Source organism: Stegostoma tigrinum, chromosome 9 (assembly GCF_030684315.1).
Source record: "Stegostoma tigrinum isolate sSteTig4 chromosome 9, sSteTig4.hap1, whole genome shotgun sequence".
In the NCBI taxonomy this organism is placed as follows: Eukaryota; Metazoa; Chordata; class Chondrichthyes; order Orectolobiformes; family Stegostomatidae; genus Stegostoma; species Stegostoma tigrinum.
Window position 1 is genome coordinate 44,707,756 of NC_081362.1, and position 1,153,433 is coordinate 45,861,188.

General features: G+C 41.7%; 1 protein-coding gene and 1 pseudogene across 1 annotated transcript; both read right to left on the reverse strand.

Moving 5' to 3' along the window:
- Nucleotides 1-195,842: 195,842 nt before the first annotated feature.
- On the reverse strand, nucleotides 195,843-824,875 carry LOC125454556 (coiled-coil domain-containing protein 85A-like). The gene is made up of 4 exons (XM_048535430.2): nucleotides 823,607-824,875; nucleotides 415,126-415,202; nucleotides 202,455-202,574; nucleotides 195,843-198,037 (listed from the first exon to the last, which is right to left on the reverse strand). Exons 1-4 carry the CDS (start codon nucleotides 824,559-824,561, stop codon nucleotides 197,876-197,878), a joined length of 1,314 nt encoding a protein of 437 aa, XP_048391387.1. The 5' UTR covers nucleotides 824,562-824,875; the 3' UTR covers nucleotides 195,843-197,875.
- Nucleotides 824,876-1,113,706: 288,831 nt separating this feature from the next.
- On the reverse strand, nucleotides 1,113,707-1,115,849 carry LOC125454858 (ferritin heavy chain B-like; annotated as a pseudogene).
- Nucleotides 1,115,850-1,153,433: the final 37,584 nt, after the last annotated feature.

Consider the following 1,153,433-nt stretch of genomic DNA (forward strand, 5'->3'; position numbering starts at 1 on the left):
AGGGCCCAACGCCGAATCCTGCCGGAAGCTACGGGCAGGATCTTCTCTTCCTTCAGTCGCTCTAGCAGGGGTTTATGCTTGGTTACTATGATGAATTCCTGTCTGTAAAGGTACTGGTGGAACCTCCTCACACAAAAATGACCACCAAACCTTCCTTCACTACCTGGGCATATATGCTTTCAGCACCAGCTAAAGTCAGAGAAGCAGAGAAGCAAATTTTCCTCTCTATTGGGCCACCAGCGAGCCAAGACTACTGCCATACCATTTGGGGTAGGCATCGCATGTCAGCTCTAACTCTCGCTTTGGATCGCAGTGGGCCAACACATTAGATACCGATAGCTGCTTTTTCACTTCCCTACAGGCTACTTCTTGGCTACATAATTATTTTCAAGAGAGACCCTTGTTCAATAGCAGGTGTAAGGGTGCCTAGGCAGAGGCCAGGTTGCCTATAACTTTTCCATAATAACCCAAAGAAAGCCCTAAGCCCTGGTATAGACGTGAGAACTGGGGTTCCGTTGATTGCCCTCACTTTGTCTTCCAATGTGTGTGACCCAGTTATGCTCACTGTAACACAAGTAGGTTACCTGGGGTGCTTGCAACAGATATTTTTCCCTTGTAAGGTGTACGCCCGCCTGGGAGAAATGTTTAAGCACCATGTCCAAGTTCTTCAAGTGCTCTATATTGGTCTTGCCTGTTATTAGTACTTCATTCAGATAAATGGCAACCTGGGGTAGACCTTGTGAAATGTTCACTGTGGTCCACTGGAAAAAAAGGCATAAGCTGATGGTAGCCTAAATAGCAATCTTGTATATCGATACAAATCCTTACGAGTATTAAATGAAGCATACTTCTGAGACTCCTCATCCAGTTCTATTGCAGGTAGGTATGGCTCACGTCCAGCTTTGTAAAAGATAGCATCCCTACCTACTTTACACACAAGTCCTCTATACAAGGGATTAGGTATTTATCCAGCTGTGTGAAACAGTTTACCGTTTGCTTAAAATCCCCACAAAGGTGAACTGAGCTGTCAAGCTTCAAAATCAGTACGATTGGTGCTGCCCATTCTGCAAACTGCACTAGTTTGATGATTCCTTTCCTCTCCAGCTTCCTGATTTCTGCCTCTACTGTTGCCCACAAGGCAAATGGCACTGGGCAGGCCTTGCAGAATCTTGGAATTTCTTCGTGGTAACCATGTAGAGTGGCTTTGACCCCTTCAATAGTCCCAAGCCATTCGTGAAATACCCCTGAGTATTTCACCAGGACTTCACTGAGGCAGCCATTTTCAAATTGAAAACTGTTCAGCCAATCCAGGTGATAGGCTTGTGTCCAACCCTTTCACTACTATCAGTGGTAACTCCACCAATTGCTTTTCATAGGACAGCAGAACAGAAGTCTTACCTTTAATCTGCAAAAGGACCCCAGTGCATGTTCTCAGTCTGGCTGAGACCTTGCACAAACATAAGGCCTGGTGTCCCAAGGGGATCTTGTTAAAGACAGATTCTGCAATCACAGCTACAACTGCTCCGGTATCGACCTCCATGGGATAGCGGGTGGAGGGGGATGGGGGGGCTGACCATTTAACCAAGCACTAATTTTAATCATTTCCAATTTGGATGTTGCTAAACATTTTCATTATTCTAACCCACATGTAGTCGATGTTCCAGGATGTGTCCTCTCCTGGATACTGGCCTATGGGTTTTCTTACACAAGCCTGGCCTTTTGGGACACCTTTGCAGTCTCCAGTCCGCAAACCAGCAGCAATCACAATAGGTTGCCAGCTCAGATCCTGTAGAGCATTTTAGCCACTTGGCCAAGGCTCATCTTTGTTGTGAGGTTCTGTTGTGGGCTTGCCTGTGGTCCCTCTGCTCAGGATATGCCCTGTGTGAGGCTCTGTGCTTGCCTTCATTCAAGTAGTTTTCTCCAAACTCAGTCAGGTAGATGAGCAAGTCTACTTCCACTGGGTTGCCCTGTAACTCCCATAATCCACTTGCCACATTTTCTAATGACAGAGCCAGTTCTAATGCCTGTCTAAAGTCCAGTTCTGCATGGTTACATCATTAATCCCACATACCAAACAGTCTCTCAGCATCTTATTCAGTGTTAACCCAAAAACATGTGCCTCTACCAGTTGTCTCAGCCTCATCCAAAATCCCAATACAGATTGTCTCTGGTTCTCTAACAGCCGAATAAAACCAATAATGTCTCAAAAATTAGAGGGAGTTTGGGATTGTAATATTCATTCACAACCTCCATTAACACTTGGAAGATTTTAGTGTCTCGTGCCTCTAGGAAAGTTAAGCCCCTAATAACTGAAAATGCTGCAGGTCCACAAGCAGTCAGAGGACTAACTGTATTGCTAAAACCTATCCATGTGAAAATATTCAAAATGCATAAATGCATCCTATTTCTGATTTGTGTACAAATACATATACGTGCAAAAATGAATACAAGCTTAAAGAGTATTAGATGTCGAGATTTGCTAAATAAGATGCAGATAAAAAAAATTAAGTCAATGAAGTTCACCCTTTGTGTCCAGGCACTGATTCTTCATTGAAGCAGTTTTTTTTTCGGTCATGGAGAGTAGATTTTCTTCTCTCCAGGAATGACTGCTGTAGAAAATCTTTTGGCTGTTTTCTCCTGTTTGCTGCAGGGATATAGACTTGAATTTCTTAGCAAAACAGCATGCAGACTTAAATGAAATGTTGCGAAGAGCGGTGGAATGGGAGACTTGGTTGTGGATTGGTGATAGCAAAAAGCCACTGTGCAGCCTGTGGCATCAACTTCGGGTAAAAGGTCAAAAGCAGCACTCACGTACACAAAGAGCTGGATCACATGACGGCTCTCTGGTTTGTTCAACAGCAGTTTGAAGAAGTCAGGTGTGAATTCTAAATGAAAGCTGGTTTGTCCATGTCAAGGGTTTTAAGCATCTTCTTTTTTCAGCCAAGGTGATTAATTTCTAATATGACAGCCATTAAATTCCGAATGTTCCATCCTCTACCTTGAGAAGATAGAAAGGAGTGCCTCTGTCTCCGTTCGAGTCTCCATAGATTTTTTGTCTTCTTGGCTTATGTACTTAAGCCACATAAGTAATGTGGCTTATTTTTGGCCATCTTATATTGCAGCCAGCATTCTTTGTTTCATTTAAAAACTGCCATTTAATAAGGACTAACATCTTAATAATTGATAGATCTCATGTTGTAACACCATACAAATCAATTAATATGGAAACACATTAAAGCCATTCAATTTCATTTCTAACATGTTTGTGATAACCATATTCAGTGTTAAACAATGAATATATAAATTATTTATTACGGTTGATAACTTTGACCGAAACTGCAATATATTCAGTTACCTTGTTTTTAAAAATTGGGCATGGTTCATAAAATGCAAGATTTAGGATTTTTCTTGGACTTGCTGATTTCTTGCACTGCAACAGTAGTGCTCCAATAGGGAATTACACCCTTCTAATTGCCCTTTCTCTCACAGCATTGATTTGTTTGAATTGACCAGTTTAGATTAACCATCATAGTGTTACATTGGCTGATAGTTTATTATTAAAAGAACACAATACACCAGCACAAGTCATTATTCACTCATACTGGCAAGCAAAGCAAAATGCGAAATAGCAGCTGCTATCAGTGACTGACTCAAATGTTAAGACGAATGGCATCTGGTATGGCACATTTAAGTTTGGCTGCTTTTGAGTTGTTGCTGACATATGTAAATATTTTCTCACAAAGGTGTATATTTATATCTAAGGGATGCCCTTGTAAGGTAGTCACCCAATGCTAGTATTCAGATGGGAATATTTAATAAATTGACAATCCTGTATTTCTGTGGCAGCTTTGCATCAAATTGTTTTTCCCTTTCAAGAGCTGATAGCATAACATTTGAATTTAAGAATTTACATCTGCCTTGAATATCACATTTCAACTATATATGTATCGTAAACACAGTTTTGTCTATCTGTCAAAATAAGGGTTTAATCCTTTCCAGTCCCTCTGCAAGATAGAAACCTTACAAAATCAAGTGATCTGAATATCTGAAAAATGAAGACAACATTTTGAGGAGTCAAATATAAATACACTAAATGTGGAATTTTCACTGTAACAATCCTAACAAAACCTGCAGAAGTGTTTGTAGAAATAAAAGATTCAATTTTTCATTTCTGATCAGGAAACTGGCTTGCTTGAGTAGTTTCTGGGGTCCAGCACTACTCTGCATTTGACTCACTTATCCAATGCTATCGTTCTTCAATTGTAAAAGCCCACGTTGGAATTGGGTGCTTGACACCCTATTATTGACACTGAGCTTTTCTGGAAGGTGCTACTCACAGTGCAACATTGTCAAAGTCAGACATAACCATGAAGGATCCTGCTGCTATCTCGCAGGACATCAGAAGGTGAGCATCCTAACTAAGAGAACCACCAGAAGGCCAACAAAAGCTATTGCATCTGATCTCACACAAAACTTTTGAATGGTTAAAACTTTCCACCATCAAAAGAATTGCCTGACTATTCCTTTCATTGAACCCAAACATTGTGCATTAAAACACAGCTAACTATTTGCCTTTGACAATTTGCAATTTTAAAATTTCTTCCTGACTTCCTGGGCTGATTAATAAGCTTCACCATGAACTCAAGAGAGAACCTAAAATGGCTGGCTGACTGCCTGCTGTTGAATCTTTAATCAGTCATACATCCCTGCAGTCTACAAATTGCAGAAGCAGAATATGGAGAACTCTGTCAGAAAGGATTCAACGGGAAGCAGTCAGTCAGCCATTTTGGGTTTGTTCACTCCACTCATACCAGTTGTCTGATTCTTTGATCTCTCTGCCTACAAACTCTGCTTGCTCTCCTCTCACTGCACCTGACCAAGGGGCTGTGCTCTGAAAGCTTGTGATTTCAAATAAACCTGTTGGACTCTAACTTGACGTCTTGTGATTTTTGACTTTGTCCACCTCTGTCCAACACCAGCACCTCAACATCAAGGCTTGCGGATTATAAAATAAGTATCAGGGAATTCTTTCATTTAACCACTCCTTCATATCAGATTGGTGGCGGGAGTGGGTGAAGCTGAGAAGCAGGTTATGCCTCTTTTCATCTTCCTTTAACAGAATACGAGGCATGTTATCAGGAGTGGGGGTCAACCTTTGCTTTGTAACAGATTAGGGGCTCAAGTCTAGAATCTGGCCAGTTCATATATAGGAACTGAATGGATTTGGGCAGCTTTAAACAGACTTCGGTTTTAGTGCTCTAGACCTTTAAATAAAGCATAGATAAGAAATAGAAAATCTGTTTAATTTCAGTTACTTGTCGTTGGTTAAATCAAAAGTGAAGGAAATGGCTCTTAACATTGCTAAAGAGGTTCTGGGTTTGAAGATGCTTCCCAAATTTGCAAAGAAAGTTTAGAAAGACAGAGGAAGGATATAATTTCAAAGTTAGCAAATAGGCTAGAATTGAATTTAACTGGGGATAAGAGGAAAGTTGAAATTGTAATATATATCAGAGAAACAGGTAAGTGTGGTGGACTTAGAAAACATTAAATTGAAAATTAGACAGTTGGGCTTAGAAAGGGAAAAAGAGACAGAAGAAAGGCAACTGAAACAGTTTGAGTTATGGTTACAAGCAGAGGAAAGTCAAAAAGGAAAGAAAGGGAAAAAGAGAGATAAGAAAGGAAGATAGAGAGTTTGAAATTCGGAAGTCACAAGTTCAACAGGGAAATCAATTTAAAAGGATGGAAATGGGGGTAGAATGTAGGCTTAGTGAGGAGGGCAATGATGATGAGCAAACCCATCGTAGCCAGGTACTTGGTAGGACTACATACAAAAAAAAAGTCAAAACATGACCAAAATTTGATGAAAAATATATAGAAGCCTTTTTCATTTCATTTGAGAAATTGGTTAAACAGATGAACTAGCCAGAGACTGTGTGGGTAAATGTTAATTAAGACCAAGTTGGTAGGGAGGGCGAGTGAAGTGCTTACGGTGCTGCTAGAGGAAGTTTCAATAGAAAATGAAGTAGTAAAACAGGATATTTTGAGTGCCTACAAGTTGGTACCGGAAGCATATAGACAACGGTTCAGAAACATAAGAAAGGAACCAGTTCAGACTTATGTCGAGTTTGAAAGAATTAAACAGAGCAACTTCGATAGATGAATGACAGCATTAAAGATAGAAAAATACTTTTGGGGATCTTAGTGAGGTTATTCTGCTGGAGGAGTTCAAAAACTCACTTCCAGAAAAGATAAGATCTGATGTGGGGGTGCAGAAAGTTCAAATGGTGAGAAGGGCTGCAGAGATGGTGAATGAATACGCTTTAGTGTACAAAATGGGAGATCTTGCAATCAAAAACAAAAAGTCAGTCATACGAGGTGCGGTTTACCACATGTGAAGAAAGAAACCCAAGTCAGTAACAAAGAGGTGAAAAGCCTGAGGTGTTTCCATTGTAATAAAGTGAGACATACAAAGTCACAGTGCTGGTGGATTAAGGGAGGCACTGGGAAAATAATGTGGTAAAAGAGGCTAAACCAATGGCATTAGTTAAGATCTTTAGGGAAATGCCAAGAGAAGTCGAGGAGCTGCAGGAGAGTGCACAGCCCATTCATGGCTAGGAAGTAAAATAGGGCTCAATCTATTCAAAGACTTCCCCGGCACGAGTAAGGTTTACTCAGGTAGAAGAGGGGGCGAAGGGCGAGTAAAAATATTGAGAGATAAAGGAGCTCATTAGTCTCTAATAGTAAGCGATGTAAGTATTTGCACTCCTTCTGAAATATTACCCAAGGGAGTGACAATTTGTGGAATAGATGGAGATTTACCATTCCCCTGTGTAAGATAAGGCTGGAAAGTCCATTCTAGGCTGAGGAAGTGACAGTGGGAGTGATTGTAAGAGTCTTTACTCCAGGATTACATTTTGTTCCTGAAAATGACCTGGCCAGATCAATGGTGGGAGTGATGTCCATTGTAGTGGAGAAGCCAAAAGAAAACCAGAGAACTGAAGATTTAAAAAAAGCCCTGGACTTTTTCTAGACTATGTGGCAACAAGATCCCACAGTCATATTATAGCAAGAAGGGAAAACCAAGGAGAAAGTCAAAGGATTTGAGATCCAGTTAGCTGATACCCTGTTTAATGAAATCGTCAAGGAAAACCTTAGCAGGGAGAGAATTGGGCAGATGTGCTTAGTTCTGAAAGACTAATGGAGTTACAACTAAAAGCTGAGGCAATAAAAGATTGATACCATAAAGCCTACTCAGAAAAGGAATCAGAATGTACTCCAGAATGTTATTAGATTAAACATAAAATCTTAGTGTAGATGAGAAATGGGCATATGTTCACCAAATTGTGTTGCTGGTAGAATACAGGCAGGAAATATTGTGGGCAGTGCACAAATTACCTGTAGGAAGTCATCTAGGAGTGAGGAAGACTCAGATTAAGATCCAGAAGCATTTCTATTGGCCTGGATTACATAAAGATGAGGTTGAATTTTGCCATGCCCGTCATACATGAGATGGTAGGAAGGCCAAAGGCAGTAATAAAACCAGCAATTCCCACATTTGAAGAAACTTTGACACAGGTTAAGATTGATTGCATCAGTCCCCTCCCGAAAACCAAAAATGGGAAACCAGCATTTGCTGACCATAATGGATGTGTCCACCAGACTTCCAGAAGCAATTCCGTTATGGAATATCATGGCAAAAAATGTTGTGGAGGAGTTGCTTGTTTTCTCTACCCATTACAATTTACCCAGGGAGATTCAGTCAGACCAAGGGTCCCATTTTATTGCCAAAATATTTAAGGAGGTCATGGATAGTTTCGGCATCCAACACTTTACATCATGTCATACCATCCTGAACACCACTGAGCTTTGGAAAGGTAGCATCAGACCTTAAAGACATTGCTGAGGGCTTATTGCTAGGAATACTCAAATGTTTAGGACAAAGATATCATATTTATTTTATTTGCTATTAGACATGTTCCAAATGAATCAACTCAGTTTACTCCATTTGAATCGATATTGACATGAAGTAAGAGAGCCTTTAAAATTAATTAGGGAAAAGTTGGTAAGTCCAAAGTCAGAGATTTCATGGCTGGATTTCATGGCTGTATCTAAGGTGCGACAAAAGATTGAACAGAGTAGGTGAATTAGTTGCACAACCTTTAGAGGTGGCACTGCATCTAATGAAGCAAGAATTAGATAAGAAATCTAAAATTTGGATTTGCCAGTGTTTGCCAGTGGGGATAAAGTATTGGTGCTGTACTAGTGGTAGGATACCATTTTAAAGCAAAGCTTAGAGGTCCCTATCAGATTTAGAAGAAGCTAATTCAGGTGAATAATCGAACATGCTGAAACCTTACTAGAACAAGGAAAGGGAACAGGAGAGGCAAGTATTAGTTGCTGCCACTCACATTGAGGGAACAAATGCAGATGATTTGGATTTTGATATGCTTCAGCATAAATTGAATAATGAGTAAGTCCTTAAAGGTTGGTGTAGAGCAGTGAGCTATCTGTCCCAGGAACAGAGATCTGAATTGAAAGGCTTGTTGCAGTACTCAGAGGACATCTGTATAAATAGAATGAGGTGGACTAATACCATAGTACATGAGATGAAGTAAGGAATGCTGTTCCAATAAAACAACACAAGCTTAATCCTCCCAAAGCAGCACAGGTACAGAAGAAAGAGGAAGCGATGCTCCAAGAAGGCATCAACAAGCCAAGTCAAAGTGAATGGAGCGTGCCGATTGTGTTGGTTCACAAAGCTGATGGTACTCAACAATTCTGTGTGATTATCAGAAGGCCAATGTTATGACTTAATCAGACTCATACCCAATTCCAAGGCTAGAGGGCTTGTGGAAAAAGTAATACATGTCATTTACACCACAAAGTTGGACTTAATTCACAGTTACTGGCAAGTACCTTTGTTGGAGAGAACAAAAAAAGTTTCTGCGCTTGTAACCCTAAATGGGCTATGTCAATTTATAATAATGTCCTTTGGAATGAAGAATACACTAGCCACATTTCGACGACTTGTGAACAGATTTGTGGCAGGATTGACTAATTGTGTCTATGTAAATGAATTAGTGATCTTTAGCCATTCATGGAAAGACCACATTGTACATTTAGCAGAGATTTTGACAGACTACAGAAGGCAAAGTTGGTCATAAGTTTGACAAAAACAGTATTTGCGAGGGCAGAAGTGATGTTCTTAGGAGGCAACATCAGACATGGACAGATGACTCTAAGGATCATGAAGACAAAGCCCAATGAGGAATTTCCAAGACCATCTCGACAAAGGAAGTGCCACAATTTTTGGGACAGTGCGCATTCTGCAGGAAATTTGTACCAAAATTTAGTAGCATGGTGGCACTGCTGACAGATTTGTTGATGAAAAACATGAAATTTAAGTGGACAGAACATTGCCAGGAGGCAATGTTTATGTTGCAAACAACCTATCAGAGATGGCTGTGAGCAGTGATTACAACACATAAACATTTTTGGAAAGATTTAAAGACTATAATACCAGACTATTTAATTGGAGTCTTATGTTACAAGTATTTAATTTACTGATTGTACATGTTGCGGGCCGTGAAAATGTTATTGCTGATGTGCTATTATGGGGTTAAAAGAAAAATGTGCATATAAGATAGAAATGGTAATATTCAATGTTTTATATATATGTATGTATGTATAACTAGAATGAAATGTGTAATTCTAGATTAGTGACCAATGGATCTAGCAATAATGGTGTTCAGAATTTTTTAAGAAAGCCACCTTTTCATCATGATGGGATTTTTTGCATAAGGGGGGAGGCATTGTGAAGTTGGGTAAAGTATTTGTGAATTGGAAGGCAGGATGTTAGAATGATAGAGCGAAAGAGTGCATGGCCTCTTTAAAAGATGATATGGTTTTTCTAGGCTTGGAGATTTAAAAATAAAGTCTGCAGGTTGCAGCAGATGCACAGAGATTTCTTGAAATTGAAACATTATATCAAAAGGCTATATTGTAGTTGGCAAAGCAGAATTTTTACAAAACAACAGGTTTTTGAATTTAGCCAATTAATTTAATCTAGGCCCTGGATACCAAATCTCAACTAAATTTAAATCTGATTGTTTTGACAACCTAGAATCAATCCAATTGTAAGCAATTGTTAAGCCATCAAGAGTATAAAAGAAGAGGACATTCAGCAATGAGTGTGAAGCCGAACTGCCATCTGAAAAGAAACTCACTGGCTTGCACAGAAATCTCTAAGCTCTCAGAGTAAGAACCATCGAAATACAGGTAGTATAGCACTCTTAGCTAATATTCCTGACGGAGGAATTCAACAGAGAAATGTGTTCCTGACTGAAGAGCAATGAAGAAGGCAAAGAACATTCTGGAAGACTTATCCTGGCTGTAATTTCAAGAGACTAATTTTTAAGTTTTTTCTTATTAATTTGGTTTCTATAAGTGGGATTTACATTTACTAGGACAGCATTACATTAGAATTTTGTTTTATTCAGGAATAGTTAGTAGTTAAGTGGTAATGGTTTGGTTTGTTAGTAGTTCTGTTAATTTGTTTACTGTTCGAGTTAGATGAATAAATTGTTAGTTGTTGATTATAATATGAGTATCAGATATTTCTTTCACTGAACCACTCCTTTATAACAGACAGAGGTGGGGTATGAGAGGCAGGTTATACCACTTTTCACATTTCCTTTAACAGATTTTGAGGCAAGGCGAGCTCCTCTAGGTGTTTCGGTTTCAGGGGTGGGGGCCATGGGTTGACCCCGCTTTGTAACATTCGTTTTGATCTGCCCATCAAGGCGGTGTACACTAGATACTGGGTATCAATCCAGCATGGAAATTTACATGAAATATTGCTCAATTTGTAGTTGGGAGACTTTGGCAGCATCTTGTTAGTGTAAAATCCCACTCTGGTTATCTCTGCATAGTTGTACTATGAACCAATTAGCTTCGTTGGTTGCTCAATATTTGAGGTATTTCGTCTTTCTAGGATAACGTAAAATAGAGCATGGACTCTGCTACTTGACTGCTTTCTTTCTGTCTAGGGTTCAGAGATGCCTTTGTTTGCTGACGCATGCGAAATATGAAGGTGCTATTTAATAACTGAGTGAGTTCAAATTTTTCACAGGATGTTAAAACAGTAAGAATGAAAGTTCAAAGTGAACTTTCTTCACAATTCTAATATTCCTGTCAACTTATCTACCAAACTTTGCCATTCACTTTCTCTGCTGCACATCAGGAATGATTACCAAGCCAAAGAGCAGAATATCTATAACTAAAGAGAATGTGCACAACTATCATGGAATTGACATGGTTGAGCAATATTCCAAACTTTCTCAACAGATTAGTTGCCCCTTATAGCATAATCTTTGACAGACAGTGAATTGTTCTCATTGATGTGTGACTGTATTTTCATGCATATTTATCTTTTATCTGTAACCTCGAGAATCAAATTTTCAGTGCCTTTGGTTTTATCATTTATTGATACATTAATTCAATTATAAGTAAAGCATTCATAATCCAAATAACAAATAATAGAACATTGCATGTTGTAAAATTGAGCAGTCACTTAATTAAAATTAGCTTTAAAAGTATTTGTCCATAAAATGTTACTGCCAAACATGCATATATAATTTTACGGTGAAAGTTATTGTGTGTTAATCAATATTGTACATAGTTTTCTGAAAATTAGTCATATAAATGTCAAGGCTGTTTCATACAATAACCTCAAAATCCTATAAAATTTTATTGCTTTTTATTGCCATATAAAAAATGTATTGAAGAAAGCACTGTAGAAAATTAAGAGTACTGCCACATCTAGCAAACTAAATGAAGAACATCAATACATTTCAAAATTTATGTTTAATGTGTAAGCTCTGAGCATGAAAAAGCAGTTTGTTAAACCTTAAATAATTCCAAACGATTCATTTCACGATGAAGATAAAATTTGTATGCACAACAATGTGATGATTATTTTGTCCACATTTTGGAAAGCAGAGTGACACAAATAGGTATTAATAGTGTTTTAATTGATGTTGTAGTATTTATTTCATAAAACACTCGTGTCAAATTGCGCAGTGAGAAAAAATATGCACAGTTGCTTCAAATGTGTACGGATATTGCAGGACCATGTGCATGTATGTACTACAGCAAACCTATAGTACAGATTCTTACTGAAACATCTACCTTTGTGCTGCTAATTATATCTGCTTTGAGTATTAAATATTAATGCTCTTTTTGTTATTTTTATCAAACTGATTTCTGTCCTGTTTTGTCAATTCAATGAGCATACACGTATTGCAGGATCATTATTAGTTTATACCCTTTCCACAGAGTAGGGGAAATCAGGTCATTCTCTGACGGAGAGTCGGGGGTAAAGTTTCCCCAATTTTTATACTACGATAAAAGCCATTCAATTGAATGTCAGTCAGACCAATAAAAATGAGCAGATTCCCAGGTTAAATAAATTGGCATGGCAAATTTTTCTCAGTTTACCCATTACAACCATTTGAAGAATATCTTCAAATTAAGTTTGATTTCTCAGGAGTAATTAAAACCACAGAGAGGGAGCTCTCAAAAGCATATAGTTATTAAATCTGTTTAATTTACCAAAAAAAACTAACTACCATACACCAATGAAGCTATTGAATAATTTTGTATAGTTTTTAAAGTCATTTTCAATTCCTTAATGTCAGGTTACTCAATTTTGGTGGATAGGACAATCTTATTAAAAGTGCCCTTTTGTGATAAAGACATCCTCAGCTGCATTTATAAAATTGCACTCTCAAATACACCATAATTAGTACAACTAAAAAAAATCTTCAACTCCCTGACAATTTGGAATTGTGGAAGATTTTATGCCTGCAATTGTGCAGTAATCTGAACCATAATTTCACTTCGGAAAGCCAATGTAATTTCTAGGACAATTTATGCCATGATTGTTATTTGCATGCAAAGCAGAAACTCCGCCATCCATGTTGCTAAAACACATTGTCATATCTTATTTCATTCTCCATCATGTTTTCATGCCATTCACACATTGCAAAGAATACCAGCTAACTTAATCTCCTCAACTGTCTATTGAGATGCTCAGGGTAAGTACTTCTCTGATTCTTCATTGGTTTTTATGGTCTTCTATTGTCCCTCTTAATGCCATGGTTAAAATAATGAACTCAAGTTGTAAGGAGGGATCCATTCAATTGAGGACTAACATATTTGCCAATACATAAAACATGTACTCAGAGAAGGACGTGGGGGTCATGAGTGATAACTTATCCACTGTTTACAAGCTGAACGGGAAGATCATTTAGAAAGCTATATTTTAAGTTTTATTGCCAGGACAGTACAATACAAAGTGAAGCATATATCACAGGGCCTTTTCATAGGCCACACCTAGATTATTGTGCCCAGTTTTAATCCTGCCAGAAGGGTTACCATGGCTGGTAAAATACACAATACCAGACAAAAATGAATGGTATGGGAGAACTTTGTTGTTCAATTTATGCATGCAGTCGCTACTATTGGGTAATTTGCACTGCAGAAGTACTAAGAATAAAAGTAGCCCAGGACCTAAAGGTATTACAAACAGAGACCACCACGTTACCATGGCACTTCTTAATGTGATCTACTACTAGGTGGGAAAACATATTGTAGTATTATTGTTTGGCCAGTTTCAGGCAATACTGAAGTCTTGCCATGGGATTAATTACGTAGCTAGAGCAACGTTTTCTAGAGAGGCTGCGGGCTCTTTGTTTTCAGAGTCATTGGGCTGAATCTTCCCACTTGAGTTGCAGGCTGACAATAGACTGATTTCAGATTCACAAACCCATGAGAGGTGAATTGTGAAGTGGCCCAGACAGCACCATTCAATTAGGGTGGCAGACAGGTGAGGATGCAAAAGGGTCTTTCGAGGCTTCTGAGATGAATGATAGCCGAGAGACCTGATGTGAATGCTGTGTGCTGCTGAGGTGAATGTAGAAAGGGGGGTTGTGTTATTGCTTTAAGTGTTGTGTTGCTTGAAGAACTGGATGTGCTAATGAGCCAAGGATGAGGATGGAACTACATGATCAATCCCACGTGCAGTCCAGCAGAAGCAAACTGTTTGCATTCAGAACCATCTAAGCAGTTAAATGAACCTGTATGAGATTTTCAACTGAATAGAATCCATGGTTCTTAACCTATAGCTGAAAACAGCACAGCGCAGAATCTTAAAAGAACACAAAAGAAACACATTCTGAATCTCTGGAGAGTAACGACAGCAAAACCATTATAAATCCCTTTGGCAGTTAGAACACTTGAAAAAAAAAGGGACCATTGGAAAGATAGCAACTAACTTCCTTAGTATGAATTGGAAAGCCACAAATGTCCTATCTAAACTTAGACACTTTAAAGAAAAGGAGATGTGCTTTTTAGATTGAACATTGCAGAACCTGATAAACAAATCATTAAAATAAAGATAGCCACGGGAAATGAGAAGTTGCATGGAGTCCTATCTCAGGCCTGTCTCAAGACAACCAGAGATCCTGTTAAGTTATACATGAAATGCTATAAAATAAACCAGCTTCATACAAAGTAAAGTTTGGGATTTACCATCTAGAACTGATGCCTTACAAACAACAGCCATAAAAATCAATTGATCAGTTTGTCAGTGAATGCTATGAAAATAGTGAGGACTGAGATTTTCAGAGGTTGAGTTGTCTGAACAGATAATGTTGTTATTTACAGACATTAATGCATATCACAGCTTTCCAAAATGACCTCTTGGAGAAATAAAAATGACACAACACTGAAACATGAATTGATACTGGAAGAAAATGTAAAGACATTGTAGCCAGATAAAAACACCTGCAAGCTTGAGTAGTGGTTACCAATATTGTCACAGAGATTCTGATGCAGAAAACAAGCAAGTCATGTAGAAGGTGTCTGTTCACCCACCTCAAAGCTGCTCTGCATTCCAAGGTCTCTGCAATGCATTCAGTCCACCATGCAAGAAATCTGATTCCAAAGATGCAGTTAAAAATACAATAGGATGCAACCAAATAAATAGCAAAGACCGCCTCAGAGACCCGCATAAACACAAGCACACACATGAGGTGAGCAGTAAGACAGATCAAAATCAAGATTTGGAGTGAACGTACTCATATTTGCAGTCTTATTATATTTAATTTTATCTTGTCAAATTGGGAGAATGTTATATTATTGGTGTAAGAGCTACATTGCTTTAAAAATTGAATGTGAAAATGAGCCATGGACCAAGATGAAACCAATGACCAACTGCTGAGGACAATCCAGCAGAAACACACCAAACTCTAAGTGTGTCTGGAGTTTTCTGTTTGAGATTTTCAACTACTTCAGTCGCACTTAACAACAACACAAGAAAAATGAGAGAGTTGACACAAAATGGAGGAGCCACCTAGTCTGCTATCCATGAGCTATCTGCTCATGGGACCAAAAGCCAGTTCACCATAGCCCATATTGTCTGGTAGTTACATCTGCAGGGTATAAGTAAGTAATTATTTTGCAAATGCCCTGACAATTGCCAATTTTATCCTTTAAACTGTATCACATAGCACTCTGGCCTCCCAGTTTTCTCTTGCTTCTCATGAGTATTTGAGCTGGAAACACATAGAGTGTTGCATGCATACTGGAATTAATGGACTGTATGACTGGCAAACAAAGTTAATTGCTTCCAAAATTACTTTAATTGGCTGATCCCTGCCGCCACCACTTCCACACTACAAAGCATGGACTTCCAACTCTGCATTAAGCCCAAGCTCTTTGACTGGGGCGGCAGACTTGTCAGGAGACAAGTAACAGGCTTTTTGCTGTTAACTTTTTTCTGCAGGCTGCCCCATCAAGCTCCTCATCTGAGCTGAGTCTTCTGCTGCAGACTTCATGTTCAATGTTGTCCATTGACGAACCCTGCAGGTGCTCTATTCTTGTTCCCAGTGGTTTTATGTCACTTATGACCAGCACTTAGACACGTGCAAATCATGCCCCGTGTTACCCTTTAAAGAGCACACAGTGCCAGCATCTGAATGGACGGCTCTGAGTGTGAGATCAAGTGGTGATGTTTCATTAACATGAGCCTCTTCTTCACTTCATGCTCCTGAACCAATGCCTTACTGGATGGCAGTCTTAGTGCAACTGAAAGGAGACATGGAAAAGGCTAACGTTATGGTGTGGGAAACAGAAGAAAGCAAGGGACACATTCTTAAACTATTTGTAACATGTAAAGCACAAGACATTGTGGACTTGAGGGGTCAAAGAGTATCAGGAGAAGAACTAGATAAGAACACGGCAACATCACACTGAATCCATCACTGGTAAAAGTTGGAGGAATCAGAATCATATTGAGATAAAGTTATTTGCAATAACTCCACTCTTAGTCCAAGGAGCTGCAAAAATACCCCAATGCCTTTCACTACTTGTATAGGGTTTTCTACCTGCAACACATGATTGCTGATGTAAGTGGTGGCTACCTGATCTTCATTGCAGAGCTACATTGCTTTAAGAATTGGATGTGAAAATGAGCCATGGACCAAGATGAAACCAATGACCAACTGCTGCAGACAATCCAGCAGAAACACACCAAACTCTAAATGTGTCTGGAGTTTTCTGTTTGAGATTTTCAACTACTTCAGTTGCACTTACCAGAGGGACTTTTGATTGTGCTATTGAGCCATATAGATTGAACAGGAGGTATTTATAGGTCTCAGGAGCCATGAGCTCATGTTGCAGCTGTACAAAACTCTGGTATGGCCGCACTTGGAATATTGCGTACAGTTCTGGTCGCTGCATTACAAGAAGGATGTAGAAGCATTGGAAAAGGTGCAGAGGAGATTTACCAGGATGTTGCCTGGTATGGAGGGATGGTCTTATGAGGAAAGGCTGAGGGACTTGAGGCAGTTTTCACTAGAGATAAGAAGGTTAAGAGGTGACTTAATAGAGACGTACAAGATGATCAGAGGATTAGATAGGGTGGACAGTGAGAGCCTTTTTCCTCAGATGGTGATGGCTAGCTTGAGGGGACATAGCTTTAAATTGAGGGGTGATAGATATAGGACAGATGTCAGAGGTAGATTCTTTACTCAGAAAGTAGTAAGGGCGTGGAATGTCCTGCATACAACAGTAGTAGACTCGCCAACTTTAAGGGCACTTAAATGGTCATTGGATAAACATATGGATGATAATGGAATAGTGTAAATTTGATGGGCTTCAGATTGGTTTCACAGATCGGCGCAACATCGAGCGCTGAAGGGCCTGTACTGCGCTGTAATTTTCTATGTTCTATGTTCCCCTAGCCACTGATATCTTTCTTCAAATGAATTGAAACAAATTGTGACTACTTCTTGCAGTTTGGATCCTTTGTAGCAATGATAATGTTTCTGAGATTTTTTGTGCTTCTTATGATTAGCTAAGCAGAATTACTATGACACCATTGCTGATGCTCCTGACGATGGGACATCAAACTTTAGTACTCTGCTCATGCGGCATAATTGTTCTCCCTTCACTGTTACATGGGCAGGAGGTGAGCGCCACTTTAACTTAAACTGCATGTTCAAAATGTCCTCAACTGAGATACTTTTTGAAGTCAAAGTTAGAAATATGGATGCACAGCACAAACTGAAAAGATCATTTTTTTCTAAAAATGGACAGTTTATGAACATACGTATTTATCACTACTGCATTAAGGTAACATGAGCACTTGGTGCCTAAACAAAAGCAGAAACTGCTGTAAGTATTTTGCTGTAATGCAACAAATCATGCATTATTTGAGTGATTCCATTATTTAAAGCATTGATCACTTGACACTGGATTTTAACTCTTGATAGGAATTTGCAGGTGTCAGTTTCAGACCTACCTGGTGATGTTAACTGTTGGACTTATTGCAATGAGGCAGGTGCACCACTTGCCTGCCAACTGTACAAAGATTTGCTGGGATAAAAGCAGTTGTCCGAAAGTAGCTGTGGAGCTAGGGACATACCAAACTTTCCCTCGGAGCTTAAGTAAGTATTTCTGTTTCCCCTTCCTTCACAAAAATAACTAAAACTTTTCATTCAGGTTCTCATCATGTTCTGCACCTCTTCTTACAGGCTGATAGCTAATGGAAAACCATAAGTCCTTCTCTGTTCAGATCTTACTTGCAAAAGCCAAAATTGAGTTGAGCCCTTGCTGGAAGTTTTCAAATCATTACATCCAGTGCATAACAATAAAACTGCAGTGTGCAGCAGTATTAATGTCACTTGCTATGTCTATTAATTTATTTTTAAGACTGTAAAGGAACAGTTTGCGACTACTTATCATCTGAGAACACATTTTTAGGGAGCACCTGTAATGTTGACAGCAGAAGGAGCTTTAAGGCTCAGCAGTTAACATTCCTTACCAAGGTGTCTTGGTTTTCTGGCTGTCTGACTGGTGTGAATCCAAATTAACATTCAAAAGACTGTGTTACCAAGGCACTGCATATTGAACAGGAAAAATCTGCCAATCCAAATAGAAAATAAATGTATGGTAATTCATTGTCCCGCCCCAGCATTGTTAATATAACTACAAAATCCAGGATTCCCATAATCCACAAACTTCATATTTTATGCACGCACAAAAAGTATATATATAATTTGTTCAATTTTATATCATTATGATTTATAGAAACTCTTTAAAAAGCATATGTTAACATTCAGCTACTTGATGTGATAGACATGGATACAATTTTTGAATTATCATTCTCCATTTAACGGTTTATTTTGGGGAAATTGCTAAATCTGGTGATGTGCCACAATAATGATACAGGTAGTGCTGCAATTATTTGCACTTCTAAAAAAATTAGTTAGGGAGAATACAGATAAAACAACTGTGCACTGGAAATAGAGCTACAGTGTTTTATAATACCCCAATTGTGCAACTCACTTCAAAAGCAACTCCATAGGGAGAGTATAAATCAGTGATTAGTTTATAATCTGGTTTATAAAAATGAAAGGAATAGTTCTCTGGATAAATAATTTCCACAAATGGTCCAAAAAGTTAGATATATCAAGCAGGACAATTTCTGTTTGCAAGTTACGTGCCAGAAAATAAATCAGTTTTAAGAAATATTTTCAATTCTATGTATGTAGTTATTTCTAACTGCTGTACCAAGTCAATACGTAAAAACAATTAATAGAATACTTACACTAATACAAATATTTTAGTTGTCAAATCATGACATTTCGGGTCTCTAGAGTCAACATTATTTGTTTTATAGTCACTGGTATTATGAGGCTTCAGGAGTATACTGTCGTTATGTTAATGGTTTTCTGCCAACCATAGTAATCTTCAGAAACTAAGATTTAGTGTTGCTTTGAACTCTGAATCACTTTGTGCAGTCTATGACTAGATAGATGATTACCACTTATTTCTAATCATTTCAATATAAAATCTACTTTCAAAGCATCTGATGACTAGAATAATACGTGTGGTATTAGTGACTTAGTATGTTCTATGAAGAATCTTTGATAGTGTGTCAGAGGAAATTAGCTCCTCAGTGTTGCCAATTTGGCAGACAAAGCTGATTATTCTCTGAAATCACACTGCATATGTGCACAGGATTATAATTAATAACCATAGATGTCAATCATGGTTTAATAATAATAATTTAGTATTTAGAGGCCAAAGTGGGTATTGGCATCTGTGCCATCAGATGTAAAATATAGGGCAATTAATAACGATGAATTCATCTTCAGTTCAGAGCTACAACAATTCACGCATTGTAATTTCAAAAGTCAACTTTAGCAGCTGGACATATGACCCACAATGCAATTGAGTGTGGGATTGGCTACTGAAAAGCACCTGCAGTAAATATATGCAAAATGTACTCGGCTCTTTTTCCCTTTCAGGCAAATGAGAAAAGCAATCAGCCTGACATTCATCTGACATGGGTTAAGGTACTGAATTCATAAGTTATTTCTCTTTTGCATTTTGCTCTCTGTGGAGAATAGGAAAATGATGTTATTTTCAGTAATGCAAGCACAGATGGGAATAGTGTAGAACAAGTGCTGAAAATGAAGAGCCTGATGGATGGCTTCCAGTGGCAGGGTCCAGCTATGAAATCATGAAATAAACCTGAAATACACAGTTTGAATGCAAGGCTGCTGAAATGGAGCATATCGTAGGCTTATGAATCAGCCTTTGTCTTCTGTTGGAGTATGCTGATAAGGAATATTAAGAACCTGGTTCCTGACACTTGCAGATTTGCTTTATACAGTAAATTTCGTTGCTTTGAGATTTCAGTCAAACATATAGACTGTCAAATGGTCTCTTTTCTCATTAGCTAAGGAATGTCATTTTCACAAAAGATTCTACAAACCGAGATGAGTTGTGGTGACATACAAAGGACAGGGAATAATTTATTCTTTCAAATAGATTGTTCTCAACAATAGAAGGGAACCTTTTGACCATGTACGAGTATGTAAAAACATTGGTATTAAAATACTACATTTGCACAAAATCATTTAAAGCTTTGAAAGCTGAAGTCACCCTTTATGAATCAGTCGTGTAATTGGTTGCTGCTTCACAAAGCAAATGCTAATTCTGAAAGGAGCAAGCTGGCGTGTCTCTCCTCTGCATACCATCAAGCTACTTCTTTTCAACACCTGCAGTCGACAAAATCAGTAGCTGTGGGAAAGATGGCATCAAGTAAATGGGACATGAGACCAGGCCTCTGACATGATCACCAGAGATATTAAACAAACCATGTTCAAATATTAGGTAAAATTGCTGTTCTACGTGAAAAATAGTTTTAATTGCAATTAAAATGGCAAACAACATATGTTGGTTCCCTGGAGATTTACTTTGCTGTAACATGCAATCATTCAAATTAAAGGTGATATTTGACAAATTAGAACTTGATTGTTTCCATGAATCACTTGCTGGTAATACAAGAAGAATATTACAACAGTACTGAGTGTTATTGAACAGAGATTGTGAGGAAGTAAGCTTATAAATGGGCTAATAACAAAGAATAGTGTTTAGCAGCCAGTTGCTGGGTCTGCCATTTTGAGATCTCTCAATGGAAAGTCCAAATTAAATTATTGAATGAACTCATAGATTATTATGTGTTTTTAAAAAAATGAACCTCATAGGTAATTTTCCCATTGGTTGAGTTGCAGGCATTATTTAAAACAAAGGAGAGTTAACAGTCTGTTCGGCTGATTGAAAGTTAGGAAGGTTATTTTGCATCATCGTGGGACACAAGGGAGCAATCAGCTTGAGTAAACAAGCGTGCAGCACTAATTATCAGTACTCTGGGCTCAGAAAGGAGTCCTAATGAAGAGAAGACTTCAATCTGCCCAGTATGATGAATGTCCTGGTCCCTATTGGCAGACTAAGAGAAGAGCACTTGTCTCAACTGATCTTCCCAGATGCAATTACTGCAATGAAAATGACTGCTGACCCACAGTAAATGATAGGGAGGTTATGCACGCTGAGTGCCATGAGTGCAATGGGCAACTTGTACGACAGCCAATTACTTTGCACTGAGTCACATGATTGACAAATGCAGCCGAAATAGATTAGACGAGAGTGATCTACACTAAACAGCAAGTGAAATTATTTTGAATTATGACAATACTCTTGACAACAATAGCTTCTTCCATTCCATGGCATACGCCTTAATGATAATTGCTGTAACTTCACCTTACAGTTAGCTGCAGGGGTGCTAGCAGTCTTATTGCATGATATTCCAGCCTCATCTATTTAGGGTTTGTGCAAACAATTTAAACACTAAAATATACTGCCTTCAAAAAAGTAATTTGCTTCTTCCTGTCTATGTAAATTTATCATTGCGCACTTATGTTTATCATGAAGTTTTTCCCAATATCCCTTAGCAGATTACAGTTCTTTAATTCTTATTCGTTCCTGGTAGTAGCCACTTACAGCTTTTTTTTAATGGTTGGTGTACGGCATTGCATTAGTTTCCTAGTTTATCATGCAATAAATAGATCTCTGCGGACATGCTGCTTACAGAACTGTTCAGAATTCTGCTCTTCAAGCACATATTGACTCTCCCTGTCTGATATCTATTCCATTATTAATAGTATATTTATAGATATTTCAAAAGCTTGTGTATAGTGTCAGCAATATTATCACCTTGTGTATTATATTTACTAGTGAACCACATTGACAGAAAGAGTAAATGTGGACAGTAGTTGAGAAATGACAATAAAAACTGAGTTATTTACTATTTACACATAAAAAAAGAATCTACCGACTCAGTACCTGCATTTCCTCACAGTGATGCAGAGATTTAGCTCAGATAAATAGATCTGATTTTGTGCAGTGCTGCAAGCCAAAGGATGGCATGGTGATTCAGTGGTTAGCACTGCTGCTTTACAGCACTAGGGACCAGGGTTCAATTCCAGCCTCAGGTGACTGTCTGTGTGGAGTCTGCCCATTGTCTCCATTGGTTTCTGCAGTGTCCAGGGATGTGCAAGCTAGGTGGATTTGACATGGGAAATGGAGGGATAGGGTAGCACTGGGGTCTGGGTGGAATGTCCTTCAGAGGGTTGGTGTGGCATCAATGGCTCAAATGGGTGACTTCCACACTCTAGCGATTGTATGATTCTAGGTGGTAGAGAGTCGATAAGCCTTTGTTTTATATATCTCTGGAGATTTTCATTTCTATTGAGGAGAGTCAAGCTCTGTGCAAAGTTTGGAACCGGTCTGCATCTTGTCCAAACCGATCTTGGGGCCATGAATATAGTTGAATCTGGTAATGTGAATAATAGTGTAATGCATCAGGATATGAAGGAAAGCATTGACCTGGATTCTGCAGTCGCTATCAAACAAACAACATTCCACTTACAACTGTCCACATCCCTTCTATTAGAAGAGAGCCAAACAGCCTGGTGTCCATACAGGGATAGGCTGAGGTTTGGGGGAGGAAAGGTAGTATTGAGAATCTAGGTCTTGTGGAAACAGAGTATTGAACTGTGTATTTCCTAAACCAGTAAGACTGAAGACTTCTGATACAGGCATGCAAAGTCTGAACCTTGAAGCTTGAGAATGTTGAATTTAGTACAAAAGTATCAATATAAAGAAACAATGAGAGAGGAGGAGAGAGATGGCATTAAGGAAAAGAGGTATGTGACAGAAAGAAACAGCACAACAGCACCAACAGGTCCAAACTGACCCTCAGAGCATCCCAACCAGACTCAACCCCTAGTCTACACCTCCCTGAACATTATGGGCAATTTAGAATGGCCAATCCACCTAGCCTGTACATCTTTGGACTGTGGGAGGAAACCCACACAGGCATGAGGAGAATGTGCAAATTCCACACAGACCGTCACCCAAAGGTGGAATTGAACCCGGGTCCCTGATGCTGTGAGGCAGCAGTGCTAACCACTGAGCCACTGTGCCACCCCTAACATACTTTGTTAAAGTTTCTTTCAAGTCTCCCTCCTCTTTCATCCCACAATCCATTGAGGACTGCTTCAATGCAGCTTTGTGCAATCACTTTAAACTGGAAAAAGTCATAAACTTTACTTTTAATTTCCACTGTTCCCTTTCCCAGGCAAGATCCATCTCCAACACTTCCTTCATCTTCATTTCCTAGACTTCAGTTCTCACCCTTTACTCCTCTTCCCAGAACCAGAGTCTGTTTGTCTTGTTCCTGCTTCCTTTTATTTTGCACCATTTTTGTCATTTAATCTCCCCCATTTTCTACCTGATTATGTCCTTCCTTTACTGCTCTTTCCTAACTTTTCCATTTTCCTACTTCTGTACTTGCTTAAATAATCATATTTATAACATCTTCTAGATCAAATAAAGAAATCATTGACCTGAAGCAGTGGAACTTTGCAATAAGGCCACACACCATGGTGGCAAAATTAGAAGCAGGTAATGTTTCCATTCCCAGGGGCCCCAAATCCACCTCAGCTGGCTCAGGAACCGATTCCATGCTGTTGTCATCACTCTCAACTCTTTACACTAGCCATACAGTCAAGGATCTCATGGCACTTTTTCACAGACAGCAAACTGGCTGAACTCACTGATGTCACCTGATGCAGCTTAGAATGCGTGCTGGCATAGAAATTATGAGCCACTGTTAGCTCCACAGTAGTAGGCAGTGCTGCATTTTCTAGTGTTTGCATCCAATTTCTGCTGCAATACCAATATGCTGTCAGGCTTTGTTTGTCCTCCTCTTTGACTCTCTCTTGCCATTCTTGATGCTGCTTTTCATCAGAAGAAATTCCAGCAACATTTCCCTCTTTCCCAGTCGCCTCAAGCTTGTGAAGTGACAGTGCAAAGCTGTAGCTTAAATAACTCTAATTAGGCATTAATTATTCTGCAAAGTTGGGCAAAACGGCAAGTAAAAATATTTTGAAAATTATCATGAATGAGAGATGACACTTAATAAAGGTGCAGGTATCAATGCTTCTATGGTATCATGTTTTTTCAGGTCAGCTCAGACTGGAATAAAAACTGTGCATGACAATTTCTGATAGAAATATAGAACCACCCTTTTGATATATCAATGAGATAGCAGGACTCATAGGTCTTTTGAAAACCATCAAAACTTGGGATGGGCTGAATGGCTTCATTTTGTGTCATAACCAATCTGTGATTCTATGAAAATTTGGAAATAATGGTGGTGGTCTGAACTGGAATTGTTTTTTTATATATACTAGATGGGTTTGGGCCAGCCCAATCATTTACATGTTTAACTGTTATCTTTTCTTTCTGATTACATGCTCTTGCAACATGGGTCAGCCCACCATGAAATTAATAGTTAAAACACTTATTTCATTATTAAAACATTGGCAAAGTATAAACCAAATTCTTCCCCAGTGTTAGCCAACAGCCACAACAAAATGCCTGACTCAAACACAACAGAGGACCATTGAGGTTAGTCAAGGTCTCAGACTCTGTCTCCAAACCCCAGAATGCACTGCCTCATGGGCTTATTAGAGAGGATCTGCATAATATTCAATCAGGGGGAAGTGATCCTGGCAGTCCTCAACATTGACTTGAGTCGTTTCTTCTGGTGAAATGGGGGCTCAGAAACTTCCAGCTGATGCCTCAGTATTTCTCCACATTGATCATCACGAGGAAGAAACGCTGAGGGGAGCAAGTATACAAAAAGTAACCTGGGCAGGACTTCAATATCGACATGAAGGGCTCAGTCATACTAATATTGAATGCTCTGCCAGAAGAAGTACTTACATATGCTTTTAAAGTCAAGGCATAGAAGGCTACAGGCCAAATGCTGGAAAATTGAATTAAAATAGTTGGGTGCTTGCTTTTGACCAGTGGAGACTAAATGGATTGGAGATGCATTTTCTGTGCTGCAGACCTCTATAATCCAATGACGAGGTCTTCCAGCTGTTGGCAAGAGATCAAACAGGACAGAAAACTTTATAAATGCACAATGAGGGCTGAGAGTTCTGTCATCCATGATTCTATGCAAACAGCTATGGTCAAATGATAACATAACTTAATTGACAAGACTTCACCTTAAATCTATTTAATCAGTTTCACAATGTTTATTTACACATGTTTCTGCCAATGATACTTTACTGGCCCGGGTAATTGGCAATTTTACAGAACTATACTGAAGTCAGCATTACTTTTAGAAAGTTTTTCCATATACCTTTGCTATTATGGGTTTAATTGGTGCTATAAAGCTATTCGTTCTAATGGGGTGGAGTCGGGGGGGGGAATGGGGTAGGTGCATGGTAGAAGCCGAGGACATGAAAATCCATTGGTGTACATGGAAGGTTATAGGTAGGCATGGATGGGGCATGGCTGTACACATCGAATGTGAGAAAAGGATGAAGGGTATGAAGATTGAGGGCTAGACAGCCTACAACTAAACAATTAAACAAACAACTGGGATGAAGTCCCAAAGAACTTAGGCAGGCCTTTTAACAAGGCTGCCTTGGCAATTAATAGCCGTTGCTGTTGTCTCCACACTGTTTCAGGACAGTGAGACTGACTCCAGCTAGCAGGAAATGGCAAAGGAGTTGGTGAAATACTGCCACATCTGTTCCAGTTTTGATCATAAGACTATAAGATATAGAAGCAGAATGAGGCCATTTGTTCCATTAAGTCTGACACCATTCGATCATGGCTAACATGTTTCTAAAATCCATACTCATACCTTCTCCCCATAATCATTGATCCTTTTAGTAATCAACAGCCCAAGAATTTCTATCTTAAATACACTCAATGATTTCACCTCCACAGCCTTCTGGGGCAAATAAGTTCCACAGATTCACCACCCTCTGTCTGAAAGTATTCCTTCATTTATCATTTTTAAAGGGTCATCCTTTTATTCTGAGGCTGTGCCCTCAGGTCCTTGTCGCTCCTACTAGTGGAAACATCTTCTCCATGTCCACTCTATCCACGCCTCTCAGTATTTTGTAAGTTTTAGTCAGACAATCCCTCATCCTTCATATATGGACAATGATGGGATAGTGTAGGGCGATGGGCTTATATTAGTTCACAGGTCGGCGCAACATCGAGGGCCAAAGGGGCTGTTCTGCACAGTATTGTTCTATGTTCTACAGTTATAGGCATTTTAAAAATATGATGTAATCAAAGGGTTAACGGAATGGGACATGGAAATAAATACCGTAACTATCACTAGAAGAAATGAACTGGGGTAACTAATGGATCTAAAGGCTAATATATCCACTGGATTTGATGGGTTGAATCTAAAGATTTTAAAGGAAGGAGCTGTGGAGTTAATAGATGCATTGGTTGTAATCTTCCAAAACTTCTTAGCTTCTGCATAGGTCTCAGAGGTTTGGAAAAATTGCCAATATAACCTTTATTCAAATAGGGAGAGAGACAGAAAAGGTAACTGTAGGCCAGTTAGCTTAAAATCTGTAATTGGAAACATGTTAAAATCTATAGTAAAGGACTTAATAATAGAACTTTTAGAATCACATAATATAATAAATTAGAGTCAATATAGCTTCATAAAGAGGAATCATATCTGAAAAGTTTATTAAAATGCTTTGTGAAGATAACAACCAGCATAGATAAAGAGGGATGCATGTAATGTATTTGGTTTTCCAAAATGTGTTTGATAAGCTATCTCTTATAATGCTACTTAGTAAGATGGGGCAATGATGTGAGGGGTAGAATATGAGAATGGACAAAGGATTGACTAACTGTTAGGAGGCAAAGAGTTGCACTAAAAGGGACATTTTCAAGATAGCAACCTGTATCTAGTGGAGTGCCATAAGGATTAGTTCTGGGTCACAATTATTTACAACATACACTTGTGATTTCTGTGGAATTATTTACAAAGAGGGCTGTAAAGTATGAGATAGACAAATTTTTAATTATTAAGGAAATCAAGGGTTACAGGCACAAAGCAGGTAAGTGGAGCTGAGGGTTACCAAATGGCTACTATCTCAATGAATGTCAGAGCAGATGCAATGTGCTAAATGGGCTACGTCTGGTCCTGCATTTATAGCGTTATGTTCTTATTAAATTGCGTGCTGCAGTCTCACTCTCACCTAATTCCCACGTGCGTCACTCTGTCCATCCACTCCCTTTTTGTTATCTAAGTGCCTGAGGCTTGCAATCCTGATCCTACCCTCAGTAATGAGTTATCTGCCTCTGGGCTTTGACTGGTGACTATAGTCGGCTTGGACTATAATAATGAGGCCAGTAAGCTGATACACTGTGGCTCTGTCCCCAAACTCATTAGGCACCTCTCTGTCAACACAATCCAATCTCCTAGCCGGATATGTAAAATCTGTCATCCTACAAATAATGCGCTTCCCCATTGACATTTTAGAAGTCGTACTTTGTTATAGATACAAAGGAATCTTTAAAATGAAAACTAAAGAGGTCAAATGAATGCAACTGTAACATGCTGCAACCTACAAGAAAACAATCCCCGTTATTCATCTTAGGCTTTTAATTCCTTATTGATTAAAAGACAGGATAACTAAGTGTTTATATACAATCAGTTACACACATCTACTCTCTTAGCAGCAGAATAGTAAACAGACAGCACATTACACAATTCAACCAGGTCAGTGCCGCAGATAATCCAATGGTTAAAATTGTATCAATCAGTATTAATTTTTTTATTGCTGTAGAATCCCCACAGTGTGGAAGCAGGCCATCCAGCCCATACTGACCCTCCAGAGAGCATCCCACCCAACCCCTCCATTTCCCATGGCTGACACCCTTAGTCGGGAAGCCCTGGACACCCTAGGCAATTTAATATGGCCAATCCAGTTAGCCCACCCATCATTGGACTGTGGGAGGAAACCCACACAGACAGGGGGTGAATGTGCAAACTCCACACAATCACCTGGGAGTGAAATCAAACCCAGATCCCTGGCGCTGTGAGGCAATAGTGCTAACCACTGAGCAACTGTGCCACCCAGACATGCATGACGGCCTTTACTAGGATTATTTCAGAACTAAGACTGCACGTGAATAATTTATTCATGTACGGCTGTTCAGATTTATAATACTACTTAAGAAATGGTTCTTGTGGCTGAGAAGTATTCTTCAATTAAACATTATTCTGCTGTATTAATGGCAACATTTAATAAGGTTTGAGGATCTCATTTAACAGTAACAACTGCTTTTCTCCCTCAAAAATAATTTATAGGAATGTATCATTAGCTATATGTCTTAATTTCAAAATTATGCTTGTCATTTCAATATAACATAGAAAAATTGTACAGTTCCAATAGAACTGACTTACCCAATGGAATTTTATGCCCTCCCTTTTGGGCAATAGTAGTAGGAGGGAGCTGCACTACCTTCATAGCAATTAAGTGTGGACAGGCTTATTGCATCTGGCTGCGAATTTAACACCCTGAAGTGAGCAATTAATATGCACTTAATGATCTCATTTCAGCACCCAGCAGTGAGTGGGAGATTTGCCGTGCTGTACATTAATGTTTTGAGGGGGTCTGCTGTGGTCCCTGGTTCAAAGGCAGTAAGCACGTTATTAGAAAACTTGGCATTGGAAGGCATGATAAGTAAGAGCTATCCACAGCCTTTGTTGCCAGTCTGTCTCACCTGCAATTCACCCACCTCTGGGCTGAGACCCAGCAACAAAGCTCATTCTCAGAGATGATGGGAACTGCAGATGCTGGAGAATCCGAGATAACAAAGTGTGGAGCTGAATGAACACAGCAGGCCAAGCAGCATCTCAGGAGAACAAAAGCTGACGTTTCGGGCCTAGACCCTTCATCAGAAAAGGTGGATTGGGAGAGGGTTCTGAACTAAACAGGGAGAGAGGGGGAAGCGGATCAGAGATGGATAGAGGAGAAGATAGGTGGAGAGGAGACAGATATGTTAAAGGGGCAAGGATGGAGGATTTCCAATCTTCAAAACCTCCGCTCCCCCCACTGCATCCCAAAACTAGCCCAGCTCATCCCCGCCTCCCTAACCTGTTCTTCCTCTCAACCATCCCCTCCTCCCACCTCAAGCCACACCTCCATTTCCTACCTACTAACCTCATCCCGCCCCTTTGACCTGTCCATCCTCCCCAAACTGACCTAACCCTCCCCCACCTCCCCACCTTTACTCACCTCTACAGGCTCCATCCCTGCCCCTTTAACTTGTCTGTCTCTTCTCCACCTATCTTCTCCTATATCCATCTTTAATCCACCTCCCCCTCTCTCCCTATTTATTTCAGAACCCTCTCCCCATCCCCCTTTTCTGATGAAGGATCTAGGCCCAGAACGTCAACTTTTATGCTCCAAAGATGTTACTTCGCTTGCTGTGTTCATCCAGCTCCACACTTTGTTATCTCTAAAGCTCATTCTCATGTGGGTGCAGTACCAGTAGCAGCCACCACATCCCAGTGGCACTATTGTCCAAGAAAGTTGCTGGCTTCTGGTTGGCCAACAGAGAGTGCAAGCTGTTTTTCTGGGGCCCTCGAACATAAAGTCCTGCTGATGACCAGGACAATGGCTGAAAGGTACTTACTCTGATAGCCTTCCATGAAAAATGAGATACATGACTCTCACCAATGGTGACACTCTTGTCATGTACATAAATCCAGCCAACCATTTGTACAATGGTCTGTGCTCTAATTTGTGCTAACAAATTAATATTTATACAGTGTTATCATTCAACATTTAAGGATCATCATATTAACATGGAAGGTTGCTTCAATTGCTTTAGTGAATTGCAAGTCTTTTATTAAATATAAAGATATTCCTAGAACATAGAATTGTACAGCATAGGAATGGGCATTTGGACCCACAATATTTTCTTTGGGAGACATTTATTCTATGCAAATATCTTAGCATTCTGACAGGAACAGCTTGTGGCATAAATCCTCTCCAAATGAGCATCCAGGAATCTTGGCCAGGAGAAAATATTCTGGAAGACTTGGAAAGGGCATGGTCACAACGAGTCTGAATGCTAGAACATAGAACATAGAACATTACAGCACAGTACAGGCCCTTCGGCCCTCGATGTTGTGCCGACCTGTCATACTGATCTCAAGCCCATCTAACCTACACTATTCCATGTACGTCCATATGCTTATCCAATGACGACTTAAATGTACTTAAAGTTGCCGAATCTACTACCGTTGCAGGCAAAGCGTTCCATTCCCTTACTACTCTCTGAATAAAGAAACTACCTCTGACATCTGTCCTATATCTATCACTCCTCAATTTAAAGCTATGCCCCCTCGTGCTTGCCGTCACCATCCTAGGAAAAAGGCTCTCCTTATCCACCCTATCTAACCCTCTGATTATTTTATATGTTTCAATTAAGTCTCAACCTTCTTCTCTCTGATGAAAACAGCCTCAAGTCCCTCAGCCTTTCCTTGTAAGACCTTCCCTCCATACCAGGCAACATCCTAGTAAATCTCCTCTGCACCCTTTCCAAAGCTTCCACATCCTTCTTATAATGCGGTGACCAGAACTGTACACAATACTCCAAGTGCGGCCACACCAGAGTTTTGTACAGCTTCACCATAACCTCTTGGTTCCGGAACTCGATCCCTCTATTAATAAAAGCTAAAACACTGTGTGCCTTCTTAACAGCCCTGTCAATATTGTATTAAACATGGCACCAAATTAAACTAATCCCTTCTGCCTGCCCTTGGTCCATATCCTTCCATTCCTTGCATATTCATTGCTTTTCTAAAAGTCCCTTAAATGCCTTTATTGTAGCTGTCTCCTCCACCACCCCTGACAGAGCATTCCAGACTCCTACTACTCTGTGTGAAACACTAGCCCCTCACATTTCCTTTGAACTTTCCCCTTCTAACCTTAAATGCATGCCCCCCCTTTATTAGACATTTCAACTCTGGAAAAAAGATTCTGACCATCAATCCTATCAATGCATCTCATAATTTTATAGATTTCTATCAGGTCTCCCCTGAGCCACTCAAGAGGAAACAACCTGAGTTTCCTAGCCTCCCCTATAGCACATACCCTCTAATCCAGGCAGCATCCTGGTAAAACTCTTCTGCACCCTGTCCAAAGCCTTCACACCTTCCTGTAATGTAGTGACCAGAATTGAACACAATACTCTAAATGTGGCCTACTCAAAGTGTTATAAAGCTGCAAAATGACATCCTGACTCTTTTACTCAAATCCCTGACCAATAAAGGCAAGCATGCCAGACGCCTTCTTTACCACCCTACCTATTTACGTGGCCACTTTCAAGGAGTTATGGACTTGAGTCCAAAGATAATTCTATAAATAAATGTTGTTGAGATTCTTTCCATTAATTGTACGCGTTGCCTTAACATTACAACTCCCGAAGTTCAGCACCTCATACTTGACCGGACTAAACTCCACCTGCCCGTATCTGCAACTGATTTATAACCTACCGTATTCTTTGACAAGCTTCGACACTAGCCACAACTCCACTGATCTTCATACCATCTGCAAACTTACTAACCCACCCATCTACATTTTCATTCAAGTCATTTATATGGATCACAAACAGCAGAGGTTCCAGTACGGATCACTGCGGAACACCACTAGTCACGGAACTCCAGTCAGAAAAAAACGCTTCCACCACAAGCTTCCGTCTTCTATAGACAAGCCAACTGTAACTCCACACGGCCAAGTCACCATGGATCCCATGCATCTTAATCTTTCAGATGAGCCCACCATGAGGGACCTTTTTGAAAACCTTTCTAAAATCCATGTAAACAACATCTGCTGCTCTACCCTCGTCAATCATCTTCATCACCTTCTCAAAAAAGTTAGAAGTTAGTAAGATGTGACCTGCACAAAACCATGCTGACTGTCCCTAATTAGGCCATACTTTTTCAAATATGCAAAAATCCTACCTCTAAGAATCTCTCCAATAGTTCCCAAACACCGATATGAGACTCACCTGTCTGTAGTTTCCTGGATTATCCCTATTTCCTTTCTTGAACAGAGGAACATTAGCTACTCGTCAGTCCTCCATGGCCTCTTCAGTGGATAATGAGGACATAAATATCTTGGACAAGGCCTAAGCAAATTTCTGTCTTGCCTCTCTCATAAACCTGGGGCAGATACCATCAGGCCCTGGGGACTTATCCACATTAATGTGTTTCAAGAGATCTAATACCACTTCTTTCTTGATCTGAAAATGCCCTAGCATATTAGCGTACTGCACATACATCTCACAATGTGCCATGTTCTTTTCCTGGGCGAATATCTTTGCAAAATACTCATTTAGGATTTCATCCACATTCCCTGCCTCCTAGCATAAGTTCCCTCCTTTTATCCTTGAGTGGTCCTCCCTATGCCGAGTTATCCTCTTGTTTTTAATGTATCAATAAAATGTCTTCGGATTCTCTTTAACCCTGCTTGCCAACATCATTTCATGGCCCCTTTTTCCTCTCCTAATTCCCTGCTTGAGTACTTCCCTGCTTTCCATGAATTCCTCGCAGGGCCTTTCTGATTTCAGCTTCCTAAACCTTACATATGCTTCTATTTCCCTTTTGACTAAATTCACAACATCCCTTATTATCCAAGATTCCCTCAACTTGCCATCCTTGTCTTTCTTCCTCACTAGAACATACCAATCTTGAACTGCCATCAACAGGGCTTTAAACAATTCCCACATAACAAGGTTTTCAGGAAGGAACTGAAGAAGGGACTTAGGAGAGCTAGAAGGGGTTATGAGAAAACTTTGGTGGGTAGGATTAAGAAAACCCCAAGGCGTATTATGCTTATGTGAGGAACAAGAGGATGGCCAGAGTGAGGGTAGGGCTGATCAGGCGTAGTGGCGGGAACTTGTGCACGGAGTCGGAGGTTGTAGGGGAGGTTCTTTTCTTCAGTATTCACCAGTGAGAGGGACTTTGACATTTGTGAGGGTAGCATGAAACAGGCAGATATGCTTGAATAGGTTGATGTTAGGAAGGAGGATGTGCTAGAGATTTTGAAAAACATGAGAATAGATAAGTCTCCTGGGCCAGATGGGATACACCCAAGGTTGCTATGGGACGTGAGGAAAGAGATTGTTGCCCCTTTGGCAATGATCTTTGTGCCTTCACTGTCCACTGGAATAGTACCAGAAGATTGGAGGGTGGCAAATGTGATTCACTTGTTCAAGAAAGGGTTAATCCTTAAGGGTAAATTGTAGACTGGTCAGTCTGAATTCTGTGGTGGACAATTGATTGGAGAGGATTCTGAAAGATAGTATTTATGATTATTTGGAAAAGCACAGTTTGACTATAAATAGTCAGCATGGTTTTGTGAGGGGCTGGTCATGCCTCACAAGCCTGACTGAATTCTTTGAGGATGTGACAAAACACATCAATGAAGTCAGAGCAGTGGATGTGGTGTATATGGATTTTAACTAGGCATTTTAGAAACTGCCCCATGGTAGCCTCATTAAGAAAGTAAGGAGGCATAGGACTGAGAGACATTTGGCTGTCTGGATGCAAAACTGGCTGTCTAATAGAAGACAGAGGGTGGTAGTGGATGGAATGTTTTCAGCCTGGAGCTCAGTAACTAGCGGTGTTCTGCAGGGATCAGTTCTGAGGCCCTTGCTCTTTGTGATCTTTATAAATAGCTTGGATGAGAAAGTGGAAGGGTGGATTAGTAAGCTTGCTGATGGCATGAAGATTAGTGGAGTTGTAGACAGTGTGGAGGGCTGTTGTAGGCTGCAACGGGACATTGACAGGATGCAGAGCTAGGCAAAGGAGTGGCAGACGGAATTCAACCCAGAGAAGTGTGAAGTGACTCATTTTGGAAGGTCGAATTTGAATGCAGAATACAGGGTCAATGGCAGGATTCTTGGCAGTGTGGAGGAACAGAGGGATCTTAGGGTCAACACCCATAGATCCCTTAAAGTTGCGGACCCAAGTTGATGGGGTTCTAAAGAAGGCGTATGGTGTATTGGCTTTCATTGGCAGGGAATTAAGTTTAAGAGCCGCAAGGTTATCCTGCAGCTCTATAAAACTCTGGTTAGACCACACTTGGAACTGTGTTCAATTCTGGTTGCCTCATTATAGGAAGGATATGGAAGCTTTAGAAAGAATTCAGAGGAGATTTACCAGGAAGCTGCCTGAGCTGGAAGGCAGGTCTTCTGAGGACAGGTTGAGGGAGGTAAGGCTTTTCTCTTTGGAGTAAAGAGAGAAGAAAGGTGACTTGATAGAGGTTTACAAAATGATGAGAGGCATAGATAGAGTGGATAGTCAAAGATTTGTCCCCAGGGCGGAAATGATTATTACAAGGGGGCATAATTTTAAGGTGATCGGAGGAAGGTATAGCGGAGATGTTCAGAGGTAAGTTTTTTACACAGAGAGAGGTGGGCACGTGGAATGCACTGCCAGCAGTGGTAGTGGTGTCAGATACTTTAGAGACTTTTAAGATTCTCTTGGAGAGGCACATGGATACTAGTATAATATAGGGTATGCATGGTAGATTGATCTTATATAGGTCAGCACACGATCGTGGGCCAAAGGGCCTGTACTGTTCCATGTTCAATGTTCTATAACAAATGTGGACTTGCCTGATAATAGCTTCTCTCAATTAACACATCCTTGCTCCTGCCTAATATTGATGTTATTTGCCCTCCTCCAATAAAATATCTTCCCGCAAGGTCCTGACTTATCCTTGTTCATAAATATTTTAAAACTTAAGATGTTTTGATCACTGTTTCAGAAATACTCTCCAGCTAACAGATCAGTCACTTGGCCAGGCTCATTAGCCATTACAAGGTCCAGTATGGCCCCTCCTCTAGTTGGATTATCCGCATACTGTTTCAAGAAACCCTCTTGGATGCACTTTACAAATTCTACCCTGTCTAAGCCTCTTTTTCTAAGGAATTCCTAGTTGTTGGGGAAGTTAAAGTCCCCCAGTATGGCGACTCTGTTTTTATTGCACCTTTCCTTAATCTGCCTGCATATTTGGGGCTGTTGAGGGGCCTATAGTATAATCCTATCACAGTGATTGCATCCATCTTATTTTTGAGCTCTACCTATATTGCATCAGTGAATTATCTCTCTAGCATGTCCTCTCTGAGTTCAGATATGAGATGCTCCCTGATTAGTAAAGCAACTCCTCCACCTCTTTTACCTTCCTTTCTGCCTTGTCTAAAACAAAGAAACCCTAGAACATTGAGCAGCCAGCCCTACCCCTCTCTCAACCTCTTCTCTGCAATAGCCATGACATTACAGTCCTGTGTACTGATCCAGGCTCTAGGCTCATCTGCCTTACCTACAATATTCTTGCATTGAAATAAACACACGTCAGCCCTTTAGTGCCATTGCATTCAATAACCTGTCTCTGTCTGTCTTTTCTTTCTGATTTACTGGTCTTAACATCTACCTTCCTCTCAAACCATCCACTTACTGATCTGCTTCTCTGGTTCCCAGCCCCCTGCCACTCTAGTTTAAACCCTCCCGAATAGCACTAGTAAACCTCCCTGCAACGAAATTCGTTCCCATCCAGTTTAGGTGCAACATATCTCTCTTGTACAGGTCACCTCTGCCCAGAATGATCAAAGATCCTGAAACCCTGCCCTGAAACCTATTTAACAGTAAATTCCAAAACAAGTTCTGTAAATAAGAAACAAAAAAGGAATAGCCTGGATTTTCCATTGGTCAAATAATTGTTTCTTCAGCCTCAATAGCATTTATAAGTTGGAATGCGATGGAATTCCTAATGCAGTAGACTTCCAAGGAATTGAGTGGGAAGTTGAAGATTCAGATAACCAATTCGCCTGCACTGGGAGCCCTTAAAAGTATCTACTCAAGTTGGAGAAATCAGATGATTCTGCAAAGAAAGTTAGGCAATTATAAATCTAGTCTCACTCCTGGATAAGTAATTCATTGACTCTCAACTTACCACACATGCCCCCCAACCACACCTCCCCCTGAACACTTCTATCCCCTGGACTCTGATCTGACACATTCCCAAGCCTCCAGGATGTGACACAACCCCTCTTCCAGGACTCCAACATCTCTCACACTCTTTCTTTTCAGGGCTCAACGAAACTGCTCCCCTCATGAACCCCAAAATGCCCCTGTGATCTGAAACACCCTCCTTCAACACCCATCACCCACTCAGTCTGTCCCAATAACCCTGACCCATTCTGAGGTACTCAAAAAGTTCCTTCACCATGTGGTAACACTTCTCATCTTGGGCCCTGGCAGCTGACCCAGCTAACCAGAAAGATTGATCTCTGACTTTGCATAAAAAAAGAAGAGTGGCAAACTGTATTTCCACTCCTCCCAAAATCAAACCCATAGTTTAAAATTTAATAATTTAAAACTGAAGCTAGGTATAATGTTATTAAATAATTGTTCGAATGTAATTTATTTTCTGAAAAAGGTCCAAGAACATCTCCCTTATAATTTTTTCATTTTTTTCAGCCATAAATGGTTTATTTGTGCCATGTAGGGAAAAACTATTTTTTTTTCTCTTTCTTCCTTCTCTCTGTGGTATATCCTTCCATGTACCATTCAATGTCACATGACTGAGCATGTAAACATGAAATCTGTGCTCAGGTGTCTGCAAATGCTGGTCTCGAATGAGCAACTAAACAAGGACCATCTGTTAGGTACTTCCTCAAGATCAATCCAGACAAGCCACAGGGGCATTGAAAAGCTGAGCTCTGTCATCATACAAGATATATATAGCTCCATGGTCATTCCATTTGTGCTGTACATTTTCAGTGCATTAACCATGTCAACAGCTCAAACATGTAGCTGTTCTTGAATAAATTACACCCAGAATAGTTTGTATCACTTATTTTTCCCCTCTTCAACTTTTCCAGAATTGCAAACAAGTCATGAAATTGTGTATAACTGATGAGATCTGGTTTCATTTATCAAGGTGAGTAATTGGTGACTACTCATTTCTGAGTCAAAAATGATTGTTAGTTAGAAAACTAACTAAAAGTTGGTTCTAATTAGAAGTCCTTTGTATGGTGTAACTGCCATTGAAAAACGTAATTTAGGAGAGGTCAATCACTATTACAGAGTTACTGATTTGAATTCCAGCTTTGATGGTCAGTCTGTCCAGGTTGCCCTGAAGATCTGTATATGCACAGAAATACGAAAGCAAGCTGATCCATCCTAGCAAGAGAAAGAAACTTGCATTGCCCATATTGGTCTACCAAATTGTTTCAGAGATAGTAGGAACTGCAGATGCTGGAGAATCTGAGATAACAAGGTGTAGAGCTGGGTGAACACAGCAGGCCAAGCAGCATCAGAGGAGCGGGAAAGCTGACGTTTCTAGACCCTTCTTCAGAAAATCCTTCTTCTGAAGAATAAGGGTCTAGGCCCGAAATGTCAGCTTTACTGCTCCTATGATGCTGCTTGTCCTGCTGTGTTCAACCAGCTCTACACTTTATAATCTTTTGGTCTACCAAATTGTGCTTTCTGCCTGTCAATAGCCAAATAACATCATCCAACAGTCTATAGCCAAGATAGTCTCAGCTTCTTTCAGGTCAATTTATAAAAAGAAACTTCCAAAACAAAAGGAAGGTTTGATTTTTTTTTAATAAATTAAAACTTGAAATTGAAAATTACTTCAAGTAATTTTTATATTGTTGTTTACATTTGGTCAGAAGTATTTTCATTTTTATGTGCAGCAAATGATTTTATTCAATGAGACAAGGAGTTGCTCGAAATATTACATGTAAAAGAAGTGCTGCAAAAGATATGCTCACGTTTCAACAGACACAAAAGCTCACAGATTCTTTTGTTTAGATCTGATATTTCCACTGTTCTAATGAGCAATAGATTTTGAAAATTTTGCTGGGAAGGGTCTATGGAACTTGAGGAAAATTGTGCTGATATTGAGCCAGACTTTTTATTTATGCTGTGGTAGGGTGTTAGTAGTTTTCAAAGAAGATTATGCGTAAAAAAAGCCATTCTTTATTGGGACAACAAAGTGCAGAGCTGGATGAACACAGCAGGCCAAGCAGCATCTTAGGAACAGAAAAGCTGATGTTTCGGGCCTAGACCCTTCATCAGTCTAGGCCCAAAATGTCAGCTTTTGTGCTCCTAAGATGCTGCTTGGCCTGCTGTGTTCATCCACCTCTGCACTTTGTTGTCTTGGATTCTCCAGCATCCGCAGTTTCTATTATCTCTCCCATTCTTTATTGAAGCTTGCATCAACTGAGGTCTAAAAATATTGAGAATATAAAGTACAAAATGAGATGAAAAGTAATTACTCGATTGCCTGAGCAATCACTGTAGCCGCTCAGTCAGGCCCTCAGTCAATATGCACTCACCTAGTAATGTGCAGTGAATGCTTCATAGATTCTAAAAATTGGCTTAGGAACTTTAAATATTAATTTTATCTATAAATATAGTAATATCAAAGACAAATCACCTTGAACAGAACATGTAATTGATGCGGTTTCTTTCTAAACAAATTTTAATGATGGTTTTGAAAGACCCAATGGTAATTTGATATATATATTTTTGATAAGTATATTTATAATCATTCAACTTGCAGATTTGTCAGACTTCTTGCTCATTTTATAGTTTTGTTGGACTTTCTTATCCATGTTCTATTACTTGACAAGCGACTATGCAAACAACTCCTTTGGAAACCATTTTTCTACCATCCTCTGGACTCTACCATCTGAAGGAGTGTAATGTTAACTATGAACTTATTTCTTTGATTTTCTGCTTAATCTATGAAAGTAATGCCTAACTTTTTTTAACTTTGCTTCTTTTACAACTTTGTACCTAAGTTTCTTTTGTACCTAGGTACCTTTGTACCTAAAATGGCGCTGCGTGTGGCAACATTATGCACTTTACAATGCACTCCTGCACTTGAATACACATGACAATAAAATCTAAAATTGAAAAAAAAATCATTAGGATGTGTGTGATTTTGCTTTTTTTTTGCTGGGAAGCATTGAAATAAGGAGTTGAATCAAGTTCTCTTGGAGAGAAGATCTATTATTAACTTCCAGCATAGCCTTTCAACTTAAAATGTCAATGTACCAAAGAAAAAGAGAAAACGCTGTCTGCCTTTTCCTAATGTGTAACAATACTCAACATCGGGATAGTGCAACTTATCGGGGCATCCTAATGACAAACTGTGGATTCAGAAACTGAAAGAGGATCTGGTAATGTTTAAATATGGAAAAGAATTGCAAGTACAGTACCCAGGAGAGATCATGAAGGACCTCAATGGGATTCAAGCTGAAGAGGGAATTAAAGATTCCACTGATGATATCCACCAAGTTTGAAGCATTCAACAGCCAAACAGAAAAGACAAACAATGACAGTACATGGCATTCTCACTCCAAGTGGTGAATTTGAAATTTTGTTGATCCCCTGAGCTTTTCACATCTTCTCTTTGATGAATCCCAGAGGCAGAGTCTAGTGGGTGTTTAGGACAGAAATTTTCTAAGTTCCCAGGTCACTTCAGTCACTATCAATTGCAATAAACAGATGGGAGACAAATGACGAGTGACAGATTCTGTAGGTGTGGAAGGAAGAAAGGTCTTATCAAGGCAGTGAGATAATGGTAGGAACATGATTTGACGAAAGTAAGCTCTCTCCCGTAGTGATCAGAACAATGTCAGCAAGGTGGATCTCATTGGATATGAGTTCCCTGATTGGGGCTGTTAACCCTGGCTGACAGATATAAACAGGAGTGTCAGGGGTTTTGCTCTCTCTAAGAATCAGCTCTGAGCCAGCAAGGTCAGTGTCATGTACTATGTATGTGTCAATAAAGGCTAACTTGTTGATGAAATACTGGCCTTCATGGTTGTATTTCAGTGGTGATGAGAGAAAAACACGCCCCTAGAGAGATTTGCTCGCAACTGTCATTTTTGAGTTGGGGCAATTCGGGCAGCATACTGCTGGTTGGGGAATTTGACTTGTTTGACCTTCCATCAAAGACCAATTCCAGTTTGTGAAAAAAAACGTTTTTACTTTCAGCCAAATGACACTGGGACAGATGAAAAGAAATAAGTGATTGCCATGATAGCCCACGGACTCATAGCTTTGTCAGCTATTGGGAGCCTAACTTTCCCGGAAGCACCAGATGTTAAAGCCTTTCAACAGTTAACGGATTTCATTAAGAAATACTACAACCCCAAGCCTCATCTAATTCTGAGACACTGTCAGTTTTACTCAACAGTTCAAGAACCGGGGAATCCCTGGGATTTTTGATAGGTTAAGAGGACTGGCAGAGACATGTGACTTTGATTTAATCCTTAATGTGATGCCAAGAGACTATTTGGCATATGGGATTAACGATTTAACCTTGCAAAAGTGCCTAATAGCTGAAGCCCAACTGGGCTTTAAACAGATATCACAGCTGGCTTTGTCATTAGAAAATGTGGCAGGTGGAGCTTATGAATTGCAGGGTTTCCTGAAGGAAGTCAACACCCTCGCCAGGCTGTCTGAGCTTGGGAGACACCACTTGAGTGATGTCAATTGCATAGCCTAACTCTGGACATATCCTGAACATAGGAACCCCAGGACAGACCATAGCAAAACTCCACAACCAAGTCAAGCCTCATCCAAATGGTTAAAATCTTCTCAAAGATCTGGGCTGGTAGGCCATTGTAGTTGCTGCTGGTATGCTTACTTGAGAAAGCAAAAGAGTCCTACTCAGAGACAGCAAGAACAGCCGATGCTGAAGTCAGTGATAACATAGTATGGAGCTGAAGCAACACAGCAGGCTTGGGCCTAATCTTGGTGAAGCGAGATTGACTTAGAAAGATTCAACTTGACTGGCTCAACATTTTTCAATTATAAAGTGGCTGCCTGAGCAAAGTGCTAATTAAATACCCAGAAGGCTTTCACGTAAGCTGAGGAACTATCACAGGAGTCAAGACCACCTTACATGTTGACCAGGATGCAATTCACAATTCTGCAAGGACCACCAAGTGCCATTTGCCTTATGGGAAAAAGTAAAGGCAGAAATCAGAAGTCTGGAAAACAAAGGAATCATCAAACCAGAGATAATGGGAACTGCAGATGCTGGAGATTCCAAGATAATAAAATGTGAGGCTGGATGAACACAGCAGGCCAAGCAGCATCTCAGGAGCACAAAAGCTGACGTTTCGGGCCTAGACCCTTCATCAGAGAGGGGGATGGGGGGAGGGAACTGGAATAAATAGGGAGAGAGGGGGAGGCGGACCGAAGATGGAGAGCAAAGAAGATAGGTGGAGAGGGTGTAGGTGGGGAGGTAGGGAGGGGATAGGTCAGTCCAGGGAAGACGGACAGGTCAAGGAGGTGGGATGAGGTTAGTAGGTAGCTGGGGGTGCGGCTGGGGGTGGGAGGAAGGGATGGGTGAGAGGAAGAACCGGTTAGGGAGGCAGAGACAGGTTGGACTGGTTTTGGGATGCAGTGGGTGGGGGGGAAGAGCTGGGCTGGTTGTGTGGTGCAGTGGGGGGAGGGGATGAACTGGGCTGGTTTAGGGATGCAGTGGGGGAAGGGGAGATTTTGAAACTGGTGAAGTCCACATTGATACCATATGGCTGCAGGGTTCCCAGGCGGAATATGAGTTGCTGTTCCTGCAACCTTCGGGTGGCATCATTGTGGCAGTGCAGGAGGCCCATGATGGACATGTCATCAAGAGAATGGGAGGGGGAGTGGAAATGGTTTGCGACTGGGAGGTGCAGTTGTTTGTTGCGAACTGAGCGGAGGTGTTCTGCAAAGCGGTCCCCAAGCCTCCGCTTGGTTTCCCCAATGTAGAGAAAGCCGCACCGGGTACAGTGGATGCAGTATACCACATTGGCAGATGTGCAGGTGAACCTCTGCTTAATGTGGAATGTCATCTTGGGGTACAGTGGATGCAGTATACCACATTGGCAGATGTGCAGGTGAACCTCTGCTTAATGTGGAATGTCATCTTGGGGTACAGTGGATGCAGTATACCATCAAACCAGTCTGCTTTGCAGAATGGGCAGCATCGATTGTACCAATTATGAAGCCCAATATATCGGTTCAACTTTTTATGGATTTCAAATAAATGGTGAGCCACTTTTCACAGCTGGATAATGTGCAATCCCTCATATAGATGACTTATAAACAAAGCTGGCAAGGGGACTGTCCTTCGTGAAGCTGGACATGAGCTACGCATACCTGCAATTGCAGTTAGATGAGGATTACCAAAGGTATGCAACAATTAATGCCCATAAAGGCTTGTGCCAATACACATGACTGCCATTTGAAGTATCATCAGCCTGTGACATTTTCCAGTGGACCATGGAGAGCATGGATCTGCATAGAGTTCATTAGTCAAACACAGTAACTATCATTGAAAAGCTACAGCATCTTTTGCAGTACATGGGCTCCCGGAGGTGTAGAGCACAGACAATGGACCATCATCTATCGGCAGGGAATTCGAGTGTTTCTTAAAGTTGAATGGCATTTGGCATGTAAGGACAGCTCCATACTATCCATCGTCCAATGGTCTGGAGGAAAAAGCAGTCCAAACTTTGAAGGCAGGCTTAAAAAAGCAGCCCACAGCTTCACTCAATATCAAACTGTCTGGGTTCCTCTGATTATAGGATCACCCCTCAAACAAATACAGGGGCAGCTCCAGCAGAGTTACTAATGGAGAGAAGGCTCTGCACCAGGTTAAATCTGATCTTCCTGGATTTGTGTGGGGGGTGGAGGGGAGAGCAGAAGTAGTGGCAGAATGAAACAGCATCAGGAACGCCAATGCTGGACACAGGACTCCTCTAAGTGAGAGAGGTGGTTCACTTCAGGAGACAAAGTGGGAGTTGGAACCATGACCTTGCATGGGCAAAAGGAATGGTCGACACAAAGTCATGAGATACAAAGTTTAGGTAGGAGAGGCAGCCCTGAAAAAACATGAGGGCCATGTGAAATCTGTAACCTCACAAATGGGGCAAGAATAAAACATGCCTGGCCCTTCAGAACGTCCAGTAAGGCTATCAAAACCAATGGAGTCTCCCCTTCTGCCTAGCATCAAAAAACCTCTGAGGACACGATGGATACAGCAGATTCAAAGTGAAAACACCCCAAGAGAAGCTATAGGAAAAAGAACAGACCTATGTCCAAGGGCTCAGAGGGGAAGGGATGTAATGATGGGAAAGATATCATCCTGGTGGATCTCATTAAAGTAAGTTCCCTGTTTGGGGCTGTTAACCTGATCCAATCACGGAGTCTTGGCTGAAAGATATAAATGGAGGGTCAGGGGTTCTGCTACTTGAGGAGCTGGCTGTGTCCTAACTGAGAAGTGTCATAGAATGTGCATGTGTAAATAAAGGGTGCCTTGGTAACAGGATACCCAGCCGCTGTGGAGTTATTTCATCTCCTAACCCATGCTCATCCAAATTAGTATTGGATTATGTTAAGTTGTAAGTGCTGAATCCAGTTGATTTGGGCGAGGGTTAATAAAATCTTTCAGGCCAAACTAAAGCTGGAATGTCAAATCTTGTGAAAGGAGCTGAAGTTAAGTAAAAGCTTATAATCAACATGACTGATGTAGAAAGAAAAAACATCTAATACTTTTCTGCATCACAGTTCAAAACCAAATGAGTGACTGCCATTTTTAGCTGGGAGTGCCACACATCAAACTTTGAACCAGGTGGTCGGCTTTTTGAATAGGATGCCTGGAAATTTGCTGGAATTGAACCAGAGATTACATCCCCGCTTTTAACATAGCTATCTTTGTCTTGTTTAGCTTTTAAAAAGGAACACCAACTTTATTTTCCTGTTTTCTACATTAGAAATGCCATCAACCAACAAGAACAAAATTGAGGTCTGGGCTCAGACACATTGGAATCACATTTCAGGAAGTTGTCAATAAGTAACTGAGCTTTGTACAGAAATTTGTGAGTGCATTCAGTTACTATGCTCTATCTTCCCTAAGTCTGGAGAAATGTAAACAAGAGAAATCCTTAGTTCACTTCCCTGGACTCACGCTGTATGGGACCAACAATGTCATTTTTATGTACTTTTGGCACATTTGTTAGAGTTTTGATTATCAACTTTTATATTTCTTGCTGATTTTCTCTCATATTCTAATTTCTTATTAGTTTTTTAAAATAATTCTTTTACTGGTTTTCTAAAATACTGTATTCCCAACTTTCTGGTCTACCATTAATCTTTACAGTATTGGATGTTTGTTTCAGTTTCATACCATTCTTAACTTTTGTCTGGAATGGACATAAATTCAGCAGGGAGATGTGTCAAACTATACCCTGAGGGAGAGGGTCATGGGGAGAGGAGCCAGTGACAGACCCTGAATTACTGGCAGTTCCTGAATTTCATTCTGTTGCTCAAAACTAAGATGGCTAAAAAAAAGTTAGACTGACGACACAGGAAATATATCATTGTTCCTTACCAGACAATCTTCAGAGAATAAACCTAAATAGCAATAATTTAGAAAATCAAATTATTAGTCATGTAATGACTGATAAGCTCCATGGTTAAGTAAAAGTAAAGAAAAAGTGAAGGAGATTAAAGTTTAAGGGGAGGAAATGGTTTCTTGTGCTAAGTTACTAACATCATGTAAAAATACATGAGGCCTATAACTCAGAAATGTAAGGTAGAAGCACACCAGAACTAATATTATTTCAGTTGAAAGGCAATCCAAGAATTGAGCATGATGAAAGCAGAGTTTGAGACTGAGCTTTGTTCTCCTGCCCCATGTGGGAAGTTAGGCAGTGGTCCTGCTTCTGGATCAGCACACAATTGGGAAGCGGGCCCAGCTGCAGTTCCTGATAACCCAGGGTTCTGGAGGTGGGGCACAAGCTGTGGACATTGAGGAGCATTTATGAAGCTGAGAGAATTGTAGACAGTATGTTCAAACTGTGTCTCCCCAAGCAGAAAGGGAATGAATAGCCATTGGATAGAGAAAGATGGCAAGACAGGCAGTGCAGGAATCTCCTGTGGCCATTCCCCTGAGAAATAGATATACCGCTTGGGATATTGTTGAGGAGAATAATCTGTCAGAGAAAACTAGAATCATTGTAGAATGATGGAATCCCTACAAGTCCACACCGATCTTCTGAAGAACATCCCTCCTATACCCATCCCCTATGCTATCTCCGTAACCCTGCATTTCCCATGGCTGATCCACCTAGTTGGATTGTGGGAGGAACTAGACACAGGGAGAATGTGCAATCCCCACACAGACAGTTGTCTGAGGATAGAATCAAACCTGGGCCTCTGGCACTGTGAGGCAGCAGTGCTAACCACTGGTTTAATTCTTTCTCTCTGTAGAGTCCTTCCTTCTCAAAGGAAGACATTTTTATTGAGAATTATGAAATATTTCCTCAAATTCTGCCAAGGCTTATCTTCCATATTATCGCTAACTTATTTTCCAAGCCTACATTAAACAACTCTGTCTTCATCTCCTTATCACTGCCTTTATTTAAGTTCAAGACATCACGGTGAATTTTCTAATACTTAAACTGAGATTGAAATTTATCATTTGATATTAATGATTCTGTCATTGATTAATTCATTAATTAATTTGGTGATCAGCAGCAATGAAATAAATGACTAGACAATATGTTTAATGTGCTGATTGAGTATTGACCAAGGCACAAAGTGAACTCTCCTGCTTTTTAAAGTAATATGTGCTGAAAGATTCACAATTGAACATGTGGGTAGTGGGTTATGTTATGTTGCTATCTGATCACATGGAACTGGAACTGGTTCTGTATTGTTGTTTTGTCCACAAATCATAGACATTACTGGTTAGAATAGCATTTACTGTCCATCACTAATTGTCCTGAAGATGATATTGAACTGCCTTCTTGAACTGCTGCAGTCTCTATGGTGTAGATACATCCATTGCCCAAGAGTATAGTGGAAGCATATTGAGTGACTCATGATAGAATTGATATTGTCTGAATAGGAAAGAGGTGCGACGAGAAGGCAGAAAAGTGACACTAGATGCATTGTTGAGTGCCAGCGGAGACAGGATGAGCTTTCTGTAGTATAACAAATCTGTGGTTCTTGAAGTTACAAATTTTCTGTCTCAATGATCAAAGGTTACCAGTGGACTATGCTGACACCTTACATATGTCTAGAAATTTATTGTGGGAGTGAGCTTCTTTAATATATGTTCCAAATATTGCATTAGCATGTTTTCAGCACACTGTCAATAATTAAGAAACTAAATGTTTAGAGGTAGAATGTTGTGTTTGCATCTCAACATATTTCCATTAACACTATGATGTGGCTTGAGTACCAGTTGACATTGGAGTTCCTGTGATAAAATTCCCCAAGTATGTTGGACGGTGGTGCTATTAAGGCACTCATGACACCAGCTATTGGAAGCTGTCAAAGAAAGTATGCAGTATATATTTGTTTTATGGAACTCTGGCCAGTGAAAGCATATGTTAAACTGCTTCAAAGTTCCATACTTTATTGCAGAATTCCAGGGGGCTTGATCATAAATTGTACTTTTCATTTGTTAATGAACATTACTTGCAATTGCAGGTTTTCATTTCACATATTTAACAGTTCGATTGCCTTTAATAGTCTTTTTGCATCAATAGCATTCTCACTTAGATGGAAATATTCTGAATAATTATCCCTAATGGTTGTAATAGTCCCTTTGTTAAACAACAATATCTAGGCTATTTAAAAATTGATATTGCAATATTTTTAAATCATTTCTTATTCCTACAATGCTCAGAATATAAATTTTTGATGGATGGCTTTAATCCTGCAGAATTAAAATTCAGAACTTCAAGAATTGATGCAGAGATGTCCATAATATCGTATGAAATTCTTTCTGAATTCTAGATCTATATTACTTTGCAAAGGTTCCTTAGCAAGCAAAGATTCCATTGATAGCTGAATGCTGCATTCTGTGGTGTTATACTGAGCTCAAATCTAATTTTGAAACCTGGATTGTGCTGTGCTAGATAATCACAACTGGGGAAATAAGATTGAAAAGGGTACCATCTTTTCTGAAGGATAGCAATATTGTGCAGTAGTGACTAAATCCTCATTGTCCTCTTTACTGTCATCTCCTTCTTGTGTACCAGACCTTCAGGTGCATGAAGTTAGTAGAATCTAAAAATAGTTAAGTATTAGCTTTTGGAATTAAGGAAACTGAGAGATAGCCATGAGAACTATTTCATGAGGTGTTAGGGGATGGTGTGGGTTCTCAGTATATAACCTGCCCACCAGTAATATTCAGCACTACAGCAGCTCCTGTGAGCACTGAACACCTCACCATGGCCTGGTCTTCAAAAGTGGTCAGATGTTTCAAAGTGGAACTATCTGCTTTGTCAGCCCGCTTTGGGCTGGCAGGGCGTGCCATTTATTCTCGCAAAGAGACATTAAAATAAAGGTAAGACTAGCAATTGTGACAAGTGGCATGAGAGATGTGAAGTGAAACATGTCGAACTATGTTGTCTTGGGAAATGTGGAAGTTATATGAGAGGAGTTGTGTAGCCATAAAGCAAGTTAGAAGTTGGAGGCTTCCTTAACCTGAGAGCATTGCAAAGTATTACCATGGAAGTCAGTTTTAAAAGATGAATGTATTGATGTCCAGTATGAGTAAGTAAGAGATGAAGCATCATGCTGCTGCATAAGATAAAGGTACAGGGCATTATGGGTGATGCACTGGCATGGATAGGAGGTTGATTAACAGAAAACAAAGATTGGGGATAAATGGGCGATTTGTCTTGTTGGTGATCAATGGCTAGTGGTCTTCCTCAGGGATCAGTATTGGGACCACAATTGTTTACAATTTACACAGATAATTAACAATTAGGGACCAAGTGTAGTGTGTCAAAGTTTGCAGATGACACTAAGATGTGTAAGATAACAAAGTGTGGAGCTGGATGAACACAGCAGGCCAAGCAGCATCTCAGGAGCACAAAAGCTGATGTTTCGGGCCTAGACCCTTCATCAGAGAGGGGGATGGGGAGAGGGAACTGGAATAAATAGGGAGAGAGGGGGAGGCGGACTGAAGATGGAGAGAAAAGAAGATAGGTAGAGAGGAGAGTATAGGTGGGGAGGTAGGGAGGGGATAGGCCAGTCCAGGGAAGATGGACAGGTCAAGGAGGCGGAATGAGGTGGTAGGTAGGAAATGGAGGTGCGACTGAGCCTGAGATCCCGAGCCTGTCCCTGCCCCTCCCCCACCATGCACCCGCCACCATTGATCATGAGGACACGGCCAGTGACCTCACCGATGACGTCACATCCGCCACTGCCGGGCACACCACTTCCGGGACCGCGTACGCGACCACTGCTGCAGTCACCGCCTCCACTTCCAGAACCAACACCACACAAATGACCCTCACCGCTGCTGCTGCTGCCCACTCCGCTCCGCCCAAAGCCGACGCCGACGGAACCCCGCCCACAGCCGACGGAACCCGGCCCACAGCTGACGCCGATGGAACCCCGCCCACAGCCAACGCTGACATAACCCCACCCACAACCTCCAAAGCCAGCAACCCCAGAGAAGACAGCCACACTGAGCCCTGCCGCATCTTCACCATCCCCGCAGCCCTCCCACTGACTGAGGATGAACTGTCAGTCCTAAGCAAGGGGCTCACCTTTGTCCCCCTCCACCCACACATCAATGAATACCAGTCACATTTGGACATCGAGCAGTTTTTCCGCCACCTTCGCCTCCACGCTTACTTCTTTAACCGGGAGCCCAACCCTCCCTCCACTGACCCCTTCACCTGCCTCCCACACAAGTCCTCTTCCTGGACACCACCCCCAGGCCTCCTACCCTCCCTTGACCTCTTCATCTCCAACTGCCGTCGAGACATCAACCGCCTCAACCTCTAGACCCCTCTCACCCACTCCAACCTCTCCCCCGCAGAACGGGCAGCCCTCCGCTCCAATCCCAACCTCACCATCAAACCCGCAGACAAGGGTGGCGCAGTGGTAGTATGGCGCACCGACTTCTACATCACCAAGGCCAAATGCCAACTCTCCGACACCTCCTCCTACCGCCCCCTTGAACATGACCCCACCCCCGAGCACCAAACCATCATCTCCAACACTATCCATGACCTCATCACCTCAGGGGACCTCCCACCCACAGCCTCCAACCTCATTGTTCCCCAACCCCGCACGGCCTGTTTCTATCTCCTTCCCAAAATCCACAAACCTGCCTGCCCTGGTCGACCCATTGTCTCAGCCTGTTCCTGCCCCACCGAACTCGTCTCCACCTACCTGGACTCCATTTTCTCCCCTTTGGTCCAGGAACTCCCCACCTACATCTGTGACACCACCCACGCCCTCCACCTGCTCCAGGATTTACAATTCCCTGGCCCCCAAAACCTCATTTTCACCATGGACATCCAGTCTCCATACACCTGCATTCCTCATGCAGATGGCCTCAAGGCCCTCCGCTTCTTCCTGTCCCGCAGGCCCGACCAATCCCCCTCCACTGAAACCCTCATCCGCCTAGCCGAACTCGTCCTCACCCTCAACAACTTCTCTTTCGATTCCTCCCACTTCCTACAGACAAAGGGGGTGGCCATGGGTACCCGCATGGGCCCAAGCTATGCCTGCCTCTTTGTAGGTTACATGGAACAGTTCCTCTTCGGCTCCTACACAGGCCCCAAACACTACCTCTTCCTCCGTTACATTGACCTCTCATTCTCCATCTCAGGTAAACAGCTAGAAACTGATGTCCATTTCAAGCCCACCAACTCCCACAGCTACCTAGAATACACCTCCTCCCACCCACCCTCCTGCAAAATTTCCATCCCCTGTTCCCTCCACCTCCGCTGCATCTGGTCCCAGGATGAGGCATTCCACTCCTGCACACCCCAGATGTCCACGTTCTTCAAGGACCTCAACTTTCCCCCCGCAGTAGTAGAGAACGCCCTTGACCACGTCTCCCGCATTTCCTGCAACACATCCCTCACACCCCGCCCCCGCCACAGCTGCCCCCAGAGGATCCCCCTTGTTCTTACATACCACCCCACCAACCTCTGGATACAACGCATCATCCTCCGACACTTCCGCCATCTACAATCCGACCCCACCACCCAAGCTATTTTTTCACACCCCCGCTTGTCTGCCTTCCGGAGAGACCACTCTCTCCACGGCTCCCTTGTCCGCTCCACACTCCCTCCAACCCCACCACACCCGGCACCTCCCCTGCAACCGTAGGAAGTGCTACACTTGCCCCCACACCTCCTCCCTCACCCCTATCCCAGGCCCCAAGATGACCTTCCATATCAAGCAGATGTTCACCTGCACATCTGCCAATGTGGTATATTGTATCCATTGTACCCGGTGTGGCTTCCTATACATTGGGGAAACCAAGCGGAGGCTTGGGGACCGCTTTGCAGAACACCTCCGCTCAGTTCGCAACAAACAACTGCACCTCCCAGTCGCGAACCATTTCAACTCCCCCCTCCCATTCCTCAGACGACATGTCCATCATGGGCCTCCTGCAGTGCCACAATGATGCCACCCGAAGGTTGCAGGAACAGCAACTCATATTCCGCTTGGGAATCCTGCAGCCCAATGGTATCAATGTGGACTTCACCACCTTCAAAATCTCCCCTTCCCCCACTGCATCCCAAAACCAGCCCAATTCTTCCCCCCCGTCCACTGCATCCCAAAACCAGCCCAGCCTGTCTCTGCTTCCCTAACCTGTTCTTCCTCTCACCCATCCCTTCCTCCCACCTCAAGCCACACCTCCATTTCCTACCTACCACCTCAACCCGCCTCCTTGACCTGTCCATCTTCCCTGGACTGACCTATCCCCTCCCTACCTCCTCACCTATACTCTCCTCTCTACCTATCTTCTTTTCTCTCCATCTTCGGTCCGCCTCCCCCTCTCTCCCTATTTATTCCAGTTCCCTCTCCCCATCCCCCTCTCTGATGAAGGGTCTATGCCCGAAACATCAGCTTTTGTGCTCCTGAGATGCTGCTTGGCCTGCTGTGTTCATCCAGCTCCACACTTTGTTATCTTGGATTCTCCAGCATCTGCAGTTCCCATTATCACTGAGATGTGCAGTAGAGCAAACTGTGCAAAGGACACTGAAGGATATAGACAGATTAAGTGAGTAGGTAAAGGTCTGGCAGATGGAGTACAATGTTGGTAAATATGAAGTAATACAGTTTGGTAGGAATAACAGCGAAATGGATTATAATTTAAATGGTGAAAAATTGCTGCACACATCTGTGTAGAGGGTCCTGGGTGTCCTTGTGCAAGAATCACAAAAAGTTAGTTTGCAGGTGCAGCAGGTAATTAAGAAGGTGAATGGCATATTGTCCTTCATTGCTGGAGGGATGGAGTTTAAAAACAATGAGGTTATGCTGCAGCTGTACAGAATGCTGGTGAGGCTACACCTGAAGTACTGAGTACAGTTTTTGGTCTCTTGACTTGACAAAGTATGCACTGGCACTGGAGGGAGTGCAGAGGTGGTTCACTCATTGATTCTGGAGTAGAAAGTGTTGGCTAATGAGAAGAGATTGAGTAGACTGGCACTATGCTCATTGGAATTTAGAAGATTGAGGAGGTCTCTCACAGAAACATATAAAATTATGAAGCAAGTAGATAAGGAATAAGCAAGGAGGTTGTTTCCACTGGTGGGTAAAACTAGAACTAGGGGAGATAGCCTCAAAATAAGGCGAAGCAGGTTAATCACTGAGTTGAGGAGGAATACTTTTTTCCAAAGGGTTACTAATCTATGGAATTCCCTGAAGCAGTTACAGCTACCTCATTTTATGTTTTTAAGGAAAAGATAGATTTTTGAACAATAAAGGAATTACGGATTATAGTGGGCAGGCATATAAGTGGAGCTGAGTCCTTGAAAGATCAGCCATGACCTTATTGAATGGCAGAGCAGGCTCACATGGCCAGATAGCCTATTCTGACTCCTTTTTCTTATTTTATTATGTTGCCTTGTTTGTTTTGCTGGGCATGTTGAAATTGCTGTACTGTTTTGTAGCTCTATGAATGAGGGATTTGGCACTCCATGTCTACATCAACTCGCTCCAGCTGGGACAAGTGATAATTCTGGGAGTTTTTTGACATGAGTCTTTGTTCCTGCTCTATTGCTCTCTGGGAGGACGTCAACTTTTGAAGTGAAATTGTACATTCTCTCATAATACAACAGACTGAATACACTGACTATTTAACAGGGAAAAAAAAAACACCAGAAGAACTGTTAAAGTGTCTCAGGCTGCATCTGTAGAGAAAGAAACAGAGCGAAGGAGCTGGGTGTTCTAAAAAAGTGACAGGCCCAATGAGGAATCCATAGTGATACCACAATCCATTGGACAATGGTGGCTCACCCCTCGCAATATGGCTTACTCAGAAATGCCATCCATGGAGTTGGCCACTTCTGAGACTGCAGGAAAAAGGAGAGGGTGCCTCAGTTCCAAAGTGTTCATAAATATAAGGTGAAATTGTTTAACTTTGGAGCTGGAACTTCGTAGCCAGATTCCAAAGACTGGGGAAGGGGAGCATCATCCAGTGATGGTGCCAAAGACTGGGAGCAGTGTTTGCCATCAGACAGCCCTTCAATGCCAATCAAGAAGGCCCACCCCCCTCTTTAAACCTGCTAATGCTTATCAATGCCATTTTACCAAATCTTGTCACCACAGGGTTGGTGAAAAACATAGACATGTACTTTAAGTAGCAGCTGTGAAGTGCTAGATTGTACAAAGACAAGAATTAGAGAATCTCATAAGAAAGAAGAATGGTTTTAATAGGTGATTTTAACTTGCTTTCCAATTGAGGAAGTAAATTAGCTGTGACAGAAAGGTGGTGAATTTTGTCAATGAGTTTGGAGTCATTTTCGGCAATAACGTGACAATAATCAACAAGAATGAATACCTCGTGAGATTACTAATAGCCCACACTTGGTTAACCACCTGAAGCTATGTTAATACTTTTCTAATTGTTGGTCAGAAAAATAATGGAAATCTTACTAAAAGAGAGAATGGAATAACACCTAGAAATGCAAGAAGTAATAATCAGTAGTGAATATTGGTTTTAAAACACAAAACTATGTTTGATTAGTGTTAGCAGACATGTTGAGACAGTAACAGAAGGAGTAGACAATGGTATGCAATAGATGTACTTTATCTGGATTATCAGAAAGTCTTTGATGAGTTGACTCATAACAAACTAATGAATAAAGTGACAGACTGGATTGGTAGCTGGCAGCATGACAGAAAGCAGTGCATGAGAGTAAAGGATAGTGTTGAAAGTCTAAAAGATGGTTTTCCACATGGATCAGGATTCACTGTGGTTCATAATTTATGTTATCAATTTAGACTTTGAAATCCAAAATATAATTTCATTATGTGTTGTTGACACCAATTGGTGGGATTGGGGGTGGTAGAGTATAGTCAATGCAGGATGACTGAAACAAATTACAGAAGGACATTAATACACTTGCAGAATGAATAAATAATTGGTAAATTGTATTTAACACAAATGATGTGAAGTAGCATATTTTGTAGGAAGAATAGGAAGATCACTTACTAGCTCGAAAATACAAGCCTAGGTGAGGTTCAAGTGTAAACATTATGATCATAGAATTTGTGTTACAAGTTGAGAAAACTGCTAAAAAAAAATAACAACCAGGGTTTACTGACAAGAGATATAATTGAAAAGAACAATGAATAGTATAGCACAGGGAACAGGCCCTTCAACACACCAAGCCTGCGCCAACATATGCTGCCTTTCTAAACTAAAAACCTATCACCGATACACTGTGGATATCCTGCTATTCTCTGCCAATCCATATGATTAATTATCTCACTTTTATGTGACCCAATGGCCTGGATCTGGCTTTACCGTGTATCAATTTCTGTTTTCTGTCCTAGTAATCTACCTGTTAAATGTAAGTACAGTTTCTGAAGTTGGAGAGGACATCACTGTGGCAGCTGATCTAGAAATGTCTAACAGCATAGGCACCAACTCAGGGGCTTTGCCTGTGCATTTTAAAACCAACCTGTTTTGTGGTTCCAGGGTGGTTCTCAGACAAACATGGCGGGGTGCATTTCCAGCCACTTTCGACCTGTTCCTTACTTCATACACTAAGCATATAATATCTATGAATTGTCTGGGGCATCTTTGATCTAGCTCCAATCATTTCTCTGGACTAATGGCCAAACATCCCAATTCAATACATCCATTAGTGGATAATCCCCACCACTCATACATGGGTTTGACATTTATATAACAATGTCCATACATGATGGTGTGATCCAGATAGACCCAGAGAAAACTATCATCTCTCTTGGCCACTGTGGCAAAAGAGAGCAACATGTAGCAAGGATAGTTAACTCTGGTTCAATTGATTGATTGATTTAATGTCATGTGTACTGAAATACAGTGAAAAGTTTTGTTTACGAGCAGTGCAGGCAGATCACAGCAAGTAAAGGATGTGCAGATCAAAAAGACTTAGGAGCATACAGGTTACATTGTTGATTACGTTATTTGAGGCTGAAGTCCATTCAACAGTCTAATAATGGCCAGGAAGAAGCTGTTCCTGTACCTGTTTTTTGTATGTGTTTAGGCTTCCGTATCTTCTGCCTGAAGGAAGAGGTTGTAGGAGATCATGACCAGGGTGCGATGGGTCTTTGATAATGTTGGCCGCCTTTCCGCAGCAGCAAGCCCTGTAAATAGAGCCCATGGATGGAAGATAATAAAATGTGAGGCTGGATGAACACAGCAGGCCAAGCAGCATCTCAGGCGCACAAAAGCTGACGTTTCGGGCCTAGACCCTTCATCAGAGGCCCGAAATGTCAGCTTTTGTGCTCCTGAGATGCTGCTTGGCCTGCTGTGTTCATCCAGCCTCACATTTTATTATCTTGGAATTCTCCAGCATCTGCAGTTCCCATTATCTCCCATGGATGGAAGACTGGTTTCTGTGATGGTCTGGGCTGTGCACACCACCTTCTGTAGTTTCTTACGGTCCTGGGCAGAGCAGCTGCCGTACCAGGTCGTTATGAACCCAGGCAGTATGCTTCCTGTGGTGCATCTGTAGAAGTTGATGAGAGTCCTTATGGACATGGCAAATTTCCTGAGCCGCCTGAGGAAGAAGAGGCATATTTGTGCCTTCTTGACTGTTGCATTTACATGGGAAATCTCGGGCAAGTTGTCAGTTATTGTCTCTCTGAGGAACTTAACGGTCTTCACTCTCTCAATCTCAGTTCCATTGATGTAGATGGGGGCACATTCTCCTCCTTTTTTCCTGAAGTCAATAAGCAGTCTCTACTTTTGCTGATGTTGAGAGACAGAATGTTTTAATTGCACCTCATCACCAAGCCCTCTGTCTTCCTTCTGTATTTTGACTTGTCATTGTTAGATATCTGTCCCACTACGGTGGTGCCAACGGCAAACTTGTAGACAGCATTCATTCAGACTTTGGCAACACAATTGTAGATGTATGGGGCGTACAGTAGGTGGCTGAGTACGGGGTGCGGGTCTCCAGTGTTGGGTGTGGAGGAGGTGCAGTTACCCATCCTCAGTGATTGCGGCCTATGGGTCAGAAAGCTGAGGATCCAGTTGCAGAGGGCAGAGCTGAGACCAAGGTCACAGTTTTGAGAGCAGTCTGGAGGGGATAATGGTGTTGAAGGTGGAGCAGTAGTCGACGAGCCAGAGCCTGACATAGGTGTCTTTGTTGTCCACATGTTCCACGGATGAGTGTAGGGCTAGGGATATGGCATCCTCTGTGGGTCTGTTACGTCTGCAGGCAAATTGTAGGAGAAGGATGGAGGTTGGGAGCCTGGATTTAATGTGGGCTATGACCAGCCTCTTGAAGCACTTCATGATTATTGAAGTCACAGCTTTTGGGTGGTAGTCATTTAAGGCACATTGCATGTGTGTTCTTGGGTACGGGGATGATGGTGGTGTTCTCAAAATGGGGACTTTGGCTTGTGGGAGAGAGAGGTTAAAGATGTCAGTGAATACCTTCACCAGTTGGTCCACACAGGATCTGAGTGCTCAGCTGGGGACAGCATCCGGGCCTGTTGCTTTCCTTGGGTTAATTCCCAGGAAGACTGAACTGATGTCTGAAGTGGTGACAGAGGGAACAGGTATATCTGAGGTGGTCGGGTCAGGTGTTGCCATGCCGGTGGTATTCTGCTCAAATTGAACATGGAAAGCATTGAGCATGTCAGGGAGGGATGTGTCAGTGTCTGCTGTCTTACACTTTCATTTCAACTGGTTTAACCATAGACAAAGTAGATGATAACAAAGTAGACAGGTGTGATGCTAGATTCCTGACAGATGCCAAGGTAGCATCTGAAACTGTCTTATATAATACTTTATATATGGATTACCAGCTACACAGTAGTCCCACCTATGGAGATACATCGACGTAGAGTTGACCCGTGTTCCTTGATCAAATGTTTTCATCACTGTTTGGATTTTGTTCTTTAAGAATTGGCTCCTGCGAATTCCCCCCTTTATTCTAAAATTGCCAATTTTGTTCAGTTGCCAATTTCTCTGAACCATTATTTCAGGGATTTCACCCAGTTTGCTTTTGGAATGGATAGATGCATGGATACTTATGAGACAAGTTCAATGAGAGAGAAGGAATTTTAAGTCTGCGTGCGCCAGAGCAGTGCCATGGGAATGACAATGAAAACAATGAAAACAATGAAAAAAGGCTGAACTTTAAAAACTTGACAAGTCCCACAGACAGAGAGACCATAGTATGGAGTTATAAATATGAAAATTGTTGGCAGAAGTTTGCAGACTTTGGAAAATTATAAGCTAATGACTGTTGCCAATCATCCTGTGTCCTGATGTGGCTTGCTGAGAATCAACATCAATTATTCTTGGGTGGTATGATGGTGGGCTGTGACACAGGGTGTCCATACTCTTGTGTAACCAAGGTGAATACTTGTCTAGGGGTCGTTGATTCCAATGACCAGATAAAAGATTAACAGGGACCGCAGGCTTGGGCTCATTTGAAAGAAAATGAACATGAAGTGAAAGGTAGTTATGGGTGCAAAGGTGGGGTCAGTGTCTTAATTGGGCTCACTGAGGGTGGGGAGGGAGTCTCCTTGACTAAGTGGGAGGGCTTTGACTACCGGGGATTTATTTCTCCATGATATCTCAGCTGGAGTTCCCTGCAAAGGGACCATCCCTTTCATGGCCTCAAGGCTAGAGCACCAAACTGGATCCTGCCTCAAGGGGACTACTTTTATTCACCTCTTTTGCTTGAGGGCTGTTGCACACAGAGGCCTTACTCTCCCAGCGAGGTTGGGCAGGATCAAATCTGGGTCGGATTCTGAGGTTGACATTTCAAAAGGGACAGTGCTGCAGATTGGCCTGGATCAGTGACTGGGACTAGCCTGGGATAAGGATTGGGAATGGTAACTGGATCTTGATTGGGTTCAAGATTGGGAAAAGTGACTAGGATTTGCCCAGGATCATGATTGGGAACAGTGACATGGGCTTTACTGCATTTAGGATTGGGAACAGTGAGTGAGATTTGCCCAGGATCAGAATCAGGAACAGTGACTGGGGCTTGCCTGGGATCAGCATACAATTAGGATCAGGACATACTTCTTCCAATCCCTTGAAAAACTGGTTGAACTAGTGTTAAGGAGTTCTTCTTCGTATTGGTGATTTGTGACCAGTGGGGTTCCACAGGGATCTCTGCAACTGTTTATAATATAAATTAATGACTTAGAGGAATGAAATGAATGTACTGTAGCCAAATTTGCAAAAATAGGTGGAAAGGCAGGCTGTGAGAGGGGTACAGTTTACAGAGAGATCTTGATCAATAAGTAAGTGGGCAAAAAATTGGCAAATGGCAGTAGTGTGAGAAAATGCAAAGTTGTTCATTTGGGAGAGAGAACAAAAGAACAGAATGTTATCTGAATGGAGAAAAATTAGAGAAAGTTGCACCACAGAAGGACTAGGAGGTGGTTGTGTGTGAAGCAGAAAGCCAGCTCACAGGTACAGGATGTATTCTGAAAGGCTAATGGAATGTTTGTCCTTATTTCAAAGGGGTTAGTGTAAAAGAGGAAGGAAAGTCTTACTGTAATTGTGCAGGGTTCTGGTGAGACCACGTCTAGGTACTGTGAGCATTTCTTTCCCCTTATTTGAGAAAAGATGTAATTTAATTGGAGACAATTCAGGGAAGGTTCACTTGGATGATCCTTGGTATGGAGAGATTGTCTTATGAACAAAAGCTAAACAGGTTGGCACTGTACTCACTGACGGTTAAAAGAATGAAAGGCAATCTTCTTGAAAAATACAGAACTCTAAAGAGACTTGACAGGGGAAATGCTAAGAGGATGTTTTCCCTCATGGGAGAGTCTAAGATCGTAGGACATAGTCCCAGAAAGAAGGAATTTCTTCTGCTAGATGGTTGTGAGTCTTTGGACCTCTTTGCCACACTCAGCTGTTGGCAAAGAGTATTTGTGTATACTTAAGGTGGCGATAGACTCATGATGAAAGTTTATGGGAAAAGGATGGGAAAGTGGATGTGAGGAATGGTGACTCAGTCATGATCCTTTTGAATGGAGAACCTGTCTTGAGGGACTGAATAGCCTACACCCGTTCCTATTTCTGATGATCTTATTGTCTTATCTATAAACTCATGGCCTAGCAAATCCCCATTCTACCATTAAAATCTAACCAAAGGACCAACGCTGGTTCAATGAAGAATGCAGGTGAGAATACCATGCACAGCATGGGATACATCTAAAAGTGATGTGTCAGTCTGATAAAATTGCCACATGCTTTATTTGCATAACCAACAGATCAGATCTAAACTTTACAGCCCTGCAACATTCAGCAATGAAGGGTGGTGGACAATAAACAACTAACAGGAGATGAAGGTTCTTCTAAAATCCCCAATCTCAATTATGATGGAGCTCAGAACATTGTTTAACCTGAAAGAAGGGGACAGGGGGTGGTGGTGGATGGTTGCTTTTCAGGCTGGAGGTCTGTGACTAGCAGTATGCTGCAAGGATCAGTGCTGGGTCCACTGCTTTTTGTCATTTATATAAATGATTTGGATATGTATATAGGATGTATGTTAGTAAGTTTGCAGATGACACCAAAATTGGAGGTGTGGTGGACAGCGAAGAAGGTTATCTCAGAGTACAATGGGACCTTGATCAGATAGACAGATGGGCCAAGGAGTAGCAGATGGATTTTAATTTAGATAAACGTGGGGTGCTTCATTTTGGAAGGGCAAATCAGGGTAGGACTTACGTACTTAACAGTAAGGTCCTGAGGAGTGTTGCTGAACATAGAGGCCTTGGGGTGCAGATTTACTCCTTGAAAGTGGAGTCACAAGTAGAAAGGGAGGTGAAGAAGGTGTTTGATACACTTTCCTTTATTGGTCAGGACACTGGGTACAGGAGTTGGGATGTCATATTGAGACTGCACAGGACATTGGTTCAGCCACTTTTGGAATACTGAGTTCAATTCTGATCACCCTACCAAAGGGAAGATGTTGTGAAACTGGAAAGGGTTCAGAAAAGATTTACAAGGATGTTGCGAGGGTTGTAGTGTTTGATCTACAGGGAGAGGCTGAATAGGCTGGGGCTTTATTCCCTGGAACATTGGAGGCTGAGGCGTAACCTTATAAAGGTTTTTATAGTCATGAGGGACATGGATAGGGTGAATGGCCAAGATGTTTTCACCAGGGTAGGGAAATCGAGAACTAGAGGCCATAGGTTTGAGGTAAGAGAGGAAAGATTTTAAAGAGACCTAAGGGCAACATTTTTTATGCAGACAGACGTGTGCATACGGAATAAATTGTTATGGGAGATGTTGGAGACTGGTACAATTACAACTTTTAAAAGTCATTAGATGATTATATGAACAGGAAGGATTTAGAGGGATATGGGCCAAATGCTGGCAAATGGGGCTAGATTCATTTAGAATATTTGGTTGGGATGGATGTGTTGGGCTAAAGAGTCTGTTTCAGTGCTGTATAACTCTATGGCTCTATGAGGGTATCATTACAAAAGTCAAGGCTGAATCCAGGAATATCAAGTGGATGCTCCATTTTGGCCTTCTCACAAAGTCCACCGCATCAGAGATACTAGTTTTCAAACAATTGAATTCATTTTACATGATGTCAAGAAATGGTTGGCGGCAATGCTCAATCTGCAAGCATAATTCCAATATTCTGGTCATTTGCCATACATTCACCATTTTGCTGTCATAGTGTAATTCCTTTCCTGGGTCTGCTCTGGTTTTCCAATGAAGTCTGAAGGAAGGTGAAGGACCTGCGACTCATTTTCTACTTAGGAAGTTTGCAGCCTACTGAACATTTTCAAACCATGAACTCAGACCTCCATTTTGATATTTCATTCCAAACCCTTCTGTCTTTAAGAGATAATAGAAACTGCAGATGCTGGAGAATCAAAGATAATAAAATGTGAGGCTGGATGAACACAGCAGGCCAAGCAGCATCTCAGGAGCACAAAAGCTTACGTTTCGGGCCTAGACCCTTCATCCTTCTGTCTTTAAGTTGTTTAAATGATTTTGCTTTCAGTCACAGCTGCCTTTTATTCTGCTGTCAGCACCTACTTTGGGCTTATGGTTTGTTACTTGTCCCCAGCTATGAGTACTCACATTGCAGTTGATCTGGGAGGCCTATGACCGCTGTTACCTAAAATCATCTGTCTACAATTGTCGCAATTTTCTGGTAGCTTATTGAATTTGTTAAGGAGCAGAGAGACAATACATTAACTAGGTTGGTTAACTGTCAGAACATTATGTAACAATTAGGGATGGATTGCTGATATTAGAGGACAAGAAGGCTTTTGTTGCAGAATGTGTTGATCTCGTTAAAAGGCAACATCCTGCTGTTTAGCTGAGATGTTACAGAACTCTTGTCTGTTTCTTCCTTCTTTTCTTCTAGGTCTATCATCCACAGGGAGAAAACAATTTTCTGAGAATGATAAGGACTGCCACCAGCAAGCTCTGCTCAATGAGAATTGCTCAATGAAGGTCGCTTAATGAAGTCTCTCCTGCCGCTGGGCACTTATTGCAGGGGCTGTGTCAATCAATTTTCTGAGCCCTTTTAGCCAATGGCTGTGAAAGATACTCATGACTTTGAAAGATTGTTGTCCCCTTGCATGACATCATCTCAGGGTTAGTTTCTAAGAATAAATGCTTCTTATTTTTGAGCAATGGAACAATTGTGGGGTGGGGGTGTTGTGAGGGCCATTGAAGATCAAAGGAGTTTTAAAGCTTCAATTTAGTAACTTATTACTACTCAAGCAGCAGAGGTCGCTTCATGTATGAATAGGAGGAAAAGCAACAAGCAATTGTTACTGAATGGTAGGCGTATGAGTGCCAGAGAAAATGTTGGACTAAATGTTCTTTCTTTATTTTAATAGAATCTGGCAAAATCTTATAATACTTTGCACCTTTTGCCTGTGTTTTGATTGCTGGGTGACAATTGTTCAGTTCTTGTTGATGAAAGTAAGTTTACAAACTAATGGATCAATGAATATGCAATGCATGGCTGGTTATTTGTGGTGCATATTTGTACCAGTCGGGTTATGCCGGAGGTGGCGGTTACAGGTAGTTACAGGGTGGTTATGGTATAGTGAAATACGTACAAATTGTGATGTTGTAACTGATCACCTGGCTCTCACATCAGTAAGAGAAGAATTATTAATCTACAATAAGCCTGTGTACAGGGATGTTCAAACATGACACGTGAGACACATATTTGTTACCCTGCAATGTAAATAGGGTGCCATAATGCAGAAGTAGTTGAAGAACTTTATTCAAAGACAAGGAGCAAGAAACTACAGGGATAGCCATGGCCCAGAAACACTCCAGGCCAGTATTTCAATTTCTAGGTAGCAACATTAGTTTAAAGTATGAGAAAAAGCAGCGGTAATTAATTAGACCTCTTATCTCAAAACTCTTCTCAAAACTCGCTAAGACCTCTTATCTATAAGGGAATTTCTGGTATCCAAGTAGCAACATGAGTGGCTGGTGCTGTATTGACGTTATCGTCATCATCCTCCTCCTCTTCTACATTGACGCTTGATTCTCCTGTAGTTTCAATCCCTGAAGTTGTTTGGAGTGCAGCACAGCATTATCATTCCAGACACCCTGGTTATTACTGAAGGAGTCTCCAAGTGATCAATGCAGCTATAGAGCACCTTGTGCATGATGACCACTTTTGTAATTACATTACTAGTTAGCTTAGGCACTTCACTGTACTCCTTGATCTTGAACATCACTGGTTTAGATTTTTACAGGTAGAGTATACTTTCCATCTTTTCACAGCTACCCTTATTTGCAAATCCAAATGGCCTTCATTGGTCAGTACATTGAGTATATGAGTTGGGAGGTCATACTGCAGCTGTGCAGGACATTGGTTAGGCCACTTGTGGAATACTTCATTCAATTCTAGACTCCCTGCTATAGGAATGATATTAAACTTGAAAGGGTGCACAAGAAATTTACAAGGATGTTGCTGCAGTTGGAGGGTTTGAGCTATAGGAAGAGGCTGAATAGGCTGGGTCCATTTTCCGCAGACCATCGGAGGCTGAGGGGTGACCTTACTGGGGTTTATAAAATCATAAGGGGCATAGATAGGGTGAATAGTTTAGGTCTTTTCCCAGGATAGGGGAGTCCAAAGCTAGAGGGCATAGGTTTAAGGTGAGAAGGGAAAACTTTAAATGCGATTTGAGGGGCAAGTTTTTCCTCAAGAGGGTAGTATGGAATGAGCTAAAAGAGGAGATCGTGGAGGATGATACAACTACAACATTTAAAAGGCATCTGGATGGGTGCATGAATAGGAAAGGTTTAGAGGGATATGGGCTAAATGCTGGGAAATGCTCAATTTAGGATATCTGGCCAACATGGAAATGTTGGACCAAACTATCTGTTTCAACGCCATACAACACTATTACTCAATGACTCAATGTCAGGAGTCAGGGAAAGCTCTAGTATAGAAGCATCAGAGCTGCTTCCTGAGAATCTGCTGCCTAGTCATGGTTCGCGAATACTTCTGCATAAACTGGGTGCAAATCATAGAATCATAGAATCCTTACAGTATTCATGATATACAAGAATGGCCAAAAGTGTACAACTAATGACACCAGTCAACTGTAGAAAGTCAGCCAAAGATATAAACTTGAGGAATGTTCATTATTACAGGTGCCATTTCAGAAATTGCCAGCACTTGAGACAATCCATTCTTGATCTACCTTAGCCATTTCTATGCAGCTGCATAGGAGATCTTGGATAGATTACCTGCAACACACTGGAAAAATCTGGAGGCAAAATAATTTCTAAGGGCAGTGGTGACTTTGACAGCCACTGGCAGCTATCAAGTCAGGGGGAAGCAGGTCTTCTTGTAGAAGGCTCCAGATGTATGTCACCACATGTGCCAATCTGGGTTTCCAGAAACATGGCTCTTCTGGGAGACTAGGGAAGCTAGTTCACTGGCAATACATCCTGTTACACAGATCTTGCCTCCAGCAACCTCAACACCCTTGTGAATTCCAAATTTGCTCACCACTGCAGATCTCTTCACAGCAGTCTATAGTAGTAGCTGCTAATTACAAGTCCTGACTGAATAACCGTGAACTGCATAAACCACTTCACTAGTCCTCACAATGTTCCCTCTTCCTAAGCAGCAACTGAGCACCAAGTGTTTGTTGGTTTACTTGTGTGACTTAAATAATAAACTTTATGAATTGCTATTGTACTTCCACCATTGTTTGATTGGTGAGTTTTGGGGAGTTTTGAAGATCCCATGAATGTGCAGTTAATTTGGACATAGATTAAAATAACTGAAGAATTGAGAATTAAGCCTTCAGCATATTTAACACCCTTTTTCAAAGGGATCAAACTCAGGTGCCAGCTTCCACATGTGAAAACATTTTTCACCTCTTTAACCACCTGCGCAGAAATGTTGTTGATCTTCCAGTGCAATTAGATGACCCTGACTGAATGCTGCAAACTGGAACATTCCAAAGTGCAGGACTGTGTTTTGAGAGGTGCATTAAAGCTTGGTAAAGCTGCCACCATGGTACAGTGGGGAAAGACCACCACTTGAGGCCTTTCTGCCAAAGTTAAATTGGGGGCCTGTTCAGTTATTGGACCCTCCCAATCTCACAATTATATGTAAATATAATCTTGCACAAGTAAGTGATGCCTTTGATTTATTTGTTGGATAAAGACAAAAGTCAATGTTTGTTTGTTTCCTTAATATGCTACTGTAGAGAACCAAACTGCATTTGCAACTATGAATATATATAAAGATATTTTGGGTTAGTAAATTTGCAGACGACACTAAGGTCGGTGGAGTTGTGGATAGTGACAAAGGATGTTGTAGGTTACGGAGAGATATAGATAAGCTGCAGAGTTGAGCTGAGAGGTGGCAAATGGAGTTTGATGCGGACAAGTGTGAGGCGATGCATTTTGGTAGGAGTAACCGGAAGGCAAAGTATTGGGCTAATGGTAAGATTCTTGGTAGTGTAGATGAGCAGAGAGCTCTCAGTGTCCATGTACACAGATCCTTGAAAGTTGCCACCCAGATTGACAGGGTTGTTAAGAAAGCATACAGTGTTTTAGCTTTTATTAATAGAGGGATCGAGTTCCGGAACCATGAGGTTATGCTGCAGCTGTACAAAACTCTGGTGCAGCCGCACTTGGAGTATTGCTTACAGTTCTGGTCACAGCATTATAAGAAGGATGTGGAAGCTTTGGAAAGGGTGCGGAGGAGATTTACTAGGATGTTGCCTGGTATGGAGGGAAGGTCTTACGAGGAAAGGCTGAGGGACTTGAGGCTGTTTTCATTAGAGAGAAGAAGGTTGAGAGGTGACTTAATTGAGACATGTAAGATAATCAGAGGGTTAGATAGGGTGGATAGGGAAAGCCTTTTTCCTAGGATGGTGACAGCGAGCACAAGGGGGCATAGCTTTAAATTGAGGGGTGAAAGATATAGGACAGATGTCAGAGGTAGTTTCTTTACTCAGAGAGTAGGAAGGGAATGGAATGCTTTGCCTGCAACAGTAGTAGATTCGCCAACTTTAGGTACATTTAAGTCGTCATTGGACAAGCATATGGATGTACATGGAATAGTGTAGGTTAGATGGGCTTCAGATTGGTATGGCAGGTCGGCACAACATCGAGGGCCGAAGGGCCTGTACTGTATTATAATGTTCTATGTTCTATATCTTTTATGAATAAAGTGTATTTTTGAAACAAAATAAATAACTCCATGCACTATTTCACAAAAAAAATTCCAAGGTTTCTGATGTGAGCCCATTATCAAAGTGTAGTCCTGGTGAAGAATCTTTTAACATTGTGTTTTCTTTAAGGATTCTGCTGGTGCCAATGTTTTCTCTTTCTCAAACTATTTTCTATGCTTTAGAGCTGGTAATTAAGACACTAAGGTGCCTGAGATGTGCCCAAATGGGATTTCGAGCTGCAGCACCCAGTTCGTCCACCTTTAGCAATGGATGCAACTGGTCTACAAAGTAGTTAAACTTTTTGCCTTAAGGCTCATTTTGAATTAACATAGTCGCCATTTTGTTTTGGTTCTGATAAGGACAGGCTGACAAAGTACCTTTTGCGCAGAAACCATGAGTGAAACATTTTGAAATGTTGCTTCTCAATTAGGAACATTGTGGACTGCTTTGAACCAGCATTCAGCACAGTGTTTGCCCATTCACACATCAAACAATCTTTATTTTTTCTGCTGGCAGGAAGACAATGTCAACCCACGAGACATCTTCAACAATACGTACATACTATTCTGTTGGCTGCTATGACAGGGCTGATATCATTAACAAAGGGTAATTTAGAATATTACAACATTGACAAAGGATGAGCACCATCGGGTAATTGAACCAAAAAATGAAAGAAGTCACAATCAATAGTCCCAGACAACATCCATTCACCCCTGTCACAGAAGGAGCTAAAGCCCTTTACATCGGAGAACCTACAGCCAGGGATACTTCGCTTTGATGAAATGTGCTGTTTCATTAATGAATGCTTGTCCAGAGTAAAGTAAGTGCAAAGCACCCATCCTTCAACAGGATGTCCTGCGGAGCGGTGTTAGTGATATCACTTACTGAAAGCAACTACATTCCTGCAAAGTGACTGCGTTGTTTGCACTGTCTGGGGATCAGTTTAAATCCTGTAATTCTTTTATGGTTTGAAAATCAACTTCAGGGAGATGGAGGAAAGTATCAGGATGGCAATACTGAACTAGGCCACAGGGCCCGCAGCCTGCAATGCTGTGAAAACAAAGCAAAGGAGCTGTCACTCACTCCCGGGTCCTGTTCTGCTCATGTGGGAGTGAACCCAAGCTATCACATTTTTCAGTATTTTAAGAAAATTGAAACAGTTGAAAGTTACTAGAGGTTTCCAAGTAAGTTTTGGCAAAAATCTATGTTCATGGGCCAATCTGAGCACATGCCCACTATGTGTTTGCCATTAATGTCTTTGCATTTGGAGTAAGCTTTAATGGTAGCAGGCAAGAATTCCACAAGGATTGTTAATTCAAAAAGTTCAATCAATTAATGGGAGCGCCCATTATTTCACTCAAACTTTGATGAAGCCTGATAGACTGTGTTGTAGTTGTAAATGTCACCTGACCACTTTGTCAGTCATATTTGCAAGATATCAATTTCCATTTAAAAAGTTGTTTTAAATTTTCATGCGTATAATGTTTTAATACACCCCCATCGAAAGGGAGAGAAGAAATTCAATTTCGTTTCTTCCATGGTTACCTGGTTGAACAAAAGAAAAATGTACACACTTGCTATACAGAGGCAGTTAGGCTCTCTTACATTGTGATTTAACACTGTGACAGCTTCCCTGTCAGATTCCCTTTTCTTACAAACTCCAGTTAGGTTTAATCTGGATGCTAATAGTTTCAGTACACAAGATTTTTGGAATGGTATTTTAAATAGGCATATGATTCCCAAGACCTTTAGCACTTGAAAAAGAATCAGAACTAAAGTTATGATCAGAGATAATGGGAACTGCAGATGCTGGAGAATCCAAGATAGCAAAGTGTGGGGCTGGATGAAAACAGCAGGCCAAGCAGCATCTTAGGAGCACAAAACCTGATGTTTCAGGCCGAGACCCTTCATCAGAAAAGGGGAATTGGGAGAAGATTCTGAAATAAATAGGGAAAGGAGGGAGGGGGACCGAAGATGGATGGAGGACAAGATAGGTGGAGAGGAGAGTATGGGTGGGGAGGTGGGGAGGTGGGGAGGGGATAGGTCAGTCCAGGGAGGACAGACAGGTCAAGGCGGCAGGATGAGGTAGGTATGTAGGAAATGGAGGTGTGGCTTGAGGTGGCAGGAGGGGATAGGTGAGAGGAAGAACAGGATAGGCAGGCGGGTATGAGCTGGGTTGGTTTTGGGGTGCAGTGGGGGAGGGGAGATTTTGAAGCTTGTGAAGTCCACTTTGATACCATTGGGCTGCAGGGTTCCCAAGTGGAATATGAGTTGCTGTTCCTGCAACCTACGGGTGGCATCATTACGGCACTGCAGGAGGCCTAAGATGGACATGTCGTCTAAGGAATGGGAGGGGGAGTTGAACTGGTTCGCAACTGGGAGGTGCAGTTGTTTATTGTGAACCGAGCGTAGGTGTTCTGCAAAGCGGTCCCAAGCCTCCGCTTGGTTTCCCCAATGTAGAGGAAGCCACTCCGGGTACAGCAGATGCAGTATACTACATTGGTGGATGTGCAGGTAAACGTCTGCTTGATGTGGAACGTCAGCTTGGGGCCTGGGATGGAGGTGAGGGAGGAGGTGTGGTGTCAGGTGTAGCACTTGCTGCGGTTGCAGGGGAAAGTGCCAGGTGTTGTGGGGTTGGAGGGGAGTGTGGAGCGGACAAGGGAGTCGCAGAGACCGTGGTCGCTCCAGAAGGCAGACAAGGGTGGGGTTGGAAAAATGTCTTTTGTGGTGGGGTTGGATTGCAGATGGCGGAAGTGTCGGACAGGTTACCTATTAGGAGAAGCTAAGCCTCACAAGGCTAAACTATGTTTGGAAGCTTGCGATAGGTAAACCATCTACAAAGTCCTTAACACTTTCATGACTGTTTTAACAAGCCACTTGTCTGTGAATTTAGATCTGTAGATTTTTATTTCAACTTTCCAACATCCACTGAGTTTACTTCGGATATCAATAACTCAAGGCCATTCTAACACTTGAATGTACCCAATTTTCTTTATTCAAACAAAGTATACTTCGATGAATACTGCAAAAATCTTACCCATGCAATGCTGACAATTACAAGTGAACTGTTTTACATGGGCGAGCAAATATGGAATCTGTACTGAAAACAAGTACTGGAGATCACAGCTTTGATGAAGAGTCATCCAGACACAAAACATTAGCATGCACTGCTGTTTGACCCATTGTGATCCCCAACATTTGTTGTTTTCTTTTACATGGACTTGTCTGAAGATAGACTAGAACAAGTGTCTCAACTCCTAGTCATTAATCAATCAACCGCCTCAATCCCGGGAGGCAGGTTTGTCTAAACTCATTCAATATAAAGAGCTATGCATTTACACTCTTGGCACCATCCAGTCTCCAGCAGATGATCAGCTTGATAAATTCTAAATGCCAGAACTGTATCATGCTTTCCATGTTGGTTTGATCAATTGACTCATTAAGACTTAACTATCTCTTACTTTTAATGAACTTTGACATTAAACTTAGCTTGCTTTCACTGTTTACCAATTAATTCTCATCTAATTGACTGGATAATGTTTACACGGCACAATTCTACAACAATCACAAGTTAAGTTAATAAGTAGTTTCAGTGATAGTAGGAACTGCAGATGCTGGAGAATCTAAAATAACAAGGTGTAGAACTGGATGAACACAGCAGGCCAAGCAGCATCAGAGGAGGAGGAAAGCTGACGTTTCGGGGCTATTTCATTTCTGAAGAAGGGTCTAGGCCTGAAACGCCAGCTTTCCTGCTCCTCTGATGCTGCTTGGCCTGCTGTGTTGATCCAGCTCTACACCTTGTTATCTTAGCTAATAAGTAGTCCACATTATCGCATCTGATTCACTGAGTCTGTTTTAAACAAAACTTCAGCTTTGCCGGAGTCACAGTGACGTTTCAGTCAATTACTGCTGAGTGACAAGGCTTCAATCTAAACACACAGATTCCTTCAACCTAACTCAGAAGCACTTTAAAAACCAATGCCCTCTTCCTAATCATTAGTTCATCACCAGGTTTCATATGTTTTTTCCATTTCATTGCATTCCACGTAAGTTCATCATGGCTAACCAGAAAATGTTAGGCTAATATCTACAGGTCCTGAACTTTTGATGATTTGAATTTCTTGGGTAGAGGTGTGGAGTGAATTGTTCTTAGATCACAATGAGGAATTGCCCACTCCCTCTCCCTACCACTCACCTTCCTCCACCATCTGATCATCAATTTCCTCAGAGTTGAATTTCTGTGTACAGGTGGATTTAAGTTTTGAAGGTGATCCCTCCATGCTTCTGTGTTAGCTGCATTTGAAACTTCATTGTAGCTTTCACAAAAGCAATATTTCAGAAGTAGAGGCTTCTCTATTTCTGTTACTTTGGGGATGGATTACTCTTTATTCTGTCTCACATTCTTTCGGATACATTTGCTAGAGAGAGCTACTGTTAAATCTTTTGAACTCCAGGAAAATCTGTGTGGGTTTTGTCTGGGAATTCTGGGATTCATACCATAGACATCTGACATGAGGTCATAAATATTTAGATTAGCAGTTTTCCTTTTAACATAATTGGCAAAAATATCTGTAGGTAGCTTAGAAGAAGGCTTGTGGTGTTTTCCAATTAGCTGTCCCTGTATTGTGAGGATCCAGAAACCTAGTGGCCTCTGTAACTGAGCTGTCAGTTTCTTGAAGGCTATAAAGAAAGTTTCCACATTCTCCTCTGCAAATCAGTAGTACTTGAATACGAGTAATTATGATGTGCCCCTGGACTAGGTGAATGTAGTTAAACTCAGAATTTCTCTGCCTACCTCAAGCTATGTCAAGTCTCTATCTTTCTGTGCTTCGAGTTCCATCTCCAATTTCTGCAGCTCTCTCTCCCTCTGTCCCTAACAGTAGTCTTTGCTCTTCAGTGTGAATTTTGTCTTGGGTGACCTCATTTGTTTCAGGTTCTGTTTATTTCTACTGTTCTGACTCTGAATCGAAGCTGAAATGCTCAGCCAGCAATTTTCGACACATGTTGGCCTCTCTGTTTCATGCTGTATGACAAATTCTACCAACTTAATGATGGTCGTTATCTCATCTATCTGTTGTGATACTAAGTTTTAGAAAGTTACGTCCTTATATCTCACAAGTACATTTTGCATTAAAACCAGTCATGTCTCTTTCTCATGTTTTAGAGAAACAATTTCAGTTGTTGAACTAGTCTACATTGGCTTCCAAATTATTATTTTAATGTCAGATTTGTCTTGTTTGCATTCAATTGGTCCAAATCCTGGATTCAATACCAGGATTTCTGTTTTAGACAGGAGGAGAAATGCAAGAGTTTTTTTTTCCTTCTGCCTGTAATCAGTGAAATTTTGTTTTCAACAAGTAAAGCCATTATACACTCGTTGCTTGGAGAGAGAGAGAGAGAGAGAGAGAGAGAGAGATATGACTGATGGTGGTGGTTTAACCACAGTGGAGAAGTGGAGTAGGGGAGTTGTTCATGGTAACCATAGCCAATGAGAGTAGTGAGTCCACACTGGTAGCTTCACTATACATTGCAAACCAGCTGTCCAACCAATTGAGCCAGTCACCCCCTTGAGTAAGTAGATGTGTGTTTATCCAAACACTTGTCAGTCTATGGTCAATTTATAAGATGCCAGCAGCAGACTTTCATCAGTTTAAACAAAGAAGGCTTCTTATTAATACATCCTGAAAGATCAAAGTGCTAAGTCAGGAAGATTCGGGAACAATACAATTAAATATGGCAGTCTATACAACAAAGTTTAAATTAAAAGAATGTTTTGACTTCTCACATGTCTAGTAAAGAAGAAATGTTTTGACTTGTATTTCAAATAAACCAAAATTCTATTCATTGGCTCCATCTACACTTCTTGATGCCACAGAAAGGCAGCCAACATCATCAAAGACCCCTCCCACCCCAGTGATAATCTCTCCCAACCCCTTCCACCAGGAACATAGAACATAGAACAATACAGCGCAGAACGGGCCCTTTGGCCCTCGATGTTGGCCCTCGATGTTGTGCCAACCTATGAACTAATCTAAGCCCCTCCCCCTACACTATCCTACCAACATCCACATGCTTATCCAAGGACTGTTTAAATGCCCCTAATGTGGCTGAGTTAACTACATTGGCAGGCAGGGTGATCCACGCCCTTACCACCAGGAAGAAGGTACAAAAGAGTGAACACACATACCAACAGGTTCAAGAACAGCTTCTTCCCTGCTGTTATTAGACTTCTGAATGGACCTCTCAACTTTAAAATCTAATGTTAGTCTTGCTTTTTGTTCACCTTCTTTGCAGCTGTGACTTTGCATTCTTCATTAAGTCTAGCTATGATTTTTGTATGTTATAATCTGCCTGTGCTGCACTCAGAACAAAAATTTTCACTGTACTTAGGTACATGTGATAATAATAAATCAAATCAAATCAGATAAGTTCAGGTATTTGGAGTCAGAAATCAAAAGTCACTGCTGAGCTCCTTCCAAGTGAAGGTTGTTTCGGTCATGTAAGCATGTGTTTGTGGCTTTGCATCAGGAAGACCTGTTTTCGTACAGATAAACTCAGAGCTTTGGAATCAGACTGTAAAACATTTTAAAATACTTTAGGCCTTTTGGTTTTTGAAAGACAAAAGATGACACAGCCCTTCTGTGCAGCTGTCAATAATATTATCCTGCAAACTGCCCTGATATCTTTTCTGTGGTTTGGTATAGAGTAGGTTCCAATATCAGATAACCAGTTTCAATGAAAGGTTTGCTAGTCACTGCCATACAATATAAATTTGATGTTAATCTTTCAGTATCACCGAAATAGTTTCAGTCACAATGTCAATGGCCATTGATTATCAATAGAAAATAGACCATTATCTTTCACATTTACATTGTGTATAACTCGTCTTATCAGCTTTCCTTTGTTATTTTGCAACCTGGAAACACAGAACTTAAGCATCAATTGTGTCTGTGCTTTGGAATAAACTTGAACTATTGCCAGAGATCAGACAGATCAAGAAGGAGCATTAACAGATTCCGGGAGTGAGTGACAGGCATGGGTGTGAACCTAAGGTCTCATGTAGATGACCTGGCATTGGTCTGCCTACAGGACCAAGGCCTGGAGATCAGAATCTCAAAGGAGGGGCATGAAAAGAGTTTTGAGAAGGGCATTGCAGGACTTTTGGAGTCACAAGCAGCAGCAGCAAGTTTGGTGCTTAGTGGGGAAGGCAAATACTGGTTTAGTGGGGAATCTTCAGAGTTGGTTTCCCTGAGTGCAGGCAACACAACTGTGGACTGCTTGGAACAAACCAACCTTGCAGTGGGACGCATGGCAGATGTTAGACTGTTGTTTACAAACATTAAGTAGCTAACACATTAAGAAGCACATTCAAGAGTATTGTTCACCCAATATGGTGTTCTGGATTTCTGGTTATGTGTAATCTTCTTGATTCTATAACTGTGCGCCTTGCAGCACCCAGTTTCTAGGGCAAGATATTTTAATGTAACTTAGAGTATTATGCTATGTATGTATACAAATGTAAGTATACCAAAGTCTTCTTTCGTGAAGACAATGATTTATTTTTGGGAGATTATTTGGATGTTAATGTATTTAGCATTAGATTTCTCTCCTTATCTTACCTTAGAATTTATTTCTAAATAAGAAGCTGCCACTGGCTATTCATAAGCTCCATTATATTGGAGTTACCATGACAACCTAACATTCTGGCCTCTGGTATATCAATACATGTTATTCCGATACGATAGTTATTCTGTAACTAAAGCACAAACAAAATATATTCCATAATTCTGCACTTGAAACTGATAAAGCTTTTAATAGACTGTCAAGTGATACCAGATCTATGGGATGCTGCTGGAGGACGATGGTGTACATTAAACATTGCTTTCTCTGGAAGCTGAGGTTCAGTGATATAACTGTATTTTAATAATTAGCGACTAGTCATGGGGTGGAGAGAAAAAAATAGACATGGCTTCTTGTGCTTACATTTAGCTTGAAATTTCCGTAGTGAATCAATCTGTTTCTACTGGACAAGGTTTAATTTGTCCAAGCTTTTTGAGGGGCTATAGCTGTGTTTTGTTCTAAACAGACAAATATTTCTCATAAGATTCTGCAATTACTATTTTCATTAAGGACAAGGAGGAATACATTTTGACTGCAAATAATAGAAAAGATAAATGCTGTAAATCTGAAAAAAAGAACATTTTGACCATTCAACATGAAAATGAAATCGAGATCAAGAGTACGGGTTGGATTCTGAACCTTCTTCTTTTCATTGAAGGTGAAATGTAAAGTGTGCATTTTTGGAAATTTCCATATATACTTGAGCGGTATACAGGGCTAAAGTGAACAGAAAACAAGAGATACAAAGTGCAATTACACAGTGTTCAATATAAAATACCAGTGACATTCAGTAACCACACATAGTAAGGAAGGCAAATGACTATTGATTCACAAGATCCTGCAGGGGGATGAAGAATTATGTTGTTACACTCGGGGAGAAATGGCTTCCTACAGAGCAAAACAGAGTTTAATAAGCAATTTCCTTGTATCTCATTCTCTCTATTGACCTCAACCCACTCATTGCAACATCCAAAATTGCAAGTCTCGCATGATCGTTTTCAGGATCCATAAAATAAAACAAAATAAAATGTACTTAATTATTCAAAGTGAAACTGTTACTTGACAAGATTTCTCTTTTTCCAAATTTGCTTTGAAGCAAAACAGAATCAATGTAAATCAAGTGTAAATTAACAGCAAAGTCATAGTCTGGCGCAAACAATAAATTTGACATGCAGAAGCAGATGCAATAGAAACTATCTCACTGAGTTTCTCAGCAGTTCATTCCATCAATGTGGTCAACGGATTCAGCCATAATGCCCTTTGAAGTTTGAGTCTTCTTAGCATTCCAGTTTCTTTCTTTCAAAAAATTTGTTTTCTCTCCACAAGTAGCAGCACCTGCCAAAGTAAGGTTCCACCCAATTGTTTTTTCAGAAACTTCTGAACTTGGGTGACGAACTGTCCTGGATTTTCTATGGCTCTCCAATAATTTTGGCTTTTCATCCTGTGACCCTAATAAGGCCTTTGTGTTCCACATTCAGGAGATGTTGTTTCTGTGTTTGTGTCAGTCACAGAACATTCTTTTTTTGTTTCTGTGCAAGTGTCAGGCCTGAAAATTCAGTGTTTGAGGTATCCTGCGAGTAAGTGTATGGGCTGCCAGTGAGTGGACAATATCAGATCTGGCATGGGCTGCTCAACTGCCATCCCCTTTATATCCCAGCCCTCCCCCTTACTGTAGTAGGCTTTACAGCACAGCAACACTCCTCCACCAGCATTCAATAGACTCCACTTTCTTATTCATCATTCCAAGTAACCATAATGACATTCCAGTCATTTCATTCCCACAGTATATCAGGTTGCAGATCCTCACCCACTTTAAAAAATGTATTCGTTGACTTGTCATACATGTATTCATAGAATTCTTACAGTGTGGAAGCAGGCCATTTGGCCCATTGGGTCCACACTAACCACCAGAAACCACCTCACCCAGACCCCCTCTCTACCCTATCCCTGAAACCCCACATGTCCCATGGCTAATCCATCTACCTGCACATTTCTGGACAGTATGGGCAGTTTAGCATGGTCAATCCACTTAACCTGCACATCTTTGACCTGCGTGAGGAAGCCGGAGCAAATCACACAGACACAGGGAGAATGTGCAAATTCCACACAGACAGCCATCAGAGGGTAGAATCAAAACTGGGTCCCTGGCGCTGTGAAACAGCAGGGCTAACCACTTAGCCATAGTGCTACCCTTATAGAATTCCCACAGTGTTGAAAAGGGCCATTCAGCCCACTAAGTCTGCAGGGACCCCCGACCGGAAGATCATCCTACCCAAATCGAGTCCCTTCAACATATCCACGCAGTCTCCAGCTCTCAAAGATTTCATTCATATTTTCACTGGAGTAGACTAGCTCACTTGTAAAGACTCAGAAAAGCGCACAACTGTGTACTAAACATTCCTGGGCACAATGAGTTCAGAAAAGATAGAGAAGGAAAGTAAGCAGCATTTATTAAGGAGAATATTAAAGACAAGTCTGATGTGTGTTATAGCTCTCTGCATGTTCACCCACGAAACATATGTAGGTGGCAGTGGTTCGGATAGATAAAGGTCACTTGCATAATTAGTATTCTTTAAAGTGAGTAACAAAAGAACCTAATAAAAAGGGAAGTACCGGCAGCAGAGCTCATGCCCATGATATGCTTCTCCTGCACTATATGGACATCATAGGCATTTTTGGTGTCCCCAGTCACCCCACATGTATAGGAAGTATGTCCCGCTGCAGGAGTGCAGTGGGTGGATTCACAATGGAGCATCTGCATTGGTGAGGTTGGAGATGGCAAGAACTGCCCAATGCTAGAGTCAGGGGCAACACAACATGGAGCTGGAAGGACACAGACAAACCCGAAATGTTGACTCTCCTACTCCTCTGATGCCGCCTGAGCTGCTGTGTTCCCCCAGCTGCACATTGTGTTGTGTTTGCATTGGTGAGCTTGTCATAGACAGAACATTTAGTGAGATGGTCACACCACAGCTAAAGCCTGAACAGGCAGAAGGGGGATGGTGACCATTATGCAGAATCAAGGAAGGAAGGTAGTGCAGGAGACCCCAATGGCTGGCTCCCCTCTAACAGATATATCATTTTGGAAACTGCTGGGGGGTAGACACAGGTGCATGTTGCACAAAAGGGTAGGAAGAGTGATGGGGAGCAGACAGGTATTTACTGGGCATCCTGCACACATGCCCACTTGTCAGTCTTCAGCATATCATAGAACCCCTCCAGTGAAAAAACATGCCCTTTGGCCCAACAAGTCCACACTGACCCTCAGAGCATCCCACCCAGACCCATCCCCCCATAACCCACCTAATCTACACATCCCTCAGCATTACAGGCAATTTAGCATGGCCAATCCACCTAACCTGCACATCTTTGGACTGTGAGAGGAAACTGGACCACCCAGAGGAAACACACATAGACATGAGCAGAATATGCAAACTCCACACAGACAGTTGCCCGAGGGTAGAATCAAACCCAGGTCCCTGGCGCTGTGAGGCTGCAGTGCTAACCACTGAGCCACCGTGCCACCCATTTTTAAAGATAATCGCACATGCACATTCAAGTCCCTGTGTCCTTCTGTAAATGTTGGTTTATCTAATTGTATTCATGGAATTATTTTCATAAATCCCGAAAGTGTGGAGGGTGCAAAGTTCCAGTGAATTTCAGCACTACCTGGAGGAACTACATCTCATCTTCAGTCTAGGCATTTTACAACTTACTGGGCTTAATATTGAGTTCAACACCTTCAAATTGTGCACCATCTCCCACTCCTTTCCTTTCGTTTAGCTTTACCTGTTACATTCTATGTCACTATGACCTCTCACCCCTCCACCCTCCCCAGTGGGATTGTCTGTAAGTCTGGTAGTTAGACACACCATTATCCTGCCATTTTCACATTTCCAATCACTTAATCTAAACTATCAACACCCTTTCTGCCCAAACACTGCACCAATCCCATCCCCAACTATTGCATAAATGCCACCCACTTCACTCTTCACATCTGCTCTGATGAACGGCAGCACGGTGGCTCAATGGTTAGCACTGCTGCCTCACAGTCCAGGGTTCAATTTACACATTTTCCCCTTGTATATGTGGATTTCCTCCGGGTGCTCTGGTTTCCTCACACTGTCTAAAGATGTGCATACTGGGTGGATTGGCCATGCTAAATTGCCCACATTGTTCAGGGTGTGAAGATTAGGTGGGTTTGGGGAATATCCCTCGGTGGGTTATCCTGAGGGTCAGTGTAGACTTGTTGGCTCAAAGGGCCTGTTTCCACACTGCAGGGATTCTAACAAAAAATTAGTCATTTAGACTCAAGACAGTAGCTTGCTTTCTCTCCATGGACGCTGCCTGACCTGTTGAGATTGCCAGCATTTTTTGTTTTCGGAACAGATGGCATTTCTGCAGCCACAAAAGCAAGTACAGTATGATATGTTGCTTCCCTTGTGTTAGGATCAAAGATGTCTTGGAGATACTGCAAGGCATTCTGAAGGGGTACAGTGAACAGCCTGTGATCATGGCACATATCACTAAATAAGCAGAAAATGAGACAAGCTCTTATAAGCTGAGTATAGGAAGTTAGAACATAAGTTTAAAATAGAACTTCAAAGGTAGTAATCACAGGATTACTGCCACAGTGATGTGCAATCAAATGTAGAAATCACAGGATGTATCAGATGAATATGTGGCTGGAGAAATGGTGCATAGGGGAGGGATTCAGATTCAGAACTGGCTCTGGAGAAGATAGGATAACTGACATCTTTCCAGAACGAGGACTAATGTCCATGGGAGCTGTTTGTTTGTGGTGTCAGGGAACTTTTAAACTAGAATGGAATAGGGATGGGAATCTGAGCAGGGAGGCAGAGGAGGGAGAAACAAGAACAGAAACAAAGGGCAGAAAAGTAAGAAACCACAATGGAATGTAGAAGAATCAAGGATGAAAAACAAATTGGGCATAAGTGCAAAATAAAGTAAAGATGACTCAAAAGATTAAAAGGCATGTCTAGAGCCATTGTGTCTTAATGTGTGGAACATTCGCAATAAGGTAAATGTATTAATGGCAGACATAGATAAACATAGCTACGATGTGATTGCAATAGTGGTGGCTGCAGGGTGACCCAGGATGGAAACTGATTATCCGGAGTATTCAATATTTAGGAAGGACAGAAAGTAGAGAAATAAGTCAGTGTAACTTTGTTTGTAAATAATAGGATTTATAAATAGTGCAGAAGGGTATTAGCTTAGAAAATAACAATGTGAAATCTGTGGATGGGGACAAGAAATATGAATGGGACATCAGTGGGGTTATCTGTAGGCTCCAATCAGGAGCAGAGATCAAAGGCAAGCCACTAAATAGGAGATTAGGGATGCCTGCAAAAAGGATGCAACTATAATCGTGGATGACATTAATTTACATATAGATTAGACAAACCAAACTAGTGAAAATACAGTGGAGGACAATTCCTGGAGTATATATAGGGTGGTTTTGTGGACCAAAGCATTTGAAACCAACAAGATAGTACGATATAACAAGGTGTAGAACTGGATGAACACAGCAGGCCAAGTAGCATCAGAGGAGCAGGAAAGCTGGCGTTTCAGGCCTGGATTTCTGAAGAAGGGCCCAGACTCGAAATGTCAGCTTTCCTGCTCCTCTGATGTTGCTCGGATCACTGTGTTCATCCAACTCTACACCTTGTTATCTCAGATTCTCCAGAATTGGCAGTTCCTACCATCTCTGAAGAGATAGTATGATATCCTAGATTGGGTATTGTATAATAAGACAGGATTAATGTACAATCTTTCTGTACTCATTTCACTGAGGAATGAACAATCAAATAAATTGACTTGTTCATTAAGAAGGAAAGTGAATAAGTTGACTCTGAACCTAAATAAAGGTGAACTACAAGGGTATGAGTCACAAGTTGCCATTGATAGATTGGGGAGCTTTACTGATAAAAGGGTTGGTAGCAAATATTTAAAGACCGTATATATGAATTGCTACAATTATACAATCCTGCCCGACACAAAATAAAACGGAACAGGTGACTCAACCATGGCTTACACCATAAATTAGGGTTAGTATTAGATCTAAAGAGAAGGCATACAATTTCGCCAGCAAGCCCAAGGATGTTTCAAATTCAACAAAAGAGGACAAAAAGATTGATCGAAGGGAAGAAATAGAATATGCGAGTGGACTTGCAAGTAACATGTATACTGACTGCAAAAGCTTCTGTGATTATAAGAGAAAAAAGTAATTGAAGACAAATTCATGCCCCTCACATTCAGAAGAAGGGAAATTATAGCAGGGAACAAAGAAACAGTGTTGCACATAGATTTTGTGTTCGTAGAAGAGGGCACAAATAATTGCCCAGAAATGTTAGGAAACCAAAAGTCTAACGAGGCAGAGGAATTGAAGAAAAACGGTATTAGTGAACAAAAACTGCTAGAGAAATTAATGGGGTTAAAGGCTGACAAATCTGAAGGGCCTGAAGATCTACAACCGAGAATACCAAAAGAATTGGTGCTGAAAATATTGCATATATTCATAATGATCTTTCAAAATTCTATAGACTCTGAAACAGTTTTCACAAATTGGATTGTAGCAAATTTATCCTCACTATTCAAAAATAAAGGAGGGAAAGAAAAACAGCGAATTACAGATCAGTAAGCCTAACATCTGTCATAGGGAGATGCTTGGGTCTGTTACAAAAGCTGTCCTAAAAGAACATTTCCAAAGAAAGCATTCACAGGATTAGACAATGTCAACATTGGTTTATGAAACAAAAATTATGCTTAACTCATCATCTGGAGTTTTTGTTTGAGAACGTAACTCATAGAACAGATAAAGGAGAATCAGTGGATGTGGTATATTTGGATTTCAAGAACACTTACGATAAAATCTCACCTAAGTGGCTAGTGGGCAAAATTAAAACACATGGGTTGGTTGTAACATACTGGTATAGATTGGTTGATAACCTGGAAACAGAAATAATGTGACTTTTTCCATATGTCAGGTAATGAATAGTGGTGTACCACAAGGATCAGTACTTCATCCCCAGCTATTCACAATATATCTATAAATGACTTCGATGAGGAAACCAAGTGCAAAATTTCCAAGTTTGCTGATGACACACAACTAGGCTGAATTGTGATTTGTGTGGAGGATACTAGGAGTCTTCAAGGTAATCTTCATACGTTGATTGTGTGGTCAAACACACAACGGTTACAATATAATGTGGATTATTGTAAAGTTATCCACTTTGGGTATAAGAAACAAAAAGGCAGAGTGTTATTTAAATTGGACAAATTGGGGAATATACTGGGTGCCCTTGTATACCAGCCAAGAAAACAAAAAGGGATAGTGGAAGCAAGTAGTCAGAAAGACAAGTGATATGCTGCCCTTTGTTTCCAAAGGTTTTGAATTTAGAAGTCAGATTATCTTATTGCAATCATGCAGTGTTTTGGTGAGACTGCAGCTGGAGCATTGTGTACAATTTTGGCCTCCGAACCTAAGAATGGAAACACTTGTCAGATGTATTACAGCAAAAGATCACTCACTGGAATGGCAGATCTGTTGTATGAAGAGAGATTAGTTTGACTGTGCCTATATTCACCAGTGTTGAGAAGAATGAGGAGAGATCTGATGAATTCTGACACAGCTGGACAGACTAGGTGAAGGGAGCATGTTTCCCCTATTTGGGGATGCCAGAACCAAAGGTCACAGGCACAGGATATTTAGGCCTGAGGTGAATAAACATTTCTTCACTGAGAGAGTGGTCAACCTATCGTATTCACTCCGAGAGAAGGCTGTGGAGGCCAGGGCACTGAGTATAGGCAAGAAAGAGATTGATAAGATTTTAGATAGTAAAGGCAGCAAGTGGTATGGAGAGAGTGTTGGGACAGAGGATCAACTGTGAACAAATTGAACTTTGGGACAGTCTCAAAGTGCAGAATGGCCTACTCCTGCTCCTAAATTCTATATTTTTATATGCTACAATGAGTATAGCGTTTGCTGAGACAGATGTCTTGAAGTTTATAAACAATATTAATTATTTACAAAATAAAAATGCAAATAACTGTGAATATTGTAAATCAGAAACAAGGACAGAAATTGCTGGAAAATCTCAGCAGGCCTGGCAGCAACTATGGAGAGAAATCAGAGTTAACATTTTGAGTCAAGTGACCCTTCCTCAGAACTAATTATTTACATGTCTGTAGTATCACAGACATATACACTTAGCCACTATTCTGTGCTCCCAAACCTAACACACCCATAGCGGACCGACTGAATACACTAAATCTATTCTATTAGACACAAAGCGAGTGATTGAAACAAAGGTGTGTATCTTTTTACTAATATTACATGTCATGATATCTTGTAAGCATCTTAAAGGAACAGATCTGTCTGGTCTGGAGCCTATGCCACGACACATCAGGATTGAGGACAGAATCTACTTGGTTAGATCTAAGAAACAATTGAGGTTTCAACAAACTATTTTGTGAATTCTATAGATTATAACTAATGGAAAAAGTATAGAAGAACAAATCTGCAAGGAAATTACAGTGAGGTGCAAAAACCATATAGCACTTATAGTAGGGATCTTCAGTTATGTGAATTTGGACTTTAACAATAAATGTGCAAAGGACAAAGAGGGGCAAGAGTATCTGAAGTGTATTGTTAAAAGGTCTATGTAAGTAACTTTCTGCCCCAAAGAGAGATGAGTCATTGCTAGAGCTTATCCCAGGGAATGATGTAGGCCAAGTGAATCAAGTCAAAAGTGGAATATTTGGAGAAAATATTGATTTTGGTATGAAAAATAAGTTTAGGCTAGCTATGCTGGACCAAAAGTTCTTGATTTGAAGGGAACCAATTTCAGTGCTTTGAGAACAGATCTGATGCAGATCTAAGAATGTCAAAAATTAGCAGTCACAAACAATGAAGCAACACAGGCCTGATTTTAAAAAGGAGACGATTTCAGTGCAAACAAGATATGTTAATGCAAGGGGGAAAATAGATCAAACAAAAACAGAACTTCTAATTATTTTTCATGGAATGTGGGTGTCACAGGCAAGACCAGAATTTGTTGTCCATCCCCAGCTACCTTTGAACTGAGTTCCTTACTAAGACTATTTCAGAGGGTAGTTAAGAGCCAACACATTGCTGTGGTTCTGGAGTCACATGTGGGCAAACCAGATAGGGATGGCAGATTTCCTTCTCTAAAGGACAGTCGTAAGTTAGGTGGGTTTCTACAATATCAATGATAGTGTTATGGTCACCATTACAAATTGGTGTAGTGGTAATCTCAGTAGATAAAAAATCCTGAACAGCAAGCTAACTTTCTGGGGAAATGTGTTTGAATGCCCTCATAGTAGATAGTAATATCTGAATTCAGTAAAAATTTAGAATTAAATGATAATCTAACAATATAACGATATCAATAGTTGTAAAACAAAAATTCTGTTTCTCTCTCCACAACTGGTGCCAGACCGCTTTAGTTTCACCAACACTCTCTATTTTCACTAATATGCTAATTAATATCCTAGCTTCAACCATCTTCAGTTTCTTAAGCAACGGCCTTCCCTCCATCATAATGTCAAAAGTGGGGATGTTCATAAATGATTGCACAATGTTCAGCACCGTTCACAATTCTTGAGCTACTGAAGCTGTTCAGGACCATATGGAAAACATTAAAAGTTGGGCTGACAAGTTATAAGTAACACTAGTGCCAGGCAATGACCATTTCTAATAATAGAAATTCTAAAGTCATCCTCCCCTTGGCATTCAATGGCATTACCATCTCTGAATCTGCCACTACCAACATTCTAAAGGTTGCCAGTGACCTGAAATAAACTGGTCCAATTATATAAATATTCCAACTTCTAAATTGTACACACCACCAATCTACCATAGTAACTGTAATCAAAGACAAGGAAACATAATGTATTTATTGGTTTGTGGTTGAATCTGGATAAGAAAGCACCGATCCATTGTACACAAATATTATACTGCCCATTGGGGTATGAAATTAAGCCTTGCTATTCCCAGAATCATCACAAAATGTATAAGTTTAAAAACAATGCAGGACTCACCAGTTTGCATATCTTTCAGAGCCAGGTTGACAGAAAGCACAGGCCAAATTTCCGTATTTAGCAAGAATTACTAGTTGTTACAAATAATAGAGTCTAGTAACAGATAGACAATTTTGACACCGCAACATAGAATTTTTCCAGTTAAAACGAACCTGCTTATAAAACTTTACTTTTAATTGCACACACAGGAAGATACTAAATACGTGGATGTTATGGGCAGAAGTGAAGACTCATCAGTGGCCCCTATTCACAAGGTTTGTTGAGGCGATCCTTTTGCTAATAAGAATGCTGTTTCTTAATCTTTCTTCTCCAAGTACTTTCACTTATTTGATGGAGGCACGGGAAGGCTGATTCTTATTTATAAAGGCCTTTGACATGTTAATTAAAATTCACAGCATACTGTAACAGATGAGGGGAAGTAAATGGAAACAAATAGAAGTGGGCTGGTATCATACTGGGTACACACTGGTCCATATGTGTTTTTCAATCTGGATGGTCAAGCAGTCTATACCTGAGCCAAGTGATTTGGAAGATCTGGTCCAGAAGGCAGCATTGGAATACCAATATTAAGAACTGCCAATTTTATGCAAGTAAAGCCTTAGGCCTTGAGTAATCATACTCAGTCATATATTTTTATTGTGCTACTAATTTTACATTGTTCCCCAGCAAATCACAGTATTTCCAATCTGCTTTTGAGTTGGCAATTCTGCCTGAAATGTAAAGTAATGGCCATTAGGTGGCAGTGCAGGACCTCTTATAGGTAAACATCTTAAAAGTTACATTGTTATCCCAAGAACATTGAAATATATGTCTAAAACATTTAAGAAAACATCATCATATGTTTGATTCCTCTTGGCATTGTAGAAATGAAGCGCTCTGGCCCATCAGCAATTCTGGAATTGCCCCAATCCACCAATACCATCAAGCCAGGAGATCAACCGTGGTTCAATGAGGTGTGTAGGAGGGCATGCCAGGAGCAGATCCAGATAAACCTTAAAATATGGAGGTCAATCTGACGAAGTTATAAGACTTGTCATTGTCAGCAAACAATTGCTGATGAATATGATTATCCACCTCAGAAATTCTGTGTCATTGGTCGTGAGTTCTTTGGCATGACTGATGAGCTGTTCCTGTGGCCATGTCGCTGACTACACTTTTGGTAGGAGTTTTAGGAGGGGAAATTAGGCTTTGGCCTTGAGATCATTGGCGTTCCTTAATTCGGTTCCTTTTCAGTGCTTCCTCTTGCCGAGGTGTGTTTTCAAAGAATTCTGCCCCGTCACGCAGGAGTTTCTTCTACATCGGTTTCCTCTGAATGAGGCTCTTCCAGACGTTGACATCTGTGTTGCATTTCTTGAGAGAAAACTTTGAATTGCTTCCATTGTTTTCTCCTGATTTGGGCAAAAGTGATTTGGCATTAATGGCAGATATGGCAGTCAGAGAACTCAGACAGCCTAAGTACATGGCCAGCCCGGCAGTGTCAGTTTTGAACGATTATGGTCTCAATGCAGCTTTACCATACCAATTCACGAGTAGTGGTGTTAAGTTAGTGAACTAACTGGAGGAGGAGTGTCCAAAAAGATACCTACCACCACGGTGGAGTCCAGCACAGCAACGCACAACATAAGGCTGAAGTGGCCATTAGTGCCAAGTGGAAGTTCCACCTCTGCCTCCTTCAGAGGTTCATAGCATCACAAATGCCAGGTTTTAGCCAATTTGGTTCACTCCACATGTTATCAAGAAATGGTTGAAGGCACTAGATACTGCAAAGGCTGTGGGCCTGACAACATTCCAGCAATAGTACTGAAGACTTGTGCTTCAGAACTGCTACTCCCTTAGCCAAGCTGTTCCAGCACAGTTACAACACTGGTATCTATCCGACAATGTGGAAAATTGCCTAGGTATGCCCTGTACATAAAAAGCAGGACAAATCCAACCCAGCCAACAACAGTTCAATCGGTTTGTTCCCAATCATAAGATGGAAGTAATCAAATGATAGATGTAAAGCGATAGAAGGGGTTGCTGAAAGTCAAATGGTTCATACTCAGCAATAACCTGCTCAGTTTGGGTTCCACCAGGGCCACTCAGATCCAACCTCATTGCTTTAAACAAGGGCAAAAAAGCTAAATTTAGAGGAGAGATGGGAATGATTGCCTTTGATATCATTTGACTGAATATGGCACCAAGGAGCCCTGGCAAAACTGGAGTCAATGGGAAGCAGGCAGAAATCTCTCCACTGGTTGGACTCATACCAAGGGAGATGGGTGTTTTTGCTGGAGGTCAATCATCTCAGCCTCAGGACATCTCTGCAGGAGTTCCTCAGGGTAGCATCCCAGGTTCAACCATCTTTAGCCATCTTCCACCATCACAAGATCAGAAATGGGCATATTCACGGATGACTGCACAACTTTCAGCAACTCTTCAATTACTGAAGCAATCCATGTCCAATTGCAGAAAGATGAGGACAGTATCAAGGCTTGGGTTGGCAAGTGGCAAGTAACATTCATGCCACACAAGTGCCAGTCAATGACCATCTTAACAAGCAGTAAACATCACCCCCCGATGTTCAATTGCATTACTATCACTGAATGTCACAGTTAACATCCTGGGGTTACCATTGACCAGAAACTGACCTGGACCATACCTATAAATACAGTGGCTATGAGAGCAGGTCAAAGATTAGGAGTCCTGCAGTGAGTTACTCACCTCGTGACTCTCCAAAACCTGTCCACTATCCACAGGACACAAGTCAGGAGTATGACAGACTCCATTTGTCTGGATGGGTCAACTCCACCCACTCTCAAGATGCTCAATATTATTTAGGGTAATCTGTTTGACTGGCACTCCATTACCGCCTTCAATATTTACTCATTTCACCACCGATGCATAGCGGCGATGAATACCATCTACAAAATGCACTACAATAATACACCAAAGCTCCATTGACAGAACCTTCCCAAATCCATTACATACACTGCCTAGAAGGATAAGAGCGGTAGATGCTTTTAACAAATCAACAGCAGGCTCCCCTCCAAATACTCAGCATCCTAACATGGAACTATGATTGGTTTCTTTTGTAGATGAACAGGTGGTGAATGAGCTTCATGGTATTTTGTTCAGCATGTCCCAGGGTGAATTTTCTTATGCAATCTTCTGCTTTACACCCGACGAAGTATGCAGTTGAGCTGTTGAGTGCAAATCACAGGGAATCACACACTCAGGAAGGTTGAGACTTTCCAACTTACAGGCCTCTGGTTCCATAGTTAAGGCCCAACTCCACACTGCATCAGAGAAGGCAGGTCAGAAACTGTCACACAGGGAAGGAAGGCTCATTCCCCATTTCTAGGAAATCTGATCTGCTGTATGGAGAGAAACTGACTGAGAGGAGGTGAATCCTTTTCTTGCAGCTGAATGCCTCAGGAAGTCATACCAACTGACACTGCTAGCTTGGAGCCAAATCACAAGTGGGGTCATTGCCGTGTCCTGGCTTAAAAGGAACACTCACCAGTGCAGAAAGAAGGTCTTCTATACTCAGTGCCGATGAAGTGAAAATGGAAACCAAATGGGTAGCATTGTCTTATTGGTGGAGTTATGATTATTAAATTACCCCAAGAACAGCCTCAAAATCCGACATCCGATAATTTCACTATCAAGTAAAAGACTGATAACTAACTTCACTCACTTAGCGTGCAGCGGTTCCCGTTTTGTGAAGTTACTACATGGTTAACACTCGAAATAACGAGGCTTTAACTTCATGTTAGCGTGAGTGACTTCCAGGCTCTGCCTATGATGCATGGGCTCCTTTCATCCTCCATGTTCCCTTTTCTGTTGCTGTTCCTGTGATCCTGATAACTTCCTAACCTTCCCGTTTCTGTTGAGCTCCTTTACTAAACTATTATTGACCCCACTTTGCTCCCAGAGCCTATGATTTGGATCTTACAATCCCCTTATAGGCCTACACACTCCCCATTGTGGAGGCCAGAGATGCAATGACCTGTTTGAAGCCCTGGTTCCAGAGCACTCAGACAATGAGGTCCCATCTTATTATTTGTGACTGTCTCCAAGGAATCTGGAGACTCAAGTGGGACCAAGTGCCTGACTACCCAGCGTCAACTCCCTGGGCTGGATTTAGACAAGCTTCTTGAATGACTATGGCTACACTTTTGACTGACTTTACCTTCCTAAGCACCATTGACTTTCACACATTATCATTCACCTGAATCGCATGCAGCGTGTTTGCTACATAAGCTGCTGGTACATGTGATGCTGAATGAGAATGGTGCCACACAGCAACATGTCCATCCCCCATCTCTGAATGATAGGTTGACTGTTCAGTGCTTCTCATCATTCAAGCTGTCTGCCTCTCCCTCTGCACTTAGAGAGCAATGCAAGCCACACAGGGGCTGGCAGCTTATAGCTGAACAATAAAGACTTTGGGTGCTAATCAGGAAACGTAAGTGAGCAGAGGCTGTCATCCTCCATGTAAGCACAAAATTCAGCGAGTGCTATCACTGATCTATAACATGCATATGTCCATGTCAGCACGAAAGCATCCAGTGTAGAAGTGTGCCTAGTCCTACATGCAGAGCGACATGACAGAAATATGCAAGTTACAGGAGTCCCTGAGCTTCAAAGTAAAATATTGAAGGACTAGGGTGGTCTCTGAGTTGGTTGGATAGCAGGGGCGATGATGCGGTGGCGAGATTGGTGGTTTTCCCGATGCGGACTTCCATGCATGTTTGAGGGGGCTGATGGCTATGGAGCACATAGGGGTGTTGTTTTGTAGAATCAGTTGGCAGATGATCAGGTCAGGTGTTCAACAAGCTGAAGCTGCCAGGTACTCACCGATCAATCTGTTGGGAATTTGTACTGTCTAATTTCTCAGTGGTAGAGGAGAATTGAAAATGATAGGAAAATAGGACAAGATGGACTCTTAATAAGGTGCCAAATGCTTAGAAATAGCACACTGAGTTGTGACTTGAGGATCAGTTTCTGAAGTCAATATTTAAGGCATGAGGGCAAAAATCAGAAAGTCTTCTTCTACACCAAGTACATAATTTTTCATTGTCACCATTTGGAGAGTAATAATCTTCCCTATTTTGCCAATCCTTTGTTGTCTTTTGGTCAAATTCCTAGAATACCCTTCCTAACAGCACTGTGCATATCCTTCTATCCCAAGGATTGGAATGTTACATACAAACAGCCCACCATCACCTTCTCCAGGGCAACTGGGAATTGGCAATAAAAGCTGGCCTAGCCAGGCCCACATCCCAGGGAGAAAAAAGGTCAAGGATTTTTTTTTTAGTTTGGCAGTGAGGGTTTATGACTAGTTGTTGACTGTAGAATCAATGAAGAATTCTGATTGGAGTTGGTAGCAAGCTTTTCCCTCAGGTCCTACTGATGGATATTTTTAAATCAATCTGGTCCGACCTGTTATGACACACCTCTAGAGCAGGTGGGACTTGAACCCACATCTCCTGGCTCAGAGATAGGACACTGCCATTGTGCCTTAAGAGCCCTTTGATAAGCTTCTTGGTTATTGCCCACCCACCCCCCTTAAAATTGTATCTTCCTAGCATTCCATTTCCAGCATTAGACCACATTTAACTGCAATGTTACTGTAATAACTAGCCTTCTACAAATGTGAACAAAAGATCTATTGGGTGCCGCACTACCTTCCATATATGCGTACTGGTTTGAAAAACAAGAAGTTTCATTCTTGGAAGGAATGAAAACTAACCTTCAACTGAAGGTGGCAAGGGGGCAATGAATACCTGACATCATGAGCCATGGTCATTAGCCAAAATGATTCGGACAATTCATTGACACAGCAGAAGCGACTTGCTCCTAGAAATAGAGTATATCTACAAGTGCTCAGAGCCAGTGAGCTGTCCATGTAAGGCACTTCTCGTCCTCACCATGAGTTACCTTCTTGAGACAGAAGGTAGACCAGAAGAGCAGAAGAAAGAGCTAATTAAGAATTCCATAACAGCATGAGTAGAGAGCAGGATACTGCTTTCACAACTTTAATGAGACTGACACATTCCGCACCTCTGATATTGGCAGTAGAATCACCAGCAGTTGCAGTTGTTTACTGTTTGTGTCTAATTAACTGACATATCATATCGAAATTGTTGCTGTTAATGAACTCAATAGACTCTGAAAATTACTCACAAATGGTCAACTGCCAAAGTTCAGTAACTGTGCTTACCAACACCCTAGGCATGTACACATACCCCCAACCTCCAACCAAACAAAAATCAGCAGAAGCACCATTAACTAACATATTGAAAAGAGCTAATGCCACAGAAATACAGACATTATGAAGATGGACTCAACGAATTTAGCACCAGGACCAACGTCTAGATTAATTGGTTGCAGGCCATTGCACTGTTCAGTTGATATGTATGGAGCCAATTTTTAGGTGCAAAATGTATCAACTTTGAGCAGAATTCTATTCTTAAAAGACAATCAAATTCAATGCATGTGCTAATGCACTCAGTTACATACTTCAATAAATCTGCTATCTGAGTGGTAGGCATTTGAAGACATAGTGCTGATGGAAATGTTGGAGTTAACTAGACAAAAAACAACTACATCTCTGTTTTGAAGACATCAATGCTGTTTATTGTAGGTTTCTCCCAGAAGGATTTTTACTTACTAACTTTACATCTTGCACAGGCTGTTCTCCTTAAACCACATTTAAATAGTTACATTAACCAAAAGATTCATATATTCTATAATGACACAGTATTATTTGTGACTTGATTTATTCTATGAACCTCAATTATGAACATTATGCAAATTGTTTTGAAGCATTAACCAACAGAATATTAACAATACTTGCTTGCAGTGTACTCCACACATTTTGTGCCTCTTTGGATGAATAAATCATCCCAAAACCAGCCCAGTTCGTCCCCTCCCCCCACTGCACCACACAACCAGCCCAGCTCTTCCCCTCCACCCACTGCATCCCATAACCAGTCCAACCTGTCTCTGCCTCCCTAACCTGTTCTTCCTCTCACCCATCCCTTCCTCCCACCCCAAGCCGGACCTCCATCTCCTACCTACCAACCTCATCCCACCTCCTTGACCTGTCCGTCTTCCCTGGACTGACCTATCCCCTCCCTACCTCCCCACCTATACTCTCCTCTCCACCTATCTTCTTTTCTCTCCATCTTTGGTCCACCTCCCCATCTCTCCCTATTTATTCCAGAACCCTCACCCCATCCCCCTCTCTGATGAAGGGTCTAGGCCCGAAACATCAGCTTTTGTGCTCCTGAGATGCTGCTGGGTCTGCTGTGTTCATCCAGCCTCACATTTCATTATCTTGGATTCTCCAGCATCTGCAGTTCCCATTATCACCCACTCAAATCATTTCATTACTAGGCTTTTCCCCAGGCTTGTTGTGTAGTTCTAAAATTTTTTCAGGCCTTTGCTGATGAGAACTGTAATGGGAGCGTGATTTATCAATTCTGGATTTATCCTTAGCTTTTGTGTGAATGGATTAGGTAAGAGAGCCAATAGAGTTATTGGTTCACCTGCTATGTGATGCTTAGCTTTAAAAAATACATTAAATAAACTATTAGCCTTACGTCAATAATTATTAAAACAATGGAATGGGCCAGCAGGGAAAGAAAAACCAAAAGGGTACATAGAAGAAAAAAAATCCCCCATATCACAGCAATTAATAATTACCAGTACTAAGAGTTCTTGCCAACCAAACGCTTTCGGTGCAAATTCCATTTACACTGATTTTTTTGGGACGGAGCCATAACTCATGATGCGCTTAAATCTATTCAGATTTAAGTGACTATCCTTTATTCCTTCACAACAACCTTTCCCTCCTGAGTTCCTGCCTCACAAACCAAAAGTACTGCCTGTTCTGAATTTGCAGCCTCTAGTTGGAAGAGCACAGCACTAATAAAGTAACCCCAGCTCCTGCTTGAGAAAGTCAATCCTGTCTTGTGTGTTAGCACAGCACACATGCCATTGAGGCTATCACACATGTGGGATGAATAGAATCATAGTATCCCTATGATATGGAAGCAGGCCATTCAGCCCACTGAGTCCACACTGACCCTTGAAGATCATTTCACTAGACTCAGCCCCCTACCCTAGCCTGTGCATCTCTGGACACTATGGGCAATTTACATCACCAGTCCACCTAAACTGCACATCTTTGGAGGGTGGGAGGAAACTGGAGCACCCGAAGGAAATGCGTGCAGAAGTAGGTAGAATGCGCAAACTCTTTGGTGCTGTGAGGCAGCAGCGCTAACCACTGAGCCACCGTGCTGATCTGACAAGTCCACAGGAACCCGGTAGGCCAGATGAAAAGGATGGGTGGCTCACCAGAGAGCAAGAGAGCTCACAGATTCTGTTGCTGAGGATTCAGGTGAAGTTCTCACTAATGCAACACAGGACAGCACTGGCAGAAGTTCACTATTGTGATTCTGGGTGCATTGGCTGCCATAGCAGAGAGCATCCTGTCACCATCAATTAATATGGATGTCCATGGCTCCAAGTAGGAGTATGATATTGTGCAGAGCTTGCTCTCTCCACCATCAGCACCATCTTTCTGTCACACTGCAGACCCAAAGACCCTGGCACTGCAATATGTGGTGAAGCCTTCATCTGGGCATGTTATCTGTTCCATTATCATCTGTATGAGGATGTAACATCATTCCTTGGAAAATATAAGATCTCATTAAAATGCCTTGAGGAACAGTCTGGAGTACATCCAGATACTTTGTAATAGATAAAGGGTGGAATTTTCCCAGCCCCTGAAAAATGTGGAGCAGTGAGAAAGGCAGGAATCTTTTATGAGATGGCTGGGAAGGAGCTTCTTGTTGTTGAGCAAGAAGTCTCATTTTCCAACTAGGTGTTGGATTGCGAGATGCTGTTCTCATCTGTGTGTAGTGAGAGGGAATGTAGCCTGTATTAACATTCTCATTATTATGTAGTCTCAACTTATTTAAATGCAGGTCCTCATTCTCATACCTGCTAGATAGAAACTAAACAGTGACAATTCTTGACCCAAATATCAGGGCAGGTACCTAGCACCTGCAGTTCATTGCTTGCTCCTTCAGTCCTCCATCTTGGACACCGGTCTCCATCATCTCAAGGTACTCTCAATGGACAAAGGCGACATGCATCACCTATCCACAGACATTGGCACCTGACATGTGCCAGTCTCACAACAGCCTCATTAAACATTTCCTATCCACTTTCAATACAGCTGTGCCCTTCAGTGCTACATTATGGCAATTTTAATTGCAGGACACTTTGCGAGTATGGACAGGAACCCAACTCGTGGATTTGACAAAGGTTCACAAGGACAGGAATCCAACTCATGATTTGACCAGTGTGCACCTCAGGACTACTCGCTTGGTGTCTAAGCACTTGCTCACCCTAGCGCCTACTTCTGTTTTTCACAGCATTCTGCTTTGCCTTGTCTTTTTGCACTTTGCCTCTTCTGCCACTGCTTAACTTCATCTCTGTCTTGCCTTGTTGATTGGCGAAGCTCTAAAACCAGAAGGCTTGTGATTGGCTGTCAGCAGTCATCCATCCAGGAGGTGGATATGTTGCTGAACAACACTGTTCTATATTGCTCGCACATCTACACCAAAACAAGACAATTTGCCAAAGACACTGTGTTTGCGTCAATCAAATGGACAGCTTTCAAAGTCTAAATGGAGCCACCTTTAGTCAAGTAAATGGAAGCAGTCTTCAGTCAAACAGTCCTGAAGCAGTAAGTCAAGGCAAACATCTGATATTAGTCCAAGGGCTTGGACATGGTTAGTCAGCTATATGTGGTGGGTCATGGTCAGAGAGTGCATATCACCTGCAGATCAGGGAGTGAGCCACAGTCTGCCCTGAAGGTCCTGTGCAAATGGCCAAGGAATTTGCAGTAATTCATTTGGGGATCTACACATAGGTAAGTCAGGAGTCCGCTCAAACACCAGTCAAAGTAACGAAATTTGGAACATAGCTTTCGAAAGGGAGTTGAGAAGTCAATAGTAGACACCATGATGTGCTGCAGAGGGGACAATAGTCGTGAATGGGAGTAATGTAACATGCAAGGGCATTAGAGGACATAGATGACTATGACAGGGGGCATATTATGACCAACTATGACCACTGTGGCCTTGGCAAGGGCACAGCACAATGGTGGGCATGAACAAACTGTAAGGCCAGTGTTCAAGAGGTAACGTAGAGAGCTACAGATGTAATTCCATTTAGGGGGTGTGTGGGAACCTCTGGCTGATGAGCTGGCCTGGAAGTGCCAGCAAGCAAGGAACATGGAGCTTTATGGAAGTCCCCTTTACTACCAAGCTGAATCTATGGCTCACCAAGCTGAGAATGACCTGCATTGCCTGTCATTTTCAAGCAACTCATAAATGAAAAATGCCAGTGACTTGTCCCTGAGAGGAGTCTTACTGTCTGAGCATGTGGATCTGGTTGACATTATGGGGCCCTCCAGGGGCCAAATTACATTAATCGGGCACTTTCACAATATGTGGATCAGTATTCATATCATCAAACAGTGAAACACATGTAGTGTCCAACTGTGAGGGCTATAATTACTGGCCACAAGCAAGTGTCATTGGTAAGATGTTGTTGTGGGAGGGCAAGGTCTCAGTACTCATACACTCTACAATGTCCTGCGGTTCTCTTTGCGGAAATGGAGCTGCATTCATTAGTTGAATGTCTCTTTGATTTGTGCTAAACCTTTGTGCGATTGAAGAAGTCACTGTAGACCTGTGTGGGATCTCTCAACCCACACGTGTTAAGGTTGTTACAGATACAATTTATGCCAGATCACACTGCTTTGCGTTGTTTGCCTGAGACCAGGTCAGTTCTGTAGCCAGGTGCTAGGTGCTGCCAGTATAGGTGGCCCCTTCCAGGGGGTGTTATATATGTCGTGTTGAGAGCCGCCTATCGTAACGTGGTTAACTCCATCAACAGAAAAGGCTTCCATTCCATTGCTGCACAAGAGATCTGTGGTGATAACCAAAGTTCCCACTGCCAACGTCACTTCTGCCAACGCCAAAACCGATGTCGCCCCAACCGACCGCCAAAATCGCTGACGCTGATGATGTCACTAACTCCGCCTCCACACCCAGCTCCACCCCACAACAACCAGCTCTACACCCAGTCCCAGCCCCAAACCCTGCCAGGTATTCACCATTCCCCCTAGACCTCTCCCTCACTGAGGATAAAGTGCCAGTCCTTAGTAAAGGACTCACCTTCATTCCCCTCTGCCCACACATCAATGAATGCTGCTTGGATGTCGAACAGTTTTTCCGCTGCCTCTGCGCCTATTTCTTTGACAGCGAGTCTAACCCACCCTCTACAGACCCCTTCTCCTGCCTCCAACACAGCCCCTCCTCCTGGACACCACCTCAAGGCCTCCTACCCTCCTTCAACCTCTTCATCTCTAACTGCCGTGGCGGTATTGATTGCCTCAACGTCTCCACCCCTCTGACCCACTCCAACCTCTCCCCCACGGAATGCGCAGCCCTCCATTCCCTCTGCTCCAACCCTAACCTTACCAACAAACCAGGGGATAAGGGAGGCACAGTTGTGGTACGGCGCACTGACCTCTATATTACCAAGGCCAGGTGCCAACCCTCTGACACCTTCTCCTACCACCCCATCGATCATGACCCCATCCCTGATCACCAAACCATCATCTCTCAAACCATTCATAACCTTATCATCTCAGGTGACAACCCACCCACAGCCTCCAACCCCATACGGCCCGTTTCTATCTCCTTCCCAAAATCCACAAACCCAACTGCCCTGGTTGATCCATTGTCTATGTCTGCTCCTGCCCCACCGAAGTCATCTCCACTTAACTTGACTCCATTTTCTCCCCCCAGTCCAGGAACTCCCTATCTACGCCTGGGACACCACCCATGCCCTCCAATTACTCCAAGATTTCCAATTCTCTGGCCCCCAACACCTCATCTACTCTATGGACGTCCAATCCCTATACACTTGCATCCCCCATGCAGATGGCCTAAAGGTCCCCACTTCCTCCTGTCCCGCAGGCCCGACCAGTCCCCCTCCACTGACGCCCTCACCTGCTTAGCTGAACTCGTCCTCACCCTTAACAATTTCTCCTTCAACTCCTCCGACTTCCTACAGACAAATGGGGTGGCCATCGGTACCCGCATGGGCCCGAGCTATGCCTGCCTCTTTGTAGGATACGTGGAACAGTCCCTCTTCTGCTGCTACCCTGGCACTAACCCTCACTTCTTCCTTGTTACATTGATGACTGTATCGGCGCTGCCTCAAGCTACCACGAGAAGCTTGAACAGTTCATCAACTTTACTAACACCTTGCACCCAACCTCAAATTCACCCCAACACCCACTCCTCAAATTCACCTGGACCATGTCCGATACCTCTCTCTCTCCTTCCTGGACATTTCTGTTTCCATCTCTGATGACAGCCTTGTAACCAACAGTTATTTCAAACCCGCCGACTCCCACAGCTACCGAGGCAACACCTCCTCTCACCTACCCTCCCTCAAGAATGCGATCCTCTACTCCCATTCCTCTGCCTCCATCACGTCTGGTCCCAACATGGGGCATTCCACGCCCGCACAGCCCACATGTCCTCATTTTTCAAGGACTGCAATTTCCCCCTTCCGGTGATTGAAAATGCCCCCAAACATATCTCTTGCATATTCCATACCTTACCTCCCCCCAACAAAAACAAAAATAAAGCCAGAATTCTCCTTGTCTTCACATATCACCCCACCAACATCTGCATCCAACGTATCAGTATCCACCACTTCTGCCACTTACAATCCAACCCCACAACCATAGAGATATTCTCCTCCCCACCCCTATCTGCCTTTCATAGGGGCCGCTCTCTCTGTGACTCCCTCGTCCACTCCACACTCCCCACTAATCCCATCTTTCCCTGCAACCGCAGGAAGTGCTACACCTATCCCTACACCTCCCCCCTCACTTCCATTCAAGGTCCAAAACAAACCTTTGACATCAGCCAGGGGTTCACCTGCACATCCGTCAACTTGGTCTAATGTATCCACTGCTCTCGGTGTGGCCTCCTCTACATTGGTGAGACTATGTATCAACTTGGGGACTGTTTTGTAGAGCATCTGTGTTCTGTAAACGACATACAACACCTTCCAGTCTCAAAACATTTCACTCCCCCTCCCACTCCCTGGGTGACATGTTCATCCTGGGCCTGCCCAGTGTCACAATGACCCACAAACTGGAGGAGCAGCACCTCATATTCTGTCTCAGGAGCCTACAGCCCAATGGCCAAGACATGGATTTTGCCAGTTTCAAAATCTCCCCACTTCAGGCCTCATCCTATGACCAACCCTCCCTCTCATACCTGCCTTATTGACCTGACACAACCTGTCCAACTTTTCTCCCACCTGTGCTCTCCTTCCTTCTCAGTGACTAATACCAACCACTGCCTACATGCACTCACCTATCAGCATCCCATCTACCTTCCTCAGCCCTTCCCCCCCCTCTATGTTTTTCTGAGCTCCCCTGCCCCACCCCATTTCTGAAGAAGGGTCACGACCTGAAGTGTCAATTTTCCTACTCCTCTGATGCTACCTGGCCTGGTGTGCCCCTCCAGCTCCACACTGTGTTATCTCTCATTCCAGCTTCGGCAGTTCTTGCTATCTCATTGCTATACTATAAAAAGAGAGAGATAACAGGAACTGCAGATGCTGGAGAATCCAAGATAACAAAGTGTGAAATTGGATGAACACAGCAGGGTAAGCAGCATCTCAGGAGCACAAAAGCTGATGCTTTGGGCCTAGACCATTCATCAGAGACCTCTCTGATGAAGGGTCCAGGCCCAAGACATCAGCCTTTGTGCTCCTGAAATGCTGCTTGGCCTGCTGTGTTCATCCAGCTTCAAACCTTGTTATCTTAGCTATACTATAAAGCCTACTCTCACCTCCATAGTTATGAATGAAAAGCTGGTGCAAAAACTGAAGGCAACAGGTCTTGCTTTAATCTAGACCAGACAATGTCACAATGTCACAAAAGAAACTTCCTCTACATATGTTCTATATATTCAGGTTGCTTTGATGCCTTAAAATGATTTTGAACCAGAATGAACTGAATTAGCAATTCCATCAAAATATCAATGTTAGTGTAGACAAACAGTAATATTATTCCGTACCCTCCGTTGAAGTGAAGTATCTATCAAACTGACGGACATTAATGCATACAAGATCACCTAGACATGAATTATAGCTTGAAAATGGGCAAAGAGATGGATGGAGTCAGTCTAGCAAACCTAAGCTTCCTGGAGCTATGAAAGGCAGACAGGACTTTAAGCAGTGTGTATTCATGGCAAAACTTTAATGATGATGAATAAATTGGCTTCAAAAGAATGAGTAACAGATGCTAGTTAAGGATGACTCCCTGACTCTAAGTGTTGGGAACAATAGCCTGTGTGATGTACTTCAGGAATTATTGTGTGAACCCAAGAACTATAATATGATTCAGAATCAAAACAAATGCTGGTCCGATTCATATGTGATAACGTTGATGAGTGGGTGGCTAGAGAGACTTGCAAGACAGCCAAGGTAATGAAGGAAGACTTTCAAAGTAGAAAAAAATGCCAGACGAGACTTGGTATGGAAAATGCAAGATATTACGTGGTGAAGGAATAAATTTCAGCAAAGCAATCAGTATATTGACATTAGCTTGTTCCCTCTTTGGAGAGAAAGTATAGGTTGGCTGGACCTAAGTAAAGGGACATCAATATATTTCCTAAAGTTGATCTGTCACTTGGCTTCTGGTGATTGTAATTCGTAACAGGCTTCCTTGTAATTGATTGCTGTTTGAATTGTGAAACTAATTTACACTATTTGCATAACAAGGTACTAAATTTGTCTGAGAATTCATTGCCTTCTCTCTCTTGAAAGGAAGAACATTAGCTAGCTGAAGACTGCATTCTAATTTCTATAATTTAGTAGAACCATGCCCCCATGTTGTGAGCATGGTTGGAAACTGCAGCAGGAAAAGGCACGGTGGCTTAGTAGTTAGCACTGCTGCTTCACTGTGTCAAGGACTCAGACTCAGTTCCAGCTTCAAGTGACTGTGTGGAGTTTGCATGTTCTCCGTGTCTGCGTGAATTTCGTCTGGGTGCTCTGGTTTCCTCCCACAATCCAAAGATGTTTGTTGGATTGGTTGTGCTAAATTACCCAGAGTGTCTAGGGTGGGAAATGCAGGGATAGGGTAGTGGGTGAGTCTGGGTGGGATGGTCTTCAGAGGGTCAGTATGGACGTGTTAGGCTGAATGGCCTGCTTCCACACTGTAGGGATTCTATGAACAGTAGCCAGTCATGGACTTCATAGCAACTTGATTTCTAACGTCTACTTTATCTTGCTGCTGTTATTCAGCACAATGCTGAATTTAAAGTACCTCTGAAGGGCAGCTTTGAATAGAAGTGCTCGATAGAGTGAACCCGGCTCTGTTAATATGTTCAAAATAATTCAGTTGTCTTTGGGACTCTGTCTTCAGAATGTACTTGGGATTCTGACTTTGGGTGCCATGGGACTGTGAAAAGAATGTCATTGGCTTGCAGCAGATTCACCTTTCAACAATGATGGTTAGTAAATCTTCCATAAAACCGATAGATTAAGATTGTTAAATTCTTTCCTCAAGTAAGTGGAATTATGCATATTTAGAGTCATAGAGTTTTTAACATAATATAAAGTGACCCTTTGGCCCATTGTGTCTGTGCTGTACAGAAAATATTCATCTATTTTCATCCCATTTTCTAACTCTTGGCTTGGCCCATAGCCTTGCCTGCTATGATGTTTCAAGTGCTTGTCTGAATAGTTCTTAAATGTCTCAAGGGTTCTTACCCCTACCAAGTGAATTCCATATACCCACAAATCTCTGAGTGAAAACATGGTTTCAAGTCTCCTTTAAACTTCTTGCTCCTTCCCTTAAAATTGTTCATCCTGGTTATTCACCTGCCTTCGAAGGGGAAAGATACCATACCATCTACCCTGTCTATGCCCTTCAGAACTTTGTACACCTCAGTCAGATATGTGCTTGCAATGCTGAGGCATACAAAGCTGTGGGCTAAGAGCTGGAACATGGGATTAGAATAGATATGTGGTTGTTTTCACCAGTGCAGATGCGATGGGCTAAAGGGCCATTTTCTATGCTGTAAATTTCAGTGTATCTATGACTTTAAGGTGTCCCAATAGGACAGCCTCACTGCCAGATTGGGAAATTGGTCATAATACTCCAATTTCTTTGATATCTGCTTCTAATTCATGATCAGCAGCCCTGGCAAGTGCACTGGGATTATGTGATGTTATGTAATTAACAGGAAGGTACCTATTTATTGTTGGTCAGATGGGTGCATTTGTGCCATCAGCTGATTGCTGCTGTTACATGCCTACGATGATGTGGAGACTTCTCAGTCCTGCTGTTTCCAGTCAGACCATCCCACACATGTCTCCTAAAACAAGGAATTCAGGCTGTTGCAACGACCCTTCAGCAGGGAATTTAAGGATTGAGCCCGTGCAGATGAGCACACCTCAACTTTGACTCCATCCCTGGCCATTACAATAGGGAAAGTCCTCATCATCTTACAAAAAAAAGAGAAAATGCTGGGGCTCCATTGTGATATGGTATTGATTATCCTCTGGTGGTTTCCAATGGCATACTCCTGAGGTTATTGCAGGATGTGAGGGGAATTTTAGAGGAAATCTAGAGTTTAAATTTTGACTACTTTAATCAATTATTAACTGATGTCAAATCAAATCAGATGCTGGAGAGTGAAAGTAAGTTAATGCTTCAGATTGAAGATAATTACTGCTATCAATCCAGTTTGTAAATCTTCTTTGGTACAGCATGCATATCTTGTTTCCAAAATGACATCAATTCAAGGTGGGTAAGGGGCTCAGCTTTGTCCCCCTACAACCACACATCAACGAATACCAGTCACGGTTGGACATAGAGCAGTTTTTCCGCCGTCTTCACCTCCATGCCTACTTCTTCAACCGGGAACCTAACCCTCCCTCCACTGACCCCTTCACCCGCTTCCAACACAGGTCCTCCTCCTGGACACCACCCCCAGGCCTCCTACCCTCCCTCGACCTCTTCATCTCCAACTGCCATTGAGACAATAACCGCCTCAACCTCTCTACCCCTCTCACCCACTCCAACCTCTCCCCCGCAGAACGGGCAGCCCTCCACTCCCTCCGCTCCAACCCCAACCTCACCATCAAACCCGCAGACAAGGGTGGCGCAGGGGTAGTATGGCGCACTGACCTCTACATCGCCGAGGCCAGACGCCAACTCTCCGACACCGCCTCCTACCGCCCCCTCGATCATTACCCCACACCCGAGAACCAAACCATCATCTCCAACACCATTCATGACTTCATCACCTCAGGGGACCTCCCACCCACAGCCTCCAACCTCATTGTTCCCCAACCCCGCACGGCCCATTTCTATCTCCTTCCCAAAATCCACAAACCTGCCTGCCCTGGTCGACCCACCGTCTCAGCCTGCTCCTGCCCCACCGAACTCATCTCCACCTATCTGGACTCCGTTTTCTCCCCTTTGGTCCAGGAACTCCCCACCTACGTCTGTGACACCACCCATGCCCTCCACCTCCTCCAGGACTTCCAATTCCCTGGCCCCCAACACCTCATCTTCACCATGGACGTCCAGTCCCTATACACCTGCATTCCGCATGCAGATGGCCTCAAGGCCCTCTGCTTCTTCCTGTCCCGCAGGCCCGACCAGTCCCCCTCCACCGACACTCTCATCCGCCTAGCTGAACTCGTCCTCACCCTCAACAACTTCTCTTTTGACTCCTCCCACTTCCTACAGACTAAGGGGGTGGCCATGAGCACCCGCATGGGCCCCAGCTATGCCTGCCTCTTTGTAGGTTACGTGGAACAGTCCCTCGTCCGCACCTACACAGGCCCCAAACCCCACCTCTTCCTCCGGTACATTGATGATTGTATCGGCGCCGCCTCTTGCTCCCCAGAGGAGCTCGAACAGTTCATCCACTTCACCAACACCTTCCACCCCAACCTTCAGTTCACCTGGGCCATCTCCAGCACATCCCTCACCTTCCTGGACCTCTCAGTCTCCATCTCAGGCAACCAACTTGTAACTGATGTCCATTTCAAGCCCACCGACTCTCACAGCTACCTAGAATACACCTCCTCCCACCCACCCTCCTGCAAAATTTCCATCCCCTGTTCCCAATTCCCCCGCCTCCGCCGCATCTGCTCCCAGGATAAGGCATTCCACTCCCGCACATCCCAGATGTCCAAGTTCTTCAAGGACCGCAACTTTCCCCCCACAGTGATCGAGAACGCCCTTGACCGCGTCTCCCGTATTTCCCGCAACACATCCCTCACACCCCGCCCCCGCCACAACCGCCCCAAGAGGATCCCCCTCGTTCTCACACACCACCCTACCAACCTCCGGATGCAACGCATCATCCTCCGACACTTCTGCCATTTACAATACGCCCCCACCACCCAAGACATTTTTCCATCCCCACCCCTGTCTGCTTTCCGGAGAGACCACTCTCTCCGTGACTCCCTTGTTCGCTCCACACTGCCCTCCAACCCCACCACACCAGGCACCTTCCCCTGCAACCGCAGGAAATGCTACACTTGCCCCCACACCTCCTCCCTCACCCCTATCCCAGGCCCCAAGATGACATTCCACATTTAGCAGAGGTTCACCTGCACATCTGCCAATGTGGTATACTGCATCCACTGTACCCGGTGTGGCTTCCTCTACATTGGGGAAACCAAGCAGAGGCTTGGAGACCGCTTTGCAGAACACCTCCGCTCAGTTCGCAACAAACAACTGCACCTCCCAGTCGCATACCACTTCCACTCCCCCTCCCATTCTCTAGATGACATGTCCATCATGGGCCTCCTGCACTGCCACAATGATGCCACCCGAAGGTTGCAGGAACAGCAACTCATATTCCGCCTGGGCACCCTGCAGCCTAATGGTATGAATGTGGACTTCACCAGTTTCAAAATCTCCCCTTCCCCTACTGCATCCCTAAACCAGCCCAGTTCGTCCCCTCCCCCCACTGCACCACACAACCAGCCCAGCTCTTCCCCTCCAACCACTGCATCCCAAAACCAGTCCAACCTGTCTCTGCCTCGCTAACCGGTTCTTCCTCTCACCCATCCCTTCCTCCCACCCCAAGCCGCACCCCCATCTACCTACTAACCTCATCCCACCTCCTTGACCTGTCCGTCTTCCCTGGACTGACCTATCCCCTCCCTACCTCCCCACCTATACTCTCTCCACCTATCTTCTTTTCTCTCCATCTCCGGTCCACCTCCCCCTCTCTCCCTATTTATTCCAGTTCCCTCTCCCCATCCCCCTCTCTGATGAAGGGTCTAGGCCCGAAACGTCAGCTTTTGTGCTCCTGAGATGCTGCTTGGCCTGCTGTGTTCATCCAGCCTCACATTTTATTATCTTCCACTGCTAGTTGTGATGGATGTTATTCTGGTAAAAACATCAGTATAATACTGATTTGATGAAAGTTGTAGTTCAAAAATGCCAACAAATATCAGATGCATAACTGAACATGCATGCAACAGTAGTAAAAAAATTCCCAGATCCTTCAGCATTTTGGTATTGACTGTTTGATTTCTACTGGTCGTTCCTCTGATGATATAAAAGTATGGTGGTTGCAGAGTTGTGTAAAAGTGCTGAAGTGTAAGGCAGTACTGTGCAGCTGTCAAGGGACTTTATCCTGACTTCACGAATTCTGTTCACCTACTTGTTCCTACATACAGCTACAATAGCTCCTGAAATAACTCCACAGAGGCTGGTATCCCATCACCAAGTCACCCTTTATTTACACATGGAGGGTCCTCAACACTGACACAGCTCTCTGAGAGCCAGCTGTCAGAGTGAACCAGAACTTCTGTCACTCCTGTGTATAACTGTCATTCAGGTCTTCCTGATTGGCCCAGATGAACAGCCCCAATCAAGGGACTCATACTCAATGAGGTCTGCCAGGCAGACGTCATTACCTCACTGCAGCTGCCACTTGCCATACCCTGCAAAATGGATGAGCAAACACGAGACAGAGGAGGGTAAACTATTGGAAGAGGGAACAGGAGGGGTCTGAGAGTCTGGGCCGAGGCCGAGTGTTCGGATCCGGGTTGAGGCCGGGTGGTCATGTCCGGGCGTAGGCCGGGTGTTTGGGTCCAGGCTGAGGCCGGGTGTTTGGGTCAGGGCTGAGACCGGGTGTTCAGGTCGGGGTTGAGGCCGGGTGTTCAGATCTGAGCTGAGGCCGGGTGTTCGGGTCCGGGTTGAGGCTGGGTTTTCAGATCCGGGTCGAGGCCGGGTGTTCGTGTCCGGGTTGAGGCCAAGTATTCGGGTCCGGTTGAGGCCGGGTGTTCAAGACCGTTCTGAGGCCGGGTGTTCAGGTCTGGGTGGAGGCCGGGTGTTCGGGTCTGCGTTGAAGCTGGGTGTTCGTGTCCGAGCTGAGGCTGGGTTTTCGGGTCCGGGTTGAGGCCGGGTGTTCGGTCCGGGTTAGGCCAAGTATTCGGGTCCTGACGGAGGCTGGATGTTCGGGTCTGGGCTGAGGCCGGGTGTTTCGGGTCCGGGCGGAGGCCGCGTGTTCGGTCCGGGTTAGGCCAAGTATTCGGGTCCTGACGGAGGCTGGATGTTCGGGTCTGGGCTGAGGCCGGGTGTTTCGGGTCCGGGCGGAGGCTGGGTGTTCGGGTCCGGTCTGAGGCTGGGTGTTCGGGTCCGGGTTGAGGCCGGGTGTTCAAGACTGTTCTGAAGCCAGGTGTTCAGGTCCGGGCCGATGCCGGGTGTTCGGGTCCGGGCTGAGGCTGGGTGTTCGGGTCCGCGCCGATGCCGGGTGTTCGGGTCCGGGCTGAGGCTGGGTGTTCAGGTCCGGGCTGAGGCTGGGTGTTCAGGCCTAGGCTGAGGCCAGGAGTGCATGCTTGTTTTCACATTGGGTGCCACCTGAAGACGGGAGTTGAAAAGAAAAAGAAAATGTGACACGTAAAGATAAAGAACAAAAGAAGAGAAATGGACAGAACAGATCAGCTCCAGAAACCTACTCCGTCTCTCTGTTGGAGGCTGCATAAGTACGCATTAACATGTTCTTCATAACATCATCTCACTTCATTGATACGCAGCTTCCCATTCTTCAACTTGCTGAATATAAATTAGATAGTGATCTTTCCCGACAGGAAAAACAGAGCAATAAGCTGGCAGCTCCAGCTCACTGTATGCTCTTCTGGAGCTCTATCAGTCACTGGCATCTCAGGGAATGCACCGTGGGAACAACCACACATATTTCCCATCCAAAAGGACTTCCAGTTCCATGGACAAAGTGTACTGTAATTTCCCCATGTCCAGCATGACCAGGGCAAATGAAATAAACAGTGCAGGGGAGCTGTGGGCTGCCAGCAACTGAGTGAGTGCATGGGTGGAATATGAAGATGGCACCTTTACCAGGAGACCCAGGAGAATCTGAAAATAGTCAATGCTTCCTCCTGTAGCAAGTGGGAGAATATAATAAATGGGCACCAGAGGGGATGGTCACACAGTTAGTGAAGAGAGTGTGGGAAGTTATCACAAAAAAAGCTTATCAGGATTCAAGACAAAGAAGCCCTCCAAGAAACTCGTAGTCAATACTGGGTAAGACTCAGTCCTAACTATGTATAACATGGTAATAAAGGATTCAACGGATATTTATTCTTGCTCCTTAATATGCACAAACATTACATTTACGTTTAAGTCTCCATGCTCACAATAAGCTTTTCAGTTACAAAGAGCAACAAGCTTCCATTAGTGTCTCATGCTTCAAGTGATCTGCATTGCAATGGAGTCCAAGACATTTTTACTGTTAGGTGACATAGTGACCATGAGATACAGCACAACAAGTGGTGGCAGTCATTCTGCCATAGTCTGCCTCATCATCTGCGATTCAGCCACTGTGGTCAGTCAGAGAGTGACTGCTGGGTCCCATGCCATCACAGATGAAGAGTGCTCAAACAAAATCGACTCTGCTAAGACAGTTCTGGAGGAGTCATGTATCATTTCATGGAGTAAGTGTCAAGATTTGCATATTTTGCTGAGGGAGGAGAGGAAGGGATGAGGTGACCTATACAGAGGTTTTCTCTTTGGGCCACAATTCCAAATCCCTTTTCACTAGCAATCCCTTATCTTTTACCTGTTGCAGACTCACACGGAATTTACATGTTCACAATGCAAAAAATCAAAGTCACAAGGCCATCACAAAACAAACATTCAAAACAAACGCCAACAAATCGTGCTGTTGCAATTCTTTAGCACTTGCCACCTATGTCCAAGTGTGCCAATGCAGTGTTAGCAAGGCTCCAAGATGGCTGCTAATGGTTTTGCAGGAGGACCTTGAGCAGATTTGGGCAAGAGAATGCCCACTTTTGGATTGCACCATCCCAGCATTGACGCCAGCAGTTTGGATCATTTGCTGAAGGGCAACAACAAGGGTAGTGGCAGAATCATCTGCTCCCAAGAGGAGCTCGAACGGTTCATCTGCTCCCAAGAGAAGCTTGAACAGTTCATCTACTTCACCAACACCTTCCACCCCAACCTCAAGTTCACCTGGGCCATCTCCAACACATCCTTCACCTTCCTGGACCTCTCAGTCTCCATCTCAGGCAACCAGCTTGTAACTGATGTCCATTTCAAGCCCACTGACTCCCACAGCTACCTAGAATACACTTCCTCCCACCCACCCTCCTGCAAAAATTCCATCCCCTGTTCCCAATTCCTTCACCTCCGCCGCATCTGCTCCCAGGATAAGGCATTCCACTCCCGCACATCCCAGATGACTGCATTCTTCAAGGACCGCAACAACCCCCCCCCAATAAACCAAAAGTTTATAGAAGTGTTTTTGTGTATTGTGAGATCCCTCCTTTATATTAGCTACATTCTAACTTGTGGTTATCCACACACCACAGAGGTCGAAAACGCCCTCAACAGTGTCTCCCGTATTTCCCGCAACACATCCCTCACATCCTGCCCCCGCAATAACCACCCAAACAGGATCCCCCTCGTCTTCACATACAACCCCACCAACTTTCGGATACAACGCATCATCCTCCGACACTTCCGCCATCTACAGTCCGACCCTACCACCTAAGACAGTTTTCCATCCCAACCCATGTCTGCCTTCAGCAGAGACCACTCTCTCCAGGACTCCCTTGTCTGTTCCACACTCCCCTCCAACCCCACAACACCTGGAACCTTCCCCTGCAACCGCAGGAAGTGCTACACTTGCCCCCACACCTCCTCACTCACCCCCATCCCAGGCCCCAAGATGACTTTCCATATCAAACAGATGTTCACATCTGCCAATGTGGTATACTGCATCCACTGTACCCATTGTGGCTTCCTCTACATTGAGGAAACTAAGCATAGGCTTGGGGAATGCTTTGCAGAACACCTCCGCTCGGTTTGCAATAAACAACCGCACCTCCCAGTCGCGAACCATTTTAACTCCCCCTCCCATTCCTTAGACGACATGTCCATCCTGGGCCTCCTGCAGTGCCATAATGATGCCACCCGTAGGTTGCAGGAACAGCAACTCATATTCCGCTTGGGAACCCTGCAGCCCAATGGTATCAATGTGGAATTCACAAGCTTCAAAATCTCCCCTTCCCCCACTGCATCCCAAAACCAGCCCAGCTCATCCCCGCCTCCCTAACCTGTTCTTCCTCTCACCTATCCCTTCCTCCCACCTCAAGCCGCACCTCCATTTCCTACCTACTAACCTCATCCCGCTCCCTTGACCTGTCCGTCCTCCCCGGACTGATCTATCCCCTCCCCACCTATACTGTCCTCTCCACCTATCTTCTCCTCTATCTATCTTCGGTCTGCTTCCCCCTGTCTCCCTATTTATTTCAGAACCCTCTCCCCATGCCCCTCTCTGATGAAGGGCCTAGGCCGGAAACATCAGCTTTTGTGCTCCTGAGATGCTGCTTAGCCCGCTGTGTTCATCCAGCTTCACACTTTGTTATCTCGGATTCTCCAGCATCTACAGTTCCCATTATCTCTAGTGGCAGAATGATACTGCTGGAGTACAGATGCTCTTATTCCAGAAAGGATAACAGCTTCAAATTATGGAGAGCCACTGCCAAGCCCCGGAACAATCCCAGAAATATGTTAGAGGAGAGACATTTAAACTGTTGTGAGACTTGGAGCTGTGAAAACTTTACCATAGCCACATTAGCAAAAATCTGAACTTATGTTGCAGCACACTGAAGCTGCACAACTTCAGTCTGAGCAGCTACTGAAGCAACCAGATGTTGAGTGTTTTCTGATGGTACTGCAATAAAAGTTGACACATTGGCCACAAGATATTGCAACATGTTTAGGTTATGTTCAGGCATGTGATAATGGAAGTGGCTACCAGTTCCACACTGGTTAAAAGAAAGGGTTCAAAGCTCTGCTCCAATTTGGTGCAAGTTTCCATCATGCTGCTTGATACTGAGTGCAGGCTTGGCAACAGGTTGACCCAATGCATTAAAGACATTGTACATTGCTATGTAGGCAATCCCATCAAAGTAATTGAATTCTTGACAATAGAACCTATATGCAAATCTTGTCTTTCCGTGGGGCCGGTACCGATGCTACCCTAGGATGCTTATTGTCTCACTATGTGCAAATCTCACCTTAATCTACATCCCAAAGCTGAGCTGGAGGCTATGAGTACAGAATGAGTGACATTCTTTGTTAAGCAGCTCTTACTGTTCCACTGCTGCCAGCTCGGCTCTTGGATATCTGAAGGGAGAAAGGGGCAAGGATAGGGCTGTGGTGAGTGAGTTGGATGTGTATGCTTTCAATGTATAAGCCTGAAGAAATTATACAATGACAGGGAAGTGGAATGTGAGAATTTGGATTAAGTACAAGGATTCTGTAATTTTCAGTAGTCTTTGCTCCGCTTAGACTACAGCCTCAGTTGTGGCTACTCCAACAATGGCAAACAGCATCCCCTCCATGTGGACACAGAGATATCATCATTCTTGTCCTATGAGTCAGGAGTTACTGCCCTCCATTGCATGTCATCTTGTTCTGCCAAATAGAGGGAAGCATATGATTCAACAAGGGCGGCACGGTGGTTCAGTGGTTAGCACTGCAGCCTCACAGCGCCAGGGACCCGGGTTCGATTCCAGCCTCAGGTAACTGTCTGTGCGGAGTTTGCACATTCTCCCCGTATCTGTGTGGGTTTCCTCCAGGTTCTCCGGTTTCCTCCCACAGTCCAAAGATGCACAGGCTAGGTGGCTTGGCCATGCTAAATTGCCCGTAGTGTTCAGGGGTGTATGGTTATAGGGGGATGGGTCTGGGTGGGATGTTCCAAGGGGCAGTGTGGGCTTGTTGGGCCAAAGGGCCTGTTTCCCCACACTGTGGGGAATCTATTCAAATATGAATGTTCGAATCGCTGGCAATGTGTACAAGCAGTCGGATGCGGGGATATGAGGATTGAAGCAATTCTAACTATGTGAAGGTGAGGCATAGCTATATATGTGAGATATGAGGTATTATAATAGGAAGTTGTTAATAGCCAATGATGGAGGCTAATGGTGCATACCTCAGCGTGGAGGTTAATGGTACAATGCTGGGATAGGGCATTGACTGAGCGTGACAGTCACTCATATTGTCCACTTGAATGAGGTGAAGGATTTTTTTTGTGGCATTGATTTCAAGTCCCTGGCTATCTTCCTGACATAGATCTCCAAACATAGCTGGCTCCAAAGGCTTCACAAATTTTACCTGAAAGCTCTCCTACCTTCTGTGAATAAATGACAATTTTTCTTCTCTCCTGCACTGTCTCTAATGCAGCCTCTAATGCATTCATGGATAATTATATTTTAATAACAAAAAGTGTGAATCAATAACGTACATTCCACAAATATAGAATTAAGCAAAAATAGAATTAAGATTACCACAAAAGGAATCCCGGCAATAATGAGGAACATAGAGTTTTGGAAGAAAAGTTAAATCAACCTTGGTTAAAGGAAGATAGATTCACAGAGAAAGGGGGAAATGAGGATGAATATAAATTATGGCTGTTTTTCCCTTCTTAATTTCTCAAAAGTGATGCATTGTTTGACCTACTCTCTTTTAATTCCAATCACTGGCATAGGTTGAAGGGTTTCCCCCAAACCCTGATTCTTGGATTCTAATTTTGAAATAAACCCACATCAAAAACATTTAGATTAAATTAAAGGTAAGATTTACAAACAAAATATTCAGAATGCAAGGGGATTGCTTTACTACATTACGCATACAACAAGCATTTAGGAACTTGAGGGGCAAGAGATAATATAGGTTATAAATGATAGGTTTTGATAATTCCAGAAGTATTAACGTTCAGTTACAGTGATTTACAACTTGCTAGAGGCCAATGTCCCGTAATAGTTTCTGCTGTGAACTGGGACAAGTGTTTTTGTCCTTCTCCTCGGTAAAGTATAGGTTTCTTTTCAGCCAAAAGCTTGACAACAGTGTAGACAATCCAGACAGGCTGCTAACTCATCCTGCAGACCTGTAGTCTCTCTGGAGGCCAAACAGCAATTGACATAGAATTTCAGAATTTAAGGCATCAAGGTCAGATTTCTGTCATTTGACAAAGCCAGGCTGACATTTCAGGTGTTGATGGCCCATCTCCATGGGTTAATTGGAAGACTGTTCAGCTAATAGTTGAGCTTTATCTGTCTCATTATAATTTCCATTACATGTAACTGTAAAAGCATTAGTATTCCTTTTAAAACAATACGTTTTGATGGTTTCCATTGCTGGGAGCAGAAAATTAATCTCCAAGTCCTTTGTGTCAGCTTTAGCTAGAAATCTGGGTTCAGAATTTCTGGAAATATAATCATACAATCAACCTTGGCCATTTTATGACTTCAGCAAAGAACAGAAGGTAAACATGAAAATATAGAAGAGAAAACTGCTTTATTTTGGAATTTCTCCAGGAAGGGATTGTCAAGACGGCCAGGGATTGGGCCTGAGATTGATCTGACTGAGGTATTTTTGTGAATGTCTAATATAAGTATGGGGTCAGTTGAATAATTACTCAGGAGTTAGGCAATGTATTTAATAATATATCGTCTTTTGATGAACTATTTGCTTAATGTCATTGAAACACTCCGAAGTCACCGATAAAAGTGGATACTTTCTGAGATTTTGAGGCAGACAGAAATTGCCCAGCAAAATCTTCAATTTCCCAGGCAATTCCTTTGGAATCTGCTTTGATGGGGATTTTGCAGGGTTGCCATGTGCAACTGCTATATATAACAACTGTCTGACCATCAAGAAATATGGCCCCATACAAACTTTAATACCTCTTTGTTCATGCTTATGTTAAGCACACCATCGGGGTGGCACGGTGGCTCAGCGGTTAGCACAGTTACCTCATAGTGCCAGGGACTCAGGTTCAATTCCAATCTCGGGTGACTGTCCATGTGGAGTTTACACATTTCCTTTGGGTGCTCTGGTTTCCTTCCACAGTCCAAAGATGTGCAGGTTAGGTGGATTGGCCATGCTAAATTGCCTGTAATGTTGAGGGATGTGTAGATTAGGTGTGTTATAGGGGGATGGGTCTGGGTGGGATGCTGCGAGGGTCGGTGTGGACTTGTTGGGCCAAAGGGCCTGTTTCCACACTGTAGGGATTCTATGAAATATAGCTACCTAATATAGTGTCTAAGATCTCTCTGTTCACATGCTCATTCAAGACAGGTCTCTTACTTCTGACAGATGTCTGGGTCATGTGATCAATCACGTCATTGTTATTTACACAAATCTCATTCTAACATAAGAATTTTTCTGGTCTGTAATTCACTAATCCTGCAGGACAGGAACGAAAATTAGAAGAACATTTGAAGGTTAGAAAGAAAGGCAAGAGAGAAGGAAGCGTAGCATTTTTGATTAAGGAAAATATTACTACTGTAATTAGAGAAGATAATTCTGAGGGATCATTTAGTGAAAATATATAGGTTGAAATTAGAAATAAGGAAGCAGTGAACACCTTAATGGGATTGTACAATAGACCATTCCAATAGCCAGGGGGAAATTGAGAAGCGTAGAGAGATCGCAAATATCTGTAAGAGTATTAAGATTGCAATAGTAGATTTTAATTTTCCAAATATGGACTGGGACTGCAATAGTGTTAAAGGCTTGGATGGTGAAGAATTTATTAAATATGTTCCAGAAAATTTTCTTTATCAATATGTAAATGTTCCTACTAGAGAATGAGCAAAATTTAACCTCCGCTTGGGAAATATGGCAGGGCAAGCAACTGAAGTATTAGTAGGGGAATACTTTGGGGCTAGAGATTATAATACTTTTAGTTTTTAAATTTTTATGGGAAAGGATAAGTCATAAAACTTTAAGCTCTTAATTGGAGTAAAGCAAATTTTAAGGGTATGAAACAAAAGCTTTCAAACATTGATCGGAATAGACTGTTCACAGGTAACGGGAGGACTGACAAGTGGGAAGCCTTCAGAAGTGTGATAACTAAAGTTCACTGGCATTACCTTCCTTTTAGAGTGAAAGGCAAGGCTGGAAAGATTAAGAAACACTAAATGAATAAAGATATTGAGGTTCTAGTCAAGAACACAAGAAGTCATAGATAAAGACAACTGAAATCAACTAAATCGCTTGAATATTATGAAGAGTGTAGGGACATTCTTAAGAAAGAAATCAGGACGGCAAAGAGGGGATATGAGATAGCCTTGGCAGATAAGATTAGGGATCATCCAAAATGATTCTAAAAATACATTAAGAGCAAGAGATTCACTCGAGAGAGAACAGGACCCCTGAAAGATCAATGATGTTGTCTGTGTGTTGAACCTCAGAAGATATGAAAGATATTAAATGAATATTTTGTATCAGTTTTTACTGTTGAGAAAGAAATGGAGGCTAGAAAACTCAGGGAAATAAATATTGATGATTTTAAAACAGTTCACACTACAGAAGAGGAAGTGCTGCAGTCACAGAAAACATAAAGATAGGACCTGATCAAATGCATCCCAAGATATTGTGAGAAGTTAGGGAGAAAATTGCAGGGCCCCTAGGAGAAATATTTGTATGATATATAAACATAGGTGAAGTATCAGAGGACTGGAGAGTGGCTAATATTGTGCCATTGTTTAAGAAAGACTGTAAGAAGAAGTCTGGAAACTATAGAGCTGTGAGTGTCGCATTGGTGGTAGATAAGTTGTTCGAGGTGATTCTGAAAGATAGGATTTACATGCATTTGGAAAGGCAAGCATTGATTAGGGGATAACTTTAGTAAAGCTTTTGACAATGTTTCGCATGGTAGACTAATAAGTAATGTTAGATCACATGAGATTCAGGATGACCTTGCCAATTGGATACAAAATTGGCTATATGATAGCAGACAGAGGGTGATGGTGGAGGATTGTTTTTCAGACTGGAGGTCTGTAACCAGCAGTTTTCAACAGGGATCAGAACTGGGTTCACTTTTGTTTGTCATTTATATAAATGATTTGGATGAGAATATAGGAGGCATGGTTCATAAGTTTGCAAGTGACACTAAAATTGGGGGTACAGTGCACTGTGAAGAAGGTTATCTAAGATTACAAAGAGATCTTAATCAGTTGGGTCAATGGCTTGAGAAGTGGCAGATGGAGTTCAATCTGGATAAATGTGAGCTATTGTATTTTGGTAAAACAAACACAGTCAGGATTTATCAAATTAATAGTAGGCCCCTGGGTAGTTTTCTTTTATTCATTAATGGGTTAACAGCGTCACTGGCTAGGCAGCATTTATTGCCCGTTCCTAATTGCCCAGAGGGCAGCTCAGAGTCAACCTCATTGCTGTGGTTCTGGGGTCACATGCCAGACCAAGTAAGGATAGCAGTTTCCTTCCCCAAAGGACATTAGTGAACCAAATGGGTTTTTTCCAACAATTGGCAATAGGTTCCCGGTCATCATTAGATTCTTAATTCTAGATATTTTATTGAATTCAAATTCCACCAATTGCCATAGCGGGATTCAAACCTAGGTCCCCAGAACATTGTCTGGGTCTCTAGGTTAAAAGTCCAGCGATTATACCACTAGGTCATCGACTCCCCCAGTGATGTAGAACAGAGAGACCCAGGGGTTCAGGTACATAATTCTTTGAAATTTACATCACAGTTAGGCAGGGTGGTTAACAAGGCCTCAGCATGCTTGGATTCATTGCTAAAACTTTTGAATGTAGGTGTTGGAACATCATATTGAGGTTTTACAGGACATTGGTGAGGCCTTTTCTGGAATACTGTGTGCTGGTCCGGTCACCCAGTTATAGGAAGGATATTGTTAAACTGGAGAGGGTTCAGAAGAGATTTACCAGGATTTGCCAGGAATGGAGGGTTTGAGATGCAAAATTGACTGGAAAGGCTGTGATTTTTTTCACTGGAGCACGGGAGGTGGAGGGCCGACGTTATTGAAGTTCATAAAACCATGAGGGCCATAGATAAGGTGAATGACAAAGGTTTTTTTTTGCCCTAGGGTGGGGGAGTTCAAAACTATGGGGCATATCAGGATGTGAGTTTGCTCGCTGAGCTGGAAGGTTAGTTTTCAGACGTTTCGTCACCATTCTAGGTAACATCATCAGTGAGCCTTCAGAATTGTGACGAAACGTCTGAAAACTAACCTTCCAGCTCAGCGAGCAAACTCAAATCCAGAAACCTAACCTGAGCTACAAATCTTCTCAAAACTTGCTATGGAGCATATTTTTAAGGTGAGAAGAGAAAGATTTTTAAAGGACATGAGGGGCAACATTTTTAGGAGGAGAGTACTTCAAGTGTGGAATGAACTGCCAGAAAAAGAGATGGATGCAGGTGCAATTACAACATTTACAATACATTTGGATAAGTTCATGAATAGGAAAGGTTTAGAGAGATGTTGGCCAAGTGCAGAGAGGTGGGACTAGTTTAGTTTAGGAATATGGTTAGCATTGACTGGTTGGACCGAAGGGCCTGTTTCCATGCTGTATGATTCTATGACTGTATTTCAGCATTACAGCTTTAGGATTAAGATATAAGTTGTGTAAGGTTGTAATGACTGTATGGACCTTTTTTGGGTTCAGTGGGTTTGCAGGGAAACGGTGTTAATGCCCAGTTATTATCCTGGGGTCGGCTGGATGTCCATCTTTGGCAGGCTTGTGTGATCATTTGTTTGGCAACAAGTCACAGTGAATGAGGGTAAGACTAAGATTTGAAAGGTTTGTGACAAGAGGGCAATTGAATGATACAATATGTGGATGTGAAGCTGTTAAAGTGAAGGAAGATGTTTTTGGGTTGTAGAAGTGGGATGTTTGTAAGCACTTTGCTGAAGAAGAGTTAAGCGCCATCCTCCAAAGAGCACGGTGTGTCAGGCTCATTGTGATAGAGAAGGCCGAAAAATGGACTCATGTCCAGGATGGGAAAAGAAATAAATGAGTGGCTACTGTGTTACCAGCTTTGGTGAGTTTGTTGACATTTTTGCAGCACTGTTCTGTAAGTCTTTAGAATGGGTGAGTTAGCTTTTAATGTCAATACTACCTCCCCTGAGCAAAAAGACTTACATTCTGGATTGCTTGAAGTGCTTGTTATCATGCTTTAACGTTCTTGAGGAGATTCACTATCTTGATGCCTTGACCTGCTATGGGTCCAGAGAGTCAGAATTCAAGTAGTCAGACACTGTTTCTTTATTACCTTATCCTCAGCTGAAAATTGCAAATAACTGAAGGAGACTGTATAACTCCATCTCAAGGTCATTATTACAGACATAATTCTTCTTTTAAAAAAAGTCTGTAAGAGTCACATAAGGTATTTCCAGGAAGTTTTCAAACTCAAACATTTCAACTTCATGACTCATCTCAGGGAGCTGGCCTTGCACTCCATCTTTAGCAAGTCAGGTTTCTTTTCTGGCTTGTGATTTCTGAAGTTTTACCCAAAGAAAGTCTGTTAAACTTGCATTTTCTTATTATAATAGCTCTTTTGTATGCAAAACATTTTAGATGTGTGAAACATATTCTTCAAATGAAGTATAATGCAAACATTTTGCTCAATTTGTAAATAAAAAGTGTTAAGAATAGCGTAAACAATTTCTCAATATTTTCCCTTCTCACTGACTTGCAAATCCATTTTAACTAAACTCACATTTATTTAGGATCAGAAACTGCTGAATAAGGATAATGTATGTCTGTACGCATACACATATGTCTATACAAACAATTTTGCTTTGTATATACACCATTGTGTCTGGCATTTCAGATGCTCAGCATTTGGTGATCTGCTCTACATCTTGTCTTTAAAGTATCCTCTGATATAGTGTACACAAGGAGATATAATTTCTGTTACAAATGTGGTTGCTACATTCATAGTTACTTTGCATAGCACAAAACTCAGGATAGGGAGAATGGGGGTGGGATGGAGGAATTCAACTTCGACAGAAGAATGGATAATTAATTGTGGATAAGCTCCTGATCAGATAGCCCAATTTAAAATAACTGCTTCCTTTATCCTTTCAGCCTGATTAATCAGTGTAATTTTAAACATTGCATAAGTGATAATGGAACTGAGCTAGTAACCCAATGACCCAGACTAATGCTTGGGGTGTGCAAGTTCAAATTTTACCATGGCACCTGCTGTAATTTAGATATAATTATGAAATGAATCTGGAATTAAATGCTATCTGCAGGGTCGTTTCCATTCCTCATGGGATTTAATCCATTGGAAATTTGTTTTAGATTATATTAGATTCACTACAGTGTGGAAACAGGCCCTTCGGCCCAACAAGTCCACAGCGCCCCTTGAAGCATCCCACCCAGACCCATCCCCCTATAACTCACACACCCCTGAGCACTACAGGCAATTTAGCATGGCCGATCCACCTAGCCTGCACATTTTTGGTCTAAAGCAAATAAATAAAGCAAATTTTTAACTGCAACAAAAATGAAAGTTGAACAGAAATAACAGTTCGAGTTATTTGAAACCAACCAGAAGTTACAGCAGAAGGTTTATGCAAAAGTACTATAAAAATCTTAGCATGGTGAAGTGTAATGCACAAGAGTTTCTGGATCAGGAGGGTTTTAATTGGCAAAAGTTGGCATCCCTTGATAACCAACAATTAAAAGTCACTGGCGTGCAGGTTAGGATCAAAAAGAATTGCTTTGTTCAATGTGATAGAGGAAAACCAATTAGTGGTCTAACAATATGAGACTTTTGTTTTAATACATAGCTTATTGCATGGTAGTAACTAGGAACAAGAATTATTGGTATGTTAGACAGTGTTACAGAGACTGTAAGGAAAGCCTTTTGGTCTTACCCCTGTGAGATCCTGGACCCAAAGTCTGCATGTCATTATCACAGTGAGTGCTGCTTAAGACACACTTCAGCAGTAATCCTCCAGATCCTTACACCTTTATATCGCAGGCATAAGCTCTTTTCTCAGTTTGAAAAAGAGAAAGGAATTCTTGAGAATGCCAGCTGAGCATGGTGAATTGGATCCAGGAAAGTTATGAGAAGTTGAATTGGAGCTAAGCTAGATTGCCTTAGCCCACACGGAGCTGAGAAAGTGGAAACTGAGCTGGAGTTTAAGGCTGAAAGAGAATGAGAAGACACACAAGCCCACAAGGAGCTCAAGCTTAAGGAATGGAGCTAGAGTTTGGGAGGAACGAGAGGAAAAAGAGAAACCAACTCATTTCCAAATACAGGAGCTGGAATTGGAGCTGCAAGCACAAAGAGATAGAAATCAAACATGGCATAAAGCTGCTCAGTGAACATCTCACCAAGTTGAATAACAGCTCAAATCCCCATAACCCCTAAACCAGGACTTGAAGCCTGAATATTGTCCAAATGCTTTTCTCAAATTTCCTAAACTCTCCACTGCATTCAGAGAAATAGCAGATCAGCTACACTTATCTCACGAGCTGTGAGCACTAGTGTTCAATAAACCAGAAAAGCCCATGATATCCGTTGCCCCACCATAATATGACGTTGCTGTTGACTACAAACAGACTAAGTGTGCTATCTTTAGCGCCAGTGGATTCAAACCAGAAGTCTATTATTAGCAATTCAATAATTCACAAAAATTTGTGGAAATTCGAGTAATTGGATTGTGTTTGAACAATGAGCACAATCTGCAAAAATAGAATATACGTATGAAAGGAAAAGAGAATGGTGTGGTTACAGAAGTTCAAAAATTGTCTCCGTTACAATATTAACAAGCAATTTGAGGAATAAAAGACTACCTTAGCAAGGGCAGATTTCATGAATTAATTCACAGTCCTCTGGATCACAATAGGTCAAGTAGACTTTCTGAGCTGAGAAACGACAATGAGAGATGGAGGAAAATGGAATGGATCCTAAGGGAAAAGTGAAAATGAAAGCCAGGAAAGCAGATTCCTAGGTACTAGAAAGAAAAATGTAGAAAACAATCATTTTCTTAAACAGTAGAGAATCTAACCATCTTCTGTTTGTATTCAGTGGTATCCCCAATCAACAACACTCCAGGGATAGAGAGGGCACGGTTGTCGTTGACCAGAAACAGAACTGGACTAAACATTTCAATATTATGGCTGCAAGAGCAGGTCAGTGGCTGAAAATGCAATAGTAAGTAACTCATCTCCTAACTAAGGTTTTGGGGTAGATCTGTAGCTCGGGTTATGGGGTTCAGGTTGGTTGGCTCACTGAGCTGATTTGTTGTTTCACAGACATTTCGTTACCATGCTTGGTAACATCCTCACTGCAGCTTCCGATGAAGGATCAGAGTGTTTTCCCACTTGGTTTTAAAAGTATGGTGTCCGTTGCAATGGATTGCCTCACTACCGGGATAACACAAAGACCCTGGGACAGGCTAGGCAGAGACAAGCACAAGAATTCCTGGAAGCATGGCATTCCATGGAGCATGCTATTAATAAACACATTGAACTCGACCCCATATACATACCAATTTGGAGGAAACTCGGAAGTGAGGCAATCCGTCGCAACAGACCCCAGAGATTAAAAACCAGGTGGGAAAACACACCGACGCTTCATCAGAGGCTGCACTGAGGATGTTACCAAGCATGGTAACGAAACGTCCGCGGAACAACCAACCAGGTCAGAGAGCCAACCGACCTCATCATCTCCTAACTTCCCAAAAGCTGTCCACCTGAAAGCACAAGTCATCTAAATTGTTAAATCTGTTTATGGCTTTCCCAGATCTATTTTTCACAGTCACATTGTAATGCCATAAAAGCAACAGAGACATCAAACATAGAAGCACTTCACTGAACTGATGAAATCCAACTCCAATACAAGGGTAGTTTTGTAAGAACTTCATAAAAGGTTCTGTGACAAGAAAAAAGACCTTGAGTTTGCAATGGCTGCATTCACTGTGTAGACTGTCATGCAAAGAAATCAACAAAGCAAGTGGCCTGAAAAGATTTCCTGTTTATTTTCAAAAATATAATTCTAACATCATAATTTTAATCCATCTGAGAATTGAATTTGTAGATAAAATATTTAAATGCAAATAGCAGAACTAGGGATGACAATAATCCCTTGTTAATGACTATTTGTGGTAGACAGAAAAAAAAAGCGCAGTTTTCAGCAGAAACAAATGTACTTGAGGTAGCTACTTCACTCTAATCACACGTAGCATGAGTAGGTGAAGAATATGTCAGTAAAAGCAGTAGATTGCCATTTTTCACAGTGGGAGCCTGTTAGCAGCAAGAAGCAGGTATCTGCATCATGTGTGTGATCAAACTGGAGAGAAGCAGATGGAGGTAGACATATGAATTTGCCCAACAGCAGGTAAGTGCAGTGCTCCTGAATAAGCTACAATGACTCTCATAAAAGGTGAGATCCCTCCTCTCAATCCTCAAACCGTGACATAAATTTAACATGTTGGCAGAGTTTGCATTGCAATTCTCAATGGGAGCTAGCAGTATTTTACTTTCCTTCAAGCTCCATTCTCCTTGACTTGTTTCTCAAAGAGCATTTGCAAATTCTCAGTAGCCGTTAACAAAATATGAACAAACTCTATTGCTTCTAATTTTCTCGCCGTCTTTGCATCCATTTTCAGGTCTGAACATTGTGAACGAAACCAAAAATGGAATGCAAAAATTGATTTTCCTCACCAATTAGTCACATTTACACATTAGCAACAGAGTAAAATATAAGGGGAAGATGCTGTTAGATTGGTCAGAAATTAAATCTTACACGGCATGGACATGGAGCAGAAACGTTAGCCCTTTAATTTCAGTTCATCAATTAGACTTAGACCAAGCAGGCAGACTCACATTGGTCGGGGTGTTGCCATGAGGAATCCAGCTGAAATTGCAGTCTCCATCGACATTTCCTCATTGGACAAGATGCAATATATGGACATCTGTGTGTGAATAAATGTAGCTTCCATCATGCACAAATGAAGTGCATTACAAGTCTGACTGATAAATTGGATTCTGGCATAATTCTTAGCACAGTTGGGATTATTTAGGAAATTCTGTCCAATGACAGAATCACATCTAATATTGAGTATTGTGTCCAAACATTTAAAACCATGAATGGGTTGGCCATGGTTGGCACACTGTGGCCAAGTAAAGGGACAAGATGTTTTACATAGCTTTTTGGGACATATAAGCCTAAATACCTAGCATCACAACAGCACTGAAACTCATACATTAGTGATTTATCTGATATGAAAATTGCCTTTTTGTTTTATGACAGCATCCTCTAATAAAAATACGACTTGAGTGCTTACTGCAAGACAGTAGCGTGAGATGACTATCTTTATCTGTTACTCAAATGGTTGAAGCATATTCCCTTTCACGGTAATCTGGAGTAGATTTAAAACTGTCTAGGATCCAAAGTGGTAGCCACAGGTCCTCTCATGTCTTTATGCAATACACAGTAAGTGAGGTTTGATCAGTGAAGCCAATATCATGGAGGAGAGTTTTGATGCGTCCTCAACATCAAACTTACACGTGATGCAATGTCTGGGGCCTCATTCATGAAGTTGCCAATAAATTGGGTCAGGTGGTGCATGGAAATTTGGGCATGTGCACCTAAACATTAACCAGTAACAATTGGCTTGTGGTCAATAGTAGCAGAGAACCCCATTGTCAGATTTATTAACAAATACATTGAAGAAAGTGAGCTCATTTGATTGGTCCATTTCAGTGATAAATTTGAGTTCAGCCTGGACTTCTTAAGATGCAAAAACAATTATTTAATACAGTTGAGAATTCAGTTGTTCAAATGAACATTCAAACTGAGGTTGCAGACTTGCTCACTGAGCCAGTGCATTTGATTGCAGACATTTTGTCACCCTGCTAGGTAACATCATCAGTGCGCCTCTGTTAAAGTGTTGGTGTTCTGTGCCACTTGTTGTTTATATGCCTCAGTTTTCGGGGGTGGTTGGCAATATTTCCAGTTTTGTTCTTCAGTGGTTTGTATATTGGGTCCAGTTCAATGTGTTTGTTGACTACTTAGACCCCTAGGTATCAGAGTTGGCCACAAACCTACAATCACTCTGAGACAGCTATTGGCAAATGTAAAGAACCCCATACCCACAACCAATAAAACTAATGTAATTAGTGAGAAACATCACATAGGCCAAACTGGAAGTAAAGTGGCAATAAGGATACACGAACACACACGGACAGAGAAGGACACAAATTCGACTGGGACAACATATCTGTAATAGCACAAGCCTAACACATACATGCCAGGGAATTTCTGGAGGCCTGGCATTCCAACCAGAATTCCACCAACAACCTGTGTTTCTCAAAAAATGACATTCAAACAGCTTATGTTCTGTACTATCAAGAATTCAGAATAATATAGGTTATTAGTAAACAGCATTCCTCATGTAACCAATCCGATGCTAATTTTCTAATGCATAGAGTATTTCAAAAGTAGCCTACATGTGAACAAACCACAAATCAAATCTGGCATATCTTGTTTCAAAAGCATAAATTGCTGGAGAAGCAGGTCTGGCAGCATCTGCGGAGAGAAGGCAGAATTAACGTTTTGGCTCCTGAAGTCTGTGTTGGGACAACAAATACTACAGTATATAACTTGTATTAAACATAGATGCTAATTAAAAGTTTAATTGAAATAAAAGCAAAATATTATACAATTCAAGAAATGATTCAAAAAAGGACCAATATATAAGAATATTCATACTTAGAACATAATCAACATTTGACTTTGAAGTTTTCTTTTACATGTATATTTGCTACTGACCTCTAGGGGGAGATACATCAAAAGGTTTTGGGAATACATAGTTCATATGCACTGCTGCAAGCAATGATATAAAACCTGTGTAACACAAGCAGCTAAACCTACAGAAGATTTCCAGAGGGTCCTTAAAAGTGCTGTTCAGCATTCCTGTGAGAAAGCAAGAAGAAATTCATATTTTTTGCACTGTAGTTGAGAAATTCCATTTTTATATTTTTCCAAAAACATGTTTATTTTAGCAGCCTGTGTGTGGGATGCACAATTAGTACTTTTTTCTTAACTAACACCAGGGGTCACTGTGAGATCTGTTAAGCAGAATGTTTCTCCTTTGAGAATCGTGAAGAATTTACAGGTTTTTTTAAATATATCAGACTAGGATAAATAACATATTATTTCATGATATAGCCTACCTACATTCTTTGTTTCTCTATTTAGTCCATTTGTACCAAATTTGCAGGCATTAACTTGGCACATGTCAACCTTGATTATGTGAACCAAATAATTTAGAATGCTGGAGTCACCAGAACTTGAACATGGATACCTTGTTAACCATAGTTGAAATCTATTTGAGTTTGAAGTAACTTTGGTCATTCTTGCCCTGTGTTTCCGACTTTTGGAAAATAATTTTAGAATTAGAGATGTAACTCTGAAGGTAGCTTAGTTTTCAGAATTCCATTTGGCTAGAGATTTGAGATTATTATCAGGTAGTTTTATGGGTGTTTGAATTCATGTTGTTGTAGCATAATTGCAACATTTTAAAAATGTCATGGAGTCCTGTGGAAGCAAGCTCTGCTTTTCAATTTTTCTAATATTAAGGACTAGGCTGTTGAAGGCTGTAGATTGTGCACAGACCTGATTAAAATAAGATGCCCAGAGGGATTGAGTTCAAGAGCCGTGAAGTTATGCATCAGCGATACAAAAGCCTGGGTCGGCCACATCTGGAGTATTATGTCCAGTTCTGGTCACCTCATTACAGGAAAAATATGGAAGTGTTAGAAAAGGTGCAGAGGAGATTTACCAGGATGTTACCTGGAGTGGAGGGAAGGTCTTATGAGGAAAGGATGAGAGAGATAGGGCTTTTTTCTTTAGAACGATGAAGGATGAGAAGTGACTTGATACAGGTGTACAAAACACCCTTTTTCCTAGGCTGGAGGTAGTTTTTACGAGGGGACATGGTTTTAAAGTGAGTGGAGGTAGATATAGGAGAAATGTCAGAGGTAGGTTCTTTACTCAGAGGGTGGTAGGGGATTGGAATGCATTGCCAGAGAGGGTAGTGGAGTCGGCCTCATTAGGGGCATTTAAGCGGCTTTTAGATAAGCATGTGGATGGTAGTGTAAGGTAGCTGTAGAGATTAGATATACTTTAGGATTAGCGTAAAAGTTCGGCACAACATTGTGGGCTGAAGGGCCTGTACTGTGCTGTACTGTTCTATGTTCTATGTTCTAACCCCTACTCGTTGTAATTTACAACAGCATTGCACCTTCATTTTTTTTAACAAAGGTGTATCTGGCATTGGCTGCTATAGGGATACATCAAAATTTTCTGGGTAAATGCATTTGCATATTTGCTGGTGTCAGCTATGGTCTAAGGCCCATGTGACTCAAATTGCTAAGCTTCCAAAACTTTTCCAGGCATCCCTTTGAAAGCACTCTGCAGCACTCCAGAGAACAAGCAGCCCTGGCCGTGTCATTTTTTTTGTCATCCTGAGTTTGCCTCTGCACACCTCATAAAAATATTTTGGTTACAAAAACAGAATTTGCTGGTAAAGCTCAACAGTTCTGGCAGCATCTGTGAAGGAAAAAAATCAGAGTTAACGTTTCAGGTCTGGTGACCCTTTCTCAGAACGGAACACCTTGGTTACATTTGGGCGGTGTTATGTCTAATCAAATGTTGCCCGTAGGAGAAAGACACAGAACATTTTAAATAAAGATTACAAAAAGAACTGTCTGCTGAAGATCTAAACCAAAAACTGAAAATGCTGGAGAAAGTATTACTGATGATCAACGTGAAGAGAAGGAGAAATGTTGAACGGGGTTCAATGAGGAGTGTGAATGGTTGAAAATGGGCTGGCTGTACTAGAAACAGCCCTTACAGAACAGGATGGAGCAAGGTGTTCATACTCTGAAGTTAGTTTCCGGTGGTTCCCTTCTTCCATATTTGTTACCCACCTCCACACTGCCATGTCCTGTTCCCAGCACAGAGAGGCCATTTTGAGCTTCAACACTTCCCGATAGTACCCATTCACCATTTATTTCTCTCCTAGTTTATCATCAGCAATCCCTTTGTCAACTTCACCTTTCTCTCCCTCTGGGCACTATCTCCATCTATTAAAGTTAGTCCTCACCACACCGCCTCACCCCAACCTCATCTCCTCCATCCATCAGCATAAATACTACCATTTCCTAGACCTTTCAGCTCTGATGAAGGGTCAGTGGACTCAAAATGTTAACTCTGCTTTTCTCTGCACAAATGCTGATGGACCTTACACAGTCATTGAGTCATAGAGTTGTACAACAAGGAAACAGATCTTTCAGTCTAACGTATCCATGCTGCAAACCACAGAGCTAACTTCTCTTTCTTAGCCATTTCCTATTGAGTCGTGGTCGAGTTCCTGGCTTGCAGTATGGGAGTTGGTGCACAGTTGGGGTTCCAATATTGTGCCTGAAACAGATGAAGGCCCCAGTAGCAGTGAGCTGCTCTGTCATTACAACTGTATCATTCAATAAGGAGGGGGCCCTTGGAGTCCAGACATTTATTTAATGAGGTAAACAGTGGAAGATTCCATGAGAAATATCACCATGGCCAAAAAGAGAGAAACCTTCATCTTAAAATGCATAAAGGTGGATAAATCCCCAGATCAGGTGTACTCTAGAACTTTGTGGGAAGCTAGGCCCTTTCCTAGAATATTTGTATCATGGATAGCCACAGGTGAGGTGCCAGAAGTTTGGAGGTTGGCTAATATAGAGTCGCTCTTTAAGAAAGATGGTAAGGAAAAGTCTGGGAACTATAGCCTGTGAGCCTGACATCAGTGGTGGGCAAGTTGTTGAAGGGAATCCTGAGGGATAGAATTTACTTGTATTTGGAAAGCCAAAGACTGATTAGGGGTGATAAAAATGACTTTGTGCATGGGAAATTGTTCTCACTAACTTAGTTGAGTGTTTTGAAGAAGGAACAAAGAGGGTCAATGAAGGCGGAGCAGTGGGTGTGATCTATATGAACTTCAGCAAGGCATTCAACAAGGTTCCTCATTATGGACTGGTTAGCAGGATCAGATCACAGTATACAGGAAGAACTAGCCACGTGGATACAGAACTGGCTTGAAGGTAGAAAGTGGTGTTGGAGGGTTCCTTTTCAGGCTAGAGGCCTGAGACCAGTGGTGTGCCACAAGGATCGGTGCTGGGTCCACTGCTTTTTGTCATTTATATAAATGACTTGGATGCTAACATAGGAGGTTGATTAGCAAGTTTGCAGATGACACCAAAATTGGTGGTAAAGTGGACAGCAAAGAAAGTTACCTCCGGGTACAGCAGCACCTTGTTCAGAGGGGCCGATGGGCTGAGGAGTGGCAGATGGAGTTTAGTTTAGATCAATGTGAGGTGCTGCATTTTGGAAAGGCAAATCAGGGCAGGACTTAAGCACTTAATGGTAGGGTCCTGGGGAGTGTTGCTGAACAAAGACCTTGGAGTGCGGGTTCATGGTTCCTTGAAAGTGGAGTCACAAGTAAACAGGATAGTGCAGAAGGCATTTGGTATGCTTGCTTTTATTGGTCAGTGCATTGACTATTGGAGTTGGGACATCATGTTGCAGCTGTACAGGACACTTCTTAGGCCACTTTTGGAATACTGCATGCAGTTCTGGTCACCCTGCTAAAGGAAGGATGTTGTGAAAAGATTAACAAGGAGGTTGCCAGGGTTGAAGGGTTTGAGCTTGATGGAGATGTTGAATAGGCTGGATATATTATCCCTAGAGTGTCAGAGGCTGAAGGGTGACCTTATAGAAGTTTATAAAATCATGAGGGACATAAATTGGGTGAATAGCCAAGGTCTTTTACCCTGGGTAGCAGAATCCAAAACTGGAGGGCATAGGTTGAAGATGAGAGAGGAAATATTTAAAAGGGACCTAAGGGTCAATTTTTACATGAAGAAGGTGGTACATGTGTGGAACAAGCTGCCAGGGGCAGTGTTGGTAACTGATACAATTACAACATTTAAAACACATTAAGATGGGTATATGAATAGAGAGGGTTTAGAGGGCTATGGGCCAAATGCTAGCAAATGGGACTAGATTTATTTAGGATACCTGGTTGGCATTAGCAAGTTGGACCAAAGGGTTTGTTTCCATGCTGTTCAGCTCTATGAGTCTAAACTCCCAAAAACAATTCAAGTCAAAAATGGGACATTTTAACCCATTCTCCAGAGAATCACCGCTTACTGTTTTACTTATTGTTTTCCATTCTAAATACTTACGGAAAACCAGCTGTATGTTTTAATATCTCTCGCTAGCACTTTCTTGTTCTTTAATAATTTATTCCTTTATTTTAGTCATTCTTTGCAAACTAAACTGCATGATTACATTACAACAGGACCTGTAGTTTAAAAATACTTCCTTGGCTGTAAGTCACTTTCAGATATCTTGAGTTCATGAAGGGCAATAGAAATAGAAAAGTATTTCTCTTACCTAGTATCCGGATGCTATCATTGATCACATTTTCCAACCTGTGGTTGGTCAAAGACCAACCCTATTTCTGACGCAAGGACAGTGGACCAGCCCCAAACTGGTGGCAGTGTCCCCAACACCCAACCAAATCACAGCCTGGAACCTTCAACCCCACTGCCTCCTCCCCCCAGCCCCGCCTTTAACCTTCAAACCTTCCAGCTTATGAGGGCAAAGGGAATGGACCAAGCCCCCAACTCACTGAGAGAGTTAAGGATTATATTAATAGATTTGGATGAAGAAGGATAGGAAGAAGCTCAAGTAGAGATAAGCATTGGGACAGGCTGATTGAATTGGATGTCCTACTTCTGTGTCATATAAATTGTGTAATGATATGTAGCTGCCTGTTAATGAACATAGTAATAGGCCTGTATCCCACTGTGTGATTTCAACAGTCCTTGTAATCTCAAAAATTGCCTAATGGTCTCAGAGTGAATAGAAGTAAATTCACAACAGATAAAGGCCCATTTATTTCTGGTTTTTACTTCTACAAAACAAAATGCATCAGTACGACAGAATTAAGTTATCAATGGCACCTAAGATATATTTTTCAGAGCTAAAGAGTCTTCAACTAGTATTGTTTTCAGGAAGATGGGAATCCTGGGAGAGTAGTTCTCAGTTCTAGCAAACTGTATCATTTTACTTTCATTATGACTTTTCAAACAGCTGGGTAAGTTAATATGCTGGTAACTCCCTGTTGGACACTTCATCAATAGTCTCCTTTGCTTGGGGGTTAAAAGAGGCGCCTTCTCTAATCTCTTTCTCAGCATGGTTAATTGTGAATAATCACAGCATATTCTTTGTGAACGGTTCCCTGTTCAGTCTATATCACGCACTATTCATTGCCTTCTCAATCAGCCCAATAACTCCTGGGAAGAGATAAACTTCACCTTTAAGCCTCCAGCTCTTTACTGAGTAATTTTCTTCAGGTCATGTCAGGCATACAACTGGAACATTAAACTGTCTTCTTCAGTTTCTAGAAGAAGACCATAAGAAAGAACAAGAGGAGTGGGCTGTTAGATGCACGCTGAATCATTTTTTCCCGGTTGACTTCATTGTCCCTCTTTTCAAATTATGGCCCTTGTCTCCTCAGCATAGTTTCTAAAAAGTAAAAAAGAAAATATTTTCAAGAAGAAATATATTCTTAGATTATTCGCCCTTGTCACAGAATTTAAACATAAAAGATAACTTTTCTGTAAAAAGATTTCTTAATTTATTTTGATGCTGGGCATTCCCCTTATTGCCATAACAAAACTGAACTGTCAATAGTCATGAATATATAGCTTTCCCTGGGACGAAATAAGTGCATGAAAATTATGCTCACAAGAGGAATTAAGATAAAATAATAAAATGTGCCTCTCATGTAGAGGCCATATGACATTATTTACCACAACGCTATTCCACATCATTTCACTCTGATCAGTTAATTCGGTTCTATGTAGTGCTGTCATGTTTTTGTTATGCAAGCTGGAACACACAGAGGAGCGTCTCCCAATAGTACCACTGTTTTCTGTTTCAGTTGAAAATTCATGTCTGAAAATTATTTTCGCACTTGATTGTGATCACGACCCTGCATTATTCCACTCTTGCATTTGATATTTGTGATTTACAATTGTCATTGAAACTCAGAATTTGATCATTCGTGAAAGCAGGAATGAATCCCAGTCCTCTTAAAAAAAACTTGCATTTGATATGCAGTTGTTGCCCAAAGATATCGAATTAGGTTTATTGTCACATGAGTACAGTGAAAAGATTACAAGTTGCTACTTACAACGCCATCCTAGATTCAAAGGTACTGAATGTTAGCTACAAAGCTGGAAAAATAAGGAAAACAAAGATAGAAAGTTAAACATGATAGTCCTTCTTACTTAAAAAGTAGAAAAACAAAGAAACACAATTAACAATTAAACACCACAGTCCATAATCACCTAGCCATGCTGAACTCACACTCCTCACAAGGGCTCAACCTCTCTCGCTCAGGGCTTGATCCCACTGACACCAAAGACCCAGGCTTTCTGCCCTCACTGCCTATCGCCTTGTGCTGCCTACTCCCGCTCTAAGCCATGTGAGATATCTTTTGTCAACGTTTGTGATATAAATTTTTCTATTAAAATTCCATCAATGAGCATTTAAATAAAAATGTTGTAACAGGAAGATCATTTGTGAATACTTTCCTGACATGATTTGCTGCTGAACCAATCAAAACAATTAAATACTTGTAGAAAAAATAATTAAGGGATCTTGTGAAACAGTAGTAGTGTTCCCACTTATGAGTCAGTAAACCGAAGTTCAAGTCCCACCTGCTGTAGTGGTTTGTAATAAAATCTCTTGAACAGGTTGATTAAGAAAACGTAATTAAAAGGATTTGTTTTGAAATGGGATAAGGTGCAACAACACGATTTAATGCATGGCATATTATATTAATATATTTTAATAACTTCATTAAATTTTGCTTTTGAAGACATCTATCCTAGTCTGATCTTCGGTCTCATTTTCACTTCTTAGGGCACGTTGTCAGTAGTAGGTGCATAATGGCAGATCCATAACTAGACAAGAATCATTAGTGAATTCCCAACATGTATGTTGGTCCAAGAATTTTTTGCAATGGTTAATAGCTGACAAAATTTCACCCTAACTTGGTGTTAAGTCATAGAATGTTTTAAAGTAACTCTTAAACAAAGCTGGAGCGCAGAGTTGGATTTCAAAATGCCTGGAACAGGCATTTCAAAGGATTAAAAAAATGCTGATTTCATACCGTAATCACCCTTATTGACCATGTTTGCAGCAAAGGGAATGGAGTTCAGCACAGGACCAGGTTCCCTGACTCACTGAGAGAGCTAAGGATTATTTTAATAGATTTAGATGAAGAAGGATAGGAAGAAGCTCAAGTAGAGATAAGCATTGGGACAGGATGATTGAATTGGATGCTCTACTTCTGTGTCATATAAATTGTGTAATAATATGTAGCTGCCTGTTAATGAACATAGCAATAGGCCTGTATCCCACTGTGTAATTTCAACAGTCCATGTAATCTCAACAATTGCCAAATGGCCTCAGAGTGAATGGAAGTAAACTCACAACAGATAAAGGCTTATTTATTTCTACAACTTTAGGAGCAGTCTTTTTGCAACAACAGCCAGATGAATTTTGACGACTGATTTACCACGCATCTCTAACACCGTCGGATACTGAGGAGAGGGACCAAATAGTTGATAAAGACCTCTTTTAGTCACATGGTATTACAAAATGTTCTCAGGTTATATCAGTGATCTGAAAGTGGTGACAAAGACAAAGACAAACACGGAATTTCTTTACTTACTGGAAAGGAACCTGCACGAATGCCTCCAAAAATACAACTCCAGTTGAAATTGATGAAAGCCACTCATGAAACAATACATGCGCAGGGCAAACTGCAAACAACTTAAGCACTCTCTACAGCAATTGCTGATCATCCTACACAACAAGGGATTTAATTTCACAGAAGACTCATACTCAACCGACTGCAACACAACAGCTAGTTAAATCCAGACAAACTCAAATAAATGTGGAGATGCAAGATGAAGAATGTATCTGAATTTGTGACATTGCATCCAAGCTTGGCTAGAACAACATGATATGGCTTTGAAAATATTCTTCAAACACAGAAGGAACTTTTTGATGATTATATAAGCCCAATTATTCTGACAGCCAGAGAGTAATTAGAACAGCATAGACTGGAATTGAAAGTCAGCTCCCCACAGAAACCCCAGTACTGATGACACCACAGAAATAGCCCAGGGAATTAAATGGTCTGATGTGCACATTCCCTCTTTCTGGAACCGTCCACGGAGAAAGCACTAATTGATGATGATTAACAATCAACAGCAAGGGCTTTGTTTAAAGTTTAAACCAGACAGGTTGAGACTATTTGGCAACTATTCCCCAACCCAGGACATTTCACCCCCTATTTCCCCACATGCACCAATGTTAGTGCATTCAATCACTCTATTTCTCTCATTATGGGAAAAGACATCAAACAATAGGCTAGAAAGGGACTAGATAAATGGAAGACTGCCCTACATTAGATTCCTTTGCCCCTATGAGGAGAGGAGCCTGGTCCTTACAGGACAAGACCAGAATTGTTTCATGTCCTACCAACCGAGCAAATCCAACTCTTCAGCCCATAGCAACTCTTCCAGTCGCCTTGCTATCAGGTTCATTGAATGCACATCACTTCTAACCAGTATTTCCTTTAAGCCCATATATAGCAGTGACTTTGGAAATGAGGTGTCCATATGTGATCGGTGTAATGATGCGTGGATTCTCAGATTGGTTGTGCTCACATGCTACGGCACAGTTTGAAGTGAACGCACTCCGAACCACTGGGCTTGATGCCTTCTCTCACTTTTGTCTTGCAGGTTTTAGCGGGATGTCCACCAGCTTCAATGTTTTGTTCCACCAGAAATCACCTCCTCAATCTCTGAGGATGAGAGAACCTTAGCCTCGGAGAATGTATCAGCAAGGCTGCAGGTTCCTTTTCATTAAGTAAAGAAATTACATTTGTTTCTGTCACCACTTCCAGATCACTGATATAACCTGAGAACATTTTGCAGACCATGTGACTAAAACAGGTCTTTATCAATGATCAGAAACTGAACTGTCAAGTTGAGCGTTAGCCTTGGAAAGTGTGCGAGCACATGTTGGTGAGCACTTTACAGATCCACAGGAGGCTGAGGGAGAGATGCCCCAGATCGCTGGCACACGGAGGGCTGCCTACCAGGCACTTGCTCAGCCTGTGGCAGGAGCAAATTGGCAATTGGAGACTGCTGGAGGGCATACAGAACTCCAGAGTCCCAGCTCTGGTCCTCAAGACCAAAGCCAAGTGACAAGGGAATGGGTACCCTGGCACACTCATTAGATGCCCCAGGGGATAGGGAGGTTCTAGAAGGCAGCCATTCAGAGAAGGAACCACATGGAGGCCCCTCAGATGTCTCTGAGGACACTCTAGAGGCATCTGAGCTCTCCACCTTCCCCTTATCCCTTTGAATGTTCCAGCCAATGAAGGTCCATTTGCCTCTGGCAAGAGGACCCTTGACATGCCTGGGACACATAGACTCAAAACACCCCCAGATCCCCAATAGGAATCTTATTGTAATTGTCATGAAGATGTGCTATATTATATAATAAATTGTAATTTCATCAGCTCTATTACTTTGCAGCTGGAAAGATGGGAGATGCATAGCCTATAGCCTACAGTCCAAGATAAATAATTGAGACAACAAAGTGTGAAGCTGGATGAACACAGCAGGCCAAGCAGCATCTTAGGAGCACAAAAGCTGACGTTTTGGGCCTAGGCCCTTTATCAGAAAAGGGGGAGGGGGAGAGGGTTCTGAAATAAATAGGGAGACAGGGGAGGTGGATCGAAGATGGATAGAGGAGAATGTAGGTGGAGAGGAGACAGACAAGTTAACGAGGCGGGGATGGAGTCAGTAAAGATGAGTGTACGTGGGGAGGTAGGGAGGGGATAAGTCAGTCCGGAGAGGACGGACAGGTCAAGGGGGCGGGATGAGGTTAGTAGGTGGGAAATAGGGGTGGGGCTTCAGGTGCGAGGAGGGGATAGATGAAAGGAAGAACAGGGTAGGGAGTCGGGGATGAGCTGGGCTGGTTTTGGGATGCAGCAGCGGGAGGAGAGATTTTGAAGCTTGTGAAATCCACTTTGATACCATTAGGCTACAGGGTTCTCAAGCGGTTGCTGTTCCTGCAACCTTTGGGTGGCATCGTTGTGGCACTGCAGGAGGCCAAGGATGGACATGTTGTCTAAGGAATGGGAGGGAGGAGTTAAAATGGCTCGTGACTGGGAGGTGTAGTTGTTTATTGCGAACTGAGCGTTGGTGTTCTGCAAAATGGTCCCCAAGCCTCTGCTTGGTTTCCCCAATGTAGAGGAAGCCACTCTGGGTACACCGGATGCAGTGTACCACATTGGCAGATGTGCAGGTGAACATCTGCTTGATGTGGAAAGTCATCTTGGGGCCTGGGATGGGGGTGAGGGGGGAGGTATGGGGGCTGGCGTAGCACCAGCTCCAGACTTTGTTATCTCAGATTCTCTAGCATCTGCAGTTCCTATTATCCAAGACAAATAATGCCAGCCTTGGAAGCATGAACAGCTTTTTCCTACCTCATCATAATCCAGGGTAAATTGTACAGGGAAAACTCTCCACTAGTTGGCATCATACCTAGCACGTGTTAAGATGGTTGTGATTGGTGGAGGTCAATCGTCTCAGCTCCAGGATATCTCTGCAAGAGTTCCTAAGCATTGTGTCCTAGGCCCAACCATCTTCAGCTACTTCGCCAGGTTCCTTCCCTCTACCATAAAGTGAGAAGTGGGGATGTTTGCTGATGTTGCACAACATTCATCACCATTTATGACTCCTCAGATACTGAATCAGTTCTTGTTCAAATGTAGTAGGGTCTGAACAATATCCAGGCTCGGGCTGACAATTGACAAGAAATATTTGCACCACGCACATGCCAGGCAATGCACATATCCAATAAGAGATAATCTAAAACATCACCCCTTGACGTTCACTGGTATTACCACCATGGAATTCCACACTATCAACATTCTTGGGGTTACCAATGACCAGAAGTTTAACTAGACATGCCACTTTAACACAGCAGCTACAAGGATAGGCCAGAGGCTAGGAATAGCATGGGAAGTAACTCACTCCTAACTCCCAAAGCCTGTCCACCATCTTCGGCACAAGTCAGGAGTGTGATAAATACACATGGATAGGTACTACATCAACAACACTCAAGAAGCCTGACACCATCCAGGACAAATTCACCAAAACTCTGAGACAGCACATTCCAAAACCATGACCACTTCCAGTTGGAAGGATAAGAGCAGCAAATACTTGGGAACACCAGCACCTGCAGGCTCTCCTCAAAGTCACTCATTACCCTGACTTGGAGATATATCGCTGTTCACTCAGTATCGCTGGGTCAAAATCCTGGAAGTTCCTCCCTAACGGGATTGTGGGTCAACCTACAACATCTACATTGCAAGAGTTCAAGAAAGCAGCTCACCACCACCTTCTTTAAGGGCAACTGGGGACGGACAATAAATGCTGGCCGGCCATGTTCTATAAGTAAACAAAATAAAATCACTCAGTGGGATATTAAAAGTTAATCATCTTGGTTAAAAAGAATAATGGCTAAGCGTACATTCGATGACATGGGTTGGTAAACTGACTTTTAGAGTATACAGCTAATAATGAGAGAGGTCATGTTGTACAACCTTTATTGTGAATGTTGAATATAAATTTGGAAAGAGCACACCCAAATGGCAGAGTGAGATTTTCTCTCCATCTCTTTGTAACATTTTATTGAAGCCTATGTCACTTTTGTTTTCCTAGTGCTGAGGAGATCACATTGTGAGATTGGATTGAGTGAAGTTCACGTAAAGTGCTGCTTCACCTGGCAGGTGTGTTTTCGGGCTTTGCGTACAAAAAGGGAGGAAGTAAACAGGCAGGGGAAGGTGCCATGGGGTTGTGGGGATGTGTTAGGAGTGAAGTAACAGTGGGCTCGGGCGTCCCGGAAGGAACAGTCCCCGTGGAAGGCTGAAAGGGGAGGGAAGGGGAGTAAGTGTCTGATAGTGGTATCCCGTTGGAGGTGGTGGAAATGATGGCTAATTTTCCTCTGGATGTGGATGCTGGTGGGAAGGTAGGTGAGGACAAAGTGAAGCCTATCACTGTAGTGGGCAGGAAGAGAGGGCTGAAGTGTGGGAGATGGGTCAGACCTGACTGAGGGCCCTGTCTTTTTTTCTGTTCTTCTCTCTCTTCTTGCTCAACCTCCACCTATTGTTTATTTCCCAGCCCTCCCCTTACCCTAGCTTCTGCATGAAAATCAACCTTTTCCCAGCTACCATCAGTTCCTAAGAGGGGTCACTGGACCTGAAATGTTAACTCTGATTTCTCTTCACAAATGCTGTTGGACCTTGCTGAGATTTTTGTACAATTTCTCATTTTGAACAGAAAACAACTGCCAGAGGGAGAACCAAGACAATTGAATGCAATCAGTGAAGATTATTGACTTTGCCCTTTTAGCTGCACCTTACTTGGCAAAGTTTAACGTTCAGTACTGTGTTAAGTTAGATTGCTTCTTTCTATGGTGAGCAACATTTTTCTTTGGGGTGTTAGTGGATTGTCTCTGGACATTTTAGACCGTTCTCCAGTTACTTTTACCTAATTGGGATTTGGCCATAAAGCTAACTTTTATTGTGTTTAACTTAAGTATACCTGCCTGTAGTAATTATTACAAATTGCGCACAGCCATGTACATACTGAAGTGGCAATTCACCAACCTATTTTTAAATTCAAGAAAGATTTATGATCAGACGTGGAATGAGAAAAGAGAAAGGTAAGTTATCTCTTCTCATGTGGTCGTAACAGGATGGCAGATATTCAACAACAGGTTACGTATTTTGTATGTTCCCAATATTTTCATATCAATTTGAACCTGTTCCTATCAAGAGTGTTGCAAACCTCAAATGTATTCACTTACCAAATTACATTGCATGAACACCATACCTTTCTTTGTGACAGTGACACATTAAGTCTGACAAATTTTATTTACGATCTAACATGAGTCCCTGATTTTGTGTACACAGTGCATTCAGATAGATTTTTCTCTTAATCTCTCAGCAACATTATAAGAGATTCGTCTGAATGTAAAGTAAGTTGCGTTTGAAAAAAATGTGTTTCTTGAAGCTGGATAATTAAATCACATACAGAAGAACCAGTTGACTTTTTGTTATGAACTAGTAATAAACTATCTCCATTTTGTGAATGTAAACCACAGTGTCTGCAAATTGTGGAGATACATATGAGATAATGTTAAAAACAAATTATTTAAAAATGCAATGTGAATGATGATAGATATAGGAAATGTCAGACCAGCAGCGAGATATATGAAGCACTCTGATGCATGAGTTTGGCCATAATTCAAACATTCAAGATTTTGGTGTTCATAGTTTGACTCAGTTAAGGAGATATATATATCACATTTCACTTCTGTCCCTGACTTACACTAAATGTTCCATAGTCGTACCATTAGCTATATGACAGCACAAATAATTCTTTTCAAAACCTAGGTTTTCAGACTGATTAGTAAATCGAAGGCTCAGGTGGGGTGAAGATATGCAGTAGCAGAGACATTAGCACTGGCTTTAACCAAGACCACCCCTGTGCATACAGGCTGGCCAGAAGATTATAAATCACATCCAAGTACATTTCTGTCAGCAGAGCTGCCTTGCCTCAACTCACCAGTTTATGGCTGAATGTCAGATCTTAATGCAAAGGCCTAATTCAAACTCAGATGAAATTATATTCATGCCTGTTGCATTTTGATACAACATCATGGTGGACCCATCAGTTTCAGACCAAATAGAAAATTGTAATGCAATTGTTATCTTAGAAACTCTAAATAAGAATCCAAGCATAACCTCAATTGCAACCCAGTGCCTCACAGAACTCTTCACTGAATGGATAGCCAGGAGTGTTTCCACTTCTACTCTTCTGCACATTTGCTTTGAGTGTTGCAAATCATCTGGGAATGACCTGGAGTCATCAGGAATTGGAGATCAGTTATCTGAGCACTATGCGTGATCCTGGAGAGAAATTGTTTGGATATTAAAAAATATTCCACATATTTTAGTCATTTTATGTGAAGGTTTCTCTTTATGAGATGTAAAATTATCAAAAATGGAATAAAAGACTGTTCAGCTGACAGCCAAGCATCATCCAACCAGATAATAGGCTTTTTTGATTTCTAGTTGAAATAGGAAGACAGCATGTCACACACATGCATGTGTTGCTCAAGTAATTGTATGGGCATGTCATAAAAGTCTCCAGAAATTCATTTAATCCCAGTTCTCAAACCTACAGACTACACAAATACCCTGCAAGCAAAGTTGATAACTTTGCTGCCTTACAATCTTTATACAGGTTTCACGATTTCTGATGGGTGTCAGTTTGGCTTCATTCTCCTGGTTGAAGCAAGACTTTGAGCAGGAGCAACAGTAGCATGTCCAACTGCACCCAAAACTCTCAGAATAAAATAGGTGAGGCATGCTGTGCACAGGTGGTCACATTTCGTGCACAGGATCAGAAGCTTAGTACCTCTGAAATTTTTTGGCTTGTGGGATCAAAACAGCCCAGGGCTCCAATGGGCAATACTGTCTCAGTCATACACCAGGTCTCCAAATAAATAGATTCCTTCGCATTCACCAACTAATTCAGGTCAGCAAATCAGCTCCTAATTGCAGGGCTTGAGGCTGCAGATTGCGGAGAGGTGGGCACTCTTGATATATTTAGACGCTGGAATGGCACCTCAAGATGGAGATACCAATAAAAATTCTGTAATTTAAAATCTGAAGTACAGCTACAGCTAATATGGCCATATTGTGAAGGAGTTGGCAGGATGTGTCCATGTGCTGACAATGATGCTAGATACCCCAGTGCCCAGCTTGATCCACTTTCTGACATTGGACTTGGTCTTATTCCACAAAAAGAAAAAGTGAAAGTTAAGTGAATGCATATCCTGGTCAAACAACATCTTGCTTTCAAAATTTTCACCCATTTTCAAAATGCCCCGGAGCCTAATCTCTCCATAACTTTGAAATTTCCTCCAGCTCCAGAACCTTTTGAGGGATCTGAGCTCATCAAAATCTCAGCTCTTATGCATCCTCAATTTTAATCCTAGGTCCCAAGGTCTGAGATTCCTTCCCTAAACCTCTTGCCATAACAATGGATTATAAACTCAGATTATTCACAAATGTATTAAACTGCTGATTACAACGTGTGCTGTTGAAATTTGGCACAGAGCCGAAAGATGGCTGCGTAGTTGCATTTAGCAACTGCCTATGGTAGTCCTGTGTGAATCCATGAAATGTTGCATTTTCAAAGAAGGGAGACTTAAAAGGAAGTGGGGTTAATGCCCTGTCGGCATAAAGCTATCTGTGGATTATAACCCTAACTGTAAACATCTTTGTGTTTTAAGCTTCTACGAATTTACAAAAAAGTTAAAACAAAATGACTGCAATTGCTGGTCTTTGATTATTAGTGATCTGATATGCCAGTGTGGACTAATAAGACCATAAGACAAAAGACATAGGAGTGGAAGTAAGGCCATTCAGCCCATCAAGTCCACCCTGCCATTTAAATCATGGCTGATGGGCATTTCAACTCCACTTCCCCACACTCTCCCCGTAGCCCTTAATTCCTTCTAAGATCAAGAATTTGTCGATCTCTGCCTTGAAGGCATCTAACATCCCGGCCTCCACTGCACTCCGTGGCAATGAATTCCACAAGCCCACCACTCTCTGGCTAAAGAAATGTCATCTCATTTCCGTTTTAAATTTACCCCCTCTAATTTTAAGGCTGTGCCCACAGGTCCTAGTCTCCTCACCTAACGGAAACAACTTCCCAGCATCCACCCCTTCTAAGCCATACATTATCTTGTAAGTTTCTATTAGATCTCCCCTCAACCTTTTAAACTCTAATGAGTACAATCCCAGGATCCTAAGCCATTCATCATATGTTAAACCTACCATTCCAGGGATCATCCGTGTGAATCTCCGCTGGACACACTCCAGGGCTGGTATGTGCTTCCGGAGGTGTGGGGCCCAAAATTGGACACAGTATTCTAAATGGAGCCTAACTAGAGCTTTATAAAGCCTCAGAAGCACATCACTGCTTTTATATTCCAACCCTCTTGAGATAAACAACAATATTACATTCGCTTTCTTAATCATGAACTCTATCTGCAAGTTAACTTTTAGAGAATCCTGGATCAACACTCCCAGATCCTTTCGTACTTCTGCTTTACAAATTTTCTCACCATTTAGAAAACAGTCCATGCCTGTATTCTTTTTTCCTAAGTGCAAAACCTCACATTTGCTCACGTTGAATTTCATCGGCCATTTCCCGGACCACTCTCCAAAATTGTCTAAATCTTTCTGCAGCTTCCGCACCTCCTCAGTACTACCTGCCTGTCCACCTAGCTTCGTATCATCGGCAAACTTCACCAGAATGCCCCCAGTCCCTTCATCCAGATCATTAATGTATAAGGTGAACAGCTACGGCCCCAACACTGAACCCTGCGGGACACCACTTGTCACCGAGTGATGGGCCATGATGTTCAGCCAGAGAGTGGTGGGCCTGTGGAATTCATTGCCACGGAGCGCAGTGGAGGCCGGGACGTTAAATGACTTCAAGACAGAGATTGATAAATTCTTGATCTTGCAGTCGATGGGCCAAATGGCCTTACTTCCACTCCTATGTCTTATGGTCTTATGTTCACAGCCTGACAATAGCCAATAGACACCGCTGCACTGCAGGTGAAATATGGTTTCTATCTCAGTCTGATGCCAGGAAAACCAGTGGAGTCAATATTGAGAGGGAAAGAGGACAAAAGCCTGTCAGCTAACTGTGGTCAAGTATCTTTAAATTGACTGCTTTACTGCCTATGTCAGCTTTACCGCTATCGTCCAAATTAATGACCATAATGTTCCACTATCTGCTCTTTATAGAAACCAAGGACTTATTCTTGTGCCTTTTAAATTGTTACCTTATTACTCAATTCATGTTGCTAATCTGCTTTGTACATCTGTAACATTGTGTTTTATTGTCGTTTCACACATTTTGTAGCTAATAAATTCATCCTTCTCTTAGCTGAAGAATGTCAGGTTAATTTTAGCTCCTTTTAAAGCATTCAAACAATTAGATTGGGAAATGGTATCCATGAGATCGGAATTTGTTAAAAAAAATGAACCTATTGCGCTGTAACGTTCTATGCTCTATATTTTATATTGTAACTAACTGAGAGAGGGGTTCAATTAAGAATAGGAATTAGTTCATTGAACCTCAGTCATAAGTACAATCATTCAGGATAACCTGTCCAGATCATAACAAACTGGAGACACTCAATTGTGTCCTAACTTTACTGTCACAATTTCCACATCAGGAATCTCCTTTCTTCCATTTGGCCACGCCTTGAAGCCTACCTTTTGGAGCATGTTTAATAAATGCATACAATCCATTTTAAATAAAGTTGGAAAACACATTCAAAATTACCGTGACCACATGAGTGGATTGCCAGACTCTGCAGACAATCAGGAGCAAAGCCCACCTCCAAATATTCATGAAACCCTGGAATAAAAACAGGTTCATTTTGTGTTATGTCTCACAGCTAAATACCTTCGTGGGGATGTCATGGAGCAGGGATTTCTCTGCCTGCTCCAGCCATTACCCTTTTCTTGCCATAAATCAAAATAAGATGAGATTAGATGAGGGGACAGTGACAGGCCTTGATATCAAGGCTGCATTCGACTGAGTGTGGCACAGTAAGGCGCCCTAGCCAAACTAGAATCAATGGGTGTCAGGGGGAAAACTCTCCGCTGGTTGGAGTCTTACCTGGCACATAGGAAGATGGTGATGGTTGTTGGAGGGCAGTCATCTCAGCTCAAAGACATCTCTGCATGAGTTCCTCATGTAGTATTCTCGACCCAACCATATTCAGCTGCTTCATTAATGACCTTCCCTCAATCATAAGGTCAGAAGTGGGGATATTCACTGATGATTGTGCGATGTTCAGGACCATTCACAACTTCTCAGATACTGAAGCAGTCCATGTACAAATGCAGCAAGATCTGGAGAATGTCCAGGCTTGGGCTGACAATATGCTACACAAATGCCAGACTATGACCATTGCCAAAAAGAGACAATCTAACTACTGTCCCTTGACATTCAATAATGTTACCATCATTGAATTCCCCACTATCAACATCCTCAGGGCTATGATTAACCAGAAAGTCTACTGGACTCACCACATAAACACAGTGGCTACAAGAGCACATCAGGGGCTTTGAATACTGCAGCGAGCAACTCACCTCCTAACTTCCTATAGCCTGTCCACCATCTACAAGGCACAAGTCAGGAGTGTGATGGAATACTCCCCACTTGACTGGATGAGTGCAGCTCCAACAACACTTAAGAAGCTTTGACACCATCCAGAACAAAGCAGCCCACTTGATTGGCAGTGCATCCACAAGCATCTATTCCCTCCAATACTGACGCTCAGTAGCAGCAATGCGATCATTAATTCTGCAAGATGCATTGCTGAAATTCACCAAAGATCCTCAGATAGCACCTTCCAAACCCATGACTACTTCCATCCAGAAGGATAAAGGCAGCAGATACATGCGAACACCACTACCTTCAAGTTCTCCTGAAGTCACACATCATCCTGACTTGAAAATATATTACGGTTCCTTCACGGCAACTGGGTCAAAATCCTGGAATTCTCTCCAAATGGCATTGTGAGTCACCCCACAGCAGGGGGTCTGCAGTTGTTCAAGAGAGCAGCTCACCACCACCTTCTCAAGGGCAACCAGGGACAGGCAAAAAAAAACGCTGGCCAGCCAGCGATGCCACAAAAATGAATAAAATAAACAAAATAAATTCGCTGTGACTCTGTTTGTGTCTACCTTCTATCAATTCTTCGGTAGAACTGAGTTAGACAAGGTCTATGTTACAAGAGGTTTTGAATATAGGTGCAATGCTGTCATGGTACAATTATATAGAATCATGTTAAGACCGTATGTGGAGTAGTGTGTACAGTTTTCATGCTCTTACCTATAAAGAAAAGTATGCATGCCATAGAAAGAGTGTAAGAAAGATTTGCCAAATTTATTCCTGGAATGGATGGCTGTCTCGTGAGGAACAGTTAAATAAAAGTGGGTCTACATTCTCTGCAGTTTAGAAGAATGAGTGGCGATTCCATACAATATTCTTACATGGACTGCAAGGGTAGATGCAGGAAGGTTATTTCCCTTGGGGTTTGGGGAGGAGTTCTTGAGCCACGATACATAGTCTCGGTATTAAGGGCTGGCCTGTCTGGACTCAGATGAGGAAGAATTTCTTCACTCTGAAGTTGATAAATTGTTGAAACTCTCTACTCCAGAATGTTATGAAGGTTCCATTGTTGAGCATGTTCAAGAGTGAAGACATTAGATTTTTTACTTATTAAAACTATCAAAAGATGTGGGGTTAGTGAAAGAAAATTGCATTAACGTAGAAGACAACCCAGCTATCACTGAATAGGGGAGTAGAGTTGAAGGGCTGAGTGGCCTACTCCTGATTCTAGGAAGTGGTCAGGGAATGTGTGGAGCAGGAATTTTGCAGCCCTTGGTTTTATTGTTATAGACTGGTGTTATGGACTCTGTGTATTAGGTTCACCTGTGCAGGTAGATTTCACCTCTGTTCGTTTGTTACATTATCATTCATTCTTCGCTAGATTTGTTCACAGACATTTTGTTCTGTCCAGAGAAGAGGCACTGAATAGATTAAATATTTGGTTTCCCCCATGCCTGAGCAAGTTTATCTGATGAGTTTCTCCTGAGTTAGCCTTGATTGTTATTCAGTGGGGCCTGTGATGGAAGCGTACAAGTGCAGATGTTGGATGAGGGCAGTATTCACCTTCATGCTTGAAGAACCCAGTAACACCTTACTATCAGGGCCAATGTGTGAATATCAGCCACTTAAGGCTAGGAACAGAGGCAACTGACACTTTATTGAGCTGTGAGAAATTAATACCTTCAGGAAAGCAGACTAGATTAAGATTGTTGAGGGGAACAATATAAAGAAAAAATAATGCTGGTGTGACTATGCCAAACTGATGTGACTCAGCCAAGTTAAACTGTTTGTTTTATTTCTTTTCTGAAGAATTTAATGTCAATGTGGCAGCCTTTGCGTCTCCTGCCCCTTGTCTATTGTTCAGTGGACTGAAGGATGCAGTAAATTAAAACCATGATTCAACAAAAACATTTGAATCCAGATATACCAGGGTAACATTCAACAACTCCTTCTAAATTCACAACCACTACCATCTAGATCAATAAGGGTAGCAGATGCATGTGATCCCCACCACCTCAAAATTTCCCTCAAAACCACATCTAGACTTGAAACTCTATCACTATTTCTTCACAGTTATCAAAATCTGGTCTATCAAAATCCTGGAATTTGCTTGCTACAGCACAAAGGATGTACCTAGACTACATGGACTGCAACAGTTCAAGAAGGCAGTTCACTCTCACCTTCTCAAGTTTAATGGGGAGTGCATAATAAATGTTGGCCCAACCAGTGACTCTTATATACTGTAAGCAAAAACAAATTAAAAATGCACATTTTGTGCTACACTTCAATTTAGATGATGATATTCAACAACTTTTAATATTTGTCTATTTCCATATCTCACTGCAGGTGACACACAACAGTTTTTTTTTATTTTCCCACATTTAAGGACATGAAACTTAAGTGGCCACTTGTTACAAGACTGGCTTTGAACTAATCAGGTCCTTTCATCTTTTTTATAAACTGAGCCCCTGAAGAAAAAAAATCAGCAGTTTTTTTTTCTCAAATTCTCAAAGCTAATTGAGAAAAACTTACAACTTCCAAATGTGTGCCTTCATCATGGAAATCTGGTTTGGACTTTGTATGGAGGACATTTCTACAGAAGCCACGCCATGCTTATCATATTTTTTTCATCAGTGTCCGTTCTTACTTTTAAAACTTTTATAACCTGTATTCTGAATTAATATCTACCTAGCCCTCCTAAGAAGGAGCAAATGCAACAACCAGCTTGAATCTTGATGCAGACGACAGAGGATTCTTCCAGACTAATGAACACATACTGAAAGGAAACACCGGTTTAAATGTATATTATATTAATTTATTATATTGAAGTTTTATAATGAAATAATTTATGACCTGTGTGAGGCATCAAGAAAATGTGGCGCATCAGGTTAATGTAAATATCAATGGAAGTGACTGCAGATGTCTCAGCACTCTTGATATTCATTTGCAAGGTGGCTTTTCATTGCTTTGTTCAATAGAAAATACCAGTACCTCATTTTACAAACTTATTCCATTAGAACCAAGAATACATGGACCTTCTGCATCATTGTATTATTCCCTAATGCACTGGCTATAATATGTATTCTCAAAAGCATTCTCTGTCAAGAATATGCACATCTATTTTAAAAGAGAAAGGTTCCAATCTAAAAATCTGGAGGTGGAACATAACATTATGAATGTTACTATTAATGTAGACACTAATTAATTGACAACATCTCAAATTTTATATCATCAGTCATTGTACATTGGTTAGGTGTCAGATATGGGTTTCATTTCTATTTGACACAATATATTATCTGGGATTTTTCATGCAACACCACGAATCTATGGAAATCATAAATGCCCTGGATACTATTGCACAGACTCAACCTACTATTATCATTCCAATACTGCACACGCCAATACTGAAATTGCCTTACTGTGAAAGTTCCAAGCAGTGACAGGAATCATTGGTCAAGGATTGGAGAGCCGTCATCTGTCACGGTTACAGAAGTTTAACAGGATCACAAATATTTGGTATTTAAGAGATTTGATTTGGAAGCATGGTATTAAGCTGCTTTGAGATCAGTGCAGCAATTTTCGGTAGCTCTTGAGTGTAGCTGTGAACCACCACGGTCGTGGAAAATGGCCCTGGATGTTTGCAGAAGGAGGGGAAGGCTGTCTTGGAGGTTGTCAACACTCCTGTGAGGCTACTGAGTTTAGCTAAAATGGAAAGAATGATTGTTTAATTTGACACATAAATAATCGTGGGTATGTCAGTCAATGAGTTATGACACAGATATATTGCTGTTGTCTGTCAGCAGAAGGAAAGGGCATGGGCCTGAGAGTACTGAGCTGATGTCAAGCTTCCAAAGGGCACTTTAGAAACTAATTTCCACGAGCTTGTTTCAACTGAAAAACAGAGGACCTCAGGTCAAAGGAGACCAACCCACTCTTGTGCTCCCCAAAGGAACAAGCTAGTCTCGTGAGCAAAGATTTAAAAGTTTTAACATTTTACCTTGCTGAGCCTCTTCTGGTACTAACTCAACCCCTCCTGCAATCTTCAACTAGCAGTGAACTTATTTTCCCCATTAATCTGGTGATTGAAATAGTGGTGTGTTGCATGTTGCATTCTGGATCCATGGATAATGATGATGATTTCAACTTGCTTTCAGCCAGAGAGCTGACCAGGAATCTTTCCGACTTGCTGCATGCCAACGGCATGGATTAGAAGGGCTACAAATGGACATATGAATTTAGGTACACAAATAGGCCCATTCACTGTTTAAGGCTATTTTTCAATTCAGTAAGAAAATGGTTAATATTTTTGTGTTGTGAATTCCACATTGCTAATCTGAAAAAAAATTCCATTTGCGTACTGCTGTCGATTTTCTGCTGGCTAGCCCAGTCAGTCTGCTTCTCCCAAAACCGTGAGTTCCTACTTTACACAACAAATATTTATGTGGAACCTTTTCTAAAACTTGTGAAAATCCAAGTACAGCACATAAATGGACTGTCCTTTATCCACAATGCCACTTACTCCTTCAAAACATTTCAATGAATTGGTTAAACATGATTTTCCTTTCACAGACTGACTCTTTCCCATTACCTTGAGGTTTTGCATGTGCCCAGTCATCACTTCACTAACATTTTGCCCAAGACAGTCACCAATAGTTTCCTGTTTCCTGCCTCCATTCTTCCCTTCTTGAATAGAGGGACTATATTAACTATTGACAGCTTTGAGGAAACTTCTCAGAATCAAACAAATTTTAGAAAATTAACACCAATGAACCTACTACCTCATTAGTCATTTTTTAAGGTCCTAGAGCGAAGTACCTGTGACAGAAATCATCATACATTTAATGAAAGTCTTTTAGAGTTAGCACTTCATGAGCTGTTAGACATGGATCAGTTATTGTTATTCTCTTCCCACTGGACTCTCTATGTTAGTATGCCAACTTCAAGTGCACAAAATGCACAGAGCCATTTTCAATGCACCACACTTTCCTCCTTTTTAATAAATTGGTGAAATAGCATGTTTCTATGGTTCATTTCCAAAGCGTGAATAATAAATTTGAATAGATCTCAAAAGCACAACTTTCTTCCAATTCTAACCTGGCAATATTATTTTAACCATGCGTTCCAGCATTTACAATGAGAGGAACATATTATTTAAACCTAAAAATCATTCATTTTGCAACATAATCACTTTTGTGTTATGAATGTTATAAATAGGAAGCCATCTAAAACCAGGTGTGGTCTCATTTAACCCACACTCTTCAACTGAGATATTGATGTTGGACTTAGATTCACTGCTTATGCACGGCATTTTCTGTGCTTTGAAGAATGACCCCATTTTGTGTGATGATTTGTAAACCACACTTGAGTGATCATTGATCTTTGCGTGTCAGTCACAAGAAATGACTACATGTCATTGAGATTTTTTACTTTCCAATATGACCATTACATTTCACAAGCACTTCATCACCTAGTGATTGATCACTTGATATTTTCTCTTATTTGATCCTTCTATTTTAAAATCATAGAATCCCTACAGTGTGGAGCCAGGCCATTCTGCTCATTGAATCCACACGAACCCTCCAAACAGCCTCTCACCCAGACCCATTCCCCTACTCCAAAGAATACTGATGAGCTAAAGGCTGTTTTGAAAATTCAATAGGCATTCTTTTCTAGACCAGTGACTAAAGGTAAGGCCCACATTGAGGCATCATTTCACATTTGCCAACTTCTGGCAAAGAACAAGAAATCATTCACAGATAGTGAAATACTTAAAGAAGCATTGATTGTGATTGCTGACTCTTTATTAAAATACTTTAAAAACAAAGAAGAAATAATAAAAGTAACCCAGAGAATTTCACGTGCTGCCTGCACAGTAGAAAGGGGAGAGGAAATTTTGTTAGATATCACCTTTCAGCAACTATTGTAGAACTTCAGGACTATGAATGTAATTTGCAGTTTGAATCCATTGGCATGACCAACACAGCCCAGATGATTGTTTTGAGTGCATGTGTTTTTTTAAAGCTTTTCTTGTAGGAGTTAGAACTTAAAAACAAGTAAGTCTTGTTGCAACTGTGCAAGGCATTAGTGAGGCTGAGGCCACAGCGCTGTAAGAAGTTTTGGTTCCTGGATTTAAAAACAAGAATTTTGTGGAATTAGAGGCTGTTCAAAAGAGATTCACGTGGGAAGAAGATGCTGTCATTTCAACAACTGCTGACCAGGTTAGGCTTTTATGTAGTGGTCACCGGACCCGAAATGTTAACTCTGTTTTTCTCTTCACAGATGCTGCCAGGCCTGCTGAGTTTTTCCAGCAACTTTGTTTTTGTTCATGTTTTGTGTATTAGATTTGAGAAGTATGGAGGATGATCTTATTGAAACACACAAGATTCTGAGGGGACTTAACCCAGGCTGCAAGGTACTGGCAACTAATGTTACAAGTGTCATACTGAGACTTGATGAGTAGGAGACTAAATTAATAATAATATATGCTTGGTTTGAAACTTACATAGCTCTGAAAATATTTCATCTCATCTGTCTCAGGTAACCAGCTAATAACTGATGTCCATTTCAAGCCCACTGACACCCACAGCTACCTAGAATACACCTCCTCCCACCCACCCTCCTGCAAAAATTCCATCCCCTATTCCCAATTCCTCCGCCTCCGCTGCATCTGCTCCCAGGATGAGGCATTCCACTCCCGCACATCCCAGATGTCCACGTTCTTCCAGGACTGCATCTTTCCCCCCGCAGTGGTCGAGAACGCCCTTGACCGCGTCTCCCGCATTTCCCGCAACACATCCCTCACACCCCGACCCGCCACAACTGCCCCCAGAGGATGCCCCTCGTTCTCACATACCACCCCACCAACCTCCGGATACAACGCATCATTCTCCGACACTTCGGCCATCTACAATCCGACCCCACCACCCAAGCCATTTTTGCACCCCACCCTTGTCTGCCTTCCGGAGAGACCACTCTCTCCACGACTCCCTGTCCGCTCCACAGTCCCCTCCAACCCCACCACACCCGGCACCTTCCCCTGCAACCGCAGGAAGTGCTACACTTGCCCCCACCCACCTCCCTCACCCCTATCCCAGGCCCCAAGATGAGCTTCCACATCTAGCAGATGTTCACCTGCACATCTGCCAATGTGGTATACTGCATCCACTGTACCCGGTGTGGCTTCCTCTACATTGGGGAAACCAAGCGGAGGCTTGGGGACCGCTTTGCAGAACACCTCCGCTCGGTTCGCAATAAACAACTGCACCTCCCAGTCGCAAACCATTTTAACTCCCCCTCCCATTCTTCGGACGACATGTCCATCATGGGCCTCCTGCAGTGCCACAAGGATGCCACCCGAAGGTTGCAGGAACAGCAACTCATATTCAGCTTGGGAACCCTGCAGCCCAATGGTGTCAATGTGGACTTCACAAGCTTCAAAATTTCCCCTTCCCCCACTGCATCCCAAAATCAGCCCAGTTCTTCCCCTCCCCCCACTGCATCACAAAACCAGCCCAGCTCGACCCCTCCCCCCACTGCATCCCAAAACCAGGCCAGCCTGTCTCCGCTTCCCTAACCTGTTCTTCCTGTCACCCATCCCTTCCTCCCACCCCAAGCCGCACCTCCATCTCCTACCTACTAACCTCATCCTGCCTCCTTGACCTGTCCGTCTTCCCTGAACTGACCTATCCCCTCCCTACCTCCTCACCTATACTCTCCTCTCTACCTATCTTCTTTTCTCTCCATCTTCAGTCCACATCCCCCTCTCTCCCTATTTATTCCAGTTCCCTCTCCCCATCCCCCTCTCTGATGAAAGATCTAGGCCCGAAACGTCAGCTTTTGTGCTCCTGAGATGCTGCTTGGCCTGCTGTGTTCATCCAGCTCCACACTTTGTTATCATAGCTCTAAAAATATACTGTTTATTCTATAATTTTGTCAGGGCAGATCCTGGGTTGCACTTCAGGGCAAAAAGTGATCTTGTGCTTAAAAGATCTGAGGGCACCACAAAGACAGATGGTTTGCTGGGCGGATTTTTGATCGAACCTACTACTGGTCCATGACCAGTCATAACTTCAAGCTTGCTTCCATAGCGCTAGAGATAAAGAGTGAGATACCCCAAGGGATTGAGGGAACCTCTCTCATTATTTGCTAATAACATTTCTGCAGAAACACGAGCAATCTTCGTGCCATTGCAGCAATTGATGGGTTCCTTGCCTTGTCTTTTTGCGCAAAAACTGCACCTAAGCCAACCAGACTTGCAACAATGACTGGCTGGGTGGTGTTACAGAGTCTCAATAGGCATTTGTACAACTTGCTTACAACAGATTTACAGCTTGTTTGTTTGGTATAATCCATTCCACCTGATGGTCTCTTTCTTTGGATTCCATGACCTTCTCCACAGTAAATACAGATATAAAAAATTCATATAGTATCTCAACCATCTCCCATGGTTCCACACATTGATGGCTATGTTGATCTTTAAGGGGCCCTGTTCTCTCTCTAGTTACTCTATTGCACTGAATGTACTTATAGCATATCTTTGGATCTTCCTTGGCTATATTTGCCAAAGCTATCTCATGTTCCCTTTTTGCCTTCCTGATTTGCATTTTAAGTATACTCCTCCTGTCCTTATGCTCCTCTAGGGATTCATTCAATCCCAGTTGTCTATACCTAACACATACTTCCTTTTTTCTGACTAGAGCCTCAATTTCTCTTGTCATCCAGCATACAATTACCAGCCTTGCCCTTCTCATTAATAGGAACATACTGACTCTGAGTTCTCATATTTTCATTTTTAGAGCTAGGGAACTTGGGGAAATAAACAACAATACCTTGAAAAGAGTTCATATTACAGAAAAGGAAGTGCTGGAGGTCTTAAAATACATAAAGATAGATAACTCCCCAGGACCTGATCAGGTGTTTCCCACACTTTTGTGGGAAGCTAGGGACGGGATTGCTGGGCCCCTTGTTGAGATATTTGCATCATCAACCACCATGGTTGAGGTATGGAAGATGGGAAGTTAGCTAATGCTGTGCCATTATTGCAGAAGCGCTGTAAGGAAAACCCAAGGAACTACATACCGGTCAACCTTACACTAGTGATGTGTAAGTTATTGGAGGGGATTCAGAGGGACAGGGTTTATATGCATTTGGAATGGCAAGGACTGATTAGGGATAATCAACATAGCTTTATGTATGGGAAATAATATATCACTAATTTGAATGAGGTTTTGAAGAGATGACAAAGAAGATTGATGAAGGCAGAACAGTAGATGTTATTTATATGAACTTCAGCAAAGTGTTTGACAAGGTTCCGCATGGTAGACTCATTCATAAGGTTAGATTACATGGGATCTGGGGGGTACCTAGCCAACTAGATACATGATTGTATTGAACGTAAGTAGTAGACAGAGGGTGGTGTTGGAGATTTGCTTTTCAGGCTGAAGGCCTGTGACTAGTGGTGTGCCACAAGGATCTGTGCAGAGTCCACTACATTTTGTCATTTATATAAGTTATTTGAATATGAAAGATCTGATTAGTAAACTTGCAGATGACACCAAAATAGGACAGTGAAAAAGATTATCTCAGAGTACAACGAAACCTTGAACAGATGGGCCAATAAGCCAAGAAGTGGCAGATGGAGTTTAATTTAGATAAATGTGAGGTGTTGCATTTTGGAAAGGCAAATCAGAGTAGAACCTATTCACTTAATGGTAAAGCCCTGGGGAGTGTTGCTGAACAAAGAGATCTAGGAGTGCAAGTTCACAGTTCCTTGAAAATTAAGTTGCAGATAGACAGGCTGGGGAAGAAGGCATTTGGTGCACTTGCCTTCATTAGTCAGTGCATTGAGCATATGAGTTGGGAGGTCATGTTGCAGTTGTACAGGATATTGGTGAGGCCACTTTTAGCATACTGCACACAATTCTGTCACCTTTCTATAGGAAGGATGTTATTAAACTTGAGAGGGTACAGAAAAAAATTTACAAGGATGTTGCCAGGACTGGATGGCTTGAGCTGTATGGAGAAACTGAAGAGACCGAAGGTTTTTTTTCCCTGGAATGTCAGAGAATGAGAAGTAACCTTATAGAGGTTTATAAATTCATGAGGGGCATGAATAGGGTGAATAGCCAATGTCTTTTTCCCAGGTTGGGGGAGTCCAAAACTAAAGGGCATAGGTTTAAAGTGAGAGGGACAAAGATGAATATAGGACCTGAGAAATAACTTTTTCATGCAGAGGGTGGTGCATGTATGGAATGAGCTGCCAGAGGAAGTGGTGGAGGCTGGTACAATTTCAACATTTAAAAGGCATCTGAATAGGTACATGAATAGGAAGGATTTCGAGGGATGTGGGCCAAATGCTGGCAAATGGGACTAGGTCAGATTGGGACGTCTGGTCAGCGTGGACGAGTTGGACTGAAGATTCTGCTTCTGCGCATACAACTCAATGACTTTATTGCATCAGGAGTCAGATAATGTAAGGAGGACAGGAATGAAGCTATTATTGTATGTCATGAGTCTTCTCAGATGCCAGTCTTCCGACATCTTTGTTAGCTCAGCAATGTTTGTAGTAACTTCAGTTTTCTGCGATTCACTGTTAAAAATGTTACTGAAGAATTTGATTATGATGTTTCTGGCAGAAGCACTTGGCTTTTTTCAAGCTGAGGTTACATTCCTGAAGATGCATTGAGGCACATCTCAAGTTCAGCATGACCAAAGCTGAGAACATCATCACTGATGTTTAGCTCGCTTCCAAGTTCTGGAAGTGCAAAATGAATCATGTGTTGAACATCCTCTGTTACTGAATAGATTCCACAGTTGTTCCTCTTGAATTGAAATAGTCTATCATAGGCAAAGAATATTGTTTGTTCCTTGAATTTTTCTGCAAGATCAATTTGATAATAGATTACACCGAGGTCAAGTTTAGCATCATGATATGTCTAGCATCATGCATTTTCTCCCTGATGTCATTAATTATTGATATCACATGCCTTTCTTGTTGTGTGGCTTGGTATTGTCACTGCATATCGACACAGGTTCCGTTCTGGTTCCCACTCTTGGGTTTCTTGACACGTCTATGGATGAAACCCAAGGGGGAGGCTCATCCTCAACTGTCTTTGCAGATGCTAAACGTCCTCCTCTGTCTGCTTCCTGACATCAAATAATATTAACTACTAATATGCGCTGTGTGTCGGGAGCATTTTGGGCTCTATACACAGCTTGCTTTCCATTTTGTGTGTGTATGTGGTATGTGTGTACTATGAAAACATTTCTGCTGCTAAATTTCAAAGTCTAAAAATCTCATATCTGAAAGCAACATTTCTTATCTTACTCTATCTTGCCATCATTGTGGAGCTCTTGCGTCATTAACACCTATGTATTCAGCCAACGACATTTAGGATTAGAACTGCATGAGCTGCTAAACATGGATCTTTTTTAGGATTCTTCTCTTTCAATGCATACTCTCTCGTAGTACAAGCGTGTATGATAGTGTTAAATGGGCAAAATGCACAATGCAATTTTCAATATAATTACAGATAAGGACATTATCAATACTCATGAATCTAGTATGAATGAATACTAGAATTCTTCACGGCTGGGCTAACTAATTACTTGATGCCTTATCACTTGTCTCCTAGCAAATGTCTGCAACACTTTTATGGAGGTCTTTTGGCATAGTGAACAGTCTCACTGCCTCTGAAACAGGCTCCCTGGATTCATGATGCTGCCAAACAGACTATTAGCCTGCAAACCTTTTACAATACGTGGTAATGCCAGGTGGTAAAAATGGGAGAGATCGAAAGAAAGTAAGAACCTCTGTCACCGCTATCTGGAGTTTCATGCCACAGCATGTGTGTAAATGGCACACATTGCCAACAGCAGCTGAAATTTTCTGAGTGATCTGTAACACATCACTACCATGCTGTAAGAGCAGACATTGGTATGTCTTCTGGAAGTATGCTAATGGTACCATCTCAGGAATTAAAAAGAAATTTCACAATGCATAATCCGATGGTGTTTCAGTTTAATGCCTTATCCAGATGTTGGCATCCACAACAATATATTGCTCACTTGGGTAATGCACTGAAATAACAGTTTAAGTTATATCCACAAATGATAAAATGACTCTTGAATCTACTGTTTTCTAACACAGAAGTGAAACTGCTGCTGAACCAAGGCTAATCCATGCAAATTGTTTGAATGCTTTCTGTATTAGCACTGTATCAGTGCATTATAACATTTTCCTGTCACATTTGACTCCAATTAAACATGAGGATGATATTGAGCTCTTCCCAGGCAACAAGCCATTGCTCCATTATGTTGGAAGATTATGGAGTTCATTGCAACAGAAGAAATGCATGCTTACTTTTCAGATAAGATTATTTTCACAAGCTGCAATGTGAGTTCTGGTATAATTGCATTCTAAACATGCAGTAAGTAGCTTTGGCTCCAGGGAACCTCAATACACTATGCGTCCCATAACGATCTACTAATATCCATCACCTGACTCATTCCCTTTTAAAACCTTCTTTTCACTCCTTTTATTGTGGCACTGATCAAATGTTTCACTAAAATCTTTTGACCTTACAATTATATTTCCTTTTCATTCTTTTACTGCCATTCTTATCACCCTTATGGCTCAACATTTTTTAAAATTTCATACCATTAAGCAACCATCTCATTCTATCTTGCAAGATTTGTAAAGACTATATTTAGTCTTTATACCACTCTTAAATCCTTTATTAATCTATTTAGGATCAAGCTTGTTCAATTAATTTTGCTAATCTTGAATATCACCCATGCTGTATATAATGGGTACATTCATATTAACATGATTTGCCCTCAATGGGTGTTACCTATGTCAGAAACCCTGCTACAAAACGAAAATGGCTATTGAGTGTTTTTTATACTCTAATTACTATTAATATCAATGGTCATGCAGTCCCTATCTTTGAATAAAAGTCAGCACAAAAAAATCTACCCTAACACACCTATAATCCAATTGGCATTAACTTTAAGCCATATCCTGAGGTGCACTTTTTAACATTGAGTGTGTAAAATTTATTGACATTTGTGCCAGTAGTCTCGTACCACTTTGTTGTGTTGTAAGGCATCTTGAGATTCTTTCTGCATGGCCAGACAGTCAGATGAGAAGATGTGTGAGTCATGAAGGAACATAAAGCAGGAATGTTTTCTCAGTGATGCTGGATGGCATAGGCCTGGTCACTAACGGGTCCATGATATTGAAAGACTTGCTGTTTGTCAGAATCAGGGCATGCAGGCATCTTGTCCTCTGCTGGCTCTGCTTTCTTTTCTTCTCATTGTGTACTTCCCAGTGCCGAGAGAGAGACGCAAGAAAGCTGTGATTGTGTACCAGTGGGATGTGGGAATGGTGTCTGACATAGCTGAATAGCTGAAAGCACATGGAGATAGAGAGGAATGGGTGTAGGACTGAGAGCAATAGTAAGTGGGTAAGGGTGATGTGGAGACCTAGGATGATGAGACTTGACTATGAGATAGTGATGATGGGTGAGCAATGGGAATATGGTGCACTGAGCAGCATGACTGGCTGGTGTTATGGCGGGCAAGAGAAGTCATGTGAAAATTCACCATGCGCATGAGATCATTAAACTCTGCAGAGCTTTGCTGTCAGGGCCTTGGATACTGAGACCAGGGATTTACATCTTTATCTACCTGCTCTTCCACTCTTATGTGGTTGAGTGGGCCACAAAATTTCTATCTCTGAATCAGAAGCTCTGGTTTTGAGTCCTACTCCATGGCTCGATAGAAGTTGAAGGTGTGTACATAATGTGGCTAAACGGGATGACACTCAAACTGTAATCCTTCCAACATAGCTGTGGCAGGTGGGAAGAGATGAAGCATCTCCTGAGCAGTCATGTTTGATGTTGAATGGCATCCATCTAGCTATAGCCTGTGCCTTCAGGCTAGAGTCCTGTTCCAAGAATAAAGCAAGCTATAGAGACAGGTGTAAGCATGTGTTTTGTATGTCTCATGTATTTCTTGACATGGAAGTCTAAATGTCAAGTCTAAATATCAAATTATTCATGCAGCTTTTGTTTCAGAGGGACCACTGGCTTTCAGGAAGAACAGGTTGATTAATGTACATCATATGGATACAATGTTGTTTGCCCCCCAGCAGTACCCAGACTCAGCATTAGAAGGGAGCAGTGTGAGAACTCCTCAGCCACAGAACCCACCTCAATCTCAAATCTGAAAAGGCAGGCTGCAGGGAAAATCTCAAACCCAAAGTCATGGGACCTAACTTCTAGCCCTGGTCATGTTACACTTACAGAGGACATGCCTTTTGATCATCAAGTTATCAGGCTGGAATGATTCAAACACAAACTGCTCAAGTTACAAAAAGTCAAAGGCATTTTTAATTTAAAGCCAATCACAGGATCACATAATGTTGACCAATTGTGGTTATGAGAAAATTGTTTCTTCATGAAAATGAAATTCTTTTTGGTATTGACAAACGAACTCTAAATAATCTAGACCCATACCAAATTCTGTTCAATGTGCTCATTTATGACATGTAACTGTCTGGTCCCTCTGCATTATATCATATTTTATATAAGCAGAAACAAATGATTAACTGTGTTTAACAAACCACTGCCCAAAGTTGCTTGAAGGTTCTTTTAGAGGTTCACATTGTTAAAATTTATTGCAGGAACTGGAAGATGGACACTTTGGACAGCTTCAGTCAGTTTGTATTGTGTCATTAACAACTGATAAAGGGGATGGGAGAACAGGAGTTTCAATGGAGGAGATATGTACCAAATGGATTCCTTCTGGTTTGTTGTAGTGTCCCTGAAGTGGGCAGGCACTCAGCTCCTCAGATGAATGGTTTATAGCATTAAATTGTACATTAACAAGATACTAAAAGCTTGTTGAATTATTTGAAATAGCAAGTGTACTTAATGTGCCCTATTGAATTTAATGGAACTGCAAAGTCAAAGTTCCTATTACCTCATAAAAGGATGTCTGAGAAATGTGTGGAGAATCTAAGCAGAGAATCATGGTCCAGTTTGCCTTCCTTCAAATACAGAGAAGCTAATTCCTTAATTTTTTTATATGCTTTATCAGATAATCTCTGTTTTTAACTCATTGAGCACAACTCAATAGGAGCCAGTAATTTAAGACATGCTATCTAATGTCTTCGTGGTGTTGAAATGTGTGACTAGGAAAAGACATTCAAGAAAAGTGTACAATTGATGTTAAAATGGGCTCGAACCTCATGGTTTATACAAAGAAGTCAATGCTCTATTGTACTGTTGATGTTTGAGGTGAATTTTGTTAGGACAATACAAACCAGTGGATGGGACATTCTGCTCATTGTGGAAGAGAAGCATGAAATAATTGTAAAGAATGATTGGATGCTGCAGTCAGGCAACTTGGTTTGTTGTTGAAGAGTGCATGTTAGAATCTGGCATGTCCATAGATATTCACCCACTACAGACTGTAGAGAAGCATTGAACTCTGTAGTGTATTTATTGAAACGTTCATTGGAGAGTCAATCATTGATTAATTCCCACTTTCTTTGACAAAATCTTCTTTAACTAGAAGCCAACAAAAATATCAATCATATGGACACTTTAAAAATCAGTCGCAGAACTGCAAGCATTTGAAACCTCTTTATCATATGTAAATAAATATTGCATCATTGAAAGAAGCGATCAGAAAGCCAGAGTTGACAATCAAGCAATATTTTCCTTGAGGCTCAGTTGTTTCAATACACTAATGGCTGTCTGGAATCATGGTTAAGCCTTTGTAACACATTCTTGGTTCATTCTGCTTCACTCAAATGTTGTTCCTTCAGCAATGATTCCCTTATTTGTCTAATATTATGCCAGTTCTATTAGCTTTAGTGTTCACTTTTAAATTTTGCTGACAATTTGAAATTATATTTGATGTTTGCTTCATTCAAAATCTTTTTAAAACATTTATACACGTTTTGTTGGAGGAAATCGCACAAATTGAATCTTCAATATGTGGAGATCCCAACATGGTGGACTTTATTCAAGCTTGTACTAATGCAGCATGGGAGAATATTCAGGATCAAGCTCCAAGACATTCTGCTTGTTACAGCTCAAAGTAACATATTTATACATTTTGGTGCCACAATGCTTGTATACAACACTGGTACAAAATAAGCCACATGCTCATCCTTTACTGCAAAAACAAGATGCAGCTTACTTTCATGTGAATTGTGAAGTCCTCTAATTCCAACATTACTTCCACGTCTGTGTTATCTTCAGGGCTAATGGGAACTGCAGATGCTGGAGAATTCCAAGATAATAAAATGTGAGGCTGGATGAACACAGCAGGCCAAGCAGCATCTCAGGAGCACAAAAGGTGACGTTTCAGGCCTAGACCCTTCATCAGAGAGGGAGATGGGTTGAGGGCTCTGGAATAAATAGGGAGAGAGGGGGAGGCGGACCGAAGATGGAGAGTAAAGAAGATAGGTGGAGAGAGTATAGGTGGGGAGGTAGGGAGGGGATAGGTCAGTCCAGGGAAGACGGACAGGTCAAGGAGGTGGGATGAGCTTAGTAGGTAGATGGGGGTGCGGCTTGGGGCGGGAGGAAGGGATGGGTGAGAGGAAGAACCGGTTAGGGAGGCAGAGACAGGTTGGACTGGTTTTGGGATGCAGTGGTTGGGGGGGAAGAGCTGGGCTGGTTGTGTGGTGCAGTGGGGGGAGGGGACGAACTGGGCTGGTTTAGGGATGCAGTTGGGGAAGGGGACATTTTGAAACTGGTGAAGTCCACATTGATACCATATGGCTGCAGGGTTCCCAGGCGGAATATGAGTTGCTGTTCCTGCAACCTTCGGGTGGCATCATTGTGGCACTGCAGGAGGCCCATGATGGACATGTCATCTAAAGAATGGGAGGGGGAGTGGAAATGGTTTGCGACTGGGAGGTGCAGATTTTTGTTGCGAACTGAGCGGAGGTGTTCTGCAAAGTGGTCTCCAAGCCTCCGCTTGGTTTCCCCAATGTAGAGGAAGCCACACCGGGTACAGTGGATGCAGTATACCACATTGACAGATGTGCAGGTGAACCTCTGCTTAATGTGGAATGTCATCTTGGGGCCTGGGATAGGGGTGAGGGAGGAGGTGTGGGGGCAATGTAGCATTTCCTGCGGTTGCAGGGGAAGGTGCCTGGTGTGGTGGGGTTGGAGGGCAGTGTGGAGCGAACAAGGGAGTCACGGAGAGAGTGGTCTCTCCGGAAAGCAGACAGGGGTGGGGATGGAAAAATGTGGGGGTGGGGTCGGATTGTAAATGGCGCAAGTGTCGGAGGATGATGCGTTGTATCCGGAGGTTGATAGGGTGGTGTGTGAGAACAAGGGGGATCCTCTTTTGGGTGGTTGTGGCAGGGGCGGGATGTGAGGGATGTGTTGCGGGAAATATGGGAGACGTGGTCAAGGGCGTTCTCGATCACTGTGGGGGGAAAGTTGCGGGTCCTTGAAGAACTTGGACATCTGGGATGTGCGGGAGTGGAATGTCTTATCCTGGGAGCAGATGCGGCGGAGGCGGAGGAATTGGGAATAGGGGATGGAATTTTTGCAGGAGGGTGGGTGGGAGGAGGTGTATTCTAGGTAGCTGTGGGAGTCGGTGGGCTTGAAATGGACATCAGTTACAAGCTGGTTGCCTGAGATGGAGACTGAGAGGTCCAGGAAGGTGAGGGATGTGCTGGAGATGGCCCAGGTGAACTGAAGGTTGGGGTGGAAGGTGTTGGTGAAGGGGATGAACTGTTCGAGCTCCTCTGGGGAGCAAGAGGCGGCGCCGATACAGTCATCAATGTACCGGAGGAAGAGGTGGAGTTTGGGGCCTCTGTAGCTGCGGAAGAGGGACTGTTCCATGTAACCTACAAAGAGGCAGGCATAGCTGGGGCCCATGCGGGTGCCCATCCCTTGTTCGCTCCACGCTGCCCTCCAACCCCACCACACCCGGCACCTTCCCCTGCAACCGCAGGAAATGCTACACTTGCCCCCACACCTCCTCCCTCACCCCTATCCCAGGCCCCAAGATGACATTCCACATTAAGCAGAGGTTCACCTGCACATCTGCCAATGTGGTATACTGCATCCACTGTACCCGGTGTGGCTTCCTCTACATTGGGGAAACCAAGCAGAGGCTTGGAGACCACTTTGCAGAACACCTCCGCTCAGTTCGCAACAAACAACTGCACCTCCCAGTCGCAAACCATTTCCACTCCCCCTCCCATTCTTTAGATGACATGTCCATCATGGGCCTCCTGCAGTGCCACAATGACGCCACCCGAAGGTTGCAGGAACAGCAACTCATATTCCGCCTGGGAACCCTGCAGCCTAATGGTGTCAATGTGGACTTCACCAGTTTCAAAATCTCCCCTTCCCCCACCACATCCCTAAACCAGCCCAGTTCGTCCCCTCTCCCCACTGCACCACACAACCAGTCCAGCTCTCCCCCCCCCACCCACTGCATCCCAAAACCAGTCCAACCTGTCTCTGCTTCCCTAACCTGTTCTTCCTCTCACCCATCCCTTCCTCCCACCCCAAGCCGCACCCCCATCTACCTACTAAGCTCATCCCACCTCCTTGACCTGTCCGTCTTCCCTGGACTGACCTATCCCCTCCCTACCTCCCCACCTATACTCTCTCCACCTATCTTCTTTACTCTCCATCATTCGGTCCGCCTCCCCCTCTCTCCCTATTTATTCCAGAGCCCTCGCCCCATCCCCCTCTCTGATGAAGGGTCTAGGCCCGAAACGTCAGCTTTTGTGCTCCTGAGATGCTGCTTGGCCTGCTGTGTTCATCCAGCCTCACATTTTATTATCTTCAGGGCTTCTTTGTTCTCAGCATCTACCCTTTACACCTAAGCTTTTCCTTATGATTAATTCTTTGGTGATTGTCTTAAGCTATACAATGGCCTCTAGACCCTAAATAGCGTCTGAATGCATTGTGTGATGCTAATGACCTTTGACCCAGGGGTACTGTATAAACTGACGTTTTTGCCCAATACACTGCTGCTCAAGTAACAGCTGCTCCTTCTGTTAATTGCTAGTTTTTGTCTTTCTTTCTTTGGTTAAACTACCTCAGCTACACTAACTGTTTCGTTGTATGGATGTACTTCATTCTTAGCCGTGTTCTGTACTGCTTGTCTGAGCTTATTTTCTAATGCTGTCAACGTTTTATTGTATTTTGCACATGTTCTTGTCATTTCTCCCCTTTTACATTCTCCTATCCCTCGTACCTTTCTTTACTTTTAATTGTTACATGCATATATGCTCATTTATAGTTAGCCCTTCCAATAATAGCATTTGTGGGATGTTATCCTTTTTGAGTACATTGTTACCCATGCTGCTCTTTTCGTTTGAGAGGCAATGATTAGTTTATTTACCTTTATATTGCATCAAAATATGACAGAATGGTGTTCCTTCATTGCACTGGTCACAACTCACCCAGGTCTGAATTCTCACCAAGACAGACAGTTATTGATGAGCTTCTGCTTTTACTGATCTTGATGCAGACATCTGAAAGGAGTTAGGTTCTGATGGAGAATCCATACAACCCAATCCAACATCAGTGTTTGATGTGTTAAGCACTTGGATGTATCACACATAAGAACTGGATTGAAGACATGTGTGATAGATAGATATGGCAAATCTGAAAAGACATGAGGCATGTTGGAGATAACAAGGCGCAGAGCTAGATGAACACAGCAGGCCAAGCAGCATCCAGGGAGCAGGAAGGCTGACATTTTGGGTCTGCACCCTTCTTCAGAAATGAAGTACGGGAAGGGGACTTTAAAATAAATAGAAAGGGGGGAGGCAATGATGGAAGGTGGATAGAGGAGCAGATGTGTGGAGAGAAGATGGGTATGCCAAGGATGCAGGTTTGGAGCCAGTAAAGGTGAGTGTAGGTTGGGAATTGGGATGGGTGTTGGTCAGTCAGGGAGGGGTGAGTAGGTGGGAGGGAAGACGGACAGGTCAAGGAGGTGGGGATGAGGCTAGTAGGTTGGATGCGGGGGGTAGGGGTTGGTCGGTGAGGCGGGAGGAGTGGATAGGTGGGAGAAAAGTTAAACTGGTCAAGGAGACAGGGACGAAATGGGCTGGTTTTGGGATAATGTCAGGGGTAGAGAGATTTTGTATCTTGTGAAGTCCACATTGAGGCCATTGGGCTGTAGAGTTGCCAGGCGGAATATGAGATGCCATTCCTTCAGCCTTTGGGAGGCATCGTTGGGGCACTGGAGGAGGCCCAGGATGGACATGTCATCCAAGGAGTGGGAGGGGGAGTTGAAGTGGCTTGCGACTGGGACGTATAGTCATTTGTCATGAACTGAGCATAGGTGTACCACAAAGCAGTCTCCAAGCCTCCCTCACACCCCCTCCCTACAACAAAACCAGACAGAATTCCCCTCATCCTCCCGTATCACCCCAACAATCACCGCATTCAACGCATCATCCTCTGCCACTTACACCTACGCAATCTGACCCCACCACCAAGACCAATTTTCCCTCTTCACCCTTATCTGCCTTCTGGAGGGACCACTCACTATGTGACTCCCTCATCGGCTCCACACTCTCCTCCCAGGTCCCAAGAAAATCTTCTACGCTAAACAGATTTAAACAAATCTGTTAAACAAACCTGCATATCTGCTAATGTGGTATATCATATCCACTGTTCCTGATGTGGCCTCCTCTACATCGGGGATAACAAGCAAAGACTTGGAGACCACTTCGTGGAACAATTACACTCAGTTTGTGACAAACGACAACACATCCCAGTCGCGAACCACTTCAATTCCCCCTCCCATTCTTTGGACGATGTGTCCATTCTGGGCCTCCTGCAGTGCCACAACAACGCCAGTCGAAGGTTGCAGGAACAGCAACTCATATTCCGCCTGGGAACCCTGCAGCCCAATGGCCTCAATGTGGGCTTCACAAGCTTCAAAATCTCCCCATCCATGACATCATCCCAAAACCAGCCCAGCTTGTCCCCGCCTCCTTGGCTTGTCTGTCTTTTCTCTCACCTATCCTCCCCTTCCACCTCACTGACCAACCTTCACTCCCACTTCCGGCCTACTAGCCACATCCCAGCCTCCTTGACCTGTCCATTTTCCCTCCCACCGACCCGCCCCCTCCCTCACCGACCAACCCTCATCCCAACTCCTGACTTACACTCACCTTTACTCGCTCCATCCCCGCATCCTTGACCTGTCTGTCTTCTCTCCAATTATCTGCTCCTCTATCCACCTTCCATCATCGCCTCCCCATCTCTCTATTTATTTCAGAGTCCTCTTACCCTCCCCCATTTCTTAAGAAAGGTCCAGACCTGAAACGTCAGCTTTCCCGTGCCCCTGACGCTGCTTGGCCTGCTGTGTTCATCTGGCTCTATACCTTGTTATCTTAGATTCTCCAGCATTGGAAGTTCCTACGATCTCTGAGTAAGGCATGTTGGATTCACTCAGCTGGGACCATAAAGGCGTCAATGAAATCCAATTACTCTGGACTGATTAAAGTAACTTATAATTAGCACTCCCAGTAGGGCTGCAGGAAGTTCTGCCATGAGTGTTACCTTGAAAGTTTTAACTGTGTTTAGTCATCCTGCAGTTAATAAACAGTGGGTACCCCACAACAGAGCTTTCAGAATCAAAGAACTGCTCGGAGTAAAGTTTACAGGTGACCAGGTGAAATTGTGAGACTAGCAAAGAGGAAAAAGGAAGCATACATAAGATGTAGGTGACTGAAAACCGACAAAGCTTTGGAAGAATATCGGGAAAGTAGGATCAATCTGAAATGAAGATTTAAGAGGCCTAAAAGGGGTCATGAAATATCTTTAGCAATCAGAGTTAAGTAAAATCCCAAAGCCTTTTATTCGTACATAAGGAGCAAGAGAGTAACTAGAGAAAGGATTGGCCCACTCAAGGACAAGGGAGGGAAGTTATGTGAGGAGTCAGAGAAAATGAGTGAGATTCTTAATGAGTACTTTGCGTCAGTATTCACTGAGGAGAAGGACATGACAAATGTTGAGGTTAGGGATAGATGCTTGATTACTCTAGGTCAAGTCAGCATAAGGAGGGGGGAAGTGTTGGGTATTCTAAAAGGCATTAGGATGGATCAGTCCCCAGGTCCGGATGGGATCTATCCCAGGTTTCTGAGGGAAGCAAGAGAGGAAATAGCTGGAGCCTTAACAGATATCTTTGCAGCATCCTTGAGCATGGGTGAGGTACCAGAGGACTGGAGGATTGCTAATGTTGTCCCCTTGTTTAAGAAGGGAATTATAGACCGGTGAGCCTGACATCAGTGGTGGGGAAGCTGCTGGAGAAGATACTGAGGGATAGGATCTATTTACACTTGGAAGTTAGTGATAAGCAGTATGGTTTTGTGCAGGGAAGGTCATGTCTTACCAACTTGATAGAATTCTTTGAGGAAGTGACAAAGTTGATAGATGAGGGAAGGGCTGTAGATGTCATCTACATGGACTTCAGTAAGGCATTTGATAAGGTTCCCCATGGTCAGTTGATGGAGAAAGTAAAGCTGCATGGGGTCCCCGGTATATTAGCTAGATAGATAGAGAACTGGGTGGGCAACAGGGGACAGAGTTGTAGTGGAAGGCAGTTTCTCAAAATGGAGAATTGTGACCAGTGGTGTTCCACAGGGATCCGTGTTGGGACCACCGTTGTTTATGATATACATAAATAATCTGGAGGAAGGTATAGATGGTTTGATCAGCAAGTTTACAGATGATACTAAGATCGATAGAGTAGCAGATAGTGAAGTGGAATATCTGAGAATGCAGAATATAGATAGATTGGAGAGTTGGACAGAGAAGTGGCAGATGGAGTTCAATCCAGGCAAATGCAAGGTGATGCATTTTGGAAGATCCAATTCAAGAGTGTGTGTTAAATGAAAAAGCCCTGGGGACAATTGATGCACAGAGTGATCTGGATGTTCAGGTCCATTGTACCCTGAAGGTTGCTGAGCCGGTGGATAGAGTGGCCAAGAAGGCATACAGCATGATTTCATTCGTCGGATGGACGATTGAGTGCAAGAGTTGGCAGGTCATGTTGCAGTTTTATATGACTTTGGGTTGGACCACCTTTGGAATATTGCGTACAGTTCTGGTCGCCACATTACCAAAAGGATGTGGATGCTTTGGAGACAGTGCAGAGGAGGTTGACCAGGATGTTGCCTGGTATGGAGGGTGCTAGCTATGAAGAGAGATTGAGTAGATTAGGATTATTTACATTAGAAAGACAGGGGTTGAGGGGGTCTGATTGAGGTCTACAAAATCATGAGAGGTATAGACAGAGTGGATAGCAAAAAGCTTTTGCCCAGAGTGGGGGATTCAAGTACTAGGGGTCATGACTTCAAGGTGAGAGGGGAGAAGTTTAAGGGAGATATGTGTGGAAAGCTCTTTACACAGAGGGTGGTGTGTGCCTGGAATGCATTGCCAGCAGAGGTGGTAGAGGTGGGCACAATAGCACCATTTAAGATGTATCTAGACAGATACATAAATGGGCAGGGAGCAGAGGGATACAGATCCTTGGAAAGTAGACTACAGGTTTAGACAGAAGATCTGGATCAGCACAGGCTTGGAGGGCTTGTGCTGTAATTTTCTTTGTTCTTTGTACCGTCAGTTTCTCAATCGACAAGAGCAATTCACTTGTAAGAAAATACAGAAAAAATGAAGTGTGTAGAGCATTTTCAGGGGTTCTCTCTTTCTCTTTTGCCTCAATAATTTCCTAAAATATAAATCACTCAATTCCCCATAAGTCACTTCTGCTTGGTATAGCTGCAAGCAATGTTTCTTACTGTAGAATGGAATAGAATAGAAGGCAAGGTTTGTTTTTCTATAAATCATAACATTTCATGACAATAATTGATTTTTATTTGTTTGTGACCTGTAAATAATAACATTGGATTGCTGTAATCTCATTTATTTGTCTAAACATTTTATTTTAATTTTAATCACTTTTATTTAGTCACTCTCCAGTCTTGCTGTATCAGCCTCAGGATCAAAGCGCAGACAGACAACGTTTCCCAGTGCTCTTTTTCGGATCGGTATCAAGTGATGTGAGCCACATTGTGGGAAGCAGCTGCTGTCTTCCTGTGAATTCCCCTGAAACACAGTCTAAGTCATAAAATTGTAAGAAGGGATAGCACAATAACTCAACACAGAGGCTGGTATTTCATCACCAAGTCACCCTTTACTCACACGAGGCAAGTCCTTGACACAGATCCAGCTCCCTCACAGGCTGCTCTCAGAGTGAGCAGTATCTCTGACACTCCTGTTCTTATCTATCAGCCAGGGCTACCTGATTGGACCAGATTAACAGCCTCAATCAGGGAATTTATATTCTGTGAGATCCACCTTGCTGACCTCATGACTATCACCTCAATAAAATATATCTTGTAATAGCTAAACCATCCTCTGTAATACGAACCTTTGCCTTCCAAAGCATTTTCAGAGGGCAGGTGTCCCCTCAGTGAGGACGTCATAAATTGTTTTGTTAATAATTCATGAACAGCAGCAGGGATGAGAGAGTATTGAAGGCAAAACCTGGGCTAACGAATATTTTTCACCATTAAAGACAATAATTTTTTAAGAGTGTTAGAAGTGAATTAATTTTAGTTTTTCTTTTCATAAGCAAATTTTATTTTCCAATAAAACACAATGAACAGTAAGGTAGGGAACTGGGAACAAGCTAGCACATTGGCCTTTCACAGCTAGGTTTAAATTCAGTCAGACCACTAGAAAGAAAGTCTCCTCTAAATTTTCTCTGATCCTATGTGAAACAATCAGGTTGGGAAGCCTAAATCTAATGCCTTTCAAATTCACATCTACAACAAAGTGTATTTTAATTCAGTATCAAAATGTTCATTCTTACTCAAGGAAAGCTTACTGCCTGGCATAGCATGCAAGAATTGAAACTTCTCTCTGGCTTCAGTGGTGTAAATTTAATCTTTGTGTTGGCATATTTTGTGCTTTCGCACATTTTGTTCTTCACCAGATGTATATTGCTACATCTCATTTAATCTTGCGAGACCATTCCCAACTGTATTTGCCTACTGTGGGAAGCCCAGTCTTTGAGCTGTAATATAAATTGGATACTTTTACACTGTTCTTGAATTGTGTTTTTGTTCATCAGCAGTGTGCTGAGAGAAGCATTTAGTGTTTCCTTTGACTGCGGGGATGGAGGGCTGCTCCCTTTTCTTAAAGACTCCTACTGACGGAGGTGTTACTGGGAATGTACTCTGATTTTGCTGATGGAGGTGTTACTAGGAATGTACTCTGTCTATGACTGTGTGGAAGCTGCATTAGGATTTCTGCAACAAAACTTAAAACGTAGGCCAATGCAGGGTCTGCTGGAAAGAGATTATCCTTCCAGTTCAGAAAGAAATTCAACAGTGTGATGTTTACCCAGATTAGTGAGTCATGTATCTCTTAAGTGTCTTCTGCAAGCTTTCATGAAAGTGAATTCTGTACATTATTGCTGGAAGTCAACTTTGTAGGCACTTCTAGTGACTGTGCCCTTGCACGTGCCTGCTTAATTATCTTGAGCTTTTGATGACAGGAACATTAGAAGCAGTGTAGGCCACTTGGCTGATTGAGCCTTTCAGAACACGATTGATCTGATTGTGACCTTAATTCCATGTTCCTACCAGCACCTTTCCCTGTGTAAACCAGCTGTGAATATATTCAATGACTCAGCCTGTCAATGTACTCTACACCAGAAAACCAAGGGCAAAAGGAAATGGAAAATATTCCTGAAAACCTCAATTCAATCTTACGATGAGGTCTGCATGAAAACCTGGCACTAGTGCAAGGCTGCACAAAATAAGAGGCAGGCCTCTGTATCTGCAGTGTTGGTTTTGCTACTTTAAGCTGTTGGACATCACATTATGCCCAGTTCGGGTCAGATTGAAACTTGTATTTAAAACCATGATTTGCTGGACTTTGTACAAACCGGGGGAAGCTAGTGGAGTGAGACTTTCCCCTGCTGAGGGATTCTGCAAAATCTCCGCCACAGTTTTTCTGGGATTTAGCATTGCATTGGTAGCCTAGTTTGGACACTTCTGTTGTGTATGGATCAAGATACCACACACTGTCATGACTTTAGACATATGCAGTCAGTCTGTGGAGGTATGGCATGCAGCATTGACGGAATTACCCATGTAACATGTACGTATGTGCAGCAATAAATGTCTTTTTGTTTACTTTACCCAACTGTCAAGATTTCTGCTACTTAGACCAGAGTCAGATTGCCTACATTGACAACAAACCATTAAATCCTGTAGCAGCTTTGGCCGCAATGGCCCTTCAACTAAACTCAACATACTGAAAACAAGATGAACTTCCAACTTAAGGAGAAAAAGGGTCACAACAAAATGAAAAGAAAAGAGGGTTTGACCTAAACAGAGGTACAGAAGAAGGAGCCTGAGGGGCTCCAAGACAGAGATATAGACTTGCATTACCTCAGACAAACTTCTGTTTTTTTGCAACCCAGTTTTGAGATTGTGAACTGAACAGCAATTGAGGATTGTGTGGGAAAAAATTGTAACTACAGTGAAAAATCAAATTATGGCACAATCTGAGAAATGCTATAATTTCAAAATTTTGTAGCTCTGACCAATTGATCGCCATTATTTGTGGCAAACGTGAGCACAGACAAACTAAAAAGGGCCATGAAAACTGGATGCTTCAGCAACATGAGATACAGAGAAAAAGATCTGAAGAAAAATTGCGGAAGCCAATTTAAGCTGCTTTTCAGTATCAAAAATGAAATTCCGAGTGGTTTTCTTGAAAGGATAAAAGACTGCAGCGGGAGCAATAGAGAGACTTCGAAGCAATAGAAAACTTCATTATCATGAAAAAAGATTTGGGCAATCTCCGTTACTGAAAAATAAGTTAAAAATAATGAATAGGAATACCTCGAAAGTATACAAACATATTGCATTGAATTCTCATTGCTGAGGAAGATTTAACCACAGAAATGGACCAAATTAGACACAAATTGGAAATGTTACAGGACAAAAATTTTAAGACAGAGAATTAGTTCAAAATTAGACTGCAAGACTGAAATTGAGTACATGTCCATATATATTTTGAAGCATAATATAATTGTTCAACAAGGAGTTAATGGAAATATTAGAAAAATTTGACAAAGTCTTGGCAGTTTTTGATAATAATGTCAATTTCAGAACTAATACAATTCTGCAAAGAGCAAGATTCACTCAAACAGTCCAGAACCCTGGTGAATCAGCAGATGATTTTATTAATGACCTCTTTCATGGCAGGCATAAATATAGAGACTTGAAGGCAGAATTGATTATAGATTGCATATTTGTGGGTTTTGCAGATGATTCTTTGACAAATTTATTACAGTCAAAGGATGTCCACAGACTGTAGAAAGCCATTCAGCCAGTTAAGTAAGCAGAGGTCCAGAAGCAGAACAGGCCATTCCTCAGGGGAGATGAAAAACTTTAGCACAGAGATCTGTAGAATCTATTTTTCTCTTCAAGACAAGACAAGAAACACAAGAAAAGAATCCACAGCTAGGAGGACTAGCACACGATGTCAGAAGTCCCTGCCAATACTATGGGATCAGGAAACTTCACAGGTAAAACAGTTTTCAGTCATTAAAACTGAGTAGCTTTACTACAAGCGTCATAAAGTTATAGAGATGTAAGCACGGAAACAGACCCTACAGTACAACTCGTCCATGTCAACCAATATCCTAAATTAATCTAATCCCATTTGCCAGCATTTGGCCTAAATCCCTCTAACGCCTTCCTATTCATATACCCATCCAGATGCCCTTTAAATATGTAATTGTACTCATCTCAACTACTTCCTCTGGCAGCATCATTATTGTAATAGGCATACATGCACCACTGTCTGCATGGAAAAGTTGCCCCTTAGGTCTCTTTTAAAATCTTTCCCCTGTCATCTTAAACCTGTGCCTCTAGTTTTGGACTCCCCTACCCTAGGGAAAAAGACTTTGGCAATTCACCCTATCTTTGCCTCTCAGGATGTTATAAGGTTCTATAAAGTCACCCCTCAGCCTCCAATGGTCCAGGGAAAATACCCCCAGCCTATTCAGCCTCTCCCTAGCAAAACACATGTAATTTTCAGTATTGGACTAAAAGTATAACATCAACATTGAGAAAACATAGAAGTAAAGTCTTCATACGTAATCAACAAAATCAAACAATCTTATCTGAAGATTAACTAAAGGTCTTCCATGGCGACATCAACAATACCAATCAGATATTTTACCACCCAGACATATACCTCAGAGAACACTTTATGAATTTCAAGTGAATACTGAGCAAGTGCAATAATCTTGTAGGACAAGAAGCCTTAATTAGCAAAACACTGCTTGTAAACAATAAAAATGCAGTTACAAAGTCCAGGAGGAATTCAATTAAAAGTCAAAGATATGCTACTAGCAACCAACTATTAAAAAAAGTTATATATGTGTACATATACACAGTCATGTATTTTCACTATTTGGTGGACCAGCCTGGATTGATCTGAGTCTTACCCAGAAGATCAAAGAAGTTAACCAACAAAAGGTCAAGTTAATCGGGAGACCCAGATAAAATTCTGGGGACCCAGGTTCGAATCTTGCCAATGGCAGATGGTGGAGTTTGAATTCAATAAAAATCTGGAATTAATAGTCCAATGATGACTGTGAATCTATTGTCAATTGTTGGGAAAAACCCATCTGGTTCTCTACTGTCCTTTAGGGAAGGAAATTTCCATCCTTACCTGGTCCGGCCTACATGTGAATCCAGAGCCACAGCAATGTGTTTGACTCTGAACTTCCTTCTGGGAAATTAGGGATGGGCACTAAATGCTGCTTGGTCAGCGACACCGTCATCCCATGAATGAATAAAGAAAAAAAACAAAAGACTATGCTAAGTTTTTAAAGGTCCAGGAATTTTGAAGACTGTATTCTTCTAGTTTAAAAAAATGAGAAAAGATATTAAAGTTATAGTCTCTTTTTTCCTAAAATTCACCGCGCCCATTAATGATGTCAGTTGAGAGTTAAGGGATGACGAGACCAAAAGTCATTTCTTCAATCACGAAACTAACTGAATGGCGGTCTGGTATGTTTCACTTCCCATACCTGATAATACCAGTGTATTTAGATTCAACACAAATAAAAAAAAGGTGGTAGCAAGAGAAATCTATCCAATATTCATAGTTTGATGAAAGAATATTGAAAAAAAAATGTGCAACACACTGACCAAATAACCATTAATACTGATGAAATTTCCAAGCAGGCCATGGGAATGGGTGAGAATGGATCTATTTGTTTTCAAAGAGTCAGGTTTGATGGTTATTGACTACTTTTTGGGATGGATTGAAATTTGAAAGTTATATACTATGACAACAGAAATAGTAATTGAAGCATTGGAAGACATTTTTGCAATTTATAAAATTCCAGATTAAGTATTTTTTGAAAATGAACCGCAGTTTGCAAATGAATATTTCAAGTGCTTTGCAGAAAATAGTGGAACTGAATATAATACCAATTCCTCAAGATATAGTCCAAAGGCAATGTTGAACAAGAAGTCAGAATTATCGAGTTAGTTTTTAAAAAGGATGAAAATTTTCACCAGCGGTATCGAATCAGAGATCCATTCCATTACCAGATGGACTAGCACTTCCTAAGTTATCAATGAAAGAAAACTCAAAGCCCAAGTTCTTATTCTCTCTGAGAAATTACTGTTGATGTTGCAACCAAGGATTATCACATTTTGAGACAAAGAGAAATTTTACAGAATTAAGCCAAGAATTCTAATAAAATATCTGGTACTAAGAATTTACCAAAAGTTGCAGGTAAAAAGATATGGATATGTGATTAAAATGGGGAAGGTTTGATCATTTAAAACAATGAAAATAAGAAAGATCTTACTTGATACTTACAGTAGAAGGTATCTATAAGACAAAATTGAAGGGATCTTATTCTATTCCATCAGGTTCATTCACCAGCTGCATATTGAGATGAACTGGATTTGAACTGTAATCTGGGAGAAACAGGAAACCACACAACTTCAAGAAGATCTTCCAAGTAAAGAATCAGCTGCAACAAGAGAAAGGACCATTCTTCAAAGTCAAACTGAAACACAAATCAGGGAGAATAGGCAAACCTCCAAATGGATTAAATCTATAAAACTAGAGATTTGGGGGACTGGATAGTATATGGATGTAAAAAGACAATACACCTACTGAGAACATAAAAATATAAGAAATAAGAGCTGGAAAAGGCCAACTGGCCATTTGAGTCTGGTCCACCATTCAATAAGATCATGACTGACTTTTTCATGGACTTAGCTCCACTTACCTGCCTGCTCACCATAATCCTTAATTCCTTTATTGTTCAAAAATCTATCTGCCCTTGCCTCAAAAACATTCTGTGAGGTAGCCTCAATAATAATAATATCGCAATTGGGACAAAAATTGATCGGGCAGGAGGGGTAGATGTTGTATATGGGTCTGATTGAGCTATTATCTAAAAGAGTGTAATTAGCACCACTCATAGAGATGTCATGCAATTACACAGACAAAGCTACACAATCACAAACACAGAGAATGATTCACACTTCTAGCAGCATCTGTAAAGACAGAAACCGAGTTAATGTTTTGAAACCGGTATGACTCATCTTCAGAACTCTCCTTGTTGCTCCTGATACACGGCAGTTTGAAATTAAACATCTGTGTGGCAAAGGATAATTTACACTATCAGAAATAATAGCTCATTCCATAAAACATTACTTAAAATAAATTTATTATAAAAAATTATTCTTTGAATTACATCTCCAAGCCCAATGGAAACACTCACTCAGTGAGGTCCCAGTGTTGTACAAGGTGTGGCAGCTCAGTGGCTCAGTGGTTAGCACTGTTGCCTCACTGTGTCAGTGACTTGGGTTCAATTCCACCCACGCGTGACTGTCTGTGTGGCGTTTGCACATTCTCCCTGTGTCTGCATGGGTTTCCTCTGGGTTTCCTCCCACAATCCAAAGATGCGCAGGCTAAGTGGATTGGCCATGCTAAATTGCCCATAATGTTCAGGGAGGTGTAGATTAGGGGGATGGGTCTGGGTGGGATGTTCTGAGAGTCGGTGTGGACTCATTGGGCCAAAGGGCCTGTTTCTACACTGATCTATGATCTATGATCAATGCATATTGTCTGATTTTAGAAAGCTTTCAAACTCAAGAAAGATGACTCCTTAAGAGATAACAAGGTGTAGAGCTGGATGAGCACAGCAGCCAGACAGCATCAGAGGAGCAGGAAGGCTGATGTTTTGGGCCTAGACCCTTTTTCAGAAATGGGGTGCAAGCATTTTGCCTAGAAAGGTCTAGGCCCAAAACGTCAGCCTTCCTGCTCCTCTGATGCTGCTTGGCCTCCTGTGTTCATCCAGCTCTACACCTTGTTATCTCAGATTCTCCAGCATCTGCAGTTCCTACTATCTCTGAATCCTTAAGAGGTTGGCTGAAACACTGCCAATAAGTTCTCGATAAAGCAATTTATGAACTGTTGACATAGTTATCTGTACCAGGCTTCATATCAACAGCAGACATTTACACATCTAGTTCAATAAAAGCTGAAGAACATGAGAATGAAGATAATAGCCTTCTGTTAAACTATCTGTTAAACCACATGATTTGTTATCTGTTAACAATATATAGCCAATACTTATGAAGCACACAACTGTCTGAAATAAGCCACAGCATGGGTAAATATTTCATACAATTATGACAGAAATGTGTTTTTAATTGTGTGGAAGCACAAAACAAAAGAACCATGGAATGATCACAACACAAAGTGAGGCCACTTAGTTTAGTGCATCCATGAGGGTGGCTGCAAGAGTAGAATAGCGTGCTATTCCTGTAGGCCTACAAGCATTTTCCCCTCAGATAATTTTCCAATTTCCTTTGAAAGCCACGTTCAAATATGCTTTTACTGCACTCTAAGGTCGAAAATTACAGATTCTAATCATCCACTGCATGAGAAATATTTTCCTCATGGCACTAATTCTTCTTCTGTTTACCATCTTAGATCTGTACATTCTACTTTGTGATCCTTCTGTCAATTGAACCAATTTCTCCTTACCTACTCTCTCCAGGCACTTCATGAAATCTCTTAACACTCTCTTCTCCAAGAATAGCACTTCAAGTTTATCTACTTCAACTTTGTAACTGGAGTTCTTCATCTGTGGAACTATTCTCACAAATAGTTTCTTCATCCTCTCTAATGTCTTCATTTCCTTTTAATATACACAATACTCTAACTGAGGGTGAACCAGTATGTCATACTGCATGTTATTTTAACTTTTTCTCAGTCTGCCCTGTTACCTTCAAAATTTGTGCATTTATAACCCCAGGACCCTGATCTCCTGCACCCCATTTTGAATGTTACCTATTATTCATATTGTCTCGCTTCATTCTTCTACTAGATAAACCTTCACATCACCACCCAAGGATATTCCCAAGCATTTTGCAACCAATGAATTATTTTTGATTTGTTACCATCATTGACTTTGAGATAACCCCACAGAGGTCAATATCCCACCACCGAGTTATGCTTTATTTACATGTAGAGCGTCTTTGACAATGCTGCAGCTCCCTCAGAGCCAACTCTCAGGGTCAACAGGATGTGTGATGCTCTTGTTCTTCCCTGTTAGCCAGGGCTCCCTGACAGGACCAAATTTACAGCCCTAATTGGGAAACTCATATTCTATGAGGTCCACCTGGCTGACCTCATTACAATCATGACAGTCTCGTCACACTAATAGTAGTTCCCTAATGCTACTCCAGATTATAGAATTTCAGGCTTGTAGAGAGGGACGTAAAGCAACAATCTTCTGATTCATAAATAACAGCAACACAAGACTGAAAAATTCCCAAAGAAAAATTAAGACAGAGTATGATAAGTATCGATTTACACTAATCGTGAAAGTGATATGTCAGATCTATGATGGCTCTTCCACTATCCTGTTGGAAATTAGATGAGATAGCAGTAAAGACGGAGAGAAATTGATCAGAATATCATTCTCACCAACGAACCTCTTTCTTCCTGTATGTGAGTAGGGAAGCGCTGGATGGAGGCAAGGTTGTAGCTTCACCCTCATTTCCCTCCTGCCAGATCAAGTGTCAGTCATTCAGTGGCTGACTTAGCAAAAATCTTCAATGTTTTCCTGCTATGAAGACCAATATACCATTTGCCAAGTTCACCACTTGCTGCATTTGCATGCTTACTCCCACTGACTGATGTACAAACACACCCAGGTCTCATTCAGAGATAGTAAGAATTGCAGATGCTGCAGTCAGAAATCTGAAGAAGGATCCTTACTGGAAACACCAACTTTCCTGTTCCTCTGATGCTGTCTGATCTGCTGTGTTCCTCCAGCTCCACACTTTGTTATCTCTACACCCAGGTCTCATTGCCCCTTCTCTGTTTCCCAATCTGTCTAATCATAGAGTCATTGAGCCATACAACAGTCCAACCAGTCCATGCCGAACATAACCCTAAACTGAACTAGTCCTACCTGAGTGCTCCTGGTCCATATCTCCCCAAATCTTTCCTATTCATCTACTTACTAAGTGTCTTTTGAACTTTGTAACTGTGCTCACATCCATCATTTCCTCAGAAAGTTCATTCCACTGGTGAGCCACCTGTGGAAAAAAAATTGTCCCTCGTCAGTTAATAATCTGCTGTCTTGCTTTTGCTACAAAATTGGATAATGTCACATTTATCCACATTTTTACTTCATCTGCCGTGCATTCACCCACTCTCTCAGCTTGTTCTATAACTCAGCAGAGCTATCTTTGACCTACGTTCAAACTCCTCTCCATACGAGCATATGAAATAAACACTCATTACCTGTTTTCTTAAGTCCTCTTATGAAGCTGTCGAGATGGCCCTCCCATAACAGTTGCACATACAGGGTTTCAACATCAACTGCAACACTGCATCTAGCCATACATAAATAGGAAAGATAGGAATGAAATAAATTAAATATTCATACCACCATTGCTTTACAAATGCTTCAAAGAATTATCTTTTATTTATCGTGCCATAGGCTCTTCTATTATACAAGCAAAGAGTTGGTGCTCAAAAGTAAAGGGAACATATGCAGTATGTTTAGTTTTACCAATGTGTTAAAAGAAAGTCCAGGGCTATTTCAAGACTTGAGTAAATTATCCAGGTGAATACTTCAGTACTGAACTAATATTATTGGTGATGACTTATTTCAGATCATGCATTAAACAGAAAACCATCTTCAGCTGCATGTAATAAAAACCTATGATATATTTGAGTTAAACAAGAAGGTATTAAAGTATTCTGGCCCATATTACCTTTCCAACAAAAGTCAATAAGTTAGCCCTTTTACTGCCTAGGGAACGGTGATGTGCACAAATTAAATTGTACAGAGATTAGTCTTCAGATCAGAGAAGTGAACAAGCCACAGTTTCCAAAGAAATTCCTAAAAAGTTTCATATTCTCAAAGATATTGATGGTGAAGAAAAGAAGCTTCAAAGGCTGCAATTATTATTACTAGGGTACCAAAGGCTAGGAGGGGATTTATGGAAGATTTTGTTTTAAATTATGAAGGAATTTGATAGAGTGAGGAGAGAAAGACTGCTATTTTTGGTAAGTTTGGAACGTAGAAACTTTCAAATGAAATCTGTCTTGAAGAGACTGATGGAGTTTAGGAAATAGTTTTTTTGTATGGGTTATTTGGGTATACAGCACTTAGACACACAAAGCGGTTGAGGCAGAGACCATGCCATCTTTACAATGAAAATAATTATTTTAAGCAAATAAGATTTAGTGCTATTGGGAGAAGAAGGCAGAGTGATGGAATTGGATAACTTTAACGCGCACACACACACATATACACACACACACACACACACACACACACACACACACACACACACACACACACACACACACACAACTCACCATGATGTAGGGAAGCTACTGGAGAAGATACTGAGGGATAGGATCTATTCCCATTTGGAAGAAAATGGATTTATCAGTGATAGGCAACATGGTTTTGTACAGGGAAGGTCATGTCTTACCAACTTAATAGAATTCTTTGAGGACGTGATAAAGTTGATTGATGAGGGAAAGGCTGTAGATGTCATATACATGGACTTCAGTAAGGCGTTTGATAAGGTTCCCCATGGCAGGCTGATGGAGAAAGTGAAGTCACATGAGGTCCAGGGTGTGCTAGCTAGATGGATACAAAAACTGGCTGGGCAACAGGAGACAGAGGGTAGTAGTAGAAGGGAGTTTCTCAAATTGGAGACCTGTAACCAGTGGTGTTCCGCAGGGATCTGTGCTGGGACCACTGCTTTTTGTGATATATGTAAATGATCTGGAGGAAGGTGTAGGTGGTCTGATCAACAAGTTTGCTGATGACACTAAGATTGGTGGAGTAGCTGATAGTGAAGAGGACTGTCAGAAATTACAGCAGAATATAGATAGACTGGAGAGTTGTGCAGATAAATGGCAGATGGAGTTCAATCCGGGCAAATGCGAGGTGATGCATTTTGGAAGATCAAATTCAAAGACGAACTATACAGTAAATGGAAAAATCCTAGGGAAAATTGATGAACAGAGAGATCTGGGTGCTCAGGTCCATTGTTCCTTGAAGGTAACAACGCAGGTCAATAGGGTGGTCAAGAAGGCATATGGCATGCTTTCCTTCATTGGGCGGGGTATTGAGTACAAGAGTTGGTAGGTCATGTTGCAGTTGTATAAGACTTTGGTTCGGCCACATTTGGAGTACTGTGTACAGTTCTGGTCGCCACATTACCAACAGGATGTGGATGCTTTGGAGACTGTGCAGAGGAGGTTCACCAGGATGTTGCTTGGTATGGAGGGTGCTAGCTATGAAGAGAGGTTGAGTAAATTAGGATTATTTTCATTAGAAAGACGGAGATTGAGGGGGGACCTTAATTGAGGTCTACAAAATCATGAGGGGTATAGACAGGGTGGATAGCAAGAAGCTTTTTCCCAGAGTGGGGGACTCAATTACTAGGGGTCATGAGTTCAAAGTGAGAGGAGGAAAGTTTAAGGGAGATATGCATGGAAAGTTCTTTACACAGAGGGTGGTGGGTGCCTGGAACGCATTGCCAGCGGAGGTGGTAGACGCAGACACGTTAGCATCTTTTAAGATATATTTGGACAGGTACATGGATGGGCAGGGAGCAAATGGACACAGACCGTTAGAAAATAGATGACAGGTTAGACAGAGGATCTTGATCGGCGCAGGCTTGGAGGGCCGAAGGGCCTGTTCCTGTGCTGTAGGTTTCTTTGTTTCTTTGTTTCTTTGACATCCCAGCTCACCGTGACATAAACATTGGATGCAGAACTGTCCTTTACTGCCACAAGTTATAAAATGGAGACAGCCTAATATCAATATAGGTCTTGTTCATCTTCTAGACACATATTACATTCAGAGTTAATTAGCCTGTTTCCTCATAAATTATAGCTTCATTACCAGCCTTGAACTTAAATGTCATAGAATTATGAAATGGTTAGAGCAAAATAGGCTAATCGACCAAAAGCGCTATTCCTCTGTTTGTGTGCAATTTTCTTCCTTGTCAGATAAATAACTAATTCTCCATTGAACGCCTCAGACAATTGCCTTCACCACCGTTTCAAGCAGTGCATTTCAGATTCTAAGCACTCACTGTGTGGAAATATTTTCTTCATGTCACCATTGCTTCTCTTGCCAATAATTTATAATTTCTACTCTCTGGTTCATGTTTCTTTCATAAATGGGAGTAGTTTCTCTCCTATTCATACTGCACCCTCACGATTTGGATTATTTTATTATAAATCCCTTCTGATCTTTGCTTTCTCCGAGAACAGTCCTACCTTCTTCAAATAAAATAAAGTGTGGAGACTGGATATCTGACATGAAAAGAAATTGCTGGCAAATCTCAGCAGTTGACCACATCTGCGGAAAGAAAACAAAATTAATGTTTCAAGAGGACACAGGTTTAGTGTGAGAGGGAAAGAATTTAAAAGGGATCTAAGAGGCAACTTTTTCACACAGAGGGTGGTGAGTGTATGGAGTGAGTTGCCACGGAAAGTGGTGGAGGCTGGTATAATTACAAAATTTAAAAGGCATCTGAATGGGAAGATGAGTAGAAAGGATTGAGAGGGATATGGGTCAAATGCTGGCAATGGGACTAGATCTTTTTAGGATATCTGGTTGGCATGGATGAGTTAACTGAAGTGTCTGTTTCCATGTTGTACATCTCTATGACTCATGTCTCTTGAGACTTTATTTTATATTGTCTCTCTACCTTCCTGCTACCAAAGTGAATTGGTTCATGTATCTGCAGCTTGTTTGCACATTCCACCAATCTGTGCCCTTTTGAAGTTCTATACTATCTTCTTCATGGTCCACAATACTTCCAAAATTTGTGTCATCTTCAAATTTTGAAACTTTGTCCTGTGAACCAAGTTCTAGATCATTGTACTAACGAGTGATTCCATATAATAAAAAAAAGTCACTTTTCAATTTCCTGTGAGCATTTCTTGAAACATGGACATGCAATCCAACATTGAGAATTTGTCTAAAGTAAAAACAGAAATTGTTAGAGAAACTCAGCAGGTTTGGCATCATCTGTGGAGAGAAGGCAGTGTCCAGTGATCCTTCTGCAGAACTGACTCCAAATGCATGTTAATAAAAGGACTCCAACATAGAAAGTGCACTTCATGATTTCAGGCCAATCTAAAATGCTTCACAAGTACAAAGTGCTTCTGAAATATTGATATAACATAGGAACTGTGATAGGCAATTTAAACAGAGCAAGCTCCCACTAGTTGCAATTTGGTAATGAGCAGCTTATTTCCGTTTGTGATTTTGATTAAGGGACAAAGACTGAGGGGGGAAAAAGAAAGTACAGAAAAAAGACCCCTGCTCTTCTTTAACAGAGTGTCACAAAGCCCTTTACATTCTACTGAAAAGCAAATGCAACATTTCATCTGAAAGACTGTGCCTCTGACAGTACACCACTTTCTCAACACTATGCTGAGTGTCAGCTAGATTATATCTCCACTGTGGGACTTGAAAGTACAACTTGAGTGTGTACTGATAATATACTGAAATAGTGACTTCACTGGAGAATGACCTTAAAAATTGGATCATGATAGTCAAGGTAGAAATGGAGAAAATAATTGTCAAGCTAGAAAAAAAAATCTAAAATAAGGTAAGGCCATAAGTCCAGATGGGATGAATTCATGCATTTTTGTGAAAACGGGGTTTGGCTTATCAGGTATGTATCTAATGTATAGACATTCTATTGAAGACAAGATAACGACAACAGACTGATGGACAGCTAATGAAATTCTGGTAAACAAAAACAGATATAAGGCCAACCTGTTAACTGTAGGCCTGTCAGCTTTATGTCAGTGATTGAAAAGCATGTGGAGTTTACAAGGCAAGAAGTAATCAAATAATAGCTAGGAATAAAACTTACAAAGAGATGTGCTCATGGGATGGATTTTACAAGCATACATCTGGTGGGTCATATCCTCCATGCATAGATACAATATGGTTCAGAATTAGTCATTGGTTGGGTTGGTAACACGTCATCAAACCAGCCTCAGATATTACAAAATCAGAGTTTTTCAAAAAAACAATAACTTGAAATTCTTGTTTGCTCACTACATTTCTGGAAAAGGTTTGGAATTTTTTGCGCAATTGCAGAAGTGACATGTAGGTGGAAGAAAAGGCACGTAACTGAGTTTAGCTAAGGTAAAAGTGCTTAAAGACTTTCATTTTTAAGAACATCCAAAACTAGTAGGCAATAAATACATTATAGCTTTTAGTAAAGGATGCGGAACAATCTACTCGGGGAAACGGGTGAGGTAAATGGCTTAGATGCTTTCAGTAGGAATCCAGACAGATCTATGAGAATAGGGGGCATAGAAAATGTTTGAAAGGCTAAGATGAGGCTGATTGGATAGGAAAGAGAATAGTGTACCATCTAATCTAATTGTGTTGAATGAACTGTTTCTACGCTGCATTTTCAAAGTGATAAAAAGCTTCTGATTCAAAGCCATCTGTAAGACCACAAAGTTCTAGCTGTTACGTAATAGTTAAGTGTGTCAACTTCTTTCCCAGCAATATTGAAAGTGTTTTATAATTGGAAAATACTTTTAGCCCATCTAAACTTCCAGAAAATCCATAAGACGTGACTTTCAGGGTAATCTTAAAAATTAAAGAAAGAAATAATTCCTATTTGCTATCTTCTGTCACTTTCTGTGCACTGGGAGACATGTTTCACTTTCAATTAAAATTCCTCAAGGTACACTCTAATACATGTAATTGGAAAAGCAGAGAAATGAGATCAATGTCAGTAGTGGTTTTAAGTCGAGATCTAATATTAAATTCCAACAAAGTGCATCATTATAAAGTAGCAGCATACATCCTGTTCTAATGGACTTTGGCAGTCACCCAGGCAGAAGCTGCAGATCAACAGAAACCAAAGGGAACAGTGCCAACTCATTTTAATTCAATTCTCCATCAGAGTAACCATAAGACTGTCAGCTGATTTTCAACAGGTAGTTAAACAATCATATTCTCACAATCTTATTGATCAAGGCTTTGCAGTTGGAATGGTAAATGAGATTTCCTAACCTCATTCGAAGAATTTTTTTCACAGTGGAAATAAGTGAAGATAGTGGATAAAAGTTGGTTAATGCCATTGAAAGATGACATTTTTAGACATTAATCTGTAATGTCAAATAATTCCCATTTGTTCACTTCTGAATCATTTTTATTATTTGTCTGTAACCCATTAATAGAACACACAGATTTAAAGAACAGTGTTTAACTTAAAGACATAGAATTTTAATTGGCACAAATAGAAGTTATCATGGAAAACAAAATCGACAACAAGCTCTGGCAAACAGAGATGAGTAATCAATAGTGAAAACCCCAAAGTTGTTGTAGGAGGTATGCTGCTGTTCCATGTGGTGAACTGTAACTAGCCTCACCTATATTGGATCGAAATCAGTTGAATTTATTGTACTTACCCATTAGTTCTCTACTAAAAATATGGAAGCAAGTTAAAATTTGTGCATTCAAGGATATGAATTTTTAAATGCACTGGACTTTCTACTAAAAAATACCTTTGAAAGTGTCATTTTACAAGTGTGGAGTTGCATTTCTTTCAAAATTAATTGTAGTTGGAAATCGAAATAAAGATATTTAAAACGTTTTCCTCTGTCTGTCTTTACAGATCTCTTCTGCCTTTCCCAATTATTATTCTACTTTCTGCCAATTATTTAAATTTAGTTTATACTTTTTGCTTTATATTTCTTGATTTAGAAGGCACTGCTTTGATTTTAGGTCAGTGGTAGGATCTCCAGTACGCGTGGGAAAACAGGAAGCAATTATCCAGCAATTCATATTTACGTGTGGTTTCCAAATTCAGTCACCTTATTAGAATTTTACTTCTGGGTTACCTACCCCTGCAATCTCAATTTCAGTATTCAAAGATGGAGCTAATATCCAAGTTGAAGGGATTTGGATTTGGAAAGAAAGGAGAAACAAACCTGAGAATAGAGATAAGGTATGTTAAGGTTTTGCTGCTCTTCAGAGGCTCTTCTCTGAAAGGGCTGTTGGCGGTTATGAAGAATAGGAGAGAGGTAGCCTTTCCTATCGATGATAGGTGGTAGCTTGTTCCAAATAAAGAAGGCGTGGCTAGAATTTGTTGAGGAGCTCAGTGTCAGATGAGTGGTGCCGTGCTTCTGGGTAGAACACCCAATGACCTAAGGAAAATTGAGTATAATGGCACAAATGCATCAATATTGTTGTATGCATCACACTGCTTTGTCAAACCTGTTCCAACATATAACTTGTCACAACTTATCCCTGAACTCCTCTTAGCTTGAGGGTAACCTCAGGTCTCTCTTCTGATGCAGTCCCATAAATACCCAGCTATACCATCCACCATTGACACTAAGCCTTATTTTTATGCAGTGTCATCCCTCTCCTCACAGTTGCCATCACGAAATGCATTCCATCCATCAGATGAATAAATGTCATTACACTATTGAGGAGGTGAGGTTCTTCCAGCTATTGGTGACACAATTAAATAAAAACCACAATATTCAGCATGACTTATAGTCATTGAAATATTATTTATCTATATAGTGATAACTTGCAATGTGCAAAATTTTTACCTTGGCGGGACAAATTCTTGGGTTTCATCTCCCATAGTGTCTTATGAATACATCAGGTGTCAGAGATTGGGAGACAACAGTCTAGTGGTATAATTACTGGACTACTAATGCAGAAAGTCAGGTAATGTTCTGGGGAACTGAGTTCAAATCCCACCCTGGCAGATTCTGGAATTTGAATTTTTTAAAAAATCTGGAATTAAGACCATGTCCTTTGTCAGGAAAAACCCACCTGGTTCACTAATGTCCTTTAAGGAAGGAGACTGTCATCCTTACCTGGTATGGATTACATGTGACTCTAGACTCACAGTAGTGCGATCAACTCTTAACTGCCCTCTGGGCAATTAAGGGTGGGCAATAAATGCTGGTGATGCCCTCATCCCATGAATGAATTTTAAAAAAAGTTAATTCATGAGCCCTCATGGAAGTTGAGTCCTTTTCAGTACTGAAATAGACCCAAATCAACAGAGATACATACAATTGGTGAGAACAGTAAATGTTGGGTTTTCACTTGATGGCTCACACTTTAAAAGTGAGCAAGAACAATTGGTGGACAAGAGAAAGCCATACAGAATCTATGTTCAGGGGTCTGCTCAGCTGGCTAGAGATGCTGTATCCTGGGGCTGAACAGTAATATCATTGAGCAGCAACAGAAAATGTGTGATGCACTGTCCTGCCTTTCTAAGTACACTAACTATGATCGCAGTGATATTGGAGGAGTTCAATTCAAACATGACTGATGTGCTAGTGCAGAGCATTGCAACAGTGTCTCCTTCATTTACAGAGTGGCTATTGCATGCCTAATCAAATGGATTCATGGATGCCTTCAACACCGTGATAAAAACTTTAGACATGTCTGCCACCTTGGATAGGCTGATGGATACCTTAGCATTAGCCTTACAATGCCTCGATTTTTTAATCTAAACTAGAGTCCTCTCCACCAGAATGCTACCAGTGAACTGTAGCTGAATCAAAAGAAAGATGATGGCCATAGAAACGGGAACACCTCTCAATGCTCAATCACTTCTAGCCCACAGCCTATTCCTAAGTCAGTAGAATCCTTGCTGCCTCACCTCCCAATGTCCTAGTCTAACCTTGTAATGAAGGCAAGTAGACCAGCTTTTGGTGGAGACCTCACACGTTCCAAAACCCAAAGGATGTCAACCAAGAGTACCTCATTAGACAGACATAGAGCAAATGATTGGAGCAAACTGCCTTTGTCTATGCTGAAGCCTCAGAGATGGTGCCATGAATGACCATTAACAGAGAAATGAAATAGGTTTTGTAATTCCCTAAGCATATTGACATAAATGGGTTTATTTAGCTCTCTTAGATGTTATTTTCTTCACCACTCCCTTGACTTGAACATTCTTGGGTAAGTGTGCTGTGATATCCAAACATGTTTATTGTTGAATGTGAAAACCAATGGAAGAATGCTGCAGGAGTGTTTGACTGGTTGTAAGGCTGCTTTGTGGAAGTGCCTTTGTTGAGGATGGGACATAACAGTTGTATTTTATGGCTCCCATTGGTCTACCTAAATGAACGGAACCAAGCATTAATAAAGGCTTCCCTGACATCTAAATATGTAATGCCTTTATGATACAGCTCCTCTTATTCTTCCTCGTCCCTGGTCTTTGGATGAAAGGAAGATCTGAAATGCCTCTAGGCCTTAATGTTTGTCAGTGCATCCTCAGTGGGGACTCTCCTTGCTGGAACCCTCTCCATTGCTCCACTCATTGTCAGGCAGCCAGAGATCTGTGACAATCCGGCAGCAGTTACTGCTACCTATCATCAAGGTTCTCATCTGAGCTTCAATCTCAGGCACGATATGTGGCAGCCACCCAGACTAATAAGTAAAGGGAGTAATGTTTCAGCAAGAATACCATGACCAAATCCCTTCTCATTTAAAGTTAAGAAAGGTGTGATTTATTAAATATTACCAGGCCTCTCAATTGCCATCGGGCACTCGCCTCCATTTCAGGAAGCCCAGCAATCTGTGGGCCTGACTTTAAAGTCAAAAGAATTGAGTGACTAACAAGATCATTGTCTAATCACCAGTCAAAGAGTCAGGTGGAACCAGTTTCCAAGTGTTCTGTCCAATCTGTTGGTTTGGATCGCAGCCTCCATCCTAACTCATGTGCTCCGGGAGATTAACATTTTGCCTAGACCACTTTGGGGTGGGTTCAATCTCACTAGCTGAAGAGTTTTACCTTTTTTTTTCTTCTGCCCAGAGACGTCACAAAGCACTCGTAGAAGCCAACTCACAGGCTCTTCTCTCCCCCTACCCGGTCCTCCCACCTCACTGACCAATCCTCACCACTGCCTACCTGCACTCACCTATCACCATCCCACCTACCTTCCCCAGCCCCACCCCTCCTCTAAAAAAAATGAAAGAACTGCGGATGCTGTAAATCAGGAACAAAACAAAGTTGCTGAAAAAGCTCAGCAGGTCTGGCAGCATCTGTGAAGTTGAAAGCAGAGTTAGCATTTTGGGTCAGAGTCTAACGTTTCTGAAGACAGGCCACCAGACCGGAAACGTCAACTCTGTTTTTTTCCTTTATAGGTGCTGCCAGGCCTGCTGAGCTTTTCCAGTGACTTTGTTTTTGTCCCACCCCTCCTCTCTCTATTTCTGAGTTCGCTTCCCGCTCCCCCATTTCTGAAGAAGAGTCCCGACCTGAAACATCAACTTTCCTGCTCCTTTGGTGCTGCCTGGCCTGCTGTGTTGCTCCAGCTCCACACTGTTTTATCTCTGACTCCAGCACCTGAAGTTCTTGCTATCTCACAGGATCAACGCTACATTTGAGCAAATTTGTGCTGGAATCCATGTGTGTAAGCATTGTCAGCAGTTGTCAGTGAACCGAAAATGTGCTGTTCCTTTGCAGCTAACTGTAAAATCCAACCAAGTTAAAACAAAATTTCTTTTTACAGTTATTGGATGTATACTTCATGCCAGTTGATAACTTAAGGACATGCTTCAAATTTTTCAGAAAGTGCCACTCAGCTAGAAAATATGCAAACTGAAATTGGGCTCATGTGTCCATTTTCCTTTATGGTTTCTAGTAGTTTAGTGACAATGAGGCATGAGGAAAATAATAGTCTCAAACTGATATCTTACTAATCCATGATACAGCTCGTTGGTGACCTGAAATGCTGTGGAATGTGGAAACTTTATTGTATTCAACCAATACATCACTAACGTTTATTGCAGTTCCACCATCAATTCTATATTTATATTAGTAAAGTTATTATACAAATAAGAGTCTAAGATATTCTCTCAAATTATACGCTTAATTCTTGAAGACTATCTGCAGCAACATTTTATCTTAAAAAAATTGACAATTTCTGCCCTTCACGCTCAGTAGTGGAAATCAGAGAATAAATCATATTGATACTATTTTTAAATCTTTTGTCTTTTTTTCCAGAACAGTAACAGGATTGACAAACTGCAGCACATGAGCATACTATTCAAATAAAAGCAACCACTTTCAATTTAGTTCAGCAAATGCTCTGCTGCAACAGTTATAAACAGTAAATGGGTTTAAATCAAAACATTTTCAGAAGCTGTTTATTTTGATAATCTGCACAACCATAATTATGAGATTAATACATTTTCAAATAAAATGTGCCTGTCTAAATTTTCATTGCAACTCACTGGTTGAGGCTTTTAATGCAGCTTCTGATAGTGATAATTAATGAAAGTAAGGGGAATTTTATCTCATTACAAATGTGAATCATGAGATTCTTTAATTAGAATTCTGCCAAAAAGAAAGGTTAGCTGCTTGTGTTCTAATCTTGAAGGTCAATGAACTCCCAGCTTCCGTTCTTTCGAGCTTGAAAAGGAAATAGTTCTGTCCAGGGGAAAGTTGAACCAAATCAATATCTTGTGATTTCTTTTTCCATTGGGCTCTTTATTAGGACACATACAATACAGTTTAGCATTTAACAAAATACGTTGGAACGACATTAGCCCTGTTGTAACCAGGATTATTCCTAATTTGAAAACTATTTATTTTAACAGCTTATAAATATCAGGAATCTGTTGGTTTTGTAAAAGTCAAGGCAGAATTGACACTGATGATCCCATAACAGAAAATAATAGACATTTGTTTATTTAGTTACAGGCTTCCTACAAAATCACAAATCATAAATTTAACATATCAGAGGCATGGAACATCAAAGTTTTAGGTCAGTGTTGGTAATTGTATTATATACATAACATAAAAATGTCTCATTACTCATTGTATCAACTATTTAATCCCTATCTAGTTAACAAATCAAAATTTTGCTTTTTTTTCTAGATAAAGAAACAGCATGAAGGTGTGAGGACATCTATAAATGCAAATATAATAATTTATTATAATCCATTATGGCTTAGTAAAATTCTGGTTTTTTTGAATATTTTGGACAAAATATGGAAATACCAGGAGTGTTGTTCATTTACTGCCCATACTAATTTCAAATAATTCTAAGCCAGGTATAGAATTAGACTGTTCGGCCTTTACAATCCAACTAAAAGAATTAAATTCCTACTACAACCAAGTCAATGTTCACTTACGACCTGGCTGACTAATTATATACTAGTTGGCCTCAAATTGAAGGCAATTTTATGCCTTCAGGGAACAAAATGCACAGAATGGATTGTTTGTGAATTCATGTGATGATGTGCCCAAGGCTGTTTTGCTAATATATCATATGCCGGTTTTCAGGTTTATGCACTGAAGCACTTTATTACCAACATTAAAGAAAATAAGGCACTAAAGGGCTGAGAATTAAACAGAAATTTTAAAAGCACTAACTGAAGTACACAAATGCAAGTTTAGATATAAGGAATGTAATTGGTACATAAATGACATGAATAATTTGATTTATCCTTAGAATTTATTGTAAATACAAACAATTTTGTTGCTAAGCCACAATCCATACTCTGCATAGAACATGACATAACACCAACTAAATATCATTCCCATTTGCTAGTCCTTAGAATGGACTGCCTTCAACAACATTTTGGAATTCTGTTGCATCATTATTACCAAAATAAGGATTTCCCAAATTCCATTCTTTTCTCTTTATCCTAAGCAATTCAAACTAAAATGTTTTTGCAATGTATGATTTGCTTTAAAACAATAAGATTTGAACTGCACAACTTTACACCAAGCAAGAGGGTTTTGGAATTTGGGTTGTGCGATTAGTTTTGGGTGTCATATTTGTGACACATTTGATTTTCCAGCCATTGGAGGACAATTTCACATTTAAATGATTTGTTGAATTTGTCCTGGTAGCTGATTCCACAGCACTCATCACCTGCAGACATTTGCCTATTTGGTTTACAAGCCTAAGCAATGAGGCATCACAGCCAAGAACAATCCTGGCATCTACAAATGCACATTTCCAGTTGGAATCACTTACTAACAGTTAGGAGTACGACTCCAGGCTTATTTTTCTCTCTCTGAGCGAGATGGGCAACATGTAGCTTTACCACTCCTAACTCCACGCGGCTTCAAGTAAAAGTTGTGAGCTTTCTGGACTGCATGACTCAGTTGCACTACTCAGGCCATGTCGTTGCAACATTCCAATGTGGGTTCAACATTAGGTTGACAATACAATATGGTATCACACTACTCATCAACCACTGTGCAAATATAACAAAAGGAACTCACAATTAGTCATCAATTGCTGTGAAATAATATAGATTTCTGCACCAAAAAAATGGAACACACATACTCAAGACTGCACATACTACATCTCTTATTGTATTGTGTACAAAAAGGACAGAATGAAGACAATAAGTGGTCCATGTTTTATTAATGCTACATTTATGGATACATACTTGACTGTATCATGGGTGTAAAAAAATAACACAATATCAAAAATTTCCACAAAATTTACATAGAATGTTATTTCCCAAAAGTGTTTCAAATTTGAACTGCAGCTAATCACTGCAGGCACAACAACTTGGATACGTGTTACAATTTCAGAATTAATAGGTGTGCAAAGACAATTAAATTCTTAAGGCCTTTACAATGGAGTAAAACGAGGCAAGAAAGAAGTTGTCAGAAATGTATTTACATTTGCATGGTCTTTGTACATTGTGTTCATAGCTAGCATTAGAACAATACCTCAGACAGAAAGGGACTCCATGTAGCATTTGAAGCTATTCTGTTAGTTACATGTTTAGATGGCCTGATTGCAAAACTGTCAAAAAATTTTATGAGGAAACCATTTCCCCTCAATACCATTCAATCATTGTAAATTATCCCAGATATTTGTCTCAGAAGAAGAATCCATTATAATTCATTTTTTCATGGGTCCATTCACAATATGAGGCCTTTTAAATCACACAGGGAGCTCTGTTTGCCTACTTTTACACTTACTGGTAATACTCCTATGGATGTGCTAGGTACAGACAAGATGTTGGCAAATTGAGTTAAATCAAGCCAACAACAACTTTATTACTTTAACAACCTTCCTGGCAACTAGTGACAGACCTAATTAAGTTGAAGCTCTAGCTATTGACTGCCCAGGACATAAGGTGATTAACTTCTGGTCTGGAGTAATACCAATATATCTATTGAATCTCATTGTGAAAAAGAAGGTTATTTTGTTTGGTAAACACTATTGCTCTCATTGAGTGAACAGCTGTGCATTTCTCTCTGCAAAATACTAATTCTTTGTCCAAATTAACCAAATTTCCTATAGCTTTCCAAACAAGGCAGTACAATGGCTTAATGGTTAGTACCATTGCCTCACAGCACCAGGGACCTGGGCTCAATTCTACCTTAAGATGACCATGTAGAGTTTGAACATTTCCACCTATATCTGAGCAGGTGCCCTCTGGGTACTCCAGTTTCTTCCCACAATCCAAAGTTGTGCAGGTTGGGTGGATTGGCCATTGGAAATGCAAAGTTACAAGTTGGGGGTGGTAGGTCTGGTGTGGGATGCTCTTTAGCAAGTCAGTGTGAAATGGATGGGTCAAATAGACTACTTCCAGAGTGTGGGATTTTAAGAACAGGGGCTTCTTTGCACTTTTGTTAATTAGGCATTTGTAATACACCTTTCACTATACCCTCTATGAGTGAGATTGCTAAACTTTGCAAGTAAAAAGCAGAATGACAGACAGGTTCTTGTTGTGTTACTCATTCATTATAAACTGAACCGATGTATATTTCACAATATTGGAACCCAAGAATGTATGACATTTTATTTCAAAATTCTGCGTTGGCTTTAAATCTTTAAGCTGGAGTTAAAAGTTGATCACCATTTCCCCTACATTCTAGTGGCAGCTATATTTCAAAAGTGCTTCATCTGCTGTAAATCATTTGGGCCGGCCAATGACTTTTAAGGTCATGAAATGAAAGCAAGTCTTTCCTTCTTTTGTTTCATCAAGGACAGTGTGGTTTCAGTTCATTCCAGATGGATGAGGTAAAAATAGTAAGAGTCTCCCATGAAATGTGTTAAACCAGCTTTTCCCAGTCCTTTACTGAGCGCTAAAACGAGACAACAGTCTGATTTAATAGTAATTAGTAGAAATGCTGTAATAATCACGCACAAGTGTTGGTTGGATTAAAATGTGTTGTTGTGACAGAATAAAGGGAGTATTACTCTGCATTTAGCCTAAATGTTTTTGATGCTGATACTGGGTGACATAAATAGAAATTGATTTGATAGATTTGGTAGCATTAATTTTCCTTAATTTTATAAGTTAAAGCCTTCACAAAAGTAAATCACGAGGAACAAAAGAATAGAGAATCTATTCCGGCTTCTAAAAGCTTCATTTCGCTCTATGAATGAGTGCCTTCCCAACTCATGCATAGAGATGGGCTTGTAGCTGGAGGTTTGGGAAAAAAGTTAGCTGAGGAATATATCAGAAGTTAAAAAAAGGTCAAGAATGATACTATACCAAATTTCATAAGATTAATGACAAACTTAGGTCGCAATGTTACATTTCAGCTGGTAAAGACTATAGGAGCAATGTTTCCTTGAAACTGTGTAGGTGTATGGCCACACAGCAACTAGGTATTTGTTGTACAGGGAACAAACAGGCTACGCGCAATCAACATTCCCTTAAGGTGTGCACAAGTGGGTCCCACAAAGCTTAAAGGGGACTTGTCTAACAACAAACTGACTAAGCACAGCAACAAGACGTTTGAGGGAACACTGCTTCGGACCGTTTCATTTTTGAAAGTTTTGCAACAGTTCACAACAGTCTATATAATTTGCATTTTCATTTAATAATAATTTGACCTCAAGTTTCTTAATTCTATTGCACCCTACTATTACTGATACACAGAGTAAATTCATTTTTTTCCAAAAATCACATGTAAAAACACAAGCACCACCATAGTCTGTTACATTCAGCCATCTTGTACAGCAATTTTAAATATGCTTAACATATTCACTACTTGAAGTGAGCACCATTTTTTTTGAGAAAAATGACTCAAATGTCACCACTTTTTTCTGTCAGAAGAGACTAACATTATCAAATCCTTTCATAGATAACACAGTGTGGAGTTGGATGAACACAGCCGTCCAGGCAGCATCAGAGGAGCAGGAAAGCTGATGTTTTGGGTCAGGACCTTTCTTCAGAAATATCTCTGACTCCAGCATCGGCAGTTCTTACTATCTCCAAATCCTTTCAGAAGTATTTTTCAGAAAACAACTGGCTGGATTTCACCCCCATAAGCAAGTTAGCTATAAGAGAGTTTTACTTGTCTAGATAACTCCACCATCTTCCCACTGATTTTTCTGCAGATTTGCATAGAAGCAGTGCTCCTTTATCATTGAAAGGAGGGACAGAGAAACACATTGTTGCTGCTGCATTTGAAATGCTGAATCTAATTAAAATGGAGAGCTGCCCACATGTTTGGAAATTAATAGAGACAATTATTTAGTCTCAAGATATAGGGCAGTTGGCAATAGGACGGAAGTTGCATATTTGTAATTATTCCTTGAATATTTTCCTGGTTGAAATAATGTTTTGAGGGACAGACTATTAGTGTGATGCAGGAGGCCTCACAATAGGATATTTAGATGCCTTAGAGATCCCAAGAACAGCCATGCAGTTCAACAAAGAGTCAGTGATCTTCCGAGAGAGACCAAGTAAGTCAACGGATTATTCCTCAGATACATCCTTGATGAGTGGTTGGGACTTCTCTCGCTCTCTTATCTGCTCATTTTGTGCAACCTGTTGGGAGTAGGGAAACTGTCTCACACTAAGAATCTCTGAAACACTGAAGCACTTGCTTAACAAGAGGCTTTGACCATTTTAAAGGGTAGTTGATTTAAAAGAACAATTCATTTACATGTCCTATCACTGTGGCTTGCATATGTTCATATTGGTGTAAAGAAATGACTATGCCATCCATATTCATTTAACATCAGTTCTCTCCTCATAGAGAAATTCGGCTAATGCTGCGCTTGTAGAACCTTTGACCGTCCGGCTGAACACAACACTTTAGTAGGGCTTACAAAACCCAATTCAGACTATTTGATCTGTAATCATTAAGTAACACAAAGCCCTGAATTAATGAGCAAAAAGGAATAGTTGCAGGTGCCATGGTCCCTCCAGAGAATGGAAATACGTTCGTTTTTATAATCTGGTAATGGGCTGTTTAATCAAACAGAAAATGGGCCAATATACCAGAATTAATATCTCGATAGTTAAAAGATTATTATGCAGTGTTGTTTTGATGCTTATGAAGTTTTCAAGCCAACCTTTATAACCGTAATCTAATGAATTAAAAAATAGGAATTCACAAGATTTTCGTGTAGTAATTTGGAAAGTCAGGATAACACATCAGTTTGATAGTGAATATGTTAAGTCACATTATTACTTAAAATAATATATAAAGGCATAAACACTCGGATTGGGTCGTTTTGAAATGTTAATACATTCAAACATTCTGCATGACTAAAACAACAGGTTACAAACGCTTCCAGGGTTTGAACCGTATATTTATACCAATCTTGTCAAAGTGCACAGAAGATGAACACATTTGATTAATACTGACAGATAAATATGAAGGCATTCCATCATAAATAATCAGCTAAAATTAAAGTAGTCTTAAAATATTTCAAGATTGTACAGCTGGGAACATACTGTACAACAATCTGTGTGTTTATTTCACACTAGTATGTCAGGGATGCATTTCAACATGCATTCAGAAGGCAACATAGAATTTCATGTTGTACGATTCCTTTTCATTGGCAAAACTAATAAAAATCAATTCACCACAATGTCTTTTTTAATATACTTCATTCTTAAATTATACAAAACAACTATACAACATCCATAATAAAGGGGAGCCCCGGATGAGATACTGCATTTCCAAAAAAATGTAATTGTTCTAATACTGGAATATTTAAAACCAGCTGGGAGAAAACTAGAAATGGATAATATGTATTTGAAAATCTACTTTGGAATCAACTGTTATTTAAAGAAATTTGTTCTGTTTGACAACATATACAAACATATAAGTTAAAATATTAAGGATAAAATAAGTTAAAAAAATGGAATCGTGGAAGTCATGCATGTCCTGATTTTCAAGTAACTTAACAGTTTGTAGTTTATGAGATGTCTGTTTATATGCTTCAATTATTTCAACTCGGGAGCCGATGTGAATATTTTTCCAAGCTTCCATGTATGTACTTTTTATAGATTTGAATTGCCATTAAAACAATCTGGAGCTGACTAGATTTTGCCTTTCTGTGTGATTTTTCAAAGCAATCAATCAAATACTGGTTAAATTATGTTCAAAGTATCCCAGGTCAAGAAGAACAAGTTTAAATGAAGCTCAATACTCCTTCATTCTTGTCTTGACAAATTCTCAGCATGTCAAATCCACTGTGTCTCATTTATTGTGTCATCCTTCACAGTAAAGATCCTTAAGAAGCAACTGGCAATTTTTAACAAATTCTTTATTGTTCTTCATTTGCTCATACCCTCAAGGGTCTGTTGAGATACAAGTACACTGGTCAATCTCTGGGCCATATTTTCCAATTCAGTTAGATCATGGTAACTTTTAAGAGTGTTCCTTATGGATTTCATCATTAGAAAACAATAAATTGTTCATATCCACCCTATCATATTCATTCCATTGCATAGCTTTCTAAATCAAGAGTCAAAATTCTGCAAGCTCTGAGGATGTAATGGCTCTTTGAGCTTAACAACTCTGCAAGTGAGAGAGTGAAATACAACCCCGGTTCCACCCTCCTCATACTCTCACATGTTTCACATTGCCCAGCCTGTCTCTGCTCTCAAACATCTACCATCTACCTCAAACGCTGACATAGCACACTCCAAATGGCTGACACAGGTCTCTCATAAAGTCACATCTCCTTCTCCAAATGGCCTCACAGATCTCTCACTCCCATGATGATACCTTCCAATCACTTCCCTCCAGACAACATTAACCTGACAGAAATAACAAGGTGTTGAGTTGGATGAATACAACCTGACAGGTGTTGTAGTTATCATCTTGCTCCTTCTCACCCACCCTTTTTTCTTAAAGTAGTTGACTGACTTTTCCAACCTTCAAAATCAAAGATAAATTTCCCAAATAAGGATGGAAAAAAATGAGCATGGAAGCTGCAATTTCCTCATCTGTGTCTTTCATTATTGCCCTGGAGTAAAATAAATTGTGTCCTTGAGTTCTAGCTTTCTGAGCAGAACCAGAAAATTACCTGGAGTAATTATTTGCTGTTCCTCACCCTCTTGCCTCTGATATTTCCCAGGTAACTATTTATCATCTAGATACTATTTCTTAGTGATGCAACCCAAAATCTTAACATCAGGTTTCACATGTTTACTGACAATATTCAATTCTATCTCACCACTACATCTCTCAACTCCCCCACTGTCCATTGTGACACATATTTTATTGAGTTCCCAACTTAGATCAACAACAACTTTCTGGAACTGAATATTAGGAGGACTAAAGCCATTGATTCCTGCACAAACTCAACTTTGTGGGAATTATTTCCATCCCTCGTTACTGTATTAAGTCTAGCAAGATGTTCATGACTCAGTGTTCTGCTTGATCCAAACATAAGTTTCCATCCATACAACTGCATCATCACAAAGCGTGCCACCTTTCCTCTCTATTATATTGCTCAACTCCATGTCTGCCTCATCTCTCTGCAGCTGATATCCTCATTTGTGTCTTTGTTACTTTAAGGCTTGACGATGTAAGTGTTCTCCTATGATTCAAAGCAAAGTAGGTAATTTTGGCAGGGGATATAGCCTCCTAGTAAAAGGCACACCAATGTAATCTACTTTACATGGTGACAGAAGTTCAAATAGAAAATGTTTCACAGTATGATGCAAGTTATAAGATCTGGACCAAGGAGGAAACTGCTGGCTTTGTTACTTACAGACTCACAGACTCTCAGAGACAGAGTGAGGAAGATTTGGGGGAGAAGACCCACAATAGCTATCAACATGCCAACCAAAAGTAAAGATAACATGGTGTGAAGCTGGATGAACACATCAGGCCAAGCAGCATCAGAGGAGCAGGAAAGTTTGACGTTTCGGGTCGAGACCCTTCTTCAGATTACCGAAACGTCAAGCTTTCCTGCTCCTCTGATGCTGCTTGACCTGCTGTGTTCATCCGGCCTCACACCATGTTATCTCAGATTCCCCAGCATCGGCAGTTCCTACTATTTCTGTAACAAGAAGTAAAGGTCTGCTTTTGGTTTAAACATCAAGCAGTGTGCAGGCATGGACAAACTCTCAGTTAAGGCAGTAAGGAGTATGAGAGCTAAACACCCAAGGAATTCTCAGAGGGTTGTTCGCTAGTTGATATTCATTCTATCATGGCCAGACAATTGACCAAATTGTCTAAAAGGACACTGGAAGATTCATTACAGTGAGTCAGAGAGATGAGACCAAACCAGGATGAGCTTCAGCATTGTAAACACAGAATTACATTTTTGCTGTGTGCACATAATGTAGGGTATGTTGGGAGTTAATAAGGAATATCTCTTCTGTAGCTTAGTATTTTAGTTGCCTTCAGGTCTCTTTTGGTCTCGGTTGATTTTAGCCTGTCTGTTATAGTGAAAGTCTTCAAGTATAAAGTCTCATTGAGCAATCCTTTCAAGTGGCTACTCTGAAGTTCACACCTTTTAAAAATTAGCAGTGTTGACAGAAATTTTAATACTATATATGATGTTTCCCAGGTAACTATTTCTCATCTAGATACTATTTCTGGATAATGTTTTGGAGCCAGAACCATAAATGAAAAGGAATGCTGGCAAGACTGAACATGGTCCTCCCACCAGCTAACTCTGCATAGATGGATGAATGACTCAGCAATCACACTGGATAAAGTGGTATATATATTAACGAATGAAGATTGATCAGCACAATCTTGCTAATTTGACAAAGGGATCTAGTAATAAGTTATATCCTGAAGTCTGTTAAGATCCAATCAGTTTGGAAAAATGCGCTGATTTGGAAAACTATCTGAAGTTATGAATTAGATGAACAGCAATTGATGGAAGTAAGCAGACTAACCATGCAGCATCAGGCTCCTATGCAGAAATGTTATACCTACCTTGCAGAAATCATGCAACAGCTATAAAATTGACAACCTAACTTTTCTGCAGCAGACCAAACTGTCTGTAACAGTGTATCTTTTGGGGATTACAATTCATCTCAGGCAAATTGATCACTGCTTCCAAACATTTCGCAAAAATAGAAACAGTGATATTAATGATATGCTACCATTTTGAGGTGTGTGTGTGAAGGTATTGTGTAAATCTGATTTTTAATAAGCTTTTCCAGACAAAATTTGATTGAATTTTAGTGATAGAGCTCTGTTTAAGAACCACAAAATTGTCATTTGATGGAATTTTGTTGTGCATAATTACATTTCTCAAGCAAATTGAATTGTTTGGGAGAATCAGGAAACCATTTTTGATGTTTGCAGGCAGCATAACACTAAGGAATGCATCAGGTTGATTATTTTATGAACTTCATCACTTGATGAATAAGCCAGCAAAGCTTTAGTTTGCAGATAACACGGTGTGAAGCTGGATGAACACAGCAGGCCAAGCAGCATCAGAGGAGCAGGAAAGCTTGATGTTTCGGATCAGGACCCTCCTTCAGAAATGGGGGAGGGGAAGGGGATTCTGAAATAAATAGGGAGACGGGGGAGGCGGATAGAGGATGGATAAGGGAGAAGATAGGGTGAGAGGAGACAGACAGGTCAAAGAGGCGGAGTTAGAGCCAGTGAGGGTGAATGTAGGCGGGGAGTTTGGGAGGGATAGGTCAGTCCAGGGAGGATGGGGTCAGGTCAGGGGTGCGGGATGAGGTTAGTGATTAGGGGATGGGGGTGGGACTTGAGGTGGGAGGAATGGTTAGGGAGGCGGGGACTAGCTGGGCTGGTTTTGGCATGTGGTCGGGGGAGGGGAGATTTTGAAGCTTGTGAAATCTACATTGATACCCTTGGGCTGCAGAGTTCCCAAGCAAAATATGAGATGCTGTTCCTGCATCTTTCGGGTGGCATCATCGTGGCAATGCAGGAGGCCCAGGATGGACATGTCGTCCGAGGAGTGGGGGGAGGAATTGAAATGTTTCGCGAATGGGAGGTGTAGCTGTTTGTTGCAAACAGATTAATTTTGCAGTAGGTTTTGTAGTTTCATCTTGCCCACAACAGAAAGACGTTTTTTTGAGAAAGGGGCATTACCTGAAAGGGGCATTACCTGAAAACTGACGACTATGTAAGAGGATATAGCAGATGCTACCTAAAAATAATTCTTCTGGAATTACAATTCCTTCAGATAATTCCCAAATGTTTAAGGTACTGCACAGGAGCTATATCATTATGGCCAATCACCAGGGAGATGAAATTTTACTCATCTGAGGCTCAGGATTGTGGATGGCCCAGCACGGGTGAGTGCTACCAGGACAGATCCTGTGCTATGGCGGAACTCGTAAAGGAAGAGAGGGGTTGGAGGAATGGGTAGATAGGTGGCTCTCAGTGTCCACCACCTTTTATCAATCCTGGATCTCTCAACAAAACGCTGAGTATCTTTCAGCAATGGGTTTTAGCAATTAATTTACAACTCATGTTTGCAGCATTGTGAAAAAACTAAAATCTATTCTCGAATGCACTGCTGTCGTGTAAGTCGCACTTAAAATGCAAGCAGTGATATTAATAGCAGGGCAACGTTTTGAGGTCTATGTGTGAAAATATTGTGTTAAAAGGGTCCCGAGGGACAATGTTTTCAGACAGATGGTGGTTCTTACATAGAATAAACTGCCAGAGGAACTGGTAGATGCAAGTACAGCCACAACATTTAAAAGATATTCAGACAGGTACATGAATAGGAAAGATTTAGAGGGATATGGATCAAATGCATGCAAATGGACAACTTTGTTTAGGGATACCTGGTCAGCACAGATGGGTTGGATTGAAGGGTTTGTTTCCATACTGTATGACTCTGTGTCTCTAAAACTCTATGATTCTAATATTTGGCTCAAAAGACCTGGACTTTTCATCTATTCTATGTTTGTTTTAGAATGGGTCTGATAGAAGCAGTATAGTAAGTCTCTCTTACAATTACTCATTTCTGCTTTAAACTCAGAAATGCCAGCAGATAGCTTGGGACAGCTATTCACTGTTAAATTCAGAACCATGGCCAGCAAGCAGTGTTAATGTCATAATCCTCTTCATTGCATTACTCATGGAAAAGTCCATCCTTTGCCTTTTGCCTAAAAATTTACATTTTCAAATTTCCATGAGTCTGTTTGGTATTCTACAGACTGAAAATCTCGCCTGCTTAATCATAACAACACTCTTCATTCATTTCATGAAAACACTCCCTTGAAAATAAGTTGCTTACAGGTTTGTGTAGGTAGTTCACTAGATATCAGTACAACACCTGACAGATTTTGCAAAATAGTGATGATGCATTGTCTTGAGTCATTGATTACGCATCGCCACTTTGGATGCAGATCTAATTAAACTATCTAAAAATGTCATTATCCATTCACATACTGGTCAATTTCGTAAAAACATTGAAGCAATTTCATTTTCACTAACATTGCCTTTGTGGGTAAATATTTGAGGCACCTAAAGTTTACACAAGACTTAGGAATCACTAGGCTATAAAAAACATTTGATTAGATTCCTGTGTTAAAGGAGTTGAGCTCCACTCCCCTCAGGACAAACATCTCTCGTATGGATTTTAAATCCACGTGAAAGGTTCATAATCTAAGCTTTCCCACAACCAGTTTCTAAAAACTAGAAACTAGTTATACCTATTACAATGGTAACGTGAAATTAAGATGTGTATATGAAGTTAGCATTAGGTTCATACTTTTGGATTAGTATGGAGAATATTATGAGCAACACCCTAAGTGTGTTAACGTGTCTGCTTATGCCTGCAATGAAACAAGAAAAACTAATTTTTTAACTGGACTTTTTCTCCTTTACAAAAAGCTGTCTAATAAAAGTATAACAAGTGTTTTGTTAAATTCTTATCCTTACTGGCTGTGCTCATTTTCAAGGACTAAGGATCCACTAAATGAGAGTTAGGTGGCAGACACAGCAACAGCTGAATGCTGCGGCACAATTTACCCACATTACACATTTCTCTGACTATTGCTTTCTCTGTTTCACTCAGGTCATTCTCGTAGTCTTCTTCTTTGTCTTTTTCATGAACTTCCACGACCTAAGATAAAAAATACGCAAATGTAGATATTACAGGCAGCAGCATGAAGCAAAACAGTTAGAGCACAGCTGTCATCACATGACAAGAATTTACATATGTTTGTGTATGTCAGTATTTAAAAGATGGCATTAGGCATGTTTGGAAACAGAATTCACAATTGTAGAGACAAGCAAATGACAGTATATCTGAGTTTTGAAATTGATTAATGGAATGTCAAGATGAAAATTTGACTCAAATGTTATTTTAAATTACACACTCCTTTTTGCAAGAATGAATGTGATGCAGTAAAAGTACATTGGCTACTGAATCATTGCAGAGTTCATCTATGTGATTTCATTATTGCAACAACAGACTAATATGACTACGTGACATTCTTCATTCTGAATCACTGCATGAAAACAACACTCTAAAAGATTAAAGTGATTTGAAAGGAGACTGGAGATTGAATTTTCAAACTAGAAGTCACTAGGCAGTGGGAAACGTGACACATATTATGATTTGTATATTAGCGGAGATTAGCACTGTTAACAATCACCTGATATTTCATTTGTTCTAGAAACCCAAGTAAAAGTGGTGAGATTGAGATAAACAGCAAATGTGAACCCACTATTTTACGTAGTCTGAAATCACACCACACTGGGTTATAGTTGAACAGGCTCATTTGAAAACACAAGCTTTTGGAACTTCACTCCTTCTTTTGGTGTTAGTGAAACAGGTAGTATCACACACAGAATTTATATGTAAAAAATCACAGGATCACACCACTGATGAGGATGTATTAAACAAACCTAAGATGCTGTTAAATCTTTAATCAGTTAGAAGGTTTTAATTGATCAATTAATCAATCATCAGTGGTGTAACCCTTTGATCTTTTACTTATAAATTCGGTGTTTGATACGACCTCTCTCACTAACACCTGAAGGAGTGAAGCTCAGAAAGCTTGTGTTTTCAGATGAACCTGTTGAACTATAACCTGTTACTGTGTGATTTCTGACCTTGTCCAGCCCAGTCCAACACCAGCACCTCCACGTTATTTATTTTACATAGATATTGCCTTCAGCTAAACTGATTCTGTGCTCATCAAAGTGCTGTTCTGACTGTTCATATGACGGAGACGATAAGGAATTGGTAAAAGAACTTGATAAAGGTAGTGGGAGGAAGGATTACTGTAAACAGCAGAATACATTCATTTGCTCTGAGAAAGTAATCATTTGGTTGGTGAACTATTCTTCCAGTTTTCAACCTATATAGGGTGAAATGTTCTTTAGGCCAAGATACTTCTCTTCCTATATGTAAAAAAAAATTGTGATGTAATGTATGTTTAGAACAGGTAATATAAGATACTTAACATAGACAAAAGTTCAGAAGGGCAACCTTAATATTTAAATATTTCTTTCACAGTTATCATTAGCCGAATGTTGCTCTGATATACTATACCGACATGGTGTACATCTTTCTGAAAATTGACCTGGACTGACTCAGGAAAAGCCTGCAAAATTTGTCAAATATAACAGCTGAAAGCAAAGACTTGAATTGATAGGCCAACTAAGTATCTATCTCATAAACATCATGGCATGCTTTACATAAAATGATTTACTCTGTGTAGTTTGAGTACAATAGATACACATACCAACAATTTTACTCACAACAGAACTTGTCATCAGAGATGAATGACTAAATAATCTCCATATATCAGTGGTGTTTGCAGATGGAGGAATCTTGAGTGTGATTTCCCTACTGCACAGTCGGTCACAATGCCATATATTTGCTACCTAGCTGGCAAGTGAGGAGGTTCAACAATGAGTGTTCTTAATATAGGAGCCTAATCTTGATCTTCACTGAAACCCATATAATTGCACTTCCATCAAGAGTCATTTGGTAGTGGTCAGTGGCCTGCAGTTATTTAACCTCTCCCTTTCTGAGTGAATTACATTGATTCCCTTGTAACCTGTCTGGATGTGGAGTTGTTCTCCGTCCTGCTCGGGCTGCTGTAGCTGGGGAGGTGTCGCTGCTTGGGTGTCTGGAACCATGAAGTCTGAAAGAGGGTTGTTTGGCTTGGGGAAGAGGGGTGAGTTAGAAGGCCAGAGGGTCATGTCACACCATCAGTATTTCACCCATCATTCCTACAGCATATGATGCCTGCTAGAAATTGAGAAGCAGAGTAAAAGATAGGGCCATAACAACATCATCATTGTACTCAGCGATGCCATTTGTGCTCTGTTGCAGCTAGCCTCATTTTGCTGAGAACCAGTTTTTACCATGGGGCTGAGGATTTACAAATCGTAGAGTCACAGAGACATACGACATGGAAATAGCCTTTGGTCCAACCAGTCCATGCTGACTATATTCCCAAACTAAACTATTCCCATCTGCCTGTGCTTGGACTATACCCCTCCAAACATTTCTTATGCATGTATTTATCCAAATGTCTTTTAAATGTTGTAACTGTACCCGCATTCATCACTTCTTCTGGAAGTTAATTCCACATACAAACCACTCACTGTGTAAAAAAGTTGCCTCTCATACCCTTCTTAAATCTTTCTACTCTCACTGTAAAATATGGCCCCTAGTCATAAAATCCCCCATTCGAGGGAAAAGACATCTGCCATTCACCTTGGCTATGCCCCTCATGATTTAAAAAATTTCTATAAGGTCAGGCCTCAACAGCCTCAGCTCCAGTGAAAAACATCCCAGCTTATCTCGCGAAAGCAAAGTGTGGAGCTGGATGAACACAGCAGGCCAAGCAGCATCTTAGAAGCAAAAAAGCTGACGCTTTGGGCCTTAGGAGCATTTCTGCTCCTAAGTTGCTGCCTGGCCCGCTGTGTTCATCCAGCTCTACACTTTGTTATCTCGGATTCTTCAGCATCTGCAGATCCTATTATCTCTGATACAATTACCCGAGCCTATCTAGCATCTCTTTATAACTCAAACCCTCCATTCCTAGCAAGATCCTATTGTGTGTCATTGCGTCCTGTAAGAGAGAGAACTGAATGCTGTTAATTCTGTTGCACTGTGCTTGGGTGGTGTGCCTTCCACAGCAGAATAGCTGCAGACAGATGAAAGTAATGGGAGTGAAATATGAGGCTGGAAGGTGCGTGAGGGTGATGCGCATTATATGGATATTAGGCACGATTCCCAAGTGCAGAGACAACTAACAGAGGTGCATTAAATTTAACAATACAAGACGTCAATGATGCAGCACAAAATGTCTTGCAATGATGACCCTGACCACTTCATGCTCCTTAAATTAATATTGCCAAGTTTTTGAGGCCAGATTCTGGAATTGACCTCACTTTCCCATTATTACCCTTGTCCAGAGCCACCTGGTCTCTGCGGAAACATGTGTCTCAACTTTGTACCTCCGTGAACAATGCCTCAATGAATACCACAGGTTCCTCTCTCTGCCCTCACAAGCTCCACTTGTGTAGCTGCTACATTCTGGCATGGTCATTCCAAGTAACCAAGGTTATTTTTAAGATAACGAAGTGCAGAGCTGGATGAACACAGCAGGTCAAGCAGCATCAGAGGAGCAGGAAAGCCAACGCCTCGGGCCTAGACCCTTCCTGCTTCTCTGATGCTGCTTGACCTGCTGTGTTCATCCAGCTATACACCTTGTTATATCAGATTCTCCAGCATTGGCATTTCTTACTACCTCTGCGGTTATTTTTAAAATGGGCAGACTGCCTTTAAGTGGATCAGGCTGGTTGCACTGTGTAACAGAATGAATGCTGCTCGCAGTCCTGCTGAGGCAACCCCCAGCACAGAATAACATAAATCAGGAGGCTGCGACAAATTTGAGTGCTCACTATTTCCACGGCACCAGAGACAGACCGATTTCAAGTCGTGATCCTCTGCACCCAAAAGTGGTGCAGATTAATTTTCATCCCCAAATGTTTAATGTTATTAACTTTTTAAAACAGTGAATGGTAAGAGCTCATTGAAACCGCTCTTTCTCAGCAAGGTGTTTTGGGAGCAAAATGTAACTCTTGACTTAGTTTGAATTTCTTGTTGTAACAAGGACCTGCTAACACCCAATTAGTGAAAAGGTGGAGGGTAAGCCTTCCCTCACTCCAGTGAGTTGACCTGCAAGGATCTAGTAGCTTTCAGGGCATTAATTAGCTCAGCACAGCATCCTACCTTTGAGAGTTGCAACTCAATCAAATGGTTTGAAGCTCTCTGATCCCTGGTGGGAGCAGTGTACATTGGCAAGGTCAGTACCAGCCCTGTTGAAGGATCCAGAGGGAAACAGAATTGGAGCCTGCATGGGATGGGTTGCCCATATAGCAATGTCCCTGCTCACTTCCCTATCTGTAGTTTGAATGATAACACAACTTATGTCATTTTTAATCTGGGTGAGTACATTCATGATAGGAATCCATACTCTACAATGCTTTAACTGTTTGAGAGAGACTCGTACCTTGATAGCGTGAACTACAGCTTCAGGTTTCTGTGGCGATGAATTATATCCACATTTTACACCTTGATGACTTGGAGATGACAATGTCCCATCAACTCCTGACATCCGCCTATACGGAGCCTGTAAAGAACAGTTTATGCATTGTGAATTTTAGTCCAATTCCTTTCTATTAAGTCATTTCAGATGGTGTATACAGAATAAATAATGAGAGACATCCAGTCCCTTCCATCACCCCTAGATATATGTATAGATTGGACTCCTGTTACTGATCAGCCTCTATGGTTTGTAATTTTACTTCTGAAAGGGAGAAGCAACCTTTGTGATGTTTTATTTGTCGAGCATCTAGGCTCAAAACGTCAGCTTTCCTGCTCCTCTGATGCTGCTTGGCCTGCTGTGTTCATCCAGTTCTACGCCTTCTTATCTCAGATTCTCCAGCATCCGCCGTTCCTACTATCTCTGAAACAAGCTTCATTCACTGTCTGCTCTGCTTGTGGAGGTCAGTCCCTACAGATATCAAAACAGAGACTGGCACCTTTTGAATAGAAGTTTAAAATGATTCATCACTTAATGAGGCATGGACTATGCCCATAATGATGGTCTAACTAATGGTACTCCAGTAAACATTTCCTGAGCGGCTCTTTCTCTGTCCTCTCTCACCACCTGGAACAAATTTATGAGACATTTATCCTCACACAATTACCTTGAGCAGTATTCTGTTGCCACCTAATATACCATAAAAAGAGGAAAATAGCAATTTACCTTTACAGCACTGTTCTTCCACAGATGAAAGAATGCAGAATTTCACACAATGGAAAATATTTACTGCAGTGTGCGATTTCGGCTGAGCATTTTTCTAGACATCTTTTATGGTGTCAGAGGTGGGAAGTGGCCGTTAAATAGGCACCTCATGAGCTAATTGGCACCAGACATTCAAATGCCTGCCCCACCACAGGTTAAATTGTGGCAAGGGCAGGAATGTGCAAGTAGAGATTGGAAAAGTTCAATCTGTCAGACAGTCTCGCCTAAAACCTACTCAACAGGGGAGTGAGAATTGTGTACACAACTTCAACTCCTATCATGATAGCCAGCGGGATTAAAATCCAATTAGTTAGTAACTCTGGAATCAAATGCTAGCCTCATGAATAATCATTATGGAACAACACGATCATTATAAAATCCCAAGAGCTTCATTAATGCCCTTCAGGGAACAATATTTTCCATCCTTATGTGAATTGGCCTACATGGCAGAGAGTTAAATAAGAATAAAACCGTGTAAGCTATCTAGCACCAAGTTAGGCTCCAGAAATGACAAAGGCACAGCCTGCCTGGTCATCCTCCTCACTAACATCTGAAGATCTGTGCCAAAATTAGGACAGCTGTCCTATTGCCTCGCTCAGAGCATTAAACTGTTCGGCCAGGCAGTATCATGGGACAAGGTGAAACACTGGTGAGGGAAACAGCCTGCTGTCTACCACCTACTGCTCTCCCTCAGCTTGTTGAATCGGCCCTCCCTTATACCGGGCACCACATGGAAGTGCATGCAGGTTAGGGTAAGGGGCCTCAATGTTCAGCACCAAAATTGGCGCGCTGGCACGGCTGCTGACAAAGTTGACCCAATTCTGAAGGACATCCTTTTCAGTTTTTATCTCTGACAGAAAGAAGCCACCTATCCTTGACATTTGTGGTCATAGATTCATGTCCATGACACGTAGAGTGACCACATTCTTTGTGGCACCAAATTCCATCCTCAAACTGAGGAACTCTCCATCATGTTATCAATGGCAGTATTAATGTGTATAAGTTTACTTCCTGTGCAAGGTCATGTCCTGGTTGAATGTAGAACGAAGGCCCTTCAAAGGAAATTTCAGGAAGCTTATAACCTTAGCTTTACTCCCCATCCCATATGCTTGACTTTTCAGGGAGAGACAAATCTGGCACATTAATGGGTGACTTACACAGCCCCTACTTTAACCTGCAGGAGGATTTGGGTGGATAAAGACTGAAGCTGGTGCCAAGGTCTTCTGATCTTCACAGCACTTAGTTTGGCCAATGTTAGACACAGACTTTAGTGATAAGTCACCCAGACGATGTTAGCTTGCAGCCTGCTGGTTCTCTTGCTGGGTGCATTAGGTTAAAATCACCCTGATTGTTTAGGGGGAAGATGTTTCTCGCCTCATTGGAGCAACTGGAGAAAAGGAAGGTTTTACAATTGGAATTGCCTTCTCTTAAACTAAGGAAGTTCATTTATGTCAGCAACTGGATAACTAAAATGAATGGGAGACCTTCAAACCAGGGGAGTGACACAAATGCCTAGGTGATGGTTTTCACAGCAAATAGAGTTGGTGGCCAACAAGAAGTAACTGAAACCTAACTCAAGAAAGGGAATGATTTGCAGGTCAAAGTGCATCTCAAAAAGTACAGTTTATCAATCAGATTATTGTACTGCTGAAAGGAAGAGACTGGAAATTGGCAGTCTCTAGTGATGATTTGATAGTATAAAAAGAGGAATGTTTGTCAAGAATATGTGATAGGTCATTAGAATATAAAGCAAAAATCAATCACTCTGGAGGTCATTTAGAAGGCATTAGTTCTCATCACACAATTCTAATCTCACTAATTGACAATGAACCTGACAAGGGGACAATCTGTTTGCATGACGGAGTTTGTGGAAGTACTTCAAAAGCTTTTCTTAAACAACACGTCAAGAAGACTGTTGACTGAATGAGTAGTAATGGATCAGTCATGAATTAATGAGGAGAAATTAATAAGTCAAACTGAAATAAGCTTACAATTATGGGACATTAATTACAATATTTTTATATTTAAGTTTTAAACAAGGAAAGAACAGATGATAAAAATGACAGAACATTGGTTCAATGGATTGATGTGATACGTGAAAGGACAAAAATGGGAAAAAATGCTCAAAGATAAATTCTAGATGACGAATGAGACTGCTTTAAGGATAACAAAGTGTGAAGCTGGATGACACAGCAGGCCAAACAGCATCTCAGGAGCACACTTTGTTATCTTGGATTCTCCAGCATCTGCAGTCCCTATTATCTCTGCTTTAAGGATTATTGGTTTCCACTACAGATGTCAGACCTACCTGGAGGAAAGCAGCAGCAGGAAGAAAGAAAGGAGTTATGGATCTCAGAGTCCACCAGGAAGAAACAGGATTGGAAAAAATATAAAATCAAGTTGCGGAAAACAAGAAATTGACAAGAAAAGAAGAGGGGGATATTTGAATGAGTGGTCATCAGGCAGAGATTACTCATACATCACATTCAGAAACAGGGGCAAAGTTGACCACTTTTTCTAGGTTACGGCTTAATAAGGACTTCCCAAAGAATGGAAGGCGGTCTAAAGCCGAGCAGAAATAGGAAAAGTGTTCCAGAGGAACATGGCGAGTGGAAGCAAGGTTGTAGACGGAGATGAATGTCTGTGGAATTGTGAGAAATATGGAGCTAGAAACTCATAGGAGATGCAGGAACCTAACAGCAGGATGAATTCTGGCTCATGATCCCTTGCCTGAAATGTATCACCCTCATGACGGTATGTGGAAATGTAAATGGACAGACAAGTTTGGCAGCCAATTAAAGGTATGGTGTTCCTCCAGGAAGTGGCAAAGGCGGGCAGCACCTTTGTTGGGGGTGGCCAAATGCATTGTGAGCAGAGCAAGCACCTCATGAAATAACCGGAAGGACAAAGTTGGTGCAAAATGGGCACCAGGTTGAGCTAACAGTGCTTGACGCAGCACTAGGTGACCCCTCAAATCTCCCAAGAAGACACAATTGAAATGAATTTTCTTCTGACAACAACGCTGTTGCCCGGGTTGGAGGGAAAGGCTCAATAGACTGCGGTTATTTCCTCCGGAGTGCCAGAGGTTGAGGGGGTGACCTTACACAGGTTTATAAAATCATGAGAATTGAATTGAGAGAATGAGAATAGCCAAGGTCTTTTCCCCAAGGTAGGACAGTCCAGAACTAGAGGGTATAGGTTTCAGGTGAGAGAGAAAAGATTTAAAAGGGACCTAATGGACATTTTCACACAGAATGTGGTGCATGTATTGAATGGGCTGCCAAAGGAAGTGGTAGAAACTAGTACAATTACAACATTTGAATGGCATTTGGAGAGTATGTGAATACAAAGGGTTTAGAGGGATATGGGCCAGATGCTGGCAGATGGATCTAGATTTATTTAGGATATCCGGTCTGTAGGATTGAGCAAAATTCCCCACCATCTGAAATACTAGACCAAAGTCCCAGACTTCTCATAACTTTTAAAATAAAGGAGACAGCTGAGCTGAGCTCTGGGAGAAATGCACAAACTCAGAGATGGCTGCCTGGAACCATTGTTCAGCCTTGCATTCTAATTTACAACTTTACTCAAAAAGAACAATCAACCAAATCCAACTTTCTAGATTGAAACTAACTTTACACCTCAGGGTATGTAGCACAGACAGTATGGAGCCTATACAGAAATCAAGCATTCAAATTCAATTAAAATTCATTTACACATACCCTTTACTATTGGGAAGCCAAGTGACTTCAAAGAGTGTACCAGTAACACCAGTAAATGCAGATTTGGCACTAAGATAAAAGGCCCACCGTCAGTATAACTGCAGGCCCAACCTCACCTAATAGTGTGATTCCCACAGCTAACTCCGGAAGAAAGATCCCAAGCAGCTATCTCCTCAAGAACTATTCCCTGGTAGCTATTCCCCAGGAAGCGTCTTGAACAACGATCATCAGAAGAAGAATTCCAACAGCTAATTCCAGCAGCTACTGCCAAGAGCTACCTCTGGTGGGGGATGCTGACGGTGATTTCAAAAATTATCCACACAAGCCTGATCTGCACCAGGGAACCAACGGCAACTGACCACACCCAGCAGACTTAAGAACCAACAAGCCCCGAAAACCACCGACCTTATTGATAGGCCTCAGATATGTGCTGAGGTGAAAACTGGGCTGCAAAACTAACAGAAAGTAAGGAAAACTAAGTACTCCACTACTCATCCTACCATAACAGCAGACTCAAACTAGGCTGTAGGTCTAAACAGACTGAACGCTTCATTGAGGTAGCGGGTACAGCAAGCGCAAACACCCAGCAATACTTCAAAATCGTGTTTTCCCCAGTGGTGGGCTTAAACTCCTGAGACTCTAAAGTATCCAACCTAGCTAGCAGGGAAGGGAAGGTGGGTGGTTACACTGTAGGAGCCTCAAGGGTAGGAAGCCTGATTAAAGTTTCTGTGATTGAAACTACTATTTAGGTTTGAATAATGTAGAATTTAATTCATCTTAAATTAACAGTGTATTTAATTCCCATCCTCTATATAATTGATAGTGTGAATTTCACTGTTTGTTGTATTTACCCATATCTTCTTGTATTAAACTTATCTTTATTTAATATTTAAACAAGCACAGAGATTCTTTTCTCTCTGAAACACCTGTCTACTGCTTTCTTCATTTCACATTCCTAAATAAGTCCAGTGTCCAGGGCCAGGGCTGTGGGGTAATTCAAACCACATATAATCAGCAAGCCAGAATCCTACAGGTCGGCATGGATGAGTTGGACTGAAGGGTCTGTTTCCATACTGTACATCTCTATGATTCTATGACCCCAACATGTGTGCAGTAACTTGCACCAGATTGTTCAATTTCATCCCTAAAAATGATTGAAAATCCCATTTTGAACTGGGCCAGCTTTTTGCCTGTTTAAGGAGTTTAATTGCTGGTGAATGGGTTCCCCCTTCCGCCCCTACCTCAGTAGTGCCTGGGTTGCAGCTGTGTTCCATGACTGGTTCACGAATTCCTTTCTGTACGAGAACAGGGTTTATTTGAGGGAAGACCGCGGTTGGGCTTCAGGGTCCTATTATCCTTGAAAATATACATGGACTTCCATGCTCTCTCGCAGGCAGTCACTCAGCTTTTGATGTATGACTACACATCTCCAGCCAATATACCGGGGCGCCATCCTTTCATTGATATGAATAATTAAGAACTCATGAGATGAGGTTGAGAACCAACTGTCAATGCTTGCTTTAATATAAAAGGCTTGGCCTGAGGCTGTGGAAGATTTCGCAAGTTTCCCCAGTGTGGATGCTGAATGAATCAAGATTACTGAGCTGTATGGAGAGTAAGTGGCAGTGGAGGAATTTGATAACATGGCCACAAATGAATAGAAGTATTGCCTCAGTCTCAGTGAATCAATGAAACTAATGTAATCACATAATTGTAAGGAAGAGGAGGCTCAATTTATACTTGAGTTGATAGCAGACCTCACTAAATCAGGTGAAGGATTGAAAAAAAGTACAACAAACCATGATACAAGTATGGAGAAAGGCATTGTCTTTCTGAGAGTGATTGATTCTGCTGTTAGATTCCATTGGGACCTTGACGTGATCCAAAAATTAAAGGCAAAGTAGTCGAAAAAGACTATTTTTCTATTCTGCCACATTAAGATCACCATCCACCTCACCCATTTCCTTCACCTCCATTTTCAAGTATAACTCCATCAAATTCATCTTCAAACCCATGACCTTCTGCCGAGAGCCTTATTGCAATATTTATTTGTTGGCTTCTAGTACCATTTCTACAATAGAAATTTTTTATTTAATGAATTTTATGGATTTTCATCTTGGACTCTGTACTGTAGATATCAAGGTTTTGGATGGTTGGAGCCCATCCAGTTGACTCCCATTTTAAGAACCTGTTCACCATTTACAATTTCACTGTTTGTGAAGTTTTCCAAGACTGCATTCAGTGTGAATAGTAGGACTTTACTCTATTAACTTGCAAATGGCGATTGACACAGGATTTCAAAATGGAATTGCTAACAGCATTGCAACAAATGGAATTAACAAGGAAGCAACAGTGTTGTCCCCATGTTCTTAAGGACAGAAAACTGGCAGGGAATCATGCAGTAGCATTTCTCAGGGTTAAATACTAGGACCACTAATACTTCCTCTAAGCTGCCTGTAACTGAAGACACAAGAGCTAATGGAAATGTATTCTGCATTGTAATAAAAAGACCAGTCACAACAGAAAGCTCAGGCGAGAGGTCGGGCTGAGATTTAAGTCTCAATGCCAAAAGCTTAAGTGAGAGAATGTAAATAGTAACCCTTAATTTCCTGGGTCAGCTGAATTGAGAAAAAAAACCATAGAAAATATATGTCAATCAGCTGAATGGTGACTTTAACGTTTTCTGTGTTCTCTGAAGGAGCCTGTACTAAGGATTGTAATTCAGCATTTGCAGTGAACTGGTGACCCAGTTATTTTGTTAAAACCAGACACATCACACCAGATGCGTCAATCAACCATTTATCTGAAAAATAAAGTGCGGTTGACCAAAGAACTGCATTGTGTAAATATCATATGATTGATTGGACAACACCACACCTGCAAGGAAATAGTTTTTGTGAGTAACCCGATCCCTTGACTGAATTGTATCATTCACCTGAGTAGCCTTCAGCAGGCTGGCCTGTGGTCAGCCTCCTTCCAAAGAAAACAAGCAGATATCCTAATGAATGGGAGATCAAGTGAAAGTAACAGGCGTCATACATTTGTCATGCTTGCCTGTGGTCAAACGCTGATGTCTTGACAAGGATTGATCACACAGACTGTTTGCATGACAAGAAATATAACAGCATGTGCTTCAGAGTGATAACTAGCTCAGGAACAGGAGTCATCTGATCAATGAATGGAGGTTGAGGCAGAGCAGGCTGATCACCTGGTTCAGTCTGATCCTCAGACAAGTCCACCTGAGATTGTAAGCACTTTCCAGGTAGACTTATGATGCACGACTATGATTGCAGCATTTTGTAGTAAGCTTGCTTCAACAAAGAACAATTGTGTCTGCCCCATTGTTGGGACTACCTTGGGCTACTGATATCAAAGGTAAATCTGATGGACTGGGGCCCATAAGAATAAAAGCCTGGGGATTTAAGGCTCAATATCAAAAGCTGGAGTAAGAAAAGTATAACTCACTCAGAGATAGTAAGAACTGTCGATGCTGGAGTCAGAGATAACACAGTGCGGGGCTGAAGGAACATAGCAGGCCAGGCAGCATCAGAGGAGCACGGAAGTTGAATTTTCAAGTTGAGACCCTTCTTCAGAAAATGATGGACCAGGGCCAGCGTCCACACTGTTTTATCAAAGAAAAGTATAACTGAGATTGGCAGAGTAGGAAACACAGGAGGTAGGGAGTCTGAGTGGAGGAGAAGTGAGTGGATCTATGATTAAACAAATTGTGAGCTCCTATATGGGCTGGAGAATGGAGACAGATATTTTCGAATACAGCAGCAGACAGATACAGCAGAAAGAAGTAAAAAACTGGAGATCTGCGAGAGACTGAACAGCAGCTAATTGGAAAGCTCTACCAAAGACCTGCAAAAGGATGATGGACTATATGGCCTCAATCTGTACTGTATACTCCTGTGAGTTTATGGTAAATGTAGGGAACAACTAACACAGATGAACAGCAGTGCAGCTTAGCCAGGAGTGAAATGATATGAAGCAATGTGTGGCATTGAAGGGAAATGGGTTACACGATTCTGGCTCTATATCGTTTTCAAGTAAATGAGCATGAGAGATGATGTAAACACTCATTTGGGTCTCACCAGCAGTCAAGAAAAGGAACGGCTGGAAGTAGGCAATGTTCTGAGTTATGAAAACATGGCTTTCATAAATGGATGAAGTATGGAAATAGAAACTGAGCTCAGAGATGAGAAGAAATTTAAGGCTAAGCAGCTGATGTACTTCAGACTAAAAGAACAGAATTATGGTAGCAATACAGATTGAATCTGAACCTAAATATAAACGTGTCCTGGGCTAGAATTTCACCATTGCCTGATCCCAGTCAGGAATATGGTGATGCAATAGCAACAATGCAAGGTTGGTGAGGAAATGAGTGGCAAATCTTTGCCTTCTTGGTACATGAAAACATTTAATGTTGAGTTGTTCTCACCACAAACTGAAAATGAGCATCTGCAAAATGTTGCCATTTCATCCTTTCTAACATCAGTTCTGAGTCATGTGTTTCACCTTCCACAGGTTCATCAAGCAAGACATGGAAGGTTGAAGAGGTCAATGAGTGCTACAGGAAGATTGTGCCTTTTGAGGAGGCCACTGTCAAGGATTATCAAATTGAAGTGTTTTTTTTCTCTCCGTGGATGCTACATGAGTTGCTTGAGTTTTTCCAACATGTTCTATTTTTACTCTTCAACCAACACCACTAAAACAGTTGGGCTAATATTTTGCCACAGTTTGTACCACCATCATGTGCCCAAATATGCTGCCATGTTTTCATATTATTACATATCCACAAGACAACTTAACTGGCTACAATAAACTTTGTGATACCGTAAGGTTCTGAAAGACACATCAGCAGTTAATGATATTTTTGAATATTCTTTTACTCAGTTTTCTCATTAGTTGCTCAGTTACGGGCTGGGTGAAATTTTCACCACTTCATTCTCCCTTCTGATATGTTTAACTTTTCTGCTGCAATTGTGCTTCCGTAGGGTGCTACACATTTCTTTCTCATTCAGACAATTTCTCATTCCAGTTGAGAGAACCGACAAGGAAGGATCCTGACTTCAGGACGCTGAAGAAATCTAGAGATGCAGCAGAGAAATTTGCAACAGCAGCAAAATTCAGATCAGGTTCCTCATAAAGACGATATGTGGGTTATAAAGAATGGAACTTTCTCCTTGGGAGATCATACCAAGAAAAGCAGGGCCATGATTTAATTGTTAAACAACTCAATAAAGAGGCATGAGCTTGACAGACAGTAGTCCTTCCACCGGTTTCACTGTTGCATATTATACTTGACCTCCTTGACCTCATCTCGTTTTTTGACAATCCTTTTCATTCTGTTTGAAATGTTATTTCCAACACATTCAATCTTAACGACCAAGTATCTTGAAGTATTTCCAATATCACCACTTGAAACAAAGACTATCAGCAACCCACATTCTTCACATGATCTCTTTAGCAATAAGACTACTTTAGTTATGATACTATTCATTGGAGACAATGCCTTCTGTGTTCTCTATAACCTCTCCAATGGCTTTGCTTGGTTTTTGATTGGAATTTTGCTGTTCTTGCAAATCTCTCTACTTAATCTCCAAATCTATCCTTTTTATTTTGTTTTGTTTGCAGCCTTTTCAACAAAGTTGTCAGAAATAACTCCTCCATTATCACTGACTGAAATGTATTTTCTCAGGAGGCGGCAGTAAAATCCTGCATCCTCTAATGAATTGAGGAATCAAAATATTTTATTCTCTGGTCTCACTGTCAACATTTTGTAACACTTTTTCTCCAAGGCTGCAAATAATTGTGACAGCTCCTTTACTCTCAGTTTATTGCTTTTTTGTGTAACACAACTTCAATTGCATTAAAAATGTATTATTTCATTGCCTAAAGACAGCATTGTTGCTAATTTATGAATTATGTAACTGACAAGATAGGAAGATGAATTGTAATCATGAAACTATTTGCAATGCGAATTGAATGACGCTTGAATTATCTATGAACTTCTAAATTTTGTTAAATTTATTGATTCAAAATAGAGATATGCTTCTTATGAAGGTGGAGAAGTGCAATGCTTGTAAGTTCTGCTTTCATAGTTTCTTAGTTTCCGATCATTATGCTGTATAAAAGCTCATTGATGATTGAATTTAGGTAATTTCAAATCTACATCACACTTAATCAGTTAATTCTGCTCAAGAAGCTCATTTTCTGGTAGTCCACAGACAAAAGAAAATCTAATGAATTGGAGTTTTGGCTGAATAAATAGGGATTCATGCAATTCCTTGCAACTTAGTGCAGAAAAATATTCTTACCCTCTGGTTGACAGCAGGTTTTTGTCACTTTATTATGTCATGATTTTTGATTAAATTCTCTCCTTGACGGCCTTTATTAACCAAGGTGGTTCATCCTTCTCAGAGCTTTGTTTAATGAGAAATAATAAAAGCAATAATTTTTGCTGCATGTTATGAAATACCTGAAACACCTGGGGTGGCATGGTGGCTCAGCGGTTAGCACTGCTGCCTCACAGTGCTAGGGGCCCGGTTTCGATTCCAGCCTCAGGTAACTGCCCTTGTCTGCATGGCTTTCTGCTGGGTGCCCTGGTTTCCAGCTACAGCCCAAGTATGTGCAGGTTAGGTGGATTGGCTATGCTAAATTGTCCATAGTGCTCAGGAATGTTTGGGTTTGGTGCATTTTCTATGGGAAATACAGGATTGGGGGATGGGTCTGCGTGGGATGGTCTTCAGAAGGTCAGTGCAGACTTGTTGGGCCAAATGGCCTGTTTCCACACTGTGGGGATTCTATGACTCCTTTAAAAAATTACTTCCACTGCTCAGCTGCTGACCTTCCCCTAAGTCTATTTTCCCAACGCGGCTTTAGACAATATTTCTTCATTCCTTTGTAATTTTCCTTATTGAGGGACATTGATTTGAGATGCAGTTGCTACCCACCAATCTGAATTTGAAATTCTAGCATGATAACAAGGTGGAGAGCTGGATGAACACAGCAGGCCAAGCAGCATCAGAGGAGCAGGAAAGCTGGTGTTTTGGGCCGAGACCCTTCTTCAGAAATTTTCTGAAATTCTGGCTTATTTCCCATTTTAAGTCATAGAATAGAATCCCTCCAGTATGGGAGCTGGCCATTCAGCCCAACAAGTCTAGACTAACCCTCCAAACACCATCCCACCCAGTCTCACCCCCTCCCCTTTCATCCTGCATTTTCCATAGTTAATTTACCTAGCCTGCACATTCCTGGACACTGTGGGCAACTTAGCATGGCCAATCCACCTAACCTGTACATCTTTGGACTATGGGTGGAAACCTATGCAGACACAGGGAGAACGTGCAAACTCCATTCAGACAGTCCCACAATGCAGGAATTGAAGCTAGGTCCCTGGCACCGTGAGGCAGCATTGTTAACCATAAGACCATAAGACCATAACCACAGAGCCACCATGCTGCCTCTTCTAGCCAAGGTGATTACACAGGATGATGCACTGAAATGAGATCATCTGTGTCAACTACTCACTGGCACACTAATCCTGTCCTTTATTAACAATGATGCCCCACCTCCTTTCTAGTTTTGCTTATCTTTCTAGAACATCAAATACCTATGAATTTGAGTTCCAGAACCTGACCACCTTGCAAATACATCTTTGTATAGCTATTAAGTCATATTCATTTATTTCTTTGCGCCATCAGCACATCTATCTTTTAACAAATTCACATAAAGAGCTTTGACTTAAGCCATTATTATTTATTCTGGTCCTAATTTCTTTGTCCTCCCCTGCTTATATTTTCTGCCTTTTTCACGTTTTGATTATCTTTTGCCGATTCACTACCCTGCACGTCATTTCTTTTTGATTTGCCTATCTTGGTGATTGGTGGTTGGTGGATTTGTCAAGTGGTTGTCTGGGTTTCGGGTTCTTTAGGGAATGGGAGCAGGGCTGGGGTTGCTGAGGAAACTGAGGTTTCTGGGGGTACTGATAATGTTGGGGATACAGGAGGTCGGGGGGTCCTCATCCCTCATGGTTCTCAGTGCAGCAACATGGTTCCTCCTCTATATTCCCCCAGTCGACCTCATTGCTGTTCTCCTCGTCAGCCCCAGCGGCCCTAAGGCACACATTGGGACTTAAATCTGTCGAAGCTGGGACTTCAATTTATCACTCTCTCACTGGCACTTCAAGTGATCTGCAGTGTGGGCTTTACTCTCTTGTTTTGCTTGGCATAGAGCCATGACTGCTGCCTGTAAATGACTACGCTTCTCAGTGAGCTCAGTCACAGCTTTTCGGTCTGCGTCACAATTGTGGATCACACACTATTGCCCATGGCAGGCCTTCTCTCCCTGGGCCTGAAACTGCCCCATCTGCAGCAAATTCACCTGGTTCCTCTGTTCCTGTTCTTGAACACTGACTTTTCTATAACCTTTACATTTTCATCTTCTCGCCCTTTCACTTGCACCATCTATCACTAAAGTGTGATTTAATTTGGGGGTGCGCTTACCTAACTCTTTGTGCCTCCACCCACTGAATAATTTTGCCCTTCAGATTCCAGACCCGATACTCACAGGATTCTATCCACTTGCACCACTTCCTATTGAGATGTTTCCTTAGGGTTTGCTTCTATCCTAGGCAGTCTGCCATTGTTCTGCTCTCCTGTTCCTCTAGGATTTGTCTAAGCAGCAGGGAAGCGAATGGGGTAAGGGGTCCAGCTGATGCTAAATTCCCAGCCAGCCTCTGAGTCAAATGTACAAGTGGTAAGTGACTCACTCACAATACACTCCCAGGCTGACTTGCAATATTTAGACTTCCTCCTTGACTAGCCTAGCTTCAAAATGTGACAGTTTTATTTGACTCATTTCATAGGCCTGGTATATAATCTAATTACTGGTCAGCTGCCTCTCCCGATCCACCCTTTTGAATCCTGGTCATCACAAGGGGCAGCTGTCCTCTTAACAGGGTCAGGCTGGACGTTCAGGAATAAAAAGCTGGTGGGGTTCAATGCCAGAGTAACCATTAGCCACTTCTTGTCCAAGACCACCCAGGGATGCCAATGTTTGTCCTTGTTTTGGACACTTTGACCATAAGGGGCAGTCAGTTATTGGACAATAGAAATGATTCTTATGTTAAGTAACATTTGACTAAATTTAATAGAATTACTGTTATGGAGGACTTTCCTATCAGGGGCATAGACAGGACGTTCTGCGACAGTGAGCGTAAATGTAGTATAGTTTATTGCTTTCCTGGTGTTAGGATTAAGGGTGTCTCTAAATATTTCAAACATGTTGTTAAAAGTGAGATTGAGAACCCAGGAATTATTGTACACGTTGGTAGGAATGACGCTTTTAGGGAAAAGATTAAAGTGGCACAGAGCGAATTTAAGAGGTTAGGCTGAAGATTTAAAAATAGAACCTTAAATGTAGTAATTTCTGGTTTACTCCCACTGCCAAACTCAAATGAGGGAAGGAATCAAAGGATAAAGGACATAAAACAATGGCTGATGATGGTGTAATGTTCTGGGATACAGGTTTTTGGTCAATTGGAACATTTTGTGAGATAGAAAAGACCTGTTTAAAGAGGATGGGTTTAACCTAAATTGGAAAGGTATTGATATCTTAGAAAGGAGATTTGCTTATTTCATTAAGAGAGATATTATATTGTTAGAGGGGAGAGTGGAGTAATTCCAAGTAGCAGTGTAAATGGAAGAATTGATGGGGATGTTCTAATTTGAGAACAGCACATTAATTAGAAAAGGAAGATAAGAGAGAGGCAGAGTATGTAGTAACTCTGAAGAACTAAATTGCATTTATTGCAATGAAAGGTACCTTACAGGTGAGGCTGATGAACTCAGGGCATGTTTAAAAAATGGGATTGGGATGTCATAGCTATTACAGAAATTTGGCTGAGAGATGGAGAAGGCTGGCAGCTCAATGTTCCAGGTTTTAGATGCTACAAGAAGGATAAAAAAGGAGGCAAGAAAGGAGGGGAGGGTGGCGATTTTGATTAAGGAATACATTACTGCTGTAACTAGGGAAGATATTTCTGAAAAACCATACAGTGAAAATATATGGTTAGAAATTACAAATAAGGAAGGAAAGATCACTTTGATGGAATTGTACTATATGCCCCCCAACAGTAAGAGGGAAATTGAGGAAAAAAAATGTCAGGGGATCTCAGATATATGTAAGCATAATAAGGCTGTAGTAATGGGGGATTTTAATTTCCCAAACACTGACTGGAACTACCACAGCGTTAAAGGTTTGCTGGTGAAGTATTTATCAAATGTGTTCAAGAAAATTTTCTTTGTCAATATGTGGATGCTCCTACAAGAGAAGGGGCAAAACCAGACTTTCTTTTGGGCAATAAGGCAGGGCAGGTGACTGAAGTAAAAGTGGGGGAACACTTTGGGTCTACCAATCATAATTCTATTAGTTTGAAAATAGTTACGGAAAAGGATAAGCCTTCCATAAAAGATAAAGTTGTTAATTTTAACGGTATGAAACAAGAACTTTGACAAGTTGACTGGAATAGACTGTTGCCAGGTAAAGTGATATCTGACAAGAGGGGCGCTTTCAAAAGTGTGATGGCAAGAGTTCAGAGGCATTATGTTCCTATTAGAGTGAAGGCTTATGAGATTAACCAATGGATGAATAAAGATATTGAGGTTCTAGTCAAAAATAAAAGACAATCTTACTTTAGATATAGACAACTTGGTTCAATTCATTCTCATAATCAAGATAAAGAGTGTAGGGGTATTCTTAAGAAATCAGGAAGGCAAAGAGGGTATATGAGATAGCATTGGCAGATGGGGTTGAAGATTACTCAGACATTCTATAAATACATGAAGAGCAAGAAGGTAACTAGAGACAGGGTGGTGCTCTGTTAAAGATCAAGAGGTTGTCTTTATGTTGAACCCCAGGAGATGGGAGAGATACTAAATAAATATTTTGTGTCAGTTTTTACTGTGGAGAAAGAAATTGAGTCTAGAGGATGCAGAGAAATAAACTTTGGTGTTTTATAGTTCACATTTTAGAAGAGGAAGTTCAGCAGGTCTTAGAGAATATAAAGGCGGATACATCTCCAGGACCTCTGGGATCTAATATATCCCAAAAATGGAAAGTAAAAGAGGAAATTACAAGACGCCTTGCAGAAATATTTGCATCATCTATAACTACGGGTGAGGTGCCCGATGACTGGATGGTGTTAATGTTGTACCTTTGTTTAAGAAAGGTTGTAAGGAGAAGCCGGGGAACTATAGGCCTGTGAGTCCGACATCAGTTGTGGGTACATTGTTGGAGGTAATTATAAAAGATAGCATTTATGGACTTTTAGAGAGGCAAAAATTGATTAGAGATAGTCATGGTTTGGTGTGAGGAAAATCATGTCTCACAAACTTGACTGAGTTTTTTAAGGAAGTAAACTCCACACAGACAGTCGCCTGAGGGTGGGATTGAACCTGGGTGTATGGCTCTATAGGGCAGCAGTGTTAACCACTGAGCCACCATGCTGCCCTAGTTTGTTTCCTTTTGCTCAACAACTGATGGATTTCCCTCTACTGACAGCCTGTGTATCTTAACTCCATAAATAAAGGTGCAGCCAACCAGGAATGAAATCAACAGCTGCAATAAATCCAGGACAATGCACTTTTAACAATCACACACTCAAGTGGGAGATATTGGGCTTATTCCAGGGGGACTCGATAACAACAGCTCACACTAAATCAAAGGCGAGGCATAATACCACAAATAAAATAGACATAAATCAATATATTCCATACTACCATAGTGTAGTGTGGTCCAGTAGTACTTGCAAAGGGCAGACCTTACATAGCACCAGCTTGATTCCTGGAATGGCAGAACTGATTTACAAATGGAGACTGAATTGGTTGGAATGATATTCCTTGAAAATGAGGAGGATGAATCTCACAGAAACCCACACAATTCCAATGGAATATAATGTGGCAAAATGAGAGGTCATGCAGTTTGGTTGGAAGAGGAGGTGAACATTATTTATCTGGATAAACACTGCTGAAAGCTACAGAACACAGGGATTTGGGATAATCACAAAGGCTAGCATCCAAGGTTAGTGAGTAACACAGAAGACAAATGAAATGTTGGCCTGTATATCAAAAGGAAAGTATAAAAATTAGGAGGATTTACTAAAGCTATACAAGGCAGGTGTGAGATTACACCTGGAATATTGTGAAAAGTTTTGGGCCCTTACTGAAGGAAAGACATACTCTAATTGGAAGGTATCAAGAGAAAGCTCATTAAGCTTACATCAAATATGGAGGGACACGCTTATGAGGAGAGGTTAGGTAGACTGGGGCCTGTTCTCGTTGGAATATAGAAGAACTAGAGATTTCTTGAAAAATTCATGAATCATACAGGACTTGACAGGGTAGATGCAGAAAGGTTGTTTGCCCCTGTTAGAGATTCTAAGACCAGAGGCATAATTTCAGAAAAAGGGTTTGTACATTTAAGACAGATTTGAGGATAAATTTCTTCTCTCAGAGGGGAGTGAATCTGTGAAATTCTTTACCACAGACAGGTGTTAAAATTTGGTTCTTTAAGTGTCTCCAAAGAGATAGCATGTGGACTGTTCACGGCACTGGTTGATAAAGGGATAGAGATTTGGAGGAACATGAAAAGGTGTATTTATGACAGATTTCAGGTGGACTCGATGTCTGAGAGCCAGGCTGAATGTAAAAGGTTCAAAGGGGTCTTAAATGAAACCAATAAGAGGGCAGAACACAAAAAAGACTGGCAGCTAATATAAATGTGAAAGTGAAAGTCTTAAATGAGAAAACAAAGAGTGAAAAGGTGGTAGAAAGAGGAATGGGGCCAATTAGAGAACAAAGGGGATTTACACATGGAAGGGGTGAGGCATGACTGAGGTATTGAATACTTTCTATGTGTCTGTCAGCAAGGATCATGTTTTGTCATTCCCACTATTGCCTACAACATCTTCCCTCACTCACTCTCACCTCACCCAATATAAACTTCCACACCACTAACCCTGGATGGTCTCCACAGTGTCTATTAACTCTCTGAGAATAGCTCATCACCTTTCAACCATCTTCACCAGGACTAATAGCCCTGTTACCTGTAGTGATTCCAAAGATGTCAGTAGCTGGACCTCATAGGATATGGGTTCCCTGACTGGGAACTGGTGATTAATCTGGTCCAATCAGGGAGCCCTGGCTGACACATAAGAACAGGCATGTCAGAAGTTCTGTTCACTCTGAGAGCTGGTTCTGAGGGAGCTGGATCAGGGTCAAGGACTCTCCACATGTAAATAAAGGGTGACTCGGTGATGGGATTCCAGCATCTGTGGAGTTATTTCACCAGCCCGGTTTCATCTGACACGTGACAGGACAGGTTAGGACAGCTGTTAAAGTACAATCCTGTGTTTATCAATAGGGACATACAGTTTGAAAGTAAGAAAGTCATGAATAAAGCATTGATTTGACCTGAACTAGAGAATAATTATTTTGGAAGGATGCAAAGTCCTCAGAGAGGGTGCAGAAAAGTTTCACTAGAATGATTACAGGGATGTAGATCTTCAGTTCTGGAGGTACATTGAAGAAATTGGAACTGTTCTTCTTGTAAAAGAGGAAGGTGAGAGGGGATTTTAATTAGTTTTAATAAAGCATTTGTGGACAGTATCTGTTGCATTAATTTGTCTTAAATTCATCCAGAGTTTAATGACAATGCCCCTGTTGTAACACTGAAATAAATCTGAGATAAATAAACTAGTTTAGTTTGTCTCAGTTTCACTTCCTGCATTCTACCTATTAGTAAAAGGTAGTGAAATAATCAATGGCATTTCGCAGAACTTCTTCATGCTATTTCCTGTTAGGTCCAATTAAGCTCTTGTTGGCTGCCTGCCAGGAGAGACTAAAGCTGTTTCCAACAGTTGGTATGCGTATGGCCAGTTGAATTGTGCTTACCCGCTGTGCTGATCTGATTTTACTGATGATCAAATACTGAAATAGCATCAACATAACAAATACACAGCGTGAAGGTACATGTAGGCAGATTAGCTTTGGACAATACGTGAATAAAAACACATCCAATTCAGATATTTATTTACCTACATTTAACTAAATGTCTTTGATTAAGCAGAATGATTTCTACAAGAAAATGTCTTCAATATTTGTTCTTCTAGAATAATTTAATTGCTAAAACGTGGCTTCAATGCAACAAGTGCATTTTTATTTCTATTTCACCCCCCAAACTGGTGATTTAATGAAAGCAATAATATTGCCTTAAAAACTGATTTTCGCAAAGTTGACTAGTGATATTCTATCTCCATATATTTCCTGTTCTGTTACCCAGCATGCAAGAGAAAACAAAACAAAATATTCAAAATCCCAATGCTGTTTAATCAGAAGCCCTTGGACTCCAACAGTCTGTGCACAATGAAGCAGCAGTGAGAGCTGAACATAGTGAGTATTACAAGCTTGAGTATGAGGTTCAACATTTCAAATTAATAAATTAAAACCCTGTCTACTCTCCCATGTGGATGTACAAGATCTCATTTCTTCAAAGAATAGCAGAATAGGTGCTCCCAAGTACCTTGCTCAATATAGATCTCTCAACCAAAATCACTAAGCCTGATTATTTCTGTCATTGCTATTTGTGAAGAGAGCCACAAAAGAAAACCGGGTCAGAGATAATGGGAACTGCAGATGCTGGAGATTCCAAGATAATAAAATGTGAGGCTGGATGAACACAGCAGGCCAAGCAGCATCTCAGGAGCACAAAAGCTGACGTTTCGGGCCTAGACCCTTCATCAGAGAGGGGGATGTGGGGAGGGAACTGGAATAAATAGGGAGAGAGGGGGAGGCGGACCGAAGATGGAGAGTAAAGAAGATAGGTGGAGAGGGTGGAGGTGGGGAGGTAGGGAGGGGATAGGTCAGTCCAGGGAAGACGGACAGGTCAAGGAGGTGGGATGAGGTTAGTAGGTAGCTGGGGGTGCGGCTTGGGGTGGGAGGAAGGGATGGGTGAGAGGAAGAACCGGTTAGGGAGGCAGAGACAGGTTGGACTGGTTTTGGGATGCAGTGGGTGGGGGGGAAAAGCTGGGCTGGTTGTGTGGTGCAGTGGGGGGAGGGGATGCACTGGGCTGGTTTAGGGATGCAGTAGGGGAAGGGGAGATTTTGAAACTGGTGAAGAAAACCGGGTGTTCTGTTTCCCTAAATTAGCGCAGACACTTTACTGTGACCATACTTTGTCAGCTGTTACTTCTTGGACATCCAGAAGTCATAAGGGTCCATAAAGAGGCAAGGAGTTTCAATGCATACCTTCATTAGGTTAATCCCAGTTTACATTTTAGTCTATACAGGGTTTTGAACATTATGAAGAATGTCAACTCTGGTGAAATTTACTCCTGAATTACAAGGACGAATCTGTCAACTTTAACTCAATGGTAGAATTAGCTTTTCTGAAAGGGAAAGCTGTGATTTGAGCTGAATTCCCAACATTCAGCACATAATATAGGCCACATTATCGTGTCATAGTGAGGAAGTGCTATACTGTTGGAGAAAGTCTTTTAGGTGACCAGATTCAAGGTCCAGCCAGCCTTCTCAGGTGGGCGTATAAAATTCATTGTGCATCTCAAAAAAGAAGTGGGGAGTTCTCCTGCTGTTCTCGAAGTGCACACACCTCATCACTAACAGCAAGTAATTCATCTCAATGTTCTTTTTAGGATCTTTCTGCGCATACATTGATTGCTGATACTTTACAGCCTATTTCTTTCCCTATCTGCCCCTGGAAAATTCCTCCCTGAGATCACTTAGAACTGCATGTTCTAAGAAGTGCAGTGAACTTTATTGCTAAAGTTCTGGCATTCGACTCTTCATTTACCATGCCATCTCTTCAGCTGCCTATCTGCTTAATCATACCTTTATTGCCTTTATTTCATTTATTGCCTTTGTGCTTAGTTAAAGCTTTCTGTATCACACTCTGCATATTCTGACTAATATAACCTGCTTTTCCACTCACTTAAGCTGAAGGCACACATGCATGAATGTTTATGGTAGGCAACAGTTTTTGACATTTATTGCCAGATCTGGCTAAATCAAAACAACAGTGGACATTACTGGCCTCAGTCAAAACTGCACACTATTCCTGTATCATTCAGGACTTACAAAGATAATCCCAGGTTCCCTTCTTCATAACAACTAACTTCCTATCTCCTCCACCTTTGTCTTCAATGCCAAGAATATAAAGCTCAAGGACAAAGATTAACATCAGTTGCTTCTGCCACTTCCCTCTTATACCCTCGTATACTCAGGACTATCAAGTCAAATTTCCCCTAGTGTTCTTGCTTGTTCAAGACATAAACTTACATCTTTCTCCAGCTTGTCTGCAATTTCTCTCTCTTGAAGTTCAGCCTGTCCATGAAACATATTTTCCCCTCCCTCAATCCTCTTCCTACTGGATTGACAGTCTTTTATTTTAATATTATAATATATTGTGTGATCATTCTCATTAACATAAAGAAAATTAGTTCTGATCCTCAACGGGAATGCAATGAATATTAGAAACAGAGCTAAGTTTGAATGCATGAAGGTGGTAGAACTAAGGAACATCTAAGATAGAACTTCTTACTGGTAAACAAGGCTATACATGAAAATGTAAAGACAAGCTCACTATTATATGGCCCATGGTTATTCCGGGGAATCGAGAAATTAGAATACTGCAAAAGAACATAGTGCCAAAATCATACTATAGGTATGCCTTTTGCAAAAAGTGTCATAAATATTTAACAAAAATGCAAATTGCTTCAACATTAGGAGTTTCAATATCACAGTGCAGTTGGAAATTATCTGTTTCAAGTATTCTTACATCAATTATGCAAGTGTTCTGACCCAACGTAAATTCAATGTTACTAAAATTACAGCAACTTAGAAAAGAAAACACAACTTAAAGCATTTCTCTCTTTGAAAATGTACAGATTTACATGATTTATGCAAATTGTAAGATGTATACCACCTGAATGGCATTTGCCCTACCCTGTGGAATTTTCCAGATTCAAAGTGAATGTTTTATTTTCTGTTCAGTCATTTGCAAATTAAATGGAATTTATAGATTTAAGGTGTGATATCAAGTGCTGAAATCAATTTTGTAAGAAAATGTGGAATTTAGATTGAGTTACTTGTTGCAATCCATAGATTTAAAACAGTGCACCAGCAAGATAGTGTTTGATTGCAACCGATAATGCTCAACCGATCTTGCAGGTTGACCACAGAAGATTGCAAGATCGATAATCTGGCTCCACTCTGACCTGGAGCTTGTGGGGAAATGCTCTCAGCATTTAGACGGTGATACTGGAGGCAAGGGGTTTGGCGAAATGATAGATACTATCGGCTCACTTTTGATTTCCCAGAGATGTTCCCTTTCATATAGTATGTCAGACAATCAGCCCTCACTTTGGGACATTTGAAAGAAATTATCATCATTACATTCGAAACTAATTAGCCTGAGTTCCTACAGTTTCTGAAGTTTTCTGAAGAAGGGTCCAGACCCGAAATGTCAGCTTTCCTGCTCCTCGAATGCCGCTTGGCCTGCTGTGTTGATACAGCTCTACCTTGTTAGCTCCTACAGTTTATAGTTTTATGCATTTTATGAAGTCTATGTGAAATTTGTCATCGAGATTAAGACATGGACAGAGGGACTTAAATTTCACCTGACCTTTGCCCACTTTTCACACGGGAGGAATTTTCCAGCTCTTCAAGATCCCTCAAGGAAAGTTAACAACAGGTTCTAAAAATAACCTCCTAGGCCTCCTCTGGCCCGAACTACTCTTCCCAATGGCTTAATGAAGAAGTCATGCTTCACAGCTCAGGTCAGCAATTAAAACAGCAGTGTGGACTTTTTGATAACATCGAAATTTGATCTCCATATGTAATGAAGGGCTCCAATGACTTCAACTGAATACCCTTACCGCCTGCTGGGAAGTGCTGGTTTCAGCAGAGATGTTTGCATGAAGGGAATGAGATATATGAATGGAAGAAGGAGAAACATAGTGGGACTCTAAACCATACCTTGCAGCAGTAGTCACAGCTGAACAATGGAAGTTTAACGTATTGCTGCCATTCAAGATGATAAAGCATCCAAACTCTTGCCACCTCTTCAACCAAGGCCGGCGCCCACATAAGAAATGTAGACTGCAATATCAACATTGAGGGGTTTCTTTTTCTCAACTGGGTGTTGCAATATGCTGCCTTACACTTTTATGAAAGCCATCTTTAAACAACTGTTAATCATTACACCCTTCATCAAGCTATGATGTATTGTTCCCATGACTTGTTGGGCGATCTCAACCAGCAATGATATAGGTCAGATGTGCTGTATTTAGCTGTCTCATAATGATAGTTTAATTTTCACGAAACAACCCATATTGTTGCTTCATCAATCCTTTACAGTGATTGGAATGTTTACATCTGAAGAGAAAAATGCAACATGACAGCAGCATGCTTTCGAAAACATGACTCTGAAATAAACAAGCTTCGACTACTTTGAGTCTAGCTGCAGAAAAGAATTAGGGTGAAAGAGAAACAACAGTCAAAAAACATCATGGTTATTTAAATGGTTCTGCATCTCTGTCGGAATTGAATACGTACCCCAGATTTGCTCTGGAATCAAACCTTGCTTCAGCCTATAGCTCATCCCGGTGAGATTGTTCAAATTTGGGACATCTTAAATAGTGAAGGCTAATTATAGCAAAGTTGAAGCAGAGATTCAGGACAGAGATTTACGAGAGGCAAAAGCTGAGTGATATTATTGCTGGATTGTTAGTCCAGAAACCCAGACAATGTTCTGTGGACCTGAGTTTGGATCCCACCACAGAAGGTAGTGAAATTTGACTTCAATAATTTGGGCGGCACGGTGGCTCAGTGGTGAGCACTGCTGCCTCCCAGCACCAAGGACCCAAGGAACAATCCCACCCTTGGGGGACTATCTGTGTGGAGTTTGCATGTTCTCCCCGTGTCTGTGTTGGTTTCTTATGGGTGCTCTGGTTTCCTCCCACAGTCCAAATATGTGCAGGTTAGGTGGACTGGCCATGCTTCATTGTCCATAGTGTTCAGGGATGTGTAGATTAGGTGGGTTATAGCGGGGTGGGTCTGGGTGGGATGCTTTGTGGTTCGGTGTGGACTTGTTGGGCCAAAGGGCCTGTTTCCACACTGTAGGGATTCTATGATTCTATGAACCTGAATGCCAGAATCTCAAGTGATATCTCATTTTAAGCAGACAGGGAGAATTACTGCTGAAGCTGAAAACTGAGGTGGCAAAAAGCATCCATCTCATAACAGGTCCCAGCAGCTATAATAAAATGAAAACAAAATCTTTTACTAGAACTGGAAGAAATGCAAATAGCTGTCAGAAACTTTCAAAAAGCAATAAAAATAATGAAAAAGCTGCAAAATGATAGTAACAGTTCCAACATTCAATTGCATATCACAAAACTCCAACCTGTATGTATTTTGTTTTACAACATGATGCAGTGTTTTCTCATCCTCTATGTTTCTGAATCAGAAAAACAGACGATCAAAACTAAATTTGCTCTTGGCAATGAGGCCCACATAGACTGAACACTGTCAGGTACATCTAATGGCTATCCAAGCAAAAAGACAGGAACAAAACATGGTTACGACTCAAAGACGCATGAATCACTCAGCTTCAGAATACACAACCTGGAACTCGTTCATCAGGCAACTATCATGAGAACATTAGTCAATTCATAGAGAGATACAGAGACAAGGAGCATGATTATAAATTCATAAATGCAGTGCTAGCAAACAGAATTACAGAGCTCATGATAGCATGTACCCCGATGTCAAAAATAACATCTTAGATCACCTCAAATGTTACACATTGGAAACACAACTACAAAGTGAGCACAAGTATAAAGCCATATTCTAGGGTGCACAGTATTAATGTGTAATTTGTGCACCATCGACACAGTAGCCAATGAAGCAAACTAAGTAATCAATGAAAGAGATTCGGCCTCGTATATATACCCAGAAACTACCCAGTTTTCACTGTCGTATGCAAGGCATGTGGAACATAAGAAATTAGAATGTTAGAAATTGACATTAGTAACCAAAAGTCACACAGGTAATGTATTTTAAACAACCAACTACCATGCAAAACAACACCAAAGGCAGACCTATGAAGTATCTCAGAGATACACCACATAGACACATGACAAGGGTAACCAGAGAAACTGTAAACACAGTGAATAGTAAAGAATGCACTGACACAATGATAATAACAGAAGTCTTTGCCATAATTCAGATTATGTGTCCACAGATGAAGGGTGGAGATAATTCCTACACAAATCTGGATATTGGTGCAGGGAGCAAATATCCTTCACCTTGCACATTGCGTATAGATCTCTTGATATGTTTTACTAATGCACTTTAGTTCTATCATTGCTAGTGCACCTATGTCTACCAGGTAAAATATTTTTGATTTCCACACTGAACAGTGATGCATTCTTAATGTGCCATTGCAAAAGGTGGGTGATCCATTGTATGCAATTAATTTGGCTGTTGTCAGTTGTACTGTTGGGTTCAATCCATATATCGGTCCAAAAGTAGGATATTTGAAATAGCTCCCATGCCAATGTTGATTTTGAGTTTGGGTTTGCCACATCTTCTTTGGGAAATGACAATGACTGAGGCAAGAACTTGTACATGCTTGACTTCGTCTACATAATACATTACTTCACAATTTAAAGAGCCTATTTGTCCTATGGTTACAAAGTGTTCTATCCTCTGCTGTTGCTTTTAACTTCCACTTATTATATTTGATCAAGATCCAACTTATACATATCCTTTTTTAGTTGAGCACATGGCTGACTCCTGGTTACCCCTTCAAATTTGAAATAGCAGATATCTCAGTTTGGATTCAGCTGGCCGCCTATATGGATGCGGCCTTGACTTGGGTCAGTCTTGCTATGGACATTGTGTATTGGCTAATCTTTGATGCACTCCTTGCTGCTGTGACCACACTGCTGCATCTGTCTTCTGTTTTGTTGTGCCTTGTGTAGCCTTCAGCCACATCTTTGGAGACAGATTTCCTACACAGAAAATCAGTGTCCTTTTTACTGCACATTTTGTATCGATCTAGGAATGCAGGGCACCTTTGTGGTGAGTGCGATAGATTATGCTTAGGACACAGTTTCTTGCTTTTTGTGTTCTGGTTACAGTGTCTATACTATTGGTTATACTTAATGCTTGCAGGTGCTGTTGGCCAGCTAAGTTACTTTCATATTTTCGGCCAATGACTAGTAATGGATCAATGCTGTTAATTTGTTTTTATACCAGGTGGCCTTTTTTGGAATGATCTGATATGTGTTGAGACAATCACAAACTCCACTATTTGTTCCAACAGTTCTTTCTCTGAGAAATCTCATCTGCGGCCCTTGTTAAAGCATCTGCTGACAAACCGGTCTACTGATTCCTATGGCTATTGTTGGTAGGACATCAATTCTAAGCAATGAATTCTAACATGGACTCTTCCAAGAAGCTGATCTTTTCGTACTCTGCTTATTTTTGCAGGACATATATGATGTTCTTCAGATAAGCCCAACGTACTGACTGTGCAATCCCTCACCTGCGAATATTATTTTGACAGTTTATTTAACCAGTTATTCAGCTGCTTGCTTTATGAAGCGAAGCTGCATTATCTTCACTTATTTTTAAATTTGAGCTCATTGGAGATCCATGATATTCTAGTTAATGCTGGAGGATTTAGTGTCCATCCTTTTGCTGATCTTCTGCCTTTTTCAAACACCAAGGATCTGCAGGATATCTTTCACTAATCCTACTACAATTGGATCACAGAATATGCCTTTCCTTTCTATTTTCATTTTTAATATTTGATCATGTTTGAGTTTAAACCTGCTCTTAGTTCAGTACTGTGCTGATTCCAAGTGGAGCTTCAAATTTGGAATAGCCTTTAACAGGCTTCTGATTCAGCTGGGTTCCCATATGGAAATGACCAGCTCGAAGTTATTCTCAGTGTGTAAAGGAACATAATTTTCTCCTGTTTTCTGGACTGCACGAGCTTAAGAATTGCTGTTGTATCTTGTTTGTTGCTTCTCCCTTTGTTCTTCTAACTTGTATAGCTGCTTTATTTGCTCTGCTCTTTCTCTTCAAAGAGAAAGCTCACTGATGTATACCATGTAGTAATGTCCTTGTCCAATCTAAATGCCACACATATGAGGTACATGGATTCTACTTACTTGAACATCTCTGGGTTTACATACAGTTAAACAACATTTTACAGTATAGAGTAATGTTTAGACATGGTCTTTGTCTGGGGTGCGACAGTGCATGGTGACTGTACACTCTGGCTATGTGATGACATCCGGGTACCTTTGTCTGTCTATTAAGCTCCTCAAAGGGACAAAACTCTTAAAGTAACGAGACAACAGTCACCATTCATGGTATTAACAAGATAGTGTTGTGGTTCATGAGCAGCATCATCCCGAGTTACATGCTTACGCTGGGAGAAGATCACTTTATTCTGCCAGGCAGATCATCAGCCAAAAGATTACCTGACAAATATGTATCTCTAATCCAAATGTGCTCACATCATTGTACCAAAGAATTAATAAGGAATCGTTATTTAGACAAGTGTTTAGGCTTTTATTTCCCTGCTCTCTCAGGCTTGGTCTGGGTATCAATAACCCAAGACAATTCTAACAATGGAATACATCCAATGTTGTTTGCTAAAAAAAAGTACACAAAAGGAAAACTGCAGTAGGCTGACTGATATAGTGCACACAAACTCTTTAATGAAATCTTTAACATGGGCTTGTCCAAAGAAAAGGCCAGAAAAGGTGATAAGTCCATTCCCACTCTCTCAACATCTAGTTGTTGGTCGTTATACCATTCCCTGAGCTAACCTAATTTTTACTGTTAGGAAAGCAGCTTTTATACTGTTTTAATACGAAGGAACTATGCATTCAAAGTCTTTGACGTGATCCAGTCTCCAGAAAATGATCAGTTTGACCTCTGGCAAATATCACAAATTTGTCATGTTTTCCATGTCAGTTTGATCAATTAACTCATTAAGACTTGCTTATGTTTCCTAGAAAATATGTTTATCTCTTGCCTTAAACTTTGACATAAAAATTTTAGCTTGTGGTGGCTGGTCATCACTTTTTTGGTCATCCAATCAACTGTATGCTATTTACACAGCACAATTCTATGACAATCACAAATCCAGCTGATAAATATTCTCATTACCGCATCTGATTCACTATGTTTTAAAACAAAACTTCAGTTCTTCCAGAGTTACAGAAACAGTTTAGCTCATTACTGCTGAGTTACAGATTTGATGTAAACAAACACGCACATCCCTTCAGAACAGCATAAACACCTTAAAAACCCATCACCTCTTCCTAATCATTAGGTCATCACCAAGTTTCATATGTTTTTTCCCTCTCATTTCATTCTAATTTAATTTTAATTTGGCTATACCAGCAAATGTTAGGTTAATATCTACAGCATGGATAAGCCTCCAAAATTGTTATTCATTAATACTTCCAGAGGTACATGATGCATGACATGGTAAAAAGGGATGGCAAAAATACCTACAAGAAGCATATGGATAAAAAAAATTACCCAGGTTGAACAGTATACAGAAAGATCACGTAGAACATCCAACTGATGGCTCATAGAGATCAGCAGAAATTGTCAAATCGGCCCAGAACTAAGATAGTATCAAGTATGTACATAAACAGCATGTCAGTGTGATGAAATGGATATAAAATTGCAGTAATACCACAAACTGAAATACCAGATAATCCTATAGGGATTAGAACAAGATCTACAACACAGCACAAACAAAATACTTCTAGCCAGCATTCTGAAACTACAACAGCCTCCAGCAGAAATCACCATAGCTGAAGCTGGATGGAAAAGTAAACTGCTAACATATTTCAGAGACTTGTCAGTTTATTTCTTTCTGTTAAAGCACATTCAGATACAGTGTTATTGTTTTGGTGTCACTGACTCTTCAGGAGTAAATATGCCATCACAAAACATGAGGGATGTTGAAATATGATGATATATACCTTTGGGCAGCCATACCTTAAACTGCTGTCAATCATTATTCAACAAGGTATGATATATTAGTACCAGGTCTGTTTCGGCAGTCTGAAGCAGCAATGATATCATTCAGATGTAGATGTAGACACTCAGTAAATCTGTCAGTAGCTTTAGCTTCAAATGAAAAACTCATGTCATTGTTTCACCATTCTGTGGTGTATATATATTTGAAAAGAATATTATTTGGTCCAAGCTAGAGGCGGCAAACGTGAGAATCTTGAGTCTTCATTGGAAGCAGCCTTCCACCTTATGATGAAGCACTTGGGGAGTGTTATCCACATCTATATCCATAGATCCATACAATATGGAAACAGGCCCTTCAGTCCACACTAACTCTCAGAGCATCCCACCCAGACCCATCCCCCTATAAACCACTTAAACTACACATCCCCGAACACTATGGGCAATTTAGCATCGCCAATCCACCTACCCTGCACGTCTTTGGACTATGGAAGGAAACCAGTGCCCCCAGAGGAAATCCACGCAGAATGTGCAAGCTCCATACAGACAGTTGCCTGAGGGCGGAATCGAACCCGTGTTCCTGGTGCTGTGAGGCAGCAGTGCTAACCACTGAGCCCTCAAGTTGAGTCAATGCAAACTCTATGGGCTCTTGCTTTGGTGAAATTGGCTTGTAGGGAGTTAGTATAAACCAAACTAGTATGAATTCACTTTGAAATCATTTGCAGAGTGCAGCAAATGGCCACTGTGCGATATCAGGTAACTTTTTATCAAATTTGGTCTTTGGGCGGAAGTAACTTATTGAAGGACCAATGAAATGGAACACATGTTGAAGAGGATAGATCCTGAGATGGTAGGTTGAAAATTTCTCAAAAATTTGCTTCTGATGATCAGCAGATTATGGTTAGTGCTCTCATGAGAAATCTGGTCCACTCAAAACCTGTAAAGAATGATAACTTGGATAGACCTACAGCCTGAAGAGCATTAAGGTAAATGTAAGGTAAGGTAAAAGGGCCATCTAGTGAACCTTTGTGCAACTGTTGCTAATAATGTTGCACTTATTAATAAACAGCAAGGAAATATTTGGACCTGGCATACTCAGAGGAATAAGGCCATATGATGTAAGAGCAGAGGTAAGCCATTCAGCCCATCAATATTTCACATCGTTCAACAAAATCAGAACTGATCTGAAAATTCTTGACTTTGCTTTCCTGGCTTTTCCCCATGACGTTATTTTCCTTTACCGATTAAAATCTGTCTGTCTTAGCCTCAATAGCCTCAATGGGAATTAATTCCACAGTTTCACTGCCATCTGAGAGAAGAAATTCCTTCTCATCTCTGTCTAAAATATGCAACCCCTTTGTTCTCACATTATGCCCTTTTGTATTAGACTCCCTCACAAAGGGAAACAACCTTTCCACATCTACACTGTAAAGTCTTCTATGAATCGTACATGTTTCAATAAAATTGCTTTTCATTCCTCTATAATCTAATAAGTCCAGGCCCAATCTACTCAGCCTCTCTTCATATGACAGTCCGTCCATACCTAGTGAGTTTTAATTGGATTGTCTCCAATGCCAGGAAATCTATTCTCAGATAGGGCTGAAAACTGTTCACAGCATTCCATTCCAGCAACCGTACAGGTGCCTTGTATGGTTTTAGTAAAAGCTCCCTACTTTTAGATACCACCCCTTTTGAAATAAATGCCAACATTTAATGTGCCTTCCCTACTACCTGCTGAATGGCAGTTGTTTATGATTTATGGATGAGGATTCCCAAATCCCTCTGTTCCATAGCTTTCTGCAGCCTTTCACAATTCATATAATATTCACCTCCTCTATTCTTCTTCCTACCAAAGGACATATCTTCACATTATGATTTGATTCGATTCCCTACAGTGTGGAAACAGGCCCTTCGGCCCAGCAAGTCCACACAGCCCCTTGAAGCATCCCATCCAAATCCCTCCCCCTATAACCTACACACCCCCGAACACTACGGGCAATTTAGCATGGCCAATCCACCTAGCCTGCACGTCTTTGGACCATGGGAGCAAACCGGAGCACCCAGAGGAAACCCACGCAGACACAGGGAGAATATGCAAACTCTACACAGACAGCTACCCGAGGCTGGAATCGAACCTGGGTCCCTGGTGCTGTGAGGCTGCAGTGCTAACCAGTGAGCCACCGTGCCGCCCCAAATTATATTTCATTACTTTACATTACATTGACATGCAACACCCACAACCATTTTCTTTATGCTAGGTATATTTGCGACACAACAGCAAGTTTTCCCCCGGATTTCCAATAACTCCAAGTTCACTTGTGTTCCTTGATGCCATACCCAGATGAATGCTGTCTTGAAGTCAAGGGCTGTCACTCTGATCTCACCTCTGGAGTTCAGCTTTTGTCAACGTTTAGACGAAAGCTATAATGTGATCAAGAGCTGAGAGGCCCTGGCAGAAGCCAAACTGAGTATTACTTTGAAAGGTCCACTTGACAACATTTCCTGGGCTTTTGAATTAGACATTTTTTTTACATTGTCCAGTAGATGTCAGTGTTGTAGTTACACTTGAACAGCTTGGGTCTGGATAAGTCTTGTTCTGGAATACAAGCCTTCAGTATTGTTACTGAAGTTTTGTCAGGATCCATAGTCTTTGCATTATCCAGTGCTTCAGCTGTTTGTTGGTATTATGTAGAGTGAATTAACATGCTGGAGACAGGTATCTTGATGCTACAAATCTCAGGAAGAGGCTAACATGGATCATAAACTCAACAGTAAAGATGGTAAAGATGGAAGTAAATGCTTCAGCCTTGTCTTTAGGACTGATGTCTGTGTTACCTCATCATTCAGTATGGGAATATTTATGGGCACTCCTCATCAAAAGAGTTGTTTGATGGTCCACCACCACTTATGACTGGATTTGGCGTGAGGGTAGAGCTTAGTTCTGATTTCATGATTATGGGATTGCTTACCCCAGCTATTGCATGCTCCTTCTGATGTTTGGCACGCAAGTAGACCTGTTTTATACCTTCATCAGGTTGGCATCTCATTTTTTTAGAGTGCCTAGTGTTGCTCCTGGCATGCCCACCTGCATTCTTCACTGAAGCAGAGTCTATCATCTGGCTTGATGGTAATTTTAGAGTGTGGAATATGACAGACCATGAGTTTACAGACTGTGGTTGAACATAATTTTGCTGTGGCTAATGATCCAGAGCACCTTATGGATGCCCAGTTGCGCATTGCTAGATGTGCTCTAAGCCAATTCCATTTAGTGGTATCTCAAAACATGATGGTCAGTATTCTCAGTATGAGATCACAACTTCACCACTGCAAGGGCTATCTGGCTGTCACTCCCAACGATAGTGTCATGGCTACAGGAGGATGAGATTTCTCCCTTTAGTTGGTTTGTCACCACCTACTGCTGTTTCAGAGATAATGGGAACTGCGGATGCTGCAGAATCCGAGATAACAAAGTGTGGAGCTGGATGAACACAGCAGGTGTCAGCTTTTGTGGTCCTAAGATGCTGCTTGGCCTGCTGTGCTCATCCAGCTCCACACTTTGTTATCTCAGTCAGTAATGGAGCCTGGTGGGCATTGGCACCCCACCCAGAGTACTGTGTACTTGATGCCCCCAGTGTTCTCTGCATGGGGTGTTCAACATGAAACAACTGATTCATGGCTGGTAATCAGTAAGAGATGGTGCCATGAGATTTCATGGGGCCTTGAGTTAATTTGCAGTCTCACCAACTGAGTATCATTGCCATCACCTCTGGTGGGTCTGTCTTGTCCCATTGTTTATGACAGATCACAGGAATAATCCAGGGAATTACGGGCTCGTGAGTCTCACATCACTAATAGGGAAATTATTGGAAAAGATTCTCAGGGATAAGATCTATACATTTTCAGAAACAAACGGGCTTATTAGTGATAGCATGGTTTTGTGCAAGGGAGGTCATGCCTTCCTAACTTGATTGAGTTTTTTGAGGAGGTTATGAAGACGATTGATGAGGGAAAAGTGGTTGATGTCGTTGACATGGGCTTCAGTAAAGCCTTTGACAAGGTCCGTCATGGCAGACTGGTACAAAGGTGAAGTCACATGGTATCGGGGAGTGAACTGGCAAGATGGTTACAGAATTGGTTTAATCAAATAATTGCATACATATTTCCAAAGTCATTTTCAGTTAAGTAAAATTATGCACTCACAGATGGTAGAATTTGGTACTGTAATTAAAAATGTTTATTGTTTTGTGAGGAATCTATTTTCAGATACATCATTCAAACTGCACCAAGTTACCACTCTTAAATTGATTGCAAAATGTTTATGGAAGCAATTTTTAAAAATAATTAACTCTCTTCTCTATGGCCTGATTGTACAGACAGATGATGTGTATGGTGTCATGGGAACCAGTTTAAACAGAAGCTCCATGAAAAAAGACAATTCTCAAAACTGATGAGATTTTCTTACAGAATGTGTGTCTGGTTTACTGAGCACTGGTGGAGACTCTCCTCCAAAATGCATGTTTTCACAAGGTACAAGGGGCACCTAAAATCAAACACACGTCTGAAAATGGGATTTCATCAAGTTTGTACCAATGTGTGAGAATGGTAAGCTTGAGGAACAACATCTCATTTCTCGATCAGGAAATTTACAGCTTTCCGGACTCAACACTACGTTAAACAATTTCAGCCTGTAAACTCTGAACTCCCTGCCCGCTCACCTCCACATTCACTTTGTGTATCACAGCACATATACAATATACCCTTATGCGACATGCTCATGATTGCCATCACTGTATCGTGGCATATGACCTGATGGTACAAAGGTCTCACACTCTGTCTTACTGGGGTCATTTGCAACATGGCATGTAGAGGAAAACATGCTCTAAATTGCTCAATCCTAGCCCAGACAAACAGTCCCTGAGAGCGTAATATATATGCAGACACAAGAAGTTGTAATAAATATCAATTGAATCTTTTTGCTGTATGTAACTCATACTTCGTTCTAGTGTTATATGGGCTAACATAAATATTGCTTGATGAGGTACCAATACCATGATGAAGGTCAAAGCCTATCATTGCACACCATGAAGACAGAACTAATCAGGTTTAATTGCGGCATCAGATTATAAAGGATCAATTCTGAGATTATGGGCTCAGGTCATCCACCCACACTCCTTCACCTCACTGATTTCTCTTTTGTTCAAGATTCAGGTTTTTCCTCCTATTTTTGCTGTTAGACAGCAAACCATTTGCCTACTTTTTGTTTCTTTGTTTCTTTTTTACCCTAGCAACATTTCTTTTGGGTCTGGAAGGTGAACACTTCCGGCGCTCAAACTCCTGGTTTTCCCCTTCTCACAGATCTTCTTGTCCTTGAGGTACCAAATCCTTGTTCAAATTCCCACAAAACTCTAAGTTTTCCAGTTCTGCTTGAAATATTAACTCTGTTTCTCTCTTCACAGATGCTGCCTGACCTGCTGAATATTTTCAGCATTTTCAACTTTTGTTACGATAATTGAGTATCTGATTTTGCTTCTTCCTTTAATCTTAATCTAAGTAAAATGAAGAAAATGACTGTAGTACCAGGCTTTCCTGTCAACAATTTCTCACTGCTGTCACGTCCTATCACCCTGTGGCTCATGATTCAAAATATGAGTATAAACTAACTGGTTCCTCAGATGCCTTTTAATGCCTGTACCTGCAATGTGGTAGGTAAGCAGCAATTTGCAGGTTAAAATTAATTGCTTCCTATGTGATTAACCACTAGATCCATTCAGAATATTGCCACTCTCATGGTTTGAATGCCTTCCTGGTATTGTGCAAAAAGAAATTTCAGAGCAGTTATGAACCTGTACAGTAACCTCCCATCATTAACCACAGGTTTGAAGTGAAACATAAGCCCAATTACTACATTGTGCCCTGACTCAACAACACATAACACAATTTAAAAGCAACAACGTCTGTATTCTTCTTACTGCACAATTAATTTTGTAGCCGTGGCCAACATTATAACATCCAAATTTCCCAAGGGTTTGAGCTTCTCTCTCTATTTTTTTCTTTGATAAATCACAAATAAACCAATAGCTTATAACCAGTCATCTCATTTAGGTTGTTTTATACAGAACGATTTACTTCTATTTTTGTTTCTTTCAATGACAATAAAAAGTGAAGAATGGATAAGATAGGTGAAAGAAATTTTCCTCTAACTTGTACTTCTCAGGCTCTTTCTCGGAAGTGACATAATTGAAGTGTAATGCAAGCTAAATATCACGACAAGCTACAGCATATCTGAGAACAAGTCGCAAATGCTCTGAGGCTACTGAAGCTGCCATAAAGATATGCTTTGCTTCTCCTGGAAATGACTGAGAAAGCGTGCTTAATTTAGGCTGCCATCCGTACTTATGGTAGATTTACTTAGGAAAATATAACTCTTTTACAAGACTACACATTACACCATAGCCTTTGTAGAAAATACTGGAGGATACCATGTAGATATTTTTCATGTCTGGCCACACTGGAAAGGTGCACAGTCACATCTATTACAGAAAAATCCCAGTGTTAAAAATTGTAGACATGGGCAATTACACTTCCCTCACGAGTCCTAGTTCAGAATAAGACACCAGATAAATGTTACGCAAACACTTCATTTGCATGATGGCGAGTGCAATCTAAATGGCTGACTGGTTGGATATCTAAGAGCATATACCTCCAGCTCTTAAAGGCAATCTATCCTTCTTAAAGGGAAACTACACTGGAGAAGTAAAGGCTCAAAATAAAATGCAAGATTGAAGATTGAAGAGGAAATATAATAGGAAACCAAACCAAGGAAAGGGCTCCAACATTCATTGATGCCACAATGGAGGGAGCTGTCTCCTGTATTCAAGGAGCAAGGCAGTGTTAGCACTGAGGGAGTGGGAACAGATTGAAAGCAAGATCAGTGCTCAGGAACTGACCCTGAGGGTTTTGAAGCACTGCCAAAAGATCTTGCCATGTGGTCAAGGTCAATTAAGTATTTTCACATTGCCGCTCATTCCCACTACATACCCAGGTTATCATGCAGCTTAATAACTCACCAATCAATCACTCGTAGCAGTCCTAGCCCTCAAGGCATGTGTGTAATTTTTGTGATTGGGCATCTCAGATGGATATAGCAATGAGCATTAATATGTCCATCTTGGGGTGGTGAAGTTGTTTCACTGAAATTGGAGCCTAATAATCCTACTCTATCATAGCCCATCCAGTTAAACAGGGTTCAGAATGCTTCCTCTTGATTCACTTATTTCTCATCTTCCCCTTCCTTCTTCTGTTCTTCAGTTGGCTTCTACAGCCTTGGAGTAATGGATGCATCTTCAAAATGGATCATAGAGAGCACCAAACTCCATTATCTAGCAACAGATTCAACTCTTTTCCCTTGCAACAGTCTAAAATGAAGCCAATCTTGCAAAGTTGGTGTTAAAATTGTTCCCACTGTAGAGTTTCCAACCAGATAAACATGGCATCTCCAAGATTACCACTTCTACCTCCATAACACCTCTCCACTTTACGCTTGTCTCAGCTCAACTAGTGAAGCCCTCTTTTGTGCCTTTGAGGCATGTAGGCTTGACCATCCAACATAGCTCTGCCTGGACTCTCACATTCTACCCTCCATAAACTTTAGGTCATCCATAACTTTATTATCCATGCCTTAACTTGCAATAAAACCTATTCTCCCATGTCTGCCTGCTTGCTGACCAACACTGGCTCTTGGTCAAACAATATCTTGACTTTAAAATTCTCAACCTTATTTTCCAATACCTCTAGGGCTTTGCCCCTCTCTAACTCTGTAATATCTTCCAATCTCACAAAACTATCCAAGGTATTTGTGAGTCTGTAATTCTGGTTCTTTATGCATTCCTAATTCTACATAGCCCACCATTGCGGATTGTGCCTTCCGTTGCCTCGGTGCCAAGCTCTGGGATTCTTTCCCTCCAACTCTCTGTTCTCTACCTTGCTTTTCTCTTTTAAGATATTTCTTTAAATCTATCCCTTTGACTAAGCTTCACTCATCTGATCTAATATTCATGTGTGATTCAATGCCATACTTTGTTTTTTAATGAAGCATCTTGGGGTGTTTCATAATGCAAAAGGGTGCAGTATCAATATATATTGTTATTAATAATATTTTTAAACCTCAACAACATCTCTGGCAAGATATGCATGCTTTTCCCCACAACCAAGAAGTTAAAACATTGGAATTGTTGTTTAAGGAACTCGATTACCTGCTTGATGCCGTTCACGGAGGCTCTGTGGTTCTCAGCACAAGTGATACAGCAGTGGAGAGGTATGTGCCACCCATGTACAATAAGGGTACGCGTTATTCCTAAGCATCAGCCTCTGATCCCACCACAATTGGATAGGATTGATTGAAAAAGGATGAATGCGTCTTGGCTGCACTCACCAAAACGGCGGTCCCAGCAGGGTCACAAACCAACCGTGCAGTTACAGAATGGAACTTGCATTTGGGCGATAAAGTCAGCAATGCAATCTTATGAAAGAAGAAATTCTCCCAGCCAGAGTAGGAAAGAACCACACCAGAAAACAGTCACCAGTATCTAGAAGAATGAAAGAGAGGGAGAGAGCAGACACCGGGTAAAATAAAGTGAGAAGAGAAAATGTCTCCAAGTAACTGAGTGAAAAATTTAGAGTTGGTTTGTTTATAATAGCTACTGTTTTGCACTGTTTCAACTCCAGTAATTTTGAAAACAATAAATTTCTAAATTAGCTTTGGGAAAGAGAAAACCTCTAGGCATAGGAGAGTGAGCTGATTTGTGAGTAAAGTTGAAGGATTTCTACTTTGTCCTAATCTCCAGTTTTAGTCAACAGTAAAAGAGAAAGATCAAAGCTAAGTTAAAGTACAGGACAAAAGGAAGCATGGACCAATGGGTCTGTCACCATGACTCTAAATTACAAAGAAATGTGAATAGAATAGTTACAATGGGAGACTTTAATTATTCATAAAGAGACCAGGAAAGTAGTAGTGTAAGGGAGAGCAAGAAATAAGCATTCCGAGACTGTGTTCAGGCTAATTTCCCACAGACATATACATCCAGTCCAACAAAAATGGAGGCAGTTCTTGATCTGGTTTCTGGGAATGCGGTGAGTCTTGCAATCAAGTGTCAGTGAGAGAAGATTTGTAGGACATTGATGATTGTATAGTCAGGTTTTGGGTGATGGCACAAAGTGGTACTGGTCAGTTCAGATATGAGTAATTAATTGGCAAACAGTGGATTTCAAGTGGGTAAGAATGGATCTAGATCAGATAGACTGGAATCAAAAGTTAGCAGGAAAAAGAATAGTTGAACAATGGGTGACCTTTGAAGAGATGGTTTGTGTAAAGTCAAGGTATGGTCCCACAAAAGAGAAAATTGGTATCAAGTAGCAAATATGGTTGAGGACCACACTGAATACAGAAGGTTCAGAAATGAGGCAAAAAGCAAATAGAAGAAGCAAAGAGGGATTATGAGAAAAGGCTAACAGCTAACATGAAAGAAATCCCAAAAGTCTTTTCTAAGCACATTATTAATAAACGAATGGGCAAAAGAGGAATAGGGCCTATTAAGGACCAAAAAGGGGATTTGCACAATGAGCCAAGAATCCTAGCTGTGGTGTTAAATGGACACTTTGCATCTGTCTTTGTGTAGGAAGTAGATGCTGCCTGGAAATCACAATAAAAGAGGAAAATCAGGCACCAGAGAATGTAAAATTGATAACTTTATTAAGTTGTCAGTACTTAATGATGATAGAGCATCAAGATCAGTTAAAGATAATGACAGAAGTGGGCATGAAATTTGCAGAGACACTGGCAATTGTCTTAGAATCTTGTCTGGACTTGGGTGAAAGGAGAATTGCAAAAAATATACCCTTCTTCTAAAAAGATTGTAAAGATTGGTTCAGTAGTTACAGACTCCTGTCAGTTTAAGTTTAACTTCAGTGGTGGTGAAACCTCTAGAAACGATTATTGGGGTAGAATTAATAGTCCCATAGAAAAACATGGATTGATTCAGAGGAATCAACATGGATTTGTTCAGGGAAAATTATGTCTAGCTAACTTGCAGGAGATTTTTGTTCAGGAGGTAACAGGGAGGGACGTTGAAAGAAAAGCTTTGATGGACTTCCAAAAGGCTACACACAACAGACTTGTGAGAAACATTAGAGCTACTGGAATAAAAAAGACAGCAGTAAAACGTATGTAAAAATAGCAGAGGAAACAGACTCTGATGGTTAATGGTATTTTGGCCAGAAGGAAAGTTTACAATGGAGATCGCAAGTGGTCAGCATTGAGACCCTTGCTTTCTTTACATGTACGAATGAAAATAATTTAGATCTTATACAGCACAGGATGATTTCAATGTTTGCAGAGGACACAAAACTTTGGAGAATTGTAAATTGTGAGCAGCAGGATATTGACATGTTGGTGAAGTGAGTTAACAGGTGGCAGATGCAATTCAATGTGGAAAAGTGTGACATGATGTGTTTTGGTGCAAAGATATAGAGAATTAGTATAAAGGGCACCATTCTAAACGGTGTGTGGGAGCAGAGACACCTGGGCATACACGTACATCAGTCATTAAAGAAAGGAAGGCAGGTAGAGAGAGTTGTTAGTAAAGCATATAATCTTCATAAATAGAAGCATAGTGTACTGGTTGGGCAACAGTTGGAGTACTGATTAGATTACCTACAGTGTGGAAACAGGCCCTTCGGCCCAGCAAGTCCACACAGCCCCTTGGAGCATCCCACCCAGACCCATCCCCCTGTAACCCCCACACCCCTGAACACTACAGGCAATTTAGCATGGCCAACCCACCTAGCCTGCACATCTTTGGACTGTGGGAGGAAACCGGAGCACCTGGAGGAAACCCACGCAGACACTGGAAGAATGTGCAAACTCCACACAGACAGTTTCCCGAGGCTGGAATTGAACCCAGGTCCCTGGCGCTGTGAAGCTGCAGTGCTAACCACTGAGCCACTGTGCTGTCCCTATCCAGATCTGGGCGCCTGATTATAAGCTGCATGCAAATGCATTGGAGAGAATATAGGAGAGGTTTATGGTAATGCTTCTAAGAATGCAACACTTCAGTTATGAGGAAAGGTTGGAGAAGTTGGGTCTCTTTTCATTGGAGAAGAGAAGGTTTAGCATAGACTTACAAGAAGTTTGCAAAATCATGAGGAGCCTGGATGCAGGGGACTAAGAGGAACAGTTCCCACTAGTAAATGGATAAAGAACTAGAGGGCACAGTTTTAAGATATTTTGCAAAATAAAATGTATGGTGAGAATAAAAGAGTTTCAAACAATGAGTAGTTATGTTATAGTATATATAGTCTGGATATGTGTTGGGGACAAGTTCAACTGAGGCACTCGAGAGGGCACTGGATGGCTGGCTGCCTCTTTATAAATAATGTGTAATGGTATGGGAAAAGGCAGAAGACTGACACCTAGTTTAAAAAGAATCTCAGATTCAATGCAAGGATGATGGGCTGAATGGCCTCCCTCACTATAAGCATTTTGTGATTCTGAGCATGAGGATCTCACAAAGCCACACACTTGCACCAGTATCTTGCTGTCATGGAGAGGCCATGTGAGATTTTATTCTGCTTACCCTTCTCAGCAACAAGACAATGATTTCCAAGATGCTGCACTGGGCAACATACTGGGAAGTAATGACAGTGGACCCCCACACACATCTAGAAAGAGCTAGAGGCATAAAAGTTGAGGATGACAGTGCCTCTGAGTCTACTGAGAGGACTGTCTACTCCATGCTTTGAGATTCAAGCTCTGGTTTGAGTCAAAGGAGGATATTTGGTCCATGACTACATCCGTGTTGGATCCCATCTTACACAGGAACAGAGCCTGAGGTGACTCAAGGTGGGAGAAGTCTTCTGAAAAGGCATTTCTGTGGACAGCCCTTATCTCCAGCTCTCCTTACAGAGCTTCCAGTTACTGCATATTGAGCTCCACTTTCTTGTCAGGTTGCAGATCAAGAGATGTGGAAGAAATTAACTTGTTGTAGAAGGTTCGAGAAAAGTCAGTATTGAAAAGGCAAAAAGACAATGTGACAGAACATTAAAAGGAAGTGTCAACTCAAAGTGTTCAAACCCCCCTAGTTCTTACTAACTGCTATCTTAGTAAAACCTAATCACATCTTTGCCCAGGTCAGTGAAATAAGTGACTGTTAGCTAAACATTAACAGAAGAATAAAGCCTGCAGCTCAGGAAAATGAGGAGATTTCTGCAGAACATTATGCTTTAGGCCATGAGATCATTGTTTTCTGTTGTGTTTTCTTGTTTGTCCCTCTCTATCCTGTAACTCTGCATTGCTGCAGTGCCTTTGGTATCTAACCTTTGTTAGCGTTGACTCTCAGAAATATCACGAATAAAAAATTCCCTTTACCTCGAAGTCTGAAAGCTGCAGTCTGGTTTCTCGTGTATTAGAAGAAATTCTCTAACAACAGAACATGACATACCTGGCCCCCACCAATGTATTTCTTTAACCTCCATGAATGTAATGAATAGCTTTGAATAAATGAAGACAAACAACAGCAGATTGCTTGGAGTGAAAAGGTATATTTTACCTGACTGGCCCTTTAAAAAACACTGAGGCAGGGCCCATCCTCATACTTTATCTTTGATGAGTGATGTTTATGTTTGTTTAATGAACTGCCCAATTCAAAATTTAGAAGATGAATATCATGTCAACTGAACTGACTCTGTGACATCAAAATTTTGCCAGTTCCATTTCTTCCATTTGTTTTAGAGATGGTCCATACAAATAGTCTTCTCAAGTGGCATGAATGTTTTGAATTTCACGCCCAGATTCTTTTCGTCTTTTGTGTTATTTGTTCTCATATTGTCAATGTTTATTTTCTAATGCCATTGTCATAATTTCTTTGATTCAGCAAACTGTATCAGTAAATGATACAGGAACGATTGTCCATCCTCCCCTTTGTCAAAGGATACAGAAAAGCTTTGCTATAACTGGTGTGAGTTTGCACCCAGCAGGCTGATTTACCTGACGCAGCAATTGTTATGTTATCTCCCTTAACACTGGGCACTGGGTATGAATATTGTCGCATTGAAAAATCCAACAGACAATTATTATGACAAACTATTGAGTACAAGCATTATATTCCTCAAGCACAAAATGTCTGGGCTAATGTTAAGCTATTAGGTTGCAATGGAGGAGCGTGTATCCAGCAGTGTCATGTTTCAAGTAAGCTGATGTAAGAAGTCTGAGATCTTTGCACCCTCAGGTCATATTCTGTGATACAGTGATGGTATCATGAATATGTCTCTTAAATACATACTTACATACTCACTGTGAGGCACAACAAGCCCACTACATATTCCTCCTCTGCCATTAGCAGGAACCAGTTATAAAAACTGTGTATTTCTGCTTCCACTATATAATCACTCAGCTGCATTTATTTCTTATATTACTTCAACATTGTCATGGCTGCTAAAATCTTCCAAGATAAAGATTTCACAGCGTAGTGCAGAAATAGTGTACATTCTTTCTATTTATTATTAAAAGCGTGAATTTGGTGTACAGTTCCTCTTGTATATTTCTAGAATACAGAAGTTGTAAGTTAGTATGTCACAATGTGATGATCTAAGCAGTTCAATATTTAATAATGCAAAATCTCACCTAAACATGACCGAATTGCGCCATCAGGACTTTTAATGAATTGACTCAATTACTGAAAATGAGCTGTGGGAAAAGAAAATTTGTCCAGCACTTCATTGTAGTTGCATTAAATCTATACGCAATAGCTTTTATTTAAAGAAAGCTTCATACTCAACTTGATTAAGCATACTGAGTGAATTGATTATTAATAATTATACATTAATAACAGCATAAAAGGTTTCTTTTGAAGACATCAACATCTCCCAAAAGTCTAGATTGTGACTTGATACTGAAATTTTATTATATTCATTTCAATGAAACAAAAAATAAGGTGAGTTCTGGAAGCACGGTGGCTCAGTGAATAGCACTGCTGCCTCACAGCACCAGGGACCCAGGTTTGATTCCATACTCAGCAGACTGTCTGTGTGGAGTTTGCACATTCTACCCGTGACTGCATGGGTTTCCTCTGGTTTCCTCCTACAGTCCAAAGATGTGCAGGTTAGGTGGACTGGCCATGGGAAATGCAGGGTTACAAGGATAGGGTCTTAGAAATGAGTCTGGGGGAGCCAAATGGTCTGCTTCCACAGTGTAGGAATTCTATGATTCTCTAGGAGGGATGTGAGATCATCATCAGCAGATTATCTCACTGCAAGTGAAGATAATAATCTATCCTGCTCTTTCTTTCAGTAATGTCTGAACAGAGGTCAGAAAGTTCACGGAACACTTGAAGATGTGTTTCGGATGGGACCCAGACCAAAATGAGGAAATCATGTGCTGGGGGAGCTCCTGGATACATTCCCGTTTCCAAGCAAACTTGCTGGAGATGGAGGCAATCTGACACCAGTTACTGTGCCAGGTAGCTTATTATTATCTATTACAGACCCATTTGGGGTCCTCTGGCTGAGGTTAAAGGTCAGCACGTGCCTGGATGGCAAGCTGGAGACTTAATTTTCTTTTTAAAAAGCATTTTAATAATTCCTGATATCCGAGGAACACAAAATGGAACAAAAGTGAAGAAACACTGAGCTGTAGAATGGGAAAACCAGAAATGGAAAAGGAAAAGAATCAAACATACACATTTCTAAAAGTTGATACTTTGTCTGACTCATTGTGAAAAATGCCACAGCAGATATGACAAAAGGTCATTGACCAAAAATATGGGATTGGTTTGGAGTCAAACCACCAATAGATCTGAAGGTGGAAGAATATACAAAATCCACTGTGTGTCCTTCTTAATGCCTACCCACCAACCTTGATCTGTCTGTAATATTATAGGAAATACGAGTGGCATTAGTTAAGTAGACTGACTTCCTTCAGTCTACTGAGGGCCTTAAGTACCCAATTAATGATCACTTAAGTGTCCCATCCTGCTACCACCAGTATTTTACCTGCAGTAAATGAGGAGGAGGCCTACATCATACCCAGTCCCTTTAGCTGCATGAGCGGATGTCTGACGAATGAGGAGCTTCCTTTTGGGGAGGCTTTTAGGGTCAGAGGCACTCTCCCCACCTGATTTTTTCGTTATTGTTTCAGGGGAACTGGGCAACACTGGCATCACTGACATTTATTGCCGATCCTTCATTATGGTTGAACTGATTGGTTCTTTGAGCCATTTCAGAGGGTAGTCATCCATGTTTCTAAGGGATGGGAATCATATGAAGGCCAGGCAAGGTAAGGACAGTAGATTTCCTTTCCTAAAGGACAGTAGTGAACAAGCTGGGTTTTCACAGCAATTGACAATGGTTAAATGGTCATCACTAAACAAGCCTTTTTTTTCCAGTTCTAGATTTCCATTGAAGTAAAATGTTACAATCTTCCCTAGTAAGATCTGAATCCAGAACACTGACCTGATGCTTTTGACGACTCTTCAATTGACAATTTCCACTTTGGCACCATCTCTCATCTTAAACATAGTTCCTCTACTATCCTTGTCCTTCGTGGTATTTATGTTACAGTATTGTATTGACTTGTACTTTTATTGACTAGGTCGCTGATGGCAGAACCAAATTTTTAGAAGCAACCATCTTTAAATCACAATGATCCAATGGGCAGAGGTCTGTAGTCCCATATGGGCAGGTTTGTATGTTGGTTGAGGTGGAACTGAAGTACACTTACCTGACATCTGGCTGCTACCTCAGCCCTGCCACAATTTTATGAAAGGTGAGGGAAGCATCAGGTGTCCTGCCAACCTTTGTGCCACTGAGGCCAGCAATGACCAGTTTAAGAGTGACCCATCAATATTTTATGGACACTGGGCTGAGGTCAATGACAGGGAGGAAGCCAAGCAGCATGTGAGGTGATGGATTGCTTCCATTACAAGCTTTCTGTTACCAGAGACCTTCCAATCTGACACCAACCATCCCTTCCAATGTCTTGACATCCTACTCACCCAGGCCTCTCTTGCCTGTCCCTCCCCAGAGCTTCCAGCCTGACTCTAGTAATAATCTCCCTTCCTCACATCAGCAATGCCCGTTGATTGGAACGAAATGCTGTGCCAGCAGTAACCCACTTCTAGCAGAGGTTTTGGATGAAGGAGCTATTAGCCATCTAATTAGGAGTGCAAATTAAACCTCATGGTTATTAATATCCCAATGATACCAGGAAACTACGGAGTAGCAGATGAAATGCCAGCTTCTGCAGCTCCTCAAAGCTCCCACTCGTGGGCATAAAATCCAGCCTTATGTGTTTCTTATGCACTGTCTTTAGTAGCAAAATACAAGTTTAAGTCAGGGTCATTGGTAATTGACCAAAGGATGAGCCAGCAGTGAACAGTTCACATGTTTAGTTCAAATGGAAAGAAGTTCCAACTTTTTAAAAATTTCCCTGCTTTACGTTTAAACTGAACTAGATTGCAGATACCATCAGGGAATGCTAGCACAGTGGAGATGTTACTAAACCAGTAATCCAGAAATCAGGACAAATGCTTCAAAGACATGAGTTCGAATCACAACTGAAAATACGGGAGCTTAAATTCAACTAATGGAAGGAGAAAAAACAACTTAAAAATGTTAGTTGCAGCAACAATAACTGGGAAACTACCATTTTGTTATATAAACAACTGAGCAAACTAAGCATAGGTCTAGCATGCATATTTTTGTGCATCAAGGCTATTACAGAAAGGTTACATAAAAATGAAAAATAGCCAGACACATGGCAAAGAACGAGGCAGGTTAACTAATAAATGACACTTCCTAGTCTACCATGAAAAGTCCTCCTCACTAAAATTTGGGAAATTGGGAGAGCCATCAAGCAACCACCTGAGATAGCTATACTCACTGAATCATATTTCACACCTAATGTCCCATTCTCCTCCGCCATCACCTCCACTAACACAGCAGACCCATTAGAGGTGGAAGCACATTGGAAGACAGTCACAAGTGACTGGCCCTGGGAGTCCTTAATTTCCATAGTCTACAAAGTCATTGCTTCAAGATAACCTCCGGCTGTTCACCATATACTGCCTGTCCTCAGTAGATCAATCAGAGCTCCTCTGTGTTGAAAAACAGTGTCTCAAATGGGAAACTTCAGTGATCATCATCAATAGTACGGCTATAGTGACTTTACTTCTACTCATAAAGTCAGCTGAATCTTAAGGAATATTTTTGTTAGACTTGGTCTGTGGCAGGAGGAGAGAGAGTAAACTTGACCTTGATCTTCCTACTGCAGATGCATCTGTTAATGAACAGTCAGTGAGGAGTGATCTCATAATGTCTCATCTTCATGTGGGATAAGGGGAACCCACTATTATGCTGTGTGGTGTGATCAACATGCTCAATAAGATAGAAATCATTAAATATACTGTGCTCCAGAATTAGTAGCTCAAAATAGGGCATTTGTAATAACTGTGTATCATCCACAGCAGCAGAGTTGCATTCAATCACAAACTGTAAGCTTATGCCTCTGCAAATCCCTTGCTTCCCAATATATTTATTAAACCAGGATATCTTGTGACTCAGTAGATAATGCACCCATCTTTAAACCAGAAATTCTGGGTCTAAGTCCCAACTAGAGAGTTCAGTGGCTACAGAAGAAGCAGACATGACCTGATCAACAGGCTAAAAACCAGCCGGCTTCTCCTTCCAGTACTTTGCCATTAATCGCTCAAGGAACCAAGGAGTTTGAAAATATGCTACAAAACAATCATCAAACCAAGGGTTCAATCCTGATTTAATGAGTAGTTAAGGATAGCAGTTAGGTGCTGAATCAGATAAATCTAAAAATTAAATGCCAGCCTGGTGAAGACAGCATACATGTGTTACACCCAGTAAAAGTTTGGTATCCCTTTAAACATGAATTACATTCAGTACAGAATTTTTTGCAACTGCCATATCTTCTACAAATGAATTTTGAATACCTGTTCAGATTGTTGGGTAGCTTCAAAATTGCTGAATATATTCTATAATAATGAATATTTCAATTCTGTGGAAAGTTCCTAATTGACTTATCATGCTCTCCTTGAATGAACATTACCAAGCTGAAGCCCATTTGTGGAACTTACATATTTTATTGTTTGTAGACTTATCCAAAACTCCAAATCAATGGGCTACCAGACTTAAAGTCTCCAGGCTTGATATTAATAAGACCCACAGAAACCAATTAACAATAAATAGCTTGTGCGAACAACCGATCAATTTCACTGTTATGCGGTAGTGGCTTTGGACTTGCAAATCATTCTGGTTGAACAATATAAATGTTAATCATGTGATCAGAACGGACTACCAACAACAAGCCTTATTATCTGTGGATCAAAAGAACGAGGAGGACAATTCTTCTGGCAAAGAGAAAACTCTGTCTAACAAACGATCAACAATACAGTATAAAGGGGATTAGTTTATTTTCACTTGAACAAAAATTTCCTCCCCTGAGATTCACTCATATTCTCACCCAGGGATGTAGAGATTTCCAACTCCCATTCTTCTCCAAAGCATCAATAAACAGAAGTAATCCATATTGGCTGTAACGCTGGATAGAACAAAAACCATGGGCCCTGGCAACACTCTGGCTGTAACACTTAAGACCTTTGCTGCAGAAATAGCCTTGTTGTGAGTGGAGATGATTCAGAATAGCTACAAAACAAATACTTGCCAACAATGTAGAAACCTGTTTAGTTGTATGTTGTCCACAAAACACAAGAATGCTCCCATCTGCTCCATCAGTCTATTAATAATTACAACAAAGTAATGGAAATGTCATCAATACTGCTAGTAAGTGGTGTTCAGAAAGAATCTACACACCAATAGTCCATTTGGGTTCAACCAGGGCTACTTGCTCTCATCCCAGCCTTGGTACAAACATGTATGAGAGAGTTAACTCCTAGAGTTTCAGTGGGAGTACCGAATATTGACATCAAAACAAAATTTGACTGGGTGTGACACCAAGGAAGCTTCCTGGTAAAACTGAAGTCAATGGTAATCAAAAAGAAAATTCTTCACTAGTTGAATTCATGCCCAGCGCAAAGCAAGATGAGGTCATTGTGGGCGACCAATCATCTCAGTTCCAGGACGTCAGTTCCTTAGCGTAAAGATCTAGGCCCAGCATCATCAACAGTTTCACTAATGGCCTTACTACAAGTAAAATTGCAGAAATGGCTGTTAGTTCCACAGTGCTCTGTAGTATTCCCCAGATATTGAAGCAGTCTGCATCTATCCACAACCTGGATAACATTTGGGTAAATGCAAAACACTGCAGATGCTGGAAATACAACATTTAAATTAGCAAGTTCTGGAAATGCTCAACGGGTCTGGCAGCATTTGTGGAGAGAGAAGCAGTGATAATGAACGGTTCTTGTCTTCCTGGAGCTGGCTAGCTTTGAACTGGGAAGGGTTGTCAACTATGTGGGGTGGTGTTGTACCCAAACATATCAGGCCTCCACTGGAATTAAGTTACTGGTGAAAAGCCCAGGGTTGACTTTTCTGCCATGCTATCAGCAGAATCCCTGAAGTGGCCAAGTGAGGGTCAGATAAGGGCTTCAGCATGACGCCACTGGAAACACCCCAGAAGGTAGGCCAGTCTGTCACCATGCAGTGCGTCCACTAGGACAACTGGTCAGGTTGCTGTAACTTTGTGATAGAATGGTGGGAATGGTGAATAGTTCCGTGGGAGCCAAAGCGAGTGCAAGCCGAGTCCCAGAAGCGAATCAGGGTTGGAGTGGGAGCCAGACCGAGTGTGAGTCAAGTCTCGGAAGTGAATCACGGCTGGCGTGGGAGCAGAATGAGTGTGAATTGAGTCCTGGAAGTGAATCATGGCCAGAGCAGGAGCCAGAGTGAGTGTGAGCTAAGTCCTGGAAGTGAATCACAGCCAGAATGGGAGCAGAGTGAGTGCAAGCTGAGTCCCGGAAGTGAATCACGGCCAGAGTGGGAGCAGAGTGAGTGCGAGTTGAGTCCCGGAAGTGAATCACGGCCAAAGCAGGAGCAGAGTGAACGCGAGCCGAGACCTGGAATTAAGTCGTGGCTGGAGTGGAAGCCAGAACAGAGTGAGCCCAGGCTAGATGGGGGGTTCAGTCTGGGGCAGAGGCCAGTGCATGGACACAGTGAGGTCTCATGTTCTGAAGCCCAGCAGGCTTAACACTCAAGGTACCAAGTACCTAAGATGGTGCTGAGAGGTGACATTACAAACTTTTCATTGCACTCATTCATGTTCACATGATTGCAAAGGCTATTCTTTGTTGGCTATCCCTAATGAGTCCTTGCCTTTTCAAATACATGTAAATCCTGTCCCTCAGGTCTCCATTAAACAATTTGCCCACCACCGATGTTTCTACAAAGAATAAGTCAGGAGTGTGATGGAATTCACTCCGCCCATCTGGATCACTGCTGCACCCCAGCTAAACCAAGATGCAAATTGGTCCAATACATTAGCTGAGATTTAGATGTGGCCAGTAGAGGCTTGGTTTGGGAAAACTGGTCACAAGTGGAAGGTACTGCACAGTAGCAACTCTTCATGAACCCACAAATATATTATTTTTGTTGCGTTTTAGGGCCAGATGCATTTGGCATTATACAATTTGGGTAACTGCCTTGAAATTGAATAAGGCTTCTATATACATCGTAGGAAGTTAAAATTTTCTTCAGTGATAAGGGTCCATCTCATTTACGTTGTGAGAATAGGCCAGTACATTCAATCAAGCTATTTTAATTCTGCTATGAATCCCATTTTCATTGGAGAAATCAAATATCATTAACATATAGAAGCAATGTCATAAAGGCATTTCAAGCAGGAGAAGTTGTAACAGTAACTTTGAGCTTGAATATTCCTGCAATCCTTCCACTAATATTTTTATTTCCTTCATTTAACGTTCCAATACTTTATCTCAGAAGTGTCCAAAATCAGTTGGTGTCTGAATGACCCTGGTCAGACCCATTCTTCACCAGGGAAAATGGTGTAACCCAAAATGACATTAACCATTTCTCATGCTGAATGGCTGATATTTCAGGCAAAGGAGATGAAGTAGATACATGTCCAGAACTGAATGAGTTAAACTTCCATAATTTTATTTATCATGCACAAGGCATCCAATTACTCCTACCACAAAAGTTAAAAGTGCAAAATCAGGCCTGAAATTGGCACCAACGAAGATTTGGATTCTCCCAGGCCCGTCAGATTGAGTCAAGTTCACACAAAATCAATTCCATGCTCATTCCAGACTTAATAGAACCTGTTTGGACATGATGATTGGTCTCAATTTTTTTACAGCTGAAGTGTGGTAGATTATGATAACTATGGAACCTCCTGAGGGCACAGCGTGTTAAGAAAAATAATGTAATATTCTCAGCTTGGCTTCTGGACATTAGTTAGTGATTCTAACTATAATGACAAATGTCCTTTCTCTGTCTCTCTACAGTTAGAATTCCAATGGCTATCAGTTTTAAAGAAAGTTTGCGATGGGGAAACATAAAGAGGTGTGCAGAAAGGAGACAAAATATTTGACTTCTATTAAGGATTTCAGTATTACCCAGGAGAAAAGCACTAGGTCATTTGTTAACTGCAGAGACAAATGAAGGTAAATGTTTAATGCCATGTCCGAAAGAGGAAAGTGCGTCCAAATTCTGACTGTCCACTGTACAGCTTTTGGGCAGAATTTTCCAGACTCCATGGAGATGAGGTTGGGTTTAGAAGAGTTCTGGAAAAGTATAAGGGAGTCATTTCAGCAAATTTCCAGGAACGGGCTGGGAATATGATCAATTGCCCCTTTCACAGAAGTTGGCAATGGATATGGGGGAATAAAACGCCACACCTAGGGGCCACTTAATGATGGTAGTTTTTTTTCTGCATTTGGAGCAAATGTCTCAATATGTGGCTGCATCTCCGCTCAGCGGAGTCAGCCTCAGGACAGCAGAATGGGTACCCATTGTAGCAATATTCCCCTGATAGTTGCAATGCAAACTCACTCTGATACCTACATCCCAGAGTCAAAATACTGGGTCTCTGTGGTTCCAAAAATGAATAATATTTAGAGGGTAAATTAGAAATTACATAAAAAGTTTAGTAACTTTTCAACTTGTCTTGGTGTAACTACAATGATGTTGGTTTTCAAATGAAGCTACTTAATTCTGTTTCTATTAGTAGTCTTACAAAGCAAATATTTTCCTTGCCACAAGAAGATAGATAATATTGCTGTAATCTCAACCAACAAAGATATGCAGTGTACACTTTGGTCTACTCAATGCAAACAGACAATATGTTATTTGTTCCACAACTGCCATTACAGGTAAAACATTCAACTGTCCGTTAGGAACAGAGGTATGATTGAACAAGGAATTTTTGAAATATAAGATGAAAATTGAAAAGCAATCCTTCAAACTCAGTGAATGCCCATTCCAACATTAGAGTCTAATGAATCTCCAGCTTTCCTCTCATCATCTCAACTGATAAAGTAAGCTATCCAATCTGTAAAAAGCTAGTTAAGCTGAATGAGCGAAAGATGCAAAGAATTCTACAGGCAAGCTTGTGACAAAAGCAGCAACATATCCCTCATATCTGAAAAAAAGATGTGCTTTAATTTAAATTTCTTTGTAATCCAAAGTGCTTCAAGATCCCAAATCATAACACAGGCTTCTTTTAAATGTAAAAAACACATAAGGCCAATTTGCTTGTCCCAATTCAGACGGGCTACAACACATGATACGTAAGTAGCAGGATTAGCATACATTGCCTGGATGGATTTGCCGATCCATGATGAGAAAGCCAACACATTGGCAAGATAGTCAACAGTTCGATGAGGTAAGAAATCAATCCACTTTGTTCCAAGTGCAGAGTGGAACATGAAAGATAGAAAGGTTGAACAGAAGGGTGCAGATTCTAAAATATGCATCTTTATACGGGCCACCAATATTTTTGTAAAGGTATCATTCCAGGCATCCCTCACATCACCAGCAACAAATTTTAGCTATGCCCTGGGAGAAAGGGTGCAAATGGTGTCAGTCACCAGGATTTCATGTCTCTGGGGGTGAACAAGCCATTGGTCGATTAGCCTGTCAAGCTACATTGCTTCAGTCACCGACCATCCTGGTTGACAGTGGACTTGGCCAATGAAATAAAACAAAAACTATGGATGCTACAGATCTGAAACAAACACAAAACAGAGATTACCAGAGAAACTTAACAGGTCTGGCAGCACCTATGGAGAACTAGTTCTGAAGAAAACTCACTGGACTCAAAGCGTGAACTTGGTTTTCCTCTCTCACCTTCACCCTAGGAAATCTTCACTCTTCCTGGGCATGTGACCCTGCATACTGGGTCATTTCAAATCAATGTCCTGAACTCTTTCCTCCTTCACTCTCAGTAACTCATGGCGGTCAATGCTAGCACCACCTCCTGTTACTCCCTGGTGTTTGCCATACTGATTTCCTCCTGGTCTCATTCTCAATGGTGTCTCATGGCTGATGGGTCCTTCCCCCACCCTGAGTCCCCATACAACATCTTACCTCCCTCCCTCACCACTTTTCTCATTGGTACCAAGAGCAGATGACTGATGGTGAAGGTGGGACTATGGCTCAGTGGTTAGCACTGCTGTCTCCCAGCACCAGGGATTCAGCTTTCATTCTAACCTTGGGTGACTTACTGTGTGGTGTCTGCATGTTCTTCCCATGTATGTGTCGGTTTCCTTTGGGTGCTCTGGTTTCCTCCCGCAGTCCTAAGGTGTAAGGCTAGGTGGATTGGCCATGATAAATTATCCACATTGTCCAAGTGATGTATAGGCTAGGGGGATTAACCATGGGAAATGCAGGGTTACAGGGATGCGGTGGGTCTAGGTGGGATGTCTTCAGAGGATTGGTATGGACTCAATGGGCCAAATGACCTGCTTCCACACTGTAGGAGTTCCAAGATTCTCTCTTAGACCACATTTACCAAACCGAGCTGTTCTTTCTTTGATGAGTTTGTGTGTGAGAGAGAGCATGTGCGTGAAAGAAAGAGTGAGAGAGACCAAGAGTTTGTGAGTATGTGACAGTATGTTTGAGTGTAAACGATAGAGAACTATGACACTGGAAATGAGCTGCTCACAACCACCGATTCAGAGACAGAGCACACACACACACACACACACACACACACACACACACACACACACGCACACACACACACACACACACACACACATACACACACACACACACACACACACACACACACACTTCTTCCTCCTTGTAACTACCAACATACTGGCAGAAAACCCAGACTGAAACGAACCTAATTGTAACCTCCATTTTTATACGGTCAGCTTGGAGAATATACCTCTAGAGGTGAAAAAAAGTTGAACATGTCTGCTTCACTGGGTGACCTTCACCTTCCTTGGGTGACTAGGATTTAGGGCTTGGTCTGTTTCCATAGCTCTGTTTTTTACGCAAAAAGCTAAAAATGTTTTGTCATTTAGGTCTGCTCTTTTTAATGGTCCTTTTCACACATCTCTATTCCCAGCTCCATTTCTTTCCAACAGCACTGTTTCATGTTCCTGACCACCATGCTGCTTTCCTGACTTCTCGTGATTCATGCCAACATCAATATTTCTGGGCAGGAGATACAGGGGCACATGGAAGAGTGAATGACAGAGGATAAACATGGTCGGTTCAAAATGGTGGAAGCAGACATTGGTGGGAAGACATGGAGCTGAATTTCCACCTTAGACAGGCATTAGCACTGTTTCTGGATCCAAAGTCCATCCCCAAAAGTGTGGCAAGCAGTTGCAGATCTGGAATTTTGATTTGTATGCGCCTTTACCTGACATGGTGATGAATTATTTCTCCTGTTAAAGTCAGTGGTCAGGCTGTTGAAATCAGAGGGCCAATTATAGGCCTTCCAGCTTCAGAGAAACACACAGGTGATGGCACAAGACAGGTAACTGGAAGTGGCACAGCAGCAAGAAAGTACCCTCTTTACAAATGTCTGCCCAAAAATATAGAAAGCAAGCAGACCACCTTCAGATGTGTGGGCAGTAGGTTGGGATGAGGAACCAGCTACAGGGTAGAGTTTTGAATGCACCCGCATACCAGTTGGTAGGTAGGGAGGAGCACCCCATCTTGAGTGCTGGCACCCTCATCTGTCAATAGATGCTGCCTCCACACAACTAGTCTGCCCCCACTGCCTCCTCCCCAATTATGTCAGGAAATTGGAAGCCAACTGGAAAATCAGGGTGGACAGTGTTTCCTGGTGTTGAATATGTCAATCTTGTCAGGCACAGAGTTGTGAAGCCAGGAGGACAGTTAGACCTTTTAAGTTTTTGGACCCTGTCTATCTCCAGTCCCAATATTAGGGGAGCCAGAAGAATTAGTCTGGGGGTGCTGGAATGAGATGAGAAACACACAAGGCGAGCAGCTGATGTGGTACAGAGAGACTGAAAAATATGACACATGTAGTTTACAAAGTAAACAATAAAATGTGAGAAAGTGTTTCTCACATTTCTGCACTTTTGCTGTGATTGGAAGAAGTTTGAAATGAGCTCAAAAACTCAAGGAAGTTCTTCATTCTAAGGGCAGTTTATTAATGTTTTTCCTTTCTTGTCAATTTTGGTGTTGCTCTGAATCATTGACTCGTGTCTTCATCTGATTTTCTCCATAATTAATTTTCAGTCGAAAAAGAACTAATGGGAAATCTTTCTTCAGCCTGAAACATTTTGTGGCCAATTATTTCAATTTCAAAATTTAATTTACACTTATTCTTGCTATGAGCAGAAGTCATACAAAAACAAGATATACAAATCATTTTAATGTGGAAGTAAATAGAAGATGTACAATAAATGATGCATATGCATCAAAAGATCAAGGAAACCTTTCAGCAAGTCACAAGATTTAAAGTAGAAGGAAAGATCACGAAACATTAACTCTGTTTTTAACTTCACAGATGCTGCCAAAGTCAAATATTTTTTACCAATGTGTTCATCTGCCTCAAAACAACAGGTAATATCCACTCCCAAATGTCAATTCACACAGGCAGAAACACCAAACGATAGGAATGAGATTTGATTCAAGCAGAAAGAAAAGCAATCCAATGAAATGTGTCCATTGTTTAAATCCACAGGCTTTCATCAAATGCATCGGTGTGGTGTATATGCTTGCAAGCTCACAATTCTGCTTGGGTGAATTCTTTTGAACGAACTCAAGCAGACTCACTTAAAGTGTCCTCAATCAATGTTTGTTCATTTTTCCTACAGACGTAGTTGAACTTAAATCTATTTACATACAAAAGGGCTACCACCAGTTTATGTAGTTCACTGAAAAAATATTCTCTGATGCCACAAAATCTTCCAAAAGGGTAATGGAATGGATATTGAGTTACAAGGACTTTTTAAGGAAGTCGTTTACACCTTAAAGATTTTTGCATGCCAAATTTTGGTCAACTGCAGTTAATTCAAATAGGGAGTAACTGTTGAAGTGAACTAACCCAGTTTATCGTATCTATATCTTAGTCAGGGAGACACTTCTCACACTTTTAAATATCCCCTAACTATCTCCAGGTGCATAGAAGCTGGGAATAAAAATGCCCATCTGAAGGTTACAGATATGAGCAATCCTTTTGTGGCACGTTATCGTCTCTGTTAGGACGGTTATAGATGTCTGAGGCAAAAACTTGCAAAAGTCATGTGCACTTGATAGGACTGCATATTCATACTGCTCATATCTTACCAAATTATCTCCTTTTTGCATTTTAGGTCTTTCCTTATCACATTCATACAAATGTCAACAAATTCTTGTTTTTTTTGGAAATCTACCAGTATCCTCCATTAGATAACTCTCCTGATTTTTTAATAGAAACTTTACTTTCCTTTCCCTATAGTGTGGCAGTAGGCCATTCAGCCAGTTGAGTCCACTCTGACCTTCCAAAGAACATCCCATCCAGACCTATCCTCTATTCTATAATCCCACATTTACCACGAACAATCCACCTAACCTGCACATCTTGGGATTGTGGAAGGAAACCAGAGGAGCTTGATGAAGAGATAACACAGCATGGAGCTGGAGGAACACAGCAGACCAGGTAGCATCAAGAATAGGAAAGTTGACATTTCTGGTCGGAACCCTGTTTTTTCTGAAGAAGGATCCCGGCCCGAAATGTCAACTTTCCTGCTTTTGATGCTACCTGGCCTGCTGCGTTCCTCCAGCTCCATGCTGTGTTATCGCTGACTTCGGCATCTGCAGTTCTTACTATCTCACCTGAAGGAAACCCACATAAACACAGAGAGAATGGATAAATTCCACCGGAATCAAAGTGAGGTCCCTGGCGCTATGAGGCAGTAGTGCTAACCACTGAGCCACCGTGCTGCTGTTGGTTGAGCTGTTAGTTCTGAACAACCTTTTGTACGTTCAATCCAAATGCTAATTCTACACTGGTCTGCTCCCTGTGTAAACAATGGAATTCTGAACTTTGTTCATTCATATAACATTTCTTGCCACAAATGGTAACTTTGGGTTGAATGTAAAATATCAAGATCTGGATTTTATGGTCAATGGAAAAGGAAGGTAATTTGCCCTCAACCTCAAAGAACATTGCCTACAAATATCTAGTCATGTTTGAGGCAGGAATTTGAGCAAAGGGCGGGACTGAATGAGTTGGAAGCGGGTACAATACTTCATTTTTGGTGGAAGCAGGGAAAAGGAGGTGACACATTGAAATGAAGTGAGGAGCCAGCGCATGAGTCACATTGGGTTAGTGGTGTGGGTTGTTTGAGTGGAGGCATGAGTGGGTGAGGGAAGTTGTTGCAGATAAAAGTGAGAGTGGCACAACATGAGCCTTTGTGGCAGTAGCAAAGACAGAGTGAGTTTGAGGTAGCAGAGAGGAGAATGTGGCACTTCTCACGATGCAACAGAATAGGTTATTAATGTTCTTTCTAAATTGCTGGCTGTTCCTCCAGACTGTTGAGGCTGCACTAATTTAGTTACTGACCTTGGACCAGGCTGCCAATGCCTAATGGCATGGCCTCCTCTGCCACTCCTCTGGGTAGAGGACGTTTCCTCCTTTGCAACATCCCATCCACCAGTACCTCCAGGCTCCTGTCAGAGAATCGCAGCTTTATCTTCCCCTCTTTCGACATATTCAGTATGATGATACAATGGCTTTCAGAGGTGTATTTTGTCGTTATTTTTTGAAGAGCATTTTTAAGATAGAGGTAATGAGGAATCTATTGAATCCAACAAAGTAAACAGCTTATGAGGTCTCAGGGTTTTCTTCCAAGATTGGAACAATAGAAGCAGCCTAAATGGGTGCAGTTCAGCTCCTACAGAGCCAGGACTTTAGGTTTTTGCTTTTCAGTAGTAATTTTTGGTGCAGTCTTGAAGCTGGGTTTGGAAGCTGCAATACAACTCTCACTGCTACTGTCTCTCTCCGAGTTTTCTCTCAATGTTTTTTATCCAGGACTGGAGAATTGCCTGTCAGACCATCTATTTCACTGCATATGCCTTTGCCAAGGTTGTGTATATGGGATGTTACTACATTGGAACAGTTTATTCGTAGTAGTTTATATATCTATTATTTTGGCAGGCATTTCGATACAGTTCCAGTTAAGCCAATTCTGTTCTTTTATTTTGTAAGTATTGTAAGTGTAGTGTAAAAATAAAGTGTGCTTTGTTCAACGCTGAGTAGTTTGACCAATCAAATGTGACCAATCAGGAACACAACACGTTACACTTACCTTTAAAACAAGGAAAAGTTAGGGTCTAGACAATCTTTTGAATATATTTGAGGGGGTTTGGTCTGGTCCATAACATAAGAAACTGTCGATGCTCAGGCAGGTTCAGAATGCCAATGCACGTGGGCATACAGCAGCCTTTTGAAGATTGCTCAGGTGCCAGGGACACTGATATATTGATGAATATCTAACAAATGGTGAGTTGTTCCAGAAAGATTGACGATATAGTCCAGTGGGGATTGGATATGTGTAATGCTAGAAGAGTCTGGTGTCTGGTTAAAGAGGTGTGCTTCATAAGACATGGCGATGGCCTAGCGGTATTATCGCTTGACTATGTTCTGGGGATCCTGGTACAAATCCCACCATGGCAGATGGTGGAATTGGAATTCAACAAAAAGTCTGAAATTAAGAATCAACTGAAAAGCCCATCAGGTTCACTAATCCCCTTCTATGGGAGGAATTTTGCCACCATCACCTGGTCTGGCATACGTGGGACACCAGACCCACAGCAATATAGTGGACTCTGAAATGGCCTAGCAAGCCACTCAGATGTATCAATCGCTACAAAGTCTCAAAAAAAATCGAACTCAGCACCGGAAAAGACAACGGCAGAAACAGCCCTGTTGACCCCGCAAAGCCCACCTCATTAACATCTGGGGGTTAATGCCACAATTGGGAGAGCTGTCTCACAGACTGGGTAAGCAACAGCCTCACACATTCCTACTCACAGAATCATACCTTCCAGACAATGTCCCAAACACTACCATCACCATCCGTGGATATTTCCTGTCCCACCAGCAGAGGGGGTGGCACAGTGACATACAGTCGGGAGGGTGTTGCTCTGAGAGTCCTCATCATTGACTCCGGCCCCCATGAAGTGTCATGGCTTCAGGTTAAACATGAGCAAGGAAACCTCCTGCTGATTACCACATACCGCCCTCCCTCAGCTGATGAATCAGTACTCCTCAATGTTCAGCAACACTTAGAGGAAGCACTGAGGATGGCAAGGGTACAAAATGTACTCTGGGTGGGGGATTTCAAAGTCCACCACCAAGAGTGGTTGGGTAGCAGTATGACTGATCGAGCTGGTTGGGATCTAAAGGACATAACTGCTAGACTGAGTCTGCGGCAGTTGGTGAGGGAAACAAGAGGGAAAAACACACTTGACCTCGTCCTTACTGATCTGCCAGCTGCAGGTGCATCTGTCCATGAGAGTTTCGGTAAGAGTGACCATCGCATAGTCCTTGTGGAGATGAAGTCCCGCCTTCACATTGATGACAGCCTGCATCGTGTTGTGTGGCACAATCACCGTGTTAAATGGGACACAGACTTTGCACAGATCTAGCAAATCAAGACTGGGCATCCATGAGACGCTGTGGGCCATCAACAGCAGCACAATTGTACTCCAGCACAATCTGTAACCTCATGGCCTGACATATCCCCTACTCAACGATCGCCATCAAGCCAGGGGATCAACCCTGGTTCAATGAAAAGTGTAGGAGGGCGTGCCAGGAGCAGCACCAGGCATACCTGAAGATGAGGTATCAACCTGGTGAAGCCATAAAACAGGACTGCCTGCACACCACACCACAAAAGCAGCAAGCAATAGACAGAGCTAAGCGATCCCACAACCAGTGGATCAGATCTAAGCTCTGTAGTCCTGCCACATCCAGTCATGAATGATGACGGACAATTAGATAACTCACTGAAGGAGGAGGCTCCAGAAATATCCCCATGCTCAGTGATGGAAGAGCCCAGCATATCAGTGCAAAAGATAAGGCTGAAGCATTCGCAGCAACCTTCAGCCAGAAGTGCTGAGTGGATCATCCATCTTGGCCTCCTCCAGTGGTCCCCAACATTACAGATACCAGTCTTCAACCTATTCGATTCATTCCATGTGATATCAAGAAACCGTTGGAGACACTGGATACTATGGAATATGCAAATATGCAAAGGCTACCAGCCCTGACAACATTCTGGCCATAGTACTGAAGACTTGTGCTCCAGAACTTACCGCTCCCCTGGCCAAGCTGTTCCAGTACAGTTACAACACTGGTACCTACCCAACAATGTAGAAAATTGCCCAAATATGCCCTGTACACAAAAAATAGGACAAATCCATCCCAGCCGATTACTGTCCCATCAGTCTACTTTCGATCATCAGTGAAGTGATGGAAGGAGTCATCGACAGTGCAATCAAGCAGCATCTGCTCAGAAATAACTTGCTCAGTGACGCCCAGTTTGGGTTCCGCCACGGCCAGTCAGCTCCTGATCTCATTACAGCCTTGGTTCAAACAGGGTCAATAGAGCTGAATTCCAGAGGTGAGGTGAGAGTGACAGACCTTGATATCAAGGCTGCATTCGACCGAGTGTGACATCAAGGAATCCGCACAAAACTGGAATCAATGGGCATCGGGGGAAAACTCTCTCATACATAGGAAGATGGTCGTGGTTGTGGGACGTCAATCATCTCAGGTCCAGGACATCTCTGCAGGTGTTCCTCAAGGTAGTGTCCTCGGCCCAACCACCTTCAGCTGCTTCATCAATGACCTTCCCTCCATCATAAGTTCAGAAGTGGGGATGTTCGCTGATGATTGCACAATGTTCAGCACCATACCTGACTCCTCTGATACTGAAGCAGTCCATGTTCACATGTAACAAGATCTGGATGATATCCAGGCTTGGGCTGACAAGTGGCAAGTGACATTCGTGCCACACAAATGCCAGGCTATGACCATCACCAAGAAGAGACGATCTAACCACCGTCCCTTGACATTCAACTGTGTTACCATCACTGAACCCCCCACTATCAACATCCTGGGGGTTACCATTGACCAGAAACTGATCACCACATTAACACAGTGGCTACAAGAGCAGGCCAGAAGCTAGGAATACTGCACCGAGTAACTCACCTCCTGACTCCTCAAAGCCTTGACCACCATCTACAAGGCACAAATCAGGAGTGTGATGGAATACTCCCCACTCGCCTGGATGAGTGCAGCTCCAACAACAGTCAAGAAGCTTGACACCATTCAGGACATAGCAGCCCACTTGATTAGCACTACATCCATAATCATCCACTCCCTCCACCACCGATGCTCAGTAGTAGCAGTATGTATTATCTACAAGATTCACTGCAGAAATTCACCAAAGATCCTCAGACAACACCTTCCAAACCCACAGCCACTTCCATCCAGAAGGTCAAGAGCATCAGACATATGGGAACACCAACACCTTCAAGTTCCCCTCCAAGTCACTCACCATCCTGACTTGGAAAATATCACTGTTCCTTCACTGTCACTGGGTCATAATCCTGGAATTCCCTCCCTAATAGCATAGTGGGTCAACTCTCAGCAGAAGGACTGCAGTTATTCAAACAGGCAACTCACCACCAACTTCTCAAGGGCAACTAGGGATGAGCAAGAAATGCTGACCAGCAGCGATGCCCATATCCCACAAATGAATTGAAAAATAAAATCATACTAGATCTGGAAGTTAGAAATCCTCCAAAAAACTCACTGCAACTCACACTTTGCCTAGAAAATATAAGGTTTAGTCCATAGCATCTTGATGACTCTTGATTACAATCAATAAAATATCTGCATTTACAATTTGTATAACTCCAGGAAAAGGTGGATTAACCTTTAGAATAAAAAAAATCAAGAAGTGGCAGAATGGTACCCACCAACACCACCAGTGCCTCCCACACACCCTCATTATCAACTAATTCAGCCTCTGCTGTGAGGTATAAATATTCTTTCTGTCTCTATTTTTGGAATTATAATGAACTTGACTTAAAGAAGCAGTTGGAGATCTGTATAATTTTTATTGGGAAATGGTTAATAGGAGCAAAATGGCACATAGTGTGAAACCGGCAACTGAAATATAAGTAATTTCATGCCTGCAGGTTTTAATTTTCATCATTTCCTTTCACATACTTGTGGATTGCTAACTAACTTAGTTTGTGCAAAGTTAACAAATTAAAATTGTCAGTCGTTCTTTGTGTTTGTGGGAGAATCTACACAAATCTGTTTCCAAACTCATCGACACAAACAGTGGGTCTGCAACCAGCTGTAGAACTATTGCTATTCTCAATGTAGGACAATTTCAGGATCACATTTGCACACCAATGGTATGTAGAAATTTCACCCAAAATCTCATTTAGAACTGTAGAAATATTCGGTGTTTAATTTGTTTTAAGTTGCAGAAACACCTGGGGAATCGTCTAGAACTGTTACTTCACTTCAACGTTTCTGGAGAAACTCGTTGCTGCCAGAGATAGCTGCATTAGTAAACTTGCCCTGGAAGCATGGCTAGTAGAATGAGAAAAGCACAATCAGATCAAGGACAGGTTCGTAAAACAGGGCAAAGGAAGAGGAGGAGGTCATGGGGCAAGAAGCAAGAAGACATCAAAGAGGAAAGGAGATGAAAACTTTTTTGCTTGGTTGTCTGAAAAACTCATCTAATCGCAAACTCAGTTCCCCAGTCTCAAGCAATCTTACATTTGCTCTGTCTCTCTAAAATGTCATATGGGTGTGCTTCCCCATTTTCTATCTGTAGTCTCAACTAATTACAAGTATAACAGCATTACAAGAATCCAATTTAACAATGCACAAAAAGGAAATCATCAAATCAAATAAACTTCATTGTCTACCTTCTGAATCACAGAACTGAAGCTTGTTCTGCTTTATTAAGCTTTCAGTCTGTTCCATCATTACTATATTATAATCATTAAACTTTTCACTTGCAGCTTGGTTCAAACTAAATGTTAGTAGCACTCAATCATGCTCTTTTTTGCATTCAACATGGAAAGTAATGCCTTGGCAAGTAGGCGGTAAGCTGCTTAATTCACTGTGGTTAATGTCAAGAGTGCTGCAGTCACCACATAAGTCAACAGATTGAGGCTATGAAGGGAGCAGTTAAGTCAGAAATGTGAAATAGTAGCTTTGAGTATATACCCATCAGCATTCTAGTGCTGATTTCAGTGTCTGCCATCTAGAAAAACCTTGCAAATTTATTTGTGTCCCTGTGTGCCATTCCATTACTGACGGAAAGGATTGATCATCAAAAGTCTTAAAACCTCTTGTGCTGGTCTGCACATACAAAACATGCTTTCCTTCCACAGTACCATTGTCTGGAGGCCAGGTACTTTATCAGGAAAATGGAAGAATCAGAACAGACTAGATGTTGGATTCAAGATGCCAGTTTTTCAGGCATTAACATGAACTGGAGTCTTTAATACAGTAGAGAGAAAGCATGAGCTGGAAGTGAGCTGCTTATCATATCATGGTCTAGTTAAGTTTCTGATGCTAAGCAGCCAGGGTGATGATGGCAGTAATGTTGTTGCATATCAAGGACAGTTGATTAGATTCCCTTCTTTTGGATCATCGACTGTCATAAATGTGTTATTAAAGTTCCCTCTCACTTACTGTCCCAAGCCTCAATGTTGTCAGGCAATGCTTCACATGAATGCAGACTATTTCAATATCGGGTAGTGTCAGTTGTACTGAACATTGTGCAATCAACAGTGACATCTAATCTTATGCTGGAGGAAAGATCATTGATATGTCGTTGAAGATTGGTGGGCTTAGGTCACCATCCTGCGGGATTCCTGCAGCGAAGGACTGGGGTTGAAAGCCATTCCATTCCAATAACCAAAACCATCTTGCTTTGTTCTAAGTCGGACTCTAACCAGCAAAGAGTTTCACGGATTCATACTGACTTCACTTTTGTTGCTGATATCACATTCAGTTAAATGCTACCTTGATGTGAAAGATCAGCAGCTAGACTCATTCCGGAATGTAGCTCCTTTACCTTGACGGATCAGGGCTATAATTAGGTCTGCAGCTGAGTGGCCATGGTGAGATGCAAACTGAACATCAGTAAGTGCAAAAAAGTGCCATCTGATTGCACTGTCAATAACCCCTTCCACCATTTTGCCTATATCAAGATCATAGATCAAGACCAATGGGGAAGTAGTTGGTGGGGCTGGACTTGTCTAGTGTTTTGTGAAGATGACATAGCTGAACAATTTGGCACATTGATGCCAGTGGTGTAGCTGCACAGGAACAATTTGGCTGGGGAACTTGTCCAACGTTCCTCACTAAACCAAGGTCAATAACTACCATTAACCCTGTCTGTGCCCCTCATGAGCTGGAAACAGGTATTACAGGGGATGAAATTGGGTGGCACGGCTATTGCTGTTTGTGCCGATGTGGAGGTGCTTTGAGTTAGTGAGTTGGCAGTATGGAGTGCATGTGTGGTTAACGGTGTCAAGGATTAGGCTGAGTGAGAGTGAAACACGAAGATGTTGCCAGCAATAATGAGAGTGATAAAGCATGAGTCTTGGTGGAAACTGGGTACAGTAGTTGAGAGAGTGAATGTGAGAAATGATGGTAACATTTCCACTGGGGAATGGAGAACATCATCGATATGCTTCCGACTTTGTGTGCATTCCTCCAGACGACCTTGGACCAGACTGGCATGATCTGAAATTGTGGCCTCCACTTCTGGTCCTGGAGGAAGAGGAAGTCCCATTCTGCACCACCGTCCAGTGGGAAACTCCTGGACCCTGCCAGCAAAATGGGGCACTGATCCCCAAGTCTTGGGCAAATGTCAAGAATTACCAACAGTGCTTGTCACAATACACCATGGACTTTTAAAAATGGCATGGGCACAAAGTGTGCAGATCCTTTACCAAATGCTTGCTCTGGTTTCCTTGTCAAGTTTTCCCAATGTCCAGCTCATTTGGCAGGTTTGATAAGATGGGAGGCTACACATTACAAAGGCTTTTTGGGCTCACATTTAACAAGCAACAGTACCATCATTTGGTGACTCACTACGGGCTAACAAGAATCTCACCATGCTGCTTGTGAAAAGCAATAAAGATGGAGTGAGGAGCTCCTGAAGTCAAGATGGGTCTTGCCAAACTTGTCAGCCAATTCTGCCACACATCTCGCCATAGCATTCAGATCTCTACAACGTTCTGCCCTTTGTTCCTCAAAGATTAAAGGCAGCATGCCTGGATTTTATTCTCTGCGCTTGTCCTCACTAAAAGGACGCTCCAAGCGCTTGAGAATTCATTTGTCTCTCTGTGGATTTTGAAAGTCAAGGGCCAATATTGGGTGGTGGGAGCAGACTGGTTGTGAACTTCTGTCTTCCAGCTATTTAGCCTGAGGCCAATGCTTTCATGTGCCTCTGTTAATGCGGTCACAGAGGTTAGGAGCTAGACTTGTGAATGCATGCAGGCATAAGTTTAATGATAGAGGTTGGAGTCATCTTATTCATGAACTGGAGACCACACAGGTTGAATAGTTTCTCACTTATTCTGGCCACAACATCCATGCAAATGTGTATGCTGCCACAGTAAAGTGGGGTGTTGCTTGGTCTGGTTGCCCAAACAGCCATTATGGATCAGATTGATGTCCATGCCACAAGGTTTGATTCCCCTTCCAGCTGGGCTGGATTCGAGACCAGCTCCCATTCTCTATCAATGGGGAGGGTCTTGGCATTTTGGGTTGGATCTGCCTTTGAGTAGAGCACTGACAAAGACATTGATTGTTATCTCAGTAAAATGAAGTAGCAACATTTGACTCTAAGCCACTTAAAGATTTTATACTGATACTGCATGGTATTTTTACAGAATATCCAAATTGTCAATCGTGCAGATCCCTGTTTTTGTATCATTAAATCAGCCTGAACATGACCTGCTGCTTGCTGGTTTAGTTTAACAGCCACACTGCTATGTGTACAATATTAAGGAGTGACAACAAGGTACAGAAGCAATGTGGATGGAACAGTGTGGAGTAGGGAGTTGATGTCAGAGAGTTGTGGTTCAACAGCAGGAAGCTGATGAATCAGGTATAAACAATAAAGAAAAATGTGGGCAAAGGAATATTTTTTGACAGTTATTTGAATACTAATTAAACTGGAGAACTCAGCTCAACAGGTGGTAGAAAGTGGCAGACTGATAACAGGAAAACACTCTTTGCTGCATGACTCATAATCACAGTCTTGGTCACTGTTATGCAAGTGTTTAAACAAAAATACACATTTCTACTTTAGAACATGTCAATTCTCCAGCTGGAGTGGAGAAGAGTGTGCAAAATCTTCCTGCATGCTGGGAATTGGTGACATGACTTATGGCGAACATCCAGGAAATTACTGTTGTAAACATGAGGGAGCAAAGCATTAAATAAGCCTTAGGCCCAGCAATCCCAAGGAAGCTGTATTACCAACTAAGATCTTTAAAACTTGGTTATCTTGCCAGAAGGTGATCAATTGCTGATGTGCTCTACTTGTAACATTTATGTGGCACTTCTGAACACTTGGACACAATAGCTATGAGGTTGACGCCAACAGCTCTTTGCCAGACATCATTTCTTTGTCTGGCTCTACGGGCTTTGAAAAATTGATTCCAACTACTTTACGTTGTCCTTTTCCAGCAACCCAATTTCAAGGATGAAAAGCCCAAGGTTCCTCATAACTCAACTGTCTGATGTCAGGGATGGGCTTTGCAGCTCCCCTCTATTCTCTCTCTGTACCTTTCCAGGTTTAATTGAAGCTTATTTATTAATGAAGGCTTACTGAATAACCAACAATAAACACAAACTAATCCAGGTTCTTGGTGCAGGGGGAGAAAGTGAGAATAATGGCTGCTGTGAGGGGAGTGGAAGGAAAGATATGACTTGTAGAATGTCTGCTGAACCCAACAGTACACGGAACACATCATGCTTTACATTGTATCTTTTTATAACAAATCATTTATCTTACTCCAAAATGTAATTCTGCCTCTTACAATTACAGCTGACTGGATGCTGGGCAACATTTCATTTCAGTAGAAATATCAGCAATGTATAACTAATTCATAGGCACACGAATGGGGCACAATTCGTATTGGCTAGACAACTATAGTTCATTTGACAATTAAATCTCAATTCTCAAAGGGCAGAAATAAAGTAATTGCTTTTCGCAATCCAGTAGGGCTCCTATTTTTAAGAGAGTTTGTTGCAAATGTCTAAACAAGCAATTTCACTTTGCTTTGGCTATTGTTTTGATTCTACAGTTTCAGAAATTGAAAACCTACGGCCTTGATAGTAACCTGCAAATGACAGCCCCCATCGGAACTCCAAGCTTTGCTGACTGTTGGCTATTGATTTCCTGAAAAATAAACTTCAGTTTGCTGATATGAATTTTAATGTCAGTAGAGGCTAAATGATCACATCTATTCTTTTGGTACACATGAATGATTAATTAAATATTTAATCACAGCATTCAAACATAAGCATCACCAACCCACTGTGTTAGCCTTGAATTTGCTCCTTCTATCTATGGTCTGAATTATTGTTACACATCCATGAAAAGAGAAAATTGACTGCATGCAAAAGTTGGGCCTCTTCTGGGAGCCTTACTCTGATGCTTATTATAAACTTGCAGCAAATTCAGATAAATGTACTAATGGCTATTCATTAAGGTCACCTACACAGTGAATTCTTAATGACTACCTTTTTCCTTCTATGTAACACAATCTAGTTACAGAAATTACATATTTCTAAAAGATGTTTGTCAATAAAAATCCTCCGACCAAAGCATTAGCCTCAAGTCTATATTCACTTAACACCTAGCAACGTGAGAGGATGTAATTGTGTCAGTGAATAAGACAAACTAGCAGAGGGGGCAGAGACTCCCAAGCAGCTAATTGGTTCTCAGGGGAGAATTCATCAAAACAATGGGAAGACAGTTATTCTCATTTCCAGATGTGGAGAATGGGGGTTTATTCACCAACATCTCCTTAAAACACTGTTAGTGGCCCGGTAAGGAGAACACACAGAATTTTAGCTTAAACATAGTTGTTCAGGGTTCATTGCAATTGATTCACTGAACACAAAATAATTTTCCCTGCCTAGAGCAGATATTTTTATGCAAAGCAGGAGATATAATTTTACAAGGCAGGTTGTTCAAATACTTACTCATTTGCCCTCTGACAATGGTTGCCTCCTCTTCCCTCTCCTGTAGAGGGTGTCTAATGCTTTTCAGTTCAATGATCAGTGGTAGTTCTCTGAGATAATGGGAACTGCAGATGCTGGAGAATCCAAGATAACAAAGTGTGAAGCTGGATGAACACAGCAGGCCAAGCAGCATCTTAGGATAACTTTTGTGCTCCTGAGATGCTGCTTGGCCTGCTGTGTTCATCCAGCTACACACTTTGTTATAGTGGTAGTTCTCTATTAGTTTATGCAAGTTACTATTTGTGATACATTTAAGCTTTATTCCGCCATCACCTTATATATAAACATAGCAAAGATATATTGAGGAAGTGAATCATTGTTTGAGGTTGCAGGCTTGCTTGCCAAACCTGTGTGTTTGTGTGCAGATATTTCTTCACCCTGCTAGGTAACATCATCAGTGCGCTTCTGGTGAAATGCTAGTGTTCTGTCCCGCTTGTTATTTATGTGCCTTGGTTTTCTGGGGTGGTTGGGATTACTTCTGGTTTTGTTTTTCAGTGGTTTGTATGTCAGGTCCAGTTCAGTGTGTTTATTGACGGAGTTCCAGCTGGAATGCCAGGCCCCCAGGGATTCCCTGGTATGTCTCTGTTTGGTTCGTGCAATTATGGATGTATTGTCCCAGTTGAATATGAGTCCTTCTTTGTCAGTGTGTGTTGAGACCAGTGAGAATTGATTGTGTCCCTTAGTGGCTAATTAGTGTTCATGTACTCTTATTGACAGTTTTCTTCCAGTTTGGCCTATGTAATGCTTCTCACAGTGTTTGTATAGTATTTTGTATATTACATCAATTTTATTGGTTGTGGGTATGGGATCCTTTACATTCGTCAGTAGCTGTCATAGGGTGGTGTCGGTTTGTGGGCTGCCCTGATCCCTAGGGGTCTGAGTAGTGTTGTGGTCATCTCTGATCTGTCTCTGGCATACGGCAGGGTGACTAGTGTGTCTGCCCATGTTGTGGCTTCTTGCTGTGGTCTGTTGCGGAGGTAATGGTGGATTGTGCTTTTTGGGTATCCATTCCTTTTAAAAACTCTGTATAAGTGCTCCTGTTCTGCTTTGCGTAAGTCTGTGTTGCTGCAGTGTTTTGTGACCCGTTTGAATGATGTCCTGATGCAGCTCCGTTTATGGGTGTTGGCATGGTTGCTGGTGTAATTAACTATCTGGTCTGTATGTGTGGTCTTTCTGTGTACGCTAGTCTGGAGTTCCCCATTGGTCTTACATTTCACCATTATGTCCATGAATGGTAGTCAGTTATTGTTTGCTTCTTCTTTTGTGAATTTTATTCCGGTAAGGGTGTGGTTTGTGTGTCAGTGGGTTTCTTCTAGTCTTGTGCGTTTGATAGCCATGAAAAAGTGTCATCTACATAGCAAAACCAGAGTTTGGGTTGTATAGTGGGGAATGCTGTTTGTTCTAACCTGTGCATTACTGCTTCTGCAACAAATCTTATCAAAAACTGAGTCATTGGTTTTCATTAGTTGTTGAACACAGCTGGAGTACCCTTCACTTAACGTTGGCCGGGATCAACTAATCTCAATTCAGGTAGTTAATACAATATACAGTAACAAATAAAGACTAAAAATGCAGAGCAGGTCAAGCAGCACCCATAGTGAGAGAAATACAGTGTTCATGGTTCAGCTTGATAACCTTTCATCATAATTCAAATAGTGTCCTATTTTGCACTGTTCCGTTATCCTAAAGTTTCAATCGATGAGTCATTAAGAGAATCCAATGTACTCAAACCATGAAGACAGATAGTGATTTAAAGATCATTGCAACTCAATATTTTCCAAGATGACATCCCAATTTTCATCGGATGAAATTTAGAATAGATGCATGCTTTTAGACTTCTGCCTAACAAGGTCTGCTCTGTTGCTCATAGCTCTCTTCTCTGAATCCTAATAATAAAATTCTCTATGCTCCATTACACATAACTGCCACCCAAACTTCTGCATGTAGCACTCACATTTTACGCCAACTCTTATTCACTTCTGATTAACATCCCATGGCACGAGAACTTCTGTATTCAAAGTTCATGGCTTTCATTCTCACATCACCTAATATCAATGCACCTCTAAGTTTCAAGTGGAGGCTATGTAAATAGAAGCTTCTCATTAAGATTTGGCATCGGGTCAAGACTTGGCATTCCTGGATCTTTGTCAAAACTCCAGTTGTTCTGCTTACTTCTGCTGATGTTTCAACAGAGGCATGCCAGAAAGTCTGTTAGAATATCCTAAATATATTCATATAATTCTTAAATCTTCCATACCTGCAGGTGAGAGTTCAGAGATATCAGCCTCTGTCAATTAAATGTGATAATATCTATTCAAACATGACAGAAAGAGCCATTGTATGAAATAAATGAATTGCATAAGGGCAGGTAAGAGTGGAATGAGAAAAGGACCACACCGAGGTGATGAATATTAGAGTAAAGTAAAAATGATCTGCTCAGTAAATTGCTGCAAGGGAGATTACACAGCAAACTACATTCATAGTTACAAATGCCTCATTTATAGGAGTTATAGAATCAAGCAGCAGGAAACAGACCTTTCGGTCCAACTCGTCCATGTCGACCAGATATCCTAAATTAATTAGCCCTATTTGCCAGCATTTGACCCTATCCCTCTAAGTTTTTCCTATTCATCTACCCATCCAGATGCCTTTTAATTGTACCAGCCTCCAAAATTCCCTCTGGTAGCTTGTTCCATACATGTACTACTGTCTGCATGAAAATGTTGCCACTTCAGTCCCTTTTATATCTTTCCCATTTTACCTTAAACCTATGCCCTCTGGTTTTGGACTCCCCTCCTGCTCTGGGGAAAAGGCCTTTGCTGTTCACTCTACCCTTGCCCCTCATGATTTTATAAACCTCTGTAAGATCACCCCTTAGCCTCTGATACTCCAGGGAAAATAGCCCCAGCCTGTTCAGCCTCTCCTAATAGTTCAAACCCTCCAACCCTGGCAACATCCTTGTAAATCTTTTCTGAACCTATTCAAGTTTCACAACATCTTTCCCACAGCTGGGAGACCAGAATTGCATGCATATTCCAAAGGCGACCGAGGCAATGCCCTGTATAACTGAAACATGACCTCCCAATTCCCATACTCAACGCACAAACCAATAAAGGCAAGCATACCAAATGCCCTCTTCACTAGCCTGTCTACCTGCAACTCCACTTTCAAGGAACCATGAACCTGCATCTCAGGTCTCTTTGTTCAGCAACACTCCCCGGGACCTTACCATTAAGTGTCTATGTCACGCCCTGAGATTCTTATATTAAGTGGTTGGAAATAGCATTCTTAGAAATTTGCAATTTGCACCTGAAATAGTGGTGTAAATATGCTGGGAACTCAAATGGAAACCACTTTGTGTCTAACCAATTGAGACTCCATTAGTGAAGATGATCTCTGAATGTCAAAATGCTTTTCTTAAGTAACCTCTTTGTTGAGGTTAACCAAACATTGTTTTGGAGGATATTGGACTTAAGCAACAGATGCCAGATTGTCAGAGTCTCTTACAAAGATGACCAAATCAAATCCATCCCTACTGACATGGACAGTTGCCAATTGACCTCAAATGAAGGGACCTGTCCTTAAAAATACAAACATTGGCAAGGTACAGGCAGAGATCTAGGGTGGAGTTTATCACATCACTCAAACAGAACATTCCAGATGTTTGACACTACAGAGCTTATTTTTATCATCTAATCTAAATTATTGAAGACTTTCTTATTACCTTCCCTAATACTTAGGTTTTCTTAACATCACAGTCCACTGCCACTAGGCTTGCAATGTTTTTGTTTTGGAATTTTCAGAAACAAAATGCTACCTCCAAAACATTGGTGTTCCTCCAATGCTGGCCCCTCAATCAACTCCGATTTTAATTCCTCCTTCACTGATACGTGTCATCAGCTGCCAATTAGCCTAAAGCTCTGAAGTTCATCCAAACACAACCCGTCTCTCTTTCCTCATTTAGTAAATTCCTAAAAGCCTTTCTGTTCGGCCAAGTGCTTTAACATCTCTGTATGTAGCTCAATGTCATTTCTTTCTTGAACATGCTCCATTGGAATGTTTTACAATGTTAACAGTGCTACATACATACATGTTTGTTATTATTAACATTCTGAAAGAAACTGAAATCAAATGTAACAGGTAGATTGAGCTCTATATTTTTATAGGTGACATTATCATCAGACAACTTCCTAATAGCACTATCTGACTTAATGAGATGATCCTTGTCATTTAAAGACAGTCTACCAATGAGCCCCAGGTACTGAGATGATGGGAGTGTCACAGCAGGACAGGGGCATTTTCTGAATGAGTGGAAGAATGTTATGATACAAGACCTGAGAGACCATGGTAAGTAGAGTCTGATATTCTTACATGATAGGAATGTAGTAATTTGGATGCATTTGTATTGATTGTCTCTGATTAATAACTATTGAATAGGATCCAAACTAAACAGTACTTTCCCTATAGTGAGTTTCTGAAATTTTAATATTGTTGAGAGAATAATGTGCGAAATTTGTTCCATGTTGTGGTGAAATCCATTTCATTTACTGCCACTATCTTTTCTGAAGACTCTTTATGTGTACTCCTATCAGTTTACCAATCTACATCTAATGATTTATTGTTATGTGCCCTCTCCAACAGCTGTGAAAACATCCTGACTCCATGATATCACCTTTACTCTGCACTCAAACATTTCTGTTTTCTTTAAATCGATATATTTTTAGCTTTTCTTTATCCAGTTCATGCTTTCTGATTTATTTCTCTCTTTGAAGTTTTTGTATTTCTTTCCTCCATTGCCAAGTTCAAACATTAGCCTGGTTCGTTCAAGTTTGACGTTTCAAGGTCTACTTTGGTTGAATTTGCTTCTAGAGGTCGATCATTTAGATATTCAAATCCTCATTCAAGTGTTTTACTTCATGATCATACCTTGTGTATAAAATTTCATTCGTTGCACTAATACACTTTAATTCATCTGAGTTCCTAATGCCGCCTTTTAAATTCTTACATTTCTGATAATACCTTTTCTTCATCCAGGGCCAGCCATTTTTCCACTTTATTCTATCTTACCTTCCGATCTTGGGTTGTAAGCAAGCAGGGAATAGTTCAGGATGATCTTCCTGCAAAATTTCCATTGCACTCAACTCAACTGATTCTCTTAAAATCTTCTCAGGAATGCCAAAAGTCTCACACCCGCCAAATCATTATCCAATATAAAACACACACCTTCAAAAGATGCATGAAGAACAATTCCCACAGCAGCAATTCCATCTACGGAGTCATTTTGTACAAGGTAACAGTAGAGGCCTCCTAGTATTACTCTCTCTCTCTCAACAAACCACTTGAAGCACAAATTGTCTCATCAGCTAGCATCAATGACTGGTCCACTCCATTAACTCTCAAAATATTTATCTGTTTACTTAGGTTGTTGGAGGAGTAAGGGAACACTTTTCTTTTAGAGTTAAAACCTGTAGATCTCTAGTAACTTAAATCATCGCAGCAGTATTAAAGGAAGAATTCCCTTAGATATCCTGAGTCATATTTTACATTCTAATAGGAATGAAGGAAACCCATTTTACATACACCATTGACACCTAGTTATGGGAGATCATATCGTATTATGCTTCACCAAAGGATCATATAATTCTACACTTCTGCCAATACAGCCTTGAAACACCTTCTCAAAAATTGCTCCAAAATGACAGCTCTTGTTCTGGTCAATCAACCACCTTTCCCATGTCTAAGCTCCCTTGGCCTCTGAAAATACATTGAATTACACATTCACAAGAATTTGTCCTACTCTGCATTGACAGACAGCTTCACCAAGCTAAAACCAAGCTTCTTCTTCTCTTGAGCTCTAATATTGATGAGTTGCATCCAGCAAATACTAATCAGAGACAGCAAGAACTGCAGATGCTGGAGTCAGAGACAACACAGTGTGGAGCTGAAGGAACACAGCAGGCCAGGCAGCATCAGCGGAGTAGGAAAGTTGACATGTGGGTTAGTAACTGATTGAGAGGCAGAAGGTAGAACGTAAGAATAAAGGAAACATATTTCAAATGGCAGAAAATGATCTGTGTCATCAGGGATCTGCACTGAGGCCTTAGCTATTCTCCAAACACACCACGTTTAGGATGGAAGGTTGGCAACTTCTTTGTCTGTTATGATCCTTTTCAGGGAACTGTAATCCAAAATAACTAAATTTGCCAAACAACTCCCAAATGAAGAAAGTAAATTTAGAAATAACATCTGTATCTTTTACTTTAACACAATTCAGGGCAACATAAAAATAAATTAAAAGACAACTGACACTTTATAAGAAACGCTACGTTCCTCTAAATAGTTGAGAGAACAGATATGTCTTACACACTTGTAGCCACTGGCATCAATTGCCACAGATAGGTAGAATGATGTAACTACACAGACATGCTGTTCTTTGTTCATACAGGACAGGTCAGGAGTCCTACCCAACAACAGGTTTCATCTTTGAGTTTCAGACTTTATGATAATTATAAGCAAAACTCACTTCTAGAAACCTTCCCTCCTTTGGGTCTCAACAACCCTGATTATGTAATATTCTAGCAAATCAAACAATAACACCCCTATTCATGGTTTGTTGATTTCTAGTTTAAAAAAAGCAGAGCTCTGCAGCATCACTGACTCTTTGCACAGCTGTGCTGGTTTTAGACCCTTTTTTAAAGTGAGTTCACAAAGTATCTCTTAGAACTCCTTTGTCTTCTACTGTCAAGCAGAATAATTAAACCCCTCCTATTTTCTTTGCAGAAGTAATTTATTTGCCTATCTTCACCTGTATCTAGCCATATCCCTCACGCATCTTAACTTCCTTATTGTTGGTGCAGCTTCTATGTCAAAGGTCACCATGTCACTTGGGCATGTATTACTTGTGATCCAAATAAATGACAATGGATCCCTTTACAATCGATGTAACTCTTATAGTTTATTTCAAACTTAATGTATTACATTACAGATACAGTGGAGATATTGGCCTGTATTTTTCACTGGGCATACAGTTGTTATTCCAGTGTAGACTGGAGCTGCACATGGGAACCCTGTAGCATCCTTGTCATAGCACACACTAAAGGAATTGCCTGAGAAAATGATGATTCTGCTGGGAAATTCCTTTCCTCTAGGATCCCTTAGAAATTCTCCATTTAAATCCTTTATTCAATAGGGGCCTACCAATCATCAACATCATCCTCCCGGCCCCATGTCAGGTTGGATAATACAGGAGCCAAGATGCAAAGTGTTAAAGGAGTCAAGATGAAAAGGGTTAAGTGCTGTAAAAGCACTTTTCAAATAAAGTGTGCCTGGATGAAACCATCACAGGCTTCTATGGTAGCTAGTGTGTGACTACGAACACCAACAGTATATCAGTCTCCTTCTCCTCTGAGGATGTCAGGAGCTCTTCAACTTCCTCTCTGCATCAGCATCTTGTTGTGAAGGCCACTGCAGACAACTGTTACACAGGCACATGCTGAGGGACACTGAATGGCAACTTTGCCCCTACCATGTCACCAAAACTGATGTTGACATTCCAGCTGCGTACCTCTCCCATGTCTCTGTGATAAAATTCCACATTGCAGTCAACAGCCAGGCCTTGACTGCATATCTATTTTCTCCCAGGTCAATCACCAAGGTGACTCGACGGAATATCTAAGATACTTGCGAGTGCTGAAGGATGCTGTGACTGATCAATTAATTCAAATTTTCAGCACTGAGATTAATATAGAACATAGAACATTACAGCACAGTACAGGCCCTTCGGCCCTCGATGTTGTGCCGACCTGTCATACCGATCTCAAGTCCATCTAACCTACACTATTCCATGTACGTCCATATGCTTATCCAATGATGCCTTAAATGTACCTAAAGTTGGCGAATCTACTACCGTTGCAGGCAAAGCGTTCCATTCCCTTACTACTCTCTGAGTAAAGAAACTACCTCTGACATCTGTCCTATACATTTCACCCCTCAATTTAAAGCTATGCCTCCTCGTGCTCACCGTCACCATCCTAGGAAAAAGGCTCTCCCTATCCACCCTATCTAACCCTCTGATTATTTTATATGTTTCAATTAAGTCACCTCTCAACCTTCTTCTCTCTAATGAAAACAGCCTCAAGTCCCTCAGCCTTTCCTTGTAAGACCTTCCCTCCATACCAGGCAACATCCTAGTAAATCTCCTCTGCACCCTTTCCAAAGCTTCCACATGCTTCTTATAATGCGGTGACCAGAACTGTACACAATACTCCAAGTGCGGCCGCACCAGAGTTTAGTACAGCTTCACCATAACCTCTTGATTCCGGAACTCGATCCCTTTATTAATAAAAGCTAAAACATTGTATGCCTTCTTAACAGCCCTGTCAACCTAGATGAGAGTATGAAAGGAAACAAGAATAAAAAGGCTTGATACAGATCTGACATGGCCTAATAGAATCATGGAGCAGGCTGAAGAGGTTGGATGGCCTGTTCATACATTGCTGTGATAAGAACAGTATTCAATCTCAATAATGGAGCATTTGATGTTCTGTTAGGTCTATCAGACAGTTTTGTTCACGCTGGAGTTAGTTTGATCACAATTTAAATCATTTTCTTCATTCTAATATCAACTTTGGTTAAATCATTAAAACCAGGCCTATCACAAGATCCATACAGAAACATCCATTACACTGCAAGAATAGGAAAACCATCTCTTTTGCACAGATTATTAGCTTTTCAAATTATCAGAGTTACTATTATATTTCAGGAGCATTTCAACAAATAAAACTTTCTAAATGTTTTTAAAATTGTATTCTGTAGCTTCTTGTATTCATACAAAGTTATAAATGTGTATCTTAAATATGTTTTGATATGTTAGTAAACTCATTTGCCCCAAAGACTGCAAACAATACGCAATTCAATTAGCTTGTTCCGGCAATCAATAAACATTTCACAATTATTGTATTGGAAAGTCTTTGATTCCCTTGTGGTTGTGAAAAAGGAATGATAAAATTCACGGACATCCAAAGGGGAGCTTGTAAGGTTTTGAAAGAGGAAACTATGAAGTATTTTGTTGCATCTGAGTGGTGAAATGCTGGATGTTTGTTAAAACTTACCTTTTTTCAATTAAATTAGATGACTCAATGATATGAGGAAGCAAACATGTTCTTTGTTAAATATAGCTATGTGAAGATAAATCATTCTAATTGAAATGTGATTCTAATTATAACTGGCATACAAGCTTATCTTTTTTTATTTTTCTTCTGTTACCAGGTATTTTCTTGTAAGGAACATATATTGTATTCATGCCACAAGGTAATAGAAGTATTAAACGTTCATCTATGATTTGATTTGATTCGATTTATTATTGCCACATGTACCAAGTGACAGTGAAAAGTATTGTTTTGTGCGCTAACCGGACAAATCCTAGCTTACATGAGTACATCAGAGTGATAGAACAGCTACAGAGAAGATGCAGAGAAAGGTCAATTCTAATATATGAGAGGTCCGTTCATAGGTCTGATAACAACAGGGAAGAAACTGTTCTTAAATCTGTTGGTATGTGTCTTCAAATTTTTGTATCTTCTGCCCATTCGAAGAGAGTGGAATAGGTATAGCCAGGGTGGGAGGGGGCTTTGGTTATGTTGGCTGCTTTCCCAAGGCAGTGGGAACTGTAGACGGAGTCAATGGAAGGAAGGATGGTTTTCGTGATGGACTTGGCCGCATTCATAACTGTCTGTAATCTCTTAGAATCTTGGAGAGAGCAGTTGCTATGCCAAACTGTGCTGCAGGATGCTTTCTATGGTGCACTGATAAAAATTGGTGAGAGTAGCAGCAACCATTACCACACAACTCAGCGAATAAGCAATAAAGTTTTGTTTCCATCAATTAATCTGTTGTTTGCTTCTATTTACTTATTCATGGTCTCATTAATATTGATAGCAAGAGGATGATTGAGAATATGCCAGTAAAGAATTTCTGTACAAGAAGGTTAAAAGTCAAAACAATCTTATGCCTTTCCCAAGATTACATAGATTGATGATTCAATTTCGAGCAACATAATTTTTTTTGTTTCGAATTTTTTTTGAATTTTGAAATGTCCTCAAAAAATAAATGACTTAGACTTTGCTAACAGCTGCTAATGTTTTATTAAGTATCAAAATGCTTTACAGAAAAAAGTTGTAAAATGTATTAATTCAGAACAAATTTTTTTCTTAATACATTACCATTTTGATTTACCTACAGCTGAAATACATATTGTATTAGAGGAGTAATTAATGCAAAGATTCATAGGAATTACTAATGAAAGTTAGCTGACTGTCTTAATGTGGCTTTAATGTTCAAACTCGGATATTAAATATTGATTAATATCATATTCTGAGTTTAAAAGTGAGAGTATATTGAGGGACATTAAGAATAAACAATAAAATTAAATTTGTGTTGGTTGAAAGGTGATTAATTCATAAATATCTAAATTTTAATTGGTTTGGTCTTGCTTGCCATTTGAGATACACTGCAGTTGGCAAACATCAATAGAGGAAGTTAGCAATTTAAATTGCTTCAGACAGGAAATATTAAAATGTGAGCAAACTTTTTAAGATAATCAGAGAATGTTGGGAAGACAATACCAGAGGGTTAAAAGGAAAACTGGATGAGTGGACGGGTAGAACAACCTTTAAACAATACAACAGAAAGACGGGTTAGGCAAATTATATTTGATAAACAAAGTATGCACGAGAATCCAAACAATGAGAGGCGCCCCCATGTAACAGGCAAGTTCGATGTGAGATGTTAAAATCTGTAAAAAGTTTTGAATTAAAATAGGGAATGCTAATAACACACAGTGAGACATGAAAAGAGAGAGATAAAATGTATTGGACAACATCAAGAGACGAAGATCTCCCACTGCAGCCATATAGTTCCCTTCAAGTCTCAAACTTTCCTCTCCTCCCTGGGAGGCTACTGATGAAGCTAAAGTGATGGGATATATGTATGTAGGGCAAGAAATCTCCGCTGTCATGTGCCATAGATTTGCTTCCATCGTGATTGATAAATGACTCCAATAAAAGGATGGAAATGAAAACTGACCCTTTGCTTATAATCAATTGTTTATTTTAATTTCTGATCCACAGTGGTGTTTTTACTGAATATCTTGCCAATTTTAGGCAGAGCCGCAGATCCTTCAAATTGTCTTTTCTGTGTAAAATGGCCTCATTCATCAGAGAACGCCGTTGTTATTCAAGGGTAGATGGCCTGGCCACTTCTTCACCAATATTCCAATTTCAGATCCTCATATTCCATGTTCAAGAAATTTGCATCAAATTATATTCATGCCTGTTTAAAACCAATACTAACAGGAGAATTGTCAGCTAAATCTGTAAGAGCATTTTGGCCTTTTACTCTTTATCTTTAAGGTAAGGTTTACCCTCTTCAATTAGAGAAAGTTAAATATTTAATGAATCAAGGTAATTTGAAGCATTTCTGACACCAACACCCTATATTTTCATTACACCACGCGAATGCAGTGTCATTAATCAAAAGAATGTAAATTTCTGCACTTGTTCTCTCCAGTCTGCAATGGGCTATGCTTCTCATTAGCTGCATTGCACAGATTTAAACACTAACACGGTCACCAGACAGAAACCAGGGGCAAAGTCCTTTCAGGTATTAAGCCAAAAATCAAGATGAATCTAGAGGTAGAGATAGCAGGAACTGCAGATGCTGGAGAATCTGAGATAACAAGGTGTAGAGCTGGGTGAACACAGAAAGCCAAGCAGCATCAGAGGGGCAGGAAGGCTGACATTTCGGGCCTAGATCCTTCTCCGAGCCCCTTCATTTCTGAAGAAGGGTCCAAGCCTGAAACGTCAGCCTTCCTGCTCTTCTGATGTTCCTTGGCTTGCTCTGTTCATCCAGCTCTACACCTTGTTATCTCTGAAACTAGCAGTAGATCTTCTTGAATTATAATAATCAAAGAGATTTAAATGAATTTTAAATTCAAAGTAAACAAACAGAAGTCACTTCATGTGGTATACTGCATCTGCTGTACCAGTTGTGGCCTCCTCTACATCAGGGAAACCAAGCGAAGGCTTGGGGACTGCTTTGCAGAACACCTACGCTCGGTTTGCACTAAACAACCGCACCTCCCAGTTGTGAACCATTACAACTCTCCCTCCCATTCTGCAGATGACATGTCCATCCTGGGCCTCCTGCAGTGCAACAACAATGCTACCTGAAGATTGCAGGGACAGCAACTCATGTTTCGCTTGGGAACCCTGCAGCCCAATGGTATCAATGTGGACTTCATAAGCTTCAATATCACCCCTCCCCCTACTGCATCCCAAAACCAGCCCAGCTCATCCCCGCCTCCCTAACCTGTTCTTTCTCCCACCTATCCCCTCCTCCCACCTCAAGCCCCATCCCCAGCTCCTACCTACTAACCTCATACTGCTCCTTTGACCTATCCGTCCTCCCTGGACTGACCTATTTCCTCCCTACCTCCCCAGCTACACTCACCTTTACTGGCTCCATCCCCGCCTCTTTGACTGGTCTGTCTCCTCTCCACCTATCTTCTCCTCTATCCATCTTCTATCTGCATCCCACCTCTCTCCCTATTTATTTCAGATCCCCCTTCCCTTCCTCCATTTCTGAAGGAGGGTTTAGGCCTGAAACGTCTGCCTTCCTACTCCTCTGATGCTGCTTAGCCTGTAGTGTTCATCCAGCTCTACATCTTGTTATCTCAGAAGTAACTTATGTTGTTCAAAGGCTGTCAAATGTTAACAGTGGATATCCTGTATGACTAGACTAGATTTGAGCTCTCCCTGAATCCAGTCAAGTGTTCAGTTTGACCTTCATTCCAGACATGGGATTGCCTTTCCATTTTGACGTCTGCTCTTCCTTGTTAGCTTTTTTACTCCATTTCTTCCTGGATCCTCTCTTCTATCGTCATCCCTCCTTTCACATCTCCCATCTCAGATACTCTGCTCTTGCAATTCCCTCCCCCAAGCCCTCATTTGATGTTCCTGTTTTTTCTGCGCTCTCCAAGACATGACTCCCTCTAAAATAAGCAATATGTTTACTCTGTGCCTTTCTTGTCTTCCTGTAATAGTCATCAAAGCACTCAGCATTGAATCATCATGAATGGGAACTCCAGCTGCTGCATCCCAGTCTATCATCAAACCATACCGGTCTCCTTCCTGTCCAACTCACTTGTCCCACTGCTCACCCTGTGAAATCTGTCAGTGCGTCAGCTCTCACCACCTCTCTATCAATCTCCCTCCAGAATGTCTATTCACGTACAATCAGGACGCTGGCCATCCATGAATTTATTGTGGATGATTGCATCAACATCCTGGGTTAAATAGCTGTCTTTCCATGATCCTACCTCCATCTTGGCAGTGTCTGTATTTTCATCCCAAGGAATTGGACACAATCATGAGATTGACATAACCTCCAGCAGCAAGCCTGAGGTGGTAATGGAGGTGAGTGAATGTTTGGGCCGGCAGCTAAGTGAGCTCATCTCTGTCCACTAGGATATCAGCCAATGTCTCAAAATGTTTCTAAAACTCCTTTTTCATACGCCTTACCCCAACCCATCACCAACACCTCATAGCTCCTCCATACCACCTGTGTTCCTTTCATAAGCCCCATCCCCTTATGTACCACCCATGTTCCCTCATATATTCAACTCTACCTCAATACCACAAATGCCTCTTCATATTCCTTATTTTCCCTTTATACCATCCGTGTCACCTCCATACTTCCCAATCAGCCTTCATAGCCACTCTTCCACTGTTCACCAGGCACTAAAGCCTTTATACATTCATGGAATGAGGGAATTGCTGGCCAGGCAGCATTTATTGCCCATCCCTAATTGCTCAGAGGGCAGTTAAGAGTCAACCACATCACTGTAGGTCTGGAGTCACATATGGGCCAGACCAGGTAAGGTTGGCAGTTTCCTTCCCTAAAGGATATTAATGAATCAGATGGGTTTTTCCTGTCAATTGACAATGTTTTTTTGGTTATCATCAGATTCTTAATCCCAGATATTTATTGAATTCAAATTCCACTATCTGCCATGACAGGATTCAAACCCAGGTCCCCAGAACATTAGAGATAATGGGAACTGCAGATGCTGGAGATTCCAAGATAATAAAATGTGAGGCTGGATGAACACAGCAGGCCAAGCAGCATCTCAGGAGCACAAAAGCTGACGTTTCGGGCCTAGACCCTTCATCAGATGAAGGGTCTAGGCCCGAAACGTCAGCTTTTGTGCTCCTGAGATGCTGCTTGGCCTGCTGTGTTCATCCAGCCTCACATTTTATTATCCCCAAAACATTATCCGGGTCTCTGGATTAACAGTCCAGTGATAATACCACTAGGTCATCGCCTCCCTATATACTATAACCAGAAATATATATTATAATATCAACTATAATATCACCAGAAAATTTTTTGAAATGCTTGAAAACTACCAGATTAAATAAACATTCATTCAGAAATCACTTCCATGAGCTGCTGTGATTATTGCATTTCTTTGAAGTGGATTTTGAAAGGACGTTTGTTTATTTCTGTAGTTTTACAAGCATTTCAAAAAGCTCCCAGTGTTTTTCTATGGCTGATGTGTTATGCCCATAGTGGGTGATGGAAGAGTACTTCAAAGGCTCAACAGATACCTGTGTCTGTTTCCAAATGGCACACTAAAGCCAGTTTCTAATAATTGTGAATGGAGGAGCCATTCATCCACTGGATAAAGGAATCTAATGTATGTGGATAAACACATAATTCTGGTAAATTGTCCTTTACTGACAGAATCTTATGATCAAACACTACATTAAAATATATTTACACTTCATACAGTATCTATAACAAACGAAATTGACTATCACTTTCTTGCTCCAAAAGATGATTTCCCCGATGTTCACGTTTCTGAGGTACTGTTAAGTACTTCTCTTATTAACATGGACCCAATTCCATATAAGTTGTAAGGGAAGGGATTGAAAACATTCACCTCTGCAATGGAATAGGGTGGGCTTGTTGAGCGTGGATTCACTGCCTGCAACTTTATCAAAGGGCAATAAAAAATCTCACACAGTGGGAATGGGGCAGGAATTGCATAAGGGAGATCCTACTCAGCATTTTAAAATCTCCCTTTTGCTATTCTAACACATTTAGGGGCATGAGACTGTAAGGCCATGGTCTTAGTGCGGTGAATGCACCTTTTCCCTTCATGAAGCCTTCCTATTAGCCACATCTTCAACCACTCATCCCTTAGAATAGCAGTTTGGCAGTTATCATCAGATTAAACTTTCACCTGATCCCTACTCCTCTGTAATTTTCTTTATTCATGAACATCCATAGATCAGACCAAATTCCCTCAAAATATATTCAAAAGATAGCTTAGACCCGAAGATGTTGCGTGAAGTGTTGCGTTCAAGGTGCATTTTGCTTGGTCAAACAACTTGACATTAAGCAAAACACACTTTATTTTTATAGTTTATTGCAGTTAAAATACAGACAAAATAAAAGAAAAGAGCAGGGTTAACTCCATCAAAATGCTTATCAAAATACTAGATATATTAACTAACACTAATTAACTGTTCCAATGTAGTAACATCCCATAAACATACCCTTGGCAAAGCAAATTCAGGAAAACGGATTGTCTCACATGCAAGTCTAGCAGCGGCAGGAGAAGCCCCAGCTTTTAGCTGTAACAGACATAGGGAAAAACAGCTTCTACATCTGGCTTCAAGAACCCAACGGCTGCTACTGAAAAAACTAAAACTAAAACTAAAAATCATGGTTCTGTGGGAGCTCGACCCCACCCATTCAGGCTGCTTCTGTTACTTCAACTTAAAAAAATTCAAGGCCTCACAAGGCCTAACTTTATTGGATTAAAATAGATAGCATGGTACCACTGTCTTAAAACCTCTATTCAAAAACAGAACAAGGCAAAATATACCTCTTCGAGCCAAAATATTGTCCCAATCTTACTTTCTTCTAGCTCTCTCATCTTTCCTTCAAAATCATCATTGTCTACTACCTTCACAAGTATTATAAGTATTTTCTCACCGAGATGCCTTCACTATTCCTCATTAGCATTTACACTGAATGACTTTTACCTTAACTCATTAACTTTCTCTTTCCTCTGAGTTTACTGTGCCTTTTCCTCCCTAAATCCCTCCCTTGGGTAACCATATTCACAGCCACTCTATTGACCTTGTCATTCTATATGGCCTTAATCATCCTATCATATCAAATATAGGTAAGGCCAACACCGATCACTTCTTTGTATCACTCTCTGCCAACACCTACTATGTCCTTACCTTCCTCTGTGTCCATCCCATCCAGCGTTTAGTTATAATAGCAATTTTAAAATTACAGATAGTTAACTTTTGGTTTTCTATTTGCCACATCACTTCTGCAGCTGCTGATTTACTCATACACCCTCCTACTTTTATGTCCTACTTCCCAATAATATTATTACTTTCTCTCACCCTAACCATTCCCCACAACACCCTAAAAACAATGGGATGCAGGCTGATCAGAAATAGCAGTGTGGGTAGAGTTAGGGCACTCAAGACTTGCTTTTGTTACTTTTAGACCCCTCTATTCCAAAACATTCCTGAATGATTCTTCCAGATTTTACCTTCTGTAACCCTGAAGTGATCCAAAAAAATTGCTGTCCATGATTTTACAAACACCAGAACGGATTCAACTATCACCCATGTTCACCCAGTCAACTACATCAGATTCCATCAAGCAACATTTTGATTTTAACACTCTTATCTCCCTTGTTTTCAAACCATCCATAGCCTCACCCCAAATCTCTGCAATCTTCTGTGCCTTACACCTACCAAGATATCTTAAATTTTTTAACCCTGGATGACTGAATATTCCCAATTTCAATTATTCCAGCACTGACAGCTGTACCTTCAGTTCCTTAAACCCTGAGCTTAGGGATAACCTTCCCAAGTCTCTCTGCCGCCATACCTCCTGAATATCTCTTCGACCAATTTTTCTGTATCCTGATTTAATCACTCTTAATGCCACTCAATGGCTTGTTTTATTCTATATTACTCCTGTGAATCATACTGGGATGTTTATTACATTAAAGGTAGTACCTCACCATAAGTTACAGTTGTTTTTGAAGGCAAGGCTGAATAAAGCTGTCATGTTATTGCAATAATTTTCTCTTAAAAAGAGCATCGTAAAAATTTATTGATGTCAATAAATTTCCAGTCAGTTCCTGTGTGATGCAATAACCTTTGTGTGCGATACACTAGAAACTCAAACTTAATGGGAAATGTGTACTATCTACATATGAACAAACTCACTTTAAAATCTAGCCAGCTATTAAATTATAATGTTTATTGCACGGGAAAGCAATTTCCTTCTAAGATGAAGATTCCATTTAACTTTAAACATTATCTGTTTAAAGAATCATCTACTGCTTTGATTTATGTTATTGCAAGCAAGAACTATTTCTTAAGGAGGCACTGGCAATACACATCCTATTCAAACATTTGTACCTTGTGAAACATCATTCCTGGATATGTGGCCCAAACACTTGTTTTGTAAAAATTTCTGCACCTTGTCAAGGTTCTCAAGATTCTCACATGAAACTATAAACATCAATTTGATGAGAATTCAGACTCATTCCTAAAAGAAATTACTGTTGTAAACACAGTGATTCAATCGACTCAATTTTCAGAGTTTATTTATGCAAATTAACATGTTGTCAATTTTATGCTTGCTACAGAAACCACTGTCACTGTCCTATCAAAACACATACCATTACTGAAGAAATTGAGGTTAACAGTCTACAAAGTTTAAGCTACATCCCCAGGTGAAACATTCCCCATATGAACATGGGGCAGCACAGTGGCTCAGGGATTAGCACAGTTGCCTCACAGCACCATGGACCCGAGTTTGAATCTTGGGCATCTGTCGGTGTGAGATTGCACATTCTCCCCGTGGGTTTCCTCCAGATGCTCCAGTTTCCTCTCAGATTCCACAGATGTGCAGGTTAGGTGGATTAGCCCCGGGAAATTTCAGGTTTTTAGGATAAGGTAAGGAGGTGCGTCTGCGTGGGATGCTCTTTGGGATGGATCAAATGGCCTGCTTCCTCACTGTAGGGATTCTATGATTCCATGAAAGGTCTGCTACAAGTAACACTGCAACACAAAGAGTGTGCAGAATTGAAAATGTACTTGTGGTCCACAAACAACATTCCTCACCTTTGAAGCTTGTCTTGACCTCCATAGCAGAAGGAGTTCAGCTGGAGTCAATGAAACAATTGGTTCGGAATCAAATTGTAGTTAACAAAATTTTCCATTCCCCATTCATCACTATGCTTGCTGTTTTATTTTGGCTCCTGGTCAAGTAATGCCTTGGTTTAAAAACTCTTTCAAAAAACAGAAGTTGCTGGAAAAGCTTAGCAGGTCTGGCAGATTCTATGGAGAGAAATCAGACTAAATGGTTCGGGTCTAGTTGTCAGGTCTGAGGAACGGTCACTGGACCCGAAATGTTAACTCTGATTTCTCTTTACAGATGCCACCAGACCTGCTGAGACTTTTCCAGCAATTTTTGTTTTTATTTCTGATTTCCAGCATCTGCAATTATACAGTCAAAGAGATGTACAGCACAGAAATACACCTTTCAATCCAACTCATCCACACTGACCAAATATCCTCAATAAATCTAGTCCCATTTGCCAGCATTTGGCCCACATCCTTTTAAACCCTTCCTATTCATTTATCCTCCCAGATGCCAAATGAAAGTTGTAAATGCACCAGCCTCCACTACTTCTTCTGGCAGCAAAAAACATTCACTCACCACCCTCTGTGCCCCTAAGGACGCTTTTAAATATTTCTCCTTTCACCTTAAACCTATGTCCTCTAATTTTGGCAACATCCTTGTAAATCTTTTCTGAATCCTTTCTAGTTTCATAACATTCTTCCTAAAACAGGGAGACCAGAATTAAACACAGTATTCCAAAAGTGACCTAACCAACATCCTGTACAGTCAGAACATCACCTCCCAACATTGCACTGACCAATAAAGGCAAGCATACCAAACACCTTCTTCACTATCTTGTCTACCTGTGACTCCACTTTCAAGGAGCTATGAACCTGCACTCCAAGGTCTCATTGTTCAGCAACCATTAAGTGAGTACGTCCTACTCTGTAAATGTTCTTTTGATTTAAAAAAAATCTTACACTTGTTTTAAATCCCTCCATGCCTTTGCTCTTCTATGTTTCTGGAATCTTCTGCAACAGTTGCAACTATTCAAGAGATCTGCATTCCTCTAAATTCAAATGCCTTTTACATTTCCAATCACTATTACTTCACTATTGATATTCGTGCCTTCAGCTATCCAAGTCGCAAACTCTGAAAGTCCATCTTTTCATTCCTTTGTCACTCGACCTCACTTTCCTCCTTTAGGATATTTCTTAAAACTTACTTTTCAAAACAAATTTTTGGTTATCTGACATAATAATTCCTTTCTGGAAAGACAGCGTATTTTGTTTGATACTGCTCCAATGAAGTGCCTTGGAACATTTGTGTATTTGGTCAAACATGCTACACAAATAAACATTTTTGTTGTTGCTGGTGGTGCTCAATCAGGCTGACCCTGTTTACGGTAAATATCATTCAGGTCTATGACAAGTCAGTGAATTAAAAAATTAAGGCACTCGAGATAATAATTTTGAGCTTCATTATATCAAATGAAATTTTGCCAGCTATCTCATAGCAGAATAAAGGAAAATTCCACGACTCGTGGATCACATCTTATTCAGTTGAAAGCCTGGACTTCTTGAGTTTGTCAATTTCTTATAAAGTATTCTTGAGTATTCAGCACTATTGCAAAAAGAGGCTTGCGTATCAACCTCATTAACATAATTAGATATTCATGAATTCAAAGGTTTCTTAGCTGCTGGCTTGCTGAAATATTCCCAGAGGATTTGCAGCATAATTAAATCTGTGGCGATAAAAGAACATGTGCACTCAACATACTCATGAAGTCTTTGTATTGAAAAATGGAAGTTCAGAAGTACTCAATAATGTTGGAGGTCTGTAATTAGACAAATGTAATCAAAGACTACAAACAGAGGCGCACTGTGCAATATATTCTTCATATTACTTTATATGTAATGTGACTTCTGGCAAATGTATTAGCAATGAGTTTAGGTGAGGCAGTAGCCTAAGACCTCTTCCTGAAGAACATACTGGAACATTCAGCTGAAGTTATGAGTTTGACGATATCCAGCAGAAAGTGTAGGTGACTGATGGAAATAATACAAATGAAAACTTACCACAAGTGTATAACTTATTGGAAGAGTTAGTTTTATCTCTGTTGGAACAGGAGATGGATTATTATCCTCCAAAGATGTCAGGCATTTGTTACTAACACCAATAGTTGCATTTTCTAATCTCCGTTTCTTTTCTGTATGTAAGTGCACGAAAGGAAATTATTTCTAAACTTTTGTCTGAATTATGTTCAACGCCTTTTCTTCTTCAGAGACGAAAACTGATCTACTTTCCAAATTATGCCTACTAAATTGTTAGAATGTCCTCTTGTGGGGCTGGATTTCAATTTGGAGTTGTGTTAAGTTGTAGATGACAATGTCTGATTGGCTGTTGGGTAGCCGAGCAGCTTGTGGATATTAACAATACTTGCAGGAGCCTTCAAGGAGCTGCAACTGCAGATAGTATCTCTTCCTCCCGAGCAAAAGGCCTAAAGCCTAAAAAGAGAATTATTTACTTTCACTGTATGCTGTAGCTTTCAGCTAGCAACTAAGAGATTTTGCAGTTAATTTACCAATTTTCCGTGTTTCTTATGAAGAAGAGGACAAGGCTTGGAGAACAGAGATTGAAAAACAGCAAGTCCTAGCAAGTAAGAGGATCATTTCACCAGTGGACAGGGGATTGAACTGTTTATCGGTCTGTATCACTGCACTCATTATACTGTTGTATTTTTCTCTGCGGTCTGATTTTACATGTGTGTAGAGGAGTTTTAGAATGGTTGGTTCAAAATGTCAGTCAGTTCAGCTGCAAAGTGCAAAATGTTGGCTTGGGAGGTTGGCTTGTCTTTACTATCTGGCTGCTATTTTATTGAAGAGGATTGTCAGAACCCACCTTACTTTCATCCCATTGATTCAGCTCTGGTTCTGCCAAATGGTGTGTAAAGAAGAAAGCAAAGACAGGAAGGCTTCTGAAACTGAATCAAGTTTTAAGTGAATTACTGGTTCAAAGCCAACCCATGAGTTACATGACAAAGGTGTTGGTTACATTATGTTTCATGTCAAACATCATCTTAACTTTTCAGATGCTCATGGACTCGCATTATAAGTCAATTTCACTTGAATTTGTGCAGAAGATACATTCAATCATTGTCTTAGCTTTTGTTGCCACTTTCCTCTACTGGCTGCTGAGATGTTCTTTACCCCTAGTGATGTACTGTACCTCCCACCCTCGGCAAGTTCAGCACAGGAGGAAATTACCAGAGCAGCCAAGAAAACACGAGTTTATTACACTGTGCAAGAATGGATTAAATGAAACATGTTTGCCACATTCAATACCCTTCCTATCAGGCAGTTTCAAAGTACCTGAGTAGCTTATTGCAATACACAAGATGGGCTAATAATTGTGACAGGTCTCTCACGAGTACCACTGCACATTTTATGCCACAAAAAACCTTTGTCATGACCCTGGATTTGAACTTTGAACTCGCTATGAACACATAGAGCATTAATTACAACATATATTAAGAAGGACACACAGCAAAACTTTGGCTGAAGATGTCAATTCAGTGGCTGCTTGGAGAAAAAAAACTCTAGAATGTCACAAAATTGATGAGAAGTCAAAGAAGTTTCAAAGGGGAGAAAATGTGCTACAAACAAAACTTGTAATCACTTGGAAGAAACTCAGACTACGAACATGTTGGTGAAAAAAGACAGCAGTCTGGGTGAGAGACATACTATGTTTTCCACCTCTAAAAAATTATACAGGGGCAAGGGTTAAAAAGTGAGCTTGAGCTCTTATTTATGTGTGTTAGTGGCACGATACCCAAATGGATTGATCAGTTTGAGGATGACATGGTGGTTCAGTGGTTAGCGCTACTGCCTCATAGCAGCAGGGACCTGGGTTTGATTTCAGCCTCAGGGTGACTGTCTGTGTGGAGTTTATGCATTTTCCCCATGTCTGTGTGGGTTTCCTCAAATTTCTCTGGTTTCCTCCCACGGTCCAAAGATGTGCAGGGTAGGTAGACTGGCCATGGGAAATTGCCTGTAGTGTTCAGGGATGTGTAACTTAGGTGGGTTATAAGGGAATGGGTCTGGGTGGGATGCTCCGTGGGTCGGTGTGGACTTGTTACGCCAAAGGGCCCATTTCCACACTGTAGGGGTTCAATGGTTCTATGTTCTGTGAAGGTCACAGCTTTGGGAACAGCAACATAAGCACTCCTGCACCGTTGAAAAAGGAAAAGGAAAACTTTTTAAAAGTTGTTCGTCAACCACCGCTGATATGAGTCAGAATGAAAGAAAATTCAATCAACTTTCAAAGTCAAAATTGACTGTTCAAATTCCACCATCAGCACTACCGATCAGATCTGCTGCAGCTGCCACAACTTCTAATAATTTACCTGTTCACAAACAAGACAGAGACTGGCCTCATTTTATAAACTTTTATCAACTCGCCTCTTATTTCTAATCCATATACACGTGTGTTGTATTGCTATTCTTATGAAGAGGCATAGTTTTAAAGTGAGTGGAGGTAGATATAGGGGAGACGTCAGAGGTAGGTTCTTTACTCAGAGAGTGGTAGGGGCGTGGAATGCATTGGCGGAGAGGGTAGTGGGGTTGGCCTCATTAGAACATTTAAGTGGCTATGAGATAGGAATGGGGATGATAATATACGGTAGGTGTGGAGGTTAGGTAGACCTTAGGATTAGGGTAAAAGTTTGGCACAACATTGTGGGCCGAAGGGCCTGTACTATGCTATACTGTTCTATATTCTATTCTTTCTTGTGTTTAGTAATTAATAAAAACATCAATTTAAGAAAGCCTAGTTAAAATGTCTCCTTTAGAAACATAAATTCATTTGTGTCTGGGAGAAAGGAGAGAGCCAGCAAGGCTTGGTGGTAGCCCATCCAGCTGAGGCATTTCCAGATGGTTTGTTTCAATGGCATTCAGCGTGAATCCACATTGTCAACCATGGGCTGTGTGTAAAGTGGAGACCTTAGAAATTCAACACCATAGGTACTATCCAAACTAAGAACTCCAAAACATCTGCCAGACCACTTCTGGTATGGATTTTATTATGTTCCATGAATGTAAGGGCACTGAGGTGAATGTGCTGTGCACACACCAGAGTTTATAGATTAATCATGATATCAAACAGAATTGATTGCTGATTTGAAACATCACCTGGTATTTTGAACCTTGCAAGTCCTGTTAATATTACTGTTCTCAATCACTGCCAATTGAACGTGTGTTCAGCAGCACTACGGAAATCCCTACTTCCCAATTAACATAATTGGGACGGTTCACCATGCAACTACCAAATGAAATATTTTTGACTTGCTGTTTCCATGAGTTAATGAAAGTAGAGTGGTGAATATTATTGAAGGTTTCCGGAAAGGATTTTCAATTCACAAATGTGCAGTGCTATATTTGATAAGATCCAAAATGTTGGCAGACATGTCAAGAGAGAGTGATAATGGGAACTGCAGATGCTGGAGAATCCAAGATAATCAAATGTGAGGCTGGATGAACACAGCAGGCCCAGCAGCATCTCAGGAGCACAAAAGCTGATGTTTCGGGCCTAGACCCTTCTTCAGAGAGGGGGATGGGGTGAGGGTTCTGGAATAAATAGGGAGAGAGGGGGAGGCGGACGAAGATTTCAAGAGAGAGCCTGCCTTCAGTGTTATCCATCCACCATCCAAACATATGCAGTGAACCTGCAATAAGATTTATGCTGCCACCAAGAATTTCATAGAACTGACTATTTGTACCATCACAATCATTCCGCTGCCTGGACTTACTGTGGTGGGGTGTTGAGACAGTCTCCAGGGTCATGGTAATTGCTGCAACATTTGCAATTTCACTCTCTTGACAGCTCAACCTTTGCTTCTATACCTTTTGAGACTCTAGTTCCCCTTAATACCATAATGATCATCGCTCCTCAATATCCTGCCATTCATTTCTGTTGCTCTGATTCTGAGCTGGCGCCTGTGATTGTTAGATAAGGTGATGGTGCTCCTTAATCACAGGTCTATGTCTCACAGCCTGGAGGGTGAGGCTGTACTGGTGGTAAATTGTGGATATTTGAATTTTTTTAAAAATGTAGATTATGAGGGTTAGAGGCAACAGAGTTAGAAACAAGATGTCTACAATCTCAACAATTGCAGTTTTCACTGGGACCAAGCAGCAGGTTAAGAGTAAAGGAGGATTTGTACAAGTGAATAAGGCAGGGATGTGTCCTCATGGATGGTTAACAATTACCCTTTTACACTTCCTCATTATTCCCCCAAAGAAAAAAGCATAAAGATACAAAATAAGCAAACAAATTTTCACCCTTTACGTGCACAATTTTGGAAGTGTTGGAAAAGCAATAAGAGTCCTTTGATATAAAACCATTGCAATTTAAAATGCTTGGTAAATGTATCACTTTTCAATTATCTTCCAGATGTCTTCCATTGCATGAAAATACTGCAAGTTTTTAAATGCCCACCCCCAGCTTTACTCATTTATTTCCAACCATCACCATTGACTTGACCCCGTATGTTTCAACAGGGTCAACAGCAGTCTTGCCCGTGGTTGGAAGGTGTGCCATACCAGTGTTATTGCAGCATCTATGGTTCCCACTGAATTCTGGCCTCAGTAAATATAGTTTGATTCAAGAAACTTAACGTTTAAGCGTATGACTTGCATTTGAATTTGTTGACGTCTAATTGTGATGCTGTTTTGTTGCTTCAAGCTATCTGTACATCAGCATTTTCTGTATACACTGAGAAAGGTTCACAGCTGTTATTGAGGATTCCTGAGAATTCAGTTGTCCAGAATTGGGGAGCCAAAAAAAAAATAAAATTAATTCCCTTGATGCCACCTTCATATAGTCTGACATGACTTTATAGATAGATAGCTAATTATAATAAAATGAAGACTATAAATAATTGTTTTGACAGATTCATAATGAAGATATTCATCTGACAGATAATTTATGTAGTCAGCATGATCTGAGAATATAATTATATTTTCTTACTACTACTTGCCAATGAATGTGTGATTCGCTTGAATCACAGTCTGAAAGAAATCATAGCTCAAAAAAATTAGTGACCGATGTTCTGCACAAAAAGAGGCCAAATGGAAGTAAGTTCAGTAATAATGCTCCAATAATGCTCTGTCACACTCTGTACCAGAGTAAGTGTTGATCCACAAGCTGATTGGTGACTACACAAAGGTTACGCCAACAGGATCAATTGTATTTTCTTGTTTTCTTTGTATCTTTGTTTTGGCCAACTTAACATCTGAGGAACTTTTCAACAGCAGCTGATTTTCCCAGAGGACGGACAGCACTGGGGTGTGTAAGTTACTCGAATGGGGCCATTTTCTTCGGAAGGAACACGGTGTGAGCACTTTGGTGATAGAGATCACAATTCTGTTACGTTTACTTTAGTGATGGAAAGGGATAGGTGTACACCACTGGGCAAGAGTTATAGCTGGGGGAAAGGCAAAAACGATGAGATCAGGCAAGATTTAGGGAGCATAGGATGGGGAAGGAAACTGCAGGGGATGGGCACATTAGAAATGTGGAGCTTATTCAAGGAAAAGCTCCTGTGTTTCCTAGATAAGTATGTACCTGTCAGGCAGGGAGGAAGCTGTAGAGCGCCAGAACCGTGGTTTACAAAGGAAGTGGAATTTCTGGTCAAGAGGAAGAAAAAGGTTTATGTTAGGATGAGATGTGAAGGCTCAGTTAGGGCACTTGAGGGTTACAAGGTAGCCAGGAAAAACCTAAAGAGAGAGCTCAGAAGAGCCAGGAGGAGACATGAGAAGTTGTTGGCGGATAGGATCAGGATAAACCCTAAGGCTTTCTATAGGTATTTAAGGAATAAAAGGATGATGAGAGTAAGATTAGGGCCAATCAAGGATAGTAGTGGGAAGTTGTGTGTGGAGTCAGAGGAAGCACTAAATGAATATTTTTCGACAGGATTCACTTTCGAAAATGACAATGTTGTCGAGGAGAATACTGAGATACAGGCTACTAGACTAGGTGGGATTGAGGTTCACAAGGAAGAGGTATTAGAAATACTACAGAGTGTGAAAATAGATAAGTCCCTGGGCCAGATGGGATTTATCCTAGGATCCTCTGGGAAGCCAGGGAGGAGATTGCCGAGCCTTTGGCATTGATCTTTAACTCGTCATTGTCTACAGGAATAGTGCCAGAAGACTGGAGGATAGCAAATGTGGTTCTTCTGTTCAAGAAGGGGAATAGGGATAACCCTGGTAATTATAGACCAGTGAGCCTTACTTCAGTTGTTGGTAAAGTGTTGGAAAAATGTTATAAAAGATAGGATTTATAATCATCTTGAAAAGAATAATTTGATTAGAGATAGTCAGCACGGTTTTGTGAAGGGTAGGTCGTGCCTCACAAACCTTGTTGAGTTCTTTGAGAAGGTGACCAAACAGGTAGATGAGAGTAAACCAGTTGATGTGGTGTATATGGATTTCAGCGAGGCGTTCGATAAGGTTCCCCACAGTAGGCTATTGTACAAAATGCGGAGGAATGGGATTGTGGGAGATATAGCAGTTTGGACCAGAAATTGGCTTGCTGAAAGAAGACAGAGGGTGGTGGTTGATGGGAAATGGTCATCCTGGAGTCCAGTTACTAGAGGTGTACCGCAAGGGTCGGTGTTGGGTCCACTGCTGTTTGTCATTTTTATAAATGACCTGGATGAGGGCGTAGATGGATGGGTTAGTAAATTTGCAGACGACACTAAGGTCGGTGGAGTTGTGGATAGTGACGAAGGATGCTGTACGTTGCAGCGAGACATAGATAAGCTGCAGAGCTGGGCTGAGAGGTGGCAAATGGAGTTTAATGCGGACAAGTGTGAGGTGATGCACTTTGGTAGGAGTAACCGGAATGCAAAGTACTGGGCGAATGGTAAGATTCTTGGTAGTGTAGATGGGCAGAGAGGTCTCGGTGTCCATGTACACAAATCCTTGAAAGTTGCCACCCAGGTTGACACGGTTGTTAAGAAGGCATACAGTGTTTTAGCTTTTATTAATAGAGGGATCGAGTTCCAGAACCAAGAGGTTATGCTGCAGCTGTACAAAACTCCGGTGCGGCCGCACTTGGAGTATTGCGTACTGTTCTGGTCACCGCATTATGAGAAGGATGTGGAAACTTTGGAATGCGTGCAGAGGAGATTTACTAGAATGTTGCCTGGTATGGAAGGAAAGTCTTACGAGGAAAGGCTGAGGGACTTGAAGCTGTTTTCATTAGAGAGAAGAAGGTTGAGAGGTGACTTAATTGAGACGTATAAAATAATCAGAGGGTTAGATAGGGTGGATAGGGAGAGCCATTTTCCTAGGATGGTGATGGCGAGCACGAGGGGGCATAGCTGTAAATTGAGGGGTGAAAGATATAGGACAGATGTCAGAGGTAGTTTCTTTACTCAGAGTAGTAAAGGAATGGAACGCTTTGCCTGCAACGGTAGTGGGTTCGCCAACTTTAAGTATATTTAAGACGTCATTGGACAAGCATATGGACACTCATGGAATAATGTAGGTTAGATGGGCTTCAGATTGGTATGGCAGGTCGGCACAACATCGACAGCCGAAGGGCCTGTACTGTGCTGAAATGTTCTATGTTCTTGTAATACGAAGAAATAGGCTGTCAGTGAGAAAACTTCCCAGTTAATGGATACCATTCAGAACTCACAAAAGTACTGATCTCCTCTTAACTATCAAAGACAATATTTTGAGTTGTTTTAAATACACTTTGAAAATTAAAAATAATAAATACACATACTTCTTTCTTCACACACCATTCTTAGTCTTGGAACATCACTTCAACATTAAAGGTGGTCTTAAGTGCATATACAGCCTAATCTTCTTCAGTTCTCTGTAAATGCAGTGATTATTTACCCAGAATGGCTAAGTGCTCTGTTTTGATTACTATGGGTAGGGAATGGAGGCATCTCCTGAGTTTACCTCGAGTGGAACATAGATGGAGCCCAATGCTGTTGGGATTAATTTGATCCACACATTAGCTGTCTAACCAACCACGCCAAGCCGCAACAATGCCATTCTCTGAATCTGATAAGGACAGCTGATTTGAAATTTTCAAATGTCAGGTGTACCAACAATTCTCAAATGTTATTTATTTTATTAGCACCATTTACTTCAAGCAGAAGTGAAGAATTAAATAAATGAATTGTTCTGGGGAGTGTAAAAGTGCACCAAAGAAGAAAACATCTCAAGCAGAGAAGCAAATAAAGCAAGAAGAACTGGCCTGAGATCGTTTAAAGATAGCTCCTTCTCAAGGACGGAAAGCATACGTATGAGGTTGTTCAGTATAGCAAGAGATGTGCCTTTCTTCACCCTTGGACAGTGCACACCAATTTAATAATTCAACAGTAAGTTTTGATAAGGTCAAAAATGAAGGTTATTTATTCCCATGCATGTTAAGTTTTGTAAAGAGTTTGCAGCAAGTTGCGAGACTTCTTTCATTAAATATTTAGCAGATCGATTTTCAAGTGAACTTTGAAACTGAAACAGGTTAAGTACTTTGACTGTGCAATAACTCACAGTCAGTTTCAGAGTCCAGTTCTCAGACTGACCAATGACTGATGGTTCTGGTGGATTTCTTGAGGGTAGTAAGTGTATATCCCAGGAAAATGTTTGATTACATGACCAATGGGCTGACGTTTCTGAGGCTCACTGTGTCTAGTTTGGATAGGGAAGACCATCGTGATATAATAGGATGTAGTGAAGGTCTAGAATTGGTACAGTAGACTTTGATCTTCCCTTTTGTCCAATATGAGATGTGAAGACAAAGACCCCGCAGCCTTCATTGGCTCAATATAATGAGATAAGTGAATTTCACAGGTGGCTGTGAAGTTTCCCCTCTCCTCCATCCATCTTTAATTAAGCATCCAGCAGAAACTTGATGCCAACTGTGGCTAAAATGTCAAAAAAGTCTTATAATTTGTAGAATCTTTTAACAGTTTGTTTGCCACCATTTTATTTAAAGCATTGACAGAAAATCCATACTATGATGTACTTGTGTGTGGCATAAGCCTTATAGATGTAGGAGTCTGAAGATGGTTTAACTTTACAAAAATAAAGTTTTTCAATACATAAAAGATATTTTTATTTTATTTATTTATCGGCATTTACATTTCTAATTGTACGTTGCTTTAGACCTTACATAAAAATCTAAGAATTCTGCAAGAATGGGCAATCCAATCACATGGCCTACTTTGAGAACACATTTTTAATTTCATTAAAAGTGACTACCTCAGTACCTCAATCAAAGAAACTCCACTAATGGTGTATTATATTAAGACTATTTTAAAGACAAGTATTCAAAGCAGTTGTTTCAAATAAATTGGAATGAAGCTTTTAGAAGCTACAAAAATGATTGAGTTACTTTTGTCTCACCCTCACCAAGATAAATTATTAAGGGGCAAAATAACAACAGGAAAAATACCAGAGAAGCAATCGTAGTCATGACATCGGGATTATGCTGCATATGTTTATGTTGTGGACACTTCAGTTCTGGAGAAGCTTTCTGCAAACTGCCCATGACCTATTCTTCCACAAGGGATGCATTGTTTTATTCATTTTAGCTCTGAGATAAAAATCAAAACTTACACCGCTGGAGAAAGCAAAGTTCCCAGCACTCTTACTATTCTGCCTTCTATTGAAATGCCAACGGAGAAACTATAAAGAAATGCTGGCAAGGGAATTAGACAGCAAGGTTGAAAGTGTAAGCATTGACAGGAAATATGTGTATAGTGTCTTCAAATATTTTCTTTTCATCTCAAGTATTATATTTCAACCTCCGAGTTATATGCATTTAAACAATTCTGTTCAGATGTCTTACCAGGCTTCTCAGATAGTTTGATATCACAGTAAAAATGTCTACAGTTTAGCGATGTTATTGACAAAGGTTACTGGAATGTCTCCTGCAGAAAATGGACTTTGTCTTCACAGTGGTACAACAATGGAACATATGAGAGTGAGGCAGGATCTGTAAGGTATTTGTTGCAGTCATTTTCAAGAAAATGCTGTTCCTGAACTGTCTTGTTCTACTGGCGCTGGATGCAAAATTGAAGGGACAATAATTGTTCATTGCCTCATAGGATATCTATATTTGGATGCACAAAAACATCATACCCCACCAAATAATACTTCAGCAGTGCTAAATCTAATCAACTAGGACCTCACTTCCACCTTCAAAGACCTTTTCCTCATTTAAAACTTTCTTCACTCACACCAATATTGATCCCCCCTCTATAGCTCATATTCGTGCTCTAAAAAATTTAAGAAATACAGACTTTAGACTAGTGAACCCAATACAGTGTTTGTTTAGTTGGACTATATCAATTACTCATCATGTTTTGTCCTCCTCTGCCAGGCCACTCAAAGCTCTGTGATCATTCTTGGAAGTAAAAAAATTCTTGGAAGCACTTTTTTACAACTACCAGGACTATCTCACCTCCTCCCCCATCGACCCCACTTCAAATGAAAACGTGTACAGCCTACAGTATTCTTTGTTAGTCAAATTGAGAAATTTGTTTGGCATTTCCTATTGAATTCTTCTGTGACCTTTGCCCAAAGATTCCCTCTGCTGTAATCCTGAATTAATAACCTCTCCCGGGTTTCACTCTTCTGACCTCCTTCAATAAAACGTCCAGGAAACTTGCATCCTGCTGACGTTACTCCATTCATCACTAACTGGTTGTCGATGCAAATTCCATTCCTGCCTCTTGTGTCAGTTAATATATAACTTTCCATAAGTAGTGCCTTGGTCACTTTCAAAACCACTTGCATCAACTGCTAACTCGTGAAACTCAGCTCAACCCCGTTGTTCTTGCAAACAATAACAATGCTAATCTTCCTTTTATCACCAGTAGTTTGGAATACATTGTTAGTATTTACATTTCTCCTCAATTTTCCTGTAACTCCATGTCCGAACTTTGCCAATCAGATTTCCATCCTTACCTTGGTGCTGAAATACCTCTGTGACTATGACTGTGGTATATGCCCATCCTCATGTTTAAATCCGACCATGGTCTTCTTCCTCCACATTCTGGATGAGTTCCTCCAACCCTATTATTCATGTGATTGCTCTGCAAACCTCCAAACCTAGCCCCTTGTCCCACCACCTGCAACTGTGCCTTCCGCCAAACAGATTCCATTTTCTTGCTATTCACTTCTTAAAACTTTGTCTCCTCGCTTTGCTCTTAAAGACTCTCCTTATTCCAACCAAGCTTTTAGTGAAACTGACAACTATTTGTGGCTTGATATATCTTCGTTTTAGGGTCCCTACAGTGTGGAAAAATGCCCTTCGGCCCAACAAGTCCACACTGACCTTTACAGCATCCCACGCAGACCCATCCCCCTATAATCCACCTAATCTATACATCTCTGAACACTGTGGGCAATTTAGCATGGCCAGTCCACCTAGCATACAGATCTTTCAACTGTGGGAGGAAACCGGAGCACCCGGAGGAAACCCAGGCAGATACGGGGAGAATGTGCAAACTCCACACAGACAGTTGCCTAAGGTTGGAATCGAACCTGGGTCCCTGGCACTGTGAGGCAGCACAGCTAACCACTGAGCCACTGTGCCAACCTACATTTCTGTAATGTGCCCCAGGATGTGTTTCTGTGTTCAAGGTCTGATATAAACACAAATGCCACCAAAGACACAAAGGAAGATTATCTACATTAATGTTCCAGTAAGTAAGAGATAATATAAAATTCAGACAGCCAACTATGGCGGTGTTGTTATTTAATTTATAATTGCACATTTTTATCAATTATGATACTGCACAGAGGCTCGACAATAATTCAAACAGTTAAGCATGCAAAATGGAGATTTTGCTCAAAGAATACTACATCGCCAAAAAGACATGCTACAGCGTGACAGAAAGTAGAAGTTTGAATTTAATCAGTTGGTCGATACATCACAGGTCTGCATTTGAGACCCAGGTCACATTTGGCAATGTGTAAACTGAACAGAAGTACCAAGACAAATTCAATTTACAATATGGCATTTAAATGCTCAACATTAGTCTCTGGACATGCAAGAGAAGATCCCGAACATTTATGTCTTTGCGTGTCAGTTCCTGGCAGTGCACAGTGGCATATGCAATATATGGAAATAGGTTGCATTAAAATACTATATTAGAATTGAAGTCTCACTGCAGTTCTCCAAATGCTGAGACATTTTTTTCAGCGCTCATTTGAGGGAAAAATCATATTCACTTAATGCTTGCATGCACCCAGTGAGAATTTGTCACTATTCTCTATGCTTTAATACAGAGTTCCATTTGCAGATCATGTTCTTTAAGATCATAATTACAAAATTCAGCTTCCAGGGCTGAATTTTCCCATTTTATGGCAAAGTGCTTTACTGAGTGAGATTCACGATAGCTGGACATGTAAAGTGCAGATACTTGAAAATGGAATCAGCTGAAGATAGTATATGTACAATCATATGGGTAAGGAAATACTTATTCAGCAACAGCAAAGTCCAAGGAGTGAGGAAATGACCAAGCCTTGTATACTTTGGACCAACATAGCACTGATTATCATATAAGCGACAGACCGCTCCAGGATGAAATGAAATCCAAACATAAGTCACTCAGTCTAGTCTGCTTGCAATGGTAGCCATCTTGCACTTGACTTGCATGACTGAATTTGGCCTAGCTCTCAGACTGCAAGGGCATGAATCCCCTTTCAACCCTGGGATGTAATCTGACAAGCCCCTTGATTGAATGTGGCAATAGCCTGTCTGACAGTAGTTTCCCTTGATCCCACTATGGGCTGGTCCCATTTGACTTTCAGGCACAGTCATTTGCTTGAAACACATACACCATGTTTGCCATGTATGCTACTGGTACATTCTGTAGAAGTGATATTGATGACACCAAGTGCCATTCACCATCTTGACTACCCCTTTCACTACTCAGTACTTCAAACTGCGGTAAGTTACCTGTCTCTCCTTCTGCAGAGACTAGGAAACTCCAAGTAGGTGCAATGTAAGTGAGCTACAAGAAAATAAACTAAGAAGCACAAGATGCATCTATGCAAAGCAAGCTGGCAGAAGCATGTATGCCATGGGCACCCCTGAGCTCTGAAGTGAAGTCCTGAAGGGTCAATGTGGTGTGAGAGTTGGTCTGAAATCAGCCATGTTAATGGGGCGTTGTTTGCTGCTGCCCACTGGCGTGGACGAATAGTGGAAGATATACAGAATGAAAAGGGCATTGTTGTGAAGATGAGTTGCCTGTACATTCAGAAAAACAAGTGGCCAGCTGTTGCCATTGGGCAACCACTGCTTTTCATTTCAGGCAATAGTATCATCTGTATCTTTGCCAAGGAGGAGAGAGTTGAGAGCTTCATAGAATTGAGGTGGGATTAGCGAGTAAATAGATGCTAATTCATGGAAATAAGGAAGTTATAACTCATTAGCAAGATTCAGAACTCACTATTTAAACCTTAAGGGGGAAATCGGACATGTTTTCTCATATTGGGAATCCGATTTTTCCATGTTTGTTGTACATTCCCAAAATTCTCACCATTGTCAAAGTCAGTCAATGCAGTGAAACATTCTGTCCAATGCAACTACTGCAAAGTCCTTTTTCCATCATTATGTAAAATTTATTATATTTTTCCTTGGAAATTAAATTAATGAAACTGGAAGGTGCTTGACAGTCCTTAAACAGTCATAAGTGACTACCTGGATCAATTGTAATTGTGGCATACTTCCCACATACTTTTCTAATTCCGTTGACAAGTTAATTCAAATATTAAAGAGAAGGAGCAGGCTTCACAATAAGTAAAAACTAATTTATTTAAAGTTCTTTGACGTTCAATTGTCCTCTATCAATCACTTGCAGGGTCAATGCAACATGTATCAGGTTGATCTGTAAAGTGCATCTCTCCTTCCTCATGCAACATCTGAGTAAATTGTTTTTAGTTTCACTTTTAAAGTAATAAGGCAAACACTACTTACAAATCTTGACAGATATTTTGTCTTGTCGCTAGTTGTGCAGCAATGGAAGCCCTAAAAGGTAAGTATTACTTTGCATCTTAAATGATAATTTAAAAATATGATTGCTAACAGCAGAATAAATCAATGAGTTCGATTCAAGCGCAAAGTTGTTGGCTTCTCTATCATTTGTATTGCAAAGATTAAGACATTATGATTGGATATCAGCGTTCTCCACCTCATGTAGAAAACATCATTCCTCAACCTCAAAACTAACTATCATGACTGAATTCTGCCAGAATATTTGTAAAATCCACAACAGATTTCCCCACACAAACAAAAGTTTAGAACAATTTATAGTGGGGTTGGTGGTGGGGAGAAGAGGGGGAGGAGTATATTTATGCTTCTGATCTGTCCCTGTCCTACATGAGTAAACGGGAAATTGAATTGCACAAATTGAAAGACTTAAAAGGCCATTTTTCCTGTACTGAATCATGCTTTTTCAACTAAAACACCAATTTATGCCCATTCCAAATGGATAAAAGAATGAAATATGGTTCAAGTCCTGTCTTGCACAAATTCTTTCCAACAACATGTTTGGTGTACTTCTCTGCAGGCTATAAGATAGTACAGTCCTTTAAACCAGGCAATAAGAAACATTTTTAGCTGTTGCTCCTGATTGCAATAGAAATTTAACCAGAAAGCTGAAAAGGAATTCATGAAATAAATGTGATTTTATTTTATAGAAAATTAAATGCTGCCATTATACCGCAATGCATTCATTGATGAAATGTAAATGATCTAACAGCTTTTATAAATAATTCCTATTAACAGCAATCTGTCTTTACATATTCTACCGGGCTAGTTTATATAGTGTACAGTCTGGAGGCACTGAAATGTTGACATATGCAAAAAAACGCACCTTCATATCACATTCCAAAACTCTTGACAAATTTTCAAAATATAAGAGTTTCCCTGGTCCTGGCTAAGGACGAGAATCTGTCATAATAATAGCATTGAATACCTCAAGTCTGGTGTGAAACTCTGGCCTCCACAAGGGTACGTGTAACAGCCCTATGGGCTGTCAAGTGAAATATAATTCTACTAGGCAATTCTCCCTGTTTTGGACAACTGTCAAGTACAGCTTCTTTACTCGAGGACCTGGCAGAGCAGGAACAGGGCAAAGGCATCACCAGATGCCTTCATTTTTGGCCAGTCTGGAAACCAGGTGCCAACACATGCCATAAATCTTGGCAGGAGTCAGTGCTGGGTGGCACCAGTGGGCACAATGCCAGAATGACTGTTGTAGAATTCTAGGGCCATAATAGATAATGTGGACACTAGAGACAACTGTAGTGTTTGTAACAAAGTCATCAAGGTGGGCTTCATAGAATGTTGGTGCCCTGTTTAGAGCTGTAATCTGGTCCAATCAGGGAGCCCTGGCTGACAGATAAGAATAGGAGTGTCAGAGGTTCTGTTTACTCTGAGAGCTGGTTCTTACAGAGCTGGATCAGTGTCAGGGACTCTCCACATGTAAATAAAAGGTGACTCGGAGATGGGATACCAGCCTCTGTGGAGTTATTTCAACAACCTTCTGGCCACATAATTATAAAAGACTATGTCACATGTTTAGTTTTAACTCAAAGACTGTACTTTGAACAGATGTTGGACTTCTTAAAAAAAAGACTTTAACAAAGACAAGGATTCTCACTGACATTAAAACTGGCTACAACAATTTGCATTACTTAGTCCATATTCCAGTACACAGGGATTGAGACACGGGGTCTTTGAAGACCTCAGCACTGGCAATAAATGCCTGAGAAAGTGTAAATAGCCTTTGTCATGCCTTATCAAAATGGAGATATTCACAGTATTCAACCACAAAACACACTTAACCATTTGAAAGCTACTTACTTGGACAAAAAACATCATTTTCTTAAAAATGTAAAATGTAAGCTATCCAGAGCTACTTTATGGACTATGAAATAGATATTCTAAACTTCTAGCAGCAGATAGAGAGTCATGATGTAAGCAAATCAACCTTTGTGTTTACCAGGGATTTCTCTTGGCATTATAGCACCAGCTACTGAGAGAGGAAATTGCTGCTATCTCTCTTTTTCTCTCTCAGTGTCTCTGTCACCATCAACAATTATATTCTGTTTGCTTAATTTCACTATTTCTCCTCTCCTGCAAGTAGAAAGCTTTTAAAGGATGAGCTAAACTTCCAAACCAGTATTTGAAGAAGTAGATACGAACTACAACTTGAACCACCAGCTGAGGGCCAAGTCTCCAAATAGCTGCAGCAAATTCAGACAGTCAGTGAACTGTTCTTTACATTTTACTTTCCTTATTGAGCTGTAAATGGGCCACCGATGTTCTACTCTTTTCTTTATGCTTTTGCATCCTTGGTTCAATTTTCTGTGGTTCAAGTTTGGACATACTTTTATGTTTTTATTACTTTTACCCAGATGGGTTTTAACATAATATAATTAACCCCTTATTTGGTAAATCCAAGACTAACTGCTCTGTATCATTCACAGGTAAACAGATAAGTATACATTAAATGAGCAAATGCGTTCTTCTTCAGTTTAAAAATAACTTCCTCACCTGTCTGCACAAAAATATGATCTAATCTTTTATTTGTCACAAGAAAAGGGCTTTCTCTGCTGCTGTTTCTTCCTTCTGCTCCACAAAATTCATAGCCAGCTAAAACTGGTTGAATTTGTTGCCTGTAAATAATTACATTTCACAGATTCTCACTTGAAATAAATTAAATTTCCAAGCAGCAACACACACAAAATCCAAGTACAAGGAGGAGAAGGAAATAAAAAGCTTCCAGAAATTATGTGGCGTCAAGACCACAAGTGTTTTTGAATATCAATCCTCTTTTTTCGGATCTTGTAGATAGTATGGAGCTCAATATTCATGAGTCAGTGTAACATATCTGTCTTCTGCTCCCTTCTCCGTTAGCCTTCAGGACCTCAGAATATTAATTAATAGAAAAGAGGAGATTTTTAATACACTTATCTGAGAATCAGGGGTAGGTGACCTTTGATTCAATCCCTAGTCACTGAACACCTACTAATAATAACATAATAATGTATGTGAAATGTCAAAAAGAAGTTGGTAATTCAATGGCAAAATGTATGCTATTATAATGCACGATTATCATGTTTCATTAGTGCATACATACTACAGCAAGAGATGTGTCTGCAGTTTGCTGTCTGAGAGATGTGCAACAAACAACAAAACTATATGACTAAATAAAGATAACTATCAGTTGTGCACGTTTTTCTCATGTCCTGGTCTTGTGATGTGCATTGCAGATGACACCTTATAGGTCCAGATCAATTTATCGATAATAACCACAAAATGAAGATAAATTATTGCGGAGAAGCACAACGAATCTCTGCCAGAAATCAATCACGTTTACATCACAAGTCATTAATCAAACACTGTGTCTCCTGTCGCCCACTTTCCCAGATGCATTTATTAACTTTTCATCATACTATTCACAGGCCCCCGGCTGGCTACATGGGGGCGGATATAGAATGGTACATCGACGCCTGAAATGTGTAACTTACAAAGCCCCGTAGCTCAGCCCCTTGCCCCATCTGAAAAGATTTGACAAGGAGATGCCAGTGTTGGACTGGGGTGGACAATGTCAAAAATCACACAACATCAGGTTATAATCCAATAGGTTTATTCGGAGCATGTGTGCTCTCCTCTCACTGCACCTGACAAAAGGGGCTACACTCTGAAAGCTTGTGTTTTCAAATAAACCTGTTGGACTATAACTTGGCATCTTGTGATTTTCAACTTTGGAAAAATTTGAGTTTCACTTCTCAGTTGTCAAGCTTTATCCCAAAAGAACAGCAAAAGTGCATCACTTAATTTGTCTGCAAGGCTACTTAATACAACAGGGCTCTCTCCTGTCAATAACAATCACTACCCACTGTGTAATGGCTTAGCACAGCACTGGGTGGAATGTTAATGGAAATATCTCATACAGACTATGCAAATATACTTGCACCACAGGATTAGGTACTGTAGAAATATGCCACCACTATTTTGTAAAACTACAATTAATCTTACTTTGTGAATGTTTGTTCACTCAATGCAATATCTCTGAAGAGACAAAGCAGCTAACTTAATGACTTCTGTAAATGAGATTGGACATTATCAGATTTATCAAAAAAGACCATAAGACATAGGAGTGGAAGTAAGGCCATTCGGCCCGTCAGGTCCACTCCGCCATTTAAATCATGGCTGATGGGCATTTCAACTCCACTTCCCCACACTCTCCCCGTAGCCCTTGATTCCTTCTGAGATCAAGAATGTGCCGATCTCTGCCTTGAAGCCATCTAACATCCTGGCCTCCATTGCACTCCGTGGTAATGAAAACCACAAGCTCACCACTCTCTGGCTAAAGAAATGTCGTCTCATTTCAGTTTTAAATTTACCCCCTCTAATTTTAAGGCTGTGCCCATGGGTCCTAGTCTCCCCGCCTGACGGAAACAACTTCCTAGCATTCACCACTTCTAAACCATACATTATCTTGTAAGTTTCTATTAGATCTCCCTCAACCTTCTGAACTCTAATGAGTACAATCCCAGGATAGTTAGCCGTTCATCATATGTTAAACCTACCATTCCAGGGATCATCCGTGTGAATCTCCGCTGGGCATGCTCCAGGGCTAGTATGTCCTTCCTGAGTTGTGGGGCCCAAAATTGGTCACAGTATTCTACATGGGGCCTAACTAGAGCTTTATAAAGCCTCAGAAGCACATTGCTGCTTTTATATTCCAAACCTCTTGAGGTAAACGACAACATTACATTCGCTTTCTTAATTACGGACTCTACCTGCAAGTTAACCTTTAGAGAATCCTGGGCCAATACTCCCAGATCACTTTGTACTTCTGCTTTGTGAATTTTCTCACCATTTAGAAAATAGTCCATGCCTGTATTCTTTTTTCCAAAGTGCAAAACCCCACATTTACTCACATTGAATTTCATCAGCCATTTCCTGGACCACTCTCCTAAACTGTCTAAATCTTTCTGCAGCCTCCCCACCTCCTCAGTACGACCTGCCTGTCCACCTATCTTTGTATCATCGGCAAACTTCACCAGAATGCCCCCAGTCCCTTCATCCAAGTCAATAATGTATAAGGTGAACAGCTGTGGCCCCAACACTGAACCCTGCGGGACACCACTCGTCACCAGTTGCCATTCCGAAAAAGAGCCTTTTATCCCAACTCTCTGCCTTCTGTCAGACAGCCAATCCTCAATCCAGGCCAGTAGCTCACCTCAAATACCATGGGCCCTCACCTTGCTCAGCAACCTCCCGTGAGGCACCGTATCAAAGGTCTAACAATCTTGTTACCACTTCAAAGAATTCTAATAGGTTTGTCAAGCACGACCTCCCCTTATTAAATCCATGCTGACTTGTTCTAATCTGACCCTGCACTTCCAGGAATTTAGAAATCTCATCCTTGATAATGGATTCTAGAATTTTACCAACTACCGAGGTTAGGCTAATCGGCCTATAATTTTCCATCTTTTGCCTTGATCCTTTCATAAACTGGGGGGTTACAACAGCAATTTTCCAATCATCTGGGACTTTCCCTGACTCCAGTGACTTTTGAAAGATCATGACCAAAGCCTCCGCTATTTCCTCAGCCACCTCCCTCAGAACTCCAGGACGTAGCCCATCGAGGCCAGGAGAATTATCAATTTTTAGACCTTTTAGCTTTTCTAGCACTTTCTCTTTTGTCATGCCTACCATACTCAACTCTGCCCCCTGGTTCTCCCTAATTGTTGGCATACTACTCATGTCTTCCACTGTGAAGACTGACGCAAAGTACTTATTAAGTTCTTCAGCTATTTTCTTATCTCCCATCACTAGCCTTCCAGCATCAATTTGGAGCGGCCCAATATCTACTTTTGCCTCTTGTTTGTTTCTTATGTATTGAAAGAAACTTTTACTATCATTTCTAATATTACTAGCTAGCCTACCTTCATACTTGATCCTCTCCTTCCTTATTGCTCTCTTTGTTATCCTCTGTTTGTTTTTGTAGCCTTCCCAATCTTCTGATTTCCCAGTGCTCTTGGCCACTTTATAGACTGTCTCTTTTTTTTGATATATTTCCTGACTTTCTTTGTCAGCCATGGCTGTCTAATCCCACCCCGGATAATCTTTCTTTTCTTTGGGATGAACCTCTGTACTGTGTCCTCAATTACACCCAGAAAGTCCTGCCATGGTTGGTTTACTGTCTTCCCCGCTAGGATCTGCTTCCAGTCGATTTTCGTCAATTCCTCTCTCATGCCCCTGTAATTACCTTTATTTAACTGTAACACCATTACATCCGATTTTTGCCTTCTTTCTTTCAAACTGCAGACTGAACTCTACCATATTACGATCGCTGCCCCCTAAGTGTTCCCTTACTTTAAAGTCTTTTATAAATTCTGGCTCATTACATAACACTAAGTCCAGAATAGCCTGCTGCCTTGTGGGTTCCATCACCAGCTGTTCCAAAAAGACAACTTATGTGGCCTGACATACAGAATGGACCAGACTGATACATCCCTATACTTTGTAATACTTTATCACTCAAATTGACACATTCCCTGAGGTAGAAAAATGCCAAGAAAGCCGCATTTATTCCAGTCTTCCCTCCAATTTGCAATGCTTGAATCTAGTTTTGCTCTTTCTTTATCAGTTTCACCAGCCCCAACCAGATTTAAGAGATACTGGCCACTAAACCTCAAAATAAAACAAGGATGTTTTGAAAATACAGAACACCACAGTCGACACATGATAGAGAGTTATACATTATCGTTTTTCAAAAACTCTTGATGAAATGTCACCTCTGAAAGTATCGCAGTGTTCTTTTCTTCCAGTTGTGATTTGACCTGATGTAATTTCGCAGCATTTTCTATTTAGATTACAGACTACCAACATTTCCAGTATTTCTTGTACTTCTGCAGTGAAGACCTGTTTTTCAAAACATTCTAATTTCAGTTTGTACATTTAGAACTTTACGAGTTGGTTAAACATCAATAGACAAGAAGCCATCACAAATAAGCAATAACAACAGTTTCAGACTGGTGTCTGTCACTTTATTTTCTGAACCCACTGACAGCTCAGAATCTGAGTATCCTGTTGATCACACAGCTACTATAAATGCAATGGTTCTGACTGAGGAATTGACTGCCAAGTGACAAGCGTAGACAATGTTATTAACAACATTCACAGAATTTCAACTCGATTACTTTAGGCATTAAGAAGCTATTGGCTTGAGGGCAAGTACTTATTCTCCCCTGAATTTAATGCTTCCTGAATATATTTTTTAAAAATTCTTTTGTGGGATATGGGCAATTTGTGAGATAAGTCCAGCATTTACTGCTCGTCCCCAATTGTCTTCTTGAAAAGCTGCAATGTATATGGTGACGGAAAATCACTCTGCTATAACCACAATAAGGTTGTGGTGAAATCACTGGGCTAGTGACCCAAAACCCTAGGGTAATGCTCTGACATTTAAATTAAATGAAAAGCTGGCTTAATGGTGACCATTGACAATTGCCATAAAACTTCCACAGTGCTGCTACACCTGTTGTGGTAGTGACCTCACCTCTAGACCAGGAAACTCAGGGTGAAGGTCCACCTGCTCCTGAGGTGTATAATAGGATCTTTGAGCAGGTTGACTAGAAAAAAATAAACCCACCATGCTGCTGGGGAAGGAGATTTCACAAGATTCCACCCATCAACTCCACTCTATCCTCAGTCAAATGGAAAGATTGAGATGACAGTGAAAATTGCTAAAGGGATCCTGAAAAATGAAACAAGCCGATCAATCCAAAATGTATACAAGGCAATATCAGAGTGGAGCCATTGCCTCTTTTGTGGTTATGTCTGTGCTCCCTGGAGAGGGGGCACATGGTGCTCACTGGCAAGGTAGAGGTCTTTAGAAACCAGTAGGCACTGCTGGGGCTGGGAGCATCATCAAGAAGGTCCAGGACAGGGACAGCATAGGGGTAAATAAACAATAAAGCTCCCTCTACTCTTTTAAAGTAAAACATGCTCTGTATTGCCCTCACCAAACACACTTAGAGCATGGATTTAATTTATTAAGTTTTTGTTTCATTCTGTAAGTTTCTGTTTAACTGCCAATTTGCGTTTGATTTCAATACAGTGGTCCAGCAAGCTTTGTTTCAAATGTTATTATTTTCAACATTCTGTTTTAGTAAAAGACTGAAGGAAACTTTACTTTCAGTTTACTTTTTGTTCAAACAGTGGACAGAGTTTTACTCTATATTTAACACTAGTTGTCTATTCCCTGGGAGTGTTTGATGAGGACAATGCACAGCATGCTCTAAGTTCAAGTTAGAAGTGTACAGTGACCTTTACCTTATATTTTACCCAATGCTGTCTCCATTCCGGAACTTTTTGATGAGGATGGTGTTGAGGAAACTTTATTTTTCATTTTCATTTCAGTTTAAAAGAGTAGTGTGGAGACACACACTTTGAAGGCAAGCAAGCAGACGTCTGCAACTAACATCACACTGTACCCGTGCTACTCTTCCAGTAGCTAATAAAACAAGGGAAGTCAGGATGAGTAACAGGAGGGACCAGCAAAATCAAAGCGAAGAGACAAAAGAGCCACTTTCACTTTGCTCAAACTGTCAGATTATTCTCATTGCTAATCCATGGACAACTAGTCAGAATGCAAACATTCTCACAAAAGCTCACTTTGCAATGGGCACTGTCTGTTGAGAAGTTGCTACCTTGATCGTATACAGTTAACATAAATGACTAGCTATATTCTTGCAACTGCAGGCATTCACATCCAGCTGGAAAAGCTGTTCTTTCACTGTAGGCAGTTTAGGAGGAATATTTGATGTCACTTACTGCCTAGAATACAGACCAACCATCAATCTCAGTAATGCATCAATCCCCAGAAGGGATAATGGATGAGCGACATCAGTTATCACAGCAGCAACATCAGTTATCAAAGGATTCACATTACTCAGAAAATGAACACCACCCCAACAATGAACAGACACCCAACAAGCAGCCAAATACAACTTGGACGCATACAATTAGCAATTTGAATGCTTTAAAGATTATTTATGCAATGTGTGTGCAGAGACCAATGACAGTGGGATCGACTAGGAGGAACAAACACTTTTGTCCCAGGAAAGATTTTTTTTTATATACAGACCTTATACATCCACATGCAAATACTCGTGCATACATTTTTCTTCATGGAACCGGGGATGTTTAGAGAAATATGTTTGTACACTCTATGTTGTGACTTGCCATAGTTATGTGACCTTAGATGTAGTGGTTTTTGGTTTTTATCGGAAGCATTAAAGTCTGCAAGAGAAAGGGTAGTCAGGTTGAGCCAGAGGAATTTCAGGGACAGCCCAACACCAATGGGCAAGTTCTAAAGCAGGCTAGTTAGCAGGCTCGTTGCTTTAAAGGTTGCTGAGGGTGAAGTGGAACTTTGCAGCTTAGAAGATCATGAAGAATGATGACACAGCCTTGCTTGACTTTGGTCCAAGCATCATCATCATAGAATCCTTACAGTGTGGAAACAGGACCTTCAGGCCAACAAGTCCACACCAACCCTCAGAGCAGCCACCCAAACCTATCTCCCTATAACCCACCTAACCTATACATCCGCAAACATTATGGGCAATTTAGCATGGCCAATCCACCTATGCTGCACATCTTTGGACTGTGGGAGGAAACCGGAGAACACAGAGGATACCCACGCAGACACGGGGAGAATGTGCAAACTGAACACAGATAATCACCCGAGGGTGGAATTGAACCTGGTTCCCTGGAGCTATGAGGCAGCAGTGCTAACCACTGACCCACTGTGGGAGGTGGGGGGGAGACTGTGTACTAGACTCCATCCCACATTGCGCTACCTGCCACCATCTCATCATAAATTGGGTCTGTGGGGGAATCCATTGCTTAGGATCACATCCTGCACGTCAAAGGATAGTGAAAAATTTTTAGGGACAGACAAAATAGAGGAGGTCTTTTTATAAAGCCTTGCGGTTGTGAGTGCAGAAGGACTTTGCCATGTGCAAGGGTAGATGCTGTTTCCTGAATTCCTCATGTAGTTGCAGTTGTGAAGGTCGTGCCTGTGTACCTGTTAGCCAGTAAATCTGCCTTGCAGCTATGGGGGGCCTCTTCAACCATAGAACGAAGACAGCTGAGGAGGATTCTCATAATAACCTTCTCTGTGCTCATCAGCAGAGAAATTCCTTTGTAGCTACTGCAGTTGGACCTGCTATCTTTCATGAACCCAAAATAACAACCCAAATTGAGAACTAGGAATCAGCTCCTCAAACAGTCAAAGGCTGAGGTCCAGTAAAAAAAAACGATGACCTAAAGTACGGATGGTAGGCGCGAAACTCAATAATCACAATGTGGTTACTTTAGTGCAGTCAAGACTGCTTACAGTCCCTGCACCAAAGGCCCAATGCTGGCCAAGAACAGAAAGGTGTTTCTAAAGTACAGGGAGGTAATCAAATCCCACAGGAAAGAGCACTTCTTCAAAGAGGTGCCATCTTCAATGCAAGTGTACTCCACTCCATCCCACAGTGTGCTACCTGCTGCCATCTCATCATAAGCCCAACATTGTGTGAGGTAGAGAAGGCCATTAGACAGCTACAGAACAAAGAAACAGATGAAATCCCTACTGAAGCACAAAAGCACAATTAGCATGGTTATATGACCTCATTTCCTATATCTGGAAGGAAGACAGCATGTCAGGAGATCCCAGAGATGTCATAATCTGGCCTACTCTGTCTATTGCACGCTGCTTCTGCTGTCGGTTTGAAAGCAGTCGTGTGTTATGTTTTCACCAGGGGACACCTAATTTTTAAATATTTCCTGTGCTTCCAATGGCATGCCCTTCTTAGTCTTCAATGAATCACATGATCCTCCAGATATGATGTGGAGGATATTCTGAGCCATAGGGTTATAGACTGGTGTTGAATACTTCCTGCCGCTGATGATGACCCACTATAAGTATCTTGTAGATGAACAGTTTTGAGTTGCTAAATTTGTTCTGAATCTATCCCACATAACATATAATTGTACTTCACAACATGATGGACGGTAGCCTCAAAAAGAAGGTGGGACTTTGTCTATAAAGTACTGTATATTGGTCAGTCCTACCAATAATATTATGGACAGATGCATTTGTGTAGGGTAAATTAGTGAGGACAAGGTGTACAGTGATGCCTGTTGTTGGCTTCTTCAACATTTGTCAAAGGCCCACACTGACAGATATTTCCTTCAGATGCTCCTAAACCATCACGGTGTTGCACATTTGAGTTTCCTTTCCAAGTTATTTTAACTTTGTTACCTTCAGTGCTTCTTCCAAGTTTATAAAAGTGTTTTTGTGTATTGTGAGATCCCTCCTTTATATTAGCTACATTCTAACTTGTGGTTATCCACACATGGTTGATTGATGGATAGACAGTCAGACTGAGAGCTGGATGAATGTTTCACAGTTAAACATGCAGTATAATTTTAAGAGGCATGCATGCCATATCACTATATTACAGCATGTGACCCAAGTATATAAAAGTCTCAGCCTCCACTTGAAGCAAGACATGTTTGTTACAGTGTGCTGTTCTTTATAACAGAATAGTTTAATATTAGTCCTGACGCTGAAGTGCCTGTAACTATAATTCTGTATATGTCAGGAGCTACACTAAGTATCTGCTTAATCTTTCAGCATCATGTTAACCACAGCTAGTTCTTATGTTACAGAAGCTAACACAAGAATTGGTGCATTAGGTACAAATACACCACAGGAGACAAAGCTACATCATGGTGGCAGTTTAGATACATACGTAATTGGCAATATTTAGGATTCATCATTTTGGCAAATGATAATACACATAAAATAAGTATTCATTATTTATGACATGGTTAGAATACCATTGAAATAAAAAAAGTAATGTGCAAAATAATGGTTATACAATTGTGATCATTGCATCATATAAATGATTATAACATCTTGCAAAATGCAAGTGTTCTAAATTTACAGAATACAATGGAAGGTCTATAAATGTAAAATTGCATGAGTGTATCAATGTCTTGGTGACTTATTTAACATTGCTCGGTAAAGGAATAGTATTGAGGAAGGAAGACCAAGTGAAATGTATAAAAATTGCTAACAAAAGCAATTTTAGAATGTCAACATATTTCATGTAGCCACAATTTTCATCTGTATATCGGTGTCCTAAAACGGCATTGTATTAGTTTTGATTGTCAGCTGGAAATGCTTTTACATATAGGGTTCAGAAATAGTCAAGCATTCCTTATTCACCAAAATCACATCTGTAGGACAATAGGTCTTTGACTGATTTGTCTTAGTGAAATGGATAATGTTCTGCCTGTGTACCAGGAGGACATGACTGCATTTCAAATGGAAAGGTTAATTACAGTTGAACACAGCAAAAATCTGAACTATTCACTAACGGCTATACCAAATATTATCATACTGATGTGCAGTATTTGTTTGGAATACATTTTTTCAAGACAAAGAACAGATTTTATCCCTGTGCAATTTTATTGAAAAATTGCCAAAGGTTTTCCTAGATAATAAAATGTGAGGCTGGATGAACACAGCAGGCCAAGCAGCATCTCAGGAGCACAAAAGCTGACGTTTCGGGCCTAGACCCTTCATCAGAGAGCAGCTGACGTTTCGGGCCTAGACCCTTCAAGGTTTTCCTACTTGGGTAATGTCATATTTGTACTTAGCAAATGACAAACCAAATGCTTCTGCTTTCAAATCTTTTTAAGTGACAGGATGATGGAAGGACACCATTTCACTCCAAATTGAATTCATTTTCTGGCAGTTGTTTGATGGCCCCAGTCAGAAATGTAAAAGCAGGAACAACCTGCATTTTATAGCGCCCTTCATAACCTCAGAATGTCCTCCCAAAGCCTTTTTCCGGTCAGTAATGCACCTTTGTTGCTGTAATTTAGGAAACATGGATCCTAATTTGCAGACAGTCATGTCCCACAAGCAGCAATGTCACAGTGCCAGGTACTTTGTTATTTTGATGTTGATTGGTGCCAGGATATCATGAACTCTGCTATTTCAAAATGGTGTGATGGGGTTCTTCAGGTTTACCTTAGAGGGCAGACTGGAAGGTAACTTAACTTGCATTCAGAAGATCATACCTCTGACGCTGCAGCATTCCCTCAGTACAGCAATGGAGCATCAGCTAAGGTTTTTTGTGTTCAAGTTGATCTTGCAACCTTCTATCTATTAAACTATAGCAGGCATTTTAGTGGCAGGAAAGTTCATTCAAATCTCTTCCATTTATGTTTAAAGCAACAGCATATGATTGTGTATAAATGCCCAATTTTCCCTACCTGCAGAGCACTTAGTAAGGAAAGAAGATCAAAAGAAGAATTACAGCAAATCTCATCCCTCCCAGCTCTGTTCACAGACATGAAAGATACGGCTGCAATTTGGGAATTGCACTGGCTTTTAAGAATGATGGAAAATGGGATGTGCAAACAGAGTTCTGTCTCAAAGGTGAGCTCCTATCTTAGTCACACTATTGTGGGAAGGTATCAGCGAGCCCCTTTCCACATAGAATGGAATAATGTTCTTTTCAAACTACCTTCAGTAACAGTTTTCAGAAGTCATTGGAGAATTGTAGGATTTGCTCAGGTTGTTGACTTGCTCGCCGCACTGGCTTGTTTTCGTTCAGATGCTTCGTCACCATGCTTGGTAACATCATCAGTGGAGCCTCTGATGATGCAATATCATTGTACTCCGCTTGGAATTTATACTGTCTGGTCTGTTATGGTGAGTACGTCATTTCTGATTTTGATCTGTATGGGTTTGTATATGAGGTCCAATTCTATATGTTTGTTGATTGCATTATGGGTGATGAACCATGCCTCTTGGAATTCCCGTGCGCGTCTGTCTTTGGCTTGGGCTACTATGGTTTCTTTGTCTTAGTTAAACTAATGGCCTGCATTGTCTGAGTATACTGATATTAAGGAGAGTTTGTCATGCCATTTTGCTACTGGCTGATATTCGTGTATTCTGACGGCTAGTCTCCTTCCTGTCTGTCCGATGTAATGTTTGTGACAGTTTGTGGTATTTTGTCAACCACATTGGTTCTGCTTGTTGTGGGAATGGGGTCTTTAATCCACGTAAGTGTTTGTTGTAGAGTGGCTGGGGCTTGTGGGCCACCATGATTCTTAGTGGTCTTGGGAGTCTTGTTGTTCAGTTCCGATATGTTCCTGATGTGTGGCAGTGTGGTCAGTGTGTTAAGGCGTACTGTGTGCTCCTGTTGTTGTCTGTTTTGTAGGCAGCTGCGGATGAAGTCGCAGGGATATTGGTTTAAAGTGAGGATCTTGTAGAAGTGTTGTTCCTCTTCCCGGCACAGTTCTGGAGTGTTGCAGTGTGTCCTGGCCCATTTAAATAGTGTCCTAATGCAACTTTGTTTGTGGACATTGGCATGGTTGCTGTGGAAGTTGAGGATTTGATCTGTATGGGTTGTTTTTCTGTATACAAGTCAACAACCTCATCCACAACCCGAGCTACAGATCTTTGCCAAAACTATTAAGATTTTCTCAGCTCTGTTTGGCACCAAGAAACCAAAACAAATTGGGAGCAGATGAAATACCTACCAAAAATACAATTATTTTTGCAAGTGACAGCTTCACTTTAAAGATAACAAAATTTTCTACAGGGAAATGCAATAGTGTACTCCATTTTATTGTATAGAGATAACAAAGTGTGGAGCTGGATGAACACAGCAGGCCAAGCAGCATCTGAGGAGCTGACGTTTTGGGCCTAGACCCTTCATCTCCATTTTATTGTACTCCTGCTTTCCTATTACTCATCCTGTAGGCTGCCCTTTCTTGTAACCTGTAATTAAAATCTAAGAACCAGATATCCAGGAAAGGTCATCTGACAGCTAGATGAACAGAAACAGAAAACCCAGGCCTCATTATGAATGCTTGGTTGAGTTCTAAGACTCACTAACAGATCTGTTCAGCAGAGACTTGCAAACACAGATTACCGGGGCACAGTAGTTTTGATTGACGAACATCTTTATGAGAGTAAAATAAAGCTCTTTTTTTTTAAAAATTCACATTTTTGTTTGAACAAGGTTAAAAGGTGTAGAGTGAAGTAAACCACATGTCATTCAAACAATGAATAGGAGTGCTTGATCCACCCTTTTACAATGTTTGCTGAGAAGCAATTTCTTTTGAAAAATAGACTTTTGAATGGATGTTGTTCTTACTATATGCCTGCAGCACACATGCTCATAGTGTCTGAATGAAAGCAGGAGCCCTTCTGATAAGGGGAGAGTCTTATCAAAGACTAGCCAGTCTTTGACTTGTTATGGTGAATCTAGAGGTACTGATTCAGACACTGCAAAGAGTAAGGGGACATTAAGGCAGGATAACAGGTATTTCGCGCTCTGATCAGCAATGCAGGGAGGGGATGAGAATCACTTTCAGCTCATCAAAATGTGTGAGACACATGCGGTCATTCACATCCTGAAGGATGGGGAAGCATGCAATCCAGGGAACTCCCTCAAGCTTCCTCTACCTGTTTGTCCCTAACCAGAGGGAGGGAGATGACGCTGGATCTCTGTGTAAAGAGAGGCTGAGTGACCTCCTGCATGCAGCAGGGCACAGGAAACTGTTGTTTGTCGCAACTAATTCCATCCGGAGCCTAGAAAGAGCAAAATACACGCAAGTTGAAAGCCCTACTCAAACACACAGCTACTAACTGTAGTGTCCTCAGCCTACTGTAAGGGTCAAGTTATGACTAGAACAGTTCCCTGAAGAACATGCCTATCTCCGCTACTAAAGCTAAACCATTGCTGTTCATGCCATTGCCAGTGCTTATTATCTTTCCACAGGTCTACTCAATAACACAATCCATACTAGGAAGAAAGAAGATCAATATTTATTTACTCATTTTTACTATGTGTTCTCATGTTTACAAGGGTATTTCCCTGGAGACACCCTGGACTGAATTTAGTTATTTTTGGTTGTGAGCTGTGTCACCTTTTGTAGAGGGCTTTTCACCACAAGCTCTAGTAAGGTTTCTCCCTATATCTTACCAAACCAACTTAATTAATGAACAATGCTGTCACTATAGTGTCCGTCATGTATAATCACAACCCCGTTTTACCATAAAGCATCTTAAAACACTCATCATGCAGCAGGTGCCTACCAAATAACTGGCATCCGTTGTACCGTTGACAACTTTGAATTTTGATAACTTTGAACTTTACATACAAAAAGCTGCCAGGATTCTCAGAGAGAAACCTTACACGACAACTGTGAGTATTGAAACTAAGCCAAATTTTGGAAAGATTCAGCCCTTTGTCCCTGTGATCTAGCTTCCTTACTTATGGAAAAATCTGCTCACTGTCCAACCTGTCGATCCCCTTCAGAATGGAGCATCTCATCTATGAAGAAAGGCTGGATAAGTTTGCATTGTTCGCTTTGGAGTAGAAAAGGTTGAGGGATAGCCTGAAAGAGGTGCATAAGATGATGAAGGGCAAGGACAGTGTGAAAACAGTTGTTCACCTTAGTCAAAGGGTCAAAAAGAGGGCTACAGATTCACAACCTTTTGGGTAAAGATGTTCCTTCTCAACTCAGTCCTAAATCTGCTCCCCCTTATTTTGTGGCAATGTCCCCTAGTTCTAATTTCACTAACCAGTGGAAACAATCATCCTGCTTGTATGTTCTCTACTCCCTTCACAATTTTATATGTTTCCATAATACGCCGCCCCCCTCATTCTTCTAAATTCCAAAGAGTGCAGTCCCAGTCTACTTGATCTCTTTTCATTAGTCAATCCTTTCAACTCTGGAATCCACCTACTGAACCTCCACTGCACTCCCTCCAGTGCCAGTACATCATTTCTCTCAAGTAAGGGGACCAAAACTGTACATGGTACTCTCAGTGTGGCCTCACCAGAACCCAATACAGCTACAGCATAACCTCCTTGTTTTTACACCCCATCCCTCTAGCAATGAAGGACAATATTCTATTTACCTTCTTAATTACCTGCTGCACCTGCAAACCAACAGTTTGTGATCCATGCACAAGGACACCCAGGTCCCTCTGCACAGCAACATGCTGCAATATTCGCCATTTAAATAACAGTCGATGTTGCTATTATTCCTATTGAAATCGATAAGCTTACATTTACCAACATTGTACTCCATCTTCCAGGCCCTTGCCCACATCCTTGACCTATCTATATTCCTCTGCGGACTTTCAGTGTCCTCTGCACACTTTGATCTACCATACATTTTAGTGTCATCATGCGAACTCTAACACACTATCTTGGTCCCCAACTCTAGATCATCTAATTTTAAACAAGTGAAGTCCCTACACTGATCCCTGAGGCGCACCACTTGCCACTGATCACCAACCAAAAAAACCCATTTCTCCCTACTATTTGCTTTCCATTAGTTTACCAATCTTCTACCCATGCTAATACATTGCCCATAACACTCTGTGTCTTTATCTTATGCAGCAGCTTTTGTGTGGCAGCTCGTGGAATGCCTTCTGGAAAATCAGACACATCACACTCACTGGTTCCCTGCTGTCCACACGCTTGTAATATTGTCAAAGAATTCCAGAAAAATAGTTAAACATGACCTGTCTTTCATGGCCCCATGCTGTATCTGAGCGATGGGCCAATTTCCATCCAGATGTCTTGTATTTCTTCCTTGTTTATAAATTCAAGCATTTTCCCCACTACAGAAGTTAAGCTAATGTGCCTATAGTTACCCACTTCTTGTCTGCTTCCTTTTTTGTTCAACTCACATGATAAATGCACATCTTGAATGATAAAAGGTTGCTTATAACTATCCAGCTGAACAAAGGCAAAAAGAAAGCAACATGGACTGATAACAATAAGGGTACTGGAAGTTCTAACCCTCCTCTTTCTCTCAATGCTTCTCTTAATCTGACAAAATTACACTGGTGAAAAAAGCATCTTGCAAAAAGCACTAAATAAAACAAGTACTTTAGCTGCAGGAGATCTGAAATTTAAAAAAAAATAGGAAGTGCTAGAGGAACACAGCAGCTCTGGTCACATCAGGGGAGAAAGATGAAGAGTTCAAGGTTCCGAAGGAGAGTTATATTGGGCTGGAAACATTATCAGTTTCTCTCTCCAGAGATGCTGCCAATCCTGTTACACTTCTCAAGCCCTTTCTATGTTCATTGGGAGAACCACCACTAATCAAGAAATCAAGTTTATGTTAAAGCTTTGCTACTCCTAGGCAAACAAGACAACAGCCAAACTGTTGACAATCAGGTTTCACTCTCACAACTCAAAGACTCTAAAAAATCAAACTGCAACGGCCTGTATTTTCTGCCTGAACCCTCCTCCCTTCTTCCTTCAAAGCTTATTTCCTGTACTGTGTCTGTATGTTTGATGTTGTATTTTCTTATTTTTCCTCAATTAATAGAACTCCACTCTCCTTCACTCAATAAACTCTTAGAATTGAGTTACCCTTATTTTGATCGCATTAATACTGAAGTGTGACAATAATGCACTTAAAAATAATAAAATGCTTGTTGTGACTGGCTAAGAGCATTTAAAAAATAAAGGAACTAATCACCCCGCTTCACCCACTTTGAATAATATGTAAGAACTCCAAGATTTTTTTATTCTAATTAATTTGTTTAAATGTGTTATGTCACACCTCTGGAGAAGGTGGGGCTTGAATCCAGGCCTTCAGGTTCAGAGGTAGGGACATTATCACGGCACCACAAGGACCCCATATGGGAGGCCAAATGAATGCCCAGTTAATATTCATCAATTAAACACTCAATTAGGATACAGTTAGCGCTCTGTGCCCTTCAGTTGAGTCGTTCATTTTGCTTTAGAGTCATAGAATCACAGAATCCCTGCAGCGTGGAAACTGGCCCTTTGGCCCAACCAGTCCAAACCAAACCACAAAGCATCCCACCCAGACCCACCTCACTATAACCCACCTAATTTACACATCCCTGAACACTACGGGTAATTTAGCATGGCCAATCCACCTAGCCTGCACATCTTTGGACTGTGGGAGGAAATCGGAGCACCCGGAGGAAACCCACGCAGACATGGGGAGAATGTGCAAACTCCACATAGTTGCCCGAGGGTGACTTTATGCCGCAGCCATCGAGAGTGCCCTCTCAGTCCTTCACGCAGAACCATACAAGGTGAGCCCACCACTGTATCATCACACAGCCACATTTATCAGATTCCATTGCTTTGCTTTTACTGAAATTAACATAGACTGTTTCTCTGTCATTTATGCTTATAGGAAGATGGAGAAGAAGCTGGAACTGCAGTAGGTGAGAGTTAGTGACTGGAAACCCAAAGATATCAAAGGGTCTGGGTCAACCAATTATCTCTTTAATTACACAAGGTATTATTAAAGATTTGTTCATCAACATTAAAGAAATAAGTAAAAGTTTAAATCTAGCTCCTTGAACTGAGTTTAATACCTATCCTTAAGCAAGAATCATTTACTCTGAAAATGTTTTAGGGTTCAAACTAATTTGGTCAATTAACTGTATCTGCAGAACAAAATCCCTATTTTTAATAAAGGATATCTTGATATTCCATAAGACCAGAAGAAATATGAATAAGCATATTCTATTCAGCCCCTCAACCCTGCTCTTCCATTTAAGAGGATCATGACTAATCTGACATTTGTCACGTCTGCTTTTCTGCGTTTTCCCCTTAATCCATAATTCTCTTACTGTTCAAGAAGCTACCTTTCTAAGCATTAAATATATACAAAGACTCTGCCCCACAGCTGTTCATGGCAAGGAATTCCAAATACTCACAATCCTCTGAATGAAGAAATTTCTCTTTATCTCAATCTTAAATCAGTACCCTTTTATTTTGAGACTATGTCCTTTGATGCTAAACTCTCCTGTGAGGGGAAACATCCTCTCAGTATTTATCCTATTGTGCCCCTTAACAATCTAATATGTTTCAATAAGATGACCTCTTGTTCCTCTGAAATCCAATGGGCAAAATCCTAATCTGTTTAGCCTTTGTGTTATTATAAGCCCGTCCCTCCATGCCAAAGGTCATTGTAGTGAACCTTCTCTGAACAACTCCACTTAAATAACTAATTCCTTTAGTTAATAAGACCAAAACTGCTGACAGTACTCCAGATGTGGTCTCACCAGCAGCTTGTGCAGTAAGACTTTCCTGCTCTTATATTCCAATCAACTTGAAATAAGGGCCAATATTCCATAAACATCGACCTAGCCAAAGAGACAATTGCCACACTACTGGATGAATCAGGAAGGCAGGCACCACACGACACCGACAGTACCAACAAGGACAGCACCCTGAAAATGCTGGATCTGTGCCTCACAACCCACTTTACCTTCAATGACCGTATATTCAACGGAGAACCAATGGGATCCCCAAGATCAGGACTGATAGCAGAAGCAGTCATGCAAAGATTAGAACGGACAGCACTCCCCACTGTACAACCCAAACTCCGGGTCCGCGATGCAGTTGACACCTTCATAATTATCAAACGCACAAGACTAAAAGAAACCCATAAACAACATCCTCACTGGAATAATATTCACAAAGAAGAAGAGAACAATAACAGATCACCCTTCCTAGACATAAGGGTAGAACATAAGAACAATGGCAAACTCCAAACTAGTGTACACAGAAAGACACCAGATTCAGAGCAGATTACACCAGCAACCACCCCAACACCCATAAACAGAGCTGCATCAGGACATTATTGAATGGGTCACAACACACTGCAGTAACCTGGAATTGCACAAAGCAGAATAGGAGCTCTTATGTGGAGTTGTCAAAAGGAATGGATATCCAAAAAGTATAATCTGCTGTTAACTCCGCAACAGACTACAAAAGAAAGATGCAACATGGCTGGACACACTAGTCACCCTACCGTATATCAGAGACATATCAGAGATGACCACAAGACTACTCAGACCCCTAGGTATCGGGCAGCCCACAAACCAACAACCAGCCTGTGACAGCTACCGACGAATGTAAAGGATCCCATACCCACAACCAATAAACCTATAATGTAATATACAAACTACCATGAAAGCCTGTGAGAAACAATGCATAGGCCTAACAGGAAGAAAACTCGACAATAAGGATACATGAACACCAACTAGCCACTGAGAGACACAACCAATTCTCACTGGTCTCTGTACACACGGACAAAGAAGGACATGAATTCAACTGGGACAGCACAAGCCAGAGAGAGATATGCCAGAGAATTCCTGAAGGCCTGGAATTCCAACTGGAACTCCATCAACAAACACATTAAGCTGGGCCTGAAATATAAACCACTGAAAGACAGAACCAGAAGTGATGCCAATCACCCCAGCAAACCGAGGCATATAAATAACAAGTGGGGCAGAACACCAATGCTTTATCAGAGCTGCACTGACGATGTTACCTAGCAGGGTGACGAAACATCTGCAATGAAACATACCAGTTTGGCGAGCATGTCTACAACTTTAGTTGGTATTATTGACAAGAGGAGGTAACATTGTCTATCCAATTTTTCTGGACCTAAAAGGAGATGTTATTTATTCACACAATGAAATGTTAGTCTCTAAGACCTAGGGAGAAGAGATAGGCTTTTTTTTCATGACATGATTCAATTTACAGAGGTGGGACAAAACATATTGACCTTCAATTAAAAACAACAGAAGAAATTGATTGAAAACACTTCTAAGAAGGAACAGGCAGATATTGGAATCTTCTATGGTATTGTTTCACAATGGCTTTTCTGGTCTAATTTTCCTGAGATACTGTCTAATTGAAGAACAGGAAAGGGAAGGCACTATCTGTGCTGGTAATATTCAAGAATTCTGGTCCTTGGCGGATCCATGCTATCTTCACAGATCATTGAATAAACATTATAAAATCTTGCTTCAGGAATTATACTCAATTCATAAATACTGGTTATTGCTGAAAGAAAGACACATGTTGTCAAAAGTTTTTTTTTGCCTTGCACTCATCAGGACAATTTTCAAGAAATACTTATATTTGTGCTGCATGAGAGCAAAGTGATGGTCCTAGTAAGCATCCATTAATGAGCACATTCTTCATGGCAATGCTTCTACCAATCAGAGTGTACTTGCCAAGTACTGTCATCTCATGAGTATAAATGTTAGTTTTTCTTTTTGAATCAGTATTCTGGTGTATTGTTCTGATGCAAGATGACAAGCTTCAACAAAAGCATTCTTTTCCAGCAATACTCAAGTTCTGAACTACCAAATAGCTATTTAAATATTGGTTATTTGTACTTTGATTGGTTAAGAGCAACATTTCTATAAATTAAGAGTTCAGAGACTTACTCAAATTAAGTTCAAAGTATTTTAAATAAAAGGGTATTTAACAACAAAATCTCAAAAAATTTACACTTGCTTCGAAAAATGGTGGCAGAAGGTCATAGCAGAGGAGTCTTATAAGTTCATAAGGGATAGAAGCAGAACCATTCAGCCCATTCAGCCTGCTCCACCATTCAATAAGATCAAGGCTGATGGTCTCAGCTCCTCCCACCTGTACTATCCCTACAATCCTTAATCGGACTACCATGCAAAAATCTATCCAACTGTGTCTTAAATATATTTAATGTTGCTGTCTCTACTGCTTCCTTGGTACACCACTCTCTGGGAAAAGCAGTTCCGCCTCATCTCTGTCCTAAATCTACTGCACCTAATCTTGAGGCTATGTCCCCTAGTCTCTCCCACCAGTGGAAACAGTTTGCCTGCCTCCATCTTATCTACCCCTTTCATAATTCTACATGTTTCTACAAGATCTCCTCTCATTCATCTAAATTCTACCAAGTACAGTCCTAGGCAGCAGGCAGCTCAACCTCTCATCATAGGGTAGACCTCTCATCTCTGGAATCAGCCTGGTGAAGCTTCTCTGCATCACCTCCAAAGCCGGTATATCCTTCCTCGAGTATGGAGACGAGAACTGTGCACAATATTCCAGGCGCGGCTTCACCAGCACCTTGTACAATTGCAGCAGGACCTCCTTCTCTTAAATTCAATCCCTTTAGCAATGAAAGCCAACATTTCATCTGCCTCCCTGATTACCTGTTGCATCTGTAAGCCAAATTTTAGCGATTCATGTACAAGCACTGTTAAGTCTCTGCGCAACAGCATGCTGTAGTCTTTCACCATTTAAATGATAATCTGATCGAACAGTTTTACTTCCAAAGTGGATGACCTTACATTTGCCAACATAGTATTCCATCTGCCTGACCCGTGTCCTTGACCTATCTAAATCTCTCTGCAGACTCTCCACATCCTCTTCATCGTTTGCCTTTCCACTCAATTTAGTGTCATCTAAGCAAACTTAGATATGTTACACTCGGTCACCTCTTCCAAATCATCTTCAGGACGTTCACTGGCAAATGGGACAGCAACAGGCTGCTGCTTGGGGGCTCTTTGTGGGGAATTGTTCAGTTACACTTGGAAGGCTAAATACCTCACTAAAGCTGGGGGGGGGGGGTGGAGTAAAGGGGACTACTGTCCATCTCCATGACTATAAGCAATGCTATCAAGGCACTTAATGTCTAAGCAAAAGCTCCCACTTGTTTCAATTCAAGCTTTTCCACATCCTTGGAAACTCACACAGCAGAAGTTGGTTTAAATCTGATTCCCAATTATATGAGGGGAACTTGATTTAAATAGTCTAATGTAATGTGCCACAGTGGCTCAGTGGTTAGCACTGCTGCCTCAGAGCCAAAGACCCAGGCTCAATTCCACCCTCAGGCAACTGTCTGTGTGGAGTTTGAACATTCTGTCAATGTCTGTGTGGGTTTACTCCCACAGTCTAAAGATGTGCAGGTTAGGTGGATTGGCCATGGGAAATTACCCCCAGTGTTTATGGATGTGTAGATTAGTTGGGTTATAGAGGGATAGATCTAATTGGGATGCTCTGAGGGTCAGTGTCGACTTGTTGGGCTGAAGGGCCTGTTTCCACACTGTAGGGATTCTATGCTGATCTCCAAAGTGGACCTTCATTATCTACCATAGGAAAAATGGAAGCAGGAATATATCTGGCAGTTGTTTCATATTTGGTTTGGTTGAACCCCTGATTTCTTCCGACCCACTATTAAGTGGGGCTGATGGAAGGCAGAGAATGAATTTAATTTTGAGACCTTCATATGTCATATTCCTGAAAGGTTTCTGTATTAATTGTGTGAAACTACAGACCAATCAGAAAATTCTCAAAACATTCAACTGACTTCCATTGATTGCAATGGTGTTTTGTTGTCCTCACAAGCCTATAATCTGGGCATTTTACCCAATCCGTCTAAACTTCCCTCCATCTTGGAGTCACTCAAAAAGTTCTGCTTCACCTCCTTCCAGTTCTATTCTGAATGCTCCAATATCACCCCTGCTTCCTTCCTTCTACAATTCTCATCTGATTTCCTCTGTTCCACTTAGCATTGTTGTTGATAAAGTATCAATAGCAGCCAATTTCTATCTGGTATTCCACATTGTGAATATCCGTGACCAGTTTCATTCTACCACATTTGGAATTCAGGACCATTAGGGTGCATTAAACTCCGGATGACAAGTCATGCTTGCCTCTGAGGTGTCAAAAAACAAAGAACCTAATTATTCCTAGATTAATTGCTGTAAATAGATCTTCAGGCAATAACATAGTAGCTATTCATCACCTTTTGACAGCTTTGTATTATTCATCTTTCTTCAACTTTAATGCTAAGCATTTCAATATTCCATGAAACTCTTACTCCATCCATCAAACATATGTTTGGCATGTCAAACATACATCTGCAATATACAGAAAAATATTGACATACTTCCCAAAATTACAGCTGCTAAAATGAGTTATATAATCATTTAGACAACAGTATAAGATATGCCTGGGGCTCAACGATTGAAATGACAGTAATTACTACAACTTGTTCTCATTAGGAAGCAAATTCATTGTGACAATATGTTATATCTGTGCTTACCACTGACAAATACCTTTTTGTGAATAGTATGGGTCAGGGCTTATTACCAGCGCTGTGATCAATGTCTGACAAAGTGACTGAAGAACCAAAACTAGACTTGACATGTATGAATATAAATGATCAAAGTCTTTGTTTACTTCCTTTTAGCAATTAATCAGTACAGAATGACATTTGAAAAAAAATAAAATGAACAACAATCTTGGCAAACAATGATGTGGAATGCAATGGGAAGCATTCAAAATAGTGTTCTAGATTGTAGAGGAATATATTTCTCTCAAAACAGGAATAAATAAACAACAACGGGATGTAGTGAATGAATAAAAACATTGGGACAAAATGCAGAAAAAACAAAGATAAACAACGAGTACATGAATACCAGGGACAGCACTAAAACAAATTAGAAGAAGGGTTTTTAAAAAACACACAATTATAATGAATAAGCAAAAATTCAGAAGTAAATTATCGGTGATCAGACATTAAAGAGTGAAATATTCTATGTAAATTAAATCAAAGTAAGGATGGCTAAGTGGTAAAGATCCTAAATAGCACTAGCAAAATGGCAGAAATATGAAGCAATAATTTTAATTCAGTAATTACCAGGAAGTATAATTAAGTGGACATGCCATCAGAAGATTAGATTAGAAATTATATAGTCACAATTAAGATACCTTCTTTATAGTTTTCTAATTCATTTCGGGCATTTGGGCTTTGTCAGCTGGGCCAGCATTTATTGGTCAACACTAATTGAGCTTGAGAAGGTGGTGGTCAGCTGCCTTTTTGAAGCAGTGCAGACCAGTTGAGGCGAGGTGATGGCCTACTGGCATTATCTCTGAACTGTTAATCCAATAGATCCAGTTAATGTTCTGGGGACCTGGTTCAAATCCCATTATGGCAGATGGTGGAATTTGAGTTCAATCCTTTAAAAGATGGAAATTAGCATCTAATGATAACCACAAATCCATTGTCGATTGGCAGGGAAAGTCCATCTGGTTCACTTGAATATCCTTGAAGGGAGGAAACTGTCATCCTTACCTAGTCCGGCCTACATGTGACTCCAGACCCACAGCAATGTGTTTGATGCTTAATGCCCTCTGGGCAATTAGGGATGGGTATTAAATGCTGGCCTAGCCAGCAATGTCTTCATCCTGTGAATAAATAATTTTTTTTAAAAATTACCGTAGATAGACTCATAATGCTGCTAGAGAGCGTGTTCCACGATTATGACCCAGTGATAGTAAAAGAATGGCAATATATTACCAAGTCAAGATGCTGTTTGGTTCGGGGGTACTTGCAATTGGAAAGAACTTGCAATTCTGGAGCACAGGTCTTTAGCAATGATGCTAGAATGTTGAGTGAGCGTTCAGCTTTTGTGGCATCTAGTGTCTTCAGTCCTTTAAAGTTTTCAAGATTTGTAGTTCAGGTTGTGGATGAGGTTGTCGAATTAAGGTTGCAGACCAAACGCATACTCGGTGTCTAATTTGCAGAGCATCCTCACCCTGTACTCTATAATCAACAACACCTTCTGGTCACTAACCATTTTAACCCCATCACCCACTCCCTGGGTGACGTGTCCATTCTGGGCATCCTCGAGTGCCTCAATGACACCACACGCAAACTGGAGGAACAACACATCATATTCCAGCTCAGGAGCGTACAGCCTGATGGCCTAAACATGGGCTTCACCCCCAGCCTCATCCCACGTCCAACCCTCCCTCTCATTCCCATTTCCATGGCCTGACACAACCTGTCCATCTTCTTTCCCATCTGTTTGCCCAAACCTTCCTACTGACCAATTCCTACCACTCCCTACCTATGACCATCCCTCCTACCTTCCCCAGCCCCACGCCTCCTCTCACTATTTATATCCCAGCTCCCTCCCCTCTCCCTAGTCCTGATGAAGTGTCCCAACCCAAAACATGGACTCTCCTGCTCCTCTGATACTGCCTGGCTTGCACTGTTCCTCCAGCACATCCACCTCTCTGGTCACAAAACATGCAAAAGGGTTGCCAGGAATCCTAGTTGCATATTGAATGAGGTGAAGAGTGAAAGACTGTATGGGAAATGTTGCTGCAATCCACGGAGGTTTGGGTGCTGTGAATCTCACTCAACAAACCATGTTAATTGAAAATGGGACAATTTAGTTACTGTTTCTTCCATCATGAATAAAATGTCCTTAAATTCCCTGTTTATTTCAATGTGTGCCAACCAGGAGGCATGCCAGCACATATAGCTCTCTGACTAAGCTAGTCTCAACAAATAATTAATCTAATGAAACCAATCTAATGTGACATATTTACAAAAGAAAATAAAATTTGGAAAACAAATGCTATTTGTACTCTTAAGTCTTCTGTTCTTGGTCATGTAGATTGGCAGGGAACTTATGGCTGTGATGTAGAGCCTACTGTCTGACCAGGGCACTAGTTGGTAGCCCGTCTTTAGCTGCAATATTATCAAGTGACAGCAGGTTTCTCAAATGAAAAGTTTCTCCCAGCTCTAAACCGCATGTCATTTGCAAGCACATCGTCCAGCATTTCGAACTGTGGTTGTAATCTCGTGGGCAACGAGGCAACGGAATGTAAGTTGCAGGCTTTTCAATTGCAACATCAGGAATGGCGTGCTGTTGACAAAATTCCAGGCAACATTTCCAATTTCCAACCATTTCTCCCTTCTCAAAGTTTGCTCCTAACTCTTTCTTTCCCTTCCTTCAAACCCTGTATCGATTTCAGGGGACAGGCTCACATTCATTGCAAGCCAACAGATACCTGACTGCATTTTCTCACACACTGTTTCTTATTTTATTTTGTTTCTATTAGACAGAAACTCAGAATCATGCTCTGGGGACACAGGTTCAAATGCTACCAAGGCAAATGATGGAATTTGAATTCCATGAAATCTAGAACTAAAGGCAACCTGATGGTGACTGTCAACCATTGTTAATGTGCATCTGGTTTACTAATGCCCTTTAGGGAAAGAAATCTGTCACGCTTTTCTGGCTTTCCCTACATGTGACTGAAATGTAGATGATTCTTAACTACCCTCTGAAATGGCCTTCCAAGCCAGTTAGATGCCTCAAGCAACAAGAAATCTAAAGGAAGCATGAGCTATCTGGCATCGACCCACATCCCAGAATGACACAGTAAACACAGCCCTCTTACCCCTTCTTTCCAATTTCTGGGGGCTTGTGCCCAAATTGGGAGAAATGTATGATAGACTAGTCAAGACCTACTGTAGCCATACTCACAGAACCACACCTTATACACAGTGGTCCAGATACTGCTGTCATCAACTCTGGGTACGTCCTGTCCCACTGGCAATGACAGATCCAATGAAGATGGCAGCACAGTGGTAAACAGTCAGGAGGGAGTTGCCTTGTAATTAAGAGCAAAGAGACAAGTAAGCACTCTCCACTGTTAATTCAATTGTGGCTGATCTCATCTTCATCTCAACTCCACTTTAAAGCCTGCTCCCTCTAATCCTTTCATCCATTACTCAGTAAAAGTCTATCGCCCCTTTCAATTTATTCATTGTCCCAGCATCCTCTTCTCTCCGGAGTAGTGAATTCCACAGATTCACAAACCTTTGAAAGAAGTAACTCCTCCTCATCTGCTTAGCCTAGTTTCGATTGGCCCACAAGGAGAATTATCTACTCCACATCTACTTTCGTAGTCCCTTTAGTATCTGATTTACCTCAATTATGTCTCCCCTCACCCTTCTAAACTCTAGCAAGTACAGGCCTAAACTGCTCAATATCTCCTCATTAGATAAGCTCTTCCACTCTGGAGTTAGTCTTCACCTAAAATCCTCAACATTGAATCCGGACTCGATGGAATCTGATGGCATCAGGCCAAACATGGACAAGGAAACCTTGTGTTGATTATCAGCCACTGGCTATCACACTGCACTTTACTGGTAAATCAACACTCCTCCATGTTCACCATCACTTAAAGGAGTAACATCACTTAAATGGATATTAACAAGGTGCTTGTGCAGTCAAAATCATGTCTCCATCATGATGTGCGACACTCTCAATATCCTAAATTGATTTTCAACAGAGTTAGCAACTCAAAACTGAGCATCCATGGACTGCCTACAGCCAACAGCAGGAATGGGCTTGAATTCAACCAAAGTCTGTTACCTTAATACCCAGGCATTTCCCCACACTACCATCAGCATCAAGCCAAGGGATCAACCCTGGTTCAACAAAGAGTGCAAGAGGCAACAGAGTGACAAGAAATGAAATGGCAATGCGTGAAGCTAGAAAACAGGATCACTTGTAGGTCAAACAGTGGAATCAACATGTAACAGATGTGACAAAGTAAGTACACAACTACTGGATCAGAATGAAACTCTGCAGTCTTACCCAACCAGTCGTGAATGGTAGAGGATGATAAAATAACTAACCAAAGAGGAGGCTGCACTAATATCCCTATCCTCAATGATGGGGAGGACCTTACACATCAGTGCAAATGATAAGACTGAAACTTTTGCATCCATCTTTATCAAAATGTCAAGTGAATGATCTATCTGAGCCTCATCCTGAGGTTTCCAGCATCACAGATGACAGTTTTCAACCAATTTTATTCACTCATGTGATATCAAGAAATGACCAAAAGCACTCACTGGATACTGCAAAGGTTGTGGACCATGACAGTGTTCTAACAATAGTAATGAAGCCTACAGGGCTGGCTGTGCCCTTCAGAAAGCTACTCCAGTGCAGCTACAATACCAGCAGGTAAATGAGGATGTAGAAAATTACCCAGATATGTCCTGGGCACAAATAGCAGGACTAATCCAAACCAGCCAACTACCACCTAGTGGTCTATTTCTAAGTAATAGAAAGTGTTAACCACAATGATATCGAGCTATGTTTGCGCAGGGACAACATACTTACCAAGACTCTGTTTCAGTTCCAGCAGGGGCACTCAGTTCCTGATCTCATTACAGTCTTGGTCTAAACATGGGCAAAAGAATTAAAATCTACAGGGCAAGCGAGAGTGACTGCCCTTAACCTGAAGGCTGCATTTGACTGAGGTTTGCATACAGGACCCCAAGCAAAACTGGAGTCAGTGGGAGTTCAGGGAAAACTTTCCACTGCGGGGATTGATACCTGACAGATAGGAAGATCTTTCTGACTGTTGGAGCTCAGTTATGTCAGGCCTAAGACATCACAGCAGGACTTTCTCAGGGTACTATTCTACTGTTTCATCGAGTCATACCGCATGGAAACAGACTCTTTGGTTCAACTCATCCACACTGACCAGACATCCCAATCCGACCTAATCCCATTTGCCAGCATTTGGCCTACATCCCTCTAAATACTTCCTGTGGGGCAGCACAGTGGCTCAGTGGTTAGCACTGCAGCCTCACAGTGCCAGGGACCCAGGTTCGATTCCAGCCTCGGGCAACTGTGTGTGTGGAGTTTGCACATTCTCCCCGTGTCTGTGTGGGTCTCCTCTGGGTGCTCTGGTTTCCTCCCACAGTCCAAAGATGTGCAGGCTAGGTGGATCGGCCATGCTAAATTGCCTGTAGTGTTCAGGGGTGTGTGGGTTATAGGGGGATGGGTCTAGGTCTGGGTGGGATGTTTTAAGGGGTGGTGTGGACTTGTTGGGCCGAAGGCCCTGTTTCCACACTGTAGGGAATCTAATCTAATCTAATCATATACTATTCCACATGCCTTTTAAATGTTGTAATTGTACCCGCCTCCATCACTACCTCTGGCATCTCACTTCATAAATGCATCACCCTCTGCTTGAAAAAGTTACTCCTCAGGCCATTTTAAAATCTTCCCCTGTTCACCCTAAAACCATGCTCTCTAGTTCTGACTCCTCAACCCTGGGACAAAGACCTCGGCTATTCCTTCTAACTACGGCTCTCGTGATTTTATAAACGTCTATAAAATTATCCCTCTGACACTCCAGGGGGAGAAAAAGGTTGGGCAGTGTAACGTTTACTGATGATTGCATAACGTTTCATTATCTCGAGGGCAAAAGACAATTAGGGGTAGGCAATTGGGCAGCACGGTGGCTCAGTGGTTAGCACTGCTGCCTCACAGCACCAGGGACCCAGGTTCAATTCCACCCTCAGGCAACTGTCTGTGTGGAGTTTGCACATTCTCCCTGTGTCTGTGTGGGTTTCCTCTGGTTTCCTTCCACAGTGTAAAGATGTGCATGCTAGGAGGATTGGTCATACTAAATTGCCCACAATGTTCAGGGATGTGTGGCTTAGGAGCGTTATAGCAGGGTGGGTCTGGGTAGGAAGCTTTGAGATTTGGTGTGGATTTGTTTGACTGAAGGGCCTGTTTCCACACTGCAGGGATTCTACAAATAATGCTAGCCTAGAAAACACCTACAACCCATGAGCAAATCTTTAAAAATTCCATTCTCAAGGTTTCTCCATCTGTATTGCATCAATTGATATAATACAATGACCATCTCTAATAAGAGGCAAACTAATCACTATTCCTTGACAATCAATGGTGTCAACACCGAATACCCTACTATCAACATTCTTGGGGTTACCATTGATCAGAAACTCAGCTGGGCTCTCCATATAAACACAGTGTCTACAGAAGCTAGGAATACTGTATTAAGTTACTCACCTCCTGACTTTTGGATTTAGGTCATTACCTCTGCTCCCCATCTGCTTGATTAGATTTCTCTTCTTTCTTAATCCTGTTACTTTACATTCAGATAGCTGCTAAAATGTCATTCATATTTCATCTCAACTCAGCTTTTACTTATTGACTTAACCCATTACTATTCTTTTGGTTGTTGCGTCATGAAACTCTTTGCCATTTAATCAGTTATGTACTTCACAGTGTTGTAAACCTTCCATTTCGTTTCTCGCCTTCCCTACTTTCCACAAAATTGATTACATTTCAAGCTGTCCTGACTTCTGGTGAAAGGTAACAGGCCTGAAAATTTAACTCAATTTTTCTCCACAAATGCTGCCAGACTGGCTGAGTTTTTCCAGCAATTTTGGTGCTTGTTTCAGTCCTGTTCATATGTGCCTTCAAATAGAGATGAATTTATTCGTTTTACTTACCATTCTGGTAAAAGCCATAGAGTCATTGTTGTATAGCACTGAAACAGACCCTTCAGTCCAACCAGTCCATGCTGACCATAATCCCAAATTGAACTGGCCCAACCTGCCAGCACTTGGTTCATGCCCCTCCAAACATTTATTATTCATGCGCTTATCAAAATGTCGTTCAAATTTGTTAATGTACTCACATCCAGCACTTCCACTGGTAGTTCATTTCATACACGAACCACTCTCTGTGCAAAAAAAATTGCTTCTCATGCCTTTTCTAAATCTTTCTCCTCTCACCTTAAACCATATGCCCCTTAGACTTGAAATCTCCCACCCAAGGGAAAAGACACCTGCCATTCACCTTATCTATACCCCTCACAATTTTATAAACCTCTGTAAGGTCACCTCTCAGTCTCCTACGTTCCAGTGAAAAAATCCCAGTCTATCCAGCCTCTCTTCACAACTCAAACTCTCCATTCCCGGCAACACCCTGGTAAATCTCTGAACCCTCTCCAGCTTAATAATATCCTTCCTATAACAGGGCGACCAGAACTGCACACAGTACTCTACAAGAAGCCTCACCAACATCCTGTACAACCTCAACATTTCCCGGCTCCTACACTCAGAGGTCTGAGCAATGAAAGCAAGCGTGCTAAATGCCTTTTCAACCACTTTATCAATATGTGATGCAAACTTCAAAGAATTATGTATCCTAAGACCCTAGGTCCCTCTGTGCTACAATACTTCTTTTAATCGTTTAAGTTTTCTCTTTGTTTGTCTTACCAAACTGTAATATCCAGTTTAAACTTGGTGTGCAACTCTTCAGCTGACTGACCCAAGTGATCAAGATCGCCTTGTAATTTTAGATAACCTTCACTGTCCACTAAAGCACCAATCTTGGTGCCATCTGCAAACTTACTAACCATGCCCTCTATATTCTCATCTAAATCATTGATATAAATGACAAACGAAAGTGGATCCAACGCTGATCCCAGTGGATCATCGGTGGTCACTGTTTCTCCAGTCCAAGAAACAATCCTCCACCATCACTCTCTGCCTCCTGACGTTAAGCTAATTTTCTACCAAATTGCAAGCTCACCCTGAATCCCACGTGATCTAACTTTACTAGTTAGCCTCCAGAAGATTTTATAAGGGCTGTTGATTGGGTCACATTTTATTCTAAAATTTGCATAAGATAGACCCTGCGCCTCCCGTTGTTAGATACAGTGTGCAATTATAATATTTCCTTTTGCAGATATTTTAATCAACCTGTCCCGACATGCTATGAAACACTTCTGGAGCAGATGAAACTTGACCCAGGCCTCCAAGCCCAGAAATCAGGACATTATCACTGCACCACAACAGCCATATTTCCTGATACATGTTTGTCTGTCGAGGCACTATTTAAATGTGGAACATTGTGTCTGAAAGTCCTTTTGCTCCTGTTTTCAATTTGGCTAAGGGTTTAGCAAGTAGCAATTTCCATTCCCGCAGCATTATTTAAGAAAATTGAGAGAGAACCAAAGAAATATAAACTGAGAGGGAAATATGGATGGTTAGCTTCATGACTGTTGTCAAGAAATTGGTAAGGCCTATAATCTTAGAAATGTTACAGTACAGAAGGAGACCATTTGGCCCATGTCTGTACTGGCCCCCTGAGCATTTTCAATTAGCACCAATCTGTCTTTTCTTATAACCATTGATATTGTAGAAAGGGTAAGAAATGAGCAGCTAGTTAAACACCTTGAAAATTTTTACATGGTAGATAAACAGAAGCTAGTAATGGATTGCACAAGTCTCAGGAATTCTGTTGAATTTTTTGAAGAATTAAGTAATATATTGAACAAAAGGCTGTCTATAGTTGTTATTTACATAAACCTAAAGAAGGCAATTGATAAAGTTCCATAAATGAAGCTGTTAGTTCAAGGTGAATCTCATATTACTGACCTGGCTAAGATATGGTCATGGAAGAGCAAAACAATAGGGTTAATTGGAGGAACTCTCTGTTGTTAATTCATTCACTGAATGAGAGTTAGCTAGCTAGCAAGGCTAACATTTATTGTCCATCCCTCATTACCCAGATGAGCAGTTCATCAACTACATTGCTGTGGGTCTGGAGTCACATGTATAGACTCCCCAGAATCCCTACAGTGTGGAAGCATGCCACTTTGCCCAACGAGTCCAGACCAGGTAAGGATGGCAGTTTCCTTCTCTAGAGGAGACCAGTCAACCAGATGGGTTTTTCCAATAATTAACAATGGATTTATGGTCATCATTTAAATTCCTAATTCAAGATTTTTACGGATATTGAGGTTGGCCATCTGCCATGGTGGGATTCGAACCCCAGGACATGGCCTGGATCTCTGGATTAACAGTCCAGTGATAATACAACAAGGCTGTTGTCTTCCCCTTCCGCAACAGTTTGTGAGAATATGACCAGTGATGTCCCACAAAGATTTGGATTGGGGTCCCTGCTATTTGCTTGGGAGAGGCAGAGGGGGTGGAATGAAGGGAATCCAGCACCTCATGAAATTCAACCCATTAACTTATTTAAAACAAAGCTCATTATGGATTGTCATGTTAACATCTTAGAATGCAATTTCAATGCCTTAGTGCTTTGCAAAGAATCCCAATACTCCAAAACACTCTTTTTGCTGCGGTGTTTAATATTTTTCACATTCAAATCAACTCCCACCAGTTATTTTAAATATTGTATTAAAATAAGGAGCTTGAAAAGTAAAATAAACATACATTTTCCATAAGTTGCTTTGGTCCCATATGATTTATATTGTTGCCAGGTATAGATCCAAGAAAGTCCAAGTAATGTAAATAAAAGTGATAGCACAGTTTCATCTGTGTCAACATCACTTTCCTGTTCTCACTTTGACGACTAATAGTAAAACGATAACTGAGATAATTTTAGAAAACACTTCGTACATGACCTAATTAGAAATGTACAATTTAGTTTTGGAAAGAGATGATTTTCTTTAACATTTGCACTGGAACCTGTCTGATGTTGTGATGTTCAAAGGGCCTGATTTTAACAAAGTTGGGAAAACTCTATGGGTATTTCCAAATGGTGGATGTGATTTGTAGGATTGAGCAAAAATCCCCAATATCTAAAATACTGGACAAAGCCCCGGACTTTTTTCAGTATCAAAAATACTGGACAAAACCCAGGACTTTTCAAAACTCTTAAAATGTAAATGAAAGCTAGAATGAGTTTGCCTGGGAATGGAGATTGCTGTCTGGGAATACTGTTCAGCCTGGAATCCCAATTTACACCTCCTCTCTAAAAGGACAATCAACTAAAACCAACAGACTCTAGCCCGACAGAGGTTTTACATCTTCGGCTACTAGTTGCAGACAGTATGGGGCCTACAGAGATGCCGGGCTTTCAAACCCAATCAAAACCCACCTGAACATACTCTAGCCATCAGAAAGCCAATCAACTTCACAAGAGAACATCAAGAGCTTAAAGAAAGCTACGGATTTGAATGGAGGTAACAGGGTACACAGTCAGTATAACTGCCAGCCCCGAACCCACCTGACAGATGTAGCTTTTTTCAACAAGCTTCTGTACAAACAGCTTCCCCACAGACTTCCACCCCTAACCATGAACCAAGAACTACAGAAGCTGAGCAGGGAAGCTGAACCAGGAAGGCAAACCAAGAACATCATCGAAACACAAGGATATCTGACAGGGGGATGCCAAACAAGTGCTATCTGAACAAGTGCTTCCAGGGACAGGGCTGTGCCGAACCAAGAGAATGGATGGTGAGAACCTCAGCTACCGGGCACACTTCAAAACCACACTTTCAGTGGCGAGCATAAACTCCCAAGAACCTCAAGTTCTGGCCTCGAGGGGAATGCAGGTGGTGACAGTGTACTGGGACCCCAAGGGTAGGAATCTGATTAAAGAGTCTGAAATTAAAAACTGTTATTTCCTGTGTGTCAGTAGGACAGTATTCTTATAATGGTGATCCAGTTACCCATGTATTTAAAGTATTATTATTCTCCTGTGTATTGATTGTGTCAATGGAGGATTTACTGCATTACTTATTTTGTTATATTAAAGTTACTTTTTGCATTTTAAATAAATGCAGAGATTATTTTACCCTGAAAACTGTTTACTGCCTCTTCATTTCACATTCCTTAAATAAGTCCAGTGTCCAGAACCAGGGATCTGGCAGTGATTCAAATGACTTAAAAATCAGAAAATAACTGATTGTAAACCAGAAGGCTACACATCTAGGTTCTACTCCAAGCTTTAACAGATCAAATTTAGTCAGAAGAGAGAAGGAGTCAGGGCGTGATACGTGTAGGCAGGAAAATAAAACTCAGCAGGGACATGTAAAATTAGCGCTGGTTCAAACACACCCAATTTAGACTGTCACAAGGACCTGAAGTCACAAAATGGGCATCATAATTTGATGAAATATCTCCAAATGTTCTTGAAATGTTCTATTAATGCAGTTAAAATAGGAGACTGTGTTGTCTCATTCCCCAAAGCTAATATTATGTCATTATGAATGTTTGCCCCAGTTTCCAAAACCATAATTAGCTCAGCGCAGTGTTCTACACTCACAGCTTAACTAATTTATGAATTATACAATACAACACAACACAGCACAAGAATTGACCCTTCAATCCACCAAGCCTGCACCGATTCCTTGTCCTTATTTATACCCATTACTTATTGTCCATGTGTGATTTCTATCTCTAAATTCAACCCCCATTCATTTGTCTATCAAGATGCGCCTTAAACATTCCACCACCTCCCCTGGCACTGTGTTCCAGGTACCCACCACCCTCTGTGTGAAAGATTTTGCCTGCACTTCTCTCTGAAACTTTCCATCTCTCACCTTGAACCTGTGCCCTCTTGTAGTTGACTTTCCACCCTGGGAAAAATCCTCTGGCTATCCAACCTATTCATGCCTCTCATAATTTTGTCAACCTTTGTCAGGTCACCATTTAGCCTCTGTTTTCCTAGAGAAAACAATCTGAGTTTAGTTAGCTTTGAATTGTTGCTAAAGAAAGGTTTGCTTTTTATGGGATTGAATTGTTGTGAAGAAGTAAACAATTTGAAGGGGTTCGTAAATGGAACTATTTTTCACAATCAGGCTATGCATGAGTGAAAGCTATAATGGACGGTTAGACATCTTTTCTCATCTCCATATTGATGCAAAGGTCTTCCATTGTGGATACTGGCTGAATGCTGCATAGCCATCATGGGAATTGGAGAGGGGAAATCTTGGGGGTGTGGGTGATGTGATTAAGAGCCAAAGCTTGGCATAGAGTGATATTGGGTGTATGTATGGACATGAGTAATAAACTGGATATGCAATATGGCAGGGAAGAGCTATAGCTGATACAAGGATACAAGGAAGTAGGCAGACATGAGTTTGTACGGTGGAACCATGGGGGTATGAGGGCATATGGGGATCACTGAGGGTATGATCTGCATGGAGGGCCATGGAGGAATACAAGAGGCTTCTGGGAGTTGAAGGTATTTGGAGGGAGGAAGTAATGGAGGTACGGTGACCAGGTTTCAGTGGTGAGGGTGAAAATGGTTAACAGTTCTAACAAAAATGGGACAAAATTCCAGAAAACTGTTGCTGTTCTTACCAGAGATAGTAGGAACTGCAGATGCTGGAGAATCTGAGATAACAAGGTCTAGAGCTGGATGAACACAGCAGGCCAAGCAGCATCAGAAGAGCTGACGTTTCGGATTGAGACCTTTCTTCAGAAATGGGGGAGGGGAAGGGGGTTCTGAAATAAATAGGGAGAGAGGGGGAGGCAGATAGAAGATGGATAGGGGAGAAGATAGGTGGACAGGAGACAGACCAGTCAAAGAGGCAGGGATTTGCTTCCCTCCTCTGTGGTCATGTAATGATTTGCTTCCAGGGCCAGTGTGCCCAAATGAATCTCATCTCCCTTTCTTAGAATTAAAATTGGGCCATGAGGCAGATCTGCCAATTTGGGGAATCACCCGGTGAAAACCTGCTTTGCATCAAGTTGATAGAGTGTTTTTGAATACGGATCCAGTTAAATCTCCCTTACTGAGCTTAATTTTAACCTAGATCAGAACTGGAGACATGAAAAAAGTAGGAGTGGAGAGTGGAAGCTGCATTAGCTAAACAATAATTCACATGTATTTTAACTGACTGATACTACTTATTTGCCGCAAGGCCCCTTAACCATGCTCAAATTAACAGTAATAATATTGAAATTCAACAAAAAGAGAGTGTAGAAAACAAAGCAGCTCATTTTAACTTCCTGCCCATCGCACTCCCATGTCACAAGGGAATTTAAATTGCCCCATTATTTCGACACCTTCGTGCGGCAGGTCATCTGTTTTGAAAAATATCACAGGCTTTTTTTTTGTTCAATTATTTATGACATCAAGTAGAATTTGGAGGGTGCATTGTCAAAGCACACGTTAATTACAAAAGCCTTTTCAGTCTGAGGCACTGATCTGACTGTTGCAAATACTAACAGTATGTTACAAATACAAGAATAACTAATTGCTTAGCTTGTAAAACAATGTGCTCTTCTGGGAATTTATGTCGAAGCTGTTATTAACTGTTTCAGAATGACAATTTTTTTCCCAAAGATCTTTTCAAAACCAATAAGAACCATTATTATTAACAGCATTGAAATGAGTGTGTCATTTTCATCCAATCATGTCAACATAACACTGGTGCGCGCCCTGCCCAATGGGAATGGAACTAAGGTTACTGTGCACAAAGCCAAAAATAGCATCGGATTTTGTCTCAAGTCATTTCTGACTTGTGTTAAAACAATAATCAAATTACATTGTTTTTACACAGCTAGCTTTTGTTATTGTCAAGATAACAATGAAGGTTAACCAATATATCACCTGAAAAAAGAGTGAAGCTCTGAAAGCTTGTGTTTTCAAATAAACGTGTTGGACTATAACCTGATGTCATGTGATTTCTGACCCTAGTCCAACACCGGCACCTCCACATCATGGCAACCAATATATCAGGCAGTCAATGAAGGTGAAGAAGCATTGAAGGCAGTAGCTTAGAAGAGATTGTGGTTGTGGAAGACGAGAGGACATATGGCGAGAAGTGTGATTAAAGTAGAGCTGGCAAGATGAGGTTAAGAGGAAGGTCATAGACTAGATGAAAGAATGTAGTAGTGAGAGGTGTTAATTGCAGCAGTATTGAAAGATGAATGGGTGACTGATGGGAGGAGATATGGGAAGGTGATCACTATTTTTGTGGTGACAGCAAGGAAAGTAAGTGAAGCTGAAGGAATAACAATAATGACGATTTGGTTGTGCAAGTCTGAAAGAACATCACCAACAGGGGAAGGCAAAGCAAATGCATTATCATCATTCTGCACCTACCCATCAATACCATTAAGGTTGCACCTACAGAGCTGCACAGACCTTAACAAGTCCATCGAACATTTAATATATCCTGTAAAGAGTCTGTGCTGGCAGGCCTAATGAAAGGAATGAGATATCTGAGTCCTTGACTAATTTTAATACTTAAGAATTCTTCAGAAGCATGATAATGGCAGCACTCCATGCTTTAAATGACATAGTATAAAAATGGGCAGGGTAGACTAATAGATAGCATAAAGAATCTGATTAGTCCTAATCAAAATGCTTGTGTTGATCTCATCCACAGTTTCAGGCATACCTTCTTGGTAATAACTACAGGGAATTAATTGTATGGTTTTTGGATAAACAAAGCTATCTAAGAACATTTACAATTATCGCTGGGCTGTCACCACCACCACCAATAGGAATTACATTCTGAAGTTTAATCACTCTTAAGACCATAAGGCTACAAAACAGAGGAGGCCTTTCGAGTGTGCTACAACATTCAATGAGACCATGGCTAATCTGATACTTCTCAACTCCACTTTCCTGCCTTTTCTCCAGAACCTTATGTCAGCCTTGAATATACTTAATGAGCCAGCTTCCACAGCCTTCTGCACTAAAGAATTCCACAGATTCTCAACGGTCTGGAAGAAGAAATTCCTCTTCATATCTGTCTTACAAGTGCAGCTCCTTAATTGAGACTATGGCCTCTGTTCTGAGACTCTCCCACAAAGGGAAACAACCTTTCTGAGCCTATTTAGTGATGTTCTCTAAGAATCTTGTATGTTTCAATAAGGTTGTTTCTCATACTTCTATGTTCTAACGAGTCAGGTCTATCCTACTCAGCCTCTCCTCATTAGACATCGCCTACCCTCAGTGGCGGCCTAGTAGTATTATCACTAGACTATTAATCCTTAAACCCAGGTAATGTTCTGGGGAGAGATAGTAGGAACTGCAGATGCTGGAGAATCTGAGATAACAAGGTATAGAGCCGGATGAGCACAGCAGGCCAAGCAGCATCAGAGGAGCAGGAAGGCTGACATTTTGGGCCTAGGCCCTTCTTCAGAAATGGGTAGGCATCCTTAGAAGAGACATCACAGTGGGGTTAAAATTGTTTCAGAGATAGTAGGAACTGCAGATGCTGGAGAATCTGACATATCAAGGTGTAGGGCTGGATGAACACAGCAGGTCAAGCAGCATCAGAGGAGCAGGAAGGCTGACGTTTCAGGCCTAGGCCTTTCTTCAGAAATCTGAAGAAGGGCCTAGGCCCGAAACATCAGCGTTCCTGCTCCTCTGATGCTGCTTGGCCTGCTGTGTTCATCCAGCTCTACACCTTGTTATCTCTAATGTTCTGGGGACTTGGGTTTGAATCTCACTAATGGCAGATGGTAATTTGAATTCAACAATTATTTAGAATTAAGAGTCTAATGGTGACCATGAAACCATTGTTGATTGTCAGGAAATACCCATCTGTTTCACTGATGTCCTTTAGGGAAGGAAATCTGCTATCCTTACCTGGTCTGGCTTACATGTGACTCCAGACACACAATGTGGTTGCCCTCTGGACAATTCCAGGGGTAGCCTGACTAGTATGAGCTCTTCCTAAGCATTTTATCATTTTTATGTTGGGATTACGTTTTAATATGGAGCAGGTTTGGGCACATGAAGGAAGTAGGAGTGGAAAGTGCATTCCCTGCCTTAATTGCCCTCCCAAAATGCATTTCCTAACAGCTTTTCAACTGAATTCCATTTGCCTCTTCTCTGTACACGTGACCATTCCATTGATATCTTCCTGCAATCTATTGCCTTCTACCTTATCATCAACTACACGCCTAATAATCATATTATTTGCAAATAACTTTAATAATGCTGCCTACATTTAACTTTAAATTGTTGATCTATTCTAGGAGAAACAAGGGCTCCAGTACTGAGCTCTGTAGAATTCCAATGGAAATAACTTTCCAATTATAAAAACACCTTTTGACCGTAATCCTTTACTTCCTGCCACAAAGTCAATTTCTGGATCCTACTTGCTACAGTTTCATGGATCAATGGGCTTTTAAACTTCTAGCCAGTCCAATTTAATTCCAATTATGAAAGCTGTGAAGATACTGTGCGTGTTTCCACAGCAGTCCTCCTTCTCATTGTTTACAGCTGTGAGATCATGTACCATGGAGAGTTTTCTGACCATAAAATGTAGAGCTCTGCTGCGCCTTCTAGCCAGTTCACACTAATGTTTTGTTCTAAAATAGCAGCATTGTCATGAATGTTCTAGATGTAGAGCAATTAATTACTTGTTAGAGGTCTGTGGCAAGGCCTACGTGTCATAACGGGCTACAAAATGAAGTGCTTGATGTGATGTGCTTAATGTTTCTTATGCTCCCTTCGAGCAGGTCAATGATATGGTGTCACCTGCCTCAACAAACGTGGATACACCTGTTATCTCAGTCACTGCTGTAAATGTCAGATCAGCCTTCTTCAGGCTGAATCCACAGAAAGCAGCTGGTCCAGACAGAGACCCCGGCTGTGGTCTCAGATCCTGTGTGAACCAGCTACCGGGAGTATTTGTTAACATCTTTAGCCTCTCCTTGCTACAACCTGAAGTCCCCACCTGCTTTGAGAAGATCACCATTATCTCAGTACTGAAGAAAACACATCCAATGTGCCACAATGAATACCGCCCAGGGCTCTGACCTACATAATTATGAAGTGCCTCAAGAAGTTATCCATAGCTCACATCAACTCTAGCCTCCCAGCCTGCCTTCATCCCTTACAATCTGCCTACCAGCGTTACAGGTCCATGGTAGAAGCCATCTCCCTAGGCGTACATGGATCCCTGGAACATCTGGACAATAAGGATACCTACACCAGGCTTCTACTTATTGACCACAGCTCCTCCTTCAACATTATAACTCAATCAAACTAATCTCCAAACTTCCAGATCTAGGCCTCTGCTCCGCCCTCTGCAACTGGATCCTCGACTTCCTGACTCATAGGCTGCAATCAGTGAGAATAGGCAACAGCACCTCCTCCCTGATAATCTCAACACCAACCCCCTGCAAGGCTGCATACTCAGCCCCTATACTCCATATATGCTCATGACTGTGGGGCCAAATTTTGTCCAAACTCCACATACACTATTATTGTAGGCCATATGTGAAACAATGACCAGACAGAACACAGGAAGAAGACAGAATGCTTGATGATGTGGTGTAAACATACCAATCCATCCCCCAATGCCAGTAAGACTGAAGAGCTGATTATTGAATTTAACAAGCAAGCAGGAGGACACATCCTGATCTACATCAACGGAGCTGAGGTGGAGATTGTCGAGAGCGTCAAGTTCCTAGGAGTGACGATCACCAACGATCTGTCTTGGATTATCCATGTTGATGAGACAGTCAAGGCAGCACAAGAACACCTCTTCTTCCTCAACAGACTAAGGAAAGTCTGCATGTCCAAAGGACACTCACCAACTTTTACAGATGCACCACAGAAAGCATTCTATCTGGATACATTACAGCTTCATACAGCAACTGCTCTGCCTAGGACCACAAGAAACCGTGGAAAGTTGTGAACACAGCCCCAGTCCATCATGCAAGGCAACCTACCATCCATTGATTCCATATATGCTTCCTGTTGCCGTAGAAAGGTAGCCAACATCAGCAAAGGCCCCTCCCAAGCCAGTCATAATCTTTTCCAACCTCTTCTGTCAGACAGAAGATACAGAAGTTTAAACATGCATACCAACAGCAATTTCTTCCCCGCTGTTATTAGACTTCTGAATGGATCTCCCAAATTTCAAATCGAATGTTGGCCTTGTTTTTTTTGCACCTCCTTTGCACCTATAACCTTGCATTCCATGCTCTGTTCAATCACTATTTGATCTTTATGTCTTTATATGTTATGAAATGCTGTACTGCATGCAAAACAAAACTTTTCACTGTACCTTGGTACAAGTGACAATAATAAATCAAATCAAATCAAATCATGATGGAAGCTGGGACAGAGCTGGAACAATCAGGCACCCAAATTTTACCGATCTATCCCATTTCCTATTAATTAGCACAAAATAAGAAAAAGGCTCAGGGCATTTGTGCTGCAGTGGCAGTGACCTCACCTCAAAACCACTAGGCCCCAGTTTACTCCTACCTGCTCCAGACGTGTGTAATAGCCTTGAACTGATTAATTAGAAAACATTTCTTTAAACGTTATTTTCGGAGAAAGGCCTGGACAAATTATGGGTTCTGCCTCTCCCTTTTTTTTGCTGATACTTTTACTTACATTATGTTTGCTCCACAATTACAGGTAGTTTTTGTATAATGCAATAATTGTGTTCTTCTGTGACCTCATGCTGGAGAAAGCCACCCTAGAAAATTGCATTACAGGGAAATTGCTATAGAAAATCACCATACCTGTGCAGCAGAAAGTTTGCATTATCCAAACAGTGTCCACTATTCATCAATTGCGTTACAGCCAATTCACGTTAACAAAACACACATAGTAGCAGAACTACCTGTACCCTTAAGTATATTCTTGAAAGTTAACAGATTTTATTGGCTTTAATATTGTAGGCTGTATCAATATAACCTGCCACAAAATCAACTTCATAAAATGGCTCCTTTTCTTCAATTACCATATCATCATATCTTATCTCAGATAAACACTGCCACACTGGATGTTCAAGTCTCTCCCTCCGTCTCTTTCACTCTGTTATGGACCAAACCAAACCCTTTCAAAATATTTTAGGAAGGTAGCCTAGACCCTAACTATTTCTTATTGTGAAAGCAAGCACCAGGTATTGCAATTCAGATGCAATTCAACAAGTCAAACTACTGGATTTGAAGTAAAACACACTTTATTCATACACTATAGTTAAAATACAACAAAAGAAAGAAGACATTTGAATAATTTAATTGCATTGGAAAATTTAACAGAATAATAGATTTCTTTACTACTAAACAGAAACTGTTCCAATGTAATAACATGCCACAAACACACTGTTGGCAAAAGGCAAATTCAGTAAAACAGATTGTCTCGCATGCAATTCTAGCAACAGTAGGTTAAATGTCAAGAGAAAACTCAGAAAGAGAGTAGTATGGAGAGATGTACTGCAACTTCTAAATCCAGCTACAAGACCCAGCAACCACTGCTGAAAGCTAAAAACTAACAATCCCGATTCTGTGGGAACTTGCCCCACTCATTTAGGCTGCTTCTACTGTTCCTAATTTTTTTTAAAAAACTCATAAACTGTTTAAATTAATAGCTTCAAGTAGACTGTCCATCACCTCTTTCCCAACGTTTCTTCTAAAAAAAAGACAAAATACACATCATAAAGCCATCACGTTGATTTGTCCAATTCTAAATGTTTTCACATGCACACTTATGTGACTGGGACTGTATATCAGGATGCAGAAACAGCTCCATGTGACCAAAAGAACAGTCTTCAACCAAACAGATGCAGAAGATTAAGTTCATAATCATGGCAGGTACTTCAGTTACAATTACCATCATTTCACACACACACACACACACACACACACACAAACACACACAGAATTGCGCCTTTAATTGGACTGTCCTAAAATGTTGTTAATTTTTGTTTTCCTTATTCCTAATGGATTACTATCACCCAACATTAAATCATATTTTTCCAAGGCTTAGCGGAAATGTGTTTCCTTGGAGCTTACTTGCAAGCCAATAAATTCCAAGATTGGACTGTACTCCAAGTTTAGTAAATGCTATAATTGTGCAGGCAGGAGGTTAATTATCACTGTTACGTTTTATTTCATGTGATGACATTTCTACCATTAAAAAAATGTTTAGTAGTTTTTCAACCCACTGCCACAAACATTTGCATCAGATTGGGAATTAATCAGATAGTTTTAATAATTTTTTTTGTCAAATGCTTTGGTCAATATTACCACTGAGACCGAGTTCATCAAATAATTCATTAAAATGGAGCTGTCAGGGGAACTCCAGCTCCATTAGTCTGTCCATGAAGAAGAAAAAAATTGAACTGCACTAAATCATATCGTTTTACACGATGGTCACAAATGAAAGGCCCACTTAAACACTAAAATGTACTATAAATCTTCTAAACACTGTAGCTAGTTAGTATGTAAACAATCATCTCATCTCATCAACAACAGCATCACAATAATTGTAAAGTACTTGAATATACTACAAACTGCAATATTTCTTGGCTGCAATGATGTTGTAATGCTGGACACATTGTAAACATACAGTAGCTCCAGTTTTTGGCTGTCTTGTAATCTGTACTTTCTTTTTCTGGAAAAATGCAATTATTTTTACTGGTTATCTATTAATCTATTACTTTGGCTTTTAATTATCCAAAAAGGGGAAAAAAAGACATGCTGCAACAACTGCAGGCTTTATCTCTGCTTTGCAGAAATATCTTTGCATCTTTGCCTTCAAAATCTCTCAACAAAAATACAAATATCTCCCACTACGTCCTCTTTTGCATGCTGCCCCGTGGCGGTGTCACTCACAGACACAGTGCCAAATCTTGTTATCACACAGCAAAAAAGTCTTGCATCGGATGGAGGAATAAAAAGGCAGGCATGACCCAATTTAAGAACTCCACCCCAATCCTGTTATGTGATATTTCTGATAGCAAGGGAATGGGTGTAGGGTGCAAGCAGTGCACGTTGCAATCCCAACGTGGATGCTTCATTGCTCAGTCAGTGATTTCAGGACCACTGCTATTTTCTTCGAATCACTAGGAGACGTGGTTTATACCAGCTCAGAACTGGGGGTGAAGCCCATTCTAGAGTTGTGGCAAGGAAATGTAAAATGTGTTGCTTAATTCATGTTATAATAGTTATGTGTCAAAAATATGCCTTTAGTGCAGTGATTGATGATAAAGACTTATTTAGAAAAGGTGATTCATAAACTGATCAAAATTGTGAAAGTGAAAAGGTCTTCAAAACAAAATTAATTTATCCAATGGATAAAGGACAAATCATACTGAATGGCATTGGGTTTCTGATGTCATTTGCATCTTAGATTTTCATCTTTTCATTGGTTGACAGGACTGGCAGTTTTCAGGTTTATGAAGCAGTGGGACAGATTACAATTACTGTACAATTACTTCAAGGCCTCTATGCATTCAACTCTAGAAGTTTTGTGAACCCATCTGTGCAAACAAATCTCATTGTAGCTGCTTGGCTGTGGTTCAAAAACCCAACAGTGGATTCAACTTGCAGACGTTTACTGAGATTGCTGTCAAGGGGTGAGAGCTGCTTTGCATTCATGAGAGAACTGGGCCAATATTCCGGCGAGACAGAGGTGGGCTCACCTCTATTCCTGCCTCAGGCCTTCTTCAGGACAATATACCCTAAACTCCAGTTCAACACTGCAGCCTCACCAAGAAGACAGTGTGGGGTGGGCAGTGATGGGCAGGATTCAGGGTTGCATTGCAAAGAAATTTCCCGATTCATGAGCTGCATCTCAAAAAGAAAATCACTTCACGTCTACACTGACACAACCCAGGTTTATGTTTCCTTCAAAATTCTTGAACCTGCCATTATCCTTCAGATGCTAGCAGAACCACTGCCGTCACCTCTGACCCAAGATTGAATTTCCACACCTTGATACTAATTCCGTCCACCCTCCTCAGCTACTGGCCCAGGTTAAAGCTGACTGTTCAAATCTATATTCTGGTTGATTGTGCCCTTCTGCAGGATCTTCTCTCAGGTAAAGTAGATATCTTTTTCATTGTTGATAAATTATTTAATTCTAAGGGTCAGAAAATGAAAGCTACAGTGGCTACAATATTGACAATGACTAAAGAACTGCAATGATTTGTTTTTTACTGCTGGGCACTGACAATTTTAGTGAAGAGCAGCAGGGAAACTATGAAGCTATTAACTCAGTGAGCATCAATGATAGGTCAAAGATAATAAGTAGTAATGCTATTCAACTGAAACATTGGCTTGCCATTGCATTTGATCGCTTCCAAATAAGCAGAGGGTATTTGTTAATACAGCACTGTCAACAATGATGTGGTGGCTTACCTAATGTCCTATGAGATGAGGAGTTGGAAGGGTGCTTCAGAAGGGCTTAGTTGTTCAACATATGAATAGAAGATGAAGCTAAACTGAATGGTTTATGATTCATTCCCAAGTAACCAACTATAGAAATCTAATGGTAGCCCTTTTCTGGGCAATGGAGATTCCGATACTCCTCCAACTCAATGCAAATAAAGAATGAAAGATAATAAAATATTATCTGTGCATTGATATTGGGAAGTTATGTTAATTGTGAACATTAAAAAAGATGCTTTATTTCTTATTAAACTCATGTACATAATGTAAGCTAAATAATTTAACACTATAAACATGTGCAAAACATTTGGTTCAATATCAGTAAGATCATTATGTCCAATTCTGTGAACCACAATTGAGAAGACGATGGGAACATCAGAGAGGATGCAGAAAAGACTCACAAAAATGAACCCATAGATAAGGAACTTCAGTTTGTGAACACAGTAGTGAATGTGGAGCTGTTCTCCTGTGACGAGAGATTAAGAGGAGGTTAGATTGAAGGCTTCAAAATTGCCGTGCCTCAGAACAGCGTAGTTAGGGAGGAACTGTTTCTATTTGCTGAAGTTGTGAGAACCAGAGAACACTGATTTGAAGTAACTGGCCTTAAGTTTCTTAAAGTTTGCCCAGAAAAAAGATACATTAGTCCAACTGATTTTGAACCATGTTTTGTATGGGGTTTAATGTAACCTCCTTGATTTTGTTTTCTATATCCCTAATGAAAGAGTCTGGGATGCTATATGCTTTATTAGCCTGTCTGTCAACACATCCCACCACCTTCATTGATTTACGTACATATACACACTGGTTTCTTGTTCCTGTCCCCTTTTTTTGTATTTTCCCTTCATTTTAGTTTTGCTTCTCTGTGTTCTTCTTCCCAAAATTAATACTTTCTTCCTTCTCTGAATTGAATATCCCTTGCTACTTGTCTTTGCATTTTAACAAATTCTTCTTGAGATTCTACTTTATCCTCCTCATTGTTTATGATACTTCCAAGTTTTGTGTCAATTGTAATCTGTGAAATGATTCCCTGAAAATCAAGGGCTCCATCATCAATGTACATCAGGAGGAGCAGGGGCCTAAACACAAATCCCGGGGGACTCCGTCATAAAATGGAATCATGCTCTTTGAGGTATTTAAAAAATAAGGACCAACTGAATTGAGAGAGATTCATTTGCATGTTTTATTTGTCATTGATAGATCCTGTATGACGTTATTCAGCAGTTTTTTAAATTATTCCTGCGCTATTAATATCTTCATGACTTAAAATATACATCAGTAAAGTTAGTTTGAGAATTTTATAATCTTGTACCTTTACCATTATTTTTCAAATTTTCAGAATTACTCAAATTTTAACATTTGCAGCATTTCAGGTGTTGCAGACCACATCTTGTTGCACAATGAAAGAGTGCTGATATCTGGACTGAAGTCCTAGCTGCTCCAGAGGTGTGCTGTAGTATGTCTGTACAGGTCGAGTAAAAATACTTCTACATAATCATGACCCTCATTATATTCTCTGTTACCTCACCTAAGAACACAAGCAAGCTAGTTAAACACATTTGACCGATAACAAATACATTCTAGTTTTCCATAAAAAACACACAGTTGCTCAAGTGATGATTAATTTTGTCCTGAATTATTCACCTGAATTTTCCCAGGCCCAAATACAGCATGGACAATGGAAACCATTGGAAAAAATACAGTGGGAATGCAGAAATTTGATTCTTGACATCAAGAACTGAATGTCTGATTTTGCTCAGAATATTTCAATCGCTAATTGAGAGTCTTGAAAGTGAATGCAAGGGGCCTATTTGCATGCACTAGCATTTTGTTATTACAAATATTGCCTTGTTTATGTTTTATTATTTTCCCAAGCAGGCTGAGCAATTTGTCAGTGACAATTCCCAATATGAAAGTCAAAGTTGGTACCAGGCAGCTGTCCCTCACCAACATGCTTTTTGGGCCTTGTTCTTGGCCTGTTTCATGTGGTACACTCTATGGGTAGTGATCACTGGCATCTTCCAACCAGAGGGATTGACATTGACCAAGTACCAGCGTCACCACATCATCTCAGTATATCTACGACTCATTTATAACTCAGCTCCCAAACTGTATTTTGGGGCCGTAACTCAGCTCCCAAACTGTATTTTGGGGCTCACTATGACCTCTCACTGCATACTGCCAGAGTGCTTTGCACTCAGAAACAGGGCTAACCTCATGCATCAGAACAGGGTGGATCTCAGACTCTTAGCTTGCTTAATAACACTTGCTTTCAAATAATCATAGCATCCCAAGAGTGCAGAAAGGGGCCATTCAGTCCACTAAGTCCACATCGACCCTCCGAACAGCAGCCCATCCAGACCTATAATCCCACAAAGAGCATTTTTTCAACTATGGCTAACTTGCCTGACCTGCATATCTATGGATTATGAAAGGAAACTGAGCATCCGGTGAAAACCTCGCAGGTATGGGAGAACGTTCAAACTCCACACAGACAGTCACCAAAGACTGCAATTGAACCTGGGTCCCTGGCGCTGAGAGGCAGAACAGTGTCGCTGTGCAGCCAACTTAAAGATTCTGGCAGCTTCTATGTCTAGCCTTGCCTTTTTGCACATTGCTGTCTTACTCTGAACTTAAAGGGTCACAGTACTTTGTCTTGCCTTTTAGCACACACACCAAGCCGGGCAGCCTGTCATGTTTGGCTGAAATGATCATATTGCTGTACAGGACCATACTACATCAATAACATGCCTACAGAATATGCCAGCAGCTAATGTACCAAACATACTGAAATGCTTCAACCAAAAGGTCATGTTTCAGAGTCTAAGGTGACTTAGCCAAGTCAAGGACATCTATTTCAAAGAAAACTCATTGGATTCAAAATGTTAACTGTTTGTCTCTCCACAGATGCTGCCAAACCTGCTAACTTTCACCAACCTTCTGTTTTTATTTCAAGAGATGCTGTTGATAGTCAAAGGGTCCTACAGAAAGGAGTCATTGAAGGCCACACAGGTCACCAGCACCGCGTGGCTTCAGTTGGGGCACAGTGCCTGACATTGTTTATCATCTCTAAACTGCAAATCTCAGGCTCAAAGGATGAAAGATACCGAGTTAAGTAAAGGAGCTGAGTGGAAACATGGGGCACCTCAAACTTGATGGGGTTGACAAGACGGTCAAGGAAGAAAGGAACATGAAGGTGTGGGGGTGGGAGGGGTCACAATAGATTAATAGTGTTAGCCTCAATGCACTCTGTGAAGCATTGTGTTGCCTTCCATCTGCATCCAAATCGCAAATATGCAACGGCAATGAAAAATGGCTGCTGCCACACCCAGAGTGAGCGGAGGAAGTGATTTTGACATAACAAGGTGTCGAGCTGGATGAATACAGCAGGGCAAGCAGCATCAGCGGAGCAGGAAGACTGGCGTTTAGGGCCTAGATAGAAGGATCTAGGCCCGAAACGTCAGCCTTCCTGCTCCTCTAATGCTGCTTGGCCTGCTGCGTTCATCCAGCTCTACACCTTGTTATCTCAGATTCTCCAGCATCGGCCGTTCCTGCTATCTCTGGAGGAAGTGATTTTTGTCTTGTTTGAGGATGTCAGCTCCTCATGCAGTGACCAACAATGTCAAGTTAAAATCATTGGCAGCCAGCAATCCTGACCATTTCACTGGTCATGACAAATTAATCACAGCAATCTCCATGAAGCAGAAGAAATCACAGGCATCCTTAGAGCCTGTCAGCCACATTTCACAAAAACAAAGCGAGATCCCAAAGGCTGTACAAGGACATGCAGCTGATTTCCTCTGACCTTCAACTGCAAGTATTTCACAACATTATCTTATTCGCAATGCTGCCTTTCTTGGAATGACAGGTGGGTTGAGGGTAGGAGGGGTTAATGTTTCAGTAATCCTGCCTCTATTTTATATGCGTGAGGTGGTTTGTGTTTTAGACAACATATTAAGGTTTTCTATGTCAAAGGTACATGTACATGTACATGCATTGTATGGCCTTACACTTGTAGTGCTCCGCGTCCCACTGTATTGAGGACTATATTAATCCTGTCAATCCTGGGGTCAATACCTGGGTTAGAGGGACCCTGCCCTGTAGTGGAGACTACTGGACTTGGAATTTCAGGCAGGTGACCCTGGGATACATATTGGCAGTTCTTATTCAGCTGCAGGTTCACCATACTTGACTTGAGTTTGCACAATGAGCACAGATGTGGACTGTCTGGAAACCTATGCAGTGTGCATTGAATAGATTTCTGGGAATGTTCTCTCGCTGGGCACCACTGGCACTATCCTGTCTCCTTATGATGAAGCTCCAACAGGAATGATGGCAAGGTCCCGTGTTATCTTTCTGCTTTGTAACTGGTGCTGCAATGGAGTGCAGATCAGTATGCAAGTCTGGCAGGCTGTGGGTGAGCTCCACGGTTCACAACAGCAAATATCACCCTCTCCGTGGAGAGAGCTAGTCACATGCATAGTGGCCAGCACAGTGTGGGTAGCAATGAAGGATCCCTCTCGGTATGCTCCATTTTAAACAGATGGTTGTGTTTTTATTTGGGAAGAAAACTGAGATGTGAGAAAAACCCCAAGTCATTTATGAAATAACCTGAAAAAAAATCTAAGATAAATAGCAAACAAACAAAACGTATTATTGCCTGGAATCATACACAATGTTTGATTTCTGTTTTATAGATATTCTGGGACTATTTCATTGGACAGTAAAAGTTTCTCTGCAGCTCATGAATGAGACAGAATAGTAACTAGTGAGATACGAACGACTTGTTTTGTGAGGAAAGATTGTGTAATTTAGGCCTACGTTCATTAGCAGAATGAAAGGAGATCTAATTGAAATAAAGAAGATGCTTAAGGGGATTAACAAATTAGATATAGAGAGGATGTTTCCTCTTGTGGAGCAATCTAGAATGAAAGATCATAGTTTTAGGCTAAGGAGTAAACAGAGATGAAGACAAATTATTTCTCTCAAAAGGTCATGAATCTGTGGAATTCACTTATCCAGAGTGCTATGGATGCCAGGGCACTAAATAAATTGAAGAAGGAGATAGGCAGGTTTTTAATTTAGGGTTTGTGGGGAATCAACAGAAAATTGGGCTTGAGGTTGAGATTTGAACAGCCACGATTGCATTAAACAGTGGAGCAAGCTCGAGGGGGTGAACTGCTGTTATTGATTCTATTTCTTATGCTCTTACACAGAAACTTAAATGAGAAGAATTAATTGAGGCTACAAGACAGAGACAGAAAATAAACCAGCAAATAAAGGAGATTGGAACAATGTCAATTCAATACTAAGATGCATTTTAGTGGAAACCTTAAATTAGCGCAATAAGTTGATGGTTTTCTCTTGGTAATGTTTGTGTTCTTGTCTTCTTTTTAAAAGAACTGATTTTGACAGTCAAGCCAGCACCTGAGGCATAGCGTACAGAGAGAGTAAGGACTTTGCAGGTGGTATGGTAGTTTAGTGGTTAGCACTGCTGCCTCACACCGCAAAGGACACAGGTTTGATTCCTCAGACAACTGTCTGTGTGGAGTTTGCGCATTCTCCCCGTGTTTGCGTGGGCGTCCTCCGGGTGCTCTGGCTTCCTCCCTCAGTCCAAAGGTGTGCAGGCTAGGTGGATTGGCCATGCTAAATTGCACGTAGTGTCCAGGGATATTTAGGTTAGGTGGCCTGGACATGGGGAAACACACGGGTAGGGGAATGAGTCAGGGTGGGATGTTCTTCGGAGGGGTGGTGTGGGCTTGTTGGGCCGAATGGCCTGTTTCCACACTGTAGGGATTCTATGATCTATGACTTCCTCTCCAGATCTTTTGATAAGATCACAAGAGTCAAAAATGCATGACATACAGAATCATATCCTAGTGTTATGCAGTACAGAAACAGATCATTCGGCCCAACTCATTCGCACCAACCAGTCATCCTCAACTGATCTAGTTCCATTTGCCAGCATTTGGACCATATACCTCTGAAATCTTCCAATACATGTACCCATCCAGATGCCTTTTAAATACTGTAACTGTACCAGCCTCCAACAACTCATCTGGCAGCTTGTTCCACACATGTACCACTCTCTACAGGAAAAAGTTGTCCCTCAGATCCTCTTTAGACCTCTCACCATACTGGGAGCTTAAAACAATTTGGATTGAGTGAAACACATTGATGCCTGCTAACATGAACAAAATTAAAGAAAGAAGGCAGGAATTTGCTTTGAATAACAGTAGGCTTAGCGCAAGAATGCGAGCAAGAGGTGTCTTCAAGATGGATACAGATCTGGACGATTTAAAGTTAATTTGTGATGTTGTTTATTTGTTACACAGTAAATGGCCCTGCTGGTGAAATCTTGAGAATGACAAACTGAGATACAAAGCATAAATCTCAGTCAATTTTGTTCAGATATTACTGCAAATAGAATATGGTGAGCTTTAATATAGGTGTGAAGAATCTAAAATCTAAAAGTTAGCATTTTGAACAGATCACCTTACTCAGAGCTGAAACCTATGACAAGAGTAGGCCATTCAGACCCTCAATCATCTTCCACCCTTCATTGAGATCATGGCTGATCTACGGCCGAACTATTTATAGCTCCCTTTGGCTCATTCGGAGATAGCAAGAACTGCAGGTGCTGGAGTCAGAGATAACAGTGTGGAGGTGGAGAAACACAGCAGGCCAGGCAGCATCAGAGGAGCAGAAAAATTGCTATTTCAGGTCGGGACCCTTCTCCCGACCCGAAACATCAACTTTCCAGCTCCTCTGATGCTACCTGGCCTGTGTGTTCCTCCAGCTCCACACAGTGTCATCCTTTGGCTCATGTTTCTTTATACCTTTGCTTAACAAAAGTGATCTCTCTTAGATTTAAAATTAAGCATGCACTGCCATTTGTGGAAAACAGTTCCCAACATCGACTGTCCTTTGAGTGCTAAAGTGCTTCCTAAAATCTCTCCTGAACGGTCTGGCCCCAATTCTCAGACTATGTCCCCTAGCTCTAGAGACCCCAACCAGTTGAAATACTATACCTATATCAATCCTGCCTTTTCCTGTTAATATCTTGAAGACTTCAAACAGATCACCATTACCCTTCTAAATTCTAGAGAAAACAGGCCTAATTTGTATAATCTCTCCTCAAAACCTAACCCCTGAAGTGCAAGTATCATTCTCGTAAATCCACATTGAACCAGCAAGTTTCCTTTAGCTTCAGACAGACACTGATTGTGTGACAAGTCACAACAAATCATTTAAGCACACTAAGGACAGAAAATGCTTGAGGGAACCCAGCTTCCATTTGAAACTAACTTGAAGAGAACAAAATGTTTGAATTTATATTTGTAACCACAACTGCAAAATAGATAAGAAAATTATTTTGTGAGGCATCAAAAGCCAGGCATTTTCAGCCTCAGAGGGGAATCGTAGGGTTGGTAATGAAGCTAAAATTTCATGATTAACTCAGTTTAGCGAAGATTATATAATTAAGATACATTCATTGATTAACCGGATGTTATATTTTCCTGCTTAAGTGTAGCTATGCAGCTGTTGCCACTTAAACATCATGTACCTGTGTTTAGCTTTACTTGACAAAGAAATACACTATGAGACTGCAAACAGAGTGTCAAATATTGTAGAGTTAGAGCTACAAGAATGAGGTGCCTCTGTTTTGCTTACGTGTCCAATCTTTCAAGCTTGAATAAGACAGAAGTGGTAGACCTCTGAGTTAAAGAGTTAATTAGCCCTTAACGGCCATGTCCTTGTAAGTCATGTGTTTTAATTTGTTGATCCCAACATTACCTTTGTATTAGAGTTAACTCTATAATGTTGTATTTAAGTTCGTAATTATATAGCATACCCTGTTCAACAATTTGTTGAGATTAGTAAACTTTCGGACTGAGTAAGATAAACTAAGTCCAAGCATTCAAATGCAGCTAAGTCAAAATTATTTAAATAACGGCTGACATTAGGAGAAGAGAAAATGGTCAGCCATAATAACAAAGTGTGAAGCTGGATGAACTCAGCAGGCCAAGCAGCATCTCAGGAGCACAAAAGCTGACGTTTTGGGCCTAGACCCTTCATCAGAGAGGTCTAGGACCGAAACGTCAGCTTTTGTGCTCCTGAGATGCTGCTTGGCCTGCTGTGTTCACCCAGCTTCACACTTTGTTATCTTGGATTCTCCAGCATCTGCAGTTCCCATTATCTGTAGTCAGCCATAAGTCTGATTTAATGGGGACTTTGCTGAATTTAGTGAGGATTGGTACATAAGCTCAAAGATGTCAATCATTGGGTCTTGACCGCAAATGCCTCTCTTTTTCTTGAGCAAAGAGGTAAAGAACAGTTCAAATTGTACGATTATCTTAATAAAGTAACAAAAGTAAAAGTTGACAGAATGCATGGACCCACGGCTAATTAACAACTTCAGGAACCAAACTTGAGATAGTAGGAGGCGATGTCAATCAATATCCATCAATTCAAAGAGCCAATTAGAGATTAATCATGTATCCCTTAAACCAATTAGCAATGTCCCTTGCTTGGCCTAAGCCAATCAGAATGTTGTGATGTAATTGGTCATGCTGGTGGTCGTGGCCTGGAAAGAGTTAATAAGGAGCAGTTTTCAGTGACTAATGTGCGTAAGAAGTTTGGAGTTATCCTGCTTACAAGTGAAAGTGGAAGGCCCTTCAGGCATTGGCAAAAGACTGACACATTGGATGCCAATTTGTGTCCTGGGCTGAACTTGAAAACAGAGGTTGTGCTATTCCCCATAAGTTGCTGACCTGCTTTAATGGGTGTTACATAAAACCTATAAATATTGTAGTGCTGTAATAGGCATTATTTATAAGCAAAGTAAAATTTCCTGGGTTACTGGCTATTGGGATTTGAGTTTAAATTATGTAAGACCTAAAGCTTAACAGCTCCAAAGCAAATGTCTAAACTGTTAACTCCTCTCTCAAATACTGTGTTTCAAGCATGTTCCGTTTTTATACTTAGTCATTTGATTTTGATTTTTGTTTTATTGTACCAAAATACTGTGAAAAGCTTTATGAGTGGTACAGGCGGATCACAGCAAGCAAAGGGTTTACAGATCAAAAAGACTTCGAGACATACAGGTTACATTTCAGGTTACTTTATTTGAGGTTACAGCCCATTCAGCAGTCTGATAACAGCCAGAAAGAAGCTTTTCCTGAACCTGTTTCTGTGTGTGTTCAGGTTTCTGTATCTCCTGCCTGATGGAGGAGGTTGTGGGACATCATTGCTGGGCTATGATGGATCAATGATGATGTTGGCTGCCTTTCCACGGCAGTGAGCCATGTAAATGGCTTCTATGCATGTAACATTGGCTTCTGTGATGGCCTGAGCTGTGCACACCACCTTCTGTAGTTTCTTACAGTCCTGGGCAGAGCAGTTGCCATACCAGGCCATTATGCACCCTGACAGTATGCTTTTGATGGTGCATCTGTAGAAGTTGGTGAGGGGCCTCATGGACATAGCAAATTTCCTGAGCTGCCTGAAGAAGAGGCATCGTTGTGCTTTCATGACTGTATTTACAGAGATAATGGGAACTGCAGATGCTGGAGAATCCAAGATAATAAAATGTGAGGCTGGATGAACACAGCAGGCCAAGCAGCATCTCAGGAGCACAAAAGCTGACGTTACTCTCTGGTGAAGGGTCTAGGCCCGAAATGTCAGCTTTTGTGCTCCTGAGATGCTGCTTGGCCTGCTGTGTTCATCCAGCCTCACATTTTATTATCTTGTCACATTTACATGTTGCATTGCTGTTACCAGAAATTTGCTGAGCAAGATTTATCATTATTGCTGATGCTATATTTCAAAAATCATTGGTTGTGAATTGTTTTGATACAACTACAGGTTGTCAGTAAAATACTTTCCAAAATATGTTTTTCCATATCATTTCTTTCCTCTCATTTATCAATGAAAGGCAATCAACACAAATATCTGGAGGAAACTATATAGAACAGAGTGGTCCATGCTTTGGACACTTTGACCAGTTTAATGTATTAAGAATACTTTACCAAGCACTCTTGTTAGTAAGGCAGACAAAGAGACCTAGAATTCAGTTTGTAATTCCAATCAATTTTATTAACAAAATATTTCTTATTAAAAACACCATGTGAGCACTTCCCAAATTCGCTCAATATTTACTCTTTATCAAGCTCAATCCAACTAAGAAAGGATATTACCTGCAGATTTGAGCTGGGCCATTGGAATCTCCCTCCTTTCTGACATAGGCCTGGCTTTCTCCAATGGAGGGTGTTCTCTCAGGTCAGGGTGGATCTTCTCTCTTTCTCCTCTCTCTCCCGATGGCTCTAGGTTTTTTTTTAATTCATTCAGAGGATGTGGACATCGTTGGCTAGGCCAGCATTTATTGCTCAATTCTAATGGCCCAGGGAGCACTTCAGAGTCAACCATATTGCTGTGGGTCTGGACTCACATGTAGGCCAGACCAGGTATGGATTGCAGTTTCCTTCCCTAAAGGACAGTAGTGAACTAGATGGGCCTTTCCTGACAATAAACAATGGCTTCATGGTCATCATTAGATTCTAGATTCCAGATTTTTATCGAATTCAGATTCCACCATCTGCCATTACCTGGGTCTCTGGATTAATAGTCCAGTGATAACATCACCGTGCCATTTTTCATCCTTGTTTTCAAATCTCTCCATGGCCCTTCCATTCCCTAATTCTGTAATCTTCTCCAATTTCATAACCCTCCATGTTATGAACACTTATTCTGGTTCCTTGTGCATCCTCAATTTTAATTGTTCCAACATTGCTACCTGTGCTTACAGTTGTCCAGGCACCATGTCCTAGAGTTGAGACAAGGCTTGATACAAATTGTTGCTTTAGCTCACATGAAGGTAAACATAAAGTGAAACAGTTATAGTCAGGCTCTCTATCAATGTAGCAATATAGCAACGATATGAAAATAATGATATATAAAATCACTTTGCTGGCTCAAGGTAATGCCTACTTTAATTCTCCTATATTCCATCCATTTCACAGGCTTCGGATTTTGCAGTCCACAAGGTGTCTGTTATTAGTCAAATTGACCAAACAACTCACCAACCTCAAGTGTCCAACGCTGGTGTTTTGTGTGCTAGAGAAAGCAAACATCGTTTGAAGATCAGCAACTCCTTGCAGGGAGAACAGGAAAGTGCATTCTGTGAAGGAATAGTGAAAAACTAAGAATCAAGCGTTTTTATCTCTTTGGCAGTGAATTGTGAGGTCATATACCTGAAACAATCAATAGATAACCACAAAAAAGTATCTGAACTCGAGGGATGTTTTAAGCCAAGCAATCCAGACATCTATTGCCAAGTAAAGGCTCTAAATACATAAAAACCTATAAATGTGAATTAAGTTACAGTATCGCCTAGATTTGTTACAACCGCACTAATACAGCTTGCCAAATGAAACCATCAACTGCTGTAAAAGCACAAAAGGGAGCACTAAAAGCTGTGGAGAAGTAAACGAGCCGCAATAACAACTTGCATTTCTATTGTAATTTTCACACACAGGATGATGCCTCAAATCACTTTACGTTAAAGAGGACAAGTCAGTAGACCAATGCTGAAAAGTAACTTATGAATGTGTACTTGGGAGTTATGTCATTACTTTTACCAGCACGGCAGGATCATAAGAACCAATATTTCACGGAGAATAACAGAATTATTATAGCACTAAAGAAGGCCATTCAGCCTATTCCATCTGCATCAGCTCTTCAAATCACTGTTTCATTAGTCCTATGTTCCAGATTCCTCCCTGTAATCCTACACACCGTTCCTTTTCCAATAACAGGCAAACTCCCTTTCAATGCTCAAATGAACCTGCCTCAACTGACCACACCTCAGACAGCGCATTCAAGATCAGACCCTCACTACTTGCTACATGAGAAAATCCTTTTTTATAATTGTTTTTGCTGTTATTGCAAACTACTTTCAAACTGTAACCTCCATAATCTTGATCCTTTAATTCACAGGTATGTTGGATGTATCTGAGTGATGTGAACTATTGACAAGTTATTAGATCACAAGGGTGGAGAGGCCCATCTCGATGTTGGGAACAACTTGTGCTATCTTCTATGCTTTTCGCAAACGACATGATCAGATTCTCTCTAGACAGTGGTCAGTTTTCAAATGACAGTGATTCTGCTTGCTAAACACTTTGTTAACAGCCCAACTCACGTCATCGATATTCAGACTCCTACCAGACTCACTAAACAAGCTCAACACTGGGAGAACAGAGAAAGGAGATTGAGCTTTTGGCTGATTCCATATGCTTTGAACAAACCACATGTTGGAAACCAGGCACTAACTGTTCAGGGCACTGGCTACACACAGCCCACATCCACAGACAGTACCATCTGACATGCCAGTCTCTAAGAACCATCACAACACATCTCTGACCCACTTACATGATGTTCTGTACTGTGGCTGGTGAATTCTGGGACATCTGCTGTTCTCAGTACAGCGTGTGGTAAGAAAGGACGATGTTCAGATGCGAGAGATGCCATGGGAAAACAATTGTTTATTAATGAGGCAAGTTTGGTAAGATATGATAAGAAAACTCACCAGGCTAGGTGGTGATAACCCCTCCCCAATACTTGACCCCACTTGGACCCAAAAAACAAAGTAAGGAATTAGCCTAAGATTCCAACCGGGAAGAGAAGTAAAACAAACTTCTAAGACTTGAACTATCCATCCATTTCACAGTCTCTTACCACTGCTCTCAAATTGTGCTGCTGGAATTCCATGCTCTTTATTTCCCCATGACAGACTTCTGATATTACAGCAGGTCCTTTTACAGTAGCTGTGCACTCGCTTCTATTAAATGGCATTGTTCTCTGAAGGGACATAAGCTTTCCATGCCTACTGCAACTAGCACCAAGGACTAAGTGTGGCATCAAGAAGCCCTACCAAAATTGAAGTCAGTGTATGTCATGGGGAAAACTTTCTATTGGTTGGAGTCACACATAGCTCAAGGGAATTTGGTTGTAGTTGTTACAATTCAGTTATTTTGAGCTCCAGGGCATCTCCTCTAGCGTCCTAGCCCCAACCATCTTAGCTGTTTCATCAATGACCTTTCCTCCATCCTAAGGTCAGAGATGAGAATGTTTGCTGATGAGTGTTCAATGTTCAACAGCATTTACTACTCTTCAGATATAGATGTAGTTCCTGTCCCTTTGGAGGAAGACCTTGACAACATCCCGGCTTGGGCTGACAAGTGACAGGTAAAATTCCACAACGGCTATTTCAAATAAAACAGTATCCAACAAACGGGGAATCTAAAATCTTCCTTTGATATTCAATGGCATTACCATCACTGAAGCTCCCACAAACAACGTCCTGAGGGTTACTATTAACCAGAAACTTAACTGGATAATTCATTTAAATATTGAGGTTACAACAGCATGTCAGAGGCCAGGAATTTTGTGGTGAATAACTTCCCTTCTAATTCCCCAAAGCCTGCCCACCATTTACAAGGCACAAGTCAGGCATATGATGGAAGCTCCCCTACTTGCCTGGATGGGTGCAGCTCTAACAACACTTAGGAAGCTTGATACATCCAGACCAAAGCTGATTGCTTGACTAGCACAACATCCAAATACTCACTCTCCGTCACTAACACTCAGGAGCAGTAGTAGATACCATCTATTACATGCAACATCTACAATAAGATGGGAGGAGACATAATTGATGCCAGTTGTTGTTCAACTATCAGAAACATCTGGACCTATGACCTAATGATAGGGAAAGATTATCGATGAAGCAGCTGGCATTATTATTTCAGAATGCCCCCACTATCAACATCTTTGGGCAGCACGGTGGCTCAGTGGTTAGCACTGCAGCCTCACAGCGCCAGGGACCCGGGTTCGATTCCAGCCTCGGGTAAATGCCTGTGTGGAGTTTGCACATTCTCCCCGTGTCTGTGTGGGTTTCCTCCGGGTGCTCCGGCTTCCTCCCACAGTCCATAGATGTGCAGGCTAGGTGGGTTGGCCATGCTAAATTGCCCATAGTGTTCAGGGGTGTGTGTGGGTTAAAGGGGATTGAGTCTGGGTGGGATGCTGCAAGGGGCAGTGTGGACTTGTTGGGCCAAAGGGTATGCTTCCACACTGTAGGGAATCTAATCTAATCTTGGGGGTTAACTTTCACCAGAAACTGTACTGGTATATAAACTGTATATAAACAGTGGTTACCAAAGCAGGTCAAAGGCTAGGATTCCCGCACCATGTAATTCTTCTCCTGATTCCCCAAAGCCTGTTCATCATCAACAAGGCACAAGCCAGGAATGTGATGGATGGGTGCAGTTCCAACAACACTCAAAAAACTCAACATAGGCCAGACCACAGCAGGCTGCTTGACTGGCCCCCCCAGCTCCCACTGTCAACATTCATTCCCTTCACCAGTCCTACTCAATGGTAACAGTGTGTACCATCTTCAGGTATCGTGGTGACTCGCCAAGGCTCTTCCAACAGCACCTTCCAAACCTGCAATCTCTGCATCCTAGAAGGACATGGACAATATATTGCATGGGGAAACCACCACCTGAAAACTCCTCTCCAAACCACATAGCATCCTAACTTGAACTATGTTGTGGTTCCTTTACTATTACAGGATCAAAGCCATGAAGCTTCCTTCCTAACAGCACTGTAGTTTTACCTACCCTTATGACTGCAGCAATTCAAGAAGGCAGTTTACCAACAAGCGCTCCAGGGCAATTAAGAATATGTAACAAATGTTATCCTAGCCGATGTTGCTCACAGCCTTGGAGAATGGCTGCAGTGCATTCTGTTGATGGTCTTCTCTGCTCCCACAGTACAGGGAGTGAACATGAAAGGTGATGGATGAACCGCTCTGTCCTGGATGGTGATGAGCTTCCCAAATATTGTTGGAACCACAATCATCTGGACAGCTGCAATATTCCATCTCACTTCTGGTTTGTGATTGTACATGCTGCTTTAGGGTATCAGGAAGTATTACTTGCCTCAGAAATTCCAATCTTTGACCTGCTTTTATAGCCATAGTATTAATATTGTGAGTCCAGTTTACCTTCGGGTCAATGCTAAACCCCAGGATGTTGAGAAGAATGAAAACAGAATCAGGCTATCAGCTTGATATCAATGGTGGGCAATTGTTAGAATATGTCATTAGGGATGCGCTGGACAAGTATTGTAATGATGAAGAAATAAATAGGATCATGCACCACGGTAAGTAAAGTCGTGACTGAATTCTTGGTACTGATTATATATTGATGAATGAAGATGGTACAGTTGATACTGCATGCTTATACTTCTAAAAAAATCTTTTGGCAATAATGGTAGTAATACCATTGAATATCTGGAGGTAGATGGTTAGATTTTTTTTTGTTGGAGATGGTCAATGGCGCTTCCATGAAGGAATTATTACTTGCTACTTATCGCCTTGGACCTGAATGTTGTCCAAGTACTGCTTCATAACGACGTGGATTGCTTCAGTATCTAAGGTGCTATGAATGGTGCTGAATATTGATTGCACAATGAAAATCCATCCTTTGAACTTTATACAGGTCATTGATGAAGATGGGTCTGGGACAATATTCTGCAACAAAGACCTGGGAATGAGATGATTGACCTACAACCACCACAAGGATTTTCCTTTGTACCAGTTATAAACCCAACAATGGTGAGTTTATCCCCTGATTTCCACTAACTACATTGTTGCTCGGGCTCCTTGTTGCAATGCTCAGTCAAATTCTACCTTGACATCTAGGGAAGTTGCTCCCACCTCACCTCTGAAGTTCAGCTCTTTTATTCACATTTGAACTAATGCCAGGGGCTGAGGGTCCCTGGCAGAACCCAAGCTGGGCCTCCATGAGTAGATTATTGCTGAGCAAGTGGCACTGATAGCCCCGTCAATGCCCCCGGCATCATTTTCCTGATAATCGGGAGGGGAGATTTGACTGGATGTGTCCTGTTTTTCTTTTTGGGACAGGACATATCGAAGCTATTTTCCACTTTGCTGAGTTGTAGTTGTATTGGAACAGCTTGGCTACAGGTGCATCTAGTTCGGGAACACAAGTCCTCCATTCCACTTCTGAAATATTGTTAGGGCACAAAGACTTTGCAGTATAGTTTCTTCAAAAGCTCCTTAACATCGTGTGGAATGAATCAATTTGGTTTAAAACTTGCGTCTGTGATGCTGGGGTCCTTGGGGCACCAAGATGGATTATCCACTTGGTACTTCTGGCAACAAAAAGCTGCGTAGGCCTCAGCCTTGCCTTTCACACTGATGTGCTGCTCCCCCATCATGGTGCAGTGGGAGGATTCTCCTCACCCTGTTAATTGTTCTGCATCACCACTGGATGTGAGGCAACTGCAAGGCTTGGATCTGATGCACTAGATGTAGGATTGCTGAGCCACCTCAGTCAATGCTGCTTATGCTGCTCGGCATGCAAATAACCCTTCCAGGTATCTCCTTCAGTTTAATTTGGCATGTCTGGTGCTCCTTCTGGCATGCCCTCCTGCAGTCTTCATTGCACCAGGATTGATCTTCTGGCTTGGTGGGAATGGTACTGTGGTAGTTGTCCTATGAAGTTACGGACTGAGGTTGAAGATAAGTCTGCTGCTGCTGATGGCCCACAAAATCTGGATCCCAGAATTGCCAGAACTGTTCATAGTCTGTCCCATTTAGTTCAGTGATACTGCCACACACATAATGGAATGTGTTTCCAATGTGAAAATGGGCATTTGCCTCCACAGTCACTATGTCATGGTCACTGTAACCGATACTGTCATGGACAGTGGTGTCTGCAGCCAGTAGGTTTGGTGAGGATGAGCTCAAGTAGATTGTTTTCTCTCTTCCTGGTTCCTTAATTGCCTGTTGCAGACTTAATCTAGCATTTTTGCACTCTGGAACTCAGCCATCTTGGTTGGTGCTAGGACTACAGAGTCATACTTGGTGATGGACGTTAAAGTCCCCACCCAGAGCACATTCTATGACCTTGCTGACCTCAGCATTTTCTCCAAACGTTGTTCAACATGGAGGATGGTGGTCCGCAGCGGTAATCGGCAAGATTTTCCTTCGATTCTTGACTTGATGGTGCCTGGAGTCAATGTTAAGGACTCCCAGATCTTGATTCTGCTGCCACCTAGGGTGATACAGAACGTGTGCAGGGTGTATGAGGGTAGCGCCTGAAACATTGTCTGTAAAGTATGGTGAGTGTGACAATGGTGACTCATATTGTACAGTTCTCCCAATTTTGGCACAAGGTCCCACTTGTTACTGACAAGGAGCCTGCAGGTTCTGTTTTCTCTCCTTCTCTCAGACTATTACCATGCCCAACATCCAGTCAACAGAGCAAAATTTTAAACAAGTCTAGGCCCTCCAACTTTGTCACTGATGTAACTGCAAAATGCTGCTGAATGGAATCTCCTTTCAGAAACGTGAAACTCTCTCCTTTCAGGAAAAAAAGAAGTCCCCTCAGTTCAACTCAAATGGAACTTATCTCTTAGTCCATGACGCATTTGATACTGTGCTGTGGGCACTTGGTTGCCAGTAATCATCGTTAGTTTTTGGACTGCACATCATCACAGACTTGAACCAACTGCTGAACTACTGCCAAAATATGACACTGGTAATGGTGTCAGTACATTTAATTAATCAGTACATTAATCTTAAGGCTGCCACAGGAATTGTGTTACCATGGCTTTTATTTATTGCATTTCATTCTATTTCCTTAGCAGCTACATCTCTCAGATTACAGATGATAGGAAAGCAGCTCTAAATGCAGCATATCTCCTTGCAAAATGTATAAATGAGACACTGCGCTGTAGATTTAGATAATACATGACTTTCTGCTTTAACACACCACTTCAATTCTTGGTTTGTGGAATTACTTCATTAAATCCTAATGTGGATTAAATTTAATGACAGAATTCTTTCAAAACCGGACTCTTTACTAATATTTCAAGAGTCGATTTCAACAAAATGGATTGTAATGTGCATTTTTTTTTCCTGGATCTTTAATTACTTATGTTGGAATCTATATAAATTTTAGCTTGACTTGTTTTCAATTATTTTCCTCAACAATATTAAAAGTATAACAATGTTTTTATTAAAAGGGATTCATACTTCAATCATATTAAAGCCCTGGAACCTAACCAGGATCTTGCCAGAAGTGCATAAAGTTAAACTATTTAGTTTTAGTAAGTAAATGACACAGAATATGAACTGACAGCACACACATTCATTTGTAAAGTGTATCATCAAGCTTCCATTTTAGCTGACTTTACACTCTCATGAATGACAACGAGAAAGAAAAATAAAGGATAATACTTAATGAAAATGAGATTCTATTACAGAACAGTAAGTCTCTCGTCTAGTCTGCAAGGTGTTAGAAAGGATTCCGAGGGATAGGATTTATGACCATCTGGAGGAGCATGGCTTGATCAAATACAGTCAACACGGCTTTGTGAGGGGTAGGTCATGCCTCACAAACCTTATTGAGTTTTTTGAGGATGTGACTAGAAAAGTTGATGAAGGTCGAGCTGTGGATGTGGTGTATATGGACTTCAGTAAGGCATTTGATAAGGTTCCCCATGGTAGGCTCATTCAGAAGGTCAGGAGGAATGGGATACAGGGGAACTTAGCTGCTTGGATACAGAATTGGCTGGCCAACAGAAGACAGCGAGTGGTAGTAGAAGGAAAATATTCTGCCTGGAAGTCAGTGGTGAGTGGGGTTCCACAGGGCTCTGTCCTTGGGCCTCTACTGTTTGTAATTTTTATTAATGACTTGGATGAGGGGATTGAAGGATGGGTCAGCAAGTTTGCAGACGACACAAAGGTCGGAGTTGTCGTTGACAGTATAGAGGGCTGTTGTAGGCTGCAGCGGGACATTGACAGGATGCAGAGATGGGCTGAGAGGTGGCAGATGGAGTTCAACCTGAATAAATGCGAGGTGATGCATTTTGGAAGGTCGAATTTGAAAGCTGAGTACAGGATTAAGGATAGGATTCTGGGCAGTGTGGAGGAACAGAGGGATCTTGGTGTGCAGATACATAGATCCCTTAAAATGGCCACCCAAGTGGACAGGGTTGTTAAGAAAGCATATGGTGTTTTGGCTTTCATTAACAGGGGGATTGAGTTTAAGATTCGTGAGATCTTGTTGCAGCTCTATAAAGCTTTGGTTAGACCGCACTTGGAATACTGCGTCCAGTTCTGGTCGCCGTATTATAGGAAAGATGTGGATGCTTTGGAGAGGGTTCAGAGGAGGTTTACCAGGATGCTGCCTGGACTGGAGGGCTTATCTTATGAAGAGAGGTTGACTGAGCTTGGTCTCTTTTCATTGGAGAAAAGGAGGAGAGGGGACCTAATTGAGGTATACAAGATAATGAGAGGCATAGATAGAGTTGATAGCCAGAGACTATTTCCCAGGGCAGAAATGGCTAGCACGAGGGGTCATAGTTTTAAGCTGGTTGGTGGAAAGTATAGAGGGGATGTCAGAGGCGGGTTCTTTACACAGAGAGTTGTGAAAGCATGGAATGCGTTGCCAGCAGCAGTTGTGGAAGCAAGGTCATCGGGGTCATTTAAGAGACATGCATATGGTCACAGAAATTTGAGGGTGCATACATGAGGATCAATGGTCGGCACAACATTGTGGGCTGAAGGGCCTGTTCTGTGCTGTACTGTTCTATGTTCTATTGCACTCTTATAGAAGGTCCTCACGTGCCTGAGAGTCAGATTGCATATATTGCAAACAGATAGAAATGAAAAACAAGATAATAAAGTGTGGAGCTGGATAAACACAGCAGGCCAAGCAGCATCTCAGGAGCACAAAAGCTGACGTTTCAGGCCTAGACCCTTCATCAGAGAGGGGGATGGGGAGAGGGAACTGGAATAAATAGGGAGAGAGGGGGAAGCGGACCGAAGATGGAGAGAAAACAAGATAGGTAGAGAGGAGAGTATAGGTGAGGAGGTAGGGAGGGGATAGGTCAGTCCAGGGAAGACGGACAGGTCAAGGAGGCGGGATGAGGTGGTAGGTAGGAAATGGAGGTGCGGCTTGAGGTGGGAGGAGGGGATAGGTGAGAGGAAGAACAGGTTAGGGAGGCGGGGACGAGCTGGGCTGGTTTTGGGATGTAGTGGGGGGAGGGGTCAAGCTGGGCTGGTTTTGGGATGCAGTGGGGGAAGGGGAGGTTTTGAAGCTTGTGAAGTCCACATTGATACCATTGGGCAATGATACCTTTGTCCTACACCTGTTTTTTCATCGAAATTAATGTGAAGAGAAAACACAGTCACAGTTGTTTGGTATTCTTAAGTACTGATGGGGGAAATTAGTTGTTCTTTACAAGTAATCTATCTGGCCAAATCATTTTGTGTTACAGTCACCGTAACACATATTTTTCAGTGTCAACTGATTCAGTAAAGAGGTCATATTTCCAATTATCTGAAAGCAGCAACAATTTCAGATATCCAATAAATTGTAATGATAGCAGAAAATATACAAAAAAATTACATTAACCAGCAACAGTTGGTTTAAAAAAGTTGTTGGATATTAAAAACATAAATCTGTAAGGCTGGAAATTGTGAGGTAAAACATATGATAAAAGTCAAAGATCTCCGCTGCCAGAGAAACTGTATAAAATGAGTTGGGAGGTTGTAGAATTCACTTTCAGGGTGACGGTTAAGGCAGAAACAATTTTAAACTACCTGAATGATTGGATGGGTGGATAAAGGAAATCTTGACAACAGGAAATGGGAATTGTGTTATGATTATTTGTTCAAATGGAAGGTGAAGGATAGACCTAATAAGACCATTTTCCCATTTCCGTATTGGAAATAGAGGTCATATCATATCTTGTCAGCTTAAAATAATGGACTGGGCAGAAGACACAACAAAATTGTATAAACTAGATACTAAATATAAGGACAAAAGTAACTACACTTTATTGGAATCAATGTAATCTAAACCTTGATAATGAATGTTCTAATTGACTGAATATAATTTATTTGCTTGCCTTAAAAATGAGGCCATACATTCAAAACTGATTCATGGGTATTTCTGTTCATGAACTTTTTCACAAGGGTATATAGTTAACTGTTAAGCCAAGTGATTAACTGAAGACAGTCAGGTCTCATTGCAAATATATCAACACGCCCATCAATAGCTCAGTTCAGAATGTCAGCACTCGTACAGAGTTGTGCATGATTGAAAGCAAGCAGCGATTCTTCCAAGTTCCTGAGCGCTAGAAAACCACGGTAATACTTGAAATACTAGCAGACCTTGTGATCAAGGTAATAATAATGGGGTCTGCTTGTACTACAACAAAAATCGAGGTCAATCGAAGCACTGAAGCAGAGATTAATCCATCTACACTTCATTCCGTAATTTCCTGCTAGAGTACAGCAGTTTAAAATTATGATTTAAAGGAGAAAGAAATCCCTAAAGTGCAATTTTTGTTTAAAGTTCTATATTTCTCATTTTTTATGGAAGAAAATAAACGAATCATAAATTGCTAAAGCTTTTTTTTTAAAAAAACTATCTTCTTGACAACATGACAACTCAGGAGTGAGCTGCCCCTCATTCCTCTGCTACTTCTTGATGATAAATGTCTGAAGTATGCCAGACAGAAATATCAAACCTGTCAGACGGCTGCTCTGGAGCTGCCATTCCACAGAGATCATGCTATAAAGTACGAGTGCAGATTTCACAACCAATTTAAAAGGTTACCTGGTAGTCTGCGATTGATCGCTAGATTGCTGAATGCCAGCCTTGACTGAAACGTCAGCTTTTGTGCTCCTGAGACGCTGCTTGGCCTGCTGTGTTCATCCAGCTTCACACTTTATTATCTTTGACTCTCATTGAAACTTGGCTATGTTCATTGTATTAGTTTGTCAGTTTGCGGTAGGGTATATTGATGGGGAATCTCAAAGGGCAATCTGTATATAATAGCGTAGTGCATGCAGTTTGTCGGCACAATGCTGTAATAGTTATTGTAATCTAATTTTCACTTAACTCCATGGATATAGCTGATCCACAGATGCAGATGACTGAAGAGTTGTTGCCCACTCTTAACCAGATTAAGATGTCATTCTCAATTTCTTTAACACTTTGTAGGGGAAAAAATACACTATTTTTGACTGGTGTCAAGACAAAACTCAGTTATCAACATACATCTGATCATTCAAATATTCCGCCTCCCACATATGTTGAAAGCAAGACTCTGGAACATATTGAATAGATCCCATACCTTGGCATCTCTCTCTCTCTCAAAAGGCCACCACTAATGAAGAGATGCAACATCAGACCAGCTGCTTCAGCTCAGTCTTCTACAGGCTACAGCAGCAAGGTGTCTGACAAACAAAAAAGCCTTTGTCAAATAGTCATACAATGCAGAACAGGCCCTTCAGCCCATTGGATCTGCGCCAACCTAACTAAACTAATCTCACTTCTCAACACTTGGGGTCTAAAGCCTTGGATAATATGACATTTCAAATGCTCATCCACAGTTTTTATCGGTAGTCAGGTTTTTCACCTCTACTATCCTCCTAAGTAGCACCTTTCAGATTCCCACCACCCTCTGGGTCAAAAGTGTTTCCTCAAAACTCCGAACCTCCGGACCTTCACCTTAAAATTATCAGCCTTCTGCTCCGACCCTTAAACTAAGGAAAACAGCTGCTTCCTATTCAATCTATGAGCACGGATCTCAGCCTGAACATAGACAATAGACAATAGGTGCTGGAGTAGGCCATTTGGCCCTTCAATCCAGCACCACCATTCATTATGATCATGGCTGATCATCCACAATCAGTATTCTGTTCCTGCCTTATCCCCATAACCTTTGATTCCACTATCTTTAAGAGATCTATCCATCTCTATCTTGAAAGTATCCAGAGAGTTGTCCTCCACTGCCTTCTGGGGCACAGCATTCCATATATCCACCATTCTCTGGGTGAAGAAGTTTTTCCTCAACTCTGTTCTAAATGGCCTACCCCTTATTTTTAAACTGTATCCTCTGGTTCTGGACTCACCCATCAGCAGAAACATGCTTCCTGCCTCCAGAGTGTCCAATCCTTTAATAATCTTATACGCCTCAATCAGATCCCCTCTCATCCTTCTCAACTCAAGTGTATACAAGCCCAGTCGCTCCAATCTTTCAATATCCACAAGATGGAAGTCCTCCACCAACTGGGCCTGAAATGTGCAGTGAAGCCCTGATCATCTTTTCCCCAGGATTGACTGCCACGAGGGGTCATAGTTTTAAGGTGTTAGCAGGAAGGTATAGAGGAGACGTCAGAGGGAGGTTCTTCACCCAGAGAGTTGTGAGCACATGGAATAGTTTACCAGTGGCAGTCGTGGAAGCGGAGTCATTAGTGACATTTAAGCGACTGCTGGACATGCACACGGACAGCAGTGACATGAAGGGAATGCAGGTTAGGTTATTTTATTTTTGGATTAGGATTATTCCATAGCAAAACATCGTGGGCCGAAGGGCCTGTACTGTGCTGTACTTTTCTATGTTCTATGTTCATCAAGGATTCCAAAGAGGCCTTAAAGAACATTAACTACTTCCAATACCTCAGGGCTGTCCTGTTGGCCAAAGAGATCCAGCACCATCTCCAGTATGATAGCGTAGTGTTTCGTCGCCTGAGGAAAAGGGCGTTCAAGGACAACAACAGCACATCCGACACCAGGATCATGGTTTACAGAGCTATGGCGGTTTCCACATACCCGTGCAGCTCTGAGATGTGGACTGTTTACAGCAAACATTTCAAGGTGCTGGAGCAGTACCACCTTTGCTGCCTGCGCAAGATCCTGCAAATTCACTGGGAAGAAAAACGTATCAATACCAGCGTCTTCGACCAGGACAACATTCCCAGCTTTGAGGCATTGACCACCCTTGATCAGCTACAATGGGCTGGTCTCCCTATGACTGACATGAGACTCCCCAAGCAGGCTCTCCACTCCCAGCTTTGAAATGGCAGGACAGCTCTAGGTGGTCAGAGAAAGCACTTCAGTGATATCCTTGAGGCCTCACTGGCAAAGTGCAACATTCCCACATACACCCAGGAATCAGTGTCCCAAGACAGTGGAGGAGGAGCATCCAGGAAGGCATCAAGCACCTTGAGACTCTCCATCAGGAAATATCAGAAACCAGTCAAAAACAGTGAAAGGAGCCAGGCCAACATCCCACCCACTCCTTCCTGTGACCAACCAAGTGTAACAGAGCCTGCGGTAACCACATTGCTCTGTACAGCCACCTGTGGACTCACCCTGAGAGTGTAAGAGTCTGTGAGGACCCACCAATGATTTGATCTGTCAATGTCCCTCAATCTTATATACCTCAACCATGATCCCATCAACCTTCCCTGCTCTCTCTCTCTCTCACACACACACACACACACACACTTGTATTTGCAGATAGTATCTGCAAATATTTGAAAAGTACACAATGTATTGACATCAATATGGTGTTTTATAAATAACAAAGTGTGAAGCTGGATGAACACAGCAGGCCAAGCAGCATCTCAGGAGCACAAAAGCTGACGTTTCAGACCTAGACCCTTCATCAGAGCATCTTCCCATTATCACTGGTGTTTTATAAATCCCCACTTTAGAAATAAAATTGTCTGACTCCAAACAAAAACACAAACAGATTCTAAACAAAGCCTCGCACTGAACATGCATTGTCTGACCTAAGATGTCACCTCTTCTTTACACTGATCAAACCTTCAGCTCTCTCAAGGCAGTGACTTGAAAGAAATTCAGGGATTTACATATCCATATTAATCAATTAAAACATTCCAACTGATTAAAGATTCAACAGCAACTTAGGTTTGTTTAATACATCATCATCAGTGGTGTGGCCCTTTGATCTTTTACTTATTAATTCTGTGTTGTGTGTGATTCTTCCTCACTTCACCTGATGAAGGGGCTACACTCCAAAAGCTTATGTTTTCAAATAAACCTACTGGACTATAACCTGGTGTTGTGTGATTTCTGACCTTGTCCACCTCAGTCCAAGACTGGCACCTTCGCATTGTCAAAAGATCACGCCACAGATCTTAAACGACAGTTTGAGTTTTGATTCTTGAATGGTATCTACTGCATAAAGAACTCCAATGCTCCTGATTATTTGTGTAATGCTCTAATAGTCACTTACTTTCAAAGAACAAAGCCTTATTGCCAATCACTGAATTAAAAGAAAACTTCAATTATCATAAAACATCACATTATAAGATCGGAACTTGTTAGCAACTTTTAAACTTACTTGACAAAAGGTTCGTAACAGGTTTCCATCATGGTAAATGACCATTCCGATCTGCAAACCAAGATACATTCAGAAACCCTTCAAAACTGGCCCAACTACACGAAAAGTTTGACAATCTGAAATTACCACCCTATATGTGACCATCAATGAGACTGCTCCATGTTGGATTACAACCTCTATTTTTTTTTTCTCAATTCCCGTGAAAACTGCAGAAGATGGGAATGAGATCAGGAACTCACTTCCATGCCCGATGTAGATTTTCCCTGTGTTGGAACTGGAAAATACTGCCCAAAGTAGCTTAGCTCAGATGTCAACTAGCTTAGATGGATTAGAAATCTACTGGTTTATCTGGGCACAATGTGTCATTTTCAAAGTATGATGTACATGTTAATTGTGCTGTGTTTAGCACTGCTGCCTTGGTACTAATGCAAGTCTTATAACTGTGCATTGATTATAAAATATTTCGCAAGGTGAACTGGTGAATAGCTGAGGTGTTTCACAAAGAAATAAACATTCAAACCTGCTCTCTGTGGAAAGGGTTACCTCTCTTCCCCAACTTGAACACTCAAGGGACCACAAAAAAGGTCCAAAACATTGCTGTTATGCTCAAACAATTGTCAAACTGGGGAAGCTCACATGGCAGATCACACCATGTGCTTGGGCTATTCTGAGCCTTTTCCAGGTACGTTGTATTGCAAGCATTTTTAATGTGAAACATTTGAACATGTAAGTGTGCAAGTAGTGACAGTTTTCAGCTGCAGACTGTAACTGTGCCATACAATGGCAAGCAATTAAAGAGCAGCAAGATTATTTGTTGGGCTGTAATAGAACAACAAAAAATGTGGAATTGGCTATCATGTATTATGTTTTGTGATATTGAGAACTGTTCTATTTTTGTGGCAATCGGTTCTAGCCACCTCTTCATGCTGCTGGGGTCGATGCCCGAGAATGCCAGTAAGGATGGGGGAGGGGGATGTTGTTGCTTTTAACTCCCACCTCAGCCTTGGAACAAATTCAGCTCAGAGGCAGGAACATGATAGGAGATTGGCAAACTGGTCAGCGTTGGAAGATTACTGGCCTGACCACCTTCAATCTCACCACAGCATCCATTTAAAAATGTGGCACAGCATATGCCCATATGGTACACACAGACAAAATGAAATTATTGCTTGGCGTAAGCAATTTTCAACAGCACATTCAAAGCCAAGCAAGTTCTACAGCTTGGGTAACTGGAGTGTCTTCTTTCTACAAAATGGCCAAAAGGGATCAATGAAGGTAACAAAGTGTGAAGCTGGACGAACACAGCAGGCCAAGCAGCATCTCAGGGATCAATGAAGGCACAGCCAAGCTCTGTCCCTTGACATTCAATGGTATTACCATCACTGAGTCACCCATGATCAACATCCTTGAGGTTACCACTGACCCGAAACTCAATCAGACTCGTCACATAAACACAATGGTGCAGAGGCTAGAATAGTGCAGGAGCGAGCAACTCATCTCTTAATTCCTTAATGACTGCCCAGCACCTGCAAGGCACAAGTCAGACATGTGATGGAAATGGAATAATCCATGCTTGCCCAGCTCCAACAGCACTCAAAAATGATATCATCCAGAACACAGCAGCCTGCTTGACTGGAACTACATGCACAAGCATCCAACCCTTCCACCAACATCGCTCTGTAGCAGCAGTGTGTACCAGCTACAAGGTGCACCACGGAATTTCAAAGGTCCTAGACAGCACCTTCCACAACCACAACCACTTCCACCTAGAAAGAGATGTGCTGCAGGTACATTAAAATTAGATTTTATTGGAATGACTTCATTTGATGAAGGAGTAGTGTTTTGAAAGCCTGTGATTTCAAATATAACCTGGTGTCGTGTGGCTTCTGATTTAGATATTATTGTCATGCGTACCCAAGTATCGGAATACATGCAGGCAGTGGAAGATGTACAGAATCGCTACCTTGGTTACAAAACCTGAATTTAAACATTTTTAAAACGAGCGAAATGGTCAGAAAACGTTCACATTTTGAAGTCTAAAGATTTATTTCCACAAAGCTGTTTGGACACTCAGTCACCAATGCAGGCAAATGGGCCTAGACACGCCAGAGAGTCTCCGCGAGCCAGCGACTCTCGGCATCGTTCGGCCGGGAGAGGCGGCTGCTGATATCGTCGTCATCGACGACCGTCACCACCCCCCCCCCCCCCCCCCCCCACCACCGTCCCCAACGCTGTGAGGCGCTGTTTCGTTGCTGCTGCTACTGTCGCATCCAATCACCCGGAATGCTGGGAGATTGTCTCCACTCCGAACACGGCTTGCTTTCGCTGTGGTGCTAGCACTGCCATATCACCACAAAAGGCTTCAATGACAAGAAAAGAAAGAGGAAAGTGAAAGAAAACAGAAAGACTAGAGGTGAAAACAGAAGAGAAAGAAAGCAGACAGGGTGGAAGAGCCCCAGGGTCTGCCCTGCTATTCCACTGCCAACCGCTATCATTATTCGGAAAAATAGGAACACACCGCCTGCATGATCCCCTCCAAGCCACTCACCGTCCTGACTTGGAAATATATCGCCGTTCCTTCACTGTCGTTGGATCCAAATCCTGGAATTCCCTCCCTAATAGGACTGCAGAGGTTCAAGAAGACAGTTCACCACCACCTTCTCAAGGGCAACTCGGGACAGGCATTAAATGCTGGTCAGCCAGGGATAACCACATGCCACAAGTGAATAAAAGAAAAACTGCAAATTCACCTGGACATCTAACACATCTTGGCTTGACAAATTCAGACTGATTTTCTCAAGACTGATATGCATGACGGATCAATAATTATCCTAATTAAAATCTCAAGAAGGATAATAAAATACAAGTGTAATGTGCAGTTTATGATAAATATATACAAATTCATAACTGGTTAAAGGGAATATTTTCCTTGATGCACTTCCCATGGCATTTACAGCACAGGGTACAAAGTAACCAACAATAATCCAGACATTCCACTCCTGCACATCCCAGATGTCCAAGTTCTTTAAGGACCGCAACTTCCCCCCCACAGTGATTGAGAACGCCCTTGACCGCGTCTCCCGCATTTCCCGCGACACATCCCTCACACCCCGCCCCCGCCACAACCGCCCCAAGAGGATCCCCCTCGTTCTCACACACCACCCTACCAACCTCCGGATACAACGCATTATCCTCCGACACTTCCGCCATTTACAATCCGACCCCACCACCCAAGACATTTTTCCATCCCCACCCCTGTCTGCTTTCCGGAGAGACCACTCTCTCCGTGACTCCCTTGTTCGCTCCACACTGCCCTCCAACCCCACCACACCCGGCACCTTCCCCTGCAACCGCAGGAAATGCTACACTTGTCCCCACACCTCCTCCCTCACCCCCATCCCAGGCCCCAAGATGACATTCCACATTAAGCAGAGGTTCACCTGCACATCTGCCAATGTGGTATACTGCATCCACTGTACCCGGTGCGGCTTTCTCTACATTGGGGAAACCAAGCGGAGGCTTGGGGACCGCTTTGCAGAACACCTCCGCTCAGTTCGCAACAAACAACTGCACCTCCCAGTCGCAAACCATTTCCACTCCCCCTCCCATTCTCTTGATGACATGTCCATCATGGGCCTCCTGCACTGCCACAATGATGCCACCCGAAGGTTGCAGGAACAGCAACTCATATTCCGCCTGGGAACCCTGCAGCCATATGGTATCAATGTGGACTTCACCAGTTTCAAAATCTCCCCTTCCCCCACTGCATCCCTAAACCAGCCCAGTTCATCCCCTCCCCCCACTGCACCACACAACCAGCCCAGCTCTTCCCCCCCACCCACTGCATCCCAAAACCAGTCCAACCTGTCTCTGCCTCCCTAACCGGTTCTTCCTCTCACCCATCCCTTCCTCCCACCCCAAGCCGCACCCCCAGCTACCTACTAACCTCATCCCACCTCCTTGACCTGTCCGTCTTCCCTGGACTGACCTATCCCCTCCCTACCTCCCCACCTACACCCTCTCCACCTATCTTCTTTGCTCTCCATCTTCGGTCCGCCTCCCCCTCTCTCCCTATTTATTCCAGTTCCCTCCCCCCATCCCCCTCTCTGATGAAGGGTCTAGGCCCGAAACGTCAGCTTTTGTGCTCCTGAGATGCTGCTTGGCCTGCTGTGTTCATCCAGCCTCACATTTTATTATCTTGGAATCTCCAGCATCTGCAGTTCCCATTATCTCTAATAATCCAGCTGGTTTGGTCACCATGACCAAGCTAACAAAATAACTGCAGAAAATGTGCAGCTGAAAAGAATGATTTTGAGAATGCAGCAGACTGCCATGAACCTATGACTTAACTGTCAATCTCTGACGACTGCAGTGGATATCAGAGAGTGGAAACAGAACGATAGTGTTGCTGAAGACTGTGCCCCATGGTAGAAGATGCTTGGTAAAAATCTACTATCCCATAAATCTTTCAATGACTTGTTGTGGAAAAATTGTATCTATGCACTATGAATCTGAATTGAAATGTAAACTAAACTAAAATAATTTGCTAATAGAAATATGTAGGATGCAAATAAATGTAATGTAATATGGTAACATTATCTTAAAAAGTTTATCCAGCTAAATAAGGATACTTCAAAAATTAAAACTTTCTTACAGCAATAATGGAAATTAAATTTGTTCTAAAGAGTTTTAGCAAGAAAACGTTTAAATAAAAGTTTGATCTCTCTACCTTCCTCCATCATGGTCCCATTTCTACACATCCCCTTAGAAAGCTGGCTTCTTCATTTATGTTTGCAAAGCCATGATCTTAGCTCCTCCTGTTCCATGTTGGCTCCCTGTCCCTGAAAATATTGGATGAATTTCCATACATACATCAACAATGCCTAACTTCAATCCATGACAACTGCCACATGCTATTTGATCAACTGTAAAATAAACGAGTTTTCAGTAATAACAATTGGAACCTGTTCAATTGCTGCTAAAAACTTTGAGGCAAAAACCATCAATTCTCTTTCAGTCCCTGCCTAACTCCGCCTGCTGATGTACACCTTTGTCCTGATCAACACTGACACTTAAATTTCAAGTGCTATCATAAGTCCCACAGCCTAACTGTTTACTTACCAACTAAAGTGAGTTGACCCACACTCATACCTTACTCAGTCCATGTCCTCCACACCTTAATGCTTACTTTTATTCTTGCCATTTACACTGATCTTCCAGTTGTAGACTACACAAATTGCAGCTCAGGCAGAAGCTCACAATTTGCAGCGCACACCAATCACATCTGCCCTCACCTTCTACCGCTGCTCCTAACATTTTGACTTCAATAGCCTTATCTTCATATCAATCCCCAATTTCACCTCACTGCACTGCTGAAATCTGAAATGATGCTTTGCATCAAGTTGCGATCCTAATTCAGATTATATCTGATCTTCAGGGTAATGGGAAGTAATGATAAACTTGGACATTCAGTGCAAACACTGGCCTCGGGGATCACTCTGTTAATTAATGATGTATCAACAAAACAGAGAGGGATGGCATAATTTCAAAAGAGGGCGTACATGTAGTTTTGGTAGAGATGGTAAATTACAAAGGCAGGAAATAATTTGTGGGAGTGGCGTACAAGTCTCATGGCTACATAATAAGATTGAGAAAACAGAAAGAAATACAGTAGTTGGAGCCTGTCAGAAATGTACAGAGAAATTTGTATGTGATTTTAAATCTACATATAGACTGGAAGAGTCGGATAGGCAAATGAGGTCAAGAAGAATAGTTCATAAACTGGTCACAAATGAATTTTTCAGATAGCACATTCCGGAGCCAACCAGAGAACAAGTTACATTGGGCCTGATATTAATCAATGACATAAGATTAATTAATAACCTCATAATGAAGGTGCCCCTATGTAGCAACAATTGTCATGTTGAATTTTATATTTAGTTAATGGTAGACAAGGGTGGATCTAATACTAGCATTTGAAGCTTAAATAAGAACAGTTACGATGTAAGAGAGCAAAGGAAAGTGACTTGGCAACTACAAATTAAGAATTAGAATGAGACGTCACCAAATAATATAGAGTCACTCATTAAAAACAGAGACCAGGAAAAATGTTGTCTTGCAGAGGGTCATGAGTTTCTGAAACATACTTCTTCAAAAGACACTGGAAGAAGAATCATTAGATTTCTTTATTGACAAACACCTCAGCAGAAATAGCCCCATCACATTTCTGCCCTCGGAAGTCAGGGGTTGGATCAAGTCAAACGCTAACCTTTGATGCAGAACAGAGATGACCAGGGAACAAGCAAGTGACAAAGCAGGACAGTTAGAAGACTTATCTTGGTTCTCTGGGACATCGGGCAACCTGTTTTAAAAGTCATTTGGCCGTCTAACCTTTACCTTTCTATCCAGACGCTATTCCCTCCACCATTTCACCTCTCTGGTCATTCTAGACATCAGGAGACATATGAAATTTTAAAGACATTCTAACAATCTAATATCATTTTAACTCATTTACATTTTACAGGAAGAAAATGTCTCAGTCATAAAACATATTCGAGAATTTTAAATCCCCTCAAGTGGTCAATTAGAACAAACAACCTTTATTTCATTCACATACCAAAGGCAGATAATCCCTTATTAGATACATAAAAATGTCAGTGCAAATGTAAACTCAATCATCCTGCTGGGAAAAGTGGTCTTGAAGCTTTTGAAAGAAAGCACGTGTGACTGATCATTTATTGGGAAATACAAAGACAGCAAATCATTTAACAACTTTTTTTAAAAAATTGTTAATCAAAACATGAACTCTGATTATCTTCTGGGATAAATCATTTTAGATTCTTTGTAAACTCAGCCAGTCACTTACTAAACTACAAGATTGGCATTTATTTAGTAAATACCAGCAACTAAACCTGTCAAAACTGCAGGATCAGATGATAATGCATTTTTCTCAGCTGCACAGACGGCCTCCCAATCAGAGAAATCCAGCAGCCGATGCTTATTTGATCTCTGGCCAAGAGATGCCAGTTTTTTTTTAATATTTGAGAGTTGGGGATTCAAATAAGATCATGTCTTGGTGTCCAACTTATCTATGCTTCAAGAATATTTAGCTTTTTGGCTGAGATTTTGTCATGTGTACTCGAGTACAGGAGTACAGTGACGAGTGTACAAAGTCGCCATTCGCCAGCGCCATCGTAGTGTACAAAGAAAAGGATTAAAAACAGCAGCAGAAATGAAAGAAACAGCCAAAAGAAAAGATGTCTAGATCACTCCCCCGCCTGTGCCATGAATCCTCGCCACCAGAAAATCAAAGTCACAAATTCCAGCCCTTAGTCTGCAAACACTCAGGTGGCCTGAAAACAGCCAGAATGTGCCCACCTGCACTGTCAGTTACCCGGGACCCAGCCACGGCCTGAAGCTACACTAACATTGCTGGAACCATGTCACTATTCTCCAGCGCCATCTTGCCTCCATCAACATCATCACCGACGTAAGTCCGCAGAAGCCGAAGGTCCGATCTGGCCTCAAACTCGATGCTGGGCCCACCCACGCCGAAGCTGCCGGTGCCTCTTTCTGCCTTACATTGCTGCCGCCTCCTGGGACCACCACTTCAGCAAAGGAACCCGCTGATGACCACACTCCAGCACGGGGACTGACACCGTCGAAATAGGGGAAGATAAAGAGAGAGAAAACAGCAATAGCAAAAGAAAGGCAGACGAGCCCCAGGCTCAGGACTGAGACGTGAAAGCTACTACTCCACTGCTGCCAACTTGAAGGAGGTCCACCACATAAATCTGTGGTCCCCACATTGTGGGTTAAAGTCTTCAGGAATTCAAAAAGTGGTGTTGGTTTGAATTCAGTCCAAATTCCAAATAGCCCTGCTGAGTTTAGTTTTCTGACCTGAATGGTTCACACACACTCCCCTTCCCTGAAGGCAAGAAGGCATTCTGTTGGAAATGGTGCCAGGACATCTAGTCCTAAAAGCCATTTTTAAATATTTCTTGAGTCAGCGCCGCTCAGGCAAAATACCGTCCAATGAGTTTTGCTACAAAGGGGGATGCCCTCTTCAGGTAGAGGTAGTGGCGCACGTCATTATGACAATTATAAACTATTCTAACCTGCTTCTCAATCCTGCTTCCATGTGAATGACATTAAATGAACTGCTAAAAGTTGATATGGGGGAATAATTTTAAATATTGCTTTGGTGTAGTCAAAGCTAAAACTTTCTTAAAAGACACAAACTGCCCTGATTTGTTTTTAATTATTTGTTTATGGTTTCCAGTGTGAAGATTAAAACAAGTGGTTACATTAGAACATCGAACATACAACATAGAACAATACAGCACAGTACAGGCCCCTTGGCCCACGATGATGTGTCGAACTTTTATGCTAATCCTCAGGTCTATCTAAGCTCCACCCCTACCTTATACTATCATCCAAATGCCTGTCTAATAGCTGCTTAAATGTTCTAATGAGGCCAACTGCACTACCCTCTCTGGCAATGCATTCCACACCCCTACCACTCTCTGAGTAAAAAACCTACCTCTGACATCTCCCCTATATCTGCCTCCACTCATTTTAAAATTTTGCCTCCTCATAATAGCTACCTCCACCCTAGGAAAAAGTCTCTGGCTGTCTACTCTATCTATACCTCTGATCATTTTGTACGCCTCTATCAAATCATCTCTCATCCTTCGTCATTCTAAAGAGAAAAGCACTAGCTCTCTCAATCTTTCCTCGTAAGACCGTCCCTCCATTCAATGCAACATTCTGGTAAGTCTCCTCCGCACTTTTTCCAATGCTTCCACATCTTTTCTGTAATGAGGTAACCAGAACGGGAAACAAGACTCCAGATGTGGCCAAACTAGGCTTTCCCACAGTTGCAGCTTAACTTCACAGCTCTTGAACTCAATCCCCCTATTAATGAAAGCTAACATACCAAACGCCTTCTAAACAACTCTATCCACCTGGGTGGCAGCTTTCAGGGAACTGTGAACATGAAACCCAAGATCCCTCTGCTCCTCCTCACTGCCAAGAATCTTTTCGTTAACGCTGTATTCTGCTTTCAAGTTTGTCCTTCCAAAATGAATCACCTCACACTTTTCAGGGTTAAACTCCATCTGCCACTTCTCAGCCCAGCTTTGCATCCTATCAATGTCCCTTTGTAACTAGAACAGCCCTCTGCACTGTCCACAACGTGACCCACCCTGCAACCGCAGGAAGTGCTACACTTGCCCCCACACCTCCTCCCTCACCCCCATCCCAGGCCCCAAGATGACTTTCCATATTAAGCAGAGGTTCACCTGCACATCCGCCAATGTGGTATACTGTATCCATTGTACTCGGTGTTGCTTCCTCTACATTGGGGAAACCAAGCGGAGGCTTGTGGACCGCTTTGCAGAACACCTCCGCTCGGTTCGCAATAAACAACTGCACCTCCCAGTCGCAAACCATTTTAACTCCCCCTCCCATTCTTCAGACGACATGTCCATCATGGGCCTCCTGCACTGCCACAAGGATGCCACCCGAAGGTTGCAGGAACAGCAACTCATATTCCGCTTGGGAACCCTGCAGCCCAATGGTATCAATGTGGACTTCATCAGCTTCAAAATCTCCCCTTCCCCCACCGCATCCCAAAACCAGCCCAGTTCATCCCCTCCCCCCACTGCAACCCAAACCAGCCCAGCCTGTCTCTGCCTCCCTAACCTGTTCTTCCTCTCACCTATCCCTTCCTCCCACCTCAAGCCGCACCTCCATTTCCTACCTACTAACCTCATCCCACCTCCTTGACCTGTCCGTCTTCCCTGGACTGACCTATCCCCTCCCTACCTCCCCACCTATACTCTCCCCTCCACCTATCTTCTTTTCTCTCCATCTTCAGTCCGCCTTCCCCTCTCTCCCTATTTATTTCAGAACCCTCTCCCCATCCCCCTCTCTGATGAAGGGTCTAGGCCCGAAACGTCAGCTTTTGTGCTCCTGAGATGCTGCTTGGCCTGCTGTGTTCATCCAGCTCCACACTTTATCATCTTTTATAACTGGGCCTTTTCATTTCAAAGCCAGTATTGTTGAAAACAACAGCTCAATTTAGGCTGTGATAAGAATCACAGAATTTGAACTTCGGGGTTTTCTTTATTTGTAAAGATAAAGTGCAGGCTGTAACTTATACAGTTCAATCAGTGGAAACAGTAATATTAGACTGCAGGTCAGGCATTTAAAACCATAACATTGAGGCTGCTAATTGCACAGATCCAAAATATTCCTTCCACCAAGATTAGTACATACCTATAGACTTATGTGTTAGAGGTACAATGCAGTAAAATGTGTCATATTATTTGTGCAAGAATAATAATCTGCTCCAAATTGAAAGAAATTGTGATGTGTCCAAAGGCATGAAATTAGTCGAGGCCTAACATTAAAAAAGGTATACAATAATTTTAACATTTCTGAAGTATATAAGTTCGAGGAAACTGCATCCCAGATGACATCAACTTCTACTGGATTTTGTTGCCATTTACACCATATTCAGACTTAACACAAAATATCTGCTGCATGAACAGCTTCAGAACAAACTCATCAGGCCAGAAAATTGCTTTGAAAGCAAGAAGGACCACGGAAGAGCTGTAGGGTCACTTATCAGAATGGTCAGTATCTATTTTGGTCCAACTAAATAATGCTGTTGAAGACAGAATTATCACCAGGACTTGTTAAGACTATGGAGCATCTCGATCTTCCCCCTGAATTTAGTGTCTGGACAATTACTTGGATGTCACAGGTTTTATTAATGGTGCTTAGCTCAGCAAACCAGCTTGTCTCAGAAGCTGTTCATTGCCTTTGGTCTTCTTGTATAAAGAAGTGACCTTTGCTTTCAATTTCAAACCTGAAGCTTCTATACAATCTCTCTTTCCACTTGAGGGGGAAGCAATTATAAGGGCTTTTAAAAGTGATGCAAGTTCCTGTTTAAATTAAGCAGACTTTTACTTTATACAGAAAAGAAATGATACAGCAGGTAAGTTCTCAAAACGTTATGTTGATAAGTCAGGCAGATCAGGAGATCCTAAGTCATTACTTAGACAGCAGTTGCCTAGAGTGAGCCAGATAAAGAATGAGGAGTTAAACTTGAGAATGTCTGTCCACCACATAGTCACAGGCCTGACTGTCATCTACTCCCCCGGACTACAGAGGCACTGATCCCCTGAATAAGAATATCCCAAATGGATGCCTAACCATAACCAATCCCCTGCATTGGTATTGCAGACTGCCACTGATGTACTTTGCCAGAATCCCATGACTTACTGAGCTAGGGCTCCATGATTGGTGGGTGCCTCCATGAACTTCAATGAAAACTTCCCTAAGATTTTAAGACTCGGCTACCTTCTTACTGCACGTGCACTGTCTTTGCTGTGTCGGCTGCTGGCACGATATTCTAGTGTGACATTAACATGGCACACTGCTACAATATGTACACCCCCTGACTGAGTACAGCTGAGCAATAAGCCAAGCTGACTGTTTCTGTGACTGCACAAGTAAGCAGGAAGAGACATGGCAGGGATGTTATGAACATCCAGATAGATGCTAAGTGATTGAGTGAGTGAGTGCTAAGACGGCAAATGAGATGAAGTGTGGTCCAATCCATGAGCTTGTCTCTGTGCAGAATGTTCTTGCAGAAGCATTTCAATGCTAGTGTGCCCTGCAATAAGGTCTGTACTCCCTAAGTCTCTTGTACTGGATTTAGAGGGGCCATGAGCAACCTGCAGGCTGCGCAATAATTAGATGCCAATGTTTGTGAATGAAGGTTACATGTGGCTTGTGCTGGTGCCTATGGGTTATGTCTTCAGATGTTGTTGGCTAATATGGAGACTCTTTGCAGCGAGCAGTGAACTGAACCCACCAGCCGCCCACACCGCCTTCCAAATTGAGAATTTTCAGCGATAGTAGGAACTGCCGATGCTGGAGAATCTGAGATAACGCGGTGTGAAGCTGGATGAACACAGCAGGCCAAGCAGCATCAGAGGAGCAGGAAAGCTTGATGTTTCGGTTTGAGACCCTTCTTCAGAAATGGGGGAGGAGAAGGGGATTCTGAAATAAATAGAGAAATGGGGGAGGTGGATAGAAGATGGATAAAGGAGAAGATAGGGTGAGAGGAGACAGACAGGTCAAAGAGGTGGGGTTACAGCCAGTGAAGGTGAATGTAGGTGGGGAGTTAAGGAGAGGATAGGTCAGTCCAGGGAGGACGGACAGGTCTGGCGGCAGGGATTGGGAGGAGATGGGGGTGGGGTTTGATATCTTGAAGCTTGTGCAGCCCAATGGTATCAATGTGGACTTCAAAAGCTTCAAAATCTCCAGTCCCCCGACCACATCCGGAGGACGGACAGGTCTGGCGGCAGGGGTTGGGAGGAGATGGGGGTGGGGCTTGATATTTTGAAGCTTGTGCAGCCCAATGGTATCAATGTGGACTTCAAAAGCTTCAAAATCTCCAGTCCCCCGACCACATCCTGAAACCAGCCCAGCTAATTCCCGCCTCCCTATTCCTCCCACCTCAAGCCTTACCCCCATTTCCTACCCACTAACCTCATCCCGCCTCCTTAACTCCCCACCTACATTCACCTTCACTGGCTCTAACTCCGCCTCTTTGACCTGTCTGTCTCCTCTCCACCTATCTTCTCCTTTATCCATCTTCTATCCGCCTCCCCCTGTCTCCCTATTTATTTCAGAATCCTCTTCCCCTCCCCCATTTCTGAAGAAGGATCTCGACCCGACATGTCAAACTTTCCTGCTCCTCTGATGCTGCTTGGCCTCCTGTGTTCATCCAGCTTCACACAGTGTTATCTGAGACTTCTCAGCATCTGGTTTACTTGGGTGATGAGTGGTAGGATAGGATACTGCAATTTAATGAGGGGAGATGTGCGCTTAGCAAGATCCTTAACAAGCAATAATCCCTATAGCAGGCAATTCACTGCTGCCCAGTTAGACTCTCTCCTTGACACCTGGAGTTTTGTTAAAAGATGCAGCAAATTGTGGCACGGTGGCTCAGTGGTTAGCACTGCTGCCTCACAGCACCAGGGAGCTGGGTTTGATTCCACCCTCAGGCAACTGTCTGTGTGGAGTTTGCACATTTCCTCTCCATGTCTGTGTGGGTTTCCTCCCATAGTCCAAAGATGTACAGGGTAGGTGGATTATCCATGCTAAATTGCCCATAGTGTTCACGGATGTGTAGATTAGGTGGGTTACAGGGGGATGGGTCTGGGTGGGATGCTCTGAGAGTCGCTGTGGACTTGTTGGACCGAAGGGCCTGTTTCCACACTGTAGGGGATCTATGATTTGATAAATTGTTTCAGACGTTGAGATAAGTCTTGCTGAAATTCTCACCTGATTCCTCCAGCTTTCTCACCATAGCTCAGACCCCTATTAGATTCCACACATCACACTGGCAGAAACCTACGAGCTTTGATTTGCTCAGGTGGCTGAAATAAAGTCGGCACAGCAGACTAACGTGGAAATGAAGTATCACGATTGGCCATGATACTGTTCTTTGATCTGCATGTTATGCCATTGGTTGAAATCTCTTCTGCATCTGACACGGATTGGGGTTGACGTATGGCATTCATAAAACAGTGTGAATCTCAATGACGTTCTGGAACCTGACAGATCCTACAAACCTTGCAAACCCTTCTGCTTAATCCAACTGTTAGTATTTGCAAAGGAGACTGAACTGGTTTTACCTGTGATTGAGTGACCATCCCACATTAACAGCAAGCACCCAAAGATGACATGTAGACACAGCCAGAAGAAATCTGCCAGCAACTACCCAGCAGATGGTTGATGAAGCCTTTAAATGGTATTGATTTTGGCCTCCTTCCTGTTGTTTAAAGTGTATTTTGCTGTGCTGACAGGTGCCATGGAAGCAAATCAGCTTTGCACATGGATGGATGGGGTGATCTATCCATTGTACATATTTTCCCGGGACATTAACAGAAAATGTGCTGCAATACCTTTACCACATTAACATCCAGCGTGTTTCCTGCCGCAGATATATGTGCATGCTTCCGTTGATCATTTTCTAACCCCAAAAGACACTCTGAGCATCCAAAATATGGGCCCTCCAAAGTCAATTTCTCACCTGATATATATATAAACTCTCAAAAGTTTTAACAAGGTTATAGTTGGAGGCCTGTAAAGTTAATTATAAAGTATTGGGGAGGAGTTATGTCACTGTTGGAATACACTTGGTAGCATTGCTGGGTTACATTACATAAATGATTTGAATTTAGATAGTTAATATAAACTCATTGATTAAACTGCTAAAGTACTCAACTGCACAGCTACCTATTTCTTCCATCGAATGCCGTGAGAGAGAAATTGTACCATGTGGATGTGCAAATATAAAGACAATAGTAAAAGTCTATGGTGAGGCCAAAATCTAGCTAAAATAAGAGGGACCACCTCAGGTGGAGGGTGAGGCACTATACTTATGCAACACCTTTAACAGAATAAAATGATTCAAGGTTCTTTGTAAATGCAAACGGTTGTTTTATGGCAGGGAGAAGGATTCAGTCTGTATTGAGTGGGGGTTGTGAGAGGGAACAATGGCAATGGAGTAAATGTTGTGTGGCCAATATGGAGGAAGATGGCATCTATTTATGGACCTCAACACCTTCCTGCTTCCACCCAATGATGTTCAGGGCAGGGAGGCCAATTACCAGCCTTCCCACCAAGGTGATAACTGGAACCCTCAAGTCGGCAATTAATTTCCACTAACAGCATCGTCCTCTTGCCACTCATTGAATACAAGCAGCAGATTAAGAATTCCACAGAGGAAGCAAACCCTTACCACGTTTAATTGTGAGCTGCCAGCAGAATCCATTGTTTCAAGGTACTCAGTACACATAGTACTCTGGAGCATCAAGTTATCTCCCTGCCTCTGATCAGGTGAGATGTAGGTGGGGTTTTTTCCAATGGCCTGGGGTGACAGGAAAGCAGGAGACAACCCGATCATTGCTTCCTGTGAAGGTTGAAGAGGTGGACTGCTGGGAGATCTGGCAGTCAAGACAGTGAACACACTGGCTGTTAAGAGCAAGACGCAAGAGGGAGAGATGCATTCTGGACAGTGATTAGAATTGTAATACAGCGAATCAGTTGTGATAGTATGGATATTTATCAGCTAAGTTTTTGATTGTCATGGAATTGTCTTAGAGTTGTTAGAATTCTCTTGGGTTATCAAAAGCCCAAGTAAAACTGACAGACGAGGAAAAGTGAGAATAAAATCCTACAACATGAGCATTATATTTATAACGTTGTGATCATAGTGACAGTGGACTATCACTGTAACCTCCATAATGAGGGAGCTGCAGTGCAATGGAGAGTAGTATTTCATTTGGTTGACAGAACACAGATGTCTCAGAATCCTCATAGGAGCGTTCCTGTGAAGGTCAGGATACTTTCCTCTTAGAGGGTTAGCAATCTAATGTGAGGCACCCATTCAGGCTCTCATTGCCCTGCTACAAGTTACCTTCTCCTATAAGAAGAGAATGGGAGGGATTGAACATAGTGAAAGCGGGCAGCCCAGAGGTTAGTGCTCGTGTAGCTGGGGGTAAGGTAGTGACGTTTTCCCAGGGAGTGACAAAGCAGCATGCAGGCCATGTCGGGCTAGGGGGATTAGTGGTGGAGGAATTGGGAGGGATAGGGAATGGGCGAGGTATGTGTGAGTGAGGGAAGATGTTGAAAGCAACAGTGAGAGAGACAGAGCATCAGTTTTGATGCAAGTTGGGTTGTGGTAGAAATAGAATGAGCATGAGGAGGAAGAGAGAAGGTGTGGTACTTACTCTAGTGCAGCAGAGAAGGTCATCGACTTCCTTGCATTATTGCTGGCCTACCTCTGGATCATGGAGAGGTCCTAACCCTTTTACAGGTGACCTTGGACCAGGCTGCCAGGGTCTGGTGGCATGGTCTACTGAGCTGGTCCTCCCAGAAGGGGACAGACCACCCCCACACATCAACCCTTAACCAGCGCCTCCAGGTACCTCTCAGAAATCATGGTGCCACCTTCACTTTCACTAAAATGTTCAGGTTTTATTCTTGACTAAGTAGGGTAGCTTCAGAATTCCAGTGCTCATCCAGATGCACAATAGCCTTTCAAAAGTGGCACGAGTGCAAGGGATGCTCGTCCATGGCAGATATTTGCTCAGTGGCAAGTTGTTGTGGCAAACTGGGGCTAGAATTGAACATTTTAGGATGTCACAGAGAAGGATGGGTAGTTAATGGGGCAAGTTCAATAAGATACAGTGAGAAACCATGCTAAGTCTTGTGGCTGAAATCCCTTCAAATAACTTGATCGGAAATTGGACTCAGCCAAAAATTTAAGATTTAGCTCATGTCTCTTTTTCCAGCATTACTTTACGCTGTATCTGACCAAATTAGTTCTGAGTCTGACACTAACAACCTGATTACAAACTCACAGTATGCATGCATTGCTATATTATATTTCTCACTTGCTTATTTGCCCTAATTTCCTCTATATGTCTGTAGTTCTTATGGAAACTCATCCCTCACATTGTTCAGCTGCTGAGTCGCCACATTACACTCAAAATTCTTTCAGCATGTCTTTTTATCCACTAACTTTATTCTCAGCAACTGAATATTTTATTGGTCAAAATAAGGAAGCAAACAATTTTTTGTTTTAAAATGGTATGCTTTTCACAGTTTGTCTTTTAATGCTTTAATTAGAAAGATTCTGTTTCAAAAGCTTTAGGATTTTGCTTTATTTTATTGGCCAAAGCAGTAATGAAGTAAGCCTTGATCAGGTGGGCCAATGGCTGAGGAGTGGAAGAGGATGCTTAATTTAGATGTTTTTTTCCCCTCTTTATTAATTCACAGGATGAGGGTTTGTTGGACAGGCAGTGTTTACTCCCAGAGGCCAGTTAAGAGTCAACCATATTGCTGTGGGTCTGGAGTCATACATAGACCAGACTATGTAAGGATAACAGCTTCGTTCTCTGAAGGACAGTAGTGAACCCAATGGGTTTCTCCTGACAATTGATTCATGGTCCAGACATTTAACAGATTGAAATTCCACTATCTGCTGTGGCAGGATTTGAACCCAGGTCCCCAGAACATCATCTGTGTCTCTAGATTAACAGTCCAGGGATAATACCACTGGGCCATCACCTCCCCTACATAAATGTGAGGTGTTACATTTTGGTAAGGCAAACCAGGGCAGGACTTACACAGTGAATGGTGGGGCCCTGTGGAGTGTTGACAGAGACCTAGGGGTGCAAGTGCATACCTCCTTGAAAGTGGAATCTCAGATACACAAAGTGGTGAAGAAAACATTTGGTGTGCTTACCTTCAGTAGTCAGAACATTGAATATAGGATTTTGGATGTCATGTTGTAACTGTACAGGTCATTGGTAAGGCCACTTTCAGAATACTGCGTAGAATTTTGTTCGCCTTTCTCTAGAAAGGGTGTTGTTGAACTTGATAGAGTGCAGAAAAAGCTTAGGAGGATGCTTTCGGCACTGCAGGATTTGAGCTATCAGGAGAGGCTATTTTCCCTGGAACATTGGAGGCTAAAGAGTGACCTTATGGAGGTTTATAAAATCATGAGGGTCTATGACTGGGTGAAGAGCAAAGATCTTTTATCCTCAGATGGGGGAGTCCAAACCTAGAGGACATAGGTTTATGGTGAGAAGGGAAAGGTGTAAAAAGGACCTGAGGGGTAACTTTTTTCATGCAGAGTGTGGTGCATGTCTGGGACAAGCTTCCAGAGGAAGTGGAAGAGTCTGGTACAATTACAACAATTAAAAGGAATCTTGAAGGGTATATGAATAGGAAGGGTTCGAGGGATATGGGCCAAATGCTGGCCAATGTGACTATGTCAGATTGAGTTGTCTGGTTAGTGTGGGCGAGTTGGACCGAAGGGCTATGCAGTATGACTCTATAACTAAGTAAGTCGACTGTGAACAGTGTGGTCTGTGCAATTGTGGCAGAACTGATTTCCTAGGAAGCATCATTCCATTTGATTAGCTTCATCAGGGAATACTTGTCTTTACACTTGAGCAGCGCCGATTGCAAAGTTTTTCAAAATTATTTGAAGCAAATTTAAATGCAAATTTCAAAAGCTTATATTTTCGATTATGTCTCATTGTAAAATTACCATGATCTGTTTTTGTTATCCAAGATCTCTCTGTTAAAGTATGAACGAGAGAGAGAAATGGATGGTCAGAAAGTAAAAGACTTGAAAGGCAGAAAGAATAGAAGCGACTTTAAAAGCTCCACACAGAAGAAATAGGCAATAATAGCGTTGAAATCAAGCAGCCCGTTTTCGATCCGTCACCATTAACATCTAGACCTTTTACTATATGATCCAGACACCCAGTTCTGAATTAAATGGATCCATAACTCATTTCCATGATTTGATCTTTTAACATATCTCGCACCATGATGAATGTTGTGACACCTACTGCAAATGTGCAGCACAGTAGGTGCCCTATTGACTAAAATCTACTAATCTAATGAAAGGTAAGTATAAGTTTATTTTTGTAAGGTCAGTAGGATCAGAAGAACTCATCCAAGTTCCATAAAATAAAACTGTGGATATTACGCCCTGCCCTTTCCTATCACCTCTTTCCCAAATAAACATATTGCCAGCTTAACTGGCCTCAGATTCCAAGCTGCAGCAGGACACCATTTTGGGGAATGCAGTTCCCCAGTGGTGTGATGATAAGGTCCAGCCCTCATAATCCACCAGGATTCAGCAGGAAAAAGGTCAATTCCAGGTAATTGTCCCGAATACATGTTTCTTCAAGCAAGCTTACTTCTGCCCAAAGAAAGCAAGTTGCAATATTAATTAATTGATAAAGGACCAGTTTTAAGCTACCCCTAACAATCAGTACACTGAAGGGAACATATCGAACACAATATTTATTATTCATATTTACTAATCACTAAAGTCAAAGCACAGTAATATCAGATGAGGCTCAAATTGAATTCAGTCTCATCCACTTTTTGACATCTGGTGGTAGCACAGAATCTACTGGAGGGGTCTCACAGTGCAGTGGTAGTGTCCCTGTTGCTCAGCCAGGAGGTGTGGGTTCTGTATCACCTGCTCCAGAGGTGTGGAATGATTTCTACAAACAAGCTGATTGTAAAATGTCTAAAATTTGCTGGAGAGAAAATTCTGTAACAAATCACTAATTACTTTCTTTATTGACATTCCACCCAATCCTGTGTGTTTCTCACCTGGTGAATTGGAGTGAAATTTCCCTCAAAGATTCGAAATATCATCAACTATAAAGATGGAATATAGGAAGATAGAAGTATGTAAACTAAGGCAACAGCAAAAAAGTAGTTTCATCTTCTAATGGAATCAATTTAAAAGGTGTTCTGTTCTACATGGTAGCAAAAGGAATTTTACTTGTTTGACTAAGGGTAGGTGTCTAATTCATAAATTTTAAAATGGCAAGTTCTGTGTTCAACCATAAAGTTGCCAGTGCATTGTAGATATTAGTTTAAAGTTTGCTGGGTTTGTTCAAATGAAGCATAGAATCCCTACAGTGTGGAAGCAGGCCATTCGGCCTATCGAGTCCAGACTGAACCTCTGAAAAGCATCCCACCTAGACCCATTTCCTTTCCGGTCCCTGTGACCTCGTGTTCCTCATGGCTAATTCACCAAGCCTGCACATCCCTGGGCACTGTGGGCAATTTAGCATGGCCAATCCACCTAGCCTGCACATCTATAGACTGCAGGAGGAAACCAGAGCACCCGGAGGAAACCCGCGCAGACACAGGGAGAATGTGCAAACTTTACACAGATAGTCACCTGAGGCTAGTAATAAAGCCGGATGCCTGGTGCTGTGAGGCAGCAGAGCGACCCACTGAACCATCGTGCCACCCTAAGTTAAACGCAATTAAATTAGAATGAAATGAGAAAGAGAAAACATATGACACTTATTAGAAAAGTGACTAGCTTTATAAAGCATTTGGGTTAGGCTGAAAGAAGGTGTGTGTTTGTATGCACCAAAACTACAACTCAGCAGTAATGAGCTGAACTGTCGCAGTAACTCTGGAAAAGCAGAACTTTTGTTTAAAACGTACACAGCGAATCAGTTGTGATAGTATGGATATTTATCAGCTGAGTTTTTGATTGTCATGGAATTGTCTTTGAGTTGTTAGAACTCTCTTAGATTATCAAAAGCCAGAGTAAAACTGACAGACGAGGAAAAGTGAGAATAAAATCCTACAACATGAGCATTATATTTATAACGTTGTGATCATAGTGACGGTGGACTATCACTATAACCTCCATGATCTGACTTTAGTACTTGAAACCTTCATTGATTGTGAATTGCTTTAAAAAGACTACTATTGACCCAATATGATCACCGTGACTATCAGACAGGCCTAGACAACCCACATAGAATCTAAATAAATGATTTATTGTCATATGTATTTTACAGCAATAAAAACAGTAAAATACAGTGACAAGCTTTTCTACTGTTGCCACGATACAGCACAATTTTGAATGGTTTAAGAATAAGAAATAAAAAATAGAAAAATATAGGTTATAACTCCATTAGTCCTGAGCCATCGCATCATCAACAACACCTACACTACCAACTCTCACCGCTGTCTACACTGACCCAACCAAATGTTGAGTCACCATTCTTAAGGCACAATCTTTCACCACAGGGCTGGCCTTCCTCCGCCACTGCCCTGTCGTTACCTGTGCCAGACCCACTAACATCAAAGTCCCGTCTCTCGCTGCTGGGCCCACCTCCTCGATGTCATCATGATACCCTTCCGCCACTGCCAGTCCCAGACCCAACCAATGGCAAAGTTGCCCATTTTCAGGTGCCATCTTTCGCGACTGGGCCTACCTTGGCGACATCACCTCCACTGATGCGGCAGCAGCAGATTCGATATCAGCTCCCACTGCTCAAACTGGAAAGGTAAGGAAGGGCTCACTCGACTCAGCTCTGGGCTGACTCACTGTCTCCATGAGGTCTGCACTTGATCCCACGCTGCTGCCAGTGCCATCCAATCTCAGGACAAGAGGTGAGTAAAGGAAAAGAGAAGAAAAAAAAACCAACAGATAATAAAAGAAAAGAAAATCAGTTGGAACAGACGAGCCCCAGCTCAGGACCCCTATTCTGCCACCATCTTGATGATATCATGATCGAAATGTTTGTTGTAGGCTGAAAGAATGTTCCTGTTTATTAAAATCAAAACTTGTAACTCAGCCGTAATGGACGGGACTATCACAGTAACTCTGGAAAAGCTGAAGTTTTGTTTAAAACAGATTAAAATTCATCACAATGACAAATATATGAAACTGGCTGCATTGGAATTATGATTTTTCTCAAGAGCCATTGGAAGTCAATGATATGTCAACTAACTTACTACTCTTATTGTACAAGTGTTAGGAAAACTATTTCACACATTGGGAGGAGAGGTTACCTGTGGATTGTTTGATTTTAAAAGTAAAATCCTGAATGACTTGGAAGCCAGACTGTACAAAACCAATCTGAAATTTTAGCTAACCTTGAAAGAGGCAAACTAAGTAAAGTTTAGCCATAATAAAATGGAAGAACTAAAGTTGCCTCTATCTATTTGATACTTACCATCAGCACAAGAGGTCAGAGTGCTATACTGAAACAAATCAAATTGGATAATTGAACAATCTCTATTTAATGCCTGTTTAACACAAGCCTCATAATTTGTTAAACAATATTTCCTCATTCTGCAAAATGCAGGCTTCAAGCAATTAGCACCAAATGGAATGCATTTTTATTCTATTTTTTGCTGTCACATTTTATGCTACTAAAGCTCTGTTGCTTTATTTAAATTTAAGTGGCACTGTACATGTTAAAGAATACTAATAGAGAAAACCAGCAAAACCTGTACTATGAGCTGAATGCAATGCTATTTAATAGCTGTTGCGTGACACTAAGGGTTAAAATATGCATCACTGTTCTAACCCACCACTCACAACTCTAATAGGACAGTGAACCTGGACATGAATTATACAGATTGTCAATGTCAGGCTCCAGACAAAGGACATCACACAAAAATATTCTTTTTGGTAAAAGCAAGACCAGACAGCAATTATTTAGTCTGAGGGTTCAGGGTTACTCAGTGAAAAATATTCCAACCTTCCTGGCAGATATCGGTGGTTTTTGTACATGTATTCTCAACAGACTTTATACTTTAGACTTGATATTATGTCAGGAAGAATAGAAAGAATTAATTTACATTTATAAAATTTGATATCACAACCCAAAATTGCAAAATCTAAAATATCAAATTAGTTATTTTTGATGTGCAGTCACTATCATTACAAAGGCAAGTGTAATATCTAAACACTCATTAAGTAACTGTTCATATTAAACTGAATTTGAGTTTTTGATTTATTTAAATGTGGTTGAGATCCCTCCTTTCCTCCCTCTTCAGTGCTACACATTAAACTAGAATTCATTTCAGACCTGTAACCAGGCCACTGGAAGTGCAGTATTGTTCTTTTTCATGATCACAGGACAAATCCTGTACATCTCCACAGACTTTGAAAGGTACTGCTTTAAAAATATATACAATCGTGGCAAATTAAAGTACACAAGCCTCCACCTTCCGTTGACATTGTTCCCAACTGCAATGACATATTAAAGAGTTGCAAATGATACAGTGGAAAACCCAACTTACAATCATCACCACCGGCTTTCCTTCCATTTCATGAAGATGAAAATTTATCCCAAGTTACTGATACTTCATCAGTCCCATTACTACTTTAACTGGCAGTTTTGAGTCACAGATTCTCACTCAATGAACACAGATTGCAAAACCTTATTTCCTTTAAAGCTGGAAAAAAAGCAGCATCATCAAGCTACACTCAAATATTTTTGCTCTGTAATGCAACAGCGTGCACCTAAAACATAGCAACCGAAGGATAGCTGCAATAAAATAAACCAGCTCGGGTAAGTGGATCAATTGTCAAGTTTGTTGGTGTTGCTCGAGTGGAATGGCAAACTGAGAGCATTGAATTGAGGAAAATATTGCTCTTAAGGTCTCCGATTATAATTCGTTAGAGCAGCTTTCCCTTGGCATGAAGTGCATTTTTATAGAAGATGCTGGAGCTTCAGTTTAATACCGATAACGATGTTTATGAGGCGGAAATCAGAACTGGCCTGATCTAGAATGACAGAAAGTTGATGTATCTAATAAAGCCAGAAAACATTGAGTATATACGATCCTGAGCAACTCGGGGTTTTTTTCCCTCAGAGATAACACAGTGTGGAGCTGGAGGAACACAGCAGGCCAGGCAGCACCACAGAAGCAGGAAAGTTGATGTTTCAGGTCGGGACCTTTTGTCAGAAAGCGTACCAAATGGTAGCTTAAGGATCACGGGGTGTAGTAGACAGGTGTAAGCTTCCATTTGGTTTATAAAGGGCTGTTTATAAGGAATGTGGGTGGGAGACCATAAATGGGTATGGAGGATATGAAGGATCATGGGTGGTGGGTGGCAGCGCATATGTTGGCATGAAGTAAAAGGGATCATGGGAATCATAAAATCCCTATACTTTAGAAGCAGGCCATTTGACCCATCAAGCCCACAACAACCCTCCGGAAAAATCATCCCAACCAGACCTACCCCATCCCTGTAACCCTATAATTCCCATGGCCAATCCACTTAACCTGCACATCCCTGGACACTACTGGACAATTTCCCTTGGCCAATCCATCTAACCTATGCATCTCGAGATGCGGGAGGAACCCAGAGCAGCCAGAGGAAACCCATGCAGACAAGGCGAGAATGTGTAAAACTCCACACAGACAGTTGCCCAAGGCTACAATCAAACTGGGAGTCCCTGGTACTGTGAGGCAGCAGTGCTAATCACTGAGCCACTATACCACCCAAAAAGTACTGACTTCTTCCAAACAGCAACATATCTCTCCCACAGGTCTCTGGGGCCATCTCAAAAGACCTTACTTCTTCAAAAAGTATACTATATGCCTCCAAAGAATGCTGTGAGCTTTAGAACTTCTAATACTAGGTGAAAAATGTAAAGTTATGCTTTTGATATGCCACTAGTGAAAATCTGATCAGCCTGAAGTAGCCACACATCATCATTGCCTCTGTGAGCCATTAATATGAAAATTAGAACCAACTTCCTTCCTTCCCTGCTGTGAAAATAGATCTTATTCAAGAAGGAGGCTTTCAGAATCAGGCCTCTGCTATTATTTTAATAATGACACTGATCCCTGGAATGGTAGGTTTAACATATGATGAACGGCTAAGGATCCTGGGATTGTACTCATTAGAGTTTAGAAGGTTGAGGGGAGATCTAATAGAAACTTACAACATAATGTATGGCTTAGAAGGGGTGGACGCTAGGAAGTTGTTTCCATTAGGCGGGGAGACTAGCACCCGTGGGCACAGCCTTAAAATTAGAGGGGGTAAATTTAAAACTGAAATGAGATGACATTTCTTCAGCCAGAGAGTGGTGGGCTTGTGGGATTCATTGCCACGGAGTGCAGTGGAGGCCAGGATGTTAGATGCCTTCAAGGCAGAGATTGACAAATTCTTGATCTCAGAAGGAATCAAGGGCTACGCAGAGAGTGCAGGGAAGTGGAGTTGAAATGCCCATCAGCCATGATTTAAATGGAGGAGTGGACTTGATGGGCCGAACGGCCTTACTTCCACTCATGTCTTATGGTCTTATGGTCTTATCCCTCGACTGGAGAAACTGGGCCTCAGTGTTTGATTTTATCTGTCAGTTTGTATAATTTTGAATTCCTTTTCCACATTATTAGCAACTAGATCTGAAATCAACATAATCACAATTTTAAATGTGGACTTTTCATTATTCTTGTACATTCTATCCAGCCTATGAGTTGCTTCTATTTAAATTAATATGCATATTCAAGGTGGTTGTGTTGTACAATTGGTTCATGAGGTTAGTTAAGTTAGGGGACAAGAGTGAATTGTTTCCCCTTTAACCTCCTCAGTTTGTTGCAATAAATGCTTACAGTCTGTGTAGCATAAGGCAGTGCCACGCTCTGATGAAAATGTAGTTGCCCTTTGTCTTCTGCATCAGTATGGAGCTAATTACAAGGTTTGCTTGAGTGAAAGAGCCTTTTCATTATCTATTAACCCCAAGAAAAATAAGGAAGTCTCTATATGAAGCTGACACAGAGGTACAAAGTTAAAAAGGGATAGAATCCAGTAAACAAAAAGGAAGATGGAAGAAATATGCACTTTAAAGTCGATAGAAAACTGGAGGTGGAAGATTTTAACCTGACACCATGTATCAGCAGTATTGAATGTTTAGTTGTCCTTTGAGGTCCTGGTATCTGATATTTCTCTTGATCTATTCCTTCTTGGGAGGCTGAGAGAGAGGCAATTTATCTTCTTGAGAGACTAAGTGAAAAAGTTTTGTCAAATCCTGCAGTCACAAATCAATCTCCACTGCTAAAAGTTTTCCTGAAAAACAAGCTGGTTTGTGTATTTCAATATTTTAGTTCATTGTTTTCTAAGTTTAAGAACTTTAGAGAAATTTTTTTATCACCTTCAATATGCGAACCTTATCATAAATGTGTAAATCAAAATAAGAGTCAAAAACCTTTTCATGCCTGACTTTGATACCTTTGATAAAACCAATTGTAAGACTTAAATATTAAAATAACAGAGTGATATTCAAAAATCAACAGGCCATTTTATCACAATTGTGACAATTTTTTGTAATGTTTAAAATGACACTTCCAGTTGGAAGTGGCAGCAATCAAGTTTGTTACTTCAGTGTAGACCCATGAATAAAACTTGAAGAACTTGGCATGAGGATGTTGAAAAGAAAACTGAAGTCATCTTTTCAACAAAATAAAAAGAATCTTTTTGTGGCATGAATAACTTCCCATGTTCTGGGTGGTACGGTGGTATAGCAGTTAGTACTGCTACCTCACAGCTGCAGGGGCATGGGTTCAAATCCAGCCTTGGGCAACCATCTATGTGGAGTCTGCACATTCTTCCAATCTCTGTGTTGGTCTCCTCTGGGTGCATCAGTTTCCTTTAACAGTCCAACGATGGACAGGTTAGGTGGATTGGCCATTCTTAAAACCTGTCCTGTAGTGCCAGGGGTGGGGGGGGTTGTGTGAATTAGCCACATTAAAAACACCATGCAAGGTTACAGGGATGGGGTGGGATACACAGAGAGTTGGTGCAGGCTCAATGAGCCAAATGGCTTCTTTCTGCACAGTAGCGATCCTTCTCCACTTCATAAAGTACCTTGACAAATTTCTTCAATGTAGCAATTTTTGCTTATCTGTTGTTCTGTCTTTGAGCTATTGGTACATTTCCTGTGTCTACAACTTGTTGTGATACAGAGCGATAATCTTCAAAGGAGCAGGTAGAGAAACAGAAAGTCACTCTGCAGCACACAGGAAGTACCTGAATATCAACTCAATTCATCCACCAATACCTCAGTCATAGCTTTGAAACAGTGTTAAGGAAATTAAGGAAACCAGGTGAGCAGTAGAGAGTGCAACCCTGCTACAAAATGTGAAACCTCAAATGAAAATGTAGCAATCTGAAAACAGGGTAGCCAATTTACTTAACACGACCTTCTGTGGTTTAAGCACCATTGGAATTGAGAAAAAAAATGCACTTAAATTTACATGGGCCCCATGGTGTGCAAGAATGGTATTCATTTTTCATCATTGCAACAAAATTCCCAGCAACACTGAAGCAGTGACATTCTTAACAGCTTTCCAGACCTTGGACACACAACCAGAAACTTGTATACAAATTGGTGGCAACATAATTAATCCTAAATGATTTTCAGAACATTCCCTGAATTGTGTCTGCCACTGCATTCAGAAGGAGATCAATATGACAGGACTTATTCGTTGTTAAGTCAGCCTGGTGCCAATCACTAACACTGAACCTTAAAATAACACAATCATTTAACAATATATAATTTTCAATTCAGAAGGTGATTTCTTTTGGTTTTAGATGCATGATATTGATCTGCTGCTGATTCTGCTTATTGTTGCAACTGTTGAGTAAGATGGAGCTCCTGGAGTGACTCAGTAGTTCTATTCACTGTGAGGAGGACAAATTCTTCATTAAGTAAGCATCAATGACGTTGATGTACTCTGGGAGAAGTCAGTCTGCACGTCCCATGGTTTTTGAACAACGAGGGTGTTGTAAAGTTAGTGTTTTTATACAATAGTTGAATGCTGTCAAAGGTATTCACTTGCAGTCATACAGTCACACAGAAACAGATCCTTCATAGAACATAGGACAATGTAGGCCCTTCGGCTCCAATGTTGTGCCGACCTATTATCCGACTAAGATCAAACTACCCTGCATACCCGACATTTTACTATCCTCCATGTGCCTATCCGAGAGTTGCTTAAAAGTCTCTAAAGTATCTGAATCCACTACCACTGAGAGCAGCGCATTCCACATGCTCACCACTCTCTGTGTGAAGAACCTACCTCTGATGTCACCCCCATACTTTTCTCCAATCACCTTAAACTTGTGCCCCATCATAATCGTCTTTTCCGCCCTGGGAAAAAGTCTCTGGCTATTCACTCGATCCATGCCTTTCATCATCTTGTATGCTTCTCATCCTTCTTCACTCCAATGAAAAAAGCCTTAGCTCCCTCAACCATTTCTCAAAGACGTGCCCTCCAGTCCAGGCAGCATCCTGGTAAATCTACTCTGCACCCTCTCTAAAGCTTCCACATCTCTTCTATAGTGAGGAAACCAGAACTGAACACAATATTCCAACACAATATTTCTTCGGTCCAACTCATCCCAGCTAACCAGACATCCCAATCTGATCTCGTCCCATCTGCTAACATTTGGTTCATATCCCTCTAAGCCCTTCCCATTCACATACCCATCCAGTATGGCCTTGCGATCAGGAAAATCATGTCACACTAACTTGAGTTGAGTTTTTTGAAGAGGTGACAGAGAAGATTGACAAAGGCAGAGCAGTGTACGATGTCCATATGGAATTTAGCAAAGCATTTGACAAGGTTTTGCATGGTGGACTGGTTAGCAATATTAGACAGCATGGGATCCAGCCAACTGGATCCAAACCAGGCGTGAAGATAGGAGACAGCAAGTGGTGGTGGACGACTGTTTTTTAGACCAAAGGCCTGTGACCAGTGGTGTGCCAAAAGGATCAGTACTGGGTACACTGCTTTTTGTAATTTATGTAATAGATTTGGATGTGAATGTAGGAGGACTGGGTAGTAAGTTTGCAGATTTTCTTTTCCTCTATTCATTTGTGGGATGTGGGCGTCACTGCCTGGCCAGCATTTCTTGCCCATCCCTAGTTGCCCTTGAGAAGCTGGTGATGAACTGTCTTCTTGAACCGCTGCAGTCCACATGATGTAGATTGACCCACAATGCGATTAAGAAGGGAATCCCAGGATTATGACCCAGTGACAGTGAAGGAAAGGCGATATATTTCCAAGTCAGGATGGTGAGTGACTTCGAGGTGGTGGTGTTTCCATTTGTCTGATGACCTTGTCCTTCTGGATGGATGTGTTTGCGGGTTTGGAAGGTGCTGCCTGAGGATCTTTGGTGAATTTCTGCAGTGCATCTTGTAGACTGTTCACACTGCTGCAATAAAGTGTTAGTAGTGGAGGGAGTGAATGCTTGTGGATGTGGTACCAATTAAGTGGGCTGCTTTGTCCTGGATGCTGTCATGCTTCTTGAATGTTGTTGGAGCTGCACTCATTCAGGCAAATGGGGAATATTCCATCATGCTACTGACTTGTGCCTTGTAGATGGCAATCAGGCTTTGGGGAGTCAGGAGGTGAGTTGCTTGCTGCAACATTCCTAGCTTTTGGCCTGCTCTTATAACGACTGTGTTAATATGGTGAGTCCAGTTGAGTTTCTGGTTAATGATAACTCCACAGGATATTGATAGTGGGGGATTCTGTGATGGCAACACCTTTGAATGTCAAGAGTTTTTGGTTACATTGTTTCTTATTGGTGATGGTCATAGCCTGGCATTTGTGTGGCACAAATGTTACTTGCCATTTGCCAGCCCAAGCCTGAATATTGTCCAGATCCTGTTGCATTTGAACACAGACTGCTTCCTGATTTACAGCATCTGCAGTTCATTCGTTTTTTATACCCACTGATTCCAGTTTTTCTGGAGTTCCTTGATGCCACACTCGGTCGAATGCAGCCTTGATATCAAGGGCTGTCACTCTCACCTCACCTCTGGAATTCAGCTCTTTTGTCCATGTTTGAACCAAGGCTGTAATGAGATCAGGGACTGAGTGGCCCTGGTGGAACCCAAACTGAGCAACACTGAGCAGGTTATTGCTGAGTAGATACTGCTTGGTAGCACTGTTGATGACACTTTCCATCACTTGACTGATGATCGAGAGTAGACTGATGGGGTGGTAATAGGCTGGGATGAATTTGTCCTGCTTTTTGTGTACAGGGCATACCTGGGCAATTTTCCACATTGTCGGTTAGGTACCAGTGTTGTAACTGTACTGGATCAGCTTGGCCACAGGAGTGGCAAGTTCTGGAGCACAAGTCTTCAGTACTATGGCCAGAATGTTGTCAGGGCCGGTAGCCTTTGCAGTATCCGGTGTCTCCAACCATTTCTTGATATCACATGGAATGAATCGAATTGTCTGAAGACTGGTATCTGTAATGTTGGGGACCACTGGAGGAGACTGAGATGGATGATCCACTCAGCACTTCTGGCTGAAGGCTGCTGCGAATGCTTCAGCCTTATCTTTTGCACTGATGTGCTGGGGTCTTCCATCATTGAGCATGGGGATATTTCTGGATCCTCCTCCTTCAGTGAGTTATCTAATTGTCCATCATCATTCATGACTGGATGTGGCAGGACTACAGATCTTAGATCTGATCCGTTAGTTGTGGGATTGCTTAGCTCTGTCTATTGCTTGCTGCTTTCGCTGTTTGGCGTGCAAGTAGTCCTGGCTTGATGGCAAACGTTCAGTAGGGGATATGTCAGGCCATGAGTTACAGATTGTGCTGGAGTACAATTGTGCTGCTGTTGATGGCTCACAGCGTCTCATGGATGCCCAGTCTTGAGTTGCAAGATCTATGCAAAGTCTGTGTTCCATTTAGCATGGTATCATGCCACACAACACGGTGGAGGTTGTTCTCACTGTGAAGGCGGGACTTCATCTCCACAAGGACTGTGTGATGGTCATTCTTACCGAAACTCTCATGAATAGACGCAACTGCAGCTGACAGATCAGTAAGGACGAGGTCAAGCGTGTTTTTCCCTCTTGTTTCCCTCACCAACTGCCGCAGACCCAGTCTAGCAGTTATGTCCTTTAGAACCCGACCAGCTCGATCAGTCATACTGCTACCCAACCACTCTTGGTGGTGGACATTGAAATCCCCCACCCAGAGTACATTTTGTACCCTTGCCATCCTCAGTGCTTCCTCTAAGTGTTGCTGAACATTGAGGAGTACTGATTCATCAGCTGAGGGAGGGCGGTATGTGGTAATCAGCAAGCGGTTTCCTTGCTCATGTTTAACCTGAAGCCATGACACTTCATGGGGGCCGGAGTCAATGATGAGGACTCCCAGAGCAACACCCTCCCGACTGTATGTCACTGTGCCGCCCCCTCTGCTGGTGGGACGGGAAATATCCACGGATGGTGATGGTAGTGTTTGGGACATTGTCTGGAAGGTATGATTCTGTGAGTAGGAATGTGTGAGGCTGTTGCTTACCCAGTCTGTGAGACAGCTCTCCCAATTGTGGCATTAACCCCCAGATGTTAATGAGGAGAACTTTGCAGGGTCAACAGGTCTGTTTCTGCTGTTGTCTTGTCCAGTGCCTAGACTGATGCCAGGTGATCCGTCCGGTTTCATTTCTTTGAGGTTTTGTAGCAAATGGTACAATTGAGTGATTTGCGAGGACATCTCAGAGGCCAACTGAGAGTCAACCACATTGCTGTGGGTCTGGAGTCACATATGGGCCAGACCAGGTGACAGTGGCATATTTCCTTCCCTGAAGGACATCTGTAACCCGGATGGGCTTTTCTGACAATCGGCAATGATTTCACGGCGATCAGTAGATTCTTAATGCCAGGCTTTTTTTTCCTGATTATTGAATTCAAATTCCACCATCTGCCATGATGGGATGCAAACTCAGGTCCTCAGAACATTAGCTGGGATTCTGGATTAATAGTCAAGTAGGCCTACAGCCTGACACCAAAACACTTGGCGTAGCGGACAGTGAAGAAGATTATCACAAAGTACGAGAGGACATTGATCATATGGGTCAATGGGCCAAGGGGTGGCAGATGGAGTTTAATTTAGATAAATGTGAGGTGTCGTGTTTAATTAAGGCAAACCAGGGCAAGATTTACATAGCAAATGATAGGGTCCTGGAGAGTGTTGCAGAACAAAGAGACCTAGAATACAAGGCGATTGCCAACTGCACATGCACAGAACCAAGCGAGTTTTAAAAATTAAGATAGAAGTTCTGCATTGTTTTGCAGTATATTTCTGTTATCTGATGTATTGTTACATTAAAATTATGTAATTAATTGGTCATTTTACTATTTGTTACTATATTTATAAGTGACATCACTGCTAGTATGGATGCTCCTTGGTGTCAGCAAGCACCGGCTTTAAGAAAAAATAGAGTTCATCATCTTTAACAAAATCTGTGTTGTATGATCCTTTATGTAAATGCATAAAGCCTGCATCATAAACGAGTGAGAATCAACAGGGAAAGATGGGAATAGAATTGCTGATCAGGACATTATTGTTTATAGATAGTTGTTCTTTTCTAAATGCAAATAGTTTGGGGATGGAGCATGTTTTGTCAGGTGTGTCCAGAAAGGATTTCTGACTCAATACATAGATCGGCCGACTAGAGGGGAGGCCATATTGGACTTGGTGTTTGGCAATGAACCAGGCCAGGTGTCAGATCTCTCCATAGGAGAGCATTTCGGTGATAGTGATCATACCTCCCTGATCCTTACTGCAGTCATGGAGAGAGGTAGGAGTTGACAGTATGAGAAACTATTTAATTGGGGGAGGGGGAATTACAATACTATTACACGTGAACTATGGAGCACCAACTGGGATCAGATGTTCTCAGGGAAATGCTTGACAGAAACGTGGAGGTTGTTTAGGGAGCAGTTGCCACAGGTACTGGATAGGTTTGTCCCACTGAGGCAAGGTAAGGTTGGTAAGGCGAAGGAGCCTTGGATGACAAGACATGTGGAATACCTAGTCAAGAGGAAGGCAACTGAAGAATGGACTTAGGAGAGCTAGAAGGGGGTATGAGAAAACCTCAGTGGGTAGGATCAAGGAAAACCCCAAGGCATTCTATGCTTATGTGAGGAACAAGATGATGGCCAGACTGAGGGTAGGGCCAATCAGGGATAGTGAAGGGAACTTGTGCACAGAGTTGTAGGAGGTAGGGGATGTCCTTAATGAATACTTTGCTTCACTATTCACCAGCGAGAGGGACCTTGACGTTTGTGAGGACATCATGAAACAGGCAGATATGCTCAACAGGTTGATGTTAGTAAGGTGCATGTGCTAGTAATTTTGAAAAACATGAGGACAGATAAGTCCCCGGGCCAGAACGGGATATACCCCAAGGTTTTTATGCGAAGCTAGGTAAGAGTTTGCTGCCCCTTTGGCAATGATCCACTGGAATAGTACCAGAAGATTGGACGGTGTCAAATGTCATTCCGTTGTTCAAGAAAGGGAACAGGGATAATCCTGGAAATTATAGACCAGTCAGTCTTACTACTGTGGTGGGCAAATTACTGGAGGGGAATCTGAAAGATAGTATTTATGATTATTTGGAAAAGCACAGTTTGATTAGAAATAGTCAGCATGGCTTTGAGAGAGGCAGGTCATGCCTCACAATCCTTACTGAATTCTTTGAGTATGTGACAAAACACATCAATAAGGTAGAGCAGTGGATGTGGTACATATGGATTTTAGCAAGGCATTCGATAAGGTTTCATATCTAGGCCCATTCAGAAAGTAAGGAGGCATGGGATTCAGGGAAATTTCACAGTCTGGATAAAAAAAACTGGCTGTCCAATAAAAGACAGAGTGTGGTGGTAGATGGAAAGTATTCAGCCTGGAGCTCAGTGACCAGTGGTGTTCCGCAGAGATCTATTCTGGGACATTTGCTCTTTGTCATCTTTATAAATTACTTGGATGAGAAAGTAGAAAGGTGGTTAGTAAGTTTGCCGATGACACAAAGGTTGGTGGAGTTGTGGGCAGCGTGGAGGGCTGTTGTAGGTTGCAACAGGACATTGACAGGATGAAGAACTGGGCAAAGGAGTGGCAGATGGGATTCAACCCAGAAAAGTGTGAAGTGATTCATTTTGGAAGGCTGAATTTGAATGCAGAATACAGGGTTAATGGCAGGATTATCGGCAGTGTGGAAGAACAGAGGGAGCTTGGGGTTCATGTCCATAGACCCCTCAAACGTTGCCACCTAAGTCGATAGGGTTGTAAAGAAGGCATATGGTGTGTTGGCTTTCATTGGCAGGGGAATTGCATTTAAGAGCCGCGAGGTTATGCTACAGCTCTAAAAAGCTCTGGTTAGACCACACTTGGAATAATGTGTTCAGTTCTGGTCGCCTCCTTATAGAAAGGATGTGAAAGCTTTAGGCAGGGTGCAGAGGAGATTTACCAGGATGTTGCCTGGACAGGAGGACAGGTCTTATGAGGAAAGGTTGAGGGAGCTAGGACTTTTTTCACTGGAGTGAAGGAGGATGAAAGATGACTTGAGAGGTGTAGCAAGATGATGAGAGGCATAGATCGAGTGGATCGCACAGAGACATTTTCCCAGGGCAGAAACGTCTATTACGAGGGGCACAATTTTAAGGTGACTGGAGGAAGGTATGGGGAAGAATTTAGAGACTTTTAAGCTACTCTTGGATGGGCATATGGAGGGTAGTATAATGTAGGGTATGCTGGGTAGTTGGATCTGGGTAGGATAATAGGTCTGCACAACATCATGGGCTGAAGGGCCTATACTGTTCAATGTTAGTAGATTCACAGAATCCCTACAGTATAGAGACAGGCCCTTTGGCCCAACAAGTCCACACTGACCCTCAGAACATCCACCCAGACCCGTCCCTCTATATCCCACCTAATCTCTCCATCCCTGAACACTATGGGCAATTTAGCATGACCAATCCACCTAGCCTGCACATCTTTCGACTGTGCGGGGAGAACTGAGAATCCAGAGGAAACCCACATGGACACAAGGAGAATGTGCAAACTCCACACAGTCGCCTGCGGCTAGAACTAAACCTGGGTCCCTGCTGCTGTGAGGCTGCAGTGCTAACCATTGAGCCACCGTGCTGCCCATGTTCTATTTTCTATTTTGCAAACTTCTCTAATGCATTCAGAATATTCATTCTCATCAATGAAAAAACAAAGACAGAATTTTATACACTCATCTAAGGTTATATATCTGCTGCATTTAACGTCCTCCAATCAAGACATTAAAGAATGCTACATCCACTGTTAAGTAATCAAACTGTGTTAATTTAATCTCTATTTTTCAAAAAATGAATTACCAAATTTGAAAAGCAGAGTTAAAAAGCCACTTCATATTCCTTATGCAAATACATTGGAATATGGAGTGTAAACTAAGGTTTAAAAACTCAATGATATGCTTCTTATTAACTGAGGAATCGAAAACTTAAAGCACAAAACTATTTGGTCATTAGCTTGGTCTTCTGCTTTTCACATGCGTAATTTACTTTGGGCTAAACATTAGATTTGTGGTTATTTTCTGATGTGTATAAGATGCCAGAAAGTACAGGGAATATTAATAAACATCAGAAAGATCAAGACAAACGGCTGAAATGAGCATATGCCTGCTAGACCAAATTCAATGCAGGGAAGCATGAAATTACTCATTATGGTTAGAAGATGAGAGAAAGCAATCTTAAGTAAATGGTGTAATTTAGAAGATGTAAAGGAACAGAGATATCTGGAAGTATATGCATAATATTCTCAGCAGATGACAAGATAAGTTGAAGAGGCTATTAAAGCTCTATAAGTGAAGTTGAGTTTATGAATAAAAGGATGGAGTATAAAAGTAAGGAGGCAATTATAAATGTCCATAAATTACTTGTTAGATCCAAGCCAGACAATTTGTTGTTTAGTGGACAGCAAGAATGGATGACTAATGCACCATCATCTGACTTAGACTATTCCCTTTAAAATCCCAATTACAAACATATTCATTCACAGATAAAACAGACAAAAACAGATGGTTTCACACGAATATTATAGGTGGAAAAATACAGAAAGGGAAAACAAATTCTGCAAAACAAGGTGTTGATCACAGTTTGGTTCTCCACTCTTTGGCTCTAGCTCTTATATTAGAATTCCATTTTCAGAGAATCTTAAGTATTTCTTCCCTTTGTCTTTTTCACTCACAGAGGAGGAGGTATGCTTCTCGTTGTAGGCTCCTGATGTCGCTTGATGAACTGCCCTAGAGAACTGTGAAATGTAATGAAAAAGGCAAATCCAAAGGCTGTTGCTCAGCAGCTTTTCCTTAGTCTCCTAGTGCCAGTCTGTACTGTAAAGTATCCACTCCACTGCTCTGAAAAGTAACATAACCTGGTAGCTAACGTGTGCATCATACAAGTCCACTTGACCTTCAAGTTGTAAATAAAAACTTCTGATCTTTTAGCTACACTGCAATGAGCAGTGAGTAAGTCAGACTCATTGCACATCTGTTTTCAACAGATCGCCAAACAAAATGAGAAAGCATTCCAATTACTGGACCAGCTTTCCAGTCTTGGAGAAGAGGAAAATTGTCAAGAATGAAGCAACTATTTTCAAAACAATAGATGATTACATACAGTTACCCTGCGCTCATGTCTCAGACTAAATATTCTATTGCTTATATTTCGATTACGGGCAGTTTTACAAATAAAAACAGGCTTTAGAATTCTGGGATTCTCATTTCTGTTCATCTTTTGAAATTGCTAATCATGGTGTGCACAAGAACACGACGTCACAACCCTTTATCATGCTATGCATAATACATACTAATTCATATTGAATATATACATTACATACCACAAGGACCACCATCAGCTTATATTGATAATGTCAACAATCTGTTATAGAGATATACAGTCAGTCAAAGAGATCTACAGAACAGAAAAAGGCTCTTCGGGGCATCATGTCCACTCTTGACAAACACAACATACCTATGATAATCCCAATTTCCTGCATTTGGCCCATCTGCCACCTTTACTTGGTCTGACCTGCATGTAACTCCAGCCTCACAGCTGACTCTTCATTGCCCTCTGGATAATAAATGGTAGTTCAACCAGTGATGCCCACATTCCATGATAACTTCTTTTGCACTTGGTATAAACTGAACCAGAGTTATCCCACTGATTCTACTGAGACCAGTTTTTCTACAGCTCCTTCATGCCAAACTTGGCCAAATGCTACTTTGACACAATTAACAAAGTTTACATGGGCTCAGAGGTTTCAACAGAAATGTGTAATACTGTATATAGATGAATATTCTTTGCCTTTCCATTTCATTTTCTATTTTCAAGATCTGAATTATGCAGAGGTGGGAGTCCACAGGTGGTCTCCAGATTGTAGTTTGCCTGTTTACTTTCTTTCCAATAGTGTGTCAACAATCTATTACCTACATAAATATGTCAGTGTTGTTTCTGGTACTTCTTCCAAAGTGACTCAATTCTGTATTAAAAACTAATCATTGTAGCTATCTTATAATCAATAGTGAAATTATCATGAAGCAGATTCCTGAAGTAACACTGTCAACTTACAAACATTCCCTGAGATGACCTGAAGCAATAAATTTGTTCCAAACCTCTGGCCTCTGATAGCTTTGAAAAATGTCCCTAAATGGGACAGTGGTTGAAGAATACCATCATTTTTATTTATTATCACCAGGCTTAAGAAGTGCTAAAAGCATATCACTTCACATTGGGAACACACAGCATGGGTTCATGAAGGGTAGGTCATGTTTAACTAATTTGGTGGAATTCTTTGAGGACATTACTTGCAAGGTGGAAAATGGGGAACCTGTGGATGTGGTGTATCTGGATTTCCAGAAGGCATTTGACAAGGCGCCACACCAAAGGCTGCTTCATACGGTAAAGTTGCACAGTATTACAGGTAATGTATTGGCAATGGACAGAGGATTGGTTGACTAGTAGGAAGCAAAGAGTATGGGTAAATGGGTGTTTTTCTGGTTGGCGGTCTGTGGCTAGTGGTGTGCCTCAGGGATCAGTGTCGGGACCACGATTGTTTACAATTTATATAGATGATTTGGAGTTGGGGAAGAACTGTGGTGTGTCAAAATTTGCAAATGACACTAAGATGAGTGGTTGAGCAAAGTGTGCGGAAGATACTGAAAGTCTGCAGAGGGATATAGATAGTTTAATTGAGTGGGCAAAGGTCTGGCAGATGGAGTACAATGTCGATAAGCGTGAGGCCATCCATTTTGGTGGGAATAACAGCAAAATGGACTAAGTTTTAAATTGTAAAAAATATCCTTGTGCATAAATTGCTAAAGGTAGGAATGCAGGTGCAGCAGGTAACTAAAAAGGCAAATGGAATTTTGTCTGTCATTGCCAGAAGGATGGAGTTTAAAAACAGGGAGACTATGCTACAGCTGTATAGGGTCCTGGCGAGACCACACCTGGAGGACTGTGTGCAGTTTTGGTCTCCTTACTTGAGAGGTAATATACTAGCACTGGACGGGGTGCAGAGGAGATTCACTCGGTTGATTCCAGAGTTGAGAGGGTTGGATTATGAGGAGAGACTGAGTAGGCTGGGAATTCAGAAAAATGAGGGAAGATCTTATAGAAACATATAAGATTATGAAAGAAATAGATAAGGAAATAGATAAGGCGGAGGCAGGGAGGTTGTTTCCACTAGCAGGTGAAACTAGGATTAGGAGGCATAGCCTCAAATAAAGGGAAGCAGATGTAGGACTGAGTTCAGGAAAAACTTCTTCACCCAAAAGGTTGTGAATCTGTGGAATTCCCTGCCCAGTGAAGCGGTTGAAGCTACCTCGCTGAATGTGTTTAAGGCAAGGCTAGGTAAGTTTCTGAGCAGTAAAGGAATTAAGGGTTATGGTGCGTGGACGGGTAAGTGGAGCTGACGCTCAAAAAGGTCAGCCATGATCTTATTAAATGGTGGGACAGGCTTGAGGGGCCCGATGGCCTCCTCCTGCTCCTATTTCTTATGATCGCAGTTAGATAGGACAAAGACATTAACCCACCTGGGGTAACATTCGGTTTTCTTCCTCTAGTTGCTTCACTCTGGTCTCCAGCTGTTTGACGTAAGTAACTGCTGGCTCTGAAACAAAGAGTAAATGGTCACATTTCATTAACTCAACAGAGCATTTTGATGACAACCACCCTCCTCTCAGCATCGTTGAAAACAAATTAAAATTCAATGATCACGCAACATTAATAAGGACCTGATTGTGATCAAGACAGCTGCTGTCACTGGAGTTTACATCAAATTTCAAATTCCTCTAAAATCAATAGAACTAATGACTGTGTTTAATTTTGCAATTATTGCAAAGTTCAGCTACAGCACGAATCTTTAGATTCATGTTTTAACCCTGGCAACCGAAAGGAAGTGTACTGAAAAAGGCTAAAATTCTTAATAAAACTAAAAATTTCATTTATGAACGTGACTAAATAACAACTGTGCTGCATCCTTCTGCAATGACTGAATGAGATTATATGTCTGGCAAAAATGTTTGGTCTTTACAGTTAGTTTTAAAACAAACGTTCTCGAAGAATTACAATAAGTTACTTTTTCATAGCAGTAAGACAGTCTATATGGAGGGTCAGTAATTCACAACCACATACCACATCAAACAAATTTTGCTGGATTAATTACTGGAATTCCTTCTTTATTTTGGGATTTGAAAATAAATTGTTTATTTCAAATAGTGGCCTATAATAAGAATACTTCATAACTGTAAGCAAATTAGAAAGCTACAATCTAAAAAGTGGTTTAAGGAAATGCTGCAAACTGACATGAAGGATTTCATATATCCCTGACTTTATTGCATCATTTCTGTTCCTTTCTGTTTCTATTCTATGTATAAATATTCTTCGGAGAAATGTGTGGAATTTGCATATGAAGCAATGAAAAGGAAAATGACACCAACCAGCCTTTGCCTTCATTTCATTGCATTTATGAGTTATTCAAATATATTTAATAACTGCTACAAAACAGATAATAAACATGCATGTTGGTAGTGTCGTCACGAGGCTGGAGTATAGAGAAAGAATAATTGACAGGCCTCTGGGCAATTAATTATCGACAACAGATGCTGGTCTAGCCAGTAACATGCTCATCTTTGAATGAATATATAAAAAAACTGGTGTATTCTCTCTGTGGAAATGTTCATAGACGTGACCATTAACAGGGAAAGCAGCTGAAGTGAGCCAGATGCTGGAGGTTTGAACATAATAGGTGCGTAATTTGTTATAGTTAACATGGAAGATAAAATCAAGCGTTAATTTTAAAAGGGTGAGCCCAGGCAATTACACCAAGAGGTTGCATCTGTGGGCACTAATATGCTTCATATTGGCTTCTGCCTGGACACACAGTTGATTTTACTGGATTTTAACAAATCATGAGAGCCGTCATTAGTTATTAAACACTTAATTCATTCGTACAATAATCGTATAACAATCCTGCATTGTAATCTTTATGTTTTTAATGAGATTCAATAAACATGATTTTAAAAATTGGTTTTCTTTGGCTGCAGCTTGACTTCAGCTTTGTGGCAAAATGCTTACATCGAATAGATGGAACACTTTCTTTCAGTTGAAAATTAGGTCAGATGTTAAAAGCAATTCTTGTGAGCTAATCAATTTAAATATTGTTAAAAGCAGGAATAGGTGCTCAAATAAAAACCAAAAGAACTGCGGATGCTGTAAACCAGTAACAACAACAAAGTTGCTGGAAAAGCTCAGCAGGTCTGGTAGCATCTGCAAAGGAAAAATAAGGGGTTAACATTACAGCTGTGGTGCCAGACCTGCTGAGCTTTTCCAGCAACTTTACAGATACTCAAAGCCTGGAGGAAACTGAATCATTTGCTGATCGCCTGCTCTGAGGATGTTAGCATCACAACTGTTCCCACGGAGTCAGCTGAAACCACTGAATGTGAGCCTCGACTTTGAGTTATGACCTCGTTCCCAGTAATAAAAATGCTGATCGTTTTGAGACTAAACAGTGGATGCTATACCTTTGATCTTGGTTGACAGATAGCTCTTAATTCCGAAGTCTGCAAAGTGGCATAAATATTGCAGGATTTTCTCAATATTTGTTATAGCAGTTTGTTCATAAAGTTGAATTCTACGAGGCTGACCCAGCAATCTTATCACCCAAATAAAGCATTGAATCCATGAAATATTTTTATCCGTAAATCTTGTAGATTATTGCAGTACAGTCCAAGGAAATTCAACCTCAGCCATGGTATGCTTTAATGAAAGAATGAGTTATACTGATATCTTGATCAATTAGGTCACTGGGTTGAGGAGTAGCAGATGGATCTTTGTTTGGATAAATATGAGGTATTGCATTTCAGTAATACAAACAACAACAACAGGACTTACACAATTAATGATGATAGTACCCTCAGTAATTTTGTAGAAGAGAGAGACCTAGGGGTTCAGGGACATAATTCTTTGAAATCTGCATCACAGGTAGACAGGTCCATTAAGAAGGCATTTAGCATGCTTGCCTTCATTGCTCAGACCACAACTTCTAGGAGTTGGGATCTCATGTTGATGTTGTACAGGATATTGGTGAGGCCTCTTCTGGGGTACTGTGTGCAGTTCAGTCATTCTGTTATAGTAAGGAAATTACTAAACTGGAGGGGGTTCAAAGAAGATTTACCAGGACATTGCCAGGAACAGAGGGTTTGACATATAAAAATCGACTGGAAAGGCTGGAACTTTTCTCACTGGACCGTAGGAGACTGAGAGGTCACCTTACTGAAGTTTATAAAATCATGAAGAGCATAGATAAGGTGAGTGACAGGCCCTTTTCCCTAGGGAGGGACAGTTCTAAACTAGGGGGAATATTTTTAAGGGAAAAGGAGAAAAATTTAAAAAGGACATTGGGGCAATTTTTTGTTTTACAGAGAATGGTTCGTGTGTGGAACGTATTGCCAGAGAAAGAGGTGGATGAAGATGCAGTTACAACATTTAAAAGATATTTGGATAACTTCATGAAGAAGAAAGGTGTGAAAGGATGTGGGCCCAGTGCAGGCAGGTGGGACTAATTTAGTTCAGGAATATGGTCAACATGACCTGGTTGGGCCGAAGGGCCTGTTTCTGTGCTGTATGGCTCTGTATTTCTGGGATATAGGGCTTCTGGCATCCTCCAACTTTCCCCAAAGTGCGTTACAGCATTGCGCAACATAATCCTTACGATTGAGATTATCTCATGACTTCAAATTCAAAGCCAACAATAAATTTAACAAACAGGTGTTAAATTAATTCTGCTGCTTCATTTTTCCAATGGCAGCATTAATCCCTATGAAGTTGGAACTCACTTTCAACCATCCAGGGATCAGCTACAGCCAGCCTTGAAAACATTTTCTTTCCTTATAGACATTCCATATCCATGACTTGCTGCTAATCTGCACTGACGTCTGTTCTCTGGCCAAATACACTCTACCTATGTGGATCCTGGCAGTGCACACACACAGACCATCCAAAGAAACAAAGAATGCACAAGCGCACACTGAGACTGACCCTAGGCCTGACTATCAGTTGTACAACAAAACTCTTCAACTCACAAAGCACACACCTCTGCAACCAAGAAGAAATAATATTTGGACTAAAGTCTGAAAATCCCTGAGGCAATCTGCCCCACTTCTGATCCAGCTGTACCCATCGTGCAACAAACAGGTTACGGGGATGGGGTGGGGGTCTGGGTCTGGGTGGAACCTCTTTGGAAAGTCAGTGTTGACTTGACGAACCAAATGGCCTCTTCATGCACTGTAGGAATTCCATAATCAGAGAAGTGTGATTAAATTCAACTTCATCAGATGCAGGTATTGACATAGGCTTAATCTTTACATGGCTCGGAGCTCAATAAAGTATTTAAATTTTCAAATAAATGTGTGTATATACTCAGTGCCTATAATATGTGAGAAGTGTATTAGTGTGTAATTTTAGTATAATTTCAAATCAACATTACCCTTCTGTTACTTTTTCACTCACCACATCTGCTGAATTTGTCTGTCAATTTTTGGTACTACAAGATTGCTACATTTTTACATGCTTTTTCAAATCCTGATTATTTAGTCTGTACATATTTTTCAATAAAAGTCATACTGCAAACTACCCTTGGGTTTATGATCATATTTCCTGAACGAATTACCACTATTAGGATAGTATATCATGTTGATACATGCATTAATAGAGTAGAACAAGACAGAATATCCTTTACTGTCACACATAACTCCATTGTCAGAGTACAGTGAAAAGCCTTCACAAAGTCTGCTTTTTATGGTGACATCTTAGATACAAGTACCCAGGTACAAGTCTTGGATGTAACAGCAAAAGAAATGTAGTTGCATTGTTTGACAGAGTTTAAAAATAAGTTAAAATTATGACTTCATTAAAGGTTGACAATACAGTAAGGTTAGAAACTTTAAATAAACATGAAATGGTGCAGCTCATTGTAAGACTTCCGCACTCAGTCCAACTGGCCGCTCCAGACCCCAGTCCAACAGCTGTCCCCCGTTCTACTCCAGGCTTCTAGTCTGCTCTGTACCGGCACTCAGTTGCTCCAAGGCAAGTTCCAAGTCTGCTCCTCCACACCAATCACTGCCAGGGCTGCTTCCATATGCTGCTCCATGGGTCATTGCTTGTGCTGCTCCAGGACTCATAGCCCACATGCTGCACCAGGGCTCACTGCTCATGCTTCTCTGGGGATCCCAGCCTACGCGCTGCACCAGGACTCACTGCTTGCACTGTTCCAGGACTAGTAGTTCATGTGCTGCGTCATGCCTCACTATTCATGCTGTTCTGGGACTCCCAGCTCACATGCTGCACCAGGGTTTGCTGCTCGCACTATTCTAGGGCTCACAGCCCACACGCTGTTCCAGGACGTGCAGCCCACACGTTGCACGGGGGCTCACTGCTCACGCACTGCACTGAGGTTCACAACCCCACAACCCCAGGGCTCACAGCTCCGGGACTTGCTGCCCACTTTTGCCAATGCGCCAGGAGTTGCCTCTGGGGCTAAGGCAATAGAAGAAAAAGAGAGCCAATAAAAAAAAGGAAAACAAAACAAAAAGAACAGATAGAACAGAGGTGCGTCCTACTCTGCCGTCATCTTGCCAAAAAGAAAAAGTGTTTTCTGTTTCAAAGCAACCCTGCCAAATGTATTTTAAATATCATTTCTTTCATAAATTGCAGACAGTACCTTCTAACAACAAGAAATTAGGACTTTTCAAGGCCCCTGTCAGAGCAAGTCCTGATGAAGGGTTTCGGCCCGAAATGTTGACTGACCTGCTCCTCAGATGCTGTCTGACCGTCCGTGCATTTCCAGCCCCACACCTATTGATTGTAGCTTCCAGCATTTGCAGTCCTTATTGTCTCCAAAGCAAGTAGAGACTTTGTGACATTCAACAAACAATTGCTTCTTGATAGTAGCAGCATTATAATGTGAATGTTTATTTTATTCGAGATCGGTTAGTTGATTGATAGCAGGACATATCTGCTCTCTTGGCAGCGATTTTCTTGCTTCCTTTCCACCTGATTTTGAAGGACAATTTAGTCAGATCTCAGATGCAAATGTCATCTCATCTGTAATGGTGGTTGATCTTTGACACAGTGAGATTTCAACTCAGCTCTTGCTTGCACTCTGACACCAGCTATTTATTTGACAGGTAAAAAACGTGAAAATTCTCTTGATATCAAGCTATTTTTCCCTCTAATAATATGCTTTTTCACATATTTGTGTGGATGCACAATCAAGCTGGTATCATTTCTGGTACTAAATCTCAAGGAAGTGGAAGAACAGCTTCTTACTGTGTTTCCCCTTGCCCTGAGCAGTCCCATATTTCATCATTTTACCAATGAAAGCCTGAGAGAATCCAAGTAGCCAGCTTTCATTAAATATGGCATTTTCGAAGATACATACAGCAAATGGGGCCAACAACAACTGAACACGTGATGGAGGCAAGTTCAATTGAGGCACTCAAGAGGGAACTCAGTGAAAATCTGGATTGAAATGTTGTACAGGGATATGGGGGAAAGGCACGAGTTTGGCATTAGGGATTAGAATTAGTGCAGGCTCAATGGGCTGAATGACCTCCTGCACTGAAACAAGGCTTTGGTCAAACCAGTCCACGGTGAACATAATTCCAACCTAAACTCGTCCCACCTGCCTGCACCTGTACTTATTTACGGACTTATCCAAACGTCTTTTAAATGTTGTAATTGTACCCACATCCACCATTTCTACAGGGAATTCATTCTACAAGTGAACCACCCACTGTGTGAAAACATTTGCCCCTCAATCCTCCCATCCTAGGGACAAGACAACCATCATTAACTCTATCTACACCTCTCATCATTGTAAAAGCTTTCTCTCCAGTGAAGGAAATCCCAGCCTTTCTTTATAACGCAAATCCCCTATACATGGCAACATCTTAATAAATCTCTTCTGAATCCTCCCCTGCTTAATAATATCCTTCCTGTAACTGAGTGACCAGAACTGCACACAGTATTCCAGAAGAGGCCTCACCAATGTCCTGTACAGCCTCAACATGACTTCCCAACTCCTGTACTCAAAGGACTGAGCAATGAAGGTAAGCATGCTAAACACCTTTTTAACCATCCTGTCTGTATGTGACACAAACTTCAAAGATTTGTCCCCTGTACTCCTAAGTCCTGCATTCTGCAAAACTACCCCATGCCCAACTATTAATGGTATCCTTCTTTGATCTGAGAAAACCTTCTTCACTGTCTATTACACCACCAATTTTGGTGTCATCAGCAAACTAACTAACCTTCTCCTCTGTATTCTCATCCAAATCATTTATATAACAGACAAATGAAAGAGGACCCAGAATCGATCCCTGTGGAAGACTGCTGGTCACAGGCCTCTGAAAAGCTACCCTCTACCATTATAACAAAGTGTGAGGCTGGCTGAACACAGCAGGCCAAGCAGCATCTCAGGAGCACAAAAGCTGACATTTCGGGTCTAGACCCTTCATCAGAGAGTAACGTCAGCTTTTGTGCTCCTGAGATGCTGCTTGGCCTGCAGTGTTCAGCCAGCCTCACACTTTGTTATCATGGATTCTTCAGCATCTGCAGTTCCCATTATCTCTGATACAATTTTAACCTCTACCATAACTGTCTGTCTCCTGCCTGTAAGCCAATTATGTATCTAATTGCCAAGTTCACCCTGAATCCCATGTGAACTAGCTTACTGTGATAATGGGAACTGCAGATGCTGGAGAATCCAAGATAATAAAACGTGAGGCTGGATGAACACAGCAGGCCCAGCAGCATCTCAGGAGCACATAAGCTGACTTTTCGGGCCTAGACCCTTCATCAGAGAGAGGGATGGGGTGAGGGTTCTGGAATAAATAGGGAGAGAGGGGGAGGCAGACCGAAGATGGAGAGAAAAGAAGATAGGTGGAGAGGAGAGTATAGGTGGGGAGGTAGGGAGGGGATAGGCCAGTCCAGGGAAGACAGACAGGTCAAGGAGGTGGGATGAGGTTGGTAGGAGATGGAGGTGCGGCTTGGGGTGGGAGGAAGGGATGAGTGAGAGGAAGAACAGGTTAGGGAGTGGTATGTGGCTTCCTCTACATTGGGGAAACCAAGCGGAGGCTTGGGGGCCACTTTGCAGAACACCTCCACTCGGTTCGCAATAAACAACTGCACCTCCCAGTCGCAAACCATTTCCACTCCCCCTCCCATTCTTTAGCTGACATGTCCATCATGGGCCTCCTGCAGTGCCACAATGAAGCCACCCGAAGGTTGCAGGAACAGCAACTCATATTCCGCTTGGGAACCCTGCAGCCCAATGGTATCAATGTGGACTTCACCAGCTTCAAAATCTCCCCTTCTCCCACTGCATCCCAAAACCAGCCCAGCTCGTCCCCTCCCCCCACTGCACCACACAACCAGCCCAGCTCTTCCCCTCCACCCACTGCATCCCAAAACCAGTCCAACCTGTCTCTGCCTCCCTAACCTGTTCTTCCTCTCACCCATCCCTTCCTCCCACCCCAAGCCGCACCTCCATCTCCTACCTACTAACCTCATCCCACCTCCTTGACCTGTCCGTCTTCCCTGGACTGACCTATCCCCTCCCTACCTCCCCACCTATACTCTCCTCTCGACCTATCTTGTTTTCTCTCCATCTTCGGTCCACCTCCCCCTCTCTCCCTATTTATTCCAGAACCCTCACCCCATCCCCCTCTCTGATGAAGGGTCTAAGACCGAAACGTCAGCTTTTGTGCTCCTGGGATGCTGCTTGGCCTGCTGTGTTCATCCAGCCTCACATTTTATTATCTTGAACTAGTTTACTAATTAGTCTACCATGCGGAACCTTGTTGATGACTTGACCAAAGTCTAAACAAACAATATCAGGTGCCCTGCCCCCATCAATCGTTTTGGTAAATTCCTCGAAAAAAATCAATCAAGTTTGTGAGACACGATTTTCCTTGCACAAGATCATACTGACTGTCTCTAATCAATTTTTGCCTCTCTAAATGTCCATAAATCTTATCTTTTATAATCACCTCCAACAATGTACCCACAACCAATGTCGGACTCACAGGTGGAAAGTTTCCTGGTCTCTCCTTACAACCTTTCTTAAATAAAGGTACAACATTAGCCACCCTCCAGTCATTAGGCACCTTACCCATAGTTACCAATGATGCAAATATTTCTGCAAGGAGTCTCGCACTTCCCTCCCCCACTTCCCACTACTTTCTGGGATACTTTGGATCAGATCACGGAGATTTATTCACCTTGTATTCTCAAAGACCTCCCGAACCTTCTCTTCTGTAAAGTCAACTGTTTCTAAAACATCAAAGTTTATTTCTCTGCATCCTTTGGACTCCTTTTCTTTCTCCACAGTAAAAACTGACACAAAATATTCATTTAGTATCTCTCCCATCTCCTGGGGTTCAACACAAAGACGACCTCTTGATCTTTAAGGTAGCACTATCCTCTCTCTAGTTACCTTCTTGCTCTTCATGTATGTGCAGAATGACTGAGTAATCGTTAATCCCATCTGCCAATGCTATCTCATATCCCCTCTTTGCCTTCCTGATTTCTTTGTTAAGAATGCCCTTACACTGTTTATATTGATTAAGAGATTCAATTGAACCAAGTTGTCTATATCTAAAATAAGATTCTCTTCTATTCTTGATGAGAACCTCAATATTTGTAGCTATCAATTGTTCCTTAATCTTATCAGCCTTTAACAGGAACATAACGCCTCTGAACTCTGGTCATCACACACTTGAAAGCTTCCCTCTTGTCAGTTGTCCTTTTACGTGCGAACTCTCTACTCCAGTCAATTTGTGAAAGTTCTTGACACATACCATTAAAATTTGCCTTACTCCAATTGAAGACTTTAACTTTTGTGGAAGCCTTATCCTTTTCCATAACCATTTTGAAACTAATAGAATTATGATCACTAGACCCAAAGTGTTCTCCTACTTTTACTTCAGTTACCTGTTCTGCTCTACTGCCCACTGTGGGCATTCAGTCCCTAAGCACTTGTATCCCTCACGCAGATGGCCTAAAAGCCTTCTGCTTCTTCCTCTCCTGCAGGCCAACCAGTCTCCTCAACTGACACCCTAATCCATCAAATGGAACTTGGCCCGAACATCAACAACTTTCCTTTAACTCCTCCCACTGCCTACAAACTAAAGGCAATGCCATGGGCACTCATAAGGGTCCGGGCTATGTCTGCTTCTTCATAGGATATGTAGAACAGATCCTCGTCCTCCATTACATCAATGACTGTATGGTGCTGTCTCATGCTCCCATGAGGAGATTAAAGAGTTCATCAACTTTACTAACATCTTTCACCCCAACCTCAAGTTCACCTGGACCATCTCTGATACTTTTCTTTTCTTCCTGGACCTCTCTATCTCCATCTCTGGTAACTGCCTCGAAACTGACATCTATTTCAAGCCCACCAACCCCCAAGCTACCTGGACCACACCTCCCCTCACCTACTCCTGCAAGAATGCAATCCCCTACTTCCAATTCCTCTGCCTCCGCCACATCTGCTCCCAAGATGGGGCGTTCCACTCGTGGACACCCCAGATGTCCTCTTATTTCAAGGGCAGCAACATCTCCCTCTGGTGATCAAAATGTCCACAACTCCGTCTCTGTTATTTCCCGCACTTCTGCCCTCACACAGCCTCTGCCAAACACAAGTAAAAACGGGATTCCCCTTGTCGTCAAATATCACCACAACAACCTGCGCATCCATCATATCATTCTCTGCCACTTCAGCCACCTACAATCCAATTCCACAGCCACACCCCTATCTGCCTTTTACAGGGACCGCTCTCTTTCCCACTCCCTCACCGGCTCCACCCTCCCCACTAACCCCACCACACCTGGCGCCTTTCCCTGCAACCGCAGAAAGTGCTACACCTGCCCCTACACCACACTCCTCACCTCCAGCCGAGGTCCCAGATAAATTGTCTGTATCAGACAGGTTCACCTGCACGTCCTCCAACCTGGTCTACTGTATCCACTGCTCCCAATGAGGCCTCCTCTACATCAGTGAGACCAAGCGTAGACTCAGTGACCAATCACGGACTATCTGTGCTCGTTACGCTATAGCCAACAACATCTTCCAGTTACCAACCATTTTAACAACCCCCACACCAACTCCTTGGGTGACATGTTCATCCTGGGCCTCCTCTAATGTCACAACGATGCCACATGCAGAATGGAGAACAACACCTCATGTTCCACCTCAGATGCCAACAGTCCAAAGGCAAGAACATAGAATTCCCCAGTTTCAAAATCTCCCCACTCCTGGCCTCATCTGATGTCCAACCTTCCCTCTTATCCCTGCTTCTTCAATGTGACACTACTTGTCCATCTTCTTTCCCACCCATCCGCCCACCCTTCCCAGTAACCATTTCCCACCGCCCCATCTGAATCTACCTACCACCAGTCCACCTCCCTTCTCCCAACTCCACCCCTCCTCCTTCTATTTATTTCTAAGCTCTCTTCCCCTTTCCTAGTCCTGATGAAGGGTTCTATCCTGAAATATCACCTTTCCTGTTTCTCTGATGCTGCCTGACCTGCAGTGTTCCTCCAGCTTCACATATTATTGCCCATAACGTTTTGCTCCTTCTCGAGTTGGAGCATCCCCATATTAAGACAGAAAATGTTCTTGAACACATTTAACAAATTCTTCACCATTCAAACCTTTAACACTATGGTGGGCCCAGTCAATGTTTGGAAAGTTAAAATCCCTCACTACTATAGCCTTACTATGCTTAAAATATGCCTGAGATCTCCCTACATATTTGTTTCTCAATTTCCTTCTTACTGTTGAGGGGCCGATAGTACAATTCCTTCAAGATGATCTCTCCTTTCTTCTTTCTAATTTCTACTCATATTTTCACTGGGCTAATTGACGTGCTCTCTTCACTTTCAGAACTTACCCTATCAATTTTTTTATTTGCACTGCTACTTAGAATTCCTCCACTCCCTTTCTCTATCTCTATAAAGTCTCTCTTAACAGAGTGAGCAGACATCCCTGCTGAGATACTGGTCCCTTTCCATCTTCCCATCCTTTTTGAACAGGTCTTTCCTATCCCAAAAGGCATTCTGATTATCCAAAAGCCTGAATCCTTGGACGGTACATCATCGCTTCAGCCATTGATTCATCTCTTTTATCCTTTTGTTCCTTCTCTCATTTGGGTTTGGCCATATGAATAAACCAGAGATTACCACTTTTAAGGTTCTGCTTTTTAATCTTCTACCAAACCTCTTAAACTCTCTCTCTGCTCCTTTAATCTTTTCCCAAAAATGTCACTCCTACCAACATGTACAATAATTTTCAGCTTCACAATCTCACCTTTAACAATATGCTTCAGACATTTAAAGACATCCTTTAAAGCACCAGGAAAGCAGCTAACCATCCTAAAATTACACTCAGAGCCATAGAATATCCTGTCTATCCCCCACACTGAACAGTCCCCTATAACAATAAGTCTTTTAAAGTTTGTCAAACGTTGCCTAACATAAGAACCATTCCATGTGTCCAAAAAGTGACTGCTCCTTCCATTTTCCTCAGAGAGATTATCCCCTTCAACATTTCCAGAAACTGAATATCTATTTGGTAGAGGAATAGCCACTGGAGACTTTTGAACTACCTTTTCACCTTTACAGACAGCTCTGTATAAAAACTTCTTAAAATCTCCCAGCTATTTCACTCTGTACCTTTTGTATGACTTGAATAACATTAAACCGAAAACAAGGAACTGTCAATAACACCTGATACATCAAATAAACTAACTTTCATTACCTACAGTAAATAATGTCAAATGGAAAAAAAGTTAAAACTATAATATACATAAAGCTTAAATAAAAACAGTTAATTAGTTGATTAACTCAATAAAAAAAATGCTGAAGAAGGGTCTCGACCCAAAACGTCAGCCTTCCTGCTTCTCTGATGCTGTTTGGCCTGCTGTGTTCATCCAGCTCTACACCTTGTTATCTCTCTGCCTTTCAAGAAATTCCTTGAAGAGAAAAAAGACTTCTCCAGAGCCAAACACGTACTGGACTCCCCAAAATGAAAACGCCACTCCTTATTTTGAAAAGGACTGTTCTGCTTTGGCCATAGGTGATACCTTCATTTTGTAATCTGGGCCTCTATTTTATAAAGTGAACAATTCTTTAAAGCATAACAAAGTGTGGAGCTGGATGAACACAGCAGGCCAAGCAGCATCTTAGGAGCACAAAAGCTGACATTTCAGGCCTAGAGCCTTCATCAGAAAAGAGGGATGGGGAGAGAGTTCTGAAATAAATAGGGAGAGAGGGGGAGGTGGATTGAAAATGGATAGAGGAGAAGATAGGTGGAGAGGAGACAGACAAGTTAAAGGGGCAGGGATGGAGCCTGTAGAGGTGAGTGTAGGTGGGGAGGAAGGGAGGGGATAGGTCAGTCCGGGGAGGACAGACAGGTCAGGGGAGAGGGACGAGGTTAGGAGGTAGGGAATGGAGGTGTGGCTTGAGGTGGTAGGAGGGGATAGGTGAGACGAAGAACAGGTTAAGGAGGCAGTCTTCTCAACTCCACCAGCTACTTTCAAAAACTTGAGCACCGAAAGCAATATGTTTCCTACTTCCTGCCACCCACTGCAATTGCAACATTTCGTTTGCATTGGACCTCTTCATTCTTTTCACCAAAATCCATCACTCCACATTTTTGTTAAATTTGATCCATCATGTGACTGTCTATTCCACCAATCTATGCTGTCCTGAAGTCTGTTGTTATTCTTCTTGAGATTTTGTACATTTTTGAATTTTGTATCAGCATAATCTCTATAATTACATCCCAAACGACCAAAATTAGCACACTAAAACACCAAAAAGAACAGTGGACCCAAAACTGACCCCCCCGAAACATTACTGAGCATCCTGCATTTGGCTGAAAAACAACAATTGAGACTATTCTCTGCTTTCTGTCCCTTAGGTAATTTTGTATTCATGCACTGACAATGTCCCTTCGATCCTACAAGCTTCAAATCCATCAAGTATGGCATGTTTTATACAATGGCTTCTTAAAGTCCATACACAAAACATTGACTACATTACCATCCACATTATTTCATCAAAGAACTTAACAAAATTAGTCAAATCTGGCCTGCTTTCAGAAATCTGTGTTGACTTTCATTCATTAAACCCAGTTTTTTCAAATGCCTATGAATTTGGTCTTTAAAATCTTCTGCAGCATTGGCATTAGTCGGACTGATCTGTCGTTGCTGGAGCGTGAACAGGACTGTAACAGTTACAATTCTCACACGTCACTCCCAGAGTTTTCTAATCAGAATTATTAGATGCCTCTGAAGCAAGGGGGGGGGATTAAACCTGGGTCTCCAGGATGAAAGACAAGGACACTACCACTGCATCACACAAATTCTTCACTCCCTGCACTATTAGAGAAAAATCGGAGGGTTTTGAACAAAGCCACGTAATTTCTGGAACAAAAACAGTGTTGCTGGAAAAGCTCAGCAGGTCTGCCAGCATCTGTGAAGAAGAAAACAGAGTTAACGTGTCAGGTCCGGTGACCCTTCCTCAGAACTTACACAATTTCTGACCTTATTTTCTCAATAAGCTAAAATGGCTTCTATCTGGGCTGGATGACTTTTCAAATGTAAATACTGCTAAACATTTAAATCTCCTTGTTATCTGTTTTTATTGTGTTCAATTTCTCTGTCTCCTTCAAATAGGAAATGTGTCAAGCCTGACTATTGTGACAAATACAATCCAGATTTAATTTGTGCAATGTTTAAAAATCTCAGGAAGGTTTAAATTAGATAGGCAATGAAAAATAATTAGAAACAGCAGTTGTAACTAAAACATATAAATAATTGAGGGATTAAATCAGGGAGAACAAGTTATTTCAGCATCCTCCCTATTATAATTAATGCCTTTGAGTTAAAACTACATATCAAGATCTTTATATAGCAATAATTGCAGTAGAATTTTTTTGTCTTGATTTAAAATGCTTATTGCATATATGACTATTTGGAAAATGACATACAATAGGCCATCTAATCTCCAAGAAGACAAAGGGCCAGAGGGATTTGACAGAGTGGTCAAATGTAGAATTGCATCTGAAATTTATTTCAATAAAATCATCTCAAACCCAATTTTTCTGTCATATACACAACTCTTCTATTGTCTTTTTACGGACCTTTTTAATTACTATAGTTGTCTTTTTTGTTTCTACTAAGGCCAGGATGTTACCTTGCCTTATAATGCTCATAACTGCACACACAGTGGTCGATCATTAAACATAAAACATAACAGAGTCAAGGCTGAGAGTTAGTAATTAAGTTCAACGAGACGCATCCTTCCAAAACCGAGCATTATTGTTACAGCATTAAGCACCTGCAACATTAATGTGTTTGCTATCTGTGACAATGTAATGATCTTTAGAAGTGTAATTTGTCCTGTTTGTATTTGAACAGAGGTTTAAGGCAAAGATGTCAATCTGGCTACAGAAAATCCATAAAATAAACATTTTGTGAGGCCTTTTTTTAAAATAAGAGATTGGAATAATAAATGCAACCTGAATGGATGTGATCAAGCTCCCACCGAATCAGGATTTTTAGTTTTAGCTTTCAGTATTTGTGCTGGGGTCTTACAGAAGTGGAAGCTATTTCATCCCTCTGTTGGTCACAGCTAAAAGCTGGGCGTTTCTTCCTGCTGCTAGAGTTGCATATGGTACAACCTGTTTTCTGAATTTTCCTTTTGCTAAGAGTGTGCTTATGGAAAGTTGCTATACTGGAACAGTTAATTAGTATGTTGTTAAACATTTCAATAGAGTTACAGCTAAGTCAATTCTTTTGCAGTATTTTAACTATACTGTATGAATAAAGTGTGTTTTGCTTCAAACCTACTAGTTTGATCAGTCAAAATTCCATCCGGAATGGAATGCCTTATAGTTATGTATAAAATAAGAAAAAGTCAGGTTCCAGACTCACTCTGAGTAAGAAACACTTTGTTTTCTCTCCACATTCAATATATATGGAAATAAACACTCTCAAACAACATATTTAATACCTCAGCTGTACATTATGATCTGATCAGTGGCTGTTAATATTTAGAAAGAAATATGAGACCATTGTTTTAACCAATACATCTACAATACGAGGTTTCAAGTTTTCAAAACAACTTAAATAAGAACTATTAATAAATGTAGTTTATAACCATTCACATTATGATGTCAGTTTTACTTCTTACTTAATACAAGCAATTTTCTTATACTTGGTGTCTTAAAGTTATTCAGTTCTGTTGGGACCACCTAAATGTATGCCATAATCCTCTGGAGCTTCACCTTAATTCTTCTCATTGATCCACCTATTCTCAGCGAATCAATCCTCACTTATTACATCTTGAATTTGGTGCCTCAGAATCTCACTTTGGTCATTTTCTCAACACTTCCCACATAAGTCATACTGACTGCTGCAAGGCTTTCTGTGGATCACAATAGATATTTCCATAGTTCTCCACGAGGCAAACTGTCAAGTATCCATGTTATGAAATAACAAGGTGTAGAGCTGGATGAACACAACAGGCCAAGCAGCATCAGAGGAGCAGGAAGGATGGCATTTTACGCCTAGACCCTTCTCCAGAAAATTTCAGAAGGGTCTAGGCCCGAAATGTCAGCCTTCCTGCTTCTATGATGCTGCTTGGCCTGCTGTGTTCATCCAGCTCTACACCTTATTATCTCAGATTCTCCAGCATCTGCAGTTCTTACTATCTCTGAAACAACCTCCATGTTCTGTTTCCTTACTAAATTCAAATTGACATCAAATTCTCCTCATATTCCACGTGGTGAATGAAAAAGTTAGCTTTTTCTAGGTTTACAGTGCAGGCCTGACAACTGCCATTCACTTTTCTGAAGAAGGGTTCAGACCTGAAACATCAGCTTTCCCGCTCCTCTGATGCTGCCTGGCCTGCTGTGTTCCTCCAGCTCCACACTTTGTATCTCAAACTCCAGCATCAGCAGTTCCTACTATCTCTGCCAATTACTTTAGCTACCTTCTCTCTGCGAGCTGCAAGCTGTACACGTCAGGTCCAGGTTATGTCTAACTGTCTCAGCAAACGCCAATGTAAATTGAACCAAGACATAGATTTTACTACTCTTCTGGATTTATTGAATGTTTTAAAATAATTTAGCTGTTATTCCCAAACAAAAAACAACTGCATCCATTTGCACCAAAAGCCACCCTCTTAAGTCATACATTGTTAAAGCAGTTGCATCTGTTTTTATGTTTTTATCTTTCTGGCTGTTAACCTTTGAAGTCAATGTGATCCCAGCCTCCTAAGTGTCACAATATCCAAGCTTATTTGAATTGCATTTAGTGCATTACCTACATTAAAAACTTGAAATCCAAAAGCAAACAGGGTGATGAATCACACAGAGCTCTAGTGTTCCTTGCAGCCTCATGGCAAAGAGAAGACAGCACTGTCTGTGGCCCGGGTCAAGGTCACTGTGACTCTAACATTGAGCAAAGCTGAAGCTTCTAAGCTTGAATAGGTGATAGTTTGAACATATTCATCCATTGCTGTATTGGGAATGAGGGAACAGATCCCTGTGGGTGAGGAAAAGTGGGTTCCTGGTTATCTTTAATAGAACAGGCATGTGGCTTTGCCTGAACAGAGGAATTTTCAATGATGGAGGGAGCCATGGACAACATCCTTGTGGCTCAGCACTTTTAACAGGCAGAGGCTGAGAAATTTCGTCACCATTCCATCACTGCAGTAGGTGTGTGACATGCTATCATGCCTGTGAACACTCACTATGGTTCCACCAGCCATGATGCCCTCATCCTGAGGCTCTCTACTTTGCTGTTGTTTTTGAAACACCATGTTGAAGAAGGGGATGGCAACTCAGAGTCAAGGGATGGCCCCGACCACATGAATGCTAACTCCCTCACCACCACTTGACCTACAAGGTCAAAGGTTGGCATATAGCAAAAGCCAGACAACCACTAGATCATCATGAAGCAGACTGACAGTGTGTTTAAGCAATGGTTTCATTGCCTACACTGATGGGGAAACCTTCAACACTCACTGCAGCATTTCTACAGGGTCATGATGGTCTGCTGTTTCCTCCACTACATTGTGATTAGGAGAACACTAAACCCTCCATCAGGCCTCCAGTGGCCAAATTAATGAGAGGAGAAGGTCAAGCCAGGGAAGATGCATCTAGGACCTTTTCATGCCCTATGGGCTGTCCCTAGAAACATGCTCAGACTCAGGTTCCTTTAGGAGGTCGCCCTTACACCACCATACCTTACTGTTACCTGACTTACCAACGAGCTGCAGTATCTCAACGTGGCATGCTTGAACCCCAAATCCTGCAATAAAAGCCACCAAAAAAAATTAACCAAAATATTATATCCAATTATCTCTGTACTCTGCGGAATTTAATGGCAGTTCAGGAATTAAACAGACCCCACGCATCTCTCAGGTCTCGGGAAAGCTATTGGCTAAACCTTGAGGTGAAAAAATTTTTGTTTACAGTTACGCAGCACAAGGACAAAGGCGCTACTGAAACCCAATCTCTTGTGCTTACATCCACCACTTCCACATGGCCCCTCACTTGGCCCACATTCCACCCCTTAACATTCTTCAGGGAGCCAGTGTCAATCCCTGAACATATTACCAGCAGCAGCCACATCTCCTGGGGGTGTTGCAGGATACTGCCTGAGTTATTGGCCTCTGATTGAACAGTAGCTCTCAGAAATTCGATTTCAGTCCCTCTGGTTGTGGAGAGGGTATGGGAAGAGCATTAATCTGACTGAGGCCTATTGCAATTGACAGATATTGTATTATGGTCCTCTTTTACTAACTCACTCCCAAGCATTCTATGCTTATTATACTGCGTTTCCATTCATTCATTCTTAACTCATTACTAACTCACTCACAAGTGCACTATGTTTACTCTACCACATTTCCACTTATTCATAAAAATGCATTTTTGTAATACATTTTATCCTTACAAGATAAACTAAATTAAACACCCTTCCAACCCATGATAACAAAGTGTGGAGCTGGATGAACACAGCAGGTCCAGCAGCATCTTAGGAGCACCAAAGCTGACGTGTCAGGCCTAGACCCTTGGCCTGAAACATCAGCTTTTGTGCCCCTAAGATGCTGCTTGGCCTGCTGTGTTCATCCAGCTCCACACTTTGTTATCTCAGATTCTCCAGCATCTGCAGTTCCCATTATCTCTGACACCCTTCCAACCCATTACTGCTTCTTTACACGTTTCAATTCTTATCAGGCCCATGTTGCAAGCAGTGTTTACACCAGTTTCTGTATCAAAGGCTGCCCCTGAATAAGTGTTAACACTGCAACCTATTCAGAACAATGCCATCCCCACCATTGTGTCTCCATAACTCACTCAAAACTATGGAAAGATTATAAGATTAAATTAGCCCTTAATAACCATCTCTCAGGACCTGAATAGGCTGCAGGACATTCAGCAGTTTCCCCCAATAGCATGTACTTTTTAAGACTAGATATTAAATCAGGTCAATAGCCCCTTTGAGAAACTTTCCATTAAAACAGTGCTTCTGTGAAACTACATGGATGAACGTGTAAGAACCAGCAAAACCAGCAATAGTAAAAAAAACTCACAGCTGAGCTGCAGGAGATCAATTTAACATCCTCCATACTTTAATTTAATACAGGTATAATTTATCACTTACTTAGATTATATAGGTCTAGTATTTTTACTAACATTATTAGCTTTAAAGACAAAAGGACTAACACGTCTTAATTATACAAGATTAGACTGGGCAGGCATTCTCATCACATCAGGAGTAACAGCCAGCAGTTAGCAAGTGTTTAAACGATCTCCTGCTTCCCCAGGACAGCTCTCACACAAACCTGTGTACGGTAGGTAGAACTAACTGACACCATAGTGTTAAAATTTTAATGTATGCAAAAACTGTGTACAAAAGAGGTTATTGCAAAACTGTATTTTGGATTCCATTGAACTGTGCCATTGTGGGCGCTCTATAAAGAGCCTATTTTCACCACTCACCAATCTCGGTCGTTATTGAACATGTTCCCACAACTAGGCCGTAGTCGGTAGGATCACCAAGTACACCATCAAAACTGACCGGTCACTGACGCTATTCCAAAGGCAAGAAACACCCTTCTTAAAGTCATGACCTAATCCCTGAATGCAATTCTGAACCTCCAGTGAGTTGGCCATTTTTCCAATCCCCTCACACCCAGACCTCGACTGCTCCAAATCGGCTGAAATTGCCTCTGGCAAGAAACTGCCTATGACGCGAATACTTGGGTGACTATGAGCAACCCCAGTAAGCTGCCTACAACCTCTAAAAGGTGGGCTGACCCCTCCTGACATAACCGAGGAAGAAATGCTGCAGCAGTTACAAAACTACATTGAAGTACAGTTCTCCTTCGGGAAAACCCTAACCAAAATCGAGCAGAAGTACGATATTCCCAAAGGACCACTGACCCTCGATGACATGAAATGGGTTTGGGGAGAAACAAACTTAGAAATCAGGAGCTTGAGAAAGAAAACAAGAAACTGAAAGACAAGTTAACAGCCCTGTCAGTTTCTTCCCCAGTTCTTATGCCCATAAACATTATGTATCCAACTACCAGTGACATCCAAAAAGTGGTTCAGCAAAACCAAGCTATCGCTCTCAGGGAACAGAGGGACAAGAGTGATGGGTCCTCTACCGGTGAAACCGATGAGGGCTGTATATCCCTAGCACCATTGTTGTTGACCCTTAAAAGTAAGAAGGTTAAAAATAGAGAAGGTGGTAAGGCAACAGGTTAGAAGGTGGCTCTGAGGTGGACAGTCCATTTTACTGAAACAAAAAACACACTGTGCATGGGCCTGTGACCTCTGGGAACACAGACAGGTGGTTTAAAGAAATGCCTCACCCTAAAAAGGGGCCAATGAAAACGCAGGAAGGCCGAGACTGGTTAAGGGGAATTTATACGCTCCATCCCTGGGATGGGGTACAGATTCTCAATGCCATTGTCACTGAAAGAGAAAGACGCCTTCTCCATGAGACAGTGAAATGTGCCCTTGGAGAGTACGAGCAGGAGCTATAAGCTGGGCTAGACAGCAATAAAACATTGGTTACAGTCTTCCTCAGACTGATTGGACAAAAGTCACAGCTTCCTGCCAAAAAGCTACAGTGGAAGTCCCAGAATACAAGGAAAAGTTCAGGACAACCTGGAAAGAGCACGCAGGAATCCCAAATGTGCAAGACGACAGGGATTTTGAAAGTTATGATTATGGCCTGCTGAAGTCAGCTTTTGTGGCTGGGCTTAAACCTGAGCTCACTAAGATGTTAAAGTTCACCAAACCAGACTGGGACCACACTGGGACTAATTATTATGAAGAGGTGAACCGAGCCCACCAGTTCGACTAAGATATGGGCACCTAATTGCGAGCCTTACAGACAGAGCAAATGGTACAGACCCCCAGCAACCTTGGAAAGAGCCAAAACAAATGCCCAGAGAAGTGTCATATGCATAGGAAGGAAGGCCAGGGAGTGCTGGCAAAGGGGAAAAGTGTAGCCCAGAGAATGAGACCAAACCCGCACTAGTCAGGATAGTGAGAACAGATTACAGAACAAGAGCTGATAAGGTCGAAATTAAATGACTAAACGCATGAACATTGCATTCGGCCCACATGAAATAGTCATTTTTGTATGGGTAGGATCTGTACCTCAGCTGCTCCTCAGAACGACTATTCTCATCCATTTAAATTTGTCTGACATTTCGATGATGGACAGGTAACATGGTCCATCAGAACCCTAAAAAAGAATTAAAGGGTTAAAAGAAAAATGGGTTAAAGACAAGAATGGCTGTGGGGTTACCCGCGACTTTTACATGGACACCCCCACATTGCACTAAACAGCACCCCATCAGCCTGATGCCTATTGCAGGAATCTGTTCAATAATTCAGAGGTTAGAGGAGAAGGGGGCCTTGGTAAAACCCCACAGCATCTCTAACAGCTGTTACGACACACCACACCATCATAGCCTGTGCGAAAGGCAAGTAGGGAATATTGATTAACTATACATTACAGGAAAGCAAACCAATGCATGGATCAAAAGGTCCCACTAGTAGCCAACCCCTCTACTATATTCTGTGCCTTAACACCAGACCACAAGTGATTCTCAGTCACAGATATGGCTAATGGCTTTTGGTCAGTATTCCTAGCACCTGAAGTACAAGTTACGGTCTGCCTTTACTACACAGCAACCACAGTACACATGGACCTGACTCCCACAGGGATTTCACAACATCCCCACCATGTGGCATCACAAAACCACTTCCACAAAATGCTGCCAATTGAGTCAGTACATGGATGATATACTGATAGTCTCAGAAAGGGAAAAGCAACATGAGGTAGACCTTAAGACCCTCCTAATCAACCCAAAATGAAAAGATCATAAGGCCAGTCTTGAAAAGGCTCAGATCACCAATGGAAAGCTTAAAATATTAATTAGCCCTTAGTAGCCGTCTCTCAGGCTGCAGAATATCAAAGAATTTCCCCCACTAGTATATACCTTTTAAGAATACATATTAAATAGGGCTACTATTTCCTCTGAGACATCCTAATCCCATCGAGGGAAGAGCCAGCATTCAGCGAGTACTCAAATGATCTCCTGCTTCCCCAGGACATATGTCATGCAAACTTGCGTACAATAGGTACAAATATGTGACAACACAGTGCTAACATTTTCATTTATGTTAAAAAAAAGCATGTAAACAGGCTACTGTAAAAATGTTCTTTGGATTCCATCACTGCCACAAACTGTGCTATTAAGGATGCTGAATAAACAGGCTATCTTTGCCACTCAACAATTTTGGTGGTTATTGAATGAGAACCCACATTGTTCAGATAAGTGACTGAAACAAACACAGCAAGTGCTGGAGAAGCTCAGCAGGTCTGGCAGCAACTGTGGGGAGAAAAATAGAGTTAATGTTTCAAGCTTGACAAGACATGTTCAGGACTGAAAAGTGCGGGAAATTGGTGGTTTTTATGCTGTTGACAAAGGGGGGAAAGCAGAAAGGGGTACAGATGGTGCGGAGGTCCAGTGCAAAAGACAATGGGATCACTAACTGGAGTGAAAATGAAATAGAAATGTAAATTAAGGTGTAATAGGGAGCCAGCATGTCCTTTTGGCTAAGAGCGAAGTGAACAAGACACATAAAAACAAGTCCATGGAGCAGTTGGGTAGACAAACATGAAAATGGAGAACAGGACGTCACGTGTTCAGGCTCTGAAGTTGTGGAATTCAATATTGAGTCCTAAAAGCTGTAAAGAGCCAAAGTAGAAAATGAGGCATTGTTCCTAAAATTAACACTGCATTAGGCCCAGGGTAGAAGTAGTAGCTTGAGCACCTGGTAACCTATTATGGAATGAGGTGCTTCGCAAAGTGGTCGTAGCAATGTAAAGAAGGTCACATTGTGAACGGTGACCTAGATTTTGGAAACACAATTAACTCGCTGCTTCACCTGGTTGGCGCTTTAGAAGAGAGGAGGGAGGAGGTGCATTGTCATGCTTCTGTATTTGCACGGGAAGGTGCAATGGAGGAATGGGGAAGTGATGGAGGGTGGGTCAGAGAAGGGAACAGTACCTGCAGAAAGCGGACAGTGAGGGGAGGAGAAGGTGTGTTTGAATGGTGGTATCCTGCTACAGATGGTGGAAATAATGGTGGACGATCCTCTCAATCTGGAAACTAGTGGGGTGCAAAGTGCAAAGGAAACCCGATGATTCTCCTGGAAAGGAGGGGAATGGGAGAGGACAGACGTGCAGGCTGGCTGAGGGGTCCTGCCAACTGAATTATCAATTGGATAAACAGGAAACCATGTCAGAGACAATCTGGTCAAAGGTGGCATCATCGGAGCAGATGTGAAGGCAACACAGAACTGGGAGAATGTAATGGAAGCCTTGAGGAGGTAGGGTGCGAGGCAGTGTAGTTCATGTAACTATAGGAGTCAGTGGGCTTGTAGCGATTTTTAGTGGACAGCCAATCCCCAGAGATTAAAAGAGAAAGAGATGGAGAGAAGAGAGTCAGAAGTGAGAGTTAATTAACTCAGTTGGCTGGATGGTTGGTGCGTGATGCCAACAGTATGAGTTCAATTCCTCCAATGGCTGAGGTTACAAGGAAGGATTTTCCTTCTCCACTTGCCTGAGGTGTGCTGACTCTCACATTAAACCACAACCAGTTACTTCTCTGTAATGAGAAAGCAGCCCTATGGTCTGGTAGAACTACAGCAATATTTTTTATTCACACGTGGGCATCACTGGCTGGCAGTATTTACTGCCCATCCCTAGTTGGCCTTGGGGAGGTGATGGGGAGCTGTCTTCTTGAAGCTTTATCTTGATGAAGCTGAGAGAAGGATGGAAATTGGAAGCAAAATCAAAGAATTTTTCCAATTGCGCGCAAGAATAGGAAGGAGCCGCTGATTATATCATCTATGTTATGGACAAACAGCTACAGGTGAGACTCCGAGCAGGACTGGAACAAGGAATATGACACATTGCACACAAAGAGATAGGCACAGCAGGTACGCATAGCTGCACACCTGACTCGGAGACAGTTTGATGAGTTAGAGGAGCAGTTCTTCAAATTGACAGCAACCTCAGCCAGGAGAAGGTGGGTGGTGGATGGAGACTGTTGAGTTGTCTTTTCAAGAAAGAAGCAGAGAGAGTCTTCAGACCAACATGATGGGGAATGGATGTGTAGGGGAACTGCACACACACGGGTGATGAAGTGGCAGCTTGGACCAGAAAACTGGAAATTGTGGAACCAGCTTAAAGTATCAGAAGAATATATTAGACTTAAAGCATTAACTCTGTTTCTGTCTTGATAGATGCTACCAGTCCTGCTGAGTTTCTCCAACCCTTTTCTCTGAATTGTTGTGAGAATACACATGATCGGCACCCTGATAAGGTCTCAGACAGAGAGTAGCATAGTTCCCAGCATAGTTGCAAAAGAAGAAGCAAGACACTGTTTGCTTGCTGCCTGTCTCAGTGGGACCAGATCATGTGTCTCCACGCCTCTGCCTAAAAAGCAAAGCAATCTCACAATAGTTAGTACAATCAAACATCATGTCAATAAATCTTGTGCAAAATATTATGGAATTATATCCACAAACATATTAAATACTAAGTCATCAAAATTAATTCTCCTACGTTTGTAAATTCAAACTCATAATCATAAACAGTGAATGTGATGGCAGGCTCTACTGTACAGAGGCACAACTGTTATCTGTTTAATATACCTATTCCAAAGGATTTCAATGGAAGATAAATATGGAAATTGACTTAAAAGAGTTAAGAGACTCCAAAAGATTGTCTAGGCCAATTCATCCATTTGTGACTACTTAGGGAGAACAAAACCCAAGCTCATTAAAATGAGAATCCTAATGGCAGGCTGTAACTGAAATTTTAAATGATACATATAATCATTGAATTACATCATAATCCCGTGTTGTAAAAAGCTATTTTAAATTAACAATGCAGAAGAAAACAATACCAACATCTCAACAACATTTGCTATTAAGTCAGCACAATTTGAGATCAGGATGGATTTCAGCACATCAGCTCTCTTGGAGACATGCTTGAGTGTAGTGAGAACAGATCAATGCTGTTTTTTACTCATGTGTGTTAAAAATCTTAAATAAAATAATAGGTTCAGCAATTTATTTTACAAATTTCAAAACATTTACATTGGAAACGGAAATGATAAACAAATGTATTTTCTTTCAAATGTGAGGTGATAGTACAGGAGTCTGGACATATTCAACATCAACTGGAAGAATTTGTTACAACTCTGCTGTATCCCAGTAAAACAGCTGAGAAAGATTGCATAAATTAACATAACTAAACTATGGAGATAATTTCCCTTTCCTGTGCTTCCTAGCAACTGTTCAAAAATATTTAGGTTTTACCACAGCCAATCATGACTGATCTTTAATTCCTCTAACTCCTAACTATTAAGCAAGGTCAGTCCACACCCTCCTACATCTCTGACTCAAACTCAGAATGGGAACTTTTTTGGAGTTTTCCAAATACCAGGTAATTGCCCACCAAAGTTTCAACATTCTGGGAAATCCTCCCATGGTCAGTTGGATTGGTATTTCTTCATGTTTCTGATACACAACTCCAGTCTATGCTAGCTCAGTGTAGAGCTGGAGGAACACAGCCGGCCAGGGGACATCAGAGGAGCAGGAAGGCTGATGTTTCGGTTCGGGACCCTTCTTCAGAAATGGGGGAGGGGAAGGGGGCTCTGAAATAAATGAGAGGGGGGGCGGTGATAGCAGGTAGACAGTGGATCCGCTCCACTATCCACCCTACCTGCCTGTTATCTCAGAATCGTGCCAGTGCTGGAAGTAATTCAAGATTCATGCACTTAATTTCAGTGGGATGCTTTAGCTGTATAGATTATTACAGCAAATGAAGTTTGTTAGCAACAAGGCAAATTCATAGAATCCCTACAGTGAGGAAACAGGCCCTTTGGCCTAACAAGTCCAAACTGAACCTCAGAGGGTCCCACACCGATCCATCCCTCTGTAATCCACTAAAATCAACACATCCCTGAACACTACAGGCAATTTAGCATGGCCGATCCACCTAGCCTGCTCATCTTTGGACTGTGGGAGGAAACCAGAGCACCCAGAGGAAACCCACGCTGACACGTGGAGAATATACAAACTCCACACAGACAGTTGCCCGAGGGTAGAATTAAACCTGGGTCCCTGGAGCTGTGAAGCAGCAGTGCTAACCACTAAACCACCATGTCACTCCTGATTGATGGAGGGTCCACTGAGGAGACGGATGCAACAGTGGCTGCATTGCCATTTGGTGGGGTGAGGGTGCGCTGGGTATGGATAATCCTTCTATCATGGATGGCAGATGTCAGATTTTTCAGAAGGGATTGTACCTGAAGAGGAGTTTGTGCCATTTGGAGGTGTTGGAGGATTGGGCAAAAATCCCCATCAATTTAAATACAGGCCAAGACCGCGAACTTTTCAAACATAGTTAAAAATAAAGGGGACAGCCAGGCTGAACTTTAGAGAAAATATACAAACACAGAGATCGCTGTCTGGAACCATTGTTTAGCCTGAAATCCCCATTTACACTTCCTCTCTAAAAGAATAAATCAACCAAACCTAACAGACTCTAGCCCAAGATAACAAAGTGTGGAGCTGGTTGAACACAGCAGGCCAAGCAGCATCTCAGGAGCACAAAAGCTGACGTTTCAGGCCTAGACCCTTCATCAGATGGGTCTAGGCCCAAAACATCAGCTTTTGTGCTCCTGAGATGCTGCTTGCCCTGCTGTGTTCATCCAGCTCCACGCTTTGTTATCTTAGATTCTCCAGCATCTGCAGTTCCCATTATCACAGACTCTAGCCCAAGACAGTTATTAACACCTCAGTACAGCCAGCACAGTCAGTGAGGGGCCTACAGAGATACTGGGCACTTAACTTCAATCCAAGTCCATTCACAGGTACTCCAGCCATCAGAAAGCCAATTAACTTCAGAAGAGAACATCAAGAGCATGAAGAAAACTACAGTTTTAGGTGAGAATAGGGCACAGTCAGTATAAGTGTTAGCCCTGATCTCACTGGGAGGGAGAGCCTTTTTCAACAGGAAGCTTCTGTACCAATAGCTTTCCCAAAGCCTTTCAGTCCCAACAAGCAGCTTCTGAACCAAGAACCACATAGGCCAAACCGACATCCAAAATAAAGGAAAACTCAAACCAAGGGCCTCAGCGGAACAAAACACATCCAAGAGAGGGAAGCCAATCAGACCTTCCCGAACAAGACCTACCAGACACAGGCCTGTTGCTAGCCAAGAGAACTGACAGCAAGAACCTCAGTTTTAAAACCACATTTTCCTCAGTGGTGAGCTGAATCTCCTGAGACCCCAAAGTCGCCAACAGGGAGGGAAAGGTGGGTGATAACAGTCCATGGGCAGCTCAATGGTGGGAAGCCTGATTAAAGGTTGTCTCATTAAAACTGTTGTTTTTAAGTCCTAAATGGGTATAATCTAGATAATAATGTATTTAATAGTATTCTTGTTCTCTGTATAGTTGATTGTGTCAATTGTCCTGTTTCTTGCCTTTACCTATATTTCTTGTATTATACTTACTTTTCAGTATTTAATTAAATGCAGATGTTCTTTTGCCCTGAAACACCTGTCTACTGTCTTATTCATTTGACATTCCCTAAATACATCCTGTGTCTAGAACCAGGGAAATCTGGGGGTGATTCGAACCACTTAAAAATCAGAAAAGAACTGATTGCAAACCAGAACCTTTCAGTGTCCTTTCAATTACTCTGCAAACTCTTCAGAGGCACCATTGTAGGACAATACTGGGCATTAACACTGGGATGGTAGTACAAGAATGTCAGGATTACTATTGTCATTGATATATATACCACTTTCAAACAAATCTACTTTACAGATGAAAGCAGCAACTATATCACCAACTTCAAAAAGATCAAAGCAACAGAAATGAATGGTTCCTGCACATCCTCCCTTTCCAGTCATAAAGACAGAGACAAAATATAATGGACAGTTAAGCAGGACATGATTTTCGTGAAGTGACAAATGAAAATAGAGACAGACTCAGATATCAACTCAGCTGTTCTTACTAACAGTCCTAATAAAATGTACACGACAGCCAAAACTGGATGCATCAAAACGCTGCCCCCCAAAACGAGCACTGTAATATTTTCTAATTAGTTGCTGTCACATTGAACCTCTTAACTGAAAATAAAATGATTCATCCAAATAAAAAATTATTTATGTGCCTTGGAGATTAGATGAAGAAATGTGATTAATTGCCAAAGTCGTAACATAAATTGGAGTCTGTCACATTTACAGCATGACAATTATCTTACAATACTCTCAACTACAGTTTAATGATTGTAATTTTCCTGCTCAAGTTAGCAGTGGTGTTATGATGAAATTTGTGAGGTAAAAAAGTGAATAAATACAAACAATTTATTCACTTTTTTACCTCACAAATTTTTGACTTCACATCCTTTTCCGTTTTTGGCTACATACATTCAATTAATCATGCAAATCATCCTGTGTGGGTAATGTTAGCACTCACTGACTACAAATTGCACTGGGCCACACCAGCAGTAATTATCATTTTGCTACAGGTCCTATTAAAGCCAGCTGTAAATGAATATCACACTTCAGCAAAAACATTAATTAAAGCAACTCTTCGGGTGGGTTTTGTTTCAATAAGTAAAACTGGAATGACCATCACATTTTTTCCCCCCAGGTAATACAGAGCCAATTTTTTTAAAAAAACACTTGACTGATTTATGGTGTTTTGAACTGAACCTGTGTATAAATATCATTTTTGATCAAATAAAAATCTGTCGCGTGTCATCTCTCCAATATCTCTTACTTTGATGTAATACCTCATAGATCAAGAATTAATTAATAAATATTCCTATAAAAATACAAATTTTATTATTTATTTCAGTTAAAAAAGCAAGAATTTTAAGCAATCAATGCTAGACAACTCCTTACAAGGCAGAACTTCTCAATTAATTTTAAAACTTAAATTTTAAATATAAAGTAAGATGAATATGCCTATGAATACGTTCTGTTAAGTGTTGATGGCCTCCTAGTTACAAGTTTGAGATCATCACTCCTGATTGTTGTTGGTAAAGAATGAAAAGAAAGGGACATAAGAATGAAAAATCCATGCACCACAATTCAAACAGTTATGTTAGCACTTCTTCATATGTTGGAGAATGTCCAGATCTGATTCGTAAGTTATCAAAAACTGACACAAATATGATAGGCATTTTGATCACACTGCAGTAAATTCAGGCACATCACTGGTCTGCCAAAATACTATGTCTAAACTACCTTGAAAAGGAAGCAATCCTTTTCAAAAGTCTCTTTTCTGTTACGGGAGCTCTATCGAACAGAAGCACTATTGGGATGTTCCTTTACTCACTGACAGGCTCTCCCTTGTCAGCAGAAATTCACTTGGCAGCTGATAGTTGCTGTCATTTATGATGCACAAACAGAAAAATGTCAGAAACAGATGGGTACAGCAGGGTGGCAGGAAAACCATCCACTGGTAATGACCTGGAAAAGGCAAAGCCAGTTCTGTCTCCCGACAAAGTGAATTTAAACATCAAGTCACATTCACTTATCTTCTGAGGGCTCACTGATTTACATTGGCTCCTCTTCTGGCAAGCCTCAACTTTAAAATATTCAGCCTTGTTTTGATCTGCACGATCTTGTCTCGTCTTGTCATTTCTGCAACATCCTTCAGGCCTACAAACCTTTTAGTTTTCTTTTTGTTCATTTATTAGATGTGGGCTTTGTTGAATAAGCTGATGTGCATTGCCATTCCCTAATTGCACTTTTATGTTCTTACAATTCTTGTCTCTCATACCTATCCTACTCGCACACATTATCATTAGCAGCTACTCATTTTAGTGCCTAGGCCCTGGGATGTTGTCCCTAAATCTCCCTGCTTCTCTACCTCTCTTCTTTCTATGAAGACCCACTTAAAATGCTCTTTCGTCCCTCCTGCTATCTCCTCATGTGACTTCAAGCCAAATTTTGTTTGCTAACAGTCTTGAGATGTTTTCCTATATGATTGGTGCTTCATAAAATAAGGTTTGCACTGTTGTTATAGAACCCTGGATCCTTTGTATATCTCTCCCTGTATCAGCAAACTTCAGGAAACCTTTTCTGGTCCAGCCCTCATTCACCTTTTCCAACGTTCCGCTTCATTTACAACCTAGTCTTTCTAATGTTCTCTAAGACATGCAGGTTTTTTTTAAATATTAAAGTTTTTGTAGTAATCCAGGGTATGTAATGATTTACGGATGTGAATCAACAAAGTGAAAGCTTGTCAGAGTCACTGCAGGGCAATGGCAACACTGCCACTGGCTGAACACTTGTTCTTGGATCGGTGAGCTCTGCTGACAACTGTGATTGTTAATTGACAGCTATATTATGGCAAAGTTGCAGGTCTAACAGATGGTACGTAATAGTAGCACAGCATATCAGACAAAAGATGCTGCTTGATGTCGGCATGGGAATCCAAATCTTTTTCTGTGTAACTACCAGTACATCTGTGCTTAAACAATTCGAAGCTGCTCCTCTTCTGCCTGTGCATCAAGATCGTTTTCTTTCATGTGTACAAATTCACTCTCTATTCGCCATTTATCAACTGAAACAGTCATACTGAATGCCGTGCACCAGGAGGTTAAATGTATACTGCAACAAAAATTGCTGGAAAAGCTTGGCACTGAACCCAAAATGTTGACTCTGATTTCTCTCCACAGGTGCTGCCAGACCTGCTGAGATGTTCCAGCAATTTCTGCTTTTTCTGATTTCCAGCATCTGCAGTTTTTTCAGTTTTTGTTAAATATATACTGTACTTTCTGCCTAATAATTGTATTTTTGTGAACAGAAAAGAGGACGTTTTTACAGAAATTAAATGCTCCCAAACTGAGGAGGCTGATTCTTAATATTCTATCTTCTGAGAAGACAGCTTCTGCTGAGGTGGTAACTTCTGTGTCGAATATTACTTAGTGGGGCAGAGCTTCACTCTGCAAGGCTCAGTTCCAGGTACATTTGCTCTGAATGAATACTGTCATGAAGGGGATGTAGGATTCCATTCTCTGTATCATAGTTGAACTTTATGTTTTTAGAACTACAATTAGAATCAGATTTATTGTTACAGGGGCTCAAGAGTTCCTGGAAAAGTTTACAAGTCGTCACTAATAGTGCCATCTTAGGTACCCAGGTACCCTGGATACAGATTCTTAAGTACAAATTCTGGCAGAGAAAAATTGGAAAAATACAAGAAATACAATGTCCAACAATAAATTAGAAAAACAGAGAACTAAAGAGTTCACAATAACCATACGTCCAACTCTGGCCATGGGGTTTCACCTTGAGGATGGGAGTTTGAGTCCATGCTGAGGCCAGGAGTTTAACTCTTCCATCAGTCAGCTTCCAAAGATCATGCCAGCTGTGACTCAGCAGGTTGTCCATGTCAACATCTATCATGTTGCTTGCATTTTTTTGCAGTGGGGACACAGATGCCCAGCAGATCTAACTCAATAGCCAATTGACCATACTGAGGTCTTTTGGTGACGAACTTGCCTGAGCCAGCACATATATAGGTGACTTAATTTTATATCCATAAATATGCTGATGGAATTAATATTTTTTCAAGACCTTTGCAATGATGACCTTGTTCTACTAAGAGATGCTGGGTGTACATCTGAGGCAGTGAAGATGGAAACTGTTCATTCTTTTCTCCTGCAACCTGTACAATTTGTGTTGATTTCACATTGTGTAACAGATTGCTGGTTATTGTGCAGCCAAGCTATGTGAAGTTTCAGCATTGCACTGCCATACTGCTGTCAATCAGGATTGACAATGTCATGAATCATGATCTTTGGCTTCCTGAGGTTGATGATTAAACTAAACATTTAACAAATATGGGGCAGTCTGTTTACTTGCAGCTGTAGGGTTATAGGGAATCGAATTCCAGAGTGGAATCAATCACATTCTCCGATGACGAACAGAAACAGAAATTGCCTGAGAAACTCAGCAGGTCTGGTAGTATACGTGAAGAGAAAAAAGTTAACATTTCAAGTCCAGTGATCCTTCTTCAGTATGGGCTCTACTTGATCAGCTGAGTTTCTGAAGAAATTTTGGCTTTGTTTATTTCAGATCTCCAGCACCTGCAGTTTTTTTTTTAACTCTCTCGTAGTAAAACTTCTGACTTGATTTCCAGATGGACAAAGGCAAGGCAGCATTATATCAATTCTGTTTTGTACTAGATACTTGCAGTTGAAGTGAAGGTTTGGACAGTAGCAAGAAAATTAAGTGTGACAAATTTAGCAACTTTATCTTCCTGAAGAGCTAAACCCTAACAGTAGTCATAATTTAGTAATCACCAACTCTTAAAACAGAAATTCCCTGACTGCTGCGTCTTCGTCTTCTCCTGTAGATTAAATTTCTAGGCAGAAGAAACAAACAAAATTGTTTCGAGATCAGAGACTGAACGTTTGGTATGGATTCTGCTGTTCTGATACTCCGTGTGAACATCCTCCGCCAGCATGCTTGTATTTGAATTGGCTGGTTTGGCTACTTCTCCAGGATAAAAAAAAAGTTTCAAATTTGTCAGGCATCTCCTTATTGAGGAACAGGAGCAACAGTAAATTTTCACCAACTGATGACAGTGATATTTCCCTTTGCATTCCAGCCTGCAACACAAGTCCCTGCAACCTGGGGAAGAAGCTGTCACTACCACCGCCAAGTGACAAGTAAAAATATAACAAAATGTATAAACTTTCTTGTTAAAATTGTGACTGAATTGTACCTCATTGTGGAATAAATATAATCTGTACTTAGCGATGAAGCCAGATTAAAAGCAATCATGTTACATTAACGTGGACAGACATAATACATGGTGCTAATTCTTTTGGCGAAGCTGTAAGATCCAAAGGTGAGTGATTTGCAATGCTAATATACATTGACTACATATTTCTCTTGTGACATATTACAATAATGGAAGTAATTAAAACATTCACTAACATAACATCAATGTGTTCACTGGCATAGCTCTGGCCAGCATAGAAAACAAAAGTGACAATTTGGAATTAATTAGAATTATATGTTTGTATGACGAAGCAACAATTTTTATTCATGATGAATTGTTCATGTAAATAAAATCCAATGAGTTGCACAAGGGTGGAAACAGAGCGGAAGTGTGAGACAATATGAAAGAGTTGGAAACAATTGCGAAATTGGTATAAGTTGTGTACTGAGCATGGAATTCCAAGCTTAAGGATCATAATAAGGAAGTTTCAGACACAGTGAAAGGCTTTGCTATTGATTTGGAGCAGAGAGAGGGCATATAGTAAGGGCAAAAGAGCATGGGAGAGGATTCAGAATTGAAAGAGCTAAGCTGAGGGAAATACAGTAGTGGACTTCAGGATAGGAGATGGATTTCAAATTTAATTCTGTTCCGGAGGCTGTCCATCTTTTGCCTTCGGTCAACCATGCATTTATATGTGGAAAAGAAGTGTGCCAGTTTATGAACTAACATGCTTACAACACTTATCATTCGGTATGATAGTTTCTTAAGCATTGAAAACCTAACTAGACGCAGAAACAATTTGCAAAATAAGATAAATTGTGTAAATAAGCAAAGAAATGCAAGTAAAATAAATCCTCCAAAAGGTGTCTACTGAAGAAAATAAGTCATTCCATCAAATGGCACAAAAGAACTTCAGGATTGTGACTGACACTGCAACAGAAACTAGTATTGGGAGATTTTGTGAAATGTAGATATACCAGCTATGACAAAAACAAAGAAAATCTGGAATAAAAACAGACGTTGCTGGAAAAGCTCAGCATGTCTGGCAGCATCTGTGAAGAAAATAAAATCACAATTAACGTTTTAGTTCTCGTGACCTTTCCTCAGAACTGATGGTAGCTAGGAAAATATTGATTTATATGCAGAAGATAGGAGGGGGATTGGGGTAGGGAGTAGACAATAGGATAAAGGATAGAGCCCAAAGACAGAGAAGAGCAGTTGGACAGGCAAGCAGTTGATAATGTTCAGGCTGGGAGGGTGAACAGTTGTTAATGGAAACTGTTAGTAACTAACAATAGGTAGTGTGCAATGGTAGGCCATGTGATAACAAGTTTGGTGCGTGGGATAGGAGATTAGGATATGGGAGAATTAGGCCCTAAAATTGTTGAACTCAGTATTGAGTCCAGAGGGCTGTAGGGTCCCCAAGTGGAAAATGAGGTGTTGATCTTCCAGCTTGAGCTGAATTTCACTGGAACACTGTAGCAAGCCTGAGACAGATGTTGACAGAGAGCAGGGTGGTGTGTTAAAGTGGCAGGCAACTGGAAGTTTGGGGTCTTTTCTGCGAACAGAACATAGACGTTCTCCGAAGTGGTCACCCAATTTATGCTTCATTTCCCCAGTGTAGAGGGGGCCACACTGTGAGCAGTAAATGCAGTAGACTAGATTCTGGGAAGTGCAAGTGATGTGTTTGAGGGTGCAGGAAATGTGACCAGGGTAAGTCAAAGTAAAAGGAAAATTTGCAGCATTTTTATGATAAAATATCCCCAGAACAAAGTAACTAATGAAAACTAATTGTGGAAAGACTGCAAACAAAACTCAATTGAAAAAAGTGACAACTATAAAGAAATTAGCAAAATTAATACAATTAGAAAACTATTATGTAGATTAACAATTGAACCTATCAATTAAAGAACCCTGTGATTTGAAATTAAACATTGATGTAGACATATACTACACTTAACAAACTAATCACATTCTCAGAATTAAAGTCAAATTAGTCAAATATAATTCAATAGTTCCTCTCTTATCAACTTCAAATAGGAATCCTGGCAGAAGACAAAAATGCATGATCCATTTTTTAAATAAAATTCAGTGAAAATTCATCATAGGTCAGCTTCTTTTAAATTAAAGATAGTTCTCAATCAAGTGAGAAGTGTTCAACCATGATCTAAATCAGTCAGCAAAATGATCACAATTTCCTGTTGTAATATTCCCATTGCATTCTTACACTCTCTCTTTGTATACAGTTTTGAGAAGAACCTTAAGCAGTCACACATTGAAGATACTTCACAAGTGAGAGGACTAAACAATTTGTGAACAAAGTAGGCAAGAATAGCAGGCAACAAGAATGTCTTAGTGCTTTGCAACCTCAGGATCAAAATCTGATTCAATACAATATGTGCTCAGTATCTGACCATTCTCTTCAATACAGTTTATCAATGCATGCATACAATATTTGGTTGAAATTGTAATTTGTATTTAAATGCCATAGGGAATGATGATGAACATTACATTTGTAGGTCAATGTTGAAGTTAAAAACATGAAAATGGACATTATATTTTCAGATTTATTTACAATAATGGGTGGCACCAAGGAATCCTCCTCCAATAAAGATACGGAAGACAGGAAAACTGCTGCTTTTATGTGTTTTTTATACCAAACACGCTAAAGTCTCCTGAGAAATTGATAACACACTGTCTAACAGAATGGAACAAGTATACAATGTAATTCTCAATCCAATATTCTGTGGCTGTTCAACCTAGCTTGTTTATTTGGCTCTGCAGGTTTAATATCTGCTTGGTACATCTTGAAGTCAAATAGAAGTGAATAATTGATTCTCTTGGTCTAAGCATGTATTAATTTTCTTCTAAGTTCTGAGGAAGGGTCATCGGACCCAAAACGTTAACTCTGATTTTGTCTTAACAGATGCTGCCAGACCTGCTGAGCTTTTCCAGCAACTTCTGTTCTTGTTTCTGATTTACAGCATCCACAGTTCTTTCGGTTTTTATTATTTATCTTTATTCTTTCATGTGATGTAGGTGCGGCTGGCAAAGTTAACATTCCTAATTGTCCTTGAACTGAGCAGTTTCCTGGGTCATTTACGTGACAACTGCATTGTTGTGGATCTATCTGGGATTACACTTTGGCCAGCAAGTTCAGAATGGCAGATTTCCTTCCTTTATGACATTCATGAACCAGATGAGATTTGGAATAAGTAATGAAGTGTTTCTTGGTTACTATTACTGAGACTAGCTTTCAATTCCCAATCTTATTCATTGAATTTAAATTCCACCACCTGGTATCATGAGATTTGAAGCCAGGTTTTCAGAGCATTAACCTGGGCCTCAGGATTATTGGTTCAGCGATAACTCCGATGCACTATGGTACATGTATTTATGTCTTCCCTTTAAGGATGTTTACATTGCATTTGTTTGCTTAGTAAAAATTTTGAAGAATGCATCTCAAAATCATCATATTCCTGTACTGACATGCCAATAAATCAGTGGGCACAGCAACAGATGTTCAGCCTGGTTGATCCCATTGTCCCAGATGGAGATCCATTTATACAAGAATGTTGCAATGGAAAGAAAATTGAAGAATAAAGATTAGCAACAAAACATAAGCTTATTGTTGCTGAGTGCAGATCAATTAGATTTAACAGGTTTTTAAGACTGTGAAAATTTGGAAATATCACCCATTCCTGAGTTGCCATCAGATTGTGCAGTATCTTTCAGTCTGACTTAGTAAAAAGCTATTTTTTTTAAATTTTGTGTTTTCAAAAGAAACTGTGTGCTGAAATTAGAATTTGTTTCAAAACACAGTTTAAAAGGGCAGCTTTAAAAAGCTAGTGAGTCGACACCCATGCCAAGCATCACATAAAAAGCTCTGAACAAGAAGGAACTGAAGTTTGAGATGTAGGTTATTTGGAACAACAAACTGATTTTTAGCACCAAGAAGTTGATTGGCATTGGACGAGTGGCCAGTTATCAATGACAGATCTTTTTGCCTGGCAACAACTGTGTGATTGGTCCTCAGATAAGTGAACAGCTTGCAACTGAAGGGTCTAGGCCTGAGACGTCAGCTTTCCTGCTCCTCTGATGCTGCTTGACCTGCTGTGTTCATCCAGCTCTACACCTTGTTACATCTCAGCTTGCAACTGGGAACAAGTTGCAGTGACAGAAATGATCTGTTCTTCCTTTTCCCTGCTCAGGAGCAGTCTCTCTATTCTCTGCACTCAAAACTCACTGTAAGCCTGAACAAAACCATTCATCTTTCCTGAAGTAGTTGTACGCTGTGATTTTAACTGATAAATCAGACCTTTTACATGTGAATCAGCCACTTAATCAAGGAAATCTCCCAACAAAAGACATAGGAACACACCATTCACTCCCTTGAGCCTGCTACACCATTCAAGAAGTCATTCTTCAATTCCATTAATTTGCTCATTATTGATAATTTACTTTAGCTCATTTTTATTTGATTCTGTCCCTGATCATCGGTTGATTTCTTTGGGACTTCTGGCAAGCTATCCTTTACTGCTGTAATACTGGAACAATGTAATTATTCAGCAATATCTACAATTTCCCCATGGTCATTGTCAATATCCACACTCTCAGTCTTCTGTGGACCAACAGTACTCTTACTCAGCCACTGTCCTGTTATAGAATGATAAAATGTCCTCTCACTGTATTTTATATCCATTGCAAGTTTCCTTTCATAATCCTTTTCAGCCTGTTATGGGTCACTTTTTGGCCCTTTGAAGGTCTTTGTAATTGTCCCATTCTGTGGGATCTGTACTGTTCTTTGCATTTTTAGAAGCCCTTTCTTTTAGTTTTACATGGTCCCTTACCTCCTTAGATGTCCTTGGCTGTTTTATTTTGTGTGAGGTTGAGTCTTTCCTGCTTATGGACACAAACTGCTTCTGAATAGCATCAAATGTTCCTTTGACCACCCTTCATTGTTCCTCAGCTTTTTAACTGAGCTTCAGTTTACTCTCAGTTTACTTTGCACAATCTCTGCCTTATCCTATTTTAGTCTGCCTACCTTAAATTGAAAATGCTAGAATCTAAACTTTGCTTGTGTCTTACAAATGCTGCATGAAACTCAAATCATGTTATGATCACTATTTGACAAATGCTGACAAACAATTAAGTCACCAATTAAATCTGGTACATTGCTCATGACTAGATCCACAATTGCTTGTCCACTTGTCACATCCAATACGTATTGCCATAGGAAACAATCCCAGACATACTCCAGAAATTTGCAACCTTTCTGGCAGGTTTGGGCTTAAAAAATATCTTCAAACCAGACCATTAAGGGTTAATTAGAGAGGGGGGTGGGGGCTATGTGTGTGTCATGTAGGTTAAGCTATAAGCTAATAAATTACCTTCATATTAAACTGCGCTTGACTTCTTGTAATCATTTTGATCAAACCTTAAAGTACCCATAGGTACTTTCAGCTTAACACCACACATGATGCTGTGAGCAGGGTCTGAGCAAAATGTTTGAGAATTAGGATAACACGGCTGGGAAATGCTACATGTCCTTTAAAGATGGATTTGGCATGTTAGTGAACCAATTAGATGAGTTAGGATCCCCGAACGTTTTTGGGAGAGGGATTTGGAGCTGAGTCCCAGGAGTTACACTGTGAAATAAAAAGCTTTCTCTGGAGAAAGTAGTTTCCCCACAGCAAAGTTCCAAGCGTGCCACCCCAATGGGGTGGATTCCGCTGAGTAGCTCCCAAGTGTTACCTCAGGAGGTACAAGAATTAAAGGAGGCGAATGGCTAATTGACTGCTGCATTGGTCACAGCAGAAGGTCACGCTGGCAGGTTAAGTTGGCCACCCTGCAGCATAACAAGTGGGCGAAACTTGGAAGGTGAATCTAATAAAAGTGTAGATAACAAGGTGTGAAGCTAGATAAACACAGGAGGCCAAGCAGCATCAGATGAGCAGGAAAGTTTGACATTTTGGGTTGAGACGATGATTTCTGAAAAAGGGTCTCGACCCGAAATGACAAACTTTCCTGATCCTCTGATGCTGCTTGGCCTGCTGTGTTTATCCAGCTTCAAACCGTGTTATCTCAGATTCTCCAGCGTCGGCGTTTCCTACTATCTCTGTAATAAAAGTGCATCCTTTTTTATCTTCAGCTGATTGAGAAGAGATAGATACCTATAATGATATTGCAAGTGGACTCTGGATGTTGAATGAATAAATTTAGTCATTCCACTGATCCACGCTAAAACTATCTACATTATGTAATTTGAGATAACAGAATCACTCGTTAGCTTTCATATGTCTTCAATATGTATTAAGTGGACTTAGCTAATAAATTAGCTTCATATTAAAGTGCACCTGTCTTCTTATATTAATTTTGATCAGACTTTAAAAGAACCCGTTAACTGCCTTCAGCCTAACATTACACTGATAATTGTCTTTCCCAGTCTACGTCAAGATTAAAATCCCCCATTAATATTGTTTGGCCCAGCTACATAGATGCCAAATTTCAGCACTTATACAATCTAGCATTTCTGAGCCAATACCAGGTGGTCTATATATGGCAGTTATTATGCATTTAGTTCCTTTACGTTTCCTCTTTCCACTCATAAGGTCTCTGCAAAGGTATTGCAAAGCAACTTGCTGACCAGTAGAATAGTCATTAGGATCATCTCAACAAGGTGGGAACAAATAATTCTGCACTGTCTTTCTAGATTTTCCCCTCTGCCCAATAGCCTATTTTGTGTGTGTGTGTGTGTGTGTGTGTGTGTGTGTGTGTGTGTGTGTGTGTGTGTGTGTGTGTGTGAAAGGAGTTTATGTAGAGATTAGAGTTTTAATTAACAGTATTATATGCCAGCAGTTTATGACTGTTAACCTGTAGCTAGAGTAAAACAGCTTTATTTAACTGTAATAGTTAGCACTGCTGCCTCACAATGCCAAGGACCCAGGTTCGATTCCAGCCTCGGGCAACCGTCTGTGTGGAGTTTGCATTTTCTCCTCATGTCTGTGTGTGTTTCCTCCAGGTGCTCCGGTTTGCTCCCACAGTCCAAAGATGTGCAGGTTAGGTGGATTGGCCACGCTAAATTGCCTGTAGTGTTCAGAGAGGTGTAGATTAGGTGGGTTATAGGGGGATGGGTCTGAGGTTCGGTGTGGACTTGTTGGGTCGAAGGGCCTGTCTCCACACTGTAGGGATTCTATTATTCTTGTTCAGTATGTAAACCTAGTCTGTACTTTCTACTAAATGCACCTGAAAAATCAGGTAATTTGGGAAACTTTGCCCATTTTATTAAATAGTTAGCTTTTGTGATGACTACAGGAATAACAGGGTTCAGTTTCCAGTGTGCTATCCCTGTGTGGCATAACAATTTACTTTTATGATATAATTTCAGAGCAAGATTTGACTGATTTTCCCAAATATTTCCTCATTTTCTTCACATACATAAACATAACCATCAGTCTGATATGTAACATGATAAAAAAAATTAGTGATCAGGCTATCAATCTCATCTCTACAAGTACCTTACAATAAAATAAAATGCAAAAAAGACCATTCAATAATGGAAGACACAAACATTTTCACTCCATTTTCTGGTCAAATTCTTACCCAGTTGTGATGAGGCTAGACATCAGGTTGTTTTTCCCTCTATAAACCAAGAATAGTCTGTATACGTTGACCTCCTGGATGCCTCTTATCACATAATGTGATTAAATGTTCACTGAAAATTTGCTTCTTCTCTCTTGCAATCTAATTGTAAATTTCAGCCATTGTTTGGGAAAGTTTCTTGAAAGACAATTCAAGCAGATATCTATAATGGGTCATGTATGCAAGCCAGGTTAAATATCAGTCATCTACCCAATACTAGCATAGTGGTCTCAAGACCTGACAATTTTCTTCAAAGCTACAATACATTGATCTGCACCACTAATAGAATTCTAAATCATTGATGAACAGATGTGAAGGATTCTTTTTTCAAAGAATTATAGCTAAAACGCAATAGAAATTAATATTTATCTTGAATTTACTCATAAGATTCACTATGTTATAGGTAACCCAAAGCATGCATCAACGTTCTGCAATTTTTATATTTTATTCAGTGAAATATTGTGTTATATTTGAGGGAAAGATACATGTTGTACCATTTGCTCAGACTGGGTGTGGAAGTGTAAATAAGCTCCCAGTTTTCAAAATCCCTTTTGCAGCAAAGATTTTATTTATTATTCCATACTAGCAATATCATACTTTAATAAAACAGTTTGCTGGTTTAAACTCAAGGAGCCAAATACAAGGTTCTCCAGAGTGAAATAGAGAAAAAATTATTGCTTAACAGCACCAAAAAGAACAACAAAATGTATCATAAAATACATGCAGAAAGGCAGGTATAAAGTTTAAAAAGGGGAATGAACATTACACAAAAAAGGGAAAAGTTTCAAATTCCTTTGAGTCTTTGAGGCTATGCTTGTTTAATTGATGCATTTTACCCTTTTCCTATGGAGATATCTTTGAGTTCTTAGTGAATAGATGTCTCTCTAATTTATTTTGTCACTATTTTTACCTTTCCAGAGGGTGACAGTCAACATAGAGACATGGAGACATAGAGAGAGAGAGAGACAGAGAGAAAAAAAAGAGAGAGAGGCAGTCTTTCAGTTCTGCTGTTACAAATCTCTTTTTCTCTCTCAGACACAGAAACGACTGCAGATTTTGTAGTCAAAGACAATACAGTGTGGAGTTGGAGGAACACAGCAGGCCAGGCAGCATTGGGGAGCAGGAAAGTTGATGTTTTGAGTCGGAACCCTTCTTTAGAAAATGAAGAAGGGTCCCAGCCTGAAACATCAACTTTCCTGCTCCTCTGATACTGCCTGGCCTGCAGTGTTCTTCCAGATCCACACTGTATTGTCAATTTTTCCCTCTCTACTGCTCTGTCAAAAAGCTGATTGAAACAATGTTTATTTGTGTACTCCCACATCTGGTTTCATTGCTTTTTCAAACTGGATAATTTGTAAGTCAATCATATCAGCCATTTTGGGAACATATCCATGAAATTGTAAACTGAACTGGAAATACAAATTTAAATTTTGAGACCATTTGACAACAGTGTTAGTTACTTTTGACTGAAACTGGTTGGTCGTTCTCAATACTTTCATGAACTGGTTCAACCTATAGTCAAGTGAAGTCTTTTGAAGTGTGTGTTTCTTTAAAACATTTTTTCAGCACTATTTTAATCCAAGAAAATCCTAGGTATTGGAATAAGATAAAGGAAGACACAAGATATGGATTACCACTTTATCACCATCATAACACAGCAATTTCAAGAGCATTTCAAGGGTGGCAGCACCAGCTCAAGCTGATTCAGGTATTTTATGGATGGAACTGAAGGAGGGCAGGAATCTTGCTATACCTTCACAGATGAACTTGCCAAGATTCTCCATGATGGTTCTTTCCAACGTATATTAGCCAAACATTTTTTTGCTTTACGGCAGCTTGCCCCACTTTCTTAAACACAGTTCCTTTATCTCTGAACTACATCAGATGTCTCAGTGCAGCATTGTAGGATTTAACTCATCAGCATGAGAATACTCCTGTGTAGCAGAAATTGGGAGTTTACCTTCCCATTTTAATGACCTCAACCAGCATTAGAATCGTGACTAGAGATACTAGGAACTGCTGATGCTGGCGAATCTGAGATAACAAGGTGTAGACCTGGATGAATGCAGCAGGGAAAGCAGCATCAGAGGAGCAGGAAGGCTGACATTTCAGGCCTAGGCCCTTCTTCAGAAATGGGGAGCCATTTCTAGGCCTGAAACGTCAGCTTTCCTGCTCCTCTGGTGCTGCTTGACCTGCTGCATTCATTCAGCTCTACACCTTGTTATGTTAGAATCGCAACTAGATTGGGGTCAAATGCAGATATGCAGCTGTAATCGCTTACTACAGTGAAACAAGCCTGGAGGGAAGATAACAAAGTGTGAAGCTAGATGAACACAGCAGGCCAAGCAGCATCTCAGGAGCACAAAAGCTGACGTTTCGGGCCTAGACCCTTCATCAGGTCTTCGTCAGCTTTTGTGCTCCTGAGATGCTGCTTGGCCTGCTGTGTTCATCCAGCTTCACACTTCATAATCTTGGATTCTCCAGATCTGCAGTTCCCATTTTCCCTGGAGGGAAGTTTAGTTTTACTATATGGAGCATGGTTTTTCCAAGGCTCTGTACATTTGCTGAAACACTTCTCCTTGTCACTCAGGCAGCCTACATCATCATGTTAACAGTCCCTGCACACTGCCCCTGTCCCACTATCCAATTCCCACCAGTCTCAGCCAAGTATTGCCCTTTCTGCTGTGATATTCCTTCCTACCACAATTATTAGTTCAACTGAAGCTCCTATCAAATTGCAAGGGTGATATTTCTGCATTCTTGGAAAGTTCCTGAAACAGTAAAAAACATCAAAAGATAGACGAGGACCAGCTATTGCACGCAGCAGATACACGTTCTATGTCTTTTACTATGAGACATGCTTTCAAATTTATTACAAAGCTGGTCAATACTTATACAAACACACATATGTATTAACACAGCAAGAGATGGAGCTCAGAAAGGAATCTGTAAATTTTTAACTGTAATGATATATTGACTGGCTTTTAAAAACATCTACATTCAAATGCAAGAATTTCAGAAGATCAAAAGAGCTTTTATCACGAAGCCTAGCATGGGATTTGTTAGATGGAATGATATGCTAATGGCAAAACTGAAAGACTCACCCCTACGGCCTGACAATAGCAAGCATCAGCATTGAAGGCTTCATTCTCAGCGTGATCAAGTAGTTCAGAAATCCAAAATTTTTTCATACCCTTCAGTAAGTACTGAGCAGCACTATTAACCTGAAGCTCTTTATGTTGAAAGGATTCTTAGGAAAATTTCTACTCTCTGGACCTGGTATTATTCATGACACCCATAATGTTCAAGGTCTTCTTGTCATTCATATTCATCAATATTACAAAATCCCAAACGCAACAGCACAGGAAAGGGGAATCAGCATATGAAGTCTATGTGATATAAAAGAGGATGAGAGACAATTTCTGTACATTGTAACTTACAATGGTAACTGGGCTATTGTTAGATGCTGGGCAGTCTTATTTATAGCCCTTTCCACCTAAAGAAATACAGTCCTTTCTCCAGTAACTCATCAATTTGGCTATCACCTTGAGCTCAATCACAAATGAATCTGGTCGATGTGACACAATCAAGTTTAAAACAATTCTCTTCTCATTCAATGGAAAGTCAACAAGACTGGCTGCAGGATGGATCTTTTCTCTGCCTGATCCAGGAATTCTGAGATTATATGATCCCTACCAACATCCTGGCTGGAATGAGGAAACTCAGCAGAGATATCAAAACTGGGGTCTGGGTACGTACGATTCAACCATTCATTCAATAAAGCAGTTGAACTGTCAGGGAACCACAGTTATACCATACAAAATGGATATGTGTAATGTTGCTAGCTTTCTTAAAACAATGGCACAAAGACAAGCTAGGAAACTACAGGCCAGTGACCCTGACAACAGTGGTAGGCAAGTTATTGGAGAGGATACTGAGGGACAAGAACAACCAAGATTTGGATAGTCAAGGACTGATTAGGGATAGTCAGCTTGGATTTGTGAGCAGGAAGTCAGGTCTGACAAATCTTTTAGAGTTTTTCGAAGCAGTAACCAAGAGGATAGATGAGGGTAGAGCAGGGCAATGGATATTGTCCATGGTCTTTAGTAAGGCCTTTGACAAGGTCCCACACGGCAGGCACTCATGAAAGTTAGGTCACGTGGGATCCATGAGAGGTAGCTAATTGGATTCAAAATTGGTTTGATGGTCGGAAGCAGAGGGCGATGGTAGAAGGTTGTTTCTCAGACTGGAGGCCTGTGACTTATGGTGTGACACAGGGGTCAGTGCTGGGACCACTGTTAATTGCTATTTGCATAAATGATCTGGATGTGAATGTACAGGGCATGACTAGTAAGTTTGCAGATGACACAAAATTAGGAGGCATAATTGATAGCGAAGGAGGTCGTCAAAAATTACAGCCTCAACTAGCCACAAAATGACATGACTCACTATCACTCGTATCCTTACATACAGATGAGGAAGGACAAAACTTTGATTGGGACAACACATCCATCCTAGGACAAGCCAAACAGAGACACGCACGAGAAATCCTAGAAGCATGGCATTCCAACCGGAACTCTATCAACAAACACATTGATTTGGAGCCCATCTACCATCCTCTGAGAAAAAGAACAGGAAATGACATCACCAACCCAAGGAACCCTAAACAGATAAATAGAAAGCGGGACATAACACCAGCGCTTCACTGGAGGCTCACTGATGATATTACCTAGAATGGTGACAAAACATCTGAAAACTAACCTTCCAGCTCAGTGAACCAGCTTACATCCGGATCAAAATAAAGATCCACTCTTTTGTGGACCGAGAAGAGGAGAGCGCGACTGTGTTGGAGGTGAAAGGAAGACGTCGGGTTGGCTGTGCACCTTTGCAACCGGTGGACCTTAATGCTGGCTTCGGCCTAATGCTGGTTCAGGGGTGCAGCCAACCTGCAACAATGGCTGCGGCGAGTGCTCGTGCCCCGGGTCAGGGGGTCTGGAACACCATCCGTGTTTCCGTGAAGAAGGTGGATGAAGGTGCAACTGTGGACCGCACCTTCTTCGTAAAGAGGGTCCTGTTGCACTGATGTGGGTTCGCTGCTGCGGACATTTACTGCCTGCAGGATTTCCCTGGAGGAGGTTTCTACGATGTAACCTTCAGAAGCTTTGCAAGCGCTTCCTGGACGTTTTCAAGGAGAAAGGAGGTGAGGGCCCCCTCTCTGTATTGACCGCTGTCCCACTGTTTGTGATGCCGGTGCAGAGGAGCCATATGGTGACTGTACACATGTACAACCCGCATGTGCCAGCAGTTGATGTCCTGACCTTCCTCGGAAGGTACGTGAATGTGGAAGGGGACCTAACCAACATAATGGACTCCTTCGGGACCTGGGCCAGTAAGAGGCAGGTCAGGGTGATGCTGAGGACGGGCGCAGACGGGAACATCGTACACCCACCATCCAGCTTCGCGATCGGTAGGAGCAAAGGCTACCTGACCTACGCAGGGCAACCCAAAGTCTGCCATGCCTGTGGTAGGTCAGGTCACGTGGCAGCCGACTGCAAAGCCACCATCTACAGGAACTGCAGGGAGGAGGGACACCTTGCAAAGGATTTCCCAAAAGCAAAAAGCTGCAACCTTTGCGGGGAAGCGGGCCACCTCTATAGGGCATGCCCGCAGCGGGGGACCACCTACGGCCAGGTCGCCGGCAAGACCAATGCGGGGCAAGCCCCCCTCCCGGAGGAGAGGAAGGCACCAGGCCCCTGCAAGGATCCTACTAATGTGCAGGAGGTCCAGGTTGTGCAGGAGGGCCCAGCCCCGCAGGACGGACCCGAGGCCAGCAAAGTGCCCCTGCAGACTCCACTCCCCCCCGACAACCCGGAGCCGATGGAGGAGGCGACAGGTGACCCAGGGGAGAGGACGACTGTCCAGAAAGTGAAGAGGAAAGCGCACCGGCACCGCAACCATCAGGCGGGAAGAGGAAGCTACAGGGGGGCTATAAGAGCTCCTCTGACGAGGGGGATTCGGGGGAGGCCCGCCCAAAGCAGAAGTTAAAGATCTCAAGGGAGAAGGAAAGCAGCACCCTGATTCCAGGTGACGGGAGGTGTCCTGAGGCTCCCTCCGACACCCAGCCATGCGCCGCTGGGGCCCTGGAGGAATCCCCGGAACCTTCAGGCGGGAAGGAGGAAACAGCGTGTCCCCAGCCTGACCCAGAGCTGGACTCTCCTGCCTCCGTACCCCCGACGGGGGGATGCCACCCGGAAGGCAGCACAGACGGTTTCCTGAGCTCGGACAGCATCCAGCAGTTCGCCCGGGCAATGAGCATGAAGGGACAGATGGAGGGGCTGGACCTTGGACTCAGGGAGAGTACTGTGATCACTGCCCACAATGGGGGTACAAGTTGCGAGCATTAATGTGCACAGCTTCAAGTCCACTGCAAGATGTGTGTCCACGTTGGCCTACCTGACCACCGTCAAGGCAGACCTCCTGTTTCTGCAGGAGTGCGGGATACCGCACCTCAGCAGGTACGGGAAATGGTCCGGCACCTGGAACTGTGGGCCTTCGATCTGGTCCGGGGGTAACGGCTGTCGCTCCTCGGGCCTGGCTATTCTGCTGCAGGGGCGCAACTTCACCATCTCTCAAGTTCAGGAGGTGGTGGGGGGGGTGCCTCCTAGTGACTGATGTCGCCTACAGGACCGCTCCCCTGAGGCTCATCAACGTGTACGCCCCAGCGGTACGGAGTGAGCGGTTGGCCGTCCTGCAGCAGCTTCCACCCCTACTGGCTATGTCCAGGCCGGTCATCCTAGGCGGAGACTTCAACTGCATCATCGATGCAGATGGAAGATCCAGCGTGGGGACAGCGGGTGGGGGGAGTCAATTGTACGTCACGTCCAGATTCCTGATGGGCACGGTGAAGGACACCAAGCTGCTCGACGTCTTCAGCACCCCTGCAGAGGGAGCGCAGCGGAGATACACCTGGTTGCGGCCAGACGGGTCTATCTGCTCAAGGATAGACTTCCTATTTGTTTCGCGGACGTTCTCGGTCAGGCATCGAGCCGGTGTTCTTCTCTGACCACTGCCTCCTGCTGGCTGACTGTCACTTACAGGACAACAAGCAGGCCGGCAAGGGGATGTGGAAGCTCAACACGACTCTGTTGACCCCAGAGAACGTCGAGGAGCTTAAGAGGGAGTACGCCGGTTGGAGAACCATGAAACCCCTCTTTGAGTCTCCGGACGACTGGTGGGAGACAGTGAAGGAGAACATGAAGAGGTTCTCTGTCCTCAAGGGTGTTCGGAAGGCGAGAGAGAGGTGGGGAAAGCTGTTGCAACTCGAGAAAAAGATGCAGAACCTGCTCCTTCTTGCAGTCGATGGGGGTCGATGTCACGGAGGACCTCCGCGAGGTGAGGGGCCAGCAAGACTCGTTGTTCACCGCGGATGCCTCCAGGATAACCTTCCGGTCCAGGGTCCACTCCGTGGAGCAGGACAAGATGTGCTCGCGTTTCTTCTTTCAGAAGATGCACAAAGAGAGCTCTGTGCTTAGCTGGCTGAAGGAGGACGACGGCTCGGTGACGTCGTCTCGGCCCGACATTTTGAGGATCAGCAGATCCTTCTATGACGGACTTTACGACGCAAAGTCCACGGACATTACGGCCTCCAAGTCGTTCCTGTCGTCTATCACGGAGGTCTTAGATGACGGCACAAGGGAGTGGCTGGACCGGCCGATATCCCTGGACGAGCTGACCAGAGCCCTCAAGTCCTTTGAGTGGAATAAGACTCCCGGGAGCGACGGCTTACCGGTCGAGCTGTATTCCGCTCTATGGGACCTGGTCGGCCAGGACCTGCTGGAGGTGTACGATAGTGCGCTTCGGGCAGGGGAAATGTGCAAGTCCATGAGGAAGGGCATCATCACCCTCATTTACAAGAGGAAGGGGGAGAGGGAAGAAATTAAGAATTGGCATCCCATTTCACTATTGAACGTGGACTACAAAATCCTGGCCAAGGTCATGGCCAACTGGGTCAGGTCTGTCCTGGAGTCGGTGATTCACCCTGACCAAACCTGTGCTGTGCCGGGCAGGAAGATCGCTGATAGCCTCGCGCTCATCCGGGATACGATCGCCTACGTGCAGGACAGGCGGGTGGACACCTGCTCGTCAGCCTGGACCAGGAGAAGGCCTTCGACAGGGTCTCTCATGCTTACATGAGGGACGTCCTCTCCAAATTGGGGTTCAGTGGGGGGGCATCCGCAATTGGATCCGGCTGCTCTACACCAACATCGTTAGCGCAGTCTCAATCAACGGGTGGGAATCGGACAGTTTTCCCGTCAGATCTGGAGTCAGGCAGGGCTGCCCGCTCTCTCCTGCCTTGTTTGTATGCTGAGTGGAGACCTTCCCACATCAATCAGGAAGGACATGAGGCTGAAGGGCGTGACTATCCCAGGCAGCGGAGGCCTTCAGGTCAAGACCTCCCTCTACATGGACAACGTCGCCGTCTTCTGCACCGATCGTCGGTCGGTGAGTTGGCTGTTGGACATCTGCGGCCAGTTTGAACTGGCCTCGGGTGCCAACGTCAATAGGGGTAAGAGCGAGGTCATGTTCTTTGGGAACTGGGACGACCGCTCCTTCATCCCCTTCACCGTCACGACAGACTACCTGAAGGTGCTGGGTGTTTGGTTCGGTGGAGCGGGGGCGTGCACTAAGACTTGGGAGGAGCGTATCACCAAACTGAAGCAGAAGCTGGGCAGGTGGACGCTCCGGTCCCTCTCCATCGCGGGTAAGAACCTGGTTGTCAGGTGCGAGGGGCTTTCGGTACTGTTGTATGTGGCGCAGGCCTGGCCTATTCTCTGGACCTGCGCCGCTGTGGTCACCTGGGCCATCTTCCACTTCATTTGCAGGGTTCAAGGGTGGATCAGGTCCGCAGGGACACCATGTACAAAGACCTGGAAAATGGGGGAAAGGATGTACCGAATACCACCCTTGGCCTGACGGCTACCTATGTGTGTGGCTGCATCAAGCTGTGCATAGATCCTCAGTATGCAAACACCAAGTGTCACTACTTACTGAGGATCTACCTGTCCCCGGTTTTGCCAAGGATGGGCCTGGCCTCGTTGCCGCGGAACGCTCCGAGTAGTTGGGCCATCCCGTACCACCTGTCCTTCATGGAGAAATTTTTGAAAGGAAACACCTTTGACCACAAGGCCGTCAGGCAGTGGTCAGCATGTAGTACCCTCGAGACCCTTTGGGAAAAGGAGAAGGTGGATCCCGTCGTGTGGTTCCCCATACAGACTGCCAAAGTCGTTTGGCAGAATGCCTCATCGCCAGAACTTTCAAACAAGCACAAGGACATTGCTTGGCTGGCGGTGAGAGGGGCTCTGCCAGTGAGATCCATTATGCACGCCCTGAATCTCTGCGCCACCGCATGCTGCCCTTGAGGCGGCTGCGGGGGGGACGAGACTGTCGATCCTTCTGGAGTGTGCCTATGCGCAGGAGGTCTGGAGGGGGATGCAGTGGTATTTGTCGAGGTTCGTCCCAAGCAGCTCCGTGACACGGGACTTCATGCTCTACGCGCTGTTTCCTGGGACGCACACCGAAACCAACATCAACTGCGCCTGGAAGACCATCAATGCGGTGAAAGACGCTCTTTGGTCTGCCCGCAACTTGCTGGTCTGCCAGCTGAAAGAACTGACCCCGACCGAGTGTTGCAGACTGGCGCACCCCAAGGTCCAGGACTATGTGCTGAGGGATGCACCAAAGCTTGGGGCAGCTGCCGCCAAGGTGCGGTGGGGAAAGACCACCGTATGAAACCCCTCATCCAGAATAGAAAAAAGGGCCCTATCTGGTAACTGGGCCCAGCTGGCGCCTTCCCCAACTGGTCAGGGGGCCAACGGGGACTGTGCGGGGAGACGACTGCCGGGGTATTTTCTTTGCTTTGTTTTTTTTTCTTCTTTGTTGTTGTTTTTTCCTTTAGTTGGTGTACGTACCCCCTGGGTAACCTGGAGCGGCTTGCATGACTAGGTAGGTGTATAAATGTTTTATTTTTTGTACATTCTATGAATAAATTGTATTTTTTCAAACAAAAAAAAGTGATGAAACGTCTGAAAATGAACCTTCCAGCTCAGCGAGCATCCTCACATCCAGAACCTCAACCTGAGCTACAAATCTTCTCAAAACTCGCTATCCTAGTAAATCTATTTTGCACCTAGTTTAATAATATCCTTCTTATAATATAAGAACTGCATGCAGTGCTCCAAATATGGCCCTTACTATCATCTTGTGCAGCTGCAATAAGATGCCCCAACTGCTATTCTCAATGCTCTGATGAAAGCAAGCATGCCGAAAGCATTTCTCACCATCCTGTCGACATGCGATTCTACATTTAAAGCAGCAATGACCCTTAAATCTCGTTATTCTATAACACTCCCAGGTCTCTGCCATGAACTGTGGAAGTCCGGCCCTGGCTTGCCCTAACGAAATGCAACACCTCAAGTTCATCCGAATGCAACTCCAAGTGCAGTTCCTCAGCCCACTGACCCAGTTGCTCAAGATCTCACTGTGTTGCCAGATAACCTCCTTCACTGTTCACTGAACCACCAATCTTGGTGTCATCCACAAACTTACTAACCGTACCTCCTAAATTCACATCCAAATTATTTATATAAGTGACAAATAACAATGAACCCAGCACTGATCCCTGTGTTACAGGCCTCCAGTTTGAAAAACAACCCTCTACCATCACTCTCTTCTCCCTTCATATTAATTTTGTACCAATTGGCCAGCACTCCCTAAATCCCATGAAATTTAACCTTAGTCAACAACCCAATTGCAGTACCTTGTCAAAGGCCTAGCTAAGGTTCATTTGGACAACTTCTACTGCACTGCCCTCATCTACTTTCTTGGTCACCCCTTCAAAAATTCAACTGTATTTCTGAGACACAATTTCCCATGCATAAAGCCATGCTGGCTAACCCAAATGAGTCTTGGCCTCTCCAAACGCCTGTAGACACTGTCTCTCAAAATCCCCTCTAACAACTTACCCACCACAGATGTTAGGCTCACCGGTCTGTAGTTCCCAGGCAGCCTTCCTTATAATAATGGCACAGCAACAGCTGCCTTCCAGTCATCGGGCACTTCTCCTGTGGCTGTTGACGAAAGAAATACCTCAACTAGGAGCCCTGCAACTTCCTCCCTAGCTTCCCACAAAGTGCTGGGATACACTTAGAGCCATAGAAATATACCGTATAGAAACAGTCCGTTCAGTCCAACCCATCCGTACCAACCAGATATCCTCGATAAATCCCATTTTCCATTATTTGGCCCATAGCCCCATAAACCTTTCCTACTCATATACCTATCCAGATGTCTTTAATTGTTGTAACCGTACCAGCCTTCACCACTTCCTCTGGCAGCTCATTCCGTACATGCACCACCCTCTGAGCGAAAAAGTTTCCCCTAAGGTCCGTCAAAAATCTTTCCCCTTTCATCGTAAACCTATGCCCTCTAAGTTTGGACTGCCCCACCCCAGGGAAAAAACCTTGTCTGTTCACCCTACCCATGCCCCTCATGATTTCATAAACCTCCACAAGGTGCCCCCCTGCGTCCGACACTCCAGGCTAAATTACCTCAGTCTATTCAGCATCTCCCTATAACTCACACCCTCTAACCCTGGCAACATCCTTGTTGACAGAAGTTGCTGGAAAAGCTCAGCAGGTCTGGCACCATCTGTGAAGAAAAGGTCAGAGCTAATGTTACAGGTCTAACCTTCTGTAAAAGAGTCACAGGACCTGAAATGTTAACTCTGATTTTTTCTTCGCAGATGCTGCCAGACCTGCTGAGCTTTTCCAGCAACTTCTGTTTTTGTTCCTGAATAACAGTATCCACAGTTATTTGATTTTTATTTATCATCCTTGTAAATCTTTTCTGAACTCTTTCAAGTTTCACAACATCCTTGCTATAGCAGGGAGACCAGAATTGGACGCAGTATTCCAGTAGTTAGCCTAACTAATGTCCTATGCAGCTTCAACGTGACTCCCAATTCCTATACTCAATGCACTGACCAATAGGACAAACGCCTTTTTCACTATCCTATCTACCTGTGATTCCACTTTCAAGGAACTGTGAACCTATACTCCAAGGTCTCTTTGTTCAGCAACACTCTCCACAACCCTATCATGAAGTGTATAAGTCCTGCACTGATTTGCTTTTCCAAAATGCATCACCTCACATTTAGCTAAATAAATCTTCATCTGTCACTCCTCGGAACATTGACCTATCTGATCAAGATTCTGTTGTACTCTGCTGTAACCTTCTTTGCTGCCCACCACCTCACCAATTTTGGTGTTATCTGCAAACGTACCAACCATACATCCTACGTTCACATCTAAATCATTTACTACAAATGACAAAAAGTAGTAGACCCAGCACTGATTCTTGTGGTACACAGCCGGTCAGAGACCTCCAGTCTGAAAAGCAACCTGCCACCACCACCCTCTGTCTTCTAACTTCAAGCCAGTTCAGAATCCAAATGGCTAGTTCTCCCTGTATTCCATGTGATCTAACCTTGCTAACCACTCTACCATGAGGGGCCTTGTCAAACGCCTTACTGATCACCAGATCCCAGGGATTTATCTACTTTAATGTGTTTTAAGGTTTCCAGTACCTCCTCTTCAGTAATCTCTCTTCAGAACTTCATGATTTATTACCCCCAAGATTTTCATTTTTGTTTTCATTTTTCCTGGATTTACTTTATTATTCAGGTGCCTTTGATGCAACTGTGGATGGTGATTTTTCTGCCCTAACTGTGTTATTATTACCACAATGTGTTCCATACTAGGCTTCTATTGCACTTGTGCTCTTTGGAGGATAACACTGAGGACCAACAAAATGAGGCAGATCAAGATAGATCAAAGTATGTTACACATTTTATTGGAACAATTATACTTGATAGGCTGTTCTGGATATTCACTGTAATGTAAGTGACACAAAAATATCCAGAACAAATTCAGGTAAATTACATGAGAATACGATAGTGTCATCCAGCTTTGGCACTATACCAGATTCAGTGTGAACACAATTAATCAGAGCAAGAGTAGGTTATTGACCTCTTTTGCCTGCTCTGCCTTTAAATGAGTTCATAACTGATCTGATTGTAGCTTTAGCTCCTTTTTTTCTGGTTGCCATCACCACCCCGACAGCCCATAGCTCCTGGCACCCATGTAAATCAATAACAAAACAAAGTTGCTGGAAAGGCTTAGCAGGTCTGGCAGCATCTGTGAAGGAAAAAAAAGCGGAGTTAATGTTTTGGGTCACAATACAGTCTCCTCCAAAATGGGGAAATGAAGCGTAGACTTGGCGACCGCTTCACAGAACATTTACGTTCTGCTCACAAGAAAAGACCCCGAATTTCCTGTTGCCTGCCACTTCAATGCACCACTCTGCTCCCTGGCCAGCATCTCTGTCTCTGGCTTGCTACAGTGTTCTCACAAAACCCAACATAAGCTGGAGGAACAACACCTCAATTTCCACTTGGGGACCCTACAGCCCTCCAGACTCAATATTGAGTTCAATAATTTTAGGGCCTAAATTCTCCATGTCCCAGCCCCCACCCCACACACATCAGGCCTTGTTACCACAGAGCCTGCCACTACACACCCCCTGTTGTTAGTCACTAACAGTCCCCATTAACAACTATTCACCCTCCCAGCCTGATCGTTAGCAACTCCTTTGTCTGTCCAACTTTGTCTTTCTCTCTCTTTGGGCTCTATCCTATCGTTTACTCCCTACACCACCCACCTCCTATTTTCTGCATATAAACTGACATTTTCCCAGCCACCGTCAGTTCTGAGGAAGGGTCGCTAGATGCGAAACGTTAACTCTGTTTTTTCCTTCACAGATGCTGCCAGACCTGCTGAGCTTTTCCAGCAACTTTGTTTTTGTTCCTGATTTACAGCATCCACAGTTCTTTCAGTTTTTACTTGTAAATCAATTGTCTGTCTAACTCTGTTCTGAATATAATTAGCCTAGCTTACGCTGCTGTCTAGGATAGATCATTCAAAAGATTAACTATTCTTTGAGAGGCATTCTCCATCATCATCTCCATGTTAAACAGGAGATCCTTCATCTTGAACCTGTATCTCCTAATTATATGATCCACCATGAGGAAAAAACATTCCCTTTGCATCCATCCTGTCCTGTGTCCTTTCAGAATCTGACAATGTTTCAATCAAATAACTCCCATTCTTCTTAACCCCAGGAGCAACCCAGTGAGTAAAGGTAAAAGGCGAAGTCACCCATGGTCCTTATTAGAGGGAGGTGGCCAGTAGCGTTTTAACCTGAAGGTCACCACACCGCGATAGAGGAAAGGCTGAGGGGGAGACTTTTTTTCATGGAAATCTCAGCCACTGTGGGAATTGAAAGATGTCACTCTGCATTACAAAGCCACCCGGGTTGATAGTGCCGTTAAGTAGGCATACGGTGTGTTAGGTTTTATTGGTAGAGGGATTGAGTTCCGGAGCCGTGATGTCATGCTGCAACTGTACAAAACACTAGTGCGGCCTCACTTGGAATATTGTGTACAGTTCTGGTCGCCCCATTACAGGAAGGATGTGGAAGCATTGGAAAAGGTACAGAGGAGATTTACCAGGATGTTGCCTGATCTGGAGCAAAGGCCTTATGAGGAAAGGCTGAGGGACTTGGGTCTGTTCTCATTGGAGAGAAGAAAGCTAAGAGGGGATTTATTGGAGACATACAAGATGAGATTTAAGACAGATGTCAAAGGCAGGTTCTTTACTCAAAGGGTGGTAAGGGCGTGGAATGCCCTGCCTGCCAATGTAGTTAACTCAGCCACATTCGGGGCATTTAAACAGTCCTTGGATAAGCATATGGATGATGATGGGATAGTGTAGGGGGATGGGCTTAGATTAGTTCACAGGTCGGCGCAACATCGAGGGCCAAAGGGCCTGTTCTGCGCTGTATTGTTCTATATTCTATGTTCTATGACTACAATTAAGACAAAGTCAAGTTTGAATATCTACAAGAAAAGGAGTCTAAATGATTTTTTGCAAAATTTTGAATTCATGTCCCTTCCCCCTTGTTAACAGTAACATTCAACTGGTATTATAGTTGCCATAAGCTGCATGGGTGGGGGCAGACACAGCAATGCAATTTCCATTTGTTTATCTCACATTCATCTAAACAGGTTTCAGTCTCATATCGAGAAACAGGGTTGAACCCCAACTTTAGAGGATGATCTCAAGCACAATTTTTTTTTCAAATTAGCTACTTAAACTGAGCTTAACATTGCTTCATTAGATGTCAGTGTTTTTTATTTATAAAGATTAAAGGTAGATACTTTCTACAGTACTAATTTATGGCTAGTCGCAATTAGTGTTTATTACACAAAATAATTATTTAATTGCTGCAGCACAGATGGTCATGGCAGAAACATAAGCCTTTCATTTGTTCTGATTTCTTTGTTGAAGATATAATTCCACAGTTATAATTAGCTTCATCATCTCAATGCCACTTTGAGATTGAACATTCTGGAGCTAACAAATGCATTCATTCCCCTTTGGAAAATAAAACTGCTTCACAATCAATAGAAAATTTCAAATACTCTTCACGGCTCAACAGGAATGGTGAATGAGTTCCTTGAGAGGGATTGTTAGTCTGAGCCAATCAGGGAGCCCTAACTGACAGACAGAAACAAAAGTGTCAGGTGTTCTGTTCAGTCTCAGAGCTGTCTCTAAAGAAGCAGGGCCAGTGTCAAGTGCTATGCATGTGTGGATTAAGGGTGACTTGGTGAGAGCCTACTGGCCTCTGTGGGGTTCTTTTACCAACCAACATATGTGGCTTTTCTCAGCGAGACGAAAACCATTGATTTTCTCTATTGCTGCCCCCTGCATCCACTGCCTGCTTCACAGTGAGACACAGGTTGTGATTCTCACTAATGGAATCAGCATAATGCTGACCTGAATGAGTATCGGACTCAAACAATGCTGTGTCACTGCATCAACTTTAGTCTACTTTCCTCTCTGTAACAGCGTCGCTTGCTCTAGGAAATTATACAGAGATGTGGAGGTAACCTACAGAACAGACAAAATACTGCTCTAACATAACAAGGTGTAGAACTGGATGAACACAGCAGGCCAAGCAGCATCAGGGGAGTGGGAAAGCTGAGGTTTCGGGCCTAGACCCTTCTTCAGAAATGGGGGAGGGGAAGGGGGTTCTGAAATAAATAGGGGGAGAGGGGGAGGTGAATAGAAGATGGATAAAGGAGAAGATAGGTGGACAGGAGACAGACAGGTCAAAGAGGTGGGGATGGAGCCAGTAAAAGTGAGTGTAGGTGGGGAGGTAGGGAGGGGATAGGTCAGTCCGGGAAGGATGTACAGGTCAAGGGGGCGGGATGAGGCTAGTAGGTAGGAAATGGGGGTGGGGCTTGAGGTGGGAGGAGGGGATAGGTGGGAGGACAGGTTAAGGAGGCAGGGACAAGCTGGGCTAGTTTTGGGATGCGGTGGGGGAAGGGGAGATTTTGAAGCTTGTGAATTCCACATTGATGCCATTGGGCTGCAGGGTTCCCAAGTGGAATATGAGTTGCTGTACCTGCAACCTACGGGTGGCATCATTGTGGCACTGCAAGAGGCCCAGGATGGACATGTCATTTGAGGAATGGGAGGGGGAGTTGAAATGGTTCGCAACTGGGAAGTGCAGTTGTTTAGTGTGAACCGAGTGTCTGTGTTCTGCAAAGCGGTCCCTAGGCCTCCGCTTGGTTTCCCCAATGTAGAGGCAGCCTCAACAGGGACAGCGGATGCAGTATATCACACTAGCAATTGTGCAGGTGAAAACCTGCTTGATGTGGAAAGTGATCTTGGGGCCTGGGATGAGGGTGAGGGAGGAGGTGATTGGGGCAGGTGTAGCACTTCCTGCGGTTGCAGGGAAAAGTGCCAGGTGTGGTGGGGCTGGAGGGTAGTGTGGAGCAAACAAGGGAATCATGGAGAGAGTGGTCCCTCCGGAAAGCAGACAAGTTGCCTTAAATCCGAAGCAAAAACTGTTCTAACATCAGTCATTGAGCATCAGGATGCGGATAACACATGTGTGCATGCTCACTCAGAAACTGAGTTCCAGGTGACTACTGACTCTTTTTTCAAAGTAGGTGGGAAAATAATCTTTCAGTACACCCTTCGGAAATCAAACCAGCTCCCAAATCACAATACATTCTTCCTTTTGATTAACATCAATGGGAATATCTCAGAAAATCTGGACCGCTTTCTGTATCTTGGGAGCTTCCTGTTGACAAATGCAGACATAAAATGAAGAAATTCATTATTCATTATGTAGCCTTTTAGCTGACTGTTTTTGCAAGATCCTCGAAATCCAGCGACAAGAAAAGTGGTTCAACAGCAGCAGCATCTCCCATGCCAACTTCCCCGTTACTGACACAGAGGGTCAGCACGGAAGTATGAATTAAAAAAGTACAACAAGTGAGACATTAGTTTCAAATACTTTCGTCAATGTAAGATTTTAGTGTGTGGACAGCAGTGGAAAGAATTTCAAGCAGTTACAAAAATTCAGGTCTGATCTTTGGCTGGCTGGAACCTTGGATGAACACTTCATTCACTGAACTTGTTATAAAGCAATAGCAAAGATAAAGAAATATGTTATATCAACTATGTTAGCTAAAAGTCTCTACTGCTTAAGAAGCACAATACAGGTAATATTGGACAATGCTGAAATAATGGTAAAACAATCAGATCAATAACTAAATAATAGTAAACTATTGCTAGTTTAGGTTTCACCATTCTGGAGGGTATTCTACAGCAGAAGGCTGGATTCAAAAGGGATATAATATTACATGTTTTGTGACTCTCAGAACACAACCAAGAGAAGAGGAGATAGGTTATGAGCAACAAGGATGCAGCAACAAGAATAATGGAGACAAAACATCAATCACATGGAATGTCCATTGCTGGTGATCAGAAGAACACAGCATCCCTGACAAGGTTAAAGCCCCTGCTGATTCACAACAATCCCTGATCTGTGAATAACCTAAATCGCTCTTTGAGAAAAGCACCAAACGCATTGAGAGACTTTGTCAAGAACATGGCGAGGTAAAGTTGAAGCACCTGTGAGAGTGAACAAACCTCCAAATAACTCACCTACCAGACCCTTCATTTACTGCGTGATCCCCATATGACAAAATATGCACAAAGTGCAATGGACTTAGGGCCACAGAACAGTGTGGCAGCAAGACAGCATTGATATTGACAAACTGTTTAAGATAAAGAAACAAAGGCAAAATTCACCATCAAAAACGGTCTCACCTTTCACAAAATACAACAGACACCCATCCTAACTCAAACCATGAATGATGAAAGTATGCATTCTGAAGAAGAGAGTGACGCTGGACTCAAAATTTAATATTGTTTCATTCTCCACAGATGCTGCGAGACCTAATGAGTTTATCCAGCATTCTCTGCATTTGTTTCAGATTTCAGTATCCGCAGCAATTAGCTTTTATTCAAACTGATCAGTTTTCTGCCTTCCCAAAATCAATTACAAGCAATCTTCACCATTCAAACTATAAATCTTATGAATTGTGCTGTAAATATTTACGCTTTTAGATAGCACTCCATCTGGCAGACAGAAGCACAGCAGCAATTTGACAATTATAGCCTGAGGTTTTCGGTCACATGTCATGCTTCACAATAACTACCAGAGGCCTACAGATGAACAGATATAAGAGCTTCCAGGTCATTCACAAGGTATGCCCCTCAGACTTACAGGATGATCAGTCGCTAACATTGTTGTGAAAACATGTGAAATAACAAACCATCTAACTGTGAGTGACTTGAGGGCAATCTGAGTAACACAGGCGTCAGTACGAGCTTGCACTTGTGAGATTGACCACAATAAATATCATGGCTCTGCTCAAAGACAGATCATCAAGCATCACAATTAGTGACTGATCAATGCAGGGAATTAAGGCTCATTGGGATTATTTGCAGAAATGGATTACTTCCAGAGGAAATGTGCCAAGATGTGAAATGTGACAAATAGAGCTTTATGAATGTAGTGAAGAGAGGGAGAATGACCATGTAAGTAATGACTTTATGGAGCTTTTAAAGGAATATTGGTACCTGTTCATTATCTTGGGTCATTTGTAAGGGCAGGGTTCTACTCCTCAAAATGCAAATCATTTTCCATTAGCATTTTAAAAATCACAAATTCATATCTACTGCTTAGCAACTTTGGAAGTTTCATTCGAATTCAGGCAAAATATCATCAATAACTGTTTGAAAAACAAAGATGGGATGGAGGGATCCTGGAAAATTGATAGAATACAGTCAATTATTGATGCTTATCATTTTGTTTATTCTCCATTTTGTTTTCTGATCATGTACTGAAAAAAATGTTTTTTTTAAGAATGAGGACTCTCACCCAATAGAGATAGCTCAATTTGGACTCAATTTACTTTCCAATAAAACAATGAGATAGAAGGGGAGTTACCATGAAGTGAACCACAGTGAAAAATAGCTTCCTTTCACTACTGCAGTGAGGCATACAGCAATGAGTGGCCTGCACGTTGACTGTCACCAGTTAAGAAATAATGAAGTTGTATGCACAACAAACCCATGTGAATTCTCTTTTCAAAAGCTAATGACAATGTTCTGACCAGAGCATAAGCTTCTGTCTTTTCTCCCTCCTCTCTGTCATTTGCAATTGCTATTTTTAATTCTACTCTAGTACATAGCTGGTATATTTCCAAGGAAATTTAATCAATTTGACGAAAACAAAGGAGTCACGGTTTTCTTGAGTGAAAGAAAGTATTTTTTTAAAACTGAAGACATGGTCCCAATAGTCCTCCCAGATCATAGGGTTGCTCTCTCATTAGGTAGCCATGATGTGAAGGTGCCAATGTCGGATTGGGGTGGATAAGGTCAGAAAGCATGTGACACCAGGTTACAGTCCAACCAGTTTATTTGAAAACACAAGCTTTCTCAGCCTCACCCCTTCTTCACGCATTCTCTAATGGCTTGAACATGAGGACCATTGCCTGGGGCTTGATAGCTATGTTCAAGTCATCGCAGAATGCGTGAAGGCTTGATTTTTTATAAACTGCATTGTCTGACCTAAAATGTCACCTCTTCTTGGCATTGATAGAACCTTTAGTTCTCTCAGGACAATGGCTTGAAAGGAATTCAGGGAATTACATATACATATTAATCAATTGAAACCTCCAATGTGATTAAAGATTTAACAGGTGTGTTTAATACATCTTCATCAGCGGTGTGACCCTTTAATCTTTTATTTTTAAATTCTGTACCTCTCTCACTAATACTGAAGAAGCAGTGAGGCTCCGAAAGCTTGTGTTTTCAAATAAACCTGTTGGACTATAACCTGCTGTAGTGTGATTTATGACCTCATTAGATAGAGATGATTGGTGGTGGTTTAATCTGAGGGTCATTGTGCCTCTAGTGAGGGGAGAGGCTGAGAAGGAGAATCCTTTTTGGTGACTACAGCCAGTGCAGGAAGTGAACGTATATTGTTGATGTTACTTTTTATTACAGGCCAGCCACCCAACCAGCAGAGCCAACTGACCCTCACTTGATCATCTACCACCACAAAAAAGTAATAATATGTAGCAACAAAAACACACAAAACATAGAACATAGAACATTACAGCACAGTACAGGCCCTTTGGCCCTCGATGTTGTGCCGACCTGCCATACCAATCTGAAGCCCATCTAACCTACACTATTCCATGTATGTCCATATGCTTATCCAATGACGACTTAAATGTACCTAACGTTGGCGAATCTACTACTGTTGCAGGCAAAGCGTTCCATTCCCTTACTACTCTCTGAGTAAAGAACGTAGCTCTGACATCTGTCCTATATCTTTCACCCCTCAATTTAAAGCTATGCCCTCTCGTGCTCGCCGTCACCATCCTAGGAAAATGGCTCTCCCTATCCAACCCTCCAATTATTTTATATGTCTCAATTAAGTCACCTCTCAACCTTCTTCTCTCTAACGAAAACAGCCTCAAGTCCCTCAGCCTTTCCTCGTAAGACCTTCCCTCCATACCAGGCAACATCCTGGTAAATCTCCTCTGCATCCTTTCCAAAGCTTCCACATCCTTCTTATAATGCGGTGACCAGAACTGTACATGATACTCCAAGTGCGGCCGCACCCAGAGTTTTGTACAGCTTCACCATAACCTTTGGTTCCGGAACTTGATCCCTCTATTAATAAAAGCTAAAACACTGTATGCCCTCTTAACAGCCCTGTCAACCTGGGTGGCAACTTTCAAGGATACAGTAACAAGCTTAGAAAAAGAAAGATGTAGGTATGGTGTCTGCACAGAGGACAAACACAATGGGAGATTAAATTTCTGAGAGTCCCCAAGGTGATAGATTTTAGATTCATGTCCCAACTATTTCACCGCAGTGAACCAAGTGTGGAGTGGCAGGGTGCTCGGTGTGGAGTGGCACCGGTGAGAACTCTGGCTCTGTATTTGGAGTTTAGCAAGGTGAGGAGTGATTTCATTGAAGCTAACAAAATACTGAGAGGTCTGGATGTGGAACAGATGTTTGCACTGGTAGGAGAGATGACAATCCAAAGACACAGCCTCAGGGTGAAGGGATGACCCCTTGGAACTGAGGTGAGGAGAAATATCTTAGGCCAGAGAATGGTGAATTGTGAAATAAATTGCTACAGAGGGCTTTGGAGGCCAAGTGGCTGAGTGTGCTTAAGACAGATATAGATAGTTCTTCTATTGGTAAAGGCATCAGGGCTCTAGGGCAGAATGCAGTACAATGAGGCTGAGAAACATACTAACCATGATCAAATGGTAGAGCTGCCTTGATGGGCCAAACAGGTCTGGTTCTGCTCCAAGATCTTACGGCCTTGTGTAGCAGTGAACTGAGTTCTAGGGTGGAGCATCTGCTCCTTTGACCACTGACGCTCAGTAGCAGCAGTGTAAACCATCTGAAGGATACACTGCAGAAGTTCTGCAAGGCTCCACAGGCAGAACCTTTCAAGTCCACAATGACTGCATCTCGGAGGACAACAGCAATAGATGCATGGGAACATCACCATCTACAATTCCCCTGCAAGCTCCTCCCCCTATACCAACAGCACTGAGTATATACCTACACCAAGTGGCCTGCAGTTCACCAACCCACAACTACAGGTGACCAAATAATGTTGGCTCAGCCTGCAATGCCCACATCCTGCGAATGAATTTAAAAATCATTACCGTAAATTGTGAGTGATGCCTGGACTGATGTTGAGCACGATTTCCTATCTAGGAAGGAGCAAATTACTACAAATGCTGGAATCTGTACTGAAAACAACAAATGTTGGACATCACAGTGGGTCAGGCAGCATCCAGGGAGGGAAAGCAAGTTAACGTTTCAAGTCTAGATGATCCTTCATCTAGATGCTGCCTGGCCCACTGTGATCTCCAGCATTTTTGTTTTCAGTACTATTTCCTACTTCTTCCATTCTGAATAACCACCTTTTCTCCATCTCACAGCTGTTTTTGTCTTGAAGGCATCTAGCAATCTATCTTCCATTTGTCCTCAGACTCTACATTCTCTGCCCTCATTCATTAGTCTTTGTGGGAAATCTCAAAAGGCTTTGAAAATCCAAATAAATTTCAACTACTTTGGAACATCTACTCTCTCTGTTATCTCCTCAAAACAATCAAGAATGCTGGACAAGTACGCTTTTACCTTGTGAAATCCTTTCCAGCTTTTTTTTTTGCTTCTAGTGTTTGTCTCATTGCCTTTAGTAAAGATTTTGTTGTTTCTGATTGCTCCCATGACTGGCCTCCTTAAATATAGGAATTACATTCAGCATTCACCAGTCCTCCTTTTCTAAAAAAAGTTATTAAAATCTTGCAGATGCCTTTGCTATCTTTTCTTCAGATTCTTTTCAAATATGTGGATGTGAATCACCTAGATGAGGGCTTATATCCTCTCAAAGTTGATTTTTTTCTTCAATACATCATCTTTTTTATTTTAATGGCACTAATCTCATTGCTCATCTTGTCAGTCAGTGTCATTGCTATTTGTTCCATCTCTTTGGTAAAAACGGAAGAAAAATAATTATTTAATATCTCTGTCATCCATCAATACCCCAGTATTACCCTGTCTATCCTTTAATGGACCTATTCCCATCAAGCTGCCTTTTTTTATTGATGTGCCTGTAAATATTTCACTGTTTCATTTTACATTCGTTGACAGTTCAATTTCCTTCTTTTCCGCCTTCCTCTGTTGTCAATAAACTTAATACATGAAGATCTCCTAAGCTTCAATTGTTCACTTATATATTAATTTATCCAGAGTCACAGTCACAGTTAGCTTGTTCTTTCCTTTCGGCACAATCGATTTTCCCTGCATCCTGCTGAACATTGCTCCATATGTTTCCCATTGCTCTAAAATCATTGTTTGTCAATATTAAGCTCAATATTTTTAAGGTACATTGCATCTACAGGACATGGTGGGACTCATGCAGAAAGTGAACACGAACCTGGGATGCAATGAACCATGGGAAACAGTGGGCTCCATGGTTACTAACATGGTGGAAAACAGCTTTGGCCTCGGTGAAGAATATCCAAAGTAGCAGAAATATTCTGGTTCTGAAGGGGATCTTTCAGGCACACAGTCAAAGGCACGGGATGCAAATAGCCACGTAGGTCATTCCCAGAAATCACATCCCGAATCAGTGCTACAAGAGCTTCAGTGACCTTCCACGAGTGTAAGAGAGATAATGGGAACTGCAGATGCTGGGGAATCTGAGACAACAAAGTGTGGAGCTGGATGAACACAGCAGGCCAGGCAGCATCTCAGGAGCACAAAAGCTGACGTTTCGGGCCCAGGCCCTTCATCAGAAAATCTAGGCTCGAAACGTCGGCTTTTGTGCTCCTAAGACACTGCTTGGCCTGCTGTGTTCATCCAACTCCACACTTTGTATCTCTTTCCACAAGTGTAAAGCATCTTCAAACCAATATCTTAGCAAGTGTACCCCTGTCCTCATACAATGTTCAACTTATCATCCCCATTACTCACCTACCAGTAATTGATGTCAAGAGGCATACCTAACTTTTTTTCAAAATGATTCACATACTAAGACCTGCTGAAATTGCAACTTGCATATACATCTAGCTATTCAACCAGGATAGCCAGGTCACCAAAACAGATTAAACAACAGTAACTGACATACTTCCCTCTTGACTGTAATAGGCACACAACTAGAGTTCACATGAGATAACAGGAGGGAGACAGGCCTGATTACACATCTAAACCTCTTTGCTGGAGACAGTGCTCACCTTAGTTAGAACGGCCATTGTTGAGGCCATGAGCAGGGATGAAGTCATTGAAGATTAGTGGTATCTTCTTATTCAACCTTCTATCTGACATTCCACTTTCCCCTCGTGGACATTCTCTGCAGATTTACAAGGCACAGATGATGTAATCATGGACATTTTATTTTCCCATCACCTCCTCACCTCCCAATTGTGCCTTTTTTGCCCTCCATTTAGGCACTAAAAAAATGCAAGTATTGTCACTTGACTTTAAATTTGCAGCTCCCAGATCATACTGACACTGCATGGATCTTTCAAAAAAGAACAGATCTCAGATAACTCACATGGAGACACAGGACTCAAGGAGACTTCAGCCAGGGGAAGAGATAACGAAAGTGCTGGCATCAGCTTGCTGGAGGGTTAGATCACACAGGGATCCCACAAGGACTAAAAGGTGACTGTGCGGATAAAGCAGCCTTCAGGAGAATGCTGATTGTTATGGACAAAATACTTTGTTCATTGGAAAAGCCGCCAAAATACCTTGTCTCACTGAACATAGAAGAGTCCAGCATTAATACAGACTAGGGCTTTGCAAAGGGAGTGGAGCTTATCCTCTCCAGGATGGAAGTGTTAAGTCACTCACAAACAATGTAACCATAAGGCAGCATCTGATGGTCGCTATCACAAACACAGCCATAAGCAGCAGGCAGCTGTTGTATAAGACAGTTAGTGCCTGAAAGGGTTAACTGGCATTCGAAAAATAGCTCCACCCACCACGAAATAAATGACTGCTCCTGGGTGGAGCTACCCAACAATGTATTCTGTGTCTTAACTGTTTCTGCTTCTGCACTGTTGTTGTTTTTTCCAAAACTGTGTGATACGGTTTTCGCTGATATAACTTCTACTTATGATGTGGAGGTGCCAATGTTGGACTGGAATAGACAAGTCAGAAGTCAGACAACACCAGGTTATAGTCCAATGGGCTTATTTGAAATCACAGCTTTCAGAGTGTGGCCCCTTCATCTGGTGAAGTCATAGGGAAGCACACATGCACAGAATTTATAGGCAGAGAGATCAGTTGGTGGAGATAAAAAGATCAAACAAAGTAGAGTGTTGACGGGCTGAATTATAAGTCTCTGCGCTCTGTATCCGTCTGACACTCTTGATCACTTACAGGGAGTGGTGGGTATCAGTAAGGGTATATTTAATGACGTTTAGATATTGCACACATTATTCCTCACTGACATTCAGGAAGGTGCATGTGGTTTCCTCCTTCCCTCACCCCCCTTTCAACAGCTTGTTCTGTTCAATGTGTCCTCTGCCATTTTCCCAGTCATGCTGTATTTCACATTGAATGTTTATTACTGTGCCAATACTAGGGAGAAACTGGTTTGTGTAGAGCCTTGAAGTCAGCAAAATGTTTTTCAGCAATCTCCACACCACTCTGTCTAGAATGTTCTACTTGAATGAATTATGGAAAGCACTGAACTATTGAAAAGAATGCAATAAACCTAAACAAAAATCAAATCAGCAACTAGCCTGTACGCAGTTGATGATTCCTTTAGAGCTTGTGGCATTGGCAAGAATCCTTCCTGCCACTGAACGTATGTTTAGTTTTGTGAGGTTAAGCAAATGCTCATCTGAAGCACCAAGCACTCAAAATGGCAACTCAAGACATTGTCATGACACTGATTGCCATCTCATGACTTGTGATCATATAGCTTGGTTACCAGAGGAGAAATGTTCCGATACTGCAAAGGCAGACTTTTTTGTGGTTTGTGGTGAAGGACAAACCACAAAAAGATGAGACATTTGTCCTTGATAATAAGATTATTGTAATACAATAACTATGTACAGGTACACTAACACTAGGGCAAATTAACCGTTAATATCCAACTGCTGTCTGCCTGAACAGCCTGATGCTGCACCAGATGACCATGTCAAGTTTCAGAGTGGGCAAGGCTTCAGTTTAACCCAGATAAACCCTTTCATATCTATTACCTGGCACAACAGCCTGCAATCCTCCAGCAAAATGTGCCTGTATCCACTAACATTATGAACAACATGGCAATTAGTATGATTCATAACAGAGAGATGACCATCGACATCAAATGCTGTTTTGCTCTCCAAATGGCCCCTGAACCACCCAAACAATGGTCCAATTTTATTTCAGAGAACTTTCATTTTGGCCAATTAAGCATGTGGGAAACTTCAATTATTTCTGTTACTCTTTCATCAGACTCTTCTTGCACTGCTGGATTTTTACTTAATTAGAGGATAGACACGTTCACTGAGGATGGGTGACAGGATCTTAATCTTTATAAACAGTTTCAAGTCATTGTTGACAATTACACTTTATCCACTATTGTTAAAACGAATAGCCCATGAACTGTATTTGAAATGAAAATAACATTTGTCCAACAATTATTTTTTCCATCTGTCATAAGATTGCCTCTGTTTCTGTTTCAAGAAATGATTTTCCCCAAGAATGTGAAGCACAAACTTACTGAATTAGCATGCAACTCTCTACCAAAAAAAAGTTGCTCATCTTCTCTTGCCATTTAATTCCAAGATAAGTACCAAGTAATATGTGACCTTCATAAATTGCAGTCTTATTAGTTGCTTCTAAAAATGTCAGTTCAAGAATGTCACAATGATCCAACAGTTTTTTAATTTAAAATAAACTAGCTTAATTTGAATTATCTTAGTGATATAAGATTGCAGCGTAGGATTACAAAACAATTTGTGTGCAAATAGAAGATGTTCGTTGTATATTAATTTTTATCTTTGAAGCTAACGTGTTGCTGGAATTTACAAAAATTTTTAAAAATCCCGTTTGGGAAACTTGAAATATGACAGTTAAGATACAGGGAATTTGCCTTTGAAATATCTTGGAACTATCCATTCTTGCAATCCTGCAGCATTATTGCTACAAGAGATGTCAATACTCTTGGTTAAAGTGCGTCTTAAACGCTCATGGATTAAAGGAGCAAGAAACGCAATACCACTCCTAAAATGTGAATGTGATTGATTACCTTGGTATGTTATGTTGCTATTTATTTTGTAAACATTGAAGATTTCTTGTCAGAAATTCTACTTCTTCAATGAACTCAGCACATTAATGTGCAAGATAACAAAGTGTAGAGCTGGATGAACACAGCAAGCCAAGCAGCATCTTAAGAGCACAAAAGGTGATGTTTCGGCTTGGCCTGTTATGTTCATCCAGCTCTACACTTTGTTATCTCAGATTCTCCAGCATCTGCGGTTCCCATTATCTCTGATACATTAACGTGCAATTTGCATTATAGTATTTATCTCACAAATCAATGATGGACACATTTACGAATGACTTATCTCATTCAGTCACAAATCCTGAATTTGTCTGTACTCCAATGCTGAGCTCAGGATATGACATGCTATATGAAAAATAAATCCACAGAGAGTGGTTTGTGTGTGGAATGAGCTTCCAGAGGACGTGGTGGATGTGGGTACATACGACATTTGGATAAGTGCGTAAATGGGAAAGGTTTGGAGGAATATGAGCCAAGCACATGTTGTTAGGACAAGTTTGGGATTATAGTTGGCATGGATTGATTGGTCTGAGGGATCTGCTTCCATGATGTATGATGCTATGATCTAGGATCCAGGCTAACCCTGATCACAGATCATTTGTATTTAACGTGCCATTTAGAGAGACTAAATAATAATTTTATTCAATAAACAGTTTTACAAAAATTTTAGTACAGAGTATTTTTTTAATTAACTAATGACCATGGAATGCAGGAAGCTTTGGTTCAGGAATGTTAACAGTTCAGTCCAGAATGTCACCCCAATGTTACCCTCTCTTAAACCATGCAATGTTTTCATTTCTAGTTATTAAATAACAGAATTGGAAGTTGATCTTAGCCTCATATCCAAGGTCCCAACTTCTAAAAGTGAAACTTATCACCACTTCTTTAAAGTCGATTACATAATGGGAATGTACAAGTGAGTTTTTGACCAGAGACATGGTCAGCCCTACTCAAACTGTAGCATTTCATTTGTTTTTAAAAAATCACAGCTTTTCAAGAAGAAAATTTGCATCTTTAAGCTTTTAGTAAACCTGAAAAAGGAATTTTAAACAGTGCACAGTTAGTAATTTGACAGGGAAGCAAGAGCTGGGAATATCCTTCGAGCAACTATCCTGCTGCAACATCAAAGCAAACTAGAAACATTTCAAAGATGTTTTCAAAAACAAGATTACGGTCAAACTAATGCAACTGTTACCACCACTGAGACAAAACAGTTCCTTGCAGCAGGGCCCAGCAACAGACAGTAGACAAAACAAATTGGAAAGTCAAACCTACAACAATATGTTTTCTTGGTGTGATAAACTGTTGTTTAAAAAATTGGGAGATTATTGATGCAATGTGTTGCGTATTTAAGTTATTGCTCATTTTTCCATTATAACATTTTAAATTTATGTTCTACTAATTTCTGTTTCACTCTGATTAGTAATAATTTAAATGGAAGTATATAAAATTCCAAATCTAACATAGGCATGATTTAAAGGACCATTATTTAATTCTACAAGTAATGTCTATTTCTTCACAAGCATTTTTCATATTTACTGTAGTTAAAAATGTAAACATAATTTAAAAGAACTACTGTTTCCTTTTACAGATTATATCTATTTCTTCACAAACCACAATTTAGGACCCAGAACTGCTGGATCAACACTTCACACTTAGTCTTGCAAACTGATTAAATAGCATTCACTTCTTTTCAAACTGATGGACAGCTGGAGTGTCAAACCCGTCCCAACTAGCTTTTTGCAAATATGCATTGCGCTGTCTGCAATCACAAAGACTCTTTATTGAAGAAGGGCCCAGACCCGAAACGTCAGCCCCACATAATAAACGTTTGTCTACAATGCCATCATTCTTCAGCAAGAACACAAACAATTTCCCTTTGAGCACTTACTGCAAATCTGGATTCACTGTATATACCAACTTGTTCTAAAAGATCAAAGAACTTCTGTCAACAGAATAACCTCCTACCATTTAGTTCTCTGCTAACGTAATGCCAGGCACTCTCTTAACTTTCAGATTCAACCACTTTATCATTAAAGATAAAAACCAAAAGGACGCTGTAAATCAGGAACAAAAACAAAGTTGCTGGCAAAGCTCAGCAGGTCTGGCAACATCTGTCAAGGAGAAAACAGAGTTAACGTTTCGGGTCCAGTGACCCTTCATAGATGCTGCCAGACCTGCTGAGCTTTTCCAGCAACTTTGTTTTTTGTATCATTAAAGATGCAGTCTAATCCAAGTCACTCAAATGAGTCTGCAAGTCCATGCTTTTCTGAAGCGAGACAACTCAGCTCTCTAACCTAGGAGAGAAACTTTCAAGCCATTCTTCTAAACTTGAGTGAATACACAACCCAGGTACCCAATCCACCAATTCTTTCTTGTCCACTCTTAGCTCTCCTAATTTCCTTTTCCTTCCTGCACATTCTATACTCCTTTGGGGACTCAGCCATATTAAGCTCTCAATATCTGCTACAAGCTTTTCTTAGACCTAAACTTTATACCCTTTTGACATCCAGGGCTCTCTGGTCTTGATCCTACCCTTTAGTCTTTATGGGAACTATTTAACCTGTGCACCCATTCTTTTCTCCTTTAAATGGTACAGGCAATAAGATGGGGTGGAGGTTAGATGGATCTTAGGATTAGGGTAAAAGTTCGGCACAACGTTGTGGGCCAAAGGGCCTGTACTGTTCTATGTTCTAAATTCTACCCCCCCTCCCATTTTAATACAGCTTTAACTGCAAGGGATACACACCCTTAGAAAATAGATGACAGCTTTAGACAGAGGATCTCAATCGGTGCAGGCTTGGTGGGCCGAAGGGCCTGTTCCTGTGCTGTAATTTTCTTTGTTCTAACTGCTCCCAGTCCAGTTTGGCCAAATCGTACCTTAGTAAAATTAGCCTTTCCCTAGTTTAGAACTTTTATTCGTAGCTTCTTGTGATCCTTTTCTACGACTATCCTGAATCTAACTGAGTTATGGACACTATCTCCAAAATACTCTACTGATGCACCTTCCACCTGCCAAGGCTTGTTTGGAATTTCAGGTCCAGAATTCCCTGTATGTTGTTGGGCTTTCTGCATATTAGCTAAAAATACTCTCCTGCGTGCAGTTTTGGAAGTTTGTTTCAACCCTACCTTGCATACTAAAACTATCACAGTTAATGCTAAACAAAAAAAACAAATAATTGTGGATGTGGGAAATCAGAAACAAAAAGAGAAATTGCAGGGAAATCTCAGCAGGTCTGGTAGCATCTGTGGAGAGAAAAGAATATTTCAAGACCAGAACTGATTATAGCTAGGCAAACGTTAGTATACATGCTGAAGATGGGTTGGGGTAGAGAAGGAAGAAGAAAATGATGGGTGGAGGTAAAGCTTTGAGAGAGAGAAAATATTTGGACAGATGAAGGAATGAGTAAGGAACAGCCTGGAGGAATCAATATCTGCTAATTGGAACCATTGGTAGCTGACAATGGGATGGTCGTGTTGCAACCATGTGATGGTATGGTCTGGTGTGTGAGCGCTATAATTTGTCTGTTACCCCCGACCCCCCCGCCCCGGCTCCTCCATTACCCTTTCAAACCGATCTCCCTCCAAACTAACAGCACTCTATGCTCCCAGATCTAATGTTGACTTTATAATCAAGCCTGCCAACCGGAGTGATGCTGGTGTACTGACATCTACATTGCAGAGGCGAGTGCCAGCACCACCTCCTATCTTCACATCATTGAACACCAGGCTATTGTCTGTAATGCAGGAGGGCTTCCTGACACAGTATGTAGATAGGCCAACAAGGGGCGAAGCCACATTAGATTTGGTAATGGGTAATGAGCCCGGCCAGGTGTTAGATTTGGAAGTAGGTGAGCACTTTGGTGATAGCAATCACAATTTTGTTATGTTTACTTCAGTGATGGAAAGGGACAGGTGTATACAACTGGGCAAGAGTTATAGCTGGGGGAAAGGCAATTATGATGAGATTAGGCAAGATTTAGGGAGCATAGGATGGGGAAGGAAACTGCAGGGGATGGGCACATTAGAAATGTGGAGCTTATTCAAGGAAAAGCTCCTGTGTGTCCTAGATAAGTATGTACCTGTCCGGCAGGGAGGAAGCTGTAGAGTGCAGGAGCCGTGGTTTACAAAGGAAGTGGAATCTCTGGTCAAGAGGAAGAAGAAGGCTTATGTTAGGATGAGATGTGAAGGTTCAATTAGGGTGCTTGAGGGTTACAAGGTACTCTGGAAAGACCTAAAGAGAGAGCTCAGAATAGCCAGGAAGAGACATAAGAAGTTGTTGGCGGATAGGATCAGGGTAAACCCTAAGGCTTTCTATAAGTATATAAGGAATAAAAGAATGACGAGAGTGAGATTAGGGCCAATCAAGGACAGTAGTGGGAAGTTGTGTGTGGAGTCACAGGAGACAGGGGAAGTGCTAAATGAATATTTTTCAACAATATTCACTCCAGAAAACAACAATGTTGTCGAGGAGAATACTGAGATACAGGCTACTAGACTAGGTGGGATTGAGGCTCACAAGGAAGAGGTATTAGAAATCCTACAGAGTGTGAAAATAGATAAGTCCCCTGGGCCGGATGGGATTTATCCTAGGATCCTCTGGGAAGCTAGGGAGGAGATTGCCGAGCCTTTGGCATTGATCTTTAACTCGTCATTGTCTACAGGAATAGTGCCAGAAGACTGGAGGATATCAAATGTGGCTCCCCTGTTCAAGAAGGGGAGTAGAGACAACCCTGGTAATTATAGATCAGTGAGCCTTACTTCAGTTGTTGGTAAAGTGTCAGATAAGGTTATAAGAGTTAGGATTTATAATCATCTAGAAAAGAATAATTTGATTAGGGATAGTCAGCACGGTTTTGTGAAGGGAAGGTTGTGCCTCACAAACCTTATTGAGTTCCTTGAGAAGGTGACCAAACAGGTAGATGAGAGTAAACCGGTTGATGTGGTGTATATGGATTTCAGCAAGGCTTTCGATAAGGTTCCCCACAGTACGCTATTGTACAAAATGCAGAGGAATGGGATTGTGGGAGATATAGCAGTTTGGATCAGAAATTGGCTTGCTGAAAGAAGACAGATGGGAAATGTTCATCCTGGAGTCCAGTTACTAGTGGTGTACCGCAAGGGTTGGTGTTGCGTCCACTGCTGTTTGTCATTTTTATAAATGACCTGGATGAGGGTGTAGAAGGATGGGCTAGTAAATTTGCAGACGGCGCTAAGTTTGGTGGAATTGTGGATAGTGACGAAGGATGTTGTAGGTTACAGAGAGACATAGATAAGCTGCAGAGCTGGGCTGAGAGGTGGCAAATGGAGTTTATTGCAGACAAGTGTGGAGATTGGAGAGGTGCTAAATGAATATTTCTCATCTGTTTTCACTGAGGGACAGGAGAATATTGTAGAGGAGGTGAATGAGTTACGGGCTTCTAGAATTGAAAGGGTTCAGGTCAGTAAGGAGGAAGTGTTATCAATTTGACAATGTGTGAAGGTAGATAAAACCCCTGGGCCCGATGGGATTTTTCCGAGGATTGTCTGGTAAGCTAGGGAGGTGGTGGTGGAGCCTTTGGCCTTGATCTTTGAGTCCTCATTGCCTACAGGTTTAGTACATAGATAAGCTGCAGAGCTGGGCTGAGAGGTGGCAAATGGAGTTTAATGCAGACAAGTGTGAGGTGATGCACTTTGGTAGGAGTAACCAGAAGGCAAAGTACAGGGCTAATGGTAAGATTCTTAGCAGTATAGATGAGCAGAGAGATCTCGGTGTCCATGTACACTGATCCTTGAAAGTTGCCACCCAGGTTGACAGGGCTGTTAAGAAGGCATACAGTGTTTTAGCTTTTATTAATAGAGGGATCAAGTTCCAGAACCAAGAGGTTATGCTGCAGCTGTACAAAACTCTGGTGCGGCTGCACTTGGAGTATTGCGTACAGTTCTGGTCACCGCATTATAAGAAGGATGTGGAAGCTCTGGAAAGGGTGATTTACTAGGATGTTGCCTGGTATGGAGGGAAGGTCTTACGAGGAAAGGCTGAGGGACTTGAGGCTGTTTTCGTTAGAAAGAAGAAAGTTGAGAGCTGACTTAATTGAGACATATAAGATAATCAGAGGGTTAGATAGGGTGGATAGGGAGAGCCTTTTTCCTAGGATGGTGACGGCAAGCACGAGGGGGTATAGCTTTAAATTGAGGGGTGAAAGATATAGGACAGATGTCAGAGGTAGTTTCTTTACTCAGAGAGTAGTAAGGGTATGGAACGCTTTGCCTGCAACAGTAGTAGATTCGCCAACTTTAAGTACATTTAAGTCGTCATTGGACAAGCATATGGACGTACATGGAATAGTGTAGGTTAGATGGGCTTCAGATTGGTATGGCAGGTCGGCACAACATCGAAGGCCGAAGGGCCTGTACTGTGCTGTAATGTTCTATGTTCTATGTTCTATGTTCTAAGCCAACAGTCTGTTTATGTTGGTGCTTCCTCTGGAAATAGGAATTATAAGGGAGAAGAATGGTAAAACTGAACAGGAACATTTTATTAATAACACTCACATGACCACAGCCAGTTCTAGACTAAACTCAAGCTATGCGCCTGCAGGTCACCTGACCAGCTCTCTTAAAGGGGCATTGCCCCCAGCTGCAGATATAAACCTGCTCCAAACTCTAGTTATGACCTCCACATGTATCCTATTGGCTTGGAAATCCAAGAACAAAATTTCATCCACTGTTTCCTGGCGCATAACAAAATTCTGCAGCAGACAGGCAGTTAGCGGCTTGATTTAATGGACAGTATCTTACTGTGGAACTGTCAGCCAATGAGCTCAGCAGGAGGACGAGGCATAAAGACCAGTTTGAGGACTGCACCTGACCCAAAGTTCTTGAAAGGGAAAAATGACAGTAAAACTTGGATATGACGCACAGTGGTCTGACTCAACTTGTATTCCTGAAAACAGATTAGAAGCAGCATGGAGGCCACCAGGATATCAAAGAAATGTGTTTCGAATTGCCAGCACAAATCAGACGAATGCTGGAGATGTATGTGGTTGTTGGTGACAGCATGAGACTTGGTTCTGCAGGAGTAATTTTTTGACATCAGAGTGGATTTCCATGGGCACCATCATGCCCAGAGGTGTCCTTATATGCCAGCCTGCACTTAGGCTACCAACCTTCACTGCTTTGGTGGAGAGATTGCTCAGTGCATACAACACACCAACCAAGACAGTAAGAGACCCCCAGATGTCTTTAGGTGCCCACTTAAAATCTTCAAGTGGCCTTGGAGTGGGAAGGCCAACTTCGGCTTTTCCTGCCAGTGACAAAGTTTCACTGCACTGGACAATTCCAAGTGAGGCATCAAGGTCTTGTAGAGGGCATGATAGGATTTTTTTATTCTATACTGAGTTATCCTAGAAATGCAAACTAAAACACCATTTATTTAGCAGTAATCTTGCAGCAGTGATCCTGTTCTGTAAAATCTAAGTTATTTTCCTGCTCAATAGGCTTTAGTTAGGAAGTCTATATAACACAGATGTGTTTGGGACTAACCCTATCCTTGTCATCACACTATATTAATCCATACTGAATATCATCTACCAGGGAGAGGCCCGTTCCCCTGTTAGATCTAACTGCAGTGTTGGTTTCTTCATCCAAGTTCAATTGTAAATCTTTGTGTCAGCCACAAGTATTTCCAAATCCTCATACTTTTTAACATAATCCAACACAAGGGTGTCATTTTAAAAGCCTGACATAAGAACATTACTTATGAATGGCTATTTTATTTGTCCTGCATTGTCTTCTGGGCATGCGTACAAACCAATTTGTAAGCCAACGCAAGAACAGAGCCCATGCTCACAACTCGGATCTGCCTATGATGTTCAACTGGTTAATTAAGATTAAAATGTGAGAAGCAATATAGACATTGAAGACCTAATGGACTTAAACAACTTTTTGATGTAAATTCCAAATTCAACTCAAATAAATCATATGAATCATATGACCAGCCTCACAAGTTCATTCATGAATGTCCTAATTGACTTTATCTTCACTGAAGTGTAACGTTAGTTAAGTAAATAAATGTAAGAGACCCCGGTGGATAGTATCATGTTGTTAGTACAGTTAGTTAAGATTTACAGCTTGACTGTGACCCAGCCACCTTGTAAAAACCTGGCAGGTAGTTTAAGTTGCCATTGCAGACTGTAACAGTTAATTCCAATGCTTTCCCATAAATTGCAACATTGCACTGTCCATACCCTTGCATCAACAGATGTGAGATCAAATCCTAGCTATTCCAGAAGTAAACTATGACACATCTCAACAGGTTGATTAAAATATCTGCAGTATTAACCCATTCTTTATAACCGGTGTAATCACCAGAAGAAGCTGTGTGCCCACCTTATGTACACAGATTAGGCTGTCTTGGTATCAAGTACATGCACTTAGATTGGATAAATACAAACGAAAGGGATAAATCAGCTTACCGTTTTTATTATTTTGCACTGAAATCATGTACCAATTCTTATAAATGTACAATTGGAATATCCACCAGTGTGTGAACAACTGACCTGACCAGGTATTCTGTCAGCACAAAATACCAAAGAATTAGGGAAAGCCACACTTCAGGTGGACAATGCCAAGTAACCTGTTCTAAATGGACAATATTGCGGTACTCTGCTCACATCTGACGTTGATGCACAGGCACTTGAGCATCTGCGACCAGGTAAAGCCATTGGAAGCAGGAGCCAGACTGTGTTGTTAGGACACTGCGCTGCTTGATCCTTTATCCCCTTCATTGTCAGGTCACATTAATTGAAGATAATGTGCATATGGTTCAGAGGTGCCAGAACATGGATTAAAAACTGGGACAAGCCTATTGCTACGGTAAGGCAGAAACTGGACAGGGCAGAGCACACAACTCCCTCTAAAAAGCTGATTATCAGATGTAAGATTCTCTCAGTGTTGCTTTACATGATACATGCCTGTCCCATTCACTGAGCCAGTACCACATTGTTCACCTAGATAATCTACTTCATCCGGAGATCAATAATAGATTATGTCTACAGGGACACCATGTATCAATATCTAGATGGAGTTGGGGCAGCGGAAGGGGAGGAGAATGAGTGTAGGACATACCCAACATCTCCTTCATCCTGATGGCCACATTTGTGTTTAGCTGCATCAGGCTGTATATAGATCCCTGGTACACGAAAACCAAGTGAAACAATGTGCTGAGGTTCTACCTGTCCCTGATGTTTTCCATCAGACAGTGGTCGGCACAAAGCTTCCAGGAGACCATAAGTGGAAAGGACAAGTTTGATCCTGTTGGATAGTTCCCTGAGCAGAATGTTAAAGTCATTTGGCAGAGCGCCTCATCATTAGAACTTCCTAGCTAACATCAAGTTGTAGCTAAGCCGTTTGTGAGAGCCCATCAGATCTTTCAGCATGCCCAGAGTTAGCGTACCACTACACACTGCCCTTGAGATGGCTGTGATGATGAAGAGACTGTCCCAAGTCTCCTTCTGGAAAGTGCCTTTGCAAAGAAGGTGAGAGTCCTGGCTTTTGTTGAGATTTGTTCCATGCAAATCCACAATGCAGGACTCCATGCTCTACGGGCTGTTCCCTATGACACACATTGAGATAAACATCAAATGTGCATTGAAAGACCAACATTTTGGTGAATGACACTCTTTAATTTGCCCCAAACCAGTGCAAAGAGTTGTCCTCAACCGAGTGTTGTAGACTGGCACAATCCAAGGTCCAGGATCACATGATGAGGTACACATTAAAACTTGGGATAGCCATTACTGTAGTGCAGCGGGGAAAGGCTGCTATCCGAGCTTTTCCCATTATGATAGACAATGGGCTAACAGATACTAACTTATCCTAACATCCCTTGCCTTGTATTGAGATTTGAATAGTTGCTTGATGTATTCAGTAATCGTTCTAATTTTGCATTTGGTTTGAGACACCTAAGAATGCAAATGCTCAAATAAGAAATGAGATTTCGTTGTACTTTATGTACATCTGATTTGAGTTGATTTGTATTGATATATATTTTATGAATAAAGCATAATTTACAAATCTATTTTGAAATTATTGTTACATGTGGGTGAATTTTCTATGTTATGAGCAATCAGTAACCATGGTGAAATTGTACTTGTTTGGAACAATTCACTGTCTAATTTTAGTTATTTTGTCAAACAAAATCTCTGGCATGAACAAATGTAACTGGACAGTGTTTTAAAAACACTTTTAAAGCTTCTGAAAATGGGGTTATTACTGAAAAAAACAATGTTGTCACAATGTCAATTAATTGTCTGTAAGAAACCCAATTTTGAATGACCGAACATTCCTTCTTAAAATAATAGATGCATGTTCTAATCACATGATGGGATCGTAATTACTTTTTAAAAGCCTTAAACAGTGCTCATTAATGTCGTTTCACGGAAAAGAACCTCCTTCAGACAAGTAATTAGTGTGGTGAATAGAAATCTGCAATGCTGATTAATTTGAAGTGGGATTGTGCTCAGCTCTGTGGACAATGTCAGCTTCTGAAGCAATGTTTGCAAACCAGCCACAAAAAAGGTTGCAGAAACTGGATTTGAACTGAACTTAGTTTGCACTCAAAATTCAAGGCATTTTGAGCTGGATGGATTGTCCTGAAAAAAACCAGTGCACTTGCAATGGAAACCGTCTCATGATATTTATGTGTGTATTGCTGCTCTTGATGCTGATGTCACACCACCACATTTTGTTTTCATATCGTTGGATTGACAGGAACTTCAGGTAGTTTCCAACATTAACCTTTTCAAAACCATTACTTTATACAACAAAGTGGGCAGTTGTGTGGGGGGTAAAAGTAAAAAGAAATGGAAAAAGTATAACCAGGGAATTAATAAGAAAAAAAGTAAAAAGAAAATATGACCAGATGATTAGAATCGCCTCAGTTGAGGACTGTCTCGAAGCTGCTGGCTACAGCCAGTGTACTGTGCACCAGTAAATAAAGGAGGACTTGGTGATGGGACCCAACCTCTGTGCAATTATTTCTTGGGGCGATCTAGAAGAAAAATACAACAAAGAGGTGAGTCGGGGTCATGGTGAGCCATGTGATGTGAGTAAGTCAGGAGGGGTTTAGAGAGGGACTGACCAACATCGGGAGTGTGAAGGGAGATGATGAACAGTGGCAAGCATTGGGCAGTGAAGGGAATAAGATTATTGTTTTCAGAAGTTGAGGGAGTTTGGGGAACTGTGTGAGCCTCGAGTATAATCAGGAAATGAGAGGAGAGACTGATCATTGCCATAAGTGAGTGCATGTATTGTAAAGCATAAGGGAAGTAGGTGAGTACTTCAGAGGATGAGGAAGGGGGTGCATATTGTCAGAGGATGAGCATTTTCAGGGGTGGGGTAGGGAGGTGAACTTGGCTGCTGAGGGTGACAAATCTATTTTAAAAAACAGCACAAGTCAATTAACTGAACAGACAGCAATGTAAAAGAGGTACTTGACTCAAATTATAGTTGCCACTTGACCTCCTGATCCTACTCATTGTCACATTCCTTCTTGTTCCAAAACCAAAAAGTGCAGAAGCACCAGGTATGTGGGTAGTTTACATCACAGACAGCAGCAATGTGTACCACTGCTCCACCACTGACCAGACCAAAACCTTCATAAACTTACTCAAATCTGAAGACATTCCCTTTGGACCAGTGGTGGTAGCATCCTGCCACCCATTATCCCCCACTCCCATCAAACAGCCAGGCAGCATCTCCTACTGAGTTACAGCTTTGACAGGGCCTGGTTAGCAGAGGATTTGAACTTCCTCCTGGAACACATCTACCTGGTTTCACCCAAGATCTCAACAGCTCTCGTCCAGTACCCAGAACATGCACTGCCTCCGCCCCCTAGAACCTAAAATTCCCCTCCCCAGGACCTGACACTTCATTATCATTCCCCCCAGAGACCCACAAATACCTCCCCAATACCCACAGAACCAAATAACAACCCCTCCTGCACTGTCAACACACCATAGAGCCTTCTTCCACTGCACAAACCTGGCACAACTCTTCGCCTCCCCTGTCGATCACTGGCACCTGACAACCACTCCCTCTGCCCCATGAGCTTGACATCCGCCATTCTTTCCCATATCCAGACCCACTCTCTGCCACAGAACAGACCCCTCACACGCTCTAACATACCCGAAAGATTCAGTCACCTACCTGGTGCGATTCTCACCTTGTGCCCTCACACCCCACCTGACACACTGGTACCCTGACACTCTAACCACATAGCGCACTACCACCCTGCTTACCTTGTACCCTGGCAGCCCACTCACATGCCAGCTCACGTTTTCTGCTGGTCACCCTATCCACTTGGTAACCCAGCACTCTACCAACCTGGCATTTTGTACCCTTCCCACCTGGCACCAGCATTCCTCCTAAGCTAAGCAACTGAGTGCACTTGCATCCGCTGTGATGTTCTCCATATGGCCATTGGCTTCTGCACACTGATCGTGAAATTGACTTCCGGTTCAGGAAATGAGCAGCCAATAGGAAAATCAGAAAGGACACTGCATACTACCCTAACCGCTGCACTTAACTTCTATTGCCAAGTTCCATAGGACCATTGGGCAGGTCTGTCAGAAGAAAGAGCGGGCAAGAGAGAGGGAGAGAGAGACAAATGGTGTGCTTTCCCTTTCCCAGAAGCTGCCAAAGTGACTGCCTGTGATGATGTACATTAAGTTGCAGAAAAAGGCAACTACTGCCATGGTAAAGGAGCTGTAGTTTGCCTTGCCCTGACTACCCTGCACTATGATGACACAGTTAGATTGAAGATATGTGCTTCATTTCTGCAGGATTCGTGATTGGAAGCTCCCAGCAGAACTTTGCTGCTCCTGCTTATTGTACAAAAAAGTAGGAGCAGAGTGGCAAACTGACTATGACTGAATCTCAACTGTTTGAGATTAACGCAATAGGTAAAGTGTTCATGAATGCTTCAATCTGACAGTTTAAAAAGAATAGAAAATCTGGTACAGATAGTAACTCAGCTCGCTTGCAATAATTGTTGCTTTCTGGTCACATATCTGTCATTAGCTACGAGATTATTCCTTGATTGTTTCATCATTTGAGATGGATGTAAAATGCAAACAGAAACATTATTGTAATATGCAGCAAAACGATATCATAAATGGTAACAGTGCTACAACTGAAGGCTTTAGTATTTTGATTCATCCTGCTTCAAAGGACGACAACTTACACAATTTTTGAAAATATAGTTGATGAGCTGTAATCACAATTGCCTATCCAAAAGGTGAAAGGACATAACTGAAGTATTTCTGATATTGGCATGAATCACATATGAAAATGTCATTGTCTGGAATAGCAGCAGTATTCTGAGAGTATTGCCACAATTCCTCTCCAAGATTTAATGCTAATTAGTGATTGTCATTTTCTCACACACTGTTGGATTTACTAAAAAAAAGACTGAGATCAAAATGAACAGATATAAAATCATAACAGGCATTAAAGGCTGAAAGCTTCCTTTCTTTCAGTCTGAATTTGATTCAAGCGCAGATGTGAGAATTCAAAGAGCAATGTGCTAACCCAAGTGTGACTAAAAGTGGGACTTTAAAAATGATTGCTTTTTAATTCATTCTTGGAACCTGGGCGACACAGGTTGGTACAGTATTTATTGTCTGTCCCTAATTGCCCTTAAGAAGGTGATAGTGAGCTGCCTTCTTGAACTGCAGTAGTCCATGTGCAGTAGGTAGGTTTACAATGCCATGAGGGAAAGAATTCCAGGATTCTGATTCAGTGACATTGAAGGAATGGTGATATATTTTCAAGTCAATCTGGTGCATGGCTTGGAGGAGAACTTGTGGGTGATGGTCTTCTCCTTCAGCTGGAAATATTTATGGATTGGGAAGGTGCTGGACAAGGATCCTTGGAGAAGTTCTGCAGTGCATCTTCCAGGTGATACACACTGCTGCTACTGAGCACCAATGGCGGAAAAAGTATCCGTAACAATGAGACATTTACAATCTTGTAAAGAAACAACACCACATTTCACATGGAGCCTCCAACAGCAGATGGTGATCTTAAGGGACAGCACTGAGCAGGGCAGCTAAAGCACTTGTGTCAGGGCCCTCAGCAGCAGGTTCCGCTGAGCTAGTCAGCTCCCAATCTCATTACAACCTTGGTTCAAAAATAGACAAAGGAGCAAAGCTCCAGAGGTGAGCTAAGTGTGACTGCACTTGACATCAAGGCAGCATTCGACTAAGTATGGCATCAAGGAACCCTAGCAAAACTGCAGTTAATGGGAATCCTGGGGAATAATGAAGTGGTACCGAGCACAAAGAAAGATGGATGTGAGTGTTGACGCTCAATAGACTTAACTTCATAATTCACGGCATGCAGGATAATGTCCCAGATCCAAACATCTTCAACTACTTCACCAATGACATTTCTTTCATCATAAGTTCAGAAGTGGGATTTTTACCGATGTTTGCACAATGTTCAGAATCATTTGCAATTCCTTTGATACTGAAGCAGACCGTGTCCATATGCAGTGTCCTTTCCTAGTAGCCCTTCTCATTACCCCATAGACTTTGCAGCACCCCAGTCCCCACACAACTCATCCATTTAAACCTGCCCCTGTCCACTTAACCCACCCAAACCCTGGCATATGAGGTGACCGTTTACTATGTGGTCGTTCACTGCTTTCTCCTTGAAGCCAGGGTACGCTTGACAATGGATGAACCACCTTCCTTATGTGCATTCAATTTTCTACACAGCCACTGCAACCTGACCCTGGTCTCTCTTTTCACCCTTGTGACACTCGCTAAAAAGGAGTCCATGTTGGGTTCTGCTGGTTAAGTTCCTTCATGGCTTAAGGAACTGTTCCTTTGCACACCTGCCAGTGGTGTAATTTCTGAGTGTTTTGTTACTTCCCTACCCCTGTGAGTACTTCTGTTTCTGTGTTACCATAAGTCCATAACTAATAAGAACAGGAGTAGGCCATTTAGCTGCTCAAACTTGCTATGTTGTTCAGCAGGATCATGGTTGACCTGACACTCCTCACATCTACTTTTTTTACCTTTCCCGTAACCCTTGATTTCCCTACCACTCAAAAATCTGTCTTTGCCTTAAATATATACAAGCAGTCTATCCCACGGCTCTCTGTATCAAAGAGCTCCCAAGACTCACAACTCTCTGAGAAATGAAATTCCTCCTCATCTGACTCATAAATTTACATCTTTTTATTCTCACACTATTCCCTCTGGTCCTAGGTTCTCCCATGAGAGAAAACATCCTCTCAGCATTTAACCTGCCAAGTGCATTAAGCATCCTAATGTTTCAGTAAGATAATCTCTCATTCTTCTAACCACCAGTGAGCACAGTCACAACCTGTTTAGCCTTTGCTCATAATACGAGATACCTCCAAACCGAGGATCATCCTCCTGAAACTTCTGTGATCTGTCTCCTATGGAAAAGTATCTTTCTTTAAATAAGGGAACATTAATGCTCACAGTACTCCAGATGTGGTCTCATCAGCATGTTGTACAGTTCTAGTAAGACTTCTCTACTCTTATAGTTTAACCCCCATGAAATAAGGATCAACATTCCTTCAGCCTTCCTGGTTGCATATAACACCTAGGTGCTACCTTTCTGTGTTTCATGAACAAGTGTGTAGCAGCTTTCTACAGTTTTTTGTCATTGGTGAAGTAGTTGAAGATGTTTGAACCTAGGACACTATGCTGCATGCTATGAATTATGAAGTTAAGCCTACTGAGCTTCAACATTCACATCCATCTTCCATTTAAATAATATTGTGTTATTTTTTCCTCCCTTCCAAATGAGTAACTTCACAATTTCTCACTTTCTCACTCGTTAGCCTTGTCAACATTTTTTGCCCACTAACTTAACCTTTCAATGTCTCTCTGTAAACTGTATCCCTCTCACAACCTGCCTTTCCATCTATTATTGGGTTGTCTGCAAATTTGGCTACTTTCACTTCCTTCCTCCAAATCATTAATATATATTGTAAACAGTTGTGGTCCCAGCACTAATCCCTGTGGAATCTCACTAGTCACGGGTTACCAACTCAAAAAACAACATCTTATTCCTACTTGCTGTTCCTTGCCCATTAGCTAATTTTCTATCCATGCCAATATATTACCTGCAACACCATGGGCTCTTATCCTATGACTTAACCTTTTGTGAGGTACCTTGTTGAATATTTCTAGAAGCCTAAATGCAACACATCTACTGGTTCCCCTCTATCCACTCTGGTTGACACTTCTTTTAAAAAGACCTTATACATTAGACAGACACAACTTCCCCTTCATGAAGCCTGCTGACTTTGCTTGATTAGATTTTGACTATTTATTGATTTGGCCCAAATGCTAACTGTGTACTCTCCCTTCGGCCTTCTCCCACGCTTTTTTCAGCTGCTGCAAGTAGGAACTTTCAATCAATGCACCGAAAGCACCAATGGCAAAAGAATTACTTCGACTGAACTTGAACATAGAAAACAGCGTGAAGATACTTCCTGCACTCTTGTACTGAAGCAATGTCAAAACATCCAACTCCGGTGGAATCCACTCAAACAACAGTTTGCTGCTTTGATGAAAACACTGCTATTATGTTCTGCTAAGAAGAAACTTGGCAGACAGCCAACTAAATACTGGTACAGGATAACAATAGCATTATTGCTTCCCTTATCGGGCTATCAGTCATTAAAACATAATGATTATTTCATGGAAATAGCTTGACTAATACAATGCAATGAACAATTTGCTTCATTGCTACAATTATAAAAGGACTGAATACATTTAAATAGCATTACAAACGTGCGTGAAAGATCATAGGCTGGGTATGCTGGAAGTAGTGGAAGTTTGTGGACACATCCATACAAATATTGAACAAAGTGTAATGCAAGCAGGGAGTTAATAATGCCAAAATGAACAGAGTTTACAAAATCAACATGTGATAAGACTGTTAATGCATGCTTGTTGATTCTCAACACGAATGAGAGGGAGGGAAGTAGAGACTTGCAACATTTGATTATTGTGCGTCATCAGTTCTTGGATATGAGCGTTACTAGCAGTTACTTTCCACCTCTAGTTACCCAGAGAAAGCAGGTGACCTTCTTGAAATGTTGTATGACTTTATTACTCATGGCACTTTTTTAAATGTGCAGCTAAGAATCAAGTACATTGGTGTGTGGTGTTGGCAAGGCTAACTAACACCTTCTCTAAAGGAAATTAACAGATCAGTTCAGTTCTTGGGACAGTCAGACAGCTCACTTTTATTGATACCAACATTCATTTCTAGATTTTAACATTGAATTCAAATTCTCAAACTACCCCCACATTATTTCTTTTTAGTAGTATGACTGTTGTACCACTACAACCTGGGTTTTGAATAAAGGATAGCATGTCATTTTGGTCAGCAGGAGCATAAACAGAAAATGTCTGAAGTGTGAGTGTGTGTCAGTGCAAAGGTGCCCAGTTTATGATTTAATTTGATTTGATTTATTATTGTCACGTGTAGCGAGGTACAGTGAAAAGTGAAGTCTCACATGTTTTACAGGCAGGTTGTACTATACAGGTGCATCAAAGTGATAGAACAGGAAACAATGTTACAGCTGCATAGAAGGTGCAGAGAGGTCAATATTAGCATTTAAAAGGGCCATTCAGAAGTAAAAGCGGGAAGAACGCTAAAACTAATAAATGCAATCTCATACAGGGAAAAATTTTAATGATCTGACACACAGACATTTCTTGTATTTACAAACGTCGTTTACATTGTCCTGCATTGTGTTCTGACTTGGCATACAAATTGATTTGCAAACTGTCTCTGAAACAGACCTGTTTGCATCCCAAGGACTGCCTGTAGTAAGAAAGGGTCCCAGATTCTCAGCTGTCTCCTTGGATGTATTACTTGCTGAAGTGATGGCTCAAAGCAAAAGATCACTGGGGATTGATGATAAAGTCTATGCGATTGGATCATTCAATACCCTCTGGAGTGTGTTTGCTGAATCGGTTTTGTAAACTTCACCAGCTCAGCAATTCCCACAAAATTCCTGCAGAAGTTCATTGCCCAGACAAGGCTGGCAAAAATAAATCAAGAAAGGCACCATTTACAAAGCAGCTCCTATATGGCCCGAGAGGTTTCACATTGTCTTTTACTGATCAACGTTTTTATGTGCCATCTGCTGGACATCAGCCAATCTTTTTGATTGCAAAAAGAGAAACCTCTGGAGATGAACACAGCAGGCCAAGCAGCATCTCAGGAGCACAAAAGCTGACGTTTCGGGCCTAGGCCCGAAACGTCAGCTTTTGTGCTCCTGAGATGCTGCTTGGCCTGCTGTGTTCATCCAGCCTCACATTTTATTATCTTGGAATCTCCAGCATCTGCAGTTCCCATTATCTCTATCCCCAACCTCTGGAGATATTGACACTCGTGTTGCAAACTTAATGCTTTCCACAGACATATTTCATAATCTTGAAGAAATTTATTGAGGGAATATGGAATGCCTGCTCTCATAAAAGGGAAAACAGCATGCATTCACCTCCTTTCAAAATTTTAATATATTTTCTCTCTCCCTGCAAAGTACAAAGTAGCACACAACAATGATGGACAACCATAATGTGGGAGAATTCCAAGACAAAACTATTGCATCTGTATTAAAAGAAATAATTTCAGAAATTAAGCAGAAGAAAAAGAAGTTGGTAAATTTGGAGATGACTAGTGAAAGTTGGTAAAGTTTACACATCATGCTCAAAGACAGTGCTCTTTGAAAAGTTTATTTCTTCAAGATCAAATGGATTTGAAAATAACATCTGTTTTGACATCAGAGGAAAACAGAAAATAACTGGATAACCCAATGACCATCTGCCATTGGAAACTTTGCAACATCTACAAACTCCTTATAAATTTCATTACATCAACCTACATGGTCAAGTCCAGCCAAGATATTTTGACACCATCAAATCCAGAATAGTGAATAAATTCCTATTTTCATTCCTGATGTTTATGTAAACAGTCTGAATGCTTTGAGAGAAATAATGGGAACTGCAGATGCTGGAGAATCCAAGATAATAAAATGTGAGGCTGGATGAACACAGCAGGCCAAGCAGCATCTCAGGAGCACAAAAGCTGACGTTTCGGGCCTAGACCCTTCATCAGAGAGAGGGATGGGGAGAGGGTTCGGGAATAAATAGGGAAAGAGGGGGAGGCGGACTGAAGATGGGGAGAAAAGAAGATAGGTGGAGGGGAGAGTATAGGTGGGGAGATAGGGAGAGGATAGGTCAGACCAGGGAAGACGGACAGGTCAAGGAGGTGGGATGAGATTAGTAGGTAGGAGATGGAGGTGCGGCTTGACGTGGGAGGAAGGGATGGGTGAGAGGAAGAACAGGTTGGGGAGGCAGAGACAGGCTGGGCTGGTTTTGGGATGCAATGGGGGGATGGGATGAACTGGGCTGGTGGTTGGGTTTTAATCAACTTGATATTTATTTGGCCGTGTGTAAATCTGTGAAAAAATAACTTATTGTAATCAGACTGAGTGAGAAGTATTACATTAGTATTTTAAAAATCCTATCCAGTGTGCCATGACAAACCCAAACACTAGCATGCAACCAAATATAGTAAGTTACAGGTATGGGGAGGTTGGGATAGGTGTTGTTGATATGTAGAATTTGAAGGTTAAAGTCAATTAGGGAAAACAAAAAATACATTCAGTTCTAACTCCTCTGCAAAGAACATTCAGTTCTTCGAGAGACAGCCGCTTTTTATATTGTACTCCTTTTTGGGATAAGGAATGTTGGCAATGTCACAAGTATTTTTAGTTTCTCTATCTCTGTGATGTACTCCAACTTTTGACATAGATAGGGCCTGAACTTTTGAGAACTGTTGAGGGAAATATGGTGTTATTCTATTCTGTGATAATGGGAACTGCAGATGCTGGAGAATCCAAGATAACAAAGTGTGGAGCTGGATGAACACAGCAGGCCAAGCAGCATCTCAGGAGCACAAAAGCTGACGTTTCGGGCCTAGACCCTTCATCAGAGAGGGGGATGGGGTGAGGGTTCTGGAATAAATAGGGAGAGAGGGGGAGGCGGACCGAAGATGGAGAGAAAACAAGATAGGTCGAGAGGAGAGTATAGGTGGGGAGGTAGGGAGGGGATAGGTCAGTCCAGTCCAGGTCAAGGAGGTGGGATGAGGTTAGTAGGTAGGAAATGGAGGTGCGGCTTGAGGTGGGAGGAAGGGATGGGTGAGAGGAAGAACAGGTTAGGGAGGCAGAGACAGTCTGGGCTGGTTTTGGGATGCAGTGGGGGGAGGGGAAGAGCTGGGCTGGTTGTGTGGTGCAGTGGGGGGAGGGGACGAACTGGTCTGGTTTTGGGATGCAGTGGGGGAAGGGGACATTTTGAAGCTGGTGAAGTCCACATTGATACCATTGGGTTGCAGGGTTCCCAAGCGGAATATGAGTTGCTGTTCCTGCAGGACCACAGAAAGTGCTACACTTGCCCCCACACCTCCTCCCTCACCTCCATCCCAGGCCCCAAGATGACTTTCCATATTAAGCAGAGGTTCACCTGCACATCTGCCAATGTGGTATACTGTATCCATTGTACCCGGTGTGGCTACCTCTACATTGGGGAAACCAAGCGGAGGCTTGGCGACCGCTTTGCAGAACACTCCGCTCGGTTCGCAATAAACAACTGCACCTCCCAGTCGCGAGCCATGTCAACTCCCCCTCCCACTCTTTACATGACATGTCCATCATGGGCCTCCTGCAGTGCCACAATGATGCCACCCGAAGGTTGCAGGGACAGCAACTAATATTCCACTTGGGAACCCTCAGCCCAATGGTATCAATGTGGACTTCACCAGCTTCAAAATCTCCCCTTCCCCCACCGCATCCCAAAACCAGCCCAGTTCGTCCCCTCCCCCCATTGCATCACACAACCAGCCCAGCTCTTCCCCTCCCCCCACTGCATCCCAAAACCAGCCCAGACTGTCTCTGCCTCCCTAACCTGTTCTTCCTCTCACCCATCCCTTCCTCCCACCTCAAGCCGCACCTCCATTTCCTACCTACTAACCTCATCCCACCTCCTTGACCTGGACTGGACTGACCTATCCCCTCCCTACCTCCCCACCTATACTCTCCTCTCCACCTATCTTCTTTTCTCTCCATCTTCGGTCCGCCTCCCCCTCTCTCCCTATTTATTCCAGAACCCTCACCCCATCCCCCTCTCTGGAGAAGGGTCTAGGCCCGAAACGTCAGCTTTTGTGCTCCTGAGATGCTGTTTGGCCTGCTGTGTTCATTCAGCTCCACACTTTATTATCTTATTCTATTCTGCACCCTTTATTGATGGTATCACTTTCCATAACCAAAAGGCAAGCTGATAGTCATGGTTTTTCACAAGGCGTGAGCACAAGGTGTGTTAGCTGACCATTAGCACATACAATGGAGCGCCCGTTGTCATACTTTCAAGGTGCCATCAAACGGATGGAGAGTTTTCAGCACCTTTTTTGCACATTGGTTTTGCCTTTGCAGATACAATGGTTGATGCTTATCATCTTTCGGCATTTTACAGAAAATTCAAACAATGGAAAGTGTGAAATTCTGCGGGGAAGTGACTCAACATTTCTACTGTTAAGCTATGTCAGAGGTTTTCATAAATTTGCTTCCTCTAATAGGTTAGGTGACCTCTGCAGCCTTTTAAAAACACAGTGTGATAGTTTATTTAAAGTTATCTTTCCAACAAAAGTCCCAAGTCAATGACTAGTCAAATTAGTCAATGGATTGAAATAGTATTATCAGTATATTATAACGTTGTACTTCTCAGAAGGTATAATTAGTGACTCAGAAAGGTTGGCACTGGGTAAGCATCATTCAGTATGAAGATGTGGGAATAGAAAAGTGAGAAAGTGCAATTGTATAAGAGTTGGCAAAATACCTGCTCCAAGCCGAGAAGTCCAAACCTTTTATCTCAGCGATCAAGGATCAGAGTTTCACAGAGTTCGGAAGACTTTGTGGATGATTAAAAATGGTGGTGTGCACCTGGACACCACAAATCCCACCCCAGTCTGGCAAATCTCATTTTTGCCAATAGAGGAAAGAACTGTGGTATGATTCATACAAAGTGAAACATGAACTCAAGAGAGCCATGTGACCTCAGTATTTTTCACTATTGCAGATTCTTAACTGGCTTTTGTGGGAGTTATGAATTCATGGAATAATTATAAACATTCTTAAAAAAACAGATAAAGGTTTTATAAATGTCATGAACACTTAAAAAATACAAAATCCTTTGAATGTGAAAATATGCTGCAGGCGTCAGTGTTTGCGAACACAAATGCTCTACTGGATTGATATAATTGACAGGCCAGCTGGTGTAGCATTGGTTCGAGTTTTACTTACTGAATCTTTCCTAATACTAATACTGTTGCATTATGCAAGCTTGGCTGAGTCTCAAAGGCTACAATTATCTCAACATGGAGTTCTGTGTACACATTTTGATTGACAGTTTAAAGAATTTATCAAAGATTTAACCATTATTGATTTAAGACCATAAGACATTGGCACCATGGTATGATCTTTTCAGGCATCTTTATGATGCACATTGACTTTTTTTTGTGAGGTGGTCAGGGGAAATTTAAAATCATTGTCATGAAGCAGACTTCAAAATGGTAGCGAGGCTTCAGGAGCTTTTAATTTTATAGGGTTAGACTTTAGACTGACCAAATTTGGAGCAACTCTAAATGAGTAACTTTAACTACAGAATGGTAATAGAATCCCATTAAATTGGACGATATCCTCATGAAAGGAAGATGGCACACTAAAGAAGCAGACTAGTTGAGAAGTTTAGCCGGACAATTAAACTAGTTCCTAAGGGTTTGGAGTAGATCTATAGCTCTGTGGGTGTTGTGGTTGGTTGGCTCACCGAGCTGGTTTGTTGTTCTGTAGACGTTTGGCTACCATGCTTAGTAACATCCTCAGTGCAGCTTCTGATGAAGCGTTGGTGTGTTTTCCTGCCTGGTTTTTAAACTCTGGAGCCTGTTGAGATGGATTGCCTCACTCCTGGGTTTCCTCCGTAGTGGAATGAATATGGGGTCGAGTTCTATGTGTTCTTCATGGAGTGCCAGGCTTCTACGAATTCCCATGCATATCTCTGCTTAGCTTTCCCAGGATTTTGGTGGTGTACCAGTCGAATTGGTGGTTCTCCTTGTCAATGTGGATTGAGGTGCGTGAGTATTGGTCGTGTCTTTTTATGGCCAGTTGGTGTCCATGTACTCTTGTTGTTGGTTTCCTTCCTGTTTGTCCGATGTATTGTTTCTCTCAGTCCCTGCAGAGTATCTTATGGATTACACTGGCCCTGTCCATGGCAGGCAGTGGGTGTTAGTTCGGGTGAGCAGTTGTCATAGGGTTAATATGGGCTTGTGTGTCACTCTGATGCCCAGCGGTTATAGGAAGATACTACACACCCTGACACACTCATCACACTACCCTACATCAGGAACACATCAGAGCTAACCACTAGACTCCTATGACCAGCAGTTTCTATCCAGCAAATGGGGGCGGGGGGGTGGAATGGGAGGGATGAATGTCGATTAACTTAGGTAATAATGAAGATTATTAGAGTACAGTAACGTGGACATGAGGAATGTTGGATCAACCATGAACCTACTGATGGCAGGCAAGGCTCAAGGGGCTGAACGGCCTACTCCTTTTTCTATTTCTAATGGTCTTAACTTACATGAAACTCATCCTGTTTCATTGATATGACAGCCTTCATTTTTAATGCTGTGAGACTACTTTTCTACTCACTGCTAGCCAACGTCAGCTTACTCAGGGATCATTTCATGAAGTGTTGTTTAGAATCTAAAAGAAATAAACATGTGATGAATATATCGTCTGTAAAGGGTTGGAAAGGATTCAAAGCAACTTTCGAAAGAGAACTGAATATATACTTGAAAAGTAAGAACCTATGGGATTATGCGGAACATATAGAGGAGGAAAACTAATTATATGGCTCTTTCCAATATATCCTGCTAGGTTAGCTGCTACTCATTCATACCAAATTACCTGAGTGCAGTGGTGGAGGGCTGAAAAATAGGCAGGGTGCCCTTTATAAGTGATCAGCTCTAACTCAAGAATATCACTTGCAGACCTAGGTTCCCTGTCTTTAGTTATATGAAAGACAGCAGTGCAGGTGGGTAATAGAGATCTTGATAGGAACTCAGCAACAGCCTCACCAGTTAATTTTCTATCATCCATAATGCTTGAGATACATTGACCGTTCCAGTTGAATTTTCAGAGCAGATGCTGCTCGATCTTTCCATAGATTAAACATATTTGGGGACTGTAGCAAGGCAGCCAGGACTATTTGAGGTATACCCGTTAAAAAAAAGTGTCAAGTTATTGACAATAAAATCCTGGTCAAGTGTAACGTACAGGCAAGGCATGACAGATAGATGCAACACATTAAAACAGAAGGTCTTGGATTTTTTTTTCTATGTCAAGCAACACTACAGTTATTTGACAAAGTTATCTATTATTTTAAAATCAACAAAGATGGGATTTTTTGTCTTAAAATATGCAATGGCTTTTCATTATGAATAGCTACCATAGTTCCTTCATTATATCTTAAATTGCATAAACTCTGTCTGCTATGGATAATTTAGAATTTCTTCTTTTATTCTCGTACAGCACATTACATCCTTTGCAGGTTTTCAGTGTTGGAATCTCAGTCATTAGGAAAGGAACCTATTATAGCTTAAATAAGGTCATATTCCATTGATTTAAAAGGCAAAAAAATTATTAAAAATTAGCTTGAAAACCATACATGGCATAAAATTGGCTTGAAACACACGTCAAGCTGAGATAAAGATTCATGATTAGCAAACCTTCAGAAAAAAGCTGCACTTGGTGCTATTGTAACGCCAATAATATTTCACCAAGCTGTGAAGAAATGTTTACATGCTATTTTTGCTTCCCACTTTGTCCCTTAGAGGGAAATGATGTCTTAGTAGCATATTGAGTTAGCACACTGACCTTTCGCCTTTGGGATATGAGACTGCATCAAGCTCAAGCAACGTTCTGCCAGCTGTCTCACTTTTAGCAGTTTTAAATTAATTCCTGGTGTTGACTGATCCACAGCACAAAGCTAGCTATAGCTGCAAAATGTGGGAGCTGTTCCATTGTTATTACTCACTTTAATGAGTATAACGCTTCACGTCATATTTCCAAATTCTTATCCTCTCTGGTACCCGCTGCCAATTGAATGGAGGTCTCGGGATCCTGAAATTATCAATAATGCCACAATGATGTCATTATATTACATTTTTGAGCAAAACGTTGTCACTTCATTTTGTTTTCAGTTTATTCTGTCTTCTTACCATCCCTAAAGCAAAATGAACTCACCAGTGAGTTTACTAATAGTTTTCTTTCTGCTGACTCTGAATATCATGAGTTCAAGCAAAATGCTACCTCTTAAACAAGTAGGTTTACATACAATGCAGCCTGTTATGGTGGGGTATATGGTGGCTGAATCGACTTATTTGCAAGAGAGGCCACACATCATTCCCCTGGTGGTGGGAAAACTTTCCATGATTAAGTTGGAGGTGGAAAAAGGGAGAACTCTCTCATTCACACCAGTTTGTCAATCCAAGGCTGAGGTAGACAGATTCTTAGTCAATTAGGGAATCAAGTCAAGGGTTATGGGGAAAAGGCAGGAAAGCAGAGCTGAAGATTATCAGATTAACATCATTTAGAACACTGTGTCCAATTTTGGGCCCCACACCTCAGGAAGGACATGCTAGCCCTGGAGCGTGTCCAGCGGAGATTCACACTGATGATCCCTGGAATGGTAGGCTTAACGTATGATGAACGGCTAAGGATCCTGGGATTGTACTCATTAGAGTTTAGAAGGTTGAAGGGAGATCTAATAGAAACTTACAAGATAATGTATGGCTTAGAAGGGGTAGACGCTGGGAAGTTGTTTCTGTTAGGCTTGGAGAATAGAACCTGTGGGCACAGCCTTAAAATTAGAGGGGGTAAATTTAAAACTGAAATGAGATGACATTTCTTCAGCCAGAGAGTGGTGGGCTTGTGGAATTCGTTGCCACAGAGTGCAGTTGAGGCCGGAACGTTGGATGCCTTCAAGGCAGAGATCGACAGATTCTTGATCTCACAAGGAATCAAGGGCTACGGGGAGAGTGCAGGGAAGTGGAGTTGAAATGCCCATCAGGCATGATTTAAATGGCAGAGTGGACTTGATGGGCCGAATGGCCTTACTTCCACTCCTATGTCTTATGGTCTTATGGTCTTAACAATTTATCAGTAGAAGTAGGCTGAATGGCCTATTTCTACTCAGTTTATTGTCTTATGATCGTATTATTGAGTCAATTACCACAATTAATGCCTGAGCTCACTGATATTTTGTGGTGGCCACAGGATTATTCGCCATTTGAATAAAAGCAAAGTACTGTAGACATTGAAAATCTTAAACATAAATAGGGAATGCTGGAGAAACTCAGCACGTCTAGCAGCATCTGTGGAGAGAGAAACAAAGTTAACATTTCATGTCAGATATGATTCTTCTTCAGAACTGAACTGAAGAATCATACCGAACTTGAGACATTATTTCTCTCTGCACAGATGCCGCCAGAACTGCTGAGTTTCTCCAGCATTTCCTGCGATTTATATGCCAGTTGTAAAACTTCCCTCTGCCTTCAGGAATATCCTGCTGGATTTGAGTTCATGAGCAGAATTTAATGCAAGTGACATAATTTTAGCACATTGTAAGGAGAACCAAAGATGTACCAATGTTGCTTCTGAGGAGGTTGGGATCGGGCCAGAATATGTGCCTGTCAATCACTCAACTAACCAGAATTATAGAATCCTTACTGTGCATAAAGAGGCCCTTCAGCCCATCATGTCTGCACCAACCCTCTAAACTGCATTCCACCAAGACTAGCTTCCCCCATCCTATCCCTGTAACCCCACATTTACCATGGGTAATCTACCTAGCCTGCACACTACAGGGCTATTTTTAGCATGGCCAGTCTACCTGACCTGCATGTCATTGGACTGTGGGAGGAAACGGGACCATCCAGCAGAAACTCACACAGAGAATGTGCAAACTTCACACAGGCAGTCGCCCAAGGCTGGAATCAAACCCAGGTCCCTGGCGCTGCTAGGCAGCAATGCTATCACTGAACCACAGTGCCGCCTTCCTGGGATTGAGGACCCCAGGACTGGATATCTTCCCTATGAAGAATCCGTGACCATTCAAGCCTGTAACTGTCCATTTCAGGTTGAGCACTGGCTGCACTCAGTGAGCACCCAGGGAGAAGCCTAGCATCACCAAGGGACCCAGACCTTAGGTAAGTGAGTGCAGGATAGGGATTGTAGCAAGGGATCCATGAAATTGGGGTCATGGTTGGAAACCAAGACAAGCCAGATGGTTTCCAGCAGCAACTCAGCTGTTCAATGCCACATTCCTCAATTAGGCCTGGTTGTGAGAACATTCCAATTTGCCAATGCATGGCACATCAGAGCACTGCAAGGCTGAGGCCATGCTGGTATACACCAAGTAGATACATGCTGTGAGAGCAACTGACCAGCCCTGGTTGGCAGCCTGGTCCACACCATGTAATGGGTTCTCTTTCCCTACATGGTACTTGTAACAGGTGCTGTACTGTGGTCACTGGCGTGCCCTACAAGACCAGTCTGCCCTGCAGGGTGCATTGCCAGTACATTGGAGGATGCCATGATGGTGCTGATGATGTTTCCCTGAACGTGGAGTGCCAACATCTGTTGTGGAGGGGTAGGTGCAGCTTGTGTGGGTGGATCATGCCCTGCTCTGCAGTTTGTCCCTGGACAGGATGGAGGTCTTTTGGAGCAAACAGCAAGTTGATCTTACCAAGAATGTGCTCTGGTTTCAGAGTAGATTTTGGTAAAATCACAACCATTGGCAAGCTGTTTTCTAACAATATATGTAACAAGCAAAGATGAGCATCAATTGGAAGTTCACTGCTGCCCAGCAGAAATCTTGCCATGGCACTTGAGAAAAGCAGATAAGATCCAGTGAGATGATTTCAAATTCATGATGGGACTCACTGAACATCTTACCTTGTTCTACCAGTCATGTCATCATCCCACAATAATAAGCTTATGATGCCTAGCATAGTTCTGTCCTCAGTGTTTCTCTTCTGACCCAGTTCTTCGAATTGGAGAGTTAGACTACTGACCCTCCAAAGTCCATCAGAATATTTCAGGTGACTTGTATTCTTCATCCGATATTGTGAGAAAGCCTGAAGATTGATTTAAAATCTCCCCACTGTTAGTGTGGTTATGACAAGGGACTTGACAGAGCATGAGATTTAAATAGGTACCCAGACAGCAATCCCGCAAAATGGCATAACCTATTTTTGTTGATGCCAGCTGTCCCACGATGAGAGGATGACATCTGTCAGGGTTGCAATTTTCTGCCACAGCGAACAGGGAGTCTCATAGAGTCAGTGAACCCTCAGCCCAGCCCAGAGTCCTTGCACAGTCACAGGTTCTGGGCACGAATCAAGACAGTAACACATGTAATTTAAGTTTAGATGTTTGTTTTGTGTATTCATTGGTGGCATCTTTGTGTTTTTGGTTCTTGTCTCGTAAATAACATCATAATGACTTAGTGAGTTGCATTGGAACTGGACTTTTCTGTTTTCTGTCTCTTTCTAGCTCTCTCTGAACTGCTCTTCATTTTTTCGTCAGCAGCACAAATTCGATTTAACAGGAATGGGCAGTTCAGAGAGAGTATAGCAGTCCTTTGGGTTCTGAAAATGGTAAGAAGCAACATTCTATGAGGATGTGCCCCAGTGGGATAATCGTTTGCCTTACAGCCTTCGGAGTTATTTTGCCACTTTTGCCCTGGTGTGAATCACGTTGTATCAGTGCAACCTAGCTGTACAAATGTAATCAATGTGTGGCCAATCCTCCTTATATTCCAATCAATTTTAAAAAATGGAATGGAAAACCTCAGTCAGATAAATTTACACAGATATATTTGTAAATAGCGCATTTTTCTGCACATAATTTGCAGCTTGAAAGATGTTCAATTTTCCAGTCAGAAGCACTTGTACTGTTTATTGTGGAAGTATTTTACCCTCCGTATGTTGAGCATTTTCAAACTCGAGAACCTAAAAACAAAATACAAATATCTGACCCTAAGTCACTTTTTAACATCCTTGATGGCTGATATTAGCAGACGTTGTAGAGGTCTCCCTGGTTATCTGCCTGTGCTCTCAAGCAGAGTTCAAAGTGTAAGAAGCAGAAAATATCCAAACATAAAGCAATTAAATAAAAAGAGGTGGTTGGTTCTGTGCTGATGCACATCAAGCAACAGCAGTTTGAAATCGATCAATGTGCTCATAACTCAGGGTTCATGAAAGTTATTGAAATCTCTGCTGAGGATTCAAAAGGCTGAGCTCACTCTTATTGCAGTGATTTGATCTGAACTGCACCTTGCCTCTCCATCATTCTGAGTGTGGAATTACTGCAGGTGTTTCAAAAACATATAACTACAACAAACAAAATTTTAAAAGCTGATTTGATATATATTTAACAGGATAAAAGACTTGCATTTCTGTAGTTACTTGCCTGATCACTGGATATCCCAAAGTGCTTTACAGTAAATTTAGTACTATTAAAGTCATTGTTGTAATATTTATTTACAGGGATACTTGATTCATGAGTACTATTACCAAACAGAGTTATGGGTTACTTAAAACTGTGAAACTTTGAAGTGATCATTTATAATTAGTGCCTGCATATGCTGCAGTTCATGAAAACATCTCACAAGATAAAAGTATTAATCTCTTACATGAGTGTGACATAATTAAAACATACCAGATTTAATTTCATTATTGCTTAATTGAAAAACAAATGACCACTAATTTCTTAAGGATGTTAATTCATTTCAGTTCAGTATAATCACAGTCACAACATGCAAGGGAACATATCCACAGGAGAACAAGAACTGTTTTGTTTCTGAATCACTGCTGTTCTGAAATCCTCCTTCCTTTTAAATACAGACAAAAACATCACAATGTTGTGCATTAATGATCAAACCAGCTGCAGTTGTAATACTGGAATTAAAGATTCCACTGATATTTCCTAGAGATAGTAAGAACTGCCGATGCTGGAGTCAGAGATAACACAATATGGAGCTGGAGGATCACAACAGGCCAGGCAGCATCAGAGGAGCAAAAAAATTAATGTTTCAGTTCAGGATGCTTCTTCAGAAAATGAAGAAGGATCCTAGCCCGAAACATCAGCTTTCCTGCTCCTCTGATGCTGCTTGGCCTGCTGTCTTCCTTCAGCTCCACACTGATATTTCCTAGTAGTGTAGATATTTGGTGAAAATTCCATCGTGAGAAATTATTCCAACAGACTCAGATTTATTGAACCATTAGAAGAATCAACTGATTGTTCATTATGTTGTAACGAGTTCATGAAAAATGTACATCAGTTAAATAATTGGACCTGAAGATATTTTTCACTCAGAATATGCACTTGTAAATTCAAGTAGCAAATTGCATCACAGGTATTTTTGCCATGTACAGTACTTAAAATCTGACTTATGTTCCTCTAACCATACCTCCACAGATTGCCCTGTCGACAGTGGAAGGGATCATTGATTTTGGATGATCAAGTGGTCATCACTTTGAGCTTAAAATTCACTTCTTTAGCTTCATTTGGGGAAATTAATTTCAAGGAATATGCTCTCATGCCCGAGCATTGGGCAAATGTTGTCCTAACTAAAGCACCTTCAGGTATAATAATTCTTCAAGAATCATCTGAGCCTGGAAAGAATCTACAGTCCAATTATCTGTTATTGCTAAGTGCAATGGAGATGGAAATTATGAGATTTTCAATATATAGTACAATATATATGAGAGACAGAGGATCTGGAAAATGTATATCAGCAAAGAGGAAATTTGCATATCACAGCCATAAATAGTGTAAATCTGTTCTATAAAATTCTGCGGTGTAAAAAAGAAAGTGTATGGTCCTGTTTTTTACACCATAGTTACAAAAAACATTTTCTAGAGAATTCCCATCCTGGGGTTTTTCTTCAATCACAAACTCTGCTTGTGCATCCCCACAGCCTCACAACCTCTGGGCAAATAGGCTGAGCGACGTTACCATTTAAACAGAGAGGGAAAGAATGATAGCCTGTTTATAATTAATATTGCACAGATATTATGCTACTGAATGCAACATTGTGAGGAAAGAACTTAAGTGCCTGTACGAATTGAAACTGGAAATTTGAAGGATTTTCCCACTTCGAGCAATGGCTTGAGTCGAGAAATTGAGGCTCATCCATTTTGTGGTGGGGATGTTGGCATCGGGACGCATTTTCCTGCAGCTGAATAGTAAGGACAGAGGCTCTCCAGGTACTGACCCACAAGGTTCGTTTTAATGGAGACAGTTGCTATCAGAGACTGCTGGCAAAGATGAGCGCAACACAAGGGTAAGTGAGTCCGAGTTGCAAATCACATAGCCAAGAATCACAATGGGGAAGCGATCAAAAGGTGGGGATGACAATCCTGAACGGACCCCAGTTTAAAAAAAAGCACAGTAATACTTAGATAATAAAATGTGAGGCTGGATGAACACAGCAGGCCAAGCAGCATCTCAGGAGCACAAAAGCTGACGTTTCGGGCCTAGACCCTTCATCAGAGAGGGGGATGGGGGGAGGGAACTGGAATAAATAGGGAGAGAGGGGGAGGCGGACCGAAGATGGAGAGCAAAGAAGATAGGTGGAGAGGGTGTAGGTGGGGAGGTAGGGAGGGGATAGGTCAGTCCAGGGAAGACGGACAGGTCAAGGAGGTGGGATGAGGTTAGTAGGTAGCTGGGGGTGCGGCTGGGGGTGGGAGGAAGGGATGGGTGAGAGGAAGAACCGGTTAGGGAGGCAGAGACAGGTTGGACTGGTTTTGGGATGCAGTGGGTGGGGGGGAAGAGCTGGGCTGGTTGTGTGGTGCAGTGGGGGGAGGGGATGAACTGGGCTGGTTTAGGGATGCAGTGGGGGAAGGGGAGATTTTGAAACTGGTGAAGTCCACATTGATACCATATGGCTGCAGGGTTCCCAGGCGGAATATGAGTTGCTGTTCCTGCAACCTTCGGGTGGCATCATTGTGGCAGTGCAGGAGGCCCATGATGGACATGTCATCAAGAGAATGGGAGGGGGAGTGGAAATGGTTTGCGACTGGGAGGTGCAGTTGTTTGTTGCGAACTGAGCGGAGGTGTTCTGCAAAGCGGTCCCCAAGCCTCCGCTTGGTTTCCCCAATGTAGAGAAAGCCGCACCGGGTACAGTGGATGCGGTATACCACATTGGCAGATGTGCAGGTGAACCTCTGCTTAATGTGGAATGTCATCTTGGGGCCTGGGATGGGGGTGAGGGAGGAGGTGTGGGGACAAGTGTAGCATTTCCTGCGGTTGCAGGGGAAGGTGCCGGGTGTGGTGGGGTTGGAGGGCAGTGTGGAGCGAACAAGGGAGTCACGGAGAGAGTGGTCTCTCCGGAAAGCAGACAGGGGTGGGGATGGAAAAATGTCTTGGGTGGTGGGGTCGGATTGTAAATGGCGGAAGTGTCGGAGGATAATGCGTTGTATCCGGAGGTTATAGTAATACTTAGTAATACTTAGAACTGAATGTACTGGAGCACTGTTGTGAGGTACACCAAACAAGTCTGACCAGGTTGCGCGATTCACAAGTTTTACTGGTTTATACTTCTGAAATCCAATCAGTCCCTTTTGTTTGGATTTGAGAGGAGCACTCATGTTCCAATGGGCTTTACAATCTCGTGCGAGGTATTCAGCTGCTTGGTAGACCCAGCAGAAAACCGTTAGGCCTGCATTCCTTCATTGGAACCAGCATTGGTGTTCTTCCCGTTCCATTCCAAATGGAGAAGTGTGTCTTGGCATTACAGTTAGGTACTCACTGATGACTCTGGTGTCAGCATTGTTCTGCTGGTAAAACTAAAGCACAAGGTGTCATTGGTGAATAGAGTTGATTGAACTCCAAGGTTAAACTGACACAGCCACCTTTTGTTCAAACAAGTCATTGGCTTAACATTAAGCCCAAACAATGCAGTACAGACAAACTGGATATTGAATTGGGTGGAATTTGTTCCTATTGTAGAACTGGATGAAATTGAAGATGGCATATATGGTCACGGTTGAAATTCATGACTCTTTGTACTTTGGGAACCATTTGGTGTTATAACGAGAAAAATGACAGCTCCACGGAATTAATTAATAAACTACAGATTGCAGCATGGATCAAAACAGGCATGGATCAAATATAAACACCTTAAGAGTTTCCATAAGCACTACTTTCAGCCTTTTAAACACATATCCATATCTAGGCAACTTCAGCATTCAATGCTGCACCACAAATGCAAAGCCATTCAAGATGATCTTCACTGATCCTCTATCTCAATGGCACATTCTGGCTTTCTCCCTGCATTCCTTAATGCTTTCAAATTTTTAAAAAATTATCAATCTCTTTCTTGAATATGCTCAGTGACCCAGCATCCACAGCGTTCTATAAAAGCGAATTCCACAGGGTGAAGACATGTCTCCTCGTCTCAACCCTAAATGACCTGAGATTATGTCTCCTTCTTCCTCTATCAGGAAAATGACCTTCTTACATCTTGTTTGTCCAGCCCTGTTTAGGATTTTATATGTTCCAATCAGATCCTCTCACATCCTTCTAAATTTGAGCGAATTCAGACCGAATCAAACTAATCTCTCCTCACAAGATAGTCTGCCAAATGTTGGAAGGGCTGGTGTCTGCGCTTGTACAGTTGGCAGGAGTAAAAGACTGGCAGGTACTGATAATACAGACACACCGGAAGTTGCCCTGGTCAATACTGTTTTTAGTTGAAATCAGTGGGAAGGAAATATGATATGATAACAAGTAAGCCACCATTGCCAACAGTTGTCCACAGTGGCCGATATTGGGAATTAACCCTTAGGCTGCTGACACCACATCACTAAGGGCATATACTTCCTGGGCCCTGAATGACCTGGGCCATGGTGAGACATTTGGGTAAATTGTGTGACATGTCCAGTGAGGCTGTTCTTGACATCAAGATTGAAACGTCACATTTTCCAAATTAGTCCTCGACACAAACAAGTTTCTTGCTCAAGAGTGGCAACAGGCCAATAAACGGGGATTATCGTCCATTAACATCCTGATTATTACTTAATCGTAGCTCATTGAAATGCACTTTCCCACTATCCCAAACACCAGATAGGAACAGGATGCTGAGAATTTCCAACATGAATGACGCAGCAAATAGCTGGTGACTCCAGCTTACTGCTTAATTCTATTCATTCATGGGATGTGGGCGTCACTGACTGAGCCAGCATTTATTGCCCATCCTTAGTTACTTTTGAGAAGGTAGTGGTAGCAGTGAGCTTCGTTCTTGAACAGCTGCAGTCCATGTGCTATAGGTAGACCCACAATGCCCTTAGGGAGGGAATTTCAGGATTCTGACCAAGCGTCACTGATGGCAATGTATTTCCAAGTCAGGATGGTGAGTGGCTTGGAGGGGAACTTGCAGGTGATGGTGATGCCATGTATCTACTGCCTTTGTCCTTCCAGACTGTAGCAGTCACATGCTTTGGAAGGTGCTGTCCACAGATGCTTGTTAAATTTTTGAAATACATCTTGCAGGTTGTACACACTGGTGCTACTGAGCATCGGTGATAGAGGGAGCATATGTTTTCAATGCAGTGCCTATCAGTAGGCTGCTTTGTCCTGAATGGTTGTCAAGTTTCTTAAGTGTTGTTGAAGCTGCATTCATCTAGGCAGGTGGGGAGTATTCCATCACACTCCTGATTTACCCTGGCAGTGAGTTACTCACTGAAAGACTTGCAGCCTGTTACCTCCTTTTATAGCCATTGTATTTATCTGGTGAATCCAGTTCATTTTCTGATCAATGGTAACATCCAGAATATTGATAGTGGGGAGTTCAGTGATAGTGACACCATTAAATGTCAAGAGGCGATGATTAGATTCTCTTTTGGAGAGATGGTTATTGCCTGGCATTTGTGTGGCATGAATGTCACTTGCCACTTATCAGCCCAAGCCTGTATATTGTCCAGCTCTTGATACATTTGAGCATGGAGGGCTTCGCTATCTGAAGAGCCACAATTGGTGTTAAACATCGTACAATCATTAGTGAACATCCCCAATGCTGACATTATGATAGAGGAAGATCATTGATAAAACAGCTGAAGATGGTTGGGCCTAGGGCACTCTCCTAAGGAACTCTTGCAGAGATGACCTAGAGCAGAGATGGCTGACCTCAAACTGACACACCATCTTCCCTTTGTGCTGGGTACGACTGTAGAGAAGAGCTTTACCCCAGATTCCTTCCTACTCCAGCTTTGCTGGGGCTCTTTGAGGCAATAATCAATCAAATGCAGCATTGCTGTCAAAGGTCTCACTTTCACCTCACCTCTGGAATTCAGCTCTTTTGTCCATGTTTGAACCAAGGCTGTAATGAGGTCAGGAGCTGAGTGGCCCTGGTGGAACCCAAACTGGGCATCACTGAGCAGGTTATTGCTGAGTAGATGTTGCTTGACAGAACTATTGATGACAACTTCCATCGTTTTACTGATGATCAAGAATAGGCTGATGGAGTGGTCATTGGCCGGATTTGAAATAACGTGCTTTTTATGGATGGGATATACCTGTACAATTTTCCACATTGTCCAGTAGATACCCATGTTGTAACTGTACTGGAACAGCTTGGCTAGGGGAGCAGCAAGTTCTGGAGCACAAGTCTTCAGTACTAATGCTGGAATGTTGTTTGAACCCATAACCTTTGCATGATCCAGTGTCTCCTACCATTTCTTGAAATCGTGTGAAGTGAATTGAATTGTCTGAAAACTGGCATCTTTGATTCTGAGGATTTCTGAAGGAGCCTGAGATGGGTTTTCCACTTGAGACTTCTGTTTGGCAATTGTTGTGAATGCTTCGGCCTTATCTTTTGCGCTGCTGAGCTGGGCTCCACCATAAATGACATTTATGGAACCTTCCTTTTTTCCTGTGAGTTGTTTCATTGTCCGCCACCATTCATAACTAGTTATGGAGGGATAGGTCTGATCATTTAGCTATGAAATGCTTAGCTTTGACTGTCAGTTGCTGTACATGCTGTTTGGCACACAAGTAGTCCTATTTGTAGTTTCACAAGTTTGAACTTCACTTTGAGGTATCCCTGGTGCTGTTCCTGGCATGCCCTCCTGCACTCACCACTGACCTTTCTGAATTTGCAGCTTGGATACCCAGCACCAGCATCTCTGGGCACACTCCATGGCCAGTGACCATCTCATACTCTCTTCCACTCTCTTCCGTCGACAGAAGATATAACAGTTTGTGCACACATTCGGATAGATTTAAGAACAGCTTCTTTCCCACTGTTATCAGACTTTGGACACATGCCAACCCCATGACATCCTGATGACACGTCTCTGGCCCACTTACAGTATACTTCCACATGTAAATGCTACTGTTTGGAGTATACCACCACCCATCATCACAATGCTACTGCAAGAACACTTTTGTGTTTAAACAGGCTCTCAGCTCACATACTAACCAGGCTGCCTCCCAGGGCTGCTCTCTTGCTCTTTTAGCCCTCAAAAAGTTTGAGCCTATTTCAATCCTCATCTATGAGGGATCATCAATGATTGCCACAGCTACCAGGCTCACAGTACTTCTTTCCTGCCTTGTCGTTTAGTCTAGACACGAAGGCAGGCAGTTTGTCATTAGTTAAGGAACGCAGAAGTGTTATTGAGTCACAGAATAACACAGCGTGGACACAGGCCCTTTGGCTCAAACAGGCCTATGCTGACCATGGTTCCCGCTCATCTAGTTCCAATTGCCTGCATTTGGCCCAAATCCCTCTAACGCCTTCCCATCCATGTGCCTATCCAAATGTTTTTTTTTAAAATGTTGCTATTGTACCTTCCTCAACCACTTTCTCTGGCACCCCATTCCATGAACACACCACTCTCTGCATGAAGAAGTTGCCCCTCAGGTCCCTCGTAAGTCATTTTCCTCTCACTTAAACCAATGCCTTCTTGTTTTCATCTCTCCATTCTAGGGGAAAAAAAAAGACTATATGCATTCATCCTATCTATGGCCCTCATGATTTTATACACCTCAATAAGGGCACCTCTCATTCTCGCAACTTTTCAATCAACATCTCCATGTTTGACAAATGAACTCTATGCATGTCTAACCACTTGGAATGGGCATGCACAAGGATTAAAAGCATATAGCCGTGAAAGGACTGGCATAGTTGGCTATAACTGAGTGCAAGGTTTACACGGCCATTCCAACATATATGGGCAAGCTGCTGGTATTTTTTACTTTTGTTGGCACTCTGGCACAGACTTAGCTATACAGCTATGTCAGCTCTAATCCTGGCCACCAGACATAAGTTCTCACCAATATCTTCATTGTCGAAAGCCCTGAACAACCCTGGGGTAGTTCAGTTAATATATGGGGGCAATCTTTGCTCAGGACAATCATTCTTGCTCTCCATAATAATATGTCATCCTTTATGGTGATCTGGTCTTGCCAGGCCCGGAAAGATTTCAATTCCATTTGCAATGTCCCTTTTGCTTCCCCCATCACCACCAGCTGTTAATTTTGCCAGGATGGGATCTTTTTATGTCCTTAGTCTGATATTATCCACAGTGACCCCAGTCGCAAGGATGGTCAGGGTAAGGATCTCCTGCTCAAATAGGATAAAGAGCTTAATGTCAGGCATTCCACCATCGACCTTGGCACTTTCTGCCCTAATGTGCGTTTAAGACGATCGATGAAAGTGTGCAGAACAAATGGGGAAATGGTGGTGAAGTGACCTGAGTGAGTTAGTAGGCAGTGCAGAGAGCCTGCAGGCTTAATGGTGTGAGGGTGTTGGGGACATGGGGGGAACTGGGAGCAAGTCAGAGGAGATGCCACATGAAATAGTGTGAGTGGTAGAGCACATGTCTCCATAGGACCTAGGTGCAGTGTCAGAGACAGAGTGAGTGTGATGTGCAGACAGGAGACATTTAGCCTAGCAGAACAAAGAACATCATTGATCATGTTCCCGCACTGCTGGGTGTCCACCCTGATGGTTGACAGCACATTGACTGGTGGCAACCCCAGACTAGGCTGGAAGGATTTGGTGTCATGGCTTCCTACGCTGGTTTTATTCCTGCTCTGAACCAGCTCCATTTACTAGGACCTCCGGGTCCCTCTCTTCAACACACAGTGCCAAATTCCCCTTATCCGCCATGCCTGGGCAAATGTTATGAACGGCGTGAGGCAGGCTGGACCAACAATGCTTGAACAGATGCCAACCACTCTTGTAAAGATAGTGCCCAGTGATCCTGGGTTATCCTGGCAGTAGTGAGTACTTCTTGCTACAGCGAGTGGGAGAACCAGTCTAGCACTGGATAAGATGGCTGTCACAAGGGCATGGTACATCCTTCATGAGGTGAGTTTGGGACTTTAACATGAGAAACCTTGCAGGCCTACATGGAGAGAAGCCCTCCATGAAACACAACAAAAACAACATTTACCTGATTTCTGGTAAGGTTCAGCCCTCCGTATCCTAGATCTGGGCGGCACGGCGGCTCAGTGGTTAGCACTGCTGCCTCACAGCACCAGGGACCTGGTTTCAATTCCACCCTCAGGTGACTGTCTGTCTGGAGTTTGTACATTCTCCCTGTGTCTGTGCAGGTTTCCTCCTGGTGCTCCAGTTTCCTCTCACAGCCCAAAGATGTGCAGGGTAGGTGGATTGGCCATGCTAAATTGGCCATCATGCCCAGGGATGTTTAGGTTAGGTATGGAAATGGATCTTCGGACTGGCAGTGAGGACTTGTTGGGCTGAATGGCCTGTTTCCACACTGTAGGGATTCTATGAAATCTTCATTTGTTTGGCTTTAGCCAGTAATTTTATGTCAACCCGTTCACTCTTGACAGAAATTCTGACAAACCAATTTTTAGTTTGTAGAGATAACATATTACATTCTGAAATCAAAAATTGGGTGAGAACAAGATGGAAAACCTAAGCCTTTACGTCTGGCCTCACAAATGCCCACTTAGGCAAGATACAAAAAGCCCCCCATAGCCACAGGAACAATTACCTCAGCAATAATATTTTCTTCAGTCGAAGGAGTGGTAAAAAAATGATAAACCTTTCATCTGACTACTGTTGTGCTACAGTAGACTAGGAACATTCCATTTCCTATCATTTTCAAACCATTCTAAACTTTAACACCAGTCAAATGGAATTAAAATCAATATAAATGTGCAGTTTCTCTCATATGTGCATGTATATAAATGTAAAAGCAGAAAATATTAAAAATTGCAAGACTTATCTCAAATTTCCCTTGAATTTATTCATGAAGCATTATATTAAACTTTAATTTAAAAGATCTCAGCTATTTCAGAATAATCAGATTCAGGGGATGTAAATCATTACAACTTCTGCTTGAAACATTTTTTTTGTCATCTATAACCCAAAGCATCAATGTATTTATATTTTCTTCTTTATGGACTATAAGATCGTGATTTAATGATGTACAATTTCATACATCAGCTCACATCAGCGCCTTCTGAGAGGAAATTCATACCTTAAATACTGGAAAATGTGTACTAACTCTGACATATCAAATGATTGAATTGAATTGATCTTGCCTGCTGGTTAAAACAAGTGTGCAGAACAAAAGATGTACAAGAAATTCCTTCTGGCAGGGAGTTGCAAACACTTTGAAATGATGTGGAGTATTTTCAATGAGCAAGGAGTAATTGTGAGCCCTTAGGTTTCCATATTTACACATATAGTAGATCACATCTCTAATTTCAGTATTAGTTACATGACAGTTGATGTTCACTTTGCTGATCTCCAGCTCTCAGGTAGATTTGTAACTCTTGTATCTTAGTGCAGCTGAGACCCAACAGAAAGCTGATGTCACCTGAAACCAAGGTGTCAGTGTCATTGCAAGGGCCTTCATTCCCCCTGGTAACGTTACAGAAAGTACAAAGTCCAGCACATGACATGATCATTTAAGATGTATAAAATTAGTATGCAATGGCACATGTTTCTCGAGTATTAGATCGACTCTGTGTCTTCAGAATGTGTCCTTGAAAAAGGAGCACACTGAGAAACAGGACTGAGAGTAAATTAGGAACAACCTAGAAAGCTGAAGGTGCTGGGAGCCGGAGGGCCCCAATTTTTGGAATTTGCTGCTGCACTGTGTCCATATGAGATATGCAGCACTTAAAATTTGTGTGCCCACCTCAGTGCCTGCATTGGTCATAACCCTGAGCTAATCCCACATTGTAATGTCTCCCCTAGTTTCTCTGACAGTTTCTGTGCTCTGCATAGGTTTATCCCCCTTTCATATGAAATGGTGTGATGAGGTTGTTTCTTTATAAACGGAAACAGCAATTAATCCTGATCTATTCTGTCACAGACGAGGTGATGGGCTCTTTACCTTCAGCTAAGTACTTTTTTTTCTGATGCGGTGAGACTTTCGTTAGCTCCGACATACATTGATATAGCTCCTGGTATTTACATATATATTTTGACATCATCAATATTGCTGTGACTGGGCTAGTACTAAGCAGTTTGGTTGCAAACTATAGTATGCTTTGCACAGTGTGTCATGTTACAAGTCTCTCCAGTAAGGTGGTGACATGCCATGACACAGTAATAACAACATTAGCATATCTCTTAAAGGTATATTGTGTGCCAGCTGTAAGACAGAACAAAACAAAATTGTGCTTCAGCAAGCCATTGCTTTATAAAGACATATACATTTCTGGTATTTAGTTATACATATATACTTATATTACAATCACAAACACTGTTGTGCCTACAAAAAGGAAGTTGCACTATTGGATTGAAGGATCACTCGGGATCAAGAAAGAGCAGCCAGGGAAGGAGCTCCCTTCTTCATTGATATCTGCTAAGAGGCAATGGCCAGACAATTGGAGATCAACAGCAGATTCATAATTCACTGGATTTCCCTAACCCTATAGGGACAGAATGGGAGATGGCAGGGCCCATGAAATGGCAAGGGAAGGTGGGCCAAAAGTTAGCATGCCCATCATCTTCTGTGCTGCCATGTCATCTTGCCAGTCATGGGAAAGATGGTAGATGGCATATCCACCCAGAATTCGGTCAAACCACCTCAAGTTCCCCTACAAGTCACTCACGGTATTGACTTGGAAATATCTTGCCACTCCTTCACTGTTACTGGGTACGAGCCCTGGACCATTCCCCAACAGCATTATGTACACACCTACATCAAATGGACTGTAATGGCCTAAGACAGCATACAATCACCACCTTCTCAAGTGCAACTAGCAACGGGCAATAAATGTCAATCAGTAAGGTTCACATTGCATGAATGAACAGAAGAAAAACTGCCAACTCCAGTGGGCCTCCAATGCATAGGGAGATTCAGCTGAATGCTACCGGCCTCCTGAAGGAACTTGGAAGGACACCAAGGTGGCACTCACCAACACCATGGCAAAGTTGCTGCCTGAACATCCTATTTCAAGGGCCTGCCTGACCTCTGGTTTGTAGAAGACAGACATCCGTTGACTTATACTGTTACCCCAGGTGCAATCCCAGCAGTGATCACCACTGCCTGGGAGAAGACAGCCAATTTTAATGGGACACCAGTCAGGAATAGGGACCCTCTGACAATTTGTGGCCCAGGTCCTGCTGACCGCTAAAGCAAGTTGTTGGCTAAGGAGATGCTGGAATGCCTGAGATGCTGCTTGGCCTGCTGTGTTCATCCAGCTTCACACTTGGTTATGTTGGCTAAGGAGGCTTTGTGAACGGACATTAAAACAGTGGTAACAGTTGGGTTTGGTGAATCCACATGGGGGTGGTGGTGTGATAGTCCCTTTCTTGGTCCTTTCATCATGTTCAGTTGCAACTGGTGAATGTGATGTACTTCAAATCATCCCCCTCTCTCACAAACCTTACCATTCCCTTACAAGGTGATCTGCAGATCTCAAGAGGTAGTGAAATACACAGAACACGTGCTGTCAGGAATCAACGAGGCAAAGCAAAACTATTGTTTGTGGTGTGACATTATAAACTTAAGATCTTTAATAGTTGTTCACAGACTGAAAGAATCAACAAAGGCAAATTTTTATACATAAAGAGATCAGCAATATCAGCTGCCTCGAATAAACTATTAAGAGACAAGCTTAATGTTTTACTGGAACTGGAAGCAATTAGCCATGTCTTGGAGAGGAAAGAGTCAAAGCTACATGAACAAAATTGTTTCAACACTGGCTTCATAACTGAAAACCTCATCCTACAAGGATAAATTTAAGGAGTTATCTGTAGGAAAGCTGTGTCTTCAAACAGACAACACCAAATGTAACAAGGAATAGCAGAGTTGCTTCTCATAAGGAAGGAAGCTGCAGACCCAAGGAATTCAAAAGAATAATCAATATTTTGGAATAAAAAGAATCTAAAGAATCATTAATAATATCACATCAATGCCTAAGGGACAGAAAGCTGTGTAAGAAATTAACTCAAATTCTCTGGAACTTTGAAGAACGACACTACACAAGAATTGAACCCTGGACACTCCAGAAACACACTCAGAGATAGTAGGAACTACTGATGCTGGAGTCAGACTTAGCACAGTGTGGAGCTGGAGGAACACAGCAGGCAGCATAAGAGGAGCAGGAAAGCTTCAGGTCAGGATCCTTCTTCAGAAAAGAAGAAGGGTCCTGACCCAAAATGTCAGCTTTCCTGCTCCTCTGATGCTGCCTGGCCTGCTGTGTTCCTCCAGCTCCACACCCAGTTATCCAGAGACACACTGTTGGTTAGAATCGTAGCTAAATTCCACCATTCATCAGGTAATAGCTAAGTTGAGTTTTGAGGGGTCTTACCCTGGTTGCTACATGCAATGAGGTTTAAATCATTGTTTCAGTACTTCATTGTTGGTGAAGTGTCTAAATAAGTTGCCATATTAAAGGTAACCTGTGATTTATGCAATAACAATGGTTTTTACAGAGGGGTCTTTGATTTCTCTTGGTAGGAAACGGGAAGGAGTTCATCAGAAACATATGAGATGTACTATGATCTTCGCTGATGCTCTTACTGGACAATTCAGATCCCAGACTGGAATCTGGCATGATAAGTCATATTTCATTTTGTTCTTTTTAACTTAATGAGGTGGTATATCTCTGAAACACAGCACAGAATGCTGCAGATTTGGCTTTACTGATAAAACAGAAATTATTATGTATATAAAGGCTAAGTTAGAATAAAGCAAGCTATTGACATATAACACAATTTGAAAGACTTTGAAACACACAGTAGAAATACAATTCCATCTGTAACAACACTATCACACTACAATCCTTGGAGAGTGTTTGCCTCTCCATCACACAAGTTTGACTTAACTATTTCTTTCAATTCCGGTATGAAGAGTTTAGTAACTTTTTCCTTGATTAGTCACACAACTGAGTGTAAGCTTTCTCAGTTTTGAATGACTTCTTCTGGATTCTAACCAAACATGTCTTGTCTAGAACTTACACACGAAAGCCTTTAGGTTTATAACATTAATGGGGATAGAGTTAATGATAGTTGTCTTTTTCCTAGGATGGAGAATTTCAAAACTAGGGGACACATTTTTAAGGTGAGAAGAGAGAGATTTTAAAAAAGACATGGGGCAAATATTTTACATTGAAGATGTTTTGCAAGTGGAATGAACTTTCTGAGGAAATGGTGGATGCGGGCAAAGTTAAATTGATTACATGAATAGGAAAGGTTTGAAGGGATATGGGCAAGTGGGACTAGTTTAGTTTGAGATTATATTTAGTATGGACTACTTGGATAGAAGGGTCTGTTTCTGTCCTGTGTGACTCTATGACTCTAGGTCTACATGATCTCCTTTCTACATGAGAAATTGTTTCATAAACGTAACTTCTACCAGGACCTCCGCAAACTGAAAACTAAAGCCTTCCTAGCTAGGTTTTCTTCCTTTCAGCAAAAAGATGAACACAATCACTAATCTTGCTAACCTGAAAGCAGGAGAATTCTCCTCAATGTTTACTTTGTCCATGCATGGAAGTCTCACAATGCAAACAAATTCCTATTACTCCCTGGGCTTAGAAACCTGGAGATGGGATGGTAGCCTATTGCAGAGCAACAGTATGACAGGTACTGCCACATCAGATGAATTTCTTGTTGTGGTCACACATTAACTGTGATGTCAGTGAGTGGTAAACCTTGTGGTTGTGACATAGCTCACCATTGATGTTTGGATCCCGCAGAGCCTGTTGGTGCAAATGATGGTGCCCTGCATCATTGAAATCCAACTGTGCCAGCAAACACTTGTGCACAGTGATCCAGCTGTTCCTTTCTCCCAGACATGAGGATGATGTTCCTCTGTGACTTTCCTGATGATTCCATGAGTGGAAAATTACTCCAACCTAGAAGGACCTACATGTTAGTGGAAGGGCGAATGTCATGACCACTAGGAAGGTCATCTTCATCCCACATTGACGTTCCAGGTCCTTGCACAGTGGATGAAAAACCTCCAAGTCTATCTCCTTGTGCCCTTCTCAAGCACTGCTCCTCTTCATAGTTACATAGGAGTGGTGCTCTCACAGCACAGAATATCCTTTGAGGATAGGGCCTTTTATGGAGAGAACTCATTCTCCTCCTGTCTCATGGAGCTCCGCTCCTTTTCTGCCTCTTCCTCTCCACATCGCAGCCATGTTGTAGACCGAGTACTAGAACAACTGCTGCTCCTAAGCTGTGTAAGGTACTAGTCTGTCTTCCCTTCCAGTGTACTGCAATGACCTTCAAACTGCTCCAACTGCTCAACACTTTGCTGCTGCAAACATTGCCTTTCGAAAAAAAATCAACTTGTTGGGTGGCTCTCCAAATAGCTCCACACGGGAAGACCTTGTTTCAGAAGGCTTCTTGCTTGAGGTCTGATAAACCAAAATGTTGCCTGCACATGCACTGCTCTGCTGAGTCTCTTCAGCTCTACTTGTTTCTGTTTCATAAATTGACCACGTTTGGTATCCTGGCAATAATTCTGTTGGCTGAGTGATGCCATGATGGGGTCTATTCATAGCCTTGGGGTGCACACAAGAAATCCACCTGCATGTGGCAGTCTAAGGCAGCTGTGCCATGAGAGTTGCACAGGCAGCACTCAACAATGTACCACGCAGGCAGAAAGCGAAAGTCAATCTTCATAACATTACTATTTGTAGCACGGCACCACTCAAGTATAAAACACCAGGGGCAGAACGTCATTCTAAAGATATTTTTAAATCAACCTGCACAGATTTGGAAAGGCATAGCTATGGACCAGGTGGGTCTTGAACCCAAGCCTCAAGGCTCAGCAATAGGGACACTGTCACTGCACCACAACAGCTCTTGTAACCTTATTATATTTCACACTCAACTATTCTAAATATTAGCTAATAGCTAACAAAAGCCATAGTTTTTTTAATTCAAAGCATAAAATCTCAGCCAAAATTATTTTGCAAACATACGGCTTTTCATGCTTCCAATGATAAGAGATGTGTTCTTATACTAAAATTTAGTTAGAAAGTTTAAATGTTTAATATATTCAGCAATTAACTATTTAACTGTAACATGAGTGTACAATGCTACCCAAACCTATAAATGAGGTTCTTGATCTGATAATGTACACTTAAAATGTAATTTGCATACAAATTGTAATCCTCACACACAATCTTTAACATTTCCAGGATAAAATGCAGCATGCTGACCATGAGAGAAAGAGACAGATTTCGTATGACGAGCCAAAAGTACAATTGAGGTGAAGAAAGCCCAATGAGACACAACAAAATACACAGTGTTACATAGTGTGTAATTTTTCATGAATACTTTCGGTGCTAATGAGTATCCTGCACCAAAATGGGATCTTAAATGGAAAAAGCAGTCTTGACCACATTTAGTGTAGCATGGCACTGTGATAAAAGAGTTCATGCTTGCTGTGGGTGTGTATGATGGATGTTAGATTCATAATACAAGTGAGAAACAGGCTAAACTGTGTAAACTTTAGAGGTGAAATGAAAAAGGGTGTAAGAGGCAAAGAGAACATGAGAAGATACTGGCAGCTAACAATAAAGGAATCCGAAAGTCTTCTACATGTATTTAAATAATAAAAGAAAATGTGATGTCAAATGGGGGATAAAATGAAGTCCATTGACAGAAGCAGAGGGCACAGATGTAGTGAGTAAGTGAATATTTTGCACTTATTTTTATTAAAAAAAGGTGCTGATGGAAGGATAGTGAATAACAAGGTAGTTAAGATACTGGATGAACTAGAAACTGATAAACAGGTGGTATTAGAAAAGCTGGCAGTATTTAAAATTGATAAGTCACCAGGACCAGATGGGGTTCACCTGAAGATATGAAAGAGTTAAGGGGGTAACTTCTGTTGAGACTGGTCAGACTCTTTCACTTATCACTAGAAATGGTGGAGTCAGAAAATGGTGAATTGTAAATGGTACACCCTTATTCAAACATCCATGACAAAGATAAACCCAGCAATTACCCCTGGTGGTTTGAAAGTTTTGAGAAACAGTAATCTGGATTAAAATTGATAAGTCACTTCGTCAAGTTTAGATTAATTCACAAAGCAACCAAGGATTTGTTAAGAGAGATAGTAGGAACTGCTGATGCTGGAGAATATGAGGTAATAAGGTGTGGAGCTGGATGAGCACAGCAGGCCAGGCAGCATCAGAGGAGCAGGAAAGCTGACATTCTGGGTCTGAACCCCTTTTCAGAAAATGAAGAAGGGTCCAGACCCGAAACGTCAGCTTTCCTGCTCCTCTGATGCTGCCTGGCCTGCTGTGTTCCTCCAGCTCCACGCCTTGTTGTCATGGATTTGTTAAGTTTTGACTAACTTGGATCAGATTTTAACGAGGTAGCAGAGAGGAAAGTTTTTTTTTCAATTCATGTGTGGTACATGGGCGTCACTGGCTGGGCCAGCATTTCTTGCCCATCCTAGTTGCCCTTGAGAAGGTGGGGGTAAGCTGCCTTTTTGAACCGCTGCAGTCCTCCTGCTGTGGGTTGGCCCACAATGCTATTAGGGAGGGAATTTTAGGGTTTTGATCAAGCGACAGTCAAGAATGGCGATACATTTCCAAGTCAGGATGGTGAGTTACTTGGAGGGGAACTTGGTGCTGGTGGTGTTCACATATGTCCGATGCCCTTGTCCTTCTGGAAAGAAGTAGTCATGGGTTTGGAAGGTTTGAAGGGATCTTTGGTGAATTTCTGCAATGCATCTTGTAGGTAGTACACACTGTGCTACTGTGTTGAGGATAATGTGTTTGATATGGTGTACAGGATCTTCCAAATGGAATCCGAAGAAGTACCACAACATATATTGTTTGCTAGCAAAGTAGAAAGCCATGGAATAAAAGAGTCAGTGGCAGTATGGATGCAAAATTGGTTGAGTTACAAGAAATGGATTGTTGTGGCAAATCAGAGATAGTAACAACTGTCAATGCTGGAGTCAGAGATAACACAGTATGGAGCTGGAGGAAAACAGCAGGCCAGGCAGCATCAGAGGAGCAGGAAAGCTGACATTTTGGGTGGGGACCCTTCTTCAGGAATCAGTTTTTTTCAGCCTGGAGGAAGTTGTAAAGTGTGGTTAGCCAGAAGTCAGCAGTAGCACTGTTGCCTCAACATGTGGAACTATTGTGAACAGTATAGAAAATAACAAAAAATTTCAAAAAGATGCTGATCTCCATGCTGCATGGGCAGACATTCTGTGGATGAAGCTGTGAATTGATATATTTGGTAAGAAGAATGAGGAAATAGAAGTAAACTAAAGAGTATAATTCTAAAGCAGGAACAGAGACATCTGGGATTGTATGTGTAAAAGTTGCTGAAGATTATAGGGCAGGTTGAAAAAGTTGTTAAACAGTCATGCGGACTCCTTAGCTTTGTAAATCGATGTATCAAGTATGTAGACAAGGATGTTTCAAAGAAGCTTTTTAAAACAGTAGTTCAGCATCAACTGGGATTTTGTGTTCAATTCTAGGCACCACACATTAGAAAGGTCGTGAAGGCTTTTGAGCGGGAGCAAACAAGATTTGCAAGAATGGTCCCAGGGATGAGAAACTTCAGTTGTGTAGATAGGCTGGCAAAGCTAGGAATGTTTTCCTTAAGGAACAGAAAGTGGAAGGATATTTGACTGAAGTGTTCAAAATTCAGAGGGATCTTGACATAGGAGATAGAGAGAAATTGTTCTCATTGCCAAAAGGGTCAAGAACCAGAGAATACAGATTTAAGATGATTGCCAAAAGAAACAAAGGATTTTTTTTATATGTAGACAGTAGTTAAGATTGGAATGAGGAGTTAAAGACTTAGACGAGTTAAATTGCCCTTTTAAGACACCTAGACCAAGACTTCCTCTGTTATGTCTGAGAATGTGTGTACTATCTCAATTCCATTGTCACATGGAAATTTGCCATTGTTTATCTGTTGATCCACTTTGAATTTTCTTTCGCAGTGGGTGAATGGAACCCACATCTAACGCTCCAAGGAAATCGTATCCAAACAGCAATTAAGTGCTACACCTGCAGATGTCCCTGTTTTAACATTGCCAAACAAGTTTAAATTCTGCTATAGTAGGCAGGACCAAAATTGCATGCTTAAACCCAACTTCCAAACAAATATGTCTTTCTTGCACTGCATTCATTTACAATCTGTTTTCACCTTCTCGCCAAGATAACATTTTAATTCTTTTCAGTGGTTTTTCCATCAGGGATTAGCAACCCAGTCTCATAAAAATTTAAACAGTATTTAAAAATAGGCAGGAGTCACCTCTCATTGTGTGGATTAAAAATGAATTGTTTTAGTGACAATATTCGACAGTAATTATTAATATTCTGTTGTACAGACATTGTGTATTGCGTTCTGATCTCCTACCCCTTCCAACCTACTGTTTCAATTGTGCAAAACCAAAGTGTGCTCCTGATCAAGCTGCATCTTAAGTGCTTTAATATCAAATGGCTGTCCTTTAACCACGCACACTGACTGACATTCAGAATTCTCCATAATTGATGCAGTCTTTGTTATTAGCATGAACACTATTTTCAATCATTGTATTTACACTGCCCATAAGAAGTAAATTTGCATTTGCTGGTTTCATCATCAATAAATCAAGAGTGACAAAGATGCCAGATGCAAATCTGTCTGAGAAATGTTTCAAGAACAGTGAAGAAGCTACAAGCTGAACATTTACGTTAATGCATCAGTTTACTGCCACTTGATACAACATGGACCAATGCACAAATTGCAAATGCATATTTAATACAGTTTCTAAATAATGTCAAGCTGAATGAATGTTTTTCAACTAGTAAGCTGAAGCAGCAGAGATTTCAGGTTATTACTGATGCTTCAGAGAGTCTACCATGTATGTTCTTTACTTAATATTTCCAATCAACTTTTTTTTCTTTATTACATTGCTCAGCCAAAAACAAGGCACACTACCATCAGTGGTATCAGATATGTCCTTGTCAGTGGTTACTCGGTTTGGCAAAAGATGCAGAAAATGGCAAGAGTCAAGAATGAGGAATATAGGAGATTTTGCATATTTCTGTAGAAACTGCAGGATGATGTGTAGCAAACAGCAGAAAATTCTGCAAAATTAAGATCGATCAATATTTAAAAAAGAAAAGTAGTTTCATGTTTTAGATTCGATCTTTCATTTCCTAAAGCATTAATTCATGTTTTACTTGTTGACAAAACTGTTATCCAGAACGTTCTGTTATTTCAGATTTCTGAAATGATAAATATCTTTTAATTTGCTAATCTTGCTTTATTCCGAATGTCTGCACTGTGTTTGGGAAATCAATGTCACAGTAATAATCATTTCGTTGTCCCGCAGACGTTTCATTACCGTGCTGGTAACATCCTCAGTGCAGCCTCTGATGAAGCGTTGGTGTGTTTTCCCACCTGGTTTTTAAACTCTGGGGTCCGCTGCGATGGATTGCCTCACTTCTGGTTTTTCTTCATAGTGGAATGTACGTGGGGTCGAGTTCAATGTGTTTATTAATAGCATGCTTTGTGGAGTGCCATGCTTCCAGGAATTCTCGTACTGGTCCCTGCCTAGCCTATCCCAGGATCTTGGTGTTGTCCCAGTCGAAGCGGTGGCTCTCCTTGTCCATGTGGATTGGGATGAGTGAGTATTGGTCGTGTCTTACCCTGTGTCCATAATTGCCCCTTGTGCGGCTTGCCGTGACCATGTCAGAGCAGTTAACAGTCAACCACATTGCTGCAGGGCTGGTGTCACACATAGGCTAGACCAGGTAAGGATGGCAGGTTTCCTTCCTAAATGACATTAACGAACTGGATGGGTTTTTACAACAATTGACAGTGGTTGCATCATTGCCGTTTGGCTAGCTTTCAATTCCAGATTTTGATTAAATGCAAATTTCATCATCAGTTATGGTGAGAATCAAACCCATGCCCCCCGAACATTAACTGGGGCCTAGTAATACCAGTTGAAGGCAAACATTCTCATTCCGCAGAGTGGACAAGATAAATCTAAAAATATCAATTTGTTCAATAGTAGTAATTACATCGGTAGGTTATTGATCTCACACCTACATCCAGGCCTGTCCTGGTAGAAACGGGAGAAATTCACATCAGGGAGGAGCAGTATTGTTGATCCCCCTTCTTTATTACAGCACTTGCTGTGTCTTTTGCTGGTGAAGAGTTAAAGGTCCCAAAGTAACATTGAAGTGACTCGAGAAAGATAAATGTATAAGGTCACCCATCAACCTTCAACATTCCAGGGAAATTATCCCAAACCTACACGATAACTCAAACCCTCGAACTGCAAATCCTTGTATATCTTCTCAACCCTTTCAAGTTTCACAACATCGTTCCTATAGCAGGGAGACTGGAATTGCATGCAGTATTCCAGTAGTTGATTTAACAAATGTCCTATATGGCCACAACATGACCTCCCAACTCCTATAATCAGTGCACTGACCAATAAAGGCAAGCATACCAAACACCTTCTTCACTATCCTGTCCACCTGCGACTCCACTTTCACGGAACTGTGAACCTGCACTCCAAGGTTTCTTTGTTCAGCAACACTCCCAGGACCTTACCATTAGGTGTGTAAGTCCTGCCCTGATTTGCCCTTCCAAAATGTAGCACCTCACATTTACCTAAATTAAACTCCATCTGCCACTCTTCGGCCCATTGGCCCATCTGATCAAGTTCCCATTGTAACTTTCTTCACAGTCCATTCCTCTCTCCTGTTGGATTTACAATCTGTCCACTTCCATTGCCACCTTCCGCCTGACTCAATTCCAAATGTGCCTTCCGAGAATGGAAATATGTTGGATGGGACCCTTTTTAAAGGAAGTAGGAGTATTGAGTTAGAGAAGTTTCCCCATGTGGTTTTCCAGGCTCCTCCATGGAAATCCAGTCCCTTTTAGGTTTTAATCCCTGTTATGATGCCACACCATCTGACATAGTAGGTTTCCCACCATTTACCCCTACTGCACCATCTGCCACTAACCATTTTTTGCTGCTGTTTTCCCACTTGACTACTTCATTCTCAATATGTACCATATTCTTGTGAAAACACTCTTCTGAAAAACCTGTACTTTCTGAAAAACCGAACTTGCCCATTTAACCCATCGCTGCTTGAGATTGGTGCCTACTTTTAATTAATTAATCGGGGATTCTGCAAAAACCCCCAGAAATATTTTGGCTGTTTCAAACTTCAAAGGAGTACTGGACGAGCAAGTGAAATAAACTCAGATGCAACGTTGGTGATATTTTTGGTCACGTTTGGACTTGTGGTTACAACATTTAAAAATTAAAATCCGACTTGCCATACAGCTTGATGCTTTTGACACAAGGAATCACCAAGATTCAAAATGACAGCAATGGCCTTATATAACATCACACTGAGTGCAATATCTTAAGTGAATTAGAATCCTTCAAGTTCTCCACATTTAAGGTTCTTTTTAGAAGAGCAGAATCGTCCATCAGAATCTTGAATTTCCCAAGCCATTTCCACAGAGTTAGCTGCATCCGTGTGGTCCCAACACGCAACTCCAGCCTAGGCTGATCCAATGACTGTCGAGCCATCAAGATATCTGGCCTTTGTAGTGTCGGATAGTTGGCGAAAGCCCATTTTGTTTACACCATTAAATGCTGTACGCTGGTATGTTAATTCATTCTTTAATACACTGAGCAGCTGTAAATGAATGCTATTCAGGTAAGTGGGTAAGGGTGGTGTGGGCTGGTAAGCTGAGGGAGGTTCATGGCAAGGTATATGGTGCCAAAGTGGGTAGGGTGGGGGGAGATTGTGAGTAGGTCAAAGGGTAGCTGATTGGCATATGTTACTAGATAGGTAAGGTGGCTAGTGTGGAAATAGGAAGGTTGAGGTTCAGTCAGATCAGATGGAAGGTTGTGTCATGTGGTCAGGGAAGGATAAGATCAAGAAGTGGAGCTGGTGGGGAATCGAGCCACACCAGAGTGGCAAGGGCATGATTAGGGTCAGGCTTGGAGAGGACGGAGATTTGGGTCAGGTACCGGTTGGGATCAGAGCAGGAGGGAAAGATGGAAAATAAGGTCTAGACTTTGTTGGTGAGGTCGGAGTTGGTTCCAGTGCAGACTGAGAAGGTCTGGTCCAGGACTGGCTGGGTATAGGTAATGAGACAGGATTTGGGGACGTCAGGTCAGTTCCAGGGAAGAGTCGGAGGTCAGTCGGGTATTCAAGGATGTGGTCTGCTAATGGTGGTAGTGGAAAATGTGAGGTACTGGGGCATAGTGTTAGGGAGGGGAAGTTCAATATTATCCAAGAGCTAGAAGAAGTTTTAATCTTTCTAATTTCTAAATTATTCTGGCTAACTTTTTAGGTAAGTGAATCAGAACTGGCTTATGTCTTTGCCGCTGACACAGAGTTGGGGACTTTCATTGGAGCCTTTTCTTTTGCAGCTGGCAACAGGAGAGTGCAACAATCTATAGTGTGAAAAGAAAACAAAGTCCCACATAATTGAAATTTTGGCTTTAACAGAGCAATGCTATTCTATGTAACAACTTGAAAAGAAAATGTGATGTATGTAAACCGAGAGAGAATGCAATTGTATTTTAACAAATTAGGGTTCCGACAACTTAGAGTTTAAAAAGATGTCAGTCATTTCATAGTATTTCCTCCATTTATTGTTCATAAACAAGTCATTGAAGAGAATTTTTTTTTATGTTTACTTATGTTCAACTATTTTGCTGAGGCGTAGAATCCTCATTTATTTCTATTCCATGATAACCTTCGACCACCAAATCTTAAATTCCATTATGTCATACATGAAAATGTAAACGCATGGGTTCAAAAATGTATACAAAGCATGGACCTGGCTGATTTTAAAGCTGACCCATGCAATTTGAAGGCCAAGCAGCATCAGAGGAGCAGGAAAGCTGACATTTTGGGCCTCGACCCTTCTTCAGAAATGGGGGAGTGGAAGGGGGATCTGAAATAGATAGGGAGACAGCAGGAGGCTGATAGAAGATGGATAGAGGAGAAGATAGGTGGAGAGGAGACAGGCAGGTCAAAGAGGTGGGGATGGAACCATTAAAGGTGAGTGTAGGAGGGGAGATATGGAGGAGATAGATCAGTGTTTTACCTGAAACTGACTACCCTGGTCGACCCATTGTTCCTGCCTGCTCCTGCCCCACCGAACTTATCTCCACCTATCTCGATTCCATTTTCTCCTCCTTGGTCCAGGAACTCCCTACCTTCATCTGTGACACCACCCATGCCCTCCACCACCTCCAGAACTTTATATTCCCCCGTCCCCAAAACCTCATCTTTACCGTGGACGTCCAGTCCTTATACACCTGCATTCCCCATGCGGATGGCTCAAAGGCCCTCCACTTCTTCCTATCTTGCAGGCCTGACCAGTCCCCCTCCAGTGACACCCTCAACTGTCTAGCCGAACTCGTCGTCACCCTCAACAACTTCTCTTTCGATTCCTCCCACTTCCTACAGACAAAAGGGGTGGCCATGGGTACCTGCATGGGCCCAAGCTATGCCTGCCTCTTTGTAGGTTATGTGGAACAATTCCTCTTCCATACCTACACCGGCCCTAAACCCACCTCTTCCTCCATTACATTGATGACTGTATCGACGCTGCTTCGTGCTCCCACGAGGAGCTTGAACAGTTCATCCACTTCATCAACACTTCCACCCCAATCTTAAGTTCACCTGGACTATCTCCAATATCTCTCGCTCCTTCCTGATCTTCTCTGTCTTCATTTCTGGCAACCACCTAGAAACTGTTATCCATTTCAAGCCCAACGACTCCCACAGCTACCTAGAATACACCTCTCCCACCCACCTTCCTGCAAAAATGCCATCCGCTATTCCCAATTCCTTCGCCTCTGCTGCATCTGCTCCCAGGATGACGCATTCCACTCCTGTACATCTCAGATGTCCTCATTTTTCAAGGACTGCAACTTGCCCCCCCCTCAGTGGTCAAGAATGGCCTCAACTGTGTCTCCTGCGTTTCCCGCAACTCATCCCTCACACCCCGTCCATGCAGTAACAACCAAAATAGAATCCCTCTCATTCTCACGTACCACCCCATCAACCTTCGGATCCAATGCATCATCCTCAGACACTTCCACCATCTGCAATCTGAGCCCACCACCCAAGAGAGTTTTCCTTCCCCATCCTTATTTGCTTTCCAGAGAGACCACTCTCTCTGGGACTCCCTTGTCCACTCCACACTCCCCTCCAGCCCCACCACACCTGGCACTTTTCCCTGCAACCGCAGGAAGTGCTACACCTGCCCCTACACCTCCCCCCTCACCCCCATCCCAGGTCCCAAGAAGACTTCCCACATCAAGCACATGTTCACCTGCACATCTGCTAATGTGATATACTGCATCTGCTGTTCCCGTTGTGGCCTCCTCTACATCGGGGAAACCAAGCGGAAGCCTGGGGACTGCTTCGCAGAACATCTACCCTCTGTTCGCACTAAACAACTGTACCTCCCAGTAGCGACCATTTCAACTCCCCCTCCCATTCCTCAGATGACATGTCCATCCTGGGCCTCCTGCAGTGCCACAATGATGCTACCCAAAGGTTACAGGAACAGCAACTCATATTTTGCTTGGGAACCCTGCAGCCCAATGGTATCAATGTGGATTTCCCCAGCTTCAAAATCTCCCCTCCCCCTACCGCATCCTAAAACTAGCCCAGCTCATCCCTAGATAATAAAATGTGAGGCTGGATGAACACAGCAGGCCAAGCAGCATCTCAGGAGCACAGTGTGCTCCTGAGATGCTGCTTGGCCTGCTGTGTTCATCCAGCCTCACATTTTATTATCTTGGAATCTCCAGCATCTGCAGTTCCCATTATCTCTGACCCCAGCTCATCCCTGCCTCCTTAACCTGTCCTTCCTCCCAACTATCCCCTCCTCCCACCTCAAACCCCACCTCCATTTCCAACCTATTAACCTCATCCCGCCCCCTTGACCTGTCCATCCTCCCTGGACTGACCTGTCTCCTCCCTACCTCCCACCTACATTCACCTCTACTGGCTCCATCCCCACCTCTTTGACGTGTCTGTCTCCTCTCCACCTATCTTCTCCTCTATCCATCTTCTGTCCACCTCCCCCTCTCTCCCTATATATTTCAGAACCCCCTTCCCCTCCCCCATTTCTGACGAAGAGTCTAGGCCAGAAACATCAGCCTTCCTGTTTCTCTGATGCTGCTTGGCCTGCTGTGTTCATCCAGCTCTATACCTTGTTATCTCAGATTCTGCAGCATCTGCAGTTCCTGCTATCCCACCCAATTTGAATCCAGGATTATATTGGTAGCATGTTATGGGAAGCAAGGTCGTAAGTAATCTGTTTACCAAATTAGTTAAGTCTGGTATATTATGCTAAATTGTTGTTCTAAAGTGGTACAAAGCTTTGGCAGCATGAGCATAATCCTTCCGTGAGTCTCTAATAGAAAGTAGAAATTTGATTTGGAGCGTTGTGCAAAACAGACAATATTGGACCATCCAATGGGTAAATGCAGTGCCCATTATTTAGTTCCCATTTACTGCAACAACCTTTTCTGTGTTATTGAGATCCCAGGGCTGTCTCTTGGGTTGGCGTCTTCCCAAAGCCTGAATGTGATAGGACATGGAAATGCAGCATGATAATCCTCTACTGAAAAGCATGGAACCAGATTGTATCAGGACCTTTCCTCTCTGCAATCCCTCACTGAGATGATGGTTTATGATTTTGCCACTTGGCTGTTGTTATTTACTGCTTTCTATAAATCTCTGCAGATGCATGTGAAGTTTTGAGAAATTATCCTGAAGCCAAACAAATTCCTCCCATTTTTAATATCGGACAAAAAAACACAGGGCTCTGATGGTTGCAGTTAGGCATTTACACAAGGCAATTTGGTAAATCTGTCCAAAACTATCAGCAAACTAAAGTGACATCAATATTGAGGTTCAATGAAAGGTGGTTGTTGATAAAATTGCTGATGGATTTGTAGTATCACTCTTCCCCATGTAGTTTTTGCAGCTTTTTTATTTTATATCACAACTAATGCTCAAACAGCAAACACTGGGCAATACAGAATGTCAGCACATCTATACTTCAAGATAAAACAGAGTTACATACCTATTCTGAGGTAGAAAAGTAACAATAATATTCGCTTTCGTGAAAGGAGGCAAGCGTAAACAGTCAAGCTACTGAGCTCGTCAATTTTTCATTCAAGACTTATGACACAAGTGGTCTATTTGAATTGAAACACAAAGACTTTCCAGACCATAAAATACAGCCTGCAAAGTCACAGATGCATCAAACATGACCTTGATTTCCCAATATTGTGCATGTGTTTCACCAACTAGATTTTCTTCATGTCTCCTTTCATGATTGTTTTCTTTCTGAATTATTTGACTTGGATTTCATTTCATTGCAGTGATCTTATAGCACACTAGCTGCCCTCTGAAGCAATTATTTATTTACAAAAGCCTAATGCTCAAACATAAAAATAGTGCTGGTAACATCACATGCACGTTCGCAGTAGTATTCATCATTAGCAGATGTCCCAGAATCATTAATTCACACACTGCATATGAATCAAAAGGCTGAGAAACCAACTCAGATCTGTGCCTGTTTGTATCTGTGGTGAATTATTTTCAAAAGATAGCTTTTCTCCTCACAGTTGGAGCACAATATGCTACAGGAAAAGCCTTTAGAATAGTAAGTTGCTGCAGGTGGGGTAGCAAATCTCTTAACTCCTCTGAGTTCATCTGGAAATAGCAAACATGAAGTCTCCCAAACCGCAATCTCCCCCTTCACATTGAAACATCCCACCTCACCCTCTTACACCTACCAGTGCTGCGAGCCTCAGACCTACCATGTGCTGTCTTTGCATACTAACTAGCTATTCAGCTATGGTAAGCATATCTTCCAAACACTGTGTAACATAGACGTGCAAAAGTCATTCTGTCTCAAGTACGAATGAGGTGGAGTACAATGGAAACAGTAAAGTCAGTGGAGAACAAACAGATTGGCAGATTTTGAGTCCAATGGTGGAGATAACGCTCTAGACATTAGGCTGGCTGTGGCATCTAGTTTTGCTGTTAATAATGGTGTGGTACTGTCAGTGTGAAAAATGCATGAACTTTTATTGGTAAATAGAACAATTCCAGAACTGTGTGAAAGGCAGCATGGTGGCTCAGTACTTAGCACTGCTGCCTCACAGCTCATGGGACCCTGGTTCAATTCCACCCCTAGGTGACTGTCAGTGTTGAGTTTACACATTCTCCCTGCGTCTATGTGGGTTTTCCACAGTCAAAAGATGGCCATGCCATATTGCCCCATAATATGTGGGCTAGGTGTGATAACTATGGTTAAAAATATGGGGAAAGGGTGGGATGCTCTTTAGATAGTTGGTGCGAACTCGATGGGCTAAATGGCCTCTATCTGCAATGTTGGGATTCTACGAGAACAGGTGATGCTGCTTGGACTTCATGTTTTGGAGCTGTGTAACAGTGTCTCTGAATGATTAAAAAAAAAAGCTGAGTTCTCAGCTGGATGATTTGGTGGTGGGTTAATAAGTAAAAGAGCTGAGTTTTGACCTGCTCCTTATCCTGAATAAAATGCCCAAGAATGGGTTGTAAAGCCCCCACTGCCTGCCTCTCCCCCATGGCTATATTCATGAGCGGATGTTATTGCAGAAAGAGCATGCGGCACCCACCATCAGTCTCGGAGCTTCTCACCGGAGTTTGGCACCATCGCGCCTCGGTCCGTTACTTCTTTGATTCTCTCCATTTTGAGTCCTTTTCCAAAATTACAATTTGACTGAGCCCCCGTCCTTGTTTTCCCTTTTGTGTTTTGATTTTTGTCTGGTGAGCAATGTTTTTAATTCGTAAACAAATGCCAGCTGAGTTCTTTATTTTAAAAAAGGCTGATTTATTTTACAAATAAAACGCTGTGTGCAGTAATTGTAAAGAGGTTTAGCCAGTTGGGGGTTGTAGAATCTGGTCCATTCAGGGAGCCCTGGCTGACAGAAGTCAGACATGCTGTTCACTCTGAGGGCTGGCTCTGAGGGAGCTGGATCAGTGTCAAGAACACTCTTTGTGTAAATAAAGGGTGACTTAGTGACAGGATACCGGCCTCTATGGAATTATTTCACTGTGTGCTTTTCCACACCACAAAGAAAGGTTTGCTACACAGGCTGTTGTTACTCACCCTCTACTTCATCACTTTCATCCACTGCCCAGGTACATCCTGGCACAGAACTGCTGAGCAGTAAAAGAGGGCCCAGTGGAGTTCTGCTTTCCACTGGGTACCTGGGGTAGAGGGTATGGTATGCAGCAATCCCATGCAATTACAGATTGAGGTGCTTTGGTGGGCTCCTAACCAGGTGTCTATTCTGTGGAGCTATGGCAATCTGTGAACCGTGTATGTGTGCATTCTGAGAGGTTGCATCCCTTTTTAATTTTAGAAATGAGATCTTTTGGTCGCCCCATGCTCCTGATCTTTGAACACCATGTGCAAAAAGAGTGGGCAGGTCAGAGGACCTGCCCCTGGGTTTGGGTTACATTAGCCATTATTCAGTCCACAGAGAGGACTGCGGAAAGGGCATAATTTTCAAATATTGCCTTCCATGGTTACATCTGCACCTGGGTGTGCTTGAAGATGGAGCACATGGTGTTGACCAGCTCCCATGAAGCTCTCTGAGCCACTGTGGGGCTGAGCTACATTTTATCTCCTCTCATGATATTTTGATTTAGCTCCCTTATATTTTCCTTTGTTTATTGGGAGGGTTAATATTATAATGCCTCTAGCATTTCTTTTCTCAGTGAAGATTATAACCACTCACACCTTAATATTTTGCCTTTGTTACAAGTTCCAATAATTTATTGTGAAATGTTCCATTCAATAGTTTCACTGTTAGGAATTTAATTTTTAAAAAAAAAATAATGTTTTCTGACCCTTGCTGTTTCTAATCTCCATCCATACTTCCTAATCTTCGAAGCCAAAGTTCTTTCTTACTAACATCCTTACGTCATCCTTTAAAATCAGGATTACCCCACCTCCATTTCCATATTGCCTGACGTTCCAAAAAGACAATTCAAATATATCAACTCCATTCGGTTCATCTGGATCCATGATTCTGTAAAAGGTGACTATTGGTGACAGGATCAAAGCATCCAGAATCAAGCGTTTACATAAAGGATGGATAATATCCAGTCTGAAATGCTGCAAGTGTGATAGGATGGAAGATCAAAGATATTCACCCCTACTCCTGATATCAATGATATATTTTCTTCATTGCAACTGAATGGGGAATGTCCTGGAATCATTAGAATCTACAGCAGATCCCCACCTAAGGCCAGATGATAGATGATCCCTCCACCTTCACAGAATCACACAGCCTCACTGTGTGTAGCTGCCAGGCTCTGATGGGTAGGATACATGCATCTATCTCTTTGGCCTTTCCAGATCTGATGGCTGTCATTGGACTGAATGCCAGGCTGATCAGCAGGAACATTGATCCAGGCACTGTTAAAAGAGGATGACTGATGTCAGTCAGCAACTGTTTGTGATCTGTTAGAACAGCAGCGAAAAAAAAATCACTTCTCTTTAGATCAGCTATGTGCAGGACACTTACGGGCAAGACCAATCCCCAGGTGAGAATTTCTCATTTCTTATGGTTCCAAAAGGGATACCTCAAATTGTTAAGCTCTCAGGTGAGGAGGATTGAACTAGCTTCCTTTGATTGTTCAACCAACCCCAATGTCAGTCCCAAACTTTGTGGATACCATTCTCCCAGACCCAAATGAAAATGTCTCAAAAGGAACTAATCTAAATCGGCTTTATTGATCTAGTTTAGTTTATTAATTACTAAACACATGAAGAAATTATAACACAACACACATAGACACCAATAACAGGTAAGTCCAAAAATGTCAGTTAAAAATAAATCAACTATCAGTCTGTGGATTGATCATGAAGAGTAGGCAGTCAAACATTGTAGTAGATATTAACAGCATCATAGATGTTGGTATTTGAACAATTGGCTTCAAGCTTTGTAGGTTAATTGAAGTTTCTTTGTCCCTTTGATTTGACCTTTTTTTTATTCCCTTTGGCAATGCCCGAATGGCAGTATTCAAAGTGAGAGAGTCTCATTCCTTATGATATTTGGTTGCTGACTAGCTGGCTTCTAACATGGAGTGAGAGAATTTATTTTCCCTTATTTTTATAAATGCAGTGCAGGGGTGTTAAACTGGCTCTTCTCAGAACCACAATCCTCATGAGCACACTAGACCACAGAATAGGATTTCAGGCCTCTAATACACACAGGCCTCACTTTAACACTTTCTGTCTCTCGCTGGAAGAGAAAAACACAAACATGCTTGCATGAAGAGGTTGGCCAGTCAATTTCTCTTTTTTTTTCCTTTTTAGGCTTTCCATTTGATGTTTTCCAGACCTGAGGGTATGACATTCCTGAATCTCTCTCCAGGTGGCCACTGAATTTACATCCACAGCTGTATCAGTCCTCTTTTTTTAAAAAATCACAACTCGGACCTGAAGTTTGACCAATAATCCAGGGCTATGATATAGGTTATAACCATAATGGTCATGAATACTGCAGGTGAAAGTCCATTACGTATTGGGCTCTGTGAAAGGAATCATCTGATGTAGGATAAAACTTTAGTTGGGCAATCACTGTCTTGCATGGTAACTGTACTTGCGTGGAACGGGCACTTCACTTAATTAATTCACTCCAAATCAGTTGATGGTATAGGCCCTTTCAAAAATTCAAAATAGCTTTCTGTGCCAAAGGGTTTTCCTCTTGCTCTACAACATGCTACAATTTGCTTTTTTTTTGTATTTGAGTGCTTTATATGCAGTAAAATGGGCTTTCAGCAAAGCTGAGGTATCAAAAAAAAATCCGACAGCACTGAGACATTGTACAAGACCACCTGAAATATTCAATTTTAGAGATGTGCTGTTTTATAAAAGACAGTATCACAAAGGACAGAAATGCCCATAAAAGGTTATTACCTTAAAACAGTAGAGCACTCCTTCTCAAACATTGCAATCCGTCAGGTTATACCCCACATTAAACTGGAATTAATTACAAAAGCTCATACATTGAACAGCTCATTACAAACATCTTGCATCCCAAATAGTCATGTGTTTCATGATTAAAGTCTGAAGGAGTAGAAAACAGTAGTTTGAAATTGGCAGAGTGTCAAAGTGAGTGATCTCAACACACAGGACAGAGCTACTAAGAAGTGGATACTTGGGTAACATATGTTCCAGAGGGAGTACTGCATAAAGGAATGGGAAAACAATGGGACGAACAGCTATGGCAAAGTTTAACTATTGTTAAATGTTCAGGATTGTGACCAAGAAGGCAGCACCATTGACTGCCAGCATGTTGTGATAAAGTGGAGAAAGCAGCATAATACACATACTGATAGATACCCAGAATGCAACAGAAGTGATCGTGCACTGGAGAAAGAACAAGCATTTACACAAAAACGCAACCTCTAAGTCGAAGTCCTGTCAGATGTGAAAATAAGAGGCCAAGTTGAATAGAATACACCATATGATAGATGTCGTAGAACAATCTTAGAACGAGAAGAAGTTGTCATGACTGTGAATTTTGAGAGTTGCCAATACATTTGAGGATAAATGAAAAGGAGAGGCAAAACAGAAGAAAAATCCATAGTTAGAATGAGTTTGGAGTTTAGTTTAAAACCAAGGGGTCTGTTTTAATGCTGTATGACTCTATAACTGATAAAAACCAACCAGCTTTACCACACAATTGCAAGCATACTGAAAACATTCTTGCAGGTGGGATTTATAAGGCTAAAGCAAGGCTAATAGCTGGGCCTTTTCAGGAGTGAATGGTTGTTGCCAATGTCAGAGCCAACTCTCCCACAACTGGTTAAATAATCTTAAAAATCTTTGGCTCATTTATTTACATATCCATGGGAATGCAGTTTAATCAACATAAATAGTTGCACTGCTGCAGGATAATACTATTCAGAGAGAAGTGTTTGTGAAACCACCCAAAGAAACAGCAGATGCAGAGAGAAAACTAAACAAAAATGTCTGCCTCGAATGATGCGTCTAAAGTCTAATATTTTCCAGTAGATCTGTTTTGCTAAAAATAGATATTGTTCAAGTAAAAGTTGACCTTGTGATCTTTTGTACATTTCATAAAGGAAATCATTCAAGCATTCATTTTCTTAATGCATGTTGATGATTTCTGTTTAGACATTACTGTAGAATTTGATGTAAATGTAACATCATTAAGATTAGGAGATAACTTAAAATTGAGCATTAGACTTGTAGGGGTTTTAAATACGTTGGTTGAGGTAGCAAGCAGATTAGACCTGGAAAAACATTAAATCGACCATTCTTTTTAGAAAGTTCCATTTCTATCTTGGTTAATTGTGCTAAGTCATCACAGAAATGTGATGTTATAGCTACAACCAAGGCAGAGTAATAGTGAAATTATTACTATTTCACTCATTGGGCACTCAGGCCAGACCAAATTTTAATTTTGATTGGCGAAATTAAGTTCTCCAATAATACATGGTAAGGATTATTTTAAGGGTAAACAGAACTTTTTTTTTAATCTGGAGGGATGCATAATTTAGTTGCCATTCATAAGTGATGTAAAGAATACAAAGATAGTGATGTTTAATGATTCTGTAAATCCTAATCTTCTAAATATGTATTTAATCCAGTTAGTTTCCTATGGCAACTTTTATTTCAGGTAATCTAATTAAAGACCAACTGCTTTTCTGCACTCAGTAGTACCACTGTTGCGGTAACGGCCTATTCAATGTTACATTAAACAAGATGTTGATGTTTGGGTAATGTAGCAAATCAATGGATAAAGTCAAGGCAGGAGAAGAAGATACTAATGTAGAAATTGAAGTCAGAAGTCTCATGACACCAGGTTATAGTCCAAAGGTTTTATTTGAAATCATAGCCTTTGGGAGTGCAGCTCACTCATCAGGTGCAGAGCAAGAGAAGGGCACACAGACACAGAGTTTATAGGCAGAGAGACCAAGAAATCTTACAACTGGTGTGATTGAAATGTTGGATAATAAATCTCTGCAGGTGACCAAGAATGTTAGATGGTGAGGAAATTGTCAACAGTTGAATAACCAACGAAAGGACAAACGGTAATCCGATTACGAGGCAGAGAAATAATTACAAGAAATTAAAATAAGGTGGTGCTGGAGACAAACTAAATGACTGGAATAACATGATAGGTGTAAGAGTCACATGCTGAGAGTGTAATCAAATAAGTAATTCAAAACTGTACAAAGTAATTATAGTAGAGAGATCAAAACAATTTATCAAGGTGATGGTGTCAAAGCAGGACTGTAAGGAAGATTTTACAGATATAGAACAGTGTGGTGGGGTCACATGTAGTGGGACATGAACTCAAGATCACAGTTGAGGCTGAATGCGCTTGGCTGCTTAAGTGTTCCCTTTCTGGGAGGGAACATTCCCGTCTGGCAATTGTTGTGCTATGTCTACATAGTATCACAAATATACCATGTCTTTGCAGCATCCTTGCCTGCAGCATATGAAGTAGACAACATTGGCCAAATCACATGAGTATCTGCTGTGTACATGGTGGGCGGTGTTCCCACTTGTGATGGTAGTGCCCATGCCAATAATCTGACATGTCTTACAGAGGTTGCCATGGCAGCGTTGTGTGGTGTTGCGGTTGATATTGTCTTGAAGGCAGGGTAGTTTGCTGCAAACAATGGTCTTTTTCAGGCTTGGCAGTTGTTTGAAGACAAGAAGAGGAGGTGTAGGGAAGATCACAGCAAGATGTTCATTGTCATCAATGACATGTTGAAGGCTGCGGAGAACATGGCGCAGTTTCTCCACTGCAGGGAAGTACTGGATGATGAAGGGTAATCTATTGGTCATGTTCTGTGCCTGTCTTCTGAGGAGGTTGTTGCGATTTTTCACTGTGGCGCATTGAAATGGCGATCAATGAGTTGAGCATTATATCCTGTACTTATGAGGGCATCCTTCAAAACATTCACAGGTCCATAACACTCCTCTTAATCTGACTAGATCCTGTGTATGCACAGGGCTTGTTCGAGGGGATGGCTTCTTTAATATATTTCGGATGAGAGTTAGAGAAGTGCTGCACCGTGAGGTTATCCGTGGGCTTGTGGTAGAGTGAGGTACTGAGGTGTCCATCCTTGATGGAGATGCATGTGTCCAAAAATGAGACGGATTCTGCAGAGTAGCCCATGGTAAGTCTGATGGTGGGATGAAGCCTATTGATATCACTACATAGTGTTTCAGTGATTCCTTACCATGAGTCCAAAGGAAGAAGATGTCATCAGTGAATCTGGTGTAGAGTGTTGGTTGGAGGTCCTGCACAGCAAAGAAGCCGTGCCAAATTTGTGTGTGAAACTGTTGGCATATTGGGGTGCACATTTGGTCCCAATGGCTGTTCCGTATGTCTAGATGAAGAACTGGTTGTCAAAGGCGAAGATGTTGCGGTTGAAGATGTAGTGGACGAGTTTAGGATGACATCTGGAAATTAGCAGTTGTCGGTATTGAGTACTGAGGTTGTTTCAATGCCGCTGTCATCATGGGAGATGCTGGGGTAGAGTGCCGAAATGTCTATTGTGATGACGATTGTTCCTGGTTCGACTGGTCAGTGGGCGCTGAGTTTCTGAAGGAACTCTGTAGTGTCATGACAGAAGCTGGGGGTTCCTTGTACAATGGGTTTCAAGACGCCCTCAACGTAACCAGTGAGGTTCTCACGCAGGGTCTCATTGCATTGATATGATGGAAAGCCCAGATGTGTATACTTTGTGTATCTTTGGACCATAGTAGAAGTCTCCTATATGAGCAGTACGCAGGATGAGAGTGCATAGGATACTCTGAAGGTCTGGATAAAAAGTCTTAACCAGTCTGATGAGTTGATGGGTGTGTTCTTTTGTCAATCAGCAGGGAGCTGTTTGCAGTGTTCCTGGTTATTCGGTTCTCAGTACACTTCAGTCAGTTCTGATATAATACATGTTTCTTCAACACGAATTGGCTGGAACATAATTGAAGAATAAGGGAATACTATCTGTGAAATGTGAACTGTCCCTACCTGTTTCAGCTGTAATGCAATTCCGTCCCCATCACTTTAATGCAGTCATTGCGTGATTTTCTATAGTGCAAAGTCGCGCGAGAATGCAGCTATCATATTATATCAGGGCCGACTGTAGTCCATTCTATTCTGTATGACAATGGCTCCAACTCTGTCTGCTGACTTGATGATGATGTTGTGGTTGCTCTTGAGAGCATGGATGGCGTTGCGTTGTGCTTGGGTGACGTCCTGTGCTATCTTCTGACCACGGCTGATGAATTCTGACGGCATTAATGCATCTCCTGACATGCTTCAGCATACGTATCAAGTCTAGGGCAGTGGCCTTCCGGATGGGTCCAGTTAGACTCCATCTTCTTTGGTCATTGCACAATGGAGCTCTCTGTCAACTGTTCCGGTTCATTGGTTGAATCATTGGGCTCACTGTTGGCATCTTGGGGCTTGTGGAAGAATTCCCTGAGCCTCATTTACCTGATGAATTCATCTGTGTCTTCCACGAGACTAATAGGATCCATTTTGGTGGTGGGGCAGAAATTGCACCCTGTCATGACAACTTTGGCAAGACATGTCAGATTATCAGCATGGACACTACCATCACACATGGGAACACCACCCACCATGTACAGGGCAAATGCACATGTGACTCAGGCCTGAGGCATGGTAGATTGGTGAGACCATGCAGTTACTACGGCAACAGATGAATGGGCACCACACAGCAATCACCAGGTGGGAATGGGTCAAGCACAATCAGCTTCTGATCTTCAGGTAATGTCCTCCAAGGCCAACTTTGAGATACACAACAACGGAGAGTCGCCAAGCAGAGGCTGATAACCAAGTTCTGTACCCATGAGGACAGCTTCAACCATGACCTTGGCTCATGTCCATTACACGTGAACCCACCACACTTTCGTATCTGCAAAATCTTCCTTACTGTCCTGTTTTGACCCCATCACCTTGATAAATTATTTGATCTCTCCACTACAATTAATTTGTACAGTTTTGAATTGCTTGTTACTTTGGTTAGACCCTCAGCATGTGACTCTTACATCTATCACATTATTCAGGCCTTTTGGTTTGTCTCCAGCACCACCATATTTTTAATTTTTTTTGTAATTATATCTCTGCCTCATGTAATCAGACAATCGATCATCCCTTATAATAGTGTGAAGCTGGATGAACACAGCAGGCCAAGCAGCATCTCAGGAGCACAAAAGCTGACGTTTCGGGCCTAGACTCTTCATCAGAGAGGGGGATGGGGTGAGGGTTCTGGAATAAATAGGGAGAGAGGGGGAGGCGGACCGAAGATGGAGAGAAAAGAAGATAGGTGGAGAGGAGAGTATAAGTGGGGAGGTAGGGAGGGGATATGTCAGTCCAGGGAAGACGGACAGGTCAAGGAGGTGGGATGAGGTTAGTAGGTAGGAAATGGAGGTGCAGCTTGGGGTGAGAGGAAGAACAGGTTAGGGAGGCAGAGACAGGCTGGGCTGGTTTTGGGATGCAGTGGGTGGAGGGGAAGAGCTGGGCTGGTTGTGCACTGCACCACACAACCAGCCCAGCTCTTCCCCTCCCCCCACTGCATCCCAAAACCAGTCCAGCCTGTCTCTGCCTCCCTAACCTGTTCTTCCTCTCACCCATCCCTTCCTCCCACACCAAGCCGCACCTCCATTTCCTACCTACTAACCTCATCCCACCTCCTTGACCTGTCTGTCTTCCTGGACTGACCTATCCCCTCCCTACCTCCCCACCTATACTCTCCTCTCCACCTATTTTCTTTTCTCTCCATCTTCAGTCCACCTCCCCCTCTCTCCCTATTTATTCCAGAACCCTCACCCCATCCCCCTCTCTGATGAAGGGTCTAGGCTCGAAACGTCAGCTTTTGTGCTCCTGAGATGCTGCTTGGCCTGCGGTGTTCATCCAGCTTCACACTTTATTATCTTGGATTCTCCAGCCTCTGCAGTTTCCATTATCACTTGTCGATCATCCGTTCTCTGGTTATGCAGCTGTTGACATTTTACTCACCATCTAACACTCTTTTACACCTGAAGAGTCTTATAATCTGACACTCCCCTCACTCCAGTTGTATGACATTTTGATCTCTCTGCCTATAAACTCTGTGTCAGCGTGCTCAGCTCTCACACTGCACCTGATGAAGGGGCTGCACTCCGAAAGCTTGTGATTTCAAATAAACCAGTTGGACTATAACCTGGTGTCCTGTGACTTCTGACTTTGTCCACCCCAGTCCAACATTGCCATCTCCGTATTTTGGAAAATGAAGGTAAAAAGATGGAAGGAAGAGAAAAAAAAATCTACAGCTATATCAGCAGTCAGGACTAAATGTTACAAAGAGAACAAAAAACCAAAGCCTTTGTATTTGAATGGCATTAACATGCATAACAAAGTAAATGAAATGATAGCATGCATTCAAGTGAATACAGATAATCTGATTCCCACTACAAAGGCTTTGCTGAAGGATAACAGGAATCAGGTCCTGAATATTAAGGAGTATATGACATTTAAGAAGAATAGAAAACTAAGAAACACTGGTTTTTGTGGGGACAGTAGATATGTGACTTTATCTGTCAGGTATTTTGTGAATTCCTGTGAAACAGTTGTATTGAGAATTTTATATCAATTGAATGATATGTCGATAATCATGTGTTTTAGGATAGTATGCAGTCTACCAAAAGTGTGCATGCGAGAAGTTTATGGATGTAACTTGACGAATTGAAACAAATGCTGGAGAGAAAGGACACCTCTAAAATGAAACAAATGATGCAAATCATCCTCTGTCTAATAATTTTATGAAATTAAAATCATGTAAGACAATTTGGTGAGGGGACCTGGAGGTCCTCAAAATGTAATGTTTTGTACAGAATTTTGGGTACGTTGATTAAATGGCTTTGAAATTTTCATTGCATATATAAACTCCATTGTTTAACTTACAGACAGTGAAAGAAATCTACGAATGATATGCAAGTGCTGTTCATCCTTTTCAACTCCCTACAAATAAAGCTTTCTTCATGCTCCTTGTGGCACAATGGTACTCTCCCTGTTTCTGGACTAGGAGACCTGGATTCAAGTCCCACCTGCACCAGATAACAGGTTGATTAAAAAAAATAAAACTTTTTGGGAGATGTAATCTTGTAATGTAAATAAATATCACAGTGTATAAAGATTGTTCACAAATTAGCTTTCTGGAGTATAGCATAGGAAGTGTGTGTAAGATTATTAATGTATTAGAAGTTGATTCTGTACTTTAATATTCTTCTCAGAACTATCTTTTATTTACTTTTCTAGAGAAGATTAGGATTTAATTCCACATAATTGGTTGCCTCGTATCAGCCTTTGATGGAACTCCAATGTACATTTTATTGAGGTTACAGTATCACTGTTCAAGCTGTAAAGTTTATAATTTTAACAACAAGCATCACCTAAGCAGATGAACTGCAAAACCTATTTCATTTTCTTTCCATCACTCGGTTCTTTTCTTCACATGTTCAGGCAGTAATAGTTTTTTTGTAGTTGTTATTTAACTCAAATCTTTTTTGCAAATCATTGAACTTCATTAGCACTTGTAGATCAGTATCTTTGATAATATTGTCTGCAAGAAGCAATCCCAGCCCATTTCAGTAATTGCCAATATTGGCCACAAATTGGGAAAAGAATAATTGGTCCCAAAAACAATCTTCTAAAATTAATTCCTAAAATAATACAAGCACCAACAAATTATTGCTTTACCCTTCTGATGATTACCCTTAGAGTGATTTTTTTTGTCCTACAAGGCCTATATTTATACATTTTAGTGTGAAATATTGAGAAGAATGATATGGAGCCAATGGGGATCTTGGCTATTGCTTGGAGAGCTGCAAGTTTCCATGCCAGGCCAGGCAGCATCAGAGGAACAGGAAAGTTGGTGTTTCAGGTCAGGACCCTTCTTCAGAAATGGCTCCTCCAGCTCCACACTTACCTATGACTCCAGCATTTGCAGTTCTTACTATCTCGAAGTTGTCATGCCAACTCTTTTTCAGGAAAGGTCATTGGATCATTTGTGCCACTCAAGCACTTAACATTTGGGATCTTGTAGGGGGGAGGGGATTAGAATATTATTTAAATGGGAAAAGACTGCAGAAAGCTGCAGCAAAGAGACATTTGTGGGTCGTTGTGCAAAAATCACTAAAAGCTAACATGAAAGTTCAGCAGGTAATTGAGAGGGTCAGTGGAATGTTGGTTTCTATTTAGGCTTGGGCTGACAAGTGGCGAGTGACATTCGTGCCACACAAATGCTAGGCTATGACTATCACCAATAAGACGCAATCTAACCACTGTCCCTTGGTATTCATAGATAACAAGGTGAAGAGCTGGATGAACACAGCAGGCCAAGCAGCATAAGAGCAGGAAGGCTGACGTTTTGGGCCTAGGCCCTTCTTCGGAAATGGGGAGCCATTTCTGAAGAAGGGTCTAGGCCCGACACGTCACCCTTCCTGCTCCTCTGATGCTGCTTGGCTTGCTATGTTCATCCAGCTCTCCACCTTGTTATCTCAGATTCTCCAGCATCTGCAATTCCTACTATCTCTAAAACAATTTTAACCCCTTAATATTCAACCGTGTTACTGTCACTGAATCAACCACTGTCAACATCCTGAGGTTATCATTGACCAGAAACTCAACTGGACTTAGCACATTAACACAATGGCTACAAGAGCAGGCCAGAAGCTAGGAATACCGCGTCGAGTAACTTATCACCTGACTCCCCAAAGCCTGTCCACCATCTACAAGGCACAAGTCAGGAGTGTGATGGAATACTCCCCACTTACCTGGATGAGTGCAGCCCCAAAAACACTCAAGAAGCTTGACACTATCCAGGGCAAAGCAGCCTGCTTAATTGGCACTACATCCACAGGCACCTACTCTCTCCACACTGACGCTCAGTAGCAGCGGTGTGTACTGTCCACAAGATGCACTGCAGAAATTCACCAAAGATTCTCAGACAGCACCTTCCAAACACACAACCACTTCTTTCTTGAAGGACAAGGGCAGCAGATACATGGGAACATCACCACCTCCAAGTCCCCCTCCAAGCCACTCACCACCCTTACTTGGAAATATATTGCTGTTCCTTCACTGTCACTGGGTCAAAATTCTGGAATTCCCTCCCTAATAGCATTGTGGGTCAATCCACAGCAGTAGTTAAAGAGGGCAACTCACCACTAACTTCTCAAGGGCAACTACGGATGGGCAAGAAATAGTGGCCCAGCCAGCAGCGCCCACATCCCACAAATGAATAGAAAGAAAAAATTTCAATAAGAAATGAAGCTTATTGTGTGCTATTCTGGTCCAATTAAGTCACATATGAATATTTAAGTTAAAATGTAAAATTCTGCAGTATATCAGTATGACTCAAATTTATTGGAAGCTTGTTCTGAATTTCAGACCTATTGTAGCGCTTGTGCCAAGCTTGTAAAGAAAGACAAAAAAATGAATGCACTATTTAAAAGCAGTACTACATGCTGCCATTTAATGTAGTTGCCTTTCTTGTTGGATTCTCTATGGATTCTCTATGATGTCTCCTCTCAAGCTACCACAATATCAACATGGGGACAACCTTCTGTATTGCTAACTATGCACAAGCCAATCTCCCTGCAACCTGTGCAGACCTGATTGCATCTGCATACCACTAAGTGTCCTTCTTAGCCATGTCTCATTTGTGGGAATATCTGATGTCAATGTTGTGCAAATCATGCATTACTAGCAAAATCCTAAACTGGTCGTCAACAAGATCTGAATGAGATCACTAATGACTTTAATTGGTCACCTTCCCAAATTGTTTCCTGCGCATGCCTCCCCCACTCCTGATGAAGTGTGGCAGGATCAGGAATGGTGAGTTCTTATCCCTGCACGGTGAAACAATCCTGCCTGCATAACAAGTTATTCTGAAAGATGACTAAACATTTGGGCAAAGCGATATGTTTACAGAATACATCAAAAGGATGTAGTAAGTCGAGAGATGATGACATTTAGCGAGGTAAATCCTTAGGGTATAGGCAAGAAAACGCACGGCTGACAGTGGTAAATAGTTAAGATTGAGGTTGCATGAGAAAGCAGAAGGGCTGCAGAGATTCAAAGGCTGAAGGCCAATCATCACAGTCCCAGGATTATCACTGCAGGAATTGATCAGGGTAGTGTCCTAAGCCCAACCATCTTCGTCTGTATCAGCAATGACACGTCCCACCTCATAAGATCATAGGTTAAGTAATTGGACAAAAACTTGGCAGATGGAATATAATGGGCGAAATGTGACGTTATGCATTTTGGCAGGACAAATAGAGCTTTAAATGGAGATTTAAATGGAGAAACACTACAGACACCTACAGAATGGGGGAGTTGAGAGTCCTCCATGAATCACAAAAAGTTAGCATCCAAGTTCAGCTATTAATAGGGAAGGCAAGTGGAATGGTGAGCCAGAATTTTTTTTTCTTATTATTTTATTTTTGCTTTTGTTCAGGAGAAATACCCATTCCTTGAAAAGATAGCATTCTACTTTAAGTTTCGCAGCTTTGCAAAAGGTCTGGGTGAAGCTGAATATATAAAGCAGTTGCTCCGAATGAAAAGAGGATTGACAAAACGTTAGGATACAAGTTATGTCTGTGTGAACAATTCAGTTTGTAAGTTCCACAACAGAAATATTTGGTTAAAATGCTGAAGAGTTCTTTCAAGCTGAGAAAATCTACTCTTGGTTGTAGGAAGACTCAAGGAAGAGTTTATCAGATTGTGAAAATGGGGAATTGAAATTATGCCCTATGGATGTGGTAGAAAAGAAAATATGAACACTGTAAAGAAATGCTTTTGGGAATAATGAGATTATATTCAACCAGATGTTTTTACATCTTTAATTTTAGGTTATATGTACTTTGGTTTGTTCAATTTTATCTTCATTTCTTTTGCACAATAAACGTTTGTTTCATTGTTAAGGCCACTCCTGTCACATTGTGTGTTTGTGTTTTGGTGAAAGACCACCTAATTAAAACATCAAAGCCAAATATGATCTATCAGGCCAGATTTCAGGCTGTGATCCAACATGTTGAGGAATAACATTAGCTGGGATCACAACATTGTACCCTCCCATGCAGTCTACAGCTACAGACTGCTGACCAAAACTGCCGACAAAATTGCAAAAGGATGGTCAGCTTGTCACGAGTTATGTTGCTGAGACCCAAGGACAAATTCCGGTCATTGTGCTGTATGGGCTGCTCACGTTGTGTTCTGTCAACGCTAGATGAAAGTATAGCCCCAGGACTTTGAAAAGAATAATCATATCAGAGCAATCTGAAGAATACAGACAACAGATTCTATTTGAAGTATCTGGAGCAGAGTGAATGATTTCATGATAGAGTACTGTTGTGGTTTTATTTCAATCTTATCACATTCCATCTCTTTCTCACAGTAAATCGTATTTCCTATTCATATCGTGTATGGACAGCTGTAATGAGTATTAATATTACCTCATTTGAAATATAACTGCTGAGTTGCCCTTTGAAAAGCCATATCATTATTTGAATGTAGCTCCTTTGCTAGTGTCTACTCTTCTACATTTTCAAATATTCCAGGTATACAAGTATGACTTTTTTTTTACATTGTACAGTTGATTAATCTTCTATTTCAAAGTACTTAACAGTGCTTAACATGCCATGAAATCAATTGTTTCACATCCTCTTAAATGACTTCAGAGTTTTCAGCCTCATACCAATTACTTCAAGTCCACAGTAATTTTTTAGTGACAGGGACCATTACAGCAGGACAGAGTGCTTCACTCTATGGTTAGCACACAGTCATTCTTGCCTGAAATGAAGCCTGTTGAATGAACCTGAATACTTGAATATATTAACAAAAAGATAATAAAGTGAAATCAGGCCTCTCTACTATATCTCTACAGGCATTCAATAAAGTTAGTAAGCCGCATGGATTTACCTTATTCTGTTAGGTTAGAAACCAATGCAAACATTCACATTTGCTTATTTGGCAACATTTGCCCGACAATTACTATCTTAGGCTAAAACATAGGGTTATCTATTCTCTTCAGAATTTTAAAGAGTATATTTAAAAAGTCATGGAGCCATAGAGATGTACAGCACAGAAACAGACCCTTTAGTCCAACTCATCCATACTGACCACATGTGCTAAATCAATCTAGTCCCATTTGTCAGCATTTGACCCACATCCCTACAAACCTTTTTTTATTCATATGCCCATCCATTTGCCTTTTAAATGCTGTAATTGTAACAATCTCTGGCAGCTCATTCCATACGCTCACCACCTTTTGCGTGAACAAATTGCCGCTTAGGTCCCTTTTATGTCATGTTCCCCTTTATATGTTGCCCCCTCACATTAAAATTATACCCTCTGGTGTTAGACTCCCCCACCCTGGGGAAAATAAAACCTTGGCTATTCACCCTGTCTATGCCCCTCATGATTTTATAAACCTCTATAAGGTCAACGCCGAGCCTCCAATGTTCCAGGGACAATAGCCCCAATTATTCAGCATCTCCCTTTAGTCCTGTAACCCTGGCAATATCCTTGTAAATGTTTTCAAGTTAAATAATATCTTTGCTATAGCAAGGAGATCAGAACTGAACACAGTATTCCAAAAGTGGCCTAACCAATGCCCTGTACAGCCACAACATTACATCCCAACTCCTATACTCAATGCACTGACTAATAAAGACCAGTGTACCAAACAGCTTCACCACCCTGTCTATCTGTGACTCACCTTCAAGGAACAATGTACCTGCGCCTCATGGTCTCTTTCTTCGGCAACACTCCCCAGGACCCTACCATTAAGTGTATAAGTCTTGCCCTGATTTGCCTTACCAAAATGCAACACCTTACATTTATCCAAACTAAATTCGATCTGCCACTCCTTGGCCCATAGGACCATCTGATCAAGATCCTGTTGTACTCTGAGATAACCTTTTTCTCTGGCTACTGTACCACCAATTTTGGCTTCATCTGCAAACTTACTAACCATTCCTGTTGTAATCACATCCAAGCCATTTATATATACGATGAAAAGCAGTGGACCCAGCACCGAACCTCGTGGCACACCGGTGGACACGGGCCTCCAGTCCGAAAAAGAACCCTCCATCACCACCCTCTGTCTCATACCTTCAAGCCAATTTTGTATCCAATTGGCTAACTCTCCCTGGGTTCCATTGTGACCGAATCTTGCTAACTAGTCTGCCATGCAGAACCTTGTTGAACGTCTTGCTGAAGTCCATATAGACAATGTCCACCGTTCTGCCTTCATCAATTTTCTTTGTCACTTCAAAAAGCTCAATCAAGTAATCGAGACACGATTCTGCATGATATTCCTAATCAGTCCTTACCTTTCCAAATACATTCTGTCCCTCAGAAACCCCTCCAACACTTACAAACCACTGATGTCAGGTTCACCAGTCTATAGTTTCCTCGTTTTTTCCTTACCACTTTTCTTAAGTAACGACACCATCTTAGCCACTATCTAATCTCCCAGCACCTCACCCGTAGCTATCAATGACATAAATATCTCAGCAAGGGTCCCAGCAATCACTTCCATAGGTTCCCATAAAGTTCTGGATACACATGATCAGGCCCCAGGGATTTATCCTTTTATGTGTTTTAAGATGTCCAACACTTCACCCTCTGTAATATGGACACTTTTTAAGATGTCAACTCTTTATTTCTCCAAATTCTCTAGCTTCCATATCCTTCTCCACAACAAACTTGAACAGACTGAAAGATAAAATAATTACAAATTCTTACAATGTCAGTTCCTTGTCTGCCAAATGACTACTACTTTTACATTGAAAAACGTGAAACAGACTGAATGAAATAAAATTCATATCAAAAATGATCTGCAATGTCAACTGAACCAGAAGGTAAAGCCACAGCCTCAAACATAAGAACTTATATTCAGGGTTGGGGAGTCTAACACTAGAGGGTATAAGTTTAATGTGAGGGGGCAATTCAGTTGATAACAAATTATCAATTTTTGTTGATAATTCTACACAATTAATTTGAATTGATCTGACAGGAATACAAATGTGATATTCACAAATCTGGAAAGTGCTCCATCATTAATGCTGATTTCCTTGTACGTCATGTTTGTTGACAAACTCCTTTGATATCCTTGGATCTTCTCAACTAAACTTACTGAGGTGATGCCTTCAGCCAAGGGGCATGTCACAGGGAGTTGACATTAAAATATCCCCATTGGAGGGAATCCTGCATTGCTTCCTATATTGTGTCCCTGACAATACTGCATTTCAAGCAACCTAAACCATACATTCTAGTAAAGATGACATATTTACATTATAAATCACATATGTATTTGCATTCCATTTTCTCCTCATTTTGTTTATTTCACGAAAGATATAATCGGAGACACGATCTATTACTGCTTAATAAAGGAACATGTCATACAAAGCCATGGAAGATTTAAAGAAAGAAAGGTGAAAAGTTGACAGAAATCAATAGTTAAGAGATGAGAGAAAGGGAAGATGAAGGGATGAGAGCTCAAATGTAAGAGGTTGGCAGACAGCATCAGAAAGCAAAAAGAACCAGTACCACAAGTAAATTGCAGAAGTTAACTGCCATCTATGATCCCCGTGATAATCTGAGTCAGAACCAGATAGATTAGAGAGATGTGAACATTGTGCGCAAAGAGCTGAAAAAAAAAGCCATCTTCAATATGTTACAGAAATGGTAAAGCACAGTCATCACCTTTAAGTGAACCATCTGAAGGAAAGGGCCATAAAATTGAAACAGTTGTGTAGGATCATGAAAATATCTTTTCATTTCAGCTCAAAATATATAACATCTAAGAAATATTCAAAGGCTTCGATCCCCCCAAAGTAGCAACCATTGTCAAGTTGTTACTTTGCACCTACTTTTCTCCTCTCCAATGTTTCTCTACATTTCTTGTTGTGTCTTCTGAGCTCAGCTTCTTCAGAACTATAGGGTACAGTATCTATCTAATTACTCTTGTGGATGATAGAATCCCAGAATCATAGAATCCCTGCAGCACAAACAGAGGCTACTTGGCCCATCAAGTCTGCATTGACCCTCCAAAGAACATCCCACCATCCCACTGTATCCCCTCACCCAGTATTTAACGTGGCTGATCCATCACTGTAGTGTCGGGAAGTCAAGCCCCACATCCAATTAATGACACTAGTTATGGTAAGGTAAGTTTCAATATCCAGTCTGAATGCTACAGAATGGGTGAATGTTAGTGAATAGGTGAGATGATGAATGAGTGAGTGACTAACTGGGTGAAGTCAATGTGTAAGTGGGTAGTGTTTGAATTGTGAGGAGTATCTGGTCATGAGGGCTAGTCAGGTCAGGTCAAGGAGTAGTCAAGGCCTGGAGTTTGGGCAGGTCATGTCAGGGTCAGAAGGGCAGGTGGGAATCGTCATTGTGGTGATCAGCAGAGATCCAACATGCTCCTTGGGTCATACATTTGGTGCCCAATGATCTGGAGACCAAGAAGATCAAGGCTAATATTTCATGTACAGTGTGATATTAACTATGTTGTCATTGACAATGATAATGAAACACTGAGAGTATTAACAAACATTGATGAAATAAATACAGATGTAAATTTCGATGCTGAGGATTTTCTGAGGGTGTAGAGACTGATTAATGGAATCTTACATTAAAAATTGTAAATTAATTGAGTGCAACCAAGGAAACTAGATGTAAGTATATTCATGGCAAAAAAGATATTTTTTGTCAAATATCAGTAATAGTTTTGAGCATAATGCTTTTGTGTGAATTCAGGTATTTCATATATATATATCAGATTAAAATTGTTAATTTATATTATTGGGTGAAAATAGGTAAGCATGTGAATTGTTGAATAAAATCTTATGTATGCAAGAAATGGACATGGGCTGAATGGCCTGTTTCTGCTTTGTAGGGTCCTACTTATAGCTTTAATACCAATCTTATTGACTCCACATTCCTGAAGGGTGAATATCTTAACTGGTACTTCATAAAAACCGTTTATAGATCTAACATTTCATAAATCATTTTTAACTTACAATGCTATATGCCATAGACATAAGACATCATCAGTTTTCAGTAATAATTTGAGTTTAATTCCAATGAATCTTCAGTTTAAATCTGTATACAATAGTATTGATAACAAGGAGTGAGTTACTTGAGAGACATTCATAACACATCAATCTCTTAAATTCCTAAGCATTTCAATGCAGCAGTGCATATGTCCAGCTAATAAATCTTCTAGTAATACCCAGTGGAAATATATCAAAAGACAGTTAACCCTTTTATATAACAAGGTGTAGAGCTGGATGAACACAGCAGGCCAAGCAGCATCAGAGGAGCAGGAAAGCTGACATTTGGGCCTAGGCCCTTCTTCAATCTAGGCTTGAAACGTCAGCCTTCCTGCTCCTCTGATGCTGCTTGGCCTGCTGCATTCATCCAGCTCTACACCTTGTTATCTCAGATTCTCCAGCATCTGCAGATCCTACTATCTCTGAAACAGTTAACCCTTTCTCCGTTTGTACATTCACAGGACAGTATTGTTTTACTGTGAGTTTTCTAACAGATTGAATACGTTGCGAGTGACATAGAATTGAGCAACCATTCAGAATCAACCTGCTATAATACTGTTGAACTAGTTGTTAGGCTGGGAATCATGAGCTGTAATCTAAAATATTAGTTAATTTATCAATCTTACTTCAAATGTTGACTTAGCAAGAAGGACACACAATAGTTCATGGAAATAAGGACAACCATTCTGCTTTGTGTATGTATCTAAAAAAAAGCCATGGGAATGTTCCTTCTTGTCCATTTTATGATGCTGATTACCAGCATAGACTCATTGAATGAGACATGGCTTTCTCAAATTCTGAGGAGGAAATCACAAAACAGCCCCAACATCAAAGATGTGACAGCAATTTGAAATTTTAAAGCATTGTATGCAGGTGATGCAAGTCAGCTGTACAACGTGTTACGACTTCAGAACCATAATGGTGATGTCATGAAACGTTATTTTGCATGCTAAGTAATGAGAAGTAGGAAAGGACACAAACATTTTTCAGCTTCAGGTGGCTCTTGAGTTCACCAAGTTATTTTGATTCTTCAGGTTTCAAGATCAAGTATAATCCATGTGTTTAATATCAAAGTTATACTTAAATATATCAGCTTTGATTCTGCAGTATCAACAATTGTGATTTGCCACTATTGCAGGTCAGAGAGGTCCAGTAGTGCTTCATTTAGAAGCTGCAGTGCACAATCAGGTATTCCCAAGGCCTAACAACTTTGACTGCTAGCCTGCAGGTTTAAACTGTAAATATTGTACAAGGCAGAATTTGGGCTCATAACCACTAAAAGGAAAATTTCCACATATTTCCAGGATATAAAGGGCTTCCTTTCAATTTATGATTATTTGATGAGGAAGCTAACCCCACAAACATTTTTTCGTCTCTTAAATGGGTCTGTTTAAATTAATTTTTAAGAACATTAACGTGACTGTTCAAACCTGACTTATCAGACCTTTCATTGTTTTAATATAAATGGATTTTTAAACAAATCATGTGATTATTGTTAAAACAGCAACACAACAGCTTCTAAAATATCTTGATAAATTTTGTTAAAATGTCAAATTAATTTGACAGCATAATTTCTCAGGCTGGTTAGATGTTTATTCTATATCACCTTTGAAACTGCTTTATATAATTTCCTCAAAATACATTTTGTTACAGTCTCAGCAAAACAAATAAGTGTACATAAAGATTTGAACGCCAGGGCGTTACTTGAAAGAAGGACACATCAAGGTCATAGAATCATACAGTGTGGAAACAAGCCATTTGACCCAACAAGTCCACACTGCCTATCTGAAGAGCATCCCACCCAGATTCATTCCCCTACCCCTGTATTTCCCATGTCTAACCCACCTAACCTAAACATCCCTGGGCATTGCGGGCAATTTAGCATGGCCAATCCACCCAACCTGGATGTCTTTGGACTGTAAGAGGAATCCGGAGCACCCAAAGGAAACCGACACACAGGGAGAATGTGCAAACTCCACACAGGCAGTCGTCCGAGTCTGAAATTGAACCAAGGTCACTGGCACTGTGAGGCAGCACTGCTAACCACTGAGCCACAAAGATATCACATTTTAAGTCTCTATTGCTTTTACGAAAACATGCAACACTGATTGGTTGTACCTCTTGCCCATTACTGCTCAGTCAGCTACCAAGACAAAAGTACAGCCTGCTCTGTCTGTAACATTTAGGTAGGGATGGAGGTTAGACAAACCTAAGGTTTAGGGTAAAAGTTTAACACAACATCGTGGGCCAAAGAGCCTGTACTGTTCTATGTTCTATTCCGATTTTATAGAAAAGCCTGGAACCTGATCTTAAAATGATTTCCCTTATCCTCTTTCCAAAGAACATGGAAACACATTACTTTGTATTTAGGTAGAAATACTAATCAATTCTCTTTGCAAACTGCCTTTAATCTTAGAAGAAATAGTTTATACCATAACTGTTTAAGATCTGATGCACAATAACTCAAGGACTTTGGTTAACTTGGGTCAATTCATCATAGATTTATAAACTATTACTTTCGTCTGCAAGCATACTTTGCACCTACCCTCTCAATAAAATAATTTGTCCCTTTGATCTCTAACAACTAAACCACTCAGATAATTAAAAGTAAAATAGCATGAATGCTGGAAATCTGAAATGAAAACAAAAAGTTAAGAGAAACTCAGCAGGTCTGGCAGCATCTGTGGAAAAGGAGCAGATTTAGTGTTTCAACTCAAAATATTAACTTTTTGTCTCACTCAGATCTATTTTTAGGCAGACTCTAGCAGAGATCACACAATCTGCTTCATTAGCTCTACATTTAAAGCTATAATCCCAAACTATTCTCAGCTAATAAACCAAAAGAAATAGTCAAAAATACTTCAATAATTTTATGGACCCCACGATTCTAACTGTATAAAATTAATAACTATGATCAAAATCATCATAACTTTATTTTTAATTTTGTAAAATAACTCATATCAAATATGTCTGATTGAATACGTTTCTTCTGAAAATCTTTTAACTGCAGCAGCCTAGTCTATATAGATTTTGCTGTTTAGTGACGAGCATCCACCATCCAACAAGTTGTCATTTTCACCCACTTTACACTGCTCCAGTGAGACAGATTGTGGTAAAGAATCCCCCCCACTCATTCAAACACACTTTCTTGCCACATGCTTCAAAGTGATGCAGATGATGTACATATGAAACAACAGCTGTTGGTGAAAAAAACAATCTTAATCCTTTGCAACTGCCATGGAACATATTATTATTCTGAATTTTAGCTGCAAACATTTCAAATTCTGCAATCTGTGAATTTGACGGATATTTATGAGCAAGAAATGTTTGGAGACAGACTGCTGTGTGAACAGTCATGGATGGCTGTAAAATGACATGGAATGAGACATTTCCAGTGGGGATCCAAAGGGACTTCCTTGCACATCCTTCGGGATTATCTAGCTTCCTGTGAGCATATTTCATTCTGTCAGTATACCACTGAGTCTGTGTGTCACAGGCTCACAGCCACTGCCATTGTTAATAGATGTAGTCAACTCCTGGAGTGACTGTTGAATGTATAGCATTGTAGCTCACAGGCATGACTGCTACCTGCTGAGCCACGCTGTAACAAAGGATGACTTCTGGGGAGTAGCATCTGAATGTGATGAAGTCGGAAACAAAAGAGAAGGAAAAACATTCATATAGCATCTTATACAACCTCAGGCTTCCAATAGTGTTTTACAAGCAGCTAAGTGCAGTTAACATGCAGCTCCTGTTGTAACAGAGGAAGACAGATAGATAGTTGGACCTTGATATAGTGGGAGTTACATTTATCTGAACTTTAAACAAAACAAAAATGGACAAGTGATTAAACAGTTTAGTGCTTATTGTAGGAGTGAAAAGCAAGACATCTTGTGTAATTGTGCAGCTGAACTGTGACTCGATCATATCTGGAGAAAATTACAGGGGACGAGTGCAATAAGACCTTTTAGTGGGTACAGTGAAAATGGCATGTGTCCATGGCCCTGCGCCCATTGGGCATACTGCCAGCAGCACACAAATATTGTGATTGTGTTGCGTAGCCCTATCCCTACAGTATGGTCCTGCACACCTTGTGATCCACACTCCCTCGGTTATGACCCCATCAGATTACCCCACCTCCCACAGCATCACATATCCCCCATGCACTATCTTTGTCCCTTCAGCATCGCAGTTGGCTGACCCCAATCTACCAAACTGAGCCTTGCCTGTCTCTCTCCCACACTGGTGTTCCCTGATAATTCTTCTACTCCTGACATTCATTCCGCTGACTCCCAGGACTGACAGTGGCCCATGGCCTTAACTGACTTGGACAGACAGTTCCAATTAATAAATGCTTTTTAATTTATTCGTTTTGTGCGATGTGGGCATCGTTGGATGTCCAGCATTTATTGCCCATCCCTGGTTGCCCTTGAGAAGGTGGTGGTGAGCTGCCTTCTTGAACTGCTGCAGTCCACCTACTCTGGGTTGACCCACAATGCCATTAGGGATCGAATTCCAGGATTTTGACCCAGTGACAGTGAAGGAACGGTGATATATTTCCAGGTAAGGGTGGTGAGTGGCTCGGGAGGAAACACGGAAGTGGTGGTGTTCCTATATGTCTAATGCCCTTGTTCTTCTAGATGGAAGTGGTCATGGGCTTGGGAGGTGCAGTCTGAGGATCTTTGGTGAAATTTTGCAGTGTATCTTGTAGATGGTACACTCTGCTGCCGCTGAGCGTCGGTGGTGGAGAGAGTGAATGCTTGTGGATGCAGTCCCAATCAAGTGTACCGCTTTATCCTTGATGGTGTCAAGCTACTTGAGAGTTGTCAGGGTTGTACTCATCCAGGCAAGTGGGGAATATTCCATCACACTCCTGACTTGTGCCTTGTCGACAGTGGGCAGGCTTTGAGGAGTCAGGAGGTGAGTTACTTGCTGCAGTATTCCTAGCTTCCGACCTGTATCGTCTGACTGCTTGCACTGGCCCTGTCAAACAGATTGTGGCCCAAACCCCTATGAGCAAACAGGACCCTGGACTAACTAAATCGGGAGTCCTGACTGATGGCAGCCCACCTGTGCACCAACATGCTCACCTCTCTTGACTGATGAGTGCTGAGAAGCATTAAAATCTGCCTAATTTTGTGTCTGCTGAAAGGCAGGTGGAGTAGAAGTACCATGTGCTTTTAATATTTAGCGGAGAGGCAAAACACAAAAAGGTAAGGTAAGGCATGAATGCTGTGAGTGTCCACATGGCATAAAGCACATGTACTAAGAGCAATAGCCAGCACTCCTCAGGTGCAAACGAGTCTAATCCATGAGTTGGGGTTCTGTCCCTGTATCCTTCCAGCAATATTCCAATGAGAGTTGCCTCAATATCGTGCAGCATTAAAGTGCAGAAGTGTAGATAGGAATGTACCAGGATGATGCAGTGAGACTGGTACATGCTGAATACCAATGTCCATTGATTTCAGGTGCATGCTGCTTCTGCCCTGAGCATCCCTTCAAATTTTGGCTTAGCTTGTTCAAGAGGACCAGGCAGAGAGCTGCAGTCAAAAGCAGCAGTTGCTGGAAAAACTCAGCAGGTCTGGCAGCATCTGGGAAAGAAAGCTCAGGGTTAGCATTTCGGGTCAGAGGACCCTTCCTCAGTTTTGAGCAAGGGTCACTGGATCTGAAATGTCAACTCTGATTTTCTCTTCATAGATGCTGCCAGACCTGCTGAGCTTTTCCCGCAACTTTGGCTTTTGGCTTTTGGGATTTACAGTATCTGTAGTTCTTTCGGGGTTTTTTTAAGTCAGCTGGAGTTGCTAGGTACCACTCAGAGTTTGACGTCGGGAATTTGTGGTGTCTAGTTTCCACCCAGCAGCTGAGAGAATGACAACCTGCATGTTAATGAAGTGAAACTGGGTAGTAATTAAGATGACAAAGAGCAATAATCTCTGTTAATAGACTTCTCACACACACCAGCAAGAATCCCATTTTGACCTCCGTGACACAGTTAGAAATGCAAATTGTCAACCTTAATGTTGAGAAAGACCTCACGCAATTATCCAAGTTTTTGCACCTTAGTTTATGTCGTGCACGGCCTGGATAGGTTCTGTCTGACAGAGTGAGTGCTGGTTTGCTTACTGCATACAAAATCCCAACCAGTCTTGACAAAGTGGATCTGGAAAGGATGTTTCATCTTACGGGATCGTCCAGAGCTAGGGGCACTGTTTAAAAGTTAAGGTTGCTTTTATAGGATAGGAATGAAACATGTTTCTCTTAGAAGGTTGTGTGATCTTGAAACTCTTTACCTCAGAAGCTGGTGGAGGTGGAGATCACTGAACATGTTTACAGTGGTGTTAAATAGATTCTTGATTGAATCAAGGGTTCTCAGGGGTAGACAGAAATGTGGAATTCAAAACACAAGCAAATCATAAATGGCAGATCTTGCTAAAGGGGCAAAATGATTTACTTCTGCTTCAAAATCATATGTTTGTAGAGAAGGAGGTGAAAGCCTGATAATATTATCAATACCGCTAGACTATTAGTTCACCTGCGCATCCGCCAATGTGGTACACTGCATCCAACTTACCCAGTGTCGCTTCCTCTACATTGGGGAAACCAAGCAGAGGCTTGGGGACTACTTTGCAGAACACCTACACTCGGTCCGCAGTCCCAGTCGCGAACCATTTCAACTCCCCCTCCCATTCCTTACACAACATGTCCATCCTGGGTCTCCTGCAGTGCCATAATGATGCCACATGTAGGTTGCAGGAACAGCAACACATTTTCCGCTTGGGAACCCTGCAGCCTAATGGTATCAACGTGGATTTCACCAGCTTCAAAATCTCCCCTCCCCCCACTGCATCCCAAAACCAGCCCAGCTCGTCCCCACCTGCCTAACTTGTTCCTCCTCTCACTATTCCCTCCTCCCACCTCAAGCCACACCTCCATTTCCTACCTACTACCCTCATCCCGCCCCCTTGACCTGTCCCCGGACTGACCTATTCCCTCCCCACCTCCCCACCTATACTCTCCTCTCCACCTATCTTCTCCTCTATCCACCTTCGGTCCGCCTCCCCCTCTCTCCCTATTTATTTCAGAATCCTCTCCCCATCTCCCTTTTCTGATGAAGGGTCTAGGCCCAAAACGTCAGCTTTTGTGCTCCTAAGATGCTGCTTGGCCTGCTGTGTTCATCCAGCCCCACACTTTGTTATCTTGGATTCTCCAGCATCTGCAGTTCCCATTATCTCTATTAATCCAGAGATCCTGGCAACGTTCTGGGGAACTGGGTTTGAATCCCACCATGGCATATGGTAGAATTGGAATTTAATATGAAAAATAGTTTGAATTAAGAGCCTAATGATGACCACAAAAGCATTTTTGATTGTTGGAAAAACCCATCTGGCTCACTAATGTACTGCAAGGAAAGAAACTGCATCCTTATCTGGTCTTACCTACATGTGACTCCAGACCCACCGCATTGTGGTTGACTCATAACAATTGGGGACGGGTAACAAATGCTGCACAGCATCCCGTGATCTTTAGTGTGCAAGGTCTCCTGCTGGGGGGCTTCCTCCTTCCTCTGAGAAAGCTCTAAACCTTGTCGTCTCAGACTCCAGCATCGGCAGTTCCTACTATCTCCAGTTAATCTTGAATTATGCTTTCTCAGTGGCCACACTCAGTGGTATAGGGCCAGGTTGGTTGCAGAAAATCAGCAGCAGAGTGATTCAGTGCATTACTAAAGAATGTCAATGGATGGATTGACTGAGGATTAGGATTATAAATGGAAATGTATAAAGTAGTATATTGGAGAATATAAAACAAGGCAATTTTTCCTTCAAGCCTGGCCCTTTCATATAAATGCCTATGACAACAAATTTTCCAAATATAGTTATTGTCTCGCATGAATATAACATTTTATAATCTTTCTACATTTCAAAGGCAATCACCACTGCCTTCGGGACATTAGACAAACATTAAGATGCTAAAATTCACCATCATCAGCAGTTTCATTTGTCAGCTAACTTTGTTGCAAATATTTAGCTTATGATTCATGTGTTCCTGTATATAATCTTTAGTTTAGGAAGTAAAGTTTAAGTGTAAAATGTAGGACAAACACAATTAAAGCAAGCTTGGAGCCTATGACACATTGGATTTAGGAACCATGTAGCCTGAAGAGGTAAACGGCAAGAAAGATCAAATTTTTAAACAAAGGGTAGTCTGACTCAGCTAAGGAGTAGGGAACATGATGCCCAGCAGATATTTTCTCATAAAACTGCTCAGAAACATTATTACATACTCCTGGAGCAGGTGGGTCTTGAACCCAGGACTCCCATGATGTCAGGCTTGCTGACAAAGGACAGTGGCAGCCCAGAGACATGTTTTTGCTTTGGCCACTAGAACTAAATTGGTTCAAAATGCATTCAGTAAGGACTGAAACACATTTACTTCATCATACTATGAAGTAAATTGTCAAAATAGGGATGACAAAACTAACTGTTTGTTTGAGGACATCCTATTGCAGGACACATGGTCATGGAGATGGATAGAGTTTAGGAAAGCTCACCTACTGAAATTTAACTAGGTGCTTGTTAGGAGAATAAGTTCCAGTTTGCACCTAACATGGTTTGCAAATCATGGAAAATAAAACAGAAGTTAATAATAGTTCAATTTTCCAATATTGTTAGTAGTGTGAAGCATTATCATTATTTACCAAGCGAAATGTAGGGAAGGCATATCCTTAGTCTCAGTTTTGCGAAGAAACAGAAACTAGAAGAACCTACAGTTTGACTCCAGTGGAAGCATTACATTATTCCTCCATGGAGACTTGTGATAAAGATAGCAGATTAGCTTGCAAGTATCGTGAAGTAACGAGGACCATGGGCTGACAAGTGCACAGTCACAGGCAAATTAAAGCTTTACCTCTGAACCTAGTTGGATTCAAGCAGAATTTTTCCAGAGTACTGTGGCATACTTATGGGTGGTCCTAGCAATAACTTCAGGATTGGTGTGTCTTTTTAAAAACATTCTTGGGGAAAGCAAGTAATAAAAATGCATGCATAACATACATAGTTATGAACCGTGCTATTAAGCGCGCGCACACACAAAAACACACCACACACACACACGTTTTTAAATCTTGCAATGTGGTTCCATTCCTTAAAGGGTTTTTTTTAAAAGGACTGTTAATAATACCTAACAATTTATACGTTCTAGCAACAGAGCAGGAGATATCACAATAGAAATTATTATCAGCAAAATTATAATCCCAATATATTCATATTGAATTCCACTAAAATAATAGAGGTGTTCTAGTAATGTGGTAAGTATGTCTATGATTGACTTTACCCGCAAAAATTTATACCCTAAATTGTTCTCGAGATCTTGTGAAGAGGAAATATCTTTACGTAGAACCAGAGCACAGTTGATTATGGTACCCTGTGTCAAAGCAACGTACATAGATTTCCTGACAAAACTAATCTACAGAAAAGCCTGCTTTTAATCAGTATAGCAATCACAAGTTTGTCAGCTCTGAGTTTACAAAAATGAAAACAAAGCAGGTTTGAACAATCACTAATTACAAAGCCTCCAAACTCACTTGTCTGATTTAAAATTTATGAATTTCTGCTTATGATATTGTACAGAAATTGGGCAGTGGAAATTCAAAAACAAAACAGGCCAGTGAAATTAAAGGTGATAACATAATGGGAAGATTAAAGAAATAAGCATCTTGTCGTCATTGTTCTCTGCACTTCGATTAAGTTGCTCCTCAGACTCTGATGGTCCAGGGAAAATAGCCCCAGCCTAGTTAGCCTCTTTCTATAGCTCAAACCCTCAAACTCCAGCAACATCTTTGTAAATCTTTCCTGCACCCTTTCAAATTTAGCAACATCTTTCCTATAGCAGGGAGACCAGGACTGAACGCAGTATTCGCAGAAGAGAAAGACACCGAGATCCAACTGGAAACAGGTGACAGAGCCGCATGTTTACAAGCAGAGGATCAGCTCTCTTGAAATATCACAGGAGACTGAGGCCTTCATGGTAAGTCATTGCTGATATCTGCAACCTCTTGGAACAAGATTTCCACTGGGAAGGAGTAAATGGGATTGCATTGTCAGTTGCTGATGAATCGTACCCTTGAGTGGGGCACGAAAAGATCTGTGTAAAAGAAACTGGACAAAAATGAAGCTTTATAAGGATGAAACTGTTATTTTCCAAAGAATAGGACCTTTGGAGAATCTCATTGTTTCTCAGTTCCTCTATGGTGTCTCTCCAGGTAGCTTTATCAATCCAGAAGGTCAATCCTTGGGGAGAGTAACTCATAGCATTTGCGGATGGCCTGAAGAAGAATCTGTAAGCACTTAGATGGTCACTCTCTGCCTAAGCTCAGACTTACATGGAGTAGGTAGGCCTGAGGTTTGATAGGGACATTGGGGAAGGGCAGGACACCAAAGATAAAATAAGGGCAGTGTAGTGTTGAGAGGGGGTGATGAGGGGGATAAAGGCTAGTAGGAAGAAATTGAACAGAGTATTAATAGAATGGAAATGCACAGAAATGTTATTGCCTTGATGCAGAGCCTCTTCTGTGTATCAAGGGATCCTTTGATAGTCTGCTCATATCTGCTTCATTGTTACCTGTTGGCATGATTCACTAATGAATACCACCTTCCCCAACACCCACTATAAGTGCACATCTCCCATGACCGCCAATGGATCTTTAACTTTTAATCTGAATTACATGTAAACTGGCTCCTGGCACAACTCCAGTATGGGTACTCACATTCCTCTTATTAAATTTTCTCCCATAAATCCTATTTCTCTGTTGTTGGATACAGTCTGACACACTGAGCCTGACTCACATTTTTTTATTACTTACTGAATTCACTGCATTTCTGTAAGCTGATGACGCAAAGTGGAAGTGGTTGAGTAAATGGGTAAATCGTCATGTTTTGTTTCCCAAACGAACCTGTAACATTGACAAAGAATTGTGGATACCCCAGAAAAGGGGCAGCATAATTTTATACTAATGAGTTCCAGTGAGAGATAGACACGAGGTTGAATCTGCCAAGAAAACTTAGAAACAAAAACATTTTTTTTTAAATGAGGCTTTTTCGACTGGGAGTTTTAGGATTGTGCAAAGAAAAACCTCATTGAATTTGTGGGCTTTGCTTCTGCTTTGTTTATGCTCTTTGTATACTAAATAGTCAACAAAATTAGGACAAACACAGAAACAACTGATTTCTAAGTACAGTGTTGATTTCAGGTCAGGACTTTTCCGAAAGGTCAACTTTCGTGCTCCTCTGATGCTGCCTGGCCTACTGTATTCCTCCAGCTCCTCAATGTGCCATCTCTGTCTCCAGCATCTGCAGTACTTACTATCTCTGATTTCTAAGTACCTAGTCCCAATACATCAACTCAAAGCATAGCACGGTTGATTTGAATGCTCTTGGATAATAATGTTATAAAACACATTAGTTTGGAAGAGTAGGCTTCCGAGTAAAATGATCAGTGCTAAGATCACTGCTGAAAATATGAAGCTCTGAACTCTGCCTCAAAAACATAGTAGGCAATAGGTATGAAAAGGTATTAATGATTGTGAAGCACTTATTACAGGTTTGAAATAATCAAGGCAGTGAAAGGAGAAGAGGTTTTGGATGTGAAAGTGTTTTGTTTCTATGTTTGAAACGGTGTCTGTATTAAGGGTAGAATAGCTCTGTAATGTTTTCATTCTGAGTTTATCTGAAAAGCCATTAATCTACTAAGTAGTCAGTGGATCAAATTCCACTGCTGCATAATGACACTGTGATCTGATCTTCTTCACATGTTGGGTTCATGAAAAGGACACTTGCTCATGGTTGTTGGTTCTGATCATGATATCGAAATAATCCATACACAACCAAGCCATTCAGTTCCTTCTAATTAGATTATTTATCCAAAATTCTCAAACCTCAAGTAAGATATTAAAATGTTTCTGCATTGACACTTATGACACCTTAAAAGGTTTTAGTAGAATCGTTTTTAAGCATATTTTCACATATATTAAGCAGAAGAGATGATGGTAAGATTCCCAGGCTGATTATCAGCACGTTAATGTCTGTCATGAATGTTCCTTCTGGGGTTAACAAATCCTGGCTTGGGACTTGACCCTAAATCTTCTGCTAGGGAGTTGGACGAGGTGGTTCTACTGCACCACAAGACTAAGAAATAAAGGCAACATATTGACTGCGGATTTTCTTTTTACAATTGATCACCTAGTTTTCAAATAGCTGCTTGGAAAAATAGCGAATTAATAAGCAAAAATAATTATCAAGAAAACTTCTATTAAAATAAATTGTGTGGATTGTTAGAGGGGAAGAGTTGGGGAGAGGTGTATTTTAAGATACAGTGCATTTTGACACAGTTCTTGTTAGTTTCCCACCTGCCTGCAGTAGGATGACATCAGAATAATTTTGAATCCTGGGCCTCAATCTTCAGATTATTGGCATTTAGCCAAAGCTAAAGTTGTTGTCAAAACCCTTATGATGATCATCTAACTCCTGTTTACATCTGTGAAACTGGACTCTACCAGTACCTTAGGCTCCAGGTGCACAGCAACACCAACGTTTTCTTAGCTATTTTTTGAAGCAGGTATATTGTAAGAAACAATATCTGCACTCACTTAATGTCAAACCTCAAATCTACAAGTACTAGCAAGAAAATCTTGCGTTTAAATCTGACTTTTACCCTGTTTGTGCAATTAACACTGAAATATTTGCTTAGTTTGTTTTGGCAGTGCCAAATAGAGACTAGTAATGACAAAAGTCATGATTCATGATAGCATTGACCTAATGATGCTTAAGTGTGATAAAACAAACACCGTGGATTTAGAAAATCAATAAATCTATAGATTCATACATTTTCGAGACATGAATCTTTCTCACTCAGTACTGGGAAAGAAGTTTCTTTCTAATTTTAAAATTCACTGATGGCATTTGGTCAAATCCCTCAACTCTGCCCAAATGTACTTTAACTCTAACCTCATACGAGCATATTCTAATAGGTGCAGAAAATGGCGAACATTTCTCAATTTCATTAGAATATCCACAGTCAGGAGGAGCTGGATAAGAACGAATCCAACTTCATTGAGCTCCCCCTCCATCCCTAGCCCCAGATGATGCTGCGTGCATTCAGTCAGAAATGGAATTTCAGGTCATTGTTAACTCCCTCTTCAAAGCATATAAAAAGATGACCTTTTCAGTAAACACCCAAAAAAATTAAAGTGGTCTTATAATTTGCTGATTCAACTAAGAACAATGACAAGATCTTGGGAAATGGGGACCAGCTTCCAATAATTAGAAGTATCCTCAAGCTGAACACATACAGATATAAAAATGTTCTTATTGTATCCAATGTGTTAAATCAATATTCAGTCAACAGATGTGACGATAACAGTTCAGTCACAAAATGGCTATGGACATTGTTAATTTTTAACTCCAAGATCCCCAACCTGAGCACTGGGAGATACATGGAGAAAAGAGTATGTGAAGACCAGCATCTCAGATTTATGACTAAGGTCATGATTTATCAAGCAACAGTAATTCTCACTGCTGAATGAGGATTAACATTCTATTTCTTTCTATTCATTCATGCGATGTGGCTATCGCTAGTTGGGCCAGCATTTATTGCCCATCATTATTTGCCCTTGAGAACTTGGTAGACCCGAAAGACCTCCTGCAGAAATGTCTAGAGCTGAGTTGACTGACCTCTTACAACCACAGTCATCTTCCTTTGCACCAGGTATGACTCCACCAGCAGAGAGTTCTCCCCTTCCCATTTCCATTGACTCCAATTTTGCTGGGACTCCTGATGCCACATTTGGTCAAATGTAGCCTTGACGTCAAGACCTGTCAACTCTGGGATTCATTTCGCCATATTTAAACCACGGCTACAGTGAGACGAGGAGCTGTGCAGCCCTCGTGGAACCCAAACTGAATGTTTGTGAACAGGTTATTCATAATAGAGTGCTGTTTGATAGTACTGTTAAAAACATCTTCCATCAATTAAATGGTCATCAAGAGTAGACTGATGGGGTGTTAATTTGCTGCCACGGATTTGTCCTGCTTTTTGTGTACAGGGCTTAACTTGGTAATTTGTCACACTGTCTGGCAGACATCGGTGTTGTAACTGGCTGGAACAGCTCGGCTAGCAGAGCTACAAGTTCTGGAACATGTGCTTTCAATACTATTTCTGAATTGTCATCAGAGCCCATAGCCTTTGCAGTATCCAATGCCTCAAAGTCATGAAGTGAACTAAACTGGCTGAAGACTAAAACAAAGGCAGAGAGTACCAGGAAAAAAAAAACTAGAGGTCTGGCAGCATCAATGGAGAGAAAGTGGAGTTAAAATCACTGGTCACTGGACTCAAAACATTATCTCTGTTTTCTCCTCACATATGCTGCCAGACCTGCTGAGTTTCCACAGCAATTCCTCTTTTTGTTTGTGTCAGCTCTCCAGCACCTGCAATTCTTTGTTTTGTGCTAGCAGCTGAAGACTTGTCTCTGCAATGCTGGGGACATTTGAAGGATGCCAAGATATGATCTACTCAGCACTTCAGGCTGAAAATTGTTGTGAATGCTTCAAGCTTGTATTGTGCAATGATGTGCTTGGCTTACCCATCATTGGGGATGGAGATATTTGTGAAGCCTCCTTCTCCAGAGAGTTGTCTAACTGTTCACCTTCATTCATGACTGGATGCGGCAGGACTGCAGAGCTGAGATCTAATCCATATCACTTTGTTCTATCAAATGCTTGCTGCTTCGGCTGTTTGATGCGCAGTTAGTCTTGTGTTGTATCTTCACCTAGTTGAAACTTAGTTTTAGGCATCCCTAGTGCTGTTCCTGGCATGACCTCTTGCGCTGTCCATTGAGCCAGGGTTGATCCCCTCATTAGATAGTAATGGTAGGGTGGGTGATATGCCGGACCATGAGTTTGCGGATTGTGTGGAAGAACAATTCTGCTGCTGTTGAGTGCTCACAGTATCTCATAGATGTTGCGTCTTCACCTGTTAGATTTGTTTGAAGAGTATCCCATGAGCATGGCGAGAGCACCACCACAATTTAAGACATTATCAATGTGTAGGTAGTACTTGATGTCTGCAAGGAATCTGTAATGGTCACTTTTATGTATACCATCACGGATAGGTAAGTCCGTGATAGATTAGTGAGGATGAGGTCAAGTATGTTTTTCCCTCTTGTTTGTTCCCTCACCACCTGCCGCGGTCCCATTTTAGCAGATATGCCCTTTAGGACTCCATCAAACCCATCAGTAGTGGTGTGCTGAGGCATGTTTTTGTGGTGAACATTGAAGTCCCCCACCCAGAGGACACTCTGCATCCTTAACATCATCGGTGCTTCCTCCAAGTGGTGTTTAATATTGGAGGGGTGCTGATGCATTAGTTGAGGGAACATGTTACATGCTAATCAGCAGGAGGCTTCCTTGCCCAAGTGTAATTGATACTGTAAAATCTCATGGTATCTCATGTTGAGGAAGCCTAGGGCAACACTTTCCAACTGTATTCCACTGAACCGCCATCTCTCCTAAGTCTGTCCTGCAAATGAAACGAGTTATATCCAGCACTGGTGATGCTGGTGTCTAGGAATCTGTCTGTCTACTATGATTCCATGATGATGACTATGTCAGACTGTTGCTTAACGAGTCTGTGAGACCCTAACCTATCACAGCTCTCCCAAGTTTGACTCTAGCCCTCAGATCTTAATAAGGAGGTTCAAGGGACTGCATTTGCTGTTGTTCCGAAAGGTTTACGCTGAGGAGTGCTTTAGGTATTGCCCAATATGATTACATCATTTGGACCCAGGCAGGGAGAACATCTTTGGACCCCAAAGAGTAAAACTTAACTTCAAGGTCTCCCTCATAGTCTTTGTCAATGTCAATCATGTATTTAGAGCTTATTAATCAGTAAACTAATTATTGTTTGAGACGAGTCTTTTCTCATTGCACTACTAGGTGGTTTTCCTCTACTGTAACAAAACAACCAGGATCTAGTTGATCCTTGTCAGGATTGAAGGATTTTATTTCTTTATTCATTCACAGGATGAGGGCATTGCTGGCTAAGCAGCATTTATTGCCTATCCCTAATTGCCCAGAGGGCAGTTAAGAGTTAACAAAATTATTTAGGGTCTGGAGTCACATGTAGGCCAGATCAGGTAGGGATGGCAGTTTCCTTTCCTAAAGGACATTAGAGAAATTTATACCCTATTGAACTGAAGGGGAAAAATGATATTCTTGATCTTTAAGGGTTGCCTAAGAAGATGAAGAAGAGAATAGGGATGGGCTGAATAGGTCCCAATATATTTTATAGGCACTCTTTAGAATGAGTGGAGGAAGGAGAATCTCACTCATAAATTCTGACTAGGTTCATAGCTTAGCTCCAGCTGTGAAAATGATTGAACATCATTCAACTGCCACAAAACGTCTTAAACCAGCATCTAAACATCCTGACAAATACTCTTCAATTCAAAACTGAAGAGGCAACATGTAGTCTTGACTCATTCAAATGATCTGTGCATTCACGCAACATGCATTTACATTTATACTGTTGACACAGCTCAAAGGGAACTGAGTGCCATGGAAATCTGGTATTCATGCAGATAAAGTTATTACAGAAGTTTCAATTTCACTCGTCCACATGTAAGAAAATTTTCTAAGCTTTGCTTTTCTCTTGGAAGATAACTACATGTAAAACAAAGCACGAGGATTGAGTGCTTCTGGATTTGCAAACTATATAATTGCCCAAGAAGAAGTGTAAAGGTTGTGACGCTGTAAATAGATAATATTCTTGATGCATGACAGACTTGTCAGCAATTATAAAGGGAAAGGACAATTTAACTTTTCATACACACATCCAAAATATTAATCTGTCTGATTTATTAGCCCTCATGGATGTGATGGTATATTTCTGGCATTTTCAGTTGGTAATACCTACTGGATTGTATGGGCAAGAGTGGTGCTTCATGCAAACTTATAGGTGCTTCTAATTTCACTTAGCCGTACAGTAATTGACTTGTATAAAATGTGCCTTTCATTGTGAACTATTTTGCAACATTCTCAGTGGCCAATGTGAGACCAAACCCATTTCTGTTGTAATTGAGAATCGTTTTAAAATCACACCAATACTCTGTGACTGAGAGTATTTGTCATGTATAAGCCAGGCCACCAATAAATTGAGTTTTTTTTCACAAATCCAGGAAGAAAAATCTTTGAACAAATGCTCCTGCTGTTGCTCACGGCTGAGGGTTTCCTGATTGAAAATCTTCCCTGCAGTTGAATACTAACATTTCAGCTCGTTATACTAATAGGGCTTGGATACCTGAGGTACTGGTGAGACAATAAGTTTCTAAAGCGAAAATAAAGAACAGAATGTTTTGATCTACAAAAGGCAATTCTTGCAGTGAACTGAAGCAACATTTAGCACAGATACTTTATGGCATTAACACCTCCCCCCAGGCTTAAACTAACAGCTTTCATTTCCTTTGCTTTTCAGGTTTGCACCAATAATAAATTCTGCGTGCGTAGAAACTTGCACAAATTCTTGATTTCAACAAAAGTATTCAGTGAATGCTATGAAGAGAGGAGTATGCCACCACAATTTTGTTTTCAACTTTTATTAATAAGATGGACATATGCATAAGCTTTTTTTGGAATTGTGAGCAGAGGAATCACTGTTGCGATGTCATAAAACTTCTAAATGTTTGCTGAGGGAGATGTCGCCTGGACGGTGATTGACGCAGTGGCTTTGATTCTGGCAATTCACCCCTAATGTCAGTAACAACACAACTCAGATGAATCCTCTGACAACTGTATGATGAATTGGGCACTTTGTGAAATGGAAAATATCATATTAGTTCAATTAGAATCATAGGATCCCTACATTCAGGCCATTCAGCCCATCGAGTCCACAACTGACCCTCTAATGTGCATCCTATCTAGGCTCATCCCCTATCCTATCCCTGTAACCCTGCATTTCCTGTGGCCAAAACACCTAACCTGCACATCCTTGGACTGTGGGACGAAACTGGAGCACTTGGAGAAAACCTATGCAGACACGGGGAGAACGTGCAAACTCCACGCAGACAGTTACCTGTGGCTGGAATTGATCCCAGGTCCCTGGCACTGTGAGGTAACAGTGCTAACCACTGAGCAACCGTGCCACTCCAAGATGCAGGTAAGTGAAACGTTTAGAGAATATGTTGTTGGTAGAATAAAATGAACTTCACTCAAAACCTGTTCATACTACTGAGGGCTGCTAATGCTGATTTGCAGTGGGAGGCAAAATCCATTTCTCGCCCAGTCCAACCATTATAAAACTGGGGCATTGATGGATGGGCCAGTCTTCAGCCAAGATCCAAGTGTGATGGCTTGTTATGGTGATGCCTTTCTTAGGAGGCTTCTTCTGGCATTGTTCAAGTGAGAGCCTCTATTCACCAAAAAACAAAAACATTAACACAGGGCCAAGGGAACATGGATGTGCTTCCTTGGAATGGCATTCCATAAGTATGTAACAAAGGTATGTTTCTATAAGCAATAGAAAAAAAATCATTGTCATCAGAACTACGACATGTCCATTGAAGTATATGAAACCAGCATAATTTACAGAAAGGCTTTCTGTTCGTTATCCAAAGCGACCATAAATTTATTGTAATATCAAAGCCAGTGCAAATATTCTCAAGAAGGGCAACGAGTACGCCCTTTCTTTTCAAACTGTTTGCAGTAAAGAATAAGAGGGCAATTTACCAGACTTGATGCTAAAGCATCCTCCTGTGTGCCATGTCAGCATAGGAAGATTCCAAAGGTCTGTCTCATTAAAACGATAGTAGAGAGCCCTCATGTTGGATTGGACCTGCTTGTGGGAGATCATTGTCAACAGTGGCAGGAAATAGCACACCGCTGCAGACCTTATTTAACAAAAGGACTGATTCATTATTGCTTGCATAAACTTAAGAGAAATGGTACAGCATGCCTCCATTTTACAAACCAGACTATGGGTACTTTGACTCAAGCAAAGGAAGGTTGCTCTCTCTAAGATTCTCCTGCAATTTACTTTATCCAAGGATGAGAAACACAATCCAGGCCGTGACAAGCAATGTGGGTGGATGTGAAGGCTGTGGGTGCAATTCAATGGGACATGCACCGTTTTTGGAGAAGCAATCAGTATGTCACCAAAATCAGTGGGCAAGTAATGCATTCAAAAGAAAAGCTCCCCTCAAACAATTAACTCATAACTTAGGCCAAATGCAAAAGAGAAAAGCCCTTCTGAAAAATGTTGTGTCGTATGACAAGTAAAATTGACTATTCCTGACATGTTATGACTGATGGAGTGAGCTTAAAAAAAAACAAAGTTAAAGCATAACCTGAATATTCAAATATTTTACAAAAGGTGATCATGTCGTTACTCAATGTGCTCCTCAACATTGCCAAGTTTCAGTGTAACTTAGGAACATGGGAGCTTGAACATTCTCCACCATTACTTTTGATTTTGGCTGACCTGTATCTTGTTTATGTTAAATATATTCACTTGTCAAACTTTGATGTCATTTGCAATGTTACAGAAGGCTATCTTCGTCATGGAAATTTCAATTCTCTCAGCTTTCTCTCTGCTTAAGGGACTGAGGAGGAGGAAGAGGAGACGCCTATTTACCCCTCAAGCCCACGAATATTAGCTCGCTGTCCTGATTTAATATGCCTGGGTCAATGTTCTGGGTCCTGAAAGTATGAGAGAAATGGTCCAGCGTACAATTTAAAGTTCCTTAATAACAGGAAAACTGTAACCTCATCACTCCACTCACTTAATTACACACATTCTATCACATCCTGCCGTATTATTAGCTGTGTAACTGTTTGAAGGGGGGTTCTGCTGCAAACATTAATTTATTTTCTGGTAATAAGTCATACAGGTTGTTATCAAACATTGACTTTGGTACATGCGCCTTGCTGAATATGGACCATCACTTTGAAGGGGATGCAGCAATTGAGAAACTAAGCACAAATGAATCTTTAATTGCTACACTGAAGGCCTTGGGCCTTAGTTCACAAACTCTTGTCATATGCTTTTCATAGCCTGAACAGAAGGAGGGCATGGTCACTTTCAAATGAACACTGTGATATCAGCTGCAAGAAAATCTTTCGAGCCAGAATAAAAATACATGGGGCCTTTCCAATGTTAACATTGACACAGACAACCATTTCAGAATACTTTACTCTTTGAGGAAATCTTACGCTGTTTTGCTTCAGTGTCCACTGGTCTCTAATACTCAATTTGCCCTCCAAATTTAGTATGCGTGCAAAGTGGGTTTCATGTAATGTAGGCACTAAACATTCACATATACCAAGCCTCTTCAGATTCTGCTTGCTTTACAGCACTTATCTCACATTAATGTTGCATGTTCCTTCTTTTGTTGTCAGCTTCAATTTTCATATTGCTGCTTAGCCTAACCTGCAGCAACTGCAATGGGCAGACTTCTGCAAAATGTCACACTTTCCATAATAATTGATATTTCGAGGAAAGGATAATGGTACATGTTCTCAGCATTTACTTCTTCACTGCATAGACCTTCCAACATTGATTCAGTCACAGCTAGAGTATTGAGTGCAGTTCTGGAATTCACATTACAGGAGAGATGTGATTGCACTGGAGAGGGTGCAGAGGAGATTTACCAGGATATTGCCTGGGCTGGAGAGTTTTAGTTATGAAGATTGTAAAAGCCAGGGCTGTTTTCCTTACATCAGAGGAGACTGAGGGGGGACATGGTTGAGATGTATAAAATTATGAGGGGCACAGATAGAGTAGACAGGTAGGAACCTTTCCATTAGGTGGGTGGTTTAACGACCAGGGGGCATAGATGTGAGGTAAGAGGCAGAAGGTTTAAACTGATTATGAGGAAACATTCTTTTCACCAAAAAAGGATGTTGGGAATCTGCAACTCACAGCCTGTATGAGTGGTAAAGGCAGAAACCCTCATGACATTTGAAACTGAATTGAAACATTTGAATTGAATGATTTATTGCCACATATATTCAATATAAAACAGAGTGAAAAGTTTATACCATTGCTATGCATTGGTGCCATTAACTTAAAATAAAAAAAAGAAAGTTGACTGAAAGAGGATCCAATTCTTCCTTCTCCGCCACTACAATCCCGCTCTGGGCTTCACCAGCCCATGCTCCACTGAAGCAAGAGTGCCACTCCAGGCTCCACATGCCAGCTGACTCCGTAACCACACTGCCACAGAAGGCGCAGTCGCTCAAGTTCCTATTGAAACCACCTTCCTACCAAAAGAGGTCGCTATGTATGTAACTTGTAACTGATGTCCATTTCAAGCCCACCGACTCCCACAGCTACCGAGAATACACCTCCTCCCACCCACCCTCCTGCAAAAATTCCATCCCCTATTCCCAATTCCTCCGCCTCCGCCGCATCTGCTCCCACGATAAGACATTCCACTCCCGCACATCCCAGATGTCCAAGTTCTTTAAGGACCGCAACTTTCCCCCCACGGTAATCGAGAACGCCCTTGACCGCGTCTCCCGCATTTCCCGCGACACATCCCTCACACCCCGCCCCCGCCACAACCACCCCAAGAGGATCCCCTCGTTCTCACACACCACCCTACCAACCTCCGGATACAACGCATTATCCTCTGACACTTCCGCCATTTACAATCCGACCCCACCACCCAAGACATTTTTCCATCCCCTCCCCTGTCTGCTTTCCGGAGAGACCACTCTCTCCGTGACTCCCTTGTTCGCTCCACACTGCCCTCCAACCCCACCACACCCGGCACCTTCCCCTGCAACCGCAGGAAATGCTACACTTGTCCCCACACCTCCTCCCTCACCCCCATCCCAGGCCCCAAGATGACATTCCACATTAAGCAGAGGTTCACCTGCACATCTGCCAATGTGGTATACTGCATCCACTGTACCCGGTGCGGCTTCCTCTACATTGGGGAAACCAAGCGGAGGCTTGGGGACCGCTTTGCAGAACACCTCCGCTCAGTTCGCAACAAACAACTGCACCTCCCAGTCGCAAACCATTTCCACTCCCCCTCCCATTCTCTTGATGACATGTCCATCATGGGCCTCCTGCACTGCCACAATGATGCCACCCGAAGGTTGCAGGAACAGCAACTCATATTCCGCCTGGGAACCCTGCAGCCATATGGTATCAATGTGGACTTCACCAGTTTCAAAATCTCCCCTTCCCCTACTGCATCCCAAAACCAGCCCAGTTCATCCCCTCCCCCCACTGCACCACACAACCAGCCCAGCTCTTCCCCCCCACCCACTGCATCCCAAAACCAGTCCAACCTGTCTCTGCCTCCCTAACCGGTTCTTCCTCTCACCCATCCCTTCCTCCCACCCCAAGCCACACCCCCAGCTACCTACTAACCTCATCCCACCTCCTTGACCTGTCCGTCTTCCCTGGACTGACCTATCCCCTCCCTACCTCCCCACCTACACTCTCTCCACCTATCTTCTTTACTCTCCATCTTCGGTCCGCCTCCCCCTCTCTCCCTATTTATTCCAGTTCCCTCCCCCCATCCCCCTCTCTGATGAAGGGTCTAGGCCCGAAACGTCAGCTTTTGTGCTCCTGAGATGCTGCTTGGCCTGCTGTGTTCATCCAGCCTCACATTTTATTAGCTATGTATGTGAAAATGTTTTTAAGAAACTGAGAAAAGAAGAAGGGGCAAAAAGGAAAAGAAGAAATGGATCAAGGGATCAAGTCATAGGAGCCCAGACGCGGTCTTCTCCATCACTGCCATCTTGAAAAAGCCTTTGGATGTTCTCTTGTAATACATAGAAGGCATACAAGGGCTGTGGGCAAAGTGCTGCAAAATGGTATTTGAATAGTTACTGTGATAATGGGAACTGCAGATGCTGGAGAATCCAAGATAATGAAATGTGAGGCTGGATGAACACAGCAGGCCCAGCAACATCTCAGGAGCACAAAAGCTGATGTTTAGGGCCTAGACCCTTCATCAGAGAGGGGGATGGGGTGAGGGTTCTGGAATAAATAGGGAGAGAGGGAGAGGCAAACATATCCGCTCGGTTCGCAATAAACAACTGCACCTCCCAGTCGCAAACCTTTTCCACTCCCCCTCCCATTCTTTAGATGACATGTCCATCATGGGCCTCCTGATGTGCCACAATGATGCCACCCGAAGGTTGCAGGAACAGCAACTCATATTCCGCTTGGGAACCCTGCAGCCCAATGGTATCAATGTGGACTTCACCAGCTTCAAAATCTCCCCTCCCCCCACTGCACCACACAACCAGCCCAGCTCTTCCCCTCCACCCATTGCATCCCAAAACCAGTCCAACCTGTCTCTGCCTCCCTAACCTGTTCTTCCTCTCACCCATCCCTTCCTCCCACCCCAAGCCGCACCTCCATCTCCTACCTACTAACCTGATCCCACCTCCTTGACCTGTCCGTCTTCCCTGGACTGACCTATCCCCTCCCTACCTCCCCACCTATACTCTCCTCTCGACCTATCTTGTTTTCTCTCCATCTTCGGTCCGCTTCCCCCTCTCTCCCTATTTATTCCAGAACCCTCACCCCATCCCCCTCTCTGATGAAGGGTCTAGGCCCGAAACGTCAGCTTTTGTGCTCCTGAGATGCTGCTGGGCCTGCTGTGTTCATCCAGCCTCACATTTGAATAGTTACTGGCTTGTTTTATACTTGATCAGCTTAAGATCTTTTTCTGTGCTGTAGACCCCTATGATTACAGCACACTGATTGCTGCAGATCTATTTGCACTTTGACGAAAGATAGCATCCTATAAGTATGTTTAAAGTCATTGCAATTAAACATTGTAGTAAAAAGATGCCCATACAAGCTTCCTACCCATAAAGAACGTAATCCCAAGTTTTCAGGCATGAAACTTTTTTTTTCAAGCTTGATGTAACAAGCAATATTTGTGGACATTTGATAATTTTTAGAAGATCTTTTGGGAGTTAATGTTTTCTCACATTACCGTTTGGACTAGCCAGGATATATTGCAGTAGTTTATGGATCATATCAAACAGAATGTACCAAGGTACCTCCACATTGTATGACATGGCAGTTCTCAAGAAAACTGAACATGAGTATGGCACAAATCTTCTACAGAATCGGTGTTCAACAGCAAAAAGTGTCAAATCACCACGATCTGAGACAAACCAAGTTCTTTAAATCAACATGTTCTTCAAACTATATCAGACCAGATCCTGATATGGTAAAAGATGTACAAAAGATGCCAACAACACATGTCAAAGATGAGTTGCAAAGATGCCTCAGTTTCTTCAATTTCTTATGCTTACATTGTGAATTCTGTAAGACAAGTATCTCTCTCCTTTTAGAGATTTATTCCGCAAAGATACACTCTACATGTGGCTGGAAAATCAATAGTGTATTTTTCAATCTCTTTAAATGGTTTATCTTCCACAAAAACAGTTTTCCAATATTATGATCACTCCACACTTGCCACGTTGTACATAGATGAATCCCAAAAAGGTATGGACGTTACGTCTATCGTAGGATGTTAAACTTATTGGATTTGGTTTCAAAGTCCCTATGACAGTTTAGGGAACCTAATCCAACAATGAAAACAAAATATTCACTCCAATTTTTAGAATACCAAGATTCTATATAAAAACCAATTTGATAAGTATTCTTGTCAACAACACGCCATTGCAAATTATGTGTTGAAAACTTCCTTGCTGTGCACCTTCTCAGCCACAGCAATTACACGTCCTAAGGTATGATTTTGAAGGACAATATAAACCAGGCTCACATTTCTGATGCTCTTAGCAGACCTCCAAATACAGATAAGAACACAAATAATCCCTGAGGTTTACAAGTGGATATTATTGCATCCAGGTTTGCAGGTGGTCTTACATCAATCTCATTTTTCTGGTCATAGCTGAGTAGATTTAGCAAGCTACATCTGAAGATATCCAGCTCTGACAGCTTAAGAAGATCATCCTCAGTGGCTATTTCGACCATATTCGATAGGTCCCTGAGCAAGCACATTTGTTCTGGTCATGCTAAGACTATTTAGGACTGTCTTGGAATGTAATCTTCAAAGGCAAAGAAGGTATTCCAAGAGCTGTATGTCACAATATGCTTGATCATATACACATAAATCACTTGGGAACAGAAGATTTTATCTATTGGCTCAGCACCAATAAGGACATTGCTGAACTGGACACATTATGAGAAAACGTGGCAATTCATTAACATCAACACTCATGGGAATTTCCCATTCTACATAAAATTCCTTCTATGTTGTAGTGCAAAATTGCAACTAATGTTTTCCATAACCCCGGATACAACTTGCCTTAGTGACTGACTAGTTTACCAAATTCCTTTTAGTGGGACAAATAAAAAAAGAGTGCAACAGATGTTGATGCATTAACTGCCATTTTAAGGATGTTTGATGTTCTGTCAACAATCCCATGGTACACTAACACTCCGGTCCAAGACATGTAGGTAATGATGAAGTCCACGATCATTAAATGTAATGCTACTGGACAAGATTTCTGGATAGCCATGTTAAATCTGTGTGCTGCTCCTCAAGGCAATGTTTTACCCTCACTAACAGTTCTCATATTTGAATGACAGATCTAATTCATCTGTTAATCACACACTCTTCCTACCCATTCACATGTACGTGAAGTGGTGTAAGAAAGAAATAAGAAAATAGTACACTATCAGGATCAATGAGCATACTAACAGCTATTCAAACTTGAACCAAGACAAAGCACCAAAATTTGTATGAATAAATTTGCCTGTGGAAGGATACTATGACATTGTGCACAGCCAGGGTCAAATGATTTTGTAACAAATAATAGTCAAATGTGTGGTTTGCTGGCTCCCCGTGCTGGTTCGTTAGTTCACAGACATTTCAGTATCCCGCTGGGTAACATCATCAGTGCAGCCTTTGATGTAGCGCTGACGTATTTTCCCGCCTGGCATTTAAACTATTGGACTGCGTTACCTCATTTCCGGTTTTTCTTTGCAGTCATGTATACACATGAGTCTAATTCTATGTGTTTATTAATGGCCTTCTTGGTGGAGAACGAAGACTCTAGAAATTCCCATGCTTGTCTCTGTTTGGCCTCTCCTTGGATCCTGATGTTGTCCCAACCAAACTGGCAGTTCTCCCTATCCATATGAATGGAGACGAGTGAGTATTGGTCATGTCTTTTTGTTGCTAGATGGTGTTCATGTATTCTTGTGGCCAGTTTCCTTCCTGTCTGTCCAATGTAATGTTTGTTGCAGTCTTTGCGTGGAATCTTGTATATCACACTAGTTCTGTCCATCGTGGGTAAGGGGTCTGTGGCTAGAGTTTGCAGTTGGCAATAGGGTTGATGTAGGCTTGTGTGCCACTCGGATGCCCAATGGTCGTAGATGTCTTGTGGTCAGTTCAGATGTGTCCTTGATGTATGGTAATGTGATGTGTGTGTCAGGGCGTACTGCAGCTTCCTGTTGTTAGTGTGATAGGCATCGTTGGACCCAACTGTTCGGGTATCGGTTGTCCTTAAATACTTGGTGGAGGTATTAATCTTCGTTTTGGCATAGTTCTGGTTGCTGCAGTGTGTTGTTGCTTGTTTCAATAATGTTTTTACGCAACTCCATTTGTGGGTGTTGGGGTGGTTACTGTCGAAATTCAGGACTTGATCCGTGTGTGTGACCTTTCTACGTACCTTCATCAGGAATTCCCCGTTGGCCCTGCATTCGACCATAACATCCAGGAGTGGGAGCTGTTCGTTCCATTCCTCTTCCCTGGTGAATTTGATGCCGGTGAGAGTGATGTTTATAAGTTGGTGTGTCTCCTCTAGGTTAGTCCATTTGATGATGACAAAAGTGTGGTCCACGTATCAGATCCATAGTTACGGTTGGATCTGCGGAAGGGCCATGCTTTCAAGTGTCTGCATCACCGCTTCTGCTATTAGTCCAGACATAGGTGACCCCATGGGTATCCCATTGATTTGTTCACAGATCTTGCCATTAAAGGTAAAGTGGGTCATGAGGCATAGGTCCAGTAACTTCAGCGTATTGTCTGTGGAGATGGTGTCACTCGGGTCTTGTTCTTTTTGGAGTGTTCCTAGAGTTTCTCTTGTCTGTGGTATGTCTATCGACTTGAGTAGGACGGTAACATCAAAGGACACCATGACTGCATCCTCGTCTGTTCTTATGTCAAATCAAATTCACCAGGGAAGAAGAAAGGAACGAACAGCTCCCATTCCTGGACATTATGGTAGAATGCAGGGCCAATGGGTAATTTCTGACAAAGGTATCCAGAAAATTCACACACACGGATCAAGTCCTGAATTTCAGCAGTAACCACCCCAACATCTGACAAACGGAGGTGCGTAAAAACACTATTTAAATGAGCGACAACACACTGCAGTAACCCAGAACTACACCAAAACAAAGAAGAATACCTCACCAAGTACTTAAGGACAACGGATACCCAAACAGCTGAGTCTGATGATGCCTAACACACAAACAACAGGAAGATACAGTATGCCCTGAAACACTCATCACACTACCATACATCAAGAACATATCTGAACTGACCACAAGACTCCGACAGCCATTGGCATCAGAGTGTCACACAAACCTATGTCAACCCCGCGCTAACTGCTAACTTGAGCCAAAGATCCCTTACCCACTATGGATAGTGATATACAGGATCCCATGCAAAGACTGCAACAAACATTACATTGGACGGACAGGAAGGAAACTGGCCACAAGAATACATGAACACCAACTAGCAACAAAAAGACATGACCATCGTCGCCACTCACATGGATAAGGTTTGATTGGGACAACATCAGGATTCTAGGACAGGCCAAACAGAGACAAACTTGAGAAGTTCTAGTGGCTTCGTTCTCCACCAAGAAGGCCATCAACAAACAGGTAGAATTGGACCCTATATATACACCGCTGCGAAGGAAAACCAGAAATGAAGTAATCAATTCCAAAGGACACCGGAGTTTGAATAACAAGCAGGAAAACAGAATAATGCTTCATTGGAGGCTGCACTGATGATGTTACGCAGCAGGGTAATGAAATGCCTGTTAACTCATGAACCAGCTTGGTGAGCCAACCAACCACAGCATCCACAACCTGAGCTACAAATCTACTCAAGAAACTTAAATGCTCAAATCCTCCAATAGAACAGATGACACATCTGAATTGTACATGACTAACCCTCCTTCACTGAAAATAATGACTCTGCTATTAAAAGTATCACAGCAGACAGTAACCAGTCATCCATTCACAATGACAAATGGTTCACTACAGTTTGAAGTTACATCGCCAAGTCATGATATTCTATAAAGACCAGATCCAGTCTTTTTGGATGTCTAATAAAGCATTATCTTAATGTGCAAACATAACATATTGCTATATATCTTTGTACAATTGTTATCTGAATAGGTTTCCTACTTTTCAATGGGCTAGTAGGATATAAATTATTGCACAGTTCTCAGAAAGACACAATGTCTTTAAGGTAGCTAGATGATATCGCAATTTGGTGACACTTTAGTCACTCTATATATTTAACTGGCAGTCAAGTGTGTGCTCATTCATTAGGCAGTCAGTAAGCCAAATAGATAATGTAACAGTAAGCTAAGTAAAAATAGCACCCAGACTGAACATGTGTGTCTGAGACGTTATGATATAATATGTATTTGGTTGTTAATAAATTTCCAGATATTTGACTAATATGAACTTGACTCTGTTGTCTACTTTACATAGACTAATCTATAGAAAACCATGAAGCACATCAGGAAACATAACATCTCCCCTCTTGTTTACATGCTCTAAGGTCACCTGTGCCAAATTTTTGAAATATGGAGCTCTTTCTCTTTCTTTGACACACCATTTGTGCAGTGCCCATATTTAGTGTCAGTACAAGCAGTCAGCAGTAGTTATGTCTTGCCAAGTGTGGCTCCTGTTTGGCAGTGCCGAGTGCTATCAGTGCAAGCTGAGTATTCCAGCAAGCAGCAGTATAGGCCCCACTTGTGTTGTACGGTGCCTTTCTCAACTGAATGGATATTGGCACACCGCAAATATCAGTTCTCAAATACAGTCCTTACTACAGTTTTAATTCTGCGTATAACAGCAAAATCATACTCAAGCGACGGACATTTTTTCCTAGGATTTGATTTCCAAATTATAACAAAATTCACTTAAATATACTCTCACAGGCACTTAACAAATCATAGATTCATAGAATCCCTACAATGTGGAAACAGGTCCTTTAGCCCAACAAGTCCACACTGACCCTGACAACATCTCCCACAGACCGTACCACTATGACCCGCCGAATCTACACATCCCTGAACACTATGGTCAATTTTTCATGGCCAATCCACCTAGCCTGCATATCTTTGGATAGTGGGAGTAAACCGTAGCACCCAGAGGAAACCCACGCTGACACAGGGAGAATGCGCAAACTCCATCTGTTCACCCCAGGGTGGGATCGAACTCGGGTCCCCGGCGCTGTCAGGTGGCCGTGCTGTTCAAGAGGCTTAAACAGACAATATTTATGAGTTTCTAGTCTAAAAAAATGATAATTCTCTTTGTTTTATGAACAGGCTTTCACTGTAAATAGCTACTGCTCTTGATAAATTGTGTATGCCATGATATAAAAACTATTCTAATAAAGTTATGGCATACAATTAATCAAGACATGCTCAAATAAATTATAAATCTTATTTAATTATGCTGCTCTCATGCTTTTGAGCCATCAAGGCTATAATGTTCAAGAACTGACATCTTTTCCATCTTTGTCCTGTAGTTAAATCTGTCATCCCAATATTCCAGAAAATTATCAATTAAAAGTGGTTCTTTATTGTAGTTACAGAACAAAGTCTAAGTGGGCGTGTAGAGAATTGCTTAGAATAGCATTCTTTGTCATACAGGAATATAATATTAGAATTGCAGGCACTGAATTGAGATTCCATCAATACGATTAAGGTCATTCACATGATTTCAAAACGGATCCTGTACTCTCTCCAAAAGTGTGCAAATATTAGTTTGCTCTGAAGAACTTACATTTAAAGAGCATTGTTCACATGCCAAGGACGCTGCAAAACATTTCACAACAAACAAATTACTTTTGAAGTGTAGGTGCTATTGCCATGTAAAAGACACAACAGGCCATTTACAAACTGCAAATGAAATCAATGACTAGTTAATCTATTCTGGTCATGTCTGGGGTGGGGAGGTGTGGGTCTTAAAGCACAGTGGTGGTGTCTCTACCTCTGAACTAGGAGGTCCGAATTCAAGTCCAAACTCTGTTGAGGTCGATTAGAAAATACCTCTGCTGTTGTTGGGCAAGGAATAAATATTAGGCAGGGAATTGAGAAATTTACAACTTTTCTTCAAGCAAGTTTAATATCTGATCTGAAAGACAGCAACGATGCATTCCTGAATGCATCATGAAGCATATCTAAATTGTGATGAAAGTTCATGACACATTCTTACTACTAGTTGAAACTTGAACTCTAAATATGAAGAACTTTGCAAAGCATCAAGTTTGATTCATATTTCGATATTGTATAATGTTAAGAAACATCATTTAGTTTTATTTTTGAGATCTTGCGTTATGCAGGGTTATCCGGAGGTTTGTTTATATGTATTTCAATGAGCTTTCAGAAGCCTAGAGTTGAATAGATCAGTGTTGTAGTAACAAAGGTAGAAGGGAGAATAACAAAATGCCATTGCCTAGATTCCAGTATCACAGAAAGACACAATCATCCAGAAGGTCAGGTAACATGCAGGTCCGGTCAAAGTGATTAGTCGCTGCAATTTTAGCAATCCCTAAACAGATACAGCTGAGAATCAAACTCTGAGTAACTTAGATTCCCTACAGTGTGGAAACAGGCCCTTCGGCCCAACAAGTCCACACTGCCCTTTGGAGGATCCCACTCAAACCTATCTCCCTATAACCCACACACCCCTGAACACGACGGGCAATTTAGCATGGCCAATCCACCTAGCCTGCACATCTTTGGACTGTGGGAGGAATCTGGAGCACCCAGAGAAAACCCACGCAGACACGGGGAGAATGTGCAAAGTCCGCCCAGACAGTTGCCCGAGGCTGGAATCGAACCTAGGTCCCTGGTGCTATGAGGCTGCAGTGCTAACCACTGAGACACCGTGCCACCCCAAAAAGCATCCTGAAAATTAATGACTTTATGTACATGAATACTGGGCAAAGGAAAATAAAGTGCTAGGACAGTAAGAAGACTTGCCAGGCAACTTCTGGAAGCTGATAGTTTGGAAATCCATGGTTTGAAGTTGAATGTCTGGTATCTGCAGAGGCCCCATTCTGTCTAGGGGTTGGGTGGGGTTTACGCTTGGTTGATTATTCTTTCAGAGTGGATGTCTGAATTGGGTTTACAGGCTGAATGCTAACTCTGTGCCTGTGTAATTTTCCTAGAGCAAAGCCTAATTGCCTTTCTTTTTTAAACTTTTTAGAAGCTCGTTGAGAAGTCCAGGGTTTAGGTCCAGTATTTTAAATTATAGGGATGTTTGCTCAATCCTTCAGATGCAGGCTTCCCTGACAGTAATTGCTTATCCTTAATTGGCTTTTAGAACATGTCATGAGCTACCTTCTTGAACTGCTGCAGTCCATTTGATGCAGATAATATCCATGGTGCTGTCAAGGATGGAATTCCAAAATTTTGTCCTAGAAGCTGTAAAGGAATGGCAATACATTTCCAAGTCAGAACAGTGAGTGGCATGGTGTGGAACTTTCAAGTGGTGGTATCTCCTTGCTTGCTCTGAAAGTGCTCAGAAGTCAGTGAGAAGATAACTCATACAGCTGTTCCAACTGAACAATGAACTTAAAAGAGGCAGCTAGGAAAACCATCATGGAGGCTTGGCTATCTGTAGGGTTGTTATAGAACCATAGAATTTTTCTGTACAGAAGGGGGCCATTTGACCCATCAAGTCTATTAGGACTCCCAGAAGCGCTACTGAGGTAGTTCCATTCTCCAGCTCTATCTTCATAGCTCTCCACATTCATTACTTTCACTTGTTGAAGGTAAAAGGGTTCAATCTTTATTTCTGATATTTGTAATAAGCAGTTTCAAATACTCCTCGCTTGTGTAATATTGTTCATTTATTGATGCTTTCACGAAATAAACTCTCAAATACCTCTTGTCAAAAGTTCATTGACAGTGTCCTGTGCACATGTTCAGTGACTGACCAAATAGGTGAAAAAAAACTGCAAAAATAAAACTTACGGCTTATCAAGTCAGGTTTTATTCTGAAATTAGCTTGTATTACCATCAGCTGAGATCATAACAAAACGTACTTAGGTTGTGGTGAGATTTCTATCCACAGCCAAATGACAAAAGTAGTCGCTTGATTGTCATAGTTAACACAATGCAAATTTTGTTTTCACTTTTTCAATGAACTTTTGAAAACTGGACAGTATTTACCAAGAGACAACAAGATATAGAGCTGAATGAGCACAGCAGGCCAAGCAGCATCAGAGGAGCAGGAAGGCTGACTTTTCGGGTCTAGATCCTTCTTCAGGAAGCATTGGCAGTTCCTACTGTCTCTGCAAGTATTTCCCAAGCATTGGTATCACAATCTAGAATTTTTATTTACTTTTCTGTCGGCTTCATGGAAGCAATTTAGGAATATATTTAAATATTGCGATGCTATGTGCACAAGTTAAAATTTATTCCAGTCAATGTTGCTAGATCTGAAATTCGTCTTTTTTTGTTAAGCAAATTATGGTTCCTTGTTTAAGTTTTGAAATGGTCACTTGTTGGATTTAAAATGGCCACTACTGATCAGTGAATGGGCCAACTGGCTTCTTCTAGAAGCTTCCAGCAACTAGCATGACAAAAGCTATCTCATCCCTTTCGAATTGTACACTTCCCTTTTGTATGGATATGGCAGTAAGGCCTATATAAAAAAGCAATAGTAACTGCACCTACTCTAGTCAGTTCCGAACAACTATTATGGCTGAAGTAATCTCCTTCAACACACAATGACTTTGACAAAAGATGTTGAAACAATTTTGTTTGGGTGGCCTGCCCAACCTTGCAACTCTGCCCTTTGAGTGAAGCTTCTATTTTTCTAACAGCTTTAAGTATGCAGTTTGGAATTCTTTTATTGAGGTGGCATTTTACTATCGGAAGAGATGACAAGCAGATCGGGCTCAGTTCAAGCCAATTTGACTTATCTTCAGAATTTTCTGAAGATCAGTTATGTTGGATTTGAAACATCAACTCATTCTTTCTCAACCAATTCTGCTAGACCTGCTGTGTTTTTCAATCATTTTCTCTTTTTATTTCATATTATTACATTATTTCATATTCATACTGGTAGCTGCAGTGTTTTTGCTTTATCAGTTGGCTTTAAAATAACTTCCACAAAGAATCCTGTATTTGACCTGAAAAGTGAACTAATTTCCATCTTCAAAGATCACGTTGTTTTTGCCTTCAACTGCATCCACCTGCCTCTGAACTCTTACACAAATATATTCTTCCAGGTTAGCCAATAGCAAGAACATTGACTTAAATGGACTCTGGCTCACATAGAAACATAGAAAATAGGAGCAGGAGGAGGCCATTCGGCCCTTCAGGCCTGATGGACCATCCTTCACTATCATGGCTGATCCTCCAACTCATTAGCCTAGTCCTGCTTTCTCCCCATAACCTTTGATCCGATTCAGCCCAAGTGTTAAACCTAATCACCTCTGGAATACATTCAACGTTTTGGAATCAACTGCTTCCTGTGGTAATGAATTCCACAGGCTCACCGCTCTTTGGATGAAGAAATGTCTCCTCATCTCCGTCCCTACTCCGAATCCTCATACTGTGACCCATGGTTCTGTACACACCCACCATCGGGAACATCCTCCCTGCATCTACCCTGTCCAGTCCTGTTACAATTTTCAAAGTCTCTATGAGGTCCCTCCTCATTTGTCCGAAGTCCAGCAAAAACAATCCCAACCTCGACAATCTCTCCTCATACATCAGTCCCATCATTCCCCGGAATCAGGCTGATAAACGTTCTTTATTACCATATCAGGTTTTAAAGAATCATTTACTCCTTTACTCTTTCTTCCTTGTATGTTTCGTACTTGTGTGTACAGATTGCAAAAATATGTCCCTCAGGATTGAATACTTGAATAGACGCCATTATTTATTTTAACACTAAAGAGAGTGTATTCAAGTCATGTGGTAATTGGGCTTCATACAATTCAACGCTCTGTTTTTGATTTTTGTTTGGCTCAGTCTGAGTTTGAGCTGAGGTTTTTGCAGGGTTTGGCGCCAGAAAACTAAGCAAGTTCTCTCACCATATCGTTACCAAATTCAGATAATTAATTATCACCATAAATCTACAGTATCTCTCTTGTCCAATTTCTACCCCATCCTATGATGCGCTATTCACTGAACAACTCTCCGTGCTGCAGATATCACGGAGTTCACCATCATTCGTTGAATCTTTGAAAGTCTGTTGTGAACCTGGACAATTGCTTTCAATCTGGAATTACATTTCACAATTCCTGATGTTTGCCCTGGGCATGAACGAAGAGGAGAATCAGTGCTCTGCTTTGTGGGCAGTATGCTGGAGGGCCTGTGATAATGGGAACTGCAGATGCTGGAGAATCCAAGATAATAAAGTGTGGAGCTGGGTGAACACAGCAGGCCAAGCAGAATCTCAGGAGCACAAAAGCAGACATTTCGGGCCTAGACCCTTCATCAGAGAGGGGGATGGGGTGAGGGTTTTGGAATAAATAGGGAGAGAGGAGGAGGCAGACCGAAGATGGAGAGAAAAGAAGATAGGTGGAGAGGAGAGTATAGGTGGGGAGGTAGGGAGGGGTTAGGTCAGTCCAGGGAAGATGGACAGGTCAAGGATGTGGGATGAGGTTAGTAGGTAGGAGATGGAGGTGCGACTTGGGGTGGGAGGAAGGGATGGGTGAGAGGAAGAACAGGTTAGGGAGGCAGAGACAGGCTGGGCTGGTTTTGGGATGCAGTGGGGGAAGGGGAGACTTTGAAGCTGGTGAAGTCCACATTGATACCATTGGGCTGCAGGGTTCCCATGCGGAATATGAGTTGCTGTTCCTGCAACCTTCGGGTGGCATCCTTGTGGCACTGCAGGAGGCCCATGACGGACATGTCATCTAAAGAATGGGAGGGGGAGTTGAAATGGTTCACGACTGGGAGTTGCAGTTGTTTATTGCGAACTGAGCGGAGGTGTTCTGCAAAGCGGTCCGCAAGCCTCCGCTTAGTTTCCCCAATGTAGAGGAAGACACACCGGGTACAATGGATACAGTATACCACATTGGCAGAAATGCAGGTGAACCTCTGCTTAATATGGAAAGTCATCTTGGGGCCTGGGATAGGGGTGAGGGAGGAGGTGTGGGGGCAAGTGTAGCATTTCCTGCGGTTGCAGGGAAAGGTGCCAGGTGTGGTGGGGTTCGAGGGCAGTGTGGAGCATTACATTGATGACTGTATTGGCGCCACCTCTTGCTCCCCAGAGGAGCTCGAACAGTTCATCCACTTCACCAACACCTTCCACCCCAACCTTCAGTTCACCTGGGCCATCTCCAGCACATCCCTCACCTACTTGGACCTCTCAGTCTCCATCTCAGGCAACCAGCTTGTAACTGATGTCCATTTCAAGCCCACCGACTCCCACAGCGACCTAGGATACACCTCCTCCCACCCACCCTCCTGCAAAAATTCCATCCCCTATTCCCAATTCCTTCACCTCTGCCGCATCTGCTCCCACGAAGAGACATTCCACTCCCGCACATCCAAGATGTCCAAGTTCTTCAAGGACCGCAACTTTCCCCCCACAGTAGTCGAGGACGCCCTTGACCGCGTCTCCCGCATTTCCCGCAACACATCCCTCACACCCCGCCCCCGCCACAACCGCCCAAAGAGGATCCCCCTTGTTCTCACACACCACCCCACCAACTTCCGGATACAACGCATCATCCTCCGACACTTCTGCCACCTACAATCCGACCCCACCACCCAAGACATTTTTTCATCCCCAACCTTGTCTGCTTTCCGGAGAGACCACTCTCTCCGTGACTCCCTTGTTCGCTCCACACTGCCCTCCAACCCCACCACACCCGGCACCTTCCCCTGCAACCGCAGGAAATGCTACACTTGTCCCCACACCTCCTCCCTCACCCCCATCCCAGGCCCCAAGATGACATTCCACATTAAGCAGAGGTTCACCTGCACATCTGCCAATGTGGTATACTGCATCCACTGTACCCGGTGCGGCTTCCTCTACATTGGGGAAACCTAGCGGAGGCTTGGGGACCGCTTTGCAGAACACCTCCGCTCAGTTCGCAACAAACAACTGCACCTCCCAGTCGCAAACCATTTCCACTCCCCCTCCCATTCTCTTGATGACATGTCCATCATGGGCCTCCTGCACTGCCACAATGATGCCACCCGAAGGTTGCAGGAACAGCAACTCATATTCCGCCTGGGAACCCTGCAGCCATATGGTATCAATGTGGACTTCACCAGTTTCAAAATCTCCCCTTCTCCCAATGCATCCCAAAACCAGCCCAGTTCGTCCCCTTGCCCCACTGCACCACACAAGCAGCCCAGCTCTTCCCCTCCACCCACTGCATCCCAAAACCAGCCCAGCCTGTCTCTGCCTCCCCAACCTGTTCTTCCTCTCACCCATCCCTTCCTCCCACCCCAAGCCGCACCTACGTTTCCTACCTACTAACCTCATCCGACCTCCTTGACCTGTCCGTCTTCCCTGGACTGACCTATCCCCTCCCTACCTCCCCACCTATACTCTCCTCTCTACCTATCTTCTTTTCTCTCCACCTTCAGTCCGCCTCCCCCTCTCTCCCTATTTATTCCAGAACTCTCTCCCCATCCCCCTCTCTGATGAAGGGTCTAGGCCCGAAACGTCAGCTTTTGTGCTCCTGAGATGCTGCTTGGCCTGCTGTGTTCATCCAGCTTCACACTTTATTCTGCTGGAGGGCCTGCTTAATGGGTGTGACTTCCTCCTACGTAAGGGCCTGTGATGGAGGCTACAATACCAAGCCATGGAGTTTGAGCCAAATGGAGAAAACTCAGAACCATTAAAATAGGTCAGTGTCCTTCTCCATACTGTCAGGCTAAGTGCCATCATCTTCTCTCTGATACCTTGTACTCACTCTATCCCTGCCACTGTACAACTCTCACTATTGCCTGCAACATCTTCCCCCACTCACTCTCAGCTACCCCAGTCCCCTTCACCAACTCCTCGTGCTCCCTGTACTGCAGTCACTCGGTCCCCACTAACACCAACAATAATAGCGGTTTTACCAACTTTAATCTCAACCAATACCTGTTTCTCTCATTCCAGGAGAAAAACAGCCCACAACAGGCCAGAAAGAGTTAAGATGAGTTGCGGGCTGCCCATAGTTCCGCTTATGCGGAGGGATTTCTGACTCTGACCAGCTTGACCCGGACTCGTATTGGAGGCTGCCATTAAATTACTATGCCGGGAAGGCTGGAGCTAAGGCTATCCCCCTTATTTGACTGATGACAGCAGAAATGTGGGTCCAGTATCACTGGCTTAGGGGAAGCGGTGTGGTAGGGATGCTGTGAGCATCCAGGTAAACCCCTCAGGGCAAGAGAATGCCATGATATCAAGCATGGAGCCTAGGGTTGCAGCCTGGCACAGTCTACAGGCTGGGCAGATGTGCCTGAATGCACAGTGTCCTTGCTGAACCATTACAACGGAAGTTGCTGAGGTGCAGCATTAAAGCACAGAAGCATCTTATGAATGGAACATTGAGGGCTTTTAAAGGCTGGCACATATCAGATGCTAATATCTGTGGACATGGGATGTATTCGGGTCCATGAAGTGTGGCCTGAGATGTTGATGCCTGGTGTATAACACGGAGATCATTTGGAACAGATGGAGAACTGAGTTCACCAGGCACTCTCTCTCTGGTTTCCAATGCAGGGTTTTCCATTCATTGAACTTGTTTGGTGAGTTTAGTTAGATGGGAGGCTAAATATTAATGATGTGAGTTATGATGAAAACAAAACATTAAACAAGCAATAATACTGTCATTTGATCTTTACTTTACAAATGTTTTCTTTTCTAAATTTAGCTTGTTAGACAAATAGAGCTTACTTCAGTTAGTAGTGGCTTTGTGCTGTGGACAGCAGAAATTGTTTAAGAAGTGTAGCTCAGGGAGGAGGTAGAACTAGAGAAGAGAAAGAATTATATGGCTTATGACCTGAAGTTGGATATTGCTTTGTGATGTCACCCTAGAACAGTCAGATTTAAGAAAGATGGTGCCCGAATGAGCTATGAGTGAATTTACATCTGGAAGAAGCCAGGCCACACTGGCAACGTAAATAATACAACAATAAACTATTATTATAACTGGTTCATTCTATAAGGCTACATTGGGACAAGAAGGAAGGAATGCTCACCAATAACTAACACAATTGTTCTTCAAATTTCTCTCATAAAGTAATATATTAAGGCAGCAGCGTAACCCACACATACTGATTCAAAACAAAACACATTGGGCCAATGAACTATGCAACACTGTTTTAGATTACCAACAAGACCAAATTGCAATTAAAATGAAAAACAAACTGTATTTGATTATGTAGTGTCAGGAGTATTTAAATATGCGTCAACATGTCTATATTCATCTGTCTCAGGATCAAAAATTGCATGTCAGTTTATTCTATTCAAGTTAAGATTCAGACTGCAACACCAGAAACACAACAATTACGGTAGTACAGATCAATTCTCTCAGTTGTGAAACTGGTCTCTGTGTGAGGATCAATAATTTATACCTCAGATAATACAGCATAATAAGAGGTAATTATCTTCTAGGATCTGTTGCAGATTCGTCTGTGCATTTCTATCTGTCTTATAATAATCTCTTTCTGATAAAATATCTGGAGATAGGAATAAGACTGTTCATCATACAAGGAGGGCAATCATGACTAACAATTCTGCCAAAACATAGCCCACTGGAACTCCAGTGCTCCATCACTAACCAAGTTGAGCAAATTGCTAACATCATCAGTCTGAATAGATGTTGTTGATTTGCAACATGTGATAGAGAAGCTATTTTAAACAAGGGCAAAACATATCATCCTCTTACTGTAACTGTGGACGTTCACTTATGTCCACAATCCTTCTCAATGACAGGATGAGGTTATTTTATTCAGTGCTGCAGGGCACCAATCAATGTCACCAAATTAAACATTGGAGAATTGTGAACAAATTTACACCTTTACTGTGCAATCAGAAACTGTAGCACGGTACTGATGATGACTTGTAAGACACACGGTTCTATAACAGTTAAAGGTGCTTATTTCAGGTTGGAGGTAATCTGCTGATTTGCTGAATAAATCAGAATCCAATTTTATTAAATGGTATTGCTGAGAGTTTTACTGGTGGATTAAGGATTGAATTCCACAACTGCACCAAAAGTTTACAAACACAACAAATGAATGGCCTTGTTGTGATCATAATAATCACAATAATTAATTTTAATACTGCCACTTCTAAAGATGAAAATCCAGATAAAAAGGGTATAGATGACTGGAGTTCAGTTACACAGGATAAGACTGTTTTTTAGTTCCAGAGGATAATCCTTGGCTTTGGCAGAACTTCATGTTTCGTGAGATTCCTGCAATATAGACTACATGAAGGTTATACAACAGGGTCCCTATATTCCAATAGGCATCAAAACTTTATAAATATTAATGGCAGAGCTTAACTCAGCGGAACAAACTATTGACAATGGACCTTCATGGCTGACGTCCCAAATCTAGAAAGCGGCTTCACTACGACTGCTGGGCATCCAACTGGCACACAGGCCCATGGCAACCCTATGACAACTGCTCACGCAAACTAAAGACCCACTCCCCGCCATGGACAGGGCCAATGTCGTCTATTTGATCCCCTGCAGAGACTGTGAGAAACACTACATCGGACAAACAGGAAGGAAACTAACAACAAGAATACATGAACACCAACTGGCTACAAAAAGACACGACCAATACTCACTCATCTCAGTCCACATGGATAAGCAGAACCATCATGTCGACTGGGACAACACCAAATCCTGGGACAAGCTAAGTAGTACCAGGCACAAGAATTCCGAGAAGCCTGGCATTCCATGAAGCATGCTATTAATACACATATTGAACTCGACCCCATATACATTCCACTATAAAGGAAAACCGGAAGTGAAGCAATCCCATCTCAATGGATCACAGAGTTTAAAAACCAGACGAGAAAACACACCGACGCTTCATCAGAGGCTGCACTGAGCATGTTACCCAACATGGTAACAAAACGTCTGCAAAACAAGAAACCAGTTCGGTGAGCCAACCAACCTCAAAAAGGCTCCATTCCTTGTCTTTAATCAGATGTTGAACAGAGTTCAGTAAATAGCAAGTTCCACAGCCAATTTCCCATGGCCGCGTGAATCATATTGTGTACACTATGCCAAAATGAAAGGGAGCGTCTCTCGTCGTAGCCTCTTGAACTCAGGAGTGCTGTCCAGGCAGTTGGCACCAGTCTTCAGCAGTTGTATTTCCACTCCAATTCTAGTTCTCTGTTCTCTAGCAATCGGAAGAAGCTTCTGTTTGCCCTATTCATGGTTTTCTCTACTCAAAGCTGTGGGTCACCAGCCCTGCACTTCTAATCCTACTCCTACTCCTATTCCTGCTCCTGCTCTTCATTTCCAAACTGAACTTCTCCTCCTTTTTCTCCCAGGCTCCAAGCTCCATCCCTTCTTCAGCCTGCACTCAAGTTACAAGCTCTGCCTGCAGCCTGCCAACAACTTGATCTCAATACCACAAGGGGCCCAAGAGCCCAACCAATTTTCCTGCCTGATATCCTCCTGGGACAATGGCCTCTGTTGGTGGCATCCCAGTGCTTGACAGTGATTGGGTCCCAGCATCTGGTCCATTCCAATATCAGACCCTGGGATATGAAGTGGTGATTACCTCTCCTGTCGTTGGGCCATCCTGAAATTTAGCAGCACTGCGGTGGATTGTTGGGATTTTGCGGCGTTAGGGAAGATTCTGTCTGACATCACTGGGAGAACTGTTAGAACTGTGAACGGAGGAAAATTGAAGTTTGACAGAACTTCAGATGCGTGGAGATTCTTGCAGGTATAATCTCACCATGCTGGAAATCTGGATGAAAAATAGGAGCAAAGCCACGAATTTTGGAAGCAAACTGCCCAGCCAAATGTTAATGGAAATACATCAAACAGTATCTTGGTGTGACCTTGGAAACTTAAAAGGCTTCAATATATACCAGGTAACTGTTCTCGTACATTATCCAGATCCTCTCACTGAAATAGGACAGAAATTTAATGGTATAATCAACAGCTAGAGTCCTCCCAAGGGACATAATCAATTCCTAAACCTAAGGAATAAGATCAATGTAATTCTTTACAAAATGAGAAAGTACAATAAAAAATGATTGAGGGAAACTCAGAGTAATGTTACATAATCTTGGAAACCCAACTTGAGTGTGTCCTGCATAATTTCCTTTGGTTTGAAATAGTCAGCCAGCTGCAAAATAAAGCTTTACTTTTAGGAATGGGAAACCACACTAACTTGTGAGGAACAAGGAGACTAGGAGTAGTGTCTGAGCATTACAAATTCGTAACTGTAACATCAAATAAGATGGAACAAGACTGTAATCTTGCAAAACCACAAAGTGTATTGAAATTCTGAACATTGCTTAATCGAAATGATATAGAAGCTGGACCACTGCCTCACTGACAGTATACAGTCATTCATTCCCATTACAACATCTCAAAAAACCTTGTCGATATATGAGCTGGCTCAAAGCAAATGCTGCACTTCTTGCTTCTGAGAAACCAGAAAGAGATTTGTTTTATTTACTTCTGTCAACATTTTCTTCAATGTAAAGCAGTAAGTGAATGAATATGTTGAAAGAGTTAATTATATTCATCTGTTTGTGGCCAGAAAATCCAATCTTAAATGGCACTGCAAAATAAAAATATTACTGAAGTAATCTAGTTGTAGATGGAGCAAAGGACTATGTTATGGTGTACAAATCCTGGGTCATATTCAGGACACATAATTGCAACTGATTGCTTCAACATTTCAAATGTGTTAACAAAGAAAATCCCAACCAAACAGGTACAGAAAGCGCCGATCAGCAAATTGCAACAGAAATAAAAATTAATCATAAACAATAATTGCAAATGAAAACCAACAGCTAACAATGGCTGCCAAAATCAAACTGCTCAAAGACAATTTTGAAACAGCTTTCTGATTGTCATCTTGAACAATACACTACCTATTAAAAATAAACGTGTTCTTTTAAAAAAGACAGAAAGACTTAATAATCAATACTGCCTGTTCTTGGGCAACGGAATCACAATTTATGAGCTGCCCGTGTGCATTGCTGTTGAGGCACCCAACCTGCAAACTTGATGCAACTTCCTCATTTATTTGATTGTAATCTTAGTCCAGACAGGATCCACGGTGCTGGCTCCCTGACTCCTGGCAGGAGGGTCACGCAACATGTAGTGATAACCAATGCAGCTGGTCTCTTAAAGGGAACATCACCCTCTACTTTAAAGTTTTGCTGTGATTACAATGAGGTCAGCTAAGTGGACCTCATAGAAAATGAGTACATATGGAGAGAATATATAAAATATGGACTGTTTATCTGATCCATTCAGGCAGCCCTGGTTGACAGATATAAATAGGTGTGTCAGACATCCTGTTCACTCCGAGAGCTGGATCTGTTGGAGCTGGATCAGTGTCAAGGACACTCTACGTGTAAATAAAGGGTGACTTGGTGATGGGATACTGGCCCCTGGGAAGTTATTTCAGTGCCAATGAGAGAAAAGTATACACCTGAAGAAATTCACTTGCAACATTCATCTTTGAGAGGGAGGAAGCATTTCGGCACAATGCAGTATTTGGGAAGCTTGGCTCATTTGATCCTGCTGTCAAAGACTGGGCCCAGTATGTGGAAATAATGCATTAATTTTTTCCTAGCAAATGATATTGGGGCAGATGAAAAATAACAAGTAAGTCTCCTGACAGCCTGTGGATGTGTAGTTTTTTTTTCGGTTATAATGAACCTAACCTTCCCTGAGATACCAGATACTAAAACCCTTCAAGAGCTGACAGATTTAGTGAAGGAATATTATGACTCGAGCCTCCACTAATCTGGAGATGCTATTGGTTACACTCAGCAATTCGAGATCCAGTGGAATCTGTCGCAGGATTTTTGACAAGGTTAAGATGACTTGCACAGACGTATAACATTGGTTTAACCCTTAATGAGATGCTGACAGACCGCTTGGCATGCGAGTTTAATGATGTAACCCCGCAAAAGTGCCTACTAGCTGAAGCCCAACTGAACTTTGAACAGGCACTACAACTGGCTTTATCGTTGGAAAATGCAGCAAGTGGAGCGTATGAGTTGCAGGGTATTCTGATAGAAGTGGACAGCCCAGCTAATCCAACTGCACTTAGGGGACACCACTTGAGTGAAGGCAATTGCACAGTCTCACTCAGGACATACCCTGAACAGACGGACCCTAGGACAGCTCACAGCAAAACCCCAAAACAAAGCCAAGTCTTAGCCAAACAATTACCATTTTCTTCAGGATCCTGGCTGGCAAGTGATGATGGTTGCTGCCAGTATATGGACTCAAGACAGTAAAAGCATCCCACTTAGACCAAAACTAAGTTAGAGAACTCATAGGCTTCCAACTATTCCAGAATGTGTGGGTTCTCTCTCTCTGTCAAGCATTGAAGATACCTCGGAACGTAGATGGACACAGCAGATGTCACCGTCTTGATGCTTTTACTGCCTGAAGAGAACAGATTTCTTCAGACATGTTCCAGGCACAGGAATCAAGCCTGTATCAGAGGCAGAGTTTGAGCAACCTTGAGCCAGTGTTAAAACAGCTCAGGGGGAGCAAAAAAAAACCGGCCTATGTCCTCGGACTCAGAGAGGGAGGAATGTAGTGAATGTAACGAGGTCAGCCAGCTGGACTACACAGAACATGAGTTTTCATTCTGGGTTTGTTAATCCAGTCCAATCAGGGAGCCCTGGCTGACAAATATAAACATGGGCATCAGACATCCTATTCACGCTGAGAGCTGGCTCTGACAGAGCCGGATCAATGTCAAGGACTCTCCACATGTAAATAAAGGATGACTTGGTGATGGGATTCTTTCAGAGTTGTAATAAATGGAAGGAAATGCTGCTGGCTGCTGTGCTGGTGGTATGTTGGAGCTCCTCAAATGCAAATTTGTCCTTAAAATGCCACGCTGCCTTAATTCACCCTAAATTGCCCCAGTGTCTTTTAATTTTTGTCCTATATTATCATTTCTAATAGCTTTCCCACCACCAAGACTAACTGACTGCTCTATAGTTATTGGATTTATTCTTTATTTCCTTTCCTGAATTAGGCTGTAACATTCATAATTCTTTAGTTGTCTGGTAAAACCCCTGAATCTAAAGAAGATAGAAAAATGATGGCCGGTCTTTCCACAATTTCTACCCTCGCTTCCATTAATGGCCTTGAGTACATCTCATCTGGTTTTGCTGCCTTATTGAATTTAAGTTCAGACAGTGAATTCAATACCATCTCCTTATCAACTAAAACACTTCAAGTGGCTCTATTGCCTTCTCTTTCACCATAACCTAATATGCATATTCTTCTGTAGTAAAGATAGATGCAAAATGTCACTTTAAAACATCAGCTTTATACCTGCCTCCATTGTCCCTAATTTCCTGTAACCATATTAATGTTTATAAGCTTACAAAGGACTTTCAGCTTTCGTTTTGTTAGCTGCTCGTCTCTGCTCATACGCCCACTTTATTTCTGTCACTTATTTTTAAAATTCCCTTCTGAACCTTCTTCATTTAACCCATTTTTCAACTAACTTTAGTCAGAAGCACAAATTTTCATCCTTATCACTATCTCCTTGATCAAACAGGGAGCAGTGAATTTGTTTCTCCTCTCTTTCGTTTTCATGGGAATATACCTCAACTGCACTTGGATGATCACTTCTTTAAAAGCAGCCCATCGTTTGGTTACAATTTTGCCTGCTAAGTTTTGAATCTACTTTCTCAATTCATTCCTACTGAAGTTGACTTTTCCCTCAATTAACTATTCTTACTCTGGAATACATGCTGTCCTTTTGCATATCCAATCTAAAACCTCATGATACAATGACCACTGCCCCAAAACATTTCCCTCTCCTAACATTTCATCCAGCTGGTGCACCTCATTTCCAAGAACCACCTCTTTTATCATTGGGTTGCAAATGCACCGCTGTAGAAAATTCACGTGAATACACGTGAATGACCAAGAATCTGTCCCAATCTTACAGTGTGCTTCTGGAAGTGTTGGAAGAATTTACTGATTGATACTCAATCTTTTTAGCCACATTGTGAACACACCTTACCTCCCTTCCCCTTACACCACGATTATCCAAGATATATTTCAATATTTAAAATTCCCCATTATAACTGTTCTATAACATTTGCACTTATTTATAGTTTCCTTACAAATTTGTTCTCGTACCTCTTTCAAATTAGTTGGCACCCTGACTGCAATAAGCAATATATTTGCACTGCAGAGGGTTCTGCTATAACACATATTCTGGCAACACGAGTTGGCTATAACACGATTGACAAATACGGGAACGCTGTTGCTAAAATGTGAATTTGTGCCAGCTATAAGGCAATTCCAATGAGTAGGCATCTTGCTGTCAAATGTCCTTTGCTAAATGCTACCTACAGTGTACTTGTACAATGTTGTGATTCTGACAGTCCCAGAGAAATTCTCCCTGTCAGCCTTCATTAAAACTGACAGGTAAGAAGCCAGCGGGTCTGTTATCAGGAAAAGTAGGGGGGGGGGGGGGGGGTGAAAAACAACATATCTAACCTAACTAGAAAGGAAACTCTGGGAAGCACAGGGCCTGAGTACAACAAGAAGCTCTAGCAGCCTGTTTAAGTAATTAGTCAGATCATGGTTGAATTGTTTCAACTTGATTTTCCCACCGTTGCTCCATATCCCTCAACACCCTTGTGGTGAGGTGATAAGATTGTTGAAGGAGCCTGAGTTGCTATAGCCACGTACACATATGTACCTGCTGCAGCCTAGAACTATGGATAGTGCTGGTGCAGTCTCCAATGTTCTTTTAGTTACATGGCTGACCAGGAATCTGTCGCAATCTTACAGTGTGCTACTGGAAGTGTTGGAAGAATTTACTGATTGCTACTCAATCTTTTTAGCCACATTGTGAACACACCTTACCTTCCCTAACCATTGAGTTCTGAGGCAGGACTTAAACCTAGATCTTCTAGCTTACTAAGGCTTACACCTTTCACAGCCTCAGGATGTTACAAAGAGTTTGACAGCCACTGAGGTATTTTTGAAATGCATTGTAGAAAGTACAGCAGCTAATTTTCACACAACACTCTCCCACAAGCAACAGTGTGATAATGACCAGACAATCTGTCATTGCGTTGCTGACTGAGGGATATGTATTGACTGGGACACCTGGGTAATTGTCCTGCACTTTTTGGAAATAGTGAGGACAGTTGTGTCAATCTGAGAAGGAGCTGTTAAGCTGCTGTCACAGTCGGACCAACCTGTCTGAACAGCTGCTGACAGTAATGCTATCCTTTGTGTTACACTTTTTTGGTGATCTGCCCCAACCCTGCTTTTCCCATAACCCCAGTTATTTATATCGCACAATTTTCTATAACACAATGTTGTGCTGGAACACAACTAACACACAGGGGTGGCACGGTGGCTCAGTGGTTAGCACTGCAGCCTCACAGCACCAGGGACCCTGGTTCGATTCCTGCCTCAGGTGACTGTATGTGTGGAGTTTGCACATTCTCCCTGTGCCTGTGCGGGTTTCCTCCGGGAGCTGTGGCTTCCTCCTACAGTCCAAAGATGTCCAGGTTAGGTTAGGACCATCCTAAATTGCCTGTAGTGTTTGAAGTTGTGTGGGTTATAGGGGGATGGGTCTGGGTGGGATGCTCGAAGGGTTGGTATGGACTTGTTGGGCCAAAGGGCCTGCTTCCACACTGTAGGGATTCTAGGAAACTAACATGTTATAGCAGATTACCCTGCGTTTTTGTTCTTAGCTCTGGCAAAATTGATTCTGTTCTTGACCGTTCTGGGACTTCCCCTCTCTCTCCAGCATCTTAATCAATACTCACCTCTCCTCCTTTCCTTGCTTTATTCTCTCCTGCACACCATGGCCCAGATCTTCCAACTAACAGTAATTGAATCAAAAAAATGCCTACTTTTCATGCTTTTCAAGGCCAGGCTCAATCTTGTCATCATCTCAGTCTGCTGTTTAGACCTTGAAACAGTCCAAGGGAGGTGAAGCCAAATACCCTCATGACACCAGAAGACTTGGGAGTGTCTTTTAAGAGCAACAGCGAACAATAGAGAGATTAACACAGAAAAAGTGAATGTAGTGAAACGTCTGTAGGTATTGTACAACTTTTTAAAATGATTATTTCCTCTGTATTTCTTTAACATTTAATGCTATTTTTATTGACTAATTGAGGTTGTTCAGGTTGGTTGGCTCACCGAGCTGGTTTACTGTTTTGCATTTCGTTACTGTGCTTGGTAACATCCTCAGTGCAGCCTCCAATCAAACATCGGTGTGTTTTCCCACCTGGTTTTTAAACTCTGGGATCTGTTGAGATGGATTGCTTCATTTCTGATTTTCCTTCATAGTGGAATGCATATGGGGTTGAGATCTATATGTTTATTAATAGCATGCTTTGTGGAGTGCCATGCTTCTAGGAATTCTCGCGCCTGCCTAGCCTGTCCCAGTTGAAGTTGTGGCTGTCCTTATCCATGTGGATTGGGATGAGTGAGTATTGGTCGTATCTTTTTGTAGCCAGTTGATGTTCGTTATCTTGATGTTCATGTACTCCTGTTGTTAGTTTCCTTCCTGTTTGTCCAATGTAGTCTGCAGAGGATCTTGTAGAAGACATTGGTCCTGTCCATGGCGCAGAGTGGGTCTTTAGTCCGGGTGAGCAGTTGTAATATGGTTGAAGTGGGCTTGTGTGCCACTCTGGTGCCCAGCGGTCATAGGAGTCTTGTGGTGAGTCCTGAATGTGTTCCTGATGTAGGGTAGTGTGATGAGTGTGTATGTAGTCTGTTTCTGATGCTATTCATGTAGGCAGCTTCTGACCCAATTCTTTGGAAATCCATTATCCTTGAAAACCTGGAAGTGGTATTCCTCCTCTTGTTGGCATAGCTCCGTGTTGCTGCAGTGTGCTGTTGCCCTTTTAAATAGAGTTTGCATGCAGCTTTGTTTGTGTGTGCTGAGATGGTTACTGTTGATGTTCAGTACCTGGTCTGTGTCTGTGGCTTTTCTGTGTACTTTTGTTTGCAGTTCCCATTTGTCTTGCGCTCTACCATGACGTTCAGGAATGGGAGCTGTTTGTGCTTCTCCTCCTCCTCCACTAGCCAAAGAACTACAAAGAAAACTGAAGCACCTCGTCAACAAGTCACCTCCCTCTATCCACTCAGCCCAAGAATTCCTCAACTCCATCAAAGACGTAAAGATAGAGGATGGAGAGACCATGATATTGTTTGATGTCACTGCCCGATTCATGTCAATAGACATACCACTAGCAAGAAAAACAATGACCACACTACTGCAATAAAAACAAAACCCCAATAAAACCATCTCCAAGAACAACATGCTCAAACTATTGGACCTAAGTCTGACCACCCACTTCACTTTCAACGGCCAAACATACGAGCAAATCAATGGGACACCCATGGGATCGCCTATCTCCGGACTCATAGCAGAAGCAGTGATGCAAAGGCTAGAAAGGACTGCCCTTCTGCAAATCCAACCAAAACTGTGGATATGTTACATAGACAACACCTTTGTCAAAACTAAATGGACCAAATTAGAAGAGACACACAAACTTATAAACAGCAACCTCACTGGAATAAAATTCACCAGAGAGGAGGAGAAGAACAAACAACTCCCATTCCTGGACGTCATAGTAGAGTGCAAGACAAATGGGAACTGCAAACGAAAGTACACCGAAAAGCCACACACAGACCAGGTACTGAACATCAACAGTAACCATCCCAACACGCACAAACGAAGCTGCGTGTGAACACCATTTAAAAAGGCAACAACACACTGCAGCAACATGGAGCTATGTTAAGAGGAGGAAGAATACCTCTTCCAGGTTTTCAAGGATAATGGATTTCCAAAGAATTGGGTCAAAAGATGCCTACATGAACAGCATCAAAAAGAGACCACATGCCCTGACACACTCATCACACTACCCTACATCAGAAACACATCGGAACTCGGCACAAGACTCCTACGACCACTGGGCATCAGAGTGGCACACAAGCCCACGTCAACCCTGCAACAACTGCTCACCCAAACTAATGACAGGACCAATGTCATCTACAAGATCCCCTGCAGAGACTGCGAGAAACACTACAACAGACAGGAAGGAAACTAACAACAAGACTACATGAACACCAACCGGCTACAAAAAGACATGACCAATACTCACTCATCTCAATCCACATGGATAAGGAGAACCATGATTTCGACTGGGACAACACCAAGATCGTGAAACAGGCTAGGCAGAGACAAGCATGAGAATGACTAGAAGCCTGGCATTCTACCAAGCATGATATTAATAAACATATTGGACACAACCCCATATACATTCCACTATGAAGGAAAACCAGAAATGAGGCAATCTCATCTCAATGGACCCCAGAGTTTAAAAACCGAGCAGGAGAACACATCGACGCTTCATCCGAGGCTGCACTGAGGATGTTACTCAACAAGGTAATGAGCCGTCTGTGAAACAATAAACCAGCTCGGTGAGCCAACCAAACTCAACACCCACAACCCGAGCCACAGATCTACTCCAAAACCTCATTGACTATTTGTAGGATTTAATTTTTAATTTAAATATTTAAAGAATTGTTATTGAATAATAATTTCAAAGTGCAATTAGTTTCACTGATATACATTAATATTCAATGTTATTTCATGATTTCCAGTGATTGTCTGTGAGCAAATGATATGAGTGGCTAAGAGGGCAGAATTGCAGGCTGGTACTGTGGGAGTGGGTGCAATGCAGGTGAGTAGGGTGACAGGAGATGGATGGAAACTATTCAAAGTCTTTCAGGACTGGGGGGATTTTTCAGAAGATTCCAAATGCTGAGTAATTGCCCATCAGCATTTCAACATCCTGCACCAGGATTTCCATATGGTACTGGCATACATCTCAATCTGGACCTTCAAGCCAGGAATATTTTATACTCTTTCTTTACGCAAGGTCTCTGATATTATCACAGAATCATATATCAATGTGGCTATCTGTTTCATAACACAATAACAAATGTTCACCTTGTGATATTACAAACTCTAGAACTTTAATAACTGTTCATGGATTGAGAGAATCAACAAAGATAAACTGCTTACACAAGGAAAGAAGCAGCAATAACTCTGTTATGGAATAAACTATTAAGGGTCAAGGATAAATGTATATAGGAATTGAAAGCAATTAGCCATTCCTAGGAAAAGAGGAGGAACAATATTATTAAGTAGAGAGGGTTCAGAAAAGATTTACCAGGATGTTGCCAGGTACGGAAGGTGTGAGTTATAGAGAAAGGTTGGATAGGCTGGGATCTTTCTCACTGGAGTGTCAGAGGTTAACAGGCATTATAACATAATGAGAGATAGAGACAGAATTAATGGGAGTTGTCTTTTACCTAGGATGGGGGATTTTAAGACTCGGGGATATATTTTTAAGGAGAGAGATTTAAAAAAGACATGAGAGGCAATTTTTTTACACAGAGGGTGGTTCACATGTGGAATGAACTTCCTGAGGAAGTGGTGGTAGTGGGTTCAATTGTAATATGTAAAAGACATTTGGATGGATAGGTGAATGGGAAAGGCTTGGAGGGATACAGGCCGGGAGCAGGCAGGTGTGACTAGTTTAGTTTGGGATTATATTCAGCATGGACTGGTTGGACTGAAAGGTCTGTTTCCGTGCTGTATGACTCAATGACTCTATAACAATATTGTTTTGATATCTGCTTGATAACTGGCTGCTTTTTTGCTACAAGGATGAATGCAGAAGAATTTAGGAGTTAACTGCCAAAAGTGACGTTTTCAAACAGAGAGTTGAGGCCAAATGTAACAAGGAACAAAGAAGCTACATCTAATAAGAAGGCAAGCTGCAGACTTGCAATATTGTGGATGAAAGAATCTAAAGAATCATCAATAATATCAAATCACAGACCTGAAGAACGAAAAGCTGTGTAAGAATCCAACACCAGAACAATTCAGCAACAGGGCTTCAAAGAAAACGCTGCACATGGATCAAATCCTGGACATTTCCAGAGACAACAAAGTGTGGAGCTGGATGAACACTGCAAGCCAAGCAGCATCTTAGCAGCACAAAAGCTGACGTTTTGGGCCTAGACCCTTCTTCAGAAAAGGGGGATGGGGAGAGGATTCTGAAATAAATAGGGAGAGAGGGGGACGTGGATCGAAGATGGATAGAGGAAAAGATAGGTGGAGAGGAGACGGAGGGGAGATTTTGAAGCTTGTGAAATCCACATTGATACCATTAGGCTCATCCTGTTGGTTGCAACTGTAGGTAAATTTCACAATTAATCAGGTCATGGCCAATTTGTGAAACTTAACTTTCTTAGGGTCTTATTTTTGTTGCTTCATGCAATGAAGTTTAAATCATTGTTTCAGTAATTGATAGTCTGTGAGATTTTTCAATAAATAGCAGATTTAAAGGTAACTTGTGGTTATTTACCCACAAAAGCATCCAGTACTGTAACCCTAATTTAGACTTTATTACTTTCCCACTTATGCTGAATCCACCAAATAAATATTTCCTATTTTAGAGCTATACTACAACATTCTTCGTACCTTGCTATTCTTCTCCAGGGTGATCTCCTGGTTTTCATTTCACTGCCAAGTTAGTTTGAACTCTTCTTAGCAACTTGTCCCTCAAGAGAATTGTTCCCAGCTCTGTTTAACTGCAACCTGTCCAACCTAAAGAGGATCCAACTCCCCAAGAACTGATGGCAAATTTCCAAGGCACAAAGCTCTCTCTCCTGCACAATCTCTCCAGTCATACGATCATCTCCTTTAAACTCCTATTTTTTTTACTCAGTTGTACATAATACTGTGCCTGTTCCAGAGATTGTTACTTTTGAGGTTCTGCTCATTAACTTCTATCTATCTCCCTAAATATTAATTGCTACACTAAATTTCTCCATTTTTATTGATGGTATGAATACAGATCATGAATCCTGGCTGTTCATTCTCGTCCCTTGGGGTGCTGTTTGGTGATGTCTTTAACCCTGGCACCATGCTGGAGTCATGTACAGCCCTGGACCTGACTGATTATACTCTCCAGATGAGCTTTCATCTATATTCAGAACTAAACTCTGGTGGGAGATCAGGGACTCCTCACTACCTACAGTTTCTTCTTGACTGCTTGGACACACATGGTGGACAGACAACTCTGCATTTATGGGACAGTCTTGGTTTCTCATGAAATGTCTTGGTGCCCTGACAACTTTCTTAAAATAACTCCACATACACACCTAAATAAATAGGGAAAATAGATGAGTAGCAAAGGTAGAGAAACTGGAAAGTTAGTTCAGTGGTATTTGCTTTTTGATTCTGATGTTGAAATAATCTCACTCCATTTAGCCAGGCCCTTGTTGCTCAGTTTTCACTGTTTGGAGGCTTCCACTGGTTTGTAAGAAATACAGAGTGACTGATTCAATTGAAAAATATCTATGTTTTATATCTTTTGTCCTAATCAGAAAAAAAATGGAGGTTAGATAGATCTTCGGTTTAGGTTACAAGTTCATCACAACATCATCGTGACCTGAAGGGCCTGTACTGTGCTGTACAGTTCTATGTTCTATATTCTAATTCAAAATTCAGTTTACAACAACTGCTGCAGGAAAGCTAACTAGTTTTCTTTAGGTTTAAATTGAGTTTTTACTGCAGAGAACAGACAGCTTCTACTGGGGAGAACAACACTCCGTCCATTCTCTTTGAACCTATGTCTCTGTAACTTGTTTCCCGTTCTAACCTAGTATCAGAGATAATGGGAACTGCAGATGCTGGAGATTCCAAGATAATAAAATGTGAGGCTGGACGAACACAGCAGGCCAAGCAGCATCTCAGGAGCACAAAAGCTGACGTTTCGGGCCTAGACCCTTCATCAGAGAGGGGGATGGGGGGAGGGAACTGGAATAAATAGGGAGAGAGGGGGAGGCGGACCGAAGATGGAGAGTAAAGAAGATAGGTGGAGAGAGTGTAGGTGGGGAGGTAGGGAGGGGATAGGTCAGTCCAGGGAAGACGGACAGCTCAAGGAGGTGGGATGAGGTTAGTAGGTAGCGGGGGGTGCGGCTTGGGGTGGGAGGAAGGGATGGGTGAGAGGAAGAACCGGTTAGGGAGGCAGAGACAACTCCTGTCTCTGCCTCCCTAACCGGTTCTTCCTCTCACCCATCCCTTCCTCCCACCCCAAGCCGCACCCCCCGCTACCTACTAACCTCATCCCACCTCCTTGAGCTGTCCGTCTTCCCTGGACTGACCTATCCCCTCCCTACCTTCCCACCTACACTCTCTCCACCTATCTTCTTTACTCTCCATCTTCGGTCCGCCTCCCCCTCTCTCCCTATTTATTCCAGTTCCCTCCCCCCATCCCCCTCTCTGATGAAGGGTCTAGGCCCGAAACGTCAGCTTTTGTGCTCCTGAGATGCTGCTTGGCCTGCTGTGTTCGTCCAGCCTCACATTTTATTATCCCGTTCTAACCTGTTCAGTTAGCTTATCAACAACTTCTCAGCTCCTAAGGATCTGCACATTACAGGAACTCATCGACACAAAAAACAGAATTCAAAGTAAGTATCAAATTCCTAGTTATGGAATTATGCAAACATCCTGATAAATCTTTGTTTTTAAAAACAGTTCTTTCTCCTTGCAGTCCCCAATTTTTCAAGACACAAGACATGGTTCTTACAACTGGTAGAAAAGTGATTATGTTACTTAGTTTTCAGTCACTAAATTGATGTTCCACATGCCATGTAGCAAGTATGCAAGAAATGTCATTGCTGCTATATAATTAAAATGATTCTTATGTCTCCATAACAACTGCCTGATATGATTGACAAGTCTTTTTCTTAAATGTGTAAATTTTAATGTTAGTGATCTGGTACTGCAGAGTTATGCAGTGAGTAAAGCAAATTAGGAGTTATATGTCTTAGCTTTTGCTATAGTGGTCAGGCAAGACATTATAGCCCATACCAATGGGGTGAAGTTTGTTTCCTGACCCATTCTGCCAGTCATACTCACTGCTGCTGAACAAATTGTCTGGTTAATTTCATACCCGTTGGTGGGATGAACTTCTTGCTTCTTTTATTGATCTCCTTACGAAGACCTCCAAACATTGGAAGGGAAGGCTGGTACCTGGGGAGTGACCATCCCTGATAATTCTCCCTGGGAAGCTCTGCTGAGTAGACGCCCGCAGGCATAGCTGGCTTTAAATTGAAGTCAAAATTGTGATATTTATGCTCTAGGTGAGACAATACTGTCAATGTTCGACATGGGAGGCTTATTTATTCATCTTAATGAGAGCCTGGAGCAGGCATATTGATTGAGCCAGTTGATTAAGTCTGTGCTACTGTGCAATACCAGCTCTGGGACCAAAAACAAACCAGTCCAGAGAGATTTCTACTCCACATAACTGCAGGACTTCACATAAAAAATGGCATTTATAGAATATGATTATTTCAGAAATATGTCACGATATTCACACATAAACCTACAATAGCAATGGTTTGATTTTATACAAAACCCAAGGAACTACATGCAAGAAAATATTCCAATATGTTTTGATACATTACCTACACATTCAACACAAGGTCAGTCCCCATGTGCAAATGTTAGGCCTGCTTCTAATGTGTGATGTTTCGCTGATAAACAAGCTCTTTCCTCTTCCTCTTTATTTCATAAATATCGTGCAATGCAGCAAGAAACTTTGATTCTGAGTCCAGCTCAGGGATGATGAGGATCCAACAGATGCTAGAGAGATTTCTTAATCATTCTGATTTAGTGTTAGACATTTCCTCGGCATGTCCAAGAAATAAATGCGTCCTGTTCCTGTAATTTATAAACCAAACTAGCTCTGATATCTCTCACAGTTTTTGAAGTCCAGCTGGAAACTGAGTTTCTGAACTATGAACACTGAACTATATCAGTGAAGGAAATGATTCTCCATTATGTAGACAAATTTACTTCGGGTATGAGAGAGGGAAATGCTGTGTTCATGTGTGATAAGGGGTGATGATTTACAATCAGCACTGAAGGAACTGCAATTCCCTTATGTGGCTAGCTCTGAAGATTAATGAAATTTAAATCCTGCAAACTGACTATACATAAGGATTTTGTTCACAAATGTAGCACTAATAATATTAACTGGATTGCAGTTAACAGACCCACAGTGGAACATTCAAAACATGACCGTAAGAACCATCAGAATTCCATGCGTGGAATTTACTCAGCTGCTAAATGACAATGGGCTGTGGTGAGAAAGTCGGAAAAACCACATGAGATGGCCAGTAAGAAACATTTCGCCGTCATGAGCAAAATGGTCCACTTTCCAACTAAATGTTGAACATCAAGACAAGATTTTCATCAATGAGCAACAGGAGATCTACTTTCATCACAATCCAAGCTTGCTCCACTACTGTACATTTTCCCATTATCCCAGCCACAGAACTGAAACTAGGTGATGACAACTCCCAGTGTGGAAGTCAAAGTTGTTCTTGGCGAATTGAACTCACCACCTGCTCCTCCGGATCCCAATCCCACTGGTGGCTGTGACGCAGCAGTAATATATTGCATCTTGGAAAGGTTCACCCTTGTTGCCTAAGTTGCAAGCTTCTGTGAAATTCCCATAACCTGGTCGTGGTGCAGGAGCTGATCTGAAACTATTGGGCCTGGACCTGCAAGGCAGCCACCAAGCTGCCCAGACAGGTCACCAAACAACTCTGTGCCAGAGGCAGAACAGTCTAAATGGTGCGGTATAGTTCTACAACTTTTTGCGTCAGTTTGCCCAGGGCCTGGAACATAGCTGCCTGTAGCTCCTGCATCTGCTTGTGCATTTAAATGAAGTTGTTTAATTGCTGCTACCAGGTGCCTGGTCTCAAGCAGTACTCTGAGTGCCAATGACCTGAGGCATTTCTTCCACTGCCTGCTGTGAAGACATGGCAAAGAACTTCCCATGAACAGGTGCTCTGCTATGAATCCAGATAAAATACCCACTGAGGTATCAGTGTTTTGGCAGAGGGGATTGAAGATGACAGCCTTGCTGGTGCATCTGCCTTATGCAGATGTGAGGGGAGGGGAGGCATGTCTTGTGAGACCGGCCTCCTTTGTCACTAAGTCTGAACTGATGCCACTGGTAACAGCAGGAGAAAGGAGAGGGAATGTGTTGCAAGCAAGATGTAGAAAGTTGGATATATTAGGAATATAGCCAAAGTGGTAGTAATGGGAGAGCAGCGCGGTAATGGGCAATGCTTCTCACTCAGTATCACCACAAGAATGGTCCCAGTCTTTGCGTGGGAGATCAAATATATTTAATGAAATCAGCTTTGGGATTTTAAAACACCGTAACTATATTGGCTTATAGTCTGCATCCTCGAATGGCCAAGAGTAATCTGCTCCAAAATGCTGCTATTGACTGTGGTGCTATCGAAAAGGAAGGCAAAATCTCTGCAGTTTATTTGTTAAAGCTGTAACAAAATTAAATATAGTGCCCATGTGGCAGGTATTACAACAGTGTAATTTCATGTGGCTTTTCAAGTTCTTCTGTCAACAAGCCTGAGTCTCCATTTTGTACAGCGGCAGATGGGGACTGGTCTGATGGGTGGCTTTCACATCATGAAGCATCTTAGTCAAGTGGCTACAGAGATCCTGTTCCATCTTATGAAAAACAGCATAATTGAAAATCAACAAAAAGTCCAATAGGAAATTCAAATTCAGAAGAAACTTCTTTATTCTGTTACAATTAAGTGACGACTCCAAATGCTGCCTGATAACAGACCTCAATTAGTCAGGGGAACTGCTGAGCAAAGTGCAAAGTTCTCACATTGAGAAACAAAGGCAACCATAGCTGCACTTATAGTGAAGACTTGCTGGCTTCAAACCATTGACCAGGAGGAAGAGAGACGAAAAGAAAACAGCTGGTGTGGTCAGCAGAGAGAGAAGAAACTGCAGGTTATTTGTGAGCTATTAAACTGGAGAAGATGCAGTTTCTAATCAACATTTCCCAAGTCCTGGATAACCACACAAGAAGGAAGAAATGTCAATTACCACAATTTGAGCTTCTAGTATTGGCACTTGAACAGCATCACTGCAGCATATCCACATGGTCAAGAAATTCTGAGGCAGAGTTTTATGGATATTGCCATTGCACAGTTTAAGAGATGGTGGGGGTGGGGGGTGATGGGTGACCACCTTTGGGGGATTGGAATGGGAGTGTGTGGAGTTAGGGTTGGGGATAACTATATTTTCAAATACCAGAACTGGGACAGTTGAAGAATCTTGGAAGTCAGGCCTCCATGATGATACGCTGTGGGGCAATCACCAGGGCTCTGGAAGATGGACAGTTTATGGTGGTAGGTCATGTGATGGCATCTCACAGAATAGGTCCAACTGTTGGGAAGTTGGGTAGAGTACTTGCGTTAGAATTGAGTTAGAATTTGGTGTCTGTAAAATGCTCAGGAGGGAAGCATTGTGTGCTCCCTTTCAAAGATGATACATTTTTCCTACCCTTACAGACGTAAAATGGATGCCTGTGAGCAGCAGCTTGAATGTTTGCAAGCACACAGACAGCACCCGAATTGAAACATTTGTGCTGAAACTCTGTAGGTCACACAGCAGTTTTTACCAGACTTTTGAGTTGCCAATAAATTTGAACCAGGCACTTAGATCCCAAAAACCAATTAAATTTAAATCTAACAGTCTTGGCAATGAGTTTTGAGAAGATTTGTAGCTCAGGTTGAGGTTCTGGATGTGAGTTTGCTCGCTGAGCTGGAAGGTTAGTTTTCAGACGTTTCGTCACCATTCTAGGTATCATCATCAGTGAGCCTCCGATGAAGCGCTGGTGTTATGTACCACTTTCTATTTATCTGTTTTGGTTTCCTTGGGTTGATGATGTCATTTCCTGCATTGGTGATGTAATTTCCTGTTCTTTTTCTCAGAGGATGGTAGATTGGCTCCAAATCAATGTGTTTGTTGATGGAGTTCCGGTTGGAATGCCATGCTTCTAGGAATTCTCGTGCGTGTCTCTGTTTGGCTTGTCCTAGGATGGATGTGTTGTCCCAATCAAAGTGGTGTCCTTCCTCATCATGTAAGGATACTAGTGATAGTGGGTCATGTCATTTAGTGGCTAGTTGATGTTCATGTATCCTGGTGGCTAGCTTTCTGCCTGTTTGTCCAATGTAGTCTACAAAATACCTTGCAAGAACTGTGACAAACACTACATTGGACAAACAGGCAGAAAGCTAGCCACCAGGATACATGAACATCAACTAGCCACTAAATGACATGACCCACTATCACTAGTATCCTTACATACAGATGAAGAAGGACACCACTTTGATTGGGACAACACATCCTAGGACAAGCCAAACAGAGACACGCACAAGAATTCCTAGAGGCATGGCATTCCAACCGGAACTCCATCAACAAACACATTGATTTGGAGCCCATCTACCATTCTCTGAGAAAAAGAACAGGAAATGACATCACCAACCCAAGGAAACCTAAACAGATAAATAGAAAGCAGGACATAACACCAGCGCTTCATCGGAGGCTCACTGATGATGTTACCTAGAATGGTGACGAAACATCTGAAAACTAACCTTCCAGCTCAGCGAGCAAACTCACATCCAGAGTTTTGGCAACATAGGACCAATCCTATTGTAAGAAATACTGATATGTTATCAAGGGCATAAATGAAGGGAGCAGTTGGACAGACATAGAGTTAACTGTTATCTGCCAGAGCTAACAGCCCTCAGCATGTGAGAATTGCTGGCTCATATAGCTTCCTATTTGTCTAAGAGAAAGCACCATCTAAGTATTAATGCTACCACTGGCACCACGTGTTAATATTCCTGATCGAAGAATCAATGGAGAAGGCACAGAACATTCAGAAGACAAGTAACATGGCTGTCGTTTCGACAGACTAGTATATAAAAATGGAATTAAGTAGGACTTTTATTTACTCGAACAGCATGTCATTAGACTCTTGCTGTATTCAATAATAGTTAGTAGTTAGAAGGGATTTACTCTGTATGTTAATAGTTTAGTTAATTTGTTCACTGTTACAGTTGGATAAATAAATTGTTACATGTTGACTGTGAAGTGAGTGTTCGGGATTTATTTTATGCAAATACTAGAAGTTACTGCAAAGCAGGTTACACCACTTTTCACACTTTTCCGTTCACAGATTGAGGCTCCTCTCTGAGTGTTTCGGTTTTAGTTCGGCGGTGGAGGGTGAGGGGGGGAGCATGTCAACTTCCGCTCTATAACAGATTGTGGGCTTGTCATATGGGATTTGGACAGATTTGAACAGATTTAGGGTAAGGAAGGTCCCAGCAGATTTAAACAGACTTGGGGACTAGTGTCCAAGATCTTGAAATAAAACTTTAGTGAGAAGTGCAAAATCTGTTTAATTTCAATTGCTTGTTGTCACTTACATCAAAAGTGAAAAAATGGCTCTCAACATTGCTAAATGGGTTCTGGGGATCGATGATGCTTTCCAAATTTGCCCAGAAAGTTTCGAAAAACAGAAAAAGGTTATACTTTTAGAATTAGCAGACAGTCTAAAATTGGGTTTAACCAGGGATAATAAGAAAGCTGACACTGTAACAGAGTTAGCCAAGCATTAGGTATTTCAGAGAAACAGTCAAGTGCAGTGGAGTTAAAAAAAATTAAATTGCAAATGATACAAATGGAGTTATAAGGTAAGGAAAGGGAAAGAAAATTCCAAGCTGAAGATAAAGAAAGGGAGCTGAATCAGTATGCATTATAGTTAAAAGCACAGGAAAGAGAAAAAGGAAAGAATCACCCTGGCAGAACGAAAAGAAAAAGAACTGCTCTAGCTGAAGAAAAAGAAAGGGAAAGAAGAGCCCAAACAGAACAGAGAGAAAAAGAAAGAGAATAAAGGGAGAAAGACAGAGAGTGTGAACTTTAGAAGTTGGCAATTTAACAGAAAAGTTGGCGTAGCAGGTTGGAGGTGAAGGCAGAACATATGCTCAGTGAGGAGGATAGTGATGATGAGAACCTCCATAAAGCCATTGGTTGAGCATGCTCCTTGATTCTTGGCCCTTACCTCTGTCAATCGCTCTTGCATTTCCCCAGATCCTCAGAGAGACAATGTCACATATACTAATTAGAGCACCGAACAAGACAGATCCATCATTATTGGCCATTGAATCGGATGGGGATGCAAACAGTAGCAGAGCTTGAATTACCCAGAGGCCAAACTTGACCACCTTTGATTAACAAGCGCCTTTACTTCTATAAGTAGTTCATGTTCCTGATCCGCCCTACAATTGTTCTTGAACTTTAGGATTTCACAAAAAACAAAATCACAACATATTGTATTTGGCTCACCTATGAACTTGTTTATTAAAATAAACCTCCTAATGGCCTGATTTAAAAACTTCTTAAACTAATGAAGAAGGGTCTAGACCCGAAACATCAACTTTCTGCTCCTCTGATGCTGCTTGGCCTGCTGTGTCCATCCAGCTCTTCACCTTGTTATCTCTCAACTACATAACACCTTGATCGGTGTGTCCAGTTTAAAACTCTCCACAAATTAAGCTTTGCTCCTACCTAAAACACATAAAATGACAATGATATATTAGGAGAAAAACCTTTCCTCCAAAACTTAGTATTTCTGCAAACCTAATGAACTCCAGTCCCAAAACACTTGGATTTGGTAATTACTCTTAGGTTATCTTAACCTTTCAGCTCTAATACCCCCCCCAGAGTTAGCTGATAACTTACAATACATCATGCAATTGATCATTCTGGTGCAAACTGTAGGTCTACAAGCCATGTTGACCATTTCTGATAACAAAGTGTGGAGCTGGATGAACACAGCAGGCCAAGCAGCACCTCAGGAGCACAAAAGCTGACACTTCGGGCCTAGACCCTTCATCAGAGAGGGGGATGGGGAGAGGGAATGGAATAAATAGGGAGAGAGGGGGAGGCGGACCGAAGATGGAGAGAAAAGAAGATAGGTAGAGAGGAGAGTATAGGTGAGGAGGTAGGGAGGGGATAGGTCAGTCCAGGGAAGATGGGCAGGTCAAGGAGGCGGGATGAGGTGGTAGGTAGGAAATGGAGGTGCGGCTTGAGGTGGGAGGAAGGGATGGGTGAGAGGAAGAACAGGTTAGGGAAGCAGAGACAGGCTGGACAGAAAGTGCTACACTTGCCATCACACCTCCTCCCTCACCCCTATCCTAGGCCCCAAGATGACCTTCCATATCAAACAGATGTTCACCTGCACATCTGCCAATGTGGTATATTGTATTCATTGCACCCGGTGTGGCTTCTTCTACATTGGGGAAACCAAGTGGCGGCTTGGGGACCGCTTTGCAGAACACCTCCGCTTGGTTCGCAACAAACAACGGCACCTCCCAGCCGCGCACCATTTCAACTCCCTCTCTCATTCCTCAGATGACATGTCCATCATGGGCCTCCTGCAGTGCCACAATGATGCCACCCGAAGGTTGCAGGAACAGCAACTCATAGTCCGCTTGGGAACCCTGCAGCCCAATGGTATCAATGTGGGCTTTACAAGCTTCCAAATCTCCCCTTCCCCCATTGCATCCCAAAACCAGCCCAGTTCGTCCCCTCCCCCCACTGCATCACAAAACCAGCCCAGCCTGTCTCTGCTTCCCTAACCTGTTCTTCCTCTCACCCATCCCTTCCTCCCACCTCAAGCCGCACCTCCATTTCTTACCTACCACCTCATCACACCTCCCTGACCTGTCCATCTTCCCTGGACTGACCTATCCCCTCCCTACCTCCTCACCTATACTCTCCTCTCTACCTATCTTGTTTTCTCTCCATCTTTGGTCCGCCTCCCCCTCTCTCCCTATTTATTCCAGTTCCCTCTCCCCATCTCCCTCTCTGATGAAGGGCCTAGGCCCGAAACGTCAGCTTTTGTGCTCCTGAGATGCTGCTTGGCCTGCTGTGTTCATCCAGCTCCACACTTTGTTATCTTGGATTCTCCAGCATCTGCAGTTCCCATTGTCACTTGACCATTTCTGACCTTTGCTCATGGCTACAGACCCCTGCAGACAAGATCACTATGATTTGGCTGGAACATTTACTATCTCCAACATGGCCGGTCAATCCAACATTGAATATAGATTGATCTATAAGCAGACTGATGGATCCTGATCCTTCTTCCAAACTACAGTCATAGTCATAGTCATTGAGCCATACAGCACAGAAACATCATTCTTTGGTCCAACTCATTCATGTTGGCCAAATTTCCCAAACTAAACTGGTGCATCTCATTTACCTGCATTTAACCCGTATCCATCTAAACCTTTCCTATTCATGTACCTGTCCAAACATCTTTTAAAAGTTGTACCAGTACCTCCATCTACCACTTCCTCTGGTAGTTCATTCCATTTGTGAACCACCCTCTGTGTAAAGAAGTTGTCCCACAGACCCCTTTTAAATCTTTCTCCTTTCACCTTAAATCTAGGTACTTCAATTTCACCTCTTTTTATAAAAAAATTACAAAGCACATCATAAAACATTGAGCATTTTACTCTCGATCACTGTGTCTGAGAACTAATCTTCCTTGATGTATTTCACCCAGTTTAGCCGGTCATGGTCAGTTAAACATGAATAAAAGGTGTACTGGAAATCCACAATATTTCTCCTACAGTTTGGAAATGACACAGCAACGGCACATAAAATAAGAGCCCGTTGATTGATAAAGGTTTGAATTCTCCACTTCCCACCTCAATGGAAAATCATTGCAGAAACAGTGACCAAATTCCAATGCAACTGCATCAGGCAAAGGCAGGAAATGGCATTTTTCTGCACCATTGGGCCATGAGAACAGTCAGATAAGGTTGAATAGCTCATGCAAAAACCACTGCCTGTATTTCACATTTGTGTCAAAAGTTGCTGTCATTTGCAACACCTTACCCATGAGTTTTGTTATTCCTTTCTTTCACATTGCACAGTTCATTTGGAGAGAATTCTGATTCTACAGTTCCAACGAGGAACCAAATTGGATGATGGCCATCAGGCATAATTCTGGGGGTGAACAGAAATAATTTGGTAACATGTTTTATTGTGGGTGAGGATGTAAAACTAGAGATGGGGTGGAAATAAACTTAATGCAGGTGAAGATGTAAGTGCTAGAAAACAGACAGAAGAATGCAGATGTTTCACAAGTAGAGCTGTTCCATTGAGGACCATTTTGTGAAAAGTATTCTTCCCATTCTGGATGCTGATGAGAAGGATTTCTGTGAATCCAGGAGTGTACAGTCAGGCTCCTTAACTGTTGTCAAATGAATAGTTTTTTGATTCATCGGCTGAAGTGCATCAGGATGGTTTTTCGGGGAGGTTTATGTAAATGGAGTGCAAGTAAAGGCTAGGTTATGGAATGAGAGAGAAAAGACATTGATGCTATGTGAAAAGGTGAAGTGTTGACAGAAATCTCTGATATGGTTCATGTATAGAGGGGAGTGTGTGTGTGTGTGTGTGTGTGGCCAATGGTTTAAATCAGTTTACTTATTGCAACAGACTAATTACTTGTAATATATAATAATTTTTATGCAAAACATGTTTTCTGTCAACCTTGGTCTGAAAGACAAGTACATTGATGTACTGGAACAGCAAAATAAACGCTAAAGTGCATACGTTAAAAAAGCATTAAAATTTAACATCGTTCCGGGAACACTACGCATTGTCCCAGTGGGAAATCCCACTCCATCAATAAGATTCTAATTTCATAGAAAACATAGAATTATTAAAATAATGCTGATGGTTTTATACCTGGTATTTCTCAAATTAGATCTGCTTCAGAAACTATTTGATCACTTCCCCTTAGCTTCAAGGAAAATCTCAACTTCATTGCACATTGCAATATTTGCTGGATTGTATTATATTTGTTTTAATGGTAGTTGATTTCTTCATATGCATTCAATGTTATTATAGGTTTAGCCCAAATCACAGTGCATTATGACTGTATGACTCTTCCTTGTTTTGTACATCTAAGGCACATGCAATTGGTGACTTGAAACTATATCATCATTCCAGTCACTGAGCCTAAATCCTGGAATTCCTTCTTGAACTGCATTCTGCATACATCAAACAGACTGCAGTGCCTTAAGAAAATGATGCACCACCTTCACAAGTACAGAAGACATGCAATAAGTACTTGCCTAGCCAGCTGTTTTATAAGGTAATGATACTGAAAGGTTTTATGTTAAAGAATGCAGAAAGCTCCACCCAATCTGATGATGGCATATGCATTTGAGGAGATAAAGGCTGACCAGCCTAAGATCTTGTGGACTGAAGACCTTCGGTTTCATCACGATTACTGAAGCTATATCTGTCTTATTAGTGTAACTGGTACATGATTGCTATCAAGCAATAAAACAAATCTTGTTAAAGAACACTTCAAATTCATGCTGCAAAACTGGCTGAGAAGGCTAGAAGTTAAAACAGAAACCTAAGGTCACAACAAGTGTTGCTGCCATGGTACACAGATATGATGAGGCATGGATTGCAGTAGTGGAATCCATGGCTATCCAAATTCTCTAAACCAAGGTCACAGAGCTTGTAACATTCTGAAGCCAGAAATTCAAGGAATGAGGAAAGAATTTAAAAGTCTAAACAGATGCAGTGTAACAGAGCAAAGATAAAAATAAGATTTTTGAGTCCACGATAAGAGACAGAGATCCACAATTTCAGCTACTCAGGAAGTATTTACCAATACTGCAAGCAATGAACTTTATCTGGAACACTCATTAAAAAAAACTTGCAATATTAGACTGTGAAAAGTCCAAAATTGTCAATATTACCTGTGCAAAAGATCCATTTCACTTGTGGAAGGTAAGAAACCTCCATCTCAACTGCAAAAGTGCAGGAAAATTCCCAGTAAGCAATGATTTATGATAATTATGACAGCTGTATCAAAGAGCTGAAGAGGAAGGAAAACCAAACAAAATTGATTTTCTGAAAGAATCAGAATCTACTTTGGACCATGAATAAAAGTAGCATTGACGTATCACAGAATTAAAATAAACATTTAAAGTAAAATGAATAAATAATAACATTAGGAAGAAATGGCAGGAGAAGTAAAATTGCCTGTGTAAAGGCCATATCATTGTATTTTTCTTTATTTATGACTGTGGACTGATATCGGAAAAGGACAGTTTCAAAAACTAAAGATTGCTATTTAAATCACGGTTCATTTATCCAGCTGGAAAGTTTAGTTGCAGATGAACTGGCACCAGGGAATGTGTACAAAATGAGACTTAGCTGGCAAGAAGTATCTGATGATACTTGTGGTGTGATGACTGGTTGTGAATGAAAAGACCTTTGCTGACAACTATGTGATTGGCTCCTACGAAGAGTAACAATTCGTGTGTGTGAACAAGATAGCCAGAAGCCTTCAAACGTCTGAAAGGAGAGGTGGTGTAAGCTGTTATAAGCTGTTACTTTTAACCAATATGTCAGAGACTTTTTTTTTGTGAACCAGTTGACTTTTGCCTCCTGAAAGCCAGTAAAAGTACCTGGAGAAGAAACATTAAGGAGCAGCAAAATTCTGACAAGCCAAAAGGATCACATCAGTGAACCCTGTGCACAGGATCAGTGAATTGTCCTTGCAGTTTTTCCTACCCACAATACCATGCTTTAATAAATCTTTAACTTTTGTAATGACTCTGGAAATAACAGGGCTTAATATTGAATGCGCTACCTCAAAAAAGCGTGACAATGGATAGATATTATTTATATCATTGATGGGCCAAATAGAACACTGGATTGAACATCTAGGGGAAAACCATTCTTAAGATACATAACTGCTTTCATATTACACAATATATCAAAAACTAAACAAATATACGACCTTCTTCAATAGAATCATCATCCAATAGCATTATAGCTCAAAAAAATTCAAAGGAGGCATAGATACTTTCGACTACAAGCTTTTAATAATTACTTTAAACTGATTTTTATAAAAAGAATGAAACATCAAGATTTTACAGAATACTTCAGAATCCAAGTGAATTTACCTCTAAGTTAATGAATGATTACAACAGGTTAGTAGAAATCTGTGACCAAGAAACTTTTGAATCAGAATTTATAAGACAGAATTGTTTTTGGAATTACTGATGGACCATTGTTCAATTTAGTACAGTGCAAAGCAGATTTGATATTGGAGAAAGTTGTTCATGTTGTGCTGAAAGCAGGAACCAGTAAGATTCACAGAGATAACATGAAAAGAGAAGGACAACCTTATCATAAGAGAGCAATAGAATAAGGTATAACAGTATACATTAAGAATCCAGTGTCAATGCTATGGAAGGAGGAAATATCACGGGCATCAGCAAAGTGCCTAGATGTTTAAAAAGGCTTACAATTCTGACAATGGACAGTGAACATGTCAAGAGAGACCAATCTATGCAGCCTCAACCAAAATTAAAACCAGACTGAAAACTATTGATCCAGGAATAAATAGTTGTTGAACAACCAGTAAGGAAGTAATTGGCAGAAGATTTCATTGAGCTTCATAAATGAAGAATTCAAAAAGAAGAAAAAATCAACTGTTATGAGTTATGGTGGCCTGACAAAATTGTCTCATATTGTCAACGGAATGAAAATCAATGATTAAACAAGGTAGCAAAAATACATTCCACTCCTATCATTACTAAAAAAAATTCATGTGACAGTAAGCAGTAAAATTTGAGAGTAGATGTAAATTGGGATAAAAGATAACCCACTTGAGCTCATGGATGAATACTTAACAGAAATAATTCAGGCACCAACATGGCGTGATGAGGAAATTGTAATAGCAGATTCAAATTTGATGTTGGTTGTTGAAAGTTTAAAACAAGTTTAAAAGGAAGATTTCAATTGTTTTTCTGTCAAGGAAGAAATATTGGCAACCATGACAGAAGTTAGCTGCAATCCCTAAGTAGCACGATTGTGATTGTGAGAATGTAAGCTCACTGGATTCACCAGTCAGACAACCAGAAAGGGTGAATTAAGACATTCACCCGAATCTATGAGTTTCAGTAAAGAGTTTACATACTTCAACAAAGATGTAGCAGCAGAATAAAAGCTTGCGTTCACAACTTGAAGATCAGCTGCTTGCAGGTCCAGGGGAGCCCGTGCCGAGGAATGAGGATAAAATTCCACAGATTAAGGGCACAGTCAATGCCTGATCCAAAAATCAATGATACTGAACCAGCATCTATTTACCGAGAAGAGAATTCATGGGATTAAAGGTCACCAGATAATGTTACAGGTCATCTATTTGACTCAATAGACAACAGTTCCTCTGAAATTCAGGAGATAAGGGTGTTCCAGCTCAAATAATGAACAAGTTAGTTGGTTTAATGGGAACAAAGTCTTCAGTGATGGATATCCAAGAGAAAAAAAAAATGCTTCAGTGTAGAGAGGTTTTATAGACAATGCAGTGTTAAGGACAGAATCAAGATCAACAGTCGTCAGCCAAAGACCTACCATTCTTCCAAGCCCAAAGAGAATGCATTCTGGAAGAACAGTGAAAATTCCCTGAAGAAGGGTCCAGGCCCAAAACGTCAGCTTTCCTGCTCCTCTGATGCTGCTTGGCCTGCTGTGTTCATCCAGCTCTACACCTTGTTATCTAAAATTCTAGACCACCTGAATTCATGAAATCAGGGACTTTTGGGGGTAGAGAATTGGGATAATTGTACATGTAGCCATATACAACTGTTATCTATGGGAAAATAGCTTGAGAGAAGGTGTTGCAAAAGATAATCATTATAAAAGGGTTAATACTGGAGACCGCATTAAAATCCACCCAATCTGATGAGGTTGCATAGACTTGATGGGAAAGGCAGAACATCTTTGGATCTTGTTAAGGGAGCAACTACTTCCTAGGTATCCTCACGATCTTAGTAAAAATATTTAACTTATTAATGTGACTTGCAATTGATTGTTGTTATGCAGTAATGTGCTTCCTGTTTAATAAAAGAATCTCTTCTCAATGGTTTTCCACAACTGTTGTAAGCTAGGTCAGCTCTTAGACCCAGTCAAAGAAAAAGGGCAGTAGCAGAAACTATCCCAATCATGTTTTGGTAGTAGTTGGCATCACAATATATACAACGCCAGCAATACCGACACCCTATCAACAAATTCTACGAAAGGTGAGGTAAGATACTTAGCACCTAGAGCAGACCTAAATGCAGAAAAGATATTCTGGTTGTCAGAATTGCACTGTACCAATCTAGGAATTGGATGATTAATTTTTCCCTGCATTATCAGGAATATTAATTCGGATGGCAACATGGCTCAATGGCGGGCACTGCTGCCTCACAGCGCCAGGGACCTGGGTTTGATTCCACCCTCGGGCAACTGTCCATGTGGAGTTTGCACGTTCTCCCTGTGTCTGTGTGGGTTTCCTCCAGGTGCTCTGGTTTCCTCACAAAGTCCAAAGATGTACAGGCTAGGTGGTTTGGCCGTGCTAAATTGCCCATAGTGTTCACGGATGTGTAGATTAGGTGGGTTTTTGGAGGGGGGTTCATCTGGGGGGGGGGGGGGGGGGGATACTCTGATAGTCAGTGCGGACTTGTTGGGCCGAAGGGCCTGTTTCCACACTGTAGGGATTCTATGGATAAATCAGGATCCCATGATTTCTTAAATGTGTATAGCCACAGGAAGTAGTTTGAAATTTAATAACTGCTAAAAATAAACATGTAGCTGATGCTCCCCATAGTCCTGGTATGTAATTATTTTCAAATTCAGAACTTAAGAGACGGAAAGTTGAAAGCTGTACTCCTTTTCTACAAACTTCAATCAATCTCCGTGTTTATATATTTCACCTACATAGGCTCACGTTCTGTAAGTACCTACATAGAGCTATATTGAGTGCAGATGGAAAAAACAGTAAGAAAAACTTGCCAATTGCATAAATTTCCACTAACAGAATGCCATTTTACTTCCATCTTCTGTTCTTATTTAGCCAACTAACTGTGACAGTACATTTAGCTGAATTGCAGCTCTGAAATAGGCAGCACACTTCGACTAAAAATGGAGCTGAGATCTCATCAGTATTTCGCTGGCAAGCCCACAGGCAACTTGGAAAAACTGCAATGCCTATGTCTTAATTTATTTAAATAATCTACAATAAATTTGCACTATTTTCTGATTTTGCTCTTTTTGTATTGAATTCAGATCCAACAGGGATGTTTTTCATTTGCAGTTTGAAGAGAGAGGTGGATATTTTTATTTTAGTAGTCATCAAAGTTCATTATTGTTTTTCCAGGTTTCTGAGTTTGCTATTATTAATGAACTTCCAGGTAAGGATCGCATGTACGATTGGTGTCTCATGTGTTGATATAAAAGCCACCAATATAGGTGTGTTGATATAAAACAGACATTTTACTGAACACAAATACCTTGAGCAGTACTCTGTCACACAGTTTTGCACAGCTATTAAAAAAGTTCCTATTTCCACAATTAGATAGCCGTGAAGGCTGGTTCTTACTCGCTGTTCCCCAGGAAAGCTTTCAATCTGTACAAGTGTTTAATATTTAATCCCCAATCCGGTGCAATATAGTCAAAACGTGACTTTGCAGATAACTGTAGACATTCCAATTCAGCTATTCAACCACTTCACTTCTTCAGGGGAATAATGAATACAACAGGGGCAACTCATATAAGGAATCCAGTCAACAGTCCCTTCACCTGCTTATACTATTAGCTTATATATAATCTTTGGCCCTACTAGACCACAGATCTTAAGTACAGTGAGAAGTTGCATTTATAAAGTGTTTTTAATGTCCCAAAGGATATAGTGGGTCATAGTCAGACAAAAGAATTAGTACTAAGTCAAAGACAGTTTTATTAGGACAGGTAAAAGCCTGATAAATGATGTCATTTTAACATTTTAAGGAGGAGGGAGTTCCAGGACAGAAAGCTTTAAATAGCCAATTCCAGATTTTAGGCACAGACAGCATGGGCATTTGTGCAAAGTGAGTGGGGAACTATCTAGAGACTAGAGTTAAAGGGAGAGATAGAATATAGAACAGTACAGCACAGTACAGGCCCTTCGGCCCACAATGTTGTGCTGTGGGATAATCCTAATCCAAAATTAAAATAACCTAACCTACATTCCCCTCAATTCACTGCTGTCCATGTGCATGTCCAGCAGTCACTTAAATGTCACTAATGACTCCGTTTCCACGACTACCACTGGTAAACTATTCCATGCGCACACAACTCTCTGGGTGAAGAACCTCCCTCTGACATCTCCTCTATACCTTCCTCCTAACACCTTAAAACTATGACCCCTCATGGCAGTCAATCCTCCGCTGGGGAAAAGTCTCTGGCTATCGACTCTATCCATGCCTCTCATTACCTTCTACACCTCGATCAGGTCACCTCTCTTCCTCCTTCTCTCCAGAGAGAAAAGTCTGAGCCCAGTCAACCTCTCCTCGTAAGACAAGCCCTCCAGTCCGGGCAGCATCCTCATAAACCTCCTTTGCACCCTCTCCAAAGCCTCCACATCTTTCCTATAATAGGGCGACCAGAACTGGACACAATATTCCAAGTGTAGCCTCACCAGGGTTTTGTAGAGCTGCAGCATAACTTTGCGGCTCTTAAACTCGATCCCTGTTAATGAAAGCCAAAACACCATATGCTTTCTTAACAACCTTATCCACCTGGGTGGCACCCTTGAGGGAGCTATGCACTTGAACACCAAGATCCCGCTGTTCCTCCACACTGCCGAGAATCCTGCCTTTAATTCTATATTCAGCATTTAAATTCAACCTTCCAAAATGCATCACCTCGTATTTATTCAGGTTGAACACCATCTGCCATTTCTCAGCCCAGCTCTGCATTCTGTCAATGTCTCGCTGAAGCCTGCAATAGCCCTCGATACTATCAACGGCACCTCCAACCTTTGTGTCATCAGCAAACATACAAACCCACCCCTCAACCTCTTCATCCAAGTCATTTATAAAAACTACAAAGAGCAGAGGCCCAAGAACAGAGCCCTGCGGGACACTACTCAGCACTGACCTCCAGGCAGAATACTTACCATCTACAGGCACTCTCTGCCTCCTGTCAGCCAACCAATTCTGTATCCAGATAGCCAAATCACCCTGTATCCCATACCTCCTGACTTTATGAAATTAGAGACATAGTTGGACACAGTGAAGAGTGAGGCAATGGACAGATTGAGGCGTTGCTGGATGAGGAGCCAACATAGGCCAATGAGCAGAAAGACAAATGATGCAATAGGTTTTCTGCTGTTCAGCATATAGACAATAGAGACTTGGATGAACTGAAAGTTAAGAGGGTGGAAGTTGGGTGCAAAGTATTGGAATTGTCAAATCTGGAGGTGGAACAGCTGGATGAGTGTTTCTGAGCTAAGAGGTAAGCTGAAGCAGCAATAAAGAGATGTTACTGTGGTGGAAACTAATGATCTTTGGGATTGAGAAGATCTGATAACTCAGCTCAAAATCAACCAACAAGCTACTGTTGCAAATAGTCTAATTCAGTCTGAGATGGTCGCCAAGATGCAGAATGGAATTAGTGAATAAGTATCAGAGGTTGTGATGAAAACTGAAGAAAATGGCTTTGATTTTCTGATGATGAATTTGAGAAAATTGAAACTTATCCTGCACTCGATGTCAGATGAGCAGCCTGACATCAGAGAGACAGCAGCGGGATCGGAAAAGTGGTGGTGAGGCAAAGCTGGTTGGCAGGCAGAATCACATCTTGCTGAGTGCCAACTTGTCGGTGAGGAACAGGTAGGCCGCCCTTGTACAGAGGTACAAAGGACGGCTGTAACCAAGTTTTTACAGAGTTAGTCTCTGTAGCTTGACAGCCTGGTTAAACATAGCTGGTGAAAAGGCTCATTCTGCATGCACATATGTAGGAATGAAATTATAGCCTGAGGGAACCATAAACTAGATTGGCAATGCAATTTTCACATAATACAACATTATTATTTGTCAGCAGTTACAGAAATAAATCTCCATGTGCTCTGGAAATAAATTTTTGTGAAGTATGTTTATATTGTTGCACTTCAGAACATTCAATACTTGATTTGTGACATTTTAATAAGACGATAATTATCCAATCATTACATATTTTCCAAGTAAACTGCATGTGTAAATCGCAATATTAATCAATAAATGTCTACTCTCTGTTTGGTCTTTCAACATTATCTGATTTTTGCTTTATCCTCCCTAACCTTACCTGACTTGTTCCATGTCTCAAACCATCTGTTGCTGAAACCCTCTTCCAAGCTCCCGCCAGACCGATCTATTTCAACAGCTGGCCTCTCACCTTTCAACCTCATAAACCTGAACTCATCCAAAACTCTGTCATTCTTATTTTAAACCACACCAAATTCCAATCACACTGCTGATCTAAACTGATGCCTGGTCTACCATCACCTCAATTTTACAATTCTTATCTTTTTGTCAAAATGCCAACATTTATCTGTCCTGTCTGTTTATGTAACCTCATTCGGCTCCATAACCATTGATAGAATTCTCTTATTTTTCTTCTTTGGACTCTTGCATACCCTCCCTTCCTTCATCCTGCCATGTTAGCCATACCTTCAGCCATTTTAACCCTGAGATCTGGATCTTCCAGTCTCAGACGGAACCATGCAATTCATTATTTTTATGTAAAACTAAGTGATGCTATTGCAAAAAGCAGTATCAAAACCAGATTAGAATTCATTATCTTACTACACATTTCCAAATAAATCAAGAAACTGAAAGATCTTCAAATAACCAAAGAGTAATTACTAACCATATTTGAAAGGTTTTATGAATTTACATTAATTGCAAGGCAACTTGATTTCTATTTTGCCACATTATAAAATTGGTATGTGTGAGACATTCAGCGATCTGAAAGAAGAAAATAATACAAGCTAAACTCTGATCCACAACAGGCGAATTTCAATCAAATTATATCCCTTTTCAAAATCTGGACAACAAAACTTAAGTGGTGAAAAGCATAAGCAATTTATCCATCTTTTCCCAATCTAATGCATTTTTTAAAGAATAATCAGTATAATTCACTAATCCCTATAATACAAAACATAATCTGATGGGTTCAGTAATTTTTCATGCACCCAGGACTTCGAGTATTCATTTTTTTAACCTGAATTATTGCTTTCGTGCTCTAAATCAGTGCTCTTCCATGTCCTTTCATTGATATTTTTGTAGCAGCACAATGTTTTGCTTATCTGAGAGTTAAGCATCAAAATAAAATCATTTAATAGCATTCAAGAAAATTAGAAATAATCTGTTTGGTTAATATGCATATTATGCTGAAATGGATATTGAATCTATTCAACGAAGTGCTGAACATTGCTGTTCACAAACTTCATTTGCTTTACACGAGAAATTATTGATAATGTTCAGCATCACATTTGTCAGAGCTTGTCACACAGCACAAGGTTCAAGCATCCTTTCATTCATTGTTTAAAAATCTGATGTCCCATATATTAATTTTGTATTATGTCCATGTCTTATTAAGATTGGATTGTTAGCTGTCACTGTGCTTGCATTAACAAAGATTTATTATTAATTATAACTTATTATTGTTAGCACCTTTTTCGACATTTCCTTTCGCAGCAGTTTCTAAAGTTACACATTTTCCCGCCTTTATAAGCTGGAGACTCATGATCAGTTGAAACTGGGACAAGCTCCTAAGTGGATGTGTTTTAAAACCTATTCTTTTTCAGTCTGGTAAGAGAAAAGCTTGTATTTCTTCATTGTTCATTATTATTGGATTGTATAAGTCAAATCGAAGTTGCACTGCACAGTGTGATGATGCCACACAGTCTTTGGGTAGAGAGGTGGGTAGACTAGTATGAGGTCTTGATGGACATAGACATGTCATCTCGGGCCCCTGATAGTTATCATTATGCATAACTGGTTAGCATTTATTGTGCCAATTGCTATCTTGAAACGCTACCTTGTCACGTAAGGCAGATGCATTTACTTGTTAAGACTCTCCAGTTTTATTGCCTACCCATTGCTAATTAGATAGTTCCTACGACTCATCAAAAAAAGGAGGATTTGGCCTCTATTTCTGTAGTGAATTGTTTATTGCATTCACTGAGCATGCGAAAGGACCCCTGTTCAAAGCCAGTTGCAAACATTTATGAGTTGTTGGTTTCAGGGTATAGGCCTTATTTAATGCAGTGTTTTTGTAGTGTAGCAGTTATCACATTTGCCTAACACAGGAAGATTTGCAGTTTGAAACCAGACAGGAAAATCTGCACATTCTTGTGGCGGGGTGGGGTGGGTGGGGCAGGCCGGGCAGGGTGCAAGTGTATTCTTCCTGCCCATGCACCCCAGCACATTTTATTGTGATTTAATAAGTTTTTGGTAATCTATTATGAGTTTCTATTGACCATTAGTTGGCAGTTTGTTGCAGTGCCCTATCAGGTACTGAGTAATCTGATTTTAGTTTTTTTTTAATGGAAAGGTGGTTGGTTAGCAGTTAAAACAGCCAACCACAAGTCATTCTGGTCGATACCCAAATCCCATTTCAACAAATACTTTCAGGATCAGAATAAATGTTGATAGAACAAAGAACAACACCACACAGGATCAGGCCCTTCAGCCCTCCAAACCTGTTCCGACACATTTTGCCCTACCACATTAAACAGTCTTCACTTACAGGATCCGTATCCCTTTATTCCCTTCCATCTTCTGTGTGAAAAACTTGTCCATCACATCTCTTTTCAACATTACCCCCTTGCACCTTGAATCAGTGTCCCCCAGTAATTCCACCCTGGGAAAAAGCCTCAAAATTTCCACTCTATCCATGCCATTCACAATCTTATAAACTTCTCTCAGGTTGCCCCTCAACTTCCTGTGTTCCAGTGCAAACAAACCCAGTCGATCCAACCTTCATAGCTAAATTCCCCCATCCCAGGCAATATCCTGGTAAACATTTTCTGTATACTCTCCAAAGGATCCTCATCTTTTCAGAACTGTATACAATATTCCAAGTGTGGCCTAATTAAAATTCTCTAAAGCTGCAGCATAACTTGTCTATCCTTATACTCAATGTTCTTTCCAATGAAAGCAAACATGCCATAGGCCTTTTTATTTAATTACTTTATCTACCTGGGCTGCTACCTTCAGTGATCTGTGGACCTGCACACCCAGATTCCTCTACACATCAATATTCCTAAGGATTCTGCTATTTACTGTATAATTTTTCCCTGTACTCGACCTTCCAAAATGCATCACCTCGCATTTGTCCAGATTAAACTCTATCTGCCATTTTTCTGCCCATGCCTCCAACTGATCTATAATGTTTCCTTTGACAATTGTCCTCACTATCTGTAACTCCACCAATCTTTGTATCATCTGCAAACCTTCTGATTAGACCAGCTATGTTTTCCTCCAAATCATTTACGTAGATCATGAACAACAGAGGTCTCAGCACTGATCCCAATGAAATACCACTAGTCACAAATCTCCATTCTGAAAAAGCTTCCTTCCACAGCTACCCCCTATCTCCTATAACTAATGTGAGAGAATTAAAGAAATGAGTCATATAACAGAATCAGCCTTGTTTTCTGGCGAAGGAGGAAATTTAATAGAGGTCTTCTTATCCCATCAAGTCATTTAAAGTTGTAATTAGAAGGTTAAGTCAATATATGCTTTCTGTCTATCACAATTTTCTTGTATTGTGACCAATTCTAAGGCAATCAGGCAGGATTGTGAATAAATTGCTCTAAACTGGATTTACGCTGGCCACTCTCACCAGGAACAATCTCTGCAGCTAAAAATCTAAAAACGCCAAGAATCATATTTGAAGTTTTACCTTGTTTTAACCACCGCATTAGCTACATTCATGTCAACTGCCTCAGGTCATGTCTAAGTCAGGTGAGGTCCCAGCTATTTAGACTGCCACACCAGTGCAGTGAGAGGAAATCTCCATCAGCAAAGTTGCCATTCATTAAAGAACAGGTGGCTCACTAGTTAGCACTGCTGCCTCACAGCACCATGGACCAGGGTTTGATGGGTGACTGTCTGCGCGGAGTTTGTATATTTTCCTTGCGTCTGTGTGTGTTTCCTCTGGGTGCTCCAGTTTCTTCCCACAGCCCAAAGACGTGCAGGTTAGGTGGAGTGGACATGTTTGTTCAGGGATGTGTAAATTAGGTGGATTAGCCATGCGAAATACAGGGTTAGAGAGGGTGACGTATGGTTTAGACGTTTTGGGCCATACAACCTGTTTCCACAGTGTCGGGATTCTATGGATGTAGACTGATGGATTCCTATTGATCAGGACACTGGGGATGCCTCCCATGCTGATCTTCAAAGCAGTGCCATGATAACCATTCTTCTAAAAAAGCCAGACAGAGCCTTAGTTTAATATCTCATCAGAAAGACGGCATTTCCAGCAATATGTCATCCACAATCTTCTGAAGAGGCCAATATATCACCAACTGAGCCAAGACTGATGTATTATAGTCCATGTAATTTTTTTGTCTCCTTGAGATGGTTCATAGGTTAAGATAGAACAATAACTGACATTGGCCTTTTTTCATATTACTCAGCATTTTGAACTTTAGTTTCATAATTCTGTGTATTTATAAATTATTAATATTCATTAAAATTAACCGGATAATTTAATTCTACCTTTATCATGTCCAATTCTTTGATCTTTACCTAAGGATAAAATGTTGTCATCCATTTATTTTCCCATGTTAACCACAAATCAGTAACCTGAGAAATTTTCAATACTGTCTTCTCAGCAGGTACATTTTTCATAAAAAAACCCTCTCTGCACAGATTTGAATGGTAATTGCAAGGCAGCGTGAGATTATCTGTAGCCCATATGGACAGAACTTAATGTCAAAAATGACTAAATAAGTTACAACAGTTGTTATAGAGAGCTATTAATGTAAACATAACTTATAGCAGGGACACAACATTTACTTTTCTACATTCCTGATAACTTTTGTTCCGTTTGCTTAAATGTGGCTTATTACGTTACAACTGGTCTGACAAAAAATTCTCTTGTTATTAAAATAGTCTTCTGCAAAAAAAATTAATGGAAAGTGGACCAACATTAAAGGGTCATATGGCTTTATTGAAATGGCAACTGGCAAAGTGATAATCATCAGAAATAGAGATAATGGGAACTGCAGATGCTGGAGAATCCAAGATAATAAAATGTGAGGCTGGATGAACACAGCAGGCCAAGCAGCATCTCAGGAGCACAAAAGCTGACGTTTCGGGCCTAGACCCTTCATCAGAGAGGGGGATGGGGTGAGGGTTCTGGAATAAATAGGGAGAGAGGGGGAGGTAGACCGAAGATGGAGAGAAAAGAAGATAGGTGGAGAGGAGAGGATAGGTGGGGAGGTAGGGAGGGGATAGGTCAGTCCAGGGAAGACGGACAGGTCAAGGAGGTGGGACAAGGTTAGTAGGTAGGAGATGGAGGTACGGCTTGGGGTGGGAGGAAGGGATGGGTGAGAGGAAGAACAGGTTAGGGAAGCAGAGACAGGTTGGACTGGTTTTGGGATGCAGTGGGTGGAGGGGAAGAGCTGGGCTGGTTGTGTGGTGCAGTGGGGGGAGGGGACGAACTGGGCTGGTTTTGGGATGCGGTGGGGGAAGGGGAGATTTTGAAGCTGGTGAAGTCCACATTGATACCATTGGGCTGCAGGGTTCCCAAGCGGAATATGAGTTGCTGTTCCTGCAACCTTCGGGTGGCATCATTGTGGCATTGCAGGAGGCCCATGATGGACATGTCAGCTAAAGAATGGGAGGGGGAGTGGAAATGGTTTGCGACTGGGAGGTGCAGTTGTTTATTGCGAAACAAGCGGAGGTGTTCTGCAAAGCGGTCCCCAAGCCTCCGCTTGGTTTCCCCAATGTAGAGGTAGCCACACCGGGTACAGTGGATACAGTATACCACAATGGCAGATGTGCAGGTGAACCTCTGCTTAATATGGAAAGTCACCTCCGCTCTGTTTGCAATAAACAACTGCACCTCCCAGTCGCAAACCATTTCCACTCCCTGTTTTTTTGCTTTGTGACTACAGCCATTTGAGAGGGATTATAAATAAGCTGAAGAGTGAAATTTAGAGAATTTAAATTTTAAAGATGGGTGAGGCAATGAAATCAAAGTTATCCTTTCTATAAATAGTTACAGTTCTCTGCAATCTCGTGCCACATGGATTACCAGCACTATTATATGCTATCACTCCTCTGTGGTTGAAACTGGAAGCCAAGAAGGGAATGAAGTAAACTGAAAGCAGGGACAGAGATGTATTGTATGGCGACAGATTAAGTAAACTACAGAGTCTCCATTAAAGATAATGAGAATTAGTACAGCAGAGAAAGCCAGAGATTGTAAATTTAAGAGTATGTGAGCAAATAGGGCCAGAGTTTTCAAATACAATTTTAACAGGAACAGTCTCTGTTTTTAAAAAAAGACCAAATTAAGGGCTCCCTTCCTGAATGCCCACTGTAAAGACCATTTATTTATTGTTTTCTTTATTTTCAATTGTGGACTGAAGTAGGAAAAAGAACTGTTTTAAAATCAAAGACTGTGGAAGGAATTGGAGCACTTTGTGAACAAGTGACAGGAATTTATTCTGAATTGTGTTTTCACTGTTGCTATACAAACAGTGGAGGAAGAGAGGTAAGACATCATGGCATAGGGGTGGCAGGTGGTGTGGTGTGAGAATCGGCTGGTAGCAGGTAGCTGATTGGTCTGTTCAATTGAGGCCAGTTCTGGACGTCAAAAGTCATCAAAATTATGAAATGATGACAACTCTAATTGATTCTTGGGCAGCTGAACAGCTTGTGGATGTAAACAATACAGGGGCAGAAGTTTTCCAGACTGTTGGAAAAACAGGTTCAGTTTCTCTATTACTCTGCAGCAGAAGCCTGAAGAAAATTGGTTACTTTCTCCCATTAGTTGCTATGAATTGTTGCCTTTAATCAGTAGCTGTGAGACTTTATAATCAGTGTATTGACTGCCCTGTGCTATCTTCAAATGAAAGAAAGAAACCACTGCAGCAGACTCCATCTATACTTTCCGCTGCCTCGGGAAAGCAACCAACATAATCAAACACCTCTCCCACCCCAGTTATACTCTCTTCTACCCTCTCCCATCAGGCAGAAAATATAAAAGTTTGAATTCATGTACAAATAGATTCAAGAACAGCTTCTTCCCTGCTGTATCAGACTTTTGAATGGACCTCTCAAATGTTATTGTTGATCTCTCAGCACCTTCTCTGTGGCTCTAACACTGTGTTCTACAGTCTGTTCTGCTATCCTGATACACTTTGCACAGTACGATCAGCCTGTATAGCATGAAGACCAACAATTTTCACTATATCTTGTTACATGTGACAACAATAAATCAATCAATAAAGAATAGAAGGTGTTAGGAAGGAGCACCATGTTAAACTGTGTGGTCTGACATTATTGAACAGTGTTTCCCCATTTTGTTCTTCCATCTATAACAGCGATGTGTTTTTGTTTATCTGTGTCTGCCTGCATATCTGTGTCAAAGTTTAAAAGGGGATGAAAGTTTCAAACAATATAGTTAAACGTAATTGTTGTTGACCTATAATCAGAATATATTTATTGGACATAAATAGTAGTTCTTGTTAATTAAAGACACCGAGGTCAACACTTTCTGTTAAATTGAAACAAGTAAATTGGGAATTTTACACACTTTGATGAAATCATTAACTTTTGTGGTGATGCCAGGAGTACAGGGGCTTAAATCAGCTCAATTTCCCAAGCGTGTCATAATAATGTTGTGTTCACAACAATTACAGAGGAACTGTCTCTTCAAATAGAAATTGATAGGTATGACCTGGCAGTCAAGACAGAGAGTTGTGGCTCAAAGAAACCAAAGCCTGGTCCTGATATTCAAGTGTAGCTGACATTCAAGAAATACAGGAAGCTGGGAAGAGAAGGTAGGGCAGCTGTCTTCATAAAAAGGGCACGAGAACTGTTGTCCCAAAGGACCTTAGTTCTAAAGTTTACACTGCAATCAGTTTCAGAAGAAATAGGAAGCAGGAAGGGGTAGGAAATAATAGCAGGACTGCTCATAAGCCACCAGAGAGCAGTAGTTATATACGTAAAACATAAAGATGCGTCAAGGAAATTTGAGGAGGCTAAGTGAGTGGATAAAAACTTAGCAGATGGAATACGATTTGTAAAAAATGACAGTGTGTTCACTTTGGAAGGAAAACAAGGAAGAAGTACTGAGTTTTTCTTCAATGTTTAGAGACTGGGAAATGTTGAATAGCATACGGATCTGAGTGTCCTTGATCATGTGGAATTGAAAGTTAACAAATTCCCACTGAGAATACAAATGATATGTTGGCCTTTATTAAAAGGGCAAATGAGTACAAGAGTAAAGATGTCTTGCTGCGATTATACAGAACCTTGGTAAGACCTCAGGTGGAATATTATGTGTTGTTTTGGTCTTTCTTTTTAAGCCATACAGGGAGTGTAATGGAATTTCACTAAAATAATCCCTAGGATGAAGGGTCTGTCTAATGAGGAAAGGTTACATAACTTGGGCCGATATTCTGTAAAGTTTAGAGGAATGAGAGGTGATCTCAGTCTAACATATAAAATTCTTACAATGACTGACGGCTATGCCGAAACTGTTTATCCTGTCTTTTTTTGAAGAGAAGTTTTTGGATAGAGGTGTTGAACTATCTATTTAATTTCAATAAAGTAAACAGCTTATGAGGCCTTGAGACTTTTTTTTAAGTTTGGAAGTTAAGTAGTCTATTATTTTGTTAAAATTTTCCGGTAGAGTTAAGTTATTCCAATCCCTTCTTTGTTTTGTTGTTATTTTTAACTACAGTGTATGAATAAATGTTTTGCTTCAGGACTGGTAGTTTGGATAACTGAATTGCATCTGAAATGCAATGCCTGGGACTTACATTTAAAAGAAGAAAAACTTAGGGTCTAGGCTATCTTCTGAATATATTTTGGGGGCTTTGGCTGGTCCATGACACAGGGTAGATGTGAGAGGCCAGCAGAGGGCAATGATGATGCTGATTGGCGGTTGGGGAGAAGGTTTGCATCAGTGCAGTCACCACCATCAGAAGGAGGACCTCCGCAAGGCACCCTCCAGGTTCAAGTGAGGACAAGTATTCAACAGAAGAAATAAATGCAGTGAGAAAGGATATTAGCTCTGACAACATAGGGTTTGTATTAGTAAAATTGTGAAATACTGAACTGGCAAAAGCATTAGTCACTGTCATTTGTAGGCCCCCAAACTGCAGTGGTGATGTTGAGAATGGCATTAAACAAGAAATTAGAGATGTATGTGATCAGGGTATACTGGTGATCAGGGGTGATTTTGATCTGTGCATACATTGTAGCTAATTTGATTTGCCTAATGCTATACAGGAGGAATTCCTGGAGTGTATACGGGATGGTTTTCTTGATCAATATGTGGAAGAATCAACTCGAGAGCAGGCTATCTTAGACTGGATGCTGTGTAATGAGAAAGGAATCACTGTCAATCTTGTGTGCAAGACCCCTTGGGGAAGAGCGATCATAACATGTTAAAAAAATTCTCTAAAGATGGAGAATGAGATTGTTGATTCGGAGACTAGGGTGTTGAACCTTTATAAAAGGATATGAGGTGTGAGTTGGCCTTGATAGACTGGAGACAGTTACTTAAAAGGGATGACAGTGGATAAGTAATGGCAAACATTCAAGAAATGCATGGGGGAACTGCAATAATTGTTCATTCCTGTGTGTTTGTCACAAAAGCAAAATGGGTAAGAGGGCCAATCCATGGCTTACAGAGGAAAGAAGATATAATATCCAATCCAAGGAAGAAGCATACAGATTGGCCAAGAAAAATAAACCTAAGGATTACGAGCAATTTTAGAATTCAGCAACGAAGGACCAAGGGATTAAGAAGTGGAAAATAAGGTATGAGTGTAAGCATGTAGGGAACAAAAAGACTGACGTTAAGAGATTGTATAGGTACATGAAGAGAAAGAGATTAGTAAAAACAAATGTAAGTCCCCTACAGTAAGAAATGGTAGAATGTACAATAGGGGACAAAGAAATGGCTGAGGAACTATATACATACTTTGAGTTCTGTCTTCACAAAAGAGGACACAAATCAGATACCAGAATTGTTGGAGGATGCAAGATTTAGTAAAAGGGAAGAACTGAGGGAGATCAATATTAGTAGAGAAATGGTGCAGGGAAAATTCTTGGGATTGAAGGCTGATAAATCCCCAGGGCCTGATGATCTATATCCCAAAGTACTTAAGGAGGTAGCTCTAAAAATAGTGGTTGCTTTGCTTGTCATATTCCAGGATTCTATAGACTCTGGAACAGTCTCTGCAGATTGGAGGGCAGCTAGTGTCACTCCAATATTCAAAAAGGGAGGCAGAGCAACAGGGAATTATAGGTGAGCCCAACATTGGTAGCAGGGAAATTCCCGAATCAATTGCCAAAGATTTTACTGCAGAGCATTTAGGAAGCAGTGGCAGGATCAGGCAGAGTCAGCACGGATTTATGAAGCGGAAAGCATGCTTGACATATCTGTTGGAATTCTACGAAGATGTAACTTGTAGAATTAACAAGGTGAAGCCAGTCAATGTTGTTTATTTGGACTTTCTGAAAGCGTTTGACAAAGTCCCACATAAGAGATTAATGTGCAACTTTAAAGCACTTGGGATTGGGGAAAGTGTATTGAGATGGAAAAGAAAACAAACACAGGAATTAATCGGTCCTTTTCAAATTGGCAGGCAGTAACTAATGGGGTGCCATAGGGATCAGTGCTGGGACCCCAGCTTTTCACAACGTATACTAATGATTTGGATGAGGGAACAAAATGTAACATCTCCAAGTTTGTAGATGATACCAAGTTGGGTGGGAGGGTAAACTATAACGAGAATGCAGAGATCCTTCAGCATGATCTGGGCAGGTTGGGTGACTGAGCAAATCAATGGCAGAAACAGTATAATTTGGATAAATGTGAGGTTATTCACTTTGGAAGCAAAAAGAAGAAAGCAGATTACTTGAATGGTTGTAAATTGGGAGAGGGGAGTGTGCAGTGGGACTTAGATATCCTTGTGCACCAGTCACTGAAGGTAAACATGCAGGTGCAGCAGGCAGTAAAGAAGGCTAATAGTATGTTGGCCTTCATTGGGAGAGGTTTCGAGTACAGAAGCAGGGGTGTGTTGTTGCAATTACACAGGGCCTTGCTGAGACCACAGCTAGAATATTGCATGCAGTTTTGGTCTCCTTTTCTGAGGAAGGATGCTCTTGCTCTTGAGGGAGTGCAGCAAAGGTTTACCAGGCTGATTCCGGGGAATGACAGGGCTGATGTATGAGAAGAGATTGACTGGGTTGGGATTGTTTTCGCTAGAGTTGAGACGAATGAGGGGAGATAGACTTTTGAGTTTGACAATAAGCCATGATTGTGAAGAATGGCAGAACAGGCTGAGAGGGCCAAATGACCTCCTCCTGCTCCTGTCTTCTATGTTTCTATGTAGTAGGACATTTCCTCCTGTTTGGGAAGATCTGGAACCGAGAGACATTGACTGAGAATAAGGGCTGACCATTTACGATTGATTACTCACTCAGAGGAGAATGAACTTTTGGAATTCTCTACCCACAGGGTTGTGCAGGCTCAGTCATTGAATATGTTCAAACCTTACATCAATACACTCGCACACATTAAAAAAATCACAGAGTGGAACTTGTCCCTGCAAACTACTGATTCAGACGCAAGACTGTTACCAGCTCAACAACAGCTGACACATTGGCAATTGTAGACACAGATAATTTTTCTTCTTTTGCATTGAATATTGAGTATTTCATGATCAGAAGAAAACACCTCTGAGCAACAATTTCCATGACCCTATATAACAATTCTACTTCACATTTTTCTTCAAAGAGAAGACCTCCTGTGCTTTTACAATTCTCCCTTTCCATTTCTTTTTGGCAACACCTTCTCTAAAGGGGTTCCAATTTATCATCTGTGTGTGGGCATTTTGTTCTGTAACCCACAAAAATTGGGAACTGCGTTAAGAATTTGAAATTATTACAGGCAGGAAACCTATGTCCATCAGAAAGAGAAAATGAACTCAATTTCCTTCCATGTAAAGAAAATGGTCGCAAACTTTCTTCGATTTGCTCTTACAGCAGAAACCTACTTTGCAAGCAAAAACAAGATTTTTCACAGCATTTCCAGTGGCAGAACAGAACCAGCCCAAACAAAAGTTAGGGACAGGGTGCCAAATCAATGTGCAATTCATTTTACTTAAAAATGCTCAGAATATGTTAACAATACGGTTAATATTTCATGTTGCTCCTTGTTAGTTTATTTTCACTGGAATATAGTATGTTTATACAATGAATGTTAAAATAAAACCCATTTGTTTCACAAACGTAACTTCAACCTGCTTAGTAAAATCTATTTAAAGATTAATTTCCATTTCTTACAAGGCAGCCCAGATTTGCAGCAGATTGTTCTACTGAATTACCTTCTGGTTTTGAAGACGATGGGATTACTAATGTGCAGAAAAGCTGAATGGTTTCAAGAAAGAATTGTTGTTTCTCTGTGAGCCAAGAGGAGAATATAACTGCTGGCAATTAATTTTAGCCTAATGTAGGACCTGAGCAATTACTTACTAATTAAAATTACTGTGCTGAAAAGGATTACCTACATTACTTAATGTGCTTTTGGATTAAAATAGTTTTGATGTACCATTTTTAGAAGGGCATCCATGAAGTTTTTCATCATATTAGAAACGGATACACAACAGCCAATATTTTGCTTAACTTATAATGGAGGTGATAAAGATCAGAATGGTTTACCTTTTTTTCCCAGTGTTGTTATTATTTTACAATATTCCTTTCACTTCAATACACTTTATCGTGGTTTATAAAATCATGAGAGGCTTTGTTAGGGTAAATAGGCAAGTTCTTTTCCTCGGGGTTGGGGAAGTCCAAAACTGGAGGGCATAGGATGAAAGTGAGAGTGCAAAGATTTAGGAGGCTTAAGGGGCAACTTTTTCACACAAAGGGTGGTACATGTATGAAATGAGCTGCCAGAAGAAGTGGCAGATGCTGATACAATTACAGCTTTCATTTGGCATCTGGATGTCTGTGTGAATAGGAACTGCTTAGAGGGAAATGGGCCAAATGCTGGAAAATGGGATTAGGCTTATTTAGGATATCAAGTTGGCATGGATGATTTGAACTAAAAGGTCTGTTTGTGCGCTGTATATCTCTATGACTCACTGGATGTCCCAGTGGTGTTCCATTTACCTTTTATAATGGACTTCACAGCTCCAGAGGCAACAGAATAATAACTTGATATATGCAAGAATAGTTACTTTTGTTTTCCAGTCATGGAACTTTCCTAATGGCTTGATTGCACCATTTAGGCAACCTAATCAATAAGTTAAGGGCAAGAGCAATGTGCAGGTTGTCTCCTGATCACTTCTAGTATTTTTTTGATTTCAAGGGTAGTGCAAATGTTAAATTACTGTCAGTACTAGTGCTGATTTATTAAAAGAAAGATAAAGTTGCAATAGTCCCAGAATACCGCTGCTCTCTAGAAAGTGATGAGGTCGTGAGTTTAACCCAAGAGACACCATATCTCAAGCAAAGGGCAATGTTGAGAAAGGAGTTGAATCCACACACCCACAAACATTACTTTACATTGCAAAACAGCCATTCAGCCAAATGAGCAATGGGATGTTGCAATCCACTGCAATTCATAATGCAGATGCAAAGTAAAGACATTTATAATGCAGCAAACATGCCTGCCAATGAAACATCTTGATTATCATCAGCATTACAAATCATGAAAACTGTTAAAGGATTTGCTGCTAATGTGAATCCAAAAACAGTCTTTGTGAAATCCCGACTCTCACCACACAGCATACAGCCAAAAGTAACTGAAGAAGATATGAAGTAAAAAAGCAGGGAATGCAGTTTTTACATGTATGGAATATTTGTAAATGTCTCTCCTTTAACAATTATCCTGACATTTCCTCATCCTAAATGCTGCTGTTGAAGAGAATTCAATCCTGAAAAGAACTGAAATTGTGATTATTTAAGTTGGCGTGAATTTCTCTCCGTTTATATGCATTTGGAGGAGATCTGGTTTCACTGAAAACACATCCAATTGATAAATAATTTTACTAGTTATTAGCAACTAGCACCATACTGAGTAAATGAAGGCAAGGTGATGTGATATCAAGGTCAGTGATGATTTCTTTGAAGAGACAAAGGACTCACACTTTTTACCTAATCCAGACTTAGTTATTGATAAGACTGGAAGACATACAAACTGAAGCAGGCCATTCAGCCCATCAAGTCTGCTCCACCATTCAATGAGATCAGGGTTGATCTGATAATTCTTGAACCTCAACTTTCCTGATTTTTCCGCAGAATGTTTGGTTCTTTTGTTGATTAATTAACTGTACATCTCACACTTGAATACAATTAATGACCCAGGGTAAACAACTCTCTGTGGTGAAGAATTCCACATGCTCACTACTTTCCGAGAGAAGAGATTCCTCGTCATCTCTGTCTTCAAGTGCAACCCCTGATTCTGAGATTATGCCCACAAGGGGAAATAACCTTCTACATCAAAGAGTCTCCTACATGGAGAAACCTTTCTACATCAAAATTTAAGACATACACATTGCTTTACATCTCAATGCTGTTGCAATATATTCACTGCTTCAGTATTGAAGCTGTGCATAATATAGTGGCAGACCATAGAAAATAATGGCAAGCTATGCATAAATAAAAATATAACAATAAAAATTTGCACTTACATACTACATTAATATAAAAAGTAAACATAAACATATGGATGATAATGGAATAGTGTCGGTTAAATGGACCTCAGATTGGTTTCACAGATTGGCACTACATCGAGGGCCGAAGGGCCCGTACTGTGCTGTAATGTTCTATGTTCTATATTAGATTGGAGGGTTTGAGGCACTGAAGGTTAGAAAAGATGAGTGAGCGATGTTAGGTGTGGGATAGGGTACAGGCAGCAATAAGATTTGGAAGAGTTTATTTTTACAGCAGGCAGAGGATGGGAAAACCAAGAAAGGGAACTTGGAACAGGTGACAAAGGTATGAACAGGTTTCAGCAGCAAATGCATTCTGATAAAACCAAATGCAGGTGATGCTACTGAATTGACAGAAACATTTTGGAATTTAGTTTTGAGTTGATTAGGATACCATGATTAGAAATAGCATCACTCAGTCCTCTTCAGTCAAAGTGCCTTGAAGTCAATAAACATGCAGGCCATAAATTTCATTAAAAAGTATGTGTTTTGGCAGCGTAGTAGTGTCCCTGTCTCTGAAACAGGAGGTCTGGGTTCAAGCCCCATGTCAGGATCTGATGGCCAAGGAGGGTTCACTCATATGGTTAATCCTTCCAGCAACAGGCCAAAGGCTGTTAATAACTACAGGAGAGCTTCCTAGTCACTTATGACATGGAAAGAATTTGAAGTCTCTACCATCACTGTGTAGAGACTAGGCTAAAATATGCATGTAAAGGTGCATGTTGACACAGCAACTCAGACGTTTTGGAAGGCTGGATGGCTCAGTTGGTTAGACAGCTAGTGTGGATCAGATTGGTACCAACAGCATGGGATTTGATTGTTGCCTTAGCTTTGGTGAATTTGCTACTTGTACTTTTTGCCCTGCCTATCGTCGATACCACGCTAAGGCAGATCTGCCTTTGTGCAGGGTACTCAAGAAGAAATTTTTACAGTCATAGTCAGACAGTCTTACAGCACAGAGGCAGACCCTCAGTCCAACTAGTCCATGCCAAAATAATCCCAAATTAAACCGGTTGCACCTACCTGCTCCTGGCCCATATCCCACCAAACCACTCCAATTCATGTACTTATCCAAATGTCTTTTAAATGTTGCAAATGCACCCACATCCACCAGTTTTTCAGGATGCAAACCACCCTCTGTGTAAAAAAAAATCGGGGCTCATGTCATTTTTACATGTCTGTCCTCAAACCTTAGAAGTGGGCCGTCTACTCCTGAAATCCCATGTCTAAGGAAAAGAAAACTACCATTAGCTCTATATATACCCCTCATGATTTTATAAACCTTTAGAAGGTCACCTCTCAACCCCTACACTCCAGTGAATAACGTCTCAGTCTTTCTTTATAACTCAAACACTTCCATACCCAGCAACACCTTGGTAAATCTCCTCTGAACCCTCTCCAGCTTAATAATATCCTTCATATAGCTGGGTGACCAGAACTGGACACAGCATTACAGAAGAGGCCTCACCAACACCCAACCTCAACATGACTTCCGACCTCCTATACTCCAAGGACTGAGCAATGATGGAAAATGTGCCAAACGCCTTTTGAACCACCCTGTGTACATCTGACACAAACATGTAAGAATTATGTATCCGAACCCCTAGGTCCCTCTGTTCGACAATACTCCCCAAGGCCCTACTATTCATTGTACAAGCCCTTCCTTGTTTGTTGTGACAAATTACAATACCTCACATTTAGCCAGATTGAACTCCATTTGCCATTTCTAAGTCCATTGACCCATTTGATCAAGATCCCTTTGTTATCTTAGAAATGTCGACAATGCCACCAATTTTGGTGCCGTCTGTATGTACAGGTTGTCTGTTACCGACTGTTATAAAGATCAGGAACAAAATTTCCTCCAAGACACATTGACTAATTTCTGGTATTAAAGCTGTTCAAATTCTAAATCAAGGATTAAGTCAGCAAGGGTTTGGGGGTAAAAAGGCCAGAACTGTCATTAAAATAGCAACACCACAAAGCTCTAGCATCAGCAGCAAAACTTCAAACAAGAACTTGTAAATGAAACAATTGAGACTTTCCCTTCTCAGGGACGCATGTCTGACAGCTGAAGGAAAGAGGAAATATTTTAGCTGCTAAAAATCAGAAAGCCTCATCCCACATGAGTGACTGACCACAAAGTTGCATTTTAAGGACAAGTTCAATCATGACAGAATGTAAAGCAAATACTGGAAATGAGATAAGCAGGTAATACTCAACACAATTTGTTCTTAACAGATCAGAAATAACAGATTTCCAGAGTTAAAGGAGATGCTTGTGTTATGTGTTTCGGATCCCAGAGGTATGCTGTGGCTGTGTCCAGCTGCGCCCTCTGGTGGAGTTGAAAGAGTCAATCTCGTTTGCTTTGGTGAAGTGGGTGCAAGCATCAGTTTGGGCCATCACTGGGCCATGTCTACCCAGCCAGAAATTTCAGGCATATCTGTCCCACCATACCCAGCCTCAGAAACAAAACGCTAATTTGGCTAAATCATTTTTTTGAGGTCAGATTCTTTGGGCTGTAAACTGCTATTCTAGCCTGCACTCACCAACATGTCTGACTTATGCCCTAAGGCAGGTTGATGTGCCCAATTTATTCAGCGTCTTGGCTGCCACTCAACCCGCAAATCCTGAAGTCAGCTTCAAAAGTGGGTTAGATTGCAGTTTAAGAGGCTCCAAGCCCAGCTCAATCCTCTGTTCGTCATTTACCCTTCAAGACAGTGAGAAAGTTCACACATTACCCAGAGCTGGGCCTCCCTAATTTTCTGACACACAGCCTAGTCTTGCTTTGTGCCTCAGATGGCCTCAGGTAGACATACAGCATCGGTGCTCATGAGGTCAGAAGCAGTGTGTGTTATTGGTCAATGCAAATAAATAATGCATGTATATAAATAAAGGTCATTGAGGAAGACATACTGCAGGCATCTTGGAAACATCTCCAAGATCCAGGTTTCAGTGAATGATGCATATTATGACTTTCCTTCTCTCCCTTCAGAAAAACAAGACATATAACATTATCAAAGTGTATAAAACCAGAGCTGGGAGCCCAAGACTGAAAGAAATCAAATCTGTGGAAGAGACAGTGGCAGCATTCCCCAACCACACACCTCCCCCCGCCCGCCCCCACCTCTCCTAGGTGAATCTCGCTATAACATTGATGGAGCTGTGCTAATGATTGGATGAAGGGGGTGAGGGGGACAGGGTGGAGGTGATAGACTTTGGGGTAGAATCGTGGTGATGGCTGATTTCAAACTATGAAGATGTTTAGCCTGGGAAGCATCAACTGGCCAGACATAGACCCAGTTCAGGGATGGCTTTGGAAGTAGGTGAGTGGAAGGGCTGTGCATGACTTCATCTCATGACCATCTTGTACCTCTGACAGATCCTGAATCCAGAATGTTGTCTGACCACAGAAATGAGAAGGAGGGGAAGGAGACACACTATTCGGAGGGTATGCCATCACCTCTTTCTAAGGCAGTACCCCTACTAGCCAATGTAAAACTGCACTGAGTATTAATTGTTCATCCCTTTTTGCAATGCTTGTGTTAAAATCTCTCACAACTGAACTCATATTTAAAATGCAGCTTTGTGGTCAGTCACTCATGCGGGATGAGCTCATGCACCAGTCACTTTAAGAGTGGAAATAAAATGGGGAGCACCGGGAGAACAGCACAGAATCAGTATGCATGAGGAGTGTCAATGGCAGAAGTGGGGTGTGCACCGTTCAACTTGTGAGTCTTGCTTTGGGACTGAGTGTATCAGAGCTGCAGCAATAGCTAGATGGCTGTCTAGCTGATTCCCCAGTGCACTGTGAATAGAGGAGTCTGTCCTGGTTCTGACCTTGTCGGGGTGTATTATAGTCAACAGTGAAGAGAGAATGCTGTCCTCAGGATGAACCTCATGAGGCAGAACGCAGTGCCTGGAAGAGGTTTACAGCACTGTAGTGCTGGTTATGGGAGAAGATCAACGATGCTCAACAGGACTGGTTGTGGGAGAAGGTCAACGACGACTGAACGGGGCTTGCCCAAACCCACAGATGGCAGGTTGGTGTCTACACTGGATGGCAGATGTGCCCCTGTACCACAAGTTGTACCATTATCTGGACAGCACATCAAAGGTTTTGAAGCCAGAAATGAATGTTGGGGGAACCACGTATTTTGGGCAATCTCATGTTTTTCTGAATCCTCAACCTGAAATACCAGCTTCTGCAGAGTTTTTTTGTTTAATAAATGCCAGCATTTATCGCCTCTTCCAAATTGCAGATATGGAGACATAGGAAAGGTCTGACCTGGTGAGGTAGTCTATCAGGATCCTCACAGCCACATGGACATGGGAAGTGAGAACCCTGCCTCATCCTCCCATGAGGCAGTGAGTGGAGTACTATGTACCTCCAATGGCCTCGGTCCTTTCACAGGCTCTCCCCTTACTCTCAACCCCATCCTCAGGCAGATACACCATCTCTCACTGTCCCACTGCCCCTCGAGTTGCCTGCTCTTTCTATTCCATTTTTTGCCTCTGATTGGAGCCCATCTCAAGGACAGAAACAGTTTGCATTTGGAAAAGCACCTCCTCAAGTGATTCTGTCACTTTCATGTCCAGGAGTGACATTTCTCTCCTTGGCTGCCCCCAAGATCAGGTCTTTTTAGACTTTGACAGTCTGAGGGTGAACTGACCTACAGGTCCCCATATATACTAAATACTTGTTCGCTCATACAGCACTCCAGCAACCCACCGTCCAGTATATTACTAGGATTTGTGAGATGCCATCTTATTGGAATGGCAGTCAATCCTCTCTCAAAGAGGAAGCCAATGTTCACATTCCTACCAATGCCACTATGCCAACACTCCTGCTGTTGCCACACAGGCTGCCAGCATTAGCTTATACCAAGGCGGTATAATCAGAACCTGGGCCCTTGAGGCCCAAAATTGCTCAGGGAATCCTGTAAGGCCATCTTCCCCTTGAAAGTCAGCAGCCTTCCATCAGTCATGCTACAATCATTGGGAACCACACCATGGTGACAATAGGCAAAGGGAGCTGTGGGTAAGCACAAAGGAAACTCGCAAGGCTAAATAGTTCCATTTATTTTTATAATATTGGAAGTTTTACGGAAAATTTTGATGGAAATGTTTTGGTTGTTGGCTTTCTTTTACAAATATTTGAGCAGGAGCTTGGTGTGAGGGGACATTGCAGAGGGAAGGTGAGAAACTGCGGAATAATGTAATGATGTCCTAAGGGGAGCAGAGGCCCAGGAAATACTCACAGGGAGCCCAGAAGGAGTGATGGCGTCATGGACACTTCATGCTTCTCTTCCTCCTAGGCTGGTTTCTGTATGCCTGGTTGATAATGGTTGTGTCTCGTCATAGCAAGGATTTTGGGGCTGCAGCGAACCACATTGCTCTTGTTCTCTTTGAGTGATCAGGTGGCGGAAGGGAACTATGGCCCAATGTACAAGGACATCCTTTGGTCTCCAAGGGTAAAAAACTTTGTTTTTCTTGGTGGCCCAAAGAGAGAGATGGCCTCAAAATGGTTGCTGCCAGAGTAGCGGGTATTTATCACATGCTGATTTGGTTACAGTTGCACATCAGCTGTATATTAATGGAATGAAACCCTTTGAGGATACAGTATGCCTTCCCACTGACGTGGGCTTGCAAGACCCATGCTGTTGAAGTTGAGTTCTCCCTGCAATGTTGGCATCCAGCAATCCTGGCAACGACAGGTCCCCCTTCACTTTGCTTCTCCATGCATTCACAGGCACTGTCATCCGCTGGATATAGCAATGGATGACAACCTGTCAAGTACGGGTTGAAGATGACGATGGCCTTGACAATCATCAGCAGCTCCCTCAATGCCTCGTCTTGAAGCTGCAGGATTTGTTGTAACTGGTAGCACAGCTCTGTGACTGGGTCCTTAGCATTGCTCCTGATTCTCCTTGAAAGCCCTTGTTGGGTCATACCTTCTGTGCAGGACCCTTCTTGCAGCATACACAGCTCCGCTCCTGCCATGTTGCAGAAGAACTGCAATTACACACCCGACATGGATCGATGGAATTCATTGCCACAGAAGGCTGTGAAGGCCAGGTCACTGAGTATATTTACAACAGAGATAGATAGGTTCTTGATTGTTAAGGGGATCAAAGATTACAGGGAGAAAGCAGGAGAAAGGGGTTGAGAATCTTATTGGCCAAGATTGAATGGCAGAGTACATACGGTGGGCTGAATGGCCTAATTCCTGCTCCTGTGTCTTACGGTCTTATGGTCAGATTCATAGCACCCTTAGGCCACTGAAGGTCATAAAACTCCTTTGTCCTCCCGGTCAGGATAAAGTACACATTTATAAATCCAGCAAGTGACTAGAACACCTCCAAAATGCACCTGAGTCCTTTGACAAACTTTGCAAGAGTAACAGTCTGTCAAAAACATCACGTGCAAATCGATTAGTCGGCCTTTAAAAGATGTCAGTGGCTGGGTCTTTCATGCACGTGAGTGCATCTTCAGTCGTAAGCTAATGTTCTTCCAACACGATGACTTGCTTGGGCCTCTCCTGCACTCAGCTGGAAGCGCTAAGGACTCAACTTCCTTAACCCTGGCCTTCTCAGTGCCATAGAACCAAATTTTACATCCCAAGATGATTTGGGTACTGATGTGGCAAAACTGTTTCATTCAACACAAGAAAAAGTCAATGTCCTTTCTGACCATCCTTTGGATGCTTAGCAATGAGGCAATGGCACAGAAATCTCTAGGTCTGTATTTGTACAGAACTCAGCTCTTCATCTGTATCTGGTACTAATGAAGCAACAGTGTGTAAAATTTAGATTGATACACCTTGATCTAATAACCCATTGTGGGCATTAGAAAGGTCATCAAAAGGAGTTTGGGCATTGTGCTGTTCAACATAGAACGCAGTGAGGGATTGTTGTCATTGGTGGCTTTGTATTACATTCATTTCTCACCAAAACAGTAATCTGTTGATCTGATTGTAGCTGGTGGCTGTATTCAGTGTATTTCTTTCTGAAGTGCGCTAATTTTGTATTGATGGGAGAAGGTGTCTGATCTTCCGTCAGTCAGGCTTGTAGTTAAGTTTTGTTAAGTTATGACTACAACCTGCCCTTGACTACAGTCCTCTCAAACAATGTCAATGGCAGCCAATAATAAGTGAAACAAAACACTGCTGCATTCACCAAAGACCAAGCACTTAAAGGCAATGCTCAACATGTTTTAAAGTGTTAAATATCCTGAAACTACAATGCACCCTGCTTAATGAATACACCTTCAATTAACTGTGTTACTATTGTGAGGTTTATCAGATTGTTGCATTTGGAGACTGGCTTTAAATTTAGGCTAAACGTGATGTGATCCATTCTGAAATTTGTCTGACAGCAAATGTACGTATCTTAATTGATAGTAATCCACAAATGGGTTTATATTGTTTTGTTAGGAAGGAAATGCTAGCTTTTTACACTTGGAGACGCAGTTGTTGCATTTACCGCATAAGACACTCCGTCTCTCAAAATCCTAAGAAAGTGCTGGAGGTGTTGAATAAGCAGATGCGCTGGAAATGTTCCACTTATGGCTAAGGTGAAAGTGTTGAAGTTACAAATAGCCAGTTAGCATTTTTACCTACAATGTCAACATATTTCATTTAACCATCAGGAAGACAGCAGAACAAATCATATTAAGATTAATTAATGAATATCAGAGAGACAGCAACTGTTTTCTGTGGTCATTGAGAGGAAGCTTTTGGACTTTGGGAACTATTGCAGCCAAATGCAGAGGGAGACCCTTTCTCTGTAAGAGACAGATCCTGCAGTGTTTTATTGTTTCTGGGCTAGTTGCTTAGTTTAACCAGGCTTCATTGGTGCTGGTGGTTTTAAGAGATTCTCTGAAGAGTGACTACATTACTTGGGGATGATCACTCAAAGTTACTACTCCACAAGACAAGGATATCTGACTCCATTGGAATCTGGAAGCAACATGGGCAGTTTTCTAAAAGAATTCTAATTCCACAGACAGCTGGATAGGTGATTAGTATAGAAGAGAAATGTCACTTCTAGTCATTAAAGTGTAAGTTGACTGCAAAATGAAAGTAATGTTTAGTCAATAGTTCATCCTTGTTATTTGTTACAGTAAAGATTTTAAGATGTGAAATCTTGTGCCATTCCTTCTGCTAATAACTAAAGGTGTGAATGCCTCACTAAAGGTTAAAGGTCTTTACAGAGGTTGAAACAAGTGGTAAAGTTCGCTGCCAGCTTCAAATGTTGGTGATAGACGTAACTACTGAGAAAAACTCATGATATCTTTCTATTGCGGCAAAAGATTCAAATCACAGAAATTCACTGATGTACGGCATTCATAATTAAAGCTGTATTCCAAAGAGCTTACTTTGACAGATATTTAATCGATCAATATGCAATTCATTTTCTTCTCATTAAGTTGGTTCTTCTGCACAATAACAGTGAAAGCACAAATACCACCCCTCACTAAATAAATCTATGAAAATAGAAGTACTTGAGGCCCCATTGATTTCACTTAAAATAAAATGGTTAGCCACAAAAAAAAGACGTATCTTCACAAGTTACAGATCATAGAAACTGTCCTGATAATATGGTGATAATGATCTTTGAGTCAAGCTCGAAATGTACATTGTGCTTCATTCAGTGCAGCTGCTGAGCATTAGATGGACCATAAGCAGTTTTCACTGCCACGAAGAATGTCAGAAGTTTGAATATCACATACCTGTACCGACCCTGTAGACGTTTTATTTAGTATTCAAATAAATGCATTGTCTCTGACCTTTGCCTCATGCACCATAATTAGACCTTTCAGACTTAACGTTCACACCAGCATTTACTCATGGCAGTAAACGAAAACAGAACTAGTTAACAAGATAATAAAATGTGAGGCTGGATGAACACAGCAGGCCAAGCAGCATCTCAGGAGCACAAAAGCTGACGTTTCCAGCCTAGACCCTTCATCAGGGGTCTAGGCCCGAAACGTCAGCTTTTGTGCTCCTGAGATGCTGCTTGGCCTGCTGTGTTCATCCAGCCTCACATTTTATTATCTTGGGTTCTCCAGCATCTGCAGTTTCCATTATCACAGAACTAGTTAACAGCCTGGTCCCGGCACCAAATATACAAGCTGTCTCTTTTCTATGCTGATAGGGCATTTGAAATCTCAGCAATAAAAGTCTTTAGAGCGGTATCACACCAACTGTGTTGACTCTTTCTACCCTATTGTGGGCTGTTTTCCCCTTGGAATAAGAGGGAGGCAGTTATTATGGGAGAAGAAAGTATGGCGCAGGTGGGGAGGGGTCTCGAGTGAGTAGGCAGTGTAGAGGGCATGCAGGGTTGGATTGGGTAAAAGTGAGTGAGGAAGGTGTTGCAGGCAGTAGTGAGAGTGATACAGCATAAGTCTAGGTGGCAGGTTGGTACAGTGGCAGAGAGAGAGTAGGTAAGTGGTAGAAAGTATCCTAGCAGAGTGAAGAAGGACAGTGTCTTTCTTCCTGTAGTGTTGGGCATTCCTTCAGATGGCTAAGACTGCTTTAACCTGGATGGCAGCTGGTTCAGGGGAGGAGGAAGTCCTGCATCAGCGCCAATCCATCCAGCAGTGCACCGAGAAATCTGCCCTAACAGTGGGATGATGACTTCGCCCTATCTGCCAAACATTAGGAACCATTCAGAGTATCTCCAGATCAACAGCTTTTGAAGTTGGCATGGGTACAAGGAATGTCAGGCGAATTCGGGGATAGCTTCTGGGTGGCAAGTTATTCTGGAAACAGCTTGTGATAAGATGAGGCAGAAATTGGATGTGATATACTTTAGGGGCGTGATAGGTAATTAATCAGGTGAGTTCTGTAAGATACAGCAAGTGAACTCATCAGGCCTCATTGCAAAGACCCTCTAAAAGCCCAGTGGCGGCACAGCGGCATACAGTAGGGAAGGAGCTGCTCTGGGAATCTTCAATTGGCTCCAGACCTCATGAAATTTTATGACATGAGATCACACAGGAGCAAATAAAACTCGATGGTGCTGTTGCTGCCCCAACACCCCTGTCCCCTCCCTAGTTGGAGAATCAGTCCCCCTCCACTGGAACACTTGAACACTATTCAGAAGTATCACTGAGGATGGTAAAAGTACAGAATACACTAAGTTGGGGGCTTAAATATCCGTCATGTGACTGGTTCAGTGTCACAACTACTGACTGAGCTTACTAAGTCCTAAAGGACAGAGCTGCTGGAAGTGGATCTCCAGTAGGTGGTGAAGGAGACAGAGGGACACACAGACTTGGCCACATTGTCACCATATCAATCTGTCCTTACCAATCTACCTGTTGCAGATGCATCAGTCTGTGACAGTATCTGTAGAAGTGACTGCTGCACAGTTCTTGTGGTGACAGAGTTCATTCTTCACACTGAAAATCCCCTCAATCATGTTGTGTGCCACTGCCGCAATGCAAGATGGGTTAGGTTTCAAACAGAGGTACAAGCTCAAGATTGGAGAGCTGGAGGCCATCAGCAGCAAGAGAATTGCAGTAAAGCACATGCTGTAGCCACCTGGGCTGGCATATCCCATGTTGTGCCATTGCAATCAAGCCAGAGGAATCTAGTTCAGTGAAAACAGCAGGTCAGAATGCCAGAAAAGTAGCAGCAAACTTGAAATTGAGTTGTCAGCCAGGTGAAGCTACAACATTTGCAGAGGTGGTGCACAATAAATGAGCTAAACTATTCCACAATTAACAGATCAGACCTAAGCTCTGCAGTTCTGGCACATCTCATTAAGAATGGTGGTAGACAAGTAAACAATTAACAGAAGAAATTAGATGCTCGACAAATATCAGCACATCATCGCAAAAGACAAGGATGAAACACTTGCAACAATCTTCAAGCAGAAGCACTGAGTGACTATTCAGTTCAGTCTTGTTCTGAGATCCCTAACATCACAGGTGCCAGTCTTCGGCCAGTTGGATTCACTCTATGTTACGCCAAGTAACAACTGACAACATTCCAGTAATAGTACTGAAGATGGGTGCCCCAGAACCTGTCCCACCCCTACATAAGCTGTTCTAGCACATTGTGACACTGACACTTACTCAGCAACAGAAAAAATTGCCCATATATAGAACATTAACAAACAGTAGGGCAAATCCAGTACAGCCCATTGCCTCTCCACCAAACCTCTTTTGATCATTGCAAAGTGATGGCAAGTCCTGGTGAGTGCTATCAAATGACATTTACTTAGTGATGACCTGCTCGCAGATGCTCAGTTTAGGATCTGTCAGGGCTACTCAACTCTAGACCTCATTACAGCCTTGGTCCACATATTGAGAGATGTTAGTCACTCTTCAATTGCTTCTGCCATGACCCTTCAGCATAAGATCAAAGCTTGGAATATTTGCTGATAGTTGAACAGTTTTCAGCCTCTTATATTTTGCAGATTTTTGAATTCACAACAAAAGATTTTACTTTTACAGCAAGTGTGTTTGAAGTATATTTATAGTATGTTTAAAATAAATTGGAATCCTTGTACAATTTGAGGAAAGGAAAGCACATGATTGATCTGAAAACAAATGTGTGAAGGTGTCGAGCTCCTTGGTCCTCAGTTTCTTTCTGAGTTATCATTCAGCCAGAAGGTTTAAATTATTGTTCCTGGGTATCTTTTGTCATTTTGTTTTGCTCTCATTTTTTATTGTCTTCAAAATGTTACTGCCAAACGTATTATTGTTGTCACCTTATAATCTGGATTTTTAATTAAATTGTTAAGTTTAACTTTTACCATACATGGCTATCTGACTGTCAGCCTACAAACACTAATCCTCAAGGAAAAAAGTGTCATTTGATTTTGAATGTGGTCGTGATGCATATGTTTTAGCAGCTGATGGTTATCAGGTTCAATCTCTTCCACTTTCTATTCTGATACAGAGAGCCTCAGGCAATTTGAAATGTTCAGCAGTCTCTCTGCACTGTGGGTTGCCCTGTCTGCTACAGCTGTTTTAATTCCGATTCTGCAAAACTGGCATCTATGTGCCACCTGTCACAATCCTATTAGGAATTATTAACATTTAAAGAAAAATTCAAACATTCGGTGATTAACTAAGTGAAATACACCACAAGCTTTTGTTTTATAAAGCAAAGACACAAACATTATCGTATTTGAAACAGTTAATCAAAACAAGCAGTCTTAAACTTAGAGGATATAATAATGCTGTTCTGCACTTATTTGTCACTTTTTACTCTCTTTAGACCTTCTCCTTATAAGATACCTCAACCTTAAATATCTGTAGGTACCACATAAGCTTTTTCCATAGCTGTCTAGAATTCACGTTAATGCTCTTCAGTTCAAACTATTCTCCGAGATAAGATTCTTTGTTTCAAACTTCTTGACTCTGATTCCCCTAATCCATTGTTCATGTAATCTTCCCAGTGTTTCTCAGCCAATTCTGCTGGTTTTCCTTCACTGTAAGGCTCTCTAAGGACCACTTCAGATGTCTTCACTAACTCCAAGCTACGTCATACTCCAGTATCCTTTTCCTCACAAAATTCAAGTGAGATTTAATCTCTCCCACATTCCATGTAGCTATTGATGCAGTAAGTATTTTCTCTGTTTAAATAAACTAATCATCACTGACTTTACTTCTGTCTGCAAGCTGTAAACAGCACATAGAAGGACTAAGCTGCAACTAATATTCAACAAAACTGAATTCAGTCCCAGATAAACGGAAACCGGAGAATCCCTATTGTCACCATACATATCCATGATAAAATGGAATGGTCTGGAATATCTTCAAAAAGACTTTCAGATCTTTGATCTGAGGGAATAAATAGATGTTACAATGAGTGTTTACCAAAGGTATTTAGACTCTTTGAGCTCTAACTTCAAAATTAAAACATGCCCCAAACTATCCTTATTGAAATTATTGCATGACTCCAATTCACAGAATCATACAGTTGAGAGGAGGTCCTTGAGCCCATCGAGTTTGTACCTCCAGAATTAAACGAAATCTACACTCGCCCAATTTTCCAGCACTTGGCCCATAGCCTTTAATGTTATGGCACTTCAAGTGTTCATCCAAGTACATTTTAAAAATTGAAGTTACCTGCCTCTTTAGCTAAGTAAGGCTGTAGTTTCATGGCCTTTGCTTTCTAATTTTTAACCTCTTAAATCATTATGGTCCCAATCGTTTTAGTGAATAGCTTGTGGAATTATATCTAATTCAGGCCTGCAAATCAGTTTCTCAGCAGGATGTGTCCATTTCCCATGGTTAAAACTTTCATTCCTAAAGTTAAATGATATGTTCTAAAACACAAGAATCATGAGCTAGGGATAATGGGAACTGCAGATGCTGGAGAATCCAAGATAATAAAGTGTGAAGCTGGATGAACACAGCAGGCCAAGCAGCATCTCAGGAGCACAAAAGCTGACGTTTCGGGCCTAGACCCTTCCGACGCTGACGGAACCCCGCCCACGGCCGACGCCGACGGAACCCTGCCCACGGCTGACAACCTCATCGCTCCGCCCACAGCCTCCACAGCCAGCAACCCCAGAGTAGACAGCCACACTGAGCCCTGCCGCATCTTCACCATCCCCCCAGACCTCCCACTGACTGAGGACGAACGGTCAGTCCTAAGCAAGGGGCTCACCTTTGTTCTCCTACAACCACACATCAACGAATACCAGTCATGTTTGGACATGAGCAGTTTTTCCGCCGCCTTTGCCTCCACGCTTACTTCTTCACCTGGGAACCTAACCCTCCCTCCACTGACCCCTTCACCTACTTCCAACACAAATCCTCCGCCTGGACACCACCCCCAGGCCTCCTACCCTCCCTCGACCTCTTCATCTCCAACTGCCGTTGAGACATTAACCACCTCAACCTCTCCATCCCTCTCACCCACCCAACCTCTCCCCTGCAGAACGGGCAGCCCTCCGCTCCAACCCCAACCTCACCATCAAACCCGCAGACAAGGGTGGCGCAGTGGTAGTATGGCGCACTGACCTCTACATTGCCGAGGCCAAACGCCAACTCTCCGACACCTCCTCCTACCGCCCCCTTGATCATGACCCCACTCCTGAGCACCAAACCATCATCTCCAACACCATTCATGACCTCATCACCTCAGGGGACCTCCCACCCACAGCCTCCAACCTTATTATTCCCCAACCCCGCATGGCCCGTTTCGATCTCCTTCCCAAAATCCACAAACCTGCCTGCCCTGGTCAACCCATTGTCTCAGCCTGTTCCTGCCCCACCAAACTCATCTCCACCTATCTGGACTCCATTTTCTCCCCTTTGGTCCAGGAACTCCCTACCTACGACCGTGACACCACCCACGCCCTCCACCTCCTCCAGAACTTCCAATTCCCTGGACCCCAACACCTCATTTCACCATGGACATCCAGTCCCTATACACCTGTATTCCGTATGCAGATGGCCTCAAGGCCCTCCGCTTCTTCCTGTCCCGCAGGCCCGACCAGTCCCCCTCCACCGACACCCTCATCCGCCTAGCCAAACTCGTCCTCACCCTCAACAACATCTCTTTCGATTCCTCCCAATTCCTACAGAAAAAGGGGGGGCCCATGGGCACCCACACGGGTCCCAGCTATGTCTGCCTCTTTGTAGGTTACGTGGACCAGTCCCTCTTCCGCACCTACACAGGTCCCAAACCCCACCTCTTCCTCCGTTACCTTGATGACTGGATCGGCGCCGCCTCTTGCTCCCCAGAGGAGCTCGAACAGTTCATCCACTTCACCAACACCTTCCACCCCAACCTTCAGTTCACCTGGGCCATCTCCAGCACATCCCTCACCTTCCTGGACCTCTCAGTCTCCATCTCCGGCAACCAGCTTGTAACTGATGTCCATTTCAAGCCCACTGACTCCCACAGCTACCTAGAATACACCTCCTCCCACCCACCCTCCTGAAAAAATTCCATCCTCTATTCCCAATTCCTCCGTCTCCGCCGCATCTGCTCCCACGATGAGGCATTCCACTCCCGCACATCCCAGATGTCCAGGTTCTTCAAGGACCGCAACTTTCCGCCCACAGTGGTCGAGAACGCCCTTGACCGCGTCTCCCGCATTTCCCACAACACATCCCTCACACCCCGCCCCCGCCACAACCGCCCAAAGAGGATCCCCCTCGTTCTCACAAACCACCCCACCAACCTCTGGATACAACGCACCATCCTCCGACACTTCCGCCATCTAAAATCCAACCCCACCACCCAAGACATTTTTCCATCCCCACCCTTGTCTGCTTTCCGGAGAGACCACTCTCTCCGTGACTCCCTTGTTCGCTCCACACTGACCTCCAACCCCACCACACCCGGCACCTTCCCCTGCAACCGCAGGAAGTGCTACACTTGCCCCCACACCTCCACCCTCACCCCTATCCCAGGACCCAAGATGACTTTCCATATTAATCATGAGCTAGGTATTTGCAATATGGTGCACACTTTGCTAAACTTGCTCCTTTATACCAGAATCAGACATATTGACACAAGAGTGCAAGGTCTATCACTTGCTATTAGATTAAGAAAGAAGAATTCTAGTGTGGCAAGAGCTGACCCCTGGATATTGATCTCATAGAATTGGAAGCATACATCGTTGGTAGAGAACAGAACATGTTAAAACATCCTAAGTGCATTACTGATGGCAAGTTTTTTTTGTAAAGATTGGCATTTAAAGGTTACAGTTTACAAAATAATCACTGGGTTGTGGGTAATAAAGACAATTCATGTAACAATAAGCCAACATCAAAGTAATTTATAGTGTATGAATCATTGACTTAGAATTAGAATATGAATTTGTTTTATTGTCATGTGTGCTCAAGTACTGGAGTACAGTGAAAAATGTCACCATTCCCAGCGCCATCTTCGGCACAAGGCTACCTGGGTATAAAATGGAAAAATTAATTAATTAATTAATTAATTAATTAAAAGTTCAACATTACAGTCCTTCCAGAGCCATGGGCCTGCAGTCACAACACACTGGGCTTTCCCCAAGAGGGCTCACTTTCCCCTGCACGGGCCCTGTGCTCCCCATGAGGACATGCTCTCCCTCACACTGGGCAGAGTCCCTCATCGCCAACTGCCATCTGGGCTCACCAGCTGCCTCGCCGCCAAATGTCGAAGTTCCGCCAGCCCCAGCCATCGTGTCTTTGAACGAAGCTCGTCGTCGTAGAGTTGCAAATATTTACTTCATGGTTCAGTCTATTTTTTTCTGTTTTAGGAATCAAAACTTAACTGTAAAAGTGGAAAAATAAATGTAACTGAAGCACCTTAACGTCTTCTATATTTCGAAGGTTATGGTTACATTGCTTTGAGGGCTTAACCACGAAAAGAGGATGCATTACAAAAACCACAGGTGGGCTTGCAGTTGTGAGGGTGCTGCTGCTGTTAGCAGACTCCAGACAACCAGGGCTGGAGAAATCCCTGTGTTCTCTCATAGCTGAGAAATAATGGTGCTCAGAGAAACCCGAGGGGCAGTGTCAACTTAGTGAAGGTGATTGTTCATGGAAGAGCTGGAATTTGTTTCATGAGTAGATGCTGGAGCACAGCCTTGAGAATGCTGTCTCAGGAGAGGGGACTGAACTACCAGGAACTGATCATTCACTGCAGCAGTCTATGATAAGTTGGACTGTGAGGGAGCTCTGAAGTTAGATTTTCAAGAGTGAAGCATCAGAATCCCTTCTAAAGGAGACCCTGTCTTAATAAGATTTAGTGTCTGATGGCATCATTCTCCTTTGAGGGGTTGCTGACAAATTTGTGGAATCTGTCCTGACCACACTGACTACTTAAAGTACAGTCTGTGGGGACTATGGTTGGCAGAGGTTTGGAACTATCTTCTACAAACAGCAGTTGATACTAGATCAGTTGTTAGCTTTAAACCAGAGGTAGTTTTTTTTTTCTTAAGCAAAGGTATTGATGGATATAGGCCAAAGGCAGGTATATGGATTTAGGGCACAGGTCAGCCATGACCTCATTGAATAGCAGGGCAGGCTTGAGGGACTGAATGGCCTACCTATGTTCCTATGTTCTTTGTACACATGCATTTGCTTATTCACATTTATCTCACATTAATCCTGAATATTAGCATCTAACTTGTGTGCATTTTGTAGATTGTTGCAGCTTTATTCTATTAGTACCTGGGATTTCCCACTTGGTTTGCTTTAACCGGTGTTAAAAAAAAAGTTACCGTCCCTAACTAGAAGATGCTATACATTTGATTATCTTCCCTGTGATCTTGACAACAGTAATTTAATTCTGGAAGATCATAAAACAGCTCCTGTATAAAACAGGAGCAGCACCTTAAAGGGATGCACCTTAAAGCTTGGATTTAAATTTGTAATACACTGAGCTCGATTTTTACGGTCAAGACTGGACATCTGTGGTGAGAAACTTCCTGACTCTGTAGATATCTCTCCATATACACCCACCGTCCAGGGCACCATGTCTTCTTAATGATCTCGATGCTCCCAAGCCACTTCCATGCCCCGTGCAGCTGCATGATGATTTATCCAGCATGGATGAGAGATGGGTAAACAGAACTAGGTGCAGCCCTACTGAGAATGTACTTTTAATCAATCCTAAAATTGAACTAACTGAAAACAAGAGTATGTGTAATGGCTAGTTGTCTATAAATAAAAGTTCCAATTTAAAAACAAAAGATATTAAAACAAACAAATGAGCTAAAAGAAAATTAATCGATTGCCTTTTCAGATAACTTAGGCCATAGAAACATTTACAATTCATAGAGAGTGAATAGGCTAGTTAGTCATATTAATTACCAGCCTGTAAAATCTCTGAAAGCAACCAAAAACTTTACGTTTGTGTATAACTTAAATATTTGCTTGATAATCCAAAGTGACTTGTAATCAATAAAATCACTACAAAGTCAGGTTAAACATTCCCTAGATCACACAGAATGTTGGGCTTGCAAGAGGCAGCAACTCTGACATCTTGATTTGAGTTCCAGGAGAATGTGAAATATTGCTGACATGAAGCACTCAACCGCTGACACTGACACACATATTGCTTCTTCGGTCAGTGACATATTTTACATCCTGTAACTTTTATATTAAAGAGTCTGAAATTATTGCTGGAAAAATATAAGCACAGAAATTATTTATTTGGATGTCTTTCGCGTGACAGATAGAACCTCATTAGAATTCATAAAAGCTTTTCCTGTGCTGAAAAAGGTACAGATGAAATGCTGGTTCAATAAAACACTGAGCTTATGACATGCTCTGTGTACCATTTACACATAATGTCATCTATAATTTCTGTAAAATATGCTTGTTCATGAGGTGAACATTATTGGATAACATTTATTATAATATGATGCTAGACAGTTGATGGCAGGTTAACAGGAATAGATTGTACCCAAAACTTTGTATTATAAATGAATAGTCAGCCACTGTGGGAATTTGAATGATATTCTGAAGAAAATTATATTTAATTATGCGTGTAACTTCATAAGCAAGCAAATGTTCCACAATTATATTTGTGCATATTTGTTACAATTTTCCTCAAATAGCAAACCAGATTGTATATAAAATCCTTCAAATTGTAGCACCACTGGTTAATTTTATACATCTTAATCATGAGTCTAAAACTCTATATTTTACAGAAGGATAACGAGTTAAAATGCATGAAGATTTTGTTACATGGATGACATATTACAGGCAAAATCACATCAGTTTTCTGGTAACAGATGGGGCTCGGGGATGAATATGGAAAATATTGTTTTCTGTGCAATATACTTTCTCTGCATGCTATTTACATTTCCTGCTCTGAAATCATCCTTCCCTGTGCCTCCCCATACAGATAAAGATCATGTTAATTGCACACACAAAAGCCTGTTTTAATTCTGCTTAAGAACTCATTACTGTTATGTATACAGTTTGAGTAAATGGGAGGCTTAAAGATGTGGAATCATTACGCTTTCATTTGAAAGAAATGCCACAAGTGATGCAAAAGGGTAATAAGATTTCGGAGTTCAGATTCAGAGGACATCGAAAGCTATGGCTCACATGTGCAAGATCTTAAAAAAAAATTAAGGAATAAATTTGTTAGAAGAAGGAGTATATAGTATAAAGAAAAGTAATGTTAGGAATATGGTATGTTGACCAACATCAGGGAACATTTTGATATGAAAGCAGATGAGGTTAGGTTACTTTTTACATAACAAGCTGGGTAATTAGCATGAATCTGGAACTTTTATAGATTTACAGATCTGTTGTCAAGGGGCGCTACATAGCTACACAGCAAGAAGGGGCTGGAGATAGTTCCTTGAAAGGAAATAATTGCAAATGATTCTCTGGCTTTGAGTGCAAAAGTAGGAATAAGTCAGGCAAAGGCAGTTCCACACAATTAGAAACAGTGCAAAGGCGTTGAAAGAGGATTGTCTGGTCAAATACGTTAAAAGTTAAAGTCAGGTCAAGAAGGATGGGAAGGCATGGTTTAGCATTGGCACAGTCACATTTGATGTCATTTCTAACTATGCTATGTGCTACGTCATTTCTGCAGCAGGAACTTGGGAAAGGGCTTTAGAGGGTCAGAGCAGACTGGCACCACAGGGATTCTATTAAACTAATTATGTGAAGTAGTTTAAGTATACAAATTAGGTTGGGGAAAAACAAAGAATTAAGTTGCATCAAGGAGAATTTTGTTAAGCTCGTATGCAAAAAGCCCAGTAATAGAAAAGGGATTCAGAAATGTGCCCAAACAGGTTAACATATGTAATGGAGAATTTTGGAGATAGTTACCACCATTCAATTAGATTTAGAACAGTTATGAAGGAGGATAAGCTCGTGTCAGGAATAGAAGTTCTCAGCTGGGAGAAAGCTGACATACAAGTGGGTTGGGAGCAGCAACTTTTGGATAAAACTGTGGCAAAGCAGTGGAAGGACTAGTCAGAATACAGGGCAAACATGTTCTCATAAAGTCAAAGGGTGGGACCGAGACCAGAGAACCTTGGGTATCAAGGTACATAAAGGTTAGAATTAAGCAAAGAAAAGTATAAGCTTATAGCAGATACTGAGGGCAATCTGGCAGAATCCCTGCAAGAGCACAAAAAGTGCGGAAGGGAAACTTAAAAAAAGAAATTAGGAAGTTAAGAGAACATTGGTGGGTGAAATAAAAGAAAATTTGAAAGGGCTTTTTAAAGTATATAAATTGCAACAGGATAACCAGGAAAAGAGTAAAGCACAGTCCTCAATGAACACTTGCCTTGGTCATCATGCTGGAAAATACTGGTATAGACATTAGGGTGGACCTCTGTGAAATATTAGATTAAATTAATGTAGAGAGGAAGAATTAGTGGGTTTAGCAGCTTTGAAATTCACAAGTCTAGATGAGGTGTATCTTAAACTGTAGAGAGAGGCGAGGAAGGAGATAGTTGGGTCTCTAGGTGTAATTTTCAAATCCTTTCTGGTTACATTTGAGGTGCTAGAAACATGCAGGACTGATAACACTGTCCCATTATTACAAAGGTGAGGGAAGGATAGACCCAGAAATTACAGGCCAGTCAGACTGAATTTGGTGGTGGGAAAGTTATTGAAAAAATTCAGAATTCAGAACATTTGTACTTGGAAAGACAAGGATGAGACATTCAGTGTAACAGAAATGAGATTAGATTGTATTTTTCATGAGTAGAAGCATTGGGGTTGGAAGAGAGAGAGGTGAATGGTTTGTATCATAATCAAAAATGTTGAGAGTTGACATTTCTAACATGCTCGTCTGGTACTGATTGCATCCGCCCAGAACCTGCCATGATCCAGCCCTCCACAGAAACAAAATGATCCTTCTCAGACTCATACAACACAGAAGGATTCCATTTGGCCACTGTGTCCATAGTGATCAACAAAGACCCAACTACATGAATCCTGTTTTCCAGCTCTTGGTCCAGGGCTCTGGACAGCATAGCAGCATGTGAATGTTAAATACTGATCCAATGTTATGACAGTTTCTGACTCAACCACTGTCTCAGGCTGTGAGTTCCAGACTCCCACCACCATCTGGGTGCAAATGATTTCTTTTCAACTCCCCTCTTAGCTTTAACCCGTACCTTAAATCTATATATTTGTTACAGACCTCTCTACCAACAGAGAAAGTGCCTTTCTATCCGTTGTATTTCTTCTTTGCAAAATTTTATGCGCCTTGATCAGGTGTTCCTTCAACTTTCTCTGCTCTGACATAGCAATCCCAGCCTATCAAATCTCTCCGTACAGCTCAGACTCTCCAGCTCAGACAGTAAATTCCTTTTCTACTCACCGTAATGCAAAAGTATCCTTCTGATAGTGTGGTGACCAGAACTGCAAGCAGAAAGACAGTCAGCATGGATGTGTTACAGGAAGATCATATCTGACAAATTTAATCACTTTATTTGAGGAGATCACCAACAGCATTGATGACAGTAACTTATTTGATGTGGTCTACATAGATTATAGCAAGGGTTTTTATAAGGTCCCTCATGAAAGTAAGAGCCTATGGGATCCAAGTGAAAGTGGAACTTTAGTTCCAAAATTGGCTGTGAAGCAGGAAGCAGACAATGACAGGAGAAGGGTGTTTCTGTGAGTGGACACCCGTTTTCAATGAGATCCTGTTGGGGTCGATGCTGGGGCTCTTCACGTTTGTAGAGTACAACAATATACTTAAATGTATGAGGTAATTTCAAGAAGTTTGTGAATGACATGAGCATTTGGCAGGATCGTGAAAAGTGAGTAAGATTACCATAAACTGCAGGAGAATATTAATGGACTGCTCAGATTAGTAGGGCAGTGACAAATAAAATTCAACCTGGAAAAGTGTGAGATAATGCACTTGGGAAAGGGCTAACAAAGCAAGTGATTACGCTATGGATAGCAAGACCCTGGAAAGCACTCAAGGTCAGAGGGACCTTTGTGTGCGTATCTATAGATCCCTGAAGGTAGCAGGGCAGGTGGTTAAGAAGGCACATAGCATACTTGCCTTTATCACTGAGGAATGAAATACAAGAGCGGGGAGGTTATGTTGGAACTGTACAAAACACTGGCTAGGCCATAACTGCTTGCAGTTCTGGTCACCACACTATCAGAAGGATACTTTTGCACTACAGAGAGTAAAGAAGGAATTTACTGTCTGAGCTGGAGAGTCTGAGCTATAAAGAGAGATTCGATAGGCTGGGATTGCTATGTCAGAGCAGAGAAAGTTGAAAGAACACCTGATCGAGGCGCATAAAATTTTGCAAAGAAGAAATACAATGGATAGAAAGGCACTTTCTCCATTAGTAGAGGGGTCTATAACCAAAATATAGATTTAAGGTAAGGGTTAAAGCTAAGAGGGGAGTTGAAAAGAAATCATTTGCACCCAGATGGTGGTGGGCGTCTGGAACTCACAGCCTGAGACAGTGGTTGAGTCAGAAACTGTCATAACATTGGATCAGTATTTAACATTCACATGCTGCTATGCTGTCCAGAGCCCTGGACCAAGAGCTGGAAAACAGGATTCACGTAGTCGGGTCTTTGTTGATCACTATGGACACAGTGGCCAAATAGCATCCTTCTGTGTTGTATGAGTCTGAGAAGGATCATTTTGTTTCTGTGGAGGGCTGGATCATGGCAGGTTCTGGGTGGATGGAAACAGTACCAGATGAGAATGTTAGAAATGTCATCTCTCAACATTTTTGATTATGATACAAACCGTTCATCTCTCTCTCTTCTAACCCCAATGCATCTACTCATGACAAACACAATCTAATCTCATTTCTGTTACATTGAATGTCTTCTCACATGTAAACCAAAATGGTTTCTTTCTAACATCATTTGATCACTACCAGCAGCACTGACATGCTCCCAACCAAAAAAGCTGACAGAGCTGCGGATGCTGGAAATCAGTAACAAAAACAGAAATTGCTGGAAAATCTCAGCAGGGCTGGTAGCATCTGCACAGAGAAATCAGAATTAACGTTTTGGGTCCAATGACTCCCCTTCAGTACTCAACATGATTCTTTTTGCTTTATGCAAAAATGAACACTTGTTGCTACAGCCCTGTAGGGCTGTGTCATTACATGTATAAGTCAATCCTCAATGATTGCTAAAATAACAAAAGACCATCAATATTCCTGGAGACTTGTAGAGAATACTTGCCTGTCCAATCACAGTAAAATTTGTATTATGCAGCACCATAGCAACCAAAATACTTCAGCAGTCAGAACCTCTGATATTCCCCCTCCTCGCCCCGATATCCACAAGCCATTTACACTTTAAATCTCTTGTCATTCCATTGAAGGTGATATTCCTCAGTTTACGATTTTCTGGTTTCTGCTTCTTTCCCTTTCTTGAGGCAATAGGGTTAGTGTCACAGCTGTTTGCAAAAATGCATCTTTGTAACCAGCCAGGAAGTGGTGCATAGGAGAACTCAGCATGACAAGTGCAAAGAAGGATTCGTTTTCACATCACCCATCCCTTTCCCTTCTATTAATACTGCCTTAATTATTACTTTCTCCAGTACTCTTTATAAATGGTGTCTTTATTGTCTATAACTATCAGCGTTTATTTTCTGAGCCACTCAAAAGCCTTAATACACAAGTCAATGGAGATTTTTTTTAACCTCTTTTGCTTTTGTTGTTGCTGTTGTAAATGCCTGATATCTGGCATTTTATTTTTATTGATAGGCACCATCCTACCCCTTGCTTGTTGGATGACACCAACTCTACTGTAAGACTTAAACATGATATAAGCTGAATTACTCTATTTAATTAACATCTCTGTGTCACACATATAAAATATTACTGAGGTTTTATTTAGCAAAAATGTAAACCAAGATTCTGTGGGCTTTTTCTTCCTACAACAGACTTTGTAAGCAGGGTGGTGCCAGATAGTTGGTCAGTATTAATGTGCACTAGATTAAGTGCCATTAGTAAACCCACCAATTATTTGATTTTAATTAAATTTATTCTACGTTATCTAAAAGATGTTAACATGTTTGGTGTGGTTTTCAGCACAAGTTCGGTACTATCCTTAGTCTAAGTGTTTCAGGTAACTTATGCAGCAAGATAAAACCAACAAAGGTAATGAGGGCAAAATTGGACAATATAATTCACATGATCAGCAGCAAAGCTATTGGTGGAGGATTAAAAAGGACATGGCACTTTTCTTTTGTTGCTTTTGTATGTGAAGGACACTGTATACAGGAGCCTGTTGAAACATTGTATGATCGAGGAGGTAATGACTGTATAATCTCAAAGAAACAAAAATTCTACACAGAAATGTAAGGAAATAGTACAAATAAAACTGTATAGTAAAATGTACAGTATGCAGGATAGACTGATCTTTGTAGGAAAATAGGTCGACACAACATCGTGGGCCGAAGGGACTGTACTGTGCTGTGCTGTTCTGTGTTCTATGTTGTAAAACTGATGAATAGATAAATAATGTCAAATTTTAAATATATCTGTCAACTGATGAGATATACACTGATTCCAAACTAAAGGATCCTTGTCAATTAGAGACAATAGCTTGGATACGCATCTACAGTGCCCATCATGCTGCCTACCTGCGCATTCTGGATACTCTCCTACGTGCGCCAACAGTAATAGCTGTGCCACTGACTTGTGTCTCGCATGATTCCTCTCTCACAGCTGGCCTCTCTCAGAATCCATGAGGAAAGCATCCCAGAATGGAGCATCAAGAATCATGTTGGGTGGTGTATTCCCCATCATTCAGTTCCTCACCCTTTAGGGGTGACCATCCGAGCAGGACCTGGATTGGTATTGGAGGATGTCTTGCCTTGCTCTGCAGGGAACCCCTGAGCAAAGGCTGTTCCCCCTTAATTTGACTTGGGGCTTACTGAGAACTATGACAGGCTTCCTGTCCACAACTATAACAGGCTTCCTGCCTTTGTGTCTGTGCCAAAGACCGTGGCAAAACAGCAGTTATACAAGCCTGCTATCTGTGGCGAAGGAGGCAAGGTAAAAAATCACATGACATCCGGTTACAGTCAAACAGGTTTAGGTGAGGACATAAGCTTTCAGAGTTCTGTTCCTTCTTCAGGTGCGGGTGAGAGCTGGCATCAGACACAGACTTTATAAGCACAACACACACACACACACTTTATTTTGTTCAACAAAAACACACAATTTGTATACAGTCAATGTGACATTTTATAAATTCCTTCTTCGGACTTAAAACCAGTCTAACTCCAAGCTGACACACAGCCAGATTCTAATCAAGGCCTCCCACCTAAATTGCATTGTCTGACCTGAGATATCACCTCTGGTATACTGATAAAACCTTTACTTATCTCGTGGCAGTGACTCAAAAGCAATTCTGGGGTTTGCATAGTAATCCTTTCTAACTGATTAAAGATTTAATAGCCATCTTAGGTTTGTTTAGTACATTTGTATCAGTTCTATGATCCTTCGATCTTTGCATTATAAATTCTGTGTCTGATGCCAGCTCTCTCACTGACAGCTGACGGAGGTGCGAGTCTCTGAAAGCCCGTGTCTTCAAATAAACCTGTTGGACAATGACCTGGTGTAATGTGATTTTTGACCTTGTCCATTCCAGTCGAACACCGGCAACTCCACTTCAAGGCAAGGAAGTTGAGAACATTCAAGTAGGGTCAAAGTGAGTGAGTGGGTCTAGGCCCGAAATGTCAGCTTTTGTGCCCCCGAGATGCTGCTTGGCCTGCTGTGTTCATCCAGCTCCACACTTTGTTAGCCTGGAAGTGTGGCTGGTTCCGTTCACAAGCTGGATCTGTGTCCCTGAGCACATAACTGTATCACAATGTTCATTGCAAGTGCAGCTCAAGTTGCTGCACCAAAGTTACGGAAACATCCTGCAAGTGGGTCAGAGATATGCCATGAGGGATCTTAGAGAGATATGTCAAAAGCCAATACTTATTGATGTGGGATGTGTGAGGCTTGAGCCCATGGAATATGTCCTAGATGTTGGTTCAGTTTCCAATGTGGCGATGGTTTGAAACAAGCAGCAAACTGAATCCCCCAGGAGCACACCCTGGTTTGCTTATTGAGTTTTGCTGTGATCTACCTCCTGAAAGACATATGGCGGTTAAAGATTTCAAAAAGGGACCCAAACTGTGTCACTAGGGTGATGGTGTGAGGCGTTCATAGTTGGAGACAATGTCTGCAGTCTCTGAGTTCATCACGGGTCGATTCTGAGTCTTCCAAAGTTTCAGAAAGATGTTAAAAGTATCAGATTGCAAACAGTCACATTGGAAACTGTCCATTACTTCTAAGGTGAGAGAGAGCTCAGGTCAAGAGTAACTAAGCAGATGTAGATGATTGTTGAATGTGTTCAGCCTTGGCAGGACTGCTATGATCTGGATCTTTTCATTGCCTTACGTAAGTACAGGTTGTTGTTGATAACATTGTATGCAGAGCAGACTTCCATTGTTGCATTTCTTTCTACTTGGTGCTGGAACTCACTATTCCAATAAGATGAGCTTGCTCATCAGTTCATGAAACATAATGTATTTCAATCTAGTCTACTGCATTTGATTTCTCACAAAGTGGTCTCCTCTACATTGGGGAAACAAAGTGGAGACTAGATGACCACTTCACACAACACTTATGTTCCGTCTGCAAAAAAGAGCCTGAGCTTCCAGTTGCCTGCCACGTCAACACACCATCTTGTTCTTCGGCCAACATCTCACTCTCAGCCTTGCTGCAGTGTTCTAGCAAAGCTCAGCGCAAGCTGGAAGAATACTTCATTTTCCACCTTCCAACTCTTAAAGCCTTCTGGACTCAATGGAGTTCAATAATATTGAGAGCGTGAGGTATCTTCTCCCAGGCCCTTACTCCAATGCCCACACACCAGCCGTTGTTATCACATGGCCTGCTGTTACACTCAATCCATTGTTAGCCACTAGTAGTCTCCATTAGTAGCTATTCACTCTCCCCGGCCGACTGTTGTCCACTCCTTTGTCTGTCCAGCTGTTCTTCTCTCTCTCTTTGGGCTCTATCTCCACCAATCATTTACTTCTTACTCCCTCCCCAACCCCCTATATTCTGCATAAAAATCAACTTATTCCTCACTACCATCAGTTCTGAGGAAGGGTTACTGGACCCAAAATGTTAACTCTGATTTCTTCCACAGATGTTGCCAGATCTGCTGAGCTTTTCCAGAAAACTGTGTTTTTGTTTCTATCTCTTCAGGGATGCTTCAGATAAGTCAGAAGCTTTGCTTTATAGGTGGAAGAAAACAAATCCTACGAAAGCCCTCACAGCTCCAGACTCTTTCAACACCCATTTTCCCTTAGACTGAACTTACAAAAAGGCCCATCTTCTCCACTAAGCTGCAAGTCAGTATATGATTCTTGACTGAGATAGTAGGAACTGCCGATGCTGGAGAATCTGAGATAACACAGTGTGAAGCTGGATGAACACAGCAGACCAAGCAGCATCAGAGGAACAGGAAAGCTTGACGTTTCGGGTCGGGACCCTTCTTCAGAAAAAAAATATAATTCTTGACTGCCTGAATTGTATCTGGAAGCAACTGTTTCTCACCTATTTAAATCGATTGTAGATGGAAAGTGAACTGGCAGAACTTAAATGAAGCTGGTCACTTAAATCACCGCTCCATTCTGGGCAGGAAAATATCAAATTCACAAAGACACTGAAATATGCCTGGGTGCTTGATCTAACTTCAGGTGAAACAAATGATACGAAATGTTGAAGGGAGTGTAGGTGTTCTGTACTACAGACCAGATTCTACTAAAAATTCACAGACTTGACAAATTAAGTAGTAAATGATATTTAACAGGGATAAATGCAAGGTGGTATATATTAGTGAGAGCATTACCAGAAACTGAATGCAGTGGATCTAGGAATATAGTTGAACAAAAAATTAAAAGCAATACTGCAGGTCAACAAAGCAATTTAAAATGCTCAAAAAGCAATGGAGTTTATTTCTAAGGTTATAGATCCTGAAAGTAAGGAACTGACATTAAACCTGTACAGGACCCAGGGTAGACCATCCATTCAGTATTGTGCACATGTTGGGTCTTGGTTATATAAAGCAGACAAAGAAGCATTGGAGCAGGTGCAAAATAGATTTACAAGGATTGTACAAGCTTTGAGGGATTACAGCTTTGGAGAAAGATCAAACAGACAGGAGCGCTACTTAGCAGTGGCCTGATAAAAATCTTGAAAATTATCAATGCGCTGGACAGAGTAAATGCAGAGAACATGTTTCCATTTAGGGAGAAATGAGAACTAGTGGCCCTAAATAGCAGGTAGTCATGAATAAATTCAGAAGGGAACTAAAATATAATTTATTTTTTCATAAGGTGGGTCGAATATACATCTTTTATAGGAAGTGATTGAGGCAAATTGTTTGGATGCTTTCAAACAGAAAATTAGAGGAGCACACAAGCAGAAACGGAACTGAAAGAGACACAGAAAGGCTGAGGCAGATAGAGGCATAAATGCCAACACTTACAAGCTGTGCCACACATTCCAACTGCATTATACATTCTGCACAATTCTTTATTACTTTTGCAAGGTTTCCAGCAAGTCAAAGGTAACAGTGATGAATGCAGCAGTACATCCACTGGTTTGATGCCAACTCCTGATTCTCCCAGTTTCAGTTTATACTTCATAAATGTTATTTCAGAATCAAGTACAACTTAGTTCCACAGAATCTATGGACAGGACTTTTCCAAAGATGAAATTGCTCACCTGAACAGTTGACAGGGAACACATTCCACCTCCCACCACACCCCCCCAAAACACGCACACCACACCCCCACTCCCCACCCCCACCCCCGACAACGTTGGCTGTCCTGCAATCATTTATTGGTCAGTGAGGTGCTCCGTGTTCCTGGCTGCATCAGCTTTAAATAGTGGCCATGCTGGAGAGAGAGGTCCTAAAAAAAAGGAGTTAATGGAAGCTGAATTAAAGATAAATCTGGAGCATCAGCAGGGCCTGGCTGGCTTACCTGATTGAGGGGAGGCCAGGGGTGGTGCTGGCAGTTAAAATGGGTAATAGCCGTATGGGGAACCCTAAAGGAAATTCCCTTCCCTTAGCAGACCCCAGATGACCCAACAGTAGCTGTCGACTACCCCCTTAGTGTGGACCCTCCCCTGGTATGGGGAATATAGTGGCAGAGTTAAGAAGGACACTTAAGTAACTACTCATTGTTTACTTCAGGATCTCAGTAACTCTGAGGGTAGCTGAGCCACCTGGTGCCTCCACTTCCTCGATAAACTGAGAGACAGGCCAGAGTTAGTGGATAAGCCACAGGAAGGCAGGTCAAGTGCTTGTATTATACACAATGATGCCTTAAAACCCCACTGGCAAGAATCATAAAATGGTGCCCCTATATGTATGGAACTATACATATAATACAAAAGTTCTAAATGGGGGAAGTGAGCAGCCAGAGGTTGTGGTCTATATTGGCACTATATTGTTGTCTCCACAGAATTCAGATGTTCCCTATTAAAATGTTTTATCTATCACATATCACCAATCCTGATACAAAGGTGCCAGTTACAGAATGTGTTCTTCTACAAGAACAATCTGTATTACTTAGGATGCAACTTTACAAAGAGCAAAGGCTACATGACAGTCAAAATATTTTCTAGTCACAGAGAATGAAAATTCAATTCCTTTCAGCTGAATGTAGCAAAGTGACAGTCTATCCAATAGGTTTCTATGCTCACTGAATTATATAATCTATCTGGCTTTACTAATCTATTGTAATAGATCTGAAACATTCATTTTATTTCTCTGTTGTACTTGTACATTTTTGTAGAAGGCCCCAGCAAGAAACACAGGGTTTTAATCTGCACAGGAAACTCCAATGGGTTTCAAATCCATTACCTTAATCACTTGGCCACAATTACAGGACCAATAAGGTTCACAATGACAGGAGAACACAAGCTAATGGAAGTACCTTGCAGCAATATGTGGGAAATCAGGGACACTCCGGTGACCATGGAGGCTACAAACGCCAGGAAGTGTGATCCACAATGAAGCATCTGCAAGGCTGAGCATATCGTGGACAGCACATTTAGCAAGCTGGTCACACTACCAGTAAGGGCTATGCAGACAGAGAAGAGTTGGGTGATCACCAGGAACATGAGTAAGCATGGGCAGGCAGTGTAGGAGCCCCCTGTGGCCATTCCCCTCTCAAACAGATATACCATTTTGGATACTGTTAGCATGGAATAGCTTCTCAGAAGGAAACAATAGCAGCAACGGCCATTGGCACCATGACTGGCATTGTTGTACAGCAGGGAGGGTCAATGTGTAGGTGAGCAATAATGACACGGGATTCTACAATAAGGGGCACATACAGGGGTTTCTGGTGCCAGGGTCAAGAATGTCTCTGAGAAGTCACAAGATATTCTAAATGGGGGAAGTGAGCAGCCAGAGGCTGTGATCTATATTGGCACTAACAGCACAGGCAGGAAGAGAGATGGGGTCATGCGAAGGGAGTTCAGGGAGTTAGGTAGGAAGTTGAACAGCAGGACCTCTAGGGTTGTAATCTTGGGCTTACCTCCTGTGTCACATGGTAGTGTGACTAAGAACAGGAAGATAGTACAGTTGAATACTTGGCTAAAGAGCTGGTGTTGGAGGGAGGGCTTCAGGTATGTGGGTCACTGGGATGTATTCCAGGGCAGGTGGGACTTGTACAAGAAGGATGGGCAGCACATAAACTGGAGGGGCACCAATATGCTGGCAGGGAGGCTTGCCAGTGCATTTTGGGAGGGTTTAGACAAGTGTGGCAGTGGGTCAGGAATGAGAGCAGTGGGTCAGCAAATAAAATGACCAAGGAGGAGTCAGGCTAAACCCAATAAGACTCAGAGGAAGAACAGGCAGATGGAGGTTACTGAACACGGTGGGGCTGGTGGTCTGAAGTGTATTTGTTTTAATGTGAGGAGTATCATAGGTAAAATTGATGAATATCGAGCTTGAATTAATACATATAACTATGATGTTGTAGCTATTACAGAGACTTGGTTGAGAGATGCAGAAGGCTGGCAGCTTAACGTTCCAAGATTTAGATGTTTCGTGTGTGGCAGTGAGGAATGTAAAGGGGTTGGGGGCATTGTGTTACTGATAAGGGAGAATGTCACAGCTGTACTGAGCAAGGACACAGTAAAGGACTTATCCAGCGAGGCCATATGGGTACATCTCAGGAAGAGGAAGGGTGCAATCACTTTGATAGGATTGTACTACAGACCACCCAATAGCCAATGGGTGATAGAGAAGCAGATACGTGGTCAGATTGTGGGAAAATGTAAAAGCAACAGGGCTGTTGTGGAAGGTGATTTTACATGTCCCTGTACTGACTGGGAATTGCTTAGTGTCAGAGGATTTTATGGGACAGAACTTGTTAGGTGTGTCCAGGATGTTATTTTAAAACAATATGTAAATAGTCCAATTGGGGAAGGGGCTATGCTAGATCTAGTATTGTGGACTGAGCCCAGACAGGCGATCAAAGTTTCAGCGTGGGATCATATTGGGAACAGTGACTATAATTTGAGAGTTTTAAGTTACTTATGGATAAAGATAATAGTAGTCCTTGGGTGAAAGTACTAAGCCGGGCGAAGGCTAATACCACCATCTTAGGCAGGAATTGGAGACTGCAGACTGGGGGCAGCTGTTTGAGGATAAATCCATATCTGGCACTTGGGAATCTTTTAAAGGCCAGTTGACTAGAGTTCAGGATCTGCATGTTACTGTAAAATGAAAGGATAAGGATGGCAAGATTCAGGAGCCTTGGATGACAGGAGAAATGGAGAGTTTAGTCAAAAAGAAAAAGGAAGCATACACTAGGTTTAGGAAACTGAAGACAGATGGAGTCTTCGAAGATTAGACAGTGAGAACAAACTCAAACAAAGAATTAGGAAGAGACCAGCCTCTACAACCAACTGGAAAAGGATGGAAGTGGCCAAAAAGGTCAGCACAACCTGGGGAAAACAGTGCACCAAGAGGATCTAGGTCCTTGGGAGGATGGGACAGGTGATTGGTGTAGCTTTTCCAGGTGCCAGGCCCCACTCTCTGACATGCCCACTTTCCCCCGCACTCCACAGAGTAACCCACAAGGCTGCTGCACTCATTCCTTTCTCTGCAAGAACTTCGCATCCCCATCTAGCCAGCTAACACTTACTCTTACCCTCATTTTATCACCCACTTATATCCAATCCTCTTAGCCACCCCCACAAATACCATCTTCCTCTGCTGTCCACACAAAGTATTATCCTGATATTCTGAATTCAGGAGTAAACACAAGCTTAGGGAGAGGCAGAGACTTGGGAGGGCTGGACAGGGGGAAAAGACTATCAGTTTTTTGACAGACACAGAAAATTGGTGCCCTTCAAGCCCAGCATTCCCAGAGACCACAGATGACTCCAACAACTCACTGTATAAACCTAAACGGCTGAGGCAACTCAGGTAACATTTCTGCTAATGCTGGTACTTTTGGTACTGGTATTCCTCTCGTTCCTCTTCAGAGGTCCAAGGTTGACCAGCACAAACTATTCCCATGCTGTTGGCAAGCCTGGCAACAAGGAAGTGCCACTGCAGCTCTGTGAAGGCAAAGAGCGGTGATGTGACAGCTATGGGATGCGAACGGTACTGGCTAGGGCAGCATTTATCTCCCATTCCTCATGGCCCTTGAGAAGGTGATAGTGAGCTCCCTTATTGACTTGCTGCTCTGCATGTGGTGTAGCTAGACCTATGATCCTGCTGGAAAGAGAGTTTCTGGACCTTGACACTGCCAGAGCAAAGGAACGGCGATATCATTCCAAATCTGATTATAGGTTTCCCAACATGTCAGTTTCTCTGAAGATGAAATCCCCTTTATGCACACATCTTGGTGACCCTGGTGAATAACTGATAGCTTGGGAAATAGATCAGTTCACTGGTAAAGTCAGAATGCAGGGTAAAAACAGTACTTAATGACTAATTTGAACATTTCAATTACTTGCCCATCAGCAGGGACTTCATCAAACTCAACTGTATAGGACTGTATGTATATAATAACAAGAACCTGAATTTTCACAAAGCTACTATCATTTTCCCTGTAGAGAAGTTTTTCTTTCAATGCACAGTGTGATATCTACTCTTCATCATCTCACAGCACTAGGAATAGGAGCAGGAATAAACCATACATTCAAGAGTTTGTTCTGCAATTCAGCACGATCACAGCTAATCCTTGGCCTTAACTCTACCTCTCTGCCGTTCTCCAAATCTCCCGATTTCCCACGCACAGCAAATATCGTAAACTAATCAAAAAGCACATTCTCTGCATCACAGGCTTTTAAATCCTCCAGGAGTGAAGCCCCATTTAATGAAAAACAGAATCATATCTTTATTGTTCTCAATTCCCAAGAACCCATATCCTGAATCACATTCTCAGAAATTGCCTGCTTTAAAATTATATTTCTATAATTTTGACGTATGAATCCTTAATTAGGGAGTTCAAATATGCTTATTAAAACAAGTCTGTAACCGTTCCTGTCTGCTCTAATAGCACGACTTTTCCAGAATCTCATTGCTATAGTAAATAAAAACTGAGAGAACCGCAGATGTTGGAAATCAAAAACAAACAGAAATTGGTGGAAAAGCTCAGCAGGTCTCGCAGTATCTGTGGACAGCAACAAGAGTTAACATTTCACATCCAGCGAACCTGCCTCAGAACAGTTTGTTATGTTCGTTAACTACACGTCAAACATTTTTATTTCATCATTATAGCGTTATGCTTCAAACAGCGCCTCATAGGCCACTTTGGAAAAAATGTAATGTCACCTCCTGGCACAAAGACAATTTTAAACTGTGCCTTATTTACACCTGAGAAAGGAACAGTTTTCTATTTTGGAGGCACAAAGCATTTTTTTGTGATCCAGTGTGTAAGGTATGCTGGCTAAAAATGATTTCTTGTCATATTGCACATCTGAACTTGTGCAGTTTATCCCATGAGTGAGAATCAGCATTGCCATACCCTGGATAAAAACCAGCCTAGAGGATAGGCCTCAGATCACCTGAACAAGTCTATTGCAGCTAGAGGATCAGGGGTTATGGATGCTGAGTGAGCTATATTTTGTTTGAAAAATATTAGATTTTTAAAGGGCTTAAGGAGTAAACATTCATTTAAATGTACAAAAGTTAACAGTAATCTAGAGGACAATTAATTCAAAAGCAAACTACAGCAGATGATAGAAATCTGAAATAAAAAACGAATATGTTGGAAACATTCACATGGAGAGAGACAATTTCACGTCCATGATCTTTCATCAGAAAATGCAAACGTCTTTTCCCTAGGGTTGGGGAGGGCATAAGTTTGAGGTAAGTAGGTAAAGATTTAAAAAGCACCTGAGGGGCAACTTTTTCCGCACAGAGAGTGGTACATGTATGAAACGAGCTGCTAAAAGAAGTGGTAGAGGCAGGTACAATTACAACATTTAAAAGACATTTGGACAAGTACACAGATAGGAAAGTTTAGAGGGATATGGGCCAAATGCTGGCAAATGGGACTAGTTCAGTTTATGATACCTGCTTGGCATGGACGAGTTGGGCTGAAGGGTCTGTTACCGTGCTGTATGGCTCTATGACAAACTGTTGTCATGAGAAAGGAAAATAGAAAGCAAAAAGATGAACAAGGTAGAAAAGACAAATGGAAATTTCATTGGTGAGAAAAGCAAAACTTCAAGTTAACCAGTTCTTCAAGAGAAACAAATAGTAATGAACTAAAAAATACAAAAGCAAAACACTGCAGATGCTAGAAATCGGAAGACTGAAAATGCGGGAAATGTTCAGCAGGTCGGGAAGCACCAAATCTGCATCTGTGCAAAGTGAAGCAGTTCACTTTTCAAATCAATGACCTTTAATCTGGTGCTGTCTGAACTGCTGAAAACTACCAAGACTTTTTTTATTTTTGTTTCAGTAACCTAGATAAAGTAGTTTGAGTATAAGCTGTAAATTTATAACATGCACAAGGAATATTTTATGTCTTCCTTGTTGATATCACATACGATATACATAAAGAAGCAAACAATGGTAATAAATATTTCCCAGAGTACCATTCATTTTTAACAGAAGCCTGAATTTACAAAAGAAAACCCCTCAGACAAAGGATTTCACTCGTTTGCTGCTCCATTTAACAGCTGCCCATGGCTACCACTGATCTCTTTCTTTCTTGAAAATTGCTTTCAATGCATTCCTGTTGCTGATTGACTTTGGGATAGTTCAGAAATGCTCAATGCCAAATGCTACTCAGTTTCTATATTATTGTAAATTCATCATTAGGATTGAAGCATCTGAATAGTTTTGAATTCCAAGCCTGTCCACGATGCCCATCTTGATCTTGGCAAAAACCCAGGCCCAAACACTTCCTTTACTTCACATGCGTAAGTGCATAGTTAAGTAAGTAAATATTCAGAATAATTAATAACCACTTTGGAATCAAGCTAAAATCCATCCCCAGACCATAATCCTGAGTTCAAACAGGGCAAGTGAACTACTCAGCATTTAGTTTTGTATGGCATGATTAAAAAAAGCTGTCCTTGCTGGTTCTTGTTGAAACCTGCAGCATGAAACCTTTCAGCTGCCTCCTCTTTTCCATCATTTCTGAGTGCAGCCCAACATATGCTCTTCACTCACTGGTCAAGTTTATAGCTAGCCTTCAATGCTTCTAGAAAGCCCATCTCTAAACCCTATAGAACGTTGAATCCGAGGCAAGTTACCTTAAACAACTTTTGAATGCAGATTCTTCCAATGCAAGCCTTTACATATAAAAATCTTAAAGACACACACACACGCAATCCACAAGACTACTTAATAAAAAAATGTTACTACAATCAAAATGAAATCAAAATGTAAATCAATTCTGAAGAAGTCGTATTGAGACTGAAATATTAATTCTGTTTCCCTCTCCACTGATGATGCCAGACTGTAGAGAATTTCTATTAATTTATATGTTTATTTTAAAATTAAAAGTGTATATTTTAATATACTCAATGAATGTAAGTTTGAAAAAGAGAAGAAAACACAACTCCGATTTAAATTTAGTAACTGACAGAGTTTGAAAATAAATTCCTCTTAAATGCTCACTACCTGGAAATATATCAAATTAAGGGTACCTAAAAGCATTTATATCTTACAATTAGACATCATGAAATCTTAGATAAGATTGTTTCTAAAATTCTCCTCCAAGTTAAATCTTAGATTACTTCAATTTAAATTAAAAAATGACTGGCTCACCAGGATTTGTAGCTCTTCCTCATAAAGCTGAAGACCTAATAACCCATCAGAGAAAATAAAAGATTGAATCATCAATTAATTGAACTGCAATCTGCAGGTATACACTACACAGCCGCAAGGTATATCACTGCATCTCTGTTTCTATTATGATAACTATGCATGAGAAAATACTTATTCTGTCTGCACCACTTCAAGCACTCCCATCATCTATAGCAAAAGATCAAAGCAGCACAGTTCATAACTACAAAATTACTATTTCCCAGCTTGCTGCCTGCAAGCTGTAATCAGCCAGAAACAACCACCTAACAACTGAAGACACTTAAACACAAGAAATGTGAAGATAGGCTTATTAATTTAACAGTTAAATAGTAATGAAGAAGAGAGAGACCTCACTTGCACTCATCAGGATGAACATGAGAATACCAAATTTCAAAAGATCACAGCAATTTATACAACCAGAGAAAAGGGTGAAGACTGCTCGTCAAGTCAACTCTAAAAGGTCAAAGTGTTACCATGGGAATATTAATGAGGAGCTATAGGCTCCCAAGTTTACAGTAATTCAAAAATCTTGTTGAGGCAGCAGGAGAGCTGGTTAGTGACCCCTATTATCTTCTTCAGGAGAGACCGCTCAAATCATATTCTATCAGGCATTGGACAGTTCACCTCTAGGACCAAAAACAAAGTTTCTGGAAAAGCTCAGCAGGTCCGGCAGCATCTGTGGTACAGTCCATTTCTCCAAGATCACAGAGGACTAAATTTAGTGTGTTGTGGGGTGGAGGGAGGCCAAGGGTTAGCAATGTTGGGGACATGAGGAGAAGGGGGCAGAGAAGGTCAGAAACAAGAGCTGGGATTGGATCATGATGGAGAGCCCTAGCATTATGTCTAGTCCCTTGATCGGGTACTCACTGACTTTGATCAAAGCACCTACCCCTCTTCCCCATAACCCTGAACCGAAGTGACAAGCTGTCCACACACGTTGACCTGTTAGTCAGACCGCATGATAAGAGGTCTGCCTGTATCTGGGTTAATCTGACTGACAGCTGCCTGAGGTCCTTATGTGATCCTTGATTAGCCACTCAATTGGCAGCAGGTCAGGAAGTTTGAGCATAACTCTGGTGGAAGTGAGAAGACGTGGGATTTTGGGTACATCAATACACTATCTAAATAAGTGTCATTCCTGATTTCAAGCTCACCAACTCAGGAAGGAGATTCTACCCTGTGGAGTTTGAAGTACTAAACCATAAGCAGTATTCTATTCCTCGAAAAGAGAAAGGTTTCACTGTTAAGGAGCTAACATAAGCCAGAACAGACATTTACTTTGGATTATTGCACTCTAAGAATAACTCAGAAAATTGCCTATTCAAAATTCCACAGTCTAACGATTCACATCTGGACACAGTAAGCTACATATTTTATGATGTTTCATAAAAATGACTTGTGCAAGTCAGCATTTTTCTATTTTTGATTGTTGCTTCGCAGTCTGAGATTAGCATCCGTTGCACTGCAACACTTGCTATAAAGATAATGCAAACATGAAACTCATTCAAACACATATTCAGTCCATCTCTCAGCACTGAAAAGAAAAGCTTATATTGATGACTTCTAAACTAAAGATAAAAATCTAAGTCAACCTTGTGTGAGCAACAGAAATCTTGTTCTACACATCCTAACTGTACCATTACTGCACAAGATAAATGTGCGGATTTCATGGTTTGTGGTTTATGTCTCTATAAAGAAAATTTCCAGATGGATGCACTAGGTGTTTGTCCAACATTGATCAGACGGCTTATTTTCAAAGGCTTAAAATTCTGCTGAGTGTCTTTGGCAAGAGTTGTGGTACAATAAATCATTGTGAATCATTGGAAATTCTTTAGAGTTCTTTCAAGCAGTTGTAAATGTTATTTCTATCAAGACAGTTGAATATCTTGACTGTGAAATTCAATATATTAGGTTCACATTGGTCACGTCAGACAAAAAGTGCATAGTCATGATAAAGACTGCAGTGTCAAAAGTTTATGTAAATATATAAATACTATGATCCACATAATTATTGGAATGACATAAGATCACATGGAGATGGTGTCTCCAGCAGAATAATGATAGAGGTTGAGTCTTATCCATTATGTAATTAGTAATCACTATTTCTAGAAAAAAGGTAATGTTTGCCAACATCCAGGCTCCTGCAATCTTCACCAACCCCACTCTCAATGCGACTAAAGTAGAATAACAGAAAGAAACCACCAAAAATACACTCATCTAGTCATTAAAGTTTAAAGGTCAGAATTCATTGCAGCATTAGTAGAGCTAACTGGGCAGATCTAGTTAGCAACTGCAGCAAGAAAATAACACAAATGAACTTTCTTATAAATAAAAGTGAATCCATATACCTTTAGCCGGCATTCCCCAAGAGCAGTCGTTTTTCTGATAAACTTAACCATGGGGTACAAATATCATTTGCTACCACTTTTTATAACGTGAAATGTAATGGGATGTTTTTCTATGTTAAATACATTAAATCAATACGAGTTACTGTTGTTGCCCTGAGGTTTCCACGTAATCTGTTTCAGAAAATGATATTGTACTGCATTTATTTTTTGCTAACAGATGACCACATCAGCTGGTTGTGCTGCTCATAACTGGCCTAGGATGAAAGAAAAATCTTCTCCTACATTATAATAACAGTTTGCTGTCAGTTACAATCACTAGGATTATGGATTGAGTTATTAATTTATAATCTAGTTAATTTATTCTTTTGTTAATTTATATACAAACGTTTAAATAAAATAATAAACATATTGATTATAACATCTATTCTTGTTTGTCAGATAATTGCATTATATAGATTACTTACAGACTGAAAAACTCAGACATCTTGACAGAATGTGGCGACATTAATAGAATGGAAACTAAGTCTACTCATTTATGTGGATAGTAGGAACTGCCGATGCTGGAGAACCTGAGATAACACGATGGGAAGCTGGATGAACACAGCAGGCCAAGCAGCATCAGAGGAGCAGGAAAGCTTGACGTTTCGGTTTGGGACCCGTCTTCAGAAATGGAGGAGGGCAAGGGGATTCTGGAATAAATAGAGAGAGAGGGGGAGGTGGATAGAAGATGGATAAAGGAGAAGATAGGATGAGAGGAGACAGACAGGTCAAAGAGGCGGGGTTAGAACCAGTGAAGGTGAATGTAGGTGGGGAGTTAGGGAGGGGATAGATCAGTCCAGGGAGGATGGACAGGTCAAGGGGGCGGGATGACGTTAGTGGGTAGGGAATGGGGGTGGGGCTTGTGGTGGGAGGAATGGCTAGGGAGGCAGGGGCTAGCTGGGCTGGTTTTGGCATGTGGTGAGGGGAGGGGAGATTTTGAAGCTTGTGAAGTCCACATTGATACCACTGGGCTGCAGGGTTCTCAAGCAAAATACGAGATGCTGTTCCTGCATCTTTCGGGTGGTGTCATTGTGGCAATGCAGGAGGCCCAGGATGGACATGTCGTCCGAGGAATGGGGGGAGGGGGGGGGAAGTGAAATGGTTTGTGACTGGGAGGTGTAGTTGTTTGTTGCGAACTGAGCATAGGTGTCCCGCAAAGCGGTCCCCAAGCCTCCATTTGGTTTCCCCATGTAGAGGAGGCCACAATGTGAACAGCGGATACAGTATATCACATTAACAGATGTGCAGGTGAACATCTGTTTCATGTGAAAAGTCTTCCTTGGGCCTGGGATGGGGGTGAGGGGGGAGGTATAGGGGGAGGTGTAGGACTTGCTTCGGTTGCAGGGAAAAGTGCCAGGGGTGGTGGGGCTGGAGGGGAGTGTGGAGCAGACAAGGGAGTCACGGAGAGAGTGGTCCCTACGGAAAGCACATAAGGGTGGGGAGGGAAAAAATGTCTTTGGTGGTGGGGTCGGATTGCAGATGGCAGAAATGTCGGAGGATGATGCATTGGATTTGGAGGTTGGTCGGGTGATACGTGAGGACGAGGGGGATTCTGTTTTCGTTATTATTGCGGATAGGGGGAGTGAAGGATGAGTTGCGGGAAATGCGGGAGACACAGTCGAGGGCATTTTCAATCATTGTGGAGGGCAAGTTGTTGTTTTTGAGAAAAGAGGACATCCAGGATGTCTGGGAGTGGAATGCCTCATCTCGGGAGCAGATGTGGCGGAGGCGAAGGAATTGGGATTAGGGGATGTAATTTTTACAGGAAGGTGGGTGGGAGGAGGGATATTCTAGGTAGTTGTGGGAGTTGGTAGGCTTAAACTGGATATTGGATTCCAGGTGGATGCCAGAGATGGAGACAGAGAGGTCCAGGAAGTAGAGAGAGGTGTCAGAGATGGTCCAGGTAAACTTAAGGCTGGGGTGGAAGGTGTTAGTGAGGTGGATGAACTGTTCGAGCTCCTCGTGGGAACATTAGGCGGTGCTGAAACAGTCATCAATGTAACAGAGGAAAGAGATGGGGGATAGGGCCAGAGTAGCTTTGAAAGAGGGATTGTTCCACGTACCCTACAAACAGGCAGGCATAGCTTGGGCCCACGCGGGTACCCATGGCCACCCCCTCTGTCTGTAGGAAGTGGGAGGAATTAAAGGAGAAGTTTTTGAGGGTGAGGACGAGTTCGGATAAGCAGATGAGGGTGGCAGTGGAGGGGTTCTGGTCGGGTGTGTGGGACAAGAAGAAGCGGAGGGCCTTTCAGCCATCTGCATGGGGAATGCAGGTATATAGGGACTGGATATCCAGAGTGAAAATGAGCTGTTTGGGACCAGGGAATTGAGAGTTCTGGAGGAGGTAGATTCCCACCCAATTGTTGGAGGAGGGTAGCAAGCCCACAGCAGCACTCCCAACCTCCATTTCAAGGTTGAGTATTTCAGAGCCCCAGCCCCTTCTCAACACCCGAAATTTAGATGGAATTAAATCCAAGTTCATGTCAGGACCTTCTCACCCACAGCTAATTAAAGGCCTTAAGAGGGAAAGTAATGTTAACCAAGGGCATTACCTATTGCCATTGGCCAGTGAGGAACTACAGTGCAGGGAGCATGACAAGTCAACACTGATGAAGTCAAGGAACACAGCAGACCAAGCAGCATCAGAGAAGCAGGAAAGCTGACGTTTTGGGTCGGGACCCTTCTTCAGAAGAAGGGTCCTGACCCGAGACATCAGCTTTCCTGTTCCTCTGATGCTGCCTGGTCTGCTGTGTTCCTCCAGCTTCACACTGTTTTCTCTGACTCCAGCATCAGCAGTTCATGCTATCTCTGATGAACTCAATGTCTGATTGAAAAGACTGAGCATCAGGAAGTGGAGGCTCCACTGAAAGTCACCTCCCTGTCCTTACTGCTGACCCTGAAAACAAATAAAGAACATTGGCAGTAGAACGGTTGAGTCTCGATGCCAATGCTACCAATACAGCAGCCGTTACACTGTCCTATCCGCTCTACACATGCAATTCAGAGACTGGCCCATATTCAACATAAAATTTCAACATATGGCTAGCCCAAAGATCATGAAACAGGTCTTCTTTATTCTACTGGCATCAGGTTATTTACAATCAGGAAGGAAATTTATGGATAAACAAGGAATTATTTATATCATGTGCACAGAGTGACCATGTGGGTTACATTGGTCTGAGGAATCCCTTTGTCTCTGACCTCACTCCCTCTTTCTACCAAAGACATTGTTTCTTCTCCAATGAGAGTCGATTCTACTGCTCTGGCGCCCCCCACTCCTGCCTCACTGTTGACAATGTGCTGGTGCTTAGGGAACCTGCCGGTCTGTGCTCTGGGCAGTACCTGTGTCTGTGTACAAGGTTTCTTCTCTTTAAACGCCCATGATCGGCGTTTGTTGCAGCCACCTTCCTCGCAGGTTGAGACACGTTCTGTGCCCACTCCGGGTGTGGATGGAGCTATTTTCCTCTCCATTATACACTTTTGATTTTCAGCATGATGGAAACTGCCAGTGAGCGCTGCTCGGCTGCTGGATTGCAGCCTCCACTGCTTTGTATTGCTGAGACCGTGAACATTAAACTCTCTTCCTGGTAACTCAGCCCAAAAACCTCCCCAAATCATCGCCCAACCCATGTACATGTCCTCCCCTGCTCAACTTTCCCACCCAGCCCCTGGCAAATGAGGTGACTGTCCCAGCACAACTGTGTTCCCACACTTCTGCCAGCCTGCAGCCCCTAGTTCTCACAGCTAAATTATTTCCCATGGTAACTGCCAACCATACTTCTCACCTACCCCTTGACATAATTTCTGATGACTGTGATCCATCCCCTTGAGCAACTGAACTGGACAGCCTTGGATGAGACGTGCCAGACCACTGACTGGTAGATATATATTTCTCCAATTACATTAGCTCTTACAACCACCCCCCACCTATAGACTGTCATCTATGGAGCCACGGGCCTGACCATGACCCACTTCTCTCATAACAGAGGAAGGGACTCCCTCACTGAGATCACCCTGGCTGGACACCTGACCTTGTCCAATCTCCTGCAGGCTTCCTCGGACTGACAAAGTCCATGGCCATCGGTGAGGATTATTCCATTTGGACATGGCTGCTTGCTTACCACACATGTACTTTGTTAGCCTCTTATACCCTTGGCACACGCTACAAGTGTGAGATGATGCTGTACAACAAGATGTGTGCTCCCTTGCCTAAGGACTGTGACCAACAAGGCAAGACATGGCCAAGATGCTGTAAGCATACAGGTAGCTTCTGAGTGAACAGCCGTGAGATGCGGCAAGGTCCAATCCATGAACCAGGTACCTGCTCTCTGCTCAAAGTCTCCTTTCTGCAGCGCCTCAATGCAAGTTGTTGGTGCACCCAACAATGCCAGTCTGCGCTTCCTGAGTACACAGCCGGTGTATTGGAGACCTGCCAGAATAGTCATGAGGAATAGACAAAAGCCAGATGTCAATGTCCCTGGATGACGAGCATGTGCAGTTGGTTCCCAGGAACCATGCCACAAGCTGCAGTTTGGAACACAATATGGAGACTGCCTAGACAGAAAATTGCCACACCACTTTTGAAAAGCATAAAAGTTGGAACAAGGTGCTTCCGATGTTGAGACAGGCCACACTGGACTTATTGTCTGATTTTACCATTGGCCATATCACTCAGATGCCTAGATAATAAAATGTGCGGCTGGATGAACACAGCAGGCCAAGCAGCATCTCAGGAGCACAAAAGCTGACGTTTCGGGCCTAGACCCTTCATCAGAGATGCCTGTAAGTTTCAGCCAGTATTTCCATTGGTCAGTGAGAGAGCACATGAGCAGCACAAATTAATGGCAATATGCAGCTTCTAAAATGAGCACTGAAAAATGCTCCAGTTCATTCTTACATAAATTAACTGAAGTATATGGAAAAACAAACACTGGAAAATAACTTTAGAAACATATCTGATAAAATGGAAGAAAGTAGAAACTCAGAAAGCTCATTTTGTGAAGCTTCCCTGCAGCATTTCTTTAATAGCTCTAACATTTTGATTTTGGTTTGGTCATTTTCTGATGGTCATTTTCTTGGTCATTTTCTATATTACAAAGGGTACAAATGTCTATGACTATATCCGGAGTGAAATGTGGAGCAGTTAAGTAATTCTAAAATGAGTATAAATTCACTTTCTTACAAATCATTGCCTCTCCACACGGAGATTATTCCAAGTGATGGACAACCTACATCAGACCAATGTGATTACTGACTGTTTCATCTCAGAAACCTGCCTGAGAATGTTTAGATTCAAGGGGCAAAAACGTTACAGTCAGAAATCAATTCTGTGGTCTCTGAATAATTTAAACAAATAAAACCTTCACACTCAGCCAATGTTCATTTTAAAATGCATGACTGTGAATCTGTGCAACAGTCTGGAAATAAACAGGTAGCTCCTAATTTTGTCAGTTCAATGGGAAATAGTTCTAGCATAATGTAAATTGTATCTTTAAAATGCAAACTGTCCCTGGACAGGACATAGCACTTGGACCAGTTTGTAAAGCAGCTGGTATGAAATAATTTTAAAGAAAAGATTGATACAGCTCAGAATTTGTTTACAATATGATCTTACAAGACTAAGAAATGCTTTTGAAATCAAATTCTCCAATTTACTTAGTAGTTTGAGTTTTTCAATTATCACAAAATGCAGCAAATAACTGCATGAAGAGGGAAATAGAGAATAGAAAGCAATTCATAATGGACTTGGTGTGACAACGTGTTCCAGTAGCAATCAATGTAGCTTCTCTTATTTCCTCAATATATATTTGGTCCAGGCTTCAAATTTGCAGCTTCAGTCGGTAGTCTCACCCACAGGAATGAGCGAAAGGGCATTACTGACTTTCAGTATGATTAGGCTTCAGGTGTACAGAGATTAGTCATTGGAAGGATTGGAAAATCTCATCATGAGCACTTTTTTTATGACAACCCCTCAAGCCGTAAGTTCTGGTGGAGGCAGCACAGAGGAGCAATTGATCACAATGGCACAGTGGAGACATCGGTACCACACTCCTCTCTTTTACATGGACAAATTGGAGGCACTGGTCCAGGACGAGCACTGATAGCAGGTGGCTCTATATGTAGCTCAAAAGCCCAGCAGGGACAAAATGCCATGATGAAATTCACCACTTTTGCTTCTAATTTCCATTCTTATCTCCACCTAATCCATCGCAGATTCTTTCCTTCATTTCTCTGTTTCCACTTTTGGGGATAGGGATATCCACAAGTATTCATTATAAACCTGTCAACAACCACAATTACCTTGACAACACTTCTCACACCCTGCTTTCTGTAAAAAGCACAGTGCAGTACAGGAACAGGCCTGTCAGCTACCAAGGCTGTTCTGTCACATGATGCCTTTCTAAACTAAAAACTTTTTGCTTCCTTTCAGTCCATGTCTCTCTATTCTCTTCGTATTCTGTGAAGATGCCTCATAAACATTGCTATTGTATCTGCCTCCACCACCATCTCTGGCAGCGCATTCCAGGCACTTACCTCCCTCTGTTTAAAAAACATCCTTCTCACATCTCCTTTAAACTTACCTGCTTTTACCTTAAATCTATGTCCTCCATTATATAAAGTCCTCCAGATATAAAGTATTCATTAAGGGCTTCCCCCATTTCCTCCAGCTCCATGTTTAAATTCCCTCCTCTGTCCTTGAGTGGATCTACCTTTCCCGAGCTACCCGCCTGCTCCTTACATGTGTATAAAATGCCTTGGGATTTTCCTTATGCCTGTTTGCTAAAGACATTTCCTGATACCTTTTTAGCTTTCCCATTTACTCGTTTGAGTTATTTCCTGCTTTCTTTGTATTCTTTGAGGGCCCTGCCTGTTTTCAGTTTCCTAAACCTCGATTCCACGCTCCCAGTTTCTGTCTCTGGACCATTTGCACACATCATGCAACCTTCCACAGGGAAGCTTCTGACTTGTCATCCTTTTCCTCAATTGAAAGTTCACCCCACCCCCGACCATGGATAACAGGACCCTTAGTCATTTCTGACCCCATATTTGCAAGTTCTGCCCCCACACTTTCATCCCAACCCCAGAATGATATTCCTCAGTTTCAACCTCATCTGCCCCAACCTTCTATTCACTAGCATTTCAATACACCATCTTGCTCTGATGCTAGCATTTCTGTCCTAGACTTGCTGCAGTGCTCCAGTGAAGCCAACTTAGCTGGAGGAACAGCACCTCATTATCCACTTCAGCACTTTACAGCCTTCAGAACTCAACAATGAATACAAACAACTTCAGACCATTTCATTTCAAGTCTACAATCCCATTTGGGGAAGCACGGTGGCTCAGTGGTTAGTACCGCTGCTTCACAGCTTCAGGGACTCTGGTCAATTCCAGCCTTGAGTGGCTGTCTGTGTGGAGTTTGCACACTCTCCCTACATCTGCATAGGTTTCCTCCCACTGTTCAAAGATGTGCAAGTTAGGTTGTTTGTTCATGCTACATTGCCCATAGTGTCCAGGGATGTGCAGGCTAGCTATGGTGGGTTAGCCATGGGAAATGAAGGGATATGGGTACTGGGAGGGTTGGGTGTGTGATGCTCTTCAGAGGGTCAGTACAGATTCAATGGGCTGAATGGTCTGCTTCCACAGTACGGATTCTACAATTTTTCCCAGTGCTTGCTTGCACAGGTTTGCTCTCAGCAGAGGAGGCTTATTTCCTGCTATTAATGCCTATTCTTCATCTACATCTTTCCTCTACGACCAGTTATGCTCCCTTTGTCAGTTGTTCTGGGGCACCCTTACCACCTGTTTCATTTGTTCATCCTTACCATTTGTTTAGAGTATGAAACACATCGCTTTTCCAGACCCCTTCAGTTCTGAAGAAAAGTCCTCAAAACATTAACTTTGTTTCTCTCTCCACAGGTGCTGTCAGACCTGCTGAGTTTTTCCATCATTTTCTGATGTTATGGGGCTCTTGGCATTCTTTTGGTTAGATTTTATAAACCTTTTCTCATTGGATTGAAGGCGGTGATCTTGTAAAATGGAATGTGTGCCCTGCACACTGTCTATTCACCTGCCTGATTCTGCCTACCATTTTACAGGAGTAGGTGAAGGTGTTGGCGAGCTGACATTGGCATTTGACTGTTAATTGGCCAATTAGGTACCTCATCCGATCCCTTACCTGTATTCTAGCCATAGTAATACGCGTATGTAATAACTTTTGATCTGAACATTTACATTGTTGTGGCCCAGTTTCAATTTTAGTGACATGGGGGCCCGCGAAAGATCAGAACTACAATCTTTTGTACTGTCTGAGGCCCAATAGCCAATAAACTCTCTAACAACATTGCCTGTGTTCGTACACATGGCATTCTGAAGCAGAAACAAAGCTTATGTTCTTGATTAGCACGTTGAAATCTCAAAACAAATGATATCAACTAGCCATGTCAACACAGAGGCTTCACTACTAGTGATAGACCATATATAAATTAAGTCCTATTTGTGTTACAGAGAATACTTTACATGTAATATTAATTGAAGAATTTGAGTTTTGAAAGGTTGTGGAAGAAAAGATGTATTTTAAGTTTGCAGACTTGCCTGGCATGGTTTCTATAAGAGTAATCTCAAAGAATCCCTACAGTGTAGAAGCAGACCTTTCAGCCCATCAAGTCCACGCCAACCTGTCGAAGACCATCCCATCCGGCCCCAGCCCCCTACCTGATACCTGTAACCCTGCAGTTCCAATGGCTAATCCACTAACCGGGATATCACTGGACACCACTGGGCAATTTAGCATGGTCAATCCACCTTGTCTGCACATCTTTGGACTGTGGGAGGAAACCGGAGCACCCAAAGGAAACCCCTGCAGACATGGGGAGAAAGTGCAAACTGCACACAGACAGAGGACCGACAATGGAATCGATCCCAGGTCCCTGGTGCTGTGGGGCTGTAGTGCTAACCACTGAGACACTGTACCATGACAATGTCTGATATGATTCACAGCTCCATTCTCCTGCCTTCTCCCTGTGACGCTTAAGCTCCCGTCCAATCAAGAAGTTATCTATCTCTGTCTTACGAACGCTCAATGACTTGGCTGGAGAAATTGCTTTTTCATCTCACTTCTATAAGACCATCCCTTCACTGTCAAGGTTGTGCTCTGGGGTCCTAGTCTCTGTTACTAATGGATCTTTCTCTCAACACCCACTCTATCCAGACCTCTCAATATTCTGTAAATTTCAATCAGATTCCCCTCTAATGCTTCTAAGCTCCAATGAGTATAGACTAAGATTCCTCAACCACTCCTCATATGACAAGCCCTTCATTCCTGAGATCACTCTTGTGATCCTTCTCTGGGGTCCCAATGCCGGCCCATCGTCTACCTTCAGTACAGGGCCCAAAACCGCTCACAGCATTCCAAATGCCGTTTGACCACAGCCTTATACAGACTCAGCAGTACATCTCTGTTCTTATTCCTTTGCCCTCTTGAAACTGATGCTTACACTGCTTTCGCCTTCCTAACTACCAACTGAACCTTCAAGTTAACCTTAAGAGAATCCTGAACTAGGACCCCTAAATCACTTTGTGATTCATATTTCTGAAACCTTTCCCCATTTAGACAATATCTATGCCTGCAAGCTTTCTACTAAAATGCATAACCTTTCACTTTGCCAGTTTTCCATCTGCCGCTTCTTTGTTCACTCTACTAGTGACTGAAAGTTCACTGAGGACATAGCAGATCTTTGACAGCTGGTTTTGAACAATGATTGACTTGAATAGATTTATGTTTTATCTGGTAGACTTGAAGTACTAAGAATTAGCTGAATTGGAGGGAAACTTGTTCAGAACTGGCAGTCCAACAGATCTTTCAGTCATTTTTGAAAATGAAACACTTATGCTGAGTTTAGGGAAATCTATTTGTTGTTTTGAAAGAGCAAATAATACAGCATCTCAAGATTTCCTGAGCGAGATGTGACTGCAAGATTTTAGAGAGAGCTGTGCATGATCAGTGACTTGACAACATGTGCCAGAACATCAGAGCAATAGATATTTTGCATCCTCAGCTTTATCATTTTCATTTCAAGGATAACCTATTTGCCAACATTTTGCAGAGAAATCCAATTTTTTTTGTATTTTCTTGAATGTGTTGAGTGAGAGGGTCTAGGGGATATTTAGAAGGATATGCATTTATACTTCTATATTACTGACAATATGTGTAAGCTTGTTTGCATCTTTATTGCTTAAGTTGCATTTTGATAACAAACCCAGGATTATTGAGAAATTTGGTCGATAGACCTTTTTGTTTAAAATCTGGTGGAGATAAACACCTATATAAATTAGTCAACTCAACAACTGTAAAAATGTATTTTTATCTCATGGTGTGTGCAATACTTGGGGTAGAGAGAAAGTACACACCTCTCAGTCATAACATTTGGAATAGAATTTGTGGAAGGGAACAATGTTTCCGATGCAGCAAATTACAATAGATAATACATTGCTGTTTTAATTTTGTTTTCCTTAAAGGAATGCCCATTCTTGAATATGAGCTGTGACATAGTTACTCACAAATTTCACTTCTGTTTCAATTAAAGGATCAGACGTAATTGGCGAGTAAACTGTTATTTCACAGGGCTGAATCTAACCCAGGCTAATGAAAATATCTCCTTTTGTTTACTGATTCTAAGGTTTCTGTGGAAAATGCTGTTGATCAGTTCCATTCTAGTTTCTGGTTTAGAGTCAGAAAGATCTGCAGCAAAGAGAAAAATAATGCCCTTCAGCCCACTGTGTCCACAATGGTGATAGAGTGATTCACAGAATAAATTTTAGTTTGTAGGGAACAGAAGAAGGGGAATACGAAATCAAAACAAATCTCCTGAGGTTGGAAGGCTAAGAAAGACAATGAGGAGAGAATCTAATTAGGCAGTACAATCAGATTTACGCCAATTCAATTTATCCAGCCTGTCAATTTTGCAGACCCCTTAATCCCCATGATACTTTCACCTTGTCAAATGATGGAGTTGAAGGCTATTTAGTAATCCCATGTGCTGACAGTTAAAGTCAAAAGACAGTGCTGAGCCTTCAATCAATTGCCACTTCACTTATAATAATCCCCTTAGATGGGCCCTTGTGGCACAACGGTAGTATCCACACCCCCAGACCCAGAAGCCTGAGTTCAAGTCCCACCTGCTCCAGAGGTGTGTAATAACATGTCTTGTACAGGCTGATGATAAAACAAAATGTATAATAATCCCCTAAATGGCTAGCACAGGAGTTTCCCTGTTATTTTAATGCATGCACTGATTGAATATAGAAGAAACGGGATAATGTTGTCTTTTAGCAGGAAATTTTAAATTCTGCTTATTGCTTGGAAAACCAGGTACTATATTGTCAGGAATGGTCTGGTACATCTTCAGGTCACAGAAGACACTGTGCAAATACAACTTATTCCTTTCTGAATTAAATCATAACTCTCAAAAGTGAAAGAGTCCTGTGCTAATTTACTGGGCATCCATTCCTGGCAATCCAACCCAAACTTTAATGGAAAGTGAGTGGAATCTCTCAACTCAGTCTCTTCTACAACAATGGGCCTATTAGTTGTTCTGGAACATCTTACACTCAGCAGTGGGTGAAGGAGCCCCTGCCACCATCTAGTCCCAAGCCCTCGCATCACAAACCTATATGTAGTTTTAAGCCATACCAGGGATAGAAGGGAAGAAATAAAAAGACCCCATCCAAATGAATAAGGAAAAATACACATAAACAAGCCCAAGAACTGGATGTAGCAGCATTTGTGTTAGATAAACTGTAAAGTCAGCTATGATGGGACTGAGATAGCTCACCCTCTGACCCGACACAAACAACCAGATGGTTACACTAGGATAATAAAAGGTCTGAGATAACAGGGGAGTGATACCCTACTAACCACAAAGTCATAACGGTGCTCTGTAACACACAAAAACAATGTCTCTGTTAGCAAACGAAACAGGAACAGAGGTATGAGAACAAAGGATGGAGATCTTTAGCCATGTTGACCTGATAACATGGTAACATTAGGCTATATCAGGATCAATGGTCAGAAGAACAGACAAATTGGGAACAAAGATAGAGACAGATACATGACCGACGATAACAATAGTTAGAAATTATTCATGCTTCGTAAAGTCATAAAAAGTCGGGGATTGTCCGACACAACTACAGTCTCCCTGACCGTCCTGTGTGACTGTGTCTTGGAGCACTCCCTGCTCTAATCGATATTGCAAGCTTGAATAAAGAAGTGCTACTGCTGAAGTGAGACTCTCGTCCCTGTCTTTTAGAGTTCGAAAAGACCCCCTACAGTGGGTTTCCTGCAACTTTTTACTGAAATCGTTCTCATCTCTCATGCAGACAACAAGAGTGACTGCAGTAAATCAGCAAGGCTCTTTCGATAGCGCTTTCCAAAAAGAAAGTTGAAAAAAGAAAGAAAAAAAAAAGAAAAAAAAAAGAAAGCCACACACCATCCAGTCTTGGAAATATATCACTGTCCTTTCAACGTCAGTGGGTCAAAAATCAGGGAATTCCTTCCCAACAGCACTGCTGATATCCCTAAATCTAAAGGACTAAAGCAGTTCAAGAGGAAGCTCACCACCACTTACCCCTGAGCAATAAAAACCAACTGAGTCAGCAACATCCACATCCCATGAACAAATGAAAAAAAAACAGATTCTCAGGCAGGGCCGTGACCATGAGCTGGATCTGTTCTAAGAAGATTTTGCATTAAAGGGACCATGTCGTTGACTCTAAGGGTCAACCTGCATGTGGATTTGTGAGACGACACAGACACCAAAGGAGAGGAAAGCTGGAAATAATTCCTTCCTGGTATACTCATTCTTACCTGGGGATCCTGCTGCAGATTTCAGGAACTGCTTTGAGGCAGTATCTTTGAAGGAAGGAGAGAAGAGACCAGCCTCTCCAGCCAGGCAAGTGAGGGTGCAAGTGACCGAAGAAGTCAGCAGCAGCCATGTGCTCTGCACAACCTGGAGACAGTGCACCAAAAGGATAATGGATTTCAGGAGGGCAGGGAAAGCGAGCAGCTTAAACCTTTCAGGTACCGGCCTTGCGTTCTGACCTTTCCCATATCCTTCTGCACTGCATGCCTCAGACTAAAATACCTTGCTGCTCCTTTCATTCTACTCTCTGCAAAAACTTCACATCTCCATCTGAACACTCATAAGTGTCCTCACGTTATCACCCACACCTCACAGTAACACTCCACAAAGGTTATCTTTCCCTGCTATCCACACAAATTGTTGCTAACCTTTGTAAATCTCTGCTTTCTCCACAAACCAGTGGATGAAACCTGGGAGATGGCAAGATAATGTTGGCATCCCAAATCTATGGCATTTTTAGGAGATTTTGCACTCCATACATTCAGCTAAATCCACTCACCTTCGCAAGAGCATCCTTCCACCATCTCCAAAGTCACTGATTAAGCAAAGTAATAAAAGCCTGACTGTGCATTTTAATCTGACTTAGAAATGCTCATTTCCTGAAATGCAATCACTAACATCTTCCACTCTAAAGCATTAAACCTGCTTCTTCCTTTGGCAATCACAAATTACTTCCAAGACACAGATTGATTTGGTCCTGCTCAAGTAATTTCAAACACTTCTTATCATTTCTTGTGAATAGGAAAATACTATCTATGCTCACATTATCGTTTCATGCACCATTATTTATTGGCATTCTTTCCCATTTCATTTAAGAACTATATTTAATTTGCATTTTTCTCAACGCTCAGTGAAGACAGTGCAATCGTAGTGCTACAATGCAGTCATAACCACTTTGTCCTTGAAATACTTTAAACATGCAGCACCTGCTGCAAATAGAACATTTCTATCAAAGGAACAGGACTTGCACAATATTGAGCTAATACATTCTGAAGGCCGATGACGGTGAGATAGCATTGGGGAAGCACTTATAGCCCAAGTACAGCTCTTTTCCCTCCTCCAGCTTTCTGCTTGCAACAGTATTCTTCCCCTAGACACAATGCGGTGAAAGACGCTCTTTGGTCTGCCCGCAACTTGCTGGTCTGCCAGCTGAAAGAACTGACCCCGACCGAGTGTTGCAGACTGGCGCACTCCAAGGTCCAGGACTACGTGCTGAGGGACGCTCTAAATCTTGGGGCAGCCGCTGCCAAAGCGCAGTGGGGAAAGACCATGGTATGAAACCGCTTGTCCAGAATAGAAAAAAGGGCCCTATGTGGTAACTGGGCCCAGCTGGCGCCTTCCCCAACTGGTCAGGGGCCAACGGGGACTGTGCGGGGTGACGACTGCCAGGGTATTTTCTTTGCTTTGTTTTTTTTTTCTTCCTTCTTTGTTTTGTTTTTTTCCTTTAGTTGGTGTATGTACCCCCTGGGTAACCTGGAGCGGCTTGCATGACTGGGTAGGTGTATAAATATGTTTTATTTTTTGTACATCTTATGAATAAAGTATATTTTTTCAAAAAAAAAAGTATTCTTCCCCTAGACACAATGCGGTGAAAGACGCTCTTTGGTCTGCCCGCAACTTGCTGGTCTGCCAGCTGAAAGAACTGACCCCGACCGAGTGTTGCAGACTGGCGCACTCCGAGGTCCAGGACTACGTGCTGAGGGACGCGCTAAATCTTGGGGCAGCCGCTGCCAAGGCGCGGTGGGGAAAGACCACGGTATGAAACCCCTCATCCAGAATAGATAAAAGGGCCCCCTCTGGTAACTGGGCCCAGCTGGCACCTTCCCAACTGGTCAGGGGGCCAACGGGGACTGTGCAGGGAGACGACTGCCGGGGTATTTTCTTTGCTTTTTTTTTTCTTTGTTTTGTTTTTGCCTTTAGTTGGTGTACGTACCCCCTGGGTAACCCAGAGCGGCTAGCATGACCGGCTAGGTGTGAAAATATGTTTATTTTTTGTATATTCTACGAATAAAGTATTTTTTTTAATTAAAAAAAGTATTCTTCCTCTACTGCTGCTCTGGACTACTGCACACTGCTGTCGGAGTCACTGTGGGGAGGCGAGGTAGAGACCGTCACATGTCTCCTGTTGGAAGGTGCCTTTGCAAAGGAAGTCTGGAGATAGATGCAATGGATTTTGTCAAGGTTCATCCCAAACAGCTCTGTGAAGCTGGACTCTGTCCTCTATGGTCTGTTCCGTGGGATGAACACGGAAACAAACATTGACTGCGCCTGGAGGACCATTAACTCGGTGAAAGATGCTCTTTGGTCTGCCCGAAATTTGTCAGTCTTCCAGAGCAAGGAGTTGACCTCGACAGAGTGTTGCAGACTGGCACGTTCCAAGGTCCAGACAACGTGCTGAGGGACACACTAAGGCTTGGGGCATCTGCAGCCAAGGCACAGTGGGGCAAGACCACTGTCCGAGGTCCTTCTGCCGAAGTTAAATCGGGGTCCGTTCAGTTAGTGGATCCTCCTAGTGCCCCAAGTACATCTAAATATAGTCTTGCACAAGTAAGAAATGCCTTTGGTTTATTTGTTGAATAGAGTTAAAGTCCAAAGTTTGTTTGTTCCTTCATGCGCTACTGTAGAGAATTGAACTGCTTCATGACCATGTATGTATATAACAATACTTTTAGGAATAAAATATATTTTGAAATTAAAAAATTCCCCTACCAACAAATGGAGATGTTTTTTTAAGAAAATGACTATAGCATAAACCAAGGAAAGGGCAGTGCAGGTTGAGGTCATTTAGCCTATCTGTCTGCATTGGCTCTCTGAGCATTTTAACTTTGTGCCACCATTTCTGCATACTAAACAAAAATAAAAGGAGGTCATTCACTTATTGGATAAAATCATTGATGTGGCACATCAGTTGATAATCTTTTTAATAAAAATAAAACTAAAATGCACCCTCAGTCAGACTTTCAGATACAAGGGTAGAAGATGCAGTATAATGTGGGGAAAAGGTTATGTACTTTGGCAGGAAGAATGGAAGAGCAGGAAGTTACACAACAGGGGAATTTGGGAATCATTATTCATGAATCAGAAAAAGCAAGCATCCAAGTTCAAATTGGTAATAGGGAAGGCAAATTAAATGTCCTTCATTTCAAAGGGAATGGAGTACAAAAGGTTTTACTAAAACTATAAAAGGCACTAGTCAGACCACAGTTGGAATACTGTGAACTGTTTTGGGCCCCTTACCTAAGGAAAGATATACTGGCTTTAGAGGCAGACCAGAGAAGGTTCACTAGATTGGTACTTACTGTGGAAGGATTTTCTTATGAGTAGAAATTAAACATGTTTGGCCTGTACACATCAGAGTACAGAAGGATGAGATGTTATTGGAACAGGGTAGGATTTTTAAGGACAGAGTAAGTGCTAAGAGGTTGCTTCCCCTTGCCAGAATCTAGGACCAGTGAACATCTCACAGATGCCGACTTGAGGAATTTCTTTGCACAGATAGTAGTGAATCTGTGAAATTCTTTACTGCAGATGGCTGTCGAGGCTGGGTTGTTAAGACCACAAGAAATAGAAACAGGCCATTCGGCCCATTAAGCCTGCTCTGCCATTCAATAGGATTATAGCTGATCTGACATTCCTCGTGCACTTTCCTGCCCTTTCTCCATAACCATCACTGTACTATTTCCCTACTGATCAAGAATTTATCTCAGCCTTAAATATATATGATGACCCTGCCCAACACTCTCTGTGGCAAGGAGTTCCAAAGACTTTCAGCCCTTAGAGAAGATATTCCTCCCCATCTCAGACTTCAATTGGTGCCCTTATATTCTGAGACTATGCCCTCTAGTCCCAGACTTTCCCATGTGGGGAAACATCCTCTCAGCATTTACCCTGTCAAGCCCCTTAGAATCTTATGATTCAATGCGATCAAGTCTTATTCTTATAAACTCCAACAAGTGCAATCCTTTTAGCCTTTTCTTATAATACAGTCCCTCCATGCAAGGCATAATGGTAGTGAATATTCTCTGAACTGCTTCTAATGAAATGATATCTTTACTTAAATGAAGGGACCAAAACTGCTCACTGTGCTCCAGAAATGGTCTCTCCAGCACCTTGTCCAGCTGTAGTAAGGCCTCCCTACCCTTATCCTCCAACCCCTTGAAATACAGGCTAACATTCCATTTTCTTCTTGTTTAATTTATTTTTCTAATCAAGCTGTTCAGGGATTTTTTTTAACATAACTGTGGAGCAGGTGGGACTTGAACCCAGGCCTCCCAGTTCAGGTACAGGGCAACTACCACAGCAAAACAAGACGGACCCGACATTCTTTTAGCCTTCCTGATTACCCGCTGCAACTGCATCCTGGCGGTTTGCGTTTTATGCACAAATACCCACTAATCCCTTGTATTGCAGCTGTCTGCAGTTTTGCTCTATTTAAATAAGGTTCTGATCTTTTGCTCTCCATTCCAAAATTAATAACTTCACACCTTCCCACGTTGTACTCTTGCCCACCTAGTTAACCTATCAATGTCTCTCTGGAAACTGTTTGCATCCCTCTCACAACCTAATTTTTCCATCAATTTTTGGTGTCGTCCGTAGGTTTGACTACAATACATTCACTTCCACCCTCCAAGTCATTAATATAATTTTAAACTGTTGTGGTCCCCGCACTATTCATGCTATATGTTAACAATCTGGATGAAGGAACTGAGGTCATTACTGCAGATGACACATAAAGGGACAGTTGGCGTTGAGGAAGTGTGGACACTGCAGAAGGCTTGGACAGGCTAGGAGATTGGTAGATGGAGTACAACAGAAGAAAGTTTGAGTTAATGCATTTTGATAGGAAGAATAGTGGTGTAGTCCATTTTCTAAATGTGGAAAGGTTCAGAAATCTGAAATACAGACAGACTTATTCCTAGTTCAGGATTGTCTTGAGGTGAACAGGCAGGTTCAGCTGGCAGTTAGGAAGGCAAATGAAATGTCAGTATTAATTTCAAGAGGACTAGAATACAGGAGCAGGGATATACTGTTGAGGCTGTACAAGACTGTGGTCAGACTGCATTTAAAATACTATGAGCAGTTTTGGGTCTTGTATCTAAGGAAGGATGTGTTGGCTCTGGATAACGTTTTCAACAATGGTCCTGGGGATGTGTGGCTTGTCATATGAAGAGCAACTCAGAACTCTGGGTCTGTACTGAATGGAATTATCAAAGATGATCAGATTAAGACTACAAAGGTTAATAATTACATTATTATCAGTCGTAATGAATTAATACCTTGATTACAAAGAGATCTTGGTCAATGGGCCCAAGAGTGGCAAATGGAGTTTAATTTGGGTAAATGCATGGTTTTGTCCTTGTTTGTTTTACCAAGATGCAAGATTTATACTATTAAATGTAAGGCCTCAGACAGTGTTGTTGAATAGAGAGAGCCAGGGGTTCAGGTACATAATTCTTTGAAGCTTGTATCGCATGTAGAAAGGGTGGTAAAGAAGGCATTTAGCATACTTGCCTTCATTACTCAGACCTTTGAGTATTGGAGTTGGGATGTTATGTTAAGGATGTACAGGATATTGGTGAGGCCTCTTCTGGAGCACTGTGTCCCAGTTCTGGTCGCCTTATTATAGGAAGATTATTATTAAGTTGGAGAAGGTTCAGAAGAGATCTACCAGGATGTTGTCATGAATGGAGGATTTGAGTTATAAAGAGAGGCTAGATAGACTGAGAGCTCTTTCACAGGAGTGTAGGAAATTGAGAGGAGACCTTACAGAGGTTTATAAAATAATGAGGAATATAGATAAGGCGAACAGCAGTAGGGAGAATATGGAGCATATTTTTAAGGTGAGAGCAGAAAGATATTAAAATTGACAAAAGGGACAATTTTTTTACTCAGAGAGTGGTTCATGTCTGGAATGAATTTCTAGAGGAATTGGTAGATGTGGGTACAGTACAACCTTTAAAAGATATTTAGATAAGTGCATGAGTGGGAGAGGTTTGGTGGGATATGCGCCAGGAGCAGGCAGGTGGAACTAGTTCAGTTTGGGTTAATGGTCGACATGGACTGGCTGGACTGAAGGGTTTGTTTCCATGCTGTATGACTCTATGATTCTGTGGGGGGAATCTCATCGAAACTTACAGAATACTGAAAGGCCTTGATAGCGCAGAGAACATGTTTCCACTCGTAGGAGACACCAGATCCAAAGGACACAGGCTCAAAGTGACGGGACGACCATTTAGAACAGAGATGAGGAAGAATTTCTACAGCTAGAGAGTGGTGACTATGTAGAATTCATTGCGCAGAAGGCTTTGGAGGCCAATTCATTGAGAGTATTTAAGACACAAAAAGATAGTTTCTTAATTATTAGGGGAGCGAAGGATTATGAAGAGCAAGCAGGAGAATATGGTTGACAAACCGATGAGACATGATTAATTATTAGGGGAGCGAAGGATTATGAAGAGCAAGCAGGAGAATATGGTTGACAAACCGATGAGACATGAGCAGAGCAGACTCGATCGGCCCAATAGCCTAATTCTACTCCTAGATCTATAATCTTATGGTCTTCTTACATCAACACAACAGAATTCGGAGTTTGTAAACCTATTGCACACTAACTGCTCAACAGATTTGACATTGTGTAAGCAGAGCACATGGAGTCCTTAAAGGTAAATTCTCATAAAAGCAATGGGCACATACAACAGTGGGTGATGAACTTGCCATGCGCAACAGGATGTTCTTGATCCCGAGGAAACCCTGCCCCTGCCCACTGAAGATGCTTCACCAGCACTATTTATAGCAAACGTTTCCTGAGGAAGAAAATGCAGTGCTATCACTGGTCCTCAAATGCGGTGGGGAAATTGGGAGATCTCCAACCACTTGATTAAATTCAAATCATAGAATCGCTACAGAGTCACAGAGTCATAGAGATGTACAGCATGGAGCCAGACCCTTTGGCCTGATCTGTCATTGCCAACCACATATCTTAAATTAATCTAGTCCCATTTGCCAGCATTTGGCCCATATCCCTCTAAACCCATCTGCCACTCCTTAGCCCATTGGTTCACCTGATCAAGATCCTGTTGTACTCTGAGGTAACCTTCTTTGCTGTCCACTACACCTCTAATTTCGGTATCTGCAAACTTACTAACTATGCCTCCTACATTCACATCCAAATCATTCCAATAAATGACAAAAAGCAGTGGACCCAGCACCGATCCTTGAGGCCTCCAGTCTGAAAAGCAACCCTCTATCACCACCCTCTGTCGTCTACCTTCGAGACAGTTCTGTATCGAAATGGCTCGTTCTCCCTGTATTCCATGAAATCTAACCTTGCTAACCACTCTACCATAAGAAACCTTGTTGAATGCCTTACTGAAGTCCATATAGATCACATCCACTGCTCATCAATCCTCTTTGTTGCTTCTTCAAAATACTCAATTAAGTTAGTGAGACACGATTCCCCACACACAAAGCCATGTTGACCATCCCTAATCAGTCCTTGCCTTTCCAAATACATGTAAATCCTCTCCCTCAGGATTCTCTCTAACAACTTACTCACCACCGACGTCAGGCTCACTGGTCTATAGTTCCCTAGTGTTTCCCTACCACCTTCCTTCAATAGTAGCATCATGTTAGCCAACCTCCATTATTCTGGCACGTCTTGTGTGGTTATTGATGAGTCAAATATCTCAGCAAGGGGCCCAATAATCATTACAGTGCAGAAAGAGGCTATTCAGTGCATAGAGTCTGTACTGACCCTCGGACGCAGACCCACACCCTAATCCCATTGCCACATCCAGTATTTTCTTTGCTTAACCCACGTAACCTGCACCTCCCTGGGCATGACAGGGTAATTTAGCATGGTCGATCCACCTAATCTACATATCTTTGGCCTGTGGGAAGAAACCAGAGCACCTGGAGGAAACGCATGCAAATACAGAGGGAACATGCATACTCCACACAGACAGACATCCACGGCTGAAATCAAACCCAGGTCCCTACCACTGTGAGGCAGAGGGCTAGCCACTGAGCCACTGCACTGCCCGATTCCAATCATCATTTTTTCATTGGTGAAAATGTTGAGAAGAGAAATAGTTCGAAGCACTGACAGAAATGAATATTCTCAGAAATATTAAAACAGTTAGTCAATTAATCCCTTCAAGAAGAAATAGAATAAATATTTAGATTTATTCAGGTAATTATACACTAAATAATACAAGCTGCAGACAGTATATCAGAATGATTTCAGTAGCTCAGAAATCAACCAATGAAGATTAAACAATGTAAATTGAAATATTTGACAAATATTTAGAAGTATTACTTTAGGGTATGGGGAAAATCTTCATAATTGCTTCTCAACAAGGTGAAAAGGTTATATTAGTCGCTGATAAAACAGCACACGGCTTGTGGACTAAGTCAAATCAGATGACAATAGGGTTTGTGCTTTCTTACTTTCTTAATTAAACAGATCATCCTTTCATGGGTAGAATTCATTATCTCTTTTGGAAATGTTGAGCCAGAGGATGCAACATTACACTTTTGTCACAATTGTATCTGATGAGTTTAATTGTGATTTAATATTAGTACAGTGTCCTTGAAAATAAATATGATCTGTACAATAGTCTCATAAAGACAATGGAATAGATCAGATTCTCCAATGTAATATTCTCAGAAATCGCAAATGAAAAAGAAAAGCAGGCACTTTGGATAAAATTCAGCATGTATCTCCAAGCACTTTGCTAATATTGCATTACTCACAACTAGGTGTGAAGAAAACATTATAAGCATATACACATCAATAGTCATGTGTGGTGACACTTTTACACATATCTTCTACCTCCTTTAGTCTCAAAATCTGAGAAAAGCTGACACCCTGACCATGCGTTGAAGTCAAATAGAGATGGAAACACACAAACTTATCGTTTTGTTCTCTTCCAGCAGGCTCTAACTCAGCAGTTAGGAAGGACTTATAACATCCGTGGGTAGAAGAAGACATTGCAAAGAAAAACTTTCTTTGGACAGTAGACTAGAAAATGGGAAATGATACTACTTTAAACCAAGCAGAAGGGCATATTGCAGGTTTTCCTTTAAAAATTAACTATCGAAACTCGTTGTGTACTGTATCTATAGTGTTGCCTTAATCGAGAAATGGGAGAGGCTGTTAGACACCTTGGCTGTGGGTATGTCCAGATACTGGTTTGCCCAGTGACAAACTTCTTTGTTGGTTTTTCAACAGGACCAGGGAGGGTGAACTGTGGGTACATTTCACAAACGCGAGGTTTCAACATATTCAGTATGTGGCAAATGCATGGCAGATGTAGTATAATGTAAATACATGTGACATTATTGATTTTGGTAGTGAAAACAGAAAGGAAGATTGTTATGGGGATAGATTGGGAAAGAGGGAGGTGCAACAAGACCTGCGGGTCCATATACATCAATCACTGAAACTGGGTGTACAGCTGTAGCAGGCCGTAACAAAATCAAAACTATGTTGCTTTCATAGCGAGACGATTTGAGTACAGGAGTAGGAATGTTGTGCTGCAACCATACAATGCTTGGTGAGACCACATTTGGAACGTTGTGTGCTATTCAATTTGGTTATCTGAGGAAGGACGTTCTGACTATGGAGGCAGTAGAACAATGATTTAGAGTCACAAAGCTGTACAGCACAGAAACAGATTGTTCGGTCCAACTTGTCATGCCAACCAGATAACCTAAACTGATCTAGTCCCATTTACCAACATTTGGCCCATCTCTCTCTAAACATTCCTATTCATAGGCTCATCCAGATGCCTTTTAAATGTAATTGTATCAGCCTCCACCACTTCCTTTGGTTGCTTATTGCACACACACGCCACCCTCTACATGAACTGTTTTGACCCTTAGGTCCTTTTTAAACTTTTTCCCTCTCACCTTAAACCTATGCCCTCTAGTTTTAGACTCCTCTGTCCTGGCGAAAAGATCTTGCCTATTCACCCTATCTATGTCCCTCATGGTTTTATAAACCACTATAACGTCACCCCTCAGCCTCCGACACTCCAGACAAAATAGCCCCGGCCTATTCAGCTTCTCCTTATGGCTCAAACACTCCAGCCCTGGCAACTTCCTTCTTAATCCTTTCTGAACCCTTTCAAGTTTAACAACATCCTTCCAATAGTAAGGAGTCAAGAATTGAATGCTCTATTTCAAAAGTGATCTAACCAATATCCTGGGAGAGCAAAAATGATGCCTGGCCTGCTGTGTTCCTCCAGTTCCTCACTGTGTTATCACCTCCTTCTCTATCCTGTCTACGTGCAACTCACTTTCAAGGACTATGAAACTTCACTCTAAGAGCCTTTTGTTCAGCAACACTCCTCACAACCTTACCAATAAGTGTATAAGTCTTGCCCTGATTTGCTTTTCCAAAATGCAGCACTTCACATTTAGTTTAATCAAACTCCATCTGCCACTGCTCGCCTCATCAGCCTGTCTGATCGAGGTACTGTCGTACTCTGAGGTAACCTTTATCAGTGTCCACTACAGCTCCAATTTTGACATCAACTGTAAATGTACTAACCATACCTCCTATATTCACATTCAAATCATTTATATAAGTTACAAAAAGCAGTGGACCCAGCACCAATCCCTTGAAGAGCATCCCTCCATCACCACCCTCTAGCGATATTTTGTGTCCAAATGGCTAGTTCCCACTGTATTCGATGTGACCTAACCTTGCTAACCATTGTACCATGCATTCCTCCAATTTAGAACTCTGACTTTTAGATTAGGACTATCCTTTTCCAAAACTACTTTAAAACTCCTGTGGTCATACCTAGAGTTATGATCATTTGCCTCAAAATGCTCCTCAAGTAACACCTCAGTCATCTGCCCTGTCTTATGTCCCAAGAGTTGGTCAAGTTTTATTCCTTCTCTAGTAGGTAAATCTGCATAAAACAATGTTCTTGTACACACTTAACAAATTCTTCTCTATTCGATTTGTTACCGCCATGGCAGTCCCAGTCTATGTTTGGAAAGATAAAATCCCCTACCCTTACCACCCTTTTATTCTTACAGATAACTGAGGTCTTCTTACAAATTTGCTTCTCAATTTCACATTGACCATTGGGAGTTCTATAGTACAATTCCAATAAGGCAAACACCCCTTTCATATTTCTCAGTTTCACCCAAATAACTTCACTGGATGTATGCCCTGGAATATCTTCCCTAAGTACAGCCACAGTGCTATCCCAAATCAAAAATGCCACTTGGCTTCCAATCCTTCCAAAAGCATCTATACCTTGGAACAATAAACTGCCAGTCCTGTCTATCCCTGAGCCACGTCTCTGTAATTGCTATGATATTCCAGTCCCAGGTTCCCAATCATGCGCTGAGTTCATCTGTCTTACCTATTAGGTCTCTTGTATTGAGACCTAATACAAGAGACCTAAATGAATGCAGTTTAATGTATCAGTCCTACCTCATTCTCTGCTTTGTTCTTGCCTGCCTTGACGATTCGACCTGCTCCTTTTCCCAACTGCAACAGCCTCAGACTGACTTATTTTCTCGCTGTCTCCCCGGGTCTCCACTCCCCCCTTACTAGTCTAAATTCTCCAGAGCAGCTTTAGCAAATCTCCCCGCCAGTAAATTAGTTCCCTTCCGATTCAGGTGCAACGCATCCTTCTTCTACAGGTCACTTCTCCCCTAGAAAAAAATTCAATGATTCTCCTTCTCTCCTGCAGCAGCTCCTCAGCCAATCATTCATCTCTTTTATCCTCCTGTTCCTTATCTCACTAGCATGTGGCATTGGGAGCAATTCGGATATTACTGTCCTCTAACTTCCGCAGTACCTCATCCTTTTCTCCTTCTGTGTCACTCGTTCCAATGTGAATAATGACCTCCTGTTGGTCCCTCTCTCCTTTGAGAATATTTTGTACCATCTCCAAGACATCCCTGACCCTAGCACCAGAGAGGCACACATCATTCTGATATCTTGCTGCCAGCTGTAGAAATGTCTGTCTGTACCTTTGACTAGACAGTCCCCTATCACAGTCAATCTCTAAGAACCTTGAGTGCCTCATGTTACATTAGAGCCAGTCTCAGAAACATGGTTGTCAATGCTGCCTTCCCCTGAGAGTCTATCAGCCCCTACACTTTCCAAAACAGCACACTTGTTTGAGATGGGGATGACCACCTGAGACTCCTGTACTACTTGCCTATGCCCCTACCTTTCTTAGAAGTAACCCCTCCACCTGACTGTTTCTATGGTTTTTCTACCTTCCTGAAACCGCCATCCACCACACCCTCTAGCACCTGTAAATTCTTCACTACCTGTAACTGTCGCTCCAACCATTCCATGAGATCCGATTAGATTCACAACCAAACCCACTTCCTGCAGACATAATTATTAGGAACACGGAAACTCTCCCTTACCTCCCACATCCTGTAAGAAGAGCACATCAGTCTTAGTGAAGGCGATCTTTGCACCACAATAATCTATAGGCCCAGAAAATAGCCACAGTTTTACTGCTTTAAAAACACTGCTCTAAAGTAACTTGGCACCCACATTTTATATTTTAAAAAGTTTAATCTAGAGATGGATCTCAATAAAACATTTTTAAAAATTACCCCACTCACAATTATAGACTTCCAGAGTATGATTGGAATTAATAGGAGCTCCAAAGTCAGCTGTGAACTTTGCTGTTTGTTTATTTTCCTTAGACTGAAGTCTGATAGTGCAGAGGTACATTCCTTCTTGGGATGGCTGGACTGATGTATGAAGAATATCTAGATTGGTTAGGATTATATTCACTGGAGTTTAGAAGAATGATGGGAATCTCACAGAAACCTGTAAAAGTCTAACTGAACTAGACAAGGAAACACAGGAAGGATGGTCCTGATGACTGGAGAGTCCAAAACCAGGGGTCAAATTCTGAGGATATATGGGAGACGAGTTAGGGTTTAGACAAGGAGAAATCTGTTCACTTAGAGATGGTAAGTTGTGGAATTTTCTGCCACAGAAAGTGGCTAAGGCCAAATTGTTTTCAAGAAGGACTTACTTATAGCACTAACAGCAAAAGGGATCAAGTGAGATAGGAACAGGATACTGAGTTAGATGAATAGTGATGAATGCATTGAGTGGAGGAGCAGGCTCAAAGGGCCAAGTTCCTATTTCCTATGTCTCCCTAAATATGTTTGTGTGCGTGTGTGCATGTGCGCGCCTATCCGTCGAGTTTGTGCACATGTGTCTAGGTATCTGTATATAGTCTGCATGTTTGTGTGTGCCTGTGTGTGTGTGCATGCGTGTGTGCCTGTGTGTGTGTGTGTGCATGTGTGCGCGTGTGCATGTGTGTACATGTCTATGTGACATGTGTGTCTGTGTGCCTGTACGTACGACTTTGTGTGTGTGTGTGTGTGTGTGTGTGTCTGTGCGTGCGAGACTGTGTGCACATGTCTGTGTGTGTGTTGGTATGAATGTGTGTCTGTCTACGGCTGTGTGTCTGTGTGTGTGTCTATCTATGATTGTGAATTGGAGTGTTCATAACCTTGAGTCCTCACCAAGAGGTCAAAAGAAACTGGATGGGAACTGAAAGAAAACATCTCATTGATGCCTGCAATCAGCACTTGTGTAAGAACTGTGCTTCACTGATTCTTATCTGTTCGTTCCCTAATCTGTAATACTTGTGTCTTGTCTTACCTCTGTGAGTGTCTTTTTGTTAATGCTTTTTTTTAGAGAGAATACAATTTAAGTTAATCATCAGCTGAAGAAGGAGTAAGTCTCCAAAAGGTTGTGTTTTCAAATAAACCTGTTGGACTATAACCTGGTGTTGTATGATTTATGGCCTGGTCCACCCTCATCCAACACGTCATGTTTCTTTTCTACCATTGGTTAAATGCTTTTCACAATAAATAGCTGTTTTTCCATTAAGTACAGAAACCAAAGAAGTGTTTTTTTTTAACCTGGCTTCCCAGGCAGGTAAACTGTGGACTTTGAATTGTTTGATCGTTGGACTACTGGGAGAGTGGGGTTTGATTTTCAGTCCACTACCCCAGTTACTATATGTAATTGAACTTAGCTTTGTACTGAAGCAACCAGAAACAGTTCTGCAATGCACAAGTTCACCTAACAAAGTAAATTAGCACATCTAAATCATTGTAGGAGCATTGTTAAAATAGAGTGCCTCAGTATTTGAGTTAACTCATGCGCATGAACAATTTATACTATGAATGGCACAATCGATCAATAAATTAAAACGAAAGCAGTCACTTGCTCTTCTGATTCTTGGCAGCTGACAAAATTCTAGTGTATTCAGCTCAGTATAGTCACTGGATATAAGATTCCAACTGAGGAAGTAGATTCTGAGAAATAACATTTAGGAAATGCTGTAATTGACAGACTCCCAAGACAAATCTTTACTGATCTTTCCTCATAGAGACCGAAGCCTCAGTCACACATGGCAAATGGTTTCTGGAGGCAATGGTGAAAATCATCTGTTTAGATTGGTTGCACTGTCTCCAAAGACAGCAGCTACTTTTTTTTCCTGTTTGAATGGATAGTGAGCTCTAAGGCTAGCCAATAATACAATTTCATGGGCGTGTATCAAACTTGACCAGCCCCTGCGGAAATCTAGCAGGCAGAAAATAAGTTAGTGAATTCTGTCTTTCAAAAGCAAAGCACACACAATTGCTTTAACATATAGAGATGCCCATAAAATAAACATGTGTAGGTTCCAAAGAACTGGGAGAATATGGTATTACAAAACTACTTCCCATGAAATAGAAATAGATGGCAGTTTGATGAAGGTGAATTGACAGCAAAGAAATACAATTGAATTATATCTATTGTTACAAATGGCAAAGCATCTGTTTGTGACTAAAAAAGATAATGGAGTTGGAATTATTCATTGCAGTGGCCTGAAGCAGGAGATAATAAATCAGGCACCTATTTTAATAATCCACCAATAGAACCAGGCTGCCAGTTCACTATCATCTGATCTATGATGTTGTCCAAGACTGATCTATCCCCTTGGATCAACTTCTCACTTAAACCCTATTTCCCCACTGTAAGGGACAAATGTTCTTGCCAAGTTTCCGGAATAAGTAACACACTGTAGCAGTTCGCCTGATGGTTAGAAGTAGACAAACAGTTAGCTTTGCCTTTTGTAGTGGTACTGTTTTTTTAAAATGAGTTCAGAAAGCAACATGCTACTGTTAAGATGCGTAGATATGATTCTCTGTAACTACAAGTATCGCACTTTGGTGGTGAGTCTGGTGGGAAAACCGATCAAATTTTTAAGTAAATTGAACTTACATTATTTGCCTGTGTGAGAGTGTTAACCTTGTATTAGGATGGAAACTTGTGCAACATTCACACTCATGGCCACTTTTTCCATCGGGTTAACGATTACTATTATCCTGTGAGAAATTAAATCCTGTAGGATTTAAACAAAGGCAGGGACTGACTATTCATCAGGAAGATGGATAACAGAAGTTGGGATTGTTTCCAAACAAGATCTTTTTCTGTTGGGGGACTGATTTATCTCATCAGTAAACTCTTAATTGACATGGAAATGGGTTAATTATCCAATTAAAGCCAATGGTGTCAGGGTAGAGCTTAATCATATAATCTGCTGGACTAATTTAAAGTCCATACAACACTTCACCAGGTGGAAGTACAGTGAAATGGGAGAGCTTGAGATTGGCACCCAGGGTAGCACTGACTCTCACTTTGTCTGCACTAAGTCAGATCTAATGTCGGAAATTCTTAAAGAAGAGTTAGAACGGTTATGAAGATTATAAAGGGGTCTTGATCAAATGGGGTCAATGGCTGAAAAATGGCAGAAGGATTTCAATGTGGATAAATGCAAGATATTGCAATTTGGTACAATAAACAGGGACAGGACTTGTTCAATTAATGATAGGGCCTTAGGTTGAAAAACAAAGAGACCTAAGGTTTCAGGTACATAATTTTTTGAAATCTGGTCACCTACAGACAGGCTGGTGAAAAAGGCATTTAGCATGCTTAGCTTCTTTGCTCAGTGTTTGAGTATAGGAGTTGGGAAGACATGTTGAGGTTGCACAGGACATTGGTGAGGCCTCTTCTGGAATACTGTGTGCAGTTCTGGTTGCCCTGTTATAGGAAAGATGTTATTAAGCTGGAGAGGGTTCAAAGCAGATTTACCACAATGTTGCCAGATTTGACTTACAAAGAGAGGCTGGATGGGCTGGGAATTTTTTCACTAGAAGTAGGAGTTTAAAAAGTGACATGAAAGGGGTTTATAAAATTATGAGGGATATAGACAGAATTAATGCTTGTTGGATTTTCCCTGGGGATGGGGGATTTCAAGATGAGGGGGTGCATTTTTAAGTAGAGAGGAAAGAGATTAAAAAAAGATGTGAAGAGCAAATTTTTTACAAAGAAGATGGTTTGCATGTGGAATGAACTTCCTGATGAAGTGGGGAATGTGGGCATAGTTACAACTTTTAAAAGACACTTAGGTAAGTACATGCATAAGAATGGTTTGGTGGGATATGGGCCAGGAGCAGGCAGGTGGGACTAGTTTGTTTAAGATTATGTTCAGCATGGATTGGTTGGACCGAAGGATCTGCTTCCATGGTGTATGACTCAATGGCTCTATCTGTAAGAGGAGTAGTCCTCTTTCCCAGGAAGGCAGATATAGTCAAGTGTAATCATCCATTTTGCCGCATAAAACGCATAGATATAAGTGTAATTGAAGTGGTGAAAATTTAGGAACCCGAAGAGATTTGGAGTTGCCATGCACAGAGAGGGAAAAAGGATCCAGTAGCTTCAGCATGTTGTCTGTGGAGGTGGTGTCACTTGGGTCTTGTTCTTGTTTTAGGAATGTTGCCAGAACTAGACTGAAGCACCTTGTCAGCAAGTCACCCTACTCAATCCACTCAGCCCAAGAGTTCCTCAATTCCATCAAGGCCATAAGAATAGATGACGACAACACTCCTAAAACAAGAACAAGACCCCAGTGACAACATTTCCACAGACAATATGCTGAAGCTACTGGACCTATGCCTCACCACCCACTTCACCTTTAACAGCCAAATATATGAACAGATCAACAGGACGCCCATGGGATCACCTATCTCCAGACTAATAGCCGAAATGGTAATGCAGCGACTTGAAAATATGGCCCTTCTGCTAATCCAACCAAAACTATGGATATTTACGTAGATGACACTTTCGTCATCATTAAACGGACTAAACTAGAGGAAACACACAAACTAATAAACAACACCCTCACCGGGATCAGATTCGCTAGAGAACATGAGATGCACAAATGGCTCCCATTCCTGGATGTCATGGTGGAATGCAGGATCAATGGGTAATTCCTAACAAAGGTACAAGGAAAGCCACACACAATGACCAAGTATTGAATTTCAATAGCAACCACCCTAGCACACACAACTGAAGTTGTGCGAGAACATTATTTAAACGGACAACACACGGCAGCAGCACAGAGCTACACCGAGAAGAAGAGGAGCATCTCTGCCAGGTATTCGAAGACAATGAATGCCCAAAAAACTGGGTCAGAAGATGCCTATTACATGAACAACATCAGGAAGATACTACATGCCTCGACACACTCACCACGTCACCTTACATCAAGAACACATCTGAACTGACCACAAGACTCCTATGACCACTCGGCATCAGAGTAGCACACAAACCCACATCAACCCTATGCCAACTGCTCACCTGGACCAAAGACCCACTACTCACTGTGGACAGAACCAACATCATATGCAAGATTCCCAGAAAGACTGCAACAAACATTACATCGCACAAACAGGGAGGAAATTAGCCACAAGGGAACATGAACATCAAGTGGCAACAAAAAGACATGACCAATAATCACTCATCTCCATCCACATGGATGAGGAAAACCACCAGTTCAATTGGGACAACACCAAGATCCTGGAACAGGCAAAGCAGAGACAAGCACGGGAATTCCTACAGGCCTGATTCTCTGCCAAAAACACATAGAGTTGGACCCCATATACACTCCATTGCGAAGGAAAACCAGAAGTGAGGAAACCCAGCTCAATGGACACCAGTGTTTAAAAAACAGGCAGGAAAACACAACAGCGCTTCATTGGAGGCTTCACTGATGTTCTACGCAGCAGGGTAACGAAATGTATGCGGAACAATGAACCAGCTCGGCGAGTCAACCAACCACAATAACTTCATATCTAATGCTATTGAGTATAAAAGGGAAATTTCAACCACAGTTGAATAATGTACTTAAAGCTGGAGTAAATGTTTTGTGTAATGTACTTTCAAAAGGATTTTGTTGTATCTGGAAATGGTTCTAAAGGAGTTAATTATTCTTGTTACATTGAGTAGTGATTTCTAGACCGGTCTCCATAGGGAGCAGATGTATTTGGTACAATTCCTGAGAGTCATAGTAATTATGTCTGAGGTATAATGTCATTTGCATTTATTGGAATAATGCACTAAAAAAAATCAACTTGTTAAGTGAAAACAGTCCCTCTATTGTAAAGACTGAATATCCTCTACCATTGAGCATTAGATAGGCTAAATGAAAGCAATTATAAAGGTTCTATGTTCTGAGGAATTAAAGTCAAGTGACTTAATTGACATTTTTAACATCTTCAAAGAAACTGATGGAAAGCTTAGACAGCAACCTGATCCAATGTACAGGGGAGTTAAGATTGGTTTATTCATGGCTAAAGGACTGAATATTTAAATTATTTCAGATCTTGACCCTTAAATAGACTAAACTGCTTTTCAAGACTTTACATCTCCTCCATAAATTTGTAACATTGAAACTGCAGGTTAAAGTTGTTAGAACAGCTAAAATGGGGTCTGTTTGAATTCAGCGTTAATTGCAAGAGGCTCTCCCGAGTCTGAATTTCCTGTCTGTCTAATTCATACACTAAATCCTTCACCTTGTGGGCAAAAATGGAATTTTCCAGAAATGGATCAGGTACATCTACACCTGAGTCCTTCTCACCATTTTTAAAGGCCTCTGGATTCAGCATGATTCTGTGAAAATTTGAATCAAGTGCTTGAAATCAGAACCAAGACATTAGCAAAGCAGTTTCAAAGAAGTCATATTCGACTTGAAACATTAACAGTTTCTTTCCTCACAGAGGCTGTCTGATGTGCTCAGTTTTTGTTTTTATTAGCCAAGTAGTTAAGAAACAGATCCATACGTAAGTGTTCAAATCTCCACTGTGTAAAACACTAGATGCTGAATTTTAAATCAAAGATTAATAGAAATTTAGATAGTGCAAAGAGTAGCAAGGGATATAGGGAAAGGTGGATGGATGAAGTAAGGATATAGGTAAGCTATCATCAAATTCAATAGAAGAACAGACTCAAAAAATTGAATAACCTACTCTTGTTCCTGACTTCCTCATCATATTTCCTCACCCATCCATCCATCAAGCATACCTTCTTGTAAAGTATTGATAATCCCCACCTTATTACAAACAAAGATTCCAGGGAAGAAATTCACGGTATGGGATCTATCCATCTGCCTTCACACTTTGAAGTAAGTTTTAATTCTTTTTATATCAGTGATAATCCATGCTTTCGCAGACCCCTCTCACTGCACAGTAGTTAGTCTTACGTCATTATGATTGACCAAGACACACTGGTATTCATCCTACACTTTGTTATCTCGGCATTCAACAATATTTTTGCCAAATACGATATGTAACACAGTAAAATAATCCCTGTTCCATCTACCAAAGAAAGGTTTGACAATGTGAATTCAGCATTGAAAAAGAGAGTTGTGAAAGGAGGATGTAGGCAGGCAAAAAATGCAAATGCACAGCATAACAAAGCGGAAATCGACATAAAAATAAGCCTCTGTTCCACACTGTAAAGCAGAATGCAAAGGACTATTCTTCTCAGTGAGACAATCAAGGAAAACAGTGTGACACATTTATGATTTTAACTGATTACACAAAGGTTACCTTTTATCAGTGGTACTTTTATCAGTGAATCTTAACATGAACGTTGCCCTCAATATTCACAATACAAAAGAAAAGCAGCTCAATGAATTGACATGAGCCTCATGTTATATTAGATTAATTTGGTCTGCTGTTGGAAGGATTAAAGAAATATATATACTAAAGGCACCTAAGTCCGGTTCAGTTCACAACAAGATACAATTGCTACACCCTTGGTTCTTGATATTCCATTTTAACGCATTGTATACAAAGAATGTTGATTTAAATAATGTATTGGAAATCTTATGTCATATGCAGAACGACAGCTCAGTTTGGATCGTCAACTTACCAAAGGGGAAACAAAAGCAAAAGAAAAAAAAAGTCTTATCAACAGAATTTAATAAATGATCAAAGCCCTGTGCAAAAGGAGAGGTCATTCCTGGTAAATTTTCCAGCAATAATGCCACAATAGAGCTGACTTCCCACATAAAGGTAGGAATCAGGCCAGGATAAGTTTCTTTTTGATGCACTGTAAACTTATGCAGGGGAAAGCGTTTGGAATTGTGTGGGAAATATAAGTCAATATTACAAAATCTGAAAGAAAAATACAATTAAGCTTGAGTTCTTATTGAAAATTATAGATAAAATCATCATGGTCCTTCCGGAGATATATCTGCTCTCTCATTAGAGAGAGAGAGAGAGATGATTAGCTAGTATACCACAGAGCTGCTCTTCTATTAGTGTGATAGCTGGTGGTGGTTTAACCTGAGGGTCACCACATCTCAGGCACGTGGAGAGGGTTAGAAGGAAAGACCTACGTGGTAATCTCAGCTGCTGTGGGAATTGAAGCCACATTGTTGCCATCACTTTGCATTGCACACCAGCCATCCAGTCAACTGAGCCTACTAACACTTATCTTGTGATGATTCGATGTCTTTAAGTGGTGTGTTTTGTCCTTTTTTTAATGAAGTGTGGTTGAGACAGAGGTGTAAAGAAGTCTCCTCCAAGACAATAAGTAAACAGCTTGTGAGGCCTTGGTTTTTTATTTGTGTTAGAACAAAAGAAGCAGTATGAATGAGCGGAGTCAGGCTCCCACAGAACCAGGGTTTTAGTTCAGCTTTCAGTAGTTTATGGGTTTGTGAAGGCTGCTGCATCTCTCTCTCTTTTTGCTGCAGCTAAAGGTGGAGTTCTCTCTGTTGCTAGAATTAAATGTGAGACATTCTATTTTACTTAATTTGCCTTTGCCAAGGGTGTTTATGGAATTTTACTATATTGTAGCAGTTGCTGTTTATTAGTAACATTGTCTATTATTTGGATAGGTTTTCCAATATATTTAAGTTATTCCAATTCTTCTTTCTTGTTTGTACTTTAGGTATAATGTACTTTGCTTAAAGTCGTGTAGTACATTCAATTGAATTACATGTAGAACACAGCACTTGCTTTTAAATAAGGCTAGGGTCTAGTCTATCTCCTTGACATATTTGAAAGGGGTTTGGTCTGCTTCACAACAATCTTCTACAGGAAATTTACACGTATTCAGCAAAATATTTTGCAATTGTTAGTAGTTGTTATGTGGAGTTATCAAATGAATACTCAGAAGAAATGACCATCAGGGCTATCAAATCACTACCTATTTAACAGATGTTCAACAGCAGACACCAGCCTCTCTGCCTGTTAGTGACATCAGTGTGAAGCAAGGCAAAGAAATATGCTGATTAATTTCTTTCCAACTCACTGGTCTCATCATCTGCTGAGAGAGGCAGAAAAGAGAAATAAAGTCCAGAAAACTAGAAACTACTCCTAATTTACTTCGCAATTCTTAAACAACCCCCATCCCTCCAACCCTCAATATTTTTCCAAGGAATTTTTGACATACACCTAGACAAGGCAGTATTGATCAGTTCCATCTATCAAGGTCACCCTAAATACAGCAAAATTATGATGAATTGAAAACAAGGGGATTTGCCAGAAATTTGTGTTCCATGAAGCTTCAAGGAAGATCCTTTGTAATCCAGTTTGCCTCCAAACACACATCATGTCAAACCAAAAAATCCAAAATAAAAATGCAGTGAAGCAATATCCATATGAATAGTGCCTTTGTTTACAATCTGTTCAGTCTCACAATGGCCTTACCTTGTGCAGAAAAAGGCACTGCAAATGTGTCTGGGAAAAAAGCTCCTTTTTTTTCTGCTTGATGTGTTGTTTTCAGAGGAATCTGTTTGAGACTATTAGGTCATCAGTGCTGCCATTGCTTTCGTGTTTTCGTGCTGTGAAGCATAATCTCTACAGTTTTTGGAGCTTTAGTCAAGCAGGTGAGCAGGCAGGTACTCGTTCGACTGTTCAGGGACATCCTCCTTTGTTGCTCAGTTGAAGAATCTACTGTAACGATGATTCCCTCATCTGCCAGTTCTGTTGTGCAATGTACAGTGTGCTCCACCTCAGTGTAAGATTCCATTGTTGCCTCTGCTGGAATTTACAGGCTTGTCTCCTGCAGACCACTGAAAAAAGCCTCCTCAATGGGCTGAATGGCTCCGCCTTATTCCTTCTCATTTTCAGCATCATGCAGGATCTGTAGCCCATCCGAGCCCAGGGTGTCAGAGCAGTTGGCAATTGTAGCTTCCGTCACAATCTTTCACACAGTGCTCATTATGAACAAGGCCTCTGGAAGAGCTGAGTGGTATTCCTGCCTCTTAGCAATGGCACTGAAAACCTGAGCGATCTGTTGCTATTATTAGGGTGTTTTCAGGTTTCTAATCACCCGCTGATGCATTGGCTAAATCTTGCCCAGTGTTAGGAGGCAGGAATGTCAATTTGTTACTCAAGACCTGCAAGACCAGGTGCACAGGGCAGTTGTCTGCAATAGTGATAACCTTCTGTCACATGGGACCAGTTGCAGTTGGTGCTGAGCAGAGAAAGGAATTTGGCCAGAAAGCAAGATAAATCATTTAGTTATTAAAAAGAAGCAAAAGCATGAAACTGGGAAAGGGAATTAAACACCAGAAGCCCACATTAAACAGAAGCAGTGCACAAGAAATTATACAGGAGAGGAATCGGGGGTTTCATAGAAATTATCCTTCAGCTATTGACAGAATGAGCTTCCAAGGTTAGTAAAACCAAATTGGATCTTAGGATGTCTTGGTCAAGGGATGGAACATAATTCTCAGGAAATAATTGCTCATACAAGGAATTAGTCCCAACAAACCTTTTGTATTGCGTGCGATATGACTATTGTATATGAAACCAATGAAGTTCATTCTTTTACTAGCTGAAGGATATTTTCTAATAAACCTCTGATCCCTCTCCTACATAATTTCCTGTGCACTGATTCTACTTATTTTGAGCTCTTGTTGTTTAGTTCCCTTTCCTAATTTCATGACTTTGCTTTATTTAATGAAATAATTTATCTCATTTTCTGGCCTAGTCCCTTTCCCCGTTCAGGACCATTTGCAACTGGTCCCACATAGACGGCACAGAGATTCTCAACTTGACACCATTTACATGTTTACACTTCTTTGTGAAATTTCAATGGTACACAATGGAAAAATATATTGTAAGTAAGATGAAATCAATGTAGTTTTCCAGGTCAGAAAAAGTACAAGTTATTTCACATCAAGAATTTGTTTCCAGCAGCTGGAGAAACCTGTGCTGATCAAGGTTATTCAGAACAGATCAGTAAAAAGTGGCTATGTTTGCGAAAACTTGCTGCATTCATTGAAAAACGACTTGAATAAATTTTATTATTATGGTTGACTAGGATTTCAAAACTATTTGATGAGATTCTGCAAAGGAGACATATGGCAAGGTTTTAGAAGATTTAATGCAAGACATTATGATCATATGGATAGAAAGCCAGTCAAATTACCTAACATTACATGGGATGCATGGTACAAAAATGGGTATTTGAATGTTCCAGTCTATGCTGGTCTTACTGCTCCATTTGAGATCCTCTCATCTTCTCTAAATCTACCATTGTAATCATCCAATCCCTTCTCCCTCATGCCACTACTGAAATGAAAAACCTCATATTATAAAGATATGGAGCATCCTGTTCCATATGGGTCTGTGTTAGAAAAATATAGGTTATATTCTTCCTTTGAGTCTGTTGGGAAGGAACAGAAAAAAGAGGATACATATGGCTCTGGATTGGGGCTGCTGTTGTTTACTATGTATGGAAATGACTTAGACTTGAGAAGAGAGTGATGAAATATCCACACTTGCTACTAACACCAAATTTCCAGTAAGGTAAAACATAAATAAATGACTGTGAAAATAAAATCTATGAAAAGAAATTACAGAACATCCTAAAAATAAGAATAAAAATAAATTGAAGCAGAACACCAGAATGGCTAGTTAAGTTGCAGATGTAGTTTCATGTATAAAACTGCAGGATAATACATGTTAGAAGTAAAAGTGTAAAAAGTAATGATACTTAATTGGAAAGATTTTTAAAAAGTGATACGGGGAAACACTGTTATTTAACTTCAATTTCTCCCCAGAGCTAAACTGTGTCCATTGTTAGGCATATATCACCATCTTTCATCATACCTGTGTTAATATCCTGGAATTCCATTTTCTGCATGAGTGAAAGTATTACAGGAACTGGATCAGGACAAACAAAAGGTCCAAACCACTTTCTCAGAGCAAATAAGGACAGGTAATACATGTAGCTTCATCACTTGTCAATTACGTTGTGAGAAGAACTTAAAGAAGAACTTAATGTGCAAACTGAATATATGATCAAAAGCAATAATGTAAGTGCTTGTCCATAAATTATCTTAAAATCATGATGAAGCAGGATTGTGAAGTTATCTGTTGGGGATAAAAAAATACTCTGGAATAAGGTTTGATACACCAAATAGCTGCCAAGACTATGTTCAGAGTTACTACTGGCAGAAGCTGCCTTATGACACAGCATTACAAGAAAAGGGGCAAATCTAGAAACTCTGCATCAATTGGCTTTTGTCCTCAAAAAACCTTTCTAAAATTGAAAAAGCTGGGGTCAGGAAAGAAATGCAACCTTCACAATTCACCTGTATTGCTTGTTATCATTCAGGACAGAAAAATCCACTCAGCAGGTACTTATGCCACAGGTCCAATGTATACTCCTCTAACCCCTGATGCAATATAGACGGCTTACAGAAAGCATTGTGACATCTCACTGTGATTACTGTCTTGAAATCTCTACCTGCAAGAACGCCAAAAGCAGTAATTTTCCAATCATACTGTCAGTTCCAAATTCCTCTCTAAATAACATACACAATCATGCTGAGGCAGATCTGTCCTATCCTTCACAGCTGCGGGGTCAATATCCAAGAACTTCTGACAGGATAGGGTGGCACAGTGGCTCAGTGGTTAGCACTGCTGTCTTGCAGTGCCAGGGACCTGGGTTTGATCCCAGACCTGAGAGACTATTTGCGTGGAGTTCACATATTCTCAATGTGCCTGTGTGGGTTTCCTTCAGGTGCTCCAGTTTCCTCCCACAGCACAACAATGTGCATGTTGGATGGACTGGCCATGGTATAGTGCCCAAGGACGTGCAGGGTAGAGGGATTAGCTGTGAGAAATGCAGGTTACAGGGATAGGGTAGCAGAGTGGGTTTGGGTAGGATGATTGTTGGATGTTCGGTGTGGATCTGATGGGCCAAATGACCTGTTTCCACACTGAAGGGATTCTGTGATTCTTACATTATGCCATTTGGAAGCATCATCAGCAGAGGTTCATAAAATTGGCTCACCACTACCTTGGCACAGCAACCAGGAGATGCAATCTTGCCTGCATCAACCACATACCAAGGGCAAGGTGGTCTGCATTCAATGTCTGAAGAATAAAGCTGCTCTCTGTTCATGGTGTATTGTAGCACGACACTAAATTACTTGCTGATTTCTGGAAGTGAGCTGAGCATAGCATTAATTGTGCTGACAGTTGAAGGATACAAAGGGTCAAAAATCAGTGAGAACCCTGAATAACGTTGCATAAGTTGACCATGTCATCTATGGTGGAACTGGACAAATCGACAATAAGGACTTGCAAGTAGAAGAAAAATAGTGATGTCAAACGAATGAAATTCAGAACAACATAGAGAAGGAAATCATTGGTAAGTAATGTTATGAGACAAGGTGATATTATATAAGAAAGGAAAGTGCAGATGTTTTGGATTAATTGTTCACAAAGTAAGAACTGTAGGGAAATTTCATATCCAAACAAGCTATCAGAAAATCTTATAACCTGGATGTGAGTTTGCTCGCTGAGCTGGAAGGTTAGTTTTCAGACGTTTCGTCACCATTCTAGGTAACATCATCAGTGAGCCTCCGATGAAGTGCTGGTGTTATGTCCCGCTTTCTATTTATCTGGTTAGGTTTCCTTGGGTTGGTGATGTCATTTCCCATTCTTTTTCTCAGGGGATGGTAGATTGGCTCCAAGTCAATGTGTTTGTTGATGGAATTCCGGTTGGAATGCCATGCTTCTAGGAATCTTAGCTCAGCGAGCAAACTCACATCCAGACCCTCAACCTGAGCTACAAATCTACTCAAAACTCGCTAACTTATAACCTTTGTAAATGCCAGTAAAACATCTGTTTAAAAAAAGACAGAAAATATTCCATGTCCTCAAGGAAATAAGGAAAACAAGGATTTCAATGTGATTTCCAGTGATGACACACATAACAATTGTAGCTGAACAGCCAAGAGTAATTTCTGTAAACCCAACTTAAATCTGAGCTATTGACAGATAAACAAATCATAGACTGGCTGATATAGGACAGGAAACTGGAGAAAGCATCAAGAGATTCTCTTACTTATCATCCAATACACACAGTTAATGTAATAGGCAGTAAGTCATAGCTCTATAAACAAAACTAGATTAATTATTTGTACCTCATGGTGAGGTTGAGGATTTTTTGACAATCCTAACACAGAAAGGATTTGGGTAAAAAGTAATTACTTAAGTTTTCAGTTTAGAATGATAATGAATTAGTACCAGTAAACAAAAAGAGGTTCAGAGATACTTGGTGATTCAAATGGGTAATCTTGTCTTGATAATGTTTACCTATGAATTAGGTATGATAAGTAATTTGATGGTGATGGCTACAACTGCACCTGGAGGACCATCAATGCAGTGAAAGACGCTCTTTGGTCTGCCCGCAGCTTGCTGGTCTGCCAGCTGAAAGAACTGACCCTGACCGAGTGTTGCAGACTGGCACACTCCAAGATCCAGGACTACGTGCTGAGGGACGCGCTAAAGCTTGGGGCAGCCGCCAAGGTGCGGTGGGGAAAGACCACCATATGAAACCCCTCGTCCAGAATAGGAAAAGGGGCCCTATCTGGTAACTGGGCCCAGCTGGCGCCTTCCCCAATTGGTCAGGGGGCCAACGGGGACTGTGCGGGGAGACGGCTGCCGGGGTTTTTTCTTTGTCTCCTTTGTTTTGCTTTTTTCTCTTTTCTTTTAGTCGGTGTACGTACCCCCGGGTAACCCGGAGCGGCTTGCATGACTCGGTAGGTGTATAAATATGTTTTATTTTTTGTATATTCTGTGAATAAAGTATATTTTTTCAAATAAAAAAAATTTGATGGTGATGGCTTGTCTCCTTCGAGGCTTCTAGTCCAGGGTCTACACTGTGGAATAGGATGAGGTCTTTCTTCTTCCATAAGGTACATAAGGAGAGCTCTGTGATCAGCAGCCTGAAGAAGATGGCTCAATAACATCATCTCAGTCTGACATCTAGAGGATCAGCAAATCCTTTAATGGCAAGCAGCATGACACAAAGTCCACAGACAGGACTGCCTCCCGGTCTTTCCTGTTATCCACAATGGAGGTCTTAGACAATAGCGAGGAGGGGAGACTTGATTGGCTAGGACCTACCGCAGGTGTACGACAGTATACTTCTCACAGGTAGTATGTGCAAATCCAAGACGAAAGGTATCACCACCCTCAACTATAAGCGGAAGGGGGAGAGGCAGGAAATCAGAATGCAGATTACAAAATCCTGTTGTAGTTATCCAAGCCATCTTCTGTCACATATCTCCTTCTGGAATGCACCTTTGCAATGATGGTCTGGAGGCAGAAGCAGTGGTTTTTGCTGAGGTTCATCATGAGTAGCTCCATAACGTGGGATTCTATGCTCTACAATCTGTTTCCGGGGATGTACATGGGACAAGCATTAACTGCGCTTGGAGAACCATCAACTCAGTGAAAAACACTCAATGGTCTGCCCAGAATTTGTTGGTCTTCCAGTGTAATGAGCTGACCTCGACTGAGTGTTGCAGACTGGCATGATTATGTGCTGTGGGATGAACTTGGAGCAGCTGCTGCCAAGGTGCAGTGGGGAAAGAGTATCATCTTAGGTCTTTCTGCCGAAGTATAATGTGATCCATTCAGTTATCAGACCTTCACATTGCCTCAATGTGTTAAAATAGTGTCCTGCATGAATAAGAAATGCGTTGGGATTCTGTAACTGCAGGGAATGTCAAATTCCAGTGTTTCTTTAACTTGACATGCAGAGACTGTACAGAACTGCTTTGACACCTGTGAACATTTTTATGAATGAAGTATATTTCTGCAATAAAATATGTTGATGGTTTGTCTCTGCAATGTATAAAAAAGTTCCTGCCCATGGTGTTGGAAGGTTTTTGGTCTCTCAGGCGATGACAGATTCCTAAAAGACAATCTAACCATTGCATTATATCTCAAGTCAATATGCTTTTAGGAGCCATTCTCATGATATCATGTTTATGTCATGGCATGTGACCTGAGGGTGTGAAGATTACACATTCCAATTTATTATGGCAGATTACTTGAAACAAGACATGTTTTTGAAAGCAGTGATAGTAGGAACTGCTGATGCTGGAGAATCTGAGATAACACTGTGTGAAGCTGGATGAACACAGCAGGCCAAGCAGCATCAGAGGAGCAGGAAAGTTTGATGTTTCGGGTCGGGATCCTTCTTTCTATCTATGTTTTTGTAAGCATGCTGCTTTACTGCAACTAACAACTTAATGTCGGTCAGACACTTAGATATCTCGGAAATGTAATATTTATGTATAATAGATGTAATAAATATCTGTTAATTTCTTCAGTTTCTTAATACCTACATCCAGTTTCTTTTGGTAGTTCCTTTATGCAATCAAAAGCATTGCCACATCAAGTAAAGCACCACTGGTGGAAACAAACTAACATCAGGGTTAGCAGCCATGGCTATCTGTAAACAGCACTATAATATCTTGGTGACAGAGATCTCAACAACTAATTGAAGACCAATCAGATGACAGTTCTGGACACTAGTGAGTTCAGACAATCAGTAACATCAGTTTCTGTGATTGGACATTGGTACAGATCTCTCGGTAGAACACTGGCCACCCAGTAGACAGAACTTACTTTGTCTATATGATTGGTTCATTCAAGATAAACTAGGACATCTAAAAAGCGCTTTACTCAAATGTAAAAAGGTTAAAGTTACAAATCCAAACAAGACTAAATTCTGCATACATATACTGAAGCACACTGGGTGCTCTATCTCCTTATCTCTCTCTGGAAACTAAAGATGACTGCTGATTTGATTCTTTCATTAAAAAAGGCAGTTAAAAGCTGAAAACAGCATTCCAATGACCCCATGAAGAAAATACCACTTAAAACACAAAAATAGACCAGTTTTTTCCTGAAGCCTACTTGAGTCCAGGCATTGGTGGGTTCTACTAACTTCATTACCTAAGTCCATGTGATAATAAAAAGGTCTCTGTGACATAATCAATACGTTTTTGAAGGAACGCCAATTGGAGGCAGAAATCTGTCACTTCAAATCTGTTACTTCTAAAGGAGCAAATTTAGCAGGGCCGAGATGAGTGAGGATCTGGTTTTAAAGGGACCAGAGGCAGCGAAACAGCAAAGTAATTATGAGTGACATAAAGGCAGAATACACAGCTTAAAATGAACACTGCAAAGTTTTTAAGGCAGAATCATGGAGTGCAGGAATATTAGTATTAATTAGGTATCCAGTGCCACATTTACTGAAATACAACTGCTCAAGCAATACATGATCACCCAAAAAAGAAGTCTAAATATCTTTCTCATCATTGGTAAGGACAGGCTTCACAGAATTAATATATTTGGTCTCCCCATGATTGTTCAGGAAGATCTTAAAACTGTCCAAATGGTTCTGTAGACCAACTCAAGGTAAGAATTAGTTTCAGGATTATCAGATTTCAACTCGTGTCACACTGAAAGTAACCCCAAGAGTCTATTTAGTAGTTTATCAGAAGATGCCACAGTGAAGGGTATGAATGTGTCTATCTGAAGCAAAACTGTCAGAAAGGCTGATTGAGTTAGTCACCACCTTTAAGCCAATTATAGACCACATATAAGTTCAGATAGGTTGAGGTATGGCAGATGGAGCTAAATTTGTATCAATGTAAGATATTGCATTTTGGTAAGACGAACAAGAGCAAGACCTATACAGTTAACGGTAAGGGTCCCCGGGAATGTTGTCAAAACATAGGGGGTTCATGGAGATGTGCAGCATAGAAAAGACCATTCAGTCCAACTCATCCATGCTGACAAAATATCATAAACTGATCTAGTGCCTTTGGTCCATATCCTTCTAAACCCTTCCAATTCATGTACCTACCCAGATGCCTTTTAAATGCTGTAATTGTAACAGCCTCCACCACTTCCTCTGGCAGCTAATTCCATACACACACTAGTTTCTGTATGGAAAAGTTACCCCTTAGGTCCCTTTTAAATCTCTCCCTCTCATCTTAAAACCATGCCCTCTAATTTGGACTCCCCTACCCTGGGAAAAAGACCTTGGCTATTCACCCTATCTATGCCCCTCATGATTTTATTAACCTCTATAAGTTCACCCTTCAGCCTTCAACACTCCAGGGAAGATAGCCCTGCCTATTCAACCCCTCCCTATAGCTCAATCACTCCAAACCTGGCAACATTCTTGTAAATCTTTTCTGAATCCTTTCAAGTTTCACAAATTCTTTCCTATAGCAGGGAGATCAGAATAGAATACACTATTTCAAAAGTGGCCTAGCTAATGTCCTGTACAGCTTCTACATGACCTCCCAGCTCCCATATTCAATGCACTGGCCAATAAATGCAAATGTACTGAATGCCTTCTTCACTACCCTTTCTACCCACAACTCCACTAACAAAGAACTATAAACCTGCACTCTAAGATCTCTTTGTTCAGCAACACTCCCCAGGACTTTATTATCAAGTATATAAGTCCTGCCCTGGTTTGTCTTACCAAAATGCTGCACCTCACATTTATCTAAATTAACCTCCATCTGCCACTCCTTGGCCCATTGGCCCCTCTGATCAAGGTCCTGTTATGCTCTGGGGTAGCCTTCTTTGCTGTCCACCATACTACTAATTTTGGTGTCATCTGCAAACTCACTAACCTAACCTCCTGTATGCACATCCAAATCATTTATATAAATGATAAAAAGCAGTGAACCTTGTGGCAAACCGTTGGCCAAGGGCCTCCAGTCTGAAAAACAATCGCCACCACCACCTTCTGTTTCCTAGCTTTGAGCCAGTTCTGAGTTCAAATGGCTAACATTCCCTGTATTTGACGTGACCTAACCTTGCTAACCAGTCTACCATGCGGAACCTTATCGAACCCCACATCATGAGGGGTATAGACAGGGTGGATAGCAAAATGCGTTTTCCCAGAGTGGGGGACTCAATTACTAGGGGTCATGAGTTTAAAGTGAGAGGAGGAAAGTTTAAGGGAGATATGCGTGGAAAGTTCTTTACACAGAGGGTGGTGGGTGCCTGGAACACGTTGCCAATGGAGGTGGTAGACGCAGACACGTTAGTGTCTTTTAAGATATATTTGGACAGGTACTTGGATGGGCAGGGAGCAAATGGACACAGACCGTTAGAAAATAGATGACAGGTTAGACAGAGGATCTTGATCGGCACAGGCTTGGAGAGCTGAAGGGTCTGTTCCTGTGCTGTAGGTTTCTTTGCTCTTTGTTCTTTGAAAGCCTTGCCGAAGTCCATGCAGACAATGTCCACTGCTCTGCCTTCATTAATCTTTTGTTCAAAAAATTCAATCAAATTAATGAGACATGGTTTCCTATGCACAAAGACATGTTGACTATCCCTAATCGGTCCCTGCCTTTACAAGTACATGTAAATCCTGTCCCTCAGAATCCCCTCCAACAACTTGCCCATTACTGATGTCATGCTCACCGATCTACACTTTCCTGGCTTTTCCTTACCACCTTACTTATAATGGGTCCACCTTAGCAACCATCCAGCCTTCCAGAACCTCTCCCATGGCTATCAATGATACAACTATCTCAGCAAAGGGCCCAGTAATCACTTCTGTAGCTTCCCACCATGTTCAGGGGTACCCCAATCAGGTCCCCGGGAATTATCCAGATTTATGAGTTTTAAGGCTTCCAGCACCTCCTTCTCTATGTAAAATGGACACTTTTCAAAGGTTTGGTACATAGTTCTTTGAAAGTTGCATCACAGGGAGACAGGGTGATTTAAGAAGGCATTTGGCATGCTTGCCTTCATTGCTCATACCATTAAGAACAGGAGTTGGGACACGTTAAGTTTGTTCAGGAGATTACAGAGGCCTCTTCTGAAGTACTGTGAGCAGTTCTGGCCAGCCTGCTATAGGAATTATATAATTATTAAACTGGAGAGGGTTCAAAAGAGATTTACAAGGATGTTGCCAAGACTGGAGGGTTTGAGTTATAAGGAGAGATTAGATCGTCTGAAACTTTTTCACTGGGGCATAGGAGGTTGCGGGGTGAAATTATAGAGTTTTATAAAACCATGAGTGGCATAGAAAACGTAAATAGCAAATGTCTTTTCTTTTAGGTAAGGGAGTTGAAAACTCAAGGGCACATTTTTAAGTAGCTCGAGGGACAACTTTTTCACACAGAGGGTGGTTCATATTTGAAATGAACTGCCAGAGGGCAGATGCAAGTACAATTACAACATTTAAAAGACATTTGGACAGGTACATAAGTAGGGAAAGTAGAGGAACATAGGTTAAAAGAACGCAATTGAGACTAGTTTAGTTGGGAAACTTGGCCAGCATGGACGAATTGGACTGAAGGGTCTATTTCCATGATGTATGACTCTATGACTCTACGCTGTCAAACAAGAACATTGCATACCTCTCCAGGTGGTACAGAATCTCCAGATCAGGATGAGTTGTCACCCTTCCAAAGTACTACATTTTAAATGCAAGCGTTAGCCTTATACACACTGCTTTATCCATTTTACTAATTGTCAAATATATAATTGGTGCTTATGTACTACCATATAAATCAAAATCTCATCAAAATCTTCCAATGCAAACATATTCCCATTATCTTACCCAGGACTCAATCTCTCATACAGGTTTGAAATAAGATGGTTTAAGAAATACTAATAAGTTAATCAATAAACTCTCTCACTGACCAAAATCCCCATGCCATTAATTAAAAAGCCAAACTCTAAAATAAATTCTATTAAAATGTATGTAAATCATACATCTTACAAAACAGCATGCTCATGATATCATAGCTTGTATCTTGAGGCCATAAACACCTCATGCTCCAACTAAGACTAGGAGATTACTTGAAGCTATTGAAAGCATAATTCTCTGTTATAACTTACAGACATAGTAACAGGAATAGGCCTTCAGCCTCTTGAAAATACTGTACAATTCAATAAGACCATGGTTGATCTGTGGCTTAATGCCATGTGTCTGTCTGGGGCCCATATCCCTTGATACCTATCTATCTCAGATTTATCAAGTTCAGATTTAAATTTAACTGCGGGAGACACGGTCAAGGGCGTTCTTGACCACTGCCGGTGGGGGGGGGGGGGGGAGTTGCGGTACTTGAAGAACACAGACATCTGGGATGTGCGGGAGTGGAATGCCTCATCCTGGGAGCGGATGCGGCGGAGGCAAAGGAATTGGGAATAGGGGGTGAAATTTTTGCTTTGAGACATGGCCATTTCATTGAAACACGTGTAGTGTATTTGAGATTGATGTAGTGCCATGCTGTATGGTAACATGCCCATCTCCTAGAATCACAGCATTCCTACAGTGTGGAAGCAGCTCATCAATTCCACACTATACTTGTAACCCTGCATTTCATATGTCCAATCCATCTAGCCTACATATCACTGGTCACTATAGGGCAATTTAGCTCGGCTAATTCATCTAACCTGCACATCTTTGGACTGTGGAAGGAAACCAGAGCACCTAGAAGAAACCCCACACAGATACAGGGAGAATGTGCAAAATGCACACAGACAGTCACCCAAGGCTGGAATCGAACCCAGGTTCCTGGCACTGTGAGGCAGTAGTGCTAACCACTGAGCCACCATCCTTGAGTAATAGTTGCTGATAACCATAATGAGCTGCCTGGCTCTGTGTCTGTATTAAAATGCAAGGCAAAGCAGAAACTTTGTGAGCTTTTCAGCTCCAGCTGGAGTGTCAAACCACAAACGGGCAAGGCAAGGCAGAAATTCTGCAAGCATCAAAGTAGAAGCAAAATGAATTAGGTGGTAAGGGAGCAAGCAAGGAGCTCTGAGATGCAACCTGATCAAATCCAATCTCTGTTTCTGTGTGCAGTGTTATAAGGATGGATTCTGGCAAACTCCAATGTGCAGCACTGAAGTGCAGAACCGTACTGCCAAATGATTCTGAGATCTGAAATGGTGAGGCTGGTATGTGGCCAATGCCAACCTCTCTGGATGGGGGTTGTAGGTAGTCACTGCCCATGGAGTTTAATCTGAGATGCTAGAAGCTACTGTCCATCAAGGAGACCCAGAGATGCAAGAGGGGAGTGGGAGTCGTCATTTTCATGTTGAGAAATGCCACTGATAGAGGGAGAGTGGGAGAAGAATAGCGGCTTAATTTATTTAATGAGTCAAATAAGTACCCATTTGAATAAACAAGGCAGAAAAAGGAGTAACATTAAAGAAAAAAACAGTAAAACTGACAAATGAGACAGACTGGTCAGACTTGTTTTGTGTACTTCAAAAACTGAAGGGTCAGTGGGAGCAGTATTATTCATTTCCAAGTTTTACTGTTTGTTATTGTTTTTTCTTTCCTTTGGGGAGGGGAGGGGTACCAGCTGGAAAGGTGGCAGGAAACCAGTGTTACCTCCTTCAGGGATTGCCCACTGTATTGAATTATGAGCCCAACAAACATTGAACAGGCCACTAGCAGGCCTTACATGGGATCAGGGAACAAGTCTCTGATGAAGGGTCTAGGCCCGAAAAGTCAGCTTTTGTGCTCCTGAGATGCTGCTTGGCCTGCTGTGTTCATCCAGCTTCACACTTTATTATCAGGGAACAAGTGCTTCCTTTGCTCAGCATCGCCACCAAACAAACTATGGCTACTTCCAGGATGACATCTATTGGAGACCGAGGAGCACACACTGTCCAAGTCCAGAGCTATATGATGAAGGAAGAGGTTTCACAGGGTGGGGATCAGGAGAGCTGGTATTATGATGGCATCAGTGGCAAGGACAGTGGGCTGATTCACCATAGGTTCTCCATCCCTTCCACTTTGTGGTGTTAAGTTCCTTGATCGCACACTGAATGCCTTTGAGCAACTGACCCCACTGAGGAAACCACAAATGACCTGTGCAGATAGGCATGCCGACCTTACCATGCTCTGCCAGCAACTGGAATAATACCAGCAGTGGGGAGGGCGGGGGCAAAAGGTTACAATTAACATTAATGTCAGGTGGTGGCAGGCTAGGACAATTGATCTTTCCGATATGAGCTTGATTGAAGTGCAGGTGGGGAGGCAGCAAGGTCTTCACACATTGCTGTCCCACCTTCCTCTGCTTGAATATGCTATGGGGGAGACCATAAAGTTTGTCTCAAAATCAACATCACCAAAACCAAGGAGGGCAATGGAAGAGTGACCTGATTGAAATAGCAGATTAGACAGTGTCTCTGTGGACTGGGTTCAGAAGGGTGGAGTACAGTGGTGAACTGAGACTGCAGCTACATTTGAGGTGAGAGGGTGAGCACTGAGGTAACCTTTCTTGGTAACTTTTTGTTATTTCAATAAGACATAGATGGCACTGGCAAGGCAAACATTTATTACCCAGTCAGAAATCACATAACACCAGGCTACAGCACTACAGGTTCATTTCAAATTATAAGCTTTGGGAGCACAGCTCCTTCATCAGGTGAAGTCAGCTGACTTTGTCTACCCCAGTCCAACACCGGTGCCCCCACATCATTTGTTACCCATTCATCAATGACCTGGTACTGAATGGCCAACTGCTAGGTCATTGCAAAGGATAATTATAAGTCAAGTACGTTACTGTGGGTGTGGGGCCACATGTAGTCCAGACCTGATAATGATGGCTGGTCTGGTTAATCTGATGAAAATCCAATTTTACTCTTCCATTTTTAAAAAAAATCACCTGTTTATTTATTAAGTCTTCCCAAAAGGCACCATCATTTTTTTTGCCTCTGACAATTAGAGGCAGAGTTGTACAGCACAAAAACAGACCCTTTGGTTAGACTCATTCGTGCTGATCAGGTATCTTAAATTAACCTAGTCTCATTTGCCAGCATTTGGCCCATATCCCTCTTAACCCTTCCCATTCATGTACCCCTCCAGATGCATTTTAACTGTTGCAATTGTACCAACTTCCACCACTTCCTCTGGCAGCTCATTCCATACACACTCTACCCTCTATGTGAAAAAGTTGTTTTATGGACATAAAATAGGTCCATTTTATGTCTTTCTCCTTTGACCTTAAACCAATGGTCTCTAGTTTTGGACTCATCTATCCTGGGAAAAAGACCTTGGCTATTCACCCTATCTACGGCCCTCATGATTTAGTAAACTACTATAAGGTCACTCCTCAGCCTCCGAAGATCCAGGGAAAAAAGTCCCAGTCTATTCAGCCTCTCCCTTAAGCTCAAACCCTTCAGTCCCGACCACATCCTTGTAAATCTTTTCTGCACTCTCTCAAGTTTAATTGTTCAATTGTTTTTTTATTACATGCTTTTGTCTGCTCGAGAGAAGGAAATTTGATTTACTTAATTTACAAAGTATTCACAGCTACTGCTTTTCACAAGCAAAGACTGTCCTTGAAATTTTAGCCTTTTGCAACTTTGTCAGGTTGTGTTTGTTTTCTAAGCAGTCAAGTACAGTAACTGGAGCAGAGGACTTAGGCAAACCATCAGCTGCATCAGTTTGAGGTAAAAAAGACAGGTTTACATTTGTGGTATAAGCACTTTTGTCTTGCATGCTGCCTTTCACTATTGCACCTACAGGGGTCTGGAATTTTTGACTGATTGCACATTTGTTTTGATGTAACGCTATGGGCATCAGCACAACCAGTGCACAAGATCACCAGAAATTAAGCCCAAATGTCACACAGCACAACTCAAGTTTCCATAAGTTTCAGTACATTGTGTCAGAAACTGCTTGCAGCCACAAAACTGACCACATCTTCAGTGAATTAACCACCATTAATCAGCACTTTGTGTACTCATTTACAAACTTTTGAAGATTAGATTAGATTAGATTACCTACAATGTGGAAACAGGCCCTTCGGCCCAACAACTCTGTTCTGTATCTACAGGCACAGGAAAACTAATTGCATGATTTGAAATGATATTAATCTTTCAATTTACTTAGAACCATACTGCTGCACCCCAACATAACTAACAAGTGCTTATTTACAGTTGTAGGAAGTTATTTTTAATCATTTTAATCATCACACCGGGAGAAATTACTTAAATAACTTACTTTCATGATGAAAGTATCTTCATAGAACACAGAACATAGAACAGTACAGCACAGAAACAGGCCTTTTAGCCCTCCATGTCTGTGATGGCCATGATGACACTCTAAATTAATCCCAGCTGCCTGCACATGGTCTGTGTCCCTCTATTGTTTGCCCATTCATGTGTCTGTCTAAATGCTTCTTAAATGTTGCTATCATGTCTGTTTCTACCACATCTCCCAGCAGCGTGTTCCAGACACCGATCAGCTCCTGTATAATAAACTTGCCTCACATACTTCCTTTAAGTTTTCCACTCTCATGTTAAACCTTTGCCCCATAGTATTTGACATTTCCAGCCTAGAAAAAAGACTCTGACTATCCACCCTATCCATGCCTTTCATCATTTATTAACACTTCTACCAGGTTGCCCCCTTAGCCTCCAACAGTAGCAAAAGCATTCCAAAGTTTGTCCAAGCTCTCCTTATTTCTATTACAATCCAATCTGGTTATCATATCGGTAAACGACTTTTGCATACTTTCCAAGTCTCCATATCCTTCCTATAGTGCGGTGAGCAGAACTGCACGCAGTATTCCAATGTGGCCTGAGTTAAGTTTTATACAGCTATAACATGGCTTACAAACTTTCACACTCAATGCCCCAACCAATGTAAGCAAGCATGCTGAACGCCTTCTTTACCATCATATCCACTTTCGGGCAGCTAATGGCTTGCACCTCAAAATCCCTTTGTATATCACTGCTTGTAAGGGTCCTGCATTTATATATACTTTCCTCTTGCATTTGACTTCCCAAAATGCATCACCTTACACATGTCCAGATTAAACTTCATCTGTCATTTCATTGCCCAACCTTCCTTCTGATCTATGATGTATTTTTGACAACCTGCCTCATTATCAACAACTCCACCGTTGTAAACTTACTAATGAGATGACGTACATTTATATATATAACTTACAACAGAGATCACAACACTGATCCTTGCAAATACCACTGGTCACAGAACTCCAGCCAGAAAAGAACAACTGACCTATCTACTGTAACCATACCAATTTTATATCCAACTTACCAACTCACCATGTATCCCATGTGGCTTAGTCTTCTGGACCATTCTACCATGAGGGACCTTGTCAAATGTGTAAATTCTATGGCAACATCAATTCCCATACCGTCATTAATCATTTTCTTCACTTCCTCAAAAAACTCAATCGAATTTGTGAAACAAGAACTCCTCCTCACAAAGCTATGCTGGCTATCCCTAATAAGGCCATTCTTTTCCAAATATAAGTACATCCTGTACCGATGAATAATCTCCAATAATTTCCCTACCACTGACATTTTTAGTAGTCAACGTCCTATAATCTTAAAAGAAGGAACAACATTGGATATTCTCCAGTCTACTGGGACCTCGCCTGTGGCTAAACAGGATATAAAGATCTCTGTCAATGCCACAGGAATGTCCTCCATTTTTACCTCTCTCAGTATCCTGGGATAGATTACATCGAGCCAAGGGGTTTTATCTACTTTCACACCACGTTCTTCTCCTTAATAATAACATGACTCAGAATATCCCTAAACTTACCATCATCCATGTTCTTCTCCTTTTAGTCATTAAGGGCCTTACCCACTTTCTCTGGTCCAAGTATAAATTCCATCCTTTGCCCTTGAGCAGACCTCCCCTTTCCCTAGCTACCCTCTTGCTCCTAATATATGTATAAAGTACTCGGGATTCTCCGACTTGACAAGGTCACTTCATGCTTCCTTTTTCCCTCCTAATTCTTGTTTAAGCTCTTTCCTGCTTCCTTTATATTCCTCAAGAGTCTTTGTCTGAGTTCAGTTTCCTAAACCTTACCAATGCTTCTTTTTTCCAACTAAACTTTCAATATCTCGTTATCCAGGATTCCTGAATTTTGCTCAGTTGCACTAATCAAAGGTTACCAAGTTGCCACTCCTAAAAGTATAAAAGGACAATTTAAAAATACACTCTTTAAAATTCACAATTCGAATGGTGTTGGCTCATGGCAGATCTGACATTAAGCAATTTAGGTGAACTTGACGAAAACAGGGAGAAATAAAGACATTTTTCAGAACTGATGTTATCTGTACTGGGATTTGCTGCTGCACCTCAAGTAGAAACTCTACTCTAGGATTTCTGTGTCACAGAGCATCCAGTATCGTTGCAGCCTTGAGGCTATACAGAATCGAAATTGTCCAAGCGTGCAATATAGATTTGCCGGAAAGGCATTTGGATCCTGTAATGAAGACAATTTATTATTAGTATTTTTTGAGATTCATTCAAGAGGATTGTGGACAGTGATTTATTTGAAAAGATTGAGAAGAAATACCTAAACTGTTACTTTTTGTTTTCAAATGAAAATTGTTCATGAAAACAAAACAGGAACATTAAAAAAGCACTTCATGGAAGGCACGTAGCTAAAGCTAACTAACTACTTATTAAGGGCTTATTTCCTGGAATTCACATGCCTGGGTTTATCATGTTATTTTGTACATTGTTTGGAGTTCATTGGGTATAGTCTGCTGAGCAAAACAGCTCTCCCACCCATTCCCTGCATTGCAGAAAGAAAAAGCCCTTTTTTGGAATTCTAGCGAGAGACCTGAAAAGTTGATGCATTTGTTCTCTTGAAAAGCCTTGAAATCTTGACACTTTCTCAACAAACTGTGGCTAAAGATCCTAGTGACAACTGCTTCTGTTCAGTGACACCTTTCTATGCCTGCTAGAGTGCTGACTGAAAGCCATCTTGAACATTTCATGCCATTTTCTTTGATTTCCCTTCAAGGATGAATACTTACTGGCCACAGTGTTTGTTTTTGTTTTAAAATTAATCTCTGCAGACAACTTTTTTTTCTCTCTTTAATTTATGTGTTTATATGCATTGTGTCTAGGGGTTACTTAGAAGGGTACATACTTATATTTTACTATTTCTGAGTATGTGTTAATCGGCTTTGCATCTTTGCCAAGTAAGTCTTATTTTATAATAAATGAAAAAGTGAAACAAATTATTGTTTATTAAAGAAATTTTGTTGATTGATTAAAGAAAGTATAGCATATAATTGGTCATGTTGGTGGCTGGATTAAGCATTGAAATTTATGTTGTGACTAATGGTAGAGTGTGACTAGAGAGCAAAACATTGCACCGACCTCAGAAGGCATAATAATAAAAGTTAAATTAGGAGGACAGATAATGCAGACATGCAGAATAGTGATGAAATGTCTGAAAACTAATCTTCCAGCTCAGCAAGCAAACTCACATCGAGAACCTCAATCTGAGCTACAAATCTTCTCAAAACTCGCTAATGCACACATTGGTTAGGATTCTTCTGAACTCAGAAGGTTAAAGAATGACTGATGAAGTTTAAAATATATTAATGGCAAAATTAGGGTTGGTAGAAAAAAAGTTCCCCAGATTGGAGAGTTTGCAAATAGGAGGAATAGTTTAAAAATTATAGCCAGATCTCATTCTATAACATTTAGGAATATTTGATTTGGGAGATCTCAGATCAGCATTTCCACTTTCACTGAAAAAATCCAGCTGCACAATTCTGTGACATAAGGGTCACAACTGTCATCTCATATAATCGAAAGACGTGCAGATTAGGTGGATTGGCCATGGTAAATGCAGGGTTACAGGAATAGAGTGAGGGCTGGGTCTTCAGTGGGTCAGTGCAGACTCAGTTGGCCAAATGGCCTCCTTCTGCACTATGATTCAATGTACAGGCCCACTCCAAATATTTAGCCCCAATGGTCTCACAACATGGGCTAGCGATGGACCTGGGAGGCTGTGCCTCAGTAACAGGCTTCTCAGGTATATCAGAAGTCTACCTCCAGACATGCCCCTAACTCTGCTCCATTCCCCACTCCAGGACTGCCTACCTTACACCCAGACCCCCATGTCAGGATCTGCCAGGCAAGCAGAATTTCAGCTTTTGTGCTCCTAAGATGCTGCTTGGCCTGCTGTGTTCATCCAGCTCCACACTTTGTTATCTCGGATTCTCTAGCATCTGCAGTTCCCATTATCTCTGATCTATTTCTACTACATCCTCCACTTTGTATAGGCAGTGGTCACTTTTCTTGGTGGAGCTGCCATTGCCGGGGCACTGTCAACCTCAGATTGGCAGGCTGTTCTTGATTTCCTAGTGCTGTGGAGCTAAAATCCAACCAGAAGCCACTGCAGTATCAGTTAATGCCATACTGCTACTAAATGCTATGTAAGAACCAGCTAAAGAGGGTTATTGTAGAGAAGGGTCTAGGCCTGAAACGTCAGCTTTTGTGCTCCTGAGATGCTGCTGCGCCTGCTGTGTTCATCCAGCCTCACATTTTATTATCTTGGATTCTCCAGCATCTGCAGTTCCCATTATCACTATTGTAGAGAATCTTAGCTCTAACTCAGATCCAATTCTACAGTTGTAACCATTCAGATGGGAATTAGCTGAATGAATATCATCAAGTTATTCAAATATAGGGGGTCACGACAGCTGAGGTCATGTCTGTTTTAATTTAATACCCACAGAGTTTTGTGGTACATTAATAGTGTCTCTATCTTTGAGCTACAAGGCTTGGATTTAAGTCCCATGTGTCTCGGAGATGTGTAATGAGATGTTTGACCAGGTTGACAATTTTTTGTTCTTTAAAATGAATTACTGAACAGCAACCAGAAGAGATGATCTGGGATGTTGTCTCCTGTCTTAACAAATCTTTTAGAACAGCCTATTGCCCCTGTGTAGGTTGATTTTCAGCATGGAACAACAGTTCAGCTCCAAATGAAACAATGTCACAGCCAATGATATAGACACCAGAAATGGAAGACTTTACTGGTCCACGGTTCAAGAACACTGGACTGTATTGTCTTCATCAATTTAAAAATTCAGAAGGTTCCAAAGATATTTTTGAAGGTTCTATTTTATTTCAAAGAAATTTTCTTTTTGAAACTTTATTTTCTAGTTCCTCACTTCCTTTATAATGAGAATTATGTCCCTCAATCTTCTGAAATCTTGATTGCATTGATGCCCATTTCACAAAAATAATGTTTCTACTACATTCAGATTGGATTAATTTCAAGAAAAAGTGTCATACACTCAAGACGATATTGCAGCAATCAGCTCTAAATTACATATAAAACCATCCCTCCTCTTTCATCGGCTAGCAAACTGAAGTAATAGGTTGCTTTTATTTTGTGGTTGGAAATGTGCAAGGTAAGTACTTCCTACAGCTAGCTAACTATAGTAATTCTTTCTGTCCATCACTGCTATTCAACCACAAACATTTAATGATTAGACATTTACAGCACAGAAGATGACAAGTTGGCATGTCATGTTTGTACTATCCTTCTGAAGGAACATTTCAGCTAGTGCCACTCAATTGTTTTCTCCCCTCAGTCTGAAAGCTTGTTCCTCTTCAGATTGTTATAATTGTGGTGCAAATAGACTAGCGATTTTGAACAGTCATCTTTTGATTTTAATGCCTGAGACCTTTGTGCACTAAAATGGACTCTGCTGACCTGTAATGGCTGCTTTGATTACCTGACAAACAGGGAATCCACATGGAATCTGTAAAATTGATTACGTGGGAATTAATATTTTAATCACAAGGCAATGAAACTTAGTGAGGTGTCAACACATTCCAAAATGAAAGATTGGCTCCAACTAACCAGCTTGGAACGAAACAATGGCACAGCCAATCACATAGACGCCAGAATCCGTAAAGGAAAGGCATATCAGTAGTAGCCTCTGAGCAACAAAGGAGAGAGAAAGCAACAGAGATTGGGAACAGCAAGATTACAGAAGGCTATTCTCTCTCACAAAATCTCAGAAACCAGCAGTGAAAAAGCAATTTGGAAAAAAAGAAACACCACTCATCAAGAAATCAAGATTATCTGCAAATTTTACCTCTGAGGGAACAGAACAACACCAAACAGTTGGGAGTGATAATGGGTATGATGAAGGGTCTAGGCCCGAAACGTCAGCCTTTGTGCTCCTGAGATGCTGCTGGGCCTGCTGTGTTCATCCAGCCTCACATTTTATTATCTTAAACAGTTGGGAGTCAGGTTTCACTCTCACAACTCTAAGACTGCAAAAATGATAAACTGCAACGGTTTTTACCTTCCTATCCATATAGACACTCTTTTCACAGTCCCCTCCATCTGCTTCTCAGTTGATTGCGTGTCAATGTTTGTGTCTGATGTCATGTTTTATTTTCTTTCTGTGCAGTAGGTAACAGAAGCCCCCTTCTTTATGCAAGCAAATCTTACAATTAATTGGATCCTTAATTCTGATTGAGTTAAGCGTACTTTCATTAAAATGTGATAGCTATGTCCCAAAGAAAATAAAATGATTATTTGTTGTGAGCAACTGGCAGGTGGTTAAAAAGAGAGGAGCCGATCATCCACCTCATACAGTCATAAAAAAATTTGAGATTTATTGTGCAATTAAAGCCCATTGGCTAGTGAATACTTTGGAGTGGGAAAACAAATTGTTCTTTCCAAATCTGCGTAAAACAAAAACAAAACTGCAAAAAGAATTTTTTTTGAGTTGTCATCATTACAAGTGCTAAGATGTCCACATTTGACATTAATGCTCTCACAGAGCAGGACAAAATAACTTCAGAAAATCAAAAGCCTCGTCCTTTGAAGAAGTAAAAGTGAAACCTAAGCATTTGGAGGTGGAGCTCACCCTGAAAGCCAAAAAAACAGAAATTGCAAAATGACCGGCGAGATATCTAGAGTTAGAAATTGAAGATAATGATACGGGTAAATTAAAATTGGAACAACTAAGATTTGAACTAGAATTTCAAGAACAAAGCCGAGGAAAATTCTAGGAACGAAAGTGAGGTGGTTGGGGGGGGGGGGGGGGGGGGGGAGAGAACGGGATGGACTGAAGAAAGCGAAAAGAGAATTTCAAGAGAAAGAAAACAAACAAGAAATAGAATTTTCAGAGATTTCTTCAGAGATTCTTCAACGATTTCTGACAAAGGGTCTAGGCTCGAAACGTCAGCTTTCCTGCTCCTCTGATGCTGCTTGGCCTGTGTTCATCCAGCTTCACACCTTGGTTTGTCAGAGAATTTAAAATGAGATTTAATTTAGTTTAATTTAACTTGATCTGAGAAAGGAGAATGAAACTAGCTTTGCTGACAGAGTTACACTCATCCAGACTTAAAGGCTGAAGTATTCAGGTTTACATAGTTAGTACCAAATCTTGATGTGGGAAAAGTGGATGCTTTATTCATCTGTTTTGAAACATAACCGCAATAGTTCAGATGGCCAGTTAATTGTTGAACATTGCTGGTGCCCATAGCAGGCTGCCATGAAGTCTGCTTTCTTTTACCCAAAGAGAGCATCACTGACTCGCAAAAGAAGCTATTTTAAGTGCATACCAGCTAATGCCAGAGATGTAATGGGCAAAAGTTCTGTTCCCTCAAGAAACAACCTGATCAGATGGCACAGGAATGCCTTAAGCATCTCACTTTTAATAATGGGCACTTAAAATTGAAGCTTCCCATGAAATTCTCCTCAAAGTGTTCAGAGACTCCTTACCCTTTCCAGTTAAGTCTTATGTCTTAACAGCAGAGCCCAGACAAACAGCAATCCTGCTTGACAGTCATCAGTCAGCAGACAGACCTACCAGCTCAGGAAAACTAGGGTCTGGAAGCTGTTGAACAGCAGAAAGAAATAAGTATGAGGTAAATATCCTGAACACAAGCTGGAGAGACAATTAAGGTCAAACACAATAGATAGAATTGTTCCTGATGATCAAAAGGAGGGATCTGGGTGAAAGTCAGGATGGAAACTACTCCAAGTATTTCATTCTAGGAAATCAAGGCATGTCAAGGAAAAGAATTGGTTTGGAATCTGCCAAAGAGTCAAGCTGCAGGAGCATTAAGGGTGGTCTGTGTCTGCTCTGGCATGACTGTGGACCAAAAAAGCCGAGATATTTTTATTAGAAGGAATAGTGACTTCACCCAGAGAGTTGTGAGCACATGGAATGCTTTGCCAGTGGTAATTGTGGAAGCGGAGTCATTAGTGACATTTAAGCGACTGCTGGGCATGCACATGGACAGCAGTGAATTGAGGGGAATGTAGGTTAGGTTATTTTAGTTTTGGATTAGGATTATTCCACGGCACAACATTGTGGGCCGAAGGGCCTATACTGTGCTGTACTTGTCTATGTTCTATGTTCTATGAATTGCTTCAAGCAATCAGAGAGAGAAACCAGCATTCTCCAAGACACTGAGTCTTTACAGATCTTATGAATAGGGAAAACATAAGGTTTCCACCCAGAAGCAAATTAAATTCCTGTGTGGTGATAAAAGGATTCATGGAGAAGACTACAGAGGTGGCACTGGGTTAAGTCACTTTGACAGAGAACTTGTTATGTGTTTGGCAAGAGTGGACAGTATCCCAAACTTGTCAATGTCAGAGATAGATATTTTATTCGGGATTGATTGGGCACATGGTAAAATACACCTATCAAACAAAAAAAGGGTGCAAGAGTGTTTAGGAAGACTGGAGAAAGCCAGCAGAAAGTGACAGAAAAGCAGGGAAACATGAGAGTTTCAGAATTCCCACAGGAGGCTGTAAAACCCATGAGGATTGAAGTAACCGAGGAGTGATTATTCAGTTTAAACAGGGCTAATGTCCAGCCAGAAATTCCAAAAGAGTTGTGAAAGATTTGGAAGGAGTGAAAAAGACCAGAGTTAGGCTAATAGCCTTAATGGAAGGGAGGAAAAGCCAGAAGCTACAGAGAGTGAAACCTCAATTAGTGGGAGAGCCAAAGGGGAGTGAAGTGGAAGCTGTATGTCCACCTCATGGCAGTGACACTCCCAGGAAAAGAGAACAGATGATGGAAAAGCCATTCCCAGAAGCACAGGGAAAAGGAACGGGAAATCATTCCACAACAGCCAACATGTGGTAGACACCATCAGGATCAAGCCAGTGAAGTAAACACCAGATCACCAATTGGGAGATGCAGGGAACCGAATCAAGTCTCAGGCCTTAATCAAACCAGTTGGGTTGATGTAATGTTAAACTGAGAGTGAATTGCAGGGCACAAACCTGGACATCTGACAGCAGCAAATCTCAGATACCTACCATCAACCTCTTCAAAATCAAATTTGTAAAATGCGCAAATCCAGCACACTGAATTATAGAACTGGAAGAAGTTTAATATGGACTCCTTCAGTGTATGCTCTAGACCCCAAATGAAAATGTATGGAATGCCATATACTTTATTGATCACTCTCTCAACCTGTTCTACACTTTAATGATTCATTGAATGATTCATTAAAGTATAAGCCAAGGTCCTTCTACTCCTGTAGCCACTTTAGAATTGTAGCCTTTATTTTATATTGCTTATCTGCACTCATCCTCCCAACACAGGAAGATAAGAAATAGAGACGGGAGTAGACCATTCAGCGTCTCAAACCTGCACTTCCAGTCAATAAACCATGGCTAATCTGATGTGGTCTTAACTCCACTTTTGTGCCTGACAAGGAGGTCAGGGATTATGGAAGACAATCAAAAATGCATGTCATTCAGCCATGAATATACTCAATGACCGAGCCTCTACTGTTCAATTGGGGAGAGAATTCAAACAGTGACCCTCTGGAAGAAGAAACACCTCCTCATCTGTCTTGAATGGGACACCCCTTATTTTGAACTTGTAATCCCAAATTCTAGATTCTCATACCAACTATCCAGAGCCCTCAAAATTTTACATGTTTTGTTTGTATCTTTCATTCTTATAAACTGAAGTAAGTACAGCCCAAAATTACACAACCATTCCTAATAAGATCAGGCCCTTAACCCAAGAATCAGTTTAGTAGATCTCTCTGAACTACCTCCAGTTTAAGCATGGCCCTGCTTACGTAAGATAACCAAAATTGCACACAACAAACTAGGTGTGGTTTCATCAAGAACCTGTATATTTGGGGCAAGGTTTCCCTACACCATTCCGGTGTAATAAAGTCTAACACGCTGTTTTGTTTCCTTTTTTACTTGCTGTACCTGCATGCTGACTTTTGATGATTAGGTACAGAAGGACTGTCCCGTCATAAGTAGTTAGGTTGGATTGATCTTGACTGCATGCATTCTGAACTGGCCTCAACAGAATTCACGCAGAAGTGGAGGTAAGGAGCAGTTTGGCATTCAGCCTGGGTCTTCCCCCACATCCAACCTGTTCCAGAGAAGTTATTGGGAGAGATGAGGAGGAGAAGAATGGTGCATGTGGCTCATTCACTCTTAATGCTCACACATAATCTCCCTCTCCCAGACTCACATTCTTGGCCCGCTGCTATTCACACATAAAAGCCTTTTCTTACTCATTCTCTTTCACACTAACTCACCTCTCTCATGCTTTGAGCCTCTCTCAGACACTCGCGGTCACCTCTCTGTCTCATTCAGACACGTGAGACAAGAATGTTGTACAAACTCACAGACATATTCCCTCTGTCTTATATACTTGCTCTTGGTCTCACTCACTCTCTCACACAAACTCTCCTCGTCTCATTCACTCTCTCACACAAACTCTCCCAGTCAGACTCTCTCACACATGCTCCCCCAGTCTCACTCTCTCGCACATGCTCCCCCAGTCTCACTCTCTCGCACGCTCGCCCAGTCTCACTCACATGTTTGCCCAGTCTCACTCACATGCTCTCCCAGTTTCATGCACTCTCACACACACTGTCCCCGAATTATTCACGCTCACTCACCCTCTCCCAGTCTCACTCACATGCTCTCCCTATTCATGTACTCTCACACACCCTCTCCCAGTCTCACTCACATGCTCTCCCTATTCATGTACTCTCACACACACTCTCCCAGTCTCACTCACACACTCGCCCAGTCTCTCATACACGCTCACCCAGTTTCATTCACTCTCACATATACTGTCCTGGAATTATTCGCGCTCATACACACTCTCCCACTCCCACTCACACGCTCGCCCAGTCTCTGCAGTGATTCTAAGGTCCCCCTTTCCTTGACTTTCTGCCAGGTATGCATTTTGCATCTTTCTCCTATGAAGGCAGATACAGAATATTTGCTCAAAACCTCTGCCATTTTCTTGTCAGCCATCATTAATCCTTCACTTTCATTTCATATTTTTTATACATTTGGAGACACTTTACAGAGTATCTTTATACTTCTTGCTGGTTTTCTCGTGTACTGTAACTTTCCCCTCTATTATTTTTCACCCATCATTTGCTGGTTCAATAACTTTCCAAATTTTCTACTCCAGCACAATCAAAGCACATTCCTTTGCCATAAACTTCTTCTGCAACTTATCTGTCCATTCCGTCCACTATGTCTATGTCCTTTTGAAATGCTACATTGTCCTCATTATGGTTCACAATACTTCCATGTTTTTTTAATCACCTGCAAACTTTGACCAAGGTTTAGGTTATTTATATATCTATCTCATGAAGACCAAGGGTCCCAACAACTATCGCTGGAAACTCCTCAATAACTCTTGTTTCAGACTGAAAAACAACCTTAATTTCCTGCTTACAATTAATTTCATATCCGTGTTGATAATCATTGTGACCCATCATCATTACAATCCTTCTTTTTTCAAAGAATTGCAATCAGTGTTATCAAATATAGTTTGCCAGTGCCTTATTTAAATTCAGATCTGTGAAGGCAATTCCATTTTCCGTCTGTTCCTTCATGTTGAACTGTAAATATTACACTATCAATGATATTGACTTGAAAGGTCAGTTCAAAGCATTTCTTTTAGAGTGGCTTCATGTCAAAAATTGCATGCTGCTGTGATATGTTAATTATTCCCAAATCTGCCATATAAGTTCAATGAATGGCACTTAATTACCCTAACCTGTCCAGATAACAAACAAAGTAATGAAGCTGCATTTAGTCTTGCAACTCAAGGACTTTACCTCAAATGAAACAAAAGAATTGCTGAACATGGCACAATGGTAAAAATGCAATCATCTTATGAGTAATTTCTAATGTAGGTTGTTTTTAATCTTCATTTAACAGTGGTTTGAATTAAACATCCCTGTTACTAATCAAAAGGATATACATAACATGCCAAAGCAGATAAGTTTCATGGTTTCTCATCTTAATTTCTGTCACTTTTCGTTAATTGGAAATACATAAACAATGTCCCCACATTGTTGCTTTCCAAATTGATTATCAGTGTTTTATAATGATTTCTTAAACTCCAGTAGCGATGAAACTCAAGGAACAGTATCGTTTAAACATTCATTAAATGCTTTTATTCCACGCATGAGGCTGCCCAGTTGAGCATATGATTTGCTGGTGATTTATGAAGTCTATATTATGTCAAATCATATGTGCAGGCTGTGTTAAACACCCCAATCCAATCCATTGGTGTCTTTGTTTTTCCACTACAAAGGAAACAGTAGGCTTATTAATAAAAGCTTGGCTTAGAATTTAAAAACAATGTTTGCTGTCGTTGCAAAACCATCTTTACGTCTGTGTAGACTGGATGATGTGAGCTTTCCTAGATCTACAAGATACCTGGAATGAATGAAATGCTTGAAGACCATGTTGCTCAAGCAGAAAATCGCTAAGCTTTAAAAAAGGTGACTACAGAGTGCAGCCGACAGACAGAGGAATAGTATGTGAAACATAGGCTCGAGCAATTTATCACCCACCAACAGAGACATCGCCGAAATAAAAGACAATTGGTATGACAAAAAAACAAAAAGTGAGGAAAAGGTGACTTCGAGGGCAAATTGCTGAAGCTGTTCAATGACTATTCACTGATGAGACTGGATGGTGAGTAACCTGGAAGAAACTTGCAGATGATGGTGTTCCAATATACCTGTTGCTTTTGTCCTTTGAGATGGTAACAGTCATAGGATTTGAAAGGTGCTGTCAAGGGAGACTTGGTGAGTTGTTGTAGTGTATCTTGTCGATGATACACACTGCTGTTACTGACAGTCAGTGATGGAGGGAATGAATGTTAGGGCGTGGTGCAAATCAAGAAGGCTACTTTGTCATAAATGGGGTCAAGCTATTTTTTACATAGAATCCCTACAGTGCAGAAACAGGCCCTTCGGCCCAACAAGTCAATACTGACCCTTGGAGCATCCCAACCAGACCCATCCCCTTATAACCCACCTAAGCTACACATCCCTGAACACTGTGGGCAATTTAGCATGGATAATCCACCTAGCCTGCACATCTTGGACTGTGGGAGTAAACCGGAGCACCCGGAGGAAACCCACGCAGACACAGGGAGAATGTGCAAACTCCACACAGACAGTCGTCTGAGGGTGGCATTGAACGCAGATCCCTGGTGCGGTAAGACAGCAGTGCTAACCACTGGCCACCGATTTAAAATCTGTCTGCAACATATTTGCCCATTCACCTGATCTAGCAATGTACTGTTGTAACTGATAGTCTAATGTTCACACAGGAATATACGTGTCTTAGCCACCGCACAAACATGCTGCCCTGTGCAGCCCCCGCGCGAACACGCTGTCCTGCGCAGCCCTGTGCAGCCCCTGCACGAACACGCTGTCCTGTCCAGCCCCCACACAAACACACTGCGGACTCGCTGCATACCTTAACTCAAGCTCCTGTGAGGTCAGCACAACATAAATACAGCATGCAACTCCTTAAGGGGAGGCCCATTCTGACTGGAGTTGGTGTCAGAAAAAAAACTGAAGATTATTTGACCTGAAACAGTTTACAAGGCACATTCCAGCAGAGAGTGTGCACCAACATTCTCTGTTCCGCTGTTCGATGCCATGAGGTGAACGAGTGGAGATTGGTATTGTATCAGCAGCAAGTCAGGGATTTCTCCTGACAAAATTGAGAAGGTAATAAGAGCATATAGCCATTGGTATAAAGGCCAACATTATAGCAGTTAGGATGCAAGGTAGGAAGATGTTCATTGGCCTCTTATGAATTGTCAATCTTTTCGAATGTATCTGCAAATATCACATGCTGATAAGTGAACTGCTCGCCTCTATCAATTTTGACACACCACAGTCCCCCCAAATCACCGATTAATATTGTATATTGACTAGAATTCATGCTTCACATTTGCCACTTCACCTTGCACATGTTGCGTCACTGTAAGGTCCACTACGATATCTCACCTGGTATATACAGGTAGCATGCATCAGCTACATTACCCAAATACAGTGCATCATTCACTGAGGTACATCCTTCTCTCTTGCAGGCCAAATTGGCATGGAGCTACACACTGCAGGAACCAAGCAGTTGTGGCGGGGGTGGGGGGTGGAGAGACAGCTCAATATCCTTACTCCAACAGAAAGGACAGTGTTTTCCACTCTTGGAATGTTTATGAGTGAGGCCATGGACGGTGATAGGGCTGTAACAATTCAAGGAGCTCATGCCTCATCTTCCTCCTCCCATTTCATTCCTCCTGCATCCTGAAATCGCTTCAGATTTACAAGCTGAAGCTAGAGTGAACATGCATCTCTTGCTTTCTCATTCCCCTCACTTGTTCCTTTTGCCTTTCAGATACCAGAGTACTGCAAGGTAGTCAGACAGTGCTGTAGAAATGAGAAATGTTAGGAGGACAATGAGAAATGAGGGAGGACCCATCGTTCCCTCTGACATTTGCAGCCACCAGTTCAATAGTGACATTGCCTATACTTCATAGAACAGAGATTCACCTGGTGAGAAAATGGGCATGAATGGCACAGGTGGCAAGGCAGCATGGATGATAGTACAAAGAAAGGGAAGATGGCCATGGGCTTTGCTACAAATAAGGATAATTTGGGGGCGGTGGGCAGGAAATAAAACTGTTGGCTATTCATATGGAAATGCTCAATGCACGAGAAAACCTGCTGTCACTTTCGAGTAACGTGGAGCGGTCCAGCAGGAGCCTCGAGCATGGTTTTCCACACAACCTGTAGGCCATGCTTTCCAATGTGGAAGTGGTCATTACCTCCATGAGAAGATTTACAGACCCAACCATGACACAGTATCTGATTGACGATATTGCGGTTTCTATTCCAACAGAAAAGACAGTCCAGCTACAACACTCAGAAGCTTAACATCATCAAGCCAGCTTAATTAGCATCCTATCTACAATCTTTGGGCTATGGGAAAGGATAGGGACTAAAGGCACAAACAGAAGGGGCCTAATAACCTCCTTTTAGATTATAAATTTAATCATTCTATGAAATCTTACCAGCTCAATTAGTCGACAAATGCAATATCTTTTCTGCAGAAGACAGTGTTTCATATCAATCACATTGAAAAAGTTTTAATTATGCAAAGCTGCTCACAGTAAATTATGGACGGCTCAATTTAGTGATGAATAACTATAAGTTTCACGGAGCCCTCAAGAATCTATTCTTATCTGTAGAAAATACTGTTGATATCATTGTGACTGGTGGGACTGTCACTCACAGATTTTTCAGGAACAGCAAATCTCTGGTGGCCTAGATAGATTAGAGGCAACCCATCAATTTATGGACTGTAAGATTTAACTTATCCTCTTGACACATTGACATCCAAAGTGTCAATGTCATAACACCCACCACTGTTGATGTGCTGACATTTCTAAATGAGAAAATTGATTTCAATATCAGAAACGTATCCAGAATCATTTTTAATCGAGTAGCAGGGAATTGTATAAATTTAATACTTGTGGGTTGCTCTGAAGAGTAATAAAATCAGGCTCTGACTGAGCCACACAAAACAAAAGGCTGAGATTTAATTCTGAGCCTGAGTTAGTCAACCCGTGTCAATTGTGGTCTTGGTAAAATATAACTTACCTCAGTGTCCGACTGTTAGAAAAAAGGAGGAAAAAGCATTTATTGTTCCAGCTTGTAAACATGATCCACTGAACATGTGCTAATGGCATCCAACAATGGGATTAGGTATTGCCTCAAACCAGCTTATTGACGTCCTTTGCCTAGGCCCAGTAATGTAGAATGACCACATCAGTGAGATGTTGGAAAACCTGTATCCCCAGAACATTTGAAGGCATGAATTCTCTGCTTTGGTTGCTTGGACTGTAGAGTTTCTGGGTGAGAGGTGCAAGTCCTCCTTTGCACTAATTAAGGCCAGTGACAAATATCATTGCCACAAAGCAACTGAAACTCATGACGGCAAGATGCAATGCGAGATTTAGGTTATGGAGCATCCAGTGTGACATCTGTCTACATATTTTAGAATGCGATAGCACCCTCAGGAGCTCAGAATAAAAGATGTAGGAGCAGAAGTAGGCGATTTGGACCAACGAGTCAGCTCCTCTATCCAATGAGGTCTGGGTTGATCTGCCACTTTCCTGCCTTACCTCCCAACTGCTGATTCCCTTATGGTTTAGAAATCTGCCTGTCTCAGCATTGACAATAACTAACAAATCTATATTTGATAATCCGTCTGTGGTAAAGAATTCCAGGCATTTATCACCCTCTGTGAGAAAAAGACTCTCTTCATCTCGGTCTTAAATGAGTAACCCCTTCCTGAGATTGTGCCTTTGACTCTCCCATAAAGAGAAACAACCGACCTGCATCAATCCTGTGAAGTCATCTAGAACCTTACAAACATAACAAGGTGTACAACTGGATGAACACAGCAGGTCAAGCAGCATTAGAGGAGCAGGAAGGCTGACTTTTCGAGCCTAGGCCCTTCTTCAGAAATTCTTCCTCTAATGCTGCTTGACCTGCTGTGTTCATCCAGCTCTACACCTTTTATCTCAGATTCTCCAGCATCTGCAGTTTCTGCTATCTCTAGAACCTTACACATTTCAATTCGGTGATAATGGGAACCGCAGATGCTGGAGAATCCAAGTGTGCTCCTGAGATGCTGCTTGGCCTGCTGTGTTCATCCAGCTTCACACTTTATTATCCTACATTTCAATTCGGTCTCCCCTTGATTATTCAATGCTTTTGAAATGTTATTAATATACTCTACCATGAAAACTGATGTAAAGTATTTGTTCCATTCTTCTGCCATTTCCTGTCTCCCCCAATATTATTTCCCTGGCTTCATTCTCTAAGGGATCCATGTTCACTGTTGCCTCTCTTCTTTGTCTCTGTACACTTAATTAAGCTCTTACTGACCTTTTTTTGTCACTTGCTAGTTTGCCCTTTTAGTTTATTTTCTCCCTCCTCTTCTTGGTCATCTTTAATTGGCTTCTAAAACTTTTACAATTCTTTGATTTACCACTAATGCTTGCTACTTTGTATGTTTCTTTCTGTCAATTTGACATTGTTCTAAATGTCCATGATTAACCATGCTCAGTTTGGTTTATCCCCTTACGTGAATCCTCCTTCCTCACTTGGATACCTCTTTGCTGTAAGTTATGAACTATATTTTTTTGAACATTATTTACTGAACATCTTTGCTGTTAAGCTCCTTTCCCAGTCCACTCCAACCAACTTAACCCTCATTTCCCTACTTACGTTTAACAGTTATTACTAACCACATTACTCACTCTCAAAACTGAACACTCAATTCTACCGCGTCATGGTCACTGTTCCCTACTGGATCTTTTATTCTCAGATCATTTCTTAAATTGGCCTCATTACACATGGCCAAATTCAAAATAGCCTGGTTTCTGCTTGGATCCATAACATATTGTTCAAGGAACAAAAACCAAGTTGCTGGAAAAACTCAGCAGGTCTGGCAGCATCTGTGAAGGAAAAAAAAAGAGGTAACGTTATACAGGATCTGCAGTTCTTTCTTTTTTTATTTTATATTGTTTGAGGAAATAATTCGAAATGCAATCAGGGAATTCTTCTTCACAGCTACCTTTGCAAACTTGATTTTCTAAATTTTCATGAAGATTAAAATTACCCACAATTAATATATTTCCAGAAAAATGTACTACCTTTCAGGATGTTCTGGTGAAAGATACTGAACAGTTAGGAAATAAACTAAAATGCAGAGCTCCAAGTTAATAATCTCACGATAACCTGAAATGGGCTAACTGGCACAGGAGATAAAGGGAAAAAAATGAAGGGCCTTATTCGACTATAAAATGCACTTGTACTTCAACAAATACTTTTTTGGCCTGGATTTTAATGTGATCAATGATGGGATAGCTTTCCCTGTTCACCTTGTATGTGGTTGCTGCATGTATTTAGTGGGCTTTCCAGTGGAGGCTTGCAGTCATTTCAAATCTATGTGAATTCAGTGCTATATACAAGATACTTGTAGTTTCTAAGAGCAGGGAAAGCAACAGTGATGTCCTTCAAACAATCAAATTGAAATCTCTTCACTGTGACAAACACCCTGCATACTGAATTTAAAAAAAATTATAACATTATTCAGGAATTGAAATAAAGGTTTGAGTGTATGTGATATTATGGGAAAAATGAGTAAAAAGAAGAAAGCTACTGAAATGTTGTATTTTTTATAATAATCATTAGTTTTCTTCGAAACTCCACTCCAAGATAGAGACAATTGATCATTAGACTGAATTGCTCACTCTGTGGATTCCATCAGTGAAGGCTGTAATAGTACATGCTATGAAGAGGCAAGGGCTCACGAACAATAACTTCCAGCTTTTCACTCTTAACTACATGTGTGTAGACACCAAAAATTCTTGCTGGCTTTACCATTCAATGGCACTGAGCTCTCCTGTTCTTGGCACTTAACGCATTCTTTAAAACTTTCTGCATCCTTTTAAACAGCAATCCCAGTAATACATCAAATTGCAGCAGTACTTTAGTTCTTGATGGAAGCAGACACCCTGCTAATCATTTACCTACTTTGAAAGAAACACCTCTATATTTTTCAATTAAGAATTGTGTCTTAAAAGTGTAGAATTGTAGATCCAGCAAAGTTTCAGCAAATTCTTGGGAACACGCTATTTCTCAGTTATCTTCAAGATGCGGAGTTACTGGTGGTAGAATGAGGTGGATGAGATCAGAATCACACGACACCAGGTTATAGTCCAACAGGTTTATTTGAAATTACAAGCTTTCAGAGTACTGCCCCTTCATCAGGTGAAGTGAAGAGAAGCACACAGGTACAGAATTTATAGGCAGACAGATCAAAAGATCATACAAATGTTGTGAGTGGAGTGTTCAATAATAAGTCTCTGGGGATCAAAAGTGTCAGACAGTGTGAGTAAAGTGTCAACAGCTGAATAGTAAATAAAGGGGATGACTTATAATCCAAATAATTGAGGCAGAGAGATAATTATAAAAAATTAAAAATAAAGTGGTGCTGGAGACAAACCAAATGGCTCAAATAACATGATAGGTATAAGAGTCACATGCCGAGGCTCTAACCAAAATAATGTGAAACAAAACTACCAACTAATTAAGGTAGAGAGATCATAACAAATTATCAAGGAGATGGTGTCAAAACAGGGTAGTAAGGAAGATTTTACAGATACAGAACAGTGTGATGAGGTCACATGTAGCTTGACATGAACTCAATATCACAGTTGAGGCCATCTTCATGGGCATAGAACTTGGCTGTCAGTTTCTGCTTGGCGGTCCTATGTTGTTGTGTATCTCAAAGGTCATCCTGAAGGACACTTACCCGAAGATTGGAGGCCGAATGTCCTTGACCGCTGAAGTGTTCCCCCACTGGGAGGGACCATTCCCGTCTGCCAGTTGTTGCACAGTGTCCATTTATCCATTGTCGTAGCATCTGTACTGTTTCACCAATGCCTCGGGGAATCCTTGCCTGCAGCATATGAAGTAGACAACTTTGGTCAAGTCACATGAGTATCTACTGTGTACATGGTGGGTGGTGTTCCCACGTGTGATGGTAGTGTCCATGTCAATGATCTGACATGGCTTGCAGAGGTTGCCATGACTGGGGTGCATGGTGTTGTGGTTGATATTGTCCTGAAGGCTGAATTGTTTGTGGCAAACAATGGTCTGTTTAAGATTTGGCACTTGCTCAAAGGTGAGAAGTGAGGGTGTAGGGATGATCTTAGTGAGATGTTAGTCATCAATGACATTTTGAAGGCTGCAAAGAACATGGCATAGTTTCTCTGTACTAGGAAAGTACTGGACAATGAAGGGTACTCTATCAGTCACATCCTATGTTTGTCTTCTGTGGAGGTCCTTGCGGTTTTTCACTGTGGTACATCAGACCCGGCGAACGATGAGTTGAGCGTCATAACCCATTCTTATGATGGCATCTTTCAGCATCTTTAGGTTTCTGTTGCATTCCTTCTCATCTGAGCACTTCCTGTGTAAACACAGGGCTTGTCCGTGGGACATGGTTTCTTTAACATGTTGAGGGTGGAAGCTAGTGAAGTGCAGTATCGTGAGGTTATGTCTGTCCTTGATAGAGATCTATGTCCAAGAACGAGATTGATTCTGAAGAGTAGTCTGCTGGTGGTGATGCCGAGTTTCTCCAGTTTTCTGTCCTTGGAGTGCATGCTTTTGGTGTAGTTCTGTTGCCTCGTGTGCTTGGCAGTGACTGTTAGCTGGTCCACCGAATCCTGAGCGCAAGAATATGGACTCTATCCCATTTTCAACCAAATTTGCTCCCCAATATGCCAACATTTTCAGGTACAAGTTCAAGCAAGTGTTCTTTGCTGCACAGTACATCCCACCAATGCTATACACCAGATACATCAATGACATTTTCTTGCTGTCAACTCAAGGTGAACAATCACTAAAATGACTAGGCGACAATATCAGTAAGTTTCATCCCACCTTCAGATGTACCATTGACTATTCTTCAGAATCAATCTCAGTCTTGCTCACATGCTTCTCCATCAAGAACAGACTCCTCAGTACCTCGCTCTACCGCAAGCCCACGTATAACCTCACAATGCTGCACGTCCCTAACTTCCACCCTAAACATCTTGAAGAAGCCATCCCCTAAGAACAAGCCCTGTGCATACACAGGATCTGCTCAGATTAGGACAAACACGTCAGACACCCAAAGATACTGAAGGACACCCTCATAAGAATGGGTTACGATGTCAAAATCATCGATCGCCAGTTCTAATATGCCATAGTGAAAAATTGCAATGACATCCTCAGAAGACAAACACAGGACATGACCAGTAAAGTATCCTTCATCAAACAGTAATTCCCAGGAGCAGAGAAACTTGTTCTTCACAGCCTTTAACATATCATTGATGACGACAAACATCTCACCATCATCCCTACACATCCATTTCTATCTTCAAGCAAACACCAAACCTTAAGCAGACCACTGTTCACAGCAAACTACACAGACTTCAGTATAATATCAATGGCAATACCACACAACCCTTCCATGGCAACCTCTGCAAGACATGTCAGATCATTAACATGGACCCTACCATCACACGTGGGAACACCACCCACCATGTATACAGCAGATACACATATGATTTGGCCAATGCTGTCTATCTCATACACTGTTGGAAGGCCTACTGGTGAGACCATGCAGACGCTGTGGCAATGGATGAATGGACACTGATCAACAACCGCCAGACAAGAATGTTCCCTCCCAGAGGGGGGACACTTCAGCGATCAAGGGCACTCAGCCTCTGATCTTCGGGTATGCATCCTTCAAGGCAGGCTATAAGATACAGAACAACACAGAATCACTGAGCAGAAACTGGCAGCCAAGTTCCGTACCTATAAAGATGGCCGCAACCGTGACCTTGAGTTACGTGACCCCACCACACTGTTCTGCATTTGTAAAATCTTCCTTACTCTCCTGCTTTGACACAATCACCTTGATAACTTGTTATGATCTCTCTCCCTTAATTAGTTGTTAGTTTTGGATCATTTATTACTTTGGTGACCCTTGGCATGCGACTCTTATGCCTATCATGTCATTCCAGTCATATGGGTTGTCTCCAGCACCAACTGACTTCTAATATTTCATAATTATTCCTCTGCCACAGTTAATTGGATTATAGGTCATCCCCTTTACTTACTATTCAGCTGTTGACACTTTACTCACATCATCTGACACTTTTGATTATCTGCAGAGACTTACTGTTCCACACTCCACCCACACCATTTGTATGATCTTTTGATCTCTCTGCCTATAAATTCTGTGCCTGTGTGCTTCTCCTCACTTCACTTAATGAATGGGCTATAGTCCACAAGCTTGTGAGTTCAAATAAACCTGTTGGACTATAACCTGGCGTCATGTCAGTTATCTTCTGATAATAGAGTCTATTTTTGTCAATGCATTGCCATAACAACTGGGAATACTGTCCTCCTGCAAGTGGGGTTCTCTCTCCCTGCCTCTTTCCAGACATTCCCTACTTGCGACAGTGTGTTCCCTATTCCCCTTTTCCCTTATACAAGTCCCCTTAATAAAATAATCACGTTCTTTTCCCCCTTTTCCATCTACCACAATGGGATTTTTATCCTCCCTTGCTGTTGCTCCCCTCTGAGGTCCCAAAGGTACTTATATCTACTTCCTTAACTTGGTAGCGCCCAAGCTATCTCTTTTATTCTCCTTACTCTCTTTATCTTCCATCTCCTCCACTCATTACCCCGTTCTTTGTCTCTTCTTGTTCCTTGGCTATCATCGCAGCATTAAAATAATGGCAGTGAGATTAACTTCTGTGAAAAAGGCCATTAATACTCCTTTCTGTTGCTTTTAGTTTATTTACTCCCCTGTTCCTTCTTTTCTGTATTTCTCTTATATTTTCCCCCCTTTTATTACTGAAGTCTAGAACCATCATTACATCATTGCCCCAGCTGTAACAACCAATGAGTTCCTCCAACACATTACCTGCATGGATCAGCAGCGGCAATGTGTATTTTAAGGTATAATTATGTTTTCTGCTGCTTGAGGTTTCGTAAATGAAGTGGTAAGTGCAAATGTGAGGCTTTCAGTAAACATCCAATTCTGTGGCACACATTTCAAATGAAAGCCTTGAAGTGAACAATTAAAGCTTACTGTTTGCTAAATGTTAACAAAGTATCTGGAAAAAAGCACTCTTACTAAAGGCTCATGTCATGTCTATTCACTTGATAAATTCAATTTGCAAGGCTGGAGGAGCAAATATTTTCCTGGCATTTGGACCAAGATGCATCATTTGTGCTCTGCTGAAGTAAAATAATCATAATGGATCAAAATAAACATTCTGCACTTAGTAAATACTCATTGTTGTGAAGCATTTATTTAGTTGTTATGCATTCTTATCACATGTTAATTCTGTTAAGGTTTCAGAGGAAATTTTTTGGAGTTACTGTTGTGAACAGTTTCATAATTATACATGGTTTGAAGTATTACAAACACATGACATTCACATGAAACTCTTTTAGTGTCAAAGTACTGATTCATCAGCAAATAATCAGGAAACAGATGACAGCTGTTACTGAATTTTATCGCATTTACTTCTATTGTATATTGTTCAGGCTATTTACATAACTGAAGAGGTCAGGAATAATTTCGATTTGAGGAGTAAAACGATGATGATTTTGAAGGATGGATCACAGTGGTTTTGTTCAGAGGCATTGTGAACCCTGGGAAAACAAAAATGCGTCGGAGAAGGGGTTGTGAAGTAAGAGTTAACAAACTGGCTACGAGTGGAGAGCATTGTTTGTTGTGTTGAAACTGGATGCAATACTTAGGAGTTTGTATTCATTCATGGAATGTAGTGAAGGGCATTGCCAGCTGGCCAGCATTTACTGCCTGTCCCTAGTTGCCCTTGAGAAGGTATTGGCGAGCTGCCTTCTTGAACCACTGCAAACCCAGTGCTGTTAGGGAAGAAGTCCCAGAATAGTAACCTGCTAACACTGAAAGAATGACGATGTATTTCCGAGTCAGGATGGTGAATGGCTTTGAGAGGAGCTTGCAGGTGGTGGTATTCCCCTGCATCTTCCCTTGTCCTTCTAGATGAATTTGGTCATGCGTTTGAAAGGTGATGTTTAAGGAACCTCAGTGAATTTCTGCATTGCATCTCGTAGATTGTACTCACCGCTGTTACTGAGCATCGAGAGATAGCAAAAACTGCAGATGCTGGAGTCAGAGATAACAGTGTGGAGCTGGAGGAACTCAACTGGCCAGAGAGCATCAGAGGAATAAGAAGGCTGACGTTTTGGACTGGGACCCTACTCCACACTTTGTTATTTCTTGTTACTGAGCTTCGTTGTCCTGGATGGTGTCAAGCTTCTTGACCGTGGCTGGAGCTGCACTCATCCAGACAAGTGGGGAATATCCATCACACTCCTGACTTGCACCTTGTAGATAATGGGCATTCTTTGGGGAGCTAGGAGGCGAGTTACTCACTGCACTGTTCTAAACTTCTGACCAGTGTGTTTATGTGGCGAGTGCAGTGAGTTTCAGGTCAATGGTAACTCCCAGGACGTCAATTCTGAGGGATTCAGTGATTTTCTCTTTTTGGAGATCGTTGTTTCTTGGCACTTTTGTGGCATGAATGTTATTTGCCACTTTAGGCCCAAACTCGAGCTTTGTCCAAATCTTGCTGCATTGGGGGATGGACTGCATTCATATCGGAGTTGTGAATGGTGCTGAACATTATGCAATCATCAGCAAATATCCTCGCTTCTGACTTTATGATGGAGGGAAGGTCATTGATGGAAGTGGCTGAAGGAGGTTGGGTGTAGGAGACCACACTGAGGCAGTATTCCCTCTCATTGTCTTACCAGCTGTGTTGGCCTTCAAGGCTCAAGCACAGCAGCGACTTCCAAAACCAGTAGTGCCACCACTAGCACACTGATGCCAACCGTCATGCGCGACACCTGAAACGGCTGTATGCACATAGTCCACGCAGTCACCAGAGGCTGGAATCCAACCCAGGCCCCTGGTGCTATGAAGCAGTGGCACTAACCACGGAGCTACTATGTATAAAGGATCACAGAAAAGTTGCAAAATGGGAGCACTCAAGAGAAAAGCAGAAGATAAGTATCAATGGGCAAACCTCAAGAAAGATGACAGAAGATACTTCAAATTATCATTATAGAGAGTGGATAAGGTAACCAAGTCAAGGTGAGTAATTTAATGATACATTTACGTCAGAGCTTTGAGTGTGGGACTTGATGGTGAAGCCTGCAGGCCAGTGTTGGAGAGGATGGTGAAGTACTGGTGAATGGAGTATCGGTGAAATTGTCAGACTCAAGGTAATGAGGCTGAGAGATTGGAGGCTGGGGATGGGGAGTGTGATGACAAGTGATCCACCTCAATTCAGATCCTATCACTTGGCAGCTGGTATTCTACAAGCCCCCACTGGTTCAGCACAGGCTGGGGGCAATTTTTACTTTTAGACCTGGCTGGAAATGGATGGTAGTGAATCAGCCAACCCTTCAATTTTGACAAAAAAAAATCTAACAAGGTGCCAAGTAATCTCCTGTCTCTTACCCAACAAGAAAAGTGAAAATAAGGCCCCCGAGGAGTTTAAGAGCTCAGAGATTAAGTTTCTTTAAACTTAAGGAGACAGACGGAAAGTCAGCTGAGACAATTTTCACAATAGAGTGAAGACTTAGGTGGATCTGGTCACCTAATTATTCTAACCTGAATCTACTATCAACTGGGGAGACCTAGCTACGGATAACTGGACAACTTTAATCTTGATTGTTAAACTGTGTGATATTACAGATATTCAAATTGTTTGTATAGATTCCTGTCCATTATTCTATTACAATGCCATCTGTATTGTATAGTGTAATTTACAAGTTTTCATAATCTTACAAAAGAATTGAGAGCTTGTTCAAGTCATTAAAAGTTGCACTCAGTCTCAGGAACTTTATGTCTTACAGGCATCTCTGCTTCCCAGTAAATATGCCGGTTTGTCTCTTCAGCAGTGTTTTATGTGCTTGAGGTGCAGCGAATTTGTTTGATCATGAAAAGTTAATGACGAGACCAGCTCTCAGTTGATATTTTGTGACTGCCAAAATCTGGACAGTGAAAAATTATAAACGACAATTAAAAATTGATGCACATTCCCAGCTTCACAGAAGAAAGCAGACGGCAATGCACATTGAACATCTATGGGCAACACATACAAAGTAAAAAGACTTTGATTTCTCACCTGATCGGATAATGAGTGGCAAGAAACTGCCAAGTTTGTTTTATAGGCAGTGCAATAATCAGAATCTATTTTCCCTAAATCATGCTAAAGCAACGCTGTTAAAATGATAAAGCAGTAATTTTGCAAATTATTCTGAAAGCTATGTTCTTTTCAAAATCTATTCAGGTATTTCTGCAAAGCAACAATAAATTAAATAATAAACCACCGTTATTAAGTTTTTCATGTAGACATGTGGTTTGAAATCATCATTTTAAGAACTGATTACTCTAGCAAGTGTTTACCAATTCCAATGTGTACTTATTTTTAATGTTGTAGAGGAAATCCTGTTCAGATTTTTTGAAGTTAGTGATTTCTGTTGAGGTTTGAATCACCACTGAAGGCACAAGGCATTCTCCATTCCTTGTGATAATAGCCATTTGCATTGTGCATGCGGGAAACACTTTATTAAATGGATAAATAGTATTAAGAAATAATTAATTTACAACATCCAGAGCTCAAGCACTTAGAGGAAAGAAACCTGGTGGAAAGCAATCAAATTATAATATTTAACACTGTCAGCAAACATTATTCAATGTAAAATTTCACCAGAGTTTCAAACATGTTAGCTCCCACAGATTTGCTGAGAGTACCACAGGTTCGACGTCAATCTGATTTCATGCAAAATAAACTAAGTCAGTGATTGATAGGATCACCTGCTTTTAGAATTTACACCAATTTAAATACTACTCCAAAACAGTGACAAGTGAGAAGTTTTCAAAATTTGCAAGACTTTACTTTAACACAGAGTGGTTAACCATGACCATAAATCACTGCTGTGCCTGGAAAGCTTCGCTGTGGTTGTGCGAAGACAGCAAATATTGACCCAGAAAGGGGTACTGAAATGTGGATTTATGTCTAATCACAATTGCACATAAAATTAGCTGAAATAGCTGCAAACTAGCTGAAACTGATCAAACCAAATTGCCAACAAGCCACCTGAAGTAATGTCAATACCCAAGTTCAACATTTCAGTGGACGGTTTTCTGGGCTTGCAACAAATTTACTGAAAAATCCATCAAATTATGCAAAATTTAGGACAGGTATTGTGTCTTAAGGACAAAGAAGGAAAGTTATCCGCTGAGTCAGAGAAAATGGGTGACATTCTTAATGAGTACTTTGCACCGGTATTCACCGAGGAGATGAACGTGACAGGTGTTGAGGTTAGGGATAGATGTTTGCTTACTCTAGGTCAAGTACACATAAGGAAGGAGGAAGTGTTGGGTATCCAAAAAGACATTAAGGTGGACAAGTCCCCAGGTCCGGATGGGATCTATCCCAGGTTTCTGAGGGATGTGAGAGAGGAAATAGCCAGGGCCTTAACAGATATCTTTGCAGCATCCTTAGACACAGGTGAGGTCCCGGAGGACTGGAGACTTGCTAGTGTTGTCCCCTTGTTTAAGAAGGGTAGCAAGGATAATCCAGGCAATTATCGACCGGTGAGCCTGACATCAGTGCTAGGGAAGCTACTGGAAAAGATACTGAGGGATAGGATCTATTCCCATTTGGAAGAAAATGGGCTTATCAGTGATAGGCAACATGGTTTTGTACAGGGAAGGTCATGTCTTACCAACTTAATAGAATTCTTTGAGGATGTGACAAAAGTTGATTGATGAGGGAAAGGCTGTAGATGTCATATACATGGACTTCAGTAAGGTGTTTGATAAGGTTCCCCATGGCAGGCTGATGGAGAAAGTGGAGTCACATGGGGTCCAGGGTGTGCTAGCGAGATGGATAAAAAAATGGCTAGGCAACAGGAGACAGAGAGTAGTAGTAGAAGGGAGTTTCTCAAATTGGAGACCTGTGACCAGTGGTGTTCCACAGGGATCTGTGCTGGGACCACTGTTGTTTGTGATATATGTAAATGATTTGGAGGAAGGTGTAGGTGGTCTCATCAGCAAGTTTGCAGATGACACTAAGATTGGTGGAGTTGCAGATAGTGAAGGGGACTGTCAGAGATTACAGCAGAATATAGATAGACTGGAGAGTTGGGCAGATAAATGGCAGATGGAGTTCAATCCGGGCAAATGCGAGGTGATGCATTTTGGAAGATCAAATTCAAGGGCGAACTATACAGTAAATGGAAAAGTCCAAGGGAAAATTGATGAACAGAGAGATCTGGGTGTTCAAGTCCATTGTTCCCTGAAGGTGACAACGCAGATCAATAGGGTGGTCAAGAAGGCATATGGCATGCTTTCCTTCATTAGACGAGGTATTGAATACAAGAGTTGGCAGGTCATGTTGCGGTTGTATAGGACTTTGGTTCGGCCACATTTGGAGTACTGTGTACAGTTCTGATCGCCACATTACCAAAAGGATGTGGATGCATTGGAGAGGGTGCAGAGGAGGTTCAGCAGGATGTTGCCTGGTATGGAGGGTGCTAGCTATGAAGAGAGGTTGAGTAGATTAGGATTATTTTCATTAGAAAGACAGAGATTGAGGGGGGGACCTGATTGAGGTCTACAAAATCATGAGGGGTATAGACAGGGTGGATAGCAAGAAGCTTTTTCCCAGAGTGGGGGACTCAATTACTAGGGGTCATGAGTTCAAAGTGAGAGGGGGAAAGTTTAAGGGAGATATGCGTGGAAACTTCTTTACACAGAGGGTGGTGGGTGCCTGGAACGCGTTGCCAGCAGAGGTGGTAGACGCAGACACGTTAACGTCTTTTAAGATATATTTGGACAGGTACATGGACGGGCAGGGAGCAAATGGACACAGACCCTTAGAAAATAGATGACGGGTTAGACAGAGGATCTCGATCGGCGCAGGCTTGGAGGGCCAAAGGGCCTTTTCCTGTGCTGTAGGTTTCTTTGTTCTTTGTTCTCTTGTTTGAAAAGTGGTGATATATTATCATTATACCAGTAATCCAGAGCCCTGTTCATGTCCTGGTATCAAACCCCAACATGGCTAATAGTGAAGCTTAAATTTAATAAAATCAGGGATTGAAAGGCAATCCGATGGTCCATGTAACCTTTGTTGTCTGTTGCAAACACCCATCCAGTTCACTATTCCCCTTTAGGGAAGGAAATCCACTGGACTTATCTGGTGTGGCCTAAAATGATTTACTCATAACAGCTTAGCAAGCTACTTAGTTGAGCCTAATCACTCCAAAGTATCAGAAAATGAATGAAACTGGACAGATCAGCCATCATTGGTCCAGGCACCAGAAACAACTACAATGAAACCAATCTTGTTGGCAGCACACAATCTTCTTCGTTAAAAATGGCAGGCCATGTGTCAAAATTGAGAGATGTGTCTCCCAAATTAATCAATCTAGTAACAGTATTTGAACCATACTTTATAGAAAATGTCCAAGAGACCACTATCACCAGATCTGATTATGTTCTGCCCCAACAGCAGAACAGACCCATCAGAGATGGTGACACAGTGATATACAGTTGGGAGAAAGTTGGCATGAAATTCCTCAACATTCACATCAGACCTCATGAAGTCACACAATGTTAGGCCAAAATGAGCAAGGAAACATCCTACTTGCCACCTCTCAAGTGGTGAAAAAAAATGGAGCACCACGTTTCACACATTAGTGCAAAAGACAAAAATGAAGCAGTTGCTTCAGTCTGATGTACAAATTGGATGGTCCATCTTGGCCTTTTTCTGCAATCCCCATCATCAGAAATGCCAGTCTTCACCCAGTTTGTCTCACTCCACATCATATCAAGAAATGTCTTTTGGTACTAGACAGGGTGAAGGTTGTGGATCCTAATAATATTTCAGTAATAATATTGAAGAGTTGCTGTTCAGATATAGTCTTTCCTGTAGCAAAGCTGTTCCAGTACATCAACTACACTAATGTCTTACCCAGCGATGTGGAAGCTCACCCAGGCATGTGTTGTCCAGAGAAAGCAGGATGAAGTAACCTGGCGAATTACTGTCCTTAATATCTCCTTTCAATCATCAAGAAAATGATGGAAGGGGTAATAAACAGACCTATTAAGCATCACATGCGAAATAATAACATAGTCACCATTGTTCTATTTGTGTTCTGCCATGGCCACTCAACCCCTGATATCATTACGACCTCGGTCCAAACATCAACAAAAGATTTGAATTCCAATGGCGAGGTAAGAGTGACTATCCTTGACATCAGGGCAATGTTTGGCAAAGAATGACTTTACAGAGGCATTTTTTTAAAAAAACTGGGGTCAAAGGGAATCATCAGAAAAAAAACACCACTGATTGCAACCACATTGAGCACAAGGGAAGATGGCTGTAGCTGTTGGAGGTCAATCACCTCAGTTCTAGGACATCTCTGCAGGAATTTGTCAGGGTAATGACTAAGGCTGAAACTTCTTCAGTTGCTTATTGGCTTTCCCTTCTTCATAAGGCCAGAAGGGGGATATTCACTGAAGATTACACCAGTCATGACTCCTCAGATACCGTAGCAGTCCATGCCCAAATGCAGCAAGACATAGACATCGAGGGTTGCGATGAGAATTAGAAAGTAATACTCATGCCACACAATGCCAGGCAATAGCCATCTCCAACAAGTAAGAATCTAATCATCACCCCTTGACATTCAAAGTCATTACAGTTTCTGAATCCTCACTTTCAACAGACCAGAATCCACCAATGACCAGAAACTGACCTGGACTAGCCATATATGTACTGTGGCTACAACAGTAAATCAGAGGCTAGGGATGCTTCCACAAGCAACTCATTTCCTGAATTCCCAATGCCTACTGCTTACAAGTACCTGCCTAAGTCACATGCAGTCCTGGAATGATATCACTGTTCCTTCACTGCTCTTGAGTCAATATCATGGAAATTCCTTCTGAACGACATTATGGGAGTACTTACATCTTTATCACTGCACTAGTTCCAGAAGGGAGCTTGCCAGAACCTTCTCCAGGGCAGTTTGAAAGGATAATAAGTGCTGGCTTCATCAGCAAAACCCACACTAATGAATGAAGGTTTAAAAAGAACTATTTTTATGCTGTATGTTCGAATGTAAATTTGTGTCTAAAAGAGATGGTCACTTGGTAAACTCAATAAAATCTCAGGCAGTGTGTTTAGATTGTTAATGTTGCAGAAATTGCAAGTTTCTGAAGGATGATAATTTTCTGTGTGTGAAATTTCAGGTGTGGTGTAGTGTTATATTCAAACTACAGAAAGCAAAACACATTTGGCGACTTTTATTTAATGCTCTGGATCCAGAAAAATACCCACATGTATATCGTTTTATAAATTATGGTAAAATTTAAACTGAATTAATTAAAACTAAAATCTGGAACTGGAAGCCACTTTCAGAAATGGTGACCATGAAACTATTTTTAGCTGCCGTAAAGGCCCATTTAGTTCATTATGTCCTCTAGGGAAGGAAATCTGTTGTCCTAGCTTGACCTGGATGACATGGGACTCCAGATGCCTTCGATCTTAGCTGCCTTCTAAGATGACTTCACAAGCCACTCATTTCAAGGGAAATTAGGGATGGGCAATAAATGCTAGCCTTGCTGGTGATGTCGAAATACCACTAAGAAATAAAACCAAGTTTCAGAAAGAGCAGATAAGAATGTGTGGCATTTACTTGCAAGGAAAGCCCTCTTTTTCCTTGTAAAAATGCTTAAAAGCCAGGTGTGCTAAAGGGGGCAGGGGGGTCAAACCTCTCAAGGAGGCTCTTGATAGTGGCAGGTTTTGGAGAGGCATTTCTCATTTATTTCAACACCTATTGCAATCTTTCTGGTTTTAAACTGGTATATCACGGTGCAAAATCAACAAAGGGTTTTATATAACTGAGCGGCATTGTTGTCACTCATAAATACATTCAATTTTAAATGGCTCAGATTTTGTGAGATAAATTGGATCTGTAGTTCACATTTTTCAGAATGAGAGTTCTATGAGGCACTTGGGATATAAGCAAATATTTATTTACAGCTAGTTTTGAAGGCGCGGAAGTTGCCAAAAAAACATTTTGTGGACTGCTTGACTTAATTGTGTTTAAAGCAAAATTAAGCCCCACAGACGTTTCTGTTAACATTATGCTGCCTTTTTCTTTTATTTGTTCATGAGATGTGGGCATCATTGGCTCAGTCAGCAATTATTACCCATCCCTAACTGTCCTGAAGAAGGTGTGGTGGTAAACTGTCTTCATGAACCACTACACTTCTTGCATGCAGAGATAGCCACAATGCCAGTAGGAAGGGAGCTGCTATGTTTGAGCCCAGTGACATCAAAGGAACAGCAACATATTTCCAAGTAAGCAGGACGTGTGACTTGGAGTGGAAATTAGTGTTGTTCCCATTTATCTGCCACCCTTGTCCTTCTAGATGGGAGAGGTTGAAAATTTGGAAGATTGTTGTCAAAGGAGCCTTGGTGAGTAACTACAGGGCATCTTGATAGGGCACTGTGCATCGGTGGTAAAGGCAGTGAATACTGAAGGTGACGGATGGGGTGCCAATAAAACAGGGTACTTTGTCCTGGATAGTGTTAAGCCTCATGAGTGTTGTTGCAGCTGCACTCCTCCAGGCAAGTGGAGAATATTCCTTTACATTCCTGGCTTGTGCCTTGTAGATGGATGACAGACTTTGGGGAGTCAGAAAGTTGCAGCAGAATTCCTAGCCTCTGACCTGCCTTTGTAGCCACAGCCTTTATATAGCTAGTCCAATGTCACTTGCGACTTATAAGCCCAAAGCTGAATTTCGTCCCGATCTTACTGCGCACACAAATGGGCTATTTCAGGATCTGAGGAGTTGTGAATGGTGGTGAACGTTGAGTTCAGATAACGTTGAGGGTGGCAGATAAATGGGAACAACACTAATTTCCACTCCAAGTCACACGTCATTGGCCACTATTCTCACTTCATAATGGGTAGAAGGCCATCAATGAGACAGCTGAAGATGACATGGCCGAGGACACTACCCTAAGGAACTCCTGCAGACATGTTCTGGATCTGAAGAGATCGACGTCCCACAACTACAACCATCCTCCCTTTGATTCCAATCAGCAGAATGTTACCCCTTGGTTCGTAATGGCGTTATTTTTGCTAGTTTTCCTGATGCCATACTTGATCAAGGGCTGCCTTGATGTCAATGCTACTCTAAGCTCAACCCTGGAATTTAACTCTTTATTCTGTTGTTTGACCAGGGCTATACTGTGGCCAGGAAGCTGCACAATGTCAAGACAGCTGAATAGAAATCAATCAGCTTGAAGCGAATTCCATCAGAAATTTCTTTTCACCTGTGTGGCTGAAGAAATTGCAGTTTTTTTTTTCAGTTTTGCAGGAGATTTGGAAGGATGGTTTATTCATGTAACTTACTTTAAAAAATTATGAAAGAGCATGGCAGCACCATTAGGGAAAGCAATTAAGTGCAGCAGATATCTCACAACTTGGCCCATTATATTTACACGGTGCTTAACATTTCGTCTTTCTGTTCTCATCATTTACTGCACTTTGCTTTAGCTGTCTTCCTTCTTTCTACTTTATCATAGCTCAGTCAATGACGACTTTGCAATGTTTTTTGTTTTATTTTTCTCCTGTCCGGGTACTACACTAAGAAGACCCAAACGCAATTAAAATAATGGTTTCTGAGCAGAGGTGAACAATAACAAATCATTCATACATTGCTTGCAATAGCCTGAACCACTACACTTTGAGAGACACGCATACACACCTAGTATTCAGACGGCGATGACCCAGGGTTTTAATGGAACAATGATGAAGGTTCAGCAATATATTTCCAAGCGACAGTGGTGTGCAATTTAAAGCAGAACTTATAGATGGTGGTGTTCCAGTGCACTGTTGCCTTTATGTATCTGTCTAGTTGAGGTTGTACATTTGGAAGATGCTGTTAAAGAAGCCTTGGTAAATTGCTACAGTGCATCTTGTCAGTGGTGTACACCATCGCCACGACACACACTAGTGGATCGAGTGAATATTTATAGGCGACAGACAAGTATCAATCAAATCAGAGATAGTACGAACTGCACATGCTGGGGAATCTGAGATAACAAGGTGTAGAGCTTGATGAACACAGCAGGCCAAGCAGCATCACAGCAGGAAGGCTGACATTTCGGGCTTAGTCCCTTCTTTCTGAAGAAGGGTCTAGGCCCGAAACATCAGCTTTCCTGCTCCTCTGATGCTGCCTGAAAATGTTGTTCAAGTTTTTCTGTTATCAGCACAGACTACCTTACCATCTGAGTTGTTACAAGTGGGACTGGGCACCACAGTCACCAATAAACATCACCTGATAGTGGATGACAATGGACAGAGGACGATTGATGAAGCAGTTGAAAATGGTTGAGGCGAGGTCACTGATCTGGAGAAATCCAGTTGAGATTATAGAATATAAGATCAAAACGAGTAGGTCACTCAGTCAACAAGCCACCATTCAATATGATCATGGCCGATCAACTTGAATAGATTCAGTGACCCAACCTCCACCACTTCCACCATCCTAACTTGAAAATATATCACTGTTTCTTCATTGTCACTGCGATATTAAAAAAAATCCTGGAAACCCCCTCCCTAACAGTAGGTCTACTTACTGCATATGGACTGCAGCAATTCAAGAAAGCAGCTGAACTCCACTTTCTCAAGGGCAACTAAAGATGGAAAAAGAATGCTGGACAAGTCAGCAAAGAGCAAAATCCCATGAATACATAAAAAGAAATGAGAATTTCAGAGATTGACAATTCCCCAAGAGAAACGAAAATGCTCCTTATCTCGGTCTTAAGTGGGAGACCCATTATTTAGAAACTATGTCTCTTAGATCTAGAGTGCCCAGAAACAGGAAACAACCTCTCAGCATCTACCCCATTTAGGCCCATAAATCAGATTACGTTTCAATAAAATCAAATCTCATTTTTCTAAGCTCTGTTGAGTACAGGCCCAACCTAGTCAACTTTTCCTCACAAGAAAACTCCAAAAATCAGACCACTGAACCTAAATGACTGCACAATGGCTCAGTGGTTAGCACTGCTACCTCACAGCGCCTGGGGCATGGGTTTGGTTCCAGCCTTGGGTGACTGTCATATGGGTTTCCTCCCACAGTCCAAAGATTAGGTGGATTGTTCATATTATAGTGTCCAGGGATGTGTAGATTAGGTATTTTAACCATGGTAAATACAGGGATAGGGTAATCTTTGGAGGGTTGATGCAGACTTGCTAGGCTCAATGGCCTCTTTCCACACTAGTAGAAAAACAATGATTCTCTGAACTGCTTCAAGTGCAAGTATATACCTCTTTAAGCAAGGAGTTAAAAAAAACTGCACAGAGTACTCCAGATATAGTCTTACGAATGTTATATAAAGTTTACTTGATTCATATGGGATGTGAGCTATGTTAGCATTCATTGCCCATTTCCTAATTGCCTTGGAGAAGGTGGAAATATGCTGCCTTCTTAAACTGCTGCAGTCCCTGAACCTCTTCCTTCTTTCTCCCTGAACTTCCAAAATGTCAAATACAGTTGAATATTCAGGAGCTGGTCATGGTCACTTTGCAACCAACTGTCTCTAATGGCTACCATATCATACTCATTTCTATCCATTTGAGCTATCAATTCATTCCTCATGATTCATTCCTCAATGACTAACCTCCAATAGCCATTTTTCTTTACGTTGCATACGGCTCCAAAAAACAATTTGGCCAGAGACGGTGGGAACTGCCGATGCTGTAGAATCTGAGATAACACGGTGTGAAGCTGGATGAACACAGCAGGCCAAGCAGCAGAGGAGCAGGAAAGCTGATGTTTTGGTGACCAATTGATTCCCATTGGTGCACACTTGGTCAATTGTTGCCTTGGTTTTCAACAGCAGTTATTCACAGCTCCTCTAAACTTTGGCATCCATGTTTGGATCAAGGCTGTAATGAGTAGACTACTGCACTGAATCTTCAGCTGCCAGGCAGGAGGGAGGGCTTGTAAAATTGATCAGCAGCACCTTTTCCAAGCCCAATCCCACTCACTTGCCCCTACTGTAATTTTACAATCAGTGGGAAGGCAATGGAGGCCCAGGCCCATGCCCAATTGAACAATTAAGTCACTTAAGAGGACGACTAATGGGTCAATTAATAGCTTGCTCCCATTGCTTCTGTAATTTTACCTGCAGCAAGGGTGCCTAAGCCTACTCAATAAAACATAACGCTGCACAGGGGTAGCTTCTTTCTCAGGCCCCTGTCTCAGTCAAGGTCCTCCTCCCTAGGTACTCCATCACCGACAGTCTCCCTCCTCTCCTGTCCTGTCCAGCCTGGGCTTACCTTGAAGTTTGATTCCATCACAGCAGACTTCACTTGCAGAAAGCTACAGTCCCAGCCGTAGCCACCACTCTCAATGGCCCAGCCTTTGGATTGGCCAGCAGAATTCACAAGGGGATTTCTTTCCCACGGGGGCAGAAATCGGACTTCAAGCCAATTACAACCCCACAGCCTTTAGCTTGTGGGCAAGCTGGCCTTGCAGCAGTAGGCTCACCCAATTCATACCCTGTGGTCATACCAATCTCACTTCAAAATTCAGGCCATTGGTACGTTTATTGATCAGATTATATTTGTCCTCCTATCTGTGGACAGAATAAAACTATGCAATTACCAACCTTGTGAGTTGGATAGATTTACAGCTCATTTCGAAGAACAGGTCTTCCACACTGCTTTCACTGTTTATCACATGTTGTAGCTTCACCAGGTTGACATCTCATTCGATGCTGTTGCTAACATGCTTCCCTGCACTTCTTACTGAAGCAGAGTTGATTCTCTGATTTGATGATAAATAGAATGAGGGCTAAACTGAGCAATAAAGGTTACAGATTGCAGTGGAATATGATTAAATTGTTAATAATGACTCATGGATGCCCGTTTTTGAGCTGCTAATCCTGTCTGAATGGAATCCATTTTGCATAGTGGTAGTACCAACACAATGGGAATTGACCTGTTTGTGTGAAAACAGAACATTGCCTCCACAAGGACTATTTGGTTAACCATCCTGCCAATACTGTCATGGTAGATGCATCTGTAACAGGTCGGTCAATGAGGATGGAATTAAGCAAATTTATCCCTCAGGTTACTTTGCTTGCCATCTGCCTCTGGTGCAGTCTGGCAGCTGTGAACTTCAGATGCAACCAGTGCGGTCAGTAGATATGTTAATAAACCACTTTTTATGGCAGACGTCGAAGGTTCCCCACATCTCCCCCACAAAACCCCACCACCACTTTGCCTTCTGTGGCCTGGCCACGCTCAGCGCTTCTTTTAAATGGTGTTCACCATGAAGCAGTTACCATTCAGCTAACACAGAGTCTAAGTGGTAATTAGAAAGTGTTTCCTTGCTCATGTTTGACCTTGTGCCATGAGACATCATGAGACATGGAGTTTGTAATGAGGACTATCACAGCCATTCTCTCCTGACTGTATGCTACTTTGCTGTGACCTCTGGAGGATCTGCTCTACTGATGGGTCAGGCCATGGGAGCTGTCAAGGGCTTTTGCTGCAAGGTATGCTTCAGTGCGCATGACGAAGTCACGTCATTGTTTATCTAGACTGCGAGGAGAGCTCTCCCAATTTTTGCACAAATCCCCAGATTTGAGTGAGGAGGACTTTGCAAACTCAAGGTGTACTCTGGTGCTTGGGACAATACCAAGTGGCCCGTTCACAGAGTCACAGTGTCATATAGCACAGAAACAGATCCTTCAGTCCAAGTGGTCCATGCTGACCATGACCCCAAACTAAACTAAATCCCACTTGCCTGTGCTTGACCCAGCCCTCCAAACATTTCCTATTCCTGTACTTATCCAAATGTCTTTTAAATTTTGTTACTGTACCTGCATCCACCACTTCCACTGGACGTTCATTCCACACACAAATCGCTCTGTGTAAAGAAGTTGCCCCTCATGTCCTTTTTAAAATCTTCCTCCTCTTGGCTTAAAAATATGCCTCCTAATCACGAAATTCCCCAGCACAGGGAAAAGACACCTGCCATTCACCTTATCTATACCCCTCATGATTTTAAAAACCCTCAAAACTCATTCCTCAACCTTTCACACTCCAGTGAAAAATGTTCAGCCTTTCCCTTTAACTCAGACCTTCCATTTCCATCAATATCCTGGTAAATCTTTTCTGAACTCTCTCCAGCTTGATAATGTCCTTTCTATAACAGGGCAACCAGAACTGGATACAGTAGTCCAGAAGTGGCCTCACCAACGCCTTGAAGATTCTTAACATGACCTCCCAACTCCTGTATTCAACGGTTTGAGCAATGAAGACAGGTGTGTTAAATGCCTTCCTATCCACCCTGTCTACCTGTGACACAAACTTTGAAGAATTATGTACCTGTATCCCTAGGTTTCATTCAGTTTCATTCTTGTTTCCATAGCGGTACATGGCCATTTCAGAAGCAAGTTAAAAGGTAGCAGCTGCTGATCTGAAGTCATAGGTAGACTCAACCAGAAAAGGATGGCAGATTCTCTGCTCTAAAGGGCATTAATGAGCATGATCAGCTTTTAAGAAAATCTAGTAGTTTCACTAATATTTTTGTTTCAAATTTTATTTAATTGTTGGAATTTAAATTATCCAGCTACTGCAACGTGTTTGAATTTTTGTCTCTGGATTATTAGCCTAACAGAATCCCTACAGTGTGGAAACAGGCCCTTTGGCCCTTTGTCCATACTGACACTCAGAGCATTCCATCCAGACCCATCCCCCTAATCTACACATCCATGCACACTATGGGCAATTTAGCACAGCCGATCCGCCTAACCTGCACATTTTTGGACTGTGGGAGGAAACCAGAGTACCCAGAGGAAACCCAAGCACACACAGGGAGAATGTGTAAACTCCACACAGACAGTTGCCTGAGGGTAGAATTGAACCCAGGTCCCTGTGCTGTGAGGCAGCAATGCTAACCACTGAGCCACCATGCCTCCCAATTGCTTTGCTACAATGCCCAATGAAAGACATGTTCACAGAAAGCAAACTCAAACCAGCCTGTACACTCTTTAGCATGTTCCACTGGCAACCACAGTCCCTCAACTGCGAATAATGTTCCAAACCTACTCTAAATTCACATCATTTCTCATCTTTTTACCAATTGGGAAATAAGAGAAAACAGCAGCTTACTATTGCAGAATTCATAACAGTCATGAAAGTCATCCATTAATATTATTGGTAATAGATTTCAATAAAGGACATTCATTACTTTTTGGAGTGCAAAATATTTCTCCCACTATAACTATTTCTTCCTTTTCTTGGTCTCTGGTGTGAGAAAATGAAATCAATCACAGCATTTGCAAACATAGAGACAGGTTTTAAAGTGACAGATAAAGAAGAAGGGAGAACAGAGAGGTAAATAAGCAGAATAAAATGCAAAAGAAAAAGAGAGAGGAAAAAGAAGAAAAGGTGTAACCTGGCTGACCCTGCAAGTTATTGGGCCGACCTGTGGTTTTTCTCTCGGTTTATGTTAAAGATACAATCTCCTTTACAGGGTGTAATCTTCAAGAGGTGATGTGCGTGTCAGTTGGCTGTCTGGAAAGCTGGCAGAACCTACTCACAGTCTCTTTTCAAGAAGGTATGCCACATTAATTGCCAGTTGAACACTTAACTGGACAATGGTGACACATCCCTTAGCCCTGAAAGCTCTGATGGTGAATGCCCTACCAGCCAATAGCTGCCTGACACTCGCAGTGCTTCTGCACTCAGCAGCGCCACCAGCAAGGCGCTGGTTGCTGTCAGTATGACTGCCACACAAGAATCAGATCAAGAAGAGACCCAAGAGATCAAGAGAGGGGTGTATGGATCAGCAGCGAGGCCACATGGGGGGTTTTTAGCAGCTCTTTTCATGAGTCCGGAGTACTTTTAAATGGGGATCATCCCCCTAATCCCTAAGGAGCCTGCCAGCAAACACGCCAGATTTCGCATTGCCGTGCTCCCTTCATGGTGAGCCCCTAATTTATTGCTGTGTTAGTACAACAGGCATCAGCATGACACCCTTGAGTAGGCATAAACTAATTTGGAGCTGAAGTTGGCACTGGCACAGAAAGTCCATCCACTGTCCTTCCCAACACAGAAGGAATCGTACAGGAAGCAGGGCAGCAGTGGAGCCCCTATGCAATCCTCTTCTGCCTCCTTAAGAGCCTATTCCCCGAACCTAGCACAGCAGACAGCACAGGTTCCCGCTGATGGTATCAATTGGTAGCATTTTGACTTCCGAGCTAGAAAGTGGGGGATCCATTCTACCTGACAGGCTTCAGTACAGAATTGTGGATGTGACTTGAACCAAATACTGAAGAAACACTGCCATCAAGTGTGCCAATTAACCCAAGACCCTGCCTTCTCCTGAAGAGGGACGAGAAACATCCCATGACACTACTGCAGGAACAGTGCTTGGTGTCTTGGCTGATATTTGTCTATGAACCAATGTCACCAAAGCAACTGAACGGCCCTCATTGCGCTATTACAGTTTGTGGGATCTTGCTGTACACAAAAATTGGCTGCTGTGATTTCCACATTACAATACTGAATACACTTCAAGAGTTGACACTTTCTAATATCGTCTTTTGTTTCAGGCTCCATGTAGGTGTGAATCCTTTTTTTAACCGAAGTCTCAATACTGTGCCTTATGACTGACATTTTCACACCCAGGATTTATCAAGCATTGGTAACTCTGCAAGCCGGAATTTAAGATTTTGATGCCAAGTACTTATTTGGGAGTAACTGTATTATGATCTATAAAGAAAATCTCACAGATAGAATTTCCTTGCAGTTATCTTTAGAACATTACACACAGCAAATCGCTAGAATGGTAGAAGTATGCAGTGAACAACCAGCTGCTTGTATTGAATCAATTTAACAGCAGGGCCAGCAGCCCTCAAAGGTTGAGAAACAAAATCATATCTGACAAAGAGCCTTTCCAGTTTGGTTCCAAGAAGAGTATCTTTAAAATTAGATATTTTCTGGTGCCATCTTTACAAAAGCAACAACATTTATGTTCAGGGGTGCAAGCATCAAAACAACATCAACAGATTTACAGTCCATGGCACCCTGATGATAAAAGTGCCTTAAATTACAACCTTCCAAGGCATTTGTTCTCATATCTACTTATAGTCTCCTTGATTTGTTGAATACAATGCAAAAAAAAAATGTACAGCCATTTTAGACATTTTAGAGAATCTGAACAGAAATAGGCCATTCAGCTTCTTGATCTTGTTCCATCATTCACTTAGATATTTCAACTCTGTTAATCACCTCAACCTCACATTACTTCATAACCATACCGAACAAAACAAATTCTGTCTCAGTTTTGAAATTTTCAACTGAGAGAGAGCCACAACAGCTTTTTGAGGCAGAGCTGCAGATTTCCATTACCTTTGACGTGGAAGAGTGTCTCCTAATATCACCCTTGAGTGGTACAGCTCTAATTTATAGGTTATGATTCCTTGCTCTGTACTATCCCACCTGAGAAAATGGTTCCTCTTTACCCACACTATTGAATCCTTTAATCAACTTGAACACATCAATTAGATAACCCTTTAATCTCCTAACAGAAATAAAATGAAATTGGATTGAGAGTTGGGAGAACTGGACAAAGAGCTGACAGAATAGAATGTACATGCTCAGAAGCTGCACCTTGCTTTAGTTTGCTTGTCTTTACTGAGGTGACCCTTAGTTTAAGAGTTCTTACAGATTAGGTTACCATAATGTTTGGGACTCAAGAGTTCTCCTCTGCACCATTGACAGATCTCTGGTAAACTATACTGTCTCCACTCTTATGCATTGTAGCATCTTCCGTGGCTATTGTCTGACTCTTGGGAGGGCCAGCAAAGTCTTTTACTTACAAACTATTATATATTATACTAATCTCTGTAATATAGCCCTCTAGCTATTTCATCCTTTCTTCTCAGAGTCTTGGTGTTCATGCAAATGCCGATTCCAGTACATTACCTTATAGATCACGTCACTAAAATATGCATTCTCATCTTATTGCATTGTGCCCTCTCCCTCCAAGTTTTCACATTATCATTATTTCAATAAACTATTCATATTATTTACATTCTTAACATCTCACCCATCCACTCTCTCCTCCCCACAAAGTCTGGAAATATGAGGGTGAGTCTTTCTGGAACTTCCACAGCTAGCCATGATCTGGGTCTCAATACTGCTGAATGGACAAGGTGGCCTGAATCACGAAAATCTCACATCTAAGTTCAACAGGTAACAGGGAAGGCAAATGGAATGTTGGCTTTATTTCAAAGGGAATGGAGTAGAAGATCAGAATTTGTAATTACACTTTGTGGTCACGCGTATTCAAGCACAGGAACACAGGAGTACACTGAAAAGTGTACAAAGTCGCCATTCCATGGCACGACCTTAAAATAAAAAACCCAGAATTCTTTAAAAAAAGCAAGAGAAGAAATAAAAGAAACACAGCCAAAAGGAAAAGAAAACTGTTCAGCTCTTGAAGACCTTGTACAAAAGGAAAGAGTTCTGACTGAAGTGAAGTCTTTGCAGAGTGGAGTTCAGGAGATTAGCCAAGGGAATAGTGACTTAATAAAGGATTGGGTAAGGATTGCAGTGGCAGTTAAAGCAGGGTAGGCTTGAAGACATGAGAAATTCTGAAGACCAAAGTAAGTCTATTACTGTATTGTTAGGTTGAGTACCCAGCTGCTTCTTTCAGATCTGATGAAAATGACTACAAGAAAATGCATGCACTTTAATATGAAACATATTTATTAGCTTAATTTGGTTAATATCTATTAGAAGCGTATGCAAACTAATGAGTGAATCTATTAGCATAAACTACATAACATACAGATATACACAAATAACTGAGTCTCACATTGCCTTTTATCCATCAAAGGTAAATGAACAAGGTCTCTTCTCTGGGGTGGGGGTGTCCAAAACTAGAGGGCATAGGTTTAAGGTCAGAGGGGAAAGATTTCAAAGGGGCCTTCGAGGCAACTTTTTCACGCAGAGGGTGGTGCGTGTATGGAATGAGCTGCCAGAGGAAGTGGTGGAGACTGGTCCAATTACATTTAAAAGGCATCTGGATGGGTACGTGAATAGGAATGGTTCAGAAGGATATGAGTCAAGTGCTGACAAATTGGACTAGATTTATTTAGGATATCTGGTCAGCATGGATGTGTTGGACTGAAGGGTCTGTTTCCTAGTTGTACATCTCTATGATTTCGGCGACAGTGACACCCAAACCAATCTCAGTTTCCATGGCAACAGTCTCTCAAACCCCAGCCCTATGATGAAAACTTCAACAGGTGGGGAAAAGTCCCTTATATTAATATTATTCTAGATCTAAGATTACCGACTCTCCATTTCATAATGGTTGCAGTATTTCGTCAATGGTCAAAACAGGCTGAAAAACAAATACAGGAGGCCACACTTAGCAGACAATTCAATATCACATGTCTACATCCGAGTCAAAACAGGCTGTTTTTGCATTTGGCTTGTTTTCATGCACTTTTCCACTTTCCTTAATTAGCTTATTGCCATGTGAATAGGGAATAGACAGGGAATAAAGGGATGTGGGTCACGTGAAGGTGGATGGGATTATTTTAGAATGACACCATTATCAGAGCAGACATCGTACGTAGACTGGCCTCTTCTTGTGCTGTATTATTCTATAATATTCTATATCATTTTTAAGACCAAAACTATAATTATTCAAACACTAAGATAACAAGGTGTAGAGCTGGATGAATACAGCAGGCCAAGCACCATCAGAGGAGTAGGAAAGCTGACATTTCAGGTCTGGATTTCTGAAGAAGGGTCCAGAGCCGAAAAGTCAGCTTTCCTGCTCCTCTGATGCTGCTCAGTCTGCTGTGTTTATTCAGCTCTACACCTTGTTATCACAGATTCTCCAGCATTGGCAGTTCCTACTATTTCTGAATCATTATTCAAACACTGCTGTGATTCAAAAACCTATTCTATATGCCCCAAAGTTTCTTCCTCCGTGATGTCTCCAGTACAGCTATCCTGCTTTTCAAACAGCAAAACAGGAATACACAGTAGAACAATCAAAACCACAAACGTTTGATATCTGTCCTGATTGAGGAGGTTTTGCTAAAACGATACAAGACATTAGTCAGACCATTGCGGCAATACTGTGAGAAGTCCAAAGAAGGTTCACTGAGTTGATGATAGGTATGGGGGGGGATTGTCTTATGAGGTGAGATTGAGTAGGCTGAGAGGTGGTCTTTTTAAAAATTACAAAATTCTTCAGGATTTGGCAGTGTTGATGTTTTCCGTTTTAGGAGAATCCAGCAACAAACAGCATAATCCCAGAGTAAGGGGTTACCCACTTCCGACAAAGGTTAGGAAGAATTTCTCCCTTCAGACAGTAGTGGAACTGTTTACCACAGGTGACTGGAGAGGTTGGGTCTTCTTGAGTATATTCAAGGCTGAGATAGACAGCATTTTAATCAGCAAGGATCATTGGGTAAAGGCAGGAAAATGGAGTTGAGGGTTACAGATCCGCCACCATCTTAATGAGCAGTGGAACATACCTAATGAGCACAATGGCCTACTTCTACACTAATGTCTTGTGGAAACTTATAAAACATGTAAAGGAACAGACAGGAAAGATGCAGCTAAGATGTTCCCTGGTGGGGTGTTTGGAACCAAGAGACACAATTTAGCATAAGGGGGATGTCATTAAGTCTGAACTGAAGAGAAGTTACTTTATTCAGGAGTCTCTGCACCTGTAGAATTCTCTACTACAGAGGACTACAGAAGCTCAGTATTTCAGGATGTTTAACAGAGAGACTGATGGGTTTCTGATTACCAGTGCACACAGGTTTTACAGGGATGGGGTGGGGAAAAGGCATTGAAGTATTCGATCAGTCGTGATTATATTGATTGATATGGCTAGCTCACAGACTGAATAGCCCACTCCTATTGTGATGTTTCTATGTTTCCCCTTCCGCTCATTTTCAGTTTCTGTCTCTCTCTTGTGGTCTTCAGAAGGGATGTTTGGTCTGAGGTTTTGGCACAGTAATAGAAATTCAGCTTTCAACCATCTGCCCTTTACCAACTTCGCCAATGAATATCCATTGCCCTGTGATTCAGTAAAGTTAGTCACTGTTTTTGATGATTCGCAACCAGTTTTTACTACTCTCACAGCTTCTCCATTGGCCTATGGACAAAAAGGAAAACTAATGATGTAACGGACTAGACTCTGAATCTCTCAATTAAATTAAATGCTGAGTGTGTCTAGCCCCAATCTTTATAAAGTCCTTGCTGGGAGACTAGAAGATAATATGGACTCTAGTGGTGTTTATCAAATGATTATGCACATATTACAGCCATTGTTCAGACTACTGTGCACAAGTTCTACACTTAACTATTCCAAATGACCTGTTTGAGATTTTACTAAGAATTTTTTTCCTCTTAGGTTTTGGTGTTTCAAGTCTCTGATTGAAATCTAGAAAATCATTTACTAACAACAAATCCTTCCTTTGTTCCCAATATGTATGCAAGTGCTTGTTCACTGGACTATATTTTGATCAATCTCCTTGGCAGAATTGCCTGGTGTAGCTGCATTCTCCATCTGCCTTTTATGCTTCTCTAGTTTTCCGTCACTTTGTCTCAGAAGTTGGTAAAGAATTTGCTATGACCGATGAAAACTTCCTCAGTGAGGACTAAATGTTCTGCTTCAGATTAATCCACTGTAGATCTCGAAAACATATTAGGTGTAGTTTAAGTTTTCGCATTTCTGTAGACTGCTGTACAATTGTAATGCATTAACCAAAACTCTGAATATGTAATGGTACTTTGCCTATCTCTTTGGAATCTAATGTGTAGCCAACAGTTTGTGGTCTGTCTCAGTTTGAAACTTCAATCCCATCAAATCTGTGGCAAATATTCACAACCTCATGTTACTGCCAAAGCCTCTCTCTCTATAGTTATGTCATTTTGTTTCATTTTGGTATGGATCTTGATGAAAAATGGTATGGCTTCCTTACACCATTAACCTGAAACTAGGAGAGTACTATGCCTAATGCTATTGAAAACAAATTTGCAGCCAACCCAGTGGGTAAGTACATCAGAAGAAAGTTATCTATCTTTTATTTTCCAAAATGCTGTGGTCTGCTCTAGACACCAAAGCCACTGTTGACTTTTTTTCATTGGATCTCTAAAAATAGCAATGTGATCACAACCAAATTTGGAATGAATTTCCCTATGCTGCTGAACATTCCTGGAAATCGCTGGACTTTGCTGATGGCCTTTGGCCATGGAAATGTGCTATTGCTTTTGCTCACTGAGGACCTACCATGATTCATCTCTGGCCCATAGTCTCAACCTCGCAAATGAACAATTCTCATTCCAAAATGAGGGCTGCTTTCAATGGTGAACTCATGGGACAGACCAGAGTGGTCACTGCAGATATCAGAATGGTAGTGCTTTCAATACAACATTATCTGTGATCAGCTCCTGCTTCATTGTGTCATGTATGTTACTCTTTGTTTTCTTCCTAGGATCTGATATATTGCCCACTGAAATATTTCTGAGGCTGATGACATTCCAAAAAATTAGGCAATTAAAGTAACATCACACAAAAGATGTGAAGCTGGTTAACAACATGGTATGGTGACTCAGTGATTAGCACTGCTGCCCCACAGCACCAGAGGCCTGGGTTTGATTCCATCCTTGGGCAACTGTGTGGAGTTTGCATGTTCTCCCTGCGTCTGTGTGTTTCCTCTGGGTGCTCCAGTTTCCTTCCACAGTCCAAAGATGTGCAAGCTAGGTGGATTGGCCATGCTAAATCGCCCATAGTGTTGTTCAGGGATGTGTAGATTAGGTGGGTTGTGGAGGAATGGGTCAGGGCGGGATGCTCTGGGGGTCAGTGTGGACTTCTTGGGCCAAACTGTAGGGATTCTATGCATCGCTGATTCATAGTCTAGGGGTATTTTTCACACAAAGCTATTGGTGTTGAAGTTTGTTATTGGCTAGTTTTATCAGCCCGAGGTGGATAAAGTGGGTAGACTTCTGTATGGATTGTTTTATTTTGTCTGTGGTCTACACATAGCCTGAGCTCACTATTCAGCTTGGCAGTCATGACAAACCCTGAACACAACCCTGTGTTAGCTCTCTGATGAGTGATTCCACCTTGTAAGAAACAGGCAAACCATGTTTTAACTTCCTTCATGTATGACTGTGGTGCCATCCTGATATTTGCAGTGCCCTCTGCCTTCTGTCTCATGAGTACATCACCAGTTACAGAGCCGAGAGCATACAGGACCATGCTAATCCCATGCTTCTGCTTATTGACATATCTGTTTGATATTATTGCAACCGTTTCTTCCACAATTGCCACCCCTGACTTCTCGGAGGACCTTCTGCATTTTCAAGCTACTGTGGTAGGGATGGTGACTCAGCTGGTGCTATCATACCCATGGGTTTCAGTGCTCTCTGACTTCAGTGACTCTTCCAATGTTTCCCTTGAAGGCTGCCATTGACTTTATCCTCATAGATTCTGATCGATAAGTCTATTTAGTGACTAGCTTTGAAACTCTATCACTGTTACTGTGTATTTTTTTAATCTGTCTTTACTAAGACAACACTTAGTTGATTGGTCCTCATGGGTGAAATTACCATGAGATTTGGGACTTGGGGTTTTATCATACACAGCTGAAGGACTGATCCTTTAGCTCGTACTGCCTACTCCTACTGTGATGCACCCAGGCCTTTGCCTTATCAAAGAGTTAACTATTGTTTGACTTTTAGAAGTTCCAGTAACTTCTTTATATTTATACACTCAGCATGATATGGACCTCTGCAATCCAACTCTCTGGTACAGATTGTTCCATCCTTTCTTCTCAAAGACTCAACAGCATGTGACTGCTGATATCAGTGCTATGTTATAGATCATCGTGTTATTGACATATATGTTTTCTTATTTTCATACATTAGTGAGATTTCCTTGAATGTGATGCTACAAGGGCTCACAGGGAAATAACATTTTCTACCAATAAGAGGAAGAATCTGACATTGAAACTGAGATGGCTTGGCTGAAACCCACTGACTGAATGAAATGAGCAGACAGCAGTTTTTGGCAAATATTTCTAGACTATGAATTAAGGCTGCTAATTACTTTCTTCATACCTTTTGTGATGTTTTGCTTTTGAAATGCCTAACTTTTGGAATATCATCAGCCCCAGAAATATTTCAAAGTGAAATGTATTATACCCTAGGAAGAAAGCAAGGAGCAATATACATAGCAATTCAAAGTTGGAGCTGATCACAGATCATGTAGGTCTGAGGCACTGCTGAAAGCAGGCCTTAAATTGAATGAGAATTGTGAATTTGTAAGGACGAGAATTAAATTATGGGCCATGTCACTGAACAAGTGAGGAATCCTGGTGGATCCTAAGAGAACAAAAGCAATAAGAATGAAATGTGTTCAATGAGTTCGGCATATACACTAAAACAGATAGCAAGAACTGCAGATGATGGAGTCAGAGACAACACAGTGTGGAGCTGGAGGAACACAGTAGGCCAGGGTGCATCAGAGGAGCAGGATAGTTGCTTTTTTGGGTTAAGACCTTCTTCAGAAATGGGGAGAGGGAAGGGAGAGGGAAATAAATAGGGAGAGGAGGGCTAGGGCTAGGGAAGGTAGGTGGGATGGTGATAGGTGAGTGCAGGTAGGCAGTGGTGGGGATTGGTCAGTGGGATGGGTGGGACGGATAGGTGGGAGAGAAGATGGACAGATTGTGTCAGGTCAGGGAGGTGGGGATGAGATGGAGGCTTGGGTATGGGATGAGGTTGGGCATGGGTAGATTTTAAAACTGATGAATTCCATGTTTAAGCCATCGGGCTGTTGGCTCCCGAGGCAGAACATGAGGTGCTGCTCCTCCAGTTTGCATGTGGCATCATTGTGGGCACTGGAGGAGGCCCAGGATGGACATTATACTAAAACATTCATTTTAATCCTGATGTATCACCCTAACTAGGGCCCAAAATGCCTATTTTTCTTCTTGACATCTACTTTTGATTTTCAGGTGCTACATTGTCATTTTACTCAGTCCTTCATTAAGTAGCACAGTCATTACTATTTGTGTTGATAGGAAAAAAGTAATTGGGCGAATATTAAAACAGAATTATATAAACACATCAATATCAACAAAAATGATCAAACTCATTAAATTTGGAAACACAACACACACAGTTCATTAATATCTGAGATACTATAGAATTTAAATAAGCACAAAATTCTTTGTTATCAAAATAACTCTCACACATATCGGCATACAAAATTTCACCTCCTTAAATACATTTTCCACAGACAGGTGAGGCCACAACTAATGTATTTCCAATGCATATTTGTTGACTTGAAGTATTTTAACCAGGCAGTTAGGACTCTTTTTATGGCATTGCGGATCTTAATTTCAGATTTAACTAACAATTGACAGTGTTTATTATTATAACATCCATTATATTTCCCTCCCTGAACGTATGCAACCTTAAGCCAAACATACCACGTTTACCTGTAAATAATTCATTACCTCAGTGGTTTGAAGTTTCCTAACTCCCAGTTAGCTGACTGTTCCTTTGTTGGCAGGTTTGAAAATGTTCTGTCTTATTTGCAGCCTCCGCATCTCCTCCCAGCCACTTGCAGCCTTCCTGTCTCACCCAAGTGCCCTTGCCTTCCCCCTTTTACGCCCAGGCCTCGCCATCACCTCACAATCCCACTGCAGACTCCTTTTTCCTGTGTTGGCTGCTTGTGGCCTCCCTCTCTCCCCTTAGGCCCCTTGCAGCTCTCTTTATCCCACAATTCCCTCAGATCAAGCCGGTAGCTGGTCACGTCCCCAAAAAGCACCTTTGAACTTCCAATCCCAGGACCGGCAAGACGTCTCTTCCAGCCTTAGCTGACACCCAGTCTTGGCAAAATGCCAGCTGCATCCAACCTATGATGTTCAGACATCTACTCCTCAAATCACATTCCCCTCCGCGCCCCCCGCTCCCCCAGGCTTCACTCATGTGCTCCAGGACCTCGAATCTTAGTGCCTTGCACCAAGGCCACAGTTCTCAGCCAATTCCCACTTCCCAGATCTCAGCCTCCAAATCCTGGTCCCTAATCCCTCACTCCTCACTCCCATTCCCCCCATGTATTTTCAGCATTGGCCCCAATCCGAACACTGCGTTTTCAAACCTATGTCAGCTCATCACTCCCCACATCACTTAACTCGCAGCTATACTCATACCTCACGGTATCAGTGATGGCTCAGTTTGTGATACACTTGCCTTTAAGTTGGAAGTTGGTGATTCCGGGACAGTGACAAATCTGATACTCCAGTGAGATTGCAAGGCATTGTTGCACTGTTTGAATGTATATTGGTTTCACACATGTTAATTGTCAGGGAAACTTCAAACAGCGAGAAACCTAAAAAGAGATAACAAGGGAGCTGCCATTTTTCCCCTCTCAGCAGAAAGCAACCCCTCACATACATGTCTGTCTTACCCTCCAGGAACACACAAGGAAAAGGGTTAAAAAGCCAGTTTCAATTCTACTGGAGTGGGCTAGTGGGACTGAAAACATTCATGTGTACCTGCTGGGTTTGTGCATTACTGTGATCACAGGTAAAGGCTCTATGTAACTCAGTGTACAAAACCAGAGAGAAACAAACCAAGGCAGCAAAGAAGTCTCTCTCACCCTGGAACGCTAGAATTCAATCACGGTGGAAAGGCATCATAATGCCAGCATCACAACCAATCTGCAAGATTAAAGATGGTGATGCCAACTGTTCACTGACCAACACAGACCCTACTGGTAGTCTTACTAAAATGGCCACAATGTTTAACTACCTTCTCTTCCCAATTCAGAGACTGTATCTCTATAACCTGTTTGTAACATTAGTAATTGCTTAGTAATTAATAAATTTGTTTGTTTTATTAATTCAAAGAAATCTAGTTAAATTTGCGCCTTTTAAAACACAAGTTCATTGGGTTGAGGGAGAAAGGCATCCGCTGAAAAAAGGATCCTTTTAATATTAATTTTGTTGCAACAAACCAAGTGATGAATAAAGAAGGGGAGTTTATTCATCATTCCTCATGCAGGAGCTGAATAATTTGGAGTATTCTGTCAAGACCTTGAATGAATGAGACAATGTTGCCTGGGGTGTGCAAGTTAACCAGACCTGCATTTTGACTGGCATCACAGTTCTCAAGGAGGGACCAGCTCTGGCAAAACAAGGTGTTGCTCACTGGTCTTATGCATTTGTGATGACTCAGAGATCTTTCAAATAACTCTAGCAGTGTCCTGAAAGGAGACTGATGCAATAAAATTGGGAGAAATTGTGATACTGATAGGCACTGGGGTCTTTGGCAGCAGGTCCAGTACTGGCAGGCAGAGCCCATCCTGGCACACTAAGCCTCCAGAGAAACTGATGTTCCAACTTAAGGGGGAGCCATACCCATCAGAAGCTGTCTGTTGAAGGCATAGATAACAAAGTGTGAAGCTGGATGAACACAGCAGGCCAAGCAGCATCCCAGGAGCACAAGAGCTGACGTTTCGGGCCTAGACCCTTCATCAGAGAGGGGGGATGGGGAGATGGTTCTGGAATAAATAAAGGAGAGAGGGGGAGGCAGACCGAAGATGGAGAGAAAAGAAGATAGGTGGAGAGGAGTATAGGTGGGAGGGAAGGGAAGGGATAGGTCAGTCCAGGGAAGATGGACAGGTCAAAGAGGCGGGATGAGGTAGTAGGTAGGAAATGGAGGTGCGGCTTGAGGTGGGAGGAGGGGATGGGTGAGAGGAAGAACAGGTTAGGGAAGCAGAGACAGGCTGGGTTGGTTTTGGGATGCAGTGGGGGGAGGGGAAGAACTGGACTGGTTTTGGGATGCACTGGGGGAAGGGGAGATTTTGAAGCTTGTGAAGTCCACATTGATACCATTGGGCTGCAGGGTTCCCAAGCAGAATATGAGTTGCTGTTCTTGCAACCTTCGGGTGGCATCATTGTGGCACTGCAGGAGGCCCATGATGGACATGTCATCTAAAGAATAGGAGGGGGAGGTAAAATGGTTCATGACTGGGAGGTGCAGTTGTTTATTGCGAACCGAGCGGAGGTGACCTGCAAAGCGGTCCCCAAGCCTCCGCTTGGTTTCCCCAATGTAGAAGTAGCCACACCGGGTACAATGCATACGGTATATCACATTGGCAGATGTGCAGGTGAACATCTGCTTAATATGGAAGGTCATCTTGGGGCCTGGGATGGGGGTGAGGGAGGAGGTGTGGGGACAAGTGTAGCACTTCCTGCGGTAGCAGTGGAAGGTGCTGGGTGTGGTAAGGTTGGAGGGGAGTGTGCAGCGGACAAAGGAGTCACGGAGAGAGTGGTCTCTCCGGAAAGCAAACAAGGGTGGGGATGTAAAAATGGCTTGGGTGGTGGGGTCGGATTGTAGTCGGCGGAAGTGTCGGAGGATGATGTGTTGTATCCGGAGGTTGGTGGGGTGGTATGTTAGAACGAGGGGGATCCTCTTGGGGCGGGTGTGGCGGGGGCGGGGTGTGAGGGATGTGCAACCCGAAGGTTGCAAGAACAGCAACTCATATTCAGCTTGGAAAGCCTGCAGCCCAATGGTATCAATGTGGGCTTCACAAGCTTCAAAATCTCCCCATTCCCCACTGCATCCAAAAACCAGCCCAGCTCGTCCGCTCCCCCCACTGCATCCCAAAACCAGCCCAGCCTGTCTCCCCTTCCCTAACCGGTTCTTCCTCTCACCCATCCCTTCCTCCCACCTCAAGCCATGAGACCATAAGACAATAAGACATAGGAGTGGAAGTAAAACCATTCGGCCCATCAAGTCCACTCCGCCATTTAAATCATGGCTGATGGACATTTCAACACCACTTCCCTGCACTCTCCCCGTAGCCCTTGATTCCTTTTGAGATCAAGAATTTGTGAATCTCTGCCTGGAAGGCATCCAACGTCCCGGCCTCCACTGCACTCTGCGGCAATGAATTCCACAAGCCCACCACTCTCTGGCTGAAGAAATGTCGTCTCATTTCTGTTTTAAATTTACCCCCTCTAATTTTAAGGCTGTGCCCATGGGTCCTAGTCTCCCTGCCTAACGGAAACAACTTCCTAGTGTCCATCCCTTCTAAACCATACATTGTCTTGTAAGTTTCTATTAGATCTCCCTTCAACCTTCTAAAATCTAATGAGTACAGTCCCAGGATCCTTAGCCATCCACACCTCCATTTCCTACCTACTACCTCATCCTGCCTCCTTGACCTGTCCATCTTCCCTGGACTGACCTATCCCCTCCCTACCTCCCCACCTATACTCTCCTCTCCACCTATCTTCTTTTCTCTCCATCTTCGGTCCGCCTCCCCCTCTCTCCCTATTTATTCCAGAACCCTGTCCCCATCCCCCTCTCTGATGAAGGGTCTAGGCCCAAAACGTCAGCTTTTGTGCTCCTGAGATGCGGCTTGGCCTGGTGTGTTCATCCAGCTTCACACTTTGTTATCTTGGATTCTCCAGCATCTGCAGTTTCCATTATCACTGTTGAAGGTATAGTGTCTTCTAAACTACACTTCTCTCTCTCTCTTTCTCTCACATGTGGAGTGGCATCTCTGTGAGGACCAGACTGCTGCCCCCTCCACTGCTCATTCTCCTGATGTTTGACTGTTGCTGTTTTTGCTGTTGTTGCTGCTAGTCATCTTGGTCATCATCTGCAATCCAATGGAACACACACCAATGCTGAAATCCAAGGTCGAGCTTTGACATACAACTTTTCAACGCAAGCATTATGAACAAAGGCTTTCACACAAACGTACAAGTAGCTTTTATGGTCTGACAGAGGCACACGGCAAGGAAACAGACCCATCGGTCCAACTCATCCATGCTAATCAGGTTTCCTAAAATGAATAAGTCCCATTTACCTGCATTTGGCCCATATCCCTCTAAACCTTTCTTATTTATGAACCTCTTCAAATGTATTTTAAATGTTGTAATTGTACCTGCCTCAACCACTTCCTCTGGCAGTTCATTCCATGTATGCATCACCCCTCTGCATGAAAAAGTTGCCCTTCAATCTGTTCTAAATCTTTCTCCTCTCTCCGTAAACCTATGTCCTCAAGTTTTAGGCTTCCCTACCGTTGGAAAAAGACACTGGCTTTTCATCCTATCTATGCCCCTCGTGATTTTACAAACCTCTATAATGTCACCCCTCAGTCTCCGATGCTCCAGAGAAGAAAGTCCCAGTCTATCCAGCCTCTCCATATGACTCAAACCTGTCAGTCCCAGAAATAAATTGGTAAATTTTCTTCTATATCCTTCCTAGTTTAACAACATCCTTCTTATAGCATGGCAACCAGAAATGTAAGCAGTATTCTAAAAGTGGCCTCAACAATGTCCTGAACAGCCACAAAATTACATCTCAACTCCTATACTCAATGCTCTGACCAATGTAGTCAAGCGTGCCAAACACCACCTTCATAACCCAGTCTACCCGTGATGCCACATTCAAGGAACTATAAACCTGCACACATGCAAACCTCTATTGAGCCACACATGATTAGTTTCAGGAAGTATGAGGAGCCCATGCATCAACAGTTAAATTACAGAAGTCACATTAGTGTCTCTTTAACTGAGGAATTGTAGAATTGACAACCCACGTCTTCTACGGAGGCTGCAGTTAAGTACAGAAATCCAAGGGGTATGGGTCAGTGCTGTGAAACTAGGTTCCCAAATTGCTTATGATTTTCCACATTTTAACCTCCCCTCCTTCCCATTCCAAACATACAGACTCTTGGAAGTGGAAATTCACTCATCAGGTCTGAATGGAGACTTTGGTCCCTGGGTTCTTCTATCAGAATTTTTGAATGAGTTGAGATTCAGTGTAATTTCAATTTCTGAAACAATCTTCAAGGCATGTTTCAAATTCCAGTGCTAAGACACCAGCTGTTCCCAAGCAAATGCAATGCAATGTCCAAAATTTACTGATGTTACCATCAGCTGTCATTGGTGGCACTTCACCACAGAAATAACATGGATTTTTAGAACTGTTCTTCAATTTCTGAATAACAGCACCCCCACAACATCTGAACTCTCTCCCCAGTGTTGTGATGTACCATGCCCGCACCCCCACCCCAGCATTATCCAACATCCATCCAGTTTACTCCATCCCCACAGCATCTAATGCCTTGTGGGATGTCAGAATTACCTGCCATCGGCTCCCTGTCTGTTTTCCAACCTAACGTAAGTCTAACCGATGAATCTACCTGGCTGTTGGGTGTGAAACCTGTTGAGACCATTCAAAAGGAACCCTGCCATTTAAATTTAAAAGCAACTATGGGGAACTTTACTTTCAGATCGCCTAACTACAAATTTGTCTCTCACTTCCTGTGTTCCAAGTGTTTTAACATCACTGTTCCAAACCTAACTGTATTGAATGCTAGCTGCTCAGTCCTTCAAAATGCAGTCCTCAGATCCAGTACACTGTTAGCTGAGGCCTGCACTCAATGTCAGACAACTCACCTCATGCAAATAAAAACCAAGAGAACTGCAGATACAGTAAATCAGGAGCAAAAACAGGAGATGCTAGAAAAGCTCAGAACGATTATCAGGAAGGGTCACCAGAGACCTGAAATGTTAATTCTGATCCTTTCTTCACAGATGCTGCCAGACCAGCTGAACTTTTCCAGCAACTTCTGCTTTTGTCACCTCATGGAACACAGTCTGACATAACTCCACAGAAGCTGGTATTCCATCAGCAAGTCACCCTCTATTTAGAATGAAAAATCCTTGACTTTAGTCCATTTCAGAGTCAGCTCTCAGAATGCCAGAACCTCTGACACTCCTTTTTATATGTCAGCCAGGGCTCCTTGATTGAACCAGGTTAACAGTCCCAATCAGGGAACTTATATTCTATGAGGTCCAGCTGGCTGGCCGCGTTACAATCACCACATCTCTCTCCCTCTGAGTCCGATGGGATAGGCCGGTGGCTTTCCTCTTAGTGACTCCTGGGATATTTTAGCACCGGGTCAGGTTCCTCTGACTCGGCATCTGATATAGGCGCAGTGTAACACACGAGAGCTCACCTTTAACGCCAGGAGTACCCCAGCAGAATTTCACCTTCTTCTTCTGATGGCAAGAGTGTTGCAGTGGCTACATCCGTCATGTGCATCTCCAATTCTGAGGATTTATCAATGCTTGACATTGAGCGTGAAGCCACGGGGTCTGGCAGCCTTTCCAAATGTTCCGAGGGACAGGGCATATTTTGCTCCCATATATGGCTTTCATATGGTCTATGTGCTTTTTCAGGACTGTCGTACCTACCCAAATTTCATACGTCACTGGTCCTGACCTCATATCAACCATGCTTCTTACACATGCAGAGCAATTCCTGTGATTCTTATACCAAACTTCATCCCTGTATCAAACTGTCTCTCTCACTTAGTGGAGTCTTGCGTCCAACACTGGCGTTCCTGATGCCATTTCACCCAGCTTCCCAGGTCCTTGGAGATCAGATTTAACATGGTGCGGAGTCTTCTACCTATAATCAACACTGCTGGTGCTATCCCTGTAGCTGTATGTGAGGCGGTCCTGTAATCAAATAAGAACCATGAGAGTCTGGTTTGTAGCCAGGCTGTAGGCTGTTTTTTTTTCAAGCCTGCCTTCAAAGTTCGGACTGCTCTTTCTGCCAAGCCTTTGGATGAGGGGTGGTATAGAGCTGTTCTTGAATGTTGAATCCCATTCAACTTTAGGAAATACTCGAATTCCCTGCTGGTAAACAATGGTCTGTTATCTGTGACCAACACTCCTGGGACTGGGTGTGTTGAAAAAGATGCATACAGTTTTTCTATCGTTGTACCTGTGTTAGACTAATGAACACCATGCACATCCAACCACGTTGAAAGGGCATCAACAATGACTAAGAACACTGAGCCAATGAAAGGACCTGCACAGTCAATGTGTTATCATGTCCAACTGTTCAGTCAGCCATTCAACCGATGTAGGGGAGCTGCTGGTGATGATTTTTGACCTCATTGGCATTCTGGGCACTGCCCCACCAACACAGCTATGCCTACATCCAAGCCCTGACGCTAGACATAACCTCTCACCAGCACTTTCATTCTGGAGACCCCTGGTGGAGTTCAGCCACTATCTGGTGACGGCCCTCGCTCAGGATAATCACTCTTGCACCCCACACAAACAATGCCATCCTCTACTATGATCTGGTCTCTCCACATCCAAAAAGGTTCGAATTCTGGTTGTAACAGCTCTTTGCTTTCTCCCTTCACAACCACTTGTTTTAGTTTTGAAAGGACTAAATCCTTCCGCGTCCAAAGTCTGAAATTGTTATCTCAGCGTGTGCTTCCAGAAAATTTGATATCATTACAGGCTCTTCCACTGGGGGCACCACCAGTGGTGTATCTGCTGACAGGAGGCAGCTCAATGCCTCCGCATTCACTATTTAGCCTTATTACAGCCCACCAGACGTTGCCTGGTGTGGGGGACCTTAACTACGAAGAAAGGTTGGATTTACTATTACCTATACTCACCTCTACAGGCTCCATCCCCGCCCCTTTAACTTGTCAGTCTCCTCTCCACCTATCTTCTCCTCCACCCATCTTCAATCTGCCTCTCCGTCTCTATTTATTTCAGAATCCTCTCCCCATCCCCCCTCTCTGATGAAGGGTCTAGGCCCGAAACGTCAGCTTTTGTGCTCCTGAGATGCTGCTTGGCCTGCTGTGTTCATCCAGCTCCACATTTTATTATCTTGGATTGACTGGGTTTGTTTTGACTGGAAATCAGGAGGTTGAGGGGTGACCTGATAGAAGTTTATAAGATTGTTAATGGCATGGATAAAATGGAATGTATGAGCTTTTTCCCCCAGGATGGAGGTGTCAATTACTGGGGGACACAAGTTCAAGTGATGAGGAATGAAGTTTAAAAGATATGTGCGAGGCAAGCTTTCACACAAAGGATGGTGAGTGTATGGAACGTGTTGTCAGAGGAGGTGGTGGAAGCAGACACGATAGCAGCATTCATGAAGCACCTGGATGAGTACATGAATAGGGAGGGAATAGAGGGATATGGATCCTGTAAGTGAAGACAGTTTTAATGTGGAAGGGCAATATGTGTCAGCACAGACTTGGAGGGCCGAACAGCCTGTTCCTGTGCTGTACTGTTCTTTGTTGAATGCGGCCCAAAGCCATGGGGGGGGGGCAAGAATGGTCCTCTCTGAGCAGACCAAGTAAAGGTTTGTAGTCCGTGATCATCACAAATTTTCATCCATAAAGTTGTTGGTGGAACTTCCTGACTCCAAATATACCCGCCAATCCTTCTTTCTCTATCAGGACTTACTTAGGCTCTGCAATAGCCAAAGTCGTAGATGCAAACGCTATTGGGCAATCCTCTCCAATGAGCCACCTACGAGCTAATACCACCCTGATGCCGCATGGGGAGGCATCACATGTCAATACCAGATGTTTCTGGGGCTCACAGTGTGCGAACACCTTACAGGATGACAGCTGTTTCTTCATTTGCTGAAAGCTATGGCTTTTGTCTATGTGACAATTTCTAAATCTGACACTTTTTTCGGGCTTAATGTAAAGATGCCAAGATAGAGGCTATGTATGAATTTTCTGTAATAATTTACCAGCCCAAGAAATGACTGAAGCTCCTGGACAGACATGGAAGATAGGGCACCTTTGATCACCCTCACTTTTATATCCAATGGTCTAACATGGTCTTATCGACTCTGCAGTTCAAATAGCTCATTTGGGATGCCTAGAACATGCATTTTTCCCTTCTAAGGAGTACGCTCACCTTGGAAAAATACCTTAGGGCTATGTCCAATTTCTCCTTATTAGTCTTCCTTGTTGTTGATACATCCAGATAAATGGCGACTGAAGTAGATCTTGCAAAATGTTGTCCATCATTCTGAGAACCTGAACAAGCAGATGATACCCCAAATGGCCATCTCGTGTGTTGGTACAAGCACTTATGGGTATTAACTGTAGCATACTTCCTGAAATCCTCATCTACGTGCAATCCCAAGTAAACATGGGTCAGGTCCAGATTTGCTTATAAATCCTCTATCCAAAGGACTGGACATTTATCCAGCTGTGAAAAGCACTTTATTGTTTGTTTAAAATCCCACAAAGGCAAACCAATCCATTAGGCCTCAAAATCAGTACAGCTGGTGCTGCCCATTCCACAAATTGGGCCGGTTTGATGGTTCCTTCACTTTCTATTCTTCTGATTTCTGCCACTGCTTTTGCCAATAAGGTAAATGAGACTAGAAGGGCCTTACAGAATTGTGGAATTGTGCCCTGGCAAACACACAAGATGGCCTTGGCTCCTCTGATAGTCCCTGGACTTTCCTGGAAGCCTTCTGGGCATTTAATTAGGGCTTCATTCAGGCAGCCATTTTCCAACTGAAAAATGTTGAGCCAATCTCTCAAAACCAATTTCTTCTCATTAAGATTGGGCCCAAGCCTTTTACTACAATCTCTGGTAGCTGAACTAGCTGCTTTCCATTAGAGACCAGAACCACGTTGTAGCCTTAATCTGAAAAAGTTTCCTAGTATAGGTTCTCAGCCTAGCCAAGGTCTTATACAAACTTAAGGTCTGTAGTCCAGAGCGAATTTAGTTAAAAACTGGTTCTACAATTACTGATACAGCTGCACTGGTATCAACCTCCATTAGAACCAGATGACCATTCAACCAGGCATTTATTTTGATTGGTTCTGATCTGGATGTTGCTAAACAACTTTACTGTTCCAAACTAGGTGTAGATGGATTTTTCAGGATCTGAACCATCCTGGATAACGGCCTCTGAGTTATCTTACTCAGTTTAGGTACGGTAGGGCTCTTTAGTTGTCTCAAGTCGCATAACACCAGTAACTACAATGGCTTGCTGGCCCAAACCTAAACAAAATTTTAACCATTTGGGTGAGGCTTGGCTCTGTTTTGGGATTTTGGTGTTGGCTGACCTGGAGTCCCTTTGATTAGGATATGTCCTGAATGAGGCTACGCAATTGCTTTTATTCAAATGGTGTTCCCTTTGCTCTGTTAGACTGGCAAGGATGTCCACTTCCACAGGAACATCCTGCAACCCACAGGCTCTACTTGCTACATTTTCAGTGATAAAGCCATTTGTAGTGCCTATTTGAAGTTCAATTGGGCTTCAGCTAATAGGTGCTTTTGCATGGTTACATCAGTAATCCCACATACCAAACAAACAGTCTGTAAGTGTCTTAGGAAAGGTTAAACTAAACTTACATGCTTCTCCTAGTCATCCTAACCCTAGTCAAAAAGTTCCCCTGGTTCTCGAATTGCTGAGTGAAAACAAGAGTCTCAGAATCAGAGGAGGCCTGTGGTCATAATATTGCTTGGCTATGTCTGTGAATTCTTGAAAGTTTTTAGTACATTTTGCCTCAGGGGAAGTTAGGCTCCTAATAACAAAAAGCTGTGACTCCTCAGACTGTCAGAAGGAGTACTCATTGCTTTTCATCCGCCATGATGTCGATGGCCTGGAAAAATTAACGCATTCTTTCCAAATACTGGGTTCAGTCCTTGATGGCAGGATCAAACAAGTCATTATGATATCGAGTCATAGAGCTGTACAGCATGGAAACAAACCCTTTGCTCCAACTCATCAATGCCAACCAGATATCCTACATTAATCTAGTCCCACTTGCCAGCATTTGCCCCACGTCCCTCTAAACGCTTCCTATTCATAAATCCATCCGATACTATTTAAATGTTGTAATTGTACCAGTCTCCACCACTTCCTCTGGCAGCTCATTCCATACACACACCACTCCTCTGTGTGAAAACATTGCCCCTCAGGTCCTTTGTAAATCTTTCCCATCTCACCTTAAAACTATCCCCTCTAGTTTTAGAGTCCCCTACCCTGGGGAAAAGACCTTGGCTATTCATCCTATCCATGTCCCTCATGATTTTATAAACTTATATAGGGTCACCCCTCAGCCTCCGGCACCCAGGGAAAATAGTTCCAGCCTATTCAGCCTCTCACTACAGCTCAAACCCTCCAACCCTGGCAACGTTTTTGTAAATCTTTTCTGAACCCTTTCAAGTTTCACAACATCCTTCCTATAGCAGGGAGACCAGAATTGCATGCAGTATTCCAAAAGTAGCTGAATTATTGTCCTGCACAGCCGCAATATGATTACCTAATTCCCATACTCCATGCACTGACCAATAAAGGCAAGCATACCAAATGCCTTCTTCACTATCCTGTCTACCTGTGACTCCACTTTCAGGGAAGTATGAACTTCACTCCAAGGACTCTTTGTTCAGCCACACTTCCCAGGGACCTTTCCAATATGTAGCACTTCACATTTATCTAAATTAAACTCCATCTGCCACTCCTCGGCCCATCGGCCCCTCTTATCGAGGTGCCGTTGTACTCTGAGGTAACCTTCTTTGCTGTCCACTATACCATCAATTTTGGTGCCATCTGCAAACTTACTAACCATACCTCCTATGTTCACATCAATATCATTTATATAAATGATGAAAAGAAGTGGGCCCAGCAACGATCCCTGTGGGACACTGCTAATCATAGGCCTCCAGTCTGAAAAGCAACCCTCCACCACCACCCTCTGTCTGCTATCTTCAAGCCAGTTCAGTATCCAAATAGTTAGTTCTCCCTGTAAACCATGTGATCTAACCTTGCTAACCAGTCTACCATGCAAAACCTTTTTGAATGCCTTACATCTGTCCACATAGATCACATCCATTACTCCGTAGTCACCAGTCCTCTTTGTTACTTTTTCAGAAAACCCAATCAAGTTTGTGAGACATGACTTGTCATGCACAAAGCCATATTGACTATCCTTAATCAGTCCTTGCCTTTCAACCTATTTCACTCTTCATGATGGTGAGACAGACACATAACTTAATGATAGCTGTAGTCAATCTCTAGCCATGCTCTTTAACAGCAAGGCTTCTCCATTACGGCAGTGTAATCATATTCATGCATGATATAAAGTATAATTCTCAAGCTATGTTCTTACCTCTATAAGCAAAGGTAGGAGCTGACATCACTTCAGGGCACGCATTAAGGTTTTAACTTTCTGGTCTCAGGACATATCTGGAAGATAGAAAACCTTAAACTGCCAGCCTACTGAAGCTAAATTCAATTTCAAATTATGGATTTACATCTATGTCCAAAGTAGCCTTTTGCCAAATGTGGGTTACTGCAATATTTATTAAAATACAAACTTCAATCCTAAAGTTCACTTTCCTTATTTAGATTTTCCTGATTAGTTAGTCATAGTCATAGATTGATTTATTTTTCTAATAACCTATCAACTCAAAGGTTTTTCTTCTAAATGTTATTCTCCATGGTATTCCTTTGCTAGACAGAAGCCAGAAGTTCTCAATGCCTTAATTATTAAACACGACATGTTCAACACAACTTTCTTTCAGCTCAACCCTTTTCTGATCACAACTTAGTCTTCACGAGAAAACTGCTGAGATTAGGACAATTGAGGATTCCAGAATGGAGACTGTTAACTTTCTCTCAGGCCAAGACATTAAAAGTGACACAATCAAAGCATGTAAACCAAGTTAAAATACTGATCTGCCACGATCTAACTGAATGGCAGCATCTGTTCAGGAAGCAAAAATGCTGACTCCTGCTCCAGCATTCTCAATAATCAATGCATTGGCTTATTAATTTTACAGAAGCTTAAGTTTCTGTCCTTCTTCAAAGTCAGTGCCTCACAAACCGTTTAAAAGCAAGGTAACAACACTCTCTAATCAGTCAGAATTTTCAGATGAAAACTGTCATCTTTGTCAAGTAGATGGGTAGATTGGGCTGATGTTGCTGATCTGATTTTGAGTCATAATAGTATGATATTCATTCCTTGGTATTTGAATTGAGCTACTTGTTTGGGTCTTTATAATCTGAAGTTATTTATAACATTCTGCATTGACAATGTCCAGAAGTCCCATTCCATTAAGCCTGAGTTGGAGTTTTCAGCAGTTACTTTCCAATAGAATCTGGATCAAGATCACCCAAGTTCATTTCAACTGATTAGCATAATTACCAAAAATCTTAAGACCACGCATTTAGTACTTTCTCTTTTAAAGAATATCAGAGGAAATGGTATATTTTGAGTTGTATGTAATCTGGGGAGCTACATCTTGACCAGTATAACGATTGAAAGTATCTCTACAAGGCTGGTAACATCTGTGGACAGAGAAACAGATTAATGTTCCGAACCCTTATTGGACTCAAATCAATTACCCTATTTTCCCTCTACAGACCTGATGAGTTTCCCCAGCACTTCCTGTTTTCATTTCGGAATTCCAGCATCCATATTTTTCATTTGATTAAAAGACGATTAGATAATTAAAATATACAGAACTATAGTATGTTATTATCATAAGAAATACTAAACGGAGGAGAACAATAACTCATTATAATCACATCTATAAGGGAATTGTTACAAATCAACACCAAGGACTACATGAAACTGATTAAACTACACGATTGTCTACCAGAATAAACGACAACAAGAAATGTGTCGACAACTTACTCCACATTTTTAAACTAGATATTAAACAGTGAAATATAATTGATTATAAACGTGGACGAATCTGTGCCAACAAATGCATATTTTAAAAAAAGCTAATAATGTTCTCCCCAAAGGCCCAAGCCAATAGCTAAAGTTGAAACTGTACATACAAGGTCACCATTTTCCAGCACAAATCACCTCAGTTTTCTAATAACTCCCAATATTTCACTTCCATTGCTGACTAACTCAGGACAAAGTAAGAATTGAACCTAGGACAGCGTGGGCCACTGTGATTCGATTTCTTCCTGAGAAGTATATTTCTTAACTAAGTCATTTGATACCTCAGACCAAAAATAATTATCTCTCTCAAGTCAGATACATTTAAGGGCCACTTTTATTGCTGCAACTACATCAAAGTAAAGAAAAGGGCTCATAATAATGTCATAAGATGTGTAGATTTTAAAAAAAATCTTAGTCGCTGAGCAAGCATAGAAATTTTGAGTTAAAAAATGGTTACAATTTCAGGAGGTGGTCCTCTGACCTTTCCTGGAAATACTGACCCTCTGGAAGAGCTATTCCCTTAGTTTCACTCCCCTTCTCCCCACAGCCCTACAGATGGTCCATTTTTAGATAATGATCTAATTTCCTTTGCAATCCGCCTTTGACCTGGTCCCTAGATCCTAACAACCAGAAAAAATTCTCATGTCTCCATTGATTCTTCTGTCAATTACATTAAATTTGTCTCCTCTCATTCTGAATCATTTCAAGAATGGAAACAGTTTTCCCTATCTATTCTGTCCAGACTAATAGTTTTCAATACCTTTATCAAATCTCCTCAGTCTTCTCTATGAAAAACAGTCCCAACTTCTCCAATCAATCTTATAACTGAGATAATAAAATGTGAGGCTGGATGAACACAGCAGGCCAAGCAGCATCTCAGGAGCACAAAAGCTGACGTTTCGGGCCTAGACCCTTCATCAGAGAGGGGGATGGGGAGAGGGAACTGGAATAAATAGGGAGAGAGGGGGAGGCGGAACGAAGATGGAGAGTAAAGAAGATAGGTGGAGAGAGTGTAGGTGGGGAGGTAGGGAGGGGATAGGTCAGTCCAGGGAAGACGGACAGGTCAAGGAGGTGGGATGAGGTTAGTAGGTAGCTGGGGGTGCGGTTTGGGGTGGGAGGAAGGGATGGGTGAGAGGAAGAACCGGTTAGGGAGGCAGAGACAGGTTGGACTGGTTTTGGGATGCAGTGGGTGGGGGGGAAGAGCTGGGCTGGTTGTGTGGTGCAGTGGGGGGAGGGGACGAACTGGGCTGGTTTAGGGATGCAGTAGGGGAAGGGGAGATTTTGAAACTGGTGAAGTCCACATTGATACCATATGGCTGCAGGGTTCCCAGGCGGAATATGAGTTGCTGTTCCTGCAACCTTCGGGTGGCATCATTGTGGCAGTGCAGGAGGCCCATGATGGACATGTCATCAAGAGAATGGGAGGGGGAGTGGAAATGGTTTGCGACTGGGAGGTGCAGTTGTTTGTTGCGAACTGAACGGAGGTGTTCTGCAAAGCGGTCCCCAAGCCTCCGCTTGGTTTCCCCAATGTAGAGGAAGCCATACCGGGTACAGTGGATGCAGTATACCACATTGGCAGATGTGCAGGTGAACCTCTGCTTAATGTGGAATGTCATCTTGGGGCCTGGGATGGGGGTGAGGGAGGAGGTGTGGGGACAAGTGTAGCATTTCCTGCGGTTGCAGGGGAAGGTGCCGGGTGTGGTGGGGTTGGAGGGCAGTGTGGAGCGAACAAGGGAGTCACGGAGAGAGTGGTCTCTCCGGAAAGCAGACAGGGGAGGGGATGGAAAAATGTCTTGGGTGGTGGGGTCGGATTGTAAATGGCGGAAGTGTCGGAGGATAATGCGTTGTATCCGGAGGTTGGTAGGGTGGTGTGTGAGAGCGAGGGGGATCCTCTTGGGGCGGTTGTGGCGGGGGCGGGGTGTGAGGGATGTGTCGCGGGAAATGCAGGAGACGCGGTCAAGGGCGTTCTCGATCACTGTGGGGGGGAAAGTTGCGGTCTACTTTCCCCCCACAGTGATCGGGAACGCCCTTGACCGCGTCTCCCGCATTTCCCGCGACACATCCCTCACACCCCGCCCCCGCCACAACCGCCCCAAGAGGATCCCCCTCGTTCTCACACACCACCCTACCAACCTCCGGATACAACGCTTTATCCTCCGACACTTCCGCCATTTACAATCCGACCCCACCACCCAAGACATTTTTCCATCCCCTCCCCTGTCTGCTTTCCGGAGAGACCACTCTCTCCGTGACTCCCTTGTTCGCTCCACACTGCCCTCCAACCCCACCACACCCGGCACCTTCCCCTGCAACCGCAGGAAATGCTACACTTGTCCCCACACCTCCTCCCTCACCCCTATCCCAGGCCCCAAGATGACATTCCACATTAAGCAGAGGTTCACCTGCACATCTGCCAATGTGGTATACTGCATCCACTGTACCCGGTGCGGCTTCCTCTACATTGGGGAAACCAAGCGGAGGCTTGGGGACCGCTTTGCAGAACACCTCCGTTCAGTTCGCAACAAACAACTGCACCTCCCAGTCGCAAACCATTTCCACTCCCCCTCCCATTCTCTTGATGACATGTCCATCATGGGCCTCCTGCACTGCCACAATGATGCCACCCGAAGGTTGCAGGAACAGCAACTCATATTCCGCCTGGGAACCCTGCAGCCATATGGTATCAATGTGGACTTCACCAGTTTCAAAATCTCCCCTTCCCCTACTGCATCCCTAAACCAGCCCAGTTCGTCCCCTCCCCCCACTGCACCACACAACCAGCCCAGCTCTTCCCCCCCACCCACTGCATCCCAAAACCAGTCCAACCTGTCTCTGCCTCCCTAACCGGTTCTTCCTCTCACCCATCCCTTCCTCCCACCCCAAACCGCACCCCCAGCTACCTACTAACCTCATCCCACCTCCTTGACCTGTCTGTCTTCCCTGGACTGACCTATCCCCTCCCTACCTCCCCACCTACACTCTCTCCACCTATCTTCTTTACTCTCCATCTTCGGTCCGCCTCCCCCTCTCTCCCTATTTATTCCAGTTCCCTCTCCCCATCCCCCTCTCTGATGAAGGGTCTAGGCCCGAAACGTCAGCTTTTGTGCTCCTGAGATGCTGCTTGGCCTGCTGTGTTCATCCAGCCTCACATTTTATTATCTTGGAATTCTCCAGCATCTGCAGTTCCCATTATCTCTAATCTTATAACTGATGTTCCTCATCTCTGGAATCATTCTCATAATTTTTTCTGCGCCTTAATGCACTGAAATCCTTCATAAAGTGTGATGCCCACAAGTGGACACAAAACTCACTGCAGCTGAGCAAGGAATTATAGGGTGTGTAACAGAACCTTATTGCTTTTGTACTCTGTGCCCTTCACTGATAATCCCCAATGCTTTATTTGCTGCTCCCTCGATTTATCCTACCGTCTTCATTTCTTTATGCACATACACACTCAAGTCCCACTGCACTCACATTCCTTTTAAATCTTACCCTTTGTTTTATACTGTGTCTCTGAGCTTCTCCTGTGGAAATAAATCACTTTACAGTTCTCTGCAATAAATTTCATCCGCTACTTGCCAACCTTTCCACCCTACCATTTCTGTCCTTTTGAAATTGTACAGTCTCATGGTTCAGAACATGTCCAAGTTTTGTACATCTGCAAATATGAAGATGCTTCTTGTACGCTAGGTTATAGGTCTTTAATATAAGGCAGAGTGGGGTCCTAACACGAATTCCTGGGAACTCCATGATGAAACCTCAACCAGTCCAAAAAAGCAAGCATACACCACTCCCCCTTGTTTCCTGTCACTCAGTCACTTCTTTATCCATGTTACAACTGTTTATTTTATTCCGAGCTCTAATTTTCCTCACAAGTCAACACTACAACACTAGCAGATGCATTTGACAGCTATGTACATTATATCAACAGCATTACCTTCATTAACTCTCTAAAACCTCATCACAAGACAGTAGTAAGCTTGGTTAAAAAGCAGTTATTCTTAACATTTGTTAATCTGGCTTTTGCACTGACTTCCATTAGCTAACCTGTATTTGGCCAGGTATCCATTAACTTTATCCTGAATTATTCTTTCTTAAAGATTCCCCACCACTGAGATTAAATTGACCCACCTGTAGTTGCTGCACTTGTATTTATCACCATTTTTATAAATTCGAGTGGACCAGTTGCAATTCTCCAGACTTCTGGCATCAGCTCCAAGTGTAAAAAAATTTTATTTTTAAATTACGGACAAGTGCCTTTGCAATTTCCACTCTCACTTCACAAGAAGGATGTGGAAGCACTGGAAAAGGTGCAGAGGAGATTTACCAGGATGTTGCCTGGCCTGGAGCGCAGGCCCTATGTAAAAAGGCTGAGGGGCTTGGGTCTGTTCTCATTGGAGAGAAGGGGGCTAAGAGGGGATTTAATAGAGACATACAAGTTATCAGAGGATTAGATAGGGTGGACAGTGAGAGTCTTTTTCCGAGGATGATGACTTCAGCTTGTACAAGAAGGAATAGCTACAAATTGAGGGGTGATAGATTTAAGACAGATGTCAGAGGCAGGTTCTTTACTCAGAGAGTGGTAAGGGCGTGGAACGCCCTGCCTTCCAATTTAGTTAACTCAGCCACATTAGGAGCATTTAAACAGTCCTTGGATAAGCATATGGATAATGATGGGATAGTGTAGGGGGAGGGGCTTAGATTAGTTCACAGGTTGGTGTAACATCGAGGGCCAAAAAGCCTGTTTTGCGCTGTAATGTTGTATGTTCTATGTTCTTTTAATATCATTGGAGACATCTCAGCCAGTCCTGGTGCCCTGTCAACATTAAATATAGACAGGCAAAATAATGCCTCCTTCCTTCTTACCTATTTTAATCCAATGTTTAAACTACCTCTGCTTTCACCATTATTTGAGCAGCACATTGCTCAGTAAAAAAAAAGACGCAAAGCATTAAATTAATAATGCAGCAATCTCCTCTTTAGCCACTAAATGGTCCCACTGCTCCACATATACCGGTTTGACTATCTCCATGCCGATAGAAGGCTATTAGATTTTTTGCCAGGATCTCTTGAAAAACCTTCTGCCTTTCGAATTATTTTTCTATTCTCTTCTGAACCTTTTCTATTTGGCCTGATTCTCAATTGAAATATCCACCTGTTATCTGTCATAAGCACATTTTTCCTGCTTCATCTCTGTTTCTACCAATTTTGTCATCCAAGGTTTATTAGATTTGTTTTCCCTATCTTTCCCCTGCAATATTCCTATCTCAATGAGGGAACAACTCACTGCCTCTTTTAAGACCATAAGATCTTAAAATATAGGAGCAGAATTAGGTCATTTGGCACATCACATCAGCTCTGCTATTCGATTATGGTTGATATGTTTCTCAACCCCATTCTTCTGCTTTCTCCCTGTAACCCCTGATCATTATTCCAATCAAAAACCTACCTCTCCATCTTAAATACACTTAATGACTTGGCCTCCAGAACCCTCCGTGGTAATGAGTTCCACAGATTAACCATCCTCTGGCAGAAGAAGTTTCTCCTCAAAAGTTCTGGGAGTCAAGGCAAAATTCTCACTAGGGAGTGATGAGTTGCCTATTGAGTGAGATTACAGCTTGTTAAAAACGTCATTACCCATAAATCTCCCTCAGCAATATGAAGCTTAATGTCCTACCACACAGCACAAGAAATCTAGGCTGTGATAATTCTTGACATAGTAGATTGTGCATCTGGCAACTTCAGCTCGCCACTTGATCCAAGGGATCTCCATGTCACAAACAAACATTTGAGCACACTCTCCATAGATATTGACCATGCACAGCCCAAGTCCACGGACACTTGCCTCTGACATGTGCCAGCATCTAAGGCCCCTCATGACTCATTTCCAATCCGCCAGCAGTATGCTCCTGCAATTCAATCTGTCACCTTGGGGTGCAATGGCAACTATCATTACAATGCTGCTGCAAGGACACTTTCTGCTCAGAACCATGCACCCAGCTCAGTGAGTGGACCAGGCTGTCTTGCCACTCAGTCAATTGTGCCTACCTGGATGCTCTGAGCAGCCCTGCCCTGCATTGCCTTTCTGCATTTCGCCTCTCTACCAGAGGCACCAGTTTCACAGTACAGCTGTATTGCTGAACTACTTAGTGCAGACATGGAGCCAGGAAGCTTGTCATGATTGACAGCAATCCTCAGTCAAGGGAGATAATCCTCGGTGAGGAGGTTACAGTGGGGTACATCAAGGGCAGCCTCTCATACCAGTCTGGGAGTTTGGACATGGTCGGTCAGTCAAGCTCTTGGGGTAGTGAGTGTCAGCATTCTTTCCTTCTCGGGGGCGAGCTGAATGTCAGATAGCACACATCACCTGTCTTGACTCCTTCTACCTTAGTGGGGACTGTTTCCTTCCTAGAATGAGAGATAGCCTAGAGTTAAGAGAGATACAAGTGGATGGCACAGCTGTTAATGTTCGTGCAGATAGGGAGGTACCACAAACGAGTGAGTAGGTAGCGCAGAGGGCATGCGGAGTTATGCATTTTGGGGGTTGGGGTGAGTGACAGCGAGTGGGGAAAACGTAGGTGACAATGAGACTTGTACAGCATGAGCCTTGGTGGGAGGTGTGTGCAGTGCCAGGGCTACTGACTGTGAGGTTTCAGAGAGATGGTTGCAGAGTAGAGAAGATCATTGAACACCTACTTCCGTTGCTGTGTGTTCCGCCAGATAGCAATGTGTGCACAAACCCAGATATCAACCTTCAACCAAGCCAGCATGATCTGGTGTCGTGGCCTCCATTGTTGGTCCTGGGGGAAGGCAGTGCCTCACCTCTGAACCACTCCATCCACCAAGACCTCTGAGATGCTGTCTGCAAGGAGAAGGACCAATGTTCCCTTGTCTCCCATGTCCACAACAAATGTCAGGAAAAGTGCACTCCATTCCAGCCTAACAGTGCTTGCCCACATGCATAATGGTCTTTTAAAGTGATACCAACAACAGGGACTCCAGGCTATCCTAACATTGATGGGTTGTTTGGAAATGGCAAGGAATAGAATGGGGACAGAATTGGATGAGGGATGCCACAGTGATTATACCTTCCTGGCCTGCTTCAAAATAATACCCACTGCACAATGCACCAACTCAGTCTGCTTCACAGCAATCCTAATTTGTGATCTCAACCTGCTGCACACTCTTCCTGGTCTGCTTCACAGCGATGCTGCTGGGTGCACATTCCTCCCAGTCTGCTTCACATTGATTTCAAACTGCTGCATGTTCCTTTTGTTCTGCTTCACAGTGATCCCAATTTGCTATGCACCTCTCCTGGTCAGCTTTGCAATAATTTTCACTAACTATTTCCGAGAGAAATGTACTATCTGAATATTATTCAAGTATCACATGGTTTGGATTGTCCATCATAAATCTGCTCCACAAATTCAGTAAAAATATTCTTATTCTGAAATTTGTACAGAGGCACAGTTCAAAAACACATTGCTGCTAATGGAGCAAAGCCTGGGATTAATGTGTTATTGAGCAATACCATAAATGGAGCAAAAACCTCCTCTAAATCCTCTTGCAGAGAGAAAACAGTACTAACTGGCTTCAGATTATATTCCAGAAAACAATCTCAATGTTAACAGAAATAAAATGTTCTGTGCATAAGTGTCAATTCATCTCTAGTGTTTATTCACATGTTTTGTATGCTTCAAGAACCTGATCAAGGATCTTTACTTTGAAGAAGACAAATAATAACTATTAAGTCATTTGAAGAGAAAGAAACATTAAAATAATTTGTGTTCCCTTGCCACTACACTTCATTATCAGAAAGTTTCTCAGCACAGCATCAAACATAAAATTAAGGTCACATTTATAAATGAGAATAAAACATAGCACAAATTGGGTGCTTTAACAGCTGGATTCTTCTCTCTAATCATTCTTAATAATTTATTCTGAACTGCATGATTAATACTTATTAAAAGGTTTGACAAAATACTTTTGACTGTTAGTGTTAATGAGATTCTAAAGCATACCTCATTTCCTGTGTGCATCACCATTTACTGGCTGCTGCAAGGTTATTTTTCTGACGCTGACTCTATTAAACTCTTTGTGAAGAATATGATCTACTCAAACTGAATTACTTTCACTCAGAAACACTCCTCATATTCGCAGAATTAAATATTGTGATCACGTCACATGTCAAGATACAAGCACAAATAGAACATGAAATATCGTCGAGGTATTCAGTAACATTGCCACATCATGTCCTGCAACTGTCAAAATCATGCACCTTTAAAAATCTGTTGATAAAAGCCTATATATCAGAAGACCAATTTCACCTGTCTTACATTATAACAAATATTGAAAGTTTCACTCTGGAGATCATCCAAGGTCCCTTCACCTGGAATGCTTAAATCTCAGAGAAAAGAACTTTAGGTACTGGGCCTGTACTCATGTACAGGTCTCTGTCGCCATTGTGTCGAGGAACACAATGCTTCTCAAGTGCTACAATGAGGAAACTCTGCCCTTGGAGATCTAACCAGACAAAAGACTACAATGAATGTCTATTTTGTTGTATGATTGATTGCAAACAAATTAGCCACCACAGCTAATGGAATCATCTTATTGCTTTATTGAGCCTGCCATTACACACGAGAAATAAACTTGTAAAATTCTTCATTAGGAATTAATTATTTTTCCCCTCCTATTTAGGTCCTTTTCTGACAGTCCTTTCTCACATATGATATAACAACCACAAATATTGCGTATTTTAACAAGATTAAATGCTCCATGATATTTCAGAAGCATTACAAAGGAAGACAACACTGAACCACGTAAGGAGAAATTAAATGAGATTATCAAAATTGTGGCCAATATGGTTGGTTTCAGCGAGTGTCTTAAAGGAGAAAAGTGAAATAGAGAGGTGTAGGGAAGGTGTTCCAGTGTTTAGGGCCTGGAAAACAGAAGGCACAGCCACCAATGGTGCAGCCATTAAAACGGGACATGCTCATGAAGCCAGCATTACAGTAAATAAACCTTTGAAGGTATCGGGCTAAAAATGACGTCAGATAGAGCACCAAGGCCATGCAGGAATTTGAAAATAAAGGTGGAACTTTAAAATCAAGATATTGCTTGTCCCGAAACCACATATCAGCAAGCACAGATTGAGCAGTGACAAGTCTTTGTGTTGTCAAGAACAGGTAGCAGAGTTTTGAATGACCTGGCATTTATGGATGTTAGAATGCAGTAAGGCCAGTGCAGAGCACATGAGAATAGTAGAGTCTGAAGTAAGAGGGACTTGACTGAGGATGTCAGGCATTGAGCCAAAACAGGGGAGAAGTTGAGAGTTATAATGGAAGTGGAAATCGACTACCATAATGAGAATGTAACAGAGGTCAAAAGCTCATCTTGGGGTTAAACATGACATCAGGTTTTCTTGCACACTGGCTGAATCTCAGAATGTTGTTAAGTCAAGGGATGGAGTTGGGAGCCAGAAAACAATTTGAAGCAAATACTCTAAACTACAGTTTCAGTGTTCTTACTATTGAAATGGAAGAAATTTCTGCTCATCTAGTGCTGAATGCTTAATAATCAACCTGATAATTTAGCAACAGAGGAGGAATTGAAAGAGATGATGATGAGGTAGAGCTGAGTGCTCCCAGCATACGTTGGATATCACTGAAAACAACAAATGCTGGCGATCACAACAGGTCAAACAGCATCCAGGAGGTTAAGGAGGCTAACGTTTCAAGCCGAGGTGACTCTTCAATCTACACTGTGTTTCATCATCTGCAGTAATTTGCTCCTACATAGGATGTCACCATAACAGTATGTTGATGAGAAAGCGGGGGGGAGGGGGGGGGGGGGGGAGGAGGTGAGTGCATAGACCAATGGGACACACCAAAAGCAACAGTACAGTAGGAGTAAGAGAAGCCTTTGGAAGTGATACACAGGATATTGTTAGACAGATGAGAATGATACTGGGTGCGAGAAGTCCCAGACAGACAACCTGCTAGCAGAGGAGAGCGTTGGAGGAAAATTGTGCAGTCAGCCAGGTCAGAAGAAGCAGTTGGTCAAAAAGGATTTGAAAGTTTCCTTCTGTACAATTCTAAAGATGAATGTTAGTTTCCAGTATCATATCCAAGTAGTCTTTCTTCATATTTGAACCAATACAGGGACTGTCACAGGACTGCACAGTTTATTATCTGAGGAGACATACATATACATTCACAGTGAAATTATGAGATGAAGATCAGAAGTGGCAGTCCTGACTGATCGCTCCTTCTCTAGTTCAAAATGTGAGGCTGATTAAGCATAGAAACATAGAATACAGGAGAAGGGGTAGGCCATTCAACCCTTTAAGTCTGCCGTGCCGTTCAATACGATCAGAACAGATTATCAAGCTCAGTGCCTTGTTCCTGTTTCTGCCAATTTTCTTTGATCCTTTTAGTCCTAACAGCTATATCTACATCTACATTTAAACCTGTTCGACTGTCAGAACACCAAATCGTCAGGCCTGGACATTGACAAAATCCTTTGTAATGAACCAAACAGATTCTATTGAACGGCAGAACATTTTGATAAATAGCACGGCAATTTTCAAAACATATACATTGGACTTTTTTTTTTCAAAATTTATTTTAGCAAAAATAACATGGAATTGAATCAAAAATAAATGAAACTACAAGCTGACTATGTTGTCAATAAGTAGGAATTTTAAATTCTGCCATTTCAGGCGGAAGATTACGAGAATCAGGAGGAGCAGGTGACTCACACCCTTAAACTGATCTGAGTGAGTCTCCAATCCTGTCTGCCCCCATTGTTCTCAGCTCTACTACTGATCCAAAATCTATCCGACTCAGCACTGAACACATTCAATGATCCAACCTCCAATGCACAGTGGGGAAGGGAATTCCACAGAGTAAACAACCTCCAGAGAGAAAACAAAAGTCCTCTTCTCTCCCTGCATTTTTTCTATCAACATAAAAAACAGGAGCCATTAACTCTACTTTCCTATTTGGTTCCCGTAATCTTTGTTCTGTGTCAATCAAAACTTTGCTTAACTCCATCTCAATTGTATTGAATGATGCTATCGCTACTGCTTGTTGGAAGAAATAATTCCGAACACATAACCGTGAGAGAAGTAAAGCTTCCTCATCTCCTACTTAAATGGGACAGCCTTTATTCTGAAACTAGTCTTCCAGGTTGTAGATTTCCTGAGGAGGGGAACATCCTCTCAGCATTCACCTTGTTAAGGTCTTCAGAATCTGATTTACTTCAATAGGATCAGCTCTTATTCTTCTAACTCCAATGACCACAGACCCAACCTGCTTAATCTTTCTTCAAAGGCTACTCCTTCTGTTTTAGGAATATGGGCAAACTTCTCTGAACTGTTTGTTCTTTGTGTTAGAGAATAGATTTGTTATAATAAATACCTCTTTTTAATTATTTGTTTATTGATGAGCCCAGGGCGTACGTTTCTTTTATCTTAAAAGGATTTACAGTCAGACATTGACAATCCAGAGATTACATTGATTTTATTTTACACTTTGACTCACAGAATAATGAGTTTGATTTCTGGACCACTATTCTCGCCACAGTCCTGAAAGTGCATACTGAATTTACAAGGCATAATTAATTTATATTTTGCAACCTTTGAAAGCAAGACTGGCAATCATTTAATGGAATAATTCGGAGAGAGAATTATGGGAGACACTGGTAGACCTGATAGAGGGGAGATCACAGCTCACTCAACTGACATGGTAGAATAGCAATCATAGAATAATTACAGTTCAGAATGAGGCTATTTGGCACATCATGTCGAAACCGCTGAGTATTTTGATTTAAACTCCTGCCTGTCTCCCGAAACCCTGCACATCGTTCCTGTTTAAGTAATCAAAAAATGCCCTTTGGCACCCCTCAATTGAATCTACCTCCAACATACTTATAGCTGTGTATTCCAGCCATGAGCCACTGGCGGTGTGAAAAAGTTACTTCTCAGTGTAGCTACCAGTGTCATCGACAGTTCTTTGCAACGTTGTTGGTAGTTTAGCAGATTTGAAGAGCTAAATAGAGATCAGCCACCTGAAGAGGTGCAAATTTATGAAACACTACTTAATAATGCAAATAAATACAGAATTATAGTAGGCTACACATAATAGTTCAAAAAAACAGTCAACTAACCCCACTGGTTGACACCATCCTCCTCCTCCCCTAATTCATCTCAGTCTGTCTGCATTGCTTTCTTTCCCTTTCCATCTCTTTTGTTTCAGCAGCAACACCTTGATGCACACAAACCATTTTCATCAAGTATTCTTTGTAGCAGTGAGCTCCCTTAGTAACGATTTCCTCCCGAATTTCTACTGAATTTATTGATGAGAATCTTCTCTTTTTGGTGCATGGTTCTGGGCCCTTCCACAAGCAGAGATCTATTCCATACAATATGTATTCTATCACACACTTCCATAACCTTAAAAAAGATCCCCAATAGTTACCCACTCAGACTTGTCCAGGGAAAAGACACCAAGCTGATCGAGCCTTTACTGAGAGGTATAACTTCTCAGTTATGGTATCATCCTTGAAACCTTCTTTGACCTTGTAAGGACTCTCCATCTCAACCTCTCCCCTTGCCTGAGGTGTGGTGACCCTCAAGTTAAACCACCACCTGTCATCTCTCTCTAATGAAAGAGCACATCTGCAGTTTTTGAAGACTAGGAAACTTTACCTTTATCAACATTCTTTTAAGCGTACAGGCACTGCACACAGTGGTCTGAGTAACTTCTAATTACGGTGCAAAATGGTTATCAACTCAAGGAAGAAAATCCATGCAGATTTTACGGAAGAATAAGTGATTGTCTGAAATATGGTAGTCAGAATCTGCAACAGAGGTCTGAAACAATACCATACTTTGTGTAACCATACAAAGCTCTTACTTTCTCTGACTAATAAACTAGTCAAACATCATTCTTGGCTCGTACGAAATTTCATTTTAAGAACAAACAAAGATCTCCTCCACTACGAGCCCATCCTTTACAACTCATTTATGCAACATGAAATAAATATATAAACACTGTCTGATAAATGAAAGTATCGTATCAATAAATTTATTGCTTAGACAGTTATTGTTTTCCTTTTTCTAATACTTTTCCCACTTTTATATCCTTGTGCCAAAATTCTAAGAAACAAAATTTCCATAGTATTCTCCTGATCACTGATTGTCTGGATCTTTCACTGCAGTTAGGGTGATCATGAGAATCCCCATAGACATGATGGAATAAAGTACACTTGTGCTACAAGCTTGCTATCTGTGTGACAAAGTTTGTATTTGTATACTGTAAATCTGGAGCCACTGTTATGCAGGATTCTGGAAAGAAACTGACTATAGAAACCAGTCTGCATTGATGCCACAGTTTAAGAGTGGCTAACTGCAAACAGTAAGATTTAAGAATCTAATCTTTTGCCACTTTCAGTTAACCTGTAACTGTGGACAGTGGCGAAATATCAATGAAACTGCAAAAGCTAAAAAAAAGTTCTGAGCTGTGATTAAAGCAACTGATGATTCCAATTTACAAGCTTGAACTCATCAACATCTTGATCGTGGGCCACAGAGATACTTCTATTTTGTATAACTAATTACCTTTCTAACTTTCTGTACCATCAGCGTCTGTGGAAATCAGGTCAAGAATTTACAAATATAAGTTGAACTAATAAAGTATATTTATAAACTAATAAAACAAACGACTTCACTACATTTTATGGCTTTCCAATTTCTTTTCTCAATTTTGCACGGAACTCAGCCTGGACTTGCAAGTTTTTATTCAGTTTCTTATGGCTCACAAATATAGGTAGTCACAGGGGTAAATGGCTTTTTAACCACTAATCAGGCAAGCATGAATTATACATCAGAATACCTCAAATAAATCATTCAAGTACAAGTTTAGAGACATTGAATAACTTGGAATAGTTAAAAAGGCTTACTATGACTAGACTGTAGAGGTTTTAAGCTGAGAATGCAATAGCTATTGACAAGGATATTAAACTGGTGTGAAAGTGTCATCATTGCAGTCAATCAAATGTCTACAGTTCTGATCAATCTTGCTACAAAGTGATAAAATAGCACACAAGCAAACCCTACAACCGCAAATCAATTTTCTATATAAAATTCCATCTTTTGATTATAATACATTCTCAAAGTCTGTTTCAGTGTTATCTCCTCCATAAAGACTGCAGGTCATTTTGTTTTACAGCTGTAATAGCTGTGTAAGAAATCTTTATTCTATTTAAGTAAATGGTAATTATCTCACATAATTTTCCAAATTGTTAATTTTGGGAGTCTTATCCTGCAGCCCGTTATTGTGAATGCACACAGCAGAAACAAGCATTTCATGAACATGCCTATTAATGCAGAAAGCATAAACCATTTATGATGCACAAACTGTGTTGTGTCAGAACAAAACAGTGAATATTTACAGTGAGAAGGGGCAGTAACTGCACAGGCTAGAAGCAGATTAAGGGAGTTTCAGTAATATAGATGACATGTGAAACTTTCCTTTAGGGATACATATCTATTGAATCATAGAATCACTACTGTGCGAGAGCAGGCCATTCAGCCCAGTCAATCCACGCCAATGTCTGAAGAGCATCCCACCCAAACCTACAGCTCCCTATCTCTGTAACCTTGTATTTCCCATGTCTAAACCACCTAGCCTGTGCATCATGGTCACTGAAACATTGTGCTATCCCAAATTGGTTAAACCTGGTGCTACACATTGCAGCTGATAAAAGCAAGAAGATAATTAAGGCAAGGAGCAAACAGACCTTATTCAATTCTTCTTTATTTTTCCAACCAACCATTTTTCTCAATCCTACTCTGATTTCTGGGCCCATCTTATGTTTCATGTGCAATGTCACTGAGTTAGGCAGCACTATAAAAACACAACTGTTTTAAGAGGGTTTCTTCGAAAGTATGAAAGATAACATCACAGATTATGATTTATTTTCACTGTATTGTTCTTCGCACTAGTTAAAGCTTATTTTCAAGTCTTGCTTGTCATTAATGTTCAATGCATGGTTCCATAACTTAAATCAAAAATATTTATTTAACTAGAATTCCCTTCTTTCCTCCAGTTATTAACTTAAATAAGCTTACACAAAAAATATTGCAATACGCACAAAGTGTCTTACACTATTATCCCCAGCAAAATTCCAGATCAGGGAGTATAACATTACCATGTATTCACAGTCCTGAAAAAGCTCTTGAATCCTTAGGGCACATATCGATTGTAGAATTGTAGAATTCCCAACAATACTGTTGTCAAAATATATTAAAAATGACTAATAATTGAAAATGTTAAAAAAATCTTTTGTTTATCTCTGAAAAACATACTCACCAGAAATTGTTTACACAATTGCCCTCACCACTATCCCCTGAAATCTTTGACCAAGACCTAATCCATTTTTGGTCTTTCATCCATTTATTCATTTATTTTGTTGGCATTCTGAATGATCCTTTACCCTTTCTAAATTACTACTTCTCATGGATATCTGCATGCTTGTGTTTCTTTTATTATTGAAACACTAGTCACGCATACCTGTCACTCTATTTGACTCACAGATAGTTTGCATTCTCATGTCACTCCTTCAAACGAGAATCTTCAACTTTAGGATTCTCCTAAAACAAAAATGTTTTTTAGAAACCTTTTGACCTAAGCTGCCTTTTAACTGGGACTGCTCTAGCTCCTTCGTTAATCACCGTGGTTTCATTTGGTATGACTAAGTTAACTTATCAATTTCTTTAAAAATGCACCAAAAGCATCTTTATCTTGTATTAACAAACTGTAGAGCTGGATGAACACAGCAGGCCAAGCAGCATCAATGCTTGGCCTGCTGTGTTCACCCAGCTCTACACCTTGTTATCTCAGATTCTCCAACATCAGCAGTTCCTACTATCTCTTTATCCAGTATTAGTCCATTTATGAGCAGTTTATGAGCAATCTGCATCTGAGAAATACAAATTGTATTTCATGAACGTTTGTCGAACTAGTTATTTTAAAAGGATATGTACAATGTTTTCATGATGCTGTTTGATTTGCAGACTATCAGTGAAATATCCTATTTGTAACAAAGAGCTTTGGTCTTCTTTGGAGCTGGGACTTGACAGACCTGGTATTGGGGAAAAGTGCCAGCAGCAGAGCAGTGAGCAACCTTACATCGCTGCATCTGTCAGCAAGGAAAATAAATGAGAAACTGCAACTGAAATTTTGATGAATACTGACACCATGCATCTAACTGGAATCCCAATCCTACTAATATTGCTGAATGTGGCATTGATATTAATCTACAAAACTGAGATTAACCTACATATTAATATGCAGGCAATAATCAAAATAACTTCACTGGTTGTCAGTGCAATATTGTGTGATGAATTGAATTACAACAACTTCAACCTCAGGTATTGAATCCTCAATACTGTAACTACCACACTGCATTGGTATTGATTTTATTTAATTTAGCATTGTTTTTTAAATGTTCATAGTACAGACAGTTGAGAAGGTTAGTAACAACTGCATGTCAAACTAATGTTTCTGGACCAGAAAACCATCAGTTTTAAGTAGAAAGGTATTCATAAATTCAAGGAAAATGTTAAATCCACAGGAAAGACTTTTATCTTCTTGGGTGCAATGGATACAGGTGAGTTGCTTTACAAGTGTGCGATTTTCCAATGTGTTAGGAATTCCTGTGACTGGGTCATATTAACAGGAAAATGCTAACCTCACTTATGCCATCACCACCTTGTTCCTTTCAGATGAAATAATCTGAATGTATACTATTTTTTTCCTTTTTGTTATACTTCAGGTCATATCACTGGAATGAAAGCTTATTGCACATTTGGCCAATTACGTCCATTGCCAGGAGTCTACAAGGGCACCTTCACTCATCCCATTTTCCCACTGTTTACCTGTAGCCTAGCATTTTTATTTTCTCTTTTTAGCCTTCTGAAAGCTGCCTCATAAAATTCAATGAATAAATAAATAAATTTTTGGAGAAAGATTTCAGATAACTGCTTGGTGCTAATGAATAGAGACAAAGGTGATTACTAATCAAAATTAATTGTTTGGATTTTAAAAAAATGTTACTTTGGTTTCATCAGGTCAATTTAAATGAATGTTTATGAATAGCCTTTATTTGAATAGCCCTTATGATATGTCACTGTTAACTGTCATTATACTATGATTATATCAATTTGTGTTTATTTTCAACATGGCCTTTAGTTTTAAATTTGGTTTTATTTCATTTCCTTTCAAAAGCCATTTGTGTCAATAAATTTGTACTCAGTTACTTGTTCATTTGTATGCTGAAGGTGGGTACAGTTTAATTAGATGCTTTACATATTACCAGGCACCATTCTTATTTAAAGGAGTTAGGGGTTATGTTATTGAAACCTAATGCTGAATTACTGCTTTACCAAATCCCCTTGGGGAGAACAGCAAATATTTTCTTTATTTCAATTCAAAGGCAGATTTTTCTTCTCTTCTGCAAGTCTAATAAACAGATGCCACCCAAGACTTGATTAGTTTTGCATCTTTATTAATCTAGTACCATTTTTGGCCCTTCTTTCCTGCCACGTAAACAATAAAGGAAATGCTCATGTTCAAAGCAAGAAATACTCAGTTTCAGTTTGAAAGGAAAGTCCAAACTTTGAATGCTCCTGCAATATCTGCAAACTGTTCTTAATGCTAAACTAGAAAGAAAATAGAGCTGTCACATGGTAAGTAATCTATCTCTCACTTCTAACCAGCTTCTTGCTCTTCACAGTAACTTTGCTCGTCAATTTATCCACTATAATTAATGCTAGGCCTGCTTGTTTGCTTACTCTTAGCGTAAATAAAAACAGCCTATACCCTCACAGTCTCTTACTCAAATGCAGTTTCTCCCAGAATTGTCTTTCCGCCCTATGAAATGTCCAATGACATTAACGCCATGCTTTGTGGTCTAATCACTACTTTCTACCTTTCTTTTCCTGTTTTCAGCCTTGATAGTGGTCTGTCTCATAGCCTTGACTCATCGCTTTTTTATCACTTAAGAAAATGGAAGCTATTAATGGAAACAAATTCCACGAGGGCATTGTGTAAGTTCTTCAAATTTAAGTTTTGATTTTTATTGTTAAACATCTTCTTTCCGGAAGCTACATTTTTGCACTAAGATTAACTCCTAACTTCTCCAATGAACCAGTGAACACCTAATTGATACACTCAGGACATAAAGGTATCAGAATTAACTTTGGTACCCCTCCATTAGTGATGGATATCAGCCTGGATTCTGATTGAAGTAAATTTTTCTGGATATCAGCTGAGGTCGGGTCTGAGCTCACTATTGATGTACTGTGATAAAAGTGACCGCCTACTATCAAGTATAGGCTCCGACATGATGTATGCTAATCAGAGTAAAGTATGGATACTTGAAAAATCATGCCCTAGTCAATGGCTTCTTTCTTCCAGGGAGGATAGGAGAAAATGAGAGAAATAAGACTAAAAGGAGGGAGTATCCACTTTACTGAAAATCTATTTCAGTGGTTCTTTCGCTGGCCAAGCAATATACAAAGGAAACTCACTTACAATAACATAATTAATAATGATGGTTTAAAAAAAAGTTCAATTTTTTAAAAAAGAGAAAAGGGAGTGCTCTGACACACGTTCTCTGATAGTTCAGTGATTAATGATCTTATTAACGGTGTAATAAATTACGAAGACCAAAGGGATTTCAGGACTAATCCTGACCGTATGCTCAGTCCCCTTTTTTTCTACTAGATGTCAATCATACCAATCAGGCTCAATGCTCAGGCACGTGAAGGTAAAACAATTATGGAACCAAGTTTCACAGTCCTGATGTGTCTGCAGTGACCCCTCCTGGACAGTACATGTTGTGGCCTTAAGTGATAACATATTCAAACTAATATGAATACCACACTTAAGACTAGTCTGTCAATATTCAAGGTTATAACTTACACATGGAGAACAGCCATGTGGCTGGAAACAGCCATGGGCAAAGATTCATTGCACTTCTTAAGGCTAGATACTGGAGAAAGAAGAAACACTATTTAATATATTTGGCCTCAATTCAAAACCTTTGATGTAGATATTAAAATCAGCAGCGTAATGATTTAAAAGCTTAAAAGTCATGAGAAACAAAGAATTAGATGAAGTACTAAAGGTTAGGAGAATACAGAGAATTAATCTTAACCAGAATAACTGAAGGCAACACACCACCATGCTGGTAATAAGATAAGGATGTTTACTTACATTTAACACTGGACAGAAATATTTTTGGAGATTCTGTTGTAGTGAACAATATGGTACAGCATTTAGACAACCATTGACCATTTATACAGACAAAGCTCATCAATACAAACTCAAGAAAACACACCAAGAAGTTCTAAAATGGATCCCATCTATCAATACCATCCCAGGAAAGCAGAACCTCTGGCACTTAAATATTTACTGTACCTGCACTTCTACCTAGCTTGAAGGCCATTGAGTAAATAGGAATTGTTATTTTCATAGAGTCCTTCTGTTTACTTAACTGCTACAATCCTAAATAAAATACAGAAAAATAAAAATGGACGGTAAATGGACACTTGTAAATGATTTACGATGCACAAGATCCGTATGATGAAAACATTGTCTAACAGTTTGCATTAACAAAGTTTGTCTGTAGCTTACGAGAAAAACACAAATATAAAAGGTCACAAAATCTAGGCATTGCAGCAACAGGAATTAACAGTTTCTCTAAGAATATCTGTTGTCCTGCATGGTTCCAAAATTCTTAAAATTCGAAAGATAGTATTTATCAATTTGTCAAAGTGGGAAACAGGTATCCAGCTTTATAAATTACATCAATAAGACCTACACTTGTATACTGTTCCACCACTTGCCGTGGTAAACCAGAGAAGATAGACCCAGTTTTACTCCTGAAACAGGAATCATTTCTGGATATGACTGCTTTTGCTCTGGCTACATGTGTTCAGCAATATTTGTAATCTGACAACATATGCTTTTTCAAAGTTTTGAAAAACACTATTAGAATTTGAAGTTAAGTTTAAAAACCGCATCATGTTTCTCCAGTGAACAAAGAAAGGTACTTGTCCTCAACTTAATTCCAAGTTTACTTCTCACAGCAGGTTTCAGGTTTTGTACCAGACAAGTGCCTAGATTTGGGACTAGTGCTCTAATAAAGTTGGGGCATTGATCTGTAAATACCACATTAAAACTGCCAGATTTGCAATAATTTAAAAAGGAATTTTCGAATCCTCACTACCTACAAATGCAAAATTTTCTTTCTTAAACACAAAAATGGGGTGAGTTCTTTTATTCTGCAGGTTGTGATATCTGGAACGTGCTATCTGGAAGTATGTAAAAGCAGATTTAACAGCTAGCCAAAATGAAGGGTATATCTGAAATAGTTAAAAAACTGAACAACTACATTAGACCAGTAGGGATGTGGACTTGTTCAATGGGTCTTTCGAAAAGTTGGTACAGACACAAATGGCCAATGGTCTTTTTCTGCACTGTAAGATGCTACATTGTAATTTCTTCCAGCCTGAGTTCTGTCCCAGTGACCTTTTTGACTTGCAATATCCAATTCTCAGTCTTCTCAAGTGGATCCTGTTCCATTTATGTCTTGCCATAAAAGCACTACTACTTCAGATCCATGATCCCAAAGCCTTTACAACAATGGCCACTGCAGCCCCCATTCCCATACCACTCAACTTTGGAGTGGCTCCTCCCATGCACATCTGTGATTTGGGCATAAAGGATAAATGCCTACTAGTTCAAATTGCACAGTAACTCCCTACTGTTACCTCTGATTATTGTATTCACTGTTTGATTCAAATTTGATTTATTCTTGGTATTCCTCTTGCTTAACTGGAGCAAAAAAGTTAATTGTTTTGTGTTTAATTAGGAATTGAAAATGCTTTTGCTATTGCACAGAATTAGCAGCAAGACAAACCACTGACAGTGCAGATTACATACAGAGTAAAGATTCTACAATAATATTCCCAATAACATGCCTTAATTCTGACCTCAGACAGGCATACATTTGTAGCTTTACTTAGTAATATTACAAAATTGTCTATATTATAAAGTTTAAGTTGTTGACGGACTCACACATATTTGAAATGAACAGAAAATGTTCTATTTCACTTGGAAATCATTCAGCTGTTGAAGTTTGGGTGAGATTCAGATCTAGATCTGACAAGTGACAGGACAACGTTGTTACCTAATCCAATGTTAAGCAGTGGCATCCAAGAATGCTCAAGGTCCTGCTTCAAGTGTCAAATATTAGTGACTTGGAACTAAATCTACAATCTATAACGTGGCTCCTGAACCAAACAAAAAAAATACATGGAAGCCAAAACTGATGATTTCAGTTAGGTCAGCTCAGCAGTCACCAAATTCTTGATCCCAGACCTCTCTGACTGCTTGATGATCATGATCATCTTATTGTACATTGAGAATTAGATCTTGTTGTTCGTGAAATGCCTTTCCTCAAGATCATAGTCACATAAACAATGACTGTAATACGAACAAATGTTGCGGAAAATTACAGATAATTAGAATACCTTATGTTAGATTAATTAACAAAATGTAAAAAACATATCACTGAAACCTGGGCATCATCTTTTTAAAACAGTACATCTTTCAGCATGAAATACAGAGCTTGATTCGAGCCTTAACACTATGTAAGTAAATTCAAAATTAATTTGATTGTAAGGCTGCTGTTAAAAGTTTAGTCTTTTCCCATGTCATTCAAATTGACTACTAACCCCAGCTTGAGTCCAAGATTATAAACAGCATTTACAACTGACAAGAATTTTATATAACTTGATTTACAAGTGAATAAGTCTCAAAAATGAAATTCAGGTATATATGTCAATATGGTGGGGGCTTAATTCTTATATGCAAAAAGGCACAAACCATTTCAAGGAATAAAATCTATTTTCCTAAATCATCTGCAATTAAACTAATTGCAAGTAATCTAATAAGTAGCTTTCATTGTTACAAATGCAATATAAAGGCTTTAATCCTAATGGACTTTAATTATATACACAGCACCAGAAGCCTAAAAACCCACCATTAGGGTCTTACTTAAGATATTTCTACCGAAGACAAGCTGTACACTATTTGCCTATTATGTTCACATGGAAAAGATTTTAAATGCTTTTTTTTTAGATTAACGAGTACATAAACACATTTACACAATGTACACCCTGTCAAACTGATGTACGGAGCCACGTGAGGGGCATCAATTTATCGTGCAATGGAAATTATTTCTCTAGGCGGAGAAAAGAGTTGTCATTTACTAACAGTGCATTAAATAACCTGTTCAGCTGAATTTTAAGTAGGATCTCCTGAAATTCCACAAACAAAACGCACTACGCTTTTGGAGGTTAGCTCCTATCTGAAATATTTTTGCTCTAAAGTAAGAATTGTGTTTTTATATATAGTGATGTAAATGCATTGATTTCATGCAAAAATTGTAGCGCCACCGTAACAGACCTGCAAATTGGTCTACTGACTAATTTTACAATTAATAATTTACTGGTATAGCAATACCATGAAAGATAGGCATGATGCACAATGCAAGCGAACATGCATCAGTAAGTTTTCATGTCATGACTGAACACATGCGTTAGTGCTGCATGTGGTCAGACAACGCACTCTATTAATGCACTGAAATCTATGCATTAAACCCCGAAAGGTAATTCAAATATTGTGGCTATGTGCCTGTAGTCTCTGCAAAGACACCTGTGGTTTCAGTAGGTCAACCAACCCACCATTCATCCCATTGTACACACTTCTGTGATGAGGCGAAAGCTCGTCTGGCGCTGCCGCTGCCGTCGACGGTCTCCGCAGAGTCCCTTCCTTGCTGCCGCTGCCGCCCAAGTGTTTCACATGCTCGGGGCTGCCACCGTAATGTTGCTTAAGGCGCTCGGGGCTGCCGCCTCGGTGCTGCTGCAGATGCTCCGGGGCCGGAGTTCCCACCATCACGTGCTTCGGGCGGTCGGGGCTGGAGCTGACCATGTGCTTGGGCAGAAGCTCGGGGCTGCCGGTGCCGAGCGTGTGCTTCTGGTGCTCGGGGCTGCCCCCGGTCGGAGCGCGGTGCTTATGGAGGTGCTCGGGGCTGCCCGCTGCTAACTGTTTGTGGTGGTCGGGGCTGTCGGTGCTCCCCGTGCTGGAGGTGCTGCTGCCGTCTCCCAGGTCCCTCAAACCACTTGTGGCGTTCAGGTGGAGAAGGCTGGACTGGCTGTCTATGGAGCTGCGACTGCCCGCGCTCTTCTCCTCGTCCAGCATCAGGCACATCTCCTTCAGTTCCAGGTTCTCCTTCACCACCTCGTCCTGCCTCACCTCCAGCTCCTTCATTTTCTGCAAGTACAGGGCAACTTCTTTGCGCATCACTCCCGCCGTGTACCTGCCCAGCCGCTGCCACTCCCGGGACACCTTCTTGCCCTTCTGCCGGTCGTCGTCCAGGAAGCAGCAGAGATCCCGCAGCTCCTGGTTGTCCTCCTGCAGCTTCTGGTTAACCTCCTTGAGCCCTCGGATCTCGGTTAGGTGGACCTGCAGCCGCCGGTTCACCTCCTTGATCAGGTTACTGTGGTCGATCATCACCGTCATCTTCTCGGCGTCCGATCTCCGAAGTCTCCTCACCAGCTCCTCCTTGCTCCACTTCATCAGCTCTTCGTCCGCGATTTTGCACAGCTCCTCCCTCGAGCCTTCCGCGTTTTTAGTCATTTTCGTTCAAACAACCCCCCCCTCCCCTTCCTCACCCCCAAACGCACACACTCCAAATTAAAAAAAAATTCCCGACGGGACTCTGTTTTTCTCTTCCCGTTCCCCACCCCACTCCCAAAATAAAAAGAATTTCTATTTCCCACCTTCCACTAAACGCGAACGATCCCTCCCCGGCTGTTCAGCATCTTTCTGGGGGTGGTTTTGTATGCTGAGGAGCAGCGGTCCGCTTTGCCCATCTGACGGCGCTGCCCGCTCGCAGCACTGTCCCTGCGGTGCGGAGCAGAGCTGGGATCCGCCTCTCCCGCAGCCGCAGCCCCCCGCCGCCCAATGCCCGCACTCTGCCCGGGGAGTCGTGCCCAGGCTCCCGGCGCATGCTCCCTCCCTCTGCCGCCGCCTACCAAGCAGCCTGGGAGCTGTAGTCTTTCAATTCAGGCCACTTTCCCCACCCCCTCCACCACAAGCCGACCAAACTCCTCATTTTAATCCATCCTTCCACTGCCGAACCTAAGCTGCTTTCCAAACGATGGCCAGTGTTTCCTTTTCGAGCAACATGATCTTCTGATATCTGAACCTCCTGGCAGCACTCAGAACATTTACAGTTTAAATCCGTGCTGGCAACTCCAATGCACTCTGCATTCATATTTTGCATACCATTTAGTATCTGCGACCTTGGTTTCCCTTTTCTTCCAGACATATCAGCCAAAGTTGCTCTGGTCTTTCCTAATAAGTCAAAAACCTGCGAGCAAGTTTTGTAAACTTCACTGCCACGGTTGCCAGCAATGGGGGGTTTGTGGGGGAGGGGGGTGGTGCAGAATGTACACTGGTGCCAGAACCATCTTGAGTAGATGCAGTGCCAAAAATACTTCTTGCTGGCATTAGTCGAGCTACTGATACCATTATGGGAGGACTGGTGTCTTAGGCAGAAGCTTAACCATGTTTGCATCAAATAGTAATAGCTTATTACATCACAGATAGTTTCATCTTACATACATGATTATCTCTTGTGAGACAGCAGTCTCAATCTAAGAGCACACAACTGGTAAAAGGAGAACTCTTTGCAATTCTGTTGCTCCTCTGAGGAACAGCCCTTTATGGTTACTTTCAGTGATTCTTTTCAGATATATTGTTATACCTCTGGAACAGGTCGTACTTGAACCCGGGCTTCCTAGCTTTGAGATGGAGACATTTTCATTGCTCCACAAGAACTCTAACAGTCATTTACGCCCTGAGTGTTTATCTAGTGATCTCAGTTAACTTTTGCAGATACCGAATGCCTTACACAGCTGTAAGCTGTGAGTGGGCAGATAAGAGCAGCCAAGATCTTACTGAATGATGGAGCAGGCTTAACAGACCAGATGGCCTACTCCTGCTCATTTTTCTCATGTTCTTAAGTTCTAGACTGTTATCTCTGCCATACTTATTTTTAGCTCCCAAAACTGAACACAAGTGAGGTTTTTGGCTTGCTCACCAAGCTGGCTGGTTATTGCACAGACGTTTCATCACCATGCTCGGTAACATCATCAGTATGGCTTTCAATGAAGTGATGTTATTCTACTGCACTTGGTATTTATATAATCTGGTCTGTTAAGTTGGGTTATGTCATTTCCGGTTCTGTTCTGCATGCATTTGTACAAGGGATCTAGTTCCACATGTTTGTTGATTGCATTACAGCTTGAAAACGAGGCCCCTGGGAATTCCCGTTCATGTCTGCGGTTGGCTTGAGCTAGGATGGTCATGTTGTCCCTGTTAAGTTGATGGCCTTCATTGTCAAAGTGTACTGAACTGAGGGAAAGTTTGTCGTGTTATTTTGCTGCGAGCTGGTGTTCGTGTATTCTGATGGCTAGTTTCCTTCCGGTCTGGCCAATGCAATGTTTGTTGCAGTCATTGCAAGGTATTTTGTAAACTACATTGGTCCTGCATGTTATGTGTACATGATCTTTGGTCCTTGTGACTGTTTGTCGTTGTATGGCTGCGGGTTTATGTGCTACCATCATTCCTGGTGGTCGCAGAAGTCTCATTGTCAGTTCTGATATGTTCGTGATATAAAGTAGTGTGGCCAGTGTACTGGGGCATACTGTGTCCTCTTGGCATTGTCTTTCTAGCCGGCACCTGTGGATGAAGTTGTTGGGATATCCTTTGTTAACAAAGACCTTGTATACGTGCGCTTCCTCCGTCTTGCATGGTTCTATCATGTTGCAGTGAGTGGTGGCTCATTTGAATAGTGTCCTAACACAGCTTTGTTTGTGGATATTGGGGTGATTGCTGCGTAAGTTTAGGATTTGGTCGGTGTCTACCCAGTATGATGATAAAACGTCTGTACAATAACAGCCAACTAGGTGAACAAGCCAACAACTTTGTCCATAACCTGAGAGAAAGAAACACACGCTACAGGAGAAACTGACCAAACTGATCCACCACAACAACAAAGACAACAACAAACCAGACTCGTGGATAAGGAACCTATCCGAAACCAAGAAAGCTGCCCTAATACCCGGATGAAACTATAACCACAGAGGTGCAAACAGAACAGATTTCATGGCCACTCTGGAAGCTGCACTAAAAGGTAATGGACTCACAGACGAAACACAACAAGCCATCTGACAAACTATAAACCCCCCCACACTGAACCAGAGGAATGAATGTGACACCCTCAACACATCAGAGAGAAAAGCACTCAAAGGATTCAATAAAGGCAGAAACATCATAATCCTACCAGCCGACAAAGGGTGCATGACCATCAGTATGACCAAACTAGACTACATTGAGAAAGCACAGACACTGCTTGCAGATACACACACTTACCAACAGGTGAAGATAGATTCAACACCACAGCTAGGAAACAGGATCACCCAAACACTGAGGAGATCAAAAAATACAGGACAAGTAACTGAGACAGATGACATGAAAATGAAAACAGAAGGCTCGAACACACCCCTCTTCTATGGGCTACCCAAAGTACATAAACCAGATATCCTCCTCAGACCCATTGTCTCCCTACTGGGCACACCTACACACAAACTGACCAGCACCTACAATAGAGAGTGAAACACCCGGTCGCTGGATCACCCCACTCCATCCACTCAACCCAGGTATTCCTTAACAACCTAAAAAGTATTAAAATTAATGACATCAAGATTATGGTAGCCTTTGACATCACAACACTATTCACATCCATTAATGTACCACTAGACAAAAAAACTCTTGCCACATTACTGGTTGCAGCAGAAATGCTGACTCCAATCAGCTCCTTCAGCAAGGACAACATGCTCAGACTACTGGACCTATGCCTCACCACACACTACGTCTTTAACTGCCAAATATACAAACCAATCAATGGCACATCTATGGGGTCACCCATCTCAGGACCTATTGTAGAGTCAGTCATACAAAGACAGGAACACATTACCCTTCCCCTCGTACAGCCAAAACTGTGGATCTGCTACGTGGATGACATGTTTGTCATCTTTAATCACACTAAGTTAGAAGATACACACCGACTCATCGACAACATTTTCACCAGGATCAATTTTACAAGAGAGGAGGAAGACAACAATCAACTACCATTTCTCAATATCAGGGTAGAACAAAAGACCGATGTGGAGTTCCAAACCACAGTATAAAGGAAGGTAACCCACACTGACCAAATCCTCAATTTCCACAGCAATCATCCCAACATCCACAAACAAAGCTGTGTTAGGACATTATTCAAATCAACCACAACCTGCTGCAACACACCAGAACTATGCAAGAAGGAGGAAGAGCACCTACACAAGGTCTTTGCTAACAACAGATATCCCAACAACTTCATCCACAGGTGCCTACTACATAGACAATGCCAAGTGGACACAGTATGCCCCAATACACTGGCCACACTATGCCATATCAAGAACATACCAGAACTGACAACGAGTCTGCTACCACTAAGAATCATAGCAGCACACAAACCCACAGCCATGCTACAGCAAACACTCACAAGGACCAGAGAACTTATACCCATGATATGCAGGACCAATGTAGCTTACAAAATAACTTGCAATGACTGCAACAAACATTACATCGGCCAGACCCAAAGGAAACTAGCCATCAGGAAACACGAACACCAGTTCGCAGCAAAACAACAACAACAAACTTTCTCTCATCTCAGTACACTTGGACAATGAAAGCCATCAATTTAAATGGGACAACGTGACCATTCTGGCTCAAACCAACCGCAGACACACACAGGAATTCGTAGAGGCCTGGCTTTCAACCCATAATGCAATCAACAAACATATGGAATTAGATACCATGTACAAATGCATGCAGAACAGAACTGGAAATGACACAACTCAACTTAACACACCAAATCATATAACAACATCACAACAGCAAAATAAGATTGCTTCGTCAGAGATTGCGCTGATGATGTTACTGAAAGTGGTGACGAGATGTCTGTACAATAACCAGCTCGTAGATGTTGGTGTGTTTGCCAAACTGGGAAGTTTGATAGCAAATGTTTCGTCTCCTTACTAGGCAACATCCTCAGTGCTGTGGAGCCTCCTGTGAAGTACTGCTGTATTGTACAAGTTCGAATTTATGTGGTCTAGTTTTTGCTGCTCCCGGTAGGTGCTGGCTCTGGCTCTGCATGGTAAAGCTCGCTATATCGGGACTACTTCAATGTGTTAGCTGATGGAATCTGCAGCTGAATACCAAGCCTCCAGGAATTCCCTGGCTGTCCTCTGTTTGGCTTGTCCAATGATAGTAGTGTTGTACTAGTTGAAGGTGTGGTTTTTCTCCAGCTCAGTGAGCAAACCAACAAGCTCATCCATAACCTGAGTTACAAGTCTTCACAAGAACCTTGAACACAACTGAGGATGGAGTGAGAATCCCAATTCTTTTTCCATTTCATTTCAACACCATTTATGAAGATTGCATATTGGCCGTTTCTCTTGCTACTATTGCCCTTGTCAGCATTAAATTCCTCCTGACATTGTTGGCAATTCACAATTTATGTTTATTTCACCTAGCTGTTAGTTTGGAAATCTCACTATGTCTTTGTATTGCCAAGATCTGCGATAGTCTACATTGCCTATCCTACTCACCGTACCTTAACTGATTTTCCAGGGATTCTGATTCAACATGTCTTTGATTCAGAAGCTGAGCACTGGACTTTTTAATGTCTTTACCTGTAAGTATCCAGTTAAAAATAGCTATAAATCCTCTGAATAAATTACATTACATAATCTTCATAATTTAGCTCATCTAATGTGTTTCCTGAATAACATAGCCTCAGTTTCCTCTGGACAGTTACCGTTGAGATTTTTGCCCAGCTATCTGATATTAAGACTCCATAATGCATATCTTATAGTATTTTTCTGTCACTTGATTTGCTCATCTGCAGCCTTCAAGACTCTCAGGTCTAGCATAGGACAATTAACATAACCATAGGGACATTTAAGTTTAAAAACACTTCTATTACCAAGACATGATTGATAGTAATGGCTGTTTGCACAACATTGCAATTATATGAATTTTCATTAGTATGTGTCCTAATTTGACAAAACATATAATCCAAGTCATCATCAACATGCCACAAAATTATCATTTTTTTACAACTCATGAGGATATATAACAACTATACACTATTGACATAAAGAGGACTATATTCAACTTTGACATAGGCATGCGACAGCCATTAAGCATTTTACCCAAGACACTAGAAAAGAATATTTATGGGATATGTGCCAGGCAACAAATTAATAAATAATTTCTCATTCTTATTGCTACTGCTTATCTTTGAGCTCCTTTAATTCCAGACTGTAGACCACCTCGAATTTTTAAAATTGATAGCCATGTTTTTGGGGTGAAGGCCCATCAGGTCCGAAATGCCCTCCCTAAACCGCAACATCTCTCCACTTCTCTTTCTACTAGTCTGGTTCTTCTTAAACTTACTGTTTTTAACCAAGCACTTGCCATCTATTACCAGACCTCGTAGGTGGTTCAGTGTTAAGTTTGTTTTATAGGACTTTAGTGGAACTCCCCGCCTTATGTTACTGTGTTAAAAGCACCACATAAATACAAGTTGGTGTTCTCTGTTGTTGTAACAGGCTGCTACATCATTAAAGCAGTCCAAATATGTGCAAGTTGTCTGGATTGGCCATGCTAAATTGCCGGTAGTGTTAAAGGACATGTAGATTAGATGGATTAATCATGGCGAATGCAGGGTTACAGGGACAAGCTAGGGAGTTAGATGCTCTTCGGAGGTTCGGTGTGGACTTGATGGGTGAATGGCCTGCTTCCATACTGTAGAGGTTCTACGATTCTGTGATTTACAAAATTCACAAATTTCATCGGTTTTCTACATAGTAGCTCATTTGCTGGAAAGATGCTGAAGATTCTAATTCCCAGTGCAAGTGTATGGTGTGGTGTTAGGCTGGAGCTGTAGTGGTTGGATGCTGGACAGACCAGTTTATATAAAGTCAAATAGGTGACAGGCCTTGATATGTTTCATGCATTTGTTTTTGGATTTGTCATTATCTGCAAAGGATCCAAAATCCAAGAGAAGTGAGCAGCGCATCTGTCCTTCTTGCACTTGTAGAAGGCTTCCCCTTGCATTTTCAGCATTATTGTACTATTTATTACATGTACAGTTTTGTTCTTTAAACGGATTTCCATGCCTTGCTGAGATCATCTTAAAACGTCTTAGGTCATATTTTATCTCCCCAGTTTTTCCAAAAATCTGTTTCCCGGACGGGAATAAAAAGTGTTGATTCACAATGTCTTCTTGGCATTTTGTCTTATGCCTCCTCATCAGTTTGATCAGACCTACTTTGGTACTTATTTACCCATAAGATCATAACATACAAAGCAATTAGGCCATTTGACCCATCACGACTGCTCTCCCATTCAATCATGGTTAATATGTTTCTCAACCCCATTCTACTGCCTTCTCCCCTTAACCTTTGATCCCCTTATTAATCAAGAATTTATCAGTCTTTCTGTTAAAGATAGTCAATGACTTGCTTTTCTATGCTAGTGCGTTCCACAGACTCACCACGCTCTAGCTGAAGAAATTTCTCCTTATCTCAGTTCAAAAGGATTGTCTCCTCAATCTGAAGCTGTGTATTCAGATCCTAGTCTCACCTACGAGTGGAACCATCTTCTCTATGTCCACTCTATCCAAGCCTCTCAATATTCTGTAAGTTTCAATCATATCCCATCACATGCTTCTATGCTCCATCAAAGAGATCAACCACCCCTCATATGACAAGACCTTCACTCCTGGGATCATTCTTGTGAACCTTCTCTGGAACCCCTCCAAGGCCAGCACATCCTTCCTTAGAAAAGGCACCCAAAAACTGCTCACAACATTTCAAATGTGGTATCACCATATTCTTGTACAATTTCAACAGTTCATTCCTGCTCTATATTCTAGTCCTGTCAAAATGAATGCAAACAAGCATTTGCCTTCCTAATTGCCATTGAAACTGCGTTAAGAAAATATTGAACATGGGCTCCTATGTCCCTTTGTGCTTCATATGGCTGAAGCTTTACCCCATTTAGAAAATAGTCTATACCTATATGTTTTTCTATCAAAGTATGTAACCTTACACCTCCTGACATTGCATCCCATCTGTCACTGCTTTGACCCTTCTCCCAGCCTGTCCAAATCCACCTGCAGCCTCTTCACTTCCTCAACACTACCTGTCCCTCCACTTATCTTTAGTGTTATCTGCAACACTTCACAAAAATGCCCTCAGTTCCTCCGCTCAAATCGTTGATGTTTAACATAAATAGATGTGGTCCCAACATTGACACCTGCAGAACTCCACTAGTCACTGGATGCCATACTGAGGAAGACTCTTTTATGCTCACTGTCTGCCTTCTGCCAGACAGCCAATCCTTTATCCATCCCAGTGCCTTGCCTCTAAAGCATGGGCTCTTATCCTATTTAGCAGCCCCCTGCACAGCAACTTGCCTTCTGGAAATCCAAGTAAGTTATGTCCACTGGCTCAACTTTGCCTAGGTTGTTCATTACCTCTTCAAAGAATTCTAACAGGCATGACCTCGCCTTGGTGAAGCCATGCTGATTCCGCCCAATTTTGCCATGCACTTCCTAGTACTCTGCAATCTCATCCATAATATTGGACTTAAAAAGACTGAAGTCAACCTAAACAGCCCATAATTGCCCATCTTCTGCCTCCCTCCTTTATTAAACAAGGGTATTAAATTAGTCATTTTCCTGTCCCCTGGGACCCTCCCTGAACGAGTAAATCCTGAAAGATAACCACCAATACATCCATCATGTCCTCAGCTATCTCCATCAGAATTCTGGGGTGCAGTCCATCCAACCCTGGCTTTTTTCCCCACCTTCAGACTTTTCAGTTTCCCCAGCACTTTCTGTATAGTGATACACCAATCCTCCAGTTTCCAAGATTAACGAGTGATCTACACCCATAATGTATGGTATCTCTCTTTTCACTCAACAGCTACTGATTAAACTTCTGCACATTTTGAAGATTTTCTGGTTTTGATTTTAACTGTGTTGCAGGCCTTGTGCCACTTTCTGTTGCATTTCTGTTAAAATTCACCACTAACTAAAAAAAAGACACGTCTGAACTTTATAGGGACCTAAACGACATAGCCACCTGAGGAACTGGTAGGAATCTGGTAATTGTGTGAGAAATCCAGTGAGGCCTATCTCTTAACTAAGTTCCAAACATTGAGGTGAGATTCTCAATAGGTAGTAATGAGTTGCCTATAGAGGGGGATTGTTGCTAGTTAATGACCTTATCATCTGCAAATCTCTCTCCATTCATGTGCACCTTACTGTCCTACCACCTGCTCTGAGCATGGAAGCCAGAGCAGGAACCTTGACAACTCCAGCTCACTGCTTTCTCCAAAATATATCTATCTTCAATATCAGAAACCAACATCTCAGGGCACGCTCCATGGCCACCAGCCACATGCAACCCACATCCACAGACATGTTCCAGCCTCTAAGAACCCTGATATCACCTTTCATCCACTTATAGAATACTTCAGCAGTCCGAAGCCAAGCCTGCTCTGCGCCGTCATGCTACAGCAAGGACACCACACTCAGGGACACACACCCAGCTCATAGATGGGACAAGGCTGCTCCTCTTAGCGCTCACTCACTTTAAGTCTGCTGGATGCTCACGGCACCTCTATTTGGTCTTTCTTTTTGCACCTTGCCCCTCAGCCAAAGTACGGCAGTGTTGCCATGCCATTTGGCACAGACACAAAGCCAGGAGGCTTTTTGTTGTTGTCACCAGTCCTCAGTCAAGTCAAGGAAGACAGCCTTTAGTCAGAGGGCCCACTATGATAAGACAAGGGAAGCCTCCTATACTAGTCCCAGGGTTTCAACTCGGTCAGTCATTCAGGACAGTCAGAATCAGGATTCTTTCCTCATCAGAGCTGAGTGTCAGGCAGCCCACTAACCATTATGACTGTTTTTTTTCCCTGTTGTGGTCTGTTTTCCTCCTGGAATGAGGCAGAGGCAGAAACTAAGGGGTATGAAGGTGGGCGGCACAGCTGTTCATTTTTGGTGCAGGTGGGAATGTGCCCTGAGTGAGTGGGCAATGCAGAGAGCATGCAGGGTTACAAGTGTTGAGGGTGGGCTGATAACAACGAGTGTTGGAAGATGTTGCACATGATAGAAAGAAAGAGTGGAGCATGAGCCTTGCTGAGAGGTGGGTACAGTGGTAGAGATAGAGTGGACATGAAATATTGAAGATAAGATGGTGGCAGTTAAACTGGTGGAGTAGAGAAAATTCGTGACCTTCTTCAGATGACCAACAAGCTTTAACGACCTTTAACTCAGGGCTGCTGGTCCATTCTAGGTGTTGTACCGGGTACAGCGAGTGACAGAATGCTGCTAGAATTAGATGAGAGGAACACCATGCGGTCAGGGTAAGGAGCTAATGAAGCGAGTTTGGTAAGATGTTATGAGAAAACTCACTAGGCGTCTCAGGGAGAAACCCTCCAAGAAACTCGACAAAACCAACACTGATTCAAAGTGTAAGATTCAGCATGCAGGGTTTTTTTTAAAAACAAGTGTTAAATGATAGCCAGCTAGCTTTTAGTATAAGCAATAAAATGTTATCGTTTAGAAATCAATTTCAAGCTAGTTAAGGTTGCACTATTTCTGGGTTTAATGAATGTACAAAACTGGTCCACCTTTATTCACTTATTTTAGGAACCATATCATTCTGAGTAAATTAGTTTTAAAAACATATCCAAATAAACTTGCAAAGTAAGTGAAAATGTAATGGGTTCGAGGAAAGGTGGACAAGTGAAAGAAAATAGCATCGCGACAGTAGCTTTTTGTGCTATAATTTCTACAATTCTTTAGTATTCCATTATCAGCTAAATATTAGCACTTCTCCTTTTAGCCCCTACAGAGGATCTTTTATTATTATTTCTATTTTTTTGATTATATTTAGTTTTCAACATTTTCTAAATGGAATATTTTTAATTGTTTTAGCTATCCCCCATAATTTGTCAGTATTTGATAGCATCTTACATGTCAAGTGCACTTGTGCTGCCTAAGAATCAGTGCTAATTGTGTTGTAAGGGCAGGAATGCACTTCTACAGTGTCCTCAGGTGGCCCAATTGAAAATCGCCATGTTTCCTGAGAGTCAGCAACACTCTTCAGTTTCCCAATGCTCTTGTACAAAGATCAGAGGTATTTTTAGAAATTATATATTGTAGGTTACAACTGACGTCATTATGATGATACATTTTGTACTCTTAAAAAAACAACTTGCACCCCCTTAATAACTTTGTGATACCAGTAAGACGTCACAGAATTCTCCACAGATCAGAAAATGAAACAAAGCCAAGCAAGAGCAAAATATCATAAAGTGCCCAAGTTTAGGAGTATGGTATTGAGGAAGCAGTAATCAAAGGTGAAACAAAGGTGATAAGAAATAAACTATTAAAATGGTGAGATTTATAAGATTGCTATGCTGTAGAACTGTAACTTTAAAGTTAGATTTAAGGGAACCATGTGACTCATTCTGAAGTATGCCAGATAGTAAGCCTGGCTGGTTTGATTGTTAGAAATTAAAGGATGCCAAGATTGTTTTACTGAGAAGAAGGAGAAAGATATTTACTCCTGGAGAAAATGGCAGCAGCCTATATGCTAACAGAGGATACACTGGGAGTCTCTAAATGCCCAGAAAGGTGAGGAGAGCTTTGGGTTATAAACACTTATGCTTTAAACTGTCCATTTACTCCCAAGCTACTCAGCTCCATCTATTTCTTCTCTTTTCCTCTTTTCTTATTTTTGTTTTCTCCTTTCTACTTACCGCTCATCCTTCAATGGCATTGGTGGTGATGAGTTGAACTACTGCAGACTTAATGTGAAGCCCGGTACAGACTCGAATCGAAGTCCAGCACAGACTTGTCTGCTCTGTCTGCTTTTACATTTTTTCCTCTTTTTTAAACTTTAACCTTACTTACCCCTGTAGACAGCACCCAGCAGCCTCAGTAGCAGCTGCATTGCCGAGATCAGCCCAACACCATTTCATGGCAGCAACAACGTCGTTAGAGGCAAGGTGGCACCAGAGAATAGCGACTTGGTTGTGTGGCAGTGGCGTGGAGAGGGGACTTGTGTTGGTGATGATCTCAACGTCAGGTGAAAGAGCTGGGATCCAGGCCCAGGCTAAGCACTAAGAAGGAACTGCAATGCCAAACTTGAAACTTTTTAATAATTTTCTGCTTTATACCTAAGATTTTCTACCTGGTACCTTTGTACCTAAGATGGTGTTGGAGAATGGCCACTTTGTACACTTTTCACTGCTCTCCTGTATCCCTGTACTTGAGTAGATGTGACAGCAAACCCTAGCTCTAATTCTAATTCTAATAAAACCCAATTCTAAACCGAAAGAGAGTTGTGGTCTGAAGAATAGCTGTTCCGAATTTCTACCTGGATACTCAGTTCTTCGGATTCACATTGCCATGATGAAGGGCTATGAGAGGAGAAAGGTCTGAAATATTCCTGAAAATTCACAAAATGAATTTGCCAGATTTCAGGAGATGGACAGCAGATCTAGACAACAAGCTCTGTAGCCCACCATTCAGAAATGTGGGTGTGACTTCATGCTAGAACTGAAAAGATAACATTCATGAGCAGTTAATGCGAGTCTGAACGATTTGTTTTGCTTGTGCTAGAGGAACAACCTCTGGGGGAAAAGAAAAGTATGACTGTTGTGAGATTAATAGTTCTCAGTCAGAGAAAGGAAGAAAACAGAAATAAACCTTCAATAAGATTGGCTCTAGGACAATGAATGTCTTCTTCAAGGGAAAAGTAAAGTGCATTTGTATATAGCATTTTCAGTTGTGCTAAAACAGGTAGGGGAATATTCTGTTTCATGGTCTTAAGTATAAATTGCCAGACAATTGTTTTAAGTCATTAATACTGTTCAGTCTTCTGTTGCAGCAAAAATCTTAAAATGTGAAATGACGTGCCATCCTTTCAACCATTAACTGTAAGTTTAAATGCCTTTTTAGCAGTTAACAGCCTCCACAGAGATCACAATAAGGGAATACCACACACCAATGTCAGAGGATGAGAGACAGAACTTTGGATTAGGGAGATCATTGTATTATTTTTGAGGTATTTGAGTCTTGCACTTAATTCATGGAGGACTGGGAACCAGTGGAGTTCATCAAACATTTGGATAAGGGAACTGTAGGCAGGAAAAGAGCATATCTTTCAGTGATAATGGGAACTGCAGATGCTGGAGAATCCAAGATAACAAAGTGTGGAGCTGAATGAACACAGCAGGCCAAGCAACATCTCAGGAGCACAAAAGCTGACGTTTCGGGCCTAGCTCTGATGAAGGCCCTAGGCCCAAAACGTCAGCTTTTGTGCTCCTGAGATGCTGCTTGGCCTGCTGTGTTCATCCAGCTCCACACTTTGTTATCTAGCATATCTTTCAGCAAAGTTTTTGAACTGCAGAATGATAGGGGCAAACTACAAAATCATTACGTAAATAAACTGTCTATTAATAAAGGACTGAAATTGAATCCTGGAAGCAAATGGAGAAGATGAGATAGAAATGAGAAACTTTATTTTAATGGAAGAAGGCGAGATGGAAGTAAAATTGAAAAGTTACTCTGAGAAACTGCTCCTTTATAATCAGCTTTCAGAATGATGACATGATCTAAATGTGATCTGGTCAAATAAAGTAGAACTGAAGGACATAATATGGAAATTGATATTTGAATGGAAGTTTGAGAAACAGACTTTGTGTTCAGACCTTTGCCTGCTCTAGGCTGTGTTAATGAGCTCATGTACACTACATGCAGTTATGCATGTGTTTTTGTGATCATCAGCACTCAGAGCGAGTGCATTGCATAAAGAAATTTGAGATCAGTATAGTCGTCAGCTGAAGCATGGAGTTGATTGTGGGGTTAGTTTGGCCACATATTCACGCATAGTTCAGTCCTTATTTTAAATCATTTTTTGAACAAAACTTGCTATTCTTACGTCATGCTATTCACCGGAATCAAGACAAAATGTAGTCTGCAGGTGAAGCAGATTTTGTGGTAAAATAAAATAGATTGAGCATGCTCATATTATTTCAGTGCGGAATTTACTGTGCTGCATTCTGTCTGTTTTGTTTTAGATACTGCATTTTTTTTATATTCTTAATGGGAATTATCTATGTAAACTTGGTGGTTTATAATTATATGTGCCCGCTAATGAGGGCATTGGAGCGCCTCTAGTTGCGGGGGGGGGGGGGGGGGGGGGCACTATAGCGCGACAAGTTTATAATGTTTATTGTCACTGTAAATGTGGACATTGGAATATAAACTGCAAAATAGGTTGACAAGATGTATGTGCAAACATGGGGTAAAACTTCTGCTTTAGATGTAATCAGCAACGACCCAAAATTATGCTAGTTTTCAGAAGCTTACTTTCCTCAGGTTTTTGCTCAAAGCCATGTACAGGTATATTGCAAAATCTGCAGAATTGGGCAGTACTTTAGAACATTGGTTTCATTTGCTGGAAGAGATATTCTTTCGTATATTTAAGAGTGGTAACTTGGTGCAAATAAAAATTGAGCTATCACAGTAATGAGCATTTTTAAGCAGGATGTCCATTCCCTAACTGTGGGTAACCCAATTTTAAATAGCTGAAAATAGCATTATTCATTAAGTCTGAGTAATTCATTATTTTATGACAGTAAGGATGTCTATTCTATAAGAGGATAACAGAATAGCTACTGACTTACAATAACTAAATAAATCAAAGTTTAGTTCCAGTTACATGTATTCATGTACTAAGGACATCAAATTTCATGGGTCTTTTTAGAATCCATGAGAATTTTAGATTAGTGATCTTTATTTATCTTTATTTATAATTCAAAATTCTGAGGTGATGTTCAAAATACAGCAATTGGAAAGTGCTGTCTGTAAGACAAGTGAAGCTTGGGGCAGCCATCTCCATTGGCTGATGTTCCTATACTTTAGTAGCTGATCAAATCACCTGACGAAGAAGAGTGCTCCGAAAGCTTGTGATTCCAAATAAACCTGTTGGCCTATAACCTGGTGTTGTGTGACTTCTGACTTTGACCACTCCAGTCCAACATTGGCACCTCTGTATCATTAATAGCACTTGGAAGTAATGATGTTTAGAGGAACTTGGATACAAACCTGGAGTTTGACGTTAACAGTGTGACTAAAGTTTGGTAGCATGAAATGTCTTCTAGATTTGGCAGGACTGGTAATAATTGCTGTAAAGTATTTTAGACTGGAGATAGAGTATAAAGGCTCCATGTCTGATGGATTCTTTGGAAAGAATTTCATATGTTCACTACGCCAATCAAACTGGAAAACTGAGCAGGAGGCGAGCAAAAGTCTTAAAAAGAACTAATCCTCTTTGTACCCAAGTTAACACAACATAATTTTTGCGTGATCCCATAAACGATAAGCAGTGTTTCTACCTGATTTTAATAATGAAATAGAACTGTAGATGTTTTCGAAGCAACCTGTTCAGAGATATAACTACATATCTCCAGAGGAGGTGAGACTGTAAACCTACGTCTCCTGGATCAGATGTGTGGACACTATACTGCTCCACAAAAGTTCTCCACCTCAAACAGACTATATCCATTTTGTGACGTTTTGCTGAGAACAGACAAGAAATAAATAACTAGCATTTATGGCATCTCTCATGATTTGGTCAGTGTGTCCCAAAGGGCATTGTAACCAATGAGGCACTTTTGAAGAATCAGCACCAAAGTGCAACCATTAATGAGCACATAGAAATGCCCAACATGTAGCAAATAAACAAAGACTGGATTATCAGTTTTAGACATTGGGTGAGGGACACATTTGGAATAATATTTTGCCAGAACATTCCTGCTCTTCAACAAATAGCATCATGGTGCCTTCCATGCTCACATAAAAGGGTAAATAGGGCCTTTGTTTCAAGTTTTATCCAAAACATGGTACTACAACAATGCAGCTCTTAGTGACTGCACAGAATCAGATGAGATAGAGGTTGTTCACTTTGATGTTCAGCTATATGTTTGAACAATGAGCTGAATAAGGATACTGACTGGTATTGTTTTTTGCAGCTCAGTACAATTTCTGCTGTTCATAGCATACGTAAGAAAAGCTGTAATTGTTCTTTAATTAGGAGCAGTTTTCCTCATATTTATGTAAGCCCACATGTGTATAAACACAAATAAAACACTCATTGCTAAATAAAAACTTTCAATCCATCTTTTAACTCTCAAAAGATTTTGAAATTTAACTACAATCTTTTCTTAAACAGCAGATGAAGAAAGTGAAAAAAGGAGCTCGAGGCAATTGATATTGTATCATAATGGTACAGCCAACTGTGTGATATGAATCAATTATTGGAAATATAGTTCACAAGGAATAGAGTGATTTAAGAGTCCTTGCATTGAAATCATTAAAATCTAATAGACAAGTATAAAAAATAATTTAGAAGGTTAAATGAAATGATGGCCTAATGTAAAGAAGGCTGGAATCCAAACGGGTGATGTTATGTCATTGTTATATAAAGTTAAACCCTTTAATCTTTTAACGTAGATCTGTACCTCGGGTTGTGGTTGGAGTTGTTGGTTGGCTCTGACTGGTTTTCATGTAAACGTTTCATCTCCCTTCTGGTTGACAGCGTCAGGGCTGTGTAGCCTCGGTTGAAGTGCTGTTGTTCTGTCCCGCTCCGAATTTATATAGTTCAGTCTGTCATGGTGAGCAGCCTTGTTTCTGGCTTTGTATCGTAGTGGTATGTACACCCTGGACCTGCAGAAATACAGAGTCTTTGCAAACGATGGTTTTACTAACGGCTTTGTCCACTGATACCTGGTAAACAAACAACACCAAGAAGACACAGTTAACGTTTCAGGTCCAGTGACCCCTTCTTGGAACGCCGAGGACGAGTCACCAGATCTGAAGCGTTAACTCTGTTTCCTCCTTCACAAATACTACCAGACCTGCTGGGCTTTTCCAGAAACTTTGCTTTTGTTTCTGATTTACAGCATCCACAGTTCTTCTGGTTTTTACCAAGAAGACACTGTGCACCCCAACACACTGGCACTCTACCCTATGTTAGAAACACATCAGAACTGACTACACGACTCCTACGACCTCTTGGAATAAGGATAGCACACAAACCAACAGCCACACTTAAAATTAACTTCAAATATATTGCTCCTCTAGCATTTTAAAATGTCTCAAGTCATGGAGAATTTTAAAAAATAAATATTGTACCAAGCCACATAAAGAAACATTTGGACAGATGACCTAAAGTTCAGACAAAGAGACAAATTTTACAGAAGAAAACAAGGTGGAGAGGTGTAGAGAGGGAATTCCAGACCATAGAGCTTACATAACTGAATGTATGGCCAACAATAATGAAGGTTTTCTAATTTGGGATGCTGAAATAAGTAGGATTCAAGAAGCACAGAGATTTCAGATGACAGTGAAGCTAGAGGAGATTTCAGAGATAGGGAGGGTAAAGTCCATGGAGGGATTTGAAATGATTGAGAGTTTTAAATTTGAGGTTTTGGATAGCTGGGAGCCAAAGTAGGTCAGGAGGCACAGGGTAATGAGTGAACAGGATTTGCTGCAAGCCAGGACAGGAGCAACAGAATTTTGGATAACTGCAAGTTTACAGGAAATATAGAAAATTAGTTAATCCTAATGTAGGGAGTACCAACTTTCACATCCATTATACTTCTATTGTCTTCTGTCTGGTGGCTACAGGCCAATACCGATGTTGTTTACTTTCAACTGCCCCTGAAAATGCCTAGCAAACCGTTTGCCATTTCAAAAAGCTAAAAGTCTCAAAGGAATTAAACTAGACAGACCACCTCGCATCACTCTAGGCACCAGAAAAGACAATGGCAAACTGCGAGGTGCTCCTTACCAATGCCAATGGATCAGTGCCAAAACTGGGAGAGCTGTTTCAAAGACTGATCAAACAACAACCTGACGTAATCTCACACACACAGAACTGTACTTTCCAGGCAATGTACCACACACTATCATTACCATCCCTGGCCATGTCCTGCCACATCGCCAAAGCTGACCCAGCAAATGTGTCACCGCAGTCACGAGGCTGTTGCCTTGGGAGCCTTCAACATTAACTCTGGAGCCATAAAGGCTCATGACATCAGATCAAACATGGGCAAGGAAACCTCTTGCCCAACTGCACTCCCCATCCCTCAGCTGGTGAATCATCATTCCTTCCACTTGGAGGAAACACCGAGGGCAGCAAGGGTGCAGAATGTACCCTCGAGGTTAACGTCAATGTCTATTACCAAGACCAGCCTGGCAGCAACACCATTCACTGAGCTATTTGAGTCCTAAAGGATATAGCCCCCAGACTCGGCGTGCAGCAGGTGGTGAGGGAATCAACAGGAAGGAAAAACATACTTGACCACATCCTCAGCAATCTGAGAGGATGTCCTACATTGTGTTGCATGACATTACCACTGTGCTAAATGGAATATTTTTTGAACAGATCTACCAACTCAAGATGGGCATCCATAAGATACTGTAGACCATTAGCACAGCTGAATCACACTTCAATGCAATCTGCAACCACATAACCTGGCACATCCCCCCACTCTATCATTGCATGAAATTTAGGATCAGCCCTGGTTCAATGAAACATACAGTAGGAAATGTCAGAACAGCACAAGGCATACCTAAAAATGAGGTGTCAATGTGGTGAAGCTAAAAACTGGACTACTTGTGTCCTAAATAGCATTAGCAGCAAGTGATAGACAGAGCTAAGTGATCCTCCTACCAACAGATTAGATCTAAGCTCTGCAGTCCTGCCACATCCAGTCATGAATAGTGGTGGACAATTAGACAACTCACTGAATGAGGAACCTCCACCAATATCCCCAACTACAATGATGAAAAATCCAGCACATCAAGATAAACTGAAACATTTGCAACAATTTTTAGCCAGAAGTACCTACCAGCATTCCACTGTAGACCCACCAACATTCCAGCAAGTGTGCTGAAGACTTGGCCTCCAGAACTTACTGCATCCATAACCAACAATGTCGCAATGTAGGTGTTTAACCGATAATCTGGAAAATTACCCCAGGTATGTTCTATATTCAAAAAGTTAGTCAAATTCCAATCTGGCCAACTATAGTCCCTTCTAGACTACTCTCACTCATACATAAAAGGATGGGAAGGATCAACAGCAGGTTGAAATTATATCAAGTGCGTTGTGGATGTTGGAAATTGGTCATCTCAACTGCAAGGCATAACTGCAGGAGTTCCTCAGTGTAGGGTCTTAGCCCAAGCCAATTTCAGCAGCTTCATCAGTGACCATCCTTCCACCATAAGATCATTGATGATTGCACAATGTTCAGCACCATACGCAATTCCATAGATACTGAAGCAGTCTATGCCCAAATGCAGCAAAATTTGAGCAATATCCCAGTTGAGGATGATAAGTGGCAAGTAACATTCATACCACACAAGTGTCCGGCAATAATGGTCTCCAACACGAGAGAATCAAACCATTGTCTCTTAACACTCGATGACATTACCATCTCTGAAACCTTCCGTTTTCAACATCTTAAATGTTACCATTAGCCAGAAACTGAACAGGACTAAGCATATTAAGCAGTGGCTACAAGAGCAGGTCAGAGGGTAGGAATATTGCCCAAAGTCACTCAACTCCTGACTTCAAAAAGCCTGTCCACAACTACAGGCATAAGTCAGGAGCGTGATGGAATACTCCCTGCTTAACGTAGTTATAAGAGCAGTCAGGAAGCTAAGCGCCATTTAGGACAAAGCAGCCAACTTGATAGGTGCAATCTCCACAAACATTAACTTCCTTCCATCATCAATGCATAATAAAAACAGTACGTACCATCTACAAAATGTACTTCAGAAGTTCACCCAAAGGACCTTTTGCAGCACTTTCTAAACCCAGGACCATGACTGTTAGAAGGACAAAGATAGCAGATGCACCACCCCAAGTCATGTAAAGCCTTGGTCCAAGTGCCGGGAAACGGAATTAGAATAATTAGCTAACTGTTTTTGACTGGTGCAAATCAACCGGTTGAAGGGCTTTTATCTGTGCTATCGGCCTCTATGTCTCTGAGGAGTGACCTTAGGGAGGTTTGTAAAATCATCAGGGGCTTGGATAGGATGAATGCCCAAAGTCTATTTCCTAGGGTGGGGAGTCCAGAGCCAGAGGCATAGGTTTAAGGTGAGAGGGGAAAGATTTAAAAAGGACCTGAGAGGTAACTTTTTCACACAGAGGGTAGTGCATGTATGGAATGAGCTGGCAGAGCAAGAGGTTGGAGTCTGATACAATTACAATATTTAAAAGGCATCTGCATGGGAATATAAATAGGAAGGGTTTAGAGGGAAGTTGGCCAAATGCTGGTAAATGGGACTAGGTCAAAAATTTGGATGTCTGGTCGACATGCACGAGTTGGACCAAGGTGTTTGTTTCTGTGCTGTATGACTATGACTCAAGTTCTCCTCCAGTCCTCTGATTTCGAACTACATTACTGTTCCTTCATTATCGCTGTGTTGAAATCCTGGAATTTCTTCCCTGGCATCATTGTACCTACATCAGATGGACTGGAGCAGTTCAAGAGAAAAACTCATCGCAACCCTCTCAAGGGAATCAAGGGTGGGCATTAAAAGCTCGGCCAGCCGGCAAAGCTGACATCTCCTGAAAGATCTTTATTTTAAAATGTTTTGGTTTGGCAAGGGTATTATAGTTATCAAACCAAAGCAGGTGAATGGAGTTTAAATGCAGATCAATGTACAGAATCCATTGATTGAATGGTCCACTCTTATTCCTACACACTCGTGCTGCATAATTCAAATTCAAGTCAGACAGCCTTGTTCTGGGGAAAAAAAACTATCAAAAGAAAGCGCAGGCTTTTTGGGATGGATGGAGATCTTCAAGTAAAGATTTAAATAATGGCATAAAAGATATCAAAGCCATTTCAGCGAATGCATTTAATTCCATTATTGTGAAATATGCACATTTTTAAAAGCACCATTTTGAACTCTGGAGGTTAAATTTACTGCAGAAAGAAAATTGCATATTAAAAAGTATTAGAAGACATTTTGAGGGATTTGTTGAACCAATAGTGATATTGTACCAGAGTGTTGAATTTGCATAAACCAAACCCTTATATATGTGAAAGTAGGAATTTATAATAGGGAAGTAGTGTTCACCCAAAAATATTTTTTGAAGTATAACACAGGAAGTCAGGTTATGAAGGCAGGAGGACAGACAGCTATTATTACTTGCCGGTGTGTCTCAAGCTAAGTTCAATTCTTAAACAGTCAAGAACAGACAAAGATGAATCCAGTGAGAAAGTCTTTCTTGGATTCTCACTATTGCAACATACATTTACAATATCATTGTCTAATAGTTTGATCTTTTAAGATTTAAAATAACTATTAAAACAATTAAACTACAGGGCCAAATTGATTCACTAAATAATTGTGAGTTCATACATTCCTCTGTCTTTGAACGTAGTAAGCTATGTTGCAGAACAACAGCTTGATAGCTGTGCCCCTTTGATTATCCAATACATATTTAATTGAGTTGTTGCCCTTTGCTTTCAAAACCAACATATGCAAGATTTTGAATTGATTATGATCAAATTGCTTTTTACAGAATGTGCAATTCACAGTAATACACTCAGTCTTTTCACAATGCAAGGGAACTACACCACCAGTACAATGTTTGCTTTAACCAAAAAGAAAGTTTGTATGCTTTCAAAAATAATTCTAAAATATAGCAGATATGACATGCAGCTAATAATTCTTTGTTAATTTTTCCACAGTGAATTGTCACATCAGTTGTCAAGGAAGTCACCCCTAATAACCACAGAAAAATTCAACTTACCTCAACCATACAAGTAGAAGGTTGCAATATCGAGGGTTGGTTCAATATTCATGCTTGAGCATGCTAAATCACAGGGAACATTTTCTAAAAAATATTGAAGCTTCTATAATATCTATGTCAAAGCTTTTGTCGTTGACAAAGGATGAATCAGTAATAATGACCCGTAACTCCTGACCATGGAGAAGCGTGTGCAGTCTCCAATTTGTTTGCTTTGTTAACTGAGAACTCTGAAATCTATCGATAAGATGTTCTGATTTAATTTGGAGAGTGGTTTTAGGAATCCTCGATGACCTTCAAATTCTGAAATTATTAAGTATTCAGAATTATATGTACATTTTAAAAACCCATGACTATTATTGTTCCTGCTGAATTATTAATTACACCATGGAATAGCATTCTTCAGAAAGAACATTTTCCCCTGCTTTTATTCATGAAGATAAATGCTGTGGCTACCAGATCAGTCCAGAGGGTAAGCATCCTGCAGCAGCTCACTCCTTGAAGCCAGCCCACCATATACAAAACACAGGTTATGTATCTGATGGAATATGGTCCAACAATGCTCAAAAGGATCAACATCATCTACGACAAGGCAGATTACTGGACCCTTCTCCGACCTTAAACATTTACCGCTAATGGATAATGTTTACGCTGTATGCCATCCACTAGATATAGATCATAGAACCCCGACAGTGTGGAAACAGGCCCTTCAGCCCAGCAAATCCACGCTGACCCACAGAGCATCCCACCCAGACCCATCGCCCTACAAACCCATCCAGTCGACACACCCCTGAACGCTATGGGCAATTTAACACGGCCAATTCACCTAGCCTGCACATCTGTGGACTGTAGGAGGAAACCGGAGCACCCAGAGGAAACCCACGGGGACACGGGGAGAATGTGCAAACTCCACACAGACAGTTGCCCAAGGGTGGAATCACACCCGGGTCCCTGGCACTGTGAAGCAGCAGTGCTAACCACTGAGCCACCGTATTTCAGCAATTTGACAAACCTCCCTCCCACAGCTCCTGTAAACCTGTGGCCTTTACCTCCAGACACAACAGAACACCACCTCTCCATGTCAGAAGCAGCTATTAATGGATACAAAAGTCGGTGACACACTCATTACTTTTGGTACAGATGGTGAGGTAGCCTGCGAGAATGGGTGGACAGTGCAAAGGGAACCTAGGGTTAGTGGTGCCAGGCTGGATGGAGTTAGGCTGGATGTCAATGATTAAGGGAAGGTGTTGCAGGCAATGGTGACAGTTGCAGATCATTCGCCTCTGTGAGAGATGGATTCAAACAGAGATGGTGTGAGGTTTTGGAGAGAAGATGGTGGCACATACACTGGCAGACCTTCTTCCTACATTGTTGCACATTCTTCTGAGATTTTGAACCACACAAGCCCAGGGGCAATCTTGAACTTGGTGTTCTGGGCACCCCTGGCTCTCCTGGGAGAAAAGCACATGCCTCCTCCATCCACTTGGAGTTCCAGATCCCTTTTCACGGAGTGAGACATCGATTTCACTTTGCCTTCAATGTTTGGGGCAAATGTCAGGCTACTCCAGACTGACCAGGTCCTTCTCCAGGAACACTACGGACTTTTAAAGATGGTTCCAGCACCAGGGATGCTGATTCCTTCAAGGTATCTGGGAGCAAAGATCCAGGAGAGAGAAATTTTCTGGACTCTAGGTGAAGAGAAATCAGGTTTGTGGGGTGATTGAATTAAGCAGGATGCAAAATGTTGACGTCTTGACAGCAATTTGAAATGCACTGATAAGCAGTGAATTTGTGGCATTTCAGTCCTCGTTTATGGTGAGACTATACTTGTAATACACTAATAATTTTCAAGATAGCTTCACTACCATCCTTCCATCTTTCAAATAGCTAGCTCTGTGCCTTCCAAGGGCAGACAGGTCTAGGAGGGTACATCTGGAACCAGCAGTGTATGGCCATATGAGGTACAGGTACTACACAGGGAAAGGAACCTATTACATGGCATAACACAGGCTGTCTACCAGAGCTGCTGTCTGGAACACATTCGCCTGGTATCTACAGGCATACCTGCAGTATGCATTGCCTTGCCTTGTCATACCATGCCTTGGCAATTGGTGCACTCAGACAAATAGGTCTTGCCAAACATATCTTGTTACACATCAGTGTGCTACATAACCTTGCACCAGCACCACGAGGCAGCAGCATTTGCTCCAAACACATCGCATACTATTCATTTCCAATAGCATTCATGGTACAAAGGGGGATTCAGTGATTAAACATAGAGTGGGAAAAAGTTGAACGTATTTAACACAGAGATAGATAGGGGACCAAGGGATATGGGGAGAAGGCAGGAGAATGGGATTGAGAAACATATCATTCATGATTGAATGATGGAGCAGATGCCATCTGACAAATGGCCTAAATCTGTTCACATATCTTATGATCTTATGCTTAGACTCTGTTGTTAAGGATGTAATAGCAGGGCACTTAGAAATACATAACATAATCAAGAAAAATCAGCATAGTTTCATGGAAGAAAAATCGTGTCTAACAGATGTATTAGAATTCTTTGAGGAGGCAAAAATGAGGAGCGAAGGCAATGGCCTAATAATATTATTGCTAGACTATTAATCCAGAAATTCAGCTCATGTCCTGGGGACCCAGATTCAAATCCCACCACGGCAGATGGTAGAATTTGAATTCAATAAAAAAATCTGGAATTAAGAATCTACTGATGACCATGAAATCATTGCCAATTGTCGGAAAAATCTATCTGGTTCACTAATGTCCTTCAGGGAAGGAAATCTGCCACTCTCACCTGGTCTGGCCTACATGTGACTCCAGACCCACAGGAATGTGGTTGACTCTCAATTGCCCTCTGAAATGGCCTAGCAAGCTGTTCAGTTACACCAATTGCTGCAAAGTCTCAAAGGAATGAAACTGGACAGATCATCTGGAATCGACCTAGGCACTGGAAAAGACAACAATAGAAATAGGCCTGTTGACCCTGCAAGGTCCTCCTCACTAACATCTGGGGGTTAGTGTCAAAATTGGGAGAGCTGTCTCACAGTCTACCAAGCAACTGCCTGACATTGTCAGACTCACAGAATCGTACTTTACAGAAAATATCCCAGATACCACCATCACCATCCGTGGATATGTCCTTTCCCACTGGCAGAATGGGCCCAGCAGAGATGACGACACAGTGGTATACAGTTGAGAGGGCGTTACCATGGGAGTCCTCGACATTGACTCTGGACTCCATGACATCTTATTGTTTCAGGTTGAACATGAAAACCTCCTGCTGATTACCACATACTGCCGTCCCTCAGCTGATGAATTAGTACTCCTCAAAGTTCAGCAACACTTAGAGGAAGCACTAAGGATGGCTAGGGCACAAAATGTACTCTGAGTGGGGGATTTCAATGTCCACCACCAAGAGTGGCTCAGCAGCAGTACTACTGATCGAGCTGGAGTTCCTCAGGGTAGTGTCCTCAGCCCAACAATCTTCAGCTGCTTCATCAATGACCTTCCCTCCATCATCAGGTCAGAAGTAGGGTGTTTGCCAATGATTGCACAATGTTCAGCAATATTCACAACTCCTCAGATGCTGAAGCAATCGGTGTTCAAACGCAAATAGATCTGGACAGTATCTAGGCTTGGTCTGGCAAATGGCAAGTAACATCTGTGCCACACAAATGCCAGGCTATGACCATCACCAGTAAGAGACAATGTAATCACAAACCCTTGACATTCAATGATGTTACCATCACTGAACCCTCCATTATCAATATCCTGTGGGGTTATCATGAACCAGAAACTCAACTGGACTCACCACATCAACACAGTGGCTACAAGAGCAGGCCAGAGGCTAGGAGTAACTCAAGTTACTGTAACTCACGTCCTGACTCCCCAAAGCCTGTCCACCATCTACAAGGCACAAGTTAGGAGCATGATGGAATATTCCCCAATTTCCTGGATGAGTGCAGCCCCAGCAACACTCAAGAAGCTTGACACTATCCAGACAAAGCAGCCCGCTTGATTGGCACTGCATCCACAGGCACCCACTCCCTCCACCACTGACCCTCATTAGCAGCAATGTGTACTCTCCACAAGATGCACTGTAGAAATTCACCAAAGATCCTCCGACAGCACCTTCTAAATGCACAACCACTTCCATCTAGAAGGATAAGGGCAGCAGAGATATGGGAACATAACCAAAATCACCCAAGCCAAGCCACTTGCCATCCTGTCTTGAAAATATATCACTGTTCCTTCACTGTTGTTGGATAAAGAGCCTGGAACTACCTCCCCAATTGACATAGTGTGTCAACCCACTGCAGTGGTTCAAAAAGGCAACTCACCATCACCTTCTCAAAAGCAGCTAGGGATGATCAACCAGCGATGCCCACATTCCACAGATGAGTAAAAGATTTTGTAAAATCAAGATAGCTAAGGACAAAACAGTGTAAATAATATATTTGGATTTCCAAAAGGCATTCAAAAAGAGTTTGAACTGTAGTGATTGGAACCAGGTGGACCTCATTGATGACAAGGGCCTTGCTTGGGACCTTATTAACCTGGGCCAAACAGGAAGCCTTGTCTGACCAATATAACTGGGTGATTTTAGGGAGAGGTGGGCACTGTGGGTGTGGAGTGCTTTGTTTCTCCCACAAATTCTATTTTGATTTGATCCCAACTGTGCCCCTCACTTGTTTTTTCACATAGGCTTTGGCCCAAGGGGCTCTGCTTGATACTGAGATTTTGATCACAAGGGAGGTTTTCCTGGCAGTGGTATGTTAATAAAGTTATTTGCACACCTGGTGATTTTTTTTTACAACGACTCATGCCTGTACACGCGCAGCAAGGGTGGTAGAAAAGAAAAAAAATGTAACTAGGCGACTTTTGGGAACAGAGGGCACTGCAGGTGGCAGAAGGCTTTATTTCCCATCCAACTCTATTTTGATTTAATCTACACCCTCCCCCTTCACATTTTTCATATCAGCATTGCCCCTTTCTGGCAATGTTTTTGGCTCCCTGGCGTGCACTTATCCTGGTGGTGGAAATATTGAATAAGAGTATTTGCACAATGGTGTCTTCACTGAGTCCCTGCACTTACACACACACACACACACACACAGAGACACACACACACACACACAGACACACATACACACACAAACACACAGACACACAGACATGCACACATACAGACACACACATACATAGACACACACAGACTCACACACACACAGACTCAAACACACACGCACACACATACGCACACAGAGACACACAGACACACATGCAGACACACGCACAGACATACACACATACACATAGACACACAGACGCACACACACATGCATGCACACATATAGACACACACACACACAGACATAGACACACACAGACACACATACACACATACATCAACACGCACACATACACACATGCATTGTCATGCACACATACACACACACACATACACCGACATGCACACACACACAGACTCACACGCACACAGACACACACAGAGACACACAAACACACACGCACACAGACATACACACACATGCAGACACACGCACAAACAGACACACACATGCGCACACAGACATACACACACAGGCACACACAGACACACACACACAAACAGATGCACAAACACCAACACGCACACATGCACACAGACACACACACATAGACACACACACACAGACACACACACACATAGACGCACATACACACACAGATACACAAACACCAACATGCACACACACACACACATACATCGACATACACAGACACACACACACACACACACACAGACATGTACACATGCACACACATACATCGACACACACACGTACACACAGTCACATACACATACTCATACACACACACATACACCAACACACACAGACACACACAGGCATACACACACAAATACACCAACACACACACAGACATACACACACATACACCAACATACACACAGACACACACAGGGACACACATGCACATACACAACACACAGGCATACACACAAACACACAGACATATACACAGACAGACACACACACACACACAGACACACACACAGACGCACAAACACCAACATGTACACATACACACACATACATTGACATGCACACATACACACAGACACACACACATACACAGACACACACACACACTGACATGTACACATGCACACACATGCACACGTATACACAGTCACATACACATACACAGACACACACAGACGCACACAGACATACACACACACATACACACACACGGACATACACACACATACACCAACATACACACAGACACACACAGGGACACACATGCACACACACACACGCACAGGCATACACACAAACACACAGACATATACACAGACACACATACACACGCACACACACACACACACACACACACACACACACACATGCACACGCACTCAAACAGACACACACACACAGACACACACAGACACACAAATACAGAACACACATAGACCAACACACACACACACACACGCACACACAAACTCCAACATACACACATATACCGACAGGCACACATACACACAGACACACACCTATACACAGACAGGCGCGCACACACAGACATACACACACTGACATGTACACATGCACAAACATACACAGAACACACACATACACACACACAGACCAACAGACAGACATACACACACACACACACACACCGACAGGCACACATACACACAGACACACACCTATACACACATAGGCGCGCACACACACACACACACACACACACACACACACACACACACACACACACAAACACAGAACACACATACACCAACACACACAGACACACACACACAGGCACACAAACACTAACATGCACACATACACACACATACACCTATACACAGACAGGCACACACACACATTGACATGTACACATGCACACACGTACACTGACATGCACACATACATACACGCACATACACTGACACACACACACGGACACACACACACATACACCAACATACACACAGACACATACATGCACATGCACATGCACATACACACACAGACACACACGCGCGCACAGGCATACACACAAACACGCAGACATATACACAGACACACACATAGACGCACATACACACACAGATACACAAACACCAACATGCACACACACACACACATACATCGACATGCACAGACACACACACACACACACTGACATGTACACATGCACACACGTACACTGACACGCACACATACATACACGCACACACATACAGACACACACACGCACACACACAGACACACAAATACAGAACACACATAGACCAACACACACACACACACACACACACACACACACACACACAAACTCCAACATGCACACATACACCGACAGGCACACATAGACACAGACACACACCTATACACAGACAGGCACACACACAGACATACACACACTGACATGTACACATGCACAAACATACACAGGACACACACATACACACACACAGACACACAAACACAGAACACAATTACACCAACAGACACACACACACACACACACACACACCGACATGCACACATACACACACATTCACCTATACACAGACAGGCACACACACACATTGACATGTACACATGCACACACATACACAGACACGCACACGTACACACAGACACATACACACACATACACCAACACACACACAGACACACACACATATACACCAACATACACACAGACACACACATGCACATGCACATACACACACAGACACACACAAGCGCACAGGCATACACACAAACGCACAGACATATACACAGACACACATACACACACACACATACAGAGACACACACACACACACACAGGAACACACACACACATACACAGAGACGCACACTGGCCCACAGGCACAGAAACACTCATATACACACACACAGACATGCGCGCGCGCGCAAACACACGCACGCACACGGCTGCTGTTGGGGTCAATAAGCACTCCTGCTGTGCAGCAGTAGTGTAGGGGATACAAAAAATATAAACAGGGGTTTTGAAATCTCCGTGGATCTCCACGGTTTACGTGCTGTGCACAAGTAAATAAAGGACACTGGCCTTTGTCCAGTTATTTCAGTGGTGACAGGGGGAAACAGTGGGTGCCTGAAGAATATTCACTGGCAACTGTCATCTCGGAGTTGGGGGTGAATATTTCTGGCATCATGGCTTTATTTGGGAAGTTTGACTCATTCAAACACTGGGTTCAGTATCTGGAAACATTGCAACATTATCTCTGGGCAAATAACATTGGGGCAGATGAAAAGCAATGAGTAATCCTTCTGACTGCTTGTGGACCCGTTGCATTTTTGGTTATATGGGGCTTAACTTTCCCAGAGGCACCAGACACTAAAGCCTGCCAAGAGTCGACGAAGTTGGGAAAAAATATTATGAGCCCAAACTTCTTCTAATTCTGAAATGCTATCAGTTTTATTCAGCTGTTAGAGAACCGGGAGAACCCACATCAGGGTTTTTGACAAGATTGAGATGACTGGCAGAAGAGTGTAATTTTGGGTTAACCCTGGAGGAGATGCAGAGAGACTGTTTGGCACATGGGATTAATGATGTAACCATGCAAAAGCGCCTACTAGCTGAAGTCCAACTGGACTTCAAACAAGAACTACAACTAGCTCTGTCATTAGAAAATGCGGCAAGTGGAACATGAGAGCTACAGAGCATCCCAACGGAAGTGGGCTCCCTCACCTGCCCAACTGAGCCTGGGGGACACCACGTGATGCAGGCAGAGCCTCATGCAAGGCATAGCCTGAGTAGAGGGATCCTTATGTTTGTGCAAGACCTCATCCAGACTGAGCACACACACTGGGGAACTGTTGCAGTTTAAGTCTATAACTTCGGTTACAATCTTCTGCAAGGAGCAATTGGTGCAGTTACCACTGATGGTAGTGAAAGGCTCGTGCCCAATCCTATTGGGGTGTAAGTGATTGTGAAAGATCAACCTGGATTGGCTCAAAAGCTTTTGATTAGAAAATGGCTGCCTCAGTGATGTCCCGGTAAAATACTCAGGAGTATTTCAGGAAAGGCTGAGGACTATCAAAGGGGTCAGAGCCACTTTACATGTTGACCAGGAAACAATTCTGAGATTTTGCAAAGTGCGCTAGCATCATTTGCCTTGTGGGCAAAAGTAGAGGCAGAAATCAGGAAGCTGGAGAGTGAAGGAACCATCAAACCAGTGCAGTTTGCAGAATGGGCAGCACCTATCGTACTGATTGCGAAGTCTGACAGCTCAGTTCACCTTTGTGGGGATGTTAAGCAAATGGTAAACTGCTTCTTGCAGCTGGATACATATCCAATTCTTTGTGTACAAAGTTGGCAGGGAGCTGTCATTTACGAAGCTGAGCATGAACCACACCCGCACTATAATTGCGACTGGATGAGGAGTCCCAGAAGTACACTACAATTAACATCATAAGGGTTTACACCAATATAAAAGACTGTCATTTGGGGTAACATCAGCTTATGCCTTTTTCCCAGTGGACCATGGAGAACATTTTACAAGATCTACCCCAGGTTGCCATTTATCTGGATGATGTACTAATAACAGAGAAGACCAAGAAAGAGCACTTATAAAACTTGGACATGGTGCTTAAACATTTCTCCCAGGCTGCATTATGCCTTAGAAGGAAAAATGTGTGTTACAGGCACTCCCAACCAACCTGCCTGGGTTACAGGGTCGACAAAACCAGTTACTCCTGTTGGAAGAGAAAGTGAGGGCAATCAACGGAGCCCCTGTTCTCACTTCTGTACTGGAGCTGAGGACTTTCCTCGGGTTAGTGATTTATTACAGAAAATTCACAGGTAACCTGGCCTCCATCTTGGCACCTTTACACCTGCTACTGAAAAAGGGTCAGCCTCGAAAAGGGTCGTGTAGCTAGGAAGTAGCCTGCAGGGAAGTTAAGAAGCGACTATCGTCATCTAAAGTGTTGGCCCACAATGACCCAAAGGGAGAGTTAGTGCTGACACGTAATGCCCACCCTGTACAGTGCTGGGGTAGTGTCGGCTCACCAGTGACCCAATGGAGAGGAAAACCCGATAGCACATGCTTCATGGACTTTGGCTGATGCCAATTGCAAATATCGAGATAGAGAAGGAAAATTCAATGGTTATCTTTAGTGTAAGGAAGTTCCATGGACAGAATTTGTCATAGCAACAGATCCAAACCCCTGCTAGAGATGCTGAAGGAAGACAAGGCGGTACCACCCATAGCTTCTAGTAGGGTTCAGCATTGGTCCCTTATTCTCAGCGCATACAGGTACAAGTTACAACACCATCCAGGAAGCCAAGTGGCTAATGCAGATGCCCTGAGCCACCTCCAACTGGCAGATACTCCAATGTTGGTGCCTCCCCTGGAAGATCCCATTCTGGTTTTAAACATCCTGGACATCTTCCGGGCACTGCTGACAATATCCGACGTTGAATGCAAAACAATCCTGTCCCAGTGAAACTAAAACAGCTGGTGGTAATGGGGGAAACTGAAGGGACATCACAGCCTGGGTTGAAACCTTTCTGAACCCGGTGAGATCAGATCATCGTAGAGGACGACACATTACTGTGGGGAGCAAGGGTGATTGTCCGAAGTAAAGGCCACTACCAGATACTGGCTACATTCCACCAGGGTCATCCAGGGGCTTCCAAGATGAAGATGCTTGCAAGAAGGAATCCCTGGTGGTCAGGGTTAGATGCCGACAGAGCTGCATTGGTAAGGCAGTGCCTAGAGTGGCAACAAAGACAACAACTGCCATCACAGTGCCCCCGCGTTCGTGGGAATGGCTGGGTAAACCCTGGAATTGGTTGAATCTTGGCTGCGCTGATCCTTTCATGGACTCAATGTTCCTGGTCATTGTGGATGCCGACACAAAGTGGTTGGACATGCATAAAGTTCGTTCGGTAATCTCAGGAATGACGATTGAGAAGCTGCAAGCATCTTCACAATACATGGATTCTTGAAATATTGGTCATGGACAATGGACATCGTTTACCAGCGGGAAATTTCCTGAAGTCAAATGCTATTCGGCATGTGAGGACAGCTCCATGTCATCCATTATCCAATGATTTGGTGGAAAGAGTGCTCCAAATATTCATGGTAGGTTTAAAGAAGGAGGAGCAGCACTCAATACCAAACTGTCCTGGTTCCTGTTTGATTGTACAACCACGCCACACACAACAACAGGGATACCTCCAGTAGGGTTGCTGATGGGGAGACAACGCTGCACCAGGTTAAATCTGATATTTGGGGGAGGGGATGGTGAAACAGCAGCATGAATGCCAATGTTGACCACATGCCTCCTCTGAATGAGAGCGAAACTTCAATTCTGGGAACAAAGTGTGGTGCCAGATCTATGGAAATGGACCTGTATGGGTAAAAGATGAGGTTAATGCGAGGTTAGATCCCATGAGTTACAAAGTTCAGGTCAGTGAAACAGTCCTTAGCAAACACCTGGATCACCTGAAAGCGGTTACCTTGCAAGCAGGACAGGAGTAAAACATACTGGGCCCTCAGAACAGCCAGAAGGTGTGTCAGAAGCTATAGGTTCTACCCCTCAATCTAGTGCCGAGGAAACATTGGAGTCTGCGATGGATGTAGCCTTGATACCATAACCAGTGTAGGAAGAGGAGGAGACTCTTCTAAGCTGCACCAGATGCAAGACGTGGGCTATGGTCCAGTACACACCACCTGGGTCAGTGGGACTGAGGCTGAGGTGAAAACATCGCAGGAAAAGCTACAAGAGAAAGACGGGGCCGACATTCCTGGACGCAGGGGTGGCAGGATGGATGTAGTGATTGGAACCAGGTTGACCTCTGACTATGAGGTCGTTGATTGGAGTTGTTAACTTGGACCAAACACGAAGTCCTGGCTGATGAATATAATCAGGGGATTTAGAATCTCAGTTCAGTGAGCTGACTCTGAGCTGGCTGGACACAGCCAGTGTACCGTGTACAAGTAAATAAAGTGAGATTTGATGGCAGGATACTGGTCTCTATGCCAGTATTTCACACACGTAAGGCTATTTGATACAAAAAGAGCCTATGGTGTTGGAGGTAATATATCAGCATGGATAGAGAATTGTCTAACTCAGAGAATACAGAGGTGAGATAGAGATCGCATTTTCAGAATGGCATCCTCTAACTTGTGGATCAATACTGGAGCCACAATGACTTGGGTGAGAAAGGTGAATGTATTACTGCCAAGTCTCAGATTACCAATAGGTAGGAAGCCAAAAGATGATGATTAACTGGGGCAGCACGGTGTTTCAGTGGTTAGCACTGCTGCCTCACAGCACCAGGGGGCCTGGGTTTGATTCCACCCTTAGGCGACTGTCCATGTGGAGTTTGCACATTTTCCCTGTGTCTGCGTGTGTTTCTTCTGGGTGCTCTGATTTCCTCCCACAGTCCAAAGATGTGCAGGCTAGGTGGATTGGCCATGCTAAATTACCCATAGTGTTCAGGAATGCGTAGATTAGATGTGTTTATGGGGGAATGGGTCTGGGTGGGATGCTCTGTGGGTCAGTGTGGACTTGTTGGGGCAAAGGGTCTGTTTCCACACTGTAAGGATCCTACGAATTCTATAAACACTGAGTGTGGAAAGGAATATAGACAGGTCAAATACTTGGGCAAAAACTTTTCAGGAGAAATATAATGTCAAAAGATAAGAGCTTGTGAACTTTTGCAGGAAGAATAGAGAAGCTGAATATTATTCAAATGGTGAAAGACTTCAGAAGGATGCAGGACAACGATAGTCAGGGGCTCTCTTGCCTGAGTTCACAGCAATCAAACAGTGAAATTCATAGCTGACTTGGGGGAGACCTAAAGTTTTAAAAAATCATGAGGGGCATGAGTATGGTGAATAGCCAATGTCTTTTTCCCAGGCTAAGGAAGTAAACAAGAGGGCATAGGTTTAAGGTGAGAGGGAAAAGATATAAGATGGATGTAAGGATGTAAGATTTTTCACACAGAGGGTAGCACCTGTGTGGCATGAGCTGCCAGAGGAAGTGGTGGAGGTGGGTACAATTACAACATTTAAAGGGCATCTGGATGGGTACATGAAAAGAAAGGGTTTTATAGGGATATGGGCCAAATGCTGGCAAATGGGACTAGAGTAATTTAGGATATCTAGTTGGCGTCAGCAAGTAGGACTGAAAGGTCTGTTTCTGTGCTGTACAACTCCACGTCTCTAAGACTCTATAACTCTAATATTCAAGTTCAGCAGGTCATAGGGAAGGCAAATAGAATGTCTGATTTTATTTATGGAATATCAAAAATAGCAAAAGTATTGCTAAAACTATGCCAGGCAGTAGCTAAACCACACCTAACATGCTGTGAACAGTTCTGCTCCCCTAATCTAAAGAAAGATATATTGGCATTGGAAGCAGTGATGAGACAGTTCAGTAGGTTAATTCTGTACATGGAGAAATTTTATAATGAGGAGAGGTTGATAGGTTGGGCCTGTGCTCATTAGACCTTAGAACAATAACAGGGATCTCATTGACACTTATGAGATTCATATGGGACTAGACAACACAGATGCAGAGAGGTTGTTTCCCACTGTGGGAGAGTCTAAGACCAGAGCACATAATCTCAGCATAAGTGGTCATCCATTTAAGGCAGAAATGAAGGGGAATTTCTTCAGTCAGGTGTTAGCACATTTTTGAAATTCTTAATGGCAGACAGCTTTTGAGGTTGGGTCATTAAGTATTTCCTAGTATAAGATAGACAGATTTTTAATCAGTAAGAGAAACAAGGGTTATAGGGAAAAAGTAGAATGTGGGTAATCAGATCAGCCATGATCTCATTTAATGATAAAGCAATCTCGATGGTCAAATGGTCTACTTCTGCTCATGTGATTAGTAGTCTTGTGGAAGATTCAATGGTACCGGCATTCAAAGACCATTAAGATATGGGGCACAAATGTAAATAGGACAGAGGAATCACAAGTGAAAGGAGTGAGGATGGAGATGCCGCTGATACCTGCATTAGATGTTAGGAATTGAGGAACTACAGTAGAAGAATGAAGCCCAAGAATACTCAAGGAATTCAGTTTCAGATTTGATCCAAAATATCATCATATAATGAGTTGTTCTAAACAAACTAACCAGGTTCTCAAAATGGTCCGCAGCATGGAAAGTGGTATTGATCAGGTAAAATAAACTGTACTGGTTGCATTACGCCTCAGCCCAGCAACGTACGTTCGAGGCATAGTTTCACTCAATTGCATTGTGTTGGACAGTTGGTATACAAGGTGTGGAGTTCATCGCTTAAAATAACACCTGGACTTTATAAATAATAAGAAAAGTAATAAGGTTAAAGGATTTGAGTTCTATTTGCTTTAAGTTTTGGAATGACAACACCTAACATCTGTAAAAACAATGGTTATTCTATCTAAAACAGCTGGGGTCAACCATTGTATCAACACAGGTATCATGTGTAGTAACATGAAAATTCCCCTTACTTTTCAGCAAGCCATCTATAGAAAAAGGCTCCAATGAAACAAGACGTGGACTACAACATAACAAGTGTTTTAGGGAAGTCAGTAGATTTGCAGTTTACTCAACCTGAGTATTGTTTTGTCTCCTGAAAAAGATCTACTTTTCTAATTAAACTATTAAGTAGATGTTAATGGCCATCACTGTTGGAGTTTAAAGAAGTAAATAGCTAATAGTCTTTCAACAATATTGATAGTTTGCTCATCCACCTTCTAACTGTTTAAAAATTCTGCTAAAAGGGTGCAGGGAAAAGGACAACGAATATATTAAATTTATAGAAGAGACTGGTGATAAATATTTTGTATGTAAAATATACAGATGGACATCACTATGGGCCATTGTGAGTCTTCCATTAGCAAGAGACTTTAACAATGTTAGAACAAAGTGTTTGAAGGTATAGGATAAGGATTAAACAATTTTTATCTCAGGCATCATAGACTTGACAATTAGATTTAGCCAGTCTACAATAATATTTAATAATGAAAGAAAAAAGTGATTGCAGACAAGATAATGGAAAAATGGTTAGGAACTGGCCTGGGCAATGATTAAATTCTGAACTGACAATTGGGTCAGTATTTGTTAAAATGAATCCAAAGATATGTACGGGGAAAAAATGGACATTGGCTGCCATGCGCACTGCTACAATATGCTCTGTAACTTTTTAAGTCACTATGCTGACTTCTGAGGAAGTGGAAACCTTTCATCGGCATACATAAAGTTTCCCAATAGCTGGGCCATGCAGCTCAGAGGGAACACTGATGGCAGCATAAAATTCCATTGGTAACGCAGTTTGCGAAAGATGCCAAGAAACAATAGAATGAGAAGTTTCACAAAACGTCAGTGGACAAACCAATTTGTAAATAAAAATCTGCCCTGGTCTAGGCAGTCTGTGTGAATAAGATACTGTAAATGGTTTGGGGCAACAGTTCATATTGACTGTCTTTGGAGAGAAATCCAAATATTTGTTCGAACTGTTAAAAAAAAGTGTTTGATCAGTTAAACTGGTTGTGCAGACCCAAAGCTAGTTAGGACCCACTGGAACTGGGCACCAGGATAAAACATTATGGTTGACAAGGTTCTAGGAGAAAATAAAACACTAAAGAAATTAAATTGAAACAGATGTGCACTTAATTTTTCAGCTTTGGTGATCCAAATGAAATGGAATCAGTCATTTTTGGAATGCTTTACATACTAATCTTCCAGACAGATTTTCTAGTATGGTAAGTTCATCATATTCTTGATGGCTGAGAAAGAATGATAAATGATATCCATTGGTACAGGAAGACCAGAAAATTTAAAGGGCAGTTAAAAACATTTTAGCTGTTTAAATTGGGGTGATAGTGCTATTGGGGCTGGCTGGCTTGGGAGGCTGGTTTGTGAGTCTGAATGATACCAACGGCACAGGTTCAATTCCCACAAAGGCTAAGTTTGCAATGAAAGACTCTCCTTCTCAACCTCTCCACTTGCCTGAGGTGTGGTGACCCTCAGGTTAAACAACCATCAATTATCTCTGTAATGAAATAGCAGCCCTGTGATCTGGTAGGACTATGACAACTTTAAAGTAGATGCAGAGGTGTACTTGTTTAATATTCTGAATGAAATTTCCCTTGCCTTTTCAAGGAAAGAAGAGCTATATTATGTTCCTTTATCCAAAGAATTGATTTGCAGATTGTACCTTAAACTCACCATTCATTAATTTATTTTGACCATTTGGACTGTTTCCAAGTTATGTTCAAAAATCCAAATGACTTTATTAAATAGTTCTTTCCTTATGCAATAGATCAAGGAATGTCAGTCTCCTGCAGTTATTTCTGCTCTGAACAGTTATGAATGTATGGCCAAAACTTAGATGCAACAAAGGTTAAATTTGTTGATGTATTGCGAAGATTTTTGAGCATGTTTGATTTTATTTTTTGAGTTGCGGACTCATTTTCCACAAATAACTTTTAATTATTCAAGCATTCAAATAGTTATGATAAAACATATAAAATCTCCACACTTTTCTGAAACTAGCAGTGCAACTGTGAATAACTGATGGTTTGATGCCTTTGAACTTTAATGTTCTGTTATTATTAAGATAAAGATCATCTTAAGTAAGGGATATTGTGTCAGTTCCATATTTTCCATAATTGTTAACTTGAGTTCTAGTTGTTTAATATTAGTTTTTACATTCTGGTATATTCTCCTGAACTTCAGTAAATTTTGATAAACATTCCCTTGACAAGGTTGGCACAGACTCCTTTGTAAATTACAATGTCATTTTGTCTAAATTGTATGGGGAAATTTGGCTCAAACTGTTAACCTAATCTGACTGCCAAGTTTTATTCTATACTGTCCCTCACAAAGAAATAGTATCACTTTTGTTAACCTATATATCATGAGACTTAATTCACACATTCTAAATGCATTACAGCCCCATTATAATCACTTACCCTTTGTTCTTTAATTGTGATCATACAATAGCAAAACCCATTCCTTTATACATTTCTACAAAAGAACTAGCTACAGTTTATGATAACAAGGCATAGCAATTTTTGGCTGAAAGTTAGTTTGACATAACAGAATGTTCTGAACACGGAGCACAGCACTTGAGATTAAAAAATGCTAAATGAACAGGAACAAGAACAAAGTTTCCTGGATTTATGTGGTATTTCTACAATCCTGTGCTGTCCCCCTTCCTGGCCAATTAAGTACTTTTAAACCATAGCCACTGTTGTAATAGCAGGCAAAATGGCAGTTAACTTTCTCGTAGCAAGGTCACAACATCGGGATTGTGATAAATAACAACATAAAGTGTTTTAATGGTGTTGATTGAGAATAAGGGCAGGAATTTACAGGGTGATGCATGTTATGGAAAAATCAGACTATAGTGTGGCGACATTCATCTTAATGTTTGGGAGAAACTTGTATCACCTTTTATGCTTTTCACAAGCAGCATTTGGAGATTCTCGCTAGGCGGCAGCAAGATGTCAATTGATAGGGATTATTGCTTGTTAAATGCTTTGTTGACACTATAACTTACCTTACTAATATTCAGGCTTCTATCTTACTAAACTCACCAAACAAGCCCACTGTCAGGAGAAGTCAACAAGGAAAACACAGAATAATCCTGCTGGATTCAGCTCACCACTTGTTCCAAATGACTTTCATTTTGTTTACAATCAAACTAGACACATCCATGCACCCTTCTCTACGGATATTGGTAACCAGCATCTGCCACCCCTCTGCCATCAACAGGCACTGCTCAAATGCAATGGCTGTGTGTTCTGGACATGTTGCATTAACGGACTAAGATCACACAATGGCCCAGACTGCATCTCAGGGCTGCTCACTTGTGATCGTAGTGCTGTCATGATCTCACATTGAGATGAGCCTCGCCAGACCTCTTGTCCAATCCTGAATACACTGTGCAATAGCCCACATCACAAACACCCCATTCAGGTTCCAACCGATGTTCTTCTTTAAATAGTCCAAGAGAAACTCTTTCATCGTTCCTCTGAAAAGAGCAGATGTAATCAATTGTTAATATTTCATTGAAAAAAGGTGGCACTCAGATATTGAAGAACTTCCTTAACACTGCAATGGGCAACCAACCCTGTTGATAAGCTTGACCCCGAGAGTGGGTCTTAAACCTGTTCACTTACTTTTCCAGCAGATACAGCCTAATGGTATAAAATACAACTATTGGCTGTTGAACCCAATTGGACAATTAAATACTTGTGGCTGAATCACTTTCAAAAAGTGATCAAATCACTTACTTAAAATGACACAGAGATCACTTGACCCACAGAGTTTGGCCATGTTTCGTAAAACTGAAATAGATTACATCAGGACATCTGAGCTGAAATTAATATTTTCCCAAGGGCAATGAAGCCAATCTGCCATGGCGCCCAGGAAGGAGTGAAAAAATTCTAGTCTCCTATTTGATTATAACTGTAAAGAGAATTTTTAAAGGTCAGATATGAGACATAACCTAAGTTATAAAGCAGAGATTGACACACTCGCTGAGAACCAAAACCAAAACACACCAACTGAGTGCCTCACCTTTTAATCTGTAAAAAAAAAGTGTGTGAAAAGTGGTGTAACTCATCCCTCACACCTCGCACCCACAATAACCACCAAAAGAGAATCCCCCTAATCCTCACATACCACCCCACCAACCTCCGGATACAACGCATCATCCTCCAACACTTCAGCCATCTACAATCCAACCCCACCGCTAAAGACATTTTTCCATCCCCACCCTTGTCTGCCTTTGGGAGAGACCACTCTGTCTGCGACTCCCTTGTCTACTCCACACTCCCCTCCAGCCCCACCACACCCAGCACTTTCCCCTGCAACCGCAGGAAGTGCTACACCTGCCCCCACACCTCCTCCCTCACCCACATCCCAGGCCCCAAGATGACTTTCCACATCAAGCAGCTGTTCACCTGCGCATCCACCAATGTGGTATACTGCATTCGGTCTACCCGTTGTGGCCTCCTCTACATTGGGGAAACCAAGCGGAGACTTAGGGACCACTTTGCAGAACACCTACGCTTGATTCACAATAAACGACTGCACCTCCCAGTTGTGAATCATTTCAACTCCCCCTCCCATTCCTTAGACAACATGTCCATCCTGGGCCTCCTGTAGTGCCATAATGATGCCATCTGTAGGTTGCAGGAACAGCAACTCATATTCCGCTTGGGAGACCTGCAGCCGAGTGGTATCAATGTGGATTTCACAACCTTCAAAATCTACCCAGCGCCCCCCCCACCACTGCATCCCAAAACCAGCCCAGCTCATTCCTGCCTCCCTAACCTGTTCTTCCTCTCACTTATCCCCTCCTCCCACCTTAAGCTACACCTCCATTTCCCACCTACTAACCTCATCCTGCCCCCTTGACCTGTCCGCCATCCACGGTCTGACCTATCTCCTCCCTACCTCCCCACCCATACTCTCTTCTTCACCTGTCTTTTCCTCTATCCATCTTCAGTCTGCCTCCCCCTGTCTCCCTATTCATTTCAGAATCATCTCCCTATTCCCCTTTTCTGATGAAGGGTCTAAGCTGGAAACATCAGCTTTTGTGCTCCTAAGATACTGCTTGGCCTGTTGTGTTCATCGACCACACTTTGATATCTTGGATTCTCCAGCATCTGCAGTTCCCATTATCTCCTTTCAGCAACATCTATTGGTTAACTAAAAGAAATCCTTGACACCCACTTTACAATCACAGGTAACAATTTATTTATTTAACTCTAGCAGTGAACAAATTAACTAACCAAATAAATTCCTTCTAACTCCCAACTATTCCCAAATAAAGCTAGATTCTAATGGTATCCTGTTCCAATAAGTATAAATCCCATTTATATAAAAAAGAAGAATTTGTTTCCTCAAATTACAGCCAGCTTACATGTCTTCCATAATATTCTGTGCCTTCATTATTGAATGTTCTGTTAGGAACTCCTTCTCTATCAGTTCTTCTGCCAGGGATATCAATTAGTTGTGCCATATGTACCTTTGATTTAAATGGTGCTTTTTCTAAAATATAGAGAAAACTGTGAATAGCGAATCTCCCTTGAAAGTTGCGCGGTGTTAACTCTAGCAGATGCCAATTCGTTCTCCTGCACTCTCCCTTTTTACCCCGATGACATATCAATTTCTTATAATAGGATTGGTTCTGTGTTGTCAAAACATTCAGATTTAAATTTAATTGTTTTTTGGTATCTAATGGCTGATTCAAATAGATTGGCTAAAAATAAAAACTTGTCCTCTTGATAAACAAAACTGTTGCTTGGCTTGCTACCTGTAGAGACTTTTGATACAAATGTTTCAAATTGAGTACTCTCTGTGCACCTGCAAGCCCAAATGCTATTGCCCACAGGCATCAGTTTTGAATCTTTAAGCACTGAAGAAGCACATCACCTTTTAAAGGGACCATACACTGATTTTATTTTCACCTTTACATTTTACAAACACCAACATCTAACTTCCTGCCTTCCAATCCACAAGTACTCTACCCAAATGCACAGTCCCCACAATAATAGAGATAAAGAAAAACTAACTTCAACAGACATAGATTGTACAAACCAGTTGCTATTTTAAGGGTTTGCTTTGGCAAACAAGAGATGAGAGATTCCAAAGATACAGAGCCAAACAGAGACTGAAGTCTCTTGTTTAATCAGTAAGCTAACCAATTCAAGAGCACTGACTGGGGATGAGTTTGAGAATTGAGAACTTTAAAAGATGCCTGCAATATTCCCTATTCCTGGCAATCCAAGAAACCAACGAACCAGCTGTGGTCTCAGGTTAAAATCTTGCTCCTCAAGGAAATCCAAAATATTTTATCTTCCTTTAGGCTAGATGCTATCCCATTTAATCTTGTATTTGTATATATGTGTGTATTTGTGTTTGTGTACATGAATATGCGCATGCTTGTGAGGGCAAAAGTGACTACACAAAGGTTGTATGCTTGACAACATATCTTTATTATTTTTCTCAGGGATAACACATAACTTTTTTCACTTTAGAAAACCTTGCAATCGTCTCATTATTGGTTAACTAAGGTGCCTGTCTCTGTGTGCAAATATGCTCCCTATAACTACAGTAATAATTAGAGAAAGGTATAACCTTGTAGCAAAAGGAACTTAAACTTTTGGTGCAACAGACCAGGTGGATCACAAGAAAATGAAGCCAGTTCACTCATTCTCACCGGGTCTTAACGTATCGCTGAGCCAAGGCTAGGGTCAGATATTATCAAAAATGAATGAGAATATTGAGCTATATTTTAAAAATATGTGTGGTATGTTTTAATTCCTACTTACAGAACTGATCTCCTGCCACAATTATCTCTATTTTCATGTGTGGCTGTGTCAATTTTCAAAACATAGAAACTTCAAAACCAAAAGAGGCTGTAACAGAATGAAGACTATTACAGAAATTCTATCAGCTCGAATGCCTTGAAGGCAAATTATGTGCTTTAGAGGAAAGTGAAACATTCTGTTCATTTATTATTTGTTGGGATCATAATTAATGTAACTAGGGTGAAAATAATGGAGTTTTTCTTTCTAGAACCTTAACTTGGTAACCCAAAGTATCCAGTCAGCTTCTCACACCCATTTTTCCCTGCTCAGTTATGGTCTTGATGCATGTTGGTCATGGTCCCACACGTACCTTCCAATGTTCTACTGCTACATAAAACCTATCATTCTTCATGTGGGAGCATTCACAGGGAATGCGTTGTATGATGTGTCTAATATTGCATCAACACTGCAAATTCTTCTACTTCTTTTTCTTCTCTTTATCTTCCCCTAAGTGTTCTTTCTTCTTTTGTTTTCTCTTTGATTCCTGGCCCCCGGTGAAGATTTCTGGCCTCAAGCAACAACACCTGGCCATTGGAGATGATCGCTAGTCTCTGGCGACAACTCCCAAACTCTGGCAATGACTCCCAGCTCAGCCTCCCACAACAGCTTCTCAGCATTGGTACGGCAGTCTGTTGACCTGATGCCGTGGCCTCTCAGCATGGCATGCTACCCTTCAGGTGTTGGCATGGTGACCACCTGACCTAGTACAGTGGCTGCCTCCCATAGGGGCTTCCCAGCCTGGCGTGTCACCGACGCAGTGTAGAGGCAGAGCCCAGAGCAGACTGGTAGCTAGGTGCCAGCATGGTCTGTTGTACTGAACTTTTATTTCTGTAATGCTGGACATTTGTTTCTCTATTATCTAAGATTAGGTGGAATGCATTGCCCCACAGGATAATGGAGTCGGCCTCAACAGGGGCATTTGTGTGAGACAGGCATATGGATGATAGTATAAGGTAGGGGTGGAGGATAGATAGACCTTAGGTTTAGCGTAAAAGTTTGGCACAACATCATGGGCTGTTCTATGTTTTATGTTGTGGCTGAACAAGCTGTATCTAAGTCAGCACCATTTAATCTTTTTCAATATACTCATTGCGTATGTGTGACAATAGAGGTTACTCTATTCTAATTCAAACCCATTCTTACCTGAAATATACACTTGCAACACTGTGTGGTGTTCAAGTGAGCCAAATGGGAAGACAATCATAGAATCCCTACAGAGTTAAAGCAGGCCATTCTGTTCACCCAGTCTACACCATCCCTGCAAACAGCATCCCACCCAGATGCATCCCAGCTTGTACACTATGGGCAATTTAGCATGGCCAATCCTGCACATCTTTGAGCTGTGGGAAAAAAACCTGAGTACCCGGGGGAAATCCATGCAGACTCAGGGAGAATATGCAGACTCCACGCAGACAGTCGCCTGAGGGTGAACTCAAACCTGGGACCCTGGCGCTGCAAGGCAGCGGTGCTAACCACTGAACGACTCTGCCATCTAACAATGATGCAATGGTAATCTTATCTTAATGAGTAATCCAGAGGGTGTGTCTTGTGCTCTGGGGTGCACTTTCAAATCCACCATGCCAGCTGTCAAAGCATAAATTCAATTAATAAAACCTGGAACTGATAGTTCATCTTAGCAATAGTGAATAAAATCTGCCCTCTGATTTGGCCTAGTCTGACGTCCACGTGACTGCAGACCAACTGCAGTGTTGCTGACTCTTAGCTGACTCACACAATAGCCTAGCAAGTCACTGTGTTCTAGGCCAATTAGAGATGGGCAACAAATGCTGGCCCTTACCAGTGACGCCAACAAGCCATGAAAGAGAAAAAAAAGTTAATTGGCTGAAATGTTGACAATTGTAGCATCTCTGTCATGATTGCATTGCTGAGGTTGAAACTTCACCAAGCACTTAGCACAAAAATCAATGCCAATTTGCCAGGGCATTACTGAAGGAGAGCTACATTTCAGCAGGTGCCATCTTTCATTTGAAAGGTTAAACTGAGGCTCCAATTGCCTTCTTGTGTGGGAAAGATCCCATGGCTACTTTGAAGAAAAACCACATAGTTATCCTCAGTGTCCTGGTCAATAATGACAACACTATATGTGAGCCCATGCTATACACAAATTAATTGCTGCATTTCCTATATTACAACAGCAGTTACATTTGCAAAATTTTTACTTTGCTATAAAGCTAATAAGATTTGGAGACATCTAATGGTCATGAAAAGCACCATGTAGATGCCTTTTAAATTTTATCTCTTTATTTCAAACTATCAGTGAGCTTCATTTTCTGAGAACACTGCTGGTGAATATAATAGGAAAGCTTAATATTTCTTGAAGGAGAAGGGTTAACAAAAACCAAAATATGGCAGTGTAATCAACTGTTGTTGTGCATTTATATTTAGAGTTATGAAAGGATTGTCTCCCACACTTTCCTAACTGCAAAAAATGTACTCCCTTTCAGCAATGTGATTACAAGAAGGACAGACTGTAGCAGAGTGTAGGCAAACTATGAAGGTTAGCGATAACAAGGTGCAGAGCTGGATGAACACAGCAGGCCAAGCAGCATCAGAGGAGCAGGAAGGCTGATGTTTCGGGCCTAGACCCTTCTTCTAGGCTCAAAATGTCAGCTTTCCTGCTCCTCTGATGCTGCTTGGCCTGCTGTGTTCCTCCAGCTCTGCACCTTGCTATCTCAGATTCTCCAGCATCTGCAGTACCTGCTATCTCTGAAACCATGAAGGCTCTTCTGTTTGAATGAGGGGACAGTGCACAGAATTCTTTACATGGATTTCTATACATGGATGGATCGTAAACCCTTTTAAAGTACAGCTGTGGATTAAAGTGCAAGATGTGTATTGTATCAAGGAGGCTGTGGTAAGGAAACTGCTGAATGAGACCATCATGTTCCTGACAGGAACAAAGAGCAGTGCAGCATGAATTATTAATATCATGAAATATAATGGAAATATTGATTTTTGCATTAAAATTGATTTCAATTGCCAATGAAACCTCAAAAACATCTTAATAATACTGTGATTCAAAATACTTTCAGGAATTTTCTTTTCATTTCATGCTCTAACTCTAAACCCCAAGACAAAACTACATGCACTAAAAGTGGAAGTATGTATATTTCAGGTCATTGCAAAATTATGTTAATAAAAAAAGTTGTAAAATTTAAGAGCTTAAGAGTCTTCAAGTCTGTATAACATATACGTTGCTGGTGCTTGTGATGGTATAACCTTTCGGAGATGTAGACGTCAGACATGGTTATTTTTCACTTATACATGTGTTGGTCTCTTGCATTTAGTTCAAGTGTCGATTGTTGTCTTCCACATTTTCATTGTCTGAGTATTTTTGTATGTATTGTGCATACCATTGGCACACTGTACTGTTGGCTTCTGCTTTTCATTAGTGCTGCTCTAGTCCTGCTGCGTTGTAACTTTGCAGGATCCAGACTCATGGTATGCTTTGGATAAATTTGGGTTCTTGGGTTAGGATGTATAAATCTGACGTTCTGTCTCACACGCAAATTATACAATTCCAGGCCTGCTGGTCATACATGCAGCAGCTCATTCTCCCTTGTTTTTCAAACAGTCATTCTTTACTTCTGAGGTAAGTATGATCTCTGCTGGTGACAAAAAGCCAATGTCCAGAGATGTAACTCTTTGGTGTACTAAAGAGATGTGAAAACCATGTTTGGTCACCATCCTTTAATAGTACAAAAGATTTGCACAACGAGATGATTGGATCCGGGATTGTGTGGTGAGGTTATTACACGTTTATTGCCAATGTGACACACATATCTTGTAAAAGCTCTGCCATTATCAAATATATTCTTTTCAGGTGTACCAAAGAGATTGAATATTCCACTCATAACATCTGTATCCTTTCATTGCCTGACAATTGGAGATTTGGAAAAATAGCAAGTGATGTAAATCTGTTGTAATTTTGGACCAAGGGACTGATGGAACCTTATAAGGCTGTGAAGGTCCTGTGGTTGTTGTGGTTAGTAGATAACAAAGTGTGGGGCTGAATGAACACAGCAGCCAAGCAGCACCTTAGGAGCACAAAAGCTGACATTTCGGGCCTAGACCCTTCGTCAGAAAAGAGGGATGGGGAGAGGATTCTGAAATAAATAGGGAGAGAGGGGGAGGCGGACTGAAGATGGATAGAGGAGAACACAAGTGGAGAGGAGAGAAGGGGTGGGGAGGGGCGGAGGGAGGGAGGGGATAGGTCAGTCTGGGGAGGACGGACAGGTCAAGGGGGCGTGATGAGGTTAGGAGGCAGGGAAGGGAGGTCCGGCTTGAGGTGGGAGGAGGGGATGGGTGAGAGGAAGAACAGGGTAGGGAGGGGGGACAAGCTGGGCTGGTTTTGGGACCCAGTGGGGGGAGGGGAGATTTTGAAGCTGGTGAAATCCACATTGATACCATTGGGCTGCAGGGTTCCCAAGCAGAATATGAGTTGCTGTTCCTGCAACCTACGGGTGGCATCATTGTGGCACTGCAGGAGGCCCAGGATGGACATGTCGTCTAAGGAAAGGGAGGGGGAGTTGAAATGGTTCGCGACTGGGAAGTGCAGTAGTTTATTGCGAACCGAGCGTAGATGTTCTGCAAAGCGGTCCCCAAGCCTCCGCTTGGTTTCCCCAATGTAGAGAAAGCCACACTGGGTACAGCGGATGCAGTATACCACATTGGCGGATGTGCAGGTGAACATCTGCTTGATGTGGAAAGTCTTCTTGGGGCCTGGGATGGGGGTGAGGGAAGAGGTGTGGGGGCAGGTGTAGCACTTCCTGCAGTTACAAGGGAAGTGCTAGGTGTAGTGGGGTTGGAGAGGAGTGTGGAGCGGACAAGGGAGTCGCAGAGAGAGTGGTCTCTGAGGAAGGCAGACAAGGGTGGGGAGGGAAAAATTTCTTTAGTGCTGGGGGTGGATTGTAGATGGTGGAAGTGTCGGAGGATGATGTGTTGTATCCGGACGTTGGTGGGGTGGTATGTGAGGACTAGGGGGATTCACCAAAGCACCAAAGACCATAAATAAAACAAACTCACTGGTTCCTGCCACCTTAAACAGGATTCCTCCACCTCCCAAATCCCCAGTCTGTCACTGCACCTCCCCCACAATGTACCCTCCGCCATTGACCATGAGGCCACGGCCAATGAACCCACCGATGACGTCACATCCGTCACCGCCGGGCACACCACTTGTGGGATCGCGAACGCGACCGCTGCTGTGGCCACCGCCTCCACCTCTCCCACTCACACCACCTACACCTCCGTCACCACTGCTGCTGCCGCCCACCTCAGTCCGCCAGCTGCTGCTGCCACATCACCCACCGCCAATGCCGACTCAACACCGCCCACCGCCGACGCTACTCCCCACCGTGGTGACGCAACTCTGCCCACCGCTGACACCGACATAACTCCGCCCACAGCCAATGGAACTCCGCTTGCCACCGATGAAACTCCGCCCACCGTCGACGCAACCCCGCCCACAGCCGACGCCGACATCGCTCCGCCCACAGCCTCCACAGCCAGCAACCCCAGAGAAGACAGCCACACTGAGCCCTGCTGCATCTTCACCATCCCCCCCAGACCTCCCACTGACTGAGGATGAACGGTCAGTCCTAAGCAAGGGGCTCACCTTTGTCCCCCTCCACCCACACATCAACAAATACCAGTCATGTCTGGACATGGAGCAGTTTTTCCGCCGCCTCTGCTTCAACACTTACTTCTATAACCATGAGCCTAATCCTCCCTCCACTGGCCCCTTCTTCTGCCTCCAACACAAGTCCTCCTCCTGGACACCACCCCCAGGCCTCCTACCCTCCCTCGACCTCTTCATCTCCAACTGCCATCAAGACATTATCTGCCTCAACCTCTCCACCCCTCTCACCCACTCCAACCTCTCCCTTGCAAAACAGGCAGCCCTCCACTCTCACCACTCCAATCCCAACCTCACCATCAAACCCGCAGACAAGGGTGGCACAGTTGTAGTATGGCGCACTGACCTTTACATTGCTGAGGGCAGATGCCAACTGTCCGACACCTCCTCCTACCGCCGCCTTGATCATGACCCCGCCCCGGAGCACAAAACCATCATCTTCCAAACCATCCATGACCTCATCACCTCAGGTGACCTCCCACCCCCAGCCTCTAACTTCATTGTTCCCCAACCCCGCACGGCCCGTTTCTATCTCCTTCCCAAAATCCACAAACCCGATTGCCCTGGTTGACCCATTGTCTCTGCCTGTTCCTGCCCGACCGAACTATCTCTACCTATCTGGACTCCATTTTCTCCCCATTGGTCCATGAACTCCCCACCTAGGTCCATGACACCACCCATGCCCTCCACCTCCTCCAGAACTTCCAATTCCCCGGTCCCCAACACCTCATTTTCACCATGGATGTCCAGTCCCCATTCACCTGTATTCCTCATGCAGATGGCCTCAAGGCCCTCCGCTTCTTCCTTTCCTGCAGACCCGACCAGTCCCCCTCCACCTACACCCTCATCCGCCTACGGAACTCGTCCTCACCCTTAACAACTTCTCTTTCGATTCCTCCCACTTCCTACAGACAAAGCGGATAGCCACGGGTACCCGCATGGGCCCATGCTATGCCTGCCTCTTTGTAGGTTATGTGGAACAGTCCCTCTTCCGCACCTATACTGGCCCCAAACCCCACCTCTTCCTCCATTACGTTGATGACTGCATCGGCACCACCTCATGCTCCCAAGAGGAGCTTGAACAGTTCCATCCCAACCTTAAGTTCACCTGGACCATCTCCAACACATCCCTCACCTTCCTGGATCTTTCTGTCTCCATCTCAGGCAACCTACAAACCAATGTCCATTTCAAGCCCACCGACTCCCACAGCTACCTGGAATACACCTCCTCCCACCCACCTTCCTGCAAAAATTCCATCTCCATTCCCAATTACTTTGCTTCCACCACATCTGCTTCCAGGTTGAGGTATTCCACTCCTGTACACCCCAGATGTCCTTGTTCTTCAAGGACCGCAACATCCCTCCCGCAGTGGTCAAGAACACCCTTAACTGCGTCTCCCACATTTCCCGCACCTCATCCCACACACCCCGCCCCCGCAATAACCGCCAAAAGAGAATCCCCCTCGTCCTCACATACCACCCCACCAACCTCCGGATACAACGCATCATCCTCCAACACTTCCGCCATCTACAATCCGAACCCACCTTTGTCTGCCTTCCAGAGAGACCACTCTTTCCGTGACTCCCTTGTCCACTCCACACTCCCCTCCAGCTCCACCATACCCGGCACTTTCCCCTGCAACCGCAGGAAGTGCGACACCTGCCCCCACACCTCCTCCCTCACCCCCATCCCTGCACATCCGCCAATGTGGTATACTGCATCCGCTGTAGCTGGTGTGGCCTTCCTCTACATTGGAGAACCAAGCGGAGGCTTGGGGATCACTTTGCGGAACACCTATGCTTGGTTCGCACTAAACAACTGCACCTCCCAGTCGCGAACCATTTCAACTCCAACTCCCATTCTTTAGATGACATGTCCATCATGGGCCTCCTGCAGTGCCATAATGATGCTACCTGAAGGTTGCAGTAACAGCAACTCATATTCCGCTTGGGAGCCCTGCAGCTCAATGGCATCAATGTGGGTTTCACCAGCTTCAAAATCTCCCCTTCCCCCACTGCATCCCAAAACCAGCCAAGCTCATCTCCGCCTGCCTAACCTGTTCTTCCTCACACTTATCCCCTCCTCCCACCTCACGCCACACCTCCATTTCCCACCTACTAACCTCATCCCGCCCCCTTGACCTGTCTGCCCTCCACGGTCTGACCTATCCCCTCCCTACCTCCCCACCCATACTCTCCTCTCCACCTGTCTTCTCCTCTATCCATCTTCAGTCAGCCTCCCCCGTCTCCCTATTTATTTCAGAATAGTCTCCCTATTCCCCTTTACTGAAGAAGGGTCTAAGCTGGAAACATAAGCTTTTGTGCTCCTGAGATGCTGCTTGGCCTGTTGTGTTCATCCAGCTCCACACTTTGTTATCTTGGATTCTCCAGCATCTGCAATTCCCATTACTGCTGTGGTTAGTAGCTCTGGCATGTCTAGCATAACTTCACTGTCTTCTCTATATCTACTGATTCCCAGCTATTACACAGTATCCTGTGCCAAACATCTTGTTCACTCTGTGTCCATACAATCCTTGACGCAACTGTGACAATACATGTTCTGAAAATGTAAGGATACAAACACTTTTTCCCTTGAAAAAAAATACTTCTTGAGATACCTAGTTCTTTTCTCTGTAGCCAAAAGCATTTGAGAGTCCCTAGCACCTGTTGTATTGTGTCAAGGTGCCTTCTCGAATATTCCATAGTGTCTTCAGTAATGGACCATTCACTGTTTCTTCCTGTTTCTTCTTGGTTTCACATGTATTGTTGAAAATTCATCAAATTGACCTTAAGCAGATCTTCCACCTCAATGTCTTTACTGTCTAATGTGAAATTAATATTCTTATTCATCCATTTTGAGTAACCATATTGGTAACAAGCTTATAAAACATATCAAAGTTGTGCCCCATATCTTTTGTTAGGAATCATTATAGTCTAGGTAGTGCACATCAGTGATTTGTGCCAAATCATTTCCAACTGTTTGTGATTAGTTTTCACAGAGAATTGCTTATCACACAAGTACATAACGAATCTTGTGTTACCAAACTTTAGAGCAACTGGTTCACATTCTACATTGAAATTATTGGAATGCACAGTAAGTAGGCTTGGATCTAAACTCAATTGGTTTTCCATCTTGCATGATGTATGCTCTTACCTTTTCTGAGCTTTATTGACTTCCAGAATTATCTTCTGCCTTGGTTTGTAGGACTGTAAGATTTGAGTTTCCACTGGCAATGCCAGTTTGAGTGATTTGAACATGTGCTGATGTTCCTTCTGTCACATAATTTGACATCTCTCATTTATACAGACATGATGGGTGAAATGACTTCCTCTATCCCATGAACTTCTATAATTCTGTGATTTGGTGGCTGTACTAATGACAGTTCTTTCACAGAAAGGTTTGTTACCTATGTTATTTGGTGTGTTTTTTTTTTGCCCAGATGACCACTCTTGGTGTTTTATGGTATTTACCAGGATATGATAGTGTGTAAAGGCTGTTTGATATTACTCTGTCCTGCAAGTCCTCCATTGATGCTACTTTGTCATGGGCCTAGCTAATGATTAGTTGCAAAGTATACGCAAGCAATATTCCCTCAAAGCTGTGTGGCTGCATGAGTGTGCGGTCGTCCCAAGATTCAGGTGCACAGCAATCAGTACTGATCGCGGCATTGACCTATGGTTTCAGAAGTCACTGTTGTACATGGGCTTCTGAGGTGCATACAATCAGTAAGAAAATTGGAGGGAGTGATGTACACAAGAATGAATCTGCAGAAGATATTCATTGGGATCACTTGTTTCTCCTGTGAATGCCTTGTTTATCTCTATTAAATGAAGCGTTTTTAGCATTTTGAGTCCTTTGCATATATAACTTCCTTCTTTTCTGCAGTTTTGTACCTCTATACTTGTTCTGCACTTAGCTTTTGATTTTGAGGCAATGCTGTATTTTCGAAACTGTTGCCTCCAAAAGATCTAGTCTTGTGACCTAAATGGTCCTTCTCCAGTCTTGAATCTGCTTGGAAGAATTATATTCCTTCTCAATGTGCTAATTAATTTTATTACAATTTATTTTAAATACAGAACTTTAGTTCAGCCACTTTTGGAACAGTGCATTGAATTTCTAGTCTCCCTGCTATAGGAAAGATGTTGTGAAACTTGAAAGGTTTACAAAAAGATTTACAAAGATGTTGCCAGGGTTGTAGGGGTTGAGCTATATGGAGAGGCTTAATAGGCTGGGTCTACTTTTGCTGGGGGGTTGGGGGCTGGGGGGTGACCTTATTTAAGTTTGTATAATCATGAGAGGCATAGGTAAGGTGAATAGCAACATCTTTTCCCTAAGCTGGGGAAGTCCAAAACTAAAGGGCATTGGTTTAAGGTGAGAGGGGACATACTTAAAAGGGACTCATGGGACAATTTTTTCACGCAGAGGGTGGTGTGTGTACGGAATGAGCTGCCAGACGAAGTGGTGGAGGCTGGTACAATTACAGCATTTAAAAGGCATCTTGATTGGGACATGAATAGGAAGGGTTTAGAGGGGTATGGGCTAAATGCTGACAAATGCAACTAGATTTTTTTTGATTTCTGGTTGGCATTGACGAGTTGGGCCAAAGTGTCTGCTTACGTGCTGTACTTCTTTATGTAATTATGATTACTTGAAATCTGTTTTAGTTTGAAAAAGCCTCAAATCTGAGATTCTTTCATCTTCAGTTCTTGTATTCACCAATGATATTTTACATTGAGTAAATGTAGAATTTGTTAGACTTTGTATTGCAACAATGTTAACAGTAATACCTTTATTTGGCAGTCATTTGAAATTTTTGTTTTTGTCAGACTATATTGAACTCTTCATTAAAGCTTTAAAGTGGATTACTGACTGTTTCGTTGTAATTTTCTGCCTTCAAGCTTGTTAAGCCTAATTCTTTAAGTTACTCATGGCTGTAGATTGATTGGGATTCTGTCCTGCCTCAAAACACCTGAGGAAGAGTCACCAGATCCAAAACGTTAACTCTGATTTTTCTTTACAGATGCTGCCAGACCTGCTGAGCTTTTCCTTCTGTTTCTGTCCCTGATTTACAGCATTCACAGTTCCTTTGGTTTTCATGGAGTTTTCCTACTTCTTTTTGAGTAAAACCAAAGCGCTCTAAAAGCCAAGCACTTTCTTCCACACATAATTTTACATGAAGTTCTCTAGTTGCAAGCTTTATAAATTTTCTTGTTGAAATTTCAGCTTCATTACTGAGTCTTTGATTTTTTAAAATTATTGCATTTTCCTGTTTCTTTTCTTTTGCTATACTCATTCATGAGACTTTTTAAAAAAATTGTTCATTTTCAGCTTAAATACATTCTCAGGCCTTCCTACTTCCATTGCCTCATTCTAAATTAATTTTCCGGCCCTTTTGGCCTTCCTTACAACTGCGCCTTATGCAGTTTTATTTTGATTGCAGAAATGGCTTTTGTGAGAGGTGAGCATTCTTTTTTTTTACACAGCTTCACATCCCTTATCCAGTCTTTGCCCTACTTTTGCTAAAGTTATTCCCTTTTTCCTTAGAGATCTTTAACTTTACCTCCAGGCTCCTCCTGTTGCTCCTTCCAAAGCAATTTTCACCAGAATGGAATATTGTGAAGAGATGGAGAAGGATTTTAAAGGAATATTTAGGAGGAATTTTTTAGGTCAATTTTTGTTTTGGTCCAAAGATGAAGAAGGCATTTCTAGATCTATTTGAGGGCAATAAAGTGGGACAAGTGGATTCAAAGATTGTCAGGCAAAATTGTACATAAGAAGTGGGGCTGCCTTTGAAAAAGGAGATCATTTGAGGACAGTCGAAATGCATTCCTGCAAGGAGGAGAGGTAGGCCAAATCCAGATTTCATTGGATGATGGCTGACATAGAAATTAAGATGAGCCAAAAAAAAGTGTGTTTATCTAACAGGTGTCCGTTTGATTATACAACTGAGAGCTGGGCTAAATATAGAAAGTTCAGAGGGTAAATGAGAAAATATTTAAGAAGAATGATGAGAGAATCCAAAAGTCTTTGCAGGCATTTAAATTATGAAACTGTGGCAAAAGAAGATGTGGACTAATTAGGGGCAAAAAGGGTGACTTAGGCATGTCCCTTTCTCCATGCTTGAGATACTAAATGAGTATTTCTCATCAGTCTTGATAAAGGAAAAATATACTGCCAAAACTTTAGTGGAAGAGAAGGTAGTTGACACACTGGCCTAGTCCAAATTATAAAATGAGAACTACTAGAAAGGCTGCCTACTTGAAAGCTGACAAATAACCCAGACTGGATCAGAAACATCTAAAGATACTGCAAGATGGAAGGATCAACATGACTGAGGCACAGCCTATAATCTTCCAATTCTCCCTGTAGAGATAGTTGTGGTGCTAGAGATCTGGAGAAATGCAAATACCACATTCATGTTCAGAAACAGGTGAAAGGAAACTGTTCACAAAGGCAGTCAGTTTAACCTGAGTAATGGGAAAGCTTTCAGGAAAAAAATCAGGCTAAATCTTTTAGCTCAGTCTGAATTGTGTCAAATTGATTTGGAGGTTGCTTTCGCAATGTGGCCTGGTGAGTTCTCTGACTGTATCTTACCAAACCTTGCTCATTAATTACCCATCATGCCCTATGGTGTATGTCTTACCACGTGTCTATCTCACAACAACTCACCACTCATATCCATCAAAAAACTAGCAACCTTTCCCTCAATGTTACCCTTAAAAGGCTGCTGTACACTTACATTCCAAAGATGTCCTGCTCATCAGAAGGACAGAATTTGAAAATGGCTGAGAAGGGAAAGGTGGCACTTGTGATTCACTAGCAGGGACCTAGGGCACTGGGTGGTGCAAAGGAGTTTTCTTCCTGGAGAACTGGCAGAAGAGGCAGCACACCAGAACCTGGTAACTTGGTCCCAGATTACCAACCAAATCACTGCACTCTCTGTGGTGTGGAAGTGTTGAAATAGGGTCAATGACCTTCTATGTTGTGCTAGAGTGAGTGCCACACTCTTCCACCAGCTACTTCACACTCACTTTGTCTCTGGTACTTCAAACGCCTCCCAACAAAAGTTTGTTTACGCCAAGCCTCCCACATCACTAACCTTGTACTGCAATTGTGCCGCCTCCTCGCTCCCTCAGAAAGACTTCACCACCTTCCTTCCACCTGCACCAACACAAAGAGCCCATGCTACCTGCTTTCATCTTACTCAATGTCTCCCTTTCTCAACTGCCTGCAGAAGACAACTCACAACAGGGCAGGGCAAGGCCGTACAGGCAGTGAGGGGTGAGTGGAATGGAGGGAGGTGAGCCTGACAGTTTGCTTCCCACCCTTATGAGGACAGAATTCGGGCCATGGCAGGAGATAACCAGGCCTGCTCAAGTGGGGATTAGAGAGGACATTGTGGCGTCTGTAATCAGGGACTTTACTCACAGGCACAGGGAGGAACAGTAGCAGCAGACTGGGAGGTAGGAGAGAATGGCCCTCATTGCCCAGAAGCCGCAGCAGGGCATCAAGTCATGTGACCATCTATCTGCCTGTCTCCAAGAACAGGTTGCTATGGAGAGCCCAGGCGTGTACCCTGAGACACAAATATATACACCTACACTCCCTCACTGCGCCCATTGGTCCTTAGGACCAAAGTCATAGAGACAGGGGAGGTAGGAACTTCATGTGCCCTGCGAGTAATGGGTTGGTGCTAGGAGGTACCCAGCCAGAGGAGGAACCATGTGGCAGATCCCTCAGAAATCTCTTCTCAGGACATTCCAGAGATGGCCTCCATCTCCACCCTGCCTGCCTCCATCCAACCCTTGGAACTTCCAGCCAAGGAAGCTTAACTCACCTCTAGCATGAAGACCTTCATTACGTCTGACCTAACTTTATGTGTTTTAAGCGTATATTTGATTGTTAGTCTCGCTATGTGAGCCTGAAACACGTTATAATACCATTTGGCATCGATCCATGGCCACAGACTTAATTCCATTGTAGAAGTCTGTTCTGAGAGCCTATTGTATCATTTGGAAGTAAGATGAACAACATGTACAGAGCTAATTGGGTCTTACTGATACCTTTGGCTGTCCTTGTAAGACATCCCCATAATGCAGCCTCTATGCCCACGAGTATAGCTCTGAATGAATTATGCAGCAGGATCTATGGCAGGGAGGTGCCAGAGATGGGGTTGGAGGGGCAGGGGGTGGTGGGGTAGGGCATTCTTTTATAACCTCAAATCAGTTTTTCAGTCTCTCTCTGTTGAACATTCACATTTTGCTTGCTTGATAAAAACCTCTTTTCAATGTTTTTCAATATTTTTACTGTCCAGGATTTAGAGACCCCACATGTCTATAATTATGTGTGGTACATGGTCCTGTTACCAATGTCCTTGCATTTAAAAGGCCTATCATCGGTGCATGCTGTGTGCCCCTGTCTCTCACATAACCAACAGTCTACCCTGAGCTGTTTCCTTGCTCATTGTGCACTTTTGATTTCCAGCACAATGAAAGGCAACAGTGAGCACTTCTCAGCCAATGGCTTCCAGCTTCCATATCAGTTCCATCCTGTAAACTCCACAAGCTGCACATCTTCCCAGATCCCACCAAAATCATCTGGTCCAAGTCTAGAGAAAGGGCAGTGATATCCATTGGAGAAGGAAATTATCCGTATGTGTTACAGAATCAAAAGGCTTGTATTGATGTTAAGATAGTTCATTTGCATTTCTGTTTTGGGACCCTCCTGAATCATGTTATGTCATCATGGAGATGGACTATGAAAATTAAAAGTTCTTTAGTTTAATGTAGCTGAGTTTTGTTCCTGGAATGCGATTGTAGATTTGATCTTACAGATTTACAGATCATGGTGTCAAGGGAGAAAATTGAGATAAAAGCTTGTCAGACTCACATATGATGCCAGGAAAATAATAACTTCAACAAATAAAACTGGTAGGGGTGACAGTTCCATCTGGGGACTCGGAAAGGGTTTTTAATTTATTAGAGACAGGTAGTGGTAGTGTGAAACTTTCCATTTGGCACACCTACTGCAGGACAGAGTGCCTTGAGAGTACAATTTTAGTTCTGGGTGTGCTTAGGATAGAGTTATCTCTGCAACTCCCGTAAATGTTTCAGAGGCGACCGCAGACACTGCAGAGTATTGAGGTATGTCTGGTTAAAGATCCAGTTCAGTTCTTTCTCACTTCATCCCTGGTACTCTATTCAATATTAGGCTCTGTAGGCATCGCTCTACCCCCACCTACGTCCAATTCTCCATCCATGCCAACCATTCTCTACACCCATCCCTGATGGCTATGCATATCCTCCTTCGGAACCCATGTTCCCTTATCTCTCCTAGGTAGTCACCAATGGCAACCCATAAAGGCCCTCATATCCTCCACGCCAGCATATAGCACTCCTCATGTGATGTTACACACAGTATATAGTCTGAACAGAAACAATTAACTCTAATGCAACAATGCCATGGAAAATATTTTAAAAGACCATTCATTTATAACTTTCTTTCAAACAAAACTATTAGTATGTCCCTTTAAAACTGTTAGACCACCAGCCTTTTAAACAATCAATGGCATAAAACACAAGCACAGGAAAAACTTCCTTGGAATAATAAATGCCTGAACCCTCCGTCTAATGGGAGCTGCCAAAAATGCCATTTGCATGCAACTTTGTAAAAAGTGAGCTGCCACAGGCTTTGCCACGTCCGTGTCGATGGACACAATGAATGAATTTCTCATTTTACAGCCTGTTGACCACACAAATGGGTAATGAATAATCGGATTTCGGTACACTGCAGGAGCACCTAGAGTTGGCCTGGGTCTTCGTGAGATGATACCTCCTGGTGTAGCACATATTTAACCTCCCTTTCAGCCTTCTGTAATAGAAGATAGTAGACAGCTACTGTTGTAGCAGAACCCTTTCTTGATATGAAAACTGGTTTTTTGGTGATTTTAAGGTGATATGGCAAGTTGTTTGGTGCTTTGGCAATCCTGTGAATAGTTTTGAAAATTCTCACTTGAACTTATTTGTGGTGCTGTGCTTGTTCAACTCTAGATACTAGGCTAGTTGTGTGCATGCTTTATGGTTCAATAAACGAGATTCCTGATCGTGGTTGATTGAGTGGGCCTCCATAATTTCTCTTTCCCTGTAACGAAGAGTGACACCCACCTGCCTTTGTATGCTCCCATGGGTCACGGAGTTGGATGGTGGATGTTTGAATATAGTAAGGCTTCAAACAAGGTATGGCATCTAAAAGAATAGAGATGACTCTCCTGCGTCTGAATCAAAAACGTATCTTGAGGTTATTGATCATTATGTGAGCAATCCAAAATTGCCGGAGACTCACAACCATTCCTGTGTGCATCTAAAGTCATTGATGGTAACAACACAAGTTAAAATTGTCAAGTTGAGGCTGAAAGTTGCCTACCACAGCATTCTACTTGAAAATGCCTTCTGTGGCAGAACAGGCATGATGCATCAATACCTATTTCGGCATAAGGAGCTAGAAGGAAGTGAGAAATTTGGTGAAGTTATAATCACCAAGGAAACAATACTGAGCAAAGCCCTTGGATCCCGATGAAGTTCATCCGGGATATCTTAAAGGAGATGTTTAGTGAGGTAGTAGCTGTATCGGTGTCAACTTTCCAAAGTTTGCTACATTCTGGAAAAGTTTAATAACGCTAGTAAGTAGCAAATATAACCCCTCTATTCAAAAAGAAGGGAGGGCAAATAAATAGGAGATTTTAGGCAGTTAGATTAAAGCCTATTGTGAGGAAGGTGTTAGTATCTAATATGAGGGAGGTTATATGTTGGCACATGGAAAATACGTTTTGTGTGGAAAGTTATAGTGGCCTGAAAGATGTGGGCTATGGTGAGGAGTGTAGAAGTATCACATGTGAAGTTCAGCAAGGGAGCAGCTCACTTCCTCTTTTAACTAAGTTCCCGATGTCAAGGTAAGATTCTTACTAGGTAGTAACGAGCTGCTTATTAAGCGTGGTTACTATTTGTCAATGACTTTACTAACTGGAAATCTCACCTCATTAGTATGAAGCTTTTCATTGTACCACCCATTGTGAGCAGGATAAACGTTGAGAATTCTCAACGTGGAAGTCAGAGCTGGTACCAGACAACATCAACTTGCCAAATGCTTCATATTGGACTCCAGGCATCAACAGCCTAGGGCACGCTCCATAGGCACTGGCAACATGCACTCCACGTCCACAGACATTAAAATCCCTTGACATATTCTAGCCTCAAAAAGCCCTCATGGCACATCTCCAATCCACTTACCATACCCTTCTTCAATGCTGCACTTTGGAGTCTGATTACAATGCAGCAGCAAAGATGTTTTCACTCAGGCTGTGGATTGGACTAGGATGCACCTCAAGGATAATCTCTTGCTCCCTTCGTGCTCAGTCATTTTGACCCTACTCACAGCATTCCCACCTTGCCTTGCCTCACATCTTTGCACTTTGCCTCTCAGCTAGAGATACCAACTCAATGTTATTTAGCTTTGGTGTTTCATGCAGAAACAAATCCAGGCAACTTGTCCTGATATCAGAAATCCTCAGTCAAGTCAAAGGAGATGGCCTTCAGTCAGGAAATTAAATCAAGGGCAACCTCCAATAACATCCCAGGGTTTGTACATAGTGAGCCAGCCACTCATGACACTCAGAGTCAGGATCCTCCAAAAGTGTAAGAGCCAAACATGAGACAGCCCACCATCCCCCTTGACTTTATTGTAGTCTACTTTCCTCCTGCAATGAGAGAGACAAGATTTTATGGAAGGTGAAAGTGGGTGGCACCGTTGTTATTTTTGATAGAGTTTAGAAGGTATCTCAGGTGACAGGGTAGGCTGCTCAGAGACAAGTTGTTCGGTGTTCATTGCGTTGGAGATTGGGATGTGTGTCAGCGAGTGGGAGAAGATGTTACAGACAATGAGAATGGTACAGCAAGAGACTTGGTGCAAGGTGGCGTCAGAAGTTGCTTCATTGGGTGTTAGGTTCACAACATTCATATCTGCTTACCCTTGTATCATCTGTAAAGTTAGCCCCCATATCTTTGTGGTTCTCAATGTAGTCAGTGATATAAATGATAAAAGATGAGGGCCCAGCAAAGACCCCTGTCAGACCCTACATTCTGCCTATCTTCAAAAGACCCAATAATGCACATTTGTTATTTCAAGCCACTCAGACATACTTCTATTCATGCTAACGTATTGGACAAACAGCATGAACTCCAACACTCCGCAATAACATTTTATGTCAACTTGCCAAGTGATGTCAGGCCATCCAAATACAATACATTAATGAGATCCCCTTTATCCATAGCACATGTTGCTCCAACAAGTTGGTTCAACATGATTTCCCTTTCACAAACTCATGCTGACTCATTCCACTTACCTTGAATTTTTCCAAATCTCTGGTTGTATCTGCCTTAATGACTGATTCCAATAGACAGTCAAGAAAACTAGCCTATAGCTTTCTGTTTTCTGTCTCCATCCCCTCATGAAAAGAGATATTATGTTTGGTCCTTTCCTGTCTGTCCGAACCTTTATAGAATTTAATGAGTTTTGGAAAATTAACATCATAGATTAGCTTCAAGGAGGGTATGAACACACTTGGATTGTTTTTACTAGAGCACTGAGAGTGAGCAGTGATCTGATAGAGATATGTAAAATTTTAAGGGGCATGGATAGGGTGGATAGTCTCCTTGCCAGGGTGGAAATGTCAAATATTAGAGGGCATAAGTTTAAGGTGAGGGGGGTAAGTTTAAAGGAGATGCAGGAGGAAGATTTTTTTTACACAAAGGGTAGTAGGTGCTTGGAACCTGCTGCCCGGGGAAATAGTAGTAGGAGTTACGACAGCAAAGTTTAAGACACATTTAAAGAAACGCATGAACAGGCAGAGAATAGAGGGATATGGGCCATATGCAGACAGGGGGGATTGGTTTAAAATAGCATTGTGGTCAGCACAGATATGCTGAGCTAAAGGAATTGTTCCTGTGCTATAGTGTTCTATGTTCTATGTTATCCATCTACTATCTCATTAGCCACTTCTTTTAAGACCCTCTGGTGAGGTCCATCAGGAAACTTAGCAACCAACAGCTCTACCAGTTTGCTCAGTGCTGCTTACATAGTGAAAATAATTTCACCAACAAAGTTCCTCTCTTTCTTCATCCTCCAGATGATTTTTTTTTGGATCTATGATGAAGACAGAAGTAAAATATTCATTACATTTGACATTTCTTTACAACATGCTATAAACCCCTCTTCACTCCCTCCAGAGAATGAACACTCACTTTATTCACTCTTTTCCATTTGAGATGCCTAAAGAAACTATTGCTATCGGTTTTCACATTTCTAGCTAGCTTCCTTGCATGTTCTAATTTATTTTCCATGATTAATCCTTCAGTTATTCTCCATCACTCTTCATATTCTGACTAAACATCTGACCTACCACTCATGTCTGTGCACTTTCTGAGGTCTCTGGCCCTAACTCTCTGGCCCTAGAGTTGAGATCTTTTCAGAAGGCTACAAATACCAGATAATTACCCATTAGAACTTTCAACTTCCAGGGGAATTCCCAGGATTTCCACATGGCCATGCTGCACACCTCCTGTGTAAGCTTGCTATGATGACTGTCTTCCCATCTGAACACCTGGGCCAATGTGTTAAGCAGATTCAATGCAGATGTATGGAGAGGAGATTGTGCTTACCAAATAGTTAGAATTTTTGAAGATGTAAGTCTGATAAAGGGAAGCCAGGAATAAATGATGCCACTCCTGGAGTATTGTTTGCGGTATTCGTGTCCATAAGGAAGAACAAATCCACTCCTTTGAGGTACAATGAAGGCTCAACTAATGCCAGGATGAGGGGATTGTCCATTGAGTTAAATTGGCTAGACCAGGTTTATATTCCTTGAGGTTTATAAGGATGGTAGATAATCTAACTGGAACATGCAAAGTTCTTAAATTGTTCACCTGGCTCAACGAAAAGAAAATGCCTCCTTCTTGAGAATCTTTGGAATTCTATATTCCACAGGGCTATGGATGAGTATATTCAAAGCAGAAATAAATATATTTTTGGATACTAAAGGAATGAGACATGTAGATGACACAGGAAGGTGAAATTCTGATGGAAAACCAGTCATAATTTATCATGCCAACATACCTACATGGACCTAATTTCTACTTTTTATATTCCTGTGTTTAAGACACTCCTGTAATCAAACTTTTGGCTATCTTCCCTGATATCACTTAATGTGGTTCAGTTTCTCCTATTGCTTTAGAGCACTCCTAGAAAAAAACCTCAGGACATTTTATTATGTAAATGGAATATGAATGGAAGTTGTTCTTATTTTTATTCATGTTTAGAACACTAACAGACTACTTATGGCTTAACTGCTGGATTGTTGTTTTAACCTGCTGGTTAACTTCTGCACATTATTTGGCCCGAATTCTAGCATTAAGGAGTCACATTTGGCTGCTGAGAAGATTTTCTTTGCTGATGCTGCAATGTTTTTTTGGCTGACTTATAACCTATTTGACTGCAGTCATGGGTGGTCTGAAAGGCTTGCTTTTGTCTAGAAGACAGAAGAGAGCTGTAGCAGATCACAACAGATTGAAGAGGCCATTGTGCAGGATGTAATCTCCAAAGCAGGTATTCAGCAAACCCTTAATCATCAGCGGTGGTTCTGTGAATTGTACTCTTGCCTCTAAGTCAGAATTTGGAATTTAAGTCTCATCCCAAGACTTCAGCATAACAATCCGAACTGATGGGTGAGAGGTGCCATCTTTCAGATGAGCTGCATGATGAGGGAGAAGTGGGGGTTATCATTGGTTCCTTAGCCAATATTTATGCTTCAATCAAATTTACATTATCTGGTCATTATCACATTGCTATTTTTGGAAGTTTGCTACATTCCTACAGTGTCTACTCTTCAAACATGCTTCATTAGCTGTAAAGTGCATGAACCTCACTGAACAGCAAAGAATGAGACACCTTCATCTAAAGAAGGTAGGTGTGAGTGAGCTGTGTCATCAACTGTAACTCCAACTCATGCCTCGCCTCAGGACATGGACTGTACTGTTTGTAAATTGTACAGTCAGGTCAGCACGTAGCATCTTTCAGGCCCTGAGGGAAAAGGAAAGGGTGGGTCCCATTACATGGTAACCTGAGCAGACTGCCAAAATCATTTGGCAGAACGCCTCATCACCAGAACTTTCCAACAAGCACCAAGACATCGTTTGGGTGGTGGTGAGAAGAGCACTTTATGTACGCCAGGTCAATCTGCACCACCACATGCTGCCCTCGAAATGGCTGTGGGCTGTTTGAAACTGTCACACATCTCCTGCTGGATGTGCCTTTGCAAAGTAAGTTTGGAGGAAGATGCAGTGGATTCTGTCGAGGTTTGTCCTGAACAGTTCCGTGAAGCAGGACTCTGCGCTCCGTGGTCAGTTCCCTGGGATGCAAACCGAGACAAACATTGACTTGGCCTGCAGGGCCATCAGCTGGTGAAAGACATTCTTTGGTCTGCCCAAACCTTGTGGGTCCTCCAGAACAAAGATATGATCCTGACTGAGTGTTGCAGACTGGCACATTCCAAGGTGCAGGACCTCATGCTGAGAGATGGAGTAAAGCTGGGGGCCGCTACAGCCGAGGCACAGTGGGGAAAGACTGCTGCTGAGGTCTTTCTCCGAAGTTAAATGGGGGTCCATTCAGTTATTGGACCTCCTAGTGCCTCAATTATAAATAAATATTAGTTTTGTGTAAGAGAGCTCTGTTCTTTCTGGGATAGTTGAAGTTCGGCGTTTTGTTTGTTTGCTTGATATGCAACCATGCAGAACCGAGCTGCTTTTGTGTTAATGTACATATACAAAGATTTATGAATAAAGCATACTTTTGAAATTAAAAAATATGGTAAAGCCACCATGGCTTTTAACTTTTACGGACGGACTGTTTTCAGGCTACAACAGGTGACATGGGCAGTATCTTAAGTGTGAAATCTATAGTTTTTTGTATGTTACTAAGACACTCCATGCCAGACAGGATACTAAACTTGAGTAAAAGAAAGAAGCACAGCTGCTGGAAATCTGAAACTAATGCAGAAATTACTGGAGAAACTAAACAGGTTCAATAACCCCTGTGCAGAGAAAACAGAGTTAATGTTTCAAGCCCAAAGACCCTTCTCTAACAACTTACTAAACTTGTTGCCAATGGATAGAGCAAAGCCGGAAGGAGCACCGCCACGTTTGCTTAGATGGCAAATCTCACCAGATGGCAAGCTGCCAAATACCCCCTCACTAGCCCCTTTACCAATCGTAAGAAATTCAACTCTGTAAGCATACAGCTCATTTGTGACCACTGGATGTGCCTGTTATCCTATAGCAGTTATAAATCATTCATCCTGTGCTAGGTCCTTTTATTTTGATGTGCTTATTCCAGCAAAGCCTCTAAATTATAGGGCTGAAACTGGGCACAAGTGCTAGTTATTTCCTTGAGGAGAATAACCATGGGAATTGCAGCACAGCTGTAAAGGATGCTGACAGTTACAGCCAAGTCACCGCAAGAGGCATGAACAAGCAACCAACATCCTTGCACCTGCTGCTGAGACCTGGAGGAACTTGGCAGTACCTGCAGGTAGGGGCAATGGCAGGCTTTACTACAATGCCTTGCCTCATTCAGTGTCACAGCCATGGCTTCCTCCCTACCTATGATGGCTGCCATCTCTTCATCAAGGAAGACTTGGCTGTGCCATATCCTTTTCTGCTGGTAGCTTGCTGTGTGGAGCTGGGAGCACCTTCACCTACAGGAAAGGAGGGAGATTGTTGCTAAGGTCTTGTTTCGAATATGTCACTATCATAACAAACTAGGTGACAATTGTCAGTGAGCATCTCAGGAGAAGGAGATGAATTGAAGTGCAGGGCAGTGATCAATTGAAGTGAGACAGGAGAGGGGAGTATTTTGAGTAGAGAGGCTGGAGGTTTGAGAATAATGCAATGTCATTATTTGACAACTCTCATGGGGTCAGTAAACATCTTTCAGTATTGTAGCCACGACCTGGAAGCCTAACATTCAGTTCTTCAAGGTGCTTTCCAATTGGTATTGGTGTGGTTATCTTGGTCATCAGAAACAGTTTCTCCATCCTCCTGTCCATTACCCATATTAGAATGTCCAAGGTACCATTGGTCCACTCTCAGTACTAGCTACAGTAATTTCACTAATCAACTGTGTTTTCCTGTAGTTGGAAGTCTGTTTGCAATTCTGATAGGTATGCTTGCTTTTAAGTAGTGCCAGCACAAGATATATCCACTCCCCTAACCATGCATGCAACCACTAAATTGTATGAATAGTGCTGGCTGCACTTGACAATAAACGTTGAGCATGAATATTATGTGCAGTGTGAACAACTGTAAAAGACCCATGCAGCGCACATCTCACCTTCCAGGATGTGATTACATTTTGTGCAAGTACGTCTTATACATGTGAGGAGATCTTTCAGGAACATTGCTTGAGAATTGTTTGAATTGTGGAAAACAATTCAGCTTTGTAGGTGCAAAATGGAAATATGTCTAACAAAGCCTCGACCTTTACTGTCACTGTACAGCTATTCACAACGTAGAAATGACCTAAATAGGAAAATCCAGAAGACATTTTGAAGTTAATTGTCGAGGGCAAGTCTCTGTAGATTGACAGTTGATTGTCTCGATTATTTATGTTCAAAAATGTGAAAGAAGTGTCTGAACATTTTCTCTTTTTGTGTGCCCTGTGCAGTGTGACACTGCGGCACTTTGGTTTGCATTGCTGCCTCATAGCGGCCCACCAGGGACCCAGGTTCAATTCCAGCCTTGGCTACTTGTCTGTGTGGTGTTTGCACATTCTTCCTGCGTCTGCATGGTTTCCTGTCAGGTTAGGTGGATTGGCCATGCAAAAGTGCCCAGGGAGGTGAAGGCTAGGTGAATTAGCCATGGTAAAGGCAAGCATGTGGGAATAGAGTGTGGGGTTGGTCTAGACGGGATACTCTTCAGAGTGTCAGTGCAGACTAGATGGGCCAACTGGCCTATTTCTGCATTATAGACACTGTAATAATTCAAATGGCTATTACTTCATAGTAAGCCCAAACAGTAAATATCAGAATGTAATGAAGCAGTCTAAATTGCCCTTCTCTGACACTATGTACAATTCTCATTACAATGCAATGTGGACATACAACATCACGGTCTGATTTTCCCCTTCCTAACCCAAGGGCACTAAGTACAATTACAGCACTTAACTGACTCCCTGGCTGAAATCAGACAGCTCAGCATAGACTGTGAATTGAATCTGTGACCTCCCTAGTGTGCATTACTGGATAAGCTTACAGAGCCAACGGGAAGTCTCAAAAAGCAGTTAACATCTCATAGCACCAGAAAGATTTTACACTCAATCAAATGCTCCCTCTGACTTTGGCTGTAGCCATTAATATATCATTTCATTTAGAAGTGGGGGAGTGTTGAAAAATTATTTTTGCACAGTTGATTTTGAAAAAGCTTTGAAAAGCTGCCAAATTTTAAAAAAGACCAATTTGACACTACAGCTGTTGTCTAAAGTTCCAAGTTTGTTGTCAGGAGTTGCTGGACTAATTCCAACATGTAGTGCAATTTAATTGGGCAAGAGCCAAAGCATGAACAGGAAAATAGGCTCCTGATTGAGGTGGCTTTGCATTAAGCTGGGAAGCCAATACTTTTAAAAAACTTTTGACTTAGATTTTGTTTTGGTTGTTTGGTCAATTTCTTGTTATCTAAAAATGTACACACACAAAGTCCTCTATAAGATGGGCATTAAATGTTGGACCATTTGCAAATAACCTTATGTAACAGTGAAGGTTGAAAACTGAAAACTTAATATCCTCACCTGTGCATGTTGCATGTTTAACAATCCCTATTACAATATTTGAGAGGTACAAAGTACAGCTCTAAAATGCCATTCAACTTTTGATAGTTTCTAATTATCGTTTGTGCAAAGGTGATGCTTGTGTGAACTACATGGCAAGATAATTATAAAGTAAAATAATGCTCATCCTTTTGATATAACTTGCACTTACATTCTACTCTTAAGGCATAAGTAGATAGCATAAGATTATGTGGTTTGTGCATCCAAGCCTTACTTCTTATAATCTTTCATCCTTAAATTTATATACTGAATATTAAAAAAAAGTGAAGATGTTTCATTGTAGCAAATTTATTATTTTCATACTATATCTTGTCCCACAATGATTTCTAGCAAAGTTTCTGTGTTATGACACAATCCATTTCAAATGACATTTCCAATCGCAAGTTATGTCCTACTGAAAGAGGCACCTGGTAAACACCAGGTATTCTGTGTTTATTGTTTAATTGATGAAGTTTTAAATACTGGCGAGCTGGACTAATGCAGTTATCTCAGTGAAATGTGGTTTTCTTCCCCCAGCAGACTCAAAACACGTGACTTTAAAAAAAGTTGTAATTACTCCACACAGTCAGGAACTGATCTGTTACTCAACAATTGACAAATACATTGGAGGCGTGACACTACAACAAGCTGTGTTTGTTCCTCTGCCATAGTAATTCATAAAACATAAACAACTTCTTTCAAGGCAAAAAGCTGCTGCAGTTTAAGTCTGACTAAAGGGGAGAACAAATAATTATTGATTACATTCAGATTTGTTGCATGCCTTGATGTTAAGTCTCCCCCACAAGGATTAATCCAGTATTACAGTGTCTTCCTCAATAATAAAAACTAAACGTGGGCTGGTGTTTTTAATGCCCTTGCCAGTGGATTTGAAGTTGGAGAGGCACTTAAATACCAGTTGATTCCCTTCCTACCATTTACCCAGCTTTCAGTGACCTGTGTAAAGTTTTACAGTAAGCAGGGGAGGCATCAGGGAGTCATCTTCCTACTGGGGGCCTTAAGTGGTCAATTAATAATTGTTTAAGGTCCACACGCCGTAGCCGCTGACAGTTATTGCACTTTAGAGGCATTTTCGCCTCCAGGTTTGCAATGTATAGTCCCATGGATTTGTGAATACATTGTGACACCCATGAAGCAAACTCCCAGCTACAAGAAACTAGCTCCACTGTCTTGTGGTTAGCTTGGGTAGGTTGATGGTTAAGGTAGAAAACCCTTTGGAAAATTCTAGAGTGGAACCCAAAAGGCAGACTGATCGTGGAACATATAATCTTTCTGGAAATTCCTGAAACAAAACTGGTGCCAAACATAGTGCTTTATCAGATGGGATCCAAGACATAAGTAGGTTTGCTAGCATTTGGCCACCATCAGTTTTATGCAGGCTTAAACTCTGAAGAAGACACTTGAGTTTTGCAACACAACTTGGGATCAGCAGCAAGGAGTGATGTGTCTAATTTCCTTCACATGGAGAACTTGTGGCCATCTCCAAACATGGAAAAGGCACATTGTCCCACTGGTCAGTCAGTAACACTTTAAGCTGAACAGCCTCAGACCAGTAAGACTCTACTTACTTAACCCGCCATGGTCCACCCATTTCAATGGGTGCTTGGAGCTTTGAGTCTCTGTTCAACAAATAGGTGAAATGTATCACATGAGGCAAATAAACAAGAATTAAGAAGATGCCAACTCTTCAATTAACTAGACGGAATATCAAAATCATGTGCTTTGGATTGACAGATGACTGGTCACTAGTGCTTTGCAAGACAACAGTGTTTGACATGGACGTTGATAATTTTCTCACTTACAAGGTTTCCCTACATGGATCCAGACTCACTCAGAGCACATCACTGAAGAAAAACATCATGGTCATATGGCAAGAGAAGATTTCAGGGGGAACATGTAATCAAGGTACAGACTTCACAGTAAGGAACCTGCCAGCCTCAATGATAGAACTGTTCCACAAATGGCTCATAACGTCTCCTCTCCAGCTACCTTTTAACTCAGGCAAGGTCAGTTCATCTCATGCTCCAGCATTGAGGTAAAATGCCATTTCCACAAGGGGCTTGACATTATTATTTGCAGAATCTCTAAGTCAGAACATCATTCGTGACTGCTGAATTTCAACCCAGGAATGAGCATGGATTATGACACATGGGCCCCCAACCTTGGGCATCATGGTCTTAGGCAGATAAATAATTATGGACAGAGACTACTTGAACTTTGGGGCTAACGTCAGCTTTTTGCAATTAACACCCTCTTTAAGAGAAAACTGTGCCTCATGACATTGAAAATTAAGGCAACCTCTCAGGAGGCTGCCCTGAGATGGATGCACTAGTAAAGGTAGTGGTGACATGCCCCAATATTGGGCTCCTGAACCCACCAGAAAATTCAATCCATGGTTTTTACAAGCTGGATACATCATCATCAGTTTGGTTCTGGCATGACATATGCCTGCTTTCCTTCATTGATAAATTGGGCACTCTGTCTACTCACCACACCAATGGATGACATTATCATACAACATACCTTTAATTGCCAGTCCCATGTACATAGCTGAGTTAAATTGTACTGGTATAAATGTTCTGGGGGTACATCTAATGAAGCTCAACAGCTACATTTTTGTTATCCTTTGTGAAAACAATTGTAGGCATTTAATATCCATTTCAAACTACATTGCTGCATTGCAACAATCTATTTGCAAATGCCTTGAGAAACCCTGTGTCATATGATCAGAATGGGAGAATTAATTCAAAAACATTTACCTGTAGGAAAGTGGCAAGGACCTATACAATTACATCAATAGTTGGGACTGCAAAAATGTTTTTGATGTAAAATAACTAAAACTAAACAACTAAGCGCTAGCACCAGAAAAAGAAGTGCATTGTATTAAGATGTAATTGTTAGCTGCAGCTATTGATCTTTGCTGTGCAGCAGCAAGACATTTCCTTTAGTGCTTCGGTGATTTCACCCAGTGGAAATTCAAAACTAAAAGAGGCGACCTTTAAAGCCTATAAGTAGAACTTGTTCTGAAAATTTAGAATCTTTACAGCTGCATTGCAATATTCTCTTCAACAAGATGGATCCCTTCATTATGACTTTCACTTTTATGGCTCCAGGTTATCAGTCGACAGTCCTCTTTTAGTGGCAGACCTGACTGTGTGATCTCTCTCAGTTTTAAGCCCTGGCTTAATCAAACTGGTTCAATTATTTCCTTCTCTGCCCATTCATAGGGTTGACTGACACTCACTCGTTTGACTGATGGCTTCCCTGGAGAATGCCTGAGTAATGTCAAGCGGTCATATGTTACTTGCTTCCAAAAGGAAAGTCGGAACCTCAAGAAAAAGAAAACCGTCATCAAATTTGGGGTGGTACGGTGGCACAGTGGGTTAGCACTGCTGCCTCACAGCACCAGGGACCTGGGTTCAATTCCAGCCTCAGGCAACTATCTTTGTGGAGCTTGCACATTCTCCCTGTGGCCTGTGTGGGTTTCCTTTGGGTGCTCCCACAGTCCAAAGATGTGCAGGCTAGGTGGATTGGTCATGCTAAATTGCCCATAGTGTCCAGGGATGCTTAGGTTAGAACACTTAGACATGGGGAAATGCAGGGGTTGGGGAATGGGTCTGGGTGGGATGCTCTTCAGAGGGGTGGTGTGGACTTGTTGGGCCAAAAAGCCTGTCCCCCCGCTGTAGGCATTCTATGAAAAGCCTAGAAAGTAGAAATGGCATAAAAGTGAATGTCTTGTGATGTTTAATTACTAGCTCTAAGGTGTCTTGCAACAAGGGACCACTTCCCCCCTCAGAAACTGTGAGAATTGGCGTGTTTACCTTGTCTGCTACCCAAGGTGCTTACTATTAGTTGCCTGTGGTCCTAACAGATGGAGATATCTGCGGCCCAGACCATTGCACTCTCTCGGCTGCATAAGCTCACATGCTGGTTGGGGAGGAATTGATAAAGTTAATTAAAATTCCTTCATTTCCATGCCACTCACGAGCTGTAATCCATCATTCTCAAAGAAATAATTTGCATTGCTACATAAAGTTGTTAGCATTGTAAGTGCTACATCATTTATGCAGTAATGGTGTGAAATCCATGTCAGGATATGTAAGGTGTAGGATGTGATAACATTTTATAAGTAGATGTGATTACTTATATTGGTGGTGCCAGAAGTCCCAGACTGCTGAATAAAGTCAGTGAGATTTTACCAGTTTTAAACTGGGAACTTTGTCAGGTTATTCTTGTTTTGAGGCGTTGTTGCGGATATGATACCATCTCACTGCTGCTTGCAAGCATTCTTTACTTGGCTAATTAAGTAAAAGTATGAAATACCATCTAACTCTAGGACAATAATGTTGTGCTTAGACTGACTACAATAAAATACATAGTCATAACATTCAAAACTGTGGGCCTAGTAGTGGAAGATGGAACTGGTGTAGCTTTGGCAGTACAGACTTGATGGGCCAAAGAGTCTCTTCTGCACTGTATGATCCTATGAATATTAAAATGATATTCTTGCTACTGGTGCATCAGTAGTTTGTATTCACTGAAAGGAAAGTATATGAGTCTGAATTGTTCTGCAATTTCTGGGTATTGTTTAAGCGTGTGCTTATATCTTGGCTGCTGGTTTGAGATTGACAGTTGAAGAATCCAACTGGGTATCATGATAGCAAAGTTTCCGCTGAATCACAAATTGAATTTTCAATGTTTCCTTTGTTGGCTTAGCATCTTTTTTGTTGAAAAAAAGGCTTCTAGGAAGGCCTGGGCAGGGTGTTTATGCTGTGCCTTAACAAATCTATCACTGAAACACTCAATTATCTCATTAGACACTCAACTATTCTAATGCTTGCACTTCAGTTCTAATTTCAACTCAAATGGTTTTCTGTTTCTCTGCCCACAGAGGTTGAGTATTTCCAATGTTTTCCACTTTTATTTCAGATTTCTAGTAGCTGTAGCGTTTTGCTTTCGTTTCAATGCTTTTCTGATCAACAGCCAAGGTATCAGATGGGTTTTTTTTTAATGACAATTAGGCTATGTTTTCATATCCACAATTTATTTTGTGGGATTCAAGTTTCATCTTAGCACAGTCTCACGAAAGGACCTTATAAATATACCATGCTGTATCTCTGAACAGCTGGTCTTTTTCCATGAAAATTGTGAAATTCCACACTGGAACCAGACATGTCAATAATGCTGGTGGGAGCTCACCAACCAAACCAGTCTGCAATTTTAAAAAGCATTCTTGGAAAGTATAAAGCCCAGGAATGGGAACAGGAATCTCTGAACTGGGACTCATTCACTATTTTTAAATGCCCTTTCTTCAGCAAAACTCCAGGCTTTGAGTTTAACATAAATGCTGCTGAACATACCCTAACATACCAAGACACATGCACTAATGTAAACTCTGGACTATGTTTGTTCCTGCACTATATATACTTCAGTTTTAGAATTTCACCCTCTCTCACTTGTTATCTCCTCAACTCCTACAACAAACATTCCTCAAAGCTACATTCCTGTGTGGCTGTGCCAAAAAAATATATTAAACTTGCATATTTAAACGAATCAGCAATGCATTCCAAAAAACAACCCGCTGAAATCACTACACTCCTCCAATTCTGGCCTCTTTCAACATACTGAACTTTTATAGATCCACCATTAACACTTATAACCCAGGTCCGTTAACTCCCTTCACCAATCTCTGCATCTCTATTTATCTCTTCTCCCTCATGATGCTCTTTAATATCTACCTGTTTGAAAAAGACTTTTGATCAGTTGTCCCAAAACCTCCCACATGACTGAGTGTCACATTATGTTTGACAATGCTCACCTAGAGCACTTTAGAGTATTATATACTACATTAAAAGAACTGTATAAATGTAAGTTATTGTCTTTACTTTTTTCTGAGATTTGGCTTCGCATGATCCATTCTAAATTTTGTTATTGGATTCAGTTCTATAAGTTCGACAACAATTTTCTCAGAGGCAGTTATCCTGTTCGGAAAAAGAAAACCACAGAAGAAGCATTGAGTCAGTCAGTCCCACACTCAAACAGTCAGCAGGAAGAGCTGAACTTACCTCAATTCAAAAGAAGTTTAGTAAAAGCAGACCAAATGTCTTTACTTGTGAAGTTGGGGCGTCAATCAAAGACCATCGTTGATATAAGAGATAACATAATAGGAGGAACACAGCGGGCTAGGCAGCATCGGAGGAGAGGAAAGTTGACATTTCGGGTCAGGGCCCTTCTTCAAAAATGGGAGATGGGGAAGGGAGTTCAGAAATAAATAGAGGAGTAATGGGGATAGGGAAGGAGTAGGATGGTGATAGGTGAGTGCAGGTAGGGAGTGGTGGGGATTGGTCAGTGGGATGGGGGGGCAATATGTGGGAGAGAAGATAGACATGTATCAGGTTAAGGAAGTGGGGACAAGAGGGAGGGTTGGGCATGGGATTCTGAGAAGTTTTACTAAGTAATACATGGAATGAGCTGACTGCCTTATGACAAAAGACTGAGCAAGCTAAATCTGTATCCTCTCGAGTTTAGATGAGTCAGAGGTGACTTGATTGAAACATATAAGTCCTGAGGGGACTCAACAAGGTGGCTGTGGGAAGGATGTTTAATCTTCTAGGTCAACCTAGAAAAAGGAATAGAAATACATTTAGAAATAGTCACCTATTTAAGACAGACTCCACAGCCAAAGCAATTGCCCTAGCCCCACAACATTCCAAAAGGTCACTGCTGGCATGCCAAAAGCATTTTTTACTTATGGGGAGACTTGTCTAACTTTTTGCAGTCATCATCAATTCACAAAGCATCAAACGTGGAGCAAAGTAACAAGTCATATTTCTTTAAATGAAGGAACATGAATCCACGTTAAGTTTATGCAAAATCAGAGATGACTACAGCACAGAAGGAGGCCATTTGGCCCATTGTGTCCATACTGATTCAATGACAGTCTGACTGACCTAGTCCCACTCCCTGACCATTTTTCCTAAATCCCTGCATGTTCCAAATACATGCTGGAAGGTAGCCGTATGTCAGGTGTACAGGAGGCTGAATTATCAAAGGTTTGTTCTAATGCTCTCACTGCTGAGTAGAAATAACATGTTCTTTGTGGCCCGAATACTATTTTGTGATGTGTAATTCATTCCCTCGCCCTTCCTTGCGGCAAAGCAAGAAAGGACAAGTCTGAAGCACACCTTATATTAACCGTCAGCAATTTTATACTTTGTCAGTGACACCTATTACAAACCTGAAGCAAAGCTGTCACGTCTCTAACCTGTTGTTTTATGACCCCACGTGGTAAATTATTTGTTTTGGACGTCTGTGTATAATCTGACAGGGTGGGTTACACATCTGAGTAGCCTCCCAGCTTTTAAATGACAGATGTCAATTTACTTGAATGACTTTCATAGGCAGGCATTGCAAATAATGAATGATTATGGAAAATCTTATCCTATTCTTTGCCCAGTAGCTGAATCTGTCAGAGATAATAGACAAATTTCTTTCCCAAAATCCACAAACCTGACTGCCCTGGTCAACTCATTGTCTCCGCCTGCTCCTGCTCCAACAAACTTATCTCCACTTATCTTGACTCCATTTTCTCCCCCTTGGTCCAGCAACTCCTCACCTACATCCGTGACACCACCCATACCCTCTGCTTCCTCCAAAACTTCCAATTCCCTGGTCCACGACACCGCATCTTTACTATGGACGCCCAGTCCCTATACACATGCATTTCCCATGCAGATTGCCTAAAGACCCTACACTTCTTCCTGTCGCACTGGCCCGACCAGTCCCCCTCCACTAACACACTCATCCGCTTATCCAAACTTGTCCTCACCCTCAACAACGTCTCCTTCCATTCCTCCCACTTCCTACAGACAAAGGAGATGGCCATGGGTACCCGCATGGGCCCAAGCTATGCCTGCCTCTTTGTAGGATACATGGAACAATCCCTCTTTCGAAGCTACACTGGCCCTATCCCTCACCACTTCCTCCGTTACATTGATGACTGTATCAGTGCCACCTCATGCTCCCACGAGGAGCTCAAACAGTTCATCCACTTCACTAACTTTGGGGCAGCATGGTGGCTCAGTGGTTAACACTGCAGCCTCACAGCACCAGGTACCCAGGTTCGATTCCCGCCTCGGGTGACTGTCTGTGTGGAGTTTGCATGTCTGCGTGGGTTTCCTCCGGGTGCTTCGGTTTCCTCCCACAGTCCAAAGATGTGCAGGTTAGGTGGTTTGGCTATGCTAAATTGCCCGTAGTGTTCAGGGTGTGTGGGTTATAGGGGGATGGGTCTGGGTGGGATGCTTCAACGGGCGGTGTGGACTTGTTGGGCCAAAGGGCCTGTTTCCACACTGTAGGGAATCTAATCTAATCTAATCTAACGCCTTCCAACCCAACCTTAATTTCACCGGGACCATCTCCGATACCTGTGTCTCTTTCCTGGACCTCTCTGTTTCCATCTCCAGCAACTACCTGGAAACTGACATTCATTTCAAGCCCACTGACTCACACAGCTACCTAGAACACACCGCCTCTCACCCACCATCATGCAAAAATGTCATCCCTTATTCCCAATTCCTTTGTCTCTGCTGCATCTGCTCCCGAGATGAGGCATTCCACTCCTGGACATCCCAGATGTCCTCGTTTATCAAGGACCGCAACAGCCCCTCCACAGTGGTTGAAAACACTGCCGACGGCGTCTCTCGTGTTTCCCACAACTCATCCCTCACACTCCCTTCCCGCAATACTAACCAAAGCAGAAACCCCCTAGTCCTCATGTACCACTCCACCAACCTCTGGACCCAACGCATCATCCTCCGGCACGTCTGCCATTTGCAATCCGACCCCACTACCAAAGACTCCCCATCCTTATATGTTTTCTGGAGGGACCACTCCTTCCGGGACTCCCTTGTCCAGTCCACACTCCCCTCCAGCCCCACCACCCTGGCACTTTTCCTTGCAACCTCTTGAAGTGCTACACCTGCCCCTACACCTCTCCCCTCACCTCCCTCCTAGGCCCCAAGAAGACTTTCCACATCAAGCAGATGTTCACCTGCATAATCGGCTAATGTGGTATATTGTATCCACTGTTCCCGTTGTGTCCTCCCCTACATTGGGGAAACCATTGGGTCTTGGAGATAGCTTTGTGGAACACCTACAGTCGGTTCACAACAAATGATTGCACCTCCTAGTCACGAACCATTTCATCTCCCCCTCCCACTCCTCAGACAACATGTCCATCCTGGGCCTCCTGAATTGCCACAATGATGCCACCCAAAGGTTGCAGGAACAGCACCTCATATTCCGCTTGGGAATTCTGCAGCCCAATAGTATCAATGTGGACTTCACAAGCTTCAAAATCTCCCCGCCCCCCAACACATCCCAACACCAGCCCAGCTCGTCCCTGCCTCCCCAACCTGTCCGCCCACCTATCTACTCCTCCCACTTCAACCCCAATACCCATCTCCTATACTACCTCCTCATCCTGCCTCATTGACCTGTCCATCTTCCCTGGGCTGACCAACTCCCTCCCTAACTCCCCAACTACACTCACCTTTACTGGCTTCATCCCTGCCTACTTGTCCTGTCCGTCTTCTCTCTACCTATCTGCTCCCTTATCCATCTTCCATGCGCCTCCCCTCTCTGTCTATTTATTTCAGAATCCCCTTCTGTTCCCCCATTTCTGAAGAAGGGTCCAGAATAGAAACACCAGCTTTCCTGCTCCTCTGATGCAGCTTGACCTGCTTGTCTTCCCCATCTAACACTTGCTCCAATCGTTCCAAAACCTGATTGGGTTGCAGGAATTGGGCAAATATTTTGCCACACACAATAAAGTTCCCTAGGGAAAACCATTAGGATGGCGGGAGTACTTCATAACCTGCACCAGAAATCTCATCCAGCTTTACACCTTGCTATCTCAGACGAATTTCATAACATGAATGGCTTGTTGAAACACCAGAGTAGTTATCTGCTCTTGTAGGTTTATCCAGTTTACAGCATATAGATAAGTATAGAAAGTGATGCTGTCATACACTCGCTATACAGCACTAAATTTTGATGAATTGACTATCTATATGTACAGTTCCAGGATTAAGACATTTTCACAGCAACACTAGGTGGTGCACAAGAACAATTTATGATCGCAAAATTACAAGCCATGCTTCCTGAAAAGCATGGTTCCATTCAGTTTTTAGCTGTTCTAGGTTTCAGGCTCATACACAGTTGAGACTGCAGATCTACACTCCATCACCACTTTCCAGGGCACTCTACTCTCACTACAAACATTCTACGTTGTAGTGTTGTCTTCCCCATCTAATGCTTGCTCCAATAGTTCCAAAGCCTGATTGGGTTGCAGGAATTGGGCAATTATTTAGCCACACACAATGAAATTCCCTAGGGAAAACCATTAGGATGGCGGGAGTACTTCATAAACTGCTTGCACCAGAAATCTCATCCTCATAATCTCTAGTTCCATCATGGTATGCATTGCATAATTATTGATAAAATTAATGTGGGGAGGTCCACAGCGTGGAACATCATCTGAGAAGCAGCAGTACTTACGCTGCTTATCTTCAGCAGTCTTATCAAACTATTAACACAGCCCTAGCTGTTTTAACTCCTTTTAAATTCATTCATGGGATGAGGGTGTCACTGGCTAGGCAGCATTTATTGCCCGTCCCTAATTGCCCAGAAAGCAGTTAAGAGTCAACCACATTATTGTGGGTGTGGAGAAACATGTAGGCCAGATAAAGGAAGGATGGCAGTTTCCCTCCCTAAAGGACATTAGTGAACCAGACGGGATTTTCCTGACAATTGACAATGGATTCAGGGTCATCATTAGATTATTAATTGCAGACATTTATTGAATTCAAATCCCACCATCTGCTGTAGTAGGATTTGAACCTGAGTCTCTGGATTACCCGTCCAGTGATAATACCATTAGGCTATTGCTACCCCCCACAAACAAATGGCCCCTTCGCGGAATTTAAACATTGCATTTTGCAAAACCGCAAACCACGCTCCTTCTTTATTTTTATAGATTGTAATTATCTGCCCTGTAAAATTTTAATTTGAAACATAATTATCTTTGTCTTAAGTTATTCATGCATGTTTTATAGAATTTCATGCCAATGGTTGCCAATTCCTCAGAACAGAGATGCTCTGTCAACCAGTAATTCAGAGATCAAAGATTTTTGCTGGCACCCATTCCAAGCATCTCAGGAATTTATTGTGCATTATTTAGACAAATGAGCTTGCCAAAATAACCAGTTTTCAAAAATGAGCCAAAACAGAACGCATTGGAATCTTGTTTTATTCATAGATATAATCTGATCACAATATGGCCATTGTTAGATAATCATTTTGGATATTGTGATGAGGTGTGTGTTAAAGTTAACATCATGAAACATTTTATTGCATGAAACCCGAGCTAGGAACAATGTTCATGTAGCTTAAAAAATCTTTTTGAGATCCTTATAATTGGTATACAGTGTATGTTGCCACAGCAACTCAGATTGTTTGAGAGGGCCAGTTGGCTTGACAGCAAGTGTGGATCAGAATGGTGCCAACAACTTGAGGTTTGATCCCTCTTTCAGTTGGCATGGATTCAGAATCTGCCTCTTTGCCCCAGCAGGCTTGGGGTTTTTAGCACTTTGGGCTGTACTTGCCTTTAGGTAGAGAAATGGTGAAAATGACCAGGAGAGTATTTTTTAGACTGTCTTAACATTGGAGAGCTGTGAATAAATATCTACAGAACGCTATGATATGACACGGCACAGTACGCCATGCTCACAGACAAAGGCACATCGGTGTTTATAATATACCCATTGCGTGGTAGCTCTGAGGGTGAACAAGAGGCTCGATTAAACTGGAGACTCTAGATTGAATTTTTCAATATACCTGGAAGTCCAATGGTAGGGCTAAAGGGAGAAGGCAACCAATATCACAAGATTGGCCACCGCTGCCCATGGAATGTCCAGAAATCAGATCCCCCAGAGCTCCAAGCAAGATGCCAGGTTCCTCCTAGTATCTTTCCTTGAAGCAGTGTAACCTCCCAGAGGGATCACGTTGTCCTTCATTGGCCACTTTGATGGCTCAGTCTTATGGCAGGCCGTTATCCGACTTTCATTTTGCCCACCATGTGGCAATGTGGGCAGAAAACCTTTGCCCCCACACTTACTCTCACCATTTGACCAGCCCTCAAGCCGCCCCCCCCTTCAATCTTGTGCCCAGATAGATAGAAGATAGAAGATAGAGATAGAACATAGAACATAGAACGTAGAACGTAGAACATAGAACATAGAACTATACAGCACAGAACAGGCTCTTCAGCCCACGATGTTGTGCCGAACTTTTATGCTAATCCTAAAGTCCATCTAACCTCCACCCCTACCTTATACTATCATCAATATGCCTATCTAATAGCCACTTAAATGCCCCTAATGAGGCCGACTCCACTACCCTCCCTGGCAATGCAGTCCACGCCCCTACCACTCTCTGAGTAAAGAACCTACCTCTGATGTCTCCCCTCTATCTACCTCCACTCACTTTAAAACTATGCTCCCTCGTAATCGCGATCTCCACCCTAGGAAAAAGTCTCTGGCTGTCCATTCTATCTATACCTCTGATCATTTTGTACACCTCTTTCAAGTCACCTCTCACCCTCCATCGTTCTAAAGAGAAAAGCCCTAGTAATAGCCCAGGAAATTCAACTGCAGGTTCAACACTCAGCTAGGCTGGGAGTCACGTGAGTGGTACAGACCATCTACCTTACTTTGTTTTTAAGGCCTAGGGTTGTAGAGTATTGTGAATACTCAGTAATAATGTGAGCTCTCTCTTTTCTGTGCCCTTGAGAGCCTGGCTACCAATTTAACTTTCATCAAAGACTATGGTGAGCATGTTGTTTCCTTGGAGGAGTGCAGTGTTCAGAGATTTGTTTTGTAAGGAAATGGGCGGGCATTTCTGTGGCTATAGACCCGAATCCAGGATAAAATATAACCTCCTTGGTGGTAGGGCCAAGGACATTAGAGAGTAGTTGCAGAAAATTCGCCATGGAGAGAATGAACAGACAGAGGTTGTGGTCCACATCAGTAACTAACACTTAACCAGGGAAGGGGTGATGTCTTGAAAGCCAACTTCAGGGATCTAGAACAGAAATTGACCAGCAGGGCATCTAAAGCAATTGTCATCAGGAGTAACCTCAGTCCCATGTACAAGTGTGTGTAGAAGGAGGAGAATTAAGTGATTGAACACATGACTGGTATGGGAGGGAGAACATCAGATTTCTGAGGCACTGCATCTGGTTTGGGGCAGTTGGAGCCTGTACAAGGGAGATGAGCTACACCTTAGCAAGACTGCAACCAACATCTTGCAGGGAGACTCAGTAATACAGCTGGGGAAGATTGAAACTAGGTTGGCCGGGGAATGGGTGCCTGAGAGGGAGATCAGGTTTGAGGGAAGTTAAAAAAAAAGTAGTAAGCAAAAATACATAGCATTGGTAAGAAGCAAATAGGATCAGAATAGAGAATAATGTTAAACAAGTATTTGCAGTTCTTGCTATATCTTAGAGTTACAAGCAGTCCATGTGAACATTTAATTTTATTCATTCATGGGATCTAAGCGTCATTGGCTGGGCCAACACTTATTGCTTGGCTTTAGTTGCCCTTGAGAAGGTGGTGTTGAGCTGCCTTCTTGAGCCACTGTAGCCCACCTGCTGTGGGTTGACCCCTAATGCTATTAGAGAAGGAGTTTCAGGATCTTGACCCATTGATGGTGAAGGAACGGTGATATATTCCTAAGTCAGGATGAAGTGTGCTTGGAGGGGAATTTGCAGGTGATGGTGCTCCCATGTATCCGCTGCCCTTGTCCTTCTCGATGGAAAGGGTCATGGGCTTGGAAGATGTTGTCTCAGGAATATTTGGTGAATTTCTGCAGTGCATCTTGTGGGTGGTATACATTGCTGCTACAGAGTGTGAGCAGCCTCCTTGTCTCCACGCATCATGACTGCCTGACTATGCGCATACCACCTGGCAAGGCAACAGTGAAGGGGGCTGGTGTGACCCCATTGGATGATTCAAATCCAGCTCATGACTGCATTGGCTAATGGCCACAGACCATTTGGCAAGGTCGGGGCAAGGGGGGCTTAAGAGCACACACATGAATGCCATCCCCTCAGTGAAGGCATGGCGAAGACCAGTGAAGATTCAGGGAAGACTTATAGGGAGGACTTGCTGAAAGACTCATAGCCAAAGACCATTTGACAACCTAAGAAGACCCAGTAGCAGATGAGCCCTAACCTCTGAGGCCCACCTTTGTGGAAGAGAGCCAGCCCAATGTCAGAGGGGAAGGAGATTCCAATGGCTGAGCTTGAACACATGGACAGTTGTTGGTCATGTCATTTCTCAGACTGTTAGAGTTAGATAAGAGAGTAAATATTGTGGGAATTTGGGAAATGATCACACAATGTTTTTAATGAGAAATAATTGCTGACAAAATCAAGTTGAACTGCAAACTGAATTCTTTACCACAGTGTTGTTAAGAACATATGGGTAAAGTGTTTTTCATACATAAACTGGTCAAAAGGTCCCAGGCATGGACATCAGTATTCACAACTACTTCATTCTGAATTTGTTTTTTTTAAACTAGACTGGTCTTTTAGTCTACAACCTGTAAGTATTTCCCCAGACTCACTTTCAGTTTGAAAGTAACATATTATAGTCAAATTATTGCCAAACAATGATCTCACTATCCGCCCGTGATATAATTCTCGTTTGTGCTGCGCCCCTGATCGTTGACTTCAATTTATCTTGGGCTGTGCCTCACTCTGGATGTTGTCTCTTCTTCCCGACTGTGCAAAGGTTACATTTTAGCACTTCTCCTTTATCTATCTCTATTGGAATACTGAGTTCAGTCCTGGTCTCCCTGCTACAGCAAGATGTTGTGAAACTTGAAAGGGTTCAGAGTTTGATCTATAGGGAGAGGCTGAATAGTCTGGGGCTATGGTCCCTGGAGCATCAGAGGCTGAGGTGCGACCTAACAGAGGTTTATAAAATCATGAATGGCATGGATAGGGTGAATAGCCAAGGTCTTATCCCCAGGTTGAGAGAGTCCAAAACTAGAGGGTATCGGTTTAAGGTCAGAGGGGAAAGGTATAAAAGAGACCTAAGAGGCAACTTTTTCATGCAGAGGGTGGTGTGTGTCATGGAATGAGGTGTCAGAGGAAGTGGTGGAGACTGCTGTAATTACAAGATTTAAAAGGCATCCGGATGTACATGAATATGAAGGATTTAGAGAAATATGGGAAAAACATTGGCAAATGGGTCTAGATTTATTTAGGATATCTGGTTGGCACGGACAGGTTCGGGCTGAATGGTCTGTTTCTGTGCTGTAAACTCTATGACTCTATTATTTCACAAAAGTGTTAGGGAAGCAAGGATCTTTTGTGAGAAGGAATTGAAGGAATTTAGTACCAGTAAAAAGTAAGATGAAAATGTAATGAGATTTAAAGCTGATACACCCCAAGGGCACGATACTGTACACCCCAGGAGACTAAAGGATGTGGCCATGGAAATATTGGATGCATTGGTTGTCATCATCCAAACCTCTGTAGAATTGGAATCAGTCCCTGCAGATTGGAGGGTGACATATATAACTGCACTGTTTAGTCAAGGAGGAGGGAGGAACTACAGACTAGTCGGCCTAATATCAGTCATAGGGAAAATATTGAAGTGTATTGCAAAGGATGTGATAACAGGACTCTCAAAAATACCAATAGTATTACACAAAATCAACATGGATATATGAAAGGGAAATAATTTTTGACAAACCTACTGGAGATTTTGGAGAATGTAACTAGTAGAATAGATGAGGGAAATTAGTGGATACAGTATACTTGGATTTTCAGAAAGTTTTTGATGAACTCCTGCATAAGGGGTCATTGTGCAAAATCAAAGCAGATGGGATTGGTGGGAATTTTCTCCTAGTCTTCTCCAATTATTCTCTACAATTGAATGGGGAAACAGAGCCTGGGATCAGAACAGTCAAGTTTCTTTTCTAGAAAGTGCTGATTCCTTGCAGCATTGCTAAATTACCAACCCACCTAACTCCAGGATGGTCTATTATCATCAGAACTGCTGTTGGGAAGAAAGCTGAAGACTCAGCTACCTAACTGAGCAAAGACGTTGACTCCATTTGAGCGCTTGCGGGACTATCATTACACATGCAGGAAGGAAGAACCCTACCACACACTCAGCAGGCCACACACTATAATGGACGTCACCATGAGAGAGGGATGAAACATTTGGCCAAGGGCAATATGTACAGACCCAGAACCATAACAGGAAAGATGTGGCCATTTAGGAGTCGCAGACCAGCAGCAATTCTATGTTGTCCATAGAGCAAAGACATTGTATGAGGGATGTGCAGAAACCTCATCGCATTGCAGATCATATGTTCATTATTGCTTGAATGACCTGAAATCTGTGAGAACCATGAAAGGGGCTTCTGGCTGTCACATTGTCAGCAACACAAAAAGAATCAAGAACACTCAAGTCATACTTGCACCAAAGAGAATATATTTTAGGAAAATAGTGAAACCTCCGAGCGCTGAACTTGTGAAGCCAGAGATTTAAAGGGAGATTGTATTGTGGTAAATGTGATTATACACTCTGCTGTGTCAGTATTACTGGTGGAAGGAAAACACTGGAAGGGAAGATTTGTCAAAAGGGCATAAGGATCTGAAAGTGAGGAGCGCCTTAAACAATGACCGCAATGAAGACTGTTTTATGGGATTGGTGGGAGAACAATTTAAGATATTAAAGGAACCTGATGTAACAGGTATCATTGTCACTGTAATATAAGAGCTAGGAGCAGGAATAGGTCATTCCGCCTCTCGGGACTGCTCCCCTATTGAATATAATCATGGCAGACCTCACCTCAGCCTTAACCCCACTTTCCTGCCTGCTCACCATTACCCTTCAGCCCATGACAAATTAAAGGTCCATCTTTCTCCTCCTTAAACTTAACAATGATTATCACTTCATTGTAACTTCCACATACCAGCGTTTAAGCAATAAAATACATCTGTTTGAGACACGAGGCTCTTTTCCTTAGTCCTCTAAGTGATTTGTCTGTACCACACTAGACCAAAGAAACCCTGTAGACCCCCTACACTGAAAGAGGAGAGGGTGTAAATCTACATTTTCATGAGCAGTAGCCATTAAAGCTCAGACAATATCATGAGAAGTGATACTTTTTTTATTGTTTATCCAAAAGCAATCACCCACTTGCCCTCCAGAACCCTGCAAACATACTTGACAATGAACATGGTCATCTTCACCTTGATGCATGAACCAGTATTGTAACTGGCCTACTTGCAGTTCCAATACACTCCTGTTGGCGGTGGTATGGGCCTATTTCAGTTCATTGCTGTTTATTCACAAGACCACCAAGAGGAAAAGAATGGCACTCCAGTTCAAACTGAAAATTTGCTCCTTATTTTGTACATGCAGATGTTTTTGTAATATCGTATCATTTTATATAAATAAGAACAAAACTAATTCCCGAAAATGAATAGATGTTTGCTCAACTCCATGAAGTATTTTTATTCCGATGCAGATGCAACATGGTAACAAGAGTAGAGCATTTAACCCCTTAAACCTCAGGCGTAAAACTGGAATTCACAAAACCCGGGGAGGTATAGAAATATCCCGGTGGGTTTGTGAATTAATGGGAACATTGTAATCAGAGCAGTATGGTGTAAATCGATGAAGAGCAGGAGTCAAGTGTAGCAAACATCTCACCAGGAATAAATAAAATCTGCAGTAAGAAAGTTCCACACATATTCACTTAAATCTGTCACTACATATGTTTCCTTAAAAGCATTATTAAAACACTCTTAACTGCTGCTTTTAATGTCATGAGTATGGATACAGTATTATGTATTATTTGGGTGGGTGTGGGGGAGTGGTGTGGGCTGAGAGGTGGGTCCAGCATCAGTGACGCCTAATGCATTTGAAAATGCTTTTCTCAAGTGAAAGGTGTTTGATAACCAGTGAGTTAGGCCATGATTGACCAGTACCTTCAGTCTACCTACCATGTTGGGGCCAAATCTTGTGCTTTTTTCAAGTTTATCCTGACATTGACAAATATGCCCAGCACTGTGCCATCTTTAAAAGCCATTATGCACACAGACAAGAACCTTCAGTCTGGAACTGCCCTTCACAATTCCTGATGTTTCCCCTGAAAGGTCATGGCAGACAAAGGAAATGTGATGCCCTGTTTTGCAGGCAGGATATGAAAGTTGAGCTGGTGTACTGGCAGGGTGTCATTTTGCTCCATGACTAGTTGAGGGGTCATGTCTCCAGACCATGCCAGCCTAGTCCAAAGTTACTACCTTGGCATCTGGAGTAGTCACAGCAATGGGGACAGATAGCCAATGTTGTTCTTCACTCTGCCAGTGCACATGCCACGATCTTCTCTCCTAAACTTCACACTCACTCTGTCTCTGCTACAGTGCCTAACTCCCACCACAAAGCTCATGCTCCACCACTCTCATTATTGACTGCAACATCTTCTCTCACTGACTGTCACTCACCTCAATCCTCCTGCTACCCCTAAACTTGAATGTCCTCTGATGTACCTACTCACTCAGGACATCTGCCCACCCGCACCATCAAGAATAGCTTCGCCACCCACTTTTGAATCCTGCAATCGCTACATCGCTCCCATTTCAGGATCAAAGCAGCCCACAACAGGACAGATACAGTCAAGACAGGTGGCGGGCTGCTCGGTATTCCCTTATGTGGAGACTGTGATCACCCTCAGTGTGTTTCCAAGTTGTTTCCCATGGTTGTCCCCTTATCTGCTGTATCTGAACTTAGATTCCTGAGCCTTTCCATGCTGTCTATCCTGTTACAGTTATAAATGTCCTGACCTCACCCTTGAATTATCAAGTTCTAGTTTTCAGGTCGTGCTGCCCTGCTCTGTACTTCCTCACCAGAAGAACATAAGAACATAATAAGAACAGAAGAACTAGGAGCGGGAGTAGGCCGTGTGGCCCCTCGAGCCTACCCCTCCATTTAATAAGATCATGGTTGATCCTTTTGAGACTCAGCTCCTCTTACCTGCCCGCATGCCATAACCCTTAATCCCTTTACTGTTCAAAAATTTATCTAGCCTCCCCTTAAACACATTCAGTGAAGAAATGGCCCTTGCAATCAACCATATCGAATAATTTAATCATCTCAATCACCTCCATTAGACCAACGCTTAATCCTTGTTATAAATTAATTTATACATTCAGTCCTCAAGTGAAGGCAACTTGAGAAACAGAAATGATTTTTATATAATAAAATGTGAGGCTGGATGAACACAGCATGCCAAGCAGCATCTCAGGGGCACAAAAGCTGACGTTTCAGGCCTAGACCCTTCATCAGAGAGGGGAATGGGGTGAGGGTTCTGGAATAAATAGGGAGAGAGGGGGAGGTAGACCAAAGATGGAGAGAAAAGAAGATAGGTGGAGAGAGTATGGGTGGGGAGGTAGGAAGGGGATAGGTCAGTCCAGGGAAGACGGACAGGTCAAGGAGGTGGGATGATGTTAGTAGGTAGATGGGGGTGCGGCTTGGGGCGGGAGGAAGGGATGGGTGAGAGGAAGAACCGGTTAGGGAGGCAGAGACAGGTTGGACTGGTTTTGGGGTGCAGTGGGTGGAGGGGAAGAGCTGGACTGGTTGTGTGGTGCAGCGGGGGGAGGGGACGAACTGGGCTGGTTTAGGGATGCAGTTGGGGAAGGGGAGATTTTGAAACTGGTGAAGTCCACATTGATACCATTAGGCTGCAGGGTTCCTAGGCGGAATATGAGTTGCTGTTCCTGCAACCTTCGGGTGGCATCATTGTGGCACTGCAGGAGGCCCATGATGGACATGTCATCTAAAGAATGGGAGGGGGAGTGGAAATGGTTTGCGACTGGGAGGTGCAGTTGTTTGTTGCGAACTGAGCGGAGGTGTTCTGCAAAGCGGTCTCCAAGCCTCCGCTCAGTTCCCATTATCTATGATTTTTATATGACTGGTTTGGGTCTAGAATGCACTGACTGAGAGTGTGACAGAGGCAGGTTTAGTCAAGGCTTTTAAAAGGGAATTGACAATCACCTGTAGAGAAAATACTTGTGTCATTGAAGGGAAAAGCTGAAATAATAAGATGAGATGTGTTGCAATGGCAAAGAGGTGGCATGGTGGCTCTGTGGTTAGTACTGCTGCCTCATAGTGCCAGGGACCAAGGCTCAATTCCACACTTGGGTGGAGTCTGCGTGGAGTTTGCATATTCTCCCTGTGTCGGTGTAGGTATCCTCCCACTGTCCAAAGATGTGCAGGTTATGTGGATTGACCAGGGAAATGCAGGGTTACAGAGATGGGGTAAGTCTGGTTTTGATGCTCTTCGCAGGGTTGGTGTAAACCCGATGGGCTGAATGGCCTGCTTCAACACTGTATTGATTCTACAATTCCAAGGCACAACACAGTTATGTTAAATCCTTCCTTTCTAGCAAGTTTATGTCTCGATGACTTTTAACAGTAATACCAAGTTAGTTTTGTATCACTCTCTCACTGGTACAAATCTTCCATTATCTCAAAAAGTCCTGATGGACACATATGCTAAAGTTGCAAGAACTTGAAGCTTTTGACAGGCTGACTTGCATTGCCCAAGATCCTCTGCAAAAGTATTAAGCCATGAACTCAGTGTCAGATCTATAGGACTTAACTGGATACTTACCCTGGAAATATTACGGTGATTAATGTCTAGTCTAACTCAATTATTAGCCAGTGTAACTGAACTGTGCACCAGAAATAACAGTCTCAAAACATTCCTTCGCCCAACTCAGTTACACTCACCTGCCTAATCCCCTCACCCAACCTGACTGCACTCCCACTTAACATCACTTTTCTTCAGCAGAGAGCGGCAGTAGCTGGGCGGAAGTGAAGTCGGAGCAGAGAGGCAGTTGGGAAGGTAAGTGACCGTTATTTAAACACTTACCTCAATTGTAAAAGTTAACTAACTAAGTAGTAATGGCTGGACAGGTGATGTGCTGTAGCTGTATGATGTGGGAGCTAGCTGATCCCATTGTGAACGGCAGCGACCACTTCTGCAGCAAGTGTTGGTTGCTGGAAGAACTCCGGATCAGAGTAAATGATCTGGAATCTGAGCTTCAAACTCTGCAGCACATCCGGGAGGGGGAGAGTTACCTGGACACTTTGTTTCAGGAGGCAGTCACACTCGGCAGATTAAATAACTCAAATTCAGAAAGTGTTCAGAGACAAGGTGTGACTGTAACTGAGGCAGGTAGGGGGATTCCGAGTTCAGGAGTGCAGGAGCCTCAGCCAACAGGTATGATATTCTTGCTCCCTGTACGGTTGAGGAAAAGGACTGTGGACAGGATGAGCCAGCTGACCACGGCACCGTGGTGCAGAAGGCCATTCAAGAAGGGGAGAGCAAAAAGACAGGTAGTTGTTATAGGGGATTCTATAATTAGAGGGACAGATAGTATCCTATGCAAGCCGGATCGGGAGTCCCGCATGGTGTGTTGCCTGTCCGGTGCCAGGGTGCCGGACATCTCCGACCGGGTTGAAAGGATATTGGAGCGGGAGGGGGAGAATCCAGTTATTGTGGTCCACATTGGGACTAACAACATAGGCAAAGCTAGGGTAGAGGACCTGTTCAGGCATTATGAAGCATTAGGAAAGAAATTGAAGTACAGGTCCTCAAGGGTCATAATCTCCGGATTACTGCCTGAGCCACGTGCCAATTGATATAGGGAAAAGAAAGTTAGGGAAGTAAACATGTGGCTAACGGATTGGTGTGGGAAAGAGGGATTCCATTTCATGGGGCATTGGCATCAGTTTTGGAACCGGGGGGGATCTGTACCGTTGGGACGGTCTCCACCTGAACCGATCTGGAACCAGTGTTCTAGCAAAAAGGATAAAGAGGGTGGTCAGTAGGACTTTAAACTTCTGAGTCGGGGGGAAGAGAAAGTGAAAAAGGCAGTGAGTATGGAGTTAAATGGAAAGATAAGCAACAGGATAGCATGTGTACAGGTGGATTTAAGCTCGAGGCAGACTAGGAATACAGCAAAAAGGAAGGATAGCTGAAGACATCTTGGGATTTCCAACCTCTCTAATAATGATAAGAAAGTTAGCATTAAGGCACTTTATCTAAATGCTCATAGTATTCGCAACAAAGTAGATGAATTAACAGCACAAATCCTCTTGAATGATTATGATGTGGTAGGCATCACAGAGACACGGTTGCAAGGAGTTCAGGACTGGCAGTTAAACATCCAAGGATTCACAACATAGCGAAAAGACAGGGAGGTGGGCAGAGGAGGTGGGGTTGCCTTGTTAGTTAAGAATGCAATTAAATCTACGGCACTGAATGACATAGGGTCAGAAGATGTGGAGTCTGTGTGGGTGGAATTGACGAACCACAAAGGCAAAAAAACTATAATGGGAGTTATGTACAGACCTCCTAACAGTGATCAGGACCAGGGGTGCAAGATGCACCGAGAAATAGATAGGGCATGTCAGAAAGGCAAGGTCACAGTGATCATGGGGGACTTCAATATGCAGGCGGATTGGGTGAATAATGTTGCCGGTGGATCCAAAGAAAAGGATTTCATGGAATGTTTGCAGGATGGCTTTTTGGAACAGCTTGTGGTGGAGCCCACAAGGGAGCAGGCTATTCTGGACTTAGTGCTATGTAATGAGCCAGACTTTATAAAAGACCTTAAAGTAAGGGAACACTTAGGAGGCAGCGATCATAATATGGTAGAGTTCAGTCTGCAGTTTGAAAGAGAGAAGGCAAAATTGGATATAATGGTATTACAGTTAAATAAAGGTAATTACAGGGGCATGAGAGAGGAATTGACGAAAATCGACTGGAAGCAGAGCCTGGCGGGGAAGACAGTAAACCAACCATGGCAGGACTTTCTGGGTGTAATCGAGGACACAGTACAGAGGTTCATCCCAAAGAAAAGAAAGATTATCCGGGGTGGGATTAGACAGCCATGGCTGACAAAGGAAGTCAGGAAATATATCAAAGAAAAAGAGGCAGTCTATAAAGTGGCCTAGAGCACTCGGAAATCAGAAGATTAGGAAGGCTACAAAAACAAACAGAGGATAACAAAGACAGCAATAAGGAAGGAGAGGATCAAGTATGAAGCTAGGCTAGCTAGTAATATTAGAAATGATAGTAAAAGCTTCTTTCAATACATAAAAAACAAATGAGGGACAAAAGTAGATATTGGGCCGCTCCAAATTGATGCTGGAAGGCTAGTGATGGGAGATAAGGAAATAGCTGAAGACCTTAATAAGTACTTTGCATCAGTCTTCACAGTGGAAGACATGAGTAGTATGCCAACAATTAGGGAGAGCCAGGGGGCAGAGTTGAGTATGGTAGGCATTACAAAAGAGAAAGTGCCAGAAAAGCTAAAAGTCTAAAAATTGATAAATCTCCTGGCCCCAATGGGCTACATCCTAAAGTTTTGAGGGAGGTGGATGAGAAAATAGCGGAGGCTTTGGTCGTGATCTTTCAAAAGTCACTGGAGTCAGGGAAAGTCCCAGATGATTGGAAAATTGCTGTTGTAACCCCTTTGTTTAAGAAAGGATCAAGGCAAAAGATGGAAAATTATAGGCCGATTAGCCTATCCTCAGTAGTTGGTAAAATTTTTGAATCCATTGTCAAGGATGAAATTTCTAAATTCCTGGAAGTGCAGGGTCAGATTAGAACAAGTCAGCATGGATTTAGTAAGGGGAGGTCATGCCTGACAAACCTGTTAGAATTCTTTGAAGAGGTTACAAGTACGTTAGACCAGGGAAACCCAGTAGATGTTATCTACCTAGACTTCCAAAAGGCCTTTAATACGGTGCCTCACGGGAGGCTGCTGAACAAGATGAGGCCCCATGGTGTTCGAGGTGAGCTACTGGCTTGGATTGAGGATTTGCTGTCTGACAGAAGGCAGAGTGTTGACATAAAAGGTTCTTTTTCGGAATGGCAACCGGTGACGAGTGGTGTCCCGCAGGGTTCAGCGTTGGGGCCGTAGCTGTTCACCTTATATATTAATGATCTAGATGAAGGGACTGGGAGCATTCTGGCAAAGTTTGCCGATGATACAAAGATAGGTGGACAGGCAGGTAGTACTGAGGAGGTGGGGAAGCTGCAGAAAGATTTAGATAGTTTAGGAGAGTGGTCCAGGAAATGGCTGATGAAATTCAATGTGAGTAAATGTGAGGTTTTGCACTTTGGAAAAAAGAATACAGGCATGGACTATTTTCTAAATGGTGAGAAAATTTGCAAAGCAGAAGTACAAAGGGATCTGGGAGTGTTGGTCCAGGGTTCTCTCAAAGTTAATTTGCAGGTAGAGCCAGTAATTAAAGAAGCAAATGTACTGTTGTTGTTTATCTCAAGATGGTTGGAATATAAAAGCAGTGATGTGTTTCTGAGGCTTTATAAAGCTCTAGTTAGGCCCCATTTGGAATACTGTGACCAATTTTGGGCCCCACACCTCAGGAAGGACATAATAGCCCTGGAGCGTGTCCAGCGGAGATTCACACGGATGATCCCTGGAATGGTAGGTTTAACATATGATGAACGGCTAAGGATCCTGGGATTGTACTCATTAGAGTTTAAAAGGTTGAGGGGAGAGCTAATAGAAACTTACAAGATAACGTATGGTTTAGAAGGGGTGGATGCTTGGAAGTTGTTTCCATTAGGCGGGGAGATTAGGACCCATGGACACAGCCTTAAAATTAGAGGGGGTAAATTTAAAACGGAAATGAGACGACATTTCTTCAGCCAGAGAGTGGTGGGAATTCATTTCCACGGAGTGCAGTGGAGGCCGGGACGTTGGATGCCTTCAAGGCAGAGATCGACAAATTCTTGATCTCAGAAGGAATCAAGAGCTACGGGGAGAGTGCAGGGAAGTGGTGTTGAAATGCCCATCAGCCATGATTTAAATGGCGGAGTGGACGTGATGGGCCGAATGGCCTTACTTCCACCCCTATGTCTTGTGGTCTTATGGACTACCTCCAGACCTGAATAAACTCTACCACCCAATCAGAGATAGTGGGAACTGCTGATGCTGGAGAGTCTGAGATAACAAGGTGTAAAGCTAGATGAACACAAGAAGCCAAGCAGCATCAGAGGAGCAGAAAAGCTGACATTTCGGGTCTGGACCCTTCTTCAGAAATCTTCAGGGTCCAGACCTGAAACATCAGCATTCCTGCTCCTCTGATGCTGCCTGTCCTGCTGTGTTCATCCAGTTCTGCACCTTTATTCATTCAATCAGTCATTCACTCACTCCTCACCTACTCAACACCCAGCACATACCCACACATCAAACTCTCACCCACCTATTCACTTACCCACCCACCTATGCATTCGTGCACTCATGCACCCATGCAATCATCTCATAACCAACGCGCAAAAAAGGCTTGAGGCTTTTCAAAGCTTACCCGAATCCAGCAGTCAATCTTGTTCATGTCTGTTCTCATGGGGATGCTCTGACCATCGCCGTTGCAGCCATAAATTGAAGTACCAGCTAAAAATTACAAAAAAGCCAGGTCTCAGAAATCTTTTCAAGCCACGCAGCGACGTGACCAGCATCAATACTCTCTGGAGTATCTGAGCCACTTTTTCAAAATTCAATGAGGTCTCTCCGGCACTTCAGTTGGCGAAGGATTTTGCAGTTAAAAACTGGCTGTAAGTCATTTTCAGAGCCGTAACTAAGGGTCACAATGAGATGCCAGATTCAATTACCCCTGCTGCTTCCAGCAGCTAAATGTTTATTTTCTCGTAAATATATTGTATTTATAAAATTTATCAAGTGCGTTACATGACAGTCCAAGGTTGACATTACATAACATGCAGAACAAATCAGTTTCTTCTAATGTTGCATGTTACTCAGTGCATTTCCAATTACAGCCAATATTTACAATGTTTATTACAAGTCAAGCCCGTAGCCTAAGGGGCCTTTCACATTTTCCACAGTCTCAGGTTACTTAAGGGACTTTCTCCATTGCGTCTTCGCGGCTGCTGCCCCAAGCTATAGTGCATCCCTCAGAATGTAATCCTGGAACTTGGAGTGTGCCAATCTGTAATACATGGGCACAGACAACTCTTTCCACTGGAAGCCCAATAGTTTTTGGACAGTCCAAAGAGTGTCTTTTGCCAAATGCAACATTGGAAATGAAATGTCATTCAATGCCCTTTGCAAAGGAGAACACAATTTCTTTTGCGAATTTTCCCTTTTTATTTTCACAACAAATTGTTTTGAAATGTAATAAAAAAAAGTATCATTCAATGAGTTGATGGTTCTCCAGCTGTAGTTGATGTTTACCTCAGTGCCTGTTCCTGGAAACATCTCATAGATCAAAGAGTTCGACTGCAATTTGGGTGCATGTTGGCAAAAGCCAATGCTTCTTTTCTCAGATCTGTTTTTGCCATGGTGCATTCCAGTGGGTGCCAAGGACATTCTCCAAGTGGCTGAGCCCTTCTCCCCACCAGCCAAGATACATTTTGGTGCTTGTTTGAAGGTTCTGACAATGAGACATTCTGTGAAATGACTTCGACAGTGTGCTCAGGGAACAATTTGACAAGGACCAATGTCATCTTCTCCCATACGGCCAATGGATGTTATCGTGAGACCATAAGGTATAGGATCAGAAGTAGAAGGTCACTTCTCATTCTTCTAAATTTTAATGATTAGAGGCCCAACTTGCTCGATGTTTCCTCATAAGGCAGTACCTCCATACCAGTGTCACTCTACTGAACCTTCTCTGGAATATGTCCTTTGCCAGTATACTTTTCCTTAGATAAAAGGACCAAAACGGTTCACAGTACTCCAGGTGGGGCCTTACAAGTACCTTATAGAGTTTTACCAAATCCACCCTATTTTCATTCTCCATTCTGAAATATCTCCACAGAAGTTGGTATCTTGTCATCAAGCCACACTTTATTTACATGTGGAGAGTCCTTGATAATGATCCAGCTCCCTCAGGGCCAGGTCTCAGTGTGAACAGGATGTCTGATGCTCCTTTTTATATCTGTCCACTGGGGCTCGCTGATTGGATCATATTAACGGCCTCAATTAGGGATCCCATATTCTATAATGTCCACCTGGCTGACCTCAATACAATCACTGCATGTTCCTTTGAAATAAAGATCAAAATCAATTTTCCTGTTGCATACTCAACACGTGTTAGTTTTATCATTTATGCATGAGAACTCTCAAATCCCTCTGCACTGTTACATGCAGCATTCTGCACTGGCAACAGGTAGAACCTCAGCGCATGGTGACATGTGTTTGTGAATCAAAGGCCTACACACAAAGATGGCCATCAGGATGATGGCAACGTTGAGTACCTTCTAGCTCATTGCCCTTATCGAAAGGCTTGCATATCATATCCCTACAGATGTGATCCATTTTAAATATCAGATAGGATCATAGGAACAGGAGCAGGCCATTCAGCACCTTGAGCCTATTCCACCAATGTGATCATGGCTGATCTACAGCCGAATTCCATATATGTACCTTTGGCCCACATTCCTTAATAACTTTGCTAGACAAAAATTTACCCACCTCAGGTTAAAAATCAATAACAGATTCATCATCCATTGCCATTTGTGCAAGAGAGTTCCAAACATCCACCCCACTATGTGTGGAAGTGGTTCCTAACAACTCTCCTGAATGGTCCAGCCCTAGCTTTCAGACTATGCCCCTTTGTTCTGGAATTCCTGACAAGTTCCCAATCAGGTCACCCTTTAAACTCCCTGAAATAACTACACAGAGACTGGTACCCCGTCACCAAGTCCCTCTTTATTTACATGTGCTCAGTACACTGCCTGTGACCAGCCAGCTCAGAGCCAGTCCCTAAGTGAGTAGATTCTGAATTCCCTCTTTATATCTGTCAGCCTGGGTCCGTTGATTGGCTTAGGCTACACACAAGGTTAATAACCCTGATCTAGGATTTCATAGACAATAAGATTCACTTGGTTCCAATCACTACATTCCTGCATCCAACACCACCCCCCACCCCCACCAAGCTTGGGGATGTAAGCATGATCTTTCTCGGGTAGTGTCTCCTGCAAAGTTTCGGCTGACAGTCCAGTACGCACGACCCATGTCAGAGCCTGAGTCAGAGGAACCAGTCTGGCGTAAATGATCCATCACTATGAGGTCACTAGAATCACAGCTACTAGCCTTCACCCAATTCGATTCACTTCACATGAATATCAACAAAATAGCCGAAGGCGTTAGATATTGCAAAGGCTACATTCTGACAATCGTAGCAAAAAGTTGCCGCTTCCCTAGCCAACCATTTCAGTGCAGTTACTAAACTGGCATCTAACCAGCAATTTGAAAAATTGCCCAGGTATGCCCTATCCACACAGAGCAGGAAAAAGGCCAACTTCCCTGTTATCACTCTTCTGTCAATCATCAGGGAAGTGATAAAAGGTTTCATCAACAGTCTTATCAACTGCCACTTACTCAACAGTAAGTGATGCTTAGTTTGGATTCTGGCAGGCCCACTTGTAAAGCCATAAAGTATGGAAACAGACCCTTCAGCCCAACTCATCTCCAATGAACATACATCCCAATATGACCCAGTCCCATTTGCCAGCTTTCGGCCCACATCCTCGCAAACCCTTCCTATTCATATACCCACCCAGATACCTTCTAAATGCTGTAATTGTATTCATCTCCACCACTTCCTCTGGCAGCTCGTTCCATACACACACCACCTTGTGCGTGAAAAGTTATCTCTCACCTTAAACCTTTATCGTCTAGTTTTGTATTCCCCCAGCTGAGTAAAAAGATGTTGCTATTCACCCCATCCATGCCCCTCATGATTTTATAAAACTCTATAAGGCCATCCTCTCAGCCTCCAACACTCCAGGGAAAAAAACTGTGGCCTATTCAGCCTCTCCCTAAAGCTCAAGCACTCCAGTTCCAGCAATATCCTTGTAAATCTTTTCTGCTTCCTTTCACATTTAACAACATCTTTCTTATAAAACAGCAACCAGAATTGTGTGCAGTATTCCAAAAGTGGCCTCACCAATGTCCTGTACAGCCACAACATGACTTCCATACTCCTATACTCAATGTTTTGACCAATGAGTGCAAACATGCCAAACGCCTTCATCATCACCCTGCCTAACTGCACCTTCACTTTCAAGGAATTATGAACCCGCACTCCTAGGTCTCTTTGTTTGGCAATGCTCCCCAGGGCTCTACTATTTACTGTACAGGTGCTATCCTGGTTTGCCTTACCAAAACACAATACCTCACATTTATCTAAATTAAACTCCATCTGCCACTCCACAGCCCATTGCTCCATCTAATCAAGGTCCTGTTACACTCTAAGATAATTTTCTTCACTGTCTATGACACGCCTATATTGGTGTCATGTGCAAACTTACTAACCATACCTCCTATATTCACATCCAAATCATTTATATAAATGACAAATAACAGTGGGCCTAGCGTTGATCCTTGTGGCACACCACTGATCGCAATGCTCTCCTTCCATGAATGAATCAGCAAAGAATTGATTCAACCAAATGGCCACCTTGGAAAATAGGTAGGGGCTAGTCCTCACGCCATTTAAGGGGAAGTCAGAGAGTTCCAGTAGCACCAGTTAAGGAATGCAGTGTGCACACAGTCTACAGGCTTCGTCATGGCTAGTCATCCACTTGGTAGCCACAGGGTCGGGGTATCGGGCCCAGTACAGTTCATGTAGTGCATAATGGTCAGTGCTGTGGGCTTCAGCACCAGTCAAGACAATCGTAAGGGAAGTTCAATGTTGTGGGCCTTGGCAAGTGGTTGGGCTCTAGGGGATGAAGGTGATGAGTGGAGATGTGTCGCCGGGGTCATGTAGGTGACATGCAAGCTCTGGGAGGTTACATGCCAACCAGACAGGCCCTGGTGCTGATGATATCCACCACAAGCCACAGTCTCTGCTATCACTTACTGAAGTGGTACTGGAAAATTTCAGGAGCAGGATTCGTGAGTCAGTGTTGGTTTGCTGGATGAAAGTACAGGATCTGCATAAGGTGGACAGTGGGACATTGGAAGGACAGAGGCATGAAGCAGAGGTTTGCAAACTCCAGCTACATTTCATTTGCAATCATTTTATCACCCATTTGTTGTGCATGCGGGGTGATGGTGTTTAAGGGTCTGTGGCTGGTCAAAGGTTAACTACAACACGCCATTGGAGCTTGCAAATTTAACTTGGGCATCTTAAAGATGTGGACATTAGCGGCAACGACATAATAAAAAAAATGCTGGCCAATAATTAACCATCATTTGTATAACTTCTAATTGTGGGATCTTGCCACCATCACTTCATGATCTATCATATAAGTATAACAATGGTCTGTACTAAACGCAGTAAGACATTGAACATTTGATGTCAGTGTGGGATAGGATGGGTCTCAGAGTGCAATAAGTATTCCCTTTGCAATGACCAGGTTGCTGCAAGTGTTGAGCCTGAAGTTGGATGAATGATGGAGGTATATCCTTTGTTTTCAAGGTGCTATGCATCTCACTGTGTGGAGAAGTGTGCTCAGTCTTCATCTGTAGGGTATACAACCAATAACTCTTTTGTACTGATGAACCACTTCTACCCCTTCATTTCCCAAAGTTGACATTTCCACCTAGAATCCTGTGACAGTCTGCTGGTGATGTGTTAGCCATCACAGCTGCCCATCTAAGAAGGCAAAGGCAGATGCAGGATGACCAGGACCAACCACAAGCCCAGGAACAGCAAAAGGTCAGGCTGGAGGATGAAGCACATCCAGCTCATGGAAAAGTTTCATCTTCAGAGGGCAGAGTCATGGAGTCATAGACTCACACAGCACACAAACAGACCCTTCGGTCCAACCAATCCAAACTGACCATAATCCCAAACTAAGCTAGTCCCATCTGCCTGCACTTGGTCCATAAACGTCCAGATATTTCTTATCTGTGTGCTTATCTCAATGTCTTTTACACACTGTCACTCTAGCCGCATCCATCACTTCCTCAAAAAGCTCATTCCACATGTGAACCATCTTCTGTGTAAGAAAAAGCCCCTCATTCCTTTTGAAAATCTGTTTCCTCTCAAAAAAAAATCACCCCTAGACTTGATTTTATAAATGTCAATAAAGGTCAACCCTCAACCTTCAGTGAAAAACGTGTCAGCCTGTCCAGCTTTATTTATAACTCAAACCATTCCATACCCGGCAACATCCTAGTTAATCTCTTCTGAATCTTCTCCAGCTTAATAATATCCTTCCTGAAACTGGGTGACTAGAACTAGACACACCATTCCAGAAACGGCTTAGTAAGTATGCTGTACAACCTCAACATGACTTTCCAACTCCTATACTCAAACTTTCTCCTGTCTCTAACTCCATTTCTTGGGAATGAGCCAGACACAGTAGTGATGCAGGTTCCATAAGTGCTAGAATACTGTGCAGAGCCATGCCAGATGCTGGAGTGATTCCTGAGGGCTACAGGAGGGAGATGACTTCTGGTTTCAGCAATTGTATTGGTGACTGTGGCACTGAACCTCTGTGCAACTGACTCCTTCCAGGGGACATTGAGTGAGCTATGTGAAATGTCTCAGTCGTGTACCTAACATGCCTCAGGACAGTAAACAGCGTCATCTATGCGAGGTTAAGTTGGTACATTTCATTGCCCGATGATTGGGTCAGTGCTGCAGCCTGGGCAGTAGGATTCAGAAGCATATCTGGCTTCTCCCAGGTGCAGGGTACCACTGACTGCGTACACGTGCAACTGAGAGGATGGCATGTCAACACTGCAAAATTCTTCAACTGCAATAGCGTCTGTTCCATTAAAGTGCAGGAGATCTGTGGTCACCATCACCATTTCCTGGAGGCGTGTGCCCACTATCCTGGCAGCTACCATGACTCCTACATCATGGGACACCCTAATATACCTGGTCTATGTGGGCGCCCTGATACCTTACAAGCCTGGTTACAGGGAGGCAAGGGGTATGCTTTGTGACCATGCCTCTGGCTGATAAGGAGGACAGCTCATAGAATCCCTACAATGTGAAAGCACACAATTGAGCCTGTTGAGTCCACACTGATCCTCCGAAGAGAATCCCACACCATTCCCTTAACTCTTCATTTCCCATGGCCAATCCACCTAGCCTGTCTATCTTTGGAGTGTGGGAGGAAACTAGAGCAACCAGAAGAAACACACACAGACACTGGGAGAATGTGCAAACTCCACACAGATAGCTATCCGAGGGTGGGATCAAACCCGGATCTCTGGCACTGTGAGGCAGCAGTGCGAACCACTGAACCACTGTGCTGCCTATAGTTTTTCTTAGAAAAAAAGATTCAAAGTTCCAAAGTTCAAAATCTCCACCAGAGCCATGCTGGAGGAGAGTATAAGACTGCTATAGATGCACTTTTGTTGCATGGAATCTTTAGAGAGGGTGCAGAGGAGATTTACCAGAATGGCCTTACTTCCACTCCTACATCTTATGGTCTTATGGACCAATTTGTGAGGGCCTCCGGTCAAGTCCTGTCAGAGTGTATCGCATCATTCTGGCATGCTGTGCTCAGCACATTTGGAACACGTAAAAATATTCTGGATCCTGATGAACCGGGGGAATGGGAACATTCTTCTGAAGACGAGGATGAAGAAGAGAAATCACTCCTTGTCCATCACAGAGCTCAGCTGCATTGAGAGCTGCAAGTCAGATATACGCTCACCAACACCCATTTCCAAAAGGCGAGAGCTGGAGGCAGCAGATCACTGTAGAGTAGTCATTGTTTGTGATGCTGAAAACTGTATTGTGAGAGTGAACTTCATCTTTTTTAGCTTAATTCACTTTTGCTGTCTGTAAAAAAAAGGTCATGTTTGGATTTTTCCAATTGCTTTCCTGTATATGATGCTCCATTCTGGGTAGTGAGCATCTATGGGTCTACAGTGGGTATTGGTGCCAGGGTTGCCCTGACTTAAAGGGAGTTCAGATAGGAAAAGTGTGTGGCTGAATAAGACCATGGGCTGAGGGCGAGGGCGAGGAGCAGCCCAGCCCAGCCCAGCTTCATGATATTGCCCCTGAGAATGGCATGGCAGCAAGGGATGCTGGTCTTTTGGTCAATATCTGTTGAGTGGTGAGATGTTCTGGGAATGATGCAGGGTAGGATGTTAAAATTGGATATGATGAACACCATAAGAATGCAGTAGGTGTATAATAATGTGAGTTTGGTAAGAAAAGGTGAAAAATCTCAATAGACCACATACCAGAAATCCCTCCAGAACACAATGTAAATTCGGACTTAGCCAACAAAGACTTCAGTCCATTGTACTTTTTCATGAATGCAGAATACCGTACCATATTTTTACCTTCATCTTCTCTTCCCCTTTCCTATATTAGTCTAAGAAGTCCTGTGTTTCTCTTTGTCCAGAGAACTGAAGCAAGCGTATTTACCATTTTCTCTCCACCATTAGTCTCATTCACTGAGCCATTCACTGATAGAATGCTAAGCATTCCTTCTCACGAAGTCTGTCACTTCAATTCTCACTTGACTTCCATTTTTCTCATAAATAACTCTGAAAGAACCATCAATATTTATTAAGCACACCTCACTGCAGGTTGCCCCCATGCATTTCAGCTCTTAGCAAACAAATAAAATGCTAAAGCTGAACCTTCTCATATTTCATCTATATATACAGCCACATTCTCTGAGGCCACAGCACATGTTGTGAGCACTTGAAGTGAAATGTTTAGCAACAGTAATAAATTATAGGTTTCTTTCTCTCTCTCGAGCAAATGCTTGAATAAATCTATTAAAGAAAATGTTCATGCTTTGGCTGTACAAGCTCTTCTTGGTAATTTGGCTAGTTTAACTGAAGCCTTAATTTACAATATTACCATCTGTGACTGCATATTATCTCTGCATGTCCTTTGCACTACATAACTGAGGAAGCCTGCTTATGTTCATTTATCATAGCTTTGCTGTCTTTAACATCCATCTTGCCATCACACAGTGACTGCCTTTTAAACTAAATTATTCTGCCGGATTTAACCTGAATGAATCCTTAGTAATAAATACTACATTTGATTGTTATTTTTGCAGGTGACTGTCTGACAGCTGTCTTCAATATTGAAGAGCATTAGATTCTGCTGTGAAGATACAATGAGGTTACTGAATTCCCATAAATCTCTCAAAAATTTAGACTTCGATTCAACCACCTTGGATTCTCAATAACTGAAATTTCTGGTGTTAAAATAAAGAATTAAAAATAAAAAAATGTTAAAAATGTATATATTTCACAATGCATCAACTACATAACCATTTGTATCATTTAATATCATAATTTAAGTTTGTAATCGAAGAATAGAGAGATTGACCTCTAAGAAGTAATAGGAATAGTGAGGGGTTTCAGCAAGAGAAGAGAGGCTGTGAAAATGAACTATAATAGGAATGACAATGTCAGTGAAAGATGACTGCTCAGAGAGGGATGGGAAGAAATTGCCTCTTTCCCTCTTCCCAAGGGAATTCCTATCTCCTGTTCCTGCTGTGAAACCACTAATAATTTCCCACGAGAAAAGAAACGTGAAAAAGAATAAAGATAAATATGGAGAGAACAGTAACACAGGAAAGAGAGCGAAGCAAAACGTAGTTTTAAGGAGTGTGATGTGGAAGATACGGAAAGAGGAGCACAGCAAGAAGGAAAGATGGAAATTGGTAAAAGGGACCATATCCCCACAACTTGTCTTTGCCATGACACTGGAACAGCTACAAAGGAAGCCAGAGGTTCTGAAGTAATGTATGCAGCATTTAAACCCACTTTTGGCTTCGTATAATTGTGCTACATGGTTGGAAGGACACTGGCATGGATGTGCCATGCACGTAATGGAAGTTTTGACAGCACATGAATTGTAACATCAAACAGCCATCTAATGTGATTTCATATAAATTCTATAAACTTGGACTTTATGTGTTCAATTGATGCCAGCTCCTTATTAATGCTGTATGTGAACATATATTCTGTAACATGAGGGATGCTTCCCACTCCACTGCCAACACCACTAGCATTGCCAGCAAAGACAGCCATCCAACTATCAAAAATGAGTGCTTCTTGGTGTCAAGAGTAATGGTTTCAAAAAAGGTTGGATTGAAGAATACATTAAGCTCCATCAAATATAATGGTGTCGTAACAGATTAGGTTGAGAACAAGCAGAACATCTTATGATCTCAAAGAAGCCCAAGGCATCTTCTTTGATTTTCTGACAATATCTAACTTGCTTTCGTATCTTGTTCTCAATTCCTATCTTACAATAAACTAATCCTGTTTAAAACAATACTCTCTTTGTATTAATACTCACAGATGGCCTTCCTCTACCACTGTAAACTAAATATGTCCTTAAATACAGGAAGGCCGATGTTAGGAGAAAATTACCCCAACTACTTGGCATTACCACGCATCGAACATGGTACACAGATTTTAATCAATTTTCACTGCACAGAATGAATTGCAGTGAACCTAGAGTCAGACAGGAGGAATAATACTTCCTGTCAGATTTAACTTCAGATTTGGGGTAATTAGGACACAGGATTGGACATACAAGGTGAAGTCAGCAGGTTGGCAGACAGTGATGTTAAGAGATACATGGTCACTCAGTGGTTAACACTGCTGCTTCACAGAGCCAGGAACCCAGGTTAGATTCCAGTGTTGGATGATTGTGTGAAATTTTCACATTATCCCTGTGTCTGTGTGAGTTTAAAAGATATGCAGGTTAGTTGGATTGACCGTTGCTAAATTGCCCCTTGGTGTCTAGTGTTGTGCAGGCTAGGTTAATTAGCCACGGGAAATGCAGCGTTACAGAGATGGGATGTGTCTGGGTGGGATGCTCGTTGGAGGGTCAATGTGGACCTGTTGGGCTGAATAGCCTGCTTCCACACCATAGGCATTCTATGAGTCTATGATCTTACAGCTTGTCGTGAAACCTCAATTACACAGGGTAGTCAGGACTGAGAAACAGTCCTAACATCATTTCAGAAAATTCAGTGACAGAAACCAGCAAAGTTTGCAAGAAGATGCAAATGGATAAAGGAACAACGTGCAGTACAATTCACTTGAGTTGATTGATCAATCTTTGACTCAAATTATTCAAACATCAACATTGCCTGGTTAACAAATTGTAATTGTGGATTTAAATTTGATGTATGCAAATAAAACTGTGCAAGTTCAAAAGGAATTTTTCAATTCTTCGTATCCTGGCGAAGAATGGCCAGTGTTAGTGATCGAGTTAAATTAGAAACAAACCTCAAGAAGAATGTTTGAAAATATGATAAGGTTGGTTTCACCAGTAAGAGAACCACAGAGGGGAATGAAGATATTTAACCTCAACCACAATTTGCAGTAAAGAGTTTACATACTTCAAAACAGATGCATCAGCAGATTGAAAATAAAGATTTACTTATACAGATTGAAGATAGGCTGTGCCAGGCCCCTTGGGAAACATCCAATGTCCACAGATTCAAGATATTATTGGGGTAAAAAATACATCTGGTCCAGAAATTGAAGATTCTGCAAAAGATTAAAATTCTTGTTTTAATTGAGCAGCCTTCTTCCGTGATGGGAATTCAAATGTTATTTTTGGAAATCTACCTGATTCAACAGAGATGAGATGAGATTAGATTAGATTAGATTACCTACAGTGTGGAAACAGGCCCTTTGGCCCAACAAGTCCACACTGCCCATTGGAACATCCCGCCCAGACCCATCCCTCCATAACCCACACACCCCTGAACACTACGGGCAATTTAGCATGGCCAATTCACCTAGCCTGCACATCTTTGGACTGTGGGAGGAAACCGGAGCACCCGGAGGAAGCCAACGCAAAGACGGGGAGAATGTGCAAACTCCACACAGACAGTCGCCTGAGGCTGGGATCGAACCTGTGTCCCTGGCGCTGTGAGGCTACAGTGTTAACCACTGAGCCACCGTACCGCCCCCTAAGATTGTAAAAGAAATTCCAAAGATAAAGGGTCCTCCAAACGAGTTAACAGACTGACCCATTGGTTCAAGAGGAATAACATCCTCAGCACAGGATGCTCATGAGATAACAGGTTGTTCCATGTGGAGAGACTTTACAGTCAATGTAGGTCTATGAACAGAATCAAGGTCAACATTCCTGAACTCAACGACAGACCAGTTTTCGAGTCCAAAGTGAATGCATTTTGCTTTCATGTTGTGAAACCTCAGACACATGAATTTATGAATTCAGAGATTGGGGGGCATTGGGCTCATGCTGAAAGCAACTATAACAGTGGGCAAACTTTGGGGGAAACGTTGCACAAGATTCTGAAATGGTTAATTTTGGGACAGCGTTAATTGTCACCCAATTGATGTGAGATGGACGTGGATGGGGAATAAGCAATAAAATCTTAGAATCGCAAAAGGGGCAGGCCTGAAACCCCTCAGTTTACGTTTTTTTTAACAGTTTCTAACTTGTAGCTGATTGCTAACATACAAAAAAACTACATTTTGTGTTACAAAAGAATTTCCTCTCAATAAGACTCACTAGTTGCTTTCCTCCAACACTATAACTGAAGTAGGTTTTTACATCCAGAAAAAAGGACAACAAACTAGGCTGGCAATGGTTTGTATAATAACACTTGGAATACTTCTGAATTGTTTTTTGCAATATTCGTGGAAGTGAATCAACAAGAACAGTTGGGAATTGAACACACAATTCACATTGTCACTGTTTTGCTCCAACACTGGTTTACACAGAGTAAAGTACCAATGAATCAGAACAAATGCCAAGGGACGTGTCCAGAAAAATTACATAGGAAGACTTAGGAAAACAGCCAGTCATGAATGATCAATCATGATAATCTTCCAAAAATAATCTAAAAAAGATGAAATATTTGAATTAGATTTAGAATAAATTTGAAATAAAGACAGAAAATGCTGGAAAAACGTAGCAGGTGAGGCAGCATCTGTGGAGAAAGAAACAAAGTTAACATTTCAGATTAATAATCTTTCATCAGAATGTAACAGGGTCTACACCAGCAAAGGGAGTCCAGCACTGTAACTCTGTAAATTGCGGCAGTAATGCAGTACTGAAAAAAGGAAAGGTCTAATTGATGTAGAAAGAACTATATGCAGAAAATATTAGTTTAGGCTTCAGATAGGGCTGAGTATGAAATCTGTGATATAATGACACTCACATAAATCATACCCTAGACCAATATCTCGATGGACAGGTAGCAGCATCAGCATAATTGCTTGATCAAGCATGGTGGAAACTAGAGAAACACTGCCAAAGGCAGGACTATGAATAGGGTAAATAGCCAAGGTCTTTTCCCCTAAGTGGGGGAGTCTAAAACTAAAGGGCATAGTTTTAAGATGAGAGGGGAAAAATTTAAAAGGGATCTAAGGGGCAACTTCTTCACACAGAGTGTGGTGTGTGTATGGAATGAACTGCCAGAGGAAGTGGTGGAGGCTGGTACAGTTACAACATTTAAATGACATCTAGATGGACATATGAATAGCAGGGGTTAGAGAGATATGTGGCAAATGCTGGCAAACGGGACCATATTTATTTAAGATATCTGGTCGGCATGGATGAATTGGACTGAACAGTCAGTTTTCATGCTGTGTAACTCTATGACAGAAGAGTTAAAGTTAACTCAGAGTCCAAGAGGCACAAGGGAAAACTCCATGGGCAGGACAGGACCACAGATGGCTTCAAAGGTACAACCGAGTAAAAAGTAGGAAAACTGTACGGCAGGTCAAGATCACAGAAAACTTAAACTACAGGGCCTCAGAGCAGTAAGACTCCAAAGACCAGGCAAAAGAACCTCAGATGACTTTGAAGCCTCGCCACAAAACAGCAAAGTTGTGGAGAGGAAAAACACAGAATCAGAACACTCCGACAATAAGAAGGAAAATGCATTTACTCATACAAGTCAATCAAATCTGACAGTCAATAGCGCTAACAGCTCTGGTACAGAATTTGCATTACTTCAACTATTTCACAATGAGGAAGGACCATAACGAGAAATGGGAGCCCTGGAAGCGGTCAATCCGTTACTATAGGCCCTCTTCAGTCTTACACATAAAGGAGCAGCATCATTAGCTTAGCGCATTTTTATATACTGTAGGCCCAATAGCTAATGATCTTCTGGTAAAGCAAACTGTGGAAGAAAGCATACTGTTCATACTTTAGCCTCAAAATAAATTTAGTGATAAAATGAGCAAGATTTTTTTAGCGATCACAAAATTTGGGACAACCAATGGAAGCCTCCCTATTGGGTATGCATTGTCTAGCAGGAAGTTGTGGCTACAGAGGTTAAATGGACGAATTTAATTAGCGACAGTATAGTAGGTGGTGTGAGAAAAAAACAAATTGTCAGACATTTTCCAATCCAAGGAAGACAAAATATTCGGCAGACAGAAATTGTCGCCCAAAATCAGCTTCTACTACAAGAAAACATTGGGGACTCTTCTGCCACAGGTAGATGGTAGGCGTTAAAATGACACTATCATGTTGTCGAAAGCCTGGGAGAGCAGGGATAAAGATTGTTGAACATATGGACAAGGTGTGGCTCCAATCAGAATCACAAAAGCAATTAATGCCCGGCAGGGGTGGATGAGTCCTGTCAGTGTGGCCAGTTGGGAAACTTTAGAAAATAATATAAGTTAACAGGAAAACAACTCCACGGAGGCCAGTTTCTGTCACCAAGTCACCTTTTATTTACACATGAACAGTCCTTGACAATAGTACTGTCACATGCCGAGTCAGCTGTCAGAGTGGCAGTCTGACACTCGTCCGATTTATGTGTTGGCTGGGGCTCCCTGAGTAGACCAAATTAACAGTCCCAATCAGGAACCTCATATTCTATGAGGTCAAGTCAGCTGACCTTGTTACAATCGTTACAAAGAGCACCTTCATCACCTCAAAAACAAAGAAAAGACGCTGCAATATGAACGTTTCCAGACAAATGGAAATCATAGAATCCCTACAGTATGGACACAGCCCTTCGGCCCAACAAGTCCACAACGAACTACTGAGCACCCACCCAGACTCATCCCCCTATAACCCACCTAATCTACACATCCCTGGACACTAAGGGCAATTTAGCATGTCCAATCCATCTATGCTGCACACCTTTGGACTGTGGGATGGAATCAAACCCAGCTCCCTGGTGCTGTGAGGCAGCAGTGCTAACCACTGAGCCACCATGCCGCCCGCATGAAACAAAGAAGTAACAGTTTCCAGAAAAATAATGGAAATTCAGAAAGCAATAAGGGGGCAAATCAATGCTAACTGTTGACAATAGCTTAGCAGTCATGCAAGTTTCTCACAAAACTAAATGAAAGTGCCAAGTTCTGGCAGATACCCTCAGATCAAGAGTCAAAACTGTTAACTGCATTTATTAAACTATTTGGGCAGTAATTCTTCAACCTTCTGTCATTTAGGATTTCTTCTATACCAGGGCTTGTCAAATGAAAATTGTTCAGAATCCTGGAAAGGAAGCAAGGAACCATTTGCCACGTGTGTAGGTGATACCCTGGTGCTAGGTTAAAAGAAGAATGAACATGACCAGAAGGTCAGCAACATGTTAAAGGCACCTCGGAACCCAAGCCTTACACTAAAGGAGAAATATCAATTCTCTAGAACAACAAAAAAACTCCTAGGCCACATTATTAAAGAACAAGACATCACAGCGTATACAAGGGAGCTAAGAGATCAGTGAATTTCCAGCACTGAAATGTGTAAATGTACAATGCTTCTTAGGCATGGTAAGACTATAAAACAGCAAAGTGTAGGAGCAGAACTAGGCCATTCAGCCCATTGAATCTATTCCACCATTCAATGAGATCATGGTTGACCTGATAATCATGAACTCCACTTTCCTGCCTTTTCCCTATAACCCTGGATTTCCCTACGAATTAAAAATTTGTTCATCTCAACCTTGAACATACTAATGACACAACCTCTATGGCCTTCTATGGTAAAATATTCCAAAGATCAACTGCACTCCAAGAGAAGGAATTCCACTTCATTGCTGTCTTAAATGTGTGACCTTTTGTTCTGAGGTTATGCTCTCTGGTCCTGGACTCTCCCTCAAAGAGAAATAATCTTTCGGCATTTATTCTGTCAAGTCCCTTTTTGAATGCAGCAAATACAGGCCCAATCTAGTCAAGATCTCCTTAAAAGACTCCATATCTGGAAAATCAAGTTAGCAAGATTGTCCACAACTGAACCAATCTTACTCAACCCATAAGAAAGCTTTGGAAAAGTAGGCCACAATGATATTGCGCTCAGGAATAGACTGCAACTTTTGAATAGATTACAGAGAAGTTACTTTCCACTGATGTTTCAGCACATTACAATTCAGACTTGTTCACTATAGTGGCTACAGATGAATCACCCTCAGGACTGGGAGCAGTACAAACTAATGAAACATCAAAACAGGCCGGTTTCACATTGAGAACTTGACAGAGACTAAACAGAGGTAGGCACTCATTGAGAAAAAAAATGTAAACGGTGACATGGTAATGTAAGATGTTCACAGAAATTTCAAATTGAGGTGAACCACCAGCCTTTAGTAGCATGATTAAGATTGAAAGAAATCTTAAAAATTCTTCAACACATTCAAAATTCAGGCTTAGGCTGCTTACGAATACTCTATATTTCAGGTAAGGTGCAAGTAACAACAGATTCACTGTTGAGATCAGCATTGGATTGAGCAGAAAAAGAAAATCTTATTATGGCACTGGAAGTAGAATCTTATTCTTTAGCAACAACCAACAATTTACCAGCAACTGAGGAAATACTCAGACAAATTTAAGCAGCTCAAAAATCTGACAAGGAGTTCACAAATGTCAGACTACTCTGTCCGAAAGGTGATCAAAATATCATCCAATACACCAAATGCTGAAAAGTTGCCATGAGCAGAAACAACTTTTGACAACAGTGGAAGATTTATTGGTGTCCTATGATTTTTTTTTGGTTATTCAAAATTCAATGTGAGGAGAAACTCTACAGAAACTCAATCCAGCTATCAATATGTATAGGACAAGAGCACAAAATATAGGGCAGTGCTAGGTATTTCAAAAGATATACAGAATTACATTTCAAATGTGTCACGTACACAGCTCAGCGATACAGAGACGATGATTTGCCAGAAAGTCTATGAGAAAGGCAGGCAGTGGATTTGCTCAGTTTTAGAGTGAAAATGTATTCAGTCCTCGTCAACTGCTACCTTAAGTGGATTGAAGTAGCAAGTCTTCACTCAAACTCAACAGATTCTGTGAGTAGCACACTGAAAAGGATTGTTGTGATCCATGGTTTCCTGGAACAATTAGTTCCAGACAACAGACCTCATTGCATGAGCAAGGATTTAAGGAAGTTTGCATTGGAGGCAGGTATCAACCAGGCACACATTCACCACTCCATTGTCAGTCTAATAGAAGGGCAGAATGAGCAGTCAAGGCTACAAAGTCACTGATACATAAGAATCCAAATTGGGAATTGCTCTACTCAGTTACAGAACAACACCATGGAATAGTGGGTACTTGTCAGTGAAACTGTTAATGGGGATGATAAAAATGGGTGTACCGGTTTATGAGCTCAACCTCAAACCAAGCATAACATCTCAAGACTCAGGGAAGTCTGGTTATGGATAAGAAGTCAGAAGCCATGGTCATTAGAAATACGTTCTTATATTGTCAGAAAGTTCATTGCCCAAAGAGGAACTGGGAGGCATTATCTTACTGTGAGCAAGAACTGGGAGCGAGTATGATTATTGCAGGGTGTGGGACTGATGTTCTTTACAGCAAACTTTGTTTTAACTGGCACCATATGAACCAGCACTCTCAATAAACAGGCAAAGGTTGAATACCAGAAAAGACAGAAACTTATTGCATTATCACGATCTCCTCGGTGTCCAAGCAGGAAACTGAGGGTGCAAGTGAAAAGGCTCTCTGCTGGTAAGTTTTATTTAAGGCAAAACAGCCTTATTACATAACTTGCAAATGGTACTGAAAGCTATGCAATCATCACTGAACATCCCCAACTTCTAACCCAGTGATGGAAGAAAACTCATAAATGAGGTATTTGAAGATTATTGGGCCTCATATACGATTTGTGGAACTCCTGCAGCAATATCCCAATACGAAATGAGTGACCAACACCAGCCCTATCCATCTTGTCTTTTAGTGGGTATGATTCTAAGAAATGGGGGTTTCTCTCCCTGATTCCCATTGACTTTACTTTTACCCAAGCTTCTAGTTGCCACACTTGTGTGAATGCTGCTTTGATACCAAGGGACTCAGTCTCACCTCATGTTATGGAAACAGAAGCAAACTTCCATAATCCTTGTCCTTGATTCCCTTTCCTCTTCCTGGCGACAATTTTCGGCTGAACCAAACTTTTCACTGCTTCATGTTATATTTGACTACAATTTGTATTTCTACCTCATTTCCTTTCTGTCACAACTTCTACCTGTATCGCTTTACTGGCTTTCTATGTTAACTCAAAATACCTGCCACTGAAGCTCCATGTCACCTACAAAATCAATGATTCCAATGCTCTTCAGGCAGACCTTTATCCTCCATTAGTTGTAAATTTCAGCTCATCCAATACACTGCTGCACAATTCTATCCAGCAAGAAGCCTCATTGAACTACATTGCCTCTTAATCGGCAAACATTTCATTGTTAAAATTCTCATCTTCCTGTTTAAACCTGGGATCCTGGTTAAGTATGTAGCCATTCAGCAGTAGGAAGCTTAGGTCCTGCCAACAATTGGATTTGGGTTACTGTATTGGTAACAACGGGCGCACAGTAATTACTCATTGAGCTACCCATATCTACTTTTGAAAGATATACAATTTTCTTGCTTGAAGACCTCAATCATTTGCTAAATAAGGGTTCAAATTGAGCTACCTATCTGGATGTTGTACAATTAAACCCGTCATGAGTTATTAATGAGTCAAACTTGCCTTCATGATTGACATATAGAAGTGTGATGTTGGTTAGTGTACCTCCCAGAAGAAGGAAGGGAAATATTATACAATAATAGAGTAAGAGGCTTCAGCAGCAACATGGGGATTTGAACATTGCTCTGACTGCCTGACACGATCGAAGTTTCAAATTGAGACAGACCATAAACGATTTATTTGACAATTAGATTCCAATGAAATTGTCAAAATCCAAAAGTTCAAACGTTGCTAATGCATTAGAATTATACAACAGAGGTACCACTGAAATCACAGATCGTAGCTGACGCAGCTTCTAAAACTATAGTTAATCAATTTGAAGCAGAAGATTTAGTCCTTATTGAAGAAGTTGAAATAATCCTATCGGTGTTAAAAAAATTACTAGCTTCTGAAAAGAAGTTATGGGAAATCTAAGAAGCAGATGCAGAATGCACTCAGATTAGGAAGTCCTGCCTAGATGATCAGTCGAATTATAGTCCACCAATCCAGCTCTTATGTCAATACCATGAACAACAAAGGCATTTGACCATTATAGTTAATTTTCTAATTTACAATCAAATCTTGTGATGCCAAAATCTATGAGGTAAGAAACATCCTTGCAGAATCCATGAAGTTCACTTAGGAATATTCAAGTTTAGAACTTGTGCGTAAGCAACCTGTATGATAGCTATACATGTCAAAAGAAATTGTAGATTTCTTATCATGGTACCATGTATGTACGATCAATAGCCAGACACCAATGTCCTTGTTATCTCTAATCTCCCAGACAGACCTTGACAAAGGTGGGGCTAGACCTATTCATTTTAAAGCAAATCCATACTTGATCACAGTAGATTATTATTGCAAGTGAATAATATTTACTAGACTTCATAGTACCGTAGCAGAGACAGCAATCAAAGCACTGAAGGAAATCCTTTTCACACACAAATAACCAGAAGAGATTGTTTTGAACAATGTTTGGGCCTTATAAATAATCATTCAAGAGGTTTGCAGCAGAATCAGCGAGGTTGCTTTACAGAGTAAGATGAAGATGCATATGTTTATGCATAGTGATATCAAGACTTGGGGAAAAGAGGATGTAATAATTTGTACCAGCGAGCTGTATTACAGGTATCAGTATAGTGTATAATAGTGTGGGCAAAAATAATTTTCTGGAACACCTGTGAATTCAATAATAATCATACTTATGTAAGGCTGAGACCTATATGCAGCACACTAAAAGTGGAGACAGTACAGTCTGAAGGATCCGTTTCTAGGTAGCACAGGACAGGATTCCAAGTCCTCACTGTCCTGGCAACTTAACTCGTGAGGTCTGATCAGCTCAGGTTTGCATCAGAAAAGATCATTGAAAGTAAGCACTGCCACTCAGGAGGTGGGATCACAACATTGGGAAATGGCCCCACCCTTGGTTCCTGCCTCAAGGAGAAAATCAAGCTGATTCTGTTCCCCTTTTGCTGTTTGCAAAAAGAATGGGAAAAAAGGAAACTTTGTTTTCTACACAGCAAGTATCTGAATGGAGTTTGGAAGCAGATTCAACAGAAAATTTCAAAACGGGGAATGCATAAATTCTGAAGGAAAAGGTTACAGGGTTTTCGGGAAATAGCAGGTCAATAATTAGTTGCTCAACTGTGCAAAATTGTATCATGTCACTATGATATTACTTTGGAATTCTGGAGCAATGGAGCTGTTCATTTACCTTCAACTGAAGTTTTTGCCAGCCACTCAATATAAATGATAAAGAATTTTTCTCATTAAGGAGATTATGGTTAAAAGAATTTGTACAGAAGATCATAAAAGGAACTCTTCCTCCGTAGGACTGTCCAAAAAGATGGGGGTGTATTGACAAGTGGTTTGGATGCCTAAAAAGTCATGGTCAGTACATTCAGCAGGGATGTTGCAAAATATTTCTTCACACAAAGGACTGTGGGAGTCTGGAAGTTGTTCCCCAAATACTTGGAAAGGCTAGTCAACAGAGAATGCCAAACTGAGATGGCAGAATTTTATTAGTCAAGTGTATTCAGAGTTACAAACAAGTAGATGGAGTTAAAATACAGATCAGCCATTACTGAATGTTCATGGAACTGAATAGTGTTCTCCATAAACTGAATCATAATTTTATCTGGTGTGAGAAAGTCACATATCCATGTAGGAAGTTTTGTATAAATAACACAAACACTGTAGGCATTTGCCAACTCCATTGTATTTATAAGGCCCCAGAGAAGATCAGGTTATATAATATTTAATAATCCTGTTTGATTATTTTTGAATTCAAATAGCAAAAGTAAAGCAATGCTATTTTAATTTGTTTCACACATAACTGATATATTTTATGTTATTTATTCTTCCCCCTCTTCAGTGAAAAAGCCTTTCAAAATTACCCTCAACAAAGCCTTCACCAACGTGACTGGAGTTTATGCAGTCTGGAAAAACATATGCAATAGACTTCATGACTGAAGAGCTACAGAGAACGCATTCCTTTCAGACAAGATGAAAATTCCTAAAGAATGAAAAAGAAACAAACATTATAGATACTTAATATCAAAATCTATTTCAGAATGAATAAAAAGAGCTAAGATACTATTTGGCGAGGCATCTGATTAAACAAACCTTTCCAATGATAACTATGCAGCAGATTCTTAATACACATTTAAGACTCTTTTCCTGTCTTTGTGAAGTGAACAGTTCTTCAGTCTGATTTGATACAGTTTATTTCAGAGACCAAAATCTGGAAAACAATATTTATTCATCATTGGGCTGATTCTCGTGGCAGTCCCAATGGCAGAGATATCTGTAATCGAAAGATACAGACTTAAGCTGTTTGCAAAAAGAATGGGCAAAATGGAAACTTTGTTTTTTACACAGCAAGTAACTGAATGGAATTTGGAAGCAGATTCAACAGAAAATTTCAAAACAGGGCATGGATTAATATTGAAGGAAAAGATTACAGGGTTGTGGGGAAATAGCAGATCAGCAATTAGTTGCTCAACTGTGCAAAACTGTCTCGTGTCACTATGATATTGCTTTGGAATTGTGAAACAATGGAGTTGTTCATTTACCTTCAACTGAAATTGTTGCCAGCCACTCAATAAAATCCCAGTGAAAGCTCTACCCTTTTCTCCTCAGATAGGTCGAATAGAATTTTATCTTCAGAACTGATCCAACTCATTATTAATAACAGTCTGAAAGAATAACCATTAAAAGCTGCTCATCTAAAACACTGGAGAAGTTCATAGCTTTATCGGTCAGCAAATGCAGGTTTGAATGAAGTGATTAAAATGATGAAGTTAGTTCTTGTATTGAAATCAAGTTACGATATATCTAATGTAACTGCTTCAGTGAGAACTTCTCAATGTTCAATGACCAATAATTAAGCGTACGTTGAAACTAATATAATCCACAGTAATTGAGTTTTGGACTGCAGCTGTCAGAACACTGGATAAAGATTATATGTCTCCAGAAAATTATGTTTTTGTTTACGATGAGAGCCGATGGCAATTAAAATATTTTAACAAGAACAGCAAACTTATGGATTGTGTTTAACCTGCCTCTTGCATATTGGTTTCTGTAATAAATGTAAATTGGTGGAGGATTGAGTTGCTATTTTCTTTTAAAAATTGCTATGATTCCATTGTTAAATTGCATGGGATCAGCAGCCAAGTAGTATAATTTTAAAAAAAACTGTGCAATGTGGTTAACACTGCTGCCTCACAACACCAGGGGCTTGGGTTTGATTCCACTCGCAGGTGACTGTGTGGAGTTTTCAAGTTCTCCCCTTGTCGGCATGGGTTTCCTCTGGTGCTCCGCTTTCCTTCCACAGTCCAAAGATGTGCAGGTTAGGGAGTTGGCCATGCTAAATTGTTCATAGTATCCAGGGATATGTGGGCTAGGTGGGCTAGCCATGGCTAATGTGGGTTGAGGGTCTGGGTGGGTGGGTTTGTTGTGTTGGTTAATGCTTCATGTAAGCGATCAGAAATGCACAGCAACTCATCAGTATTGAGCAGGTTACAAACAATACATCTTCAATGAATTGCTCATTTCTAGGGGTGGTGGCTGAGTGATGGGGTAGGCAATTGTTGACTGAAATATTTGTACCTTCTTAGATAGGCACATGTTTTAATACATATGTGTCAAAACTCATAGACCAGTGAATTATGACTGATGTTAAAGTTTGTGATTCAAATTCAACTTAGTTTCAATAAAAGGAGAATCTGTAAAGCACGAATGAGTAGGTGTGGAAACAATACAGATGAACATAGAATAGGAGTCAATGAAGACAAAAGAACTGTGGATGCTGTAAATCAGGAACAAAAATAGAAGTTCATGGAAAAGCTCAGCAGGTCTAGCAGCATCTGTGCAGGAGAAAACAGTTAATGCTTCAGGTCTGGTGACTCTTCTTCAGAACTGATGGAATAGGAGTTCATGGGTGTCAAATTCTGGACTTTATATTAAATGGAATTCATAATTAATGGATGGTTTGGTCATGAATGTAGCTGGAATCATAGTAATTTGAGGAAAATATCAAATCCAAGGACAGAGAAACATGGGAGAAAGAATGTGGGAGATGGCAAGACATAAGTAAGTTAGAAATGTGAGCAGATAAGTGGCCGAAACAATTCAATACAACTAAATGTGAGGTAATATGTTTGATGATAAAAATGGAAATTAACCTGAAATGTTGCAATCATCAGTGGGAGATCAAAAAGAAATAGGTTACAGGTCCGAAAATCTTCAAAAGTAAAATTGCAGTGATTTTTCATGATTTAGAATGTAGTGTCTGAAATGTTTCCTCATCTCCTCTCTTTCTTTTTCTAAATACTTCAGGGGACAGAGATGCAATTAGTAAAACACATCAGAGGTAATTAACGTGTAGAATTGTATCTGGTTACTGACCAATTGATCACTTAAATCAGCTAAGTGATAAATCAATATAATTTTCCTGATTTAGCTTGCTAATTATACTCATTTTAAACCAGGTCATTAAAACATTCCTAAAGAAATGTTGGAGACTTGTACCAATTAATGCTGAAAACCTATTCACTTTACAACAACAAGAAAAGTGTCTCTAACATTAACTGAAAATCTGCTGCATCAGTGCTACTGAAAGGACTGTTTAATCAGGTCTTGAGCCAGGTAATGACTTGGCACTTTTTCCCGGGCTAAAAGCCAGATGAAAAAACATCTTAACATAGGAGAATTGGTGTTATCTTTTATATCTGGGGGCAGAACAAGGTTGCAAAGTGAAATCTAGTGTACATTATGCAGTTTTAAGAAACTACAACGGAAAAGATATTAGAGCTATTAAAAATCAGAAGCAATTAATTAGGATGAAACCAAAATAAGAGGCCACAGTTATGCTGGGGAACTTCAAAAGTAGGGGTTGGATTTTGTTGGCCTGACAGGGATCCTAGCCCCAGAAATCATGGAAACTGCAGATGCTGGAGAATCCAAGATAACAAAGTGTGGAGCTGGATGAACACAGCAGGTCAAGCAGCATCTCAGGAGCACAAAAGCTGACGTTTCGGGCCTAGACCCTTCCGAAATGTCAGCTTTTGTGCTCCTGAGATGCTGCTTGGCCTGCTGTGTTCATCCAGCTTCACACTTTGTTATCAGGGCTCCTAGCCCCACTGTCTGGGGAACTGGTGGTTAACTCCTTCAGTAGTATGTGAGGAGCTGTCTGTTTTAAATCTTGTTTCCCATGCTACCAAGCTATTTTGCAGTTTTTCTGAAAGTTGTTCACCTATTGGGAAAATGCAGTTGTCTCCCAGTGATGTCAGGAACATCTGACATGCATATTTTATGAAGGGTCTGGTTGATTTTGATTGGGTATCTTTTCGATCTGCTCAGCAGAACAAGTAAATATTCCAATCGATTTCTTTTTTACATTCACAGGATGTTGGCATCACTGGGAAGGCATGTATTTATTATCCCATCCATAAATGTCCCTGTCAAGATGGTTCTGAGCCACCTATTTGAATTACTGCAGTCCATGTGATGTTTGTTATCTCATAACATTGATGGGTAGAGATTGCTGGGATTTTAACACAGTCATGATGAAGGAACTTGATATATTTCTAAGTCAGGATGATGTGTAGCCTGGATAAAAGCTTGGAGCTGGCAGTGTTCCCAATTGCCTATCGCCCTGTTATAGAGTAATTGAGATGTATGGCTTGGACACAGGCTCTTTGGTCCAAATCGTCTATGCTGACCAGGTGTTCTAAATAAATCTAGCCCCATTTGCCAGGATTTGGCCCATATCACTCGAAATCCTTCCTATTCATATACCCATTCTTTTTAAAGTGCTGTTGTTTTGAATTTTTTTCTAAAGTTCCAAAACAATGCAACTGTTCATGAAACAATAATTATTGTTCCCAATTTTGTAGGAAATCAGTTCCAACACTGAAAGTACTCCAATAAAGGAGACGCTGTTATAACTGCAATTTTTTCTCGTCCTCCATCTCGGCTGTTCTTCTCAGTAGTCTAGGAGGAGTTCCTGTAAAATCTTGGCAAGTTGCTACAGTGCATCTTGTAGATGGTACACATTGTAGCAACGGTTTAAAGCAATGGGTAAAATGCCTTGTGCCGGATGACATCAGCATTCTTGAGTGTTGTTAGAGCTGCACCTATTCAGGCAAATTATCAGTATTTCATCATGCTCCCAATTCTTGCATTGTAGACGGAGGAAATGTTTGGGGAGTCAGGTGATGAGTTATTCACGGTAGATTTCCAAGCACCTGGCCTGCTCTGGAAGCTACAGTAAAGATGTGCTGAACCAGTTAAACCTCTGAGGAGTCCCAGGTTATTGATGATGATTGTTGCTGAAAAAAGATACATTTTGTTGAACCATTTAATCTTTCATCCAATGGGATGTTTCACAAGAAACACCAATTTAAAAGGAAAATAACATCACCCTGAATTGTTTAGACAAATTGTGTCTTTTCTCTGCAATACTCAATTGCTGCACTAAAAAAAACTATTGGCACGTGACTTGGTAGTGGTAATGTTAGTTGATGTCAAGAGAAGCAGATAAGCCTTCCTTGTTAGAGATTATCATTATCTGACCCTTGTACGGCACAAAATGATACTTATAAGCCCAAGCCTGAAACTTGAGCAAATCTTGCAGTGTGTGGGAATGATCTGCTTCATTTTTTGAAGGATTGTAAATCAAATTGAGTCATTAGGAGATGTCAGGAGATCCCCACCAAATTGTGGCATAATGTCAGCTTTCCATTGATTAAATAACCTGGGCAACTACAACTGCCAAATGACGCAGTTTCCATCTTGTAGTTAAGGATGAAATCACCCTCTTATTGGTAAACCAGCTCATTCAGTCACACTATGATACAGCATATAGCAGTGGCATTGCGATGGTGCAGTATTCCACAAACAGTATTTCACAAACATTTGATGAAACAAACTGTCTGTACTGTAAAAAAAATTGTAATATTTCACAATCATTTAGTGAAAGGAACTAGCTGTACCGCAGAATAAATTGTTATCTTTCTCGAATACTAGGGAAACTGAAGAGGTGGGATAATTTTCAATCTTCAAAATGGGCAGATTTTGCTCGCTGGGAAGGTAAAACTCAGAATTTTGCCCCTAACTCATTCAAACCCACCCACTTCCAATTTTAATGGAAAAAGGAGGTGGGCACAGTGGGGTAGGGGAGTCCTAATCAACTAAATATTTTCAAAGGTCAGATGAAGCAAGACAGAGAGATTGGCATTTTCAGCTCCAAGACTATTATTTCTAACTTCTTAATAATGAATCTATTAAAAGAAAACACTATACATGCAGGCAGAAACTGCAAAGTAAGAAAAGTCTGAGTCACTCAGTGCTAAAATATCCTTCTATTAATGGCACTGCATTATTACTGCAATCCAGTAATTCATTGTGCAGGCATTACAAATGAAAGCAATCAGAATACAAAAGTTGCTGTCTAACCCTGGGGCTCCTATAATGGCCTGCTACTTTGCATATACACACTTGCAGTATTGTGTATTGTATTGCATGTCAATATTTTCAAATTCAGCAGCAAAGGCGTTCAAATCCCCTCAAACATGGAAAAATAATAGAGATGATAAACTATCTAAATGTTTCAGTTATTGGAGGATATTGTTAAGTACCCTTTCAGCGATCTTTTGGCTGGAAGTAATTAAATAAGATATGGAGGATGAAGACAATTGCTGACAGTGAAGAACCGATTAGTAAAATGCTGAATTGTGCAGCAAGCTGGTGATTTTCAAAGCAGAAAGCAGAGAAGCAATTTCAGTGTTGTATTCATGAGCTAAAGAAAGTTATTGTCGTGAATTTCCTGCAGCAAAGGATTAAGGATGTAAGAACCTTACCAGTGGATAATCGAGCTAAACTCTTAGCATTTTGAGGTGAGTGCATTTTTCCGTAGTTTATTATTTTCTGCAGTTTCCAACTGGTTATGTTTCACCAAACCAACTTCCTTTACCAGTTCATATTATCCAGGCCTTTTTCAGAGTTTATATGATTCTGTTTCCTTCCAGTTAGGGGATGTTATTATTCCACTTTGATTCAGATTGTTGCTTGCACTTTGCTGATAATACTTAAGTAATGATGAGAGGTTGATTAGGTCAGTTTGTTGGATGGATGGTTTGCAACCTGGAATGTGGTCCACAGTGTGGGTTTCATTCCTGTACATAAGCAGAGCCCTCACAGCTTGGAAACTACATTTCTCCCAACACTGAATTCAGTGAAGGGTTTATGCAAACCTGATCCATTTTCATCTAATCAATACAAAATATAATCCATGGACAGTGACTGACCCCATGAGTATAAGTGACAAATTCCACCAGAATACTTATAACTAAGTGGCTAAAACTCTATTATTTGCTTAACTGTTCCTTGCGAATGTAGAAAAGCAGTTTTCTTCAATATGCAGACAAGCAAGGGAGAAGATTGTTTTTATTACCAATTGAATAGCAATTGAGCATGGAGAACCTGATTACAATTTTGCATTATTGCTACATATTGTGTATAAAGGAGATCTTACTCCAGAATTCTTATGTACTGGTTATTCTCTCTGGAGAGAATGATCTCCATGTACAACTTAGCTGTTGCAAACAGTATTTAGGCCTGGCTTTTGTAAGCATGGTGCACTGCAAAATGCAGTATACAGACTTTTAGTAACTGTATGAGGGCAGGTCACATTTACATTTTCCTGAACACTGGAGCAAATAGATGAAGGTTTGAAGATTGAATTAGTCAATGAAGCTGTCACAAGCCAAACCACTTGGTTATTCATACCACAGAGTGTAAGAAGTGGATTCCTTTGAGAGGGCAAAATCAAAAATGTCATCTGCTGTGCGCTGATTTTACCAATGTTTATTTATCCTGAATTTTCTGATGGTCTTATTAGCATTTGCTTGAAAGTAACAGATGGTAAAAACAAAACAAATGGAATAAGATCGTCATCAGAAAATAAAACATAGGTTATGGTGAAAGAAGGAGGAGGGCAAGTTGGTAACTCTTTCAGACAGTCAACACAGGCATGATGGGAGAGAATGCTGTTCCGCTCTATGGTTCAATGAGCTGAATCTTTTTTGGTTAGGTCCAAGTTGGCTAGAGGTTTTTGAAGGGCTTTTAATCATGGTGCCCAGCACATTTTCTCACCGTATGTAACAAAACGCATCACACTAACTACCCACCCTGGTCTTATGGGGTGTCAATCACGTCAAATTCCAGTCCCGTCCTACTACACACTCTTCACAGAATAACTGACCACGCAGTGGATATCCAAAAAAAAACCTCCTTTGCACTGCGCCATTTTTGAAAGAACGCTGTGCATCTGGACATATATTGGTGATCCAGCATTGCCTTCACTGGTATCATCATGGCACAGCAATCCCAAAGCCACACTGCCCATGGCACATACCATGGCTAACATTCCCTTGCACATTCAACTCTATTCTCTCCTACTTGCAGCTGTTTAACTACCAGGTCTCACACTTTAACCTTTGTAGCTACATCCTATCTAACGTTTATGGAATGGAGAAGGACATTGACCTTCTTATTATATTTCTGTGTATTCTCTCAGATGGGTAAGAATGCAGTGACCTGGGTGGCAATTTTGGAAGTGCGTTTCTCACTAGGCAGCAACAAGTTGCCAATAAAGAGGGATTATCGCTTGTTAAACACCTTGTTGATGACTCAATGGTCTTAAATTAACCTTCAGCTTCCTACCTCACCAAAGTCGCCAAGTGAGCAGTACAATGAGAAAGGAGGACGATATCCTAGGAGCAGGATATGTGAACGATGAGAAGCACCCAGCTCATCGACTGGTTGTTGTCACAGGATCCCTTGAAATGCACATAAGTGTACTTTCCAGTCCTTCCTCTGAGAAGTCATTTTTCCCCAAACTTGTCATTCCTATTACAGTTTTTTTTAATCAATTCACTTGAACATATTCAAGAACAATTACTTAACTTCTGATTTAACTCCTTGTCATGTTCAAAATCCAAAATTTGAACATCAAGAAGGCTCCTAACCCCTTTAATATGATAACGACTTTTTAGTTAATTTTAACTTTATCTCTATAGCTCTAGCAACTTAATTATGAGCATCAGAAATAAATGATGCAAAATATATAAAATACACAACACTATATTTTGTATATTTAAGTATTTAATTAAATTGGCTTTTTTAACTATTTAATTGAATCTAGTTTTCATTGCAGGGAGTTTAAATTAGACATTCCCATAGAGCTACCCTCTCTAGACTGAATTATAACTGATAATTACTGTAAGACCATAAGATATAGGAGCAAAAATAAGCCATTGAGCTCATCAAGTTTAATCCACTGTTCAATGAGATCATGGTGGATCTCAGCTCCATTTTCTCACCTCTTCTCTATAACTCTTGTCTCCCTCACTGATTAAAAATCTGTTGATCTCAGCCTTGAATATAATCAATGGCCCAACCTCTACAGCCGTCTGTGGCAAAGAATTCCATAATCTTACCACCCTCTGTGAGAAGAAATTCCTCCTCATCTCTGTCTTAAATGTGTGATCGCCTTATTCTAAGATTATTCTCTCTAGACCTAACTCTCCTAGAAGGAAACAACCTTTTCACATCCATTCTGTCAAATCCCCAAAGAATTTTGCCTGATTCAGTACAGTCACCTCTCATCCTTCTAAATTCTCATGAGCCCAGGCCCAACCTATTCAACTTCTGTTGATGAAACAGTCCTTGCTGACCTGCTTTCAGCCTAGTGAACTTTCTCTAGTCTGCTCTAATGCCAGCATATATTTCTCTTGATAAGGGTCCCAAAACTGTTCACAGTATTCTAGCTTGCATTCTGACTAATGCCTCATATATTTTTAGCAAAACCTCCCGACTTTCATGCTCCATTCTCTTTGAAATAAATGTTGACATTCCATTTGCCTTTCCTATTACCTGCTGAACTTGGATGCTGGTTTTTTTGACATTCATAGTCAAGGATTCTCTTGCACATAAGATGCATAGCCTCTTATTTTTTCACATTATATTTCACCGGCCAAGTTTTTTGCCCATTCACTAAGCCTGTCTATATCCATCTGCAGACTCTTTATGTAACCTTTACCACTTGCCCTCCCGCCTATTTTTGTGTCGTCTGTAAACCTGATGATAGTACGTTCACTTCCATCATACAAGTCATTAATATATATCCTGTAGGTTCTTTTCTGGATCTGTGGACATTGATGTGATTGTCTAAAACTGCACACAATACTTGATTGTATTTAACTATACCCATTTTTATAACTATATTTTTGCCACTCCTTACAAAATACAGGATGTTATTATTAGCCTTTCAGTGACATTAATTTCTTTAATATGCTGATCCAGCCCATTCCAGAGCATGTTTTCTTCAACAATTGCACTAATAGGTGTGGTATAACTATCATTAGAGGTTAAGTAAAAAACTAAACAGAAGCTGAAAATGTCAGAATTACTTAGCAGGTCGGGCAGCTTTGGTAAACAGAAACAGAGTTAAAGAGCTAGATTGAATGAGACTCTGTACTCATTTTAAGATTAGATTAGATTCCCTACAGTGGGGAAACAGGCCCTTTGGCCCAACAAGTCCACACGGCCCCTTGGTATATCCCACCCAGAGCGATCCCCCTATAATGCACACACCCCTGAATACTATGGGCAATTTAGCATGGCCGATCCACCTAGCCTGCACATTTTTGGACTGTGGGAGGAAACCGGAGCACCCGGAGGAAACCCACGCAGACACAAGGAGAATGTGCAAACTCCACACAGACAATCGCCCAAGGCTGGAATTGAACCTGTGTCCCTGGTGCTGTGAGGCTGCAGTGCTAACCACTGAGCCACCGTGCCACCCCACAACTCCCTCCCCTATTCCTCCGAATCTAAACTTGGGTGCGTCTAACCCTGCTCCAGCTGACTGCCTGACAGCAAGTTAACAGGCAATAAGAGTTCCCACCTCAGAGAGCTACCAGTTAGTCAGAAGTCAGCGGCTCACCAGCATTGGTAATGCTACCAGTGGCCACTGCTGGTACTGCAGTTAATACCTGAACCTGAAGTGCACCCCTCTCACTGGGGTCAGGCTGTTGTTCCCTGTGGAACGGCAAGGCTATAAAGACTAAGTTGAGGGGTTGTGTGGTTATGTTGCACTATGGAGAGGCTCAGGGCTCTGTTCAGAATGGACCTTTCATGCCATCCACAACCAAGCCATTCAGGGAAATCTGCCAAACTGGAGGCTTCACAGGGCCACTCCTGCCACCGGTTAAATCCCAACTACAACAGCACATAGTCATGTAATGTACATGAGTTGGTTATTTGGGGGAGGGAGTAGGTGCCAGTTAGCTGAATTGGCTGTACAGCTGGTTTGACATACAAGTGAAGAACTCAATCCCCACACTGGCTGAGGTTATTACAAAGGGACTGTTCTCTTCAGTCTATTCCCTCTTCTTGAGGTGTGGTGATCCTCAAGTTAAAAACACCACCAATCATCTGTCTTTCTAATGACAGAATAGCCCTATTATGCAGAAGGACTGTGGTGACTTTACTTTTCTTTAGGATCCATTGAAGCCATGATTTTTTTTAACATACCTTTTGAATCTTGCCTGGAAGTTCTGTTTTTATTTGAGATTTCTATAATATTTTAGTTTCTTTAAGAACCTGGATATTACAGTTCAGATCTAGAATGAACACTGACATTCTTGTAATTAGAGTAGAAACTTAGCAAGTCCTTTGCTAAATAATGAGAAACACCATGTTTTCTGTGAAAAAAAAACTTCAGTGTGGGTATGAAGACATAAACATAAGGGTTAGGAATTCTTTTGAATTTGTATCCTCTTTAGCAGTTATTGAATCTAAATTGAACAAACTTTGTTTTCACTTTAAACTAAAAACTGTCTTTATTTAAAGTAATAAAATGTGAGGCTGGATGAACACAGCAGGCCAAGCAGCATCTCAGGAGCACAAAAGCTGACATTTCAGGCTGAGACCCTTCATCAGAGAGGGGGATGGGGTGAGGGTTCTGGAATAAATAGGGAGAGAGGGGGAGGCGGACCGAGGATGGAGAGAAAAGAAGATAGGTGGAGAGGAGACTATAGCTGGGGAGGTAGGGGGGGGATAGGTCAGTCCAGGGAAGCCGGACAGGTCAAGGAGGTGGGATAAGGTTAGTAGGTAGGAGATGGAGGTGCGGCTTGGGGTGGGAGGAAGGGATGGGTGAGAGGAAGAACAGGTTAGGGAAGAAGAGACAGGTTGGACTGGTTTTGGGATGCAGTGGGTGGAGGGGAAGAGCTGGGCTGGTTGTGTGGTGCAGTGGGGGGAGGGGACGAACTGGGCTGGTTTTGGGTTGCGGTAGGGGAAGGGGAGATTTTGAAGCTGGTGAAGTCCACATTGATACCATTGGGCTACAGTGTTCCCAAGCGGAATATGAGTTGCTGTTCCTGCAACCTTCGGGTGGCATCATTGTGGCACAGCAGGAGGCCCATGATGGACATGTCATCTAAAGAATGGGAGAGGGAGTGGAAATGGTTAGCGACTGGGAGGTGCAGTTGTTTATTGCGAACCGAGCGGAGGTGTTCCACAAAGCGGTCCCCAAGCCTCCGCTTGGTTTCCCCAATATAGAGGAAGCCACACCGGGTACAGTGGATGCGGTATACCACATTGGCAGATGTGCAGGTGAACCTCTGCTTAATGTGGAAAGTCATCTTGGGGCCTGAGTTAGGGGTGAGGGAGGAGGTGTGGGGGCAAGTGTAGCATATCCTGCGGTTGCAGGGGAAGGTGCCAGGTATGGTGGGGTTGGAGGGCAGTGTGGAGCGAACAAGAGAGTCACGGAGAGAGTGGTCTCTCCGGAAAGCAGACAGGGGAGGGGATGGAAAAATGTCTTGGGTGGTGGGGTCGGATTGTAGATGGCGGAAGTGTCGGAGGATGATGCGTTGGATCCGGAGGTTGGTGGGGTGGTGTGTGAGAATGAGGGGGATCCTCTTTGGGCGGTTGTGGCGGGGGCGGGGTGTGAGGGATGTGTTGCGGGAAATGCGGGAGACGCGGTCAAGGACGTTCTCGACCACTGTGGGGGGAAAGTTGCGGTCCTTAAAGAACTTGGACATCTGGGATGTGTGGGAGTGGAATGCCTCATCGTGGGAGCAGATGCGGCGGAGGCAGGGGAATTGGGAATAGGGGATGGAATTTTTGTAGGAGGTTGGATGGGAGGAGGTGTATTCTAGGTAGCTGTGGGAGTCGGTGGGCTTGAAATGGACATCAGTTACAAGCTGGTTGCCTGAGATGGAGACTGAGAGGTCCAGGAAGGTGAGGGATGTGCTGGAGATGGCCCAGGTGAACTGAAGGTTGGGGTGGAAGGTGTTGGTGAAGTGGATGAACTGTTCGAGCTCCTCTGGGGAGCAAGAGGCGGCGCCGATACTGTCATCAATGTAACGGAGGAAGAGGTGGGGTTTGGGGCCTGTGTAGGTGCGGAAGCGGGACTGTTCCACGTAACCTACTAAGAGGCAGGCATAGCTGGGGCCCATGCGGGTGCCCATGGCCACCCCCTTAGTCTGTAGGAAGTGGGAGGAATCGTAAGAGAAGTTGTTGAGGGTGAGGACGAGTTCGGCTAGGCGGATGAGGGTGTCGGTGGAAGGGGACTGGTCGGGCCTGCGGGACAGGAAGAAGTGGAGGGCCTTGAGGCCATCTGCATGCGAAATGCAGGTGTATAGGGACTGGACGTCCATGGTGAAAATGAGGTGTTGGGGGCCAGGGAATTGGAAGTCCTGGAGGAGGTGGAGGGTGTGGGTGGTGTCACGGATGTAGGTAGGGACTTCCTGGACCAAAGGGGAGAAAATGGAGTCCAGATAGGTGGAGATGAGTTCGGTGGGGCAGGAGCAGGCTGAGACGATGGGTCGACCAGGGCAGGCAGGTTTGTGGATTTTGGGAAGGAGATAGAAATGGGCCGTGCGGGGTTGGGGAACAATGAGGTTGGAGGCTGTGGGTGGGAGGTCCCCTGAGGTGATGAGGTCATGAATGGTGTTGGAGATGATGGTTTGGTGCTCGGGGGTGGGGTCATGATCGAGGGGGCGGTAGGAGGTGGTGTCGGAGAGTTGGCGTCTTTATTTAAAGTACTTTGGTTTATGGATCTTTTTTATCTAAAACTTAATGTAGATAAGATATTTAGTTGGCTATCTCATCAAACAGGAAACAAAATAAAATAAGTATGTTGTGACCCATGAGGTATAGGGGCGAGAGTGAACATGTTTGTCTCTAGTCTCAGCCATAACACAACTTTCTGACTCTGAGCTTCATCATGGCAAATGGTTATCAAGAGAGCAGAATAACTGCTACAAGGATATCCTAAAAGCCTCCCTGAAGAAATGACTCATGGGAATGTCTTGCCCAAGACCACACAAACTGGAGAAGAAGCACCCACAACAGCACTAACTATTCTTGGACAGATGGAAACCCAATTCGAAAAGCAGAAAATGTGTGTGAAAACACAACATCCCACCCACCCACATCATCAAACATCACTCCCTCACTAATAGATCCAGCACTGACCTGTTTAGAGATCTTTGAACCAAAATAGTGGGTCTCAGGGTCCACTTTGGTGGAAGAAAAACAACTAGTGAGTCTTAATAAGGAGGGCACATGATGTAGTTTATTTCATAATAGTGAGTGGTATAAGTTATATTGACTCGTTGGACCTAATAAGTAAGACTACCAGAATATGGTGACAATACCAGAGATAATGGGAACTGCAGATGCTGGAGAATCTGAGATAACAAAGTGTGGAGCTGGATGAACACAGCAGGCCAAGCAGCATCTTAGGAGCACAAAAGCTGATGTTTCAGGCCTAGACCCTTCATCAGAAAAGGGAAATAGGGAGAGGGTTCTGAAATAAATAAGGAGAGAGGGGGAGGCGGATCGAAGATGGATAGAAGAGAAGATAGGTGGAGAGGAGACAGACAAGGTAAAGGGGCCAGGATGGAGGCTGTAGAGGTGACTATAGGTGGTGAGTTAGGGAGGGAATTGGTCAGTCCGGGTTGAACAGACAGGTCAAGGAGGCAGGATGAGGTTAGTAGGTAGGAAATGGGGGTACGGTTTGAGGTGGAAGGAGGGGATACGTGAGAGGAGGAACAGGTTAGGCAGGTGGGGATGAGCCGGGCTGGTTTTGGGAGACAGTGGGTGCTGGAGGGGAGATTTGAAGCTTGTGAAATCTACATTGATATCATTGGACTGCAGGGTTCCCAAGCGGAATATGAGCCACTGTTCCTGCAACCTTTGGGTGGCATCATTGTGGCACTGCAGGAGGCCCAGGATGGACATGTCATCTAAGGAATGGGAAGGGGAGTTGAAATGGTTCGCAACTGGGAGGTGCAGTTGTTTATTGCGAGCCAAGCGTAGGTGTTCTGCAAAGTCTTGGGGACCGCTTTGCAGAACACCTACGCTTGGTTCACAATAAACAACTGCACCTCCCAGTCACGAATCATTTCAACTTCCCTTCCCATTTCTTAGATGACATGTCCATCCTGGGCCTCCTGCAGTGCCACAACGATGCCACCCAAAGGTTACAGGAACAGCGACTCATATTCCGCTTGGGAACCCTGCAGTCCAATGGTATCAATGTGGATTTCACAAGCTTCAAATCTCTCCTCCCACGCCCACTGCATCCCAAAACCAGCTCGGCTTGTCCCCACCTGTCTAACCTGTTCTTCCTCTCACCTATCCCGTCCTCCCACTTCAAGCCGCACTCCCATTTCCTACCTGCTAATCTCAACCCGCTTCCTTGGCCTGTCCGTCCTCCCTGGACTGACCTATCCCCTCCCTACCTCCCCACCTACATTCACTTCTACTGGCTCCATCCCCGCATCTTTGACCAGTGTGTCTCCTCTCCTCTATCCATCTTCAATCCACCTCCCCATCTTTCCCTATTTATTTCAGAACCCTCTCCCCATCCCCTTTTCTGATGAAGGGTCTAAGCCCAAAACGTCAGCTTTTGTACTCCTAAGAGGCTGCTTGGCCTGCTGTCTTCATCCAGCTCCACACTTTGTTTCGGTGATAATATATTTGTTTTCCATCAGGACCTTGAACTAGACTTCCCTTTTCTCCATCTAAGACCACGTAAAAGGTTTTGCCAAAAGTATTTTCCAAATCTGCAACATCTATCATCCAGAAGGACAAAGGCAAGGGACAACACTACATGTAGGTTTCCCCCATATCATACACAAGCCCCACTGGGAACCATGTTCTTATTCCGATGGCTAGGTCGGAATCCTATAACTGCCTTCAGAACAGTGCTGTGTGAGTGTATAGCCCCCACGGACCAAAGGTATTGGCTCAATACGATTCAGTTCCTGCTGAGCACAATAAAAAGGAAACAGTGAAGAATTCACACAAACCTACACAACAAATCATGTTAATGAGGTGATAATCCCCACCTCCATCAGGAACAGTATGTTCAGACTGCACATTGTTGGCTGTGATCTTCAAAAGTGTGTTAAGGACAAATTTTAGCCCAAAATCTTGAACTAACACCAGAAAATAGGCAACAGAAGCATCAATGTTTGAATTGTGAAGCAGTTAGTTAAAGTTCTGATCATTGTTGGATACTGGCTGCCCTTTCTTATCATCCATGTATGGAGTATAAGCTTCTCTAGCCTTTAGAAAAAATCATTCATGTGATATGGATGCGGCAGACTGGGTCTACATTTGTTGTCGATCGCTATTTGCCCTTGAAAAGGTAATGGTGAGCTGCCTGCTTGAATTGATGGATCTACATTACTGTTGTAGGGGGAGTTCTAGGATTTTGATAATGTCGAACTGAAGGAACAGTAATATATTTGCAAGTCAGGATGACGAATAGTTTGGAGGGCGCCTTGGAGGGTAGTGGTGTTCCCATGTATCTGTTGTCCCTGTAGTTCTAGATGGTCGTGGCCATGGCTTTAGAAGGTGCTTTGGAAGGAACCTCAGTGGATTTCTGCTGTGCATCTTCTAGATGGCACTGATGATGCTGCTACTGAACATCAGTTGAGGAGGGTGTGAATGTTTATGGATGTATTGCCAACCAACTGGGATGTTTTGTCCTGGATGATGTCAAGCTTCTTCAGGACTGTTGGAGGCTGGATTCATCTAGGCAAGTGGGGAGCATTCTATGACACTCCTTTGTACCTTGCAGATCGTGTACAGGCTTTGGGGAGTCAGGCAGTGAGGTACTTGTTGCAGTAATCTTAGCCTCTGACCTGTTTTTAGAACCATTGTATTTATGTAGTGAATCCAGTTCAGTTTCTGGTCAATGGCAACTCCCAGGATGTTGATTGTGGGGAATTCAACAATGGCAAGATCATTGAATATCCAGGGCAACAGTTAGATTGTCTCTTATTGGAGATGGTCATTGCCTGGCACATGTGTGGCATGACTGTTAATTGCTATTTGTCAGCCTAAATCTGGATATTGGACATGAATATCTTCAGTATTTGAAGAGTTGTGAACGGTGTTGAACATTATGCAATCATTAGTGAATATCCCCATTGCTAACATTATGATAGGAGGAAAGTCATTGACAAAGAAATTGTAAATGGTTAGGGCCAAGGTAGTACCCTGAGGTACTCCTACAAAAATGTACTGGAGCTGAAATGATTGAACTCCAACAAATACGATGATCTTCCTATGTGTCAACTCACTGAAGGCTGCAAAAGCATCCACATTCTCAATGATGGCAAACCCTGCTCCTTAGTACAAAAGATAAGGCTGAAGCACCTGCAGTAACTGCAAGTAGTTCTGAGAACAATTTCATCTGACCCTACCCTGTTCCTCATTCCTTTATTTCTCTTTTCTCAACTACTTATTTAATCTATTAAAAGTCGACTTGAACTCTGTCATATTTGCAACCAGTCTGTGGAGATTTATCTTCCAGCTCTTATTCACTCTTGTTTTACTAGAATTCCTGTATGCCACATACAGTCAAATGCACCCTTGACATCAAAGGCAGTTTCTCTCACCTCACCTCTGGGCTTTTGTCCATGTGAACCATGTCAGTCTGTATCTGATCCACTTGTGTGGAATCACTCAACCCTGTCTATGACTCGCTGCTTATGCTGTTTGGCATGTAGATAATCCTGTGTGCATTCTTCATCGGATTTTCTCAGACATTTTTTGATGCCGCTCCTGGCTTGCAGTCTTATATTTTACATTCTACACTGCATTCTACCCAGACCATTACCTGGGTCTTTGGATTACTAATTCAGCAACAAATTCACAATTCCACTGCCTCCCTTCCCAATTTACATCAGATACTTTGGTTTCTATATTTGAATTTACTCACATTTGAGAGTTAGCTTATTTCAATCTAATTTAAGTGATACCTGAATGCATTACTGATAGTAGGGTCTGACATGATGAGCAAAAATCTTCCAGTAAAATGCTTTACCAATTGAACTTATCTAATGTCCAGATATGTTATCTGAACTCTATCAAAAAACAGCATCAATCATTGCCTCAAGTCTCTAACGAAATTCCTTGAGTCATGTTTAACAAATAATTACTCAGAAATTACATCTCTACATAGAAAAAAACCATTTTATCCAAACAATTAATGGTGATATTTATCCTGTAGGCAAACAAGATATATAATCATATGACCCTACCTTGTTCACCATTATTTTATTTCTCTTTTCTCAACTACTTACTTAATCTATTAAAAGTCGACTTGAACTCTGATGCAATTACAACATTTCACAATGTGCTGATAATAACAAGATTCTTGTAAATGGACTTAACAGTAAGAGAGAAGACAATAATCTACAATGATCATGTGAAAAGAGATTTAGTCACAACACTGGAGATCTAAGTTTGAGACCCTACTATAAAGAGATATTAATAAAAGAGTGTTACAGTACATGAGGAGTTGAAGAGCCTTACTAAGTGATAAGAAGCAAAACAATCTCAAGAACTGTGTATTTGCAGATGCCCACAGTTTGCTATACTCTAAGCAAGTACCTGAATGTGCTGTTAGCAATATTTGGCTTAAACACTAACCTTACTACCTTTTTTTTACTTATAAGTGACACATTCTATCCATAAAATGTTATAATTCATCCAGTTTGTATGGCCCTTCTCTAAATAGCTACATTCCTGTAAAGTAGAGGGTAATTGATCTGACGCCATCAGAGTTACATATTTCCATCAATTCTATCTCTTCCTAACTTTGCATGCTTCTCTCAAATCACACAAGCTACAATACATACAGTTACTTATTATGAACAATAAATAATGTCAATTTATTTGTGATGTTTTATTTTGCAGGTGGCATTTATATGTGGCACTTTTTTCACCCCCTCATTTTTTTAAACTGCAGATATTAAATGACCTAAGCTATATTCATAATGGTTGTCAGCAGGCTAAATCCAACTCCACTAGAACTCAATTTTAAATATTAAATTAATCCAGCTTATTAAATATCTCTGAAAATGTTGCAGGAATCCCAGGATTTAATATCTGTCAGCTACATGCGAAAGTACCCACAAGTGGTGCACAGAATAGGACAAGCCACTCAGTACGTGGTTGTTTGAATATTGTTTAAAACCTCCGTCAAACATTTGACAGGTCCAAAAGACATTTGCAAGATTCTCATTGAGCAAGGAAGCAGATATATTTTTTACAATGTTTGGTTTTTAAACTCCTTGTGAATTAAAGGGGCTGTTAAAAAATGAAAACTCTGGAAAAACTTTATTTTGCCCTGTTTCATTTTCAAAACTGAATTTAAAGAAGACTATCAAAGATCAGACTGTAAAAATGACCAGAAGTTTTGTAAGGATTGTATACGTATTCCAAAAAGGAAACACAATTGTTCAAAATCTGAAATGAAAAGAGAAATTGATATAAAGACACAATGCAAGGAAATACAAGGTGAACATTCCATTTGGTGACCCATTTATAGAACTTGAGAATAATCTTGATATGAGTTTATTCATAATTAATGATACATGATAGAACCACTTAATTACAGGAAGGGTGATGGATTATTCTATAACAGTCCAGTTAATAGAAATAAAATGATATGGTTTTATGGATAGGTGCAACATCTGATATGCAATTGATTCAGCACTATAAGTGTACACCTTGTTTCATGTGGAAGTAGCAGATATCAACCAGCATGTGTACTACAATAGACCTTGGTACAGTTGGATTAAAGAGTCAACATTGTGCTGCTGATCACCATTCAGTGACTCTCACCATACAAGTGCTGGGCAAGGAGAGGGCTGGATCATCTTTGTTTCTCCTAAATAGTGAACCTACATGTTCTGTCCAGGTCCACATAGTAAGACTAATAGCCAGGCAAAGGAGCACAAGCCCAGTCAGCACCTTCAGAACACAATCAGCATTGATGTAATTTGCTCTCTTTAGAACAGATGGAGAGAAAATAGGAAAACTAATTACAACTTGCAGCAAAATAACTGTTGCCAGCAATCAACAAAGTAGATACAGTTGAAAAGCAACATAATATAGCACATACTCCTTCAATAGGATGTGTATGTTCTATCGTACCACCATATTACAAGCCAGTCCATTATAAGCAAAATTTCAGCAAACAGATATTTATAATTTATAACCATATTTTTCATTGAGGTAGTCAATAAACTTATTGCTGGGTGTTTTTTTGCTCAAAGGAGTGAATCAACGGTTGAGAGTTGATGTGCCCTTTTTAAGGACCATTAATCAGACATTGCTTTTAGAAGTGCTTCAGCCCATTAAATATAAAAATGGAATTGCAATTTTATTGAAATAAAATGTCAACAATCCTTCTTTATAGATTTTATTAAAGCAATTTTCTTTAAGAAAGGCTGCATGAATATATTGAGGAAATATACACGGTGCTTTGTGTTAATATATTTCATACAAAAAAATTAGTGTTACAAAATATTCAAAACACTACAGGAATTTGTGCTTGCAGCTTTCTTCATTATTTTTATAAAGTATTGAAAGAGCTTAATTTAGAAACCAAAAGCCACAAGTTAAAAATTCATGTACTTTTGATTTCCTCTAGCAACTAAAATTGAAAGTTATTGCAGAAACTTTGTGATAGGCTATTTTTGATTTGAATAATAACTGAACTTTACCTCCCAAAAAATTGCTTAGTTCATATGATGATGAAACAATTGAACAGCTTCTAAAATTAACCTTATTTCAGGCTTTCTAATATTTTCCACAACTAAACGTCTGTTACTCAGACATTTTTAACTACTTGGTATTACAGTTGAGCGAATTCATTTGTTAGATCATTGAAATATTTAAGGTAGAAGATATAAGATTAATACAGATGCAGAAATGTGTGCCTACTGTGCTATTCATTTGTTTGTCATGGATGTGTAATGTATTCATTGGTGGAGAACATACTTGGCATTTAGTGAATGTAAATTTGGAAAACCAAGCAATGAATGTAGAAAGTAGGCAACTAAAGGATTAGCCAAACCAGAATCTGTAACTCATTATAATCCTAATTTGATTTGATTTATTTATTATCACATGTATTTATTACAAACACATTGAGAAGTGTTGTTGAGTGCCACCACTCTCCGACGCCATCTTAAAACACAGAAAGTAAACCAAAACACAGAATATAAAGGCGGAAGAATAATACGCTAAAGTTCATCTTATAATCTTATCTCAATGAAGTTAGATGGTCCTGGGAACGGCCCCTGCTTCTAGCTGGGCTCCTCCACCCCGAACATTGAGTTCATACTGCTAAACTGACCACACTGCTGTAACAGCATTTGGACTATGCCACTGCCGTCACTGGAATAAAGAGTGGCCATTCTCTGGCGCTTTCTGAAGAAGCATCTAGGCCTGAAACATCAGCTTTCCTGCTCCTCTGATGCTGATTGGCCTGCTGGGTTCATCCAGCTCTACACGTTGTTATCTCACTCTCTGGCACCTTCTTGCTTCCACCAATGCCTTGAGTTCATGCTGGGGTGACCTCACCGATGTAGCTGGGAGACCTCGGGGTTGGACGGTGTCATGTTCTGGCATTGCTGCCTCTATCGCCAGACACCTCTCCTTCAACATTTACTCAGCCTCACCACTTCCTGGTCTGCACCACCATATTCGTCTGCCATTCCGAGCAGGACCCACCCTCACTGATGCTGCCGCCAATTGAGGTTCAACTAAATCTTTGAAGAGAAAAGAATAAGAAAGCAGAAGGAGAAAAACAGAAAAGTAAAGAAGAGCAGATGGAAGTGAATGAGACCCGGACTCAGTAGCTCGAACGCTGTTACTCCACTGCCTCTATCTTGGACAAATTAGGTGCTGCATGGTTCTGATTTAACATGGGACCCTGTGTAAAACATGTGATCAAATTACATCGATAAAGAGCTTTTTGACCCTTTAACCAGCTGACTAAACGGGAACTTTGATTAGCTTGTAAAACTAGCACTGTGTTCTGTATTTATTGGCATTGATGAAATCAGGAATTTCGGTTTGCTGCACTGGAGTCAACTAAGCCATTATTTCCCTCGTTGAAGTAATTTGCATTTATAGATGTTTAAAAGCTTTGTGTGGCAAAGTAAATGTTTTCTAATCAACCTGTTCAGAAAAGCTATTACATGCCCCTGGACCAGATGGAACGTGCACCTGAGATTTCTGGCTCTGAGACAGGAACATTACCACTGCATTATATGCATCCCTAAGGGCATCACCGAGCCAGAAGGGTTTTTACAATAATCCACTTTGGATGCATTAGATACATTTAAGATAGTAATGCTTCTCTATTGGCAACCAGGTGGGTGGGGTTGAAATAACCTGATTGCAATGTAACCAGAGCTAGAATATTATTCCCAATGGAGGGGTCTTGTAGTGAAGTGGTTGTGGCCCTCTGTCTAAGCCAGGAGGCCCTGTTTTCAACCCCCAGTGCTCCAGAGGTGTGTCATAACATATCTGAAGTGGTTGTTTAAAAATACCTTATCACTTGCAATGGTTTCACCTCCTGAACTGTTATCTTTGTCTCTCTCCTATTTGTCTTCACATGCTGGGAAAGCACAGTTAGGTTTCACATGAATGCAAACAGCATTTTGTTCTGACCAGTGGTATCAAACTGTTCGGAAGGACATACAGGAAGGTAAGGGAGGTGGTGTGGCTTTGATTTTTAAGGATGATATCAGGGCGGTAGTGAGAGATGATATAGGTTCTACTGAACAAAACGTTGAATCCATTTGGGTGGAAATTAGGATTAGCAGGGAGAAGAAGTCTAGGTGTAGCCTATAGGCCACTAAATAATGACACCGTGGTAGGGCAGGCAATAAACATAGAAATAGCTAATGCTTGTAAAAATGGTGCAGCAATTATCATGGGAGACTTTAATCTACATATCGATTGGTCAAAACAGGTCAGTCTTGGCAGCTTGGAGGAGGGGTTCATAGAAAGCATCTGCGATGATTTCCTTGAACAATATATAATGGAACCTACAGGGGAGCAAGCGATCCTCAATCTAGTCCTGTGTAATGAGACAAGAATAATTAATGATCTCACAGTTAGGGATCCTCTCTGAAGGAACGATCACAGTATGGCCGCATTTAAATTACAGATGGAACGTGAGAAGGTTAAATCCAGTACCTATGTCCTGTGCTTAAACAAAGGAGAATATGAACGAATGAGGAAGGAGTTAGCTAAGGTAGAATGGGAGCAAAGAGTTTATGGTGGGTCAATTGAGGAACAGTGTAAGATTTTCAAAACAATTTTTCACAGTGCTCATCAGAAGTATATTCCTGTGATAAGGAAGAACTGTAGGAAAAGAAAAAGCCAGTCATGGATATCTAAGGAAATAAAGGAAAATATCAGATTGAAGAAAAGTACAGAAAATCGAAGAGTAGTGGGAAATTAGTAGACTGGGAAATCTTTTTAAAGGCCAACAGAAAGCCACAAAGAAGTTATAAAGAAAAGTAAGATAGATTTTAGAGTAAACTAGCTCAATATCAAAACAGGCAGCAAAAGTTTCTATAAATATGTAAATCATAAAAGAGTAGCACAAGTAAACATTGGTCCTTTAGAGGATGAGAAGGCCAATTTGATAACTAGGAATGAGGATATAGCCGAGACATTAAACAGCTATTTTGTGTTGGCCTTCACAGTGGAAGACACAAATAACATGCTGAAAACTAATGGCAAGAAGGTTATAGCAGGTGAGGACCTAGAAACTATCATTATTACTAAGGAGGCAGTGCTGGGCAAGCTAATGGGGCTAAAGATAGACAAGTCTCCTGGCCCTGATGAAATACTAAAAGAGATAATGGGGGAAATAGCAAATGTACTGGTAATTGTTTACCAAAATTCACTGGACTCTGGGGTGGTTCCCACACATTGGAAAACAGCCAATGTGACACCACTGTTTAAAAAAGGAAGTAGACAAAAGACAGATAACTATAGGTCAGTTAGCTTAACTTTGGTTTTAATCTATCATTATGGAAGAAATAGCAAGACATCTGGATATAAATTGTCCCTTTGGGAACAGCCAGCGTGCGTTCATGAAGGGTAGGTCATGTTTAACTAATTTGGTGGAATTCTTTGAGGACATTGCTTGCATGATGGACAATGGGGAACCTGTGGATGTGGTGTATCTGGATTTACAGAAGGCATTTGACACGGTGCCACACCAAAGGCTGCTTCATAAGATAAAGTTGCATGGTATTACAGGTAATGTATTGGCATGGATAGGGGATTGGTTGACTAGTAGAAAGTAAAGAGTAGGGGTAGAACATATAACATTGAACATAGAACATAGAACAATACAGCACAGAACAGGCCCTTCAGCCCACAATGTTGTGCCGACCATTGATCCTCATGTATGCACCCTCAAATTTCTGTGACCATATGCATGTCCAGCAGTCTCTTAAATGACCCCAATGACCTTGCTTCCACAACTGCTGCTGGCAACGCATTCCATGCTCTCACAACTCTATGTGTAAAGAACCCGCCTCTGACATCCCCTCTATATTTTCCACCAACCAGCTTAAAACTATGACCCCTCGTGCTAGCCATTTCTGCCCTGGGAAATAGTCTCTGGCTATCAACTCTATCTATGCCTCTCATTATCTTGTATACCTCAATTAGGTCCCCTCTCCTCCTCCTTTTCTCCAAAGAAAAGAGACCAAGCTCAGTCAACCTCTCTTCATAAGATAAGCCCTCCAGTCCAGGCAGCATCCTGGTAAACCTCCTCTGAACCCTCTCAAAGCATCCTCATCTTTCCTATAATACAGTGACCAGAACTGGACGCAGTATTCCAAGTGCGGTCTAACCAAAGCTTTATAGAGCTGCAACAAGATCTCACGACTCTTAAACTCAATCCCCCTGTTAATGAAAGCCAAAACACCATATGCTTTCTTAACAACCCTGTCCACTTGCGTGGCCATTTTAAAGGATCTATGTATCGGCACACCAAGATCCCTCTGTTCCTCCACACTGCCAAGAATCCTATCCTTAATCCTGTACTCAGCTTTCAAATTCGACCTTCCAAAATGCATCACCTCGCATTTATCCAGGTTGAACTCCATCTGCCACCTCTCAGCCCATCTCTGCATCCTGTCAATGTCCCGCTGCAGCCTACAACAGCCCTCTATACTGTCAACGACACCTCCGACCTTTGTGTCGTCTGCAAACTTGCTGACCCATCCCTCAATCCCCTCATTCAAGTCATTAATAAAAATTACAAACAGTAGAGGCCCAAGGACAGAGCCCTGTGGAACCCCACTCACCACTGACTTCCGGGCAGAATATTTTCCTTCTACTACCACTCGCTGTCTTCTGTTGGCCAGCCAATTCTGTATCCAAGCAGCTAAGTTCCCCTGTATCCCATTCCTCCTGACCTTCTGAATGAGCCTACCATGGGGAACCTTATCAAATGCCTTACTGAAGTCCATATACACCACATCCACAGCTCGACCCTCATCAACCTTTCTAGTCACATCCTCAAAAAACTCGATAAGGTTTGTAAGGCATGTCCTACCCCTCACAAAGCCATGTTGACTGTATTTGATCAAGCCATGCTCCTCCAGATGGTCATAAATCCTATCCCTCAGAATCCTTTCTAACACCTTGCAGACGACAGACGTGAGACTTACTGGTCTGTAATTGTCGGGGATTTCCCTATTTCCTTTCTTGAAGAGAGGAATTACATTTGCCTCTCTCCAGTCCTCAGGTACGACTCCAGTGGAGAGAGAGGATACAAAGATCTTCACAAGTGGCGAAGCAATTTCATTTCTCGCTTCCCAAAGCAGCCGAGGACAAATCTGATCCGGGCCTGGCGACTTGTCAATCTTAATGTTTGACAAAATTTTGAGCACGTCAGCTTCCTCTATCTCTATCCATTCCAGCATGCACACCTGCTCTTCAAAGGTTTCATTCACTACAAAGTTCGTTTCTTTCGTAAAGACAGAAGCAAAAAACTCATTAAGGGCTTCCCCTACCTCCTCAGACTCCACACACAAGTTCCCTATGCTATCCCTGATCGGCCCTACTCTTTCTTTGACCATTCTCTTATTCCTCACGTAAGTGTAAAATGCCTTTGTGTTTTCCCTGATTCCTTCTGCCAAGTCTTTCTCGTGCCCCCTCCTGGCTCTCCTCAGACCTTTTTTGAGCTCCTTCCTTGCCTGCGAGTAATCCTCTTTAGCTGAACTTGACCCTAGCTTCGTCCACCTTATGTAAGCTACCTTCTTCCTTTTCACAAGAAGCTCCACCGCTCTCGTCATCCAAGGTTCCTTTATCTTACCCCTTCTTGCCTGTCTCAGGGGGACATATTTACTCATCACTCGCAACAACTGTTCCTTAAACAGTCTCCACATGTCTATAGTTCCCTTACCATAGAACAATTGCTCCCAGTCCATGCTTCCTAACTCGTGTCTAATCCCGTCATAGTTTCCTCTTCCCCAATTAAATATCCTCCCATTCTGCCTAATCCTCTCCTTCTCCATAGCTATGTAGAATGTGAGGCAGTTATGGTCACTATCACCAAAATGCTCTCCCACCACAAGATCTGATACCTGCCCCGGCTCGTTTCCGAGCACCAAGTCTAGAATGGCCTCTCCCCTCGTCGGCCTGTCAACGTACTGCGTTAGGAAACCCTCCTGAACACACCTTACAAATACAGCTCCATTCAAATCTTCTGCTCGAAGCAGGTTCCAATCAATATTAGGAAAGTTAAAGTCACCCATTACAACAACCCTACTGCGACCACACTTTTCCAAAATCTGTCGACCTATGCTTTCTTCAATCTCCCTGCTGCTATTGGGGGGCCTGTAGTAAACCCCTAACGAGGTGACTACTCCCTTGCTGTTCCTAATTTCCACCCGTACTGACTCAGTAGGCAGATCTTCCTCGACAATGGAAGCTTCTGTAGCTGTGATACCCTCTCTGATTAGTAGTGCTACACCCCCTCCTCTTTTTCCCCCCTCCCTATTCTTTTTAAATGTTCTAAACCCTGGAACATCCAGCAACCATTCCTGCCCATGAGAAACCCATGTCTCTGTTATGGCCACAACATCATAGCACCAGGTACTGATCCATGCTCTAAGTTCATCACTTTTATTCCAGATGCTCCTTGCATTAAAGCAAACACACTTTAACCGATCCCTTGGTTCCTTCCCAGGAAAATCCTTCCCACTAGCTGGTCTACCTCTTGCTACTGTCTCACCTCTGGTATACAGCTCAGGTTCCCACCCCCCTGCCATTCTAGTTTAAACCTTCTCGAACTACTCGAGCAAACCTTCCACCCAGGACATTGGTCCCCTTCCAGTTCAGATGCAACCCGTCCTTCTTGTACAGGTCCCACCTTCCCCAGAAGGCATCCCAATTATCTACATATCTGAAGCCCTCCCTCCTACACCAGCTGCGTAGCCACGTGTTCAGCTGCGCCCGCTCCCTGTTCCTCGCCTCGCTATCTCGTGGCACTGGTAGTAAACCAGAGAACACTACTCTGTTTGTCCTGCTCTGCAGATTCCATCCTAACTCCCTGAAATCACTTTTTATATCCTCAATCCTATTTCTGGCTATATCATTTGTGCCAATATGTAACACAATTTCTGGCTGTTCGCCCTCCCCTTTTAGAACCTTATACACCCGATCGGAGACGTCCCGGACCCTGGCACCAGGGAGGCAACATACCTTCCGGGAATCCCGATCCTGACCACAAAATCTCCTGTCAATTCCCCTAACTATCGAGTCCCCTACCACGAGTACTTTTCTATTCTGCCCCCTTCCCTTCTATGCCACAGTGTCAGGCTCAGTGCCAGAGAACTGACTACTATGGCTTTCCTCTGGTAGGTCATCCCCCCCAGCAGTATCCAAAACGGTATACTTATTGCTGAGGGGAATGCCCACAGGGGATCTCTGCACTGTCTGTCTGTCCCCTTTCCTCCCCCTAACTGTAACCCAACTATCCTTGTCCTGAGCCTTAGGAGTGACCAACTCCCGGTAACTCCTCTCAATTACCCCCTCTGCCTCCCAAATGATCCGTAGTTCATCCAGCTCCAGCTCCATTTCCCTAACACGGTTTTCAAGGAGCTGTAGTTGGGTGCACTTCCCGCAGATGTAGCCAGTGGAGACGTGTGCCACATCTCCCAACTGCCACATTTTGCAGGAGGAGCAAGCCACTGCCCTAGCATCCATACCCCACTTATCTGAACACCCACTCAGTACTAAAGTAGAAAGCTTACGTCAAGTAATAATAACAAGTTAATAACTAACTTATATTCAATAGAGAAAGTTTAGAATGAACCTCACCTTATTAACTAGGTTAGAGGAGGAGGGCGGGTGGGAGACACTACAGTTGTAGAGTCTGGGGTTTAGCCGCCTTGCTGATATTTATACTCACTGCTTTCCTTCCCGGCTGCCCCTCTGGTCCTCGTCACTTTCTCCGCTGCTCCCGCTCCTTCTCTGAAAGAGGAAAAACACCGCTGCCCGCTACTGGTAAGTAATTTTAAAAATAAACTGCTTTACCTTAGCTGCAGTCTTCCGGGTCCGTCTTACCTCCGCTGCTGCTCGCACTCAAAATAAACGGGTGTTTTTCTGGTTGGCGGTCAGTGGCTAGTGGTGTGCCTCAGGGATCAGTGTTGGGACCTCAATTATTTACAATTTACATCGATGATTTGGAGTTGGGGACTAAGTGTGGTGTGTCAAAATTTGCAGATGACACTAAGGTGAGTGGTCGAGCAAAGTGTACAGAAGACACTGAAAGCCTACAGAGGGATATAGATAGTCTGATTGAGTGGGCAAAGGTCTGGCAGATGGAGTACAATGTCGATAAGTGTGAGATCATCCATTTTGGTAGGAATAACAGCAAAATGGAGTATGTTTTAAATGATAAAAGAATTGCAGCACACTGCTGTGAGGAGGGACTTGGGTAACCTTGTGCATGAATCGCTGAAGATGGGATTGCAGGTGCTAAAGGTAAATAAAAAGGCAAATGGAACTTTGTCTCTCATTGCTAGAGGGATGGAGTTTAAAAACAGGGAGGTTATGCTGCAGCTGTATAGGGTCCTGGCGAGGCCACACCTGGAGTACTGTGTGCAGTTTGGTCTCCTGATTTGATAAGAGATATACTAGCACTGCAGGGGGTGCAGAGGGGATTCACTCGGTTGATTCCAGAGTTGAGAGGGTTGGATTATGAGGAGCGACTGAATAGGCTGGGCTTATACTCATTGGAATTCAGAAGAATGAGGGCAGATCCTATAGAAACATATTAGATTATGAAGGGAATAAATAAGGTGGAGGCAGGGAGGTTGTTTCCACTAGCAGGTGAAACTAGGACTAGAGGGCATAGCCTCAAAATAAAGGGAAGCAGATGTAGGACTGAAGTCAGGAGGAATGATCTTATTAAATGGCGGGGACAAGCTCGAGAGGCCAGATGGCCTACACATGTTCCTAGTTCTTATGTTCTTAAGACTCACCAACACCGCTGTTGACTCCTTAACCATCTCTAGAATATCAGGCTGCTTCTCCAATATTCAGTTCTGAATGAAAAAAAATTCTCTCCAGTTAAATATTGGGAAGTCGAAAGGCAGAAAGGAGGCCGGTAGCAATTCAGGAACCTGTTTCTCATTAGAGTGGGCTTTGACACTGCCCTGTAAATCACCAAAGGCATTAGAATCCCATTTCCAGATTTCCCATTCAATCAGAGAAGGCAGGCAGAATGCAATGACAACTGGGCCAAAGGAATACTTCTCGTTAAAGGGACAAGATTGACTGAGCTGTCCATTGATTCCTGAACCTTCCACAATCACAGGAACAGAGAGGAGGCCTGGGCAGGGTGTACCTGGGCCTCTGATGCTTACCTGGAGACCACGGTTCTGGTTCTGAGCAATCTAAAGTATGTTGTCCAAGGGCAGAAGAAAGAGATCAAGCAAGTGTGGCTGGAAGTAAACATGGAAGTATGGTTCTCTAAACCTGGAGATGGTGTTGCAAAGGGATCAGGAACCTCAGGAGTTTGGGAAAGGTGACCAACGCAACACTTTAGGTGTGAATTATGGCACCCTGAGCTGAATTTTCCTTTGGAAAAGTGATATTCACAGCAGCCAGACCCCAGGATCTATATGAATTGTCTCATGGAATTTTCTGGTCTTCAACTCATTTTTATGAAACTGCCTCTTTTGGTGTCCTTCTCATGGAACCATGCCAGGACTTTCGATGTTCACACTGTTGTGCCATGTTTAAATGTCAGCTGCACACCATGCCTGTCTCTGCAAAACAGGAGCTGTTCTTCAGTCTATGACCCTTTACAGTTATTCCAGAGGAAACGTTCCAGAAGGGGAAAGAGAACGGAAATGAGGACACAACGACCACTGTTGGCAATCGACCCAGTGAGCTTCATTGTGCTATACTCCCATTATTACCAACGCTAACTCATTCTTAACCTTGGCAACCTCTTATCCCTCTTACATAACTAATTGCCTATCTTCTTATATGTAGGCACTAGTGCACCCCCACTCCAAATTGGCTGTTACCAGAGCCCCTCAGCTCCAACTCTAACCGTGAGGACATTGAAGAAGAATTGCCCCAGGCTCTGATCCTTGGAGGACCGCTGGAGATGATGATAGCCATAAATGACTTTGTCAAAATTATCAGACAGGCACAGGGGCAGTTGACAAGCTTGTCAGGGGCAGTCAGTGAACTGGACTGAAGGGTGGAAATGTCCACCAACACTATCAGTGCTACGTTGGCTCCAGCATGTGTGTTTCTGGCTGTCTCCATAGACAGGTTGGTTACCGACATAGACTCATAGAGATGTACAGCACGGAAACAGACTCTTTGGTCCAACTCATCCATGCTAACCAGATATCCTAAATTAATCAGGTCCCAATTGTCAGCATTTGGTCAATATCTCTCTAAATTCTTCCTATTCATATAGCCATCGAGATGTCTTTTAAATTTGTAATAGTACCAGCCTCTAGCACTTCTTCTGGCAGCTCATTCTATGTATGCACCATCCTCTGTGAGAAAAAGTGTCCCTAAGCCCCTTTTAAATCTTTCCCCTCTTATCTTAAACTGTTCCTGAACTGCCAGCTCCATCCCTCTTCCTGACAAGTTCTTAGGCTGGACCAGGCTGTTGTCCTCAGTTCAGACTGACACAATTTTGGCTGTTCCAATAGCCTTGATACACAGCATTTTGGCCATAAAATCATAGACACTTGTGAAGGGTGATAAGTTCTATTTAAATGTCATGATCAGAAATGATTCAGATCTCCAGTTCTTTATATAAAGAAAGCAGACTACGCCATCAGTTAGAGTTAAAAATACAAACCCCAATAGCTTGAGTGCATTGATTGACAGGCCATCCCACTGCTGGAGTGTATTGATTGATAGGCTATTAGGTGTAGCTCTAAAAATAAATTATTAGCCATCTATTCCTGCAGCTCGAGAAGCCTTCATTTTTGACATTTTCCAAGGGCTGATATTATAGCTGAGCCCATTATGGGTGCTTTTCTGAGTTTCAAGAGCTCCAAGGCCACTTATCTCAACAGGGAACCACATTCATGATTCAGTTGACAATTTTAGGAGTCAATTAGCAGATTAGTTGTCTTTGATATGGTTAGTGAGGAGAAGATTTTCTTATAACAGATTAGCCAGCCACTTGAGGGGATTTAAAATATTTGAATAGGTTCCACAAATGGGATGTATTTTCATTGGAGGTTGGTGTGAATGCGAGTACTATTATATTGTTAAAAGTTTTATTCTTTTTCAGGCTGATGTGGTTTGCCTAACGTGAATATTGGGTGAATGGCTATGGGGCTAACATAATACTATGAGGTGGTGAGGTACATAATAACTGTGTATTATGTAAATAACTCAAAGAACCAAATTTGGCATTCTAACCAGCCTGCCTGATATAACTGTAGAGACTGGTATCCTGTCACCAAGTCCCCTTTATTTACTTGTGCACCATACACTGGCTGTGGCCAGCCAGCTCAGAGTCAACACCCTCAACTGAGGAGATTCCAAACCCTTTTTTATATCGGTCAGTCAGTGCTTTAGCAAATGGCCCAGGATAACAGCCCCAATCAAGGACCTCATAGTCAATGAGATCTACCTGGTTCCAATCACTAAAGCCCCTCCCCACCTTAAGTCTGGGGATGTAGGCCTGGCCTTTCTCTGGTAGCTTTTTTTGCAATGTTTTCGCCCCAGGTCTGGTTCATCTGACTCAGACTCTGACATGGATAACATGTACAAGACTCAAACGCTCTTGTGTCTCAGGAGCGTTTCCTCCTCTTCTCCCAACAGTAATAATATCAAGGTCACATTCATCTCAGACTCTGAGCTTTCCCCAACACTAGACAGGGATGTAAAACCTATAGTTTCTGACAGACCTTCTGGCTGTTCTACGTGGTCCAGTATGTCTTACTCCCGTCTTTCTTGCAGGGTACCAGCTTTCAGGTGATCCACGCATTTGTAAAGGACTATATCGCCGACCTGAACCTTATAAGCCATGGGATCTGACCTCGTCTTAACCTCACCTTGTACCCACACAGAGCCATTTCCATGGTTCCGGCACCAAACTTTGTACCCAGAATTAAACTATCTCTCACTTAGAGGAAGCACATGGCTGGCATTGGCGTTCATATTGCTGTTTCACCCTCCCTCCGCCAGGCGTTGGAATATCAGGTTTAACCTGGTGCAGAATCTTTGTCCCATCAGCAACTCTGCTGGAGCTATTCTTGTTGTTGCATGTTGTGCGGCCCTATAATCAGCCAGGAACCGGGACAGTTTGGAATCAATTGACACTGTCCACTGCTTCTGTAAGCCTGCCTTCAATGTTTCGACCATTGTCTCCATTAGACCACTGGACAATGGATGGTTGGAGCTATCCCTAAGTGCTGAATGCCATTTGGCTTCAGGAAATACTCAAATTCTGTGCTGGTAAATTACATACCATGTCCATGACCAATACTTCTGGGAGACTATGTTTTACAAATGTTGCTCGCAGCTTCTCAATTGTCATCCCTGAGTTTACCAAATGAACTTTATATACGTCCAACCACTATGAATGGGCATGCACAATGACCAGGAACATCGATCCCACGAAAGGACCAGTATAGCCAACATGCAACTGAGTCCAGGGTTTACCCGGCCATTCCCACTAATGTGGGGACTCTACAGGTGGCAATTTTTGTCCTTGTTGCATTCTGACACTGTTCCACCAATACAGCTATGTCGGCATCGCAGAAATAACTGCATAAAGACTGGAATCCTGTCACCATGTCCCCCTTTATTTACTAGTGGCTGTGTACACTGGCTGTGTCTAGCCAGCTTGGAGACAGACCCCTGAACCGAGAGGAATCTAAATCTCCTTGGTCCATTGGTCAGGCAGGGCTTTCCTGATTGTGGGGAGGAGGGTCTAGATGCCGAAACATTAGCTTTCCTGCTCCTAAGATGCTTCTTGGCCTGCTGTGTTCACCCAGCCCCATACCTTGTTAACTCGCTTTCCTGATTGGCCCAGATTAACAACCCCAATCAAGGATCTCATGGTCAACAAGATCCAGCTGGTACCCATAACTACAGCACCTCACTACTTATCCATCACTGTAGACAAATCTGAGCAATCTCTGATTGGGTACTGCCAAGTGATTCTGTCAGTGGGCATGACAGAATCACTTGCCAGCACTCAATCATCCCACTGCCCATATTTCTGCTCCTCCCGAGTGAATTTTGTTCACATGGGTCTACTGCAATGGGAAATATAAAACATGATTGTCCTAATCATTGGCAAAACACCAGCATGAAATATCATATTTGACTACCAGATGTGAACACTCATCCAGGTATCATCAAATCTGTTAATTTTTGCTTCATCTTTGGTTGTGTTGACATCACAGACTGATATCTGCATCCCAGAAATCTTTCTGAGTATGTTCAGCTGCTTCTAACACTGAAACCCTCAGGAAAGTCTGTGTTACGTTTGGATTGGACCGTTCTAACGTAAACCTGAGACATCTCCCATATTCAATGACTCACAGAATTACTGCCATGTACAAAAATACTCTGTCAGACACGCCTTAACTCATACCCTTTTGCCCCTCACCCTTGTGCTCCCCACCCAAGAGTGACTCCTGGTTACTAATGCCTCAATATTAAACTTCTTATCAATGCTTTCAAAAACTTCCAGAGCCCAGGTCCTCCTAGTTAGGCTGAATTCTTCTAATCCTGGCCTTTTGAGATTTCATAGCTCTAATGGCCCACCACTGTCCACATCAATGTGGAGCCTAAACACTTGCATTTTCTCCCTAAACCTCTTTGCTTCCCCAGTTTTCTTCCCTCCCTCTCTTTGAACAAGCTTTTGGTTGTTTGCTTTAATATGCACCTTGTGTGGCTTGATATGCAGTTTTGCACATAATGCTATTATGAAGCACCTTGCAAAATGTTTGTAGGTTAAAGGAATAAACATGCAATTCTGTTGTTCTTAAGAAAATTTATATGTTAAATGTATTCTTAGAAATGACATCCTCACATTAGACAGGATTTTTCAGAAGCACAATTTTCTATCCCATCACCTGTAGAGTCAGCAGGGAATACAACCCTGTTGATCACATCAACCTTGCAGCTATTTACTACTCTCAGGGAGGCTAATTTATTCAAGAAGAATGCCTGCATCTTATTCACTCACAATATTGCATCTGGGCAGAAACCAGCCATTAAATTAAGGGCCTTAATTGAGTCAAGGATGGGTGGGCTACTCTAGGTGCCCCTAAAATTACAGATATGTAAGGACTTAACAGGAGGGTGGTGGGATGGTTATCCAAGGAATTTTATGGGTTCTCCAATCTGCAAAGCCGCTGACGGAAGATTATAAAATGTTCTCCCATTTTATGTTCTTACCTCCTCTCAGCATGATGTAGTGTCCTCTCTACTCTCAAATTAGAACTAAGAGCAGGTGCAGAACATTGAGTCCATTGCAATTGCTCTGTCATTAAATAAGATTGTGGCTGATCTTTTACCTCAACTTTATTTCATTGACATTACCCCATATCCTTGAATCTATTGGAATTGGAAAAGTGACCAATTTCTGTTTTGAATGTACTCCATACATGAGCATCCACAGATTCACAAAGTAGAGAATTCCAAAACTTCACTAGCCTTTGCGTGAAGACATCTGTCCACATTTCAGTTCTAATCATGCAATTCTTACTCTTAGACTGAGGTGCCTAGTTCTATACTTCCTAATCAGAGAGGTTTTCTCCCTGCATCTACTCTGTCATTCCCTGTTAGAATTCTTGGTGTTTCAATGAGATCACCTCTCATTCTCTGACACCTGGAAGTATAGGCCAATGTCTCCACACAGTACAATCCTCACATTCCCAGAATCAACTGAACGATTCTTAAAAGCTTGACATTTTACTGTAAACTGTTATTAACAAGTGCATTCCCCATAGGGGCATTTCTAAAAACTAGAATCCACTTTTCAACTATCACCAATGTTCTCTCATAAAGGACATCTTTCTCCCTGGTATTTCTTGTGAATTTTCCTGATGGGAGCAGGGCAAAAAAGCTTCAATAACATGAGACTTTTTCAGACATACTCAATTCCTGTACCAGCAACAACTATTAATCAGAAAATAATCATAGCAGGAGGGTTAACTTTAATATTTTTCTCTGCATTCAATCCTCAAAGGCCAGATCTGAACACAAATGCATCTTGCTTAATTATCTTCCTTCAGCAGTATTTCTTTAAAAATGTGTTTTGTTACGTAGAAAAAAAAATTCTCATATCCCTTCCTACATCTCATTTCCTTCTCACAGAAATCTATAACTTAGTAAAAGCTATTCAAATAAAACAAAATTTTCTACATATTTGCTTTATAAATGATTATGTAATAGTTGCTATTGATCATAGAACATTTTGGCCTTAATGGTGACTGAGTGCAAAAATAAATAAATCTGTCTTCAGTTGTAGTGAATGTATTGATCACAAGAAGCACATATTTCTCAGCTACTGCCAACCTTTGCTGCAATATCTTCAAGAATTATAATCAAATTAATGTCCATTTTAAGAATGATGCTGCATAATTTATCCATACTTTATTGACCAAAATCGTCACATCGTCTGGTTATGCATGTAGCTAAAATCCCAGAAATCTGCCATTTGCTCCCCTTACAAACAGACATGTTCAGAGCGAGAAAATCAATCAATTTTTTTAAACAGTCATTGCTATTCTTTTATTTTTATATTTGGCAGGAATAACAGTTTACAGTTTAGTAATCAGAGCAATTTTCAGAGACGATATTTCCAATGTGCAGATTATAGTCAATTACACTGCTCTGGAGCTGGGTTCAGTAGAAGCCTTAATCGTGCTTTGGAAAATACAAAAGAAACTTAGCTTATAACAGCTGAATTTATTGAATCCCAATACCATTATTTCTGATTTGCAAACTAATTTTCACCATATTCAGAAAGGAATTTGGCATTTATTTACATTTATTGGAATGTAAAAATTTTTTTTGTAAGAGAGAATAAGCAAGCTGGTCCTGGGAGAGATCTATCCTATTATTCAGGAGCAGACGACGATAAATGAAGCTGGGTCATCTTATTTCCAGCCAGGACCTGTGACCTCAACACTGGTAAATTTATCATCCTCTTCTTTTCTGCTCTCACAAAATTATCTCTCGCTGACCATTCAAAAAGGCCATTCCAAATCACCTACAATTTTTCTTTCTGTCAGAAGGTATTTCTGCAATAGGGGCTTGATGAATTAGCACCTTATGAATTCATTACAGCTGAACAGCCAGTTTTTCAGTTACTTACATCTCCGTCTCTTCCCTAAGCAGCTGCCTCTCCCAGCTTCCATCTTTATCAGGTTTTCAAATAAGGATTACATGCAATTTGAGATTATGGCTCAGTAGGAAGCAGCTGTCTGTGGTCTTCATTCTCTACTTGTAGATGTGAGTAAATATGACAGTTCTAAAGCAGCCATGCTCTGGACATGTTTTGCATTGAAAAAATAAGCAGAATATATACCAACAAAACCAAGATTAAATATTGTAGCACTATTCTAATTTTTCTTCATTCCTGTTTTGTACTGCAATTTAAGTGGTTTAACCTTTGCCAGTTCAAGGTAATATTTTTCAATATGTTCAAACTACAATGAGGATAGAATATTTCAGCTTTTCTTATGAATGCCATCTTAGACAAAATAAATGCTGCAAACTATAATTCATTTTCATTTCTGAAAATCATTGACATTATGCATTTTCAGAAAATCATTTTCGAGAGTCTGAGATAAATATGCCATTCAAAATATCTGAAGGCTGAAAACTCCATTTTTATGCTCATTGGAGATTTTATAGTCAGAATATTTGATAATGTGTTTAATGATGACAAGCCTCAAGCAGAATTTCAGGACGTGTATTAACAGATTGTGAAATAGAACCTTAATTTTCAAATTAGTTAGGTGGACAAGGAATGTGCTATTTTGTTGAATCGGTTGGAGTTAAACTGAAAACCGATCTCCATTTACCAACATTGTATTCACAAAGGTCCAGTTACAGAATCTTTCAGTGTGATAAAAACTCACTGGTCATTGTTAAAAATATTGAATAACTTTAACGAACATTACTTCAACTTACAAATTCATAAATAAGTAGAAAAAACAGCAACTAGTTTAGATGATCTTTGACTCCTGAGGAAACATCAAAGTCATGCAAAAAGCGCAATAAACAGGTAAAAATGCTGTTTGTGCTGGAATAATAAGAACAATGTGTCATTGGCTCGATGCTAAAACATGACGAGGACTAGGACAGAAATTACTGTCCTTTAAATAGGAAAGCAATTTTAACTGCCTGCTTGACAGAAACTAGACAGATGGGCAGCTAAAGCCACATAGGTTATCTACCTGCCTTGGAACTGCTGATAGCTGAAACATCACAATTTTTTCCTCTTCAATGAAACAGGAGGCAAGGACATTGGTCTTTCATTTGTCCTTTTTACTGCAAGCTTAACTCAATAACCTGAGTGGAAATGAGCCTCCCATTTCACCAACTCCGGAGGGGAGTGGTTTGGTTCTGAGAAGGCCTTGAAAGGTAAGCATTTAATTTGAATGTTGTTACTTTTTTGTAAGGCTAGGAGGAGCAGCAGGAAGGGTCTTTTGGGCTCTACTAGAAAAACCTGAACTTCTCCAACAGAGATTCACTTCCAATTCTCAATTGTTATACCCTCCTGTGGTGCCTCAAATCCATTGCTGATATATTCACAAGTAAACATTGGACTGAACTACTGGGGAATCAGCCCAGGAGATATAGTTGTCATGCAGCCATTATGGCTGGAAGTATGTTTTTACCCCTCCAGGAGAGTAAGTCCAACCTCAGAGAATGGCCAAGATCAGAAGCCAGTAGCTCTCAGATACTCAATATCTACTCTTTGTTTGCTATTCGGTCTACCTTCAGAGGGATTTTTATGTCCTAAGGAGTTCAGCAATTAACCAGTTGTTTTTATATTAATTCATTCATAACATGTGAACATCATCCTTGATAGTCCAGATGGAACTGAGGAACATGGGAATAGGAGGAGGCTGTTCAGCCCCTTGAATCTTTCCAGCATTCAATGAGATCATGCCTGATCTATGGCCTAGGTCCATATACCTGCCTTTGGTCCATACACATTAAGTCCTTTGCTTAGAAAAAAGATACTTACCACACGTTTAAAATTCGCAACTGATTCAACATCCACTGCTGTGTGTGAAACAGAGTTCCAAATATTACCACCCTTTGTGTGTAAAAGTGCTTCTTAACATCCCTCGTAAATTGTTTGGCCCTAATTTTTAGACAATACCCTTAAATCTAGAATCCCTAACCAATGGAAATTGTTTATCTTCATCTAGCCTGTCTTTTCCTGTTAATAGCTTGAGGATTTTGATGAGGTCACCCCTTAACCTTCTAAATTCTAAAGAAAACAGGCCTAACTTAAATAATCTCTCTTCACGACTTGAGTTAAGAGTCAACCACATTGTTACAGGCCTGTATCTGGAGTCATACATAGGCAGCCCAGGTAAGAATGGAAAATTTTCTCCCCAAAGAGACAATAGTGAACCAAACGGGATTTTACTACAATCCATAGTGTTTACATGGTCACCATTAAACTTGTATTTCATTCCAGAAATTTATGATTTCAAATCCACAACCCTAGAACAATAGCCTGGCGTTCTGCATTACTAATCCAATTAATATTACCACTATGCCACCAACATCCATTACATAATAAGGAACTATGAACAGCTTTACATAATTCTTACTTCTCTGAAGCCATGATCAAAGTCCCACTAGGTTTCTGTGATATGTTCTTTTACATCAAAATTATAGGAGGTGCTGCATCTCCTCTCAAGCTCCCTTTCATATTATTTACATTTGTTTTTCCATGCTATCTCATCTCTCCCCCAGCTCTGAGTCACTAGGTTTCGCAGCTCTCCTTGATTGTGTACTTGTCAGATTTGAATGATCAATAGCCTTTCTCTCACCTTATGAGTCTGACTTGGATGACTTTCACTGAGATTTGTGGTAGGCGGTTCTTTTCTCAACTCTGTCTCAACATCTGGTTTATAGATAAAAAAGTGTGAAGCTGGATGAACACAGCAGGCCAAGCAGCATCTCAGGAGCACAAAAGCTGACATTTCAGGTCTAGACCCTTCATCTGCCCGAAACGTCAGCTTTTGTGCTCCTGAGATGCTGCTTGGCCTGCTGTGTTCATCCAGCTTCACACTTTATTATCTTGGATTCTCCAGCATCTGCAGTTCCCATTATCTCTGGTTTATAGATGTATGACTAATTGTCATATTTGAAGAAAACCATGATTTGTCCCATTTCTATGTGCAGTACCTTCTGCAATATCTACTGAAGAAGATCCCTGGTGATTATTATCACTCTGAACTATTATTTCTTCTATGTCCTGATCACATAGATGTGCCTTTTCTCCTTACATTGGCGTGGGTGAGCTCCCAGTATGATATCTATTATTATGTTTTAAGCCTATTGTTTTTGTTAAGACTCAGTCTTGAACACTGGACTTGCGGCACTATAAGTAATTTTTCAGGTCAGGTGGGAAGTTATGTTTAGAACATTCTACCCACTAATGATGCCGACTTTTATTGCAATGGAGTTGATCTGCAAAGTTGGAGTGCGATCAGAAAATTTGTATTTTTCTCCAGCAATGTGTTTATAGTCTGATTCCCCTTTTGGCTTTACAATTGCTCTGGAGAAATCTCAGGAGACTTACGACAAACTGATAGTTTTCCATGAAAATTGTTGTGGACCATCATTAGAGACAACTTGGTCAGCAATGGCATTTTTGCAAAGAATTTCTTTAAAGTCAGCTTGACTCTCAGATTTGTATTGTGTAGAAATTTGAGCTCAATCCACTTGGCAAAATAATCAATAACAATTAATGGATTCATCTCCAGACATTCCCATGGAACTTCAATTAAGCTAAGGGGTTCCCTTTGTTCTGGCCTGTGCACTGCATCCTCCTGGCATGGAGAAATCTTTTGTTCTATAGCTCTTAACATTCCTAGCCACCACAGAGATGGCCGAGCCTGTGCTCTACATTTTGTGATGCCTATGTATCTTTGATGCATTTTTTTCAAGGTTCCTGCTGGGTTAAGATGGGAAAACCTTGTCTTTTGGCATATACCAGTAAAACAACCACAATACCAAAGTTTTATCTCAAAGTTCATTAAACAAAGAGATAAGCCTGTTTCCAAGGAAATGCAGACAAGTTTTAATGAGTTAACTGATCAGACTAACATTGAAGACATAACCCATTTGCTATTTTGACCAGTTTTCAAACCAGTCATTTCCTAGATACTAGATAGTGTCAAGCCTTAGGATGCAGAGTGTACTTGTATATAAAGAGTATAAAGCAGCCTCTGGTCATAGAAGATTTTCCTCGCCATATCCACCAGGATGCTGATGTGCCCAACATCACATGCAATATTGGCAAATGTCAGTGCATTTCTCGTGTTCTGTTTACATGTGACTTATTTCTTGCAACTCTTTTGAACTTGCTGGCCATTGAGACATATTCTCTGTTAACTGAAACACAACCCTGTTTGTAAGGTTGTAGATATAGCCTAAACTTAGTTGGGTTAGCTGAAATGAAGTTAATTAAATGAAATGAAAAGGAGAAAATGTATGATTAAAGCACGTGAGCAAAAATACAATTAACATATGAAAATTTATGGTGATGACCTAATGATTAGGAAGAGGTCATGGTTTTTTAAAATGCTTGTTTTAGGTTGAAGAAATATGCTGGTTTGCTTACATCAAACCTTGTAACTCAGCAATAGTGGGCTGAATTGCCATAGTGGCTCTAGAAAAGCTGAAGTTTTACTTAAAACAGATACATTGATTCACATGTTATGATGTGATTATTTATCGGCTGAATTTATGATTGTCATAGATTTGTGCTGTGTAAGTATCATACAGTTGATTGGATGACATGTAAGTGGTGAACAGTGACTGCAAGCTACAGTTTTATCTCAAAGTTCATGAAGCCAAGAGATAAGCATATTTCCAAGAAAACACAAGCAAGTTTTAATGAGTTAATTGATCAGATCATCATTGAGGACATAACACATTTGCTATATTTGCCAGTTTTCAAACCAATCATTTCCAGGATACTGGATAGTGTCAAGCTTTAGGATGCATAGTGTACATGTATGTAAAGAGTATAGAGCAGCTAGCCTTACAGTAAATAAAAGAGTAAAATAGCATTTAATTGATCAATTATGAAACTTTGAGATGGATGGGCTGACCACCTATTCTGGTCTAACAACTCTGTGTAAAAGGATTCATTTGTGATCGTAAGCATTGTATGAGTAAAATTTTTGCAGTGTTTTTTGGTATTGTACTTTGCTTTTAGAAAGAACATAAAAGGGTTCACTTGCAGTATTTTTTAATGTACTTTGCTTTGAAAACATTGGGTCTATTCTATTGTTAGAACTGACTTCGGTTATTAATATCCAGAGTAAACCCAACAGACCAGGGAAAGTGGGAATAAACCTAAGGTTAATATCCTGTTGTGTAGTGTGGTCAATGGTGGCTCTAGATAATGCATCTGCTGTCATTTACAACTTGCTTTGGGCATATATCATTTCCTGGTGAATCACATTGATCTCAACCTGAATATCTGAATTCTCAGAAGTATTGCAGTGTGTTATTTTTCACGCTGTAAGAAAACTAGGGTGTTGCAGTCTCTCTCTAAGATGTCCTTTAAGCCAATGATATAACCTGAGACCTTTTCACAAGTCCAAGTAATTACAACAGACTCTTTGCCTACAACAGTTAGAAACTCATAATAAGCTAGCCTATTCTTGAAATTGGGCTGTCCACAGCTGTCTAAATGAGGTGTGTGCTGCAATAATGGTCAGTAGTGAGTACCATAAAGTGTTAAGATAACTGGTGACATCAACATTGATGCCTTGAAATGCCTGCTCCTGATGTGCATTCCTCCACCAAGTTTCATCTTTTTACAACAACTGTCTTAAGGGTTATGTAAGTTAAGGGTTGCAAGAAGTTAAGCAGAAGCTTTGTCAGCTGATTAATAAATCCAAAGAATGTTTGAAGCTGTTGTATGGAAATAGGGCTTGGGAATTCACTAATGGCTAATGTCTATTTTGGATCTAGCATTATGTGCTTGCTACAAATAATGTTCTGTAGGAAATAAATAGTAGCTTTTGAGGATTCAAATTTTCCTTAAAGCTTCTTCTTGTTGACAGCTTAAGATAGCTTTAACCTTCAGGACATGTGCTTTGATAGATTCACCATGTACTAAGATTTTGTCCAGATGACATGTTATTCCTTTGAGGCCCTATTGAATTTGCAAAGTAGTTCTTTGGAAAATTGGTCACGCTGACATTATACTGAATGATGAATAATCAAAGCAAATTTTTTCAAATTGGGTAATGAAGGTCATTAGTAATTTTGACTTCTCAAACAACCAGACTTGCCAAAAGTCAATGTTCAGATCAAGTATTGTGTACATGATATTTTGGCAAACTTTTATCAAAGAAATCAGATGGATTTGTCTTGCCTTATTAATTTGAGTTAGGCTTTGAAAATGTGAAGAGTACTTTTGAATAAAGAACGGCAGGCTTAGTAACAGGAGAAATGACTCCCATTTTGGTCATATCTTCACCCGTGTGTCGTATCATTCCAGGCATGAAAATACACATATGTTTGGCATTTTTTCTAAGAATGATGCCATATTTAGTCTTGCATCTTCCTGGACCATTAAATACTTTTGGAAAGTCTTTTCTGAAGTGAGTCCTAGATTCTTGCTGCTTAGCTTCTTCCACACTATTGATAAGATTGAGGCCTTTGCAAGCTGTCCCAAATAAAAGAGAAAATTCCTGATTCGATATAACATGCACATTTCCAATATCTGTTTCCTGTGTACTGCTACCAGAGTGTTGCATATAACTTCACCTTGACTTTCAATGTAATCCTTCCCCAACCATGTAATAGGGCTTCAGTTGGTTGAAGTCAACATGTTGAAAGTGATGGCTCACTACACTCACTCCCGTATCTAGTTGAAGATTGCTACTATATTTGTTGACATAACTCCATTTCAGAATGCATGATTAAGGCTATTGATTTCGCCATTTTTTGTTTCCTTTTCTGGTGAAAATACTTCAAGAACGTTAATAGCTCGTTACATGAATACTTTTCCTTTTGAACTTGTGAAGATGAAGATTTAACTTTGGCACATCTTTACAAAATAGCTGTTGTTTCTGATGAGAAGGCATTCAGTTTTCTTTGCAGGACACTGTCCAAACCTGAGAATCTTTCTTGGTGTCTCAGCATTGTAGGGCTTTATGGTGTCTTCCACTTTTCTCCTCTTAAATGTACCTTCTTTGCTCGTGCTTCTTTTACATTCCATTGTTAAAGGAAGTGCATGGTCATTGGGACATTCATGAACTGAAGTTTATCTTTATCACTCAGTATTGTTCTCCTCTGAACATTGCTTCCCATTCCACTCAAAAAATTACATCAAGTGTTGGAAGCGCAGGACTTCTGTTTAACTTACCAGCTGTATTGCTTTTCCTGGGATGATGTCTTCCTTAGATTGTAATCCGTATAATAGGGATTCGTCCACAAAAACAACCACAATATGGTTTCCTCTGAATTATGCTTTCAGGTATCCATATTCATGTCCTTCAAACAATTATCAATGAAGGCACTTACTCATTCACTGGATTTTTTCACCCTTCTGTTGAATTTGGCCCTCTCTAGAATCTTGTTTCTCCTCAGGTTTAGGTTATAGTCAAACACTTTTAAGACTTCTTTGAATTTATCCGAGATATCATTAAACCCTAATGGTGCAATGAAATGGAGCAGCTATGAAGGAAAGTAATGTGTTGACTCGTTCAGCTTCAGACTTGCTGTTCAATCTCGATGTAATTTGATACCTTGATTTTTTTTCCTTCGAAGAACTCAGTTTTGAGCTAACTTTGGGCCTTTTCCACTTACCTCTCAGGTGGCATGAATTCCAGATTTATGAATTTTCTGTTTACTAGATGGTTTTTATTGATGTTTCAAGTTTTCTTTCCAGCATTGGAAGCTTTCCTGTACCATTCAAACTCACGCAAATACCCACTGCACTTATTGGCTTTCCCTGAAAAATCTCTCAACTAGCCAAGGTATTTTTTTCTTAAATCATGCTCCATCTGATGAGGACAAAGGACATTGCTGTAGCCATGCAGGGAATCCTGTGGAACTGACTGCTGCAATAGTCCTTTCTCCTGATATCGGGTTAATCCACGTGGTAGCAGGCTGGGGCCCTTAAGTAAATATTAAAGCCCACTTAAGTTCTCAATTACTTGACAGTCACCCAACACCACCACATTGCTGGTACAATTGTGATGGGGTCAGGGGTAGCCAGGTAGCAACATCAGACCATCCAGGGGACTTAATAAGCCCCTCTGCATCCACCAACCTGCCTTTAAAACCACAGCCTGGGGAACATTAAAATTAGCTTATTATTTGACTCCAAAATGAATGGTCTACCCAATGGAGTCACAATTAAACAGCATCCCAAAGTTAAATGTCTAAGTAATATGGAAGTGATTATTTGATTCAATCTTGGCCAAGGGGTATGGTATCTTCTATATGCAACAGAAAAGATTTCTTAATAGTGTCATAGAATCATAGAATTATACCACATAGAAACAGGCCCTTTGGCCCAAACTAGTCCATTCTGACCATAGTACCCACTCAGCTAGTTCTAATTGCTCGCATTTGGCCCATATCCCCCTAAACCCTTCCCATCCATGTACCTATCCATTTCTTTTAATGTTGCTATTGTACCTGCCTCAAACACTTTCTCTGGCAGCTCATTCCATATACACACCACTCTATGCATGAAGAAGTTGCCCCTCAGGTCCTTTGTAAATCTTTCCCCTCTCACCTTGAACCGTCTATGCCATCTAGCCTTCTAGAAGGCAGCTCACCACCACCTTCTCAAGGGCAACTAGGGATGGGCAATAAATGCTTGCCAACCAGCAATGTCCAGATCCCACAGAAAGAAATACAATTTTGATCATTTTGCCTGTTTTTGTAATGTTCTTATTGCACCCCTATCAATGCCACAATCAGGGAAATGTCACAGAGATTTAGATCTGCCATAAGCCTTCTGTGAGGCTCAGGGGCACCAGTAGTCTAAGTATCCTTAAGTCTTGTAAGCATTTTTATCAGACTTGCTGCCCTATATCTATCTGTTATATAGTATATCATGGAGCTATTTCAATATTTTCTCGAGCCTTGAATTGTGTATCCCAGTATTTGTTAAGTGCACCTCTTCATTCTTTGCAAAGGCAAACACTGGGTATGTCAAGAATGTGTTCCAAACATTAAATTATTAATCCAAAAATTAAGGCAAGTGCACTGAACAATAGCTAGGGTCAAATTCATTCATTTCAGTTGACGTGTTGTTGCACAATGATACGACATAAAGATCATGATTCTTCATGCATTGTCCCACTTGACTTAAAACAGTTCTACTCAGTTCCATTCATCCATTATTGCTGCCCATGCTGCCATAGATTGGCTCCCGGTTATGCAATGCCTTAATTTTTTAAATTCTCCTCCTTGTTTCCAAATTTCTCCATGGCCTCTCTCTCATTATTTGTCTAATCTCCTCACCCCAATGCCACCATTTAATTTTGGCTTTGTGAGCACCCTTGATTTGAATTCCTCCAGAACTGTGCCTTCATTGCTAGCAACATAAGCTCAGGAGTCTCTCTCCTTCTCCAACTCACTCTCTTCCTTTAAGACACTCCTTAATATCTACCATCTAATCAGAAATATGTTGTGTCAAATTGTTCCATTTTAAAGTTATTTCAGACACAGTAGGAACTGCAGATGCTGGAGAATCTGAGTTAACAAGGTGTAGAGCTGGATGAACACAGCAGGCCAAGCAGCATCAGAGGGGCAGGAAAGCTGACATCTCTGAAGAAGGGTCTCGGCCCAAAACACCAGCTTTTCTGCTCCTATGATGCTGCTTGGCCTGCTACGTTCATCCAGCTCTACATCTTGTTATCCCATTTTAAAGTTATGCATGTTGTCATTATAATAAAATGCTTTAATATCATGAATAGTTAAACTCCTTTAAAAAAAAGGGAATTTGGGAAATAGAGAGGTAGAGTTGTTTGGAACGTAGTATTCTTTCTGTAATATATGTTAAAAGCCAGATAATTGAAAAGTTTGCTTTATAGCATCTTTGTTTGAATAGATAACTTCTACATAAGGATTTATAATGGGGAAACTGACAGAAAGCAAGCACAGGTGGATAGATTTTAATGTCTACACTCTATAATAACTTACATGTGAGCTGTAAAATTCATTGAGAACTCAGTTGAAGTACCTGTTTTGTTGAAGGTGGTGCAATGATGGGTCTTTTAAAAGTCAATGATGCTAATGCTGTATGACTCGCACTAGGTGCTAATTGGTGGTAGAATATCACAGTCGTTGTATGTTGTATTAATTATAATTTACTCTCCAAATGTCCCTGACTTGAAACAACGTCATTGCTCTTCAAATGACGCCAGGTTTAATTCCCAAATAGCACAGTGCTTACACCACAAGGGCTACAGCAGTTCAAGGAGGCAGTTCACCACCACTTTTCCAAGGGCAATTAGGGATCAACAGTAAATGTTAGCCAAGCCCACAGAAATAACTCCACAGAAGTTGCTATCCGTCACCAAGTCACGCTTTATTTATATATGAATAGTCCTTGACTTTAGTACTACCTTGGTCAGAGTCAGCTACCAGAGTGTCAGCTTCTCTGACACTCACCCTTTTTAATTTGTCAGCCAGGGCTCCCTGATTGGACCAGGTTAACAGCTTCAATAAAGGAGGAGGTCATATTCTATGAGGTCCACCTGGCTGACCTTGTTACAATCATTACATCCCTCCCACCTCTGGGTCCGAGGACAAAGGCTAGACCGTTCTCTTGGAGAGCTTCCTCGAGCAGTTTAGAACAGTGTCAGGTTCCTCTGGCTCAACATCTGGTACAGGCGGTACATAAGGCACTGGAGCTCGCCTGTTATGCCAGGAGTGCCTCCTTCTTCCTTCTTCAGGTGGCAATGGGGTTGACGCAGCTGCAAGCAGCTCAGATTCTGAGGATTTGACAAAGCTTGACAGAGAGATCGAACCTATAGGTTCCAAAATCTTTTCCGATTGTTCCAATAGGCAGGGGATGGTTTATTTATATCCACATCGGTTGTGAATTTATAGCTTTCAAATGGTTCATGTGCTTGTTCAGGGCCATCGCACCTACCTGAACTTTATATGTCACTGGTCCTGACCGCATGTCAACTGTGTCTCTAATGCATGCAGGTCCTTTCCCATGGTTCTTACACTGAACTTTGCCCCTGTATCAAACTGTCTCTCCCACTTGGCGGAGTCTTGTTTTCAACATTGGTGTTCCTGAGGCCTTCCACTCTCTCCCCACGTCTGGAAAATCAGACCTAAGCTGGTGCAGTCTTCACCCATTAGCAACTCTGCCAGTGCTGTCCCTGTAACTGCATGTCGGTTGATCCTATGATCAAACAAGAACCGTGCAGCTTGGTATGTAGAGAAGCAGTAGGCTCTTCTTCAATTTAGCCTTTAAAATTTGGGATGCTCTTTCTGCCAGGTCATTGGGTGATGGGTAGAATAGAGCTATTACTATATGTTCAGTATTATTCACCTTTAAGAAATAACCAAATTCTCTGCTGGTAAAAAATGGCCCATTTATCTGTGACCATCACTTCCAGGAAATACATTTGTTGAAAAAGATGGATCAGATTTTCTATCATCATCCTTGTGTTTGATGAATGGACTTTATGCAAATCCAATTGGTTTGAGCGGACATCTAAAAGTACCCCTTCATTGTGCCACCTTTGAGGTAATACCGCTTGGATGCTGTGCAGAGAGGCATTGCATGTCAATACCAGATTTTTCTTCGGATCCTAGTGTGCCAACACCTACGCGAATGATAGCAGTTTCGCCACTTCACTGAAAGCTAGGGCTTGTCTATGCAATCATTTCCAAGCCTGACTCTGTTTAGGCGTCAATGGAAAGATGCCAGGATAGATTCCAGGTTATGAATGTACTTAACGTAATAGTGACTAAGAATCCATGAATGGTCCTGCGTAATTGATGCGTAACAGAATCCAGTGTTTAGTCAGCCACCCCCACAATTGTGGGGGAGCTGCGGGTGGTACTTTTTGCCTTTGTTGGCACTCTGGGCACTGCTCTACCACTGCAGCTATGTCTGCATCCAGTCCTTGCTACCAGGCATAACTTCTCACCAACATCTTCATTTTGAAGACCGCTGGATGACCCTGGTGGAGTTCAGGCAGTATCTGGTGACCTTTGCTTGTGACAATCACTCCTGCTCCCTATAACGATATGCCATCCTCTACTGTGATCTGGTCTCTCCAGGTCCAAACATGGTTTCAAGGTTTAATTTTTAGGTTTAATGACCCTTTGGTTTTCCCCACCACAACCAGTTGTTTCAGTTTTGAAGAACTGGATCTTTCTGCATCCAGTCTGACTGTGTCAATTGTAACCATGCTTGATTCCAAAAAATTTAATATCATTACAAACTCTTCCATTGGCAGTATCACAATGGCGTATTTGTCAATGAGTGGCAGCTAAATGCATCCACATTTGTTGGTCGGCCTCCCGGATGATATTCTAACTTCTAATTATATACACTTAGTCTTAGAGCCCACTGCTGAAATCAGCCTGAAGCAATGGACAACACTGTCATGACCTCTTTGAACAGATTAAGTAGGGGTTTGTGGTCCTTGATTGTCAAAACATTTTCAGCCATAAAAGTATTGGTGGAACTTCTTGACTCCAAATATGACTGCCAAACCTTCCTTTTCTATCTGGGCATATTTATGTTATGCATTAGCCGATGTCCTGGATGTATACGCTACTGGGCGTTCGTCACCATTGTGCCAACTTTGAGTTAATACAACCCTAATTCTGTACAGGGAGCCACCAGTAGTCAACACCAGATTTTTCTTTGGATCATAGTGTGCCACACCATAGAGGATGATTGCTGTTTCTTTACACCACTGAAAGCTGGGGTTTTTCCATGACACCATTTTCAAGGCTGATCCATTTAAAGAAGCTGATGCAAACATGCCAGTATGGATACCAGGTTATAATGTACTTTCTATAATAATTTACCACCCCTCCTAAACAGGCATAGGAGGCGGGGCAGTTTTGATCTCCCTCACTTTATCTTCCAATCGGAGTAGGTCAGTCTTGTCTGTAGCCCATCTAGATAAATTTGGGGGAACGCACATTTTTCCACACGGTTTCCTTGGGGAAATATCTTAGGGCTATATCTGAGTTCTAGAAGTTTTGTTTCCCCTGTGATTAGGACATCATCTACATAAACAGTGACCTGAGGTAGACCTTGTAAAATGCTCTCCATCATCCATTGTAAAATTGAATAGGCTGGTGATATCCCAAAGAGCGGTCTCATATATTGCTACAGGCCCCCATGGGCATTAATTGTAGCATACTTCTGGGAATCCTCAGCTAAAGGCAATGGCAAGTAGGCATGGCTCATGTTCAGTTTCACGAAGTACAGTATCCTTCCACCGGCTTTGTGTATAGATACTCTATCTGAGGGACTGGATATTTATTCAGCTGTGAAGAGAAACTTACCATTTGTTTAAAATCCGTACAAAGGTGAGCCAACCCTTCAGGCATCATAATCAGTGTAACCAGTTCCTCAAACTGGACTGGTTTGATGATTCCTTTCCTTTCCAGCTTCTTGATTTCTGCCTCTACTTTTGCACATAAGAAAAATGGCTCTTGGTGGACCTTGCAGGGTTGTGAAATTGCTTCTTAGTCAATATGCAAGGTTGCCTTAGCTCCTCTGATAGTCCCTAGACTTTCATGAAAGACTTCTGGGTATTTACTTCGAACTTCGCTCAGGCAGCAATTTTCTAATTGAAAAATGTTGAGCCAATCTCGGTGAATCTGTCACAAACAATTTTGTCCCATATAGCTTGAACCTGAATCTTTTACTACAATCAGTAGTAACTGAACCAGTTGCTTATCAGTAGAAACCAGCACTGAAGTTGTGCCCTTAATCTGTAAAGCTTCGCTGGTCTAGGTTCTCAGCCCAGCCAAGATCTTTTGCAATGTTAAGGGCCGGAGTCTAGAGCAAATTTTGTTAAAAAAGGCTGTCTCTGCGATCACTGATTACATCCGCACTGGTATCAATCTCTATTAGAACGGAATTCCATCTAAGTGGGCATTTATTTTGACTTGTTCTGATTTTGTTGTTGCTAAGCAATTTAACAGTTCCAAACCAGATGTAGGTGGAATTTCCAGGGTATGAACTCTCCTGGATACTGGTCGATTGTTGCAACGTTTGGTGGAGTACTTGTGGATTAGGAGGCAGGAAGTTAGAATTTGTTGTTTGTAAAATGTTAAGGGGAAAAGCAGTGTGTGGTCTCTTTAAAAGATGATGTGCTTTTTCTACGCTAAGAGGTTCAAAAAGGATGTCTATGAGTAGCAGCTTATGAGTTTGCAGGTACACAGAGCACTCAAATTTAAACATTCGCATCAAAAGGCTTTCTATGTGGCAGGCAGAGAAGGCACAACATTTGCTGGAAGACATGTAACCTGGCTGTAACTTCGAGAAAGTCTAATTTTTTTTTGATTTTTTTTCTATATAAATGGGACTTGTATTTATTAAAACAGCATACCATTAGAGTCTTGTTTTATACATGAATAGTTAGTAGTTAGAAGGGGTTTATTTCAGTTTGTCAATCATTTAGCTAGTTTTCTTTCTGTTAGAGTTGGATAAGTAAATTATTACTTGAAGATTGTAAAGTGAGTGTCAAATGTTTATTGTATTTAACCTCTAGAAGTGGTGGAAAAGGGAGGTTACACCACTTTTCACATTCCTTTTTTACAAATTGTAGGGTAAGTCACTCCTGTCTGGGAGTGGGGGAGTCAACCTCTACTTTTTAACAGATTGGGAGCTCTTCAGGGATCTGAACAGTTTGGGTCCAGGATTTGGACAGATTGGGACAGATCACGTCTGGGATCTCAACAGATTTGGGTGGATCTGAAAGGATTTAGACAGATCTGAACGGATTTTGTCAGGCCTAAACAGATTTGAATGGAGTTGGACAGATTTGAACAGATTTAGGGTATGAAGGGTCCCAGTAGATTTAAAAACAGACTTAGGGACTAGTGTCCTAGATCTTTAAAAAGTAAACTGAAGTGAGAAGTGGAAAATCTGTTTGATTTCAGTCGCTTGCTGTTGGTGAAATCAAAAGTGGCGAAAAGGCTCTTAACATCATTAAAGAGGTTTTGGGGCCAAAGTTGCTTCCCAAAGATGGGAGTTAGAGAACAAAGATAAAAAAGAGCCAGGGCAAAATTGAAAGAAAGTGAAAGAAGGTTCTTAGCTGAGTAAAAAGAGAAAGAGAGTTTGAACTTCAAAAGTTGACAATTAGACAGGAAAATCAATTTAAAAGGATGGATATGAGAATAGGAAGTAGGCTTAGTGAGGAAAATCATAGAATCCCGACAGCATGGAAGGAGGCCCTTCAACCCAAACTGAACCTCAGAGCATCCCACCCAATCTACACATCCCTGAACACTATGGGCAATTTAGCATGACCAATCCACCTAACTTACACATCTTTGGACTGTGGGAGGAAACCTGAGCACATAGAGGAAACCCATATAGACACAAGGAGAATGTGCAAACATCACATAGATAGTCACCTAAGAGTGGAATTGAACCCGGGTCCCTGATGCTGTGAGGCAGCAGTGCTAACCACTGAGCCACTGTGCTACCCCAACAATGAATGAATGAATAATGAGCAAACTCCTGTTAGCCAAAGACCTGGTAGGGATATATACAATTATGTCAAAACCTTACCAAAATTCAATGAAAAAGATTTAGAAGCCCTTTTCATTTCCAAATGGCTAAACAGATGAACTAGCCAGAGATTGCGTGGGTAAATGTTAATTAAGACCAAGTTGGTAGGGAGGGCTAGTGAGGTGTTTGCAGCGCTGTTGGAGGAGGTGTCATTAGAAAATGAAGTAGTAAAACAGGATATTTTGAGTGCCTGCAAATTGGTACCAGAAGCATATAAACAACGGTTCAGAAATATAAGAAAGGAAACAGGTCAGACTTATATCGAGTTTGAAAGAATTAAACAGAACAACTTGGATAGATGATTGAGATGATTAAAGACTGAAAAGACAAATGAGGGTCTTAGAGATATTATTCTGCTGGAGGAGTTTAAAATCTCACTTCCAGAAATGATAAGAACTCATGTTGAGGAACAGGAAGTGCAAACAGTGAGAAGAGCTGCAGAGATGGTGGATGAATACACATTAGTGCATAAATTGAATCTAGCTTCCGACAGCAATTTAATTCCGTGACGGACAGAAATTGGGAAAGAGGGAGATCCTTCAATGAAAAACACAAAGTAGATCGCACTGGGAACAGTTTCCAATATGTGAAGAAAGAAATCTGTGTGTGGAGAAGAAGTGAAAGGTTATAGGTGTTCTCACTGCTTTAAGGTGGGACACACAAAGTCACATTGTTGGTGGTCGAAGAAAGGTGCTTGGAAAACGGATGTGGTGAAGAGGTTAATACCAGTGGTATTAGTTGTGGTAGTGAAGGAAATCCCAAGAGAAGTCGAGGAGCAGCAAAAGAGCACACAGCCTGATCACAGGCTGGAAAGTAAGATGGCACCTGATCTTTTCAAAGACTTCATCTATATGTGTAAGGTTTACTCAAGTAGAGAAAGGTGAGTGGATAAAGGAGTTAAAGCATTGAGAGGTAAGGAGGCTAGTCAGTTTCTTATAACAAAAGATGAAAATATTTGCACTCCTTCTGAAATATCGTCTGAGAGATTGATAATCTGTAGAAGAAATGGAGAGAGAATTAGTGTTCCCTTATGGAAGATGAGGCCAGAAAGTCCAATCAAGACTGGTGAAGCAATAATGGGAGTGATTAAAAGAGTGGCTATTCCAAGAATACAGTTTGTTCTAGGAAACAATGTGGCTGGATCACAGGTGGGAGTGATGCCCATTCTAGTGGAGAAGCTGAAAAAAAACCGGGGAACTGAGGAGTTAAAAGGAAAATACCCTGGAATTTTTCCGGACCGTGCGATGACAAAATCCCATAGCCATAAGTTAAAGCAAAAAGGGAGGACAAACGACTAAGATGTAGGAGTTGAGGTCCAGTTAGCTGACACATTGATGGGATGGTAAAGGAGAAACCTCAGCTGGTAGACGATCTGGCCGAGGTGTTTAGTTCTGAAAGATTAATGGCATTACTACAAAAAGTTGTTATGATAAAGGATTTATATCATAAAACCGACTCGGAAAAGGAATCCAAATGTATTCCAGAATGTTATTACTTTAAGGATAAAATCTTAATGGAAATAGAGACCTTGACAGGTTAGTGCAGATTGAGAAATGGGCCAGATTGTATTGCTGGTCGCATACAGATCATCAGATTGTATTGCTGGTAGCATACAGACAGGAAATATTGTGGGTAGCACATAAATTACCTGTAGGAGGTCATTTACGAGTGAGGAAGACTCAGGCTAAGATACAGAAGTATTTCTGTTGGCCTGGATTACATAAGGATGTGGTTGAATTTTGCGGTACCTGTCATACGTATCAGATGGTGGGAAAGCCACAGGCTGTAATAAAACCAACACCTTTGATGCCAATTCACATACTTCAAGAACCTTTATGTGGTTTGTGATTGATTGTGTAGGTCCTTTCCCTAAAACCAAAAGTGGGAATGGATGTGTCTACCAGGCTTCTGGAGGCGATTCCATTCTTGAATATCAGGACAAAAATAGTTTTGGAAGAGTTGCTTGCTTTCTTTACCCAGAGAGATTCAGTCAGACTAAGGGCCCAATTTTACTGCCAAATTATTTAAGGAGGTCATGGATAGTTTAGGCATCAAACACTTCAAATCAAGAACGTACCCTCCTGAATCCCAGAAAGCATTGGAAAGGTGGCATCAGGGCCTAAGGCCAATGTTGTGGGCTTATTGCCAGGATTACCCAATGATTGCTATTGGAGATGTTTCAAATGAATCGACTCAGTTTACTCCATTTGAATTGATGTTCAGACACAAAGTAAAAGGGCCTTTAAAATTAATTAAGGAAAAGTTGATAGGTCCAAAGTCAGAGCTCTCAGAGTTGGATTATGTATCTGAGGTGAGAGAAAGACTAAACCGAGTAGGTGAATTAGCTAGATAATAAAATGTGAGGCTGGATGAACACAGCAGGCCAAGCAGCATCTCAGGAGCACAAAAGCTGACGTTTCGGGCCTAGACCCTTCATCAGAGAGGGGGATGGGGGGAGGGAACTGGAATAAATAGGGAGAGAGGGGGAGGCGGACCGAAGATGGAGAGTAAAGAAGATAGGTGGAGAGGGTGTAGGTGGGGAGGTAGGGAGGGGATAGGTCAGTCCAGGGAAGACGGACAGGTCAAGGAGGTGGGATGAGCTTAGTAGGTAGATGGGGGTGCGGCTTGGGGTGGGAGGAAGGGATGGGTGAGAGGAAGAACCGGTTAGGGAGGCAGAGACAGGTTGGACTGGTTTTGGGATGCAGTGGGTGGGGGGGAAGAGCTGGGCTGGTTGTGTGGTACAGTGGGGGGAGGGGATGAACTGGGCTGGTTTAGGGATGCAGTAGGGGAAGGGGAGATTTTGAAACTGGTGAAGTCCACATTGATACCATATGGCTGCAGGGTTCCCAGGCGGAATATGAGTTGCTGTTCCTGCAACCTTCGGGTGGCATCATTGTGGCAGTGCAGGAGGCCCATGATGGACATGTCATCAAGAGAATGGGAGGAGGAGTGGAAATGGTTTGCGATTGGGAGGTGCAGTTGTTTGTTGCGAACTGAGCGGAGGTGTTCTGCAAAGCGGTCCCCAAGCCTCCGCTTGGTTTCCCCAATGTAGAGGAAGCCGCACCGGGTACAGTGGATGCAGTATACCACATTGGCAGATGTGCAGGTGAACCTCTGCTTAATGTGGAATGTCATCTTGGGGCCTGGGATGGGGGTGAGCGAGGAGGTGTGGGGACAAGTGTAGCCCCCTCTCTGATGAAGGATCTAGGCCCGAAACGTCAGCTTTTGTGCTCCTGAGATGCTGCTTGGCCTGCTGTGTTCATCCAGCCTCACATTTTATTATCTTGGAATCTCCAGCATCTGCAGTTCCCATTATCTCAGGTGAATTAGCTAGACAACTTTTGAAGGGGTTCCCCAGACAATGAAGTAAGAAGTGGGATACGGAATTTAAAATTTATTTGGCTCCCATGGGATAAATTATGGGTACTGTTACCAGTGGTAGGAGATCCCTCCAAAGCAAAGTTTAGTGGTCCCAATCAGTTTGAGAAGAAATTAAATCAGGTGAGTTATCTGGTAAAGATGCTAGGTAGGAAAAAAATTTCAGGTATGTCATGTGAACATGCTGAAACCTTACTATTACAGGAAAAGGCAACTAGAGAAACAGGTATTAGTAACTGCCATTCAGTGTGAGGAATCAAATCCAGATTTTGATGTGCCTCAGATTGAATTGAATAATGAGGAAGTCCTTAAAGAATGGGATAGAGTAGGAAGCTATCTATCCCAGGAACAGAGATCTGAATTGAAGCACTGATAATAGTGCTATGATGACATAGGTGCAAATATAATGGGGAGGATTAATACCCTAACACATGAGGTTGATGTAGGGGATGCTGTTCCAATAAACCAATGCCTTTAAAGGCTTAATCCTCCAAAGCAGCACAATTTCAGAAGGAAAGACAAGCAATGCTGCAAGAAGACATCATAGAACTAAGACAAAGCGTATGGAGTTCACCAATCATGTTTGTTTCCAAACCTGATGGTACTCAACGATTTTGCATAGATTATTGGAAGGTCAATGCTGTGATCAAAATTCCATACATACCAAATTCCAAGGCTGGAGGCCCATGTGGAAAAAGTAGGACAAGCCACTTACATCACAAAGTTGAACTTATTTCACAGTTGCTGGCAAATATGTTTGTCAGAGGGAGCAAAACAAGTTTCTGCTTTTGTAACCCCAAATGGGCTGTATCAATTTAAAGTAATGCCCTTTGGAAAGAAAAATGCACCAGCCACTTTTCAAAGACTTATGAAAAGAGCTGTTGCAGGATTGATTAACTATGCCACCTGCATAGATGACTTAGTGATCTTTAGCCATTTGTGGAAAGATCACATTGAGAATTTGGCAGAGCTCTTTGGGAGATTATGGAAGGCAACCTTGGCCATAAGCTTGGCATAAACAGAATTTGCAAAGGTGGAAGTGACGCTCTTCGGCCACAACATCAGCCATAGGTGGATGATACTGAGGAACATGAAGATAAAGGCTATCAAGGAATTTCCAAGAACATCCTCGAAGAAGGAAGTCTATTGGTTTTTAGGATTGAGAGGGTTCTGCAGGAAATTTGTACCAAACTTTAGTAGCATTGCAGCAGTATTGACAGACTTGTCAAAAGAGAACATGAAGTTTTGGTGGACAGAACAATGCCAGGAGGCATTTGAGAATATAAAAGCAATTTTAACAACCACACCAGTTTTAGCCACACCAAATTTTTCAAAACCCTTCAAAATCACCATCGGTGCAAGTGATGTAAGGGTTAGAGCTATGTTATTACAGGAGGATGATTGTAGAATTGAAAGGCAAAATGGTTATTTGTCAAAGAAACTCAACATCCACCAGACAATATATTCAAGCATTGATAAAGAGTTATTGAGTTTGGTAATGGCCTTACAACATTTTAATGTTCACTTTGCAAACAATGCGTTAGAGACGATTGTGTATACAGACGACAATTGCTTTGACATTTCTGGAAAGGTTTACAGACGAGAACACCAGATTATTTAATTGGAGTCTTATGTTACAAGCATTCAATTTACACATTGTACATGTTGCAGGTCACGAAAACATTATCATGGATGCTTTATTGCAGGTTTTAAAAAACTGTTCATATAAGATAGAAACAGTAGTGCTCAATGTTATATGTGAATAGAATTAGTATAAAGCATGTAACTCTAGGTTAATGAGATATGGATCTGGGAATATAATGGAGAGTTGAGAAAAAAATTAAGCCTTTTTTTCATTATGACGGTTCATTTTCTTAAGGGAGGACGTATCACAAAGTTGGGTAGAGTGCTTCTGGACGAGAAGGCAGGAAGTTGTGTTTGTAAAATATTAAGAGGAAAAGCAGTACATGGTCTCTTTAAGAGATGATGTGCTTTTTCTATGCTTAGAGCTTCAAAAAGGGTGTCTGTGAGCAGCAGCTTGTTGATTTGCAGGTGTCCAGAGCACTCAAATTGAAACATTCGTATCAAAAAGCCATTCAGTTAGCAGGCTAAGCTGCAGTTTGTTTTTTATGATTAAGTCAACAAGTTTTGCATTTCAGCTAGACCATTTGAATCAAGCACTTAGATACTTAAAAACCAAATAAATTTAAATCTGATGGCTGTGACAACATAAGACCAATCCTATTGTAAGAAATGTCATCAAGGGGATAAAAGAAAAGGGCAGTTGAAAAATAAAAAGAATTAACTGCCATCTGCTGGAGTTAACATGTCTCAGCTCTCAAGAGAGAATCACTGGCTCTCACAGTCTTCTCTGAGTTTTAGAGAAAGCACCATCTAAAACAAAGGTACCTATAGCACAGCTAGTTAGTATTCCTGAACAGAAAAATTCAACAGAGAAGGCATTCCTGACAGCGCATTCGATGGAGAAGGCACAAAACATTCTGGAAGACAAGTAAATGGCTGTAATTTTGAGAGACTGTATTTTTTTTTTAATTTTACAAAAACATAAGTGGAACTTATATTTATTGTAACAGCATGCCATTAGAATCTTGTTTTATTCAGCAATAGTTAGTAGTTAGAAGGGGTTAGTTCAGTTTGTTGATAATTTGGTTAGTTTGTTCACTGTTAAAGTTAGATAAATAAATTGTTACTTATTGATTCTAAAGTGAGGTGTCGGGGGTTTATTTTATTTAGCTACTAGAAGTTGTGGAAAAGACAGGGTACACCACTTTTCTCCCTTCTTTTTACAGATTATAGGGTGAGACATTCCTCTCTGATTGTCTCAGTTTTAAGTTATTGGTGGAGGGTGTCAAGCTCTGCTTTACAACACTGATGAGTTCTCTTCCTCAGTTTAAATTCAGTAGGAGCTTCAGCTGTCTTGAGCCTGTATACCGTCATCAACTCCAGGGACTTGCCAGCCAGGATCTTGAAGAAAATTTTAACTGTTTGGCCAAGGCTTGGCTTTGTTTCGGGGTTTTGCTGTGTGTATCCTAGAGTCCTACTGATCAGGATATTTCCTGAGTGAGGCTATTCAATTGCCTTCGCTGAAGTTGTGTTCCACAAGCTCAGTCAGGCTGATGTGGAAGTCCACTTTATTTGGAATACTCTACAGCTCACTTGCTCTACTTGCTGCATTTTCTAATGATAAAGCCAGTTGTATTGCCTGTTTGAAGTCCAGCTGGACTTCAGCTAGTAGGCACTTTTGCATGGTTACATCGTTAATCCCACATACCAGTCTCTAAGCATCTCTTTTAGGATTAAAGCTTCTACCAGTCAACTTAATGTTCCCCGGTGCCTCAGGGAAAGTTAGGCTCCTGATAACAAAAACGCTGCAACTCCACAGGCAGTCAGGAGAATCACATATAGCTTTTCGTCTACCACAATATCATTTGCCCACAAAAAAAATGCATTCTTCTCACATACTGGGCCCAGTTCTTGACGACAGGTGGAACAGGTCAAGCTTCCTAACCAAAAGCATGATGTAAGAAATGCTTACCTCAACTCAAAGACAGCATCGTGAATGAATTTCTTTAGAATCGTGCTTTACTCCCATTGCTGCTGAAATAACTCCACAGGGCTAATGTCCTTCACCAAGTCTTTCTCTAGTTGCACACGAAGACCCCTTGAATTTAATTCTGACTTGTTCGGAATTAGCTGCTAGAATGTCAGCATCTCTAACACTCCCCCATTTTGTCTGTCAGCCAGGACTCCCTGATTGGGCCAGATTAACAGTCCCAATCAGGGACCTTATATTCTATGGGATCCATATAGCTGACTCCATTACAATCACTACACACTGAATGAATTTTGAAAACATCTTGGTTATGGCTTCCTAGAAATCATTCCATATTTTGTGGATTATTTTATCACCAGGAAATTCCATCATGGAACTGAAATTTCTGATTCTGAATGGAAGATCAAAACATTTTTTTGAAAAATCATATAGCATACATTTCATAGTAGTTTCATTGAAGTATCTATTAGACGGTCTTTTGTGTTTTGGAATTCTTCCATTTTGGTTTAATTTGCCTGCCCTTCTTTGAAATACTGTCGTAGAATCTTTTATATCCACCTGAGAAGGCAGATACATCCTCAGTTTAATAGCTAATCGATATAAATTCAACTGAGCATGGCTTTACGACTGGACTGGAGGGTCAGCCTTGAGCTCTGTGTTCAAACCCTGGAGTGGGACTGGAACCCTGAGACTCAGAGGCTGCCAACTGAGTCATGGTTGACCGCTGCACCAGGCTTGGTAGGTTCTGCACTATTTTGATCCCATTACAGACAGCAAGAGCCTTATAATTTCCTCCTCCCTCTCCACTAATTCTTACTTTAGATCCTGCAGCGTTTCCTTGGTTACACTGAGAGGGAATCTGACAACAACTTCACCCCCAAGCTACTAAAATTAACCCTGATCCTGACAAATGTGTTTGAAACCGGGATAGAATTGGAGTGGTGAGTAAAAGTGCAAACATTTCTTGATGCTAAGTAAATAGTTTTACCCACATCAAAATAGCTTCCTTCCCCATTAAGGATGTCATAAGATGTGATTTTTAGATAGTTTGACATTGAGTCTCATCATTTGTCAACGTCTGATCAGCATCAGGAAGGAGGCCTAATGCCCAATGGGAATGCCAGATTGGATATTTGATGGGAACAGGGTTGAGCTGTGAACTAGGCGTTGGTCATGCCCATCCATTCTGGCACCAGGTTTCAAGGCAATTTCATGAGAAATCCACATTTGGTGACAGCGATCTATTGAAGCAGGCGACAGCCAAATTGACACTGAAGCCATGAAGCAACATCAGGTGAGACCATGTGGACCGTTTTCAATTGAGGGCTTGTGCCAGGGAGGAAATACCAACAGAAAATTCTTGGCCCATTTCCTCTTCTGAACAAAAGAGAGTCATATTCCACCCTTTGGCTCTGTCTCTCCACAGAGGCTGAAGACTCCTGGGCCATTACTTTGAATCCTCACCTCCCCTAGAACCTTCGAGGCTAAATATTGGGGCACAAACCATGGACAGCTTCATGACTTGATGGCCTCCTGCTCATCCTTAGACACATCCTCAGCCTCGCCATCACAGGATGTGCCTCTTCCATTAGATTAATCCTTTGCCAGGATCTCTCCAGACGAAGTAAAAACTGAAAGATCTGTGGATGCTGTAAGAAGAGTTCCAAGGAAAAGTCATTGAACCGTTTACTCCAACTTTTTTTTCACAGGGGCTGCCAGACCTGCCGAGCTTTTCCAGCAACTTCTGTGTTTTTGTTCTCTCCAGACAAATGGCCTGTTGAATAATGTTCCTGGTAGATGTGTACCTCTCATTATAATATACTCTGTCTATGTATTCTTCACAAGCCATCTCTTCACAGGGTACAAACTTACAAATATTATCATACATAAACTAAGACAGGAGTAGGCCATTTGGCCTTTCAAGCCTGCTCCATCGTTCAAGAAAATCCTGACTCCAGGGTGACATGTTGCCTCCAAGTGCCAGGGTCGGGGATGTCAGTGAGTGGCTGAAGGGCATTTAAGACAGATTATGATACGCATCGGCACCAACCATATAGGTGGAATGAGGGATGAGGCCCTGCATCAAGAGTTTAGAGAGCTAAGTAGTAGACTAAAGAGCAAGGCCCAAAGGTTATAATCTCAGGATTAATCCCGGTGCCACATGCAGGTAAGCACAGAAACAGGGGGAAAGAACAGATGAATCCGTGGCTCAGGAATTGATACAAGAGGGGGGTTTTTAGATTCCAGGATCACTGGGAATCATTTCTGGGGAAGGTGGGATCTCTACAAGTGGGGCAGTTTTTGCCTGAACAGAAATGGAAACAAAAACCTTGTGGAGGTGTTGCTATTGCGACAGGAGGAGTTCCGTAGTGGCAGGAGACACAGTGTATTAGTTCAAAAGGGCACAGCATGATTTAGAAAAGGAACCATGGCAGAGTGAGTTCAGCCATGTTGTGTCATGGAGTACAGGGAGTAAGGCAGGCTGGATGACATCTACTTTAATGCCAGGAGTATCAGTAATAAGATTGATGAGTTAAGGGTGTGGATTGTTGCACAGAATTGCAATGTTATTGCCATCATAAAGATGTGGTTGAGGGAGGGACAAGACTGGCAACCCAACAATCTGGGAGTATAAGGTCTTCAGAGAAAATAAAAGAGAGTGCAAAAGTGCAGGTGGTGGCACATTATTAGTTAGGGAGTGAGTTGCTACTGTAAGGAATGATCATATCTTTGAAAAGTTGTCAAACGAGGTTCTGTGGGTAGAGCTTGGGAATAAAAAGGGAGAAGCCACACTTTTAGGAGTGTAATATAGGCCCCCAAATAATCAACAGCAATTGAGGAGCAGATATGTAGTAAATTCACCCAGGTTTGTAAAAATAATGAGGGCAATTATATGAGAGGATTTCAACCACCCCACTATTAATTAGGACAATCATAGTATAAAGGGTTTAGAGGGTGTAGAAATGTATTCTAGAAAGATATACATTTTATAACAGCATACTAATACGCAACCCCTTGCACCCTGAGTTATCAAATGCTTTCTGCAAATCTAGGTACAGAACATCAACCAGTTCCCCTTTATTTAGTAATATGTTACATCTTCAAAGAACTCCAATAGATTGGTCAAACATCATTTTCCTTGCATGTTGTTTCTGCCTGTTGACCTGGAAATTATTCACTGCACCACTGTAATTTATTTAATACTAGCTTCTAACATTTTTCTAAAAACAAATGTTAAGTTAATTGGTCTCTTATTCCCCGCTTTCTGTCTCCGTCCTCTTTTGCATATCACTACCTTCCAATCTACATTTCTGATTCAATGTGATGTTGTAAAATTAAAACAAATGCATAATTACCTCACTAAAAACTTCTTCTAAGACCTTAGAATAAAGTCCAACACAAAGTGGGCACTTGTCAATTCACAGCTCTAACTGTCTACTTTGTATCATATTTCTGGCAATTATGATTTTCCTAAGATTCTCCCGCCATCATATTTCCTGATTTAGAGCTGCTCATGGGAGGTTTCTTGTACCATTTATAGAGAAGACTGATGCCAAGTTCCTGTTCATTTCATCCACCATTTCCTCATTCTCCATTATCAACTATCCACCCTCAGTTTCTGTCAGACAAACACATACTTTGTTAACCCTTTTCTTGTTTAAATATTTATAGAAACACTTATTGTCTGTTTTATATTTCTGTATAACTTTTACTTGTCCTCTAATTTTACCATTTTTAGTCACTCTTTGCTGTTTATTCTTATATTGAATCTTCTGATCTGCCATCCATATTTGTATAATTTGTATAATTACATGCCTTTTCTTCAGTTTGATACTATGTTTAATATTTTTAGTTAACCATGGACTGTGGGTTCATATCTTGGAACGTTTCTTACTCATTGGAATACATCTCTTCTGTTCCAAAATATCCACTTAAGTGTCTACCACAACATCTCTACAGACCCATCTTTTAACCCCAATTTTCCATCCATTTTACTCAGCTCTGCTCCTAAGACCCTCATAATTCCCTTTATTTAAATTTTACAATATAGTCTCAGGCCAATTTGCCTCTCCTTCAGTCTGAATGTAAAAGCTAATCATATTATGGTTGCTGTTAACTTAGTTCATTATATGATCACAGATTACATTCATAGAATCTCTACAGTTTGGAGGCAGGCAATTCGGGCCATTGAGTCCATACTGACCCTCTTAAGGGAATCCCACCCAGCCCCACTCCCCTTCTGTATTCCTGTAACCCTGAATTTCCCATGGTTAATCCATCTCACCTGCACACCTTTTAACTGTGGGAGGTAATAGGAGCACCTGGGAGAAACCCATGCAGACATGGGGAGAATATGCAAACTCCACACAGACAGTCACCTGAGGGTGGAATTGATCACTGGTGCTGGGAGGCAGCAGTACTAACCACTGTGCCATCATGCCACCTAATAGTCATTGACTGTTCCTGTCATTCTGCATAATACCACATCTAATAAAGCCTTCTCTCTGGTCGGCTCTATGAGATGCTGTTCTAAGAAATTATCTTGAAATCATCTCTTGTGTTTGAAAAGTTAACCTTCCATTAATTCTATTAAGGTCAGCAGAACCTTTATAACACCTGGCAGTACCTAAGACCTGTGAGTATTTATGCCTGGATAGCGGGTGGACCACATGATCCTTTGGCAATGTGATTAGGCAGTGATGGAATGGAAGCCTTCATGACTGACAATTCCCTGTTTTGGGGAAATGAAGCATGTGGCCACATGTACACACCTAACATACCCAGGGCCTAGGCAGGTGCCTCACTAACTGAGGGCCGGGGATCCATGCTGGGGTTGAGAGCAGGACTACTGTGCTCGAGTCAGGGGGAGAGATCCCTATGCTCAGGTCAGGGGTTGGGGTCAGAAGCAGCACTGTGGTGGGTGATTTCAGTCCCTGTTCTTGGTCTCATCTTGGACTTTGGAGAATCAAGCAATGCACTCAGAATCTCTGGCTTTCTCAGCCTGACTAACATTACCTATGGAGAACGAGATGGAGTAATTTACTCCCCTGGACACTTTGTCTACCTTTACGCAACAGTGCACTGAAGTGTGAGACTTGCTGCAAAGGCCTCTGGCTCGGATCCTGGAATGATTTCCATTCAGAAATGTCCAAAACCATCTTAAGATCAACAGGCAAAGGGTGGACACTGAAGCAATTTAAACTGATGCCCACAGCCAGCAATTCGCAAGGAGAGGCCTCTGTCTCATGGAGAGATGCAGTCTGCAAGGAGACGTGCACTCTGAGAGGTCAGGGCAATTTGTCCTTTGCCTGTAGCCGCTCTGTGAAGGATTGTCATCTCCTACAACAGACTGGATGCTGTTGTTATCTGTCTTGTTTTGGACCTTTTAAAGTAGGAAGTCCTTCACCGAACTGGACCACAGGGCGTATCCCATATATACTTTTATTTTAACCTTCTCTTATCATATCGACAGCCAGTATTTGCTGCATCCTTCTCAATGGAAGAGCCACTTGCAGAATTCCCATGGAGATAATGGTCTCTGCTCCCTTTGTTGGAGTTGTCACCCTCCCAAGGTGGCTCTGTATTTTGGCTTCAATTCTCTCTCACTCTCTCCTTACTTGCAATGCCACCTAATTAAAAACTGAAGTAATGATGTCTTCATAGACTAAAATACGGCCACTTTCAGCATCAGACTCTGCTTCTACAGGCAGCCATAGTCCATTTGCCAGCACCTTCATCCATCCTTCCTTCTTACACCTCTTCATATCTGGCATAAACCACTGCCAATGCTTTTCCCGTGTGACTGCAAAAAAAAGGAGTGCGCAACATAAAATCATCTTTACAATGAGCTCCCATAGCCTGCTAATTGTGTTTGCTTTTCAATATAGCGTAGCAAGATTCTATTTTTGGTTCCAGTTAAAAAGTAGAAGGGGAGCATTAGATAGCTAACCAACATCAACATGTTATCATTTACATAAGCACAGTGCCTGCCTAATTTGTAGCCAACTCAGCTCATGGGAAAGTGGAAATCAAGGGTTGTCCCTTTAACCTTGACAATTTTGTATTTGGCAATTTTCAAGCAGCTGTAACTGCTGTTACTAAAAGAAGATAGTGAGAGGATAGTCAGCAGACCAAATACAGAGATAACAAGGTGTGGAGCTGGATGAACACGGTCATCTGAGGATTAAGAAGGTTAATGTTTCGGGTTGGGGCCCTTCTTCAGACATGGGGGACGGTAAGGGCACTCTGAAATAAAGAGAGAGAGGGAGGCAGGTGGTGATAACAGGTAGGTAGTGATGGGGGTTTGTCAGTGAGGTACTAGGATCGCATAGGTAGAAGGGAAGATGGACAGTTCACTGAGGCGGGGATGAAAGGGGTTGCTGGTCCAGGATGAGGTCGGGGTGGAGAGAGTTTGAAGCTAGTCAAGTCCACATTGAGGCCATTGGGTTGTAGGCTTCAAAGACGGAATATGAGGTGCTGTTCCTCCAGTTTTCGGGTGGCATCGTTGTGACACTGGAGGAAGCCCAGGATGGACATGTTGTCCAGGGAGTGGGAAGGGGAGTTGAAGTGGTTCATGACTGGGAGATGTTGCCGTTTGTCACGAACCAAGCGTAGGTTCTCAACAAAACGGTCTCAAATCTTCTGCTTCGTCTCACCGATGCAGAGGAGGCCACATCGGGAACAGTGGCTACAATAGATCACATGAGCAGATGTGCAGGTGAACATCTGTTTGATGTGGAAGGCTTTTTTAGGGCCTGAGGTGGGGATGCGGGGGGAGGTGCAGCACTTCCTGTGGTTGCAGAGATAAGTGTCAGTGGTGGAGGTGACACTCATTTAAGATTTTGAATGCTGGTTTATTGAAAATCTAATCCATGAAAGTACAAAGGCATATAATAAAGGATAACAATTTATGAAAAACTACACGCACCCATGTCTATTATCCTAGCAATTCTAATTGCTGTAGTATGGGCTGCTTTGTCTTTATTCTTTTGAGATCCACAATCTTCTCCAAGTTACAACCATTTACCCAGGCTTGCTCTTTGCAGAAACTTCAGCAGTCACCCCTCTAAATTGGAAGTGATGCTGTAGCACTTTGCTGATGGAGAACAAAGAGGGAGAATTCAATTAAAGACAGCAAGCACAACTGAAGGCATATGGGATTTTAAGAACTGCGGGATGTTTAAAAATGCTGAAAGAGCACATATCAAAAGGGTATAGCTAAGTGCATGATTACAACTTTATTATTGTTTGCAATGGAGCTTAGCCTTCACTGCACTCCGTTTAACAAAGAAAATGCAGATTTGCACATGGGAAATGTGATGAAGTGGGCATGCACTCCCTCATAAAACGTCCAAGCTCCATGCCAGGGCCTTGACTACAAACTAAGAACATTTTCCTTTTGGCGTTCTATGATGCCAAGACCATTCTATAGTTGCAACTACTGTGGAAAAGGAAAAAGCTGGGTTTTTTTGCTCCGTTAGTCTCAGGATTTTGCTCCTGGAGATGGCAAAGGAGGTCCTGCAGCTGACCTGGACCATTCTGACCTGGAGGTGCCTGTGGTCTCCTGCAGTTCATGGTTCAGGGACTCTACCTTCTACAAGAAGGCATCTTTCTGTGCCTGAATCCACATGAGCCCTGTGAAGGAGGTAATCTATTCATGTGCCGCTCCCCCAATACAGAAATACCAACAGCTTGGCCTCAGGCCCTAGACCATGACTGGACATCTTTGTCATGTAACCATCTATAAGGCCCGAAAACATTTTCCTCTGGGCTTTCTCCAGCCTACCTCATCCTTCTACCAACTAAGAGAGATTAAAGCTTATGTTTTTGACACTGGGGAATTATGCAGTTCCACACATCATGTGCCATTTGCCATAAATTTTCTCTGCAGTCCTGCAGTGCTTTAACTTTACGTTGTCAAACTTCGAGCATGTACCCTGGTCACATCAAAGACCTCCAAAGCCTTATTCATTTGTGTGATTCTGCTCAGACCAGGAGCTTAGTCAGTACCCTCTGACTCCACAGCGCCATCCCAGATAGGATGCTTCAATAGCCTGTACTTAAAGTCTTCCTGTCCTTATCTTTCCACGGCACTCTGGAGACTGGATACAACAGGATTACAATCAATAAGCTCATGATTGATGCACATTGTAACGCTGAATGATCAGACTTACTGATTTGTGTGTGTTTCACACAAATATCCCCCAAAATCTTATTCCTCTGACTGGATCCATCAAATGATGGGCACTCTGCCAGGATTGTGGGATTGGCCATTACATTTTTTGATGTCCTCCCGCGTGGACTCAGTTCTGGATAGCCCCTTGCCACTAAGAAATGTGACACACATATGCTTTGTAAGTAAAGTCATTGTGTCTGAAGGAGGTAAAATATGAGAATAGTGTGGTTGCAACTGGCTGGCCATTCCAATTAAGAAAGGTTTAAACCCCAGCTTTGTAAGTTTGCCTTTCTCCTAATGGTGTTGCTGATTGTAGAATTCAATGCCATTTTTGTCGAGAAGAATGGAACACAGAGTTTGTGTATCCAGACTTTTAAATCATATGCACAAAGACATGTAAACTAGCCATTTGTTCAGCATCAAGGGTTGCTGTTGACCAACGAGAATGAGAGCTGGGAAAGAAAGTAAGGTGCTCAAAGGTAACACCATCTCTTCAGGGTCCTGTTTTTGAACAGGAAAATTCATAATAACACACATCTGTAGGTATCCAGCTTTAATTATGCCCATAAGCCGGGATAAATGTAAAGAAGTTTGTGTGCACCATTTTTGCAAACACAGCACTTTAACCCAGGAGCAAAAACATAATGCACTCATTGTAAATTGCTTGAATTCCTTGGGTGTCTGGGTTTGCAAGATGAAAGGATACAAAAATACGATGTACAAAAGTAATATGTTGTTATATGAAGTGATTATTGCTGATTCTCCTGGTCCTGTTCCCTGAGGGACATCAATCGAATCAAGACAGTGAACCACAAAGGAGGGCAGGCACCTGTATTATCAGGTCTCAAACTTACCGTACCACAGGCGCAATAGAGGCTCAGTTGTCAAGTATTTCCAAGATTGAGATGGAGATTTTTAATCAATAAGGAAATGAGATTTGTGGGGAAAAGGCAAGAAATTGGAGTTGAGAATTATCAGCCATAATCTGATTGCATGGTGGAGCAGGCACTGTGGGCTCCTCCAATTTACGGTCTTCCTACTTTGTTACTTCCAGAAGTCGTGTACATCTAATGAGGGAGTATCACTCAAATCAAACTGTTCAATCATGTTTACAGCATCACAACAGCTTTGTTCCTGTGTTAGCTATAAGTGAAGTGAATGAGGAGTTAGAGCCTAATCCAGTGAGACTAAAAGGAAGAACAGACAGAAGGAGATTATTGTACCCAATGGGACTACTGTATTTACTATAATGTGAGGAGTACGACAGGTTAGGCAGATGACCTTAAAGCTTGGATTAGTGCATATAGCTGTGATGTTGTATTACTGAGATTTGGAAGCGGGAGATGCTGATAGTTTAACATTCAGAGATTTAGGTATTTTGGGTGTGAGAGAGAGGGATGTAAAAGAGATGGGAAATTGCAGTACAGATAGGGGAGAATATCACAACTGCACCTAGAGGGCTCATCCAGCAAGGCCACATGGGTAAAGCTCAGGAAAAGGAAGGCTGCAGATGGACCAACAGCTTGGTCTCAGTGTGAGGGAAATAGAGGAACAAATCTGTGGACAGATTATGGAAAAATGTGGAAACAACAGCATTGTTGTGAGACAACAAGGTGTAGAGCTGGATGAACACAGTTGGCCAAGCAGCGTCTTAGGAGCAGGAAAGCTGATGTTTTGGGCCTAGACCCTTCATCAGAAAATCCTTCTGATGAAGAGTCTAGGCCTGAAACATCAGCTTTCCTGCTCCTAAGATGCTGCTCAGCCTGCTGTGTTCATCCTCCTCGACACTTTGATGTCTCAGATTCTCTAGCATCTGCAGTTCCTATTATCTCTGATAGCATTGTTGTGGTATGTGATTTCAACTTCCAAAATATTGACTGAGATTGCTTTAGCACCAGGGTCTGAGATGAAGGAGGTAATTTGTTAGGTGCATCCAGGAAGATTTCTTCAAGCAATTTGTAAATAGTCCAACTAGGGAAGGAGCCAACTTAACTGGTATTGGGGAATGACCCCACCCAAGTGATCAAAGCTTCAGTGCAAGATCATGTTAGGAACAGTGACCATAATTCTGTAAGTTTTAAGTTACTTATAGATAAGGATAAGCATAGACCTCGGGTGAAAGTACTCAACTGGAGGAAGGCTAACTGTCACAATATTATGCAGGAATGAGGGAACGTAGACTAAAGTAGCTGTCTAAGGATGAATCCACATCTTCCATATGGGAATCTATTGAAGGCCAGTTGATTGGTATTCAGGACCAGCATGTGCCTGTGAAAGTGAAGGATGAAAATGGAAAAATTCAGGAACTTTGGATGACAAGGGAAATTGTGAGCTTGGTCAGAATATGGAGGCACATGTAGGGCGGAGGAAACTGAAGACACAGAGAGTCCTTAAGGAATATAAAGAAAGCAAGAAAGAGCTTAAACAAGGAGATAGCAAGGCTAAATGAGGCCTTGGCGAACAGGATTAGAAAAATCCCAAGGATTTTAATATGTTTTTAAAGACCAGTAGGTTAGTTGGTGAAAGAGTACGTCCACTCAAGAACAAAGGAAGAAATTTATTTGTGGAGTTGACGGATGTGAATCAGGTCTTTAATGAATACTTTGCATTGGTATTCACAAAAGAGAAGAACATAGTGGATGAGTCTCAGGACAGGTATATCGATATTCTGGAACATTGCCAGTGTAAAAAAGGATCAGGTGTTGGGTGTTTTGAAAAGCATTAAGGTAGACAAATCCCAAAGACCTGACGGGATCAATCCCAGAATGGTGAGACAGGCTTGGGAGGAAATTTCTGGGGCTGTGTGTGAAATCTGTGTATCGTCTTACATCATAGGTGAGCTGCCAGATGTTTGGAGAATAGCCAATGTTGTTCCTTTGTTTAAGAAAGGCAACAGATATAATCCAGGAAATTACAGGTCAGTGAACATTGCATTAGTGGTAGGGAAATTATTAGCGAAGATGCTTAGGCATAAAATTTATTCACATTTGGAAAAATATGAACTCATGGCTTTCTACATTGGGAGGTCGCGTCTCACAAATTTGATTAAGTTTTTGAGAAAATGACAAAGAAGATTGATGAGGACTGAGTGGTGGATGTTTTCTATAAGGATTTTAGCAAGTCCTTTGATGAGGACCCTCAATACAGGCAGATACAGAAGGTGAAGTCATATGGAATCCACGGTTAGCTGGCGAGATGAATACAGAACTGGCTTGGTCATAGAAGATAGAAAGCAAAAGTGGTAGGATTTTTTTTCTGACTAGAGATCTGTGGCCAATTACATTCCAGTGTTGTTTGCAGTATAGTTAAATGATTTGGAGGAGAATGTAAATGGGCTGATTAATAAGTTTGTGGATGACAAAACGATTGGGGAGCTGCAGATAGTGAGGAAGATTATCAGAGGATACAGCAAGGTATAGATAGGCTGGAGACTTAGGTTGAGAAATGTTTGATGGGATTTAATCCAAACAAACGTGAAGTGATGTATTTTGAAAGGTCTACTGCAGGGGAAAGTATACAGTAAATGGCAGAACCCTTAGAAGCATTAACATACAGAGAGATCTAAACATACAGGCCCACAGTTGCCTGAAAGCAGCAACACAACTGGATAAGCTGATCAAGAGGGCATATGGCATGCTTGCCTTCCTTGGTAGGGCAGTAAGGTAAAAAAAAATGCAAGTCATGTAGCAGCTGTACAAAAATTTTGTTAGAAATAACATTTGGAATATGGCATACGGTTCTCGTTGCCACACCACCACAAGGATGTGGAAGCTTTGGAGAGGGTACAGAAAAGGTTTAGCAGAATGGTGACTGGTTTGGAGGGTACTTACTATGAGGAGAAATTGGAGAAAGTCTGTTTGTTTTCAATTGAACTTTGGAGACTGAGAAGTTACCTGACAGAAATTTACAAAATTGTCAGAGGCATGGATAGTTGGAATCATTTTCCTCCAGTAGAAATGTCAATTACTAGGGGTAAAAGGTTAAGAGGAGAGGGGATATCTTTAAAGGAGATGTGAGAGACAAGTTTTTTACGCAGAGGGTTGTAAGTGCCTGGAATGCAGAAGAAGCAATAGACGCAGATGCAATAACAATGTTTAAGAGGCACTTTGACTTATACAGAAATAGACAGGAAACAGAGGGATGCAGACCACATAGAGGCAAAACATTTTTGTTTAAAAGGCATCATGTGTCAGCACAGTCTACCTGCTCTTAGGCTGTACTGTTCTTTGTTCTTTTTGTTATAAGTAATGGACAAACTGACCCCATTAAACAGGGTATATGAAAACTGGGGAGTTGTTTTTTTTTCTTTAAGACCTGTGTCAGCATCTTGGATAACTGACAGATATTTTGATAGGGCAATAAGATTTGGAAGTAGTTGCATGGCATTACTCTGTGCGATGTTTCTCTTTGCTGGAACAAGCTGCAGGATAGGGTGCCTTTTAGGATTCACCTTTATCCGTTATTACAAACGTGCTGATTTTGACATCTTCACAGCTCATTCACAGCCAGCCAAATGATTATCAGCATTTGATGTTGTTACCATTGGAGAGTTTGGTGAGGGAGGGTGGGGGCATAGGTCTGGCTGGCATTGCCTATGTCAGTGAATGCAGTGGAGTGGTGTAGCTTGGTGACTGACGACTCCCCTTTAAAATCATTACCTCTAAAGTCTGGCCTGAACCTATGTGGGTGGAAATAGCCAAGGATCACACTCTTCTTTTAATAGCTTATCGTAAAGTAGCTAAATTTACACAGACGTGTAAGCTATGCCTGTTTCAGGTTAAATCAGCCTGTATAAATGAATATACAAATATCAAATCCCAGCTCCGTGCCTGATATTAATTCAGTACTTTCCTCTCAAAAACCATCTCTGAGAATGTTATCACTGCACAGTGCTGCTGCTGTTTTTACTTTGTTCACTTAGACAGCTACAACATACCGAAGCTACTGAAGAAATGCTTCTTAAGGAAAATCACACCTGTGACAAAGATTGTTGTGAAAACTCTGCCCCAGTTCAGTGTTTTTATCAATGGCAATTTCAATGGGGAAGCTCCTGGCTATGGCAGGTCAATTCCACTCTAAACAAAAGAGTTCTCTGGGGATTAGCATTTGCAAATTCAGATACAGTAGCTCCCAAATGATTAGATACACTTACAGCCCTGCAGTTTGATCATTGCGGTTTGATGGCTTTGTTAGCTGCCTCTACTAGTATATTGAAAAGGTCACTTAGTGTGTGTGTGTGTTAGGCTTTCTTTGTCCTGTGGAATGCTGGGAGGCAGAATTCAGCAAATTTCTTTTGTTTTTAAATGTGAGGTTTTTTTTACGTTAGATACGTTATTGCTCATGGGCTGGCTGGAACTCAACTCTCAAGTGACTCATGTTGAGCTTTCATATCATCTGTCATTTTTAAACACCTCTCCTGTTTCTTGCTGAGCCAAGACATAATGCATTAGCCTTTACAGTTAGCTTGTAATGTGGAATATGTTCTTGCTGTAGATGCCTCCAGTCACTGATGACTGGTTTAACTAAATTTTTCAAAGGATGCCAAGCAGCAGTAAGCATTTTGGTAACCTGAAAGCATTAACTCATTCTTTTTCTCTCTAAAGATGCTGTCTGACCGGTTGATATTTCCCAGCACTCTCTATTTTTATTTCAGATTTCTAGTATCCACCATATTTTGCTTTTTCACTCTCTTCTTACTGCCAAACTCAAAGCACAGTGTGTAATTTCATAGTTCCTCTGTGGTTCTAAGATCTGTAACATATAGAAATAACCCCAGAAAAACCATGAGCAGTTCTACTCAGTGTGCAATCATCAGGATACAATGTTGATGATGCCAGGTTCTACCTAACTTTTGCCAATCCAACGTTCCACCATTGTTGCCCATGGTTACTGACATCTTGCATTCACAATCTATTACTGTGGTACAGAGGATATTGATTCTCATGCTTTTATCAGTTAACTTCAAGACCATTATTGACATAATGATGCAGCAGTTCTGTTGTTCAGGACAGTCCTGCAGTACAGTCTGGGAAAGGTCTTTAGGATCAAAGTAGCCTGCTATATCTTCTCTGATCTATTGAGAATTGGAAATCCTTTGGAAGATAGAAGTGATAGAGCAGAGGAGCAAGACGGCTGATAGACAGGAACCATACAGAGCATCATTGGTCTGTATTTTGTTGTTGTAATGATGGTAGAATTAATAGCATTTTCCATCATTGCTCTGTGAAACTGACAACAACTTCCAGCATCCACACGAGGGCAGTTAAGAATAGAAATCTAGAACTCAATGCCAATTATTCCCTGACCGTCCACAGGGTACACCAATAAGTCCTCACAGACAGAGCATTGACACATTCCATACTAGTATTCTCGCTGTGAAAAAATATTCAAAACATTATGTATTGAAAAGTGAGACATAACTGTGCTTGTAACAGCATGCTAAATCATCACTACATGACTGAAAATCTTATTTCATCCTGAAAAGCTAATTTTAAGTTTATGGACTAGCTAATTTTTTTTGATAATAAAACAACATACACTCTTAAAATTAAGATGTTTCTAAAGAAATGTTTAGGTGTCATTTCAGCTTTCCGTTCATCCCATGGTGTAAATCTTAACCTTGGCTATGCTTACTGCAAAATTATAAAAAGCAGTGTCTGAAAATATCACATTGTTACTTCCTGAATTGCTGCATGTGTGAATTCTTCTATGTGATTAGTTGTGTGTCCTGTTTGATGACATCATTGTTGCTGTATGCCACCAAGCTCCTAAAGCTGGCATGATGATTAAATTATTGTCGGGGAAGGTGAAAGAGATGCCATGAATCTCATTTAATATTAGTGGGTTATCAAGTCTGCAGCAAATGCTATCGGGGTATTTCTATCAGTTGGAGGTCTCAGAACCACAGAGGCACTGTGAATTACACGTTATGCCTTGAGTTTGCCAGTAAGAAAAAAGTGAAAGAGGGCAGTAAAATCCAGCACTCATTCTGGAGGTATTCTCCTGACTGTTTGCATGTTTAAAATCCTTCTGCTCAGCTATCATCACAGTAAAATATCTGTGATAATTCAAGTTAGCATTCATTGATAAAATCACTTAAATACTTGGCCCATTTTACAGAAACCTGTCTGCAAGGCATCACCCTCCTCCTCTGGCATTCACACTGCCTTCCCATTTTACAAATTCTATGCATAAATTATCTGGACTAAAAACATTCGCCACATCTCCATGCCTCATTATCATTCTAACTTTTCCCACCGTTGTGTTTGCTGTCTCACAGTAAATCAGTCTGGTGTTTCATGTAAGTGGCTCCCATGAGGCATGACAAGGGCAAGAGGACAGCATGGCATTTACTTTTCCTAATAATAACGTGATCTTTGTAAGCTCAAGTACTAGATGAACTGGCTTCGGGCTGCCGCAGCTCCACTATTTGCTCTGCCTATGTTCAAGTGCCCATAAAATAACGGGGAGTGGGAAGAAGGAGCCTGGTGGCTGTAAAAGTGAAGCTTTCTGTGGAGAAAATACCAACATGTAAAACTTAGTGTTATGCCCCCCCCCCCCCATCTTCTGAATGTTTTGGTGCTCTGTCCATTGGCCAGGCCTGAAGTCTAATTGAAAACTGAAAGAACCCCGGATGCTGTAAATCAGGTACTAAAACTGAAGTTGCTGGAAAAGCTCAACAGGCCTGGCAGCATCAGTGAAGGAAAAAACAGAGTTAATGTTTCAGGTCCAGCGACCCTTCCTCAGGATAGTGTAATTGACAATGTTATCCTTCTTGTTTGTACTCTGTGATCTGTAAGTCTAACTCCAGAGGCAGCCATGCAGTAGCCAGTTTTCCAGCAGCCTGAGGCACTCACAAGAGAACTCAAACCTGACAAGAAAGCCTCAGATGTGAGGAGCTGTTGAGACGATGCTTTGGACCCTGCCACAATTCCAGAGACATCAGCAAGCTGAAAATAAAAATTAACAGAACTCTAAGGGAATAAAAAATCATCCTGATCTAAGAAGGACGGTCACATAGGAACACGTAGGATATACAGCTCAGAAACATTCCAATCGGTACAACTAGTCCATGCCAGTGTTTAATGCTTCAATTCATCCCACTATTTCCTGTTTAAATGTACCATTGTAACCCTCTATTCCATTCTGCTTCTATTCCAGTCTATTCCTTTCAATATATTTCAACCACTTCCTTAGATAGTAAGTTCTACGTTTTCACCATTCTTTCAGTTTCAAGTTTCTTCTGAATTCCCTATTGGATTTGTTGGTGACTATCTTATATTGATGACCTCTACAGCACTGAGTCACATTCAGCTCACAACCAACCACTAGGATTGTCATTGGATGCTGTTGTTTTGGTTCAGAGTATTAATTGAAAAAAAAATTAGTATCAGAGTGATAGTGTACACTGCTGCTGCATAAGTATCTTAGAATTTACTTTAAACCACAAATGTATGCTCATGCTTTGGACTCAACTTGTTTTTACTGCCAGTAATAATGCAGCTCAATTGTTCTGTGCACGTGGACATCAGTTAGAGCATTCCAATAATTTTAATTTTCTAGCAACTTCTCCTGTAAAAACTATGGCCTGAATCTTCCAAAGAACAGCAATCTGCTCCACAGCTGAGTTCCTGGCCAATTCTTCCGAGATCAGTTTCTTTAGAATTACAGGGTGTACCCCAAATCAAACCACTTATTTGTAGCACTAGATTGCTGGGGGTAAGCCAAACCATGCTTTATTGCATTAAGGCTTTAGCTGCTGTATTCTGGTAAGTTTATTCAGTAATGGGTTTGTATGAGTCATTGAGTAAGGGATAGAGTGGGTTAGGGGGAACAGGCTGGTGCTGCAGAGTCAAGGAATTGCCCATTGGAAGTTCAGACTTTGTGGGCAGTTACCAGAGTCAGTATGGTAGGACTTGCAGGGAATAATAAAGCACAATTTGGGTTATATGTCCAATCCCTGACTGACTGGGGATTAGAGGAGCTGGGTTTGTATATACACACATATTAAATGCATACACAGCAGCTTTAACATTAAAAAATGCTTACCTATTGTTCACAAATTGAAGTAGGTAAGAATTTGGATAGCCAGCCATACAGAGGGATTAAGAGTCAATAAGGGTGTTAGGAGACATGAATTTTAAGGCTTTTGAAAGTGGCCTGAAAAACTGGTGGATATATTGAAAGAGTTGATGTGGATCATTGTGAAATGGATAGTAGGTGACTGGGAACTAATATCAGACAGATTTGGCTTGCTAAGGTTTTTCCATAAGTTACAGTTTAGGAAGGATGGGACCTGTAGGGAGTGCTAGCTGGTTTATTGTTCACCAGCTCTTGGTTCTGACACTGGGCTTATGTTGTGGAATATGGGGTGGTGGAAAACACAGGAGGCAGATGCTTCAGAGGCAAAGAAAACTCTAATTTTATTGAAAGACAAGCAAATTGAATCAATTTACAGTAAAACTGGAAAGTGAATATCAAACGAGACTACAACTGAGACCTGTCTCACGGTTAACCTGGTCCCCAAGTTAAGTCTTGCAGCCAAAGATTGATACAGTGGGTTTAATAGTTACAGTGAGCGGTTATTACCTAATGGCTGACAGTGAGAGAGAGAGAGAGAGAGAGAGGAACCTGAAGCCCTATCCCACTTCCCTTCCTTCGGGATATCCTACACTGTTGGCTCCCAAACCCACTTTCCCCTATCTTTGACAAGCCAAATGGGTTAGAGAGTCTCAATGGCCTTAGGCTAACACCTGGACTGGAACATGATCTCGACTGGCTCTTGTCCATAGTCTCTTGCCATAGCTGGGTCTCTGCGGAGGGCCGCGAGTGCTGACAACCATCAGTCTGGTGGTGTCCACTGACGTAGTTAGGTGTGTTGGACCTGACCAGTGAGTACCTTTGGTTTCTTTCCTTTCTTGGTGGTCCTAGAGAGCAAGCCTTTGTCTTGGATGGTGGGGGATGTTGCTGGTGTTGCCCCGGTCGGTTTCTTATGGCTCTGGATGCTTTCTGTCACATCCAGACATCGATTGGTGGTTCGTGGTTGGTTGATGGTGTTCAGTATTTGCGAGGTTTGCTCTCTGTGTGGAGGGTTTGCGGGGTTCTTGACTTGTAGACATCAGCAAGCAGTTTTCTCTTGATTGTTAAGTCTGACTGATCTCCTTTTCCCTTCCTTGTGGCTTTGGCTCAAGGACACTTTCATATGCTGGGCCTACTTCTTGTTCGGACTGTCAAACTCCTCTTGCAAACCGCTTAACACACACAGAGGACACACCTAGTTAGAATCGAGGCACGTTGCTGGTATGGCGGTGCACAGTGCTGGGATCAGGACCCCCAGTTATGCCCAACTGCAAGGCCATTTTATCTCCAGCCAAGGCTGGTTCCGGCCACCAAGCCATTATCCCTCCTCTCAGGACTGAATGAGCTTCCTGATCACTAAAAGAGGTATGAATGTCTGTTCAATTGAAGTGAATGGTTTCAATGGTTTGGAATGTCCAGTATTTCCCTTGGATGTGTATTCGTTAAGCTTGAATAGGGGTGTGAATGTTCTTACATCCAAAGGTGAAGCAGGTTTAGTGTAGCACAATGGTGTGGAATGTTCTGTATTTCTGTGCCTGAGCACTGATTGGGAATTGAGTGGCTTTGTATCTCGAACACTCCACAAAGCCTGAAGTTGCCTGTTACCTGCAGTCTAGCTTCCATTGTTTTAAACTGAGGTGTGAATGGGGGTCTTCCTTCAGTTTCTGCAAGCTAACTCCTGTTCCAGACATCAGCCCCTGGATTTGCATATTACCCCATCTATTCATACCAGCCTTTTCTTGGTTCAGTTGAGGCCCATAGTTTCTCAATTCCGAACGTTCAGTGAATTTTGGGTCCAATGTAATTTCCACAAACTCACATCTTCAGAGTGTGTTAATCCAGGGTATATCCATAAACCGATAGGGATTTTTGCCCCACCTTACAGAGCCCTCAAAAAATAATTTCGGAATAATTGACTCTATATAATGACTAATACATGAATGTGGATTTCAGCAGTGAAGATGCTGAGGGAGATCTTGTACGGTACAACTTCTTTCACAGTCTGGGTCAACATTATTGTGGGCTGACATTGAGGTTTTTAGGGGAAGGTGTCAAAAGCAATGATGAAATGGTCTTCTCAGCAAACACGTTAAACCTGATGCAGTGCATCTGGATAATATCACAAAGGAAAAGATATAATGCAGCAGGAAAAGAGGACTAATCTCACATTCAAAGATTTTAATGAAAACATTTGGGATCTCCTCTGGAGATTCCTTAAGAACTCAATGCTGACAGTGCAGGAATGAGAGAAAAACTGTGCTTAAAAATGTACTGAGATAGTAGGAACTGCAGATGCTGGAGAATCTGCGTTAACAAGGTGTAGAGCTGGATGAACACAGCAGGCCAAGCAGCATCAGAGGAGCTGGAAAGCTGACGTTTCAGGTCTGGACCCTTCTTCAGAAATGTACTGTCTACATTAACTTAAATTAAGGCAGAATTTGACAAAATAAACAAACTGCTCAGTTCCAGTAAGCAATGGGGAAGGCAACACACCATCACTTCCTCCAGAATCTTTAAGGACTTACTCACACTGAATTAAAGAAAGCAATTTTCAACAACCTTGGAAATTCGCAGTGAAACAATGAAATCTGCCTCTGAGGAGAGGTTCTTGTGAGCACAGGCCTTTCTGCTGTTCTGGCAAGAAGTGATTTAGTTTTAGGCTTCAAAGGTTTTCCAGCTTGTCATTTCATTTCTCCATGCCTTCCTGCTGTGTTCTCACATTGGTGAGCCTCGCAAGATCCAGACAGTTGGGAAAAAAGACGCTTGCTGACTGTCATAGCCAGAATTCTGGCCTGAAGCCTTAATTACTTGAATATTTAAACACTTAAGTGCCTGAGCCAACAGACACATAGAACACTGCCTGCTTAAAGCCAGTGACACAGAATCAATGCCTATGTACTTCCAGAACAAGATCGTGTGGGACTTGGAAGGAAACTTATAAGTTTTGGTGTTACATGAGTCTGTTCTACTTGTCTTTATGGGTGGCGTGAATGCTGGTTTTGAGAGATATTGTCAAAGCAGCTCAGCAAATTCCTGCAGTGCATCTTGCAGACGTTAAACATCACCATCTCTTGCCAATAAACGGACCATAAGCTGCTGCTTGGATAAATCCATGATCATCCAGAGATAAAAGAACTGCACTCCTGATAAAATTTTACGAAGTTATGCTTTCCCAGCTTGGAACTTGTTGAAACTATGAAGTACTAAGTTAAAAAGAGATCAGTATTTTAACTCTTGTTGAATCATGCAGAGTTGGCCATCTTTAATAAAGTTATATTTTGTAGCTAACAATTTGTGACGGGACTCTATTTCCTTTACAAACCGGTTCTAATAGAAGTTTCAATTAACTAGTAGGTAGATGATTGATTAGACTACCTTGAATTGCAGGTGGCTAAACAAAATTTGAGGTGTCAAAACTTAGTAGCTCATTTTCAGATGTTAATGGTTCTCCAAAAAGGAAGATCAATTTCTGAAAGCAGACATTACCCATTGCATAAAACTCCATTTCCTACCTACTAACCTCATCCCGCCTCCTTGACCTGTCCGTCCTCCCCAGACAGACCTATCCCCTCCCTACCTCCCCACCTATACTCTCCTCTCCACCTATCTTCTCCTCTATCCATCTTTGGTCCGCCTCCCCCTCTCTCCCTATTTATTTCAGAACCTTCTCCCCATCCCCATCTCTGATGAAGTGTCTAGGCCCGAAACGTCAGCTTTTGTGCTCCTAAGATGCTGCTTGGCCTGCTGTGTTCACCCAGCTTCACACTTTGTTATCTCGGATTGTCCAGCATCTGCAGTTCCCATTATCTCATTACCCATTGCATAGCCCTGCTCTTTAGAACTAAGGTTCTGTGTGTCAACCCTGAAAAAAGCCATAAATGGGTAGAGAAGACTTTTCTATCAATTCCCAACCAGATGTAAAGAAAAGGACTCCCCAATATAGGCCTAAAAAAGGTCTCACATTTCAGAAATTGGTTAAAGCAGCTGGGTCTTCGTGTCCTAGTGTACATTTTCATTTGCCTACCCAACTAGTCACTGTGCTTCAAAAATTAATTGTTTGAAGCTCTTCAATCTTTTGAAATTGCTGTTACACAAATACAATAACAATTTCCCCTAATTACAATGAAAAATGCTCAGTAACCATTTACTTGAAGTAGTTTCAGTGATTGACATGAAAAGGTCAGACTGGGCCAATGGGTTTCCAAAGACAAAACTGCATTTTGCAATTACCCAGCTCCTCAATATTACCTGCACTGCCACTTCTAAATCAAATGTTAGCTCAAGGACCAAATAACATTGTAAACTCTGAGGCAGACCAATGAAACCAGACAGACCCTGACAGATGGGTTACACAGGGTTAGCACTGCTGTCTCACAGTTGCCAAGACCCAGGTCAGATTCCAGCCTTGGGCAACTGTGTGTGGAATTTCCACATTCACCCTGCGTTTGCTTCAGTTGGCTGTGTTGGCTGCTTTGGTTTCCTCCCACAGCCCAAAGAAGTGCAGGTTAGGGTGGATTGGATAGTTTTAAATTGCCCTTAGTCCCAGGGATGTACATACTAGTGAATTAGCCATGAGAAATGCGGGGATAGGGTGGGGAGGTGGGTCTGGTTGGGAATGCCCTTGGAGGGTTGGTGCAGACTCAACAGGTTGAATAGCCTCTATCTGTACTGTAGGGATTGTACGATTCTTTGCACCATTGGTTGAAGGATCAAAGGTATAAAGGGGGTGGACAGGGTGACCATGGAGCAGGCCGCTTCATCTTTAATACTGTTGTTGGTGATGCACTCATCCAGGCATATGGGAATTATTCCATCACACTCCTGACTTGTATCTTGTTGTTGGTAGACAATCTAGTGTGAGTCATGCATTACAGAACACACAGTCTGACCTGCCCTTGTATCCACAACATTTCTGTTTTTGCTTGAGTTAGGTTTCTTGATCAGCTGTGCCCACCCCCCGCCATGATGCATGATGCCACACTCAGTCCAATGCTGCTTTCATGTCAAGAGGAATCACTCTCACCCCATCCCTTGAACCCTGCTCTTTTGCTTATGGTAGAACGAAGGTCATTTTGCATTCTGGAGCTGAGTTGTGTAAATAAGTCCAAATCAAGCATTAGTGAACTATTCATTGCTGAGCCACCAACAGACAGGAGATCAGAGAAGAAAATTTACATTTTCTAATTCCCCCAAAATTAAAACTAATTGCATTTTCAGACTCAAAATGGAGCAGTTTAATCATGTATGTTTTTTTCATGTAGCTTGTAGACTATGCAGTTTAACACTGGAGTATGACAGTGTATGTGAAATCTCTCATTTTACGATTTTAAAGAATCCAATAAATCAATAAACCAGTGAATTAACTATTTGCATCCCATTAAAAAGACCTTTTAACACAAATCAACTGAAACATACCAGAATTTTATTTTGGGGGATGTGATGCACTCCAGCGCCCTGGTGCCCATGTTTGTGGAAGTACTCTGGATACATATTCACATAACAACTACTTCCCAAATCCTTATGAATAATTTGCCTGCATAAAATTCTTCTTTCTTTTCAAAATATATACAACACCCTTATCAATTTAACAGTTCTATTCATTCAACCTTTTGAAGGTTAACAATTTTATAAATAAATAGACCCCTGGGCAGTCTTTTATAGTTTGTTTCCTTTTCCTCTAAAAAATATTACTTGTTGTATTCTGGGGCATTGGAATGTTGTGCCTTCACCTTGTGGATTTGACATTTGTTGCTGTCAGTAGTATGCTGGGAGATGGCACAGGCAGATTTTGCTACTTGCTGAAGGTGTTTAAGGAATCATGCTTCACGTTACAAATATTATGTCACTTGCTGGTAACCTTGTTGATATTGCACCTGTTGTTAGTGATGCTACTAATGTAATCTCACTCATGCTGCTGTGGTATTGATGATCTTTTCTGCTTGTCTAGCTCAAATGTAAATCAAACTCTGCTATTAGATCATTTAAATAGAAATAAAGAGTTAGTTTTGGGGAAACAGCAGGGTAATAACACTAAGTTGTACTGCTCATTTAGAGAGCCGGTGCAGATATGATGGGCTGAAAGGCCATCAATCCTATTATAATTCTATGAATCTGTAAATATCAACTCCCTTCCTTCTCATCGGTATTCCAGTGTAAATCTCAATGCTGTATAAGGCCTTAGAGTCTCAACTCCATGAGCAAATTTTGCTGAGCTCCAGATTTTCATGACTGGCCCCTGTAAGAGTATTGTTTATCTTCTCGACAGCTCAGGCAGTAATCCAGCATACTTAGTGCAGTGTTGACTTTCTCCTATCTGTGCATCAATTAATTGTTACCTTACATCCTTCTGATCTTTTGGAGGTGGAAGGAGGAAAACTACCTTTCTTGCTTCTTCAATTCAATAGCTCTTTGGTGATTTCATGACAGCTTTGATTAGATTGATTAGATTAGATTTCCTACAGTGTGGAAACAGGCCCTTCAGCCCAACAAGTCCACACCGCCCCTTGAAGCATCCCACCCAGACCCATCCCCCTATAACCCACACACTCCTGAACACTACAGGCAATTTAGCATGGCCAATCCACCTACCTTGCACATCTTTGGACTGTGGGAGGAAACCGGAGCGCCCGGAGGAAACCCACGCAGACATGGGGACAATGTGCAATGTCCACACAGACAGTCGCCCGAGGTGGGAATAATAAGGCAAGGTTTTGGTCTACCTTTGTCTCTTGGCATTTTGTGAGGATCCTCTTGACAGTCCAGATATCCGTTTCTACACGCTGTCGTTTCCTTGGGTGACACAGTGATGAGATGAACACATTGGGTTCAATGAGTCCCATCAATTCTCTGGATGTTAACTGGGTGCCATTGTCACATATTACTCTTTCAGGAATTTCTTGCTCAACAAATAGACCCTGTACTGCTGAGATGATTGTTGTGGGTCTCAAATCCTCCACCTTTCAAATGAAAGGAATTTTGGGTAGCCATCTACAACAATCTCACATGGCATTCATGATTGAATGTGAATCTGTCCCCATGCTGTACCATAGACTGAGATGCACTTCAGCAGCTATCATTTCCTCTTACAGTTGCATGTTTCTTTACTTCTGTCATATATTGCATGGAGGCACCATTCTTTTTATGTGTTTGTCGATTCCTATCCAGTACACAGCTGATTTGGTTCTGGATTTACATTTCTTCATTCACACGTGACCTGCCTGTATTTGCTGGAGAAGTTCTTTCTGTATCATTGTGGGCATGGTCATTCTGGATTTGGCTAGCAAAGAACCATCTTCCAGTCAGATGCCATTTCTGACTAAGTAGTCCTGCCGCAATATTGACTGCGTTCACTATGTTTTATCAGTCCATGCCAAGATCTATTGCTGAGAGAGCATCTGTTGATCTTCATCTTGCTGGTCTCATCTCAAATTTGACTCCCTTTTGATAGTGTTAGTTCACCAGAGAAGGTATCTTTATACATAGGATTTTTTAATCTCCTGTTTTGACAACCGAGCTAAGGCATTTACCAGTACTATTTCTCTTTCTGGCTTCATATTTCAATGTTAAATCATAGATGTAAAACTTCAAGAGTGACCTTTGCACTCTTGTTGGAATTCTTAGTGAAAATCAGCTTAAGTGAACAATGATCATCTCCACGATGAACTTTCTCCTACAGGGATATTTATCGAAGTTCTCCCATCCCTATACGACTGCCAATGTTTTTTTCCCTCTATCTGGTCTCAGCTGCTGTTTGAGCTTTGGTGTGAATGCAATTGGCATTCTTTCTTGTACCAAGCTGCTCCCAGTCCTTCTGTGGGATCACCTACTTACACCTTGCAGACTACTTCTTTCAATCTGTTCTAATGTTTGTCATTTGACCCTGACTGTTGACATTTGAAGTCTTCTTTCAACGGCTTTCATAATTTACCATGTGTTCGGACAGGTGACGTACAAACAAATTCAGGCACTGAATCAAACTAAGGAAATCTCTCAACTTTGTCTTGTTTCTCTGAAGCTTCCAGCTCAGAGACAGCTGTGACTTTTTCAGGACTCAACGTTACTCCATCAGGTGTGTTCACGTTCTGAAGATTGTTCCAGCATTCACAATGCATCTGACTGCATTGAATTTGATTCCAAATTTCCCGGTTGCCTCATGGCAACATGTAGACGATTGTGATGAGCTTTTGCATCTTCACCATAGATCCTGGATGTTATCAGCTATGACATGTCCCTGTGTGTATCAATTACTTGTTGCTGGAACACATCCAGGGTCTGCATAAGATGAGAAGATGGATGCAGGAATTTGTATTGACTGAAGCATGTATTGAACAATATTTTCAGAGCAGATTCCTTGTTAACTTTCACACTGTGGAAGCCATTTCTGAATTATCTTGCTGAAAACATTTGTGCCAGTAAGGGCTGGAGGAATATCTTCTAGTATTGAAATAGAGTAGGAAGCAATTTCTCTTTATTGCTTAATCTCTTGGGCCTAGGCAAATCCCTAACCATCCATTTGGCTTCTGTATTGCTGCAATGAAATTTACCTAATCCATAGCCACAGCCTAAAGATGTGCAGGTTTTGTCATTTGGCCATGCTAAATTGCCCCTCATACCAACGGGTGTATAGGTTAGGTGGATTAGCACTAGCTGATCTGGGGGTTACAGGGATAGTGTAGTGGGCTGTGCCTGCGTCTCATCTCTCAGAGGGTCCGTGTGGACTCAATGGGCCAAATGGCCTCCTTCCACACTGTAGAGATCCTTTGATTGTATGATTCATAAAACGTGTGACTCTAGTAATCACCTTCACTTGTTCCATCTCTTGGAGCTCTCTTTTAAGCTTTCTTTTAAATTCCTTTGGTATTACACACGGGGGAATTAAAGACGCATTTCTCCTCTGCATGAATAGTGATAATACTCAAAGCCTTCAAAACTCCCTACCATCTCATCAAAACACTTTGATTACATTTGTACTAGATCTCCCTTGATTCTGCTCAGTGGTGGTCAGTGCATGCACTTCCTTCAGCCCTTAGTGTTGTCTCTTTCACCCTATGGTTTACTGAGAATAGACTGCAGTTCCCTTCAATTTCTCAGCCCATCGATAGTAGAACCATCTGTTTCAGTAACGTACAGTGTAAAGCTGACACAATTTAGCTTGCATGCCCTTACATGCCATTAACCTGAGATTGCTCACTTTCACAGCACTTATCCTTTTTTTTCAATTCACACATGGGACATGGACATTGCTGGCTGGGTCAGCATTTATTGCCTATCCCTAGTTGCCCTTAGGAATGTGATAGTGAGCTTTCGTCTTGAATCATTGCAAACAGTACCTCTTTTGCTTTTAAATTTTCAACAATGACCTTCTGATGTAGTCTGAGCAGGACAATGTTACTCTCTATCTGCTATACAGGACGTGTATGTTTCAGTTTATTTTCTTCCTCATTTATTCTGTTGTTCTGGGTCTGCCAACTCATATATCATTTATGAACTTTTTTTTATTCTGCTCATTAGTTTTTCTCTTCCCAGTGATTCCACACTCTGCATTTGGTCCAGATGTATTACATACTTCTGTCTGGGAGCTCATGGCATCACCTACAATTCTCTACATTATTCTCTCTGTCTGTTGTGCATTATTCTGGTTCACACCACCAGCCCGGTTTCCTATCCCTTCACTGAATCGAAGGCTAGTTACAGGCGTAGTGTCACAATGTTGTGCATAACATGAACTGAGTCCAAATTGTCCACACCAATCAGATATCCTAAATTAATCTAGTCTCATTTGCCAGCATTAGGCCCATATCCCTCTAAATCCTTCCTATTCATTTACCCATCCAGTGCCTTTTAAATGTTGTGATTGTACCAAACTCCACAACTTCCTCTGACAATTCATTCCATACATGTGCTACTGTTTGTGTGAAAAATGAGCCTGTTTTGTCACTTTTATATCTCTCTCACCTTAAACATATTCCCAACAAAAGCAAAGTTGATGGAAAAGCTTATTAGGTCTGGCAGTATCTGTGGAGGAGTAAACAGAGTTAACGTTTCGGGTCCGGTGACCCTTCTGCAGAACTTGTCACCGGACCCGAAACATTGACTCTGTGGTCTCCTCCACAGATGCTGCCAGACCTGCTGAGATTTTCCAGCAACTTTGTTTTTATTCCTGATTTACAGCATCCGCAGTTCTTTTGGTTTTTAAACATATGCCCTCTAGGTTTGGGGTCCCCCACCCTGGGGAAAAAAGACCTTATCTATACACCCGATCCATGCCCCATAAGACTTTATAAATTTGTTTGGGTAGCCACTGTCCTCAGCAATTTTGTGCCTTCACGTTCTCCAACGGTGTACACAGCCTCTCTTATTTTGAGTATGCACTTGCCAGTAAATTCTCTTTCGTACTTCGGGGTGTGTAGCGCCTCAAATGAGTTGATCGAGCATCCTTTCAAATGTATCCTTAATTCAGAGTTTCTAGCTGTGTTTTTCAAACTTGTAATGAAATTATCAATAGCTCACCTGATTCCTGCCTTGGGCCTTGAAATTTGTTGTGGTAGATTTAATGATTTGACATTGTCAAGAGATGTGCATTGAGCTTTTTAAAACAGTTCTGGATTTTTGCTGTCATCTTTATCCAGCTTTCAGCCAGTAAAGAAAAAAATCAGCTCATTCTCCATTATCTACAAATAGTTATAGCTTTTCTCTTCATTCATTCCTCCTAGAAAGCTACTGCATGTCATTTTGCACTTTTGTTTGAATCTCTAAAAGGCCTCTATAATATTACAGCCTCTCAATTCACCATGGCTTGCAGTGCTCACATCATTTTCATCTAATTCACTTGTGCTATCTCTCTCTTTGTCATTAATTTGAGTAGACTTTTCACTTTAATCTAGCATTAAATTCATTGAAAATGTTTTCACTTTTGCTCAGATCACTGCTGCCATCATGTTATTTTTTTCAGGCTCATGTAAATTAGCAGCAGTGACACTTTGAATGTCCAGCATTTAGATTTTATGGAGTCCATTTCTCTACACTCTGCATGTGGCTGGTAGACTGATACATTGCTGCACTGAAGTCATGTACTAAAGAACAATGTACCACTCCAGAATATATTGTTATGATCCCAGCTCATGTTAGTGCCTGACAAGTCAAATGCCAGAATGAAATCCAGCTTGCTATATCTTTTTTTTATTTTAGTATGGTAGTCATTCACTGAAACATAAACAAACACAGCTGACGATTTTATTCAATAATAAAACAGAAGATTGTTACTAAAAAGGAAAAATTAAAATGAAGTCATCAAAATAACATTTGATAGATTAGTAGAATTTGATTAACAGTTGAAAATGGTTTTATCAAGAAAAATTTAAATTGTAAATCATGCTTTCGAACCAGTGAGTAACCTGGTTTTAAATTGCTGAACAGAGTTTTTTTTTAAAAATCTATCTTCAAATTAAAATGGAGCACTGACATCAGTTCCTTAGCAAATTAATAGAAATCTAAGCCTTTCAAAATATACCGCTTAGGGTTGGCCAAATTTTTGGTGGGATTCTTACCATAAGACTGAGTGAGATTTTTACTGTATTTTACCAAAGGTACCTCATTAACTGTCTGCCCCAACCCCATCCTGAGTGCCAACTTATCAAACATTGTTCCCAGAACTGCTTGCCAATTAGCAGCTATCACCAAAAGATTGGCATCTCTGCCACAAGACTATGCTGCACATGGGAAATAGCTGGCATGACCGACAGTCTTAGAGTCATGGAGTCACACAACATGGAAACAGATCCTTATGTCCAACATATCCATGCAGACCAGGTTTCCCAAACTAAACTAGTCTCTCTTGCCAGCGATTGGTCCATATCCCTCTAAACCTTTCATATTCATGTAGGATCCAAGTGTCTCTTAAATGTTGTAACTGGACCTGCATCTATCACTTCCTCTGGCAGTTCATTCCACATACAAATCACTATCCGTGTGAAAAGGTCACCCCTCCAAAATCCCAAATACATCTTTCTCCTCCCACCTAAAAAATATGTCCTCTAGTTTTGAACTCACCCATCCTAGGGAAAAGACGTTTGTTATTCACCTTATCTATGCTCATGATTTTATTAGCTTCTATAAGGTCATCCCTCAACCTCCTATGCTCCAGTGAAAAAAGTCCCAGCCTATCTAGTCCATCCTTATAACTCAAACTGTCCAGTCCTGGCAACATCCTGGTAAATATTTTCCGAACCCTCTCCAGTATAACAATATCCTTCCCGTAACAGGGTGACCAGAACTGTACACAATACTCGAGCAGAAGCTTCACCAATGTCCTATTCAACTTCAAAATGACATCCCAACCACTGTACTCAATGGTCTGAGCAATGAAGCCTTCTTAACTATTCTGTATACCTCTGATGCAATTTTCAAAGATCTATGTACTTGAACCACCTCAGCCACTCTGTTTGACCACACTACCCAGGGTCCTACTTTAACTGTACAAGTCCTGCCCTTGTGTGCATTAGCAAAGTGCAATATTTCACATTTATCCAAATTAAAATCCATCTGCCACTCCTCAGCCCATTGGTCCAATGGATCAAGATGCCTTTGTAATCTTAATAAACCATTTTTACTGTCAACTAAACCACCTATTCTGGTGTCGTCCACAAACTTACTAACCATATCTCCTAAATTCCTCATCTAAATCATTTATATAAATTGCAAACAAAAGTCGACCCAGTGCCAATCCCTGTGGAACATCCTGGTCACAGACTTCCGGTCCAACAAACATCCCTCCACCACCACCCTCTGTCCCCTACTGTTAAGCCAATTTTGTACTCAGTTGGCATGCTTTCCCTGAATCCCATGCAATCTAACCCCACTAATTAGTCTGCCATACCCCCATGCAGATGCAATCCCTTTCTTTCACTCTATTCACTGTTTATTTGTATGCCACAAACTTTACCCAACCATCGGTACACCCTGTCTGAAGAACCTCACTGAGTCCAGCTATTCATTCCCTAAAGTCAAGTGCTACCCGTATCTTGTCATTGTCCAGTAGGATAACATCGAGCATTTGGAGAATCCTAAGGTTGAGGTTTTAATTGTAGCCAGCTACATGGAGCACAAAGAACAGCCCATTCAAGCCCACTATGCAAACTAAATGCTGGCATCTTGGCCTTGACAATCAATAATGTCCTTCTGAACCCTGTAGCGCCATAATGGAAATCAAGCCCTGTTATTCCCACAGTTATCACAGTTACAAATTTTGTCAAAGTACACAAAGTCCCCAACTTATCTGTTGGATAAACCCAGGTTAACAGAAAATATAGTGAAGGTTTCACACAAATGCAAACACAGATACACACAAGCAGGTACACAGACCCATACAGATACAGAGGCACACAGATACAGACACACAGACATACAGACACACACACACACACACACACACACACACACACATACACAAAGCACATGCACACACACACATGCACACGCACACACATGCACACAGAAACACATATATGCAAACACAGAAACTGAGGCACAGACCCAGATTAACACATACAGACACACAAACGCACACACAAGCACACACAAATACATATACAGACACACACACCCAAACAGACACACACACATACCCATACAGACAAAGACACACACACACACACCCCCACACACACAGAGTCATAAAAACACACACATAAACAAACACAGACACAGGCACAGGCACAAAGACACATGTACAGTTCCACAAAGATACACTGACGCAGGCACGTACACATGCGTTCCTGTCTGTGTGCACAATGTATCCCTGTTGCAGCCTTTCAACTCTACTTGCCAATGTGCCTGCCAATGCAAGTTTGTGTTTCCCAAGCAGCCTGTGACCAGATTGGAGGAATATCATGGTGGTTGCGAGGGATTGGTAAATGACGACTGCCAGTATTAGTGGACGAGTGTGTGTGTGTGGCTGATGTGTGGCTGCCCTGAGATGCTATTTGGTGTTGTTCAGCATGAAGGCTCCTCATTGCCAGTGATGAGTTGAACTTTCCAGGTATTCATTCATTCTGACTAACAAATTGTAGTTTCTCAACATCTAATGTGTTTGGTAAGACAGGAAGTTGAATATCAAGGTGAATCACATCATTAATAGGGTGTTTAACAAGCTATAATCACTCTTAACTGGCAAGTCTCTGCTGCCTAGCAAGAAAGTCATCACACTACTTGGAAAAAGCACAAAGTGCAGAGTGAGATTGATGCTGAGACAGAAATCTGTCACAAAATTCACCATGGCCCATTTTGCTCAGACCCCTGTAAGATTTTGCCTTAGTTTTATTGCACCAAAAGATCCGGTTTAATTACTGGAGCCTCTTTCATGGCCTGAAATTAGGCAAAGTTAGCAGAAACTGCTAATGTTGAATCATTCATCTCGGTGGCATGACCTGAGGGGTCCATTTCTAGCCTAATGTTCACAAAAATATCACAAAAGATTGAAGAAGTTTGATTTCCACTGATCACAATTTGGGCTCAAAGTTTTTTCACATTTTGCAGTAGTTATATCAATACAAGAGGAACTGCATAGAAAAAGTGGTAAGTGTAATCTACAGGCTGAGGTGACTTTCCTGCTCATAGCTGGACTTCTCCAGCATTGCTCATTTTAAGCTGCAGAATATTGCAAGTAGATGAGGTGTGACTTTCTGGAAATTGAGGCCCTATTGCATCAAAAGAAACCCAATTGTACTTTAAAAGAGGACTGACAGTAGAATTGCTGCTGTTTTCCAAATGGATTGAAGCAAGTATACATCAAATCTGGAGACACAATGCATCTTCTAGGTCAATGGAAAACCTTCAGCAGTCAACCAAGCAGTAGCTAGGCTTCTCCTGACTGCTAAGAAAAGTTGTGATGTGCTTTGGCCTGGATTCCATTTCTCTTTTCCCACAGAACCCACTCAAAATATCAATACCTGACTTCCTCTGTGACTTACCCTCTTACCTACATTTCTGACCTAAATTTCTCCCCCTCCTCCTACCAATCAGTTGCTACCTTCCATCTAATTCTGGCAGTCAAATCTCTACCAATAAGGCCTGGAAGCTAAAGTCCCAGGGAATCATACCTAGGCCAGCAAATGCATTTCATATTCACTTGGCTGCCTAAAAGTCATTGATTTAAAAACTGACCCCAATGTTTCAATCAGATTATCACGTATCAGTTCTGAATCTCTCTATAATGCTGAATCATATGGACTATTCTTGTCTACTCTCATCATCTAATTCTGGACTTGGCTACAAAGAATATAAGTGATCTTGCTGTTATTAGTCAGGGTGCACACTGGTAAAATTAGATCTAATTTAGATAATAGCAAGCTTTGTTTACCACTGTATGTGACCTACATTGGTTTCACAAAACAGACAATGCAAGAAAAATAAGCAGCTATTGAACAGAAATACAGTTCTCCTTGGGCATACACGTAGATACATCACAGGGCCAGGAACATTCAAGCTGAATAAAAATATGCCAAAGGTTTCAGATGATGATATTAAATGTGTGTCCACATTATTGTGGAATTCATGGGCATAATCATTTGCAATGATGTTACACTAAGATTGTGTCCTAATAAGTTACAACATATAATAAAGCTTTAATACGTATATATGTACATCAAAACTGGTCAAAAATAAAGCTGTCTATTACACTTTATTATTTGCCATTAAATGTGAAAGCATGTGTAGATTAAAACTACAGATTGTTACTTTCAGTTAATATGTAAGATGTAGAAAACATTGCCTCTGGTTATGAGGCTGAAAGTTTTTGAAGGAAAGTACACTGTTGATGTTAACTGCAAAACACACAAGTTCTAGTTAAATAATTGAAGCCAAAAGGTTATTCATCTTATGAAAGAAATGTGCAAGATAAGAGAGTGTCAAGGGAGGATATGAAATAGTGCTTCCGGGTAGCTTGCATACAGGACTGAAAGCCAGCTGCTCCCTCTCAGGATTGAAGAGAAGGATACTAATAGCAGAGGTTATAGGGCACAAGCTTTTTACAGCAGAGCTGTTAGCATTAGTCGTATTCATGGCCACTCTGAAACAGTGAAGAACTCAATAATATTCACAGGCTTCTAAAGCAGGTAACTAGGAAGCCTAATCTCAGCCAGATACCCACGACATACGGTGTCACCATACATTCTACTATTTTAGTTGTTTCAATAAAACTCCCCGAAGAAAATCATGTTTCCAGAATTTTTCAAAAACAAACACCACAGGTTCCCTGGAAATAAGGAGAGAGAAAAATCAATACTTGCCATGTAGGTTGTAGCCAATGGAATAAGGGAATGATTTATGTATGGACGGATGCAGGCTGAATCAGCTGGGACCCTGAGCGGAGAGGTGTGGGGGTGAACTGGACTGCAGTAATTATTTCTAATGGTCACAATTTATTCTGCTGTGATAATCCCCCTCCAGCAGCTAACGACAGAGCAAAATAGGTTGTAGAATATCATTTGATTTGACTTCAGTCTGCATTCATGAGATTAATGGGGCTACATTAAAATTAACAGCATGAGAAGAGATGGATTCTTGATTTACAGCACACGTCATTCGACCTCTCCTCTCTGTTTGCCCCACCACCTCCTCCCAACCAAAGGCCAGTCAGAGGGACAGCCTCATTCGAAGAGTCCAGTCACCGCTGGAATCAAAGCTCAGCATGTACACTGTGAACACACAGAGGCAAGCATCTTACGCAGGAAGAATATAGGAATTGTTCCCAGTGAGAAATTAGCTTGAACTAGGTGACAACTGAAAGAAGAGTGGGGAAAGAAAGCAATCTTTAACTGTGCAAGGTAATTCTCGTCTATTTATCCGTTGTAACTGTGGTAAAATCGTGAATTTCCTTTTCAAAAAAACTTCTATTTGAAAGTATTGGTGACTGACATAATGTTGTGGTAAAAGCCACAAGTAACATTTACCTTTTAACTATTTGTTCAGGTTACCTAATAATTCTTCTTGCTCCTTTGGACTGATTATTTCTGAATTTAAAAAATGATGTGCAGTGATGACAACTTTTAACGTAATTATTTTTCTATTTAGGTTCATAAGCATAAATATAGACTATGCATTGTTTTTGTCTGTCCTCTGCACCTACGGTGCTGCCCATTCTTATATGTTAAATCTAGATCCATTTATAAAATTCATCCATATATCACTTCAGACACTGGCAAGTGCTAATTGATTGCAAATTATTTTCTTTTTTCATCAGACAGTAACTGCTAGTGAGGATGATATTGTTTTTGACATATAACCAGATTTCTGATGAAGCCATACTTCATTGTAAGCCAGTCTGTCACTGTGACATGAACAACGATCTTTTCTGTTCCTCTTCAGATCCTATCCAATCTTTGCTCCATTTGGATTACCATAGAGCTCAGCCATTACAAGGCAGAAAGGGATTAAAGAAACAGACTTGGCAAAAAGCCCAAGGTAAAAATGATGGAAGGTGAGACCATATTCACAGAACAGACAATCAGCAAGGCATAAAACTGTAGCTGAGTGAATAGCTAGAGTATAGATTCAAACTCTGGTGACCAACAAGAGTAAAGAAGTAATATGGAAGTTTAGTTTTATATGGGATGCTGGGTGGTAGGAAAGTACATATGTTTATATGAAAAACAAATCACCTGTTAAATTCTGTCATCACTTTACAAGTGCTGATAACACCAGCCAAGAAAGAGAGTCTCTAATTTGTGTCAACTTTCTTTCTGTGGGCCACTGCTGCAGGCTAATTTCAATTCATCCAGCTGACTTCAGTTGCAGACTTTCAATCAATTTGACATTATTAATGATGATCACTTTCAGGCCACCCTTGTGCTTGACAATGCTGACACTGCAGTAGCATTGCAGTGTGCCGGCAGAACGCTTCTCTCTAGATAATCCTGCAATCATGTTCCTGCTCCCTTCTTTAGTCAGTTTAGGTTAACAACTGGGCACATAGTTATACTTGTGGTCAGCAATTAACCTTAGTTTAGGTGTTCTGGAACCAAAGAAAATTACCTCATTATCTTTGGAAGTGAAGTCATACAAAATGCTCAAATATAGGGCTAACCTTCTGAATACTGATTTTCCGTTGTGTTTTGAACCACACAAATATAATTATTTTGCTTATATTGATAACACTTCAAATTGTAAACTGTTTGTATGCAATAGTTTGCTACTCCTCATTTGATTTTTTAAAATATTCTTACTTATCGAAGATTAAAAGCTCATGGAAAGCATAATGAAACATAACAGCTGATGTTCTCAAACATCTTACATCGAGAAGAAGGCACCATGGAAAAGATACAATATTATAACCTGTCCCGTGCTTTTCAAATCACAATTTATAGAGAAGATTTCAAATGGTTTTTCTTCGAAAAGAGTTCACTTCAATTCAGTTTAACCCTATCCGATTTGGTATAAGGAATAGTTTCCTTTTTTGTTATTTGCATCCGCATTAGGAAATAAAAGTTTAATTAACTGGAAGTTCAACTGTTACTCATACCATCACTAACATTCGAGGAATGGCTCCAGAGGATTGGTTTTGAATTAGATTAGGATTTCTATTTTAGAACTCATTCCAGTGACTTGAGATTACTCTAAAGCTCACAAAGTGATCGAAAATACACAAATGGTGTCTAAGGTTACGTGTGAGCACATAGTTTTCTCTCTATTTCACAGCCAAAGTACAATGTTTGAATTCCTACCTGACCTTTTAGATGACAGTAACTCATTGTCATTGTCCTGCATGCAACTGGTATCAATTTGGGTACAAATAAAGTGTCATACAGATTTCCTATCAAAATACCAGCTATGAGGTGCCAGGTATAAGTGTCAGCCATCAAATAACAGTGAAAAAAAGCATAAATGAAGGATCCAGCAGCAATGGAGGGAGAAGTGATAATGGAGAAGAACATTGATCTAAAACAGCCAGAGAGTGATGTTTTCAAAAAAGAACGTCATTTCGTCCATTGAGTCCATGCCAGTTCTCTTGTAGAACAATCTTATTTCTGTAGGCCATTCCCCTGCTCTGTCAATGTCGGCATGCAACTAATTTAAGCAATGGGCCGAATATAGGATATATGAGCTCAACCCAGCGCTTACCGATAAGGCAGTTAATCCTCAATCACCACATCTATTTGACATTTTATATTTATTCAATATCTAAACCATAAAGCAAGGTGCTTTGTGGAAACATTGTGAAGTATAATATAGCACAAAAGCACAAAAGGACAAATTGGGACGGATGACTAAAACGTTAGTCAAACAGGGTATTTTTACTGATCATTTAAAAGGTACGTGAGGTAAAGAAGTGGACGGGTATATGGAAAATATTGCAAAATGTGGGAACTAAGCAACTGAAGACATAGCAATTAATGGTGAAATGGTTAAAACCAAGGCTGTGCAAGATGCCAGAGTTAGAGGAACATTGTTACCTTGTAGAGTTGTGTGGGACTGAAGGAATTATAAATAAAAGTTGGAATGAGATAATAGATGGGTTTTGTTTTGAGGATGAAAATTTTAAAAGTAAGCTACTGTTTATGTGAGGACTCAATGTAGTTTGGTGAGGACAAGGTCAGTCAGGGAAGGAGGCTTGCTTTGAATTAAGACAATCAGAACAGACTTTTGGATGACCTCAAGTTTACAAAGGGTTTAAGGCAGAAGATCAGGTAGGAGTGCATTGAAATAATCAAGTCCAGGCATGATGAAGACATGGGTAAGCATTTCTGGTAGACATAAGCTAAGACAAATTTAGGTCATGTGACAGAGGTGGCAGTATTTATTGCATAGATAGCTGGTCAGATGCTCATTTCAGTGTCAAAAATAACACCAAGGTTGTGAATAAACTAGTTTTATCTCAGACTATGCTGGGGAGAGGGATGGCGTTGGTAGTTAGAAAATGTAGCTTGGAGCAGGAATTGAAAGCAACAGCTTCAGCCTGGTATTTACTTAGAGGAAATTTCTTCACATTTGATAAATAATCAAATAGTTTAGCAAGACTGGACTAACTGAGAGAGGTGGTGGTGAGCTAGAACTGGATGTCGTTAACATGGAAATAAACTAATGTTGTGCACAGTCACTCTTTGTAGTCAATTAGGGTCCCATTTGTCATTTGGAAAGAGCCATTTTTGGTACCTTAGGAAGGGCAGAAATCTAACTGGAGGAATTTGAAAATGAGATTCTGTGGAGGATATGCACAGATTTGGCAGGACCACATCATCAAGGAGTTTGGAAAGAAAGGGAGATTTACATTTGGACAGTTATTGGAAAGAAAGGTGAAGTAGTGTTGATTTTTTTTTGAAGAGACTGGTGACTATGGCATATTTGAAGAAGAAAGGGACAGCACCTGAAAGCAGAGAGCCACTAACAATGAGGTGGTAGGAACTGCCAATGCTGGAGTCTGAGATAACAAGGTGTGGAGCTGGATGAACACAGCAGGCCAAGCAGCATCAGAGGAGCAGGAAAGCTAACATTTCAGGTCTGGACCTTATTCAGAAATGGGGGACGGAAAGGGGGTTCTGAAATAAATAGAGAGAGGGAGAGGCGATGATAGAAAGTGGATAGAGCACCAGATAGGTGGTGAGAAGACGGACACATCAAGGAGGTCGGGATGAAAATCTTCCCAACCCCGTCCTCAAAAAATCTCCCCACCCCGACATCATCCCAAGACCAGCCCATCTCGTCCCTGCCTCCTTGACCTGTCCATCATCTCTCCACCTATCTGCTCCTCTGTCCAACTTCTACCATCACCTCCCCCTCTCTCTCTTTATTTCAGAGCCCCCTTCCCCTCCCCCATTTCTGAAGAAGGGCCTGGACCCGAAAGGTCAGCCTTCCTGCTCCTCTGATGCTAACAGGCCTGCTGTGTTTGCCCAGCTTCACACCTTGTTATCTGAGCCATTAAAAATATTGGCTAAAATGGGATGGTGAAGTGAAGTTGGTGGTTAACAGTTGGCGGGTATTGGAATGGGGTTCTTGGACAACCCTAAGCTTGGACATAATTCACGACGTAGGGCTTTTGAAGGGATTTGGCCTGATGGGTGAGTTGGAGGAAGTAAAGTAATGAAGGCAACTGATCAGACGGTCATTATTTTGTTGACTGTGTACATTGCTCTTTTATTAGAACTCAGAGATAGGAAGCGGAGTTTAAGAAGATGGTTTATAGTGTAATAAAGAAGCACAAACTTATTTTTGTTTTCCAGGATGGTCCTGGAATAGTGAAGAGTTTTGGAGAACGTTTTTGCATCCCTTGGACTTAAGGAAGCAGAGATGAGGGCTGTGCCAGGAGTTGTAGCCTAGGTGAGAGAGCACATTGTTTGATTACAGACTAGGCCATCAAAAACGTAGAGGCAAGTATGATTTTGAGAGAATTACTAGATGTGGACTGATGTGCTGGAAAGATGGCAAAAGTTAAATGCTAGGATTTTGAAAGGGCAAGTTACTTAGCAGACAGTTTTTCTCAAGTGTAGATGCAGGAACAGTAGTTTTGATAGGGGCAAGAAGAATACAAGAAAGTGATCGGGGATTAATTTATCTCAAAATGATAGGTTGGGGCTAGAAAATACAACAGGAGGTAGGGAGTCAATGTTGTCACTGACATTATGGGTTAGAAAGTTTACATGGAGGAACGTATTTAGGAACCACAAGCGACTAGTGAACTGTGAGGGCAAAAAGGATGATGAGTTGAGATGGATATTGAAATCATCAATGATGAGAGATTGTTAAGTTTAAGGATTGAGAAAGGAAGGCAACTTTGGAGACTGGAAGTGAATGAGGGTTTTGAATGAGAAATGAGAGAGTCTTATCAAGTGATATGCTTGAAGCAAGGGAAAAAAAACAACAGATTTTAGGGCCTGAAAGCCAGGCCATTGCATGCTTTGGTAATAAGCTAAGATGGGCAAATAATGGGTGGTATCACCAGGTTGGGATATGTTACTAAGCGAAATGATGTCATCATACCCCAACCAGGTTATGACCAAGGCCATGAAGGACTTATCCTCATTGCCACCTTTGTGTGTGGCTGGATCAAGCTGTGCAGAGACCCTTGAGGCACAAACACCAAATGTCACTACTTACTAGGGTTCTGCTTGACCCCAGCCTTATAAAGGGTGGGACTAGGCTCGGAACCACAGAACACTCAGTGTAGTTGGATCGATTTCTGTATCACTTTTCCTTTGTGGAAAAATTTGTAAAGGAAAATATGTTTGACCACAAATCCATCAGGGAGTGGTCAGGATGCCAAGGCCTCAAAATCCGCGCCGGGAAAGGAGAGGGTGGATCCTGTCAGGTTATTCCCTGAGCAGGCTGTAAAAGTCAGTTGGCAGAATGCCTCATCAGAATTTTCTAAACTGCACCAAGATATCACTGGGCTGGTGGTGAGAAGGGCACAACATGGCAGAACCTTCGTGTATGCCTGATCTCTGTGCACTGCCAGGCGCTGCCCTTGAAACAGCTGCAATGGTGAAGAGCTTGCCACTCATCTCCTTCTGGGATGTGCCTTTGCCAAGGAAGCCTAGAGAAAGGTGCAGTAGTTTGTGCCGAGTTTTATCCTGAGCACTTCATGACACAGGACTCTCTGTTCCCTGGGCAGCACGCTGAGACAAACTTTGACCACGTCTGGACAACTGACAATTCTGCAAAAGATACTCTTATCTGCCTGAAACTTGCTGGTCTTCCAAAGCAATAGGTTGAGTGTTGCCGACTGGAGCACATTCCAGGGTCCAGGACTACAGGATGAGGGACACAGTAAAACTTGGGGCAGCTGCTGCCAAGGCATAGTGGGGAAAGACTACCATCTGCTGAAATTTAATGAGGGCCCATTAAGTTTCAAGATACTTTTACAGCCCCAATTGGAATGTAAATAGTTTCCTTTCATTTTGAGAAAATGACTTTGATTTGTAACCAAATTGAAGCTGTAACAAGGAATGTCAAAATTCCACCGTTATTTTCTGCAAATTACGTATGTGCCTATATTGTATTTCTGGCACTTGCTTATAGAATATTTACGATTAAAGTGTATAGTTTTGAAATTAAAAGCAAAGTTTTGTACTGGTGTCCTCACAGTGGGAATTACAGTGAAGTAACCTGCGAAGGTGTCCTGACAGTTGGCATCATGTTGGAGCAGCCTGGGAAAGGTGTCCTGTTTGTTGGAAGAAACAAACAGTGATGTCACAAGAAAACCAGAGTGGTCTTACCCTGGAGTAGATTGAAGGGAGAGAGCTGATTAATTAGTAGGTCAAGTAAATTAGCTGCTTAGTAGGTAAAGTCAGGTAAACATTTACAACTTTTATCGTCTATACTTTGTAATGTCATTTTGTGATTTATAGAGTCTCAGTGTCTTGTATCTAACGGGGAACGGGAAAGAAAGGCCCTAGACAAATTGATATCATTTATATTAAGCACCTTCCAAAAGGTTTAATGTAAAGTTAAGTTATGGCAGGAGAGCTCAAGGCCACGGTGTGCTCCTTCTGCTGTAACTGGGAAACCAGGCATGTGTCCAGTGCTCAGGATCAGTATGCATACAGAGATAACAAGGTGTGGAGGTGGATGAACACAGCAAGCCAAGTGGCATCTTAGGAACACAAAAGCTGACGTTTCGGGCCTAGACCTTGTGTTCATCCAGCTCCACACCGTTATCTCAGATTCTCCAGCATCTGCTCTTCCCATTATCTAAGTGTGCATACTGGATGTGTCTCCAACTACAGACCCTGGAAGCCCGGGTTTTGGAGCATTTGGAAACACAGTGGCGCATGTGCAAAGCTGAGAGACTTGTAGATAGCACATACGGAGAGGGGGTCACACCACAGGCTGAGACTCCACAAGCAGAAAGGGAATGATTGACCACCAGGCTGACCAGGTAACCATTCCCCTGAAAACAGATACAATATTTTGGATACTGTTGGAGGGGAAAACAGCAACAGTAATATGATGCGATCATGGGCTCTTCTCCATAGGGGAAGAGCAAGCAGTGTGGAAACGTCATAGTCATAGTGGATTCAATTGCACAGGCAACAGATGGTTATTTCTATGGTCATAAATGAGAGTCTAGGATGGTCTGTTGCTTAGTGGTCATGTCAAGGATATCTCAGAGCGGCTACAGGACATTTTGAAGGGGGAGGGTGAAGAGCAGTTGTTGTGGACACATCGATACCAACAACGTAGGTTAAAAACAGGGATGAGGTCCTAAAAGCAGAATATGAGAGTTAGGATGCAAGCTGAAAAGATAGAAGTAGTGATCTGAGGATTACTACCAGTGCCATGTACTAACCAGTGTCGACATTGCAGGCTATGTTCGATGAACACGTGGGTAAAGAGATGGTGTGAGGAGAAGGGTTCTGGGGGAGGTGGGAGACCAATAAAAACTGGACAAGTTACACTGGGTCAGGAATGGGACTGATGCCCAGCAGGAATGTTTGCTAGAGTGGTTGGGGAGAGTTTAAACTCAGCACACTAGGGGATGGGAACCTATGCAAAGAGTTCAAGGAAGGGGAATCAAGGACAACAACAAAGGAAAGAAAGGAGAATAAGAAAAGGCAGAGGAATCAAAGGCCAGAATCAAACAAGACCACAGTAAAATAAAAATGGTAACGGGACAAAGAAGAATAAAAAGGCAAGCCTTCCAGCTATGTGCCTGAATGCATGGAACATTCAAAATAAAGTGAATAAATTAATCACACACATAGATGTAAACAGGTATGGTATTATTGGAATTGCAGAATCATTGTTGCAGGGTGACTCGGGGATGGGAATTGAATATTCAGTGTTTAGAAAGGATAGATGAAAGCAAAATGCAAAGGTGCTGCATCGCTGGTTAAAGAGTATATAAAAACAATGTGGAAGAAAGATATTAACTCAAAGTAGAATCTGTATCAGTAAAATTGAGAAATTGCAAGGGGCAACAAGCATTAGTGGGGACGGTATATAGACCATTAATCTGTAGTAGTGATGTTTGGAACGACATTAAACAGGAGCATCTGTAATTCTGGGTGCCTCTAATCTATATATAGTTTAGGTGATTCAAATTAGATCCAATTCCAGAGATGAGAAATTCCTATGGCTTGGTTTTCTGGATCAATACATTGAGGAACCAATTAGAGAGTAGGTTATTTTAGACTGGGTATTATGCAATGAGAAAAGAATAATTGGCAATGTAGTCGTGAAAGAGCCATTGGTGATTAGTGACCATAATATGATAGAAGTTTTCATCAGGGTGGGGAGACAGAGAGTTTTTCTGAGTCTAGGTTGCTGAATCTTAATAAGGGATGTTATAATGGGATGAGGCTTGAGTTGGCAATGATGAATTGGGAAATGTTACAAAAATGATTGACAGTGGATAGGCAATGGCAAACATTTAAACAGAGTGGGTAAATTACAAAAATTGTCTATTCTTATCCAGCTCAAGATTGCAAAGACAGCAGTTGCTAAAACATGGCTTCTGAGAGAAATTATAGATAGTATTAAATGCAAAGAAGAGGCTTAAAAATTGGAAAGAAAAAATAATTGACTTAGGATTGGGAACAGTTCAGAAGTTAGCAAATGAGGATGATGAGATTGATTAAGAAAAGCAAAACAAAGTACAAGAATAAACCTGTAGGGTACATAAAAACTGACTATAAAAACACGTATAAGTTTGTAAACAGAAAAAGGAAAAGAGCATAGGAACTGACTGTAAAGGCTTCTATAGATACGTAAAGAGAAAAAGATTGGTGAAAACTAATATATGCCCCTTACAGTCGGAAATGGGGGAGTTTATAATGGGGAATAAAGAAATAGCTGATGAACTAAATATACTTCACCTCTGAAATAGCAGGAACTGCAGATGCTGGAGAATCTGACATAACAAAGTGTAGAACCGGATGAACACAGGAGGTCAAGCAGCACCAGCGGAGCAGGAAGGCTGACATTTCAGGCCTAGACACTTCTTGAAAAGAATTTTCTGAAGAAGAGTCTAGGCCCAAAACGTCAGCCTTCCTGCTCCTCTGATGCTGCTGGGCCTACCATGTTCACCCGGCTCTACACTTTATCTCTAGACTTCACTTCTGTCTGCTTTACTAGAGTACTTAGAAACTTTGGTTGAAGCAAATATAGTCAGCATGGATTTACATAAGGAAAGCTACCGAGTTTCTCCAAAGATCCAACTAATACAAATGTAGATTTTTGTTTAGACTTTGAAAGAACTGTGTACCTTGTGGTTCATAACACACATAACCATTCTTCATGTCAGTATTGTGAAATTTGCATAGAGTATGTATCTTAAATGAGTCCAATGTGATCCCTACTTGAAACCCACATAGGTACTTTCAGAACTCAGCATGGAAAACCTTGTCAGTCTCTGTAACTTAGGGTCACAAATGCAAATTATAATATGAATGGAAGAAAGACATATTTCTAGAAGTGACTTTTATGGCTGCATGAGACCAAAGTACTTCACAGTCAATAAAGAACTCTCTAATTGTAGCCATTGGTGTAAAGCAAGAAAGGTGAGAGCCAATGCGTGCACTGAAAATTCTACAAAACAATGCAGTTTGATTATGACCCAATAATCCATTTTTGTGATGTTGACTGAGGTAAAATACTTGTTGGACCTTAGGGATAACCCATGGTCCATATATGTGCACTGAAAGAGCAAACAAACAAAAGAGAGTGTCACAGAGTCATATAGCATGGAATCAGACCCTTCGGTCCAACAGTTAAGATATTCATTTAATTCCGAAACCACCAGAGGAATTTGCAAATGTACATGAGTTCAGGTCACCGGATCCGAAATGTTAACTCTGCTTTTCCCTTCCCAGATGCTGCCAGACCTGCTGAGCTTCTCCAGCAACTTTGTTTTTGTTTTGTTGCAAACAAACAACTTGATATTAAAGCTCCAAAAGGGGCAGATGGTCAAATGTTAAAGTGTTTAAAATCTGAAACCTGAGTCCAACCCACCTCACAATTTAGTGGAAGAGGGATAAAGGGCTGTAGCCAGAAGGCAGTTTTTTTTTATTTGAAAATTTAATTATTTTATTGAGGTTGTCAGTTTCTAAGACAACCTGCTCTGTAGGTTTCAAATAACCAGCTAGGTTCCTCAGGCTTTCTGAAACCTAACAATTCATGAGGGGTGGGCACAACTTGAGGAAGGAGCTTAATGCCTTTAAATCATGATTTGTTAGTCAGCAGGAATGCTACCTGCAAAGTGTCCACTGCTTCCACTGTTCCTGCAAATGACTCTGTAGTCTTCCCAATTGTCTGGAAAGAAAATCTATCAATCAGGCTGAATTCCAGACAAGTAACTGGTCCAGTACGTACAACACACTTTGCAGACTTCCATTCCTCCCACCCAGATCACTGCCACCCCACCTAAATCCTCTGTCCCTGCATTTACCGGCAAAGAACCACGATATTACGAAGTAAAAATTGTAACGTGTAAGTCTAGAATTTTAGAGGCAGGACATTTTTTTGGCCTCTCTGCCTTGAAATTTGATTTCAAGCCTCATTTATATTACTTAGAGAAGGCGTCAATGCCTTAATATGTTGTTGAATATCAGGCTGCTGCTGCTGAAGTACGTCCTATGAGCAGCAAAGTGGAATTTCAGAGCACACAATATTCTTTGATTAGTGGGTGGCTGAATGAAAGATTGTGCTCAGTCTAAAGGTGAGGTGAACGGATATCCAGTCCCCTTGGGGGTGCCTGAGGCCGAATGGGGATGGTGATTGGCTGTAAGGACAAGGGCCTTGCTAAGGCTGGATATCTGGTTTTCTGGCATCTTAAAGTCTGTGGGATAGAGGACTGTTCAGAAAGTGGGGGCAAACTCAAAAATCTCAAAGGGGTGGGAAGCACTGAAGAGATAACAAAGGGCAAAGAAAAATTACAAAACCAGCTTTATTTGCAACCTTTATCGGCTACCTAATTTATTGCCCTGTACCAGCATGATTGAAACAAGAGCTCTAGAGTGACATACAGTGGCCAGAACTTCTTACTGTGTGCAGAATCACAGATTCTTTTGGTATTATTTTCATGAGCTTTTATGCAGCTGCTTATTTTTAGCAACAAACATTATATCACATTTATCACTTTTTGAATCAGCCACCATATCTACAGGAAAAACAGATGTTACACTTGACTGTTGAAATTTTTATTGTGAGTTCCTACCGGGTTAGTATGATACAGGATTTTTAAACACATTTTAAAGTGGAATATTGTGTGATTTTTAACAGAGTAAGTTATGATAAAGTAATATTTCCTGGTAGTAACCAACAGTCAAAAATAGCTTTCTGTTCTGGCTCTGCTTTCCATGTATTTTTATCCAGTTACTTTTGGGTTTACCATTACCAGAGTCTTACATGATAATGCAGTCCTGATAAGACTATTTGGCCTGCCCTGTCTTTGCCAGATTTCTGCACAAACAACTTAGTTACTTCAATTCCCCTGCCTTTTTACCGACAGTTTTTTCAAAAGCTTTCTTCTCAAAATTATCAAGCATCTTTTGGAAAACCATGATTCACATGAAGAAATATTTTCGCAAAATAATATTGCCACTAGTAATTGTTTTCATCTGCATGAACATATACAATTGCATTGAAGATGAAAAGCTGACACCTGTACAAATGCAGTGCACAACATCATGATTTTTTAAATCTACAAAATAAATCTTAAATTTACAAGTTTGCAAAATATTGTAGAATTTATTATGATGCCATAAAGTCTTAAATTATACACTTAGAGACATAGACATCATTTTGATTCAAGTTGAGTAACTATGTTTGTATTTACTGTTGTGTTTTATGTAATTTACCAAAAAAAATCATGCTTATTTTAGATGGATGGATACCATAAGTACACAATTTTGTCATGATCTTATTTAGTGATAGTGTCAAGGGTACTCGCTATAAACTGAGACATGTAAGATTTGGCATTCATCCCAAGTAACTTTAGGAAGAGATCCCAATGTAGAAAATGAGACTGAAGACAATTTAAGTATGTTGACATATCATTTGCGTCATTGCTCGGAGGGAGCTGAAAATACAAAATATGTTTGTAACAAGTTATGAAGTCCAAAAGATAGTCCTAGTGCAAAGTCATCTCCTTGTCAGGGACTGTATGTCACAGCAGTGCAAAGAGTTGACATTGTATTGTAATTCACGATCAGTTCATTGGAGTGTATTTCTGTTCACAAAAAATTTAGTGAGCGAATGACCAAGAGACAGGATTTGAGGACCAGCAGTTATGACAATGTTGTTATTGTCTTTTAAACTGTAGCTCTAAAGATAGAACAGACAATGGCAACAATTCTCTATACAAATTGCCATTTAGTGAAAGTAAACAATGTCATTTTAATAATAATCTTCTAATAATCAATCTATTGTTAGGGATTGAATAACTCTGTGGGCCAGTTTATCTAAAACAGTAAAACACATTATAAGTTATGAAGTGGATATCACAGCTACCTGATCTCTGTACATGCTGTTGCAAATTCACAACAGACTAACTGCCAGGCAGAGTCGCAACACTGTTTATACACAGCACGTAGAGTCCTCAATGGTGAACTATCAAAGTACACATACAGCAAGCACTAGGGAATATCAATGTCAAAGCATTTTTATCATAAAGCATTAGGATCCAATACAATTAGTGATCTTTAAAAATGTTTCATTTTCTGGCAGTCCTTTGGCTATGAACTAAATTAAAGCATATTAAGTGTCAGGGACACTGGTGTAAGAGGGCTTGTTACATGTTGTTGTTTGAAATTATTCCAAAACATAAGCTTCAGGGCTAATGCCATCTTGACTAGCACAGTGAACCATTTTGTGTAAGTGGATTGCACACTTGACTATGTGAAAAGTCCAGTGATAACCACATCAGGAAGTTGTAGGTCCCATCTACAGGACCCACCCTCATGTCCTTAAATGAAAGGCTGGGTCTGGTGCTTGATTGACCTTGTAAGACAGCTCTGAACTCATCTCCTGATGCTAAAACACACCCAGGTATCATGTCTCCTCTAGGCCTTCAATTCCACCTGCAAAACATGAAAAAATGAGGTGGACACCAAACCTGAAGAAAATGACTAGTCTCTAGGACACTAGCATAAATAATGTGCTCACTAAAGCTTCAATTACTTTTGGCGATTTCTTTTCTTTGACAACAGCAAAGTAGAATTTAAATAATTACAAGCAGTTAACAGAAAAGAGCAAAGTAATTGAAGGCATTTTAACATAAAGATCTGATTGAGAGTAGAAGCTTCTCAGGGGAACTAAAGGTTTGGAATTGTGTTTCAGCTCACTGAACACATTATAGACCATAGCTAGCATATACTTTTACCAGAGGCCTCCTTGAATCCAGTGTGAAACTGGTGTACAAGCTCCGGATTTGGCAGGTGCATTCAGCACATAATATTCCGGGGCACTGGAAGTCCAGTGATTGTGGAAGGTACAACAGGGCACAATATCTCTCTGGGTAACAAGTGTCATAGCATTGTTACAGAGACAGTAGGAACTGCCGATGCTGGAGAATCTGAGATAACATGGTGTGAAGCTGGATGAACACAGCAGGCCAAGCAGCAATTTCTGAAAAAGGGTCTCGACCCGAAACGTCAGCTTTCCTGCTCCTCTGATGCTGCTTGGCCTGTTATGTTCATCCAGCTCCACACTGTGTTATCTCATAGCATTGTCCTGAGTTTAACGTATTTTTTAAATATTCCATTGGTTATTTAAGCAAATTAGGAATAACAGATTTTGTATTTTCATCACAATTAAAAATATAACGAACATTAAACATACGGCTTTAGTTTATTACATAAATTGCTGTGACCGCTATTATATTTTGATATTTGTTTTGTCAAAAATCTTTACTTTTCCATTTAGTTTATGCCTAACAATAAACTGCTTTATTTCTGCGTATTTAAAATGAGAACTGTTATTAATTTAAACAATTTTAGTGTTGGGGACAGTAGCTAGATAGCCAGAACAAACTCATTGGAAAACTTACAGGGAATGGGACAAGTGCTTTTCTGATGTGGCTTTATTATTTCATCCTTAAATCAATTTGTACTGAACTACTATACTATTTCAGCAGAGGAAGAAAAAAAATTGTCCCGAAACACTTGTGGGCAAGCTATTATGGCCTTTTGCAGTTGAGGTCATGATCATATAATTTTTTTTGTGAAAGAAGTGATGTACGAGAATTGCTGGACCCTGAAATAAATCTGATTCAGTTCATTCAATTGTACTTAATAAGACCAATTTACCAGCTTCAGTCTTTGTTTTAAGGTTCTATGCACATCAAAATTCCAAACAAAATTTTTCTGAATGCCCAATTTATTTCTGGTGTCCTTTGTTCTTTAAACTCTCTTCAATACTCGTCATTCTTCTACTGGCCACAGTGTTATGCTGGAATATATGCTGCCATCAACTCTGCAGTGTCTAATCCAAGTGGTCAGGCAGCTTGGATAAAACTGCTCTGTTTCTCTTAGAAGCAGACAGCAAGTGAGATTTACATTTAATACAGCATCTTTCACAATCCCTTAAAGTCAAGAAAGTACTTTTGAAGTATAGACACTACTGTATTACAGTGATAAGCAGCCAACTTACACATAACAATTCCCCATAAGCATCAATGCGATATTGCAAATCATCAGTTTTAGTAATGTTAGTTAAGCAGTATATATTACAAGGACATCCGAAGGAGAACTACAGTTGTTCAATACACTGATGGTTTATACCAATTTGAGAGGCCAAGACATGGTATTGGGGTCTGAGTATTTTGTCCGACACATATCAAAGTACAGCCGATGTTAAGATGTAATATGGTTAGAATATTAAGCAATTGGTAAAGAATACACTGGGCCAGTAATTGTCAAATGTTGACATTTTTGCTCATTAAATGAACAAATCAATTTACCAACCTAGTTGCCTCGATTCAATATCAGTCATTCACCTGTGCATTTGGTCTCAATTTATGTGGATCCTATTTTACAATTTGTGTTAAGTCCCTTAATTCTGCACATTAGAGACCTAAAAGTTTTGTAAGGACCCTATCAATAATTTAGCCAGTTAGGAGCAGGGAATGTCTCAGGTCTGCCCTGCCTGAGAACGTATGGTACCCGCTACTGCTGCCAACTTCAGGAAGTTATGTCTTATGGAATCAGGAATGTACCCCTCGATTCATAGGAATTTCAATCACTCAACAGTCCTTCCCCAACTCACCTATAACCCATTCTAATGGTCCTTCCCAAGACTTAAGTACATAACTCAACATTGTTAACTTCACACATGTTAAATAATTAAATATATACTATTTGAAATTTTGATCTATGGTTTTTCAAGATAGTTGATGATTCCTAACCAAATTTTTGATAATTAACCCTACTACATACAATGGATATTTCTACATTTACTTATTAAGCCCCTTGAATTCCTGTCATTAAAATGAGTTAACAGTTAAAGCTGAATAAAAATTATTAAAAGAAAATCTGTTTTCTTTCAGATTGAGTTCCCTCGATGGAATAGGGAAATGGGGATGATAATACTCCTCTCTTTCTTTCAGTTTTGTCAATGCAGCATAGATGCCTTTAAGTTGTTTAACTGAGTGCAGAACTCTGCTGTGTTGAAGTTTGCTGGACAGTGATACATTTGCCCATTGCTCTTTCACTGTTAAGATCTTGCCTCCCCATGGAACTTTTTCGCTTGCTCGAATGGCTATTATCAACTCCAACCTGTCTGAGTACCACAAATTAACAGGACACAAACCTCAACCTGGCTCCTTCATCGTTACTGCCCTCTTGTCTCAGTTTCCATACGATACCTGCAAAGGGATACAAATGTGATAAGACAATTGACAAAAAAAAATGACAGATGGCAGATAATGTGGGAAAATATGAGGTTGTCAATTTTAAAGAGGAGAAAGGAAAAACAGAAGGTAATTTAATTGGACAAGAATTTCAGAACTCTACAGTATAGAGGGATCTGGGTGTCCTCTTACATGGATAACAAACTTAATAGCAAGACGCATTTGAAGGGAACAGTCAGAAGAGTGTGTACCCACAATGTGTAGTATTCACTCAATGTAATTACAACTACACAGCACTTCCATGAGACTCTTCTCTGCTTGGTTGATGTTCGATATCTATAAGTCTGATTAAAGAAACCTGTTTATTAAGAATTTCCATTTCACTGGGGATCATTGGGGCAGTTCATAATCTTATGAGGACAGCATTCAAATCAAATCAGCCTTCCTATCTTCACATTCAAACACAATAAAATGAAAACATTCAATGGCACTCAAATTTCCCCAATAGTTCCTAGCTAGACATTAAGAACAAAATATATCAGACACCAGTTAATAACAAAAGTTAGCATTTAGTTATTAATACTATAACTTTAGTAGATTGAAACTAAACAATAGCACTGCTGCTTCACAGCACCAGGGACATGGGTTCAATTGCACCCTCGATCAACAGCCTAGGTAGAAGACAGTGACGCTAGATTATTGAATATTTTCAAGACTGTTTTAACCAGATAGTCATACAGTCAGAAGTCACGTGACACTAGGTTATTTTCCAACAGGTTTATTTGAAATCGCAAGCTTTCAGAGCGCTGTTTCTTCATAACTTCCCCTGACAAAAGCTTGAGATTTCAAATAATCCTATTGGGCTTTAACCAGGTGTTGCATAACTTCTGACTTTGTCCATGCCAGTCCTACACTGGCACCTCCACATCACAGGTATTCATACAACAAACAGGCCAAAGGTTACGAGGGAATGAGATCAACCACCATCTTTTTAAACGGCAGAACACATTGAAAGACCAATTATTTACTCCTGTTCTAATTTCTTGCAATCACTTCCACCTCAAGGTGAAATTAGACTGCTGATCCTCGGTATCTTGCTTATCATTCATTTAAAGGAAAACTACTGTTCTATGTTAGTTAATGGGAAGCAAAATCACTGTGTCAGTATTGGTGCTATACTGTGCCTTTCCAAGTAGTCACCATTAAATTTCTAATGAATCAACCATTAAACTAGATGATCCAATCACTAGAAATACCAGTTTGAAATGAGCATTAAATTATTTCATTAATATAAACATCCACTATTTGACTCATCCTAACAAAATTAATCTGTACTTTTTACTCGAAATGTTTTCATTTCACATTTATGTTTTCTGCTCAAACCAAGGGATGGAAAAGTGCAGGTGAATTACTTTATAATTGTGGTGCTCAAACTTTAATTGGATTGTACTATTAACAAAGCATTCAGCTTTGTTTTGGAACTATTTTAATATTTTCATTTGTTTATGCATAAAACTTGACTTTGGTCCATTTGTATTAGTTTAAATATTATTTGAAGAACATTGCAGTGTTACTGATGATAAACATATGTTATTTATGTTAAAAAGATTAGCATTACTGCAGGTTGGTAGATGACTCAGTCAAAATGCAATTACACCCCGGTTGCTACAAGAAGCTAACATAGAAATAGCAGAAGCATTGCTCATAATATTTCCAACTTCATTGGAAAAATATCAGAAAACTGATATTGTTACACCATTGGTCAACAGAGGGGAAGAGAGCTAAACACTATAACTGGGAACCTGTCAATTAAACATTGCCGGGTATAAATTATTCGAAAGTATTATCAGGGATGAAATAAGCTTCCATTTGGGAAAGTATGGTCTCATCAAGAACAATCTGCATGGATTCATTGAAGGTAAATTACACCTGAATACCTTCAATGAAATTTTTAACAGATAAAATTAATCAAATTAGCTAAATACTTATTCAATATATGGACTTCTGGAGACTATTTTGGCACAGTGGTAATGTTCCTACGTCTAGATCAGGCCCACCTGTTTTATAGTTACACAATAACATCTCTGAGCAGATTGATTCAGAAAAATGTCTATATGGACTTTTGGAAGGCATTTGCTAAAATACCATATAGGAAGTGGAAGCTTGTTGATTAAAAGGTAAGTTGCCATTAAGGTACAAATTGGCTCAGTGATAAAAACTAATAGTTGGATGTCATCCAGAGTAGGAACTGAGTTGCAAGGATGTTCTGAAGTTGTATTTTTCCTTCATTTTTATGAATGAAACTCAAAGAAAATGTAGGGAGCAGCACTGTAAAGTTGGTAAATGGTACAAAATTTGACAAAATATTTGATAGTAATGAGGATTGTAGTAATTAAACTGCTACAAGTGTTCAGACTTGAAAATAAAATTAAAACACTGTAAAAACTAAAGGATTATGAGTTAGCTTGATTCTCTGCAAGCTCAGTTTAGTGGTAGCCTACATTGAGGTCAGGTTTACTGAAGTGTCTAACACTATGTACTTTCTCCATGATGTCATTAATTACTGGTGTCAAGTGTCCTTCTTGTTGTGTGCCTTGATGTCATAACTGCATATCAACACTGTTCCACTTTGCTACTCAAATTTGGGCTACTTGCCAACTTGCATAGCTGAGGCCCAGCTTCCATCGCTAAATTTCAAATGAAGTCAAGGTCAAGTAGATGCTGAAGTTTCTTCTCATATGCTGCCTGACACGACATACGATCATTGTTAGTGATGTACAACTGGAGTCATATTGGACTCTAAATGCAGCTTGTTTAGAACACCTTTCAGATTATAAATCGAAAGGAAGTGATTAACATGCTTTCTTGAGAATGATATGGGTGGGGATTTTGTACGTAACTATAACTATGGGCAGATATGTGACTGTGTGGAAATTGATAAGCAAGTCACATTCTGCAGATATGTTCTGGCATCTTTTAATGTGATTGGTATTTCAACAGGTTTGAGAATTTTCACTGTTTTATTATTGTTTTGCGGGAAATTTTTTATCCCTGGATTTTCAGAGAATGGGGCAATTCTGAAGTTCTTGTGTTTTAGCTCCCAATGCATTGACAGGTGCTCCTGAATCTATGAGAGCATCTATATTCAGGCAGCCAATGGCCACCATCACAGATGGCTGTTTGCTACGTCTGAAGGACAGCACACAAGTGTATTCATGTTCACCTGCCTCAAAATGGGCTACGTTCTCTTGCTGTCTTGTCATGTTATCAATGTGTGGGACCATCCTGTTGACATTGGTCTGAGTTATTGATTTTGCAAATGAAGAATAAGCATGAGCAAAGTTGTTAGGTTAACGGCAGATTTAGCACTGTTTCTCTGCAGCAGGAAACTTTGTTTGTTATAGGGAAGCATGGCCACATTGAAAACATTATTTGGACAAGTTGCAGCTGTGTCAGAGATTAGTGTTGCTGATGTTTCTCTGGTAGTTCTCTTGCACATGAGCAGCAATAATCATCACTGGAGTTTAACACTAACTCAAATGTTGCCTTCTGCGACAGTCTGATAACATTCTATCTATTCAGAATATTTTTCATGAGACTAGAGACAACTTCAATGGTTGATATTTTTATTTCATGATCAACCTATTTAAGATTACCATACATAGACAGGGTCTCTTAGAAATAAGTATGTGAGGAATTCAGCTCATTTGTGAAAATGGGTTCTTGCAGACTCATGCTGCAGGTACAGATCAGTAGCTCTGAATGAACAGAATGAACATTGCACTTTTCAAAACACTACAGCACTCACACCTTCCATGTATCTTTCTAATGTGGATTAAATTAAGATGGAGGTAAAAAAGTGATAGTATGCCCAGCTGCTACTGTTCCACTCTACTAAATTTACCACTACCACCAAACCTGCCACAGGGAAGATGACAAGATTCTCGCCTCGAGGATCACAGAGTCAATGCTACTGGAAAAAGAACTACTGAAAATGAGAATAGGTTTATATAGTCATAGAGATATTTAGAGATTCTTCAACCAACACATCCATGTCAACCAGACATCCTAAATAAATCTAGTCCCATTTGCCAGCATTTGGCCCACATCCTTCTAAACCCTTCCTATCCATATATCCTTCCAGATGCCTTTTAATTGTTGTATTTATAATCACCTCCACCAATTCCTCTGGCAGCTCATTCCATACACGCACTACCGTCTGCATGAAAAAGTTATCACCATAGATCCCTTTTATATCTTACCCCCTCTCATCTTAATCCTATCCCCACTAGTTTTGGACACCCCCACTCTGCGAAAAGACTTTGACTATTCACCCTGTCCACACTCCTCATGATTTTATAAACCCCAATAAGGTCATGATTTTATAAACCTCTCTAACCTCCAACACTCCAGGGAAACTGGCCATGGCCTATCCAGCCTCTCCCTACTACTCAAACCTTCCAGCCCTGGCAGCATCCTTGTAAATCTTCTCTGAACCCTTTCAAGTTTCACAACATCCTCCCTATAGCAGGGAGATCAGAATTGGACATAGTATTCCAAAAGTGGCCTAACCAGTATTCTGTACAACCGCAACATGACCTCCCAACGCCGATACTCAATGCACTGACCAATAAAGGCAAGGATACCAAACGCCTTCTTCACTACACTGTCTACCTGTGACTCCACTTTCAAGGAACTATGAACTTGAACTCCAAGGTCCCTTTGTTCAGCAACACTCCCAAGGACCTTACCATTAAGTGTATATATCCTGCCCTGATTTGCATTTCCAAAATGCAGCACCTCACATTTATCTAGATTAAACTGCATCTGCCACTCTGTAAGTGAAGCCAGTTTTAATATGGAAGGACAAAATGTGGCAACGCAGTCTTGGAGGGCTGAAGGACCTGTTTCTGTGCTGTATTGTTCTTTGTTCCTTGTTCTCTTTGTTCTTTGTTCACTCCTTGGCCCATTGGTCCATCTGATAAAGACCCCATTTTACACTGAGGTAACCTTCTTTGCTGTTCACTACACCTCCAATTTTGGTATCATCTGCAAACTTACTAACCATACCTCCTATGTTCACATCCAAAGCATTTATATAAAAGATGAAAAGCAGTGGACCCAGCACCAATCCTTGTGGCACACCACTTGTCAAAGGCCTCTAGTCTGAAAAACAACCCTCCACCAATGCCTTTGAGCGAGCTCTGTATCCAATTAATTAGTTCTCCCTTCATTCCATGTGATCTAACCTTGCTAACCAGTCAACCATGAGGAACCCTGTTGAACGTCTTACTGAAGTTCACATAGATCACATCCACCACTCTTCATTACTTCTTCAAAAAAATCAATCAAGTTATTGAAACACGATTTCCTATGCACAAAGCCATGTTGACCATTCTAATCAGTCCTTGTCTTTCCAAATGCCAGTAAACCTTGTCCCTCAGGATTCCCTCCAACAACTTAGCCACCACTGATATCAGGCTCACCGGTCTATAGTTCCCTGGTTTTTCCTTACCACCATTCTTAAATAGTGTCACCACGTTCGCCATCCTCCAGTCTTCTGGTACTTCACTTGTGGCTATCGATTATACAAATATCTGAGCAAGGGGCCCAGCAATCACTTCCCTAGCTCCATGTATTCCATGTGCTCTAACCTTGCTAACCAGTCCACCATAAGGAAGCTTGTCAAATGCCTTACTGAAATCCATAAAGATCACATCTGCCATTCTGCCATCACCAATCATAGAATCCCTACAGTATAGAAACAGGCCATTCAGCCCAACCAGTCTATATCGTACTTCTGAAGAGCATCCCATAGAGTCCCATCCCCCTACCCTTTCCTTGTAACCCTATATTTCCCATAGCTAATCCACCTAATTTACATACCCCTGGTATGGCCAATCCACCTAACCTAGACAGCTTTGGACTGTAGGAGGAAACAAGAGCACCTGGTGGAAACCCACGCAGACACCGGGAGAATGAGCAAACTTCACACAGACATTCTCCCAAAGGGTGGAATTGAACCCAGGTCCCTGGGGCAGCGGTGCTAATCGCTGAGCCACCGTGCCACCCCAATCCCCTAGCCCGCTTCAAAAACTCAATCAAATTAATGAGACACAATATCCCATGCAAAAAGCCATGTTGACCATCCCTCATCAGTCCTTGCATTTCTAAATGCATGTAAATCCTGTCCCTCAGGATTCTCTCCAACAACTTGCCCACCACTGATATCAGGCTCACCAGCCCATAGTTCCCTGGATTTTCCTTAACACTTTTCTTAACTAATGGCACCACATTAGCCAACATCCAGTCTCCTGCCACCTCAAATCTTGCTATCGATGATACAAATATCTGAGCAATGGGCCCAACAATCGCTTCTCTAGCTTCTCACAGAGTTCCAGGGTTCCCTGATCGGGCCCTGGGGATTTGTCCACCTCTATTCATTTTAAGACGTTCAGCACCTCCTCCTTTGAAATATGGACATTTTTTAATATATCTTTATTTATTTCCCCATGTTCCCTGTCTTCCATATCCTTCTCTATGGTAAACACTGATGTAAAATACTCATTCAGTATCTGCCCCATCTCTGTGGTTCCACACGTGGGTGGCCTTGCTAATCTTTAAGGGTCCTTATTCTCTCCCTAGTTATCCTTTTCTCCTTAATATATTCGTAGAAACCCTTTGGCTTCTCCTTTACCCTATTTGCCAAAGCTCTCTCATCTTGCTTTTATTCCCTCCTGATTTCCCTCCTAAGTACACTGCCTTTACACTCTTCTAGGGAATCATTCCATTTCTGCTATCTATACCTGATATATGCTTCCTTCTTATTATTAACCAAAACCACAATTTCTCTAGTCATCCAGCATTCCCCACACCCATCAGCTTTGCCCTTCACCCTAATAGGAACATACTGTCTCTGAACTCTTGTTATCTCATTTTTGAAAGCTTCCCATTTTCCAGCCAGCTCCTTACCTGTGAACATCTGCCACCAATCAACCTTTGAAAGTCCTTGCCTGTTACCATCAAAATTGGCCTTCCTCCGATTTAGAACTTCATCTTTTAGATCTGGCCTGTCCTTTTCCATCACTATTTTAATTCTTTCAATCAAAGAACTACCAGGGATCTGGAAATTCCTGAAAAGTCCATGGATGTTGATCCTAAAAATAATTTTCAAAGGATATTTGAAAAGAGAAGCTTATAGGGATACACAAAAATAACTGAAATGTGGGACTAAATACAACTGCTGATATAAAGAGCTGCACCAGCACAGAAAGCCAAATGGACTTTCTATGATTTAGTTCTGGTTACATTCCACTTTAGTTGATGTGTGAGCAAAAACAGTATTGTTTTTAGGTACAGGATTCTTTCTAGAACAAGGCATTCTAGCAGTTAAGCCTCAAAAAGGGCCTATAAAATTCACCCTGTGACCTTCCCACCGCCTCCTCCATCCCAATCTGAAGAAAGGTCCCAAGTCAAAACGACAAATTTCCTGCTCCTCTGATGCTACCTGGCCTGCTGTGTTCGTCCAGCTCCACACTATGTCGCACTTAACTGGTCCTGGATTTCAGGACTTAGGGTCTGTGGACCACAAGTAGTTCCAGCCATAGCCACTTATCCTGCAGGGTTCGACTGGGATTATGGAAGCCCATCAGATTGCATCCTGAGAAATGAGGGGCAAAAGTCCCATCTCCAGTCATTTAATGCTTCTTGGGCAGTTTGACTTTGGGGTGGCTGTGAGCAATAGGGAACTATACCCCCATCACCATATCAGGTGATAGGATGGAAAACTTGAATAACCTCTGCTAAGAAAATAGCGCTTGCTTTGTGTTGCATTTAGAACAATATTCTGCTTGTTTTCATTTTTGACAATATCCAAATTGGTAATGGTCAGTGCAGTGAGAGTTCCTAGAAACAACTGGTGGAATTTCATTAGCCATTTGTTATTTGAATATTTTCAGATTCATGCAAATAGTCATGAAACAATTCCACAGAAGCTAGTATCCTGTCACCAAGTTGCCCCTCATTTACATGTGGAGAGTCCTAGACACTGATCCAGCTTTTTGAATGAACGGAACTTCTGACACTCCTGCTCTTATCTGTCAGCCAGGGCTCTCTGATTGGATTTGTTAAGCTGGTCCATTCAGGGAACTCATATTCCATGTTGTCAACCTGGCTGACCACATTACAATCATTACATCCCTCCCGCTCTGAGACCAAGAATATAAGCCAGTTGTTTTTCTTGTAGCTCGTCTTGGGGTATTTTAGCACCGAGTCGGGTTCCTCCAGCACTGCCTCTAATACAGGCAGTGTGTAACGCGCAGTAGCTTGCCTCTCATCCCCAGACTGTCTCACAAGAAATTCATTCTCCTCTTCAAGCAGCAAAGGCGTTGAGGCGGTAACATCCATCGTGTCCATCTCAAATTCCAAAGTATATTCAACGCTTGACAGAGAGGGAGAACCTACAGATTCCAGAGCAGTCAGAAAGATAATCAAGGAGCCAGGCACATTTTGCTCCTGCACCTTTTGCGAGTTTGCAGGGCATTCCAATGGCAGTGGACACTCTCGTCAATCTGACTGAATTCAGGGAATACCACTTGAGTGAAGGCAATTGCTTAGCCTCATTCAGGACATATCCTGAACAGAGGGACTGTGGGTCAGCCCACAGCAAAACCCTGTAAACAAAGCCAAGCTTTAGCCAAATGGTTAAATATTACTTCAGGTTCTGTGCTCACAAGCCATTGTAGTTGCTGCCACTGTGCAGACTCATGACAGCAAGCGAGTCCCACTGGACCTAAATTGAGTAAGAGAACTCATAAACCAGTATCCAAGAGATTGCACACCCTGGAAAGTCCACCTACATCAGGTTTGGAACAGTTAAATTGCTTCACAACTTCCAAATCAGAACCAATAAAAATTAACTTCTGGTTAAATGGTCATCCACTTCTAATGGAGGTCAATACTGTTGCGGCCATTTTAGTGATCACAGAACCAGGCTTTTAAAAAATTCTCATCAGAGATAATGGGAACTGCAGATGCTGGAGAATCCAAGATAACAAAGTGTGGGGCTGGATGAACACAGCAGGCCAAGCAGCATCTTAGGAGCACAAAATCTGACATTTCAGGCCTAGGGTCTAGGCCCGAAACATCAGCTTTTGTGCTCCTAAGATGCTGCTTGTCCTCCTATGTTCATCCAACCCCACACTTTGTTATTTTTAAAAAATTCTCTGCGGATTTAAGTTTGCGCAAGACTTCAGCTCGACTGAGAACCTATACCAGGGAACCTTTGTAGATTAAGGGGACAACTTCGATTTCAGTCTCTTATGAGAAGCAGTTACTGCTGATTGTAGTAAAAGGGGGCCCGAGCTTGATGGGGCAAAATTGGTTGAGAATGGTTCACCTAGATTGGCTCAACATTTTTCCATTAGAAAATGGCTGCCTGAGTAAAGTCCTAATTAATATCAGGAAGTTTTTCCAGGAGGTCTAGAGACTAGCTTAGGAGCTAAGGACAACTTGCATGTTGGCCATGAAGCAATTCCATGACTCAACAAGGCCCACCCAGCGCTATTCGCCTCCCAAATAAAAGTGGAGGCTGTCATCAGGGAGCTGGAAAGCAAAAGAGCTATCAAACCACTGCAATTTGCAGAATGGGCAGCACCAGTTGTACCAATTGTGAAGCCTAACAGGTCCGTTCACCTTTGTGGGGATTTTAAACAAACAGCCGGATAAATTCCTTGGATAGAGGATTCATATGTAAAGCTGGTAGGGATGCAGTCTTTCACAAGGATTGGACCTGAGCCATGCATACTTGCAATTGTGGTTAGATGAGGATTCCCAGAAATATGCTATAATTAATACCCATAAGGGTTTGTACCAGGAAAACACTCTGCCATTTGGAGTATTGTCAGTTTGTGCACTTTTTTAGCGGCAATGGCAAACATTTTACAAGTTCTACCCCAGGTCACCATTTATCTCGATGATGTGCAAATAACAGGCAACACCAAGAAGGAGCACTTAGAGAACTTGGACATAGTACTTTGATGTTTCTGCCAGGTGGGCATATGCCTTAGAAGGGGAAAAGTCTGTGTTCCAAGCACCCCAAGTGACCTACTTTGGCTGTAGAGTTTGCAAGACTGGGTTACACTTATTGGAAGATAAAGTGAGGTTGATCAATGATGCCTCAGCTCTGACATCTGTATTGGAGCTTAGGTCTTTCTTTGGGCTGATGAATTATTATAGAAATTTCAGACATAACCTGGCCTCCATCTTGGCACCTTTGCATCAACTCCAAAAAAAGGGTCAGCCTTGGAAATGGGCACATAGCCAAGTCATAGCTTTCAGGGAAGTGGAGAAACAGTTATTATCCTGTAAAGGCGTTGGCACGTATGATCCCAAGTGAGATCTGGTGTTGACATGCGATGCCTCCCCATACAGCGTTGCGATAGTATTAGCTCATAGGTGGCCCAATACATCCAGGACCTCAGCTAATGCAGAGCAAAAATTACTCCTAGGTGACAAAAATCAAACAGAGTTCAGCATAAATACATTAATAAAAATAGTCTCCAAGGATCTGTGCAATTATAACAGCAATTACAAAGAGGTGAAGCATCATTATGACAAACAATTTCAAACTATACCTTGAAAAGATGTGTGAGAGCCAAAAAAAAATGGAAAAAGAGGCGGTTGGAAAGAGACTTGACAACATAGCAGGGAGCCCAATGCGTAAGTGAGCATATACAACCATACAGTGCAAGATTATTTGAAGTACTTTAATGTACCTTCTCCCGTAAAAGTGCAATTTGGATACCCTGAGTATTGTTTACTCTAAGAATGTGATATATTTTGGCACCAAAAGTGCATCAAAAACTGCACTTGAACAAGACACCAGCACAGACTCTGTAAATGAGAAATAGAGATGATGATTAGATAGGACAAGTGCAAGGGGAACACCTTGCGTCTTTGTTGATGGTTGCAGATATCCACTTATTTAGCATTGTGGGCTCAAAAATATGTAAACCTTACTGCAAAATTGTGTCTCAACTTCCTTGTGTTTAAAAGTGACGTTATCTAAAGCTGAAACAAATCGAATCCTCTGCTTGGCCTGCTCTCTGTTGACTTAGTGGAAACATCCCTTTGAGAAAAGCTGTTTTGAATCTTTACAGGAAAAATATATAAAAGAATCACTTTTATTTCAAATAGCGATGCTTACAGATGTAATTCAAAGTGCGACTGGAGAAAGCAGTTGGAAAAGAAATTGTAGAGAGAGCACCATTCCTTTTCCAATGTGCCCTAATTGTGTGTTTTACATGCTGCAGGTTATAGGTAATCAATTTCATCTAAACATACTTTGAATTAGTTGGCTGTTTTTAATGTTAGGTAAGGAAAATGTTTGTCTAATCTATAATCGGCATGGAAAATAACAGCTGTTTCGAAGCTGGGAAACTTGGGCATCAAACCGAGGCCTTGAAGATTACAAGTCAATGCAACCAAAGAGAGCCTCTAAGCATAAGCCACGCACTGTTGGGAAAGAAAACAGCTGGGTAAATCATAAAATGTATTTCAGTTCAGATAATGAAAGTTGCAAGAACTTTTCTGATGTCAAAGTTTAGTCTCAGGGCTAAAATGTAATGCAAATTACCATGCAATGGACTAAGACACTGATTGGATTTTCTTTACTTTTTTAAGAGGTTAGGAAGACCCCGGAATTCGAGATTGTTCTTTATTTAAAATTCAGTTAAGGAGCCAAGTTAAGAAATGAAGCTTTTAAAACAGTTGTACACTTTCCTAAATTATTGGACCAATAAAATGAGACAGGAGAGGAATGTCAGGATAAAAGGAGGCACTGACCTCGCAGCATTGGTAAGATATTGAGCTGCCTGGCCCTGAAAGCTGGACTATAGTGAACTGAAGAAGTGAGCCTGGTGCCAGTGCCATCTGAGCACAAACACGGCTTGTGTAAAGTAACCCAAAGCTTGAATATGTTGTTAATACAAATGAAGTTCTTGACTGAAGATGTAAGCTGCACCAACAGCTAATTTGTTTTGAGAGGTAAGCTACTGCTGTATTAACAGTTTGGGAATAGTACGCATCTACTCACAGTTACTAAAAATTTTTATGAACTTGATTGAACATATGCTATTACAGTGCAGCTAATGAAGTAGAATTTAGACATAACAAGAGGCCAGTCGCCTGTATTTGTGACTTTATGGGATCAATGCCATAAAACTTTAAAAATGATGAGGCTTGCATTGATTGCTTTGCAAGATGTGGCAGAATGAACATTGAAAAGGTCAGCAATTTTGTCTGAACTCAATAGAATTCTAGTCAATTGCATGGTAATATAGTTCAAATCTAAATCACTGTAATAGCCTTAGTGGTATCTATAAAAAAACTCAAGTTTAATCATACAGCATCTCTCTTTGCCATTTAGATCCAGTTCATGGGAAGAATGTGTATAAATTACTCAGACAGTAAAGCAATTTGATAAAAAATAACTGCTGTGGGGATTTGTGAAGGAGAAATATTATTTCATTAATTTTAGAATTAGGTGCTATGTTTTTTTTTTCAGTTTCTAGGCACAGCACAGGCTGTTGGTCTGGCAGTTGAAGTTTTCCTGTCAAATCAAACTAAGCAATAAACAAATTCCAATAGATTATTCTGAGACCTAGAGAAATATGTACTGTGGCTTTAACAAAAGATTCTCCATCAAAAACACAGCCAGATAGACCAAGTAACTATCGGCTGGTCCATGGTGGAGAAGTTTCTAGAAAAACAATGTTCTGAGACATGGTGAACTGTCACTTGAAAGAACATAAACAATGGACAGCACATTTGTTGAGCTCAGTTGACACTTTCAGTAAAATAGTGGACAGGGTTGATGAAGGTGGTGCAGCTAAATTTGTGCATATAGACATATAAAGCGCCATATGATCAGCTTGTCAATAAAATTGAAGGAAATTAAGGGAACTAAGGCAGCATGGAAACATAGGCTAAGAGATAGGAAATAGAGAGAAGAGATGAACAATTGTTTCAGGCTCCTCTTTCTGATGTACAATGGGGAGGCAATGACCTAGCAGTATTGTCAATCAGCTAATAATCTAGGGCCCCAGCTCAAGTTCTGGGGACCTGAGTTCAAAGCCCACTGCAACAGATGGTAGAATTCAAATGAACTGAAATTAAGAACATATTGAAAAGTCACATGACACATCTTCTCACTAATGTGTAATAGCTATCCTTACCAAATCTGACCTACGTGTGAATCCAGGCCCACAGCAATGTTTCAGAGATAGTAGGAACTGCAGATGCTGGAGAATCTGAGATAACAAGGTGTAGAGCTGGATGAACACAACAGGCATCAGAGAAGCAGGAAGGCTGATGTTTCAGGCCTAGACTCTTCTTCAGGAAAAGGTTCTACGCCCAAAACATCAGCCTTCCTGCTGCTCTGATGTTGTTTGGCCTGCTGTGTTCATCCAGCTCTACACCTTGTTATCCCACAGCAATGTGACCGGCTGTTAACTGCTCTGTGAAATGGCCTTGCAAGTCGCTCAGTTCTGTCGAAAGCCAATGAATGCCAACTCAGTCATTAATGCCCACGTCCAAGACTGAAGTAAAATAAAATGGCATAGATTTGGGTGAATGAAACATAATTCTGAAGGAATTTCGCATTCTTCAGATCAGACTGGTGAAATAACCAGGCCTAAGTGGAAACTTAATGCAGCAGAATTTTGCAGTTGGAGGTAAAAATAGCAAAAGACAATATAAGTTAAATTATAACATTTTGAATGAGATGCAGAAATGGAAATTCCTAGGCTTTCACATTCAGTGAAGGTAGCAAGGCAGCTTGATAGAACTGCTACTATGATAAGCTCTTATCACTCATAGTTTAGACCTTCACTGAAGTGTCTGAAATTTTAGTTCCTGGTACTTCACGTCAGAAATAATCAATTGGTGAGAGCGCAAAGGCCATATATTAGAATAAAACAAAGAACGAGTGAACTCAATCATGTAGTGAAACTAGAGAACCCGACATTATTCCCCTAGTGCAAGTAATTTTCAGGGGAGTTTTAAGAGAAGTTAAGAATCCTGAAGGAATCAGATAGAATCAACAGAAAGAAACCATTCCCACTGGCAGTACGATCAGCACCTTGAAGGGACAGATTTAAAGTAAATGGCGAATAATGATGGGAAAGATTCAATATCTCTTCCTCAGCAAACTGCTATGATCTCGATTGTATTGTTTGAAAAACTGATGGAAGCTGATACAAATATAACTTTCAAAATAAATTTAAAATGTATGTAAAAAGAGGTCTAAAGAAAAGGGGTGAGACTAATTTCTTGCAAAGAATGGGCACAGTGATGATGCTGAATGACTATACAGTTATTTCACTGATAAACTGCAAAACTTTAATAGAACATGGGGTTTCAATCAAATAAAAGTAGGCTTTTAATGTTAGAGACAAAGGGATAGAGGATTGTGACAGTGTGGCCCATGGGAATTGTGACAATGTAAAGGAAATGCACTTGTGCATCAACTGTGATTGCAATGTATTGCAAAAGACAGCATCTATGTTTATCATCTTCATACGTCAGGACAATCTATCAGAGAGAAATTGAAATGATTCAAATGTGACAGGTAAATGAGGTAACTTGAGACTCTTGGTCCATGAAATTATCCACAAGGATGATAAAAATCTAAAATGGAGCATAGCTTGTTGAGCTAGTTGGCTGGTAAAACTGCTGTTCAAATATAAAGATGATTATTCAACAAGAACATTGACACAACCAATCAGGCAATGTGAAAACAGGGAAACGCACAATGCCCTTATAAAGACAAAGTGTTAAAATTGTTTTCAACTCAACAAAATTTTCAAGTCCAAAACTGACCTCAGCAATTGATAATTAAGATGTGCAATAACATCACAGAATCCCTACGGAGATGGGCCCTTCAGCCCAACCCTCAGAGCATCCCACCCAGACCCATCCTCCTATAACCATCTAATCTACACAACCCTGAACACTGCAGGCAATTTAGCATGGCCAATCCACCTAACCTGCGCATCTTTGGACTGTGGGAAGAAACCAGAGCACCCAGAGGAAACCCATGCACACACGGGGAGAATGTGCAAACTCCACACAGACAGTCACGCGAGGGTGGAATTGAATCCGGTCCCTGGTGCTGTGAGGCAGCAGTTCTAACCACTGAGCCACTGTACCATCCAAAATAATGAATGTGTCTTCAGAAGCTGGTTATTCTGGTTAATAATAAAATTAAGTATTTGTTTTTGTGTCTCATATTTAATAAGAAAATGCTGACATTATCGGTAACAGGTCTGGCAGCATCTGTAGTGAGAAAGTTGAATCAGTAAATACAGTAGATAGAGTTAGTATGTATTAGTGATTGGATCACTAAAAAATTCAGTAGGAATGTGCTAGGGAGTATTTGGAGCTGGGGGCAGTTTTTCAGGAAGACAATTTGGCTGTGAAAGTGATCAGAGATAATGGGAACTGCAGATGCTGGAGAATCCAAGATAACAAAGTGTGAAGCTGGATGAACACAGCAGGCCAAGCAGCATCTCAGGAGCACAAAAGCTGACGTTTCGGGCCTAGACCCTTCATCAGAGCTAGGCCCGAAACGTCAGCTTTTGTGCTCCTGAGATACTGTTTGGCCTGCTGTGTTCATCCAGCTTCACACTTTGTTATCTTGGCTGTGAAAGCGAGTTTTGTTAGATCAAAGGCAAGAAATAAAAGGGAAAACAATGAAGACAAAGATGGTAGAAGAGGCCAATGGAGGAGAAAAGCAAAATCTCTTCAGCTTGGGCATTACTGAAAGACAACTGAGAGAGAATTAAAAACTAACACAAAAACAAAACAGTTCATGTGCTGGAATCTTAAAAAGGAAATGTTAGAAATACACAGCAGTTTGGCAGCGACTCTAAAGAAAGAAACCTTTCATGTTTCAGACCTTGGCCTGTTCATGTTTCAGACTTTGACCTTTCATTGAAACTCGGAAAAGTTGGACGTATAAATTGGTAAAAGTAGTATTGTGCATAATATCAGAAAGCCATTGATTAACATCTATCCATTCAGCCACTGATCTTGAACTGTATGAATTATCCTAAACTCCAGAAGTAACAATTGAGACCAGACAAGAATCCCTTAAAGCATTTTGAAGGCTTAAAATCTTTAATAAAATGGAATAACTAATTATGGAAGAAATTACCACTGGTCTTATTACAGAATCTGGAGACATTTTTAAACGTTGGTTATACGAGCACTTCAAGTTTGAATGAATGCTGTTAATGGCCCTTGGAACCCTGGCAGCCTGTCAGAGATATAGAAATAACCTTCAATTTGAATTCAGGATCCTTCATCTTAAGCAAATGTTTGGCCATGTTTTTACTCCACTGCTATCATACCAGAAAGGAGGGGCACCAGAAATTCCAAACCAGCAACTTTAATGACTTGTGCTACCTTTCCCATCTCTAAACTCTAGCTGTGCCTAAATGTAACAACCCATATCCCATCTATACAAAATATCACTTGCCAAATCGCCCTTCCTCCCCACCTTCCTCATTGGTCCATACTGGCTCTGAGACTGACATTCGCATTAAATGTGAAATCCTCAACTTTGGGTCCTCAACTTTGAGTGAGCTCAACCTTTGCTATCTCAGCAACTTCCTTTAGCAATCCTATGTCTAACTCCATCCCTTTATGATACCATTGGTGGCACAGTCTGCAGTCATAGTGCTCCTGCCATTGAAACTTCGCTATTACATCTCTCTAAATTTAAAAACCTTCCACGTCACTTTTCGCTCATTGTGTTTTTGATCACTCCTCTCAATTTCTCATTTTAAGGCTTGACATCTGTTTGCTTATCTATTCCATTTAGTTTTTTCTTCCCTCTCTATTTTGTAACCTGGTAAATTTTTCACTGTAAAGATACTAGATGAGTACTAATAATTCATGAGATAACAAGGTATAGAGCTGGATGAACACAGCAGGCCAAGCAGCATCAGAGGAGCAAGAAGTTACTCCCCTCCCTCCAGTCTGATGCTGCTTGGCTTGCTGTGTTCATCCAGCTCTACAGCTTGTTATCTCAGATTCTCCAGCATCTGCAGTTCCTACTATCTCTGAACTAACAATTCATGTTATTCCTGACTTCACCTACTAAACTTAGAATGTTGAGTTACATTAACAACTTTTCTTCTGACAGGTCTTCCCTCATTTTTACAATTTATATAACTGCGGTTTGATCTGTATAAGCTACAGTGACACTATTTATCTAAATATCCAAAGTATTCTTTTCGAATAAAAAGATGCATGGAAGTTTTGTTTTGCATATCTAATCTGTATGGCAAGTGAGCAAATCTCACTTTTTTAGTGTTTAATACATCCATATAAGCAGCAACTTGTGATAAATGCTCATTTGGCCTGACATGTTTAGAGAATAGCATTTGTATTCATTTCATTTAGTATGCAGTTAACTAACAGCGCTGGCTGTATGCAAAATGTAACAATTTAACATATGCATTATTGCTTTATGGCTAAAACAACTGGACATTTCCCCTATCAATATTTTGAACTGAGCAAAGTGAAAGGTATTATGCCATGTTGCATTCATGTTTGAAAATCCAAACTAACATTAGTATCACCCTGTCACTTTACTGTCTAGGATGTCATTTTTGTACTTAGCAATAAATAATTTACTATTGTGTACTGATATCTTACAGCAATCTAACTGCCACTTAAGATCTAATATTGCGAAGACTTGAAAGGTTTGGTGGGTATTGCTTTGAATTTTCAAATGTGTTTTCTTTTCAACTTTTTCTGAACCCAGCAGACAAAGTCAGATCCCAGTTGAAACCTGTTTTGTTTTGTTTCGATTTTAACAAAGCGGTCTCTTGCTGAACCATAAGCATGTAATGTTGCAGGATTATTTTAACAATAGAACAGAAGTTTATTAGCAAAAGAAATGTAGATAAATTAGAAATAATCAAAACATCAACTTATAACACAAATTCAAAGATCTTAAACACGCTGTAAAAGTATAGTCACATTAACATAAAACATTTCCACGTAAATTGAAGGTAAGACAGTTTTAGTACAGTGCCCAAAACATACACTATTACAGTAATCAGAACCATACCTTATATAGTGTCCAAAACACCATTCATACAAGACTCATTCCGAAATCTCTATTACTAACACCTCAATAAGTTTGAGTCATTTGTGTTTAACTGGAACATCACGTCACTTCTTTCTAGAAATATTACACAACTAGGCTTAAGATATATTTAGCTTTAGGTAAGCTCTTCAGGATTTCATCTCAATACTGCTGGTCTGGGACCAACACTAATTCTTCCCTCTACATTATCACAATTCACTACATTCTTCCTTTCTCAGGGACATGAGTTTATGCAGCCATTTTCATCCAAGAGATTTCACAGAATGGCTCAAAACAAAAAATAAAACACTTAAAAAGACTTACTCATTCCATTAAGCTTAAAAAAAAATGACAGAAACCTGTTACAAACCTAGTGACCTGTTATTTAGCACGCTGGAAGACCACAAGATGTAGGAACAGAACTAGGCCATCCAGCTCATTGAACCTGCTCCATCACTCAATCATAGCTGCTATGTTTCTCAACTCCATTCTCCTGCCTTTTCCCTATAATTCTTGATCCCATTACCAATCAAGAACCAATCCATCTCTGTCTTAAATACACTCAAGAACTTTGCCTCCACAGCCCAATGTGGCAATGAGTTCCACAGATTCATCAACATCTGGCAAAAGAAATTCCTCCTCATCTCTTTTCTAAAAAGTTGTGTCTTCATTCTGAGGCTGTGCCCTCAGGTCCTAGTCTCTCCTACTAGTGGAAATACCTTCTCCACATTCATTCTATCCAGGCCTCTCAGCATTCTCTAAGTTTCAACGAGATTCCCCACCTTTTATCCTTCTAAACTCCATCATATACAGAACGAGAGCCCTCAGCCACTCCGCATGTGACAAGTCCTTCATACCCGGTATCATTCTTGAGAACCTTCTCTGGAATCTCTTCAATGCCAGCACATCCTTCCTTAGACATAGAACCAAAAACTGCTCACAATATTCCAAATGCAATCTGACTAGAGCCTTGTAAAGCCTCAGCAGTACATCTTTGCTCTTGTATTCTAACCCTCTTGAAATAAATGCTAACATTGCGTTAGCCTACCTAACTGACAACTGAATGTTAATCTTAAGAGAATCCTGTATTAGAACTCCCGAGTCCCTTTTGTGGTTCAGATTTCTGAAGTCTTCCACCATTTAAAAAGAATAGTCTATGCCTCAATTCTTACTACCTTTCACTTTCCCATGTTATATTCCATCTGCCAACATACAATGTGAATTGTAGTGATCCCAGTGCTGAATCCTGCAGAATTCTGCTGGTCACTGGCTGCCATCTTGAAAAAAATACTTTATGCGCACCCTTTGCTTTCTGCCAGTCAGCCAATCCACTATCTATGCCAGAACCCTGCCTCTAAAACCTTACCCCATTTAGCAGGCTCCAATGCAACACCTTGTCAAAGGCCTCTAGAGATCAAAATAGATCACGTCCACGAATTCTCCTTTGTCCAACTTGCTCAATATTTCAAAGAATTCTAACAGATTTTTCAGGCATGGCCTCCTTTGATGAAGCCATGCAGATTCAGCCCTATTTTACCATGCAGTTCCAGGTATTCATGATCTCTTCTTTCGTAATGGACTCTAAAATCTCACGAAAGGCCAACGTCAGGTTAACTGACTCATAGCTATGCCAGGTCCAAAAAAAACTAAAGTAACAAGAATCCATTAGTTGTTTACAATAAAGATTAATTCCAAAGTTTAAGCCTCAAGATAATGAAATGTGAGGCTGGATGAACACAGCAGGCCCAGCAGCATCTCAGGAGCACAAAAGCTGATGTTTCGGGCCTAGACCCTTCATCAGAGAGGGGGATGGGGTGAGGGTTCTGGAATAAATAGGGAGAAAGGGGGAGGCGGACCGAAGATGGAGAGAAAAGAAGATAGGTGGAGAGGAGAGTATAGCTGGGGAGGTAGGGAGGGGATAGGTCAGTCCAGGGAAGACGGACAGGTCAAGGAGGCGGGATGAGGTTAGTAGGTAGGAGATAGAGGTGCGGCTTGGAGTGGGAGGAAGGGATGGGTGAGAGGAAGAACAGGTTAGGGAGGCATAGACAGGTTGGACTGGTTTTGGGATGCAGTGGGTGGAGGGGAAGAGCTGGGCTAGTTGTGTGGTGCAGTGGGGGGAGGGGACGAACTGGGCTGATTTTGGGATGCGGTGGGGGAAGGGGAGATTTTGAAACTGGTGAAGTCCACATTGATACCATTGGGCTGCAGGGTTCCCAAGCGGAATATGAGTTGCTGTTCCTGCAACCTTCGGGTGGCATCATTGTGGCACTGCAGGAGGCCCATGATGGACATATCATTTAAAGAATGGGAGGAGGAGTGGAAATGGTTTGCGACTGGGAGGTGCAGTTGTTTATTGTGAACCGAGCAGAGGTGTTCTGCAAAGTGGTCCCCAAGCCTCCGCTTGGTTTCCCCAATGTAGAGGAAGCCACACCAGGTACAGAGGATGCAGTATACCACATTGGCAGATGTGTAGATGAACCTCTGCTTAATGTGGAATGTCATCTTGGGGCCTGGGATAGGGGTGAGGCAGGAGGTGTAGGGGCAAGTGTAGCATTTCCTGCGGTTGCAGGGGAAGGTGCCGGGTGTGGTGGGGTTGGAGGGCAGTGTGGAGCGAACAAGGGAGTCACGGAGAGAGTGGTCTCTCCGGAAAGCAGACAGGGGTGGGGATGGAAAAATGTCTTGGGTGGTGGGGTCGGATTGTAGATGGCGGAAGTGTCGGAGGATGATGCATTGTATCCGGAGGTTGGTGGGGTGGTGTGTGAGAACGAGGGGGAATCCTCTTTGGGTGGTGGTGGCGGGTGCGGGGTGTGAGGGATGTGTCGCGGGAAATGCAGGAGACGTGGTCAAGGGCGTTCTCGACCACTGTGAGGGGAAAGTTGCGGTCCTTGAAGAACTTGGACATCTGGGATGTGCGGGAGTGGAATGCCTCATCGTGGGAGCAGATGCGGCGGAGGCGGAGGAATTGGGAATAGGGGATGGAATTTTTGCAGGAGGGTGGGTGGGAGGAGGTGTATTCTAGGTAGCTGTGGGAGTCGGTGGGCTTCAAATGGGCATCAGTTACAAGCTGGTTGCCTGAGATGGAGACTGAGAGATCCAGAAAGGTGAGGGATGTGCTGGAGATGGCCCAGGTGAACTGAAGGTTGGGGTGGAAGGTTTTGGTGAAGTGGATGAACTGTTCGAGCTCCTCTGGGGAGCAAGAGGCGGCGCCGATACAGTCATCAATGTAACGGAATAAGAGGTGGGGTTTGGGGCCTGTGTAGGTGCGGAAGAGGGACTGTTCCACGTAACCTACAAAGAGACAGGCATAGCTGGGGCCCATGCGGGTGCCCATGGCCACCCCCTTAGTCTGTAGGAAGTGGGAGGAATCGAAAGAGAAGTTGTTGAGGGTGAGGACGAGTTTGGCTAGGCGGATGCGGGTGTCGGTGGAGGGGGACTGGTCGGGCCTGCGGGACAGGAAGAAGCGGAGGGCCTTGAGGCCATCTGCATGCAGAATGCAGGTGTATAGGGACTGGATGTCCATGGTGAAAATGAGGTGTTGGGGGCCAGGGAATTGGAAGTCCTGGAGGAGTTAGAGGGCATGGGTGGTGTCACGGACGTAGGTAGGGAGTTCCTGGACCAAAGGGGAGAAAATGGAGTCCAGATAGGTGGAGATGAGTTCGGTGGGGCAGGAGCAGGCTGAGACGATGGGTCGACCAGGGCAGGCAGGTTTGTGGATTTTGGGAAAGAGATAGAAACGGGCCGTGCGAAGTTGGGGAACAATGAGGTTGGAGGCTGTGGGTGGGAGGTCCCCTGAGGTGATGAGGTCATGAATGGTGTTGGAGATGATGGTTTGGTGCTCGGGTGTGGGGTCATGATCGAGAGGGCGGTAGGAGGTGGTATCAGAGATTTGGCGTCTGGCCTCGGCGATGTAGAGGTCAGTGCGCCATACTACCACTGCGCCACCCTTGTCTGCGGGTTTGATGGTGAGGTTGGGGTTGGACCGGAGGGAGCAGAGGCCTGCCTGTTCTGCGGGGGAGAGGTTGGAGTGGGTGAGGGGGTGGAGAAGTTGAGGCGGTTAATGTCTCGACGGCAGTTAGAGATGAAGAGGTTGAGGGAAGGTAGGAGGCCTGGGGGTGGTGTCCAGGAGGAGGACTTGTGTTGGAAGCGGGTGAAGGGGTCAGTGGAGGGAGGGTTAGGTTCCTGGTTGAAGAAGTATGCGTGGAGGCGAAGGCGGCGGAAAAACTGTTCTATGTCCAATCGTGACTGGTATTCGTTGATGTGTGGTTGTAGGGGGACAAAGGTGAGCCCCTTACTAAGGACTGACCGTTCGTCCTCAGTCAGTGGGAGGTCTGGGGGTATGGTGAAGATGCGGCAGGGCTCAGTGTGGCTGTCTTCTCTGGGGTTGCTGGCTGTGGAGGTTGTGGGCGGAGCGAGGAGGCCGTCGGCCGTGGGCGGGATTCCGTCGGCGTCGGCCGTGGGCAGGGTTCCGTCGGCGTCGGCCGTGAGCGGGGTTCCGTCAGCTGTTGGAGGAGCGGGGTGGGCGGCAGCAGCTGCGGTGAGGGTGGTGTGTGTGGTGTTGTAACTGGAAGTGGAGGCGGTGACTGCAGCAGCGGTCAAGAGCCTCAAGACCTGCTTTAGAAAAAATCACCATGGATGCAGAAAGACTTAGAAGTTAATTATTAACTTCAGACACACAGAAAACCTAATGCAAAACTAACGCAAAAAGAATCCAAACTTGCAACAAATGATTTTGAAAATATATAAAATTACATAATTTAGATCACAATCTAGAAATTGTTTTGTCAGCTTATTTCTCATTCAGTCTACTTTTGCTCCATTTTTCATAAGGCTGACTAATTTGGGATCTTATACCTTTAACATTTGTTTGAACAAAGAGTTAAGACATTATAGAGTTTGTTAAAATAATAAGTTGAATTTATTTGGCCAAAATAATACGATTAAAGACTATTCTAAGTCACTTGACTGTACGACTGCAAGTTCTCAGTGAACACAAAGTTACGTGGACTCTTAAAAATCCAGGAGTCTGCGAACAGAAGGGAGGAGTTTTTAAAATGTATTGGTGGGATCTGGGCAATGCTGGCTGAGCTAGCATCTCTTGCCGGTCCCTAGTTGCCTTTGAGAAGTTGGTGGGAAGCTGCCTTCTTGAATCAATGCTGTCTATCTACTGTGGGTTGACCCACAATGTCATTAGGGAGGGAATTCCAGGATTTTGATCCAGCGACACTGAAGGTGGTGTTCCCATATATCTGCTGCCCTTGTCCTTCTAGGTGGAAGTGGTCATTGGTTTGGAGGGTGCTGTCTGAGGATCATTGGTGAATTTCTGCAATTCATCTTGTAAATAATATACATTGCCGCTACTGAAGATCAGTGGTAGAGGGAGGGGGTGCTTGTGGATGCAGTGCCAATCAAGTGGGCTGCTTTGTCCTGGATGGTGTCAAGCTTCTTGAGTGTTGCTGGGGCTGCACTCATCCAGGCAGGTTTGGAGTATTGGCCCAAAGCGTCAGCTTTTGTGCTCCTGAGAGGCCTGCTGTGTTCATCTAGCCTCACATTTTATTCTCTTGGACACTCCTGACTTGTGCCTTGTAGATGGTGGATAGGCTTTGGGGAGTCAGGAGGTGAGTTACAGTAACTTGAGTTACTCCTTGCCTCTGGCCTGCTCTTAGAGCCACTGTGTTTATGTGGTGAGACCAGTTGAGTTTCTGGTTCTGTGTGAGAATTCAAGTTTTGGAGGGTGCACATAGGGAGTAGGACTTCAAGGAACTTTGCATGGTTAACTTCTTTTGCTTCGCTGAACCCCTGACACATCAAGTTGAATGTGTCATTGCTTTGAAATGGGACAGAACTTCACAATGTAATGAATTTTAAGGCACAAGGCTCAGTGCTGGATCCTCAACTTTTTACAATTTATGAAGGGATAGAGGTTTGATTGAGAAATTTGCTGCTGACATAAAGATTGATTGGAAAAAAGGAGGCAATAAAGGGATGTAAAGAGGTTAAGTGAGTGGACAAAAATGTGACAAATGGAGTATAATTTGAGAAAATGTAAGCTTTACTATTTTGATGTTAAAAACAACAAGAAGATATCATCTAAAGGGTGAAAAACTGCAGAGCTCAGGTGCAGAGGAATCTGCATGTTCTGGCACATGAATCTCAAAAAGTTCGTAAGTAGGTGCAGCAAATAAGAGGGATGATAAAATGTGGTCATTTATTGAGAGGGGAGTTGAAGAAATAATTATGGAAGTTCTGCTTCAGTTGCACAGATTACTGGAGAGACCACATCTCACAGATTATTAAAAACCATAGAAATAGGAAATTCCTCTCTCTTCCAGATCAGCTGCCAGGCTGGCCAGCATAGGCAATACATTGCCAACTATTCAAATGCAGGATTCATCACAAATGCTTTCTCTGACTGGTGTTTGAGCCAGCAGCAAGACTTGAGTAATGGGCCCCAACAATAAGCAGTGGAGACTTACTGACAGAGATAATAGGAACTGCAGATGCTGGAGAATCCAAGATAATAAAATGTGAGGCTGGATGAACACAGCAGGCCAAGCAGCATCTCAGGAGCACAAAAGCTGACGTTTCGGGCCTAGACCCTTCATCAGAGAGGGGGATGGGGTGAGGGTTCTGGAATAAATAGGGAGAGAGGGGGAGGCGGACCGAAGATGGAGAGAAAAGAAGATAGGTGGAGAGAGTATAGGTGGGGAGGTAGGGAGGGGATAGGTCAGTCCAGGGAAGATGGACAGGTCAAGGAGGTGGGATGAGGTTAGTAGGTAGATGGGGGCGCGGCTTGGGGTGGGAGGAAGGGATGGGTGAGAGGAAGAACAGGTTAGGGAGGCAGAGACAGGTTGGGCTGGTTTTGGGATGCAGTGGGTGGAGGGGAAGAGCTGGACTGGTTGTGTGGTGCAGCGGGGGGTGGGGACGAACTGGGCTGGTTTAGGGATGCAGTTGGGGAAGGGGAGATTTTGAAACTGGTGAAGTCCACATTGATACCATTAGGCTGCAGGGTTCCTAGGCGGAATATGAGTTGCTGTTCCTGCAACCTTCGGGTGGCATCATTGTGGCACTGCAGGAGGCCCATGATGGACATGTCATCTAAAGAATGGGAGGTGGAGTGGAAATGTTTGTGACTGGGAGGTGCAGTTGTTTGTTGCGAACTGAGCGGAGGTGTTCTGCAAAGCAGTCTCCAAGCCTCCGCTTGGTTTCCCCAATGTAGAGGAAGCCACACCGGGTACAGTGGATGCAGTATAACACATTGGCAGATGTGCAGGTGAACCTCTGCTTAATGTGGAATGTCATCTTGGGGCCTGGGATAGAGGTGAGGGAGGAGGTGTGGGGGCAAGTGTAGCATTTCCTGCGGTTGCAGGGGAAGGTGCCGGGTGTGGTGGGGTTGGAGGGCAGTGTGGAGCGAACAAGGGAGTCACGGAGAGAGTGGTCTCTCCGGAAAGCAGACAGGGGTGGGGATGGAAAAATGTCTTGGGTGGTGGGGTCGGATTGTAGATGGCGGAAGTGTCGGAGGATGATGCATTGTATCCGGAGGTTGGTGGGGTGGTGTGTGAGAACGAGGGGGATCCTCTTTGGGCGGTTGTGGCAGGGACGGGGTGTGAGGGATGTGTTGCGGGAAATGCAGGAGACGCGGTCAAGGGCGTTCTCGATAACTGTGTGGGGAAAGTTGCGGTCCTTGAAGAACTTGGACATCTGGGATGTGCGGGAGTGGAATGTCTTATCGTGGGAGCAGATGCGGCGGAGGCGGAGGAATTGGGAATAGGGGATGGACTTATTGACACTTTTGTCTTGTTAATATTCTTCTGTCTTTTCACCTGTTTAAGCAAAAATTAGTCTGCTTTGGCTTGAATAATTCAAACTAAAAGGAGGCACAGTGAGCTGTATAAAGCTACAGTTCACTAACCACATGGTAAACACACATGGTTCTTATCACATTTTGGCTTTACTTTTTTGCTCCAACTTTTTTTTGTCAATCTTTCATGAGATGTGGGCATCGTTGGCTGAGCCAACTTATTGGCCATTCAATGGCAAACTCTTTCCACCAGGTGTCACTACATACTAAGAACCAGTATCTCACCTTTCCTCTCCACAAGTAAATTACTATTCTAAGGATACAACGCATTATCCTCCGACACTTCCGCCATTTACAATCCGACCCCACCACCCAAGACATTTTTCCATCCCCACCCCTGTCTGCTTTCCGGAGAGACCACTCTCTCCGTGACTCCCTTGTTCGCTCCACACTGCCCTCCAACCCCACCACACCCGGCACCTTCCCCTGCAACCGCAGGAAATGCTACACTTGTCCCCACACCTCCTCCCTCACCCCCATCCCAGGCCCCAAGATGACATTCCACATTAAGCAGAGGTTCACCTGCACATCTGCCAATGTGGTATACTGCATCCACTGTACCCGGTGCGGCTTTCTCTACATTGGGGAAACCAAGCGGAGGCTTGGTGACCGCTTTGCAGAACACCTCCGCTCAGTTCGCAACAAACAACTGCACCTCCCAGTCGCAAACCATTTCCACTCCCCCTCCCATTCTCTTGATGACATGTCCATCATGGGCCTCCTGCACTGCCACAATGATGCCACCCGAAGGTTGCAGGAACAGCAACTCATATTCCGCCTGGGAACCCTGCAGCCATATGGTATCAATGTGGACTTCACCAGTTTCAAAATCTCCCCTTCCCCCACTGCATCCCTAAACCAGCCCAGTTCATCCCCTCCCCCCACTGCACCACACAACCAGCCCAGCTCTTCCCCCCCACCCACTGCATCCCAAAACCAGTCCAACCTGTCTCTGCCTCCCTAACCGGTTCTTCCTCTCACCCATCCCTTCCTCCCACCCCAAGCCGCACCCCCAGCTACCTACTAACCTCATCCCACCTCCTTGACCTGTCCGTCTTCCCTGGACTGACCTATCCCCTCCCTACCTCCCCACCTACACCCTCTCCACCTATCTTCTTTACTCTCCATCTTCGGTCCGCCTCCCCCTCTCTCCCTATTTATTCCAGTTCCCTCCCCCCATCCCCCTCTCTGATGAAGGGTCTAGGCCCGAAACGTCAGCTTTTGTGCTCCTGAGATGCTGCTTGGCCTGCTGTGTTCATCCAGCCTCACATTTTATTATCTTGGAATCTCCAGCATCTGCAGTTCCCATTATCTCTGATACTATTCTAAGTCAGCCTGATGTCCTGAGATCAGCCAGTAGGGCACAAAGCAAGGATTGAACCTGTATTCATGGGGGCATTGCTTATCAATTTAAAACAGAAGCATGTTTCTGATGCCAATGATTTCTTTGATGGCAAATATCTCCATGTAAACTGACTATAAAAGAACTGCTGAGATAGATGTGACAACAAAGAGAAACCAGCATTAAGCAAACTTTAAATGTGCTGCTTGGATATTTGTGAGAACACTTGAACCAACATTGAAGAATCTGGAGAGACTGGCATCAAAATAACTGAATATATGAACATTCCAATAGTAATTAATTAATTATATTCTTCAATGTATTTCTCTATCTTATATAAAAAAAGCTATGTCGTTTTGAATTTTAGGTGAATTACTTTCATGCAGAAAAAAAAATCATATGTGCATTAAAACTTGCAAAAGCCTGACTACAATACTGGGGTAAAGACAAGCACCTACCACAACATGAACGTTATTAAAATCTGAATCATAAAACCTATTTTTTTCAATCAGCTATTCCATTGTATTATGGAAGATGTGAGCAGAACTTTATTCCCTTTGTGTCAGCATCATCCCTACTTTCCCAACCCCACCTCAGCTGTGTGTTTAAACATTATTGCCCTGGAAGTTTATCATTAAACATGAACATTTTCACAGTCCCAGCAAACCCCTGTTCTGGTTAACACAGTCCAGTTATTATCCCAAAATTCTGTATTATTACAAAGTTTGTGGCGGGAAGAATGAAACATTGTCAGAAGCAGAATTGTCTACATCGCTAAAATACTGGATTTCTTTGCTCTCTTTCCAGACTCCCTTTTCTGGCACATTCGTATGGGAACCTTAAGTCAACAAAGTGCACAATGCAATTATCAAAACACTACATCCCTTTCCTTATTCAAAAGTGACAGGCGCAGCATATTTTAATAGCTTATTTTCAGATGCATAAATAATAAATTTAACTCTGGTGTTCAACTTCACAGAAACAATGTTACACATTGTGCCCTCTGTGTCATTAAAAAATGCATTATATTGAGAGGAAATATTTATTCTCCAACTAAAAATAGTACCTCAGACAATAGTCATTTGAAAAGGTAGACAATTTTGTTCAAGGGTAGTCGTAGTCACATTTAAGTCTGGTGATTTGCGAACTGTGTTTGATGGTGATCATATAAATGTAGACTATTTTCCAAATGGGGAAATGCTTCAGAAATCTAAAGCACAAAGGGACTTGGGAGTCCTAGCTCAGGATTCTCTTAAGGTTAACACATAGGTTCATCTTAGGAAGGTAAATGCAATGGTTGGATTCTGCAAGAGCAGAATGTACTGCTGAGGTTGTACAAGGTTCTGGTTAGATCGCATTTTGAATATTCGGAGCAGTTTTGGGCTCCATATCTAAGGGAAGATGCACTGTTGCTGGAGGGGAGCCAGAGGAGGTTTATAAGAATGATCCTGGTGATGAAGGGCTTATCATATGATGAGCGGTTGAGGACTCTGGGTCTGTACTCGATGGAGTTTAGAAGAATGAGGAGGGATCTTATTGAAACTTACAGATTATTGAGAGGACTGATGTGGAGAAGATGTTTCCACTAGTAGGAGAGACGAGGATCCAAGACACACCGACACAATGAAGTGACAATCGTTCAGCCAGACAGTGGTGGATCTGTGGAAATTATTGTCATAGAAGGCTGCGGAGGCCTAGTCATTGAGTGTATTTAAGAGATAGATAGGTTATGGATTGGTAAGGGGCTCGAGTTAAAAACAGAAGACAGGAGAATAGGGTTGAGAATCATATCAGCCATGGTCAAATAGTGGAGAAGACCTGATGGGCTGAATGGCCTAATTCTTAGAATCCTGACAGTGTGGAAGCAGCCCATTTGGTCCATGTAGTCCACACTGACCCTCCAAAGAGCATCCCACCCTATCGCTGTAACCCTGCATTCCCCATGACTAATCCATCTACACACTATGGGCAACTTAGCATGGCCGATCCACCTAACCTGCACATCTTTGGATTGTAGGGTGAAACCAGAATACCCAGAGGAATCCCACATAGACACAAGGAAGATGTGTAAACTCCACCCAGATAGTTGCCCAAGGAGTTGAATCAAACCCAGGTCCCTGGTGCTATGAGGCAGCAGTGCTAACGACTGAGTCACCGAGCCACCCCATCTTCTCCCATGTCTCTTGGCCTTGTGATGGTCATTAGTGGTTATTTCCTGTGTGACTACCATGTCTCACAAGTGCTTTAACTCCTAGCTTTGATGGTGGTCCTCTAAATTTCATTCTGCATTTAAATTAATTTGCTCATTCTGTTCTCAATTGAATTCACATCGGTGTTATTGTTAGTTTAACAGGCTGGCTCTCATAATTTGGAAATGGGTGTTAGTGAGATTCTGTCTAGCTGAGCTTTGATCTAAGATCAGTCGTGCACAAAGAGGGATCCCTCATCCCCAGTATCCTCATTGTCCTCTTTGGAAAACTGTTTCATTTGCCCAGTTCCTCTGCATCCAGGACATTACCATGTTGCATATTCCAACACTGCAGAGTGCAGCACACCAGGTTATTGTAGCGCACTCTATTGAATCTATACTTGAGAGACCCCAAACAATGGAACCACATCTCCAACAACCCTATCACCTCTCCACAATGGCTCTGTTTGAGGTATGGATGGCATCACATCAGTCAGGGAGCTGTGCAGTTGTGCCAAAAGCCATGTTCATAGTGGATATCCCTTTTCCCCCCAATTTGGATTAGCGCTGAGTCAGCACCATTTCAACAAGGGGAAGTTATGCCTAACGAATCTGTTAGAATTCTTTGAGGATATAAAGAGCCTATTGGACAAAGGAGAGTCAGTGGATGTGATCTATTTGGATTTCCAGAAAGCCTTTGTCAAGCAGCTGCACAGGAGACTGCTAAATATGATAAAGACCCATGGTGTTAGGGGCAAGGAACTGGAATGAATAGTGGATTGGCTGGCTGGCAAAAAGCAAAGAGTAGGGACAAAAAGGTCGTTTTCAGGATGGCAGCTGGTGATTAGTGGAGTTTGGCAGTGATCAGTGTTGGGACCACAACCACTTACATTCTGCACTAACAATCCGGATGAAGAAACTAAGGACTTTGTTGCTAAGTTTGCAGATAACACAAAGGTAGGTGAAGGGACAGGTAACGTTGAGGAAGTGGGGAGGCTGCAGAAGGACTTGGACAGGCTACGAGAGCAAACAAAGAAGTGGCAAGTGGAATACAATGTGGGAATGTGTGCGGTTATGCACTTTGTTAGGAAGAATAGAGACGTAGGCTATTTTCTAAATGGGCAAACACTTCAGAAATCTGAAGCACAAAAGGATTTTGGGAGTTCTGGTTCAGGAATCTCTTCAGGTTAACACGCAGGCATACAATTGGCATTTAGGAAGGCAGATGCAATGTTAGCATTCATTTCAAGACAGCTAGAATACAAGAGCAGAAATACATTTCTGAGGCTGTATAATGCTTTGGTCATGCCACATGTAGACCCCTATTAGGTTCTGCTCATTGTTTCTGCTTAAATAATCATCCATTGCCTATTTTAATGCCTCACTTAACCAGCCATCACCATACACCCAGCCGATTCTAAATTCGAACAGCTCACTGTATGAAAAAACACTTTTCCCATCTCACATTTGTTAAATATTTTAAACGTCACCTCAGGTTCTCAATAATTTTATGAGTAGAGATGTTTTCTCCCTATCTCTGCTGTACAGTCTCCTTGAAATTGTAAAAGCTTCTCTCAAACCTCCCCTCAGCCTTCTCCTGCCCAAGGAAAACTGTGATAGCCTTTCCAATCTCTCCTCACAATTGATGTTTCTCATCCGTGGAACTACATTACTGTTTGGAGAAGGGTTTATAGTGCAGTTTCCCAGGGGTTGATATTAGGATCCTTGATTAGTCTGATATATATAACTGATCTAAGGCCTGGTGTGTGGGGGCAAGCTAGTTTCAGAGTGCATAGACGACCTGAAACTCGGGAGAGTTATAAACTATAAGCAGGATGGTGTAGAACTTCAAAATTACATTGTCAAGTCAATGGGGTGGCTGCATATTTCAATGAATTTCAACACAAGTGTGTTTCAGACAATGTATTCATATTCAAACCTTCATTTCCAGTCTGTCTGACCAGTTTTGTTTAGGCTACATTGAAGCCAGCATTCTGTCAATGGAGTATTCTTTCTCTGGACAGACTGATGTCATTTTCCACTCTCATCCTAAACCTCATGATATGGAGGTGCTGGTATTAGACTGGGGTGGGCAAGATCAGTAGTCACACAACACCAGATTACAGTCCAGCAGGTTTGTTTGAAATCACAAGCTTTAGGACCTTTGGCCAGTTTCCTCCCACTATCCAAAGATGTGCAGGTTGGATGGATTAACCATGGGCAATGCAGGGCTACAGGGATAGCGTAGGGGGAGTGAGTCTATGCAGGATGTTCTTCAGAGGGTCACAGATCATAGAATCCCTACTGTGTAGAAGCAAGCCATTTGGTCCATCAAGTCCTCACTGATTCTCCAAAGGACATCCCACAGCCCCTGCCCTATTCCTGTAACCCTGCATTTCCCATGGTTAGCCCACCTAGCCTGCACATTTCTGGGCACTATGGGCAATTTCCCATGGCCGATCCATCTAACCTGCACATCTTTTGACTGTGGGAGGAAACTGGAGTACCTGGAGGAAACCCACGCAGACACGGGGAGAATGTGCAAACTCCACACAGACAATCACCCAAGGGTGGAATTGAACCCGGGTCCCTGGCTCTCTGTGAGGTAGCAGTGCTAACCACTGTGCCTCCGTGCCATTGGTGTGGTGTCGATGGACCAAGTGGCCTGCTTCCACACTGTAGGGATTCTATGATATCGCTCTCAGATGCAAGGGTCTTTAGAACTGTTTCATCAAACCCACAAAATGACAATCAAGACATACTGTGCTGAATATCTCCAAGATTGGAATGAAGGAATAGAATTTCTTTTGACCTGGAATTCGCCAAATGAGTTTGCTGGTTTTAATCTGTTGGAATTAGTTCATGGCGATGAGGCACGGGACCTCTGAAACTAATCAAGGAAAAGCTTTTTGGACTGAAGGATGAATCATCCACTTTAGACTAAATATTTGTGTATGAAGAGCAGTTTAGTAGAGCCTGCAAAGTAGCTGAAGAACTCCTTGGAGCATCACTAACAGCTATGAAACAAAATGTCAAGAATAAGACCAAATCCCAAGAATTCCAACCAGGGTGTGAGGTGTTAGTATTACTGCCTCCACAAGGTGAACGTTTGAGCACGTGGCTCAAAGGTCCATGTAAGGAACTCAAAAGAATTAGTTAGCATCTAATTGACACTCCACATCACTGGAAGACGAATTGGATGTGTTACATCAATATCTTTAAATATAATAACCATCAGGAGAAGGATAAGCAAATGTAGAGGTGCCAGATAATAAACACATTGGAGGGTGAAGGAAGCAAGGATGACGTAGAAAGAGGCCAAGGCCATTCCTATATCAAATCATTCATATCTGGTTAGCTAATACTGAACATTTAGGACAGTAACAGATCAGACTTTCATATTCAAACATTAAAAAAAAACAAAATGACATCACAAGTTTACTCACTAAATCTCTTGGAGAGCAGGCCAAAGTGGAGGAGCCCTTGTCGGGAGTATAAGCTCAGCATGGCTCAACAATTAAGAAAGACTGTTTAACTTTTAACTTTATTTCTTTATTATTCTGCTTAATACTAAGACTGCATTGTTTAACTTTTAACTTTGTTTCTTTGTTGTTCAACTTTGTACCTAAGATTTTGTTCTTAGGTAACTTTAGACCTAAGATGGGAATAGTACACTTTTCACTACACTCATGTACTTCTGTACACAATAAAATCTAATTCAATTTCTAAATTTAATATAATCAGTTGGGACAAACCAGGGCGTATATCTTTGGCAAAAAAAAAATCCTGGATAGACTCAGCAGAGCTAACAGCACCTGTGGAGACGGCAACGGAGCTAAAGCTCCAAGTCTGATATGACTTTTTCAAGCTCTGAAATGGAATCACATCAAACTTGAAATGTTATTTCTGTTTCTCTCTCCACAGATGCTGCCAGATCTCAGATATTCTCCAGCACTTTCAGTTTTTATTCCAGATTTCCATTATCTGCATTATTTTGCTTTTATGAATGTACAACTTTAACTATATGTGACATGGATGTAGAAGAACCCTCTCCTACAAACCAGCATTCTTATTCTAGAGAAACAAGCCTTTGTGAAAGCAGAAATCCAATACAGATTAGAAAGCCACAAAACTGAACCCAGTTAAAGCCACTGGAATTCCCAAGTTGTGCCTATGTCTAAAGCTCATGGTTTAACCAGATAGACTACAGAAAGGTCAATGCAGTAAGAAATGCAGACACCTGCCTATCAATCAGTTGGCATTGATACGGTTGGCTACGCCAGTTTTCTTACCAAAATAGATTTGTTAAAAGGGACTGGAATGTTCTTTGAACATTCAGAGGTAAAGAGATATCAGCTTTGTCACAACAAACCGTCTTTACCAATGCTGAATGGGTGAAACAAAACTACTGCAGCAACTTTCCAGAGACTAAACACTGATAGCCTGTGTCCCTAACAGTGCAATTTACTTCGATGACATCAATGTTCTTTTGTCAAGATAGTGGCGGCAGAGTAAGCAGCTTCCAGTCTCCCGTGCCCAGGCCTGTCCTCTTTGTCCACTTTTTTTCTTTTTCCTTTTCCCTTCTTCTTTTCTCAGTTTTGATTACTTACTCAATAAAGAGAGGTCTTCAGTAGGAAGGTGACTTCAATGGATTCTGAGGCTGTGGCGAAGTCTTCAGAGGCAGCATGGCCACATGGTCGGCCGGCCGGCCTGCGAAGCCTGGAGCTGGGCTCTCGCTTCCACATGGAGTGGGCCCCTGGCAGCGGCATGGTGTGGGACGGTGGAGCCCGGAGCAGGATTCTGGCAGCAGCATGGCGTGGGCTTTTGGAGCCCGGAGCAGGATTCTGGCAGTGGCATGTTCTAGGCTGGTGGAGCCCAGAGCAGGACAGTGGCAGTGGCATGGTGTGGGCTGGTGGAGCCCGGAGCAGGATTCTGGCAGCAGCATGGTGTGGGCTGGTGGAGCCCGGAGCAGGATTCTGGCAGCGGCATGGCGTGGGCTGGTAGAGCCCGGAGCAGGACAGCTGCAGCAGCATGGTGTGGGCTGGTGGAGCCCGGAGCAGGATTCTAGCAGCAGCATGGCGTGGGCTGGTGGAGCCCGGAGCAGGATTCTGGCAGCGGCATGGTGTGGGCTGATGGAGCCCGGAGTAGGACAGTGGCAGCGGCATGGTGTGGGCTGGTGGAGCCCGGAGCAGGATTCTGGCAGCAGCATGGTGTGGGCTGTTGGATCCCAGAGCAGGACAGCTGCAGCAGCATGGTGTGGGCTGGTGGAGCCCGGAGCAGGACAGTGGCAGCGGCATGGTGTGGGCTGGTGGCTCCCAGAGCAGGATTCTAGCAGCAGCATGGCGTGGGCTGGTGGAGCCCGGAGCAGGATTCTGGCAGTTGCATGGTGTGGGCTGGTGGAGCCCGGAGCAGGACAGTGGCAGCGGCATGGCGTGGGCTGGTGGAGCGCGGAGCAGGATTCTGGCAGCAGCATGGTGTGGACTGGTGGATCCCAGAGCAGGACAGCTGCAGCAGCATGGTGTGGGCTGGTGGAGCCCGGAGCAGGACAGTGGCAGCGGCATGGTGTGGGCTGGTGGATCCCAGAGCAGGACAGCTGCAGCAGCATGGTGTGGGCTGGTGGAGCCCGGAGCAGGACAGTGGCAGCAGCATGGTGTGGGCTGGTGGATCCCAGAGCAGGACAGCTGCAGCAGCATGGTGTGGACTGGTGGAGCCCAGAGCAGGACAGTGGCAGCGGCATGGTGTGAGCTGGTAGAGCCCGTGCAGGACTGTAGCAGCAAAGAAAGAGAAGTTACACTCTCTTTAAGTTATCTTTTTTTATTTTTTACCTTAAGTCAATGAGAATGGTGCTAATGCATGGCGACTGTACACACTTTTCACTGCATTTTATACTGAATACACATGACAAGAAGTGATTCAACTTAATTCAGTGATGTAGTGGTATGCAGTGACACCTGGGAGGATCACTTACAATAACCGAAAGCCTTGTTTGGGAAACTATAATTGGTTAACTTGATGGTTAACTTTCCCGAAAACGAATTTGCAAGTAATTGACTTAGGGCACATCCTAGGACAGGGAGAAGGGCTGGTAAGACTAGCAAAAGTACAGACTTTAGTGAAGTGCTCTTAAAATAAATGAGAAATAATGAGATTTTTTGGGGAGGGCTGGTGCCTGACGTTTATTGCAAGTTCACACAAAATATTATTACTATAACTTCTCCAACAATGGGCTTGTGCAAGAAAACCAAGATGGTGGGGTCAGCAAGTGCAGAATTTTTACTTGAGCGTCTGCATCCAACAGTCAATGGTATTTATAAATTGTGACAGCTTGCTATGTCCAAAAGAGAGGACAGAGAGGTCACTCATTCCCTTACACTTTTGCTGTGGCACATGGGATAGGTCGCTGCAGTTGACTTTTGACAAATGAACCTGCGCTGGCTCACTCAAATTTCACTCAACCCTCAGGCAAGTTATTTAGGAATTTAGCTGAAAGCACGCGCATGGCTGTTACCAAAGCAACAATTTCACAGCATCCTAAATGTTTATCCTTTTGCCTCCAAGAACAACCCATGGAACAAGGTGTTTTTTTCCTCATAAAGTCGATCTCTGCCCAGAAATCTGTTTTTTTCTGAAATTTGAGAGTGCTCTCTTTCACATGTTCAATTTGCGATATTTGTAGGGATAAGCATTGATTCTTCTACTTTATTGACAGTTTATGTTAAACAATGATTGAAACTTGACTGAATAAGTTTTTGTTGCATCCAGGTAAGTGTGTTATATTATCCAGTTTTGACATAAAATACAACAATCATTCTGGTGTTTTTGAATTAGACTGGAATTGCAAACATTCCACAAACCTTCAGAGGTTTGTTACTGTTGTAAAAGAACCTTTTTTGGTTTCCCTGGTTTGCAGAGAACAAGGCAGTCATGAAAGTTGATGAATGTTTTGCCTCCCATAACTTTAATGGGTGCTCCTGTAACAATAAGAGTGTCTGCATCCAACAGCCAATAATGGTATTTATAAATTTAGGCAGCTTGCTGTGTCCAAAAGAGAGGACAGAGATGTCACTCATTCCCTTACACTTTTGCTGTGGCACATGGGATCGGCCACTGTAGTTGAATTCAAACGCCAGCAAAGTGGTTGCTTTCCCCAAACTTTACCACGTGTCAGTAGCAGACCCTGCCTGGTGTGGGTATGTGGTGCTCCAGCAGAAACACTGCTTGACAAATCGGTTTTTTTGTGAAACTACCGGTGTTGCTTTGCAAGCGTTAGGTGATGCTAGTGTTAATAGGGGTTGAATTTAGACTGTGGTAATTGCTGCTAGTACAGTCTCAACTTCAGTAACTCTGTCTCAAAGATATCTCCCATTTCATCATTGCCACAGTGGAGAGGTAAGGCCTATTCCCTTCTCTCGTCTACAGCTACACAATGCCTTCAAAACATCGCAGTCAATTCTGCTGATATGGAAATAGAGGTGATAACCATAAACCACAAAATGTGATAGGATGGGCAAAGTCAGAAATCACACAACACGATGTTATAGTCCAACAGGTTTATTTGAACATACAAGCTTTTGGACTCTCAATGCTTCTTCAGGTGTTAGTAGGAGAGATAATATCCAACCCAGATTTTATAAGTAAAAGATCAAAGGTTCACACCATTGATGACGATGAATTAAACAAACCTAAGATGTTGTTAAATCTTTAATCAATTAGAAGGTTTTAATTGATTAATATGTTTCTCTAAATCCCCGATTTCCTTTCAGGAGAACTAAGTTTCACTTGCCATGGCCCTCAGGCTTTCTAACCAGAGTAAACAATCAGTTTACATCAGCGGCTTCTTTTTCTTCTTTTCTGTGAAATGTAGATCATCAGTAATGCACCAATCTCTCTCCCACTCTCACTCACACACACTCTCTCCCCTTCTCTCACTCACACACACACTCTTTCCCCTCCTCTCACTCACACACACTCTCTCTCCTCCTCTCACACACACACACTCTTTCCCCTCCTCTCACACACACACACTCTTTCCCCTCCTCTCACTCACACATACTCTCTTCCCTCCTCTCACTCACACACACACTCTTTCCCCTCCTCTCACTCACCCATACTCTCTCTACCCCTCTCACTCACACACACTCTCTCCCCTCCTCTCACTCACACACACACTCTTTCCCCTCCTCTCACTCACCCATACTCTCTCTACCCCTCTCACTCACACACACTCTCCCCTCCTCTCACTCACACACACACTCTTTCCCCTCCTCTCACTCACACATACTCTCTCCCCTCCTCTCACTCACACATACTCACTCCCCTCCTCTCACTCACATATACTCTCTCTCCCCCTCTCACTCACACACACACTCTTTCCCCTCCTCTCACTCACCCATACTCTCTCTACCCCTCTCACTCACACACACTCTCTCCCCTCCTCTCACTCACACACACACTCTTTCCCCTCCTCTCACTCACCCATACTCTCTCTACCCCTCTCACTCACACACACTCTCTCCCCTCCTCTCACTCACACACACACTCTTTCCCCTCCTCTCACTCACATATACTCTCTCTACCCCTCTCACTCACACACACTCTCTCCCCTCCTCTCACTCACACACACACTCTTTCCCCTCCTCTCACTCACACATACTCTCTCCCCTCCTCTCACTCACACATACTCTCTCTACCCCTCTCACTCACACACACACTCTCTCCCCTCTCCTCACTCTCACACTCATTCTCACTCTCTCACACTCTCGCACAATCTCTCTCTCTCTCTCTCACACTCACTCACTCACACTCACACACACACACACACACGAATCTATGCTGTGAATTTATATTTTCAGATACATTTTATTTTGTTCAAAAAGCACACAATTTACAAACAGTCCTTTGATATGGTGTTTTATAAATTCCTACTTTCAAAATAAAATCAATCTGACTCCAAAGCAAAACACAAACAGATCCTAAACAAGGCCTCAAGCCTAACATGCACTGTCTGACCTAAAATGTCCCCTCTTCTTTACACTGATAAAACCTTTAGTTCTCTCAGGACAGTGACTTGAAGGGAATTTGGGGATTTACATATACATATTAATCAGTTAAAACCTTCTAATTGATTAAAGATGTAGCAGCATCGTGGATTTGTTTAGTACATCCTCATCAATGGTGTGAACCTGATGTGGGTCTAATACTACCTCTCGCACTACAACTGAAGAAGGACAGAGGCTCTGAACGCTTGTGTTTTCAAATAAACCTGTTGGACTATAATCTGTGGGGAGTGTCATGTGATTTCTGACCTGGTCCACCCTCTTCAACACTGCCACCTCCACACATCATGTGATAGGCTGGCCACAGATAGCGCCATCTCTTTAACCAGCACAGTGCATGTGATCAAGGATTCAGGATTGGGTTTGTTTCAAAGAAAAACTTCTCTCTGCAGTTCTGTGTCACAAGTGTGTTGTTATGGCTTAGTACATTTTAAAAGAACTAATTCAATGGCTCCCACTTTTTCTCTTTCTTTTGGAAAAAAGATCCTTTGCTGTTTTAAACTGTGTCCAGGCCCAAACACACAACTGTCCATTTCAAACTGAGTCTCCACATAACAAACCTCAATATAGTTTTGTTTCACTGCTGCCTTGTCCAGGAAATATTGAAGTTTCGAGTACACCCCATTGTGAGAACATATATTGGAAATTAAGACATTAAGAACCACAGTTGAAAAATGAAGATAGTAAGATTTCTGAAGAAGGGTCTGACCCGAAACATCAGCTTTCCTGCTCCTCTGATGCTGCCTGACATGCAGTGTTCCTCCAACTCCACACTGTGTTAACTTATTGAAAATGGGTTTTGTTTTCAAAGTACCTAAGCCTTAATTGGTACATTGCTTCTTGTTTTTTTTGCCGAAACCCTGTGGTAACAGCAACTATTTTAGCTTTCTACTTAAGAATTACATGGAAAGACTATAGGACTTCTGATAGAGAAAGAGACTCCACATTGAAGAATCTGGAAGAAATGCCTCCCCAGACGAGAGAGAGAGAGAGAAAGAGGCATTTTGAAACATTGGACAGCTGTAAAGCAACGAGGCAGCCTAAAGTGCCAGGCCTGCGGAATTAGAAGCCAGGAATCTTTAATCTCTCCCAAAATCTGATGTCCTGCTGAGCCCATCTGTACAAGAAAGCACCAGCTACTCATCCGCAGAAGCCACCACAGCTGCTCGGTCTAGCTTCAAGTGTTAACCCCTTCATTTCAGCAAGAAAGAACTCTAGCAACAGATCCCAATGGCATACGACAGAAACATATTGAGACCCCTTTCCTATAAGTATTATTTTGACTTACTTGTATTCCATTTTAATCTTGATACCTGTAATTTTTTTCTTACTAATATAATCTGTTTATTTGTAAAATAGGTACTTGCAATACACAAGGGTCAATATTTCTGGTTAGCACATAGCATTGGAAATGCTATTGAATAAAGTTGTTTTGAAACTTTTTTTGGCAGTGTCTTTTATTTTAGAATGTTGGCCAAAGGGGTGTTGTAATAGTCAGTGGCAGAGGATTGGAAAGGTACAGGATTACTGAGCAGTGGTAGCATATTGAATGGTTCAGAGCTGGATTTTAATTGCATGTGATAATGGAGGGAAAATATACAAAAACAATGACCTCACCGAAGTAAACGTCCAAAGAGGGGGGAAAATATCATTTGGGATTGTCATAGCCACCAGATGTGTCAGCAGTAAGTTCAGTCAACTGCATGGATAATGTAACACAGTGTGGAGCTGGAGGAACACAGCAGGCCAGGCAGCACCAGAGGAGCAGGAAAGCTGATGTTTCAGGTCGGGGCCCTTCTTCAGAAAATGTTTTCAGCATCAGCAGTTCTTACTATCTCATGGCTAATGTAACACCTCTGTTTAAGAAGGGAGGGAGGCAGAAGACAGGAAACTACAGGATGGTAGCCTGACCTCAGTCGTTGGGAAGATTTTAGAGTCCACTATTAAGGATGAGATTGCAGAGTACTTAGAAATGCATGGTAAAATGGGGCTGAGCCAGAGGTAATGAGCAAATAGACAAAGGAGAGCTGGTGGACGCAAGCTATTTGGATTTACAGGAGGCCTTTGATAAGACGCTGCAAAGGAGATAGCTAAATAAGATTAGCGCCTATGGTATTCGGGGCCAGAACTGGCATGAATAAAGGATTGGCTGACTGGCATAAAGCAGCAAGTAGGAATAAAGCACCTCATGGAAGCCCAGTTTTGAGAAGATTAAATGTGCGGCTGAAATATTGATGTCAGGGAAGACCAAGATCCTTTGTCGGGGTTGGTTCCAATTAAACCTGGTTGGGACCAATATCTGATGAATAAAATAATCAGGGCATTAGATAGAGCTTCAAACTAGCAAATGGGTTTGGAGTGGATGGAGGTTGAGAAAGAACTCAGGAAAGAATAGAGCAGTGCAGTGTTTAGGAAACAAATATGCAGAGTGGATCAGGTGGAGCAGTGAAAAGAACAAAGATATCATAGCCCAAAGTTAGTTCATAGAAAATCAGCAATTGTCAAAGCTAAAAGTGTCAAGTTTGCATGGGTGAAACTTTTGAAACAAATAAGATAAAACAACAGACAGAAATTAATAGGTTTGACCTAATAACTATTGTAAAATGACCAGGGTTAGAATGTAAATATCCCACGGTACTTGACATTTAGAATAGATAGGCAAACTAGAAAAGGAGGAATGGTAGCTCCAACAATAAGATTTTAATTTTGTTCTTTCATGAGTGTGGGCATCATTAGCTAGACCAGCATTGCCCATCCCTAATTGCTCCTTGAACTGGTGGCCTCATGGAAGGACTGCTGAGAGTCAATCACCTTGCTGTGGGTCTGCAGTCACATGTAGGCTAGACTGGATGAGGTTGGCAGATGTTACTCCCTAAACAACATTGGTGAATGAACTGGATGGGTTTTTACAACAAACAATGGTAGTTTCATGATTACTATTCCTGAAGCCAGCAATGACTTCCAGATCCATTAATTGAATTTAAATAGTACCAGGTGCCTTGGCAAGATTTGAACCTATGTCCCCAGAGCATTAGCTCATGCCTCTATAAGTACAGTCAAGTGAAATTGCCACTGTGTCTTTGACAAGTTGATGTCACACTGCCTTCTGAAGCACTGCAACCCATGTAGTATAAATAAAGTCATAGAGTCATACAGCACAGAAACAGACAGTTCAGCCACACTCACTCTGTTGTTAGGAATAGAAATCTAGGATATTGACCCTATAATAAAGTTCCAAGTTAAAAGCAGTACGTGTGATTTGTTGGAGAGTAACCTGGAGGTAGTGGTTTTCCAATGCATCTGCTGGCCATGTCCTTCTAAGTGGCTGAGGCCACTGATCTGTAATGGAATAAAGAGAGTCAAAAGGATCTTAGCTCAGAAAATCAAGAAATATGTCATGGTAGTGATAATGTAGGAACTAAAAACTTGAAAAATCTTTCCCCCTATTCTTGTATCACAAATGTCAATAAATATGAGAATGTGTCAATTTTTTCCCAGTTTATGTGGTGTGAGTAATGGTAAGATATAATGAGAATGAAAAGTTAGGATTCTAGATGTTAATAAATTTTAAAAATCAAGGATTTAACCTTTTTTCAAGAATTTATGAATTAAGAAGGACAGGAAATAAACAAAAAACAACTAGCCGTACCATATCATGATCCATGCACTGAAACCAACTCAGACACTAATTCAAACCTTCATCACTTTACTTTGGAAGTTTGGGAGCAGCTCTGACTTGCGTTACTTCTGCCAGGTCACTTGGTGTCACTTTCTTGGACTGAGTATGATGGAAGTGGATAGAAGAGCACTCCATAGTAGGACAGGTGGCTCAGTGGCTAGCACTGCTGCCTCACAAGCGGCAGGGACACAAGTTTGATTCCAGCCTTGGTGACTGTCTGTGTGAAGATTACATGTTCTCCCTGTGTCTGCGTGGGCTTCCTCCAGCTGCTGTGGTTTCCTCCCACAGTCCAAAGGTGTGCAGGTTAGGTGGTTTGGCCATCCTGAATGGCCCCATAGTGTCCAGGTTGGCCAGGGGAAATGTAGGGTTACAACAACAGGATAGGGTGGTCAGTCTGGGTGAGATGGTCTTTAGAGGTTTGGTGTGGACACATTGGGCCAAATGGCCTGCTTCCACACTGTAGGGACAAGTTATCTTCTAGGTACAAGGTGTCCCCACCCAGTGAGTTGGAAGCACAGAGAGCAGGGAAGTTTAGCGGTTTGGGAGGATGAGAGGAATGAATGGACACGATGTATGCACAAGTAAGTGTTGTAGTTTGTGAGCCTTGGTTAGATGCACATGATCTGGTGAGTTGGGGTAAGTGATCACACTCCTGACTCAGTGGTAACAGTGAGAAGTTGGTGGCTCTCACTTTTGAAAGAAGATCATCGACTTCCTTCCTACGCTGCCAGCCATTCCTGTTAACTCAGGAGGCAGGACTGACCCGACTACAATTTGTGCCCAGGCTAGCTGTTTCTGGTGCCACTACCAGCTGGAGTAAGGATTGTCCACCTTTGATGAGCCTATCCACCGACTCTTCCAGAATCCCGTCCACAAAACAATCCTGTCTACCATGTTCATTATGGAGTAGCACAGCGTGAGCAGCACTTCCTCAATCAGAAATGTATAGCTGCTCTTAAAATACAGTGCCAGAGACTCGCACACTGGAAGGTCCCAGCAGAATAAGCACTTCCACCTCTCTAGCTGAGTGCTGCCATGGGAAAGGTGCTTACAAGCCCAGTCACACAGCTAATAAAGTGATGAGCAGAAGATTGTGTGAGAAAAGACTCTGAGAGACGGTGGAGAGAGCATCAGGCATCTCAACAGAACACTTTAACTGGAATTAAGAAAATACTGCCTCTCGTTTCAAACCATTTCCCAATCTTTAAAAGCATGTTGAAAAGGAACAGAACCAGCAGCTAGTCAGATAGTTAGCTTTAGCACGTGGAACAGGAAGAAAGGAAACTCTGACCACAAAGAAAATAAACCAGAGTGACAAAGTGCTTTAAGTGCCTTTAACATACAAAGCCTTCACTGTGATTTGAAACTTGAGGTCGTGCTTAAAAACCTTGGGACAGCTTTGTTGAGAAACTGAACATCTGCATTTGCAATCCCTGCAACGGCCGTACTCCCAGGCCTCATTGTACGAACATAACGACCTGCAACTCTCATGGGGATCAGCAACAGCAGCAACAGACAGTGAGAAACAGCAAGATCAAGCTAGCAGCAGGTGACTGCCCTGCATTGTCTTCGTCAATTGTGGGCGATGAGAAGGGAAGGGTGGCAAGCGGAGAGGTATGGGAGCTAACAGCTATTTTCTTTCCTGTGCTGTGCTGGCAAATGTCACTTCAGCTTTGATAACCCAGGCACTTTTACACTGTCTGAGTGCGGCCAACTGTAAACGTACAGATCTGCAGGGTAACTAAGCCTGGATTCCTGGAGCCGACAGTCAAGAGGAAAATATTGATCTGCAGTTGGCTTATGGAAACCAGTTTGAGCAATTTAAATGGAGGGGGGGGGGTGGGTCAGTCCCAGATGTTTGCCTTCACATCTCAATATGAATAGAATGCAACACAGAAGATTTGTTCCTCAATCAAGTTGTGAATTCAAAGGACAGCACACAGATGTCACCCTCCTGAGCTGGATAGCTTAGAGCACAGGTATTAAAATATACTTTGTGTATGTCTGAATTAGAGTTTTTGTGCAGCATCTTTAACTGAGTGTAACACATCCTAAAGTATTTCGCAGAGGCATAATCTGATTATGGATTCTGAGACAGTGACGGGGCGGCCAAAAGCATTATCAAAGCAGTGAACTTTAAGGGAAGCAATACTAAACATGAGGGAGGTGGAGGGAAGAAAGGATGAAGAGTGGCATCAAAGAGGCTGAAGACAGTTTCAGTTCTGCTGCAATGAAAAGCAGGGATTCACAACCCGCTAGTGTTAGACAATTTAAGATATCAATGGGGTGGTGCATAGAATGGAAGATTTGGTAGGGTTCATGAGAAGAATGTCCATGAAAGGATTTAAAAATGAAGGTGAAGTACAGGAGAGTGAGGAGCTCACGTAGGTCAGTGAGAACAAGGATGTTGGGTGAGCAGACCGAAAAAGATTGGATGAACTGAAACTCACGCTGAAGAGAATTAAAGTGGCAATGTATTTGTACGGTCAACTTTGGAGGAGGCAACAGCGTGGATATTAATATCATTGGCAGGTAAGCCAAGCCGTGACTTAAAGTTAAACTTATACAGCACAGACAACGGTGAAGATTTGTGAGAAGCTAAAGGATTGGGAAGCCTTTAATAACCAGAGGAACAAAGGCAAAGAAAATGAAGTATGAGGGTTAGCTAGTGAGTAATACATAAGAAGACTACAAGAATTTTTTTTAAATGTATGAAAGGTAATCTATAGGCAAGAGTGGACATTGGGCCACTGGGAAATGAGGCTAGAGAAGTAGCAACAGATAACAAAGAACTGAGTGGGTACTTTGCACAATGGAAGACACCAGCAGCACACTAGAGTTTCAAGAGAGTTGGAGACAGAGGTGACTGTCAGGGCCATCACTAAGGAGAAGCTGCTGGGGAATCTGAAAGATCTGAAGGTGGATAAATCACCCAGACCAGGTAGATCATACCCCATAGTTCTGAAGGAGACAGCTGAGGAGATTGGGGAGGCATTTGTGGTGATCTTTCAGGAAGCATTGGAGGCTGGGAGGGTCCTGGAGGACTGGAAAATATCTAATAGAACACACCAGTTTAAGAACAGAGGGGGGCAGAAGATGAAAAATTATCAGTTTGTTAGCCTGACATCAGTTCTTCGGAAGATTCCCAAGTCCATTATTAAAGATGAGGTTGTAGAATATTTGAAAGTGTCTGGTAAAAATAGGCTGAGTCAACACAGCTTTGTCAAGAGGAGATCATGCCTGACAAATCTGTCAGAATTCTTTGAGGGAGTCGTGAGCAAGTTGGACAAAGGAGGGCAAATGATGTGATCTGTGTTTCCAGAAGGCCATTGACAAGGTGCCATACAGGAAGCTGTTAAATAAGAGCCTGTGGTGTGAGGAGCAGGAAGTGGCAAAGGTAGGTGATTTTCTGACTGGCAGAAGGCAGAGAGTGGGAATAAAGGGGTCTTTTTCATGATGGCAGCTGGTGACTAGTAGAGTTCCATAGACCTCAGTGTTTGGACCACAACTATTCAGGTTAAACATTAACAATCTGGACGAAGGAACTGAGCGTACAATTTGTAGATAACACAAATCTAAGTGGAGGGACAGGTAGTGTTGAGGAAGTGGGGAAGCTGCAGAAGGACTTGGACAGGCTAAGAGAGTGGAAAAAGAAGTGGCAGATTAAATACAATATGGGAAGGTGCCAGCTTATGCACTTTGGTAGGACAAATAGAGGTGTAGACTATTTTCTAAATGGGGAAAGGCTATGGAAATCTGAAGTACAAAGGGACTTGGGAGTCCTGGGTCAGGGTTCTTTGAGGTTAACATGCAGGCTATTGTTGCAGTTAGGAAGGCAAATGTGATGTTAACATTCATTTCAAGAGGGCTGGAATATAAGAGCAGAGATGTATTGCTGAAGCTATATAAGGCTCTGGTCAAGCTACATTTGGAATATTGTGAGCAGTTTTGGGTGCTATATCTAAGGAAGGATGTGCTGGCTTTGGAGGGTCCAGAGGAAGTTTACAAGAATGATCCAGGCTTGTCAAAGTCTTGTAATATGAGAAGCAGTTGAGGATTCTAGGTCTGTATTCAACAGAGTTTAGAAGGATGAAGGGGAAATCTTATTGAAACGTACAGACTGCTGAGAGTCCTGCTTCAAGTGGACATGGAGAAGACATTTATGCTAGTAGGAGAACCTAGGACCTGACGGCTTAGCCTTTTGAACAACTCTTTAGAACTGAAATGATGAGTAATTTCTTAAGCCAGAGGGTGGCGAATCTGTGGAACCCATTGCCTCAGAGGCTGCAGGGGCCAAGTGATTGAGGGTCTTTAAGAAAGAGGTTCTTGATTAGTAAGTGGATCAAGGATTACTTGTTGAAGGCAGGAGAATTGTTTTGAGAAACATATCAGCCATGACCAAATGGCAGAGCAGACATTATGGGCCAAATGGCAGAATTCTGCTCCCTTATTTTGATCTGGATTTTGCATTCAGTTGTGAATGAACAGTGCTTACCATTTTATAATCAGAAAGTTACAACCAGATTCTCTGTGAGCTTTGCACTGTGATTTGTGTGTAATGGAGAGACAAAACATTGGACCCTCCACTGGCCATCTCAGACCAGTTTGAGCTGAGCAAGCAATGACCTGTCTCTTTAACAAAGAAGATGAAGAAAGACTCACAGATGCTGCAATATTCAAATATACAATTTCCAATTTCTCCCTGCATTTGTTTTGCCTCCAGAATAATACCTACAATGCACAATTCCTGCATTGTGCTACTCTAATGAAAGCATCAGCACACACACTCACACAGACATGAACACACAAACAGAGAAGAAATGCAATGAGTTTACAGTGAGGACAGATTGCAACACTGATCCAGATCTATGGCTCTACTACAGATATTTTGTAATTCAAAGATTCAGATAACATTTTGTCTGAATCTCACACAGCTGACCATGTGTCGAACCCAATCCACTTGTTTCTTTCTAACTTTTTTATGTTTTCACCAGGTGAAGATGGTAAAGAGTTACATCACGGATGCAACTAAACCAATCTTGGTGAACCCGAGCAGATGAAGTTGTCATCAGGTAAATATCTACCAGGAAAACGGCTCTGAACCATGGGAATATTTCCCTGTAAATGGGACACACTGTGTAGACAATTGAGTCAAAAACTGTTAAGACCTTGTTACTGGTTATTACCGGCTATGACCATCGTTTATAAACTTATGTGTATATAACATATGCTATTGTTTATTTGCATATTTAATATTGGCTTTATCTATCTGTTCTATCTTCTACCTATTCACTATCTATTCTATCTATTCATGTCTTCTATATTTTTACCCCTGAAGCAATTCTGTCAAAGTTCACAGTTACATAAATATAGTGAACCATCGTCATGAAGATAGAAGCTTCAAAATGTTCAGAAAATGCATCAAATATTTTGAAAATATCCCCTTTCCAGATCCCCAACCGAAGCCCTGATTTGCAACAATGCATGATGAATAAAAAATCATGAGCTGCACAATAATCATTACAGATAAGCAATTGTCAAGTGGTGAAAGGTGAACGGCAAAAAGTAAACTGTACAGCCATTCCTGAGACAATACCAATGAAATCAAAACGTTTATTCCTTTCCATGATGCATTCATCTTTCCTCTGATTAAATGAAAATCAGTTTATAGAAGTAAGGGAAAAAAAGAACAAGAATTGAGTTGCTAACCAGCCTATATATTTTCCTTGAATTTAAATTGGCAAGTATATTAAGCCAAGCTGGTATATTGTGGAATTGTTTATTTTTGTTATTTGTTCATTGGATGATAGGGTCACTAGTTCAGTCAGCAGTTTTTGTCCATCCCCAGTTACAGCACATTGCTATAGATTTGGAGACACATATAGGCCAGATCAGTGAAGGATGGTGGATTTTCCTCCTGAACATTAGTGGTCCAGATGGGTTGTTATGACAATGACCTGTGATTACAAGGTTTACATTAGGCCAGCTTTTTTGTAGAATTTAAATTTCACCATCTATCATGGTAGGATTCAAACCCATGACCCCAACACATTAGAAGTTCTGTATTACTGGCCCATTGGCATGCCCACTTCACCACCACTGGCTCACTGACAGGTAGAAGCAGGAGCTGGAAGCCACTGGCTAAGTCACTTTCCATCATAGTGGACATCAAAAATGAGGAAAGGGGAAGAAAATGTCTATGATCATAGTCGGAGTGAGTAGGGTAAGTGTCGAGATGTGACTGAAGGGGCTACAGGACCCATCAAAGTGAGGGCACTTAAAGAGAAGGCACATCACACACCGATCAGTATACTGTCCAGAACACAAACCAGCGGTGTTCCTCATCCTTAGATATCCTCTTACAGTGTACCCCGTTTGCTACACGCCTTCCTGACACAGACATCACCAGCATCAATACTTTTGGGAGTACAGACTCAGGAAAGAATAAAGTTGTTGTACGACAAGGGCAATCGTGTCAGCAGCACCCACTGGTCCCTGTATAGCTTGATCCTATTGCCTCTAGATACTACAGCAAACTCTTGCCACAGCCATCAATCCATAGTTCATTTTGTGCAGCCATGAAGTGATGACTTGTGCTGGAACAATTCGGGGCTAAACAGAGAGACCAAAAACAGACATATTGTCATAGCAGAGCTATTTATTTAAAAGGTGCCACCCATGCCATTCAAGTGGCCTCAAAGTGATGTCTTCTTCCATTCCTTCCCAAAACACCCTAAGGATACTCCCTAACTCTCTAGAAGGGATACAGGGAGCCTGCACAGCAGTGGAGCCCGTTGACCTTCAAGGTTTGATTCAATGGTTCTGGGGGCTGCTTGTGTCTAGATGGGGTCAGGAATGCCAAGGGTCTTCTTGCAGGAAGCAAGTGGATCCTTCTCAACGTGACTTTCAAGTGTCGGAGAGGGATAGGCAGGATGGAGGTGAAGGGCTCAGTCACCTCTCAATTGTCCTGAGGGGGCAGCATGTGGTTCATCCTCCAACTGGGTACCTCCTGGCACTGCCCTGTCTCCTGGTGAGGAAGGGAGTGCTCGCTAATCTCCATCCTTCTGTCACCATGCCTTTGCTCCTGAGGGTCAATGGCTGCGACACTGGCATATAGATGTATGTGCCACTCCAGCAGACTCTGACAGATCTGGGCCTAGCTGTCCATGACAACCTCTAACCTGTCCATGAAGACAGATGATCACATGACTCGCTGTCCTGCTACAGCTTCAGGGAAATGAGGGCCATTCTGTCCCACATCCATGTCTGCTGCTGCCGTTCCTCCCTGTGCCTGTGAGTGTAGTCCCTGATCACAGACACCACAGGGGCCCCTCCTGCCTCGGAGTGAGAAAATGCCTGGTCTCTGACAGTCTTCCATGTGGTGTGAACATTTGATCTTCTACTTATAAATTCGGTGTCAGATACTATCTCTCTGACCTGAAGAAGGACTGAGGCTCCGAAAGCATGTGTTTTCAAATAAACCTGTTGGACAATAACCTGTTGTCATGTGATTTCTCACATAGTCTTCCGAGTGCTAGCAATTGAGACATTTCTTTCTCAGCCACCCGTAGAGATATGAGGTACAAAAGAACAATAAAATTAATAGTGGGAGTAGGCAATTAAACCCTTCAAGCCCGCTCTGGCATTTAACATGAGCATGGCTGATCTTATTCTGGCCCCTTTACTTGCTTTCCATAGTCCGTTATCCTACTTTTCATCAGAAATGTATCTGTTTCTTTCTTGAATTAGTTGATTGATTCTGCCTCTACTGCACTCTGAGGCAATGAGTTCCACAGATTCACAACCCTCTGAGAGAAGTAGTTTCTCCTCATTTCAGTTGTGAACCTACCTCCTCTCATTCTATATCTATGACCTCTTGTTCGAGACTGTCCCATAAGGGGGATCATCTGTTCCATGTCAACCTTATCAAACCCCTTTAGCATTTTATGTAACTCAACCAGATTGTAGAATCATAGAATCCCTACATGCCATTCAGCCCATCAAATCTACACCGACCCTCCAAAAGACCATCCAACCCAGACTCACTCCCTACCCTATCCCTATAACGCTGCATTTCTCAAGGCTAATCCATCTAACCTGCACATCAAACAAAATGATTGCTACCAAACCCATCGGCTCAGTGAGCATGTCTACAATTTCATCCACAACCTGAGCTATATATCTTCCCAAAAACTTTAAAAATCTTTGGACTGTGAGAAGAAACCAGAAGAAATCCATACAGACGCAGGGAGAACAGTTGCCCGAGGATGGAATTGGCACTGTAGGGCGGCGTGCCCATGGCTGCGACTTTGTGCCACTCAATCCCCCCTTGTTCTTCCAAACTCCAGCAAGTAAAAGCCCCTTGTACAATAACCCTTTCATCTCTGAAATCAGTCTGGTGAACCTTCTCTGAACAACTCCCCAGTTTATGCTCTCAAGTTTTCTAAGGCTGACATTCCCACCAGTGTGTCAGTGTCTGAGATAATTGGGGGATAGAAGATGCAGTGGTCCCCATATTCTTGCCCTTAAGGTCAAAGCAGTATCATCAGAAGGTGTTGGAATTTCACTGCAGAGCCAATGAAAATGCTGGCAATACCTGTTGGACAAAAGAGAGAGAAGGTCACAAGGCCAGTGGTTAGATGTAGTGAGTAACGAATGATACAACAGTGGGGTTACTGTGAGATTTTCCAGTGAAATAAAGCACAGTACTTACTTGATTGGCAAGCCATGAATGATTTAGCATCTTACAGGAGTAGTCCCAAGGACCTGGGCCAGTGTTCTCTCCTCAAAGATAGTGAGGACCCGAATGTCAGGTACCTCTCCAATTGCATGGGCTTTCTCTGCCCTGTTGTAGATTGTATTGTCCTGTAATGAGAGAAAGGAGGGATTGAGTGAGATGAAATTGACCGACACTGCTGTTAGTGCTGGTGCCGGTGGACAGAAGCTGGTAAAGTCATCCCAGGTAATGAGTAGGCAGCACAGAGGGCATATAAGTCTACTGTTTTGGATGATGTCACAGAGGCAGAGCAGGTTTTTGATGAGGCAGCTCTGAAGAGATACAATGAAACGACTTGCACAGCCCCACGGACAAAGCTTCTTCACAAAACTCAATGTGACCCACACTTAGTCAAAAAATGTAAGGTTCAGTCCCTAGTCCAAGTCTCTCTATAGATCTCTCCCATACCCTATAAGTATCCATCTTGGCAAATATACTGTCATTCTTCTAACCAGGCCTAATCTATCCAATCTTTTCTTATAAGACAATCCATTTATCAAAGGAATCTGTCAACTGAATCCTCTTTGCACTGTTTCTAATGCAATTGTATCCCTTGTTGAGGAAGCAAACCAAACTTTAGAACTAGAATTAGAATTAGATTTTATTGTTATGTGTATCCAAGTATAGGAACACATGAGTACAGTGAAAAGTGTACATAGTCCCCCTCCTCCATCACCATTTTGGTTACAAAGCCAGAACCTCAAAAAAAAACAGAAATAAACAAAAAGTAAAAGGTAAGAAAAACGTCTAGATATCAAAGTCTAAGTCTTACCTCCATAAAGGTTTTTGGAACCACTGATACAGACACCCAGGTCTAGCCACGGCCTGAAGTCTTGGTCAGCCTGTTAGTATCACATCAATCGCCAGGAGGGTCTGCGTTCTTGCTGCCACTGTCACTACCACCACCTCCTCCAAACACAGGAGGGGCTTTGCCATCACAGCCAGCCCAGAATACTAGGAGGATGTCCTTGCTACCGCCTCCAATCGCTGAGAGGAACCATGTCTGCTGCTGCCGCTCAAGCCACAAGGAGGCTGCCACCATTCAGTGCATGGCTTGCTCTTACTGCTGTGCCAATTCTGCCGATTAACCTGCCTCAAATGGCTGTAAAGAAAAGAAAAATGAGTAAAAGAAAAAGAGCAAATGTTAAAAGAAAGAAAACAGATGTGAGTGGACAAGCCCCCAGGCTCAGGAGCCCGCACACAGTCTGCTACTCTGCCACCATCTTGTTAGGTGATGATGACAGAGTTCTAGATATGTTCTCACCAATGCCCTGTTCAGCTCAAGCAATACTTCCCTACTTTTATGTTACAGTCCCCTCGAAACAAATGATAAGATTCCATTACCATCCTAATCATTTGCTGTATGTACAAACGAACATTTGTGATTCATGTGTCCAACAATATAAATGAATAAATACATCTATGAAGCTATAGAATATGAAGTATTAATTCAGCCTCAACTGGAGCATCATGCTCAGTCTGGGTACCACACATGGTAAGATGTGAAGGCTTTAGAAAGAACAAAGAAAAGATTCATGAGAATGGTACCAGAAATAAGGAGCAGATAGACTGGAGAAACTGGGACTGTTCTCCTTAGAGAAGTTAGGGAGGAGATTTGACAGAGGTGTTTAAAATTATGAGAGGTCTGGGCAGGTTTAAGAGGGAAAATCTGTTCCCACTGGTCACACTTCCAAGAAGTGTAGGCACAGATCTAAACTGAATGGCAAACTTACCAAAGGCAACATATTGTAAAACATTTTTGCATAGCAAATGGTTAAGATCTAGTATGCGTTAACTGAATGTCTGGTAAGATTCAGTCATGACTTTCAAAAAGGAATTTAATAATTATCTGAAATGAAACAATTCGTAGGACCATGGAGAAGAATATGGATCGAGCAGCATTGCTTTTTCTGAGAACTACTACTAACTTAATAAGCACACTGGTTTCCTCTGTGCTGTAACTATTCTCTGATTCAAATACCGTGGTTCCATAGTATGGAATTCTCTAAACCTTCTGCTGGCCTCCCCCTTTATTATCCTCTGTAAAACCTATGTCATTAACAAAGCTTTAGCTCACTTTGCCTACAGTGTCTTTGGGTCAGTCTCTATTTTTGTATTATTACACTTCTGTGAAAGGTATCAAGATACTTTCCATGTTAAAGACACTATGCAAATGCAAGGTATTGTTATTCTTTCCTACATTGATACGAAAATAGTTTAGAATTAGATCTAGTGTATCATAAAGTGTAAATTTTACATTGACCTTTTTTTATAAATTGATAATTCTGCTTCCAAAACAGGCTCTGCACAATAACCAAACAAAATTACCTTTATTTTTCCTTCCTCACACACCAGTGTGGTTATAAAGCTGGAGCTTAACAGAAGGTTTAGTTCATGAAGCAGAGAAACCAAACTAACCAAGCACAGCTGAAAAGTATTCACTCTGCTATACAATCAGCTCTGATTCTTTGTTCCATTGTAGCTTTTCAGATCAGTTTGTGATGAAGATGGAGGTGGAGGTGGGGAAATGTGGGGGAACTAAGTAAAACAGTGAAGCCCTGGCAGATGGTGCTCAGTGTTTGGCTCCTGCTGGGCTCAGCAGGGCCTACAGCTTAGAGGGTTCAGACCATCAAAAGGACTTCTGCTATTGGGGGAATCGCAATGTCGACAATCCGTCTGCCACTTATCATTTTCTTTGCTTTTCTTCATTTGTATTAAATACAACTTGCGATCTATTTCTGAAGCCTGCACACAGGACTGCCCTGCAAAGAGTTTACTACTGCTGCACGATGGAATGGATAGAGCTGGAGATGTCACACAGGTAAGCAGGCTAAGAAAAGGCTAGGCTTAGATCCAGAGATTAGCAGCACCCCGCTGACAAAAACATTTCCAATGAAAACAATTAGTTAACTGTTGATGAGCCTGACCCGTCATGTGAGTAACTCTGATATATTCCATGCATTCAGTATAATAAAGAAGCTGTCATCAAACGTTCAATTATATTCATAATATAAAGATTGTTATAATGTCATCATGTTATAATTTTCTGTCTTGATTGAGAGATGGTATAAACAAGAGTTATATCAGAAATCAGGCAATGGGATAATATAATTTTCCACTAAGTGTTGGTATTAGTGAAGAGAGTGTTCAAGTTTCTGTTTCCTTATGGTGTAGAGCTGTGATAATTTATCTATGTGAAAGTAATAAAGAAATTAATACTGAAGCCAACTTTGTCATTGCACATTTTAATAAATTATAGTAAGTCATTTCTTCTTATAAGTACGTGAATCAATCAAATCATAGCCAACATTCAATAAAAAGTATAAAGTGTGCTATTCAACTACACTCTAAAGGAGAAAAACAATCCAGTAAAATTTTGTGGAAATAACATGAAAAGATCACAACCTAACTTTAGAATGATTCAAAAACATTATATTATGCAATTCATCATTTTTTTTACATTAAAGGTAAACTGCATTACCAAAAACGCATTTCTGAAATGCTTTCGTTGTTTATATGCTCTTGATATTTATGAATACATAATTGAAGTGTCTTCTGGAAGATTTTTGCTGTGCAGCAAATTTGTAAATGTGTGAAAGGTTTATAATTTCATTGCACTCCCAGAGGACTTCCTCAACTGAGTAGTTTGGCCATATCCCAAACAGTGACAATCTAAAGGTAGTGTATGTATTCCTGTGAGTGAATGGGCTTATAAATGTAACAATCATTACCTGTTTTAAAATGTAGCATCATTTATGAGAAAATAAATTGTCCTTCTTCTAACTTAACATATAAGAGCTCATTTGCTTCAGAACAAACTTTACTGCAATAATGCTGACCAGAAATAAGATCCCGATAAGGTTTAGAATGTTCATTTTAAACTAATATATTTTGCTTAACCTGAAGCTGAATTCCACTAGTATAATACTTTATTTATGTAAGGGCAAGTGGCAGATACTGCAAAAGGCTATGCATGTTACTTTGCTTATAGTGTATGGTGAGCTAATATGGTGGAAATAAATTTAAAAAGATGTTCAAATATTGGTACCAAGAAACAGTTCTATGTGGGAATAAGTGAAATTGTTTAAAGCATGGCATGTTTTACAGCTGGTAGCTATAATAATAGACTGAAATAATGTTGGCCAGAGCGACGCTTGATTTTAAGTACTGTTTAAAAATGATTGCCTGTTAAAAAGAATTAAAACTGTTGAAGGAAATTTCTCTTCAGTCCACTGCACCTTTTGCAGTCCTTAAGAAATGTCAATTAGCTGCAGCTGGACACTAAACACCACACAGGAGTCTTGCTGTCTCCTTTATTTTTCATCCAAACGGCATAATAAGATTTACACAATCCATTTTTATAAAACAAATGTGTTAATCTTTCAATTTGTTGCAGCATCTGAAAGTCCAAGGGTCGTGACCTTATCTTAAAGGAACAGCTCCCACGGGTTTAAGGGTTCACCAGAAAGACCCTGCAACAATGAGACACGTGCTGGTTAACTGTCATCAGGAAAGCAGTTATGGTTGACCAGTAGGGGTCTGTTATCCTGGAGAGGCTTTGTGAAGAAACGACACGTGCCAGCTGTCAGTGAGAATCTATTGTGGTAGGTTAGCATGAGCCAGCAGTCCACAGGACCTGGGTTACATTGTGAGGCTTAATAAGGAGAGTAATTACTTCTCCATAATAAATCCCCATAATCCAGATATGTACGTAAATGGATGGCAGAGCATGTCAAACCATTTACAGATGACATTCACCATGCTGTTAAAACATTAGCTTCATGTTTTGCACCAGCTGTGAAAAATGTCTATAAAGGGTGGAAAATTACATCTTATATTAGCATTCCTTATTTGTTTACCTTGTGAAAGTGGAAGGAAGATGATTGAATGGAGGAGATGATCATTCCTGCAAGTGATTTCTTTGATGTTCGATGTGGTTTAAATTAAGAATTTGACATTATTTTTTCTTTTGTAACAAGAGGGTGGATCTGCTCTTTTTGTTTCAAACCCAGGAAAAGAGTTACATAGAAAATAGTCAGCGATAATGAAGGTTGGCACAGATCTATCATTTATACAATATTTGTACAAAATAAGCAAGTAAATAAGAAGTCTTAGATGCTGAAATTCTGGGAAGTCAGCTGAGTCAGCAAGAACGTGGTGGAGCAGGACCTCTACTGACTATCACCCATTCGCAAAGACAGCATTTAAATCATAAGAATGCAATTACTATGCATTGTAGAATGCAGCTTGAACTCGTAAGGATATGTCAAAGGTGCCTGTGCCTTAACCCAATTAAGTTCTTAGATTAACTGCTGCATTTACTTGAAGTGGCATACAGTCGAGAAAACAGGATCTAGTTAATTAACAATATATGTTTAGTTTGTCGTGGAAAAGACTTATTTGTCTGTGTTTGTTTTGGAAATATTAGTAAAAGAATTTTTTAAAGAATATGTATTTCTACATCACTTTATTAAATGCATCAGAAATGTCCTTAAGAACTTCCTGAATTCCTTTTAAATACAGGCCTTGTTGGTATGCAGATAAACATCACTGACATTGTGAACACAAGTTTCTGAAAACAACTATGGAATGAACAATGAGGTAATCAGTTTTTGGTGAGTTTGATCCGGGAGGGGAATTTTGAATATAATGCACTGGAGTCTTCAGGACACATTTGAATCTCTATGCTTTGTATCTAGATCTGATGTGCAACTGTCCCCCAGTTCTAACAGCGTAGTTAGTGCCACAACCTTTTGATTACAGAGCAATGTTGAAACTAGCTGTAATGTGTTCACTCAATCGCTATGGTGGAGCAGTGTCTATTGCCAATATACCACTGCAAGAATGTTATTGGTAGTGGGGTAAGCATTGGGTAGCTTTCCCAATCTTGACCGTTTTGAGTGTTTTTAGTGAACAAGTAATGGTATTTTACTTGTGGAAGGAAGTGTCTGCATCCAGTGTCAAATGGAGCCCTACTTCTTCTCCTCCATTTGTTACCCCTTCCACCCCACTGAACCTAGGCCACTCCAGGACCTACCACCCTGGCTGTGGTGATTGCCTGGTCTTATTTGTGTGCTTGGCAACATGGTTCCTGTATGACGGGACTGTCTATAATCCCATTAGTGTCCACTCCTCCCATTTGCCATGACCAGGACTCCAGCCATTTGATGGCTAGAAGATTTTGGAAGCTGGGTCCTCCTCCCAGATGGGCCTGAGCCAATCAATGGCTCAATGGATTGTAAATCACTACAGCCTATTCAGCTAAAAGGAGACAGACTTAACCCTAATTTCCACACCATGAAAGAAAGTACACATTCTTAGAAGAAATTTTAACAATACACAAATGTGTCAATGATTGAAAGGATGTTAATAAAATGTAACAAACTTGAATGTGTTGATTGCTTCCAGAATGTAATTTGATGACATTTTTTATTCTTGCTATAAGGAAAAGAATGTGTTGTGATGTCTAACCAATGGATAGCTGCAGACTAGATAATCTCTGCAGGCAACTGTGAAGTATTGTCACAATCTCACAATAGTCTACAGAGATTCTGTAGTCTGTTGTCTCTACTAACAGCTTCTTAACGAGAATAACCTTATCAAACCATTGATTTAATAACCACTTAGGTAATATTATTCTATCAAAACCAAAGTGGGAGAGTGTTTATTATCCAGTATCAAAGACCTAATGTATTCACAGAAATACACTTTGTTATCCCAGATTCTCCAGCATCTGCAGTTCCTGCTATCTCTGAAACAGAGTTGAAATCTGTAATTTTGTAGATTTCAATTTAAAGATTAGATTCTAATCATGGGGAAAACTAGGCATTTCATCCTATGTGTTTAAATTTGAAGATTTACATCATATTTCAACATTAATGCTGTGAATTGACACAAGATGCTGCACAAGGTAGATCTGAGTGAAATGGGATCAAATAATTTGTTTCTGATGCAAGCAATAGTAATCCATTATATTTCAATGCCATGTCTAAGGTACTTCATTGAAAAGTTTATAACATTTACTAGTTTAGCATATGCAACTAAAACATAAAAGAAAAGGTTCGCTGATACTGTTAGTCTTTGAAACATATGCAAACATAACCCAGGATGACTGATTTAAGCTTCTGTACTATACTGAATGCATGGACATTTAATTTTCAGTGGTGCTACCTAACCAATCGAAAACTTCAATCATTATTTTTTAAACAAAGTGCACCTATCTTCCCTTCACTATCATGCGGAATAGCCTAAAACATGGAATTCCAAAATCTGCTTGGTAACATTCTACATTGAAGCTTATAAGTTAAATTCTAAGAATTTGGAGTAAACCGTGGGAAGGGATAAGAAATAGTCTGAAAGTAGAAATCAAGATGTGGATGTTAGAAGAGTTATATTGATGAGTGAAAATACTCAGTGGATTGGACCAAGATTCAATGATTGTATGATCACTCTTCCTAATTTATATTATCCTTGGATTTTAGAAACTCCACCATTGCAAACTGATTAAATTCATACAGATACCAATTTAATTGAATCAAATAATTTCTTGTCACTTAACAAATAAATACAGTGATAAGTGTAAGATGTCACCACATTCCAGTGCCATTTTGAGATACAGAAGTTATTAAGATATTACTAGAATATAACTAAAAACAGGGTTCTGCCTTCCTTCTTGTCCTCCGTTCAACATGGGAATGTTGGGGGCCTTCCTAAAGGGCATCATGCCCTCCACTGTCCCCTCATGCCAGCCTTTCCAGGACCCCTTCACAGGCCTACCACTCCACCACTGAGGGAACTGCTGCTCCCGTCGATCCACCAGGAGTGTTGATTCTGGCCAACTGCATTGCTGCAGCTGACCAACCCTGACCATAGATGCTGCCTTCGCCACCAACCACAGAGGATGCCATGCTGTTGCCGACATCTTGAAAGCTGGTGCCACCAGTACCACCTCAAGTCCTGTGCTGGGCCCTCCAATGCCGAAATTGCCATGCACTGGTCCCACCTCTCACCGCTGGGCCCACACTGACTATCTTCATGAGCTTTCTGAAGGCTTGCTCTCCTCCGCCCTGGCTCACTTTCACCAAGAAACTGACTCTTGCCACCCATGCCGCACGTGCCTTGGAGGCCAGGCCCGTTCTTGCCCTGCCAAAGATGCCAAAAGGGCCACCAAAAAGACAAGAAAGACAGCAGAAGAAAGGAGCAAAAGAAAAATGCAAAAGTAAGAAGAAAAATAACAAAGAAATCAGATGGAAGCGGACAAGCCTTGGGCCAGGAGCTCAGATGTAGCGCCACTGCTCCACCGCCATCTTGGACTTCAGGAAATTCAGGAAAGAAAGAAAAAATTCGACAAGCAACTCAAATTCCAAATGGGCATCCAAACTGATTAAATAATGGCCAATAAAAATTACCACAAGAAAGTGTTAAGTGTTGCATATAACTGGCATGGCTGACACTTCTTCAGCGACATTCCCCTACATTTTCCTGTTGGCTCTGAGGTCCATGTGCAGCATGGAACTGAAAGGCGATGGATCCACATATCAGTTGGCATTAAAAAAACCTTTGGGCAGCTGTGCAGTTGTGCAACCCACACATGCAATCCCATTCGCTCACCGTAGTCATTGTTTAAATTCCAGGCCATGTCCTTAGGCACATCTCGTTCAGTCACTGTTGCTCTGCCCTTGACCCCAATGCTTGTTGCATTGTTGCTGCCACAGTAGGGGAATATCACATACAGGCAAGCAACCAAACAACTGCAAGATGCATTTTTATTTATAGCCAGCAAAAGTAAGTGTAAACAAAGCAATTTGAGGCGCAGTTGCCCCCATTACGCAAACCAAATGCTGGCATGAGGATGAACACTATTTCACATTCCATGATTGTCTGCTGCACCCAGCTCCCATCTACTGAAACTGGGTGTCTATCAGGTACTATCTGGCTTATAGCTCTCGATGTGAATGACCTCTGTCATACACAGAGTGTGTTACCTCTTCCCTAATGTCCTCTCGCTTCTCCTCTGAACACTGCTCCCATTTCTGCAGTTCTTCAGCATATCACACATTGCCTCTCAGCCAGTTCCAACTGTGCAGAGCACGGCACACCAGGATGGTGCAGCAGACTCTACCAGACTATATCAGAGGGGTGCCCCAAGACAAGCAGTGAACCTGCATTTTCAGTGGCTCTCGTGCCTGTGACACAATGTCTCTGGTTAAAGCATGAGCAGCAATGTCTCTGCACTCTGCACTTGCCAGGAGGTCGTGCAATTGTTTCATGAGCCGTGAGACCATAAGACATAGGAGTGGAAGTAAGGCCATTTGGCCCATCAAGTCCACTCCGCCATTTAAATCATGGCTGATGGGCATTTCAACTCCACTTCCCTGCACTCTCCCCGTAGCCCTTGATTCCTTCTGAGATCAAGAATTTGTAGATCTCTGCCTTGAAGGCATCCAACGTTCTGGCCTCAACTGCACTCCGTGGCAATGAATTCCACAAGCCCACCACTCTCTGGCTGAAGAAATGTCGTCTCATTTCAGTTTTAAATTTACCCCCTCTAATTTTAAGGCTGTGCCCATGGGTCCTAGTCTCCCCGCCTTATGGAAACAACTTCCTAGTGTCCACCCCTTCTAAACTAGGGGCCCTTGTACCCCAGTAACTAGCCTTATAAGGCATCTGGACCCGTAGATGCACCAGGTATATTACAGTGCTCCAAGATCTAGGAGTCATGGCAGATGCCAGGGTAGCAGGTACACATCTCCAGGAAGTGGTGGTGATGATGATCACAGATCTCCTGCACATTAACTGAATCTTGATAAATTGCTTAGTGTTGTGATATGGCCCCCCCAGTGCCAAGTGTGTACATTCAATGGTACCCTGCACCTGGGATCCTACAGCACTGGCCCTGTCATCAGTCACTGACCTAATGTATTTGTGATTGGATGACTGAGGGATCCCACACAGGTCACCTGCTGCTCTCTGGGAGCGGCCAGTCAATAAGCTGTAATGGTAGGGGATTTTAACTTTCAAACATAGACTGCGACTGCTTAGGTGGATAGGAATTTGTTAAGTTTCTTTGTTACAATTTTCTTTATCAATATGTAGAAGTAATGCCAGAGAAGGAGCAAAACCCAACAATCTTTTGGGGCATAAAGCAGGGCAAGTGACTGAGGTGTGAGTGGGTGAGTTCTCTGTACATACTTCTATTAATTTTAAACTATTTATGGAAAAGGATAGAACTGATCAAAAGGTTAAAGGTTGAAATTGGAGCAAGGCCAATTTTAGCAGCATTAGACAGGTGCTCTCAAAAGTTGATTGGGAAGGCAGTTCACAGGTAAAGGGACAACTGGCAAGCAGGAGGCTTTCAAAAGTGAGATAAGGAGATTTCAAGGACAGTGTGTTCCTGTTAGTGTGAAGGACAAGGTTAGTAGGAATAGGGAACGTTGGATGACTCCGGTCAAGAGAAAGGAGGCATGTGTCAGGCTTGACAGTTCAGATTGAATGAATCCCTTAAGGAGTACAGGGACATACTTAAGAGGGAAATCAGGAGGGCAAAAAGGAGACATGAGATAGCCTCGGCACTTAAGGATCATCAAAAGAGATTCTGCAAGTGTATTACGGGCAAAAGCGCAACTAGGGAGAGAATAGGGCCACTGAAAGAACAACAAGGCTGCCTACGTGTGGAACCACAGGAAATGGGTGAGATAGTAAAAAATATGCAATGTCAGATTATGGAGAAAGACATGGAAGCTGGGGAATTTTGGGAATTAAATAGTGATATCTTGAAAAATGTCCTCATTACAGAAGAAGAGGTATTAGAGGTCTACAAACATGTAAAGGTAGATAAATCTCCAGGACTAGATCAAGTGTATCCCAGGACATTGTGGGAAGCTAGGGAAGAGAAATGTTGGGCTATGTGTATCAAAAAACCATGGATCAAGTGCTAGAAGACTGGAGGGTGACTAATGTTGTGCCTTTACTTAAGAAAGATTGCAAGAAAAAGCCAGGGAAGTGTAGACTGGTGAGCCTGACATTAGTGGTGAGTAATTTGTTGGAAGGGGTTTTGAGGGATAGGATTTACCTGCATTTGGAGGTATAGATAGTGTGCATGACACCAAAATTAGTGGTATAGTGGAGAGTAAAGAAGGTTATCAAAGAATACAACGGATCTTAATAAGCTGGACCAATGGGCTGAGGAGTGGCAGATGGAGTTTGATTTAGATAAATATGAGGTGTTGCATTTTGGTAAAACAAACTTACAGAGTTAGTGATAAGGCCTTGAGGAGTATTGTCAAACAGAGAGACGTAGGGGTGGCGACACAGGTGGACTGGGTAATGAAGAAGGTATTGGCATGCTTGCCTTTACTGGTGAGAGCATTGAGTATAGAAGTTGGAACGTCATGTTGTTGCTGTACAGGACATTGTTGAGGCCACTTTTGGGATACTGTCTACAGTTCTGGTCACTCTGCTATAAGGAAGGATATTATTAATTTGGTAAGGGTGCAAAAGAGATTTACAAGAATGTTGTTGGACTGGAGGGTTTGAGTTATGAGGCTGGATAGGATGGGGCTTTTCTCCTTGGACCATAGGACATTGAAGGTTGACGTTATAGAGATTTATAAAATCATGAGAAAATTTGATTAGGTGAGGAGCAAAGGTGTTTTCCTGTGGTAGAGGGGTTCAAAACTAAAGGGCACCAGAGGTGAGATAGGAAAGCTTTAAAAGGGACCTCGGGGGCAACTGTTTCACACAGAATGTGGTGCAAATATGGAGCGATCTGCCAGAAGAAGTGGTCGAGACAGGTACAATTACAGCATTTGAAAGACATTTGGAAGTTACATGGACAGGAAAGGATTAGAGAGATAAAGGCCAAACAAAGGCAAATGTGTCTAGTCAAGCTTGGGAAACCCGGTCAGCATAGATGAGTTAGACCGAAGGGCCTTTTTCTGTGCTATATGACTCTTTGACTCTATAAAGGTTCAAAGCAGCAGTCACTTTCATTGCCACCGGACTAGGTCGGCTCCCCATTTCTACAGCTTGCTGGTCTCACTCCATCATAGTCCCATCAATGTCCTCCGACATATGGAGTCTGTGTTGACACTGCACCTCATCCATTCTGGGGGCATGGAATCAGATGAAATACTCTGGAATTGGGTATTCTTTGTCCTCCGCAGTGGACTACTGCTGCTCCAAGGCTGGCCATTAGCATTGATCTTTCTGTCATCACCATTTTAGAAAGGCAGCCCTACTGTCCCACCAGCAGCCGGGTGCTGTACTCTCAGTAGAATTGATCTACATTGGGAACACAAGGTTCTTGTGTCTCAGAAAAGTCAGTGGTAGCATCCCCCTGCATTTGAGAACTGCAAATACCCTCCAGCCAGTGATTCGTGCAGCTCTTCAGAAACAAGGGCCATTTCTCCATCATTCATTCAGCATGTACTGCTACTTGGTGAACATTGCATGGTGCCTGAATGACCAAACATTACACCAAATAGGGAATCCATGCTGGGCTCTAATCACCCTCCTATTGTCAGACCCACTTCAATCATAAAGATTCTCATTACATTCATTAAAGTTCCTTTCCCTTTTTCTTTCTTTTTCCTCCTCTTTTCTGCAGTTATTCCTCCCCCTCTCCCCAATCTTTAACTTCTTAGACTTCCCTACCCAGAGAGAATGGAGAATGGAGGAAAGTCCGAGTCCAACCATTCTCTGGAAACAAGTCGGAGACGGGGCGTGTCCCAGAAGAAAGTCTCAGGCCGGAGTTGGAGCAGGAACGGACCGAGCCCAGGCCGACCTGGGAGACAAGTTCTGGAGGCGAATCGTGGGCCGGAGCCGGAGCCAGAGCAGGAACAGACCGAGCCCAGGCTGACCTGGGAGACAAGTCCTGGAGGCGAGTCGCAGTCTGGGGAGCCCAGCATGTGGAGGCAGCGAGACCTTGTGATCTGAAGCCACCAGGCACGCATTCAGTGAAAAGGAATACAATCTGATTGCTTTTAAAGATGCTTTTTATTCTTATTCTGGACTTAGAGTAATTTGTGTTCTTCTTAAAACTTTGTATTCCTATGCTAGATTTTTTTCACTCTTTCAATTCTGTAATAAACAATTGAAGTGCCTGTATCTAGGCACCCTGTACCTAAGATGGCGCTAAAGAGGCGACATTACAGACTCCTCACTGCACTCATTCGCATGCACGTGACAATAAAGGCCATTCTAAAGTCCATCGTAATAGCTACATGACAGATGATAAGGTAATTGTTTCCACCTCCCACAGCATCCTTGCAAATTTCAAAAAGGTTACATTGGATAGTGACAACACTGGACCTCACCCCCCGATCTGATCACCAAGTACCATCCTCGAGCTTCATATCCCCTTTTACTTTGTACTATCCGAATAGACCATTTGCACCACCACAACCGCCACCGCCATGGCAATCATGCAGAGGTCCATCACATTGAACTTTGCCTCTAACTGTCCTCCTGATATTACATCTTCATGAAGCCTCCCCAGTCCTCAATGCTCCCCCTATTGGTGGCTGTCAAAAACATTTCTCCCATAGCTGGCCATGCCACTATTCCATATGGGCACCTTGTACCTTGATTTGACCCATCACCATCTTTGTCCCATCTCAACCCATGCCTCTGCTTTCCCAACCCAGCACTGACTGCCCCATGCTCTCTTATCAATGATTCCACTGCCCCCAAACTCTGCCTCCACAACATCCTCCTTAACAATCAAGACATGGAACCCAGGACGACATTCACCCCAGAACTCAGTCCAACATCAATACACACTTCCTAGACATGACCCGATCAGACCTCTGACCACTGTCTTTGCAGCTCCCTGATTGACCACATGCAATTCCCTCACTGCATGTAATGGTCCTACAAGACTGACCGATGTTGGATTCTATTATGTCAACAGTTCCTCCTGAGGGAACTTGATTTGATGTGTTATGGGCCAGGGCAGATCCCCATCCAAATATTTTAAGAAGGTAGTCTAAACCCTAACATTTTCTTATCTTAAAGACAGATGTGAAGTGGGCTTTCCAGGTATTACATAACTGGGCAACCCACTCAGCTTTAAGTGAAAGAAAATTTATATAAACACTACAGTTGAAACACAAACACAAGAAAGTGGAATTTAGAGTAACTTAATCATTAGAAAACCTAACCAACCCAATACAGGAGCTTAACTAATTAACTGTTCCAATATAGTAACATCCCACAAACACAGCCTCTGGCAAAACTTCAAACACAGATTCTTACAGGCAGGAGGGAACAACATGCAGAGAAAGATTTCAGCGAAAGTCAGAAGAATCCTTTTGTCAATAAATATGGAGTTGGACAAACACAGCATCAGAAAAACAGCAAAGTCAACATTTCAGGCCAAAATCCTTTATCAGGACTGGGGAGGAGAAGGGGAGCCCAGAAATAAATAGAGCGAAAGGTTTGGGCCTAGGGAAAGGTTAGTGGGATGGTGATAGGTGGATGCAGGTAAAGGCGTTATAGTGATTGGTCAGTGGCAAGGGTGAAGCGGATAGGTGAGTAGGAAGATGGACAGGTAGGAAAGGCCAAAGAGGCAGGAGATGGATAAGGCTGGGCATGGAGGGATTTTGAAACTGGTGAAGTCAATATTCAGGCCCTTGTGCTGTAAGCTCCCCAGTTGAAATGTCAGGTGTTGTTCCTCCTGTTTACATCTGGCCTCACTCTAATAGTGGAGGAGTGGGAAGGGGGATTCAAATGGATGGCAACCGGAAGGCCGGGTTAGTTGGTGCATGCAGAGTGAAGATGCTCCACGAGTCAATGCTCCAGTCTGCTTTTGGTCTCTCCGATATAAAGGAGACCACTTCAGGAACAGCGGACGCAACAAATTAGATGGGATGAAGTGCAGGTGGATATCTACCAGATTTGGAATGGTTGTTTGGGGCCTTGGGCAGAGGTGAGAGGGGAGGTGTGGGTCAGATGTAGCTCCTGTGGTTGTGGAGAAAGGTATCGGGTATGGTGGAGAGATTGGTGACGAGTGTGGAGCTGACAAGGGAGTCAGAGAAAATTACAGCATAGAAACAGGCCCTTCAGCCTCCAAGCAAATAATTTTTTTTTGATTGTTGAACCATTTATTTTACCATGGTTAAAACTATTACATTTCACAATAGAGAGCCTAGATCTCAGCTCCTTCTACAACTTAAGCACAAATCACCACTTCCCATTCTTGCTCTCCACCACAGGAAGGATAGATAATATGCAATTCTTCACAGTATCAAACCAAGCTTGCTGCCTGCAGTTAGTTCAGTCACTCTCCCATATCATTCTCAGGGGCTCCCAGTCTCTTCAGGTTGGTCATGTGATCTCCCAGTTTCTTGATGATTTTCACTTGCTCATCCAAGTAGTGCCTCTCCAGGAAGTCACACAGATAAGGGTCTGTGTGGTCAGAGGTGAGTTTGTGCAGATCCAGCAGACTCTGGTTCACATTCTTCTCCATCTGCAGAGCTGTCTGCATTGTCTCTAGACCATTGCCTCACTCATCCTGCTCTGGCTTCTTGATGTCCTTCCTTTAAGAGGACTTGTTTAATCTGAATGCCATCAGTTTCTCAGCATGTTCCCATTCCTCATGGGACTGCTCCTTGAAGAACTCAGCAATGTGATGCAGGGCATCATCATCCCAGTCAAAGTAAAAGGATATGGAGAGGTAAACATAGGAGCAATAGAGCTCCAGGTTGATCTGCTTGTTAATAGCATTCTCACAGTCCTTATGGTAGTTCTGATGCACTTGGGAGGCGAGCTTCACTATTCCTGCTCACCATCACCCAGACAACTCTAGAACTAAGCCGAAGTGAAAGGTACCTGCGGAAAGTAGACAGGTGTGGGGAAGGAAATATCTTTCTCATAGTGATATCTGATTGTAGGTAACAGAAATATCGGAGGACAATGTGTTAGATTTGGAGGTTGGTAGGATGGTACCTGAGGACTAGGTGGACACCTTATTGCTGTTGGAGGGAGGAGTTTTGAGGGCAGAAGTGTGGGAAATGGGGGCGATGCGATTGAAGGCATCCTTAATAACAGAGGATGGGATACAACGGTCTCTAAAGTAGGAGGATATCTGGAATGTCCTGGAGTGGAACACCCCATCCTGGGAGCAGATGCAGCAGAGGCAGAGGAATTGAGGGGATGGGATAACGTTTTTGTAGGAGGGTGGTTGAGAGGAGGCGTAGTCAAGGTAGTTGTGGGAGTCAGTGAGTACTTTAATGAAGCTTGCAACACTTTTGGCACTTTGGCTAAAAAACAAGAAAAAACACTCCTGATGAAGGGTGTAAACCTGAAACGGTGACTCTCCTGCTCCTCTGACGCTGCCTGACCTGCTGTGTTCTGTCAGCTCCACACTGTATTAACACTGACTCCAGCATTTGCAGGTCTCACTATCTCCAGGAAAAAATCTGAACTGGGAGAACTGGTCACTCCCCTTCCATTGTTAAACTGTACTCCCTGGTGTCTTTGGGCCTCGACCTTCACAGCCTGTCTTCAAAAAAACCAAGGACAGAATTATGTTTTTAATGTGACAGCAGCATCACACTTAAAAATGGAACCATCAGTATACAAAGATGGCTTCATTTTAAAACCCTTAGTCTTACTTTATTGGTACACTACAATACATGCACAATGCAGTAGCAAATATGCACTACTACATTCTATTTCAGTCCATTTACACCTGCCACTGCATGTCTCCATCTGTCTTCATCCAAGTCATGACAACACGCTGCTAATTACGTTTTCTCATCTCACCATGTGTATAATTCTCAAATTGAATGGTTGCAGTAATAAGCTCCATCTAAAATATTGGAATTTCTGTACTTAAATTTCTCCAAAAACTTTAATGCGGTATTGTCAGTATATACAATTGTCTAAGGCACATTACTGGTAATATAAATGTTGAAATATTGTAATGCCAACACCAAGCTCAAGGTTTTCCTTCTCAATCATGAATATCCAATTTTCTGGAGAAATATCCATAGGTCTTTCTATCTTGTTGTCTTCTTGTAAGAGTACAACACCAACACCCACATCATTCGCATCGATAGCCCCTTGAATGGCTTTGTGTAATTAGGTGTGGTTAACACTGGGGCAGTGGTTAACACTGTTTTCAGGCTGTCAAATGCTGCCTGACTGTCTACCATCCACTGAAATTTTCTGCACTTCTTCAATAGGTCAGTCAATGGAGAAACCACACTGCTAAAATTCGGTACGAATTTCCAATAAAATCCATTCAATCCCAGGAATCATAGTACTGCTCTCTTCATCGATGGTACGGGAAACTCACCAATAACCTTTGTTTTCACACTGTGTTGGGCCAGCTTTCCATGTCCGATAACATGGTCCAGGAATGTGACTTGGGCTCTTTTGAATTCACTCTTACTCAGGTTGATGACCAAGCCTGCCATGCAAAGTTGATCAAACAATTCTACTACATGTCGCACATATTCTTTCCATGTGTGACTAAAAATCGCCAGGTACCCCACACATAACAAAGTGTGGAGCTGGATGAACACAGCAGGCTAAGCTACATCTTAGGAGCACAAAAGCTGATGTTTCAGGCCTAGACCCTTCATCAGAAAATGGGGATGGGGGAGAGGATTCTGAAATAAATAGGGAGAGGGGGGAGGTGGACCAAAGATGGATAGAGGAGAAGATAGGTGGAGAAGAGAGTATGGGTGGGGAGGTAGGGAGGGGATAGGTCAGTCCACGGAAGGCGGGCAGGTCAAGGGGGCGGGATGACGTTAATAGGTAGGAAATGGAGTTGTTTAAACCAGACATGATTTTATTGGTTAGTCTTTGAAATGTGACTGGCACATCTTTCACACCAAATGGCTGGACTTTAAATTGATGTAGTCCATTTGGTGTCATCAAAGCCGAAATTATCTCCGCTGTTTCAGTTAAAGGTACCTGCCAGTGTCCTTTGCGTAAGCACTACTTAAAAATATGAGTTGCTTGTCCCACCTTCTCAATACAGTCTTCCAAATGTGGAATTGGATATGAAGTAGATTTTGTGACTGTGCTGACTTTGCGATAGTCTATGCATAATTATTGGGTACCATCTGATTTAGGTACCATCACTATGGGTGGGCTCCAGTCACTGCAGCTCACTTTGATTATGTTGTCTTAGAACATGCATTCAATCTCTTTTTAAACCTGTGCCCACTTTAGAGTCTTAAGTCTATAAGGATGTTATTTAATTGGAACAGCAATTCCTAAATCTTTATCAGGCATAACTAAATTAGCACTTCCCAGTTTATTCCCAAATATTTCTACATGCAATAGTAATAACTCTTTTAGGTCATTTTGATCTTCTTCTGGAAGGTAATAATAATTTATCCCAATTTTTGAGAACTTCCTCATTGTTCAATCTAATTTGAGGAATGTCCAATTCAGAGTCCTTTGAACTTGGTTCTTCACTCTGTGTTGTAACTAGTAACACATTCTTCCTTTGCTTTCCTTCCCTATCAAAATACTGTTTGAGCATATTCAAATGGCTGTGAGACTTCTCTCTCTATGAAGCCCTTATCAAATATTTCACCCTATTCAATCTCCTTTTGATTTGAGAAAGTCCACTAAACCTTGCTTTTAAAGTTTCACTTATGACTGGAAGTAACACTATCTTCACTAGCAAAACAGCAAACTTTGATTTCTTGCCTGTTTCCTGTTTCATCATATGTTGTGATATTCTCAGATGCTTTCTAGCCAATCTCCCACTCTGGTTAATCATTCCCTAAAATTTGACACCTAGTCCGAATATGTGGTCTATGAACTAGGACTCACCAATTTCTCCTTAATTAATTTCAGTGGACCTCTGACCTCATGCCCACAAGCTATTCCAATGGACTCAATTTGGTTGATTCATTTGCTGTATCCATATTTGCAAAAAATACAAATGGAATTTTTATCCCAATCGTTAGGATAGTCTTGATTTTGAGCCCTTAACATAGAGTTTAAAGTTTAATGCCACCTTTCTCGCACTCCCTGCAATTCTGGATGGTACACAGTAGATTTGATTTGTTTTATTCCTGAGCTACCCATAACTTCCCTGAATAATTTTGATGTAAAGTTTGATCCTTGATCTGATTGTATCTCCGTGGGTAGTCCGTATCAAGTGAAAAATTTAAATAATTCTTGTACAATCCTTTCAACTGTAATATTGCATTATTGAATGGCCTCTGGAAATCTAGTTGACACATCCATTATTGCCAACAAGTACGGGTTCCCACTTTTCGTTTTAGGTAGGGATCCTATGCAATCAATTAAGACCATTGTAAAAGGTTCCTCAAATGCAGGACTGGGTATTAAAGGTGCTGGTTTTATCACTGCCTGAGGTTTTTCAATTACCAGACATGTATGACATGTTTGGCAAAATTCGACTAAATCTTTACGCAGTCCAGGTCAGTAAATTTTTTTTGTATTTTGGATAGAGTTTTTCTTTACTCCCAAATGATCTCCTCTTGGTAATTCACGTACTACCCACAATACCCCATTTCTATAACTCACTGATAATACAACCTAATGAACTTCTGCCCATTTCTCATTCGCCTAAATATGTGATGGTCCCCACTTCCTCACCAGAACATCATTTTTTACACAGTAATATTTGGGAATACACTCAGATTCTTCTTCTGTGTATGCTTTTTGATACAGTTTTTCATCTTTCTATTGTAACTCAGTTAATTTCTCTGAACTAAAAATATCCACTTTGTCCTCAACCTGTTCTTGTTTTTTCTCAACCAATTGATCAAACACGGTCTCTGATAATTCTACTTCAACTTTCTTATCATTATTCTTTAATTTCTCCTCCTGTTTCAACCTATGGCTTTGTGATCTTGTTATCACACAGTCAGGGAAAATCCCAGGATATACTTTCTGTAATACCGCAGTTACCTGATTTTCCACTAGTTTTTCAACCACAGGAGGCAGCACTCCTACCCATGATCCAGCTATGTCCATTACCAAGAGTGAATTGTATTCCTGGAGCTAAGAGTTCCTCCAGTACTTCTAACACCACTTCTCCACTTTTCACTGGACAAGCCAACCTCACTCTATATAATGGAGTACTTCTCTCCTCACCATGAATTCCGCACACTAGCACCTTTTCTGGCAATAGTCCTTCTGGGCTACATGTCTCCTCATCTCTTAACATCAAAGATTGTGATGGCACCATATCTCTTAATACTGTAAATTCTTGACCTGCTGCTCCTGGCCTGTGCAAGTAAACCTTACCTTCACAAGTAAATGGTTTAAGAAGATCTGGCACTTGCTTTTCAACCAACCTCTGGCCAGGTTGTACATTCTGGTGCAGCTTTTTATTCTTCACTGTGCTTTCCTTCACCACTTTAACAAAAGTCACTGGCTTATCCTGTTTTCCGACGTCCACCTTCCCAGTGCTTTTCCTAAACCATCAACATTTCGACTTGCTGTGGCCTACTTTATTTCAGTGAAAACACCTGAGCTTTTTAATTTCTCTTTCCCCTTTTTGGGTTTCCTTTTCACCGTTTGGTAAGTTACCCTTATTATCTTCCATGAAATCTACCTTCTCCCTTACCGTCTGAGGATTTCTCTTTTTCCAAATTTCTATCCCTCAGGAATTGAAATTGATGTCAGAAGCCAAACTTTGATTTATGAACCAACTCATAATCATCAGCCATTTCAGCTGCTAATCTTGCTGTTTTAACTCTCTTCTCTTCCACTTGAGTTCTCATTACCTCAGGAAGTGAATTGTTTAACTCCTCCAAAATAATTATCTCTCTAAGAGCATTATACGTTTGATCTACTTTCAATGCCCTAATCCACCCTTCAAAATTACTTTGTTTGATCCTTTCAAACTCAATGTATATTTGAACAGGATCTCTCCTTAGATTCTTGAAACATTGCTTGTAAGCTTCTGGCACAAACTCATGGGCACTTAAGATGGTTTTCTTCACATTCCCCAGATACATCCTCTGACAGTGATACCAATACCTCACTAAATCTACTTACCAACTTTGTTTGAATCAACAAAAGCCACATGGTTACCAGCAACTTCATTTGTTTAGCCATTTTCTCAAATAAGATGAAAAAGGCGTTTACATCCTTGTTGTTGAATTTAGGCAATGCTTGGATATATTTAAACAGATCCCCATCAGGCCTTTGACTACGATGGGTTTGTTCATCCTCGCTATTCTCCTCACTAAACCTACCTTCTACCTTCACCTCCATCCTTTTAAGTCAACTTTTCTGTCTAATTGCCACCTTCTAAAATTCAAACTCTCCCTCTTTCTGCTTTTCTTCTTTTTGTTTTTCCCTTTCTTCTGCTCGGGTCTTCCTCCCTTTTCTTTTTTGCTTTGCTAGGCCAATTGTGTCCTTTTCTCTTTCCTCTACTTTTAACTATAACTCAAACTGTTTCCACTCCCTTTCATGTTCAAGCTGCTTCATCTGCAATTGAATTCTAGCCATTTCTGAAGGTTCCGTTGGGATTTCCAGCAAATTTAAATGTTGAGCTGTTTCTGTAATTACCTTTCCGTTTCTCACAAAGGCAACCCCAACTCCAGTTTAGACCATGACATTTTCTTATTTTAAAGACAGTTGTGATGTGGGCGTTCCAGGTGTGATGTAACCGGTCAAACCACTCAGCTTTAAGCAAAACAAAATTTATTAAAACAGTACATTTCAAACACGGACAAAAGAAAGCAGAATTTAGAGTAACTTAACGATTGGAAAACCTAACTAAACCAATACAGGAACTTAACTAATTAACTGTTCCAATACAGTAACATCCCATAAACACAGCCCTTGGCAAAAAGGTAAATTCAAACACATATTCTTACGGGCCTGCCAACAACAATATGATTGGTTGTGATGTAGCTAAACGCCTGGACTCTGAGTAAGACAGAGAGAAGCAAATTCAGACCAGTAGAGAAACCAGCAGGTCTGCAGCAACCAAATAGAAATCTGTCTCTGTAGTAAGTCCTTTTAAGCCTGAAGGAAACCAGTTTAGCTTTCCTTCAGCAGATGCCACTAGTTTGACTTTGAGTCAACTAAGTCAGAGACATTTCATTAGTGAATCGATTACCCTGTGCCTCTTCTAAACTACTAGAAGCATTTGGGAAAAGGAAGGTTGAGAAGAAATCTTCAGATTAGCAAGAGGCAGCACGACAGATTTTGTAAACAAAAGACGACAGAGCTGGTTCCCTCTAGCTTTGTGTTTTGTTTTCCCTCTGCTTAAGTCTGTCTTTCTCTGTGTTGGTAAAGGGGAGTTTAAAGTTTTAATTTGTAGAGTTTGCTTAACTTAGTCTAATTATCTGTAGTTAGAATGTAATGACCTGCACTCAATAGTTTTCTTGTTACGATTTCTTGTTAAGTGCAGAATGATGCTGTGCTTTTTGTCAAACTGGAAATCAGGTAGTTTGGCAATTTTATACAGTTTTTTAAAAAAAATCTTTAACTTTAGTCATTTCACTGGCAATGAGGTTTGAATTCCAGAATGTGCTACCTCAGTAAGCCATGACAGCTATATAGTGTTTCTTGAACAGCTTTAAAAACTCTGCATCACTACAGTCTGAGTGCTCATTATAGAGTTGGATCATTTTTTGTTTGAAGAAGTCCACTCATTAATTTGCTTATGAGGCTAATGACAATTCTGTCACTAATCCTTGATTCGTAGTGGGATCAAGGGTTACGGGGTGATGGTGGGGGAATGGGTTTGAGAAACACATCAGCCATGATTGGATGGTGGAGCATGGGTTAAATGGCCTAATTCTGCTCCTGTATCTTATGGTTTAAATGATTGTTTCTCTTAATTTTCAAAACTCATGGCACAGATAAAGCAAACATGTTATTAACTGGCACCTATGGGACCAGAAGTATGTTAGTTAATCAAATATTCCAACTGATCAAGAGGCCCATATAATCAATGTAAAAACTCACATTAAGTAATAGAAATGTAATGCAGGGGATATATACACCACTGTTATACTTCATTTACAGCATAAATCACTTAAATAATATTGTGACTTTGCCTTAAATACGGATTAGTGGCAGATAGCCTTCTTGTGCACACCTTCAACTGACTTCTCAGACATCACGAAGATTTTGATAATACAGTAAATTTCCAATATTTGACGTACATAATTTTCCTCATTTTAACAGTGTTGGTTCATAAGGTGCTAATTAAAACAAAGTTTGTAGAATGATGCAATTTATAGACTCTCTTCAAAATTGATACCTGCTACTGAAACATGATCTTGACAGTGTCCTTTGTTTAAAGCTGTTTTGATGTTCTTAAATGTAAATTGTTTCTCATCAATCAGTTGTGTATGTAACACCTGGTCTGATTTAACCACTTCCAGTCATCTCCCTCTCATGAGAGAGCAGATCTGTGGTCCTTTGGGACTATGGCAACTTTGCAGGCACTTGAAGTTTCAATATTATTTGTGATTTGGATGTTAATGATTAGGATTTTAATCTTCTTTTATTACATTCATTTTGTTGCCTTGTTGAATTATTTGTTGTTTAAAACTATTTGTTCTCTGTTGCAAATCTTGTGGTTGCATGACTGAAGCTGAAAGTTGTTGAAGTTTCTGCTGTTCTAAGTGTTGTTTTCAAACGCGAAGGTTTGATTTCTTTACCAATATGATGCCTTCATTGAAATGAATGAAGATACTACTTTTCCAAGATGGCTGGAGGATGTCCAAAAGATTTGTGGGTAGAACCTTCTCAAAATGGCTTCAGTCAGTAAGATTCAATAACTTTTTGATTGCTAAGAATAGCAATTACAAATATATCAAGGTCTAATCTTTATAGTTACATTCGGTAAGGAGTAATTGATCTTCATGTTTTCATGGTCATGTGTATCATGAAGCTGACTCATTCTAGACAGCTCCTTACCAGTTCCTAACCAGCCCACACTGTGCTATTTATGCTTAGTGATGCGCAGATCTATGACATCTTCACTGGGGTGCTCTGGGTCCTTGAAGCCTTTGCCTAACAATCTCAATCATCTGTTTGGATATACAAGGTTCTGTGGGGAACTGCCAGAACCTCAGGCGTACATAAAAATGGAAGTTCACTGATATGATCCTTCTCTTCAAGACTAACAAGAATTGCTGTGAGTTGGCTTAATCTCAGCTGGCAACTGTGAGAGTTCAATATCATTCCCCACAGTGGTCACTGGGATTATGCTAAGTGCAGTAACTTCTTTTTTAATATCAATAGGACTGTGATGCTACCTGATTTTAAATACTAGACCCTGTTGTTATTTTCGGCGCAATTCATCTGAAATTGGTCAAACCAGCACAAAGATCAAGGACCTCTATCAACACTGGAGTCAACAGAGATCAGGAGGAATACTGGCCACTGGTTGGAATCATACCTAGCTTGAAGGAAGATGGTCATGGCTGATAGAGATCGATACTCTTAGCCAAGGATATCACTGCAACAGTTCCTCAAACTAGTGTCTGAACCCACTTCAGCTGCTCCATCAATGACCTTCCTTCCATCATAATGTCAGTAGTAGGGATGCTCGCTAATGATTCTACAATGTTTGGAATCATTCCCAACTCAAAATACAGCAACAGTAATTGCCAAATGCAGCAAGACATAGACAACATTCAGACTTGGGCAGATAAGGGGCAAGCAACATTTGTACCGTAAAAGTGACAGACAATGACCATCTCCAACAATAGAGAATCCAACTTGTTGCTCCTTCAAGTTCAGTTAACTTGATGTTGCTGGGGATTGCCGTTGACCAGAAACTGAGCTTGACCAACCATAAAAATAGTGTGGCAAAAAATGCAGGTAAGAGGCTAAAAATATCTGTGGCAATTGACTTCTCTCCTGATTCCCAAAGCCTGTCCACTATCTGTAAGGCACAAGTAGAAGTGCATTAAAATACTCCCAACTTAACTGGATAAGGGCAAGTCCAACAACACGCAAAATGCTCAACAGCATCTCAGACAAAAACAAAGTAGCCTGTTTAATTGGCACCCCTATCTAACATTTCTTCATTCCCTATACCATTGATGGAAGATGGCCGCACTGGACGATTTAGAAGATACATTGCGACAACTTATCAAGGCTCCCTTCAAACCTACAACCACGAGATCCTAAGAACTGCAGCAATTTGGGAGGGCAGTTCCTTCTCTAGGGAAATTGGGGAACAATGATAAATGCTGGGCTCACCAGAAATGGTCATATCCAATGAATAGATATAGAAATTGACCAAGGAATTTCAAGCACAGTTTGCATCCCACACACATCAAATTTCTCGTAATTTAATGATATTGGCTTGGGTCTTCCAAGGGGTGGCAATCATTATTCTCACTCAAAACTTCCCCCAACTCAGCACTGCTCCACATTTGATTTGATTTGAATTTTTATTGCCACATTTACCGAGGTCCACCGAAAAGTATTGTTTTGCATGCTAACCAGACAAACGATACCCTGCATAAGTACATCAGGGAAATAAAACAAAATGCAGTATATAGTGTTACAGCTGCAGAAAAGGTGCAAAGAATGAACATAAGTCTGATAACAGCAAGAAAGAAGCTGTTCTACCAAGCTCATCAAAAACCAGCTGTCCCAGCAACATGGCGCAAAGTGTACTTAGGGGAAGTAGCCACTCCTGGGGGAAGATGAGTTAATCCCCTTTTTAATGGCACTAGGAGTAAGATGTGGGTGTCATAGTATCTTAAAGGTTACAGAATGGAAAAAGACCCTTCTGCCCAACTCATCCATGCCAATCAGGTTTCCAAAACTAAAGTAGCTCCATTTGCCTGCATTTGACCCATATCCCTCTAAACCTTTCATATCCAATTAACTGTCTAAAAGTTGTAATTGTATCCACCTCTACCAGTTCCTCTGGCAGCTTGTTCAATATACACACCATTTTCTGTGTTTAAAAATTGCCCCTCAAATCCCATTTAAATCCTTCCCCTCTCACCCTCTGTCTTTGCCCTCTAGCTTTGAACTCCCTTACTTAGGGGGAAAGACCTTGGCTATTCACCTTATCCATGACTTCCATGATTTTATAAACCTCTATAACATCACCCTTCAGCCTCCTATGCTACAGTGAAAAGAGTCCCAGCCTATCCAGCCTTTCCTTATAACTCAAATCTTCCAGTCTTGGTAACATCCTCGTAAATATTTTTTGCTCTCTTTCCAGTTTAATAACATCCTTCATGTAGTAGGGTGACAAGAATTATATGCAATACTCCAAATGTACCCTTACCAATGTCTTGTGCAGCCATAACATGATGTCCCAATTCCTATACTTTGTGCTCTGACTGATGAAGGTAAGCATGCCAAACATCTTCTTCACCACCCTGGTCTACCTGTGATACCACTTTCAAGGAAGGTTGAGGTTGTTGGCTGAAGGAAGGGTGCTGTATGTGTGGATGATCAATCCATTCATTTTAGGATGGTAGTCGTATTGGGTCAGGAGGGTAGTTGTGTGGTCAGAGAGTGAGTGTTGGGTGAGTCAGGTATGTAGTCAGATTACTAGGGTTGGAACTGCTTTCAGCACACTAGCTCATTCTTTCACCCATTTGAGAAGGTAGCCATGGCGTCAGGGGCTGGCTTGCTGATCCAAAGAGGAGTCAAGGTGGTCAGGAAGGTAGTTGAGTGTGTCATTGTGAGCAATTGAGGTGGGAAACTGTGTAGTTACCCAGACATGACAGTAGGTTTTATTGAGTCTAACATTTCCAAGGTAATTACTGAGACATGTGCATAGATCGACCCCAAATTCTCAAAATCTAGCTCAGACTTAGACACATTCACTTTGGTTCCCAGGGAGCAAGGGAATTGCCTAACAGAAGTTGAAATGTCTCAGGTTGTTCTCATGGACTTAGCCATTTCAGGATTTCCACTGGGCTCTGACATGCATGTCATTTTTAAGTCTAGCCTCTAACAGTCCAGACATTAATTAATTATTGTGAATTTTGGCCCTTCCCACCATTTATGAGGCTCTTAAAATTAAACTGTTTCTTTTAGGTGCGTGGGGCCAATAGTCATAAGATATAGGAGCAGAATTAGACCATTTGACCCACCAAGTATGCGCTGCTATTCAATGAGATCATGGTTGCACTGATAACCCCCTGCTTTCCTGCCTTTTCTCACAATACTCGATCTATCTGCCTTGAATAGATTTAACGACCCAAATTATACAGCACTCTGCAGCAAAGAATTCACAAATTCACAGCTCCTGTGAGGAAAAATTCTTCTTCATCTCTATCCTGAATAAGAAACATTTTACCTTGAGATTATGCCCTTTAGTCCAAGAGTCTCCCAAAAGGTAAAACAATTCTTCCACATCTACCCTCTCGAGCCCCATAAGAGCCTTAGATTTTCCGATTCTTCTCAATGCCAATGAGTACAGGCCCAATCTACTCAACCTTTCCTCATCAGAAAATACCTCCATACTAGGGGTTGACTTAATGAACATTCTTTGGACTACCTCCAATGTGAGTGTATATTTCCTGAGGTAAGGGGAACCAAAACTTTTGCAGTGTTGTAGGTGTGGTCTAAATAGTGGCTTGCACAGTCTTAGCAAGACTTCCTGATTTTTTTATACCCCATTCCTTTTGAAATCAAGGCCATCATTCCATTTGCCTTTCCTATTATTTACTGAAGTTGTATGCAGGCTTTTCATGCTTTATACCTGAGAGTTCCAAAATCCCTCTGTGCTGCGTCTCTCTGCAGTCTTTTTCAACAGGTAGTATTCAGCTCCTCTGTTCTTTCTGCCAAAGAGCATGGCCTCATATTTTCCCACATTATATTCCATTTGCCAAGCTTTTGCCCGCTCACTTAGCCTGTTTATATCCCTCTGCAGACTCTTTATGTTATCTCACCACTTGGCTTCCCACCTATTTTTGTTTCATCCACAAATTTGCCTACAGTACAGCCACCTTCCCATTTTCAAGAAGGATAGGAGGCTGAAATGTTTAGAACTTTATTATGTGAGGTGTTCACTCTAAGAGGCAGCAAACTAGACTGAACTGAACAAATAGTTGATGACATCAATATTAGGTCATGTGATCAGACTCTTAGAGTGACAGTCCAACATACCGACACAGGTACACAAGGCAGTCAGGAATATATATTGTCAACAGTAGTGGCCCCACTGATGATCCCTGTGGCACTTCACTGGTTACAGATTTGCATCCTGAAAATGTCCACTCTCTGTCTTCTATTCATTAGCCAATCCTCTGAGCATGCTAATGAGCTATCTGAAACACCTCGGACTCTTGTCTTATGAAGTAGCCTTTCATGTGATACCTTATTAAAATCATTTTAAATCTAAATATATTCTATCTACTGGCTCCCCTTCATGTGTTCTGATTGTTATCTCATCACAGAATTCTAATAAATTTGTAAGGCATGATTTCCTTTCATGAAGACATCCCCACTCTATATAACTTTTATTTATCTATTTCTAAATACCGTCTTATTCCATCCATTACAATACACAAAAACATTTTCCCAATGACAGACATTATACTAACTGGTCTAACCTGTGTATTTTGTTTTCTTCCCTTCACCTTTTAAATAAGGGTGTTACATTGACAGTTTTCCTATCCTCAGGGAGTTTTCCAGAATCTGAAGATTCTTGGAAGATTACCATCAGTGCATCTACTGCCTCTGTAGCTGCTTCCTTTAAAATCTTAGGATGCAACTCATCAGGTCACCCTCATTATTTTCCCTGGTACTTTTTCTCTAGTGAGATTTATTGCTTTTAGTTTACCTTCCACTTTTGCCCCTTAATCATTTAATAATTTGCGAATACAGTTGGTAACATCGACTGTGAAAATTGATGTAATGTGTTTCAACTCCTCTGCCATTTCCTCTTCCCCCATTATTATTATTTCCCCAGCCTTAAACTCAAGGGGCTTATATTCATTTCATTGGTTTATCCTCTTCCTAGAATTATTCTTCTTCACTGGAACGCATCTTGATTGTGAGTCATGTACTATTTTCTTAAATTCCTGCCAATGTTCCTCCACTGCCTTTTCTGCTAAACTCCTTTTCCCACTTCACGCCAGCTAACTCTGTTCTCATTTCCTCATAATTACCTTTATGTAAGTTTTTAGTACAATTGTTTCCAACCTAAGCTGTCACTCTCAAAAGAATGATAAAATCTACAATTCAATGATTGGTTTCATGTAGAATCTTTACTCAATGCTCCCATACCCCCATTCTTTGTAACCCTGTATTGCCTCTCTTTCAAGCTCCCCACCCACTTTTAACTAGTTTAAAGCCCTGTCTACAGATGTAGTTGTTTGATTTGCAAGGCAACTGGTTCCAGCACAGTTCAAGTGAAGCTCGTCCAACTGGTACAATTCTGTTCTACCACCATATTGGTGCCAGTGTCCCATAAATCTGAAACTGATTCCTCTTTGACTTTATTTACACAATCGCAGTTTGCCCCGGTTCAGCTAGTCATCCAGAGATTTTTTACCTCAGAGGTTCTGCATTCTAATTTAGCTCCTAACTGTTAAAATTCTTCCAGCAGAATCTCTTTTCTAGTTCTATCTATGTTGTTGATATCAATGTGGATGACAACTACTGGGCTGCTCCCATCTCACTCTAAGTTCAAATCCTGTCTGAGGAGATATCCTTATCGATGGTATCAGGCATGCAACACAGTCTTTGGAACTCATGCTATAGTGAACAGCATTTATCCCACTAACTGCACTGTCCCATGCCACTGTTACTTTCCTATTTCCTCCCCCAACTTGAATGGCTCCCTTCATCATGGTGCTGTAGTCAGTTCATTCATCCTGTCTGCAGTCCCTGCTCTCATCAACACAATATGCAAGAAGCTCGTAACTGTTGGAAAACGGTGAGTGCTGAGACTGCTCAAACACTACCCCGGGTCCTCAACTGGAGCCATAGCTTCCTGTCTGTGGCCATGGACAAATTTGAACTGAAATTACCTGGAATGAGGTTTGTGACTACCTTCTGGAGCAGTGTCCAGATACCTTGCCCCCACTCTTGTGTGACATAATATGTGCAGCTCGGAATCTAGTTCCTCAACCCAACTCCAAAGTTCCTTGAGCTGAAAACGCTGCAGATGAGTTGGTTCTGGATCAATTTGATGTCCAACTGCTCCCACATGCTGCAACTGCAGCACATCACCCAAGGCCATTGTCCAACTCTGACTTTAACTCAAACATTGAACTTGGAAAGGATATACAGGTTGAATCCTGACTTTGAACCAAAATTCCAGATAAACACACTCCTCCATTTTAAAAGCTTTTGAATGTGCACTTTAAAAATTAATATAAGACTGATTGTTATCCACGAAAGTAACCAGAAAATGTTTCTGTATCGTTCACTGAAACTTATTTTCATTTATTTAAAATTGCATGAATCAGTGCTGGTGGATAAGGCACTGCCTAGAAATATGACCTTGTGTTGATAAACCCATTTAGATCTGCATTGATAAAAATGCATAGGGTTTCTGCAACTAAAAATATCTGGGATTCTTATCTAACATAATGTTACATCATAAGTTCAAAGCCATGCAGACTGATGCATGGAAGATTTAGCATACAGAATTATAACAACCAGTTTGAACGGAAACTTGACTAAAATTGGAACTATTCTTAATTCTAGAGCAGTTTGCTCCCAGATGATCATTTGCACTGAAGGCAAAAAGGTGTTAGGTAGGTTGCTCAGTAGGTTCCTTGTAACAATTTAGACATATGAATGGTATACAGATAAAGAATTTCCTTTCACATTTATCACTATCATTATCCTGATATGTGTAAATTGAGGTTTCTTTCATCAAATGAGTTTTTCAGCATTTGCCCGCAAAGAATGTAATGTTTACCATAAAAGTTTTGGAACACATTATTTGGTTGAGACTGGACAGAGGTCATTGCACATGAATCAGCTGCTAACTACAGGCATCTATAGTAAAATACTCTGTCTGAACTCCTCAGTCAGTGGCAGCAGTTTTTCTGATGTCGCAGATACTGCATCAGGAACTGATTGGATAATATTCAGACACCATCAGTTCTTAATGCATTGCCTTCAGCATCTAAACAAGCATCAGTGAACTATGCAAAGGTACTCTGAATTTTTCTCTTTTACTGTTGCAAATCTCCTGCAAAAAAAAGACAGATTGGAAAATATTTCTGTCCAGCTCCAACAGTTGTACTGGGGTAGTAAAAGTAGCAGTGAGGCAATTGTACATTTATCAACCCTGGCTTTCCCTCTAAATCAATGGAAACATTGGTCAATGTTGCAAAGTATGATGCAAGTAGAAAATAACACTTACTTCAAACTGGGATGTTTCCCAATAACATGCACGTATATAAGAGAGATTCTGACAAAAAAAACATTGCGGCAAATGATTTCAGTTGAAAATAACTATTTATTCATTTAATCTGTAGGCGAAACAATCTAAGCAGAACAGACATGGCTTTGGTACAATTGTACTTTTGTGTGATGTCATTTTTTTAGAAAAACACAATCATCTACTTAATAAGTTTATTCAAAAATTAATAAGTAAAGATTATTTGTTGAATATTTACACACTCTAGGATGTACTATTTCATCAATTAATTGTGCAACCAAATATATGCATTTATATGTATGTGTATATATGTATTTATATGTTTTATGTATATATGAATGAATTCAACCATCTGTCCAAAAAGGGAAAAGTCAATTTGTTCATGACTGTTCTATTCCTTACTTCATCATTTGTGAAGATTAACACTATGAGGAATTCATCTGTAATATTATGTTTGATTATTGATCAGGTCTATATTATTAATGTACCATCTCTATGACACTAGCGAATTTTTGGTCCACTTTGTTAGCAGTTATTCATTTCAAACAAACTCTTGCATGCTTACAAAAAAGATATGATTTAAAATGTTACTTAGGTTCACAGAAAAAATGAGGTAACACAAAACAAAATGGAAATAATGAATGAAAACAGCTGTCATTTATCAATGGTCATGAATAAAGGTTATATAAATGGCAGCAAAATTAATCAATTAAAACTCAAACCTATCCATGTTACTCCTCTTGTCCTTCCAAATTTGAATGTTTCTAAGATTCTGGTACAAGATGCAGCCATGCAGTGGGATTCTTTACCCTCTGATTCTCTTCTTAGTTCCAACAGATTTGTCTAACTGAGGTGCCAATACTGATGATGTCATCAGACACGATAAGTTTTTTCAGTTACTGGCTATTTCCTAAATTAAAAGCTGAAGTTCTGTGGATGCTGGAGACTGGAAATAAAAATTTGAAAGAAAATTTATACAGCACTTTCTGTTTTTATTTCTTCTTCTGGATGTTATTTTGTCTCCTCGCAAGAGTTACTTAACTTCAGGGCATGACATGAAGGCAGGAGGACCCAGAAGTTATGTTAACTGCGCTCTCTCTACCCAGTTTCCAATGCATTGGGGAACAGTTAAAACCAGGAGTTGTGTTTCAATTTGACGGGGATGAACTGTACAAAAATAAATTACAGTTGTTATTTGCCATCTTGGTGATGGCCATAAAATTGGTCTCTCCTCCTCTATTGTGATATTTCATTAAACATGTCCAGGAGATGCTCACCAAATATTGTATCACAAGCTCTCCTAACCAGAAAGTCATTCTTCAGATTTAATGTAAGTATATTTGACTTCAAGTTCTAAACACTAATCTAGCAGCATTGAGTTTTCCATCCTTTGTAATAGAAAGGAATTCATGGCAGATAGCAGTTCAAATGTGAATGCGAAAGTCCCTCCTACAACAAAAATGTATTAATCTTGTGGCATACAATAGTTTCAGATCAGAGGAAGACACAGATCTGCTCAGAGAAACTTTGTTGCTGCACAAAAGAATATAAAGGTATGGGAGAATTCAGTATAATAGGTTGGTGTGAGCCCTACTCTACCTTATAGCTGAAATTTATCTCGAGAGATTACAACCTCATTTGTTATGTTTATGAACAAGAACTCCTGGCCTATCTATGATCATTTCTGGATGGAATTGAGCCAACTTCTCAATAGAATTGGGGCGATCTCTGCAACTCTACCAATTTTCAGTCTCAAGAAATGTCCATTGCACCTCATGACAGGTTGACACTTCTTGAAAAGTTGAAGCCACTTGACATTCTTGGCAGCTAGAAATTTCATGATAAGTTGGCTAGTTCTAAGAAGTTTAAGCATCTTTTATACGCAATCCTATCCACAGTTAATAATCCCAAAAGGCACAGAATGCCCACCCCACCCCCCACCAAAAATCTTTGACCCCATCTTGTTCCAGAGGATCCCTGACCCTGCCTTCAGGTTGTCCTGGAAGGACATGATAGGACTAGAGGGAGTAGGAGGAGATTCACCTGGATGTTGCCTGAGATGGAGAAATATAGCTATTAGGAGAGGCTAAATGGGCTAGGATTGTTTTCTTTAGAGCAGACAGAATGAGAGGAGACATGACTAAGGTGTATAAGGTTATGAAGGGTTTGGAAAGGGTGAATAGATAGCAGCTATTCCCATTAATTGAGGTGTCAATCACAAGGGGCATAGTTTTACAGTAAGGGGCATGAGATTCACAGGGGATTTGGGATAAGTCTTTTTCACTCAGGGTGTTTGGGAATCTGGATTGCACTGCCTGGGAAGGGAGTGAAAGCTGGAAACTGTACAAACATTTTAAAAAGTATTTGGGTGAGTACTGCCAACACTCACTAGCAGCAGTATATATTATTTACATCATGCACTGCGGATATCCAACAAAAATCCTTAGACAGCACCTTCCAAACCCATGACAACTTCTACCTAAAAGGACAATGGCAACAGATACATGGGAATTCCACCATCTCCAAGTTTTCTTCTAAGCTGGTCACCATCTTGGAAATATATCGCCATTCCTTACTGTTGCTGAGTCGAGTTCTGGAATTCGCTCCCTGACGGAATTGTGGGTCAATCCGCAGCATGTGGACTGCAGCAGTTCAAGAAGGCAGCTCAACACCACTGTCTCAAGGGGAGCTAGGGAAGGGCAACAATGCCAGCAATGCCCATACTCCACGAATGAATAGTGAGGTGCAATCTCTGTTTTAGTGTACATATAACATGGTGAGCAGTGGTAAGGATTTCATTTGGCAGTCTCATGCAACATGCCACATGTTGTTTATTTTTTAGTGTCTTTGTACAATAACTCTAATTACCTGATCATGCAGCTAGTGAGCAGTAGGAATGAGCAAAATATTTAAGAATCTTAAAGTGGAAGCCTTTGTGGAGCAAGACTCTATAGCAAATGATGAAAACAATTCTAACCTGTGCTGTAGTGCATGATTTAGGAACTTTCTGGAAATGGATAATTAGTTATAACGAAGCAGCAAGACTACATGTTGTGGCAGGGTTCTAAAGGAGCATGGGAGATGCATCATTTAATTGTTATAGAAGGCCTACACCATCGATAAAGGCTGTTTGGTCCATTGAGTCTGCAACAACCCTCTGAAGAACATCCCAACCAGACCCAGCACCCCCACCCTATTCCCATAACACTGCATTTACCACTAATCCAACTAGCCTATACATCCCTGGATGCTACGGGCAATTTAGCATGGCCAATCCACCTAACCTGCATATCTTTGGACTGTAGGAGGAAACCAGAGCACCTGGAAGAAACCCATGCAGACAGGGGAGAATGTATAAACTCCACACAGATAGTCACTGGAGGCTGGAATCAAATTTGTCTCCCTGGTTCTGTGAGGCAGCAGTGCTAAACACTGAGGCACTGTGCCAACCAAAGATGAGAAGACGATAAACTTTTATTTAAACCAAGGGAGATTAAACATCATCTAGGAAGAAAGATGAGTGCAACAGGGTTTGTTATTGGAGTCATAGACAACAAGAATCATCCCAAAAATATAGTCATGTCGAAGTCATGGGATAGCAGGATTTTTTTCATAAAACCATGATTAAAGTGGGCATAAGGTGGGAATTCTCCATTTTGACTTCAAATTCAGAAAAAATATCTAGAACAGCACCATAGAGTAATAGTTGTGCTGCTACAACAAACAAGCAGTTTTTTTTAAAAGAAAATAAATAATCACATTAGGAAGACATAACATCAGATGCAATATTGTCAAAAGTTTTTAATTTCCAAGGTGGGCCAAATAAAACACAGAAATGGATATCTTGGAGAAAACAATTCTTAGGATACAGAACTGTTTCCAAATTAGTTACTAAATCAGAAGCTGAACAAATGAATAGACTTCTGTATATAATTGGGCATTAAGGTGCTTACAATCTAGCTTGTCAAAGTGAGAAAGAATCAACAGATATTAAATGACTTCAATTTTTAAAAAAAATTTCAAGCAAATGAAACTCTTGAAACAACAAGGTTGATTGCATGAGTTCAGTGGCTGGAGGATCCATTGATAAATTCATTAATTATCTCTATAAATTAATGGAAAAATGCTGCAGTGGTGGTTTAAAGTCATAATTCATAACAGACAGAATTGTTCATAAGCCTTAATTAGATTTATTATAGCCCAAAGAAATTTGACTGCAAAGAAAATCATTCAGTTTTTTTTACAACACCGAGTGGTTCATATGAGGAATGAAATTCCAGAGGTAGTGGTGGATGCAGATACAGTTACAACATTTAAAAGACATTTAGATAAGTACATGAATGAGGAATGGTTGGTGGAATGGGGGCCAAGTGCAGGCAGGTGGAACTACTTTAATTTAGGATTGTAGTCAGAATGGACTGATTGGACCAAGGGGTCTGTTTCTATGTTGTATGACTCTAATACTGGAGTTTGGAAGGATGAGAAATGATCTGGTTGAAACATGCAAGATACTAAAGGGGATTGACAGTGTAGATAATGCCTAGGTTTATGAATCTAGACCATAATGCCACATCCTGAAGGTAAGGAACACTTACTTAGAGCCACGATGAAGAGAAATGTCTTCACGCAGAGAATTGAGAATCTTTGCAATTCCATTTCCCAGAAGACCAGGATGTCCCATTGAATATATTAAAGGCTGGGTGGATGGATGTTTGTTCTTTCAATCAAGGGATATGGGGATTAGTTGGGAAAGTGAAATTCAGGCATAAAACTAGCCATGATAGTATTTAATAGCTGACAGGTTTGAGGGGCTATATAATCTACTCCTATGCCTATTTTGTATGTCCTTCTGTTGATCCAAGCAATTTCTGTTCAATTCATTCTTCTCCTTCAAGCAAGATTGAAGCATTTCTTACGAATTCAAAATTACTTCATTAGTGAATGAAAATTGTGTCCAACTATTCTGTAAAGTGCTTAGGTACTTGATAAGATTTTATAGCTAACTAAAAAAAGTGTGCTTTGCAAGTTTTGTACATTGACGACACTTTTCTGAAGAAATCCACATCAATAAATCCTCTGTTACTTTTTCCAATACCGTCAGCAATGAATAGTTGGTTAAGTATTTAAATTTACAAATGTTTGGTTTGGGTTATTCCTGGTATAGATTTGGAACGTATTCATTTAATTTGAGCAGATGGCCTGCGCTGCCCACAATTGGAGCATTATCATTCAATTTAACAAGTGAACGATTACAAATTTTGCAGGTGAAGAAACTTCAAGACGATGGAAAAACATACAAGCAAGAAGTAAATGCAGCCACCATTGGCTCCAGTGGGATTTGGGCTCACATCAAAGGCATTTATTCTGAGTTATGGTTTTGACACATTTCAGCAGCAAAATCAATGTAAACCGAAGCGACTTACTGCAGCTTGAATGTTCCAGATGGATATCTGTCAGAAGAGAATGTCTTATTACTCTGCCATAGACATGGCTCAAAGACCACTGATCATTTCAAACCGTACTCTCCTGAGGACACAGGACCTCCAAACATAGTCAGCACAACAGACACTATGACTAATACTTAAAGGTTTCATATATCCACTTACACTGCAAAAAGCCAAGTAATAAAAACACATCATGCAACGGGTAACTGGAAAAATAAAAAAAATTTGTTTTGCAATTATCTTGTACAAAAAGCAAAAGCCTTATAAAATCATACCCCACATCCTTAACTTGTTCTTAAAGTTGGAGGCATTTGTCGCCTGACTCCACATTACTGCAATTGTCAGCATTTACTGTAGGACTATCCACAAAACTATTCATTAACAATACGGTAGAAGACTTACTTAGGATGTAATTCTGGTTGAAATAAGTATGGAGATCAGATGAGTATCATACAATTCAGGCACTGAGTATTGAAGTGTGCAGAGGCATAGGAAGGGAATATATCACATCCACAGTATTATCAGAGGTGGGAGAGATACCTCGGATAGAAGACAAATGTTCTATTTCTTCAACTCCCATAATGCAAAGAAAGGGGACATTGTACAATCTACACGTAGGTGAGATACCTAGCAAAGTGCATCTGCTTAATTGGAAGATAAATTATAGAATTGAGCTTGAAGGTCTTACTTTTGCATCATCCCTAATTTTGCAGTTACTGGTCATTTAAGAGTTAATTCTACTCTCTGATGTATGCCCCATTAAACAAGGCCCTATACTGAGAACAGCACATCATGAAAATTACCATGTGGGTCACTAGTTATGAAAGCTCCAATGCAGTGTAACTACAGGTATCAGGGGATCAGTCCACAAGCACATTGCAAATAATTTTGCAAAGCCCTGTAGCCAAATTGTGCAAACATTTTGTTTTACCAGCAATTGTGACACTTAGACCTAACACACTCTTAGATTGCCTGACATCAGAAGTGATAGTTGCACGTAATTTATGAGAAATGTTACAGATGATCAAATAATACTGGATCTTTATTTCATTCAACCTCCTGAGAAACTACGGAGGCAGGCTGCTCCTAGGACTTTCTAAAGAAGCTCATTTGTGTATCTTCTGTCCTACAGTCATTAGCAGTAGCAATGGTGTCCTAGAATAGATGGTGGCCTGAAATAGGATTACATATCAGAAATCTGAAGTGTAATCCCATAAAGAATAATTTATCCTTTCAGATTCCCAGGAAGATTTCTCCTCAAAAGTAGTATGAAATTCATATATAAGTACACAGTATATACAGTGTGACTGCAATTTGACCTTTAAAATGTTATTTAACTTACCTGAAAATTCTTGCCCTGCCATCATGTTTAATGCAATGCCTTGATATTACACTCATTCATAGAGAAGAATTTTTACTGTGGAACTTGAGAATTCAGAAATTACATTGCAACATGCGAATACTTTTTGGGATTTTTGCATATACCTCTAGATCACCAGTTAGGTAGAGAACACATAATTGATCTCTCATCATTTAACTTACATTATATTTACAATCCAAATATTTTTACAAGTACCATAAAAGTTACTTTTTTGATCAATCGCTTCTTTGTTTTGCTTCTCTTTTTTTTGGCCATGATGGTATTTCTTTCACATTTCATCTAAGAGTTGGGATAAAAATTGTCAGTGTGGCTCTTGGAAAGATTGTAGAACCATCTGTGCCATGGGGCCTTCTTTCACTTTGTAGGCTCTGTACACTAAGGTAGCATGTAGTCTGCAATTCACAAATGCATAGTCTTCAACATCCAAAACCATGTATTGTTTCAAGCAGATTTTGCATTTGTTTCCTTGCTATTCAATTTATAAAATGCAGTAGTTCAAACAAGTAAAATGGTGTCAGTTGTCCACACACCGAGTATTTGAAATCAAACAAAAGTTGAACTATACAGTGATAACACAGTGTGAAGCTGGATGAACACAGCAGGCCAAACAGCATCAGAAGAGCAGGAAACTTTGACTTTTCGGGTCGGGACCCTTCTTCAGAATACACAAAACCTCCTCCTATGCCTTCCTTAAAGAAGTTACGCGAAACCCCTTGAACTATACAGTATTTAGATTTCAATTTAGAATAATTAATTCTAAATTCTAAATTATGCTCCTAAACAGAACATACAGCACAGAAACCAGCCACTCTGTCTTACTGCTCTATGTTAGTGTGTATACTGTACATGAGTCACCTCCCATTCCACATTCCTTATCTAAGCCTACTTTCGTATCTTTATATTCCCGCATCTCTCATCTAGTTTCCTGTTAAACAGGTCATAATCATTTGTCTCAACCACTCTGGACTACTCTCGTGAGTAAAGAAAGATTATTTCCTTATTAGGTTTCTCTTCTGGTAATGGTGGTCATTAGTTTTGGATTACATCGGAAGTGAAAACATTCTCTCTAAGGTTTTCCTGAAAAATCCATTCATAATTTTACAGATTTCCATCAGACCACTTATAAGGGTCAATTTTTTTTTGTCACTAAAGTGGGTAGCACAATTTGGGAATTTCTCTGATTCGTTAGACCATCTGTTTGTTAGAAAAGCCCCCAGATGTTGTTCTGTGCATTATATGAGGGTGGAGTCAGGCCTGCCAAGATTGGAAGCACAGGGCTGCCAATTGCTGAGGTTAGCAAGAATGTTCCACTTGTACTCAGGACTTTTAGACCCTCTATCCTTCATCCCTCATAGACCCTTAACTTCTATGCACTCTCAGTGCCACCTCCATTCCAACTTATGTCCCTATACAATCTCATGGCCCCTTATAATTTTGATGTTGATTTATTTCACACACCCACCCCCTTGACCCCTCATACTCCCAACCCCAGCAATGTCACTCATGATCCTTCCATGGCCATTCCCCTACTATGCACCATGTACAGAACAAATTAATCATACAGTAACTATAAGATGTATGTGATGGTTCAGAAATGAAGAAGGGTCTAGGCCCAAAAAGTCAGCCTTCCTGCTCCTCTGATGTGGCTTGGCCTGCTGTGTTCATCCAGCTGTACACCTTGTTATCACACATTCATTAATCTTGTTTTGAAAAATAAACCTCTTGTCCTGAAAATCCAATAAAAGTGTCAAATAGACAGAATATTAAAGTATCAATGGCAAATGCTTTGAGCTCTCTTAATCTTTTGCGAATAAACATGAAGACAATGACAGTATAAATCACAGAATGAACAATTTATTACAGCCGTGTCAACATGTCAGTCAAATAATATACTGTCAGCTGCATTAGACCCAGGAGAGCATGTAGTTTCTGTCATTTTCATCAGGGTACCTGAGAACAGCAAAATGAGGCTGCAGAATTTCTTTCCTTAACCTGGCTTTACTCAGGCTATTTCACATCTTCATTTCAGCAGTCACAGACCAACTGTTCCCATGGGACAGGGCAACCAAGTTAACATAAAGCTGGGCATTTTCACAAGGTCAACAGGCCATCGAGGAATGTTATCTATTGCTATCGAACCAGGGGTTCGACCACATCAGGTTTGTCTCCAGAGAAGCCTATGAACTGTGAATTTACATGCTACATTGAGGTCCCTTTTAATTTCTCAGGTATTTCAACTTAAAGCTAACCAACAGCCAAGCTTTACTTTTAAACAACTTAAATGTTAGTTTATTATGCTCTATTGCTGAAAGTTACAAAGTCATAAAGTGATCCAGTTATTAGCTACAACACAGATACAACAATTAAAATAGGGCTAGATAAAAGATACCTCCAGTAATAACATTTTGTCATTCTTGCAGTTCTGTTCTGTCTTTGTATTCTCTTTCTGAGGTGAAGGGGTGAAACAAGTGAAGTCAGAATTCAGCAGCAATAGTAGCTTCTATAGTTGGTTAGCTAGCAGTCTTTCCACAGCTGGACACTGAGAGGGAGTGCATTCTCCTTTATTTCACTTTTACAGAGTTGCAGTTAGTGTTCTGGTTCAATACAACAGTCCCTCATGCTCCCTTGGACTGAGAGGTCCCATCTCTGATGTTGCCATGCAGTGTTCTTCTTGGAATTCTGAAAAGAAACGGTATCTCCCAGCTTGTCTAAGAAATATCGAAGATTGTTGCCACGTTAACTTTGATGAGTCTTGTTCCACAAGGGGAGACAGTAATGTAGTGATAATGCCGCTGGTAATCCAGAATCCCGCACTAATGTCCTGGAGACAGAGTTTGAAACCTAACATGGCAGCTAGCAAAATGTAAATTCAACGGAAATCTGGAATAATAAATTAGCCTAACAGAAAACATGTAATCATTGTCAAGGACCATAAAAACCCATTAGGCTCACTGATGTCCTTTACAGAAGGATTTTTTTCATCTTTACCTGATCTGACCAACGGTGACTTCAGACCCACATATAGTTGACTCTTAGCTACTCTCTGGGAAAATGGGCAATAACTGCTAATCCAGCCAGCAATGCACACATCCCATAAATAGCTTTTTTAAAAGTGTTAATTCTCTTGAAATTCCCTGTGTGTCCTTCCAATCTCATGTTTTGTCAGAAGCTCTGACTTCTCACAGAATGGGCAAAATATGCTGTATCACAAAATTTAATTGATGCTTCAGGAGACTGTAATGACATAGCTAGAACATTGTTGCCGAAAATTGGAAGGAAATTCTATCTCACTATGTTCAAAATATGATTATACAAGAGGCATAGTCCTAGCTTGTCAAGTATAACACACTGACAAATGGTAACACATATCACTGAGGTATCATATGTTATAGCACTGCACTGAAAAGTGCATAATGATTGCAAGATGTTAGCTTATTTTGAAAATACAGTTTAAAAGTTGTTTTCTGATTTACTCGTTTCTTCAAATCACATAATACTTGCTGGTCCAATAGTATGCACATAACTAAATGGTGCTTCATTGGGCTATTGTCAAAATATAACTAAATAAATAAGAGTATTAACAATTGTTTAAAATCATTTTGTCCAGATGTTTTATAGGACTCCAAAATGTTAATCTTTCCTGTTTTGCAGAAGTGGTTTTGAAATGCTAACTCATTAGAACTGCTTGTCAGATTACAAAAGCTCAAACTTTTCGTGTAATTATTCTTGTGTTCATAATTGATTAACAGCAGCCAAATCCTGATTTACTTGAATTACAAGAAATCTTTTTTAACTGCGCGCTCATATTGAAATCTTCACTTCTTTTGGTAACAGGATATGTTGCTGCAGGTGCTCAGCGAAGCTTTCCCTTTCCTACAGGCAAGATATTCAATTAAAATGTCGTTGAAACAGTGTTCTTGCCAATTCCACCCACACATGTAACAGTGGGTTGTTGTTTTGTTGGTTGGCATATATCTGAATTTTCATGGGAAGCAAAGAATGAGTGCCAATTTTAACAGATGTTCAGAAATACAAATAATGTGAAATACCAATAGGTTACATGTGCTGAGATGTTACAATTATAAACTGTAGTACCATGAAGAACGTGGAATACACTCATATGTGAGCCACAGTGTGGATGATCAGAATCTGCTGACTACTGTATTGTTTACCATGTGTATTGTTCACATGCCTATTAGCATTTTCAACATTGACTTTAAACATGTCTCAAAAATAATTCATTGGCATCCTCCTGTCTTACTCCTTTGATGTGTCCCTGGATATTTAATTCTAGTTATGCACAGATGAGTGAATAACATTTGTCTAAAATAAGCAGTAACATAATCTCTATTCTGTCATCAGAAGTTCACAGTGACAAGTTAATTTTTAAAAATCCCTTTGTTAATTGAGTGAAATTTTGGTGAAAGAATGGCAAATGTGTGAAATTTTAGCTTTGATGATGAATCATTGAGGTCCAAAACGTCAGCTTGCTTTCTCTCCATGGATGTTGCCTGACCCATTGTGATCTCCAGAATTTTTTTGTTTTCAGAACACTTGACTTGATGTGGTTTAAATCTGAAAGCGACTATTGTCATTCACAAGAATGAGGAATTGCGTTATGAAGAATGAAATATTAGGCTTGATTGAGCACTCACAAGTCATGTTGAGCAATCCTGCATTAAGAAGCAGGATGGGCTCTATAGCAAATAAATCTTCCTTTCAAAAGGACGCTTTTACTGTATCAGCGTTCTCTCCCATGGAAGGGGCTAGGAACGTGTCAGTAATTATATCTGGATTTTGATTTACTTTGCTTCCAGGAGAATCCAAACTGTGTTTTAACTAAATTCTTGAGGCATAATTCCCTTAGCAGAAACAGTAAGAAATAATTGGTATTTTTAATCATATCCTGTCACATCTCTTGGATGCAATGGACTTCTTTAAAGGAGAGCTACTGTTTCTCTGCAGGCAAACATGGTACCTGCTTCACATAATAAGCTATTTTCTTGTTGGCAATTTGAGAACTACTTGCTCTTCAAAAACTGCAATCAATTTTTTGATATCTACCTGAACAGATGGGACAGTTACTTATTTTAATAATTCGTCTGAAGGATTATTGTTTGAATCCTTTGGATCCTAGAAAGAAAATCAGCAAAATTTGCAAATTGCCTTGTACTCATAAAAATGATTCATTTTCATAAACTTTCATTTTGCCTGCTTTTTTTTTCCTCAGGAGCAGCAACAAAGCTAAGCACGTTACGAGAAGCCACAAAACTTTCTCCAACCAATGGAACTGCCCTTTTCCAAAAAAACAAGGGACAGCAGATGCTGGAAATCAGAAAAAGAAACCAGAAATAGCTGGAGAAACTCAGCAGGTCTGGCAATATTTGTGGAGAGAAGGCAGATTGACTAATTCAGGTCCACTGACCCTTCTTCAGAATGATAGTAGTTAGGAAAAGTTTAGAATACAATGCTGAATCTTGGGAATGGAGCGGGGGGGCGGTGGGAGAGCAGTGGATAGACAACAGGTGGAGATGGAGCCCTGAGAGAGACAACAGTTGGGCAGACAAAGGAATGAATAATGGTGAGCCTGGGAGGAAAGAAAAGCTGCTAATGGGTTCCATCAGTGGGTAAAAATGTGGTTGGCTGTGGTGAAAGCAGCACATGTGATGACAAGGCCTGGTGTGTGAGGGTGGGGAAAGGACATGAAAGGAGGTGCTCAGGCCCTAAAATTAGTGAACTCAATATTGAACCCAGAAGGCTATGGGGTAACCAAGTGGAAAATTAGGTCCTGTTCTTCTAGCTTGCGTTGAGCTTCGCTGGAGCACAGCAGCAAGACCGAGAAAGAGATGTTGGCCAGGAAATAAAGTTGTGTGTTAAAGCGGCAGACAACTGGAAGTTTGGGGTCATTTTTGCTGACAGAATGTAGGTGTTCTGCATAGCAGTCACCCAGTCTGCATTTTGTCTCTCCAATGTAGAAAAGACCACATGGTGAACAGTGAATGCACAGTGAAAAGACTAGATTGAGTGAGGCGCTGCTTCACCTGGAAGGTGTGACTGGGGCCTTGGAAAGTGAGAATGGAGAAGATAAATGGTCAAGGGTTGCACCTTCTATGATTGCATGAAGGTGTGGGGAGGCGTTGACAGTGGGGGAGGAGTGGAACAGGACGTCTAAGAGGCAACGGTCCCCACAGAGGCTGCCAAGGGAGAGGAGGACAATATGTGTCTAGTGCTGGCATCCCACCTGAGGTGGCGAAAATGGCAGCTTGTAGTCTTTTGGATGCTGGTGGGGGGTGCAAAGTGAGGACCAGGGGAGTCCTATCACTGTTATGGGAGTGAAGAGAAGGGATAAGGGCAGAAGTGCTGGACAGGCGTTGGACCCAGCTGAAGATCCTGTCGACCATGGTGCAGGGGAGCCCCTGATTGAGGATGAATGTGAACATTTTGGAAAACTCTTGTCGACATTGCCATCAGCAGAACAGATGTGACAGAAGTGGAAGAACTGGAAGAATGGGATAGAGTCTTTGCAGGAAGTCTTTACAGTGTGTGAGGATGTATAATCAAGGTAACTGTGGATTTATAGTGGATATTGGTGGCCAGCCTGTCCCCAAAAATGGAAACAGAGATATTGAGGAAGAGAAGAGAGGAGTCAGAGATGCGCCAAGTGAAAGTGAGACCAAGTTGGAAATTTGAAGCAAAATTGATGAATTTTTCCAATTCCAATTGAGAGAGGGGCAATGCACTGACGATGTAATTGATGTATCAGAGAAAGAATTGTATTTTCCAGCTGTGTCTTTCAATCCCAACGGAAGGTGAAACGGACAGCACAGTCACTCCAAGTAGGTCCAGTGAGTGTAGGAGAGTTGGGAGAGGAAATGACATAAGTGGGTTAATAAGTAGGCGAGTAAGTGAATGGGTAGGTAGGTAAAGTGGAGGATTGCATACATGAGTGAAGTAATTAGGCTGTTAGGTTTGTAAATTGAGTTGGGTGGGTAAAGTGGATGAGGTCAGTAATACGGGTGAGTAAGTAATCAGGTCAGGGGTATTTAGGATTGTGCTCCTGAGATGCTGCTTGGCCTGCTGTGTTCATCCAGCCTCACATTTTATTATCTTGGAATCTCCAGCATCTGCAGTTCCCATTATCTCTGGTATTTAGGTTTGTTGGGTTTGAGGGTAAGCAGGTGATAGTGGTATAGTCAGATGGTCAGGAGGTACTTGTGCCTATTCAAAGGTTATTCAGATCATCTGGGGAGTAATACCATGGTCAGAGGGGCAGTCAAGTTGTTGGAAAGGATTGTCAGGGGGTTGTTGTGACTGGGAGTGTCGTTTAGTCATCAGGGGCTAATTGGAAAGGTTGGGGAGGGTAATTAAATTGTCAGTAGTTAGATTCAGGGGTGTGATTGGAGTGGAGAGTCCAGTTACAGTGTTGCATGGAATTACCCTGGCTAATCACTGAGATAAACATCGTATGAATCAATATAACATTCCTAGGGTGAGTATTGTATATCTGAAGCAAGTCTCCGTCATGAGATCAGGGTGGGAGACATTCCTGGAGGGTCTCCGGCAGCAGGGAATCAGTCCACCAGAAGTTTAAGCTTCCCAGGAAATTTCCATACATCCACCAAGACCGCAACAGTGTCCTGATCTGCTTCTCTCGTATACCCATCCCACCTCACAGTCGGCAGATTAAGCCACTGTCCCTGATTATAGAGTATTCCCTCAAAAGTGCACTGAGATCATGTGTTCATCTCCTGGAGTGAGACATATACTTAAAGCCTTGCGAATCAGAGACAACAGTACTGCAAGCTCAGCTCAGCTGCCTTAGCATTGAATGGGACATTAACTCAAATCAGTTTGCTGCTTTTGATTTTAATCCATTCAGTAAATATTAAAATATGCAATGTGTAAATCCAGTTTGCTACTGAATGAAGGCATCCTTTGGGAATTCCTTTAAACATGCTCTAGGTTCATCTTCAGGTCTAGAACAAGTAATCAAACATTTAAGTCCTGAAAACTAAATCAAATCATGGGGAATCATAGTGGATCTCTGCAAGAGAGTTGGTAAGTGGTTTTATTACTTTTTCATTCTGTTCGGAAGGTTAGGTGGATCATTCGTTTTTGGACTGTATCAAGGGGACATGTCCCAAAATGGGAAAGTAATTGATTATCTCTCTGTCAATTAGTTATCAAAGAAGCCCTCCATCTCCCTCCACAGCAGGGGAATCTAAGAGGGCTCTTTGTTTGGGGTTTTCCTGGGCCTCCTCTCCATATCAGAATGGCATAAAAATGACATTGGTTCTCCGCAAGCTGTTGTAGATGGTTGGCCCAGCCAAAGAGATGGTGTTGTCACTAACATTTGGGATGCAACCCCAGGCCAGGGTTAGCATGAGAGTGTGAGCTATGTTCCGCCATACCGAACCCAGGAGAAGGATACCAAATTATTCTTGAAATTGGTTTCCCTTGTCAACAATATTCCTAGTCAATAGTAATTACAGGAAAAATTAAATAGCTGACAAGATGTAGTAAAACATGAAAGGTTGACGATTATACACCATTCAGTAAACTGAACTGTGTCACAGCTCAATGGGGTAGCATGCTGAAAATCGAGCTGTGTTAGTCTCAGAGTTGTCACAAAAGTTAAAGGTTTTATCAAAGTACATGAAATTCTCCAAATTTTGTTTTTGTAGGTTGACAGAAAGCATGGGCTAGGTAGTGAATTTAACAAAATGATTATTTTTCGGAAATGAATAGATTCTATTCAGAGATAAACAACTATGACTGCCAACATATGATTAAAACACTCAGCTCCATATAAAATTCCTGTTACACATGCATACAAACACAAACAGACAAAAAAAAGTGGGTGTTATGGATTGAAGGAAAAACCAGGAAGGCAGTTCTATGCTCCTTAACCACAGGATTCACTGGATGATCATTTGGCTTGTCTAGACTTGATGTTTGACAATCTCTCTGCTCTTCAGCTTTTTACACAGGCACAGAATGACTGGTTCATAACATATGAAATCTCTGATTTATTGGTTAAAAGCAACAGCATACAGCAAGTGGTGATGAAGAGAAACATTGCTTTCTTTGGGCTTGAGGTGTTTTTACCGTAGAGACAAAGACAGCAAATTTCTTTGCAGGGTCTGAAGGCTCCTGAAAATCTTGTCTGCAGCCATACATTGTTCAGTTACGTGGGAGCTAATCATAGCAACAGTGGTCAGCACTTCACAGGCAACAAAATTACAGAACTGTTCCTGCACAGAAGGAGGCCATTAACCTCACAATGCCTGAATTGGTTCTGTTATGTGGTACCAATCTCCTGTCTTTTTCTCCTATCTCTGCACACTATTCCTATCCAAATCATCATCTAATATCCTCCTGAGTAACTTAATTCAACCTGCCTCCAACACATTTCCAGGGAGTGCATTCTATACCTCAACTACTCACTGTCAGGATTTTTTTTCTCACGCCATCCTTGCTTTATTTCTACATCACTCCAACCCCATGTCCTCTTGTTCCTTTTTCTTTCACAAGTAGCAATAGCTTCTCCTTGTCTACCACATCCCATCCACCCACGATTTTCAAAACCTCCATCAAATCTCTTTTAAACCTTCTTTCCGTGGAGAATATCCCAACTTCTTCAATCTATCTTCATAAACAAAGATTGTCTTTATTTCTTTTAAGTCATTCATGGGACATGGCTGTCACTTGCTGAGCCAGCATTTATTTCCTGCCCCTGGTTGCCCTTGAGAAAATGGTAGACGGCTGCCTTCCTAAATCACTATGTGATGGCAGGTAGGCCCACAATGCCAATAAGGAGGGAATTTTAGAATTTTGTCCGAGTCAGGCTGAAGGAAAGGCAATATTTTTACAAGTCAGGATGGTGAGAGGCCTGAAGGGGAGCTTGAAGACGGTGATGTTCCCATCTATCTACTGGCACTGTCCTTCAAATGGAAGTGGTCGTGGGTTCAGAAGATGCTGCTTGGCCTGCTGTCTTCATCCAGCTCCACACTTTGTTATGGTGGGTTTGGAAGGTGCTGTCTGAGGATCTTTGGTGAATTTCTGCAGTGCATTTTGTAGATAGTACACACTGCTGCTACTGAGCGTCAGTGGTGGAGGGAGTGGATGCTTGAGGATGTAGTGCTAAATCAAGCGGGCTGCTTTGTCCTGGATGGCTTCAAGCTTCTTGAGTGTTGTTGGGGCTGCATTCATCCATGCAAGTGGGCAGTAGTCCATCTCACTCCTGACTTGAACCTAGTCGATATTAGACAGGCTACGGGGAGTCACGAGGTGAGTAACTCGCCACAGTATTCCTAGCCTCTGACCTGGTCTTGTAGCCATAGTATTTATATGGTGAGCCCATGGTAACCCTCAGGATACAGATATTGGGGAATTCAATGATGGTAACGGCATTGAATGTCAAGGGGGAATTGTTTGATTGGCTCTTATTGACAATTGTCAATATCTGTCATTTAAGTGGGTATTTTTCAGGCCCTATTGTATTTGAATGTGGACTGCTTCAAAACCTGAGGAATTTCAAATAGTTCTGAACACTGTTCAATCATAGGCGAATATCCCCATTTCTGACCTTAGGATGGAAAGAAAGTCATTGATGAAGCAGTAAAAGATGGTTGGGTCTAAATACCATCCTGAGGAACTCCTACAGAGATATTCTGGAGCTAATTCTTAGAACCGATCTCGTAAATCGCTTTTGTGCTCTCATCTAAGCATTCACATTCTTCCTGTATTGTGGCATCCAAAACTGTACATGATATTCCAAGAGAGATCTAATAGGTGTCTTGTGCACTTTCTTGGTCTTGTACTCTGTGCTCCTATTAATAAAGCCATGGATACTCTATGCTTTGTTAACTGCTCTTTCCATCTGTCCTGCCACTTTCAATGATTAATGTACATATACACCCAGGTGTCTGCGCTCCTGCACCCCCTTTAGAATTGTACCCCTATTTTCTATTATTTTTCAATGTTCTTCTGAATAAAGTGCATCACCTCACACTTCTCCATATAGAACCTCATCTGCCACCCACCACCCACTCTACCAATAGTCAATGTCATTGTGGAATTCCACACTGTCTTCACCATAGTTTACAATTCTTTCAAGTACAGCGTCATCTGCAAACTTTGAAATTTGCACACCAATACCCAGATCATAAATATATGTCAGGAAAAACAAAGGTGTAAATCCTTCCTTCAGCTGAAACAAAAAGCCATTAACCATTTGCACATTTTCCCCGTGTCTGCATGGGTTTCCTCCAGGTGCTCTGGTTTCCCCCCACAGTCCAAAGATGTCCCGGCTAGGGGGAGTGGCCATGCTAAGTCGCCCAAAGTATTGTTCAGAGATGTGTAGATTAGGTGGCTTTTGAGGGATGGGTCTGGGTAGGATGCTCTAAGGAGCGGTGTGGAATTGTTGGGTCGAAGAGCCTATTTTCACACTGTAGGGATTCTATGATTCAATGATTACTCTCTGTTTCCTAAAATCTATCCACTTTCATTTCCATGTTGCTACTTTTATACCTTGACCTGTAACTTTCCTCAAAAGTTTCCTCATTGTCAACTACTTCTCCCCAGTCAAATCACTTTTTGTACATTATCACTGGTGACAGTTTGTTTGCAACTAAATTGGTTGAATTAACAACGCTGTTTAAACAAACAGTGTAAATGCTGAAAATGAGTTTCAGTAACTTCCTCTCCTAAAGTGCAGCAATCCCTTCCACAATCCTTGCTTTTTTAAAACAATCCTTTTCCTATTTCAGTCCATGATCCAAAATACCAGAAGATAAAAAAAATACCATCTTTACAGCTATGGTAGATTCATTTTAGATGTTAAATCATATTTCTATTCATTATTATTAAGGGAGAAGAAAGTTTAGAATCACAAACATATATATAGGAGTTTAAAATTAAAAATAAGTACCCACAACACACAAAATGGTTTTGGCAAAGGATAAAGTTACACTTGGGAGATCCCATTAACAAATGGTGTATTGACCACTTTCTCTCCTCTTCTGCTAAAAATACTCAAACATACATTGTCCTTTCAAGTTCTCGCCCGTTTATGTAATACAGTAAAAGGTCCTGTGAAAATACATTATAAATGTGGGCTAGGGAGTAGTGTCACAAATGTTTAGTTACAACATCATATTTTGTAAAGAAAGCTAATTGGTTCTTAAAATGGACACAAGGAGTCTCAGAAAATGACTTCCAAAAGCGACATGATTTTCTTGTGGTTTCAACTGCAGCCAAAGGCAAATAATCAGATTAAGAATAAACCACAAAGATTTGGGGCAGCATGGTGGCTCAGTGGTTAGCACTGCTGCCTCACAGCACTAGGGACCCAGATTCAATTCCAGCCTCAGGCAACTGTCTGTGCAGAGTTTGCACGTTCTCCCCGTGTCTGCGTGGGTTTCCTCCGGGTGCTCTGGTTTCCTCCTACAGTCCAAAGATGTGCTGGTTAGGTGGATTAGCCATGCTAAATTGCGCATAGTGTTCAGGGATGAGTAGATTAGATGGGTTATAGGGGTATGGGTCTGGGTGGGATGCTCTGAGAGTCACTGTGGCCTTGTGGGGCAGAAGGGCCTGCTTCCACACTGTAGGGATTCTATGATTTACCAAAGAATTCAAATGTTCCAGGATTTGTATCAAGATTGACTCTCCTGTGGAACAACGATGCATCAAAGTTATTCAATGCAGGTTTGTGAAGTCTGCTGTTCTCATTGCGGTCTCCTCTACATCGGGGAAACCAAGAGGAGGCTTGATGACTGCTTTGCGGAACACCTACGCTCAGTTCGCAACAAACAACTACACCTCCCAGTTGTGAACTATTTCAACTCCCCCTCCCACTCCTCAGATGACATGTCCATCCTGGGCCTCCCGCATGCCACGATGATGCCACCTAAAAGCTGCAGGAACAGCATCTCGTATTTCGCTTGGGAGCCCTGCAGCCCAAGGGTGTCAATATGGACTTCACAAGCTTCAAAATCTCCCCTCCCCTTACTGCATCCCAAAACCAGCCCAGCTTGTCCCCACCTCCCTAACCATTCCTCCCACCTCAAGCCCCACCCCCATCTCCTATCCACTAACCTCATCCCGCCCCCTTGACCTGTCCGTCCTCCTGGGACCGACCTATCCTCTTCCTAACTCTCCACCTACACTCACCTTTACTGGCTCCAACCCTGCCTCTTTGACCTGCCTGTTTCCTCTCCACCTATCTCCTCCTTTATCCATCTTCTATCAGCCTCCCCGTCTCTCCCTATTTATTTCAGAAACCCCTTCCCCTCCCCCATATCTAAAGAAGGGTCTCGACCCGAAACGTCAGCTTTCCTGATCCTATGACGCTGCTTGGCCTGCTGTGTTCATCCAGCTTCACACCGTGTTATCTCAGATTCTAGAGCATCAGCAGTTCCCACTATCTGCCACAGCAAAAGGATAGGTGGACTCATTCAATCAGCAATAGACACAACGAGCACTGCCATAAAAGACAAACGAAGGTGCCTTCACTTATAGAACATGCTGTGTTCACCTGTGGAAGACAAACCAACTATTCAACTGCAGAAGTCACTGGAAATTATAGGAAACGATTTCAAGTTTCAATACTTTCACTCCAAACCCAACCTGAAACAATGTTAGGGACTGATCTCACTTTCATCTTCATGTGCAACCTTTATCTTTATTTACACTAAATCTTTGTCATTGTATTTTATCTCATAACTTTATTACTTTGTAATTAAATAACCTTTAGTAATAGTTGTATAATGAGCTACCCTCTATCTTGAATAAAAGCAAAACACCGCAGATGCAGGAAATTTGAAACAAACACAGAGAATGTTGGAGAAATTCAACAGGTCAGGCAGCATCTGTGGACAGAAATAGAGTGAACATTTTGAGTCAATCTGGGCCATCTTCAGAAATGAAATTTGTTGCAAAATAGGCTTTTTTGCACTTTTGACAGAGGCAGAGGAGGAACAAGAGGGCAGATAGTGTAGAAGCACAGAGCAAAAGACAAAGGGACTTTTAATAGTGGAGAAATAAACAAAATATATTTAAATCAAATGTAAATTAACATGTGAAAAGGACAAATTGGTCCTGTCCTACAGTTCCTTCACATTGGCAAGACCAAGTGCAGACAAGGTGACAGTCATACAGCACAATGCTTTGTCCATAAAAATGACTCCATCCTTCCAGTTGCTTGCCATTTCAATAAACCACCTTGATCTCATACTAGTGTTTCTGTCCTGTGCCTCATGCAATGTTCTAATAAAGTTCAATGCAAGCTTGAGCAACATTTCTGCTTACGCACTTTACAGTTTCAAGATCTCAACGTTAAATTCAATAACTTTAGAAACTGACTGCCTTAAGTCTGTTCTTTATTTATCTTCCATTCCCTCTCCCCACCTCTCCCCCATGTTTGTGTCATGTTTGTGTCTTGTTTACTTTGCACTTCATAGTAAGGACCAATTCCATCTCTTTCACACATTTGTTTCATCCTTTTTACATCCCTTTTCACCTTGCTCCACTATTAACGACCCTTTTGTGCTTCCATCTTCTTGAACCTCCTCTGCCTCTGTCAAAAGTTTAAAAGCTGAACATGTTTTCCAACACATTTTAATTCTGAAGAAGGGCCATATTGAATCACAACATTAACTCAGTTTCTTTCCATAGATGCTGCCAGACCTGCTAAATTTCTAGCATTATCTGTGTTTGTTTAACTTTTACCTTGTTTAAAGCTTAAAACTGTGTATTGGTAATTTTCAAGTTGAAACACTCAATAATTAAAAGGGAGCTATATGCAAACTCATAGAAACGTAGGAAGCAGGAGAAGGCCATTCAGCTCTTCAAGCCCACTCTACCATTTAATATAATCATGGTTGATACTCTATCTCAGCCCTCTCCTCTCAATCACTTCCTATACTCCTTGACACCTTTAGCTTCTAGAAATCTATCTGTTCCTTTCTAAAATATATTCAGTGACTTTGCCTCTATAGTCTTCTGTGGTGCAGAATTCCATAGGTTTACAATCCTCTGAGTGGAGAAATTTCTCCTCATCTCTTCCCTAAATGGCCTGCCTCATAACCCTTGACTATGACTCCTTGTCCGGACTCCTTGGCCATTGGGAAACAGAATTCCTGCATCCAGACTTCCCTGTCAGAATTTTATACATTCCAACTAGATCCTCTCTCATTCTACAAAATTCCAGTGAATTCAGGCTCCTGTCAACCCAAAGTTTCCTCATACAACTAACCTGCCAGCCCAGGAATCAGTCTTTTCTACCTTTGCTGCTGGTGTATGTTTTCTTAGGCAAGGAGACCAAAACTGCACACAATATGCCTGGTGGGGTCTCACCATGGTCCTGTACAACTGCAGTATGCAAATTCTTTGTACCAGTTTCAGAAAACATCCGATAGTTGCAACAGCCAGCTCCCAATGCTGTGTCTAATAATCTCGGAGTTTGCTCTCTAGTCCATTTCACCGTATTCACTCTTCTTGCAGGTCAAACTCTTTTCCCCAGGCAGTGTGCAACTTCCACCACCCCTATCCTGCCACCCAAAGAGCTGCAATTGGTTTGAACTAATGTAGGCTTACAGCTATCCAGTCAATTGAGCTAACTGGCTCCCAGCCACTCTCATTTGAATTAGCAGGTAGCTCAACATTTGTGTGCTACCGGATTGGCAATAATAGGTGTGCACTAATTGTGTGTCACAGTCCCTGTGCCCACGAACCTACCCAACCTTTTCCCCATTGATTTCACCATTTCAGTTGCACTCTTCCATCTTCACAAATGCAAAGACTTAAAAGAAAACTATTTTTACATGCATATAACAGAAAATAACTAATTATGCAATGCACTTATGAAATGTCTTTTCCAATCCATATAACAGAATTGAAGTGTATTATTTCAAACTACCAAGTACTTTGTTAATTGATTCCTCTCATTTTGGATCATTATATTGTATTTTTTACTGTTACTACAAGCAGTGTAAGTTAAAATGTTGTGACATTTACCTTGGCAACAAATGCATTGCTTTTATTTTATGGATATTTCAAGGCAGTCTCTGAAGTCTAGCCAACAGGCCTCTTTCACTTACGATTTATGGCAACTGACTAGAAATTCATGTTTTTAATCATACACTTTGGCAGAAGGCAAGAGAAGTTAGAAAACAAACCTGTAGTTGCAAGGATGTTAACATGTTTGTAGACACAGTAAGGAAGAAATAGAGTTCTCAATTATTTGATGGGAACAAATCACACGTTGTTCTTCAACAGATCAAGAAGGCAGCACCAGAAAGTAAATAGCCAGGAAAAGATGGTCAGGGGAGGATAAATTGCCCTTCAATTCAGAGAAAGGTACAACACTGTGGATTTTATTATCTCTTGAGAAGTACTGAGGAAGAAACCTCATTGACAACATTGAAGAGATGCCGGTAAGTGTGACTGAAGGCTGGTTACGTTTGTAGGATGATAGAAGTGAAACTCACTTGCTGGAACTGCAGACAGTTCATAGCAACATCCTCCAAGATTCTCAGAAATAAAAATCGTTGACCAGGATTTCATTGATGCAGGATTGTGACTCAAAAATTGAGTGCTGCCATCTCTTATACCTGACTTGGTATTATGCCGTACTTCTGCTGTGCTGCTGTCTACCCTGATTCAGCTCAGCAGATATCTGTACATCTATCTCTTTAACAGTGCTAGGATTCCAAATTCCATGTCCTGGAATTTTATACCCCAGCCCAGAAAAGAAACATATATTGACCAACATTTTCGAAATACTGCATGCTGTTGCAAAAAAGGTGACAACACTAAAATAGCAGTCAGTATGATTCTGTGATGTGTCAAAAGTGAAAAATGAGATAGAGCATATGTTTTG

Bases quoted from the DNA above. Each gene is read 5' to 3' on its own strand.
- LOC125454556 (XM_048535430.2), bottom strand. From the start codon at position 824,561: ATGACTAAAAACGCGGAAGGCTCGAGGGAGGAGCTGTGCAAAATCGCG. The intron at 415,203-823,606 runs GTGGGTTGGTTG...TCTTTGTTTCAG, and splicing joins TGTGTACAATGGGATGAATG to AGCCAGCAGTTACTTACGTC. The intron at 202,575-415,125 runs GTGGGTTAATGT...TGTTCTTTACAG, and splicing joins AAAACCGAATGTTACCCCAG to GCTCCGTATAGGCGGATGTC.